Here is a 987,381-nt window from a genome sequence, read left to right on the forward strand (position 1 = left end):
ACACCTGCCCTTCTCCTGCTCTGCTTTGCCCATTTTGTGTCACAGAAACTACATTTCCCAAACGCCTTTGCCTTCCAGCTTCTTGGTGTGTTTGGCCCACGACAGGGATTGGCCGAAAATTGGGATACAGAAGGAGAGGAGAGCCCAGGTTGTTTCTGTCTCTCCTCGTCTGCTTCAGGTTGTGTTCTTGGCAACAGTTAGTTGTGTCTCATCCATGAGCCCAGACCCTGCCAGGCAGCCCCTGCCAAACTGGAGATACCTATCCTACTGGGCCCCCATTGTGGTTCTACATCCTGTCAGGTGGCTTGGCTTCTGGGCTCTGGTAACACCATCTTCTCCCCATCCCTGCAGCCCTGGGGGTGGCAGAGCCTTCTTGCTGATGCTACTTTTCTGGTTGTCTCTTTCCTACCCCATTTAGCTCCTCAACTCTCCCATCTCCTCTGTAACTGATTCTTTGCATTAGATTCTTTCAGATTGAAATACCTTGAGTGGTTTTTGTTTCCTGGCTGGACCCCACCCCCCCTCACTCAGAGCGGAAGTTCCAAATGGACAGGATCTGTACCTCCACTTTTAGAATTCCATGGGAGGGATATAGCAGTGATCATATTAATGGACCATTAGGAAATCCATGGGTAGAATCTGGGGGTCAGTGAACCCCAGATATTGTATAGCAATTGTATATAAGTAGTGTTTACGCACATATATGCACTTTTTTAGGGAGAGAGTTGGTAGTTTTACCAGTTTGTCAAAGGATGCATGACCCCCAGACATGAAGGAATCGCTGCCGTGAGGTCACACTCACACTGGGATCTGCTCTGAGAGCCCGCTTATGCTGACAGGTGCATTATACCCCTTGCTTAAAAGTAACCTGTTAAAGCTCTTTGAGCTGTGTGACCTATCTGCTCTGCGAATGAGCCAGCTATGATGTTGACTCTACGATTCCTTCTTTCAGGAGAAAGTTCAGAAGTGGGCACAGACTTCCCTTTCTGAGGTGGAGCAGACTGGAATTGGGGTGGCCTCATTTATAGTCTTCTACTTAGTAACAGAGTCTTGCACTCATGAAGACACTTACATAGCAAAACGATCATCGCTGAGCTTCACTCACACTGACTGTGCATTTAGGAAGTAGCTGATGTTTGCAAGGGTTTGCCAGAGAATGGTGCCGTGGAACCTATACAAACTGTGAATTCATGTGTGTAAGCCTTGGACTTCCCCCTTTCTGGAAACATTGCACTTGCAGCTCTTATTAATGTCTGTCTTTGGACTAAAAGCTCGGGAGATGGAGTCCCCATAGCCCCCCCACAAATATCACCGTGCCTGACCTGTAAGAAAAGTAACCAACACTAGTAAGCTTTACAGTGCTAGCCAGGCAACTGTTGGAATGGTCTCATTTAATCCTCACAGGCAACCTACTGAGGCGGGTAGTTAAAGATGAAGAACAGAGGCACGGTGAGGCAGGAAGAGGCTCGGAAACTCGCTCAGTGTTACATAGCTAGTAGTTTGCAGGCTGCAAACCCAAGTGGCCTTGCTACGCACAGTAGATGCGTAGGAAACGCGTGATGAAGCCCCCAACATGTGTGAGTCCAGCTGAAAGAGGCTGGTCCAGGTTCTGGTTGTTGGTTTAGTTGCTATGCTTGCTGATTGGTTTCTAGAATCCTGAAGGACAAAGGGTTATATATTAGTACTCTGATTGACAGGTAGCCTTCAGAATAATGGACAGAAAATAATTTAATTTTCTTTTGAAAATAGCTTTCTGGCTCTAGTAAAAATGATACCTGTTTGTTATAAAAAGTTCAGACATACAAAGAAGAAAGTTAAAAATCACCAGAAACCAAAAGAAGAAAACATCCGGGATAGAATTAGAATCAATAAAACTCATTTAAAAACCACCAGAAATCCAACAAACTAGTTATAGCTATTGTTTCCATCATTTCAGGCACGTTTACATACTTATACAGGCACACCTCAGAGATATTGTGGGTTCGGTTCCAGACTACTGCAATAAAGCGAGTCATAACCTTTTTGCTGGTGGAGGGTCTTGCCTTCGAATTATAAAAATGCAGTATCTATGAAGCATAATAAAGTGAAGGAAAATGAAATGAGGTATGCCTGTACATATATTTAGCTTTATCTCTACATAAAACATTTTACATCAATGCAATCATACGCGCAATTCCAAAACCTATTTTCAAAAATTTCTTTGCTCACCCCAATATATTATAGAAATAAGGATTGCCACCATTATTTTTTGTAACCGTTTTGTATTCCTTATATGAATTACTGTAATTCATTTCATCAGGCCTTATTGAAAGACACTGAGGTTGTTTCCCAAAGTCCTATGTTAAGACAACATTACCAAGAGTATTCTGTATACTTTTGAAAAAACTCATAAGGATCACCTTGGATAATATCAGAAGATAGGATTTCTGGGAAATCACAGGAACGCACACTGACATTTTGATACATATTGGCAAACTGCCCTCCCCAAAGATTGCCCAATTAATGCCTCATCGTGACACACATTCATCAAGACTGACTCTATAAATCTTTGCTAATCTGATAAGCAAAACGAATCCCAGTAATTTAATTTCTGGGTTTTTTGTTTATCTTTTAATCTCTAGTATATGCTTATTGTCTGTCTTTATTTCTTAGAGGAGAACATATATAAAACTTCTAGTTTTGAGGAAGAGAGTTATTCGTGTATAGAGAGGCTCATTATCACAGCAGTTAGAAAACAGGAACAACCAAATGGGGACTCAAAATACACCAATTAAGGTATAAACATATGTTGGAATATTTTGTAACCAGACAAGAAAAGAATATTTTGGATGAGTGTTTAATAGCCTGGGGAATGATTATACTATCAAGTTTGAGGAACTTTCTTGAGGACAAAAATCAAAATGCAAAATCATTTACACAATGAATCCAAGTCTTAAAATATATATTTGTAGAAGAAAAAAGATGAGAAAAACTTAGAAAGACTATAAGGAAATAGAAGAAGTTGTTACTGGTATGATCTCTGTGAGGTGGAATTTTGGATTATTTAAATTTTCTTCTTCAAACTTCTTTGCTGACACTGGGTTTTCTAATTGTATGGGGCTCATATTTAACATTTGGTTGATGTGTTTATTATTTTCAGTGTCTTGAGGTCACTCACACTCAGATACTTCACATTATCATTAATGATTTATTTTAGTAAACTAAATGGATATAGGGTTTATTCACAATAGTAAGGAACATGCTCATTCGTACTGGCACTGTGTTAGGGGGAAATATCCCAGCTCTCAAGGAATGTGCCTTCTGGAAGGTGAGAGAAAGCATGTGCATACCACCTATAGCATAAGAAGGAAAAGCATGTCTGCTGAGACATGTAAAAACCTCCTACAGAGGATGGCATTTCAGCCCAGTCTTAAAGCGTAAGTTGAATTTTATATGTAACATTTGTCATTTTTTTCCTGACTCTCTAAGAAATAAATGTTTATTGTAGTGTAGATAACGGTAACAGACATTTATGTGTGGGACAGTGTTAAAGCCCGTATATGGAAAAATCTCATTTAAGCTCCCATGGGTGTGATGATTTTGTGCATTTCAAAGGCAAGAAGAGGAAGGATAAAAGAGACTGAATGAGTGAACACTGGGTACATTGATTGGAAAACTGGCAGAGGCAGTACTGGAACCCAAGTCGACCTGGTACCTCAGAAGAAAATAAATCAATATTAAGCTCACTGCTTTCAGTCTCTTTTTTCCCCCTACGCACCAGGCTTTCCCTGGGGTTCTTTTGCTGCCTGCACTCTCCTGAGTGGTCATCACTCATGCAATCAACACATAGGTGGTAACTGAAGGCATACAAGTGGATGAGATCACAGGGAAACAGCAGAGGAGAAGAGTCAAGGCCCTGGGAACAAACCCCAAGCATCACAGATAGACTCCTTCCCAGGTCTGAGCTGGGTGAAGAGCAGGCAGCAGTGGTGGTAATCTGGGAGCTAAGTCTTAGAGGGAGAGAGGTTTGCCAGGTGGAGAAGAAGACGACAAGTGTCTTGAGCAAAGGGAATAGTGTCTGCAAAGGCGTATCAGATGCAAGGGACAACACGGTAACTTGGAAAACCAGCAAGTGATTTCGGTATGGAGACAGTGCAGGGTATGTTTGTGTGTGTATATCTATGTAGATGTCCGAATATACCTGTGTCAGTGTGTCTACATGAGTGAATATATGTTAGGGAGACTTGAGTGATGATAGAGAGGCTAGAGAGGAAGGCAGAGTTCAGGTCATTAAAGACCATATATTCCTGTATTAGTTGGGTTTCCAGAGAACCAGATATATACATATGCTAGTCTCATCTGGAAAAATCCTTACAAGACATACCCAGAAACAATGTTCAAACTGGGCACCTGTGGCGCACTCAAGTTTACACAGAAGATGAACCATCACAATCCCTTCTAAAGGTTTGGAATCTTATGGAAAGCTGGGAACAGAGTGAAGAGATCACTGAAGACCAGCCAGTCAGTGCAAACTTGATTTATCTGGAAGGCAACAGGGAGCCTTTGAATTTTTTTCTAGAGGAATGACAAGATCAGAACTGGGCCTTTGGAAGGTCCTTGGACTGCATGGTTTGGAGAAAGAAGAGGCAGGAGAGGAGACCAGTTGGTAGGAAGTTATACTAGTCAAAGTGAAAGACAATAAAGATGTGTATTAGAATGGTAGCTACAGCGTGAGGGTGGTTTACTGATGTGAAGGGATGGGTGGTTTTCAATTTCAAGCTCTAGTTAGTTGGTTCATTGTGGTGAATGGAACAGGTGATGGTGGATTTGGATTGACAGATATGAGAAACATCAATCTACTGGGTTATCTGAGAAAGTCTATTGTTGGACATTCAAACCAACAGTTCAGAAGCATGTCCTTCCTTCCTTCATTCACCCATTTGCAACAAATATCAGACTGAAAAAACCTAGTGTTACAAGGGCCCAGAAATAAACAGGCTCAGAAGGTGAGCCAAGGACCCAAGCCAGTACTGAGGGATCTGGGCTACCTTCCTACAGGAGGGCACTTCTAAGCTGAAAATTCTAGCCAGCCAGAGGAAGAGACATTGTGTGAGAGCTGGGGAGCCCCAGGTGAAAAAGATACAGGTTTCTGCCCTGGTGGGTGGAGACAAATGGGAGGCCATTTGACATAAACGCAACCAAGTTATGCATATGTTTTATCTTTCTGTAGTCAAAAAAGAATATTACTCTCTGTGCAAATTTATCCTTTTTAAGGCTAAGCTGTCTGGAACCAGACCCGCCAGGACGGCTAAGTGGGACATGAGCTTTCCCTCCAGTGCACCCCCCAGGGCTTTGAAGGATGGGCGCAGGGTCCTCCTGGCTACTAAAGGAAACCTAGTTAATATGCCCTGGTGGCAGGCGCCTATCCTGAGTGAGATTCGGCCTTCCAGTGGTGTTCATCGCTCTCGCCCCTCAGCTGGTCTGGTTTCTCATTTCCCTCCACACTGGGGAAACCGGGGCTGAAAGAGGGCGGCATTAATTGGTTTGGAACCCGAAGGCGGGGGAGGGGTGAGAGAGAGGAAAAACATGTTTCGTGTATTAAAGAGAAAAGGTAGTGAAATCCGAAACGCGGGGGCAGAGAGCGACCCCAGGCAGACACTTTTGTAAAAAGCTAGGGGGAGCAAACCTCGGTGAGTGGGTGGGGGAATCACCTGCCCGCCCAACCTACCACCTTTCAGTTCTGGCACCAAAGCCAGGCGTCTCAGGGTCAGGGACAGCAGCAAGGGGGCAGTAAAGGCGTCTCCACGCTTCCAAAGGGCCCCTGATTCCCAGGCCACCTCTCCTCACTTCCTGCAGCCTGGATCAAGTCCGGGGGCGTGTGTGAGGGGCGGGGATGCGTGGAATTGAGGCGGGGGGGAGGGAAAAAGGGGGGAGTAATTAGCATACTCAGATCCCATTGGCTTTCTTCCGGTCCTGCTTTACATACGCCCGCCCCACTGGCTGCTGGGGTTTGCGGGGTTTGGCTAGGTTTGCAGCCCCGGCGATCGCTGCTGCGCTTCAGTGCGGGGTGGGCGGGCGCTGAGCGGGGCGGGGAGCAGGGAGCAGGGAGCCGGGAGCCGGGAGCCGGGAGCCGGGAGCCGGCCGAGCGGCTGCTGCAGCGGCGGCATCAGAGTCGATTTCCGTCCTTGGAAGCCCGAGGCCGGCGGCCGGCGGCTTCTGCGCCCAGCCAGGCCCAGGGAGGAGCGGGTTAGACACTTCATATTTTTATTTTGGAAGAGAGGAGCGAGTTCCGGCGTGAGCTTCACTCCCGGCCTGGCTCGCTACTCAGTGCGCCCCAGCTCCGACCCGCGCTCTGGAAGATGACTCCTTGGTCTGCTCTGTGTATTGGGGAGGCGGTGGCTTGGGGAGGCAGCCGAAAGTAGTACCACTTGGTAGTAGCGGCTGGTGAAAAAGTGAGCTGAGGCGGCGCAGACTCGGCTCTCCCCGCGCCCCTGCGCCCGCTGCTCCTCGCTGTTCCTTCTCGGCTCCCCGGCGGCCGCAGCATGAAGTGGCGCAGCGATGGCCAGGAGAGGTAAGAAGCCCGTGGTACGGACACTGGAGGATCTGACGCTGGACTCGGGTTATGGTGGCGCGGCGGACTCGGTGCGCTCGTCCAACTTGTCCCTGTGCTGTTCCGACTCGCACCCGGCGTCCCCGTATGGCGGGAGCTGCTGGCCGCCTCTAGCTGACTCCATGCACAGCCGGCACAACAGCTTTGACACCGTCAACACTGCCCTGGTGGAGGACTCCGAGGGGCTGGACTGCGCCGGCCAGCACTGCTCGCGGCTGCTGCCGGACCTCGACGAAGTCCCCTGGACCCTCCAGGAGCTGGAGGCACTGTTGCTGCGCTCGCGGGATCCCCGGGCAGGCCCGGCGGCCCCCGGCGGCCTGCCCAAAGACGCGCTGGCCAAGCTGTCGACGCTGGTGAGCCGGGCGCTGGTACGCATCGCCAAAGAGGCGCAGCGCCTGAGCCTGCGCTTCGCTAAGTGCACCAAGTACGAGATCCAGAGCGCCATGGAGATCGTCCTGTCCTGGGGCCTGGCGGCGCACTGCACGGCTGCCGCGCTGGCCGCGCTGTCCCTCTACAACATGAGCAGTGCGGGTGGTGACCGCCTGGGCCGCGGCAAGTCGGCGCGCTGCGGCCTCACCTTCTCTGTGGGCCGCGTGTACCGCTGGATGGTGGACAGCCGCGTGGCGCTGCGCATCCACGAGCACGCCGCCATCTACCTGACCGCCTGCATGGAAAGCCTTTTCCGGGACATCTACGCGCGGGTCGTGGCCTCCGGGCTGCCCCGGAGCTGCAGCGGCCCCGGCTCGGGCTCCAGCTCCGGCCCAGGCCCGGGCTCGGGCCCCAGCGCTGCCCCCGCGGCGGATAAGGAGCGGGAGGCGCCCGGAGCGGGAGCGGCGAGCGGCGGCGCCTGCAGCGCAGCCAGCAGCGCCAGCGGGGGCAGCAGCTGTTGCGCCCCGCCGGCCGCCGCTGCCACCGCCGCCGCCGCCGCAGCCCCGCCGACCGCCGCTGCCAACCACCATCATCATCACCACCACGCGCTCCACGAGGCGCCCAAGTTTACGGTGGAGACGCTGGAGCACACTGTCAACAATGATTCAGAGATCTGGGGGCTCCTGCAGCCCTACCAGCACCTCATCTGCGGGAAGAACGCCAGCGGTAAGTGGCCGCGCGGGTGCCGCCCCCTCCCTCCCAACCCGGCCAACTCTGGTCGCAAGTTTGCCTCGTGCCCCCCTTCTGTATGGCTCTGGCCACCAGCTGCTGTCCGTAGCATCATAGGGGACCACCGAGCTGGACGCCGCCGGAAACCCGCCCGTTTCCTCGCGTACTCTGGATCCGCGTACTTTGCGAGGCTCCTAAGGTCCCAAGTCCAAGAGCGCGCCGTTCCTTCCCCACTGTGAGAGGAGACTGCGGCTGCCTCCCATAGGCTGTGGGAAGAATCCAGCACCCATTTGGGGGGCAGGTTTGCGGTCCTTTGCGCCTAGTACATACTTCAGTCAGAGCCTTGTTTTTTGACCTTGAAGATGCCAACTTCCCAGGCGCGCGAATTTGGCTTCCTGGAATTCGCAAGGAGGCGCATTCCTCCCTCTGCAGCCCAGTTCGCTCACTTCCCCGCCCCCTCGGGGATACTGTCAGCACGCGGGTGGAGAGGCCCCGCGGCGCTAAGGGTAGAACGTTTAAGAGCTCTATGGGTCTAGAAATAGTAGGGGAGAGGTGTGTGTGTCTGTGGGGCGGAAATACTTATAGTTCCCAAGTTTTTCCCGGGCAGTTTTTGAGGGCCAGAGCGAACAGCTGGGGGGTGCTGCACAGTGGACAGCCCCACTCCCCAATTTCGCGGTCCCAGCTTTCGCCGCTGTTAGTGCCCTGTGGTAGGGAGATGCAGTTAAGTGACAACCCACTTAGCTTAAGGAGCGCCACTGGGAACCCGGGCAGGAGGGGAGTGCGGTGGGGTTCTGGAGGGGGTTGTCAGGGCGTCGTTTCCAGCAGATTCTGTCATTCCTCCCGCATCCCCCAGTTTTGGAGGCAGGAGTTGGTTGGGTTTGAACCTGCAGTTCTGGCGGCGGAGGGGGTGGGGCCGGGGCTCTTATTTTCGAGAGCTTGAGCTGGCCGTCCTGCCTGTCTGAGAAAGCCGGAGCTAGACACTTCAAAGCTTCAATTTTCCACAGGAAATGGTAGAAGCGTAACTGGAGACTCTAAAAGCGAAATAAAACTTTTGTTACATATTCAGCGGTTTGGCCGGAGGTTGCGTGGTGGGAGCTGAAATGCAGTCTTTCTGGGCAGATTTCATTCATGTTGCTGCCTGTCGGTTACCCGGGGGCTGAAGGAGAGATGCGGCGGGCGCGGCCCGGCCTCTGGGGATGCCAAGTCTGTGCATGGGAGTGTGCGCGTGAGTGTGTGTGCGGCAGTGCGTGTGTATGTTAAATGTGCTTGTGAGTGCGCGCAGGAGCGAGCTGGCGCGCCAGGAGCGCCCCTCCAGTAGAAGCCCTTTGGAAACCCATCCTCCAGCTCTCAGTCCCTTCACCTGGCTTTGATCATAGTTGGGGGAGGGGAAGGAAGGAGCAAAGCGGGTGTGTGTGTGTGTGTGTGTGTGTGTAGGGGCGGGATCGCGACTTCCGCGTTGATCCCCAAGACTATTCGTGATTTCTTGGCCAGAGCCCTTCCCCCTCTGCTGCCAGTCGGGAGTGCAACCCCCTAAAGAGAAGGTATCTGTAAGGTTCCCTCCTCTCTACCCCGCAACAAAGTGAAAAATTCTGACCAAGATGGAAACACCTGGGAGAAGACATTGGTCTTTGTGTATGCTTCTTTAGAAGGGGTTGGATACACCTGCAGGAACTGTCAGCTTTGGACTGGATTTTTCCTTGTTTGGAACCCTACGTCCCACGAAAAGTACAGAGGGGCTTAATTTTCTTCCCATTGTCTGTGCCCACCGCCCTTGTTCTTACCTCCTCCATTACAACCCTCCTGTACTCCTTACTACTCCCCTCTCCCCCGCCCCCCCCTCCACTCCAACCCTCACCTCTCCTGGGGCTGGAACCTCCTCTAATTTTTCCCTCAATGTTTCCTTTGGGAAGTGGGAGCAATCCCCTTAGGGAGCTCCAGTTTGGGAATCTGAGCATCCCGCTCTACCTTTGTCTTTGCCATTCTCTTGGAGTTACTATGATTTGGGGTGACTTGCTTTCCTTCTCTGGGCCTCTGTCTCATCTGTAAAAGAAGAATGGAGATCTGCCAGACACCCCAGGTCCTCTCCTAGCTCAGTCTGTTTATGTTAGGAGCCTCTATATTTTTTCAAGTTGGTTTTACTTTTATGATCTTGAACATCTTTTAAAGACAGTGTTGGTGTTTATCCTTTTTGGAGTAAGTATAATGGAAGGAAGGAAAAGCCCACAGTGTTGGTTTTGGGCAGGGTGAGTGTGTGGTGCTTGGGGTTTGCTGCCATCACAGCGCTTCCCACACCACAGATCTTAACTTCTGGGCTTCAGGGCCCCTTAAGCCATCGCTTAGTATGAGATATACTATCATTTCATTGTGATCTCTTCATCTCTTTTCCTTGGGCTTGTTTAAAATGGCAGGTCATCTATGCGGAAGATTTAAGGAATGAGCGATTAATTTCTTAGGTATCCGAAACATACATTATACATCAAACCTATTTCTTAAACTATTTTGCATGGCAGTCTTTCTGATCTGCAATCCATATGAAGGCGCCCATGCCTTGCATAATCGATTTTTTTCCCCTTTAACTCAGTAGCAGCCCTTATTCATTCATTTGTGAATGCATTTGTTCAGCAATATTTATTGAGCAGTTACTAAATCTAATGACTGAGGGATTCCTGAGGTACAGAGGCAATAACAACTAACACACAGCCAACAGTACTCTGTATGTTGACCCATTTCATCTTCAACATTCACTTGAAAAGGCACTATTACCGCCATTATACAAAGAGGAAACTGAGGCACAAGAATGTTGCTTAAGTGTCTTGCTCTTTAATGACAGATGAGTTGCCTGCCTTCAGGCCACCCTCCCTGCCCTTCATTTCCTACGCAGTTGAACAGAGGCCCCTCACAGCCTGACATTCTTCTGTCCCAATTTATACACCTTTTGTTCTACCAAACTGAACTGGGCGATACCAAGTTCATGTTTTCACGTGCTCTGGCAAGCCTAAGAGAGGATCTGGTACCGAGATGGAGCTTATTAGATGCCTGTTGAGTTGAGCAAACTATTGTACTGTATTGCCCAATGATGGCCTGAAAGAAACTATGGATTTTTGAGTTTCTTGAATCATCTTTTCACGTCTTTCTACCTTGGTCGCTCCTTCTTACTGCCATCTCTGTGCCTGTCCACCCTTCCAATGTGCTGCCAAGGCCTGAGGAATCATGAAACCAGTCACATGGGACTCAACTCAGAGAATAAAAGATAAATTGGCTCTAAGCAAGAGCTTGGTGGCTCTCAGAAATCACAGGCATGGGCTTCAGGCATGCACTTTGTGGTGATTGATTCTTCAGAGCTCGTTTTCTTCTTATGTTGATTTTTAGCTGTTTTGAAGATCTGGGGACTCCAGTGAGTGTTACATTTCTGTGGGCTTTTAAAATGTGGCTTGATTGATTTTGCTGAAGCTAACTAAAGGGCAGACAGAAGTGCTTCACCATGCTGGTGTATGTGTTAGTCATTTTACCTTAAACCCCCTCAGAACTGACCAGTTCCCACTCATCCTTGAAGACTTGGCTCAAGAAGGATCTTTCTGGCATATCCGTGAGGACTTACTTGATGCAGCTCTCCCCCATTCCCCAAACCTGGGCCTTACACACAGTCCTTTCCCATTCCTTGGGAATCCTGACCCTGACCTTGTTTTAAGTGTTTCCCCATCACTGTGGTGCCTCCAGTGCAAGCTTGTATCTTATTCATCTTTATATTTCCTTCCATATCACTCAGCACAGCACCTAACACTTTGTAGACGCTGAGTGTTGTTTGTTGTTTGTTGTTGGAAAATAACTGGCCCCCGTTAAATCTTTGGGATTTAAAATTCACCCATCAACATCTGTAACCAACATCTATAAAGGCCTCTAAAGTCAGACCCCTTGGATTTGACTTTCAAGGCTACCATTTTCTAGCTGTGTATTCTTAGGTATGCTACCTAACCTCTCTGAGTCCCAGTTTCCTCAGCTGTAAAACTGAGGTAATACTTACGAGGATTAAATTAGATCATGTGTATAAGGATTACAGTCTAGTGCCTGACACAGGACAGGGGCTAAAATGGTGCCGTTAGTTATGATAATCCAGACACAGTGGTACCTCTTATCACTGTCTCATCTGGATTAACTCATCCCCATGTGTTCAGTGTGGATGGAGCTAGCAGGGTGCAGAATTGTATGGGGGTGTGGGTTCAGAGGCATGTGCATTTGTCAAAAGCATTGCATTGTAAAATTTAGATATGTGTGTTTCACTGTATTGCAAAATATACTTCGGTAAATAAAGACATACAAAAAAAGGACAGCCCTAGGCATCCGTGAATGAAATTTTGTTTTAAATGCAGAAAGAATTTGAAGGGAAGAGTGGAAGAGGCAGCGTGGTGTGATGAAAGGGAGAGGACTTGACACGAAGAAAGATCTATCCTTGAATTTTGGCTCTGACGCTTTCTAGCAAATGACTTAATTTTGCTGAATTTGGTTTTCTCATCTGTACAGTGAAGATTATCAAAAACAAAAACAAAACAAAACAAAAGACATAAAAAAGGAAGAAATCCGAACCTACCACATAGGGCGATTGAAAGGATTAAGTCAGATCAAGTATGTGAAAACGCCTGCCGCATGGTACCGTGTTTCCTGGAAAATAAGACCTAGCCAGACCATCAACTCTATTATATTATATCATACCCAGTATTATATTATACTATATTACATTACATTATATTACACCCAGTCTTGTATTATATTAAAGTAAGACCGGGTCTTATATTAATTTTTGCGCCAGAAGATGCATTAGAGCTGATGGTCCGGCTAGGTCTTATTTTCAGGGAAACACGGTAGTAGGCACGCCATAATAATGGCTTCCTTAAAAAGCGGATTATTCTGGCTGCTGATAATAATAACGCTTTGGGGATTTTGAATAGTCTCTTTCATTTCAGGGATCCCCAATCACTTTATAAACATTAATTAACATGAGCCCTGGTCTCACCAACACGGGCACGATGGGTGCCCCATAGATTCTGATTCTGCACTGAATGCTTACTGGGTAGTTTTCCTGTTCTCGAACTGGCTGTGCTGTTCTATGGTACATCATCGCCGTGATGAACAAAAATGTCACAGAAGAAACCTTGCTTCTTATAAAGAACAGCAAAAGCTATCTCCTGAGCTAGCCGCAGGAGTGTCTGTGGCTCACAGAGCACGTTTTTAATTAACTAGCTCAGTGTAAATTAAAACTTGGAATTTGGGTTAGTGGAGGGTTATTTGGTTTTCTACACAGACTTGCCAGTTCAGAGCTGGGGCATTTGCAAGTAGGGTGTTTCCTGAAACATAAAATAAAAATAACAACAAAATAAAACAATGGGGGACCAACCTGGAGACCTGGGGTCAAGGATGAGGTTGCTGATGGTCTCTGAATAGGATGAAAGCCTCTAATTCTGGGTCTGCTATTTGTGACCTTGAGCCAGGCACCAATAAAATAGGTCTGATTATCATCTACTGGGAGGTGAATATAAAATAGTAATAAACTTTGGAGTCAGATACACCATAACTTGCAGTTTTCCTATCTGTAAAATGGGTATTGTAATAATAATAGTTATACTTGTGTCGGGTTTATTACATGTATGTACCAGGTACTGCTTTAAAAGCTCTCTGTATTATAATCATTACAGTTACATTGGCTATTACAAAAGACAACCCCTATATCTCAGGAGCTTAATACAACAGAAGGGCATTTCTTACTAAAGTCAGATTGGGAGAAGGGAAGAGTGGGAGGAGGCAGGAGGGTCATTTAGGTAACAAGATTTTTGCCGTCTTTATGGTCAACATGTGGCCTTCAGGGCCTTCCTTGGACATTCATCCAGCCAATAGAGGAAGAAGGAGAGTGTGGAGGACCATAAAAAAGGTGTTATGAGCTCAGCCTGCAAGGGACCACCTCACTTGTGCCCAAATGTCATTGGCCAGATGTGTCATTGGCCCCTGGCCACCAAACATCTGCGTGCAACCTTCTCACACATAAAACATGTTTCTCTTTCCACAAGGGAGAAAACTCATGTTCTGTCCAGTCACGGCTCCCAATTTCTAGTTCAGGATCTTTGGTGGATCTCTGTCCTAACTATTGGATTGAGTGTGGCTACTCACGGTCCAGGGACCCCCCGAGCCAAAAGAGACATCTTATCTGTCACTCCACGTCCCCCAACCCATTAGGAAAAGGCAGTAGTGGAAGACACATAACTTAACAGTGACGAAATCTTGCCATGCAGGCACTGTGTGGTCCTGCCCTGGAAGTGGGTGAGGTTCCTTGCTTAAGCCCTCTGTGAGAAATTTCCTGTTTCACTCTCCTTGGCTCTGCCCCGTGGGAGGGTTTTCTTTGTCCATTATTCTTCTTGGCCACACCTGAAGTGGACCTTAGGCAGTATGGTCTCCTTCAGGTGCTAAATCTTTTGTAACCTAGTTCCTGCACTCGGGACTTTTAGGGGCTCAAGAATTGTTTAAAAATCCAGGCTTACAGATTTTGCCAATGCAGTTCTTTCAACAACTTAAGATCTTCATCTCTGATGTCTGCTGTGCCAGTAGCCACACCCAAAGTTACTGCTGAGACCTCATTCTGAAGCCTGGAGTATTTTTGTTGCTTTCTTAACCCCATGCCTCTTTTTCAATTTCATGGCAGCTACCTTGAGGCCATCGGGCTCTCGTGGAAGTTTATACCTGTGATCTGATCTTTCACTTAACCATCTTCTCCGTCTCTTCTCTGATTGTTTGAGGTCTAGAAATAGTTGTCTTTTTCACCTCTCCACTATTCCTTTCCAATTTTACTTGCAAACTGGCTAATTCATGCCTGAGTTCCTCTTTTCCTAATACCATGCTAAACACAGCCAGAAACAATCAGCAAACTCGATTACCATTATTTTTTCAAACCTCTTTAGAGCCTCCAAGCTCAGTAGGTATGAGTTCTGCCTTCTAAGTTTTCATAGATGATAGTTTAACCAAACATTTTCCTGCTGCATAACAGGGATCTCCAGTTTTGCAGTCTCTAATGTCATAACCTGCTATCTGACTTGTAAGCCAATGTTGCATATTTACGCACCCCACTTATGTGTGGTACCAATTACTTTATTAGTTAGGGTAATGCTAACTCTTCTGTCAGATAAACCCTAACATCTTAGGGCTGAACACAGTACAATTTGTTTTCTCATTCAGGTTGAGTCCAGTTGAGGTCAGGGGAGGGAAGTACTCTGTTCCGTGGCAGTTGATCGGGTGCTGCCATCTGGTCATGTGACTCCCAGGAACTTCCCTGATTGGGGGAGACAGGAGTGTAGAGGATTGGGACATTTTTATAGGACAGTCTTGGATGTGGTGTTATTAATTTCTTCTACATTCCAATGACCAGAACCTAGTCATATGGCCTCAACTAGATACGAAGGGGCTGGAGATTATGGGCACTGGCAGGATGGCCACTGCCAGCCACAACTCTACACTATTGGAGGGGCAGACATTTTTGGTAGAGTGCTAGATACCTCTGCCACCACATATTATTTGAATCCTAAGCGCAATTTATGAAACAGATGCTATTCTGATTATTCCCATTTTATAAATTAGGAAGTCAAGGAACAAAACATTTAAACAATTGGCCAAAGGTGACATGATTAGCAAGTGTTTGGGTCAGATTTGAATGCAGACAGCCGTCTCTGAACTGCCTTATAGAGTGTTTATATATATGAAAAATGTAGTGGGTGCAAAGTGTTTTTCCCAGTGTCTCACACATGGTACACATGTAACAACTGTTATCGTATTCTGGAAGTGGGGTGACCCAGTGTGAAGCTCTCAGGCATGGGTAAATAGGACTCTGAAAGAGTGGGTGCTCCAGGCAAATTGTACTGTGCACCTGTCTCCTCCCCTCCGCCATCCCCTGTGTTTTATCCATAGGAGGACTGACAGCTGCTAAGCCAGGTACTGTGCTAGGTTTTTCACACACAGTACCTCATTCAGTCTGCGCCCTGTTTTTGTGAAGCGGGTGTTTCTTATCCCCATTTTACAGGGGGAATCTCAGAAAGGTCAGTGACTGGTTTGAGAGACCATTGCTACTAAGGGGTAGAGTTGGGATTTGGGCTCCAGAACCTGCATTCTGGATGGCTACGCACAGTGGTGAAATTGGGTTCAGAGGAGCCCCTGAGAGGAGCCCAGAAGGACGCCAGTGCAGCCCAAAGTGTGTGTGGGGTAGAGGGCAGGGCTTGCCTTGGTGCTGGTGGTCACGGTCAAGGACTGTCTTTGTGTCTAATGAATGTAATGTGGTTACATTTTTAATTCCCACCAACTTCCCTTTCCCTGGCTGCCCCGTGACTCACTGCCCAGCTGGCCATGAGGTTGCCATGTAGCCGCCTCAGCTGAGGCCCCAGGGCAGTGGGTGGCTTTATGGTCTCCAGGGTACAGCTCTGTTCATAGCTAGATAGGCTCAGTGCCAGAATAAGCACGGGCCTTCTCACAAGAACTAATGCAGAAATCCGTAGTATGGTGGGGGATTTGCCCTGGTCCTCCCTGTGAATCACAGAGCTGGGTTTTCCCAGACTCTGGAGTTATGTGGACCAAGGTTCAAATTCTGGCTTCACCACCTATAAACCAGGTAACCTAGGGCAAGTTAATCTTTCTGAGTCCCAGTTTCCTCATCTGTTAAGTGAGGAAAGTGGTAGTACTCTCTCCTAGGCTCATTGGGAGAATGAGATGAGTTAATTCATGTAAAAACCCTTAGAGTAGAACTGTACACATCATAAATATTCAATGTCTGGTAGCAATTATTTTTATTAACGAGTGCTTAAGAAGTGCCAGCTCTTTGCTTCAAGATCTGCTCCCTGCTTCATTTATTGAGTGTCAGGCTTTAACTAGTCTGCCAGACACCAGACTTCCAGGGTTTGACCATTTATTAGCTGTGTAAAACCCAGCTTTGGACAAGTTACCTAACCATTCTGTGACTCAGTCTTCCCCTTTGTTAAATGAAAATAATAGGAAAACTTAATTCTTAGGGCTGTTGGGGGAAGTACCTGACATAGAAATTGCTTAATAAATGTTGGCATTATTGGATTTTATTATATTCATTATGACCTTTTTTTATGGGCATTGTATTAGATATTAAGCAACACGGTCCCTGCGCTCGTGGAGCTTGCAGGCCTGTAGTGGACTTCATTATTATTTTTATCAAATAATCATGCAGATATAAATTTACAACTGTGCCAGTTGCTGCAAAGGAGAGATGCATGGGGCTCTAAGAGTCTTTACTGAGGCTCCTGATGTATTGGGAGAAAGGGAAGGCTTTGCTAAAGAAGTGCGGCTTGAGTGAGATTGAAGCATGGCTCGTTTGGTTGGAAAGGTAGAAGAGTACTCCATGAATGCAACAGCAAGTGCAAAGGACCTGGGGCAGAAAGGAGCATAATGAGAAGGAGAGCTGCCAGTGTGGTTGCAATGGGAGAATGAAGTGAGGGGAGCTGCGTAGAGTTGGTACAAACATGTGCCACAGTAAGAGCTTCTCTTTTCCCCAGGACACAGGAGAGGCGTTGAAGGGCTTTCAGGAGAGAGATTCTATGATCAGATTTGTGTTCTTAGAAAGCTCGTTGTAAGCTGCCATGTGGAGAGCAGACATGAAGGAAGGGAAGGGTGAATATGGAAAGGCCAATTAGGTGTTATCACCCCCATCTTACACAAGAAGAATCTGAGGCAGTGAGACATTTAGTAACTTGCCCATAGTCACTAAGAATAAATGGCAGAGTGGGATTTCAGCTGAAGGCGGGGGGACTTCAAATTCTTCCTTGTCCCACCCATGTCACGCCTCATCCTTAGGGAGCCTTTGGTTCAACTTTCACATTTTACAGATGGGAAAACTGAGGCCCAGAGTGAGACACAGGCTTGCCCAAGGTGACACAGAAGAGCTGGAACCAGTATTCCAGGTTTCTGGATTCTTAGCCCATCTGTCTGTTGTGATGTATTGTCTCCTCCAAACCAGATTGCTCCTGGGAGGCAGAGTGGGAGGTGAGAGGCTGCCTGTTGAGAGCAGTTTTGGAGATTAATTTACGACTGGCTGTGATATCTCTGGTTTTACTCTCCATCTCGCAGTAAAAGACATGCTAGTCTGGAAGCATGTGGAGGTCCCCATTAGCTTGTGGCTGAGCCAGTGAAAGTAATTACTGTGAAGATCAGGTGTGCTCAACGCAGAATCAAATCAGCAGTTCCCCCAGTGCATTGCCATCTGAACGCAAACCAGAGACGCAGCTTGATGGGGCCGGCCCAGTGGCTCAGGAGGTTGGAGCTCCGTGCTCCTAATGCGAAAGGCTGCCTGTTCGATTCCCACATGGGCCAGTGCCAGATGGCTCAGTTGGTTGGAACGCCAAGGTTGCCGGTTCGACTCCCGCAAGGGATGGTGGGCTGCGCCCCCTGCAACTAACAACGGCAACTGGACCTGGAGCTGAGCTGCGCCCTCCACAACTAAGATTGAAAGGATAACTTGACTTGGGAAAAAGTCGTGGAAGTACACACTGTTCCCCAATAAAGTTCTGTTCCCCTCCCAAAAGAAATATTTACAAAACAAAAAAACAATGCTGGCCTCGGAGGTGGAAGTTGCTTGGATCAACTGGATTTTTCGAGTGGCAGGTGTCATTGTTTTTTCCTAATCCCCACTTGCAGTACCATCCTGGGGGTCAGAAGCATGTAGACATGTTACCTCTTCTCTCTTCATGCCTCAGAGAATTTCTAGTATTGGGGAGCGGGCACAGCTGTTCCCTTCTCAGCTCCGTGCAGCCTTTTCTTTGCTGACTTTGAGGGTGGGGCCTGAGAGCAGAACTAGACATGATTCCTGCACTCATGCGGTTTGCAGGCCTGAGATGGGTGTAGTTTATTCACAAATCCTCACTCAGATGTTAAACTGCACCCAGGTCAGTAGCTACTTAGAAGAGGTTCCCGGGGCCATAGAACGAAGCCTTTTCAGACTGTGGGGTGAGGTCCAGGGAGGTCCAGCTGCCCTTCCCTTGTGCTTCCAGGGGTGTGTCAACGTAAGAAACCTCCAAACCTGCAGAGAGAAGTTTAAGAAGTTTATTTGAGCCAAACTGACGACAATTGCCGGGAAGCAAAATCTCAACGGATTAAGAAAATGCTCCGGAGAATGACAGTTTTGCAGTTTATTTTATGCATTAGAATCAAAGGAGGAGATGTAAGGAGGGTTATATGAAATCCATTTGTGGTGGATTAAGGGGGCAGGAGAAAGCAAAGTGAGGAAATCTCTGGGATTGGATAAAACGTAAAATGGACAGATACTTTTACATTGGTGGGTATAGGATAGTTAATAGCATTTTACAGCACGTAGAGATGGTATTCGGGGAACAATATAGCAATGAGGGGTTCTGTGGTTTTGTGTGCTGCTGCTGTGGGTTATGCCCTGAGGGGTCCAGAAAAAGGGATCACTCTGACATTCCAAGGGTACGTTATCTTAGATGCAAAAAGACAATAACAGACAGGCTCATTTAAGGTAGAGATCGACCTTTGTCAAGGAAGTTACAGGCCAAGGATGTGACTGCCCGCCATGACCCACTTTTAGTTAGGAATTTTAATGTTCAGACATATGTGGTTAATTTCAGTCTCTGAGTTGACCATACAGGCCTCCCCTGAGCTTGTCAAGTTTAGTGCGTAGCCCCTTCTTCATCCACAGATGGCTGTGGCCAGCACCAGGACACCAGACATTTGGGGGTCTGGCGTGGAGTTAGGGGTTAAGACTCGAGATTCTCCTTCCCACACTGGAGGCATGTCCTCAGGGTGGGGATGGGGGTGGGGGAGGAGAGCAGGGAATCTCATCCCTGAGTCAGGGTCTCTGCATCTGCTCCTCTCTCTTTAGGAGCCGACCCGGCCCTCCTCCTGTTCTCTCCTTTCTGCAGCTGCCATCTTCCGGGCCAGATGACCAGACCCTGGAGGTTTCTTATTCAGACCACTGGGGCAGTCTGGTGTGGGTGAGGGGCTAAAGGTGCTGCTCCGAGTGGCCAGGTGTGGGGCGTCCCCCCCGGACTTCCTATCCTCCTCCCCACTTGCTCTCATTGCTCTTGCTGATTTCTGCCGCTGCTCCAAGTTTTCCTTTTTCCCAGCATGAGACCCGTGGATGAAGGGACAGACCAAGAGCAAGCTGGTGATTGCACATCATGTGGAACCGCTGGCTCTGGGCAGCGGGGAACCTAGGGGGTGGGGTGAGGGTAGAGGAGGAGGGGGGTGTGGGAAGGTCCTCTGAACCTTGCAGTCAGTGGGAAGGCTTCAGCTCAGCCCTAGCAGTGCTGTGTGACCTTGGACAGGCCCCTGACTCCTCTGAACCTCAGCTTCCTCTATAGGAATGAGAAACAATGATAATACCAGGTTACGGTATTCATGGAGTCACAAGTATCAAACGAGGCAGCACTTTGGAAAACTAAAAAGCCCAGCACTTAGTAGTGGAAAAAGCTAACTTTATTGAGTGTTTACCACTGTATTAGAGTTTTCAAGAGAAACGGAGCCAACAGGATATACAGATAATACATAAGAGGAGATTGATTATAGCAATTGGCTCACGCAGGTATGGAGGTCAGAAAGTCCCACAATTTGCTGTCTGCAAGCGGGAGAACCAGGAAAGTCACTGATATAATTCAGTCTAAGTCCTAAGGCCTGGGAACCAGGGGCCGCTTGTTAAGTCCTGGAGTCTGAAGGCCCAAGAACCAGGATTTGTTGCCTTTGAGCTTCCTAGTAGCCTGTGCAAAAGGAGGGAGCTCAAGCAGATACTCAGTTCCTAGTATGATGGATGAGACAGAAGTCAACTAGCTGCTGTAGCTGTTCCTGCAGCTTGGGCCTGAAAGAAATGTCTCATTAGGAGACTAGAAGCAGTGATTAATTTGCACTTAGCACCCTCACATTTCAGCCCATGGTGATTGAGGAAGACCCAGGAGAGTCTCTTCTTGATTGGTAAAGTATCTCTCCTTTCCCTGCTGCCTGCAGCCCTTCCCTCATTCCTTATCTTGATAGTCCAGTTGTTTTGATAGGTACATAAACATAAGGCCAGGAGTGAGGCAGCCCATCAGGGTCCCTCGTGTTCTGATGGAGGAGTTTAGGGTGAGAAGCTGGCCTGGAAGCTTATGTCTATGACAGATGGTCTCCCAGAGATAAGACATGAGTTCATTTGTGTGAAAGTGTGTAAGTTCTCCTCTTGTGGGGGAGGGGGACGGGAAGCAGCCTAGGCTCTGTCCCTGCAGATCTGGTCACCAGCAAGCTGGGGTGTGAGTTTGGGGAACAGGAGAGAGCTAGGTGGGGCCTGGGCTTAGGAGAGATTGGTACCAGTGTGGTCAGATAGGACAGCGCTTGAGAGTTTAAGGACAGAAGAGGGCACGCTGTGTGATCTCAGGCAAGTGATTTAACCTCTCTGGACCGTTTTTTTCATCTGAAAAATCCCAAGACAGTTTTGAAGCTCAAAGAAATCATCCGATGTGAAAGTGATCTACAAGCGGCAGATAATCATTTGTTCGTTTGTGCAATCAACAAATATTTATTGAGCGCCAACTATGTAGGAGGCATGGTTCTGGGCACTTAGCATACATCAGTGCCCAAACAGACAAAAATCTTTGCCTTCATAGAACTTGCATTCTAGTGGGAGAGACCCTAAACGATAATCATAAGTAAACAATATAGGATGTTAGAAGGTGATACCTGCCATGGGGAAAAAAATAAATCCGAGTGGGAGCTGGGAAGATAGGGGACGGTGGGTTGTAATTATAAACAGTGTGGTCAGGGTATCTCATTGAGAAGGGGACATTGGCACAGAGAGGTGAAGGAAGTGAGGGATTCAGCCACCTGAGCATCTGGGCGAAGCGTGCTCCACAGGGAGCAGCCAGTGCCAAAGCCCTGAGGTAGGAACAACAAAGATGCCTTTGTGGTGAAGAGGGAGTGAGCCAAGAGGGAGTAAGAGGTGAAAGCAGAGAGTCCCGAGAAGCCAGTTGGGGTAGGTCCTCATAGGCTACTGAAGACTTTGGCTTTTATTCTTAGTGAACTGAGAAGCCATTGCAGGATTCGGAGTAAAGATTGACAGGTCGGCTTATGATTTATAAGGACCACTTTGGCTGGTTGAAAGCAGGCTCTACAGGAGCCAGCGTGAAGGCAGAGAGACCATTGTGTGGAGGCTCTTACAACAATCAAGGCAGGCGATGATGGTAGCCTGGACCAACATGGTAGCAGTGAGGTGGGCTAAGAAGTGGCTGGATTTGGGCCATCATGAAAAGCAAGAGCCAACGCGATGTTAGGTGTGGGGGGTGGGAGAACGGGAGGGGTCCAGGATGATTCCAGGGTTTTCGGTCTGAACAACGAGAAAGATGGAGTTGCCATAAACTGAGATGGGGTGACTGAGGAAAAACCAGGTTTGGCGCTGGAGGAGGGCCCAGGTTACTCTGGGACATGTGAAATTTGAGGTGCCTTTCAGATGTCCAGGCGGAGCTGTCAGCTCGGTAGTTGGATGAACATGGCTGGTGTTCAGGAGAGGGAATGGTTGGAGATACAGATTTGGGAGTTGTGAGCATCTGGATGGTTTTCAAGGAGACAAGACAAGGTCACCTAGGGAGTGAGTGTAGAAGAGACAAAAGGACCAAGGGCCGAGCCCTTCCTTGGGCCAGGCAGAAGAGGAGGAACCAGCAAAGGAGACTTGAGAAGGAGCAGCCAGTAAAAAGGAAAACCAGAAATGTCCTAAAAGCCAACAGAAGAAAGTCCCTAGAAGGAAGAAGTGATCAATTGTGTAGTGTGGCATGCAAGGTACTCACAGCTGAGGTACCCCCCAGCTGTGGGGGTATTTCTGCCTGCAGCCCCTGGGGACTGTTTCAGGCCCAGTGAGCGAGCAGTAGCAATGTGCTAACCAGAAGGATGTCTTCAGATGTTTTTCTCAAGGGAATGAAGACAAAGATGACCTCAGGATGTTATCTGTAAACTGAGGGGATTAGGCCAAATCGGTGACTTCAGTCTGGGCTCTCAGGAGTTTTGGGGTTCTATAAAGGGCCTTCGGGACCTCCGTGGGGGTCAACTGGGGAGGCGTCCCATCCTCACCCTATACACACACTTCACTAGTGTTGCTACCCTTTCATCTGTTTTATATACATTGGACTTTTGCATAAGGTATGTTTGAGAAAGGGATTCTGTTGCCAAATAGAGTTTGAAAAGCCCTGGCCTGGGTGATTAGCAAGTCGTCCCTGCTCTGCCATCCTGGCAGGCTCAGGCGACTGGGAGCAGGGATCCACCCCCCAGTGTGTCTGTGCTTTGGTTGTGGCCAGGAGAGTGCGTGTCCCGCTGAGGCAGGGAGAAGCACTGAGGAAGGGGGGGTGCGGAACCGTTGCAGAGCTCTAGTATCCAAAAGCGATGGAAGAGAGAAGGAAGGGAATGAAGAGAACCCATGTGAGAAACAGAACTGATAGGATTTAGGGGCCAACAACTAGATGCTTCCAAGTTGAAGATGACTCTCCTCTCCCCCTCATCACGATTATTTGCAATTCTGCCTTTTTTCTTTTCTTTCCTGATGCAAAGCTCTTCTTTTTATCTCACCTTCACAGCTGCATCCTCACCTCCCAGGTGGCATTTGTGATACAAGGGAGCAGAGGTGGAACTCACCAAAGCTATCTCTGACCCGACACTAACCCTGCCCAGCCAGACACTTCCCAAGCTCCCATGCCAAGGTGTTTGTGTTCATTTGTCAGAGTTGGCACATTCGCCTGTGGCTCTCAAAGGTCAGCCCTCTAAAACTGGCTTGCCTCTGTATTAAAGAAATATGTTTATTTTTTCCAAAGAAGTGTTGTGGCTAAACCAATTTTACAAAAACAGAAATTCCTAAACCTCGGTGGAGAAGAGGGTGACTTTGGGTATTGTGACTTGTGTGGTCTAAGTTATTTACTCACTAAGACGCCTAGTCTGGTTGATGTTACAGAGAGGCGTTCTGTGTGGTATAGTCAGTGGTGCTATGTAACCGAGGGTTTGAGCTCAGATACCCTGGGTCACATCCCAGCTTCCTCCCTTACTGTGCCCCCTTGGGCAAGTATTTCTCTCTCAGCCTCAGTTTCCTCACCTGTAGGAGTGCCCACCTCATAGGAGTGTTCGGGGATAAAGCGAAATGCCACGATGTGTATAAGCACTTAGTGTGGCAGCTTTTTTATTGGGATTCTCACTTCCCAGTCATCTGAAGCCTCTATGACATCACTCATCAGGTTATACCAAAAAGCCCACTTACCTGCTCACCTTTACAGGTCAGACTATTTCTTATTCACCTTCGCGCCTCCAGTACCACATCTGTTGCACACTTAGCACCTAAACACATTTGTTCAGTGAATGAATGAGGCCATAGACTGTAAGCTCCATGTAAGCAGCGATATCGGTATGTGTCTGTTTTATTCACCACCATCACCCCAACAGTGAGAACACTGCCCACACATGGTGGGCACTGAGTAAATATTTGTGGTCTGTGAAATGAACCAGAAATCAACAGAACTTCACTGACAGGCAAACCAAGAGCCCCCTGCTAACTATTGGCTAACTGGCTGGGAATCTTCCTCTGTATTTCTGAATTCTCAGCCTGGAAAATCTCTCCTTTTCAAAGCTTGCTTCTCTTTGAAGAACAGAAAAGGAATGACTGCTCATTATTCCTTTATACCCACGTTCTTCCTGTGAGACGACACCTCGCTGTAATTCAAAGTTGAAAGCTGTGTTTGCCTAGCTGTGTCTTGGATTTTTGAGCTGGGAGAAGCCGGCTCCTGGTGCAGCCCCGCTGCCTTTAGTCGGGGTGTCAGGCGGATTTTGCAAATCAGACACCTGAGAACCACTGGAATTAATGGATGTGTGTAGGGCCCCTCAGCTGCCGGCAGATGGGTGAGTGTGGTGGGTGAGGGAAGGTTCTGAGCTTTACAAGCGGAAAGCCCTCACTTCATGGCTGGGCCTGGACTACAGCTGCCTGAATCCCCAGGTTGATGTCCACGCTGCCCCAGGAAAAGAAGAATCAAGGCTTTGTTCTCTTTCCTTAGTTGTGCTTAACACCGGGTCCTGTTCATTGAGGTCTGCCCTGTGTTAGCATCTGTGCTGAGCACTCTTCCTAATATTCTGTCAGCTTAATCCTTCCAACCCCACCCGTGAGGTCAGTGTTCGTTTCACTGCACAGCCTAGGAAAGTGACTCAGAGAGGCAAGCAAGACTCACTCAAGGCGACGCAATAGGGGTACAAGAGATGGGGTTCTTACCCAAGCCACCTGGCGCGTCATCAGTAGGCACTCCCACTAACCTGTGTTGGCTGCCTGTGACAAGGGTGCAGTGGGACCCATGGAAAATTCCTTAAATGTTCTGATGACCCTAAGACTGTCTAGATTGTGCTGAGGCAGCTGGTCAATTCCATGGGGGTGGGGGCGGGGAGGAAATCAGCCATTAGGTGAACAGTCAGTTTAATCAGATTGGCAACATAGGATTGTAAAGATAAAGCAACCGCTTGTCCAATCCACCCACTTCTGACTCATTGTTTGTGGTTTTGTTGGTCTCTCTCCATCTCTCCCTCTAGTCCTGTATTCAGGACGCACTGTTTCCCCGAAAATAAGACCTAGCCGGACCATCAGCTCTAGTGCATCTTTTGGAGCAAAAATTAATATAAGACCTGATCTTATTTTAATATAAGACCGGGGAATAATATAATATAATATAATATAATATAATATAATATAATATAATATAATACAATATAATACTGGGTCTTATATTAATTTTTGCTCCAAAAGACCCATTAGAGCTGATGGTACGGCTAGGTCTTATTTTCAGGGAAACATGGTAGTTCAGTGTCTACTAAGTGCTAGGCACTACCATAGCAGGAAAAGCACACACCACTGCCAACATCTAGTCCAGTTTTGTGATTGGCAAGACCAGAACCATTTTTTTTTTTCCAGAATAGTGTGACACCGATTGATTCAAATACTTAATCTGAGCTGGTTTAACCTAATGTTGCTATTGACTAACTCAAGTTGGCCTCTTCTTACCCCTTCTCCAGGGAACAGACTCACCTTCTAATTGAGTGGAACGGAAGCAAGGGGCCACTGGAGGAGATATTTACTCTTTACAAGGCCACAACACCTTGTAATTTTTTTTTCATTTTTTTTTTTTTTCAATTGGGGAAGAGGAACAGGACTTTCTTAGGGAACAGTGTGTACTTCCAGGCCTTTTTTCCAAGTCAAGTTGTTGTCCTTTCAATTTTAGTTGTGGAGGGCGCAGCTCAGCTCCAGGTCCAGTTGCCGTTGTTAGTTGCAGGGGGTGGAGCCCACCATCCCTTGCGGGACTCGAGGAGTTGAACCGGCAACCTTGTGGTTGAGAGCCCACTGGCCTATGTGGGAATCCAACCGGCAGCCTTCGGAGTTAGGAGCATGGAGCTCTAACCACCTGAGCCACCGGGCTGGCCCAACACCTTGTAATTTTGAACCCCACAACACCTTGTTATTATTGAGTCTTTAGACTTGCACGGTTTACAAAGTCTCACCAACCATTTCTATTGCTATTCCTAACAGCCCTGTAGTAGGTGGGTGGTAGGTATTAGTATCCTAATTTTGCATAAGAGGAAGCTGAGAGTGGGAAAGGAGAAGTATCTTGCCCAAGGTCATCTAGTAAGTGGCAGCACAAGGCATCTCTGACTTCCAGTGTTTCCCAATGCCACTCTTTGCACGTTGTTCGTGCTCAAGTGTTTTGAGAACCTGGATTAAGTGTCTCAGGCGCGGGAAAAAGAGTACACTGGGGCCCTATCTGAGGGCTAATCAGGACGTGGAGTTTACCCCAGCTTTTGGAGCTTCCAACCTTTGGACGTATGGAGTTACTCTGACCCTCCCCGGCAACCTCTCAGGCCTCCATGGAACCATGAGTGTGACAGGCGTTTACCCTTCCATCTTTAGCTGTGGGAGGGAAAGGGCCCCCACCCCAGAACATTATGATTTGGGCTTCAGATGCTGCTACTTGAAGGTCAGGAAGTCCTTGGGATGTCCATTCAGAAAGGAGTGTGGGGACTGTGGGAGCTCTGGTCATGAGAGCGTCTGTTGGTCTAGGCAGAACACGGCCTCTTAGCCAACTTCCCACTGGCCCACAAAGAAAGGGCCGCCATCTTCGGCTACTGGAGCCTCCCCCTGGTGGGACTTCCTAGAGGAATCTGTGGCCCAACCTGAGGAAGCTCTTTCTGAAGGAAAACACCAGTGCAGAGGCTCATGAAGCCCAGTGTGCCTCTGCTCAGCTGCAAAATCAATTCTGTGCCCGTAGAAAACAGGTCTCTCGGTGTTGCACTGGGTACGTGAAAAGGTGGGGCATGCCCATCGGGAGCCATGCTCCTTCGTAGGTTTCTGACCTTTATTGTTTTCAATTTGCTAAAAGTTTTCCATTACAAAGACATTTCTGTTGCAGCCAGAAATCCTTATGTATTCTCTTCACAGGGTCTCTGTTTTGGAGCTTAATCACTCATCATGTTTTCCTTAAAGTAAAATGAGTTTTCTATGAAAGAAGAAGTAGGAGGTTATTGATTGTACATCATACATCAAGGAAAGCTTCAGTTTGTTTTCATTTGGAAGAAGCGAGGAGAAATATTTGTTAACCACAGCAGTACCCGGGAAACAGGCAGCTGCTGTGCGTAGTGTGTGTGTGTGTGTGTGTGTGTGTGCGCGCGCACATGAGCCTATATCAGCTCAACAGAATTGTGGGAAATCAGACATTTCCCATAGCTTCTGGGTTTAGGCTGAATTACAATAGCTAACATTTTGTAGACTGTCATGTAGGTAGTTTTAATGTCTTCCTAAACTCTGGTCTCCCCACCTGTGGAGGTACCTACCATCCCCATTAAATTTGTATAATGGCTGGAAAAAGTTTGTAATTATTTTGCTGTGTGTGTCTTACCTGATTTTTATTGGTGGGCTCTGATTTATCTGCCATCATCATCATGTATCCTTAGGAATTCTTGGAAAAGGAGAAAAAGCTAATCAGCGAAAATGTCATGAAATTGTTGTGAAGGTTGAAGTGCGCAGTTCATGACGTTGACTTCATGTTACGGGTTTTAGTCACGTAATTACGTAGTAATTAATTATGGCTTTGCAGTTTTCTTTTCATGTTTTGGAGCTAATAATTTTGACTTTTAAGGCATTGGCTATTTTTTGTAGGCTTAAGAAGGCCCAAGGAGAGGCCCTAGAACTGAGTTGCCTAGTGGGAAAAAAATGGTCTTGTGCTTGTGACATCAAGTAATCTCAGAAAGGTTACTCTGCTGAGGCCCCCTCACCCCCCTGTGCCCCCCACACACTGTGCAATCATTGAGATCATTAGACTCGAGTATAAAACCAAACGATGAGCCGTCCTGCCTCTCCCCACTTCTGGTGGAAGGTGTCACATGTTGCCTGTGAATCTGGACAGGAAGTTTGGTTCTGCTGGCGTTTGGGCTCAGTGATATAGGGTGAAACCGCAGCTGCTGCCAGTGACGTGGTTCCTTGTCCGCCGGTCCCTTTTCCTACAGCTACACGAAGCATCAGTGCAGCCCTCGGGGGTTGGTTAAGGGGCCAACCTTACCATTTTAGAGAGAAGGAAAAAAGTGAGCACCAGGCAGGAAAACACCACTCCTGGGACACTCACCAGAGACTTCTCAGGACGGAGCCCTTTTCCAGCTCAGCCACTTCACAGTTTGCATGTTCCCAGCTGCATTTTCAAAGACTTGCCAAATGTTGTTTATTTTTTAAAGCAGGAATTTGGTGAAGAGAAGCAGAAAGGCAGTTCTGTGTGCCTGTTCTTGGCCAGGCTGGGTGCTGGAGAGACAGCCATGAATGTGACGCAGTGGGTGCCCTTAAGGAGGTCGCACCATTACTCAAATACAGGATGTTGTGAACTGTAGTGATGGCTGGAGACAGTGGCCATGGGAAGGGCTGGGGCACAGACTCCAAGCCCTGCCACAGGTGGCTGGGAACTGTGTGAGCACAGGAGCCAAGGATGCCCTGTTACCACACGCCCGAGCTGCAGGCGTGGCCTGGCATTGAATAACCGTGGTTCTGCCACTGGCTTGCTGAAAACCACCTCTGTCCCCTTTCATCTGTAGCTCCATTTAGGAATCAGGTTCTTGTGAAGCACCTACCTTGTGGCAGGTTTTGTGCCAGAAACTGGGGAGTCCAGCAGTGAGTGGGAACAGCATTGCCTCAACCTCGTGAGGCTGTCCCGGAAATGTAAACATTGACCAAGGGATTACAAAATTGATGGGACTCATAAGAAAGAGAGGGTGAGGGTCTGTGGCCTTCCTTTTCTTGATCTGTGAGACAAGGGAGGGAGTTGGGCTGTGGATGGTTTTCGGCTTGGTAGTGACCCTTTGGTTTGGAATGCAACCGTTCTGGGAGCCTCAATATATGAAACATGAAAAGCAGAGTTGTTTGGGTCCAATCAGCATCCCTTTGTATATAGTGCACTCTACTACTGTGTGGAACCCAGTTTGAAAACTGGTAGGTGAGCTTATCCCTGCCTGAGGAGTCTCCTAGGAACCTATACTATCCTAGAATCCTGGGACTTTTGGATGACAGGTGAGGTCCCTCCCATACCAAGTCATTATGGCCCTGGGTCTGGAATCTGGAACTGTCATTTGGATCTGGCTAGCACATTTCTTTGTATGTGGACGCCAGGTTCGCACTTCTTATTTCTCTTTGTGGGGAGGAAAGAGTCTGAAGGCAGAAGCTTCCATCCAAGGAGCTTGCCTGCAGGAGGGTAGAGGAGGGATGATGTAGAGTCAGCTTGCTCTGTCCCTCTGGCTGTCCAGAGGGATTCTCAGCTGGAAGGACTGGGTGATACTGTTGCACTGTCATGCCACCTGCCATGCTGGCCAGAGCCACCGAACCCCTCCCCGCTCAGAATGTCCCAGGAGCCTACAGACTGCAGTTTATAGTCTGCAGCCTCACCTCAGTCTTGTTCTCCACCCTCTCCTCGCCCCTGTCATCCCTCCTGAAACCCCGGATCAGCTTTGCTCTGATAGCATTATTTCCCTGTTGGCTGCAGGGTCAAGTCCGAGCTCCTAATCCTGGCACCCCCTCGTCTTGCCTCAGTGGAACTTTTGTAGCCCCAGCTTCCCCTGAACACTTTATTCTTAATTCCAAGCTTCTGCTCAAGGTATTTATCTGCCTGGAATGGCTCTTTTCCTCCCCGCCTCTCCACTGCACTGCTCCATTCCAAGCCCTACATCCTTCCTGGGGCAGCCCCAGAGCAAGCAGATTTTCCCTTCTTTGAAATCCCACAGCACCAGCTTGCTGTCTGAAATGCTTCAGCTGTGGCTCACACAGGTCCTTTTGTTGGAAACCTTTTGCTATGGCTGTGATCTGCCTCTCCCATTACACCATCAGCCCTTTGAGGACACAACCTGGATCTTCCAGTTCTTTTGTCTCTTTTCCTGCCCTGTACTCAGTGAAGATGCCACTTGATCGGCTCTCCCCAAATTAAAGCACAAACCCATGTATTCAGTAAGAGTGTTCTGATTGCTGAAGGTGTCCGGAGGTGAAGGTGCCATCCTTGGGCAGTAAGAACACTTGATTTCAATTTGCCGCTCTGATGTCAGATTGTATTTGGTTGCTAGTGTCAGAGACCAAACTCACAGTGGCGTACAGAAGATAGGAAGTTGGTTTCTGTTCTAGAACAGTCCAAGGCAGGTAGGCAGTCTGAGGTCAGGAATGTGGTTCTGTAACATCTGAGGCTCCTTTTTCTTTCTGCCCTGCCATCTTCAGCACATGGTTTGCTTTCTCAAGATACCCTCATGGTCCCAAGATGGCTGCTACAGCTCCAGTCATTGCTTCTACATTCTCAGCAGGATGAAGAATGAAGAAGGGTGGGGGGAGAGGGTACCCAAGCATGAGAGGAAAATATTGGCTCCAGTGGCATCAGCCCTTCTCTTAAGGAGCTTCACTGATGCCCCACCCAAGAATCCAGCTTATGTTTCTTTGGCCAACACTTAGCCCCCGAGCCATCCTTTCTCCAAGGGAGGCGAAGAAATTTTGTTCTTTAGCTGGACGTACTTATCCTACCACCACTACTCAGTCAGAGTTCTTTTAGTAAGGAAGAGGACAGGAAGGGATATTGATTGGGTTGGCAGACAGCAGTGCCTGTTGTAGCTGGTTAATGGCACCTATTGTGTTTCTGGCTGAGTAAGTACCTGTCAAAGAAGGCAATGGATATTTCCAGTCCGTGCTTTGCAGTTTTCTGCCAGTAAATTGTAGGACTTTAGAGGTTGGTTTTCTCCAAGACCTCATTCTCAGACTAGAGTTTCTTGAATGATTCACCCTGAGCTCCCAAAGTCACGGAACTGTAATTGGCCTCATAAAGGAGTGATGACTGACACCTTTGTCATGGCCAGCTCATCCTTTAGCACTGAGGAATGGTCCTGCTGTTCTGGGTAACGAAAGATTTGCTAAAGCAAAGGCAGAGCCAGGCCATGCCCTCTGTAGTAAAGTCATTTGTTCCCAGTGCTTGATGACGAGCACAGTCTTGATTGCATGCAACACTGAGCTTCCACACAGATTCGATATTTCTGTAGGTTTTAACCTGATGAGATGAATAAGAGTAACGTCTAATTTCAAAATATGATTGATGTGCTTTTAAAATCACCCTGGGTAAAAGGAACCTGTAAAAGGAATGAGCCTCGGACCAGAAAGCGCTCCAACCTCATTTTAGGATTGGACCTTGTTTATTTCCAATGGAAGACAGTGATCTTCCTGCCAGGTCCTTCACCCTGGCTCAGCTGGCGTCTCCCTTGCTTTTACCGTTGCTCACGAGGTTCCCTCTGCCTGGAGGGAGAGGCCTTTCATCCACTTCTGCTACTAATTTCAGGGTATTTAGTGTTGAGAGATAGTGTGAAGTGTCTTGTGCGTGAATTGCCATGGACTGGCTCGGGGTTGAAAAGGGGGGCCAAATCAAGCACGTTGGAGGCAAGAGCCCCTTAATAAGTAAGTAGACACTTTGGCGGGCCTGAAACACGTATCTCTGAGGCCACTCATAAAAGCAAGTAGTTGCTCCGTTGCCTGGTTTTAGAGCTTTCTGTGAAGGGAGAGTCTTATAGGATTTGTTTGGCAAAGAGAATTGGAGGGAGATTTGATTTTGTGCTTGGATAAGAAGGGCTTGGTATCAGTGGAGTTTTTTCAGTTGCAAGTGATACAATGCCTGATCCAAACTCACGTAAGCACAACAGGAAAATATTGGCTCACGTCGATGAGAAATCCGGGAATAGGGCTGGCATCGGGCTGCCTCATGTCCTCAGGCCTCTGCTGCCCTTTGCACTTTTCAGCGGTACCTTCCTCCTTGGGGGGGCTTCATCTTCAGCGTGGCTTCTCCTGGACTCGCCAGATGGCTATCACTACCACAGGTCTGACTTCCCTGTGTTACGTTAGGAGGAGAGAAAGAGCTTTCCTTTCCCAGACATCCGGTGCCCATTGGTTCTGACCTGGGCTTGGTTGGGCCCATCTCTGATCTCGTCACTCTGGTGGGCGGGGGGCACCCATGCTGAAATGAGGTTTCTTCCAAAAGGAGGGTGGTCCCAGAGAGCTGAAGACTGAACAGGTAGTTCCAATATCCAGAAACACCAGAAAATAGAGTTGGGATCGAGAATGGCCAAGAGGTTTTATGGGGCTGTTAGGGCTGCAGCAGGAAAGCCCTGATTTCAGGCTGAAGCTGACAGAGTGGTGTAGTGGCCTCCATCCTCATCAGCGATCTCCCTCCCTCCCGTCCTCCCGTTCTTCCTTTCCACAGTTTGTTCATTCACCCCGCACACATATCTACTGGGCCCCTGCTCAGGCCAGACCCCGTCACACATTCTGGGACTATGAAGATGAAACATTCATTCCCTGCCTCTGAGAACTCACAGCCACGTAGAGGGGACAGACAGGGCACCTGGTGAGTGTGATAAGAGACTCAAATATGGGAACTGAGAGCATGAAAAGGGAGGTTGGGAGGTGTGTGGGGGATGAAGGAAATTCTGAATGAGACCAATCAGACTTTGAAGAGGAAGCAAAAGGATGGGTACCTTCTTCCCCCAAGTCTGAACTGACTTTGGGCAGGTGGGACGAAGCACTGAGGGAGCAAAGCAGGAACCATGGATAGAAGAAAATGCAGGCTGAGCTAGAGAGGCCACCCACAGTGAGCAGACGATCACCCTTCGCTGGTCTCTGCTGTCTGTTCCACTAGACCAGCTCTTGCATTCAACACTGACTACATTCTAAGCGTTTCACAAGACGTTATCTCATGCAGTCTTCACTAGTCCCATGAGGTATGAGCTGTCCCTGGCCGGGTTAGTCCCAGTGAGGTTACGTGACTTGTCTAAGGTCAAATCTTCTATAAGTGGCAGAATCAGGACTCACACCTGGGGCTGCTAAGATGGAGTTTGTGCCACTCCCACCCACCTGCTCTGCAAACCGGAAGCGTCTGGTTGAAAACGGCCTGTGTTCTTGAGCAGGGATTCGATCAGGGCCTGACATAAATGACCCTGAGGTTCCTTTTGGTTCTGAGTTTATGGTTTCAAGGAAGAGGGAATGTCTGGATTTGGGTGGGAACTAAACTGAGAGGACTTTTTGGAAGCACCACCATTGAGGGAAGTTGGGGGGGTACATTGGGTGAAGCACCCCAGGCCAGAGAATGGCCTTTGTGATGGTCCAATGAAGGCATCCTACAGCCAGATCTCTCAGCTACCAGAGATATCATGTGACAGGAAGCCCTTCAAATTGCTCCTAATTTTTAGGCAATAAAAAGTAAATGTGATTTTTACTGGAGCCAGAGACCCTGGCTTGCCAGATCCTGTCTTTGAGTGCCTGGGAGTGAATGGCCAAAGCCATCGGATCACGTCTCCATTCTGGTCCTGCAGGGAATAAAGAAATTTGTCAGGGCTCCTCGTACCAGACACAAAAAGAGTATTTTTATATAATATATTTATAGTGACTGTCGTAACTGGCAATATTCCTAAAACTCACTGAGCATAATTATAGTTTTAGTTCATCCCTATAAAAGTCTTTTGTTTAGAGCAGCATCTAATATTCTGTAACTTTCCAAATAAACTCTACCCTTCCATTTTCACATGGGCTAGGTAGCAGCGTCAGCTGATCGCCAAGGACATTTTGGCTTTATCGACGGAAGCAGTCATCCTAACTTGGAGAAAATGTAATTCCGTCTGAGTCAGTTCAGTTCAGCCATATTTTGTGGAGCTGACTAGGAGCCTCACGCTGTTCTGGGCTGGGAGATAAAAAGTTAACTAAGAGATCCTCCACCGCGGATGTTCCAATGAACGACTGTTGCATAGCAAACTAACCAAGGCTTGTAGTGACTTACAGCCACCATTTTATTTTGCTGCTAATTTTGTGCGTCAGGAAGCTGGGACGGGCTTAGCCGGATGCACGTCTCTGGGGTGGCTGGGGCTGAAGGATCTGCCCCTGAGATGGCTTCCTCCCACACACATGTTGAGGAAGCCACCTTGAGGTTTTCCACCCATCTCTCTACATAGCATCTCATCTCCCAGGGCCTCTTCACATGGCTTGGGCTTCCTACAGCATGGAGGGCTCAGGGTAATGTCACTTTGTGCATGGTGGCTGGCTTCCAAGAGGTAGAAGGTAGAAGCTTCCAGGTCAGTTAATGGCGAAATCCAAAACTGGCACAGTGTCACGTTTGCCATTGGCCAAAGCAGTTACAAGGCACAAAGCACAAAGCACGCCTCACTTTCGGGGGCGTAGGAAGAATTCCACACCTGATGGGGGAGTGGCAAGGTCACATTGCAGAAGAGTAAGGTCAGTTTGGGATGGAAGAGACTGTTGCAGCCATCTTTGGCAAAATATAGTCTGCCACAAAGGACATCAGGATGCTGTTTAGTATGTAATTTGGGGAATAACCACAACAGTAAAAGCACCAGCAAGTTGAACGAGGGACCCAGAGATGGAGGGACAGGCTCTCTGATGGTCGGGGTAGGGAGAGGATCAGTCTTGTGGGAGAAAAGAGGTACCTGAGCTGAGTTTTGAAAGATGACTAGTTTGTACATTTCAGGGAGAGGGAACAGTATGTGTGAAGTTGTAGTGGTGTGGTCCTTATGAAGGGTTTACTCAGAAACAACCCCAACATGTCATTGCTTGTATTTACTTTTAGCTGGATTTATGGTGTGTGTGTGTGTATATACATATATATGTATGTATGTATGTATATGTAAATACATGTACACAAACATAAATATACACACATATATATATACGTATATATGTATCTATGTATCTATGTACCTATGTATCTATCTATCTATCTATCTATCGATCGATTGATCGATCGATCGATCTGTTTTTTAAAGCAGAGACCTCCATGCAGGCTTCCACGCAGCAAATATCCTGAGCACTAGTATTCTGGGTGCTGAGGATGGGCAGTGAAGAAAACAAAAGCCGTAAACACGAGATCTGTTCATGGAGCGTGTGTCCTGTGATGGAGACCAGCAGTCAACAAGGAACATTTGAATATGTGATATGATTTCAGGTAGTGCTGAGGGATAAGGCAGAGACAGCAGGGGATGCTGTTTTAGACAGGGCAGCAGGGAAGCCCTCTCGGGAGGTGACACTTAGCAGAAGTGAGAGGTGATCTTGGGCACAGAGGTCCAGGCTGAGGGAACTGCTTTCATTATCCACCTGGCAGTGGGGTTCTGTCTGTAAACCTGCCTTGTTGCACTGTAGGCTCTCTGAGGTCAAACGGCGAGAGCAAGTGCGGGACTCCCTATGCAGTGCTCTCTGTTGCTCTGAGCCCCAGAGGACGGCAGCTTGGTTGAAGATGGTCAGCTCCAGGCCTCGAGCTCCAGGGCACTGGCTTAGGGTGGTGAGCAGCCTGTTCTGTCTGGACGCCTTTCCCCGCTGCTGTTCCTGGCACCAGGAGACTTGTTTTTACTTAGAGAGAACCTGGCCTCATCCACAGCATCAGTGTTGTTACCGGGAAGCTGGCCCTTGCCTGACTGGAGGAATGTGGGGCGGCGTCATCTCAGTGAGCCATCTCGTTAATAAGGAAGTGTGGCTGGGGTTCCAAAGAGGGAGTGATGACTCAGAGGAAAGCACAGAACAGGTTCCCTGGCTACTCACCTTCTGCCTGCCTGCATTGCCTTCATTCATTCATGCATTGATTCATTCATTCCCCAGACTTGTATTGAACATGTAGATGGAAGCGTGTACAGGTTCAAAGTCAGCTGTCTCACCTACTAGCTGTGTCATCTCAGCAGGTTAGGTGGCCTGTCTGAGCCTTTGTTTCTTCAACTAGACAATGGTATGATACCTATTTTTCAGAGTTGTGAGGATTAGGTGAGAAGCAGCAGCCCTGGAGATGGGATCGCCAAATTTTGCAGGTAAAAAAGACAGGACACCAAAGAAATTTGAATGCCAGATAAACGAGTATTTTTTAGTATCTGTCCTGAATATTACATGCTTATTTGACATTCAGTTTTAACTGTGCGGCCTGTATTTTCACTGGCAGCCCTACCTGGGGATAAAGGGAGGGAAGAAAATGCCTGACCTTGAAGAACGCACGCTGGCGAGTGGTAGGACAGGCGTGAAAAGCATAATTGCAGTGCAGGGCGATGTGAGGTGTATACCTCCTGTCAGAGGTGCAGCCAGAGTGCTGTGGAAACACAGCCCTCCCCCTTGGCGCTGTTAAGAGAAAGTCCAGACTCACCCTTGCTGATGGCTGGCGTGCTTGTCAAATGCCCCTGTGACCGTGGAATTGACACCACGCGAGCACAAAATGCACGCGCCTTAAGTGAGACGGATGATTCGAATTCGCTTTGCCAAGTAATCTGGCAAGATGAACTTGGTTTTCTTCCCTCTCAAACAAAGGGTGATCTTTGTTGATCAGGAAACAGACAGTTCATTGCTTCTACTCAATTTCTATAGGCCATTTTAAAATAAAATGAAATTAAGTTGGGGGGGGAAAATCACATCATTCCCTGACTTTATGGAATGTGCATCTCTTAGATGAAATGCTAGTAATTGATTATTCTGCTTCCTTGGAGACCTAGAGGTAAATTTGCCATGTGCCACCCAGGCATCTAATAGAAGACACACAATTGGATCTTTGGCTCCAATTTACCCAAAGCCTCTCTTTGGTAAAGCTGCAAACAGCAACATACTGGGAGAACAGGTTGGGAATATTTTTAAAAAGGTGAGACCTGCCAGGCCCATGGTTATTTGTCCTCGCAAATGAATGGCCTGGTATATTGAACATGGTCTGATCACCATTACTGAAAGCTCCCTCTCCCCTCATTTCCCAGACATGGCGGGGGACAGTTTAGATTGAGGGTATTGTTTCAAAATGCTGAGAACCTATGAAGACTGTGTGGAGTCCTCTCAGCTGCTTGCAATCATCTCTAAAACTGAACCCCCTGTGAAGTTTGAATTTTCCATTGTATCTCGGTGAGGGAGTCGGAGGATGGGTTTGTGCAAAGGGAAAACAAGAGAGCCTGGGGCTGAGTTGGGGGAGGAGGGAGCGTGCATCCCTGGGTTATGGAAAGCATTGTTCAGTTACAGGACTTATAGCCAATTCTGATTGGTTTGTAAGTGCCAGGCACCATGCTAAGGGCTTTTCATGCAAAATCTCTTTGATCGTCACCCACACCTCCTGCAGGAGGTGCCTGGGCTCCCATTTTACTGATTGGAGACCCAAAGGGTTTGAATTACCTGTGCAAGGCCACGCAGCTAATAAGTACGGCCAGGCCTTCTGACTGCCAAGCCCTTGAGATTAACCCCTGTGTTCCACTGTGGTATGCCATCAGACTCTCCTTAAAGGAGATTTGAGTCCTTTCCAGATCTCAAATCCTGTGTGTCCTACAGATGACAAGCCATTTTGTTTCACTCACTCAACCTCTTCATTCATTCATTCATTCATTCATTCATTCAATAAATGTCTCCCTCGTGGCAAGTATGTGCCCAGATACAATGGTGAATAAACAGCAAGTCCTGTCCTTGCAGAGGTTTGGGTCTGGGGAAGAGACAGCTGATTAAACAGGCTGTTAGGGTGCAGGGTGGAAAGAGCTGTTCGGAGGGAGTTGCAAGGTGCCGTGGGGGCACCTGTCTAGGACTTGGTGGGGTCAGGTGGGGCTGTGGTTAAGGGAGGGACATGTAAGGTCAGGGCTGAAGGACGTGCAAGCTGCGAGGGAACGCTTTGTGCAGAGGGAGGGCACATACGGAACGCTTGGGGAATTGAGAGTTGTGCTGTCTGGAGGGAGGTGGAGTGCAGAAGGGATGTGGTGGTCCGGGCAGGGGGGGAAGAACGTGAAAAAACAGACGGGGGCCACACTGTGCGGGACGTCAGAGGCCCCTGGGAGGGGTTTGGTGTTTGTTTTTAGAGCAGTAGGCAGACATTGGAGGTCAGGGCTGCCCTAGGTGGTTACCCACGTTGTGTCTTGCCAACTACGGTGGGGTGGGTTAGGGGGGCTCCACTCACCAAGCCACGGGCCTGTGCCTGCCCAGAGGAGGCCCTGGTGTTGAAATCTTATCAAAGAGCCTTGGGGGTGGTGCTATCCTTAATATCAGGAGAATGATGTGATCAAATTCGTATTTTCCAGCCTTTTCTTTGGTGACAGGATTTGTTGGATGAAGGATTAGATGGGTGGGGTGGCACATGGAGGGGGTGTAGACAGAGAAGAGATGGCGTCAGCATGGGGAGGCAGTTGGGTGGAGAGAAGTGAATGGATTCCAGAAACCAAGGAAGTCCACGGCCTGTGCGAATCACCTAGATCTCCTTGCCTCCTGTGAGTTGGTGAAGTGAGGAAATTTCTTCAGGAGCAGAAACACTAAATCATGGAAGAACACAGCTGAAAGTGTGTTTTTCCCCCAGGCTCCTGAGAGAGCCAGCGTTAGGTCTGGTCCCCTGCTCTCCCCCTCATGCTCAGACATTGGATCCAACTGCAGGAGACCCATTAGATGAGGGTCATGTGGCCCAGGGGCCAGATTCAAGGCCAGGAGTCAGGAGACCCAGGCATTCAGCTCATCTTAGGCTGTTCTTCTGCCTGCCTCTCTTTCCTTATACCCTGATCCTCGGACATTTGTGGAGTGCCTGCTGAGTGGCTCTGGGCCCAGCATGGTGGGGGTTCAGAACCCTAAGGCACAGTCTTGCCCCTCAAAGAGCTCGCCAATGGGGCAGTAGTGAGTGGACAGTCAACCATTGAAGACTACCTGAGAGGTGTTCAAAGAATGTTCCAGATTATCAGTGTATAGCGAGGCAGAGCCCAGTGGATATTGACATGGGATCTGGGATCGGACAAAACTGAGTTTGGATTCTGTTTTTGAAAATATTTCCTAGCTGTGATCCTGGACAAGTCACATAACTTCTCTGAGCCTCAGTTTGCCTGTCTATAAAATGGGGACAGCAATACTTAAGTGGTTTGCTTTAAGGATTAAACAATTCAAGGAATATAAAGTGCTTAGCATAGTATCTACTAGATGGTAACCATTTTTAATATTGATCAGCATTTTTGCATCTTTGGTGTATCAGTCTATGTGTTTTGACAAATGCATAGAGTCATGTAACCAACACCACAAACAAGATACAGAATAGTTCTACTACCTCTCCTCTTAATAAGTTCCCTTGTCTTATCCCTTTGTCATTAAACCCTTCTCATACTTTTTTTTTCTCTTGGTAATAGATTATCTCTTAGTTTCTGTAATAGCTTTCTTAAAATCTAATTCACATACCATACAATTAACCCATTTAAAGTGTACATTTCAGTGGTTTTTACTAAAAATTAAGAGTTGAACAACCATCACCACAATCAATTTTAGGACACTTTCATCACCTACCCCCAAAGAAGCCCTGTACCCTTTAGCAGTCACTGCCATTCCCTCTACCTACCCCCTCTTCCCCTGCCCCAGCCCCTGACAACCATTAATCCACTTTCTGTCTCTGTGGATTTGCCTATTCAGACATTTATTATTAATGGAATCACACAATCTGGTCTTTTGTGACTGGCTTCTTTCACTGAGCAGAATATTTTCAAGGTCCATCCATGTTGTGGCGTGTCTGAATACTTAACTCCTTTGTATTACCTAGTAATAATTCCACTATATGGCATTTTATTTATCCATTTGTCGGTTGGTAGATATTTGAGTTGTTTCTGATTTTTGACTAATATAAACGATGCAGTGAACATTGGCGTACAGGTTTTTGTGTGGACATAGGTTTTCATATGGAATTGCTGTGTCATATAGTAACTCTGTGTTTGAGACTCTGCCAGACTGTTTTCCAAAGCACCTGCACCATTTTACAATCCTACCAGCAGTGTATGAGGGCTCCAGTCTCTCCACATCCTTGCCAACACGTGTTATTATCTATATTTTTGATTATAGCCCTCCTAGTGGGTGTGAAGTGGTATCTCAGTGTATAGTCTCCCCATACATACCCTTACCCCCTGGCAATCACTGCTTTATTCTCTGGCCCTATCATTTTGCCTTTTCTGGAACGTGATAGCTGTAATCATACATTATGTAGCCTTTTGACTCTGCCTTCTTCCACCTCCATAACGCACTGGAGGTTCGTCCATGTTCTTGTGCACCTTTTTGTGTCTGAGTTGCCTTCCCTGCATGGATGTACCACCCTCGGAGCCCTGCTCTTACGTGCAGTAATGTGTGAGGGGCCCCTTGCCCAGATGAATCCAAGACTAAGTCTCTCCCATTGCCAGGGGCTTGTACGCTTAGGGAGGCCTTTGCCAAGTGTCCCTGGGCTGCCAGTGTTGTAGGAGACGCAGCCTGTTCCTCTCACAGCTCCCTCTGAACTGTAGAGTGTAGAGCTGAGTCTGTGGTCAGTGAGCTGGAACCCCTGGGGAATGGAGACTCACCGGGATGAGAATTTCTGTGTCACAGCTCTGATGGGCACATCATGGCAAGAGGACTCTGTGTGTGGGCCACCGCCCAGTGAGACAGGTGGGATCTGGGCCACGGGGACAGCTGCTGCATGGGGCCTGGGTCTCTGCTCTCCAGCTGTCTTCCTTCTCATCAGGGAGCCCCTGCAGCTCCCAGGGCTTATATACAAAGACATTTTCTTGTTCCTTATCTGTTTTCATGGCTGGCTCCCATCTCGGGGCTTTGAGCACTTGCCACCTCCCCGCTGTCCTCCAGCCACCCTAGTGTAGCAGTTTTCCAGCTCTCTAGTACAGGCACGGGGAGAATATGATGTATTAATAATAAAATAATAATGAATTTTCATCACCAATTTCATTAACGTATATCAGAAACCACGAGGTAGACATACTCACTTTAGGCAGGCAGAAATCAAGATCCTTGGTGGGTAAATAACTCCTTCAAAGCCACCTGACTGGTAAGCAGCGGGGCTGGGTCTTGAACCCTCGTCTGTAATTGCGTCCACTACCAGTGTGTCTCAGACCTCAGTCATTTGCATATGACCTCATGACTTTCTTTCTACCACCTGTGCTTTCTTTATCTAACATTTTTATTATAATTGACTTTACATTAACATTTTTTGTTCATCAAAAGCTTGTCCCGTGCACTAGCCCTTGTGATGCAGAGGGTCTGATGTCCTCGTTGTATTTTTGTAAAATACATGAAAATAAACACATAACTCAAAATCAAAATGTTCATCCACATGTCACCTAAAACCAGCCATGTCCACCAGTGATACGTGTGGTGTGCAGTGACTTGCTTACCTTCTTTGTCCCTCGATGGGGAGTTAAAAGCAGCCTGTGCCTGTGATTTCGTCTCGGCGTCTCAGCGCCTGCACCATAACAGACCCATTGGAGGCATTTGGTACATGATTAAGGAGTAAATGGCAGAATGAATGGAGTGATGAAGGGGAAGATGAGGAATGAGTGGCATTTCCCCCTTCCTTATGGAGAACATTAGAATGACCTGACCGTTGATGAGAATGGGAGGCTGGCAGGGAGCTGGGGACGCCAGGAGAACAACAGTGCTTAGCAGCTGTCATGGCTGCAGCCACCAAGGAGATGGTGGGAGGCTGACGTTCTCTGTGGGAAGTCCTTCCAGGCCTCTCAAGCTCTTGGTTTGTGGGACTGTGGACATTGTCATCTTATCACAGCCCTTCCAGTCACGTGGATCCCCAAATGAGGACAAATCAGCCTGCATCTGGTTGTTTCTCTAGCCAGAAGAGTTCCCACTCTGTATGTCACTTGCTGCTTTCCTTCCTCCTCCGGTTTTCTTCCCCCCATCTGACAGCACTCCAGATTCAGCACCATCTCCTCGACAGGAAAATGCAGCAGCAGCAGTCTCCACAGCGGTCAAGGCCCCGGAGCTACCTTTAGTACTTGGAGGAGTCAGGAAATCTGTCCGTGAACCAATCAGTCACCATTGATTAAGGACCTACCTACCGCACACCCACCACGGCGCTACCTGCCCTTGAATCCTCCCATCAGGATTCAGAATCAGATCATCTAGGCCTAGGTACTAAAGCCAGAACTTGATTTCTGAGGGCAAAAGGGAAAACGCAACTCCACAAATATTTGTTGAAGCCCAGCTGTGTGCGGGGATCTGAACTCAGCCTTGAGAAAGCAAAGATACTAAGTTTTCGCCCTCAAGGAGCTCAGAGAACCCTGAGGAATCTTGTTGAACTATAGCTTGGGAAGATGCATGTTCGTGGGCCAGTGTCTTGAAATGCCCCTGTACTCCTGACCTTAGACGGCCAGCATATTGAGGACACATTCAGCAGACAGATGTCATCTAGGAATTCAACAAACATTTATGAGGCACCATTTGCAAGTTTGGCAAATACATGGCACATGGGTGCTTGCATTCCCACCAACTGTTCCCCACTTGGTGGTCTGGAAGTGGCCTCAGCATCCTTCAGTGTCCCCAGACATTCAGAGTTGGTATTTGAAGTGAAATCTATAGCCCCTGTTCTGTTACTTGAAAGGCACTGGGGCTAAAATGTCCTTTCTGTCATGAAATGACGGTGCCCAGAGTGCAGCGTGGCATAATGAAGGCTGCAAGTTACCCAACCCCAGGGGCGCCGCGCACTCAGGCTGCCTGGGGCCTGGTAGCCTCTGGTGCACCCTGTGGGGCCCTGATGGGATAGGAGGTGGCAATCGATGTTTCTGGGCTTTTAAAGCCTTTACTTGGAGAAAGAACAAACTCGGCATCCCTGTTCATCTACAACTATTAAACTATTGTCTATGAGATTCCTTCCTTTCTTCTTTGTTTCTGTCTTCCCGTTCCGTTCTCTCTCTCCTTTCCTTCTCCCCTGTCTTCCTCCCGTCTTTCTTTCTCTTCTATCCACGAATAATAGATTACCTACAATGTACCAGATACTGTTCTGGGATACAACAGTAATCAAAACAGACAAAATCCCCTGCCTTTGTGGAGCCCGCATTCTAGTGTGGGAGGCAGAAAGAAATAAAGTCAGGGATACAAACTATATAGTATGTTACGTGGGAATAAATACTACCGAGAACAGTAAAGCAGAGAATGGGGATAATAAATGTTGGGAGATTGCGATGTTAGAGAGAGTGGCAGAGGAAAGCCTCACTGAGAGAGTGACGTTTTATAAAGACCTTCAAGAAGTTAGGCAATGAGCTGTACAGATCACTGGGGAAGGGCCTTCCAAGCAGCAGGGACAGTACACGCCAAGGCCCCGAGGCAGGACCGTGCCTGGCATGTCTGGAGTGGATTGATTAAGGGCAAAGTGTGGGAGATGAGTTCAGGGTGGGAACCATACCTTTATAGGGCTTTGGAATTCAATTCTAAATAATGGTTCTCCAAGTACAGTCTCTGAACAACCCAAGATCCGCAGAATCAGAAACTGTAGGGGTGGGGTCCACAATCTCTGTTTAAACAAGCCCTCTGGGGATTCTGCTGCCCGCTGAAATGTGAGAGCCACTGCTATCAAACATCTGGTCCACTCTTGACCATTCCTACAGGGTCTGCTATTCCCTCTAGGGTTTGATACGAAACAGAAGGGGCAGTCATGGTTGACCTGACCGCCTGACCCCAAGAAATGAAATCATCTTAGTGCCTGAAAGTTGACATTCAGACTAATAAAAGAAGTCGGATGCTGTGCCAAGTGCTCAAACTGAGGTCAGGCGACTGTGAGGGAGGCGAGGGCCAATGCCTGGGAGATGGGGTCATTGAGTGTCAGGAGCTGCAGGGCCCCAGAGCGCCTGAGGACATCCAGTGCCATCCTCAGACTTGTCGGAGAAGACAGGCCTAGGAAGGGAAAATCCGCTAAGGAGATACGTGTAGGGTTCCTGTGGGTCCTCTGGACTTCTAGGCACCTGCTAGCTTCCAAATTGTGCTCATAGGGTTAGAGATTTGTGGCATCCAGGGAACACTGCTGCTGGGTATAGATGAGGATGGTGGTGGTGTAAGTAGGTGTAGGAGACGGTGGCGGTGTAGGTGGGTGTAGGGGACAGTGGTGGTGTAAGTAGCTGTAGGGGGGACGTTGGTGGTGTAGGTAGGTGTAGGGGGGACACTGGTGGTGTAGGTGGGTGTAGGGGATGGTGGTGTACGAGTACATCAGGAGGTGATTGGAGGAGGGTGAGGAAAGAAACATCTCATCAGGGTCTTTGAGGGACCAGAGTATGGGCCATTTGGGGAGTGGTGAGGGTTTTATCTGGAGCTGACCAACCAGTGGGTAAGTGTGAGGGCCAGATCAGAAAGGCCCCGAAGGCCGTGCTAAGCATTTGGAACTTTAACCTTTGGCAGTGAAGGCCCCAAAGTCCCAGGCGCCCTCTTCCGGATAGTTCTTTCCAAGGCTGTTCTAAGCTCCTTACTTGCGTCACCACCTCCCCTACCTGGCCACAAATGACTGTCCCATCAGGGCTTTTGGCTCCTACAGAACCCTGCCCCGACTTCTTTCAGAACAGAGTCAGAACAGCCAGATGTCAGGAAGACTCTGGACTGAGCACAGCCACGTTTACCTGATGGCTCTGTTTCCAAGCGGGGCCAGGCCCCTCTGAAGGCAGGAAGTCGAGGTTGACGTCTCCAGGGGCGTTCTCGCTTTCTCCATCGGCCACTGAGCAACTGGCTTTTTGAAAAATGAAAAAGACCATGTTTTCCCTTATTTTAAAGAAAATATATGTACATCAGGGAAAAATTAGAGCATTTACATAACCAATAAAATATAAAATTTAAATGACCCCACCCTCCCACCATCTAGAGAGCAAGTGTTAACAACTTGTATACCCTTTCTGAACGTTTCTATGCATTTAATATTTTCCTTACAAAATAGAGTCATATTGCACATATTGCTTGTACTTGATTATTTCACTTATCAGATTATGAACATCTTTACCTACTCTTTGAGAGCATCATTTTAAATGGTTGAGTAATGTTCTCTCTTATGCTCAGTTCCCTAATATTGGGCGTTTAAGTTGTTTTCCCATTTTTCGATTCTATAAACGGCTCTGGAGTGAATTATCTTGTAATATAACTTTTCATATGTGATTGATTATATCCTAAGGATAAATTCCTAAACGTGGGATTGTTGGGTTCGACCAGCCAGCTCATAAAAGGTCTTGAATGCCCGCCAGAAAGATTGCAATGACTATCATTGAGGTTGGAGGCAATCCAATAAAATAACACCTCCTTTCTCGACGCTAGTTCTCACATAGCTGAGGTAGTAGACACAGGATACATCAGGCAGATGGAGATTAAAGTGTTGCTTTTATTGCTAATGAAGACGGGTTTGGAGAACATGGCTTAGAAGCGCAGCAACCATTGGCTTCCTAATACTGGACTCTGCACCTAACCAGGTGTATGTACCTACCAGTGGGCAGTGCTGGAAAACCACAGACCTCACCCTGGAAAACAGTGCCGGAGTTTAGCAGAATGCTTGCTTCCTCTAGGCAGCTGGCTTCCAGGGCTGAGCTATGCAGGCCCAGCTCCTGCTACCCAACTCACTAATCAGGTGAGTCACTCCATCTCCCTTGGGAAGGAGTAAGTAAAAGGGTAAAGAAACGCCAGGAGTGTTATACAAATGGATGTCCCTTCACGTGGCAGGAAACAGAACCAAGAGGGCAATAAGTGTTCTCCAATAATAATTAGAAAAATGATAACTAATTTGGATTGAGTACTATGCTAGGCTTTTTGCATGCATCCACTGCTTTGATCCTTCTAATAATGAACTAGGTATTCTGTCCATTTCTATCTTGTATATGAGGAAACTGAGGCTTTAAAGAATTAAATAATAGGTCCCACATCTCCTAGCTGGTACCTGGAGGAGCTGGGATTTGAACCCAGGCAGCCTGACTCCAGAGACCACAGTTCTCCTTTATCTGCCTCCCAGAATCAACATCATCTGACTTTTGAAAGGTTGACCCACGCCTAAACTTAGAGAAAGAGTCAGCTAAGAGCCAGACCTGCTAGCTTGTCAGCACTCCCAGGTTGAAATGGCAAGCCCCTCACGACATTCGGGCAGACCTTCTGACCAGCCCTGTTCCCAGGAATTCATTAATTGCTTTTGAAAGGACCACTTAACCCAGTGTCCTGAGTTATGACGGGCAGCGGGTATGATGGATCGCACATAACAGAGAGGACCTTGACAAGTGTCCTTACTGAAAAGGGGACTAAGAGAGACACACTCAAGTTCACGATGTGAGGTTTTTTTGATGATTCCATTTTATTTGAAGGATCTCAGCAACTCATTAAGGATTTGCTTTGATTTGGGGAGAAAATAATGAATCTGTTAAAGAAATAATTATTTTTGGTTAGAAAGAAAACATATAATTTTGGGGGAGGATGAGAACACTAATTATACTTTTAATTGTGTCTGTTGCCCTTTAGGGTAAACTCTAAGGAATTGGATAAAGAAAGAGAAACTTTCTCTTAAAGTTTTTCTTTAACTGTTTTTTTCTCCGTTATTGCAGGCAATTCCCCAAAGAAGAGTCACCTCTGTTGTAACACATTTTCAGTTTTAATTGCATTACAAGCAAAAGCCAGGCTGTTTTTTTGGTTGCTTTTTGAAAGCAAGCAATTTTGGTGTTTCTTTAATTATATGTTCTTATAATTCTATAATTTTGTTATTCTTTAAACAATGACTGAGGTATACCAAGAAATGTATAGACCTTGGTGTTTATGCTTTAGCCTATCTGATTGGTAAAAAATGTTAGTGAGGGAATGAATACTGATTAAGAGCATGGGTTCTGAAGTCTCATTCTTGAGGTTCACAGTTGGTTCTGCCTTTTACTATTTGTGTGATCTTTGGCAAGTTTCCTACCTTCTCTGTGCTTTAGTTTCTCACCTGTGAAATGGGAGTGACAACAGCACACCCATCAAAGAATGCTTATGAGGATTCAATGACTATTAGTCAGGATAAGCTCGGTTATGCTGCAGTAACAAACAAACCCCAAATCTCAGAAGTTTGACGTCAAGCACAGTTTGTTTCTCACTCACACAAAGTCTTCAGAACACAGGGAACACTCCCAGCGCACTGCCCTCCATGTGTTGGTTCAGCAGAGTCCAGGCTGCTTCATTTTTACAGCCCCTTCGTATCAGCGTGTTTTCATGCTTGCTACAGTGGAGAAGACAGAGTATGGAGAATTATGTCTTTGGCTACCGAAGGATTCACAGACAGTGACACACACCACTTCTGTTTGCATTGCATTGGCCAAAGCAAACTGCATGGTCATGCATAAATCCAAAGGGGCAGAAAGGGCCCAGAAGCAGAGGGAAACCAGGTATATGGGTGAGCCATGGTACATCTACCACCGTATGAATTGTGCTTATTAGAACTGTGCATGGCACACAGCAAGCATGAAGTAAGTGTAAGCTATTGTTGCTGAAGGTTGGCACTGCCAAAACATAATTTAAATTTTTACTGAGGCTATTTTCCCTTTCTTTCTAAATTTGGTGTAAAGAATAACTTCCATTCACTGAAAGAGGCCCTGATAGACTCCCCTGGGAGGAAAGGGTGTTTCTCGCTGTCACAGTGGTTGTTCTAGTGCTGTAGCACTTATTAGGTGGCACACATTTAGGAGGTAGCATGAGGCGTGTTTGAGAATATGGGCTTAGAGGCAGATGGATTTGAGTTTGAATCCCAGAGCCAACACGTACTGAATGTGTGTGACCTTGACCAGGTGATGTAAGCTTTTTTAGACTCAGTGGCTTCACAGTTAAAATGGTCATAATAATGCCTATATCACAGGGTTGCTGTGGTAATTAAATAATAGATATAAAGCGTTTGCAGAGTCTGACCTAAAGTAAGTGTTCGTGGATAGTAGTTGTTGTTTGTGTTGTGATGATGATGATGATGATGAACAACAACAACAATAAACCTTCTTGAAGCCTTAGCTTGCTCACCTGCAAAATGGGAATGATAATACTTACCTTGAAGAGCTTTTTAGATCACATATGTGGACATGTAATACACAGAGCAAACACCAAATTTTTTTTTCCCTTCTTCTGTCCACCTGCTTCAGAATCATGTCAGATTTTGATCCTGATCCAGCTGTAGGAGAGCCATTTGGGATATCTTCTTCAACTCTTCCCTGCCCCCAAGGGTTAAGTGGGCTGATATAAACACCTATCAATGCAGGTACCTAGTAGCTGCTCAGTCAGTGTTGGTTTCCATCACCCTCCCCCATCCCATCATGTCCTCTCCTCACTAGAATGCTGTTCCTACGGTGGGATGGGATTTTAGACATCAGGGAGCAAGAGGTTTAGGACCATGGGTGGGTCCCGCTTGGCACTGCATGAATCTCAGCACACAGCTGCCCGTTCCACCTGCTGTGGTGAATTGATCCACCGCAAAGCGAAAGGTTAGACTTCACTCACAAATGAGTAACATTCATGGAATTCGACCACCTGCAAAGGAATGCCGGCAGCCAATAGCCACCTCACACCAGGATTAACGAAGGCTTAGGTGCCTGTAGGTACCCAGGGGAGCTGGTGAAGCCAGAGTGGGGGTCGTGCATCATGAGAACACACCACACATGCCTGATAGCACTGCTGCCACCAGCACCCCTCTCAGGCCACGCTAACTCTTCTAGAAGGCTTCCAAGAATGGGTCACCTCCTCTTGAAAGCCTTTTCCTCCCCTTCCTAGCCATTTGGCCACTCCTTGCTTTTTGCCCCCACTTGCACCCCTTGTCAGTATGTATCGGTGAGCCTATGGGAGGAGAACTGGATCACATTCATCTTGGCACCCCAGACACTCGCACACAGTGGGCAGTTAACAGGTGATTGTTAAATGAATAATTAAGGGAGGAAATCAGGGACCTTGAAAACAATTATTTTCCAGAGAAAACATCTTACATAAGCTCTTTGGATATAATGAGACTCCTAGGAAGAGGAGAGAGAATATTTTCCTCCTCTTCTTAAAAAAAAAAAAAAAAAAAAAAAAAAAGGTGGGGGAGGAAGTAAAAAAGAAAAACCCTTTTACTAGGAGCCTCTGCAGGACACTATTTGAGGCTGCAGAAAAGGCTCAGGATGAGAGGGAAAGCGCATGGTGATTGATTAGTCATGCCTGCAGGGAGAGGGCAGGGAGGAGAGCAGCAGTGATGCCTACACTTGGCATCTGTCTTAAACCCTTGACTAGCGACCAAATGAGTGAAAATGCAGCTCAAACAGTGAAGCATGGCCTTTTCTCCGATCTTTAATTGGGTTATTTAGCACATGTGTTTTACTATTACAATGAAAATGGGGTGGAAAATAGACTTCATTTTATAATCCATATCGAATATATATTGGTACCCTATCAACAGAAAAGATGTTTTTAATGAGTGAAAAGGAAACAACCCCCTATGTCTGAATGACTGATGATTCTTTCTGGCTAGAGAGGGATCTGATAGCAGTCCAGAGGACAGGGAGAACGGACATTGCTTATACACCAAAGGTCTCCTATAGGGGTGGTGTCAGTGTGCTGGTTAATCCTTGGCCTCAAAATCAGAACACCTATTTTCTTCCCAACTTTTTTAAATTGACAATTTTCAAACCTATAGAAAAGTTGGAGGAATAAATACAATGAATACCTGTATACCCTTTTTCTTTATCTTGTTTTACCAACTGCCAGCATTACGTTATATTTGCATGCCCTCTCTCCCTTTCTCTTTACACACACACACACATTTTCGTTTTGCTGAATCCTGTAAAAGCAAGTTTCAGATATCATCACACTTTACCCCTAATCTTCACCCCAAATGCTTCAGCTGCATTTCCTGAGAACAGGGACATTCTCCTACGTAATTACAAGACAGTGATCACAATCACGAGATTTAACATCAATACAATAATGTCATCACACCTCAGAAAATTAATATTAATCCAGTAATACCATCTACTGTTCAGTTCTTATTTAACTTTCCTCCAATGTCCCAAGAATGACTTTGATAACTTTTAAAAAATCTAGGAACCAATGCATTACATTTGATTGTGATATGTCTTTTAATCTAGAACAGCTCCTTGCCTTTTTATGGTTTCATGACTGACTGTTTTTAAAGAAAAACAGAATGGGTGCCTTGTAGGATGTCTCATCTTCTGGATTTGTTTGATGGTTTCCTCATGGTTCTAGTAAAATGAAGCATGTTTGGCAGGAATACCCACAGGTGTTATTGTGTACTTGTTACTGCATCCCATGGGGGACACATAATGTCTGGCTGTCCCACAGTTGGAGACAGTAAGTTTGATCCCTTGGTGAAATGTAGTGACTGCAAGATCTCACCATTATAGAGACACATTTTCCCTTTGCAGCTAGTAAGTAATGCGTGAGTGGTTCTTTGAGAGCATGTGAATATCCTGTTCCCCAACAGTCTTCTCCCAAAAGTCTTCGCATCGGTTGGTGATCCTTACCTGAGTAAATTGTTATAGTGAGGATTGCAAAATGGTGATGTTCTAATTCTATTGTTCCTACCACACTGCATTCCAGAAAACTGTGGGTTGATTATTTACTCTCTTTGAGCTTTATCTTACTTATCGATATAAAGAACGTAGTAAGAGTGTTGATATAAGGATTAATCTCAATAATGAATATGAAAGAACCTTGTATCATATGTTTGATAATTGAAAGGAATTACTATTACATTTGGGGGTGGGGACTCAAATAAAATGCGTATATTTATCAAAGTTAGTGGTTTCTAAAAGAAAATGAATAAGTAAGAAGCACATAAACAATTCAGTTCAGTTCAGAAAATATTTATAAGCTTCTGCTGTGTGCTTGACACAGTGCTAGGCATGGAGACAAATAGCTCAATGCCCTGAATTAATTCAATGCCTAGGGGGAGAGAAGATATGTAAAACAGAGATCATTGGAAGAAAACATTTTTTAATCAATTAACTAATTGATTCATTCATTATTTTATTCACACAGTAAACATTTGATGAGTTGCTGGAGAGACTAAATCAAATAATCCGTGGTCTCTGTCCTAAAGAGACTTACAGCTTCTCCCTGGGGGCACCCCCTGAACTCAGACTCAGGTCTGCTGGACTCCATGTTCAGCCCCTTTGCACTAATCATGGAGAGAAAATGATGAAGGGACTCTCTTTGGTGAGCTGTTTGGGCTGAGCTGTGTTTGTCTTTCAAGTGTGTCTTGCACAGTCATTGCTGTACTGTGGCTAGCTAGTGGCATTCCAAGTCAGACTACTTCTGAACCCCATGTCCTCCCTGAACCCAGCAAACTCGCGCTTAACTAAGAGCCTTGCATCATCTCCTGCAGGTGCCGGTCTGAGCAGGACCTGCAGACTCACCCACTTGGCCATTCCGTTTGTTCTCAGCTGACATCCTATCAGGAGCCAGGACTACGCCCCACATGGGGGGTGGGGCGCAGCCCATCAAAGCCATTGGCTTGGAGTTTGCCACAGCTGGTGCAGTTCCGTCCTTGTCTCTCCAGTCAGGCGGCTTGCTGTTCTGTTCCCTCACAGAGGCACCTTTCCTCAGATCACAGAGAAAGGAGATATGGGCAGTAGCTGCCATGGCTGTAATCTTGGTTCCTAGGAGGCCTGGTAACCATGGCAGTTGTGAGGCAGAAGCCTGTCTGGGTTGATTGAAACTTGGTGGGAAAGGGAGACTCTGTGCATGTAGGAGGTTGAGTGGTTATGAAGGGTTTAAAATGCATACAGAAGTCAGCTAAGAAGAGTTATTTACACCTTTTCCCCTTTCCTTTTTGCATTTCAGATACAAGAGAGAGTTGACTTATTCATACGCATAAGTTTATGGAAATGTCATCATCGATGCAAGGCTCTCTTCTAGTTTTAGTTTTCAATTTTTTTTCTCTTCATCTATGATGTCCACTCCCCTATAAGTACCCATCTAAGGTATTTAATATGCTCTTGAACAGATATGTCTGTAAACCATGTAGTATTGCTTTGTGTGCATGTATTATTGATTTATAAACACGATATTGTGCCAAGCAGCTTGTTCTCTGCTTACCATTTCAACCCATGTTCTCACCGTGGTTTTAAGATCTGTCCATGTTGTTGGCTGGACATCTAGTTTATTGCGTCTAATGGCTGCATACTTGTAGCAACCAAGGTAGGCTACGTTATGCTGCAGTAACAACGCCAACATTTTAATGGCTTAAAATAATAAAGGTTTACAGCTTGGCCATACTGCGTGGCCATCAGGTCAGTAGGAGCTTCGTTTTACATCTCACTCAGGGACTTAGGATGCTGGAGCCTCCACCATGGCAGGGAGAGGAGAAAGTGGCAAGTCGCTCCCTGGCTCATAAAGGCTCTATGGCAAATAGCACATTGGTCCAGAGTGGCCAACATAAGTCACATGGCCATTCCCAACTTCATAAGGCATGGGAACTGCAATCCTACCATGAATCTAGGAGGAAAACTGGAAATAATTTGTGAATGATGCTAATGATTACCACGTAGTACGTACCCACCATGTTTTATATTTGTCCCTTCTGTAGTGATAGGTAACTAGTTGCTTCCAATTCCCCACTACCACAAACAGTGTGTCATCATGAGTTTCCTTTTGCTTGTCCCTTTGTAGACCCGTGCTAGTATCCCTCTGGGCTCTACCCGCAAGCATGGGTTTGTTGGGTCATAGGGTTTATACGTACTTGGTTGCAATAATCACCTGATGAGACTAGAATGGCCACACCAGTCTAGACTCCCACCGGCAGTATGTGAACGTTCCTGTTCACCCATATCCTCTCCGGCATTTGGTATTACGCGACATTCTAATTTTGCCAATCTGTTGAGTATAACGTGAAAATTTCATTTTCGTTTCTTTCATGACTGGTGACTTTGTATCTCTCATATCTTTTGACTTAGCTAGCATTTATTTCCGCTTTTGTGAACTACCCATCATATTCGTAGACTGATTTTCTGCTGCTTTTTTTTTTTCCTGTTGATTTATTGGTGTTTCTTGGATAGCTAGATGTTGATCCTTTATTGGGTTTAGACATTGAGTATATCTTTTCCCACTCTGCCAGTTCCCTGTTAACTTTGTCCATAGTGTCTTTTGTTGAACAGAAGCCCTTAGTTTTGATGTAATGAAATCCATCAACTTCTTTCGCTGTGTTCGTGCTTTGGGGACCTTATTTGAGAGGTCCTTCTGTATTCTAAGTTGACAAGATAGTCTCTCACACTTTCGTCTGTAGCTTTAGTTTTCTTCTCACACTTAGGCTTTTCATCCATTTGGAGTCCACCCTTATAAATGGTGTAGGAGAGGGATCCAAATTCTTTCAGTGAGCCAGTTTTCTCAGCATTATTAAGGAATCACTGTTATCTCCATTCGTATGAGGTGCAACCTTTATTATAGATCAAGTTCTTCTGTGCATGGCTTTGTTTCTGAGCTTTTTATTCTGTTGTGAGCTTTCTGAACCTTACCATTCAGAAACTAAAGCAGAAGGAGGTTTTGTTTGGGGGAATTTGTATGGTGTGTTCTGGGCCGGGGAGCCTTGGTGATTTCCCGTAATGTTACGAGGTGGTGAAGCATAATGAAACCAACAGGCATCTTGGGGTCAGATGAACCTGCCCTCAGTCCCAGCTCCCCCACTTTCCAGCCATGTGACCTTGAGCAGTTTCTTCAGCCCGTCTGAGCCTCCGTTTCTTCATCTGTAAAACGGGTGATAATATGCACCTCCTAGGATTGTTGTAAGAATTAAATGCCTTAATATATGTAAATGCATAGCACTCAATAAATGTATTTCCTTTCATCATCATCAGACAAATGAAAGTAATGACGCTCTAAGTCATTTCCTGAGGCTTCATCGAGGTGTGGTTATACATGGGGAACATGTTACCCCTAGCACCCCAAATATCGTTGACTTTTGCCCCCACCTGCTAATACACGACACCTACTAATTATTTCTGGGTGCACCGTGGTGTCCCACGTGGGCTCATGAAAGCTTCCCACTGAGCTGTCCCCCAGCACCTCTGTGGGTACCGCTGAGGTCTCCATGGAGCACTTGCATTGTCCAGCCCCACGAGGCTCAAAGACCAGGGCCTGGCGCGTGGTAGCGGCTTAGCTAGGAACGTGGAACGCGTCATCCCAGTGCTCATCTCGCCTGCCATTTCTGCACCTGGACTTTTGGCACACGTCGTATTTCTGGTCAGCCCCCCTGAGACCTTTCTCCTGAAATGCAAATAAAAATACAAACAAAATAAAGCCAGGTCTCTGAGCCATGTGGTTGAGGGAGGCACTGAAGTCTTCACCACCAGGCAGGGGCTGGGCCCCCTGGTGGGGCTGGTCCGCCTGAGCTGCTGCACATAGTTTGGTTTAAAGGCCACACAAAGCTGGCTCTGTAAGGAGGCACTTTTTTTGGCTGCCTTTCAAAACAGGACTTTTTTTTTTTTTTTGGACTTTTGTGATTTAAGCTTTTGATGCCTTGGTGGCGGCTCTGTGCTGTCACCTTCTTTCCTCAGCCTCGGAGGGCTGTCAGTCTCGGCAGCAGGACAGAGCAGTTCCCCGTGACCCTGCGCACTGGCCAACAGGGCGACCGCCTCCCCCCAATATATGGGGTATCCACCCGGCCCACTTCCTGTTCTCCTGCCTTCTGATTGTTTGTGTTTTGAAGTATTGCTGGCGCAGCAAGTCCAGAACACGTTCTTCCTCCTACCCCCACTGGGTGATATTAATAAAGCAATTTCATTCTGTCTGGGTCCTGAGACCTGTGCATTGTCTTTGGCTCAATCCCAGCCTGACTAGCAAGTGGGAAGATCATTCTGGAGCTTTGTTGTGTCAGAATAGGACTAAATCCCATCTCTGCGTTGCTTCTGCCACGCTGACAGGGTTCTTCAAACAGCCTAAAAACGGGCTGTGGACAGGGTCCCGACAAAGGAGATTAGGAAGTCTGCCCCAAACCTATTGCTGAACAGTCTCGTGAAGGGCTGGGCAGTGACAGACGGACATTTCGCACTGTCCACCCAGTCCCTGGGAAGAATCCAGTTCAAAAAGAAATTTCACTGATCTCCTGTCAGACTCCCCAAGATGGCCTTCTGTGGGACTCCGGGGAAAGAAGGTGTGGGGTCGGGCGGGGCAGGGCCCTTAGCCCAGAGCTCCACCCTGTTTCAGAGCCAGCACCTCCTGACGTTAAGTTGCAACACCTTGACTGAGCCTTTTGTAGTTGTTCATTTAGTAGTAGAGAATTATTTCCTCTGTCTCTTTTTTCTTAAATATTCCTAGAGTTGAGGTAAATAAATGTACACTAATCATTATGAAATTGAATTTTTTTACTACTCCATTTCCACTTTAATAATGTAACATTTATTATATCTCTGTTATATGTGAAAAGGAAGGACATAATTCACGCTTACGACTACAGTTCCACTTAATTGGTGCCCACTTAAGCTTGGATGGTGAAGATACTTGGTTCGTCTGCCACGTGGCACCTTTGTCCATGGCAGACACAGGTAATTGGGCATAGCACTTTTCCTCACTGAGCTCATATGGGACTTCAGAATCCTTCTCAACACTGTTCTAGGCAACCACTATTGTTTTAAAATGATTTTTTGTTTTACAATTACAGTTGACATATAATATTATATTAGTTTCAGTTGCACAACATAGTGATTAGAAATTTATATAACTTATGATCACCCGTAAATCTTGTACCCATCTCATACCATACATAGTTATCACAATCTTATTGGCTGTATTTTATATCCCCATGACTACTTTGTAACAACAAATTTCTACCTCTTAATCCCTTCCCTTTCTTCATCAGTCCCCTCAAACACCCTCCCATCTGGTAACCAGCAAAATGTTGTCTGTATCTATGAGTTTGTTTCTGTTTTGTTTATTCACTTATTTTGTTTTTTAGATTCCACATATAAATGAAATCATATGGTATTTGTCTTTCTCTGTCTGACTTATTTCACTTAGTACAATAATACCCTAAGGTCCATGTTTGGGCAGATGGCAAGATTTCATTATTTTTATGGCTGAGTAATAGTCCATTATATACATGTACCACATCTTCTTTTATTCATTCATCTATTGATGGACACTTAGGTTGCTTCCGTATTTTGACTATTGTAAATAATGCTGCAATGAACATACGGATGCATAGGTCTTTTTGAATTAGTGTTTTGGGTTTCTTCAGATAAATACCCAGAAGTAGAATTACTGGGTTCTTCTTTGTCTCTTGTTATGGCCTTTGTTTTAAAGTCTATTATGTCTGGTGTAAGTATTGTTACCCCAGCTTTTTAAAATTTCTGTTTTCATGAAATATCTTTTTCCGTCCCTCTACTTTCCATCATTGTGTGTATTTCAATCTGAAGTGAGTCTCTTGTAGGCAGCCTATGTAAGAGTCATATTTTCTTATCCGTTTAGCCACCCTCTATCTTTTGATTGGAGTACTTAATCAATTTACGTTTAAAGTAATTGTGGATGATATGTAGTTATTGCCATTTTATTATTCACTTTTTAATATATTTTTTCTTCTTTTTAAAAGAAATCCATTTAACATTATTTATAATACTGGTTTGGTGGTGATGAACTCCTTTAGGTTTGTCTTGTCAGGGAAGATCTTTATCTATCCTTTGATTATAAATGATAGCTTTGCTGGATAGAATAATCTTGGTTGTAGGTCCTTGCTTTCAATATTTCATGTGAAAGCCTCTGGCTTGCAAAATTTCTATTGAGAATTCAGCTGACAGTCTTATGGGAGCTCCCTTGTAGGTAACTAACTGATTTCGTCTTGCTGCTTTTATGATTCTCTTTGTGTTTAACCTTTGGCATTTTAATTATGATGTGTCTTGGTGTGGACCTCTTTGGGCTCATCTTGTTTGGGACTCTACTTCCTGGGCTTGTATTTCTCGTTCCTTTGCCAGGTTAGGGAAGTTTTCTGTCATTATTTCTTCAAATAGGTTTTCACTTTCTTCTCTCTTTCTACTTCTGGTAACCCTGTGATGTGAATGTTGGTACACTTGATGTTGTCCCAGAGACCTCTTAAACTCTCCTTAATTTTTTGGATTTTTTTCTCCTTTTTGCTGTTTTAATTGGGTGTTTTCTGCTACCTTATCTTCCAAATCACTGATTCGATCTTCTACTTCATTTAATCTGTTGATTCCTTCTAATATAGTCTTTATTTCAGTTATTGTAGTCTTCATTTCTGACTGGTTCTTTTCTTTATTTTCTATCTCTATTTTTATGTTTCCTATCATTTTTGTTGACATTCTCACTGAGATCACTGAGCATCCTTATAACCAGTGTTTTGAACTCTGCATCTAATAGATTGTTTGTCTCCATTTTGTTATTTTGTTTAGTTCTTTTTTTTTTTTTTTGAGCTTTGTTCTGTTGTTTCATTTAGGACATGTTTCTTTGTCTCCTCACTTTGGCTGCCTCCCTGTGTTTGTTTCTATGCATTAGGTAGGGCTGCTATGTCTCCCAGTCTTAGTAGAGTGGCCTTATGAAATAGGTGTCCTGTGGGGCCCAGTGGTGCAGTCTTCCTGCTCTCCTAAGTTGGGTGCTCCAGGTGTATCCCTTGTTTGGGTTGTGTGTGCCCTCCTGGTTGTAGTTGAGCCTTTGTTGCTGTTGGCATGTCATTGGGAGGGATTGACCCTCAGGTTTATCGGTTATGAAGACTGGCCATGACTACAGTGGAGGAGCTGTCACGCAGGAGCTGACAGTATGGAGGTAAATTCACTTTAGCAGGGCTCTGGTGCCTGCTGAGTCTGCGTTTTGGATGTGTCGTTTATGGAGGTGGTTGGGTGGTACTCTGGTATAGTCTGAAGCTGGCTACCAGTATGTTGGTTCTGGGGACTCTTGGGAGAGGCTCTGGTGCAGGCCAAACTCAGCTGCTGCCTGTACCCTGCCCAGGGTCACTTGGTGGGCACTACAAAGTGATCTGTAGATGGTTGCTGCTTGTGCTGGGCTTGGAGGTGCTTAGAAGAGGCTAAGCTGTGAACTAAGGCCAGCTGCCACTAGTGCTAGGCTTGGGGCTGCTTAGCAAGAGATATGGGGTATGGTAAGGTCAGATGCTGTTTGTTTGGGGTTTGTGAACCTTCGAGAGATTTTTAAGGAAGTCCACAGAATGAGCCAAGACAGGTCATTGTATGGAAAAGCCACTGGAAGTGGCTTGGATGGGCCCACAAGTTGGATAAGGTGGGGGTTTCAGGGAATCACCAGGGAAGCTCCAGTGGTGTTAGCTAGGTTAATAAAGACTCAGATACAGTGCCTGCCTCCTCGTACAGGCAGGGTGGTGGGAGGGCGCAAGAAAGGAACAACAGCTTCTGTCAGCAGTTAAGTCTGGGAGAAAGCTGCCCTTCCAGCTCTCACCCAGAAGCCAGGCAATTCAGTTCCTCCTTGTATGTCCCTGATGCCTTTTGAGCTGCTGCCCAGCGCTGGAGCTCAGAGCAAGCGAGTCCATCAGCTAGTAAGTCTGTGCCTGGGCCCTTTAAGAGGAATGCCTGGGACGCCAGCCATCCCCCATCTCACTCAGTCACAATCTCCACTGGTTTTCACAGCCAGAAGTTATGCAGACTTCTTTTACTAGCACTGGAAATCTGGGCTGGGTAGCATGGTCTGGGTCTGGGACCTCTCACTCCTCAAGGGGGACCTCTTCAGCCGAAATACTCCTCCCGATTTTTAACTGCCACATGTGAGTGTGAGACCAGCCCTTCCACATTTCCACCAGTCTCAAGGTGGCTTCTACTGTATATCTTTAGTTATAGGACTTCTATTCATCTAATCTTCAGGCAATTCTCGATGATGGTTGTTCTGTAGTTTAGTTGTAATTTTGATGTGGTCTTGAGAGGAACATTTACCTACTCTGCCATCTAGCCCGGAAGCCTAGACAACCACTATTGATCAGCATTGGCATGTGAGATGAAAGCAATATGCTATACTGACTTATAAGTAGTCACCAATTCTTCATAGTTCTTTGTTAATTCTCTTCAGTTGGTACTTTGTACCTTATATTATTAATTAGCTACATGTATGTCTTAACTTTTCTACTACCCCGTAAGTTGCTGAAGAAAGAATCTCTGCTTGATTTATCTTTACATCATGCTAGCTCTACCCTATGGTCACCTTCAAATAACTACTTGTTGGATTGATGGAGAATACGTCTTCTTATTAAGACTAAAAGGACAGTGTTGAAATTCTATTCAGAGTCAGCTCCAGGTCTTTCAGCTTCCTCCCCAGTGATATTTACCATTATATACTCTCTCTCCTTAGGGGAATGAAGCCAACCAACAATTACAAAATAAAAGCTGACAGCGTCTTTAAACCCACTTCCTGCCTTAAACCAGAACAAAACGGGGACACCTTGTCTAGTGTAAATTTCATAGAACAGGAAACTGCCTGCCCAGAGCCAAGATACAATTCAACTTGGCATCTTCTTCAGTTTAGTTCCGGCAAGTGTGTGGCACCAAGAGATTGCATACAGGGACATGACCTGTGTCCTCAAGGAGTGTAGCATCTCTGGGGCCGTAAAATGACCACACAGCTAACTAAGTTGTCCTGGGAACTTTCCGACCTCATCTCTGACCGCTTGCTCTGTGCTCACTGTGCACCAGCTGCACGGACCTTCTGCTTTACCCAATAATGCACATGTGTCCTGCACAGGGCCATTGCACGTCACGTCAGGTAGCCACAGATTGACCCCTCACTTCCTTCTGGTCTCTTTTCAAATGTCTCATTATGTCCCCGGTGACCCCATTACACTCTTTCCTCCTGTTCTACTTTTTTGTTTCCTCCTTAGCACTTGGTACCAACAGACCTCTACACATTTCTCTGTTATTTGTTCATTATCTGTCTACTGTCCTGGGGTGTGAGCTCCAGGGACACTGTCTTGTGCAGAGAAGGGTTTTGCAACCTCAGCACTGTAGACAGTTTGGACCAGAGAACTCTTTGTTGTGGGGGGCTGTCCTGTGCATTGTAAGATGTTGAGCAGCATCCCTGGCCTCTACCCACTCGATGCTGGCAGCATCACCCACCACCCCAAGTGGCGACAATCAAGAATGTCTCCAGACATTGCTAAAGGGGCAGAATGACCTCTGATGGAGAACCACTGGCCCAGAAGCATTTAACACATAGTCAATTCAAATGTGTGTTGAGAGAATGAATTCACTCGGCATTTATTCACACTTGTACCATGTGCCGGGCACTGTGCAAGGTCCTCTCCCACTTACTATCACATCTGTGGGCAGATAGAGCAATTCTCACCTGGTGGAGTGGTTTTGAAGTATAGGAATCATATCCATAAAGACATGTAGTAGTAGGTGCTTGTTAAGTGGAAGCTGCGATAGTGGGCAAAGCCCCTGACCTGACCCCATTGGTCCTTCCAGCCTTATCACCCCACACTCCCATCCCCAAGTCCCTCCATTTTACAGATAAAGAGCTGGAATGAAGACTAGTTGAGGACTTTGCCCAAGGTCACAGAGCCAGGGGATGACAGAGCTGGACTTGAGCTCTCAGGGACCTGCCAGTACATCCCGGTGCTTTCTCTCCCAATCGTCCTCTAGAGAGGGGTGACCTCGTCACTCAGTGTGCTTGAGCCCAGCACCTTCTTCATGCTCAGTAAATATTTGTGGAAGAATTAAGTGCACAGCCCAGCAAATAAAAGTGAGACAGGATAAATACTAGGGTGGAATCCATGCAGAGAACTCAGGAAACACAGGAGGGAGACATCTGTGCTGGCAGAGAGGACTTTTAGTGGAATTAGTATTACCTTGTTTCCCCGAAAATAAGACCTAGCTGGACAATCAGGTCTAATGCGTCTTTTGGAGCAAAAATTAATATAAGACCCGGGTCTTATAATATATGATATAATGTAATATAAGACCGGGTCTTATAGTAAAATAAGACCGGGTCTTATATTAATTTTTGCTCCACAGGACGCATTAGAGCTGATTTTTGGGGAAACAGGATAGCGAGTGTCCTGGGCAGAGGCCCAGGGGAGCCTGAGGGCCGTCAGCAGGTCTCCATGTCGGAAGGGATGCTTGAGTCCTGTATCACTTACCCATGTGTGTGCTGTGGGAGTGGCCAGGGGATGGGCTGCTGGCAACTCTGCCTCTCCTTAGCCTGTCTCCCCAGTATCCCTCACTCTACTTCATCAGAGCCATTCTTTTTTTTCCTCCCCCTGTGCTCCTTTTCCAAATTGGGAGGCTTTGAGGCCCGCTTGGTCTTTTGTCTTTTCTATTTCCTATCTCCTACAGCCCCTGATTTCCCAGGCTTGAGAACTGCCCTAGATGCCTAACCTACATTTCCTTCCCTTGCTGCTCACACTTGTCAGGCCCCTCCTGGAGCTGAGAAACATTTCTCCCCTGCCCTGGGGGAGGGGGCGTTCTGAGGCTTTGCTTCCATCCTTTCTTGCTTCTCACCCTCCCCAGCTGGGACCCTTCACATCAAGCCCAAGATCTGGCTTCAAATCTTTGCACTTTGGCTGGTCAGGGGCCAAAAGTGCCCTCATTCTTCTTGGCCTTTTCAAAAGGAGCTTCGTTCTCTGTCCCCTACAGTTTGCCCCCCACAGACAGGGACTCCTGGCCGCCCTGCCTGCAAGTGATGCTGAATGTACATGAAATGCACCCCAGGAGATCATTTGCTTTCTGGGCTCTGGCCACCAGAAGATGGACTCAAGCTACTAGTGGCTTCTTGGCTTACGGCCTTGAATCTTCTCACGCCTTTTCTGCAGGCACCGCCCAGCTAAACACTGAGGAGCAGTTTCTCTCCATGGTGAGTGATGTGGTTATTCCACACTCTCGTATCCAAACTCACCTGAGAGCTGGACCGTTTTCCCTCTTGGGCCCTGAGTGAGTGCATGGGGACAGAGGAAGTAGCCTGCTCTGGGGAAAGGTTAAGTCTTTTTGGCCCCCTGTGGTGTGTGGAACAGAGAGAGGCTGGTCAGAGGACACAGAGAAACTGTTTAACGGCTGACACCTCAGCTGCCCTGACTAAGGAACCTCCTCCCTAAGCTGTTTCTTTTCTTTTTTTTTTAAAATACCATCTCTGTTAGTGTGAGGGTTTGCCTTACAAACATCAGTAACAAAACTAACACTCTCTCCTCCGTGTGTGCTGGCAGAGCACTTCCAGGGGAGAAGACCAAGTCCTCATCCTCCCTCTGTCTCTCAGTGGCTGTGGTATATTCAGCAGGTGTCTTGACGTCTCTGGGCTCAGATTCCTCTACCACATGGCAACATTCATTCCTTAATCCTCAGAAGGCAAGACGCTGGGCCAGATACTCTGGAGACTCTTCACTGCTTTGGGATCTTCTCCCTTTTTCCTCCGTTGACTTATGCTCAGCTGGACGATTTTCATTTGTGAACTTCTCTTCCTGCGTCTTGGAACCCCATGCAGCCCAGCAGCGTTTCTCTCCTGCTCAAAACTGCGAGGGGCTTCCTTCTGTCACCGTCAGGGGAGAATCCAGAGCTCTTGCCTGGCCTGAGACCGTGCGATCCGGCCTGACTGCCTCTTCAACCCCAGTGCCCTCCCCCGTTCCTGGCTTTCCAATCCCCCAGGCCCTTTTTGCCGTTCTCCATAGCAGTTTCCAACCCCAGGCTTTGAACTCGAGGTTCCCTCTGCCAAGATGGCGTCCATCAGATGTGCTAATGCCTTGCGTCTTCAGTTCCGTCTGGAGTTTGCTCACCTCCTCAGTGATGCTTCCCTGATCATTCTGTCCAAAGTAGTCGTTTCCTTCCCCCGCCACCTGCCCTTGCGGTAGTCTCTTCTGTCTTCTTCCCTGGCTTTATGTGTTTTCAAAGGGCCTGTGTCAAACATACGGCTGCTTTTGTTCCATCAACTCCATGAGGGCTAGGCTTTCTATGTTTGGATCCTCACTGTATCCCTGGGACCTAGAACTGTTCCTGGCATAGGCCCCGAATAAATACCCGATGAATTTGCATTTATGCTGCACACCCTGTGAGACTAAGAAGCAGGAACACTGCTGCTGTGGCCTGAAGTAAGCAGTTTCGTCCTCTCTTCTGGGTTTGTAATAATGATCATAGGTGCCTTTTATTGCGTGATGACTGCATGCCAGGCACATGTGTTGTTTCATTCAACCCTGCAATAGCTGAACGTGGGAGATACTATTAGGGTCCCATTTTATAAGTGAGGGGCTCACAGCTATGAGGGACAGATTCTCCATTGGAGCCCAGGCCTAACTCTAGAGCCTGGGCTCCATCTCAATTACTGCCCTGTGTTTTCCTGCCTTTCAATGGTGACAAAAACTCAGTGGCTATCCCCTGGACTGTCTCGTACACAGAGATGTGCTGCTGACGACCCATCAGGACCTAAGGCCACTCCTCGCTGTTGGGACTGCTGCTGGTACCACCCACGGCTCACAACCCTCTTTGGAAATTGCCTCCGTAAAAGAGAGTATCTGGACCAAAGTCACATCCCCTTTCTAGGCAGTGTACCTTAGTGACCGATTGACAGATGGGTATGAAAGCACCACTCACCAACTCCGGACACCTAGGAAGGGTCATCCCAGCTTCTGAGCATCCAGCGGGATGGGCTCAGTCCTCCGCTGAGCTCATATCACAGCCCAGCTTCTCCCTTTGCCCAATGCGGCTTCTCACCTTCCCTCACACAGGGGTCAAGCCCAACGCTCCTGTAAGTCCTATATATACCTCTTTATACTCATCTCCATCGGCTCTTCCGCTTCTCGGGGAATGCACCGTGCCTCGGGGACTGCCCCCCTGCTTCCCCTTGGAGTGTCCTGGGTCTTGGAGGGCCAGCACGTGCTGGTGGAAGGCTCAGAACTGTTCATGGATAGTGATGGCCAGGCGGAGGGGAGTCCCCCGTCCCAACTGTCAGACTCAGTATGGTTTCTCTTTGTGGTTTTGAGTTGTGCTGTTCCACTGGTGAGATAAAGAACTCTTTGCTGAGCCACTGTAAGCCCACACCGTGGTCTTCTTAGGGAAATGCTTGTGAGGAATGGGTGGTTGGAGAATGAGAAAGGCAGAAATGGGATTGCCTCTTTAAGGTATCACAAACAGCCCACACAAGCCAGGGAAAGACCTTGTTTGAGGTCGACCGGGATGTGGCCAATACATAATTCACGTCCCGGTTGTTCAATGCTTATGTCTGGTTGCTTCAGTTATAGCTCCGTCCCGACTGCTTTTAATACCCTCCTAGAGTCCAGAAGGACCATGACACACGGTAGAAGCTCAAGAAGTGTGGGAAGAAGAGAAATGAATCAGCAGGGAGGAAAGTAAAAGGGAACCCAGCAAAGTGAGAAAGCAGGGCACATAATCTCATTATCGACTTCAGGAGACGCAGCCACTTGTACATTTCTCGAACATTAGTGGAGTGCCCACTCTGTGCAAAGCCCGTAAAACCGGGGGCTGGAATATCAGATGATTCAGCCATGGCCCCTGCCCAGAAAACACTGTGACTCAGCCTTGGGCATGTCACATAACGACTTTCTTTGGCTTGGCCCTATCCAGACATGGTCTGTTAACTCATGTCATTTACAGGTTGGGGTGATATGACTGCACCCTCCTTATGTCTTGCCCACTCATGCCTTTGCCTCCCCTTAGTTTACACATCAGTTAACAGGACTGTACCCCCCCACCCCCACCCCACACCAATCACTCTTACATACTGAGCGCTTCTTATATGCCAGGCCCTGGGATTGAAGCAGTTTATGTGCACTTTTATTTCACCCTTATAGCAACTCTGTCAGCTAGGTAATATTGTTTATCCTCCTTTTATAGATGAGGGCCAGAGGCTCTGGGAGAATCAGTACTTTGTCCAAGTTCTCATAGAGGTCAGTGGTGGAGCCAGGGCTGTCCGACAATGTAGGCCATTCTCTTGGTGCTTCTTCACCTGGAGATACCCACCTTTCCACTTTTTTGCCTCCCACCTTGACACCTGACATCCCATCCCTTACCAGGCCCTCATTCCCCTTGAGCTTCCCGGTTCCACCTCCACACACCTCCACCTCCATCTTCCCTCCATTTTCCCTTTCTCATCCTAGACTTGACTGTTCATGCCCAAATTTACAACTGTGGTGGCTCCTTCTGCCTTTGAGAGTGAGAATGGATCTTCTGTCACTTGTGAAACTGTCCACTGACAGGGCTTTGGCTGCACGCCCTGCCCTGTGGACAGGAATCAGGTTCCTTAGAAGGCTGGAACACAGGTGTCACCAGGCTGCTGTCTGCACCTGACGTGAGAGCCACCCCGCTCTTACAACACAGCATGGCAGAAGGTGCTGGAAAGAATTCAAGAAGTCTGATTTCTGCTCCCTGTGGCAGGCAGTATGGGGTAGTGGTTAAGCACCGGAGCTGTCAAAGCTGACATTCAGGGCTTACCACCTACCTGCTGAGTGACGTTGGGCAAGTTACCGAACCTCTCTGAGCCCCCGTTTCCCCTTCTATACAATGGGGATCACAGCAATGCCCTCCCCATAGGTTGTTAGAAGAGTAGATGAGACATTGTGTTGAAAACACTGGATGTACCAGCCGGTGCAGAGTTAGGGCTCTGTAAGTGGTTGTTTTTAGCGCTGTTCTCAGTATTGATAGAGAAACCATAAAGTGAGCTCCTCTCTCTCATCTCCTCCCATCCCTTCCTCTCTCACCCCCCTTTCTTCCTTCCTAATATTAGTCACCACCTACTGCCAGCAAATCCTGGTGTTGGGGCAGTGAGAGACAGATGACAAAGACCGACCCAGCCTACAGAGCCTTCCAGAAGAATGAGGATCAGTGGACCAGGCTGCCCGGAGCCTGGGCTCCGCTCCTAGCCATGTAACTCATGGATGAGTTGATTTCTCTGAGCCTCAGATTTCTTAACTGAACAACGGGCTGACACGCACCCACCCTAACTCATCACAGTGCTGTGTCTGGCTGTGCTCCACAGGGGAAACGAACTACCACCATCAATCCTTGGGCCCCTGGAGCCCTGGCATTGCACGAGGTTGACATTCATCTAGGACCCGTAAAGGACCTGCCTTAAGTCCGGGGCAGAACAACAGAATGGGTTCTCAGCGCTGGTGAAGGTGCTCGGGAGTGAGTGCTGCTAAACGGACCTGGGATTTATGAATGGGTGTCACTGGCCTGCTGTTTTGCGTTTTATCACCAAAGAATATGGAAGATTGGGAGCTCTTATTTCAGTGCATGCTTTATGGTTTTCATTACTCTCTTAAATGTCTGCTTAATTCGCTGGGGTTAGAGCTAGAGCGCCTTTGTTTCTTTGTTTGCATTTTTTCCCCCTTCCATGTACAACATTAAAAAAAAAAAGTGAATAAAAGGCCAGCAAATGAAAGCCCTGCCCACACCAGAATTCGGCTGCACCGTCGCTATACAACCAAGTGGGTCCCCTTCTAGGTCAGGGAGCAGTGGTTCAGGCTGAGTGAACCTGACCCTGGGTCTTCATGCCTGTGTAGACTCACGGAGGCCCCTGGGGATTTACACCACACCCTGTATTTACAGACGGGGAAACTGAGACCAAGAATTAGGAAATGACCCGTCTGAGACCGACTTACCTGGCATCTACTGAACCCATCCCCTGAGTCATTTGACAAATTATTTTTGGGTGCCTGCTGTGTATAATTAGTTAGGATCAGGGAGTGGCCTTGTTTCTTTGTTTGTATTTTTCCTATTTAACACTAAGGCGAGCTGACATTTTGGCACAAGAGTCTCTAAATCAGGGTGCATACACGATTGAGCAGGATGATACACCAGGGGTCGAAAAGAACATTCTAGAGCATCTCTTCCTGGTAATTTTTTTCTCATCCTTTTGGTAGTTCTATATTTTGTGTATATTTTATAATGAGCTATATGATACAGGAGCACAGCAGTGATTAGATATAGTCTATAATTAAACATACATTCATACACTGGGAGGTGTCCTCAAGAATTATAGGGGTGTATGATCAAAAAAAAAATTGGAGATCATTGGCTTAGGGAATGCACAGCCATCCCTGACCACTCTGTCTAATGTAGCCCTATCCCATTACTCTTTCTGTCTCCTCTGCCTTTGTCTCCATCCTTCTTCCTGACATTACATTGCATTTTTGTTTGTTTCCTGTCTGTCTCCCTCACTAGAAAGCGCCGCATGGTTGGAGACTTTGTTTTGCCGGCTGCTGGCTCCCAGTACCTCTAAGGCTGGGCACGTCATGAGCATGCAGTAAATATTTGCTAAAACAAATGGATGGACGTGGAGCCACTGCTGACAGGTGAATTCGCATGCCCACCAGCGTGGGCTACGTACAGGATTGGGGAACGTGTGGGGTGCTAAGGGGACATCTGCAGTGGGCGCACCTGCCCCAAGCCTCAGGAGGAGTTTCCTAAGCTGGTACCTAAAGGGTCAGAAAGGAATTGTTCAAGAAAGATGAGAGCTCCAGGTGGAGACCAGCAAGGGCAAATGGTAGAGAGGGAAGGGTCTTCCAGAAGGGTCCATGGGGCTGGAACTTAGTGTGTGTGTCAGGGTCTGGGGAGAGATGAGGCTGGAAAGGAGATTAGATCTGTTCACCAAAGGATTCCTCATTGTTTTAAGGATGGAAGGCTGTATCCCGAGGTCAGGGAGAACCACTGGACCTCTTCGTGGTGTGGAATAAGGGCCTAGCAGCTTGACTGCCTGGGTTCGCATCCTGGGTCTGTCATTTCGGCAAGTTGTTTAACTCCTGCCTCAGCTCCCTCATCTGTAAAATGGGGATGATGACAGGACCAGTCTCAGCAGGGTGTTGTGAGGAGCTACTTCACATGCATGACAGAAATCGTTTCTGCCACAGAGTAACTGCTCAGTAAGTGTTACTGATTACACTTCATTCACCAGATATTAATTGTGCATCCTACTGTGCTCCAGGCTGGGGATACATCACAAGCGAGTCATACATGAACCACCCTGGTATGGAGCTTGCATTCTGGTTAGGGGAGAAAAATAGCAAATGAGTAAACAAACAAGAACAAATCAGCCAACAATAAGAGAATGAGAGTCGGGATGTACAGGTGTGCCTGGGGCTCGCTCAGGTTGGGTCTCCTGGAGGAAGGTGACTTCTCTGCAGGAAGGGCCTCCTGAAGGAGGTGACTTACGTGCAGTGAGTTGGGTGTGTGCAAGGATCCAGAAGAACCAGCATGTTTGGGACCAGGACCCGGTCTGCCAAGGAAAGGGCTTCAGGTGGAAAGGCACTGGAGGGTTAAGGTGGTGATGGGATTTGGCTCCTTTTAAAAGGACCCTGTGTCTGCTGTCTGGACTCATTGCAGAAAGGGAGGAAAAGATGAGGTGGAGAAAAAGATGGGCTGTCTGTGTACCCGTTCTGAGTCCCTTCACCCGCCTTGATGGCACCTTCGCCTGTCAGTGCTACCAGTGTTGTCTCCCCACCCGTGTCTCACTCTGACAGTCATGCAGGAGAAGGTCAAAGTGATTGCAATACATACTTGGTGGCTCTTGATTTGGGGGTGAGATCACCCAGCAAGTGAATGCCACACTTGGGGTACAGACCCACTCCTGAAGTTGGAGCCTGTAGCCTCCCCGATTTGCTGAGACTGTCACCATCGCTGAGGTGTCTCCTACCCATACTGTGTTTCCCCCAAAATAAGACCTAGCCAGACAATCAGCTCTAATGCGTCTTTTGGAGCAAAAATTAATATAAGACCCGGTATTATATTATACCCAGTCTTACAGTAAAATAAGACCAGGTCTTATATTAATTTTTGCTCCAAAAGATGCATTAGAGCTGATTGTCCGGCTAGGTCTTATTTTGGGGGAAACACAGTAGGTCTTCCTTTTGCACTTGCCCCCAGTGATGTGTTGACTCCTGAGCTTTGGGAGCTGCATGGTGTAGCATGAAGCAGGCCCCAGACGCAGCCTGCCTGGGGTGGAGTCCTGCTTCTGCTCCTGCTGGCCTTGGGCAAATTCCTTACCCTGTCTGGATTCTAGCTTCCTCCTCTGTAAAATGAGAAACCACAGTAGTAACTGCCTCATGGAGTTGTAAGTGAGTTAATATTTATAAAGCAGTTGAAATACGGCCCAGCACAGAATAAGTGGTCCATAAGTATTCCCTGTTACTCTCAGTATTATTCTCCTGCCTGTGCAAGGGGAGAGGCGCCTGTGCTCTGCCTATCTTTCAGAGATGGCTGTGGGATTAATGAGATAATGATTGTCGGCTGTTTGGAGCTTTACAGAACAAAGGCACTGCATAAATTCACATGGCTGTTATTGTCATCTTGAGGCTTTGCTGGGCGGGCCTAGTGTGTGGTTGGTTGATTTATGGAAATGACATGTCCCTGGCTGATCTGAATTAGTGATCAGCAAATTTCAGATAGTTCAGATAATAACAGTATCTTCCATCTCTGCTCAGGGTCTTTCATTTTGAAAGCTTCCAGAGGGATGGGTGGGGGTGGGGACAGCAAGAGAGCACGCATACAGGTACCACTCTGGCGTCCAGGCATGCGTCCATCTACCCATGTTTCCTGCCTTGCAGGCATTCATTCATTCATTCTTTTGAGGGTTCACTCATTCCACAGCTGTTTACTGAGGAAGTGCCAGGTGCTGGAATAAAGCAGGCAAGATGGGCTCTGTCCTCAGGGAGTTTACCTTCTCCTGGGTAGACAGACAGTAGACAAGTGAACACATGGGGTAATTTCCGGTAGTGGTGAGGCTGTGATGAAAATAAAGCCAGGTGTTGGGAGAGTGATTGGGGGCCCTCCTAGTGACAAAAATGAGCCAGTGACTTACACGTCTTTGCATTCCCTCCTTAGAGCAGTGCTTAGTGCAGTCTCCCAGGACATAACAAATATTTATTATTTGAATATAACTGATTGACAGGCTGGCTTAACTTTCATTGTCAGGACTAGGGAGCCTGTTTTTGTTTCTTGCTTGCTAGGGTGGGCTTCCACGCAGCTTCTCCAGAGGTGTGGTACCTGTTGACTCAGCAATCCTCTGCCTGCCAGGGCTGAGATTTTCTTGGAAAATCTCTCGCCTTGGTCTGGATACCCTGGAGATGCCGATCAGAGTAGCTCTGCCATGAGAACAGCTCGTGGGGCCCCATGGCTACATACCGCCTTCCGCAAGCCCAGAATCAGATTGGGCAGTCTTGTGAGAATGGGTGTTCTCTGCCATTTCCTGCTCTTGCTGGCCTGGAATGCCTTGTGAGAATAGCCCTACCTCCTCCCTCCCACCCGCCACACCAGCATGCCCAGCCTGGCCGGAGCCAGGACCATGACATGTAGGGTGTCTTCGTGGGACACGGTTGCAAGTCTGAGGTCCAGTGGGACACCTGTTGTGTGTGTGTGTGTCTGTTACCCTCCCCGCTGAGGGCGATTTTCTCTTCATGTGACTTTTCTATTATGTCTCTCCATACGGTCTTTCCAGCACAATAGCCACCGTCTCTTGTGATGGTTCAGGGCTCCCAGAAGGTCAAAAGCAGAAGCTGTTAAGCCTTCTCCTATGGCCAAGTCCTGTTTAGATTCCATGTGAGACGAGACTGGACCAGGGCATGGCACCCAGAGGGGTGGTCCATTCAGGGCCACCTTTGAAGACCAGCCACTAAGTCAGGGTCAGGCTGGTTAGTGCCGACATGGTACTTCTGAGGATGGAGAGAGTTCACAGACTGATGACCTCAGATGGTGCTTCTTGGAGGAAGTGGGATGTTGGAAAAATGATTGTAATTTGGAAAAAAGGCTGAGTCCTGGGGGAATAATAGTTGAACTTGTGTAATGTATGCCATGTGCTACATTGCACACTTACAGCTTTATGTGAATTAATTCATTTAACCTTCAAACAGCACAGAAAACTGGGTGTCATCATTATTGTCACTTATAGATGAGGAAACTGGAGCACAGAGAAGTTAAGCAACCTGGCCAAGTTCACACAGCTCGTAAAGTCGCAGGGCTGGATTCAAACCCGGGCAGCCTGGCACCCAGTCAGAATCCTAATCATCAGGCCTTACCGCCTCTTCTAAGGGAGGCTGCTTGAGGTAGGGGGGTGTCTTTGAGAGGATAGTATGTATACCAGTTTGGCCAAAACATTGTGTGCTTGTAGGGTAGGACTGAGCGCAATCGTAGTCAGCACTTAACTAGTGCTGACTAATTCCCCGTGAATGAATGCCTGTCTCCTCTCCAAGACTACGCTCCATGAAGGCAGGAATCACGCCCACTGATGAACTATTGGGGATACAGCAGTCCCTTCACACATGTTTACCAGAATGAATTGAAGTGAAACGTGTAGGTCATACTAATAGAGAAAAGGTATATCCTTTTGTAGGGTATCAGGAAGAGTTTCTCTAACTCGGGAAAAGCTCCATTACAGACTCAAGGTGGACAGATGTCTAAAAGGCCTGAAGAAGGAGGATGGGAACCTGGGAGGTGGTTTGGCTTCTTCAGGATGTGGTCTTCAGAGCAAGAGCTGTTGTGAGATGAGGTGGGGGAGGCAGGTGTGCAGGACTCGGGCGGTACTTCTGCTGCAGCTGTTGAGGAAGCTGGTGATTGGCTCACAGGTGACTCAGGAAATGCTTCCTTGGGGGGCCCTGCGGGGCATCAGGCAGTGACAGGAGCTTCTGCTCTGCAAAATGCAATCATCTCCTCTCGTCTTAAAAATAAATCTTCTGTGGTTTTCTAATGCGGTCACAGGAAGAATGTTCTGTGCTTTCTAGTAGGAAGGGTGAGCAGGGCGGGGAAGACGATTTCTGGGTCTCATTTCACCTGAGGCAGAGGTGCACTGAGGTGGGGGTGCCAAGGAGAGCCAAGGGAACGGAAATCCGTAAGCATCCAGAGCTTCCTTTCAACTCTTGTGCTGTGTGCCAATCGGGGCATGAGACCAAAAGCTCCCAGTGATGACAGGGCCCTGAGCGCTTGCATGTACAGTGGCTACCCCAATGGTACTGACTGTGGTCAGGTACCATGTAATGTCCTCCACAGAGGTGATGCCATTTAATCTTCACCATGGTCCCCCCATTTTCCAGAATCATGCCTGTCGGGGTGCCTGGGTCATAGTAGGCACTCAGTAAATGTTTGTTGAATGAATGATAAAACCAAGGCACAGAGAGGTGAATTCACTTCCTTAAGGTTGCACAGCTAGCAGGGCCTGGATTGTCACCCAGGACTGCCTGACTTCAAAGCCAGGGTTCTTAACCATTGCTCCATTCAGCCCTTTTATGAAGAACTTCCACATGGGTGATTCTTAAAGCCCCACAAGTAGTCCCCCAAACTGGGGTTTCTCCAAGCAGTCTGTATATATCATGTCACATAATTTTTCCAGTGAGCGTTTGACATGGCTCACATCAGCCCATTTTTCAGAGAGAGAAACGAAGCCTTAGAGAGGATAACCAGCTTACCCGAAAGTCGCAGAGTAATAATGACAGAGTCCTGGAGTGAAACTACAAATTGTAAACACATTTCATTAGTCAAGTTTTCATCCCCTTAGCATGGGACTTCCTCCTGGCACCAGAGTCTCCGTTCTTTCTGATCCCAGCTGCCCTGGTGGTGGTGGGTACAGCATGACTGCATTAAGACCACTTGAGGCTCAAACAAGGAAACGAATGCCAAAGGGCTTTTGTAAACCCTACAGCAATGTTCAGATATGAGCTGTTAGGAGTGTGGGCTCTAGAGCTACATGGTGGGGTTCCCAGCTCTGTTACCAGCGCAGCCAGCATAGCCCTGGGGGGCCACTCTGTGCAGAGGTCCTGGGGTTTTACCTGGGTCCTCATTCTTACCTTTATGTTTTACTCTCTTTCCTCTGGCCTCACCGTGGAGCTCTGAGTACTGCACACCCCAGGGTAGCTGGTGTGTTTTGCAGCTCACTCTCTCCCTCATCAACGGGTGGCATCTGGAAGTGCTGCCTTTGTCCTCACCTGTTGGAGTCCCAGACACCCATCACACATGCACTACCCCACTGTTGTTGGGTTTAACTGTTTCTTATGCTGGGGGTTCTGCCTTGGTTTCCTGGTTTGGCATTTAAGTCCCCTGCTAACACTGTCTAGAGGTCTAGGCTATATGCTTCTGACCTTGACAGCCCCACCCCCCAATACACTCTGCTCTGGGCATTCACCTGTACTGCTTGGACCCCTAGCCAGTAGCTCCAAATTAGTTTTGTTAAATGTGTTTATGGAGCACCTACTCAGTATACAATTCAAGGCCACTGTCTGTGCCAGCTGTGTCCAAGCATTTTCCCAATTGCAGGTACCCCCCTGGTCAGATGGGTGCTGTCACCCACCCAATCAGCGGTTCTTTCTGTGGCTGTGCATGGCCTCCCAAGTCGGCCACACTCCCCAGGTGCTGTGGGAGTGCCACCCAGCCCCAGCAGGGGCCAGCCCCGGGCACTTCCCTCACTCGGTCCATGCCCACCTGCCCCTCTTTTACACACTGTCCCCTGAGTTCCCATTTTTTTGCACAGAAGGGAGCCCAGGCACGGGGAGAATAAGTAATTCACAGAAGGCAACGTGAAACCATGTGTGGGACAAATGAATGGTGACCAGAGACACTCAGAGCACAGTGTGATGTGTACCAGGAAGCTGGTCTGTAAGGATGCTGGAGGGGATAGGACCCAAGACCTGGGTGCTCTCCAGCAGTGGGGAGGTTGCTGTGAAGTTGCAGACCTGGCTGGGACAAGTACCTGTTTCCTGTTAGCTCCTGACTCCAGCACGTCCTCCTCCTGGCACTGCCCTGCCTAAATCGGGGAGGTCATGGGCAAAGTGTGCCCAGCCTTACGTTTCAGACCCTTGACTACCCAACCCAACCTCTCTCTGCCTCCCCTCACTGTCCTCCTCATGTTAATAATAATACTTGCCTCTTGGGTTTGCTGTGCTATTTTAATAAGTTAATGTATATGAAGAATTTAGAACAATATCTGCAGCTCACTCCCTCTGCCCCACCTTCTCCCAAGCCTCCTGCTTCTCGTGTACATATGCCCTGAACTTTCCCTACCCATGTTTGTAGAGTTAGACCCAAGTTCAAAATCTGCTAGACTTGCGAGCTTAGGCAAGTACTTTAACCTTTTCAGACTTCGGTTTTTCCATCTGTACAATGGGGGCACTTCTAAGGCTGTTGTGAGAAATGAATGGGGCAATGCATTAAAAAGGTCCATTCATTCAGCAGGGATAGACTGTGGCCAGACACCATGCTCTGGGTTTGTAGCAAGAACAAGGTCCTAAACTCCACCCTCGGGGGAAGTGCACCCAGAATAAATAGTGAGATGGATGATTTTTTTCACATGATGAATTATAACTTTATTTGTTTTGGGATTTATGTTCTTTTCAATAATTAAAAAAGCAGAGAACATAAAACTAACAACTAGAATTAACAGTGTGGTTAGTAATTTCTCCTATTTGCATGATTTTCTCAAAAGAAGGAAAACACTTCAGCAAAAGCAGAAATCCCTCGTAGCCTCCCCCCTACCCCCTCCCCCCCCACACACCCAGACACCCCTGGACCTTTTGTCCTTCCCTAAAGACAACTATTGAGCTTGGGGCAAGTGTTCCAATCTGTTTTTATATTTTGCTTTCTCTGTAAATCACAGATGGTCTTTTTGTGTGTTACATCTACATTTATAATATCAAACTTGGGTGATACTCTGCAACTCACTGTGATCCACCCAGGATTGTTTTCCCAATATAGTCAGGTTGAAACATTGCATTCGTTCATTCATTTTGATGGCTACGCATTTTTTTCATCCGTTCCCAACCTTTAACCTCCCAGGGCTGGTGTTCAGGCTGGTATGCCTTTCTTTGGGCTCCTGTGGCAGGTGTCCCTAGGGGTAGAATTGCTGAATCACGGGGCGTGCTCGTTGGCAGCTTGGCTGGCCAGCGCCAACTTGTTTTCCGAAGTGTTTGTACCAGTTTACTCTAGCAACATCCGAGAGTTTTTGTTTCCCCACATTCTCACCAATGGTTGGTGTTATTAGACCTTTTAATTTTTGCCAATCTGATTGGGTGTGGAATGGCATCTCGTACTTCTCTTCATCTAAATACCTTTGATCACGAGTGAATTGAACATTATTCCAAGTTTTCTGAATGTTTAGGTCTCCTATTCAGTAAAATACCTGTCCAAATACGTTACCCATTTATTTTCTACTGACTTGCTTGCCTTTTATTTTATTGTTTGGGTGGGAGCTCTTGATAACATTTTGGGGACTAATTCTTTATTTGTAATGTATGTGGCAAATGCCTTCTGGTGTATTGCTTATCGAGCTTTGTTCATTGGGCTTTTTGTCATGCAGAAGTTTTTAATTTTGTTGTGTCAAATTGATTTTTTTATGATTACAATTTTCTTGTCTTAAGACCTAAGATTATAGAGATACTCTTCTATGTTTCCTTGTCATAATTTTGAGGTTTGTGTTTTAGTTTCATGTGTAGGTGGTTTCAAATTTGGAACTTACGGGGGCGGTCAGTTAGCTCAGTTGGTTAGAGGGTGGTGCTCTTAACAACAAGGTTGCGGGTTCAATCCCCACATGGGCCAGTGTGGGCTGTGCCCTCTACAACTAGATTGAGACAACTACTTGACTTGAAGCTGATGGGTCCTGGAAAAACACACTTAAAATTAATAAAAGTTAAAAAAAAAAAAAAAACAAATTTGGAAGTTATTTTTGTGTGTAGTGTGAGGTAGGGGTCTAATTTAATTTTCCCCTTAAGGAAGGCCATTTGCCCTCCATACCATGGTTTGAACAATCCATCTTTCCACACTGCTTTATCCTGCCACCTCTATTGTATACTAAGTTGACATGTATATGGGGTTTTTTTTCTAGGCTCACTTTTTTCATCTCTTTCTAGATATAAATAATTACTTAATCATAATTGTGACAAATGCTGTGAGAGAAAAGCCCAGGATGCTATGAGAACATACAGCAGGAAGATTTGGCAGGTCCTTCCTTCCTTTGCTCTATTTTACTGCTTTCTTAGCTTTTCTATGAATTGCAGACCTTTTCATGACACAGCCTGGTTATCTGGTGTGAACTGCCTACCTTGATTGGGTTGCGACTGTGGTGGGCCCCCACTAGGAGAAGAAAGCCTGACTCATTGAGCAGTGACAGATACCACACTCCTCGGGGTGGCCCTGTGCAGGCAAAGCCCAAGTTTGTTTGTAGAAGCTGGTGTTTGTTTATGTGCACCTGTCCTCACTGTGATAGAGTCATTTTTCAGAGCAATTTAAGCATGGCCGTGGGCCTGTCCCCGCAGAGATTAGCTCATGTAGATGCACAACAGCACAAGTTGGTTCCCAGAAAAAAAGTTAAAGTCTCCCAGCTCATTGGCAGGACAGGCAGGCATCTTCCAACTGAAAGAGCAGGCTGGAGGTCCATTCCTAGGACGGGTCCTCCTGGGGCGCACGCCGAGGCCATCAGGAGAAAAGCAAGCATGCTGCTGGTCGGGGCCACTCCAGGAGGCTGCATGTCACGTTGCCACATCCCTTGTGCAGCATTTGCACGTGCCCCAAGGCACTCACAGCATCTCTCGATTTCCCGCTTCTGGTTCTTGCGTTCCAGGGTATGGCCTTGGCGTGCAGTGCTCACACTTGCTCAGTCTTACTTTAAAATCCAGTGCATGTGATTTAGAAGACTACTAAACTGGGGCTGAGCAGGGGCTGAGGGAGAGTGAGTCGATTGTTTACATTTTACACAGAGGGTGTGAACTCACACAGCCCAGGACATGGAACAGGGATTTCCGTGGAGCTCTGTGCAATTTGCAAAGCACAGTGTGGCTTCCCAGAGCCTCGCAAGAATCAGTACAATCAGTACAACGTTAAGCTAACTGGACTCCGGAGACCAGACCTGGGGTGAGTTCTCTATGATCCTAAATGAGCTACAGTGGCACCCCATCTTTCATGCAGTAGGAGCAACGGTGAGGGCGGGGTGGGGACTAAGTGTAACCATCAGGGCATTAAGCGAGAGTCGATGTTACTTTGGAAAAATCCTTAACATTGTCTATAAAGTGTAATGTACAGTCTTACATTCTCAAAACAGGGACACCACAGCTAGCTTTCCTGCCGTTGTTAGAGCAGGTCGCCGTTTCTTTGGTTGAGCACCAGATGAAGTAGCGGTGACTTGTGTGTTTAGGGGATGCATTTGGAAACCGGTTATCCTCAGAAAGAAGCACAGCTGGCTGGGAGTGGGAGGGGTGCGAAGGTGCCGTTGGCTGAGCACTTTCCCTGAGAGTGACTCCTTTTCGACGATGCTTAAGCGACATGTTTACATGACCATAGTTAAGACCATGAAGAAAGGAACGATGTGGAAACAGGACCCGAGAAGCTGCCCCACAAGGGGCACAGCTCCCCACCCGCACACCCCTTCCCTCCCGAACCTGGCTCTGCCTCTGTCTTTGAACACTGGTCTCAGTGAATTCTGGGCCAGGAAGGAAGCCCCTTCAGATGGCCGGGAGCCACGGAGGAAACAGCAGATTCACTCCCATCTCCACTGCACTCTGGACACGAGCTGTTTGTAAGAGTGGGTATAATCACCAGCCCTGAAAATGATGCTAATCATAGCACTAATATTACAGCAGCTAACACTGTGTGTCCAGCGCCATTCTAAATGATCTCTATGAGCTTACTTGATAATATGTATGTAATAAACACGCCACTGTGCCCCATGATAAGATCGCCTGGGGCACTCATTAACCAGACAGGTTGCCAGGCCTCTCTGCTGGAATCTCTGATTGAATAGATCTGGGAGGGGGCCCAGGAATCTTGTTTTGAACAGGTTCTCCAGGTAACCCTTGGATACAGATGGATTTCTGAAACCCGGAAGGAATCATGTTTCTCTCTGTCCCTGTTTGGTTGCTGAGCTGAGATGGTCAAAGTTGTCAGCTTCCATGTGTGTGGGTATTCGCCTGAACTGAACCTTTCTGAGCCCAGGTCTCCTCTTCCGGGGAGTGGGAATGGTGAGAGGATGTGCTTCCTAGCGTGTGTGAGAATTCAGTGAGATGAAGCTTTCAAACGTGATGTGTGTGTGGTTCCTGGTAAGTAGCCATGTTATTGCTACTATTTAGGAACGGGCAGAGCATGGGGAAGGACTCACACCCCTGCACTGGGGTGACCTGATGGCGTGAGTGGCCTTTGTCCAGTTTACTGCTGGGATATGCTCACGCTAATCTCCTTTTGCCAGCTCTTCCATGTAGATCCGGTGCCCGGAGGAAAATGGATTGGCAGAGAATTGATTACCTCCTGCCTCCCTCAGCAGCTCTGTTTCAGAAGGCCCTGGTCAAATTAAAATGCATTAACTGAGTTTGTCTAGGAGCCACCCGCCATCTGGGAAGGCCCGTCCCCTGCCTCCTGCCCGTGTGTGCCAGGCCACAGACCATGTCACATTCACATGCAGGACCACGCAATGCAGGACTTCTCTTATGGCCGCATCCCAGCTCCCATGGAAACCTGGGGTTTGGTTCTGAGCCTGGAGACAAATGAGGTGGCTGTCTGCACCATGTTCCCAAATGGGCACTCTTTCATGTTCAGTATCTTCTCTGCCTATTGTGGAGACGGAGCCTCAGAAAGCAAAAGCAAAAGCACACAAAGGCCAAACGGAGAACTAGAGCAATGGAAAGCGAGCCAAGGGGAGGTGATTACATAAGCCAGCAGTCAGGCTGTCTGCAGGCTGTATGACTTATTTAGCTGTCTGTCTTTGCGGGATGTCAGACTCCGTCCTTTCCAGCTGGCTCTCCTCTTCGGTGATTACATTAACACTCAGTAATTATAGGAAATAGACACCTCTCCAGTCACCAGCATTCCCATGTGGTGGGACAGGAGATATTTAATACCAGGAACGCCCGATCGCTGGCCAGCACACTGGTCCCTGCCCAAGGTCTCGACAGTCTGTGGCAAAATGAGACAAAAATAAGAGCAGAGTAGTGAGTTTCCCCAAGATGCAAAATATGTACAGTTTAAAGGCTGGTGCTTGATCTTGAGCTGACGTTTAAATGTCCTTTAAAAAAATCCAAAAGGATCGTGATACTAAATAGTGGTTGCCTCTGTCATTTGATACAACACAGAGTTGGCCCCCCTATTATTGATCTCTACTTTGGGGAGAAATTCCTGATCTACGAAATCCTAGAGTCTGAGAACCACTGCTTTATATATAAAGGACTAGCATAATAAATAAAATAAAAGAATAAGGAATAAAAGGAACTGCTTTCATTCGTAAGTCCCATGTGCATAGCATTTTAAGCCTTAACCTCTTCTCTTTACACAATAGGTGGCAGCTGCCGAGGGAATCCTTGCTGCCTCCTACTGCCTTGCTCCCCCATCTTCTGCACCCCCCACCCCCCGCCCTCCCAGAGTGGGCCTTGGAAGCATCCCTGCCCATTGGCTGCACCCTGTCTTGAGTTTAAGCCAATCTTGATTGAGATGGAAGTAAAAAAGTAATTATAACACAGCCAGCATTAGCTGCATCCTTACTATGTGCTAATTGCTTGACATACGTTATTGAGTCTTCATAACAACACCAGGAGGAAGGTACTGTTATTACTAGTCCCATCCTATTTAATAAATGGGAAAAGCGAGGCTCAGAGGGTTTCAATCTTTGAATGGCAGAGTTGGGATGTAAACTCAGGCAGCCTGACACTGAGCCCACGTACTTAACTGCTAATACACCGCCTCCCACTGGGTCAAGCATGGCAAGGGAAAGAGGTAAACCTGGATTCAGAGCCCAGCTTTGTTACCTAACAGGCTGGGTCTTATCCTCTTGGAGCCTCTGCTTTCTCTTCTGTAAGGTGTTCCTCGTAAAATCTGCCTCCCAGGGTTGTTTTGAGGATAAAGTGAGGTAATGGAAAGCCCTTGGGATGTGGTAGCTCTTCCCTTTCCTTCTCCCCACCTGGTTGGAAAATGGTGGTTCAGTCACACCCGCTGGCCTCTGAATGGCTTCCTGGGACTTCTTTACTGCCATTCAGTCCTGAAATTTGCTCAGCACTGTGACTCAGCCAAGCTGCAGCTTCCCTTCCTCCCCACACATGGCTTTATTACCTCTATCAAGTCCTGACCAGCACCCTAGCTGCTACCTTCACCCCCAGGATTCTGATTGGTGGGAGTGGTGGGGCCTGCGAACCCCTACCCCCAACTCCATCTTACTCCACAGACTCAGAATTCTGCAGACAGAATTCTGAACTAATGACATCCTTGCCCCCTACTGCTAACCCCTAAATTCCTCCTCTTCCTGGATTTGCATCTCTGTGGCTGGCCCAGTGGATTGGAAACTTATGGGGCCAACAGTTTTCAGGATAGTAACTATGGCTGTTGGGTCACATACCCCATGTTTGTTTTCTTGCCCAAGCTGCACTGTCGGGAGGTGAGAAAGGGGTGGTCCCCAGCCATAATATACCTTGGGCACATATCCTTGCTCCTCCTTCTTCCCCGTTTTCCCTGTGTTACTGAGAGGGCTCCCATGGGCCTTGGACCTAAGTCATACGTCTGCTTGCGTGGATGCCATTGAAAGTGGCACCTGTAATGTCCCAGGCATGGTCTATAGATCACATATGTAAGGCAGTCCTCCTGACTGCCTGGGAGATAGTCTCATTAACTTCTGTCTGGTGGATGAGCAAACCAAGGCCCAGCCAGGGTGAAGAGAGGTGCGTATCACCCATAGCCATTACTGACCAATCTAGACTTCGCAAAAAGCCTTCTTGTACCCTGGCTTGACACAAGCCAAAAATGCAGTGGGTTGTTTAACCAGGCTCTGTCTATTTCCAGAATCCATAAGAAAATGGGGGATGGGTGGTACCACCTCCCAAGCAGCTACCTCTGCCCAGGGCGTGCCTGCCCTTCTCCACGGAGCCTGGGTTTTCTCATCCCTCAAGTGGGTCTACAGATACCTAATAATACCACCTACGGCTCTAGGAAAAATAAAATGAGATCATGTCTGCACTGTTCACCCACAGTTGACACTTAAATGTTATTCTCCTTAACCTTGATAAACCCTCTATAAATACAGCAGCATGCTTGTTTTTTGGAAAAATACAGCCCTCCGAGGGCACAAACTGTATGATCAGAGAGCCCTTTGCTGTCACAGATCCCAGAGGGCAGAGGAAACACCAGGCAAGGAAGGCACCTCTCCAAAGGGCCGCATATTTACTTGGAACTCTAAGGAGGCCCGTGAGACTCTCCTTTCCCAGCCTCCTCCCCAAAATGGAATTTGGGCAGAAACAAAATTGATGACAACCACATCGCATCTGCTAGAAGGAACTTGTTTCCACAGTGAAATATTATCTTGATCAGGGGGATAGGGGCCAGTGAAGTTGCAGTTTGGCAAGTTGGCCCCCTGTAGACGTGGTCTCTCTCTCCACACAGTGCAGTGACTCTGCCACCTCCCCATTGCCTCTCAAGGGCTCTCCTTGTCCCCACATCCTGTCTCTTTAAAAGGCATCGTAGACACAGATCTGCTTAAGATTGTCTTTGAAAGCAACGCCAGCACCTCTTCTAGCACCCCGGAGGATGAAGGATGCTGCGAACACTTTGCTGGCTTTGGTTCTCCTAGGACTTCTTTTGGCTTCTAGGAATAATGCATATCCAGTTTTTCTACTGGTTTGGGAGCACTGATTAATGGTGCTGTGAGGCTCATTAGAAGCAGGTGCTTTTTCACTGCCACGGGCGGCCCTGATGGATGGCACAGCCTCTTCCCTGACTCGGGCGGCCTAGATCAGGGTTCCCTCTCCCCACTGCAAGCCTTATTCATCACTGTGTCCCAATTGCCCGCTGTGTATGAGGCACTGTTTATGTGTCTGAGCTTGGGTAAACCTCCTAGCCACCTCACAGGGAAGGCACTATGATTATTGTTCATTTTGTAGTTGAGGATAGTAAGGTCTGGTGAGGGTCAGGAGCCTCCCCCCCCCCCACTTGCCTGCCCCTAGACCTCACATCAGTATGAGGTGGCAGATTCAGGATACAAATTCAGGTGGCTGTGAACCGAGGCCCCTGATATTTCGCTGCAGCACTCGGCTTTGGTGAGCAGGTCTTGGGAGTGATATAGAGAACATATTTGTTTGCTTCACCAGCTCCAGGAGGCACCTCTGTTTGGGCCATGGCATACAGTTGGCAGGTTGTGCACTGCACAACTCTAGAGGGTACCAGTTACTGAGTAGTCTCTGTGAATGGTGTCAGCCCTGCGATTCTAGCTGTTTTCAGCAGTTTATTCAGTGACAGAGCTCAGGAGACTGTGCACTGACCCAACAGCTCTGGGTTGGACAGCTGGCTCTGCAACTTAATGGAAAGCATAACCTAGATCAAGTTCCTTACCCCTTCTGTGCTTCAATTTTCTCATGTATGAAATGGGGAATAATAGCATAGTCTATCTGCAAGGGTTGGTACGATGATTACATGAGTCCATTCATGTGTAGTGAATGGGACAATCCTGGTCCATATAAGCACCCGTGAATGTTAGTTGTTCATGTCTGCTGTCGTTTATATGACCTGCACAGCTTCACTTCCCACCATCCCTTTCACCGCCCATCACCCTCAGCCCAGTCCAATGGCTGACCTTTCCACATACTTTCCTCTACTTTCCCACTTCAGTGGCTCTCTTTCTGCTGTTTGCCCCAGCAAGAAGGCCGTCCCTCATGTTTGCTATGTCCAAATTCTACCTTCATGGGTTAGCTCAGATGCAGCCTCTTCCACGAAGCCTTCCCTGATCTCCATAGGAGGAAGTTCCCCCTCCCCTCTTCTGATCTCTCATAGCACATTGCTTGCCTCTCTCTGACAGCACTCACATCACAGCTATGCCTCCTGTGTGAAGCGTCTCCCCCACAAGACCCTGAGCTGGTTGAAGACACTACCAGTTGACTGGCCATACCTGTCAGTCTGCATAGTGTCTTGGCCCTGGGCTGGGCCCGTGGTATATCTTTAATAATTAAACGGTTTCTGTTTTTAGTTGAATGACTAGATTAATGTCCTCCTAATGGTGACCTCACAACAGAAACTTGACGTATCATGGGCACAAGCATATACCTTTTTCTTTGTTTTGTTTCAAGATACAAACAGCAATTGTTTATTTAGTTATTTGACCTCATCTTTTTTCTTTTTCTTTTTTTTTTTTTTTTTTTTTAATTTTTAAGTGTCCAATTCAGTTGTTTTTAGTATACTCACAAAGTTGTGCAGCCATCAGTCTCTAATTCTAGAACGTTTTCATAACCTCAGAAACCACCCCCATACTCATTAGCAGTCATCCTTCAACTTCCACCTAACACCCTCCCCTACCCCGCCCTCCCCAAGGCTCTGGCAACCACTGTCTATTTTCTGTCCCTATGGATTTTCCTATTCTGCACAGTTCCTATAAATGGAATCATACAGTATGTCACCGTTTGTGTCCGGCTTCTTTCACGTGGCATGATGTTTTCAAGGCTCATCTGTAGCGTATAGAAGAACATTCCTTTTTATGGCTGAATACTATTCCATTGTATGGATAGACCACATTTTGGTTACCCACGTACTCCTTCACAAGCATTTGGGTTGTTCCCACGTTTTGGCTCCTGTCAATAACGCTGCTGTAAATATTTATGTACAAGTTTCCACGTGCCTTTTCTCTCTTTCATACCGGCCCTGATACCTCTGTGCATTCAGGTGAATGGTGTGAGAGGGATGGTTACAGAATCGAGAAGAATAGAGGTTTTTTTAAGGGAAGGGGTAGAGGGCCAGAGGCTGGGAGATGGTAGCATGCCACGGGAGGGGCCTGCAGGGGCCAGAGGAGGAGGGTGAGGTGGGGCCCGGCAAAATGAACAGGTGCATACGTGAGGGATGTCAGAGTGTCAGAGGGCCCCCTGCAGCCCAGTCTTCTACCGGGGGAGAGGGGGAGGCAGCAAGCCCCTTCCAGGCCACTAATGATGCTTCCAGACCCAGAGCTAAGCTTCTCAGCCCACGAAACGCTTACGATCACAAGCACTTAGCTCCCAAAGGATCCCTTTGAGGTTGTGATCTTATCCCTGGAGGGTGGGTGGACTGACCCACAGGGATGTGTGTGTGTGAGAGAGAGACCCTAACCTAACTGATGATACACTTGGGCTCTGTCCGGAGAGGCCTTAGGCTGCGATTCAGAGGCCATCGTGACGCCGACATTGTTGACCGCCTGTGTAAGTGCCTTGGGAGCTGCTCCATCTCGTTTATTCCCTACATACAACCCTGTGTGGTGTTAGTGCTGATTTTATTTTACAGCTGAGGAACGTGAGGCCCTAGGAAGAACTGTTCTTAGGCGACAGCACCAGAAGCAAAGGTGCTGCGATCTGGGCCCAGGCAGTGAGGTGCCGGACCCCAGCCCCTTAGTTGTGACCCCTCTTGCTTCCCCCTGACCACGTCCGAGGCTTTGCCAGTCTGCTCTGGCCGATGATCAGCAGGCTGCCTGGGCCTGGGTCCATCTCAGTTATTTATTTGCTGTGTGACCTTGGCCAAATCACTTCTCCTCTCTGAGCCTTAGTTTTCTCATGTGTGAAGTGAGGGGGTGGCCCGGAGCGATGGTTTTCAAAGTGGGTTTCACAGATCCCCCCAGGATCTTATGGGGGGGAGTTCAGAGGCCCCTGCCACCAGAGCAGTGCCCGTGTTATTTATTCTATGTGTTGGGATTCTGAGGGAGACTTTGAGTAAAGACTTCTGGTGGTTATAAATAAACAAAGAAGTAAACATTAAAAATCTCCAAAGTAGATACAAAAGAGCCCAGGCTCTGACCTCCTAAGATTCAGAGAAGCAGCCCTGAACTTCCCATCAGGAAACTCTGGAACAGACTGGGCCTGTGTGGGTGGGCTGTCCTGCTCTGAGGGGCTGCATTGGTGTTGGGGTGGGAGGTCCCCAAAAGGGGCCAGTGTTTCCCAGTTTTTTGAACACTAAACCATGATTTTTGTGCATCTGTGGTACAAGGGGCAGTATAGCCTGATGGTTAGTAATAGGGCTACCTGGATCTCTACTTCCTCTTTGCTGCTTTGGGCAAGGTACTTAACCTCTCTGAGCCTCGGTTTCCTTCTCTGTACAATGGGGTGATAGTAGGGCCTATCCATGGAGTTATAATGATTCAACACATGCAAAATGCATTTGGCACAGTACCCAACCCATTGTAAGTGCTGTTACTTAAGCTGTGTGATCTTGGCCCTTTATTTCAGTTTCCACATCTGTTAAATGGGGATAGTGATAATGGCAGCCTATCAGGGCCATTGTACGGTGTGAGTAGCATTTGTTAAGTGGTCAGAATGGTACCTATTTTTATTTACTTGTAGTTTTCTTTAAATCGATGCACATTTTCATCCTTTCCTGAGGTGGCCACCATCTGAGCGGTAAGAGCACGCAAGGGGTCTGCGCTGGCATGGCCACCTGGGTTGTCCAGCTGAGTCACTGCAGGAACTTCAAAAGGACAGACACTTGGAAATCCTCAGATTTGGGCCAGAGCCATGGCGGGCGCTTGACCGGCCAACTCTTGCTGGAAAGAGAAACCAGTCCCTGGGGGCCTGTGCTATAAACAGACACGAGGCCCGGCATGGATGTCGGCCTGACGTGGACGCTGGCCAGGGAAGCCCTGCCCTCCCGGGGGTGGTGGCATTGGCTGTCTCTGTTTACCTGCCTGCCTAGGGCCCCATTGTCCACACGTCCCACGAAAGAGCTGGGCGATTAGAGATCCGGTGCCGGTCTCTCCTCCATCCCTGACCAGCTCCCTGACTTGGGCATAATGCCTCCACTCTTTGTCCTCGGTTTCCCCATCTGTAAAGGAGGGCACAGTTTGGATGACCTCAGAAAGTCTCCTGTTTCCCCACTCTGGTTAGTATGAGAGGCAGCATAGGGTAGCAGTTAAGTGGAGCAGAGTCACACAGACTCCTGGGTTCTAATTCTGGCTTTGCGTCTTTTTCGCTGGGGACAAGTTACTTACCGTCTCTGGGTATCAGTTCCTCATCTGTGAAATGGATTGACCGTGGGGTTGTGATAGGACCTGCCCCAGGGGCTTGTTGTGCGGACTGAGTTCACACACACAGCGTTAGATGGTACCTGGCACGAGCAGCACTCCACAAACAGAGCTGGTTACTTACTGGGCTGCTCCCTACAGATGCCCTGGTTTTCTTAGTCCCACAGTCGCTGGCCTTGGAATCTCGTTGCTGTTAAGCCTAGCAGCCTCAGCAGCCTCAAGGCAGCTCCGAGTGCCCAGGTGGTCCCAGCCAATGCACATGGATCCCTTCATTCAGGGCCGCTTGGTGAGCACCTGTGCTGTGCCAGGAACTGTTCCAGGCACTGGGGCAACGCTAGTGACCCAGACAGGCAGAAATCCCTGTCCTTATGGAGGCTACAGTCTAGTGGGGCGAGACAGACACTAAACAAATAAACAGGTAGAATATAAGCACGAATCTCTAGATGTTGCTTTGAAAAAGCTGTAGGTGACTTTCTGATTTCCACCATTCCCATCCCAGGTTGAAACTCACTGATTTATAAAGTCCAAACTCTCCCAGCCTCTGTTCCTACTGTATTCCTCTAGAAGTTCTGAGTCACCATCCTCCAAGCTAGACCCTCACTCCATTATTACCCCCCAAGCTTGAGCTCTGGAGTCACACAGGCCTGGCGGCTGAGCCCTGACTGGACCACTCACTCCCTGACGGCTCCACCTTACGCAAGTCACTTAACCTTTCTATTCCCATTTCCACATCTTTAAAATAATATTGTCTGCATCCTAGGATTGTCATGAGGATTAAAAGAGTTAATACATGTAAAGCATTTAGAACAGTGCTTGCTCCTGTATGACCTTAGGCAAGTCCCTCTTTGAGCCCCATTTTGCCCATCTGTAAAATGGGCATAAAATGATACCTGATATGCAAGGGACGTGGAAGGCTTAAATGTGATCATATGTGTAAAACACTTGGCTTAGCACAGAGTGGATGCTCTTCCTTCTCGCCCACACTGATTAATTATTGTGGTGTAACAAATCACCCCGAAACTCAGTGGTTTAAAACAACAACAACTTCTAATTGCTTACATATCTGTGGGTCAGGTGAGGCAGCTGAAATACTCTAGGCTTCACTGGGCCGCTGTGCTTTTTAAGATCCAGATCCAGCAGGGCATGGCTCCTTGCTGAGTTTGGCCTCAGATCTGACCCATGTGTGCACTGTCTTGGGACCCGTCTAAGAGGTGCCCAGGGGACACGCTTCTTCTGACGGTGCAGAGATGCAAGGGCGCAAACATGCAGAGTCTCTCAAGGCTTACAGACTGAGCCAGTACTGTCCCTTTTGCCTGTTTCTGTGGGTGAAAGCAATCACACGGTCAAACCCCACAGCTGAGGGATAGAGAAATAGACTGGTCTTTCAGTGCAAAGTCACATGGTAGGGGGTGTGAGTAAGGGCAGGAGTGAAGAATCATTAACATTAATGGGACCTGCTGGGCCTTCTAAGCACCCCTAGGAGAGAATCAGTGTGAGAACTTCCAGTAAGGGGAAGTGATGTGGGGAGAGTCTTTGTATTTTCAGCTGTACCATGGGGCACTAGCCCTGAAACACTCACCGGATTGCTGCTCCAGGTTGCCCAGGGATGTGGTGTGGGATTTTCCTCCCAGGAATGCTGTGAAAAGATGGAGGATGGGTGCAAGAAGGCTGGACTGCAAAGCCCTGGAATGCCCCCCTCATCCCCCCATAGAATTTGTCTTTGCAACAAAATAAATAAAACTGTCAGCTGGAAAAATGAGGGGCAAACCGCCAAATATGATAAACTGTCTCTTGCTGTGTATTGTACTCTCCACAATAAAACCCCCAGCGGATGCTAAAAATGTGTGCAGCTTTGTGAGGAGACAAGCATGCTCTGTGTGGCCGAGATTTTCTGAGAAAGGTAATTTCACTGCAACGTACCTAAAGGAGAGAAATACAAAGAGTGGTAATTTGGAAATTGTACATCAGGTGTTTTTTTTAAAATTGATATTGTTGGTTATTTTTCTTTTATTAAAACCCAGAGTCCTGCAGACTGCTGTCCCCTTCTTATCTAGCTCATTCAAGGCGTGCGTTGACATTTCTAATTTGCAAATTTAAAGATTGTCAGGAAGTGGTTTAAATACTCCACATGGTTGGGGAGCTCTTGACTATTTGTGACAGGACTCATTTCAGAAGACAGTGGGAGGAGAGATCGGCTGGATTTAGGGAGACTTGGGAATAGCTAACGCTTAACTGAGCAGTCAGTGTAAGACACATGTATTTTACTTTAGCTTATATTAAGCCTGTGATTTCCATTTTGCAGATGAGAACAATGAGGCACTGAAGGTTAGGTAACTTGCCCAAGGTCACATGGCTCCTCAGTGGAAAAGCTGACATTGGAACCAGGCTTCAGAGCCTTGGGCCCTCCCATTGCTTCCCTGTCTCAGGGAAAGACCATGAGCCTCAGAGTCAGACAATCTGGGGGTTCACATCTGAGCTCTGTTAGTTACGACAGGCTCTGTGACTTTTCACTCATCCATTTATTAAGCGAGTGTTAATTGAGGATGTTATATGCTGGGTGCTATGCTGGGTACCAGAGGCCCAGTGGTGAGCGAACCCCAGGCTCCTGCCCTCCTCCACTTTGTGGCCCTCCCCCAAAAGTGCACGGCTGCTAGGAAGGAACATAATGCCATAAAGGCACGTGGCCAGGATCTTGGGGGTCTGGCAGACTTCCCCAAGCAAGGGACATTAGAATGGCTCTCTAACGGAGTAAAAGTCAGCTAGGCTATGGCTCTCTGTCTTGAAACTCTCAAACCTGAACCCAGCTGCCATGCTGAGAGAAAGCCCAACACCTGTAGGTGTTGAGGCCAACAGCCTTAGCCAGGACCAGCTACGACATGTGCAGGCTCCAGCGCGAAATAAAAAGATAGGCCCTGATGTGGTCAAATGACTAAAAATATAGAGATGGTGACCACAGAGCACTAAAGCAAGCAAGGGCCCTTCTCAGTGAGGGGCCCTGAGCACGTGTATAAGGTACGCGTACATGACGCTGGCCCTGGCCCCAGGTGAGGTCCCTGCATCAACTGCCTGCCGTAGGAATGAGAAAGATTTCAAGGCGACTCCAGGCCCAGCCACTGTCTGAATGCAATGAAATGAGAGACCCTGGCTTAGAGCCACCTAGCTGGACCCAATGTGCCTCCAGATCTGCAAGCGGTAAAAATGGATAGCTAGATAGATAGATAGATAGATAGATAGATAGATAGATAGATAGATAATTAATAAATAAATGATTTCTTTTTTTTTTTTTTTTTTGTAAGTCAGCTAGGCTAAAGACGTGGGTGGGAGTGGGTTCTGGGAAGGGGAAAAAGTCACAAGTGCTGGACCAGGTGGTTGTATGACTGTGCTTTGGCGGCTATAAGTGGGTCATGTTAGTGAGTGTAATAATAGGGGTGGGGGGCCAGAGTGGGAAAGAAGCCCTGAACGCAGGGGTTCTGGTCTTGGTCCTGGTAGCAGAGGACGCCGTTGGAGGGTTTGGGGAAGGAAAGGATTCACCTGGATTCACATTTTGTAAAGATCACTCTGGCTGCTCTATGAGGACGGATAGAGCGTCCGGACTAAAAGCAGGGTGCCAGTTAGGAGGCTGTGGAAGATGACGGTTCTTGGCGGTGTGGAGCAGGAGGTGGGCACTGGAGACGGAGCTGCATTGGACAGACTGTGATGATGGAATTTCACAGGCCATGATGAAGGATTTGCTGCTGGTCGGTGAGCAAGAAAGGGAAAGGCAGGGAAGGGCGACCAAGAAGCTGGGTGAATGGAGGTGCCGTGACCTAAAACTGGAGTGCAGAGTGGGATTTGAGGAAGAGCATCGTGGATTTCATTCTAGACTGGTTGAATTGAAGGTGCTTTTGGTATAAAGAGATGTTAATCGAACAGCGGGACATACCAAACTGGAGATGGAAGTTGTATTGAGCTGTAGAAGGAACGTGAAGCCCTGAGTATCGATGAAGTGACCCATGGAGAGCGTATGTACGTCACTAGCCACTTGTGGTTAAAGAAATTTAAGTTGATTGAAATGAAATAAAATGAGAAATTCAGCATTTGGGTTGCGCAAGCCACATGTCAAATGGTCAGCCGTAAGTGTGGCCAGTGTCTCCCGTGTTGGATAGTGTAGATAGAGAGCATTCCGCCATGGCAGACAGTTCTCTTGGGCAGGGCTGCTATTGCGAGAAGGTAAGGGAGTCGAGGGACCCACGTTTCCTGGCCTGGTGGAGGAGGAGCTGGCATTGAGAATGAAGACCCAGAGGAACCAGGCCCTCCTCGGGCCAGACATCTCACCGTGTGAGTTTTAGTTTTCTCCTCTGGGAAAATTAATACGCACCTCATGGGTGCATTACATGGATTTAATGCTGTAATATATGCCAGGCACTTAGTACAGCACCGGGCCGTCCTTAGACATTGCCTGCATGAAAGTGGGCTTTTCCGTAGGCACGCAATAAATGTCAGCATCCCCTCCTTCTTGCTCTTCCTCCACAGCCTTCCCCTGGCCAGCTGTGATTCCTTTGTGAATCTCTTTCCCTCTCTGGCCTTCCGTTTTCCCATCTGTAGAACTGTGAGCCCTCTGAGCCACTATCTCTGATTCAGTGGCCCATCAGCTCGAGGGCACCAGGGAGCTGTACAGGTTTACACTTCCTCTCACCATGTTCCTCAGCCCTGCAGTGCTTTGTGCTGGGAGTGTTTGTTCCTAGTTCAGGGATACTGGGGCCCCAGTATTCCTGACTTTTCCCGACAGACAAGCAGCTGCAGTGTCACTTGGGAATCGTGAGCCTTATCGTAATTGACCATGTTTTCGGGCGGCCCTCTATTACTCTACATTACTGCTGCCTTCAACAGCACACATGCATTGAGCACGCACTCTGCTAACACTCTGTACAGACAGCCCTTCATCTTACTCCTGCAACGGTGCGTCATGCCGTTCTCCCCACTGGGTAGATGAGGTTTGGCAAGTAACATGCTCCAGGCCACCGAGCTCCTGGTCTGAGCTTGGCTCAGATGCCTGAGTCTACACGCTTCCTCTTGGATATTGTTCACCCAAACAGGACACATCAGTCCTGCCAGGTTGAAAGAGGCAGTGAAGAGGAGCCATTTGTGCGTCATGTCCTCCAAGTAGCGATGTCATTCATGAAATTGCACTCACAGAGGAACACGGAGACGTAGGAGGTATGAGCAGGCCTCAGAGATCCTTTTTCTGTTATGCAAATGAGAAAACGAGGCCCAGAGAGATGACAGCTGAGCCAGGTGACACACAGGCTAATGAAGATACATCCTACCCTGACTGCCCAGTCAAACTGAAAGCCTCCTGCCGACCTCGTTCCCTTACTTAATTAGGGTGCTTAATCTTTCAGGCAAGTAAATTTGGAAAATGTTGAGTTAAAGGAGTGATGCCCAACTGTGTCTGCATGTTGCAATCACCTGGGAAGCTACAGTCCTGAGTCCATCTTTAGGGACAAGACTCAGGCATAAGTAGTTTGTAAAGTTCTCCAGCTGGTTCTGATGTGCGGTCAGGTTGAAAGCCACTAGGTTAGACAAACGACTTTTAAAAAAAACCCCAAAAAACTGCAAGATTTCTCAGGGCCTTCAATACACAATGTACATTATGAATCTCCAAAAGGAGAAATAAACAGATTATTTTCTTAACGTGGTGACCAGGGGCATAGAAGAAGAAAGAAGGCATAGCTAGCAAAGAAAGGCCATGGTGAATGTGGAGAGAGTGTGTAAGAGGAGAGGATGGTAGGCAATGTGAAATTCAGAAGCCAGTGGAATTTTTGAAGTGAAATGAGCGCGAATGGTTTTCGTTAGATTGATCTGAGTAATGGTGATTTCGTAATAGGTTAGTAGTTCTGATACCTTTTTGGCTATACCGATAGCATTTTTCTAAGCAAGAAAAACAGTGTTTCAAGGTTATATTTTGGGTGCTCCAAACACACTGGGTGGGTCGTCTGGACAAGGAAGTTAGCCATTCTATAGGGAGTGATGCTTTCTAAACATCAGCCAGTGCCTGTCATTCTCCCACTCTAAACTCTTCAAAGACTCCATCATCCAACTCCTCGCTCGTTTACAAAGCCCTACATTGGCGATGTCTAAACTTATTTTGTATTATGCACCCCCACCCAAAGCTTGGAGCATGCACCCTCATTTTATGCATGATCATTGGGAAATTAAGTACTTGTACTACCAGCAATTATGTAGTGAAATTCATGAGTTTGATTTCCTTCTTATATTTTTAGGCTCAAAACTACATGTAGCTAGAAGTTCTAATACTTTTTTCCTGCACCTCGGTTGAGCATCGTGCGTACCCAGTTTAGAGCCCCTCCATCATCTGGTCTCTGCCTTTCTCCTGCATCATCTTTCATCATCTTACCGCCCACACTCCACTCCAGCCACTGGCTTCTGCCTGAATTTCCAAGTGTGGCTCAGCCTTTGGGCCTTTGCAGTAGCTGTTCCCTCTTCTTTGAGCTGCCCCTCTTTGCTTTTTGCGTGGCTGGCTTCTGCTTGTTAACTCAGGTCTTATTTTCAATGTCAGCTCTTCTGAGAGCTTTCCATGGCCACTCCATCTAAAGCTGCAATCCGGCCACTTTGTCTGACACTGCCCATTTTAATTCTCTGAGTAGCACTTACCATCATCTGATATTTTTTTCGTTTGTTTACGGGCCTCCTTCAGCAGAGAGGATCGGTGCCAGGTACAGCGTGAGGGCTCAGTAACTGTTTGTTGGATAAACCCACAAACTGAGAACTCAGAGGTTAGAACATTTACCTAGGACATGCCATCTGTAAATGGCAGAGCTAGGATTTGAACTCTAACCTGTATGACCCCCAGTTCAAGGTCTTTTGTATCAAGCCAAACTGCTTCTTGTTCTTCAGAGGCCAGCCGAGAGATGTTTGAGTCCCGACTCTTGACAGTTTGATTCTGAAATCTGTTTTGATGTCAGATGACTATGGAATTTGAAAGAAAAAAAAAATATGACTGGCGTTTTACGCTCTGTTTCACAGCCAGCCGGTAATGGGAGTTTGGAAACATTCCAGAGTCTGAAATAATTCAGGCAGGCCCTGCTGCAAATTGGGAAAGTCTGTGGTCAGGAACCGCTGTAGGTGGATGCAGCCTGGAGAAATACTTGGCCCACATGACACGGGGAAGCCCGGAATCTGAGGAAAGTTGCCTGTTGTAGTAGGAAGAAAGTCCTACTACCTTCCCTTCTGTTTCTTGTGCAGTTTTGAAGTGTGACCTCAGGAACTGACACCTAGATGAAGAGGTATTGAATGTCCACTTTCTTCCACCCTTCTGTTAGTAGGTTCTGAAAAACCATCTGGTTGGCCCTTTCTCTATCCTGAAGGCATGGCATCTATCCCGTAGGCCTAGGCAAAAAGGGGAAGGAGACAGACAGCAGAAGAGAAGAGGAATGCCTGAGGCCCTGGACCTTTTGAAGAATAGGTGGTTCATTCTGATGCCTAGTTAGGTATGTTTAAGAGACCTATCACCTCCCTGCACGACTCTATTTTCTCTTTCCAGGAGTAACCCACTCACGTTTGAACTGACAAGCATTTGCTTGCCAGGCTCAGGCGGGTGGTTTCTCTCTTATTTTCACCCCACGGCCTCTTTATACGAGGCCTGCTGTCTCCTCTTCCCCTTTTTGTTGAGCACAGGAACCCTAATGATGAATGAACGGGCAGAATTAAGAGTATCAGATTTGATGCCTGAAGACAAAGAAATTGGCAGATTTATTGTTCCTGTCTGGCTCTCCCTCTTCCCCATCCTGACACCGAAACAATATTGATATTCTGCTGTAATGAGGTTTCCTCAGTAATTCACTCATTCATTCATCCAAGCAGGGATCATTCATGGTTAAAAGCATGGCTTTTGGGGTCAGACAGACCCACCTCTGCCACTCACTAGCCTTCTGGCCTGCATTAGTGTCCTACAGATGCTGTAACAAATTCCTACAAATTTGGTGCCTTAAAACAGTAGAAATTTATTTTTTCACAGTTCCAGAAGCTAGACATCTAAAGTGAAGGTATCGTCGGCAGGGCTGCACTCCTGAAAGCTCTGGGGGAGGATCCTTCCTGCCTCTTCTGGCTTCTGGTGGCTCCAGGCGTTCCTGGGCTTATGGCCACATATTTCCAACCTCTTCACATGGCCTCCTTCTCTTCCATCTCCTCTTCTGTATCTTTTAGGAAACTTGTCATTGGATCTGGTGCCCACCAAGACAATCTAGAATGATCTCATCTCAAGATCCTTAATTTAACTACATCTGCAAAGATTCTTTTTCCAAATAAGGGACACATTCACAGGTCCCACCATTCAACCCACTGTGTGACCTTAGGCAAATTATTCAACCTCTCTGAGCCTCAGTGTCTCTGAGCCTTAGCTGTAAAATGGGGATACCTCTACCACACGGCTCATAGGGATAGTATGTGGGAAACTTTCAGTGCCCATGCATAGCTCAGGCTCCATCAGTGGCCGTTATTCTTACTTATTGAGTGTCCGTCATGTGCTAAGAAATTGCTCGGGCTCCCACTGTATCCCCTGACAAGTTGAGTCCCATGTTCCTGCTGATACAATCTGCAGAACCTGTGTCTAATTCCAAGGCCTACCTACCCAGTTACATGTCCAGGAACTCTGGAAAACCCAGTTTTCCTATATATGTGTGGAATGACCCACAGCTCCACTAGTAGGGACAGTTCTAGAAAATTCCTCAGCTCAACCTTTCGGGGATTGTCAGGATAGAGGAAACAAGTCCCTCCCTGGCTGTCGGAAGTCATCCCAGCCCTGCATCCTGGCCCCCCACCTCCGCCCACCTACACCAGCTACCACAGTCTTTTCTCAGTGTTTGTAATTGACGAGGACACTTCTCACCCACCACATGGTAGGTGTTCCACAGATGGCAGGGCTGGGAACATTCTGAGAGCAGTGAGCAGCATACTGTAGCCCAGAAACTGGACAACCAAGGAGGGAGTTGGCCTGATGGAGAGCTGGCAGTGGGGTTCAGCCCTGCTCCGCGATTCCCTCGTATGACCTTGGGCAAGACTCTGAACTTCTTTAAGTTTCACATATTGAGCTAGGGATCAATAGGGTTGATTTAGAGCAATCCTCCAACTTAAAAAAAAAAAAAAAAAAAGGCAGTAAGCCTGCTTTATAGTCTTATCCAGAATCCCATTTTGTGTAACCCAGATGTCCACTCAGGGCACCCTGTCCACAGTCCCATCCCCAGTGAGACTTCAGTGGCTTCCCTGTGATTTTTTTTCAAGTGTCCATACTTGCTTCTTCATTTGCAAGTACCTCCCTCAATAAGAGAATACAGAACTCACTCCCTTTCCTCTCTTGCAGGAACTCCCCTCAGTCCAAGGATTTTTATGGGCTTCATTGAAGGTGTAAGGGAGCCATGAGAAAGGGTCACATCCTGGCCCGAGCTGGGCTGACACCCTTCACATGCCTCACCCCCATCTTTTTCTTCTCTTCTCTCTATACTGTCTCCCAACCTTCCACCATCACCCCGTCTCAGCACCTCCTCACCATCTCCACGCTCAACTCCCACCACCACCACCAAGGGAACTGCCACATTCCTCCCCTGGTCTCCCACATGGCGGGTAGCTCCTGCCGTGCCACCATCCCCACGGCTGATCCCAGAGCAGAGCAGACATGACTAATCCATCGCAGCACTTTTCCCCATGGAGCCTGAGTATGACCACAACCCTCCAGGTGGTCCTGGAGCTGGCCGCTCAGGTGAAACCTCTCTGCCCTCACACACTGGGATGGGGGCATGGGGACTGGTGCCCGGGGGACTCACTGTATGACTGCAGGCTGACCTCCACAGCCTGTCAGGAGCAAGATTTCTGCTTGTCATGGGCCATGACCCCCAACTTGTAGATATCAGGGTTCCTTGTGTCCTTTCTTCTCGTTTTTCCTTCACACTGTTTTCACTGCCACCCTTAGAGTTTTCTTTCTCCAATACAGATCTGATCACCCCATTCCTGTACCTCAGGATGCTTAAAGATCTCCTGGCACTCCCTGGTGCCTACAGAGCACATTCCCAGGTTCCGGCATGGTGTCACCAGCCTGGACCGCCCTGGCCCCTACGACTTTTCAACGTCCCTCCAGATAGTCCCTGCATGTACCCTATGGCCAAGTCCCCCTCTTGGTTTTCTAAACCTAACTGTGCCTTTTTGGCCTCTGTGCCTCTGCTATGCTGTTCCCCCAGCCCAGGAGGCCCTTCCCCACCATATTAGGTTCCTCGTGCCGCTGTAACAAATCACTGCAACTTCAGTGGCTTAAAAAACACACAACTTTATTATCCTATAGTTCTGGAGGTCAGAAGTCCAAAATGGGTCTCACTGGACTAAACATCAAGGTGTTGGCAGGGCTGCGGTCCTTCTGGAGACTCTAGGGGAGAATCTGTTTCTTGCCTTTTCCAGCTTTTAGAGGCTCCTGCATTCCTTGGCTCATGTCCCTTTCTGCATCTTCACAGCCAACAGTGGCCCATCTAGTTTTCCCCACATAGAATCCCCAGGATCCCAGCTTTCATCATCCTGTCTCTTTCCCTGACTCTGACTCCTGCCTCCCTCTTCTAAGGACTCTTATGATTGCATTGCACTCACCCAGATAATCCAGGATTATCTCGCCATCTCAAGATCCTTCATACAATCATATCTGCAAAGTCCCCTTTGTCCCATAAGGACATATTCACAGGTTCCAGGGATTAGAATGTGGACATCCTTAGGGGGCATTTATTATCTCTACCCCACCCACCTGTAAGTATTATTTGATTAGTCCCTCAAAGGCGTTTCAAAAGTCCCCTCCTGTGTATAGCATCCCCTGTGTTTCTCACACAGAATTACTCCTTCATCTTTTTTAAGTCCATGACTCTGGGCATCATTCCGTTAGAGCAGGTACTGCCTGCCATTCTGGCTCTTGTATCTGGTCTTGCTTCCTTGGCAGAATGTGAGCCCTGGAGGCAGAATACTGAGACTTGATCATCTTTGGGACTCATTGTCTTCCATAGTCAAATATTTGAGGAATTTGTTTGATTTGCCTTTCCTTCAAGAGGCATCTCGAGTGCCACCTCCCCCACTATGCTCTTCTATTCCCTTTAAAAATGAGACTTTATCCTCTTATGAACCCAGTACTAGCTGCAGCCAGGTGCAGAACGGAGGCCCAATGGATGCTAAAGAGCTGACAACCTTTTCTAGCCTCTGATCTTTATACAATGGAGCTGCACCTCACCCAGGTGTTAGGGTAGAAAGTGGTTCTGAGTTCGAAATTATCCTTGACACACAAATCACATCCAGAGCGCGTGAAGTTCACAGCGGAGCCCATGAGAACCACAGGTTCCTGTCTCCCATCTCAGTCACTCCCAGGCAGTGTACAGTGACCGGAACTCTGGATATATCTGCCCAGCCCATCGAGACGGTGTTGTTCCTCTCTTTCCCTGTGTCTCTGTACAGGAGGGGTTGGATTTGCAGAAGGAGAATGCCTACAGGAGGAAATAGCCAGAACCTCTTTTGATGCTCCACTTCCCTGAATTTAGGCTGCTTACCTGCTCCTCTGTTCCCAGGTAGCAGGTGGCCTGATAATTGAACGCCATTAAAGGGAACATTAATGGGGAATTTAATTTTTTTTTTTTTAAAAAAGCACTTTTATTGTTATTTATTTATTTTAAAACAACACGAATTTATTTATCTTGCAGTTCTGGAGGTCAGAAATCTGCAATGGGTCTTACAGGCCAAAATCAAGGTGGCAGCAGAGCTACATTCCTTCTGAAAGCTTCAGAGGAAAATCTGTCCTCTTCCCTTTTCCATCTTCTAAAGAATACCTTCATTCCTTGGTTCGTAGCCCCTTCCTCCATCTTCAAAGTATATCCCTCCAACCTTTTTTTCCATCCTTAAATCTTCTGTCACAAAAGCACTTTTAGAATGCTTGTTCTCAGGGACAAAGTTGAGGGCTGGGTGAGTAGGGTCACTGGGCCGCCCAGCCCCAGAGCCCACATTCACAGCAGAGCCCAGGTGAACGCACCTCCAACCCCCCCAGAGTGGTGTGGAGCATGACCTTCATGGCTGTGTACAGTGGCCTGTGAGGGAGAAGAGGTGTTTGTTCTGTGATCTTGCCCTCTCCCGTCCCACTCCTCCAGGCTCTGACTTGCTTGGTCTCCTTATAGGCCAATGAGACACTTAGAATAAAATCCAGATCCTTTCTCGTGGCCTAAGAGGCCTCCATGGCCTGGCCCCTGCCTGCATCTCCAGACCCTTTAGCACCCGTCTCCCTTTGCTCACTGCACGTCTGTGTCTCCAATATGTGGGATTGATTCCTGTCACAGGACCTTTGCACATTCTCTTTCCTCTGCCTTATTGTTCTTCCCCCTGTGACCACCCCACTCAGGTCTCAGCCGAAATGCTACCTCCTCTGAGAGTGCCTGGAACACTCTATTTTTTTTTCTCCCTATATTTTTCAGCTTCGGTTGCCATAACAAAATACCATAGACTGGGTGGCTTAAACCACAGACATTAACGTCTCACAGTTCTGGGAGCTAGAAGTCCAAGGTCAAGGTTTTGGCTGATTTAGTTTCTGGTGAGTGCTGTCTTCTTGGCTTTCAGATAGCTGCCTTCTCACTGTGTCCTCACATGGTGGGGAGAGAGAGTGAGAGAGCGTAAGAGCGAGAGCGAGTGAGGGAGAGAGAGAAGAGAGAGAATGCGCTGGTCTCTTATTTTATAAGGACACTAATTCCATCAGATCAGGCCCCATCCTTACGATCTCACTTAACTGTAATTACTTCCTTTTTTTTTTTTTTTAATTTATTGGGGTGACAATTGTTAGTAAAATTACATAGATTTCAGGTGTACAATTCTGTATTACATCATCTATAAATCCCATTGTGTGTTCACCACCCAGAGTCAGTTCTCCTTCCATCACCATATATTTGATCCCCCTTACCCTCATCTACCACCCCCAAGTAATTACCTTCTTAAATGCCCTGTCTCCAAATATAGTCCCATTGGCATTAGGGCTTCAACATAGGGATTTTGAGGGAGCAGACACACATTCAGTTCATAACACTCTCCATCACCACCCCACCACTCTATTCTGTTACCCTTAGCTACTTAACCCCTCTGTGCCTTGGGCTCTCACCAATGAAAGAATGGCGCCTTACCACATAGGATAGTTAGGATCGAATGAATTACTGCATGAGGAATACTTCGACCAGAGTCTAGCACAGAGGGGATGCTCAATGAATGCTTTTTCCCATTATCACCCTCCTCTTTGTTTTCAGCCCAGACTTGCTAACCCTGGCACGAAGCCTCAGAGAATGCTTTTCTGCACACATGCTGCAAGAATAAGAATATTAATGAAGGAACAAAGAGTTAGGTGAAGAGTTGAGGCAAGGGCATTCCTGGCAGAGGGAAGAGCATGATCAAAGGCTAGACACAGCATTGTGCATTGAGAGAGCCCAGCAGAGTAGTATTAATAAAGTATGAGGTTTGAGGAGTGAGGAGGGCAATGAGGGTGGGGGAGTCACAGAAGACCTGGTAGATCAAATTGGGAGGTTGGCCAAGAGGAACCAGGGAAGGGTTTTCAGCAAGGGAGATGTGTTCAGATTTGCACGTTGGAAAGATTTTCCTGCATCATTTTTCCCACATGAGGATCAAACCTAAGACAAGGGCCCCCATCACTTCACTGCTCTTGCAGGGACGCCAGTTTGCTAATCCAGTGGTGGGTTTTCAGGTGGTGCGCTTCTTGACTTTTCTGTCTTGCTTAAGATGGGGCCACGCCATCCCTCCTAAGCCCAGAGCCTTGGCTTTCCTGAGACGTTACCGGGTCTCCTGGGGGGCAATGCCATGTGCTGGAGAGAACCCTGACCTTGGTCCTGAGTTGGAATCATGGCTCCATGATTGTCTCCCTTGTGAGAGTAGGCAAGTTCTCTCACCATCAGAAACAACTCTGTGCCCTGGGGAATAAAAGACCTGCCTAGGGATTGATGTGAAGTACACAGAAGCCTCTCCCCTCCCCCACCCCTTCCTCTATCTCCCGCCTTCCGTTTCTCCTCCTGCCCCTAAATGTACGTATTCTCAAAGGGGGCTGCGTGAATCAATACTGTTCAGATTACCTGAGTCTTGGTACCCAGTTTTTCTTGTCTCTTCCACCAACTTTCTAATCTGTTGTGAAAGAGAAGAGAGATCTCAGGACCCCTTTCCTGGGGGAAGTTGACTGAAGGATATTGTCTAAGGCAGGGGTGTCCAAACTGCAGCCTGCAGGCCAACTAGGCCCGCAATCCATTTTTAATTGGCCCGCAGCAAATTCCAAAAATATATTTAGTTTACTTAAATAAACCAGGTGAGGCAATACGTACTTCACCTCGAATGAGTGGCCCGGATGTTTGTGTATTTTACCGCATATGGCCCTTGGTGAAAAACGTTGAAAAAAGTTTGGACACCCCTGGTCTAAGGTTTATGCTGAACTTTTTGTTTTTTTTCCTACATACATCTCTCAATATGCTGAGTCTATGGAGGAAACTTTTGCCTCCAAGAGAAGGTGCAAGAATAGGCAAGAAGCACATTCTACTGAGATGCTTTTTAATTAGCCTCATACGTGGATCGATTTTCTCTTCGTGTTTAAACTTCACATCTCTGTAGTTTTAGAGAAATTTTCCAGTTTCTCTAAATTGCATGCAGTATAAGAAAAAGGAGAGATTTGTTGCCAAGTGAGGAGGAGGGAAGGGATTTCCTTTAAATATCCGAAGCATAGGGACTTCTCTGCTGGAACCTATCATGGCAGAGGGTGTCAGCAGATACTGACCGGATAATAAATTGGTAACAGAGACAGTAACCCCTCCATGTTTCTTTAATGAAGAGAAAGAGATTCCACTAAGACTTGCTCAGAATTTAAGGCAAAGAGAAAAAGCCCACCAAGCTCTTCCGCTATGAGAACATGTAAAGAGTGCTGAAATGACCTGTGTGCGTGTGGCCGGATGCAGCGGGGGGGTGCGGGTGGATGGGAGGGGGGCCTTAGCACTGAAGTCATCCAGAAGATCATGTAAGCTACCTCTGAACAGCGGGACGTGTTTATTTCTTCTGTGGAACCCCAGTATAGAAAAACAAAAGTTGAGCGGTTCTGTGGGAGTAAGGATGCAGCCCCAGCAGTGCCCCTCACACCCACCCAGCCTGAAGGTGAGCTATACATTGAAATCCACAGATCTCATCCAGTCTCTTCCTACATACACAGGAAAATGGATGGACCAAAGAGGCGGCCCATTGCCCAAGGTCATTCACTGCATGTGCAGTACTGACTCAGGCGCTCAACAAATACTTCCTGAGCACCTAGGAGGTGCCAGGCACTGTTCTGGGCCCTGCCCAGGGGAGGCACACCTGTGCTCCAGTGGGGACGACGGGCAGTATACAAATGGAAAACGTATATAGGTGTATAATGTCAGGTTGTAGCAAGTGCTACAGAATAAGTCAAGATGTTCAGAGTGAGGAGGGCTATTTTAGATGGAATGGTCAAAGAAGGGCTCGAAGAGGTGAAATTTGAGCAAAGAGAGGGAGGTAGGAAAGTATCAGACGAGGAAGGGGTGGGTACAGAGGTCCTAAGGGGAGAGTGTACATGGCACAAGCAAGGATCCGCAAGGAGGCCTGCCTGGCCAGGGTCAAGAGAGGGATGAGGAGGGGCTGAGAGATGGGCCAGAGAGGGAGCTAGCTGGATCTCCCTGGCCTCAGATCTGTGTGGCCTGCTGGTCATGACAAAGCCCTGCAGGTGGTAGGAGGCCTTTGGATTTTCTCCAATGTTGGATTTTATCCAAGCATTTGGTTACCAGGCTCAGGCAGGTGTTTCTCTCTTATTTTCACCCCATGACCTCTTTATGCAAGGCCTGCTGTCCCCTCTTCCCCTTTCTGAATGCTTCTGAGCAGAAAAGTGACGTGGTCTGAGTTAGATTTTTACAGAATCTTTCTGTCTGCCTGTTAAGTGAAAATAGGCTGAAGAGGGATAAAAAGGGAAACAGTGAAACTGAACTGGAGACTTTCACAGTAGTTTAGGTGAGAGATATTGGTGGCTGGGACCTTGATGGTAGCAGTGTAGGTAATGAGAAGTGGTAAGATTCAAGATATGTTTTGAAGATAGATACAGCAAGATTTGCTAATAAATTGGGTGAAGAGATAATTTCTTACACCGCCTTGGTGGAAAGTACTGTGGTAGGTTATAGGAATCAGGACCCTTTTGCTTGTAAGAACAGAAACCCAACTCAGACTGGCTCCCATAACAGAATAATCTAACTGTACAAAGGCTTCAGGTACGGCTGGTTCCAGCAACACAAGCGCTATCTTCAGGACTTAGTCATTCTCTCTTTTCATATCTTATTTTGTCTTCATATCTCACATGGTGGCTCCCTGCAGCTCCAGGCTTACATGAACCTTACAGATAGCAATTGCCATGGGAAAAGGGAATTTCTTCCTTAATGTTATCGATAAAATTGACGATTCACCTACCTACGTCATCTGTGCATCCCTGACCCAACCATTCTGTCCAAGGAAACAGAATACACTGATTGGCAACCCTTGTCACATTCCCAAACTGGAATCTGGATGGTGGCGGGGGAAATGCATACTCCCCGCACCCCCAAAATAATTGTGCATTACTAGGAAGAGGAAAATTGGACTCTGTAGGCTTAAATGACCGATTTACACTATGCAGTCATAATACAAATTTTTTGTTTTAATAAATGAGAATTCTGTCATCTCATTTTTCTTGTGTCACAAAATATGCTTTCCCGGAGACACAAAAAGTAATTGTAGCAATGAGAACGACAGTGTGCTGGATACCAGTTTGCATTATCCAGCTGCAGAACATGGTATTTCCATGCCAAGAAAAGGAACTTGAATCCTAAGAGCTGACAGGCACATGTGTTTCTCTAGCCACCTGATGAGCCCAGTGAGGACAGAAAGAAGTGCAGTATTTCCTGCATTCAGAAGGGATAGAACACTGCATGGAGCTATTGTGTAGGGAGAATGGAGACTCATAACACAGTGGGGTGGGTGGGGGCAGGGCAGGAGAGGAGCTGGCTCAGAGAACCATGGGGGACTATTGCACAGAGGTCCAGATTTGTAGCCAGTGATGCTTAATGACCCCCAAACATCAGGTTTTTCTGTTTTAAAAGGTAGCTGAATCATATTGAATTATTCAGATGCAAGTTCAGTGACAATCTGATAGCCAAGCCTGGCCCTCAGCAACCTGGGCTATTTGGCCTTGAGATTGCAAGCTGCATTCATTTAAAAAAACATTCCAAGAAGATACTGTTTTTGCTTCATTAAGATAATGGTTCCTCCGTCGCCTTTCTTGCTTTGAATGACACCTAGTCACATCCCCGAGTTGGTGTTTTTTAGGTAGTTTTGCTCTCCCCTGGGTTTGGTTTGCCTCTGGGGCTGGTTTATTCTTGCCAGTTAAGAAGCTCCCAAAGCCCCAAATTTGTTCATGAAATTGTTAACTTGTATCTTCCTCCCCACCACGGCATCATAAACTGGGCCACGTGACATGGGAGGGATCAGCTAATGCCATTACCTTGAGAGGCCAGAGCCGGCACTTGAGTGGTATAAAAAAATATGCACGGTTCTGACTCTCCACCCCGGAGACGTCTCCCTGGTTACCTTATCGGAGGCTGCTTCGGCCTCACCACGCTGGGGTCTACTTCAAGTTCAGCAGCATCTCCAGCACATTCTGGGGAATTTTAAGTGTTTACTTGGAAAACTGTCCTCCTCCCCCTCTCTCCTTTCTCCGCCCTCTGCCCATCACTGTAGAACATCAAGATGGCAGAATTACAGCTCTGTGGTGTGTTCAGGCGCATATTCCTTCTTATAAGGAAGTGCTGCGTAGATTTAGAGTGTGAGGAAAGCAGCGGGAACTTCAAGGAAAGAATTTAAAGGCAGCTTGGCTTCATGGAAAGCTCAGGGGCTTTGGAAACAGCCAATGTGTGTTCGAAGCCCAGCTCTGACACTTATTAGCTATGTGGCCTTGGGTATGTGGCTCAGTCTCTCTGAGTCCCCGTTTTCCCATCTGTAGAATGGGCACACACCAATTCTGTAATGCAGACTGCTGTTAGAAACTACCCAGTTGCTGGGGGGGGGGGGGAGTCATCTGGATTACCCCAAAACCTAACCCACAGCAGATCATCTCATCCCCTCCCAGAACTCATCTGAGACTCCTGCCCATCTGTCACCCTCAATCCAAGGTGAGTGGGCCACGCCTGTTAGGTCTGTCCGTTTAACATGCCTGCAGCACGTCCCCACGGCTCCTACCTTAGTCCTGGCCCCATCCTCTCCCAGTAGCTGCCTAACTGGTCTCCCCCCTTCAGTGGTCCTCACTCCCTCTTCAGTGGTCCTCACTGCATCTTTTCTGAAGTGTAGATCTAGTCATATCACCCCCTGGTTTGCCTTCCATGGCTCCCATTACCTACACATAAAGTCCCCCCAGCCTGCTAAGCACTTTCTGCCTTCTAAGCCTCATCTTTCACTGCCATCCTGACCTCTGGGGAGACCCTACTGTTTCATGCCTCCATGCTTTTGTCAGTATGCCCTCCTCCGCCAAGAATGCCATTCCCCTTTGTCTCCCTGGCTTGCACACACCTACTCATTTTTCAAGATCAGCTCAAGAATCCCCTCCTCTGTTGCTCAGCCATAAAAAGGAATGAAGTACTGACACCTGCTACCTCGGATGCACCTCAAAAACATTACACTAAGTGAAAGAAGCCTGACACAAAAGGTCACATATTGTATGGTTCCATTTATATGAACTATCCAGAAAAGGTAAATCCATAGAGACAGAAAACAGATTGGTGGCTGCCAGGGGCTAGAGGAAGGGGGGGAATGAGGGCTGCGTAATGGGTCTAAAATTTCCTTCTTGGTGATGAAAATGTTTTGGGACTACATAAAGGTGGTGGTCGTAAAGCATTCTGAATGTACTAAACACCCCTGAATTGTTCCATTTTAAATGGTTAATTTTATGTTATGTGAATTTTATGTTAATTAAACAAACAAAAAGATGGCTTATGCTATAGACTTTCTGAACCACCCAGGTGGAACAGAGTCCCCCCCCCTTTCCATGGAGGCACCCACACCCACCATATGCTGCCTAGATGTTTATCAGACCACTCCCAGGGCTGCTTCAAGTTCCTGTCCGTGCCCCCAGCAGTCTCAGCTCCTAGACAGCGTCCATCCAAGTCCATCGCCTGCATTCTCTGTAGCTCGCACCTGGCCAGGCACACAGGCATGCTCTCAGGTGATGTTAACCCTCCCACCCCACCTTCTCTTCCTGGGAGGTTGTAACCTTCCAAGTCCTCATGTTTTAGAGAAGGGTTTGACCCTCCATCACATCCTTACTACGGAGATGCTTGGCATTCAGCCTTCTGCGGATCTGTTCTGCGGCTGCAGAAAACATTTGCATTTCCAACAAGGGCTTCCCTGCCCCATCCCCCTCCTACCCCCTACGAGGGGGATTCACAGAGCTCTCTGGCCTAGTTACATAAATGCTGGCATCTCCTTTTCAGCTTTTCTCCTGGGTGTTTGTTCCCTTTTTATTTACTATTCTCTCCAATTTTGTGCCATCAGCACTTCACAGCGGTGCCACGTCCCTCTTCTTGGAGCAGTTTCGACTGATTAAGGACACAGCTGGGGCCAAGTAGTGGCCCGCTGGCCCCATTGTGTCTGGGCAGGCTGAAGGTGGATGGATGGGGACAGAGAAAGGCAGCGGTGATGCCAGGCCTGAAGTGGTGGCCGTGAGCCTGCTGTGAGTCAATGCAGACCCCTCAGGCAGCCTCCCCACCCCTGACACGACACGGCCTGTGGATCCATGTGTGGACTGCTTCTAGCTAGAGGCCTGGATGGACCTCTAGCTGCTGTGGCAGGGTCGTCCCAGAGCTAGGATGTAGACTTCTCCTCCTGCCCACCCAACCCCACCCTTCTCCCCTCCTTCCTTGGTCACCCAGGCAACATCCAGGCGTAATTCCCTGTAGCCCCCCCCCCCCCCCCCCTCGGCTCTCTTGCACATCTTGACTAGGTTGATTTTCTGGATTCGCTCATTGCCACGCACTAGCCTTGCTGGGGGTCAGGCTGCAAAGAGGGTAGTCATTATGGAGAGGGGGTGCCAGCACTGCCTTGACTCCAGGGGCAACAGGGCCTAAAACTCATCTCTCCCAGCCAGAACTCAGCCTTCTGTGCCCACCACTGCCTGCTCTCGAAGCATCTCACACACTGGCTGCACACAGCAGCCAGTGGTGCTCAATAGATGCTTGGGGAATGGCGGGTTAAGGATGGAAACAATGAACAAATGCATGAATGGAAATAAGGAAGATCAGCTCACCTGCTAAGCCCTGAAATGGCTCAAAGATTGTAGCGTCATCGACATGCAGGGATCACATTGTCTAATAACCCTCGCCCGCAGTAACAGGTACTATGCAGTGCCCCACCTGTGTCCTCGCCTGCCCCCCCATCCCCCAGGGCATGTCTGCCCTGAGTGTCCTCTGCCTCTGGGTTGTGTTTAGGCTACACCCAGGCAGGCCGGAAGTGTTGGGAGTTAACACCCCAGAAGTGACCCTCCATCAAAGAAGGATGGGAGTTAATGGATAAACACCTGGCAATTTTGCCCCCCTGGTGGGACAGTTCTGGGGTGTGTTCCACAGACTCTCAGAGGGTCCCCAGCAAGACTGAGCCCCAGTTGCCTATAGTGTAACCCTCTCATTAAAGCATCCTTGGGTTTTCTTCCCACTCTCTCATGGTGCTTCCCAAATCCTTGTCTCAGGGTCTGCTTCGGGGGAAAGCCAAACTGAAAGAACACACACTGTGAAGAGGTGACATCGGCTTAAAATAATAAAGTCAATAACATCATTGAGCACTTGCTAGGTGCCAGGTGCTGTGAGAAGCCACCAACACCCCTAACGTTTCATCCCCACAGCAGCCCTGTGAGGTGGGTGCTAGTGTCACACTTTTTTCTAGGTGAAGGAAACAGAGGCTGAGAAACATGGTGAGACTTTGTTCAAAGTCACATAGCTGCCATATTGCTCCACCAAGCAACAGTGCATCTAGGGAAGGAGGGAAGGAAGGTCCAGGCGAAAGAGGGGGAGGGAAGGGAGGATCATCCTGAAAGGAGGACTTGTTACCAGAGGTGAGGTGAAGGAAGCGTGGGGTCACTTCTCTGGTTTAAAGCACAGAAAATGCTGGTCTTCTTTCAGTGCCAGCTGGCAGGCACCCACAACCTCCTGCTATGCCCTGCTTCTGAAGTGAGTCAGCCTGTCCCAAGCTGAACGGTGCCTGTGAGAGGGGGTGGCGCCAGCCACCAGCTGACCCTTGGCTGCACCCTCCTCTGCCCTCCCTTCAGCCTCAGAAGCCCTCTGTGTCTCCTCCTCTGAACTTGAGATGAGAACTGCCCTGCCATCCATGTTGACAACTGGTCGACTATACTTCTCAGCCACGCCAGCTGTTAAGTTTTCGTTTTCTTGCCTGGTCTGTCCTCTTCACTGGGAGATAGGGAAGCGGAGTGTCAGTGAATCAGAGCTGTCTCATGCACTCACCTGGGCCAAACAGTTCCTCACCCTGTGGGCTGGGCTCTCAGAAGTTCTGGCATTTGCCCTCACCTGTCAGGTTTGAATTGCTTCACGGAAACCAAGGATTTCTTGGAACTCCATGAGCTGCCACTGGCTGAATGGGGTGTATGAGAGATTTGGCCATTGGGTTAGGTTTTCTCCAGGGCTCAGTGCACAAAACAGTCTGTTTTATGATTGCATAGACCTGGTTTTATTTCACAGATAATCACAGTCCAAGTCAGCCATAAAGCAGAAAATGCTGTTAGCCTGTTACTGGTTGGTGGAGAGGCTTGGCCATGTCTGGCATTGGGTACCCATTGCGATTGTGACCTGAGATGCAGGCATGCTTTACCAAACATGGCAGGCAGTACGTAGCGCTGGTAAGCACTGTGTCAACTGAATTTTTAAATAGTACGTTTCGTTTTCTAAGTACTTAATAATAAGCACAAAGGAAAGGTAAACAAAACTACCAATATAATAGTTCTCGTATTTGTGTGGGAATCTTTCTAGTCTGTTTGCTGTGCTTTTACGAAGCTATGATTTACAAAATCAGATTATACAAGCATACTGTTTGTATCATTCCTTTTTCATTTAGTAGTGTATCATGCCCTCTTTCTTGTAATAAGTATTACTTAAAATAGAATTTTAAAGTACTGTTTTATATTCTATCCATCTCCTAGGGAAATCATGCTTGATATACCCAGTCCCCTTTTGCTGGACATTTAGGTTGCATCTCCTTTTGTCGTTTTATAAATAGCAGAATTTGAACATCCTTTTTTTTTTTTTGTATTTCCTTTTTTTAATTAAAATGATTTTATTTTCAATTACAGTTGACATTAACTATTATTTTATATTAGTTTTAGGTGTATGGCATAGTAGTTAGACATCTATGTAATTTAGGAAGTGATTCCCCCTGGTAAGTCTAGTTACCCACCTGGCACTGTACATAGTTATCACAATATTATTGACTATATTCCCTATGCTGTGCTTTACATCCCTGTGACTATTTTGTAACTACCCCTTTTCAAAATTCTTATCATAGTTCTTTTATTATTATTAGTTTCAGGTGTACAAAACAACATAATGATTAGACATTTACACCCCTCACAAAGTGATAACCCCCCCAATCTACTACCCCTCTGACATCGTACATAGCAATTGCAATACCATTGACTATATTCCCTATGCTGTATTTTACATCCCATAACATATATGTGTATATATATGTGTATATATACATATATGATTATAGTTGACACTCAGTATTATTTTGTATTGGTTTCACATGTATCACGCGGTGGGTAGGCACTTATATAATCTATGAGGTGATTCCCCCCGTCAGTCCAGTATGAACACCCTTGAACATACCATTGCCCAGGCATCTCAGATTATTTCCTAAAGACAAATTTCTAGATAGGCAATGACTGGGTTAAAAGGTATGAAAAAGGCTTTTGCTTTTTATGTTTGTTGTTTCAATATTGCACTTGAAAAGTCTGTATAATTTCTACTCTAATGATCAGTGTTGAAGAGTTCCCATTTCCCCAGTTTTGGCTTTCTAGGTTGACAGGCACCACACCTGCATATAATCATGATTTGGGCCTCTTATTTCTGGTATTTGTCTTTCTTTCATCTACCCCTTCATCCATCCATCCTTTCCTCAATGTATTGGCTACACTTGCCAGAATAATGTTAAGTAACAGTGATGGGTCACTTTTTAGTGTGCCTGAATTTCGTGGGAATATCTCAAATGTTTCACCATTAAGTATAGTATTGATTATTGGTTAGTGGGCCATTCCCCATAACAGTAAAAAAAAATGTCCTAGACTCTTAGTTTTTGAAACCTTCAAGAAGTTTGTGAAATTCCTGTTGTCATCTACAGAGAAAATCATTTGTTTATCTCCTTGGATCAATCAGTGTGTTTGAACTACATTATTTTCCTCATAATTGAACTACATTTTATTATTAGAATGAACTCTTCTTAGTTGAGACTTACAGTTTCCTTAGAATATAACACTGTGTATGGTGTTAACGTTATGTTAATTTTATAAAATAAATGAAAAACGCTTCCTGGCTCTCCATTCCCCGAAACACTCACCATAAACATGTGACTATGTAAGTGCTTATGCTCCCTCCGGATATTTCTAGTAAATGAATCAGGGTCTACATGACCTGGAAGAGTGGAAAGTGAAGCCTGCTAGACCTGGGTCGGGCCGGCTGTGTGTGGATCTGTATTGAAAAAATGACTCACTGTTTGATTTCTGTTCTTGTCAGTCACTGACCAGTGGGTGGCAGCGCACACAGGAAACACTCATTCTGTTTCGTAAACAGGCTCGGCTTAGTCACCTCTACACTCCTAAGAGTTCTGGCACATAGTAGGTACTTTAAAAAGTCAACCCAAAGAACTGCAAAGTGTGCCCTTTTCTCCCTGGGCAACAAGTATGTAAGTAAGGTCCATGTGACCAGACACATGGAAATTGTATTAACCTAGCTCCACCCTTTATCCCTCCTTTGTGTAGCCAGGTGGTATGAGGTGTAGAAAGCCCTAGAGGTCAAAGGTCCTTCTGAGGCTTGGGGAGACTGATGGGGGTTGGGAGGGAAGGAAAGAGCGCCCCTCCCACTCCTGCTTGTGAGCGCCCTCTCACCCCTGCTTGTGAGAAAAGAATGCAGTAGCAGGGAAGTGGGTTATGAGCTGTTTTTGTGTGAAAGACCCTCTCGTACACTTTTTCCATCTCTCTGAGTCACCATAAAACTATTGAGTTCTCAATAAGGCGGTCCCCTCAGCTCCTGTGGAGGAACCAACCTCTGTCCTTTACCCTAGGAAAGCCCTCGCATTCCTTCTTCTTTGAGGACCTACTGTGTGTTTAAAGCTGGTTCCCGATGTGCTGAAAGTGATATGGACCCTGTTTCCATTTGGCGACTAGTATGGTAGTCCCAGTGCCAGCTTCATGGCTGGGACAGAGGAGGTGTCCAGTAAGAGATGCTGAGCGGACGAAAGGATGGAGTTTACTCTGCTCCAGGCACTGGGCCAGTGAACACCTGTGCAAGTAAAGAACGAAAGGACTGGTTCCCCAAGTGTGTACTGGGGGGTCCAGGGCATTAAAATCTCTTGGGGAAGTTACTACAATGCAAATTCCTGAGCTCCATCCAGATTTTCTGTATCAGAATCTCTGCAGGAGGGATCCAGGAATATGCATTTCTAATACACTCCCTCCACCGTTCTGACGCACTCCTCAATTGGAGACCCATGCTCTAGGTGATCTTTCTTAATGAGACTGTGTTGTGAACAGTTTCCTGTTCACCACCCCCTCATTAACAAGCACGCCCACTTGCCTGCCTCTTCTTCACTACAGAGTAGGCTTAACACTTTCAACACAAGAAGAGCCGTGGAAGTTTGTTGGAGGTAGCTCAAATCCTAAAGATGAGTTATAATTAGAAACTGTAATTACCCAGATAGCTGTTGGGGGAATAGATGAGTATGACCTTGGCGGACCAGGGAGGCTTTGCTGGGCTCTGTGGGAACAGAGAAAAACTGAGGAGAGAGCAGTCTCCACCGAAGGGAAGTCCAGTTTGCTGAGTGCCTACTGTGTGTCACTCTGGGTGTGGGATGTCCATCTCTGAATCCTCATAACAGCCTTACAGGATAGGTCTGTAACCTAACCTGGTCTTCTTAGGTTAGGTTTCCCCCAGAAGCAGAAAGACCACAAATAGATGTTAGCAAGCCAGCTACCATGGTGGGTGACTGGAGCTTATTCCCACTAGGGAAACTGGCAGCCAGTGTAGGATATCTCGGAATTATCCTACCTGCAAGGCAGCTGGGGTATTTATACACCAGCTTCTAACAGTCTCAGAGGCTCCACCCAAATAGTTAAAGCAGACCGGGAGACAGGTGCTCACTGTAATTCAATGTCCAAGAAGCATCTCTGTGTTAGGGATAAAGGCCACTGGGAACATGGAAGAGAAAATCATTCTGCTCAGATGAGGGAGCCAAGGGAGTGGTCAGCTGGCTCTTAAATGTGACCAGCACCATCCCGAGGGGGCCACCTTGTCCCCCAGGGACACAGCCGCATGGCCCTAATTTTGGCGGAAGGTTGATACTTAGCTGAAGTTTCTTCTTTGAAGCCATGAACTTCAGCAGCATTACAGAAACAAATAAACCAAAACCATACTTGCCGAGTGTTAATGAAACATAGGCACCTCTGAATTCTCTTCCAGTTGTCGCTGTGTGCACACACGTTTTTGTGGAAATTTCATTGGTGCACACCAGGCATTTCTCCTGCTGCTTACACTTGACACTGTGTGCCCATATTCCAGATGCTGACTTTAATCCACATGGTCTGAGAGAAGCCACCGAGTCTTCACAGGTTAGGGGGGCAGCACACATGAGAGTCCTTTGTAAATTGTACTCTCCTCCAGTCACTCTCTGTGGCTTCAAGCGTTTTCTTTCTTTGGTGATACTTAACCCGTTTTGAAATCATCTTTATTCATTGATCAATGTGTTTATCATCTGCTTCCTGCTCTGGAATGAAAGGTCCACAAGGACAGAGCCTTCTCTGCCATGTTTGACTTCTATCTCCTGCATTCAACACAGGGCCTAGCACACAGTAGGTGCTCAATAAATGTTTGTGGAATGAGTGAATAAATACAAACATGAGGAGTCATTACCTTCATGTTCAGGTAGCTTGCTTAGCCAGTCTCCTGGGTGGCATTTGTGATGTTTCCGGCTTCCTCTTGTTTGAAATGATGCCCTCTGTACAAGATATTTTGTTCTGCCTTTATTATTTCCCAGACTGTAATTCCTGAAGTGGAATTACAGCATCAGACACCATACCCTATGCTGTGCAATAGAACTCTCTACTCTGATGGAAAGTTCTGTAGCTGCACTGTCCAACATGACAGCCATTGGCCACATGTGGCTGGTACGTACTTGAAACATGGTTAGTGTGACTGAAACGCTGAATTTTTAACTTAATTAAGTTTAGCTACACATAGATAATGCGTGCCATATTGTACAGTGCTGGTAGACAGAGACTGTTTTAAATTTTTTTCTCTGGTTTTCTAGGGCATCCTCCTCAGAAATGCAGCCAACGCACCGGGCCATTCGTTTCCCTACATCTGCCCACATGGAATTTTTATGATTCTTCCTAAGTGAAGGTAGAAGGAATGGGAACAAGGGACAGTTCATAGGCTCATTTCTTCATTCAGGAAACTCCTGCCGAATACTCTCCAAGGGGCCAGATGGGGTGCCAGGAGAAGAGAATTCAGAAATGACACTTAACCTCTGCCCTCAAACAACTTATCGACAAGGAACCATACTCCTTTTGGGAATGATGTGACAAACCCTGACAGAGGCCTAACCAAAGCCAGTGGTTCTGAGGGAGTGATAAGCTGGGCTTGGGGAATCTGAGTGTGGCCTGCAGTTAGCTCTAGAGTTGTTTTCTATGCCAGTCATGTGGTCACATGGTCTAAACAAGGATTTGGGGCCACTTCTGGGTGAGCTAGGCAGTCAGGAATATGATCACCATATTGGAATTTCTCGAGCATTCTAAGGGTGTGAGGGCTTCCCATGGCAATATATTTAAGGCTATGACTGACGCACAGCACTGGAAGTCTTATCCTGCCTGCCACACTCTTCCAGATGGAGCAAGCATTCAAGGCTCAAAGGAATATGGACCTCCTAGACAGAAAATCCAGGTGTCAAACTCCTCTCTCTGTATTTTCCCAGCGTGTAGTGGGAAGTCTACTACGTATCTTTGCTAATTTAGCACACAGCCAAGCATCTGGCGCATAACAGGTGCTTTATAAGTCTTTGTGGAATGATTGCTAGAATAAGTGAGGGAATGAGTCACGAGCTGTATGACCCTGGACGGCCCTGGGCCTTCATGGAGATGTGTGGTGTTTGATACTTTTTGGAGTCCTGGTCCCATTTGATAGTCTGATAAAAGCTGTGGGCACTTTCCCCTCAAAAATGAGTGCCCAGTCACACAGAATTTTGTATATGATTTCGGGGCTCGAAAGCTATCTCTGAGCTCCTTCGGTCCAGGGATCCTTCTTGAGAAAGCTTGGGCTGTAGATGATGCTAAGCTCGTTTGGGTAATGTCCTCTAATTATGTGTATTAGATTCCTGTGGCTGCTGTAACACATTGCCACACACTGGGTGGCTTAAAACAACAGAAATTGATTCTCTTGAAGTTCTGGAGGCCCACGTTCAAAACTGAGGTGTCAGCAGGGCAGCACTCATTTGAGGTTCTAGGGAAAATCAATTCTTCCAGCTTCTGGTGGCTGCTGGCATTCTTTCACTTGTGGCTGCGTCGCTCCCGTTTCTGCCTCCATGGTCACATTACCTCCTCCTCTTCTGCCTGTCTCCGGTCTCCCTCTGCTTTTCTCTTACAAGGACACCTTAGGCCCACCTGCATACTCCAGGATGGTTTCTCATCTCAAGATCCTTAATTACATCTGCAAAGATGTCTGTCCCAAATAAGGTCACATTCCCACAGGTTCTGGGAATTAAGATGTGGACATATCTTTCGAGGGTCACCGTTCAGCCCCCTACAGTGAGGATGGGGGCTTGTTTGCCTTTTCTTGCTGTCACCCCAGTACTACCCCTCAACAGCCTGGACCTTGAGGAGAGCTGTTCAGTCACAACCACAGGGCCTGGTGTGCATTTCACCTGTTTCCTCTGGCCCCAGATGGCTTCTTCGGAGGATGTTCTCTAATGGGAAGGACTTTCGGAGGTGATCCAGAGACGTAAGCTGGGCCTAGCTCAGCTCTAAGGTGGCGCAGCCAGGCCCCATGGCCACTCTTGTGTCTCTGAGTCTGCTCTGGGTTACAGCCCCTGTGAACACTCTGATGCTATTTTCTGGAAACGTGAAGGGGATGGAGTGTGTGTGGGGGGGTCTCACATGGCACCGCTTTTTCATGCATTGGCACACGTAGAGAGGACTGTCTGTAAGCTATTCTACTGAGGATGGAAAGTCACCAATTTGTGCCTTTCCAGGCCACAGAAACAAGACTGCCTTTTAAAAATTGTCTTAATAGCAACTGTGTAGAACCTTGTGATGGGTTTCTTTAGGTGGGGGTGTGGTGTTTAACTCGGATAGAGCTGTGTATGAATGCTCAAACGGAGCCTGCCTTTTTCCTGCTGTAGCCTTGGGAGACACGAGAATATTCTTTCCATTGTTCAGTGCTTTGTCCTCAGGAAATGCAAATATCGGTGCTTTGGGTGGTAGTGGGGTGGGGGTGACCACACATATCCTCCAACTGATAAAAGGCATCCACCCTCTCAGAACTTCTCCCTCTCTTTCTCTTTTTAACCAACAAACTGCTGTCATCGCCCCGACTCCCCCCCTTGAGTTCATGGAGCCATTCATTCAATGTAGTGCCCCCAAAGATGAGACACAATGACACATTAGCACCAGATCCTTTGTGGGGATGGTCTTGATGGAAAAATAAATTCTTAATATCAGGAAGTATAGCTGCTTGCCTCTCAGAGGGCAGTAGCTCCAGGTGAAATAACTTTGAATGCCAAATGATGGCACCCCCTTTTCAAAAAATTCCTGTTTAATATCTGTTTAGCTGAAGAAAGCACTCCTGCTTATGCTTGTACTAGGCAATTAGCAAATGGTACTGTGTTCTGCAAACAGAAGGTATCACCCATTTTATTTTATTTTCATGGTTGTTAACCGCTATGGAAGTGTGGCTAGCACTTGTCTCTTGAAGAACAAATTGTTTGTTGCTTAAACATAAAGACGGTCATCCACACACATGAAGTGCTAATAACTGCACGTCTTTAATGGTGCTGTAATTCATAGATAACAACACTTCAAAGGTCTGTGTATTTTCTTCTTCCAGGATTTAACCTTAGCCAGACATGCCTGGCTTAATAATAAGGTTGGCTGTCTCGGTTTGACACAAGCTGGGTCTGAACTTGAGCTCTGGGGATATTCGGAATGTGGAAGGAAGCGTTTAGACCAATTAGCCTCTCATTTCTCAACTTGGGCCTCTTACTCCCGGTGAGGCATCTGTAGGACAGAAATCTCACCTCTACCTGTCTGTCCAGTTGCTGGCTGGGGTGGACAGGCTACAGATTCCCTCTGATGAGCCCTGTGGATAACCGGGAGCCCATCTGTGGGGTGGGCTCCAGGGCACCTTGGGTGCCACATGGGCGGGGCTGAGACCACCAACTGGCCCCACCTCTCCTCCTCTGAGGGCCCCTCCCTAACTCCCCCATCTCTCCTGGACCCGCAGAGAGACCTCCCCCTTGCCCCTGCCGTTCATCCGCACACAGCAATCAGAGGGGGCTTTTTAAAATGTCATCCTACTGGCATTATCCCTCTGCTGCTTTACCCATCAGTGGCTTCCTGTTGTGCTTAGAATGAAATCTAAATGCCTTCATAGGCCTTATTTGGTGCGCTGATATTTAGCTGGTATTCATTGGTGAGGCTATACTGGTTATTAGAAGTCTTGTGTGGTTCATTACCTGGGAACTCCACCCCCCCACCCCCCCGCATCCCCTTCCCAACAGCTTCTCACGATCCAGCAGTGAAGGGTTAACACCCGGCACATTTGGGGGCTCGAGGCCCCAGCTTCAGCGCTGTGGTCAGCATCCATTCCGATGCTGTGGAGGCCTGTGAAATATTCTGCTTGCAAGTCTCTATATCACCTGACTTCAGCTTTCCCCTCCAGGTCCACGTCTTTGACCTCTTTCAGTTCCCCAAACAGCCCAAGATCACGCCTGCTTTCCAGAGCATTCACTCATGCCGTTCCCGCTGCCGGGAAGGTTCTAATCTCCAAGACCTCGTGATCCCTCAGCCTCCATTTCACTGTGGCCTCTTGAGAAAGGCCTTCCTACCGTGCTTCCTAGTGAGGGGCCCTCCCTTGTTCTCTGTCTCTGCACCTTCTTTATTTCATTCACAGAAGTTAGCCCAGCCTTGCTTATTTTGTTTGTTTGTTCACATGTCTTTATAAACTCTTCCCCATGAGAATGTATGCTCCTCCAGCCCTGGAGCCATGTCTGTGATGACCACACTTGACCTTCCCAACTGCCTGAGACAGCGCTGGGAACCTACTATTCACGTGATAATTATTTCTCAAATGGAAGGAGGAAAGAAGGGAGACTGGGAAAGGAAGGAGGTGGAGAAAAAGAGACAATGGCAGTGAGTGGGAGGGGAGAGGCCCTCAGTATGAAAACAACAAAAATGACAGCAGCGTTGTATGGATGCTTCCACCGCGCTGAGCCCTGAGCCCTGAGCCCAGGGCAGCCACCATGGTCTTTAAAGTCTCACAATGACCTTTGTAAGTTCATAGTATTTCTCATTTCACAGATGAGGGGAACAAGACTCCCAAGTGGAAGGAACTTCCCCAAATCACACAGCTAGGCAGGTTTGAGGTTAGGGTTCATTCTGAAGTCTGCCGACGAGATAACCTGCTTGCACTAGCTACTGAGCAGGGGCCTGGAGGAGGAGACAGGCTCGGCTCTGTGGAGATGATGGGCCACTGGTGCTCAGTCTTTAAGGTTCATACGTGCTTGAGACTCACCTGTGTTGTTTACTCAAAATACAGAATTCCAGTTTTACCCCTAGTTCTGATTTCTGTAGGTCTGGGATGGGGGCCCAGGAATCAATTTTTTTTAAAACACCTTTGGGCTACGTACTTTTCTGACTTTTGAGGACAGTGAGGGATCATCCTATCTTTGCATTTCCAGGGTCCAGCATGGGGTGCATGTTCAGTAAACATTAGGCAGGTGAGTAAATGAGTGGATGAGTGAATGTTTTCATTTTGGATCCTATTTTTCCAATTAAGCAAGAAATTTCTAAAATAATTTGGGTCCTGTTAGAATTTAATAGCGTGTTAGCTCTAATCATTTTGCTCTTTTCTGGGCTGTAGCCTAATTTGTGTTTCAAAAGTAGAGAAGACTCTAGGTTTCATTTCCTGTTTGGCCCGTTGGAAGCCAAACATATTTTTGGTTGTTGTTTAATTGTGTGTTTCTAACTGTGGAGGATTGACTTTGAAGACTTATTTAATATTATTAATTTTGCCAACTATCCTAATAACGGCTCACTTTTCTTCACGGGGCTCCAACATTTTAGGAAATGAAGTAGTAAATCAAGAAGTCTATGGGTTTTTTTCTTGCCCCCTGTTTTCCTTCCTTTCTTTGCTTCCCAGTTAGTAATGATTCCAGGATAGGTGATAAGGGGCTCACGAAAAGAATAAAGCATGCAAGTCCTGTGAGATAATTGTGCTTCCTGGAGGCCTGGGAGGATTCCTAAGTAAAGAGCATAGGGGAGGGTGAAGGGCACTTGGTTTGCTTGCCATCCTGGACTCTTCTCACCTCGACTTGGTGTACGTGATTCCCAGGGCAGCCAAATTTATGTTCAACACACACACACACACACACACACACACACACACAGAGAGAGAGAGAGAGAGAGAGAGAGAGAGAGAGAGAGGAATGGGATGCATTTGGTCAGAAAGAGCTAGAGAAAACAAAATGGCATGGCTTGTTCTCTTAGGTTTCTCAAGAACAAAGGAGAACCTTGGGATGACCGGGTAGCCTGTAGGGGCAGAGGGCGTGAGATGTCCCCGACTGCCCATTCAGGAGAAATGGGAGGTCAGGGAGCCAGAAACTAGAGGAGTCAACTTGGGAGACGTGTGACTGAAAGGATGAGCCACTCACTCATTCGTTCATTTGTTCATTCATTCATTTATCAGCAACTGTTTATTCAACCCCTACTATGTATTGTTCATTGTTGTAGTCTCAGCACCTAGAAAAGGATACAACCATGAGCAAAACATAGTCTTCGTGTAGCTTATATTCTAGTTGGGGAGACAGACAATCCATTGATCATGCAGTCAATGTAATGCAGACTTGGATGGAAGGTGATAAGTTCTAGGGAGAAAAAGCAAGAATAGGGGAGGCAGAGAGTTGCTGGGGCAGGGGAAGTGGCCATTGAGCAAAGACCGTGGCGGGGTTTAGAAGCCAGCTCTGAGACAGAGATTCTCATGGAGAAAGATCACAAATTTAGTGGCTTAAAATAATATGATATATTATTTTACAGTTCTGCAGGTCAGAAGCCCTAAAATCAAGGTATTGGTACAGCTGCACGACTTCTGCAGGCCCTAGGGGTCAATCTGCTTCCTGACCTTTTCCAGTTTCTCAAGATCACCTGCGTTCGTTGGCTTGTGGCCCCTCCCTCCATCTTTAAGACCAATAGCATAGCGTCTTCAAATCTCTCTCTCTGACTTCTGCTTCTATCATTCCATCTTTTTCTCTATCTTACCCTCCTGCCTCCCTCGTATTACCTTGTAATTACATTACCCCCTTCCCCCGATCATCTAGGATAATCTCCCCATCTCCAGGTCCTTAATTTACTCGCATTTGCAAAATCCCTTTTGCCAGGTAGGGGAACATCTTCACAGGTTTGGCCCCACCTTTTGGGGGCTGTTATTCTGCCTACTGCAGATGGAAAGGTGTACCAGGCAGGAATAACTGCTTTAACAAAGGCATAGTGAACACCGTGCTAAGTGCTATGTGAATAGAGAAGAATCCGAACTTTTGGGGTGTGGGGGCTCCTCCTAGGTGAGTTTTCAGCTCAGGGCTCCTAGATAGGAGGTGCTGGGGTCAGTCTGAGTAGAAAGGTGATCCAGGGGACCTGTTCTGAAGCTACCATGTTCCATAACAAGCACACTGTCTACTTGAATGGTGTGTTTCTTCATGGTGGCTTGGGGGAGAAGGGACAGTGTGGAGACTGGGGAGGGCCTGACACCATACATGGGAGGGGGAATGGGCACATCTTTGGTCAGGTTTTATCGATTCTAAAGACTGGAAACGCACCGTGTGCTAGAGGATGGACACAGGAAATGAGACACCCTAAAGACCAGATCATTCCTCCCCTTTGTCCCCCAGCATGGGGGCTGAGAGGCAAACCCCAAATGACTGCCAGGACGTCAGAGCATCTCCTGGGTCTTTCCTGGGGCTGGCAGAGCATCAGCTCCGGTTCTAGCCACCCCTGTGTCTGTCCCCAGAATGACCACTGTCAATTCCAGAGTAAAGAAGTGACTTTTGTCAAATGGAGTGTCCAGGAGATGTGGGATGGCAGGAAGAGGCTAGACTCAAATTCTGATTTGTGCCCAGATCCCAACTCTCTTGCTGCCAAATTGTGTGGCCCTGGGCAAGTTACTTATCCTCTCTGAGCCTCAATTTCCTCATCTAGAAGTGTGGATAATCACTTCTACCCCAGGGACTGTTGGGAAGATTCAGTGATGTAAGGCTTTGGAAAAGGCCTTCCGACTAAGAGCTTTATAATTTTGAAAGGAGTAGGACTAAGTAAGGACTTCTCCATAACTGTCTTAAATGCACTTCGGAGCAACCCTGTAAAAGTAAATTCTGCAATCCCCATTTTAGAGATTAGAAGAAGGAGGCTGGGGTGGGTAGAGAAGCAGACTGACCTGAGCTGGAACTCCATCTCCCAAACCAGGCTCCATCCCCCAAGTTTGTGTGGCTTGCACAAAATAAAAATACTGATCCTCTCAGCGTCAGTGTATTCACCTGCAAAAATGGGGCTTGTTTACTGAGGAGTAAATGAATTAAGGTGTGTAGTTAATTACAGTGGGAACGTCGTAAGTGGCAGCCCTGTGATTGATGGTTTGCCTAAGTCCCACATGGAGGATTGGGTGGCACCGCATCTTTGACCATTAGTTCCAGGCTCTGCCTTCAGGGCACGCCACTCAAAGTCTGAGCTCTAATCTGACTCCTGTCACTGTACAAGGCACCCAGAAAGAAAGGAGGGCCGTTTCCAAAGAAATTAGAAGAGATGAGAACAAAATAATTTAAATTTAAAGCAAAAATCCAAACCAAGCCCAAAGTGAGGCCTGAAAAACACCCACCATCAGCTACAGCTGCACCTGAGTTAGTCGGAGTACCACCTGCATTTGTTCATTGTGGGGCCTCAGGACCACACAGAGTAGGAGCTCAGTGGCAGTTTCTTGAATGAATGAATGAATGAATGAATGAATGAATGATCAAACGAAGAACCCAAGCAGTATCTAGAGAAGCATGAGGAAGTCCAGTACTGAGAAGTAAGTACTGAGGTACCATAAAGGAAGCCTTGACGGGACCCAGGTGACGTGGGGCCACTCTTGGGCTGCCACTTGCCAGTTGTGTGACGTCAGGTGAAGCAATCATGTGTCTGGGACCTTAGGTTTCCCACTTGTGAAATTCCAAAGGGACAGGCTAGACTCCAGAGCTCTTCAACCCAGTATGCTAGGCTCCAGGAAGCCCAGGCAGCACTGCAGGGAGAGCCACTGCCATTGGTTCTCTCCTTCCTGTGGTGGGTCTGTTTCATGGTGAGGACGGGCTGGATACGCTCTGATGAAGTAACTCTTAAAATCTAAACTGCCCACGTCAGCATCGTATCTCCAGATGGCACGTGGGACAAGTAACAAAAGGACATCCCAAAATGTAGAAATGTAAAGCTACAGGGAACCTCTCCTCCACTTCTCGTTTCACTACCTAAATCTCCCTTCCCGGCCTCGGGGGCACTGAGGTCCTGGAGGGAGGGGCCTTGCCTTCTCCTTCTTTGGAATCCCGCCAAGCACCGCGCTGTGTTGGCCGTGGAGCATAATATCCTCAACAGCCTTGTGCTGTCTGCATACCCTTAGCTACATCACTGAATTTTTCAGGCCTCTGGCTTTGGCACTTGAAAATAAGGGCAATAAGATGCTCATTTCCGAAGGAAAGACGTGAGGCTTACCTGAGATGAGGGGTTTAGCACAGTGCCTGGTATGTAGTAGGTGCTCAACAGATATTCTTCCCTTAATAGTAAATCTTTGCTGTCCAAATGATTCGTGTATTGTTGCTGGAATTCGGAGCCACGAACAGCCCATGGGGACGGGTGGGAAGTGATTTGAAGCATTTCTTGAGGGTTACTTGTCTCTGGTCTATCTTATTCTTACTGATTCCGTCCTTTCCTTCCCTCCCTCCCGTCTTCCTTTCTCTTTCTTTCTTTTTGTTTTCCCCCACTTTCTTCTCTTCCCATAGCAAGGCAGAAGAAAACTCGAATTCCCCATCTGGGGTAAGGTATGTATAATTTTAACTTTTAAAAAAGAGAGCATGTGAAATAATTCTAAAAATGCTCAGGTCAAGGAATTCACCATCAGAAATGGTGCCCCTCCTAGAGCGATGGACTCCATGTAGCAGCCCCGAGATATCATGCAACTGCCATGTACAGCACGTTTTGCTTTGATAGGTTTGAAAGAAGTGACATTAAAGAAAGAAAACGTGGCACCATAGAGGATGGATTTTCCTTCTCTTGGTCACGACTTAGATCTGAGATGAGCTTGGTGTGCTGTGATAACTCTCTTCACCCTCCCTTTCTTGCAAAACGAGAGATGGAAACCTCATTCCTTTGTCAGCAGGATGCTGAGATTCCAAAGGCGAGCCTGTTGAGAGCATGTCAGAGCATGTGGGAGGCAGGATACTCTGCCACAGCCCACCACTCTCCCACTTCCTTACGTCCTCCTGAGCCCTCCGATGGGCTGCGTGCAATGCATGGATGTGTTCCCTGGAGTTCATAAAGAGTTTCTTCTCCTGCCTCCTTCTCATTCATCCTCCGTACAACCACCACCACACACTATCCGAAACAGATCATGTCTTGCTTTAAATTCTCCATAGGATTCCTTCCAAGTCCAAGCCTCTTAGCAAGGCTGACACCGTCTTTAGCGTCTGACCCGTGCTGCTTCCCCAGCTGCATCCCTCACTGCTCTCTCTCCACCCACCCAGCGCTCCTCCCAGGTAGCCAGACACCTGTGCTCTTTCCTGTCTCCCTGCTTTCCATTCATTCATTCATTCATTCATTCAGCAAACAAGTGTTGAGCACCAACTATGTACCAGGCACAGTGTTTGGTCCTGGAGTTGACAGTGACTCAGACAGACAAGAAGGTCTCTGCCTTCATGGAGCTTACAGTCTCCAGGGGTAGGTCATGGAGGGGAGATTCTTAAACATTTAGAATGTATCAGTGAAATAATCACCAATTGCGATAAGTGCTGGATGAGAAACAAAAAACAAGAAGTGATAGGGAAAATGGGGCAGGGCTGAAACCCCTTTTGACAGCTTGGTCAGGGAAGGCTTTTCTGCAGCTGTGACTTTTCTGTTCAGAACTGAACAGGAATAGAAGACCCGCGGTGGAGCAGTAGGGGAAAGTGATACAGGTCTAGGGAACAGCATGTGCAAAGACCCTGAGGTGGGAAAGAGCTTGCTGTACTCAGAGAACTGAAAGGAGGCCAGGATGTCAGGATAATCATGAGCAAGGGGGAGAGCAGCATAAGGGCAGAACAGGAGACCACATCAAGGGGCTTGAGGCCAAGCTTAGGAGGTGAGATTTCATCCTAAAGGCAATAGGAAGTGATTGGAGGGCTTTAAACAAGGGAGCGATATGATGTTGTTTACATTTTAATTCCTCTGGGGAGAGAGAATGAATGGGACGGGACAAGAATGGAAGTGGGAAGCTCAGTTAGGTTGTTGGAGCCCCCAGGTGAGAGGGGATGGTGGCCTGGAAGAGGGGGACCAGGGGGAATAGAGAGAAATGCACAGATTGGAGCTAAGTTTTGAAGGTCAAACCCACAGGACTTACTCTGGTTCTGCACATAAAGGTGAAGGGGAGGGAAGTGTTAGGATTCCTGGGTTTCAAACTGGAGAGATTGGGAGGATAGTGGCATGCTTTCCTAAGTGGGGAGAGTGTAAGCTGAGGAAGAAGGGAACGGGTTTAAGAGAAATCAAGAGGGCAGAGTTCTTGAAGGTAGAGTCCATGTCTTATTATACATACCCAGCACTTAGCCCTGTCCTGGTACACAGGTCAAGTCTACCTGACCAGTGGGGGTGCAGCTTTGGTCCCTGCTAATGCAGGCCTGATCTGGGGATACCCAGAGGATCAGTCCACACTTAAATAGGTCCCAAGCAAGACAGTCTACGTGATTCACAGGCCTGGTGCAAAATGAGAATGGAGGGCCCTTGTTAAATAGGAAATTCAGGATGGTGACGGGAGAGCATGAAACCAAACACAAAGTACTGTGTGACTGCACAGGTCACACGCCCGTGAAGCTGGCCTTGTTCCTAATTAGGAAGCCAGCCTCTTGAGGGCAAACATGGGTTCATCCAGGGTTTCTGAGATAAAGTGTGATGCAGAACTTTCCTTAGAGGCAGCAGAAGGGGCTTAGCTGTTCAAGGAGCTCGGTGGAGACAGTCTTTGAGTGCAGCCTGCCTGTTTTGGGGAACAGTTGAACATGCATCTCTCTTTGATGATGTGTCCCCCCAGCTCTTAGGGGCAGGCCCTGGTGCAGCAGGCAGTACATAGCCCAGTTGGAGGTGGGAAGACAGACCCTTGTGGCAGGTGTCCTTCCTGGGGCAGGAGGAGGCAGTGGCCCCTACTCTCTAAACTGCAGGTTCCAAAGGCATGTCGACCCCAGGGCCCACATGCTGGGTGGGGAGGGGATACATTTTCCCTCCTTTACTCCCCCTTTCCTCTAATTAATTTATACCTCTGTTAATTCAGGCTACTTTTAATTATAATCAATAATAATAACAACAAATGGCTGCTAATTATTCAGCTCTTGGTATGTGTCACCTTATCTGTACATGGGTTGTATTTAACCTGAGGCACACATCTAGTAAGGGACAAAAAAAAAAAAAGCTGGTGAGGGATTTGAACCCCTGTCTGTTCCATGCCAAAGCTGGAGCCTAGTGCACACGGTTGGGAGATGAATCTGTGTCTTAACCATATGGTCTTACGCAAGTCTCCTAACCTCTCTGAAAACTCTTACCACTTAGGTTGTTGAGATGATGACATGAATCCATCTCAATTGCTGAGTTCTTGTGTTGACATGGAGAAGGTCATTTGGTGCTTGTTTTTCCTTCCTATTCCATCATTGCTGAGGGATGGGGTGCTCAAATCCCCTGCTCATTGGAGAATGGCAATAGTGGGAAAGAAATACTGTCACACCTCTGTGCCTTTGCTCATGCTGGTCTTTCTGCCTCGAATGCCCCTTCCCCTTCTTGGGGGGTGGGGGTGGAGGCAAGTTGGGGGAGGGGGGATCCTAAAAGGCCCAGTGTGACAGGATTATTTTTTTGCTGTTGTTTTCCCTACTTGACAGCAAATCCCTGAAGGTGCGAACAACATCTCATTCACCACTGCTTCCTCCACTGCCTGCTATGGTTCTCAGTATGTAGTTGGTTCTATATCAGTTAGGTATAGCTGCGTAACAAGCAAACCAAGTTCAAAATGGCTTAAACAATAAGCATTTACGAGTATTAATACAATGCATAATAAATGTTTATGAAGTAAATGGATATGCACTTAGCATGTGCTAGGGACCATCCTAAGCCTTTTCTGTTGCTTCAGGCTGAATGTTTGTGCCCCCTCCCAATTTATTTGTTTAAGCCTAACCCCCAATGTGATGGTATTAGGAGATAGGGCTTTGGGGAGGTGCTTAACTCATGAGAGTGGAGACCTCATGAATGGGATTAGTGCCCTTTTAAAAGAGACCCAAGAAAGCTTCCTTGCCCCTTCTGCTATGTGAGGCTATGGTGAAAAGACAGCCATGTATGAACCGGGAAGCAGGTCCTCACCAGATGCTGAATCTGCCAGAACCTTCATCTTGGACTTCCCAACCTCCAGAACTATGAGATAAAAATTTCTGTTGTTTATATGCTACCCACTCTGTGATACTTTGTTATAGCAGCACAGACTAAGACATCCATATTAACACATTTGATCTTGACAACAGCTCCCTGAAATAGTCACTAAGTTTTATTCTCATTTTATAGGTGAAGAAACTGAAGCACAGAGAGGTCGTGTATCTGGCCCAAAGACACACAGTTAGGAGGTGGTAGAACCTGGATTTGAACTTGGGCAGTTTGGCTGCAGCAGCTATGTATGTGGCTGTTAAGGTAGTCTTACTGCCTCTCCATAATTTCGGGCAGCCCTCATGTTGTTCACAATTGCTTATATTAGTCTGGAATAATTGTTTGACAAGCTTGCTTTTGATGGCAGTGGTTGTTTTTAATCCGAGGGTGTGGAACTTTGAGATATGGCACTCATGGCTCATTTAAATACAAACTGCTTCAAGGGCTATTCCAAATTTTACTGCTCGCAGCAGAGCCGACTTGCCAAAAGATAGACTCCCAAGAAGTTTTATTAACTGTCACCATGGCAATTTCAAAGACATTGGTTATGCCGAAAGATTTCCTGACACTTCTTATTCATAATGGTGCTGGCGGGTCCCAGGCAGGCTGATCTATGGCTTTTAATCAACTAATAGATGGGGTCTCTGGGTACAGATTCATAGCATTCAATCTTGTTAGAGCAGAAATGATTCTGTGGGCTCAGGGCTCCCAGCCCAGGGCCAGAGTCCTTCTGGGCACACAGTGATAACATGGCCTTCTTCAGCTCAATAAAAAGCAGCAGTGTCATCACGGCCCTGGAGGCATGGCCTCAACTGCCTCTTGTGTGCCCAGCCTCATGCGCTGTTCCTCCCTCCTTCTGTACCTCCCGCTCAGCCAAGTGAGCTAAGAGAATCAGTGGCTCAAATGTTCACTGTGAGAGAGGCAGTCAGTACATTACAATAAGAACGAAGGCTTTGGCAACAGAAAGAAATTGGTTTGAATTCCTGCTCTGTCCATTAGTGGCTGCATGACCTCAGGCAGCTTGCTTGACCTTGCTGAGCCTCAGTTTCTTCTTCTGTAAAGTGGGAATAATAATGTTGTGAAGATTGAAATGGGTGATCCATTTAACTTTGCACAAGATTGGATGCAAAAACTTGGGAACTTCACTGCTGCTATTTCCTTTCTCTTCTTCTTCCTCTTCCTGATCATTGCTAGGGCTGCTTAATCTCCCCCTTCCTCCCAGGCTGGATGAGAAGGGAAAGCATGTATACTGAGCCCCTACTGTGTGCCAGGCACTGTTGTGAGTGTTCTACATGGGCTCAGGTATTTCACTGTCACAACTCCCTTTAGGATAAAGAGGTTTTATTGTGATTTCACAGGTAAAGAGAATGGGGTCAGAGAAGTCAAGTGACTTTTGTAAGGTCACTCAGCAAGAAGGAGCAGAGCTGGGATTGGAGTCCACTCAATACCAAGACCAAGGTGTGCCCTCTGGGCGGTTGGCCGAAGGACCAGATCAGAACAGCAGCCTCATCAATACTTGTTTTATGGGTCAGGATGGAATCTGGTGGTATAGGTCTCCTTCTGGGGTTTTCCAGGTGCAGTCATGCCATAGTCAGACCAGTGAAGACCACCAAGCGTGTCACAACGAGAAGGGCGCTCTACTCTCTTCCCTCATGTTACTGAGGGGGAAACTGAGACCCTGAGTAGTCAAATGACTTGTTCCAGAGACATGCAGCCAGCTGGAGGCAGAGCCAGAATCTGAACCTCAGGTGTCTCAGGGAGTATCTGTGGCCAGGAGGGCCCTGGAGGGAAAACCAACAGGCAACCTACTCCATCTGGACACCCCCCGCCACACACACACACACACACACACACACCCCAACACTTCTCACCACCGAATTATCAGCTGTGTCCCATGGGTGAGGCCCTGGAACACAGAACCATCCTCTGGGGCTCTGGGGAATGAGGCATTTTCTCTGTATTCACTTGCCACCTTCTGCAGGCCTACTATGCGTCAGGCACTGTGTGATGCTGGTTGCCTCTGCAGATGGAATATGTCTCCCTCATCTTTTTTTTTTTTTTTAATAACATTTATTGGGGAAGGTGAATAGGACTTTATTGGGGAACAGTGGGTACTTCCAGGATTTTTTCCAAATCAAATTGTTGTCTTTTCAATCATAGTTGTGGAGGGTGCAGTTCAGCTCCAGGTCCAGTTGCCATTGTTCGTTGCAGGGGGCGCAGCCCACCATCCCTTGCGGGAGTCGAACCAGCAACCTTGTGGTTGAGAGGATGCGCTCCAACCAACTGAGCCATCCGGGAGGCAGCTCAGCTCAAGGTGCCGTATTCAATCTTAGTTGCACGGGGCGGAGCCCACCATCCCTTGCTCGAGTCGAGGAGTCAAACCAGCAGCCTTGTGGTTGAGAGCCCTCTGACCCATGTGGGAATCGAACCAGCAGCCTTCGGCATTAGGAGCACAGAGCTCCAACCGTCTGAGCTACCGGGCTGGCCCTGTCTCCCTCATCTTGTTCTCCCCAGGAGAACTTTGCAGTCTTCTGCCCCAAATAGTACTACAAATCTATTAATGATAATGGCTGATATATATGGGGAGGGTTGGCAGTGTAACAGGCACTTCAGATTCATCTCAGTTAGTCCTCCTCCCAACCTTATGCGGTAGGCACTGTTATTACCCCCATTTTACAGATGAGGAAACTGAGGCCCAGAAACATTAACTTGCCCAAGGTCAAGTGCTAGACAGTGAGGAGTTAGATTCAAATCTAGAGAACCTGAATCCAGAGCCTCATGTCATCACACTGAACCCTGTAATAAGTTAATTCACTCGCGTATTGATTTATTTAACAAATATTTGTTGAAAGCCAAGTAATATGGCAGCCACTAGGGGTTCAACAGAGAAAACCACCACAAACATCCCCGCTGTCATGGGCCTTACAATATAGAGGGATAGACCATAAACAAAATTTAAAACTGTAATACGTTAAGATGTTGGAGGAAAATGCAGGGAGGGAACTCAGGGGTGCTGGGGGTGCAGTTTTAAGAAGGTTGGTCAGTGATGGTCTCAAAGATGAGACGGTTTTGAGCAGAGCCGTAAAGCAAGTGAAATGCCCATGTGCCTGTCTGGGAAGAATATTCTGGGCAGAGGGACCAGCAGGTACAGTAACCCCAGGGCAGGTGGGGACAAAGAAGGCAATTATCAAACTCTTGCTTATTACCCATTTATTAAATGAACAGGATTATACCTGTGCTTTCTTCAGAGGGAAATCAGGGCTTGCTAGCTGGCACATACATGGCCCTTTGTGGTCCAGCCCTGTGCCATGTGTGTTGAAGGGATGTGGCCGGGCCCTCCAGAGTGCCCCCTGCAGGCTGGTTGAGTGCATCCCTCCCGCCCTCCAGACAGACATATATCAGCCCCTCACTTTCATCTTTCCACAGATTTTAAAGCTGCACTGGGGGCATAAAAAGGGAATTAGCTGAAGGAGCCTGCAACAGCATTCTGACAAGAGCTTATCTGAGGGAAAAACAGGAAAGGGGACCAAACAACCTCTGGCTTCTCTTGATGTTTTCTTTTTAAGGGAAAGCAGACTGGCTTCCACCCTGCTCTGCTACTCTGTTCTGGGGCACTCCTTTACGCCTTCTTACGTTCTTAAGAGGCGGTTTCCCCCAAGCCCCCAACAGGCTTCCAAGTCACCGGTTTTCTGTTGCAAACTCACCATCCCTGTCCTTTGCTGATGACAAAATGGGGAGACAGAAAGAACCTTGGGCTTGGGGGAGAAGGCCTGGGTTCTAGGCCCTGCTTTCTACTTAGCAGCTGTGCAACCTTGGGCAAGTAGCCTAACCTCTCTGAGTTTTTTCTTCATTGGAAGATGAGGAAGGCCACTCTCTGTCCATGGTCATTACGAGGTTATAGTGACGTACTGGCTGGGAAAATGGTTTGAAAATTCCAGGTTCTCCCACCGAAGAGCCACAGGGTTGCTTCTCTTGCTAACTGGACATTTCCCCTTTTTTGTCACACTGGGGGGTTGGTGGCTGTGTGAGGCACTCAGAGAGGAGCCCAGTGGAGGAAGGGACTAAATAAGTTCTGAAAATTCTTGCCCCCTGTACTGGGTTGAATAGTGCTCCCTCAAAATTCATGTTTACCCAGAACCTCAGAATGTGACCTGATTTGGAAATAGGGGCTTTCCAGATATAGTTAGTTAAGATAAGGTCATAGTGGACCAAGGTCGGCCTCTAATCCAATAGGACTGGTGTCCTTATCAGAAGACCAGAGGACACAGAACAGACATAGATGGAAGAAAGCCCTGTGAAGATGGAGGCAGAGATTGGTCTGATGCAGCTACAAGCCAAGGAACACCAAGGTTGCTGACACCCGCCAGAAGCTGGGACAGGCCTGGGGCACAGTCTCCCTCCGAGCCTCAGAAGGAACCAACCCTGCTGACACCTTGATTTCAGACTTCTGGCTTCCACACTAGGAGAGAATAGATTTCTGTTCTTTTAAGCCACCCTGTTTGTAGGAGTTTCTTACGGCAGCCCTGGGAAATGAATATACCCCTGCCCCTTGTTTGTCAAATCTCTGACTCTTGTGGTTTCTGAACAATCAACTTTCTATTTGAGACTTCTCTTGCAGAATCACCCTGAAGAAGAAAGACAGTTTTGAGGGTGGGGAAGCTGGGGAGATGAAGGACACAGAAGCCTGGAGTCAGAAACCCAAATCTCAGACATTCACAGCAAGCCCGAAGCCTCCAGAGAAAGAAGATAAACCCGGCCTGGAGCTGCCAATCTTGAGTGTGGAGCTCTCAGCCTTATCAGGTGTTCCCCTCCTGGCATGATTCCAAAGATGGCTAGACTTAAAGTCCGCTAATGAATAAATAAGGAGAGCCAACCAGAAGCAGGGCTTCTCTGGATAGTTTCATCTGATTGTGCATCATGGGTTGGGGCAAAGAAGAGGGTGTCTCCCGGAGAAGATATTGGAACAGGGAGAAGTCCAGTCCTCCCTGACTGGTTGTTTCCCTTTGGGGCCCCTGGGGAGAATCTTGAGCCTTAAGTCAGCTTCAGTTTAGAAATCCCTTTAGCAGGAGACGGGGTGGAGCTTTGCAGACTGTGGGCATCTTTTTAAATTGTGCATTGACTTTTTTTTTTTGCAGAAAAATTAAAGTCTTATTTTCATTAATGCCTTTCAAAGACGTGAGATTTTAATACTAGTTTAATATTCCATGAATAAAACTATCTTGAGTTCATTTTCAGCCTGCCTGTGATTGCTCTTGTATTCAGAACAATTTTTGTGAGTTGAAAAATCCTCTAAGCAATTATTTTGGGAGAAACAAAAGCTTCCCCGGGAACCAAAGGGTGTGGATTTGGAAGTCAGTCAGCAAGCAGATTTGTGGAGGCCTTCTGTGGGCCTGGCATTGTGCCAGCCTTCATGGAAATTTGGAATGATGAGAATGGTGATGGTGATGACGATGGTGATGATGATAATGATGAAGAAGATGATACTCGTGGTGATGGGGATGATGGTGATGATGATGGTGGTCGTGATGATGGTGGTGATGGGAATGCTAAGGATGGTGAGGATGGTGGTAGTGATGGATGATGGTGATGATGATGGTAGTGATGGATGACGGCGGTGATGGGGATGATACAGAAGGTGATGGCGGTGATGGGGATGATAGGGATGGTGATGATGACGTGATGAGTATGACGATGATGATGGTGGTGATGATAATGACCTTTAATGGGCACTGGCTGTGTACCTGGCCACTCTGCTAAGCACTTTGCACACATGGTCTCTTTTCATCCTTGTAAGCTCCCCACGAAGTAGATTCTATGACTATCCCCATTTTATGCATGAGATAACTGAGGCACAGAGGGGTTAAGTAACTTACCCACACAGCCCGTGAGCAGCAGATGTGGGGTTGGAACGAAGACAGACTTCAAAGCCTGTACCCAAGCCACATAAACTCGGTGTGAGACAAGTGCTTGCAGTAACGATGATAACTGTCAACAGCAATAGCATCACATGCTCCTACTTTGCACCGGGCATGTGCTGGGTGCTTCGTAAACATTCTCATTTAATTCCTTCAACAACCTCACAAGAGGTTTCTACCTTCATTTGTAGATAAAGAGCGTTCCCTGATGCTGTGTTAAGGTACCTCAACTAGTCAGCTTCTTGCTTCTAGAGAATGCCATTCCTGCCTGGGGTCCGAAAAGATGGGGATTCTGGTCCCTGCACTGCCGCTGTGGGAAGATCTGCCCCCTCTCTGGGCCTCTGTCATTTCACCTGAAAGCAAGGGGGAAATACAGATGATTTCCACAGCCTATCTGGGTCCACCCGGGGAGGGAGGGACACAGTCTCTAGGCGCTGACAGCCTGGCTCTGCGTCTCGCCTTGCATTGGATCGTCAGGCTTCTCGAGTCAGGCCAGCTCTAACTCTGGCCAGATGTAAGTTAGCTGCAGGGCGGAGGGTGAAAGGAGTTTGGGAGCCATGAAACATGTATGTGGTGTGTGTGTGTGTGTGTGTGTGTGTGTGTGTGTGTGTGCACGCACACTACATGTTGCACTGGTCAGATAAGGCGTTTCTAAGGAGGTGGTGACATTTGAGCAGAGGGACTGAGCCATCTGGTTATCTGGGGGAAGAACATTCCAGGTAGAGGGAACAGGAGATGCTGAGACCCTAGAGCCTGAGTAGGTTTTTTTATTTGAGGAACAGCAAGGAGACCAGTTTGTCTGGAGCAGCGATTCTCAACCAGGTGCCATTTTACCCGCCTAGGGGACGCTTGGCAATATCTGGAAACACTTTTAGCTGACACAGCTGGGTGGAGGTATTGGCGATGCTACTGGTATCTAGTGTGGGGAGAGCCAAGGATGCTGCTGAACGTCCTACAGGTGCACGGGCAGTCCTCTCCGACCACACACATCAAAGGTGATCCCTAACACCAAATGTCAGTCGCATTCAGGCTGAGAAACCCTGGTCCAGAGTGAGTGACGTGAGAAAGGTGTTCATTGTTGAGGTCAGAGAGGGACTAGGTCATTAGGGCCTTGGGGCCCATGGCAGGGACTGCCACAGCATTTGTCATGGTGTAATCATAATTACTGTTACCATCAGTAGTAGTAATATATCAAACTCAGGCATTATATCCTGCAAACCATAGTGTTCTGAAGACTGCATACATATTAACTCGTTTAAACTCACAGCTACCCAGTGAGGGAGGCACCGTTACTACCCACATTCCAGGGATGAAGGACCCGAGACATAGAGGTAAAAGGACTTTCCCAAAGTCACATGTTTAGAAGGTGACAGCAGAATTTTACTAGGTAGTCTAACTCCAGAGCATAAGCTCACAGCCGGCAGGCTCCACCCTCTGGTTCACGATCATCTGTTTACATTTCTGTTCCTCCCCCCAGCCGTGAGCCTCTTCCTACCTTTTTATCCCCAGCACCTAGCATGGGGAGGCTGGCACATAGTCGGTACTCAGTAATGGCTTACTGGATGCAAGTGGGCACACAGCTCTTAAATTGAAAAACCAATGCAGTCTTGTCAATTCTGAAAAGTGGAGGCATCCTGCTTAGGGGAAGAGGGTGAGGAGGACAGATTTCAGCGTGACTCTGTCCTTATCTACACACAGGGAGGAAGAAGTCACAAGCAGGACCTCTGCCCTGGGCTCAAGCACACCGCCGGCGTCTCTTGATCACTGGGCTGCTCTAGTTGGCACAGCCTCTGGCACCTGACTTGCCCACCTGATCTCATGGGCCTGGCTTGTCTCATCTCTCCCTGCTTTATATTCCAGGCCTGACGTCCATGACCCCTATTCCCAGAAATCAATCTCTCTCCCTCTCTCTTTCGCTCGCTCTCTCTCTCTGTCTCTGTCTCTATCTCTACACCTACCCCTCCCCACCCCTCCTCCATTTATGTGTTTCATGCTCTTATAGAAAATAAATGTTCGCATTTTGTACTGACTCTCAGGGCTAGTCTTCAGCTGTCATTCATTCATTCATTCATTCATTCATTCATTCATTCATTCTGCATTCAATTGTCAAAATCCTACTGTGCATCCAGCTTTGTGCTAGAGACCGAGGACACTGCGCTGAGCAAAACAGACCAGTGCAGGGAAGCTAGACAGGTAATCAACTGTAATAAACGGAACCTTTTTATAACTTTAGCTGCTGCCTTCAGAATACCCCAGGGAGGATGCTGCTGGCTTTAGGGAAAAGTCTTAACGAGCGGCTTGTGATAGAAGGTGGGAGCCCGAGGCTCAGGGGATGGGATGGAAGGGTGTGCGGAAGGTCCTAGGCAAGGGAAAAGCTGGCCATTTTCTCTGCAAGGATGGACCAGGAGTCAGATCTGCTCCTAAGAGGGTGAAGCAGAGGGGAGAAGAGGGCAGAAGGGAAGGGAGGGGGAACGACCAGTGACATGGTGGGGGCTTGGGCACTGGGGAGTGGAAACCAAGAACTAGTCCTGCAGGGGCATTTTAGAAGAGTTCGTTTAAGAACATTCAGTGTGAGGTGGGTTGTATTCCTACAGTGTAAACGTCCTCTCTATTCCACGCCAAACGCAAATGTCCGGCGAAGGTCACTCCTCTCTCCTCCGCTTTGTGGAATGGATTTGTGCTGGACGTCAAGGAGGGGGCTGGTTACTGTGTGAACGAGACAGCTCACAGGAGGGAGCCTGGAGGCTGTGGTCACCACAGATGAGACCCCACCCCTGGGGATCTTCGGACAACTTGAGGGGTCTTTGGACTTCTGAGGGCTGCAGAATTGGGGGTGGGTACCAGATCCCGAGAGCAGGTGGGGTCCCCTGGCACCTGGTTCGTGCTCAGTGGGAAGTGTTCCTGGAGAATTAACAAGGAGCTGTGTAGCTCTGAGCCGGGCCAAGAAGGATACGACAATTCATTGTGGATCGATGGCAATCAGCTTGTGCCTCATCAGGGAAGAAGCATTTGGGTGGCTTTCAAAGGATGAATAGGAGTTGGCCAAACAGTGAGAGAAGTCAGGGGTACTCAAGGCACACAGTATTTATAAATGCCATAAGGAGCGAAAGGGCCTGATATGTTCAGAAACCTGTATGGTTGGCTCCCAGGGTGCGAACAGGAGTGTGTGAATAGCAGTAGGTCTGGGGAGGCATGCTGGGAGCAGAACCCACAGGCTTTTGCATCTGGGAAGGTAACTTTAGACGTTTCCATATACACATTAGGGAGGCATTGCAGTCAGCGAGGCTGAGAGCCCAGTTCTGGAGCTGGTTGGCCTGGTGTGAAGCTGCTTCTGCACTTACCAGCTTCACATCGCCACGTGTCACTTTTCTCTACAAAAGAGGGCTCTTACTGCATTGTCTGTGATCCCAAAACTCAAAACGCTCTGGAAACCAGAGGGTTTTTTTCATACACTTGGCACAAATTCATGTGGCAGCTCAACCTAGCCCAAAGGACACAAAGCTGTCTATAGTCTTATTTTTCCAAGTGAGAATATCCCTGCAAGTGGTTGTAGCAGCATTAGGTGATGGATTACATATACGCCATATCAGCTTTCTGAAACTCAAAAACTTCTTAATTCTGAAACACATCTGGCCCTCAGCGCTTTGGAAAAAGGATTGTGTATCTGTAGCGTCTATCTCATAGCATTGTGGAGGGAGATAAAAATTAGTTTATTCAAGTGAAGTGCTTAGAACAGTGCCGACAGCACATGGTAGATGCTCCGTGAATGGAAGCTGTCCACGTTGTTGGTTTGATGAGCTAGCGAATGCTGACATCCTTTGGTGCCGTAGTCTCGGTCCAAGCCCACAGTCTGCAGGGTTGGGGTGCAGGGAACAGCCAGGTGGGGTAGGAAAGCCATCGGCACAGAGAGCCAGTCTCTGGCTTAGCTGGGGGCCACATGAAAGCAGGCTTTTGTGTCATGCTGGGCGTCCTATGCCTGCAGCAGGCCCGGCCTGTCCTGGTGTGTCACAGACAGCCTGCAGGTTCCTGGCAGACCGGGCCTTCCTGTCACCTCTTGTCTTCAGTGCCAGCTGGGGCACACAGTAATTATTCCCTGAGTTGAATCCCGTCTATTGACTAAACAGAAGCTCACTTGAGACCTGCTTAGGATGCTGCATTATTCCCCAGCCCCGGGACACACACACGTACACATGCGTGAACACACATGCACACAAACACACATCAAGACCCAGCCTGTATTTGGATCCACTCAGAGCTCCAGGGGAACCAGTTTTTTGAAGCGACACTCATTTTTTCTCCTGCTTTTCTCCTTCAGAGGAAGGGACTGTAGAGGGAGAACCAGGAGAAAATGCTTTGTTTTACATCAAAGGTTTAACCCTCCTTTTGTTTATGAAGAAGTTTCCTCTCCCATTTTCCCTTTCTGGAGCCTCTTTGCTGTCTGCTGCCTACTAGAAACAAAGAGCAGAGACGCGCTGGCTTGAGAGGACTCCAGATGTGGCCACCAGGGATCCCTCCAGATGTGGTGTGCCTAAAGGGACCGGAAGTGCCCCCCACCCATGTGTGGGAAGAAGCAAGGGAGGCGCCTGCAGAGACCCCTGTCTTTGCCTGGACTTCAAAGGTTCTTGGGCTTTGCTAAAACTCCTCCATGCTTTTCACAACCAGGACATGCCAAACCCATCCTTTGCCGCGGTTTTTTTGCATGTGAGCCCTTCCTGCAGGGGCTTAGGTCAGCTGAATTCAAAGCAAACCATGCCCCTCTGAAGGCTGGGCAACAAGGAACTGGAGTGGTATTAATAAAGCAAAAAAAAGGGGAAATCTGAAGACCAGGCGCTCCCTGGCAGCATGAAGGTGGAGCTGGAGCCAGCCAGCGTGGGGTGTTTATTTTTCACTTCTGTGGGCCTGGCAGGAGACAGGCGCTCCTTCCTCCCTTAATCTGGGAGAGAGGGAAGCTGGTCCGACAGTGACCTCGTGAGTGGGTAGAGTTGAAGGGGGCTCTGGCTTCTGGCAGAGCACCACCAGTGCCATGGGAATTGCAGTCAGGCAGGGTTGGAGTGTGAGCCACATGCTGCTGGGGGGCTGCCGGCTGGGAAAGCAGGCTTTTGAGCGTGACCTTGAAAACAAACAGCGCCTCTTCAAAGATCTGCCATGGACAAACAAGGCTGGATGGGAAAAGCTGGTCTATAAAGATGAGCCGCTTCTGGGCTATGGATTGTGAGCTGAGTTGCACTTCATACTCGGTTAAAGGGATGGGAGCAGTCACGTATTATTTTATCAGGTTGTTCAACAAGTATTTATTGAGTCCCGTCTGTGTGTTAGGCACTGTTTTCGGCAAGGGGGATATAAAAATGAATGACATAATGAGAGTCCTGCTCCTCAGAGCTTACATTTTGGTTGGGGGGAAAATAATAAGTAAGTAAATAAATCCATGAATACTATGCCTTCTCATGTAGATAAGAGCTATGAAAAAACACATCAGGATATAGAGGTAGGAAGGGGGGTGGGTGTTCTTCCTGTTGCTCTCGCTCCAATATTTAACAATGATGGAGTATTCTAGGTGTCTTAAACCTCTGGTTTATAACATTTAACCCTCGCAGTCACTCGGTGAACTGAATGTTGTCATTTCTGTCACCCTTGGATAGTTGAGGCTTGAAGCCAGTAGGCCCCGATGACACAACTGAAAATGTGGTCCAGGGCCGCATGTGACCTCAGAGAATTTCATCCAGGTCACATAACCTTTCTGTGTTTATCTGTAAAATAAAGATGGTTAGTGTAAGGATTTTAGGGGTTCAGTAAATAACACCTGTCTTCTCATACCCCCTAAGTTTGGGATTACTAGACAGAGAGACCCAAAAGCAGGCAGACAAGGATAACAGTATCTCTTTTCTAATGGGGGAAAGGCTGGGTTGAAGGAGGTGGCTTTCCTGTGGGGCCACAGTGGGCGTCCTTACCCCAGACCCAGCATTAGACAGCTGTGGACAGTCATGGGTCTCCAAAGTTGCACATGAAGGGATCCCGTACACAGAATGTGTTTCCTGTTGGCAGCTGGCTCCTAGAAACAGGCAAGAAAAGAGGAATAAAGGGGCTGACCTGTGCATGCTCACAGCCTCTTCCCCACGCTCGCATCAGCTTACCCACCAATACAGTGTAGACTGGGTTCCAGTGCTGGCTTTGCCCTTTGCTAGGTATATGACCTTGAACAAGCTGCTCAAGCTTTCTGGGACTCCATTTTCTCATCCCTAAAATGGGAACAACACTGGCACCCATCTCCTAGGGTTCCTGTGAGGAGTACATGAGATGACATGTGTTAATTACTTAGGACAAGGCCTGGCAAATAGTGGAGTGGAGACGGTTCTCACAGAAGCCCTCTACTCTGAAACGCAAAGCTAGAGAGAGAAGGTTCCCCCCACCAGCAAGTAGTACCCACCCCAGAGGGTGATTGTGAAGATTCAACCAGTTAATCTGAGAATAGTACCTGGCACGCAGGCTGTGCTTATTAGATGATTCTAGTTTGAACCTTATGAGATTGTCAACATTTAATCTTTCTGACCTATAAAAATGGCAACTTAGTATGGTTCAACCCAATCGTTACTATTTTTGTTATTGCTTGGCAAGGTCCTTATGGTAGGGGCTCAAAAAGTGTTTAGTTCCTTCTTCCCAAAGAATCTGGTTGGGATAAGCCAGCCTGGAGTCCCAAGGAAAGCTGAGGTTCCCACCCTTGCCCCCCTGCACTCCAGCCCAGTGGCCCTGAGCCCTCCGGAGGGCTGACCACGCCAATCCCTGAAACTTTGATGCCCGAACAGCAGCTGTGGTAAGTGCAGTCACCGGAACCAGCTCGGCATGGTCCTTCACAGAACTGGACGCTCCTAATTTATCACTTGGAGCTGAGCAGGCTGCCATCTGCAGGGTCGCCCCTGGGCCTCGTCACTTAGTGCGTCTGCTAATTAAAGGCAAGATTAACGACTCTGCTCTGGTGGCACCTCTCCCAGTGCTTGGCTCTGGCTGCCTGAGCCTCAGCTGGGAGAGGCTGCCCCGGCTACTTGGGATGGTGGCCAGAGAGGAGGAAACCCACCCAGAACAGACACTCAGGGGAGAAAGCACAGAGCCATCTGGAAAGCTGGGGTTAGCCTAGCGCCTCACTGGCCACCTGGGTGAAATGAGATCTTCGTCTAACAGGGGAGTGATGGGGAGGGAGGAGGAGATGGGAACGTCTTATCCCCTTTGGTGTCCTAGCACCTTCAAACAGTTGTTGGGAATTGTTGCTGTCAGAGAGAACAGATGTGAAGTACCAAGCCTGCCGGGCACAAAGGAGGCATTTAATAAATAATAAATTGTTGACTGGCTGGATGCATGAGTGGATGGGGCTATAAGTAGATAGTCGGTGTTTTTAGCATAAATTATAATCGCAAGCCCTCATGAGGTACTTTTGAGATGTGTTATTCTAAACATTTATATATATTAACTCAATGGATTGTCACAAGAACTCTATGAAAGATCATTATCCCCAATTTACAGATGAGGAAAGTAAAGCACAGAGCAGTTAAGTAACCAGTATAAAGTCATACAACTAAGAAGTGTTAGGGATAAGAGAAGATAAGGATCACGAGATTTGGGAGATTTGGAGGGATTATATGGGTGAACCTGACCTTCTTCCAGAAAAGGTGTCACTTTTCACTTCCCTGGAGTCTTAGGATTGGGAACAGAAATAGGGGTTCCCACTGCAAGTCAAGGGGAGAGAAAGGGAGTGGAGAGGAGAGGAGAGGAAGTAGTTGTAATAAAAACAATACCTACTAGATATTGAGGCCGTACTGTGTGCTGAGTTCTATACTGCGCCCTTGAGCTGGTTCATCTTATTTAATCCTTAGAGTATTTGGAGGTTGGTGTAAGTTTTCTCCCTAGTGTGTAGCGTTTACAAATGGGACACATTGTAAATGGTCCTGGAGTCTCTGGGAAGGAGACAGAGCTGCAGCGTCTCCCTCTGTGATCCACCAGGTCAGGCTCTAAGACGGACCATTGGGGCTTCCTGGGCTCCTCCATCCTGACGTCCATGGTGGGGTGAGTGCTGTGTGTCTCAGTATCCTCATCTATGAAGTCAGGCTAAGAATACCTTCCTCACAAAGCTCAGAGGCTCAATGGCATAGTGGGTACTCACCACCCTACCCCCCACCCCAGTGCCTGGAGTTCTAAAGTGTTGGTTTTCTCACCCTAAAGCTTTCTATATGACTGCCGATTGGCCCCAGACATTAGGGCTGCCAGACCTTCCTCTGGGCCCTGGTTATAACCCCACCCCCTGGAGTAGATAGAGCAGACATAATCTCCCCAGTTTTCAGATGCAGAAACTGAGGCTCAAGGGGTGACTAGAACCCGGGGCTCCCAGCCCAGTGTAGTTTCTAGGACTGTTTGATACCTCTTGAACCTAAAATAAAAATAGCTGATCATTACCAGGAAAGACAGTGGGGATCAAAGAGAAAACACTGAGGAACTCATGAAATAGCTTCTCTATCTATCCCCATTATTTCTGCAGCAGAGATGGTTTTGGACAAGAGAAGTCCAGAGCAGGGCCGTTTCAAAGACGAATGGCTTTGAGCAGCTGCTGTGGGTGTGTACAGATAAACCTGGAAGGTCTCTCCAAGCTAAGAGGGGCTATGATGGAATAAAATGTTGAAGGGAAGGGATGGTAGAGCAAACACAGGACAGGAGTTAGCCTGGCCTTGCCAGAAGCCAGGACAAATCAAAGCCCAGCCAGCTTTAGAGAGAGGATAAAAACATAGACTCTGGAGCCAGACTCCCTTGGTTTGAAACCTTGCCCTACCATTTACTAGCTGTGTGACCTTAGGCAGTTCACTTGGCTCCTCTGTTCTTCAGGTTACAACTGTAAAATGAACTAGAAGGTAGAACCTGCCTCGAAGGGCTGCTCTGATGATAAATGAGATACTACCTGGAAAGGGCTTAGAACAGTCCTGGCACAAACCTAGTAAGGCCTGTATGAGCATTGGCTGTTGCTGTTAGTGGGAATGTCAGCTGTCCCGTTCAACAGTTTATCTGGTCCCTCCACTTGGGGCTGGCTCTCAGGGTGCAAAAATGAAGGAATTCACAGCCTGGTGGGATAAGATATAATGACAAAATTGAGCATCGAGAGGCCCGTAAGGTTTAGCTGACGCCCAGGATACTCCATGGGGTTATCGAAGGAAGTTGGAGACATTTGGAGTATGACCTTGGCCTTTTGATATCCCTTGGCACCATCGTCAGAGACAGTCCCCACCAGACAGTAGAGGTCATCCCATTCCAGTGCCCTTGCTCTATGGATGAAGGACAACACTGAGTCCCCAGGAGGCCCAGGGACCTAGGTGAGGCCACAGCAAGCCAGTAGCCAGGTGAGGACAAAGGAGTCCCACGTGGCAATTTTCTGGATACTTTGTGCCTTTTTTCATTCATGAATATCTCTGGGGTAAAATTTTTTTTTTCTAGGTAGAAACGGAACATACATATAGCAAGGGGGCACATCAAAAGTAGACAGCTCGGTGCATTGTCACCACCAGAGCACACCTGCGGAATGTTGTCCTGACTCCTGCAGTAGTACATTAGTTTCACATAATAATGAACTTCCTGATAATGGACTCACTCTTCTATGTCTGGCTTCTTTTGTTCAATATTATTATTGCTTGATCGACCCATGTTGCTCTGTGCAGCTGTATTTTATTGCTTTGGGTGGAGCAACTCCACTTTGATTTATCCATTCTACTGTTAATGGGCATTAGGTTATTTCCTGGCTGGGGCTACCACATATGGTGTTGCCGTGAACATTCTAGAACATGTTTTTGGTGATGGTTTGCCTGCAGTCCTTTTGGGTATATTCCGGGGAATGGGGTGGCTGAGTCCTCTGTACTTGACCTCTAGCATCGGGCTCAAGAGACGCTGCTCAGCCCACATTTATTTGGCACGGTTCTGAGCTAAACCCCGTGCAGGGCTCCCAGCCGTCCACCGCAGCGGAAAGCCACCTCAGCTTACTGTTTCTCTAATCAGGATGTGACTCCCGAGTCAGGCCCCTGGGACAGAGCCACATGGAAGATTTATAGCAAGACATCAACGCATTTAAGGGAGTACTGCTCTGAACAGTAGGCTTGTTCTGAATGATGAAAAGCCAAGGGAAGCAGGGACACTTGAGCAAAGATTAAGAAATCAGAGCCTGTTTTCTGAAATGGCTCTGCTCTGGGGCAAATAGGCTGGGACTGGGGACCTGTGGCTGGACCAGTGATATTGGGAAGGAGAGTGCTCAGTCACACAAAGGAGGGGGGCACTAGAGAGAAATCCAGAAAGGTTGTCTATTAGGATGTCCTTAGCCCTGGAAGGACAGGCAAGGAGGAGACAGTCAAACATACATTGAATTAGGATAATATGAACCTCCACTTGTTCCCATATTTTACCAACCTTTAGTGCCACGCTTGGTTCCCATCCTCCCAGGGCCTGTAGAGTTGAGTTTCACATAGACATCTGGTCTACCGCCTCCCACTGAATCATATTCTCCTGGACTGGGGCCAGAGCAGCGATGTGTTTGTACTACCATGTTTCCCTGAAAGTAAGACCTAGCCAGATCATCAGCTCTAATGCGTCTTTTGTAGCAAAAATTAATATAAGACCTGGTCTTATTTTAATGTAATATAAGACCAGGTATAGTATAGTATAATATAATATAATATAATATAACATAATATAATATAATATAATATAATACCATGTCTTATATTAATTTTTGCTCCAAAAGACGCAGTAGAGCTGATGGTCCAGCTACGTCTTATTTTCAGGGAAACACGGTAGCTCTGGTAGTGATCTGATTCTAGGTTTGGAAACTACTGTTTTAAAGGCAGTCCCTGTGGCCTACACTGGGCCCCATCAAAAAAGGGCTTAGCTTTCCCGACTCACCATTCACAGCTTCCCTACTCCCTGACTTTCTCGGGTCTCCCAACACTGCGCTTGCCCTTTACTCTCATGATGATTTTTTTTTAACCATACACCCTGTCTAGATGCAGCATTAACGCAACTCATTAGTGGACCCCCTTCTCATCTCAGCTTCCTCGGGCTGCTTTTAAGTAACACCCCCATTCACGTTGACCTCCTTTTTGTACCTTTTAAGAGATAGTGTCTCTTTAGGCCCAAGACCAGGAAGCAGTCTCTATGGGCTGATAGGTTCAGGATGGAAGTCTAATGAACTTTGAACTTTCGCAGCCTCAGTTTCCTCACCTGTTGACTGGGAATAGTAAGACCTATATTAAGGTGTTGTGATTACCAAAGGACATGATGGATATAAGATGCTGAGCATAACTCAGCTGACCAGCTGGTTATCAGAGCAGCCAGGAGCAGATAGGACCTAAGGGTGAGTGCAAACCACTTCCATTGCCCAGGGTCTGTGGCACCAGCCTCCTGCCTGGTAGCCCTGTCTCCAGTCCTGTCCCCTCCAAATTTTATCCACACAGTTCCCAGAGAGATCCTAGTATAACCCAGATATGACTTGGATCCTTCCTGTGCTGCAGCCCTTCAGGGGCGAGAGAACTGTGGTGAATCCTACAGCGTCTTTGTATTAGCCCATGAGGTGTAGGGACTTTACATGGGTTATTTCATTTCCTCTTCACAGCAATCCTATGCAGATGACATTATTGTTAATTTCGTTTTTTAAAAATGAAAGTGAAGTAAAAGATAAAGCTGGACCTGGCATCCAAGGCTTCTGTTTTTTCCTCGTACCAGTTTGTGTTCTGGCCCTCGCTTGGGTGTCCCAGCTACTGTGAGTGACATTTGACAGCAGAACATGCCATGCCAGCTGAAAGTTGCAAATACCTCAGGGTAGGACCACCTGGCCTGACCAGAGACCATCTTTATAGCTTCCCAGGCCCCTGGAGCTCACTGTGTTGGGGTCTGAGATATGGGTTCTTGGTGGCTGGGGATTAAAACGATGGATCACATTTCTATAGGTAGGGGCAAGATGCAAACATTCCTACAGCAGCTGGGGCCCTGATTTGCTTACTTTGCAATTTTAAACCACTACTTCCTTCAGTAGGTTGGAGAGAAACAGCAAAGCAAGGGGCCCCGCCAGGTGAGAGGTAGAGCAGGGGGGGCTGGCTGGCTGGCTCGTTGGGCCCCCTGGCTGTCCAGGCCGAGCAGACTGTGCTCAGGCTGCTGGGCCCATTGCCTGCCCCTCCCTAGTTAGGCTTCCTGGAACACAGTGAGAGGTGCCAAATGTGAGCTGGGAGCTAGCAAGCTGGGTTTCCACCACCCCACACCTTCTTTCTGGATTGTGATCTGGAGACTTCAGCTTTCTGAAATATCCAGGAACCTAAACTTGCAAAAGGGTAGGGTGGGCACCTTGGGAATTGTCTAATCATCTAACCCCTTATCTCCACCTCCAGGTGTCTGGAGGCCTGGATTCAGTCCCAGCTCCTCCTTTGCCTGGAAGTGAAACCTGGATGTGTCAGACAATCTCGTAGGGTCTTATTTTATCATCTGCAAAATGTAGATAATAGTAGTTCCTACTGCAAAAGGGTTTTGTAAGAATTAAGTAAGATGATATGTGAAAAGCATCTAACACCATGCCTGACTCACAGTCACTGCTCAAAAACAATAATTCTGGTTCTGTTTTCCTGGGGACAACAGCAGTATCATTCATTCACTCACATATTTATTCACTTACTCTTTCATTCTGTGAGTATTTATTAAGCATCAGATGTATTCTATAACATCAGTGCTGTCACTGGACCTATAAGCCACCTCACCTGCTTGGGGGAGACAGGCTTGCCGGAGGAGGTGATGCCTGAGCTACATTCTGGAGTCTCCAAAGAAATAAATTAGTGAAGTACAGAGAGCCAGGATTGTAGGCACATGTCTGTTCCCCCACCCCGAACTGGACTGCAAGCTCCTTAGAGTCAGGGAACATGTATGCAGGAAGGAATGCAGCAAGTCTGTGTGCACAGATCTGCCTGCTTGCTAACTTGCTTATTTGTGCATCCATGCACACACACCCACATACTCCTTACTCATTTCATGTCTATATACTTTATCTAATATGATGTTCACATAGTAGGTGCTCAATAAATCTTTGTCAAATTGAACTAAAGAAAAGTAGCTTTGTTCTCTAGTTGGGGGTCCAACTTTTGGGAGAAATCTGCCTCCGCTGTGTCCACAGGACTCCCCGTGCTCTGAGCTGGCTTATGACGGGCATTTAAATAGACCTGTGCTTGAACAGGCTGGGCCTTTGTGCTTAAAAACTGAGGTGCTGGTACTCACGCCTTTAAACATGGCAAAAGACCACCTCCTTCTCTCACCTCTGGCTGAAGTAAGGTCAAGGGAGCCTGGGGCCTCTCCCCTGCTATTGCCTTTAGCATGTGTCCGTGATACAGAGTTCAATGTCAAACCACATCACTGTGAAAAACAAAGGAATGGAAAGTTGACTGACTGCTTCTTAATGCTTATTGGTGGGGAAATGGTGATGAAAAGTATTTTTTTCCTGGGGTGGGAAAGTCGCATGGATTAGCAGACACACTGGCATTAAAACTGGCTCCTGCCAGATGCATCAGTTGAGATGGGAGTTATTAACCAATCAGTGTTGGGCCTTTAGAAAGAAGATGCTAGAATGTACTCTTTGTGTTTTATTGTAAATACTGTAGGAATGTCATCCTGGTTTAGGGGTAGAGCAGAGTTTGGTGTTTTTTTAAAATTCAGGGTCAAAATTTATTTTATTTTACTCTACTTTAGTCTATTGTATTTCATCCCATTCCATTTCATTCTATTTTATGTAGCAACATGCTGCAAAAAGGATTAACGTTTGCTTTCAAGGTTACATAATACATGGCAAGATAAACTACATGCGAACTCAGTGACAGAGATAAAAGAAAAACAAGGGCGAAGACACAAAAAAGAGCCAGAAATGAGATGAATTTAAAAAATGAATGCTACACCATTCTATGGTGAGCAGGAAAGAGGGCTCTGAGCTTCCAGGAAGGCATTATAAAAAGGGAAACCTGGTCAGTCCCAGTGGCCACCAAACAAACCTGTTGATCAGGAGAAGCAAAACGATGGCTGATGCTGAGACTGGATGGCATTTCCTCAGAGCCCGTTGTGGGGAGGACCCAGGGCAGTGAAGAACAACCTCCGGAGGAAAATCCTCACGGAGAGCCCAGCATCACATGAAATAGCTGTGTCACTGGTTATGCTCAGCATAAGCCTTCCTCAGAGTACTGTTCGGGGGTACGTTATGGCCCAAATGCCCAACTCTGCTGATCCTGCAATGACTTGGGTTGGTTTAACACAGGATTCTTGCCTCAGAGCTGAAACTATATGTAATTATTTTTAAACTGGTGTTGAATCATATGTCATCCTTTTTTTTTAAGAACATATGATCTTGTTTTAGTTTCAAAAGCTGTGACCGTTGACTGGAGAGGGAGTGGAAGGGGACCAAAAGCCCACCAAATCAGGCCACATGGTCAGGCTGGAGGAGGCGAGGGCCCCGTGGGTCTGGTGTACCTAGGCTGGTATGTGGCATCCAGCAGGTACTCAGGGTGTTTGCTGAATGAATGGGCTGGGATGTGGTTTGAACAGAAGTTTGATAACTGATTTAAAGCAAAGAATTAATCGAGACACATTAAGGCAGTCATCGTGAAAAATTGCTGAACGTTGTTTTCATTTTCCATCATTTGAAGAGTTTGAATAAGAAGACAATGACTTACAGTCAGGGAGGATTGGATCTCAGATAACAATCTAGTCTCATCCCCCCCCCCCCCCCGTATTGACATTATATGACTAGTATGTTTGGGTACATGGGATTTGGAACCCCTCGCATCTCACCCCTTGGAGAAAGGACTCTCATCCGATCATCATCTTGAATCTGAGAGTAGTTTTCTGCCTTGGCCACCTTCTCAGCCTCTGGCCGCCCCCCTCCAATGGCCTCAGGCCCAGCCACCTTCTAGCTTTGCCCTAATACACACTGAGCCAGGAGTAGCCGTTGAACTGCCTGAACCTCCAAAACTTTGAAACTTACAGGGGAAGTAGGATTTGTTTGAGATTCTCCCCGGAGATGTCCTTTCTAACTTTACCCATCAACCTCCTTCTCCCTCCTTCTCAAGAAGTATTTTAAAATGCTTTGAGGAGCAACAAGTTTTGAAAATGGCACATACGTTTACTCGGCCCAGGGACTAGTGGACGCATCTGGGCGCCAGATGTTTTCCGGCCCTGCAGAGTGGTACGCGATCCCAGGTGGTGTGGACAGAGCTCAGACTAAACAGCAGATAGCCCTGCATAAAGGCACCTTTCACAGTCCTGTATGGTCTATGCCACTGTCTTCTCCTGGTCGCGACGCTCCTTGAATTGCTCCCCAGGGTCTCTGTTTCAAGGGACATCACAGACACACCTTGTTAGAGCACAGGATTGCTTAGGACAGGGTAGGGGGCTCGGGAACCCGGTGGCCTGGGATTGAATCCCAGTTCAGCAGTGTGACCACAGGTGAATGATTTGTCCTCGCTGTGTTTCAGTGTTCACATCTCTAAAAGAGAGCTAATGGTTTTCACCTTCTAGGGCTAGAGTGAGAATTACAGAGTTCATGCATAGAAAATGCTCAGGACAGTGCCTGGCACATACTCAGCATGACGTAGGTATTTGCTGTTATTATTCCTAAGTTCCTCCTTCTCTGGGGGCCGCTGTGGAATTTGACGTTGGTTCATATCCTTTAATTGGTTGTTATCAATTCACCTTAACCTCGTTTCCCCCCATCTCTCCCCAGGGTCTGATAACGATGGCGATGACAGTACTGAAATTTACTGAGCATCTCCTCCGTGATAACGCTTGACAGATGTAGCCTGTGTCCTATAGCTTGGCTCAGTGCCTGACATGGAGTGGAACACACGTAATAATTCTTGGATGTAGGCACTACTATTAGCTCCATTTTTCCGCTGAGGAAACGAAGGCTCAGAGAGGGGCTGAAACAGCAGGTGGTGTCCAGGACTTGATCCAGATAATGAACCTCAGATCCCATGTTCTCAGCTACCACACAGAAGGACGTCTTTAGGTGAGAAGCCACAGGTGCGGGATACAGGCAGAAGATGTGAGGCCGAGTGCTGTAGCAACTGGGGGTAGGAAGAAGCAGTGTCTGCCTCCGGAGGAAGTGGCCTTTGAGCCAGAGGCGGTGTCCTTTGAACAAGGCCTTAAAAAGGACGGATGGAAATGAGGCTAGAGAACGGCATTCCAGGGAGAGGGAGCAACATGAACAAAGATACAAAGGTAAAACAACACAACAAACAGCGTTTCAGCACGGAAGTAGTTCGCTTTAGCTAGGGCGTAGGTAGGTAGCTAAAATAGGGCCTGACTATGGAAGGTATTGGTTGACAAAAGGTGGATGTTTTCCTTTAGGAAATAGGGAGCCATGCAAAGCCTTTGAGCAGAGGAGAGCATGCCCACAGCTGTACTCTAGGAAGATTAATCTAGGAGAGGAATGTCCAGTAGCATGAAAGGTCAAGAGAGTGGACACTAGGAGATCATTGGATCCGACGATGACTACTTTTCCTTGCAGCCCCAAACCAATGAGGTCTTTCCAACTTTCCAGAACTGAGGCTCACTGAGGTCAGGTAATTTAGTTAGTAGTTAGTAGACCCCAAACTCCAGCCAGGTCTTCTGACTCTGAATTCTGTGTTCTTTCTGCTCTGTTAGGCAGAGACATGGCAGAACCTGTGAGAAGGTCTGCAAGGTTCAAGCACCATGAGCTCCAAAGGGTCTTGGCTCTAGCTTGCAGGGGTCGGAGGACTCCCTGCCATTGTGTAGGCAGAATGGTGGTATGTGTGTGTCTCCTGGGAGCACGTGCGCAGGGAGGGCATTTCACTTGGGAGATGGTCACTGCTTCGCAGAGGAAGCCATCACCTCAAAAACAATGATGAACCACCGTGATGTGTCAGGGTCACAGCCAAAGGGGAAGCTCAGGCTTCTGCAGGAACAATGCCTGGAACCCAAAAGCAAGGAGAAAGAGATGGATTGATTGGTTGGTTGGTTGGTTGATTTTGCTGGGAAGAGATAAGGAGAGAGGTAAAATGAACACTTCCAGCTTAGGAACCATGTGTCGCCCTCTGGGCTATCAACATTCTTTAAAGCAGTAATTTTGTCCAGGGGTGATTTTGCCCTCCCTTTCCCTGCCCCTTCCGCCCCCCAGGGGACATGTGGCAATGTCGGGAGACATTTTCGGCTGTCACAAGTAGGGGAGATATGCTGCTGGCATCTATCTCATGGCGAGAGCTCAAGGATGATGCTAAACATCCTAAAAAGCACAGAACAGCCTCCCAGCAGTAATTATCCGCCCCGTGATGTGAATAGTATTGAGGATTCTGTAGAGAAAAAGAAGTCTTGCCTTACAAATACTCAGAGGCTGAGCAGGACCCAATACTCACGCCTTCTACGCTAAGCTTCCCTAAGCTTCCGAAGACATCGAGGGGCATTGGCCTCCTATGGAGTGCCAGACTGAAGTCTGCTGAGCAGGTGCCTGGAAGGCTTTGTGATAGCCATTAACCATCAGTAAGAAGAGGACCATTCAGGACCCCAGGCCTAACCCAGGAGGCCCTGTCCAGCATCCACTTGGCCTGGGTCCCTCTGGACACCAGGGTGCATCTCCCCCTCATTAGTGGAAATTCGGGACTTGGGCTGATGGTGATGGCCCTCTGCACAAACCCGCAGTGCAGAGCTGGAGGGGACCTAGGATGTCATGACATGAAGTCCCCCCCACCCATGTAGAGAGGGGAAGGCACTAAAACCCAGGGAGGTGAGCCGACTTGCCCAAGGCTGTAGCTATATACCCACGCGTACTCTTCTGGCAAGTGGCAGGAAATCTGGCTCAGACTGGATTAAGCCAAGTATCTTACTCAATAACCAACACACCCAGAGTTCCAGCTTCAAACACAGCTGGGTCCAGGGGCCCTGACAGTGTCATCAGGTCCCGCCTCTGGCCACCTCTGGGCTCTGCTCTCCTGTCCTCAGCTCTGTTCTCTCCCTGGGGCATTCCAAGTCTTGCCCTACTTGGAGGCAAGATAATCCCTGGGTTTCCAAGCTATACCTTCACAGCTTCAAGTGAGGAGAAAATAATTGGTCCTCTCGCAACGGTCCCCAGAGTACACCTTTTTGACTCTGAATTAGGGAACGTGTCCATAGTGACGCTCCGAATGACCGTCCCAGAGCTGACAGGAGGGCCCCAGTGCCTGCTCAGTGTGGGAGAGGGCCAGTCCTCCAGAGGAAAACTGACGAGGCTATTGCCCCAGGAAGGGGGAGTGGACACTTAGTGGACCAAAATGACGATGGTCACACCCTCAGCCAGTAAGTGGCTGAGCAGGATTTCAGCCCAGGTGTCCTGTTGTCTGGCCTGCTCTTTCGGCCGTGTCATCATCCCTAAGGCACAGCGCTGCCTCCCAGGGCCCCACACATGGTTTTGGCACTTGGCCCAGGATGCAGCAGGTCGGGGAGAGGACAGCCCAGAGACTGAGATCTGGCCCTGCTCTCCTCAGTTTCTACTGTGGTTAACAAAGTGGGGGCAGGTGGCTTTGATATGGGCAGAGACTCAGGGAGACAGAGAACAAGAAGGGCCTGCATCCAGGATTGGGAAATGACTTCCCGTTCATTTTGTTGCCTTCCTGTCTCCCTTCCTCCCTTCTCGCCTCCTTCTGAGAAATAGGAGTCGCATGTACATCACCTGTTTATCTCCCACTCCAGGCCGAGGGTCAGGAGGCTCAGGTGTAGGATATCTCCTCCTCTTCCTGGCCCCTCCAGAGCTTGCTTTGATGTTTCTGAGAATCCCTTTTCATCTATAGGGGATGTAGGGGTGGAGGGTTTCCGCCTCCTGGTTTCCTTGGCTCCTGCTCTTCCTGGGGTCCAGTGAGTTGTCAGACCATCTGGCATTGCAGACACTCCCTGCCCCTTCCCAGGCACGTTGCCACATGTGAGGCCCCCAGCCTTTCTCCCTGCAGCCCCCTCCCCTTCCCCGGCAGACCCCTGGCAGCTCTCTGACTGGCACCAGCTAGAAGCAGAATGAACTTGTTTGTTCTGACTCCAAAATGCTTGCCCGAAGCTCTTTCCAGGTAGAGAGGAGGTGGCATTGATTAGACGGGTCCAGGTTGCTTCCTTTTAATAGAATACAAACCAGGAATATAAAGTATGCCTCTGCCTCATAAATAAGCATCTGTTCAGTCCTTCCCTGGGTGTCCATGGAGTGCGTGCTCTGTGCCACACACCCTGCTCGGCACTGGGATGGAGAAGGAAACACAAGACAACCATCTGTGCCTTCGTGTTGCTGACCATGAACAGCATATAAGAAGTCAAGTAGACAGTAAGTCAGGTTGGAAAGGCTGAGTGGAGAAAAACCAAGTGGGATGGGGGATCGAGAGTACCAGGGGCAGAAGCTGCGACTTCAGACAGGGCGTCCCAGAGCCCCTGAGACAGTGACATTTGCATGTACCCCTGAAGGATGGGAGGGAGGGAGCCATGTAGTCTAGGGAGAGGCCCCAGGCAGTGGTGAGTCCCTGCCGCAGCCTGAGAACCTGTTAAGGGAGGGGTGTACCTACCAGGTCAGAGAACAGCGAAGGGGCCAGAGTGTGTGGAGCTGAGCCAGCCAGGTGGGTGATGGCAGATGAGCCCCAGAGGTGCATGATGCCCCCACCAGGCGTTGTAAGGACTTCAGCCTTGACCCCAGTGGGATGGGGGCCATTGGAGGGTTTGGGGAGGAAAAGGGACGTGATCCAACTTACTTCTTGACAGAATCGCTCTGGCTCCTGTGTTGAGAATTTACCTGGTTGAGGGTGGGGCAAGGCTGGAAGCAGGGAGACGGGTCGGGGAGACGGGTCGGGGGCTACGGTGATAATCCCAGTCAGAGATGAGGATGGCGGGCCTGGGGTAGTAACTGTGTGGGTATTTAGAGGTGATCAGATTCTGAACTTATTTTGGAAAACAGACTGCAGAATTTGCTGGCAGATTAGATACGGGACGTAAGAGAATGAAGAGTGAAAGCTGACTCCAGGCATTTGGGCCCAAACACTGGAAGGTGGAGTGGTCGTTTACTGAGCTGGGGAAGAAGAGGCTGGCGGGGCTGCTTTGGGGACGATGCATAGATCAACACGCCAGTGTGGGACGTGTTATGTTGGAAATGCCCATTGACATCAAGTGACAATGTCCAGTGGGCATCTACTGAGACGGAGAAGGCTGCAGGAGGCCTACTCTGGGGGTTACAAAAAGATCTTCATACACGCTCTCTTCTTTAATACGTATAAGAACCAGAGGCTGGTGGGTTATATTATACCCATTTTAAAGGTGAGGAAACTGAGGGTCATAGGGGTAAGTAACTGGCCAGAGGTCATGAGATGCATAGGCAACAAAGCAGGCTCAGCCCCTCTGATTTCAAACCCATCTCCTTTCCTCTCTACCATGCTGCCCCCTCCAGTTTTTCAAGAGATTAAAAAACTGGTGGGGAAATAGAAACCCAGAGAATGATATCATCATCGCCCCCAGCTAAGGGAGGAGAACTCCCGTCTGCACCACAGCTGCTGCTGTGTCCCGGGAAGGCTGGGTTGTGGGTGACAGGGCCACAAGAACCACTCCCAAGTCAGGTAATGGGGCCATCTAATTCACCTGAAAGTTTTTTCTTGAATGCCTCTTTCTTCTGGCTCTCTGCCTCTTGCTCCTGGAAAGGGAAGCTCTTTAGAGGACTCTGGGTATGTCTGTCCATGTGTGTCTCTGTGTGTGTTTTTGCACATTGTAGGCCAGTACGATGAAAATAGCAGAAGGTTTGAACTTGTGAAGTGAATAATCTAACCTTGCAAATAAATCAGCCACCCCACCAGCCCAAGAGGGATTACATCTGTAGGGCAGTTGATGAAACCAGTTTCTCTTTTCTTTTCTTTTTTCTTTTCTTTTCTTTTCTTTTCTTTTCTTTTCTTTTCTTTTCTTTTCTTCCTTGTCTTTCTTTCTTTCTTTCTTTCTTCCTTCCTTCCTTCCTTCCTTCCTTCCTTCCTTCCTTCCTTCCTTCCTTCTTTTTTTTTTCATATTGACACAAAACATAACTTTCTCCGGAAAGCACTGCTTCCAGGACTGCACAAAACTATGGTCAGAATTATTTTCATGAAAAAAAAAAAAAAAAAAGTATGGATAGGCTGGGAAAAAATGACATTATGTATCTATTTTACTCTCTTAAATGTTGAATAGCAAATAATCACTGACATTTCTAGAAAACTGTGTGCCAGACTCTGTTCTAAGCGTGTCACATGGGCTAAGTAATTTAACCTTCATAGTAACTCTTAAGTAGTAGGTGCCTTTATTATCACCGTTTGACAGGTGACGAAACCAAGGCACAAAGAGGTTAAGGAACTTTCCACAGTCACACAGCTGGTAAGTAGGTGAGCTGAAGTTTGAACCCAGGAAGCCTGTCTCCGGAGGCCAGTCCATTCACCATTTTGCCGTTCGGTGCTGTTAGTATCCCCATTTTACAGTTGAGAAGCAAGAACTAGTATACAGCATAAATTCCGTTGTGTTACAATAAGGTGCACCCATGTCTGTCTCTTCCCAGTTTTTTCTCGAGGGCAGATATTCCTCTCCTCACCACAGACCCGGTGCCTGGAACACAGCAGGTGCTCAGTAGCCAACGGCTAAGGTGGGGTCACTTTCTCTACTGAGAACCCCTCAAGGCCAGGAAAGTCATTTCATTTATCACCGGTCCCCTGTGCCCAACACAGCTTGCCTCCAAGAAGTGGGCTCAGCAAATGGATGAGGAAGAAAGGGATTTTTCTGAGACTAGGAAGCCCTTCTCTTTTGGCTTGCACGTGCCCTTCCATTTCTTTGTGCCCTCAGCTCATCACTTCTATCCAGTACTGGCCGCCGAAACACAAGGCCTCTATCTTCCAGACTGCAGATAGGAAGAGGTCAGCCAATCCTCTATGCCAGCGCCTGTTTAACTTGGCTAGGAGGCATTCCCCGGAGAAGGGAAGGACGTGACCTGCTTCATTCACTGGTGCTTAATGTGACTTGGCTGCGTTTTCACTGATTGCACTTAAGGAGTAGATCAGCATAAATTCTGCCAGAACCTGGACATATTTCAGCAAATGGAATGTACCTCCCTTTCATTCCAGTGGGGTTGATCTTTGAGGAAACCCACTGATAGACAAAGACCCCAGTGACATTTTGGCAGTCACAAAATCAGTCATCTGGTCCATGAGAGGGAAAGAACAATTTTTTTAAAAATCACCGGAGTGCAAATGGTATTTGATCACCATCAATTGAATATTTCAGTAGCGTCCAAGGAGTGACAGAGATGACAAGGCGATGGGCACTCACGGGAGAGGGGGCCGCCCTTGGGTGGGCTGGGTCAGGGCAGAAAGCCTTTCTGGAGGCAAAAAGGTTAAAGCCCAGCTCCTAGGGAGTGGTGGGGTTTGGTTGAGCAGGAGGAGAAGGGAAGAGAGGCATTCCCGTTTGGGAAACATTGGCTTCAAGGGGACACATCCGAGGAGGTACAGCTGGTGGTGGGAGATTTGGGAGGACAGCGTGGCCCAGAGTCTGGTTCCAGCATCAGACCTGGGTTCAATTCTCAGCCACTCTCTTTGCTAGCCGTGTACCCTTAGCGCTGTGTGCTTGGGGAGGATGGAAATCTACGAGGACGTGGTTGAGGTCTTAGGTACTCAGGTTGTACATTTGTCGAAACTCAACTCGCTATACACTTAAAAACGGATTCTTTTATTGTATGCAAATTATACCTCAAGAAAGTTGATTTTGAAAGGAAGAAAATCGCTTTGTGTCCTGATTTCCTCATCAGAACGAGGGAAGAATAATAGTGTCTACTTCCTAGGAACGTGTGAGGGTTGGTCGAGATAATGGCCTGTGAACTGTATAACCCACTATTGGCTCAGCACATTTTGATGCCTGTTATTGTGTTATGATTGTGGAGAACCTTAAAAGCCAAAGCTGAACCCTTTGAACTTGTGTCTGGTAGACGCAGGGAGCCATTGAAGATATCTGAGCAAGGAAGCAATCAAAGCTGTGTGTTTTTCAAATTGTGTTACAAAAAAAACAACCCATAACATAACATTTACCATTTTTACCATTTTTCAAGTGTACTGATTAGTGGCATTAAGTACATTCACATTGTTGTGCAACTACCAGCACTGTCCTACACTTTGTTTTTAAGAAAAGCATTGGGCAGGATAACCCAGAGGTGAGAGAAACTCCAGGGAGACCTTGAGGACGTCATTAGAACAGGACGTTTGGGAGATGGCAGGGGCCTGAACAAAGGAGGGCCTTACAGGAATGGAAAAAACACAAAAGAGCACTTAGGAAAGAAAAAACCTTAAGATTCGGTAAATGATTGCAGTCTGGGTATAAGAAAGAAAGAATCAAAGATGATTATGATTTCCAAGAAGAAATAGAAGGACATTTCAAGCTCTTTGTAATACATACTTCTATTCCCAATATATTATTTGGCTTATGATTCTGGCAGTCTTAGTAATACTTAATGCTGGTGACGGTATGGTGAAGTTGGCACGTTAGTGTATTACTTGGGGCACAATCTTTAGAAAACTAATTTGGGAAAACGTGTCAAAAGCTGATCCCGTGCTTCAACTTCCCAGGAATCCATCCTCAGAATAAGACAGACTTCACAAAGCTATGTGTGTATTGATATCCATGAACCTCACATTATTATTATTAATTATTATTATTATTATTATTATTATTATTTTGCAATACCCCTAAGTGGAAGCAACTCGAATGTCCCTGATTAATGGAATAGTTCAATAAACCATGGCATTGCCCCTTAAAAATTTTCTTTCAAAAGATGTGTTGTAGAGCTTCCTTAGGTAGGGAGGTACTTATAGGCATTTAAAATAGAGTTGGACAAAAATTCTATTTATATGCAATAATTAGGGAGTTATAGGCCCAATGGAAAAGTGAGATCCACTCCTAGGAGGACGTGTGTCCATAGACTCTTTAACCCTACTTTTCTCCAGCTGCCCAGACAGGAAGACAGCCTGGCCATCATCACTGAAACTGGCAATGGCCCATGCAATGGATAGGAGAGGGTATCTTCTGTCCGCTTTGGGAAGAATATGATTCCATCCAAACTAGGGGAAGTGGCAGGTGGTGGCGTAGTGCTGCCTCTGGACTTGTTAGACTATAGGATCAGACGTGACAGTGTCCAGGACAGAGGGATGTGGGTGTTCACCAGGAATATCCAACCCAGGAAGCTCGCACGCCCTTAGCAATCAAAATGGCGCAGATACCCATAGGAATTAACTGCAAAATGAAAACTACCTTTCCCTGGGTGCCTGTATGTTTATAAAGCATTGCCATTTTCTTTATCTCTTTGCAACAGTCCTTTGTAGGAGGCTGGGCAGATATTACTGACCACACTTCACAGAGGGAGAAACTGAGGCATGGTTGGGTAGAACAATTTGCTTCTTCTTTTTTTTTTTTTTTTTAACTGGGCGTCCTGTATTTTTATTCTTCTTTATTTTTTTATTTTTTATTTATTTAATTTTTTAAAAATGCTAACCAGTTTTATTATTGTTTTAAATTTTTTATTGGGGAACAGTGTGTTTCTCCAGGGCCCATCAGCTTCAAGTCGTTGTCCTTCAATCTAGTTGTGGAGGGCGCAGTTCAACTCCAATTCCAGTCGCAGTTTTTCAATCTTTAGTTGCAGGGGGTGCAGCCCACCATCCCATGTGGGAATTGAACCGGCAACCTTGTTGTTAAGAGCTCGTGCTCTAACCAACTGAGCCATCCAGCCGCCCCTCCGGAAGTTCAGCGGCATCTTGTTGTCTTCAATCTAGTTGTGGAGGACGCAGCTCACTGACCCATGTGGGAATCGAACCGGCAACCCTGTTGTTCAGAGCTCGCGCTCTAACCAAGTGAGCCATCTGGCCGCTCCTGATTTGCTTCCTGAGCTGCATCAAGGATCAGGGGAGAAAGGGCGCTGTCATGTGTTAGTCACATACAGTGTTTCCAGGACTGTGCTGGGGGCTTTTAAATCATTGCCTCTCTTAATTCAGTCTTCACAACCACCCTATGGATAACCCCTTTTGTAGATGAGGACGGAGGCTCAGAGAGACTGAATCACTGGCTAAGACCACACAGCTTCTGAGAATTAGAACTCAGTTCTGCCTGACTCCAAAGCCTGCTGGGGCTACACCTTTACAGGAGTCACTGCTGCATAATAATACTGTCCATATGAGTAGGAGGCCTCTGTGGCTGAGGAATCAGCCTGCCTCCAAGACCAAAGATAAGACCAGCTCTCCAAGTTCATTCGTCTGTTCATCACCCAGGTGCATAGCTCCTTAGCCATGTGGATTGTCCTGTGGATCAGGGCAGATCCACACTCCCTGTCTTCATGCTCTGTTCTTCAGGCCTCTCATGATGTTAATAAACGTGAGGGAACGTGGTCCCAGCAGTGTGCAGTTTCCTTTTAAATGTATTCATGCCTTCTTTCACTCATTCACTCATTTATTCACTCAACAAACATCAGCCAGGCGTTTGTTCCCTTCGTGGCAGACCTTGAGCTAAGAACGGGCGCTGCAAGCTGACTGGAACCCAGTCCTTGCCCCCACAGAGCACAATCAATGGGCAGGACGGAGGCGTTAACAGTGATAAACCACTTCATCCAAGAACGGGGTAGAGTTGTGGTTCTAGTCGTGGATCCAGGGGCCTTAAGGAGAGGGTTATAAAAAGGCGCGTTCTCTGAGGAGACTTTATAAAGTGATGTTTCTGAAGACTTTAAATGAGAATTTAGATTTCGAGAGTGGAAAGATGCCCCTCCCCCTTTACCCCTTTCCTGTTATGCTTCATTTTCACCTCCACTGACTACAACCTCCTAATAATCATTTATTGACCACTCACCATTTCCTCATCTGAAAAATGAAGGTGGTGCTGCCAACCCACGTGCCGTCGCTGCTCCCCTCCCTCCGTAAGGGGAAGCTGAGGGTCAGAGAACGCGCGTGCCTAGAGTGCATTGCCCAAGGTGCCCTGGCTTCCCTGCTTATTTATTAGCTTTGTGCCCTCAGCAGTCACATATCTTCCCAGGAGAGCACCGTAAGCTGAGGGCCCAGAAGGAACTTGAGGCTAATAAGTGCCACCCAGAGTCAGTGTTTGGTACCTGTTGTTTTCACGGTACTGCTGTTAGGATCAGAATGATATTAGACAAACAGGAAGCATGCTAATCCCCAGGGTTGGAGAGATGAGCTAAGCTCCCCCAGGGCCAAGCCACAGAGAAACGATTTCTCTTCCATCATAATAGGACATAGAGGAAAAACGCTAAGCGCCAGCCCAGGGGAGTCACCTGGGGACTGAGGCAGCTCTTAGGGCGTCCCCACTCAGAGGCCCCTGAGGGAAACGTGGTCGAGAAAGACTGAGAACAGGTTGGCCTTTCCCTGCCGGCTTTGGCCCCGTCCCTCCACTCTCACAGGCCGGGGTAGCTGTCATGCAGAGGACAGCGTCTCCATGTGGAACAGGGCAGTGTTCTCTGGGGCAGGGCATCCCAGATGGGAAAGTCAGGCCAGAGCATGAATGCAGATCTCTGACGGCACATGCCAGGGGGCACTTTTCCAGGAAGTAGGGCCTGCACCCACCAACAAAGCAGTCCGTGTGCTAGAACCTTCTCTCAGCCTCTGAGGTCAGCTCCTCCTTCATGGGGAAGGAAAAGGGCCTGGCGTTTCTTGAAAACCCACCTATGCTTAGTACCTTTATGTACATGTTATAAATTGAATTGTGTCTCCCCCAAAAGTCTTAACACCCGCCAAGTACTTCAGATGGTGACATTATTTGGGAAATAGGGTCACTGCAGATGCCACTAGTTAAGATGAGGTCATATTGGAGTAGGGTAATTTAGACACATACCCACATGCACACAGAGAGACTGTCATGTGATGATGAAGGCAGAGATGGGGTGATGCTTCTCCGTGCTAAGGAAACCACCAGAAGCGAGGGGACATGCATGGAACAGATTCTCTGTCCCAGTCCTCAGAAGGAACCGCTCCTGCCAACACTTTGATCTCAGATGTCCCACCTCTAGAACTGAGGCAATAAAAGTCTGTTGTTTAAGCCACTAAGTTTATGGTACTTTGCTATGATAGCCCTAGGAAACGAAAATAGTCTGTTACCTTCTTAGACCTCACAGCAAGCCTGCAAAGGGAGATATTATTATCCACACTTTACAAACGTCGGAATTCAGGCTCAGAGGGGTCAGGTGACTCATCCAAAGCCGCACAGTAAGCAAGAAAAGAGGAGGTGGTAAGCCCCACTCTGTTCAGCTCCAAGCACACAGGCAACATGGGAGCCATTTGAGTCCTGAATCCTGGGTCTTGGTTGGAAGCAAAGGAGATCTGAGAACCACTGTGATATTCCCAGGGAAGCACTAGAAAAAAAGCCTGGAATTCAGGGCCTACAGAATGAGTCCTGCAGAGTCCCTTCAACTGCCCACAATTATGGGGGCTGGGACAGGAAAGTCAGGATTAGCCCAAAGGGAATTGAGCTGAGTCGCTGGTAAGGGGTCTGGAAAAGTCAAGGGTTAGGAGCCGACCAGAAATCAGAGGGAGCAGCTCAGCCAGCTGACCAAAGGCCAGCGGTCAGAGGCTTCTCCTGGCCTGGGCTTCTTGTGGCCAGGGAGCCAAGTGGCTCCAGCTGTAAGGCTTGGCCTTGCAGGGGCCAGGAGCCAGGAGGTCATTGGAGTGTCCACCAGAGGGCTGAGTAAATCTGCCTCTGGCTCTCTTTAATGTTCTTCTCCTGTGGGCTTTCTATGCCTGGGCCTCTCTCCCAGGGCACTAGAATCCAGGCTATTCCCAGCAGGCCTCCTTCTTCCCCTTGCCCCCTCCCTAGGGCTCCAGCAGCTGTCCCCAGGCAGCACCTCCCTTTCCTGGTGAGGGCTTTCTCTCTGCAGCATCCCTCTCCCTTTCCTGTATCCGGCACCGTCAGGGGAACTCATCCTCTCCTACCTCAGGGCCCCAAGGATCATTCTTAATCAAGGCACAGAAAGATGGCATTGCAGTCCCCCTGGAGCCTGCAAAACAGGACTTTTAAGCTCTGTCTTCTGCCAGGGGACTGTGGGGGGCTTGGGGGAGCTGTCGTCGCTAACTGGGAAATGTAGAGGTAGAGAGCAGGCTGGTTGTCGCTTCTCAGGATGCAGAGGAAGGCCGGGGTGGCCAGGACCTTTCTCTGGGGCGGTGCACTTCCAGTTGTCCTCAGGAATGTAGCCTCTCCCTTGGTGACTGGGAAAGGGGACATGACATGTTTTGCAGGCAGCAAAGCCAAAGCACACTTGGGGTAATTACATTTTGCCTTAGCGGTTGCCTCCTGTTGGACCAGCCTTGGAAGGAAGCCAGGCCCACTTCCACTGGCTCAGCCATGCTGTGGTGGGCTCTACAAGTAGACCAAGCTCAAAGCAGGCAGCAGAGGGACTCAGGGACCCAGCCAGACCCCCATGTGCTGGGGATGATGGCCAGCCCCAGATGGTGCGAGACCTGTAGGAGGTGCTCCTGCCAGCCCCTGTGTGCTAGTCATAGGCCTGGCCTGGGTTCTCTCTAGAATGGCGTGTAGCCATCCCAGGACCCCAGCCCTGACGGGGCCACAGGGGCATCAGAGAGCCTAGAACTGGCTGCCCCCGTCAATTACCACCTTCCAAGACTCAGCCAGGACCCCACAATCCCCTCTCAGGGGCTGTGCTCCATGAGTGCTCCCTAAAATTTGGGGAAGGCCTGTCTTTAGCTGATACTTGAGGTATCAGTTCCTAACGTCCATTTCCCGCTGGGTAAGCCGGGCGGCTTCTCACGGGGCCTAACATAGTCTTTCACAAGCATCCAGGTCCTGGGTCTCTGGGTTCCAGCGCAGCTTTGCCCACGTCACATAACTCTTCCTTGCCTCTGTTTTCTAATCTGTAAAATGGGGATAATAGTAGCTACTTCGTATGGTTTAGTGTGAGGATTAAATGAGATAAATTATGTAGAGTGGCACTTAGTAAGGACTAAATACACGTTAACTCTAAGGAGGACAATAATGAGGGTTCACTCCCCGCAATGCTGCTACTCTTACTTTCACCACTGTCATCACCGCTGTGATGACTACTGGCATACAGTATTTCCACTGCTGTCTGTGCTGTTGCACCACTGGAATAAACACCACCGCCTAGGACGTGCATAACAATGACAGGTTTATAAAGTGTTGGAAACGTCAGTGGCTCCCCACTGAACTTCTAAAAAGTGCGTGTGGTCAAGGTTTTACATCCTAGAGTTCTGCTTCCTGCCTAATGCACCCTTCTCCCCCACGTTTCCCCTCTAGCCAGAGCAGCTCCTTCTGTTTTTATTAACTCCCCCCCCCCTTTTTTAAATTACACATTCCTGAAGATTCAGCTCAAATTTCATCTGTTTGATGAAGTCTTTCTTGGCTGGGAGGAGATGAAGGTGCAAAACAGGAATCAGGTTTAATCAGAAGCGGGGATTTGGGCACCCGGGATGGCAGCAAAAATGGAGGCAGTAAACACTCCCAATTAGATGCTGAGAACTAGGAAGAAACCAAGATTAGGGATCTGAAGCAACCAAACCTGCCTCTGAGTGCCTTAGATGGATTCTGGTGAGCGCCTTACAATAACGGGAAACATGGGTTATTGAGTATCGCATGTGTGCCAGTCACTGTTCAGGTGTGTGTACGTGCACAACAACCCTATGCTGTTCCTATCACCCCCGCTTTATGGGTTAGGAAACTGAGGCACAGAGAGGTTCATTCATTTGGCCAGGGAGTTGGTATAGTTCATAGGTGACAAAGCCTGCATTTAAAGCCGGCGCTCTGGCTCCAGAGCCCATACGCCTAAGCACTGCTCTGTCTTACTGTGTCCCGTTGTTGTTTCTAGTGCTGTTTCCCCTCTCCCATCTTCTCTTCATTCCGCTTTATCCACTCCCTGCCCCTAGTTGTGAGCTTAGGGTGGTAGGGACCGTCACCCTCTATTCATTAATTTATTCAGTGAATGTGTCACACTCACCACCTGAATATATAAAATGTATGAGTATATGACAGGCACTTTAAACAGTGCCTGGCACATACTGTGCTTCCCCGAAAATAAGACCTAGCCGGACCATCAGCTCTAATGTGTCTTTTGGAGCAAAAATTAATGTAAGACCCGGTCTGATTCTATTGTGTTGTGTTGTGTTGTGTTGTGTTGTGTTGTGTTGTGTTGTGTTGTGTTGTATAAGACCCGGTCTTATTTTAATATAATTAAAATAAGACTGGGTCTTATATTAATTTTTGCTCCAAAAGACGCATTAGAGCTGATGGTCCAGCCACGTCTTATTTTCGGGGAAACACGGTAGTGGGTGTTAGCTCCTATCATCACCATCTTCATCATCATTTTCATCATCACCACCATCATCATCATCATAACCATTATCACCGTCATCTCAATCATGACCATCATCATCATCGTGTCCCTTGCACGGTATCCGGCACTAAGAAGGTTTTCAGTGAATATTGAATAATGGATGACAAGGCCTTTTTCAAAATCACTTACATTCCCAGCAGGGACAGCTTTTCAGTGTCATAAAATCAATGCTCTGATTCTCTGAGTCCCCCGAGAAGCCATTTGCTGCCCATCTCCCTCCCCCAAGATGGCCGATGCACCCTTCCTTCTCCTGGAAGTGGATCTTTCCCACCTCAGCTCCCTGACCCTGGCGAGCAGGAGTGATTCCTCCTCCTCGCGCCTGAACATGGAGCCTGGCCCCCCTCCGTAAGGCCCTCTCCTTTCCATCTGTGTCAGGAGGGCCTTGGATCTGAAGCACAGCCCCCGAAGCTGAAGACAGTCTCCAAGCAGACATAGACATGAAAGGAGCCTGGGGCCATGGGGAGAGCAGCACTGCCCCCACGGTCACTTCAATGGGCTGCAAGGAATGAACACCAAGAGCATTTCTGTAAATGAAATGCCGGAAACAGTGATCTGGAGGCAGAGAGAGAAGTGTCTGGAAGAACTGAGGAAGAAAGTTATGGAAAATGGCATCCTTTGGTCATCTCTATTTCTGCATTAAATGCTGGAATGTACCCAGAGGGGAAAAAACAAAGGCTGAAGGAGCTGGCCTAATTGAAAACAGGTCCTAAGTTTTAAATGAGATGTCTGGGCTTCTGGAAAGAAAAGTGACTCTAGCAGGCCCCCAGCAGCTCGAGGTGCTTTGTAAGGTCTAATTATAGGGGGCATTCATTTCCTAGAGCTGCTGTAACAAATTACCACAAGCTGAGTGGCCCAGAACAACATAAATTTATTCTCCTTTATAGTTCTGGCGGTCAGAGTCCAAAATGATGTCGCAGAGCCAAAATTAAGGTGTCAGCAGGGTCGTGTTCCTTTTCCAGCTTCTAGAGGCTGCTCACATTCCTTGGCTCGTGGGCACCTTCCATCTTCAAGACCAGCTATGGCCAATCGAGTCTTTCTCACACTGTGTCACTCTGATACTGACTCTTCTGCCTTCCTCTTCTCCATGAAAAGGACCTAGTGGTTACACTGGGCCCACCCAGGTAATCCAGGCTAATCTCTTTCTCCTCAGGTCATCTGATTAGCAACCTTAATTCCATCTGCTCCCTTCTTTCCTTCCATCCTTGCCAGGTAACTTCACATGTTCCCAGGTTCAAGGGATTAGGGTGTGGACATCTTCGGGACCATTATTTTGCCTACCACTTGGTGTTAAGCATATAGGATTGTAGTCTGATTTTTCCGAAATTGGTGATTCATGCCCAGAGCTGGAAGTATCATTAACATAATTAAACCAAGTTAGTGTGACCTCTCTGGTTAAACCTTTGTTTTCTCATTTCTAAGAGTTGTGCTGTAAGCTCTCTTAAAGAGGGGCCATGGCTTGACCACGTCACACCCAGGGTCCGGCACATCTAGGCAGTCAGGCAATATTTGTGCTGACTAGGGGGAAGCTGGATTTAGTGGCATCTACCCTTCCCAGCTTTCAAAGTCCGCAATTGCACTCACTGGTTCTAAATAACAGAACACAGACTTTCAAAATGGATACTCACCTCTGTTGAAAAACTCCTCCCAGGTTAAAAGTGTCATTTTCTCGATTATACACACATGTACATACAGTAAATGAATAGATGGGGAGATGGGGAATTGTGAATGGGGGTGTCTTACGTCTGTGTGTATGTATAGTCATATAAATACATGGTTACACACACACATACACACAGAGGGAGAGAATATGTGTGTGCACACAAACTTCAGATCGTAAGAATATTTACCTGGCCAGCGAATGGACTCCCTGAACAAAGGCTTTCTAAAAACTGGGTGATGAATTTGCCCTGATAAGACAAGAGCCATTTCTTTGTTTTGGAGCCTGGGCTTCTGAGACCTGGCTCTTCTACAGCCGGTGACCTTGGATGAGAAAAGACCACTCCTCTGAGATTTGGCAAGGCCAGCGAGCTCCCCCACTTCTCCCTCCCTTGGGTTACCTCTTAGTTCCCTGGCCAGTGCCTCGTCAGGCCCACTCTGCGTTGTCTTCGTCCACTTTTCAATACATAGTTTTGGGGGTTCTTCCAGGCAACTAAGTCAGTGATTCTTTCCGATTCTTTCCTGAGCTTTGTCTCCATGATTGGTGACTGCTGGTCATTATAAGTGTAGTGCCCAACTTGGGAGATGAAGTTGGTTCAAGTCCCAGCTCCCACATTTATTAGCTGTGTGGCCTTGGGCAGTTCACCAAAGGCTGTGAGCCTGGTCCCCGCCGTCTACAGGATTTGTCTCCCTGCCCTGCTCAGACCACAGGTCTGTATGAGCTGGGGGTCCTCCATCCTGGCTGCATATGAGAATCTAAACTATTTTTGTACAAGCACCCAGGTGTCATTCTGATGTAGGCAGCGAGCAGAGTCCACTCTGGGAAACTGCTCTCAGCCGCCACTTTCCTCCCTGGGACCCAGCTGCTATCTTCTCTCACCCAGATGGCTGCAGCCCAGCCTTGTTCACACTGTGCCCAGATCGTTTCTCTGTCTCCCTGAAAACCTTTACGTGGCTCTTTGTTAAGTTTAGAATAAAATCCAGGCTTTTTAACATGCCTGTGACTCCTTTCCTGACTTGGCCCCCACCTTTCTTTCCGAGCAGTACAAACCCTGAAGCCAAAGAGGCTAAGTTCCAGTCCCAGCTCTGCCTCTTACCAGCTGTGTGACCTTGGGGAAGTAACCTGTCCTCTCTGTGCCTCAGTTTCATCATCTGTAAGATGATAACAATAATATTATGCCAACGGCAGAGGGGTTTTGTAAGGATTAAAATAGTTCATACATGTAAAGTACTTACTGCCATATAAAGTCCTCACTGCTGTTTTTTGTCATTGTTATCTTGCCACATGCTGAATGGATGTGGAAGTTTCATAAGTCACCCTCCTATGGGAAGAAGAGGGAGTCCCGGTCATTTGGGGAAATCTGCAGGAGGAAGAGGCACTGGAGTTGTGCCTTGAAAACCAGGTAGAATCGCTCCCTGTAGAAAGCTGAGGGAAGGGTATTCTAGAATTCTAGATGGAAGGAACCATCTGAGCAAAGACACAGAGGTGGGGAGTCCTTTCAAGGAAAGTGAGTCCTCTGTCACTTTGGGAGTGGACAGTTAGGTTAAGTAAGGTCACAGAGGTGCTTAATGCCTGGTTAAGAAGTTTCAATCTTATCCTCTAGACAATGGGAAATTGTTGAAAGTTGTTGAAGAGGGAAGGGTGGTCATGAGCTCAAAGCTTTGCTCTAGGCCGTAAGAGACATTTGAAGTCACCGAGAAATCAGTTAGTCCTAGGGCTGCCATAACCAAATATCACAAACTGTGTGGTTTTAGTTAAGACAAAAATTCTTGTAGTTCTGGAGGCCAGAAGTCCACAATCAAGGTGTTGGTAGGGTTAGATCCTACTGGAGGCTCTGAGGGAGAACCTGCCGTGCTCACTCCTGGCTTCTGGGGTTGCCTGCATTCCTTGCTGTTCCCTGGCTTCTAGACACGTCAGTCTCATCTCTGTCACTATCGTCACACGATCTTCATCTCTGTGTGTCTCTGTGTCTCAAATCTCCCTCGGCCTTTCTGATAGAAGGACACATGTCCTTGGTTTTAGGGCCTACTCTAAATCCAGGATGATTTCATTCTGAGACCCTTAATTACATCTGCAAATTTTTATGTGACATATGGTCACATTCACAGATTCCGGGGGTACAGACATGTCTTTTGGGGGCCACCATTCAACTTACTACAAGTGGCTATAACAATTGTTCTATGTCTACACTTAAATGCCAGTTTCCTGGGCTGAAACAGGATAGAACTTTTAGAAGTGTGGAAGGGCCATGGACCCCTGACTCATTTGGGTCTTTTCCTGTGGTTCCTGTCTGTACAAGTACATGTAGTGTGCAGGGGCCAGGTTTGGTGAGGGGTCGGGTGGGGCAACTACTGTGATTTGGGTTAACTCAGAGGTTCTCAACCTGGATGCATGTTAGAATCACCAGGGAGAATGTTGGAAAGATACCAGTGCCTGGTCCTGCCCCAGAGATTCTGGTTTAATTGGTCTGGGGTGGGGACCGAGTGTAGGTATTTCTCAGAACTCCCCAAGTTGTTTTCATGTACAGTGATGATAGGTTAACTCATAGGTTTTCTACAGGGACAAAACAGCACCAACGGGGCGAAAATTGGTTGTTGAGGGATTAAAAAAAAAGCCCCTCAGATATTATAATGATTTGTGACCTTACTAAGGGCCATAATCCATAAGCTGATACACAGTATATCTATGGTATTAAAAGTTCTTGGGGTGGGGTGTTTTAAAATATATATTAATAGAAAATCTGAGGGACAGTGAGGTCAACAGATCAGGAGACGATTGCCATTGAAAATATAGTTTGTTAATCTCAGTTCCCAAGAAGAGAGGCACACAACTGGGGGTGGGGAGGACACACAGGGAAGCACCAGGGTGGATCAAGAGGCAGACGGAGAGGGGGACCCATAGGCAGGAGCCTTTATTGGGATTTCCTGCAAAGGAGCTGGTGAGGCAAGGTGAGCAGATTTAGGATTGACTGGTTTGAATAATTTCAGACGGCTCGTGGGGTGGGGTGGTGAGGCCCACACGGGCTGTCCCCGGTTGTCTGGTACCTGGCCCCGGGGTGTGATCATGGTCAGGACAGGTGGATAGTGGTCCGGAGCTGAGAGCCCGATTAAGGAAGTGCACACACTAGGCAAGTTGTTTGCTATCTCTAGGAAGTGGCTAACCTGGGAGGGGCAGCCCCTACTGGGTGAGCAAGGCCCAGATGTCAAAACATCAGCATACAGAAAATAAAAGACCTGGTGAATATAGCGGAGGTGAGGCGTGGGGTTGGAGGGAAGAAAATGTCCCAAAATTTTTCTTGGTGGGGAGAAGGCCATAATTTTTTTTTAAAGGTTGAGAAATATTGAGTTACATCTGGGCTATTTCACGTATTTCTCTATAGAACTTCCAGAACAGGTGCTAGGAGGAGGCATCTCCCCATAAACATCCTTATCCAGGTGTATAACCAGATAGGGCCCCTCTTCACCAGCAAGGACCATGTGCTCATTTCACCAGGGGCCCCTGGCCTTGTTGAAAGTGCAGTACCTTTTAACAGCAGCAACCAACGAGAATTTAGAGTCCTCTTGTGGTTTATTTTGCTCTGTAATCAGCTGCTGAATTTAACCTAATGGGATCCTAATGTTTTTAAAAGCCAATTTAGTAATCATTGTACAGTAAATCCTCACTTAACATCCCAATAGGTTCTGCGACTTTAAACAAAAGAACGGACAATGAAACCAATTTTATCATAGACTAATTGATAGAAACAAGAGTTACGTTCCTACGGCATCTCATCAGTATAATAACAAAATGACAATGAAATGGCATTGTTCAAGGACCTGCTGTATTTTTGATGGATTGCGAAAGCCCTGTTAGTTATTTATATCAGCATACACATGCATAGCTGCAAATGGCAGATTTATGCTTTTATGTGCCATTAACATCTAAACTACATTAACAGCAACATTTAACTAGCTCTCAAAATGTTAGCCTAATCTCTACGCCTGTAAACACACACATACTTGTCATTCCATGCGGTCAGCCATAGGGTATTTCAACTTATTCAACATCCTAGTGAATAGTTCCCCACTATATCATATCAAATAAGTGACAAGTTATAGTCACCAGGCTGTTTAATTAAAAATAATCAGTCTTTGAAGACTTAGAATACAATTAAATATACTTAACACTAAAGCTTGGTTCAACATGATTTCATCTTTCTTGGATGATTCAGGATCTTACGGGCCTTGGGGGCCTTCATTATGAATATTAATGATCCCATGCTCTTACTCTGCAGAAGTTTCATTGGAAAGAGATTTCTGGTTGGAAGCCTGCCAGAGGCATGGGCTTCCACTGTAGAGGGTACCCTCGCTATTATCTGCAAGTGGTTTCTGGACATCCTGGGGATTACAAATCTGTGAATATTTGTCTTTGGCATAAAATGCTCTGACAGCTGGTTTGAAATCTCTCCATTTCTGAGCCCCCTTTTATTTCTCTTGACAGGGATAAATTTTCAGTGGGGTGTTAATGTGTTATTAACACCTTTCTTTAAAACTTACTAATCTATCTTTACCACCGGTAACTCTACCCAGGAGTTACTTGTTAAGTGAGTCTCAGTGAGATACAGTGGAATTAGGGAGTTGGCAACAGGGAAGGATACAGATAAATTTGCATTAGGGCACACAATGTATATTCACGTAATGAATCCAGAGGATTTCTTAAATGGACATACACCTCATTGCCACCCCTACTGCCTTCCCCATTTGAGCCATAGTCACATACTTAATGATTCAGAATTAAAATTAATCTGGGGAAGAAACAGATAAAAATAGCCTCACTATACCCTTTAACAAGAAAAAGCAAAAACTGATAGAATTGAAAGGAGAAACAAGTGAAACCACTATTATAGTTGGAGACTTCAATACCCCCTCTATCAGAAATAGATAGATCCAGCAGACAGAGTATCAGCAAGGGCATAGTTAATTCAACACCATCAATCAGCTGGATATAATGGACATCTATAGACTACTTTATCCAACAACAGCCGACACACATTCTTCTCAAGCTCACATGGAACATTCACCAAGATAGGCTATATTCTGGGCCATGGAACATATCTTAACAAATGTAAAACAATAGAAATCATACTGTGTCTGTTTTCAGACCACAGTGCAATTAAACTAGACATCAGTAGTGGAAGGTAGCTAGAAAAACCCAAATACTTGGAGATTAAACAACACACTTCTGAATAACACAGGAGTCAAAGAAAAAATCTCAAGAGAAATGTTAAAAATATTTTGAGCTAAATGAAAATGAAAACACAAGTTATCAAAATTTGTGGGATGCAGTAAAAGCAGTGTTTAGAGGGAAATTTATAGCAGTGAATGCATATATTAGAAAAGAAGTTTAAAGTCAGTAACCTATATACTTCTGCCTAGGAAAGTAGAAAAACAAATAGAAAGTTAAGTCCAAAGTAAGCAGAAGAAAATAAATAATCAAAAGTAAAGCACAAAGCAATGAATTTTAAAACAGAAAATCAACGAGACCAAAAGTTGGTTCTTTGAAAATATTAGTAAAATCATATAATCTCTAACCAGGCTAAGAGAAAAAGAAAGAGGACACAAATCACTAATATCAGAAGTAAAAGAGGAGATATCGGGGCCGGCCCCGGTGGCTCAGGCAGTTGGAGCTCCATGCTCCTACCTCCAAAGGCTGCTGGTTTGATTCCCACATGGGCCAGTGGGCTCTCAACCACAAGGTTGCTAGTTCAACTATTCGAGTCCCGCAAGGGATGGTGGGCTGCACCCCCTGCAACTAGCAATGGCAACTGGCCCTGAAGCTGAGCTGCACCCTCCACAACTAAGACTGAAAGGATAACAACTTGAAGCTGATCGCCACCCTCCACAACTAAGATTGAAAGGACAACTTGACTTGGAAAAAAGTCCTGGAATTATACACTGTACCCCAATAAAAGTCGTGTTTCCCTTCCCCAATAAAATCTTTGAAAAAAAAAAGGAGATATCATCTCAGACCCCATGGAAATTAAAAGGACAATAAATGACTACTATGAACAACTTTATGTACACAAACATAGGTGAAATGGATCAATTTCTTGAAAGACACAATCTACCAAAATTCACATAAGAAGGTATCTGAATAGGTCTATATCTATTAAGGAAATTGAATCAATAATCAACAGCCTTCCAAAACAGAAAGCATTAGGCTTAGGTGGGTTCCCTGGTGAATTCTACCAAACATTTAAGGAAGAAATTATACCAAATTCTATACAGTCTCTTTCAGAAGATAGAAACAGAGGGAATATTTCCTACCTCATTCTATGAGGTCAGCATTACTGCAATACCAAAACCAGATAAAAACATTATAAGAAAACTACAGCTCAACATTTCTCTTGAACACAGATGTAAAAATCCTCAACAAAATATTAGTAAATTGAATCCAACAGTTATAAAAAGAATTATACCCCATGAACAAGTAGGATTTATCCCAGGTATACAATGCTAGTTCCACATTCAAAAGTTAATTAATATAATCCATTACATCAACCGCCTAAAGAAGAAAAATTATATAATCATATCAACAAATGCAGAAAAATCATTTAACAAAATTCAACACCTGTCCATGATTTAAAAACTCGCAGTAAACTTGGATGGGGGGATCTTCCTCAACTTGATTTTAAAAATCTACAAAAAACCTACATCTAATATCATATTTAATGGTGAGAAGCTTAAAGCTCTCCCTCTAAAATCAGGTATAAGGCAAGGATGTTCCCCTCTCACCTTTCAACATCATATTGGAAGTCTTTGCTAATGCAATAAGACAAGAAAAAGGAATAAAAGGTATGCAGACTGGGAAGGGAGAAATAAAACTGTCTGTTTTAGCAAATAATGTGATCATCTATGTAGAAAACCCAAAGGAATCAACAAAAACACCTCTTGGAACTAACAAGCAATTGTAGTAAGGTTGCAGGATACAAGATTAGCATACACAAGTCAAGTGCTTTCCTATATACCAGCAGTGAACTAATGGAATTGGAAATTAAAAACTCAATACCATTTACATTAGCCCCAACCCCCAAAGTTGAATACTTTGGTATAAATCTACCCAAATATGTATCAGATCTACATGAGGAAATCTACAAAAAAAAAAATCTACAAAGTCTGATGAAAGATATCGTGTTCATAGAAAGACTCAATATTGTCAAGATATCAGTTCTTCCCAACTGCATCTGTAGATTCAACTCAGTCTGAATCAAAATACTAGCAAGTTATTTTGTAGATATAAACAAACTGATTCCAAAGTTTATATGGTGACTCAAAAGACCCAGAATAACCTGACATTACCCAACTTCAAAACTTAATATAAAGTTACAATAATCAAGACTGTGTGGCATTGGCAAAAGAATAAACAAATAGATCAAAGGAATAGAATAGACAGCTCAGAAATAGACCCTCCATAAATATAGTCAACCGATCTTTGACAAAGGAGCAAAAGTAATATAATGGAACAAAGATAATCTTTTCAACAAATGGTGCTGGAACAGTTGGACAGCCACATTAAAAGAAATAATTAGTTACCCTTTAATTTGGTAAAGGATGGTCCATTATATAAACAGAAGCTTGGCTGGATGGATGGATGGATGGATGGATGAACTGATAAATGAATCTGGATTGCAATTCCCTCAGGAAAATGCATGGCCACCTTGATACAGAGCAAGACTCTCCATTTTCAAAAAAAAACTGCCTCCTCATTATTTTACCCTGGCCTGTTGACATGTGTTAATTGAAATGTCAGACTATTTCTTAACTCAAAACACTCCAACACACAACTTTCCTGTCAGTCACACCCAAGGCTATTTTATCAGCACCACATGCCCAAAGCTATTTTATCACCACCACATGCCACTATGCCCACAAATGTCATTGCTGTGTAGGGAGCAATGGAGATGCTTGTCAGAATTTCCAAAAGGCCCCAGTCCATGCTCCCAGGAGCCAGATGACCTCTAAAATCTGACCAACCTCTGACATGTCCACAGCTACCCAAGACCTAGCTGGAGGTCTAAAATTTTAATACCATTTCATTACTAGACATTCTGAACTAGAGCCCTGAACCTCTTAGGAGGAGTCAGGGACTGAAGCAGATGCTCACGAGCCCTGCAGGACCCCAGGCACTCCTTACTGCTGAGATGAGGAAAACGAGTCTTTCTCTCTCTTAAGCCCTTATGAGATGGATGTAGCTCAGGACTCTGGGTTGTAAAGATAATGCAATAAAGGCTCAACCCTGGGAGAGAAGGAAGGAGGGCAAAGGAGGTGACCAAGGATCGTGTAAGGATGTTAACAGTGCTCCCTGGTGACAGGGAAGAGGAGAGCAAAAGAAGCATAAACAGCCTTGGGGCTTACATGATGAGGGTTTGCATTATAGGAGGTGGGGAGAGAGCAGGGAAACCTGCTTAGCAACTCCACCTGGGTGTCCAACAGGTGTCTCAAGGTGAATGTGACCAAAACTGAACTCTTGATCTGTTCTCCAAACCCAACCCTCCTGCAGTGTTCCCCATTTCAGTAATTGGTAAATCTGTCCTGTCAGTTGTGTAGGTGAAAATCCTTGCAGTTACTCTTGGGTCCTGTCTTTTCTTTACACCCTACACACAATTAGCAACTCCAATGGCCTTACATTCACTTTATATTGAAAATCACGTTTGTACCACCTCCACCATAACTATGCGGGTTGTACCTGGCCACTCCCTACAGTCTATTCTTAACTCACTAGCTGGAGTGACTCTCCAAAAAGGTGGGATCACAGCCTTCCCCTGCTCAGCACACTCCAGCAGCTCTCATCTCACTCAGAATAAAAGCCAAAGTCTAGAGTCACCCTGGAGGCTCTGCCCTCACCGCCTCTCTGACCTGGGCACCTGGTCGCCTACTACGGTTCCCCTCACTTTCTCTCTTCCTTTCTCCAACTGGCTAAGCCCAAACCCCTCGGGGCCTTTCCCCTTGCTGTCCCCTCTGCTGGCCTGTATTTACCCCAAGATGTTAGCCTGGCTTGCACACTCACTTTCTTCAAGACTCTCCTTGAATGTCCCCTTTGCAGTGCCTTGCTCCCCAACCCAGCTCTCCCTATCTTCCTTTCCTGCTGTTCTCCGTGGCACTTACCATCCAACTAGCTCCATGTTCTAATTATGTATTTGGAACACATGTACCAAGATGGCAAGGATTTCCACTGTTTTGCTACTGGATTCCCAGTACCTGGAACTGTGCCTAGCAACTGAAGGAGTGAATGAACAAAGTGTTTTGCCCTTTGTTTCTTCACGGTCCTGTAACAGTTGATTTTCTTATTTAGGCTATCACTGTTAGAGCCAAACTATCGCCATACTGGCTCTGCGCGCCTCATACCATGTGTAATGTCTTAATGACCGCATGGCTGCGTCTGTGCCCTGCTCCCAGGACCAACACTCCCTAGCCCAGATTTTAATGAGCTCCCCTGGCTCCTGAGCTGACTGCAAGGGAAGGCTGGCTGCATCTGGCTCCAGCCTGTGGGGCCGCCTGGGCCACTTCCTCCTTTGTGACACCCTCTACCCTGTCCCTGCCTCTCTGTCTCAGTACTCAGCAGACATGCTGGGTACCGTTGTCTCGGGATCTCATTGTCTGGACTGTGAGCTTCGTAAGAACTGGCCGTGTGGCTTCTTTGAATCTGGGGACATTTGAATTGGGCCTTGAAGGATGAACATGAACTTACTGGGCACCCAGCAAAAATGGAGATAACAAGGTATAGAGATAGTGAGGGAGAGGAGAAATGGAGATGGTGGGTGTAGACCACTCTTTCTGGAATTTTGGCTGTGAAATGAGAAGACGGAGACACGCAGTAGCTGGAAAGTGAAGGTTCAGTGTGTGTGTGTGTGTGTGTGTGTGTGTGTGTGTGTGTGTGTGCTTTTTTAAAGATTTTTATTGGGGAAGGGGAACGGGGCTTTATTGGGGAACAGTGTGTACTTCCAGGACTTTTTTCCAAGTCAAGTTGTTGTCCCTTCAATCTGAGTTGTGGAGGGTGCTGTTCAGCTTCAAGTTGTTGTCCTTTCAATCTTAGTTGTGGAGGGCGCAGCTCAGCTCCAGGTCCAGTTGCCGTTGCTAGTTGCAGGGGGCGCAGCCCACCATCCCTTGTGGGAGTCAAACCGGCAACCTTGTGGTTGAGAGGACGCGCTCCAGCCAACTGAGCCATCTGGGAGCTCAGCGGCAGCTCAGCTCAAGGTGCCGTGTTCAATCTTAGTTGCAGGGGGCGCAGCCCACCATCCCTTGCGGGACTCCAGGAGTTGAACCGGCAACCTTGTGGTTGAGAGCCCACTGGCCTATGTGGGAATCGAACCCGCAGCCTTCGGAGTTAGGAGCACGGAGCTCCAACTGCCTGAGCCACTGAACCGGCCCCGAAGGTTCAGTTTTTAAGTCCAAATCCTTGTTGGCCCAATGCCCAAGGTTCTCCATGGCCCACCCTGCTTCCCAGTCCAGCTTCTTCTCCCACCTTCTGTACCCTCTGCTCCATGCAATCACTCATATACACAGCATATCCCCTGGGCCTTTACTCTCCCTTGTAATGTCCTTTTCTGATGGCGATGATAATGATGATAATGGTAGTAGTATTAAAAGTAGTGGCAGTAGTAGTCATAGTAGCAATGGTAATATTTACTGAGCTGTGAATAGGGGCCAAAATGGACATGTATTAACTCATTTGCTCTTCAGTGGCCCTATGAGCATTATACTATGACCCACATTGTTAGGTTGGTGCAAAAGTAATTGCAGTTTTTGCAATTATTTTTAACCTCTTAAACCGCAATTACTTTTGCACCGACCTAATATTTGCAAGGGAACAGGTACAGGGAGGCTTAATGACATGCCTAAGGTGACATTGCTGGGAAGTGCACAGCTGTGGTTTAACGAGAGCATTCATTCAGGCTCCAGAATCTACTCTAAATATCGCTGTGAGGTGTCTGCTTCCCCAGCCCCCAACTGCAGTGTAAGTTCCCCTGGGAAGCTTCTCTAAAGCTCCTAGGCTGACGTGGGCTCACCCTGCTGTCCTCCCCACTGGGAGCCCAGGCACGCCTCTGCTCTCGGCTTTTCCCCATAGTATTTCAGTTGGGGGGGGGTCTGTCTCTCCAGCCCACTGGGAGCCTCTGAGGGCAGAAACGTGTCCTGTTGTCTCTGTGGTTGGTGCTCCGTGTCGTCCGTAAGTGTCTTCATGTTCTTTTCAGATGAGCACACGTATTCCTCAGGCGCCACGTCTGAGCATGTCATTGAACCCATTTCTGAAAATTCTCCATTTTGTGTTTTCTACCTCTTATTTCTTTCTTTTCTTTTTTTTTTTTTTTTTGATGGTTTGGCTTCAGAATTCCGAAGAACTTTTTCTTTGAATGTAATTCATTCTGCGGGGGAGGGGGAAAACCTGAAGCATGGTCTAGGTTTATCCTCATTGGAGTAAGGCTCGCCTTTCATAGACGAATGGGTTTACCGAACCACCTCTGAATCTGTTTCCCACTGTCAAGTCTCTTAAAATGAAATGGGGTTTTCAAGCTACTTGTGCTAACATTAGGGGAAAAAAATCTGATAACTTCCTATTTTGTTTCTTAATAAATTTAACAGTAAAAGAAAGCCTTCTGGCATTGTGTTATTGAATTCCTAAATCTTTAGCTTCGAAGAAAGAACGTCATTTGGATTATTAGCAAACATTTATCGACCCCCTTTTCTGTGCTAGGTTGTCTCTATACATTATCGCATTAGGGCCCCCCAACCCCGCTAGGAGGTAGATAGCATCGAACATTTTATAGAGGGAGACACAAAGGCTCAGAAGAGCCAATCACAAGCCCCGTGCCACACAGCTGAGAAACGGCAAGGCAGGAATCTGAGCCTGGCCAGGTCTGTCCAGTGCACGTTCAAGGGCCAGTCTGCTGCACCCCACCTGCTTCCTTCCCATTTCTTAAAGCTGGGACTGGTGCCAGGACTCTCCACTTTAAATTTTGGGGATAACTTAGCAGAAAACAAGGTGTAACTTGGCAGGCAGGGGCTTAGGACTGTCTGTTCTCCTCTTGTAGCCAGAGACAGACAAGGCACACCCCAGGCCCATGTCCAGGGTGCCAAGGGACAAGCAGTCGCCTCCTCCTTAATCACTATTCTCACCATCATCACTGAGGGGAGAATGGGTGAGTGCTGACGGCTCTTACTTGGTTTTCTTTTAGTGGGTAGACAGCATCAAGGCCCCAGAATGGAGACACAGAGAAAAGCTGAGAGGGGAGAAAGGATGGCAGGGCATTATATTTGCCAAGGGGCTTTCCTGGGTGAATGGGAAGGTAGCAGGGAGGCAGAAGTGCACCCCGATCGCCCCCATTGGAGACAGATGCCAGATGTGGTCAGCCCAGGGGCCCACCCAGAGGAGCAGTTCTCATATATTATGTCCCCAGTGACCTAACCAAAAGTTATCTGTCTCCAGTTGCACGATATTTTGGAAAGATGATCCTCAAGACTGTTTGAATCCACACATTAAATAAATAAAACTGTACATTTGTGGGCACAGGGTGTTTAGCAGGCACTTACTGTAGGCCAGAGTATTTGATATATTTAATATTTAATATATTGTCTTGTTTAATCACCACAATAAACCAATGAAGTAGACATGTTCACCCCTCTGCTGGCATGGAGGCTGACTGGGGATCTGGGAAGGTCTTTATTCGGGTTGCACAAAGGGCTCCATCAGGGCCCATGGTCATACCCGGCCCACTCTGTCCCACCTACAGCCAGTCGGTCCCCGAGCAGAGACCTGGTGATGATGGCTGGGAGTGTGAACACTCAAAGGTATTGGTTTCTCATCTTTTAGGGCCCGCAGACCCCTTTGAGAATGTGAATCTACTTCCCCCTTAGACAAATGCACAACCCATTCCAAAATAATCGCATTTCAGGGAGGTCATGATCCTTGCAAGCCCATCGTGGGCCGTAGTTGATCACCTGCTGTCCAAAGAAGTTATTCCCTTTAGGTCCAATCAAAATCGTATTTGAACTTTGGTTCTCCCTGTCTTTGAACTTGAGGAGTCTTAATCACCAGGCTGTGGCTGTCCTTGGCTCCAATAATGGAAATTGGTGTGTAGCCCAAAATTCAGGCCTGCATCTGACCCTAAAATATGATGCTGGGAACTTCTTATTGACCTAGTTGATTTTTATATAAAAAAGTAAATAACTCCAGTTTATGTATATACTCCTCTAGAGCCCCCCCATTGAGAGAGAGAGAAGGAAGGAAGGAAGGAAGGAAGGAAGGAAGGAAGGAAGGAAGGAAGGAAGGAAGGAAGGAAATTTTGGTATATAATCTTTGCATAATAGATCAATTATACAAGCTTTCAAAGCTTCTTTGAATAATTATATTTTCATGCTTTGATTTCATAACCCTCTAAAAGGAGGAATAATCCCAAGGGAAATTGTTTATTCTTATGATAAAGCGTAAAGTAGTCTAAAGCTGGGTTTCTACATATTAACTGATTTTCATCTCAGTTAACATGTTGAGAACCTACTACCGTGTTTCCCCGAAAATAAGACCTAGCCAGACAATCAGCTTTAATGCATCTTTTGGAGGAAAAATTAATATAAGATCCAGTCTTATTTTACTATAAGACCGGGTCTTATCTAACGTAATATAATAAGACCGGGTCTCATATTAATTTTTCCTCCAAAAAGACTCATTAGAGCTGATCGTTTAGCTAGGTCTTATTTTCAGGGAAGCACGGTATTTGCTCAGCATATGTAAAAATACTTTGCTGTACATTATTTCATTTCATCCCCCCACCCCCATCAGCCTCAACCCCATGAGGGAGACAAGGTCATTACCATCACCTCCATTTCACAGAAGAGGAAACTGAGGTCCACAGAGGCTCTGTGACCTGCCTAAGGTTAAACAGAGGGGGTGGGAAGTGGCAGAGCCAGGACTGAAGCTTTGGGTTCCAGACTCCCAAGTCCCGTTTGCTTGTGCCTCAACTAGTGTGTGTGGCAACTTCTCAGATGCGGGTCTGAGATGAGCACATTTGCTATACCAAGAAAGCAATCCTGTGAATATGTGTAAGGGTCATTTATACTATTAATTAGGTAACTTTATCCTCCCCAATATCCAGGGCTCAGTCTCAGGTCTCCTTTGTTCTGAAGCCCCCTGACCACCATCCCATTCCCCCTAGATGGGGGGACTCATGCCCTGGAACCTTGGGTCCCTTATCACACAGGGTCGTGATCCTCTGGTGCCATCTGCAGTGAGTGCTCCCGGGTAGTAAGTCTCTGAATAAGAGTCAGGGACATCCGGAGCGTCTGATAAGAGATTGGCCCAATGTTCTTGCCATGGCAACGTCTACTTGATTTGGCTTCTGACCAAATGTTCTGGCAGGTGAACAAACAGGAGGAATGACTCAGGGTGTCCCCTAGTCAACAGGAGAATGACTTGACTTGGCTGTTACACGAGAGGGGACAGATAGGAGGCCAGCCTTGGATGATAGGAATTTCTGTGAAGGTCTTGTCTTCCCCGAAAAGCTGAGGGTTGCTGAAGTGCGGGCATCACCTTTTGGTCATATCTACATTCCATGTAGAGCCTGGCACGGCACTAGGTGGGGTCCAGTAAATGGTGAGTCTGTATTGGCCAGTAAATGTCAAGTTGTGTACTCGGTCCACAGTGTTTTTCAAACTGCCCATCATGACCCATTAAATCACTGTTAGTGCTGCAGACAGCACTTTTTATTGAGAGGAGAGGAAGGGAGGGAAGAAGAAGGAGGGGAGGGGAGATTGTGTGATAGTAAGGGTCAGCATTATTTTCCATGAAATTTTTTTTCATGGAAAACTGAAAAGTGTGTGGTGGTGCTGGTGGTGGTGTGTGTACTGGATCATGATACAAAATATATTCTTCTTCCGAGTCACAGTCAAAAGTATTTGAAAAACAATGGTTAGAGAACAATCTTAGAAAGAAACTTAGTTGACCAGTTTCCTGATTATAGGAACGTTAAAAGTGAGTGGTCATTTGCACCGTTTATCCATTTATTCACTGTTCATCCAAAAAACATTTCTCTAGTTACCTTCCCCATTGCGCCATCCTATTAGATGTGAAGGTGAAACATTTAGGAACAAGTGACTGACTCACTGTGGCTGGAGCCACTAATTAGGCAGCACAGGCCAGGAAAGGTGTGTGACAGGTGTCACCTCACACCTGTACATCTTCAAAGGAGGAACCTTTGTTGAGCTTTTGTGATTCGAGCAGGGTGAGGAGTGGACTGGAACTACTGACCATTGCATTCTCCCTGTTTCCCCTCACCCTGCAAGTTTTCTTAAATAATTCAGCACCTATATATTGATACTGTCCTATTGTTCCCGAATTATTTTGTCATTGCCAGTCTTGTCTCTTCAATTAATGTACACACTATTTGAAGACTCCTCTGCTTCTTTTGCATCTCCAAAATGCCTATCAGCGTTGGGAATACAGCAGGCACTCAATAAGTGCTTCCTACTTATTGACAACTATTCATTGTGCAGGTGCCTGCTAAGGCTTCCCCTCCTGTTCTCCTACCATAGAGCATTTTTTCATGTGGCTTTGTAGTTATGTGTGTAGCAGTCTATCTCCTTCGCTTAAAATGTGAGCCCACTGAGGGCAGGCAGTGTGTGTATTGTCTAACCATGTTCTCAGCCCCTAACACAGCACAATGCCTGCTTTGTTCATTGTATCTTCAGTGATTGACTCTTGGTAGGTGGAGCTGTCAGTTATCACCATAGTAATGCTGAGTAACAAACAACCCTTCTATCTCAATGGCATACCAAATTAGCATTTGTTTTTGTGGGACAGCTCTGGGCTGCAGGTTGGTACTGCATTTGCTCTGTGTATCTCTCACCCTCCTTAGACCAACAGGCTAGCAGGGTATGTTTTTCTCATGATGATGACAGAGACACAAGAGCGTTCAACTGTACAAGTGCTTTTCGGGCCTTCGGTTCTACCGTGTCCATTAATCTTCCTTTGGCCAGAGTAAGTCAGTAGTCAAGACCAAAGTCAAGGAGCTAGGAAGCACATTCTGCCTCTGGAGGTTGGGGCGGTGAAGGGAATAGTGACTATTTCTGAATTACCTACCAGAGTAAGTGCTCAGGCTCTCGCTAAATGTTCGTGGAGTGGAAAGAAAAGGAAGAGAATAATTGGATTCCAGGGTTTCCCCTGGGTACGCTCCATACAAGTTACAGAAGTCCATGGGGACTCTTTACCACCTGACACTGAGCTCTACAGAGCAAGCCAGAGCCTTGTCTAATAGATAACAGCCCAGCCACCCAGAGATAAACGTGTTGGGCAAATAAACCAAGCCCTCAGAAGAGACTGCCATCAGAGACCCTTCCTCAGGGCTCTTACGGACACCAGCTGCCTCTGGGAGGGAGAGTGGGACACTGACCGCTGGCTTCTCAAGAGGCATCTCTGAGCAGGCAGAATCCTGCGGGCCAAGGAAAAGTTTCTGTGTCCTTTGGAAATGTGTGCATACAGACGAATGGCCAAATGTTGGTTAAAATCAGCAGGCCAGGACCTTGGAAACCTTCTACAATAGCTAGACATCATTTCCAAAAGGAGTCCGGAGCCTCGGGTGTCAGCTTGGCTCTAGGGTACGCACTCTGGTGTGATGGAAGGTTGTGCAAGGTTTTGTACCCCTCCTTCAGTTCACTGAAACATAACGATCTGGTTTCCTTTCCTTCTCTCTCCCCACTGACTGCAGGAGTGCTGTGCCTGCCGGACAGTCTGAATCTTCACAGAGACCCGCAGAGGTCAAACAAGCCGGGAGAACTGCCCATGTTCAGCCAGTCGGAGTTGAGAACCATCGAGCAGTCCTTACTGGCCACCCGTGTGGGCAGCATCGCAGAACTGAGTAAGTGGATGCTGGTTTCCCAGCCCTCTCTGTGCCCAAGGTGCCCCTGCCCTCAGGGCAGTGCTTTGTCACCAGCCAGCTGACACCTTTTATTGAGCACCTGCTGTGTGCACAAAACAGTGCCCAGGGGAAGGCTCTGGAGTCAGGCAGGCCTGATAAATGTCCTGGCCCTGCCACTGTTGTAGGTCAAGTTCATAAACTTTCTGAGTCTCACTTTCCTTTTTTATAACATAGAGAAAATAATACTCCCTTGCTTAGAGTGGAGTTGTGGTGATTCGATGAGCTAATGCCCATAAAGGAGTTTGACATGGTACCTGGCACACAGGAAATCCTCTGTAAACGGTGGCTGTTCACCTGATTTTCACAAGGGGATCCATTTAAAGCATATATCAGATCACATCTCTCCTCTGTTCAGAATCCTCCACTGGCTCCCCATCTGACCCCAAGTCCTCAGAATTGCTTCTGGACCCCCCAGCCCATATGCTTCAGACATCTTCTCTTTCTACTCTCGCCTGCGGCCCACTAAACTCCAGCCACTCTGGCCCCTTGTTGGTCCTTGAACATAGCAGGCATACCTCAGGACCTTTGCACTTATGTTCCCGCTTCCTGGACCACGCTTCTTTCGCATATCCACAGCGCTTGCTCCCTCATTACCTTCAAGTCTCATCCAAGTGTTACCTTCTCAGTGAGGCTTTCCCTGACCACCCTATGTAACATCATAACGCCCTGAGGACCCTTAGCCCTTCCCCTTAGCAGTTATCCGATGACATACTCGATACATATTTTGTTTTTTAATAGCAGCATCACTGGGCTATAATTGATATACAGTTCCCCTATTTAAAGTACACAATTCGGTGGTTTTTTAATATATTTACTGAGCTGTGCAGTTACAGCCACAACCAGTTTTAGAACGTTTTCATCACCCCAACAAGAAACCTGATAACCACTAGCAGTAGCTTCCCTGCCCCCTAATTACACCCTATATTTGACTCATTTATTTTTTTAAAAATTATCTCTCTCTCCTTACTAGAATATAGTTTCACAAAGGGTAGAGATGTTTGTTTTGTTCACTAATGTAACCCCAGCACCAAGAATACTGGGACATAATGGGGCCTCAGGAAATTTTATATATATATGGAGAGAGAGAGACAGAGAGAGGAGAGGGGGAGGCAGAGAGAAGGGAGGGATTATGAAGAAGATTGGGGGTGCCTCGAATTTGAGTAATGATTTGTCATGCTTGTGCACCCCTAATTTAGGGCTGTGCTCTCAGAGGAAAAGTAAAGCTGTGTTTCCTTATGATCCCGTTGAATGTTCAATGACTTAGCTGTGTGTTCGTTCCTGCTGGGACTGGATCATTGATCTCAGAAATGCTAGATTGTCCTCAAGGATGAGTTGGTGTGCGATTCTAGAAAACCCTGAGCTATAAAAGGCGTCTGGATCTAGACAGGAACGCGTTCCTCTTCCCAAGGGGACTACATGTACACCCAGGACAGGCAGCCATCCTCCCTTTAGCACATGGCACCTCTGGAAAGGGGAGTGGTAACTGATTGAAGCCGTAGTGGGGCCTTGTGGCCACTAGAGCCACTTTCCTGGCACCCGAATTTGGAAATTGCATTTCCATTCTCGTTAAACCCCTGAAGTCACACGATGCTTCCAAGTCACCAGGTCTTTCAGTTACCAGTCAGTCGATTTTCTTCAACTTTGGGGTGCCATGGACCCCTCTTGCAATCTGGTAAAGCCTATGGACCCTGCCTCGGAATATTTTTAAATACATACAATAAAGTGCATAGGTTTACAAAAGAAAGCAATTACACTAAAATTTTCATCTCAATTGCGGTATAGTAATTCTATGCTTTTTTTCTTAGCACGGTAACAAAATCTAGCAGCAGCTCTGGTGACCTCATTATTTTGAGATGGTGTGTGTCAAGGATATTTTGAGATATCTACAATTGGCACGGGATAAGGAAATGTCTGCATTTTAACAGCTCCCCCCGCCCATTCAGATATAGAGGGTCCAAGCAGCCCCCTGGGAGAACGTCACTGTAAGAAATGCCAAGACATGTCCGTGACCCCAGGGGAAATGCAGAAGCTGGCTACAGTTCTGGGTCATGTCTGCAAGGCACCTGGGAAGAGGCCCCCACTCCCGCTGGTCCGCACACACTGTCCCCTGGGTTCTTAAAGGTTTGTCCTGGGCTATCCTAATGGCCCCTCCCTGGGCTGGGCCCTGCTGAATTCCGGAGCTCTCTTTGAAGAAAGGATTTGCTAAACAAATCTGCGCTTCACCTAAGCAGGCAGTCTGCAGGAGCGGCTTGCCACATAAATTGTTTCTAAGGACAATTTACTCTGCAAATTAAATGCTGTCATTGTGGTTGAGTGTTGACTTTTGCATATGAATTGTTGGCACACAAATGGGTGCTGCTAATTATGAACGGATTTTGTACATTCATTAAGTGAGACCCATAGAACAAATGCGAGGAAGCATGTTGAGTGGGTGACTGAAGGAAATAAAATTGCCTTCTTTTCTGATCTGATTGTAAGTTAGATTGGCTTGCTCTGTGGTCTGAATCAATACAGCCTTGCTCTCTATGTACATAGAGAGCTATTATTCATATTCATATTCAAAGGTTACTCTGCCAGTGTGGATTTTACAAACCACTGTTTTTCCAGCAAAGGTGAGGTGGAAAGAATTTGTGCCCAGGCGTCCCTGCTCTTCTTGAATCAGACTGTCCAGGCTCGAGGGCGGAGCCCCTGACCATGGCCTTATTAATGGCCAATAATAATAACAGCAGTAAGTGATGTTATTGAACTAGGGAACTATGAAAAATCTATGTGAATTATTTCCAATGTCACCATTACTATCTACATTGATATGGGAGTGGGTGAGACGAGGATAAACAATTTCTCTAAGATCAACCATACCTGTGAGCTGAATTCAGGGCTGGAGATTGAACCCAGGTAACAAGGCAGAGCTTTCATGCCTCACCACTGGACTAGACTCCTCCTGGGGGAAGCCCAGCACATGTTTCTATGTGTTGCAGGGGGGAATGAGAGGCCCCTCTGTAAGATTGGGGTGTTGGTCTGATCTGTGTTCCTTCCAGCTGAGGATTTGCACTTTTTTCTGTAGGATGCATTGTGGATGCTCTCCTCAAAACTTAATTGGAGATGTGAAAATTCACAAAGGTTAGTTAGCAAGTCCCTTTCCAGGCACCTAGATGGGTGCGCACCCCTGCAGGCTGAGGCTTCTCCCTGTGGCCATCATATTAAAATATAGAACTGCCTTGATCGGTGGTGACGTCCAAAGCCATCTCTGTCCAGCCTGTTACAGGTTGGGGTGAAAATATATCCACTATTTCTGGAGCACCTATGCCAAGTGATTTAAATACATTAAAGATATTATTAGTCTCATTTCACAGATAAGAAAACTGAGACTTGGAAGGATAAATGTCTGGCCCAAGGCCACACATCGCTAGTAAGTGACAAGGTCATCATTCAAGCCTAGTTTTTCCTTTCTCCTCTTTGATACGCTGTGTCCAATTCAGCTTTGCCTTCTTAGCACCTAACACATCGCCCATAGCTTGGGAAATACCCGTTGAATGTCAAATGAATAAATGAATGACCCACAGTGAACTAGTCTGAAACAAAAGCTGCAGAAAATGCTGCAGGTCAGGGGACCTCTTCACGAAACGCCAGTCAAATATTAAATACTCTATTGAACTGAATTTTGAACTCAGAGAACAGGATCTGAACCTCTGTATGTTTAAAATATTTGAATGAGAAGCTTAATCAGGATACCACAAGGGTCCTCAAATTGACGCAGGCTGGTGATTCTTTAACCACGAGCCCTGGAAATTTGCATAGTGATGCACCAAACTTCACAGCTGACTTATAGTCTGGTGGGTCTGGCAGGAGGTCCAGGTCTCCTTCCTGAACCAGTGCCTAGGTCTGGGAGAATGGGGCCCATCCAGTCTCCTCCACTGAGGCCCCGGGGAAAGAGAGGCGCTGGATTTTCTTTTTTTGCATGTCCTCCAGAGATCTTGTCTCTGCTCTTCTGTCTGACATCCCAGTCTTGCCCCCCAAGCTCCCAATTAACCCCCCTTTGGTCAGTCATTAATTATAGTAATTGCTTTCTGTCATTTAAAGGGAAAAAAACTGAGGGCCTCATTGAAAAATACCTCTTCCTGTTGTCTTTTCACACTAAACCATGAACTTGTTGCTCCCACTCAATGAGGCAGTCAAACTGGGACCGTTAATTTACAACTGTGTATAAAAAGTGTTTCTGGGTTGTCTCTCCTCGGTGCCAACAGAAACAAAAGAAAACAAAACAGCCCTTATTGCTTGGACAAGGGGAGGCCTCTCTTCTCGTTTGAAACTGCCTCTAGTCCCAGAGTTGTGGAAGGTTTTGAAAACGTGCTGCAGTAAGTGGTAGGTGACCACGGATGAAACGAAGAGAAGGGAAGGAAGTGAAAGGGCTGTCTAAGCACAAGCTTGGGCAGAAGGAGTCCCCCCACCCCCTGCCCTGTTGGAATGTGTGGCCCTTTGTCCCAGGGCAGTCACATCTGGCATGCAGGAGGACGGCTTAGTGGGAGCTGCACTGATCAGAGCCTGCGTCTGACAGGTTAGAGCCGCATTTCCCAAAGGGTGGCCCTGGAGATGATGGTAGGTGATACACACAAAACACTTTCAGTTTTTAATTGCTATGAATTTTTTATGAGTACTAGAAAAATATTGGTTTTCCATTTATGGCACTGATAGGAGGTTTCCTTTTAAAATGAATTTATGTGTGTGAAAGAATGAGCCAATTTAAAGAAAATTATTAAATAAATAAATTGTACCTGTGGCACACAGATATGAAAGAAGTCACAATGGTGACTCCCAAATGGCTGACATTTCGGAGACCTGGTTTATACATGGATTCTCAAGTAGGTGCCTAGAGCCAAACTCCAGCTGCCCAAACTCAGGGCAGCTAGTTACAAGTGATTTGTTGTTTGGGGTTGCAAGTGATTTGTTGTGTTGGGTTCATGAAGCTGACAGATAAAGCAACAGATAGCACTTATACAGAGTGGGGTTTAAAATCGAGCTAGTGATTGCAGAATCCCTGTGCCAATTTCATCCCCCACGGCCAGCCCTGCTCAGAAACACCCCGGGACCTCTGATTCAGGGACTGGGCTGATAATGATGGTGATGATGATGGTGATGATAATGGTGATGGTGGTGATGGTGATGGTGGAGGAGGAGGGGGGGGAAAGGAGGAAGAGGAGGGAAGAGGAAGAAAAAAAGGATGCTGATGTGGCAGTCTGAGTCCAGAGAGCATATTCCTAACCACTGCACACACTGCTCCTTCCGGAACAGGACGATGAATGAGTCTCATCGTCTCTGCCCTTGAGGTTCAGTAGGGGAAGCAGAAATGGGGACAATTAACTGGGAAACACGACAGAATTAAACAAGTAATGTGTTAGACTTTCTTAGCCGGTGTTGCCGGGTACACAGGGGAAGGGGAGATTGATTCTGACTCGGGCCATTCTGGAGGGCTCCATGGAAGAAGTGGCATTTGATCACAGCCTTGAAGGTCTTCATTAGTTGGGAGAGTGAAGGAAAGGGCACTCGATGGTGAGAAAACAACAAGAACAAAAGCAGGAAGCTGGAAGTACACGGCGAGCTGAATGATGCTCAGAGGAGACGATTAGCCAGAGGAAAAAGGCTTCCCAGTGTCTTGGGGAATGGAGTGGGGGTGGTACAAGAGCCCTAAACACAGACCCTCTTCTCTTTTCCATTCCCTTTTGATTTTTCTTGTTTTGAGCTGCTTTTTTGGGAACTCTCAAGAAAAACAGATGGAAAGGTGAATGCCTTCCAACCTGACCCCAAAGGAAAGTACAAGAACATAAACATGCCACCTAGGTAAGCTTATTATTCTGATAATACCAAGTAGCACGTGCCATAATTCAAAATTTAGAAACTACAGAAAAAATGGAAGGGACTATCACCCATAATCCCACGAGGCAGAGAAATCCTTGGTCAACATTTTGGTATTTTTTTCTGGTATTTATTCAGTGCATAGTTTTTAATAACATAATCCTAGTCACACTGTGCAATTTTAAATTTCACTTTTTTCCCCACTTACCATTTTAACATAAGGATTTTTTTTCATGCTACTGCACCTCTATGTAAACATTCTTAATGACTGCATAAGTTTATGATTTTATCATGTGGATGTACCAGAGTTGATTTTACCATGCCCATATTTTTAAACATTTGTTTCTTTGTCAAATTTTGGATCCTGTAAATAGGGTTTGGGTGAAAATCCTCGTGCATAAAGATTTTGCTGCATTTTGGATTCTAACATTGGGACTGAGTCCCAGAAATGGAATTACTGAATCAAGGGTAAAGAACATTCGTTAACACCTTGGCTGCATAATGCCAAATGGCCTCAGGATGGACTTGGAGCTGGCCGTGGCTGCATTAGGCCAGTGTGGAGAGAAGAGCACAAGCATTAGAGTCAGAGAGACCGGGCTTCGAATCTTGTCTCTGCCTCTCACTAATCTTGCAACTTTGAGCCTCCGTTTCTTTATCTATAGAACAGGATTTCTCAAAGATCTTCAAGCACATCTTCTCTGTAAGTCTTTGCTGCCTGAAGGATCTGAAATCTTACTTCTGTCCGCAGGTGACCTGGTGTCCCGAGCAATGCATCACCTGCAGCCCCTCAATGCCAAGCACCATGGCAACGGCACCCCCCTGCACCACAAGCAGGGGGCGCTCTACTGGGAGCCCGAGGCCCTCTACACCCTTTGCTATTTCATGCACTGCCCGCAAATGGAGTGGGAAAATCCCAACGTGGAGCCTTCCAAAGTCAACCTCCAGGTGGAAAGGTAAGACTTACCTTTGCTTTGGATGGCCTACAAAAGGAGTTGCCCTGTGGCCAACACTGCCTTGTCATGGGAGGGTGGGTACTGCCTCCAGGGCAGCACGAAGTTGGGGAGGGGAGAGAAGCTGGCATCAGAACTGCCAGGTCCCAGAAATTCGCTAGAGGAGTCCAGAAAGGTACTTGGTGCCCTTAGAGGGTATCTGAGACCCTGGTAGGGTCTTTGAAATGGTATTGCTTAGGGCTAGTCCAGTTCAAGGTAAAATGGCCTGGGTCAGAAGAGCAGGTCAGCAAATTCTGGCGGCGTGAGGGCCTCTGGAGTACAGGGTGGTTTCCTTGTAAAGGCAGCTTTGGGGGAATGCCAGCTCCTTAGGTGGGAGGTGTCTTATCTTCTTGTCATCCTGGCTGCCCTGAGGCCTGGGGGTGTGATGGGGACGTTGGACCATACCCACCTGCTCAGCCAGAATGGACCTCTCAGCTAGGCGGGAGACTGGCTTGCTGGGGAAGTAGAATCCTCAAGGGAAAGGAAAAACAGGAGAGATGGAAGGGAGAGCTTCCTCGGAGACGAAGGTCCCTCTGACCCGGCTTCTGCTACTCCTTGGTGCTGTCCCTCTGCTTCCCTGTGCCTCAGTCTCCCCATCTGTAAACCAGCAGCTGACCCAAGTGGTTCCCAGATTCCCTTCTATCTGGAAAACCCCAGGATTCTCTGAGGATGGTTTCAGCCTCTCAGAGGCAGGGCATCAGGAACCACCCTGAGGAGAAAAGGCTGCCTGGAGGCATCCCCTCTCCCTCTGGGAGCAAGTCCACAGAGATCACCTTCCCACAGTGTCTCACAAATCAGCCCCCTCCTCCACACAGGCCTCTTTACTCCAACTCCTGCAGCAGTGATCCCTGTTTATCAAAGCAGTGGCTAAGGGAGCAGGCTCTGTGACCCAGACTTCCGGTGCAAGTCCAAGCTCTTCCAATAAAAGCCAGGGGGCCTTGGGAAAGTGCCTCAGTTTCCTCATCTGCATTATAGGGCTACTAAAGAGTAATTCCTTCATAGGGCTGTTTGAAGATTAGATGCATTGAATAATGCCCAGCACATAGTAAGTGCTCAATAAATGTTTACTTTTATTGTTGCAGTTAATTTATTATTGTAGATATTAACTGCATGTAGCTGAATAACTCTCTGTTTGGGCTCAAATGCATTTTCCTTTCTCTGTTAAATGGTTCCAAGTGGTTTTGCAATTCTCGTTGGACGCTCTGTTTCTGCCAGGATGGATTAGGGCTTAATTGGGCTCCTTTACAAAACCACATCTCTTGGCTTTTCAGTTAAGGAAAGAGGACGGAGCCTGGGCTAGACAGAAGGTGCCTTTTTTTTCTTTTTTCTTTTTTCTTTTTAAACATCCCAAGTTAGTGTTAGTATTTCAGTCCAGTCTGGAGTTAACTTAGTCAGAGGATTACTCAGATCTCCTGCAATCCAGGCCAAATCAGAGGGTACGCTATGCCTGTTTTCGTGTGCCAAACATACCCAGGATGAGAGGTGGCAAAATTTCCATGGTCCCTGGGCAGAAAATAACAGCAGTCAGACACACCAAAACTTTGCTTTCTAAGAGTGTGAATCCAGTGTTGAAAGAATGGAAACCATTGGCCTGTGCGGTGTCTAGGTTCTCAGCCCCTCCCCCACAGCCTGTACAATAGCAGTTTCTCTGACTCACCCCTCTCATCTTGTCTTCGACTCCTGAAGCAGATGACCCCTCTCCATCTCTAGCCAGCCAGCGCCTCCTCTGAACTCCAGAACCTTCTCATCCTCCTCATCCTTCTGGTTTCCACTGTCAAGTCTCATACTCAGTCTGGTTCCTCTTAGCACATTTATTCTTTTGTGCCTAACGTACCATAATTTATAATTATACGTGTATTTCTGTGTTTGTTTTGTTTATTGCCTGTAAGCTTCATGAGGGCAGAGAATACATCTGTTTTGGTCATCGCCACACACCTAATGCCAAGCTCAGTATCTGGTGCATAGTGGGAAGTCAACAGATATTTGTGGAACGAAAGAATGAACAAATCCATTGATCCAGCTGCCTATGGAACATTTCAATGTAGAGTGCTCACCACCACCTCAAAACGAAAGCCATCATCTTTTCCAAACCGACCATTCCTCCTTTCTCCCCAGTCTTTACAAAGGGTATCACCATCGATCGGGTCACCCCAGTCAGAAAACGGGGACTAGCCCCACACTTTTCTGTCTCCCTCACTGCCTCCTATGGCCAACTGGTCAGTATGTCTCATTGATGCTACACCTGTGACATCTCTCATGTCTCTATTCCTTCTTCCCCAGATTGCTGCAACTGCATGACTCAGGACCTCGTTCCCTCTTACTTCCGTTATCCATTTGATTTCTAAATGGTCTCCCTGGATGGGAGGCTGAGTGTCCTCTGACCAGCTCCATCCTCCTCACGGCCACCAGACTCAAGTTTCTCAAATATAAACCTCATCGCGTGACATACTCCCTGCCCCCTGCTCAACACAATTGCACAGTTGCTGTTACATTTTCTCATATGCAGTTTCCCTCTTCCCGTCTGGAATCTATTTCAGAATTCAGAGTGTGGTTGGAATGGCTATGTCTAGGAAGACCATCTAAGAATTCCAAATTCCCTTGGATAAGTTTTATTTATTTATTTTTTGGATTATAAATTTTTTAAATTAGTTTCAGGTGTACAAAACAATGTAATAGTTAGACATTTATCATTTATACGCCTCACACAGTGATAACCCCCCTCCCCCCATCCACTACCCCTCTGATATCACACACCGCCATTACATTCTTACAAGAAGTGGAGTACAGCATTATACATATATAATTATACTTGACATTCATTATTGTTCAGCTTCAGCTTCAGGTGTACAGTGCAGTGATCAGGCATCTACATCATCCCTGAGGTGGTTGTTGGACAAGTTTTAAAGAGTCACGAACTACAAGGGAGAGCAGAGTAAAGAGAACATGTCCCAGCATTTGTTGGAGTCATTTATCTTGGTCTTTCCACTCCTTTTTGGTTGAATTTCCAGTCAACCACACAAAACACAAAGTGGAACTTGTCATTTTTAGAATTCTGTTCATGTTGATCCTCTGGAAAGAGTATGGATTTGGGAGTCAGATAGACCTCTGGATTTGGATCCCAGCTCTGCTTCTCTAGCTCTGAGACCTTGAACAAGTCATTTCACTTCTTTGAACTTCTTTTCTTCAACCGTAGAATGAGAACCAGACCAGCCTCGCAGGATGGGCATAATCAATGCATTAGGTATTATAGCTGAGACATCCAGTGCCAAGGCCCTCCTCCCCACCCCCCAAACAGTAGCTGGTATTACACATTTTGTTGTTGCTCTAAAATCTGTCATCATTGTCCCTACAGAAGCCCCTATGTGGATTCTTCTAGACAAAAGCTATTTCTTCCTGTTCCCTGATGGACTAGGCATTGGTGTTTAGCATCTGAAAACACCCATGGGAGGGCTTCAGAGGACAGAGAGCCTTTAACTGTCTCAGGCAAGTGTTTACACCAACTCCTTACCAAAATCTTGAACCAAGAATTTTCCAGTGGGAGGTAGAACATGAGTTGGGAGTTGTTGGTCTCTCTCTCTTTCGGTCTCCTTTTTTTTTTGAATCCCCCAGATCAAACAACATGTCCTCGACTCTCTATTTCTCTTCTGGCAAAGTCAAGTAGGGCCATGGTGCCCATGGTTTTCCACTAGACGATATAAGCTCTGCAGGAACAGGGGATGAATATCATTTGCTTTTGTTCATGCCCAGCAGAAAGCCTGGGAAATAGTTGTTGACTGAAATATGGATTGTTTTGTGCCTGAAACCATTTCTACTTGTCAGAGAGCCTTTCTTGGTGGGAGTATTTGGAAGTAGGCCTACACGAACCATTTTCTTCTCTCATGTGGGCACAGCATTAGAGTTGCTGCATTTGTTTTGGAGAGTTTCATGTTTCACTGTGGGATTTTGAAGCAGCTCGGTGCCAATGTGAAATTTCTGTAATTTAAGTTTTTCCAGAACTTTGGCTACTATTTTTTGAGCTTCTGAAATTTTTCAAGTACCTCTGATGTTTTTATTTAAATAAATAAAAAAAAGAAAAAAAAAGAAACCAAGTAAACTTATTTTGTAAGATTATCGTGAGGCAATGTTTATTTTCCAAATAATAATAATAATAAAGGTAAACACCTTAATTTTGAAGGTAGGGGCCCCAGGACGCTGCTGTCTTGAAATGGAATTATCTTAAATCTGTGATAAGATTTTCCTGGAAATCTCAGTGATCCTTAGATGTGTTTGCCATGGATGATTTTGGTAATTTGTTACCACAAAATGAAAAAACAGTAGGTTGAGTGGAAGTACTTTGTTCCTGAGGTATCCTGAGAGGAACAGTGATCAGCTTCGCCTAGAAGACTAGACAACTAGGTAGTTCAACTCTCCCCGGTCTCACTGGAAACAAAGCAGCATTTATACTTAGGCAGTGGCTGCTCTTACTTCTTTTGTAACCGTTGCTGTACAAACAGATGTGGCACACTGTCTACCAGGGGAATGTCAACTGCAAACACAAGTATACAATCACCAATCAACTATTCGAGGAAAACTAATGGGAGCAACAAAATAATCTTAAAAATGGAAGAATTTATACTTGAAGAAATAGAGTTAATAAAGCAAACACAACAGACATTAGAAGTTAGTGGTATCCAAATACATCTTCCAAGACATTCACCCTACTGAAAGATCACCCCAACACATCAGTTCTTAATGCTTTTTCATCTGTGGCATATGTGACAAATGATATTCAAATTTTAATATACTCCAATGGACATACCCAAGGTTACGCAAAATTTCCAGCATTATAGTTATAACTCCCTCATTCTTTCCTGTGAAGAAATGTGTCAGAATCCAAGTGAGTGGCGTTATCCTTGACTCAAGCAGCACTCCTAGTAGGAATGCTTAGTTGTAAAATTGAATGTACTATGACCGCTTAAAGCAGAAAGAAAACCCCTGGGAGGGCTAGTGGAGGCAGAGGTTACCAAATCCTTTCCCCTTCTGCATGAGAATATGACCTTGGGTTAATTCTCTAGCTCCGTTCCCCTGGAAACCTCTAAAAATTGCAGTGTCAACTGTGTTGCTAAGCAACATTGCTTATGGTCAAAATGACCGTAGATTGGCAAATTAGATCTAACTTGGTGGTACTATAAATACTTCACAAATATCCAGAGCTGGGCTTCCTTAAATTCATTGACGCTTATGTCATTGCAGGGATCTTAGAAACTATTTTTATGAAGTTGTTACAGGAGATACTGGGGTTCATAAAGCAGGGAAGTTTCCACAACCAGCCAAGTGAATGTCATGTCCTTGCACCTGTCCTCTGGGCAGAATAGCTCTGGGTGAATTGCTGTTAGGACTCCCACTAAAAGGAACATCTGATGATGTCCTGCTGGGCCAAGTGTGACCTATGGAAGTCCCATGAGTCTAAATGTTTAGTTGAGCTTAAGAAGACTTATTTTGGGCACCAGACTCGAGGCTACACAAGCTGGAACAGTGCCCAAGTTGCACCCCAGGACTGCTCTAGCCGAGACTTCACAGCCTCCAGGGCTGGGCACAGACACTTGACCTTCTTACCACTGATGCTGGGCATTGGACACTCCGAGCAGGACCTCTATTACTGTTACCTCTGAAAGCTGTATGTCTCTGCATCACCCTTGTCAGTTCCATGTTTCACCTACGTCACACCAGGTGCTTGGAGCCCAGGGCACATGTCTGCACCATAGCTGCAAGGGAGTCTGGGAAGGTGACAGTCTACCTTGTTGCATCATGGACTAATAGTATGGGAAATTCTACAAATATAGTAAGGTCACCAGTGGTTCTAGGCAGCTAAAAAGGTTGATGAAATTCCACTACACTCTTCTACTTTGCTTTTTCTTTCGTTCTTTTTGTTTTTCATAAATAACACACAAGTGGATCATTTACACAAATCAGTATTTTTGATCATTATTGCCCATACATCTCACAACTGATTGGTTTACACACCACAGTTGAAAACCAAAATACTCCCCAGCATAAGGACCCCTTGGGCTAACACCCTGGGAACCTCAATAGCTATTCCTGGCATCCTAAGCAAGGATACAGAAACCTTTACCCAGAGGAAAAATTATCCTCCCTCATCTTCCTAAGGACAGTGATCACATCTGGCACAGAAGTCCTCTAAAATGCCCAGCCCAATGCTAGTGGGTACTGGCGAAATTCAGAGTCAACTGAAGAATGGGGACACGCTAGAGGGAGGGGCCCATATATATATTAGACCTGTTTTATGCAGGGCTGTCTGTGGGCTTTTGGGGCTGGCCTGGCATCTCAACCACCATATAAGTGGTTCCAAGTGGTTCTAAGGGGTTCTAAGTGGTTCTAAATGATTCAGCTAACAAAGTTTTAAAACATGATCCACTTGTACCTTGAGCATTTCTGCAATTTATTTCATTTGGCCAGGGTAAAAACAACTCTAAACCCAATATTTTTCAAACTGTAGGTTACAGCTCATTAAATGGGCCATTAAATCAGTACAGTGCAGAGATTGGCAAACTGTATACCCCCACAGGCCACATCTGGCCCACTGCCTGTTTTTATAAAGTTTTATTGGAACAGAGCCACACTCATTTGTTTACATATTGTTTGTGGCTGCTTTTGCACTTTTGATTCGTTGTAACAGATGTCAAATGGCCCACAAAGCTGAAAATACTATTGGGCCCTTTCCGGAAAAATTTTGCTGACCCCTGATCTTGTGGACTATGACCTGTATTTTTTAAAAATGAACTAGAATTGAATTTTTCTTTAATCAGAGTAGTTTACATGAGGTAAAGTATGTTTCATGAGACTTAGTTTTTCAGTTATATTAGTTGAGGTTGATTAACTTACCCAAGGTCATATAGCTAACATTGCAGAACTAGTGTTTGAACTCTTGGAGTCAGGCCCTGGTCGGTGCTTGAATTCACGAGGCTATTTTGCTATTATTGATGGACTATGGTTTTAAAGAAATCATAATGTTTGAAAGCCTCATCCCTAATCCCTAGAATTTTTTTTAATAATCTTCATGAATGTTTCCAGGATTTAAAACTAACACACTTACTAAATAAAATGTGGTAAATTAAACACACACACACACACACACACACACACACACACAATAAAAAAGAAATTTTTAATCACCCATAATCTCTGCATCCAGGAATAAGCACTGAGACCATCTGGGGCATTTCCTTCCGATCTTAGCTTTCTGTGTATACACGTTTTGTTTGGTTGTTTCACAAAACATATCCATGGTTGGTCTGTATCACTGAATAGCCTTTAAAAGCATTATTTTTCAATGGACTGTTCCATCCTTGGAAATGGAACTTATACTCAAGACAGATCTGGGAGTAGGACTGTCAAACATGTTTTATGTAGAAAATGATAAAACTGAGGCCTAGAGGGACAAGTGGACTTGTCTGGAGTCATAAGCACATTTGCAGTAGATTTGCAAGGCAGTGCCTCAGTGCCTTTGCACATGCTTCGCCTTCTTCCTGGAACATTGTCTCCCCTCTACTCCATCATCTGGCTACCTCCATCAGTTCATCCTTCAAGACTCATTTTAGGTATCGCCTTCTACCACCTCATCTGCACTAAGTGTCCAGGGCCTAGCTCAGGACATGGCATATAGTAAGTGTTCAATAAATGCTTGTGGAACTGACCAGAGCTGGGTCTGAAACCTATGTGTTCCGGATCTTGGTCCAGAGAGCCGTGTGGCCAGTGTCAACTCAGGCAGCCCTCAGCTTGGTACTGGCTCCAGTTCACATGCTCCAGGCCTTAGTTTCTTCAGCTGTAAATAAGAAATAATAATCCTGCTTCATGGAACTGTTTCAATGACTAGTGAACTAACTTATGTAAGTGCCACACACAATCACTGGCGCATAGCAGGTTTATCCATAAATGGCAGGAATTATTATTTACTCCTTTCATCTAGGGTGATATCTTCTTAGATAAAAGAAATTTTGATCAACACTTAGTATGTGGCAGGCCCTGCTGTACCTACTGTATGTGTATTAACTAAGTCAGTCCTCATAATACCCCTTGAGGCAAGATTAGCCTTACCTCTGCCCATTTTATAGATGAAGAAACTGAGGAGCAGTAAGGTTAAATAACTTCACATTTCAGCAGGTCTATAAATATCAAATATATCAAATGAATGCTGGGGAAGAGAGTTATACACTAAAGGAACGGAATACATGCCATGGTGTGGGGGCGGGGCAGGAAATGAGAGAAAAGAAAGTGAGATCTTATTCTGAAGAGGTGTTGGAGGCAGCAGTAAACTGGGCTAGAAGGAGGTTGCGAGACTCGCCAAGGTGTCAGGACTTCCTCCTATAAGCAGTGAGGAACCAGGTGGGATTCTGAGAAGGGAGGTGAGATGAGAACTGTATCTGACAGTCACTTCCCTCGATAGAGGTATAAGGAAGCTAATGGACATTTGATGAGCACCTACTATGTGCCATGTGCTATGCAAGGCACTTTACTTACAGAGTTTAATTTAATCCTTACATCAAACTTGTGAGGTAGACTGCATCTACAGTTGAGACAATTAAGTCTCTTTGCTACTTAGTAGGAAAATGCTATTTGGAAGCTTTTTAGGTAACATTAAGGACCTTCATTGCACATTAATTATATCTCTGGATATTTTTTATTCTGGAGTTAGAATGCCTAAATTAATATCTTGGTACTAACTCTTATTAGTGAGATCTTGAACAAGTTGCTTAACCATTTTGAGCCTAAGTTTTCTTATCTGTAAAATGGGAGATACCATAGAATCTACTTCAGAGGGCTGTTATGAAGCTATTAGGTGTATGTGTGTATATATATGTATATATAAAATACACGTATATGCATATATACATATACACACACATATAGCACTTAGGTGCTATATGTAATATAGTATAATATATATTATATATAATATATGTATATATGTATATGTGTATGTATGTATATGTACGTGTGTGTGTGTGTATATATATATATATATATATATAGAGAGAGAGAGAGAGAGAGAGAGAGAGAGAACTTTCTATATATATATATAGAGAGAGAGAGAGAGAAAGAGAGAACTTAAAACCCAGCATAGGCTCCTTATAGATCATGACCATTATGATTCTCGCTGTCATGGTGCTCATAACTGAATGTATTCTATAGCAGTGTTTCTCAAACTTGAATATGCATTTGAATTCCCTGGCATCTTGTTAAAATGCAGATTCTGTCCGTTAGGTCTGAGATGGGGCCTGAGATGCTTCGTTTCTAACAAGTCCCTAGGTGAGGTGATGCTGCTGGCCCATGGACCACTCTGTGAATAACAAGATATGATAGTTTTTGTGTGTTTGTCATTCATTTCCCAACCTACTCCAGCTCCTGTTTTTAAGTTACAAAAGGACAAGAAATAAGCATGTATGGTGCTTTTCATCTCTGGTAGAGTGTGGCACATAATAGGTGCCTATTAAATATTTCCCAGGCTTTGGGAGCTGGCGTGAGCCTTGCAGGACCTCTACTTCCCTTACCTCATGAGATGCTGGATCCCTTTGCAATTTTCCAAAATGAATGGATTCCAGAGTTCAGACGCAGCCGGACTGCCGAACTCCCAGGCTTTGGAGCAGCAGCCAAGGAAAAATGCTGAGTATCCAAATGTAATGATCGTCTTTAGCTTAACGAGGTGGCCAACAAGTCTGAAGTGGCTCAGGGACAGCAAATGAGCAACAAGCATGCAAGGGAAAGGTGAGACAGGATGTGACAGGTGTCGTCCCTGGGGAGAGGCAGCAAGGCATATCCAGAACCTCACCAGCTTCAGGGCTGTGAAACACCTCCAGCCTCCAGGGCTTGTCAACAGCTTAGACTGACTTACCCAGGAGTCTTTTCCCAGCCAAGGGGAAGAGGTTGCTTCTGACTACAGGTGACAAGCTGAGGGGCTCAAGTTTAAAACAAGCCCCCCTTCTGCTAGCATACGGGGTTAGTCTGATCAAACACATGCACCAACCTTGTTCATTTCAGTGTCCACGTCTTTTCTGAATCCCAGTGAACTGGCTGCCACAGCAGTCTGGCCTGGTCTAACCCCAGCTTCTTTTCATTTAATGGAAAAAGGAAGGAGAAACTTAAACCTTTATGACACAAAGACAGAGGAACTAGCACTGTCCTCTCCAGTACGGTGATCAGTAGCCATGTGAGGCTGTCTAGATTTAAATGAATTAAAATTAAATCAAATGAAAGCCTCAGTTTCTCAGTACCACCAGCCTCATTTCAGCTGCTCAATGGCTACAAGTGGCTAGTGGTTCCTGTGTTGGACAGTGCAGATACAGGACATTTCGAACATCACAGAACCTTCTATCGGACAGCACTGAACTAGAGACTCAGTGCAGGTAGGGCCCCTCCAAAAACAAACCAGAGAGCCCATGGTAATCAGCACTCCCAAAGCAGTAAGGTAAGGAGTGAGTGTAGAGACCAGGCACCAGCTTACCTGCCGAAGCATATTTCCTGTTTCCATGTTTTGATCATCTTAGGGCTGTCTTTTTTTTTCGGGGTGCAGGGAGGGGAATATTGAGAGACAGTGTGTTTCTCCAGGGCCCATCATCTCCAAGTCGTGTCCTTCAATCTAGTTGTGGAGAGCGCAGCTCAGCTCCAAGTGCAGTTGCCGTTTTCAATTTTAGTTGCGGGGGTCACAGCCCACCATCCCATGTGGGAATTGAACCGGCAACCTTGTTATTAAGAGCTCACGCTGTAACCCACGGAGCCATCCAGAGCTGTCTTTTGAAGCAACTCTCATCTTCACTCAACATCACCATCAAGTTTTACCAGGTATTTACCATGTACCAGGCTCTCTTCTAAGTGCATTAGTCACTGAGTCCTCACAAGAATCTTATGAGTGTAATAGCACCATCTTTTGCTATTGCCCTCTATCTTCTCATGAGGAACTTAGCATTCTTGCTTTAATACGCTTCCCCCACCCCCTTCCCTTTTCCTTCTAGTATTCTCCATGGCTTAGGCCTCAACAAATATTGCTCATGCAAATGGAATGATAATCAAATGACTTCATCTCATCAGACAGTAGCTAAAAACCTTTGAGAAGCACGCTTACCTGAAACAGATTGCTGTCTATATAAACATAGAACCTGCCTTTTAAATCTTCACCTCGATGCTACTTGAGCTTTCCCATTTGTGTTTTATTTTTTAATTTTTAAAATTATTTTCTTTTGATTGGCTTTGTTGTTCAGTTGTTTATCCTTCGTTCAGTGAACATGCATTGAGTGCCTACTCTAAGCATATGGTAATAGTAGCAAGAGCTGGTGTTCATCAAATTCTCACATGTGCCAGGCGCCATTATAAGTACTTTACATGCATTAACTCATTTATCTCTCATAACCCCATAAGGTAGGTATTATTAGTCATCCCCATTTTACAGGTGGAGAAAGTGAGGCAGAGAGGATAAGTAACTTGCCCAAGTTCACAGGGCTCCGAAGTGACCCTGTACTAGAGAGGTGGGATATGGGACCTTACATGGCTCCTGTCCTGCCCAGCTCATTTATTGTCAAAGAAAGTGCAAAGAGTCAGAAGGGAGGTGTAGATAAACTGCTAAAGGGGATCAGGAAGGTGGTTTTGAATCCAACTCTGAAAGATGGATAAGATCACACATTCTGGGTGGGAGGAGCCGCTGGCAGACGCTCCAAGGTAGGGAATCTCAAGATACATGGGGAGGAACCATGTACCATAGACCGACTGAGTCAGACGAGGGCAGAAGCCAGGCTGACCTTCCACTAGTTTGCAGAGGTGCAGATGTGAAGCCAGTTGTTAAAAACTGAAATAGGTCTCTACAGGTTGGTAAAGAGCCACTGCCCCAAATGTTCCCTGCGGTGTCCCCGCCTGCCACTCAGCAGCTGCACCTTAGCCTCTGTCCGACAGGCTCCCTGTGTGCCTGTGCCTTACCAATAGTTAAACGTATTTAAGTATCACTGCTGAGTTGAAAGTGTGTGGGACAGAAGGATGTTCTGCAGGTGATGTTGGGCTCTGTTCCTTCGACAGTGGGGTTAGGGTGACGATTTGGACAAAGGGAGAAGCATGGGCAAGTGCAAATGCCTGCTCACCCTTCAAGGTTCAGTTGGATCCTCACCTTGGCTGTGAAACCTTCACTCCCCCCCCCAGCCCCCATTTCCATGAAGCCCTCTGTGAATAATTCTAACAACCCTTGAGTGCCAACGTGTGCCAGGCCCTGTGACGAGTGCTTTTCCAGATCACCCCACTTCAACTTCACAATCACCCTTTGAGATACAGTCATTCTGCCTGTTTCACAGATGAGGAGAGTAAGGCTTAGCGAAGTTCAAGGATGTGCCCAAGGTCACACAGCTAAACTAGTAAGTAGCTGGCAGGAGGGTGAGCCCAAGCACTGTGATTCCAAGGCCTGTGTCCTCTTGACCACCTCCTGTGTGGTCCTAGTCATTGCTGTGACGTCATTTGCTTTCATGTCTTATGTCTGCTGCCAGACTTTGAGCTCCCCACGGGCAGGGATTGGGCTTGGATCCTCCCTTGCTGTCTCTGGCAGCCAGCCAGGGCCTGGCACAGGGTGCTTGTGGGACACGAAGAGCAACTGAGTACATGGCAGCAGGAGGATGGAACTGAAAATGACGTAGGGACACATTAGAAGTTTCCTGCAAGACTCCTAAAGACAGATGACAAGTGCATGGCCTGACTGAATGCCATCCTCTCTATCCCACAGTGAGAAATGTCACCAGCGGGCCGACTCCCTTTGCTTAATGGTCCCAAAGAACGCTACATTACCCTCCTTGGATTTTCAGTTCTTTCTCACTTGCCTGGTACTGGCGGCCCTCTGCATGCTCTGTGTGGGACCTTGGGCACTGTACCTGAATATTCTGAACAGGCAGGAAAAGTTTTTTTAAAGGACATTAGCAAAAGTTAGCCCCTGAACCTGCCCAGTGCAACCTGAGGACAGCCCCAGCATGCCAAGGGCCAGCGGGAAACTGAGTGCCTGGGAACAGAGAGGCTGCAGGGAGAGACTCAGCTTGCTTCCAAATCATCTGCCCCTGTGCCAAGTTTCTGCTCCTTTTTATTCTGCTGTCAGAAATAGTATATTGACAGCTGCCAGCACATAGCTGGGTTTCACATGTTTAGGAAAATAACCCAGGCAGTAAATCTGGTCATTTGCCCAGTAGACATAGCATCTGCGTTGATTTTGCATGCTTCAAAGTCTGACTTCCCAAATGAAGCCTATACATGTCTACATGTATCCTGGTCTGCCGCTTTCCTAGGTTTTTATTGATTTAATTACTCTCTCCCTTCCATTTTGGTCTCCTCATGGACTTCATTTGCTTATAATACAAGGTACTATAAATTCAAATTTTTATATGATTGTATTTTTTACTGAAAAGTTAGTTATATAGGCTCATTTTTTTTAATTTTGGCAAGTCCAAAAAAAAAAAAGACAATTTAAATTATTTACAGTTCAGTGACCCAGAGGCAACCAATTGATTATTTGATATATTTTCCTGTCTTTTTTCTTTTTTTAATACAAATAGTGAGGCTTTTTAAAATAGCTGTACTGGGCACATATATAATTTTAGATCTGTTTTATTTCACTTAGTATGCCATAAGCATTTTTCTACAAAATGTTCACAAACATCGTTTTTGTAATAACTACTAAATAGTCCATCTTGTGGATGCTCCATAACTCGCCGACCGGTTCCCAGGTTACTGGTCATGGGGTTATTTCCAATTTGTGAAATGCTGTTTTTTTGAAACTGTCCATAGTAGCGTGACTAAAAGACTCGTGTAGAGGGAATAAATATAAAGAGTCATCTGTCTGGAGGAGAGCAACTAAGGAGTTAATTCACGAGACCTCTGATGGTCTGTGTATGTGAGAAGTTGCAGAAGGAAAGCCTGGGAGGCTGGCTTACCCAGCCCCACCCACCCTGTTGGTTTTTCCAGGAAGAAAGGCCTTGTGGGAACCATAAGGAGTGGCGCCCTCTTGGCCTGTGAGGTCTCTAGCCACAGTCATCAAAATCTCTTGGAGCAAGCACTTCATGGTTTCCAGGGGTCTTCCACCCATACAATCTCCCTGGATTCTAGAAGTGGGAAGACCAGCCAAGGTTGCTTTTCACAACTTAAGAGAGTCTAGAACTAAAGTCCTGAGATATGCCCAAAGCCCAGCTGTGAGTGGCCAAATTGAAACCAAAAGGCTGTTCTAGGGACCCCTGGAAATCCCCACCCTCCTTCCTATATTGCTTCTAGAATGGAGAAGAGACATTACAGACCATCAGAAAGCTAGTTTTGAGCTTGTACCTTGTACTAAGTTCATTGCATATGCACTTGGCCACGTCTCTAGACGAGGAAGTCTCCACAATTCCAGACATTATTTGTTTGTTTGGTGGTCGTGTTTGTTTATAATTCTAGATTTAAAATTTTTGCTCTGTTTTTATGTTTTCTGCACGTATAAGAAACATTGCCCATGAAGGCTTCATCGCTTGTTTCAAACTGGTGTGTGAATCTGTCAAGATTCAGCCAGTCAGGTTCAGGCTTGCCCAGGAATTTAGACAGAACGTGCTGGCAAAAGAAGGTGGATATTTTCCCAGGCTTCTGTTCTCCCTGAAAAATTCAAATTCCAAGGCTGGAGTGAGCCCTTTGGGCAGTTTTTTGTCATGCTGATAATAGTTCCTTACACAGAATCCCATCCCTCAGACGGCCACTCCCCAGATCCTATGATAGCAGAGTGGGAAAAGACCATTTTTGTGAAGAAACAAGGAAGCCAGTAAATAGGCAGAACCAACGACCAACTTGTTGAAAACGCTAACACTGACTGCAGGTTCCACTGCCTCCAAAATCCTTCCATGGAGGCACTTCCTTCCTCAGACCCCAAGACCTTTATCATAGCACCTCGCAAGGCACTTTCCACAGGCAGCCTTGCATTATGGTTATCTGCCCTTTCTTCTCTGACGGCCACTTTATGCTCCAATCCACCAATCAAAAGTCATGATCCAACAAGTATACGAGGATAATTAAGGGCAATCAAACAGACTTATTGCAATAGGCACTGCCCTGGGAAATTGGGGACGTGTGGCCACACTAAATTCCTTTGCTAGATAGACCACCAGGCTCCAGGCTTTTAAATCCCTGTGTGCTCCACAAAACTCAGCATAGACCCTTGCTCCAAAGAGATAGTCAATGAACGGGTAACAAGTTAAATGATCAGCTTGCTCCATAAATGGCCGTCCGTGTTCGTGCATTTATTATCTCTCAAGTTCATCTGCAGTAGTATCACCTATCCACTTATCCCTTCAGCTACTGCAGTCTGCACAGAGCCCCAAACTTGTTCTGCCTTTCCTCATCTGATTTCCTCTGCCTGGAATCTTCTTCCAAGCCCTTCTTTCTCCCGGTGCCAGGCTCAGAGCAATGTTTCCCAACACACTCCCACACCCTTCAACTCCAGCTGATTATTTTCATTAGTTCTCTCATAAGGCTTTCTGCATTCTTTTACCATAAAGCTTTTCAAATAGCTTCTTTTCTCGTGGTTTTACATTAGACCAGGAGTTCACTGAGGGCTGGGACTGTTGTAATACTAGCAAGTATAGAAGCTGGTAAAAAGCAGATACTCAGTTTTTCATTCATTTATTCATTCAACAAGTGTTCATAGAGCATCTGCCCTCTGCCAGGCAAAATGCCTGTCTTTGTGGTGCTTACATTCTACTAGGGGAAACACACAAGGAACAAATGCATAAATCATAAATTATCAGGCAAAGATAAGTGACATAGAGGAATAAAACTGGGTACTCAAACCAGGTACAGATGATGAGAGGTGCTATTTTAGCCAAGATGGTTAGGGTTGGCTTCTCTAAAGAAATACCGTGTTTCCCCAAAAGTAAGACCTACCCAGACCATCAGCTCTAAAGAGTCTTTTCCAGCAAAAATTAATATAAGACCCAGTCTCATTGTAATATAATGTAAGACTGGACCCAATATAATATAATACAATGTAATACCAGGTCTTACATTAATTTTTGCTCCAAAAGATGCATTAGAACTGATGTTTCGGCTAGGTCTTATTTTGGGGGAAACATGGTAGCATTTGAGTAGAGAACTAAAGGAAATGAGGCTATAAGCTACGTGGATATCTGAGGAAAGATCTGGGCAGAGAGGGAACAGTACCATGCTGTACTTGGGAAACGAGCATTCTTGGCCATGCAAGGAACAGCACAGAGGCCCATGAGGGTGGAACAGAATGAGTGAGCGGTTAGAAGAGGAAGGAGATGAAGTCCAAGGTGGGCACAGGCAGATCTTGCAGAGCCTTTTGGGCACGCTGAAGAGTTGGGTTTCTAGTCCATGTGTGATGAGAAGCTCAGTAAATGTTGGTTAAACTGAATTATTTGAATTGAACTGAACTGAATTGGATTTCCCTGAGCTGAACAGAACCGGGTCTCATCTTAGTACAGACTGCATACAATTTTTTGAATCTTGCAATATCCCAAGTCTGCCCTTGTTACCTCCAAATGGAAAAGCACTATAAACAGTCCCACTTTGAAAACTTGTTAGTGTGTGAGTCTGCCTGTTCTAGAACTGGGCGACCTTGTAGGTTGTTCCAAAAGCCTGTGGCCCGTGACACTTTGGCCAGCCCCTCCCACTTGCCACCAGTTTCATTGTGGTGACAGATAGGTATAGGGGACATCTAAATTCTAGAGGAATGTGGTCCTACTGGCTGCCTATCATTTCTGCTTTATTTCTGACTTTCCCAGAGTCTTTGGAGGATCACTGGAATTTATTCTGGGCCTAACTTTTAACATAGTTTTTTACCCAAGCCTGGTTCTCATTGAATCTTAATCATGTGGCATTTCTACCCTTAATACAACTGAAATAAACCACATTTAGCCCATTTTATCATTTTATTTAGTCTGTATAAAATCGTTCCAGTGAACCGTTATTCAGAGAAAAGTGGGAAACCCACCAGAATCTAAGCTAGGCACAGTCACAGGATTCAACCGTACATTTATGGATTCACTTAACAAACGTTCATTCACTCAAAGAATTTTTTTGTCAGAAACTTGGGAAGTATTTTATTTTATTTTTGAGTGATAATTGACATATAACATTAGTTTCAGGCATATAACATGATTCGATGTTTGTGTATATTACAATATGATTACCACAAAAAGTCTAGTTAACATCTGTCACCATACATACTTAGAAAAAATTTTTTTCTTCTGATGAGAACTTTTAAGGTGTACTCTCTTAACCTCTTTCAAGTATACAACACAGTTTTATTAATTATAGTCACCATGCTGTACCTGACATCCCCTCATTCTCTCAAAGAATATTGATGAAGACCTGCAAAGTGGCAGATGCTATACTAAATGCTGGGGATACAGCAGAGCACAAGATACGCCCCTGCCCTCATGAAGCTGACAGTCCAGTGTAGGAGACAGAACTCTAACAAGGGCACTAACATAACATGTCACCTTGAGTAGTGGCAAGTGGCTGCTGTGTGCAAGTTTGGGGGATGCCCCCATAGTGCTGTGGGGGTGGTGGTAAAGACATAAATTCTAACACTAATATGATGTGAATGGTATTATGGAATTAAGTACAAAATTCTATGGAGACCGAGGGAAACACATAACTAACTCTATGTGGGTATGGGGCCTCTTGGGGAATACTTCCCAGAGGAGGCGACGTTTGATCGGTGTCTTAGAAAAATAAGTAGAAGTTAACTGGATGGAGAGGGTAGAAAGAGAGTGGAAACAACAGCAGAAGCAAAGGCAGGGAGATGTGAAAAAACATGAGTGTTCCAGAAAAGGCTGGTCATTTGGAGTGTCTGAAGCCCATGGGTTCTGGGACAGGCATGGAGAGGGAGCATGAGAGAATGAAGACGGGGGTTGAGGCCAGTTAATAAATGGCCAGGCCGCGGAATCTTTATCAGATGACCAGATTTACATGTTAGCACATTCACCCTGGCAGCAGTGTGAAAGGATTGGAGAGAGAAACTAGGATCAGGGAATTATTATGAAAACAGTGCAATGGTCCAGTCCTAAAAAGAGTCTGCTAAAGTGGCCAACCAGTTCAATTTGGAGCATTGCGCTGTTAGGGTAGGGAGGGACTCTAAAAGTCGTCTAGTCCAACCACCCATTGGATGTTTGAATCTCTTTCTAACATCTTACCCGAGGGACTGTCCAACCAAGGCACCAGCCCTGGAGGCTTCCTTCCCATTCCGGCTTCAGAGAGCTGAGACTCGTCCTCTGAGGTCTTACTGATGAGGAGCTGGGATCTGCTCCCTGGACCTTCTACCATTTCTCCTTCTTTTGCTCCTTGGGGCTTCCAGACCCGTCCAATTCCTAATTCAGATGCAACTTTTCACTGTTTAAAAACAGCTGCAATATACCAAGCACCATCTGTGTGCCGGGCGAGCCTGCAGGGCGCATATTACCCCATTTCCAAATTGGAACCTGGGGCTCATTGGCCGTGTGACTTGCTGAGATTTGGTAACTGACCCAGTGTAACAGGATTAAAAGCCAAAGCTTTCCAGTCCAGTGCCCGCACTCCTGGAAATAGCTATCAATTTAACTTGACAAACATTTATTTAGCACATACTCCTATGAAACCCCCTGCCCTGGGTATCATAGGAAGGAGCAACCTAAGATGAATAAGCATGGTTATTAAGTCCCCTTTCTAGTAGTTTGGACAGTGGAGTCAACACCCCAGCATGGTGGTAATGCACACTTGGCTTTGGCTTGTAGCCTGGCTGTTCCAGAAAAGGAAAGTGATTTACGGGTTTGTCCATTGCAGGAGCCACCCCATGGAGGCGGTGCCTGGGAAAGAGGTCTGTATCACAGGAGGCTGGAGGAGGAGGATGTACTTAGAAAGGTGGGAGGCGTGAGACCGGTGTGTATAATCAAATTTGAGTAAAATTAAGCTTCAACTTGGACACATCCCAGAGCTGAGCAGAGAGGAGTACGACAAGACTGAGAGGCTGGAAAGCTGGAAGCAGAATGAGAACAGGTGTAAGGAGACGATGGGCAAAGCCGTCAGAACGGAGCCTGTGCACTGAGCACGTATGCAGGAGCTCCCCCTTCAGGCAGATTGTGCTATTGCTCCAGTTGTGGCCCGAGGACTTAGAGGAAATGAACTCTGACAAGAGGAAGTTTTTGTTAGTGGGTTTACCTCCCTAGTTGTGTTTTTCTTTAGTCTTTATTGGTAACAACTTAGACTAGATGTGATAGATGCCTGATGTACGTGAAGATGCCCGAATGTAAATCTTCCATATAATTGTACTTCCACACCTGATAACCTCATTTATCCTCTCATTTATCCTCATTTAACCTCATTTACCCTCCGGTCTTTGGGTGACAGAAGGATCTAAGTGTTAGGTGACATCTTTGTCTCATACACTCACCATACACTCAGCTTCCATTCAGAACCAGCACCTGCACCCCAGCCACACCCAGACACCCCCACCTGTTTGCCAGCCCACGACCCTCCATCTTGGAGAAGTACTGCTCCTGACCTGGCGGGGGCCCCCTTCCCTGGCCGGGGCTTAGCCCTGGATGAGATTTGCTTTGGTTCTTCTGGTTACTAATTACTTTGCCTACCCTGGAACTGGCCCCAGAACTCAACCTCTTCACTAGCTGGTTTGGAGAGAGAGGCGGCAAGAACTCTGCTAAGAAGGTTAGACGGGTCGTGGTAGGTGGGTAAGGGACACACCCGGCCCCCCTTCCATCTCACCAGATAATCAGCCCTGGTTGTTCTGCATGTGTAGTTGGAGAGGGTTGCCCTGGAGTACTGACCTCTACAAGGGTCCTTTCTTAGACAGCACCAAAGTCCAGCTTAAAAAATAGCCCTTTTGATTTTCTTCCTTTTATTAAAATCGCAAGCATCCTTCCTGGTTTCTGTCATCTCTCACTTCCAGATTCAGCAAAATGTAAAATTGGTAACATTTGGTCCGAGAAGTAAATTGCACATATGTTTTCTTCTCACGCATGTGGAGATCCCATAAATCTGCTAAATGGCCAAATAGTTGTTTTGTGTAGACACCAAAACTGCCTGTTTTCCCCCACTTGTCTCTTCCTTGATTTTTAAGGCTCTCTGGGGATTTCTCTTTTCTTCCTTCCTTTCTCCTTTTTTATTTTTGTTTTACTGAGCAATTCTATCCCATTGCTATCTCCTACCTTTTCAGAGGACACCCCCCCACATTCTACATGGTGACATTCTCTATTTCATTTTATTATCCCAGTTAGTCTTGGGACTTTGGCTCATTCTGAGACAGATGATGTTTATCTATTCGTCATTTATAACTAATCTAATTCTGAAAAGGGTTTGGGCTAGACTCACAGTATGAGTTAGATCTAACAGAACCACAAAACAAGGATAACAATACAAAAAAAGACATGTTATCAGCACTAAGGAAGACCGCTGTACCAGAAAATCTCACCTCAGATTTGTTACTATAATAGAGCATAAAATTTAGCATTGTTTCCTGGCCCGCAAGGCAGAAAGGGCAACATTCATTATAAAGCTCTCATTATCTAATATAAACACACACACAAAAACAAACCAACACAAAAGTCTTCATCAAAAACCTGTTCACGGAAGGGTCTCTTCTGCCTTGAGCAGGTTCAGTCCAGAGCTGATACTCTTAGACCTTTCTAATGGTATGAATCACCTGGGGAGCCTTTAAAAACAATCTATAACGGAGGCCAGGGTTCTGTTTAGGACAATCATTGAACTGTGCTCAGAGTAATCGGGGTCGTTTCGTGTCACATGGTCACATCTATAAACAGGAGCATTCGTTGTATAAAAGTGGCCCTCGAGGGAAGTGGCATATAGGAACGATGACCTTCTCCCACTTAAGCAGATCTTAGAGTTCATATGGCCCAGCCTCCTCACTTCACAGACCGAGACCTGAAGCTGCTCAGGGTTCAGCAACTCACTCAATGCCACACCGATCTTTGGAGAAGTGATATACTCATGACTCAGCACATAGGCTTTGCATTCTGGCCGACTTGGGATCAAACCCCAGCTCTGCCTCTCTGAGTTATTTTATGTTAATGAATGTTGCTAAGGCTCAGTTTGCTCATCTATAAAGTAGGGATGATAATAAATACCTTCCAAGGATGCTTTTGTAATTAAATGAAATACAGATTATTTAATACAAAGCTTTTTGCAGAGAGCCTGGCACAATGTAAGCACTCAAGACATGGCAGGTGCTATAAAATGATGATGATGATGGTGAGGATGCAGATCGTGATAATGGAAAAAGTAGGTTAAAAAGTTCACGTTACCTAATACCTACTATAGCCCTTTTTCCACCCACATTCTACCAGGATTCTCGTCTGAAGGTATACTGGCCTGAAGGACATCCCTTAGATCTGCACTATGCCATAGGGTAGCTGCTCACCACACGTGGCTATTTCAAGTTTGATTAATTACGGGGTGGCCGGTTAGCTCAGTTGGTTAGAGCGCGGTGCTCTTAACAACCGGGTTGCCGGTTCAATCCCCACATGGGCCACTGTGAGCTGCGCCCTCCACAACTAGATTGAAACAACAACTGGACTTGGAGCTGATGGGTCCTGGAAAAACACACTTAAATAAATACAAGTAAAAAAAATTAAATAAATAAATAAATGTAAAGTTAGATTAATTAAAATGGAATCAAATGAGAATGTTACCCACACTCTGAGTGCTCAGTAGCCGTATGTGGCTTGTAGCTGTTACATTGGACAGCACAGATATAGAACATTTCCATCGTAGCAGAAGGTTCTATTGGAAGCTGCCTTCTTGGCTTGTTTCCCCCTTAGCTTCCTTATATCAGTATTTTTGTTATTTATTTATTTCAAAATATTACACTATCATTTTAAGCTGGAAGAAAAGGTTTTCTGGTCTCCTAACTTGACAGTGAGTACACTCGAGGCCCGCAGAGCCTCAAGGATACACAGTCACCCAGCGAGTTAGTAGCAGAGCCTGCTCCAGAACACGCTTCAAGCATGCGTGGTGGCCCAAGACGCCTGGGGCGGCGGCTCTTTCAAATCTGTGTTTTGATAACTAGGATTCTGATTGATCAGGGCTGGGGTATGAATTTAATCCATCCTGTCGTACTGCCAAACGCAGGGTAATGTGAGTTCAAAGGGTTTATTACAAGAGAACTAGAATATCGTTTTCTCAAAACCACAACCACGGACAGCATGGAGAAAGCTCGAGACCACACTCAGCCTCTCCTTTGTGTGCCCTTTATTTGTGTGGAAGAAAGAGATTCTGCATGGTGTTTTATTATAACGTTGATCTGTTGATGGAATATTATTCAGCCAGGAGAAAGAAGGACATCCTGACATTTGCAACAACATGGATGAACTTGAAGGTGTTATGTAAATGAAGTAAGTCAGACAGGGACAGACAAGTATTGTAGGATCTCACTTACATGTAGAATCTTAAAAAGCTGAACTCATAGAAACAGAGAATAGAACGGTGGTTACTACAGGCTGGGGTGGGGGTGGGGAATGGGAAGATATTGGTAAGAGGGTACAAACTTCCAGCTGTGAGATAAGTTCTAGGGATCTAATGTACAGCATAGTGACTGTAGTTAACCATACTGTATTATATGCTTGAAAGTTGCTAACAGAGTAGATCTTCAACGTTCTCATCACAAAATGGAACTAGTAATTATGGGAGGGGATGGAAGTGTTAACTAACCCTCTGTGGCAATCATTTCTCAATATATAAGTGCATGAAATCATTACATTGTACACCTTAGACTTACACAATGTCATATATCAATTATATCTCAATAAAGCTGGGGAGAAATGGCTAAAATAAAATAAAATTGATCTGTTCATTTTAAATTTAAAATGTGTCCTTGCAAGAAGACTTCAGCAAGGATAGAGACTTTGAGATATGTTTTCTGACTCCAAGAGCATCTATATTGTTATTTTTCATTGATAGGGTTAATTATGATGAGCACAAAGCCATTGTCAGTACATTTTCACAAGGTTGCTGAACAAGCTCAACTTTCTATGACATAGTTTATCCCTGGAAATGAACAAACAATTGTAACAAATATTTTAATAAATGTAGCTTCTTGGCACAAATATAGTCTCAGGGCTACAAGTTCACAGTCTTTAGAAGATAACTATTAAAAGGAAGGCTTTTTTTTCTTTTTTGGTAAACAGAAATTCAAATCCATAGTGACACAAAAAAGGAAAAATGGAGATTTAACTTAGTGGTCAAGGGAACCGATGTGTCACTTAGAATGAGGTTTGGCTGTGAGTGACAGAAAACACAAATGCGAGTGTTTAAACAAGACGGAAGTTTATTTCTCATATAAACAGAGTCTGGGAGTAAGAATCCAAAGCAGGTCTGGCCACATAAGCAATTGTCAGAAATCTAGGTCCTTCTTCTATGTTTTTGCTTTCCATCAACATGCGTCTTCCACCTCATGGTCCAGTGTGACTGCTGGAGCACCAGCCATGGTGTCTACATCCTTGCCAGCACAATGGAAGGCCAGAGATAGTTGGGCCACCTCCCTTTGGGGACCTTTCTAGAAATCCTTCGAGAAACTGCTGTTTATATCATCTTAAGAACCAATGCAAGGGAGGCTGAAAGATGTATGCTAGGTGGTCAGAAGCCCAGCTAAAGATTGTGGGGGTTTATTGCCAAGGAAGAAGAGGATAAGACTTCCAGAGGGACACCCAGCTGTCTCTGCCAGAGTATAACAATATTCCCTGTTAACTTTCTAAACAAACGGTTATGGCAAACCCATTGTTTGGCATTCTCAGAGGTATTTTTGTCAATCCATTCTTGATGTTTCCTTTCAAATACTTTTCTGATTTTGTGTTTTTCAATTGCAGTTCTAACTGAGGAAACATTAAAGTATTAGGAGTTTATAGTTTTATTCCAGAAGGTAAAGGCCCTGTATGATTCTTCCCCTGTCTCTCTCCAATGTTATCTCCTACTAATCCACTTCCCTCCGTTGCTTCCTCTCTTCCGTCTCAGCTCCAGCCACACCAAGCTGAGTTCCTCCAACGCACCATGCCCCAGCTTGCCTCTGGGCCTTTGCACATGCGGTAGCCTGTACCTGGCAATGATAGAACCCATGGCTATTAGCCCTGACTCTGGGTCCCACTGCCTATATGTGTATCCCGTAGGCAAGTTACACAGCCTCTCTGTGCCTGTTTCATTATTTGTAGAATGAAGATAATAACAGTACTTACTTTATGATTCTTGTCATTATCAAATGAGCCAATGAAAGAACAATGTTCAGAACCATGCCTAGCATGTAATGAGTCCTCCATAATAGCTAACTTTGTTGAGCATTTACTATGTGTAAGCACCTTACACAGATTCTCTCACCTAATCTTCACAGCAGTCTCGTGGAGTGGCCTTACTATTTCTTCTGTTTTACATAGGAGGAAACTGAGGCACAGGGATGTTAAGTAACTTGCCCAAGGTCCCTCAGCTAGCAAATGATGGAGCCTGGGCTCAAATGTAGGGCCTTCTGTCTTCTGGGTGTGTGCCCTTTCCCTCACGCCTGCCCCAGATTCAAAGGTGTGGTGGGTTTCCTTTGTCAGGCCGTCTGCTGCCTTTGCAGACTTTCCTGAGAATCCTGTTGGAGACAGGGGCAGGCCAGATGACTCCTGGAGCCCTTCTCTCACCTCCGCCTTTTGACCTGCAATAGGCTAGGCCCTACCCTTTTAGACTTCTCAAGCCACTGCTCCCAGCATCTGAAGCTATACAGCCTCTGCTACCTCCTGGCTGTTTATCTTTTGTGCCCAAGTCTGCGAGGAACGTCCTGCGGCAGCCTTGAGCAGAGCCTGTGGCTTCCCCACTTCTGAAGCCACCACTCCCCTCCCATGGCCATTTATATCCTGGGCCCCATCATCATTCCACCCACTGGAGATCGGGTTCCCACCACAGAGGCCTCCGCACCCTAAGCCAGGCCTCGCTGTGGTGCAGCCAGCAGCCTGGAGAGGAGAGGTGCGGGCTGGTGCGCTGACCCCTGCGTGGCGTGTGAGCAGTGACCCTGGGCCCACCAAGCATCCTGCAGCTCAGAGCTAGTATTCTCTAGACCCGAGGGTCTCAGCCTTCTGTTAGCATCACAAGCCCTGCAGAGAATGGACTAGATAAAGAGGTCAAGTACAGTAAGCTACACAGTGGCCCCTAAAGAGAGCAGGTCCTGATCGCTGCAACCTGTAAATGTTATTTTATAAAGAAAGGGGGTTTTTGCAGATGTGATTCAGTGAAGGGTCTTGACATGGGGAGATTATCCTGGATTATCTGGGCGCACCCTATAGCCAAGCACAAGTGTTCTTGGAAGAGAGCAGGAGATTTGAGGGAAAGGTGACATAGACACAGACGCAGAGATGGGAGTGGTGTCGCCACATGCCACGAGTGCTAGCAACCAGCAGAAGCGAGAAGAGGCAAGGAATGGGCTCTCCCTAGATCTTCTGGAGGGAGCACAGACCTGCTGACACCTCGATTGTGGACTTGTGGCCTCCAGCACTCTTGAGATTTCCAATGTCTGTTGTTACAAGCCACCACATTTGTGGTAGTTTGTTACAGCAGCCCCAGGAAACTAATACACCTAGCAAACGGCAGGAATCCAGGAATGTGCATTTTAACTAGTTTTCCAGGTGATTTTGAGCCCCTGCCTCCCAAAGATGGTGCATTAGACAGAGTACCTAGACTGAAAAGCCAGGAGAATTGTGGATTCTTACACTCCATCATTTTGCTTCTCTCCTATTCAAAGTATGAGAGACGGGAACATGTCAAATGCTTAAATACTCCTGCTGGGAAAGTACGGAGGAGGTGCAGGTCGCATCATGGGACTGCTGGGAGGACAGTGATGGAGCCACGTCCCCAGGGAAGCGCATGCATGGCGTGGGGTCCTCAGCTGTTTGTCATCAGGGAGGAGATTGTTGTTATTCGTATATCATCATTGCTCTGCCTGAACCTGCTTGTACTTCAGCACTCCATTTCCAACCCTCCAGCCCTCTAAGTCACCTTCTTAAAAATGCGTGACAGGAAAGCCAAGAGGGTACCGTGGTCGGTCACAAGCACCAGCTGGCACTATTAGCAGAAATCACCTCCTCACTCCGTGCCCCTTGGCACTTGTCCCATGTCAGGGAATTTACATAATCACCCGTGAATGGGGCCGACTTCCACACTACAAGGGGCTGGTCCTTTTGTCTGAAATGGCTCACCATTCCCTAAAATCACTGGCCATGCCCATGGTGGCCTGGTCTCACAGTTCCCAAACAGCGTGCCTGCACACTGGGGATGCTGGGAAGTGGTACTCTGGGTGGTTCAGCCCCAAGCTTCCGCCCTGCTCCGGCCGATGCGGACAGTGGTGAAAGAGTGGAATCAGTATAGAAAGAGGAGTCTGCATGGCTGCCCACAGCTGTCTCATGGCTCCTGTGGCAGGTGTGCGTGAGTCAGGGTTCTCCAGAGAAACAGAGCCAACAGGAGGTGTGTATGACCTCAGCTCAAATCTGAAGGTAGGGTGCCGGCAGAATTCCCTGTTCCCAGAGGAGGTTAGACTTTTTTCTCCTAAGCCCTCCAATTGATTGGGTGAGTCCCACCCACCTTACGCAGCAGAATCTGCTTTACTCAGAGTCCACTGACTTAAGTATTGATCTCATCTAAAAATAAAGTACCTTCACGGCAGCGTCCAGTCTAGTGTGGGACCACATATCTGCATCCTGTGGCTTAGCTAAGTTGACACTTAATATTAACCATTGCAAGGTATATTTTTTTAAGCATTTACATTCCCAAGAGGATCCTGAACACCGTCATGAATACCAGATACCTCTCAGACAGTGGGATGGGTGCTTGGTTCCAAATGAGCTCCCCCAAACTGAAAGATTCTGTTTCAGAAGCTTGTTGGAAGGCTAAAGGAGAATTCTGGTAGGAGGCAGAACCGACCTTCCACAATAAAAGCTGAAATCACCACCAGACACTTGCTCTCCAAGCCTCCCTTGCAGCTTGGCGCAGGCTTGTGAATTAGGCTCAGCCAATCTTTCATCCGGAGGGTCAGGTACAAAGAAACTCCTCTATTCCATTGTCTCCCGGGCCTCTAACCCCTCCTGCAGCTCTCTCACTTCTGGCCTCACGTCCTCCCCCTTAAACATGATAATAGAATTCACCTTCTCCGGTTTCTGGCTTGAATCATACTAATCCCTAGGGATGGGTTACTCAAAATGTGGTCCATAGACTGGCAGCTGCATCACTGCAGAATCTCAGGCCCTGCCCCAGACCCACTGAATCAGAATCTGCATTTTAACAAGATCCTGGCCGACTCACATGCACAGGAATATTCCAGAAGCACCGACCTAGATCGCAGTCCTTGGCTCCTCCTACTCCAGGCCGTCTGCAGGAGCCACCCTCATGCGCAGTCTGACCACACTTTGCACAGTAGGATTGTCACTATAGTAACCATCATGGCCACCTCTGACCTCTGCCATTATTTTAGCTCCGGTGCCCACAAATGCAGTGAGATTACAATGACTATTGCTATAGAAACCAGCACTGGAGATGGTCTACTGTGAATTTTGCTGTTTGCCTTCACTCCCTGTATCTGTGGAATTATGAACTTTCTAAACCACAGTCAAACACCTGAATTCCTCTTCAGCCTAAGAGAGAATCCACAGATAACAGAAAATCCACAGAAAAGTCAGGGCCACACAATTAATAAGTAAAGGCACAGCAACAGCAGAGGTTTGCTTTGATTGGAAAAGAGAAGACAGGAGCGTCGCTGTGTGTAGCAGGGCCTTTCCTCCATCCGGCAGAGAGAAGGTCGACTGATGCTGAAAACAAGCCAGTGGTCGGGATGCCGACAGCTACTACTTGTTGAGCCCTTTGTTGGTACCAGGCGCCAGGCTATGTCATCATCCCATTCAATTCTTGCAATAACCCTGTTAGTTTCCTGTGACTGCTATAAAAAGTTGCCACACACATGGAGGCTTCAAACAGCACAGATTTATTATCTGAATGGTTGTGGGGGTCAGAAGTACAAAATCAGTCTCACCGGGTTCCAGTGAAGGTGTCTGCAGGGCGGGTTCCTTCTGGAGGCTCCAGGGGAGAACCTGTTTCCTTGCCTTTTTTCTAGCTTCCGGAGGCTCCTGCATTCCTTGGCTCGTGACCCTTTTCTTGCATCAGCCCAACTTTTTGCTTCTGTTGTCATGTCTCCTACTTCCTCCTTTGGCCTTTTTACCTCCCTCTTCCAAGAACGCTTGTGATGGCATTTAGGGCCCACCTGGATAATTCAACGGTCTTTTCTTCTCAAAATCTGTAACTTAATCATAAGTGCCAAGTCCATGTTGCCAGGTAAGGGAACATTCATAGGTTCTAGGGATGAGGATGTGGGCACCTTTGGGGGGAGCCATTCTTCAGCCCCCCACACCCTCTGAAATAGGGACTTTTTATTGTCCCCTTTTTTCCTGATGAGAAAAGTGAGGCACCACAATGAAAATACCTTGTTCAAGGTCACACAGCTAGAAGGTGGAGCCTGAATCCAACTCTTGGTCAGGCTCTCTCCAAAGCCTGAGCTTCTAACCTCTGCACTGTACGGCCTCCAGATGGCTTTGAATTCACCTACTGTTGTCACTAGGTTAAAGGAAGTGAACCGAAAGCATCAGCTCTCTAAAGAGTTTGAACCTACTTGAGGTGGAAGTTGACGCCCTTCTACCTCAGACTAAAACCTCACGGGCAGGGCAGGGCTTAAGTCAAACCACAGGTGGATTATTCTGCCAGGGCTTCCATGACAAATTAACACAGACTAGGTGTCTTGAACAAAAGATACTTCTTTTCTCACAGTGCTGGAGGCTGGAAGTCCAAGATCAAGGTTGCATCCAGTTTGGTTTTTTTCTGAAGCATCTCTCCTTGGCTTGCAGATGGCTGCCCTCTTGCCGCGAGGGTACCCCTCTGTGCATATACGCCCCTGGTGTCTCTGCGTGTCTTAATCTCCTTTTGTAAGAACACCACTCATAATGAATTAAGGCCCACCCTAATGGCCTCGTTTTAATACAGTTAAACATTCTGAGGTATTACTGGGCTTCAACATATAAATTTGGGGGGGGTACACTTCAGCCCATATTGTCTCCTACCGCAGGCACAAGGCAGGTTAGGGATCTGAGATGAATCCCAGAGCCCTGCGATGCCCCCCTTCCCACTTTACTACTTGCTTCCTCTTCTTTATCGCCGTGTCTCCAGCCTCTCTCGCCATGACCTTATCATTACCCTGGCTTCATGACTGTATTAGTTCCCTGTGGCGGCTGTGACAAATTACCACACACTCGGGTGGGTTAAAACAACACACATTTATTCTCTTACAGTTCTAGAGGTCAGTTGTCCCAAATCAGTTTTAGCGGTCCAAAAATAAAGGTGTCAAGTCTTTTGGAGCCAGAACTCAGCCTACCACAGATCCTTCCTCACACATGTCCTGGCCACCCCATGTGCCCTGGACGGACAAATAGGAGATGATGCCTGTGAAAGCCCTTGGTGAGCTTTTCTGCCTCAGGACCTTTGCACAGGCTGTTACTGCTGCCTGAACATCCATCCCTTTGCACACACGTTCACATATGGCTGATTCCTTCCCATCTTAGAGGCTTTGTCACCTCCTCAGAGAGGCCTTCCCACCTCAACCCTGTTTATTGTCTACCCCAGCACCCTGGCTCTGATTACAATTGTAGTTGCTTTGTTCCATACTTGTTGGTTTATGTGTTTCTTATCTGTCTCTCTATTAGCCTGTTAAGTCTATGAGAACAAGGACCTGGTGAGTTCTGGTCACTCTATCTCCAGCCCCGGGAAGTGTGAGTCCAATTTGGTGTTCCCTAAAGGATTGTTGGGTGAATAAATGGTGTCAATAGATGACATTTATCAGTGACACATCATGGCCAGGTTTGGGTTTTATCACTGAAGTTATGGCCTCTGGTATGCCTCTGGCTCCGTCTTCCCCAAATCCAGCCATGACCTCTTTGTGGCAGGGCCCTATTTTCTAATCTCTCCAGAGCTTTTTGTCCCCATCGCTAGCACCTTTCTGTGCTTATTCCCACCTTCCTTGCTTCACACACGGGGCCTTTCCTAAGCCCCCAGGCAGCTGGCTATTTCAATAGAATCAAAAAAGTTTACAGAAGGAGGAAACCAGATAGACCCCGGGTCGGCCAACTATGACCCACCGTCTGATTTTGTGAAGAAGGTTTTCCTGGAACTCAGCCAAGTTCATTCATTTATGTGTTATCTCTGGCTGTTTTCTCATAATGGCCGAGCTGAGTAGCTGCAACAAGACTATGTGCCCTGTCTGTAATATGTACTATCTGGCCTTTTACAGAAAAGGTTTGCTGACCCCTGAAATAGAGCATCTGATCCAAACCTACCCACTTTACAGATGAAGGCACTGAGAGCCAAACGTCTACAGGCCGGGGCCAGAGGTCCTACTGTGAGGTCCAGGCAGATTCAGGGCTGGAATTCAGTTCTGCAGAATCCCACACCACGCTTCTCCCACATGTCACACCATCCTCTTTAGCGCTCAGCCCCTCCCCAGCCAAACTCCTTTCAATTCTAGATAGTCACCCCCATCACCAGAGCTCTCTCCTCACATTTCAGACAGGTCCCAGCAAACTTCCTGAGCTGACTTGCTCTCTTGACCCTACAAGAATCCCATCTAGGCTTTCCCTTCCTTTCTAGAGAGTCTGGTCCCACCCCACAGACCGTCTCTTTGAACACCATAACAAAGATTTCAGTGGCCACTGCCCTATTTGAGTTGACTGTGTACCCCCTCTGTTCACCTCAGGCCACCGGTCAGGGGTTATCAAACATGACTTGTTCTAGAATTCCCAAAGGAGCTTGTTTAGAATGCAGATGCCCGGGCCCCACCCAGACCTGGTGAAATCAGGGATTTGGCCATTTTCACACACTCCGCCCATGGTCCTGATGTTGATACAACCTAAAGAGCCAGTTCATTAAGCCAGGAGCTCCTTAAGCTCCCTCTAGGTTTTGGTCACCACACTAGGTTTTGGTCACTACAGACGACTTCAGAACAAAGTTGGTAGCCAGTGGAACAATGTTTTCTTCAAAAACCTATAAGGAGAATGCAGTCTTTTTTCCCTCAGCATTCTCTACCTTCTCCTCAACTCAAGACCCTAGAATTCTTTCCCATCTCCAACTCCTCCAAAAGAAACTCAAAAATCATACTATTTTTTTTCCACTCTGAGTAGACAAGATAAGAAGATTTTTAAATGAGTTGCTGGCAAAGAATTCACGCGCTTATAAACTGTTGAGGTCCGAGGGATGAAAAGACGGCAATGTTGAAAGGACAGAATAGGTACATAGAAAATTTCAGAGGAGGCTGGAATCCCAGGGATCAAGGTTTCTTATTCTCGTGCTGCCAGCTGTCTTGGTCAAGGTGGTGTTTTGAAGGCGGCAGAGCCTCTTTTTCTCCTCTTTTGGCATTCATCAGGAGCTGGCTGCCTGCCCTGGGCCTTGCATCTCCTATGAAAAGCAGCAGCCGAAGGGCAGCCTGTGGTGGAGGTCAGCCCCCAAGGAACGCAGCCCCCATGACTGGGCTCAGTGCTTGGCTGTGCTTTGGGGGCACTGAGCAAAGTAAAGTGGTGATAGGGACAGAAGGGGTGGCGTTGCCTCTGCAGAACAACCCGGGGGAGTTTTCTGAGCACTCGGGGCTAGTTTCAGCAGTGATGGAGACGTGGTGACAAAAATAAGTCCTGCTCACCTGAGACAATAGAATCCAATTCAATTTCAAGTCAGTGTGTGTTTATTGGGTGCCTGATTCAGTTTAGGTGATGGAGAGAATGAGAGAACGAGGGAGACAGCTTAGCAGCAGGCCCATTCAGGCAGAAATAGCCTGGTAGCCTGCCCCATAGGTCCATGGCTCCAGAAACTTGATTTTTATCCATTTCACACAGTAAGAAATTGGTAAATCTTAGTCTGTTTCATGAACAAACATTTATTAAGTGCTACGGCCTGCCAGGAACTGGGGCTGGATCAGCGAACTGAGCAGTCCCAGGTCCCTGCCCTGTGGAGTTTACATTCTGATGGGGCAACTGCAAGGACAGCAGGTAAGGCCAGTCCGCCATGCAAGGGGTCCAGGTAGGGTGGAGTCATCAGGAGACATGACTAGGGAGAGGTGGAATTTGAACTGTGGTTTGAAGGTTAAGTGAGGTATAGATTTTTAAAGGGCTGGAGTCCTTTCAGACAGGGGATGAACTGCATTGATAGAACTGCACAAGGTGTGCTATCAAGGTCCATGACCAGATCAGCTCCCCTCGGGTAACAGGTACATGCTGGGTAACAGAGTGCATGCTGGGAAGTTGGGCAAGAGAATGTCAGTATCACATGGTGTTATGGCACATGGACTATGTAGTCAAAACACTTGGGTCTGACTCCCAGCTCGTTGGCTGGCCCTAAGCATTTGGATGAGGTCATAAATGGGATTAACTGAGATGAATGTAATACACTTAGCTGTTGAATATTATTAGCATTGGATAAATAGGCCCTACTCTGGAAAACCAGAACCTGCCACCAAATCTTGGTGGGAAGCTCATGACATCTGCATATAGTGAGGGGTTCTCTGCCTTGTAAACTGTCTGTTTACTACCCCCTCTCTTTCTCATGGCAGCACCAGGGCTAGGGGAAGGCAAGAGAGGCACCTAGGACAAATTTCATGACCTCTTCAAATTTTGCACCCTAGACACCCCACTTGTCTCATCCTAGTCTCAGCCCTGCTTAATGGTAAGGAATATTTTTGATCTACGCAGTGTGTTTCTCAAAGTGTGGTCCTTGGTCTCCCTAAATCAGTATCATACGGGCTGCTTATTAAAATTATACTCCTGGACCCTACACCCTGCACAATCAACATTGATGGAGATAAGGCTGGGAAGGTGCATTTTAACACACACACACACACACACACACACACACACACACACACACACACACACACGATTCCCAAGCCCTCTATCAACACTTCAGAGCAGAAATTCTTTGAGCATGGCCCCTCAGTCCAGCTGCTGCAGCACCACCCAGGAACTCCTTAGAAATGCAAATTCTTGGTCACCTCCCCAGATCTACTGAATTGGACACTCTGGGGGTGGGGCCCAGCAATCTGTATTTTAACAAGCCCTCCAGATAATTCTGATGCACGTTAAATTCACATGGGGAGGTTTTAAAAACTACCAATGACTGCCCCCATCCTCAATGAATTAAATCAGAATTGTTGGGATAGGACTCAGGTCTCATTATTTTTCAAAAGCTCCACCCCCCCTCCTCTGTAATCCTTATGTGAGGACAGAGATTTATAATCATCTCTGGAAGAAACAGGAAGATGGCACAAATGTGTTGCACTTAGAAAGTTAGAGTTCAGCCACAGGCATTGTCTCGGTTAATTCTTGCCCCTGGCTGGACACCCTGCTGTGATCCCATTAGCAGGTGAGGAACCTGAGGCTCCCAGCGCTGCAGGCGCGTGGCCAAGGCACCCTGGGCCCCTCCACCTTTGCAGGCTGTGACTGGGCAGCTGCTTGTTGACTTGGCTCTCTACGCCTTTCCCAGGTGCTAAAGCCTGTTGGCAGCTGGGTGCTTGGGCAGAGCTGAGGCCTGGGAGAGCTCCAGAAGGATGACAGGGGGCAGCCTGGGGATGGGAAGGGAGAGCTGAAGGACGCCTTAACATTGAGCCCAGAATAGGGAGCCCCAAGTACTAATACTTTCAGGCTTTGTGGGGGGGGGGGGGTTTCTACTAAGCACCGGACCCTGTGCTTGGTGCTTTAAGTGACTCAGCTCCATTATGTTCACATGATCTCTGAGGGAGATAATACTCCCAGAATAGTCCCATCTTATCCTTTCACAGTCACTTTATCCCCGGTTTATAGATGAGGAAACTGAGGCCTAAAGACTCGGGAGAGCCTGCCCCGAGGTCACCAGTGCGGTCAGGATGTCTCCAAAGGCTATCCCGCTACTCTGGAATTCAGAGGCAAGGTCTCCTGGGAAAGCAGGATGGGGTCCGGAGATGGAGGGAATAGGCGACGAATGGGGATGGGGGAGCTGGGCCGGCAGCCCCCGTGCCCCGGCTGCCCTAACGTATCTCCACGTCACTCCCCCGCTGCAGGCCCTTCCTCGTGCTGCCGCCGCTGATGGAGTGGATCCGGGTGGCCGTAGCACACGCCGGCCACCGCCGCAGCTTCTCCATGGACAGCGACGACGTTCGCCAGGCGGCCCGGCTGCTGCTGCCAGGCGTGGACTGCGAGCCGCGCCAGCTCAGGTAGGGAGGGCGGGCAGGGCGCAGGGAGGGGGCGCCCTTCCCGGACACTCGCCCAGCTCGCTTCCGGGCGGAAGGAAGCCGCCAGCAGCCCGCGGAGCTTGGGACTCATTGCATCCACCCCTCCAGTCTGAGTCCTGCAGGGCGGTTTGCTCTGGTGGCGAGCAGACGTTGCCCTCGCCGAGATTGAGGCTGCGCTGGTTTAAATGACAGGCGTGGGCTTAACAATAAGCAAGCCCCACGAGCTCCAGGGATGGATGGAGGACAGCAGCAAGGCTATGGGGGAATGCCCGGATTCTTCAATTACAAGACGTCCTGTGCCTTGTTTCTTTCATATTCTTTCTATTCGTGATTTCTCTCTCTCTCTCCCTCCCTCTCTACCTCCCTTCCACTCCCTCCACAAGAAGTAAATTTTGGTCTTCCTGTCGTTTTGTAACAAAAGCTTGCAGAGTACAATTTCTGGCTAGGGAGGAGCACACCTCTTTTTTTCACGTGCTTGGGGATGGAGTGGCTCGCTGTCTATTTCTCATGCCTCTGTCTCCTCTCCAGGCAGGTGGGAATGGGGCATTGGCTGCTCGGGTACCCCATGCATGGCTGCTCATTTTCATCCAAAGCAAAAGAAATGAAACAACTCACTCAGCTAAGTCAAAACCTGACTCCAAATGTAAAAGGCACAGAAACTCCGAGGTGTGTGTGTGTGCTGTCCCGACTCCCTGCGCTGTTTGCCAGGTGGTCATTGTCCGTATTTTCAAATGCCCCCTACCCACATGATGAGAAACTGCCCTTCCTCTGAAGTTCATCTGGCCCGATCATGTGGCCAGGCTGCAGCAATTTTCCCTCTTCCAGGATCTGATTGGGGAGCTGCAAGGAAATAGAGGGTTTGTGGTATCAAACGTAGCCCATAGCAGCCCAGAGATACCCCTCAGCAAGGGGCTGATCCAAGCCATCATTGCAGGATTTATTGAATGCTGACCATATATTGGGCACTGTCCTAAGTGCTTTACACAGATAAACTAATATCTAATATTCCCCAAAACCTATGAAGCATGTACTATTATGTCCACGTTACAGATAAAGAAACTGAGACACAGATAGGTTAAGTAACATGCCCAAGGTCACAGGGACTAGTAAGTAGTGGAGCCAGGATATGAATTCAGGTAGCCCAGACCCCCCAGGCCCATAGTTTTAACGATTGAGTTGTACTATTCTAAGGTTTCTGTCTAGGCATTTTCTGGCTGTGCCACCATCCCTTACTCCTTATCACTTAGAATAACAGCAGATCTCAAGGAAAGGCCAGGGAGCTGCCATCTATTGAGCATTTATGTGCCATTTATCAATTGCAACAATAGATTTGTATTCATTACTTGTTTCCTTCAGTCCCTGAAGCATCCTCCTGAGTTTGGTGTAATCTTCCTGTTTTGCAGATTAGGAAGCTGTTGGTGGGACAGCTTGTTGGTGGAGGTGCCTGGGTTGAGATTCTTGTGGCACATACTCCAAAGCCCATCCTCTGCTCCCCAGACTCGCCTGCCTCCTGTTTCCTGGGTGTGGCACCCTATCTGCAGGCTCACTCCCATCACCCCTGCTCACTGCCCCAGCTCCAACCTGGGATAACCTTGAGATTCTAGCTTTCTTCCTTGCGGGAAGCCTGGGGCGGCTGGGTGGTGGGAAAAGTAAGATGTTTCTTTTACTCTTGCTGACAAAGTACTCCTTGTTTGTCATGCTCTCAAGAGACCCCACAGTTTACAGGTTAGGAAGCTGGGCTCCAGAGTCCCATTGCCTGGGTCCAAATCCCACCACATGGTTAATTAGCTGTGCAACCTTGGGCAAGCTAGTTAACCTCTCTGGACCTTCATTTCCCCACCCAAAACAGGGACTTCATAGCAGCTCCCTTTGGAGGTTGGTGCAGGCACAAAGCAGGGTTATGAACATGAAGCACCTATGCAGACAATGCCTGAAAGAAATAACTGCTCACGACGTGGTTGTTACGAGCTAGCATTGTCCCAGCCTCTGCTATCCCTGAACTAGTAATGGCGGCTCACACCTAGGTGTTGCTTTATAATTCTCACAGGCTTTTAACATGTGAGCCTCCAAACAAACACTGTTGTTACCCAGGAAAGTAGTGTTGTCCCATTTTACAGAGGAAAAAAATCAAGACCCCCAGCAGGATTAGGTAACTCTCCCAACATCACACAGGTAGGAAGTGACAGAGTTAGGCGCCGGATATGAAACCCAGACACCCAGAGACATAACCATGTTTTCTGGTCTCTCGCCCTAGTCCTAGTTTGAGATCTCAGCATGGCAGTCAGGCTGTGAGTGTGATATCCTGGCAGGCCAAAACGCACACATTGAGAGCAGGGAGAGAAAGAAGTCAGTTCCCTGTGAGTCTCTGGGCTATTTTTGGTCATTTATCTCTCAATTCTGGACTCATTTGTCTCTAGAAGAATGATTTGTGCATAGAAAATATATTAATTGATTGTTCCAGCTATATTTTCATTACGTCTAGAAATCGTTTTCAACGAAAAACAACTAAAATAGAGTCTTTCCTTAGCTTTCCTAAATAATAAGTGTAAGACGAGTTCCGTTAACTAGACTAAATTCAGTATGTGAAAGGAGGAATGAGTTGTTTTTTTAAAGTACCTATTTTTCAGTCTAGGCAACGTATAGGTACAGCTGTACAATCTCATTTAATGTGACATGCGGTAGGAATTACTGCCTTCAGTTTACGGGTAGCAGGATCAGAGAAGTTTTGTTTAGGCAGCCACCCTTACTCTGAGCCTTGCACTAACAGTCTTCATGGTGTGCTTTCCTCAACAACTGTGCAAGGCAGACTTTACTGTCCCATTTTACAAACAGGAAAGCTGAGGTTGCTTGAGGTTACGGAACTTATCCTAGGTCACACCGGCTACCGTGAGGCAGATGAGGTCTGGCATGATGCTTTGGCGAGTAGAGTTTAAAAATCTGTAGATAGTCTGCTTGTCTCTTTCCCCTCCCAGACATTCATCTTCGAAGTTGCCAGACAGGCTCCTCGGTCTGAGTCAGTCAGTGTGGAGTTCCCCTGTCCAAAACAGCCCTAGAAAAATTCAGGTAGTTGGGCGGCCGGACAAGTGCAGGAGCTTGGACCTCGGTGTGGGAGACTCGGGTGTCCGTGACCATTAGCACATATCACCTACCAGCTGGCTGAGGTTTCCTGGTGGGAGGCAGCTGGACACCAGCCAGGACAGAGCAACCAAAGTCAAGGATTCCCAGGCCTGGCACGCGTGCTGCCATTGATTTTCAGAGTGACCTTGGTCAGAAGCTGTGGGATTTCTGCTTTGGTCTGTATTTGGCTGCAGAGAAGCCTCACCATGGTGATCAGGTTTATTCAAGAGGAATACCATTTGATGCGGCTGCAATTTTGAAGGGGGAACCTATGTATTCTTCCTTAATTAAAGTATCAGACAATCTACCCCTGAGAAGTTCCCCCCCCCCTCTTTTTTTTTCTTTCTTTTTCCTGTCTTTTGGGCAATGGAATAAGGGACAGGACAAATGGTACCTCCTGGCAGGGTTTGTACGTTTTTCTTTTTTAATTGGTTTTGAAACATTTCAGAAATGCAAGGGATAAATACTGTTGTTTTCCCCATATTTGTAAGAGGCAGGTTTTCTGCTCCAAAGTGAGGCTGTGTTAAAATAATGGTAGTAAGGGGTGTTCCAAGTTCCTGTCTTAGCTGCTACACGGCACCTACCCATAGGATTTGGGGGTTGTTAGAACCATGAACTCGCTCTAGAAAATGGTTAATCTTTTTGCAGGTGTTTCTTAAATTCAAACCAGATTTTGAGCTCAAAGTGGATACGTTTTGGGGTGTAACGCACAAAGAGTTATCAGGATGGGACTCAGGAGCCCTGGGTCGTCATATGCTTTCCTTTGCTCTTTCGTTATATTTGTTGAGTACCTACTAAGTGCCAAACCCCACACCAGATGCTGTCATCTGGGTCTGCTGCTTTCTAGAGGTGACCTTGGGCAAGTCACTAGCCCTTCTCACAGGGCTGTTATCCTCGCCTATAAAGATGAGGGTGACAGCTGCTTCGTGGGCTGAGGAACATCACAGAGAGCCACGTGTGAATTTAGTGAATTGCACCACTGTTTGATCTGCTACTTTCCACCCGTCCCACATCTCCTGGACACCTTTTGAGGTTAACAGGTTTTGTTATTTGTACGCTGCAAGTCAAACTGGGTTCTAAGGTGAAGGCTGTGCCACAATAGTACCTGTCCTAAAATTCTGGCTCCTCTTACATAGCCCTATAATGACAGCTGAAAGTTCGGGTTCATTCACCAAACATGGATGAGGTGCTGATGGCCCACCAAGCCCTGTGTGGGGCACAGGGAGACCAAGTCAGGAAAGACCCAGCTGCTGCCCAGAAGGACCACAGCATCTAGTGCTGCTGAGTCAAGTAGGAGACAGGCCTTGTGCTGTTGGAGCTGCTGGCCCTTGTTCCTATAAATATCAGTGGCCTTTTAAGAAGATGATCACCCAGGTGACGGGAATTCCAGCCCTTGGTGTCAGAAGGCCAGATGCTCTCCATCCATTCTTTGCCTCATCTAGATGGATCCAGGTCTTCTTCTGGGCTTAGAGGAGACGGAGTCTCTGCTGGGCAGACACAGACAATAAACACTGGTGAACAAATGAGCAAGATCATTTCACAGAGTATGAGTTCTACAAAGAAAGTCAAAACAGGGTAGAGAGGAATTGAGGGAAGGACGGATCGATGGGCTGTCCAGAGAGCACCTCAGGACCTTGAAGGGGAGGGGACAGTGTTACTCTCCTGCTTTGGAGGCATGTGGGGTATCCTAGTCAGGAGTCTGGGAGAGACGGGCTGGGACATCTTGGGCTACATCTATGCCAGCCATTCCCTCAGTCATGTCCACATTGAGCCCTGAATTCAGACATGGGGCCTCCACGCTTTCTCCCGCAGGAGGGCACCTGCAGCGGTAGAACACCTGGGCCTGGGCATGGCTCTGTGGGGCCCTGGAATGCTCCCAGCCTCTCCCAGAGTCAGAACCACCCTTTCCTCTCCCTGTGAGTGCCCTTGTCCTTGCCTAGCTCTAGACAAATCCCACAGCTCCCCATAGCCTCCCTGGCGGGGCTGCCATGGAAGTGCAGCCACGGAATGCCAGCCCCTTCTTCACCTACAGCAGACATCAAATCCACACTGCAGGCCCCATGGCGACCCCGTGGGAGCTGCTGCTGCCCTTGCACTGATGTGAATGCATTATTGCCTCCTGGAAGACAGGAAACTGCCCTCTCCCTGATCCCAGGAGGGTCACTTTGGGGCTCAGCTATCCTCCCCTAACAGTGCCAGGGACAGGCCATGGAGCTGGCTCCAGGAGCTGAGCTGGCAAGGCAGCCCTGCACTCCATAGGCACATACCAAGCGCCTACTGTGTGGCTGACCTACTATGAGTTAGACTGGGATGGGACGATTAGGCAGAGGGGTCAAAGTCATTAGGGAAAAATCTGGTAAATGCTATAATAGGCAGTAAAGATCGAGGTCTGGGAGAGCTAGAAATGCATGAGATACTGTTTGATCTGAATCCTGAAGAATAAACAGATTTACCAGGTAGAGATGGGGAAGAGAGGAGAAGAAGAAGGAGGGCATTAGAAAAATAAATCCACACAGAAAGAACCACATATGCAGAGGCCTCAAGATGGGAACGTGTGTTGGGGGAAACAAGGATTTCAAATCAAGAGCAGAGGGTTCAGCCAGCAGGACTGTTGAGTGCCTCCTGTGGACCAGCCCCTGGCACCGAAAACTTGGCTAAATTCAGCCCGGGCAAGGTCTTTTATGCCATGCCAATGAATTTTGACTGTATCCTGTAGGAGATGATGATTATTATCACAGATTATTAAGCAGGGAAATGACATCCGATTTATATTGTAGGAAGAGGGGCTGGTGGTGGCCTGTACAATGGGCTCAGGAGGGCAGAGACAGGGGCCTGGAGCCAAGGAGCTTGAAAGAATCCAGGTGAGAGATGTGGACAGCTGGACTAAGGCAGAAGCGTGGGGACAGAGAGATGGCGAGCATGCTGGAGACACAGAGAAGGTAGAAGCAACAGGACTTGGTGACTAATGTGGGGGGTGATAGAGTGAAAAGTGTTAGAAAAGTCCCAGGTGGGCTGGGGGGAGTGGGGTATAGGGAGTTAGCGTTTCATGGATACATATAATTATGTATGTACATATGTTTAGGTTAAGGAGCACTGAATATATTTTACTACACTTTTTTTAAATGGCCCTGGTGTGTTATCAAGTGAAAAAGACCACACAGAATAGTGTATAAGGTGTCACCCTTGTGTGAAATATACACATGTGTATTTGCTGTCTATACTTATATCTCCGAAAGTGTAGATATGAAACTGATAACCAGTGTCAAATCTGAGGGGAATTGGAAAACTGGGTGTATCAGGTTCCTGGGGCTACCCTAACAAAGGACCACGGACTAAGTGGCTTAAAACAGCAGACATTTATTGTCTCCCAGTTCTGGAGGCTACAAGTCCAAAATCAAGGTGTCAGCAGGGCCATGCTCCCTCCAAAGTCTCTAGAGGAAGAGCCTTCTTTGCTTCTTCCAGCTTCTGGTGGCCCCAGGTGTTCCTTGGCTTGTGGCAGCATAACTCCGATCTCTGCCTCCTTTTTCACACAACTGTCTTCTCTCTGTGTCTCTGTCCAAATTTCCATCTTCTTATAAGGACACCAGTCACACTGGATTAAGACCTACCTTAATGACCTTGTCTTAACTTGATTACATCTACAAAGACCCTATTTCCAAATAAAATTGCATTCACAGGTACGGGAGGAAAGGTGGCTTAGAACTTCAACATACCTTTGTAGGGGATGTAATTGAACCCCACACTGGGGACAGAGATGGGAGGAAACTTACTTAACTGGTGGACTTTGTAGCATGTACACATGATACTGATTCCCCTTTACCAAATTTTTATGTTAAAAATCATCTCTAAGGTTTCTGTCTTGGGAGAGTATATAGCTAGGGATGCTTGTCACAAATACAGGACAAAGACAATGGGGGAGAAGTAATCACAGGTTCAGCTTTGAAAATGGGGAGTGCAAGATGCCGTCCCGCTTGGTTGACCATGGAAATGAGAGCATCCGTGTCAGGCTTCCCCGGCGGTGCAGAGTTGCCGGGGAATTAAGTGCTCACCCTATCATCTGATGAGAGAAGAAGCAGACCATAGTGGTTAGGAGGGCAGGCTTTAGAGCCCAACTGCCTGGGTTCAAATCCTGGCTCCACCACTTATTTCCTTAGGCAATTCACTCACCTGTCTAGACCTCAGTTTCTGTATATGTAAATCGGGGATGATAATATGCCCACCTGATAAGATTATGGGAAGGATGAAGTAAAATAATGTATGCAAACCATTTAGCACCAAGTAGCATGGAGACCCTGTAGCACACTTGTATCCGCTACCGCGACACACTCTCGTGTCATAATGCACATTATATATTAGTGATTATTCTTAGCCCCCACCCGCACTCCAAACCAAGAAGGTCAGCTCCTCTGGTTGCCAAAACAATAGCCTCAACTTCCTCTGAGAGAGAGGGGAAATAAACATCCTGAAGAGATGTGGTGGTATATCACAGGGGATATGGTCTGTAGGCCAGGCTGAGTCCAATGTGTGTTGGCCCTTCTGCCACAGCTGGTGACTCAGTCCCCACCCAGTGCAGGAAAAGAATCAACAGGGACTGACTGGCTTAGTGGTCACCATCCCCACCCCAGTGACTCTAGAGTTCCTCTGGATAACTCTGGTTTTATATTTTCTCTGAAGTATCAGATTCTCAAAACTGTCATTGGCTGGAGTCCATTTGAACCGTGTCCAAAGCAGCTGAATGTCCATCACCAGCTGTATTTGCAACCTTGGAGTCACTAGTGGGAAGATACAGGAGAAGAAAAGGAAGACGTGTAGTCAGCAAATATGGCCCCTGATGTCACATATGGTCTTGTCTCAAGTGAGCAGAGGTTAGGAGAGAAGTTACGGGGCCTAGGATATTCCAGAAGAAAGAGTGACAGCCTGGACTTTACCTCAGATAGTTGGCTTCATTCTCTCTTTAGGACTGGGGCAGAAATCAGTTTCCTTCATCATGGGGCCTACCACCAAGCCTGGCACATAGTGGGGCTCAATAAACACTTGTTGAATGAATGAATGGATGAATGAATGAATGAGGCAAAAGGCTATTACTAGGTGTGTTGCTGATACTGTAAGTAAACAGATTGAGACTTTTCCTGCACTAATTCAGATGCAAAAAGACTTCAACATGGAGACATTGGTAGGCAGGTAAGATTCAGATGTGGAACTCCGAATAGAGGTCTTCACCAAAGAGGCTTTTGGGGGAAATGCTGGCAAACAGGTGGCCTTTGAAGTCATGGGTGTGGATGAAATTGCCCAGGGAGGGACTGATGGAGACACATCATCATGAGGCAAAAGAAGAGTGGTCCCAGGTCAGAGAAAAGCCCAAAGAAAGTGAGGTGGCAGACGCCAAGGGAGCTTCAGATGGAGAGGGGTCACCAGAATCCAAGGCTGCCACTCCGGAGGAGAAGACGCAGACTGAAAGAAGGCCACCAGGCTTGGCAGTGAAGAGCCATCCGCCCTCTTCACAGCAGCAGTTTCAATAACCTCATGTGGGTGGAAACCAGATTGCAGGCGACAGACAGTTTGCCAACACTTGGAATTTGTTCTGAGCTTCCAAAGTGTTAAAAGCAAAACAGAAACACATTTGGTGCGTACAGCAACACAGAGAACTACAGCTTAAATGGCATTTGGGGCTCACTTCCAAATTAGGGCTTCCAATTCAGGCTGGCAGGCCGAGGGTATGTCATTTGCCATATGGGATTTGGCTTCCAGAAGAACAGGAATTTTTTTTTTTGGCCCACTCTTGAGTCTGTTAAATTTCTGCCCAACGTGCTATTTCCTCATCTGCCAACAAACCTCCCAAACACTAGTTAAAAATCTTAGCTACACAGGAACATTATCTTCCCTTAGCAATTAGTCAGGCAACCAGTACTTATTCCAAAGCCACGTACCTAGTACAAAGTACTTCCTACAAGCCGTGACAAAGGTACTTTGGGTAACAATAAAAGAGCAGGTCCCATCCTTCAAAAAGCTGTGGTTATCACAGTAAGTGAACTTAACCTTTCATCAGTTCATTAAACTACCCTATGGAAGGTTAAGGACCATCAGACTGAATGATCTTCAAAGTCCTTTCTAACTCTGAACATTATTCAATTTCTGGTCTAATGTTAGATGTACAAATGGTAATGACACTTCTACCTGTGGAGGAAACTGAGGCATGTAGAAGGTAAAGAAAATAAGGCTCTCAGTTCATGCCCTCTCCTGTATCTTACAAGGTGATAGAGGGAACTAAATCGAGAACCTGCATGGACCAGAACTATCCTGGGTGTTTCTTGTGCTCTGCTCCACTCATTTCTCCCCCAACCACATGAGTGGCTTCATTGTTCTCTTCACACCTAAGGAAACGGGGGCTCTGGGAAGTTAGGCGACCTGCCCATGGTCACATGTTGAATGTGCCCCATCTTGGATTTGAACCAGGTCTGTCTGACTCCAAAGCCCACGTTCTCTCTATTAGAAAGGTAGCTCCAAACAAAGAAGTCAACACTGGCAAATGTGAAAGTAACTTTTGAAAATGCCCAGGTTCATCTTGAAAGGCTCGGCCTCCAGCCTTAGCTCTTCTGAGAAATTTGGATGCCTGTCAGCCTCTTGTGTCAGTCAATCATTGTCACCGTTGTCCAGTGCCAAAGAGCCCTGTGAAGATTTCATGTAGAAGTATTCTGAGAAATATATGAAAGGATCTCAACCTCACTAGTAATCCTGGAAATGCAATCAAAACCACACCCAGTATGCATTTCATACCCATTAGATTGGCAAAAAAATTAAAGTCTGACAATATCAAGTTTGAGCAAAGATACAGAATAATGAGAACTCTTAAACACTACTGGAGGGGACTCTGAATCCTCTTTCAAGTAAACTTGAAAACACATAATTCTACTCTCAGGTCTATACCGTAGAGAAACTCTTCCATATGGAAATAAGGAGACATGTACCAAAATGTTCATAGATGCAGAGTTTGTAATCACAAAATAAATTAAAAGAAGAGAAATAAGCAGTCTGTCTACAGGAGAATAGATAAATAAATTATGGTATGTTTATACTTGGAGTACCAAGTAACAATGAAAATAAATGAACTAGATCTACAGGTTATTAAACAGCTAAACCTGGAAACATAATACTGTGGGGGAAAAAAAGCTAGTTGAGCCAGGATTTGTGTAGTATGCTACCATTGACATAAAGTTTACCAACATTCAAGACAGTCCATATATCATTAGGAATTCATAAAAGTAGTAAAAAGTATAAAGCATGCATAGGGATGATAAATGTCAAATTCAGGAGCAATGGTGATCTCAAAAAGATGGAAGAGCTGATGGAATCAGGAGGGGTATACAGAGGTCTTTGTATTTGTAATGCTTTATTTTTTCAGCTGGGTTGGGTAGTCAGCATGTAGGTGGTCACTGTATTCCTCTATATTTTACGTGTGCCTAAAATAACTCACTAACAATAAAAGTTACTTAGCTGGTGTTGGCTATAGCACATTCAGAAGACCAGTTCTAGGATATTAATAAGCATTAGTTAAAAAAAACCTGTTAAGTGGTTCAATACATTTGGGAAACCCTGGCTTAAATAAAATTAAATAGGCTTTTAAAAAATTTTTCTCAACACTTTTAACATCCTGTGTTTCTTATAAATCCCAAAGAGAAGGTTATCCTATTTAAATCTTTTACCAGAGATCAGGGGTCAGCAATTTACATCTGCCCGTCACTCATTTTTGTAAAGAAAGTTTTAGGGGAATGTAGCCACGCCCATTTGCTTAGTATTGTTTATGGCTGCTTTCACACTACAGTGGCAGGGTTGAGTAGTTATACAGAGACCATATGGCCCACAAAGCCTAAAATATTTACTAGTTGAACCTTTACAGAAAAAAATTTGCAGACCTGTCATAAAGCATTTCATAGAGCACAGACCTGGGAGTGTAACACTAGAACTTTGCCTTTACACCTCAAGAATTGGTATGTCTATTTATGAAAATTGTTGTAAAGAAGACTATCAGTTCTTTCTAGAATTTCTTGGAGGATGGTGTGTGCATTCATCTTTGAATTTCTAGCACCTAGCACAGTAACCCAGCATAGACTTAACACTTTCTGCATGTTTCACTGGATTGATTTAAATTTAAAAACCATTTGTGGAATGGATTAACTAGGCTAGGGATTCATTAGTTATAACAGACGTGCAGAATACCTGTGTCTTGAGTAAGATAGGAGTTTAAAATTCTCCCTCAAGTAACAATCCAGGCATAAGCAGTCCTGGGCTGTTATGGCAACTGCAGGTCAGGGACCCAGGCACCTTCCCTGTTGTTGCTCTGCCATTCCTTAGGTGATACTGTCCTCTGCGTGGTTGATATGGCCATCCCCACCCACCAGATCTATACCTATCTAGTGGGAGGAGGTAAAGTAGAAGGATAGGGCTTGCCCCAGAGATTATACACATCACTTCCTCCTCCCGATTGGTCAGTACTTAGTCATGTGGCCATGACTAGCTGCAAGGAAATCTGGGAATTGTAGTCTTTATCATGGGCAGCCACATAGCCAGCTAAAAATTCAGGTCCTACAATACAAAAAGGAGATGAAGCATTCTGGAGGACAACAACAAATCTTTGCCAAAAAGGCAAAGGGGTATACATTAACAGCTTGCCAAAATCAGAGGTGACTCCTTTCTCTAGAGACTTTGCCTTATTTTCAACTCTTTTGAAACAAGGCATGCTGCCGAAGTAAGAGATGTGTAATGGAGCTTCATTATTTTCTACTCAAAATAACATGACAATACATTCAGCTGTGAACACACTAGTTTCATTCTCCTGGGTGCTCGCATTTGATATAAATCTTTTTGCACATATTTGAACAGACCCAGATTTTCTATTGTGAGAGGAGGCAAACACAGTGGGTTTTACCATGAACTGGGCATTTACTCCTAAAGAGGAGAACGATTCCTGGCCCCTTGGTACTCTTGCAATGCAGAAAAGATTGGCCGGGAGGAGAATGTGGAATCACCCTTTCTTTATCTTATCTGAGGCAGGTTTAATGAGCTGGCTCTTTTCTGTATTTTAGTAGCAGCATTAAACAGCAAGTGGGCACAATTTTTGGACAAAGATTTCTCCTAGGAACTTTGCAAGCGTTGCATGCTCCATTTGCTTCTTTAATATAATTTTTTTTCTTAGAAAGGTGCATGGAGATCTTAGTGTGACTTGCTTCGGCACAAAAGTCTCAATTTGTTCATCTTTTTCCTACCCAAAAGAAAAAGAAAAACTCATCAATTGCGGGACTTGACGCCTATGAAAGGGAATTTGGCTTTCTTGGGAAAATGTGTTGAAGAGGGGGGTCGAGGGCCTGTATCCAAGTCAGGACTATGATTTGCCATTTCACAATTCATTTCTGAAGACACCATTTTATTGTCACGCTTACAGAACCCTGTAATGGGAACTGCTTGATATATAAGAGATGATACCAAAAAAAATTATTACCCTCCACCAGGGTTTTCAACCTCAGAACTAGTGATATTTTGGGCTGGATAACTTTTTGTTGAGGGGGGCTGTCCTGTGCACTGTAGGATGGTTAGTACCATCCCTCACCTCTACCTACTGGACACTAATAGCACCTCCCTAGTTGTGACAATCAAGTGTCACCAGACATTGCCAAATGTCCCCTGTGGGTGATAAAATCACCCCTGGCTGAGAGTCACTGACCTACACAAACCTAAAGGTCTCCATAGAGAGACTTGCTAAATGACTTTAGAAAAAGACATGGATTCTGCTCCTACATACATCTGTGACCTCTACGATTAGTTAACCCGTCTCAGGCTTCCAGCTTCCTGGTCTTAAGGTCGGGCATTGAGCCGAGCGCCCTCTCTCAGCACCGACATCCTGTGATTCTGCAAGTCACAAGCTGTTACATGGTACTTGTCTCTAGAATACAACTGGAAGGAAAGCAGGGTATGGGGGAGAGTATTGGAAGTGCGGGGCACGCCGTGCATGCAGATAAGAAAGCAGTGGGAAACTGTGCATATGGAGAGGGAAGCTGGCCTTGTTAGCTGGATGGTGAGAAAGTAGAAATGGTTGAGATGGAGAATTTTTCCAGGACAATTGCAAGAGGGCCTTGAATTTGAAGCCTGTGGATGGGAATTTCTATTTCTTTGGCACCCAGCCCAGTACTCGGCATCTAGTAGTTACCCAGGCAGCCGTTGAATAGAATTTATGCGAACATGGAAGGCCTTTGGTAGCACAGAGAGGCCGTGGTGTCCTGCGGTGGTAAGAGCAGAGGTCCACCAGCAGCCTGCCTGCTTCAAATCTTAGTTCTGCTACTCGTAGTCTGCGTGACCTGGGGCAAGTACTGCAGTTTCCTCGCCTGAAAGATGAAGATAAATTTTCTATGGTCAAAGTGAGGATTACATAAGATCATAGATGTGAATGTGTGTGTATGTGTGTAATACTCATTCACAGATATGTGTAGGTTTTATACATGCGTGTATGTATATGTACAATTAGAATAGTTCCTGGCACACAATAAATACTATATGTGTTTGCGGCTGTTATTATTACTATTATTATTATCATTATTATTATTGAACCCATGAAATATTTTGAGTATGGAAGCTCTCAGTGTGCCTAACAAACTGTTTGACTTATGGTCAGAATGGCAGCTTTTTCCAATTTCCTAATTCTGGGAAAGGTAGTCTGTATCTGAACAGCCATATGCCCAGTCAAAACTTTGTAAGGGCAGGCGATTCTGCATCACTATAAGGAGGAAGTGGAGAATGGACGCTGGGGGGACAGTTTGCACTCGTTGCCACACATTTCTTTCCCAAATGATCCTCTTGGTAATAACTATTTGTATGAAATAAGAGCAAAAAAAAAAACAGAGAAGCTAAAATGTTGAGATAGAGGAAGGGAGAAAAGCTATTGCATCGTAAAGAATGGCACTTGAGCCCCAGAAAACGTGATAAGCTCAGAGAATGTCCATGCTTGGAGGCGCCCAAGAGTTTGACTAGCCCAACACCCCATTTTATAGACAAGGAAACTCAGGCTGTCAGTGGAAAGGTGACTTATCCATGGTCACACAGCTAATGACTTAAAACCACTGGCCCTACTCCTGCTTTACCAGTTGCTTTCAGAACTGTTCTGTAAGCCCCTGTTCTGGAGGGTTCCTTTCCTGGCTCAGTCTGGACATGGCCTCAGAATCCTCCTTAACACCATACTGCCATCAGCCAGACCAGCGAATCCGAGTTTGCCCAAGATGACCCCTGTTTTCCATCCCTGGTTTAGGTGTTGTTTCACAGCCAATACATTACCCCAAGTTCCCTAAGAGGTACGGGGGTGTTGACTGCCTGTAATGTCTGTCCTGCATTTCAGGTGGCTGACTTAGCTCCACATCTTCTAGACAGTCTTCGTCTATGTCAGCATCACGTATCCCACATGCTCTAGGTTCGTGTTCATATTCAAACAGTGCCTCCAGCCCAACAAGAATAGATTCATATGCAACCATCTCATTCCTTACAAAAACCTTAACACAGAGGTACTGCTCTCCCATTTTGTAAACGAGGAAGCAGAAGCCTAGAGAAAGATGGGGAGACTTGCCCAAGATTGTACTGCAAGGAAATAGGCTGTGTTGGCATATACTTGAACACCAATAGTTTTTCCTGCCGCCCTTGGGTGAGGATCCAGATAAATGGAGTCAGCCTTGTCGTCTGCTCCTGGATATCATAAATCTCTCTGGTGTGCCCGCAGAGAGATAAGAGAGGCCAGCATCTTGATCCTTAATTATTATTTTGTGTTAGTGTTGTGTTTTCATTTTTCTCCCCGAGGCACATGCATTTTCAATTATGTAGTCACCTATATAGCCAGTTTGCTCAATGTCTTTCTCCGTGACAGCCTGGGAGGGGAGGGCCCATGTCTGGCTCACTGGCTGCTGCATCCCAGCACCTCACCCAGTGCCTGGCCTGTAGCTGGCGCTCAGAGAATGCGTGTGTGGGAATGCATGAACCATGGCACTTCCCTTAGCCTCCGAGCTTCTCCGGGGCAGAAATCTCATCCGGTTGGCCTCTCTGTGTCCCCAGTGTGTGGCACATAGCAGGCATTTGATAACGTTGGGTTCTGTGGAATTGGGCTGGAACAGAGTGTGGGAATACACACAAATCCAAGTTTTCCTTAAGCCTGGTCTTTGAGATGAGACAGGTCTGGGTTAAATGGAGGGAGAAGGAGCCCAGTGAGTTTAGGGCAACATATGTCACTCCTCTCGGGCTCTGTTTCCTCATCTGTGAAATGGGGATGCTGAAACCTGCCTTTTGGGCTTCCGATGAGGGTTTAAACAAGATATGAGCATAGGCTCAGGACTCAATGCCAGCCCCACCGCCTATGAGCTGTGTGATCTTAGGCCGGTGACATAACCTCCATGCCTCAGGTTTTTCATCTGTAAAATGAAGAGGACAGGGCCTGGTCCATGGGGTAATTTGGGGGATGAAGTGGCCTGTTACATGGGAAGTGCTTGGCACATGGAAAGCTATCTAAGTATAAATTATTATTATGATTATAACGATAGTGTGTTAGGAAAACTGTAAATACTCCTATTTCTCTGATTATCACTAACATCTGTTCCACTGGCCTTGGGGAGCCATACTGTAAACCACATCATGGGTCCGTGGGGCCCGGGTAGCAGAGTGGGGCCGCTCCCTCGCCTGGTCATCCCCACGACAGTCCTGCAATGGTGGGCTGGGGCACCTTCCTGGTGAGTAGGGCAAAGCGGCCCCTCCCCTCACACGGCCCCCCAGGCTGACCCCAGGTTCCTGCCTCTCAGAGAGGCTCTGACCCACGTTACCAGCCTGCTGGTAAGACCCGCATGAATGAGAACAGAAACCTGAGGAGAGAGCAGTAAGGAGCCATGGACAACAGCAGAGCTGTCACAGGGCCCAGCAAGCAGAGGACACAGGGAGGGCTCGGCTCAGAGGGGCCAGGCGCCAGAACAGATTGGGGGCAAGGAGAGGCCCTCAGGGACTGGAGGATTGTGTGGTTGGAGGATGGGGGGAGGGTGGGACTTCCAGATGAACTGATTACATCCCTGAGAAGAGGACCTACAATTAGAAGATAATGGTATAGTAATGAATATGCATTTCATGCACTGGGCAATTAGTATCACACACTGTGCTGAGTGGTTCAAATATATTATCCCCTTTAATCCTCATCACAGATACAGACGGTACTGCTCTTCTCGTCCCTGTCTTAAAGACGGGGAAACAAACAGAGGCTTAGAGAGGTTAAGTTACCTGTCCCAGGTAGCAAGTCAGAAGCCAAATGGGGATGTGAACTCTGGTCTTGGCCTGATTTCAAGACCAGGGGCTCTGCCTGCTCCAGGGTGCACAGGCTTTGTGTCAGACTCTCAGACCTCAGCCTCAGTTTCCTTGCCAATCGAATGGAAATAACAGCAGCTCCTTCGAGGAGAGGATCACTTGAAGTGGTGGGATCTGAGTACATAGCACAGTGTCTATGAGCATGCAATAAAGGGTAGCTTTTTTTATTACTGCAGAGGAAGGTCATGGTGGGGGAACTGTTTATGCCTCTTGGGCTACAGATCCCAGAGTCATGCATGAGGAATCCCTTTGGAAGCCCGGAAATCGCCAGTGCATCACTAAGAACTGGGTGGTACAGAGTCGTCAGTGGGACTGCCTCGGTTCAAATCCTGACTCCTACTTATTAGCTGTGTGACAATGAGCAAGTTAATTAACCTCTCTGTACCCCATGTTCCTCATCTGTACAACAGGTTAATAATATTAATGACTTTCTCATAGGGGTGATCATGAGAATTAAATAAGTTAATATTTATAAAAAGCTTATATGTAATATGCCTGGTATATGGTAAGTGCTAAGTATTTGTTCAACAAGTAAAACGTGTAATATTAGTGTTTCTATTATATACGTCAGAAAAATAAATGAGGTTAAGGACCCCGTGCAGACTTTCCCAGTTAGTGAGGGCAGAGCCAAGCGATGAACCCAGGCATTCTGGCTTCCGAGCCCACGCCCTCAGGATGAGCTTCCCGGAGTTATACTGGAGTGAGCACTCAGGGAACCTGGGAGCTGCCAGTTTCCTCTAGCACCGGTGCGTCCAGGTTGGTCCTGGGGGTGGAGGAGGAAAGAGGCGTGGAATCCTGGCTGCACGGGCCTCCAGCACCCTGAGCAGCTTCATTTTTTTCCTTGTTGAACTGTTCCAGAAACTGCTCTCATCAACAGTGACTCCCTTTCCCCCTCCCTTCCCAACCTGTGTCATCACTTAATTTGTTGAAAAACCATGCTGGACAGGACAGCAGCCCTTCTGGGGCCCAGGGTTTCCCCACTGGGAAAAGACCTGCCTTTGTCCTGGTGGAGTTGGTTAGATACAGTAGCTAATTGGAGACCTTACGAGGCACTTTTGCTGTAATGTTCTTTAGTCTCTGTGTCTCTGTATTTGCATCTGCCAAATGGGGTGTATTCTCTCCAAACAGTCTGCACCTTGCTTTGTAATTTATAGTAATGATTATGAGATGAAATCTCTAACGTTTAGCAAGAGCTGTGTGCCAAGCTCTGTACTTTTCTAAGCACCGTGCATGGATTATCTCATTTAATCCTCACCCAAACTCCTAGGAGGAAGGTATTATGACTAAACTCATTTTACAGATGAGAAAACTGAACAACAAAGAGGTTAAGTAACTTGCCCCAAGATCACACAGCTGCTAAATAGCAGAGCTGGGAACCAGAGACCCTGCTCATAACTTCTATGCTAGCTTTAAAAATTAGTAAATGAATAAACTGTGTCTGAGGCCTCACCACCTTTCATTTGTCACTCAGAGAGCATCAAGAGATCAGCAGAATGCATCCGCTCCCCCCTCCACACCACTCCTTGCTGTGCTGAGGCCTGTAAGCCTCCTGGAATACATCTTTCTGAAGTCACATTCCTGAAGTGATGGAAGCTATTGAGCTAGTCTGTTGGGGCTGGGGCCCTTGAGAAATCAGAGAAATTGACCGCTTTGGTAGCTGACCTCTTAACTTGAATTGATCCGATTTTTTATGGCATCACTGAAAGCTACTCGAAGGGAAAACCACAAACTTGATCACCTTCTGATGAAGCCCCAGCTGGCCGGCTTAATAGATTTCTGCATAGATAAGTCCTGCACTTAGAAGGGAACACCGATTTGTCAGGCCGTTGGGGATCTGTTGGTCTTCAGTGGCAGATCCTTCAGAGACTTTTCAGACAGAGGAAATGGAGCTCTGAGTCATCTTTACAGGAATGCTGCAGGAATTAAGATTTTGCAGAGTTTAGTTTGCTATCAAACCCGGTTAAACAGAAAGCCATGTTTCCTAGACCTTTATGAGAGATGTTTCTTACCTGCTGTACTTACCTCCCTGCTGGTCTGCCTTGGCTGGTAAAATTCAGTGAGTAGAACCATTACTTACTTTGTGTGACCGAGGGATTCTTGATAAACAGATGTTTCTTGGGGCTTCCAGAATGAACGCTTTGCAGTTCATGGCTCACCTGTCAGTTAATACGTGTGCTTCGGGCATACGAGATAGGCATAATAAGACAGATATGGCCCTGCCGCCAAGGAGGCTGACATTCTTGTGGGAGAAGAAAACGTTAAAAAGTAAAACCAAATAAATAAAATAGTCACAGATGGGAAAAGGTGCTAACAAGGGGAACGATGATATTGGCCTAGAGATGGGGCGTGTAAAGGCGAAGAGCATACCCTGGTCAGAGAAGGAAGGCCTCCTTTGGAGGTGATGTGCAAACTCATACTTGAGGTGTGAGAAGGAGCCAGCCCTGCAAAGAGCCAGGGGAAGGGCATTTAAAGAGAGGGAACAGCAGGAGTAAAGTCCTCAAGGCGGGAAAGACCTTGGCCTGTTGAAGGAACGGAAGAGGGGAGTTACTAGTGCAGAGTGAAGGAGGAAGGGAAGGGTTGGAGAGCTGGGCATGTGTAGGGAGCTGGAGCCTATTCTTAATATATGGAAAGGCACTGAAAGGTTTTAAGCAGGGGCATCACAGGGTCCTATTTACCTTTTAAGCCCACTCTTCCCTTGAGTAACAGATTGGTTTGGATGAAGAGAAAAATGACAGCAGGAAGACCTGTTAGAAGGCTACTGCAATAACCTAGGCCAAAAAAGATGCTGGAGTTTGGAACCAGGTACTGGACGATGCAGGTAGAGAGAAGTGGATGGATTTGGAATTGGGGATTCGGAGGGCAGAATCAACAGCTGGTGGAATGGATATGGGCGTGAGAGAAGGTTCTGGCCTAAGCAACTGGGTTAACAGTGGTGCCAATTATGGAGATGAGGTGACTGGGGGACATGTTTAGAGGGTGAGAAGTAAATATGTTAATAAAAAGTTCCATTTGGGACATATTAAATTTGAGGGTCTGGGAGACATCCAAAAGATGTACTCAGGTAGGCAGTTGCATATGTGGGCACGCTGGTTAGATGGAGAAGTGCCAGGTCCTGCTGAGAGGGGTCTGGCCGGGGGGGGATCAGATGCCCTGGGGGGAATCCTGGCTCACTGCTTACTAGCTCTGTGCCTTGGGCAGTGTCCTCATCTCCAGAATGGGGCTCCTATCACACCTTCATCATGGGCTTTTGAAGGTCGTATGATGGAAAGAGCTTAGATTTCAATAGTAAGTATTCAGTAAATGTCAACTTCCTATAATAACAATTATTAACGTCAGCATCTTAGCTACAGTAATTTTCTTGCCATTTGTCTCTTTCTAATTAAAGTCAAGGGCATCTGTAGCTGGTAAACACTTCTAATGTTCTTGGAATTACCAGGTTAGCAGCCCGGGAGCTCATTGGACATGGATGGGGTGGGGTTTGTGTCTCTCCTCTTAGCACCCTTCTGTGTTGCCCACACATACCGTGTTTCCCCGAAAATAAGACAGCCGGACAATCAGCTCTAATGCATCTTTTGGAGTAAAAATTAATATAAGACCCGGTCTTACTTTACTATAAGACTGGGTATAATATAATATATAATATAATATAATATAATATAATATAATATAATATAATATAATATAATATAATATAATATAATATAATATAATACTGGGTCTTATATTAATTTTTGCTCCAAAAGACGCATTAGAGTTGGTTGTCCAGCTAGGTCTATTTTCGGGGAAACATGGTAGTAGGTAACATTTACCCAGTCATGTGGCATTCACTTGACTCCAGAAAAAAATTGCTTGTTTGAGAGAATCAGTCAAGCATTGAGGATAGCAGACAGGAAAGAGGAAATTGGAAAGTCTGTGAAAATGATAGTTCACAGCATCTTTGTTCCCAAGAAGGAGGCTCTTGATTTCAGAGCACCCTCTTCCAGAATTAGATAGTGGTCTGTGAGAAGAAAAGTTTTCCTTACAATTATTCAAATCTGATACCTCCCTGAGGTTTGCACATACCCCCAGTCAAGGCTCTAGACACTTCAGTGCAACATGTGCAGACCCCTTTCTTTTCCTCTCCAGAAGCCTTTGTGAGGTATGCCCCAGGACCTGCCCTGCTGCTGTCATCCCCTGCTCTTTGTCCTGTTCATTGGCCTGAAGCTTTTTCCTTAACCATTTTTAGGGAACATAGATCCTTTACATGAAGCCTGCTGCCACTCCAATGGAGCTAGGTGCTGTCTACACTTCCCTGGGCTCCATGGTCTCTTCTTGTGTGCTTTTCGGATCATGCCAAGTGGCTCTGCCCTTTCTCAGATTTAAAAAAAAAAACGTTCAATTTCAAATAAACAGTTAAACATTAGTGTAAGTTTGTCCCATGCAATATCTGCTAAATCTGTAGCCTTATCTATGAGTCCCAACTCCAAAGCCCCATGAACTGGGCCCTCTGGCACACCCCATCCTGTGCCCCAGAAGTTCACACCTGGGATGCTGATGCCATGGTCTAAAGCCAGGCCAGAGTCCTTGAGCCCTCGCCCAGCTCCAAGGGGTCGTCTTGGCTCCTCCACCTGCCCTGAAAAGGTCGTAATCCTGAAGTCCAGGGACCTGGTCAACTTTGGGCCCCTAAATGCCTTTCTTAGTTCCTCCCAGGGCTCTCATACATACAGGCACTTGGAGCCGGGCCTGACACACAGTTCCGGGAGCATGTGTACAGATCAGACGCCCTGTCAACACCAAGCTTCAGGTCTCTTTCTCTGGACTCTATCTTCGCTGCATCAGCTCCCCCTGGTGGCCAGAAGCAAACTCCTAGAGTCTCCTGTGGGGAGCCCTAATATCTCCTACCACTGAGTTCCTATTTCAGGATAGCCTTGGGCCCAAGGCTCCTCTGTTAGCAGAGTTAAATGATACATCAGGAGCCCAAAGAAGGGTCAAGTGCACACCCATCCCACTCACTTCCTGTGGCTCTATTTGTGGTTCACCCCTCAAGTCCTGTCCCCACATCACAGCCCTATTGATGAGCAGGACTCTTTGTGCCATCAACGTCCTGAAACAATAGCCCCTCTCATTTCCTCCAAGAATAAAAAAGAAGGTAGTCCCCCACACACCTACTCCTTCCTTATGCCACAAAGTGGGTTAGTTAGAAGCAGGAATGGAACCAGGAATTCTGAACACCTGGCTCCTTTCCTCAGTTTCCACCCTCTGAATTAGCAAGAAGAAGAACAGGAAGGGGCCTGGGACAGCACTGACTCCAGCTGATGCAAGTGTGTGGTTCCCCAGCCCTGGAGCACGGGCCATAATCTGAGAAATGGGCACCTGTATGTGGAGAAGGCGGAATCCACGGCCTCTGCTCCATACTAGCAACCACTGCTTTCACTCAGCACCTTGTCACTTCATATTTTGGCTTCTTCTGTCCATTCCGCTTGTTCATTTAGCACTAACATGTCTCCCTACCTCTAGGATTGGCTCCCCTCAAACCCGTCCTCCACTATTTCCTAGACTTGGCCATCCAGCCATCCCCTGCCTACATAAAAACCTTCAGTGGCTTTTAAGGATAAAGACTGGAGCCTTAAGTATTAAGTAAAGTTCCTCTGTAATCTAGCCCCTGCCTACTCATCACCCTCAGCTTCTGGCCCTCTGCCTAGAAGTGTGTGTCCCAGGAACACCGAAACTTTCATAGTTCCCCTGTCCCCTCCGCTTTACCTGTCATGTCTCACCTCCATACTTTTGCTCATACTGGCCCTCCTCAAAATTCTTCTGCCCTCTTTCCTCCTGTCTCCTTATTTGTCACAGCTCAGGGGTCACCTCCCCCAGAAAGCCTTGCTGTGTCCCCTGGGCTCCGTTTGGTGCGTGTCTCTGATCCCTCCATCATTGCATTTGCTGCATGGGATTATGATGCCCGATGCTGTGTTCTCCCCCCTTCCAGGCAGGGGGCCCCAAGGCAGGGCAATGACATGTTTAGCTTTGTGTCTGCAGCACCTAGAGCAGAGCTTGTCACACACAGGTGCTCAATGCATGCTTGGTGATTTGATGATAACTGATTGATCAGTTCACCGTGAGAAGGAAGTAACATCCTTTACAAGCAGAGTTTGTAACACCTTCTGGAATCCATTGATTGTCCTGTCCACCCTTCCCTAACCTCTCCCCGAGCCTGGCTGGCTGGGTTGGTGCCCCTTACCATTTGGGCTCTCATTCCCTCTTGCCGGTTCTCTGCCCTGCTTCTGCTGTGAATGTAGAGAACGCAGCCATTCTGTGTTCATTCAGCTAACACCTCCATGTGCTCTGTGCTGGCTGGCACTGGGATGCAGAGACACATTAGACAAGGTCCCTGCTCTCAGAAGTCCCCAGCCTGGAGAGGAAGTCAGGCAAGGAAAAAAGCAAATAGTATGTGCTGTGATGGGGGACAGGGTGACACAGTGGATATCCAGTCCAGCCCTCCACAGACTGCCTTGGTTCACATCCCAGCTCCACTGCTGACTGGCTGGCTGTGTGGCCTTGAGCAAGTCCCTTATCTGTTTCCCCATGATTAAAAGAGGGGTAATGATAGTACTTACCTCTTGGGGTTGTGTGGAGATTAAACAAATTCATTCACGTTAAGAGTTTAGCAGAGAGCCGAGCCCCTAGTAAACATCCAGTAAATAATAGCCATTATTATACTAAGCTCAGTATGCTGGGAACACAGAGGAGAGACTGGGCAGATCAGCAGCAGTTATAAAGGACAAAGGATCAAGACATCCATATTTTAACGGGAGTCCAAGAAGAGGCAATTGACATGAAAAACAAATGCATAGTCTCCGGGTGCTTCCTAACTCTTGTGGCCCTCCAGGACCAGCCCCTGGGGAAGCTGATGCATCCAGCTGACCATCTCTCCCTTCTTAGGGCTGACGACTGCTTTTTCGCTTCTCGGAAATTGGACGCAGTGGCCATTGAAGCCAAGTTTAAGCAGGACCTGGGTTTCCGGATGCTGAACTGTGGGCGAACAGACCTGGTGAAGCAAGCAGTGTCTCTCCTGGGACCTGATGGGATCAACACCATGAGCGAACAGGTACAGGGTCTTCTGAGTGTCTGACAGGCATCCCCACTTTCACCATGAGCACGGCCCCATGGCAAGATAGAAACAGTAGGCACTGGACAGCGGCTCCCCCTACTGGTGACGAGGGTGATTTTCTTTCTTTCTTTTTTTAAAAAAAAAAATATAAAAAATACCCTTGTTCATCTTTATAGACGTTGCGCATGATCATTGCAACTGAAATGGAAAATAGAGAAAAATAGGCCTATTCCGGAAAGTAAATAATGCCATCACCCAGATCACCATCATTTATATTTAGTATGTGTCCTTCAAGTTCTTTTTCCAGCATGGTTAAAATTAGTTCTCTGCCTGCCTGTCTGTTACTGCGTCACAGAACAAGTCCAGGCAGCTTTTCACCAAACTTTCAGGGTATGTTTAAGATACACAGAAGTCATTCTGGGGGACCTTCAGAGACACCTCAGAGAGAGGCAGCTGTGTGTCCCCCAAGTGGCTGACACTGATTTACAGTGAAAGGCTGGTGGGTCTACCACTCAGGGAGATGCCCCCTGTGGGTGAAGATATCATGGACAGAGAAAACACACAAGTTTTCCATGTAAAGCCCCAGATGGAAAGTCACAAGGGAGACAGGAAGCTGTTTCTCACATGGACAGTTCATGCAGTGAGTTCCAAGGGAAGGGATAGCAGCTAATAATTTTCATGAGCAGCACCAATAAGCCCTAACGTATACACACACACGAGTTTATTATACAAAAACAAGATTTTATTATATCTTGGTTTTTTTCAATATTTTTTATCAAGGGAATTTGTAATATTAAATATGTTTAAACACTTTTAATGGCTACTTGAAACCATCATATTATTTATTCAGTTAACCATGCCTGGGTTGTTGGATATTTAGGTTGTTTCTAATTACTTGTATCAATAATGCTGAGCTAACTAAACACAAGTCTTCGTTCAAATCTGTGATTATTTCATTAGGGAGATTCTTAAAAGTGGAAATAGTGGCTCAAAGTCATCAACATTCCTTAAGGTTTTTAATCTCAAGTTACTTTCTCAGAGACTGTTTTCTATACACACCCTCCAACTATATGAGTTCCCTATTAATCTTTCACTTGTCTTTTGCCTGTTTTTCATTGGAGCTTTACTGTCTTTCTTTACTTAGAAGAGCTCTTTGCATTTTACGCATATAAAATAACCCTTTATTATAATGTGACAAATAGGTCTCAATTTATTTCTCACCTTTTAATTTTGTTTTCAATTTTATGTCTTCAATGCTGTAATGATTTTCCTTTTTTATTTCTTTTATTGCTTTTATGCTTAGATGTCTTTTATGGTTTTAATTTTTTTCTCCATATCACTAATCAAACTAGAAATGATTTTGGTGTATGGTGTGAGATAAAGCTCTAACTTGTATGTTTTCCCCAATAGCTGCCTTCACAACACTGTTTATTGAAAAATCCATCCCTTCCTTCTGTTGGTTGTGGTACTTTTTAATAAACAGGAGCCATGGGAAAATATGGAATTTCTGAAAGCGATTCCTTTTGCTTATAAATGATAACGTCAAACCAGGTGTCAGTGATGGGGCTACTCTCAGAGGCATCCAATTTCCCTTGACACTGACCAGCAGCTTATAGAGAGTAAAGATGACACTTGTTCTACTGCAAAAGGGAAAATATTAAGGAAACAGTGTTTGTCAATTAGATAGCTTAGATGTTACAGAATCCAGAAAGTTCCCAAGTGCTGTAAGTTGAAAGCAGCCGCTTGTTTTAGCAACACTCTTAGGTCTGCTGAACTCTAAGACAGACAAACAAAAATTTTACAACTTAAGCAAAGATAAATTCAAAAAAGGCAATTTATGCTCCCTTCTGGCCCCCATTTTGGGTTTCAAAATATGGAGGATTGTGACCGTATGTATCATAGGGCTGTTTATTTTTTAATGCTAGGCTTTGAGTACAAGCCTAGTATTCTACACACAAGATTTTCCATTTGTTCTCATCAAGTGACACAGCCACCTTGTAAACCTTCTCCGTTCTCTGGTTTTTAACTCACCGCAGGGCATGACCCCCCTGATGTACGCCTGCGTCCGTGGGGACGAGGCGATGGTTCAGATGCTGCTGGATGCCGGAGCTGACCTGAACGTGGAGGTGAGGGTGCAGAGGGCTGCAGGGCCCATGGGCCTGGCAGTCCCGGGAACAGGCCAGCAAAGAGAGGGGGGCTTCTTTCTCCCGAGAGCCACCCCTGAGGGGCGCTCAGTCCAGCAGATAGGTCACAGCAGCAGACGGATTTCCTCCAGCCCAAGCCCCCAGCCCAACCAAATGCCACGGAGCTGCCAGCATGGATGTTTCACTTAAAAACTACCATTTTTCTCCCAAAATAAGACTTAGCCGGACCATCAGCTCTAATGCGTCTTTTGAAGCAAAAATTAATGTAAGACCCGGTCTTATTTTACTGTAAGACCAGGTCTTATAATATAATAATATAATATATAATGTAATATCATAAAGACTGGGTCTTATATTAATTTTTGCTCCAAACAATGCATTAGAGCTGATTGTCCAGCTAGGTCTTATTTTCTGGAAAACACGGTACCAACGAACCTACAAGGAGCTCCGGCTTTTCCTTGGCTCAGCTGTACCAAGTCTCTGATTCTTACTGCTGATCCATTCCTTCTGGGATTGGGGCAGAGAGCTCTCCTGAGCCATCAGCCCTTTCCCTCTGCCTGATGCAAAGCTGGCCCTTGTTCCCTGAGCTGAGGTGTAGCTCCCTCTCCCCCACCAAATCCTGATTGGCTCACCTGGTTAGCAGAGTTGGAGCCACAGGTCTTAAAGCTGATTGCAAAGCTTTCTTGAGGCAGTGTGGTATAGTAGAAAGCACACCCCTACAGGCTTTAGAACTTGACATTGGCATTCCAATTCTGAAGCTGCTGCATCTTAGTAACTTGCTTTTGTGCTTGGGCAAGTGGTTTAAACTTCTGAGCCTCGATGTCCCCATCTGCGAAATGGGAGAATAATCACACCCATCTCAGAGAGTTGTTGGAAGAAATAAATACAGAGAGTACCTGGCATAGTTTGGGACTCAGTTAATATTGGTTCCCTCCCCCGCCAAGGGTTGTACCGTAGTAGGTGAAGTCACACTTTTTTGCCATGTTCTATGCTGTCTTAAGACCCACTCTCTCCGGCAGCCGGACATTGGCATACTTGGAGGCTGGGAAGTTAGATGTGCTGCAATCCTAACTCAGCAACCCTGAGAAACATTTTTAGTTCAAAATTAGATGCTCTTGAAGTCTTAGTACTGTGGGTTTTTTGGTTTTGGGGTTTTGGATTTTGTTTTTTCTTTTTTTAGTGAGATTTGTATTTATCTGAGGAAAGCAAGCAATAGACATAGTGTTGGATCCAGAACCATTTTGGATCTTTCACGTTTCCAGTATTGGGGATGTTTCCCCCCTGTTACGAATCCCCAAGCACTGTGCAGACCCCAGCAAGGGCTCCTCTGCGTGGGGTCCTGGTGGGGTTCTCTGGTCCTCCCTAGCCCATCCCATGGCTCCCAGCTCATGGCCTTTCCCCAGCGGGTGATGAGTGAACTCAACTGCTCTGAATGAAACAGGCATCGCAGTTACATGGTCCCAGGAAAATTTGGGAGAAAAGCCATGTGCGGGTGCCAACTCTGCAGGACCGCAACCTTAGGTTGCCTGCCACCTGTGTCTTGGCCTGGGGTGTCCTGAGGCCTCTATACCAAAAGGCCAATATCAGAAGCTCATTCCTGGTGTGTCCAGGGTAGGTTTTTTATGCCCCGTTTCCAGTAGCGTAAGGCCCTTGTCCACCAGGAAACCAGCAGAAGAGTGAGATGAGGACACTAGTGAGCTGTGACCTGATGGTGACATTTCTCCATCACATGGGTGGTGGTCTTCCCTGGCAGACCTCCCCTTGCCTGGGATTTGCCGCCACCAGGAATGTCCCCTAATGGTGTGGATGTAATGGTAGTGGCATCTCATGCTATCTGACATCCTGTAGTTCTCAGAACCACCACCCTTCCTTAAGCAGAAAGAGGAGACAGGCAGGTGAGCTTGCTCATTGTAGATGCCATGACAGCTTCTCCAAGGCACCTTAGAGGTAGGTGCTCAGAAGTCATCCATTTACTTCCTTTCAGATGAGAAGCAAAGGAATCTTTATTCTCAGCTACCCCACATCGCCAGCATTTCCCAAGGCACCTTCCAGGATGCCCTTCTGTACGTCTCTAGCCCACATGCCCAGCCACAGACAGGTCAGATTTGCTGGTCTAAGTATTGTGAAGGTCACATTTTTTAAAATAACTTCAATTTGTTTATAGGTTGTCAGTACTCCTCATAAATATCCATCCGTCCACCCCGAGACCCGCCATTGGACGGCTCTGACTTTTGCTGTGTTGCATGGACATATTCCTGTAGTTCAGGTATTAACGTATTTCCCTATCCACATCTGACCTTTAATTTCACCTCTTCCATTATGCAAATCTGTACCCCTCCCAGCATGCATATGCGGTAAGAGATTCATATTGGTTAATTACAGTTAAATATAGCACATTCATATCATATGAATGAAAATATTACATGTAATGATCTATATGGCCCGGCTCTAACCAATATGAAATTATCACGTACCTACAGGCAGCCTCACACACAGAATGGCCAACCTACGAAATTGTTCCCGGTTGCTCGGGGGTGGGGCCTGAGCTGTGGTTTTTGTGGATTGGTTCATTTTATTTGTTGTACCGTGAACGAACATAAAACTTGGCTGGTGTGAGACCTTAGAACCTCCCATTAGGTGTGACCCCGGCATTTACACAGAGTCTAGTGATTTCCAACAGTGGAAAGAAGTATTCTTGTCACCAAGACAACCATTCCAAAAGACACTCACTTGGATCCCAGTTCTTGAGAATCGGATCCAGGAGATCTAGCATAGGGCCTTCGCATGTGTCTTCTGAAACAGCTCCCCAAGCATGGAGAGATGTCCTCATCCGAGGTCCTTGGGCACATAATGTGTATTGCTTGCACCTTTTCTGGCTGTTGTAGCGTTGGTGTCCAGTGAATAGCCATCTAATAATACATTCTAGATCTTAAACGTGGTCTTCGCTTCGTCGAAAAAGAGAGATCAGCATCCGGGTCCATGACCACCGCTGACTCTATAGGTAGTGCTGTGCTTTAGGGACATCAGGAACTCACCTCCTTTTGTGTGGTCCAAGCCCCTGAGAAGTGTCGGGGCAGGGCACAGAGGGGCAGGGACCACTAGGCAGTGCTGGAATTCCATCGGAATCCTTTGTTGTTTCCTAGGCTATGGGAATCCTGAAGACAGATCCAAAGTCACGTTTCAGGAGGTTGAGTGTGCGACGGGTCACACTGCGACCTGGCTTCTGCCTGCAGAACGTCATACCCAGTCCACTCCTAGTGGAGGAATCTAAGAAAGACGGGGTCAGAGGTGGCCCGGCGGACTCAGATGCCATCCCTTAACAGGCAGTGGCATCCCTAGTCTTTAAATCAGGAATAGGAGCAGTGGGCGGCCCAGCAAAGCCAAACAGAAGTTAGACCACCTGTCTGGTGCAGGTGCACCAGTCATGGAATGCCAAGGAGGCGGCCCCCTCCTGGCTGCGCCCCCAGGGATCCCCGGATAGGTAATAAAGAAAGCAGACACCCCGCTTCCCCCATTTCACGTCAGTAATAGCACATTTACCTGTGAGTGAGGATCTGGCCTGTACAGAATCTCAGGTTTTAAGAAGCACAGATATCTTAGGGGATGCACAGAATGGAGTCCTATGAAGCAAAAAGCTCACTCTGCCTCTTTCTCATCATTGATCCTGGTAGCCAAGAAGCTGAGCATCTGTTGAACTGTCCCCTGAGCTAGCCGGAGTGTTCTAGAAGGGATTCTTGCCCTGGTTGGCCCTGGGAGGGGGGGCAGTCCAAAAGGTCCTTCAGAACTCTGATTCTGTGGTTCTGAGAGACCACTGTCATGCTCTCTGACCCAAAAAGGGACTCATACAGCACGCTGGTGCTGTGGGCTTCTAGCTCGGTGCTTCTAGAAACATGGATGTATGCGTAAATCATCTGGAAAGCTTGTTAAAATGCAGACCCATTCAGAGGGTCTGGGGTGGGGCCTGAGAGCCAGTGTTTCCAACAAGCTCCCAGGTAATGCTGATAATGCTGGTCCCTGGACCACACCTCGGGCACTCACAGGCTCTAGAAGATACGAGAGGCTCAGTTCATCCTTGAGGTACAATTCCCCTCACCCTGTGCACGTGGTCACTGACCCAGAGGGAGAGCAGGACATTAGCCTTTCACCGATTTCCACCCACTTTTTTCTGACCCCTCCTCACAGTGCATGCCCTTTAAACGTTTCAATGGCCACTTTTCCTCCGCAGCTCCTCCTGGATGCCGGGGCCAAGGTGGAAGGCTCTGTGGAGCACGGCGAGGAGAACTATTCGGAAACGCCCCTGCAGCTCGCAGCCGCCGTAGGTAAGAGTTGCTGATTCTCGCCCTGGCCGAGGGTCTCCAGCACCGTGATACGTCTGTGACTGTATCTTTGCTATTATATCTCTTATGAAACCCCCTTCTCTGGGCTTGCAGGCAATTTTGAGCTGGTTAGTTTGCTGTTGGAGCGTGGTGCGGACCCCCTGATAGGAACCATGTACAGAAATGGAATTTCTACCACCCCCCAGGGTGATATGAACTCTTTCAGCCAGGCTGCAGCCCACGGACACAGGTAGGCTAGGACGGGCCTAAGCCACAAGGTCCCAAAGTGGTGCTTGTTAAAAATGCAGATTCCCAGGCCTACCCCAGACCCACTGCATCTCTGGATGTGGGGCCCAGAGGCAGTCCAGGCCCCAGCCTGGCCAGACTGGTCTTAACTTCCAGCTTTCTGCTGAAGAGCCAGCTTCATGCAGCACACATTCACTTAGCCTGGCTTGTTTTGTCGTTTCCCAACCAGCATTCACCTCCCGGAGACTTCACTCTTGGCCAGTGTTAGTCAGACTACATCACGTCTCTGAAGTGAAGTGAGAAGAATCCATTTAAAAATAATAAAATCCTTCGTGTTTGGTTACTTCCTATCTACCATTCCTTTAGGATTTACCCCCATCCGGATTTATTACACAGAACCCCAAGTAAAGCAAATTCACTGGGGGGCGGGGAGGTGCAGGCTGATGGTTAAAAGGGCCGAGTTCTAGAGCCTCCTAGATATTTAAGGAAAACACTGAACTCCCACTTGTCCCTGAGGAAACACAGCCAGTTGTGCCCCACCATCTCCTCCATCCCCGAAACACAGTGCCCGTGGCCAGGCCTCCGAAACCACCACCCCGGAGTTGGTCCCGTCATTCCCTTGTCCCAAGTGAGTGGTGTCCCCACTTCCCCTGTCCCGGCAAAGCCCTTCCATCTCTGAGTGTCTTCCTCTCTGGGTTTATGATTGACAGGAATGTGTTCCGCAAACTGCTCGCTCAGCCAGAGAAGGAGAAGAGTGATATCCTGTCCCTGGAGGAGATTCTGGCTGAGGGGACTGACCTGGCAGAGACAGCCCCGCCCCCCCTGTGCGCCAGCCGCAACAGCAAGGCCAAACTGAGAGCCCTGAGAGAGGCCATGTATCACAGCGCTGAGCATGGCTACGTGGATGTCACAATTGATATCAGGAGCATAGGTCAGTTCTGAGCACCCTTTACCTCTGGGCACAGCCCCACTGCCCACCCAGCTCTAGGTCTTTCTCACACACACACACACACACACGTACACACACCCCACACGGGCTCAGGAAACTTCTCACATACTGACTAGAGTACTTCCAGGCTGCACACACACACACTGTCCCCATTGACAATGACATCCTGCCAGCCCTGAAGACCCATCCTCAGGTCATCTTTCCATGATTCCCAAACTCTGGACCCTGGGAAGTTAGGAATTTTAATCACCTGGGAGCTTGTCTGAATACAGATTGCCAGGCCCTACACCCAGAGGCTCTTCAGTTGAGGGTCTGGATGGATAAAGGCTGGAAATCTTTATATTTAACAATCATCCCAGGTGGTTCCCAGTGGTTGGGGAATCACTGCTCAGAGCACCCAAACGCATGAAGCTGCAGCCGGAGGGGCAGCAGCTACCATGAGGAGATGAGGGCATCCCTTCCTTACCATGGCTTAACCCACTGAGCTTCAGTCGGCCAGAGCCACTCTCAGGAAAAGCTTGGGGTGGCTCTTCCTTGAGTGAGGTAGCCCAGAGCCATCTCCTCCATGTATCTGGGGACCAGGCTAGACCAGCCATCACCAGTCTAGCGTCATTAGCACCCCTGCACAGGAACGATGGGACCTAACCTAGGCCTTAAACACAGGGTGTGACAGGTGAAGGTAGACTGAGGGCCTGAGAAGGGGCCCCCTGTCGCGGTTCTGGAAATGGGCCTGTCTCACAGAGCAGCTGTTTAGTATGTGAGACATTTGTACCTCTGCCCTGCGAGCCTACTTACTGTATTTCCCTGAAAATAAGACCTAGCCAGACCATCAGCTCTAATGCGTTTTTTGGAGCAAAGTTAATATAAGACCTGGTCTTCTTCTTATCTAATATAATATAATATAATATATTACCCGGTCTTATATTAATTTTTGCTCCAAAAGATGCGTTAGAGTTGATGGTCCAGCTAGGTCTTATTTTCGGGGAAACATGGTCGCCTGACGATGCAGCTAGAGACCTAATGGTCAGCTTGTTATACACAATAGCGAGACATGCAAGTTCTCTCGTCTGCCTCACCACGAGAGGAGAGAAGCACATCACAGCAGTCAGCTGCTGGAGAGGTTTCTGTTGAAGGAGGTAGACCTGGTAAAGTGCCTGCAGACGGAAATGTGGTTTTGCACAGGGGAAGGGGAGCAGCTGCTATAGCCTCCCCGTCTCCTTATTCAGTTACCTGTCTTAGCCAGAGCAATAGATGGTGGAGCCCACCGGTGGGTTTCACCAGCTCTCAGCTCTCATCTGGGCATGGATGTGCCATCCAATCCTAGGCAAGACTCTGCCCCTCCCTGAGCTTCTCCCTGTCCAGAATGCAGAGGGAATGGAAACGAATGAAGTCAGCACTCAGAACTATGTAATAGGCATAAGTTGTGTGCATAATAAGTCCAATATTCTGCACCATAATTGTATGTTGGAAAATGCAGTCCCTGATAATATGAGTAGCATGCAGAAATGGACACGCATAGTTAAGGGAATTGAATTATGACCTTTAATTTCAACTTCTGCAAGTCTCTGGGGGAAAAACCAACACTGGTTCTATTCATCACAAGTCTTTCTCTTAGTCTCATAATTGGATCATGTCCTGGGGAAAGGCCAAGTTTTCCATAAAAACATGCCTTCTCTTGTGGTTGTTTTCTGCCTTGCCCTCTCCTCCCCGCCCTGCCCCTCCCGTCCTCACCTCCCAGGTGTCCCGTGGACCCTGCACACATGGCTGGAGTCCTTGCGGATCGCCTTCCAGCAGCACCGCAGGCCTCTCATCCAGTGCCTGTTAAAGGAGTTTAAGACCATTCAGGAGGAAGAATACACGGAGGAGCTTGTTACCCAAGGCCTGCCCCTGATGTTTGAGATCTTGAAGGCCAGCAAGGTACGAGGGGTTTAATGCTATTGTGGTCATCGGCAGCAAACTAGGCTGGAGGTTCCCGATCTCTGTGCTCCCTTAGCCTGCTCCTGCCCTTCGGGTAGGATCCCTGTGTTAATGGCCATTGGATGGGGGGTGCACCCCAGCTGGATAAAGCTACTTGTGTGGTCATTTGTGGGTGGGGCAGCTGTTTGGCTGAACACCTGTTATGTTCCAAGGCACTTGGGCACAAAAGTAGAAAGATAACTTCTAACCCAGGGAACTTGCGCGAAAGCTGGGAGATATACCAACACATGTGCCCCAAAGGCATCTGAGATGGTTTATGAAACAATGTAAAATTGGGTGGCACAGGCTCTGAGAGGTGTGAGACGATCAGAGAAGGTGCCATTGAGGTGCCGAGACTAGAACAGGTCTGACGGACAGATAGGAGGCCAGCAGGCAGAGGGAAATGGGTGCAGCACCCTGGATGGACAGGGCCCTGCCGAGGTTCCTGGGAGCCAAGCCCTGGGGAAGGCTTTTCGGGTACAGAGGATTGGGTAAGCCCAGCTCTGACCCCTTGAGAGTCACCCCTTTTTCATGGGCCCCTAACTCCTCCTGGCACCTGCATTCACAGCAACAGGGAAATGCAACAATGCTTTCGAAACCCCAATCCAGCCCTTGGGCTATCATGCCATCAGCTCTTAAAAATCTCTTTGGGGTCACTTATGTGGTGATACCATAGAGACACCCAGTCCTTGCCAGTGGGCCGTGTGGCATTGGGTATGTGGGTGGGTGGGGAACTCTGAGAATGGACAGCTGTGGCATACCCTCCTCCGGCCAGCCATCGGGGTGGAGAGCCCAGGTCAGGGTGACAAAGGCCCCACCACTGTGGCTGTGGAAGCACCAGGGGGACCTGTCCACTTCAGAGTCTGTGAGGAGTTTGTGCCCCAGCCAAGACATACCCCAAGATTTCCCAGGGGCCACAGACGACAGGATAGCACAGTGGTTTAGAGCCTGAGCTCTGGAGCCCAACTACAGGAGTTCAAACCGGGCTCTGCCAGTTACTGGCCTTGTGACCCCAGTCAGGTTATTTAACTTCCCTCTGCCTCAATTTAACTAACCTCTTAGGCTGGTTGTGAAGATAAAATGAGTCAATGCCCTTCAAATTGTCCCTGCCACTTAGTGAGTGCTTTATAATCTCTATCGTAATGATGGCCTCAGCAGGGGATGTGGTACCTCCAGTATTTCCCAAGGGGTGTTCTGCAGAAACCATCCCCAGAGACCAGGAGCCTGTGAATACCAATGTGTATCCAGCCGAATGTCAGCCCCCTCTTCTCAGGATAACATTACCCCAATTTCTCTACTGCAGAGCCTTGAATAGCCTAATTCACAAAGGCAATCAGGTGTTTCCCAAACTCACCTGACCTTGGAACCCTTTTGTAGTGAGCTGTCTCAAGACATATTAAATGAGAACTTTCTTAAGCTAAAATATATAGTTCCTATTTCCCATACGCCTAAGCACATTATAAGGATTAACTCATTTAATCCTCACAAGCAACCTTTCAAGCAAGTACTATTCTTATCCCCGTTTAACAAATGGGGAGACCAAGGCACAGAGGGGGTGACTAACTTGCCCAAGGTCACACAGCTGATAAGTGGCAGAGCTGGGACTGAACCCAGGCGATCTAGCCCGAGCACCAGCCTCTTACCCCTTTGCCTCAGAACAGGCTTTGTGGAACTCTGGGGTCCCTCTAAGACAGTGGAGCCTGTGAAGTCACGGGGTAAATAGGCCTCTGAGCCAAAAAGGCAGCGTGGGTTCTGCTGCCAGACTGGCTGATGGGCTGCCTGTGACAGTGAAAAGGGCAGCAGGGATGGTCCCACAGTAAGGCAGCAGCAACCCCGCCAGCTGCTTTTTGAGCCTGGAGCACCTGGCCTGGGGTCCAGAGCGAGTCCCATTCAGTCTTCTCATGAACGCCCCGTCCTTAGCCCAGCATCTCAGGGTCCCCTTCAGGCTGGATTGGTGTTTGACGTCAGTTGACATCAGGTCCCACCGAGGCCCAAAATGGGAGCAGGTGTGCGGGGCCTCGGGTAATGAGCCTCAGCAGTGCCATTGAGAGCAAAACCTGCTGGAAGCTTTCAAAACCAAATGCTCCCTGCCTCTCACCCCTCACCCCCCACTCCCAACTTGAAAATAGATAAGAAGGCTTTCACCTGAAATCACCTAAGAAACCACCTTCGTGAAAAACATTTCCAGTTCTGTTCCCAGGGTCTGGTGTTCTAATTGGGTTTTGTTTGGGGGTGGTTTTTTGTTTGTTTGTTTTCCTTCACACTATAGTGGGAATTCCAAAAATTACTGAGGCATCCTGTGTTTTAAGTAAACCTAACCTATGGATTTTGAAAGTAAACTTTATTTTGAAGTCTGACATACATACAGAAAAGCGCCCAGATCATTACAATAGAGCCTAATGAATTTTCACAAGGTAAACAAACCTACCTGTGTGGTCAACACCCAAACCAAGAAATAGAACAGCTAGCACCCCGCCGCCCCGTCCTGCCCCACTTAGCCACTACGTCCCAAGCGGCAGCCAACAGCTCTGACAGCCGCAGCTGGGGGCCAGGAAGAAGGGAGGGGCCTTTGCTAGGATGTGTGGACTAGAGCCTGCTCCCAGACAGCTGTACTGATTGATCATTGAGGGTGGGAGGAGCCAGAGATGGGGCAGGGCAGCTTCTTGTAGGAAGAGGCAGTCAAGGAAGGAGGGTGTATTCAAGAGTCCGATTTGTTCTTGCATGGGGTTCAATGGCAATCCCTACTGGTGAAGTGTGGTATTACACATCACATATACCAGGCATGAAGGAAAAGGTGACAAAGTGTGAAGTCAGGCATTCCCCAAGCCTGGGTGATAGCCCTGTGGTCAGATGCTGTGGGTTTATTTTGCTTTTCTCTTTCTAGGTTCTTGAGGTAGAAGCTCAGACTATTGATTTGAAACTTCCTTTTTTCTTATGTATGCATTTGATACAATACATTTACTTCTCAGTTCTACTGTAGCTGTGTCCCAGTTTTTGATGTTTTATTTTCATTCTGCTCAGTGCATTTTTATTTCCCTTGAAACTTCCTTTTTGACTCATGGCTTATTTAAAAGTGTGTTATTTTGTTGCCAAGTATTTGGAGATTTTCTGTTGTCTTTCTGTTTCTGATTTCTACTTTGATTCCACTGTGGTTGGAGAACATATTCTGTATTATTTCAATCTTTTAAAAATTTTGAGATTTATTGTAAGGCCCAGGACATGGTCTATCTTGGTATGGGTTCCACAGGCACTTGAAAAGATGTGCTTTCTGCTATCGTTGAGTGGCGTGTTCTATACGTGTCGATGACATCTTGTTGGTTATGATGTTGTTCTATATCGTATACATTTTCCGTCTAGTTATTCTAGTTGAGGGAGGGAGTGTTAAAGTCTGCAGTTATCATTGTGGATTTGTCTGTTTCCCCTTTCAGTTCTATCAGTTTTTGATTCACGTACTTTGCTGCACTATTATTTGGGGCATACACATTGAGGACTGCAGTGTCTTCTTGGTGTCTTAACCCTGTTTTCATTATGTAATGCTCCTCTCTGCATCTGCTAATTTTCTTTGAAGTCTCCTTATTCTGATATTAATATCACCATTCCTGCTTTCCTTTGATTAATGTTTGATATTTTTTCTATCCTTTTACTTTCAACTTGCCTATGTCATTATATTTGAGGTGATTTTCTAATAAATAGCATGTAATTGGGCTTTTCATCCACTCTGCCAATTTCTGTCTTTTAATTGGAATATTTAGACCATTTATATTTTATTCAGTTATTGATACTTTAGGGCTTAAGTCTGCCATCTTATTTTTTGTTTTCTGTGTGGTCTTTCTTTTCTTTTTCCTGCCTTTCTGTGGAGCACTTGAACATTTTTTTTAGTTCAATTTTTATTCATCTATAGTGTTTTTGAGTATATCTCATTGTATAACTTTTTTTAGTGGTTGCTTGATGTATTACATTATATATACATAACATTGAAATCTACTGGTGTCATCATTTTACCAGTTCAAGTGAAGTATAGAAACCTTATCTCCCGTCATATCCCTTTACCCTCACCCATTTATGACATAACCGTCTTTAAATATTTCATCTACATACATTTAGATCCACATCAGACTGTTATAATTTTTGCATCAACCATCAAACATAATTAGGAACCTCAAGAGGAAAAAGAAAGCCTATTATATTTGCCCATATTTTTGCTTACCATATTCTTTCTTCCTTCCTGATGTTCCAAAGTTCCCTCTTTTATTTTTACCTTTCTGTTTCAAGAACTTCCTTCTGCTGTTCTTTTAGGGTAGGTATCCTGGTGACAAATTCTCTTAATTTTCCTTCATCTAAAAATGTCTGATTTCCCTTTAATTCCTAAAGGAATAAAACCAGTAAATATTTTTACTGGTTATTAATTACTTAATATTTTTCTTTAAGTCATCTTACCTTCCCTTAAATGTATTTAGAAAGAAACATTATATTACTACCATAAATAGAAAACTCAACACTTTCCATGAATAGAAGGTATATATCAAAATAAAAGGGTGATGATTGAAAAGCACTTCAAGTTCATTGTATGTTCAAGTTCATCTTGTACACAACTTCACTGGGGTGTGTGACACATTCGGGGCTATGTGCTGACCTCGGGGAATCCCTCTGGGGCCGTACAACCTGCCCACCTCTACCTTTTCCAGGTGTGCTCCAGCAGAGAGGGGCTCACTGCTCACAAGTCAGCCCAGCATATTCGGCCCGTCTGTAGGGATGAATCGCTATTGATGATGGATTGAGGCAAAGAATTCACTGTCAGTGACCCTGGAAAGTAACAGTAATTCCACATTCTCTTGATTTTGAGATACAGTTTTTTGTACCTTTTTGCATTTCTCAATTTGAAATGGATCTTAAAGATGGATGTGTATTTTTATTGCATTGAGTTTTTTTTCTTTTCCTAAAAGCTGCTAGTAATTCTATGACATTTTAGAATCTAGAAAAATAGAGATTAATTTTAATTATGGGAAATTGCTGTTTCATGGGTTCAAAAATGGTCAAATATTGACACTTGCCTTTTGTTCAACCTAATGTTGTATTGTGATGCATTATCTTTTTGAACCCTCATAGCAACCTCACCAAGGAGGTATTTTAAATCCACTTTGGAAGAGAACGCCGAGGCTCAGAGAAGCTGAGTAATTTTCCTAAGGTCTCAGAGCTAGTAAGCGAGGAGCCAAGACTGGGCCCCCCCACTCCATCTGGTCCATGTTTTTACCTGTGTAGAACCCCTGCCTAAACCACCTGTAAAGGACTTTTGGGACAGTCCTAGCACTCCTTTGCAAAGAAAAGAAAGTGTTTTGGTATCTTTTTAGGAGAGGAGTGAGAGGCAGAGCATGAAAGGAAAGATGTCAGCCCTGAAATCCACAGGACTCCATCTTAGAGAGTCTCCTGGTAACTGGGATTAAGGATTTTGCTTCATTCCCGTTTAGTTCTCTGTGGCCGCACAGTTCCGAGTCCTGAGGACCCAGTTCCTCTTGGCTGAGACAGTTCCTCTGACTTTCCTTGTTTTTGATGACCTTGACATTTTGTGGAGTACTAGTCAGATATTTTGTAGGATGCCCTCTAGTAGAATATGTGATGTTTTTCTCATGATTAAACTGGGGCTATGGGTTTTGGGGAGGAAGATCACAGAGGTAAAGTGCCATTCTCATCACATCTTATCAAAGGTACATTCTATCAATATGAATTATCACCACTGATCACCTGACTGAGGTAGTGTTTATCAGGTTTCTCCATCACAAACTCACTACCCCCTGCCCCCCCCCCCCATTTCAAGACTGCAGCGCTCTTTGAAATCAAGTCTCTGTGGGCAGTCCTCCCTTAGGAGTGGGCAGTTATGCTCCTCCCAGATAATGTTTGAGTATTTGAGCGTTGTGCATTTGGAGTTGACATAGCCAGACCTTGTCTTTCCTTTCTCAGGTGACATATTAAAGTTAGTAAGTGAGGTTGACCTGTGAGTTCCTGGAGAGGAGGGGTCTTGCCCTGCCTGCTTTTAACTGCCTTGAATACAGCTCCTTTCACAGAGCAGGACACCTTCTAGATGCTTAAGTAATGTTGAATTGAATTAAAACCACCACCCCCACCCCCACCCCCAAAAAAAAGCCCCACAGAAGAGTCCACTGGCCGCTCAGGTCCTTCTCAGAGGCCACCAAGTCCAGAAAATGGATTTTCATTCCTTCATCATGAATGGATGAAACGGGGCTGACTCACCAGCAAGGCTCACAAGACAAACCCTGGTCCAGATGAGTGACACCAGTGCTACTCATCAGTCTGCCCAGAGCATCTTGCAGAGGACAGCCTTGTCTTATCTTGTGATCTGCAAGTACCTATTGAGCGTCCACAGTTTGTCTGGCACTCTGAGGTCTCAGGGATGACGAAATGTAGTGTCCCTGAGGTTCACGCAACACAAGGTGTATTAGTGTTCTTTGTATTGCTACAGTAACAAACCGCCAGAACTCAGAGGCTGAAGACGACACCCGTTTGTTATTTCATGGGTCAAAAGTCCAGGCATAGTGTCTCTACTGCGTTCTCTGGTGAGGGTCTCACAAGGCCAACATTAGGTGTCAGCAAGGCTGTGCTTCTTTCTGGAGGCTCTAGGGAGGAATCCACTTGCAAGCTTATTCAGATTTGAGTAGAATGCAGTTCTTTGTGGTTGTAGGACTGAGGTCCCATTTCCTTGCTGGCTGTCAGCTGGGGGTCACATTTTCTTCCTAGTATCATGGTCTGCTTTCCCTCTGAAGCGCGCCATGTGCCCCCCGCCCCCATCTTCAAGCAACAGCACAGCGAGTCCTCAAGCTTCTAATCCCTCTAACTTCCTCTCCTCCCTCACCTTTTAAACTTTTTTTCTATTAGAGTTGACATACAATATTATATTAGTTTCAGGTATAAAATATCCCTCCTCTCTTCTGGATTCCTTTTCTGCCTCTGAGTATAAAGGCCCACCCAGGTAATCCAGGATGATCGCCCTCTTTAAGGTCAGCTAATTAGTAACTTTAATTACTCCTACAGAGTCCCCTTTGCCTGCAAGGTAACATATTCACAAGCGGGATTTCTCAGGACACTCAGTCCCAGGGATTAAGGCAGGCGTCTCCTGGGGGCCATAATCCTGCCTACCACACAGCGCTTCTCGAACATGCCTGGGAGTCCCGTGCAGAGCGTGTTACTGTGGCTCCTGGCTCAGTGGGCCTCAGGTGAGAGTCTGCATCCCTGCACTGTCCACGGTGACGCTTCTGCTGCTGGTCGATTGAGCACGTTTCAGTGGCAGAGCCTTAGAGCAGAGGAAACCAATTTACAGCCCCCAGCCCAGGTCAAACCCAAGACAGAATTTCAGTACATGAAACCGGGGGCTCGCAAACCTAAGGGAGCATCAGAATCACCAGGAAACTTGTGAAAATACAGATTGCTGGGCCCCACCCCTAGCATTTCTGAGTCAGAAGGTCCGGGATGGGATCTCACAGGCCCCTAGGGGATGCTGACGCTGCTGATAAGGGGACCACCTTCTGAGAACCGCTGCGTGAAGCCAGGAGACAGGCAGTCACTTTGCATGAAGTGACAGGAGCATTTAACACCCTCGGTTTATAAGGCATCGTCTTTGAAAGCAGAGTCCCTTTTTCCATCCAATATGATTGCATCCCCTTAGGCACCTCTGTGGATCCTGTCTGAAGTGACATGGTGCCTTTTGGGATCTCCTCCACTTTAATCAAAGGGTTGGATTTTCTTTTCATGCGCTGAGCTGTATCCTTCTGCTTGGGGAACACAAAGAATTAGACTGATGAATAGCTTGCACCACTGACATCATTAGTTGTTCCAAACCCATCCTTTAAAATCAAATAGAATATGTGTTGTTTTTATCACAAAAGCACTGTTTGTTTGTTGTAGAAAATATAGATACAAAGAAAACATAATCCCACCCAAAGGTAGTTACTGTATTCTTCCAGACCTTTTTTTATAAATACTTGTCAATCCAAATACGTATATACGGCTTTATTTCCCAGAATACATGCTACAAACTGTGTTGTAACCTACTTTTTAAAATACATTATAAATGTCTATCGAACCCCCCTTTGGAGCCCCAAGTTTCAACCCCCTTCACCCAATAAAAGGCATCCAAGTGCTGTGAAACGTGGCTCTCCTGCACACCTGCAGTTGGAGGGAGCTTGGGGAACAGCATTGGGCCCCCACAGGGAAGAGGCAAAACCATGAAGAACGGGCATCAGTCAGAAACAGGTTCCTTCGTCCCTGAGCAATAATCAGTGGCAGCTGTGGTTCTGGGTGGCACAACTGTTTCCTCCCCCCTTTTTTGGAGAAAGTGCTTCAGCTGAGTACTCCTGATGCAGAAATGCCTCCGCACCAGAATCAAATTCATAAGAAAGCTGAATCAGGACCATTTGTGCCTTGGTGATAGAGACAGTCACGAGATCAAAAGGGTTTCCTGCTGGTATCTCCAGGACATTAGCTGCTTCCAGAATTTTGGAGTATTGATAAATGTTTGAGGTAGAAACTTATTTTCCATTCCATGAGTTCCAAAACCTGTTTTCCAATGGAGAGTAAATGAGTAGGGCAAGAGAGAAGGATTTTAATTACAAATTAATCTTTCACCAACAAACCTACTAGAAATAGCTGAGAAACAGAGCACGCAACCCAGGGCTTGCCAGGACAAACTGAATATGTGATGCCCAGGGCAATTTCTCTTGGAACCTGTGGTGAGTTTGTGGGCTCCTCTGGCCTGGGGGGTCACACCCCTGGCAACAGCTTTGATGAGGTCGTGCACAGCCCCCGCAAGGTGAGCTGTTCTTTCTTTTCCGCAGAACGAAGTGATCAGCCAGCAGCTGTGTGTCATCTTCACTCACTGCTATGGGCCCTACCCCATCCCCAAGCTCACGGAGATCAAGCGGAAGCAGACCTCGCGCTTGGGTAAGTGTTTCTCTGGCGCTGCCCTAAAGTGAGCTATTGCTTTGTGATTTGAGGACGCAGAGGGAACAAACGCCATAAAAGAAGGGTGGGGGGGCGGTTATTCAGGGACAAACAAGATAGATACAGGAGTCAAGCAGGGGGAGATCAGGATATCACCTTTGTCACGTGATCAAACTGGAGAATATACCTGAGGAAGAGGAACACGGAGACTCACCGATAACCTCCTTCCTCTGACTGAGGGATTTTCTCCCGCAGTCACAGGCAGTAACAGCAAGGCCTCCCCAGCTCTGCAGGCAGGTGGATTCCAAAAGCAGGCTGAGCTGTGCATGGCAGCTTTTTCCCCTCTCCTCTCCCTTCTAAGACATCCCTCTTCCTGCCTGAGGAGGAATGAGCAGACGACAGTGACTGGCCAGCAGTGTTGCTCGAATGGGGTCCTTCTGTAAGGAACTAGGAGGATGAGGGAACAAGTACCGCCCCCACCCCCACCCCCACCCCACCCCCCCCCACACACACACACACACTGGGGAACTCACCTGAGCTGAAGAGACTGGCAGCGATAACCACTTTCTATTCTTCTTGGACACTTGCATTGAGCCAAGCGCCTGACCGACCCTGTCTCAAGCCCCCCCCCCCCCGTGTTCCCCCCCCCCAGGAGGCAGGCACTACAGTCATCCTGTCACAGCTGAAGAAAGGGAGGCTCTGCAGAGCCTGCAGTATCGGATCAGGTGGGGCAGGGCCTGAACCCAGGTCCACCCGAAGCTGTGATTCCATCATTCTGCGGTCCCAGCTTCTGGGATTTTCCAGGAGACAACCTTTCCATCAGGCACTGATTTCATTCAGAGGATCTTGGGGCTGCTGAAGCCTTGTTGATCAGAGTCCGGGGGAGGGGGGGGGGATACTCGGCTTCCTTGAAACCTGAAACATGAGCTGTCAGTTGCAGTGGCCTGTCTCCTTGCTGCCTGGGGAGTTATATTCAGGATAGGGGATTCCTTTTACAGTGAAGATTGGGGAACTTTCCAACTTCCTAGCTCCTTTTCTTGTAAAGACTGGGAAATGTTTGAGCACTGGAAGCATCTGAAAATTCTACTCTTTAGCAAAACCATTACTTTTGAAACAGGTGAGCTAGTTTAAATGAGTGAAAAGGCTGAATTCATGGAACCGTTTTAAAGTGTTTTTGTTCCTGTCTTGAATAACGGGTTCATATAAATGACACAACTTTTTTTGCTAAATGAAAAACTTAGCAGCTGAGTCAAAGGTTATCTGTTTCTCTTTCCACCCATTCTGTGGGCAAATCAGGATGTACCAAAACTACAAGTATTCCCACCTTGTAGAAAATAGGTGTTAATTAAAATGTTATAAGCACAACAAATTATAAAGACCAATCATATTAATAGATGTTAGAGACTGAAGGGTATATTCTCACGACATAGCAATTCTCTGATATCTGGGTGTCTTACAAGACACCCTTGTTAGAGCAAATATTTGCAAGGGCTGTTTTAATGGCACGGCATAAAAGTCTGCTTTTCTGTAACTATAGGAGAAAAAGGAACATTTTTTTCCTCCAGAACTTACTGAGATTTCTTTTATCAGCAACTTTAAGGGAAGGGTATTTGTTTTCTGTTTTGTTTTGTTTTGCCAAGCTTTGGAATTCCAAGTGTTAGCACAAGAGAAGGAAGGCAAGCCTGAGAGCCTCAAAGCTCACAATAGGGAAGAAAAAGGGAGAACATATCATTATTAATAAATGGAATATAGAGCATGGAGAATTTTACATCTTCGATATAGCATTTCAAGCTAGGATAACTATAGTTTGCCAAACAGTGGTTCTTTAGGGACCTGCTTTAAAGGAAAGATAAGAATGATTAGTGACAAGGGTCCCAAACTGGCATCTCTAGAGAGCCAGGCAGGTCCTGTAAATGAGTGAAACGGGCTCATTGTGAAACATTAGAGAGTGGCAGGAACTCTGCAAACTGGTAAGCACATGCCTGACTTTTTTGTAGTATATCCCAATGAATTCTGGGAGAGAAGGTAAAAAAAAAACCGAAAAGGAGGAGGAGGAGCCATTTGGAAAACAGGAGTGTGGGCTGGTTGGAGGTACACAGTGGGAGTGAGAGACAGTGAGCAGAGGGAGGCAGGTTGCTGAGACGAGGGAGAAAGTCACTCCCAATTGTTAACAGTCTTTATAGCAAGTGGAGAAGTGAGTTTTAGTCAATTCTGAGGCCTTTCCCTGTAGGCTGTCTTCCCTTTACCTGGATAGTTCTAGAAGTTTTGGGATTACAGGTGATTTTGACTTTTTGTGCCTTTTTGATGATTTATATTAAAACTTCTTCATGGGAAGAGGTGAGGTAGTTACGCGAGCTGACAGAGAAGAGAGAAGGAACACCAGGACCACCATCTGGGGCAGCTCAGGACGGAGGGGCCGGGCCGTCCCACCTCTGAGGGCTGAGTAAGAAGAATCATCCATGAAGGCCCGTTCTGGGTCCAAGTTACAGCAGGCTTTGGGCAAAAATGGGTCCAGGCCAGGGTCCAAGGTAAAGTCAGACAGGGTGGGCCCAACAGCTGAGGGGTCATGGCCCCCAGGAATCCAGGGGGTTGGCCTGCCTTCAATGGGTGAGGACAGCCTAAATCCAGTCATACAAAGCAGCTCGAGTTTGATTTCAGGACAGACCTTGAACCCCTGAGGAAGAGCCTGTCGATAGCAAGCAGGTCCCAGGCTAAGAAGGGGCCTGATGTCCTCAGCAGGCTCCGAGAACAAGAGTCTGAAGCAAGGGTCAGGCATTCTTTCATTCATGCAAAAAAAAATAATTAATTGAACATCTACTATAATGGTCATGTTTATTCAGACAATGTCAGCCAATTTGCTAAGTGCTTTACGTAAATTAATTCATTTAATGCTCATTGCAACTGTACAATGTAGGTGTATAATGGATATTACCAGTCCCATCTTACAGAAGGGGAAACTGAGGCACAGAGCGGTTTAATAACTTGCCCAAGGTCACACAGCTGAGATTTCTGGCTTCTAAGCCCCACACCCTTACTCCATACTCGACCATCTTTCTGTGCTAGACACAGAGGAAAGGATGTGAAAAGGCCAGGCAAGGTCCTGCCTTCCTGAGCGTGCAGGGCGCAGGGAGAAGCAGACAAATAAGAGTGGGTACAGTGCAGCCATGAGGTGACACCAGGCACAGTACAGGTGCTGGGAGCGCACAGCTGGAGGACGCTCAGTCAGGCTGGGATGGGCGGAGAGATCAGGCGTGCCTTCAAGGGTGCGCGGAAGGTCAACGACCACGTAGGGGTTTGCCAGGTTTGGAAGGTGTTGCCAGAGTGTTCTAAGTAGAAGGAGCAGCCTGTGCAGAGGCCCAGAGGTGACAGAGGCTCAAGCACCCATGCAGTTTGATGGGCCTGTGATGGGAGAGGCCGGAGAAGGCAGCCGCTGCCAGTCACAGGAGCTTTGTTGAGTTCGCACTCAGAGCACTGGGAGATCTTGAAAGGTTTACAGCAGAGGAGGGGTGGGGTCAGATCTGTCTTTAGGAAGGGTGACTGACTGACGGGACCGAGAGTGGAGGCAGGACCCACAGAGGCTCCTGTAGGTCCCCAGACAGGAGAGAATGTAGCTCTGGGAGGGCAGTGGCAGAGGAGATGGACTTGAGAAGCACTTAGGGGGAAGAAAGGACAGTGTTTGTGGTGGTCTAGATCTGAGTGAGTCCTGGAGAGGAGAGTATCCTGTTGCCTTTGGATCCCCGGCTTGGGCAACTGGTAGATGGTGGTGCCATCTGCAGGGATGAGAGGCTCTGGACAAAGAGCATTTTGCTCTTTTTCACCTGAGCAGGGAATGCGGGGGGTCCCCAGCCTCAGGAACTTGAATAATCTTCAATTTAGAGACTCATAAAGGTCCACCCTGGGGCACGCAGCTCCAGTGAATTAACAGGGTGGGTGACCTAAGAGGAAGCCCCACCAGAGGTCACAGCCACCTTGCCCTCTTGCCTCAGTTGGGACAGACTTAGAGACTGAGCGAGGTGGAGCCTGGTAGGGGTAGAGGTGGGGGACGTTGGCAGAAGTTCAGGGCAGAGGACAGACGGGCACCTTAGCAGCCCGAGGCCTACATGGCTGAAATGAGAGAATGCTGGCGCTGAGCAAAGCAGCCCCTCCCATCAGAACGGCTGCATTCAAATCCTGGCTTCTCCACCTGTCACTGGCTTCTGCCAGTCACCCTAACTTCTGTGTGCCTCAGTCGTCTCAGCTCAACACCTGACAGTGGCCCCTATCTCCCAGGTTGAATGAGCTTACACATGTCAGTGCCAGCTTGCACGGCACCTGGCACGTCGTAAGTGCTCAGTACGTACTCGTTTTATCTCCTTTGTTATTATTGGAGACGAGGGTGGGGGAGTCGCTTTTTGGCCACTCACCCAGGGAAAGAAGGGCTTGGATTTCGAATCACCTGGAACACAGCTGTAAGGGGACAGCTTTTCTCAACCAATTCCATCAGGCAGGGAGGACACTGGGCCTGAGAAGGAGGAGCAAAGATGAGGTGAGTGACATTCTTAGAGGCAAAGAGGGCAGGTGTTTACCGCTCACACCTGAAAGTTGTCTGAACTCAGGCTATGAGTGAGTCTTCTATGGGGAAGGGCTACTTCTCATCACGAATAAGCTATGAAGGTTTCCTATGAAAACCAATTTCAGTGGTTTGAGCATTCCTTTGAGCTAGCTCCTGTTTGGTCACTGTGTCACGAGGGAGCATTTTATCCCGTCAGCTCTTAGTGGCACTTTCCAAAAGAGGAATCTAAACTTCACTCTTCTCTCTGCTAAAGCTTCCGTTTTTCCCTTTCCTACTCTAGATCCTCATTTCCTCAACAATAAAGAAATGTCTGATGTCACCTTTCTGGTAGAAGGAAGACCATTTTATGCTCACAAAGTGCTGTTATTTACAGCCTCTCCAAGGTATGTGTCATCACTTGGGAAAGCAGCTGAATTATGAGTGTGGCTGTTGCTATTCCTATTCTCTGAAGTTCAAGTTCGGTGGTATCTCCTAGACTGGCAGATTATCTTCTCAAAATCAAGGATTCAAGACTGTCCAGAGCTTTCGTACACCATATTTACAGCAATGTTGTTCACAGTAGTCAGAAGGTAGGAGCAACCCAGGTGTTCATCCGTGGATGACTGGAGAAACCCAATGTGGTATATACATACATTATTCAGCCTTAAAAAGGAGGGCATTTCTCACCCGTACGACAACACAGCTGAACCTTGGGCATGTTATGCAAAGTGAAATAAGCCAGTCACAAAAAGACAAATACGGCATGATTCCATTTATATGAGTAGTCAGATTCACAGAGACAAAAAGTAGAATGGTGGTTGCCACGGGCTGGGGGCAGGAGGAATGGGGAGTTAGTGTTTAATGGGCACAGAGTAAGTTCTAAAGATGGGTTGTACAACAATGTGAATACCGTGTTTCCCCGAAAGTAAGACCTAGCCGGACAATCAGCTCTAAAGCATCTTTTGGAGCAAAAATTAATATAATTTATAATAATAAATTATTTTACTATAAGACCGGGTATAATATAACATAATATAATGTAATATAATATAATATAATACTGGGTATAATATAATATAACCTAATGTAATACTGGGTCTTCTTTTCGGGAAACATGGTATACATAACATTACTGTACACTTAAACATGGTTAAGATGGTAAATTTTGTTACATGTTTTTTACTTACAATAAAAACAAAAAATCAATACAGGGCTGCCACCAGAGTAAACAGTTGCACCTTTGTGTGACGTTGCCAAAGGGCCTGTTTGTCTAGGCAAACAGCACGTGTGGGGCAGAGCGTGAAGAGCAGAGCATGGATTGAATTTTAGCTCCCTCAGCCAACTGCCTTGTGCAGCGAACAACCTGAAACCTCATACACAGCGGCCATGATGGGCCTGCTCTCCAAATACCAGGAAACTTTGGCATAAGTCACCAAAATACGTGTACACAGGTTCTGAATCTTACTTTTCCCTAACTGTGGAGGTGACAACAGTATAACACCCTCCTGCCAGCTCTGCCACTGCCCTTTCTCAGCCTCTCGATTTGAGATGAGATGGGGTTGACCATTTAGAACCACATTCTCCAGGGACCTGAACAGTATCAGTGAAGCTGGGCAGAGGAGAGACTGATGCTGAAAGATGGAGAAGGAGACAGGCCACCAGGTGAGCAGAGGCTGAGGACGCTGGGGACCCAGAAGCGGAATCCACTTCTGGGAAGTTGGCTAAGGAATGTGTGTGCCCAGCACTTCATGAACCGTAAAAGCATCCTGGCATCCACAGTGCCCCCCACACAACCAAATACAAACCCCAGATGTCTGCTTTGCACCACAAGAAAAACATGTCCCTTGCGTAGCTCTCGGTTGCAACACCATAGAAGAACCAAGTCAACATTGTACTGATGTTAATTTCTCAGTTTTGACAAAGGGACCTTGGCTGCGTAGTTAACATTAGTTAACATTGGGGGACACTGGGGGAAATGTAAACAGGAACTCCGTAGTATCTTTGCAACTCTTCTGTAAATCTGTAATTATTTCAAAATTAAAAGTTTAATTTTAAAAATCCCAGAGAGCTTATTCTTAAATATATTGAGTATCAGTGTATTCCAATGACGGGGTCTCTACTGTCAAGGAGTGTGTAGTTTAGTCGGTGGCAGGAAAGTGCTTCTAAAACCCCAGACAGCAGGTCAGCCATAGGGATATCATTAGGTCATCAACAGATGTTGATTCAATACCCACAATGCATCAGGTCCAGACTGGTATTGGCTCTGAGAATGAAGCAGAGACAGAAATGGTGGAAGTCCCTGCCCTCTTGGAGCAAAGGTTGTATGGGTGATGGAAGAACGGGATGGGGGGGCTGTGTGGGCACCAGAGTGAAACCTGAGCTCAGGAAAGACTCCATGAAGGAGCCAGCCTTTGCGACGGGCCCTGCAAGATGGGATGGGTTTCAAAAGGCATTCTTTCTTTTCTAATCACCTGCCTGAGAAATAAACACTTGTTGTTGTTGTTTTTCAAGTTGAGTTTTAACTTCATGTTGGATTATGGAACCATATAGGGAGGGGGATTAAATTATAAGAAACCTGGATATGTCGTCGTTGTATGTCGAGAGTTAGAAGAGATAAAAGAGCTGAGTTTCTTGCAAGCTGTGGATGTGTTGGTGAGTCTTTCTCTCTCTCGTTTTGTGTTCTTGTTCAGGTTCAAAGCGCTCCTCTCTAGCAAACCAACAAATGACAGCACCTGCATAGAGATTGGTTATGTGAAGTACCCCATCTTTCAGGTGAGCCCCTGCTGTGGCCTGGAACACTGGTGGTGGGCGCAGGGTACAGGTGGTTCCCTCCAGTCCTTGACCTGCGACGTACCACTGCACCCGATCATAAGTCTCCTGTGCTCTTGGCCCCCTCCTCACACCGCCCTTCCCATTTTCCATCCATTCATCCCTACAGCGTTACTTGAGCACCTACTATGCGCCTGACACTGTGCTGGGACCTGGGGGCAGAGGATCAAGGATAGTCCTCTCCTGGGGACTCAGTCCAGAGGGGTAACTGAGTAATTAATTACTATAGTATAATGTGGGGTGTGTGAGAGAGAGGGGTGAGCCAACGTGCTGTGGCATCTCAGACCAGGGAAATTGGGGAAGGCTTCCTGGATGAGGTGTTAGCCGAAATACTGAAGGCTGAGAAGTTTGTGAGCCATAGGAAGGCTTAGGGCTTAAGAAATCGGGGGGTTGGGGGGTGAGTAGGTGTGAAGTCCCAGAACTGTGGTTGAGACAATTGTGATCGGGAACTTGTGGACTTTGGGGAATCCAATATCATTTTAATATTGATCTGAATCTAACATAAACCTAATGTATATCACTAGGAAAGCAAGATCTCTCTGTGAAGGCCAGATGACATTACCGTGTCTCTTTCCATTTGGGGGAAGTCCATTACCACTAACGATGGGTTTTGGTTTATGTGGCATCTCTGAGGGAGGGGGCACAGCAGTTTTCTTCCCTTTTCCACCTTCCTTCATGCCTGATTCATAAGGCCTGCCCCACAAGGACATCCTTGCAGCTAATAGAAATTCACCACCACCCCCAAGCCGTCTTTGCAGCCCATTTCTAGAGCTCCGAGTCTCATCCAGGGCGTGAGTCCTGGTGGGCTGCTTACATCCGTACAGGGGAGGCCTGCAGGGGCGATTGCGGTCCCTTGATGTTGTCCTCCCACCAGCCAGGGTTAGTAAGCCAACGTGGGTACCCTGGGGATGAAGTTCATAGGATTCTGAATAGGACCTTGTTTCGTCTGGTTCAATTCTGGAAGGACGGCCCTAGAAAGAGTACACGAGTGGGTAAGACTGAGGCCAGCCCTCAGGAGACTCTTAAGAGGGTTGATGAGACAACTCAGAGATAAGTAAGAGGCAAGGCTGGTCATGACCAGGGAGGGATGTTTGTTAAAACACAGAAAACTGTTAAAATGCAGATTCCTGGGCCCCACCCCTGGAATTCCTGATTCTGTACTCAGGAATTCCTGATTCTGTACGTCTGGGAAGGGGCCTGAGAACTCGCGTTTCTTGCTAGAACCTAGGTGATGCTGGTGCATCACCTCTGAGAACCATTGCTGTACATCATCTCTCTCAAACCTTCCAGCTGCCCCTCCAGGTAGCTCTTCTCCTGACCCCCAGACCCAATCTCTTAACTGCCTCCCTACTGTGGGGACTTTGGCCCTCCCTGAAAGTCACCCAGGCCTGAGGGCAGCAGCTGTGTCCCCAGCTCTCTGAATGCTCGGGAACAGGACACGTACACCATGAGGCTGGGGTCTGGTTGGGGAGGTCCCCTCACAAGAACCTGGCTTGCCATGTCACTCAACAAATTCAGCAGATGCACTGAATGAGTGGCCTTCTCAGGAAGGCACGGTCCAGGAGAATCAAGGCCTGTAATTGCTTTTGACTGGGGAAGGTTTCCCGGCCACACGAGCCTCAAGCTCCTGTAATGGGGAAGACTGAGCAGGCCCCAGGGACTATTCCTTCTACCTGCCTCCTTCCCCGTTTAAAAAAAAAAAAAAAGCCTCATTTGTGGCTTGAAATAGGCCTAGTCGGGCTGAACTCAACCCAGCAAGAGGGTCCCAGGGGCCTGTTCACTTCACTTCCATGCTGACAGAAGCATTTTACTAAATGAGACTGCTTTGAGTTTCCTTCCCTCCAAGACTGTTCAACATCACAGGCAGGCAGGAGCCAGACACAGCAGAGGCTGCACCTGGCCTTGGGGCCTCCAGGAGGCTGTGGATGCTGTTTCAAGCCCTACGTCATGCAGCTTGACAGCTGCCAAGGAAAACAACTCCATAAACAGGCCGTTCAGCCTAATGATGGTTCGTTTCGCCCCCTTGCAGAAAAGGCTTGTGCTGGCAGAGTCTGAAGGGGGCATGGGACAGCCCAATTTAAATGCCATTAGCCGCAAGGTCTCCACTAAGGAGCAGCATGTCAAATCCACGGCTAAACCTTGAGTCAATGAGATAATGTGATGGAGAAGCGCTTTATACATGGAGAGGCCCTGTGTTCGGGGCAGTTATTATTGTGGCTGATACTGGTTTGGCCTTTATAAGAGAAGTGCTAGGGGAATGACTTGATTTTAATAAGATTTGAAGATGATGGTGTGTGCCACTGATCCTCTGTTTACTGTGTTCTTTCTTCCAGCTGGTCATGCAGTATCTCTACTACGGGGGCGCAGAGTCACTTCTCATTAAAAACAATGAGATAATGGAGGTAAGGAATTCTGCCTGTCATTGGGGGAGGGGGCGCCTTTGTAAATCAGGTCACCAGCACACGTGAGCAGGTCTGGAGGACCTGTGTTGGGTTTTCCTTTGGATGCAGGCTTTAGAAGCCTGCTTGACTCAAACAGAAGGCTTCTTATCACCCTCTGGAAGGCTGGGGTGTTGGGTGCTCTAGCTCAATCCCAATTTTACTGGCTTTGGAAGGTGAGCTAAAGGAAATCTACTGAAGAGTCTGAGGCTCCAAGCACAGCTGGGGGCTCAAATGTCATCATCAGGAACTATCCTTGATGACTTCTTCCCCTTGTCATTTGTAAGAGAATTCTATTATCTGAAAACATTCCTCAGATCACAGCACTGTCCGCTGACCAGATGCCGAGAGCCAGTTACAAGCTCTCCTGGCTTCATGCATGTTGACCATCCCTCACTCCCATAGCATGGCACCTCGGCTGTCGCGTTTGCCGTCAGCCGTTGGTGATTCATCCTGTTCCAGGGGGGCTTGTTCTGCACTTTTCTGTCCAAGGTCAAGATTTCCTCTGTTCTTTCCTAAAAGGAGAACCCTTGTTGGTTTTTCTACCCAAAGCTGGGAGCTTTGAACCCAAAGCCAAAATCACTCCGATAATCTGGATCAAACGGCCAGGACCTCGTTCAGGTGTCTGATGTGCAGGGTACCTGCCTGGTCTGAGATGTCAGAACCCAATCAATTCACGCGGTGAACCCATACAGTGGTTAAAACATGGACTCTGGGCCAGACTGGATTTAAATCCAGGCTCTGCCCCTTCTGAGCTGTGTGATTTGAGACAGGTTATTTAACCTCTTTGAGCCTCAGTTTCCTTACCTATAAAATGGGGGTAATGATACCTACCTCGTTGTGTTGTCAGGATTTTAAGAGTTCCTGTGTGTCTAAGGTGCTGAGAACAGTGCGTGGCACATAGTGCGTGCCCTGAGGGCTGTATACTCCTTTCGGCCCGTTAATCCTTTTCTTACTCTGGAATCCTTGCTTCAGCTTTTTCTTCCCCTCCCCCAAGCCTGTCACTCTTCCAACACACATCTCTTGAGCATCTGCCGTGGCCACGCACCATACTCAGGGCTGGGATGCAGCAGTGATGCAAATGGACAGAGATACCTACCTTCCGGGACTCGGGGGAGGGTGACAGACATATGTCTGGTGTGAGAAGGGCTGCGAGGAGGAGAAAGAGAGGGTAAGGGGGACAGACGGTGATGGAGGGGGCGACCTGAGGTGAGGTGGTCTGGGAGGCTTCTCCTCAGAGGTGATGTTTGAGTGGATCCTAGATGAACAAAGGGAGCGAGCCACGTCGATACCCATCTTGCTAAATAACATCATTCACCCTTATTTCTGGACAGAACAATTTTAGGCATTTTTACTTGACCTCCGGCTATCATCGATGTGAACTTGGTTCACTTCCACCCCATCCCTCCCCTCTGTCATCTTCCCCTACCATCGTTCCATCACTGTGTTTTATTCCTCTAGTGTCAACCTCCGTGCTTGAAAGTGACCTACCGACACTGTTTCCAGTCCCTTCGCTGTGGAAGATGAGGATTTTTCTCTGCACTGTTGTACCTTTCCTCTTACCCCCTCAACCTCTAACAAGCTCTTTTTGTGCATTTTAGCTTCTGTCTGCGGCTAAATTTTTCCAGCTGGAGGCGTTGCAGCGACACTGTGAGATTATCTGTGCAAAAGGCATCAGCACAGACAACTGTGTGGATATTTACAACCATGCCAAGGTAAGCAGCCCACTGTCACGGCCAAGCGGACACCATGCACGCACGGGAGCGAGGCTTCTCCTTCGTGGATACACTGAGTCAGAGGCTGCTCACAGAGCCTCACCCGCCTGCACTCCACCCAACATCTGCCTCCTCCTCTGGAGAAGCTGCCTTGCCCTCCATCCCTCCCCTCCAGAATACAGTGAAAGCAGGAACCCAGAAGTTCTCAAAGCAGAGCTCTTCTCCCACGGTGCTTCTCAAACTCGAACATGCACGTGAACCACATTGCAGACTGTCTCAGCCTGCCCGGGGTGTGCCCTGGGCTCTGTGTTTCTTATAAGCTCCCAGGGGAAGCCTCTTCGGCTGGTCTAAGCCACACCTCAAGTAGCAAGGTTCTGAAGCCGTGGTTCTCAAAGTGTGGGCTTCGATCCATCAACATCCACCTCATCAGGAAATCTGTTCGAAATGTAAATTCTAGGGCCCCACCCCAGACTTACAGAGTCAGAAACTCAGGGTGAGTGAGGCCCAGCCATCTGTGGCTTCCAAAGCCCTCCAGACAATTCTGGTGCGTGCTTAAGGGAGAGGACTGCTATTCTAGAGCTGTGGTTCCAGCACTGGCTGCACAGGAGAGTCACCTGGGCGCTCCCATAAAATCTCCATGCCTGGGACCTATCACGGAGCAATTGAATCAACCTCTGGGGTGCAGCCTGGGAACAGGTGTTTTTCCCAGCTTCCCAGGTGACTCTCGGATGTGGCCAAGGCTGAGAACAGGTTGTCAACACTAAAGAGATCCATGGAGAGATAAGTCCAACACCTGACTACCAATCAGAATCACCTGGAGAGAGTTCGCCTTTCTGTTTAGCACCCCCACCCCAGTGAGCCTGCCTGCAGTGGGGCCCAGGAATCTCCCGGGGGGGCCAAAAACATGTATACACATGACCTGTATTCATCGTTTGTGATCATATGAGTATTACAATTTTAATACAGTTTTTTCCTTTCTTTAAATGTTACACTTTTTGGGGGTGCACCCTCTGTCGATTTTGAACAAGGTCTCAGGGTGACTGTGGCAACTTCAGCCCTAAGGCCAGTCTTCATGTCATTTTGCGGGAACCTCTGATTTCCCCCAATTCATTCCACCAGTGGGGATACTGGGACCATTTCGTTTCATGTGCTCAGGTTGGAGGATTAACATTTGCTAGGAAGAAACAATGAAATAAGATCAGGAATTAATTTAAAACAAACAGAAACTTGTCTTTTGTATAACTGGAGCTCAGTATCCTTGCCTCCCACCTCCACAACTCTGGAGAGTGACAACCAATGTGAAGAACGCTCTCGTTGCTCGTTGTGAAAAATCAAGTTGCGTTTGAGATGTCATTTTCTGTCTTAAGCCAACAGCCAGTGAGTCCTTTCAATGTGCAGGCACCTGTGCTAAGAGCCTTGGTGCACCATCTTTTTAAAAAACCTCACCACAACCCTTTTACGTAAATGCTATCATTCGTCCCATGTCATAAAAGGAAACAGGCACAGAGAGGTGAAGTAACTTGCTTAAGGTCGCACAACTATATCTCTTTTTATTGTGGTAAAATACACATAACATAAAGTTTACCATTTTTACTAACTCTAAGTGTACCATTCGGTGGAATTAAATTCATTCACATTGTTGTGCAACCATCACCACCCTCCATCTCCAGAATGTTTCATCTTCCCAAACTGAAATTCTGTACCCATTAAACAATTAACTCCCCATTTCCCTCTCCACCCAGCCCCTGGAAACCACCATTTCACTTTCTGTCTCTATCAATTTGACTATTCTGGGAACCTCATATAAGTGGAATCACACGGTATTTGTCCTTAAGTAACTCGCTTATTTCACTTAGCATAATGTCCTCAGGATTCATTCATGTTGTAGCATGTGTCAGAATTACAGTTTTTAAGACTGAATAATAATATCCCGTTGTATGTATATACCACACTGTGTTTATCCATTCATCCATCGATGGACATCTGTCCATTTGGGTAACACCTTTAGGCTATTGTGAGTAATGCTGCTATGAACATGAATAGACAAATACCTGTTTCAGTCCCTGCTTTCAGTTCTTTGGGGTACATATCCAGAAACATAAACCTAGATTTATCTCACTCCAAAGCACAGGTTCTTAACCTTGTGTTTACTGTCTGGCGTAAAAAAATGTTTGAAATATTTTCAATAATCCTTGATACTCAAAAAAAATATTTTCTGATTGGTCATCAGTAAATCAAAAACTACAGTCAGGCTCTCTCTCTCTCTCTCTCTCTCTCTCTCTCTCTCTCTCTCTCAGCAGGCAGCTTCTGTAGCTATCTTGTTATTTACTAATGCAGCCCCATGCAACATGAGCCCCAGCTGGGAGCATGTTTGTGCTACAGGCTTAGAACACCTATGGCAGCAAAATGTCTCTGTCATGTTTGTACCTTTGCAGCCAGAGCTTTGCCTCTTGCAGACAACAGCTTCAGCCTCCAAGGTTACATCCTGGAATGCTGCCAATGCAAACGTCTGCCCTTCATGATATACACATGGAGAAGGGGGCGATGCCAGCACCCCTGCCCTTTGTGTGCTCTGCTTCCTCTGTGCTGTGGATACTGGAGCCCCCGCTAATGATGGCCCGCCATGTGGATTCTATTACTGACTGTGCTGCAAACTGAGGCTGATTTAGTAAAAGAGACGGAAAAGAAAGAAACCAACACTCGGTTTGGAACGCCAGGAAATGCAGGCATTTTAGACACTAACAACCATGTTCCAAATGTCAGCAAGGCCTCTATACTACAGCTGTCTGTCTCAGTTAGATGCAGTGTTATTAGTGGTATAGAATTAGTGTTACACAGATGAGAAGCCCAGCCCATAAATGCACGGCTTCTCCATCCTTTAACTAGTAAAGTTGTGCTGAACTATTCAGTTATAACAAAAGAGGCCCTGAGGCTTCTGATGGCCCTTTCAGGGTATCTTTCAACTTGAGTAAAAGCACGAGCTAGTTCATCAGATTGAATCTAAGCTAATACAGTGAGCTCAACAGTGCACCGTGATGAAAAGAACACAGGTTTGGAACACACGGGATTCATTCACTGGTGTTTACTGAGCACCCACTATTTACCAGGAATTGTATTCATCAGAATAAGAAATTAGTGAGACATGGTCTCTGCCCTTGAAAAAATTAGTCTAGGGCAGGGATCAACAAACTTGGGCCCAATAAACACAGAGGGCACCAAAAGAAATGTATACACATTTTAAGAAAGGAAAAAACTATTAAAATTGTAATAATATATATGGATAACAAAAGATGAATACAAGTCACATTTGACTTCTGCAGTTACAGGAGGTGCTCAAATGGTTACCATCAGCGTCCAGACACTTCTGATGATGGCGAACTTGAGCAACGTTGACCCAAGTGTCCACTTGTATATGTTTTTTGGCACCCCTGGTATTTTCACAAAGGCTATACGGTCCCTTTTATACGTCCTCAGTTCTGCTATTGTAGTGCAAAAGCATCCACAGGCAATATGTAAATGAACGGGTGTGGCTGTGTTCCAATAAAACTTTATTTACAAAACCAGGTGCTGGGCCAGATTTGGCCCATAGGCCTGAAGTTTGTCAACACTGGCCTAGGGTACGAGTGTTCCAGTCCCAATTCTGTAAATAGTTAGCTGTGTGCAGGTAGGCAGATGTCTGGTGTGTAGTCTCCATTCGCTCACAGAGCACAGAATTACCTGGTGTGTCCCCGTCCTAAATGCACAGCACGGCCTGATTGCTTCTAATCCATCTCCCTCATTTTGTAGCTTGGGAAACTGAGGCCCAGAGAGGTGATTTGACTTGCACAAGATTGCATATGGTTGGTTGTTTGTTTTTTGTTCAAGCACTTTGGAAGGATTATTGTTTTTTGTGTGGTAACATTGGTTAATAACTTTATGTAAGTTTCAGGTGTATAACATTTGTGGGAACAGAGTCCCAGAGAACAGTTTCCAGGCTCTCGGCCTCACGAGGAAAGGTACTGGCTCGGGTAGTAAATGGCCATCAACTGTTACCAGTTAGCCATTAGCCACTAGTATAACTGCCGTGGCTACGCTACAGGGTTGGTTGGTTGGCAAAGAAGCAGATGGCAGATTCAGCTAACGAGTGCGGTTAGCAAGCGGATTGTGGATTGTGGATCGTGTTGCTCCTACTTCCTGTGTCTTGCCCGGCCGCCAGCAAGACTGGGGTGCAGTAAGACCTCTCGTTGGGGTACTGGCGGATGTTTTCTTTTGTGTCTCGACCAGCCGCCATTGAGAATATAGTGGTATGACTCCCCTATCTATGGCTCCGTGGGTGTTCCTTTTTGGCCTCACCATATCCTGTGTTCTTGTGCGGGGAGTGGGAGCTGAGACCCTGCATTACAACATTATAATTCGATATCTGTATACACTGTAGTGTGCTCACCACCAATATTCTAGTTTCCATCTGTCACCATACAGTTGACCCCCTTTAAACCATTTCACCCTCCCCCAACCTGCTTTCCCCTCTGGTGACCACAAATCTGTTGTCTGTATCTGCGTTTGTTTTTTATTTTGTTTGTTCCTTTGTTTCTTTTTTGTTTTATATTCCATGTATGAGTGAAATCATATGATTTTTGTCCTATTCTGTACGACTTATTTCATGTAGCATAATAAAACCTTAAGGTTTATCCATGTTGTCCCAAATGGCAATATTTCATCTTTTTTTATGGCTGAGAAATACTCCATTGTATATACATACCACATCTTCTGTATCCATTTGTCTGTTGATGGACACTTAGGTTGTTTCTAGATCTTGGCTGTTGTAAATAATGCTTCAATGAACATAGGGGTGCATGTATCTTTTCAAATTAGTGTTTTCCCATTCTTCAGATAAACACAGAAGTGGAATTGCTGGATCCTATGGTAGCTCTCTTTTTAATTTTATGAGAAACCTCCATACTGTTTCCCATAGTGGCTGCACCAATTTACAATGCCACCAACAGTATATGAGAGTTCTGTTTTCTCCACATCCTCTCCAGCACTGATTTCTTGTCTTTTTGATAATAGCTATTCTAACACCTATGAGGTAATACCTCATAGTGGTTTTGATTTGCATTTCTGTAACAATCAGTAATGTTGAGCATCTTTTTTTGTGTTTGTTGGCCATCTACGTGTCTTCCTTAGAAAAATGTCGATTCAGATCCTTCACCCATTTTTTAATCAAGTTGTTTTATTGTTGTTGAGTTGGTTGCACAAGGTGTTTATGCAGACAGTTGGGCTGTTGACTCAGTGAATTAGCCCATGATGTCACTGAGTTCAAGGTTACAGACCAGTTAGCTGAGCTAGATTCTGTAGCTACAGTTAACTCCTCTTATCACAACCTGGCCACACATGAGTCACTGGATACAAGTTATTGAAAAGGAGAGTAATAATGGTAAATAGTTTACATATATAATAACAACCAGCATTGAGTGCGGGCTGGTTACAGTCAGCATTCTGAACACTCCATGTATTATCTCATTTAATCCCAACAACAGCTTATTGGTTATTATGACCCCCATTTACAGATAGGAATACTGAGGCACAGAGATTAAATAACTTGCCCAACAGCAGGTGGCTAGTGAGCGGCATATTCCAGAGCCCCCCTCTCTTAGCTACCTTCCTAACCTGCTCCTCTGAGTGTGACAGATGACAAGAGCCCCACCCTAAATCATATTCCATTGAATCCCACCAGCAAGTCTGTGTGGCAGGAGTCATAATTCCCCTTTTGAAAATGAGGAACCTAAAGCCAGAGGTCAAGTGACCCAGCCCTGGTCACATATTCAGAAAGGTTGGTGAGTCCCAGCTCAAATCCAAGTCTTCCAGCTCATTCCACCGTAGCGCTGTCGGCATTGGCTCATCAGCATGCCATCATTGCACATTCAACAAGTTCAAATGCATCTCTGGTCTAAAGGACAGACTATCAGAGCATTCAGAAGGATGATTCAGCATCTAAATAAAGCAGCAGGGTGTCATCTCAAGGAACACTTACCAGCCAACGTCTGAGCATCCAGTTCATTATAAGAGAGAGACCTACAAGCTTTGAAAACGGTAGAAAAGGTCTGAAGGCAGACAGCGGACCCACTCATTAGCTTCTGCATCTCAAACATGAATTTCTCCACCAAGCCTGCCTGTGAGGTTAAACACCTACCCTCTGGTTAATGGCGTCAGGCTGGAGGCAGTGCCATCCTCGCGGTTACGGGGCGTTAAGGACTTGAATTACCAGGACTCAGTTCCTACTTCTGCCCTTGACGTGAGGTGTGAATTTTTGTGACTTACTCTCTTGTCTCCATCTCCTCATCTGTACATTGCAGGTGATAATAATACCTGCCTCAAGGAAATCTGAGCATTGAACAGGATGAGGCATGTGAAATGCGTTTGTAAAGTGCCTGGGAAATTGTAAGCTCTCAATAAATGTTTGTCGTTAGTTTCATTACTCTGAGAGATAACTGTTTATTCACGCATTCAGCACATACTTATTAAATATCTACTGTCTGCCAAACCCTCTACATGGGCTTATAATGGTGAGTCGAGTCAATATAGTCCCTTCCATATTGGTTTCCTCTCTCAGGAACCATGTCTCTAGAACAGGTTCTCAACCTCAGCACTATTGATTGTCAGCTTGGGCTGCATAACTCTTCACTGTGGGAGCTTTCCTGTGTCACGGGCTGTCTGGCAGCACTACGTGTTAGTTGCCAGTAGTACACACACCACCACCACCACCCAGGCTGTGACAATCAAAAATATCTCTAGACTTTTCCAAATGTCCCCTGGGAGGCAAAATCACCCCTGAATACAGGGAGTAGGTAGGCAGTGCCAACAGTCCAACAGGACTGTTGTGAGAATTAAATGAGTTACTGGGAAAGACCTTAGAACTGTGTCCACAACTCCACTTGTGTACCAGTGACCTGTGGTGCTACAAAGAAACACAAAACCCAGTGGTTAAAGCAGCGAGCCCTTATTTAGCATATGAGTCGAGGAGAAGGCTGGAAGCTCCTTCTGGCCTCAGCGGACCTTGATTCTAAGGTCAGCTCACTGGTCAGCCGTGGCTGGCTTTGCTGATGCTGGCTGGACTCGGTCATTGGTTTCAGCGGGGACAGCTGGGTTGACTCTACTCATCCTCACGTGGGCTGTCACTCTCCAAGCAGACAGGCTCGAGTTCATTTTTGTGGCAGAGGCAGGGTTCTGAGAGAGAGCCCAGAAGCACACGCAGCCACTTGAATCTAGCTCATAACTGGCGACTCTCACTGGTACCATGTTCTGTTGGTCTGAGCAGGTCACAGGGCCACGCGGTGGAGAAACAGACTCCAGCCCTTTAATGGGAGGAGCTTCGGACTCCTGTCCCAAGAGTGTGAACACAGCAAAGGGTGGAGAATCAGGGCCTCTTCTGCCGTCAATCTGCCTTCGTAGGTGTCCGCCATTATTCTGTTAGGTTGGTGCAAAAGTAATTGTGGTTTTTGCAGTTATTTTTAACCTTTTAAACTGCAATTACTTTTGCACCAACCTCATATATGAAAGCCATAGGGTACATTTCAGAAATATAACCATCTCCTGCTTCCTCTCCACTCTGCAGTTTCTCGGAGTCACAGAGCTCTCGGCATATTGTGAAGGCTACTTCCTCAAAAACATGATGGTCCTCATTGAAAACGAAGCGTTCAAGCAGCTCCTATATGACAAAAACGGCGAGGGAACGGGCCACGACGTGCTCCAGGACTTACAGAGGACGTTGGCCGTCAGGATTCAGTCCATCCACTTGTCATCTTCCAAAGGTTCCATTGTATGAAACGTCCAGTGCAGGGAATGCTCCCCGGGGACTTGCCAGTTCTCCTGCTGCATTGGCTTCACACAAACATACAAATTTCACCTGGCGTCTGTTTTGGGCTGGGCCACAGAGCTGCCTCTGCTGCCTCAGCTTCCCTTAAATAAGCAAGTTCAGCTCCCATGTGTTCCTGTTGAAAAAAACCAAAGGATGTTCACTGGTCTACAGATCAGAGCACAGCTGGGTCCAGAGCTTGAAGGTCAACATGGGGCAGCCAAGCTAACGCCATCGGAAAGCACGCCAGGGTAGTTGAGCACCCATTGTGGGGACCACTGTCGAAGGGATGGATTGGGAACTAAAGGTCGCTGGGGTTCCAGGTTGACAGTTGGAGAACTTAACTGCACTGACTGGCCCTGAGGAACAGCACGTTACACGTCAAGAACTTCATAGCTACAGTCAGCAAGAGCCAACCGTGGTAGCAGATTGGTGAGACTGTTACCAATAATGAAGAAATAATTTGACAAATTTTTAGGGGTGGGAACTTTTTAAACTGTTCATAAAAAAATTACCAAAACAGGGCAGCCTTGTAGTTTAAAATATATTTCTAAAGGCATAACAGTTCATTTTCAACTGAATTGTGTTTAGGGATCTGTGTTTTGAGGTTATTTTTTTTTTCTTTTAAAAAAACAAAAAACAAAACAAAAAACAGTACTTCACAGGTCCACACTGTATAAACCTGCATCTGACAAGATATTGCTGATAATCTATACAAGGTGAAATAATCTTGCCTTAGTGATCATGGTTACACAAAAGAGGTGCACTGCCAATAATTATCTCTTAATAGTCGAAAACAACCTGCATGCGAATCGTGGTTTCGGGGTGAGAATAAAACAGCCCCACATAACAAAACATGCATTTGCATGGGCCCGAACCTGTGAAATGTTAATGTTTGTGCTTCATTTTTGCCAAGGTAAAAATGTTCCATCACTTCTTGCTAAAACTCCATTTGGTGAAACGAACATATCCATTTCTTTTCCTAATTACGAATGATTCTGGGATGCTTTTGCAGAAATGTGTTCTTAGAGGATGCTGAATGGGGGGTGGGGGGAGAGCACGTCAGAGAATTTACTATTAATCCCAGAGTTTTCTCTGTATTCTCAGAAGATGTTAATAGTTTGTTACTAGCCAGAGAATATGACTATGTTAGATTATTTTTAAAGATGAAACCTGTATGATAGGATGGATTCTTTCTGTATTCTGAGAGTGTACAGTATAGGGTTATCTATAATGAAAGTTTATATCGACAGGGTTTCGTTTGCTCTGCCATATATTATAAGCAAAAGAGATTGGTGAAGTGCCACAATATTCCAAATAATTTCTGAGTTGCCGCCTTTTTTCTTGTCCTTTCATTTGAAACCTAGGTACATGCAGTAAAAACTAGGAGAATGACTTTTACCCTTTGGGATGGCAAAGTTTTCGTTGCTCAGCCTATTTCCTAGCATGCCTTTGGGAAGTTGTGCGCAGACCCTAGATTTCAAAGGAGCTGCTGTTCGTCCATCGTACTTGCTCCCTGAGCCACTGTTCAGAGGACAGATGTCATGTCCCTGTTTCATGGGTGTGACCCATGGAGAACCTGAGCCACGTCTGTCTACGTATTGACTCTTCTGTGGTGTTGATACATAAGGCCTGTCTTCCACTTGGTCATTTGCAAACCTCCCCAGGCCCTACCATCAAATGAGGAAGGGGAAGAAACAAAAAGTGCAGAGGAGTCCAAGTTACAGATACACAGCACGCGCGTGACTCGTCACTGCCTTCTGCCTCCGTGTCCTCAGAGATGCTGCGTGGATGTTTCCTTAACCGTGACTGACTTCCCTGTGAATGTCTCATGCTTGTTCAGGGCCTCTGGGCATTGACTTGTACAGTGGCAGCTCCTCATGGGCTTCTGTTATAGTTTGGTGCGCTTTCTCTGTCATTAAAAGAAATGATTTTCCCAAGCCGCGCATCCTTTGTGTATACGAGTGAGCTCTTCTTTTTTAATTTTTTTCTATTCGTGTAAGCATAGTTGGTATTCCATATGATATTAGGTATATTAGTTTCAGGTGTACAATATAGTGATTCGATGTTTTTATACTTTGCAATGTGATCACCCCACTAATCCTACTGTGTTTCCCCGAAAATAAGACCTAATCGGACCATCAGCTCTAATGCATCTTTTGGAGCAAAAATGAATATAAGACTTATATTTATTATATAAGACCCAGTCTTATTTTAATATATTTTGCTATTTTAATTTTTGCTCCAAAAGACGCATTAGAGCTGATGGTTCAGCTAGGTCTTATTTTCAGAGTAACACGGTAGTACTCATCTGTCACTGTGCAAACCTATCACTGTATTACTGACTCTATTCCCCTTCCACTTTTTTCACCCATCCCCCACACACTCCCTTCTGTAACCATCCCTTTGGTCTCTTTCTATGAGTCTGCCTTTGTTTTATTTGTTTGTTTTGTTTTTTTAGATTCCACATATAAGTGAAACCATATAGTACTTGTCTTTCTCTAACTTAATTCCACTTAGCGTCATGCCCTGTAGGTCCATCCATGTTGTCCCAAATGGCAATATATTTCATCTTTTTTATGGCTGAGTAGTGTTCCATTCTGTGTGTGTGTGTGTGAGATCACATCGTTAGCCACTCATCTATTGATGGACACCTAGGTTGTTTCCATATCTCGGCTATTATAAATAGTGCTGCAGTGAACAGAGGGTTGCATGTGTCTTTTTAAAATAGTGTTTTTGTTTCCTCAGATAAATACCCAGAAGTAGAAAAGCTAGGTCATATGGTAGAACTATTTTGAGCTTTTTGAGGAAACTCCATACTGTTTTCCTTAGTGGCTGCACCAATTTGCAATCCTACCGACAGTGCAGTTTCCCTTTTCTCCACATCCCCGCCAGCACTTGTTGTTTATTGACTTGTTGATGACAGCCATTCTAACAGGTGTGAGGTGATACCTCACTGTGGTTTTTATCTGCATTTCCCTGATGACTAGTGATGTTGAGCATCTTTTCATGTGTCTGTTGGCCATCTGTTTGTCTTCCTTGAAGAGATGTCTTTTCATGTCCTCTGCCCATTTTTTGATGTGAGTGAGCTCTTTACCCAACAGCTGGAGCTTAAGAACTTCACTCATTTGAGAGACTAGAAAGTGAGACCCCACAGAAAAAGTCAGGAGAAATGACATTAGATCAAAAATGGATGCTTGTGTCGCTTGCAGTGAGCCACCACCTATCCACTCTGCCAACCAGAGTGTGGCTGGGCAAACTCTAGTCCCCTGAGTCAGCATGCACCTCTGGTTGCCACCCTCAGAGTTCCTTCCCATCATGCACAGGACTTATAGGTGCAGCTGTCTGGGCCGCTGTCTTCTGCCTCTGCCTACTGTAGCTAACTTGCCTGCAGGGGGCCGCATTTTCAGGTGTCATTTCTGTGCCCTGATGAAATTTTTTGCGTTGGGGATAAAGACAAGTTCTCAACCTGGCGTGGCCCCCAACAAGGGCCAGTATGACTCCATGCTCGTGGATGGTGACAGCATTCTGGGATGGGGCTTATGGAAGGACATGCAGCTGTCTTCCTGGGTGTCATCATCACTGAGGTCAGCCCAAGTCCCCAGCTGGTCCCCTGTGGCACCTGACCCAGCCTGGGCCCAACCCAGGTCTCTGTGGAGATTCATACCCATGGTTCATCCACAAAGGCCTGCAGGAAGCCAGGGAGAGACCCAGGGAGCCCCAGGAGACCTGAGCCAGTCAGGCTTGTAAACAGCAGACACCACCCCTGCTTAGCAGTCGTGATCTATTTCTCCTTTTAGAAATGACAAAAGCAGCCAAGTGCCAGCGGCCAGATCTCCCAGTCAGGCCAGGAGAACAGAAAGTCAATTTTTTACTGTGCATCACCTTCCATGTAGCCTCAGGGTGAGGAATCACTTGATTCATTCCTTTAGGAAAGACCGTGTAGGCTACGGCATTTGCCTTCTGCTCCTCTGATAGGCAGCTTTGTCATCTAGTCCTCAGGAAAACCTATACAAAGGCCCTTAGCATCTGGGGGCAGGAAGGGGAGCCTGCCTGCCTGCCACAAGGCTCCCCTCCACCCCTTCCATGTGCAATGAGACACTAGAAGCAGTGTGTGTGCAGCCACCCCAACAAACACAAAGGCTTCGACTTGGCTTCTGCTGCCCCTGCCCCACGTGTAACTGGTCTTCCACATACCATATCTGAGTGCCATCCATTCATTTCTAGAAGTTTCTACAGCAATTCCCATGGGGGTTCATGATTGTCTAGGGTTTTGGTACTTATCCAGGGGCTGTGGGGAAATTCCACCAGAAAAGATCTATTGTATCCTAGCTCGCAGCATAGTACCTCACACAAAATCGGTGATCAAGAAATGTTTATATCAATGGAAGCCAAGGTCAGCTAGATTGCCTTTCATATAAATACTATATTGCCTAAATATTAGAGTTGCAGGGAGTAGCTCTCCCCACTCCTCATCTACTCAGGAATGTGAGACGCATATTTTTAATTCATATGATGTGAGTCTAATGCCCAAGACCCCACAAATAACTGAGCAGGTCCCAGAACCATTGTCTAGTACGGGTGACCACAGCCCTTTGGAGAGGAGGGGAATAGTCACAAATCCACAAATAAAACAAACTACTAGCTGTCAACTTCAGGAAAATCCAGGATTGCTGTCCTCCTCAAGTCAGCAGCTAAGCCCATGTCCGTTGCGGCCACTTGAGTGTGTGACACTCACTCGTCACACCTCCACTGAGAAATCTCCCTGGTGAAACTTCACGTCGCCTCTGTACCTCCCAGCTGGCCAATGCCTTGAAAGAAGTAGCACATGCCTTGGGACAGATGCCTATTTTTTTTTTTTTTTTTTTTGCCTTTTTAAAAATAACCCAGCAGATTTGAAACTTCCTGCTTGGTAGGAAAAAAAATAGAGCTGGTACTCAGCAATCACATCACATCGCATATGAGTTCCCATTACTGATGAGGCAGTCAGATAACGAGTGTGCCTTGAAAAGACACATCTCCAAGTTTAGCTCTGAATCTGAAAAGACAGTCTGTCTGCGTGAATAGGCAATTAGAAGAGATGCCCTGATATCATTGATACGCTCTTTGGATGTTGCTTTTTAGAGTTAACTTGCGGATGAGATCTGATGCCATCTCAAACCTCTGGGAGAAGAGCTGCACAGAGAGGAGGCAGGTGGGGCCCTGGGCTGGGAACCAGATCTCAGCTATTGTCCTTTGCTATATCAGCTAGCTGGGTGACCTTGGTGAGGCCTCTTCTCCATTCCTGTTTCCTCCAGTCTAAATGAGAGTTTTCTGAGCTGATGTTCTGTGAGCCTAGACTGGGACGTGTCACACTCCGCTTGCTACATTCATATGTCAGGACATTGTGGTAACACCATTTAGTGTGATGGAACATTCTGGGTTGCATCCAGGAGGACTTAGGAAAATGTACTTCCGTGTACAAAGTCTTCGGTGAAACAGGCAGGAAACCTGTTTAAAAGCCTTACAACAGACTCCGAGGATGTTTTATTATGAGGCTGCCTCTAACCAGGTGATGGCCTCATGACTACCATCTCCTTTTTGTTTGTTTTTTTTCTCTTTGTTTTTAAATCACTAGATTCACAGGAAGTTGTAAAGAAAGTGCAGAGAGGACGTGTGTACCCTTCACCCACTTTCCTCCGATGTACAGTATCAGCACAACATCAAAACCAGGAAAGTGACATTGGTACAATGCGTGTGTCTAGTGCGCTGCCATTTTATGGCATGTGGAGATGCGTTTAACCACCACCATCACTATTGCATCACCATGAAGGCCTCCCTCGTGCTGTCCCTTTCTAGTCCGTCCTAACCCATTCTCCACACACGCACCGTCCCTAACCCCTGGCAACCGCTAACAAGTCTGCTTTCCATTTATATTGCTTCGTCATTTCAAGAACGTTGTATAAATGGAACCATATAGCAGGTGGCTTTTTTCATTCAGCACATTCAGCCCTTAAGGTCCATCCAAAGACGTTGCGTGTATCAAGGAGTCTGTTCCTTTTTATTGCTCAGCAGTATTCCCAGTGGCCCATCTCTCTTTAACCAAACACGTGAGCATATCAGGAAGTACGGCAGTAAGACAGCTTGGCTCTGGCAGCCGACTCTCTGTCACAGGTCCCAGAAGACAACTATGTCTCCTGGGAGCTACATATGACTTCCTCAGCCTGCAGTAAGCAGGTGAGATTGTCCCATGGGGTTAGTCTCACAATTCGGTGTTGCTGATGGATCTCTGAGGTCCACTGCTCCCACCTGGGCTGAATGGTCTTTCAGCTCCGTGATAAGGTCCTTCTATGATTGACTTTTCCAAACCCCTCGCTGATGGTATATGGAAGTGTTTCTCAAACTCACTCTGTGTACATATCACTGGGGATCTCACTGAAAGGCAGGTTTTGAACCAGCGGGGCTGGGTCAGGCTTGAGAAGCAGCATTTCTAACAAGCAGCCCGGCGATGCTGATGCTATTGGTCCAGGGAGCGCTCTTTGAGTAGAGAAGACGTCGGGTATAGAGGTCAGATGCATCTCAAACCCTTTCTGCTATCAGACCAACCTGTGACTTCTGTCATCACCTGACCTTCCTGGGACCTCAGCCTCGTGAGTTATTATGAGCCTTTCCTTCTAACCCAGACTATGAGGAAATTCTAGCAATACCTCTGAGAAAATCATTTAAAATTATATTTTTCTAGGTGGAGGTTTCAAACAGTCTGCATTAAGCCTAAGGAATTACTCACATACAACCCCATCCTACCTTCACGTTTTCCTGGGCTGCCTTTGCTCTAAATCAAATGTATTTATTTCACAGGTGTTTACTGATAGTCTAATATGCATAAGGAGCTCATCTCTTTGCTGTGGCATTAAGCACCCTACCTCTCCCCCTTTTATGTTTCCCTTTTCCTTCAGGGTTGGCAGTAGAAAGAGAGCAGAAAGTTCTTATTTATTTTAAGATTGTTTTGTGAGGCTTGTTTCTGCATACACACAGGCTCCCTGGGAGTGGTAGGGACACCCAGGAGGATCAAGAAGGGAAAAATCCACGTTCGCCTCAAAATGCTTGATAGTGGAGAGGGATGAATGAAGCATCCGGTTCAAAATGGCTGCTGGGTGACCTTGAGACCTGTCAGTTGTGCGCTATGGGGAATGACTGGGTGGGGAAGAAGAAAAAGTGGCAGCATTTTGTCTATAATTCCTCATTATTTTCTGTCCTTGTCAAGGGAATGACTGCATTTTCAGCACTGCAAAGGAATCTCTCTCATACGTTAATTATCGTGGTTTGGGATGTCAGGGAAGCTCAAACATTGTTTTCTATTGAACAAGTAATAAGCAAGTCCATAAAGTCTGTTTTTCTAAAAATTCCTTAGGCCAGGGAATGAGTCCCTGACCCTGATGTGTGAGGTTTTCAGTTGACCAGTGAGTTTAATGGTAAGTCAGCTCTGTGATGTGGTCGCTTAGGAGAGTTCATTCAGCTATAGGCTACATTAATAGAAGCATGGCCGCTAGAATGAGGAGGTGATGGTTCCCCTCTCTGCACTGGACAGTTCCCTGATGGAGTTGTATATTCGGTTCAAGGCCTGTATGAGTCAGAGTTCCTAGCATCAAGCAACTCTGGCGAATTTAAGAAGAAAGGGGATTTCTTCAAAGAGATTATAGGATTCACCCAATTGTTGAGAAGGCTAAAGAAACCATTTTAAAGGTGGAGCTTTTAGGAATAACTTACAAAACAGGGCACAGAAAAGGTCTGATAAGGTCATTGCTGCCACTGCTGCCACCAAATATTACAAAGGGAAAAATTACTAATGGCAGTTCTACAGTTACCAGGAACTTGATTTCTGTGACTATTACTGCTGCCAGCACCAACACCCTCCTTGAATCAGGAGCTCAACCTGACCCAAAAAGCTCTTTGCCTCTGCCTCTACTTGCACCGTATGGACGCTCCCATTTCTTCATGTTGCTCTCTTCAGAAAGCGTTTTGTTACTATGCGTACTGCTGACAAGACCTGGGTCACATGACTGTGTCTTAGCTGCAAGGGAGGCTGGGAATTTCAGTTCTTACTGCTACATTAGGGAGATAGGACATAAGGTATTTCTACAAATACAGAAAGATGATGCGTAGCCTTGACCATGACAAATGTCCCCTACACTTAATAAAGGTCACAGAGAAACTGCAGCCTCATCAGAAGGAAATAACTAGAATGTGAAAGAATGGCTGAGGGAACTGGGATGATTGGCCCATAAAAGACGTGGGTGACCAGCACAGTTGTCTTCAGATAGCAGGAGAGGTTTCATAGGTAAGAGGAATTAGCCTTATTCAGTATGGCCACCAGGATTAGAGCTGTTCCAATGATGGACTCTTCAAGGATTCAGATTTTTACCTAAGTGTACATAAGAAATTTTAAAAGTTAGAGCAGAGCCCTCCAAAGATGGAATGAGCTGTCTCAGGGGAGTGAGTTGCCCATCACATGAAGCATTCAAGGAAAGCAAACACTTGATAGAGATTCAAGCAATAAAGGAGTGTAGGATGCAAAGGTCCCTTACAACTCAGGGATTTTGTCCTTATTAGTTCTCTCCTTCTGATATTAGTCATCTATTTGGCCTCAGACAACAGATCAATCTTGAAATATCTTATGCAGAATTTATAACGCCCTTCCAGCCTTCATTTTTGCTAGTGCTGCATTTTATTAAAGCCTGCCACCCTATTTATCCTCATCAAGTTAGTGAGGCAACAGATCAATTCATTATTCTTACTTATCTAATACAGAAGGAAGAGAAATGGCCTACAAAACCTCACCAGCTAGGAAAAGAAAAAGTAGCTAGAAGCAATTTGGTCACTGAAAAATGAAGCTTCTTTTTATAAAGGAAAAAAAATGGATTGCAGTAAAGCAATCAAGTTAGGGAAGGGCCGTTTTTGAGAGAATGAAATCCAGGTATGTGAAATTGCATGTGTCTACACCGCATCGGTTATGCATTTTTTAAACCAGACTCGACAGAGAAAAACAATGTGTTGTGCATCAGTTTGGCCACAAGTGCCTGGTGAGTTCTCCTCTCGGCCTCAACCTTCCCACCTACAGAATGGGCGTGTCAGTGCATTGTCACAGCAAGTGATAGAGAGGTACTCTGGTAGCATTGGTGGGAGGGAGGGCTCTGTCAAAATACACAATACGGTCATCTGGCAAGTGGGGAGAAGCAAGAGCGAAACCAGGGTTTGTTCCTGCCCTGGAGCTGCACCTCCAATCTGATCAATGATTGGTCAAATCCACCTCACCTGCAGCCTCAGGTCCCCAGAGGCCCGCAGTGGCTCTGGCAGCCATCCAGGCCAGGGCAGCCCAACAGCTCTGCTCTTTCTGCACTATTGAGTTGGAGGGGTCATGCACTGGGTTCCAGTGTGAGACAACACTGTCTTGACAGCCTCACTCCCTGGAGCTCCCCCGGGAACCCCAGCCTTTTTCTCATCTCCTGCTCTGAGCGCTACGCTAGGGAATTGACTATGTGACTGTCAGCCAGGAGTCACATTTCGTCCCAGAGGTGATGGAAACAGTGCCTCTGTGAGCTGCATCAGAGATGCTTCTACAGGACTGAGAGATCATTTTCAGTGGGCAGGAGCATGGTGTGTTTTCCATTCCTTTATATTTTGTGTTCCTCTTTTATATCTTTGAGTGCAGAAATTAGCATGAAAGGACAGGGTTGGTTTTAGTGAACGGTTTGCTGACAGATAAAGGACCACCACAGCTTAATCCTATACATACCTACTAGGGAAAGACACTCTGCAATGTACATAAATATGAAAACAATGAAAATCCAGCATTGCTCTCTCTGACTTGGACATTATAGTGGCATCTAACTTTTATCGAGCATTTATCGCATGGCAGACACTTTACCTAGTGCTGTAAATATACGGGACCGACGTTAGTGTGATTCCTCTTTGCCACGCCTCTTCATTTAGAATGCCTCCTTTAAAGATAGGTGGGGAGGATAAGATAGTCTCTCCTCTCTGCTTAAAAAAAAAAAAAAAGAAAGAAAGAAAATGACCATTCAGATAACTATTCAGCAGAGGAAGAAAAAGCCTTATGGGCGCAGACTAAGTTTACTCGTGTACCTGTGGTGCAATTATGCCAAGGTCAGTGTCTTCTGGATGTCAGTTTTTGTTGTGGGTCTTGTTTGAGGAGGAAAGGAGTGTTGAGTGGTATAAGAGTTCAGTTCCTAAGGACCAGTATTTGATGGGTATCGTCACTGGGGACAGAGATGAGGAAGATGGGGGCCCTCCATCTTCTTCATCTCCCTGACATGCAGATACAGCCTGGGGACTGAGTTGCTACCAGGCCGACTCTTGTGAAGTGAAATGGCCAGATAGCCTCTGAGGACCCACCACCCCTAGGACCACCCCCACACGTCTTTGGCAGATAGGCCAAGGTCACCCATTGTCATGGTCATGCTCAGTAGGGCGATGGGTCAAACAGGAGACATGATTGGCCTGTTATGCCTATGAGCCCACAGCTTTCCCAACTCAGAATTTTGGCTTTTATTGAGCCAAGGTTCCACCGACCTGGGTCCTCAGCCTGCTGTTAACTAGAGAAAGCGTCTGGGGAAAGTTCCCTAAAAGCTGATTTCGCCACAACAGCAACTCAGAGATGGGAATCATTTACCCAGAGACACACTCCAGGAGGCATCTCTGGGCTTCCAAGACCTGCTCTCCGTTATCATGGGGGGTGGGGATCAGGGAGTAGCTGTGTTAATACAAAGCCAGATTTATTCCTCTTTCCAGGCAGGAAGCAATCTGAAATTGGGAGGTTTGATGTTTAGTCCCTTGTTAGAGCTGAGAAAGACTCAACCGCTTCTTAGAGCTCTATAAATGAGACAAGGCCCACGGAGCCTGCAACTGAGGCCTCCATGATTCCCTGAGGGTGAGGAAGGTGCGTTCCATGTTCCAGTTCCTGCCACACACCAACCAGGCGTCTTACTTTGACCTCCATGGGGAGGTCGAGAGGTTCACTTTCTGTTGCTGAGAATGCTATAAAAACAAGTTTGTGTGCTACAAAAACAAAGGTTGCTTTTAGCTGCAACCTTTCAGAAGCACCCCAAGAATAAACCATGAAAACCTCCTCAAGCTTACATAGGCATTCTGGTTTTTCCATGGTTGTTGGTTTTTAGAAAAATGGGTCAGTTGGAGCTGAAGCACAGTTCTGCTTTCTGCCATTTCCTACTGTACATACAGCCTCTTCATCTTCAGAATGTCTGTTTTCAGGGGAGCAAGAACCTGCGGCAGATTGAGAAAGCCCAGTATATGCATAGTTTTTTTGTTATTTTTTATAGGAAATAAGTAAACAGCTCTGATACCAAGACAGCAGGAGGTCTGGACATTGAACAACTTATGGTTAGCATGTGGACTCGGGGCTGAACGGCAAGGAGGGGTCCTCAAAGTGCCTTCAGAAATGCCAGCCTTGAGCTGGATGGTCCGGCCATTGTTTCAGACCTACTGTATGTGGGTCACTTCACGACTCAGTTGTCACTCAGTTATGTTGAAGGAGAGTAGTGGAGGGTAGGTAGGGTGCGGATGGAGGGTTTTTATGATTGGGTAAAATTCTTTAATTGTCCTTTCATGGTCCAGTGAGGAAGTTACAGTTCAGCTGCCGCTCCTTCTGCTGCGTCTTCACCTTGGAATGAAAAACAACAGCACAACAGAGACTTGAACAGCGGCTTGGGAGCCAAGAGTGGCAGCACCACATGTCACTCACGCTCACGGTTGTTGGCAGCTTCGGGCGAGCAGGATAGCTTTCTGCTCTATCACATTTCTCCATCTTAGTGAGCATGTATAGCTTTCCCTAAGAGAAGTACTCTCCTCCTTGGCCTCTCAAAGTGGGGTCCACAGACAGTAGCATCGGCCTCCGCGGGAGTTTATTGGGAATGCAGAATCTCACCCCTCCCCACCCCAGACCTACTGCCCTGGAATCTGCGTGTTAACCGGGGGGTCAGGTGACTGCTGAACACGCTGAAGCCTGAGACGAGCAAGTCGCTGTGACTGTACCAGGCTTGTCTGTATCTCTTAAAGGAGACATGAAAACATGCCTGAAAACATGATCTGACAAGGTCAGGACTTGGGAAGTGGACCGGGGTGGGATGTGGGAGAAGATCCTTAAAATGTTTGATTTATTCAGCTGTAATAAGTCATTTTAAGACTTCCATGTTCTCTGTGACATCTTCTGACAGTCATTTGTGCATCTTTCTACTGCCAGTAATTTCTCCCTGACTAGAGGTGTGAGATGTTTCTCAAGCGTGCTGTCAATATCTAGTAAATTTCCTTACCTGCTGGACGGCTGCTTTCCTGCTGTCTCTCACCATGGGGGATATTGTGTGGGGGGGAAAGCTTTGGAACACTGCATATGCAATCACCCTTTCCAGCCGCCTGTTCCTGCTGACAACGTTAGGAATAAGCTTTTTTTATCAAGCATTAGATAAGAATCATTCCATTCTGGGGGGAAATGACACAGGAAGTCAAAGGCTTTTTATAAAACTACATGCACATACATCAGGTTTGTCAAAAGCAACTTGTGTCCCAAGTGGGACAGACAGGCTGCTAATAGGGCAAGAAACTGATTTTTACAGAGTGCCCCCAACTCCTAGAATTTCAGCCTTTAGATTGTGTTCCTATATCCCTGTTAATGAAACATGACCTTTTTGCTGGTACAAAAGCAATTCTTTTCATCCAAAGGAGCCTGAGGCCCTGCCTACAATGCAGCATGGAGGAGGAAAATTGATCAATTATCCCAATAATTCAAGGCCAACCTCCCAGCCCAGTTACCTGTGTACACAAACCATCATCATGGCCTTTTCCAAAAACATCTGACCAGGGGAACAAACCACATGATTGGGACTTAGGTTAGCACACTGCCAGCCTTGTGACAAGGTGCAAGTTTGGCGGGGAGGAATCTGGCAATGTCTGGAACACTTGGCAATGTCTGGAGACATTTTTGGTCGTCATAACTGAGGGAGGGGGATGCTACCAGCATCTAATGGGCAGAGGCCAGGATGCCGCTAAACATCTTACAGTGCACAGGACAAGCTCCCCAACCGAGAATTATCTAGATCAAATGCCAGTTGTGCTGAGGCTGAGAAGCTCTGCTCTAAGGAGATGGGTTTGAGTCTCCACCTCAAACCCAGCGATACTGAAGGAATGTGGGTCAGGACTTCCTCCCGTGGTTTTCTGGATCACAGGAGAGTCGACATGAAAAGTCTCCAGGGATGAGCTCAAATCGCTCCGATCCCAGAGCAAAGTCCACCGACATTCAGCTGTGTCCTCTGGGTCTCCTTAGAGAGCACAACCACTCCTTTAAGTTGCGTCCTCCAAGGGGTCTCTGGGGTTTAGCTTCTTCCGGTCCCACTACCTTGGCGTAGAGCATGGCCTCTGGCAGGTCAAGAGAAACCCAGGTCACGTCTCCTTTGGAAGCTCCAGGTGTAAAAATGAAAAAAGGCAAAAATGAGATTATAAAATGTTGTTTCTTTTAAATATCTTTCATATTCTACCCCCAAATAATGGAATGCAACATACTCTACCATTCACAATATAATTACAACATGTATAAAATGCATGTATTAATTCAGAGTACCCTACAGACAGGGTTGTCCTGTAATGGGATACAACCTTAAAAGTGTACACTGAAAGTCTTCTTCAGTCCTGTCAGTGTGTCTCTGTAATGAAATATACTTACTGGGAAAAATATAAAAGGATCTCAACTTACAGCTCTTTGAGGCTATGTCATAAGGAGCAGCGAAAGTTTAAAGGCAGAAAATAATAGTTAAAATATATAAATAATTACATATATATATACAGAGGGCACCCAAAAAATGTATACACATTTTAAGAAAGGAAAAAACTCTATTAAAATTGTAATACGCAATATATACTGATAACAAAAGATGAATACAAGTCATATATATACATTTTTTGGCACCCCCTGTATGTATATGTAGAACTACATATTTATACTTAAAGCATATTAATACTCGGTATCCTGGGTAATGTTCTGAGTAAAATACAGTGTGTTAGCAGAAGCAGGTATGTAAGTAGAATCAGGATGCAAACTGAGGGAGTTGGGCTCTAGAGGCCACATCCTTAATTTTTTTTTTGTTACACAGCACGTCCTTGAATAACAGCGTTTCATTCAATGTCATTTCATTGTAATATTGACAAGATGCCATGGGAACTTAACTCTTGTTTATATCAGTTAGCCTGTGGTAAAATTGGTGTCATTAGATGTCATTTCACTGCAGCTCCAAGAACCTATTGATGACGTTGAGGGGGGATTTAGTGTATAGCCTCTCAAAAGGAGAGACGCAGTTTTGGGATGTACAGAACCAGAGAATGGCTTTAGAGAACCTCTAAGGAGGGGGTATAGTGCACTGCCAACAGGACAGGCACTGGAATCAGACAGATAGCGATTCAAATCCTGCTCTGACCTTATTAGTGGTGAGGTCGCAGGCTCCTTACTTAATTTAAAGGCAGTTTTCTCAGCTATTAGGGCATGGGGTCCCCACGTGTCCAGTGAGGCTGTGTTGGGATCTGAGCATTAGCCCAGGGGGACATGGGTACACAGCTGTGTGATGACAAAACTGAAGCTCAGAGGGAACAAGCTGGCTGCCCCGGGCCACACAGCAAACCAGTGCAGGCCTCTGGACACAGGCCAGTGCTCTGGACATCAGCTGCTCTAAGCTATTGCGTATACCTGGCCCCCTTTATCTCCTACCAGCGGCTTTCTCAAATTTCCCATTTCAGGGCTCCAAATAGGCATCGCTCACCTGGAGGGCTGTGCTGCCATTCTTGTTGGTTCGTGCCAAAATGGGGGATATGGGAACAAGCAAATAGAGAAGGTGCAGTTCAAAACAAGTGGAACAAACAAAACAGAACAAATTGATGGTTCCCAGATGGGAAGGGGGTTCGGGGGATGGGTGAAAAATGGGAGGGGATTCAGATGTACAAATTGCCAGTTACAAAAAAACAGTCAGAGGGATGTAAAGTACAGCCTAGAGAATATAGTCAATAATATGTAATAAGTATGTATGGTGCCAGGTGGTACTAGATTTATCAAGGACATCACTTCGTAAGGTATATAAATGTCTAATCACTATGTTGTACACCTGAAACTAATATGAGATTGTACGTCAACCGTAATTGAAAAAAATAGTTTTTAAGTGGGGGGAAAATATTCCAGTACCAGGCGTAATCCTGAAGTGTCCACTAGGTGGAGCCACGTTTCTGCAGTCACAGGCTCCCCAACGTTTTGTAGAGAAGATACAGTATGCATTTTGCTCATAAGCGAGGGATTGAGAAAGTCCACTCATTTACTCACTCACTCGGTCACTTCAGTCATTCGTTGAATAAATATTTACTGAGCACCTACTCTGTGCCAGGCAGGGTGATACAACAATAAACACTGTGCTTAGTGAACACTAATTAGAATCTGACAGCTTCTCTGCTTCTGCAATGAATCTCATAGCCATGCAACTACGTAATTCCATTCATTCCACCCTTAACAAGGGCCCAGAGATGTGATTACTCTGTTTCTTCCTCAAATATTTGCTTGGCATGTATTCTCCACCAAGCTCCAGGAACACTAAGATGGAGCAGATACTGTCTAGTGGAGAAGACAAACACGTGACAAGCGTGCAGGCAGCCCGACCTGAGTGAAGACTGATGTTGGCCAAAGGCTGGCTGGAGGGGCCCAGAACTCACCTTCAGGATCCTTTAAAATCAAGGCATTCTCTTTGGGCATCCTGAAGGGGGAGATCAAAGCCTTTGCCCCATCCATGCTTTCTCAGCTTGTTGTGAACAATTGGATCTGCTCCCCTGAGCCCTCAGACATCTGTTAAGGCCTCCTAGGTGGGGCCTGGGATGGCAGGGAGGTGATTGATTTTATTATATGTGGGGCTTTATGGAAGCCTTCACTCTTCCCTGGACACACATGTCTGCCTTCCCTTCCAAAGGAGGCTGTGTGGATATAGAGAAAAACCCCTAAGACTGAAGTTAGACCTGGGCTCTGGCCCCCATCTTGTCCCTTATATGATGTGTGGTCATAGGTTAGTCAGATCCCTTTTCTGGGTCTCAGTCTTCTCATCTGTGGTAGATTACATATGGCCACAAATTTTTTACAGACCCTGCCCTCAGGAGATGGCATCTTTCCCCACTTCTCTACATCTCACAATCAGCCACACTCTAGCCCAAGTTACCTCATCTCCCCCTAGATTAGCCATATAATAGCCTCCAAATGGTCCTCCCCACATTCACTCTGCCCACCTCCCATTCTACACACAGGAGATTGAATGACATGAAAATGTAAGTTAGATCGTGTCATTCGTCTGCCATACACTTCCCCTAATGACAGCCCCCGGCCCCGCTTGCCATGAACTGTGGGACTGTTCTCCATCTGGCCCCCTGCCACCTCTCTGCCTGTCTCCTCAGTCACACTGCGCCCGCCTCGCATCTGGGATTGGGACCCTGGTACCACACCCCGGTACCACAAACCTGCTCATCTGAAGACAGATGGGAGCCGAAAACCAAGGACGAACTTGAGGTGGAAAGCTTATGGGATTGAAGTTTCACTCTAAGATAGACACTGAAGTGTTACCCGGAAGTGAAGGGAGACAGAAAACTACTCCTTGAACCTGGGGGCGAGGAGTTTTTCTAAAAGGTGGTGATGGTGGTGGCATCAGGGAGGAAGGGGTTTGGGAAATAGTTTCTGGTGGAAGCTGAATGATCAGAAACCTCTGCTGTCACCTCACAACTGGACGGTGACCAGGGTGAGTCACCAGTCAGGTGGCTGAAACCACATGTGTTTGCGCATCTTGTTTACTTTTCCCTTGACTATACAACTCTGATCCTCCATTACAGCATAAACTCCACAGCAGGGAAAGGACTGTCATATTCATCTTTGTAGCTCCCTTTTCCCCAATAGACCGCTGCACAAAGATGGCAGAGAAGATGTTTGATGAATGTCATCAGCAGCAGTTCTTGCCAGCCCACTCCTGGCAGCAGCACCCCATTTTCTTCTAGAGAATCCTCCCTTCCCCATTCTCACTTATGTGCTCCATGTACAAGAACTGACTCCCTCCCTGGCCCGAAAGCTGGACCCATGGCTCAGACCTAGCCAAGCACAACATCACTTTCTCCTGACAGTGACCGGGTCAGAACCGAGGAGACAAATGAGACAGAGAGAAGTCAGGATAAAGGCAAGTGCTTTCAGTCTAGGCCACACGCAGTAAGTGGGAGGTCACATTCCAATGACATGGTTTAAGCTCCTGTATCCAGCTGTGTCTGAAGCCATTTATGTCATTGGACTCTTGAGCCATATAAGCATATTAATCCCGTATCTTGCCTAAGGCAAGTAGAGATGGGCTGTCACTTGCATCCAAAAGAGTCCTGACAGATGAAGGAATGAATGAATGGATCTACCAGAAAACTGTGGCATAGAGGAAAAGATTCTGTGCAAGGAGTCAGGACAGTATATTTGACACTGGGGAACACTACTGTCTTTGGACTTCAGTTTAGAATTCTGATATCATTCATTTATTCAGTATTTATGGGCATTTATTGTGCTGGGCGCCGTACTAGGTGTTGGCTCTAACTGTGGTAACAAAACCCTCATGGTTCCTGTTCTCATGAAAATGGAAATGAAGTTCAGGTCTAGAAAAGTAAGGTTTCATTGTTGTACAACTGATTTTGTCACTGTAAAATCTGTCTGTGGTAGAAGTCTCTAGCCCTTGGTAACTGGTAGCTATTATTATTCCTTCAACTCCTGATTAGCTAATATTACAGGGTTAACCAGAGGAGGGGCAAGACTTACACGGAGCCTAGTATAATGGGAGAAGAGGGTACCACAGACTTCACTTCCTTGCCCATGCTCAAGGCCATTCAGAAATAATGCTTATGAGCCTAATTACACATGGCACTGAGCTCGAGGGTGTAATGAGAGCCTGGCCTAGGCTGGGTCCAATCCTCTGGGACCTTTAGTTCTAAGAGCCACCATGCTACCAAGTATGCGTTTTCTGGCCTCTGGCAAAGAGACTTTTCTAAGTCAAATAAGCTCATCAGTGTTCCCAAGAATCAGCCTTAGAAATGGACTTACTTAAGCTCGAGCTCTTTCCATTTCTGTCGGATTTTCGTTTTTAAAGGGAATTTACAGCTTGGGGTGAAGTGGCAGAAAGTCAGATCTAAGTCCAGAAAAAGAGTGTAAATTTAGCAGGCCCAAAATAACCAGTGTCCTAATCCACCTTCTGTTATTTAATTCATTCATCCATTTAACAAATATTTATCAAGTGCCCTCTCTGTACCAGGCACCATCACAGAGCAGCAGCTGGCTCATAAGAGGACAGTGCAGAGAGGGGACAGAACCAGGGGCAAATACTCAACACAGACCCACTCCCACGTACCAGGTGCGCACACCTGGCTAAGCGCAGCCAGATGTTAATAAATCAGCCTCTACTAATAAACCAGCTCATGGGCTCTAGTCTAAATATAGCACAGGTTCTAGCCTGTTCCAATTATTATTGCTGCATTAAAAAAAATGACTTTAAAACTTAGTGTTGTGGTACTGATTGCCATTGAACTATATACTTAAAAATGGTTAAAATGGTAAAGTTCATGTTAGGTATATTTTACCATAATAAAAAATTATGGAAGTATTTTAAAAAATGTAATGGTTTGAAACAGCCCTTTAAGCTCACAGATTCTGGGGATCAGAACGTTGGGCAGGGCACAGTGGGGATGGTTCATTTCTGCTCCACAGTATCTAAGGTGAGTCAATATCTGGGTGCTGGAATGAATCATCTAAAGGCTCTTTTATTGATATGTCTGGGTTGACTCGAAAACTAGGGCTGTCTACCAAGCTCACATGTGGCCTCTCCACGTGGTTTGACTTCGTCACAGCATAGTGGCCTCAGGAGAGTCGAACTTTTTATATGGTAGCTCAGAGCTCCAAACATCAGTGTTTCCTAAAAAAAAAGCAAAACCTTCATCCCATTTATGGCCTAACATTGGAAGTGTCATTTCTGTCATACTCTTATCGGTCAAATTAGTTGTAAGCCTACCCAGATTCAAGGTAGGAGATGATAGAATTAGATTCCATGTTTTGATGGAGTATCAAGATCATATTGTAGAAAAATGTGTGAAGGAAGATATTGTTGGAGCCATTTCTGAAAAATACCATCTGCCACACCACCTTCCTACATGGACCAAAAGCCAAGAAACCACGGGAGAATCAGTTTAGAGAAACAGCACTGGGCGAGGCCCTAATGAACAGATAATCTGCCTTCCAAGAATAAGCAACTCACTCCTCCGATCATCCCTCCTCAGGCTGGTAGAGTGCAAGTGCATTAGGCTGAGTGCAGAGCCGGTGGTGGTTAGTTGTAGTTCTATCAGTTCCTAACTGTGTGTGTGATCTCAAGTAGTGAGTTTAAAAACCCTCAAGTAGTGAGGGTTTACACCACAGAGAATTTTTATCTTCCTCATGTTTAAAAAGGAGGTAATTCTTGATCATGTTTCATCAGTGTTATGAGAACCAAGTAAAATACTGTATGTGACGACAAAGTTGTTGCAAAAACGTCCGCAAGTTGACCTCTCAGGTGGACAGCCCACTTTGACAATACAACTGGAGAGAGCCATGTACTGCCAATTTATTACAGCCACCAGTCTTCCCCCAGAGCAGCCATTCTTCTGTTTTTGCTTGCCTGTCTCAGAGCTAGGAGAGGCAGACGGAAGCTCAGAGAGGGCAAATGACATGGGCAGGGTTTCACAGCCAAGAAAGAGAGTAAACTCAGATCTTTCTGGGATGCTGACTTTCCAGTCTAAGTCCTCGCACCACTGACATTTTCTAGCAGATGACTCTGACCTTAGCTGAGAAGGATGACACGGAAGGTAGCCAGCATCTGGAGGCACAGTACCTGGGTTCACATCCTAGCTATACCACGTACTAGCTGTGTGACCTTGGGAAAGAATGAACGCGTCCCCGCGTGTGCAATGGGAATAAGACCCCCCCACATAGGGTTAAGAAGTAACCAGGTTAACATCAGGCAGGTGAAACTGTGCCTCGCACATTACAAGCACTTTGGTGTTTGCTGCTGCTACGACCACTACTGTATACTTAGTATATAACAGGTGCTAAATGTTTTAGGGTGAGAATGTAACGTCCGAGAATATAATAAAACGTAACGGCAGAAGTATCCTTGAAATGACATTTTGGAGAAAGCTTGAAACCACCACAAACCTCTACCATTGATCAGTTGGAAGTCTATGGAACTGTAAGCAACATAAATGTTGGTAGAAACTTGCCTCTGCCTGAGCCCTGCAGTTCCAATTTTATTTGTTTAATGCCCCCATAAAACCTGAAGACATCATTACAGGCGGGACAGTCCTCAAAATCCCATTCTCGTCTCCCGACGGAGGACAGTCGAACCCACGTGGATTCCCCGCCCCTCGGCTTCCACTTCCGCTTCTAACCCTTTCCCCGCCCCTTTCCCATTCGGCGCCTTCCAATGACGTCAGAAGGGGCCGCCGACGCCGCAGGAAGTAGCGTTTGCGCCTGCGCTTTGCCCTGGAAGCGCTCCGGTTCAGATCCTCAAGCGTGCGGTGCAGGGAGTCCCAGTCCAGCGGCGGCCGAGTGTCCCTGAACTGAGGACAATGAACCGCAGCCGCCAGGTGACGTGCGTGGCCTGGGTCCGCAGCGGCGTGGCCAAGGAGACGCCAGACAAGGTAAGGCCCGGGCGTTCGGAGGCAGAGGGAGCGGATTCTGCGGCCCCCTGGGTGAGGCCCGCTTGGGGAACCTGGACCCAGAACCTGCGGCCCTGGCCTGGCTGGCATGACTGGCCGGGGTGAGGTCGGTTTAGGCCTGATTGTCGTGACTAGGGTCGCGGCTCCGAGGACGTGGGAAGTCAGGGACCGCGCCTCCCCCCAGTCAAGCCCCAACCCCACATTCGCGGATTTCCTGGGCTGGAAGGTTGTTGCTTGGAGTCGGAAATCCCCCCAAAAGCCTTTTTGATAACACCACAGCTTCAGCTACACCCCAATGCGTTTTCAGGCATAACGGGAGGAGGGAGCGTATACGTGAAACTACTCCTGAGCTCGGCGTTCAGAGGAGTAAACAGGATCGAAACTGTGATATAGAAACACTGGTGTGGAGACCTCGAAGTCGGGAAGCAGGGAGTGGAATTAGGAATGTCTTGTCCAAGTGAGATGTTGATGTGGGGATGAAAGGTAACCGTGGCACAGGAAGGAGAAACCCGCTGGAATTGGAGACTGAGTCGGTAGCAGAGGTGAAGATCGCTTCTGTTATTCAGCAGATACCTACTAGGTGCTTTCTGCTTTCCAGGCGTTGTTGATGGTCCTGAGATAAGCATGAACAAGTCCTTGCTTTTCTGGAGTTGACATGTGAACGGTGTATGTCAGTGGGAATAAGTGCTGTGAAAGAAGGGAAAGGGGGTGGGTGTTGGTTTGAATGGAATTGGGCCAGTGATGCCAGATAAAAAAGGTGGTAGAAATGTAAGTGGCTGGGACATAAAATTAACAGGAATGAAGGATTGAAATTGCCCCAATAGATGTAAATTCCTTAGGGCACAGACTGTTTATTTTATTCACCAGTTTCCCTGGTGTTGGGCTCACAGGAGGTACTCAATGCATATATGTAGAATAGGGGACAGGAAATTATCTCACATTAAAATTTATGGAGGGGGCTAAGTTATTAAAAAGGGACATATAGCCTTTCATATACTTGAAGAAAATGATTTCCAAACATGTCTACACATTGTTACCACTGGGGGAGCTTCAGAAAATACTGATGCCTGTGTCCCACTCCCAAGTATTGTGGTTTAATTGGTCTGGAGAATAGCCTGAAATTATTAAAAGACCCCCACACACACTTAATTCTAATGTACATACAAATTTGGGAACCATTGCTTGAAGTTTATAGCAAATAAATTGAATTTATTCCACAAAATTCTAGAAAGGAAAACTCAGACCATTAAGAGAAATCAGAAAAATAAGTATCATTTAATGAAACTTAAGAACCTTTCTGGAGCTGTCCAACAATGGAGTGTGATCCCTCAAGAGGATTTCCACATTACTAGAGACATTTTGGTACAAACGGAGTGATTGATTGGTTGATTCATTCATTCATTCATCATCTGTCTTCAAGCATCCCTACCATGAGCACTGAACTTTGTGCTTAAGCACACGATGACAAGTCAGTGTCTGTCTTCCAGGAGCTCACAGTTTGGCAGTGATGGAGGTGTTTTAAAAGGTACTGAAGCATTGATTAGGTGGAGGCATGCCAATTTTGAAGATAATGACTTCAGTTTTGAGCAGGATGTCCAAGTGGAGAGTCCTATAGGCAACTGGGAAAATGGAACTGGAGTGTGGTGCAAGAAAAGGGAAAAGTTAGAGCAGTCAGTTCAACGGTGGTAGTTTTAGTCCTGAGGATGAAAGAACTTTGCAAGGAAGTGACAGCATGAAGAGTGAATACTTGCCGGTGATAACAGGGAAAAGAGCAGAGGACCAAGGCAGGGGTGGTTTGTTTAGGCAGTGACCAATAAGGAGTCAGAGTAATTGGCGGAGAATGAGGTGGGCTTCCATAGAAGCCAGTTCAGACAGTCTTTTTTGGAAAGACTGGAGAGAAGTAGACTGCACATTCTTTAACAGTTTCAGGTGGGACAGGATCTTAATTGTAAGGACCTGTGAAAACTCCAATTACATTAAATTTAGCGAGCCTGGATTGATGTTTGATTCTTGATGTCTGTTCAAGTTGCGTTTTACATTAGTTTGCAAACATCTTTTTAATTCAAAGACTCACAATGATTTCTTTAACTATATCATAATGAAATGTTTGCTCTCTTATAGGTAGAGCTTAGTAAAGATGAAGTAAAACGTCTCATTGCTGAAGCAAAAGAAAAATTACAGTAAGTTTAGGAATGTTGGTGTTTATAGTAAAGTCCAGATAAAATGTAAATCTTTTTTTTTTTTCTGTTTACTTTTCTCATTTATTCAGGTCTTTAGATTCCCCATATCAGTGAGAGCATATGGTATTTGTCTTTCTCCGACTTATTTCACTTAGCATAATGTTCTCTAGGTCTATCTATGTCATTGAAAATGGTAAAATTTCATTATTATTTATGGCCGAGTAATACTCCATTGTATAAATATACCACAGTTTATTAATCCAGTCGTCTACCGATAGGCATTTCTGTTGTTTCCAAGTTTTGGCTGTTGTAAATAGCGCTGTAGTAAACATAGGCGTGCATCTATTTTTTTGAATTAGTGTCTTGGATTTCTCTCGATCAATACCTAAGAATGTAAATCTTAAATAATGATGACCAGGTCATCTTGTTATTGAATGGTGCCATTTGGGTGCTTTTTCATTGGCATAGAGAAGAAGGTGGCAGTGATGAAGAGGAGACAGGTGATCCTTCAGAAGGTGGCATGCAGAGTGCACGTACCCAGGCACGGCCACGGGAGCCCCTGGAGGATGGTGACCCGGAGGATGACAGGACGCTGGATGACGATGAGCTGGCAGAGTACGACTTAGATAAATATGACGAGGAAGGCGACCCAGGTTAGAATTCACCCACTGCTACTGGTTTTAATCACAAACTCAGTGTATTAGATCACGCTTCTAGTGTTCCAAAGCTTTCCTCTGAGACCTTGTTGTCCTTTGTCAGTCAGATAATCTGGCTCAAGGCTTAGGCAGACTGGCATGTTATTTAATGGGTAGAGAGTTTCTGGAGATTGGATGTACAACAGTGTGCATGTACTTAATACTGTTGATCTGTACACTTAAAAATGGTGAAGATGGTCAGTTTTATGTTGTGTATATTTTAGCACAGTTAAAAATAAAAATAAAGAAGGAAAAAAACATTTCCTCAGTTGAAAAGAAGCTCTAACCCACTAATCTAAATTTTTTTTAAATAGTGTATTTTATTGTAAGCAGTGAGTATAATAATCTGTAACTCATTTCTCTTTATCTGCAATAATGAGAGAGGAATTATTACCTCCATTTTGCAGAAGAGAAAACTGAGGCTTACAAAGATGAAATAACTTTGCCAGTATCGCACAACTAAATAATGGAGCTGAGGTTTGAACATTCTGTGGCTCTAAAGCCTTTGTTCTTTTCAGTACAGATGCTCCTCAAGCTGCAGTGAACTTATGTCCCAATAAACCCATCGTGAGTTGAAATACCTTAATTTGAAAATGCATTTAATACACCTAACCTACCAAACATCATAGCTGAGCGTAGCCAATTTCTAGTGATGCGTATCGTTTTTGCACCATCAGAAGGTTGAAAAATTGTAAGTTGAATCATCGTAAGTCGGGACTGTCTGTATACTTCCTTAGCTGCAGACAATGGCTTTTTCCTTTGGACTCTTGTTACCGTCCTGCTAGAACAGAGTGCCGTAGGAATACAGAGGAAGGAAGCGCTAACCCCGCCTGGAGAGGCACATTCAGACACTGCTCCTTAGTATTCTCCACACCTGACAGGGCCTGGGCTCTGTCTCATCCAGTGAAGTTCCCACCTCTGTTGCCTGTCAGATGTTTAAGACCTGTTAGTCCTTCCCCCTTAAACTAGCTTCCCCTGACAGTTAAGACTACCTTCCTTTTCCTGGGTTTTATGTTACTTGGGGTCAACTCTATGCAGATATGCCATAAAAGAATTCCATTTTGAGGTAAGTTTAGTGAAAACGGTATATAGTGTCCCATCTTTCCGATTCATAAGGCAAATTATCGTATCAGAGGTTCTGAGAAACTTGCAATAAAGAAAGCCATTTAACTTTGTGAAGCCCATCGTTTTTCAATTTTATTTGACCAGCAACCCTTACTTATTCCAGGTTGGTTGCAGTGTTTTAGGGTAATTTTATTTCCAGGTCCTCAGGGCTGCCTCTCTGTAGCACTTTTGAATAATGGTTACAAGGAGCAAGCTAGAGAATCTGAATAGAGTTCTCATACCTTCAAAGGGAGTTTCATGGTTTGATTTAATTATTTTATTGGAAGACTGTGAATTCCAAGACTATCAGATATGCGTTCTAAGGTCAAATATAAATGGCTTTTAAATTCCTATTTATTATTATTATTCACTATTTCCTTTCCCAGCTATGGATGATCCAGAGTTAGTTATGAAATAGACGGTTGGATCTAAGTCTAAGAATAAGATGCCATAGGAAAAAATGCCTTTGTGGAAATGACTATGACTGTTTTATTCATTTCAACTTACAAATTTTTACAGACACTGAAACTCTTGGCGAATCTCTCTTGGGTCTTACAGTCTATGGGAGTAATGATCAAGATCCGTATGTTACTCTGAAAGACACGGTAAATATTTACATGGCTTTTCTAATCAAGCTCCTCAGGTGTTTGGAAAGCCTTACCACATGTCTGCTTTGGTAAGGTTTTTGACTTTTTCTCTCCCCACTTAGGAGCAATATGAGCGTGACGATTTCTTGATTAAACCCACTGACAATCTCATAGTTTGTGGTAGAGCTGAACAGGACCAGTGCAATTTAGAGGTGCATGGTAAGTGAAATGCATCCCGTACGAAACGGTTCTAGTCTATTTATAAAGTGATATTAAAATGATAATGATAATAGTTACTATTATGAGCTGTTAGGCACCAGATCCTGCCTTCTCTCAGTTAAAGTTGGTTACATGGTTCAATTCTGCAGATTTCTGCGTTATTGTACCGGGCATGTACAGTCTGATATATCATTTGGGTACCCGACTTTATGGAAAATAGGTCTCCTGGAAGGTTCTAACAGGGATTTTTAATCTTTTATATAAATATTTTTGCCAGTTTTTCACTTATTCACCCCATTAGAGAAAACCTGGACGTAAAACTATGTAAAACTGTAAGAAAAACTTTATAATCCCATCTAAGTCACTCTAAGGTGACTTGTTGCCCCTGGCTTTTTACTCCAGTCTTCTTTCTGGCTGCTTTTTCTTTTTTTCTTTTTTTAATTTTATTGGGGAACAGCATGTTTCTCCAGGGCCCATCATCTCCAAGTCGTGTCCTTCAATCTAGTTGTGGAGGGCGCAGCTCAGCTCCAAATCCAGTCGCCGTTTTCAGTGTTCAGTTGCAGGGGGCACAGCCCACCATCCCATGTGGGAATTAAACCAGCAACCTTGTTGAGAGCTTGCGCTGTAACAACTGAGCTATCCAGCCAGGGGCCCTGGCTGCTTTCTCTTTATGTGGCAAAGATTATACTCAATAGACAGGCTTTTATCCTGCGTTGCTTTTTTTTTTTTCCTCCCACAAGAGTCATTTCAAGTATTTCCCCTTTTGCAATGCACTTTATTTTCTTCATAGAAATTCTGTACAGAGGCCTGCATTTCTCTTTAGGAACCAGAACACTTGGACACCTTTTCCAGTTCAGGGAATGTTTGCATCAGAACGTGGGGTGAATGCTTTGACTCTGAACTAGTCAAGGATTTAAATTTTCCTTTTTTTTTTTGAATTTTTAAATCAGATATATTTTAGTATTGGTATTTATTAATTCAACAAACATCAATTGAATGATTGTTTCCTTAAAAATAGGCCTTCTAGGAGTCTGGAATAGTCTGCCTTCAGATTCCCACTTTTGTTTTCATGCCTTTTTGTTTCTCTGTGCAGACATTCTCAGACAAGTCCATTCTTGCCCAGATACTCTCCTTCCCCAACTGTCTTTTATTCATCTGTCTTAAAATTTTGAAGCTTTAAAGAAATTATTAAGCTAAGGCCTTTTATTATAGGAAGCACAGTTGCACAGTTTGAAAATGAAAACCTTTAATGTTTACTGGCATCTTCTAGGTTACTTTGTCATTTATTCTGTGTATCAGGTTGGGTTTCTGTAATTCTTCAGTCTTTAGGCTGCCTGCAGGAAGCCTATGGAATAGACCATTTTAATCCTGTGGCCTATTGTGTGCTATTTATAAAGTCAAAAAGGCTTTAAATAATAGATACTTCCAGGTGAAGTAATTCTAATTGTCTGTGAACTTGTTACATATTTCAAACGAAAACCATGTTGATGAAATTTTTAAAAGACCCAGTTCTAATTTCAAAAAATCAAAACTCAGTTACATTGATTTTTATACAGTCTCATGTGAGAACTTACTGTAGTCGTTCTTTTGAATTTCATGAGTGTCAGAAACGTCGTTATGCAGCGCATGACCAGTCCTTAGGAGACCTTAGGAGCATTCGTTTTCTATAATGGGAGAACCAGGACACGGGACCACTTTGGCCGGTGAGCACGCAGAGGGAGTTTTCAGGCAGATGTCCAGGCCCTACCAGTGTCCTGTTCCCCTTGGGGCATACCAGGTGATGACAACACAGTAGACATGCAATTTTTTTGCCTAGCAATATCAACAACTTGGGAGTCTCCTTTAATGTCATAAAATGTCTCGTTTTAGATGTGTGGCACCTGAAGGTTTAATAGGGAGAGTCTGTTCTTCAGAGTGGGATGTGATTTCTTATTCTGATTCAGTAAAGTCTCTTTTCCCAATCTTTTCAGTTTATAACCAAGAAGAAGATTCTTTTTATGTGCATCATGATATACTGCTGTCTGCGTACCCTCTGAGTGTGGAATGGCTGAATTTTGATCCTAGCCCAGAGGATTCTACTGGTAATGAGAAAATTTAAGATTGCTCAATGGTTCTTAGTCCTGGGTATTTTTCCTAGCCACCTAAGTTATCTGTTCTGTGTGAATGTTTTCAGAACTATTGATGTTTTGTGAAGTTGTAGTTATATAGTTCTTAAAATACAATCACTTAATTGTTTAGGGTCTGTATGTCTCCAGGCTTTAGCTAGGTTAAAAGGGTAGCCGCTCCACTGTAGGCCGAATAACAGGGCCTGAAAGCATTTGGGGCTGCGTGTGAAGGTCTCATAAAAACCCAGTAGAAAATGACATGATGTGTCTCATGTTACCAGCTAGAGGTTGGTGGCATGACCCTTTTTGGAAAACATCAACATTAGGAGAGAATTAGGTTCTCATGTTAGTCTTTTTAGTCAAAGCTGCACAGTACTGGTTGCCTCGTCCTGTTTCTTCTTAATAAGGGTAAAATCTGATAATACTCCTAACCTTACATCTCATCTGCAAAGCTTATTCCCATTCGTGATCTGACCAGATCCCTGTCCTCACAATAGCCTGTGAAGGCGGAAGGGGTGTTTGTTCTCATCACGTAAGTGAGGACCCTGGGCCGAGAGCCTGAGTCCTTGTCACTCATGCTGTGGTCCAGGGACCTGGCTGCATGGCATGGGCATCACCTGGGAGCAAGTTAGAAATGTAGACGTGGGTCCCCCCAAGATCTCCTGCAAAGGACTCTGCATTTTAACAGCACTCAGGTGATGTACGTGCCTGTAAACGTTTAAGAGAAATTGCTCTAAGCCTTTGCTCAATTAATCCACAGTGTAGTGTAGTTCAGTATAAGTTATTTTTTATCATAAACACATAATTTCCTCCTGTAGGAAATTACATTGCTGTGGGAAACATGACCCCTGTTATTGAAGTGTGGGACCTTGATATAGTGGACTCTTTAGAGCCAGTCTTCACACTTGGAACTAAGCTATCAAAAAAGAAGAAAAAGAAAGGAAAGAAGGTAAGCCAGTTCATAGAGCTTTAAACTCTAATGACAAACAGATAAATTTACTGAGGCTCGTGGGGGGATGCATAAGAACAGACAGACACTTGGGTGGAACAGGACAGGAGTTACAAATACTGTACTTCCTAGTTTTGAAAACCTTATCCAAGGATAAATTGCTATCTGACTGCATAAAACCTCTGCTGACACGTTATTCATCCTCACACAAAACATTTTACTCCCTGGTGATGATCTTCCTTTGTATATATTAACTGTTCACACTAATACGCTTGTTTTGAACTTGAAAACAATTTCTGTTTAGCCTTTAGTATGTTGAATTCTAAATATCCTTGTATTAATTCCTGTAGCTTTTTAAACTGTTAAGTTTAGGGGCAGGGGGTTGATACTTACGGAATTATAACACCTAGATTAAGGAGGACTACAGTTTCTTCTCTAAAGAACATTTGTCATGGGTCTCTGTCAGGGAGACAAGATGTTTCCTTCTCTGGGTCTTCAAGCAAGTTTGCTTAAGATCAAAACAATAACCTCAAGATTTAAAGAATCTTTCAGATTAACACCAATTTTATTTTGCGTGGGCTGGGGGGCTTTAATACAAAAAGTAATTGAACACTCATTACAGAGTTCCACAGCAGAAGGGCACACCGACGCGGTCCTGGACCTTTCTTGGAATAAGCTGATCAGGTAAAAAGAACTAACATTTGAAGTCTTGGTGAAGATTGTAACACTGCCATTTTACCTCATGTTCCGTTGTGTGGGGCAGGTCTTCGCATCAGTGTCTCCTTTTTCTTTCCTGCTTTATATGCTGCTTGAAGGCAGGGGCTGTGCCATCTGTGTCCTTGCATCCCCCACACCCCCTGCCAGCTCCTCACGTAACAGGTGCTCGTTACATGTTGGGTGAATAGATGCCCTCCTCTCCAGCACCACCGGGAGAATTAAGTTCTACGGTGTCAGTGGTGCAGAATGGCTTCTTCACGGAAGATTTTCCTCTCACTGCATTTAGAGTTCACAAAATCTCATCCACATATTTTTTAAATAATATTTTGATTTATTTTAATTGTGGTAAAATAGATGTAACCTAAAATTTACCATCCGAAGCATATTTAAGTGTACAGTTCAGTGGGTGTTGTTATGCAGCCCTTACCACCATCCGTCTCCAGAACTGAGCCTCTGTCCCCATTAAACACTAAATCCCCATTCCCCGCTCCCCCAGGCCCTGGCAACCACCATCCTACTTTGTCTCTATGAATCGACTCCTCCAGGTACCTCACATAAGTGAAATCATACAGTATTTGTCCTTTTGTGACTGGCTTCTTTCCCTTAGCGCAAGGTTCATCCATGTGGTAGCATGTGGCAGGATTTTCTTCCTTGTTAAGGCTGAGTGATACTCCATTGTGTGTATAGGCCACACTGTGTTTAACCATCGGTCAGTGGCCACGGGAGTTGCTTCCAGGTCTTGGCGATGGTGAATAATGCTACTATTATTCACACACATGTGAATAACATGGGTGTACAAGTATATGCTGGAGTCCCTGCTTTCAGTTCTTTTGAATATGTGTATAACCAAAAGTGGAACTGCTGGATCCTAAGATAATTCTATTTTTATCTTTTTGAGAAACCACCATACTGTTTTCAGTAGCAGTTGCCTATTTTACATTCTAACCAGTAGTGCACAGGGTTCCAATTTCTCGACATCCTCGGCAACACTTGTTACTTTGTTTTTGTTTTGCTTTTGTAGTAACCATCCTAATGGGTGTGACGTGGTATCTCGTTGTGGTTTTGATTTGCATTTCCTTAATGATTAGTGATGGTGAGCATTGTTTCAGGTGCTTATTGGCCATTTGTGTATCTTTGGAGAAATGGCTGTTCTGTCCTTTACCTATTTTTGAATTGGGTTGTTTGGGGTTTTTTTGTTGTTATTGAGTTATAGTTCTTTATAACTAGATATTATATTCTGGATATTGTATTCTGGATATTAATCCCTTACCAGTTTTATGGTTTGCAAATATTTTCCCCTACTCGGTGGGTTGCCTTTAACTGTTGATAATGTCCTTTGCACAAAAGTTTTTAATTTTGATATAGTCCAATTTATTTTTTCTTTTGTTGCCTGTGCTTTTAGCGTTACATCAAAGAAATCATTGCCAAATTCATTGTCATGAAGCTTTTCCCCCAAAAGTCTTAAGTTTCAGCTCTTAGGTTTAGATCTTCGATCCATTTTGAGTTAACTTTTGTATATGGTTCATCTTCATTCTTCTGCATGTGTCATCCACACATTATGCTTCTCCATAAACAACAGTGACCCCCAAGAAGCCATTTTCCTAATAGGATAGTTGGTTTGAAGGGCTGCTAAGGCAAGAAAGGTAAGCTTTAGGTTGAGTACAACTTACCTGGGGGTTAAGAACAAACTGGATTGCCCGAGTTATATCTGCGGAGCATTTCTCTTACACTGGACACTATAAATGTGAGCATTCTAAAGCGGATCCCAGAGAGCTAGCTCCCGGAGGGCAGCCTGTCTTCTTGTTGGTGGTCAGACTTCCATTGCGCCAAATGGAGCTGAGAAAGTTGGTTAGGGTAGTATTCCCCAAACTTAGCAGCAAATCAGAATCTTCTGGGTAATCCTTTAAAGTACAAGTTCCTGGGCTCTAATCCCCCAAAATTGAGTCAGCAGATCTAGAGTAGGGACCCAAGAACCTGTTGGTTTTTTTTGCAGGGGGCAAAGGGGAAGGGAGGTTTGTTTGTTGTGGTGGGTTCTTTTGGTCTGTTTTGTGGGGGTTTTTTTGGTTTTGTTTTTGTTTTGTTTTGTAAGGTGAATCTGATGCTACCAGGCTAAAAGCAATTTTGAGGGTTTTGTCTGAATTGGGCCTGGTCCTGACTAAATGGGCAAATGAATAAGAGATCTAATAACGAGTGTACTTTGCTTTTAGAAACCTACCCTTATTTACGAATCTGAACTCTCATGCTAATTTCATATAGTAAATTCTTGTAACAACTGTTACTTCAAGTTACTGAAAACATGTGAGTTATAAAACTGAAAGTAGTTTGTGTAATGGAAGTAACTTCTTTCGGAAATAATATCCAAAAATGAACCCATCAACGTTTTATTTTAACAGTGTATTGGTTTTCTGAACAGAAACATTATCATTAAGGACTTGAGTCTATGTTGAGCCGTTTTAAAGCTAGATGTTGAAGAATGAGCTTTCAATTTCAGGAGTCTGTATTTTTACAAGGAGGAAAGGTAGCCACTAACATTTCTCGGGGGCCTGCTATGTTCTGGTCACTCAGCCAGGCACTTGCATAGCAGCCCTTTGAGGCTGGTTGTATCGTTCGTATTGGCAGGCAAAGGAGTGTGACTTACTTTTAAGTGTTACAGCTCATAAGTACCGTGTTTCCCCGAAAATAAGACCTAGTGTGTATTTTGGAGCAAAAATTAATATAAGACCCTGTCTTATTTTAAGACCCATAATATAATACAATATAAGACTGCGTATAATGGTATAGTATAATATATAATATAATATAATATAATATAATATAATATAATATAATATAATATAAAACATAATACTGGGTCTTATATTAATTTTTGCTCCAAAAGACGCATTAGAGCTGATGGTCCGACTAGGTCTTATTTTCGGGGAAACACGGTAGCAGCACCAGGAATCCATTCCAGGTTTTCTGGGCTCTAAAGCCTATGTTCTGTTGTGAAACTACATTATTATCGCTTGAGCCCTAAGAGGTAGGCATATTGTTCTTTTCCTGTGAATAGTACTGAATGCTCCTTAGTTGAGAAAAAACAGTTGAGAAATAAATTCTCGTATGATAACATTCACTCTTTTAAAGTGTACAATTCAGTGGTTTTCAGTACATTCACAAAGTTGTACACCCATCACCAGTGTAATTCCATGACATTTTCATCCATCCAGAAAGCAGTCCACACCCATTAGCAGTGACTCCTCATGCTCCTGTCCCTCCAGCGCCTGGCAACCACTAAGCTAAGCTCTTTTCTGTCTCTGGATTTGCCTCTTCTGGACATTTCCTATTGATGGAATCGTACACGTGGCCTTCTGTCTGGGTTCTTCACTTGGCTTGTTTTCAAGATCCATTCATATTGCCGCATGTGTCAGTGCATCCTCCCTGTATTGATGAATAATATTCCCTTGTATGGATATGGCACGTTTTGTGTATCTATTCACCAGTTAATGGACATTTGGTTTGGTTTGCTTTTCTGTCTATTACAAATATTGATACTGTAAACATTCATGAACATGATTTTGCATGTTTTCATTTCTTGGGCATATACCTACGAGTGTAATTGCTAGGTTATATAATAGTGTCTATACCATTTATATTCCCAATGCAGTGAAGGAGGGTTCCAGTTTTTTTACATCTTGCTAACACTTGTTATTGCCTGACCTTTTCATTATAGCCAGCCTATATGAACTATAGTATGAAATAATATCACATTTTTTATTTTCATTTCCCTAATGGTGTTGAATATCTCTTCGCATGCTCATTGGCCATTTGTATATCTTCTATAAAGAAATATCTGTTCGGATCCTTTGCCCATTTTCTAGTTGGATTATTTGTCTTATTTAGTTGAGAGTTCTTTATATATTCTAGATATATATGATTTAAAAATAATATGATTTTAAAATATTTGCTCCCGTTATGTGAGTTGTCTTTTTACTTTCTTGATAGTGTCATTTGCAACACAGAAGTTTTTCATGTTGATGATGTCCAATTTGTCTGTTTCTTTTGTTGTTTATATTTAGGTTGGTGCAAAAGTATTGCAGTTTAAAAGGTTAAAAACAATTGCAAAACCGCAATTATTTTTGCTCCAACCTAATACTTTTGGTGTCATGTCTAAGAAACCTAAGCCAAGTGTGTCATTGCCTAAGCCAAGGTCACAAAGATTTACATCTGTTTTCTTCTGAGAGTTGTAATTACCCATCTTAGAGACACAAATATGAGTGCAGAAATATGAAGTGACTGGGAACATTAGTGCTTAGTAACACCTTTACAGAGGCTCCTAAAAAGGGACTAGGGGTATCAGCCACCAAATGGGGTTAAAGAATTTAACAGATCTGTTCCTGCACAACTCAGGGATCTTATGTGCCAGGGCACACCGTGGGACTTCCGGAGCCTGTGGAGTTGCCCAGATACGTTTGACCACACCCCTTTTCCCTTCAGAATATGTTTTAACGTTTGAGGGACATGTTACCTGCCAAATACAATTTGGGGAATGCTGTATTACGCCTTTTAAGTGTCAGCCTTTATTTGGCAATATGTTTTGTCGTTTTGATTATGCAGTACATTTGTATTTCTTTAGTACTAAATTTGAAAGATAGAATTTATAGAAACACTGTCAAATTGATTCTCACCAAGTATTAGGCAGTTTACCAAAACCAAACAGATCTCTCATTTGTGTTTCCTCCTTTTAGGTCCAAACTCTGCAGTTTCATCCATTTGAAGCACAGACTCTGATTTCTGGATCATATGATAAGTAAGATAGCATTTCAGGAATTATTGCTGCTGTTTTTATCCTCTTGAACTAATTGAGAAAGTAACACTTGATGCTCAGACAGAATACATTACTGAGACATTGATGTTTAAATTTTTAGTAATACTTATTTGTCCTTTTCAATTCGGGTCCTTTCAGTCTGCAAGGGAATGTTGTTCTGTCATAATAATGTAGTTCCTAAGTAGCAACTACTATGAATTTTAGAGGATTTTCTAATTAACCATTGCTGTGAAACAGGCCATCCTAGAATTCAGTGACTTAAAACAGTAAACATTTATTTCTTATAGCTCTGCAAGGTTGAGGTAATCTAGGCTGTATTCAGCTGGTAGCTCTACTAATCGTGGCTTGTTTGGCTGGGCCGTGGAGACTTGGCAGTGTCCTCGTGTTCCATATCCTCCTGGGACCAGCGTGTTAGGTCATGGTGGGGTCGGAAGCTCAAACAGAGACACCAAGGACTCTTGAGACCTAGGCTCAGCACTCATACACTTCTGTCTTATTATTCTCTTGACCAAAACAGATCCCATGCAGTGGGAAATGAAACCAACTTGCGTCTTTGATTCCTTATCCTTTTGAAGAGTGGATAAGAGTCCACATTTTTTAGTTGTAATTCATGCACAATTATAAAAGTGTATCCATCGGTTCCCCCAACAGATAACCTGACTGTAGAGAGTAAGTGTGACTGAGATCATTGGTTACCTGGCTCTTAGCACTAGCGTAAGGTAGAGATTGTCTAGTGTGGAAATAGAGATGATTCATCTTGTAACTGGAGGATTTGATTTGGAGAAGGTCGAGGCCACTGTTCCATCCACAGACACTCATGCCTCCACGTGACAGGACCAGGGTCCACCAGTTAGTGAAAATCAATTCATCTCTTCTACTTTATTTTAGAACTTCAAAGAAGGCTTTAAATAATTAGATCTTGACTTACAGTGTTTTATTACCATGTCATTATAAATAAGACACACAGAAGAATTGAACTGTTAAAACCCTAACTTTGCCTGAATGTGTTCAGGTCAGTGGCTTTGTATGACTGCCGAAGTCCGGAGGAAAGCCATCGAATGTGGCGATTCAGTGGGCAGATTGAGAGAGTAACTTGGAATCACTTTTCACCTTGTCATTTTTTGGTAAGACTATGCATACTACTGTGTTGCTTATCCAGGTCACTAAGGACTTATTTTCTTTAATTCCATTGTAGAAAGATTCTCTAAAAACCTTTTCCTATATTAATAATGTGAAGTGTTTGGATTTTAGGGTAAAAAAATAAGGTATTTTTAACAAGAGAATAATGGATCAGCCACAAAAAATAGTAAACATGTAAATGACTTTGCTAATTTCCAACCAAACCAAAGTGTTTGTGCCCTTTTATTTTATTGATTTTGATCATTTTATTCATGTGGTTTTTTTGTTTGTTTGTTTGTTGTTGTTTTTTTAAGATATTTTTATTGGGGAAGGGGAACAGGACTTTATTGGGGAACAGTGTGTACTTCCAGGACTTTTTTCCAAGTCAAGTTGTTGTCCTTTCAATCTTAGTTGTGGAGGGCGCTGTTCAGCTTCAAGTTGTTGTCCTTTCAGTCTTAGTTGTGGAGGGCGCAGCTCAGCTCCAGGTCCAGTTGCCATTGCTAGTTGCAGGGGACACATCCCACCATCCCTTACGGGAGTTGAACCGGCAACCTAGTGGTTGGAGAGGACGCGCTCCAACTAACTGAGCCATCCAGGAGCTCAGTGGCAGCTCAGCTCAAGGTGCCGTGTTCAATCTTAGTTACAGGGGGCGGAGCCCACCATCCCTTGTGGGACTCGAGGAATCAAACTGGCAACCTTGTGGTTGAAAGCCCACTGGCCCATGTGGGAATCGAACCGGCAGCCTTCAGAGTTAGGAGCATGGAGCTCCAACCGCCTGAGCCACCTGGCTGGCCCATTATTCATGTGTTTTTTGAGATACTTAGCATGGTTAATATTGTTTTTGTGTTTTTTAATGGTTAACTCAATCCAGGAAGATACTATTTAAGTCCTGGTACTTAAATGGAGCTCCACTAATGAGAATGCTAGCCTAATTAATTAATATGGCACTGTCTCCCAGACAGGAAAAAGTATAAGATCTTTCTATAGGTACCTTCAATGTCTGTAGAATGACAGTTTTCCATGTAGCATCCAAAAGATCCCACTGGCATTTCAATCCATGGAGAAATAATATACCAGCTTTCATCTGGAGGGAAGAGTAATAAAAGAAATCGTGATACACCCATACGTTTCCTAATTTTCCATATTTATGAGTGCCTTGTAAATGAGGGAAAGAGTTCTTTATGAAACAGCTTTCTTAAAATATGTGGACAGTTTTAAGAAGGTTCCTGAAGTAACGATTCTGAGCACACTTAACTCGATGGACCGGGGTGCACGCACTTCCCAGCTGAGCTGCCTTAAACCCAGTTCCATTTTACAATTACCAGGAGTGAGGTCCCAGTTCTCTTTGAATGTTGTATTATACTTTGGCTCTCAGAGGTCAAGCACACATATTTCCTGAGGTGATTTGCTAATAAATGGTCATTGGTACTAAAATCACAAATCTTTAGGGAAACGGGAAGTGATCAAAAGAAAATGATGTCCCTTCTTCCCTCCAGTCGCCAAGGTAGAGACCTCCCTCTTCTGTTTTGGTCCCTTTCCGCAGCCCAGTCGGCAAGACTGCATCAGTTGTCCTTTTTTTCCCTCCCTTTTTTCTGCACTGGCTGTTGCTCTTGGCCTTTATGTAGGCTTGTCCTTGACTAGGTCTGTCTCTTAATTCCTTCGTTTCCTCTCCTTTATTTGAAAGTGTAACAACCCACTGTAATCTGCCTTTCAATTTTTATCTGATTGACTGACTGCCAAAATATTGACAGCAGTCATCACTCCTTGAGAAGCCCTGTCACTCTGGCTTTCTCACATTCTCCCTTATTCCCGCCTCCCTCTGATTCTTCTGTGAGCTCCTCCTTAGGCTGCACCTTAAGTGGCCACGCTCTCCAGGCCTCTGTCCTCAACACACTGGTCTTTTAAGTCTGCGCTCCCAGGGTATCTCCCTCTGTTCGCATGGGTGTAACTGCCCCTCTCTAACCCTACTCCTCACCACTCCCACAGCCTCACACTCATAGCCAGCTGCCTAGCAGACATATCAGCTGAATTTGTCCATGTAAGAGCAAACGTGGTTTGCCCAGAAGGAAATGCCTTCCATGTTAATTTTTAATAAGCTCCTCAGGTAAGTCAGGTATATAGCTGATTTTCACTATGATTTATACTGTTTACCCATTAATGTGTGTTATGTCATGTAGCCTGACCTTTTCCATCTTTTACTCTTTTCAGGCCAGTACAGATGATGGCTTTGTATATAATTTGGATGCACGTTCAAATAAGCCAATTTTTACACTTAATGCACACAATGATGAAATCTCTGGTGAGCAAGAATAGTGCTTCTTTCATTTCTATTAAATTATGATGAAGTAAATCTGTATTTCAAAGTCACAGTCTCTGAACTAATCTTCCCTTAGGTCTTAATCTAAGCAGTCAAATCAAGGGTTGTCTTGTGACCGCGTCAGCAGACAAATATGTGAAGATCTGGGACATATTAGGAGATAGGCCAAGTCTAGTCCACTCCAGGGACATGAAAATGGTAAGAATACCCATGGGCATCTTTTGTTTTCTGTTTCTGACCTGCATTGTTTGTCTTCTCCAGGAATCATTGCAGTAAAGGGTAGGAATTTGTTGGGGGAAGTTAATTTTGAGCTTAGCCAAATTTGGTACGAGTTTTATGACTTAGGACAGTTTAGGGGGAAATCAGGGACCATCTGATTCCTTTTCCAACTCCCGTGGTTAACAACAGTTGCTTGGTAAGAGAAGAACAAGTAGGGGAGAAGGTTTTCTAGGAAACAAGTGGAATGGCCACGTTTTTCTTTACCCTAAAATCAGGACTATCCCAGAAAGTCTTGAACCTTGAGAGCGCCGTAGCTATTGGGTCAGTTTATCACCTCTTTGCATAACTAGTTCTGACTACACTGAAATTGATTACTATGTAGTGGCAAAAAATTTAGAAATAACTGGAATTGATTCATTCAGCAAATATTTATTGTGTACTTACTATATGCCAGGTACTGAGTTATATAAATTAAATTGCAGACATAGAACACTACACAGTGTTTAAAATTATATATATGTATCCCAGTGTGTGTATAAATATTTATGGAAAGGCAGATTACAGAAGCAATTTTTATGGTACCATCCATGTTTACATTTGAATGTTTAAGTGCTTGAATGAGTATATTTAAATCTAGAAGACCCTGTCCCAAAACATGAACACTGATCATCTCACTGAGTGGTTTTTATACTTTTCCTTATTTATATTTTCTATAATGCATGTGTTATCTAGTAATAAAAACGTAAAAAAGAAAACATTGACAAAGTTTAAAAATTATTTAATAGCGACCTTTGGTATCATGATCATTGCTTAAAAAGTAAAATAAAAAATGCTTAGCAGATAAGATTTGTTAGGAAATCCCTAACAGACAGAATGATAATGGAGATAAGAGACCTGAGTGGTCAGACCATACACACGTTCCCACAGTTATCCATTATGCTGAACTCGTCTGGCTTTGTATTGTTGTAATCTTCCTTCCAACTTGACTGTGAACCACCTTTGCAGGAGGCTTGTAAGAGATACTGGTGAGCTGGTTTTGAATAATTGTTCAAATCATAAGTCCTTATAGACAGGAACAGGGATCTCCATTAGAGCTCTCTAGACAGATTGAAATCACCACCTTTCTATTCTATTCTCACCAGGGAGTTCTCTTCTGTTCTGCCTGTTGCCCTGATTTGCCATTTATTTATGCCTTTGGAGGTCAGAAAGAAGGGCTTCGGGTCTGGGATATAAGCACAGTCTCTTCAGGTAAGAATCTTAATTTCCTGCTTTTTCTGAACGAGCTCTGTAATGGCTAACACAGAACGTGTTGCTTGAATACATTAGATAGACAGCAGAGGCAGATCCAGTGTCCATCTGTCATGTAGTCTGCTTAGGAAATAGGAGCAAATGTAATTTGGAAATGTTTTTGTTCACAAATAAATTTGTCTTTATACTTGAAATATCTATTGTCTTTATGACAAAATTTGAATTTTAAAATGAAAAGATCTTAATAGAAAAGCTGGAAGCAAATGTAGCATGACCTTCCCCTTCCCAGTTGCCAGTGTGAATAAATCTACCTTTTTTCAACTACTTTCTACAGAATCTAGCTCTCCTCAAGGGGCGGCTCCCTTCTCTTCCTCTCCTTTTCTGGGAGCCTGGCTGCTTATTCATTACTTTGAGGTAGTCTGGTTTGTCCTATAAGCATGGAGCCCCACTATCTGATTCCTGAATCTTCCTTCCCATATAGAAAAAGCATCCTAAATCCAAAAACATTCTATGTATACATGATACGGAGACAGATGGAAGAAAGAAAATAGGAAACTATCAGAAGTAGAGTAGTAATGAAAGGACAGAGTCACTGTTATGAGGGGGGCATCTGTTACCAAGATGGATTAGAGAAATCCAGGACAAGGCAGAGAAAGTATTTTAAAAAGTAGACCAATTTAACATTAACCTCATTCGGAACAGTAACTTGGACTTCTGAGCTGGTTACTTACTTTTCCATTTACAAAGTATTAACTGTACGTTCATAAAATTTCCATCCCAAGGTAGAGTAACTTACTGCTCATTTCTACATTTTAGTCTTTGTATACTATAGACTTAATTTTCTGATCTGGTAGTTTTTTTAACTATTTATTTGTGTTTTAGTAAATGAAGCATTTGGAAGACGAGAGAGGCTTGTTCTCGGCAATACAAGAAATTCATCTATTAGTGGTCCTTTTGGGAGCAGAAGCTCAGACACACCCATGGAGTCTTAAAGAAGATCATACAATTTCCTGTTTTACTTACCTTAACTCAGAGTTTTAGGAAGCTGGCCTAAAAATGTTCCATGTGTAGCTGCAGCCATTCAGTGACTGAAGAAAACTCATTTCCTACTACCTGACATTCCTCTCTGCAGCTGTGGTGGCAACACAAACAGGGTTGGTCTTTGTGCTGGCCTTTCGAGCGTGTGGTGTATAAGGCTCCTGTTGCAGGGCTCCTTGAAAAGGATAATAAAAAAGGTCTTTAAAAAATAAATTCCTTAAATATGCCATCTGTCATAGGTAACCTAGGTTTGTAAAATAGCTAACAAATTATAGAATTTTAAAAGAGGAAAATCTTGTTATTTTAACAGATGGGTAAACCCAGGCCTGGAAAGGTTGTGATTTGGCCAAGATTGCACGGTAGGCCACAAACTGAGGCAGGTACCACAGGGACTGCACTTTCCAAACGGACTGTTACCCAGTTAACACTGGTGAGTTAGAGGCGTGCTCAGTGCTACTTGGTAACTAAATTAAAAGTGGCATGCCTTTTTTTTACTCCTAGCATGGTATTCAATGTTATCAAAGAAAAGAGACATTACATAATGATAAAGGCATTAACCCAACAAGAGGATATAATATTCATAAATTTTATGCACCCAACATAGGAGCACATGAATATATAAAGTAAATATTAACAGACCTAAAAGGAGAAATAGCAATACAATAGTAGGGGACTTGAATACTCCACTTTCACCAATGGCCAGATACTTCCGACAGAAAAATCAATAAACATTGGCCTTAGACAACTCATTAGACTAGGCAGACTTAATAGACATATACAGAACATTTCATCCAAAAGAACAATGCACATTCTTCTCAAACACGTGGAAAATTCTCCAGGATAGATCACATGTTAGGATACAAAACAAGTTCTTAAAGATTGAAATCACACCAAGCATCTTTTCCAACCACAACAGTATGAAACTAGAAATCAATTACAAGAAGAAAACTTGAAAATTGGATATGTCTTGGAGATACTTGTAAACATGGATTACCTCAGCATTATAGCAGCATTGCATTGCTTACTATGGACATGCCATAACCATTTTCCTTCTGGAGCACACTTAGGTTTCTTCCACCTTCACTGTTAAAAACATTGCTGTATTCCTTCATCCTAATCACACCTGTAAGAAAGGAGCAGGGTCCTGTACATACTTTTTTTTTTTTTTTTGCATGTGTGCTTCTGGACTTAAAATTGGATTTCCTGGCCATTGTTTTTCTTTATATATGTGACTCCACACACCCCCACCTTTAAATTCCAATATGTACCTTTCCCAAAGCAAGTATGTGCTGAATGAATGGATCATCCTGCTTTCCTCTTGCCACAAAACACTTTGCATTTGGGGAATTTCAGATGCAGAATAGCCTGGCACGCTCTCTTTTTGCCACAGCATATATGGGTGAGGCATCTCCCACACTTTTGAGTAATTCCTTTTTTGACAAGTGCCAGTTGTCTCTAACCAGTTAAGCACAAAGGTGTCCTCTGCTTATCAAAATGCATTTCACAACCTCAGTGCAAAGAGACAACTTGTGTAGGTAGCAGTGTGATGTACCTGGGATGAGGTGTCAGCACAGCAGCAGGTAGATCACAGAAGTGAACCCTGGAGGAGAAATGTATTTTTAAAAGTACTCCCAAGGCACAAATCACAACATGAAATACAGAAAATCTTAAATGTTCTGAACTTCATTTTCACCATCTATAAAATGGGGGTAAAACCCACTGTTACAATGAATGCCCTATGAGGACTAAACAAATACTAAACTACAACATACTACTGCTATTACAGACTGTACCTGCAAATAAATGTCACAAAGGCCCAAGAGCATGTTAGCTGAGAAAAGCAGGAAGTTGTCTGTTGACAAATGATAGATCATTCAAGAAGTAAACTTTCCCAAACCAGCACCTTTCTCTAAGTGCTTTTCTCTCCTCATTCTGCTCACATGTTTGTCTTCTCCCAAAGCCCCTCTCCAGCCTGTGCCTCGGCAGGTTTGCAGCCACACAAAAGGGAGGGTGGGGCGAGCGGGCTGCAGAGAGCAGAAACAGACCAAAGCATGCAGTGAGCGCTGTAATCCTCGTACATCAGCAAACGCTTTGTCTAACTGGAATAGATTAGCTTCTTTCCGATCTGTAAAGACCTGTGGCCTGGATCTACGCCTGCCATGGTGAGAGCCCCGATTTCACCCGGCCACTACTAGAGAAATCAGTGAGGCTTGGTGGGCTAGGCCCAGACCGCCACTGCTAGGTGTGTGACTGCACCAACGACTCGCCTCTCTGCACCCCCCTCTCTATGGAAACAGGATAGTCACAGGCCTACAGTGCAGAGTAAGTGTGTTATTGATAAAGCACTTGGAACAATGCCTATGCAATGAAACACTCTGATTAAAAATAATCAAAAAGCTGCTACTGATTTGGTAAACTAGGTATTCTAAAATTTGTAGTCCAGTATCAAATGTGTTGCCTCAGCTTTATTTTACCACACCACAGACCCACGCTTGTCCACCTTTTCTTGACTAGTCTTTTAGTGTGACTTTTTCACTCCTGCTCCTAGATTTTAGTATTTGTAACACAGGCATGGTCAGGTTCGCATTCGGTATAGATGTCTGCATCTGTACCTTGGGTGGTGACTGCGTCAGAACCCCCTGGGCAGCCCAGGAGGCCGAGCAGCAGGCCTGGGCTGACCTGCACACCTCACCGTGTGCCGCTCCTCAGGAGCCCTGTGCAGCCAGGGCTCTGCAGGAGTTTGCATTTTGGAGGGCAGGGGCAGGGTCTGGACCATTCTTCTGTTCCCTACATTGCCTTAAACTGTGCCGGCACTTAGTAAGTGGTCTTTGAAAAGAAAGTTGTTCTTGTCTGAGCACTACAGGCCTGGGGGCTTCATGCCGCTCAAGTGTGTGTATGAAAGAGAAACAAAGGAGCTGAAACGGTTGAGTGATTGTGTCCCTTTTGGTAGGACAGAAATGCTACAATTTGTTCTCGTTGTTTATGCTGCTCATGATAACTTGTAAAACGGAGGTTGCCTGTAGTCACTGTTCTAGAAGCTGCTTCTCTATAAGCAGTCGTCGTAAAGCTGGAACATGGGGTTGGACGCTGTTTAGTTTGCCAGGGCTGCCACAATCAGTACCACAGATGGACTTAAAAAACAGAAATTTCCTCAGTTCTGGAGGCCCGAGGCTGAGGTCCGAGTGTTCGTTCCCAGGCCTCTCTCCTTGGCATGTAGATAGCAGGCTCCTCTGCATCTTCACACCGTCCTTCCTCTACGTGTCTGGCTCCAAATATCCTCACCACTCACACTGGATCACAGCGTGCCTTAAGGGACTCTGTTTTAACTTAATCACTACTTTGGAGACCTTACCTCCAAATACGGTCACATTCTGAGGTACTGTGGGTTAGAACTTCAATATATGAATTTGGGTGGAGGGACACAATCCAGCCCACAACAGACGGTAACCACTTACATAACTGAACATACGTCCCTTTTGAGTTTGACGCTAAGATCTGTAGCTTGGTGATCAGATACTGTAAGTTGACACAACTTGATGAGGAGCTCACAGCTTCTGCCATGTTTATGTTCCTCAAGACAGTTAAGTGTTTACTAGGAAGTATGTATACAAGTCAACAGGCTGAAAAGGCCGAAGGAGACTAGTTCCTGTTGCCCTGTGGGGCCTCAGTCGGCACATGTAAGGTTATGAGCAACTACTTTTAAGGAAGAAATACCATGCATACATGGACCTACAAAAGACGACAGACTACTTTCTAGGCTTTGGCCTTGAAAACTCAAATCATGCCCCGTTTTACTTGTATTGCCAACATCTAGGGCTTCTTGGGCCATCTACAGCCTTATTTTAGGATAGAAATGTGTGCTAAGCTAATCCAAAACAAGAATATTGGCTAATGTTTACTGTACATAGCACTGTGGTGGCCCTTTACACAGATTAACTTAACTAACTAAACTAACAAGTATTATGAAATGGGAGCTCTTGCTGTTCTCTACTTAAAGTGCACAGAGGCAGAGAGGTTACATAACTGAGCGAAGGCTGCAAACCGTCACGCAGCAAAGCCCAGACGGGAGGACACTCAGCAGGGCTCCCGAGCTCACTCGTCACATCCTGCTTCTCAACGTGACCGTTTCCCCAACAGATTGATCCCAAGAGCAACAGCAGACGAGGCCACCTGCAGTTGGCAGGGAAGGCTCAGAGTCAAATCTTGGCAGAAGGACAGTTACTAATTTATTCCTCTTGGGAGGACTCATAAATGTGCCATTTAAGTCTAAGAGGTGAAAAACAGGACACAGTGGTAAATAAGCAGTAACAGCTACACAGCTAGTCTCACTTAACTCTTCCAGGCTTCGCTTTGTTTTGGTTTTGGCCCTTTTGACGTTAGGCTCATGTTAGGCAGAATTTCAACCAGCATTGGGAAATGAATTTAACCCCACAGGAGCTACTGAGATAAAGGGAGAGAGAAAACTTGTAGTTCTGGCAGCAGTGGTTTCCTGGGAGCAGGGCTGATTTGCCACCAGGATACCTTTGGCAAAAGGCTGAGCTCGGAGCTGCCCTGACCTGACAGAGGCTTCATGACCCAGTGTCGGCAGCCACGCACCCACCACCACCTCACCGCCTCCCTCCAATGTCCACCGGCCAGTTCTCCAAGGAGGCAGCAGAGGGCAGATGAGCTGGAAACGCAGGAAGCAGTTTAAGCACTGTACGCAGATGCGTATTTGAATGTGATCTCAAAACTATAATACTTAGGAAATGCTTTCTCCACTTCTAATCTTAAAAAAACTCAAGTTGTACCAGATTTTTCCCTAAGAGTCATTCCTCTCCTACAAAATGAGATTACAAGAATCCTGTATTTTAAAAAAAAGTTTTTATTTTAATCCTTCCTAGAGGAATACAGATTTGAATGAAATACATTCATTCCATAAATACATTAGCAGCAAAACCTTCCCACCAGTCCTTGCTCTCCAGCCCAGAGGGCATGCCTCAGCATAGGAGCACGATTATCAACCGTCAACCTAAGGACGCATCTGCTTCCTGCTGAGAGCAGGGTATGCATGGGGGACACCAGGTGAGAGCAGATGGAGGGAAGAAGCAACTAAGCCGGGACCCTGCAAACACACCCGTGTAACCAGTAAGCTTCCTACTTTCCAAACCCTTTGGCATCCACCATGCTTAACTGCTGAGGTCCTGCACCAGACAACTAGGAAGGCCTAACCTTGCCAATGCACCAATGGATTGGGAGTCATCCGTCTGTCATTCTGACTTGGCAGCATTTTAACGGTGTCTTGATCCTTTGCATAGGGTAAGCCAGATATGAAGGATCATTGCCTCCCTCCTTCCGTGGGCCAAAGTACCCCTTTGCCAGCCGAGTGCAAGTGTGCTTGTCGCCAGATGACCCAGCAGGCATTATCTGACTCTCCACCTCCAGCTTCCCTTCGTCTAGGGGCTGGAAGCTTTACTGGAGACAGATACGTCTAAACCTACAAAGATCTCTCAGGAACCACCATCAAGTGCCAAACCCTGGCTTCCGTCAAAGCTAGTTTCTTGGCCAGCTGCCCGGGAATCTCTCCTTTTCTTCTCGCCATCACTGCCCATTGCCTGGCTGCTGCTGGTTCATCTGCCCGCTAGGCACCTGGGAAATTGTGGGGAAGCAAGATCTACCCTAAACTCCCAAGTGGAGATTAAGGCAGGTGGTGCTTTAAGCTTGTTAGCTGCGGTCCACGCACAACGCTCACACAGCGGTGTTCTGACCTGCGCTGGGATGCGTGAAGTCACAGCTGCACATAAAACACCAGAACCATCAGCACCCGGGACGACTGTGAGGCAGGGACCAAGTTCAGATGCTAAATCACAGGACAAGGGAATGTTGGGATAATTTAAAGGAAATCTGGTTTGTTTGGGTAGCTTCTCTCATCTTAGAGGGCAGCTCTGCCTCGGACAGTAAAGCAACAGGCAGATTATCATGTAGAGAACAGACCTCAAAAGTTGACATTCCCCTCCCCACACATCACTTAAAAATAGGACATGTGCCCTTGTGCCCCGTTTGTGTTAAAGTGTTTTCTTTAGGATGGCCCTCTGTAAGTGCTTCATCCATCCCATTCAGTCTGTTTTGACTGTTGGCTGGAAGAAGTCAGAAACCATTTTATAGAAAAACCATTGTAGTGGATAACTGGTTATGTGTGTTTTTCCCTTTTGCCTTTTCCATCCAAAACAGCTGGCTTTTATTTATGTGCAGAGAGAGACTCGTCTGCTGAATACACAGCACTGTTCATCCGACAGTCTTCCGTCCCCAGGGGGTCTGTTAGCTCTTCCTCTTCTGACTCATCCTCTTCTTCCTCCTCTTGTGCTGAGGAACCGGAGGTGGGCCCTTTGCAGGTTTTCAGGTGACGGGTGAGATGATATTTGGTTAAATAAGCCTTTGTGCATTTTTCACAGACATAATCCCGTTTTCCTTCGTGTGAATTGAGATGTTTCTTTAAATGATTTGTTCTCAAGAACAGCTTATCACACTTGGGACACTTGATCTGGCGTTCTCTAAGAGGAACACGAGAAAAAACATTTGATTTGGGGTTACACACGACAACTGAGGCACAGGCTTATCCTCCCCAACCTCAGGCCTTTGTCAGAGAAGCTCCATCCATCTAGAATCATACGTTTTTGTAGGAGATACATCCTACAGACGAGTCATAAAACACTTGTATAGTTTAAAAAGCATAGACTGATTTTGCTAAATGGAATCATACTGTATATTTTGTGTGTTTTGCTTCTTTCACTCAATAGTATTTGTGAAATTCATCCAAGTTGCTCCAAGTGTCAGTGGTTTGTCCCCTTCCACTGCTGTACACTACTGACAAACACACACCTTATCTGTGGTACTGGGTCTGTCTGTTGTTAATGAGTATTTTGGTGGTTTCCAGTTTTTTACCACCACAGGCAAGGCTGCTCTTAACAATCCTCTACTTGTCAGGTGGCTCACATACGCATGGGTTTCTCTAGGGCACACGTGTACACTCAGGAGCTGTCTAGCTGGATTAAAGAGTAAGCATATTCAGCTCTGAGGTAACACTAAGCTGTTTTCCAGTGTGGTTCTAGCAATACACATAGCCATCAGCAGCCATCTGACACTTCCTGTTGCCCACTTTCTCATCAACAAATGGAAGATTCAAATTGGAAAACGTTTGCCAGCTGGCCGGTCCATGAGTCTACCTCACTCAGGTGTTAACAGTAGCCCCTACAACAAAAACACCCAGCTCACAACGTCGTTAGCATCAAGGTTTGAGTAACCCTGGCCTAGACATTTTGGAGCTGAAAAGAACCTTAGAGATCATATAGACCAGGCATTTTTAAACTCTTCTTCGAGCAGCTGAACCCTATGTCTAAATGAAAGCCCAGTATATGAAACGGGTAAAAGGGGTTAAATCCGTGACGGAGTGGTAAGGTGCAGTGGGAGCCTCCGAAGGCTGGCGCCCTTAGCATTTCCACCACCTTCTCCAAGCAGGAGACCCTGCCTTCCTGGAGCTTACACCTAGTGGAGGAGTCACACCATAAACAAATACAGTAAATATATAGCAAGATATCAGATAGTAATAAGTACTATGGAAAAAAAAGAAGCCAGGTAAGAGTGAAGGAGTCCTATTTTAGATAAGATAGTCAAGGAAGGCCATCTGAGGAGATGACGGCATTTGAGCAGGAACCTGAATGAAGTGAGGGAGGGAGACAGGAAGCTATCCAGTAGGAGAAGTTTCTAGACAGAGGACGTATAGTGCAAAGGCCCTGAGCCTGGAGTGGGTGCACTATGCTGTATTACCAGCAAGAGGAGGGCCAGTGTGGCTAAAGCAGAATATGAGGAGAAACGTGATAAAAGATGAAATGGCAGAGGTCACCAAGTACCTTTACCACTTCATGAAGGGGCTTCTAGGCTCCGTTAAAGACCTTTGAAGCCAAGTATGATGGCACGCCCACTGCAGAATTCTAAGTGGAGATGGGCACACCCTTCCTTCCGCTTTACTGGATTGCTCTAGCCACTGTGGACAGAATATGGGCAGCATGCGGGGTTTGTGTGCACAGGCCAGGGAGGCTGTGCTGGGGAATGCGTGAGGCAAGAACAGCCGACACAGCAAGGTCACCCGGGACGTGCTCCATACGCAAGGTGCTGGTGGTGTGGACAAGGGAAGACGTGCAGGAAGGAAAGGGTGGAAGGCTGGGGGGGGATGACTCGCAGGTCCTTGGCTCGAGCCACTGGGATGACTGGTGATGCCATTTACTGAGCTGCTGAACACGGGACAATCACGTTCAGAGAGATCATGGTAAGAGTTGAGTTACGGACACATCAGGTTTGAGTTGCCTCGCAAACATCCACCACTCAGAGACGCTGACTGAATTAGATACGTAAGGCTGGAGATATACATCACAAAGATGGCATCTAAAGCCACGGGACTAAGGAGATGACCGGGGAGTGAGCGTCGCTGCTCTTGTGCTCAAGCTCCTCGCTCAGAGGAAGCGCAAAGCATCTGCCTCCTGCCTCACAGTCTCAGGGGATCCCTGTGGGGGAGGAACTCCCACTGCTGCATTTGGCTTTAGGGCTGTAGCTGTTTCCTAACCAGGTAAACAGAATGAACTGCAAGACTATTATATCCATTTTGAAATTCCTAAAAGTAAAAATACAAACACCTGAAATTTTTCCCAGTGATCTTTATAGGAAGCCTAAAGTCTCATTCAAATATATTTTAAGTGGATAGTTTTATTTTATGAATGACTTACAGTAGCTAAAGGTCCTGATAGTCCAAAAACTTCTTTCTATCCCGTGGGAGTTTGGCAAAGAGCCATATTATACCAGGCGTGCCAAAAAAATGTACACAAGTGGACACTGGTCAGCGTTGCTCAAGCAGCAGTTCGCTGTAATCAGACGTGTCTGGACGCTGATTACAACCACCTCTTGTAACTGCAGGAGTCAAACGTAACTTGTATTCATCTTTTGTTAGCGGTATATAGTGAGTATTACAATTTTAATAGTTTTCCTTTCTTAAAAGGTGTATATATTTTTTTTGGCGCCCTCTGTATCTCATCATACTGACAAAGAGTCCAGATCCACATTTAAGGGAACTGTTTTCATTGGTCAGTACCTGATAAAGCCCATTCTCAACCCAAATGGAGAGAAAGCTACAAAACTAATCTCAAAATAATTTATACTGCATTATGCTGTGAAATGGTGACAAAAAAAAAGTGCAAATTTAGGCATCACTTGAAAGAAGAGAAAGTCAAGATCAAAGAAGAGAGCAACTCTATTAAAACCTGAACAAATCTTAACTGGAATACTGTGTTCACTTCTGGGTACCAAAGTTGAAACTAGGTGGTAAGAGGAAAAGTTGCAGAAATTAAGGACATCTGACCTCATGAAAATAAGATTTAAAGAGACCACAACAATGATCATAAGTTTGAAAGGCTGTCAAGGTAAAGAAATATTAAACTCATGTGTATGATTCCAGAGGGCAGATGTAGAATAAATGGACAGAGGCTGATACAAGCTTGATGCAAGCCAAACTTCTCCTCAAAACTGAATCAGTTATGTGGTATTCAAGAAGAAATACTATACTTGCCAGAGATACTGTGGAAACAAGTCTTGCATTTGGATGAACTCAGTTGTTCTCAATCTGGCTGGACATCAGAGTCGTTTGGGGAGCTTTTTTAAAACACCAAGGCCAGGGCTCTACCTTTGACCAACTGAGTTAGAATCCCTGGAGGTGGGGCCCTGGCACCAACTGCTGTTTTTCCCATTTCCCAGGTGATTATTGTGGCAGTGTTATGCGTCGAATGTTGTCCCCACCCCCAATTTGTTAAATTAAATATTTTGTTTTGAAAATAAGAATAAAAGTAACAACAGAGAGAAGGGAAAATTTTTTTAAAAAGCAAGCAAGCAACCAAGTGAAATCTTCCAGGATAAAACCAAAACCTCCGGCGTCTGACCTGTGGCTCCGCGGACACGGGAGGCACCAGCGGGCGCCAGCGGAGGAGACAGCGGTCAGCCAGCGCCTGCCCGCCCCACCCCAACACCTGGGCCCTGGCGTGGGGAGACTCACTGCGTGTGGGTGAGCACGTGCTGCTTCAGGTCCTGCCTCCGCATGAACAGCTTGTCGCAGTAATCACACTTGAGGTTCTTCTCGCCGGTGTGGATGACCATGTGTGACTCCAGGTGAGCCTTCTGGGTGAAAGACTTGTCACACAACGTACACCGGTAGTTCTTCTGACCTGCACAGGATAAGCGATCACACTGTGCATCGTGCAGCCACGAGCCTCTCAGTGTGCGCAGGCACACGTACAGGTACGAGGCGGAGGCAGGAATACAACAGAACCTGACGGGAGGTGGGACTTCACTTTCTAGGGCTGTCGACCGAGAACCACTCACAGCCACACAACTTATCTTCTGCAACTGAAGCTGGTGAAGCCAATACATCTAACCTACTTCTCGGACTGCTTACCTAAAACATTTATTTATGTATTTACTTACTTACTTACTTATAGCGCGCACAATATAAAATCTGAAAAGTCACTTATAATCCTAGCACCCAACCTAACTCAATTATATTTAAAACAAAACAATAAATAAAAAAACCTCATGAGTTCTAGTACTTTTCTACAGGCAAACGTAGTTTTACAACCTACATTGACCTCATAAACCAGGGATGAAATAAAATTCTTCTTAAGACTGCAGAAAGAAGACGACCCTATGTCAGGGGCTGGCAAACCTTTTCTTAAAGGCTAGTCAGTATTTTAAGCTTTGTGGGACATACAGTTTCTGTTGTGACTACTCGGTCGTAACGCAAAGGGATGAGGAAGAATTTTACTTTCAAAGTAAAGGGAACAAATGACCCAGCTAAGAAAACTAAAACTTCATCAGGTGTTTTGTAGTATGCATGAAAAAAATAAGTGCCAAACGAAAGGGGTTCGTTTGCATGGAACTTAGACGATGGAAACTCAACATATTTGGCAGCGTTTACTGAGCCATAGTCCCAGGCAAGAAACTGGCTCTGGCTGGTGACCAAGAGGGAACTGTAAGGGGAGGCTCTGGCTATTTCCAGAGAATTCCCTTTGCTTTAAGTCCAAACAAATGGATCAGCTTCCTGCTTATGAACTGCACTGCCCCCGCCGCATTCAAAGTATGGCGGGGGCACCTGGAAAGTGGAGCACCTCATACCCACTCTCTCTGAGGAAGCAGTGATCCCAGCAAGCCTTACCACCCAGAGAAGTCCTGCTGACAGCCCGCTGGATTCATCCTCTAACACCTTATCTCCCCTCTCCCTGCAAGACTCTCTCGCCGTCAAGCCTTTACCACCGCAACTGCTGTTGCAGAATTCCATTTTGATGGTCCAAGCTCACTCACCGGTGTGTATCTTGAGGTGGGTGCGCAGGTTGCTGGGATCACTGAAAGCCTTACTGCAGAAGTCACACTTGTGGGGCTTCATCCCCATGTGACCCATGAAGTGGACATGAAGTTTGGAAGGAGAGATGAAGGCCTGAGGGCACATGGAACACTTCCACTTCCTTTCTTTGCTGTGGCCGGACCCATGGCTGCCGCTGTGGCCCTGGCTGGGACAATGGTTATGGATGTGGCTGGCCAGGTGGGCCTTGAACTCTGCGTAAGAACTGCACTCCTTGCCGCAGTTACACAGGTGTACATCTGGGTGTTCGGGAGCACCTTGGAAGAAAAATTACTCAATGTCTCCTGATACTTACATTTTCACGCTTGTTCTTGATATCAACAATTGTTACTCACAATCCTCCCTTCTACCAAAATTTCCAGCTTGCCTACTGCCCCTAAAACTACAATGTCTTGTTCAATGCTCTATTCCAGCACCTCGCATAATGCCAGGCACAGAGGAAGCACTCAGTAAAAAGTGGACTATAAGGCAGGTTTCCTGGGCAAGAAACCTACGTGCAGCACACACTTAACCTCATGTGTCTTCATGACACAGTGCAAAGAAAAACCTACAGCATTAAATCAAGGAGTTTTGCTGTCCTTTACAAACTTAAATTGCAATGATACTGGCTCAACAAGCAGCCTCAGGAACTTCAAATTCCCCAAATCAAAGTCCCAACACAAAAGCTATGAATGAATACTGCTTGGTCCACAACAGTCACAGATTTGTGAAAAACCTCACCAATTTTAACACGTCTAACATAGAGGTAATGCCCTTTTATATAGACAACGGTGTGTGATTTGTTTCAGCTGATATTTAAGTCATTACCAAAACTTTACTCTGGTCCTTGGGTTTTTACTACGCTAGATTTTTGACAAACAAATCTGACGTTCACTTACCAATCTGCTGAGCATAATCCCGGCTGTAATAAAAAAGCAATTCGTTTTCAGGAGGAATATCTTGTGAGGTGCAGAAATAAATTTTTCCATCATGGGGATAAGCCACCAAATTCTGCTCTTCCCGGTTCCTAAGTTATCATATGTAATAGATCAAAAATGTATTAATTTTGAAATATTTACCAAATATATCCTATCCCTTTAGCAAAATCCTATATAATATAATGACTTCTCTGGGTCATTTTTCTAATTGCCTATCCTACCTATTACGAAAGACATGTATAGACACAGAGTTCTTCAGTACACCAGTTTATCGCCCTGTTTTACAGTCAGAAACACTAGAGTCTATTATTAGAAGAAAAGTACATTAAGTCTTAAAAAACAATATGACAAAGACACAGAGAGAGACAGTTGAAGAAGAATTAACTACAACTAATAGCCAATGTAAAGAGAAGGCATCCACTTGCAAATTCAAAGGTAACAGTATTGTTCCTTACTGCACTGGTAAGCTGAAGAAACTGCTCATTAAGAAAGGATAGTTTCTTGTGTTTTGATTTACAATTACGATTAGTCAACAACTACTGGAGTGAAGAAGGTGAAAAGCCTTAGGCCTTAGAGTATAAGCAGATGTCAGTGTAATTTGTATTCTCCAGCTATTCCCTGTTACATCAAGTTTCCTACTGAAAAACATCTGAATCATAACAATTTCAAGACTACGCTTACCTGGCTTTGCGCACAAACATCATCCAGTTACATTCATTTTCGTCAGTTGTAACGATGCAGAATTCTAGGACACCATTGTGGTATATCTGCCAACAGAAGGCAAACATACACATCAAACGAACTGATAAAAAGTGCTACTAAATTTAGGCTAGCAATTTCTTTTACTTTGCATTAGGTACCAGCTTTCCTAGTCAGTGTGAAAATACATAGCAGCCTTCTTACATCTGTCATTTCACCAGTCCCCCTATTTCTGGCAATCCCATAAAGACTATCAGAGACCTACACTCAACGCTCAGTGCTTAGAATGACATTGTTTTTGATGAATCACATTTTGGCTTGACTGGAAAAGACAAAAAACCTTGTTTTTATCACACCCCACATGGTGCCACTGAATGACCAAATAAGGCCAGAGAACCATCTCTTCTCATTCTTTTTTAATGGACTTAGCATTCTTCTAGGTTCCCTTTCGGATACCAAAATTAAAAGTCCCAGTGCCAATGGCATCTTACCTTTCCAATGATCACAAGACCCGTTTCCCCTCATGTCACTTTTGAAAGCGTCACTCCCCATCTATTGACTAAGATCTATACGAACATGTCACAGGAATAGCTGTTATGTCAATAGCTTGTATTTCTAGCCCCTCCCATTAGAAAACCAGAGAATCATGTCACCTTCTAACTCTAGAATTGTTCCCTATGATAAATATTTCAGGAATGTTTTGGCTGATTATAAAATAAGGCTTTCATCTTTCATCATATAAACAAAGCCAATAGCCTCAGCTGCCACAAGTTTAAAAGCAGAATCCTTTGATTATCTAATGAAATGGAGACTAAAACATTTATCCTCTATATTCTATAGCTGGTGTTTTGCTATGCAATGTATATAACTTGGCTACCAAGAACAGAAAGTCAGTAATATTAAGTAACTGACAGGTGAATGGCACGGTGTGAGTTGTGGCTAATTTTGACTTTTACGTCACTTTTAACAACCTCATTAGAATAAAAACATCCAAAAGTCAGACACAAGTTTCATAAACACTGACCTTCCAGATGTGGCTCACTGCCTTGTCTGTCCATTCTGCTACCTCCATGGAGTGACTCTGCTGGCCAATAAGAGGCCCAAAGCAAGTCCGCACAGGAATGGTTTCTCCAGCCCACACGCCTGTCAGCAGAAGGACACTGGTCAGCCACACAATCAGTGATTTCAACATCTCAGATGACACAGAAGAGAGGAGCTAAGTCCACGCAAAGAGTCTTATTTTCAGTGAACCCAAGAACTACTGAGAATCCAGCACTTCTGAGACATATCTAAGTCTTATAGGCACATCCTGCAAATATGGAAAATGTCATGAACAGATTACAGGGAGCTCAGAAGAAACATGCAGAGTAAGAAATGGCATCGGAAATTCCTGAACCCAGATTTATATACTAGCAATCAAAGCATTTCTCTCCAAATATGTTACTTTGGAGTTAATACATAAAAAAGACCAGAGAACATTATTCTATTATAAAAATATAAAGCAATTACTACAAAATAAATCACACTTCTAAAATCGTTTGTGCTTAAAGCACTGCTCTATTATTACCTAAGTTGTTTCACGTTTTCAACTGACATCATGCCCAAGCTACAACTCAAAGAATAATGAACTTTGATTCATATTTTCAAAGAAATGGCGCGATACTTCAAAAACCACGTTAAATTCAAATATGGGTAAGCATGCTCAGGCAGTCTGCAGTCCTTATTCATTTTCCCAAAGGAGTATTAGACAATTTGCAAACATTCGATCTAAGTATCTTTTGCAATAAATGGTTGTCAGGATGAATTTTCCATGTTTCTATGAAAGAAACAAAGTTTCAAAGAGTGTTTTGTCATGGTAATTGTTAGTGGATGCTATAGCTGAAAATAAAAGTCAAGTCTTCAAAGACTCGGGCCAGGATTCTCTCCTCTATTCCATTCTGACTCTAAGAAAGGGGAACTTTCCCAATAAAGTTTTCAACTTGATTCATTCCTATCACCAAGGGCCAAGATGAAGATTCCCTAAAAGGATACATCTTCAGCCATAAATTGACTTTGGGATCAACCAAATAGTCGGTAAATTATACACATTCACTTTTACAACTCGACCCTACAAAGAAAGAAGAGAATAGATGGGGTTTTATGGTCCCACGGTTCTTACCAACTTCTGCTCCCACAATTGACTGGCGGAGAACAAGCTGCTTTGGGAGAGAAAGTCTCGCTCTGCTCTCTATTGGCGTGTCAGGAACAAAAGTCACTGGTCCGTGGTCGGGGCAGTCTGAGGGATAGGCTCGGTCGCAGAGGGTGCACCCTGCAGGCGGAAAATATGAGAAACACAAATGAGGTTAGTTCAAGCAGGCTGCATTACCACCCGCTTTTTAGTTAAACGCGTAAGAAGCAAGGTTCTAATAGAAATTAATCAAAGAACTACTTTCTTACACTAAAATATACCACATATATATACATACACTTATATTTTTCAGCAAGATCTGATTTTTTCCCTTTGGATCCGACAGGACAGTCTCCTATTCAGTGCACAAGGGACAGACTGATCAAAAACTAACACTACATTACCTCATCCTTACGCACCTTCTTCCATCTACTTTAAATCATCCCCAGATTATGTATAACACCCAATACAATGGAAATAGCTATTATACTGTATTGCTCAGGGATCAACTTCCTGAGATTTTTCTTTTTCCTGAATATTTTCGATCTGCAGTTGGTTGAATCAGCAGATTGCAGAACCCCCCATGGAGATGGAGGGCCGACTGTGCAGCATTCCTTACGTTAAATACATAAGTAATACCTTTAGATAGCATGTTCTAAGGTCCAAAATTAGATTCCAGTTCTACTAAACTCTAAGAGGAAACTGAGCCAAAATGCTGTTAGTCATGTAAAGCCAAAACAGAAATGACATTACAGGACCACGCTACACGCTGTTCTCTTTTGCTTTGCTACAAACAAACTGGTCAGCCAGATTCTGAGGACAGATACTTACACACACACAAATTTGCAACCTGTTCTTTGGAGCAGCAGGTAGAATATATTCTTGCAGGTGTATCTGCTTAACATTCTTAATTTCTTACTGTTCATATGGTCTTTCTTTATGCATCATCGGAAAGGGTGCTTCCTTCATATACTGTTTTCTACGCTTAGTGTAACTTCGCTATTACAAGCTCATGGGTGTCTTTCACCATAAATCTTTTGCTCCCCTTTTACTTTTCTTTCTCTATGTTGTAGTTCACGCCTCGATTAGCCAATGAATGAGTTCAAACTTCCCAAATTTGTTCACAAAATAGGTGAAATATGTAACTACAGCCACCTAAGTGTCTCTTTTTCCTAAGCAATTTGTTAAAATTTCTACTTATATGGCATAAAATATCAGTGTTTTCATATTTAGCCAAAACAGTAATAACATATTACTTCTTCAACTACTACTTGATTAAAACTTCTTTGAGTATCACATTAGAGACCCCTACCCTCACTGAGAACTGACTCTTAATAAGAAGGGGAATTACCTCCAAATAAAGGGGATTCGGATTTCATACAGCAAAAACGCTCAGTTTTCTCTAAAGATATACAAATAGCCAAAAAGTACATGTAAAGATGTTCAACATCATCAGTCATCAGGGAAATGCGACTCAAAACCACAGTGAGATGCCACTTCACACCCACTAGGATGGCTATAAAAAAACAGAAAGGAAGTAAGTGCTGGTAAAGACGGGGAGAAACTGGAACCCTCACACTGAAGCTGGGGATGTAAAACGGTGCAGCCACTTGGAGAAAGTCTGGCAATTTCTCAAAAAGTGCAACACAGAGCAATTTTCCTCCTCAATATTTATCCAAGAGAATCTAAAACACACGTTCATACAAACACTTGTACGTGAATGTTTCATGGCAGCATAGTTTACAATAGCCACAGGGGGAAAACAACCTAAACGCCCACAAACGATAAGTGGGTAAGATGTGCTCCATCCACACAATGGAGTATTTTTCAGCCATAAAAAGAGTGATGTCCTGACGTGTGCCACAACAGGAATGGGCCATGACAGCATGCATTATGCTAAGCGGAAGAAGCCAGACACAGAAAGCCACACATGGGTGATTCCACTTAGAGGAAATGTCCAGAATGGGCAGTTCCACAGAGACAGAAAGGAGTGGCTGCCTGAGCCCGGGAAACACAGAGGGACTGATGAGTGGCTGCTAACGGGGTTTCTTTACAGGGTGATAAAAATACTTTGGAATTAGACAGTGGTGCCAGTTGCACAATCTTGGCAATTTACTAAAAACCACTAAACTGTATACTTTAAAGCGTACATGTGAATTATATCTGTTTTTAAAAACACAACTAAAAGCAAGAGGTTCTGCTTGCCCACTTACAAAGGATCAACAGGTTGATTTAGGCCACCTCTTATCTTCTGCTAAATTCATGAGCCTACGTTACATTCCCAGATTAAAATATTCAAAAATCATAAATTTGAGACTTAAAAGGTTAACACCAAAGGGTCTCCCCGTCGCTTGGCTTCTGTAGCACCGGAAGCTTCCTCCCAATTTTCCGACCGTCCTGTCCGGTCTCCTGCGGCTGCATCTTATCCCCAGGCCTCCACACTCCACACTCGTCCTAGCTGATCTGCCCCCACTTCCACAGCCACGATTAACGCTGAGGATCCCTAAACATTTCCAAACGGATCTCTGAGCTCCAGATACCGCTACTGAGTGTCTTACAGACACCAACATCAACATGTCTAACACTCAGCCTCACTCCTCAAAAAAATAACCTATTCGTCCTCCGCCAGTCACTATCCTAAGGAATGGCACCACTACCCACCCGGTTTCTCCTGCCAAAAACCAGGGTCTTCTCCTTAACACTTCACTCCACTCCAGCTTCATCCACTCAACAGGCTCCACTGAGTTCTCGTAAATATCCTCTTTTCCTCATCCTTGGTACCTCTACCTAGGATGGAAAATCATCACCTTTCACTTAAATGATGGCATCATCTTCCTTACCTGTCTACTTGCCTCTACTAAACTAGTTATCCTCACATGACATCAGAACCTCCCGCCGGTGCTAAGCCTCACTCCTTAAAACCCTTGGTGTTCTGGCTCCTACGTTTCTTTCATCACATACCCCTCCTCTCACCCCATTTTACGCTTTGGTAATTCTGAACTACTCGTGAGTCTTTTAGTTTGAGGCCCTTAAGGGGAGGCAACTTCTGTCTGGGACGTTGTTCTTCCTGATCCTCAACTGCCAACATCTTTCTTGCCCTTCAGGACAGTGCTACCATGTACGTTCCCTCCCCTGGTAAGTTTCCCCTGCCCCTTCCAAGCCTTGGTTCGACGCTCCCCCTCCTCAGGCTCCTTGGGCGCCTTGCACTTCATCCCCGCTTTGCACTTATCACACCGGTACCGCGACAGCCTGCTGGCTCGCCTCTGCTTCCCCTCAGACTGCAAGCTCCTTAAAGGCATGTGCTGTCTCTTGTGGACCGTTTTCTCCCCAGCATCGAACACAGAGGCTGCCATGTAATAAGCACTCAACATGTTTCCTGCATGAATGACGCATGCAGTGACACCAAAAAAAAAAAAAGACCATTTTTATATTGCTTTTGGTTATTGTTGCCCCATAAAAAGAATTTTACATGCCCAACTATGGCGATTTATATGCATTCTGAGCAAACACAAAATTGCATTTGTATCCACCTATGCTTCTTTATGGGGACAAAAAAAAAAGTACACATAATCTTATAAATTTTGTCGTATATTGAAAACGCACAAGGCATCTCATAGAGAATACCTTATTAAAGTTTATTCCTATAATTAACTCTCTATTTGTGAAACCTTGGGAAACACCTTATATATGATAGAGGTAAGCTTATCTATAAAATGACGGTTTCCGTACTTCAGGGGGATGCTGTAGGAACCAGTGAAATGTCTGTATGTCATTCGGCTTACTTGAAGCAAAGGGCACCACACTCATATAAAGGACACTACAAAGGCACATTCCAGAGCCCCGTTACTTTCTATACTCCCGTAACACCTGACAGTGACTAAGCCTGTTGGGGATGACGGCCCTTTCTACAAAAATGTCCAAAAGAAAAAGGCTAAGCACACTCACAAGTTGTAAACAGGGCTGCCATACTGTCCTTGTTTGAGTTGGAATCTTCCATTTGCAGCGAAGGTGGTACAAAAGAAAGACTGTCTGACGATACATCTACATGACCCGTCCCCATAGCAACCTCCTGGGTGATGGAGGACACAGCCACAGGTTCTAGGCTTAGGCCAACTTCATGGAGGGAAACCGATTCTAGGGAGGCGAGGTTGTGTGAGGTAGAGAGTGCCACGCTTACAGAGTTGGTGCTCATGGCCACAGTGTGGATGGAGTCACTGAGGGTCCCGTCAGACATCCCGTTGACCCGACTTGCAATGTGGTCCGTCTCCATGACCACAGGCAGCTCCAGGCCGTTCCCATGAATAGGTATCACACCACCGTGTCCCACAGCGTCTGCTGTAAGGTTGTTGCTCACCGAATCCACCGACAGAGGCTCATGACTTCTGGAGCCATTTGGGATCTGAGAATGCTCGCCTGCAACACCATCCATTGTAAGCTCCTCCGCCATTCCATCTGTAGAGATGGGGCTGGTAACCCGGGAGACGTTCTCCATAGTGATTGTTGTGTCCAAGGCCACCTCGTGGCCATCACTGGGGTGGAGACTCTGGGCACCATGTGTGTTCACAGAGCGAGAGTCTATTGAAACAATGCCTGGTTCCAATCCAACATTTCCACTGGGCTGATAAGGATCTAGGGCTGAAGGGTTATTGGCGATAGATAATGCTGTATTACCATCAACATTTATGGAGTTGGGGTGGATGTACTGAGGAGGTGGCCTGTCAGCTAAATACGATAAAATGCCTGAGGAAAGGAAAAGATTAGAGAACAGGGGCTGTTAAATAGAAAGAGTTCCACAAGCTAGAAATTATTTTCCTCACAAATGTAACTAAATTAAAATAATCTCTGAACTACTTCTGTGGTTTAATCAATATACATACTTCATAAATAGCAACATATACATACCATAATTCAGTTGTTCCTGTGAAATCGTAAAAAATAACTACGTTCTTTTGAAATCACTGAAAATTAATCATTTAAATGCTGTCTTTAACATAGACATGTTTGGAATTCCTGAGTCCTAAGATGCTGAAATTTGCTCTGCAAGAGTTAAAAGGTAAAATGATTTAAAAGTAGATCTTCCACGTGAAAAAATAAAAATTGATTAAATATAACTTTTAACTTATTAAACACACTAGGCTCTATTCAAAATAATCACAAATGTACTTGCTTTATTAAAACAGAAAGGACTATTTTTATACTCATGCTTGTGAGGATGTGGTGAAATGGTACTTCCTGCATTACCAGGAGGAGTGTAAATTACTAAAACCTCTTTGAAAAGGATACATATTAAGAACCTCGGGCCAGCCCGGTGGCTCAGGCGGTTGGAGCTCCGTGCTCCTAACTCCGAAGAATGCCGGTTCGATTCCCACATGGGCCAGTGGGCTCTCAACTACAAGGTTGCCGGTTCAACTCCTTGAGGCCCGCAAGGGATGGTGGGCTCCACCCCCTTCAACTAAGATTGAACACAGCACCTTGAGCTGAGCTGCCTCCCAAACGGCTCAGGTGGTTGGAGTGCATCCTCTCAACCACAAGGTTGCAGGTTCGACTCCCGTGGTGGGCTGTGCCCCCTGCAACTAGCAACGGCAACTGGACCTGGAGCTGAGCTGCGCCCTCCACAACTAAGATTGAAAGGATAACAACTTGAAGCTGAATGGCACCCTCCACAACAAAAATAAAGATTGAAGGCACAACAACTTGACTTGGAGAGGAAAAAAAAAAGTCCTGGAAGTACACACTGTTCCCCAATAAAACCCTGTTCCCCTTCCCCCCCAAAAAAAAGAACCTCAAAAACGTTCATATATTCCTTCTTGCACAAGAAATTCCACTTAATGTAATCTTAAATGCATTTTGTAAATATTATACATAAAAATGTTCATGTAATGGTAATTTAAAAAAATGAAAAATCAAACTGTCCAACAATAAAGACTGATAATAAACCATGCAATATCCATTCAGTAGAATGTAATGTATCATTAAAAAGGGTGATTCTGAAAGCCATGTAGCAGTCGGGGAAAATAACTACCCTGTTTCCCCGAAAATAAGACCTAGCCAGACAATCAGCTCTAATGTGTCTTTTGGAGCAAAATTTAATGTAAGACCCGGTCTTATATTATACTATTTAAGACCCGGTCTTATTTTACTGTAAGACCAGGTCTTATATTAATTTTTGCTCCAAAAGACGCAGTAGAGCTGATTGTCCGGCTAGGTCTTATTTTCGGGGAAACACAGTATGTAAAAATAGAGAAATATATTAAGTGAAAAAAGTAAGGACATACAATTGTATAAAAAGTATAATCTTAATTAATAAAAACAGCAAAATCTATAAACCAAAGACAGGAAGGAAGTATACCAAAAATATGGATGATGGCACTATGAGAGGTTCCCCTACCTATTTGCTTAATTGTATGAAATGAGTATATAATACTTTATATCAGAATAAAAACTCAATAAACTTTAATTGATAATAAACGACAACACTGTAGCAGGACGTGTAATAGGGAGAAATTACAATTGCAGAGTTAAAAAATTTAAACCAAGGGGATGGTGGAGAAAGGAGAAAAACTACTTAGGTGCCATTAGGAAATTAAGCTTAGTCAAACTGCTATATTAATAATGCATTACCTGTACATTCTAAGAGGAAAATAAATATAAACAACTTTTTTTCCACCTAGAAATTAATATCTAATAATGACAAACAGAAAAAAGTGTTATTCAAGTCTTCAAGCACTGAGGTCAGGAGTCAGCCCTAGTCTTTCTTCTAACTTCCCGGAGAACTACCATATAATACTTACCAGGTAGGATGGTTCTGAAGTAACTGCTCTCCAGGTGGGGGTAAGGTGGTGGAGGTAGGGTGTAGTTTCTTTCAGGTAACCCGCACATCACCCCTCGATCCCCAATACCCATTGGGAGCATCAGAGACAAAGCAGAAGGCAGAGAGCTCAGGGAGGGACCCAGGTTTGGAATTGCCACTGGCAGGCCTATAAAAAAAATGTTTTTCTCAATTAAAAGAAAATAAGGATGTAACAATTCTGTCTATAACCACGGGCTAAACTCTTAGACAGGTTTTTGCTTATAGGCAAGAATCTCACCTAGCAACCCTTGACATCCCCAGATAGGGAGTGTTGTGCAGACATCACAAACAGGTCCTAAAGTTAGTTCTCAAGTTAGTTTTAAAATGCCACATTGGTCCTCCAGTTGTCTGTACTGCTCTTAAGTACCAAACATTTAATTACAATTAAAAACCTAGCTTGAATGCAATTTGAGAAAACAAATTATACAGAGATTAAAAGGATGAGAAGAAACATACACGAGTTCACGAGAATGGTCTCTGAGTTGATGTTACAGGTTTTTACATATTTTATTTTTCCCATTTTATCTGGTGAGAATGCTTTACTTTAAAAATTCACAGATATGCTTCTACTTGGAAAATAATCTAATTTAAAGATAGAGGTAAAACTGTGTGTGTGTAACTCCGAAGGCTGCGGTTCGATTCCCACATGGGCCAGTGGGCTCTCAACCACAAGGTTGCCAGTTCAATTCCTCGAGTCCCGCAAGGGATGGTGGGCTCTGCCCCCTGCAACTAACATTGAATACGGCACCTTGAGCTGAGCTGCCTCCCGGATGGCCCAGTTGTTGGTTGGAGCGCGGGCTCTCAACCACAAGGTTGCCAGTTCAATTCCTCAACTCCCGCAAGGGATGGTGGGCAGTGCCCCCTGCAACTAAAATTGAACATGGCACCTTGAGCTGAGCTGCCGCTGAGCTCCCGGATGACTCAGTTGGTTGGAGCCTGTCCTCTCAACCACAAGGTTGCCAGTTCGACTCCCGCAAGGGATGGTGGGCTGTGCCCCCTGCAACTAGCAACAGCAACTGGACCTGGAGCTGAGCTGCGCCCTCCACAACTAAGACTGAAAGAAGAACAACTTGAAGCTGAACAGAACCCCCCACAACTAAGATTGAAAGGACAACAATTTGACCATTGTTCCCCAATAAAGTCCTGTTCCCCTTCCCCAATAAAAAAAATCTTAAAAAAATAAATAAATAAATAAAAATTCACAGATATGCTTCTACTTGGAAAATAATCTAATTTAAAGATAGAGGTAAAACTCTGTGTGTGTGTGTGTGTGTGTGTGTGTGTGTACTTTTATACAATCTTTTGCATATATGCTGTACTTCATTATTAAAAAAAATATAACCCTTAGCTTATATCTACCTTGGATTATATCCATCTGCAAAGTGTCAAAGTGACTCTTACTGTGCCTAATTATCATAATGAATACTCACCAACTTAGGCAATACTGATTTGCATTATTTTTACCAGTGGCAATATTTTTTAATAGGCTTTTCCTCCTTAACAAGAGTGTCCACTAAAAGAAATGCCTAAGACATAATCAAATGGATTAACAACTAATATATTTTAAAAAAATTTTATGGACATTTAGAGGAATGTAGAGAGACCTTAGTTTAGATGACACTTATTTAACTGCTGCATTTTAGTAATTAAGCAAGTAATTCTCTATAGAGAACTATTTAAATAACTTAAAGATTTAAATACTCTTAAACATTAACTCTTATTTTGATAAAGGTCCAAATACATCACAATGTCACAGAGTCTTAAGAATCACTAGCTTACCATTCTAAGAATCAAGAGCTTGTTTCTTTTCCATTTCAATAGACAAAAGAAAATTAAATTAGGCAGATAAAAGAGGTTCTAAAAGTATAGTGATGGGGCAATGAGCTTCTCCTCTGTTGTTCTCCCAGGTATTGAGGCTCGTGGGCAGTTCCATGCAGGAGATCCATCTCTGGTGCCTCCTCTTTCTCCATAATTCTAGGCTGGGAGCATTTGCAGTTGTTGCCAGTTTCAGATGCAGTAGAAAATAAAGCTGGATTTCTCATGCTTTCAGGGAATAGTTATTAAACTTTGATCCTCCGCCGTTAACCCAGGAACAGAGTGCCAAGAGTGGGAACCAGATAAATGGGTAATCTTAGACAAAATGCCAAGTCAATTACAGTTCGAGACAAAAGGCCACCAACTGAAGCAGAGGACTAAGAAAAAACCGCTAGTCCTATCACTGGAGCTCCAGTGCTCTGCAGAAATGTCTTCTTCCACTGTGCTACCCCATGGGGGCCGCCATTCACACCTGCTTGGCTTGTCCCTTCCACTCTTCTCCCTTGACTCTGAGCCTGTCTAGGCTCCTTTGAGAATTGATACAGCAGTTAAGTGTTGAAATTCAGTTGCTCTCCCTTACCACTCACCTGGGGCAGGGATGGCATTGTGAGTGGGTGAGGCAGCCAAGCCCAGGTGACTCCCTGAGACTGGCAAGGCATTGCTCACAGAGGATGAAGTCAGCTGCTCCATCCCCACTGGGCTCAGGTTCATTTCATTCATCCTAAGAAAGAGTACACATAACTAGTTATGCAAACAATTGCCTCAGGAACTCCATTTAAAGTACTGAAGAACCCAAAACAATGGGGGTGGGGACATGGGACTTAACCATCATTTCATTTTGTGCTCACAGCTCTCTGAGATAGTGTCATATTCTTTCTATTGACGAGGACACTGGGATTCAGAGACAGTAACTCAGTCAATGTCACACAGCAGAAATAGGATTTAACTCGGGTGTGCCTTATTCCAAATGCTGCACACGCTATCTGAAGTTTGCAATCCTTGGAGCACATTGGCAATGAGGGTTTGTTGGTCTTTTTAAATCACCCAAGTTTTTCCTTTCACAATATTTTTTTTCTCCAATTGGCTTATTATTTTGAACCAGGACTTTTATAGGCAGTTTGTTTTAACCTGCGCAAAAAACATTTGCTAGTTCTTACCAGGAGTTAAAGTGATACTGGGTCTGAATTAGATTATCAATGGTGTGAAGAAGCACCGTGCTTTCTCATGGATCAGCATTTTATTAAAATTGTATAGCAACATTTTAACAATTATCTTAATATCTTCCACATATCAAGGTTCGTTACATAAGTTCTGCCAGATTCTACTTCATGTCTCTCACCAAGTCATCAAAATAAGGTACGTAAGGAAACTGAGGCTCAAAAAGAGAATGCCAGATGCCCCAAATCACACAGCACCTCCGTGGAAGCACACACATACAGGTCATGCTGCCAAAAAGTTGTTCAATACACCAATTTTTACCGACAGACCATGTGGGGCAGGCCGAAGAATCTGAGAATCACCTTTTCTATGCCATCTATCTTGCATTACCATTAATAACGTCGTAAGAGTAATACTGATTTGAACAAGACATTATTGGAGGTTGTTATCAGTAAGTATTAGTCCCTGGATCAGAATTTACAGACTGCCGTAGTATAAACATCACACTTTCAAGAGGCCAGCCAACAAGCTAGTTAAGGGAGGTCACTAACACCCTCCAATCCTTACAACGAATATCACAGTAACGTCCTTTCTTCTGTGTGTGCCTGGATACCTGGGAGGGGTGAAGAAGGGAAGGAGGACTCAAATGGATCTACATATTCCTTAGCCATGAAAGCAAATCTAAATAGGTTTTTAATTCTGAACAATGGCAGTATCAGCTATCAATCAACCTGAAAATAACAGCTAACACTTATTACTGCCTTCCTAGATGTGTTAGATTCAGGGCTAAGTGATTGACATGTAATTATCTCACCTAATCCTTAACTACTGTAAGGTGGATGTTCTTCTTAATCCCATTTTAGAAATGAGGCAAATGAGACTCAGAGACATGAAGAAACTTAACCCAAGATTACATAACTAGTAAGTTGCAGAGTTGGGATTTAAATCAGGTCTGCCTAACTTAAGAAAACCAAGCTCTTAACTACAATTAGAGAAAGACAATTACAATAAAAGGACCATTTTGCCTTTTCCACAATTCCGAAACATTCGATCTGTATTTATATAGTGGGGTATGCTTCAAGTCCCATGCAGACCTGTTCCTGCATTATTCTATACCCACAGGCTTCAACCTTAGCCCTGGCCATGTATCTCATGAAACTAAGCTCCCAGACATTAATGAAATATACAAGGCTGACTGAATACAGTACCCTGTATAGAGCAGGCCCTCTGAAATGATGGAGCTTAGATGGAGCAATGCAAGCTCATCCGTACTAGAAAGATAACTAGAAGCGCAGAGCAAATTAGGTACATCTGATGAAGGACAGTAATTACATTATCAAAAAATGCAAAAAAAAACCAAAAACCCACAAACAACAGCAAAAAAACACCTTATAGCTTAAGGAAACCACAGCTACCTCAGTATTGAAGGTTTCTGGACTTGGGTTGGTTTCAAACAGACTTTTTCTGTAACTTTTTATAGCTACAAATAGAATGTTTACTTAAAACTCTGCAATTACTGAAGTAGTAATGACCTTCAACAAATTGGTTACACTAATTTTTTAAAGTACAATTAAAAGTCTGTGGCTTCAAATCCCATTCTGAAAATTCCTGAATATTAATAATCTGTGTACCAATTGAGATAAAAATCAAAATGGTGTCTACAGGTTGACTTTTCAAACCAGTTGAAGCCAGAGTTTAAAGTGAAAGGCTCAGCAGATTTCTGCTGTTGTGAGTCACTAAAATGTGATGACCTCAGCAGCCATAAACCAAAGGTAACTAGTATCCCAGAGAGAAAGCAAAGGAAGAGAATTTACAACATCACCCTCATAAAACTCTCACTCTAAACTGCAATTCTATTGTTTTTTGTTTTTTTTTTTCCAATCTAGTTGTGAAGGGCGCAGCTCACTGGCCCATGTGGGAATCGAACTGGAGACATGGGTGTTATGAGCGCCGTGCTCTGACCAACTGAGCCAACCGGCCACCCCAGTGCAACTCTATTCTATCTACCTTTCTCATATGGGATCTAGGAAGCAATCCTGGGAGAAGAGCCAGAAATCAAGATACCAAGCTCTCTCTTCTTCCCTATATATTCCTCATAAAATTATTCCCTTCATACTTCTACAGCTAATATGTGTGTGTTTCTAACTAACCTATGATGGAACCATCTGCCAGCTGTTGGACTTACAACTTTACTTAGACTGACATATAAAAACTAACTGAAACGTAGTCATTTTGCAAAATGCAATAGTTACAGTAATTTCAATGAATTTGCTTTATCTTCTGTATCCTAAACCTACAGCCTATGAAAGGATCCTAAAAGACCAGCCAAATGTAACTTTCTGTATTGTACTGGCATGGTACCAAAAAGTAGCAAACTTTAAACAGCATGAAGCCTGCAGAATTAAGAACTTAATTTCTCCACCTCACCATCCAGACAGACGGTAACCAGCAAAATTCAAGGTGATGCATGGTGATGAGCTAAAAATACACTCTGGAACCCAGATAAAGATATTATTAAACGCTCAAATAACTCAAAGGCATAGGATAAAGGTGACAACGAGCCAACAATTGATGCACGACTACTTAGAACAACTATGCAAATCTGGAGTAAATTAGGTTGAATCAGAGTATACTCAACAATAGTTTCTGGAATTCTTGTTCCCTTTGAGACACAAATCGACTTGCAAATCACACCTGTAACTTTCCCAAAGGTACCAAAAACAAAGGCTCTCTGAACTCTCAAGTGCCACATGTTTTCCAAAGACGTCACCAGCCTTGAACCCACCTCACTACTTACCTGTGATGCATCTGCTTGGGGCCAAGGGTCAGAGGAAAAAGCACACGGGTGGCGGGGAACCGGCATCAGGGTTTGCGTTCCAGGGTCACGTGCTACCGCATCTTGCTTACAACCTCTGCACAAATGCGGCCACTCGTCCCCGGGGCCGTCCGGGGCCGCCCAACTTCTCCCGAGGGCCGGCGGCCACGCACCCCGCCGCGAGATGGGACATGCCGGGGGACACCCGGGGCTTCTCCTCCAGGAGCTTCGGGAGGGGGGCTGCTCGACCTGGGGGGAGGGCAAGGGCCGTCACCAAAACACAGGGAGGATGCAACCCCCGTCACCTCGCGGCCGGAGAGCCCAGGCCAGCGGACACCGCCTCCCAAGGGCGGCCAACTCGCCCGCCCGCCAGCACGGGACCCGCAGGCCGCCACCGCCCTCGCCCCGCCCCGGCCCGCGCGCAGCCCACCTGTCGGCCGCGCGGGGGGCGCGCGCGCCAGCCCCACCGCTTTGTTCCTCATCCGGGCAGAGCTCGCCTTAGGGCCCTCCCCGCCCGCTCGACCCCCGCGCCCCAGGGGCCGATTGCCTAACGCTTCCCGCCCGGCCCAACCCGCCGCACCCTCCGAGGCGCGTTTCCGGCTCTTCAGCCACTCGCGGCACCCGCCGCTCCTCCCCTCGTGCGTGCGCCCCTCCCCGCCGCGGCCCGCAAACAGCACCCGCGCTTCGGCTCGCCCCTCCGCCCGCCGAGCCCCTTCCGCGCGTGCGCACCGTGGGGACCCGGGCGGCAGCCGGGCAGGGCGGGCCGCGTCTCAGTCCAGCAGGATCGAGTGGAGCGCCGAGCGATCGACCTAGTTGCTAGGCAACCAGGGCGGATGTGCACGCAGGGAGTGTGTTCTGTGTCCCTTAAAGACCCCAGACTCAGGGTTTCAGTCTTCAAGGTACTCGCCCATTACGGAAGCGCGGGCCCACGCAAGCCCATAAAATTCGAAACAAGGGACTTAGCCCAGAAATGGCAGTGTTGGGATTGGGATTGTAGCTCCGTATTTTTCACATATTACACCTGTAGGGTGCCAGTTTCCCGGCTTCAAGTCATCAACGGTGGTGGTGGGCTTTTGTACAAATTTCTTTCCCCTTCTATCTTTGCCCTTCTTTCCCTGCTGCATGCCAGGCACTGTGTGCTAAGCCCTAGGAATAATACTGAGATCGTTTTAATGGAAAATGTTTCCAACAACACACTGCCTGGTAGCTTCCACACACCAGCAGAACAGCGGAGACCCAGGAATTCCTTTTGTTCAGAAGACATTTATTGAGTTACATCTCAAACACAGGGATACAAAATAAGACCCATGTCCTGACCTTCAACAGTTAGCAGTCTAGTGGGGACTGGTGGGTTTTGGAAATTCTATCTCATGCGAAAGGGCAGAGGCACACACAACGTTTTGGACTAGAGCCAGGAGTGGTGTCGACTCAATGCTTCCTTCTTTACTTGTCATAAGGAGAAAGCACATTCCACACGAGGGAACTAATCACTGGACATTGACAGGTCACATTGGTTTTGCTTTCGTGTTGACAACAGATAGAAATCTAAAGCAAGAAAGACATATCACAAGTAAGTAATAGACATTATTCCCTAAAATGCCACTTCAAACCTGGGGCCAAAGGAATGATGATGTGTTTGATAAAAGGCTGAATGATTTCACTCTGGTTTTCCATGCCTATTCTTTTTCAACCATTTTGTAAATATCAGAGGTGTATGTAAAAATCAGGTCAGATGTGTGTAAGAGCTAAAATTTTAATACTTATAGAAGAAAAATAGAGAAAATCTGTAATCTTGATAGGACACAAAACTCACGAACCACTAAAAAAATTAATGAATTGAACTTCATTAAAATTAAAACTTTTGGTCTTGCAAAGACACAGTCAATAAAATAAAAACTCAAGCCAGAGAAAGGGAGAAAATATTTGCAAAACAAATATCTGACAAAGGACTTTTATCAGGAATATATAAAGAATCCTTTAAACTCAATAATAAGGCAAACAACCCATTTTTTTTAAATGGGCAAAATATTTGAATAGCTACCAAAGAAGACGTGGATGGCAATTAAGCACACAAAAAGATGAGCAACATCATTTCTTATTAAGGAAATGCAAATCAAAACACAATGAGGTAACATTACATACTTATTAGAGTGGCCAGAATTAAAAAGACCAACTATAACAAGTGTTGGTGCAGATCTAAAGAAACTGGAACCCTCACACTTTGCTGGTGGGAATGCAAAATGCTGCAGCCATTTTAGAAAGCAACTTAGCAATTTCTTACACCATACGATTCAGTAATTACACTCCTAGGTATTTATTTACCCAAGGGAAAATAAAAACATTTGTGCAAACACTTGTAAACAAATTAAACAAATGTTCATAGAAGCTTCATTTGTAATAACCACAAACTGGAAAAAACCCAAATGTCCATCAACTGGTGAGTGAATAAACAAATTAGAGTATACCTACATATTAGAATACTGCTCAGCAATAAACAGGAACAAGCTATAGATATTGGATGCAAAAACATTAAACTAAGTGAAAGAAACCATACACAAACGACTACATATTTTAAAAGTCCATTTGTATGAAATTCTAGAAAAGGTAAAACTATAGGAAGAGAAAGCAGATAAGTGATTGTCAGGAGTTGGGAGGGGTTGGGAAGGATGAGGTTGCCTGCAAAGGAGCATGAGGGAACTTTTAGGGGTGATGGAAAGTATCTTGATTGTGACAGTGGTTACACGACTGTACACATTTGTCAACATTCACCAGAATACACTTAAAATTGATGTTTTATTATATGTAAAAATACCTCAAAAAAATCAATTTAAAAAATAAATGCTATCAGGATCACCAAAAACTGAAGCATCCGAACTCTATTCCCCAGACTAGATTAGGTCCATGGTATGTTCTCTCATTGTTCTTATCTTTATTAGAATTAATTGTTCCATTTTTTTGTCTTGCCAAATAGATTTTAAGTTTTGGGGAAAACACCATGTCTATCTTATTTAATGCTATATGACATAACACAATACCTAGCACATATTGGGTGCTCAATAAGTACTTGATGAACAAATGAAAGTCAAACTGGCATCATTCTAAGCTATGCTTATGGATTCACAGATCTATTTACTTGGAGACATACAGCAAATGGATACCTAAAGGTTGCCTGAGGAGCTGATTTAGGGTGCCATGCCACTTTAAAGAGACACCAAGTTGCCAATAAGACAATAAAAACAATGGGAGAATTACTGACCAATCAGACAAACAGAAATGAAGAGTGTTGCTGCTTGTTTAGTATTAGAAGACCAAGTATTCGAAAGACTGTGAAACAAAGATGTAGGGTAGACCTTAGAGATAACTGTATATAAAATAAACCAGATAACAACCATTAATATTTTTGCTGGGTGGAAAAGACAGATGTAGAGAACAAATTACCTTTAAACATTGTCTTCTAGCCCTCAAACAAGGACAGTGATGGGTAAATTTGGGCCTGGAGTAGGCTTCTCAGGATATCTTTCTTTCAATTGCCTATAATTACCATTTCAAATCCTGCTTCTAATCTTTTATGGTAAGGAGGGTCTGGAAATAACGACTTTTCATGTGGGTGAACCTGTTCTTTGGCATTCTTGGGATTCTCCTCCATAAAAGCCTGATACAATTATAATTTATTGTATCAGATTCAAAGTGACTCATTTCTTTATTTAACATTTGCAGAAAGGCATGGAAAGGCTAAAGTTTATTCAGCAAATATTTGTGCCTACTATGTTCCAGGCATTGCTCTAGGCACTGGGGATAAAGCAGTGAATTAAACAGGCAAACAATACCAGTCTCTATAGAGCTTACGTTAATAGTGGGAAATAATAAATAAATAATAAACCAATAATAAACAAATAAATAATTAAAATATAAAATATACCAGATAGCAATAAATACCATGAAAAAAAGATGTGGCAGGGAAGACAGAAAGTGCTCAACCCAAGGCAAGAGAGTGGTTGGCCGGCTTGAGGAATTGCAAGAAGGCCAGTAACATTAGAACTGTACTGTCCAATATAGTGGCCACTAGCCACTAGTCACATGTGTTTACTGAGCCCTGAAATGTGCCTAGTTCACGTTGTGTGATTGTCTTAGGGTAGGAGAGTAAAATAAAGTGATCTGTGTTAATGGCCCCAGTTCTTTCTTCCTCCCGGTAACCATGCCCTTTGCAAGGTGACTACAGGTCGTCCCAGGAAGAGGTGGAGCTTCTTTCCTCCCTCGTGATTCTGGGTTTGCCACACCTGACATGCTAGAACTCAGCCAAACTTAGCCTAAATCATTACCCCTGAGGCTCATGAACTAAATAAATGCTTATACTGCTGTTAAGCTTCTGAGTCTCAGGGTGCTTTATTTGGTGGCCATTCTAATAGGCTGCCTTCCTTTTCTTGGATACCACTGATTCTCTGCTCTGACCTTCGGAAACTGTTACATGGGTATAAAAGATGAAGCACTAATATTTGGAACATTATTTCTCTTGGGTTAATGGTCCAGGGACTTCATTTCCCTCCTGTAAGGGCTGCAGAATGGCTTGTTTTTTTAATGGAGTGGATGTGGGACTAGAACTGGAATAACCTTGTGGGTGCTGTTAACTCTTTAGACTTAAAAAAGTGGAACACACGTGGTGTTGAACTAATTCAATTTCTCAGCTCTGAAGGAACGATATTAGTTTCAGTGGAGGACTGGCCAGGCGGTGGCTGCTGAAGGAACCCTGACTACTCAGGCTTTGGAGTCAGACCCCTCTAGTTGAGACTGAGCAGAATTCGATACTGGGGAATAATCTGTGGAGTTTAACCAACGAAATATTGATATCGAGATCTTTAAATTTTAACCTACAAGGGTAAGATTATTTAAACTTTGGGTTTTAAGTTATCCCTAGTAATTTGATAATGAGGGGTGTACTTTTCGATTTGGAGTATTACTCTATTGATCATTTATTTGATTGCATAACCTCTGGTCAGCTATACTGGAATATTCTTCATTGGAGATAGGAAAAGAATCAAGAATGGGTTTTGGGCTGAGGGACCACCAGGCTTTGGGGTTAATTTAACTAAAGTATTGTTCTGATCAGTTTTGGAGATTTTAAGGGACAAAACCTAAACTGCCCATATGTGATTCTAGGATGATAAATAAAGGAGTAGGAGTTGCCAAAGAAGAAGGATGAAATCTCAGGAGGGAAAGATAAGAGCATTCTATAGACTTCCTAAAATTCCAACAGTAATAATAAAAGAAATTACAGAGTAACTGAAAATTTAGCACTCAACAACGTCCATGTGTTTTTAGGATGTGTTTTACCAAACTTTCAAGAAATAGATAGTTTCCACCTTTTACAAGTGGTTCCAGATCCTAGAAATAGATGGAAAGCTACTCAACTTGTTTTTAAGAGTTTAAAATAATGCTGAAACCAGAAAAGGAGAACACAAGAGGAGAAAACCATGAGCCAATGTAACTTGGGACTAAATCTCTAAATAAAACATTAACAAATTGAATCCAGCAGGGCATTAAAAGAATTATGACTCCATAGGGTTTAATTCCAGGAATGCAAAGTGGCTCAACATTAGCAAACCTATCATCGTAATGTACTGTAATAGAAGTAAATTCTATTTAAAGAAGAAAAAAATACACGTGAATATCGTCATAGATGCATGATAAAATTTAATAGCCATTCCTGATAATACTCTTAGCAAACTAGGAGTAGAAGAAAATTTCCTTAATTTGCTAAAGAATATCATCTACATGGTGAAACATTACTAGCTTTCCCTTAAAAAATACAAAGATGCTAGCTATTACTTCTACAAGTAGCATTGGACTCGAGATCTTCCAGAGAAATTCAATTAGAAAAACAAATGAGTTATATTAGAAAGGAAAAACAAAACAATCATTATTAGTAGACAATATGATTATAGTTTAAGAAGTCCTAGAAAATCATGTTTTAAAAATAGCGATTAGAACTATCTTGAGTGGAGTGTTGTTTCACAAATGTGTACATTTGGCAAAACTCATTGCATTGTGCATTTAACATATGAGAGTATGTGCATTTAACTGTATGTAGATTTTTATCTCAATTAAAAACCACTAGAACTAATAAGAGAGATCACTGAAATGACTGGATTCAAGATTCACATGAAATAAATCAATAGCTTTAAAGAACAGAAAAAAATTCTATTCACAACAGAAACATTGAGACATTTTGACATAAACATAACAAGAAACATGTAAGATCTACATAAAGAAACCTGTGGAACTTTTTAAAAGACAAAAAAAAAAAAAAAAGAAGAAGAAGAAGACCTGAATAAATGAGTTCTATGTTCATATCAAAGAGACTCGATGTTTTTTAAAAAGTCAATTCTCTCCAAATTAATCTGTATATTTAATACAATCCTAGTTAGAATCCCAGGTTATTAGTTTGTGTGTTTGTTCCTCCTGGCTATTAAAAGTGCATGTCACCTTTGCTCTTCTTTTCCAACTTTGGGCAACCTTGCTCAAGAAGTTCTTCCAGACGAATTGTGGAGTCAGCCATTCATTCCCCAAGCCTTGAGTTTAGTGCCTTTTTCTAATTCACACAAAGGCACCACATAGACAAGGAAAGGCCTTGTAAAAGGTGTAGTTGGAGAAGGTAGCCTTAAATAATAAAGAAAAGACAAAAACCATAAGGAAAGAATTATTGTACTGGACTACATCAAAATTTTACATTTCTGTATGACGAAAGACTGCACAGATAAGGGGTAAATGCAAATAGTGTTTGAGAATAACAGAAAATATAAGTGATAAATTGTACCTAAATATCTGTGGTTCTTTAAATCTTGTTGCAAATTATCTTTAAAATACGATGTAATGGTGTAGCTAAAGAATGAATAAAGTTTTTACCCTTCTGCATGGCAATTTGACCTTCAGTTAACTTTCTGTTACCTGTTCCTCTGAAACCTGATAGAGATAGAATTGTCAGCTATAGCGTTAGGCAACATCACTTATATTAGAGCAATTACCTGATTGGTAAATTGCATTTGGACTGGCAAACTATAATTACCTCATGGGAGAGCATAGCTTTAGGATTCCCTCAGGGTGAAAACTCTGTAATTGGGCCCTGGTTGGTCCCTGGAAGCTATTCCTATGAGGTTGTGAAGAGCCGATCACAGTCTTCATCTCACAGGTTTCAAGCAGGTGACAAAGGACCTGAGTTTTAGGGGGAGAATTTCTCCTAGGCCTTAGATGTACCTTTAAATCTACTGAGGCCGAGCTGTAGTGACTCAAGCAGTCCACCTAGGACTATAGAAGCCTAGCGCCAAGTGTCCTTGGAGGCTTAGCATACCTGTAACTCAATCTCACCAGTCTTATGGGAGACGTCTTTAAAGTTGGAGAGAACCCTTGTCGGGATCAAAATTAACTGGAGGGTGACTGGGACTCAGGTCCGCCTCCTTTGATCTGCTTGTTTGTATTGAAGAAGGCAGTCTCTCTCCTCCTCCCCTCCCCTTCACATCATTCGAGTAAAACAATGCTTCTCACTTATTTCCGATGCATTTATGTCTTCAAAAGCATAAGAAAGACTCTATCAGTATTTGTTGTGACCATGTAGATATATCATAACATTACTTGAGCCCTATAAAAAGACCACTGTAATATCAGGTTCTGAAAATCAATTTTAAATAGTGGTATAAGTGCAGGGGTGGGAAACAAAGTCCTATGGGTATTTATTCTTTCAGGGTCAGGATTTATAAACAGCCAAGGAAACCTGGTCCAAGAGTTTTAAATTATAATGATAAATCTGTTGGTTTGGGTCAGATCAGGGGTGTCCCTTAAGTTTTCTATACATTCTCTTATTATTTCAAACTTCACTAGATTGAAAAATACAAAAGTGGGGGTGTCCGGTTAGCTCAGTTGGTTAGAGCACGATGTTCGTAGCACCAGGGTCTCCAGTTCTCCAGTTCGATCCCCGCATGGGCCAGTTTGAACTGTGCCCTCCACAACTAGACTGAAACAACTACTTGATTTGCATCTGATGGGTCCTGGAAAAACACACTTAAAATAAATAAAAGTTTAAAAAGCAAAAGAAGAAGAAAGAAAAATGCAAAAGTAATATGTGCTTTTTGTGATAAGTTAAACAGTAGAGAGATCCATAAAAAAAAAATGAACACCTCCCCACTCGCAGTGCCACGCTTTTTACGCAACCAATGACCAAAGTTTAGTGTGCGTCTTTCCACCTCCTTCTCTGTGCCCACACAAGCACATTTAAAGACATATACGTCACGTAGAATAGTTCGTTTAACTTCAAGCTGCATACATTACTCTGCATTTGCTCTTTTTCACTTAACACATAGGCATCTCTGCAAGTTCTTACATGTAGCTCTAACATTTTTAATAATCGCATAATATTCTAAAAGGATTAGCTCTTTTCCCACTGATGGACATTCAGGCTGTTTCATTTTTTAAAAATCACTACAATGTTGTAATAGATATTATTATAAATATATATATCCATGCCAGTGCGTTTATTTTTGTAGGACAAAATTGTAGGGTTCTCTGGGCGAAAGGATATGTGCTGTGCACTATTAATTCTAACAGTTACTTTCCCAAAAGCTTGTAGCAATATATGCTTCCACCCCTTCCCCAAATCTTTGCCTGCCCTAGGTGTTAGCAATTAAAAAAAATTTATTTTGCCAACATGAGAATGAAAAACGGTATCTTTTAACTGTTCTCCTTTTTGCTCCCCTCCAATCTATTCTCCACTCTGCAGAAGTGATCTTTTTGAAAAACAATTTTTACTACATCACTTCCCTGCTCAAAATACCTCATTTATTTCTTGTCACTCTTAGAATGAAGGCGAACGTCTTTGACATGCCAAAAGGCACGTCGTGGTCTAATCGTCTAGCTGCCTGTCTGGTGGGGTTTTCTCCCAACAGGAAGAGCTTTCTCATGCTCTAACTCTACTGAGAAATTAAGATGACATATAAGCTTGTTTGCCGGTACAAGCCACATGGGGAGTTATGTCTTTTAAAATGTGACTATCTTATGCCTGAAAGGAATAATTATTTCCATTTTATTTGCCTTGATGGAAGTGTTTTTCCAGTTGCTTCGGGCAGATCGTTTAGAGTAAACAGGGAAGCCTAGGACTTGTCAAAAAAAAAAAAAAAAAAAAAAAAAACATGTTAGGGCGACACCTTGGCTCCTGAGGAACAGGCAGAAAGTCTGGTCATAAATGGAGGGGGTTTTTGCTTCTCTTGTTTTTAAGTTGGACTTTTAAAGTAGAAGCTGCCTTTAATGTGCTGGTTTGCAGAACAGGAAATCTGATTTTTCAGTGTGATAACACGTTCTTTGACATTAACCAGTACAGTTGGATTTTTAATGACACTTTCATCTTCAAAGCCCTTCACCAACATGGGTGGATTAATTATTCATTTTTGGTGGTGTGTGAAAAAAGAAAGGTCTTCAAAGCCACCATCCTTTCTCCTTGGAATTGGGGCTCTCCACCTTTCAAATGTTGCTTTCCTGCCCCCAAGGGAGAAAATAAATTGCACCTTTCTTTTTCTTAAGACAAAAAGAATACAATAGAAATCCGCTCTTTACAGTATGGAAAGACGATGTCCTTATATCCTGGGTGGGATTAGAAGAGGTCGGAAAGCTGTGTTTAAAGTGTGTTTACAGTAAGCACTGTGAGAAATGACTTTGGCTAAAAGTGTTTGTTACTATTCAGCCTTTTGATGTGCTCCTGAAAAGTAGCACAATGCATGAAGCGCCCTGCGTTAACCGTGTAAGTTGAAGCATCATAGCCAGACCCTTATATTCGTTGCTAAACTATATTTCTTTCCTGTTCCCTTAAAAAAAAATGTCTAATTGGAGTTTTAAAAGATTTTACTTCGGAGAAGAAAACCCTCAAGCCTTCCCTAGGGTCCTCCTTGACTTAACACATCTTATAACCACAAGGGAGCAGTCTTTCCTTTGATGAGGTCTTCCCTCCACTTCCCCAGAAATGAAAGAGCAAGTGTAGGTTTGCAAACAGAGTAAAAGCCCTTTCCATTAGCCCTGGACGCCGGAAACCACAAAGGGCAGTCAAGTTTTGATTTTCAAGGAGAAAGCCTCTGGGAGAGCTTTCGCTCAGCCGCTCGGCCGCCAGGAGATCTGTTGGTTCCTGGGATGAGCTCTTCTGAATCCTCGCAGATTTCTATGCTCTTGAAGACCCAAATCAGTGGATTACAGTCATCGGAAAGCTTAGGTGACTTCGGAAGATTGCTCTGTTTGCTGCACGCTCACATTGCCAGGCTGCGGGACCGAGCAGAGGAACCCCTTTTGTTATCTTGTTAAAGAAGATCAGAGAGGAAGACGGGGTTCGAAGCGTGGATTAGGGGTCCTAAATCTTTGCCTAGCACCTCCATCTGGATCTTCACCAATAGATCGAGGAGTGCAATGAATGTATGGGATCATGCGACGTGTCCTTGAAGCTTGTTCTGGAACCTAGCTTCCGGACCCAGAAACTTCTCCAAACACAGACCGGCTGTGCCAGGCAGTCTGAATGGACCGGCATCTCTGCTTTGAAGATTTGCAGGTTCCTTTTCTGTTGAGAGATTAATCTCTCGGGTGATCTGTTGGCCTTTGGGCGAATGATGGAGAAACACAGACCCGCCGGACTGCTGACCTTGCCGTACCACCTCCACCCGGTGCCGCTGAGCTTGCCTGGGACCCTGCCCCGCCTTCCTCTGAGCGACCCGTTCAGGGTCTCCTTGCATCTGGACGCCGCGTGCCGCGCCCCGAGACGGCCCTACCTGCCCCTGCCGCTGGACGGCGCCTTCCAGCCCGCCTTCCTCCACAAGCGCAACCAGCGCGAGCGGCAGCGGGTGCGCTGCGTGAACGAGGGGTACGCGCGCCTCCGAGACCACCTGCCCCGGGACCTGGCTGGCAGGCGCCTCAGCAAAGTGGAGACGCTCCGCGCCGCCATCGGCTACATCAAGCACCTCCAGGAGCTGCTGGACCGCCACGCGCCGGGGCAGGAGGACCCAGCCGGCACCCCGCGCAGGCCCGAATGCAACAGCGATGGCGAGTCCAAGGCCTCGTCGGCGCCTTCGCCCTGCAGCGAGCCCGAGGAGGGGGGCAGCTAGCGAGCGCCGGGACTCAGGCCGGACCTCCGTGCCCGCTCTGCACCGCGCGCCTTTGCAGTCTGGTCTAAGGCTCTCTCCCAAGTTGGTTGCGTTGTATTTTTGTCTGGCTTTTCTTCCAGGAAAAAAAAAAAAAATCTTAGGAATAAGCAATTAGTGCGTTAGGGGGAAAAGATATTTTGACGTTCTGGTTGGCTTGATCCCCTCTTGTTGGTTTTGTGCCTGCAATGTAAAGGTGCTTATTAAAGGAAACTCTTTTGCACTCCTCAAAGGCAAACCATGCCAGAGTCTGAGCACCTCATTCTGAAAACTCAAAGCGCAATAACAGTGGATATTTCCTACACTCAGCCGTGTGGGTGAATTCTGTACAAACTATTGAAATAAATCCAACCGTAAACAAAGAAGAACTTCCCCAAAGTGAATAAATAAATGGCAGTTGTTAAGATGAGAGGAATGCTTTCTTTCATTCCTTCCTTTGGAAACTGTATTAGGAATTTAATCGACGCGGTGCTGTGGCGGAAGGTGGTGATTCTGAGCTGACGCCTGAGAACACACTGGGCAGAGCGCGCTGGGCAGAGCCTAGGCCAGTCCAGGCTGTTGACTGACTGTGTGAACGGTGGTGCGAGAGAAGACGTTCTGTATTTGACATATCACGTTTTATTAAAAAGTGGCTCTTTGGAAACTGCATTGCATTTAGCAGAAAACATGTTAGTATCAACGATCTCTTTGGAAGAGAAGTCAGATTTGTATGAAAACTTACTTTTCCTCTCAGTTGTTTTCGTCCACCGTTTTTTCATTTCCCTTTTCTTTGCGTCGCCCCTTGTAAGTTCTCATTCCATCTAACTTTGGCTAAACTGAAGTGACATGGTGACTTTGAAAAAAAATAAAAAAGAAAGAAATGCATAGCTGGTTGAATGGGATGGACTCAGGTTGGTACATTCTCAATCTTCTTTCCAGTTACATTGAAATTATCTAGTGACATTGGCTTGTTCCTAGTCTTGTAAAAAATACTTAATTCTAGTTGTCTTTTTCCCCCTGAGACAAAATTATAAATTCGGTAGATAAGTCAAAAGCTTGTTAACCTAAGAAATAAACTTCCTCTCTCTAAAGTCATTTCCTAATATGCTGAATTGCCCTTTCCACACAAGCAGCTTTGGTATGGGGGTGGGGAGCGGGGCTAGGAAATAGACAAAAAGACAAACTGACAATGGTGAGTCCTTTCAGGGAATTACTTCATGTAATCCCCACACTGGTCTCCTGAAGTAGGTTTTATTACCCTCTTTTTACGGATGTGTCAACTGAGGGAAGCTAATATTCAGTGAACATCTTTTACATGCGAGGAATTAAGTTGTGTGCTTTCTACATTTTGTCCGAATTCTCATAAATCTGTGAGGTGAGTCTTACTCATATTTGGTGGTTTAAAAAAAAAAAATGAAGCTCATGGTTATCTGCCTTGCCCAGGTTAGTGGTGCTACGATTAGTTGAGCTGAGATCCAGTCTTTCCCTTGCTCTGAGCAAACATTACTTGACCTATGGAACACTGAACCATGTTAAAAAGTATAATTACTGCTATTTATAACAATGAGTTATAACAGCATGCTATTGTTTCCAGCTGCACAGATAAATGCTGTGCAATGATTCACAACCAAACTTTCCTTTTTCGTAAGAACAAGGGAGAGTATTTTGGTTTGAATGAACAAGATGTAAGAGCTGTTTTCGCTTACCTGTCACTTAGTTACAACCTCATGCACTCCTACAACATATCCATTTTAGTCTCCAGCAGGTCGTTATTCCATGTGAGGGTTTCAGAGAAGCAAGCCTAACTACTAATTAGAAAAAAAAAAAAAAGAGGCAGGGGACACCCGTGTTACCTTCCTGGTGAGTTGGAGGAGATACCAATTAATCAAGTCGCTAAGAACCTTGGGAGACTTTTTCAGGGGTCTTTGACAGGCAGTAATCCCACTCTCCGTTCCTTTATTCTGGTCCGGACATGGGCTAACACCTTGACACTTTTTGACACTTTTTAAAATAGGAATAGCAACAATAAAAGAGTGTATTTTGTTTCATCTACACAGACTATGTGATTGCTTTTTAAATGCATGAAAAAAGAAATACTTTTACCTCTTTAACTAAATGGATAAAATCCGTGAATAAATATAATACACTATGCTGAGATGAGTGGCTTGTAATAAAGAGAAGGACAAAGGTGGTTTTAATAGAGAACTTTATTCTGGATAAAATGCCTTAAGAGACTTTTAATGTGGCTTTATTTGAAGCCCTATTAAGAATAAGGCAATGATTTTGAGAAACCTTTTGGAAAAAATTACGTAAAACCTCATCTGAGTCATATAACTTTGTTTTCAGAGAAAAAAAAAATCAGGCAACTTTTCTAGAAACTTCCTGATGGCTTCCAGGAGGAGCACCAGCCCAGGAATGAGACCTTTTAAAATGTTCCGTCTTTCCTTTTCCTGTGAGTGAACGCTTAATTAACCACAGAACCATTTGACTTTCAAAAAGAACAAAGTTGGTTCTAAGTACTTATGCCATTGTTTTTGCTGCAAACGTTTTCGCCACATCACTAATTGGCTGAAAGGTGATTTTGCCATAAAAAAAGATAAAATAACTGGTTAATAGTTTGGGTTTTTCTTTGGTTTGGTTGCTTGGTTTCATTTCTCCATTGATGAATCAACTGTGTTCATTTGACTTAATCTATTTGAACTAGTTGTCAGTTTCATTTCATTTTTCCGCTGACAAGTTGTCACAGTTACTCCCATTTTTATATTATACATAAATCTTACCTAGCCCTCATAATGGTCTACACAGTGACAAGCAGGTGTGGTAGTGGTGATGGTCTTAAAATATATAGTTAGCGTTTCTTTCAGATGAGGATGATTTGCCCTAAGAGTTGGCTTCTTATTTTGAAACCCACTACCCTGAGAGGAGAAAGGGGCTGGGGGTCCTCTCTGAGGGCACAGTGTTGAACCCACATGTCCCATAGAGTAAGGACAAGTGCCTAGGTACAATCCACAAAATAAAATCAGTTATTCGCACAGCGTTTCCATGAATCTACACACATTTGAAATGCATTCCGATATTTTGTATTTCACAATAAATTCCTTTTAATTTTATTATGTCCTTTTTATGTTTGTTTGTTCATTCATTCATTCATTCATTTTAAGTGTGTTTTTCCAGGACGCATCTGCTCCAAGTCAAGTAGTTGTCTCAATCTAGTTGTGGGGGGTGCAGCTCACAGTGGCCCGTGTGGGGATCGAACCCACAACCTTGTTGTTAAGAGTATTGTGCTCTAACCAACTGAGCTAACTGGCCGCCCCTGTTATGTCCTTTTTAATGTTCCTCTTTTATTTTTTGTGCTTTGATCCTTTTTACAGCAAAATGGCCTTACTAATTGGCTAACTAGATATGCAGTGAAAATGTTTGCAGTAAAAATGCGCATGACTTTTGTTGGGATGTGAAAATACCAGATGCAGATGTGCTGTAGAAGAAAGATCACATTCATGTTTCCAAAAAAAAAAGAAAAAATGCTCGTGACAAAGATCCTAAGGTGAAGATACTAGACATGAACAAAATCAATGACCAAGAAGTTACGTAGAAGCAACAGAGGGGGTTTTTGTGGAAATGATGCAGTCACGAAAGGAGAAACATTAACATGACCTTCAAGATCTTCCTTGTTTTTTTGGCCACTCAGCCCAGACATAACCATTGATTATACTTTATTGCTTTTAGAATATTCCCTGTGGTTCATAACCCTAATTCAAAGCTGTGCCACCCCATCCCAACCCCCAAGTGTACAGAGAAGAGGGGCTGGGGTGGGGTGTGGCAGTGTGCCCTGGCCTAGGGCTTGGTCCAGCTCAGCCACGCACTGATCTGGTGACCTTGGGTGAGTTCCCCACTTCTGTGGTCTCAGTTCTCTATGCACAGACACGTGAAGATTAGATTGCATCATCTCTTAGGTCTTATAGCTCGAAGTGCCATTCAGCTGGCACGTGCAAAGTCGTAGACTGGGGGAAAGAAGTGCCTACGTGCCCACTTCCTGCCCATAGTACAGCAGCTCTCTGTTTCTGTAGCCTCCTTCCCACTAGAAAGGGCCAGTCCCAAAGCTTCAGCTTACTCGTTTTGCGTTCTAGTTGCTGTTACAATGCCAAAAAAAAAAAAAAAGAAAAAAGAAAGAAAAGAAAAATAAAAAAAGAAAGAAATCAAGCTTCATACTTTTTTGTTCAATGGAATTTAAAGAATCTTACAATCTGGAGGAAAAATAGACCCATTTTGCCTGAACATGAGGAAAAAAGGTGTATGATGTCCAAAATTAAAAATGCTATGAAGATAGAGAGAAAAGAGCGATTTGTTCCAGCTTCCAGAGAGCGGAGAACTAGGAGGACAGCTTTTGGGGCTGCAGTGCCGGGCAGATGAACATGGAATGAGCATTACAGGCAGAGGGTCCGAGGGAAGATGCCTAGAAAGTAGGAATTGTGTTTGGAGAGTAGAGCCTGAGTAATAGGAGACTAGAAATGATGGCTGAGGCATTGCAAGCCAGGCTAAAACAAAACTTACCCTTTATATTTTAGACAATGGGGAACTATTGAAAAAAGCTTTTCTTTTTTCTTTTTGTTTATTTGGAAAGAGAGTGAACTGTTTAGCACTGTGGATGAGGGTCTCTCACGTGGCCGGAAGCAGCCGGCCAATACGGTATTGCAATAATTAAGAGAGGAAGTGAGAGCCTAGCTTAAGGGGGGAGGGGGAGCGAAAAGGAAGGGAGGGGTTGAGAGACCACGTGGGAGTAGCAATGACAGGTCTTGGTAACTCAGAGAAGGGGGATGAGGGATGAGGCAGAGGGAGAAAGTTAAAGACAACTCTAGTTAAGTTCCCATCCACTGAAATGGGGAACATAGAAAGAGAAGCAGATTTAAAAGGTACAAGTCTTGTTTCGGAGACACTGGGTTTGAAATACCGATAGGCTACTCCTGTCCATAAACAGTTGTAAAGGCTGATGTCAAGGTCAGGAAGGACGTCAAGGACAGCTGTAGACTTGAGAGTCATATACATATAGGTACCGTGTTTCCCCGAAAATCAGACCGGGTCTCGTATTAATTTTTGCTTCAAAAGACGCATTAGAGCTTATGTTCAGGGGATGTCATCCTGAAAATTCATGCTAGGGCTTATTTTCCGGTTAGGTCTTATTTTTGGGGAAACAAGGGAGGCTACTGATGAGAGCAAGAGAACAAAGCTGGGGCAGGCCTACCCTCAAGGGAGTGGCAGAAGAAGGTATGTCTTTGAAGAGGACTAAGAAGTTAGAAGGAGAACCAGGCCAGTAGGAGATCGTGACAATTAAATGTGGATATCATTTTATAAGAAGGAGGGAGTGGTTGAGAGTCTCCTATGAATCACAGGGGTTGGGAGCTTAAGTGTGAGAGGGACCCATTGGATTTAGCCATTAACACACCACGGGAGACCTTTGTAAAAGCATAAAATGGGTGGGACGAGAAAGCAGAGGTAAGGTGGAGACTGCCTTTTCAAGATGTTTCACAATGAATGGAGAGAGATGGGATGATGTATAGGGAAACCCACTGGAGGAAAAGATGGTTCATCAGAGATAGTTCTACGCCTGAGATCTTAGAGGTGAATATCCTGGTCAATTCAGAGACTCATAGGTGACAAGCCTTCAAGGAATCTGAAGTCAAGTGGAGGTGAAGGTCCTAGAAACTGGAGAAGTAAAAGAACTGGAAGGGCAGGGATTGGAGAGTAATGCATTCAGCTTAGGACTAAGGTAGGAATTTAAGTCATGAAGAAGACGGAGCAGGGTCTGCCATTTGCGGGTAACAGGGATGGAAGAGAAGAGGCTTGTATGACTATGTGATTTTAGTGCTGTTCCTTAGGTAATGTCTGGTTTCAAAAGCATTGAGTTAACAGTTTTTAATGACTTGGTTAAGAAGTTGGCACGTCTCCTCTGTGATGACACACAATTTTAAATTACATTCATATTTATTTCATGTTTTATAGTTCTGTGACTATGGTAACTCTGGAAAGTTCTACCGTGTTTATTACATGAACTAATGATAATATAGGCAAAACACCTTGCCCAAGAGTCTGGCAGCAAATAATAGATGCTCAATAATTGATTAATTTCCTTTTGTCTGTGGCTTACTTTTCCCTTGTCGAAAAACTTCAATGGAGTAACCAATACAAAGTCAGGATCAAGGGCTGGAGAGAAAGAAAACAGTCCCTTATTTTCTTCCCTTTGTGGCATTTCTGGGGACAGGAAGGAGAATAAAATCACCTAGGAAAAAAGAGTAGGGTTTGGAGGAGAGTGGAATTGAGATGTCCTTCCTTCCAGCAGTTTTTGATCTGTTGGTAGCATAACATCAACCCTGGACGGGTGAGCTTAACCGTCATTTTCCTGACTCCAGGTGCTATAAACCTTAAATGGAATCCGAGAGCAAAGTGCCATCGGGCTGCGGAAAGCATTTTGTAGGATGAGTCAGTGTTACTCAGCTATAACCAAGCCAGTCAGCCAACCAAGGTGTCAGATGGTGCATTGCAAACGCTTTCTGAGCTGTTTGTTTAGACACAGGTTTTCTTCAAAGCTCCCAAAGTTATCACTGTCATCTCTAAAAATGGAAAACAAGCCCACCTATGACTCTGGCAATGAGACTTCTGATGAAAATGTGGCCCAGATGATGTACTCCTTCTCTGCAGAGAGATCTCTAAAAAGGCAGACTCCATCCCTAGATGAGTGCTCTCGACCCTTCTCTATTAGCCGTCGCCAACCCTTTCAGCCTCATGTTGGCGGACAGGCTGCTGGGAGGGGCCGAGGGCCTCACGTTGCTTTATATTTTCTTTATTGGTTCATGAAACCATAGGACCCTTTCCAGCTCTTTGATTGTTATCGTTGAGTTGTTTGACTTGCAGGCTGTCTGGGAGGTGAGATTGGTTTTTAATCCTTTCGTAGCTATTTAGCTGCGTCCTTTGGTGAAAACCTGTCAGCGGCCTTTTCATGTTGGGTTACTCACTGCCATTAACCATGGCCAAAATGAAACCGCAGATGCTGCAGAAGGAGTGTCCGGACGATAAAACTCTCCAAACTGGTTTTTTACCTACAGAGCAAGCCTTGAGGGGGGCCACTCCTGAAGACATTTCCCATTTCCCTGACAGAGGAGACGTCTCTGAAGAAGGAATCCTAGCTCAGAGCCTAGGACTAGAAAGGGCCTGGGGAAATGACCTGATTCAACCCGAGGGGTTTGAGTGAAATGAAAGACTAAACCATGCAGGGGAAAAGTGTTATCTGTTCTCTCTTAAAACACCTCTAATGACAGAAATTCTCCACTAGCCAACATTTCCCGAGGGTCTACCTGAAGGCAGGCTGGCCCTTACATGTATTATTTTCATCTGATCGACACGACATTCCTATGAGGTATGTCTTGTGTATCGTTTCTACTTTAAAGATGAGGAAACGGAAGCTGAGAGAGGTGAATGAGTAGCTTATACAGGGAAGTGGTTGGTCTTCAAGCATCCGTTCATCCATATATTCATCAATCAGCAGATTGCCTGCACTGGCAGTTGTTCTGTGATTGCCTCCACAGAACTTAGTATTGGGAAGAGAGTCAATAAACAAGCGTAAATATGTAATGCTTCAGGTGGTGATAATGGCTAAGAAGAAAAGTAGAGCCAGGATTTTTGTAATCCAATGACTTTCCCCCCTTATTTTCAACCAACATCTCTCCTTTCACTGTTCTGAAGCAGCCCCATGCAGATTCAAATGATTAGATAACTTGCAATCATAAAAGCATATTTGAAGACCATTAAGTCCCTCCCTGTAAGCTCTTGGTTGAAACCCATGGTTACCATACTTACAGCTCAATATCCATGTAAAAAAAAAATCAAGGGACAAGTGCCTTAGGGGTCCTGGCTGTTTAGGGGACCCCCCTTAGTCCCCATTCACATTCACAGCAACCAAAGTTGATTCAGAACATTAGAATGCTTTCTGATATAATTCTGGTTTGACATCTGAAGGGAGAGCAAAGTTTTCTACAGAAGACCCACGACTTCAGCTGCATCTTGACAAAGTAGAAAGGACCTGGATTCTGGTTCTGACTTCGGCACTTATTGACGGTATTTCTTGGGCAAGTGATATGACCTCTCTGAACCTATTTCTTCATCTGTAAAATTAAGGTTAGGACTATCTATTCCATCTCACAGACTTATGGTAAAGGTGACATGAGGCTACATTAACATCTCTGTAAACTAGAAAGTGCTGTCATCACTATTAATCCATGGGCAATCCATAAATTCTCTAATGGACGATAGGGACAGCTTTGCAGAACAACACTGCTCTAGTTCCTCTGAAGAATTCTATTCAACGCAAAGTCAGTCGATGTTGATTAAACTCTTAGGTATAATGATGGAAATAATAACATGCTAGGTTTTTTCATGTGTAATGAGCCACTTGCAAACCTCTAACAACAGAGATTTATTATTTCTCACAATGGAGAAATAACTGGAATCGCTGGCCTCTAAGCAATTCCTAAAATTTCTAAGACGGCCTCTCTCTACGTGGTCCTTCTTCCTTGAGGAGGCCTGATGATCTCAGAGCAGGAAGAGGGGGCAAGAATGGAGGCCGCCAACAGCTCAGGAGTCACAGGTCTACATCCTTTTGGTCAAAGCCAGTCACAAGACCAATGCAGATGGAGAGAAGGAACACAGAGTCCACTTCCAGACAGGAGAGATTGCAGCCACGTGGCAGAAGCATCCAGATTAGGAGGAACTGTTGTGGCTGTGTTGGCAAATGACCTACCATAAACACTTTGTCTAGGAGGTGTCATTCTATTTTTAAATTACCCATTTATAAAACTATTTTAAAATTATTTCAAACTTAAAGTAGCCAGACAGTATAAAGAACTCCCATACCCCATTTACCCATAATCCCCGATTGTGGTAAAATATAAATTTTACCACATTTGCTCCTTTGCCCACTCTGAGGAACTAAGTACTAATTATTGTTAGTCATTTTCCAAATCTTTAAGCTCTCCAGTATGTTTTTCTCCCAAACAAGGTCTGATGTGTTTTTTCCAACACCACCAAGCAATTCTCCTTTTCAGTGGACACTGAAAATTTATGCTACAATTTCTCAATTCTGACACTATCGAGCTGTGGATAGCCTCAGCTCCCACAGACTAAGGGCTCAGTCCCACAAGACTTCAGACAATCCAAGTTCAGGTTCTTACCTGTGCTTTTGACTGACTGGCTATAAACCAGAGGTTCCCATGACCCCTTCCTCGGGCTTGATTATTTGCTAGAGCGGATCACAGAACTCAGGAAAGCAGTTTGCTTAATAGATCATTGGTTTATTACAAAGGATATTAATGGATATAAATGAACAGCCAGATGAAGAGATACATAGGGGTTGGTCTTGAAGGGTCACAAACATAGGAGCTTCTGTTCCCAGTGTTTGGGATGTGTCACCCTCTGGGGACGGGGATGCATTCTGGTTCACCAGCCCAGAAGCTCTCCGAACTCCATCCCTTTGTTTTTATGGAGGTTTCATTACACAGGCACTATTGATTAAATCATTGGTCTTTGGTGCTTTAAGTCAATCTCCAGCCCCTCACCTCTCCCCCACTTCGTGGAGGTTGGGAGTGGGGCTGAAAGTTCCAACCCTCTAATTACAGGGTTGGTTCTCCTGGCAACCACCCCCCATCCTTAGGGGCTTTCCAAAAGTCATCTCATTAACATAAACTCTGGTGTAGTTGAAAGGGGCTTGTTATGAATAACAAGACACCTTTATCCCTGTTACCCCTTAGGAAATTCCAAGGCTTTTAGGAACTCTGTGCCAGAAACAGAATGGAGACCAAATATTTATTATATAACCATCACAACATCACACAAGCACACTGTCCTGCATAACCTCCATCAAGAAACCAACCTTGGCACATCACTACTGACCCATTTATAGATGCTATTCAAATTTCACCAACTGTACCAACAATGTCAGTTTTCCCTTTTTGGTCCAAGATCCTATTCAGGAACACATATTGTCTTTAGTTGTCACGTCTTTTCAGACTCTGGAATAGCTTGTCAGTCTGTCCCTGGCTTTTCGTTTCCTGGACAGGCCTTCTCCATTCTGTAGGACCCTAACCTTGGGTCCATCTGGTGTCTGCTCATGTCCAGACTCAGGCTATGCATTCTAGACAGAAACAGCTGTCAAGAGATGGCGCTGTGTGCCTCTCTGCCTCACACCCAACAAAAGACGTGAGGTGTCCCACCTTTGGTCATGTTAAGGGCGATTTACAACCTCTCTGCAAAGCACAACTTAAATCACCACTCACTTCTGTGTAACATGCCTCCCTTGTAACATTGTCTTCTTGGATCTCTGGTGTTTCAGAGCAAGAGCTTTCAAGATCAGAATCTAGCGTAATGACTTGGCGTACTCCAAGTTGCCTGACTGATAATTAACAGAAGCATAATACTCAGCTGATCCAGATGGACACAAACCGGGCTCTCTGGACAACGTGAAAATCCCACAGTCGAGCATTGGGGCAGGTGCAGAAAGAATAGGACATAAGCAATAAGAACAGAATGCACTGTGTGAGTTGTGCAATGGGCTATCGGGCAGAGCTATAAAGGTTTCTGCAATATACAAGCCTCACTTTCAGAAATAGGAGAAAAGCTTGACAACGAACATGAAGAAAAAAAATGAAGTATTGAGCAGAAAAAAACAGGAAAAGCTAGAAAACATGTTATCTTGCGCTCAGGGTTTCAAAGGTTATCTTATAAAGATCAAGGTGGGAGTGTCTTCAGATCTGCAAGATTTTATTCAGTATTTAAATCTTCACTTCCTTGTTGCTCCAGGAAATAGTCACAAAATGAGAAAACTAGTGTTCCTATGTTATATCTCATGACTTGGTTTTCCTAACCATGTGCTGCTAACAGGAATAATAGTCTGTCACCAGGCCGTGAATGCCAGTCAGCTTTTGAGAAAATTAATTATAAACCGACTGACGACGGAGGCCTTAGAAAGGGACTCAGCTGTGCCCAGTGTTAAGCCTCCTCTTGGTGCCTGAAAGAACCACAGCGCCTTATCAAGGGCGTTCCTAGCTGTGTGCACGTGCACACGGGTATTTTTACTCCAGGCAATAAAAACAGCTGGTTACTTCAGCCTCATGTGAGCATTTCTTTTAAAGTGGCTTTTGGCCTCAAATTGGAAAATAACATCTTTAGAACAAAGAAAACAACGTTTGTACCTTTCTCTTTGAACTTAAAATATTAACCACTACTTTCTATGGTCATTAACTGGGCCAACTTCACTGGAAATGCTACGTATAGGAAAAGCTTATAAAGCAGAAACGCCACTGCATAAACTATTCTTTATTTCTCCTCCTCACCTGCCCCTCTCTCCCCTCCCTGGAGAGTAAGGCATCTAATAAATTCGATCTGCAGCATTTCTTGCACTGACCTCAGTTAGTGTTGGGAGGAGCCCTTGCTTTGAATTAGTTCCAAGTGACGTGTCATTAGACAAGCCCAGCTGGAGGGAGTCCACAGGACACTCCAACGTTGCCTCATCTCCAGAGAATCTAGCAGCTGCCAGAAGCCTGTTTCTCATCTTTCAATGCCCTCCAGTATTTCCTGGTAACTTGTACCCTTGTCACCTGTGCACAAGTTATTGCTCCAATCTGAAGGCATTATTAAGATTCCTAACTTATTTATTGATAACTTTCAAACTCTACCGTCAAAAATCTGAGTGCTCAGAATAAAGACATGCTATGTACTTCGTGTCACATTTTTCAGAGGCAGTCTGCTTTCCCCCAGCCTTCCAAATAGTACCTAGAAGATACTCCAGTGGGGGTTTTTATTTTCAGTTGAGGGATAAGTTTTAGGAAAGAATATTTTTTCAGGTGAGTCTATGAAAGCACCCTGAGAGAAAATCAGAAAACAGCAACACTGTCCAAAGCGACTCAAGAACAAATACAAATTATCTTAGACTATAAATTATTAAGCACAAAACATAAACAATGTATTGCAACTTTATTAGATTTTTCTATTTTCCTGGCTATTTGGACTCCACCACGGCTTGTCACCTCTGACCCGCACATCTTCGAGGTGTCACAATACATACCATGAAATCTAATTCGGTGGCACAAGAACAGTCAACCTGTCAACACAGAGCAATCATTAACATCAAAACAGACGTGTCCTTTACTGTTTTTATAATAATTCAATCACCCATGTAAAGATGTTGAATTTTATGTGAGGATTCTTTGCTGCTACTGTGCAAGTTATTATTCAACAAAAGTCTGCCAGACGAGGCTTAATTAATGACAGATACCAGCTGATGATACCATTTTGCTGGTAAGTCAAAACTCTGCCTTAAATTTAGAACAAGAAAGGTAGCAAGTCTATGAACACTATTTTCTCTTGTGGGTCTCTATTCTCATACTTCCACACATACTCCCTCCTCAGTGTGTCCCATCAGCCATTCATCTAATACCCGAGTATGACCCCATGGGTACTCTCTGGGTAGAGTGGTATTTAGGGTTTTGCTCAGTGCCGGGGAAGGGGATAGATGGTGCATGAATGGACAAAATGACAAAAGAAGGGCAAAAAGGAAACGTGCCAAAACCTTCTCATTGCATAGAATGTTCTTTATGACATCTCTCAGGATGTAAAGAGAGCTTCGTATGAGAGGTCCATTCTGATGATTAAAGACTTGTATATGACTGAGTAAGGCAGTTTCTTGACCTATCCCCACCCGCTAATAAATTTTCCTAAGAATCGGTGAGACAACCAGGGAGGAAGCACACACATCCCTTTCCAAATGAGGGCAATATGACTCCTCCCAGAAGGGAATTTCACAGCTCCTGAAGCAGCAGCCTCTTGGTCAGCATCTGGGTAGTTACAGCCACACATTCTGGAACCCGTCCGGTTTCTTAAGTCTGATGTCTGAAGAGCACTGCAGTCCACGTCCACCTCCAGGAGGGGCAGCGGTTCCGGGGGCCACAGCGAGGGTTCTAGCCTTTGATAACAGCAATGGGTCTCAGCTTAATGGCCTTCTTGCTGATTCCAGCGTCATGGCAGGTGTTCACCACATCGGTCACGTTCTTATAGGACTCAGGAGCCTGCAGGGAGGGAAACAGTATAAAGTTTCTTTAAAAAGGAAGCTTTGAATGCATTAAACTTCACTTATAATTAAAGAAATGCACATGAAAACAATACTGAGACTCCCCCCCATCAAATAAGCAAAGATTAAAAAGATGATTAAGTTCAGTGTTGGTACGAGGGTAGTGAGATAAACACTCTCAACTTGTTTTATATTTTTTCTGCATTTCTCCAAATTTTCCCAAAGAACATGTATCACTCGTATAACTAAGAAAAGCAGAAAACATCAATGAATAGAACATATACACCAATACCCAACTGAAAGGAAATGCACCAAACTATCCTGTTAGAGGTAATTATCCTTGGATGGCGGAGTTATTGGCAATTTTGATTTTCTTTCTTTACATATTTCTGCAGTTGTCAAAATTCCTGGAATGAACATGTATGACCTTCACAGTAAGTGAAAGTTATTAAATTCATATATACCTATATTTAACACTGTATGTGTGTACGTGTGTATGTATATACACACTCAAATTTGTCTCTGTGAATTTCAAGCAAGACCTGCCCCCTTCCTTCCCCCTCTAACCCTAACCCCCACTCACCATCTTGCCACCATTAGAATGAATTTCATCACACACACCCTTTATCCCCATTCATGTCAACACAGGAAGCTTAGGCCTCCCAGACTAAACCCATACAGCTCTGCACACACCCTTCTCTGGCCCATCTCTCATTCTCTTCTGATCTCAGACTTGTCCACTGTGGCCTATGAAACTCCTTCCACTAAGTCAAGTGCAAAATCCTCTCCCTCTTCCCATCTTCTCTGAACATTCCCTTCATCTTCTTGTTCTTGTTGAAACATTGATCTCCTCTGAAGATGTTGCTTCTGCCTCCAACTTTCTGAAGTGATACCTGTTTTCTCTCCTAAACTGGGGTCAAGCCCTTAGGCTCAGAAGTGGGACAGGTGACCTTGCTCTTGACGGCTCTTCCCAGACCATTCTCCCTCCTTCCTCCCTAAACACCCCATTTTTGAACCTCGCATTCATCATTTAAACCACCTACCACCTCTTCTTGTTGCAATTATCTGCTCGAATCTGCATCACTCCCCATCATCACGGGAAGATTTCTAGTCCCTGCCTCACTGTCACTCCCTCCTGCTATAATAATTCTGACTGACTTCAGTGTCCAGGGAGAGGGCCCTTTCAGTACCTTGGCTTCTTGGATTTCTGCTCCTTTAACACTTTCCTCAGCCACTTACTCCTGGGGTCATCAGCCCAGAACTTGTCATTACCAAGGCCGGTTTCCAGCTCACGCCCCCTCATGTTATCTCCCTAATCCTTTAAAACGCCACGAGACCTACTCCCGTTGCAACACCCTCAACAACCTGGCCTCTTTCGCTATGCCGCATTGGCAACCCTGGTTAAGAGATAACCCTACCCCAGCACCTATTTCATGTCTGCACCTCCACATCTGAAGGTAGCTGTCAACACCCAACCACTGAGTTTAGCTCAGCTGGGCCCTTGTGCTACCCTGGCAATTCCCCAGACTCTCACCAGGCCGACTACCCGGCCTCTCTCTTAGATGACTGTTTCATACCTTCTCCTGCATCCTCACTCTGTTGCTACTTCTTACTACACTGAACCTCCACGGACTCGCACCATATCTTTCCTGGCTATCTGCATTTGTACGTTCTCTCCTTTTAATAAGGATGAATTATCCGAGCTCCTAGCAAAGACCAACCCCATCTACTTGTATACCAGATCCCATCTCCTCTCATCTATGAAAGGACACTGATCCTGTAATTCCCCTCTTTTCTGCATCATCAATTTCTCTTCTAGAGTCTTCCCATCAGTATACATATTAGTCAGTCATGTTACTCTTCTGCTCAGATTTCTCCAATGTCTTCCCATCATCTCAGAATAAGAGCAAAAGTTCTCTGTAAAGGAAAAACCAAGGACCCACACAATGTGGAACCCCCCACCTCTCTGACCTCGTGTCTCTTGCTTGTGCTTGTCACAGCGCCCTCCTTGTTGTTTCGTGAACATCCAAGCATAATCTTGCCTGAGGGTTTTCGCACCTGTTCTCTCTGCTTGGAAAGCTTAGCCCTAGATACCCTCACTCCCTTCAGCTCTTCACTCAGATATCACCTTACTACGCCCTACGTAAAACTGTACCCACTCCCAATCTCTCCCTAACCCCTCCCCGTTTTCACTTTGTAGCACTTAATCATCTAACACACCAGACATTTCACTATTTGGTAAGTTTCACAAGAAGGGATTTAAGCTAGTTTTGTTCACTGTAGTCTCTCTGGCACCTACCCTGTTTCCCTGAAAATAAGACCTAGCGGGACCATCAGCTCTAATGCGTCTTTTGGAGCAAAAATTAACATAAGACCCGATCTTATATTATAGTAAAATAAGACCGGGTCTTATGTTAATTTTTGCTCCAAAAGACGCATTAGACTGATGGTCCGGCTAGGTCTTATTTTCGGGGAAATATGGTAGAACAGTACCCAACTATAGCAAATGTTTAATACGTATTAGATGAATGAGTGAATGAAAAAATACTGTAAAACATGCAAGTAAAAATTATACGAATGTCAACAGTGGTTATTTTTGATTGGTGGAATCCTAGATGTTTTGTTTTTTTCTCTATATTTTCCAAAACCTCTTAATTAAACATGTGTTTGTTCTAAAAATTAGGGAAAATTAATAGTTATTAAAAAACAAGGGTGTGTCACACTCTTTGACGCAGTAATTCTACTTTGGGATTTCACTCTAATGATTAAAACATCTGGAAAAAGGCTTCATGCATGAAGACACTCATTATAACTAAACCTATAGTATCAAAAATTTGGAAGCTACCTAAATGTCCAATCTGGGCAGAAACTTAGGGTATTTAGTTGGCAGAATATTCGGCAACCATTAAAAGTGACACAAACAATTTATAATGTACTAAATAAAAAAAGGACTATAAATGTTTTTACACTATGATTATAACTTGTTTTAAAAAAGCATTTAGAAAGAAAAAGGCAATAAGTATCCTACAAAAGGAGGTAATGGTTGTGTTAGGGCACTGAGTTCCTGGATGACTAGTTTTCTTTTCTCTTAAACTTTTAAAAAAATTTAAGTTGCTTCTAATTTAAATATGTATATATGTACACATACATATATAAAATTTACACAAACTTTTTGCTCCCTTGTGAATCAAACAAAACCGTTTCCCCAAACATTTTCCCAGTCTTTTCAATTTTGCTTTCAAATTTAAATGTTCAGTGTACAGCTGTGCAAAAGAAAGGTTAAAATGAGTCAGCTCAAACTATTTCTAAAGCTTAACATGCAGACAGAGACTACACATGAAAGGTAAAGATCATTCTTTACCTTGGCTTGTAATTACTCCAAACGAGAAAAGACAATAATCAACTGTACTTGAGGTTATTTAAAAAAACAAAAAACAAACAAAGTTTCTGTTAGCGATACCAAAAACTGCTGCCTCTGTGCACTGGCATAAATCATAAACAGTTTTATACTGAATATTTATGAAAATCTTGCTTACCTCTTCCATAACCAGTTTGGGTGAGGCAACACGGATTGCAATCCCCATATCTGCCAATTTGTCTAAGACATCCTGGAAATCCAAATTACGTCGAGATTTTGCTCGGGACAATGCACGGCCCTAGATTGGGAGAGGAACGAATTTCACTTCATAAATTCTGAGCTACAGTTTATATTCAACCCCAGCAATTATTCAAATCTTTAGGATTATATGCCTTCTCCTTGACTTCTTTTTAAACTGAAAAAGGAGTTAAAAGACAATCTTTTTCTATTGTCTTTTTCTATTGTATTATTATGTGCCTTGTGTTAGGAGCCTCATCATATCCTTTTAGAAAACAAATTTCCATCTATACAAAGCACTTAGTATTTAAAGGTTTAGTATTTATTTCTAATTACTATTAGTTATCAATTCAGTATAAATATATTAATTTTAAATTGTAAACAGCATGTCTGTCATCAGATAAACTTTGTACTGCTTGTAAGTTTCTCAACCTTAGCACTACTGACATTTGGACCAGATACTTCTTGTTGTGGGGACTGTCTCGTACTGTGGAGGACGTTTAGCTGCATCCTTGGCCTCTACCCTCTAGATGCCAGTAGCCAAACTCCCTGACCCCACTGTGACAATCAAAAATGTCTCGACATTGCTCATATGTGTGTGTGTGTGTAATGTCACACTGGTTTTGATCACTGGGTTAAAATTCGTATTTGGGAGGCAGCTGGAAATGAGAAGGGATCAAACCATATCCCCCAAATCTTGAGTGGACCCATTTAGTAAGGAACAAATCATGCAAATGAGTAGGTCTGGTGAATCGTTGAGCTAAGCTGTGACGTCAATTTGCATCAGTTGAAGTTCTATCAGTTATGCTTGTGTGACAATTCCTTAGCCTGGGTATTGCGGACCTGCAGCGATGAGAAACAGTCTCTGGCCTGACAACGACCCCCGAAGGTACAGATACTAGATGACCGTCGCTGGTTCACAGCGCTGTATGTATTAGGGGAATCAATTCAGGTAGAAGACCAGACAGACCCAAACCTCAACTTTAGTGCTGAATCAAGTACATTTACCTGTCAAAATGCAAAACCATGGATAAACTGAACAAAGCACTTCTAAGTCAGCTTCTGTTTTCCTTACCGCTCCATGGCAGGTGGTTCCAAAGGTCTCAGTCATGCCCTGCTCAGTGCCAGTAAGAACGTAACTGCAGGTTCCCATGGTGCCACCAATGAGCACTGGTTGTCCAGTGAGCTGAGGATGCACACAAATCAAACATGTTAAAATTTAGAAAAGCACGAGTTTTTAGGCCTGGGATTTAAATCTCCTCTTGCATTGGAGGATTGTGGGAAAAACCTGAGCCTCTAAATGCTTTCCTCTTACAACTATATTAAGAGATTATTTTGCTTCTTTGATAATTGAGAGTCAGGAAAGAGGAAGGGAATGAAAATGTGAGGACCAGAAAGCAGCAAAAGAAAGACTGAATGTAAGAACAAACCAAAATTCAAGTGTGTAGGGAATTATTGGGAATAACCATCCTGAGTGAGGAACCTGCCCTCTCCAGGCTTCAGTTTCCTCATCTGTGAAATGGGAGTAGGTTAAGAGCCTTTTTAATTCTATCACAGCCGGACACCAAAAGGATAAGAGGAATGAAACAGACTGAGTTGAATCTTAACGCTGTCATTCAAAGGCTTTAAAAAGATAATCTGAAATCATCCTCATGGAGTAAAATGTTCCCCATGCGGCACTTTTTAGACAGCACACTGCAAGCACAGAAGATGGGGAGAGCCACTGCTTCAGAAGACTGGAAGTCACTGTTTTCATGGATGACAGATTACTTCCTTTTCACAATTGCTGCTTTCCTGTTTAAATCCATCCATATTTAGAACTATGTGAATCATGCCCCCCACTGCGTAAAACCACAAGTGGCTGAGTACATACTTGGTAATCAACAGCAATGAGGGGGTGGTGAGGAGGGAAAGCTCGGGTGGACCCCTTCCGGTGGACTAACAGCGTCCTCTCCTTTCCGTCCACCACATGCTGCTCCACTTTGGCGATATTGTGAGAAACATCATAGATCACGTGGAGGTCCAGGTCATCAGGGGTTGTGTTGAAGACCTTGGCAAACGCCTGAGAGAAGAAGTTTACGTTTCAGCCAGCCAGAACCAGCTCTTCACAACTTGTCTTATTGATTTCAGGCAGTTTGTTACTGAAGGGAGTGAGGGATTTAACAGTTCAGAGCTAGAACTATTTATCTTCACATAAAGGACAAAAACTGCCTTTTAAACCACTGAGAAATTCCACTCCATCAATTCCAACTATGGCTGACAAGCTGCCTGGCTACTCTTGCTCCCACCCTTCAGAACTGCTTCTTCCTCAGCCTTCGGAATCCTAGTGGAAGGCCCGGCCCCCCTACCCTCTCGGCTCCAGGAAGATTCCGGAAATAATTCTGGCCTGTCTCCTTCCCTCATCCCCCACGTCTGACAGTCTGCTACCTAGTTTAAGCAGACCCAAAGTCTTGGACACTGCCAATCTTCTGACTATTACATAAACTTCTGAAACCCAATTCTACCCGCTTTGCTTTGACGACCCTGTTTCAAAGCACTGAACTTCACCACGAGGAAGAGCAGCGTCAGCTGTACCTGACGGGTTAGGAAGGTCATGGAAGAGCGGTTGACCCATGCGTAGTTCCCAGCGGCCGCCATGCCCTTCAGGTAGTCCTGACCTTCTGGGGATGCGATTCGAGCACAGGCCAGCTGCCGGTCATTGACGATAATCTTGTCTCTCTTCATAGCTTTTTCCATAGCAACCAGGGCATCTGGAATGAGACAGCAACAAGTCCAAACAAGCGAGCTTTCCCTTTATAATTCAGATTTCTTGCAGACAGGTAGGCTACATTCAAACTTAGTCTACAAAAAACCAAGTAAAATATAACTTTCCCTTTGAAGTGTTTCTGAGTTCAGCTATTTGCTTGGTCAAGACACATTTACTGAGAATTTTCTCAGAGCTGTGTGACACAACTATGTGGACTAGAGACATCATCTGCCATCCAGGAACTTTGAAGGGGAAGATGTGTATACACACAGCGACAGCATGGTTTAGTTATGCCTTTCCTGGCATGCGAATGAATAGGAACAGAAGTAGTAAAATACATTTTATTATCATCATGGTTTTTAAAAATCATTTTTCCGCGAGAGGGTAAAAGAGGAAGACACAAGTTGCTAGATCTGTAGGAAAATCAAATCCAAGACCAAGTGTCGAGAAGTACTTAGCAGAAAGTTCACAAATACTAGTCAATGCTCCATATATTTGCTAGATGAAATATTCTAATGGGTCAGGCTGGCACAACTGATTAAATCCCCATAGGATGAAATGTACATACAAGGATGAATTATCATAATAATTTCCATGTGTCTCTGTAGCTTTTCACGCATTCATAAATCCTTTCACATCCTACTATTCATCCAAAGCGATCTTCCCACTATTTTCTGCTTTTGTTCATGCTGTCTTTTGGTCATGAATGTCCTTTGTGTAGGACTGCCCAAACTGCACACGTTACGCATCCATGAAGCCATCTCTGGAAGCCTGACATCTTTTCCCTAACCACTTCATTTAGTCTCTTCTGTATTTTATCCATCACCACCTTGTCTGTCTTTTTCTTTTTAATGAACATCACATCTCTTTCATGAGAAAATGTGATGGCAGAGTCCTTGCCTATTTCATCACTGAATCCACTGTAATACCCAATCTTGCAGTACAGGTATCTAAGACATATTTCCTGAATTAATGTCTACAACATAAACTGCAATTTCAGGTCTTTCCTGGTCAGACAGTAATAGCACTCTGTAAGAGTAAACCAAATAACTGGAGACAACATTTACTGAGTGCTTACTAAGTGCCAAGCACTGCTGTAAGTAAGTACTTTCCGCGTGCTGTTTCGTTTAATCTATGACAATACACTATGAAATTATTCTTCCCGTTTTATTCAGATGAGGAAATTAAGGCCCAGTAAAGTTAATTTGTTCAAAGTCACACTGCGAGTTAGAAGAACCAGCATAAAAACCTACACAGTATAGTTCCAGAGCTTTCTCTCTTAAATCTCTGTATGGTTCCCCATTAACTGTACATTTTAGCACCAAGCCAAAAATTAGGTCCAGAGCGTACCTGTGGCTACCTGGTGGCCCAAGCCTCTGCTTCCGCTATGGATCATCACACACACCTGTCCTTTATGGTCAATGCCCATTTTCTTAGCAGCATAGTCATTGAAAATCTCGTCCACAACCTGGATTTCTGCATAGTGGTTACCTGCTCCCAGGGTCCCCAACTGCAAATATGAGAATGTCTGATAAAACAGCTTCTATTCCAGATTTCAAAAAATCCATTTAAAAAGCAAGCAGATAAAAAAACAACCAATGACAACAAAAAAATAACCACATAAATAGTATTTTATGTAAGAAAAAATTTTCTAAGCCTTAGAAATGCTTCACTCATTTAAAGCAATATTCCACACAACAAAAATAATAGAGAGCAGCTCTTGAAGTTTATTGTATCATCATCTGCTTGAGGTACATGTATTAAACGCTTCATAAACCCAAACTCAGATCATTAAATGGCTCACAGGACATTTTAACATCACTGAGAGAAGCGTTAAATTTTGGGATGAACTCTGGTGAATAATGACTCTTACACAAGGGCCAAGTTCAAATGATTTTTAAAACATCTGAGTTCACTGACACCGACCATTATCAATCATTGAAAGAATATATGCCTTAAGTAGAGCTAATAGATGATTTAGGGGAACCGGAGAATGGCAGTGCTCGAAGAGTGTTTTGAGGTTGCCTAGCTTTAACTCTCCCAATATTCAAACAAGAAAATGAGACGAGGATAGGTAAAAGAGACTTGCCCAAGGCCACAGTGATTTAATGGCAAAGCTATCAAAATTAGCGATAAATTTCAAACAGTTGGTATATTCTTGTCTCATGGACACCAGGAACTGACAAAGTGTCTTTTCACCTTAGACACCCGCAAACTTTCAGCCAAATCTTAGATTGTCAAAGTATGTAAATATGCAATTTTGGCATACATTTTAAGGCTTATAATCATATTCCATTTTTCTCCCATCCACTTCTAATTCATGATACCTTGTTTTATCTTATGAACATCTGCAAGCTCCGGATAGCTCTTTAAAAGAGTAAGAACGGAGCATAAACAAAAAAACTTGTGTTTCGCTGTACTGTGAAAAAGCCTGCAGATATATTTACTACATAGAAGACAGATCTTTTTTTCCTCCCCAAAAAACAAAATAGAAAGAAAATGCACACGTTGCCTCTCCAGCGTGAGTGTTACCTGAGGAAGGCCTCTTTTTTTAGCCCTCGCGGAGACCTTATTGGGGTCGGCTTGCAGCATCCTTCCGTACTCCTCACAATGCTCCTTATCTTCCGCCCAGGCATAGCCTTCTCGCAGGGACCAGTCCACACCCATCTCCAAGGCCTCTTCCAAGTCTCTGAGTGAGCAGTAAGATGCCAGTCATTTCACAGCCAAGGCAGAGCAAAACCTAAGGATGACCTCATCTCAAAGGGCACAGGAACTTCCTTCACTGACTATCGCCTGTGCATCAGGCATTGTGCCAGATACAAAGTTTACGCTCTCAGCAACTCTAGTCTTTGGAGAACAGCAGTTATATAAAGAATTGCAATGTAAATAGTAAATGCCATACCAGAGATGATTACAGTTCTTGACATTTATACAACCCCTTGTATTTTTCAATCTTATTTACATTCAATTTGCCTCTCTATCCTGAACTCTATAAGGTGGTGATTGAAGCAGCCAAAGAAAATTTATAACCATAATCAGATATCACTATCTACCATTAACTTTACCGCAGTTACCCGCCTTCATTAATAATTTATGAAAAATTACAGTCAGATAATAAAGCTATCTAACTGTCCTCAGGCGATACAGGTTAAATTTTAAGCTCTCATTCCTGCCTTCACAGAAGTACTATGTGGCTTTTTATTGCACCTGCATTTTGAAGCTGAGGTACACACACATTAAAGCCCTAGAAGGAAAAAGCTTTGATCTTCATGTAAGGTCCAGCCCTCTTCCAAAACACTGCCAGGAGAGATTACAACATTCAGTGTTCCCTTCCCGCTACAGCCCATTTCAAATATTATTTACTAGGACAAATCCTATCGAAAATATTTGTAAAGGTGATTAGAATTTATTTGTATGTTCTAGGTACGCTTTTCAAAGTGGGCGGGACCTCACGCTTAAAAACCAATTCATTATCACTTCCTGAAAAGAGACTAAACAATCCCCATCTCCTCAGTGTCCTCCATTGGCAATGAATAGGAGGGGCCTATTATTTCTCTCACTCTGTTTACTGGAAGCTCGTGCGCTTACTTGGCATTCATTGGAATGACACCTTTGGATCCCACCCCAACAGGAATGTGGTCAAACATAGCTTGGGCGAGTTGCTCCTTCACAGGCTGGACATCACTTTCATCTAAATTGGTTCTTAACAAGCGCACACCACAGTTGATGTCAAATCCGACGCCACCTACAAAAACAGAGAAAAATTAGTCAAGTATTAGCAAAACCAGGTATTGGGCATTGCTACCTGTGGTTTCCCACCATTAATTTATAATAGACAGCCATTGTTTTAAAGATAACTGTTTTACTGTAGCCAACAAAGTAGTTTTCTGGGGTGTCGAGGTGATGCACCAAAACAGTTTAAAGTTAACGGACACACTAACGGTGCTTTGCGGGCCAGGCAGGCAGCAATGAACAACGGGAACATCTAGATAGAGATTAAAATGTGAGTTATGTGCATCTCTTTTTTTTCCTCAGTCACTCTTGTCGGGGTTTATGAATTCTATTTGTCTTTTTCAAGACCACCTTTTGGCTTTGTTGATCCTTTCTATTAGATATTGATTCGTTCATTTTGCTCTCAATTATTTCCATCTTTCTACCTTTTTTGGGGTTTTTAATTTGTTGTTCCTTCTCTAATTGTTTGAGATGGATGCTTAGATCACTGGTATTTTAACCTTTCTTCTTTTCTAATTTGTGCATATATTTCTATCCAAGTATGGCATTAACAGTAACCCACAATTTTTAGACATAAGTATTTTTATTAATTTTAACTTAGCTTGTATTTTCATGATCCCTGGGTTACTTTAATGCATACTGCTTAATTTATAAATATATATGAGGGTTTTTTTTGTTTTTTTTTTGTAGTTAATGATTTCTAACCTTATTCCACTGTGGTAGGATAATATCCTCTGTATCAGTTGCTCTTAAGTGTGGTCCAGCGATCCTTCCAAGTCTATAGGACTAAATGTACAATAATACTAGGACTTTATTAGCCTTTTAAACTTATTCTCTCGAGTATAGTGACGTTTTCCAAATGCCACATGACATGTGATAACATGTTTGCTCCGGTGGGTAGTGAAACATGTACTTGTTTGTTGTTTTAAAAATGCCCGTTTTAATGTCTAGTAAGGTAAACATTGATAAGAGCCTTTGAAATCAACCCTCACAAAATTTTAAGGGTGTAAAGCAGTCTTGAATCCAAAAATTTTGAGAACTACAGCTCTATGATTTCAACGCTTTGAAATTTGAGAAGTGCTTTCTAGCTTAGAACATGGGCAATTCTGGTAAAGGTTCTGTGTGCACTTGAAAAACACGTGTATTCTGCAGTTCTTGGATGCACTGTAATGTGCGTATGCATAGAACCATGCACGTATGTTAGAGGTAAAGCTGTCAAGTGTGTTAACTGAACTGTTCACACCGTCTATATACCCTTCGACTGAACTCTGCTGTCACCTGAAGAGAAAAGCAGTGCTCTATGCTGGGCACAAGTATGTGCATTTGTCTTTTGCTCTGCATTGCAGCCTCATGCGTTCTTACTGCCTTCAGCGTCCTAGGCTTTCAAAAACAGATTTTTTTTTTTTTAATTTTATTCAGCCTGTCTTACTATTCTCAGCAGAGGATTAGTCTGAAACAACCCTGTTCACCATTGCCAGAGGCAGAACTCTCAACGTGTAATTTAAACTTTTTTTTCCCAGACTCTGAAAGCAAAGATATTATTTCTGATATGAAATATTTTCAGTGAAAGCACCCCACAGGTGAAAAGGTGTGTGCCACTGGACGTGAATGACGACGATGACAGTGAAAACAATCACTGAGTACCTCCTATGTGCCTAGCACTGTTCTAAGTGTCTTCCACAGCCTGCCTCATTTAATCCTCATGATAATGCTACCTGGCAATGTAACATTATTAGCTCCAATTTGCCCAAGAGGTAACCGGGACACAGAGAAGATAATAATTTGCCAGGGGAAGTGCTTCAATTTATTTTGTAGCCAATTCTGAATAATACCTGGCATATAATAAGAGCCTAAACAATTCCCAATAAATATAAGCTTTACTTGATATTTTAATAGATTCTGAGTGTCCACAATTAATTCCCTCAGTAAATGAGAGGAAGAAATGATAGGATGTGATGAGACTGAGAGATGCACACACAAGAAGCCATGCTCTATTTCCGAAAGGCTGACACACTGTGAGAAGCCAGACACTTGAAGCAGATGTGCAGTGACCTTACCTGGGGACACCACCGCTTCAGGGTCATTCATATCAAAGGCTGCCATATTCCCAATAGCAAACCCATAACCCGAATGGACATCAGGAAGCCCAATAGATCGCTGAAAGAGAATTAGAAAATGAAATACAGCTTGCCTGGTCGCCTGAGGGACCTGATATTGATTCTCAAATAAGCTGTGGGCTAAAGTCTTACCCAAGTCAAGATCTTAGTTTCATGAAATATTTATTCTCTGTTGGTGAAAATTAGGTGTGAAAACTCCTAATCATAAAGTTAATACAGTGGAGGAAAATCCTTCTTGTAAAGTCTGACCATTAACTAAGGAAAACTACAATAGAAAAGCCTCTTTATAACATGATACGGGGGACCACATACTAACTTTAATGTATTGTTACATTTTAAAGCCATTTAAAGATAGACACTGACAAATCGTGGTCATGTCAGGTTAAAAGGAGAGCAGTGTCTGACTTATATACGTCCTGAGTGTTTAAGCAATCACAGACAAATGTAGTGGCTTGCATGGTATGAATACTACATACTTCCTACATCTGGGGCCTAGAAAAGGATCCTGACCCGGGAGGAATGCAGAATAAACATGGTGAGGAAACCAGGAGACACCCAGACACTTCTGAGTTCCTCGTATGCATAAGTCATGTCTTTATTTCCCAAGTGCCCAGCATAGTAACTGGCATAAAGACTTCAAAAAATGTCTGTAGGATAGATTCATTTTAGCACTTGCCTCTCTAATGGTGGAATTTTAACCTTAGACTACAGTGGGGCCCACCCAGTTTTATCCCTATTATCGCCACTACCCACTTTTTCAATCACGTCCAGAGGACCTATACTGTCCTCTCTCCCTCTCCTCAGTCCCAATCCTTAGACTTGTTTCCATCCTCTTGAATGGGGCCACAGTGAAAACTACAAGGGTGGCACACCAACCCAGGAACAATGACATACAATGACAAAGAAACAGGAGCACATTAAAAACACCTTCAAAGGTTCTCTAACGCTTATAGATTCTAGCCAAAGGCAAGCAGAACCTCTGATGTTATTTAGGCCCAATTATTTTGTAAGTCCCATGGTTCTTTCCAGATGCTCCAAGGTCACTGTCTACATGACATCACTATCATTTAAGCGTGGCCAGTCATCAAGTCAACAAACTTTTAGACTAAGAGAAAATATAAGCAGACTCACATGAACAATCCCAGGTAGGGCTGCCACATTGCCAATTTGTTTCATGGCAGGCAGGAAGCCACCAACACCTGAAGACAAAAAATCAGTATTAGAAACAAGGACACATTAGATTTTGAGTAAGCACATTCATACAATTCCAGATCGCGTGACATGGAGGGGAAGCGATTAGGACCACTGAAACAACGCATGAACGGATGGTTGAGATGGAGTGTGAAGGGAGCTTCCTCAAGGAGGCAACGCATGCACACAAAGGTAGTGAGAACAAGCAGACGCACGTGCTGTCAGTGTTCTGTACAAACCACAAGCAAGTTGCTTGTAAATGCTGTACTGGGAGATGTAAAACATAACTAGCGAGCGTCATGTTGTCAATATAAAAAAATGTATTCTTTCAATAGTTCATATTATTTACCAAAAAAGGTCCGCACTGGTTTTGTTCTAAGTGACAAAGAAGGGCAATGTGGAAGAGCTGGGAAAACACTGGACTGAGAAGGCACCGGGGGTTCTAGTCCCAGCTCTGTCACTTGGTTGCTAAGTCATTTTAGACAAGTCAGCATACCCTGGCGGGGAGGTGGGATGGGATGTAGTTTGCTGATCTACAAAACAAAAGGGCTAAAACTAGATTTCAGTTTCACTATCACCATTAGAGCTTATATATTTATGTCTACACGTGGCTGCAGTCCTGAAGACAGGTGTAACAGCCTTTCTTTTATAGATGGGATAACGGAAGCTCAGGGAGGCTAATCAGTATCCTGCTGAGAAGACTGACTTTGGAATCAGGCATCCCTGGGGTTGAAATCTGGCTCTGCCACCAAGAAGTTACGCAAATGACTGTTACTTAACCTTGACTCACACATCTGTAAAATGGAGACAGTATCTTCCTCTTAGAATTACTCTAAGAACTACAGGAGGTTGCTCTTATTATCCAAGGTTAGCCTCAAAACCAACCAGGTCCACCCAGCTCCAGGTGTTTTCTACAAGGCCAGGTAGCTAACAATCACAAGTAAGTAAGTTTTTTGGTCTCATTTCAAGTCTTGGTCATTCTTGACAATATTTTAAAATAATAATTATCTGAATTCCCCCCTTTTTTTTCAGGCCACAGGGAAGACACTACTTACATTGCCACATGTAAAATTCTTATGTACTTACCACCACCTCGACAGGCATTCCTTAATTCCTCAAACATTAATTTTTCCAGAGCATCATTCACATAGAAAACTCCTTCAACCTGGTACCAAAGAAAAGGAAAAACTAGGTCAGAGCACATGTACATGATGTATAGGCACTGGACAGAATACAAATACTGTATGAGATACTCATTTTGCTTTACTCTTTATAAAACACTTTCACATTACCTTAAACATGCAGAAAATTTCCTATCAAAGACTACAAGATGTTCCCATCCTTAAATAGCGTACCCTTGAACAATACAAGGGTTAAAGGTGCTGACCCCCAGCCCCCATAGTAAAAAAATCCGAGTATAACTTTTGATTCCACCAAAACTTAAGTGTTAATAGCTTAACTGTTGACCGGAAGCCTTACTGATAATATGAACAGTCAATTATCACATATTTTGTATATTACATGTATTATATATTGTATTCTTATAAGTAAGCTAGAGAAAAGAAAATATTAAGAAAATCATAAGGAAAATACATTTATAGTATTTATTGAAAAAAATCCACTTATAAGTGGATCCATGCAGTTCAAACCCGTATTGTTCGAGGGTCAACTGTTACCTTAAAAATGTACTTTTAAGTGTTCACAAGTTGTTGTTTATTCTCCTACTCTCAAAGCCACATTGAAGAATTTAACAGGCAAAATATTTTTTTGTGTATATTATAAAATTAATGCCAAAAATATCTAAAATATCAATAGGTTTAAAAAAACGAATCAAAATTTTAAATTCTGAACATAAAATGCAGTCATCTGACTTTAGTGTACCTTTTCTGTGCTTAAGACAGCAGCACATCACACTTTTTTGCATCCTATGCTGATTTACAATCTATACTTAGGTAAATAGTGAGTAAAAAAAAATTTAACATGTAGCTATGTAGCTGTGTGCTCAGTTCTATAATCTACATAATATTAAGGGATAAAGAAGTTTGACAATCGGGGCACACAAAAGGAAATGAAAGACACAACTATGCAACAACAAAGGCCCCAACATTTTAATCAGAGATCAAATGTCATGAAAGAACTGCCCAGTAATGGAGAACCAAAGATTTAACTTAATTGTCTGGACAAGTAAATTTCTTTAAAAAGAAAGACGACTTCTTCATTTTACCACTTTATAAATAACAAGACCAGTTGATGGAAAATGTATCCAGTGCAATTTCTAAAGGTCACATTTATTTCTTCTCCATTTACTGATGATACGTCAGGCACTGTCCTGGGCACAAGGGGAGACACGAAACAATACGCAAGATCTGCCTGAGGATCTCGTAGTCTAGGATGCAGCCCAGACAAGCAAATACTAAGAGTGCAGTGAGGCAAGTGCTGTCACAGAAGTAACCAGGCTACGGAAGAGTCTGATGAAGTGGCTCAGTCTAGGGAACTGGGGCAGGCTTCACAGGTTGCTCACGTTTTGTTCCGTTTGCTGAGCTGGCTCTTTAAAGACAAGAGACATCACTAGAACGACAGCACATTTAGGAGCTGAACACAAAGATGACATAAAGACAGGAGACGAATGTTTTTAGGGAACAAAGAGGAATTTTTAGTGGGTCTTAGGCAAGGAATGGAGATTATGTAAGAGCCAGGATAATTATTAGTGTGAAATTCATGATTCTCACAAGCATGGGAACATGACTGAAGCTTGGCATAGAGGTCACTAACTTTTTAAGAGCAATATATCAAGAGATCAGCTCCACCTTCTCAAGGGCCAGATGGTAGGAAATTGTAGAGTTAGACCAGAGCTGCCTCGCAAAATCGGACTTGCTCTGAGAATCAGCAGAAGCATGTGCATCAAAAGTTAAGTCAGAAATGCTGCAGACGAGTGTGTTACCGTCTCTTTATGATGATCATGGCACGATTTTTATTTTCTGCTTTTCATTCAGGGAACCAGATTATATGCACAGAAACCGGCCAAGTGGAAAACAGCAAAAAGAAGTCTCGTGACCATGGGCTTTTTCTCCCCTCCAGTGTCTAGCTCAGTGCTTTACTCATTGGGGACACTCAGTAAGTTTTGATGTTGAATAAAAGAGTAAGTGGCTATCAAGAATTTATACCAGGGCACAGGGTCAGAGCTTCAGTGCACGTGCATGGCCCTTGAAGGGATCTCACAAGCCAGTTGTGCACCCACACTGCACGAAGACATTCCTTATTTCTTTACTTTCACGGAAGATAACGTGCACAAGTGGTGATGAAGCCTGAGCGATGCAGGCAGCCAGGGCTTTCCGACTCTCGGGGATTGGCCGCCCAAGTCTCCATCAGGAAGACATCATCCTGTCAAAGGAAGCAGTGAACTGGACATCAAGTCCTGGTTGAACCTCTTATTACGTCCACAGAGGAGACTGTCACCGACTGTTCCTCGAGGTCCTTGTGCGAAGTGAATATTAAAAACAATTTGTGTGCCCTATGAGTTTTCTGGGCCGTCGCGAGGAACAACACCGTTTTATTAAAACCCAACACGGAGCAGTGAATTCTAAAAACATGGCTCAGCGAACCCAGGTCTGTAAAGGTCACTTAAACGAGCAGCATGACTCAGGAATGGGGTTCCGTCCCAGCTTGTGCCACGTGGCAAAGACCACTCCTGGCTCCGAAGCTCAGCAACGTAACGCATCTTACCGTGCGTTTATGAGCCTTGTGTGAAAACGGTTTACAGACGCCAACTTCTTATTTACTTGGATTCCCTAGACATACGCCGCTTTGCCTGTCCCTTGAGATGGGGACCGCTCGAGGGGAGACGGGACCGGCACAGGCTAGGCAGTCCCCGAGGGCGGTGTGGGAGGAACTCTGCTGGGGCGACGGCGGCCCCGGAGCCCGCGAGGGGTCGGGAGGGCTGGCGGGAGGCCGGGCGGGTGGCGGGGAGGCGTCGCGCGCTCCCAGCCCCTGGGCCCCGCCACCGGCTCCTGCTCCCCGCCTCACCTGCATGTTGGGCACGAAGCCCTTCTTGATTCTCCAGGAGTTCTTATCGATCTTTTCCAAGAACTGCAGCTCATCGTTGTAGTTGCGACTCATGGCGGCGACCACGACAGCAACTCCCGCACCCCCTTTGAAAAGCAGCTGCCCCGCGCGGCCCTGTTCTCTCAGGCGCCACCTTCCGGAACCACCTGCGCAGGCGCAGTCGGCCCCGCGGCAGGATGGGCGACGGCAAGCGCCGAGGCTCGAAACTTGTCGCACCAACCGCGTGTCTCTCAGTTAAGTTAGACCGCCCTCTAGTGTTTCCCTTTGGGATATTTACTAGTTACCCTCTTCTAGGCTAAAGTTAAACTAGCTCAATCCAGTAGTTTTTAGTATGATCTAGTTGCAGCACTGAAACGAACGTGCAATCTGGGTCAGGTCCGGCTGCTCGAATGAATAAGTCAGCTTGGAGTTTCATCCCCAGCAGCGAGGGGGGAAAAGACGTCTGCAGCTGAGAAAGATGAACAAGTTTAAATAAATACCACAACTGAACGTGTGTAATGTGTTTCAGAATGAATTTGTGGGTATACGTTGAATAACTTGTCTGTCAGGAAACAGCATCCCAAAGAATGACACAGGACAATTTACCATATGTTCCAACAAATACTTGTGGGGGCACCTATTACGGCCAGATGTGCCCTCCGAAATGAGTAAATCTCAGTCCCTACGGACAGCCAGGGCTTTCCCGTCTAGCTTTCTTTGGCGACTAAGTACTCCTGACCATGCTTTTTATACGGTGTCTCTTGTTCTGAGTAATAAGTGAGCTTTATGTGATTTCGGTTTCTAGTCCTATCTCGTGTAAAGAACGACTTTGGAATTAGAAAGACTTGGATTCAATTTCTACCTCTGCTGTTTACCAGCTTTGTGTGGTTAATCTCTCTTAACCTTTGTTTGCTCATCTGTAAAATGGGATCCTAATTCTTCATCGACTGGCGGTGAGAATGAAATGACCTTACACTTGTGAAGTAACCAACCCAGGGTTTGGCACATGGTTAGCACTCTAATAAACCGCTCTTTCCCACTCTTTCACTAGATGGTAAGCAACACAAAAGCAAAGTTTGTGGTTTCTATTCATTTCTTACATCATCTGTACCAGTTTCTCTTTCTTCCTCTTTTGCCCCAATTTCACTCCATTGATTAGGGATTCTACCTGTATTAATATCATTGTCAACTATAAATTATCTAGGTTCAGTACGTGGCACTGCTATTTCATTTAACCTGGGAGTTTTAATCCTAAAACTTAAGGAAGTGATACAACTTTCCTGTGATCACCTTGTTTCTCACTAGAAACATCTAAGAGGCAAAGAATTCCCCTTCGAAATCTGCACAACCTCAGTTTTCATCAACGATAAAGACACTAAATCCCCTTCCCTCATTCCTGTCTTATTTTATTTAGCAGGACATTTAGCAAGTAAAAAGACAAGGTTGACATTGATAGAAAACAATTTTAATTAAATACGGGGACAGTAGCAGTAAATATAAAACATAAAATCCGACATGCAGGGAGGGGGAGAACCCTAGAGAGCTGACGGGGCTGAAGGGATCTCCACCGACAACACCCATTCAACTCTGTACTTAAAGAGTTTCTCATGCACCTCGTCAGAAGTACATGCCTAGCTCTTGGCCCCCGAATCTTATACACACAGGAACACAAAACATGCATTCAAACATGAACGTGCATTCAAACAGCCACGATACACACACACGCCGATTTAGCTCTTTAACACAGTTTGCCCCCTTGGTCCCTGAGGCCTTGAGAAAGAAAACTTTCAGACTAAGCACTTCACAAGAATTTTAAAACTCCAGTATCCACTGTCTTCTCCCTCGGGGTTTACAGTAGGTAGCATTAACGGTCATTTACTTCCTGGAGAGGACCCCAAACAGGCAGTCAAGGGGCTGAATTCTCCTTCCACTGTCCACTTATCAGGTTCAAACCTTCCCAACCATGGAAACTTGGTTGATGCTTTAAGGACGTTTCATACCTCAGGTCTGTCGAAATCAATATAAAATGCTGAAAAGGACGCAACAATGAAGATAACGTTAAACTTTGGGCACCTGCAGCCATAGGATGTCTGGGTTTGCCTGAGGGGTGAGGGGGAGATGGTTTTTTACCAGGTCCTACTGTGTCACACCCTCCCCTCCCCCACCCCCCATGTGAGTACTTCAGACATGGGAACCTGCCATTTTGGATTGCCATTGACTTATGCGACTTAAGCAATTATAGAAGACTGTGGGGAGGGAAGAGGGAATTCAGGGTAGCATGTAGGATGGGAGAATTCCATCAGAATCTTATTTCCACCTTCCTAAACAAACAAACAAAGAGCCAAGAAGGAAGAAAAAAAGGTGTTCTCAAGTTTCTTAATAATGATTAACAGGGAAACAGCTCACAATAGATCCCTGAACCCAGAGGAGGGTCTTTGGTTCATGCAAAAGTTCATTGACTAGATATTCAAAACAGCCAGTCTGGTCTCAGCCATGTCTTTTTCCAGCTACACAAGCCACTTCCCCTCTCTGAGTCTTACTATCCTCATCTGTTAAATCCCAGCCTTACAGGTTGTTTTGTGGAATAAAGAAAATAAAGCACGCTGCAGTGCATTTTCTTGTACTGTGGTGTGAATACATTTGGCTGGGAAAGGAAATCGGACTTTGTCTGATTTTAAAACTCAAGTTTCAATGCTTTTCGTTGTTAATTGCAAGCTTTAAGACTTGAACATTTTGTTTGTAAAATTCCCTGGGCTGGGGAAAAAACCAAGCAGAACAAAATAAAACAAAAAGTAAGCAAACAGAAAGAGGCTTCTTCTACTATGGAAAGAAATGGGGCAGTTAAGAGAATAATCACATTCTTACCTCAAGAACTTCAACATCTGAATTGACAAATGAGATTTTGTGTGGGTTGGGCAGAGGAAATCCTTGCTGCAGTTTTGCTAAAATATAAAACAAGATGTACAAGAATTGGGTACGGGCACAGAAGTTTTGGCAAACATTTTGGTAAGAGACTAACAAGCAGCTTTTAAATAATTTATCTTCTCATTCTTCCTGGTTCTGTGTTTTCATTCTGTCTGATGTGTCCCTAGCATTTCCCTGAAAGAATTGTTACATAATCCATTCTTAATAAAAATGCACCTGCAATTCTGGGCATTTGGATGGCAGAAACATGGTGGTACCTCGTCTAATTTATATTTTCAAAATACCTCATTTGGTCCTGCGAACTTTTTGGTCTCCAATACAAAACGTGTTTTAACCAAGCCAAACTCAAGATGCCGCACTTTGTAAACAACTGCAGTGCAGGCAGAAGGCGTAGGACTGCCCTTCATGAAAACTGTCTATCCAGATGGTGGTCTTTGCGTAAGAACCACAGAGGTACCCTCTAGGTAGGGAGAAGAATCTCATTTCTGGCCGACCTGAAGGAGACTCTTCAGTGCTTCGCTGTTTTTGCTGAGTCTTCAAATAGAGTTGCTAACAAGGCTTGGACCCAAAATAACTAATTTTATAACCATATCATTGATGGTACAAACTTCGCAAATTCTGGCACTGGCCTGGCGGCTTAATAAGGTTAGGGTTAGGGTACAAGTTTCATGAAAAGTCCCAAACAATGCCCAACATTTAGTCAATGTCAGAGTCACATTTCTCCCCCAAGAAACTCTTACCGTTGGCCAGTGGGAGGATGCCAAAGTGGAGAATAGAAGACAGAATATTCTCAAACCTCAAGACCTAAAATGAAAAGGGAAACTAAATCAGTTGCCAAATCAGGGCATTTTGAAAGTACCATGCCTGGTCTGGACCTGCACTTTCCCAGACCTTATCAGGATAGACAGCTATAATTAGAATCTCCCCATAGAGATACGTATTCTAGTTTTACAGACACTGAAAGCTATTTTGTGGGAAACCATATGACAGAGTTTCCCAGTCTTTTTTCCTCCTTGAGGATGGACATTTCTACTCTCTTCTACCCTGGATCATGGTGACAACAAATGTAGAGAGGCCACATGGTGGCAGCAAACATGGCAGCTTAGATAGCTACCAAGTAAGACAATCGAGCACATCTAACACGTATCCCAGTTAGTAGTCCTTCCTTACTTGCCTGGGTACCCCAGCCACAGTAGGTCCCTTGCATTGTGTTATGCCTTATCGTTAATGCATCAGCAGAGCATCCAATTTATCTTTAATAAACTGTGGTAGTTGCATAGCCTTAGCTAAGTGTTGGTTCCTGGGAAGATTCAGGTATCAAAAATAAATGGATTATGATGAACATCAATTCATTCAATGACTATTTTTTGACCACCCTATAGGCTTAGCAATAATAAGAACCTCTTTGCAGCTTACCAAGGGTGGCTCTGAAGCAGACTTCCTAGGTTTACCTCTTGTTTTTACCACTTTACTGTGTGATTTTGGGAAAGTTCCCGAGCCTCTCTGTGCCTCAACTTCCTCAGCTATAAAGTGAAGATAATACCCTGTTTCCCCGAAAATAAGACCTAGCTGGAAAATCAACTCTAATGTATCTTTTGGAACAAAAATTAATAATAACACCCAGTCTTATTTTACTATAATATAAGACCGGGTCTTAATATAATGTAATATGATATGATATGATATGATATGCTATGCTATGATATGATATAATATAGACTGGGTCTTATATAATATAATATAATACCAGGTCTTATATAATATTATATAAGACCCAGTGTTATAATATAACATAACATAACATAACATAACATAACATAACATAACATAACATAACATAACATAATACCAGGTCTTATATAATATGATATAAGACCGGGTCTTATACTAATTTTCGCTCCAAAAGATGCATTAGAGCTGATTGTCTGGCTAGGTCTTATTTTCGGGGAAATACGGTAGTACTAATATCATAAGATTGTTGTGAGGATTAAATACATTAATATTATATAAAAATGCCTGGTACATACCATTGTCCTTTCTTTCAGAAATGTCACGGTTAGTACACTCTGCTGTTATACTAGCAGTTTGTCTGGGTGTTCCTGGAAGACTTGGACTCATTTACCTCCTCTGGGCTCAGGAAATATTATTTATGTGACAGTCAGCTATGTCTTCTCATTGCATATAGTCTGTCATCTACCAAATGGCCACGCCGCAGAGGTGCTAAATCATAGGGACCCTAGCTGAGAACCACTGCTCCAGAATATAAATGCCACTAGGGTAGGGATGCTACTTAGTCATTTGGCTGATCTTCCTGAAGCTTTGGGTCCCCCCAAAAGATATCGACACAACCAGCCTTGACTTAATTTTAGGATATGCCTGGAAAGCCTTCAAAGAGCAAACTTATAATAATTGACCTAATAATTGACACAGATCCTTTTGGAGTCTGGATCTTAAATTTAACTTGACAGGATTACTTTATCCAAAAAATAAAATCTCCCTGAAAATTCCAACATTATGCAATGTCTTAACAGTTTTTTGAGTTCTTTTGAAAGTCTTTCTGAATAGATAAAAGTGAATTGGAGAGTTCCGCTCTTGTTTAATAGTGCATGGGCTTGGATGAGTAGCTACATAAAGAATTTTAAAGTTAAAACTTACACTCATGGGAAAATCAAGTACTAGTCAGAGACACAGAAAATAGTCATCCAGCTACTACATAGGAGAATTTTCATTTTTCCCTGGACAAGGAACTCTGAGAGCTCTGATTCCTACCTCAATATTGCTGCGATTGGACTCTGGCAAAGAGAGGCGGAACCTGAAAGCAAAACAACAAAAACCAACAGGAAAAGGTTAAAAGAAGAACATTTTAAAACAACCATTTCAATAGAAAGGAACAAAAGGGAAAGGGGATTTTTTTTTTTAGCTCAATAAGCTGCTATTTAAAAAATACAGAACCCTGTTAAGGACATAATGTTCTATTATATCTTTACCCCTATATTTGCTGCTTAACTAGCAGAGCAGGAATAGGAATAGCAGAAGGCTTGGCTTTGTAACCAGGATGGGTTCTCCAAAGTGTCTTTTCTCTGTGGGACTTATTGTTGGGAACTTGAATGCAGAACCATCTTAAGAAACAGTTTTCTGTCTACAGCCATATCTTTCCCCCTCTCCTGATCTCCTCTGATCTCTGAAGCTAAGCAGGGTTGGGCCTGGTTAGTACTTGGATGGAAGAAATACTTTCCAGGTCTTCTTGCTCTGAACTCAACGGTATAACTTTTCTGAGCCAGGCTGATCTCTCATAAATAAATGTGACAGTAACGATGATGGTGATAGTGATGACACTATGTGACGTGTCCTGTTTTAGGAGCTTTATAAACATTTTAAAATTTAAAATAACCCTGTGATTGATATGGTTATTACTGTCCCTTTTGCAGATGAGGAAACTGATGATCAGAGAGAATTAAATTACCCAAGTCACGGAGTGAGCAACTGATGGACCCAGATGAGAAAGCTCACTCTGCTTGACTCTAGATTCTATGCTCAGTCCAGGCCACATCTCTCAGAGGGCGGTAACACTTATATAATTTTTTAGCTGCTCAATCATAACACAGGGGAAATGTTGGCGATGATGGCTGTCTGACATGAAAGGCAGTGCAGAATAAATGTCAAAGTCACATCTGGGGAAATGTGAAGGGATGCCTCCCCCTGGTCACACCACCTCTTATCATGGACAAGCTGGACCAGGTTAGAAATTTGGCCTGCATAGAGGTGGCACATACTTGAGAGTTTTCTTTCTTTCTTTTATCACAACCCCAAGCCATGATTGGCCACCTCAGGACCACCTGCTATGAGTGAGCTTGTTTGGGGTTCCCCACTAACTGGCTATCCTTTCCTCCTGAGGCTATTTTACTTCTATCTTTTTCCTAGAACTCTAGGCATAGTCACCAGGTTGGTTTACTGATGGCCACGTCTCACTGACTGCAGAGAAACGGGTGGAGCAAAGAGCAAACTCTCCCTGCTGTGGTTCTGAAAAACACGCAAGCGCAGCTTACACCACTAGGTGGCGATAGAGTTCAGTCCTTTGACCTTTCATCCTCTGTCAGGCCCCTAACCTGCTACTTAAAGCCTTGACCCTAGAACTAATTCTTATTAAAGAACCACAGAGTTCTTGGGAAGAAAGGGAGCTCAAACAGCCCTGCCTTGCAGACATACAGAAGTATAGCCCATTTAAAAATGCAAGTGCAAACTTCATGCAGCCCATGAAGTGCATGGCAAAAGGCCTTTCATCATCTGGGTCAACATAGCAAATGTGACATAACGAAGGTCAAGTAGACCAAAGCACAGGTACTCACAATTCCATTACTCCAACCTTGTGACCAGTGCAGACATTGAAAATCAGTCCTGCACTCAATACTCTATAACAATTGTTTATCTCTTTGCCCTCTGACTGTGAACTCCTTGAGGGTAGGGGTTCAGTAATAATTATATTTGTATTCCCAGGATTGAGTACAGAGCACATGTAGGTACCTAGTGTTCATGCATTCATTCATTGATTCATCTAGCAGGTATTTATTGAACACCTAATACATGCCAGCTCTGGGACAGGTACGGGAGATACGATTGTGAGTAAAACCAGATACCGCCACTGCTCTCACATGGGGAGGCAGCTTATAGCCTCGTGGGGAGGCAGGCATGAATCAAATAACCCCACTGATGAAGATTTCATTGTAGGTTGAGATAAATGCTCTGGTGGGAAGAAAGAAATTCACAGCGACAAATAACAAAGGAATCTGCTTTAACTTGGTGGGTACAGGATGTTTTCCAAAAAAGGGAAATAAATCCTGTGCTGGCATATGACGGATGAGCAGGATTAAAAAGGCAAAACGGGAAAGAAAGAGGGAAGGGGTCGGGGCAGAGGTTGCAAAGGCCCCGTGGAGGGAACAGAGAGCTAGGGAGAGAGCGCAGCAAGATGGTGCGAGAGAGGCAGATAAAGGTGACCGCGCAGGGTTTCTCAGGCTGCGTTAGAATTTTGATATTTACCCCGACGGCAAGGAATCTACGGAAGATTTCTAACAAGCGAGATGATATCTGTGTTTGGTCAAGAGCTCTCTGGCTGCAGTATGGAGAAAAGCTTGGCAGGCCAAGAGGTTTCCCAGGTGCTTGTTCTCAGCTCAGAAATGTGCCCGACAATAGGAGGAATTTTATTTATATCCATACTTATGAGGAGTAGAGAGAAGCTGTATGTATAGGAAACAATTAGAGAACAATACCAATAGTGTGTGCTCAGTGTGCTTCACTGTGGGTTTACACAGCACACGGGCTCGATGCGGGAATTCTGAGAAGGTGTGAAAAGGTGAAGAAACCAGTGTGGGTTGGAGGGGTGTGTGAGTGTGTGTGTGTGTGTGTGTGAGAGAGCGAGAGAGAGAGAGAGAGAGAGAGAGAGAGATGGAGAGGGGTGAGAGAGGTATATGGGGGGTAATAAACTACCATTTAAGAGAAGCACTCTGTCTACTACCTTGAAAGTACTCTACCATGTCCCTTAGCACCCGTATTATAATTGCCTGTTAATCTGAGTGTTTCTTTCACCACGTTGTGGATCTGGAAGGTAGAAACAAACCGTCTCTATTCTCTGTTTTGAGAACAGTGCTGAGCACATAATAGGTGCTTAATAAATTGTCATCGAATAGCTATATGGATAAATGAACAGATAAAGGAGATGGGTGGGGGAGTGTTTATTGGAACATTCTGCTTTAGACTGGCTCACTTTGGGGGTGAGCCAGTCTAAAGAAGAACGTTCATTTTAGGGAGCTATGGGAAGCAAGGTTAGCTGGTTTGAAAAGTAGGACCAGTAATTGAAGGGCTTGAAAATCCCAGGCTGTGGATTTAATCCAATGGTGAACGGTTTTGAGGGGAGGAATGTATTGAGCCTATTCCAGTATTAAAGGACCCTCTCGATGAGGAAGAGGCCCTCAATATTTTAACTTCATTGCCTTCTGCAGTCTGGAAATTCCCCTGAGAGTCTGCGAGAAGGGGAAGAAGTCATCTGGGGTTTCCTCCTCTGCCTGGGCCCTCCACTGTGGCATTCCTCTGCCCTGGCTTCAACAGTAGCTCAGAGGAAGGGTGGAGATGAAGGCGCCAAGCCTGAGCTCTGCTGCCCTGTCCAAAGAACCGTTCCAACAGAAACTGAATCCATTCTTCCTAGACCTGTTTTCCTTTCTGGGTTTCTCTCCAGATGGCTCATGTTAGGAAATGTTTATCCACCCAAGCAGTGAAGAGTGGAGTTAGGTGGTGATTCTATCTGCTGGTAATCAGCTAGATTTGCATTTTCTGATGGTGTTGTGTGGGAGGGGTTGTAGGGCGTGCACGTGCGCTGATAGTAGTGGGGTGGGGTGCAGTTAGAGAGCATCCAAAGCCTCCTTCATTCTGGCATGTCAAAATATTCTAAAGTTCTAAATGGTTCAGCAATAAGGTACACTTGATTGCTTCAAGCTTTACTTGTGATTAAGAAAAGTGGGTTGGAATTAAGTCATCTGGACGAGAATCAAAAAAGGGAAAGCGTCATTTAATTTGGCCTCTGAAATAGTCTCAAAATGTCTACTATGTGGGCCAACCTGTTTTAGGGTTACCTCCAAGTAGAACTGTGTTTGGAACAAAATTCTCTGTTGTAGACACAACAGGAAGAAAATGGTGACTTGGAGGGCCAACTCCACAGCCTTGAAGACCATCCTGACTTGTCATGTCTCTTGGGACCAACCTCTCCCTCTTATTTGGTCAAACTTTGATTCTGAAATGGGGGAAAGAGTGAAATACTGCTACTAGCAGTAACAAATCTTTCTTGAGCCCCGATTGTGTGCTAGGTATCATGCTTTTCATGCATTATCTAATCTACCCATAAACAATTCTATGGAGAGGTGTTCTGTTTTGCTGATGAGGAAACTGATACTTAGGTTAATTAACTTGTTCAAGGTCACACAACTCCAAATGAGGGAGGTAGAATTCAAACTCACCTATGCCTGACTCCTCTTAAGTAGACATACTCAAAGAAGTCAGGCTTATTATCCATACTCCCAGCTTTGCTTTCTTTATCCCTCCTTTGCGCAATTCCTTAATACAATGAGAAAAGGGCTGTGTCTGATGCCCGTGTCTTCTACCAATACTCAACGCGAAAAAGTTCATGCTGCCTGTTTCAATTTAGTGTGACTCCATGCTCATGCATTTCTGCTTCTAGGCTATTTATTTTCTAGGGTACTTATTTTCTAGGTCTTAGGTCTAAGTCTTATTGTCTAAGTCTTAGCTCTTTGCTGCATCAAAGGCAGTATAATGTAGCAAGTAAACACTCATGGTCTTGACAAGACTGACTCAGGTTCCAGTTCTGGCTCTGCTATTCAAGAGCTCTGCGACTTGGGTAAGTTACATAACCTCCACAAACTAGAAAATGGGGATAACAATACCTACCTCCGTGACTATTCATTCAGTCTACAGGCATTTATTGAGCACGGTGCCAGGTCTGGAGATACAGTTGTGAGGTTTAAATGAAATAATATATGTGCAGTGCTTGACCAGAAGACAGCAAAGGTGCAATAATAAAGAGTGGTCATACATAATAGACACAAGGTGACTTCTCTAACGCCATCACTGGGCAGGAGACAGGGGAGTGGGGGGTGACGCGTTTTCTGAAGAGGGGAATTCTTGAAATGATCTTGTATGATTGAGCACCTCCTTCCCCTGGCTGAAGCCAGCCCCCAGTTTTAAATAATAGCCATAGCCAGCATTTCTTGAACAGTTCACATGAACTTTACACGGGTTAACTTATGTGTTTCTCACAACAACCCCTGAAGTAGGTTTTATTATATCCTCATTTTATAGAGGCCCAGAGAGGTTCATTAACTTGCCTGAGGCCCTACAGCTAATGAATCTGGGCAGGGATCTGAACCAGCTACTCTGACTCCTACGCCCGTGATCTCACCACCTCCCTAAACTTACCACACCGGATTTGCCTCTGATTTCTGCATCTCATGTCTACATAGCCTGCCCTGGATGTTTCTAGAAAGAGATTCCTTCAGGCAGGGGATAGTTAGAAAGGCTATGGTGTTCTGGGGAGCCGGATTGGAGACCTTGTTCTTGATTCTTCTCAGGGATGTTTCACTGATCCCCACCCACTTTACACCTCTTTCTGACATCACCTAAGACCAAACCAGCTCATCCTGAAAAGCAGCATTTGCCTGTGGAGCCTGGAAGTGGAGGCCCTGGCTGGGGTGGCCTGTGTGGTATGTGGGGCTACCATTCTTGCTATCAAAGGCTAAGGCCGCTCTTTCGGCACCCCCCCCCCCCCCACACACACACCTTTGCAAAGTCTTGCCTCTCAGTTTGGCTGCCTGAGGCCTGAGAGATGCCTGGCCCACCTGCTTTGCCCCCAGTCCACTCGTTGCCCGAAGTCTGCTATAACACCTCCTGCAGGAGCCACCCTCAGACTCAACACAAGCAACCTGTGCAACTGAGAGAGGGCGAAATGCTCAGGAGGGCTCTGTGCTTGGTTTAATGCCCTGCTGTCTCCATCTTGAAATTGTTCATAATTTTTGAACAAGGGGTCTGCATTTTATTTTGCACTGGACCTTGCAAATTATGTAGCTGGTCCTGCTCAGACCCCACTACAGCCACAGGGTCCAGAAAGCCTCCCCAGCACAAGAATCTAAAAGGGGACTCCAGGAAGGCAGGAGTCCTCATTTTAGGTGTGTGTTTATGAGGTCAAAGCATGCTTGTGGACCGTAGGAAGCCGGAGAACGAATTTCCACATTTCTTTGGACAATGTGCCTTTAACAGGCTACAATGTGCCTTTAACAGGCTTTCCAGTTACTCCCATGAATAAACTTAACGCCACTGAAAGTGCAGTTTCTTACGAGTAGGTATCACTGGAGACGAGGGTCAGCCTGATTTAAGCAGAGAAGTGAACCTGGTCTCTCTGCTCCTTAAGGTCTTTCCTACCTGCCTGCCGTAAGTCTGAAGCTCCATCCGTATTCTATTCCTCCTTCGGATCCTGCCAGTAAAGCAGACCCCTGCTCAGCTTGCTAACTTGAAGCTAACAGCCCTGTCCCCACTTTCCCCATCACTCCAGATTTCCAGCCTCCCTATTAGCCCTTTCCTCTCAGTCTGCAAACAGATGGAGGTCTCACCTGTACTCATAGTCATGTTGCTCGGGCCAACCACGTTCCAAATTCTCTCCTCTCTCTTCTGACATAGCTCAGATGCTGTCCACTCCTCACTGCCTTCTTTTCCCTCCTCATTTCCTGCTCTCTGGCTCAACCATTAAAACTGCCACCTCACAGGTCACCCGTCAGGGTTCAGAGTTTCATGAGCCTTGATCTTTTGGGAACGAGGTCCCATTATGACTTCTGGAAGTCTGAGGCACTTTTGCCCTTGGGAACCTTTCCTTCATAAAAAAAAGTGATAAATTATATTTTGAAACTGTGTTGGCATAAAGACAGGTATAATACATTGTGGATTGTATTCATGTTTTTATTCTTATTATGAAGTATATTAAAACATTTTCACAATTCCTTAAATTACTGTGGGCTCTAGGCATGGTGCCCACTGAGGCTAATGGAGAAATCTGTCTGTTTTGAGGGGCTGGCAAACATTTGGTAAAGCCTTTTTGAAATATTTTGTCTCTGGGAAACCACACTACCTTTTTGTTGTTGTTGCTGTTCCTTTCATTGGGAAAACAATATGCAGTTGATCCTTGAACAACACAGGTTTAAACAGCACGGGTCTACTTATATGCTGATTTTTTTCAACACAGCTGGCCCTCTATATCTACGGGTTTCACATCTGTGGGTTCAACTAACCGTGGATCGGAAAAAGGTGATGGGATTAAGAAGTACACATTGGTAGTTACAAAATAGTCACAGGGATGTAAAGTAAAGCATAGGGAATATAGTCAATAACATGGTAACGACTATGTGTAGTGCCAGGTGGGTACTAGACTAGTCAGGGAATCACTTCTTAAATTATATAAATGTCCATTCACTATGCTGTACACCTGAAACTAATATAAAATAATATTGGCTGCCAACTGTAACTGAAAAAGAATAATTAAAAAAACTTATTTTGATCCGCAGTTGGGAATCTGGATGTGGAGGGCAGACTGTGTGTATTGTTCTAAGCCATTTTATATAGAGGACTCGAGCATGTGATTTTGGTATCTGCAGGGGGTCCTGGAACCAATCCCCCACGGATACCTAGGGTGGACTGACTGTAGTTACGTTTTGGGGGAGTCCAAGTTGTCTGCAGATTTTTGACTGTCTGGGTGGTTGGCGCCCTTAGCTTCTGCATTGTTCAAGGGTCAGCTGTAGTTGTGAAGAAACTTTAGAGAAAAAACCCAGCTCTCAGAATCTAACACCCTAACACAACTCTTCATTTGCTATTCCCTTCCCTTGTCCAGATGGAAAGCTATTTTACACAGCTGACTGTTGTTATGCTGGTTTCATTTAATAGCATGTTACTGAAAACATCTATGTTTCTGTAATAGTCTTCCTAACCGTTAAGTTGACCGATGGTGATTGACTTACTTTCTTTTCTCCTCTGTTGGTTTCCTATTCTTTTTGGACTCTGCCTTCTTTGTTTTATGGCCTCCTCTTCCTCCTTTCATGGGTTTAGTCTGGGCCATCTGATTATTCTGTATGTCCTCCCTCCAGGTAGTCTGATTCATGACTCCAACTACCAGCTCTATAGGGCTGAGGAAAATGGGCCATTCTTTCAAATGGCAATTAGTGTTCAATGATCTGTGTATATGGTTGGCTCAGGTCCTTTCATGCTGCATGGCTTGCATTTGAGAGTCAGTGAGGCCACGTGGCACGGTCTTGTGAAACTCTACCTTCTAGTAATGGGATCTGAGTGTCAGAGCCTAAAGGTACCAAAGGAATGATTTAGTCTAACTTCATTATTTTACAGAAACCGAGACTCAGAGGTTAATAGACTTCATCATGGTTAGAGAACCAGTGAGCAGGGATTCAAAACTTCCTTCCTTTACCTGAATGAGGAAAGTTCATGCTCTTTCCTCAACAGCATGCTTTCTGAATTTGTCAAGGAGGAGCGACTTTAGATTATATTGCTGTACCATTAAAATGTGCATTTATATTACAGAGATATTTATAATTATCTTGCTGCCCATTTTATCTTAATATTATTTAATGGGAAGAAAAAAGAAAAATTTCACAGCACATTTTTTAGTTAAGTCCATATTTTGAAATTATCTGGGCTTGCAAACAACACTTCCAATAAGGGGCTAATATCCCAAATATACAAGGAACTCATACAACTCAACAACAACAACAAAAACAAACAATCCAATTAAAAAACAGGCAAAGGACCTGAATAGACATTTCTACAAAGAGGACATACAAATGGCCAATAGACATATGAAAAAATGCTCAACATCACTGGTCATCAGAGAAATGCAAATAAAAACCACAACGAGATATCACCTCACCCCAATCAGAATGGCTATCGTCAACAAGACAAATAATAACAAGTGTTGGAGAGGCTGTGGAGAAAAAGGAACCCTCATACACTGTTGGTGCAAATGCAGACTGGTGCAGCCACTACAAAAGGCAGTGTGGAGGTTCCTCAAAAAATTAAGAATAGAATTACCATATGACCCAGCAATCCCTCTCCTGGGTATCTACCCAAAAAATCTGAAAACATTTATCCATAAAGACAAGTGTGCTGCAATGTTCATTGCAGCTTTATTTACAGTGACCAAGACATGGAAACAACCAAAGTGTCCTTTGATAGATGATTGGATAAAGAAGATGTGGTATATATACACAATGGGATACTATTCTGTCATAAGAAAAGATGAAATAGTGCCATTTGCGACAACATGGATGGATCTTGAGATTATTATGCTCAGCGAAATAAGTCAGACAGAAAAAGTAGAGAACCATATGATTTCACTGATATGTGGTATATAAAACTGAAAACAACAAAAGAACAAGACAAATGAAGAAACAAAAACTCATAGACATAAACAATAGCTTAGAGGTTACCAGAGGGTAAGGGGGAGGGGGTGGTAGATGAGGGTAAGGGGGATCAAATATATGGTGATAGAAGGAGAACTGACTCTGGGTGGTGAACACACAATGGGATTTATAGATGATGTAATACAGAACTGTACTCCTGAAATCTATGTAACTTTACTAACAATTGTCACCGCAATACACTTTAATTAAAAAAAAGAAAGAAATTATCTGGACTATTACAGAAGAAGTGGTTAAGTGATTCATGCTCTATCCAATGGGAACTTCCCCTGTTCTGTTAATGTTCACTTTGTCTCTATGGTCTGTGGATTCACTTATGATGAAGGTTTTTGACAATCAAATCAATTGATCTTACCTGTTCAGAGACAAGGAGCAGACCAGTCTTTGTCCCAAAATAACCAGGCCAACACTGGTACTAGCAACCTGCAGACAACAAAAGCATTCATCACTAAGAGGAGGGAATCTCTTTGGCCACAAATTGGCCACAAATATTATTTCCTATAGTGGAAATATCGTAAGCTCCACGTACCCTCTCATTCCAAGAGACATTGGAAAGAAATAACTCTGAAAACACCGTCTTTCAGGTAAGGAAACTAACTATAAAGACTTTTTGTTTGAGGATCTCCTTTACATTATTTTTCTATTTTTTCCCAATGTCTCTTCTCCATGTACTGTGTGTGTGTGTGTGAGAGAGAGATAGAGAGAGAGAGAGAGAGAGAGAGAGATTGCGTGTGTGTGTATGTATGTGTTGTATTTTGCTTAGGTTCATTGTATTAGTCCCTTTCTATTGGATTGCATTTGGCTTTCATCTGCGAATACACCTGAATTCCACCTTGATTGACTTATTTCAAGGAAAAAAGAAATTCAGCTATCACTGTAACTGAAGCAGAGGGAAGGGCACCCAGAAGCGGAGAAGGGTGCAGAGCTATAGACAACATAAGGATGGATGAACGCTGGCTTCCCATACCTCTCCCCACTCCAGCCTCAACCCTGTCCTCACTCCTAATTGATGCATCAGTTCCCACCCCTCCAAACATGTAGTAGTCCACTGCTGCTCAGTGGTCCGCTGCAGGAACAGGGTTGGTACCCACAGGCTGCCCTTCTGTCCCCCATGACTTACAAAGTCCATGGAAACGATGGTTTCGACAGTTGAGTTCTCAGTCTCCGTGAGTATCATAATGGAGGCAGGGATGTCCAGGGTAAAGTTACCCGGCAGCAAACTGATGACGGGAGGCTCTGTTGCCATGATCCGAACCATGAAGGGCTGGGACAAGATGGAGATCTCTGCAATCTGCCCGCGTTCAGGGAAAGAAATGGAGATCGGGAGCCGTGGTCAATGAGGTGACATCACAAATTAGGGTTGGCCTGTGGTGATTAAATCTCATCCTCATGCAGTTAGAATAGAAAAGAAGCTCTTTAATAGTAATAATGATAATATGCAAAAACACACATAATATCAGCTGACATTTGTCGAACACGTGCTGTGTGCCGGGCACCATGTCAGGGCTCTCTGTGTCATCTCATCTAATCTTCACATAATCCCTGTGAGACAGGTTCTCCCCATTACACAGGTGGAGAAAGTGAGTCTTAGAGAAGGGAAGTAATTTTCTCAAGGCTTCAGGTGAGTAAGTTGTAGAACTGGGATTCAATACTAGGTCTGGTTGACTGAAGGCCCCTGCAGTAAAGCCAGGATGCTACATGGGTGTGTATCTCTTTGTCCTCTAGGGCAATCCTGAGCCTTTCTGTATATGACGTCCAATATTCAGGTGCCATCAAGGCATGACATTAATAGTTACTGTACTCAAGTCACAAGTGTGGGTAGTATTCCTCCATTTCCCATTTAAGCTAATTATTTCAAGTGTGGCGGGACCTTGTGGAAGGACCAGATGATTTATTTTGTGAACTTAAAATGCCTTTAATAGTAACTTGTTCAGTAAATATTTGTGGATATTTGATTAAAAGAAGAAAAAAAAGCTTCTTAAGAATGGAAAGATACACTCAGGCTTGAACCACAAAGCAATATAAAAGTCTTCCCGAAGTAATTCCAATGAAACCAAATACACTATCAAAGAGTCAAGTCCCAACTACTTACCCGGGAGAGCACGTTGCCAATGCCTTGAGAGTTTCCAACCAAATGGCTGAAAATCTGGAAAATCAACACCATCATATCACTGTAAAGTTTTTAAATGGGTTTGTCTTTTCAGGGAAAATGTAACATTCTCTATAATTTTTATGAATCACGAAGCTGTTGCACCAAAAATGGTTTAGTGTTTGAAGGCAATCTATCATTTTATAGTCTAACCATAGGAAATCTGAGGCCCAGAGAAGTCAAGTGACTTGCCCAAAGTCACACAGGAAGTTACATTCCTTTTGAGTAAGTGCCTTTTAACCGTGGGAACATTGTATATATCAAACATGTATGAGCCATGTGTAAACATTCTACAGTGGTTAACAGTAAGTCTTGTGTTCTTGTTCTCATTTTCAGAGATTACTGAGACATAGAACGCGTAAGTAATTTATCTCCATGCACAGATGGTTTTCAAGTCTTGAAGCCAGAAGTGCCTAATTCTCAGCACTGCATGGTAGCTGGCGCTGCCACACTTAGCATTTTGAACATAAGGTTTATAACTAGTATAATTAAGAGCTACGGAATGAAAATATTCATAAAGGATGCTCGATAGAGGTTGTTGATTGACTGGCTAAAAAGAGTGCTCTCATAAAAAGAGGGGCACGGCAAAGAGAATCAATGAGTATCTGTCTTAGTACTGGTCACTGCAGATAAGTCAGTTGCAATTACTAACAGGAGAAATCTTTATATTGACATAACACAAGAAATAATAACAATAATGATAATCCACAACACTTGTAGAGTACTTACTCTGTGCTGGGCATTGGTCTGAACACTTTACATATATTTAAACCTTTTTCGTGCCCATATCAATCTAATGCATACAGAATTATTATTATACCCTTTTCCCAAAGGAGGAAACTCTGGCACAGAGAAATTAAATAAATCGACATTGCCCAAGGTCACAGGTAATAAGTGATGACATTAATTAAGAGCAATCAACAACAGTGGCCCAATATCATAAAAAACTGAAATTAGAATAACTGGAAACCCAACAACTCCCCAACTAATAACAACATTCATTTAACAACCCCTCCATTCATTGTACTGCTAAGAGTGACAGTCTGCAAAGGCCCAGGATAGAAACTAAAAAACCACAACTCATAATGGGATACTTATATGAGAGTAAATGTTGGTGCCAATCGTCATCATCCATTAAATCTTCTCACCTCTTTTGTGGAGAGAGTGACATTGAAAGCCCCACTTGTAAAATAAGCAAAGGATGCAGATTTAAAGAAATATTCAGAGATTCCAACGTAGAGCATAGAGTCACTGCGTTCTGGGAGCACAAAAGGCACTGGGGAGAAGGGGGGGTCGGTGAGGTCTTCCAGTGGGTAGAATGTGCCCTGTGGGAAAACGGAGAGAGACCAGTGTATCAGGTGAAGACCCGAAAGTGCAGGACTAAAGTAGATGGACCCTCTCAAGTCAGAATAACGAAAACTCCAGAAATTCGGTAGGGAAGAAAACATGATAAGGCCTTGTGACTCCTTGACTAGTGACCAGTCTCTAAGCTCTGATGACTTCTTAGTATATATCTGGGTGTGTCTGTCCACCCTGGGTTGTAACCCAGTGAGAAATTCCTTGTCTGTCCTTTTCTCAGAGAAAGGAAGGCAGGTGTTTTTAGCTGGAGGTGACAGCTCTGAATAGTTCTTGAGGTACCAGGTAGAGATGTCAAACCCTTGACCTTCAAAATCTGTCAGAGCTGAGCATCTGGGGTGTCATAGAAAGACTCAGAAGGACCCAGGACTCTAAATGGTTTAAAGCATTTCTGTGGCATTTCGTATACTGCCCTCATTAGCCATAGGTTGTTATTACACAACGGCATCCTGTGTAACATTTAACTACTTTGAATGACTGAGTGATTGAAATATAAGCCACTATGCATTTTTAAAAACAATTATATTAACTTTGGGACAAAACTTAACGTAAGGACAGTTAATCACTTTTCCAGAATCAACAAATACCACTTTCATGTGCTAATGGCCCCAACAGAGGTCAGTAGCCCTCAGTTAAACTGACTAAGCTGAGTGTTAGGAATAGAAGTATCAATATGTACAATTACTGATGTGTGAAGTTCTAATAAATGCAGCTCACTCTACTTGCTGCCTCTTAGCCGCACACCTACTCCCAGAGGCAAAGACTTCACGATAGTTTTCTTGAAGAAGACAGACATGGGTTGTGCAATGCAAATAATCATTTACCAATCAAGAAAATGTTCAAGAGGCTTTTGAAAGAGCATAAACATGAGGGAATTGCTTGAAAGGAGATTAAATTATGTGAAGAGTATGTAGGTATATTTCCTCTGCTCGTAATATTTGTTCTCCAAATACAGTCATCCCTCTGTTTCTACAGGTTCTGCGTCTGTGGGTTCAATCAAGTGCGGGTTGAAAATATTCGGGAAAAAAAATTATGTTTTTGCTGACGCGCACTCTGTACTTAGGCCTGTGATGATTGCATCTGTACTGAGCACGTAAGGACTTTTTTCCTTGTCATTATTCCTTAAACAATACAGCATAACAACGATTTACGTAGCATTTACATTGTGTAAGGTATTATCATAAGTAATCTAGAGATGACTTAAAGTAGACGGGAGGGTATGCGTAGGTTACATGCAAATACCATGCCATTTTATACAAGTGACTTGAGCATCTGAGGATATTGGGACCCGTGGGGGGTCCTGGAACCAATTCCCCACGGGTACCGAGGGACGACTGTGTTGGCTGTTGGTGGCAGGGATGAGGACTCAGATGATGACAAAGTTACCTTCAGGTCCAGATCAACGTAGTTCTCAGTAATTTCTGGAGAACTGATCAGGGAATAATCCAGAATAGTATAGTTGTCAATCTTGGTTAACACTAAATGACAAAAAAGCGAAAAGATTTATATTCTTTAAAAGCATAAGCATAGTATAACATGATTAATGTCTATCCAGAACAAAAATTTAAATAATTTAATAATTTTTAATTCTCTGCTGTTTAAAATAACAATTACCCTATTTCACAAGTAGGACATGCTCACTTTTTAAATTCCAGGAAAATTAGATAAGTCAGAAGAAGAAAGTAAAAACCCTTCTTAATCATATTACCCTGAGAGAAAATTAAGCAAAATTTTGGTGTATACTCTTTTATTCTCTTTCTTCCTTCCTTCCTTCCTTCCTTCCTTCCTTCCTTCCTTCCTTCCTTCCTTCTCTCTCTCTGTCTTTCTCTTTCTCTCTCTCTCTCTCTGTCTCTCTTTCTCTCTCTCTCTCTCTCACACACACGCATACATACTCACACACACACAGTATGTATAATTTTTTTAAAAAGAAAATTAGACAAAACGTCACTTACCAATATTAAACCATATATACTAGGTTGGTATAATGACAGACTTTCAAGTTCTATGTCAAAGCCTCCTATGCAGTTAGAACTTTATTTTTTACAATGAGTCTGTATTACTGTTGTAATTAGAAATAATTTTGGAAAAGAAATATCGTGACAGACAGAAAGGAATAAAATTCACTAAGTTGTAGAGGCCAAGGAAATTCTCGGGCACACTTCTACCGATTGAGGTCATTTTCTTATACTATTATTTTCAGAGCAAAGCAGAAGTGCTGGGGACCAGGGAACAGTGGGTACGGTTTGCAGGAAGCGTGGATTTCAGTATCTGAGACAGTTTGTACATGCGGTGGTGCAGCGCTCGGTCTCTCACCTGGCCTGGGGCGCTGCTGTCCTGACCACCGCTGTGTGCTCTATGCCATGAAGACTTTCTCCCTGGTCTAGAGGAAGGTAGAGGAGCCCTACACCTTCCCTTCTTGCATGTCATGTTGGGTTTATTCCATAGATCAAGATGGGAAACCAGAAGAGGTAAAGTGATTTGCCGAGGTGAGGGAACCATACTACCCCACGTCACTACAGTTTTAAAAAGTGCTTTCAGATTCACAGTCGCAATGGATCCATCACCATGCTGTGAGAGAAGCAGGACTGGGACCATTTTACAAGTGAGGGGAGTGAGGCCCAGAAGTACAGAAACTTGCCCAAGGCAAGCCAGGCCATGAGAACGCTCGGCTAGTTCTTTCCTCCCTACATCTTTCTCTGTCCCTACCTCCCCAGTCCATTAATTTTCTTTCATCCACCTGTATCCACTCATCTGTCCAGGCACCCATGTCCTTTCATCCCTTCATCAGTCCAATTAGTGGGGATTAGGCACTGTGCTTGGTGCTGGGGTCACAGAGATGAGTCAAAGTCCCTGCCCTCATGGAACTCATAGTCTGGAGGAGGGGACAACACATACACAGGAAATAATAATACCGTGTAGTAAGAACAGACCTAAGACTGAGCTGCTGAGGGTCCTACTATAAACCTATTCTTACAGTCCTTTCCGTTTTGGTAAATGGGAACTGCATTCTTTCAAATTTCTAGTTGCTCCCGGTAAAAACCTGGGGTCATCCTTGACTCCCCTAATGACCCACATTCAATGTGTCACCAAATACCTCTGAAGGTACATCCAGAACCTGAACATGTCTCACCATCTTCCTCCCGGCCAGTGGCCCTCCTTGCTCGTACGGGTCAGTGCTGAGCCTCTAAAATGTCTCCCTGCTTCCACCCTTCCCACCCCCTCCTGCCTATTATCAATAGACACAAGTCAGAGTGATTTTTTAAAACATCAATCAGATCATGTAAGCTTGCTCAGAACTCTCCAAAGGCTTCTTCTGTGAGACAAAGAGCCGGCTTTCGCAGTGACCTACGGAACCCTGAACATTTAACCATCTGCTTTCCCCTCTCCGACCTCACCTCTGCTATTCCCCCTCCCCCACTCCTTCTGCTCCCAATATGACCTCCTCACAGTTCCTCCAGCACATGTGGCAGGTTCCCGCGTCAGGGCCTGTGAGCTTGCAGTTTTATCTACCTGGAATGTTCTTTGCCCAGATCTAGGAGTGGCTCACTCCTTACTTCATTCAGAGTTTTACACTAATGTCACCTGCTCAGTATCTCAAATGGAAAACCATCTAAAACGGAAACCCCCGGCCACACTATGTATTAAAACGAAACCCACACCCCAGCTCCTTCCCTGCTTTATTTTTCTTTTTATCACTCTTCATCGATTTCACTTATTATCTTGCTCTCTGCTCCTCCCACCAGTCCCGTGAGGGCAGGAATTTCTGTCTCCTGGGTTAACTGCTACATTCCAGCACCAAGTGTGGTACAGTGCCCCACACACCACTGGTGAAGGAACGGGTGGCGTGCAAAGGACGAGGTACCTCCAAAGTATCATGTGGGTACAGAGGAGGGACTTTGGGGTGTGGGCCTCAGGTAGGATTTCTTGGCAGAGACTATGCCTGAGATGGGCCTTAAAAGACAAAGAGGAGTGAAAAAGACAAGGGATGGCTGAGGGGTAAGGAGAGGAAGGGACCATATGTCTCATGGCTGGCAGAGAGACAGGCACTCGATGAGTGTCTATTAAATGAATAAATGGATGAAGGGGAGAGAACGCTCTTCTAGGCCGAGGGGACAGCATGAGCAAAGACAAGAGGTGTGACGGCAGGAGAAGCAGTTTGCTTGCCGGAGCAGAGCAAGGTGCAAGGTGAAGCAGAGAGAGGAACCAGAACACAGAGGGCGGGGTCCATAGGAAGGCATTTGGACTTGATCCTGAATGGCAGTGAGGAGCCACTGAAGGGGTCAGAACCAGGGGACAACCTGGTCCAGATCAGCATTAAGCATTGTCAGGAGGATGGATTTAGTGCCCGAGCCGGGATTCGAGCTTGCGAGAGTTTACTCCTCTGACCGGCATCTAGTCTCCCGAAGCCACGCCCTCCTTCTCCTGCAGAGAAGCTGGTTAGCAGCAGAGAAGAGCGGGTCCTACACGCACGCACGTCCTCCCACCCACCTTCCTGCGGCTCTCGTCTGCAGAGCGCACAGCAGACCGAAGAGCTGGTACTGTACGGCGGGGAAAAGCAAACCTGGAGAGCTGTGGAGTTCCAAGGTGGGAAGAGAACCTCCCCGAAGAGACAGTTCTAGGACTCACCCTCCAGCATGCTGAGGTTGGCGTTCAGGGCTTCCACCTCACCTGTGATAATGGGACACAGCTGGCCATAAAAGGAATTAAAGGAAAAAAAAGCAGGTTACCATATTATACCTCTATTTATGGGCCCAGACCCTGCAGACAAAGGCCTGCTGGTTAGGAGACATTCTCCCTTTGGACACCAAGACTTTCTCTTGAATTAGTTGACGCCTATGGGCCTAAAGTTACGTATGTACGGGCGGCATGTCACTGAGTGCTGACTAAACTTCATAGCAACTGGGGCTACACCCAGGGAGCCCCATAAAAGCGTGAATCCCTGCCTTTTCTTTCTGTGGCATGACTGGACATGTGCCCCCGCCCATGCTGGTGCTCTTACACCTGGGGAACCTGCTGCCGGAGTGGCTGTGCTCTTCCTCCCCTCTGTCGGCACGGCCATGCTGCTGGGGGTAGTCAGACCTGGGGCCTTTCCTTTCCCTCTGGGTTGGTTTGAGAGCCACTATATCAGACATCTGTTTCTATCAGGACCCCTTTAGGAATTAGAAAATCTGCCTTGAATCCCACTCAAGCACATCTTCAGGAAGAAGATGGGCCTGCTGTGTGCCAGGCGTGCGCTAAGTAGGGTGGTGGTTCCTGGCAGAGGCTTGCGAGCCCGGCTGCCTGGGTTGGATCCCTTGGCAAGTTACCTGTACTCTCTGCCCTCAGTTTCCTCATCTGCAAAATGGGGACAATAATTATATTTACCTCATTAGGTTGTTGTGAGTACAAATGGAGGTAATTCATGTAAAACTGCCCAGCGTGTAGTGAGCATTCAGTACATGTTAGCTGTTATTGTTTTAACCTCATTTCATCCTCACAGCAGCTCTGGGAGGTAGGCACTACTTTCCCCTATTTACAGATGAAAAGTGAGTTGCCAGGAGTTACACCACAAGGATTTGAAATCTAATCTGACACAGCTGGGCAACTGTGGTCTGAACATTCTTTTCCTTCTCCAGTGGCACAGAGGGAATCCTAGAGGCAAAGCACCTATGATTTCTAAGTCATACACGAACTCCAGGCAAACCTAACCATTGGCTTCCTGTCAGAGGATGAAGAACCGTCCCTCGTTCTGAACAAAGGCGTGAGGCCCTTGAAGGTGGCAGCAGTAAGTCCCAGTCACTCTTTAATATGCACAGCCACTGGCACTGAGCACGTCAAGTAGGGATAGAGAAAGGCCGTGAAGCTTCAGAGTCCTGTGGGCAGCCGGGCCACTTCACTGGACAAGCTGCTGTGTGTTTTGGCATGTTGATTTCCTCACTACCTTCCTTAAGCACCTACTGCCTGCCAAGCACTGAGCTGAGCACGACAGAGATGGAGACAGCCAGACACCATACTTGCCCTTCTTTTCCAGGATGGAGTTGCCCTTCTTTTCCAGTCTCCCTCATCCTGCTCCTTGTCTCCCCCAAAATATGAGTCGGGGTTCAGGGAAGGTATGGTCAGGATTGAAAAGAAGGTACACAGCCAATTCTGTCTTTTCCCTTCCTCAAACACTGACTTCTAGAATCTAAATACTTGTAGCTTTGGAAGCCATCTTAACTTCTACTGTTTCTACTGGCTGGAAATATCCTTTCTTCTGTCCCATTCCTTAGCTATCCAAATCCTACCTATACTTCAAGGCCCAGTTCAAGTCCTGCATTCTCTAAAAAAAATGTCTCCCAGGATACTTCCAGGCCCTATTTAATTAATTTTTCCATTTCTCTGAACCCCTTCAATTCAATCTAATGATCATGGAAGTATGGACTAAATTCAAGTACTTATTCAAGCCTGAATTTGGTTTTCCTAAAAAGATAATAAGTTCATTCCTTATTCATATCCCTAACACACCCTAGCTAGAGCCGGGCACACAGTAGGTACACAATAAATAAATTCTTACTGATTGTTTTCCCACCATGTGGCAAGAACTTGAGGGAGAGAACGCTGTAGGATGATGTTTTTAAAAAATGCCTTGGATGGTGCCTAGCACACAGTAGGTGCTCAATAAAGGTTTTCTGACTAAGAATTAATTAAAACATGGCAGAACTACTGCTGGTAGCATTTTACTATGGTTGTGTAACTTCTAAAGACTTACCATTTCATTGAACTTCTTTAAAATGGGTTTCTCCATGGGTTCAGCAAAGGAGTTATACAGGACACTAGGGAAAAAAGAAAAAAAAAGGGGGGGGCTTACTCAGGGAACATACCCGTGGGTTATAAACCACCCCTACGTGCTGCCGAGAATCCAGCCCCTGACTAGCACTGCCCATCATGACGCTCACACTCACCTGAGTTCTCCAGAAAATGAGACGTGGGCGTGGCTCACTTGGGCGTAGCAGTGTTGGAGCTCCAGGCTTGGGTGACCAAAGTCATTTCGGGCCAGGATAAGGATCCCGGTGAAGTAGACCCCAGAGAGAAACAGATCAGCTGCTCCTGTGTCTTGGCTGTTGGGAGAAAATGTACAAGGTTGCCCAGGTCTCTGCCAGGGTGGACATGGGCGAGTTCTCTGATACCCGCAGATTCTGAGCTCCAGGAGGGCAGGAACGTGGTCACCTCTGGATTCCTGGCACCTACAACAGGTAGGAGCAGAGTAGGTGCTGGCTGAATATTCACTGACCAAATGAAGTAATGAATGTGAATGGTGACAGCTTTAGGGACCGTGCAGTTATTTCATCCTGGGTGCTCTGGCTCCTGTAGTGGTTGAATAAATCCTGCGCACCATTTGTACACAATGCTTGTTTGGAGAGAGAATATGGGGGGTAAAGTTGGCCACACTTTATTTAGGAGGGGCACAGACGGGGCAGTGAGTGACAGTTAGATGTAGCCTGTGAACTCCTTGAGGGAGTGTGGGGGGGTGTTTTTTATGTCCACATCCCCAGGACTTAGATCCTGACCTGACACAAAATAAGCACTTAATATATCACAGATGAGTCAATGAAGATATGAATGGATACATGGATCTATGTTACTTGTAGGAGACTATGTCATTTCTCTTCAGCCTACAAGAATTCCTGGAGTTCTTGAGATGGGGATAAGTGGTAAACAGTAGGCACTCAATACATGGTTGCTGGATGACCAAATGGATGAATGAATGTGTTACTCTGGGGCACCAACTAAGGCAGACCTAAACATGACACCCAGGACAGTGACTTGCACATAGTAGGTGGTCTGTAAGCATATCTTGACTTTGATCCCTCCTTTCTAAAGAAGGGTGCAAAGGCTCTTTGGTAGGAGAGACCTGGGCTCAAGCTGCTCGTCATCCTCCAACCTCCTTATGAGGTAGGAAGGCTCCAGTTCCCATCAGAGGCCCCCACAACAGAAAGTGTGTTGAACAACTGGCTAAAATCATACAGTCACTCAGATGTTTGGCACATGCCCGTTTCTCCAACAGCCGGGGACTTCTGGCTCTTAGGAAGTCGACTGTAACGGACACTTTGATCAGTTGCTCTGCCTTTAAGGGAAGGATGATTTTCAGCCCCCTCCTCTCTCCCACCCCAGAGGAGATATTCCAATTTCAATCATTCCTAGAAAAATGCTCTCGAGAAAGTTTGTCAATGGTTGAGGAAAGAAGCCTAACATCAAAAACATCGGCAAATGTATACACTTCGGAGTTTTGCACCAACCGCCACCCCACCCCCACTCCCTCAGAACAGCGGGCGACTTTCCAAAGGAATACTCACAAAAGTGGAGACTTGACGTCCCAGTTTGTGCTGAGGTTGACAGAGCCATGGTTGGTCAGCGCCTTGATTCCCACCCCGGGCACAAAGGCTAGCGAAGTATTCGGAAATGAAAAGGCATGGATTTTGATGCTGTAGAACACGAAAGAGAGGAGTTAGTGCGACTCCTGTAACACATCTCTAAGTAAGGCAAAGTCGGAAATGCAGTCTGGGAACTCCTGCTGGTGACTGAATTCCTTCCTTCAGAGGAGGAGCCTCAGGCCTGCAGGGCTGCCACCGGGCCCTGCCTTCTAATTCCCCTCCTATCTTGGGCACAAGGCCCCTTGTATCTAGTTGAGGGGGAAATGAGCAAGTTTGGAAACAAATTGGCAAATAATCAATCTACATCTGTAGTTTCTTTAAAGACCAAAAGGTATACTATTCGCCATCATTATTGTTTCCTTCAGCGGTTCCGGTGTTTCTAAATGGGGAGGGTGTTAGCATTCTGGAGGGGACAACTATTTTTTGTAGTATCATCAAACACATTGCATCGCAGGATATTTGGCATATGTGTCAACTAAATGCCAGTAGTGCGTCTCCCCCGCAAGTCATTAGGAGAGTCAAAAGCGTGTCTTCCTCCTTTTCCCAAATGCCTTCTATGTGGAGAGTATCTTCCATATTTGCAAAACTTATTTCAGAGCGTTACCTTCCCCTGAGTAGGATTCTCTGAGCTGTCAAACAAGTCACTAGGAGGCAGAGGTTGCATGGAATCACATAGGTAGCTAAGCACACGTGTCATGCTTAGTTATTATGAACGTTACTCCCTGCCAGGCACTGTGGTAAGCACTTGACATGTATTAGCTCATTTTAACACTCACAATAATCCTCTGAGGCTGTTGCTGTTTTTGCAAACTGCAATTCAGCGATGAGAAGCGTGGGCTGAAGTCATTGTTAAGTAGTAGAACCAGATCTGGAACCCTCCTCAATATGTCTTCAGACTGTGCTCTCAGACTAGGCTTTGCCACTTCATTATTGTGCAGAGGGCACTGGACTCGAAGCCAAGTTTTGTGCTAGCTGTGCAACCTTGGGAAAGACACTTAACCTTTTTCAGTGACTCAGAGGAAGTGCTGCTCTCGGGTAGGTTGGGGAGACAAAATGAGATCATCTGTGTATACTTGTTGCCCAGGAGAAAGGCATGGTTATGAACCCTGATTAGGAAAACTTTAAAACATAAATGTGATAGCTGGTAAGAAATTATCAGTTGCCATCTCCTCTATTTTGCATCCTTTCCTACTTACTCTCTGTCACACCTCCTAAGTCCCACTGAAGGAAGAGGATTATCTTGGAAATATTTTCATGATATAGGTCTAACCCACGCTTTGTAACTGCTGTGGAATATTCCAAGCTGTGGATATATCATTTAAAAAGTTAATAATTTATTTGTTGGTGGACACAGGTTATTTCCAGCGTTTCTGTATTATAAACACTGCCACAGTGAACATCCTCAGACATGCAGTTTATGTGTGTTTCTCTAGAGAGGATGCTGAGAAACGGAATCGTTGGGTCAAAGGGCATGCATAAAAAAAATCCTGGCTGCCCGGTGGCTCAGGGGGTTGGAGCTCTGTGCTCCTAACTCCAAAGGTTGCCGGTTCGACTCCCGCAAGGGATGGTGGGCAGTGCCCCCTGCAACTAGCCACGGCAACTGGACCTGGAGCTGAGCTGCGCCCTCCACAACTAAGACTGAAAGGACAACAACTTGACTTGGAAAGAAGTCCTGGAAGTACACACTGTTCCCCAATAAAGTCCTATTCCCCTTCCCCCCTCCAAAAAAAATCCTTGTAAATCACCTTCTAAAATAACACTGTCCAATAGAAATATGATGTGAGCCACATACATAATTTAAAATTTTCTAGTAACCACATTAAAAGAAGGGAAAGAAACATGAGAATAATTTTATTATTTTTAACTTCACCCAATATAGCTAAAATACTATAATTTCAATATGTAATCAATATAAAAATTATTAATGAGATATTCTATTTTCATTTTTCCAAAATAAGTCTTTAAAATATGGTAGGTATTTTACACTCAATTTTCATCACAAATACCTGATCTGTATGTAGATTTGATAAAATTTGCTGTTGAAAAAGTAAACTTACATACTTAGATTGCTCCATGGATACTTAAAAGTTTCTCAGTAACCGAATTGAGTATCCGTTTCTAAATTAAAATTAAACTAACTTAAAATTAAGTCATATTTCAAGTGCTCAATAGCCACATGTCACTAGTGGCTACTGTTTGGACAGCACAGGTCTAAAATTATGGTGCCAATTTATCTACTCCCCCTAGCAATTCTCCCGTTTCCCTTCATCTTCACTTACATTTGATATTATATGATTCTCCCTGGGTTTTTCTATTGTGGCATTATCATCATTGTAATTAAAGAATTAATTTTGTAAATACATATTTAATGTTCATCTCTCTCACTGGACATTAAGAGCACGGGACATATCGTGACATTCACCACAATATCCTCTATGCCTAGAACAAAGCCTTAGTACGTAGTAGGTGATCAATAAATACTTGCTGAATGGCTGCCTTGATCACAGAATAGAGCATCTGCCAGGAACTTTCCCTAGATCACTCTCCCTCTTCCCCTATAAAACACTCTTGGTTTCATAAAATGTTATCCTTGACAGCGGGGAGATTATTACTGCAAAGGGTTGCAGGAGCAGGGAGTTATCAGTGGATTGATAAAGCCCCGGCGCCAAATGTAAATCACAGAGAATTCCTTATAAAAGGCTGACTCTCTGCTAACCTTTAAGATCGAGCTCAAGATGGACGCAGACGTCGTCTCCCTACACTTCCTCTGGGGCTCTTGTTGGCAACTAGGGCAGAGGCTGCCAGTTGCTCTCTAAACATCCATTTCCCCCTCTTTCCCAGCAATTGTTCGAGATGACAACATTGTCTGGTTGGAAAACTAATTTCCCAGTCTCCCTTGCTAATAATGTGGCCATATGACCATGCTCTGTCCGTTATCGTGTAGGCAGAATATTATTCAAGTGGAGCTTCAGGGAAAAAGCAAAAAACCTCATTGAAGAGGAGACTAGCTCTAGCTCAACTTATGAGAGTCCTTTTACCCGTGTGTTTTCCTCCTTCCAGGACCCTGAAACATGGATTTGATCGCTGAGCTGTAGTGGCCATATTGAACCTTGAGCCAATCTTGAGAATGGAAGCCAGAGCGAAGGATGGTGGAACAGAAAAATATAAGAAGACTGGATACTGATGAAATCACATGGCTTCCATAGGAATCCTCCACTGTTTCCTTTGAGCTTCTTATTTGTGAGACAAAAACGAATCCCTATTCCATATACGCCATTGCAATTTTCTGTTATATTCAACTGAACTTTATTCCTAATTAATACAATCTCAAAACTCTGGGCGCGGTGAAACAAGAATCTGAATTAATGTGGCAATTCCATTGTTATCATTATGGATATCAGCCAACGTTTGTACAGCAGTTTCAGTTTCACACATTATCTTCACATTTGTTTCATCACCTGATTTTTCCTGTTTACTGATTTGGACATTTCATTACTGTAACATGGTAGAAAAAAATGACAGCTGCCACCAGAATTCTTCTTAGGAAGAGAAGTTTGTTGGTTGGAAAACTACTTTGGAAAGCATTTAGAGTACAAAGGAAGACTCTGGTACCCCAGAGCGGGTGGACCTGCTATGCAGGAGACCAGGGAAAGAAACTTCTGTTGCCCCAGAGGACGGAAGGTCTAGAGAGCAAGAGGGCAAAAGGCCACATGCCCTGTGACCTCTGAAATCCTGATGACACAACAAAAGAAAAGATTGCATGAGAGTCTATTTCTTTTTGAGACTGTGTTTGAATTCTGCATCTAGATTTCTGGGGGTGAGGATAACAATGTAATGAAGACGAATATCTTGTAGAATTCAAGGGGCAAGGTGGCCCCAGCTGACAACTGCGTTGAATTCTCATTTTAGGGAAGAGGCCAGGGCAGCAGGGCACCGACACCCTGAGCAGACTGGCCAGGGGTGCACACTCACCGTTCACTTCACGACCCCTTTCCTCGGGCCATTTATCTGATAAGCCCGTCACCAAAGGTTCATTGGCTTCTGTGCAGGTCCTGACGCCCCACCAGAACAGGTGGCGGCATATCCACAACCGTGAGGATTTAAAGATTAATTCACTGCTAACAATGCTCTTTGACTTACTTGGAAAAATTGTAGTTCACGTACTCAACCTTCAGATATTCAAGCGATTCAGAACCTTTTAAGTCTGGGATGTTTCTTTCCTTGACCATTTGCTCAATCACCTCCATCCCAGCTTGAACGCCTGTGGAGGAACCAAAGAAAGTGTTTACTGATCATAACAAGACGATGATGGTGTAATGTCGTTAAACATACAAGTGAAACCTATTAAGGCATGCTCTCAGATCCTTAGACAACAGCAATCCTACAACATGGGTATGATTACCCCTGCCTTACAGATGAAAACTCTGGTCCTCAGAGGGGCTAATGAAATTGCTCCAGACCCCAGAGCTAACAGCATGAGAGATTTTCATTATGTGGCCAGGCCCAAAGCAAGTTATCACAGGACAGTGTGATAGGAAACGTGCAAAATATTATCATTATCCACATTTTACAGATGAAGAAACTGAGACTCAAAGAGGTTAATCCTCACCTAAGTCACCTAGCAAAGAACTGGGGGACCCGATAGTCAGATCTGGGCAGTTTGGCTCCAGAATCCATGTCTTAGTGTAGCCAGTTCCAGAAAGTAATTCCACATTCACACACCCCCTCCACCTCCAGATCCTTTAAGGCCAGGAATTTTTGGCCTGAGGTCTATGGACATTTGGCAACCCTTGAACTCCCGAAATCCTAATAAGAGCTGTGAATGGGTTGTACAAGTGCATGTGTATCTCATTTTTCAGGGAAGAGGGGCCACATTTTCATCAGATGCTCAAAAGATCCCAGGACTACAAAAAGATTAGAAACCACTGCTTTCTATTCAGGAATAGATCTGTGTTGATGTGGTAGCACCACAGAACACATTTCTCTGAGTTCATGGAGAAAAAGAGGCCTCCGCCACATTAAAGAGCTCGAGCAAAGTAGCTCACAGAGTAATGCACTCTCATTCCACATAGTAAGGAAGAGGGACCTTTGCACTGTAGCCTTCTCAAGGAGGAAGCTTTGCCTTTACCTCTCACTTTGCAGCTTACGCTCATTTCCACTTATTCTGTCCTTGTTGGAGGTAAAGAAGAGCAGATTTTATCCTCTGTGATACTATGAATAGTACTGCAATATGGGGGTGTAAAGATAGTATGTAAAGGATGTGAAGAGGGAACCAAAGGCATGTAGGTGGAACCCTAACGTTATCACTTACTTGCTTGTGTGACCCTGCGGTTACCAAATCTCTCTGTCCCTCACTTCCTTCATCTGTAACATGCGACATTTGTGAATATCAACCCATATTCAGCGAATCTTAAGCAAAAATTTACAGGAGAAAAATAGGCCCATATACTTTGATTTTGCAGTCCCTTTCTGCCACATAGTCTGTCCTCACCCCAATTTAGCCCAAAGAAAATCTCAGTCCAACATTTTCCTCTCCCTTGTGTTTATAAACACCTGTAAAGCTGTCCTTCATCTTTCAGTGTCTCAGACTCCTTTGCGCATCTAATGAGGGTGTGGAGTCTCGCTCAACAAAATGCGCAACCATCATGCACATCAAACTTTGCACCCAATTTTTGGGGACTCTAAGTTCCTTTCGAAATTAAACCCTTTTTGAAATTCTAGGGTATTACTTTTACCCCAAATTTCCCTTCCTCTATCCTATAATGCATTCTCCTTTAGAGTTGAGATGTTCACTGTGTATGCATGTATGTGTGTGTGGAGAGAGAGAGAGAGAGAGAGAGAGAGAGAGAGAGAGAGAGAGAATGAATCTGTGGCTGTGCTTGGATATGCCTACTGTCAAAGTGATTATTTTTCAGGCAATACTTTCCCACTTTCTTCCCAGCCACCTTAGCAGATTCTGCAGAAGGGACCGCATCATGGAGCTTGTGTCAGTCATAACAGCTCAGTATGAGCGCCTGGGTTTGCGTCAGACTCCACCTAAGGGAGCCCGCAGCCTGGCCTTTGAAGGCATCCAACTCACCATAGTCCAGAGCCCGCTGAGTAACCCTCGCCTTGATTCCAGGGTAAATGGTCTGAGCAGACGAGATGTAGAGATTCCACAGGAGGAAACATCCCCAGAGGATTTGGACCATCTTTGTATTCATCTGCAATTAAACAACATTTATGGTTCCTTTATTATTCTTGACTTTCTCATTGGTCAATTCCATCCAGCATTTCTAGGCTTTCTCATTTTCATTGCTCACTTCTAGAACTCACTCACTCCATCCATCCATCCATCCATCCATCCATCCATCCATCCATCCATCCATCCATCCATGCAGTAATCATTTACTGAACACGCCAGAAGGTTCTAGGTGCTGAGGATGTAGAGATGACCTATATGTGGCCCCTGACTTCCGCTTCCCACAGACTAGTGGGTGATTCACACACCAGTGCACAGATGATGATAACACAATACAGTATGATGCAATGTGATATAATACAAGAGCCTTACAGTAAATGCATTGGTTGGGATATACATGGGAATGATTCTGGGGTGGGGGTGAGGAGGTCTTGATAGTTTTGGTCAGGAGTTTAGAAAGGTGGCTTCAATGGATGTGAGGCAATCACCCAACTGCTTAAAGATCCGTGATGACCCCCCTTTGCCCACCGGACGGGGCTTAAGCTCCTAGCGTGGCAATCAAGGCCTTTCCCAACTGGCTCCAAACTTCTTCCCAGCTATCTCCTATCACTCCTCTCCTGTCCAAGTGGTAGGGTTCCGAGCTGGCTACACTGAGCTGTATGCTATTTCTCAGTTTGCCAGTTCTCTCATGATTGACGGCTTTTTGTGTAACCCTTCCAGTGTAAACACACATGCATGTATACATTCTCTGTCTCTCTGTTTGTCTGTCTGTCTGTCTGTCTCTCTTCCTTCTTCCCTCGTTCCTCCCCTCTGCTCTAGACCACATACCCACATTCTGTCTGGTGAATGGATCCTTCAGGCCCAGCTCCAATGTCCACTTTGTGAAAGCTTCCTTCACCACATCATTTTGCACTGGGCTCTGCGCTTTCATTGCACTTTGGACAATACAGATGCATCCATCTGAGCATTTGAACCATGATGAGCTTTCACGCAGGCTCACCACTTCCACCGCTATACCTCCAACCACTATCCCAAGCCAGGATCATTTCACACGGATGCTTACAATCACCTCCTTACTGGTCTCACTGCTTGCTTTGTCCTCTTCTGGCTGTTCTCCACAGCACAGCCAGAGTAAGCCTTTGCACATGAAAGTCAGATCTTGTCACCCCAATCCCGTAAAAGCCTTCTAGTGGTTCCCCATCTTTCTCAGTATAAAAGCCAAAGCCCTTCCACCAGCTGCAAGGCCCTGCCCCACTCCACAGCTCTACCTTCTCATTGACCTCCTTTCTTAACACAACAGCTTGGCTCACCGACTGACTTGATTCTTGAACACTCTAAGCAGCCTGTTTCCTCGGGTCTTTGCCCTTGTGGTTCCCTCTGCCTGGCAAAATCACCCTCCAGATAATTGCATGGCTGTCTTTCATGTTCTTCAGGTATCTCAAGTCTTATCTCAGTGAAGCTTTTCCGAACCACGCTGTACAAAACAAGGATCCCCCACCCTGTGACTCTGATAGTCCCTATGCCCCCTTTATTTTTTTCCAAGGCACTTATCATCATCTAGCATAGTCAATAGTTACTTATTTGTTTATCGTCTGTCTATCCTACAGGAATTTTGAGGCTTCATGGAGAAGGGCTTTACTTCAGCACCTTGAACAGCAACCGGCACACAGTAGGCAATGAGAAATGAATGAATGAAGGAATGAAGTTTCTTCCTTGAGACTGTGGAGTGGGCCAGGTTTGTCTGAGTTCCCACGACTCTTGGGGCAGTCCTTGATCTTAATATGGACCATCTGTATTGTGATTGTCTTTACTTGTCTGTCCCTTCATCACAGGGATTGTGCCTCACTTTTACAACTCCAGAGTCTAGTACAATGCCTGGCACATAGTAGATACACCAAAAAAAAATCTTAATCAGATAAACATCTTCTCCAAAGAGAGGGAGCATATCTTCTTCACTGTTATATTGCTGGTGCTTGGCATATATGAAATGTTGCATGTATACTTGTTGAATTAATGGACTCAATGAACAAATGCCACCCATTTTCTCGATGAATGAAGCATAGGGACCAATAGCATCAGTGACATGGGTTTTTCTTTGAATGACAGCTAAGTGAGTAATACATTCATAGGCCTCGTTTACAGTTCTGGGAGTTTACAATCTGGGTAAGCTATCATTGCTGCATTCACACATGCCAACGACCCACTGAGTTAACACACAAACATGAAACAAATCAGGGAAGCCTTTGTGAGGGTGGTCAAAGAAGAGGCAGTTGTAAGAGGCCTGCACTTAGACAGAAGAGGGGGTCAGGTCGGGTGGGGCAGGGAAGGCTTAAAAGAGGCGCTGGGATTCAGGAGCAATCCGGCTGAAGGAAAAGAGCTCATTGTAAGAGGTGTGTGTGTGGGGGGTGCTTGGCCAAAGTAAGTGAGAGGTTTGATAAAGCAGGTTGTGTGGGCTTACAGGTAAAGCCACAGAGGTGGGAATGGAGTTACGTAGACAAAGGGGTGTCCCAGAGAATTTACTTGAAAGGAACAGAGAAGTCTGACCAGGGAAGGGAGTGTCTGAGCAGGGCTGTTGCTAATCTATCTTGGGGCTTTTGTGTGAAACGCAAAATGGTGCCCTCTGGCACAAAGTGGGGCCTGCGGAAAATGTTTTAGGAAAACCCCACACCAGCTTGGTGGAGAGAGCAAAGCCTTCCCCATTCACACCTGGGGCTGGCATTTTGTCTAGCGCACAAGCTGCCAAACCCATACAGTGCTCAGATTAGTGAATACTTTTGGGGGTGCTTTGCTGGAGGGCCATGAGGTGGAGAATTAGAGTCTTGACCTGTCTGTTCTGTACTGCCTAAGTCCAGGTGTGAGAAGAGGTTGGCTCAGTCACTCCGCTTCCGTTTCTCACCTGATCTCCCAGAACCCTCTCTGTGTACCCCCTGTCCAGACCATCTGAACCTCCGGGTCCTAAACACATGCCATGTTTCCTGCCCAGTGCCCGGGCTTATGCTGTTCCCCTCCACCGAGGCCTGCAGACACTCTGTAGGGTTTCAGGACATCCTTAAGGCCCATTTGAAACACAGCCTTCTTTCTGAAGCCATTTCTGACTTCCCTAAGCTAATCTCCTTTCCTGTTGAACCCTTAGTCAAAAAAAAAAAAAATAAAAAATAAAAAAAAATATATATATATATATATATATATATATATATATATATATATATATTTACTTATGTGTGTATGTTTATTTTCCTGCTATTGTCTGTCTCTCCTACCAGAATGTAAGCACCATGGGGCAGAGGCCTCATCTGGTTTGGAGGTCCTACAGCTTGGCTCAGTGTCTTGGACACAGTGAGTGATTGACAAGCGTTGGTAGAATGAATCAATGAATCATACATGAAGGAATAGCACTTATCTCACTCTACATCATAGTTCTGTGCAGAGGTGATTTAAAAAGCATGTGCACACCAGTGGAGCACATGTACCCGTCGGAACAGATGTTGGCCACAGTCCTAAAGGATGGTTAGGAAATTAGGTTCTGGAACATGGGAAGACAGGAGAAGTCTTAGAGGAGTGGCCAGTGTGGTTGGGATGCTGGGAATGGGGTGAGGACTCATAGTAGTGTCTATTTACTATTAATACTTAGGTATTTCAATATTTTAACACAGCTATGGCCATAGGCCTTCAGTGTGATGTTTCAGCCTTATGGAGTTGGTTTGGGTTATACAGAACAATTTGCAGAAAGAACCTGGGCAGTGGTGGTGGGGGGCAGAGCTAAGGAGGGGTGGCTTGAGGATGGTCAAGGTGCAGACAACATTAAGGGAAGCACAGAGGAATGAGAGGGAGAGCCAGGGTGAAGGGATTCAGGTAGGTGAGGAGGGTCTCTGGTGAAGGCAGGAGTGATCTGAGGGTTAGAGGCAATTTGGGAGTAGGATAAGCAAGTGTGAACTCTTCCACATTCTAGGAGGCAGGGTGATGTTCACCACGTCTTACACTCAGAATGGATGCAGGAGCTAGGCCCAGTGGTCATCTGTGCTAGGCCTTCCTTGATCCTTTAGTTGGCCTGGGCAGTGGACAAGGGGTCCTGGACAGGGGGACAGCAGAGATGAATGGGACACCCCTGGCCTCGGGTTATTGGCTATTCACCAACTGGTATAGAAGTATTTCCACATTTTCACAACTGATGAGGCCCTACTAACCTGTAGTCGTGCTAATATCTGTAGGCAAAGAACTGTCAATGGATGTGTCATGCCAAGGTAGGCATAAGAGGGAATTTTTTTTTTAAAGAGGAAAACATTTTCATAGCAGTGGAAAGCAATGGGAAAGAATGTTAGACAAAAAATTATACCTATTAGACTGTATGCAAATGAAGATATTATATCTCTCTGCCGGGCACATAGTAGGACCTCAATGACCAACTGACTGACTGGCTTACAAGATCGAGGTTAACTAAGAAAGGTTCTAGAATAGGGTGAAAAAAACGAGAAAACCAAACCATCCTATAAATAGATCTCTATTTCTACAGTGAAAAAGCACAAAAAGCCAAAGCAGAGATATTACTTGCTGATGGAATCACAACCAAAATAGTAAATTTGTATTTTTTTTACCATTTACAAAGCTCACAACAATTCCTTGAGGTAGATGTTACTATTATCCTACCTCCATTTTGGACACGTGGACACAGAACCTTAGAGAGTCTGAACGACGTGTCAGAGATCACATAGTAAGTCAGGCACCTGGGAATCAAATCCTGTTCTTCTGGCTCCTATTTCTAGTGTTTATGATTTTTTTTTCCATTTAATGACTTGATAAGTGCTAGAATTTTCATTTTCATTTGGGAATTTTAAATAGGAGTTGCTTGATGCCATCTTCTATGTGGAAAAAATCATTAAGCACTAGAAATTTTCAAGCATCAAAAGTGCAAATACAAATTTACAACTCTATATTTTCTTGGGCACAAATGGAGTTGTAAATTCTCTTTAGCAGCAAAACCCTGCTTTGCCTTCTTGTTAAAGGAAGTTTCTGAAGTGGTCTACTTTGATGGAGATCCAGAAAGTCAAAATTGCACATAGAAAAACATGTTTTCTCTAAAAATTTTCTGAGTGAATGAAACTACTGGGCCACACAAGGATGGATTGTATGTAACTTTCAGTTGAATGGTTTGGTCAGAATGATAATTTATGGGCAGGGGAGGAAAGGAACCTTGTCAAGCAAGAAGATGACGCGTAAAAGGTTAAGTAATTTGGCTGACAAGTAAGGGCAAGGTGAGTTGCTTGTTAAAAGAAGGGATCCAAGATGATTTAAAAACCCTGCCAGCAAGTTACCTATTTTGTTGCTTCTGAGGAATTGCTTCTTTCCAAGATCCAAAGCCTCTGAAGTCATTACACTTCCATACCAATATATGGACAGAATAACACTTCTAAATTAGATGGCCCTTGCCTGAGCCATTCTGATGACTAGAAATAAGAAAACTCTGGTACAACTGAGAACATTCCTGAGACAGAGCAATTTGTCATTACCGCTCATGGAGAAGAGCTTTGACAGATTCTGGAAAAACCGATTAAAGGAAGTCATGAGTGGGGAGTGTATTATCTCTTCTAATAAACTTCTCTTTCACCACTTAAAAAAAAAAAAGGAAGTGATGAGTGAATAAAATATAGCCTTTGAAACAGAGGCAAAGTTTGAATAATTAAGTTCCATTGGTTTAAGAAAGCCTAGACTATAAGAATATACCAATCTAATGGTTAAGGCAAAATGTATGCAAAAAAAGTCTAAATCAACAGGATTGGAATATGGGAAGAATTGGAGAATATTTCAAGGGACTCAGCCCACATATCAAGATCTCTAATGACCAGGGACTTGAAAATTTACACCAACTCTTTCCTCCCCAAACTCCATACTTAACACAGACAAGTTCAACAATTCAGGCAAGTGGGAGGGTCATTTGCTGTGGCAGAATCTTGGTTTAAGACCTGGCTCCAAAGCATAGAAATCACAGCAGCTCTGTAATCCTAACCATGCTTGTTGAGAGACAAGTTAGAATTTTCTGCCACTGTGCTGAATTTCCCCATTGAAATGGAAGCAAAAATAAGTCCAGGCTTTTGAGCAACCCTCTTAACGCTACTGAACAATACCAAAGGAAACATGCAGTCCCAACCAACACTCTTCTTTCTTAGAGCTGTTCCCAGTCTTCTGGGTGGGGATGGGTGACATAAAAAACAAATAAAGAAAATAGAAAAACCGAGGCAGACAACAATAACGCAGGACATGTGACAGCTGCCTGTTCAGGGCATCCTACCAGATCTGGGACGTCTCCAGCGAGAGGTTAATTCCTGTTGGGAGAGCATGTGCTGGCAGAGACCTGAAGTTTGTTCATGATTCTTACCTCAAGTAGAGGAAGCGTCCAAAGCTGGGGAGCACCTTCGATTCCCTCTGCCTTTGAAGTCGATGTGTTCTCTACCTGAGCCTGAACTCAGCTGCTGCAAAGACAAGGCAAGATAATTAAGTCTGAATCATTTAGTGGTGGATTTTTGTAATGCCTCTTTCAAAATATGATACATAATTGCGTCACTTCAATTACCCAATGGCATGAATGAACACTACAGTCTCTACCTAGATGAGCAGACAATGCCACCTATGCAATAATTACCTCCCTGCGCGCACACACACACACACACACACACACACGAAATTGTTACTTTACCAGAATGATTAAGTCAAGACTTCCAATGTGTTGAAAAGGATGTCGAATTGTATTGCATTGGAAGAGGAAGAAGTTTCCTTTCTGGGATAATAAGCTGGTTTCTCCTGGTCAGGGGCCTGCAGTATCCACTGCTGCCCAGAATACCTTCTGGACTTTTAGTGGATCAGATTCAGCCTGAAAGCGTGAGGCTTGATAACCAACCAGGCTGACCTAGTTAACTGTCTTTATCTTCCAGGGCAAGACCACAGATGACATCTTCAAGTGTCTTCTCCTTTTCAGAAGGTTATTAATGACTTCCTGTCCCAGCCTTCTTTTGAAGTTGGGTGGGTTCACCAACTATGCATTATGGAACTTGAGAGCTTTAGATTCTAACCCCCATGCCCACTTCCATCCCCCATGTTTTAGTCATTGCATTTTCGATGGCCAGGGATCGGATTGCATGAAGTGTCTAATGTCTTATTTACAATTTTCTGGGTAAGATAGGGTGACCAACTGTCCTGGTTTTCCCAGGAAGCAGGATTTTCAGTACAAACCAGAGCAGTCATAGGAGAACTAGGAAGATTGGTCACCTTAGTAAGAAAAACAGGAATGTTCAGTTGGCATTGTCTGCACTTCTGACAGCTTATCAGTTTTCTCATCTAGTGTACCTCCAGTTATATTTACCTATTGAACCCGAGTTTCCTTAGGGGTACAATGAGGATAAAAATAGTATCTACCTTGATAGGTTCTGGTGAAAAAAAGTGTTGGTAACTGTTTTAGTTCGTTGGGGCTGCTATAACAAAATACTATAGATCAGCTTAAGCTAAGCTAAGCTAAGCTTGTATGCTAAGACCACATAGCTTATAAACAACAGAAATTTATTGCTTACAGTTCTGGAGGCTGGGAAGTCCAAGATCAAGGTGCCAGGATGGTCACCTTTTGGTTAGGACCATCTTCCAGGTTCATAGCTGGTGTCTTCCGGCTGTGTCCTCACGGGGCAGAAGGAGCTAGGGAGCTCTCTGGAGCCACATTTATAAGGCCCTAATCCCATTTTGAGGGTTCCATCCTCGTGACATAAGGACCCACCTACTAATGCCATCACCTTTGAGGGTTAGGATTTCAACATACACATTTTGGGGGGACACCTTCGGTAATAACATAGTACTAACGTATGAGAATGTGCTTATCAAACCGTACAGTGCTGTAAAATTTTCTTCATTAGGTATGTGACCATATCCATGGTGCTATGAGTCTGCAGACCCTCTTCAAGAATCATAGATCAATCCATTCATTAAATAACTATTTGTTGGGCACCTACTATGTGCGAGGTCCTCTTCAACAAAAAAGACAGAATCCCTGTCCACATGGAGCTGATGTTCTAGCAGATGGAGATACAAAATAAGCAAACAACAAAATAAACAAAAGGTATACAGATTGTTAACATGTGCTATGAAGGAAATAAGGGGACGCAGTTGGTGGGGTTGTTTTATAATTGGTAGGGTGACATACCTGGGAGAGGTGTGCTTACTTTGTTAGGATGGTCCAGGAAGGCTTCTCTGAGGAGGTAATATGTCAGCTGAGAGCTGGGAATTAGAAGCCAGTCAGGCAAAGCACTGAGGGAAAAGGTGGGCCAGAGTTTGTGGAATGTAATAAGGGTAGAAATTATGGTACTAGACATCTAAATGGCTATGTCAGGTGGGTAGCTGGAGTTCTGGGGAGAGGCCGGCTGGAAATAGAAATTTCCGAGTCATGATCCTAGAAGTGGAATTAAAACCACAGAAATGGATGGGATCGCCTGAGGCAGTTTCCCACGGTGCATGTGCTACCCTGGAGGGATGCGGGATAATTTCAGGAGCTATACAGATGAACACTTGAGATTGTATTGTGATCATTTTTAGCAGATTAGAAAACAAAATACAGAAGCAGACATGGAAGATGAATGACATCACATGTCACATGGAAATAAATTCATAAAGGACCTGTCCTTTCCTCAGCATCTTCCCTGGTTGGCAGCACCAGTCTCCTCTCTCTTCTCTCTCTCTGTGGTCCTGGGTTTCCTCTTATGTCCCCTCCCCAGAGCAGCTTCTTGGCCCTCCCTACCTCCCCTGCACCCCACGGCACTTCTGCCCCCATTCCTTTTCTCTGTCAGAAAGATTGAGATCTTGTTTGCCTTCCTATTTGCACCTCATATCCATGAACCAGCCGCCTAGGATCTGCTAGACTTAGAAGGAAGCTGAAAACTGTAAAATAACACTATCTTTCCGGAGGCAAGTATTCATTTTTCTCATTGTTACAAAACCTGAAATTTCTTACCGTCCTGAAAACCTGAGTCATTGTTGTGTATCCTGGGGCTGTTGGCACAGGATTTGGGGAGAGTTCTCAGGAAGGGTGGCCTGGATGAAGGAGGAGAATGGGAAACGTGGGACAGTCCTGCCGTCCTTGAGGAACTGCACATGGGCCTGCTTTGCCCTCACCAACTCTGGGACTTTGGGGGACTTACTCACTCCTCTGGGGCTCAGAACCATTGTCTGTAAAAGTGGAGATAACATTTACTTTGAAGAGTCATTATGAGAATCAAACTGAATGAGCTAGCACCTATTAAGTTTTTCATACAGTGTCAACAAAGTAGATGCATTATTACTTATATTGCCTCTATTTTTATTTTAAATTCATAACTTAAGCTATCTTAAACAACTTTCATTTTAAAGAAATGTGCAAAGTTTAGTTTTCATGGTATTTATTTTTCACATTTACCCTCTATTTGGAAATTAATACAAGTTTTCCCTTTATATAGCTTCCCTTTTTAAACAAATTTATATACAGTTTAAGAAGTGGTTGATTTATGGGAAAAAAAAGAAATAATAGTACTTGTGGGACATGGAATACTTTTGGAAAAAGGGACTCAAATAATTGGAGTTTAGGAAACTACGATTTAAGGAGAGAGTGCAGCTAGTCTGTTTCAGTTCATTTGGAATGGAACTTAGACACCAACTCCTTAGCTTTCCCTCCTGTTCAAGGAATCATTTTAGGGCAAATATGCCAAATTCATCTCTAAAAACAACAAAAACCAGCAGCACTATATCCAGTTTCATTATTTATTTTAGGTTTTCAGATTTAACTGGAGATTTCCTGGGAACTCCTGCTTCTCCAGCCTACCCAGGAGGGCAACCTGGAATGCAAGATTAATGATTTCACTTACTAATGGTTGACAGAAATTAGTCTCTGCAGATCAAGGGATACCTTTAATTAAAACTCCAAAAGAAAAATCATAATTAACTAGGTAGAATACTTGTTCATTATAGAAAGATGTCTAGATACAGTGTTAAGGAACTGAACTTCCTAGCTCTTGGTTTCTAGAATGTCTGGGCTATTCCCATATAGAAAGAAACTATCTGAATATCAGATTTTTTTTGAGGTTGGAAGACAACTTATTTTTTGGGGGGCAGACAAAAGTGGGAGGGGACAGGGATGATGTATATATGGGACACGAGCAAGATAGGGCCGTTTTAGGGCAAAACTCACCTCCAGCTCCCATCCCTCACTGCCCCCACCCCGCAACATTTTGTGTTGGCAAAATCTGGTTAAAAGGAACCCCTGAAGACGGATATAAAGGATAGAGAAAAATGAGAGGCAACATTTATTGTTTCTTATGGTCTGGGCTCCATATATGAATTCATTAAATCCCCACCAAGGCTGTATGAGGTACTAATATTATCTCCATTTTATAGATGAGGACATTAAGAGGTTAAGTAATTTGCCTAAATTTAGGCATAACAGCTAGTAAGTTATTGAGCCAGGATTCAGGACCCAGGTGTTTTGCTTCCGGGAATCTGTGTGCTTAACCACATACTAAGCTGCCTTTTTAGGAAGGTCACTAAAGGGCAAACCACAGCCCAGGGGATGTGGAAGGTGAGGGGAGAGAAGGATGCTGTTGCCCAGGTAGCACATCTGGTTTTTCAAGCTGCTAATTGAATCTGTGTAATTGCTAGTTGGAAATTGTTAGTTTATACCTGACCAGAGGAAGGGGTTTGTGTGGCTCTTGAGAGATACGTGACCCTCCAGTTCACTTCAGAAGGGCTGGGGAGATATCTGGCAGAATCATCCTACCACCTGGCAGCATCTCGCCCTCTCTTCCCAGTTCTGTCCCTGCCCACACTCTCTTGAAGTCTGTGTGATGATGTTTCTGGGTGGAAACCGATGACTGACTCAGACCATGGCTTCTCCCACTCACCAGACACACTCTGGAATGATTTAAGGCAGTGACTCCCGAATGATTTTAAAAAATACACCCACTTACCCACTTCCTCCACTTACTATCAGTTATCTAAAAGGAAGTTACATTCTATTATTTGCAGTTCAAAGTGAACTAAATTCATGCTAAATTTTAAAAGCATATACATATGACTTTTACGAGACATGAGGGATATTGTGGAAGCAAGCAAACAAGATGACAGTGTGATATAATTCTGAAATGCCTGAGAACCATTGGCGTGAGTCCAATTCAAACCGACAAGAATTTTCTCTGTCGGCACTATTGACATTTTGGGCCACATGATTCTTTGATGTGGGGGGGCGAGCCTATGCATTGTAGGATGTTTAGTAGCATCACAGCATCCCTGGCCTTTGCCCTGAATTTCGTGGCACCACTCTCTCCTACTCGAGTTGTGACAAAAATGTCTCTATAGACGATGGCAAATGTCCCTTGACAGATCTCAGTTGAGAACCAAGGAAAAAAAGTATATTAAAATATTCTATTTAGCCTTCGCAGTAGAAAATGGCACTCCCTTTGAGGATCAGATTCTCATATTCTTAATGAGATTTTTCTTAATTACCCAATAAATACGTGAATACATTTTCTTGGTAAAAGATTCAAATAATGCCGATTTACAGATCCAACTGAGACAGTCTTAACGTTCCCTCTGACTTCATCCCTGTCTCCTATGCCACCTTTCAGTTTGTTTTCCAAGAATATTTTTATTTATTTCTTCAAATAGGTTCCAGATATCTTCATTTGGTCCATGGATTGGATTTTAATCATTTCAACAACTTCTGAAGATTCTCTTTCTAAGTTATATGGTTCTAATTTCAACTTACAACATTTTTGAAAGCCCATTTCAATTTATCACCAAGCACACCTACCTCAAAATCTTTTTGTAAGTGTTAAAAAAACAAAACAAAGAAAGCCCTGAATAACCACAGCAAGACAACATGGTATAGACAAGGTTTCCAAAGGTTTCACAGTAGCATTACCTAGAAATCATTAAAATGCAAATTCTCAAGCCTGTTAAATTAGAAACTCTGGAAGTGGGACTCAGCAATCTCTTTTAAAATGCTCTCCAGGTGATTCTGAGACTAAAGATTATGAACTATTGGTATGTAGATAAAAGCTCAGATTCAAAAAAATGAATTGGATTTGTAAGAGAACTCCCAAACTAAGGCCAACCTGACTTTCCCTGGTAGAGACAGAATGAGGATCTTACTTTTCCAAACAGATACATTAAGAACTCAGAGACAAGCATAAATATATCACTTTAAATCTTGCTTTACCAGTCCTGACACTGGACGTGGGGGTTGAGGGTTGTTGAAGATAGATTAAGACTTGCCCTTTCCCCTTGAGAAACTCATAATCTAGGATTCAAGAAAGCCTGGTGTCCAAATAATTGCACTGTGGTACGATGGGCAACATTGAAAAGTATGTTCCCAGTGGTCTTGGAGCAAAAGGAAGGAGAAACACACTCTGCTTAGAAAAAAGGAAGGAAAGGGGTTCCAGATAGAAGGGTTGGCACTGCACAAGCTCAGAGTCATGCAAATCCACTTGGTGGGAGAAGACACAAGGGGGAGGGGTGAGGCATTCTGAAGTAGTGCAGTGACCCCAGTGTAGGGGTCACTGGGCAGATTAAAGAAAGTGGTTTCCAGCTGGATTATGAAGGGTTTTTGTCAAGCACCTAAACTGACTTTTACCCAGAAAACTAAAGGAAACTCAAGCTAAAAAAACAAACAACCCAATTAAAAATAATATAAACAATGATTGAATAGAGAATAGATAAATCTCTTGTGCTGAAGAAATTCAAATCACTTATGTAGAGGCTTCACCCCTAAAGAGATGGAGCATAACTCCTGCTCTTCATGTGTGGGCTGCACATAGTGGCTTTTTTCCAATGGGTACGATATGAAAAGGAGAAAAAAGGAGTAACTTTACAGTGGAGAAGCCAAGTGGTCGGGGTTCTCACCAACACTGAGAAGCCACATTGATAGTATGTACTGTTGATATGATGTGATCGGAATGGCTCTTTACTACAATGGGTTGTCCTCCCAGGAGCTCATTCCCTCAGCCAAATCATGAGAAAATATCAGACACATCCCAATTGAGGACCATTTTACAAACTACCTGAAAAGTAATCCTCAAAACTGTCAAGGTCATAAAATACAAGGAAAATCTAAGAAACTGTCACAACCAAGAGGAGCCTAAGGAAACATGACAATTAAATGTAATGTGGTATCCTGGATAGGATCCCAGAATAGAAAAGGGATGTTAGGTTAAAAACCAAGGCAATCTGAACAAAATATGGACTTCAGTTAATAAAAATATGTTAATATTGGTTCCTTAATTATGACAAATGTACCATATTAATCTGTTAATAATAGGGAAAATTAAGTATGTGGTATATATCTTCACAATAATTCTTTAACTCAAAAACTGTTCTAAAAAGCATCCAGGGAGCCAATGAATGGAGGCCCACAGAACACTGATATCGTCCTTTTGTGGTGTTCTAGGAAACGGTCCGTTAAAAAAAGGAATTTAAACTTCTGAACTCTTTGAAAGTTGTAGTGCCTGTTGCTTGCAGACATTAAGATGACATCCTGCAAAAAAGAAAAAAAAAAAATCTCAAGGAGGGAGATGGTTGAGAGAAGGGGTAACATGCTCACGGACTTTCGAAGTTTTGGAGGCTAGTCCTCCAGAGTACCTTAAATCCTGGCAGTTTCTTGGGAATGCTCGGGCTCCCTTCCAGGATCCTCCTGCTCTCCTGTGATTGGACTACTTCTGCCATCCCGGTGTTTAGTCTACTGGGCAAAGGAGTGAGACAATGATCTCAGGTGGATTCGTTTTCTATTGTTGGAACAAATGACCACAAACGTAGTGGCTTATCTCACTGAAGCTTTCCAACACAGCTGTCTAAAATATTTTTGTTACTTTTTCATTTTTATAGATAGTAACGTATCTAGGTTTGCATAGTATTAAGAGGTGGACTGTGGTAGATGGTCTCCGGAGATGGCCACCATGTTCACCTTGTACTGCTTTCTCCAAGAATGTTATTTCAGAGAGAAATAAACTTACATTTGTTTAGGTCACTATTATTTCAGATCTCTGTTAGAGCACCGAAGCTGTATTCTAAATAATACAACCTCAAAACATAGTCATTTTCAAGTTCTATTATTTCTACCTCTGTAACATCATTCCTGTCCATCCCATTCTCTCCATTCCCACTGTCATTCCACTCATTTCTTTGTTTTTCTGTTTCCAAAAGAGCCTCCTAACTGAGCTAGTCTCTAATCCAGTGGTTCTCAAGGCAATTTTGCCTCCTAGGGGCTATTTGGCAAAGTTTAGAGACATCTTTGCTTCTCACAACTGGGCAATGGGGGTTCTACAGGCATTTTGTGAATAGAGACCAGGGTTACTGCTAAACATCCTACAAGGTACAGAATAATCCTCCATGACAAAAACTTATGAGGCCTCAAATGCCAGTAGTACTGAGAAATCTTGATCTGATATGTCCTCCACACTCTATCCGTGATAGGTTCACGTTTCAGATCTGACCCATGCTCCTTATAGTGTACACCTGTCAGACGCAAGGCTTCCTACCATCTTTTGAACAGCCTTCCTATATTTTGGGAAATTCCAATATTTTACGTCCCACTTCCTCAGAAAAGTAGTTTGGGCCTCAATTTCCAGTCTCCTTTGCAGCCAGGACTCAGGCATGGGAGTTGGTCTTTCTCAATCAGATGTAGCCCTATGAACCTTTGATTTAGAAGTGAGCAAGCTGAGGAAAAAGGCTCTTTTGGAAACTTGGCATTTTGCTGATGCAGCAGGCTGCAAAAGTGTGTGGCATTTGAAGGTGGCAGCCATTCCCCAGTGGTGATAGCAATGGCAGCAGTTTCCTCCAGCGTGGGGTGGGGTGGGGTGGCAGCAGCGATCCTAGTCATGGTAATTTCCTCATCAGGCCAGTTCTTCAGCATGGTTCTGAGCTTCATTCCTGGAAGCTTAGCCTGGAGCCACTTCTCCAGTCCTCCCCAGAATTCCCTGAGCTATCTGGTATCATTTTAACATGTTCTTTTCTGGCTTAGTGACCGGCTTAACTTCTATTGCTTAGAACTAAGACCCCTGGTAGATAAAGACGCCCCTACTTAAAACTCTCCAATAGCTTCCCATACATTCTAGAATGTGTCCCAAATCCTTCGCTTAGTCCAAGGCTATTTTGTATCTGGGGATGTACCCTCTCTGTCCTTTACCCTGGCCACACCGAGACACCGTGATCCTGCCACCTTTCCTCAATCCCATATGGTTTGCCACTAAAGAACCCGACTGGCACAGCAAAGCTCCTCAATATCCTCCAATCCCTAGGATTTTCTCTTCTCTCTTTCATACACAGAGACACTTATTACACTCTGCTACAAGAGTTGATTCACTCAATTGTAAACTGTATCAGTAGGAACATGTCTTTTCAATCTTTGAGTCCCCAGCACCTAGGATAGTATCTGGCACAAAAGTGATCAACACATTTCTTTAATGAATCAGGATGTGGGCAAGTACCGCCACCTATTGGGAGAAACTTTATTCAACTCTTAAGATTTGGACAACACAGGGATGAATTTTAGCTACTTTTCCCCTCATCTAAGCTACCATCAGCGTCATTATTGTCAGGTCCTATATGGCAGCCAGCCTCCCAGATGGAAGCGGATGGTCCCCGTCTATTGACTGGTATTCATGCCTTAGGATTGATCCTCCCACACTGAAGGGTTGGTTTGTGATTAGTAGAATATGACAGAAATGATGGCATGTGACCTCTGAGGCGAGATCATAAAAGACGTTGTGGCTTCTGCCAGTAGTCTCTCTGGGGTCACTTGCTCTGAGGGAAGCCAGATGCCATGTCATGGGGACACTCAAGTGGCCTTATACGGGGGTCCGTGCGGTGAATAACCTCTCCTGCCAACAGTTGTGAGTGAGCCGTCTTGGGAGTCGATCCTCCAGTCCCAGTCGAGACTTCAGATGACTGCAAACTTGGCCTACATCTTGAGTGTAATCTCATGAGGCCAAGTCGGAACCACCCTGCTAAGCCAGGCCCAAATTCCCGACCTGTACAAATTATGGGGCAGTAAACACACGTGGTTTTCAGCTGTTAAGCTTTGGGGTGATTGCTATGCAGCAACAGGATACTAATACACTCTCCCACATACGTAGATCACTGACCACAAGCTGGTTCACATTTTGCTGTAACAGGAGCAAATGACCGGAGCCTGAACTCAACCTTAGGCGTCTCAGAGCAGACGCCGCAGGCACTGAGCGCCGCGGAAGAACTGGGCTAAGAGCCAGGCACACCTTAACCTTGCGGAGAGGCCAGGTGTGTCGTCTGCAGCATCCCGCTCAGCGTTACCATTCTCCAGGTGCACCTGGAAGGAATGGGCACAGCCAAGGTGTGGAAGTACCGTGACGCCCGCAGCCCGCGGCAGTCTCGGCGCCTGCGCAGTGTGCTCCTCGAGCTCCCAGGCGGCGCCGTTGAGCGCCGAGTCATCGATCGTCAAGTTCCCGAGCGCCCCGGCTCCAGGCAGGACGCCAGCCGCCGGCTCGCGGGGTGAGCTCCAGAGGGCGCCCTCAGGAGAGGGGCGAGTGCTCCGGTTCAAGAGACCGGCCCGCAGCGCGGCCGCCGTGGCGGGGCCTTCTCCCCGTTACACCTCAGCAGCCCTCCAGCACCGGTAGTCGCCGTTTCGGCGCCGCCGCCGCTTGAGGCGGGAGCTGTCCGGCCGCGCCGCCGTCACCGTCACCGTCACCGTCGCCACCTCCGGGTCCAGGCCCTTGGGCCCCGCCGCCGCCGCCGCCGCCGCCATGAAGCTGCGGGTGCGGCTTCAGAAGCAGACCTGGCCGCTAGAGATGCCAGAAACGGAGCCCACGCTGGGGCAGCTGCGTGAGCACCTGAGCCAGGCCCTGCTGCCCACCTGGGGGTACAGGTAAGCGGCTGCGGCGCGGCGCGCGGCGGAGCGGCGATGGGGCACTTCGGGCTCCGGGAGGCGTGCCGGGTGGCGCGGGCCTTGCCGTCACGTGAGGCGGGCAGTGAACGCCGCGTCGCGGGTCTGACGCCCCCGGGACTGTGACGCACACTGGCCGGGCGGAGAGTGGCGCTGGGGTCCCGGCTCGCGGAGGACATGGCCCAGCGTCGCGGGGACTCCGATCCCCTCCAGGGTGAGCCGGGGCTTCCGTTCTTGCAGTGAAAGAACCCAGGAACAGGCTAGCACGCAACTTTGTTCCGTCCTTTCAAATGTAAAGTTGGACATTATGGATTTGGTTTAAACCTTTCCAGGCGCTCAGGGGTTTCCATTCACCAACTCCAGCTGATGGGGTATTTCCGTTTAAAAGTTTGGGAAGTATGAGGAGTGAGCAATCGGCCCTCCATCCGAGGCCGTCTGAAACTTGTGCGGCCGCTGCGAGGCTGCAGTCATCTTAAGACTTCATTGAACGTTTACGTGCCAGGCGCCGCGGTGCCCACTTTGACTTTCCCGCTGCCAAGTTTTACAAAGTACGGCGTGTTGGCGTGTCTCAAATCCTGTTATTATCCTGGGCGAGATGTTGCTTTTAGCTAAAACTAAGGCAGACGTAGGCCTTATGATGACTCTGGAGAGCTTGCAGTTTGCGGGCAGTGACATTAAGAAGTGAAGGATCAAATTCTGTTATTCATTTATGGGCCTGCAGATGAGGCTGCTTTGTTTCCCCAGGGTATTTTCTGGGATCAATATTCTGGGAATAGAGGGGCAAAAGTAACGGTGGCCCTCTTCAAATACTGAGCTAGAAATTTGGAATTTTGTACTAAGGAAAGAATAAAAAACATGTTCGCTGGGGCTTTTTAGGTGAATTCTTCACAAGAAAACCTTTGTTATTTAAGTGGCTCTTTTTATAAGACTTTTACAAACTAAAATTTTATTTATAGGAAATTCAATAAAATGAGCCATATTATGAACTTCTCACCCATTCATTTTTCAGATTAAGGCATTATTACATTAAAAATAAGCCTCATTTTCCCCCCCAAATTACGAGAAATAAAAACAAAATGCGGTATTGACATAACCCCTTTAAACGTTATATTAAGTGACATACTATTGTTATTTCTTGGTGTTAAACCTAAGTTGTTTTGCATGCTGGCATCACTACCCTTCCACAATTGTTCAGAATTAACTTCTCTTTTTAAGGTATTTTAATCTGTATGTATATATATTTTATTATTTAATTAGGCTTGAAAGCGTGTGAAACCCAATGACGCTTTGTCTACCCAAGGGCCCCAGTTAGTTTCTCTTTCAGGTTTGTTTTTACAAGGGAGGGTGGTTAACTGGAAAGAATATAAACTTCAGCTTGTGAAAGGAAATTCATTCTTCTGAAAGTATGTTCATTTTATAATAAATGGTCAGTTTTAAAATGTCCATATGACATTATTTTAAAAATGTCTTTGCTGAGCAAGTGGATCTGGGGTTGCTGTAAAATATTAAATTTCTTTTTCTTTTTCCCCCCCACAATTTCAGAAAACTTTTTTTTAAAGCCTCTCCTGGAAAACCATGTATTATTTTAGAAATAGCTCTTCCCTTTTTCTATAGGGAGGAAAGCTTGACATTTTTATTAAGCAGACAATTCTTTACCTTTTCTATAAATAGATATTTGAATGAACATTGTATTAAAAAAAAATACAACCTTTTGCTGTGACAAATGATCCATAAACACATAGTTCATTTGAGGTGTTTCTCTTTTTTTCTACCAAAGTTGGGGTGGTATTTTTCTGGGCAGCTGGCAGATTTCAACATTTATCAAAGCGTTTGAAAATAGAAGCATATAGCTACTTATTTTCTAATAAGCAGGAATAGTTTCTAAAACCTCAGTAATTTCTCAAAGACACTCTAATTGTTAAGAAAAAATGTATTTATAAGTGAAAGAAAAAACAATTTTTTTCAGCACTTTCGAAAATGCTGCTTTGTAAGAAAGAATAAACAGCATGATTTTCAAAGGACTTCATCCTTTCACTTTTCAAAAAGTTAATGAAGTCAGCATTGCTGAGTGTAAATGCCTTATAAAATAGTCTACAATGGTTTGTTAATTATTCCTCACCACTGTGCGGTGGAGTGATGGTTATTCTTGCAAGGTCAGATAATCTGATTTGGAAAGGATGGGAGTTCATCGCTGCAGGATAATTTGAGCTCTTAGCTTGTTTACCAGTGAGTTTTTGGATTTGTGCTCTCTTCCATGTAAAAGACATCATAACTGGTCATCAGTAGGAAGCGGGAACTTGTACTTATCGGTAGGATGGATGAATTTGTACTCAGCCATCTACATACACAGATCTAACTTTCTGTGATTATGAATATTCATTTAGGACATGGGTCTAGTATTTTGGAACCAACGTAAGCTAACCATCCTGTAAGGACATTGAATAGATACCCCAGATTTCAGCCTCGTGTTGCTCTTCCCAGCTAATGTTAGTTTGCATTTATTTCACAAATACTTTTCTTTGCCAAGTGCTGCAGATACAGCTTTGAACTAAACAGGCAATATACCTGATCGTACGAAACTTAAGTTCTAGTGTGGGGGTGGGGAAGAGAGACAATAAATATATTTTCAATAGTGGTATTGCAATAAAAATAAAACATGAGGATAGAAGAGAGTGCTGGAGGCTGGGTGGCAGGCATCTCTGAAGAGGTGACGTTTGAGTTGAGACCTGAATGATGAGAGTCAGTCAGTCACTTGAAGACCTAGAAAAGCACATGCAGAGGCCTAAAGGCTGCGATGAAGTTGATCTGTTCTGAGGACGGATGGAAAGCTCATGTGACTAGAGAACAGTCAGTGAGAGGATGGATGGCACAAGATGGGTGAGGTAGGAGAAGCAGGTCCGGGCCAAATGTGGGGCTTTGGATGCCCCATTAAGGATTCTATCCCAAGTTCAATTAGAAGCCATTGGAGGATTTTCAGCAGAGGAATGATGGGATGTAATTTATATTTTAAAAAGACTGTATTTCATTGAGTCTCAGTTGCTGTCACTCTTAAGACACGTTGTTATATGTAACACGGAAGGAAAAAATGCTGTCAATTAATTGAGCTGTGATATGTCATTGATTTTAAATGAACATCCCTATTTCAAAGATGTCAAAATGTTAAAAAAGTATGTCTCTTAGAATTTATGAAAACATGGATTAATGATAGAGAATTTCTGTATCCCCTCTCCCAGGCTAGAATTTTAGCCATTAAAAAATCTATAACCTAGGCATGTGGTGATAAGAATGAATAATTTTGATAGGTTTTCCAAAAACTTTAGCTTCCTTCTTATTTTTGTTTTGTTTTCATTACTTAGTTTTTCTAGGGTCATACTATGTACCTTGTATGTGTTCCAAATGTATTACTGAGGATAATTGTAATAGGTAGCTCTCACCATCCTTATCCGTCTTTCTTGGCAGTTCTGATACCCGGTTTGCAATTACATTGAACAACAAGGATGCCCTCACTGGAGATGAAGAGACGTTGGCTTCATATGGGATTGTTTCTGGGGACTTGATATGTTTGATTCTTGAAGATGCCATTCCAGCACCTAACTTCCCTTCATCCACAGATTCAGAGCATTCCTCACTCCAGAATAATGACCAACCCTCTTTGGCCGCCAGCTCCAGTCAGTCCAGCATACAGGATGAACAGCGGAGTGATTCATTCCAAGGAGAGGCAGCCCCATCTGATGTCCGGAATGTTGACAGTATGGTGGGTATTGAAAGCAAGACGAGAGATGGGTAGTTAATAAATCATACACCCCAACTGAGTTTTATACCAGCCAGGATAATCGTCACCAGTAGATTGCTAAATGCAATCCAAACTGCTAACTGCCCGGGTCAGTATTGGGCAGCATGCTGAAGAACCCAGTTTTTACCAGTTTATTTTGTTTAGACACTTACTCCTTCAGATAAGTTATCCCTTGGCTTCTATTGTTGCCTTTAAACTTATGTTTCCAGCTTTATTTCTGTGGTCTACTCCACTCACTAAGGCTATATATAAGTCCAATTATTTCCAAATGATTTGCAGGGCATTTATACCTGGATTTTAAAAATTGTTACCTCAGATCTGCCTGCCAGCATAAATTTGAAAATATGTGCAGTGATGTTCTCTTCTTCCCAAATCAGCCACCATCTGTCTGTGGTGCTAGTGTTTTCCTGAGCTTGTTTTTGGCTTCTTACATCCAGCCCCTTAACAAGCCCTGCCAGTTTTTCCTTCCCATTCCAAGCTTTCAGTGTCTGTTCTTCAGTCTACCTAGGTTCATCTTCTTCCTACACGTTTTTGATTTTGTTGTTCCCTTGCTCTTTAGTTACTCTCTGTCATATTTTTGAGTTGGAAAAGACCAAATATCTCCAGTTCAACCCTGTCATGCTGCAGAGGCGGAAAATGTCCTCGTGTTGAAGGCTTTCTGAGACGTTGCCACACAGCCTTTGCAGGGCTACTTTCTGTTCTTCCCTCCTGTAAACTACCATCTCCTGTCAGACCAGACTCCGTATCATTTTCCCTCTGCCAGGCAACACATTCACGTGCTCGCAAGTGTGCGCGCGCACACACCCACCCCAGTGACCTCTCCCTGCCTTTGCTCTTGCTCTCACCCAGCCTGTAATCCACTGCGTTTCCTCCCTCTCCTGTCTGTATCTACCTTCCAAGGCCCTGCCGACCACAGCCCAGTCATTTTCTTTAATTTCTCTTTGTTACCTTTATTGCCTTGTAAACAGCTCATTTATTATCCCGCCTTTTGATTTCTTGTATGGCACAAGTGATCACTTTATCACTTAATTGATACCAGTATATATGCCATCTTGTTCATTGTTTTGTGTGTGTATACTTGTCACTTCAACTTTTTTTTTTTTTTTGTGGGCCTTAAACATGATTGTGCCTATTGTGTCATTAGTATAGACAGATATTAAAAAGTACTTTTTAATAGGTTTGTAAATTAGGAAAATCATCTATGTCCAGATTTTTAGTGATAGTATCCAGAGAAATTAAAGAAGTTAAAAAAAGCTTTCATAAAGCTCAAATATTTTTATGATTTTTTTTGAAGAAATTGTTACGTATTTCTGTGTTTCTGTTTTATAGAGATAAACGAGAGCCACATCTTTAAATTACATTTCTGAATCTTTTTTGCTGATGGACTTCTTCAGAGATTCTTGTAGAAAGGCCTATTCCCTTTACTTCTGTGTACTATTAAAATCGTCCAATAAAATGGAACTTTTCATAGTATATGTGATAGTTACTTTACTGGTTTCTTTTTGGAAAATTTTGAGAAATTAATATTGCCTCAAGGTAGTAATTTAAGTTCTAAAAGCATGGCATTTTGTATTCCGAGACTTTTATAGGGTGTCTGTAAAATCTTAGTGTGGAAGCTGAGCTTGAAATCTCATAAATAATGCTCTAAGTACTTGAAACAATAGGGTCTGCTAATTAAATGTAGAATGGAGCATTAGGCAGGAAAACAGATGGGCAAAACTTGGAACAATAGGAAAACTTTACTCTTGGAGTTAAGTGTAAATTAATTTTCTTATTTCATTATGTTTGGGAATTCATTTAATACCTGTTGAGTCTTTAGTGGGAAACTGCATTTTAGTTATTTGTTCCAGTTGTTTGTAAAATGACATCTAACAAATGATCTATTCAGAGAGGTGGTGCTGAGCATTTTTTTTTCCATTTCCACATTTGTGAAGAATAAGACATATTTTTATCATATCAGAATGTCTCAGAATGTCTGGTTCTTATGGAGTGGGTTTGATAAGCACACCAGGGGGATAAGGTTTGATAAGCTCACCAGGGGATTCTGATGTCTTCCTCGTACGTCATTATCAGTTTAGGGCAACGCTTTTTATGTTTTTTCCCCCATGTACTCGTATTCTCTCCCACATAACTGTCAGTGAGTAGTAAATGGCCAAGAGTTAGGCATAATAGATAGGTAAGAAGCAGAGAGCCAATACACTTTATAATTTAATTAGGTGTTAAGTGGTTCTAATAAGTAATTTCCATTTGTTCAAAATATGGTGGAGCCTCCTTTTTAGGTAGCACGAATTGTCATTGGCCACTAGGTTTTAACGAGCGAATTTGGATCTTTTCCATAGGCCGTCAGAGCTTAGGTCCTCAGGGATTTTGGAAGAATAGCCTCATGCTGCCTTTGACTCATACTGTGTACTTTTAATTTCCTCTCCCCCTTTAATGGAAATATGAACTTTAAAAAGAAGAAACGTGCTTTGCATTAAGAGTTGAACACATGCTCAGGAAATACTTTTTGAGCAAAATTAATACAGGTAACTTAGTCTTACTGAAGGAGTGTATTATGCCTAAAAGCTTCAAACTGTGAGTCTGGTGGTCTTGGTTTATTTCAAATTTTTATGAGCTGGTAACCTTGATTGTTTTTTAATCTGAGACACAGCACGTATAAAACGACAACATCATGTGTCTTGCCTATTTTATAGCATTTTCATGTGGTACAAATAAGAAAACACTGAAAACAAAAACGTGAAATTGTAAAATATCCTTCTGCATTTGTTCAAGCATTTATTGAGTACCTACTAGGTGCCAGGTACTGTACTGGGGTTACATAAATGGGTGACACGTAGTCTGTTCCTTCCTAAGCTTGTAGTCACGGTAGGATGTACGTGTGTACTTAGAAAAGTGCAATACAGTGTGATGAAGCGCTGTAACCAAGGCCTTTCCAAGGCACAGTGGCAGTCTGTATTACCTTGTGAAGAGGTGGGGATGCTAGAGTGGGGAGGCAGGGGCTGGCAGAAAGTGAACTTGGTACAGAGTCCGGGATCAGGTGATGAAGGACCTTGTCTGCTCAGGAGTTTGGATTTTATTGCAGGCCTGCATTTCTCAGCGTGTCCTCTGTGAAAAACTTGTTTCATGAGATCATAAGTAAGTGTTAGGGGGATGCTGAATGTTGAGGGAGGATAGTGTTTCTTGGTTAAATGCTATGCGCACTTATTATTGGACGTCTCAGAGCTTTATAATGACAAAACATGTTTTGTGAATATGGAGAGTAAGGCTAGGTGGCCACAGCACGCGGAATTTTCCAGACTTATTGTAGACCTCTTTTATTTTTCCCCGAGAACATCTAGGGGTCACATTTCAAGGCACAATTTAGGGAAATGCTGCTGCCCTCATTGGGGGCACACTGGCAAGTTTTAAGCTGGGACATAGGACATAATTGGATTCTGGCAGCAGTGGTGGACTGTACTGGAAGACACAGAAGTGGAGTCAGGATACCTGGGGAGGCTGTTGCTGAAAGTCAGGAGATAAACGATGAGCCTGAAGTACCATTGGAGTGTGAAGGGGCAGATTTTGGAGATATTTAGGAGACAGATTCAGTGGGACTTTGAAGAATGATCAAATTGGGGGTGGATTTCGTTAGGTAGAGGGAGAAGTCTAGGATGATTGCCAGGTTTTTGGTGTATCGGCCAGAATTAATGGAGATTAAGAATTTGGGATGGAGGAGTAGATTTATTTACATAGGATTTAGATTTGTTTACGTAGGAGTAGATTTATTTACATATTTATTGTGTAGGCTCCTTTACGTAGGAGGGCTCACTTCAGCATGCCCCACCTCTCAACCCAATAATGTGTTTGGCTCTGAGCCCTAATCTCAGTTCACTTGAGGATACAGGTTATACCGTGTAAAAGTAAACGTCTTTCTAATGAATTCATTGTTCTGTTATCCTTTTCAGTCAGGGTCTAGTCAGAATTTTGAAGCCGAGTCAATTCAAGACATTGTGGACATGGAAGAAGGCCCAGGTTTCTGTCCCTCGGAACCAATGCTGTGCAGTGAAGCCGTGGAAGGGCAAGTGCCCCATTCCCTAGAGACCCTGTATCAGTCCGCTGACTGTTCCAGTCCCAGTGATGCCTTGGTAGTGTCCATACATCTTCTCATGTTGGAGTCGGGTTACCTACCTCAGGTGAGACGGCAGGCAGAGAACCAGCTTGTTAGGGTTTAAGTTTCCCATTGGGAAAGGGGGTGTATCAGTAACCATCACTCGGGTGCTGTGTCCTCTGGATTCCCTGGTAAATATGGTTGGCTATTGATTGTAAACCGCTGAACATGGGGATGGGCACACAGCAGGCGGTCAGTAAATGTTCCCGTCCCTCTTGCCTTCTTTTTTCTCCCTCATTTGTTTTGTCAGTTTTTAGTTACTATTATAGAAGTGATGACAACTCTGGTTAAAAAAAAAAAAAAAAAAAGACGAAAGATTATATATGACAATATGTAGATAAAATGTAGTCAGTGGGTGTGGATTGGGCATGCCTCGATAGGTGGCTCACTGGGTTATTTTTTTCTGTTAATGGCTCTATGAGTTACCAGTGACTTAATAGGATTCAGTTAGGAAGATGGACATTGCTCTTACACTGTAGTTGCTTACCTTCATTCATTCGTTACCCATTTGATAAGTGTCTGCCAGTGTCAGGTGCAGTGCTTTGTCTCTGCTCTCGGGTCGCTTATAGAGTGGGAGAGAGACAAGAGTGGGAGAGAGACAGGTGTACAACCATTATACATATTGGTTAAATTCTAGGGGAGACTTACACATACATAGGATGCCAGAGATTCACAGAGGAGAGCATTTAGAGTTGAGTTTCTCAAACCTGAATGTGCCTGAGAATACCTGGGGATCTTACTAAAATGCAGATTCTATTTAGTAACTGTAGGGTGGAGCCTGGGATTCTGCATATGCCCACACGGTAGCGATGGACTACGTTACGAGTAACAGAATAATTCAGTGATCATGGAACTCCTGCAGCATGCATGCACCGAGCCAGGAATTAGGATATAATGACAGCCCTCTGTCGGAGTCCATAAGTGGGAGAGAAATAAGAGGAAAACTATAATGTATTATGATGAAGAACATATTAGAAGTATGTAACAGTAGAAATATGAACAGAATGGTAGGGGATAAAAGAGATGCAATGACAAACAGGAGTTTTTGGAAAAAGGCTTCACAAAGGAAGTGCTATTTGAGCTGGGGTCTTGAATAACGGTATGGCTTTGTAGGCAGAGAAGTGAGTTTTTGAAGAGAGAAATCAGTCCCTAGCTCTGATGCCGTTTTATGTCTTTAAACAAAAATTTTGATGGAGAATAGTCTATTGTAACGTTTTTTCTATCAAAATTTTATTAATAGCAATATTAGTGATATGACAGATTTTATTAAGGGGACCATATGGAAAGGATGCTTATTTCTAGACAAGTTAGGGGCTTCCTGGATTTTTAATCTTTTTGAGAGTAATACCTTTCTTCATTGTTTGTTTCCGTGTCATTTCATTCCCCAGGGGACAGAAGCCAAAGCTCTGTCCATGCCAGAGAGCTGGAAGTCGGGTGGCGTGTATAAGCTGCAGTACACGCATCCCCTGTGCGAGGGTGGCGCTGCGGCTCTCACCTGTGTGCCTTTGGGAAACCTCGTCGTCATCAACGGTAATCTGGCGGCATGGCCATGGCTGTTGGCTTATGGGTCCTTCATGTTTCTCTTCAAATGTTTTGGAGCCGCTTCATTGATTGGCTGTCATGATAATAGTTATGCGTCCTTCTCAACTTTGTTTAATCACTAGACCATTGATAACATGAGTCTGAAAGGCTATAGAATACGGGTTGATGTTTAGGCCTGCACTCTTGGGGCGCCATACTCTTTTGCTGTCTTAATCTTGTCATGTTTTTGCTCCAGGGGAATTGTAATAGGTGTGAGATGAGTTATTACATAAGAATTCTCTGAAGAATATTTTTTCTTTCTTTATGCCTGTGGATAGCTTTTTTATTTTTATTTTTTAACCAGGTTCTCAAACTATGATGTGAGGGATGACATTGAGCTGGGTCACTTTTTATTCAGTTTGGCCTCACTGAATAGTGTAGGAATGCATAGAGACACTGCTAAGGGTTGTGAGGCCTTAGAATGTGTGCGTTTTACTCCTCTACCCCCAAGAAAGTCACTGAATAGTTTCTTTTTCTTGTTCTCCTCTTTCATATTAAGAAATTTCACTGGGACAGCAATACTTCCCAGTTTTGTATTTCATTTTAGCTCAGATGCCACCTACAGGTCCATACCAACCAACCACCAGTGGTCTTATGGAACAGTCTCATAATCACACATTCTGCCGATGCATCTGAGTGACTAGAACCTTCCATTTTCATTCCATTTTGATTTTTGAGGTTTATCCTCATAGCTAGATCAGGCAGTATGGTAAGATTGGAATGACTGCATTTTTCATTTACAATACAGCTCATCTTTTGTAGCAAAGGCAGGTGCTTTGGTAGCTCAGTGGTTTTCACCCTGTTCAGCAGCTGCTAGTTTGTGCTGAGATGGAAGCAAGAAGGAAGCTTAGTAGAACGAACCTGCCTCTGCTTTCACTTTGAGCAGCAACGTGTTTGTTTCATTAGCGAGGTCCCTTACAAGATTCTGTTTGAAAATAGATTTTTTTCTGCTAAAATTTGTTTTGAAAGCCACTGACTTACACTGTCTTGATCTTTGAAATGAAAGATAGTTCTAGGTCCCTTATTATGTAATTTCTGCTATTGCCTTTTAATCATTGGATTATTTGAAATGTTATTTGAAAGTCTTAGAATGTCAGGTTTAACAGCTTTGGTGGTATTCTGCCTTTGTCAGGACTTGAATATCTGATGGCATCAGGACCTAGCAATGTTTCTCCAACATTTCATCCCATTTAGCAAATGTAACTTTGGTTGGGCGTTCTTACACGCAGAGGGTCAACAGTTTCTGCCTGCATCTAATCATTCTGCTACATTACATCATAACTCGCAGGGTTGAAGTCACCAAGTAGTAAATGTGAGGTTGGAATTTTTGCCTCAATTTCATATAAAAGCACTTGAACAACATGTGTAGAATAACCTCTATTTACTAGTGTCAGGACATTTAAAGAGAATAGCTGCTGAATATCTTGTGATTGCTCAGTTTCCGACATTTTGTTCCTTTACTCTTCTTGGCAAATCAGCGACTGGCAGACTCCTGTGGCAGACAGCCATTCTCGGCTTGGTTCTTTGAAAAAGAGCAGTGTGTCTTTAAATCTCTCCTTCACCCAGGACATCCTGCTTGGTGCACGTGGGCCTCCGCACATCACTGGCTCTTTCATGGCATGAGATGAAGTGTGCCTTTGTGTACCCTCTGGTAACATCACGGGTATTGGTCTCTTGGGTCTAGAGAGAGATGATGCTGTGGAAACGAGCAGGATTCGTTTAATAAACAAGGGAAGACTCATTGCCAAGGGTTAAATAAAAAAATAAGTGGCGTTTTTAGTGCCACTGTTAGAAATAATGAATTTATTGTGTTTAACTGTCTTCTATTAATCTTGTTGCATGTTCAATTTCTAATAAGCTGCTGTTGGTAATACTTAGTGGATTTTATATGAAGGTGCTTACTGTAGTTTTTTTAAAGGTAGTATTTTAGAGTGATTTTTAATTTAATGCGATGGCAGGTTTACACTTTGGACTTTGCTGTGAGGGAAGGAAGCAAGCATGGAGCAGTTTATTTTGTATAATATGTCTTTGTGTATTGGGGTCAAGGAACTGCAACGCCATACTGAAAAATGAAGGCAATTGATGAAGCGACAAAATTGTTCATCCTCCTTCTTTTGCTTGTTTACAGCTACACTAAAAATCAACAGTGAGATTAGAAGTGTGAAAAGGTTGCAGCTGCTGCCAGAATCTTTTATTTGCAAAGAGGAATCAGGTAATGTAACTATGATTTAACATTTGGGATGAAGCTCTGAGAGGGTCACTTTAAAAAAACTGAAAGGTAATGTTCAAAAGACTGAAAATTTCTGAATGAGATTAAAGCAAATTCAAAACAGTGTTGCAGAGTTTCTGTTTCTTTCCTGTTTTTCTTAGGAGCTTGGAATGATGGATTATATTTACACTGCCAATATGTAATGACACCAATATGCAATTCATTGCACACTATTGATGCTTCATAATTTCTGGATTAATCTTTGCGGATTTTTCTGGCATTGTATTTAAACTGTATGGGGAGAATCTGTGTTTTGTGGAAACCATGCAGTGCAGGTTCATTATCGAAGATGTTTGCTTAAACCTATATACATTTGGTTGCTATTTGATACAGGGTGGAACTTTATCAGAAGCTTGCATTCTAGGCAGTTTTGCTTATATTCTATAAAATTATTAATAGACACAAAGAAGACAAGTTTTCCTTTTTCAGGTAAACCCAAAGGATGAGAGGCGGGTAGGTGGTGAAAGGAGAAGAGATGGGGTGGAGCGGGAACTGACATCTTGTAAGGGCTTGTTTTGATCCTTTACAGGTGTTACTCCATTTCACCCTCATAGTAAACCTCAGAGGGATTTCAAGTCCAGACGGAGAGTGGTGTGGGGTAGTGGGAGATGGCAGGTAAAGGAGTGTCTTTTCAGGGACTTCCACCTAGATCTGGACCTAGAGACTTGTTAGTTCCCACCCGTGAGAGACTGACTTACATGAACTAAAACCCAAAGGAAAAGGAGCCATCAGAATATAGTTGACCTTTGAACAACGGAGGCTTTAGGGGTGCCTCCCCGCACTGCAGTCAGAAATCCACGTACACCTTTTGACTCCCCACAAACTTAACTACAGTGTCCCTCAGTGTCCACGGAGATTGGTTCTAGGGCCCCCACGGATAGCAGACTCCACGGAGGCTCCAGTCCCTTTTATAAAATGACGCAGAATGTACACAGTCGGCCCTCCACATCCACGGATTCCCAGCTGTGGATCGAAAGCAGGATTTTCCATCTGCTCTTGGTTGACTGAGATGCAAAACTCAGGGACATGGGGGCTGGTTGTACATTTACTGACAAAATCTGCATGTAAGTGGCACCGTGTGGTTCAGACCTATGCTGTTTAAGGGGCAGCTGTCCATACGAGTACATATCTTGGTCTCTGACTATTTAATGTCATACTAGACTAGCGTTTCTTAACCTTTTTTCTTTACCGATCCCCTAATGAGCCTTTGTACACATTTCCCCCCCTAATCATTCTCCACCATGAAATCTAATACGGTAGATACACTGTATATTTATTTGTATACTGTGGCCCTTTGGAGAGGCACAAACCAATGTAATAACTAGGATTTCATTTTGTTTGTCCTCCAAGAACCAACTTTTGCCCTATTGGGGACAATATTGCCCCTGCTGAGAATTCACCACCTAGACTGATAAACCTGTAAATATGGTTTTATCATCAGGACCAGAAAAACTTGCAGTTGCTTGGCTGCAACACTATCTTCATCTCCATGCTAGGGAGGACCTGGCAGTGGGGAGTAGAGATCGTCTGCACTCTACAGCAGAGGCGGTTGTTATGTCCATGTTATAGGTCAGGAAATAGGTCTGGGGGAGTTTAAATTACTTCCAGGTCACAGAGCTAATTTTTATTTTAATTAATAAAAATTAGCTCTGTGACCTGGAAGTAATTTAAAATTTGGGGAAATTTGGGATTAGAATGCATTTGAGTGCTAAGCCTATTTCTAAAAACAACTTATAGGAATGTAGCTCAGATACGTATTCTTTATCTGGTTTCTGTTGAAAAAGAAAAAGGAAATGAAAGGGGAGGAGGAAAGTTGATACAGTTATATTATAAGCTTATGGACTATATTATTGAATATTTTTAATGTAGCACTTTTTGTGTTGGGTAGGAATAGGCTGCTCATTTGACAAATCAGTTTAAATAATTTTTACTGTGGCTTATAGTACCTAGGTTCTGTTATTTATATTTTTATTTATAAATTTCTCATTACTTTTATAATAGGTCACTGAAGGAAAAAATCTGTTTAAAGAAAATCAGTTTTCACACTTGAAAAAAGGCCATTAACCAAATTGATTTTTAAAATGTCTTGAAATTTGATTTCAACTCAAGATTGTAGTTCATGCAACAAAGATTTTGAGTTTCGCTGCACATCTTGTATTCATTATCGATCAAGTTATAATGAGTGTTTTATTTTATAGGTAGTGAAATACATAAATACGGAATGGGGAGGGAGCAAGCATACACTGATTATCTACTGACATATACCAGGCACTGTGCGTGGAGCTCTGAATTCTAACCACCTTTTTTGGTGCAGTGGTTGGTGGTGTCTCCTTTCCATAGGTGTGGGTCAGAGGGTTCCGTGTTGTACACTTGGTAAATATACAGCAAAACTGAAGTGGGGACGGTAGGTGCAATTTGATGGTACCTCCCATGTTGTAATGTACATAAGAGTCCCCTGGGGACCTTACTGCAATGCAGGTTGTGATGAAGTAGGTCCGTGGTGGGGCCTGACATTCAATGGTTGTACACATTTCCCAGGTGATCAATTCAGTGATCCATGGACCGCACACTTTGAGTAGCAGTGTAGGGGCTAAAATGAGTGCTTTGGAGCCAGACTTTGGTTTGTACCCTGCTCTGCCACTTATTATAAGGCCTCGGATGGGCTCTCTAACCCTTGTCCTAGTTTTATTTATTTATTTTTAAAATAAATTTTATTGGGGAACAGTGTGTTTCTCCAGGGCCCATCAGCTCCAAGTCGTTGTCCTTTAGTCTAGCTGTGGAGGGCGCAGCTCAGCTCCAAGTCCAGTCGCCATTTTCAATCTTTAGTTGCAGGGGGTGCAGCCCACCATCCCATGCGGGAATTGAACCGGCAACCTTGTTGAGAGCTTGCGCTCCAACCAACTGAGCCATCCGGCCGCCCAAAACCTTGTCCTATTTTTAAAGCAGGGATAATAGTATTTATCTCTTAGGGAGAACTGCTGATTCTAAAGTAAGCTTGAACAATGCCTGGCACAGTTGCTGATACATAGACATCGTGTGATAAATACTATTATTATTCTACTAGGATCTAAGCTCCACGAATGCAGTTCTCCAGTATATCCCGCTGCCCAGAACAGATTGGTAGATACTCAGTGAGTCTTTGTTGTGTACGAATCTCACACCACAGTGTTTCCTACTGTGATTGTAGCCTAGGAGCTGTATAGGTTGGGTACAGCTTTAAATTTGCTATCATGGGGTTTCTAGCGCTACATCTAAGGTACAGTTTTCACAGTCACACTCTGTGTACTTCTTCTCCTAGAGACTTTGGTTCATGTCTTGTGGGAATTATTTGTGAAAATTTATTTACTGCTTTGATTTGGTTTGGCAGAAGTAGAGGACACCATTTCAAGTTTTTCCATTTGTGTTCTGATTTTTCATTTAAAAAAATATTCTAGGGGAAAACGTAGCCAAGGTATACAAAGATCTTCAGAAGCTCTCTCGCCTCTTCAAAGACCAGCTGGTGTATCCTCTTCTGGCTTTTACCCGACAAGGTGAGCGATAAATTGTCATAGGTCGAATGGCTAGAAAGAGTAGTGAGTTTCCGGACTCCTGGGACTCTGACATATGACTCTTCTCTCTTTTCTCCTAATGAAATTCTGCTCTTTTAAGACTAAGCTTAAGTGTTAATTCCTTAAATGTTATTCACTTCCTCTTTGTATTTCCACAGCATTTTGTACATAACCTTGACGGTAGCCCCTTTTCCAGGGTATCATAATTGTTGATACAATTTCTTTCCACCTAAGGTTATGAATTCCTTGAAATCAGGGAATATGTCTTATTCATTTTGTATTCTCATGGCCTAGCACAGGGTCTGGCTCACCATCAGTGTTCAATAAATACATAAATAAGTGATGTAGAGCCTGTAAAGTTGGCCTAAGTTTTCTTGAACAGTGTTTATTGGGACGCTGTGCTCTGCTATGTACTTTGGGTATTCCTGTGTTCCTATCTAATACTAACAACTTTGAAGTGGATTTTATTCTCGTTATAGATGAAACTAATTCAGTGAGGTTTATCATGGACTCAAGATCCGTGTGTTAGGCAGCTTGCCCTTATTTGTGTTGCAGTAAATAGTACTTAAAAATCTCCGTTACTTCAAGCCAACATTTATTTCTCACTCGTGTACGTGCTGTGAGCAACTTAGCTTTGACTGAAGGAGTGCTTCTTTTCCAGAATGTGCTCTTCTTGCGGGAGAGGGTAAAGAGGGCCAGTGGCCCAGCCGTGTGTTGGTTCTTAAAGCTTTTGCTCAGAAATGATATGCCACTTCCACTTGCCTTTCATTGGGCAAAACAAGTCAAAAATGGCCAAACCTGATGGTAGTGGGGTGTGGAAGTATAATTATGGGGTAGAAAATGATGGAGCATCACAACCTACCAGAATCCTTTACCTGGTAAATAATTTCAGATTTATACAAATAGATGTGTGGCTTTTATTTGCTATCAGTATGTAGAGGAATAATATTTTAGGTCTCGAGTCGCATGGTGCCAACGCTATTATTACCATAGTTTTCTTCTTTAGTTGGTAGTGAGGAGAGAGAATAATGTGAATTTTAAAGCCCTCGATTGGATTTTGATTATCTTTGCTAGTGGAGAATAGTATCACATATATTCAATGGAGCTAATAATCGAAAACTAATTTTTGACTTTGGAATGTATTATTATTTTCTTGGTTTTGTTTTTGAGTTTATCTAACCCCCTTTTCTTCAGCCTGCCTAATAGTAATTGCTAACACCGGAGTGCTTATTGTGTGCCAGACATTGTTCTAAGCCCTCTATATGTATTAACACATTTAATTCTCAACTCGGGTAGGTAATATTATTAACCCATTTTACAGAGGAAGAAATTGAGTTAGACAGAGTTTAAGTAACTTGTCCAAAGGCACACGGCTAATAAATGGCAGCATTGGGAGCCAGTTATAAAAGCCATGAGTATCCATTTTCTGTAGTTGAGTAGATAATTTTTTGTTGCATTGAAAACAAAAGAGGCCATTGGCTAATATTTAGAAATTGTCAGAGTTATTTATTTGATCTGTATTAAGTATTTGTCTTTTCATTAAAACATAAGGGACCAAGGGGCTCAGAGTTAGTAGTGGTAATGTAGCTAACCTGCTAAAAGTTTGTCGTAGATGATGTGTGTTTGGATAATTCAGACTGCCATCGAATTTGTTACCTCTCTAGGAAGGCCCAAGTTGGCAACTTTAGAATCTGTGGGGAAAGCTGGATGTTTTTTTCTCAGTGATACCTGTTCTTTTTTTCCTTTTAGCACTGAACCTACCGGATGTATTTGGGCTGGTGGTCCTTCCATTGGAGCTGAAACTACGGATCTTCCGGCTTTTGGATGTTCGTTCTGTCCTGTCTTTGTCTGCAGTTTGTCATGACCTCTTTATTGCGTCAAATGACCAACTTCTGTGGAGGTGTTTATATCTGCGGGATTTTCGAGGTGATTTCTATGATGTCATGTTAATAAGAAAAGGGCTCTTCCTTACTGAGGTCTTAATTCTTAATTACTCAGCTTGCCAAAAGATTTTAGTTATAGGCTTTTTAAAAAGAGTTTCAAATTATCATAACATTGCCTTATTGTAAAGAGACTCTAAGCTTCCTAAACCTTTGCTTATGTCCTGAAAACTCTCCTCATTCAGTTTTGTGTTCTTTGCAACACAAATAGCCCCTTAGACTAAGTAGACTATTTCAGGATAGAAAAATGAAAGTGAGATAAGTTTATTCTCTCTCTGTAGACCATCCTCAGTATTGGATGTAGAAATCCGCTGCATTTCTAACTACTTCCACGGTTGTGACCAGTGTACAGCTTGAGAGAGCCCTCCCCTGTGGCACGTTGCTAGGGAAGCTATGTTTCCTGATGGTCACATTCAGGGTGACCTGGCCATCATTGCAGCAGTGATGACAGAGGAACGTGGGGGATGAGGAGCAGTTATCCAAAATGTAAAGGGATTTCCAGATACAAGCTGGAAGCCTGATTGTGGAACTTCTTTTCTGCCACCACCATTTTACTACATATCAGTGTCTTTTTAAACTGCGGTTTGACCCGGGGTGGGTCATGAAATCAACTTAATGGGTCATTTTACAAAAAAGAAAAGTCAGATTGTATTTATAAAATAGGAGTAAGCTTGTATTTCCGTTATGTATACATAGATATATACTGTGTTACGATGTCAAATGTTTGTGGTTCACATCAAAAAGCTTTGAATGTGGTGCCATAAATGACAATATACCACCTTAGCAACTGTGAAAATCTATGGGTAGGTATCCTTCCCTTTTTAAAGAATTACATATACTTATTTGGATTGTTAAAAAATTTTTCTTCTTTAAAACTTCAAAATGTAAGAAGTGTGAATGACCTGGTTTTGCCTTTTCTTCCTTCTTGATTCCTAAGGTCCCTGCACTGCTTTATTTATGCCAATGAATGCAAAGTTTACAAGGTTATTTTTTGTCCCAGGAGGCAGCAAATGTCATCTCAGAAATTTAAAAAACGTTATAGACAAAATGAAAAGACAAAATGACTAACATATATGGAAGACCCAACAACAACAAAAAAAGCAGGCTACAATAAAAATACCTGTAAAAGGAACTTTTTACTTGTATCAAGTTCAGGTTTAAAATATAGTCAGTCTCATTTCCAGATTGTAGTTCACAAGCTCAGTTTTGTAATCTGAGTGTTCAGATTTTATCATGAATTTCCCTGTCGATACAATGTTATGGGGCTGGAGCTTTTTGTGTGTGTGTGTGTGTATGTGTCTCCATTTTTTTTTTTTTTTTAGTTTATTGGGGCGGCAATTGTTAGTAAAGTTATATAGATTTCAGGTGTACACTTCTGCAATACATTATCTATATCTCACATTGTGTGTTCACCACCCAGAGTCAGTTCTCTTTCCATCACCATATATTACCCTCTTCTAGAGCCCCCCCACCCCCTTACCTTCTCGTAACCCTTAAACTATTGTCTGTGTCTATGAGTTTTTGTTCCTTCATTTGTTTGTCTTGTTCTTTTGTTGTTTTCAGTTTTATATACCACATCTCAGTGAAATCACATGGTTCTCTACTTTTTCTGTCTGACTTATTTCGCTTAGCATTATAATTTCAAGATCCATCCATGTTGTCACAAATGTTCCTATATCATCTTTTCTTACCGCCGAATAGTATTCCATTGTGTGTATATACCACAACTTCTTGATCCATTCATCTATCGAAGGACATTTTGGTTGTTTCCGTGTCGTGACCACCGTAAATAAGCTGCAATGAACATTGGAGCACACATGTCTTTATGGATAAATATTTTCAGATTTTTGTAGGTAGATAACCAGGAGAGGGATTACTGGGTCATATGATAATTCTATTCTTAATTTTTTGTGGAACCTCCACACTGCCTTCCATAGCGGCTGCACCAGTCTGCATTCCCACCAACAGTGTATGAGGGTTCCTTTTTCTCCACAGCCTTTCCAACACTTATTATTTGTCTTGTTGATGATAGCCATTCTAACTGGGGTGAGGTGATATCTCATGGTGGTTTTTATTTGCATTTCTCTGAAGATTAGTTATGTTGAGCATTTTTTCAGGTCTATTTGCCATTCGTATGTCCTCTTTGGAGAAATGCCTCTTCAGGTCCTCTGCCCAGTTTTCAATTGGGTTATTTGTTTTTTTGTTGTTGAGTTGCATGAGTTCCTTGTATATTTTGGATATTATTCCCTTATCGGAGGCACTGTTTGCAAAAATCTTCTCCCATTCAGTTGGTTGCCTCTTTATTTTGTCGATGGTTTCTTTTGCTGTGCAGAAGTTTTTAAGTTTGGTATAGTCCCATTCATTTATTTTAGCTTTTACTTCCCTTGCCTTTGGAGTCAAATTCATAAAATGCTCTTTGAATCCAAGGTCCATAAGTTTAGTGCCTATGTTTTCTTCTATGCAGTTTATTGTGTCAGGTCTTATGCTTAGGTCTTTGATCCATTTTGAATTAATGTTGGTACATGGTGACAGATAGCAGTCCAGTTTCATTCTTTTGCACGTGGCTTTCCAATTCTTCAGCACCATTTATTGAAGAGGCTGTCTTTGCTCCATTGTATGTTTTTGGCTTCTTTGTCAAAAATTATCTGTCCATATTTATGTGGGTTTATTTCTGGGTTCTCAATTCTACTCCATTGATCTGTGTGTCTGTTTTTCTGCCAGTACCATGCTGTTTTGATTATTGTAGCCCTGTAGTACAAGCTAAAGTCAGGGAGTGTGATACCTCCAGCATTGTTCTTTTTTCTTAGGATTGCTTTGGCTCTTTGGGGTCTTTTGTGGTTCCATACAAATCTGATGATTTTTTGTTCTATTTCTTTAAAAAATGCCATTGAGATTTTAATGGGGATTGCATTAAATCTGTATATTGCTTTGGGTAATACGGCCATTTTAACTGTTGATTCTTTCAATCCATGAGCATGGAATGTCTTTTCATTTCTTTCTGTCTTCTTCAATTTCTTTTAAAAATGTCTTACAGTTTTCAGCATATAGGTCTTTCACATCCCTGGTTAAGTTTATTCCTAGGTATTTTATTCTTTTTGTTACCATTGCAAAAGGAATTTTTATTTTTATTTTTCTCAGATTTCATTGTTAGTATATAGGAATGCAATGGACTTTTGTACTTTGATTTTGTAGCTGGCAACTTCACTGTATTCATTTATTGTTTCTAATAGCTTTTTGGTGGAGTCTTTAGGGTTTTCTATATATAGCATCATGTCATCTGCAGAGAGTGACAGTTTAACTTCTTCATTCCCAATTTGGATGCCTTTTATTTATTTCTCTTGCCTGAGTGCTCTGGCTAGGACTCCCAGTGGTGTGTTGAAAAGCAGAGGTGACGGGACAGCCCTGTTGTGTTCCTGAACATAGAGCAAAGGGCTTTAGTTTTTCACCGTTAATTATGAGATTAGCTGAGGGTTTGTCATATATGGCCTTTATTATGTTAAAGTATTTTCCTTCTATACCTATTTCATTAAGTGTTTTAACCATAAATGGATGTTGTATCTTGTCAAACGCTTTTCCTGCATCAATTGGTATATGATTTTTATTTTTATTTTGTTTATGTGATGTATCACATTGATGGATTTGCGTATGTTAAACCATCCTTGTGCCCCTGGTATGAACCCCACTTGGTCGTGATGAATAATCTTTTTAATGCATTGTTGCATTCGATTTGCTAGAATTTTGTTTAGGATTTTTGCATCTGTAGTAATCAGAGATACTGGTCTGTAGTTTTCTTTTTTTGTGTTATCTTTACCAGGTTTTGGTATCAGGGTAATGTTGGCCTCATAAAATGAGTTAGGGAGTACTGTCTCTTCTTCAATTTTTTGGAAGAGTTTGAGTAGGATTGGTATTGGATCCTCTTTGAAGGTTTGCTGGAATTCACTAGTGAAGCCATCTGGTCCCGGACTTTTGCTTTTTGGAAGGTTTCGGATGACATGATTCAATTTCTTTACTGTTGATCGGTCTATTTAGATTTTCCAATTCTTTGTCATTCAGCCTAGGAAGGCTATATGTTTCTAAGAACTCGTCCATTTCTTGTAGGTTACTGAATTTGGTGGCATATAGTCCTTCATAGTATTCTTGGATGATCCTTTGTATTTCTGTGGCATCTGTGATAACTTCCTCTTTTTCATTTCTGATTTTGTTTATTAATGTCTTTTTCTCTTTTTATCTTAGTGAGTCTAGCCAAGGGTTTGTCAATTGCATTAATCTTTTCAAAGAACCAGCGCTTTGTCACATTAATTTTTCCTATTGTCTTTTTGTTCTCTGTTTCATTCAGTTCTGCTCTGATTTTTGTTATTTCCTTTCTTCTGCTGACTGGGTTTCATTTGTTCTTCTTTTTCTAGTTCTTTAAGGTGTAACATGAGGTTATTTATTTGGGATTTTTCTTGTTTCTTGAGATAGGCCTGTCATGATATAAATTTCCCTAATAAAACTGCTTTCGCTGTGTCCCCAAAATTTTGGTAGGATGTATTTTCATTCTCATTTGTTTCTATGTATCTTTTGATCTCTCCTCTTATTTCTTCTTTGACCCGGTCGTTCTTTAAAAGTAATGTTGTTTAATCTCCACGTATTTGTGGTTTTTCCTGCCTTCTTTTGGCAATTGATATCCAATTTCAAAGCCTTGTGATCAGAGAATATGCTTGGTATGATTTCAATCTTCTTAAATTTGCTGAGGCTAGTTTTGTGTCCCAATATATGGTCTATCCTTAAGAATGTTCCATGTACACTAGAAAAAAATGTATAGTCTAATGTTCTAGGATGAAGAGCTCTATAAATGTCAATTATGTCCATTTCATCTAATGTCCTTTAGGGCTGCTATTTCTTTATTTTCTGTTTGGATAATCTCTCCATAGCTGTCAATGATGTATTTAGGTCCTCTACTATAATTGTGTTTTGGTCAATTTCTCCCTTTAGTTCTGTTAGTAGATGCTTGGTATATTTCGGTGCTCCCTGATTTGGGTATCAATATTGATGACTGTTACGTCTTCTTGTTGTATAGTCCCCTTTACCATTATGAAATGTCCATCTTTGTCTCTTGTTACCTTTTTCACCCTGAAGTCTGTTTCATCTGATATCATTATGGCTACACCTGATTTTCTCTGGGTACCATTTGCTTGGAGTGTCAATTTCCACCCTTTCACTTTGAGTCTATGTTTGTCCTTGTAGCTGAGATGTGTCTCTTGGAGGCAGCATATGGTTGAGTTTAGTTTTTTGATCCAATCTGCTACTCTGTGCCTTTTTATTGCTGAGTTCAGTCCATTTACATTTAGGGTGATTATTGATATGTGAGGATTTCCTGTCATTCTATCTTTCGTTTTCTGGTAAGACTGTGTCTCCATTATTTCTTTGCCTTTTTTTTGTTGTCTATTATTTCTGTGTGGTGGTATTCTATGATGTTTCCCTCTGTTTCTTCTTTTATTACGTTATACATTTCAGTTCTGGATTTTTTTTGAGTGGTTACCATTAAGTTTATGTAAAAGAAAGTTTCATATTTAGAGTATTCCATTTTCTTCAGCATGCTTACTTTCTCCATTTATATATTCCGGTTCAGGCCTTTACTCTCCCCCCTTTTATGTTTTGGTTGCCACAAATTATCCCTATTTATGCTGGTCGAATGGCCTCCTTCAGTATTTCTTATAGTGCAGGTTGTGTGTTAGAAAATTCTCTCAGCTTCTGTATGTCTGAAAAGGTCTTTATTCCTCCTTCATATCTAAAGGATATCTTTGCTGGATATATTATTCTTGGTTCATAATTTCTCTCTTTCAATAGTTTGAATATTTGGTTCCACTCCCTCCTGGCTTGTAGAGTTTCTGCTGAAAAATCTGATGATAATCTAATGGGCTTTCCTTTGTAGGCTACCGTCTTCTTTTCGCTGGCTGCCTTGAGAATTCTTTCTTTGTCGTTAATTTTTGACAGTTTCAATACAATGTTCCTTGGAGAGGCCTGTTGGGGTTGAGGTAATTAGGTGTTCTGTTTGCTTCTTGGATTCAAGGATCCAGTTGTTTCCACAAGTTTGGAAAGTTCTCGTCGACTATTTGTTTGAATATACTCTCTGTTCCCTTCTCTCTTTCTTCTCCTTCTGTTATGGGGCTGGAGCTTTTATAAATTTTTCTTCCATGTCAGGGTAATAACTTCTAGAGAGGACACCACTATCTTTTATCCAAACTCTTCATTAGATTTAAAGTTGAAGGGGTTCTTCTTTCTTCATTTCACGTATTTCAAGTTAATAAGTACATTAAAAAATACTTAGTTATGGTCATACGTCTGAGAGTCGAATCATTCATAGCGTGGTTGAGAGAAAACCCAATTATGGAAGAAAACCTCAGGTCAGCTTGACCTCCAGTAATGACCATGGGCTGTTGGACAGACACTCAGGGGTCATCACCCAGTTTAATGTAACCTGAGACTTGGGGTTAGAAGCAGCTCAAATTAGGGGGAGAAGATGAAGTGTGGGACAGTTAGTACAGGAGACAGCAGCCATGTAGCCCTCTGTATCCCTGAAAGCATCACTGCATTGAATTCCCGTGAAGCACAGAGCAGTGAGCACTGCCCTCAGGCATCGAGGGAGGATCTGAGTTAGGTTCAGATGATACAGTGTGTGCGAAACACATGACTCCTGTTCCTTTTTGTGGGTAATGAAGAAGCTTCAGTTTCCTTAGGACAAAAGCAAACCTCTTAATGCTGGATGAATGAAGTATTTTTAAATCTATATTTTTTTCCTTTATAGATGGTACTGGCAGAGGTCGAGACACAGATTGGAAAGAAGTAGGTGTTTTTAAATATCAAGGCTAATATTCATAGCACAGAAATAACTAGTGAACTAATACACGAAGGGTATATTTCTACTTTTATTATAGTGTAATGAAATCTGTTTTCATTAAATTTGTTGCTAATTTTCAGTAAATGAAAATGTTTTCAACTTTTTACTCAGACTCAGTCCTTGTTTCTTGTGATTACACAGGAAAAAATATCTTAACACAGTGATTGTTTTTAACCTTTACTTCATATAAAACATTCTCCTTTCTTCTGTTGCAAAAAATTGTTGAAGTGAATTGGTTTTGTGCTGGAGTAGTCTTCAGCTGTTCAGCTAGTTAGAATAGTACATTATGAAAAGAATAAATGACGTTGTTTTTGTGGATGCCTACTATAAAATACATTGGTAGGATTGAGAAAAACTTGGGATGAAGGACTAGAGAATAATAAAATTCAATGAAAGTCTTCAAATATGTTCAAAATAAGTGCCATCCTCTAAAATAGACATCTACTTTTTGTTGTTTAAATTGAGGTCCATTAGGGACATATTTTAAGTTGAAAAAGTGAATTTAAATGATGTCCCCCACCCTAATACCTTAACTTTATATTTTGTGGCATATTTTCAACAAATATTTTAATTTCCTAGTTTCAGAAAAGGCTGACTTAAGATTGCGTATCAGCTTGAGCGCTCTAGGTTGCAGTCTTGCAAGTCCACGTCACTCAGCGGTCCCTCCCTCCTTTGGGTAGACTGCTGCTCCACGCTGGCACAATTGCTCAGCTGCCGTGTGTTAGCGTCGAGTTTATTTGGTGTGGTAGAGCCTCTGCCTTAGTCCTGCTTACAGACACTGGTAAAAGCTCTCTTCTGGGCACCAGTTTCTTTGTCTGTCTGCCTCGGTAGCGGGGTAGGGGAAGAAGAGTATAGGTCTGAACAAGGAAAACAAATGGAGCTTTGGGGAGACTGCCCAGTCACTTACCAGATCTTGTTCTTGTTCTCCTACAGCTGTACAAGAAGAAGCACAAACAAAGGAAAGACGCTCAGAGAGGGCGGCACGTGATCTTCCCGCCGTTGTCACCCCACCCCATTCCATTTTATCCCAACCCCTTGCACCCCAGGCCTTTTCCTCCTAGCTCTCTCCTTCCTCCAGGAATTATTGGTGGTGAATATGATGAAAGACTAACACTTCCCTATGTTGGGGACCCAATCAACTCACTCATCCCGGGACCTGGGGAGGCACCAAGCCAGTTCCCTCCACTCAGACCACGTTTTGATCCGATTGGCCCATTTCCAGGACCTAACCCCATCCTGCCAGGGCGAGGTGGCCCCAATGACAGATTTCCCTTAAGACCCAGCAGGGGTCGGCCAACTGACAGCCGGCTACCATTCATGTGACTGCTTTGTCATCTCACTTCTGGAGCTTGTTTGCCTTTGCTTTTTACACCTACAGGTGTCATCCTGTCGGGGTGCTCATCGCCAGCGTTCTCTGATCGCGGTGCTGATAGGGGTCCGCACAGAAGCCTTGCAGTAGATGCCTAATTTAAACCCCAGGCTGGAAGGGTCATGGGAGCTGGTGGTTACTGACATCCCCCCTCTGAATTCCCCTCTAGGGTGAAGGTTGTTCACTGATAATGTTCTGCATCAGATTAAAAAAAAGTTACGTGTAAATTTCATGGCAGTCGTGACTTTTATTACAGAAAGTTATGTAATAAATATTCGGAACAGCTTTACAGTGATACTGGGACATGTCAGAATGATCGGAGAACCTGTTCACTGTCACTGGGTTGTTGCAGGGGACTTTTATTTTTGAATGGCACCCTTTCTTCAAGTGAAATAGCTTGCAGAAGCCTGATTTATAAAAGGAATAAAAGAAGAGCTAGTTAGGTTGAACTGGACTTGGGGTGGGTGCTTTAGACACCCACCAACTCGACCCACCGCCTCCCTCCCTGCAGCACTCCCTCAGGCTCCGCAGTGACACGTCCTGGGCTCGGAAGTAGCACTGTCGGATGACTTGTTTCTCGCTTCTGCAGTGGAGTTAGGATTTTTTCCCCCCATCTGTTGGTGCCTAATTTGTAATCATATACATGACATCTTTTTAACAACAAAGTGTTACAGCTTCGAGTGGTCAGGTACTTGTTCTTCAAAGATAGCCTCTTACTATTTGAAGAACATTTTTGTTTTTAAGACTTAAAATACACAAAATTCAAGATTTATTTTTTCTACAACAACAAAAAGGCCAAACAAGTGTCTTACCATACAAACAACTATAGAAACATGCTATAGTGGCAAATTAAAACCTGAATCACAACACAGGAATAAAACACTATTAGTATCTGCAGAAACTATTTCAGAATATTGCCAACGTCTTCCTGCTTAAAAAAATAACAAAACTGTTCTGCATATAAGGAAATGGCTTGGAATGTTCTGTGCTGCAAGAATATTTTGAGTCCTACATACATGTGAAAATATTTTTTTGCTACAGATATGTATTGTCTTTTTTTCCATCACAGTGGAGAAAATTCAGTCAATATGGTTTTCCAGAGGCCACGTCGCCTTTAGTAGCTTAATGTATAGGCAAAGGATTGGGGCTGTTGACATTTTCTGTGGTATTATGTAATATCTGAGCTAGAGGACAGCTTTTTAAAAATGAGGGTCCACTAGATGCCATATGGCTTTAATTGGGTCTGGGCTGAAAGAGTCCCCCTGAAGCTTGGATGGGTCCAAATACATCCTAGTTCTGCAATATATCTCTCTGTGCCCTCGGTGCAGGTTGCACTGTGAGGAGTGAGTGGGTGTGTATACGTGTGTGTGTCTGTGTGTGTATGTGTGGTGGGAGTGGAAGGGCAGTGATCAGAAGCACCAAATACTAGAAAGCAGTGAGTTTTCAAAATGCAGTCACTTTCGAATGGTCCATAAGAGGTCCGTGAAGGGTGCTGGTGTCCCCCAGGTACAGGTGCTGCTTTCCAACCTCACCTCGGACTTACTGGCATGTGTTATAAACCTTAGTTTAGGATACTGGCAGTGTGCCATACACCTAAATTTGCATCCTCTCACAATAGTTTATTCTAAATTCTTAAAACAACCCTCAAAGCATTCCCTCTTGAATAGCTAAACTTATAGTTAGAAGCTTGTAAAATTCTTTTCATTAGACCGAGACTTGAGCTTTGTATATTGCTGGTGTATGAGAACAAAGTCATGGTTTGGCACGAGCCCGATCTCTCATTTTCTGACATCACTTTGATACATTGTAAAGGAAACAGGACAGTTTAGAGCGGGTAAGCATTTTAGTAAGATGCTGTTCTACATCATTGGCTTGTAGCCTTAAGGACTTTGTGACCCTTTATTTCCCCTTTTACTTATTTTTATTAACAGGAGCTTGCCTCCCCCAGCCCGGCCCAGTCTTTGCTTATAAATGAAAGATACGGTTTCACATGACAAGATCAAATCATGGGAGGAGGTAGCCTCTCTTTCCAACTTGTTTGTGATTCCCTATGTAAAAACAGTTGAAATCTGTCCTCTCTCACTCTTTCTTGGCTCTGCTCAATTCTTGAGAGCACTGCTGAGTCTAATATCTTTGTAATTCTTATTCTGATGGAGCTGGACACTCTTCCCTTTGCTCCCTGTACTCAGGGCCCAGCACCACAGTTTGTCTTTCTCCTGCCCTGGGCGGTAGCTGCCGAGTCAGCCTCGGAAGAGGGGGGCGGGTCCCAATCCTCTGCTGTGCTATAAGCATCAACATGGTTAATATGCCCTTGACAGTCTCTGACTGTAGAAGACATGGAGTGGATAAGATTATTGGGAAACTAGGTATGTCATGTAAAATAAAGGTTTACTCCTAACTGAAATGTTCCCCCTGGGATGCCCCAATTAGTTACAGCACTTAAATTTCTGCTATTCCATAGCAAAATAGGTGAAATGTTAATTGAGAGGCAAGGAAATGTTAACTGTTCTGCTCTAGATTCAAAGAAAGACCACAGAGAGGAGATACTTAACATACGAGAGTTTGGAAATAGAAATTAAAAGTGGGAGGACCAATCAGAATAACAATGAAAAGGTATTTAGGATTTTAAAGGACGAATACACGCGCACATGTTATAGAAGGAATGTTTAGTTTTGATTTGTTTTCTCTTAAAGGAATGCCTCACTAATTTTCAAAAACATTTCCCAGACATTTTCTCTTTTCCTCTTGGCCTGCCGGCCGAGAGAGCTCTGAATACAGATCTAAGTGTCCAGGTGTCATCCATTGTGGCTGCATGTTTTGTCTGGGGAAACATAGGGAGCCTCTGTGCCCTGCATGCGTTGTTTGCTTCGTGGACTGATGTGACTTGCTTTCTGCCCAACCTTCCAGTTTCTAACCAAACCAAAGGTGCCGCTTTCTGTTAGAGTCTAAATATTAGACCGAAACTGAATTTAATCAGTGACTGCTTAGGAGTCAAAGACAGCTTTCACACTTGTCAGTGTGTTTAGTAATCAGCCAGTTTGTTCTCCAGGATAAAAACATTCGGTACGTGAGGAAGTGCTCTTAACCATGAGCTATTCCAATGTAATTAAGTTACTGCTTCTATCTGTACGGCTGACCTAACCAGCTTCCACTCGGACTAACCTGCAGCCTTTCACCAACTAAACACATAAAATGAGCTGCCCACGTGTGTTATGAAGCTGAATGAAGCACGGAGCTCAGTCTGCTCTCCAGCACCGGGAGGGGCAGGGTTCTGAATGGGCACTGTGCCTGCGGGTGGCTCCAGCCGGGCTGTGCTGTGTTGTCATGCGGGGTGTCATGCGGGGGTCTCTGGTCCCGCTCCCCGCAAAAGAACGCAGGATGTGGTGAGGCCAAAAAGGAACACCAATGAGCCACAGGTAGGGGAGTCATACCACTATATTCTGGCTGGTGGCTGGGTTGGAGACACAGGAAGCAGGAGCCACACAATCCGCAGATTCTGCAATCTGCCATCCACTTCTCTGCCAACCAACCAACCAACCCCTTGCTAACTGCAATCCCCGCTTGCTAGTGTAGCCACAGCAGTTATATTAGTGGCCAATGGCTAACGTTACAGCTGATGGCCAACTAGTCACAGCTGATGGCCATCTACTACCTGAGCCAGCACCTTTCCACATGAGGCCGAGAGCCTGGAAACTGCTCTCTGGGGCTCTGTCCCCACACTCTACCCACCAGGGTCTCGTCTCACAATCTACGCGACAAGCGTCTTCTGCAAGGGGCCCTGTGTCAGGAATCCAGCTCATGAGAAAAAGTTCCAGTCCAGTTCAAATAATGTCCCAGGGGGTGTCCCTCAATGTCAACCTACTTTCTGGGCACAGCCAGGGTTTCTCTGGCTACCATCAGTCTTTCTGGGCACAGCCAGATCTCCTGGGCACAGCCAAGGTTCTCAGGGTACCACCAGTCTTTCTACGCACAGCCGAACTTCCTGGGTACAGCCAGGGCTACTCAGGGCACCGTGCTGGAACAACAGTGGCTCACAGTCAAGGTGCTTACATATTCTTGTCGGCACCTGGTCAAGACACAGAAAGTAAACATCCGCCTGCACCCCAACAAAGGGTGTTCCTGCATCACAGTCTCGCTAACGGCCGGGCAAGACACAGGAAGCAAACATCCGCCAGTTCCACCACACGGTGGCACGTTCCCAAGCAAACAGTCAAATGGTCCATCAAATCAGGGATGGAAGGCAATTCCCCATAGTCTACAGTCATTCGCCATGACTGTGCGTCGGCTCTACAACGAGTGCCCTCTCTTCAGGGTGAGGGCTCCAAGTCCTCCTCAACCTTGGGGTGAGGGACGACCTTGACCTCACCCGCATCCTCCACCAAGGACTCAGCAAGCGTTTCCTCCTGGGACTACAAGTCCCACATCTGGGCCTCAGCAAGCACTTCCCAGCTCACAGGACCGCAACGACCTTTGCTTTCTCTGGCCTATGCTGGTTGGGGAACTGCCCATATATTCCCACCCCGCCACAGGGGTCCAACTCCTGAGAACAGTGGCCACCAGGCACCACACATTGTGTGGGGGCCACCTGTCCTCCTGCCCAGAGCCAGACACCATTCCTACCTGGCCGGAATCCTGCTCGCCATGCCAGGCGTCTGATTGGGTGAAGGCTTCAGTATAAGATGTCCACAACCCTTGGAGCCTACAGCAGCAGCAGACCACCAAAAGGAAGGTGACGCCTGCCATGGCCAACAGGGTGGCGTGCCCTCCAGAGGCTAGAGAGGCCCACCAATTCACCGAGGGCTCACATGTCTCCCAGGCAGACCGTGCTTCCTGTTCCCGGTGCTGCTCCTCACGGGCTTCCCGAAACTGAGGGTCCATACGCACAAGCTGCTCCACCACCTTTCGGTGAATTTCAGCCGACACCACATCCTGCTCGCTGCGCCATGTGTCATGCGAGGTCTCTGGTCCCGCTCCCCGCACAAGAACGCAGGACATGGTGAGGCCAAAAAGGAACACCCACGGAGCCATAGATAGGGGAGTCATATCACTATAATCTCGCTGGTGGCTGGGTTGGAGACGCAGGAAGCAGGAGCCACACGATCTGCAATCTGCCATCTGCTTCTCTGCCAACCAACCAACCAACCAACCAACCAACCAACCAACCAACCAACCAACCAACCAACTCACCCCTTGCTAACTGCAATCCACGCTTGCTAGCTCAGCCATGGCAATTACATCAGTGGCCAATGGCTCACTGGTTACAGCTGATGACCAACTAGTTACAGCTGATGGCCATCTACTACCCGAGCCAGCACCTTTCCACGTGAGGCCGAGAGCCTGGAAACTGCTCTCTGGGGCTCTGTCCCCACAGGTGTCCAGTGCGTGGTGTAGGTGCTCATGGGTGTCCCTGGTCCTGGGCCTTCACTGTACAAACTGGTATTGTCCTGGGCTGCTCACCACAGCCTCGTCTGACAGGCTGACAATGGCACCTCGTCCCCTCCCATCCCAGCCGTGGCAGACCTGCAGTCCCCTCAGCGCTGTGTGGGCCATGCTCACCGTGGGGGAGGTCTCAGGACCCCCCGATTCTGCTTGCTCCCATTCCTTTTCAGACTCAGTTTAGAGTCTGAAACCTCTTCTCGAGGGTAAAAAACCTGCCGTAGATTTTCTTCAGTGTCTTAGCCCATCTTCCTAATCTCCCTGTTGCTTTGATTCTGTTTCTGGGCAAGTGACTTTCTCGCATTGATACCCTGAGAAAAATAGCCTTTTGCTTCAATCTGCACACTTCACTTAAATTTTATCAATTCCAATCTAAACATGTCCTGACCACCTACTGTGTGCCAAGCAGTGTCCCTTGGCTTGACTCACCCAGCTCATTTCCGAGATACCTGCACCAGCTGGCTCTTTTCTTAAACTCTCACAGCAAATTCGGAGAACTTTCAGAAGCTAGTTGATGCTCAGCTCCCAGGGTTTGAGGCTGGACCTGTGACCATGTGCGTGAAGAAGGCCCGTCACCCCTGACATTTTAGAGGTAGAATTAGGTGCCCCATCAGCAGGGACTGAACGCTGGGAGGGAATGCAGTCATGATGTAGAGAACACGGAATTAATGGACGAGAAAGCTGATTTTACAGTTAATGAAACTATGCTACCATTTTCTCGTGCTCCTCGGAGGATGGTGTGGAAGAAGTCATTTGCTCTGGCTGGCGGAGGTGTCCCCTGACGCTGCGTGTTTAAACCCCCACTCATTGTGCTACACGTTCGCACAGAACAAATGGATCTTTGTCAGATATTTCAGCCTCACCGAGTCAGCTGGGAGGGAAAATGCTAGTCTTTCTTTGGGTAACAGTGGTGACACAAAGCAAAAAAAACAACAAACACAACCTTGCAGAATCTCTCCAGCGTGACTCTCCTCTCACCCCTGCTTTTGGTCCATTTCCATTGTAAAAATGTCAGTTACTAAAGGTTAAATGTTTGGAAGGGATGCGCTAGCCTGTAGGACAAAACAGTCTTTTTGGGCATCTATGGTCTCCACGAGACCATTTGTGGTCTCGTCATTCAGACACAGACCAACGGGGAAACTTTATTTAAATGTGTTGGTTATAAACTGGTGTTAGGTCCTGGACCGTCTGTGCGTGGTTATACAAATCAGAATGTCTGGCCGGATAAAGGAGTTTGTGCTACTGTAGTTGGACTATGTGGGAGATACAGTTGGAATGTTGAGATGTTTTTAGGGACAAGGGACAGAATTTAGGAAAATGGGAAAATGGAAGCCATGTGGTCACTGCGTGTGAAACCACTAGTTTTGCCCACCAAGGAGAGGGTCCCTGGCTGTAAGGAACTCTACCCATCCTGTTTCTCAGAGAGCGGCTTTCCCACACAGCTCAGCTCAGGACTGCTGGTCTAACTTCCATACGCATTCAGAACACTTGGGGAGACTCACAGCGACAGAGGTTTGGGCCTTCTGACAGGAAATTCTGACTGCTTTGGTCTGACATGAAGTGAGCTATACACACACTTTGGGAACGGTTGTCTTTGTTGTGTGTTTTGAGCTGTATTTTATTACTAAATGAGAAATGGGTGCAATTGACTTTTTCCCATCTTAATCTCCACCATAAAAGAGTGACAATTGCTGAGGTGTTCTCTGTTTTCTTAATCTTCTCAAAGTGAGGGCTTTGTGATGCTACAGCACGCCCCACAAGTTTTCCCTCACTTTTCTTTCTATTCAGTCTGTAGCTCTGGGCCAAGGAGACTTTCATTTTTACCCATATTCCCTCTCTCCCTTCCTTGTAAACAGTGAGGGGAAGACAAGTCTTAAGTCTCAAGGGGGGCTGTCAGGGGATAATATGGCTGTTGTAATATTCTGGCCTCTTTGGGGGACCAGGAAGCTGATGCTGGCACCTGCAATGTTTCTAGCACCAGGGGCTTGGTGACTGGGGACACCCTTGCTCCCCATCTGCGCCTAGGAGGCAGTCTGATACAGGGGAAATAGCACAGGAAAGGGAGTCAGGACGACGCTTTCCAGCTCTGGAGTTAACTTGTTTAGTCCAATAAGTTCGGGTGAAACATAAGGTTAATATCTTTGCTGCAGGAATTCCAAGAGCCTTTGTCATGTAACGTGTACTACCAATCTCAAAAAAAAAAAAAAAAAGAAGAAGAAAGAAAAAAGGATGTATAAACAGTGTTTCCTAAATATGTTTGGCCATGGGTATCTTTTGTAACGGAGTAACCTACCAAATGCTGTACAGAGTTTGTGAAATGCCCACCTAGAAGTTACTATAATTGCGCTTTCTGGTCCTGCGTCATTGATCTGCTGATTCTCTCCAGTTCCTCATATATCCTTGAGGAGGAAACAACATTCCTGGTAGGAATTCAGAAAGAATTCCTGGTGGTGTAACAGCAAGGGTGGAGGAGCCCTAACCTAACTCCTTCCTGGGGACGCTGCGGGCATCTCTCTCCTCCGGGAACTAGTAACGCTTCCTAAAAGAACCTGTGGTCAGCTCGTGGCTGTCCATGCCGGGCGTGAGCAGCATTTCTGTTCTGAAAGGCCTCTCTTGTCACACAGGATCTGGTTTCTTTCCATTGTCCTCAAGGACCCCAGGTGGTTAGGCGAGATGGGGGCCTTTGCCTGACTGGTCTGAGGGGCGGTCTGTCTAAAGCCTGGATGGAACGAGGCATGGGTGGGTGATAGGTTCCCCTGGCTGGGCTTTTCTCCTTGTGTTGGCAAAACACTGTCAAAAGATTATTGCCTCCTATGTTGCTGAGGTCCGACAGCAGTGTCTGCGTTGGATGGAGATGGGGCAAGGCCTCGAGGGGGACCTTTGCCCAAAGGCAAGAAACACTCTAACAAGAGATGTGAAAACTAGCACAGACATCTCACTCGGTGTGCTGAGGCAAGGAAGCAAGCATCTGAGTGGCAGGCTGATGGGATGCCTGGCCCAAGGCCCATTTTGTGGAACCTGGAGGCTACCAGAGGCCCACCACTCAGTTGGACGACACTGGAATGTCATGATGAAGGGATGTGGGAACACACATAGATACTCAGTTCCTGGGTCAAAGGCATTTAGAAAGTATATTCTCAGGCCCTCCATTCTGTTCCCATCAGGAACCAAGGCTGAGAAGGAAGATGAGGCGGGACAGGGGAGAAGGTAACAGAGCACCCCCCTGCCCCCCGAATGCACAGAGTTAGTCAGAGAACAGGCTGGCGAAAGACTTTCTCAGGTTGCGGATGGTTTCAGCCTTCGCCTCGTCTTCACTTGGGGTCCCGCGCTGGGAAGTGTCAGTTGTGCTGAGGCTGTTTGTCAGGGACTGTGATTTGCTGAAACAGAAAGGCAAGGGAGGTTGGGGGCGACAAGGGCTGGACTCCCGAGGAAATGAGTTGCGGGGGGCTTGCCTGGAAGGCAGGTGGGCGAGCCCAGCCATCACCAGGGTATTAAGACCAGCAACCAGGCATTCCAATGCTTACATGATCCTGGGAACAGCCCCGCACATTGTTTCACTGGCAGAGTGGTTACTGGTATCCTCCTTTTTCAGGTACAGAAATTGGGGCAAGTCACGGGGACACGTTCTGTCCACTAAACCAGGAGGCTCAGATGGCAGGTGTTATTAGAGCAGCTTGACGACTCTCCTGCGTGTGTACAAACCCACCTCGTAAACCGTAAAGTGCTGTGTCAACATCGGGTTGCGTTTCTCCTCCTATATTTCCCAGCACTTTGGGAATCAGGAGGCCTCTCGTAGACGCCCCCTTTGCCATCTGAGCCCCTCCGGCTTTGGACAAGTAACTGACGGCGTAGGGCCTCTTTTACCTCATCAGGCGGTCTGGCCCACCCTCAGGCCTCGTCTAGCTCTGTCACTCTGGGATTCAATGCCCACCTCTTCCCTGAAGCCCTTATCGCTGATTTCAGCCTGTTTTGGAATTCTCGCGGTGCCCACTGTTGGAACTGCAGTGTTTGAACCTTTGTGGCAGCCCAGTGCTAGGTGACAGAGGTGTAGAGATGAATTCAATTCAGGCCCTGCCCTCAAGAGGCCCACAGTCTAATGGAGGTGACAAACATAGGCACAGATAATATAACTATGTGACCAGTTTAAGGGATCCACACATGGTCTTGTCACCACTATAAAAAAAATCAAAATCCTCTTCAAAACAGGGACTGTCTTTCACTCCTTGCATATTCCACATGGGACTTTATGCAAGACTAGGCACCGAGCCGGCGGTATCTGATAAATATCTGCTGACTTGCATTGAACCAAAAAATACGTTAGAGCCACAACCGGGGAGATCTAAGTGTTTCCAGCTAGATTACTAGGAGGTCAGTGTCCAAACCTGGCGGACGTCTCCACGCCCTCGCCTGTCCTGCGATTAGCTGGGCGGCCTCCGTGCACATGGTGAGAGGCTGTCACAGACATGCTGTACGGCGCCAGCTGCGTTCCAAGCACTAACTGTGCATAAACTCATCTGCATCCTTGTAATAACCCTGTGGGGTAAATACTATCTTCGTGTTGCAAGTGAAGCACTATAAGTTATGTTAACTTCAGCAGAGAGGTTAAGTCGCTTTTCTGAGGTCATGAAGCTTTTACAAGGTACAGCTGGAATCTGACCCCAGCCCTTCTGACTCTAGAGTCTGGGCTGTTGGCCACGAGGCTGCACTGCCTGGACAGCCACTTGCTAATATCTATCAAACCAAAAATACATTTATCCTTTGATCCGACAATACCGTTTCAGGTCTTTTCTCTACAGGTGGCCCTGCACACATAAGAAATAGCGTGTGCTCAAGGTTATTTACAGCAGCCTTCTCTGTAAGAGCAAACCAAGTTTCTATGGATGGTGGATTAGTTGGATACATTATGCTACAACTAGACAGTGGAATACTACACAGCCACGAAAAGGAGAGCATTTCGATGAACTGAGTAGAAGAGCTCCAGGGTTTATTGTTAAATGTAAAAATCAAGGAGCAGAATGGTGTGAATGGTGACACTATCATCTGCGTATAAAAGTGTGTGTGTGTGTGTGTGTGTGAATCAGAACACATGTTTTTGTATTTACGTAAGAAAACACTGGAGAAACGCACAAAAGTGGTTACTTCTGGGGAGCAGGGGGCAGGACAGCATTGGGCAGGAATGAGGTGGGACGAAGGCTTTTCAGTACACAGCTTTGGTATAGTTGATATCTTAGACCTTTGAGCCACGTGAATGTATTACCTACTGAAAAAATTATGGTCCGTGGACTGGGTGTCCTGTGTTCAATCCTAGCTCTTCTACTTACTACCAGTGGAAACGTTGGCCAGTTATTTAACCTCTTTCTCTTATTTAATATTATCCCCATCTGTGAAATGGGTATAATAATAGTTATTAACGCCTAAATTTGTGAGGATGAAAAAAAAAAAACCCCAACTAGGAGAATTGCTGGCTACACACTAAGTAGACAGCAATGCTAGTGTGAAACTGTGATTGTCACTATCAGCATTTGGAGTTGAAAGAGCTCCAAATGCTGACTGCAAAGAAAACGAATTTGGGATCTCTCTTTCCAACCTTGAACCAGAGATGAGCTTGACAGGGAAGAGGATATGCATGTGTATTGTGGCTGTTTACAAAAGTGACGGCAACAATGCCTTCTGTTCCTGTCCTCTAGCCTTTTGCAACGTGACTTTGCAGGGGAGAGAGAGAGTGACAAAGGCCCAGCTGACAGCCAGACGTGTGCACGGGGCCCTGTTGAAGCATCCAGCCCCAGTTAAGCTGCCAGATGATGGTAGCATTACGAGTGATCCCGGGAGAGTAGGGTTGCTAGACTTAGTAAATTAAAATACAGAACACCCAGTTAAATCTGAATTTCAGATGAAACACAAAAACTTTTAAAAGTATAAGTATATCCCATGCAATATTTGAGGACATACTTCTACTCAAAATTATTCGCTATGTATCTGAATTTCAAATCTAACTGGGTATCGTGTGTTTTATCTGGCAACTCTACAGGAGACCCTGCAGAAGGACTTCTCAGCTGAGCCAAATTCAGAACAAATTGCTGAGCCGAAAAAACATGAGCAAAGAAAATGGTTGTGTTCTTAAGCTACTAAGTTTTGGGGTGGTTTGTTACACAGCAAGCGATAACTGATACACATCTCTCTGGAGGATCACGGAGGGGCCTAATCTATACTCACACCTTGCTGCACCCCACCTGCTGCCCAAGTTCCATCCTCGATGCCTCCTTCTACGCATTTAAAATGTGGGTGAGGCCTCAGTGCATCCTCCTTTGTCTGTGAGTCCATGACCCTGAGTCAGCCCAGCTCTGCCCACACCCCAACTCCACCCCAGACCCTCCCCAATTCCAAAGCACTTACTTGAGGTGGGGGTGGGGTGGTGCTGGTTTCTTGGATTCGTCACCCTGTTGGGACGCGCTGCGGCCTTGCACGGGGGGCCGGGGCTGTGAGGTGAGGGTGGCGCCTGGCTTGGATGCCTGGTTTGGAGAGCTGCCAGTGGATGCCCGGGACAGCTGTGGAGAGCCTGGTGATCGCTGTTGCTGTGGGGATCCAGACTGGGGGCTCAGGGGCTGCTGGCCTTGTGGGGAGAGCCGCTGTTGAGAGGGGCTTCCAGATCTCTGGGGCTGAGGAGACTGAGCTTGGCGAGGGCCCCCTACAGGATGGAAAAAAAGTTACATTCAAATTTTTCTTAGGCTAAATATGGCTGCACAAACGTTGCTTCGAGGATGTTCATTACAGTGTTTTTTATAACTGTGTAAACAGAAAACAATATAAATGCTTAACTAATTAAGAACATCAAGATACATCCATATAATGGAACATGCTGTGGTCATCATGTATGAAGTGGCAGAATAATATGACATAAAATGGGATTTCGTTGATAGATGCTAAATAAATACTGCTAAACAAAACAAGCAACTTATAAAACAGTACATACAGTTTTATTGCACTTTGGCACATGTATAAAGCTATGCGAAAAAGAAAGACTGGAAGGTTATACACTAAAACCAGTGTGTCTCAACCTTTAATGTGCATGAGTCACAGGGGAATCTTGTCAAAATAAAGATTCTGATACAGTAGGTCTGGGGTGGTGTTATGGACTGAATTGTGTTCCCCCCAAATTCATATTTTGAAGTCCTAACCCTCAATGTGAGTCTTTTTGGAGATAAGGCCTTACAGGAGGTAATTATTGTTCAATGAGGTTATAAAGGTGGGGCCCTGACCAGATAAGACAGGTGTCCTTGTAAGAAGAGAGAGAGACACCAGGGGCGTGCACGCAGAGGAAAGGCCATGTGACGACACAGTGAGAAGGCCATGGAGAGAAGCGTCAACCCTGCTGGCACTTCACCTTGGACTTCCAGCCTCCAGAACTGTGAGAAAATGATGTCTGCTGTTGAAGCCACCCAGTCTCTGGTGTTATGGCAGCCCGTGCTGACTAATCGAGGCCGGGGCTGTGATTCTGCACTTTTAACAGACTCCAGGTGATACAAAGCCCGGGATGTGCTTCCCAGGCTTTGAGTCATGAGGCATTGAGCCACAATTACAAACGTGGTGGGATTATGAAGGGTTTTCGTTCTCTTCCTCTGCTCACTGGTGTTTTCCATAATAAAGATGTATTACTTTTGAAGCAATGACAAGAATTATCCGTAACTCTTGGATAGCTCTCTCAACTTTTCTAAGAACTTTCAAAAGCAAAATATCGTTTGATCGAGACAGAGGCTGGTAGGGAAGATACCATTCTTTTCATCCCATAGAGAGGTGACAACCGAGCCTCATTCAGGCGTCGTAATGTGACTCTGTGAGCCCAGAAAGCTCATAGAGGATCTGGCTTCTCTCTGTCACCGCACAGAGCATACGGTCACCTGCAAGCCAAGGGGCATCATAAGCTTAGGGACCTGTTAGCCACGCAGAGGTGACTCTGAATGGAGTTCCAAGGCCCCGAGTGAGGCAGGTACACTCTCCTCAACTCGGGGGTGTCAGGACCTCTCACTGTCGGCTGCTTTGCCAAAGCAGACTGGCTGCCTGCTGCTCTCTTCTCCCCTGCTCCCGGGACGTAGGAGGCCCCGCGGTTATTCTCGCTGTGCTTTGTGGAGATCCCTTTAGAGCTGAGATCGCCGAGAGTTCAAAGGGGCCGCAGCCCATTTCTGTGGACCTTTCATAACGTGGCTTCCACTCGCTGGGACTCATCAGTCTCTACTGACACCAGTTACGTCCTCAGCCGTGGGCTGTGTATCCTCACAACAGCTCTGAGGGTTAGGCATTACCGACACCCCCATTTTTACAAGGAAACGGAGCCCCACATATACTGGGGCTTGCTCAAGGTGTCACTTCCAATAAAGGGAAGAGTTAACATTCAAATCTAGATCTTTTTGACTCAAAAGTCCTGTTTTTGTCTTCCTCCTTCCCTCCTTCCCTCCCTCCTTCCCTCTTCTCTCTCTCCCTCCCTTCTCTCTCTCTCTCTCTCCCCCCCCCCATACCACACAGGGCTGCCCTGAGTCCTTGCATCTTTGTGTGAATTCAGAAAAGGTCCTTTCCTCCAGTGGAGGCAGCTCTGACTGAAGTACAAGGGCCGCAAGGACTAGATGTCAGCTGACCGCCCCCTCAGACATCATCGCAGCTGGTCACCTTTGCCGAGGGCATACCTGCATGTTTGCTGGCCCTGACACCATGCCGGCACCAGGATCCCCAGGTCCTGACTCATGCCTTGCCATGAACTTGCTATGTGACTGTGAGTAAATCACGTCTCCCTTATTTGTCCTTATGTGTAAAACGAGGTCCTTGGACTCACCATCAAACGTCCCTCCCAATTTGAACACTTTCGTGAGCCTGCGCAATATTTTCTAAGTTGGATTGAATGGCAGCACCAAGTTAGCAACTGAGGGCACGTGGCTTAGATTCATTCTGTTTCTCTTTCATGACTCTATCTCCTAGCAGACGGGAGGACCCGTGATCTTAAAACTCAAATAGCTAATAGGGCCAGGCAGGTACAAACATTAAGTAAAGCAGGCAAGTGTCAGAAAAATCCCGAGGCTTTAATAAATTTTCCCATTTGAGATTAAAAAACATAGTTCAGAGACCTATTTCTCTAAAGAGGCGCAGCATGAAGAAAACAGCAATGGACCCCGAGTCTCGGTGGAGGTGACAATAGGGAGGACCAGGACCGGAGGCTCACGGGGAGTCCTTGCCCTGTCTCAGGAGCAGCTGTCACTAAATGTCAGGGGACAGTTGCCATGGAGGAATTCAGGCCCATTGTTTCTAGAGCTGCTGCTTTATCAAGAGAAGCTGCAAATACCTAGATGTTTATGTAAAAGCTCCTGATATTAAAAGGCTGGTTTACTTTTGTGTTGAACCCACTGCAGGTCAAAGAAAAGAACCTGTTTTCTCCTTTTGTCCTAAGTCTCCTCCCCCTCGCACCAGCCCCGACAATACCTTGGAAAACCTGAACACGTGCTCATTCATTTATTAACTATTCGTTGCGTCCCGATTATACACCTGGGATTCCTCAAGAGACACTCGAGTTATTACTTTCAGCTTCTCGGCAAAGCAAGCAACGTAGTATGTTTTATTTGAGCACACACAAAAAAACGTGAACTTCTGTACAGAAAGCATTTGCCTGAGCACAGGGTTGGTGCTAAAATATGATGAGGCTTCTTAAGCGAAAACTTCACGGGTTACGGAGTTGAAAATAAACAGTGAGCTCCAACACAAGTTAATAGTGTGATCTTGTTATTTGGGAAACTCAATGACAGCATTGTTTTTAAATTAGCCTTGTTATTTTTGATCTGAATGTGAATTCAATGAGCATTTTCTTTAATTATCCTAATTGGCTTTAAATGGATTGTTGTTCAACTTCACTAAAAGTGTGTTTGGCCTCATGTCCCTTAAAACAATATCTCTTTATCAAGCGTGTCTCTACCCTGGGCCCGAGAGGAAACCAGAATACAGTAGCTCTCTGTTTAAAAAGTGCTCTGTTCGAATGTGTTTTAAAAAGTAAGTGCTGGGGCCGACTGGGAAAGGAGAGGGTAAGGCAGAGGCACAGCCAGGAGCCTAGCAGGGTGATGAATGTCGTTTTTGAACATTTATAACTTAGAACTGTCGCCAGGCGGGAGGATGGTGGGGCTGCATTCGTTATAAGGATTGTGAGTTATAACCATTAAGAACAACACGTAGATTATCATTGGTAGTAAGACACACGTTATTAATAGTAAGTTTTAAATAGGAAACGTTATAGAAATGATTATTAATAGTCAACTCTTAGTCGTAGGAGCTAACACCTACTAAGCGCCACCTCTGTTGGACATTTCACCTACATTGTCTCAGGGGCAGCTCCCCGTAACTAAACAGGGGTCTGTACTTTCCTCCTTTATCACTGGGGAGGCTCGGAGGAGTGAGGTAAGTTGCCTAAGACGGCAGAAGTACTGAGACATGGAAGTGGATTCAAACACGTTTATCTGCTGAAGAATCCCTGTTCAGTTCACCTGTCCAGTTGTATACGTTACGCTTTTTCCCTTTTCTGAACGGCTTCCTGCTCCTCCAAGAAGAGAAGCATATACAAAAAAGATGAATGGGGCATTTTAGCTAAGACCTGTGCAAGAGGAAGCCATTTAGTGCCCAAGGCTTACCCTTGAAAGGTTGCTGTGAAACTGCCTGGCCTGGCTTCTTGATGCAAACGTGCTTTGAAGCAGCAAGCTAGCACTAGAGCAGTGAGTGCGCCTGGAAGGCTTGACTGCAAGAGGGGACCCGGCAGATTTTCTCTGCTGGCCTGTGAGTAAGAACACCCGAGCAGCTGACATTCTGAGAGGAAGGTAGTTATCATTTCTTTTCATCGTATCATCGATAGTTTTTCCATTCCCTAATAAACAGTGTCACTGAAATAGCAATGCTGGAATATTTTTGGAGGAACAATTTCAATCAACAAGTTTACATGTGATGTTCTGTTTTTCTCTTTCTTTCTCACTTAGCCGGTTGGCTCATAAATCTATAATTAGGCACCACGATTACTAGGAAACAGACACTTTCTAGGAGATCTGAAAGGCCAGACTTGTAAACCTGCCATTTTATTGTCATGCTTCCTTGGACAAGGCCCCAACCTCTACCTCCGTGAGAAGAAAATACTGCTATTTTTTCACTGTACAGTGCTTGGGAGGCTAAACATGAGGAAATAGATGGGAAAGACCCAAGCACAGTGCCTGGCACACACTAGGTACTTAATACATTTACTTGCTGTCTTTCCTTCCTGATTTTAAGGGGGTGACCAACCCCACAGTCTCAAACATTCTGCTTCTAGAACGAGGGCACATAGTCTGTGGATAAAGTATTAAGATGGATTTTTCCAGAGTGCCTTCTGGAAATCACACATGGATCTCTGAGTGCATTTCAGCATCCTCGCTGGATGGTTTCTCTCAGCCAGTCGTGGGTACTACCTTGTGTGGGTGGGCGTGGCTGGGGCTGTCCCAGCGGAGTCCCCAACTGGACTGGCCCGGGGGATTTTGCTGGTTTAGTCTGCGGAGCCTAGGGCAGAAGAGAGGAGAAGCCTGTTGTGATCACCAGTCATTTACTTCCTGGGTGGGAGGGCAGGATTTACAAAGATGTTTTCATCATTGAAGTAAAACTTACATAACGGTGCGCAATTCTTAAGCGTAGGGCACCATGAATTCTTACCCATGTAAGCACCACCCCGATCAGGACAGACTCTTGTAGTGGACAAGGCTGCCCTGGGCCCCCTCCCAGCCAGCAACCCCTTCCAGTGTAACCATTATTCCAATGTCTATTGGAGATTCAAGTTTTTGTGTGGAAGGGGGAAGCAGCTTTTGATACTTGCTTTTCCAGAAAACTGGGGAGCTAGCAAATTCTTTGGAGAATGATCTGGTAATCCATGGTGTGGAGGGGAGGCGATGTGTGGGAGCTTGTCGAGGTTGGGGGATGGGGAACTGGAAGACACAATAGTCTCTATTGACTGGTGCCCTGGGATCACACAAAGGGCATGTGTGTACACAGACGTGCACACACACACACACACACACACACACACACCCTGCTCCCTGCTCAGGCCCAGGATGGAGGGCACAGAAGGGACAGCTGACAGTTAACCAGCTCTGTCCACAGTCCTTTTGAGACAAGGTTTTTCTCCCCAGGATGGTGAGGGAGGAAGGGCCCCTCAGAGCCTCCCAAACCCCCGTGAGGAGCAGGATGTAGCTCTCCCCCATGCCCAGCCCCCGTCCACACCCATTTGTCATGGTCCCGCTCCCCACATAAGAACGCAGGACATGGCGAGGCCAAAAAGGAACACCCACAGAGCCATAGATAGGGGAGTCATACCACTACATTCTCGCTGGTGGCTGGGTTGGAGACACAGGAAGCAGGAGCCACACGATCTCCAATCCATGCCCTCTGCTTCTCTGCCTGCCAACCAACCAACCAACCAACCAACCAACCAACCAACCAACCGGCATAGCCACAGCATCAGTGACTGATTGACTAACTGGTTACAGCTGATGGCCAACCAGTCACAGCTGATGACCATCTACTACCCGAGCCCGCACCTTTCCAGGTGAGGCCAAGAGCCTGGAAATTGCTCTCTGGGACTCTGTCCCCACAGCATTCCTTTCTCCCCAAGGTGGTTCCTTCCTGGGGGTATCTCCTTTGGATCTAGAGGCCCCCATTCCCGGACAGCCTGACATTTCTCATGGCTGCAAAGTCTCCTTTGTTCCTGAAGACCTTACCCAAGGCCTCAGGGGTGAGGGCACTGTGCCTCCTGGCATCAGGAATTGGCTCATTTTGGAGACAACAAGGTCGGCCATCAGCTGTTTGTCCTCTTCCACATGCTCTCCAATTAGGGGCATCGAGCTGTCCATTACCTATGGTAGAGAAAGGAGACCTGAGGGACGCCCATGCCAGCGGTAGCCAGGCCAGAGAGCTGACTCAGAGCTCAGAACTAAAGTGACCACTAGATGGCGATGTTCTCCATGCAAACACCCAGCCCAGCGCCTCCAGCTGGGCATGACCCCCCTTGGAGATTTCCAGTTCCCTGCAGTTCAGTCTAAATCAACTCCCTGGATTCGGTTCAATTCAGTCTACAGTCGCTGGGCTACAGAAATGCGACCCAGGGCCAACGTGACTTTTCTGCTCTTTTCTTTGGGGAACTGGTCTCCGCCCCTTCTTTTCCCACTTTGGCCCCTGCCCAAGGTCGGGGGCTGGCTTCCTGAACTTTGGCCCAAGGTCAAGGCTGTCCACAAAGCCGGAAGCCGTGAGGTGGGGGTTCGATTACGACAAAAAAAAAAGAAAAGAAAAAGAAAAGACATAGGCTGGGGTTGACCTAGGGTTCAGAGGGAAGAGGGAAGAGGAAAGTCTTGTTCTCTGGTAGAACATACTCTTAGAGTGAAACTCATTCCACAGGAGCACGCTGTTTCTCAAAAGAGGGCAAAGCACTTACTGTGTTTCCCCAAATATAAGACTGTGTCTTTTTTTTTTTTTTTTTTAATTCGGGAAGGGGAACAGGACTTTATTGGGGAAAAGTGTGTACTTCCAGGACTTTTCCAACTCAAGTTGTTGTCATTTCGATCTTAGTTGTGGAGGGCGCAGTTCAACTCCAGGTCCAGTTGCCATTGTTAATTGCAGGGGGCGCAGCCCACCATCCCTTGCGGGAGTCAAACCCGCAACCTTGTGGTTGAGAGCCCAGCTCTAACCAACTGAGCCATCTGGCCACCCAGGAGCTCAGCGGCAGCTCATTGACTTCCTTCTAGTTGCAGAGGGCGCAGCTCGCTGGCCCATGTGGGAGTCGAACTGGCAGCCCCATTGCCCAGAGCTTGCGCTCTAATCAACTGAGCCACCCCTCTGCCCCAAGACTGGGTCTTATATTAAGGTTTGCTCCAAAAGACGCATTAGGGCTTATGTTTAGGGCATGTCATGCTGAAAAGTCATGCTAGGGCTTATTTTCCAGTTCAGTCTTATTTTCGGGGAAACACTACATATTGAGAGAGGCATGAGAGATCATATTTACCCATCCTATTCTTTTTGCAGCAGGGGAAACCGAGGCTCAGAGGTGGGAAGGGACTTGCCCAAGGGAACCACCCAGGTGATTCCCCAGGCACAAGCAGCTGTAGACAGTTGTGAAGAGGAGTGAGGCCTTGGCAGGTCCTTTCTCTACTCCTTCACTCCTGTCCAGCCCTCTGCATCCACTGTACCTCCACGAAACTCACTGTCATGTTTCCCCTTTGTCCAGGCTCTGGACCCACCAGGTTCTTTCTCTCGTCTGAGTCCCTGTGCATGCCATTCTCTCAGCTCGCTCTTTATCTGGCTCTCGTCTATCAGGAAACACCTACCTAGCCTTCCTCTGGGAAGCTTTCTCTGGCTGAGCAAGCTCTGATAAGACACCTCTCATCCGGACTCCCACTGTCCTCACTTTGGTTGTCCTACTGGAGAGTTTCCCCACAGCACTGTCCTCTGCTGTTTACGTGTGTCTCCTCAACCAGACTATGAGAACCTGAGGTCGGGATGGGCCCTGTGTCCTGGCAAACAGGTATGCCCTCAGTAATGACCTGTTCCATGGAGGAATGAGAAGCCCTTGCAATAAGTCCTGCAACGATCAGGATAGTAATAAGTGCTATAATGTACTGAGCACTTACTATGTGCCAGGCACTGTTCTAAGCACTGCGTGTGGACGATCTCACACAAATCTCAGAATAGTTCTTTGAAGCAGATATTATTATTATCCACATCTTAATGCTGAGGAAACTGAGGGTCAAAGAAATGGCACATTCAAGGACACATCACGAGCAAAGCCACAGCCCTTTTACTTCTCGTCAAGCATGGAAACAGCTCTCTGTGGTCAGAACCGGGAACAGGAAACCAAGGTCCCAGGCCCAGGCTCTGCTATGGACTTGCTGTGTGATGTTGGGTAGGTCACCTTTGCTCTGTGGGCCCACCTGTAAACTGAGGGGTTTGGGCAGTTGTGAACACCCTTCCAGCTGGGATTTGTAGGGGCTCTTTGAGTCTAAAGCGTCCACTGTGGTTGGGCAGCTGAAAACCAAACTCAACGATGTGAATGATGATTCTAGCATGGTCCTGAAAACTGTCCTCAGATTGAGATGCTCATGGTTTGGGCCTGGGTCCCTGGCCTCCCAGATTCCAGTGCGTGTCACACAGATAGTCTCTCCGTCAGTGTGGGCAGAGTTGAGTGGTAACTGTGGAGTCTAAATGCACATAGGCCTGTCCCTTCTGCTCCTGACCCTGTCCACCTCCTGCTGTTCTGGTTTCTGTTTCTTCCATTCTCTGTAGTGGAAAACAGCCACCACAAGGAACCCGAGGTCAGAGCATTTTGGAATCCCCGTGGTGAACACAGCCAAAGGAAGTGGACACTCTGGTCTCCCCAGGGAAACATTTTTCCAGTGAGCACTGCTATTCCCTGGACAGGTCATGGAGGACAAGTTCAAGGGTCTTTCCCCTGAGTATTTTGCTTTGAGGATCTTCACAAAACATGTCACACAAATTTTATGTTCTCACCACAGAGGTGGCTGACGAAACCAGTATTTTTGGATCTCTTCTGCCTTTTTTTCCAAACTGGGGAAAAATACCTTCTATCTTCCTGGTAGCAAGATCTCTCTTGACCCCCCCCTAAGCTCCCAAACAAGGGAAACAACTCTTCAATGTTTCTGAGAGAAAAAAAAGTCTGAATAAGCTATCATTTTATTTTCCCTCTGCGACATTTTTGAGAAGTTGTTTTCTAATGTGAAAGGTCTTTCATCCATGACCATTCTGAGTGTCTGGAGACAGGGAGCCGGGGCCGATGAGTACAGATTTTTGTTTCCTAAGAGTGAAAGTTGAGGAAATTCAGAGAGGCAGGAGCTCTGGAGGGCAGAGATAATGCAATTACAGGGAGAAGGGGCTAACCTCACAGGATGGAGGGGGGGGGAGTCCAGGAGTCCCTCGTCCTGTTGATTGCCCATCACCTCTCCAAATGGGAGCTTTAGGAAGTAGGGACCCTGCTACCATGTTCACTGCTGTGTCCCCATCACTTGGCTCAGGGGCTGGGGCCCAGGGGCGGGGCTCAATGGTGAATGAATGAATGAATGAATGAATGCTTGAATGCCAAACCTGAGTTCATGTCTGGTGGTCTTGTGAGTTGATTCAGAGGCAGGAGGGCCAGGAGGGGTCTCAAGAGATGCAATGCCCCAGGCAGAAGGGCCCTTGGTATGAAGCTCCTAAGGCACCTCAGAAAGGTGGGGGCTCATCCCTCCAGGGAGTAGCCTGGCTCTGCTACGGGCCCCTTCAATGTCTCCTCTGAGGAGGGCTACTGGGGGAATCTCAGGTATGGTGGCAGCCAGAGGAAAAGCCATTCCTGGACTCGAGGGGGCGCTGTTTTCCAGAGCACGACTAAACCTGCAAACATAGATGCAACTCTTCCATGGGAGCTTCCTGGCCTTTCTGGGTGGAGGGACTGTCTCACCTGGGACGTCCTCCCCTTCACCTCCGAGGGCGGCCACTCCCTGGGCATGGTGTGAATGCCCTCCTGGCATGGCTGGAGGAGCACAGCCAGGCTCTCTCCCATCGACTCACCTGGTCCTGCTGCCCCGTGGGTCCCAGGGAGTGGGGCACACATGGGGGACTGAGGACTAGCTGGTTCCAGTGGGCACCCCGCCATGTGCTTCCCATTAACCGCCACACCCCGGAGGGGACAGCAGCGGGGCTCTCCCTCACGTGTCTTGGCCTGGTGTCAGCACTGCCTGCCCCTCTGTTGTGGTGTGAGAAGAAGGCCACAGAAAGGGAGGGCTAGAAGGGGCTCTTGGGAGGTTTGTGTGTGTGTGTGTGTGTGTGTGTGTAAGTGTGATGTGACATTGGGGAGAGAAGGGAGAACTCGGAGGCCACAGGGGCACTTTCAGGGGAAAGCAGTGGGCTGTGATGGTGGGGGCAGGGAAGGGGAGTTGGGGAGGGAGAGGAGGCTTGTGGGACCAGGAGAGACACAGAGCAGTCATGAGAAGAGAGAGGGATTGTGCGATGGGGAGAAACACAAAGGGGAATGGGGGGGCACAGAGGAGGACTGGGGACCACCAGAGCAATGGGAGGGGTCATGGAAGAGAGAGGGGGATTGTGGGATTGGGAGAAGCATGGACAGGAAGTTGGTGCAAGGGTGTAGGATTCCAGAGACATGTAGGTGACAGTCCTGGAGGACAGCAGGGGATTGAGGGCTGCAGGAGACAGGGGAGAGCTTCCGGGAGCCACAGCCTCTCGTGAGCCTCTCTCACAATTAAGTTTCCTACAGGTTTCCCTCCATTCACACCTCTGCAGGCTGTGTCCTCTTCACTAACCTTCAACGCTCTGTTAGTACCTGTGTATCATCCTTCTTCCCTGCAAGCCTGCAGACCCTCTGTTTGTTTTATGTCCCCAAAGCCGCACCCATGCCTAGCCCTTGAGAACGCTGATGTACATGTTTGTTGAATGAACAGAGGGTGGAAACTCTGCATGGTGACTTTACACAGTTGGACACTGAGAAAACTGAAGAGGCTCCATGGGGCAGACTCTTGATGCCTCTCAGCCTGATGTTTTTACCCTACCCTTAGGCCCAGGGGTGAGGGAAAGTCATCAAACCTCATGCCTGGAGCTCTCGAGGCCCAGCTCAGAAGCCCTGGGCACAAAGGCTTTCCATACGGCTGACGGTGGGGCAGGGAGGTGTGTGAGGGTGGTGGGCGAGAAGCCTCTGGGCTGCATGTGTCCAGGCCACGAGTCAGGACACAGCTAACCGTGCTGGCGGCCATGCTTGGAGTCCTTCCCTCAGCCTGGCCAGGAGGACCTCTGCATCATCCCTCACCTCGATGATGTAATCTCTGCCATCCTTGCTGTGGACGGCCTTGACAGCGCAGATGTCTAGGCCACCAAACATTTCGGAGCAGCTGTCCACCCACAGCCTGTACCTGCAGGAACGGACAGACAGACAGGGAGTGTAGGGGGCAGAGAGCAGGGATGGGGGAGCGGAGGGAGAGAGAGGTGAAGAGAGAGATGGAGAGACACAGAGACACACAGAAAAAGAGGCAGCGAGAGAGACAGTGTCCCACGTGCACCCATTCAGAGATGGAGAGAGACAGTAAGAAATAACGAGACAAAGAGACAGAGACACAGAGAGAGACAGAGAGGCATTAGGAGATAGAATAGTAAAAAATAAAAAAGGCAGAGACATAGACGGACAGTGAGAGAGAGGGAAAGGAACAGAAAGGGAGCCAGGCAGGCAGGAGAAAGAAAGAATGAGGGAGAGAGAAAGAGTTGGGCGAGGTCCCCAGATCCACCCCGGAATCTTGCTGGCTCCACAGTAGTGGGGAGCTTGCCCTGCCCCCACCCAGAGCCATCCCGGATGCCCAGCCGCCTCTGCAGGACTTTTCCCTTGGGAAAGCTGCTCAAAGGGGCTGCAGAAATCCCTCCCAGACCGCCTTCCAGCCCCAGCGCCCAGGCTAGATGAGAGCCTGAGGGGGACAAAGCGCGCATTCTCCCCCAGCCTGGGGTGGGCAGGCGGGGGAGTCTGGCAGGCTGCTCCCGGGCCAGGGGCCTGGCCCTGTGGACCTGCTGGCTTTGTTCTCTTTCCAGCCACTTGATGGCTGCGAGGCCAGTTTGCTTTGTAGGGGAAAGATCTCCACACTGGACTTTGCCCCTGCAACAAGGGGATGGCTGTATCAGAGAAGCTTTCCCGGGCTTGCACTTGGCTTCCCCTGTGGTCGCTGGATTTGGGAGTCACAGGGGACTTTGTGTCAATGTTCTTGCTTCTCTCCCCATTCTCCAGGGTCACACAGGGCACGCTTGCTCTGAGATCTATTTGTGTCTCTGAGCTCTAAGGCCTGGAATGAGGAGAGATCATGGCTCAAGTGTTCTTAGAACCAACTCTCTCGTCTTATCTGCCAGTGCCCACTGAGGCCCAGAGAGGGAAAGCAGCTTGGCCAGGTCACACAGCAAGATGGTAATAGAGCCAGGATTACCCAGATCTCCTGGCTCTTAGTTCAGTTCTTTCATTCACCTGTAGTAAGGAGCATGTGAGATCATAAAAGTAAAGGGAGGATGAAAACAGACACCTATTAAGCTCCTGCTATGTACCAGTCATTCCATGGGGGGTTGATTCCTCATTCTCAATAACCCCCTTAAACGCTCGATCAGGAAGGTTGAACCCATTCTACTGATGAGGAGACTGAGGTTCAGAGAGGTTCCTAAATGACTGTGCTGGTTTCCAAACCCAGGTCCTGTCTGATTCCACAGACTAAGCAAGCCATTCTTTCTTTCTCTCTGTTGGAACACATCAGCGTGGGAGACCAGCGAACTGGATTCTTGCTATTAATTTCTTAGTTATTTTGGGTGAGCCTTTCCCTCTTGCAATCTCAGTTTCCCTATCCGAAAAGTGGGAAGGCCTAGGTCTGATTCTAGTTGTGCATCAGAATTGCCAGAAGAGTTAAGCAAACCAACATGCAAATAAACAGCCAGATTTGGGCGCCCTATGTTAGAATATTCTAAGTTTTTAAAGCTTCCCATGTGATTTTCATGTGTAGCCACATCTGGGGACAACCTTTGGTCCTTGGAGCTCTAAGAGCATCCTGGGCTCTCTGATCTGGGTCCCAGTGTTTGGCTGGGACCAATGGCTGACTGGTGGGACAGCTCTAGCGTAGGGAGACCCGTGCACTGAGACAGAAGTCTGGATTTACGCCAAGAGGCAGCTGGTTTCTATAGGTTGGTTTCTTTCTTTCTTTTTTCTTTTTTTTAGATTAAAGATTATTGGGGTGACAATGGTTAGTAAAGTTACATAGGTGTCAGGTTACAATTCTGTATTACATCCTCTATAAATCACACTGTGTGCTCACCAACCAGAGTCAGTTCTCTTTCCATCACCATATATTTTACTCTCTGTTGAAAACTGGGCATTTGAAAAAAACAACCACCTGTCCCAGTCTCTGCAGATGGACTCTGCTGGGGCAGTTCTTCCCTGATTAGCTACATGTGCTCTGAGCCTAGGCATCAGTCCAAGGTGAAAACGTAAGGTTTCCTCGGGTCTTTCCTGTGTGTGTCTTGCCCAAGACTGCATGTGGCTTTCTCAGTTCTGTCACACACATGGCTGGGTTAAGTGTCTGAGCTTCCCAAAGAGTCTCACCTCAACTTTTCCTCAGGACTATTATATGTCTCCACCTGTGTTCTCTTTCTCCAGGTGCCTGCAGGTCTGAGGTGCCCATGCAGCTTTCTTGAGCAGTGAGAATTGCTTTTCCTGCCTTTAGACAGGACTGAGACCAGCCCTTCAGGCAGCCTCCAGACAAGGTAGAATTTTGCCAATAAGGTCTGCTCTGCTCCCTCCAGTTAGAGGGAGGGAACTGGGATGTAGGCTTCTGGCTCCTTCAGAGCAAGACCATGCTCCAGAGCAAGGCACCTGTGCAAGAGACATCACAGGCTTTCCTACTATTTTGAATGTGATTTTTTTTTCTTGATTGGGTGTTTGCTTGGTTGCTGTTGATCTTTGACTGCTTTCCAGAATTCCTATAATTTCTGGTTGCTTTTTGATGTTGGGGGAGGGGTGTGGGAACAAGGGCTTGGGATCTATAGGTTGTTTTCAGTGATGAACTTCCAGGTCACCTGATGGGGCACAGGTCACCCCACCCCAGGATCCAGGAAGGGACTTCACAGGTGGAGCAGCGTGGGAGAGTCTGGAGAACATGGGGTCCATGCTCCCCTCCAGCCTGGGGGGACTAGCACTGACCAAGCCACATCATTGGTTTTGCCCAGGAGAGAGGCTACCTGGCAAGAATTTGAGCCAGGCTGAGGGAGGGGTCGGTGCCTGTTTATGGGCCCCCAGGGATTTTTCCCCTGTAGAGATGGGATTGGGGAGCTCTGTCCCAGGCCTTGGGGTACTGCCCATGACTTTGTAGAAGGGAAAGTGAATTCCAGGCCATGGCTGTGGTGGGCTTCTGCAAGGATGGCCCATGTGGCCTGGAACTGAGCAAAGCCAGGGATGGTGGCCTGCTGGGGACATTTATGAGCAGCTCATGAGGCATTGGGGAAGGCTGGTTCACAGTCAGAAAGGCCATGGAGAACAGGGCCACAACTGTCCCATGAATGCCCACCAGGAGAAGGACGTGAGTGCCCCAGACCAGATGATTTGTTGTGCCAGGTAATGAGCACAGCACCCTGCGACTAGTTAGCATAGGTGGGTTCTAAGACTGAAGGCGGCAGCTGCCACCTGGGATTGAGGGAAAGGGAAGGAAGCCAACGTTTACTGCGCCCCTCCTGGCCACTGGCCAGTACTGGATTAGGTATTAAACATCACTCTCAATCAGCACTCTAACTTGGGTATAGTCATACCTCCAATTTAAAGTCAAAGAAATTCAGAAAGGTTAGTTAACTTACCCCTAGGTAATACAGCGTGGGAGGGCCAAGACCACTCACTTTTGTTCATGCTGCTTCCTCAGCTTAGAACTCCTGAACAGGAAGTTTGATGAGGGTTGGGACCATGTCCATCTTGTTTTCCACTGTTTCCCCAGGGCCTAGCTCAATAACTGGCTCCCAGACAGTGTGCAACAAATAACGGACAAAGTAATAAAGGAATGCCTCCAACTCCTACTCATTCTTTACAATGTGATTCTGGCACCACCTCCTTCAGGAAGCCCTCCCTGACCTCACCTCTCCCTCGTCTGTGTGGAGTGCCCCTTCTCTGTGCTTCCACTGCAAGCACCCAACTCTCACTTTCACCCTAACATTACCACACTCTTTGTCTCTTTTGTTAGCTGGGGAAACTGAGAGTGGGAATCTATAATTTTACTCTGCACAACATTTATTTTCCTTCCTACTAAAGACTTCTTAATATTCCTTGGTGGCATATTCCTCCCCAAGTCTCACTCAGTCATTGTTGCTATAGCGAGGTGGTACCACTCCATTCTCCTGGGGCAGATGTGACATAGGCCGATCCAATCCCAGCATTGCAGCTTTCTGAGCCACAGGGATTGGTTCTGGGATCGTCATGTGACCTAAGCCAGGCCACTCAGTGAATAAGGCTCAAGCCCAGGATTTGGCTGAAATGACTGGGAAAGAGAAGTATTCTTTCTGCTGGACTTGACATTATCAGGATGGAAGCCTGGAGTCATTATGGGTCACCATATGAGCGAGCTCGCCAGACTGAGGCCAACACAGAAGAAAGCTGAACTGAAGTGGGTACAGTGATTCCTAAAGTCTTACCTGGAGCTGTGCCTCTGGAATTTTCATCTCCACAAGCCCATAAATCCTCCTTTGGGCTCAAACCAATCTCATTCGTGTTCTGATACTTGCAACTGATAGAGGATTCTTAAAGGGAAGGATTGGGTCTTTTCATCTTGGCCGCTTTCATGCTCAGCACACCATGGAATGCAATAGGCACTCAATTCATATTCACTGTATAGGTCTTTTTGACCCCATAGCCCACGCTCTGTCCAGCACCTTTGCATGCTTGCGTGCATAGGTCCCTGGGCATGCAGGAAAGAGCGTGTGTGTGCTGCTGGCCCTGAGAGCAGGTGACTGGCCCTTCTTTGGGTGAGTGTGGCTCACAGCAGTGTTTTAAGGGACAAAGACACAAGGGACCTTCAGCCAGAGCACATGAGGTCACATTAATGATTCAAAGGAAACCAACCTCTCCCTCCTCACACTGAGATGGAAATAAGTCTGAGAGAGAAGTGGACACTCCAATAGCCCTGGTGCTCCTGTGCAGCTGTCAGAGCAGGGAGAGACTGGTAAGGACTCTCTCTTTTCTTCCTGCAGCAGCCGGACAGGAGTGCAAAGGCCTCTGGATTTGGAGTCAAGACACCAGGGTTCTGTTCTCAGCTCTGTCGTTGATCAGCTCTCTGACCCTGGACAAGTCATTTCCCCTCTCTGAACTTTCTTCTTCCATCTGTAAAATGGGGTTATTATAATACCTGTCCTATAGGTTGTAATGGGCAATAAAGGGGAACATACCTAGGAAAGTGCCCTGTCAGTGATGAGGGGAGGTGGCATCTCTTGCAGACTCCTTATTGTGTCCCTCACCCACCTTCCACCATGGCTGCTGCCTCTCCGTAAACCCCTCCTTTGTCTCTTACCTCTCTGTCATGGCCACCTGCTCCAGCATGGCAGAGCCTGTGTTGGCCTTCCAGTTTCCAGAGATGGAGGTTCTCCTGAATCAGAACAAATAACACAGTGAAGGCATTAGGGACATCGGTCACGGATCTGCTTTCCTTCTTTGCTTTGGCTGTTAGGAGGCTCTGATTCAAATATGTGGCTCATATTCTGACATGTATTCTTAGGAACACATCTTGTCCTCAGCTTTTTCATGTTGATTACTTTATTTCTTGGATCTTATGCGTCTGTGTCAAAGCCACCTTTGAAATCTAAAATTTAAATTAGGAAAATGTCTACACCATCAGATGAAATCCCCCAAACCATGGCCTCAGTTTTTGAGAAGGAGAACTAGGGTAGTATAACCCCTGGTGATGCTGGAATTTTTTAAGAGTCCCCAAATGTAGGGAAAATGACCCATGGAGAGAAGTGATTGCTCTTCGATGATGAAGAGAAGAAGGCCTTGGGCCTCCTTACCCTCTCAGTTCCCATGACTTTTGTGCAACAACTGTCCTCCCTTTGGGTGCTCTAATGCCCACCGCTCTTTCCTATGTCAAGGCCCCCACACATCTCCTCTTTGCCCGATCCAGTCTTCATCTCTATCTTTGCTTTCCTAAGTCCTACTCATCCTTCAAGTCTCATCTGAAATGTGGTTTCTTGGCAGCCCACTTTCCCTAACAAGAGAAGACCCCCTTACACTATACCCTATACCAATGCCTCGTAATGCTCATCTCACCTGTAATGCCTGCATTATGTCTTGTCGTCCCTGAGGGCAGGCGACACGTTTCACTCATCTCCTGATGTCCAGTGGGACCTGGCATTGTAGGTGGGGCAAGGGACTGTGTATTCTGGGGGAGAATCCAGATAAACCATCTCCAATGGCAAATCCAGACTCAGCAAAGTGGCAGAGGTAAAGCTGTTTGTTTTACGGCCAAGGTGAGGCATGTGGTTGAGATTAAAGGGTGAACTGGGGAGAGGAACTGCTATAAAAACATGTCCTTCTAAAAGAGAAAATTAAATGTATCTGAGGCCAGCAGATTCTGAGACTAGACGGCGGCCACTAGGAGTCATAATTACTAAGGTTATCAGCCACATTGATAAGCTTTATGTCAGTTCAGTTTCATTTAGCAGCTCAGCTCAACTCCATTCAATCTGGTAAGCACTCAGTGGGTCACCGAATGTCATGAGAAATGGTCTGAGTGTGCAGAGGTGACCCCCTTTTCAGGCTGCTCACTACCTAGAAGGATAGACTAGCCTAAAACGAGAGTATAGGCATGGTAGGGTTATCAATATACATAAGGAGGGAAGCGCTCTGGGGAAGCAAAGAGGAAACCACAGCCACTTAATGTGATCCCAGAAGGTAGCCATCAAGATGAGTAGGGTTTGGTATAATGGGATCTATATGGTGGTAAGAGAAGGTAAGAAGAGACTTGAGTGAGACAGATGTGAATTTGAATCTTGTTTCCAGTATTTTCTAGCTGTATAACCATGGACTACAACTCTGAGTCTTTATTTTTTCGTTGGTAAAATGGGAATAATTAAAGTACCGTCCTTCTAGGGTATTGTGTAGGTTAAAGGAAATATTCCCATCAATCTCTTCATATAACAGGTGCTACTATTATTTTTCAGGAAGTGAAGACAAGAAAAGAAGGCATTCAAATGCCAGAAGCAGCAGGAACGCAGCCAGACTGCTCTCCTTCCAAGAAGATAATGATAGTGAGAGTTGATATTTAATGAGTGCTTTCTATGAGTGAGACATGGGTCTAAGGGCTTTATAAGCACTGGCTTATTTCAGCCTCACGAAACCTAATGACATGGGCATTATTATTATTATCATTCCCACTTAGTGGCAGAAGCCACCAAACCATATCTGAGAAACTCCATGCCCTTAACTATGACTGTCCGAGGCAGAGCCCATCTCAGGCTTGGGGAAAATAGTCAGTTGGCCCAAATGTGATGCAGCTGCTGGAATATTGGATGGAATGTAAACTGTGACAAAAGCATCTATCTATATCGCAAATGTATGACACTGACCCCCTTGCTGAAGAGGGTGGGGGTGAGGGAAAGGCGTCGACCTAGAGTAACCTTGGGAATGAGTGGAGACTGGATGACTAAATACGAAAGGAACTGTACTTAAGCTGGTAGTGTTAACGGTTCCGCATCTGTACACGTATACTGGGATTGAACAAATAAGGACATGGATGGGGGATGGTGGGGGCCAGGTTTTTCCCTGTTGGAGTGGGAAGTTATAGATAAACAATCTGGGAAGGCCAAAGTGAATTGTGCTACTAGATGAAAATCTGAGACATCAATAGGAACTCCATTTAGCTTTAGACATAGATGGATATTGTTATAGAAATAATTACAGATATGTGCGTATACGCGGGTTAAGATACACATATATCCTTCTTAGATCTGTTTGCTGAGAGGACCTGAAAACAATGACACCAAAGTAGCAACAAGCACAAAGGCCTGAGTGCAGGGCAGGAAATAGGGCAGAAAGGAGGCTGAATGGTCGGGGGTGGAGAGGACATTCTACAAGGTCTGACTCGAACCCCCTCCCTCTGATCTGGGCCAACCCAGGGTCCAGGAAATGCTATAACTAATGACAAATTGGAGCTGTCACGGAAGGAAAGCTCAGCATAAAGAATGCGGCGATGAGGTAATCCTTAAGAAGAGAAACTAGGACAAGGTGTCTCAATGTCAAGTGGAAACTCTGACAATGAGGAGAGGAGGGAAGTGATAGCATGATGGACGGCGGTGGCCTCAGGAATGCACTGGACTGCCTGCCACACTGGGATGTCCCCTCACTCACAGGGGGCAGAGGTGGCCATTACAATTCATGGTCACCCCGAGGGCATCTGAGAGCCGGGGCATGTGGGTGGAAGAGAGTGCGTGGCTGGCAGGACAGGACACAAGTATTCTTTGGGAACTGGCTCTATCCCTGTCCTGGGAATCTTTTCTTATAGGCCAACTGCCTGCATCTTCTCCAGTTTCCCAGGCAATGGCAGAGTGATGTAGTTACCGCTGAGACTGTGTGGCTTGCAAAGCCCCAGGTGACCACCTGGCGCTTTGCAGAATAAGTTTGCTGAGCCTTGGTCGAGGCAGTGCAGAAGCAGCCCTACGTACTAATCCATATATGAACGTGTATGGCTGTGGTGGATACAACTTTATTTACAGAAACAGGTGGCAGCTGGGTTTGGCGTGTGGGCTGTGGTTGGCTGACCCTGACCTAGGGCACAAGCTCCACCTCACAGAAGCACATAGAGATTTCCAGCTGTCCAGAGCCAGACGTTGTAGCCCTCCAACACGCAGCCACGTACATAGTCAGTGCTCCATGCGTGCTTGGCAAGCAGGCACTGGTTGGCTCTCCGGGGTCTCATCATTTCAAGTGGAACCAACCACAACATTCCAAAGTGAGAGAGAGGCCGTGGAGCACGTAAGGCTCTCTAAAGACCTGCCCTCCCACCTGCTCAAGACCTCGTGCTCAGCCTCATAACGGCAGCTCCGGCTGAGTCATCCTTTGCCCCAGCCACCCTGGGGTGAATGTGTGTTGGATTTTCTGTTATTCATTCCTTTCCCCGCAGTCACCACATCTCAATTTCCACTATTGCGTGGCACCTTGGTGGGACTCTCCATACGGGTTTTCTGCCTTTCTCTAACCAAAGCCTGTGACCCAAGTTGGACTAATCAGCACTGTTGCCATGAAAGCAGAATTTTTTTTTTTTTAAAGGGAACAGGACTTTATTGGGGAACAGTGTGTCTTTCCAGGACTTTTTAATGGGGAATAGTAATGTGTTTTTCCCAGGACTCATCAGCTCCATCCAAGTCAAGTTGTCTTTTCAATCTTAGTTATGGAGGGCACAGCTCAGCTTCAGGTCCAGTTGCCATTATTAGTTGCAGGGGGTGCAGCCCACCATCCCTGCGGGAGTCGAACTGGCAACCTTGTGGCTGAAAGCCCGCACTCCAACCAACTGAGCCATCTGGCCACCTGGGAGCTGAGTGGCAGCTCATTGGCCTCAATCTAGTTGTGGAGGGCACAGCTCGCTGGCCCATGTGGGAATCAAACCAGCAGCCCCGTTGCCCAGAGCTCGCGCTCTAACCAACTGAGCCACCCGTCCACCCTGAAAGCATAATCTTGAGTTAAGTCCTGAAAATGATTAGGGCAGACTCACTTCCTAGTCGTGGTGCCATGAAGATTGTCTGCTGCTTCTGGACCCCCAGATCCCTGGGGCTGCTCTGGATCCTCCTATTTTTTATATTGCTAATTTAGAACTTTGGTTTATTTGTTAGTTTGAGTTTCTGATCATCCAGGAGTTTCTAATAAATGTGCTTTAAAAAGCTCCATCAAATTAGTCAGATGTGATTTCTGCTGCTTGCAGCCAGAGAGATATGATATCATCTCCTATCTGGTCTTATTGGTTGCAGACAAACTCCTTTTGCAGCCCATGGCCCCAGAGCCATCTGTTATTAACATAGGCCAGATCATGCCACTTCTCTGCTTACGCGCGAACAGAAGAAAATGCACAATCTTTAGCACGGCATTAAGGCCCTCCTTGATCTGTCCCCAGGTTTCTCTTTCAGTCTTTTCTCCTATGATGTACATCCCGTATATCCTTGAAGTTCCCCCCAAACATGCCAGGTGTCTTTCTTCCTCTGGGGAGGCAGCCCTCGTTTGCCTAGACAGATTTCCACCCTGGGGTAAGCTGTGGTGAAACGTCAGCGCTCAGGCGTACAGACCAGAGAAGAAGGTCAGTAAAGGAGATGGAAAGGGAGCGTAGTGATGTGCTGAAGGGGGTCTCTGCCTGGGGTGGGAGACACAGGGCCGGACAGGCGTCTCTAATCTCTCTTCTTCCCATGCTTGCCTCCCTCCCCGCCTCCCAGTCCCCTGCCCCCACCCAGGGACTCACATGTAAGCCTTGTAGTTGGATCCAATTTTCTGGATGCGGATGTCGTACTTGGAGTCGATGAAGGCCTCAGTGGTGGCGTAGGTTTTGGCCATAGCTACCATGCTGGTGATGTCCTGGTAATCAAGCTGGTTTTCTACTTTGATCTGTGCGGGTGGATGAGAAGGTGAGTGCCACCCGCCCAGCGTTCACCGAGCAGCTACCTGATGGCAGGACCCTGTGCTCCACACACAGTGACTCTGAGAAGGTCCCCTGCCTAGCAGGGGTACGGACATAGGAAACAAGGCATCCCACTGCGTACCTGCTGAAGAGGAAGGGAGCTGCTACCTGGGCAGTGAAGGGAATCTTTGTAGAAGGGGTGAGCTCTGAACAGGGTTTGGGAGAAAGAGTGCGGTTTTCAGGTGGACTAGGCAGCAGAGACGCTCTGTGGAGAGAAGAAGGGCAAAGCGCAGGCAGGAGGAGCCACGCCGGGTGGGTTCAGAGTGGCCAATGGGACCGAGGTGGGGACAGCTGAAGGGGGTCACCAGCGACCACAGAGCCTCAAGAGCTTGGCAAGGGGCTGGAATGTTAGCCCGAACGCTCTGGAAAGCCCCTGGGAGAAGGAGAGGAGCTTAAATCTGTGTTTTTGAAAAATCACTTAAGCAGTTGTACAGAGGTCTGAATGGAGGGGTGTGATCTGGGCTGGAGGGAGGCCAGTTAAAAGGAGTGTGTATGTGTGTGTGGTGTGTATGGGGAGGGTGTGTGCATGTGGGTTGTGTGTGTGTGAAGTTTGTGCGAGACGTGTGTGGTATGTGCAGTTTGTGATGTATATGGTGTGTTTGTGTATGTGTGATGTGTGATGTGTCTGTCACATGTGACACTTGTGTATGCAGGCAGTGTGTGTGTGTGTGTGTGTGTGTGTGTGTGAGTGTGTGAGTGTGCACACACTGGACGAGGCTAGCTCTGCTAGGCCAAAGGCCTGGTGGAGAAATTCACACTGTTTACTGGGTTGAGGCCAGGAACACAGGGTGGTGCCCTGGGGTCAGGGAGAGGTCCCAGGAGAGATTCCAAGGCCAAGTGCACGGGACAAAGCCAAGGTTCCGTGATAGTGATCTCAAGAGATAACAGAGGCTGACTCCCTCCCCAGTTACCCTCACCTGGACAGCAGAGGGGTTCTGATGCTGGGCCAGAGGTGAGCAGAGCCCAGATCCCCTGGAGAGGGCAGGTGGGTCCTGGCAGCCAGTGTGGGAGGCGCTCCTGTCCCTACAACCTTTCCTTCTAGCCTTTTCCTGCCTCCTCTCGAGGCTCACCATTGTCCTGGCAACTCCGTCCCTCCATGGTGATGCCCGCCCACGAGTGCCCCACTTTCAGTATTTACAAAACATCTCCACAGCTCTCCTGTGGGACCAAAAACAGGACCGTGAGGCAGGCAGGGTGGGCATTATTACGGCCATTTAACAGAGTAATACTTCTTGCCTTGTCCAAGGCCATATAGCAGCTAAGCACAGAGCTGGCAATGAAATTCATGACTCCAAAAGCATGGCTGTTCTTTGAACCATTTCAGGGCATCTACAAGTGCATGGCTGCTGTTCCATCCTGGTGGATCGTAAACAAGATGGGGAGAGAGACTTAGCAAACCTCTCTCAGTAGTCCGCCTCTCAGCAATAACTCTGAGTCCCATTTTACAGAGAAAATAAGGGTGACCTGGCAAGAGTTCCCTATTTTCCGCTCTTTTCCAAGCCCAGCAGCTTTCCCACTTCTTCCTCCCAGCATGCCTCCTCCCACTCATGGCTGAACCTACCCTTTGTTCTAGTTCTTTCAGGGCTGACTACTCATTGTCCCCTCCTCCTTCAGTAATTGGTCCCCTAACTTTATCTGGGCATCTGGTCTCTCAGGTAAAGATTACTTTGTCCCCGTCTCCCTTCCAGGTAGATGTAGCCAAGTCTCCAAGTCTGGTCAATGGAAATGTGAGCAGATGTGATGTGAGCAACCTCTGGGGGGTGCCCTTAAGATAAAGGGAATCTTCCTTTCTCTTTCCCTTCTACCTGGCTGGGATGTGGACATGATGGTGGGAGCTGAAGCAGCCATCTCGGACCACAGGACGGAAGCCACACATTGATGACGGCTGAGTAGTAAAGTGGAAGGAACGTGGATTCCCAACGCCATGGAGTCCCCGATTGGCCCCTGACTATGTATGCTCAGATCCTTACACGAGACACAAGTAAACCTTAACCTTGTTTAGGCCACTGTGACTTTGTTTTTCGGTAAAGCAGCCAAACTATATTTTTGCCGGGTATTTTTAGTCTCATGTTCTCTATTAATTCTTTACCCTTGGAATCAACATAGTCATGGATCCTTCATGCTCCTCAAATAATTTCTTCTTTCCAATGCCTCAGTGACTCACTGTTTTCTCTGTCGCTACAGCCTCATTTCCCACTCACTCCTAAATCTACTCTCTTCAGATTTCACTCCCCCCCACTGCATTGAAATTGACTTGGCAAAGGTCACCTTTGACCTCCACCTTGGTGAATCCAGTAGAGTTCTTTGACCATCATCCTGCTCTGGGCATCTGAATTGGTGAACTTTTCGAAATTTGGTTTCCACACCACTATTCTTTTTTCCTTTTTCTGGCAACTCCTTCACAGTCTATATCGCCTTCATTTCCTCTGACTTCCCCTTCGATAATCACAGTGTTTCATGCTCTGCCAACATTTGGGTTCTGGTAGAGAAAGTCAGAGATCCCAGAAAGGAAGAATGGAGGTGAGCGCTCACAGTGACGGCTGGTCTGATTCAGTTTTCTCACTGCTGGCTCTGGAAAGGACCAGAACTCCTTCTGCATCGTGGTTCCCTACACAGCACAGTGCACAAGGCAGGCTGTCTCACACTTCCAGCTGTCCACGACATCTCTTCTCCTCGAGCCATGAAACACCCTGATCTGGGGCACAGGACCACCCATGTCCCTCCCTGGCATGTGTGTGTGGCTGTGGACCACATTACTCGCGTCCAATGAGATGTGAGTAACAGTGGGGTCTGAACTACCAGGTCTGCCATTCAAGGGAAGGGTGGAGGGTCCTTTCCACGTCCTCCTTTCCTCTTCCTGCTGGCTCAAATGTGACCCTCTTCGACCTTGTGGCTGAAGAGCATCACCCCAGGAACAGATAATCAACAGGATGGAAGAAACCTGGATCCTTGAAACCAAGGAGATTCCACAGCAGCCTTGGGCTGCTTTTGCCCAGGCCGTTAGGTGGGAGAGAACATCCTCACTTGGTTAAGCCACCTTAGGTCTTTGTTACAGCAGCTGAACTTTGTCCTGATTATTATAGGAGCCCTACGTAGGTATTTGTTGAATGCATCATTCCTGCATTCATTTATTCACAAGATAGAAAAAGAGAACAAAGAAAGTGTAAACGTTGGGGTTGAATTCGTTAATGAGTTAGCGGTCAGCCCAACTTCCCTTTGTGAACCCGTCTGTTATCGTCACCTGGGTGGTTTGGGGTGGGGGTGCTCGTCCTGTTCGTTCTGAGGATGTAACTCAGGATTCTCCTATGTGGGTTCTTCCAAAACCCCAGGAGAGGCTCTGGCCCAATATTCCTAGAAATGTTATGTTTTTTTTCCTCATAGACGGCTTCCAGATTGTATGTCGGGGCACCATAAAAGCCAGCTCCATCTCTGGCTCCACCTCTTTCTGTCTCTCATTAGACTGTGAGCTTCTTGAGGGCAGAGAGTGTGTCTCCTTTCTAGCAGTAACACTGTTTCCTGGCACATTGCAGATGCCCCAAATGTATTTGCTGGATTGCATTTAAGAAGGCGGGATAAAGATCCATGCTTCAAAAGAGGCAAAGAAAATATGTCTCAGGGAAACCTCTCTCTTATACGACAAATTTTTCTGAAAGTGCTCAGAGAGGATTCCATGCTGCCCAAGTTTACTTATATCACGAGCCCTTGAGAACCTGATGGAGGCAGGGATGCTGGAGAAGAGGCAGGTGTCCTGGAGTCAGGTGGGTGGGTGCTGGATGGGACCCTGGGCTGGTCCTCAGTCATAAAGGGCAGGTGGGGTGAGGGCTGGGTGTTGGGGACAAGCAGCCATATGGCTGCTGGCCTAGGGAGGGAATCTTGGCACTCTGCTTTATTTACGAGCTGGAACCCCCTCCAAGAGTTCACAGAGACAAGCTGAAAACAGCAAGCCCTAAATGAGCTGTGAGTCAAGGCTGCCCATTTGCTGCTCTGGGGACCTGTGAGGGGGTCGCTGTGAACTCCCTGACCTGGAAGACTCACCACATCCCCGCCTCCCTCCCCTCCTCTCCCTTCCCTGTCTCTCCTCTCCTCCTTCCCCCCTTTCTCTGCCTTCCTCGCCTTCTCTCCCTCCCATCCCTCCTCCCCCCATCCTTCTCCTGTCCCACACTCCACTACCTTCTCCCATCCTTTTCCTCTTTGAATGGCCTCCATCTCCTCTTTGCCTCTTTCCTTCCTTCTTCATTGTTCCTTGGCCACATCTTCCTTTCCTCTTCCTTCTCCAGTCGCTCCCTTTCACCTCCTCTCTTCTCTCCATACGCTTTCCTTGACTCCTTCTCAGCGTTGCCTTTCTCTTCCTTCTGCTTTCTGCTTCTTCCTCCCTCCCCTACCTCAGTCTCTCCTACCTCCTTCCCGTCACTCAACCCCGTGTTCAGTTTCTCCTATTTCTCCTCTCCTGCGTTTTGGACGACTTTACCTCCAGTGTGTGTGCATGCACGCCTGTGAGCACGTGTGCTCCATCCTGAGGGTAAGCGAGGAGGGAGAGGAGAAGCAGCGAGGGAGAGACGCTGGAGAGAGGAGTCAGGATACAATTCCGAATCTCAGCGGGATTCACCTCAGAGGTCTCCTAGTCCACATTCCAGCCTGGGATGGGAAAGTCACCTCAGCAGAGGGGCCGCTATTTGACTGAACCCCTTCAATGACAGGGAGCTCACTACTGGGCAAGGCGACTCATTCCGTTTTAGGAATGTTGTATTGTATATTACACTAAGAGTGAATGAATAGTCCCAATTCCTGATCCCGGGGGGGTAAGTCTCGGCCCTTTGCCTTGTGTCTGTTCTTCATCCACTTGAAGAGAACCACCCAGGTATGCCTCTCACTCTCTTCTGTAACCCAACCTACCATGAGCTGGTTCCACCTAGAGATGCTCTCATCTGACAGTATCTGAAACTACGTGGTGCTCAGAACCACACACCGGACTCCAGGTGCAGTTTCACCAGCTGAGATTGGATGAGACTATCATCTCGCTCTGTTTGGAACACATCCGGCGTAATCCTGCCTCAGGGCCTTTGCACTTGCCGTCCCCTGCTGACATGGTTCAGTCTCACTTTATTCTGGTCTGCCTGCTCCAGCACCACCTTCTCAGAGCTGTCTTCTCTGACCACCCTATGTGACGTCACTCTTTCCAGCCAGCACTCCTCATCCACCTTACCCTGCTTAATTTTTCTCCATAGCTCTTCCGCCACCCTTGATACCACAATTTACTTATTTGCTGTCTTTCTTCCCTGCCATTCCACTAGAATGTGAGTTCTGCAAGCGCACTGCTGTATTTCAAGTACCTGTAACAGCACTCGGGGAATACTAGGCGCTCAATACATTTGTTTAGTGATTGAATAAATATATTTAAGTATTACCGATATGGATTGAGTGCCCATTATATCCAAATAATTACTGAGTGTTTTTTCCAGATATGATACTGGAGGCTGGGGATACAACGGGGAACAAGAGCGTTACGATTTTTATCCCAATGGAGTTTTGAGCCTGTTAATTATGTTGCTCCTATTAATGCAGCATAACACAATGTTAATCTTTCTAGGACCCATATGGGGCTTGTTCTAAGCTCGTGTCTCTAGGTCAGTTTTAAACACAAGATGCTGATAACCCACATCTCTTCCAGCTTGGACTTCAGTGGTTTTAATCCCAGAACAGGCTTTAATACAGGGGTAAATGCAAAGCTCTCATGTTTTCATGTATCCTTTCATCTTCCAATATTGATTCTGTCACATAATTTGTGAGCTATCCCTCTCAGCTCTACGCCATTCATGATTTTGGTGCTCCCTTCTTGTACCTAACTCCAGCTGTTTGACCTTATTTAAGTTACTTCTCTTAGTGTTAGTTTCCATATCTGTTAAATGTGATAATAACAACTGCCTCGCAACATGATTGTGATTTTTAAATGCAATTATTACGAGTATCAAAGCACCTCCCTAGCACAGCGTCTGACACCTAGTACAGGCTCAATAAAAGTTGGTTCTCTTTAGTTGGATAATCACTGAGACTCTTTGTTGACACTGAACTATCAACGAACACTTTTTAAATGCAGTTATTTACAAAATTATGCACCCAGCTACAAATCTAGCTCTTGTATAATTATCCTAATCAATGAGGAAAAGTCCTTCTTTTTTCGGTGAATTCTAGCTAATACATGCAGAAGGAGTAAGAGAATTAGAACATCATCTTTCTGCAACAACAATCATTCTAACGCCAGAACGGATCTAGACAATAGTGATCAACGCCAAGGCCTCCAGGAGTGGCCGATGGGGAACTTGTAACGTGTGGATCAAGCAAACAACATCTGAGCACACAGATCTTAAATCTCAGAAGAGAGATGGTCAGGCACGAGCAGCATTACAGATACACAAGACAAGTCCCCACTGTCAAAGATAAAGTATTTTTGCCAAAACCCAGAACCTGGATTAGATCAGGTCTCCACATTCAGCTAACAGTGTATAAGAAATGCAGGTGGTAGAGAAACACCATGAAGCTTTCATCAGCCAAATTCAGAACGGAGGAAATTCTACAGGAAGATGACATTTGTTTTTCTTCCAACAAACACATGACAAGAAAAACAAAACAAAACAAAAACAAGCCGGAGGGAAGGGAATTGTTACAGATCAAAAGAGACTTACATCATATCAACTATGAAACATGAAGGCCTTGTTTGTCTACCATGAGAACAAATCAATTAAGAGGAGGCTATTGAACACAGACGATGTATTACATGATATTAAAGAATTACGACTCACTTTTTAGGTGTAATAAGGGCATTTGGTTATGTTTTAGAACTATTTACTGAAATATTTACAGATGAAATGATGTGTTATTTGGGATCTGCTGTAAAATAATCCCATGATCAATAGACAAAGAAAGTAGATGAGCGATTGCCCGGAGCTGAGGGAAAGGGGGGAATAAAGTGACTGCTAATGGATGTGGGGTGATGATAATGTCTTGGAATTACAGAGTGGTGATGGGTCTACCTTGTGAATATACTGAAAAACCACCGAATTGTACACTCTAGAAGGGCAAATCTTATAATACAAAAATTAGATTTTACCTTAAAAAATGAAAAAGTATCGTATCTGGTGGTATTTGAGAGGAAGTGTGGAGGGGTATGTAAAACAAAATTGACTATAACTGAATAATGGTTGCAGTGGGGCGCTTCGTACATAGGGATACAGTTTACCATTTTCTCTTCTTTTGTGTATGTTGAAAAATTTTACCATAATTAAAGGTTTAAAAAAAAGCAGGACCAAAGGGGAAAGACAAATAAAGCTCAGGACATAAAATTGTGTTTAGAGATTAAAAGTGAACACAGTAATGTTTGTCTAGGGGTGTGAGCCCTTTTATGTGTCTGGGAAAGGAAACTTTGGGCAGTAACATGATTCAGCCTTCCTCAGAGGAAAAGCAACAAGGTAACTAAGAGAATGACAACTGTTCTTGGAATGAACATGAGTATGATGTTTGGGGCTCTTCCCAGGGAGGACACTGTGATGTGTAACAAATGTCATCAGTGCTCTCTGATGATTGGATATTCCTTGTAATATCCCTTAATGTAGGGCCATGTACTCATCATCTTAAAGCATGATTTCAAGAAAGTAGTTTGTAGGTGGCCAATAAAATGCAATCCAATGATCACTTTAATCCATTTTTATAGTTGTTTCTTTATTTGAAAATAAAAAAACAATACACAGAGGGTGCCAAAAAAATGTAGACACATTTTAAGAAAGGAAAACTGTATTACAATTGTAATACTCAATATATACCGATAACAAAAGATGAATACAAGTCACGTTTGACTTCTGCAATTACAGAAGGTGCTCAAAGTGGTTACCATCAGCGTCCAGACACTTCTGATTACAGCGAACTCCTGCTTGAGCAACGTGGACCAAAGTGTCCACTTGTCTACATTTTGTTGGCACCCCCGGTATACAACAAGGCCAAAAAATAGTCAACGATACAAAAAGGAAGCTTGGGAAAAAAATAAGTGTGTCTCTTCCTTTAAATCTTAACCTCCTTGATGATAAGATTATTTTGCATTCTTCTAGAAATATTCTATGAATATAATAATGTAAGAGGATGTAAGATGGGTGTCCTGTCTGTGATATTTAATTTTATGTGTCGACTTGGCTTAGCCACGATGCTCAGATATTTTGTCAAACATTATTCTGGATGTCTCTGGGGAGGGCATTTGGATGAGATTTCCATTTCAATTGGTGGGCTTTGAGTAAAGCAGGTGGCCCTCCAGAACCAAAGTGGGCCTCATCCAGTCAGTTGAAGGATTGAATAGAACAAGAGGCTGACCTCTCCTGAACAAGAGGGAATTCTGCAGCAGAGAGACATTGCACTTGAACTGCAGCATTCGCTCCTTCCTTCATCTTCAGCCTGCTAGCCTACTCTGCAGGTTTTGGCCTTGCCAGCCCCCATAATCGTGGGAGCCAGTTCCTTAAAACAGGTCTCTTTCTCTCTGTATGTACACTTTACATTGCTTCTGTTTTTCTGGACAACCTTGACGAATGCATGGTCTCAGTTAGAGCTGAAGCAAACAGACAAAGATGCCGCGTCCCAAAGTGAGTTGTGACAGAGACCAGAGTGGCCAAGGACGGGTGGCCTCACTCACGTTGATATATCAAGGTTGGGTTGCTGGAGATTAAAGACTTTGAGATGAGGATTTCTTTGGAAAAAGTTGCAGCCACCTACTCCTCCTTGATACGTCTGATAAGAGCTTCAGTGGGACACTTAGTGAGACTGACAGGTGTTTGGTCTGCGAGGCGGGGCTGGTGCACTGGTGCTAAATCCCTGCCAGGCTCCCTGTAGCCGAGCAGCCTAGCCTTTGGGGTATCCAGGCTAAGAATGTGATTGCTTCCTGTGGACCACAGGTGGGATGTGAGGGAGAGAGACCCGCCTGGAGCCATTTAAAATCCCATGTGGAGACTTCCGGAAAAATGGCAGCGTGAGGTGAGCCTCTGTAAAGCTCCCCCGGAATTTACAAAGAATCGAACAACAAAAACTCCACAAAGGACTCCCTGCACAGCAGACAGGCAACATGAAGAGGCCCACTACCGACTGAAATCACCTACAGGTGGGAGATTCGCGCGAGTGGAGGGAGGAGGAAAGGGAGAAGCGCGCGGAGACGGACCCGCGCGGACGCAGGACGCAGACCTCGCTCAGTGCGCCGAGCTCGCTGCTTCCCGGAGCTACCACAGCTGCGGGAGAGGGAAGAACTCGGACTGCTAGGGCTCCGCCAGGGCTCCACAGGGCTGAGGGGACAGCATATACCACGGCTGAACCCAACGCTCACGGCAGAGACCTCGGAGAAAAGACTGAGGGAAGAAGGCTGAAAACGGTGGTTTAAGCCCGCACTGCCGAGCAGAGAACGGAGCCTTAGGCACTGAGACTAGCCGCCCCCTCCCACCCCTCCCAGAGCTCGCCCCCCCACCTGCCCGGTGCTAGAAGCGAAACAGTAGCAGTGTCAGATCAAAACAACAGAAAATTTGCTGTTTTGAGATCTGTGGACCGCAAACACAAATTCACAGCCCAACTAGTTCCAGCAAAGGGGAGAGAGCTGTGGAAGCAGGACCGGCTGTGGTGGTGGTCGCCGCCATTGCTCTGGGCCACCTCTCACAACTCACCCCGCCCCTGACCCCACCTATCTGGGCGGATCCCTGCAGGAGTAAACAGAACTGCTGAAATATACGGGCTCTGAATCAGCAGCTGGAAGAGCTTTCGAACACCAAAAGCTCTCCGCATACCCACCGGGACACTGCGCCCTGTGACCTAGACGAACTATTAACAGAGGAGAAGCCCGTCTCCCAGGGAATCCCCCATTGTGTGAGAAGTTGGAATAGTGCAGAGAAAACATAGCACTACTGTGTGGGAGAAGAAAAATAAGTTGCAGTTGGAGAAATAATAAAACATTCTACCAACAAGTACTGGCAAACAAAAGAAAGACCGCTTTCTATCAACCTGTTGCAGAAGTCACTCCTGTAGATGTCTAGGAAGAGAAATAGTAAACCAGTAATCACCATGAATAACCAAGGCAACAAGATAGCTCAGAAAGAAAGTGAAAAATCTCCAGAGAAGGCACTTAAAGATACAGAAATATGTGACTTAAATGACAGAGAATTCAAGATTGCAGTTCTGAAAAAACTCAACGAGATACAAGAAAACACAGATAGGCAGTTAAAGGAACTCAGAAACTCAATCAAAGAACAGCATGAGCATTTTACAAAAGAGATTGAAATCTTAAAAAGAACCAAATAGAATTTCTGGAGATTAAGAACTCAATAGAAGAAATTAAGAATGAAATAACCAGCTTAGGTAGTAGAGTTGACCAGATGGAGCAAAGAATCAGTGACATCGAAGATAGAAACCTGGAAATGACACAAATTGAAGAAGAAAGAGACTTGAGACTTAAAAGAAATGAAAGAACTCTACAAGAACTTTCTGACTCCATCAGAAAGAGCAATATAAGAATAATGGGCATACCAGAAGGAGAAGAAAGAGAGAAGGAACAGAGAATATATTCAAACAAATTGTCGATGAGAACTTCCCAAATTTGTGGACAGAACTGGACCCTCGAATCCAAGAAGCAAATAGAACACCTAGTTACCTCAATCCCAACAGACCTTCTCCAAGGCACATTGTATTGAAGCTGTCTAAAATCAACGACAAAGAAAGAATCCTCAAGGCAGCCAGGGAAAAGAAGACGGTAACTTACAAAGGAAAGCCCATTAGATTATCATCAGATTTTTCAGCAGAAACTCTACAAGCCAGGAGGAGTGGAACCAAATATTCAAACTATTGAAAGAGAGAAACCATGAGCCAAGAATAATATATCCAGCAAAGATATCCTTTAGATATGAAGGAGGAATAAAGACCTTTCCAGACATACAGAAGCTGAGGGAATTTTCTAATACACGACCTGCACTACAAGAAATACTAAAGGAGGCTATTCGACCACCATCAACAGGGACAATTTGTGGCAACCAAAACTCAAAAAGGGGAGAGTAAAGGCCTGAACCGAATATGGGAATGGAGAAAGTAAGCGTGCTGAAGAAAATGGAATACTCTAAATATCAAACTTTCTTTTACATAAACTTAAGGGTAACCACTCAAAATAAATCCAGAATTGAAATATATACTGAAATAAAAGAAGAAACAGAGGAAACATCATAGAATACCACCACACAGAAATAATAGACAACAACAAAAGGCAAAGAAACAATGGAGACACAGCCTTACCAGAAAACTAAAGATAGAATGACAGGAAATCCTCACATATCAATAATCACCCTAAATGTAAATGGACTGAACTCACCAATAAAAAGGCACAGAGTAGCAGATTGGATCAAAAACTAAACCCAACCATATGCTGTCTCCAAGAGACACATCTCAGCTACAAGGACAAGCATAGACTCAAAGTGAAAGGGTGGAAATTGACACTCCAAGCAAATGGTACCCAGAGAAAATCAGGTGTAGCCATAATGATATCAGATGAAACAGACTTCAAGGTGAAAAAGATAACAAGAGACAAAGATGGACATTTCATAATGGTGAAGGGACTGTACAACAAGAAGACATAACAGTCATCAATATTTATGCCCCCAATCAGGGAGCACCGAAATACACCAAGCAACTACTAACAGAACTAAAGGGAGAAATTGACCAAAACACAATTATACTAGGGGACTTAAATACATCATTGACAGCTATGGATAGATCATCCAAACAGAAAATAAATAACGAAATAGTAGCCCTAAATGACACATTAGATGAAATGGACATAATTGACATTTATAGAGCACTTCATCCTAAAACATCAGACTATACATTCTTTTCTAGTGTACATGGAACATTCTCAAGGATAGACCATATATTGGGACATAAAATCAGTCTCAACAAATTTAAGAAGATTGAAATCATACCATGCATATTCTCTGATCACAAGGCTTTGAAATTGGATATCAACTGTAAAAAGAAAGCGGAAAAACACAAATACATGGAGATTAAACAACATACTTTTAAAGAAGGACTGGGTCAAAGAAGAAATTAGAGGAGAGATCAAAAGATACATAGAAACAAATGACAATGAAAATACATCCTACCAAAATTTTTGGGATGCAGCGAAAGCAGTTTTAAGAGGAAATTTATCTCATTACAGGCCTATCTCAAGAAACAAGAAAACTCCCAAATAAATAACCTCATGTTACACCTTAAAGAACTAGAAAAAGAAGAACAAGTAAAACCCAAGGTCAGCAGAAGAAAGGAAATAACAAAAATTAGAGCAGAACTAAATGAAATAGAGAACAAAAAGACAATAGAAAAAATTAATATGACAAAGAGCTGGTTCTTTGAAAAGATTAACAAAATTGACAAACCCTTGGCTAGACTTACTAAGATAAAAGAGAAGACACTGATTAACAAAATCAGAAACGTAAAAGGGAAGTTATCACGGACACCACAGAAATACAAAGGATCATCCAAGAATACTATGAAGGACTATATGCCACCAAATTCAACAACCTAGAAGAAATGGACAAGTTCTTAGAAACATATAGCCTTCAAGGCTGAACCATGAAGAACTGGAAAATCTAAACAGACCGATCACCAGTGAAATTGAATCAGTCATCCAAAACCTTCCCAAAAGCAAAAGTCCGGGACCAGATGGCTTCACTAGTGAATTCTACCAAACCTTCAAAGAGGATCTAATACCAATTCTGCACAAACTCTTCCAAAAATTGAAGAAGAGACAGTACTCCCTAACTCATTTTATGAGGCCAACATTACCCTGATACCAAAACCTGGTAAGGACAGCACAAAAAAGAAAACTACAGACCAATATCTCTAATGAATACCGATGCAAAAATCCTAAATAAAATTCTAGCAAATCGAATACAACAATGCATTAAAAAGATTATTCATCACGACCAAGTGGGGTTCATCCCCGCGGCACAAGGATGGTTCAACATACGAAACTCCATCAATGTGATACATCACATAAACAAAATAAAGGACAAAAATCATATGATTATATCAATTGATGCAGAAAAAGCATTTGACAAGATACAACATCCATTTATGATTAAAACACTTAATAAAATGGGTATAGAAGGAAAATACCTTAACATAATAAAGGCCATATATGACAAACCCTCTGCTAATCTCATAATTAATGGAGAAAAACTGAAGCCCTTTGCTCTACGTTCAGGAACACGACAGGGATGTCCCCTATCACCTCTGCTTTTCAACATAGTGTTGGAAGTCCTTGCCAGAGCAATCAGGCAAGAGAAAGAAATAAAAAGCATCCAAATTGGGAATGAAGAAGTTAAATTATCACTCTTTGCAGATGACATGATGCTATATATAGAAAACCCTAAAGACTCCACCAAAAAGCTATTAGAAACAATCAACGAATACAGTAAAGTTGCCGACTACAAAATCAACGCACAAAAGTCCATTGCCTTCCTATATACTAACAATGAAATCTCAGAAAAAGAAATACAAAAAACAATTCCTTTTGCAATTGCAGCAAAAAGAATAAAATACCTAGGAATAAACTTAACCAAGGATGTGAAAGACCTATATGCTGAAAACTATAAGACATTTTTGAAAGAAATTGAAGAAGACACAAAGAAATGGAAAGACATTCCGTGCTCATGGATTGGAAGAATCAACATAGTTAAAATGGCCATATTACCCAAAGCAATATACAGATTCAATGCAATCCCCATCAAAATCCCAATGGCATATTTTAAAGAAATAGAACAAAAAATCATCAGATTTGTTTGGAACCACAAAAGACCCCGAATAGCCAAAGCAATCTTAAGGAAAAAGAACAATAATGGAGGTATCACACTTCCTGACTTTGGCTTGTACTACAGGGCTACAATAATCAAAACAGCATGGTATTGGCAGAAAAACAGACACATAGACCAATGGAATAGAATTGAGAACCCAGAAATAAAACCACATAAATATGGACAGATAATTTTTGACAAAGAAGCTAAAACATACAATGGAGCAAAGACAGCCTCTTCAATAAATGGTGCTGGGAGAATTGGATAGCCACGTGCAAAAGAATGAAACTGGACTGCTATTTGTCACCATGTACCAAAGTTAATTCAAAATGGATCAAAGACTTAAGCATAAGACCTGACACAATAAACTGCATAGAAGAAAACATAGGTACTAAACTTATGGACCTTGGGTTCAAAGAGCATTTTATGAACTTGACTCCAAAGGCAATGGAAGTAAAAGCTAAAATAAACAAATGGGACTATATGAAACTTAAAAGCTTCTGCACAGCAAAAGAAACCATTGACAAAATAAAGAGGCCACCAACTGAATGGGAGAAGATTTTTGCAAACAGTGCCTCCGATAAGGGGCTAGTATCCAGAATATACAAGGAACTCATGCAACTCAACAACAAAAAAACAAACAACCCAATTGAAAAATGGGCAGAGGACTTGAAGAGACATTTCTCCAAAGAGGACATACAAATGGCAAATAGACATATGAAAAAATGCTCAACATCACTAATCATCAGAGAAATGCAAATCAAAACCACAATGAGATATCACCTCACCCCAGTCAGAATGGCTATCATCAACAAGACAAATAGTAACAAATGTTGGAGAGGCTGTGGAGAAAAAGGAACCCTCATACACTGTTGGTGGGAATGCAGACTGGTGCAGCCGTTATGGAAGGCAGTGTGGAGGTTCCTCAAAGAATTACGAATAGAATTGCCATATGACCCAGCAATCCCTCTCCTGGGTATCTACCCAAAAAATCTGAAAACATTTAGAGATAAAGACACGTGTGCTCCAATGTTCATTGCAGCTTTGTTTACGGTGGCCAAGACATGGAAACAACCAAAATGTCCTTCGATAGATGAATGGATAAAGAAGTTGTGGTATATATACACAATGGAATACTATTCGGCAGTAAGAAAAGATGATATAGGAACATTTGTGACAACATGGATGGATCTTGAGAGAGTAATGCTGAGCGAAACAAGTCAGACAGAAAAAGCAGAGAACCATGTGATTTCACTGATATGTGGTATATAAACCAAAAACAACAAAAGAACAAGACAAACAAATGAGAAACAGAAACTCATAGACACAGACAATAGTTTAGTGGTTGCCAGAGGGTAAGGGGGGCGGGGGGTGGGGGGGCGGAGATGAGGGTAAGGGAGATCGAATATATGGTGATGGAAGGAGAACTGACTCTGGGTGATGAACACACAATGGGATTTATAGATGATGTAATACAGAATTGTACACCTGAAATCTATGTAATTTTACTAACAATTGTCACCCCAATAAATTTAATAAAAAAAAATTTTAAAAAATCCCATGTGGAGGGAGCAGCAGCTAAGGAGAGAGGCTGCCACCTCCACTGCCACCACTTTGGTCCAAGCCACGATCATTCCTCATTGGACCACTGCAACAATCTCCTTTTAACATTCCTCTTGCTCAAGCCAAGCCTCAGATGGATTTCCTCACAATCTCTGGGCATGGGCCAAGGCAGCAGTATTTTTGGAAGCTCTCCAGGAAGTTGTGTGCAGCCCAAGTTGAAAAGCACAACTCTGTAACATCGCGTTGCTGGGCATCTCTCTTTTACACTCAGCCATACCTGGCCCTGCCTCAGTGCCTTGGTACTTACTATGCCTTCTGCTTGGAACAGTTCTCCTGAATACCTTCCCATGGCTGGTTGCTTCAGGTCTCAATCCAGATGACCCCTTAGTGGAGGCTCTTCCGACTATCTGATGGAAAGTAGCTACTCTTCCCTGCCCACTCAGGTAAGTCTCTAGTGAATTCCCTGGTTTATTATTATTACTTATTTTCTTACCATTTTGACGATCTGAAATTACTTATCTGCTAATGTGTGTGTTGTCCCTTCTCCTCTAGTAAAATATAAGCCAATCATTCCAATGCAGGACGTCCTGTGTCTTGTTAGAGAGACAATATAAGAGTGTTTCGGAATGCAAGCTCAATTCCCAGCTCCATTACTTATTAGCTGTGTGACTTTGGGGAAGTTACTTAGACTCTCTGTGTCTCACTTTCCTTATCAGCAACATGTGGGTAACTTTTTGATGTAAAGTAGCTACTCCACATCAAATGTAGATAACTTGCTGGATTATTGTTAAACACTGGATTTGCTGTTGAACATTAAATGAGATACTACATGTAAATGGTTTAGAACAACGCTTGGCTCATCACAAACATTCGATAAATAGTAACTATGATTATTATCATTCCCTCTTATCCCCTTAACACCAGCATAGTGGCTGGCACACAGTCTCTACTCAATAAATATTTGCTGAGAGAATGAATGAAGGGGCCAACCAGGGTACTAGCTGAGAGAAGACAGTCTAGGCAGAGAGAAAAAGAGGTGCAATGGCCCTGGGGCTGATGCTGCGTGTTGAAAAGAGACTCACAAACATTAACAGAAAACTGAGCCTTAGCATCTTATGGATGCTGATGGTTACCATGGATTCATCCTCGAAGAGGGGCAATCCTATCTCCCCTTAGAGGCGAACACAGGAAAAGGGGCCCAGATCCTTCCCAGAAAATGGTTTGGAATTAATCCCAATACAAGAGACACATGAACAACTCAATGAAGTCCATTGCCCCCTTCCAATAGCCTAGGAAGCATTTCAGGCAAGAGTGACCGGCGGCTAACCCCGGCCAAATCCATCTCCGTCAAGTTCCCACAGAAGGCCCAGTTTGGAGCGTGCTCCTTTCTGGTGAGATGGCCCAGACAAAGTTGTTTTTTTCACAGGAAGATAACTACATGAGGCAATTTATTGAACTAGGTTATTTACGAACGAACTAACAGTTGGGAGGACATCTACGAAAACAAGTAAGCGTAGCTTTAGAACACTTGCTCTGTGGTCTCTCTTTCTGGCAAAAATTCTCTGTCAGGCCAGCTGGATGGATACTTGAGCCACTCCTAGTCCAAGATAATAAAACCATAACCTTGGCACAGAAATGGATGCTTGTTTTTCTGTTTTTATAACAGGAAAATGTGCATCCAGCTCATTGCAAAGTGATATCTGCTCATTGAGAAACTAGCTAGATGGGGTGAAGAGGGACAAGCTCCATCTCTGTCTTCCCTCCCAGTAAATTTTTTACTAGTCTTGCAGCTCCTAAACTCTCCAGGCTCTTTAGTTCAGAATCATTTCCTGAGCTCAGCATCAAAAGCCTGAGGGAAGTCAATGGGTATTGCAAATATCCTAATGTAGAAGTTCCCAAACTTTCCGGGTTCAAGGCTCCCATGCCATGAATTATTTCACAACATTCCTAGGTCCAAAGAAATACTACGCACTTTCGTTTACTAAGTAGTTAGAGCTAACCGGCTTCGTAAGTCTTTCTGTCCCAACAACTTGGTCGTTGTTTGAAAAAAACTACACATAATATTTTTATTTCATTTGAAATCATGACCATCACTTACGAATGGGGTGCGTGCACTTGTTGCGCACTACACATATTCCCAGACCCCAGACTCAGATCAGATGCCATCACCCGCATTTCCTGTTCCACTCTGATTTTCGGATGGTACTTCTTTTGTAGCACAGCCACCACCAAGAACCCAGCTTTGCAAAGATGTGACACCACTGAAAGGAACATGTTGTGATCTAAGGTTGAAACTGTGAGCTACCTTGGTTAGTGATTTTCATGGTGTCCGACAGATGTCGAGAATTGCTGTTTCCCTTGAAAATTAATACTGTGCAGCCCCAGTGTGGCTGGGTGCAGAGCGTGGGAACCAGGAGCCTAATGTTATTACTTTTGACATTCTCCCCTAGCAATACATAACAGAAGTCATTGGGCAATATTCCTGAGAGAAAGCCTGACTGATCCTCCTGGAGAACGTGGGTGTGAGGAACTTGTGGGGGCAGAGTATCCAAAAACCAGTCGGTGTAACCAGTCCATACTTTAATGAAAGGATATTGCACTTTTGAAGGTGATTGATTCATCAGGATTGTCTTCTCAGTGCAAAGGTGGGTTCGTGAGCGTAAGCTCATTATTTTGAACCGTCCTTAAACAGATCTGAAGTGAAATAAAATGGTGTGCAAATTTCGTATTAGACAGATAATTAAGGCACCGTCCCTGTCATTGAGGAGTTCACGGTCCATGGGAGAGAGACACCAGACAATTCAGGAGAGGGTCCCAATGTTATGCGAGAGCCTTGTGTGGGAGGTCACGGGTGTGTAGCAGAGGGACCCGCTCCACCGTGGGCTGCGTGCGGCAGGGAACGGGTCCCAGATGAAGTGATGGATTCTACCTCAACTTGTTTCGTCACGAGGTTGTGGAGAGGAGGATGAATTTAAGCCCAAAGTTTCTCTTCCCTTTCAAATCGCAAAATAACAATTCTCCATGGGTGTTGTTATGGGGTCACGTATCTGAAATTTTCACACTCATTCTTTCAAGATAGCTCACCTAGTTTTTAATGAGCACTAACTCTGTGCCGGGAAGTGTATACTACACAATTTCCATATATGATCTCATTTAATCTTCAAAAACAACCGTCAGTGCTTCTGGCCATGATGTACCCACACAAGCCCTGTCTCTGTAAACAACTATAAAACTGGACACAATTTACGAGGTGTCTGTTTTCAGACAGGGGAAGTAGACAGTGCGAGGCTATGCTCCTTGAGAGTTGGGAAATTCAGGAGTTGAACCCCGAGGTCACCCTGCCCCTTTTCTCACGCCACTCTGCCCTGGCCTGGGACACTCCACATCCTGGTTGCCTGGCACTTCCTAAACAACGCTAGCTCTTTCCCGACTTTGGGCTTTTGCATATGCTTTTCCCACTCTCTGGAAGGTTCTTCCCCTTTGGTCCTCACATGGCAGCTCATTCTTCATGTCTTTGCTTAAATGTCACCGCTGCCGAGGTTTTCTCTGACAGCGCCACCCTGTTTGTCTCTTTCAACAACCTGTTCCTCTTCTGTCTCGTACTGAGGAAGGTTTGTAATTGTGTATTTCTTTGCTCGCTTGTACGCTGTCTGCCTCTCCCACTAGCCCACGATTTCTGTACCAGGTGCCCAGCACAGCACTCAGTATGCAGTAGGTGCTCAATAAAGAGCAGCTGCATGAGTGAAGGAAGAAAGGATACATTAGATTGGTCCTTTCCCTCTCCTGGGGAGGCAGGGAAATGGAGAGGTAGGAGGACAATGGGGAGGGAGGGGACACCTCCGCTCCTTTGACCAAAGTTACTGAAACTCAGAGACCCATAGGGCAGACCTGAGAAGGCTTCGTGCAGGATTTGGGACTTGAAGACAGCATATATCCACTCAGTAAATCCTCCCAGGAACCTTGAGAGGGAGATGTTATCCTCCCCATTTCACAGCAGAGGCTCAGAGAAGGGAAGTGAAGGACGTGTCCAAGGTCACCCAGCTGGTAAGTGGAGGGATGGGGACTCAAGTCCAGGCCTGGTGCGCTCAGGACCCCACCATCTGTTCACGGCCCTGCTTTCAAAGCAAAGGATCAAGGAACTTTCCTTTTCCCATCTTTTTCTCTTTCCTATCGTCTTCCTTCCCCGATTTATCCTCATCTGGTTCGTTTGCAAGCTCTACTGACAGATGGACTTGACTTTGCTGGCAAAGTGCAATTCCTGAGAGCACAATGGGGCAGGTGCCCAGTCTCTTCCTGGAAGGACCTGGGGAGGGGAAGCTCTACCAGCGAAACTCCACAGTCAAGGTATTCCCCAGCTGCAATCATGGCCCTGATGACTCACTCCAAGAGCCCCTTCGCCAAGGCAGCCTGTGCCAGGGGACCCCGGCATGGCTGAGGCTCGGGGCTGACTCACAGGGCAGGCAGCCACCACCTGAGTCACCCACTCCACCTCTGGCTGGAGAGACAGGCTGGAGAGCTAGGGTGGGGCACTGGGCTGGGACCATGTGACTCACCCTGTGCATAAATAACATGATGATTGTAATAACAACAAGATGGACAATGACAGCTACAGTTAAAGAGTGCTTTTTATGTGCCAGGTGCAATTCTAACAGCGCTATATGAAATCACTTAGTCTTCGTAACAATCCTATGGAGTAAGTACTATTATTTCCCCATTTCACACAGGAAAAAACTGTGGCACAGCAAGGTTGCGTGATTGGCTGCAGGCCTCCGAGCTGGCATATGGAAGTGCTGAGATTATAACCAAGGTCTTTCTCACGCCAAAGCCCAGCCATGCATTCGATAAATATTTACTGAGCTCCTACTGTGAGCCAGGCACGGTTGTAGGGACCAAAGACACAATGATAGAATTGGGTGAGAAGTTAGTAAACAGGTAAGTATGTGAAATATGAGGTGGAGATGAGTGTCATGGGGAAAATAAATCAGGCGGGGGGTACGGCTTACTGGGGTCTAGGGTGGGGGTGTTGTTTCATACCGAGTTGCTTGGAGTTTTCCCTAATAAGATGGCATTGAGCAGAGACCTGAAAGAAGTGAAGGGATGAGTCACAGGTCTACCCCAGGCAGAGAAGAGCAAGTGCGAAGGCCTGAGGTCGACCTGAGATTTCAGGGTATACTTGACGAGTAGTGAGGGGGCCGGTGGGGATGCAGTGGAGTGGACCAAGGTCAGAGTGGTGGGTTCAGGTCAGAGCAGAGGACCTACAAGTCACGTAGGGCCCCAACGCCAGTGTGAGAAACCAGGGAGGGTTTGGGGCAGGGGAATGAACAGGATCTGACTTATGGTTTAAACGGGTCACTTTGCTGTGAGAAGACGAAAGCAAGAAGAGCTAAAAAGCAGGGAGACCGTTGGACGGTTAATTTAATCACAGGGGAGAGATACTAGAGGCATGAACAAGGGCGGTAGATTTTAGAAATATTTTGAAGGTAGAGCTGAAAAGAGGTGCTGATGGGGAGGATGTGAGGTGTGAGAGACATGCAGGAGGGAAAATGACTTCAAGGGTTTTGGTTGAAGCAATTGGAAGGATGGATCGCCTCTCCCACTTTGCCCCCTCACCAAATGGGAAGGCTACGGCGAGAGCAGGTGTGGGGGAAAAACCAAGTGCTCAGCGGTGTCCACTAGCAGGGGTCCTGGTGGACATTTGGTCATACAAGTTCAGAAGGGAGGGCTCGCTCCGGGATTTAAATTATAGATGGTACAGAAAGCCATGAAATGGACTGAAATAGCCTAGGGAGGGAGATGAGACAGACGAGGGGTTAGATGATTGAGCCTGTGGCGGCAGAGTTTAGAGGTTGGGGAGAATAGAGGGAACCAGCGAAGGGGACCGAGAAAGGTGCAGCCTTTCCAGGGAGGCAGGGAAACCAGGCGAGGCTGAGCTCTCTCCAGGACTCCATTTGTTTGGAAAGCCAAGTGGGGCTTAGGATTCCCAGAACAATGGACTTTTTCTGTCCAGGAGAACAAGTCTGGGTGGTCATTCAGGGGCCACACAATTGCTCATCGGCCCTCTTCTCATCCTGAAGGTGAGTCTAGGCCCTTCGTTCCCTTTCTTGCTCCCTCTCTCCTCCCTTTCTGTCTTCTTGCTTGATTTCACCAAACACAGATTCACACTTTCTCTTATGCCCCTCTTGTGCCTCCTCCATGCCATGTTAGGCACAGGGGTAAATACAGTTGAGGAAATGGTCAGACCAAAACCACCTAATTGGCATCAAATAGGATAAGAATGGTAGCAAAAGTGTTCCGGAAGCTTAGAGCCTGGGACAGAATTTCTTGTGCGTGTGCGGTTCACAAAGCACTGTCACGTTCAGTGCCCTCATGTGGTTGCTGAGGCGGGAAGCCAGGGATGCTCAGAGCAGAGCATCCTGGGAAGGACAGTCGTGTCATGCCTGGACTCCGTCAGAGACCAAGCCAGGCCAACACAGATCTTCTAAGATGACTGCTGTCTTCTGCAGTGGATGCTGTGGTGGGCCACCTGGACATGCCCTGAAGGACAGAGACATTCTTTCCTCCACTATCTGGTGTCGTGGCTGCTGAGGGCTCATAGCCGAGTTCCTCTCCAGGCACTGCCTTCTGCTAAGGGAAGGTGCCTTGCCCAAGTTTACAGCACATTCCTAGAACAGCCCACATCCAGGGATGGATTGGTGCAGGAGTTCAATGGCCTGGCCCCTTGCCATGACATGGGACAATGGTGAAGGGCCATCTCAGCTCTAGAGCTTCCTGCAGGAGCATGTGAGGCCCCCAGGGTAACTGCAGCATGGTTCACCTTCTCCCCCTGCCTAATCCTGTTTCCCTCACTTCCCAAGGTAGTGCCCCAAAGTGCAGTCCGCAGTAAACATCCTGCAGTAAGTGTATGCACCTCAGAATCCGATGCACCATCCATTCCCCCTTCCTCCATCCTAACAGAACCCCGATTTTGTTTAGGTGTCTACCCACCTCCACCGAGCCATGGGCATCAGGGGAACCGATGTCCCTCCCAGCACGAGAGGGGGACTGTGATAATCCTACGCCGTTTAGAACACAACACTCCTCTCTCAAAGGCCCGGGATGGGCACATACACAAACTGGCCCAGTCAGATGGACAAGAACTTCATCTTCCATGATGGATGTGAACTGGGAGGCACACAGCATATTACCCAGAATGCCACTGGCAGCCGGCATAGAACAGAGGAAGCTGCCCAAGAATGATGCTGAGCCTGAGGCCAGCCAGCAGAGACGGAATGAGCCTGGGACCTTGGGGACTTCACCGAGATGCTAAGCCCCAAAGGCTTCGGAGTGTCTAAGCCAATTTGAGGTGGAATTTTCCGTTACTTGCAGCCACAATAATCCTGATACCGGGTCCATGCATTTACTGGCTACTGGCTACCCAACCGTGCTTTGCTGGCCCATGGGTGGCTGCAGGAAGGCATTCTCACTGAGGCTCTTGTCTGAGACAGAAGTTTTCACTCTGAAGGCACTTGGGGACTCTGAGTCCTTTTCGTTGGCAGCAGAGTGCCTTCAGGTTGGGAGAAAGCTATGAGGGGAAGCCCTTTATTTTCAAACTCCAGCTGTTTTCTTCCATGTGGAGGGAGCAACACCCCTGGCCTCTCTGCCCCTCATCACTCACTCCTCCTCAGAGGGAGTGACATATTTGGATTGGAGGGTTTGGAGGAGAAATGGGGCAAGAGTAGTAGCCTAGCCCATTCTCCTCTCTCTTTGGTAGCTGTCTTTCCCACAAACAGCATGTCATCTGTTCTGCTTTCCAGACTGTAAATTATCAGGTCAGGCCCCAATGTGGGGGAACCTGAGGCAACCCAAAGCTGCCTGTGCTTGTTGGGTATGTCTGTCTCATTCTGGGGTTTAGTACCGAGAAGCCCACTGGCCTGCATATCTAAGCCATAGTCTTGAATATTTTTATTTCTACTAAGGTGATGCGTTGGATTTTGCCAATTCTTTACTGTTACTAAACCCCAGCAAGAGCCTGCAACATGGCTGACTGGTTGGAAAAGCATGTGGTAGGAGCAAAGTCCAGCATAAGGCGGGCGGGTAGATGACCTTTCATGCTGCTTCCAATCCGAGGTCCAGTGATTCTCTTATCTGACAAAGGGAAGTGGCCCAGTTCTGTCAAAGAAACAACATTTTTGTCCCCTAACACTTAATTCTAAAAGGCATTTATTCAGTGGTTCCTCAGAAGAGACGTTGCACAATGAATAGCAAAGAACGCCATTACTACTAGTTTTACAAAAATTGCTGAAACGTCCCCTGGCCCAACTGGCACCTCCCTCCTGCCCTTTCCCACCTTTTTTGCATGACCCCCTGGCTTTGTGCGGTGAAGAGAAGCCAGCAGGCTCCTCACAGAGCTCATTAAGGTTTACTTTTTCCTTGCCCAAAGCAATCCTTACTAAGTCTCCCCTTCACAGTCGTCCAGGTTGGCTTGGAAGGGCATTACTCACCGTGAAATGATCGCACCCCCCTGAGTGACAGGCCCTGACAGAAAGCCATCTCGTCTTCCCCGGGTCCCTGCCTAACACCCCCTTCTGTCTGGGCTTTCATGGGGAGTGCCCCAACCTTGGACTTGACCTGCTTTGCCTCCCTGTCAGCACTTCTTAGATAAGCGGCTCCACCCTACTCTCTTTTCTGCCCAACAGGAGAATAAAGGAAGCCTTGGAGCCTCCCAGGCGGGATCAGATTCCAGATTGTTTGTAATGAAAACACACTAAACCAAGCAAACAAAGCAGATGCTCCCTCAGCCTTGCTTATTATTTCAACCTCAGCTTGGACATTTCATTGCTTCGGGACATGTCTGTAGGCAAGTTGCCCAAGGTCCCTCCTTCCTGCTGTCTGGGGGTGGGGGCTGGGGGGCATCAACCTGGGCTTTCATGGCAAAGACACATAACCAACCAAAAATGAGAAAAAGAACACTGAGAACCAGGAGGCCCAGACCCCACTTCCGGCAGAGAAGGGATCTCACTGGGTGACCTTGGGCAAGTAATTTTCCTTCTCTAAACTCTTGGCTTCAAACATTGACGTTTGGGGATTGGAGAGGGGTTGGGTGTGGCCAGAGCACTGGGTGGGAGAAGGCCTGTGCTGAGAGAGGACCCGGGAGGAGATGGTGGATCCCGGCAAGTCTTGCAGGCTTTACTGAGCCCTGCTGGGTTTAAGCAGAGGAGTGATGCAGCCAGTTCTGGGATTTAGGACCTGCGCTTCAGCAGCCAATGTGGAAGATGGATGGGAGGGGCCAGCCAGGAGGCTGGGGATCATGGAGGCAGTGACTGGCTGCAACTTAGACCAGAAGTGATGCAGAGGGAAGAAAAAGGCAGGAAAACGTAGGACATGCTTGCGGTGGATATGAGGGGCTGAAGGGGAACCAAACAATAGAACCCGTGGCCGAGTGCTGACCACATGGCAGCCACGGCTGAAAGACCTTTACCCCGGGACCCCTGCCATGTGGCCGATGGGGAAAACGAGGCCCAGGGAGGGGCTGAGTCACTTCAAGGTTGCACAGCTAGTGAGCAAAGAAGAAGGATGCCTGTCCATCAGTCTGGTTTCAGAGCTCCCAGCTGTAACTACTGTGCAGGGCTGCCTCTCCATCAGAATAGCATCATTCTAAGCAACTTGTCCAAGGTACTCAGCTAGCAAAGGGCAGAGCTATAATTCAAAGCCAACCAGCTGAGCTCTTGGACCACACTCCTTATCACTATGCTGAATCGCTTTGGATGGCACTGTGATACAGGTGGCACCACGGGAATGGATGCGATTGTCAAGGGCCGTGCTGTCCCTAGAGCCACGTGTGTAATTCTATTTTTTCTAGTAGCCACATTAAAAAAAGGAGAAAAGAAGCAGGTGAAATGCATTTTAAGAACATATTTTGTTTAACCCCACAGATTATTTTTAAAGTCATTTCCATGTGTAATCTTTATAAAAGTTAGGAATGAGACACGGTATGTTCTCGTTTTTTGGTACCCGAAGTCTTTGAAAGTGGATGTGTATTTTACACGCACAGCCCATCTGCACTGAGCCACACGCCAAGTGCTCAGCAGGCACTCATGACTAGTGGCCACCCAACTGGACAGTACAGGCCTGAGGAATCTATGTGCAGTGAGAAGGCGAGAGTGGCGAGGACGGAACCCCAGGGCACATGGACAGAAGGGCAGAAGAGGAGCATGCAAAGGAGGAGAGAAAGTCTGATTGGAGAGAAAGGAGGAAAGACAGGTGAGAGCGCTGTTCCAGAAGACAAGATAGAACTGCGTTTCCGGAGACAGGTCCACAGTGACAAATGGCCAAGGAGCCAGCGGAGGGGCTGGAGACTTGATCGGGTTTGTCCATCCACAGGGCCTAGATGGTCTTTGCCAGATCAAGTTTTGGGGAGTTGGGGGAGCTGATTTAGGGAGCTGGAGAGGGATTGGAGACAACAACTGCAAGCCCTTCTTTCAAGACACTTGGCTGAAAAAATAGGGGAAGGAGGCACCAGGCTTGGTGAAGATGGATTTATTCTTTTAAAATCTGACGGAGACTTGAACAGGCTTCATGTTGGCGTTGACACGGTGCCAGTTGGGAAGGAGCTTTGAGAACTAGGGTGAGAAGGAACGGACAGGTAGCCAAGTCCCAGAGGTGATGGGTGGAAAGGAGAGCCAGAGCTCAGAGGGAAAATGAACTCTGAATAAGAGAAAAGGCACCACCGAGGCCGGAAGAGGGTGTGAGGCACGGCAAAGGTGTAAGAAGAAAGTGTACGTGTGAGCGCAGAAAGAGACAAGATGATGTTTGCTGGCACCAATGAATTCTGGGACAGGGTGTGTGTCCTCTTTTTTCAGGGAGTGGTGTGGAGCTTGAAGAGAACAGTGCAGTTCTAGAAACACTGCAATGGGGATGGAAAAGGCAGCTGATTAGGGAGATGTAAGAGCTTTGCCTTGATGACCCATTGGGGCCCCACTGAGGCTGGGAACATTTGTAGTTGCAGCATCAGATCAGTGGTGACATTTTTCTCCAGCAATCTTGGGATGTACTGAAGTCTAACGGTCCCCATATGGAGCTGATGTCACCCACTGTGTAGCCAGGGGAGAGGGTGGCTGCTCTGGACTGTGGGTACTGATCTTGAAGTCATGGAGGTGGGGACTACCATCTCTATATCTCCGGATGGGACTGATGAGGTTCAGAGAGGGCATGTGATCTGCCTGAGGTCACACAGCTAGGAGGTAGGAAGACTGAGTGGGCCCAGAGCCCTCTGCTTTTACTTTTCCACGTTCCCAAGTTGATGAAGCCCCAGGAAGAACAGGTTTATCATGGGTTTCCTGCCTCCCTCCTTCCTCTCTTGCCAACCCTGCCTGGGCCAGAGCCATGGCCATTTTGTACACAGATGGAGGTGTGATGGTGGAAGCTTGCTAATGAGGATGATTGCCTGTTCCAGAGGGGCTTAGGCAGTCCTAGGTGAATAAAATCCTTTGGATGATTCAAGCTCCTCATGAGAAGGAACAGCTGTTGGGGTCTTGCTGGGGCTGCCAGGGCGGAAGCACAGTCAGATTCTGCTTCTAGTTGTTCTGAGGCAGTTCTGCCTTGGGGTCCTAGATGATGCCAGCTTGCGCTTTCTGGGCCTTTGCTCTGATCTCTTCCCTGCCTGGAATGCTCTCCTTGCTCCTCTACCCAAAGCTACTCACTCATCAAAGCCCTACAACCTATCACCTCCTCCAGGAAGACTTTCGGGTTCCCTCCAGCTCATAGGAGTTTCTCCTTCCTCCTCTGAGCTCCCATAGGGCTCTGTACCATGTGGAGTGTTTACTCTTCATTTAATTCTGGGCATGCGCTCTTTCAGTTAGTCCACAAATATTTATTGAGAACACTGTGCTAAGCACTGAGAATATGGTAATAAATAAGACAGAGACAAAGGAATATTCTAGCTGGGAGAAGTAGAGAATAAACAAGTAGATACATAAGAAGGTGGTTAGATAGATGGGTAATAAATAGGTAGAAAACAGCTAGTTTGCATGTGCTTTGCAAGACACATAGAGAACGTACACTGTGCACTGACTGAGTTTTTAGGGGATTCCTGAAGCCTATTAGGCCAAGTTTGTGGAATTCCATTCAATAGGAGCTGGGCTCCACTACACAACACCGCCCCCCTACCCCATCCGAGTCACAAGTTGTTTAAAAAAAAATCAGATGAAGTTCTGCAGGAAGCACAATGGAAGCAGACCGTGGGGTCAGATTGATCTCGGTTCAAATCCTGGCTTAGGCACTTAGAAATGCCGTGACTCGAAGTGGGTTCTTACGTTTTTCTGGGGCTCAATTTCTTCATGTGTAAAATGGAGCTGATAATATTCTCATAGGGTTGGGAGGATTAGAAATTATATCTCTGTCTGTATCTATCTGTCTGGCAATCTAATCTAACTATCTATAATCTGTCTATTTCTCTAAGTGATGGTTATTGTTACATACTAAGAGTTCTGAAAAACACAAGCTGTCCCCAAAATAGAAGGTATTGCTTTGACCATGGGTTTGGGAACCAGGCTCTATCACTTACTACCTGTGTGACCTTGGGAAATTTCTTAACTTCTCTAAACCTCGATTTTCTCACCTGTAAAATGGGTTTTATAATAGTACAGGCCCCACAGAGTTACTGTGAAGATTTAGTGAGAAAAGACATGTAAACAATTTGAACAGTGCCTGGCCCAAAGCAGTAAATGTTAGCTGCTTGTCATTAACTAGAAACCCCTTTATGGACGAGGTATCTAGAGATTTTGTAATGTCTCATACACACTAAAAGAATTCAAGCTGCTTCCTTTTCTTTTCTGGGCCTGCTGGCTTACATTTTCTGGGCATGGAGGCCTCTCTTGCAGCTGTCTGTAAAGTGGTAAAGGAGGCTATGTTAGGTCCAGCGCCGCCATACCCAGCCGTGCTCACGTGCAAGATCTACAGACGATTAACCATGGTATTTCGGCCCCCTCCTTCCACACAGGGGCCTTCTAGGGAGGGTCTGAAAACCGGCTGACTTTCCTGCAGGACGTGGGCGGTGTCTGTCCATAGCCAGACAGTGGAGGGGGATGCTGCGTGGGGGTCCTGCCAGGGAATGGTTAGACTTCTTGTCTCTCTTGTAAAATATTGAGATAGTCAAGGTCACTGTAAACACTTTTTATAAACAATAAAGAGATTGTGTGTATGGGGGGTGTTGGGATGTGACCCCCTGGCAAAGGATACGACTCACTGCACCCCAGTAAAGGAGTGCGAGGGCCGTGCTGAGGTTTGAAAACACTGCAGTGTTTCTCTTCTCATTTAGAAATGTAATGTTCGATTGGGGGTTGGAGCTGTGCAGGCTTCTCTCCCAGGAAGATTGCCCTTTGCCGTGGGGAAGAGGGTGTCAGTGGGTGAGTGGGGGACGCTGAGGACGGAGGGGTGAAGGCAGGGCGCCCAGAACTCCGCTGTGTGTGTGCCACCTTGAATGACTCTATATTTATAGAGTGAGCAAGTCAGAACCTCAGAGTGTGACGGGAGGTCCATCCTCTCATTTTGCTGGTGAGGCAAGTGACACGTGGGGGCGGGCAGGTGACTTGCCCAGGCTTCCTTATAAGTCAAGGACCAAGACTGGCGCCAAGTCTTTTCAGCACCAGGGGTGCCGACTTCTCTCTGCCAGTGAGTGACGGACTCACAGTGTGTGTGCCTGACACTGGTGGCCCGCTGGGTGACTTCGAGGGTGTCCAGACGAACAGTTCACTTTCAACAGTTAGACATTTATTTCAATGTGTATTAGGAAAAATTATCTGGCCCATACAACTCATAACTTATGAGAATGACATAAGATGTCATTTAAAAATCTATTTATGTAACCAAAGAGAGAGGGAGAGTGTGTCTGTATGTGAGTTGATTAAAAAATGTTGGGTAAATAAGAGAACAGGTGACCTGTAGGGTTGTGACAAATCATAACGACAGTCCACGCCATCTTGTGTGTACGGTGCTGCAGAGGGAAAAGTGGGGAGGGCCTTTCAGGTTCTCTTAGAATTGGTTTTTCAGTCTGAGTAGGAGTACGCTTCTACTGCCTCCTCCCTGCCCCCCATCACCCCTTTTCCTTCATCTCATCCTCGCATTCTACTTCCTTCTCCTGTATTTCCCCCCTTCCCTACCACCGTGTTCTTCCTTCTGACCTCCCATGCCCAGAATGACCAGTGGACAGTGGGAATGGCTGGCCCTGAGCTAATCTGTAGGCTCTCCCCATGCCAGGAGCTGGAATTCATACAGGGCCCTGGCTTCCGGGGGGAGAGAGGGGGACAGAGCCTTGGACCTTTTTCTCATCCTGTCTTCTAGGAAATTCTAATCAGAGCCCATCTATTTTCCTTCCTCCCAGGGCTGCTGTACCTGTGAAACAACTCAGCCTAAGATTTTAATGGGTTACAGTGGATAGATGTGTAACCAGCAGCCTCTCCCTGCAACCCCTGATCTATGACAATGGTACATTAAGAGGCCTTCAAATATCCCAAACTCATAATTAAACAATAAGATCAAAAGACTATGAAGATGACAGTGACATATTGTTACCACGCAGAGCTTACGTTAGAGTTCACTCTTAGTGTTGTACATTCACCGTGACAGCACCACTTTGAATCCTTTCACTGCCCTAAACGTCCTCTGTGCTCTGCCTGTGCATCCCTCCTCTCCTCTAACCCCTGGCAACCACTGATTTTTTTTTACTGTCTCCATATTTTTGCCTTTTACAGAATGTCACCTAGTGGGAACCATACGGTATGTAGCCTGTTCAGATTGGCTTCTTTCACTTAGTAACATCCATTTAAGTTTCCTCCACGTCTTTTCATGGCTTGATAGCTCATTTCTTTGTAGCACCGAATAAAAGTCATCAATTGTAACAAAGGTGCCACTCTGGTGGGGGATGATGAAAATGGGACAGGCTGTGCCTGTGTGGGGGAGGGGGGTGCCTGGGAAATCTGTGCACCTTCTGCTCCATTTTGCTGTGAACCTAAAACTGCTCTGAAAAATAAAGTCTATTAAAACAGAGACGATGCAGCGTCGTCGTGTTTATGTGCGGATTCTATGTTCGGGTTAAAATACAATCTGTGAAAGCTCCCTGCCCCTAGTCTTCCTAAGGGCAGCGATCACAGGACACTGACTGTGAGATCATCATTTATAGGTATTGCGTGTCTTCTAGAATTGACTATGAAGGCAGAGACTTTGTTTCGTTCTTCACTGGAATCTCAGTGGCCAGAATACTGCCTGGCCCATAGGAGGGGCTCAATGAATAATTGTTGACTTAATTAATAAAAATGTCAGGCCCTATGTTAGATACTGGGCTCCAACCACGGTGTCTGCTGTCAAGGTCGAGCTCAGAACGTTGATAAGCAGATTAGAACTGCAGGGCACTCAGTTGTGCAGAAAGACGGAGCTGTGGTAGGTCCAGCGCTGGCTCAAAGGAGGGCAGGTGGGCAGCAGCCATCGTGCTTGAGCAAGACAGAGAAAGTTTCAAAGGGGTGAAGGCGATTCAGTTGGGTTTAGAAGGATGAATCCCAAGGAGGAGACATCCCAAATTATGATCGGAGGTGTGCAAAGTGCAGGTGGGCTCGGCAGGTCTTGGCTTAAGGAGGTAACCCCATGGCTGTCCCTGGGGTCACACTTTGGCCATTTCTAACAGTAAAACAGTCCTTGGACTTACAGATTCCAGTTGCCATGCGTCTGCTCTCCTGCTCCCCATCCCATTCTAACTGCCCTTCCCTGGCTCCAGCCAAAGGTCTCAGGGCCTTGGGTGCCACTGCAGTGTTGGTTTCTGGCTGATGGCATTCAAGGGAGCTCTACCCAGAAGCACCAACTATATATGAGGGCTGGAAGCAGTGGTGTCCTGGAGCTGGCTCATGGAGGCAATTGTTAATATTTAGAAATTTTTAATAATAAAATTATTAAATCAGTGTTAGCTTGACATTGTCAACAGTAGAAATTTTTACACCCCCAGGAACTGGCCAACACTACAAATCAGGGCTTATTTTTCCTCCCAGAGAGCCAGTTTGTCAGCACACCACTGGCTGGAAGACAGCACATGCTGACTGTTTTTCAATGTTCCATGGGAGGAACTGAAGTATTGCAACAAATGTTTGATTACTGTTTTGTTAAAATAAAATATGTAAAAGCTGGATTTTCAAGCATCCAAAAAGCACACTCAAACGTTTGCTATACATTCACTTGGGCTGCCTGGGCAATTCTTTTTTGGGCAGCCCTCAGAGTAAGGCTTCTGCTTCCATCTTGGCATGTTTGGAGAGAAACCTGTGATTGCAGAGCAAGCTGGTGAAACACTGGTGATTTTCTCAAAACCGTGCTCTGTAAGGACACCAACTGTGAAGGTGTGTTGGGCGCTGAGGCTGACGTAAGGCCAAGTTCATCAAAACACCCTGTGTGTTCACCTGATGGATTTGGTGACGCGTATGGTAAATCAAAAGTCATGGAATAAAATTACAACTAATATTACTGTTTTGTCTGTTATAATTTCAAGTTTCATGTAGGATTTCATCGGAAAAGAGAGCTCCGATGTCACCCACTCCACTCACGATACAGAAGAGGAAACTAAAGCCCCCGAGAGGGACGAGGTCACTGATTCTGGTGGTGCAGCTTCTGGAAAGGAAGGGAGGAAAACCTAGAAGGGAGGAAAGGAACTTTCTAAAACTTAGGACTCCTGGCTCCCCCATCCAGTGCCTTTTGCACTATGAGGGAGAAATGTGTACAGATGTCAGTATTTCATCAGGGAACAAAATCAGCATCATGGGGGTGCCCAAAGCATCTGAACCAAAGCCATGCTCATTACAGTTTCATAAACGTGCATCTATAAGGACCAGTATGGCTTGGTCGTGCTGATCTCTGACCTTAGCCCCTACCACCTGCCCCCCACTGGCTCTTTCAGTTCCTAGAACTTGGCCAAGCTCAATGCTGCCTCAGGGCCTTTGCACTTGTTACTCTCTGCCAGCAAACCTCTTTCTGCAGATTGTCACATAGCTGGCTCCTCCTCACTGCTCCTGTTCCATCATCACCTCCTCAGAGAGGCCTGTTCCCATCATCCTGTCTAAACCAGCTCTTTCACACCCTCGTCATGTTCTGTGACTTCACTCTGTCTCCTGGTCTTTCTCGCACTTATCTCAGATTATCTTGCAGTTGTGTATACCCCGGCAATAGGAGCTCCGTGAGAGCAAGGACTTGTCTGTTACATTCACTCCTGTATCCCTTGTTCCCTGCACATACTAGGTGTTTGGGAACTATTTTCTGAACGAATAAATGAACAAATGGATGGCAACCAAGATCTCTGGGCACCCTTTTGACCTAAGGGAGTAGTTTTCAAACAGGACTCCACGGAGTCTTGAAGTACCTCGGAGAAGCTTGGGGGCCCCGTTTTTTTTTTTTGGGGTGGACTCATGCAAGGAGAAGAGCTGAGTGGGACTCTCGATCGCCCTTCATTTGGAGCTGCTTCATATGGATCTGGTTCATATGTTGTGTGTTTTTATCACTCATCGGACAGAAGGCTCAGAGACCAAAGATCAAGGCCAGGTGGTTACTAAGGAAGCATTGGGTGGCAGTTTGGGTTCCATGCCTTCAACCTGATACTCGGAAGTCCGGGATGGGACACAGGAAGCATAAGTGTTGATATTGATGGGTGGCGGCCAAAAGAGCGTGGCCATGGCAGACACATCACCTGGAGATGTAGGCGTGAGGAAGGGGCCTTTGGGAGAGAGGTGGCCCGATTCTAAATTTTCTTTCCAGCTGCCTCAGCTCCTTGCCCCTGAGTCACAGACGATTGATGGGCTGGCTGATGCTTTTGCTGAGGCCACATGTGAGAAGCCAGCATTTTCCAACCACGACCTTAAACATACTGTTTGCTCCTACACTCACCAAGAGAGCAGCAGCCTTCTCTCTGTGGCCTCATTAAGTGGGATTCTATTTTCACAGCACTCGCTCATTTTCAGAACATTTTTATTTGCTGTTCCAGGCTCTCGGAGAGACAGCCCGAGAGGCTCTTGCTGATAAAATGGCTCTGGGCACGCTAGAGATGGGGAGATGCTGAAATGAATAGCAGCTTTGTTTATTTGGCACTGGAACAGGCGAGAGGAACTATAGTAAGAAAAAAAATAATAAAGTTCCCCTTCTCTCCACAAGAAAAAAAACCTCCTCTGGCTGCCTAGCCAGCAACACAATTCACTTCACAGAACAAATGCAAGTAGGCCGAGATGAACTTTTGGAGAAGAAATTAAAAATATGAAGTAATTATGGGGTGGGCGTGGGGTAGGGCTAGAGAATGGGGAAGAGCAAGAGGCATTTGAGAGGCCTAATTAGAGAGCCAAACCCAAAATGCAGCAACACGCTGGGTAGAGGTCTCATCACACACACACACACACACACACACACACACACACACAGGCATTTATATATGTACATCTATATACACACAGGGATCTGAAATATGAGAGGTTCCCCTGTCTGAAGACTTGACCTGTGTTTCCCTCTCATGGTGCCGAGAAGATAATAATAATAATTAGCAACACGGCCATTTCCTGAGCACTCACTGTGTGCCCAGCTCTGGGAGAAGTGGCATGTGCAACAATAACAGATGTCATCTCCCTTCCCGTTTACTTAGCTTTCTCTGAGCTTCCGTTTTCGCTTCAGCGAAATGGGGATAACCAGATTCCCTATCACATAGAGATGCTGCGACAATTAATAAGAGAATGCACATAAAACACGGAGCATAGGGCCTGGCACCTAGTAAGTGCTCAATAAATGGCTTGCGATTATTATTATTATTTTCCGCAGGCACCTCAAACTCACAATGTGAAAAGCTGCAGTTGTCTCCCCCTCAAGCCTATCCTTCCTGATTTCCTATTTCACTGAGTGGAATCATAATAGTCTCAGTTTTCTCTGCTGTTGACATCCAGTCGGTCCCTAAGTTCTCTCAATTCTGCTTTTCCCATGTCTCTGTCTGCACCCTTACGTCATCCCTCACCACCTCTGCTCTGGCCTAGGCTCGAACCCTTATTTCTTCTCTGAACTGCTACAGTTTCTTCCTAACAGGTGCCAGGGGCTCTAATCTCCCCTTCTTGCTCCCACTCCTCTCCTCTCTTCTCGCATTGCTGCCTTATCAATCCAACCATGAACATTCTTTGCTTAAAACCCACCAATGGGTCTGTCTCTTACCTAGGATATAAAGTCCAAATTCTAGAGTGCAGGGTACTAGGCATCTATGATCTGGCCCCGACTCCTTTCCACTCTCACTGACCCTTCCTCGTCTCACTCCAGCCCTGAGCTTTGAAATATTGGCTTCACATTAGCTTCACCCGGGGATACAAAGCTGCCAGTGCCTGGGCCCTACTCCAGGAAGGAGGGCCCACGTTCATTTGTGGCTTCAGCATAGTGCTTGTACACACTTACAATACTTGGCTTTTGGACCAGTGAATAGATCAGTGAAGATGACCCCTCCATCATCATGGTTCAGTTTGATCGGGCCTCCCTTCTTAGCACTTGGCTTCTATTTCTGCTAGCAAGATGACTTCATGCTGCTTTGACTGTAATCAGTTGCCTATATGATCTTCTTCCACCACCTCCCCCCAACTCTCAGGCCTTATTCACCTCCAGCACTCACTGCTGCACCAGAGGTGGCTCCTGCCCCAGGGCCTTTGTGCGTGCTTCCCCTCCCCCCCCCGCCCTGCCCCCCACCCCATGCTCATCCTCCGCAGGTCCACAGGGTCACTCTCTCTTTCCTTCACATGCCACCTCACAGAAAGCCTTCCCTGATCACACCCCCATCATGCTCTGTCCCTCTTCTCCTGTTTCTTTTGTCTTCAGAGCCCTTTGCCTCCTCTGACGTATCACAGTTTTGTTTATTCTTTTATCATCTCCTACGCCCACCACAGAATGTAAGCTCCATGAGGACAGGGGCTCTGGGGTGTTCAGTATTGCATCTCCAGTGCCTAGAATACTGCCTGGATGGAGAAAGCACTCAATAAGTAGTTCTTGAATAAATGAGTGAATAGACATGCTTTGCTTTCCAGTGAACCAGTATTTTTCAAACTGTGGGTTTGAAAGGGGTCATTAAATAAACTTAATGGGTCACAACCAACATGTAAAAAAATGAAATAGAATGCAGCAGAACATATCAAAAAGCCTTATATATATAAAGGGCAAATACTCTTTCAAACTTCTCTCTTTCTCTCTCTCTAGATATATCTCTGTATATATTTAATATCTGGGAATCAGATGACAAGGCAAAATGTTATTACTTATTGTGGTTTGCTATTCAAATTTTTGGAAAGCTTTTCACTAGACCAGAGATCGGCACACTTTTTTGGAGCAGAGTACAATGGTAAATATTTTAGGCATTCAAGGCCATCAAAATACAATTGTCACCCCAATAAATAAAAAAAATAAAAAAATAAATCATCTCTCTGAAAAAAAATAAATTATTCATTTCTGACCTTTTCGTATGAAAGCAGCCATTGACAATATGTCCACATAGGAGCAGGGCTGTGTTACAATAAAACTTTATTAACAAAACCAGTTCAAGGGCTGGATTTGGCCTGTGGGTGTTCGTTTGCCAGGGCCTGCCCTAGACTATAGTCTAGCACGAACCTGGGTCTTTCGTGGGTAAATTCTCTGCATTCACGAGCCATGTCTTTTTCATCTCTGGACCTTCACCAAGAGTCCTCCATCCCAGGGTCTAGCCCACTCCTTGCACATAACCCATGTTCATAAATATTTGCCAAAATATTCGATAAACACTTACTGAGTCCCTAACTCAGAACAGCTGGATACCAAATCCATCAGTGTTTGTTGGATGAATACAAGAGCCCTTGGCCCTAAATTCTCAATAGCACACACTTTTTTGGGGCAGATTACCCCTCCTCCAGTCCTTCTAACTGCTGAGACTCAGAGCTCAAAGACGTCCTTACCCCAGCTGTCTGGGTCACGTGCCGCCAGGGGTTGGAAGGGGTGGTGGGAAGTGATGGGAACAACGGAGGGTTGATGTACTGGTTAGGGAACTGCCTAATTATCTGGCTTATCAGCTTGCTGGTTCCTTCCCTTTGCTCTTCCCCTTCATAAATCAAAACTCCTTCTGTTGTTACGGAGCTCCCGGGTCACTGATTCTTTTGCCCACATGTTTATAGAGTTACAGTGTGACTGTGAGATTGAATGGAAGGGAAGGGAGGTACCTAACAAGTGTCAGCTCTGAAGGCAACACCTCAGTTTCCCAGGCGCCTGCCTGTTGTGCAGGGTGAAGGACAGGGCTTTTCCGCGGCCCGGGGCGCTGGCCGAGGCTGGGGGCAGGGAGGCGGAGGCCATTGGTGCAGCTGGTACACCCAGCGGGCTTACAATCTGGCAGGGGAGGCGGACGGCTTCAGATCTGAGGATGACGCAGAGCAGGGGTCTGCACACGACGTCTGGCCTGAGGGTGACTGCCAGCTTTCGGGTGGTCCATGAGTTAAGAATTGTGTTTCAATGGTTGGAAAAAAGAATATCGAAAGAACGCTATTCCATGACACGTGGAAATTGCATAAAATTTAGATTTCAGTGTTCATAAATAAAGCTGCATGGAAACACATCCACCCTCATTCATTTGTGTGTTGCCTAGGGCTGCTTGCAGACTGCAGTGGTGGAGTCCACTGGTTGCAACAGATACCGTAGAGCCTGAAAGCTGAAAATATTTACCACCTGGCTCTGTATAGAAAAACTGTGCAGACCCCTGACTAGCAGGCTAGCACGAGCTGACATGGACAAGCCGCCGTCACACCCCCTGGGAGCTGGTTGGAAATGCAGATTCCCAGGCAGGCCCCACTCAGGCTTCGTGAATCAAAATCTGCACAAATCTCCAGATTATCTGTAGGCACCTGAAAGTGTAGGAAGCCTTTAGGTCCTCAAGGAAGTAAATTCATATCTCTTAAGTAGCTACAAAAATTTTAAGTGCTTTTTCTCAATCAGTCTGCAGGGCAACCCCTCACCCACTCCTAGGGAGATGTAGTAGGGCCATTTCACAGATGAGAAAATAAAGACTGCAAATCAAGTGCTCGCCTAAGGTTATACACCTAGGAAATGGCTGAGCTGGGATTTAAACTCCCTGGTCTGTTGCACAACCTGTAGCCGTAACCACGAGGCCCCTTAGCCTCCTGTAAAGACAGGGCAAGAGCACACTCAGAATCCGAATTTGGAGGCACCCAACTGGTGCCTGAAGGTGTTCAGCGGCCAATGGATATGTTTTATTTTGCCTCTACGGTGTTCCAGAACATTTTAAAATTAGTTACCAATATTTTAAAACCAGGAGCGTTCCTATCAGAAACCAGAGAACTGACTTCTTATGAAAGAACTGGATGGTCAGGCCTCCCTGGGCTGCGTGGTTGCTCAGGGCTTTGCCCGGCTGGGGCTGAGTTGTGGTCTTTCTGGGTCATCACAAACCCCACCTGGGCTTTCCACTCAATACAGTGACGGCCTGGATCCAGTGGGCCTCTTGTTCAAATGCAGAATCTGGTTCAGCAGCTCTGAAGACAGGTCTGCGTTCTGCATGTTTAAGGGTCTCCTGGGTAACGCCGAGGCTGGTGGTCCTTCCACAGAGCACATATTGAGTAGCAAGGCTGTTGAGGGGCTCAGGCTGGTCTGACTTCAGGGGCTACACTCACTTGGTCCGATCCAGAGCCTCCCAAAAGGTGCCCTTTCCTGCTGTTTCCTTCGCCCTCGTGGTGGCTGGGACCCTGCCTGCCCCAGGCCCTTCTCTTCAGCTGCGAGCAGCCTCCTCCATCGGCCCCACTGAGTCCCCTAAATACAACCATTTTCTATGGTATCATGACGTGCAAAAGCCTGAACAGCACTCACTGTCCCACCACACTGCCTCCCTCACATCTTCTGGCCTCACTCCTGGACAGTGGGGTGTTGGTGCAGAGGTTTCTTAGGGACGGAGGCCAGGAGTCGAGGCAGGAGAACAGCGTCATCTGTTTGGAGGCTTATTAGAGGCTGCTGTTAATTGTGTCTAAGAAGTCTGCTCACCTTGCCCCCAAACACTTGTGTGCATAAGCAAGCATGTGTGTACACACGTGCACACACACACACATACTCCAAAATGTAATAAACCCACTGTGTACACCTTTCTCTGACTTTCCCCCACAAACAACCCTGCCACTGCCACCTGTCAGCAGTGATGCCAGCTGCCCCCAAGTGGAGCTATTCCCAAGAAGCCAGAGATATGGCCGTTTTCGCTTCCGGGAAGTGTGGTGGGAGGCTGCCCGGTGCTGTGCCACAGGGAGGCAGGTGGCCTCTGCTCGTTTCAGGACGTCGCTTCTTTTGCTGGCCGATAATAAGAATGGGCTGTCTCTGCACACTTTGGCCGAGGAAGGCCTCAGTGGACACATAGCCTGCCTTCCAAACAGGCTGGTGGAACTCTCTGGAGGCTGCCCCGCTCTGGCTTGAGCGCCAGGAGCAGTGGAAAGTACGTGTAGACTCACAGCATGCAATGTGTGACCTTGTGCAAATCATCTGGCCTCCTGGGCCTCTGCTTATCTCATCTGTTAAATGAATGTGATGGTACCAGGACCTACCTCAGAGGACGGCTGGGGCCTGAACGGGCTCCCAATATGGGTGTAGTTGTAGATTGGACTCAACTATCTCATGCTGGGGAAAAAGGAAGGAGCTGGCAATCGAACTGTGGTAAGTTACACAGAGTGCTCCCCCCCCAGGGGCTGTGTGCCTCCTCCTCCTGCTGAGAGGCGCTAAGGAGATGAACTTCTCTGGCCTTTGTTGCATACAATGCAAGGATGGATCAACACACATTGCCAGGGAAACAGAGGAAGAGGGGAAAAAAGGAACTCTTCTCAATGTTTGTCAGTTCAAAAATATTCTGCCTTTCATGGAGGCGCTGTGTGGTGAGTGCACACAAGAGCAGGTAATGTCTTCTTTCCAGACGAGTCTGTCAGGTGACAAAATGGGGCTTGTAGGTGGTGAGGCTGCACACAGCCTTTCAAACACAGTGCCAAGGGTGGTAGTCTTTTTCTTCTCGTTCTCTTGCATGAATGTTCTTAGTCTTGGCTTCAGGCCCGGGGTGAGGTCAGTCCACCAAACAAGAATAGTTCATATGCAAAGGTCATGCTGGTCCCCAAGGTACTGACATGTTTCTTGGGTGGAGACCTGTGAAATTCTTTATAAATCAACTCTCCATTTAAGTTGGCTGGTCGCCTTTGAACGGGAAGAAATGATTCCATCAGGGCAGCCCTGAGGGTCCCAGGCAGCAGGAAGAAAAGGGCTGAACATATCCGTTGGAATCCCCCCTTCTGCCACTTACCTGTGACCTTGGGCAAAACGACCCTCTCAGGGTTAGAGGAGATGCTGAAGGCCTGTATCCTGGTGCAGGCGCACTCAGGAATTGTTAACACCCTCCCTCTCTTCTTCTATTCGTCTGTCTCATCTGCTTTGACTTACCCTGGAGAAGTCTAGGAATTCACTCACGCTCACAGTGCTGGCAAATGGCAGCGCCCAGAGCAGAACCAGGGAGGTCCGAATCCAAGGCCCATCCCCCCTCCTTCGCTCACCAACCCATCTCACGTTTACATGGAGCTTCACACTTTTCAGTGCACGCTTACTCACTAGCTCTTCCAAGTCACTGGGTGAGGAAAATCATGCATATTTTGGATATTTGACACACTGCATTTACGTGTTTAAATGACTTGCCCAGGTGGATTCTTCTGGCCTCACAGGGCATGGAGCTGGCAGGAGGACCCAGGTTTCTGAACACAGACCAACACTCTTTCCAGTGAACCAAGGATGGTGCAAGCATATGGGAACTGGGAGAGGAAGTACTCCCAACAGAGATCTTAGCCTTAAACCCTTATATAAAAAAATGATAGTTGATGAACCAGGTGATTTTGTCTTCACTATGACAAACGTTAGGCTAGACAGACTCATAAAATGACTGTTTTACTTTGCTTCTGTTTGTGTCCAGAATCCTGGATGGCATTTTGGCATCCAAAGGAAGAAACAGATCTTCAGGATTCTTTACAGAAACATATGTATGTGTGTGATGTATATACTATAGACACATATGTACTGTGTACGAAAAAGGGGGTATGTACAAGTTCAGTGACCAAGAGTAACCTCACCGGGTGATCTGATCTTAAATTCCTTACTGGGCAGGTCCCGGTGGGTAGTCACGCCCCAGGCCTACGAGTATGACCTCTTCAGTAAAAGGGTTAAGCCAGCCCTGTCTACTGTCCTCGTGCTTCTCGGTTAACACACCTTGGAAATGCCAGAAGTTATCCCCTTTTCCAGACTCCTTGAGGGCAAAGCTGTAACCACCCTCCAGGAGGCACGTAATCTTTTTGAACTGTCCTGTCATCTGATCCCTGCCTTTGCTTTCTCCCACTTCCCCTTCACGTCATCTTCCTTCTGTTCCTTACCTAATTCCAAATGTGGAAAAGAAACGGCAAAATTGTCCTTCTCCAGAGTATTTGAGATCTTGCTTTCTGGCGTTGTCATCAAGTTGGCTCAAATAAAATCTTATGCAAATCCTCTAAAGGTTTGGACATTTCTTACATCGACAGTACAGCTAGTACACACACACACACACACACACACACACACACACACACACACACACACAATTCCCACTGAATTAATGAATACTGAACTGTGCTCCTAGGGGTAAGACAGAGTTAGTTTCCTTTAAGCCTCTCTAGTCACAACAGTTTCATCAACTGAGCAACACATAACCTTATTTTAGGCATGTTTCTGTTTAAAGACACCTCACTTAATATCTTTTGTTGCTTCATTAACCCTGAATTCATAGCCAACAGCTCTATATAACTCAGGCCTGAACGAAGCTGATCAAACACTCATTTTCTCCATAAGGCACCTCACAGCCTCCTTGCACTTAGAAACACTAGACAGCACTTCAGCACTGCTCTCGGGGGGCATTTTATCCAATGAAATCACCACCAAAAAGAATGTGGAGGTGTGGCACTATATAGACTGAGCAGAGGGCACTTGTTCACAGTGCGGGAGCTGAGACAGAAGGCAGAACATTCCTTGCCTGACCTCAGTTAGAACCATGGCAGGTTGGACAACTGGAATTATTTGCTGCTCTGTGAATGTGTAAATATGGAATCCATGAGGAATGAGGATGGACAGCGTAGACTGTGCATGTAGAGACCACAACCTCCTGCTGGAGTCTCTGAGAAGGGAGCACAGCGCTCACAATCTTCATGAAGGTGTAAAGGACTGATAGGTCCCCTCCAAAGGGCCCATTTTGCTCAAGAAAAGCAGAGAATAAATGAGGCCGGTGGTCACCTAAAGGGAGTGGCAGGGTAGGCGGGAGGTGAGAGAGAGGGCGGTAGAGTGGGTGTAGGTTCCCTCCTGCCCTGGAATCCCTTGCAGGCCGGGGCCTCTCCCCTGCTTTCACTTGACTTGGTTTCTGCTGAGCGTTAAACACAGAGTGACTCTCCTCTGACGGGCTCCCAGATGCTGGCGAACCTTTTCATTTCTTAACTGTTCCCCTGGGCTCCATCCCTCCATTTGCTCATTTTCTAATCCTCCCTCTCCATTACCATGTTATTAGGCCACCTACTCCCACTTAAAAAAAGTGACAGTGCCGGGAAAGCTCATTGAATGAGTCAGCCTAAGAGAAGAGACCAGAGTCCAGGTCACTTGGAGCTGATGACAGCAGCAGCTCTGGCCACACAGGAGTGTGCATGATGCCTGGCTGGCAGAAACATCGTGTTTAGGAGCTGCCACTTCGAAACCCCAGAACAGACAGGCTGTCTGCAGGGGTGACTCAACCCTGTCATGCTACTCCAGGCTCTCTTTAGGACAACAAACCCTATGCATGCAGGGGGAAGTGTTAGGATACCTGTGACCGTGGCAATGGCCTTCACCTCTCTGAGCTTCCGCCCTGGAGCCAGATTGCCTGGGGCTGTATCCCAATTCCACCACTTACTCCCTGTGCCTCAGTTTCCTCATGGGGATACCAATAGTATCTTCCTCAGAGGGTGGAAATGAGCATTGCACTCAATGATTGAATAGATAAAAAGCACTTAGAACAATGACTGCACTGAGAAAACTCCATAGAGCTTTAGCTTTTACTATTTTGTGGTTCTTACCACTACTACAGCTTTTATCTCTAAAGAATGGGATGGGGCTGAATAATCTCAAAGGTCTCTCTTTTCCTTCCTGTTCTGTTATTGGAGATGCCGCCCTGCTGTGAGGCTTTGGGCAAGACCGTTCTTCTCTCTGCAGCCTCAGGTTGTTTTCTTCTAAGTGAGGTGCTGGGACTCAGACCCTAAAAGTCTGAATCTCTGAAGTAGGGTAAAGCGACACCTGGGCGTGGGGGTGGGGTGGGTTCGGTTTTTTATCTCTGCCTCTCCTGGGGATCCTGCTGTGATAAGCCGTGAAGTCATCAGAATAAGTTTATATTTGTAGTGGGTTTTCAAAGTTCCCATTCACTGAACAGTTACCAGACATGCTCCTAAGCCTTGACTGATTTATTCTATCATCATTACAACCCCAATAGGGAGATTTTTGTCTCCAAATTAGAGGTGGGGAAACTGAGGCACAGAGAGATTTTTTTTTTTTTTTTAAGCAACTTACCTAAGGCCACACAACCTATAAATGGTAAATCTGATTCAAACCAGAAACCCTGACTCCAGCTTCTACAAACCTTATCCTGACACTGTCGTGGCAGTTGGCCTTAAACTTGGCTTCTAATTCTAATGATGGTAACGTGATTTCACACCATTGCTTTCAATAGACCGTTCTTAATATTGAGAAAAACCACAGATTCTCATCAGTTAAGATAATATGGGAGTCATCTCGCTGATGTTTTAACCATTGGGAGGGTCCACAGGCCCCTGTGAAAAGCTGAGAAAAGTTATGGACCCTCTTCTCACCCCCCACCCCCAAATGTTCACACCATATCCACACATCAGTGTTTACTCAGATTTGTCTCAACTTCAGGGCGTTCCAACATCTCAGGCTAAGACTCTCACACAATGCTGAAATTCCCCCGAAACTCTCCATCATGTATTCATCTTTGCTCCAGCTCTGCAATGACGAGAACCTCCTACCTGAAGAGGCTGTCCACTCCATCAACGTTCACCTCTGATGGCTACGCAGTTGCAACACAACTGACATCCGTTTCGCTCTAACTTTGCTCCCAGCTTTGCCTGCTCGAGTGGTGTAGACTAGTCCCATCTTCCCTCTCATAACAATTCTCCATGTTCCTGAGGTGCTGGCCACACCCTCTCCAGCCCTTCCGGGCTCCATGCCTCTTCCCTTCTTTGCAGTTCAGTTTTCCCTGGACACATTCATTCGTCAACGGCTCTCTCAGACACCCATTGCTAATGTACAGCCTGGATCCCAATACAATCTTCTGCCCTTGGACTGACCAGTGCACGCTCTGGATATCAGACCTCCGTGAACATATCCTGAGAGTGGATAGCATGTTTCAAACCTTAGTTTACTTCAAAATATAACACATATATGAAGAATTGCACAGTGCACAAACGACAGTTCAATCAGCCATCGCAAAGCCACCATCCACATAACCACCACCCAAGCCAAGAACTAGAACTTCTCCCACCCTCGTCCCAATGCACACTCTGTCCACCCCCACAAAGGTAACGTCTACTCTTTTATGGGAACAATTTTCTTGCTTTTAACAAAGCTTTATCGTAGAAATGTGCAGCCCATGTAACACTATAGTTTAGTGTCCCTGGGTTTTGGATTTTGTATAAATGGAGTCATACAAATAGGAATGCTTTTGTCTTTGACTTACTTCACTCAATGGTGCGTTTGTAAGATTCACACACGTTGTTGTATATAGTTGTAGTTCATACGTCTTCATCGTGGGAAATTTTCCATTTGTCTGAATATACTGTAATTTACTTATCTAGTCTAGTATTTGGACACATGTGCTATGTCTGGGTTTTGGCAATTATGAACAAGCTGCTATAAACATTGGGGTACACGTGCACACATTTACGCTGGGCACCCCCAAAAGAAGAACTGTGTGACTTCAGCTCAGTGAAATATCAAGCTGAACTCTGAACCAGTTGTATCAATTCATACTTTCACTCACTGCGTGTGTGTGTGTGTGTGTGTGAGTTCCAACTCTTTCATGTCACCGCCAACACTTAGTATTATTAATCTTTTTCATTTTCACTACTCTGGTGGTTCCATAGTGGCATCTCGTTGTGGTTTTAACTGACACTTCCCTAATGACTAATGAGGTTGAAGCCCATTTTCATCTATTTATTGGGTATTTGTAGATTAAAGGTTTTGGCAACTCCTTAGTCGTCTGACTCACATTGAACTTGTAGCCAAATGAAATAAAGTCTCTGACAGATGCGGCTGCTTACTCATATCTCCCTTATGGACTCCAGTTGGGTTTTGGGTCCCCAGAGTAGGTTCAAACATTCTTAATGATAATGACAGCTAGTATTTATGGAGTGTCCCGTGTCCCAGGCACTGAGCTGTGTGCTCGATATGCCTAGTCTCTTAATCCTCACGAAGAATGTATGAGGTTGCTACTATTATCTTCATTTGACACAAGAAGAAACTAAGGTGGGGAGGTGAAGTCATTTACCTAAGGCCTCACAACAGGTGGTGTAACCTAGATTCAAATCAATACCTTTAGCCACTATACCATAATGCCTCCCAGTGGAAACATTTGACTCCATTAAGAATAACTTTAAAAATGGTGGAAAACTGAATAGTAAAACGGACATGTCACTGTCAAATAGAGAAGCACAGTTGCAAAGTACCACAAAGGATTAGTACGCTTCACATACAAAGAGTTTTTACAAATGAATAAAAGCACAAGCACCGCAATAGAAAGATGATCAGAGGTTTCTGAGGTCAGGTAGGTCTGGGAAATCCTGCAGACTTCTCCCTGTTCTTCTACCCTCCAATGGACATGGACAAAATGCATGACTCTGAGAATGGCTGCAATAGAACTGACTTTAACACAGAGACTTCCCAATCTATTTGACCAAAGTAACCCTTCACATCCTGAATAATTATAATTCTTTGGAACAGACATACTGAACTCTGTCATAACCACTGTTTCCTCTGGTTGACAGTCTGGCAAAACTTCCGACAGAGGAACAAGGAAAGGAAATTAGTTTTGTCCAGGGTTTCTCAACCTTGACACGGCTGGCATCGTGGGTTGTATCATTCTTTGGTGGGGGGTGGGGGGCTGTCTTAGGGACTGTAGGGTGTCCAGTAGCATCCGTGGCCTCCACTGGTAGATGCCAGGTGCCAGCAAAACGTCCCTCACCCCCAGCTGCGACAACCCAAATTGCCTGTCGACATGGCCAAGTGCCTCCTGGGGGGCAGAATCCATCTTCCCCTCATAAGAACCACTGGTCCACTTTGAGTGATTTCTAAGGAACTCATGGAGGTCCCCCACGATTACTCTGACCCCAGTGCTCCCCAAACTGCATAGTAGTTCACTATACTTTGATTTCTGTGCCTTGTGACATCTACTGTTCTTGTTTTAACAACATAACATCCATCTCTTATCTGTAAGTGTTTCTTGTTTGTTAGAATTCCTTACATTTCCAGACACACCAAACCACCTACAGTTTCCTGAATGTGGGAGTTTTTTCCATCTTTCCATCCCCTAGGTGGACTTAAGCTCCTTCCTTCAACTTACATTAAAATCCCCATACTCCCTGCACTGCCTTAGATCAGGCCTCCAACATACATTATACTTATTTATTTATGTGACCGTCTCCCCAATTCCTTGAGAGCAGGGACTGGGTCCTATTCATCTTCTGATTCTCAGCACAGAGCGGGCACCAATCAATATACATGAACAAAGGAGCAAAATATAATTGAGGATGGGTCAGCGCTTTCATCCACAGGGTCCTAGGCGGATTTCTAGTAACACCGAGCTCACTGACAACCTCTTCGCCAGTTTTCTCCTAGAAATATTTTCCCTGCTGGTCTCCAGGCAGACAATTACTTCTTGAGACAAAGTAGAAGTACCAGGGAAGGTACCAATTTGTTTTTCTCCTTCTCAGCCATGAATATGACATCATCTGCTCAGCCGGCATGTCCAGACAGTTTCTGATCGTTTCTCATTCCAAACAGAAGGAGAAAAGTCCGTTTCCCTTGATCTCAGCATTTTTGCTAACCTCAGTTTATTCTGGTTGGTGACATTTTCTATCCTGGGAGATGTGTTCTCCTTTCTATGTTTGGGGAGTCCCTTTTGGGCCTGAGTTTTTCAGAAGCACCCCCCACCCCCACCCCGCTCCTCAGCATTGTGGCAGTCTCTTTAAGTATTGCCTTCTTTTTTATTTCCTGTCTGGGATTATTTTAAGTTTTAGAAACATAATTTAATTCTTGGGAACCCTCTAACTTTACCAGAGTTATCCAACTGGGTGGTAGTGGGTGGAAAGAAAAGGGACAAGTTTGACAAACATTAGTAAAGGGCAAGTGACCCGATTTGATGACCAATTATTTGGATGTGGAGGAGGCGAGGCGATGACTCGCAGATTCTGTTGGAAACAGTGGAGGGACGTGGTTCTGGTCGCAGAGATGGTCACAGAAGAGGAGGAAGATGAAGATGAGAAGAAGGAGCAGGCTGCCTGGGACGACCCTGGGCAGGGTCTGAGGTTTTCATGGGAGACGAGGTCGAGGTGTCGAGGAGGTAACTGGATATAAGAGCCTGATGTTCTGGAAAGGAAATGTGATTTGGGGCTGTCGGTGTGCATGGCCGCTGAAGACCAAGGAGTAGCCGAGCGCTCTGATGGGGTGTGCTGATGAAATAGACAGTGAAAAATGGAGTGGGAAGAACGGTCCTTGAAGGAAACTGAAGGAGTGGTCAGAGAGAGGGGAGGAGGGCGAAGGGGGGGGCAGGAATTGGGGGTCACTGGAGAAAGGGTTTCGGGACAGAAGGGGTGGCCAGCAGATTTATGATATAGAGAGGGCGATTCAGGTATGGGCTGAAAAGTGCCTGCTGGATTAGCAGTCATTGGGGGACCCCAGGGATGGCAGCCTCAGCAGAGGGAGGGGCTGGAGGAGAGGCCGTGGGGAACAGACACAGGGTCATAAAGGAGGATTCACTCATGCATCCACTCACCCACAAACTGCGGGGCTGTTGTGGGGTACAGCAATGGGCAAACTGGCAAAAGTCCCTGCCCTCACGATATGTACTTTTTAGGGAGACGTAGCATGAGGGACGATTCATTTTAAAGATGATTTTTAGAATTATCATCATTCTACCGATGAAGGGGTCAAGAGAAGTCAGGTGGCTACTTGCTCAAGTTCATATCAACGTCAGAGCTGGGGTCATGCCCTGACCTGCCTGGCCCTTTCCATTCTTTGCTGCCTGAAGGGGACGGAGTTTAGATGGGAGGAGATGATACAGAAGGCACAGCTGGGTGGGGAAGAACAAAGCTGCAAGGGCCTGGGCTGGGCCTTCTCAGAACAAGGTTTCTCCTGGTTCCTGCTATCCTTTACCCAGGACCCCCTGTGTTGGGCTTCGTGCTTGGGGTCAGGTCCCTCCCATGCAGTCACTGAGATCCACATGTTCGCACATAGTTCTATTGGAGCCAGAAGTTTGAGAGGTGGCCTGTGGCAGCTCCGCCTCCCATCCCCCTTACTTAGGAGTAAATGTCCATTTCCTGTGGAGACCCTGATCCATATGGTTTGAGTGGGGCTGAATACATCTCCGTATCAGCTTACTAGAGGAAAGGCTAATCAATGTCCCTCCATGAGCTCAGATATAAAGATGCTGGAAAGAAGCTGGGCCTCGCTTCCTCTGGAATGGTGAGCTTAGGGACCAGGGTGGGCCACCCACAGCCATGTTGACTATCTGAAGAAAACACCAAGTACAGACGAACAGAGTCCAAAGACAGAGGAGACTGAGCTCTGACGATGTCATTTGCACTCCTGGGTCCAGCTCTGTCTTGACCTATCAAGGACTACTCCAGACTTTCCGATGGCTCGAACCAATGAATTATCTTTGGCCCCCAAATCTGAGTTGAGTTTCTACGTTTGCGACAAAAAGAATCTGACCAATACAGTTTGCCATAAGATGTCAGCTGTGACTGTGTAAAACATATGAATTTACTTTTGCAGCAGCTAACTAACTCCAGGGATTTCCTCCAAGGAGCCATATGAATCTGCCACTTTCTAGATATTCACTGCAGGTGAGAAAGGCGCAAGACCTGAGCTTACAGCGTAGCCACGGAGATGACAGGAACAGCAGAATCACCATGTACAAAATGCTTTACGTTCATTTCCCCGAAGCCACAATCATAGGAAACAATTAGCTGGTAATTCCAGGTAGGTTTCTGCAAGTGTGGACTGAGCTGGAGAGAGGTTCCACGCTACAGGAGTTTGGAAGGAGGTGGGCTGAGAAGGGGAGGGGCTGACTGCGTTCTGGGCTCTTCTAACACGGTTCTGGGCAGATGGGCTAAGGTGGGGACGGTGGGGGACAGAGAGAGAGGCACAGGGAGTCTGGGGAAGCTGTGTGGGTACTAATGTGAGCGATAAGAGCGGCTTCTCCTACCTTTCCCATTCCAGCGTGGGCATGTCCCAGCTTGACCACCACAGGGAAGTGAGGGGCTGCGAGCTGAAAAAGACAAGAGGAAATGCCTCATTATTATCTCAGAGCATCTCCGCCACGGCTCTGGGCCCTGCCTGCTCTGTAGAAAGATCCAGTCGTCTGACATTGCTAGGAATCCCCACAAGAATACGTGGACAGATGGGCATCTTGCCGTGTGGCTCAAACACCCCAAACGCCAGTGCTTCTGGCTTGCAAAGGGAGTTCCAGCTCTTCAAACCAGTCTGCCCATGGCATCCACCAATCTGGAGAAACGGCAGAGGGGAGCAAACGGATGGGTTTCAAATCCTCTGACAAGCATGGATCTGTGCCTCAGTTTCTTCATCTGTAAAATGGGGATGATGGGTATCCACCCCACAGGCTTGCTGTGAGGAGTAAATGAGTGATTGAGTGTGAAGACCTTACATTTTTAGTGTTCAATGAATGACAGCTTTGTTATTCTTCTGCCTTATGTTATTTCCCCCATGACCTTTGAATATTTGGAAACTGTCATTCCCTCCCCCAAGCCCTCTCCAGGTCACCCAGTGAGGTTTCTTAATAATAGGGGCTCTGCCCACCAGGGCACAAACATTTATTGGCTGCACAGCGTGAGGCCATGTCCTGAATGAGTACCCTGTGTGATCTCCCTTAGGGAGTTACACTTACGAGGGCAGCAGCTGGCCTGGTTGGTTCCCCGTTGCACCCCCAGCCCCAAGAATACTGCCTGACCCAGGGGAGGCACTTACACAGAATCTGTGCTTTAATCAGTGCTCTGGGCAAGACCTACAAGGCATGTGCGCTTTCTCGGTTGACACACAGGAGAGTAGGGCTCAAAAGATCAGGTGCTTGCCCACGCCCAGGCCCATGGTCGCTCAGCTGGAAAGCGAGGGAACCAGGCTCACGCAGACCTAGGCTCTGCACGTCCTCCTTCACGCTGTTCATATGCTGTCGGAGACAAGCTTACTTGTGTCTAGAGGTATATTTGGAGTTGCTCGAGGCAGAGCTTATCCCTTCCAGTGACTTAGTCATAACGTGTCGCCCCCTGCCTGGGCAGCCTCAGCCAGGGGAAATCATGTTCCATGCACTATGCTGCACAGTTGTCTGTTCTGGCACCTGTCATTCTGTCCTAGTGCTGTCTGTTCTGACCCTCTGGGAGCCTTGAGAGGAGGAAGCCAGCTCTTCCCTCTCGGTGCCCAGTTCCTACTCTGCTATGGAGGAGCTGCTGTAGCGGCCACAGAAGGGTCGGCAGTGGGTCACAAAGCCATTCGATAGACCTCATCTCATTTACCCCCACATTGAGGCAAGTGGGGAAGGTATTCTTTTTTTAAGTAAATATATTGGGGTGAGATTGGTTAATAAGACTATGTAAGTTTCAAGGGTACAATACTCTACCATGACATTTGTATATTGCATTGTGTGCTCATCACCCAAAGTTTAGTGTCCTAGAGAAGGTATTTTATTACCATTTCACAGAGAGGACAACTGAGACTCAAGGCAGCTGCTGGGAGGGGGTGAACGCGGGTTTGTCAGATTCTAAGCTTGATGTGAATGGTTTCTGACCAAGGCTAGCATCGTGGCTTCCTGCAGTAGATGCTGAGTAACACAATTTCCCCCTTATTAGGCTAGAGGCATATCCTGGTGTGTAGAGTGAACAAATGCATCTTTAAAAAAAGTCAGTGGTTTTGATTCCAGAGGCAATATGTACACACTATAAACAGTTTGGAAAATATAATAAAGTGTTAATATTATTATGTATAAAGAAGACAATACAAATCACCCTCAGACTTTTAACTATTTTGGTGTATTTTCTGATGGTCTTTTTTTTTTTGGGGGGGGGGCCTGCATTTTAAGGCGGGGCTTGAGGTGAGAGGAAATAGGCGTGCTTTCTCTTCCCCTCCACCCCTCCCAGCCCGTTCATTTCGCCACACACTGATACGTATTGGAAAGAACATGCGTGTTGCAGTTAAACTTTCTCTCTGTTTAATCTTGGGCTAGATAACTAACCTCTCTGAACCTTAGCTCTCTAATCTGCAAAATGGAGAAAATAGTGCCCACCTCACAGGATTGTTGGGGGAAGGAGAAATGAAATAAGGAGGGTAAAGCTGCTTAGCACCAAGTGGAGTTTCAGACTCAAAGTGGTGAGTAGAGTTGAGAGGAGAAAGGAACTGATTCTAACCTTGTGGGGCAAGAGGGAGGTAAAGAAAGTCTGGATGATGGAGGAAGGAGAGCAGAGGCCCCAGCTTGGCATACCAGGGAGAATGGGAGGGAAGGTAATGAAATCCAACAAAGGAAAATCAGGGAGCTACACCGGAGGGAGTAATCAGAGGTGATTAAAGGCTGGCAGTTTGAATCTGAAGGAACCTGAGCAATAATCTTGCCAAGCCTCCATGTTACCATGTTATGATAGGTAGACTTTCTAGGAATACTGCCCAGGATGTCCCAACCCAGTCTCTGGAGGCTGTGAATGGGCTGAGATCATCATACAATGTCACACAAGAATTGTTCTATGTTATCTGGTACAGGGGACCTTAAAATAGGGAGATTATCTGGGACGGCCTAATCACATCATAGGAACCTGTGGCGGAAGAGAAGGCAGAGAGATTCAAAGCATGAGAGTCAACCCTTCATTCCTGCTTTGAGATGGAGGTAGCCACGTGAGAAGGAATGGGGGCAGCCTCCAGAAACTGAAGACAGACAGCCCCTGGCTGACAGCCAGCAAAGGAAATGCAGACCCCAGACCGCCAGCTACAAAGCACTGAATTCTGCCAATAACAAGAATGAGCGTGGAAGAAACTCTTGAGCTTCCGAGGAGAACGCAGCGTGCTGGCACCTCCATTTTGGCTTCATGAGACACTAAGCAGAAAACCTTGCATGCCATCCTGGACTTGTGGTCTATAGAACTGTGATATAATAAAGGGGTGTTCTTGTAAGCTGCTAAATTTGTTAGAGCAGCCATAGGAAACTAATACATGTGTCCTCCTGGAGACGGAAGCCCAAAGAGCACAGTGATTGTTTTCAGACCACGCCATAGCAGCACCAGAAGTCACGCTCACGTGTTTTGACTCTCAGTCAGGCACTCTCTCTACTAAGGCACGCTTCCCTGGGGACCATACGCATATTGCGGGTGCAATCAATACTTCCCCTTAATCATAATGACCCATACAACAATATCAAATCAAATTAATTCAGTGGGTGCCAATGGAGTGAGAATTATGTGTTGGTCTCTATGTTTTGTGCCGTGTAGGACACATAGAAAATTGACGCAAGATTTCTTGTCTTGGAGAGATGGGCTATACAATGAAAGAGCAGAAACAAGGCAGCTCGGCAGCTAAATCTGGGGTGGGTGGAGTCATGAGCAAGACGCCATAGCAAAGGATGGCTGAGAAGGATTCTGAAGGATGCGTGGGTTGTGGGTGGGTGTGGGGCGGGCTCAGCATTCCTCAAGGCATAAATCGTGCAGAGTACAGAGGCCTTCCCACGGTGGGTGTTTAGATTCTTCACGAGCGCTAATAACAAAGACACATAGGAAGGAAAGATTTGGTTTCGGATATTAATGTGAGTTTATCTGCAGTAAAGCTGTTTTGGACACGATGACTAAATAGAATTATATATTTGCACTGAGTGTCCTTCCCCAGGATTCTTCAATAAAATTGAAGGAATGCATATATTAATTGTCAGAAAGAGTGGGAGTAGAAATTGTGTCTGGATTTTGTAGGACACAGAAAGTCAAGCTAGAAAAATCTGAGAATTTACAGTAAGATAGTTCAAAGAAAGTATTTTGAAAAGTTGTTTAAAGCAATGAATTTGCCTGACACTAGGGGGAAAATTTCCATTGGCTTTTTCTTTCTTTTTTCTTTTTTGACTTGTTGAGAAGAGCATTCTTTTTAGAACCCACCAGCAAGGCTCTGGGCTGGGCTGGTATTGGGGAGAAGGAAGAGGCAATTTTGGGCCAGATTATTGGGGGCCTTCAAAGCTGAAGGGAAGAGTTTAAGTTGCTCGCAAGGGCCGTGGGAATATAGCTTAGTTTTGGGACAGGAGAGAGACATGCCAGCTGTGGGCAGGTTGAATTGTATCGGGACAAACTGAAGGGCCAGAGATGAATCTGAAATTGATTACAACCAACATGGAAACGCCACTGGTTGGGCCTGGACTGGGCTGGGGATGGTGGGGAGAGTGGGGACATGCACAAGGGTTTTCTTTCTTCTTTGTTTTTAGGTGACAATTTTTGAAATTGAAATGTCTTCAAATGACCATAGAAATTCAACCTGAGGATTGTCCACAACCTCATCGTCTAATCAGATCAGGGTATTGGGCCACATTACTTCGTCATCCTGTTTGTACGTCCAATTAAAAAAGGGGATACTCTGCAATAATATTAGAGACAGAATTTTACATCTATCTTCTCTCTGAACATTACTCATTCCGTTTTTTTCCTATTTTTGCCACAGTCTTTCTCTCTCTTCGTCTCTCTGTCTCTCTCTCTCTCTCTCTCTCTCTCTCTCTCTCTCGCTTTCTTTCTGTCATCTCTCCCCCCCTCCCCAGCCTGGTTGACTGACCTCACCTTCCTGGTGTGTCTGGTAGGTATTCCTACCCGTCACGTATTGTACTCAATCTTTGCAAACGTGTACACACGTATATGGTAGAAGTTGATATTTGTTTGTTCAAAAATGGCTCTTTTCACTTAATATCAAACCATGCACACCCCCCCCCCCCCCTTCTATCAATAGGTACACTCCTAACCCAGTAGTTTTAATAGCTTCCCAACACTCCACAGGGCACATAGGCTGCAATCCTTTAGCCATTTTCCTATCAGTGGGCATTTGTATAAGTCTCTCTCTGCCACAAGCAGGACCACTACATATCTGTACATGTGTCCTTATAAACTAATGTCTTAATTCCTGGAGGCTGGGCCACGGGCTTTTCAAGAGGAGAATCAGTAGAATTTGGAGACATTCTGACAGGTTTCTAAAGTCCTTTGTTACAGCTCAAGAAATGAAAGCGGGTGCCATGCTATGGCCACTGGGTGGGTCTACCCACCATATAATCTCCCAGGCTAATGACAACTACATTTATTGAGGGTCTCGTAAGGTCCAGGAATGGTACAAGGCCCTGTATGTTAACATTCTTCCCACTTCCCAAGTGATAGATAAGAAATCAGAGGCAAACCACGCGCCCAAGGTCAGACAGGTAAGGAATGGTGGAGCTTGTCCACTGCCACGCGTGTCTTCTCCCCACTCCCCCACCCCTCGCCCTTTCCTTTCCTAAGCTGTTCAAAAGGGTTTCAAAGGCCGTTCCCATTTCCACTCATTTGCAACACGCCAGCCCCTTCCCGAACACAGACAGGTCATGGAGGACAAAAAACATCTTGTCGGCTATTTTCTCTCTTCCCTTCCCAACAATAGCTTTATTAGTTCCCCTGGGGATGGCCAGCCCGTACATTTCTCACAGGCTCTCTGTCCCCACTCACATGCCCTCGGGTGCTCCAGAGTTCAGTATTACCCAATGGCATGAGAGGCCTGACATCCTGTTACAAGGGGCAGATCAATTTTTGAAACCAGAGATCCCCACCCTGATAAGGGTCCTATTCAAGTCTCCTCAGAAATCAAAATAAGTGGGGGTGGCCCAATGCTCATGCTGGGCTTCTCCTGGCGGGTCGGAGGCAGAGCAGTATGAGCCCAGATCAACATTGTGTCACCCTCATCGTCATGCCATGCCGTTGGAAAGCTGGGACCTCAGTGGTCTCGTGCCGCTTTCCACAGAAGGAGGCAGTTTCCTCTACATTCATGACTTTCTGGAGATTGCAATGTGTAGAGTGACTGGTCCTGGCTAAGTGACAGAGAAGGCTACGCCTGGAAGAGTCTGGAGGAGGAAAGCAAGGATCAAAGAAGGCTGGAAAGATTTCAAGGAGGAGCTGGTTTCTATTCCATGCCTGCGAGCCTCTGCCTAATTTAGTTCTTGCTGACCTCTTCGTTTCATCTTATGTTTCTCCCTCTTCACACCCCAACCTCTGCCTACCAGTTACGTTCCAACCCATGGGCCTTTCAGTTCTTTACTGATTGGGTCATATTTCCTCCAGCCACAGGGCCTTTGCACATGCTGCTCCTTTCCTATGAAAGACTCTTCCTAACACTCTTTTCTAGGCAAACCCCTTTTCATACTGAGGCCTCAGTTGAAACGCTTGGTCCCCAGACAGTGCTTCCTTGGCTACTGGTCTAAGGTAGGTACTTCCTTTTAGCTTTTTCTATCACAGCCTTCATAGAGCTAGCCACCACTTGTACTGACATATTTATTTCCTCTGTGTCCATCTCTCCCCTCCCCTGTAGGTACTCTGGCAAAACTAGGTGCTTTGCTGGTTTTATTTACCACTGTATCTCCAGGGGCCACACAGGCCCAGCATACAAAAAACACTGTGTATGCAGTAATTGTTGGATGTGGGTTAGACACAGCCACCCATGACAGGGAGAGATGTCATGTGCAAACAGGCAGAGCCAGAAAGAATCTGGGGACAAGGAATTGATAAAGTTGGCTTAAGGGAAAGGCTCGTTGGGGAAGCAGTGGGAAGTCAGGTGGAAACATGGGAGTCACAAGCTTGGAGGGCTCTATGCCAGGGGTAGGCGTTTGGGCTGTATTCTGTGGACATTGGGCAGCCACTGAAGATTTGCATGCAGAGGGGAGATGCATGCAAGCAGATGTGGGGAGACTCTTCTGGAGACTGTGGCAACAACAGCTCCCATTTTTGGAGTACTTACATTGTACCAGGCATGGTGCTAAGCAGTTTGCATATATGCCTCATTTAAATCTCTTGGCGGTTCGATGAGGTAGCTCCTGTTTTTATCCCCATTTTACATACAACGAAATGAAGGCCAAGAGAGGTGAAGTTTCTGGCCTAGGATTACTGAGCAAGAAAGTGGAGGAACTAGGATTTGGCCAGAGCCACCGTCCACAGCCACTGCCCTGCCCCCGGGCCCAAGTCTGCTGCTTCTGAATAATCATACTCTCCACAATCGAGTGCTTCCCATGTGCTCAGAACTGTGTCCACTCATTTAATTTGATTCGCGTGGGTGGGTGGAGGCCAGCAGACTCGTTAGGACAAGACTGGCTACTGTAATTGCCACGCAGTTCAGAGCATGGGGGGAGCAGCATGAGCTTTGGAGCCAGAAGGACCCCTCAGAGCTCCCAGCTAGTTTCGATACCTATGGTGATGAGCCATTGGGCAGGCCACTGACCACTCTGAGACTCAGTTTCCTCGTCCACCAAATAGGGAGGTCGCTTGAGAAATCGACATTATAATAGATGCCAATTGCTAAATGGTCATTGTCTGTGGAGAGGCTTAGATCGAGTTAGAGGACATCCAAGGCCTGGCATGTGACAGGATGCCAACCCATACTAGTTCCCTTCTCTTCACATCTATGACCTCAGGGAAACAGTGACCAGGGTGGGTACAGGGGCATCAAAGGCTGAGTGACAGGACTCAGTCACTTCTTGGGACTTGGAAGTGGAGAGATGAGGGGTGGGAAGCCTGGTTCCCAGGCTGTGAGCAGGAAGCATGATGAAGCCTTTGACAGAAGTGGGGCAGCCTGGAGACGGGGTTTGTTCCAGGCATTTAAAAAAGATTGATTTAAAAGAGAGAATGGAAACATCCTGACAGCCGCTTGATAAACTTTAACCTTGGAATGTAGCATCTGACAGAATCTTCTTGGAATGTGAGCACGGCACATAAAGACACTTCTGTCAGAAGGGAGGAAACTAGGCAAGATGACCTTTGACAATCCTTTCCAATCCTTTAATGTTGTGACAAACCTGTAAAATACCACCCGGATGACTGAAACCCTTAAAGGGAGGACACGTCAAGACCAAGTTCCTCACCACAGCTTACAGGGCTCTGTGTGATCTGGCCCCTGCCTTCTCCTCAACCCCACCTTACCTACTGGTCTCCCATCAGCCCCTCTGTCCCAGTCTTACTGGCTTTCTGACCCTGATACCAGCTTTGCACCCTCTGGCCACAGAGCCTTTGCACATGCTGTTCTCGTTGCCCGGAATGCTGTCCCTGTTCCTCCTATCCTTGCTTCAGGTTGTAGCTCCCGTGTCACTTCCCCAAGAAGTTGGCTCTCACCTCCCTGCCTCGGTCACGCCTGCTCACTTCTCTCTCCTTTGTAGCATTTCTGCCATTTTGAACGTATCTGTGTGATTGCTGGACGAATGTCCACCTTCCTCACAAGACTGTAAGCTCCGTGAGAAGCGGTGGGCCTGTGTCTGCTGCTGTTCATCATTGAACCTTCGGGCCTCTCCTGAATTACAGACCTGCCTCCTGAACCTGGCCCCCGGGTAGTCCCACAGGTACCTCCAACTCAACGTTTCCAAGTGACCTCATGAATTCCCATCAAAAATGCTGCCGCTTCTTCCTGTATCCCGACCTCAGTCAGTGGTCCCACCTCCCCCCACCCCCAAGTGCCCAAGATAGAGATCCCACCTGCCTTCTTCATTCTTGGGTCTGCCCTACACCTAGGTCTGGTACACAGGAGGGGCCCAGGAAATGTTTGCTGAACGAGGTCTGTGGTCTCAGTCCAGGCGAACGCTCTCTACCCTTAGAATCCCACCTCTGAACCCTCTGCATCACCTCCTACTTGTAGTGTTTCTTGGAAAAATACTGGTAGCATATTTAGAAAAATTAAACTAAACCTGCCCTACCAAAATACAAACATTCTTTTCTTTTACATTTCCTGTTTCCCTGAGAAACGGAATAGTCAAAAATAAACTGATAGGATGGCAAAATTTGTCCGCAAATAAGCTTTTTTTGTTCTCGCCCCTGTGATGTTTATGGCACAGAACGGCTCAGGCTGCCAGCCCTTGTCCTATGAGGTTCTCCTGGGTGCCTCTCAGAATTCAGACAACACCCCCAGCAAAACGGTGCCTCTGGAGGGTCTGAATGACCCAAAGTGCCGAAGATCAGCCTGAATCCCGTGGATATATGCCGCCATGGATTTCACTCCCCCAAGGTTTTTCATCGTTAATTTTATTTTATGCACAGTTTCATTCCAGCTCCATCTCTAGGTGGGGAAAAGCGCCCTGTACAAGTCAGATGATCCCAATATGGGAAATTATTTTTGCCTCTTCTTAGTGACTTCAGAAAATAGCTAAATAATAGCAATACTTTAGTATCCACATATATTTATTTTTTTGGCTTCAGTTTACTTTCACACACGTAATCTCTTAAGATGAAAGTAAATGTAAAACTGTGGTTAAAGTTACTCTTGTTGGTGTGGCATAGAACAAAGACTGCTTATTTGGAGCTATAAGCAAAGGGAGATATTTCCTCTGGCTCAGGGAAACTCTGTTTGTGGAATGTTGTAGAATGAGGAGGAAGAGCCAAGGGAGGCACTGAAGCCAGGCAGACCTGAGTTTGCGCACAGTTGGCGTCTCTTCCTATTGGCGCACCCTTGGGCAGCTTTCCCAGCCTGTCCAGTCTCAGTTGCACTATCTGGAAATGGGAACAGGCACGCCAGCAATTAAGGTCATCCTAAAGATTTGTTTGTGTGTCAAATACGTGCTGCGTATAGCTGGATCCTAGCCAGAAATTCTCTGCGGATAATTTGAACTAACATTCACTTAAAAATCAGCCAAAAAACCCCCAACAAACCACAAAACAGAAGACCCTATTACCACCTGGTACCGTTACGGGCCTTTTAAAAAAAGTTTTCCATGTTGTACTATGCATTGTAAAAAATCGGCTTTGAAATTATTTTTAAAATGAACATTAAGTTGATATAATAGATTGATGTGCTCTTCCTGATACACAGAATCACTCCACACACTCATTTTCCTGTGCAGAAATATGCTCAGCCTCTAATGATCTCGCCCTGCCTGGTTTTCATCCTGTAAACCTTTTATTTAATTCAGGGAGACCTGATCTACCATAGCTGCAGTGATAGTGCCTGATCTTTGTTTTTAAATAACAGCTTTATTGAGCTACAATTCATGTATCATGAAATTCACCCTGCCTAAAGCCTACCAGGCAATGTTTGTAGCATATATTCACAGAGCTGTGCGCCGATTCCCTCTATTATCTCATTGCAGAACATTTTTACCACTCAAATCAAATTTTCGTCACCTCATACCCATTACCAGTTACTCCCCATTCATTCCTCCCTCCAGCCCCTGGCAGCCAATGGTGTACTTTCTGTCTCTATAGATTTGCATGTTCTGGAAATTTCGTATAAATGGAATCATACAACAGGTGACCTTTTAGGACCAGCTTCTTTCATTTAGCGTGTTTCTAGAATTCATCCACGGTGTGGATGTACCAGCACTTCTTTCCTTTTTATTGCCCAATACTACTCCTTTGTATGGATGAGTCTGAATTTTAAATACATCTTGGAACGGCCTGGATGTGTATTTCCAGTGACTGCAAACCACGAAGACAAAGGCATGTCTTAGCAAGTATCAGGGAACAAGGACAAGACTTCGGCAATGCTATGGATCAGAAATACAATATCCAGCTGCACAGCTCATGACTTTATAATACTTGGGAGAGAGAAGGGTTTTTTTTATTAGCAAACCAGCACTAGCTTGGAGGTACTTGCATTCTGTGGGTGTCAACCCTTGTGGGCCTCATTCCCCAGTGTTTTCAGCCCTTAGAAGCAGAGGGCCTAAGCTAGGTCCTTAGTCCCGTTACTAGAACAAGCAAGATCTCTGCTTCTGGCATATTCTTAACTGACTCGGTCATCTCATGAACAGGTTGATAAAGAGAAGGGCCAAGAAACACGAATGTTTAGAAGCCAAAGGAGGAAGTGTCAAGAAATACTGGTATTGGGTACCCATGAGCAGAGTAAGAGAGAGCAAATGATCTCTGGTTCTCCCTCCCCCTTATAAAACCACTGCCCATTCCCTTCTGAAAACGACCTTCCTTTCTCAAACGCTCATGGCGAACTTTGAAACCATTCAGAAAGGAAACGCTGACGTGTGGATTTTATAATCCTACAGCAAAGCTAAAATTGTGATTGCCCGAATGTATTTATGTCCATCCATGTTGGTTTGAGCTCCGTGAGGGCAAGGCTCGTCTTCACTGCGTCCATCTGTGCCCAGCACGCAGCAGGCGTTCCATAGTTGTTGACGGAATGACTGTAAACACGCAGAGTACTACACAGAGACAGCTGTGTAAACATTAGGTGCCATTATTATTGCCATCACCATTATTAGGTATTGACTGAGTCACCTTTAGAGGTGCCTGCTCCCCTGTGCTGAACCTTCTGCCATTCCAGGTGTCTAGGCTTCCCTTGGTGTCTCTGTCCTTACTCAGGCCCACTAGGACACCCACTTTAGTGCCGCCGTCCTGCTTCCTGACATCTATGGAAGAGGCTACGGAGCATAATGAGCACTTACAAGGGCAGGCTACCTGGGCTGAGCCCCGAGCATCACCACTGCTGAGCTGTGTGTCCTCGGGCAAGTGACTTCACCTCTGCGCTACAATTTCTGCATTTATTAATCGGGCTAAATGTAGCACGCTCCACACAGGTGGTCTCAGGGGTTAAATGAGGTAATATACATAAAGCACGCACCGGGGCACAGAGGGGAAGCTAGAATCATGCTGGCTGTCGGTATTATTAATCTTAACCCGACACCATCTTCATAGCTGCTGCTGTCTCCCCCCCACACGGCTCTCGGCTTTCCAAGGTGACACCTGCCAAGAGGAATCTGGGCTTCCATGTTAGAGGCTGGCAGGGGTTTAATGGGTTACCCATGTGGCCGTAAATCTGCAGCAGATGGATGTGTGTTGGTAAAAGGGAAGGACATCCTGAGGTGATGGCTCTGAACTTGAAAGGAAAGATGGACGGGCGGTCATTCTAGCTCTTTCCTGGGTCTGGGGTCAGGCAGCTCTGCTTGGGCACAGGGGATGTGATAACCCTTGAGGGTCACCCCAACCACCAAGACCCCCACTCTTCATCACACGATACCAGGTCTCCTGCCTGACCTGACAGAGATGAACCCTGTCCTACCCAAGGGGGTCAGATGTGAAAAGGGACCCCCAGAACCATCAGCACAACAGAACCCCTGCACTGCAGAGCAGAGGACAATGAGTCTGGAGAGGCAGAGACCCGCACAGGGCCACGTCTCCTGCTAACACCCTTCATAGTTACTGATGAGATGCAAAAGGCGGCAGGCATCGCCTTCACTTTATAAATAAGGAAACCGAGATACAGAAAGAAGGCACTTGCCCAAGGCTAAAAAATAAAATTGTGAAACCAAGCCTTCCATTCTGGGGTGAGAGCCCCCTTCCAAATCAGAGTTATTTCTGTCCCAGCCCCCATCTTCTCTACTTAAAAAAAAAAAAGTCTTTTGTGGAATGTGCCCACTCTGTGGAAGCAGCCCCTGACGCCAGGAACCTTTCCTTCTGCAAGTTCCAAAGAAATGTTGAAAAAAAAGTACTGTTCAATGAGAAAGGATGGCAGGGAGCTTACAAAATACACCCACCCTTTCTGGGGGTTGACTGTATGACACTCTGCTAAACGCTAACAAGTGGTTTCCATCGGCGCCTCCCAACAACCTATGAGACTAGACGGACAGAAGGGAAGGGGGTCAGGGTGGGGCCCGCAGAGCCACAGAGGAACAGCGAGGGTAACTGGCAGGGCCCCGGTTCCATCCCAGCTCTGCCTCTTTCTAGAGGAAGTGAGAAGAGCCACCAGGTAGAAACGCTGCTCAAAGTTGGGGCGCCTGCTGTAGGGGAATGCACATCCCAATAAAAACATAATATTGGTCTCAAAGGCTGGCTATGATGCCGTTTTGAACCTGGCTAACATCACTGTTCAGAGACGATATGACAGTTTTTTGCCCGATTTTTCTGCAGGGAGTGGAGATCTGGGGAGAGGAGGGCCAGTCTGGGGCTTGCTCTCACCGCCCCTTCCGTGCCGCATGCTGGGCCAGAGGAGCTCCCCCCACCTCCCGCTGCTCTTGGGAGAAGGGGTGGGTGCCCAGGCAGGACGGGGATAGCCTCTCAATGACAAGTGCGGGGCACACTTCGGGGCCTGGAGTCTCTGTATGTTCTTCCGGTGAAGGTGTGGAAGTAGGTGTGGCTGAAAGAAAGCCGTGAGGCCCACGCTGGGTCATCCCTGCCTGCAAGACGTGGCTTCCTGGGAAGCTGAGGTTTCCCAGGAACGCCGGATGACAAGAGTTCTGGGCACGTTCCGGAGGGAAGAGGGAAGGACTCCTTTGCACCTGGCTGGGAGATGGAGGAGGAGTGACACAGCCCAGCGATGGGGGACACTGAGGGCAGGGTGCAGGGGTCCCAGGCTTGCTGTCCTGCATCGAGAAGGCAGGGGTGAGGGGTGAGGAGGAGCCCTGGGGCAGCACTGCAGCCAGCCCTCCACTGCAGGGTCTGCAGCTCAGGCTGAGCAGGGAAATGTCCACCATCTCTCACACAGGAGACAACTCCCAGGTCCAGAACAGACACTGGGGCCTTGTGCCAAAGGGCAAGACATGTCTCTGGATGCAGGGGCTCCTTTAAGGAAAGAGTCATGCTGGCCACGGCTGACAGAGGCCAATGATTATTCAGTGTCTGCCTGTGGCCGGCTCCACAGCAGCTGGATAGACACAGGTCATTCCATCCTCACAACAGCCCCATCCTAGTGTTAGTATTACCCCTAATTCACAAACAAGACTGAGACCGAATTAACTATCTTGCCCATGTTGGCTGAAGCCAGAGTCCATACTTTGGGAGCACACTGCCTTTCACACTAGCCCCAGGGGACACAGAGAAGACCCAAGCCCTACCCTCAAGGGGCTCAGGCTATGGGGGCAGCAGGTCTGTGAACAAATGATTTTAACTCATTAATGCAAACATTCAAGAGAACTGCGAAGAAAACCCTACAGAAGCAAAGAAGACTGAGTGGTCATCTGGGGGAGGGTCATTGGAAGAAATGTCATGAGGACATTTGCATTGGGCTTTGCAGGTCAAGCAGGAGTTTGCCAAGTAGAAGAAAGGATGATCCAGGCAGAAGTATCCACAAGGGAGAAGGCACAAAGGTGTGAAAGTTCCTGAATGACTCAGGAAACATCAAGGTCAAGTACAGGGGTAGAAGGTCAGGGGAGGGTGATCCTGGGAGAGCGGGGCTGACCAGGGTTTCACATTCACAAAGGACCTCAAATTTGGACTTTCTCATGCTCTCTCCTCATAGTCTGTCCTGTGTGTGTGTTGAAAACATTGGTTTGTTAAACGTACAAATTAAAACTACCACACATTTGGTTAACCTGTTTTGGAATTTTTAAAAACAAATCTGGATCCTCAAAAAAAAAAAAAGGACTGTTTTCATCTTTCATAAATACATACTGAAGTATTTTCAGATGAAAGGACTTAATGTCTTGGATTTGCTCTAAAATAATCCAGTGTGGGGTGGGGAAGTAGAGGACACAAGATTGGGTCTGTACTGAAACTGGTGGTGGGTACACGAAGGTTCATCATTCCACTCTCTCCACTTTGGCGTAGGTTTGAACGTTGCCCTAATAAAACAGTTGTTTTTTTTTAGTTTTTTTTTTTTTAGAGAGGTCACATTTCTGTACTCTGAGTGGTCCTGGGGAGTCCCAGGATGTCCTTCATAGTGAGAGAGAAGGGTGAATGATGGAAGGAGGGGACACGGGGCTGAAAACTAGACTGGAGCCAAATTGTAAAAAGCCTTGTAAACTATTCTGAGAGGGCTGGCCTTAATCCCACAAATGATGGGAAGCCTGGTGCAGAATTTTCAGTAGGGGAATGACACCATTAGCTTCACATTTGGGAAAGGACGCTTCTAGCTGGTGTCTGGAAGAGAGAAGGGGTGTGTGTGTGTGTGTTTGGGGAGGAGGTGGATGGGGTCAGGTGGAGGGCCTAGCCCAAGGCTGGGTCAGCTTCTCCTCCACACTGTCCCTTGGCTGTGCCACCAGGGAGGACCCAAGCAGAGACAGTGGTTCTGAGATAGAAAGGAGGGATGGATCTGAGCAAAATCTCTTTTATCTTTGTCTTCCTAGCATCACACTGTCTTGTGGTTACTTGTCAGAAGAAGTAATTACTGATTGCAGTATGCCAATAAGCATTACCTACTGAGGGTCTCTGGCTAGACTGGATGTAGCCAGACCATGCCTACCTTTCTCCCTCCTACCCCCAGAGCTGGCATGATGCCTGTCAAGAGCCAACTGCTGGGCGAGTGGATGAATGCATAGCACAGGGCTATCTCTGGTCACTAAGTCAAGAGGGGTATGCAGCATCTATTGGGCACAGCCTACAGCACTTTCATTTTTATTACCTTGTTTATCCTGCCCAACTCTACAAGTTAGGTATTGCTATGGCCATTTTGCAGATGGAAAAATTGAGGCTCAGAGAGATTTAGAACCACCCTCACCCCAAGTTTATCCAGCACAGCACCTGACACATAGTAGCCCCTCCATAAATGTCCATGGGTTGGATTGAACTGATGTGAAATCACAGGACACCATTGCCCAGGGTGGGTGAGGAGGGTTCAGATCTCCCCTTAGGAGAAAACAATTTCCTCTTCACACAAGAGCTTCCAGAAAGGCAGTGGTTTCTAAGCTGAGAGGGGATGGGAAAAAAACAGACCGGGCGCAAGGTCTGTCCATTAATATGTCAGCCTTGGAAACTTATGTCTCCATTTCTCTCTTGGCTCCTTAGTGAGGTGCTTCCTCCATTTCAGATGGATGGTGTTTTTTTCTCCCCTTCTAAAAAAAGCTGCTAGATGCTTTTAAATTAGGCAAATGAGCAAGGGTGATGTTCATTTTTTCCCCCTTTCATTTTGAAGGTGTGTCGCGTGCCAAAAGGCCGCTGGACGGAATGTTCAGAGGGCACATAATAGAGCGACCGAGGGTGCCAAGCTCCTAAATCACTAACCAGACAGGATACTCTCAGCTCTTCAGACTGAGAGACCCCTGGGCCAGCACCACGAAGCCCCAACAAGTGAAGAGATGGCCCCCAATCTGAGGTCTCAGCAGGAGAGCACGCCCCTCCCTCGAGGAACTAGAAATTCAAAGTTCCTCCCAATTTTGGGCCACTGCTCCTTGAGCTCACGTCTCCGAGAGCTGCCTCGTGAAGGAGGACAGTGGATCCCTCTCTGTGCAACCTCACAGAGTTCGCCCAATGCCAGTGCCTCCTACCTGAACTTCAGTCCGCTCATCAGTAAAATGGGCCTAAATGAAGGACTGCGACGAACAGAGACGCTCTAAACGCAGGTGTCTCCCGGCCGTCTCCTCTTCGCTGGTCTCCTCTCTGTCATCTGTGAGCCTTGATATTCAAAGTGTGGTCCAAGGACCAGCAGCAGCAATGTCACCGGGGCTCTTGTCAGAAATGCTGAGTCCCAGGCCCCACCCCAAATCAACTGCTCAGATTCTGCTCAGATGAGTCATAGGCAGGTTGAAGTTTGAGAAACTGATCCCATATGATCTTGGCTAAGTCGCTTTACCTCGGCTTTCATTTATTCATTTATAAAACGAAAGGTATTCATTTAAATGGCTTCAGATCTGAAGTCCCATAAAATTCAAGTCCTGCTAATAAACACCAGCCTTTCATCCCAAAATGTGCCTAGGAGTTCCATCCTTCCCTGTGTGGAAGTATCAGGTTTCGAACGGGTCAGAAAATCAATGAACATGTCCTTCTGGGGAGGTCCCTGGGCCGGGCGGTGTAGGGTGGTACGGAGCTGTAACTATGACAGAGCACTCTGGAATTGCCAGTACAACCCTATTTGAAAAGATTGTGTCACATTGTCAACCCTTAAATCCCAAATTTTGGTTTGGAAACTATAGGCTTCAGCAGCATGAGCCACGGGCCCAGCTCATGGCAGATTGCTTCAATGATCCCAACTCACGGTTTCCCTGCACCCATGCCCTTTACAATGGGCTGGACTTGTGACTTTCTTTGGCCAAGGCAGTGCAGCAGAAGGGACGCTGGGGGTCTGAGCCGAGCGCCCTTAGGCACAGTCGGAGAGCAGCAGACAAGGCTCGCGGTGCCGTGCCACTTGTGTTCAAGGATGGGTGCTGCTGCCTGAGGACGCGGAGGCAGGACAGAACCGTCCTAAGAGCCAGGTGAGGCTGGGTCCTCCTTACCTTTGTCTTTTTCGGTCTCTTTCTTCGGGCAGGAGTGAACCAGAAACTGATTCACACTAAGGTGAAAATGACTTTCTCCCATTTTAACCCTCTTAGGCATTTTGAAAGGGCATCAGTGACTTTGCTAAAAGACCAGAGCTTTAATAGAAAAACCGTCTCAGCCCAAGTCTCAGCCCAAGGGTAAGCGGGGCAGCCTGGGCTCGGTGGTGGCTGTTGCACACGGCTGTGTGGGTCGTGGTCTGCACACGGCCCCTGGCTGGGGGTGGGGCCAGAAGGGGACTCAGTCCAGTCCACGCTTCATTGCTGAGCCGTGAACCTGGGACTGGGGACTGCTTTTCAGCTTGAAGGGAGCGCTGCCTTTCCCAAATCGCCCCCCACCCCTTGTAGGGAGTGCCTCTTTCCTAATTCATTCCAGGTCTCCATTGACATTCATTTCTACTCTAGAGAGAAGGATAAAGGAGCTACGAAGTGGCCAAGAGAAGCAGGCAGCATCTACTGGGCACCAGCTCTGTACTGGGCACTACAGCACTTCCACTTTTATTTCCTCGTTTCTCCTGCCCTGTAACTCTATGAGGTAGGCATCATTACGGCCATTTTGCAGGTGGGAAAACTGAAGCTCAGAGAAATTAAGAAGCACCTGCCAGGTTCCCGCAGCGAAGAAGCAAAGGAGCAGCCATCCTGACTCAGATTTGTGTGACCCTCCTGGTGTATAGGTGAGGCCTGCCAGGGTCAAGTATGATGACACATAGGGAGGGACGAGTCCTGGGCTCAGATTCAACTTCACCTGCCTGACCTCGACACCTCACACCTTCCCTACAGAAAGGATGGACTGAGTTCTGTGAGTACAGGCTGGGAAGAGGGCTGGTTCTGAACCTGCACAAAAGGCCCTGTTTACTTATAGTTGCACAGCTGGGCTGGATTAGTCCAGCTTCATAAATAGCTTTCAAAAACCAGAGGGCTGGAAAAGTCCAATTTGTCCTGGAGAATACACAGAGGCCCCACCCACTCTCATCAATGTCCCCTGCCATGTATCCATGCCTGACCTCTCTATTTTGTGGCCCATCTCCACCTCCTTCTCTGGGCCTCAATCAAAAAAAATCTTTTAGCATTTTTTCCCCACCTCCATCAAACTCTTGAAAGGCCAAGTTGGAAGGAGAAGCAGAGAAGAGGAAATTCCTTTTAGGCTGAGCTGCCTGGATTTCCTTTTCCTTCCTGCGTCATTTCCATGAAGCCTGGGTCTTGAGGAAACTAGGGGCTGTATTGGGGGCCATTAGTGCAGCCCAAAGTCCTCCATTCCTGAGGGGCAGCTGAGCGGAGCTCCCCCCCATCCCCACACACACCCCCGGTGTGGCCTCAAAGGAGGGCAGCTAGAATGTTTTCTCACAGTCACACTTTGGTTAACATTCCAGAAAGTCAGAGCCTGGAGGGACTTACAGATCCGCAAGTGGGAAAGGCTCTGACCCTGGGCTGCAAGGGGCTGTGGACCTCCAGGGACTGGATGCAAAAATGTTCCTTTGTACGCGTGAGGAGTTGCATTTTTCAAGGGAGAGGCTCCACGGGTTTCTTTTGTTTCTAAAAGGGGGCTGAGACACACCCCTCTAAAAGTTAAGAACACTGGATAATTCTAATGTATCTTATTTTTTGTAGAAGGGGAAACTGAGGCCCAGAGAGGGGAAGGGTCATGCCCAAGGTGATTGAAGTGACCGAGCTCAGGTTAGAGCCATGGAGAAGTATAGCTTAGGAGTAGCGGTGGGGCCTGTTCAACAGTGTTTGACTACAGCAGGTTGACCAGATAGCTGTCGTGAGAAGCATGAAGGAAGGATTGTGAACCATGGGGAGAAGGTAGGTAGTTAAAGGCTAGATCTTTTTGGATATATAGCACACATCTGTACCAATCAACGGCAGTGCCCCCACCACCCCAACCTACCCTGCTGGAAAACCTGGCTATGCCCCTGGATACCTGGAACCCAGCAATGCTACATGCCAATTCATGGCTCTTTCCTTCTTGCCATTCATTCAGCTAATATTGATTGATTTCTCAGCTGTGTACCAGAGGCTAGGATACAGTAATGAACAAGGTCCTTGCCTTCATGGAACTTATTCAAATTGAGAAAACTGGTGACATCTTTATAATAATAAGAGGGGACTTGGGTCCAGGGTGAGGTGACACAACTCTGTTGGAGAAAGGCTTTCTCGAGCTTTGAGGTGCCCTCTCCTTCCCCAGGAGAGGGTTCAGATGAGATGACACTAATGCCCATTTGTTTCAGAGTTGGTATCCCCCATCTTAACAGGGTCCTCAAGGTTTTCCTGACTCCAAGGACATTGCAGATTCCCAGCTCATAACAAATGATCTTCTTGAGCATGCCAGCCCTTTCTATGAGGCAATCCTCAGACGCCTTTGCCAAGATAAACTGTTTGGCCTTCTGCCTTGAAAGTTGATCCTCTTCCGAGTCTGATTATTGCTTTTCTGAAACACAGGGACAATGACATCATTGCTCCCTCCCTGGCTTGGGGATTTGATGGTCAGCATGAAGTCAGTGTTTGGAAGGGTGCCTGCTCTTTGCCAATGCCCAGGGAGGCCTGGGGTGGGGACCCTGGAGTGAAGCAAGCTTGTGAGGGAGGGAGGGTCCCCTTGAAGTCCCCAGAGGCTGGGAGGGAGGGCTCCCTTCCCAATCTGTTGCTGACATCTGGGTCTGCCTTGCTACATACAGGAAGGGCAGCATTCTGATGAGGGCTGATATTCAGCAGATACACACCTGCCTGGGTACAGCCGTTGTTAAAATACTTTCATTCCCATTGGTAATCATTTGCTGGGGTGCCTTCCTGCCATCCCACCTGCTCTGATAAGTTCCCTGAGCCAACTCCCTGTAATTCCTACCATCCAGCCTCTCCAAGGATCTGTCCAGCGGATCCGATGGTCAACGCCTGTGCTATACTACAGATAGTGTGGCTACTACACCTCACAAAGGGATGTGAAGACATTGGCTGGTCTGTTCATGGCCAGACACCTCCAGGAAGACATCACCATGTCAGTTAGGGGCAAGGCCTCCTTCTTAGGCTCCAGGCCTGGGACTCTGCCAAGAGCAACTCCTTTTGGTCACTGGGGGGCCCAGCCCTTGCATAATCAAGGGTTGACATTTCCTTTGCCAGAAGCGGGAAGGTACTCAGAGGTGTGCTAGTCCCGCCCTCTCTTTATACAGACAGCGCACTCTTTGCATCTCAGAAAAATCATTTGCTCAAGTCAGCAAGTTGGTGACCGCATCTATGTCTTTGGACTGTCCTTTAGGTCATGATACTCAAGGTAACATCTGTACCCAAAGGGTCTCGAACTTGGGGAGAAAGATCATGGATGCGGAAGTGATCTGTTTCTTCCATCTATAGCACAACTTTCCCAAGAACAAAAAGCAAGGCAGTGTCATGTAGGAGAAGACGCTGGGCCAGGGATGGCACACTTGAGTGCTCAGAGGGCCAGTGAAGGACGAATGTCAGTGGGGAGGGGGTGGAACCATTGCCATGATACCCAAAGTGAGCAAAGATCTTGGCTTTAAGGACCATGAAGGCATTCCAGACATTCTCCTACCCCCTCAGCCGCCCCTTTTCTACACCCATGGTCAGTTGAGCGGAACAGCTGACATTTTCGACAGGATGAGTGGGTTTCTGACTTAGCTTCAGCAGGGAGCCAGCCACTTCACATTACCCAGGAACCTGGCACGTACCGAAGCAGAGTCTTGATTTGGCAGCACCTGGGCTGAATGTGGCCTGCAGATCTATTTCATTGGGTCTACCCAGCGTGGTTGATTTTTTTTTTTTAATTGAATAAGTTGCCAACGTCTATGAAGTGGTAGATTTTATATAAAAACTTGGATACGAGCCTTTTCTTGAGTAATTGTTGGGGGTCTGGCCACCTGTGTTTCTGCAGGCAAGGGCAGAGCTCCTTTTAGATGGAGGATGTATTTGTTTGCCCCCACCCGCCTCCATCTCCCCACTGTCTTCGGTCATTTGCTGGCTAAGAGGCACTCGACTTTGCCATCCTTGCCCAGAGTCTTCTTGCTACCTGACCCTGCCTTGCTTTCGGTTTCTTAGAAAAGTTGTGCTCTGGCTAGAACACATAGACCACTTCAGCATCCAGGATGTTTGTCCCCAAGTTCAGGCCCTTTTGGGTAAGAGGGATGTCCAGGGTCAGAGGCCTGTCACAGGGACAGGCATTGGTTGACCATTTGGCTGCAATTGCTGAGGTTCCTCCCTTTCCTCGGCCCACCTCCTTCCCCAGCAGTGCCATCCTCTCCAGCCAGGCCACCCAACTCCTGAAATTCCACTCCTGAGTGCTGTACCGAGACCATCGCAACCACAGACATTTGCTGAACGTGTGTGACAGATACTACATGGGGATTCAAGCACGAGAAAGATACATTTTCTGACTTTTAGTTTTAAGGATCTCAGTTATGTTGTGGAGAATAGACAAAGACACCAATGACAAAAAATAAAGTCCGAACATGCTGTATCATATGAAACGTTTCAAATAAGACAGTTCATGTCTATGGGGGAAGGGACGGGAGGAATCAGGAGAGGCTGGAGGAGGGAGGAAGTGTTACAGATGGGCTTTGAAAGTTGACTAGGATCTCAAGGGCTGGAAATTGGTTGGGAGTGAATAGAGGAAAGAATGTGCTAGACAGACAGAGGGAATGGCTTGAGGAGAGGCTGGGGTGGGGAGGAAGGTATTTCAGAGGGTGTACATGCTGCAGAGTGTGTGGTACCCAGAGGCAGGTGGAGGATGATGTGGGACCCAAGCTTGGAAAGGTGGGTGGAACCATCCCTGGCAGAATTACACTGGGATTGGATGAAGGCTGAGGATCTCAGCAAAGTGCAGACGAAGGAGATGAGTTATCAGTAATTTACACCTTCAAGTGAGGGAGGATGGACAGAGGGAAGGAAAGAAAGGGAGGAAAACGGATGAGCATTTGGGTAGAGGTGGGAGGGAAGGGGACGCTGTTGACAGGCTCTCATCGGGGAATGGGAGAGACGGGAGGTGTACGGGAGCAGGAAGTTGCTGTACTAAGAAGCATGGACTTGCCGATCTGGAGGAGGCTTTGCAGATAACCAGCTCTACCTCCTCCTGTTACATTGGAGGATGCTGAGAGGCCCCGAATGGGGAGGTGGGGACCATGAATCCTGGGGTGGCAAAGCTGGCTAGCTTTACCTTTCATGGTGTCTAACACATAGTAGGTTTTCAGTAAATGTGTGTTGAAATGATTAAAATGTTTATTTCTGCCCAGAACTGACCTGGTGAAATGGAAAGGAAGGTCCCTCCTGCACACCTTGTTGGTTGGTAATAACTTCCATGTGAAGGTGTTGTCTCTCTCCTCCCCTCCTACCACTCCGAAGGACCCCTCTGTTTGGAAGAAGCCCCCAAATGATGCTCTTCTGCCCCCCACGTGGGCTCTCAGTTCCCATGTAGGGTCTGATGCTGGCTCAGGAGCGGGGGTGCCTGTGAGCTGCACACTCCCCTCTCCTGTCCACCCTCCTCCCAGGCATGTTGTGGACGTAGGCGGTGGTAGCCGGAGGGCTGGTGGCTTCCTGCGGCAGCGGCAGGGCTGGGCATCCGAGCTGGCACTGTTCAAACTCACCGCAGCATTCTGAACATTTGGGAACACAGGAAGGGCTGAGTTTTTAAAGTTCCCTTTGTTTTCAAGGAGGGTCCGGAGCCCACGGGGAGGAGAAAAACAAAACCAGGAAAACAGATGACTTGCTTCGCAAAGAGAGTGTGTGCGTTGGCTGTGGCTTCTGAGAGTCGTAAAGCACCCCTGTCGCCGTCCACATCTACACACCAACACTGCAAACACACACACACACACACTCACACACACCTTGACTTATACCTTCCTCAGGCACGCAGAGACACAGACACACCCAGAAGCTGACACTGGGGTTGTCGACACCACCCACACCTAACAACAGTGCGACATGTACACGCAGATGGCAAACAAAACTTGCACACATGTAGAAGCGTGGCGATGCCTCTGCACAGAGACACACCAGATACCCAGACACAGGGACACACACAGACACACGCTGGGAAACTCTGCGATAGTATATTCTCAGAGAGTCACAGACTGAAAACACACACACACACACACACACACACACACACACACACACACACTCATCCTTTCTTACCGCTGGCTCCACCTGTACAAACACAGAGGAGTATTTTTACAGGGGGCCAGGGAGCCAGCTGGCCCCTGGGGAACCCCTGCATCATTGAAGGAGACCCCAAGCTCTCATTCTCGTCCTTGCAAACCCCACAGCCTGCTGCCCACTTGTCTTCAGTTCTCAGCCCCCTGGTGAGAGTGAGGGGGCAGGACAGTGTTTCAAAGGCTCCAGGGTGCAGAGGGCAACACGGCCTTTTGCTGTTCCCCTTTTCCCTGTGGTGTTTTGTGTTTTTATATTATGCCACTTAGTGTCCTCGTTTAATTTACAAGTTTGGATTCTTCTTTGCAAAATGAACTCTTTACAATTAAGGAGAAATGAGGGGAGAGAGGCAGGGAGAGGCCTCCGGTTGGTGGGAGCAGCCTGTCATCTGCCCCGCCCTGGGGGTTTCTGTACATTGTCGAGTTGGTGCTGATAAAGTGTAGCCCACAAGCGGCTGGAGAAAGAGGTTTGAAGAGAAGGTCTGGGGTGGTGCAGGGGCTTCACAATTCCTCTGACAAGAAAACGAGAAAGGAAGATGAAAAGCCCCTTGAATCTGGAGCTACCAGCTGGGAGATGCCCAATTTCTCTCTCCTGTAACCTGTGCCGTTAGTGGGAATGTCTCCTTTGGTGTGTGTTCAATTTTCCTAATCAAAATGGAATAGTGGGGCTTTCTCTGGAGGAAGAGGCTCAAGCTTTCTCTCTGAGGAAAGGCCCAGGTGAGCTGTTAACAGATGAAGGTCCAAGAAAATTATCTCGATCTCAGAGAGGCAAGGAGAGAGGCCCAGCTGACATCTGGGCAACATATGTAAAAGCATTTGCAAACTTTAAAACACTATGCAATGCAAAGAGTCATTTGCTATCCTTGTTATAATATATACAAACACCATCATTAAAATGTTTGTGTTGAGTGGTTGATAATTCTGAACGTAACTATGAAAGATCTGAAAAGACTCTCTGGGTCAAATCTTTGGGATAGCTGGGGCTTGTTGGGGCAGGTGGCTCGGTGTCAGGGGGATGTTGGTTGGAGGGAGTTTGCTCATGAGCAGCTAACCTCCTCCTAATCGTCAGGTCCCAAGTGGCACCCCCTGCCCTCACTAACTTTTCTGTCATCCACACGTTTATTTAAACACTTTCTAAATATTTTTCTTTGCGTGTTGCCAGAGCTGCGCCCTGGAGTCTCTGTTGCAATCGTCCTTCTCATCCAGCTCCCCAGTGTAAGTATCTCTTTGCACGTTCTTCGTCAGAGCTCCTCGAACTGAACGACGATGGCGCCCTGACCAGGAGAGGGAGGCCACATGTGGTTAAGAGCATATGTCCTGGAGAGGGCCAGGGCTCGCTGGGCACGGCCCGCACGAGGGTAAGGAGAGTGAGGCACTTGCTTCAGGCACAGATGTTAAGGGGGTGCCCCAAACTCAGCAATCCAAATAAATGTGGGAGTGTGACATTTTAAAAACTAAAAGGCAATGCAAGTACATCCACAGTGAACCAAATGCCAACATGTTAAACAAAGGTAGGATCTGACACTGCCCTTCCAGGATCCTACCCCAGTGGCCTCACCCGAATCCTAGTCTTTGGTGGATCTGAGTAGTGGCTTTGCCTTGTATTATTAGCGTGACACACTTGCCTTTTTAAAAAAGTTAATGTTTAGTTTACAGGCAGTAAAAAATATATATCTAAAGAGTACGGCTCCATAGCTGTCTATGTATGGTTACAGCTGTATGACCACAGATCTGAAACATTTCCATCACTCCAGAAAGCTCCTTCTCAGCTGAGACACCCTTTCTCTTAAAACCCTTCAATGGGGTGTTTGCTGCTGCCGGGAGAAAGATCAGACCCCTTTGTCCCGTCTCCTTCCCAGGCTACAGGTGTGCCCCCTGTCTTTCCATGGGAAGTCAGATACAGGTGTGTTTCACCTGAAAGCGCCAGTCGTCTAGTACACCACACTGCTGAGCCTCTCGAGGCCAAACTTGACCTGAAATCAACAGCAACGCTGATCCCAACCCTAGCACTAACCCTAGCTGGAGGGACATTTTAAGATGGCTTCAAAGGCCAGCTGATGGTTGAGGTGTTACTGGTTGCACCTAGTTTAAAATCCTCAGTCCCTTAGGTCACCTGAGCACATCTTCTGCACAGCTCTGCTTAAGGCTTAAGAACGGGGATTCTGAAGTTCCTTCAGGGGCAAGGAGAAGACAATCAAAATCCACCTGGAGTCAAAGAATTCACAGCTCCTTAGAGCAGGAAACCACCTGATACAATCCTGGGCTTTCAAAGACGGGTAATCTTAGGTGCTGTATCTTTCCTAAAAGCTCAGTAGTAATCGTATTTTTTATTAAACAGCTACTGTGTGCCAGACATCGACGTGTTTTATATTCATCAGCTCATTTAATCTTCCCACCACCCTATGAGGTAAGCACTGTGAAGATTTTTGTTTTGTGGATGAGGACACGGAGGCCCAGAAAGAATAACTGACTTGCCCAAGGTCACACAGCAAGTGGTGATGTAGCATTTGAACCAGGAGTAGTCAGACTCCACTCTAAAACCTGCTTCGCCCAAGCCAGAGCCCTTTTTATGCCACCAAAGGCAGGAAATGAACAGTCTATGAGGTGGGGAATTTGCTTTTGGCTCTTATTTTTACTTCCTACAAAAACAAGTCAGATAGGGAAGGGCCAAGATCTCGTCGCCCCTTCTGTTGGTTCACCAGGCGCCAGAGAGACGCTGCATTTTGGCAGATGGGGGCTGCCCTGGACAGATAAAGGTATTCCAGCAACTCTTGGACCAGTGGCTTCGTTGCACAATGCAGGGGTGTCGGTGTCTGTGAGTGGGTGTGCGCCCATATCACCAGGCCCATCACGGAATCCTGGCTGTTCCAGCACCGGCTGCCGGGATATGGTAGGAAGGGGGGTGTGTGATGAATCCCCCAGGACACTGGAGACTTGAATTGGCAATTTGGACATGGGGCTCTGTCCCCCGCTGGGCAGTGTGCTACGGCAGTTGGAGTACTTGCCTGGCATTTGGAATCCCAGATCTGACATTTTGTAACTATGTGACCTCGGGCAAACTACTTCCTCTTTCAGGGTCTCACAGTGTCTTAAATAAATGAGACTGTTTATGAGTGTGCAGGATTTGGTAAGTCCTAAATTAATGGGAACTGGCAGTGTGACCTTGGGCAAGACACTTTCTGTTTGGGGCCTTAGTTTTTATTTTCTCTGTGAACTATAAGGGTGGGCCAGACAATCTCCAAAGTTCCTTCCTGCCCGAAGATTTTATGACTGTGAATCTGTAGTTACAGCTCAAGGATTTGGGACAGGAAGCTCACTGCTGGGGCAGAAGCCCTCTAGGCATTCAACAGCTATTTGGCAAACACTCTCCTTAACCTCTCCTTCCTACTTATTTCTCAGCGTGGCTCAAGGGTTGATTCTATTACTGGTAGAGAAATAAATGAAAAAGCCAGGACAATCACTGATCCATTGTTTTCTTAATCTCATTTCTACTTATGTAATAATGCATACAGGGTTTGCAAGACCCGGGGACTGCCATGTTTGGCACTCACTTCTGTTAGTGACTCAGGTAGTTACGGATAATAACAGAAAGTCATTTGGCCAACACTTGACGGTTTAAACAGTGACCACTCATGTTAGCTACGAAGGTACAACCCTTAAGTTCTATCCCAGCTCTTCCCCATAGAGACGTAAGATTTTAGGCAAATTACTTCCACTCCATACCTCGGTTTCCTCATTTATCACTTTGCCCCAAAGGGCTGTTGCGAAGATTAATTGATTTGACATCAAGTAAAGCACCAGGGGTTCTCCTGTTGGGATAGGAGACGGGCTGTGCAGGTATGACCCGTCCCCAGCCCCTCACAATCTGCATCAATATACTTGTCAGAGCACATGGATTCATCTTGGATTCAGCAAACAGAGTCTGAAGAGGTGTTATGGACGGGGCTGGGCTTCAAGTCAGAGGCCCTGGTTTGCCCGGCAGCTACAGCTAGCGGGGTGTGTCTGGGCGCTGGCTCACCTCCCTGTCTATGTGCAGCAATACCGGCCTCTCAGATAGGTTGCAAGGATTAAAGGAGGTCCCATGGCCTCATCCTCTATGAGAAAAGCCTAAACACATTGTGTACAAGTGTCAACAAATGGTGATTAAATTACAGGCAGTCAGACAGGGCTGGCCTCCTTCAGACTTGCGATACGAACAGTGGAGTTCATGTGTTTAGAATGAGTATCAGCTCACTTGAGTCCAGTGGTTCTGAGCCTCTCGAGTGCACTTCAAAATCCCTGCAGAGCGTGTTAAGATACGCATTCTGGGCCTCTTCCTGGAGAGACTGACTCAGAGGGTCTGGAGGTCGAGGAATTTGCATATAAGACAAGCGTCCTTAACCCAGCAATTCCATTCCTCGGTATCTACCCAAGAGAAGTGAAAATATATGTCCACACGAATAATTGCACACGAGTGTTTACAGCAGCATCATTGATATTAGACAAAAGGTGGAAACAGCCTAAATGTCCATTAACTAATGAATGGAGAAACCAAATGTGGTATAGCCACCCAAAGGAATATTATTCAGCCCTAAAAAGGAACAAAGTATTGATACAACATGGATTATGCTAAGTGAAACAAAGCCAGATATGAAAGGAACCACCTTCTGCATGGTTCCATTTATATGAACTGTCCAGAATAGGCAAATCTATAGAAACAGAAAGCAGATTAGCAGTTGCCTAGGTGTGTGACTGCTTAATGCGTATGAGGTTTCTTTTCAGGGGGAGGAAAATGTTCCAAAGACGAAGGAGATGGTTTCGCAGATCTGTGAATACACTAAAAACCACGAGATTGTACACTTTAAATGGGCAATTGCCCAGCAGGTAAATTATATCTCAACAAAGCCCTTCAAAGGATAGCCAAACAACTACCCTCTGAGGGAGGTGGGGGACCCTACTGATTAAGGAACCCTTTTCTGGTTTCTCAAGTTACTAGCGCTGGATTCCCAGGGGTGCAGACTGGCCCTACTCAGCCTCCAAAGATGGGAACCCCCACTTCCTGAGCACTTCCTCTGACAAGCTTCACACTGTGCTTCCGGGTAAGCAGCCCCTCTGCTTCCCAGAAGGGCGATCAGAAGCACAAAGCCATGAAAGGACTTGGACCCTGGTCAGTGTCCTATGCCAAGCTTTTTAGATCAGATGCCCGATCAAAACAATTTGAGGGTGCATCTTAATATACGATGTTCTTTGCATTTTAAAAATCTATTTAAACATTATACTTGTATTACTATGCGGGTCCATTATAAACATGATAAAATATGCACGTGATTTACATTTTAAAAGATGAGCTTATAAGAAAGGAAAAGGGAGACCTCTGTGAGGGGGTAAGATTTGAGCAGACATTTGCATCAAGTTTACTCTCAGGCTTTCTTCCCACCACCTAATCTGGTCCCACAGGGGTCTACTTAGGTCCTCGGTGAATATTCTGGAAATCACTGAGTGAGGTCTCTAAGACTATTTAGGAGGGGAATTAGAAACGTATGCGTGGGTAGGCAGAGCAGGCTTATAAGGGGAGGACAAATGAAGAAACAGAGGGACTGAGGGGAGAAAGCTGTACTTCAAATCCCAATATTTCAAAGCTCTAATATGTTACTAGAGGTGTGAACTTGACATGAGCTCAGTCTCCCAGTTGGTAAAATGGGGAGAACTACACTTACCTCATAGGATGGTGCAGAGCATTAACTGTGCTTAAAGAGAGAGATAAGACACAGAGGGGGAGGAAAGATGCATCAAAGGAGGGGCCTAGGAGGCAAGAGTTCAGTCCCCAAAGCCTGTTCTGAATACCTACTGTGTGCCCGTAAACTATACCAGGCAGGGGATGCAAAGAGGCATTAGACCAAGTCTCTACTCTTTAAGAAGCCCACAGTTTACTGGGGGCAACAAGAGGGGGTCATATAAGGCCACATTAGGACTAGACGGAGGGGAGGAGGCAGAGGGGCTGCAGCAGGAGGAAGAAGGTACTGTCCACCAGTCCCCAAAGCTGTAACTGAGAACCAAGGTCCTTCTCCTGGGCGCCAGGTGGCAGCTGTCCTGGCAGGTGAGTGTCCGGGGCCCCGGGGGTGGGGGTGCCTTTTCAGCAGGCTCTGGTTCCATCAACCGCTCCCAAATGAATTCTTTCCAACCCAAACAAGCAGGGAACTTGCTGGGGCTGCAGATAGACACTCACGCTCACAGACACATGCACAGGAAACAGCCAACCACTGGACAGATTATTTTTGTTTTCCCCTCACCACCACCACCACCACCACCGGGGCAATCAATGACATTCCTTTCCCTCCTAAACAAACACGTTTGTGTACTGGAGCCTGCCAGGAAGTGAAGAAATCCCCTTTGGAATAGCACAGGCTCTGGTCTCCTCCCTCCTTCCACGGGGGTGGGGGGGTGGGGAGGCTGCGTGGGGCCTCCCAGTGTTGAAGCCTGGTTGCCTTTCTCCTCTTTTTCTGGCTGCTTCCCAAAAGTGGGGGAGAAACTGGGTTCAGGTCTCTGGAATCGCTGAGCCTCTGTATCCCCCAGCCTTACTCACCCGCAACCCCAGCTCAATTCCTGAGAATAATTTCAAATGTCATGGAGTGAAACCCTTGGGCAGTAGGAAGACGGGGAGAAGTCACCAAGAGTGGGGTGGGGGTGGGGGGGCTGGAGAAAGGATGTCCAGTTCTGAGAGGAAATACAGAAGGGGCAGAAGCGGGACAGGTCTCGGAGGTAAAAACGGGTGTTTTGACATGCATTCTTTCCTTCAGAACATTTTCCTTAGAAAATTAAGAAGGCAAGTACAAGGAGCCCAGTATCCTTCCTAAAGCCAAAGAATACTTAAAAGAGACCTAAGGGCCTAGGAAGAGCAGAAAAATACCTCCTTATATCTTAAATGTGGCTGCTTTCAACGATGTGCTCCAAAAGTAACATGTGCTTTCATGTTTGTCTTGTGTTTGTGAAGCTGGATGAGATTTCTGAAAAATTAGACTGGTAATGTTTTCCACTCTGGTTTGTTTGCCCTTTTTCTCTTGAGACCCTCCCCCATTTAAGCCCCTTGGCTGTTCTGCGGTCAGGGCCTCAGGAAAGGGATGTGACAGTAGGGAGCAGAGTGAAAAGGGAGCACCTCCTGACTTTTGAGTTTCAAAAGCCTGTGAGTCCTTAGGAAAACCAAAAACACGCTTGGCCACAAATCTGAGAGAAATATGGTGACGGGGAGCAGGGCTTCTCTGAGATGAGAAAAAGAAGTCCCCTGAGTGGGGGGGGGGAAGGGGAGATGACGAGGTAAAACCACCTAAGTGGATATTTTGGGAGCGAGGGGGTGGGGAGAGAGCCTGCTTCTGGAGCATGAGTCTTGGGGTAGGTGGCAAATCCTGAGGAGATTCTGTGACATTCAGGGGTAGAGGGGACCTGTGCACTAATTTCTGGCAGAACTACATCACTGGGGAGGCAGCAAGAAGCTAGAGATGAAATGGCTGCATGAACTGTCTGGGTAGATGGAGCCTCCAACAGAATTTCCTGTGCCTAATGAGATCTGAGAAGAGCTGAAAGCTTCCTGTGCATCCAGGAGGGCACGGGAGCCACAGAAACCGGAAAGGGACCACAGGTTGATTGGATTCAAGCTGTGTGGCTTGTCAACTGAGGGCCATAGGGTGATAGACGTCTCCATGGATGCCAGTTGCACCAATGACATTGACACTGACTGTTCCCTCCCAATACCTTGGAACTAACTTAAGCTACAAAACTTTGGCGCAACTCTAGAAGTGGAGGGAACCCCACATGGACTAAGTTGTATCCATGCTGGTGCTTGAAATAAAAAATAAACTGAATCCTAGAAAAATCCAGTTCCATTTCTTGCATCTGAGTCCTCCTGGGATGGTGGGCTGAGAGTTCTACATACATGCTTGCTTAGTGTTGGCAGTTTTAATAAAGATTTACATCTGAGTTTTAAACATTTCTTGAGCACGTCTCTGTACTGATCTTTTTTTGGGATAATAGATGAATAAAGACAGAACAGCATGTCTCACGAGAGGGGCTCCAGGAGGGTTGCAAATGCAGCGTTACAGAAGCATAGAGAAAATCTCCCCAGGCATTGCAAACTCTGGGTAAGGTTTGCTCAGGTTTGAGTGAAGGACTGAGGCACTTCTGATGGGACTGCCTTTGTGAACAGTCTCAGAAACAAAGAAAAGGCAAGAAGATTGAAGGCAGATATTGCAGGAATCCAGGGACAGCATATAATGATGGCCCCTCTCCCTTTCTGGTTCTATTTCTTAGGAGACATGCTAACGGTGGATATTTCAGGTGGGGCCATTGGTGTCAGTGGAGACCTGTAGGGCTTGTGGGAGGGATTTTTGGTGAGCAGCTCCAGGCACAGACAGTAAGAAGTCATTAGGATGAAAGATAGGGCCGACTCCCCTGAAAGCTCCTGCCCTGTGTGGCGGGGAAACCAAGTGAACCTTTCCTGGACTTGAATCATTCTGGATCTGCATTTCCCTGTAACGGCCACAGGCTTGGGGCTGGTCACCTGGTTTTGCATGTCTAGGTTTTCTCTCTTTCATTTATTCTCTGTGTCAGGAGAAAACTGACCCTTCCCCTTAGAAGATGCCATTAAAAGTGCCCCTCATCCGGTCAAAGAAAACCAAATCGAAGGGGGTCGGCAGGAGAGGGATTGAAGGGCCACCAAAAAGGTCCCTTGATGGTCTATTCTCAGCATCTACTGCGGGCTCTTTTCTAAGACTGCAGGCGTCTGAGGCTGGGCTGGGGTTCCTGGTGGTCCCCGCAATGGTTCTGGTGATGCTTGGATGAAGCATCAAATAGACTGAAGCACATGGGGAAAAGATTATTCCATTTTCAAGGAAATTTCCAGATTCCATCAAGGAGAGTCTCAGCTTGGAGCTGTTTCATAGCTCCCAGAGTCTGCAGACCTCTAACTTTATCTTGGAGCTTATAGCAGACAAGAGTATGTAGCATGAATTTCGTAACGTTGCTTTGTTTTTGTAAACCTTTTTGTGGTTAACGTCTTTTGTTTATGGCAGGAGATACTGGTTTTCCATTTATGGCAGTCATCATCCCTCCTTTCTCTTAAAAGGCAAGAGCTTCTTTTAAAACTTATTTATTTAAGCTAAAATGGATCACATGCCGAGGTGTTATCCAACAGTTATTGGTCATTTATACAGTGAGCATGAATTTTACATTCCTTCCTCACAGTGAGTTTTGACGAGCACGATGGGAAAGCAAGAAGACCCTGGATACAGAGGAAAGTTGGAAATAAGGAAACGAATATTCCTGACCACTTATTGCAGTAGATTGCATTAGTGTTCCCAATTCTTCACCCTCTCTGTAGCAATACCTTTTTCCCCGTGACTATGTAATTTGTTTCCATGGAGGAGGAGTATACTTCTCTTGTCCTTAATTTTGGGGTTGGCCATGTCACTTGCTTTGGTCAGCAGAATGCCAGCAGGTACAATACAAGCAGTGGCTTAAAATGTGCTCATGCACTCGGGCATGGCCCTCTTGTACTTCCACACTTGCCATGGTGAGAACGTGCCCGGCCAGCGTGCTCGTCCAGGGGAGCGAATCCCAGGGAGACCCAGTCGAGACCAGTTAGTTCCCAGCACCAGCAAGATTAATGGTTATTTTTTAAGCCACCGAGTTTTGGGGTGATTTGTTACGTATCGTAATTGTAGCAATAAATGTCGATGACCCCTCCTATATACTGGCACAGGCATTTTCACGTGGGCCATTGAATTTGATTCCCAAACATCCCCATTTACTAATGAGGAAACTGAGACTTCGAGAAAGCTCTCCTGGTCCCAGGTCACACAGAAAGGAACGGGTACAGCTTGGAGGCAAGCCTATTCTGTCTGATTTCCAGAACATGCTCTTCCCACGACATCATGGAAGAATGGGGTGGTGGGAAGTGGGACACAACGTGACTGGTTTCACAGATGGGTTTCAGGCGGGTCCCATCTATAGTCATCCCTGAGACCACTCTGGCCAACATCGTAAACCTGGGATTGTGACATCACGGGATGACTCAGGCAGTGGGTGTCAAGACAGGGAAGCCCTGGTGAAGGGCTGCTCAATTCTAAAACCTCAGTCTAAATAGGGACAGGCGGTAACATTAGTAGACAGGGCTGGGCCACAGAACCGGGTGGTTTGGGTTGAATAACGACTTGAAATTTATTTTGGAAAATATTTTCCCAAGTGTCTCACTGAGCCATGTGGGAATGAGAAATCGATGGGGAAAGTCAAGAGGGAAGGCTGTCAAGGCTGAGAAGGCCCTGATTGCATAAAATCCAGGGCATGAGGTGTTCCTGGGGGCAAACTCTTGCTCATCCTGTAGAACTCTTCCAACTCCCCTGCCCTGTGAGCTGTCCCTGTCATAAGGCTGGCTCAACTCCAAATCCCTCTATTCATTCTTCAGTGATCACAACAGCCAACATTTACTGGGCACGTACTAACTGCCAGACACTGTTCTAAGCACTTTACACCCTTATTTACCCTCCTAATCTTCACAACAACCTGAAGTGGAAGATAACCCTATTATCCCCATTTTATAAAAGAAGGAGAAAATGGAGGCACAGAGCAAGAAAGTGAAAAGCCCAAGGTCACACAGCGATGAAGAGGCAGGGCTGGGATTTGAACTCTAGAGACTATGGTCTGACTCACTATGCTGTGTGTTTATTACCACACATTACTACACTGATACGAATTTTATTTTATCACCGTGGCTCCCATCGTTCTCCTTAGGGAGGGAAGTTTTTGTGGGGAAGATACTTTGCTAAGTGGTTGGGATAGAAGGAGAGCCTCCTAAGGGCCTGGGTCAGCGGGAGCCAGGGCCTCGTGGTGGCAGGGACTGCCCTGCATGGGACAACGGGAAGAAAACGGAGATCTTGGTGAACAGGGAAAGCTCACCAAGAGGAGTGGAGATGAGAGAACAAGAAAGGCCAACAAGACGGAGGAAAGCTTAGCGTCATGCGATGAGACTCATTCCTGGGACCTGACTAAAGAGGTTAGTGAGTCCACTACACCCACCGTCTGTGGTGCAGAAATCATTGCTTGTGGTGGAAGCAGGGGAAGCAGCTGAGCTTGATGCTAGTGTTTGTGCAGGGGGGACAACGGCTGTGAAGACTTCAATACCCCAAAGGCTGTGGGTTCTGGAGAAGATGAGGGCACCACCGATCAGAAAAATATCTGAGGAAGGCCAAGGAGTGTTCCTTGGATCCTAAAGGGTCAGGAGGTCTTCAGCTGACACGAGGGAAGGCTGTTGTTACCAATGTCATTACCAATACCACGTGCTCCTGGAAGGCGGGGTGGTGCTGCTCATTCATCCTGGCTTCCCAAGGCCAGCTCAGTGCTTGGAACTCAGCAGGCCTTCGACACATGTGCCTTGAGTGACTGAATGAAAAGACTTTGAACTAAGGATCACCAGTGCCTGCTCAGACGTGTGCCAGCTCAGCCATTCTTAATATCTCATCACAAGAAGGTGCTTTGGACGTCTCCGTATTTTCACATCTGAAGTCATCGATCTGCTGGCCATGTTCCTGACATGCTCCCTGCCACCTTAATTGCTACTGATGCTGCGCTCAACTCCAGCTCCAGGCTCGTTCCTCAGACTGGAATTCGAGCACAGTGTTTTATGGGCCTTATGGCTGCCCTTTTTCTCCTCCTACCTTGGGCGGACATTACCTGGGGATGATTTTTCCCTTCACTGGACATTTGGCAGTAGGACATATATATTTGTCACAACGAGGCAGATTGCTACTGGCATCTAGTGGGTAGAGATCAGGGATGCTTCTAAAAACCTCACAAAGCACAGGACAGTCCCCCTGTCTTGGTCAGCTCTGGCTACTATAACAAAATACATAGACTGAGTGCCTTAAGCAACAGGCATTTATTGCTACCAGTTCTGGAGTCTGGAAAGTCTAAACACAAGGTGCCGTCAGATTTGGTTCTTGGTGAGGGCCTTCTTCCTGGTGTGTAGACAGCCACCTCTGGTTGTGTGCTCACATGGTCTTTCTTGTGAGTGTGGAAAAACACAGGGAGAAGCCTCTCCCTTTCTCTTCTTATAAGGGCACTAATCCCATCACGAGGGTATGACCCTCTCGACCTAATCTACAGCTAATTACCTTCCAAAGCACCCACTTTCAAATACTATTGCATTGGAGGTCAGGGATTCAACATGTGAATTTGGGGGAGACACAATCATTCAGTCCATAACACCCCCCCACAACAAAGAGTTATCTGGTCTAAAATAGTAATACCACTGAGGTTGAAAGACTCCGCATTACAGTGTTAGGGTTAAGAGCATACTTACTGGAATGTTAAGAGAACTGGTTTGAGTCCAGACTCTGCCACTTACTTGAAGACAGAGATGAAAACTTATCTACCTTCAGGGTCATCAAGAGATTCAAATTGGGTCTGACCAACAACTGGCTCCTGCCCTCTCCGTCCTCCAGTCTCCATTCCAACACACACACTATAGGACAGAAGCCAGATTTCCCCATGGCCCAAGGACAGACCTCAATGCGTTCAGGTGCCTCCAGGCCTGTTATTACTACTTCAAAGGCCAAACCTGGAGAAGCTAGTTCTTTGTCCCATGAACCACAACATGCTTCAGCCCTTACGTGTACCCAAGTCTGGGCCATGAGCACCTTTGCTGGAAATAACTAATTGTTTTGCTTCAATTGTATTACCTCCTGGAGAGTTGCTTTTGGGGCACAGCATAATTGTGAATGCAACTGGTTATATACAACTAGGCAAATGAGACTTACATAAAAATCTGGTTTTACTAAAGGGAACACTTTTTCGGTGGGGTTGGTGGGGTGGAAACAGGCAGCTCTATTCTAAGAAGCAGAAGTTCAGGCTCACAGAATTTAGGCTATAAAAATTTACTGCACATTGACGGAATGTGAACAGGAAGTGATGCCACAGTCCATCTTGTCAAATCCCCTTATTTTACATCTGAGAAACCAAGGCTCAAAAGGGAAAAGAAACTTCCTCAGGGTCACACCCTAGTTATAGACAGAGAAGAAATCAAAACTGAGGGCTCTTGATACCCGCTCTAGGCTGGTTCCTCCCTCCTGTGCTGCCTCTTGCTAAAGGGCGTCCCTCTCAAGTTAGACGTCAAGGAACAGACAATTCCCCCCTACGTTTTAAGTTCGAGCTTCACACTAACCACGAATTTGATTTTCAGAATCATCTCCTGCAATGGGGCTTTAATTGCCTGTCTTTTTTCTGCTCTTGGCCTGGAGGCAATATTGAAGCAATTCCCTCTGTGGGTGCCTCACTCCATACGTAAACACATGTCTACCATATATACACAGGCATACACATTTGTCATTCCTTCCCAGAATGACTTAATGATTTCCATGTAACCAATATGTTGCAGCTGTTGGCTTCTTTCAGGCTGAAGCACTCAGAAAACCATCAGTTATCAAGTTGCCTCCGCCACTGCTTTTTCCCAGCCCCACCACTTTTCTTAAAAAACCCCCACAAAACACAAGGTAATGAAAAAAAAAGGTAAGAAAAAGGTAAGAGAAGAAGTTAAGAAAAAAAAATACTGGGGCCCTACATCCAATGAAATCCCGTTAGTATCTCTGGCAGAGGGTCTGCAGGAACCAGGCTGATCCTGTATTTTTGCAGGAGGCTTCCAATAGGAGACAATGTTAATTTGCTCATACAGAGCAGACAGCTTCCCATCAGGAGATGCAGGAGCTGAGAGGTTGGGGGTCAGCTGGGAGGGGGAAGTGTGCTTTGGAGAAGACAGTGTACTGAGTGGACGTGGTCAGAAAGACTTGGGTGCACGTCTGACTCGGACACTTGCTAGCTTTGTAACCTTGAGAAAATTGCTCAACGTCTCCAAGCCTCAATTTTAAAACTTTCAAATAGAACCTGTGCTCACTGGTTATTGAGGATTTGCGTGAGTGCTCAGGAAAGATCTCATCTTTCCCTCCCTGTTTCCTTTCTCACCCCTTGATCTCAGGCCCATAGAAGGTAAGAAGTAGGTATGGTCTGTGAACAAGTGACACTGAACCTTTGGTACCTGGTCTTGACCCTGACTTCTTTCAGAGACTGCTCACCTGGATCAGATGCAAAAGATTTTCCTGTCCTGGCTTTGATGCCAGGTTCTGGGACCCACAGTGGGGGCTGTAGTGCCCAGGGTATCTCTTGCTAGGCCCATGCCTGAGAGGGAAGACTGGTTCCAGCAACCACGTAAGTCAGCCAGGAGCAGCCTGGACCTGCCAGGTTGCCTAAAGCTCTTATTGTCTGTTTCATATCCTCCACGCCATCTAACCACCACGCCCCTCTTCTCCTGATGATATTTTGTCTGGTAAATACTCAAAAAGTACTCAGTCACAGTAAGTGCTCAATAAACATTAGCAGCTAAAACCAGGATCATATTTTTGGGAAGATAATAATGTGGAATGTCCTCTTATTTGCATTTCCTTCGAGGAATCACCCTGTGACTTGCCCAGCATATGCTTATCCTGGGGAGGATGAGTGTGACAGCAACACAGTATTTCAGAAGCTAACATTTGTCCATCACTCACCATGGGCCAAGCATTGGATCTACGTCATCTCATTTAATCTTCTCAATAGCCTATGAAGTGGCTTCTATTATCTCCCCATTTTATAGATGAGCAAACTGAGACTTCCTACTCCCAGAGTGAAAAAGCAAACACATGAGTTATAGGGGATCAATATTCAACTTTTAATATTCAGAGTAGGAACTTTTGATTCTGTTATAGGATCATAGTACCAAGCAAAAACAGACCTAACACATTATTTTTGCTGTTATCAACATGTAAGGATTGGGACACAGTGTTTCTGTTAAGGGAGAGAGTGAATATCTCTTCTGCTTTTTGGGCTGAACCAGGAGGCTGAATGGCCACGGGAAGAAGACATGATGTAGGAAAGTCCATGCCAGAGATAATGAAGAATAAAGTTAGCCTTCTCCACCTCAGAGGACTGGGCAGGAAGACAGAGAGAGAAGCAGAGGGAGGGTCTGGTGAGAAGCTGGTGACAATATTACCTCTGAACTAAAGTGCTAGCTCAGGGCACCTTGCTGGGTTGAGGAGAAAGATGGTGAGGGGCATGGGGGCACTTCTGCCCCATTTTCTTTTGGAATACTGAGAAGAGACCTCTCACAGCCTCCGAGCGCCTGAGTTTGCCCTCTGGAGCCACTCTCCATTCTCCTGTGACATGGAAAAGAACCAGAGACTTCCTAAGTACCTGAGAGGGATTTAGGAGTTAGCAGAGGCTCAGAGTGGGGCTCTTGCTGAGAAGGTTGTTGCCACCAGGGCCAAGTGATACTTCAGCCAGGGGCCTCTCACATTTCGGCTGGTCAGGCTGGACACTGGCCTTGCCCAGGCAAGAGCCCAGGCAGACCTGGGCAGACCACCAGCAGGAGCAAGGTGGGGCTTAGTCAGCAAGGGCAGCAGGCTACACTCTCAGAGGACAGACCAGCCAGGAGTCATGCTCCAGTGTCACTCATCAGCTGGATGCCCAGGACAGGATCAGTCTGACCAATCCTCTACAGATGCCAGCCAGACACTACCAAAGTTCAGACCCACAGCCCCCACTGGAGACCAGCCAAAGACCATTATGAGCTCAGGAGGCTGCCACCTTTTCTCCCCTTGCTTTGACAACCCCAATACTCCAAAGACACAGGTGGCCCCTGTATACCCAGAAAGCATCTTGGGAAGGAGATGGGGGTGGGGAGGTAGAAATTGGAAAGACTGAACATTTATCTAAAGGGATCAAGTCATCCCAAAGGGACAACTTCACCCAGCTTGGCCGGGGAGTTAGACCTGGGACAGACTCAATCCCTAGACTGAAAGGAGACAGTTCAAACCACAAGAGGCTGAGATAGCACAAACAGACAGTGTAAGTTTCTCCACCATCTGTGGGGCGAGGATGCTTATGAAATTCTAGAAAGGAAAGAACTGTACACCTGAAATCTATGTAATTTTACTAACAATTGTCACCCCAATAAATTTAATTAAAAAAAAAAAAAAAAGATAGAAAAATGTCAAATCACTCGATTGCACACCTGAAAATATAACCAGTACAATATGTCAACTAAACTTAAATTTTAAAAAATGTAAATAAAAAAATTAGTATTTAAAAAAAAAAAAAAAAAAAAGAAAGAACTGACATTTTCTCTGCACATCTGAGTGTAAATAAGTCACCCTGATACATAATTGTTATAACAGGTGCACAATAAATCCTTGTGAGCGAACGGATGCAAGTATGAGTACACGAAAGAATGTCGGATCGGTTGTAAGACCATTTCTTAGTTCCTGCTAAACACCTGCATTATACTTTCTTTAGGGTCTTAGGAGCAAACAAACAAAATACACCCAAACAGAATATTAGCGATTGATAATGCACTAGAGCATTAGCCAATATATAATATTAGGAGACAAATAGTAATGTTAAATAAAGACTAAGCTGCATATTCAGTAATAGGTACTATGGGGATCGTTTCTGACAACTGCCTCTTAGGACATCGAATTTTTAAGTTCATTACTAAATTTTGGAGTCCACTGACAATGCTCTGTGAGCCCAAGCAACACAGCTCAATGGGGGAAGTAGAAGAAAGTGTCAGGGTCCCCTCAGAATTTAGTCTCATGTCTTTGCCAGGCACAGGGATGATTGTTGGAAAGTACGGATGTGTACAAAGATGAGGGCACGGTCAACTTCCCTTGAAGGAGCTTTTATAAAAGGAAACAAACAAAGGGGACATTGAGCTGGACCTTGTCCATCTCAGGGAGAAGGTAGGAAAGGGCATTCTAGGTATAGAGAACAGCATGCGCAAAGACATGAAAGCATTAGGAAGCATGGAGTAGTCAGTGATAGTAACAGTTGGCGATACATAGGGGAACAGACTCAACTAATAATGCTGGTATTGTACAGTGAGTGCTTACAATGAATACATTGCTGAATTTCCCACAATGCCTTGCAGAGAGTAAGTGTTTCGCACAATGCTTGATGAGTGCATGAAGGAAGGCTTGTGAAAGGCCCTAAGGTGGATTTGAGGACATTCAAGCAAGCTGCAGGGGAGGAGGGAGGAACAAGAGAGAGTGGGTGTGGAGCCAGGAGGGGACCTTTCCATTCTTTCTGTAAGCACAGTTTAAGCCAGGCAGAGGGGAGAATAAAGGCAGGGGGGAGAGGATGGCAGTCAGGGAGGCCCAAGAGCCCGGGAGCAACCAGAGGAAGGCGGTGGGCAGGAGTGGGTGGGGGCTCCCTGGGTGGGCTGTGCTGGCAGTGCAGCCTGGGCTCCCTGTGCTAACAGCCAGCACATGACTTCCCTGGCCCCCCGGGGTGGGCAAGCAGCATAGCTGCCAGCACCTGGGAAGCAAGCGTGGGGGAGCAGGGCTGCCAAGCGAGCTTATGCATACGACAGGGAGGGGGTCCTGCTGCAGGCTGGGCCTCCGGTCTCCTGGGTGGCAGCAAGGGACAGGCTGACCCTGCCCTGGCAGATCAGAAGCTGGGCAGCTGACATCCCTTCCATAATTATAAAAACACACCTGTCATGCTTGTCAAGGGCTTTGTAATTTGCACAGCCTACAGGCAGACTATGAGTTTGCCCATCTGATCCATGAGGCATCAACAATCGACAGATGCCATTATCCCCAGGGGATGGACGAGGAGGTTCAGGGTGTCAGTGGGACTTCTGAGGAACACGCAGTAGGGGGACATACAAAGATGAGGGCACAATTAACTTCCCTTGCAGCTCAAAAGGCGACATCGAGCTGGATTTTGAAGAAGGAGCTGTTGTCCATTTGAGGGAGAAAAGGGCATTTCGGGCACAGGGAAGAGAATGTGTACAGGGCTGGGAGCGTGAGGTAGCACAGTGTATTTACTGATAGTCACAGCAGCTACCGCTAACATATACTGACTTCTCCTGGGTGCTGAGAGCTCCACATGGCCCTGCGACTGCCCCACGCTGTGCGTGTTCAGTGACTGCACTTCAGCTCTTGCTATCTCCCTCAGATTGCTGGCTATTCTTTACCTCTTTATTTAGCGCACTAGCTACGGTTCCTTATTTCCCTAGGAGCATGGGCCAAGATTAGAGTCCTTGAAAAGGTATTTCAGAAATTCTCAGTTGAAAGCTCCTCTACCAGGTATAACCCTAGGCAAGTAAGTGTCTGCTCCAGACAAATGTGCTGCCTTGCTTTATTCCTCACATAAGCGTGGGCTGACGCCGCCAGGCCCCCAGAGTGGCAAGTTAGAGGACATGCCCACCAGTCCCAGCTCTGAGACTAGCTGTGTGGCCTTGGGCAAGTCACTGTACCTTTCTGGGCTGCACCTAAGAAAAAGGAGGTTCTACTAGACCATACGGGCAATATATATTCTCTTCTAGCAAACAATGTTTGCTGTTTCTAGAGCTTTACTTCTAAGTGTCTGAGTTTATTCATTTGTTTAACATATATTTGTAGGGGCAGGCACTGTGCTAGGTGCTAGGGCCACAGTGGTGCAAGATACAGAGAGCCCTTGCTATCATTCAGGCTGGATTTTTATGTTAATGATCCCTGTAGCATTTACGTGCAGAGCACTTATTACTTTCCTGACCTTTTGGTAGAGGCTGTGAGACAGAGAGGAGATTCAGATAAGATGCTTGCTCCAAAGAAGCTTTATATCCAAATCCAGCTCCTTACGGGGAGACGTCAACCAGCCGAATGCAGACGGGGGACTTCTTAAAAGGTACTCTTTTACCCTTCACCTGTAACTACAATCAGATAAGTACCCATGCCAGACCCTGTTTATTTTGGGGATTGCTTCCAAATCAACCCATCAAGCATAGGCGTCCCCATCATCTTTAGGGCGGTGAAACAGACATGGCTCAACAAGCCTACAAAGTGGTGGTGGTCTAGCATATTCCCAAACTGCTGGCGTTGGGGGCAACAGCACCCTCTGTTGGCAGGGAGGGGAGAGATCACTTCATCTCTTACAGGGGCAGAGAGTAGGTACATCTTCACTGTTCAGTTAAGGTTCTGACCTTCTGGAAAGTCCTGGGGGTCGGGAATTGGGGGTTGGTGGTTGGACAAAGGAAAATGGTGCTGAAGGTTGCCTTATTTAATCCAACAAACTTTCTGGATGCCTTCCCTCAGCTTCCTTGTCCCCAAGTCTGTGTTTGAAGATTTCCTCTGGGCCCCTCCACCAGAGCACTTGCCATATTGAATTTGCATCATTGATTTAACTGTCTTTCTCTTTTGTACAGTTGGGACCATATCCATTTCCTCTTGGAATCCTTGGTGCCTACACAGAATCTGGTCCACAGTGAAGACTAACACTCCTTGTCAAATGAATAAAGCTTATTCTAAGAACTTAAAGCAGACTCTCATTTGAATGCCATCATTCTGGTGAGGATCTTGGCTGTTAAAATCTTTGTACTCAAAGATGGCAATTTCAAGATGGGAGACGAAAAGGTGCCGTCCAAAATACCCTAATGTGAGTCATTGGAGGAATGGCCAGGATCAACTTTACATCTACCTCTGCCCCAAAGATGTCAGCCTGTCCATGTCAACAAGACAGTCAAGGTGGGGAAGATGGGAAGTCCAGATCTGGCTAAAACTTGTGCCCTCTGGAGAAAACTATGGCCTTTAATCTGGGTGTTTACTTCATTTCCGTCTCTAACCTGGGAGGGAGGCATGAGTTTTGGTGCTGTAAAGGGGGTCTACCAGTTAGAACAGCAGGTGCAATGTGCTTCTCTGCCACATTCCCCTGAGGCCCCTCCGCCCTGCTGCCTGGCACCTCTACCTCCACTGCGGGAGCTCAGCAAAGAGGAAAGCAGGCGGAGAGTCTGTGAAGGGCCCCACCTCTTCTCATTCTAGCCCCGGCCAAAGCCAGCCCCGGAACAAGCGGGGCGCCCCTCTTGGAGAAAGTGATTCAGAAACCACGATGGCCTGGCGGCTGGCTGTGACTCATGGCACATCAATGGGAGAATTGTCTGTGGAGGCTGAGAATACCAAAGTGCTTTTCTTTCCTTCCTTTTTCTTTTTTTTTCTTTCTTTTTTGCTCTCCCATTGGCGGCATTGTGCAACACCAGGGCTGCCTAGAAACATGTGTTTCTCATCATAGGCTCCAACCTTAGAGCCGCCTTAGAGGACTGGGGAGAAAACAAGACCGAGAGGGAACAGGCCATGAGGGGAACTGCAACAGTTAAAGGCGGCCCTCTCTTTCAATGAGCCCAAGTCTTATTTCACCTTCCCCATCAACACCAAAATCCCCAAAGAGCATCTGGAATGGTGGAGAATAGAATTTTGGATGCGGGAGAAAACTTAGAGTGTCTCTTCCAGTATCTTTATCTACAGATGAGGGAACTGAGGCCCCCAAGAGGGGAAGTAAGTGGCTTGCCATATAGCCCACAGCTGAGTTACGTCTTCCACCTTGCTGCAGCCACTGCATTTTCCTGTACCCCAAATCAGGAAATGTAGTTTGACAAAGCGTGATTTTTTTTCATGAATAGTGAAAACTGAGAAGTCATTCTGAGTTTTATTATAAATCTAGCAATTGTCCCTTTCCTCTTATCTACCAGTCTCAGGAAACTGGTCTATACAAGGTCACTTGTGAGATCATTTGCAAAACCTACAGGCCTTTTTTGCGGTCCTTATATGACTGGCTATATCTGCAGTGTGTGACATTGGTACCCATTGCCTTCTAGGCAGAAACCCTTCGTTTTCCCTTCCTACCTCTGCAGCTTCTCCTTTGCTCTCCCCCCACCCCTTCTCGCAAATGTCTGAGTGGCATTGAGCTCTGCTCTAGGTCCTCTTCTCTTCTCACTCATCTCTATGTTCACGGTTTCAGCGACTGCCAATTAGCTCGTGCCTCCCAGATCTTATCTACAGCCCATTCATCTTTTCTGAGCTACAGACGTGTATATACAGCTGCCTTCTCAGCACCTTCTTTGGATGCTCCCAACTGAATGCACCATTTTCCTCCAAAGCTCTTTGACTATTTGGATTTTACTGCCAACCAATGATGGGACCAGTATAATTAGTGTTTCAAAGCATGTGCTTTGGAATCTCATAGACCTGGGCTTGACTCCCAAATATACCACTTAACTAGCGATGGGGCCTTGGCCAAATTACTTAACTTCCCAATTTCCTTATCTGTAAAATGGGACTAATACAAATAACCATTTCATCAGGCTGTCATTAAGAGGAAATGCGCTGATACAATAGTTAATGCAATGCCTGGCACATAGTAAATGCTCAATAAATGTTGGACTGTTATTTTTATTATGCATCTCCACACCTTTGCCACTGAATTCTTACCACTTATTAAAGACAACAGGCCATTTTATGACTCCAGGCCTTTCTCCTGGTTTTAGGATACGCTTCATACCCTTCTCTGAGGCGAACTCCTATTTCCCCTTCAGACTGAGTCCAACGACCATTGCCCTGAAAAGAAATTTGCAGCTCGCTCTTTTGCTCTTCTAGAAGACTTTGTTTGCACTGCTGCCATAGCACTTATCACACTGAGTTCTGATTACCTACCTCTCCAGCCGCATTTCTCCCATCACACTCTGCGCCAACTGCATAGAGCTGCTTGAGTACATCACGTTTTTACACATCTTGATGCCTTTTCATTTGTGGCTTGCGCTGCTTGGAAGGCCTTTCGTTTTAGGGCACTTTATCCTCTAAGAAGATACTTCCTCTGAGAAATCTTTCTGGAACCCCAAGGCTGGGTTAGCTGTCCTTTCTTTGTGCCTCCATCGTGCCTTCAATGAGTTTCTGTAGCACAACTCACTGTATCCATTTTCAATGCTGAATTATCTGTCTTTGCCATTAGACTTTATGGTGTCTTACCCAGAGCAAATACCCATTGACTACGTGCTGTATACCAAGCACTCTTCTTGGTTCTGAATTGCATGAATGGATGAATGGATTTTCTGTTTCAATGTCTATTCTCCCTCAAGACTGTGACATTCTTGGGGGTACACGGGAGATACTGAATGAATGAATAAAATGAGAGGTGATGAGAACTGTCATGGAAAAGATCCACTGAGGATCATGGGCTCAGCATTAGAGAATGACTTGTTCTTCTAGTAATATTCATTCCACAACAATTCAAGGAGGGCCTACTATGTGTCCTGCACTGTGCTAGGTACTGGTGCTGTAACTGAGCAAAACACCTCACAGTCTATTGGGGGAAGACAATGAAAACCAAGCCTCATGGGGGCAGTGTGACCAGTGCCATGATGGTGTTCACAGAGGGAGACTGACCGTAGGTTCGCCTTCCTGGGCATGTGACCTGGGCAGCGGCACCAGGCCTCACACTCAGAAGGGCTCCATGCTTGGTTTAATTCTCTGCCTGTTGCTGTCTTGAAATTCTTAACAATTTAACCTTTGAACTTGTGTAAGTGATGACTGATTGGACAGTGGAGCATGTACGCGAGCAAAGGAGCCATGTGCAATATACGCATCCACTGCTATTCCTTGCCCTCCCGTTGATGTCTAGCCTCCTGGAGGCTCCATGAAAACATAATCCCAGTGGATCTGTGATGCATAGGAGATCAACAAGACTCTCAGCCAGTACAAGGTAAGTGTGTTACATCTACAGCTGAGTAAGCAGAGAGTGTTGACAGCCCTGAGAGTTCAGGGCTTTCTGTTTGAACTAGAACTTGCTTCCAAAGCAGACAGAAGGAAATCGCGCTGTATGAGAAACAAGCATTTAATATCCAAATTGAGCCCTTGAATATCCCCCAAGCCCAACCTGCTCCTCGCATCAGTGAATGGCAGCTCGATCCCTCTAGTTGGTCAGGTCGAAACCTTAGAGTTGTCCTGACTCTTCCTTATCTTTCGCACCTCACATCCAATCCACAGGCAAATCCTGAATGAAGACTCTGTCTTCCAAATACATCCAGAATCCAGCCATTTCCCACCACTGTCTCTGCCGTGCCTTGGTCCAAATCACTGTCATCACTCACCTGTATTATTCCCATAACCTCTAAACTGGTCTCCCCGTTTTGACCCTTGTCTGTCTTTGAGCCAGAATGAGCCCCTTAAACCATAAGTCAGATCACGTCATCCCTCTGCTCAAAACCTGCCAATGGCTTTCATCTTAAAAGCATCCTAACCCTTACAATGACCACAGAGCCTTGCAGTATCCAGTCCTGGGGCCTCCTGGACTTCAGCTGTCACTTGCCCCCTTTGGTCACTCTCTCTGGTCTAGCCACATGACTTCTTTCAGCTCCCCAGAGACTCTCTCACCTTAGGACTTTTGTCCCTGCTGTGCCCTATTCCAAATGCTCTTTCTCCAGAAATCTGCCAGGCTTACTTCCTCACCCTCTATAGGGCGTTATTAAATGTCGCCTTCTCATAAGGTTTTCTCTGGTCTTATCGAAAACTGCAACCTACTCCCTAGCCCATGCACATTCCCTGTCCCCTTTTTCTGATTGTTATTCCCTGTAGCACTTACCACCATCTAACATGCCGTAGAGTTGGCCTTCTATTCTGTTGTCTCTTTTCCCTTATTAGAACATAATTGCTTGTTTGTCTGGGGCTGGGACCTAGACCACCTTATGGTCAATAATTTGCCAAGGTATAACGCACCACTTTCCCCACTCGGCCATGCTCCAGGAACCTCTGTGACTTCATATTCCATCCTCTACCTAGAATTTCCTTTGCCCATTTCTCTGGGTTTGAAATCATGCCATCTCTCAATCTATGGTTTAACAGTAACCTCCTCTTGGAAGCCTTCCCTGACCTCCCCTTTCATGACCTTGATTGACCTTCACTCTACCAGAAAACTATGCAAATTACAAGACAGATAAGACCCTTTATGTGACTGCTCATGGAGATGAAAATGAATACACACCAGAGTACACACCATTATATATTTGGAAGGCAATCTGGCCATTTAGCAAATTAAAATGTGCATACCTTTCAACCTAGCAGTCCATTTTAAGGAACTTACCCTACACATACACAAAGAAAACCAAACAAATGTATACAAAGATATGTGTGCCAAGACTTTGCAGCACTTTTGTACCATCAGAAGGGACTGATTTAATAAATTTTAATGCTATACATTACTCCAGGCTGATGGAAAATGTGTCAAGATATTTGTTAGGTGAAAACTAACTGTCAAATAGTATGCATAGTATTATCTCATTGGTATTAAAGAAAAAAAAATGCTGGAAGTAAGGAAAGAAGAAAAGAGGGAGGAGGGAAAGAAGGAGGGAATTGTATGTTATCCTGGGATTTGATTCTAAAGCATAAGAATAAGACAAAAAAGAAGCATATGCTGAAAACTACCCTTGAAAATCCATAGTATCACCTATAAAAGACAGTACAAAGCTCCACCATCTCTCCATGTTTTCCTCCAATATTGGAACTAATTTCTGGTTTTGCCATTGAGCACGAGATAAAGTAATTATTAAACTATTTTGGGGCCCTGCTGCATGAAAAGTATCTACTGTATCGTAAAACGCTAGAATGTCCCTCCGTTGGTTATCAGTCCCTGTGGGAAGAGCAGCTCCCCTTTTGCTGGGCCTTCTCTGGAGACGAGAAAGGAGGAAGGTCTTTCCTGCACGATTTAAATTGCTTATCTTTGTCTCTCTCCATTTCTGTCTGTCTTTGCTCTGAGCATGTTAAACGTGTTTGATGGGTCTACTGTAGGTACGTATGTGCCATTTGTTTTTCACTTTGTCCTTTTCAGTGTTTGAATTTTAAGTGTCTATTACTTCTATACTTAGTACTGAGATAAATGTTTGAAAAATCACCTCACGTATGCAGAACTATAAAATATACATCAAGACTCTAAATTCGTTTTTTTTTTAAGCCATCAATTGTTTAGAAGTGTTAAAAAGTAATGATGGAAGTTAAATTGTTCAATTGTGACTGTCTTTTCTGTGAAAATAACAATTGATTTTGTCTCTCCTCTCTTCCTCCTTCCCTCTCTCATCCCCTTTACTTTCTTTCTTCCTCCCTCCCTCCCTCCCTCCCTCCCTCCCTCCCTCCCTCCCTCCCTCCCTCCCTCCCTTCCTGTGGTTTTGTTGTTGTTGGAAGCTGCTAGTATTTCAAGGAGACAGCAAGTCCCTTGCAGAACTGATGTAAAGGGACTGACTGAGCAAGGAATCAGGACCATCCAAACATAACGCACAGGACACAAACACGCGTTAGGTAAGTCTATTTGGGGACAGGGAAGGAAAGGGGAAGAGGAAGTATGGTTTTTCTCCTTCACATGGTCCCTCTGCCCTCCAGGATCTGGCTGCTGACTCCATGAAAAGTCTCACTGTTCAGATGCTTCTGCTGAACGCCCCCATTGCATCCCATGGGGGCAAGCTCATGGTGCCCCATGTTTCTAGGAAGCACATAATGGCAAGGACTCACGTTTGTATTTCCCACACTCTTAGCACAGTCCTGGAACAGAGTGGGTACTTAATAAAAATAGTTGGTATTTATTGAGCTCTTATTATTACATGTCCGACCTGGATGCCCTGATATCATCTCTCAAAAATCCTGGGAGGCACGTATGTAAATCTACATTTTACAGATAAGGAAAAGTGTATCCTAGACAGATGAAGTAATTTCCCCAGGCTTGTAGATCTGGGATTTGACATGAGGTTCTTAGACGCTAGGGTTCATCCCTTTATCTACCACCCTGCCTACAAAACTATGTATCGAATAAATAAATGAATAATGACTACATCACACCTGCTCTTATGAAGGTCCTGTCGGAAGATATTTCTCTTTAAAAAAATGGGGGTGGGAGTAGAGTGGGTAGGAACTTAGTCATTCACTGTCTAGCTTGTCATTCCTTATGAGCCAGCAGGCTGGCTACGCTTCAGGCCAAAAATCTTTGGGGAAGAGGCAAATTGAACCATGGGTCTGTTCCAGAATTGTCTAACAGATCCATTTGGCCCCAACCTCCAAGTGAGTTTCATTCGACTCTCCCCAGCTCTGCAAACCACTAGTTGGGAGTCATAAACACTAGGTGTGTACAAATAAGGCATCAGGGGAAGAGAAGGCACTATGAGAGAGCCCTTCTTTCCACTTGCAACTGTTGGAGTAACTACTAGAAAGATGGCAGAATTGTTAAAAGTAAAAACAATAGTAATGGTGGGCAGGTTGTTTTCTAACATCCATTCTGCCCTTCTTCTGTGGTTAAAGAACCACTAATTTATAGTTGTACATGTGACTCCCAAGAGGCAAGACTATTATTTCCTAGGCTCCTTTCAAATTAGACATGGCCATATGACTATGTCCTGGCAAGTGAGATTTAAGTGGAAGTGTTATATGACCGCTTCTGAGAAACTTCCTTAAGGGGGAGCTGACACATAGCTCTTCCCCCTGTTCTTCATCCTTTCCTCCTTCCTGCTGGCTGAAATGCAGATGTAATGGCAGGGACCGGAGCAGCCATGTTGGGCCATGAGACAGGCATATGAATGTCTACATTTTGCAGATAAGGAAACTAAGAATAGAATGAAGGCAATGAGATAGTAGGTGCTTGAGTCCTTGAGGTCTTCATGGAACAGAGCCATCATACTAGCCCCGGACTACCTACTTTTAGTTGCCAATTGCACAAGAAAATTTAACTTCCATCGTATTTAAGGCATATTCTATTACTCATACCAACTCATATACATCATCACGGTTTCTTGAAAGGAGTCGAAAATTGGTAGTAAGAAGACTTGTGTTATTTCCACTTTTGCCTCTAAATTATATACTTCTAAGTTCTCTTGTTGCGAATCTAGAAGTTAGGACTAAATATAACTCCTTCACATGCATTGATTTTTACAGCAAAATATATTCCATAAAAAGGAGAATAAAGATTTGGGACATGGGTGCCAAAAAAAGTAGAGGGGCTATGGTTACACTGTTGTTCTTTGGCTTTGGGTTTCAAGGGGGAAGAAACTCCACTTTAAACAATTAATTTAAGTGCAAAGGAGAGTGTAGTGGTTCACAAAATCCAAGGGAGGGTTAGACATTCAAGTTACAGGAAGTCCAGAGATGAAGCTGGGCCTCAGAAAAGCTACAAACAGGGATTCTCTCTGTCTCCTAACCCTACTGCTCTGTATTTCAGATTTAGTCTTTGTTGCTGTAGACTTTCTAATGGCACAAGGCAAGTTTCACATCTTACAGTTTTAGCCTTTGGCAAGGGGTGGCTCCCTTTCTACATCCTGTTGTCAAAACTCTCAGGGAAGAAATCAGATTGGCCCATCTTGGGTCAGCTGTTATCTATAGAGAGCAATCAGTCATTTCCAGGAAGCGTGCTGTGCAAGAGAACTGCTCCTGCAGAAGGTGCATATGTGGAGATCACACAACGTCGAGATTGAATTTTACACACTAAGTATGTGTTACTTACACAATGAATGATGAGATCAATATTTGGAGTAATGAGATAAGTGTAGCAAGTGGGGAGTAGGAGGGCGCGAGGCGATAGGCACACTTTCTAAAAAGTTGAAGCTGAACAGCCCACCCCTTAGGTGACCTCTACAGATGTTTGAGAATGACAAGATCAATTCTATTGGTAATGGAGCAAAGCATGGTGGACTGGGTGGAAGTTAGAAGACATGGGTTCTGGCTCTGGCAACATAAAGCTATTTGGTACACCTCTTTCTTCAGTGGGTCACAGTGTCCTCATTTGTAATGATGAGGTTAAATTAGCTTGAAGTGACTCGATTGTTTTCAAAGTTTCTTTAGTTTACAAGGGTTCTTGGGGTATTGGTTAGGGTGCTGAGGATCGCAATAGATCTTCTTTCTATTCCCCACAAAAACATAGCTACTTACACCCACACACTCAAATTGGGCACTGTCTGAGGCTTTGAGCCTTAAATTCCAGAGAACAGCAGTTGATACAGAGAAAGGTAATAATTAAGAACGTCCACACAAATGGCTGGGAATTTCTACTCTCCTTTGCTTTTGTGCTTCCATCTGTCTTAGCCATTGGTGAGATTTGTCCTTTCACTAGTGATAGAAGATAAAGTACCATCTATAGACCCCTGAGGAGACATACTTATGAAAAAAGGTCTGTACAAGCTCTAATTATATACAATGTCTTGCCCATCCAAGGGCATATATAGCTCCAGCTCTATAAATATATGCAGATTAGGAACACAAGTAAAATGGGTGGTATCTTTTGGTTTAGGGCAATTTTCTGAAAAATAGAGAAAAGCTGATGTGTGTGCAGGGTTGGAGGGAGATATTGTCTTGGAGGATGCTGGGAACGGCTGTTCTCGGGGTTAAGGTTTGGATGAGGAGTCCTCTCCCTGAGGGCACGTGTGTGTTTTCAGTTTGCCTGTTGCCTAGGGGAGGGATGGCCCAGCCACCCTTCACTGCTCCCCCTGGTCCTCCACAGGACATGATTCCACAGGACATGATTCTCCTCGGCTGGGGGAGAGGACAGATCCTCCCAAGCACAAATCCATGCTGTCTGGAGCTGGCACTTTCCTATGTGGGAACTCAAGCCACTCTTAACAGTCCCTTCTTTCTCTCTGTGACCCGTGAGCCAGGGAGGCGGCCAGCCGGGTGGTTCCCACATTGGGAAACTGGGTGGGGCCTGGGGAACCCTTTGTCCTGGGTCAAGGAGCCAGATCTAGGTCTTTCCCTGGGAATCCTGTGTAATGCGGAAATGGCCAGAGAAAGAGAGCTTTGTGGAGAGGGTTGCCTCCCATCAGGCCACAGATGGGTTGGCCACTGATACTGATGTGGACAGAGAAAAGTGTCTGTCTGTTTTGTCAGGACTTATACTTGGCTAGGCTGGGGCCCAATCCCCATTCAAGGGCCCCAAATTGTGTGTAAATGGGGGAAAGATGGATCTCCACAGAACGTCTGATGTGGGTCCCCTTCTGGGGGATGTAAAAAACAAAACAAAAACTCTCCTTCCTCTTCCAGGGAAGTAGAATAGGTTCAGCAAAACAAACAAAGCTTCTTGGGATTGAGGGTGGGTGGGATGTTCTTTGGCAAGGGGAGAGTCATGCTTTGGAACGGGGGCTACTCAATGGATAGCTGATAAGGGAGAGAGAAGAGGGGTGTCATAATACGTAGGACACTGTGTCAGAAAAGGAGAGAGAGGAGCCAGGTGGCTCCTCCTTCATCATTGTCCCCTCCTCCTGAAAGAGACCCAGCAGTAGGAGTCAAGGGTTACGCACCCAACATGGCCAAACAGGACCCTCACCACAGTGGGCCTTGCTGCAAAGCACTGGCTATTTTGTCATTGTGTGAAACGATGGAGTCTGTCTTCCATGTTCCAGGCACAGCACACAGCAGATGTCCTCTGACCTCAAAGAGCGCTCCATCCAGTAGGGAAGGCGAGCAAGCCAACAGGCCCATCGAATATGGCACCACGACAGCGGAGTGCAGGGCGCTATGGAGCTCCTGGCAGGGGGGCCTCAGCAGGACTTGGGGAGCCAGGGAGGCTTTCTGGACCAAGCTCTGTTTAAGCTGAGAGTTCAAGGACGACTTAGGATTAAGTCAGATGGAAAAGTGTGTGTGTGTGTGTTCGTTCTAGACAGAAGGAATTGCACATGCAACGGCTTAGGGGTGAGAGAAGGATGGTGAGTGCCACGAGTTCAACATTGCTGGGGCTTGTACCGCATACAAGGTGAGAAGAGATGCGATGCTGCCAGAGAAATGAGCCTGGGCTTGACCCTGCCGGATGGTGCTGAGGAGTTTGGGGCCGCAGGGGGCCTGCGATGAATACGGAGCTTGGAGACTAGCAGGACAGAGGTGAGCTTTGGAAGTCTAGCTGTGGCTGCTCTACGGACATGGGTTTTGAGTGGGATAAGACGAAAGGCTGGGAGTCTGTTGCTGAAACTCAGATGGGAAGATGGATGGTGTCTGGTGTGCTGGGCTGACACAGAGGTGTTAGAAACAGTATGCTTTGTGCACCTCTGCACCCCTACCCGGGCCCCAGAGCACTGAATTTCTTCTCTTGCCTCCAAAGTCACCCTCTACAGAGATGAGTCATTGCCTTGGGGGAAGGAGGTTACTGTGGAACCCTACATCGCAGGTGCCACATTTATGAGTATTAAGCTAAAAATCGGCTAAGCTCAGTGAAAGCTCACAGATCCACCTGCCTGCTTGTGATCTGTTTGTTGCAACCCTCCCTGAGCTGGTGATGAGGAAGGAGACGAGACCATAGACAGGGAGCAAATGAGGGGGCCAGGTTGCCACCCCTGCCCTGGGAGCCCCTGGAGGGGCCAGAAGCTGAACGTGCTCAGGTGTCCTGATTTTGCTGTCCCATGAGGACCGAGGGTGGATTGTCCAGCAGGAGGAAGCATGTGCCCCCAAGACATTGTTCAACTCTTATTCAACTTGCCATTGTGTGATCAAGCCTCATCCAGTGGTCCAGGGATGGTAGAGTGAAAAGGGAAAGAAAAAGGGAAAGCCCCACCTGGATCAACACCTGACAGGTATCTTGGATGATACCAGGCCAAGATCTTCCCTGAGGACCCTTCCCCAGCCACTGGCCCTATTGCATGCTTATCAAAAGCAATAGGGATGGCCCTTCATCACTCCTTCCACCTTGGAGAGCAGTGTCAGGCGATGCCCACACTGCCCACCAGGTGTGTCAGGGGAATGGAAGCCCGTCATCTCCGTCTGGGAAGGCCTTGGGTACTTATAATGAGATGGGTGGAGGCAACAGGTACCAGACAGGTTGGCACCTGTAAATTTATCTGGGATCCGTCAGGGGAATGCCAGCTGGTTCTGGGGAGTTTTCCTACCTGCAAAGCCTGGAGGTGCATGGAAAGGGCCCAGTGCCAACCCAAGGCCTCCCTCTGTCCTCCTCCTCCAAGCACACACCAGTCATCACAGTGTCCACTTCAAACACGACCCACACGCCAGGCCGAGTGCTGCATGATCTCAACCCTGCCCACAACCATACACAGCTGGGGAGTATTCTCCCCCTTTACACAGATGAGCAAACTAAGCGACACAGCAAGCACATGACAGAACCGCGACGATTCAAACTCTACCCAGTCTGGTTTCAAAAGCCCAAATTCTTTGCAATTTAACTCAACAAACATTTATTGGACATATATTGTGCGGCAGGCACTGTGCTAAACACAGGGGATTCAGAGATGAGTAGCACTGGCCCAGCCCTCAAGGAGCTTCCTGTCAAAAAGACTTTTACTAGAAATTTCAACACACTCTTGAAAATGCCATAGCAGAGGTGTAGACTGGACTAGATTGGACACAGGACTAGATTGGACACAGGACTAGCTTGGACACTGGACTAGATTGGACACAGGACTAGATTGGACACAGGACTAGATTGGACACAGGACTAGATTGGACACAGGACTAGATTGGACACAGGACTAGATTGGACACAGGACTAGATTGGACACAGGACTAGATTGGACACAGGACCAGATTGGACACAGGACCAGATTGGACACAGGACTAGATTGGACACAGGACTAGATTGCACAGAGGAGGGAGAGATCCACTCTTTCTGGGTAACCAGGAATGCTGTTTTCAGCAGCAGAGATCCTGGAATTGACTTGTGGACAAAGAATCAGAGGGTGCCAGGGGAAGAAGAACCTTCTAAATACACTGGTATGTAAAACATATGTTCCAGGATGTTTACTGCACTGTACCATTGTTCATAGGAGACTTGGGGGGCTCGTTGGTAGGGCAATGGTGGAATAAACTGTGGTCTAATCACATCAAGGTATATTTTGAAACCATTGAAAGGAATGGATGAGAGTCATCTCAAAATGACACAAGATTTGCAGCATGGAAAACCCATTGCAGAAAAGCGTTTTGCTTGGGTGTATGTTTGCACACACATATCCGTACATGTCGTCGATGTGAATTCAGAGAAGGGGATTCCATGTGGAAGAGACAGCATGGTCAAAGTCCAGGAGATGTTACATGTTGTTTGGGGAACCACGAAGTGTCACAAGGAAGATGAGGCCTCAGAGGGAAGCAGGAAGGTCCTAGGAGCTGAAAAGTGGTTGTGGTCGGAATGAGGGTCTGATCTGGCAACTGGATAGGCATCTTCTGCCACCGGCTGGAGCTGGGAACACGCAGCACTGGGTTCCAACAGGCATTTGGTGTTCAACTGCCAGCTGGTTCCTTACCCAGTGGTCCAGAACACTCTGAAGCCCCCAGAATTGACTCCGAGGAAGGGATGGTAGAGTGAAAAGGGAAAGAAAAAGAAAAGCCCCACCTGGATCAACACCTGACAGGTATCTTGGGTGATACCAGCCCAAGATCTCCCCTGAGGACCCTTCCCCAGCCACTGGCCCTATTGCATCCTTATCAAAAGCAATACTGATTGCCCTTCACAGTCACACAGATGGGGCCAGAACTGAATTTGGATCTAGCATGGAAGACGGGGTGGTGAAATACAAGAAATGTCAGGTATCTTGGATGATACCAGCCCAGGATCTCCCCTGAGGACATTTCCCCAGCCACTGGCCCTATTGCATCCTTATCAAAAGCAGATGTCTGGGAGGTCCAGACATCTGTGGCCCAGTCCAGTCTAGCACAAACTCACTGGAGGCTCTCAGAGGCCTTCCCTGTTAGACCTTCCCCATGTAGTCCCAACTCTCTCAGAATGTGGGGTGTCAGATCCCACATGACACCCTAGCCACACCCAGGCAAGATCCTTTAACAATTAGCCCAGGCAAGGCAATGAGCACCAACCACACCTCTGTCCCCACTGCTCTGTCCCCATTGCTCTGTCCCCACTGCTCTGTCCCCACTGCTCCGCTGAAAATGCTCTTGCTCTGATCATCAGTGTCACCCAAAGACCCTCTCTCACTTATTTCTTCCCTCAAAACCATTTGGCTCAGGAGCCAGGCCTTCCTTCACAAAAATGCTTGCCACTCTGACGTGTGTGACAGGCCACTCTCCTGGCTTTTCTTCTCCCTTGCAGGCCTCTCTTCCTTGATCTTGGCTCACATCTTTATCTGAAACCTTAATGCTGCCTGCTCTGGATGTGGTTCTGAGCCCTCTACAGTCTCCTTAGGGGATCCCATCTAGTCTTTCGGGAGGAGGGACAAAGAATGTTTCTTCTTTATTCCTCTGTTGCCATGAGGAGGACATTTTCTGGAATATTCTGAGCCTCTTGCCCCACTTCTTATTCTGTCCTACCAAGATGGAGTGTGCTACTTACTTGGTGCGCTTGGGAGGAGAACGAAACCTGCACAGTAGTTTTCTTGGTGCTTATTACTTTCCAAAATTACCTTGTTTATGTGTCTACGTCTTCCTGCTCTGCCTCTCATACTAGACTATAAGCTCCATGAAGGCAGGGGCCCAGTCTGTCTTCATCACCATATCCTCAGCACCTCAACGCTGACACATAATAGAAGTTCAGTAAATACTTTGCAATTGAACGAATAAATACATAAACCTTGATCCCTATGTTCTTTTTCCCCTGGGTGACGTTAGGGTTACTTACGTCTAAACACAGCTCCCCGCGGCTCCTCAGACAGCTCGCTTATCCTAGCCACGTCCTCGTATATGTTTCCTGCTTTTCTGTGGCTCCTGTTCACATGCAACCTTCTCTGGGCAGTCTTCTCTAATTCTTCGTGGTAGAATTATTCACTCCTTTCTCTATGCTTCCACAGCTCTTTGCTTCTGCCCAAATCCTCGCCATCGTTTAATTCTAGTACAGAATTGCTTCCTCGTTTGTCTCTTCCATCAGATAGTCAACTTGAGGACAGAGGCCATGGTCTGCTTTTCTCTGTATCTCGCCTCCCCCACCTAGTACCTAGCTTAGTACATCCTTCAATTCAATATACGTTGTTGAATGGGAAAGAGCCTAGCTGACAGCATTCTCATAGCATTGCTTACACAGACTGGCCAACTGGTTTACCTGCCTTACCCCACAAAGCCTCATTAGGGCTAGGTTGACTCTGTTCCAGAAGGCAATCCTCTCTATTCAATTGCCAAATGAATTTCATCTTTTCGGATTCAGATTTTCCTATCTGTCAGAGTTGTAAATTTCAATGGCCAACCTACAAGTACAACTCCCTTCATTAGCCTCTCATGCTCATGGCATATTTCAAAATCAACCTCTAAAGTCAAGAATCAAAGGATTGCCAAATTCATTGTTTTCCTCTCTCTTGAGGTTTCTTCCATATATTTAGGCAGCACGAGCATCAAATATCACCGTTCCAGAAATGTGAGCTGGACTGAATCACTCCTTTTTTTTCTCCAGAAGAAAGTTGTGAAGCTTTAGTAAAATGTGTTCTTCCTCTTCTCCACACATCTTCACTTGTTAAATTCTACTTATCCTACAGGGCTCAGCACAATATAAACCTTTCCATGTTTCACTAATCCCTTTTGTCATAATAATCTTAGCGATTATTGAGCACCTACTATGCACCTGGCTTTGTCCTGTTGCTTTCATCCACACAACTTTTAGTCTTTTCAACAACCATGATACACTCACATCATCCCAGTTACCACACGAGAAAACCAAGACTCAGAGAGGCAGAGGTGCTCAACCATGGTTACCCTGTTAATATGTGACCAGAACAAGACTGAAATCCAGCTCTGCCTGACTGGGAAGGCTGTGCTTTCTCCACGGTGTTAAGCTCTTCCAGCTGATGACTCCATCCACCATTCAGTTTATTCAACAACTATTTATCGAATACCTCCTATGTGCCAGGAAGTATTATAAGCACTCAGAATACAATAGTGGATGTAGCAAACAAAAGCCCCTGCTTTCATGGAGGTCATATTCTAGTGGAGGGAGATACACAAAAATGATAAACAATAAAATAGTTAAGAAGTACTAGAAAGTAGTAAGTGGTATGGAAAAAAGAGCAAAGTGGGTGGGATAGAGAGTCCTAAGGACATCGGGTGGCAAATGCACTTTCAAATATCGTTGTCAAGGAGCCACATCAAGATAGTATTATTTGAGCAAAGACTTGAAAAAGGTGAGAGAGTTCATCATGGGGGATAAGAGAGAGTCTGGGGAACTCCGTCTGGGAAAAGAGCATCCAAGCTGACAGCCTGTGCAAAGGCTCTGGGGTGGGAGCTCACATGGCAGGACTATAGCTTGATGGGATGAGGGAGGAGAAGGCACAGCGATAACAGGGGTTGAGATGGTGTAGAGTGTGGTTCTCAACCAGGGGTGATTTGACAATGTCTGGAGACACTTTTGGTTGTTACAACTTCGGGTGGGGATGCTACTGGCATCGGGTGAATAAAGGTCAAAGGTGATGCTAAACATCCTACAGTGCACAGTACGGCCCCTCCCCCTGCCCCAAAGAATTATCCAGGTTCAAATATCAATGGTGTTGAAAGTGAGAACCTCTGGTGTAGAGACTTATAGAACTTTGGCTTTTGCCATGAGTGGGATGGGGCACCTTGTGAGGATCCTGAACAGGAGTGACATAAACTGATTTACATTTTGAAAGGAGACTCTGGATGTTGAGAATAAATAGATATGGGGAAGGAGCAAGGAAGGAAGTAGGGAGACCAGCCCGGAGGTTACTGCCTTACCCCAGGTAAGAGATATGGGTGACTCATCCCCCTCTGGGGTGGAAGGCCCTCGAAGACAGGTAGGAAGGGAAGTAAGTATCTTGCTGAGCACCTAGAAAGTGCCAGGCTTTCACATTCACTGTCTCTTTAGACCACATCTGATCTTTATTAACCTCAATACTTAGATTGGAGCTAAGCTATTTTAGTAGCTTGACACACTCAAATGCAAACAAGGCTTTGAAGAGAAACAAATGAGTCTTTTTATTTCACACCTTCTGACCATTCAATGTTATGGTGTTATTTCTCCAATACAGTAGATGCCTGGGCTACAGGTGGGCACATACCCTTCTAGAGGCAAAGAAACCTTTTGCGGATGCCCAGGTGAAGCTCCCCCTCAGTAAATATGCGCTTGGGAGGCGCCTTGATGAGGCTGTTACATATGCTGTTAAGAATAGATGCTTGCACTGGGCACCTGAAGCCAGGTAGCTATTGCCATTCTTCTCGGCAGAGCCAAGCACTTGAAAATGTCTATATTAGGGTGTCTCCTCTAAAGACTGAAAAGCCATCCATATAAGAGCAGACAAGTAGGTGTGAGCAGGGCTGCAGGGGAACCAGAAGCTGGGCCAATAAAATCCCTGAATGGTGACTCACAGTGAGTGGTGACGGCAAGTAAACTTGCCTCAGTTGTGCCAATGGAGTAATTCACAGCTACATCAACATTGTGGCCCAGCTGTGTCTCTGTCCTGGAGGGGACTCATACAGCAGATGCTCCTGACACACCTTTTCTCCACTTTTTTGCCTCCCACATTCTGGCTGATCAAGCCCTTCCTTCTGGGAACCCTCGCTTCTTAAGGCTTCCATGGCCATACTTTTTATCCCCTTCCGTCCCTCCTTATATGATTTCCTCTGCCAGAATGTCTACATTAGTTTCCTAGTGCCGCTGTAATAGATTGGGTGGCTTAAAAGAGCAGAGCGTTATTATCTCACAGTTCTGGAGGCTGGAATTCTGAAATCAAAGTACTGTCAAGGTCATACCCCCTCTGAAACCTGTAGGGGAATCCTTCCTCGCCTCTTCCCAGCTTCTGGTGGTTTGCTGGCAATCTTGGGTGTTCTTTGGCTAACAGCTGCCTCACTCCAATCTCTGCCTTTATCACACATTCTTTCTGTGTCTCTGTTTTCACATGGCTGTCTTCTTATAAGGACACCAGTCCTATTGGGTTAGGGGCCCACCGTATGACTTCATCTTAACTGATTCTATCTGCAATGACCCTATTTCTGAATAAGATCACATTCTAAAGTACCTGGGGTTAGGACTTCAACATATCTTTTTTGGGGGACAAAATTCAACCCATAATAATGTGTGCTCCCATTTTTTCCTTACGGTTAGAAGTACAAGAGCAGGGCAAGACAGCACTACAGACACTGGGGAAATTCTTAGGCTCTTGTTATTGGAGCCCTCACAGAATGGATGGATATAAACCTCTTAAAGTTGTTTGGCTGTGTTAGTGGTCTTTTGGTAGCTTTCATTCATTCCCACTCAATGTGACCCTAATGGAGTAGCAAGTACGATGGTAGATCCCCCGACAAGAGTGGTCAATGAAAGTGCTGATGCCCCTGGGGACAGTGATTGATCCAGTGGTGGGCACATGACTGAAGAAGGGACAATCAGAGTTCTGTGAAATTTTGAAATATGATGTCAAGAGAGTGAGTCTCCCTAGCTTTTGAACACACATGGGCCTGGCCTTCTTGTTTGCTACGTAAAGACTTACAAAGAGAAAAGCAGAGCAGAGAGAGGAGAGAGTGACAGCACCCTCAAGATTTCTTTTCAGGCCCTGGATCCAGCTGTGCCTGAAGCCCTTGCCCCCTGGATCTGAGATTCGGCAACCAATGAATTTCTTTTTTTCATTTAACTGTTTGGAGTTGGATTTTCTGTTACTTGCAACTGAAAGAGTTTATTAATTCAACTGCCTTCCGCCACCATCAAGCTCTTTTCATAAAGAGCAACCACATCATCAGCAAATGCCACCATCGTATGAACTCTTCACAGCACAGGGCGCTTTACAAAGCACTTTCAGGCACTGAATTATAATCATTCCCTCAAACTCCGAGTCCTCAAATGGACTACGAATTTGGAAAATGAGCTTGGCATTTTTTTCATTTATTGCTGTTTATGTAATTCGCACTGCTACACATTCGTGAAAAAAGGGTCATCATGCAGGAGAGAGAGCTCTAAATTAGGAGTCAGACTCTGGGTTCAAATTTCCAGCTTTTCCAATTACTAGCTGTTACTTGGTTTCTCTGAGCCTCAGTTTCTCTGTGTAACAAACACACACACTCATTCCTGCCATACCTACTTCACAAGATGGTTAGGAGGAAGAAATGAGAGGAAGCAGGAGTTGGCAAACTATGGCCCATGGGCTACATCTGGCCCACTGACTATTTTTGTAAATACAGTTTTATTGGAACACAGCCATACCCCTTTATTTAAGTATTGTCAACAGCTGCTTTCTCACAACAATAGCAAAGTTGAGTAGTTGCTACAGAGACTTTATGGCCCTGTAAGCATTAAATCAGAAACATCTATTTACTATCTGGTCCTTTCCTGAAGAAATCTGCCAATTCCTGCTCTCAAGTGTTCTATAACAACAAGGCATGGTTTGTATTGACAACAGGGTTTCCTCATGTGCCTCCACCTGGAAAGCCCCTTCAGGGAATTTTTTTCAAGTGATAGCATCCAGTATTGGCAAGAAATGAGGGATGACGAATGGTGAAAATGGGAACAAACTTTCTGGAGGGCAACTTGACAATACTTTTTTAAAGCCTTAAAAATACGTTATTCTGATTTTCCAGTCAAGATGGCAGAGTATGCAAACGCTGTGCTCACTTCCTCTCAGGACGACATCAATTACAACTAAACTACAAAACAACCATTACTGAGAATCACCTGAAGTCTAATGAACCAAGGCCCTACAACGACAAATGAACAGAAGAAGCCACCTTGAGACTGGTAGGAGGGGCAGAGACGCTGAATGGACTGGTCCCACATCCATGTGTGACCATTAAAAATATGGAGGGATATCTTGGCTGTGGAGGTCCCCCCCTGAGGAGCAAGTGGTCCCAGCCCCTTCCCAGCCCAAGGTTTCAGTGCTGGGGAGAGAAGTCCCCATAACTTCTTGTTGTGAAAACCAGCAGAGATTGTAGCTGAATGAACAGAGGGCGCCTGCCCTCCCAGGTGCTCCTCTTAAAGGGACTGCGCATGGACTTACGTGCTGATGGACTCACTCACTCTGAGCTCCAGCGCTGATGCAGTGGCTCAAAAGACACCAGGGACATGTGGGGAGGAGCTGAGTTGTCTAACTTCAGGGTGAGAGCTGGAGGGGCAGCTTTGTCCCCACCGGAGGAGCTGACGGAAGCCATAGTTTCTTTGTTGAGCCCTCCCCCTCCCTGCGTGCAGACGCATGCAGACACAGTATCTGAGTCTCCATCAAACTGGCTACACCTTTTATCTGCCCCACCCTAGTGATTCCCTGAGACCCCACCCCACCCAACCTTCAGGCACACCCAAACCTCTTCCAGTGGCTTTTCCGTATAAATGGGCTGCCTTGGCTTATGCTGTGGACTTTCCTAAAATCTCTCAAAGGTTCACAAAACCTAAACAAGCAGCATCTGGCTTCAGCTCTGGCTTCATGCTCTGGCTGAGCAGCCCTAAGCCTGGCACTAGCAACAGCTGGCCTTGGTTTGTAACTTGGCCTCTCAAGGCGCCCCCAAGCACATCTCTGGATTGCTTTCTGGCTCATGCCAGGTGGCCCCAGGCAAGGCACAGACTGCAGCTGAACTTGGCTAGCAGTGGGTCTCCTCCCAGGATACCCTGGGGCTGACAGGGCAAGTGGCCTGGGCCAGTGCACCACTTGGCCACATCCAAGGACAACACACCCAAAGGGCAGGTGGGGCAGGCACCAGAGCCCTGCTACAGTGAATCCTGCTCTACAGGGTCAGCCCCTGCACAACATCTCCTCCACTGTAGTCATAGCCAGTCCTCACAACCAATCAGTCTGAGGGTCAATCCCTACCATTGACATGCAAACAGCAATCAAGTCTCAACTACAACAGGAGGGCACACACAAGGGACACACCTGGAGCACCCAGCTCAGGTGACCAGGGAGACGGAACTACCGGGCCCCACGGGATACCTACTATGTGAGGCCACTCTACTAAGACAGAGAGGCATAGCAGCTTCTTTCATCCATTTTCCTCTTTTTCATCCATTCCCAAACCCCCTCCCATTGGCAACCATCAAAATATTCTCTGTATCTATGAGTTAGTTTCTTTTTGTTTATTTTGTTCTTTAGAGTCCACATGTAAGAGAAATCACAGTCCCGGTGTTGCAGACCTTGTCTTTTTTCTTTTTTTCTCAAGAAAAGCCAGAAATCTGGATTGTGATGGGAATGTACCAATGATTAAACTCAGTGTGGGTCAACTCTTGTGGCCTGAATCCAGCCCCCAAGTCACCCATTTGAAATGCCTGCTATAAACCAGGAAACTTTAAAGCTGGAAAGACTGTTGCAGGTAATTTAGTCCAATTGCTATATTTGATTTGGATGACTGATCCAGGGTCATACAACTAAATATTAGCAGAGCCAGAACTAGAACAACGGGATTCTGATTCTCAGACTGGAACCGTTTTTGCCATGCCACTACTAAACTGGAACTTTCCCCACCATTCATGTCTTCCTCCAGCTTTCCCCATCTCAGGGAACTGGCACTAGCATCCCATTAGATGCCCAGGCCAGAGGGCTGTGTGTTATCCTTGGCACTGGTCAAGCATGAAGACCCATTCAGACTACCTCCAGAATATATCTTGCATGCATCCTGATTCCCTCCCTTTCCACTGCTACTAAGTCCAAGCCCCTGTTATCTCTCACTGGGCCCAATGCATTCGCTTCCCAACTACTCTCTGGTCTTGTTTCTTTACTGCTTTAAACCTTTCCTGGTTTCCAAAATTTACGCTAAGACCTAGCATGGCCCCACCTCCCTCTATACCCCGTCTTGTAACTCTCTCCCTTTCACTGTGGCCTTTCAACTCCTCTAATCTTCCGTTTTCCTCTCCTCTGAAGGACTTTACCCACACCATTCCTCTTGTCTGAAATTCTCCCTCCACGTCTCTTCTTAGTGTTAATGCCAACTAATCTTCGAGGTCTCAGAACAGTGCTGGCCCATCCTAAGTGCTATGTAAGTATTAGCTATTGTGATTTTTATTCTCAGCCCACATGTCACCTTTTTTTATTTTCCTTTAAGATTTTATTGGGGAAGGGGAACAGGACTTTATTGGGGAACAGTGTGTACTTCCAGGACTTTTTTTCCAGGTCAAGTTGTTGTCCTTTCAATCTTAGTTGTGGAGGGCGCAACTCAGCTCTAGGTCCAGTTGCCATTGTTAGTTGCAGGGGGCGCAGCCCACCATCCCTTGCGGGACTCGAGGAATCAAACTGGCAACCTAGTGGTTGAGAGCCCACACTCCAAACAACTGAGCCATCCGGGAGGCAGCTCAGCTCAAGGTGCCATGTTCAATCTTAGTTGCAGGGGGCAGAGCCCACCATCCCTTGCGGGACTCGAGGAATCAAACTGGCAACCTTGTGGTTGAGAGCCCACTGGCCCATGTGGGAATCGAACCAGTAGCCTTTGGAGTTAGGAGCATGGAGCTCCAACCGCCTGAGCCACTGGGCCGGCCCCACATGTCACCTTTTGGAGGAATGCTTCCCGGGCCAGGCCATCCTGTGGTTCACCTTCATAGCACTTAGCACAATTGTACCTCAATAACAAACTACTTTTATTTATTTCCTATCCACCACCTCCATGAGACTTCAGGGTACCCCCAGGATAAAGACTTTGTCTGTCTTGTTCACTTCTTTACATCCCCAGTAATGGTCAGAGTACACAGCACAGCACTCAGTAAATATTTGTCGAAAGATGCTGGTTAAATCTTTGCCTATATTTGTACATCTCTATCAATCAGAATGTCCAGTGGAGCCTTCAACATTACTTCCGTGCTGGCCATTTCACAGATGAGGAAACTGGGGGTCAGTGGGGCCGATAAGTGACTCCAGAGGTCTGTGGCACATGAGAACATACAACCCCATGCCTTAGCCCGGTGTCCTGTCCGGTGCTTCTGGCTCTGAGGGCTGGGTGGATATCTACCTTCTGCTGTTTCTTGATTCAGAATTGGTACACATATATACTTATGAGTAGCAGGAAGTCTTGCCCAGAGGAATGCTACTTGGTTAGCATCTGGGGAAAGAAACATATTTTTCGCTTTGTTAACTGGCTCTGAGTAGCCTGAAAACTCTTGATTCCCCCTGTCTGCTGCTTGGGATGTAATGACCTGCTTTCAATCCCTTTTAATTATGGGATTTCTGATAGGAATTTGGGAAACAAGTCCAAAATCCCGAGGCTTGGAGGGTAGCCATGTTTTATCTCCAAGTCTCTGTAGCCATTTTTTCAGAAAGACTTTTTCTACCTGACCCTTGGGCAGAGCTCCTCCATCTTTCATTTGGAAATTCCTCCCAAATTCCCCACCTGGGGGCTGTCTAGCCATGTTTGTTTCCCAATTTGCTTGCTCTAGGGAACCAATCCTTTGCCCCCATGCTGGGTTGTATTTTTAGTGCTGTGGCTGTCCTGAGGCTGTGCTCCACTACCTGGGCTGGTGTTCCAGGAGAGACAGCCTCAGACAATGGCCGGGGAGTGAGCAAAGCCAGCTTTGAATCCTTGTTCTTCCCGACGTTAGCCCTGGGGCTTTGGGCAACTGACTTAATCCCTCAAGCCTCAATTTCCTTGACTGTGAAATAGGAATAATCATCTCTCTTTTAGGGTTAGTGGTGGAAACACCCAGCAAATAAGCACTAAAAAAAAAAAAATTTCTTTCCTCCTCTAGCTGTTGGTAAGGCTGGGGCGGTGGTGGTGGGAGTAAAAGACCATAGAGAAGGGAGTCTCTGTTGAGATTGGCAGCTGGAAAGTCCAATCTAGGGAAGCGGTGGAGGCACTCTTGTTGGGTATTAGTATTGTATGAGTGTCAGTGGGGGCCTCGGGGGGTGGAAAGTGAATGGCCTCTGGGTGTTAGAGCCAGACAGACCTGCTTCAAATCCCAGCTCTGCCACCTAATAGGTGGGTGACTGGGTGACTGCAGTGCTCGGAGTCTCGGTTGCTACATCTGTAAAATAGGATCCACGATTCCCACCTCACAGGCCATCATGAGGTTCATGATCTTACTCTAGAGTTGGAGTGGCCATTGGTACAGAAAAGGAAAATAAAATAAAAATAATAAAAAGCTTGCCCATAGAGAGAGAAAAGAATAAAGCAGACACGCAACCAAAACAGAGTCTTGACCAAACACACAACCCAGTAGGTCCTTCCATGCAGACACTGCTGCAAACACCGGCTGCCTGCTCCTGTGGACACAGGCAGTGCAGCCAAGAGGATGGGGAAACCGACCCGAGCAGCGATGCAGCCAGGCCCTGAGTCACCTGTGCACGCCTGCCCTCCTGCTGGAGCTCAGAGCACGGCCAGCCTGCTCCTTCCCTCGCAAAAGTCCTCTTCTTTCTTTTGCACTCTTTTCAGATTTCTCTAGGGCTTGTCAATTAGCCTGCATTCGGGCCCTGGGAGCAGAGCCACGCCTCAAACATGAGGGCCCTGTGCTCCCACCTCCCCGGGGAACACTCATCATTTGTGAAAGACGCATGCACTCTCTGCCACTGTTGCCTCTGCCTCATCTGCTTGATCTGCACCTCCAAAAAAATGACAGTCATTCTTCAAGGCCCAGCTCACACGTCATCTACTTTCTAAAACCTTTCCTAACTCACTCAGGCAAAATTAGTTATTCCTTCCTGTCACCTCCCCAAACCCTTTGTATGTTCTGCCATTACGGCCATTTTCATCTTGTATTATACTTACTTGATATTTAAGTTACATTTTAAACCACAGATGTAACACATGGTTTCTGTATAAAGTGAAGAATAAAATCCCTCTCCCCCTCCAATTTTTCCAGCACCACCCCCGAAGCTAATCACTATTAGCAATTTCTTTGGAAGGCTTCCAGAAACTTCTATGCATAAATAAGCACATACGAGAACACTGGTATGTATAGTTATGCGATCCAGAATGGGTCATGCTAATGTTTTTCAGCTTGCACTTTTCACTTATAGGGCCTTTCTGTTTGTAGAAAAGTACATTTTGTTTACATTAGTGCCCTACCAATATGTTCAGCCTAAAATCATGTCATCTTGTTTTATTTTTTAAAAATGTTTATTTTGTTTTCTATTTTTTGCTATGTGATCCCTTCCTTCCTCGTTCCCCCTCCTTCCCTTCCTTCTTCTTCTCCTTCTTCTCCCTCCCCCTCCCCCTTCCCCTCCCCCTCCCCCTCTACCTCTCCCTCTCATTTTATTTATGAGGTTTCTTCTCCCCCCACCCCCCATTCTTCTAATGGTTTGGAAAGTGTATAGTCTATTGAAGTGGTCACCCTGATAACTTTAAACAATATACTTAAACATCCATTTCTAAATTTATCACTTTTATGTGTTTGCCAATGCACGGGCTCTCCACCATGAAAGATGTAGAAATTGGGGCACGTGCACATCCACCCACACCCCCTCCTCTGCCATTGTTGTTGGTTAAGCTGTTCCTGTTCATTCTTCTGTGGTTTAGAATATTTACATTCTGTTCTGTAACCATAATCCCCACAGCTGTTTAGCCTTAGTTCTATATTTAAATGAATATAATGTTCACCACCAACTCATGCATTTCATAGCTTCTCCATTCCTAAATTGGTAATTTTGATCTATCTTTTGGGGGAATTAGATTTTGTTATCAAGTCCCCTAGACTCCTACCCCTTGAACTAATAAGTGCTGTGTGCTATTTTCTCTGAGTCTGTGTGTTGGCGAATGTCTTTCAGCTACTTTTATACATGAAAGAACCAGGCTGGCTGCCAAATCGGAGAACACACTCATTACCTTCAACATTTTGCACTCATTTGCTACCATGTTTTTTGGCACTAAAGGATAAAGTTGCAGGCCAGCCTGACTTTTCCTTTATAATATTTCCTGATTTTCCTATCTGAACACTCCCCATCAAAGTCCTCTGATATAGTAAGGTTATTTTTTTATTCCATCGATTCAGGCATTTCTTTGGTTCAGAAAAAGTTTTCTTCTATAATATCTTTGAATAGGTTTGTACAACATTGTTCTGGTCTTTCCTTCAGGAATGCCCGGTATGCATATCCTTTATATTTCACGAGTATTGCCTTTTATTTTATTTCATTGTCCTTATTAGTCTTCCTTTTCTTTCATTTCTTATCCCTACTCTCCAGATCCTGGCTCTGCTCTCAGCCGAATATATTAATTCCACATCTTGCTCATGCTAATGTTATTCGCTCTAGAAGAGTTGTATTTATTTTCAAAAATTTCACCCCATGTTGGATCCTGTCTGCTTATTTGTCATTTTACTTTGGGAATGTTTTACTCTGGTCTGTGATTTTTCTCAGGCATATAATGGGGTGGGAAGGGAGAGTGAGCTGGGGCTGCAAGCAGACTCTGCTTGAGTTTCTCATCTCCGAATCTGTTACCAAATGTGCTGTGCCCTGTGGGTACATCTAGCCTAGGTCCCTCCTCCTGCCGTCCGCCTCTCCACACCCTCCACCACCACCACTGCCCAGGGATGAGGTCAGTGTGAGTCACAAGGAAGACCCACAGCTGATGGGTCCTTTGATCGTCCATTTAATGCTTGCGCCTCATTCTGGCGATTAGCTGCAAGGCTGACTGTTGCCTCCCTCTCTCTCTTATCTTACCTTTAAGACATTTAAGGAATGGCCATCAGAGTTTAAAAAAACACCTCATCCTCGCCACCTACATAGCACCTCCTTCAGCCCTGTCTCCCTTGCCCCCCCTCCTTGTGGAACTGAGTCACTATGGGGAACCTCTCTCTTCCATGGCCCACCCTTACCTCTGTTCCTTTGCTCCCCAAGAAATGATCATTCATTCAGCCTTTAGGGATCCTCTTTCTTACTTTCAAAGAAATCTGGCAATGTACATGGCTCCTCTTGTCTTTCTTCAGGGAAGTCCATGCTTCACTGAATGCAGCAGATACAGGTTTTAGTCTGTTTTATTTGGAGTAACATTAGTTTCTGTAACAAACAACCCCACCCCCAATTTTCAATGGTGTAGCATGATACAAGCTCATTTCTCACTTTCATGAGCGTCCAGTGAAGACGCTCCTGGCTAGGGGGCAGCCTGTCACATGACGATTCAGGGGCCTGGCCTCCTTCTGTTTGGTGGGGTCTTGGAGGTGCCCGTACCCAGCAAGAGGAAGGGGAGAAAGCATATCCATCTCTTAACTACCTTGGCCCAGAAGTGACATGGATCACTTCAGTTCACACTCCAACTCTGAGAACTACTCAGTCACGTGGCTCAACGAAATGCAATGGGGAGGCTGGGAAATGTGGTCCCTGCCTGGGCAGCTGACCCCTACCCACTCCTCTCCAGCATTATGGAAAGACAAGAATGAACTCTGGTAAACAGTTCATCATTTCATTTCCACAGCCATTTCCTAGTTTTATTGAAGATGGAATTTTCTCTACTATTTTCATTCTCTGTGTTGTTTTCAGAGTAGGGAGTACAGTAAACATCTTTCCACATGTTTACAAGTCTGTCTCCCCTACGAATCTGTGATCTCCTCTCAATGGAGCCCGTGACCTTACTGTTTGATATATTTCCAGCACCCAGCATGACGGCTGACACAGTCGATGCTTAATAAATGCTTCCTGGGTGAATGAATGAATGAATTGCTGTCCTGAGCAGGTGAAAGCTGCTCTTCCCGTCTCCCCCATTCTCGACTTAATCTTTCTATCCCCTTTCTCTTCTCTCTTTAAGAGAAAAGTATGAGTAGAGATTGTCCGCGCTCCATCCTTTCCTCTCCCCTTCCCCTTCCCATCATGCTTTGCTTCGAGGCGTGTGTCTCCTGTCTCCCTGCACTGATTCAACCCTGCCCTGATGATTTCTGAGCCTGGCCCATGGCTCAGCAGGCTTCTTGCTGCCGAGCCAACATTTAACAATGCCTCTCCTTGCAGCTTGCCTGTAAGATTGACGCTGGGGAAAGAAAATCTCTCTGTGTCTGGGGAAACATAACTCACTGGTGAAGCTGCCAGGTACGCTACCACTCCAGCTGGTGTTAAAAGTCATGGACCTTAAGTGGGACTAGGGTGAGAATCAAACGTGTGAGGGCGTCTGACCAAGGAAAGGGCTCTTTCCTGTTTTAAACGCCCTGCTTTACGTGGCCCGCTATATTCAAATCCATTTCCTATAGCAAGTTACGTCTCGCAAGCGGACAGTCCCCAGGAAGGGGCCTCAGTAGAAAATAGAACAGAGTAGCTAAGAGCTTGATTGTTGCACTCCAACAGACCTGTATTTAAGTCCTGCTCTGCCATTGATTGGCTATATGACCTTGGGCAAATTATTTAAGCAATTTGAGCTTCAGTTTCTGAGCCTATAACATTGAGATGACCATATCTGTCCTGCTGGATTGTTATGAGGGTGAGCTGAGTTTAATCTTAGACATGAAAGACACATTCAGTAGTGGTTGAATGAATAAACATCAAAGGTACATACAATTCCTAAGATAGTCCCTGGCACACTGTAAGCAATCAATATGAGACGGTTATAGCAGTAATAGTAGACTAGGTTTGCTAGGTTGACTGTGGCAACACAATCCTGTATCTTAGAACAAAGAAGGCTTATTTCTTGCTCATGCTACATGTCCACAGAGGGTCAGCTGGGGACTCTGCTCCAAGTAATCCTCAGGCTGATGGAACAGCTACCACCTGGAATGCTGTCGGTCACTGTTCATTAACAGGCAAAGTACATTTTCCACTCCTTGAGTCTGAGTTCAGTCATCTGACTGAAACCTGGCCAATGGGATGTTAAAAGACTCGAAGCAAACAGAGCCTTGAACGTGCACTTGCACATTTCTGCTTGAGCTCTTCTAACTCTGCCGTCAACATGAGAACATGCCTAGGCTCGCCTGCTGGGGCAGGAGAGACATGGGAAGCAGAGGCAAGGCTATCCTGAATTAGCCCCTACCTAGCTGACCCCAGACATATGGGCAAGATCAGTCAAGATCAGAAGAGCCTCTTAGACAATGCTGGCTGATCTCAGCTTCATAAGCAATAAATAGTTACTATTGTATATTGAGGTCTGAGGGTTGTTTGTTACATACCATTCATGTGGCAACGGATAACTGATATACCCTATCTTGGCCTCAAGCTCTCCATTACATAGGACTCTGGACCTCTTCACATACATCAGATAAAAAACAACAACAACAACAACAACACACACACACACACACAAACAACTCACATGGTGGATTTTACTGAAGACTTCAAGGGGAAGTCGAAAGGGACTTTGACATCACATAACTTCATGAATTTCCACTTAATGCAGCTTCTTTCCTGTTTCTTTGGACGAGATGCAAACCAGGGCTTCTTTTTCACTCTTACGTCACACAGGGTCCTATCCTGACAGTTTATATCCGCTCTGTCCCCCATTCACTCATCCGCTTCCGAAAATCTCTCACTCTCTTCCACAGAACAATTCAGCCTTGTCCCAGATATTTCAGACCCAAGGACTCGGCAAAGTCCTTCTGTTTGCAGGACCCACCCTCCTTAGAAGCCAGTGGTTTATAAATAATAATAAATCTTGTTTGTTTTTCACTATCATTAGAAAACCCCTGAAGGACAATGATGGTGCATTGTTAGTTCTCCTTAGTACCTAGCAAAGCTCCTGGATCATTTTAGGTCGTTAGTCAATGGGTTTGGAAATATTCATTGTTATTGGAAGAATTTTAGAGCATCTATACCCTTAATTCCTATTTCCTGGGTAACTGAGAGCTAACCATAGAGAGTAAATATTATTTGTCCTCTCTGTAGGGGAGGAAGATATGAGACCTTAGCCTTCTGCAAGTACTCAGTGACATAAGATGGGAGACAATGGATAATGTGTTCCAAGATGGCAAGGTGACACGGTGTCCATTATATCCACACAAGGTCATGAGGCCCCATCAGGTCAGAGGTAAGGTCAGAAAGCCAATCAGAGGTCGACGGGACACAGGCATCTGGACCTCTTTCTCCACTGAGCAGACATTGAGCCTTGGCGCTGGACACTGACACTTGGCCTGGCTTCACACCAAGCTTGGCCCAGCGTCTCCCATGGCTCCACTGAGCTTGGCAGGGCACATTGACAGAGTTGGCCCAGAAGGACTCCAGGACAATACCCAAACTCAGCAGTGCCTCCACCACAGAGCACTTGTTTTGGGGGCTTTACCTGACAGACAGCAGTGTGCGGACAGCCCCTGGCATGTGGATTGAAGTTGGTTCTGACAGCCCAGGGCTGCACATGGGCTGTTGGCTTCTCCTGAGCCAAGGTCTGCTGGGCTCCGTTGAGCAGAAAGGCTATTGCCAATGGGCAGGGAGATTTAGCATTCCACCCCTGCTCTTTTAATCCCCTGTGTGCAGGAATGTTCCACTGCAGAGACAGCAGAGCTTGCAGAGACAGGAGGTGGTGCCAAAAGGGAAGAGGTGGTAGAGAAACAGCTTTGTGGGATGTAGGTTGGTATGTGTGGGAAGCTGGGTTAGGCTCAACCACGGACTCACTGTGAGACCTTGGACAAGTCACAGCCCCTCTTGGGACCCCATTTATTCATCTTCAAAAGATGAGGATAGACTAAATATATATGTAAGATTCATTTCAGGATAAAGTTTTAAGACCCTAAAAGCTCTTTCAGTTGTGAAGTCCAAGGTGGGATTTTTATTTCTAATCAGCAAGGCCTTTCCAGATTCCCATATAAGTACATTTGCAGGAAATAAGTTATCTTAGTGGGCTATCAGAGGGATTCTACCCTTCAACTCAATTCTAAGATTTGAATCACCTTAAGGCAGGGCCCATGACTCATACTGCCGACACATGAAATTCTTCTGAATGTCAGAAATTTGAGGGCACTTGGAGGTCACCTGGTCCAATCTTCTCAATGTGAGATGGGGAAACTGGAGACCAGAGATGGGTCATTCTCTTCTTTACATTGTAGAATAATATCACGCCCAGAACTTAGGTTCTCTGATCCCTAGAATAAAACTCTTTCTAATAATTGAAATGTTCTGCCTGAAATTTCTATAAGGCCTCTGAACTCCAAGGCTTTCAGATGATTCATCTTTTAAAACAGGTTTGGGGGGCCGGCCCGGTGGCTCAGGCGGTTGGAGCTCCATGCTCCTAACTCCGAAGGCTGCCGGTTCAAATCCCACATGGGTCAGTGGGCTCTCAACCACAAGGATGCCGGTTTGATTCCTTGAGTCTCACAAGGAATGGTGGGCAGCGCCCCCTGCAACTAAGATTGAACACGGCACCTTGAGCTGAGCTGCCACTGAGCTCCCAGATGGTTCAGTTGGTTACAGCGCGTCCTCTCAATCACAGGGTTGCTGGTTCGACTCCTGCAAGGGATGGTGGGCTCCGCCCCCTGCAACTAGCAACAGCAACTGGACCTGGAGCTGAGCTGCGCCCTCCACAACTAAGACTGAAAGGACAACAACTTGAAGCTGAATGGCACCCTCCACAACTAAGATTGAAAGGACAACTTGACTTGGGAGAAAAAAAAAAGTCCTGGAAGTACACACTGTTCCCCAATAAAGTCCTGTTCCCCTTCCCCAATAAAATCTTTAAAAAAACAAAAACAAAACAGGTTTGGCTCTTCCCTCCTTTGGGCAACTTTCAGGGTTAACTCAGGGATGGACCATACAGACTGTGAGGGTCTTAGGCTTATGTGAAACCTGTGAAATCCAAAGGCGTCAGTGTCCCTTGGGGATCCTAGAGATTTTCCTCAAGCAGCCCGAGCCTTGGGCAGCTGCCACCCTGCAAGGGGATGTGGGCTCCTGCATAGCTGGTCCCAACTCCAGCTCCACAATAGGACGTGAGACCCCAGTGGACATGACACAGGCCCTATTGTCAGTGCGAGAGAGTCATAACCCCCTGCTGATGAGTAACATGCGAATTTGAAAAGTCTGCCAACAACCAGGAAAACAACCTAGAACAGTGAAGCCTGAGGCAACCTTTCAGACAACCAGGAGGGAAGGGGACGGTCAGAAGCGTGACAGAAGGAGTCCCCAAAAGTCACTGTCCCTTTTACTAACACTCACTGAACACCTGCCTGTGCAAGCAGTGTGCCAGGCACTTGGGGGGATACAAAGAGAAAAACACACCAAGCCTGCCCTTTCGGACATCACAGCTTAAGGGGATTAGACCAACACTCACACGGCAAACGCTTCCAGGAAGTAAGTGAAAAATATCCCATCCATCCCTTGGAGTTTTCAATGCTACATAATAGTAGGCAGCTCTCACCTCGCTCTCTCTTTTGAGCTCCAGACCAGAATCCCACACAACGTCACTGCTGGATGTCTCACAGGGAACATAACTTACCCCAAATTTCCATTGTTCTGTTAGAGTAAATGACACTATCATTTACTCAGTGTGTCGTTCCAGAAATGGGTCATCCTCGGCCACTACTTCTCCCTCATCCACCCCCTCGCATTCAATCAATCACGGAGTCCTATAAGTTAAAAACATTTAAAATATGCCTCCCTTTGTCCCAGCTCAATGGCTGTTTCCCTGAATGGAAATCAACATAATGTCTTGCTTCAACAGACTCAGAACTGGCCATCTAGAATCCACTATTGCTTTCAATGTATTCTCCACAGAGCAGTGAGGCTGTTGTTTTTTTCTAAACATACATTTGATTTGATCATGCGCCTACTTAGTCTCAGTGGGGACTGTGGAGTCCACCCATGAACGATTTACTGTGATGGGAACTGCCCTAACACTATAAACCAGTAGGAAACTGGGCAGAACAGATAAAACAATGTTTTTCACACACTGGGTAACAGGCAGCACAGGACTGCAGTCCCTGCGAGAAAAGAAGCAAACAGGTGAGCCCTGGGATTGTCCCAGCTTACTGCTCGGAGCCAGTTTCCAGGCCGCCGCACCAAGGGGCACTGAAACAGAGGCTGACAGTCTCACTGAGTTAAGGAGGCAGAGAGTGAAGTTCGGAGATGTCGAGACAGCTAGAATTTGTGGACAGAACACTGAAGGGGAGGGACCTTGAAAGAGAGAGAGAGAGAAAAAGAGAGAGAGAGAGAGAGAGAGAGAGAGAGAGAGAGAGAGAGATGCCGCTAATCCCCAGATCTTCAGAGGGGTCCCCTGGAGTCTTTGACTGAATACTGATCTGAGAATACATGAGAGGAAACTCCCAGACATTGGGGGGAAAAGCACTGGAAAGCAGTAGGCCGAACAATTCTTGGCACTCACACAGGATAGGAGGAGTTTGTGTTTCCAACCGCCAGAGCAGAGAAACCTTGTAATTCAGAGGCAAAGAACAGAGTTCTCAAAAGGATCACACCTTAGTAATGGAGCTAAATTAGTCCCCAAATAAAGACTGATCTGGATCTATCACAACAAAGCTTAAAAGAACCCCCTCCCCTCAAAGCGCTTTCAGTTGTGAAGAAGCTCATACAGAGCCTCAGTGACCAGGGGGCAATATCATGCTCGGATGTGTACTTAGAGTCCCAGAAGAAGAAATGAGTACAGAAACAAACAAGCAAATTAAAATCAATAGACACATCTTTCCAAATTTGATGGAAATGTTAAACCTAAGAGCTCCATAAATCTCAAACAGAAAAAAAGAAACATAAAGAAAACCATATTGAGAAAACCATTATAATCAAATTGCAGAAAGTCAGTGACAACACAGACATTTTAAAAGCAGCCAGAGGGAAAAAAAGATACCTTACTACAGAGCGACAAAGACCAGAATGACAGCACATTTCTTGGCGGAAACCCTGTATGCCAGAAGAGAATGAAACAATGTGCCTAAAGTGCTGAAACAGAAAATGGGCAAATTAGGAGTCTGTACCCAACAAGCATATCTTTAAAAAATTAAGGCAAAAATGAAGACTTTTACACATCAACAAAAGCTGGGATGATTCATGGCCAGTCGATTTGTACAAAAAGAAATGTGAAAGGGAGTCCTTCGGGCAGAAGGGAGAGACCAAGAGGTAGAAAGAGAGAGAGACTGAGAGGAAGGAAGGGGCGAACTGAGGGGCAGATTGGAGGCGGTGGCCGAGAAGGAATTAATCTGCAGAAAAACGATGCAACGTTTTGTATTGATTTACAGCTGCTGGTGCACAGTCCGTTGGTGCTAAAGCTCTCTCTGGCCTCTGACCAGTCATTCCCACCTGCACACCACTGTTTGCTTTTGCCCCTTCTCTGGGGGCGTCCTGCCTCTCATCCCAGGTCTGCTCCCTCCTCTCTCTACTCCAAAATCACTCACTTCCACTCTATTGGTACCTCTTCTTCCCTGGCCCCTGTCATTCCCTGGAGGGCCGGACACTTCTCCTGATCTCCTTCCTCCTTCTCCAAGAAACCACCATCTTCCTCCTGCCAGGATGGTTTTAGAGCTGCATTCCCCTGGAACCACTGGGTGGGTGACCTTGGGAAAGGGTCTTCAACGGCACCTCAGTTTCCCTGTTTGTGAACAGGCAGGGGAGAAGCACACCTCCCTCCCAGGGTGGACATGATATGAAGTGAAATAATCTTTCTGAAATTGCCTACTACGCAGCCTGCCACCAGTGGGGTCCCAAGGGCAGTGGGAACGGTCCACCTGGGGCGCAGGCAAAAAGGGGCGACATTGCCCGTAGGTGATTTAAAAACCATTGTAAAACTCACTAAAATCCCGTCAGCTTTTTCTGACCCCTGCATATCAACATTTCTAAACCATGTCAGTGAAACAGTTCATCCCGCAAGCCTCCTATGTCATCCCACCCACATTTCAATGCTCACGCTCCTTTAAGATGACCCCCTTTTGCTTTTTGCTGTCCTCCCTTCAGCATCTTTTCAATTTCTAGTATGAGCATATATTAATTTAATAATAATAATAGTACTGATAAAAAACCCCATGATGGGGAATGAAGGAATGAATGAATATTCCCAGTCTCGGACTCTCTCAAATGGTGCAAACTTGGAATCCATGAGTGGATGTGGACATGTTTCTTCACCTCTCCAGGAGCTGTGGGTACTTGCCATGCAAGTGACCGGGACTTATGTCAGTATAAGGGCGGAGAAACCCAGGCCATATGGAGACAACTTGAATCATCCCTTTCAGCCCCAGATCTCAACTTGGAAGTGCTTCTGAGAAGCGTGGGACACAGCATTCCTTTTGCCAAACATCCCTTGTTCAGAAGTTCTTCACCCCCTTCCCAGCCACCCATGCGGTCAAGCCTTCCCTTCGCTCAGGCCTCTGAGGGAGGGAGGCACATAGCCTCAAACTGAGCAGGGCTGACTTTTGGGCTCTGCCTCTTATTTGTCCGCGTGCCTCCAGGTAGGTAAACGTCATGTTCCTGAGATGGTGTGTTTTCCTGTGAACTGGGGACCATAGTACCCGCCTCTTGAGGCTTCTGTGAGGCCCAAATGAGACACCAAGTGGGAGGAGGGCCTCATATGAAGTTGGAGCACTTTCCCTTGCTGCTCTCCAGCCAGTTAATGCTAATGGTGAGGTCTGTTCTCTCCTCCTGATAATCTCTGGAGACAATGCCGTAAGCCCTGGCCTCCAGCGGGCTGGTGGGGAAGGGGCTTGGAGGCCCAGTGTCTCATTTCCACAACTGTCCCTGGCTGATCACGTCAACTGCTGAAGCCTCTGTCTCCTCATGTGGAAAATGGGCACAATTGTACCTACCTCACAGGGCCAGTGTGAGAGCTAGGAAGGGACATGGAACGTTTTCTGGATTGCCAGCGCTCTGCAATGCGCGAGAGAAAGTGAAGTTTAGAGCCATGAGATGATTGGCTCAGGATTTCCCCATCTGTGATATGAAAGCTTAGTATTCATAGTGGAAAAATGGATTCTTCTTGTCTGGGAATGACAGCCAGTTGTATAGAATTTTTCATAACATGTAATAATACCAGAGCAGTAGCTATCATTTATGAAGTGTGCAATGTGTGTCCGGCCACGGTGTGCCCAGGTCGGGGGGCAGGGTTGGAGTGGTCTCCATGCGTGATGAAGTGTTTCACTGACATGGTTTAGAAATGTTGATATGTGGGGGTCAGAAAAAGCTGAGGGGATTTTAGTGAGCTTTATAATGGTTTTAAAATCACCTACAGGCAATGTCGCCCATTTTTGCCTGCGCCCCAGGTGGCCCGTTCCCACTGCCCTTGGGACCCCACTGGTGGCAGGCTGCGTAGTAGGCAATTTCAGAAAGATTATTTCATTTCATATCATGTCCACCCTGGGAGGGAGGTGTGCTTCTCCCCTGCTTGTTCACAAACAGGGAAACTGAGGTGCCGTTGAAGACCCTTTCCCAAGGTCACCCACCCAGTGGTTCCAGGGGAATGCAGCTCTAAAACCATCCCAGTTGAGGCTTGCAGGGTCCCTGGGAAAACATCAAGGAGCAGCGTCCTACCAGGGCCCTTTGGGGACCCTGCCTGGTGGCTGGTGGGTGTGCTGCCCACTTCACAGAAGTGGCTTGTCTGAGGCAGGAACTGACATGCATGGTGCTGGCCTCCCTCTCCTCACTTGTGTGTCTCCTTCTAGGAGCCCTCCCCACAGCCAGTGAGCACACCTCAAAAAAAAAACCAAAAAAACTGTTAAAAAAGAGCAAGATGCACGTCTTGTTGGAGAGGAGCTCTGGTCTTCATCCACACCATCCTCAAGGAAGCCATTTCCTAGTGTGGGTAGCTTTGGCCTAAGGATGCCCTCACGCTGCAGGAATTTTACTGCAGGTTGCACAGCTGGGATCACACAGGCTTGGCATGGAGACGGAAGCCCCCAGGCCCTGCTGGGCAGTGGCCCCAGCTCCCATCTTGTGGGAGCAAGCAGAGGTTAAGAGCTGCAGTGAAGCCGAGGTCGCAAGGCAGGGTGGCTCCGACCACACTGTGGTCAGGGCCAACAGGCCTTCTGGAAAGGTCTCAGCTGTGGCTTTGTTCTGTGCCCTGGGGAAATGGCCACTTGCAGGGCCTTCCAGGCTGAGAGACAGCAATTTTATGGATAATTCAGGCTCCAAACCTCTTTGCCTTCATTCCAATTACTTAGGGTTATTGTGGGAATTCTGAGGAACGACTTGAACGGCATCAGACTATGAACCAAGAATAGGAACCAACCGCGCAACTGGCTGAACCCTAAACCAAACCCCAATATTAATTTTCTATAAATGCAATTCAGATGGAATCAATGTTGTTTTTGTTTTTAAACAAAACCAAACCCAAGTGGATCCGTTGAAACCTGAATCAAACCTCTATGTGTTCTAAAATTAATGAACCAGAACAAAATTGGAAAATAAAAACTTTTTCGGCATAAAAACACTATTTCATCAGGTTTGTTGGACTGGGATCTTTTATGTTTTTTTTAAAAAATGGGGAAAATTCCAAATATGGAAATAATAATTACTCATTGCAAAATATTCAGAAAAATCAAAACAGTTTAAAGATGAATACCATCTACAATCTCACCACTGGAATGTTTCTACAACTTTTTTCATTACATTTCCCCCTTTTTTACATAAATGTGATTATTTACATAATAACAAATATTTAATCATCTCCTTTTTTGTTAAGAATCTTTCATGAAAAAGTTCTGTGTCAGTATTTAGAAAACCACATCGTTATTTTCAATAGTTGCAAAGTATTCACTGAATATATCCTGATGCATTTCATTAATTCCTTCTTGGTAGTTATTTAAGTTACTTCCATTATTTTACTTATACAAACACTGCTTCAATAAATGGATTTGCCCATAATTATTTGTACCCTGAGCCGATTATTTTGGATAAATTACCAAAGTGTTTTTAAGTCAAAGAATAAACATAGTTTTGACGTTTCATACCTATTTCCAAATTTCCCCCCAGAAAAGTCATAACAATTTTTACTCCCACCATCAGTGGATACAAATACTGATTTCCCCATATTCTGGCTACCACTGACATGCCAAAGATGTCTGCAACTCTAGCTGTACTTCCAGAACTTCAAAGAGAACCATCCCACCCACAACTGTAGAGTGACTAACTGTCCCAGTTTGTCGAGAACTGAGGAGGGTCGTGGGACATGAGACTTTTTGTTTTAAAACTTGGAAAGTCCCAGGCCAACTGGGATGAGTAGTCCTCCCTACACAACCCTTGACAGCCAGGATTTTTATGAGAGCCCCGTAAGTTCCAGCGCAGAGTTTTGCTATCGCTGACTGGACCAGGAGTGGATGCCTGGGTGAAGAAACGCGAATCACTTGGCATGAAGAGATGATCTGAGCCCCAAAGATTGTGTCTTTTGGGAATTTGCTTTGGGAACATGAGAAGGATTTCTCATTGGACAAAAGGGGCCAGTGAGCCAAGCACTGGCCAAAGGAACACGGGAGAGAAGACTAGGAGTAAGAAGAGGAACTGGTTTTAAGAGGCAGAGAGTGAGCAGAGTGATTGTGTTGTGTTAATAGAGAAGCAAGATTCTTCAACTCCCTGCCCTCCCCAAGTGCTTTCTTGTCCTCCTTTTCTGATTCCTGTGCAACTGTCCTCAAAATAACTGTCCATGTCCCCTCCCTCTTGTTAACTCGCGATCATTTGAAGGAATCTCAGTTCCTTACAAGCCAAGAGGCCTGTTCAACTCTTCTGAGAATTACCTATCATTTTCATCTTTGCCCACTCATCTCATTGGCCAAAATGGGGACCTAATAAGACTGAGTTCGAACATCTTCTTGGAGATGCATTCTTCCAGGATTTAGTCTGCGGGTCAGGGACACGTGAAGTGAGGTCCAGGATCTTTGGATGGGGGTCTGATGCCTGGTCTTCAGCTTGGCAAGCTGCCTTCCCTTTCCAGCCCTGGCTCTGGCCTGGTAGCTGACTATGGTCACATGGGCTCCCAGCTTACTTCCTGGTCCTTCTGGCTTTTTAATACCGGTCTGACAAACTCACGCAGATGAAATCTGAGCAGGAAGGGCTTCCCCCTGACCCTGCAATCAAGGCTGCCTCTGCACTTGCTCTTTTCTCTGCCTGGAGCACTCGCTAGTTACCCCACGGCCAGAGACTTCTTTTCATTCTGGTTTCTGCTCAAATATCAGCTCCCCAGAGAAGCCTACCCTGACTGTCTCATTTGATGTGGCTTCCTCCTTCCTACCTCCCCATGAGCTCTCCATAACCTTACTGTTTTATTTTCCATATAGAACTTATCACAATTGCACATTATATGATTACCTTATTGTTTTGTCTCCCCCACTAGCTGTAAGCTCCTCCGGACTTGTGATGATTTGCTCCCAGTGTTCCCATGTCAAGGACATGCCTTGCAGGTGAGCAGGTACTGATTGAGCTCATGAATTAATGAAGGGAAGAAAATTCACTGCAGTAAAGCTGGGTTGGCCCCCTTACCATGGTCAGCACGAGGGGGCTAGCTGATGAGCCATCTCGCTTACAAGACCATGTGATTCGGGGTCTTGATGTATTTCCCAGGACATCTGAGGTGGTTTGCCAGCTTCAAACCTTCCAGTGGCTTCCCACTGCACTTGAAACAAGGCCTGACCTCTGCTGATCTACCCAATGTCATCTCCTTCCCTTTGCCCCTTTCTCACTCTGTCTGCTTCAGCCCCACTGGCCTTCTTGAGTGTTTTGGAGTCAAGCTCCGTCCTGCCTCTGGGCCTTCACATACCCTGTTCTCCCTGCCTGGAATGTCCTCCCTCTAGTTTGATCTGCAGCCCTGAGAAGTTTCCTGTGACCCTCATCCCAAAGCATTCTCCCTGGGCTTGGCCTCTATCACTTCCACCTGCACACTTCCTCCACAGCATGTGTCCACTCACTACTTTATCTCCTTAGTCACTCGCTCATTTGTTTTTTGTATTATGTGGCTCTCCCCTGTCCCCTTCCCCATTCATTTTAAGCTTCATGAGTAGAGAGATTTTTTTTTTTGTCTATCCCTGTGTCCCTAAATCCATCCCAGAAGCTTGATAAATTTATTCAATGTGTGAATGAATGAATGAGCTATTTTAAAATCAAAGCCAGCCACTGCAATAGACCACCTCCAGCATTTAACTGACTTATGGTCAATAATTCTGTACATCAAGTTAACTCATTCAGTCATCAGATCATGTCTGCACTTAAATCACCTTCAAAGGCATATCAGAAAGTGACATGCTCAAGATTAAACACCGCAGGCTTTATGGAAAATGGTTTATGGGCTTTAAGTGTTACCTAAATTTAGGGTTTTTCTGCCCCCAGTGCTTCCCTGTTCTTCAAGGGACACTTTCCGGCCCTTGCTGTGCTTCTCACGCCTTCAGTGGGCTCCAGCTTATTTCTGAAGGTCATGGGCCCTGACTTTGACACTCCTTGCCCAGGTGGGCTGGGCCCCCATTCAGACTAGACAGCTTGTCTCAGCAAACAGACATTCCAGGGAACAATCAAAATCTGCATCAATATCAAAGGAATCCATCCCTCAGAAAGCAAAATGCAGGGCCAATCCCTCAGGGTGAACTTCCCAGTAACCCAACCATTTGAGGTTGGACCGGGGGCTGGCTTCCTCCAAGAGGAGCACAAGGGGCATAGAAAGATGCTGTGGCCTTATTCTTTACGCAGCTTCGGATAACGGCCTCCTTGCACAAAAGAGCGTCTTTTTCCGAACACCCATAGCTGATAAGATTCGCTTGGTGGGAAAGTAGCCAACTCTCAGCTATCCAAAATGGGTTTAGAGTTCAGCTGCAATAATCTCTTTTTAAGCAGTGAGGTCTGAAGATCTTTCATGCTAAGTAGAAAGAAAATCACACAGGAGCCAAGAGGCCTAGGCTTTGCTCTAATGTTCTGCAAATGCCTGCTGTATGACTCTGGACAGGGCACTTTCCCTCTGTGGGCCTCAGTTTCCCATCTATAAATGAGAGTCTGCCTGGTCTCTAAGGAAGGGCCCTTCCATATCAGTTTCAGTGGTTCTCAATGCTGGCTGCAGGTTAGAACTGTCTTGAGGAATGGGTGGGCTTCAGGCACTGGTATTTTTGTTGTTTTTAAGTGCTCGGGAAGTTCCGAAATCTGGGATATTCTGGAGTGCGAGCCCACGGCAGATGATGAGTAGGGAGAAGACAGGATGTGGACCGTCTGAGATTTTTAGTAACTTTTCTGTTATTTTCTAGAAGTGTCTCTGGCACATCTAGATGACTAGATCCTAAGCACAGCTCATGACATGTCCACAAATCATTTAACAAACTCTTCTAAAACGACTACCTAAATGTTGTTGCAAATACCCTCCCGTAAACATTATAATCTCTGATTAAGATAGGTTTTGTGCTGTGCCTTCCTGGCCATGGGAAGTTGGGAAAATTCTTTGATCTTTCATTTCTTCATCTGTAAAATGTGGCTAATAATTATACCTCCCCAACGGTTGTTGTGGGCCTTAAATGAGATAATGTACATAGAATATCTTCATTATGCTGGGCACACAGTAGATGCTCAATTAATAATATAAGTTCCTCTTAGTCCCTCTAGGCATTTAGTTAAAGTGCTTTTGCATAGGCCAACTTTCCCCAAAGGATGCTTTGTGGAACACTACGTCCCCCAAAATGCTTCCCACAAGGTGATAATGGAATTTTATGGTCACATACCTTAAGGAAACCCCTAGGCCATGGTCTCTTCCTGAAATGGTATTCAGTTATGTACTTCTAAACCAGATTTATGAAAAAATAAAAGCAAACCCCCAGATCTGTAGTGTTTCCTGATTCCCGTGGTGTAAATCCTCCCACCGTGGCCTATTTCAAGTTACCAGTGTTGCATCATTGCACATGGCATTGGGAAGAGACGTGCAGAATTGTCTCTCGGGAGCTGGTAAGAGCTGACCCCAGCACATTACTAAAACAATTGTTAGTTATGTTATAGTTTCTGGTATGTCCTGTGATGAATAAACCTGTTTAGCTTTACTTAGCTCAGTATTTCCCAAACACATTTGACAATGGAATCCTCTTTTCTCGTAATACCTCTTGATATCCTATGGAACTGTTGACGTGAAATATATGTTTTTGTTGTTGTTGTTGTTTCTTAAAATTCATCAACATGCCATCAATTAAAAAAGTAGACGTGTGCTCTGCACAGTTCGGGGCAGTGTGCAAGAAAAGAGATGCAGAGAAGAAAAGCCACAGCTTTCACCTTTAAGGAGGAGACAGAAGTGACAGACACGAAGTGACTGGTGAACAACAGGTGAGCTGGCACTGAGTAATACTTTGAGGCTTTGATGCTCAGTGCAGAGAATGGGCCCAGGGAGAAGTAGAGAAGCAGGGAGAATCCTCTGCAGGAGCTGGCTAACAGCTCAGCCTGAGAGCATTGAGGAGCTTGGGAGGTTCTGCAGAAGGTCAGAGGAGAGAGAGGCTGCTGCACGTGGGCAGGAGCCTGAACCAAGACCTGGACAGTGTAATAAGTGTGCGGTTGGTCACGCCGCCCCACCCCATCCAGTTTCCTTCCGGGTCTTATCTGGAGCAGTCAGAGCCCCCACCTCCAGGGACCAAAGTTCTCTCCTAGATCACCTCCTCCCGTCAGCAGCCCTGCCTGTCTGCCTCCTTGGGCATGCCTCTCTTTGAAATGTCTGTGCGTATGTGTGCCTCACTGTCTGTGATTCAGAGGGCTCCCCAGGTAACCAGGTTCCTTGGTGGAACCCCTGGAGGACTTGAGAGTTCAATTCTCTCCAGTGGGAGAAGGGACCGGAGCCCAGTGTGGAATCTAAGCTCCATACTGGAAGAGAAGGCCTTTCCTCCTTCCATCTGGCAAAGAAGCCATATTTATACTAGAGCTTCATGAGGAGCTGACGGTGGCTCCATCAAGTAATAACAGCTGTTACATTTTAAAATTGTGGTAACATTTACGTACATGCAATTTACCATTTTAACCAATTTTAAGTGTATAGTTCAGTGCCATTAAGTGTATAGTTCAGTTGCCATTGTTGTGCAACCATCACCACCATTCATCCTCAGAGTTTTATTTCATTTTTTTATTTTTAATTTCCCCAATTGAAGCTCTCTACCCATTAACTACTAATTCTGCATTTGCCTCTCCTGCTGTTACCCGCTGACCACTGCTTAGGTCCCAGACACTGCTCTAAGAAATTTACATGTATCAACTCATTTAATCCAGATATAACCCCACGAGATAACCATCTCCACTCTACACAGTGAAGGAAGAGATAAAGAAATGGAGGGTAAGCACTTGCCCAAGGCCACAGAGCTGGGGGCAGCAGAGCCAGCATGGGAACTCACGAGATCCAACCGCTAAGCCCACAGCGCAATACCTTCTACTTCAGAGCCAAGGTTGGAGTCATCTCAGACTCAACAAGACGAAAAAACCCTCTGTGAGGCCCCCTGAGGCTCCTGGGTACATGAGGACTGGAAGCCTTCATCTTCTGGGGGACCAGTAGCTGACATCATCCGTCCCTCCCATATCAGATGATCAGGCCCCCAGCAGAGAAGATCTGGGGTAGTCAGACCACCCCGAGCAGTGAGGGCTGTGCATGTGGCTGGGAGGGATTTCTGTCTCTCTGAGACCTGTCTTCTAGAAAGGTTAGGATGGAGTAGGACCGGGTCTGGCAGTCACAGGCTCTGAGGTGGCTCTTTATTCTGGGGGTGTGTGTGGGGGTTAAGGGTGACGTCAGACTTGGGCAAGCTGAGGGCTGGGGCCAAGGAAGCAATTGGCAAGACAAGCTCTTGGCAGAGATGGCTCACTCTGCACTTGAAAACTGCCACCTCTGAGCTGCCTCCAACGCCCACGAATAGTCAAGATGGAGAGTGGGGACAGAGGTAAAGGATTCTTGGCTGTGGAAACAGATTTTTGGAAGCTGAGTGACAAGGCCTGTCAAACAACCTCCACTGGGGCTCTGACTTGAAATGGAAGCCTGGGTCTCAGTTCCTGTGTGGAGGCCTGTATGGCCTCACCCCTTTGGTGGCTTCATCTTACACCTTCCTCTTATGCCTGCAAACGTGTACGTATCTCTGTAAGTTCAACACGTCAAATAAGGAGGCTCTCTGTGGCTGTTTCAGATCCAATCACATCAAGACCAGACAGAGATCTAAGGCGACTAGCTTGTGTTTTTTCCTGTCAAATTCCTTAGCCTTCTTGGAATTAGACTCGTAAGGTTAGTTTACACAGCCAGGATGTGTTTCCCAGCTGGAGCAGGGTGGAGCGGAAAGTGATTGATGCTGTACTGCTCCCAGTCTGGGTAGCAGGCAATTACCATGGAGGGGGCCCAGGCTGGAGAGTCCACACCCTTGTCTCCCACATTCTTCCTCATCTCCTTTCAGAGCCCCTCCTTACTGACCTGCCCTCTTCATCAGAATTTCCCCAGATTCTGCCCCACGAAATAAGTCAGTAACGGTACCCACTACTATCACGTCTTTCAGAGGAACACTGTTCTGCCTTCAATGTTCTGCCAAGGAAAAGGCTCTAAGCTATTTCTTTGAGCAAGTGGTGGTCACTGATGGACACCTGACCCAAAGGCAGCCAAGCATACTAGGAGACAAGACCAAAGAACTGAAAACACTGAAAGAAAAGCTAGACAATATAAGCAGACACACGGGTAATCCATACATTGGCGTTATCAGCCATAGACTCTGATATGACTGATTAATATGTTTAAGAAAACAGAAGATTGAACATTTCTGCAGAGAAATTAAAGTGACAAAAATCAACCAGAAATTCTAGAACTGAAATACAAAATAACTCATTTTACATACCCCAAAGATAGGTTTAACATCAGTTTAGACACAGCTGAAGAAAGGATTAGTGAAGAAGAAGATAGGTGAGTAAAATACATATGTGAGTGGGTCAAGCTCTTACTCAGCGACCTCCTATGACTCTTCATTACTACTAATGGCACCTGGAGTTCCCATAATGTTCTCCAGTCTCCTTTCTCCCCTACGTCCACCCTGTTTTTAACCTACATGGGAATGAACTCTCTGTGTTCCCAAACATGCTGTGCATATTTTTGCTTCTATGTCTGCTCTTATTGCCAGGGACTCTTTCCCTACATTTCTGTCTGGTGAAATCATCTTTATCTTTGAAGGTCAAGCTCAGATGTTATCTTCTCTATGATGCCTTCTTCAGGCTTCTCGTGGTTCTGGTCTCATCCCCTCTTTGAGGTAATGTGGGAAATTCCTCCAAAACAGTTTGAGCACTGTGTATTGAAATTACTTAATATGATACACCCGAAACTAATATAAAATAATATGGAATGTCAGCTATAATTTTTAAAATGTATAGTCATGGGATGTAAAGTACAGCATAGGGAATATAGTCAATGGTACTGTAATTGCTCTGTATGATGTCAGAGGGGTGGTAGATTGGGGGGGTTATCACTCTGTAAGGGGTGTAAATGTCTAATCACTATGTTGTTTTGTACACCTGAAACTGATAATAAAAAATTAAATTAAACTAAAAATTATTTAATACATCTATTTCTCCTACTAAAATGGGAGTTCATGAAAGGCAAAGCACATGTGTTACTCATCTTTTTAATCTCAGTTCCTAACATAATGCCTGGTACATAGGTGGTGTTAAATATTATAATGAATAATGCAAAAACCATATTATTTTAGGGGCCCACAGATAAGTATCTTACTAATCTTTAATAAACTAATCCCAGTGAAACTGTGACTTGATGTTCAATATTTTTACTTGTCCATTTATTTTTTTACGTCCCACTCCAGAATGGATGCTCCATGAGGACAGGGATTTTTCTTTTTCTGTTCCGTTCACTGTTGTATGTCAAATGCCCAGCAGATAGTAAGTATTCAAGGTATGTTTCTTTGAATGAGGGAAATACTCCTTTTAATACCCTGGAGAGGAAGGCAGGCAAAGGGACCAGCTAGCTATCCAGACTGGGTACTTTGCGTCCACTGAAGATTGGACACAGGTTGCATTCGAGGAGGCAGGTAGGCACCCAGAGGAGAGGAGAGAAGATTACAGGGAGAATCTTTGAAAAATAGCTGAGTGACTTGGCACATCTTCAGGAGTCCAACCTTCTCCTGGTTCTAGCTATTTAAGAGAAACAGCAGTCCTGCCCCCACGTGATTTTTGTGAAAATAGACTAAGACTTGAGCATACGCATGGGGCATCACAATCAATCCACTATTGTTAACTTTATTGTATCATTTGGCCACGGGTCCAGCCTGCGCTTGTCTTCTGGTTTGGTCACAGATCGCCCTGTTCCTTCTAAGGCCTTTGGGCAAACCAGCCTCATCTTCAAGCATCTGCTCAGTGCTTGTAGTTTCTGTGTCTCTTCTCACTTAGTTCTTGCCCCCGTGACCATGAAGTTGATGTGATGGGTGCTGGTTACAGATGAGGAACGAGAGGCTGAGAGATGGCAAGTGCCTGGCCCAAGCACTCCCCACACAGAGAGAAGAAGAACCAGAAGGTGAACGTAGGTCTTTTTTGTTATCCGAGGCTCACTGACCCAGCCTGCCTTGCCCAAGGTCACACACCCAGCAGAATCCAGCTACCGCCCAGACCTTCTGGGCTTCAACCTAGTGTTGTTTTCACTGCACGATGGACAGCAACACCGGGTTCTCAGTGAGCAGCACCAGTGTGTCACGGGGCAGCTGAGAAGACTGAGGCCCACAGTCCACAAACCACGTCTTGCGGCCTCAACGCCTGTTGCCTTCCCACTGTGCCACCTGGCACCTTGGCAGCCCCCAGAACAAGGAAGCTATTGTTGTTATCATTAGGTGTTGGCCCAACTTGGTTTCCAGGCGTAAAAAGAAAAGAACTGAGCATGACTGGAAGGACCACCGCTCAGAAGCCCCCCTCTCCAAGGCCCCTTTCAAGCACCTATGTGGACTCTGATTTTGCCCCCACCCCCAGCTCTCAACAACCCCTTTCCTCTGCTGTTGAGACAGCTCTGTGGCCCCAGAGAGAGGGGGAGGAAAAGGCCCTTCAGTGCAGACGTTCCCATCCAGGTTCTTGGGGGCTTCCCTTTGCCTCCTCGGCTCTCAGAGCTGTGGCCAAAGCCAGAGAATCTGTTTCTCATTAGCTGTACTTTTGCTGTGAAATGAAGTGTTCTTTGAACCTGTGGGAGCAGGAAAGCCATTTACACCCCTGAGAGGACAGGGACGCCAGCCTTGCCAGCACATTCCTTTGGTTCCTTTTATCTCCTAGGCGGAGCTCTCTGCAGGCGGCTGCTACTGCCATATGCCTGATGTAGCCACGAGGAAAGGTGGTTTATGGGGTGAGCAGGAGAGAGGGGATCATGCCTCTCTCTCAACTGGGGTAGAAAAAGTAAACTCCCACTAGATTATCTGCCCCTTTTCCCTGTCCCTATCTTTTTCCTGAGAATTACTTTGTCCTAGGTGGCTTCAATAAAACCCCCAGAAGTCATTCATCTGTTTCACTGTCCATCCATCCATCCATCCATCCATCCATCCATCCATCTACTTATCCACCCACTTATCCATCCATCCATCCGTCCGTCCGTCCGTCCGTCCCAAAGGGAACTTGTGTGTGCAGAATCAGAGCCAGAAGAGTCCTTTGATATGACCTGTCTCCTTCATTTTACTGATGGGGTAACTGAAGGCCAGAGAGTTAACTCGTTCCAGGTCACAGCAAGTTCACGGATTCATTTGACAAATATTTACTGAGCACTTTTCATGTGCAGAGCCCCACTCCCACTCCCACTGGAGATACACTGTGGATACAGCCATGAAAACACATACATGTCTCAGCCTTCATGATCCTCCTGGTGATGGGGGAAGATGGTAAATGAGTGAACAATAATTAAACATGCGAATGTCAGATGATGGTAAGTGCTCTAAAAAAAACCCAACAGACATATCTCTCTGAGAGGAATGGTTGAGAAGCAGGGAATACATTTAAACAGGTGGTAGGGGAACTTTCTCTGAGAGGGCAACATCTGAATTCAAACCTAAGTGGTAACAAAGGGCCAGTCACAGGAACATGTAAGGGCAGAGTATTACAGGCAGGGAACCACTGATGTAAAGGTCCTGAGGTGGGAAGGAGCTTGGCTTGTTTGAGACAGAAAGAAAGCCAGTGTGGCAGGAGCAAACGAGCAAGAAGAGAGAGAGTGGTACCCGATGTGGCCAGATGCTTAAGTACCTCCCAAAGGACCTAGAAATCATGCACAGAGTTTCATCTTTGCCCAGTTGGAAGCCATGGGGCATTCTAAGGGGGCTGACACAAAATGTTCTGTATTCTCAGAAGGATCCCTCTGGCTGTGTGAAGAACAGACTTACGGGAGGCAGGAGGTAAGGTGTACACAGCGAGGCTGGTTGGAGGCTACTGGGGTGGAAGTACAAGATAATGGTCGCTACTATCATCTCCCCCCTGGCCCATGGTGGTGGCAGCCACGTGGCCAGAAGAAGGCAGAATCAGGAAGCCTTGGGGGGATAGAATCCAACAGAGTTCACATAAGTCGCTCACAGATTGGATATGGACGGTGAAGGAGAAAGAGGGATAGAAAGTTTTAGCGCGAGGAACCTGGGTAGACGGTCATGGCACTTAGTGAGATGGAGAAGTGTAAGTGTGGCAGGAGCAGGTTTCAAGAAGGCAGTCAAGAGTTCTGTTTGGGAAGATTAAACTGGAGATGCCTCCTAGGTACTCAGGGGGTGCCAAGAAGGCAGGTAGAAGTCTTTAGTTAGTGGCCGAGGCTGGCCATACAGGGGCCCATCACAGATGCCTGCACACAAACGCCAGGGGTGAGGGGAAGCCCCTGGTCCTTACAGGGCTGTGGGCTCCAACAAGAGGCTGTTAAGAAGGTACTGCCCCCTTCCCACCTCCAGGCTAGGGAGGGGGCTTTGGAAAGGTCAGGATTCCAACTGGCTCTTCTGCTTGGAGTCCCTCCCTAGTAGAAGCAGATCTAGATGGCAGGTCTAGGTAGAGGGTGTAGAGATCAGACTTCTGTGGGAATAATAATAATAATAATAATAATATAAGCCTCTGTTAGGAGACTCCTTATCTTGTTCCTGAGCTTCTTCATGAATAGTCATCACCTCCAATTTTTCACAGTCTCTGGGACATTAGCAGCCTGGGTCCAATAACCCCATTTTATAGATGAGGAAACTGACATTTTAAGGAATTCAGTGACATCTACAAGGTCACTCAGATGATGGGTCCAGGACTCAGACCTGGGCCCTCTGAGGCCAGTTTGACTGTACTCTGCTCAATAGTAAGCTGTCTACCCCCAGAAAGGTCTTATGAGAGATCTAGCAGGGTGGGCTCTGGGGCCAAATTGCCAGGGTTCAAATCCTGATTTGACCACTTTCAGGCCACGTGACCATGGGCAAACGAGTCAACCTTACTTCGGTTTCCCATCTACAAAATGGGGATAGTAAGAAGGTCCCCTTCAGAGTGTTACTAGGCGTGTTAAGAGAATCAATATTTATGAAGTACTTAGAAGAACACAGAAAGTGCCATCCACGTGTTGGCTACTAGTGATGCAATTACCTTAATTCAGGGGCTCCTCGACTCATCTGATGGGGTTATGTCCCGACAAACCCAACATCAGTACTGAAAAGACTGTAAATCGAAAATGCATTTAATACAGTAACCTAGCGAACGTCATAGCTTAGGCCAGCCTACCTGACGTGTCACAGGACACTTGCATTAGTCTCCAGTTGGGCAACATCCTCTAACACAAGCTGATTTTATAATAAAGTGTTGACTGTCTCATATCATCTCTTATGCATGTCTCTTCTGCAGCATTGCAAAGTCAAACAATTGTAAATCAAACCACCATCACTCTGGAACGGTCTGTACACACCGTTCTGACCCAGAGACCTAGGGGTGCCAGCACCTAGAGGGAGGATCCAACCCCTCATGTAACAGAGGGGGAAACTGAGACCCAGACAAGGGAAGGGAGGCAGCCTCCTTCGCAAGTTGAACCCATGAATCAGGCAGGTAGAGGAACTCTCTCTAGTCTCTGAAAGCCACCCCCTGCCAGACGACTTTTTCTCTGGGACACGGACTTGCAAGCTTTGTATATCCTTAATTCATGTGGAATTTGTGCTCTGGGCTTGGCTCCCAGGCGGAGCCCCTCCACCCCTTTGTGAAAATAGAGTGGAGTCATTCGGTAAAACCTCAGCCTAATGCTTTTAAGGAACTGGCAGGTTGAAATAGGAAACTGGTCTAAGTAGAAACCACAGAAACAGCACATGCTTGCGGCTGCCGGCGGCTGTTGCCGGCATCCTTGCCAGGAGGCCCTGGGGATGGGGGAGCTGTTGGCCGAACCACGGGAAGGGGCCTTGGGAGTCTGGCCCCGCTGCTGCTGACCGTACGTGGCCATGGGACAGCAAATGCCACATCTCCTGGGTGTGATATTTTCAGGTCAAAGCAAGGTGAGGTGGCCAGACAGGCTACCAGAGTTGGAAACACAGAAGGCTGTGTACAGCAAACCTGCTCTTTTCTGAGCAAGCCCCTCATGTTGACACAGAGGCCCAGAGAGGGGAAGCAACTTTCTTAAGTTACCCAGTAAGCAGGGAAAAACCAGCACCGCATCCAATGCTCTTCCATAATCCTCCCTGCAGAATACGGCCCATTCATCCCTTCCAAGATAGGGCAATTGTTCCCAAGCACAAACTCTGGATCAGAAGACCAGAGTTCAACCTAGGCTCTGAGTGCCTTTTCCTAGCAGGGTGACCTTAGGCAAGTTACTTAACCTCTCTGTGCCTCCGTAACTTTTTTTTTAATAAAATGGGGGATAATAAGACCATTCAGCTAATAGGATTGTTGGAAAGACTCAATGTGATAATCCACATGAAACTCTTAGTAGGGTGCCTGACAAATAGTAAGAACTCAATACAATTTTTAGTTTTTGATGTATTAAATGCCCAGTAAGCACCAGTCACTTTGCGCCTAAAGAGCTCTGGTGTGGGGGTGGGGGAAGACAGAACAGTGAATTTTGATAAATTGCTAGAAATGCTATGACTGTGGGAAGCAAGGATGCCGTGTCAGGTGAAGGGCCTGAGCCCATTGAGCAGGTGGATACTGAGAGCAGTGGGCAGGTCAAACATTTGTCAAACATCTACTAGGTGTGGCGATTAGAACCCGGGTCCAGGGGATTCTTTCCAATGCACCAGGGTTTCTGCTGCTGGTGAGGATGATGCCAGGGGGACATGCGTTGGTTTCCCAGGGGTGGGGACACATCACACGGAGTCACCTCCACGCTTTTGCCTGCCACTTGGATGGGCTGGCTGGTGCTGGTGTGCCATCTGAGGCCACAAGTCCCCATTTATTTCTTAGGAAGCTCGGCACAAAGTTCAGTTCTGACCTCTACATGTAAAAACCCACTTACTGAGAGTGGGAGAGAGAACAATGGCTCCCCCAAAGATGTCCTAATCCCCAGAGCCTCTGAGTACGTTCTTAGGTGCCCAGATAGATTTATGTGGCAGGTGTGATTAAGTTAAAGATCTTGAGATGGAGAGATTATCTTGGATTATGCGGTGGGGTCCAGTGTCATAGCAAGGATCCTCATAAGAGGGAGGCAGGAGGGTCAGAGTCAGAGGAAGAGGTGTGATGACAGAAGCAGAGGTTGGAGTCATGTGAGGAAAGGGCCACGAGCCAAGGAATGCAGGTGGCCTCTGGAAACCGAAAATGACAAGGAAAGGGATTTTCTTCCCTAGAGGCTTCAGAAGGAAACAGTCCTGGGTTGGTGATGCCAGCAGGAAACGGCTCGGTCCTGCTGGGGACCTCTGAAATATCATGTAGAACGTGCCCCAAAACTGTCCCACCAAAAGATGGAGAAATGGCAGCACTTACCCACTGGCCCTTTCCCTACTTGGTTGAAAGTTGCCCTGGGGGTGGTCAAACTGTGTCTGGCTGCAGCACATCCTGTGGCACCAGAGAAAGCGCTTAGGAGGAGAGATGGTGAAAAGTGAGTGGAGTGATGTCTGTCCCGGCGACCTCCAAGTTGGGCCGAGGAGACGTGGAGTGGGGCGTCACGACGTCTGATACACCATCCTATCTACTGCTTTCCCACTCAGGCAGTCTTATTTATTTCCATCATATTTCTCATCTCTGCTTGAAATTTTCTTATTTATTTATTCAGCTACCCACTGTTAATTGTCTATTCTTCACGCCCCCAACTAGAACACCCGCTACACAAGCGCAGGGATCTATCAGTCTCGTCCACCATTCCTTCCACAGGCCTGAGAAGAGTGCATGGTGCAAAGCAGACCGTCAATAAACATTAGCTGAATGAATGAATGAATGAATGAATGAATGAGGTATTTCATGACCTGGGTACAAAAATATAGCGTCGATTCAGTGGGGAGGAGACAATAGGAAGCCATGTGGACGACGGACATAGACAAGTGGAAGGCAGAGACAGTGAGAGGAAAAGAGGTGACTGATACCCACATAAGATTACAGCTCAGAGGACGTTCTAAGGGCAGATGTGAGGCACCTATGGGGGACCCTCCAAAATAATTGGGGACCACCCAGAGGGGACTACCATGTGTTTGGGCACTTTCAAGCCAGCAGTTACCATATTAGTAAGAGTACTGATGTTTGGACCAACGCTTCCTCTTTCAATAAATTAAAGTGGGCTCAAGGTTATCCCTGCAATGACATCATTCTCACTGGCTCGCAATCTGATCTACTTTCTTGAGTGGGAGCGAAGTTGGATTTACAGCAAGCACTTGCTCAGCAGGCGTGCAAAGCACGATCCATGTCGTCTGTGCTGCAGGGGGGCTGTGTGTTGAATGTAATTGGAATCCCTTGTCTTCCATTTGCTTGGTGACTGACCTTGGGCAAGTTATTCTAACTCTTTGAGCCTCAGTTTCCTCTTTCTTCAAGAGCAAAAGGAGAGTGAGAGAAACCATGCAACAGGGTTATGGTGAGGCTTTAAGGGGATATCAGTGTCACTTAATAGCCTATCCTAAACGTGGGACTGCTTTCCATACTTCTGTTACGACTGATGACGGTATTTATAATGATGGCAAAGGTTTAGAATGTTCAGGAAGGCTATGTGCCCGTGCTCCAGTCTGTTCCTCCGGCATCAGTAACAGCTGCCCTTGGAATCACAGCACATCCGCACTGTAATACAACGTGGAGGTCACCTAGTCCACGGCCCTGAGACGGCGACATTGTCTGACACAAATAGCCTCAGACAATAGCGGCTACCATTTACCGAGGGCATAGCTTATTTTCCATCCCATTGCCCCAACTGGACCTGCTGCAAGGTGGCTGCACGAGGGTGTCCTAGCCCTGTACTGTCAACCATTCGCTACGACGGACTCCCCTTCACTGACACTTCTGAGACACAGGCTAAATGGCCACCAGGGCATGCGGCGGCTTCTACGTGCTTCTGCTTTCACAGCGAGAATGGGCTACACATGAAGATGACAGGCTTTTCTCACTTCAGCTGATTTTCTCATCATGAATTAAAAGATTGGCTTTCCGAATGCTATGCAATTTCCTACATATCTGGATGGCAGAAGATGAACTCATAATGACTTTAAGAGCGTTGTGGTCCAAACGCTAACTGTGCTCTGGTTTTGCTTTTGTATGATCATGTCATGAGTGGTGTTAACTCCTGAATGGTGTGTTTGGTTGGGATTTGCTGATAAATTCGGGTTTGGTGCCGTCTGACCCGCGAAAACTGTGATGTACTCAGTGCGTGTTATCTGAAGCTGATGAATTTGTGGTGGTTTGTTCCGCAGCGTGGGAAACTAATACAGCCCTCAAAGCACGCTTTCTCTTGCCTTGACCTGCCCACTAGCCACCTCTCCTGCCACGCTCCCTTCACTGTGTTTCGGTTTCTGGAATGAGCCTCTCTCTGGTCGCACATGCAGTATCTCTGCTTAGAGCACCCCTCGCTCCCCTTCACCTGAAAAACCCCCTCATTCTATGTGTCCCCATAAATGTCACTTTCCAGAATAGCCTTTTTTGATCCCCTGGACAAAGCATGTCACCCGATACAGGGTCCCAGAGCCCCCTGTGCTTTTCTCTTTACACTATTGATCACCATTGTAACTATCTGCTAAGCAGTTGTCTTCCCTGCTGGCCTGTGGGCCCTGCAACGGCAGGGACCACATTGCCTCATCCACCTTGCTATCCCTAGTGCCCACTGAGGCACACAGTAGGTGAGCAATCAATACCTGTTAAGTGAAAGAACGAATGCAGTGCCATGCAGGGGAATGGGTCTTGGATTAAGGGTCTTGGATTAAGAGTCAGGAACACAGACGTCCTGTCTGACCTCTGCTGTGCCTACCTGTGTGACATAAAGCTCCTGGGCATTAATGCTTCAGATGACATTTTGAGACTAGGATTCAAGTAACCTGGGTGTGGGAGACATCTCTGCACCCAATTGTACTGGGTGACTTCGCAAAGGTCATGTCCTCTGTATGGAGGCTCCTGTTCCATGGTCTATAAATCTGCGAGGAGGCTGCCAGCACTGGTTCTGGGGCAACTGATAGAGGACAAGTGAGCAATGCCCAGGAAGTTCTCAGAAAGATACAGCTTCATAAAAGCCTACGGCTAGGCTTTTAGATTCAGGACACAACCCAGGCTCCTGGCGTGGCCAGCAGTGATGTAAAGGTCAGTGGTGAGGTAGCTGCCAAGCTGGGAGGCCTGGCCAGCGAGTGCCACGGTGCCCTGCTCCCCAGCCCTTGCAGCTGAGTCTTTTTTCTTTGTGTCTAAAGTAGGGGCCAAATCAAGACAAGGCTTGACTAGACAGTGGAGGCTTGTGGGCTAAATTCCCCACACTTAACGATAAAGCCCTTACCAAGACTTCCAGATGCTTCTAAATATATAACTGAGATACAAGGAACCAGAGGCAGTGGGAGCTATATGGTGTGACAGTTGGGACGAGAGGCTCTGAAAGCAGACTGCCTTCAGAGGTTTGAAAACCAACACCACCGTTCAACTGGCTATTAAGGAACAACCTCTCTGAGCCTCAGTTTTCTCACGTGTAAATGGGAACTGAGTACGATGCAAGGTTTTGAGGGGATGATTGAGAAAATCTAGACAAAGAGCTTAACATAATAAGGCCGGGTGCAGAGAAAATGCTTAATGCATGTTAACTGTTGCTGTTATTATTGTAGTTTTGTTTTCATTAACTCCCTCTAAAGCTGCAAGCACTTTCACGTGCTTTCACAGTAATACAAACCTGTCTGGGAAGTACTTCCAAGTACGTGATCTTATCCTCTCATTAGACATCGAGGCAAGGACTTGCTCGGTAGCAAGCTCATGTCTTTTGCCCCAGGCTTCATCCCCAACACCTAGGACAGTGTCTGACACATTGCGGGCTTCCAACAACCATGTGTCAAAGCAATGGATCTCGAAGGATCTCTGTACGGGTTCTCACCCAGAGGCATGATGGGTGCCACTTTGCACATGAGGAAACAGACTGACCTGCCTGCCGTCACCATCATTGTGAAATTAGATTCCAACCTGCCTGACTCCAAATCTGACCCTCTTCCCACTACCTTCTGCTTCCTGGTCCCTTCTCACACTCACCTCGCCCAGCAAGATGATGCAGGCAACAGAGCGAAGTGGCAAGGACATGGGCACTGGAGCCAGAGGACACGTTCATCTCCCAGCAATACAACTTTCCAGCTCTGTGGTCATGAAGGGTCATTCAATCTGTCTGTGCCTCGTTATCTATTGGGGAAGTGAGGAGTAGTGGTACCTACACATCCTCTGGGGTAGATCTTATTACCTGACTTATAGATGGGGCTGTTTCCACACAGGTGGGTCAAATCACCCACCTTTATGATAAAGAACCTATCTTTAGGATAAAGATCATAAGTTTCTTGAAGGTGAGGATCAGGCCCATCTCCTTCCCCAAACTTGCTTAGGACCTACGGATGGGAGCCATATTTATTGAGTGTGTCAGGCAACGTGCTAGAGGATTTACTTATACTGTTTCACTGAATCCTGACATCGACTCTTTGAAGGTGTTTCCAGAAGACTTATTTTACACATTGGACAAAGAACAAAACAAAAACCTGAGGTTCAGAGAGGTTAAGAAAATTGTCCACGGCTTCACAGCTGGTAAGGGATTCAAACCCAGGGCAGTGAAACGTCAGAGGCGATGGTTTCTCTTCATACTGCAGTGTCCTTCCATAGATTGGCACCAATTCACCAACTGAATGGTCGACCTGTTTTCATGGTGCCAGAAGACAGGAAGTGGGATCGATGGAAGTGGCCCCCGGATTTCCAACTCCTTGGGAGGCAAAATCAAATGCCATTGAAGGAAGCTTGATTTATGGTGGCCACAGCAGCTGAAGCATCAACAGAAATTTATCTTGCCTGACCAGGATATGTCAAGGGGTGAAGGGGAAAGAGGGCAGCCATATTACACAATGATGATGACGCACAGACCTTTCTTGGGCCTAAAATGCTTCACAAGTCCCGAGGGGAATAGCATGAATACCTCATTGTGCCCAGGGAGGAGGAACGAACAAAGGCTTCTTATCTTCCAGCTTCCAATGCCAGGGTCAGAATTATCTCTGACATTCTGGGCTGTCGCGTGCTCTCCTTTGGCTGTCTGGGCCCAGGAGAGCCGCAGTTCCTCATAGCTGGCTCTTGGTTTAACATGGCAGGCGCTTGCTGGAGCTCCACCTTTGCCAGATCTGTGGTCTCCTTGAAGGCAACAGTTTTACAGTCTTCTTCTCTGGGTCCTGGCATCTGGCATGGTGGTCGGTGGAGAGTCCAAACTCGCAGAATGCTGAATCAAAGCCCAAGAGTTTGGCCAAGTATAAAAACGGCCAAAGTCCATGAGATGTCCTTGAAGCCCTCAACATGGGTGTCTCTAATTGGCCCAGCCAGGTTGCTCGGCAACAAGGGATGGAGGGTGAGTTTTAAGGCAGTGGGCAATGACCTTCCTGAGGACACTGGACACGGAGGGACACTCTAGGACCACAGGGTCATGCTCAGTCAAAACCTGGTTGAGAGAACAGAGATTCCCAGTGTGGAAACCAAGAATTGACAATTAGTCCAAGGGGACAGCAGCCAGGATTGAGCTGAGCAAAGAGCCAAGACTCTAGAGGAGACATGATGTGAGTGAGAAAAGGTCCAGAAATAAATGAAGACCGTCTAGAATTGTTGCTGCCATGTGCGTGGGGCCTGGGGTGGGTAAACAGATGCAATCCCTCGTTTGTTGTCTGAGTGTCAATAGCTCGGAGGCATCTTTGCACATTGGAACAATCTGAAAAACTCCCCGAGACCCGATTAGGCTAGGGAATGGTATGCAGTGGCTCCATGTGCACAGGCTGTATCTTGGGGAGTGTTCTCAGCCTGTGGACCAACAGCTGCCCCTCCCCACTATCTTAACTGCCCACCTTTATCTCCAGGGGCAGGGGATGGGTGGGGAAAGGGGATGGGCAACTGCTGTTTAGTACAACACGTCCCTGCTTTCCCAGCCTTCATACATACGACCAGGCGCAGGCACGGGACCCCCGCGCAACCAAGGCTCTACCCTGGGCACTTGGCATTGGGGGAGGGAAAGAGAAAGAAACCGACTGACAGACAGGTAATGACTCTGTGAGACTGGCCTTGTACGGGCAGCCGTGCTTCCTGCCGCGTGGGTCGGAGAAGCAGCGGAGGCCTTTCATTAAGGAAAGAGAAGGAGGCAGTTGATGTACAGAGTGAGGCTGAGACCAGAGATGCAGGGAACATTCTGACCGTGTTTCCAGTTCCAGATAATTCCTGGACATATGATTGCCTTTGGATTCCACGAGACATTCCCCATGTGTCTTAGGTTAAATCCCTGTTGAAGTGTGTTTACTTCCATTGGTTTCTGCTGCTGGAAATCCAAGAGTCCCACTTAACCCTCCCATGCGTCCCCTCCACAGCCCTCGAGTCCTCCAGCCCTAAGTTACCTCTTAAGGTAGACATGGTCTTCAGCATCCATGCCACTGCCTACCTGTTCTGGAAGAATCAAAAGAAGCTCAGACGACATTCCTGGACTTCTCTGGAGCTAAGGCTCCAGTGTGGCGTAGGGGCCCCTGATCGCGTGCACCTGTGCAAGATTTGGGAGCCAGAAGCGGCGGAAGGTCTCACTCTTACTTCTGCCACTGGGTTCTTCCATGGAACACAGTAAACACCGAGCTCCCTGTTTCTCGTCACTTGCTTTGTGTGTGTGGAGAGGAAGGCTGCGAGGCATCTGCTTCCTGCAGGCTCTGGTATCAGACGGACTGGGTTCAAGTTCCAGCTCTGCCACGTCTAGCTGTGAGACCTTGGACAAGTTACTTAACCTCTCTGTGCCCTCATTTCTTCATCTGCAGAATGAGGATAATGATGGCATCTACGTCCCAGGGTTGTTATCAAGGTTAGCTGAGGCAATGGATGTAAAGTGCTGAAGGAAGAGCCTGGCACACAGTAAATTCTCTATTAATGTGAACCTGTTACTGTTACTGCTGTGTTTCCCCGAAAATAAGACCTAGCTGGACAATCAGCTCTGAAGCATCTTTTGGAGCAAAAATTAATATAAGACCTGGTATTATATTATAGTATAGTATAAAGACCTGGTCTTATATTATAGTAAAATAAGACCGGGTCTTATATTAATTTTTGCTCCAAAAGACGCATTAGAGCTGATTGTCTGGCTAGGTCTTATTTTCGGGGAAACACGGTATTAGCAGTTCAAACACATCATGTTGCAGTGGAAAGGAAACAAATGTGTGTAAATCACCTAGCGTAGGCTGGACCATCATTCCTGTCTCCTTTCCAGCTTCCCCTCAGATCTAACCCTGGAATTCCGTGGCTCTGGGAGTTCCGATTCCCTAAAAGAAGGGGTCTGTCTTATTCCCGACATAGTTGCTAATGACCAGGAAGAGGAGGCCAGACCCTGACGCATCACCCTCGTGTGACGGCCCTGCGGCCTCCCACGCTGACTCGTGAATCATGGTCAGCAGACCCTCGCAGCCAGCGGGGTCACCAGATCCCCCAGCCCTGTGGGGGTGCTGCTGCCATTTCCCTCCCATTATGAGCTAATATCCGAGGCTCCCACTCATGTCTAGGATCTAGCCTGCACCATATTCTTGGTTTCCTGACAAAGCAGAGGGCTGCAGTGGACAGGCCCGAGGGCAGAGAATGAGTCCAGATGTGAACAGGGGGGGCAGAGGCCCAGAGGAAGGGAGAACTGCAGAAAATGTGCTTCAGGCCAGCAGGCCCTACTCGGTGGGCAGCGCAGGGGCCCCACTGGTCAGATCCCCTATAATCAGAGTAAGAAGTCATCTGGTACAATCCTCTCATTTTTGTTTTGTTTTGTTCATTTTTAAATTTATTTTACTGATATATAATTTACATGCCCCCAAACCCCCATTAATTTCAAGTGTTCAGGTCTATGAATGTTGACAAATGGATACACCCATGGGACCCTTGTCATAATCAAGACACAGAACATTTCCATCACCCCCTAAATTCCATCGTGCCCCTTTATGGTGAGACTCTGTATGAGTCGGGGTTCTCAGAGAAACATCCAATAGGATACATACAGATGTACACACACACACATAAGAGGAGATTTACTATAGGAATTGGCTCACTCAGTGATGGAGGCGAGAACTCTCACAATCTTCCATCTGCAAGGGGGAGACCAGGGAAAGTCAGTGGTGTAATTTAGCCTGAGTCTGAAGACATGAGAGCCAGGGGCCGCTGATGGGATAAGGCCCGATCTGAGTCCCAGAATGCTGATGTCCAAGGGCAGGACAAGATGGACGCCCCAGCTCAAGTAATGGGGGGATGTGCCCTTCCTCCACCTTTTGGAGCTAGTCAGGCCTGGAATGGATTGGGGGATGCCCTCTGAAGGGGTGAGGATACTCTTCTTCACACCGTCTACCAACTCACATGCTAATCTCTTCTGGAAACAGCCTCCTGGACACACCCAGAAAGAATGTCTTACCAGCTCTCTGGGCATCTCTTAGCCCATTTAACACATAAAATGAACCATCACAGATCCCTTCACTCCAGGCTCCAGGCAACCATGGACCTGCTTTCTGCCACTCGAGATTAGTTTTGTCTTTTCTAGAGTTGCATAAAAATAGAGTTATATAGTATACACTCTTGCATCTGGCTCCTTTTGCTCAGCATATAAATTTTTGAGATATATTGTGCGTTACTGTATTGTTGCTTGTATCAACAGTTTATTCTCTTTTGTTGCCGAATAGTATTCATAGCATAGAATACCCATCCCCTCATTTTAATATTACCCAACATTACTGGATTCATGTCAGACAACAGTTTTCTCCTTGAGTCCCCACAACAATCTTATAAGGTAGGTACTCTTAGTATGCCCTTTTCACGGATGGGAAAACTGAGGCTCAAGAGAGAGAATAAAATTGTCCAAAAATATACAATGGGTAAAATTTAGAACCAGTATTCGAACAAAGGCAGTCTGTCTACAGAATCTACATCCTTAAGAATCACACTCTACAGTCTCCCATTTTACAGATGGAGAAACAGAGGCAGGGATGGAAGCAATGTGATCAGCATTATACTGCAAGTCAGAAGCAGAATATGTAATAGTTTGAGAACCCAAGGGCCCAAATGCCCAACATATCAGGAAGCCTCCTAGAAAGGAGGCTCAAAGACCCGGCTGGCCCCTTCCTTACTTGCTCAAAGCCTATGTATCCTTCAATGTCATTGAAATGCTACTCCTTGTTTATTCATCAAACATGTACTGAGTACCAGCTCAGGGCCAAACAACATGCTAAGCCCTGGTCACACCAGTAAGCAAGCAGACACAGCTCTGACAATGAAGCAATGGGTTGAAAGAACCAGCTCCAGAAGCACAGAAAAAGGAGAATCGCAAACAACAGTTCACCGTTTTGTGTATATGCTAAATTCAATATGTTCAATGATGTTATTGACCCAAAGAGCCAATATGATCTGAGTTCCAGACTCAACTAATATTTTTATAGAACATATAAAATTTTTGTACTCATAATAGGTCAGCCAGATCCTATGGGCTGTCGTATTCATCACCCAAACCTCAAAGCAACCTCACGAGGTAAGCACTCTCGGTATCCCCACTTTACTAAAGAGGAAACTAGGTTTAATGGGGCTAAGTAATGTCACCAAGCCATTCTTATGAATCTTTTGTACACATGGTCTCATTGTTCCCAAATCCTTTTAGAAATTGGGTGAGGGAGCAAATCTATCTCTACCGACCTAAATAACTGTGACAGAGATGGTATTAACCTCAATACCCCAGGGGTCCCGTCCATTTTCCATCCTCCCTAAAGTCAGGCAAGGCCCTTGTAACAGTTCTGGCCAATGGACTATGAGCAATGGGGTTGAGGCACCACTTCCAGGAAAAGGCAGTTAAGAGCGGATCTACCTCCTCCATTTTCCCTTCTTTCCTATTGCGGTGACCGTGGAGGCCAAGTATTCCAGATGGTGTAGTTACCGGACGGGGGAGGACGGCCTGGCTCACAGCAGATAGTGCATGAGCAAGAAATTAGTCTTCGTTGTGGTAAGCCACTGAGATTTCAAGGGTCCGTCTGTTGTAGCAACTGAGCATTACTTATCCTAACACAGTAATACTAACCACAACCACTGCCACTTATTTCGTGTTTACTCTGTACCAGGTACCGTGTGCTAAGCCCTCCCTGTCTGTCAATTCTTGAATTTTTTCTTACCTTTCTAGCTTACCGACAGACGTAAGAGATACGTGGTCTCCGGTGGGCTCTGTTTGTTAATGACCTATGGTGGAAAAACCTTCCCTAGGAGGCAGAATGCTCAGGACTAAGCAACTCCATTACCAGAGATAATACAAACCATGGCACAAGCCTGAAAAATGCTGCTTCCATATGTGTCACGAAGTGACACTAGGTCAAGAAGTAGAATCCACACTTATTTCATCAGTGAGCAAGAAACACGGGGCTCCAATGGGAAATAGAAACTGAAAGGCTATTGCATATATTGGATGGGAGAGAAAGGCACCTCATAGGTGGACGCGCCCCCTCACACCCTCCCTGTACGTAAATACAGAGCCAGAATGAAGCTCTCGCTGCATGACTCTGGATATGAGCGAAGTTCTTCCTCATATCTGGTTTCCTGTAAGAATGACTCCCGCCGGTTACTATTCCCTGATGGTTCCCTATTGCCCCCAGGAATCAAGCATGACATCCAGGGACCCCAATTTAACTTTAAGTTCACAGGTAGGATTAGGTTCTGGAGGAGGGCCAGTATCAATAAATGAGCAGGCGTTTGTCAGTCAGATGAGGGAAGACAACGGATTCCAGGAAAAAAGAACATCAGATAAGGCATGGGGTTATCAGAGGGCATGGCATGTTTAGAAACTGCCAGAAAGCTCCCTGGGGCAGGAACATAAGGTGTAACAGGGGCGAGGCTGGAGATTTAGGGGGTGACCACATTGTGGGGGAGGCTGACCCTGGGCCCGTGTAGCCTGTGACCTGAAAGGTGAGTAGGGCTAATTCCGGGTTCAGTTAGGAGCCCACTCTCCTGCAGTCTCAAGCCAAGAGATACGTAGTCTCCGGTGGGCTCTATTTGTTAATGACCTATGGTGGAAAAACCTTCCCTGGGAGGTTCCTTCCAACTGAACTTTTCTCAGGTAGGAAAGGTGATATTTTCATTCCCACCTGCTCATTTCTCCCCATTTATTCCTTAATTAGTTCTGAATGTTGTCAGGGAGGTGGAATGTCACTGTTTGTGACCCTTCAAAGACCCCAACAGCAGGTACTACTTTCAACTCCATTTCACAGATGAAGAAACTGAGGCTCAGAGCTCTGAAGTCACTTGAAGCTGGTGATAGCCAGGAATGCTATCCAGTGCTTACAAGCAGGTATGGCTGTAACAGCTAATAAAATATTCAGATATTTCTGTACTGGTTGCTAATTAGCTGCTGCTCAGATTACTTTCTCTCCACTCTCATCCTATGATCCCCAAAGTAAAGGGATTACAGTGGGCACAGTGGGGGCTTTCTGACCCTGCTCTAAAGCTAGAATTGACTGGTCAACTCCTGGGCCACGCCAGGTGTTAACTATTTTGAGTATCACCCCTCTTTACAGGGCTGATGGCTTCCAGAGTTAGAGTCTGAACCCATGTCCAGCTGGTTCTAATTCCAATGCTCTTTCCACACTGTGAGCCACTTTGTGCCTAGAACAAGTGGGACAGTCCTGCTGCCCCCGGCACATGCCAGGCCACCATGGTGACCTAGGGTTTAGCTTTGGAATGTGTACATTGAGGACATAAAAGAGCTGAAATTCGTCCAGAGGAGAATGAGGGGACCAAAGGGGGACTTGAAACCACATCAGGTAAGGGAAGGCTGGCAGAACTGGGTATGGAAGCTTGGAGAAGAGAAGGTTTCCAGGGAACATGGGGACTGTCCTCCTGTAATGGAAGGGCAGTTGTGTGAAGACGGATGGGACTTGCGCCAGTGGGTGGAATTACCCGCTAATTTAGTCCTCACATGCTCCCTGGGTAAATACTTTCTGGACACTTATTCTGTGCCGGTGTTAAACTAGGCCTGGAGTGGGGGGCGGCGATACCATGTCGAAAACAAATAAGGAGCTGCCACAAGTGGGGGAGACAAGCACGTAAACAGATGCGTACAGTGAAAAAGGAGAAGTGCCAGAGAAACTCGGAGAATGGAACCCTGAAACCCTGAAGCCTTTTGGGGAGATGGCCAGGCTCCTGGAAGAGATGGGTTTTGATCCGAGTCTTAGGGAATGTGAAGGAGATTGTTCATCAGAAAAGTGAAGAGAGAGCACATGCACGGTAATGGAGTGATGAAATGGTATGCGACACTTCAGAGTAGATGGGACCTGGAGTGTGGCCGGAGTATAAGGCTGTGGGGTGGAGGCTGGAGAGAACATGGGGACTCTTGGGTGGGAGGGAGTCTTAGGAGTTTGGACATAACCCCGGGGGCAGTGGGGAAAGAGCAGAGGTGAACTAACAGGGACATGATCTGATTGGAGTTGCTTCTTCAGTGACTCAGAGTTGAGCTCAGTTCAGGAGGAATGTTCCTCCCAATTAGAACAACCTGGAAAAGAGGTGGGGCGTCCAGGATGTGATGAGTTCTTGTCACAGGAAGCACTCAAGGAGAGGTGGGAGGGCAGCTTTGAAGGGAACAGAACCCAGTTAGCGAACAGACCCCAATATCCCAACAGTGATCAGAGGAGTTGACCTTGATGGTCTATTCCAACCTTGGGCTTCTCAGAGAGGCAACGCTTACAACTTTTGGGGCAGCCAAGGGATGGAAGGAGATTTGGGGCCCAGTATGGTGGGCACTGTAGATAAATGTTTCCATTTGGGTTCAACTAATTTTATTTCCAGGAAGAATAGAGACTCTGGCTCTCTATCCTGAGCGTCAAAAATGGGTTCCAAATGTTTCCCACCAAAACACTGGGGAGGAGGGGGAGAGATGCAGAGGTGACAATCACCGGCTGGGACTTGCACAGGACCTGCGCTCAGCATTTTAGGCCGGCCCACTCATTCAGTCCCCACACAGTGATATTATTGTCCCTATTTTACAGATGAGCAAACTGAGGCCCCGACAGGTTATGCACCTTGCTGAAAGTGCCAGAGCAGGGATTCCAACATCTGGAGCCCAGTTCTTAATCATTATACCATATTAACATGTGCCTTTCCCTTGTGGGACACGCTGTTAAAAAAACTTACTAAACAGAACTCTCAGCTTTAGTACAAACCTTTAGTCAGTGATAAATTACCAGGAGATGGTATTTCCTTTATGCATGATTTCTCACAGGGTCTCTTTACGAAACATCCTCCCCAAGATCTGTAATTGACCCCATTATAGCAAGTGTCCCAAACCAAAGGGTTCCAAACTCCCATTGATAACTAAGATAAAGCAAATACGAAATTTGCTCTTTAACCTAGTGTCATGCAGGGTATCATGCGGGGTCCCTGGTCCCACTCCCCACATAAGAACGCAGGACATGGTGAGGCCAAAAAGGAACACCCACGGAGCCATAGAGAGGGGAGTCATACCACTATATTCTCGCTGGCAGCTGGGTTGGAGACACAGGAAGCAGGAGCCACACTATCCACAACCTGCTGTCCACTCTCTCTCCGCCAACCAACCTCACTTGCTAGCTTCAATCCGCCCTGCTAGCTGCAATCCACTCTTGCTAGCTCAGCCACCATCTTCTTGCTAGCTCCCATCTGTTGCTAGGGTAGCCACGGCAGTTACATTAGTTGCCAATGGCTCACTGGTTACAGCTGACGGCCAACTAGCCACAGCTGATGGCCATCCATTCACAGTTGATGGCCATTTACTACCCGAGTGAGCACCTTTCCACGTGAGGCCGAGAGCCTGGAAACTGCACTCCTGGCTCTGTCCCCACACCTAGATATTTACCTTTCTAGTTTAAAACTTCCCATTTTACCAGACAGGAAGTTGAAGCACCAGGCCCTTGGCCACACAGCCCAAGATGGCTCTTGGGCTTCTGCTTGGGCTCTCCTAGGGTCTTGCAGAAACTTCCAGACAAACAGAGGACAGAAGGGCAGAAAACATGGCTCAAATCGAAGTTTCAATACTTGCTGGCTCGGCAGCTGAGGCTAGGGGTGAAAGGTCAGGAAGGATGGGAAATGACGTGACAATCGTCACTATAGGAACTGTTGTTTGCCTACGCTGGGCCAAGCAGAGACACGTTTGTGGATTCGTAAGGGCTAGTGGAGAAGGTGGGCCCGTGGGAAGTCACGGTGACCTAAAGCCTAACAGTCCGGCTCTGATTCTGAACATACAGCGTCTCACCAGCAGGACGGGACTTAAACAACCACTCGCTGCCTCTGCAGACAATTCTTGGTCATCCCAGTGCCCTGAGCCAGCTAGTAACCTGCTAGTAAACTAAGCAAGGGGAGCAAGGCTGGAGGCAGAGGAGAGGGAGAGGGAGGGAGCGAGGAGAGAGGCTGATGGCTAAGCTGTTGTTGCTGATGTGCCGACAGGCTCAGGAAGATGTTTGTCTCACGGGTTCCATGAATGTCACCAAAGTGGTTGCATGTTTAAAAATGAGAGCAGCAGAGATAAGTTACTTCCACCCCCCAGCCCCGCACACCCTCCCCGGGCTGACATAGGGCTGTCTCAGGTGACAAGAGTCTTCAGCTATCCCTCACCAGGGGCTCCAATGAGCACAGGTGAGCTTGAAAGCCCACCTGGGTGGTCAACCTCTTCCACCCTCACCCCCACCCTGTTCCTTCCCTCTTGGAGACCCGGTGACCTGAGGTCCCCTAAGGAGGCAGTGAGCCGGTCTTCTTGGGGTCTAAGCCTCCTCTTTGGAGGCCACTTTTTCTACTTAGTGGCATTCAGAGGCAGCAGGTGTCATGGAAAACCCAGCTCTGGGGTCAGGCAGACCTGGATTTGACTCCCGATTCTGCACACCTCCAGTTAGGATCTCGAGCAAGTGAACTGCTTAGAGAGAATCGGATGTACTTCACCAGCTTGGCGAAGGGGTTATTAAGAAAGCGTCCCCTTTCACGCCCTCCCAGGCCACTCCTTGCTCTCATTCCCTCTCCTTCGTGCAAAGTGCTGCCAGAGAGTGATTTATACATTACTGCCCTCAGGAGTTAGGGACCAGTGAAGCTCAGATGCTATCTCCTCTTCATTTTAATCGAAAACAAACAACTCTGTTAATGTGTTTATCGGGAGTTTAAGCAAACCGTTTCCCCTCTCTGGGGCCTCAGACCTAGAAGCTTCCTGAAATCCTCTGAGAGGTTGGGCATTCCCAGGAGCCACCGTCCAAAATGAACTGTGACAGAAAGCCACTGATGGAAACAACTGATGCGTGCCAGCTGTCCCATTCTAGCCCATCTCTACTTACTGAACGCCCAGCACTTTATCCCCAGCACTGTGGTAGGTACCAAGAGATCTAAAATGCCATGCAGTAACAGCTGAAGTCAGATCCCTGACTCACGGAGGGCTTACTGTGCGCTTACTGTGTGCCTCGTCGTCATATTTCCCCTTTAGACTCCCATCCTGCCCTCATTATCTTCATTTTGTAGTTAAGTCCTTGCCCAGGCGCACAACTGACAGGAAGAGGAGGTCCGATCCCAGCCTGGGTCTCGCTGACCCTCACGTCCTTGCTGTCACCCAGTTCTTTATGGTGAATGTAAGACGTTGCCAGTAAGAAACAGCAGCTCTCCGAGTCAGTGAGGAGACAGCAGTCTGAGGACTAACGACAATAACGGTGACGACAGCAGTAACAATACGGGGTGGCTGTTGCCCGTGCCGGGAGGTGGTCTGGAGGGAGGCCTGACGTGGCAATAAAGACCCATAAAGGGCCGCAGGGAGCAGACAGCAGTAGAGTGGGGGGACTTGGGTTTGTCCAGGAAGACTTTCTGGAAGGTGGAGGAAGGGACCCAGGTGCATTGCCAAGCTCTGTGCTAGTGACTATTACAGATTCCGATCTGACAGGTGAGGAATTAAGGGCCAGGGAAGGAAATCCAGGGGTCCAGAGGCACGCTGCCATGAACGAATGGGAGGAACCAGGATTGGAGCCCAGCTAGTGGGGACAGAAAGCATGTTGGATTTCTATTCCTCTCTCTCTAAACCCTGAGCTGCCAGCGCCCACCTCCCCATCCAGAGCAGATGGAGAGTGTGGACTTTGCTTTTCACTAGTATTGACTCCCGTTTCCCCATCCACGCCCTCCGCTCAGCTCCCCTTGCTTAGGCAGGCTGTGAAGTCACTGCCCGGCTCTTCTGCAAACCGCTCCAGCCTCAGGCCAACATCTGGAAGGCAGGACTCCACCCTTCCTCAAACCAGATTTTTGGGGGCGAAGGGGATGGGAGGGGACTGTCTCTGATCAATCTTTTCTGGAGCTCCTCTTTCCTTTCTTGCCAGGGAAATGTGTAGCTCTGGGCAGGGGCCAGGCAAGATTACTCAGTGGTTTCCCCCTCCCACTGGCCCAGGAACTGGACCCTGGGAGCTCAGAGAGGTCTGCAAGGGGCAGCCACCGTGCAACCCTGGGCTGGTCGGAGCAAAGCCATGGGCACTTCCCAGTACCTGCGTGGCGTTCCTGGGAGGGGAAGGAGCAGGGAGCAGAGAGAGGACCGACAGAGACAGACACACACAGAAAGAGAAAGCAGAGAGAGAGAGAGAGAGAGAGAGAGAGAGAGAGAGAGAGAGAGAGAGAGAGAGAGAGAGAACTGAGGCAGGGCCCAAGGCAGAAAAGATAGAACCAGTCCAGAGACCATACTGCAGCAGGTACCAACCAGTAATTCCTGCTTCTTAGAAAATGATTTTATAAAAGAGTAAGAAAGAAGGAGAAAAGAGGAGAGGGCAAGGAAAGTTTCACACGTGTCATTTTAAACAATGGACTTTCCAGTTTGCAGTCAAATCATGATGCTGATTCAGGGCTCCCTAACTTCTGAAATCAATTTCTCAGTTTCACAATCTTAAAGATTTTGTCCAGGCTCAGTACGTTTATCTGTAAACTATGTTAAATGACGGTCACTTCACAGGTTGCTGGGAAGACTGAGAGGGAGGTGATAACCTGTGTAAAGTGCTGTGCAAGGAAAAAAGTTCGCTGTGGCAGCTTAAGGCGGGTAGAAGAACAGGGGGCTCTAAGAATCCCCCTCTGGATTTATTTTTAAGACCCACTGGTGTCATTTCCCAGGGAGGTAGTCTGATTGGAAATGGATGTCCAAGGAGAGACAGTGATCTTCACATAAAAGCTACATGGTGTTTTCAACACACCTCGCTGGGTGACCTGAGAAAGTCACTTCAGCTCTCCAGTCCCCTTTGTAATGAGAGCTGGATGAAATAATATTTTAAAGCCTCTTCTACCTTGGTGTGTTGACAAATCTATGACCACCGGCATGAAAAGCTTCTAGGATGGTGAAGGCTTCCACATTTGGACATGACTCTGTGAAGTTCAGCTCCTCTCAAATGTCCCCTCCTCCAGGAAGCCTTCCCTAATTCTCCCAGGCCATGTGCAGTGCCTTCCTCTGGGCTCCCAGTCACTGCGCTACCTGCCCTATTGTATCGTATTGTCCTTTGTCTGTGATGTGACTATGTCTCCACTGGACTATGAGCTTCTGAGGGCAGAGACCGTCTTGTTCATCCCCGCTCCTCAGTGCCCAGGGCCTGGCGCAGAGCAGATGCTCAACAGATGCCTGTGAACTTGAATGGGACTGAACTGCCAGCCTACATTCTTTCCCATCAGGCCAGACATTTTCAAGGAGGAAGGGCTGGGGCCAGGCTTAGCTGCCGGAGACTTTGGACGCAACCTTTGCACAATTTATGCTGTGCTCCAAATTCTTTCTGGGAATCAACTGAGATTCCAGGATAGCCAAGAGCCAAAAAGGGTGGGAGAGAGACTGCTGGCTGTGGAGAGCATGGGTGGGGTGGGGGATAAGAAAGAGAAACCGTCTCAACACCATAGCTCACATTTCTGCAGAATTTATGCTTTACTTAGTATTTCCACACCTACTATTTTGTTCAAATCTCATGGGAATACTAGGGGCTAAGTAGGGCCAGTTTCAATATCACCACTTTTGCTTTTCAGATGAGTAGGACAAAGTGGAGAGATGAAGTGACTTGGTTGGAGGCCACACAGACAGACTGAAGTTGAGTGTCTGGACTCCCGGTCCAGTGTCCTTCTTCCAAGAAAAAGGTGGGACGTGGTATCCATGAGGCCTATATTAGTTCCCCCCATTCATTGGTGCCTTAACGAATTGTTGTCTTTCTCAACCCATGCGCATTAAAAAATGATTATAATTGGGGCTGCCATTTATTGAACACTCGTGAAGTGATTTGTTCCAAGCATGCTATCAACATTGTCTCATTTAATCTAATCTATGACCCTATGAGACAGGTTCTATTATTAACCCCATTTTACAGACGAGTAAAGTAAGACTCAGAAGGAATGTGGAACAAACTGAAGAGGATACAGGCAGTGAACAGCCTAGATTTGCATGCAAGAACTCAGACCCTAGAACGGTGAGCTCTCAGTCCCCTGCCGTACTGCGACACTGCACCAAGCTGGAAGCATGTAGTGAGTAGCCTCTGGTGCTTAGAGATGAACTCATAAGCCATTGTCAGGGGAGAGGCATGTTGTTGGCCTTGTTTCTCCAGCTGTGGTGACTGACCTGTCCTGGGCCTACTCTAGCCACTGATTCCTGGGATTCTTGTCCAGGCCCGGTCAAGGTGAGGGTACACTGGCCACAGTGTGCAAAGCTGGGACAGCACAAACCTAACAGGTGCCAGGGAGACTCAGACTGAGCCCTTGCTCCCGAGAGCCTGTTCCCATCACCAGGAGTCACTCAGCCCGGACACGGCCTTGTGTCCTGGGTGGGGTGGTGCAGTGGAAAGAGCTGGGGGTCAAAAGCGTTGGGGTCATACAAAGCAGGGTTCCAACCTAGCTTTGAAACTTAGTAGCTGAATGGCTTTGGGCTACTACGTAGTAATCTTACTGACTCTTGGTTTCTCCATTTGTAAGAAGGAATGAAATGGGTCTCATTATACAAGGATTAAATAGAACAACTTACCTAAGTTAAGTGTCTTAACGCAGTAGTGGGCACATAGGAGGTACTTGATAAGTCTTTATTCAAGAGAGGGTGGCCCAAGAGAAAGAGCATGGGATTTGGGGCCAGAGAGATCTGGGTTCAGATTCCAATTTGCCAGCTATAAGCGGTATAACCTTGGGTAGATGACATTCTCTCTGACCTTCAGTTTTGTCATTAATAAAACAAGGCTGACAGCGACTATCTCAGAACTGTTATGCAAACAAAAACTAATGGGGGTGTGATCAGGGTTGAATCAATGAAGCGTATCCAACACCAATAGTACTAAACTTGAGTCCCACTCTTCCTTTCCTTGGAGGGGGAATGAGAGTATTCATTTATTCATTCAGTATTTAGGAATGCTCTCTATTACAATCCCTGGGCTTATTCCTGGGGGTACCAAGATGAGCTCCTGGGGCGCAGCACCTTTGGAGAAGAAACCAGCTGTCATGTGGATAATCATGATACAACTTGGAAGGTGTTTAGACTAAGCTGTGCGCAAAGTGCCTTTGGAAACTAGTGGGTTTATCCTCCAACAGCGGGGAGGGGACCCCTGCACGGCATGGGGTCAATTCAGATGGACCATTAATAAGCTCCTGGTCTTTGGCTCAGATGCCAACCCCCCTCCCCAGGGACACTGTGTCCTCTGTCTCCCTCGGCCTTCCTGAGCCATCACATGGCACTCTTCTGGCTTAGTAAATGACCAGAACTCCATCCTGGGGACATGCTTGGGCTCCCCTTCCTGGACTCCCCTACACCATGGTTTATTAAAACCTTTGGGACATTCTGCCCTCTTCTAATTCCTTCTCCAAATAGCTGTCCCTGCTGATCTCTCTTGGACTATGGCGCATTAGATTTTCTGAAGATACCTGCTTTACAGTGCTGTAGGCCTACCTCCCAGCCCAGCCTCTTTCTGGAAAATGATAAGCATTAATGGGGTTAGAAATGTGGTTGGAGACAGGAGTATGGTCAGCAGTCCCAGGTCAAACTTGGTTGCCAAGCTTCTCTGGAGGGCAACTAATCAGGACAAAATAGGAGTCTATTTGAATGAGAGTCTGAGGACATCTCCAAATGCAGTGAGAACCAATGTCCACAAGTGAAGTTCAAGGCAGTGGGCCAGGATTGGAGGTGGGTGCGGGTGAGGTCAATATCCCAAGGGATATCTTTCACAAATTCATTCTTTAAACACCTACGGTGTGCTGGCCCTGTTCTAAGTGCTAGAGATACAGTGCTGAATAAAGTAGGTGAGGTGGGGGACAGACAACGGACATCCAAATATGTCACTATACAGTATGTTAGCTGGGATATGAGCCACAGGGCAAAATAAAGTGGAAGAAGCAGATAGAGAAAGCAGATAAAGACTGGGATGAGTTCAAGTTCAAATAGTGTGGCCAGGGAAAGGTCTTGAGAAAGTGACATTTGAGAAACAAATCTGATCTAGGTAAGGGACAGAGCCACGTGGATATCTGGGAGAAGGTGATTCCAGGTAGGGGAGAGCAAGGGAAGTGGCCCTAGAGGTAGAGCACACCTGTTGTGTCCAAACTGCAGCTGGTGTCTGGACTCCTATTGCTCGGAATCCCTTTCACAGAGTGGGGATGAAGTCAGAGCAATGACAGAGTGGGGTAGAAATAACAGGAGGTAGCAATGACACGTGGTGCCAGGTAGGACCTGGCGATGACTTTGATTCTGCCTCTGAGATGGGAGCCACTGGAGCCACTTGGAGACCTGAGGGGCAGACGTCCACTGCTCAGTGTCATCTGCTCTGCCGAGAAGATACTCAACGTGGGCAAGGGCAGATCCAGGGGAGAGCTGGTAGGATTCTGGGTGGATTTGTGACTGTAAAGATTACAGGATGTGCTGAGGAAATACATTGCGGGTGAGAAGGGACAGTGGGAGAGGGGCACTCTAGGAAGACGCCAAGGTTTGGGGTCAAAGGCAGAGTTGCCTAAGTTCACTTAGATGGGGAAGGCTGAGGAAGAAGTGAGTTTGGGGGAAAAAATCAGGAGTTCAGTTTTCGACTTGTGAACTTGAGTGACTAAATGTCCTGAGGAGATACCGCATAACAATGTTGGATACATGAGTCTGGAGTTCTGGCTTTTAAAACCATGACACTGGGTGAGATCAACAAAGGAGTAAAGGTGTGGGTGCAGGGAGAGAAGAGAAGGTGGACAGAGCACTGAGCCCTGACCCCAGACCCCAGCCAATAGGAAGAGGTTGAGAGATGACCAGGAAAGAGCAGAGAAGAGTGAGAAGGAACAGCTAATGAGGCAAGAGGGAAAGGAGTGTCCAAAAGACGCATCTGATAAAGGACCATTCCCCAAAATACACAAAGAATTCTTACAACTCAACAATAAGAGGACAAACAACACAATGAAAAAATAGGCCAAAGACCTTAACAGTCACTTCACCAAAAAGGATATACCGATGGCAAATAAACATATGAAAAGATGCTCCATGTCATGTGTCATCAGGGAAATGCAAATTAAAACAACAATGAGATGCCGCTACACACCTATTAGAATGGCCCAAATCCAGAACACTGACAGCACCAAATGCTGGCGAGGAGGTGGAGCAACAGGAACTGTCAGTCATTGCTGGTGAGAATGCAGAATGGCATAGACACTTGGGAAGACGGTTTGGTGGTTTCTTATAAAACGAAACGTAGCCTTACCATATAATTGAGCAATCAGACTCCTTGGTATTCACCCAAAGAGTGGAAAACTTGTTTCCACCCCAAAATCTGCACACGGTTCGCGGCTTTACTTATAATTGCCCAAACTCAGAAGCCATTAAGATGGCCTTTGGTAGGTGAATGGATAAATGGTGGATAAATGGATAGATAAATAAATAAATAATGGAACATTATTTGGTGCTAAAAAGAAATGAGCTATGAAGCCATGAAAACTCGTGGAGGAATCTTAAGTGCCTATTACTAAGTAAAGAAGCCAGTCTGAAAAGGCTACATACTGTGTGAGTTCAAACATATGACATTCTGGAAAAGGCAAAACTATGGAGACAGTAAAGAGATCAGTGGTTGGTAGGGGTGAGGGGGGGTAGAGGGGAAGGTCGGGATGAACAGGCAGAGCACAGAGGGTTTTGTGCGCAGTGAAAATACTATGATATGATAATGATGGATATGTGTCCTTATACATGTGTCCAAACCCATAGAACATATAACACAGTGAGCTCTAATGTCAACTGCAGACTTTGGGAGATTATGATGTGTCAGTGGAGGTCCGTCCTTGGTAATATACGTGCCACGTGGGGGAGGGATGCTGGTAACGGGGAGGCTGTGCATGTGTGGGGGCCGGGGGTCCATGGGGAGTCTCTGTACCTTCCTCTCCACTTTGTGGTGAACCGAAAACTGCTCTAAAAAAAAGTCAAGTCTTTGCTAAAAAGAAATTAGCAAGTGCTCAGTGAATACTTATAGAGCGAGCGCATGAATGCAGGTCCCCAGGCGTGAAACTTGATGAGTCCTGACTGAGAGGGACTCCAGGAGCATCAGGGAGCCTTCAGGATACACTGACTGTCTGGGGACTAAGTGCCACACCTGTGCTCTCTGCACACGGTCCATGTCCCCGGCCACCCTGGTGCTGTATGTGGGCCGCTGACTCGGTTTGGAACAGCCCTCACTCCCCTCCCCTCCCAGGTCTCACCTCCTCCACTGAGCCTGCTCTGACTGAGCCTCCGTCGGGTCTCAGCACAGGCTGCAGGGTGCACTGCTCGATGGCAGCTCCTTAGGCGTCTTCGTGCTGCTACATTTCTTTCTCGAGTGCCTCTCACTCTACCTCAGTCAATTACACGCTGCTGCTATTGCTGCTGCCGCCACCACTGTCACTACCACTGCGACTGCTACTACCACCGCCACCACTCCCAGTACCACTCCTGCCACCACCACTGCTACCATGACTCCTACTCCTCCCACTACCTGCCTCTGACTGAGCCCTTGCCATGTGCCATCTCGCTCTGTCCCCTTCCCAGCCTCACACCGTTTAATCCTCACAGCAACCCGCAGACGTGCTCTATTTTTCCTATCTTACAGACAAGACTGGTCCACGCCCAGTCATTTACACCCCTTCTGGAGTCCCGATTCCTTTGTCAACCTTTTCTGCATCCAGGAAAGGCCCTGAAACAGAGGTGGCCGTGGGCACAGCTGTAGTGCCGGCAGTGGTGGATGCCCCATTTTGCCCGGGGGAGCGCAGGAGCTGGCTTCTCTGACAGAAAGGGTGTGGGAACAGAGACATGGAGGGAGGAGAGCCGAAGCCTCAGGACCCATCCAGGGAGAAGCCGAGGACACTTGGGAAAGCTCTGGCCTCAGCCGGATGCTCTCAGGCTGGGCTCAACGCCAGGAGGAAATCCATGTGGTTCAGGATCAACCCTGACTGTTAAGCAGCGCTGGTTCTGGGGAGCTCCCAGGGCCCCCGAGTAAGACACACGTGATGGAAGTCAACCAGCAGCACTGCCCCCCCTCTCAGCCTGAACCCTACTTTCCTGACAGCAAACCAAACACTAGAGCCTGGCAGGGAGAGGTCAGAGGGCATGAAGAGTCAAAGGTCATAGGTCCTACAGGGCTTTGGAGCCGACCCCCAGTGACTTCAAGTTGGGCAGGCGAGTGCTTCTTCCCAGCCCCGAGGTCCAACCCAAGGGATTGACATCTGGTCACATTCAGAAATTCCCAATCCCTGACTCAGGCTGTCTCCAGAGGTGCCTCTGGAAGATCCTGACCACCCTGTGACAATGACACGTGAGGAGCTTCCCAGGGAGGGTCTCGGGGAGGGTTGGTTCCACCACAGGAAGTGCCCCAGACACAATCAGACTCCCCCCAGGGGCTTACACCTAGTGACCCCGGGGGTCCATCAGAGACCTTCATTGCTCCCCGCTGTTAACAGAAAAAGTCTGAATTTCTGGCATCCAAGGTCCCACCACCTTTACATTCTCACCCATAGAGTCCTCTATGAACCCCATGCTTCAAAAGCACCCCTCTTCTTGAGCATCTACTTTGGGCCAGACACTTCACGTGGACTGTGTCTTTCATCCAATCATCACACGGCAAGCACAGACTGAGGAATCACCCTGGGCCAGGCACTGTTTCAGGCCTTGGGCTTGCCGCAGTGAACAAGAGACAGAGTACCCGCCCTCAGGTAGCTTACCATCTAATGAGGAATTATTCCCTTTACTGATGAGAAACTGAGGTTCAGACAGGGTGACGGGCTGTAGGCGGCAGAGCAGTGATTTGAACACAGGTGTGTCTGACCCCAAATCAGTTCTTTTCCTCCCTATACTTTCCCACAACCACTTGAAGTAAAAAAAACAACAACAATTCCTTTCGCAATTGCAGCAAAAAGAGTAAAATACCTAGGAATAAATTTAACCAAGGATGTGAAAGACCTATATGCTGAAAACTATAAGACATTTTTAAAAGAAATTGAGGAAGACACAAAGAAATGGAAAGACATTCCATGCTCATGGATTGGAAGAATCAACATAGTTAAAATGGCCATATTACCCAAAGCAATATACAGATTCAATGCAATCCCCATCAAAATTCCAATGGCATTTTTTAAAGAAATGGAACATAAAATAATCAGATTTGTTTGGAACCACAAAAGACCCTGAATAGCCAAAGCAATCTTAAGAAAAAAGAACAATGCTGGAGGTATCACACTCCCTGACTTTAGCTTGTACTACAGGGCAACAATAATCAAAACAGCATGGTATTGGCAGAAAAACAGACACATAGACCAATGGAACAGAATTGAGAACCCAGAAATAAAACCACATAAATATGGATGGACAATTTTTGACAAAGAAGCAAAAAATATACAATGGAGAAAAGACAGCCTCTTCAATAAGTGGGGCTGGGAGAATTGGATAGCCATGTGCAAAAGAATGAAACTGGACTGCTATCTGTCACCATGTACCAAAATTAATTCAAAATGGATCAAAGACTTAAGCATAAGACTTAAGCCCCCAGACCTTGGTGGTGATCCATAGCTCCAGGGATTTGCAGGAGCTATTCCCTCAGCCTGAAATGCCCTCCTCACCTCTTCTCCAACCAGCTGAACCCCTTGCTTTCTTCAAGACTCTTCTCAAATCTGACCTCCTCTTTAGGAAGACTTTCCTGCCCCTATCCTCCCTGGGAGAGGTGACCCCCACTCCCAGGGGCTTTAGTTTCACATTCAAGGATGGAGTTGGTCTTCCCCTTCCTTGATTGTTGGTCTTCACTGGAAGGTGGGTCCCTGTGTCTCCTCAGGTCCAAGCCACTAATGCCTAATATGACACAGGGTTAGGGGCCCAGGGCCGGTCAGCTCAACCTCTGCCTCATCCTAAGATGCTTCCCCAGGGCTCATCCAGGTATAGTTGGCAAACCACACCCCTGGAAGGAAGTTTTGATGCCTCTTGAAATGAAATGGCTTCTGGAAGAGCTGGCCCGAATGACTGCACCGTGGTGGGCACAAGCCTCCCAGAGCTGGCTACAATAAGGGGAAGCTCCAGGCTGAAGGCCTTGTTGCCAAGGGTGCCCTGTAGGGGGCTTTTTGGGAGAGGCAGGCGCCCGTGTTTCTTCCCTCTTCCTTGGTCATCCTCCAGTCCTGGACTAGCGAACTTTCCAAAGCCACCCGGGCCATCCTCTGTTACTGCAGACCTCCTAGAAGATCCAGGCCCTGGGCAAGGCAAACAAGCCCCTTCACCTGGCTCCCTCTGCCCCTCACTCAGATCGACATTACGAATTCCAGCAAGTTCTCAAAATTCTCTGAACATCCATACAGTTCACACCTTGATTCCTTTGCGCCTGCAGCCCTTGCTGAAAGGGAAGGTGAGTATCCATCACCATTGGTCAAGCCCTGTGTAGAATGTCCCAGCTGAGAATCCCCTTTCCTCTGCTTTTCCCGTGGGTTGGGCTTTGGGCCAGGGCCAGAGAGGACTCCAGCAAATTTCCCTATCTTAGTCACTTATCTCCCCACGGACCCCACAGCTGGCCAGAGAGGGAGGTGGAAACTCCCCAGCGTGGGGGGACTTCTTTGTTTTCTGTGTGAGATCAAAGTGGTGACCCCATTTCCTCCCTCCCCAGCCCAGCTCTGGGATGGAAGGGACAGGAGAGTAGGGAGGGGGACAGAGGCTGGGAGCTGGGCTGGGGCGTTGGAGGAAGGTGGGGGGAGGTTGGAGGACGGGAACCAACATCTAACATTTATGGAGAACTACTGGTCCTGGCATCTTTTGGTGATGCTATCTTCTTAAACCCCAAATGTTACATAACCCCAATGAGATAGGATTGTTCTAATTCCCATTTTTCTGAGGCTAAAACTAAGGCTCAGAGAAATCAAATGACCTGTCCAAGGTGGCGTAGCTAGGTTCAAACTGGATGGATGCTCTTATCCCCTTCACCCCCTGCCTCCAGACACATCACATAGGCTATTCCAGAAGCACAAGGAGTCTTGAGAGCCCTGGAAGACTGACCTAGAACCATGAAATGTTACACCACAAGATCACCTCATCTGGTCCAAGGGGCCATGTTTACCCTGTAGGAACAAAGGCCAGGGAGGGAGGTTTTGTCTGGTGTTAACGTCAGGAAGTGGTGGACCCAAGATTCAAACTCATGTCTTTTGACACCAGCCTCCGTGGTCTTTCCTTGTTATCTGCTCTAATGACAACAGCTTTCTTGGCCAGGAAGTCATGCCCCACGTCGATTCCAAGTTCTGTAAGCGCAGCTTCCACTCCCTGTCAGCAGTGGAGTGACAGGAAGAGCTCTTGGCCCTCCTGCTGCTGGTGACCCTTCACCTGTGTCACTGGCCCCACCCCCACCTTCTCACACCCAATGTCCCCTTCTATCACTAATATCCTGTATCTATCACAAATATTCTATCACTAATATCCTGTGATGCCCCTTGTACTATATTGAAATGAAATTCATAGTTAACCTACATAAATAATTTTTTAAAATTAACAGGGTGCCCTAAATGTAATAGAAAGGAGAAATCAAAGAGAAATAATTTATAGCAGAGAGGAGATACAATAATGTGCTTCCATTTGTAAACACTCACTCAGGACTACAGTGTATAAGACAATGCAATAGTCTGATGTTTGCACATATGCATTGAATCACTATGAAGTCAGGAGCTCCAAGTGTGGATTGATTCACATGTTTCCTTACCAACTCAAAGGCCATCGGTGACATGATATTTTGAAATAACTCTCGGTAATGTTCAAACAAAACAAAGCGGCATCTTCCCTAAATTTACAGGGTAGTTGCACTATTTGGAGGAAAGGGTATATATGGAACTGCTCCCTGGTCAAACGCTTTGTGTTTGAATTTAATGGGGAGTTTGGTTGTAGGTTCAGATAACTACAAATGGGTGTTTGTGTCTCTGGCTTGTCCGCTGGGATAGTCAAGGGTCCTGTGGGGTGTGGGGACGCTCTTGGCTGTACAGGACTGTCCTGTACGCATCCCTGTCCCCTCCCAGTGAGGGCCCATTGCTTGTGATGACAAAGTCTGTCCACCCATTTCCAACCTGCATCCCGAGGGACAGTACTGCCCCCGTACAGAACCATTGTTCACGTGTTTTAAGTGTTACATGAAGATTTTAGCCCAGCTTTTCGGCCAGGACCGCCATCTTCCAGTAATTCGTCAAAATGAATGAAACACAAAGGGAAAGAGGAGAGACCCCCACTCTATGTTCTCTAGGTCTTTTAGAAAACATGCAGTTGTTCCTTTGGCCACATACATGAGAATCTACCAGAAAGGTGATACTGTAGACAGCAAGGGAATGGGCACTGTTCAAAAAGGAACGTCCCACCAATGTTCCCATGGCAAAACCAGAAAGGTCTACAATGTTACCCAGCATGCACTTGGTATTGTAGCAAACAAACAAGGGCAAGATTCTTGCCAAGAGAATTAATGTTCATATTGAGCGTATGAAGCACTCAAAGAGCCGAGATAGCTTCCTGAAACGGGTGAAGGAAAATGACCAGAAAAAGAAGGAAACCAAAGAGAAAGGTACCTGGGTTCAAGTGAAATGCCAGCCTGCTCTACCCAGAGAACACACTCTGTGAGAACCAATAGAAAGGAGCCAGAGCTGCTGCAACCCATTCCCTATGAATTCATGGCATAAATGTAAAATAAAAAATAAAAGACCTCTGTACTGCTTAAAAAAAAAAAAGTTTATCCCAACCTTGCAAAATCTTTCACAGTGATTCAAGCCCTGTATCAAATTGTGGTTCCCGGATGGAAGAGGCCACGAGAGAGAGGCGGAGAGCACTCTGGGATCGGCTGGGAATCCAGGTTACCTTGCTCACTGCTGTATTTCCAGGCCGACCTGGCACATACTAGGTGCTCAACAAGTGTTTGTGAAATGAAATTATTAGCTGTGTGGCCTTAGGAAAACGATCTAACCTTCTCGACCCACAAATACCTCACAGCAAAATGGTGGTCAGACTCTGGGGCTCATGAGAGGATGAATGAGACCAAATGTGAGGAAACCCGGGGCACGTAGAACGAGCTCAACAACCATGAGCTGATGATGAAAATCGTGGTCTTGCTATGATGTGGTGGGGATGAAGTTCTGGATCATGGAAAAGCTAACAGAAGCGTGTTTTCGAATCAGCCTCTGGCTAGACTACTTGACCTTTTGGAAAGGTGGTTCCTCCCAACCTTGAGATGCGGCAATTCTGAGGCGCTTGTCTAGACAGAGCTGGTAGTGAGGAGTGATGTTCCCGTACACATTTGCTTACTCCTTGCAAGCTCCCGCCCTACCTCCACCACCAGCCAGGGACTCGCACATGCCCAGGCCCTCCCTCTTCCGGTGGAGTTGAAACATTCCAGGAGAGAGCTCTCCCTCCATTTCCGCTCCTCTGCCCTGCCATTCAGGTGATGGAGAGAAGTGAACACTTACTTACTGAGCTGCCCGAAGCTTTGCTTTTCTCTAAGTCATGCCATTACCTCTCTTCCCCAGGGCATGAGGTAGGAAGCAATATCACACACATGAGGAAACGGGGCTTAGAGATGGTGACAGATGGGACCAGGGGCTCAGAGTGAGCGTGGGACAATGCCTCCTGAAAGTGGCCTGTCTTCCACCAAGCAGGGGAGGTTGACAGAGGCACATACAGGGTCCCATCGGCACGTCCACCTCAGCCCGATCCCAATACCCAGGCTCCTGGGACTCACCAGGCACAGAGTGTGGTTTCTCTGCCTTCTACCATGGCTGAGAGAGGCAGGATTAAGACGGACTGGGAAAGAAGGTGAGGACATGTCAGTGGCCTTGAATGCCAGGGATCCTGGGAGTGGACTTGGACTGAGGTTGGCAGGACAGAAGAGATGCTCAGTGAGATGCTTTAAGAAGACTCTACCCATAGTGATGGACCAGGAGACTTCAAAACTGGTCAAGAGGCTGCAAGGGGTCTGCTTCAGTGTTTCTCTCAATCTTCCATTTCCCTACACTTTCACTCGAGCAGGGGGAGCTCTGGGGCACACGGAGTCCCAGCCAGTTCTCCAATGCAGCGGAAGCTGGCTGCTGCCAGCCTCTAGAGGTCAGGATTCACTGAGTGTCTTCCATTCAAGCCTTGGCTCTGCACAAAGGTGCCACATGTCCCAGGTCAGTCACGCTGCTCTCTCTCCTGGCCTTAGTCTCCATGTCGGCCACATGAGGGGACTGGACTAGCTGGTTATCAAGAGCTCTGTGTCCTTTTATTATTATGGAGGAGAGGAGCCCAGGGAAGTAATGGGACATGAGCGAGAGGCAAAGGGTGGCCGGTGGAAGCCATGTGCATAAGACCCCAAAGGAAGCCCAGTACGCTCATGGGATGTCAGGCCCAGGTACGGGTCACTCCTAGTTTTTCTTCTATCCTAGTCTGGGGTGGGGGTGGCGGGGAAGGACAACTGCAAGGTGAGGCCTCTCAGAGGCCCTGGGATGCAGCCAGCTTAACCTTGAGGGTTGGTATCCCAGTTTTGAGAACCACTTGGAGGGACTGAGCAAATTCTTCTCTGGGGAGGTTGCCTGAGAACTCTTAGGATGAAGTATGGCCCCCGAGAGGCCAGGTACTACAGATTCCTTTGGTGATGACAGCTGCTTTGTTTTTGTGGAGAGGCAAGAGAATTCCTTTTGAGCAAGATTTCCTTCCTCCATTTATTTATTTACTTTTTGCCAAATGATTCAGCGAAACAACCTCAAAACCAGTCTCCAATGGGAGGCAGGAAGAACCAAACCCTCAAACATCAGTGTTCCTGTGAGGTTTTTGCCTGTGGAACTTTCCTTAAAATAACTGCATCAGGAGATTGTTAGGTTGGGGGTGGGGAAGCAGGAGACCTGAAAGCAGAGTCCTGTGGGGCGCCTGAAGGATGCAGATAACAGCAGTACCCAGTATCTTTTCTCCACAGCGAGGTCTGGGATGGGTATCTTAGCATTGGTTTTCTCCATCTCACAGGTTCCAGAGGCTGCCGTCTTCCTGAAGAAGGAATGGGCCAGGGGTTTGAACTGCACGATGCAAGAGCAGTAACTTGAGGGACAAGCACGATGGCTGTAGCAGTGGAATATGAATTGGAACCCTCTTGCCCCATGTCCGTATGTTCTTCACCCATGTTGTAATATATCCCAATTCCTAATGCAATGGTTTTGGTTCCTTTAATTCAGTGGGAACAACAAATAAACAAGTCTTTCTCTTTGTTATAATGCATTGAAATTGGAAATAGGCCAACAAGATAAAAGGTTGTGGAGGAAATAGTGCCAGACTGGAAATTCAAGAGACGTGGGTTTTATTTCAGCTTCGGCATATTTAGCCGTGGGACCTTGCGTAGGTCACTTCCCTAAGACATAGAGATCTCTAGGGTCGAGGAAATCCAGTGTCTGTAACCAGGAAGTTGGTGGGTAGGATCTGAGAATAGAGTTGGCGAGGGATAGAGCAAGGTGGGGTTGAGCCCTTGCTTGAGAGTGACAGGGACTTGGGGGCATGTCCTACTTCTCCATCTACTGGCTGGATGATCTAGGCAAGTCAACTCCATCTTTCTGAGCCTCAGCTTCCCCATCTGTAAAGTGGGGGGATATAGTGGCCATCTGAAAGGACTTTTGTGATAACCGAAAGCGAGAGAATGCATAGGAAAATGCTTGGTAAGCTGAAAAGAATTAGTCAAACAAGAGATATTATCATTATTCTAAATACTTAAGAGCAAGAAATAATTAGTCTTCAAAGGGAACAAGGTTAAACAATAATAGCTACTATAACAATATCATTATTGAGCACTTACTATGTGCCAGACACCAAATGCTTTAAATGTATGAACTAATTTAAATGCATGAGCTCATTTAATCTTTTTTAAAAGTATAACATATATACAATAAATTAATAAACTGCTCTAATCTTAAGAGGGCTGCTTGATGAATATTTATATTTCCATATATCATGTGAACTCATTAATCTTTACAAGAGCCCTACACTATTTATTTTCACTTTACAGATGTGGAAACTGAGGCAGAGCGGGACTCAAATCCAGACAGTCTGTCCGCAGGCTGTTAGCCACTGCCTTAGGGATCCAGCATATCAAAAGAGTGGCTGGAGTGACCAGTGGCTGGGAGACTGAGAGGTCCTGTGAAGCCCCTGGAAGATTCCACCCCAAGGGGAACCTTTTACTTTCTTCCCGATATGAGGAAAGTCCCAAATGGAGAGGAAGGAACTGAATGCAGCTGAGAGGAAAGGGGGAAGGAGAACAGGGCATGGAAAAAGCAAGTTCGAATAGTAGGGAAGAATTTAGAGGGAACAGGACAGTAACCGCCGATGGCCAGGCATGGTTTTTGATGACGGATGCTCCCAAAATTTGGCGTAGAGGGCCCAGTTCTTAATCAAGTTTCCTGCTGAACTGGCAGAGACCAAGATCAAGTGCAGACACGGCATCTGCCCCTTTCTCTGGAAGAGCTCACGGAGGCCAGCGTGTGGTCCACGGCAGGTGGCCTGCTCATTTCCCCAGGGACCACCCCTCCACTCAGAGCGTCCACTTCATCCTTGGGAAGGAGGCAGGCTGAGGCTGGGCTGAGAAAGCACGTCTGGGAAGGAGGCACCCGATGGCCCCACTGCTGAGGGTGACGGAGGAATCAGTGACCTGTTCTCAAGTGACAAGACACGGGGCAGAGCCACAGCTGATGGCAGCTTGGTATCTGAGAGAACCCTTAGCTGGGGAGCAGGAGACCCAGATTCTAGTCTTGGCCCAGGCTCTGGCTTCACTCGCGTCATCTTGGTCTCAGACCCCACCTTGGGGAAGTCACATCTCCTCTCTGGGCCTTAGCTCCCCCTGCTGTGGAATTAGAGGCACGGAGCAGATGACATGTGTCTCTTCCACTTTAAACACACTGGAAGTTCTACCTTGTGACTGGAGAATCCAGTGAGACTGCAGGCAGCCACTCCAGTAGGCGCAGGGTCCCGCGCTGTGTAAATACTGGGCTGGGGGAACGACAGGCGTCCATCTGTCTATCCTCATACTCATTCCTGCTCCCCGTCTTCCTCCCTCATAGTCACCCTTAAAGGCTGTTAGAAGGTTGTGCGCTCAGACTGAGGTGATAAACATCATCTCCTTATTTGGAGGCAGGAAGTCGCTCCCCACTCTCACCCCCTTGGTCCCTCCAGGATTCCTATCCCTTACCCCCGCCCCCCCAATTCAGTTTCCTGCTTCCTGAGGGTCTTAGAGCTGGTGGGGGTGGGGGTGGGGACCTGGATGACAATTCCTCCTCAGTGATTTGAGGGGAGAGTGCAAGCATGTATGGATTTTGTAAGCCAGAGGGCCAGACTGAATACGCGAAGTGAAGGGGGAAGGCGGGGGCCAGGGTCACTTAGAAGAAGCCGGTCCCAAGAACCTAAAATTAGCTCTGGGAACTGGAATGCTAGGGCTCCAGGGAACCGCAGCTGTGAAAAGAAATCATAAGACAAGGAGGAAACTGCAGCCCACCCCACACCCACCACAAACTTAGATCACCCACTCCATCTGCCACGGAGTCGCCACAGCTTTTAACCCACCCCCAGAATCTCTCCAGCCAAGTCCACCGTGCTGGTCAGTGGGAATCCCCTCACCCCTGCAGGCTGTCATTTCCCTCTCTGGTGACCACAGAGCAAAGTGGCCTAGGATTCCTGATAGGACAAGGTTTAATTGAAAACAGGAAAGCTGAGCACAAGTTTGGGTCTGGGGTGGTGACGATAATGAGAAAATGACAGGCTCATCCAGGCGAGAGGGTGACCGTGGAGGAGGGTCACATGGCCAGGAGGGTGTGCACATGCGGGAAGTCCCCCTGGGAGAGCTGGACACGTGGGAGAGAGCACACAGGCATGCTGATGAGAGGAAACGGCCTGGGAAAGGGCTTGAGGAAGGGGAGGGGAGGAAGGAGGCCTGGGGCTGTGCACCTCTTTACACAGACACAAGGATTGGGTGTTTAACAAATAAATCACACACTACTGAGTGTGTGATCCTGTGGAGCTCACGCCTCAAACGCAGGCTGTGGGGAAGAATGTCTGGGAGGGGCAAAGAGACAAACCTGAGCGAGGGGGCCCAATAGGGAGCAGCCCCATTCAAGCTGGGCTAGAGATTCCTGCCGGGCCTGGAAACCCAGGGGCTCCACACACTAGGCTGCCCCCTCCAGCTCCTTGTCCAGATGGTTTGCAGGGAGTTTTGCTCAAAATCAAGGAAGGCTGCACCTTTGCAGTATGGAGTTTGGGGGGAGGTACTCAGAGCCAAACAGTTCTGTCACCCAAGGGGAGGAAGGCTGGGCCTGGTGGGTGGAGCCTTTGGGAAGTCACTTTGGGAAAGGATAGGATGGAAGTGATACATGTTGAGCACCTTCTGTGCTTTTCACGCCCAGGCTCTGAGCCTGCAGCTTTTCTTGCCTCCATCACTTAGGGAGGAAGAAACGTGACATGTTTTCTTTACCAAGGAATCCCCAGCCCTGGGAACAGTGCCTGGCACCTAGCATCCACGACAACCTGTTGAATAGATGTGACAGTCACAAAAGCTCTGGAAGGTCTGTACCATGGTCTGCTTGTATAGAGGAGGAAGCTGCTGCTCAGAGAACTGGAATCATTCGCCCAAGGTCCTACCGCAAATGTGGACCAAGATTTGAATCTCTGCAGCTTAGAATCTGTCCAATCCAGTGCATCACACAGCCGGCCCCATCCTTACGCAATGCTGTTTATAAAGTGACCTGATTCTGTCCTGGGGGCCCATCCCTGCCTCCGTGGCACTTTCCCACTTTTGTCATGTCACTGAGAACCGAATGTCTTGATCCTTTGCCCCAGGTGCCCAGTCGAGGACTTCCAGACAATCAGTCCCTTGTAGCCTTCCTTCAGAGGTCTACGCTAGTTGTGCAGCAATGGGTAATACACAAGTCCTAGACAAATTGTGCACCAATGGGGCTATGATCCCAGATTACAGTATTAAATACACTTATACTAGAATACGTGCTTTATGTATGCAATTCTGATTGGTCTTTGGGTATCTACAGTAAACTGTTTTCTTTACCTCTCTCCCCTCCCCCAACCTTTCCTCCTTCTCTCCTTCTGCCAGCCAATCCCATATTTCTCCCTCTCGCCCAAATCCAAGCTAGCTAAAGGCCTGTGCCTTCTGGAATAGAAGGGACCCTGTTTTCAAATCATCAGCACTGACTTACTCCCTACTGTGTGTCAGGGCTGTCACACGTTTGTACACGTTCCACCTCTGCCTGCTCACAACTCTTTGTCCTCTGCTTACAAATGTGCTTGGGTTTTGCTTTGATTGATCCCTTAAATAATCTTCCCTTCTTGTTCTATTTTCATATTTTTTGAAGGAGTATTCTCTGTCTATGGCTTTCATATCCCCTGCAATCTAGCTTCTGTTCTTACTTTCCTAGGATTGCTCCCCCAAAGGGTTGCTGGTAACTTTAAACACACACACACACACACACACACACACACACACACACACAATTGTATGTTTTGTCTTCCCTAATTTTGAGATCTTTGTTCTGATTTATTTTTCATTTGACTGGAGTAGATCCCTAAGTAATTCTCTCAGAAAGACTAGATGGATGGCATACTTTGAGTCTTTGTATGTTAAAGCCCCTCTAGTATGAATGACATCAGGCTGGCTAAGGGAATCCTGGATTATACACATATCTCTCAATAGTCGAGAAAATTGCTCCACTGTCTTTGAGATTCCAGTTTATAGATGACCGCCACTTGCCTGTCTCCTTGTGTTTCCTTTGTAAATAGCCTGTAATCTCTTTCTCTGAAAGCTTTTCAGGTTTGCTCTTTACTCTGAAGCTCAGAGATGTCACCAGATTTTGTCTTTCTATTTATTGCATCATTAATCTTTCTAGGACTCAGAGATCCCCTTTGATCAGATGACTCAGATCTTTCTTTAGTTTCGGGACATTTTCTTCTAATATATCTTTAAAGTTTCTCTTCTCTTCTAACAACTCTGTTTTCTCTTTCCGAAGACCCTATTGTTTGTACACAGCTCTCTTGGGTCTTTCTTTCATGCCCCTTATGTTTTTGCTTAAAAGTTCCTTTTATTTGCATTTCTGCTAAGTGTTCTGAGATGACCCAGTACCAGTTTCCTTCTGGGCAAATCCAGGGGTCTTTCAACTTCTCTCAGCCTCCCTCAACGACTTCAATTCCTTTCCTTTGAACTGTCTCACTTGTATGCTTCAGGAAAAACATGCTTCATCTAATTTTTCACTCCTTTCTCTGCCTTTTTTCATGGATCCTTTCCTCTTCCTACCCCCCAAAATAAAGGTGTTTCCCAAGTTTATGCCCAACACTCTTCTTTTTATACTTTCTTTCTTAGCGATCTCACCTATGTTCTCAGTTTCAACGACCACCTCTTTGCTGATGACTCTCCCTGTATCCCAGATCTTTTTCTAAGCTTCAGATCACACACACACACACACACACACACACACACACACACACACACACGTATTCAACTGTCTCTTCGCCATCTACTCCCATAGGCACTCAAACACATATTCAAAACTGATCTTGCCCTCCTACTGCAAATGTCACTCTGTTTCATCTTATTTTGCCCTCAGCTGCAAAGGTGATCAGAATATACCACATCTGAACATGGCAGGGGAAAAACATGACTATTAACTTTAAGACTCAGGACTTCTCTCTCATCCTATTACACTTCCCTAGTCCATTCACTCTCCCACCCTTTTACGCAATTGTATCTTTTCTTCTCATGCTTTTAATATGTCGTCCTCCTCTAGGTTCTCTGTGATAATGGCCTTACTTCCTATTTCACTGAAAACATCAGAAGAGATCTTCCAGAGCTCCCACCAGCACATTACCCCCCTTCTGGTATCTCTCGCCATACACTGTGCCTTCCCTCTTGTTCCTTTGGATGAACTCTGTGCCCCTACCCATGGGGACCTTGCACCTGTGCTCCGGATAGCACCCTCTTTCACCGATTCTAGAACACTGCCCCACCAATGTCTCCTCTCTCTCCTGTATCAACTTTTCTTTTACAGTCGGATCAATCCCGTCACCGCTCAGACATGCTACTGCAATACCTCCCTTAAAAACGAAAACCCTTTCTTGACCCTGTAAGACTCCTCCAATTACCACCCGCATTTTCTATTCACCTGTAGAGCAACAGGTCCGTACTTCTGGACTCTGCTTCTTCTCTTCCCGTCTCTCATGAACCCACGCCCACTCTCCCACCTGGCAAGGGCTTCCATGACGTCCACCTTGCTAAAGATAATGACACAATTTCAGCTCTCGTGTCATTTTACCCAGCAGTGGCACTTGACACAATCGATCACCCCACCTCCTTGAAACACTTTCTTCCTTACGTGGCTTCTGGGACACCCGTCTGGAGTCTCACCAATTGCTTGATTTCAGTCACCTTTGCTGATTCTGCCTCATCTTCCTGACCTTTAAATTTTGAAGCGCTCTGGTCTCTGGGCTTCTCCATCCATTCTCCCTCTCCCGGGATCCCATTCGGTCTCATGACTTTAAATAGCATCTACACACGGATGGCTCTCAAATGTATATCCCAGACCATCCTCTCCCTCTTCCCCCGATTTGACCGTCTCTCTGACATCTCCGCTTGTACGCCTAATAGGTGTTCTAGTTTAATATGGCAGCAGCTGAACTCTGATTGCCCAGCCCCTGACTGCTCGATCTGCAGACTCCCCGTCTCATAAACGGCAACTCCTTGTATTTGATCAGTGCCAAAGCCTTGGTGCCACCCTTGACTTTTCTCTTTCTCTCATACCACACATCCAATCTTTGGCAAATTCTGTCAGCAGCACCTCCAAAATAAAGGCATAATTGACCACATTTTACCACATCTATGGCTACTCCCAGGTAGTCGCCACCGTTTCTCCCCTGGATCATTGCAATTGCCTGTATCTGCTATTTGTGTCTGGCCTGGCCTCCCTTACTCCCCACCAGCCTCTTTTTCTCATGGCAGACAGAGCGATGCTTTCAAATGCAAATCAAGTGCCAGTCTTCTGCCCAAAGCCCTGAAATGTCTTCCCATCTCAGTCTGAACAAAAGCCAAATTCCTTACCAGGAGTTAGAAGGTCATGCATGAGTTGCCCCTCCTCCATCCCATCTCTGATTTCATCCCTCTCACTCCCTCTGCTCATTTGCCTTCCCTTGAACACCAAGGATGCCCCCATCTCAGGGCCTTTCCACTTGATATTCCCTTGGTATAAAAACTCTTCCCCTGAAATTTATGTAACTTTACTAACAATTGTCACCCCAATAAACTTTAAAAAAAAAGACAAAAAACCCCCAAAACTCTTCTCCTAGATATCCACATGGCTCTCTCTCTTTGCCTTTATTCATGTGTGTGCCTCATCAAAGAGACCTTTCCTCACCCATCTATATAACATAGCACCTTCCTTATTCCCCAACGCATAGGTGTGCGTGGCTCTGAATCAAGGTTCTTAACAATTCTGTGTCTCAGTTTTCTCGTCTGTAAAGTGGCTGGAATAAGAGTTACTCATAAAGACGCTGTGAGGAGTAAGTGAGTTAATTTATGTAAAGCACCGAGAATACTGCCTGGCATATAGTAAGTGCTCAATTAAATGGTTAGTATTATTATTTTATGTAACCATCCTGGCCCCCTTAAGTTATCCACCACACAGATGTTAAAATTCTAAGTACCTGAGAAAAAAAATGTTCACCTGCAGATTTAGTGACAGGGAAGACACCAGAAGCAGCCACCTAGCTTCCTGGCCAGACTCTTGTACCCTCTACACTGCCTGCTATAGTGAACCTCGCCCAGGCAGGTGGAAACAACACTAGGTGGGGACTGGGCTCCAGGGCCAAGTCTGCCACCTCCTATCTGCCTGACATTAGGTCAGTTACCTGACCTCTCTAAGCCTCAGTTTCCCTCCTTTAAAACAATAATAACATCTGCCTGCCTCCCTCACAGGGGAGGATCACACGACATTCTGATCCCCAGAACTTTGCTGCCCAGACTAAGTGTGCATGACTGGCCATTTCAAACACCCCAGCAAAAGATGGACAATGCCCTTTGTTCATTTTCAAGCTTGAGGACGGTGCAAAAAGATGCACCCTCTAGATGGAGCAGATTATGCAGGTGCTCGCGTGTATTCATTCGTTCCCACAGTAAACATTCATTTCTCACCACATTCGCACTAGGTTGATAAGCCAATGAGGATACCCAGGAATTAACATATCTCTATTGCTGTGATCAAACTTTGAACGAGGAGAAAGAGTACGTTTCTTAGTGAGCGGCTACATGGGGCCTGGTCTGTACGAGGCTTGGGGAGTAGAGCGGTTCACCTTGAGAAGGATGGCTGTTTACTTGAGGCTCAATAGGACATCTGGAGACTGTCTTAGCCCAGAGAGGACGGGGCAAAGCCCTCCTAGGACATCTGGAAAAGCCATCAAGCCTGAAAAATAAGGTGAAGAAAGGGTCCTACTCTGGAAAACAGAACTTGCCTGCTAAAAACTTCTCTCATTCTTTCTGTCCCTGAGGACAGCAATAGGCCAAGAGGGAGATAAAAGCAGGACCAGAAGGTCAAAAACTGTTGCAGATGTTGGTGTTATTTTATTACTTTTTTTGCAGGGAGAAGAGGAGCGGGGGTGCAGAAGACATAGGCAGTCCTGGGAAGTGGTTCACAAAGTGGAGGACCCTGGGGTAAATGTAAAGTGAGCTGAGGAGCCTCCAGATGGCAGACTCAGAGGGTGCGAGCTGAACGGTCTGGGAGTGGCTTCCTTATCCTTCTAGAACAGGGTCAGCAAACTGTCTGTACAGGGCCATGGGCGAGGCTGAAAAATGGCCCCCCAAAGATATCTACATCCTAATCCCAGAAACCTGTAAATGTTATTTTACTTGGGAAAAGGGTCTTTGCAGATGTGATTAAAGATTTTGAGATGAGGAGGTTATTCTAGATTATCTGGGTGGGCCCACAATACCACGACATGTGTCCTTGTAAGAGGAAGGCAGAGGTAGGTTTGACCCACACACAGAGAAGGCCACCTGAAGGTAGAGGCAGAGGTCAGAATGATGAAGCCACAAGCCAAGGAATGCTGGCAGCCACCAGGGACCAGAAGAGACAAGGAAGGGAATCTCCCCTACAGCCTCCAGAGGGAGCCCAGTGCTGCCGACACTGAGATTTCGGCCCAATGGATTTCTGGCTTCCGGAACCATGAGATAATACATTTCTGTTGTTTTAAGCCACACAGCTTGTGGTCCTTTGTTACGGCAGCCGTGGGAAACGAATGCACCCATCATGTTAATAAATCCTCAAAATAACCTATGAGGTAATATGATCACTTTACACGTGCCAGAGGGTGTTTATTCAGTATTCACAACAGCCCTTTTAGTCTGGTTCTGTTATCATCCCATTTTAAGGAGAAAACTACACCCTACAGATGGGATCTAGCTTTCTTAGTGTTACCTAGCTGGCACACGGCAGAGCTTTGAACACAGGGGTCTGGCTCCAAGGCCAACCCTCTGGGCCAGCTGAGGTCACCTCTCTGCTCCACAACAGGTGTTCTTTGCCCTGAGCTACATGGCCTTGAGCATTTAGGTAACCACCCTCCCTCTGCACCGCTCTACATGGCCTCCTCTGGGATCCTATGGAGATCAGACAGGACAGAGGACATGAAAAGCATTCAGTAAACTGTTAAGTGCGGTCCTAGGGGAGGCATAAGAATTCAAAGTGGAAGCAAATCTGCTTGTGTGCTGGGCACGCAAGGCTGCCATGACTATAGGTCTAAGGTAGGTGGGGCCCCCGTAGCAGAAGCTACCCCTTGCTCCCTGGGGAACACACAGGAAAGTTCCTAAAGCCGGGAGTGTCCCTGAATGCCCTCACAGATGTCACCGCCCAGAGCCACTACGATGCCGACCATCCAGATGATCAATGGACATCACGGTGTCAGTTCTTCCAGCCTGAATCTGCCTTTGCACCAGCTCACCAGCGCCTTCTCCCATCTGCCGTCCCCGTCGGTTTCCAACTGAGAACCAACCCCTCCCGGGATCATAGATTTCCTTTCGCTGTAATGACTTCTTCATTCCTCAGAGAAGGAGACACACATGGATGGATTAAGTGACCTATCCAAGGCCACACAGCTAGTGTGTTCTGTGCAAAGTGTCCCTTGTGCCTAGCTGTGGCGTTTGGTCACCTCAGCGACTCCTTCATTCCAGGCAGCTTGAAATTCTGTCTTGTGGGGAGAACCCAAGAAGGGGGAAAACGGGCATTTGGGCACATTAGATTTCGTGTCATGGGCTGGAGCCAGGCCGGCACTCCTTTTATCAATTATTATCACACAGAAACCTGTTTCAGCAGGAAAGTCCTCTCGGAGCACTGTTGCTTCCCAAGCATTGGGAAGGCTCCAACCTCAGTGGATTCGCCAGAGCCCGAGATGCCAAGCCTGTGCCACCACTCAGCCATCTGTCACTTCTGCATCCAAGCATTCCACAGTCACTGAATTTATTGAGTTCCTACCTGTCAGGCACTGTGCTAGCGCTTGGGATGTAAAGAATAAAAGACAATCTTTATCCCAAAGGAACTCAGAGCTTAATGGGAAAAGAGACAAGAAAATAAATAATTGCTGGGTTTCTGAAACTCACGCCTTAGCTTTTCACATGCATGATTTTTGCCATTTTTCTTGTAACAGCTTCCGATTAATATTAACCGAGTATTTTCTTTGAACTGATTTTTTGTTCCCCTCCCCCTTATTTAAAATGCCAGCTTTGGGTTTATCCTAAGCAAGAATATCCATGAATTTGTGAATTCAATTTGCTAATTAAGTTTTTTTTTTTTTTTAAGTGCTACATATTGACTGAAAAATTAACTATTGGATACAAAGTTCCTGGGGACACCACCTAAAACCTGTGGCAAACACCAAATGATTACAAAGGAGGGTGATGTGCTATGAACGAGGTCTTCAGGCTGCCGCACCAAGAGGAAGATGCTTTTCTCCTATCAGGTCCTGGCTGCTCAAGATACACGAGGGGTAAGGAATTGATGAGCAGCGTCTGAAGGCAGGAAGTTTCATGGCAGGAAGCAGATAACTGTGCTCTCACCCTACGATCTCACAGGCACTCACTTGTCAGTGTTCACACCACCCGAGGGACAGACAAGGCCACTCTCATTTCCAATTTTCTAGACAAAAGGCAAAGGGGATCTGTGAGGTAAGACCGCATTTCTCAACCTTCCGTTTCCATTAAGACCCCGTGACATGACAGCTGGCATTGCCCTGGGAGGCATCTCCTAGAATTATTGTTGAGCACAGTATAATCCCCCGGGTTTGCATTGAATCGTAGCCCCCCCCCCCCCAAGAAAGCCTATGAAAAGCAAGCTAAGGAGGATGACACTATTTAAAAGATAATCTTGAACATGCTTTAATTATCTCTTAAAAAGAAATGAATAAACTCCAGGACTTTCACAAACAATAACAAAAACGTATCTGTAACGCTCCCTTCCAAATACATGGACTACACTGGCAGACTAGGGATACTTCTCATTTCTTTCATTCATGTACTCCACAAATATTTATTGAGTAGCTATTATGTGCCAGGCTTGTGTTAGGCACGAGGGTGGCACTGATGGCCCAAGACAGACACCAGCCCTGCCTCCATATGACTCATGAGGGAGGCTGCTATTACTAGTCAAACAGATATCTCAGTCCATGTAAACTGAGACGTGTGCTACAAAGAACTGATAGAGGATGCTGGCGTGTGACAGCAGATTCTGATCTGGCCTTGGAGGTCAGCGAAGGCGGCCCTGAGAGAATGATGTGATGGAGAACTGTGACTGAAAGACACACAATTACTTATCACTCCTCATTAAGTTTCTTCCAGGAGCCAGGCCCTGTTTCATATCATCCTCACTGCAACTCTCTGAAGTGGGCATTATTATTCCCTGGCCCAGAGAAGTGTAATGACTTACCCAAGGATGCACAGCTGGCTAGTGGCAGAGCTGGAAATAAACCCAGGTCTGTGTGACTCTCAGGCCCAGACTTAAACAGCCTTCCCAGGAAATGCATTAATAGGAAAAATAGGACTACTACTTTGACATGCTTTGCAGGTTACCATTGTGATACCATCTATATCAGCTCCTTTAACCCTCAGTACCATCGACGATACAGGTTGGGCAAATACTCGTGCGCCATTCTGCAATAGGATAACCAGGGTAGAAAAGTGAAACATGGCCGACGGAACTGGAACAAAGAACGCCCTCGACGGTAAGGCTGAGCAAACCTCTGTGTTGGGAGGCCCCTGAAGCCTTCCACCTTGATTTCTGTTTTCCTTTGCCTACCTGCCTGCGTACAAATTAAGCAGCTGCCAGCTCACTGGTGTGGGACACTGTATCTGGTTTCTGCTTTGCTGAACTGGGCTGGAATTTCCAGGGCTGCCGCTGGCCCTGGGAGGACAGGACAAGGAGGTAAGTGAGATAGATGGGTGTGTCAGGATTGTGTCCTGGGGAGTGGTGTACAGTTGACCAGAGATGGAGCTGTGCCTGAGCAGACAAGGCCGCCCAAGGGCCTCTGAATGGTGCACCGTCGGCTGCCCTAGTTTCTGTTACATCCCTGTACACCTTGGCATTTTACACCGAAGTGTGGGCAGACACTTGATAAGAGCTAGCTGCTATTACAAGTATTGCTTCTGTTTCTTTTCTTTCCTCTTTTCTTACTCTCTTCCTACCCCTTTCTCCCTCCGCCCATCAATTGTTTTATAATTGTAGAAGGCACTGGAGCTGCCAAGACCTGCAAGACTCAGTTGCTCACAATCTTGCCTGAGGTCCCACAGCCAGAAAGCAGACTCGCTTGGAAGATCCAACTTCTTGGGTCTTGTCTTTTCCTCATGCCTCCCTTCCTCTCCCTCCTACTGCTATGACACCCAGCATGAAGCCTTATCTATGTACCTGCTCAGTCAGTCCTTGAGGGTCTGATTAGGTCATGGTTAAGGGCACAAATCTTAGAACAAGACTATACAGGTTCGAATCCTGGCTCTGCCACTGATGGGCTGTGTGGCCTTGGGCAAGTTACCTAACCTCTCTGGGTTTCAGTTTCTCCCCTTATCAACGGAGATTATGATAATGTATTTGCCTCACTGGACTGGGTTGAAGCTTAAAGGAATTAACAGTAAAGTACTTAATATCAATGCCTGGCATACAGTAAGTGCTACTTAAGTGTTAGCTCTTATTATTATTGTTGTTGATGCACTGAGGCTGGGCCAAGGCACAATTGCTATTTAAGGGTTTCCAAGCTCATTTTTGGATGCATTTTCCTTTCTCCTGGGGCTGCCTTAGGTTTCTCCTGCAGAGAGTTAAAGTTCTGAGTACATCTGCAGCAGACTATGTTTCTCTTTCTCTTTCTTCTTTTCATCCCCTGGAAGAATAGCTTTCGTTTTTAAAACAGAGCAGAAAGCCTCAGCAAAGAGCTCCTTACCTCACAGTGAAACTTGCCTTCACAATGAGTCCTCCCCTTCCTATTTCCTCAAAGCGCTGGGGTTTTGTTTCTTTCCCCTTCAAAACCATTTCTGAAGGAAAATTCCAGAATAAGAAAGAAAAGAAATGGGGTTTTCAGGTCTTGTAGTCCTAACACAAGGAATCTGGCTTCCCTTAGCCTATGGAGCTGGGCCTTGAGGAAGTTTAGAAGTTAATCCAGTCTCCAGGATTTCACTGGAACCTCCAAAGGGCCAGTGGGACCAGCAACTGTCATTGCCATTCTATGGGGAAGGGAGCTAAAGACCCAGGGAGGCGAGGGGCTTGGTCTCAGTTCACAGTGGAAGCTGACACTCTGATACTTGAATTCTTGCCCTGTGGCTGCCTTCGTCCATTTGCTGAGCTTCTCGCCTGTCACTAAAGCTTACCTCCTCCTTTGCCTCCTCCTGTCACCATGACTTAATAATCACCTAGGAATTCATGGAGCAGTCACAGGAGGATGAGCAGTGACAGAGCTGTGGCCTCACTCGAAGAGCAGTAGGGAGGGGTGGGACCGTGGTTCACAGGAGCACATGTGCCTAGTCTAACCTGGGCAGCTGCTCCTCAGAACCCGGTAACTGCCCTGGAATTCGGACTCAGAGCCTTTGATAGGCCCCAAATCCTACCTGATGGCTCTGACCCTTGGGTCCTAGTGTCTCTGGGGTAAACTCAACCTCACCTCTAATGACTGACAGTCCTTGCTAGGCATGAACTCAGGAGGCAGACTGCCTTGGTTCCACTCCCAGCGAGACTGCTCAATAGTTGTGCCCACTGGCATGAACTATTGGTGCCTCGGTTTCCTCACCTGTAAAATGGGCATAATAATATCTGCCTCATATGGCTGTTTGAAGGTTAAGTGAGCGCATGTGTAAAAAGTCATTGGTGAAAGCAATATGAGTGCTTATTATTACTAGTTCCCTCTTTTCCAGGTTAAACTTTTCAAGTTCTTTCAACTGTTCTCTACACCCCATGATTTCTGGGGCTTTCAACATTCTGATCACTGTGTTTGGAGGTGAGCCAACGTGGCCCCCATGCTCTACTCCTCTTGGTATTCACATCCTTGCACAACTTCCTCCCTGAGTGCAGGCAGGGTCTATGGCATGCTTTCAACAACAGAATGCAGCAAAATGACAGGAGGTACGTGATGACGTGTATGTGGTCATCTTATACAAGACTGCAGTGCCCATCTCGGGAGGAGACTCTTCCCTGCTGGCTTTGAAGAAGCAACTTGCCATATAGTGAGCTGCCTATGGAGAGAGTCATTGGGTAGGAGGTGGGGGTGAACTGTAGTCCATAGCCAGAGAGAAACTGAGTCCATTGCAAACTGAATGCTGACAATAATCAAACGACCAAGGAAATAGATCCTTTCTCAGTCAGCTCCCAGATGAAACTGCAGCTCTGCCAACATCTTGTCTGTAGTCTTGCAGAAGACCCAGCTAAGCCATGCCTGGACTCCTGACCCTCAGAAACCAGGAGGACATAAGGTGTGTTGTCAGCCACTGAGTGTGTGGTAAAACTGTCACATAGCAATAGATAACTAATGCAGCCAGCTAACCACAATGGGAACTCTCCCCATCCACCTTGCTTTGGAAATGCTCTCGTATCTCAGTGGCTTAAAACAGGAGTCCCGGAATAGAACAGTGTGTCACTGCAGGCATTATCTTCACACTGCATGAGATGTGGCCATAAATCATGTCACTGCTTTTCTAATTGACATAAGAGAACAAATGCACTTGTCTATGCAAGAGCAGGCTTGAGCCGCTACTGTGTGCAAGCCCTGGGCTGGATGTTAGGAGGCAGAGGAGTCACCTTTCCCCGCCGTGCCCCCCTCCATCACAGTCCGACTCTCTGGCTCAGGTGTGTTCACCTGGTACAGCTCACATGCTTTCCTCTTACTTCCTTTCTATCTTTGTGTTACTTTTGTCTGTCATAGACGAGGCTGAGGAAGGAAAACGCCAGGTAAACTCACCTGTTACAATGGGTGGAGCCAAGAGGGGCCATCCAGCTCTGTGCTACGGAGAGCTATTCTGAGATTCTACGGCTCACGCGGCAGAGCCAGGTTATAGCTGTGCCTTCCGACACCTACGTAGCACAGGGCTCTTTCCTCAAACAAAACCCTGCCATTTTCTTCCTTGTGAGCAGTAAGGGTTTTGTGGTTCCGGGTGGAATTTTGGTGCATTCAGAGGGCCCCTCCTTACCTTCTCTTGGTTCTTGGGCAAATGAACTTGCTTCTCTGAGCCTCGGGCCCTTCATCTACAAAATGAGGCTAACAGCATCTATCTCACAGGGAGTCCAGGAAGGCTGATGGAATAATATATGAAGGTCATGGCTCCAAGCAAGTAGTAGAGAAGTGTGTGCTCCTATTATGAGGTTCTTACAGAAGGATTTAAAACTCTCATGCACCCCACCAGGGGGATGCATTTCATGAGGAAAACATTTATTGAGCAACTAAATGGTGCCTGACACTTTCCCAGAAGGCATTTTCTCAGATTAGAAGGATCTAGTAGAACTTTCACCTCATCCAAGAAGTCTCTGGTTACCCTGACGAAAGGAGCCCCCTGCTTGCCCCCCACCCCAAGGCATCGGTTTTCTCTTTCTCGTTGCATTTACAACACACTAAAATGGTTCACCTCTTTGCTCCACATCTACATCTATCTCCACCATGCAAATACAAGCTGTGAGAACAGGGACACATCTGTACTGTTTGCTGCTGTATTTCAGTACCCAGAGCAGGGTCAGACCCAGGGTAGGGGCTCTATAAATAAGGGGTTGTTGGAGACTATTTTGTTTTTTCCTATGAGGATTGGCTGTAAGAAGAAGGAAGAGAAGGAAATCCAAGGAATTCAAACCGCTTCAAAGAAGGAAAAAAATACAGCCTTGTAGTAAAACACACTTTCATTTACTTATTGTATACGTCCCATGTCCCAAGCGTAGTGACGAGCCCTCAACATGGGATATCTCATTTAATTCTCACATCAGCTTTATGAGGTAAGAGATTTTGGTGCCCCCAATTCACAGATAAGGAAGCTGAGGCCCAGAGAAATAAAATCTTCACATAAAGGCACACAGTTAGTAAGAGAGAGAGTTAGTAAGAGATAGAATGCAAACCCCAAGGGCAGAACTATCCCACACTGTAAAGCTGACGGTGGTCTTGTGGTTAGGAAATACACACTGAAATATTTAGGGCTGAAGAGGCATCATGTCTGCAGCTTATTTTTAAACAGTTGTGTGTGTGTGTGTGTGTGTGTGTGTGTGTGTGTAGAAGGGTGGGGATGAAGGAGGGAGGGAAAGAGAGGAAATGTAGTAATATGTTAACATTTGGGAAATGTGAGTGACAAGTATCTGGTAATTCTTTGAACTGTCCTCGCAATTTTTCTGTAAGTTGGAATTACATCAAAATAAAATACTTTCTAAAAAGCTGCTGGTGGGAAGAAAATACAACTCATGTCCCAGGGAGGAAGGGCCGAGAAGGCCAGGCTGAGCAGCCCGGTGGTACCAGGGAGGCATTGCACAGACACTGACAGGCTCCCCACTGAACCGCAGCTGCCCCACCTAGAGCATCCTGTAGGCTTTAGAGGTCACCTTCTAACCCAGCTGGTCATTCCGGAAGTTACCCACCAGCAGGCACATATGCACATGGTCAGGGAGAGCTTCATTCCTGCACGGTGTGGTTTCCACTCTAGTGAGCCAGGCAACATACCAGCCTCTCCATCTCAGGACAGGAGAGGGACACTGTCACGTAGTCGTCCCCTGGGCAAGTGCAGGCAGACACCTTTTGCACATTCCAACAATCACCCCCGGTAACAGGGGGCAGAACTTGAACTACACCAGAGGTGCAGGTTCCCATCAAGCGCTTGCATGCTCATTTCTTGGGACCACCATCATTTTACTACTAAAGGGCTCGCTGTTAGCCTTGTGTCCTGGTTCCTTCCTTTAACACAGAGACACCATCTTCCCACTACTTCCTAAACTAGCAGCCCCAGGGGGGAGGGGGTGCGCACCCATCCTAAAACCTGGGCTTTGGGGCCTGACAGACCTTGGTGACATCACTCCCAGTGGGATGACCTTGGGCGGCCGAGTTAACCTCCTTGAGCTGCCCTGATTTAACCTCATCTGGAAGATGAGAACAGTGGTGTCTAGCCTGTTGGGTTGTCGTGAAGATTAATGACCTTGACACATATTTATCGAACACTGATCTAGGCGCTGCAGTTAACAAGACAGTTCCTGACCTCAAGGAACTTCCATTCTAGTTGGGAAAAACAATGAACAAAAAATTAAACAAAGATTACTTTTTTTTTTTTTTTTCAGATAGCAATAAGTACTGAAAAGAAATCTGAAAAATTGGATGATGGGAGACATGAGTGATGGGGGATGGTTGTGCTACTCTAGCACGGGCGGATGTCTCTGAGAAGGTGACATCTGAGCTGGAAGCTGAATACAGAGAAGGCAGTGGCCATGGCAAGACCTGGGGAAGGCCGAGGGAGGCGGCAGGGCGGCCCTGGAGCGGGCACTGAGCTTGGCTTGGTTGAAAGGATGAGAAGGAGGCCAGTGTGGTGGGAACATGAGGGGCTCGAGGGAAAGCGGTGGATAGAAGGGCAGTGACGGTGGGGGCTACATCAAAGGGTGGGGCACGTAGAATTGATTTTAAACGCACTAGGAATCCACAGAGAGTTTTGAGGAAGAGAGTGTTATGATATCTGATTTTTTTTTCTGAAATCAGATAATATATGTAACGTTATTAGTACAGGACGCGACGCAGAGTAGATATTAATAAAGGATAGCTTTATCATTGTTTATCATTCCCAGGCATCACCACTCATCGTTACAGACTTCCAGAAGGTGGGTGGCCCTTGCATATCTTCCTTCTAGAAGCCGTGCTCCTGGATGCACCTGACTAGGGGTGGAGGAGAGCAGTGGGAACTATTCCTGACCCCTTTGACTTCCTCCCTCTTCCCCGCCACCCCCAACCTCCACCCCAAGGCAACTGCCAGCCACCTCTGACAGGCCAAGGGATAGCCAGGGTAGGCTCGCTGGGCCCCCGCTCCAGCTGGCCCCAGTTCCAGGCCTCCTAGCCGCCTTCATGTTACTGTAAAAATGCAAAGCATTCCAGCCATTTTAATTACTAGGCGTTGCATAAGCCAGCAACCAGATCATACAAAGGAACAACAGACAAAAATTATTTTTCAACATGCCTTCAAGCCTCTCCCTCCTTTTCCTCTGAAATCAGCCTCCAATCACTGGCTCGCAGGCCTGGAAAAGCACTCCAGGTATGTGCAATCTCTTTTAGGTTTGTTGATGTGACATCAAGATCTTTCTTCTCTAAATACTTGCGGCAGAAGCAGTTCCAGCTACCTTCAAGCAGTTCGGAAAGTTACTGGTCATATTCCTACTTGACACGCTAAGACTGTCATAGGGGATCTATATTGTACACACTGAGAACTTTGCTATAAAACGGAGTTCAATGTACGGTGGGTCTGTCTGGGCACCAAGTTAGGGGGATTTTAGTTCCTGAAATTCCAAAATGACCTCATTATAAGGTACTCCCAAGGCATGAACCCCAAACACAGTATTTCAGTAGTGTTTAAATGTGGAAAAGAATTTCTTAAAAGTTGTATGTGATGAGAGGAGCCTCCAGTTTCCTAATTCTGAGTTTTCAGTAGCTTCTGAACTCTTGCTTCACTACTAATCTAATAGTTTGTTGAGGACCTACTGTGTGTCAGACCTTGTGTTAAATACTCAGAAGAGAAAACTCAATCAGACTTTGCCAATTAGCTCACTTTCTAAAGAGAGGAAATGACACAGAAACTTGATAATCCCAGCATAGTGTGATGAATATCAAGGCAGAGATAATCGCTGATGGGTGGCACCCAGCTTGGGTGGAAGGAAAGGCTACTTGTAGGAGACGACGCCCAATAATAGTCTTGTCTTAACAGTAATATTGACAGTGGCCACCCATTGATGGCTGACTTTGTGCTAAGCTTTCTTTCTACTAAATACTTTTCCATATATCATCCTATTTATTTCTCACAACTCTATGAAGTAGGCACTAATGCTGTCCCTATTTTACAGATGATAAAACTGAGGCACAGAAAAGTTACTTGTCCAAGGTCACACAGCAAAGAAATGGTGAGCTGATAAATATTTAACTAGCTCTCCAGGACACGAAGCCCTGATTTGTACCATCTGCCAATTGCTGTGGTGTAAATACTCCAATCGTGGCCAATTTTAAGTTCCGATGTGATGACGCTGAATGCAGAGGTAGGAAGAATGTGCACATTATATATTATAAGAATATAATATAAGAATATTATGGAATATTTCCACCATACAGATGCAATAGTTGGAAATTACCTCTAGCGCTTAGATAGGAGTATAATGTAATACAACAATTTGGACGTGGTGAGTTCTAAATGTTTATTACCCTTGTTTTTAATACAACTTATTTAATTATAAGTTTATATAATTCAATTTTTAATAATGGCTGTACTCAACAACTGACCTGCAAAATTCTAGGAAATTGAATAATCAGCTCTCCTAAACTAGCCCACCACTGGGGGCTCCAGAATTCACTCCTCCCTGCTCTAGACCAGGCACTCTAGGACAAGGGAACAGCCTACCGCCTGAACAAAGACCTAAGATGTGGCTATGGTAGGACAGAACAAAGGTAACATTTAATGTTCACAAAATGTTTTCAACCGATCACTGGAGCGCAGAGAGGTGGTTATAAGCACAGAACCGGATCCAACCCTTATGAACTTGTGTGACCTTGGACAAGTTACCCAGCCTCTCTGTGCCTCAACTTCCTTTTCTGTAAAATGGGCATGATAATAACAGCCCTTACACCACAGACTTGTGAGAATTAAATACATTTCTATCTGTAAAGTACATAGAACAGGGCCTGGCACATAATAAATGATCAGCCAATGTTATTTATCGATTTTTTAAATCCTTGAAACTACGTCCGTGAATTAGATGTTTGTCCTCAGTTTATAGAGAAGAAATAGAAGCTTAGAGAGAAACTGAAACAGAGGAGTTGGGACTTGAAAGGGGTCCTGATTCTAGCTTCTGTGCTCATTCCAACGGCTGGAAATCATCGTGACTCTATCTCATATTATTCTCCAGGAGGTCTGCTGATGTACTTTCTGCCCTAGTGAGTATCTCTTCTGATAGGGGTCACATCTGAGTCACATTCTCATACAACCTGATCAGTGGGTGCAAGGTATTCTGGGAATGGAGACTCACCCGGTGACAGGCACTGGGCATCTCCCCCTTGTATCTGCATGTTCATATTCTCCATGAAGAGGCCACTGGCAGGGTGGTTAGGAGCATGGGTTCTTGAGCCACACGCTCTGGTTTCAAACCCCTGCACTGCAGCATTTTGGCCAGGTGATTTTGAGCAAAATACATAATCTCTCCGTACATTTGTTTCCCTATCTGAAGAAAACAGGGGTGGTGAGGATAATCCCATCTACTTCACAGCTTTTGCTGTAAGAATTAGTCTGAATTAATGTATGCAAATCACTCAGAAGAATGCCCAGTACCCAGTAGGCACTCTGTAAGAATTAGCTATTACTATGGAGTTTTTGTTTTCTTTGCCTCCTGCTTTCCCCCATCCTCCTTTGGGTATTACTTACACGGTCAAAGGGGACATGGGAATATGCTTCTCCTGAATAACACAGGTCATAGGCTACTTGAGGGCAGAGGCTGGTCTCATTCATCTCTCCTCCTGTAGGACCACAGCCTGGGGGCGAACTGGGGCAAGACACGCTCTACTTATGTAGGTTCTCAGTGAGAATTTACTACGTGCCAGGCCCCGTGCCAAGTGCCTTATTCACCATACCTCGTTTGATTCTCCTGAAGGTCCTACGAGGTATGAACCTCCCCTCCATTTTACCACTGGACATCTGAGGTTCTGAGAGGTTAAGGAACTTGTTCAAGGTCACGGTGCAAGAGTGAAGAAGAACCAAAACCCAGGTTTATTAGGAGCCTTGGCCCCTAATCTCCTTGTCAGACTGCCTTCCAGAACATTCCATTGGGAAGTTCTGAAAGATAAAATCCAACTCCCTGGTTTTACATTTGAAGAAAGGGGGTTCATTGATTTCCTCAAGGTCACCCAGCTACTGTGTGTGGTAGAACTAGGACAGAATCCTCGTATATTGTCTGAGTCTCATGCTTGACATTTCAGGAGGAAATGAAGCCATATTCAGTAGCTATTAAAGTGTACGAATCAGTATTCCATCAGCTTGTTCTCGTTTCTGGGTCCTTTCTTTGTAATACAAATGTGATTTTCTTGTGGCTTCCATCCAAATTCTGAGGAAGAAAGGGCACACCCACACCATCAGAAATTGCCTGCCATGTCATTTCTCCTGCCTTTTCTCCACTGCAAACCAGGCACAGAGCAAGAGACGCATCTCACTGGCTTGATGATAAAGCGTCCTCACCAGCAGTTGGTGGGGAGGTACCGTGCCTCTCTGCTTGGTTGTATGATACAGTGACCAAGAGCTCTGAGCATCCAATGGGAACCGAAAAGACAACGAAGGAATCACCAGCACTTCAAGTGTCCCAATGAACCTACGGGTATAGTGGGTTTGTAGTCTCTAGAAAGAGTGCTGTTTGGGAAGGAGACCTCCGGGTTTAAACCACAGCTCTGCTACTTTCTCGCTTGTAAGAAACTGGACGTGGAATTTTACTCCTTTGAGCTTCAGTTTTATTTTTACCTTCTGACTCCTTTCATCCACTCCCACACACTAATCTGATCTATGTATCTATGAGCTTGCATTCTTTTTAAAAAATTCCACGTGTAAGTGAGATCATATAGTATTTGTCTTTCTCTGACTTATTTCATTTAGCATAATGCCCTCAGGGTTAATCTATGTTGTCGAAAATGGCAAGCTATCATCCTTTCTAATGTCTGAATAATGTTCCATAATTTCTCTATCCATTTATCCATTGATGGACACTTAGGTACTTAGGTTGTTTTCATATTTTGGCTATTGAAAATAATGCTGCAATGAATATGGGGGTGCAGATACCTTTCCGAGTTAATGTTTTTGCCTCCGTTTTCTTGACTGTAAAATGGGCATAAAATAATATCTATTAGTTAGCGTTGTGAGGATTGGAGGAAACACTGTATTGAAAAGTGAATTGTACGGAGCTGGAACTCAACTAATGCGAGTTCCTTCCCCTTTTCTTGTCTTAGAAATCTTTCCCAGCTTATCATCCCAAAGTTGATGAATGTTGCAGGGAAGGGAAATGACTCTAGCTGAATCCTGAAAGTAAAAGAATCCTGACAGATGAGAGGTAGGGATTATATTGGTGGTAGATGCATTCCAGACAAAGAGTGCAGTGTGAACAAAGCCTCAGAGCAGGAAAATGATGGCTGAAGTAGAAAGGGTTGGGAAATGGGAATTAGGGCATAAGTTTGGAGAGGCCAGCGAGGACAGGTCTGCTGTTGCATAACTGCAGGGGCAGCCATCGCATTATATTCTATGTGAATGGACCTCCTCTGTGGAGCCCTGGGAAGAGCCAGATCCCAGAGAGCCTTGCGTGCCTCTCTTTGGAGTGGAAGACTTTGTTCAGACAGGCATGGAGAGCAAATTAATCACCTAAAGCACAAGACCGCATGATTTCAGATTTATATCTGATAAACTTTACAGGAGCGGCAGTGCAAAAGTTGAATTTGATAGAGAAAGACTCGGGGTAGGGTGACCAATTATGTGACTATTGAAATTGTCAGGAAAGAATCTTTGGGAGCCTGATCCGAGGCAGACACGGTGGGAATGGGGAGAAGCGGATGGTTAGAAGATGTGTGGAGTGAGAATTGATGGGACTTGGCAAATGATGGTGCCCATTGGTGGAGATGGGTAACACCACAGCTGGGCTGAGGGAAAAAGACAATGCGCTTTGGACCCTTTGGAGTCTGAGGAGGCCATGGGACCTCCAGGTGTCATTGTCCAGGGGGAAGTTGGATGCAGACTGCAGCTCAGAGGGGTACTGCTGATTACAGGGCCAGTTGTACCCATTCCAGCACACATGGCACAGTGATAAGTAGAACCGGGGGAGAGGGTGGGATTAGCCAGAAGAGGAGGGAAGGCAGCCAAGGACGGGAAATTGGGAAACACCTACATTTTAGTGTCAGGAGGAGCCTGCAGAGTCTGCCAAGAAGACTGAGAAGGTACAGGTGGAGAGGTAAAACGTGAAAACCCAGCCAGTGCAGTCTCAGCTGCCGAGGTTAAGGGAGAACAGGATCAGGGGTGTCCAATGCTCTGTGCATCGTCCCTGTAGCCTAAGACAAGTCCGTTTCAGCTGCAGCAGGTTCCACTGAAAAGAGCTCGAGTGCCTTGGCAGAGACAGGATTTCCAGCCCAGTCTCCCAGGAGAACGAGCATCCATCCATCCCATTCCCTCCCCAGGCCTGAGAGTACACACCAGAGACACTCATGTGCATCTACTGTGCAAAGCTGAGCATGCAACCTTCAGAGAAAGCACAAAGGAGCCACCAGAGGTAAAGGAAAAACACACGAACGCCTCGGGCATAAGGAAGACATTAAGACCGGGTCGACGAGGAGAAGTTCTCCCTCCACTTCAGGCTAGTCTTCTCAGGAATGAACAACTGAGCACACAGTCGTTAAAAAGCAAAAACGGCAAGAGCTGGAATATTCTGTTTCCCATCTCCCACCACCCCAGAAAACACGGGGCACAAAATGTCTGTGCAGTGCACATGTGTTTTCTGGCTTAAAATCCCCGGGAGTCGCTGGGGGTGGAAAGAAATGTGAAAACCCCAGGGTTCAAGTGAAGCAGCCAGACGCTCTTCTTGAGGGGTCTTCACTCCCTGGCAGGGCTGGGGGAGAGCAGGGGCAAGAACGTTCTGCAATTTTACTGCCATGAAATTGGCTCCAGATGGAAACGAGAAAAGGTGTTTACTCCCTGCGAGGGCCAGACACAGAAAGAACCTGAAGTACCTACCATCTTAGGTCCCTAATGCCCCAGGGCTGGGCCGCAGCCCCACTGAGGGCATATGGGGGGGTGGTGGTGGACCAGGGCTGTCTGTTGCTTGGGAGAGGCCAATTTGAATGGAATGACTTTCAGATGGTCCGTGGGCTTGGGGAAGGCATTGTGGCGAGGGTCTGGAGAAGAAGGAGCCAAGGAAGGAGCAGGGGAGCAAAAGGGTATTCTTCCATGGGGCAAGAGAAACAATACATGTCGTGTCAGCACCTTCTCCGGGTTTGATTTCCAGAGGTCAGCTCAGGAAGAGTGGGGCTGTGGCATCCTCGGCTGTGTTCCCAGATCCCTGATCCCCCCAAACCCATGATTCACAAGGATTCTCTCTTCCCAAGAGCAAGTCTCCCCTTGGGTTGATGTATGGCCAGCTGGAGGGTGGAGAAGCTGGGCAGCTGCGGACCCAGACGGGGTGCTGACTGAGAGCTTTGTGGCTATTGCAGACGGGAGGGGTTCGCTTCACCCACGCAAAGGCACCCGCACCCCACTGATGAGTGTGGAATTGTGCTGCTGCTGCCTTCAGCGAGACTGTCTGAGACTGCAGGCTGACGGGATGGGTGTTCTCAGGCTTACAGCACCCCCTAGCACTGGCCAGAGGGATAGGGCTCCGTGAGCTCCACCTGCCCATCTGAATACTGGGAAGGGGTTGGTGGGGCCAATCACTGACTCATTCAACTAACACTTACTGACTTCTTTGTTCCCAAAACTCCATCCCTGTCCGCAAAGGGCTTATAGTCCAGGAAGAGAAGCAGACAGGTAAACAATCAATTACAGTCAACTAAGTGGTGTGAAAGAAAGAAGCACAGGAAGCTTTGGGGATACACAGGAGAGGGTTGATGAAGGCAGGGGAGGGGAATCAGGAAAGGCTTCCTGGAGAAGGTGACATTTAAGCTGCGATCTGAACCCAGTATAGAAGTCCAGTGAATTTGGAAATAATGCATGGAGACAATAAAAGATGTATTTCCTCATCTTTTAGTGCTTCTGGTCCAAGAGACAAACAGACAGTAAAACAAGAGATTACAATGGGGCTCTATCAGAAACAAGACCTCAGTCTCTCCTATGCCTTCACCATCACAATCTTTGTTTGCAGCCTGAGTCATGGGGGAGAGACTCTCAATATGTGTTGATGGAGAGAATGGCAGATGCGCTTCAGTGTTGGGCACATTTGATTTGCCTCAAACCTGTCTAAATGGCAAGATCTGTCTTCCCTTCAGAAACACTCACTTTGACCCTGAGATTTTCCCTGGGAATCTCAGACTTTTCAAACCAAAGAGGGGATCTTGGAGACCACTGAGTTATATCTTTCATCCAATACAAATGGAAATGGAGGCCTTGATAGGTGAGGTAACCTGTCCACACACACAACTGTTCTTCTGTAGCAACTTTTGAAACAAATCTCAGATTTTTTTTTTTTTTTTTCACCCAAGCATCTTTTGTTCCCCAGACGGAAAGTTTCCATGTATCTCTTTGTAGCACTATGCTTGGAATGTTTTCAAAAGGCATCAGACAATAATTTAGGAAGGAAAAAATAAACACACCAAAGATAAACTTCTGAGAGCAGAGAGCCGTATTCGTTCCAATTGGCTCAGAGGTGATGATTATCATAATAGACATCAGTGCAGGTGGAATTCTCCACAAGTCGGTCACTATACAAAGATTTTGAAATGAACTCATTGGCAGATTTGAAATGCAGATCTAGGATGGTGAGTGGCATGGCCAGAGTGCAAGCATTAGGTCATGTGCTGCAGTGGGGGGACTGAGACCCGTGAGTGTATGGGAGAGAGCCCAGGGGCGGGGACAACAGGGGAGGGGTCAGGGGGCTGCAGCACGATCTTAGCGAGGCCACGAGCTGGCCATGTGGTGCTGGGCCAATTCCTTCACCGGTCTGCATCTTATTTCCTCAGGATGGGACTTCTAAACCTCTGTGAGAGATGTCCCACAGATCCCAGCATTCTGTCACTTGATATGAAGAGGATGGTCATGGACTCACCTTTCCTAGAAAAGTTCCAGGAAAGGGAATATCGGGTCAGTCTGGTAGGTTTGAGGACAGGCCAGCTACATGCTGAAACTTCTCCTGCTCTTCCAAGGTTTATAAATCTATCATTGTTCTTAGCTGTCAAGCGAAAGTAGGAGAGCCAATATCTTCATTCCTATCATTAGCCCCAGGTTCACTCCATCTAGCTTATAAAGTGGCCTTGAAAAAGCAATTCTTACATGTTACTAGGTCCATGGACACTATGACAACAAGATTGGTGGCTGTGAGTTTTGCTCGCTGGAGGGGCTGACCCTGGCAGAAGGGCTCCCCCCAACAAGCATTCACGGGGCTCGCTCTTTCTCTTCCTCGGGGTGAGCACTGAGCTGACCTTATATGGGTGGGCAGAGACATTAGGGAGAACTACTCAACTGAAAGGGCAGCTGAACTCCAAAGACGATAAGTGGACATCTTAGGATAGGAGCAAGAGGAAATAAACCAAAAGGCAATTTCATTACCTTTCAGCTGGAAAAACAATCAGATGACTTTTGCGCTTACATAATCAAGTCACTGCCATAATCAAATGTGTCAGATGCTTTCTACAAGGAACCTGCGGCTTGAAGTTCAGCAAAACTTACCTGCCTCGTCCTCACGTATTCTAGGCAAGCCTTCCCTGGGAGAAAACATTGGGATTCTGGATAAAACTGTAAAGTGAAAAGAAAAACGAGGAGACAGGGCTTCTATCACGTGAGATGCTTATCCAAAGTGGATTTGGTCTGGAAAGGCTCATAATGCCTTCCACATGACTGGCACTGTGCAGGGATAAGAGAAACTCACAAATTCCACCAAGTATGCCCTCATTCAACTTGGATCCTTGGAGCAGTCTCCTGAGTGTCCACGGCACAAGACTCAATGGACTGATGGCCACACCTACACTCAAGTTTCCTGTGACCTTATTTTGTGTTCTGAGGCCTAAAAAGCAGTGTGGCCAAGTATCTCAGAACTCAAAGTGTTTCTAGTGACGTTGGGGAAATAGTACAACCATATCCTGTGAAACAATGAGCAAAGTACTGGAGTAAATATGGAGAGAAGGAAAGATCTACATGAGTCAGGTTATAGATACAGTTGAGGTGGGAAGGGTCTTAAAAATGGGGAAGGCGACAAGACAGAAAACTGTAAAAACTAGAGTCCTTTCCTTATAGCTAAAATTTTTAAGGGAGAAAAGAGAATTTTAAAAAATCTTGGAAATACCATTTCCAGTGAAATCTTCTGCTTCTGCCATCCCAAGTGTGACTTTTCTGAGGTGTAAATAGTTTCTGAGAACGAGGTTGAACTTGCATTTCTGAGCAGTATTCCCAGTCCTTTTTTGTTCCAAACTTTTAATATTTTCATAGCTCAAACATTCAAGTCTCTTTCTAAATGAGATGAGTTGGTAGAGAAAACGAAGAGAGACGCAAGAGTAAAAAGAAGATGCCAGCTGCAAAAGGGCATTCGCACCGTTAGGGCTAATTCTCTTAAGGTAGAAATGAATGAATTGAGTCCCTGGCTGGTTGCCAAGTCATGTCACCTTTCTGTACCAGTTTCCTCACCTGGAAAGTGTGATTAAAACTGTGAGTTTTCCCTACCCAGAAGCATGATTGTGAGATATAATAAAGTGAGGGATATAAAATATAAAGCAGAATCAAGATGTTACTTAATAATAAGGATAGTCATAGTATTAGTTACTAGCAATTATCCATTATAGTTCATAGTCTAGAATCCTGGCTAATCTTCCAGGATCTGGTCTTATCGCCATTTCGGATCAGTTCACCCCAAATTCCTTGCTGAAGGATGGAGACCTGTCTGCCCTAAGTGAGGTTACCAATGCCTCCTGTCCTTTCTACTTAACTGTTTTCCAAGTAAGTTCAAGGCTCTTGCTGTTCTCCCTGGCTGGTGTTCTCTCCTGCCGGATGCCACATGGCTAAGCCATTTTGTTCACATCTCAGCTAGGATGTCACCTCCTCGGAGACTTTCCTCTTCCTATCCCTCCACCTTCATTTCTAACGCATGACTTTGTTTTATTTTCTTCATAGCACTATCACCATAGACAATTACCCTACGTATTCATGGATTTCCTGACGTATTGCCGGTAAGTTCCGTGGGAGCAAGAACTTTGCTTGGCTCATCCCAGCACCCAGAACAGTGTATGTTGAATGACTTCACGATTTACTCCGCGTGAGTCTGGGGAACCGACCTTCTACTATTACAGCCAGCTCCAAAAGGCAGATGGCTTCCTCAGACAGGAAAGTCAGGGGCTGGAGGTGGGGGTTAGAGAAGGTAGGTCATCTACCTGTTTTTTCCCTCCAGAGCCTGCCCTCTCCAGAGAAGGTGGAGAGGTAGCCTTTCTCCTAAGCTTTTCTACCGGGTGCAAAGTCTCCAGGGCCAGGGCCACCTCTGATCTGCGGAGAGGTTGGTACTGCGAGGGGTGGTAGTAGATTCTGGTTTAGGTCAGAGGAGCCCAGAGGGCGGGGTGGGCGTGTGGCAAAGGTGCGGGTGAAAGGGGGCACGCGGGGATTGTTCCGAGGGCCGTCTGCGAGCCCGGGTCGGAGGCCGGTCCCAGTCCACCCACTCGCGTGCCCACAGCCGCATTATTCCCTATAAGGATCTGAACCGTCCCGGGTGACCCCGCCCCGTCGCCCCGTGCCCCCGGACCCGCCCCCTTTTCGGAGGCCCGATGAGGTAATGCGGCGCCGCGATTGGTCGGAGGGGCGGGCCCCGGGAGCCCGCGAGGGAGTGCCGGGGGGGAGGACCGCGTTATATCACTCGGCCGCCGGGCAGCGGCGCAGAGCGGGTTCTCAGACGGCTTCTCCTGCTCCTACTCCTCCAGCGCCGGCTCCAGCTCCCGCTCCTTGACCCAGAGAGAGCGCCGGCCCACGGAGTCGTGCGCCAGCGCCGAGGCAGCCTCGCCGCGACCCGTCCCGTCCCGCCGGGTACTCGGTGGGCAGCACACCGGAGGCCGAAGTTGCCCTGCACGGCCGGGTGGGCGAGCTCCGGCTGCAGCGGCCCCGCCGGCGGCGCGCACCGCAACTCTGAAGAGGCGAGCGGCAGCCCCTGCAGCGGCAACCGCAATGACTCCGTGGCTCGGGCTCGTCGTGCTCCTGGGCAGCTGGAGCTTGGGGGACTGGGGTGCCGAGGCGTGCACGTGCTCGCCCAGCCACCCCCAGGACTCCTTCTGCAACTCTGACATAGGTAAGCGATCCCGGTGTCCCCGCTGGGGCTCCGCAGTCCCCCCTCGCGCGCTGCAGCCCGGACTGGGGCGCTGCGCGGGGTGGCGTGGCGAACTCCCCTCTTTTTTTCTGCCTGGACTTGAGGCGGGGGCTCTGGCGTAGCCAAGAGGGAGATGCCCTGTAGAGAGACCCCGCAATGGCTGAATGAACCCTTTGCAGCCTGTGCTCTCTCCTTTTAGGGAATGAGGTCCCTATGGGTCCTTTTGACATATGGAAAAATTTCCTTTTCACGATGGCGGGAGGAAGGGCTGGGGGAGAATGGTGGGAGAGGGTTCCTAAAACTTGGAATGCCAACTAAACTGCTGGGATGTTGAATAGTTTTCTTTTTCTTTTCTTTAAGTTGGCAGCCATGTGCACAAAAAGTTGCAGGAAAAACTTGAAGTTTTCTGAGTTTGCATACTCCTGCTCCCAAGTTCATTCTTTTCATTGAGACTAAGACCAGCCTAGAGCTTCCCAGGCAAATGCTAACTGAGCTTCTTGAACTGCCAAGTGTGGGTGGATTTGAGGGGAAAAATGAGAAGAAAGCTGTGGGGTTGACCCTCGCCCGAGGAACTATGTTTGAGAGGCTGATAGCATGCAAGAGGTGGCGTGTGTGTCTGTCTGTGTGTGTGTGTGGGGGGTCACTTATCACATAACAGTGAGAATTCACAGGAAGGCAATTTTTTTTTTCTTGAATGTGTGCGGGGAGGGGGCAAAGGAGCAGTGGAAAATAGATTTGTCACCAAAAGAATAAAGATGCCACAGGTAACATCCTGGTGACAATTCCAGACTGGACTTGGGCCTTGATGAGAAAGCCTCAGTAAGAAGGAGACCCAGTTTTTATTGAGGGCCTTGAGAGTGTCCTGGGAGACCCTGTTTGGGAGTGCTCGGGACACTTGTTTGGATGGCCAGAGGTGGAGTAGCAGCTGGAAACCATCTCTCCTCTCCTTTCCAGCTCATAAAGCATGCAAGTCCAGTGGCCCCCGCCGTGTGTGTGTGTGTGTGTGTGTGTGTGTGTGTGCTGGGTTTGGGGTGGGACAGTCTAGCCGCTCTGCCTGTGTCGATTCAGAGGTGAAGAATGGAGCATGTGTATTTTAAGTACAGTCATAAAGGGGAAGGAAATTTTCCACTGAGTCCTGGGTAAGGGCCTCCACAAGTGTGCTGCAGGGAAGGAGGGGGAGGACGCAGGAGCCTGGCAGGGGAGGCAGCTGATGTTGGGAGGGGTGCTGCTGACGGGCCGGCCTCGCTTAGGAGAAGTCAGGGAGGTGGCTGTGGTGACCAGGTCAGTCCACTTGGCAGAGGCCGGTGTTGGTATGGCTGGGGGTCACCCTTGTTAGAGGTTTCCCGGAGCCTGTGTTGCACACCCTTCCCTCTCTGGGGGATCCTGGCTGGCTCCACGGTTTGTGGATTGCCTGGAAGGATTCTTCGGGGTTGCCTGAGGCCTGGAAGGTTTTCTCCCTTCTCCTGACTCCTTCCCCCCAAGTTCCACTTAGCCTGTTTCTTCTCAGCCCATAGGTGACCTTCCCACCTGAGGAGTGTTGGGAGCTGCTGCTGCTGGTGGGTTGGGTCTTGCTCAGTGAGGAGCATACGTTGGAGCCAGGAGGCTGATAGGCGGAGTCAGGGTGTCCTCTTTTGCAGGACAATGGCTCGGTGTTCCAATGACAGTGTTCCATTAGACTTTTGGGTATGTGGGCAGAGGGAGTCCCTCGCCCTTGGCTTTGGGTTGCCACCCTGCAAGTGGACCAGGGAACAGTGGGTGAACAGAAACAAGGGGACACTGCCTGATTCTGTTTCCTGCTGGCGATCTGGGCTGATGCAGAAAGTTTCTTGTCATTTCTCTGGATTTATTCAAGAAATATCACTCACACACACCCCACCCCCATAAACTGACCAGAGAAAAGCTAAGTTGCCAGGAACTACAGAAAAACCAGAACATTGCGGTTGCAAAACTAATACAGGAATAAAAAATCTTTGATACGCTGGCCCCGATCCTAAACTGTTCTGCCTGGGCTCGGTGTGGTGACTGCACTAGTGGGGCGATGAGATAATGCTTTTAAAAATGGGAGGTGTGGATGTGGGCCGCTTGCTTGTTGACCTCTGCTGCCTTACAGTACCCGCTGGCGTCCAGCAGGGGGCTCCCAGTTTTCCTAGTCGTAGCCTTTCTAGTTTCCAGTCCTGGTTGCAGACCCTGCCAGTTCTCTCTCTGAAGGAAGTTGATAGCAGCTCCCCAATTCCCCTTGACCCCTATGACCCCACCAATCAATGCTGTAGCCCATTAAATATGCTCAAGCCAGCCTACCAGCTTCCTCTTCCAGAACCTCCCTGACTATTTTTCCTCCTTGTGGCCAGGTGCCATGTTGCTGGGTAAAGGGCATGACATGCTTGGCTTGGCTCTTTCTAAGGAAACCCCCCCATGGCCTTCCCTCTCTTTTCTCCTCATCCACAGGTGTCTCTTTTTGCCCTTCTCCCCTAAAGCCCTGGGGATTGGCACTGTCTTCTGGGTGAGGAGGAGTTAAAAGGTGTTTCTATGGCAACTCCAGGCCCTGCACCCTGGTGAAGTGTTTAGGAGAAGAATAAACTACATGCTGGCTTATAAAACATACTGTGGGGGAACAGAAAGGACTTGGCAGCAGCCACCTATCTTGTGGCCCCCTCCCCACCAGTCATGCCCTTGAAACTCCTGACAAAACCTTGACTCTGGAGGAGGAAAGGGAGGGGGTGGGAATGAAGAAGGCAGCCTTGGCCGGGTAGATCCTGCTCCAGCAGCTCTGTCCAGCTCAGGAAGGGACAGGCAGTGCCAAGAGCCTTCTGAAAATTGGGATGTGTGTGTGTGCACACGTGTGCGTGCGCGTGTGTGTGTGTATAAGGGGGAGTATTTCTGCAGTAGGGGGTGCAGCTGAGAGAATTTTGCTTCAGAAGAACCAAGCCCTTCTCTGTGGACATTCCCCCCGCCCCCGCCCCAGCATAGACTAACAGGGCTTTGAGATGGAGTGTTAGGGGACTGCCCCCTGAGCGTGCTGGGAATTTGAGAGTGAGGCTCAGCTTGGGGGCCCGCTGCCAGTCTTGGAGGATGGTCCCTGGATATCTCTGAGTTGTTTTGACAGGGACCAGTGCCAGCGGATTCTTTCGGTATCAGATCTGAAGTTGTGGTTTTATAATAGCAAAGAAGCCATTTTCAAAGAAGCCAGATTCATTCCCTCTCGCTCACACTCACAATTAGACTCCACACTGGGCTTTGTGACTTAAGGGGGGAAAAAAAGGATCAGACTTCAGAGAGAAGCCAGCCACTTGGGGAGGGTACCCAGGCCTTGCACATCTGGGGAACCTTGGAAACAGGAGTGAAGGGGCATCTCTTAGACTCCTGCTGGGTACAAGCACTTCACAAATCTAAGGGCTTTCATCCACCCAGCAACCTGAAGAGCAGGTGTTATACCCAGTTTTTCAATGGAAAACTCGGAGGCTAGGAGAAGTTGTGCTTGGCTAAGGTCACCCAGCTGCTAAACGGGAAGGCTAAATTCATTGTTAGTTGTTCCATTCTTCAAAAGCTTTTCAACTTTCATTTACTCTTGACATTCTAAGTCACACAACTCCTCCGAGGACCAAGATGGAATGGACTTAACATGTGAAGAATGCTTTCCTTATTGATTTGGGAAGTTTTTATTAATAATATGAAGCCAGCCAACTGGCCAGAAGTTTTCATCAAACATCATCATATGGGAGGGAGAAACTATTATTATTATTATTATTATTATTATTATTATTATTATACTAGCGTATAAATAGAGAAAAATAGAAGGAAAATCTCTGATGTTCTTTGGCTATTAGAACTGGAAGAGACCCTCAAAACCACCAAGTCAAAAAGTGACTCAGTTTGTCTCCCTGAGGCCCAGGAGGAAGTAGAGATTTTAGAGACAAGACTTCTCAGGCTTCGAGACTCTTCCCCTTCTAGGTGGCGAGGAGCTGGGGCTGCCCAGGGTGAGGTGATGGCCAGTGTGGTGGGTGGAAAACCAGAGAGAGAGAGACTGAGTCCTGGCTGGCTGGAGAAGGTGCCCCTCCCACCGTTCTGGGTCCCTTTCACAATCCCTGGATAGATAAGGCTAGAAAAGTGGCCACTTCTGTCCCTGGGTGGAGGGACTTTTGTTTGTTTTGCGGGAACAGCAGGAACCATTCAGGTCCATTGCTGACCAACACATTCCAGCAGGTTCACACTGATGAAAAACAAAAAACAACAACACAATTCTCCATTGCTTTTGGCGTTGACCACTCTAGCCGGTGTGGACTTGGAGGCCCCTTCTTGTCACCTTTGTCATAGTCATCTCCTGGGTGGCCTGGAGAAGCAGTGTGGGGTGGTGGAAGGGCTGTTGGGCCGGCAGAGCTGGGCTGAAAGCCCTCCTGTGGGGCGGCTTAGCTGTGTGTGCTCAGGCACGTTATGGGCGTCTCTAACTTTAGTTTCCTTATTTATAAAAGGGGAATAATAATTTGTATCTCCTCAGCCTTTTAATTTTTATCTACATTGTAAAGTTACAAGCATTATGTGAATACAGTCTATGTTCATATGTATATGTATATGTGTGTATATCTATGTCCGTCTGTCCATCATCTATCTATCAACCATCTCTCTATTATGTATCTATCTATCCATCTACTATCGATCTATCTATCCATCGATCTATCTATCTATCTATCTATCTATCATCAGATAAAGGTGAGGCCCTTTTTGGTCACATCCTCTAATTCTAGCTCCCTCTCCAGACCCTTTCCTCCCTGTGCATTTTCATACATAGGTACCCATAGAAAATGTATAGTTGCTTTTTCCCTTAAAAACACGAATGGTAGAACACTATATATAGTGGAATACCACATACAGCATTCTGCTTTTTTTTTTTTTATGAGGTTGTTCTCAGTTAATTTACATATGGAGCTACTTCTTCCTTTTTAGGTATAATATTCCATAAGGTTATAATTTTAAAAAATTCATTTGGAGTGATTACTCTGTGCCAGGCACCATTCTAAATAATTAATATGCGTTAATCCATTTAATTCTCTCAACAGTCCTAGAGGGCAGGTGTGCTACTGTCATCTCCACTTTACAGATGAGGAAATTGAGGCTGAGAAAATTAGGTAAATTGCTCAAGGTTAGAGCAGAGCCTGTATTTAAATCCTATGTAGCCTGGCTCAAAAATATAATCAACAACTATAATATATATTACATTATATTATATAATATGTCATATTATATTATATAGATGACTATATACTGTTATATTGTTATAATGATATAATATCCTTATAGGTGCTGATATATACTTATTGAGCCATTCACCTATTGATAGATATCTAGGTTTCTAACAGCTTTTCATGCTTACAGTTATTGTACATTCCTCTCGTTCATGGGTCCACATATTGCTCTATGGCAAATACACAGTTGGAATTACTGGACATAAAGTATGAGCCTTTTACATTCTCATAGTTCCTGGTAATTTGCCCCCCAGAGTGGCGGTGCTAACAGCTCTTTCCGGATATGCAGCCAGAAGGGTTGCAGGAATTCTTACAGCCCTATGGGATATTTCCGTGCTTCTCTCAAAGGGGAAAACAATGTATAGCTTCTCTTGACTGTCTAGGAGTTCTGCTATTTTCTTTGAAGGTGAGCAAAATTAGGGCCACTTGGACTAAGCTGATGGAAGCATTTGTATAGGGACAGAGGGGCTTAAGTGCCAGGAAAGCCATGGTCCTTGACTTGGTGCCATTGGAGTAATTCAGTTGAAGATGGTTTAATTGTTTTGCTTTCACAGTAAGCAGTGGGGCTTTCATTACATGAAATGGCTTGACTTTGGGTTTCACCTAAACCCGGGGCTAAGCACATGTGGCTGTGTTTTGAAGACACGTGCGCAGGGTTTATTTGCTGACTCAGAGATGTCCCCTAGTTGACAGGCCCTGGCCAGGCTCATGGTGGCAAAAAGCGGATTCATCCCTTCGTCCCCCTACCCCTCTGTCCTTACATTTGGATGGTGTCTGGATGAGAGTGGTGGGATGACCATGGAGATGGAGATGGATTTTGGAGAGGGAGGCAGGGGGGGGGTCCCAGCCAAGAAAGAAGCTGGGGCTCCTCAGTCATTATGGCAACTGGGAAGGCTGGTTTAAGAGAGAATTTTGCTACCCTGATTAAAACCCTTCAGTGGCCTCTTGGGATAACCGGTCATCAGACGGCTCTTCAGGGCCAGTCTTGCCCCGTCTACCTCTTCACAATCTGCTCATCACTGGCCTTCCAGCTCCAGCTGCTCCTATTCTCCCTCTGGGTCTTGGCCCAACACCCCTCATTAACGTCTCATTCTTCAGGTCTCATTTGGTCCCATTTTCCTGGCATGGGTGCAGAATAATTACACCTTGACCAAATTTTATGTTTTAAAACACCATCTTTAGCAAACAAACAAATTCTGCAAAGCTTCATGGGAAATTCACAGAGGGGGTCATTTTGGGGCTGGGCGAAACCTAGAGGCTGTGTGCTACCCAAAGGGATGCATGCATCTAAGCCCTCTGAGAGGGGAGGCACCTGCTACGCTGTCTGCATTACTTAATAAGTCCGTCCAGTCCCATCTTCCGGACATAATACTCCAACACCCTCCCAGAGAAGCAAACGTGGAGATTTCTAAATGCCACCCCAGCAGGGCATCGCCAGAGACAATCGCTACCTTTCATTAAGGTACACATACGATGCGCCAGACACTGTACCAAGCTCCTTACTTGCCTGTCAGGCACCCCAGGGGCTGGAGAGGTGAACTCGCTAGTCCAAGGTCACACAGCTAAGAAACAGAGGCGCTGGAACCTACACTTGCTAGTCGAGCTCCAAAACCTGTATTCTGAATCAGTCTCTCTTATAGACCAAGAGCTAGGACTTTTTGGACTTAGGAAGATGCACCCCTTCTGCAACTTTGCTCGCGTTGGTTTTCTGACTCTCCATTGGTGGGGTTCCGCTCTGTATACTCCACTTTGATTTTCTCCCCTAGCCAGCCTCTCCCGCCCTGCCTCTCCTGCTGCCCCCCAATTACTACAGTACGGTAGGAACAAAACAAAGCCTCGAACCCTATTTCTAATTCCTAACCCGGTGCTCTTTCCACTGAATCAGCGGTTCCCAGCCTTTTCAACACCAAGCACCACTTTCACAAATTTTCCTTTAATGAATTCCATGTTTCAAAAACTTATCCACCACAGCTTCATGTGTTGACTGTTATTTTTCCATTAAAAAAAAAACACCAATTAAACTATATCTATCACTGCTGATACTAGCTAGTCATTATTTTGACATAAGCAGCTAATACACCAATTAGTTGCAGCCCAAAGCAAAGAAATCTGGTGTTTTCTTAAGCCTGGGAAGCAGTCTCTTGGGTTATTGGATGATTGTAGTGTATGGTTTGGGTTGGCTTATTGAAATGCTGAAAATAGCTCATGGACCCTTTAGTAGATCACTGTTCTTCTCCACTCTGAGAATAGTTCTTTCGTGTCACACCAGTTTACCATCTCTCCTCCTCGTGGGGAGGAGTAAATGTCCACACATTTACTACCCTGGCCATTTTTTTCTATGTACCCACAGTGCTGAGAGTGGGGCTGGCAGGTAAGCTGGTTGCTGATGGGTCCTGGTTGAGTTGCATACCGTTTCAGAGGAGGTGACATGGGTTCAGGTATTTATTTTCCTGTATTAATCTCTGATAGGCTGGAGCAGAAGAGTATTGATTCTAGCTAAAGGGACTCCCTAAATAGTGTTTGACAGGAGGTCACAAGGAGTGTGTCCCAGCCATAGTGGAACTAAGAGGCCTTTTTGCTTGGTTGCTAAAACATTAGTGTCTGGAGGCGGGGAGGGGGCCCACTGAACCTTTCCTGGTCCGTGTATGAGCCATCTGCGAGGCTGGGATGGTTTAGCTGCCACAGAAGGGACGAGACGGTCCATGCTGATTTATGCTCACGTAAACCTTATCACCTAATGGTGGCATGCTCTGCGCAGAAAGTAGCAACTTAAAGTATTCCCAGGCCTGTGGCCACCTGGCTTTTTGTGGGGGTGGGGAAGGGAAGGAAAGCTGTAAGATTTGGCTTCAGAAAGCCCAAGGTAAAGTTCAGCTGGTGGAAAAACAGAGCCCTTGGAAGATGGGGGTGCGGAGTGGGGAAGAGGGGAAATCCTGAGCAGACCATTCCGGAACTAGAGACCTTAAATATTGCAGGGCAATTATCCCCTCCCCCTCCACCCATCTTTGATCCCTCTTGGAATGAGGGTGCCAGGCATCTGATAGCCCAGCCCTGTTGCCTGCAGAGGACTGTTTCATTCAGAAATCTCAAGGCTCCTACAATGCCCAGATTAGGGCATGGGGAAGGGGAACCTTGCAACCTGGGTCGGACTTCATGAAGAAGTGGCTTTGTTACTTGAGGGATTACTGGTTTTTGGCTAACGTGCTTGCAGCTCATGAATTAGGCGGGTTCTCCTTTTAACTTAGACTTTATCATCATTAACAGACTCACCACCTTTGGAAACAGTAGCTCTTGTGAGCTCACAAGCTTGGGCCTCAATTTCCTCATCTGCAAAATGGGGAAATAATAGTACGTAACACATTGGGTTGGTGATTGAGTGAAATAACTCATGGCCAGTGTTTAGCACAGAATCTTCCACATCCTAAAAGCTCAATAAATGTGTTGTGATGTGATATGTCAGAGCAGGGATTCTCGCTCTGCCACATCCAGTGGGGCTCCTAGGGGCGATGTGACATTTTTCCGGCTCACATACAGAGAGCCGAGTTTAAAAATCATGGCTGTTTGACCACCCTCCCCCAGCTCCCACCCCGCCCCATGTTGAATGCTTTTCCACTTTGTCACACTGCCTCCCACAGGACAGAGAAATGAACCACAAAATTTCCTACTCTGTATTTTCATGACATTCACAGTTTAGAGTCTTAAGTCCACTTGCTCTTATGCGATAACCACAGCAGCCCAGGGGGGAAAGCAGGACGGTGGGGGACATTGTTCCCATAAACAGATGTAGAGTGTGAGGACTGATGTGGTTCAAGAGCCCGCCACACGGCCGATGCACAGAACTGGGATTGGAAACCACATCTTCTGAGAGCAAGTCCGCCACTCTTTTCAAGGGTCACATGCTTCCCTTCCCTCTCTCCATTGCTCTTGTACATCTGCCTCTATAGGAACAGGGAAAAGATACTGGGGTAGCCAATGAGAAGGCCTGGGAAATGGATCGGTGACACTGAACTTGGACCTTGAGTCCTACCCCTGTCCCCGCCTACCCCCGTATACCATCGACCACAGGGTTGGGAGAAGTGTGGATGGACATGCGTGAGCACCGGCCTGGAGTCAGGGCACCTGGGTTCTAGTTCTGGGTCACCACCTGATTCTGGAATCACCTTGGTGAGGTTAACTTCCCTGAATTTCAGGCTGTTATCTGTGAAATAGCAGGATTGGCTCTTTGTGGCACTTTTTTCACATATATTTTACAGTCATCGATATTTTCCTGAGCCTACCATCTGTGAAGTGTTTTGGGCTCTAAGTTCCCTTGGGAGGGGATCTCTAGTCGAGCTGAATAATTAATTGAGCACCAAATACATCCCCAACACCTTTTAGGAGGTAACTTCTTTAGAAATATGGTCTATTAAGATAAGAGACATGATCTTTGGGGCTGTGAATGTGGATGAGGGCTTCGGCTGAACAAAACCACTAATGAGCTGACATACTTCATCGGATGACAGATTTGACCACCTAACTTCCTGTTGGGAACAGAGCTGATCTGCCAACCAGATAGCAACCTCGCAGACAAGTTGATGGCTAGAATTAAACATCAAGGTCACTTCAGTGTCCGTCCTTGATTGCTGGAGGGCTTGGTAAAAATTCTTGTGAACCCCTTTGACACCATGACTTAAGCTGACGGACGAGCGTCGGGACTGAGACCCAGCATTCAGCAGAACCCAGTCTGCTGACCCACAGGCTACCTAAGCAGCCCCTCGCTCCAGAAAATCTGGCGAATGGCTTGGCTCCAACATCTGGAGCACAAAAGACTATTCATGAAAGATGGGCTCGGATGAAGTCCTGTGATGTAGATGGGTGCGATCTGATGGACCTTGGTGTACACGAATGAGGAGGGGGTTTGGAAGAGTCAGACCAAGCATATGCCCTTTTGGGCAATCACATTCTACTTCCCTTGCCAACAATAGGACAGAGACCCCCTAATGAACCCATGCCTGTCACTTCCTGATACAAACGTTTACCAGAAGGACGGAGAGATGCAAACAAACCTCCCCTTCCATATTGTTCTCAACGTGCATTTCTGAACAAGTGGGTACAGTGGGGAAAGGCTGCCCCTGAGGAAAGCAGGTATAGGTGGGAATTCCGGTTCCTTCTTGCATTGATTTTTCTCTTGGCCTGGGTTTCCTTACCTCTCATCTAGGTCACAACCCTAAATGTCTACAGAGGCCAGCTTCAGAAACGGGATGTTTGCATATGAAACATTGAAACATTAGTCACTTCTACCCAGAAATAGGTATGTGGTTCCCTAGTCTCTCGTTTCCCCTCTTTGGAGGGAGAAATGGGCACTGTGAAAAAATTGGTCAGTGCCTAACAAATAAGAAAAAAGAAATTCTTCATTAGAAGACAAACAACAAAACAGTGGGCACATGTGATGACACGTAGTTACTCCTCTCTGGCTTTGGAGTGGGGAAGACAACAGACTGGTGGCAACTGTGCTGAACTGAGACTTCATGTCCCTTCTGAAGGGGACAGCCCGTATCCAGCTCCAAGCTATCAGAATGCGAGGCCTGTAGCCCGAGATTTCCAGTCTCTTAGGAAACGCACGAAATCCAAATTCGTACTGTGAAATCTGATTTTTAAACGTTGGCGCAACGAAAAAGAAACAAACAAAAACCTATCTCGGGGTCAGACTCAGCCTTATGGGTTACCAGTTCTGGGACTTTGAATCCAGATGACCTTGAATTTCCTTTGGCTTATAGATCTCTGAGTGCCTAAGACCAACCGCTTTTTCAGACAAAATGATGTACTTACCCTCTTTCTTCCCAGAGAACACTGCTCACGTGCTTGTCAAACTTTCCACAGCTGCTGAGGTGGTTAAGTGCACAGCTCCTGGAGTTAGACTGCCTGGTTCAAACCGTAGCTTCATTCGTTACCAGCTGTATGATCACAGGCAAGTCAGTCCTTCTCAGCCTCACTTTTCTGATCTGTAAAATGGACTGTGCCATAATAGTACTCTTCACTTCAGAGGACTGTGGGCGAATTCACTGAGATAACGGGAGTTGTGGGCTTGGCCCATTGCCCGGCATGCCGTACGGGCTTGATAATGTCTGCCATCGTATTATCAATACTTGGTGCCTCCCCCTAGATGGTCAGTGAGCTGCAGTACAAGGAGTCATGTCTTACTCACCAGCTTACTGCCCGGTGCATAGGAGGCATGCAATAGAAATATCCTGAATGAAAGGACATTCGAGGAAGATAGCCTTTCCAGGCAAGAGTGCACTGGTCTTTGCGAAAGAGAAAGAGAGAGCGAGAGAGAGAGAGAAAGAAGAAAAATCAGTCTTGACATGTTAGGCACTGACCAATCCAATGAGAAAAAGCTGTTCTGAGATGCTAAGCGAGTGTGCTGATCAGTAGCGACTGTCCTGGAAAGTAAAGCCAAAGCCATTGCCGATCCTTTTCTAACAGAGAAGACAAGAGATGGCCTGGGAAACCAGACTGCAGCTGTGACCCTGGGGTGCTGACAGTGTGTGAAGGTCATGGGGCGCTCTGTCAGCTTGACAGATTATATTTTTTCAGGGCTCCGTTAAGCTGGAGCAGAGTCCTGGAGGCTCTTACAATGTAATGCTCCACCTGGATAGTTAACATCTGTGTTTTATTTTGTTTAAAAAAGTTAATCCCGAATAGTTCAAATTCCTTCTGTATCCCTCAGAGGAGAATTTCTTACCGGGCGACTGATAAGCAGGAAGACAGAAAAGGTAAGGCTAGACCAGCACGGTCCAGGAGAAATAATATTGCAAGATACAGATGAGGGCCGTGGAGGTCATTTAAAATTTTTTCATAGCCACAATTAAAAGAGAGAAAAAAATAGGTCCAAGAACACTCTACTTAATGCCGTATGTCCAAGCTATTATCATTTCAATATGTAATCAATTAGTACAATTAGTAGCGTTTTTAAATCTTTACGGTTTTGAAATCTGACATGTATTTTACAATCATAGTATATCTCAGGACCGCCGAGCTCCTGGGTCCACATTTCAAGTGTTTAATAGCCACCTGTGGGTCGAGGCCACCACATTGAATGGATAGTGTAGATCGAGATAATATTTGCGAATGCAAGGCATGTTTTTCTTCTCCTGCTAGTTGTTTTATGAGCTGCATGCACGGCGATGTGGGGAAACTGGGGGTGCGTTGGGGCCGATCGAGGCTCCAAGGCTACTGACTTTGCTTTGCTGCAAGTGCCTTTCAGGCCACGTGGGCCCCCAGTGCTGTGATGCTGTGGAAGCCACCTGGCTGCTCTCACCTGACAAATGGGGAAACTGAGATCCTGAGAGGTGGGGTAGATGGGCCTAAGAGATAGAGCTGAAACTAGAATAAAAGTAATACTCGTATTTGATAATACGTCACATTTGTTGAATGATTTTTATATTCCAAGACCTTTTCATGCATGATCTTTTTAAACGCTCCTAACCACCCAATGAGAAGGTGGTCTTATTTCTGTTTTGCAGATGAGGAAATCTGCAGATTCTCTAGAGGAGATTCCTCTAAAGCAGCTAATATTTACTGGCAGATGTTCTAAGAAATATATATATATGGTCTGTTCTTTATTAAACCTTCATATTAAGAATTATTATTATCATCACCACCGTTCCACTTTACAGATGGGAAAACTGAGGCCGAGAGAGGCTAAGGCATTTCCTAGAATACAGCTACTATGTACGTGGTGGAGCCAGGATTTGAGCCCAGGCCACCGGACTCCAGAATCTGAGCTCTTTATCACAAATTACGCCCAAGGTCACCCAGCCATGCCATGGGTACAGATGGTATTTGAGCGAGTGTGTCTGTTCCCTGGTCCATGGTCTTCCTGCACCATCCCACTCTGTGGCCTCGCTATGCTGCCAAGTAAGGACCAGAACAGGCAGGCTCTGGACTCCAGCACTAGCTGAAGGGTCCAAGCAAAGCAGGCACATGGCCTCTGGCTTGGCTGATTCCCAGGCTGTCTTAGCCTGTGAAGGCCAAATTCCTGGCCCAGGGGAGGAGGGTGGGAAGAACACTTGTCCATTCTGCCTTCCCAGTTGGGCGAGATCTGTGTACCAGGTTGGAAGGTGGTATGCATCTAATTGCAGGGGGCGAGGCTGAGAGGATTAACACTCTTTAAATAGACACCAGAAAACTAAGAATAGCCTTGCTGCTGGGAAATTGATGGGTATTCTGGACCACAGGCCCTCCCACTTAGTAGGTGCTCAATAAATGGGAGTGAACTACAGAAATAAACAAATACTGAAAATGGGTCATTGAGGGAACCTTAGCCAGTAAGACTCTGTGCTCTGTACAATCTCTCTCTCTCTCTCTCTCTCTCTCTCTCTCTCTCTCTCTCATACACACACACACACACACACACACACACACACACACACACACACTTCAGACTGAGATTATTTGCATGTTCCTGCAGGACAGAGCTCTCTGTTACCTTGACTTCTTTACTTTTGTTGTCTTGGGGCCAATGTCTTTATTTTTGACCAGGAAAATGGCAGGCGGTTCTAATGCCAGGGAAAGACACGCTCACTTTGCTTCTGCCTTATTTCTGGCTTGTTGCCTGCTAGCCCACCAGGCTTGAAAGATGGGAACTAGCGTGGATGTCCTTCCCTTTGTGCTATTACCACAACTTCAGTGTCTGTCCCCCAGGACACTTCCTAGAGTCTAGTCCTTGGGGCCTTAAGATGAGAACCTCCAGATGTGCCATCAAACCTTGATCCATCCTCTACTGCCGAGCTCCTGGGTCCTTCCCGAAGGCTCGCTCCTTGTCTGGTTCAGAACTGAGGTTCCTTCCTAGCAGAAATTCAGCATCACCACCTCCTAAAATTCATCAGGTGAATTTTGCGGATGGCGCAGAGGAGATTTCCGTGCACACACTGTGGGAAGGCCTATAGCCGTGTTTCTCAGGGTGTGATCCTTCAAACACCAGTCACGAGGAACCTTCTTTCAGTCAGCACATTTAGGAGAGCTGTGTACTGTCTTCCCCTCTTGGAGATATACAAAGACCGTGAGCATAGTAAAGGCTCTGAGAAGTCCTGCTGCCTGGTAACCCGTTTAGCTCTGGTTAATCCAGTGCTTCGTAAACATGTGTGATCCAGAAACTAATTTTTCCCAAGAAGGACCTATAAACCCCATTGGCAAGCTACTGCCCAGGTGAAGATTCTGAAAACCGCCTGTGCCCTGTGACTGTGGAGAAAGTCAGAAGTGTCACGTGCACGGCACAGGGAGGAGGCTCACCTGGGATGCTCAACAAATGACTGCATCCGTGTGAGTGGGCACTTTATAGGGGCCGGAAGGGCAAGAGGCAAGGGAGGAGTGACCTTCAAGGTCCCACCTTGGCCAGAGTTAAGGATCCATCCAATGCCCGTGACTTGTTTTACAATCTTACGTGGCTCAGTTGAGGGCACACATCAGATTTTTAAATCCTAGTATCGTGTTTATACCATGAGGGGCTTGATGGGGGAAAGTGTGGCTGGTGTGAAGGTGAGGTAGTTGAGACTTGGAGGTCCAGGGGTAAGTACTGTGGACAGCAGGAAATGAGCAGCAAGGGGACGTACCTGTGTGCGCGCCCCACGTTCGCAGCCTGAGAACTCCCCTCTCTGTCCTCTACGTCTCTTCCATGGGTGTCTGAATCACTTTGGGGACAGGAGCCTCTTTGAGACTCTGCTTAAAGCTGCACATCTAGATTTCTAGAGGTTCAGAGACCTTCCTGAAGGTCACCTGTAATCATCCCCCCATCCACCCAATGCAGAACGCTTGTCTAGAGAATCACTGAGTTGGTGACGGTGTGTGAAAACAAATGAAAAGAAGGATGACCTAACAATGTGAAATTGTCTGAAAGTTAGGGGTTGCTGGGAATGTCTTAGGGAATGAATTCCTTGGACACTTTGCCTCCGTCCACACAGGATTTCAGCTGGCCACGTGGGATTCCAGCTCCTGTTCAGGCCTCTGTGCACAGGCAAGGGTGGACGCCCCCAGCCTGTACAGTGCATGCAGTATATTCACACTGGTACCTGAAGAGCCTGGCTAGCCAGCGTCCTGGGGGACAGTGTGCAGGTGTAGAGAATGGGGCCAGTGTCCCCAAGGGGGAGGGCCCCAGGCCTGGCTCTGCTCTCTTCGGCTCTGTGATTCTAGGTGAGTCACCTTCTCTTGAGGGCCCTTGATGTAGTTAATGAGAAGTCTTGGGTCCTAAGCATTGACCATTCTGTCTTGGCTCTCAGGATATTTAAATGAGAGAGAAAAGGAAAGAGAAGGGGGTGGGCGGGTGGAGGTGAAAGGCTGGGTGTTTGCTCACCCCCGCCCCCCACCAGGGCCGGGCTTACTGTCTGTTCCCCAGCTCCCAGACCTTTCACTCCAGTTGGAAAGTGCATGTGACTGGCCAACTGAGGAAAAGCCTCAGGATGAAACCGCTTCCCCCGGGGCCTGGGGACGGGGACGTGGCTGCCGACGAGAGCAGCAGGTAAGGCTCTCATGCCAGGAGGAATGTGGGCTGGGGAAGAATTCCCTGTCATGGGACGCTGACGCCACAGGCCAGGCAGGCGGTGGATTCCAGGCCAACGGGGTCACTTGGCCCCTGCCACTGCTCCTTGCCCCCTCCTGCCTAATTTCCTATTTCCTGCCACCTTCTCCTCTGACACAGTTATAAATAACCTCAATGGCTGGCCTCTGCGCCTAAGGATAGGTGAGCCAGAGGCAAGTGGAGGGGACCGAAGGTAGCGCTGATCCTGCCACTTGGCCCGGGGGTCACAGGGTTTCAGATTGCTCAAGGGAATGTTGGTTTCTTGTTTTTTCCACTTGGGAGGGAGGCAGTGAAAGAGGAAATAATCTGATTTAATCTTGGGCCGGTGCTGGGTTACCCCCACAAGGAGCTGCTTCTCTGCTGGGGCAGATTCTGGGGCCACGGGGCTGAAGAGGCTTAGAGAGAAGGCATCTCAGGATACGCAGAGGGCTGGGTGCCATGTATGCAGGACCTGTGGCCTCCTTCCCAAGCCCAGTCTGATCCCGTGTTCCAGAAGGCTGTGTCTCAGCTTCTGTCTTCTTACCAACTGCTAGCCATTGGTCATTCATTGAGACCAGCAGACGTGAGCCTTGCTTGCCCGCCATCATCTCCCAATATGGGTGTCTCCTGCCCAGCTGGGTACATGGTTGTCATGACCGTGTACAGTTCCCAGGAATACATTCGCTAGAGACATATCTAGTCCTTGAACAAGGATTTATTGAGCATCTACTATGTTCCAGGCACCGGGTGAGGTGCTGAGGCCACGAGGATGAATTGGCCATGGCCTTGACCCTCATGGCCATGGGAGCTACTCTCCCATTTCCACAGTTCCAGCTTGGATAATTGAAGGGCTGCAGGAAGCCCACTCAAGGGCCCTCTTTCCCACCACATCTTTTGTTTTCAAAGGTTCAGAAAACAAAAATGGGGGTCCTGGAGCGGCCAGTGTCTCAGCTTCCTTGCAGACCACGCATTGCCTGACTTCCTATTCTGCCCATGGGCCCAAGGGGAGTTTGTGCCACCATGACGGTTTTCTGTGGTGCCTTTCCTACTGCATGGTTTCCTCGGAAACCCATCAACTTGTGTTTTTTCTGGAGCCTGAGAGCAGCGGGACCTTAAAGGGTTTTTTCAGTGTGGTGTGTGGTACAGGCTGCCAACTCCTAGAGGTGATGCCTTTTTCTGATTCACAGCAAGGTGCAGTGTAAGTGTCACTCCTGGCTCAGCAAGGGCAGTGAGTCAGGCCTTTCGCCTGGCCAGGCCCTCTCAGCATTTGGCTCTGTGCCCAAGGCCATTCTCATTCCTTTTGGATGTGACCACAGGTCCTTGCCTAGCATTCCCTTCTTCTCGTGAGTGTGTGTGTGTGTCTGTGTGTGTCTGCTTTGCCTGTGCAGTCATTCTACTGTAGCCTCACGAACCACTTGGGGACCTAGAAAAGCTGAGGCTGGAATTAGGCTCCTGGTTCCTGGATTGAGGAACCAATGGGCATCCAGCTTGTTGGCAATTCAAAAAAAAACCCATTTACTTTTCGGATGAGGGTCAGTCTTTAGAATCAGCCTGAGATTTCTCCTGACTCATGTGTCACTAAAAAATTGTGATTCTGCAACATGTTTGGTTAGGGATGGGCACGGGTCCCAGAGAATTCATGTCCCAGCATCACGAGGACCTGGTTACCTCCAGGCTCCAGGAAGCACCTGGGACCCAGGTGGAGGGGGAGGGCGCTGGAGGGAGTGGTCGTTTGGCGTCTGGGATGTGTTCCGGGGTAGAGGATTGCAGAAGCTTGCTCACACCTATTTGTAAGCCAAGTCTATAGATGTTGGTTTCTGGAAGAAGGAAAGGAGACTTTCTGCTGACCGATTGGACGAGAAGTACTGCAGGAATGATAAGGAGACCGAGCAGGTCTTGCCAGACGTTGCTAATTAGTTCTCTCACTGCCCATTTTATAGATAATAAAAGTTAAGGGGAGACATGTTAATTGGCTTCAAGGTCCCTGAGCCAAGCATGACCCATCTGAGAAATCCAGGTGACTTCATGCTTTTGCACCTCTCAGCCCTCCCTAGAGAATTTCATGTTTCTGAGCATGAAAAATCCTTCTGTAGGGCTGGTTGGAGAGACATGGGAGGGTTGTAGAAAGGATGGAGATAAGAGTTGAATAGATGTGAGGTTAAATCAGCTCTTTCTTCCATCCTGGGGTGTTTGATTGAAATGTTGTAAATTCGAAGCCTCATTTTCCCAACTGCAAATGGGCAAGACCACATTTATACTGCAGGGCTGATGGGAAGATGGGGAGATGTGTGACAGATGCCAAGGGCTCTCAGCTTAGGTTGAACTGAAGCTTAATTTGAAAAACATGTTTTTCACTTTCCAACGAAGATCCACTCTCTCTATCCTGCTCATCGCTACAATGGGTGAGGGTGATGCTAATAAAAACAGAAGCCGAGAAAGGTGGGTGTGGCTCTTCATGAAGGTCGCGTTTATAAAAGTAATAGGGAGGCCGAAGAAAGGTGAATGGAGGGAGGATGGTGGAGGTCTGCCTGCTCTGGTCTTAAGGCTGGTTCTGAGATCAAAGAATTAAGAATGTCAGAACAGATGGAAAACCAGAGGCCCAGAGAGGTGAACCACTTTCCCAGGGTCACACAGCTGGGTGGGGAGTGGAAGAGGCAGCTTCCAGTGATGGTATTTCCAGGCCAGGTATTTATCACCACCCCATGTAGCCCCTCCTTACACCCTATGCCCCTCTCAGCAGAGGGACACTTTGGGGGAGACACAGGGAGCCTCGTATGGCCCCCCTCACTCACCGCCTCATGCTGCCTGCTTACTACTGTGAGAGCAGCTGGAGCCCCTCCCATCTGCTGTTTCCCCAGCTGCCAGCAACTAGTTTGCTTCGTGAGCAGATGCCTTTAGGGGATTTCCAGATAATGTCCCTGGACTGGTGTGGGGCATCCTGGCACTTGCGTTCCCATCCGCACAGTTTGGTCTGTCACCTTCACAGGCTGCTGATGGCAAAAGCACTGGCTATGGCTTCTCTGGAGGACAGTCTGGCGCTGAGAATCAAGGGCCTCATAGCTGTGCGTACCTATAACCGGCAGTCTCATTTCTAGAAATTTAGTCCAAAGAAATAAGCAATGGGGTCCATGGCTGCACTGTTTATAATTTCACACACAAAAGGGATTAATCTAAATGTCTACCATGTATAAGTTGCTCAAATTATGGTGTATTCATAGTGTGCTACTGGACAACTATAAAATAGCTTGAGGTAGTCTCCATATAATGATATGGGGATATTCCCATAATGCACTTTTGAGTAACAGAAGCCCGTTTGTTAAAAAAAAAAAAAGAAAAAAAGAAGAAGACATGAATATGTGTATAGATGCTTAGAGGAAAGTCCGAATGTCTGTCTACCAAAATATCAGCACTAGTTCTGTCTGCTTTGTCGGATTTGGGGTGATTTTAATTTTGACCAGTATTTTCTGGAAAATGAAATTTCACAATGGTGACACATTATTTTTATAATCAGATAAAAGAACAATGGTGGGAAAGTAAGGACTCAGCAGATCCCCTCGATTAGTGGGTCCAGAGCACCAGCTGTGGAGAGCCAGTAGCAGCCTGCCTCTTTCCTGGGGGCTCACCTTTGACTCCCCAGGAGGACTCCTCCATCCTGTGGTGGGTTCCTGGCAACTTCTATCGCCCATCTGTTCTGTTTCTGAGCACCTGAGCTGGATTTCCTGTCTCTGAGGGACCTGCAGTGAGTAGAACCTGCTGGGACTTGCCCCAGGGATGCAGGAGGGGGTGTCCCCATTGGGGGCTGTGTGTGGGTTGGGTTTCCTGTGCTTCTCTTCTAAATAGCTGAACCAGATTTGCACCTGGGGGTTTGCCAAAGAGAGTCTCCTGTGAGAAACCAGGGTGCAGTGGACTCTCCCTGTTCCAGCCCAGAAATAGCTGAGGGTGCAGTGGATTGGCACAGAGCTGGCCAGGCTCGGAAGGGAGTGGTCTGGGACTGGGTGAGCGAACACCAGTGAGAACAGCAATCAGAGGGATGGAGAAACATCGCCAAAAGAAACCTGGGCTGTGAAAGCTGGCTCCGAACCTGCAGCCGGGTGACCGGCTGAGGTCACAGGAGGCTTGGCGCGCTCTCGTGCAGGCCGGGAGGGAGTGAAAGGAACTAGTCTGCAGTCATCGGAGACCCTCAGTCATGGGTGCTGCCTGAGGCTGGTCACGCTATTTCAGAGCCCCCATCTCCACACCTATAAAACCAGGTGTCCCTACAATCCCTTGCCACAGGGCACTTGTAGGGGAAGACCTTTGCCACCTGTGGCTGTAAAGGTCATGGAGCGGCGTCTTAGGAGGTCAGCACACAGAAATCCAGAGTCGCGTTCAGCAAATTGGAGAGCGCTTAAATGCCTGTACGACACAGAACCATCTCTCGGGAACTCCATCTGAGCGTTCGCCATTGGGACAGATCACAGTCTCGGGCGAGCAGCCCCAGATGGAGCAGCTGGGTTGTTTGGGGGGAGGGGGAAGGGAGGGCACAACATAAGAATAAGACAATCACGTGCTGTATCTTGAACCCCACAGTCACTACCTGAGACAGAAGATAGCGCAGAAGCTCACTCAGGAATCAGACATTTTGAAAGAGAAAGAGAGAGAGAGAGAAATTATGCATAAGTTTATGCCAAACAGAATCATTGAGTTCAGACTGGTTAGAGGACATGTATGTGTGGCGCAAATTCCCGGAATACATATAGAAGGAAGTTACTTTCATTAGTTGGATGGTTTATTACTATGACTCTCTTCACAGAAAAAACATTCTGGTGTGTTTCCTCTCCTTTTGATGTCATTCTTTTGCTTCAGGACCAGTGTTTGAGGCAAATGCCTTTGACACTGAGCAAAGAGAGGGGAAGAGAGTTTGCATTCACTCTTAGACCAGAAGGGATGCTCTCTACCCGTGCAGCATACTAAAACTGCCCTTTCCAAGCAAGCAGCTTTTATAAGCAGAAGGGGGCATGCCGAGGCTGGAAGGGACCTTGTTTGGGGAGGTGGCCTCCACCCGTGATTTTATGACATAAAAGATTGGGCTTCTCTTGGCCCTGCCTGTCCTGGGATGGTTACTCAGACCTTGTAAAAACTTTGAACTAGCAGGCTGGGTCCAACAAGGCAGAAAAGGGACGGGACTCAGGCAAATAGGGTTTTTTTCTGGCCTGATCACCAGCTGACCCAGGTGGGGTAGGGACAGGAGCTGTGAATGCTAGGATGGGCGGATGTAGGAGTGAGTTGTAGGACCTGAGAAACTGCGCCTAATGCTTCCTTAGTTGTTGTGCTCACTGCAAGACTTAGCTATTGGCAGAGCAGCTGGCTCACGAGTGGGAAGGGTGTGCTGACTTGGATTCACTGAATATTAAAATGACAGGTGTAAAAAGTGGCGATAATTTCTAGATCCAGAGGGAAAACCAGGTAGGTATGTGAAGAGGGTGTATGGGTGCACATATATAAGTCTGTGTATATATGTGTGTATATAAACGTTTACATAAGCATATGTGTACGTGTACACCAATGTAAACACACGAGGATGTTTATCACAGAGTTGTTTAAAACAATGTCCAAGTTGGTATATATCTGTGCAATTGAAAACAATACAGCTATTCAGGGCGATCAGGCAGAGCTATATGAATTGACCTAGTAGGACTGGAAAAACCCAAGATCACCAACAAGTATGTTCTATATGATTCTATTATGGCAGGGGGGACATATCCACAGGTTTATATGAGCACGGGAGAAAGTCTTGAAGGTAACATATGAATATGAAGCATGGTTATCACTGGGTAGTGGGAGAGTTTAGGTTCTTTTAAAAATTTATTGTCCAGTTTTCTTTTTGTTTATCTTTTTTCCCTCCCAACTTTTCTTAAGTAAAGTTGTATTACTTGCATGAAAAAGAAGTAACCCAAGAAAATAAAAAGCATGGAGAAAGCCCCAGAAAACACATAGGTAGTGTGTGGACCAGGAGCTACAGTAGAAAAACAGATACCTCCATCTCATTTTGTCAAATTCCAGCTGTGAGGCCTTAGGATATTTCAGTGTCTCTATTGTACAGATGACATGTAACTGAGGTCCTGAGAAGTTAACACTTAATTTTAAAAAAAGAAAAAGCTACTCAGTATGGTGGGCCCTCCCTAGCCACAGGTTCTGCACCCACAGATTCAACCAACCTCGGTCGAAAATATTTGGAAAACCAAACTTTCGTTTTTGCTGACCATACTCTTTATACTTAGGCCTGTGACGGTTGCGTCTGTGCTGAGCACGCACAGACTTTTTTCTTGTCATTATTCCCTAAACAACACAGCACACCAACTCTTTGCGTAGCGTTTCTATTGTATAAGGTATTATCGTAAGTAATCTAGAGATGGTTTAAAGTAGACGGGAGGGTATGCGTAGGTTGCATGCAAATACCATGCCATTTTATACAAGGGATTTGAGCATCTGAGGATTTTGGTATCAGTGGGGGGCGGGGGTGGGGTCCTTGGATATATATCGTCCTGTTAATTACTCTCTTCTGTGAACTTCCTGGCATTTTAATACTAGGACGTTTTAGCTGGGATATAATTTGCGGTGCATCTTCAGATTCTCCAGGCATTTACTGAGCACCGGGGTGTCCCCTCTTTAGCCCAAAGCTTGTCACCCTGAAGGGTCCAGTGAGCGAGAGAGTGAAGGAAGGCAGGAACTAAGCCAGGCCTTTCCACATCTGCTCTCCCCTGGCTCCCCAACAGCCTGAGAGGGTGCTGCTGCCGCCCCTCTCTTCACTCCACTTGAGCAAACCTAGAGGCAGAGACGGAGTTTGGATCCAGACCTCTGGCTTCCAAGCCAGTGCCCCAAACCCCAGCAGAAGGCAGACGATCCCATGATGCTTTCAAGCCCTGCTGCTCTGAGCACTGGGGTGCATTTTCTCGGGGTGCTGATCCTTACAAGGGGCCTCTCGGAAATAAAAAATCCCCAAGTGCACAAATCTCCGGCTCTCCTGCGCTTTCCTGAATGTGAGGCCAGGAGAGATGAGATTTTGCCAGGAATCCAGCAGTGAGCCTGCGTGGGGTGTCAGCTTCTCCACATTGCTGGGTGTTAGCTTACTCCCGTCCGGCACCAGCAGCACAAGCAGAGCCAGGCGTGGCCGAGAGCAAAGCTCCTGGTTTAAATATGTGAATTTATCTGGGCCTCGACAGCTGCATAGCTCGGGCAGGGCAGAACCTGCCACCCAACCTGGTTTCCTTGAAATCCATACAGGGACACAGCTCCAAAAAGCTGGTGCCTAGCCCTGCAAACTCCTACTTGTAAAAGTGGTTTTCAAACATGTGAGGATACGTGCCTCCATCCACGCCGCTGGACTTTTCTAGGTGTCAGCATGAATCTCATGGGAACCTTACAGTGACCCTGGGGGATGGGCAGGGAAGGGGTGCTTATGACTATTATTAATTCCCTTGCTTTCACTCCAGCCTGCTGCCCCCATCCATTCTCCAAAAAGCAGCCACGGTGACCTTTCTAAAATGTCATGCAGATCTTGGCAGCGCCCTGCTCCAAGCCTTCCAGTGGCCCCCAACTCCTTAACAAGTTCTAAAAGGCCCTGACGGATCTGGCCTCTGTCCCCCCTTGCCTTGCTGTGGCCACAGCGGGCTTCTAGCTGTTCCTCGAATGCTCCGGGCTCCATGTCTGTCCCTGTCTCAGCCTCTGAACCTGCTGTCCCCTTTCCCTGGAACACACTGTCCCCAGATTTTCATTGGCTGGCACCTTTTCATCAGGAAGATTTCAATTTGAAAGCCACCTTCTCTGTCCACTCTGTCTTAAAATACCACCACACGCCACGACCATTCTCTACCCCCTGGCACCACAGTGGATGCTTGTTTACTGTTCGGTCTGCCTCCTCTATACATTGTTTAGCACCAAGAGTGTAGAGACCTCATTTGTCTTGTTCAGTGCTGCGAACAGGCTTGAAACTCTAATACTCTGCGTTAAGTGCCTTTTGGTAGATCAGGCAGTTGAAGGTCAGGGGCAGTGTCTTGCCCCAGTTCACCCAGCCTAGTGAGAGGCAATGCTGGACTCCAACTTAGCTCCTAGGCTCCCGCCTAGAGTGGCTGAAACTCAAGAGGAAAAGTTCTCCCAGGGCCACTTAGGAGCAGACAGCCTCTCAGGACAACATTCTTTCATGTTGATGTGAAGCCGCAGATCTTAGAGAGATACAGTCCCCTGGGAGATTCTGCCCTCGGTCGGCAGTTGTGTTGAGAGCCTCAGAAAGGGGTCAGCCATCCAGCCACTTGCTGAGTGGTGCACACCCAAGGAGATATGACCAGAATTTAAAGAAGTTTTCTTTGCCATCTAGATGAGCTTTCTTGGCCTCGGGCAGGGCCATATGGACTTGTAGACTTTTAAGGGCGTTTTTCAATCTCTTCACGTCCCGTCCCGGGGAATACCTTGCCCAAGGCTACCCCACGAGTTAGTGGTCCAGGTAGCTGGAACCGAGGTTTTCCGACTCCGCTGGAGTTCTTGTCTGACCACTGCAGACTCCCGAGCTGGCCCTGAGAGACAGGACATGTGGCCGTCCCGCATGCATTACTGCCGTATGTTTGGCTCATCTGCACATGGATTGAACCTTCTCAGATTCAGTGCTGGGGTCAACAGAGAGGAGTGGCATTGGGGCCGAAGAGTCCATTGGCCAAGCTGGGGGGGGACAGCCACATACGGAAATTCACAGTCTTCTTATTAGCGGGAAGGGGAGGACACTCTCAGGGATCTCTGAGGCAAATCGGTCCTTGCTTCCCCACTGCCCCAGAGATAGTGGTGTGGATGGGAGGAGACCACCGGCTTGCTCCCTGTTGTGGATTTGAACTTGGCACAAACGATCAGCTGAAGCTGCCACCGTCTCTGCCTGCCAGAGGGTAGTACCACTGAAGAAGGGGGCAGGGATAAAAAAGGCAGTGCTAAATGCAGCTCAGCAATTCTCAGCAGCCCCCTCCCCCTCCACCACTGCCGCCTTCAGTCCCAAGCCCGAGCATGAGTTGAGCCGAACATTAAAACCGGTGCCCTCTTTGATGGGAACCTCCCTTTCTTGATCACTCACGGTGGTTCAGAGCATTGCCTCCAGCTTACTGTGCTGGTGGTGCTGAAAGAAGACCCATAATTATTACCAAGCAGCGGAGCAGAGGTTGAGAGCTTGGGGGTGGGGGTGCCCGTGGTATTTCACTGTCACCCTTGTGTGGGTTTGCTGCGTGACCTGGGGATCGATCGATGGGTGCTTGATGCTCCATCTAGCCAGCGTCCCTACCATAGTAGGCCGCCCACCCTCTTTGCTGTGAAAACAGCCCTGGTTTCCATCAGTCCCTCATTGGACTGCGTCCGGCCTTCACACGTCCACGGCCTCCCCACAGAAAGCTGGCTTCTGGCTGTTCCCTCCTCCAGCCAGGACAATGCCGGGCTCTGGCCGCGGAGTCTGGCCAGAGCAGGCCTGCCAACTCCATGGCTCTCAGTCCTCCCTTTGCACAGCAGCGCTGGCTCCCCACACCCACAGCTTCTCTGGAAGGAAGGTTTGGGGGGCTCACCCACACACACTGATGGACCACTTTGGGCTCACCTAACCTCCCCCTGTCCCTGGGTAGAAAGGGACCAAGATGGGACACTGAAGGACGTAATTATTCATTAGCATGTGCTTCGTCTCTCTGTCTCTTGCTCTGCTCTGGGTGTTCACTCCACTTGGACTGCTACCAGCGAACGTCCCTCGCTTCAGCCTGACCTGAAATTGCAATGCCCAGAACAAGAGTAAGTGGGGCAGCCGACACCACAAAAGGGGAAGGTGGGCAGCCAGGTTGTGAGCTTGCAATGCTCCGTATGGGTCCCATGCATTTTCTTTTCTGTCTCCTTAGAACTGCTTTGTTCTTTCTCCTGCTGCCCTCTAGCCTCTTCACTGCCTTGGGCAAGGGGGCAGCTTATGAAATAATCATCGTCACCACTGTTTGTGGAAAGGTTCCTTAGCCGGGCACCGAGCTAAGTTCCTTACATCCAGTGTCTCACTTCATCCTCAAGACCACCTCTTGAGACAGGGCCAACCGCATCTCCATTTGCCAGGGCCCGAGGGGTTGGGTGATTTGCCTGAGAGTCTGCCGCTCATAGAAGTTGGAGCTGGGATTCAACCCCAGGTTCTTTGGTGCCCAAGTCCTCACGTCCTTGACCACTGCACCGTGTGTCCCTCTTTCATAGAAAATGTGGCTTTGCTACACCCTGGCAGAGAAGGCCCTTGGGAAGGGTCTCTGATGTTTCTGCCTTTGACCTTTCTTACTGGGACCCCTCAGTACAGATCATGCGTAGGCAGCTGGGGACAGATACGCAAGTTAAAGGAATTCCCGGTGGAAAACACCAGAGGGATCTGCAGCCCCCCCAACTGCCCCCCCATACACACACAGCTGTGTGTTCACCCTCCCCGGGCCTGGAATCCCGCACCCATTTCCTGTACCCTGACCTCGAGCGCCAGTCACACGGACCCAGAGTGTATCTGCCTCCTACTTCTCGGTGGCCCGTTTCTCCCAGTGGATTCCGCAAGGTGTTTCCTGCAGATCTTGCTGACGGTCTTTGCTGGCACGTAGCAAATTCCGCCGAGAACATCACGATCTGCCGGCCTCAGCCTAGACCCAGTTTTGTTTTTGTGTGGCCTTAAAAAAAAATCTTGTTTCCCCCCCACAACCAGGGGCATGGGGGCAGGAGGAGGGAGATGAAGGTAAAAATATTGACAGAGTGAAAAATATTGACTATTCCATCTGTTTCAAAAATAGAAATCTCCTGGGCTGGGCTGTAGCCTCACTGAGGTTGAACTGAGGTGAAAGTCGGGAGCAAGGTGGCAGCTCGGCCTTTATGCCTCAATGTACGCCTTTCAGCGGGGCGTGGGGACCTGAGGTTGGGAGAAGAGGAAAAAGCTCCCTCTTGTTTTAAGAACGGCTTGTTCTGAGCTCAAGGAGCATCTGAAATAAGCCACCTGGGGAGGATGGGGCTGCTGGCGCCCTGTCCCACGCGACAGGGGAACCGGAAGGACCCAGAGGAGAGGTGAGTTGTTTCAAGGTACTTAGCACAGTGGAGTGGGATGGAGCGTCCACATTCTTCAGATCTCTGTCTTAGCTACTGTTGAACCAAATCGTCAGGACAAGCGTGGCTGAATATTGTCTTCGAGGCTATGGCATAGCCCCACTGGGTACATGTAAGATCATTAGAACATAGGCGCCCTGGAGATGCCATCCTGGAAGCATTTTTATTACCTCGGATCCATGTACAACTGGGAGATTAAACGCAGAAGCCCTCTTCCCACATTCTTGCAAATTCTTCTGTAGGTGGACGGGAACATGTAGAGCAGAAGACATTGCATCCTACGCCCCTGCTTCCATAATGTACTTTAACCACTGAAATTATCCCATGTTTGCTTACATTTTTGGAAATAAACTCTTTGCTGGCCTGTCAGCTTAGAAAATAGGATGTTATTACAAAAAAAAACAAAAAAAACAGGATAGTGGCTCAAAGAAAACTGATGACGGCTACTCAAATTGTGGAATTGATGGACCAGGTAGGGTGACTTAGGAGCCAGTTCCATACTTGGCTGCTGTCCCCAGGTTGGCAACTTCAAATCATCCAGACAGATATCAGGACCAGAAAGATCTTTAAGACAAGGGCCGAGGAGGTACCTGAAGTATCCTAATTCCGTACTTGAGTTTGATCAACTTTTCAGAGATATGATTCTAGACCTTGCCAACAGGGAGAACATGACATCCTGGACCATTACTGATAAAGAGAAAGTAGGACCCAGGGGAAACGCATGAAGTAGAAATATAAAGTGATGGTGACCTTTAGGTTGTAAGGGACCCTTGACGACATCCAGTCCAACCTCCTCATTTTCCACAGTAAAAAGAAAGGGAAAAAAAGAGGGCTGTAAGAGAGAAGTGATTTGTCAAATTCACCCAGCAAATGAATGGAAGAACTAGAAAGAAAATCCAGCTCCCAATCCGTGGCCTAGGAGTCTTTCTACTGCTCAACACTTTCTATGTAATAAGACTTCCTCTTCCCCTCACCCCAAATTCCTTTACCTCCCCACCCAAATAAGTGCAGTTATATAGTGGAGTAAATAGTGTTATTTATCAACTCCTGTCAAACTTGGGAGATAGAAGCTATTTGGAAAACACGAGAGGTTTTTGATGGATGGTCGTGACGTCTTAAACTGCACTGCCAACAGTGAAAGGATCCAGAGTGGAGAAGGTCAAGTCTCTCTCAACTTTGAACACTGGGCAGCAACCCCTGGGAAATTTGCATTCATTCCCCACCAACACAATTAGAGCGCCAAAGGCCCTGAGTGAGACAGAGATGACGAGGGGACTTGGAACCATGTCACAGGTGGGGAAGGGCCATAAAATCTATGAAAGTCTTTCTTCTGGAGATGATTTAGGGAACATGACCAAGCTCTTCAACTATCTTATTCTGTGTAAAGCTAAGATGCCAGCTAGTTGAGGGACGGCCACAGGAGGCAGTATAAAGAAGAATTTGGTACGGCCAAAAAAGGGCTCCAACGGACCAGGCTGACCTAGGTCAGAGCTGTCTGCATGCTTGCCCAATTAACCTTGGCTTGGGATCGCAGACGGAATTCAGAGGAAGTTACACTGAGTGATCATGAAGGTGCCCAACCTTGAGTCTGTGGCCTGTGAAATGTGCCTGTCATACTGCGCTGTCGTCAAAATGTGCTTCTGGAAGGGAGGTATGACGCAGGGGTGAAAAGCTGCAGCTCCAGAGTCAGGCTGCTGGGACTGGCATGTGGGGTCCACCTCTTTCTAGTTAGATGATCTTGGGAAAGTCACTTAGAAAGGCTCTAGAAGCCTTATTTCTAGATGAGAGGGCCAATGAGAGCACTTCCTTTATAGGCTCAAATGGGGTAATCCAAGTAAAGCCGCTAGCACTGAATGCGCATTGCAAGTACTTGCTAGAAGACGGCACATGGTATTGCTGACAGCATTATAATTAGCATCACAATCAGTGACAACAGTCTTATCCACAGGGAAAGTTGGGCATTACCTGCCCACCCCCCCAAGACCTGCTGCTTGTGGCAGTGTCTGGCCAGACGTGTTCATCTCTGGTACTCTCCTCACTTATACTCGGAGAGCACCATGCGAGGAAGGAAAACGTGTCCCGAGTTGCCCTGCGTTATCCCAGTCAGGAAGACTATGAGCAGTGGTTGGGGGTGAGCTTCCGGGACAATCTCAGCCCATCTTTCAGTATGAGCTTCCCACGGACAGGTGGAGCGAGAAGCTCTGGGTTTCATGCCGCCACTCTTTGAAGCCCCGCCAGCCCTCAGACGGACGGCAGAGATGATGGGGGAAGACACTTGAGCAGTGGATGCTCTGTGGCGTGGGAATTGGCCTAGACAGCGCCCGGCTCCTAGCAACAGGGCTAGCTGTGGTCAAGCACATGGACCGTTTATCGGGCCAGCCGTCCTTCAGAGAGTACAGCCAGACAGACAGATGCTCTGTCGGGAGAGCTACTCTCTGGGTGGCCTACAGAACGGGCAGCATGACTCCTCGGGTCGGGTCTGGTCAGGAGGCCTCCTGGCAGCGGGACAGGGACCCACATGAGACCTGGGAATCGCCTGTAGGGCTCTTCATGTACCTAACACTCAGTGGTCCCATTTGGTCCACAGACGACTCTCTTGGGAGGGAACAAGCCTGAATGTTGGGAAGAGACAGGGTGGGGATGGGGTGGGGAGAAAGGGGTTTGGGTTATCTTTGAAAAATGCATGCCAGGTGGCTCCTATCTTTATTATTTTCCGTCCTTACAAATGTACTTTTCACCTTTCTTTAGAATGAGATAACTGAGGCTTGAAGAGCTTATGTAGCTTACCCAGCTTGGAAGAGCTGGTGGGCTGGGTTCAGAAGTCCACCCTCCAAGACACGCATAAGACTGAGCACAGCAGTGGAAGGTTATCACGATGGGACCAGGCGGGGGGCCGGGGGCTGGGGACCCTGGGCACAGAGAAGCAGTGCCAGGCTGTACAGACCCAGAGTGTGGGACAGTCCTGAGAAGTGTCCCCATCCAGCTCCTCTCACCAAGACAACCTCACATTTGCCTGGATCACAAATGAGCTAAGGGATGTCCTCTGCTTCTCCCCAGCCGGAGGCTGCATGGTCCCTTAGCCACCTGACTTCTGACACTCCAGGCTGTCTGACCACTGTGCACTTGCTTACGCTGTTCCCACTGCCTGGAATAGTCCCCTCTTTTCTTTCCATGAGCAAAGCCCAACACATTTTTCTTGGTCAGCTCATGGCAGTGGAATTGGCCTTGGAAAGTTGCAGCTACATACAGCTGTGGCAACCACCGCACAGTAAAGAAAGATGGAGAGCGGGAGACTGTTAGCGAGCCATAAGTAGGTGCCAAGGTGCAAAAGAGGTCTTCTTTCACCCAGCACCTCTTTACTGAGCACCTACTATATTCAGGCACTGTGTGAGATATGGGGATAGAAGGTGAGCAAAGCAAGACATGATCTCAGCACAATTTGTGTGTGTGTGTGTGTGTGTGTGTGTGTGTGTGTGTGAAGAGATTATTCAAAGGAATGCACAAACATATACATACAAACTGGGGACTATGAGAATATATAGCAGTAGTTCTGTTTGAATCTGATGTGGGGGCAGTCGGATGTGCAGTTTCCCTCTGAGGAAGTGTCCCTTGAATTGAAATGTGAGAATGAATAAAAGTCCTAGGTAAGGGGGACACAAGAGAGTTCCGTGCAGAAGGAAAACGTGTCCTGAGTTGCCCTGCGTTATCCCGGTCAGGAAGACCTATGAGCAGAGTTCCGTGGCACGTACAAAGACCCTGAGGCCGTGCAGCTGAGCACAGTTAGGCCAGGGCTGCCCGTCAGGTGGCCAGAAGTTTTCTTGTCTCCCCTTTGCCACTGTCCTTGGTCCTGAGGCCCAAGCCCTGGGGCTTTAAGGCTGATTACTGGACTTCTCCGTTTGGGGGGAGTCAACCCACTTCATAGTTCTCACCCTCTGTGGCTTATATGAGGCCTTCTCTGGTAATTCAGCCTTGGGGATTTTCCATTCCTCTGAATTTCTGATGCATTTGACGTGCTGGCCGATTGCTGCAGATCTGTGAAGTGTCCAGTAGTGGAAACAAGATGAGCTGTGCTGCAGGTATGTGTGGATTTCATTCCTAGCTGTGTGACTCTGGCAAGTGTCTTATCTATCCCTGAGTCTTGTTTTCTTTACCTACCCGATGGAAGTAATGTTATGTCTCTTGCAAGTTAGTTTTAAGGATTAGATGTACTTTTTGTAGGTGTGCTGTTTTGCTCACTGTTTCTGCCACCCCACACAGTGCCTGGTATGTAGTCGCTACTCAAGAACTCCTTACTAAATAAACAAGGTGCTCAGACACCATGGATTGCATTTAGGGGTCCAGGGGTAGGTGGCCTTTTTCTTCTTTACCACTGACACCCTCTCCCCATCACACTGTCCCTCAAGACAGGTTGTTCCTAGGGATTGGTGCTTTAATGCTGCCATTACCCGCTTTGACCAAAGAGGGCAGCAGTTAGCATTCTTATTTACTTCGTTTAAAACAGAGGTTGGCCTCCTGAAGAGGCGCTTGGATCTTACCTCCAGTCATTCCTCCACACCCTCGACATTAGCTGGCCTTGATAACTGTCTTGGGGCTTGAAGACCTTGCACTTCCTCATACCTGCTTCTGCCTGAGTGCCCACTCTCTGGGTGCCTGGTCGTGACCTGGTGGGGAGGTACTGAGTGAGCCTGGGCACGGGGGTACCCGTTTTCATTGGGACCCTCCAAGTTCAGTCCGCAATCGTCCCGGTCCAAGTTAGGAAGTTAAAGAGAGAAGTAAAGAGAGGAGGGGGAAGCCTTGACTATTTTAAAAGCTACCCAAAGGGTAAATTATAAATGTTCCAGGGTCTGCTTGGCATCGGTGCTGTACCATCCCCAGAGACAGAGTAGTGAGAGGACATTTCTGCTTGTTCAAACCACACAAAGTCCCCCGCCCATCCCCGAAGCATTCTGGGAACAGATTCACTGTCTGTGAAGAGGCATCTGCAGGTCTGGCATGCAAATGAGGGCAGTCCCTGGGCTTAACGGTGGTCCAGGGGCTGGGCCTCTCCTGCAGTCCCTCGGCTGCCCTAGCAAACAAAATCCCCATTAGTAGGAAAATAAATACTATAGACGGTTCCTGAGATGATGCCAGCTGTTCTGGTCTCACAGAATGACCTGACCTGAAAGCTCCAAGTTCTGAGAACCATTCGTCGGCACGGTATTTTTCTGGGCACTGCTTCAAAGGGGCCGTGGTTGAAGACCAGGCTGCTATTCTGGTGGCTTCTTGTGTGGGATAAAGTTTCCCATGGGCCCCTGGGGAGGGCTGGAGCACTCGGGGTGGGGGGTGTTCTGAGCACCCCTCGCCTATGAGCCCGCATGACTATGAACAGGGCGGCATCTCTGAACCCTGGGTGGGATAGAACTTTCTAGAGGTCGGCGTGCACCCTGGACTCTGGGACACGCCGGAGATGAGCCAGCCCAACACGCAAGGCCAAAACACTCTACAAGGCTAAGGGGCTTGAGAGGAAAGAGGGTGTGTGTGGTGGGGGTGGGGAGACAGGGATTCATTAAACCTTAACTTTGAAAATCAGAAATGGGGTGTGCAATGGAATGGGACCACTGGTGGGTCTGATGCAAAGTGGGCCAAGCGAAGCCCGGATTTGTTTTGGGGGTTCTTGAGGCTTTGAGGACCTATCCCTTTGGCACATGGGGTCCTAAAGGCTGCGGGCAGGGACAAAGTGATGTCTACGTCATCGCCCTCAGAGAGTGGAAACCCATCTGAGAAATGACACTGTCACGTGTGGGAGCAAGACCCGTCCTACAAAGCTGGGCATCCCTGCTTACCTCTTGGCTTCCCCTGTCCCTTGCCCCGTGCCACACACTCTGCTTTCTGTCACTCTAAGCGGCTGGCCTCTCCAACCTCCAGGCTGATGCCTCTGCACCTTCCTCTACCTGAAGGCCTTTTCATTCTCTTTTGTTTGGCCGACTTCTGGAGATTTCTCAGGTCCCAGCTTCAGCAGGACGCCGTTCCCCAGCACCACGTGTCCATAGCACCAGCGGGGCTGGATTCTGGGCTGACCATTTTAGAAGGGAGGCGGTGTTTCTGTGTTCTGGGGTTCTAGGAGGCCGGTAAGTGACTTTCCCAAAGTGTTCACCAAGCGTGATTAGAATCGCTGAGGCTTTTGCTCTGCAAAGTGTGGTCAGGAGGGGAATGTCAGCACCTCAAAGTTCAGAAAGTGGGAGAAGTTGTCCTCTCACAGCCCCCCTCATTCTCCGAGGAACGAACAGGAACAACCACCTCACTCACACCCACCTGAGCCTCCCTTGGCTTCATGGTATCCACAGGATTATTCTGAAGTGCTCGGCAGTGCACACACATTCTCCGAAGCTGGGCCCCACCTCACATTCTACCATTCTGAAGTCTCCGGCGTCCTCATTGCGTACCCCCATCCCCACTACACTGACTTGTCTTGTGATGTCTCTTGTCTCAGTGAGAATGACTTGCTCCCCAGCCACCTGCCCAGCTGTCTTCCTGCAAGGCCCAGCCAGCTGAAATGCCACCTCCTCCGGGAAGCCCTCTGACTGTCCCGGCCACATGAGTCCGTCCTGTCTTCTGCTCAGCTTCCAGCTTCCATTCTTTATGCACAAGCTGTGCCTTCATGATCAATTCGTTGGCACTCAACAGGTCTGAGTTACTAGATGGAAGGGACAGTGCCTAGAATGTGACAAGGGTTCCCCAAAATGTTTGTTGAATGAATGAATGGCGCTACAGGAGGGAATTGAAGGTAATATGATAAAGGAAGACAGAAAGGGTTTCACGTTTAGGCTCTTGGAGTCCTAGTTCCGAAGGGTCACCCAGAAAAGAGGAGGGAGGCAGGAAACTGTGATCTGAGAAGGCGAAATGGGACCCCAATGCCCAAATACTAAAGATTCACATCCAAAGAGAGATGAGTCACGGGGTCCTGTTACAGGAGGCCCCAGTTAACGTGTCTCTTTGGAGGGGCAGCACCCAAACTCCACCCACAGAGGAGAAACCCAAGGCTCAGCATCGTAAAGAAGGTCAGCGGTACAGCCGCCACTTGCTCCTCCCCCTTCCTCCTCCTCCTCCTCGCGTGGATGCGTGGAATCGTTCCATCCACTCGTTTGCTGTTCATGCAGAAGTGTTAGAGTGACTGCATGGCTCAGAGCCTATGCCACGTCTTGGGGACTGAACAGTCAGCAGGCAGACAAGGCCTCTACCTTCAAGAGGCTTATTTCTATCTTGGGAGACAAGAAGACAGGTGGTTCTCGCCCAGGGAGCCCAGGACACAAGCAGACATTCCCAGCCAAGCAAGGCGCTTTCTGTGCTTGGCGGTGCTGACGTTCCCCTCCTGACCACGCTTTGCAGAGCAAAAGCCTCAGCGATGCTAATCATGCTTGGTGAACACTTTGGGGCAGACTCCCAGATCACAGAAACACCATCTCCCTCCCGAAATGATCCTCACTCCCCAGGTAAGTCACCCCTGAATCCAGGAACGACCCGGTCCTGGGATGTTGCCCTGTCTTGGCCCAAATGATCCATATCTTTCTCCGCTGTGGGCTGTGGCGACAGGAAGACATTGGGGGTGGATGACTTTAAAAGTGGTTCGAAATGTAATGGCTCTGTGCGATGTCAGAGGGATAGTGGATGGGGTGAGGGGGGTTCACACAGTGTGAGGGATATACATGATAAACGTCTAAGTATTACTTTGTCTTGTGCACCTGAAACTAATATAAAAAATAATAATAATAAACTACTTATTGCTCAAAAAACAAAAAACAAAAAAAAGAAAGAAAAGTGGTCCAAGTGGAAATTAAATGTATTAATCCCAAGTCTAGGCACGTGCCCAGGTGGTGACTCTTAAAGTTTGTCTTTTAACGGTTTCAAATCATGATCACTAGATAAACCATGAACGCAGGAGTGAGATACTGATTTTGCTTGTGTTCCTTGTGGATAATCTCCAAGTCCCAGGCGACTTGACCTTCCTGGGCCTGTTCCCTCTGCTTCCCTCTCCGGGCCCCTTCATTGCATATACAACAGACGTCAGTGGGGCCCCTGTGTGTTTCCTGGACTGCTCAAGCAGAAACCCACAGTGCTTACAAGGTACGGGGGGAGCACATGCCCCTCCTCCCTCTCTGCTGGGGGCCCAGCACAGGGCACCCCCAGGACAGCTTTGCCTGGGGGACCCCAGAACACAAGGCAGGCACTGAGAAACAAGAGTCTCTGTGCAGAGAGTGGTTTTAATATCCTCTCGGTTTTAATAGCTTTCCCTGAGATGGAAACTTGGGTTGAAATGATTTGCAGCTCTCCAGATTTTTCTGAGTGTATGTGTGTGTGTATTTGGGTTTATTTTTAGCCGCAAGGGTTCATTTCTTGCCAAAAAAACCTGCTTAAATAAAACCAAGATTAATATTTTTACTTAGCGGAAAGAGTTAGTCAGGACGGGCTTTGAACTGGAGACTCCCTATCTTGACTGGGGGTACATCTTCACTGTCTGGCTTTGGCTTTGACTTGAACAAAAAGGGCCTTTGAAACTAACAAGAGAGAAGTGCCCTCAGGGGACCAGGGTAGGATGCAGGAAGAGCCTATCTGTGAGACTTCTTTGAGGAGCATTCTTTCCGCAGACAGGCTGCCCTGCCCGGCACCCCTCATGTTCTCTCTTCTCTTGGACCATCTTCCTGGAAAGGTGGGGGTCTGCCCTGGCTTTGCTCAGAGCCTATGGATTCTGCCTCACTCCCAGCTGCTTTCCTTAGCCCCTCCCCTCAGGTCTGGGCCAGGCTTCTGCCTCCTCCGGATTCAGATAAGCAAACTGCATCTCTTCTCCAGAATGGACTAAGGCCCAGATCCACTGTCACCTCCAAGGAGCGCTTGACACCCATCCTCCCAGGACACACTTTGCCCCTCTTGGTGCCATCCTGGCCCTTTGTTCTTGCTCATAAGTCCGTGTTTGCCATCCTTGAACGTCACTCACCTGACTCCTTGCCTGTCTTTCTAAACTCTGGCTCCTGAGTTCCCCTGGGCCTCACGGACCTCCGTGTCCCTGTGCGCCAGCACCACGCTCCGTAAACCACTGCTGAACAGGTGTTTATCTGACCCTATGGACTCAGAACTGCCAGTATCCCCTTCTGATCGAATAAACCTCAGAAAGACTTGATCATTTGCTACAGGTTACCCAGGGAGTTATTTATCTCTTTTTATTTTCTTGAGTCACCCTCTGCGTGTGGCACTCTTAGCTTCATACTCAGCACAGACATGTCAGGGGCCTGCTGTGTTACAGCAGTCAGTAAAACAAAGAACCTGCCCGCTTGTGAAGCTTACATCCTAGTGGGGAGAACCCAGCAATGCACAAACAAGTGGATTTATAGTAAGTCAGACGGTGGTGAGCGCTACGGATTGCCACAGTGAGGCGCGCCAGGGGACAGAGGGAATGCGGGGTGGGGAGGGGTGTGGGGGGAGCAGGGAAGGCGCCCTGACCAGGGGACATTTGAAACAGGTGAGAGAAGGGGCCGTTTGGCTACTGAAGGCAGAGTGTTCTAGCAGAGGGATGGCAAGGGCAAAGGCTCTGAGCTGTGTTTGGCGTGACGGAGGGGTAGTGAGGAGGCTGGGGGGCTGGCCTGGGACAGCTACCAGCTTCCTGGGATGGGGAAGGCAATGGGGGGCCCAGCTGTGGGTGAGGGCCCCTCCCAGGAGCTCAGTTTGAGATGGTTGCACTCAAGACGTCTTATTAAACTTCCAGATGTAAACGCAGACGAAATGTAGACGCCTGGATATATGCCTTAAGGTCATGGGAGTTCTGGGTTGGAGGTTGCAGAAATGTGTGAGCTGCCCTTTGTACGGATGGTATGCAAGCCGCAGGCTGGATGGAAGTAAGAGGAGGCAGAGGGACCCAGCGCTGACCAGACGGAGCACGGTGGCGGTCATGGCTGATTATGACAAGCGCTGCACTGGTGGAGTGCGGAGTGGGGGCTTAGGTCATCCCAGGAACGCTTCAGGGGTTGGTTAACATCACCCCAAGTTATATATTTATGGAAGTGACTTGCCCGAGGTCACACAGTGACAGGGCAGTGACTTCACCCAGGTCCCCGTGCTCCATGCCTGTGCATTCTAATATATCACGTCCACTTCTCCAGGGGTTTCCTTGATCTTTCAACTCTGAGTCTGTACAGGGGCTTCTGGGGTTTGGGGTTTGGGGTTGTGGTGACAAACAGCCTGGGAACCTGAAGGGTCCAGCTGGACAGGCCCCTCAGGCCTCTGCCCTTCACCCTGAGTTCCGAAGGCTCTTTTCTTAAACATGGGCATCAACAGAGTGTCCCCAAAGAGGTGGCAGATAATTGAGGAGGACCTTGCAAAGGGCCACTGGTGGTGGGAGGAGGAAATGCTCCATCTTGGGCCCCCCCGCTGTCTGCCTCTGATGAGCACATTGAAGAATCTATAAGAAATCACCATCAGCAAATGACAGTATATCATTTGTTTAGCTTCAGGGTTACAAAGTGCCTTATTACACAGACATTGTCTCATCTGATTAATCAGTCTAACCTCAGATTCTAGTGTTGTGAGAAACCTTAGGACCTCGGGTTTTGTGGTTTTAAGTTGTGTTGTTGTTTTTTTCCTTCCACGAAAGCCTGGATGGAGAGCATAGTATGCTAAACAGACGATGTTCTGTTATATTGCTAATGGTGATTACTTGTAGATTCTTATTTCTAATCAGAGGATATGCGTGTGTGTGAGTTATTGGGAAAAGGTGGTGAGTGGTCAAGGGGATGTGGGGGGGTCATTGGGGGCTTATCAGGGGGTCCTTCCTCCTAGAGACCATTTCTCTTCTCTGATCCTTAGCAGACCTGATGGTGGGGGTGGGGAAAAATTATGAGCTATTTTGCAATCAGTACAAATCCCATGGAAATGTTTTTAGGGAGTCTGCTTTCCTGGGGGACCCACCCATTTTTTTCCAGGGGATGCAAACCTGCCCTCAGGGTTCCTGATCCTCTTTTCCTCAGTTAGCAAACGGGGACAATAACCTTATGAGGTATAAGGTTACCACGAGGGTAGAGTGAGATGACAGACACACTGCCTGGCACATAGGAGGGGTTTAATAAACGGTAGTTGTTACCACTGTGTTCTAGTTCCTTCCCTCGCCTCTAGACTAACTGATACAACGAAGTGCAAGGAGCCGATGGTTAATTAGCAGGCGGACAGCTGGAGGAGCAAGGGAGCCTGGCTCCGCCCTCCTCGGACAGGCAAGAGGCACGGTACAGCACAGGACCAGGGGATTGCTTACAGAGCCAGACGGGCTGGGGGCCTGCCTTGCTGTGGGGCCTCTTGCTTATGTCTGGCCTCAGAAAGGACCCTTCCTTTGCCATCCTGTGAGGATGACAATCAGGAAACAAACATCAAGTGACTCTTAGACAAGTTGGATAACAGGCATCCTTCCTTCCGCGTTGCTGGCGTGCTTCCACGGGACTGGGGATCATTCTAACACTACCAGACCTCTCTTTCCTCCAAATCCAGGCCTGAGAAGGCAGGTGAGCCCGAGGCCCAGGCTTTCTGCCTAGATCCTGACTGCGGGGGCCGGTCACAGGAACCAACTCCTCCCTGGGGTGGACACGGATAGCTTTTGGAGAAATTCATTCTATTAATACCTGCTGTCCAGGTGTGCCTTACTTACCCTGGTTGTCCATCTAAAAACCATACTTTGAGCCAGGAAAATCATTCTACAGGGCCTTTGGAGAGACAGGAAGGGGGCAGTGGGTGTATGTCACCCCCTAGATGGCTGAGCCGAGTCCTACGTCATGGAGGGGATCCGCAGTGCTCTTGACAGGATGCTAAGATGGGCAGAACCCGGTCTTAAGCTGGTGTACATTAGTCCAGTGAAGGGATCCTTGATCCAAAAAGCAGGCAAACTCAGCCTTCCAGCCCACCAGGAGGAAAGTCCAACCATCGACTCAGAGTAGAAAAGTCTGGATTTGACTAAAGATGGTTGGATGGGAGGTGGAAGGAGAGGGTAGGAGTCAGGGGCCAGCTCTCGGGCCTTTTCCCCCTCTGAATATGCTGTTTCTGGACACACCTGTAAGCTGCACTGGAAGCTGAATCCTGTTTGCCATTGGACTTGGTCTTGGTTCCAAACTTGTGCTGCTTGTGCTATAAGTTACTGTGGATGGAGGTGTGGGCCGGCAGCACCCAATTATTAGGTTGGTACAAAGGTAATTGCAGTTTTTGCAATTTTTAACCTTTTAAACCGCAATCAGTTTGGCACCAACCTAATACATTTCTGGAAGAGATGCGTCTTGCTCCCTTTGTTTTTACAAGCCCTTAATAGCCCCCCCCGAAAAAAAAATTATTTAAGGAAAGCCGAGATAATAATACAGGGATATATATATACCTTTGCATCTGGAGCCTCAGGTGTGTATGTTTCAGAGGACCCTACGTATACTTACTAATTACTGTACTAATGACAAGCACACATAGCCTGGTCAGTTTCTCCTTACATCCTTTTCAGTTAAAATACTCTTTACTGTTTTCTCCGTATCCCCAGAAGCACAGATTTCATTCCCAGCAGTAGGAGAAGCTCCCAGCAGTAGGAGAAGCTCCCAGGCTGAGTTTCGGGGTACACCTCATCCCCCTTTCCAGGGGGTGCTCTGTACCTTGGCGATCAGCTCTCTCGCCATGAACTTTTAAACTCTGTCTCCCCACTCGCTAGACTGCACTCTGTGGAGGTAGGAAATGGGACTTGGATTTCTTGTTGTCACCTTCCCTAGCACCCAACCCAGTTTCCCGGACCCCAAGCCAGTTTCCACCCATGTTGGTTTAGCTGCTGGAGGACACTGGGCAGGCCACTCCCCAGCACGAAGGGGAATAAAGAAACCCGGTGTCAGCCAGCCCATCTGTGTAGCTGGCTTCTAGCTGCCACATCAAGGTGGCGGGAACGGCCTGACAGGCTGCCAGCTCCCAGTTTGGAAACTGTCTTCTGTTGTTGTTGGAGCAAGTCACCCCTCCCCTGTCCACGGTGGCCCCTGGGCCAGCGAATGCCTCGGGAGCACCCTTGTTGCCAAAAAGGAAAGCACAAAATAGCACGCATTTAAATTGCGGAGGCGAAACCGAAGCAAAGAAAGACATACTAACTCACAGACCGAACAGGCGGAGCTTGGGGTTGGCCTGCCAGGTCACTCGGGAGGGACTTTGCGAATCTATTTAGGAGAGCAGAATGTCATTTAATTTGAGTGCAGTTTTGTTTTCGCAAGGGAAACACTGGTGTGGCCTCTCCACCGGGCTATCTCGGCCTCAGTCTTTCTGGACCACGACCACGGGACCTCATTTGGTCCTGGGAGCCTGTGCTTGGGTTGCACGTGGGTGATGAGATGGGACAGGTATTTGTGAAGAAGTAGGTGCTGCGGGCACTTTTGTTCTGATCAGCGTGTGTGTGCTCCCCCATCTCTTCCTGACATTTTGCAAGGCCAGGGCATTTGATTGAGTGTGTCCATCTTCCTATCCTAGGGCAAAGCCCCAGGCCGTAGCTTACAGGATGTATTAGAAGCCTCCAGGTGCTCCAGGATGGACAAATGATGATGGCAGTCACGGTAGAGAGGTGAATGTTAGTAAGATATGTGGGGCTTGGGCTGGGCCACTGTTCACCGTGTTTGTTATTTAACCCTCACAAACTTTATGAGGTTAAAAAAAAACTAAAAAAAAACTTTATGAGGTACTGTAGTCATTGTGCCCATTTCAGAAATTAGGAAATGGAGGCACAGAGAGGTGTGGTAACTTCCCCAAGGTCACAGGGTGCCAGCGCTGGGATGTGAAGCAAGGGAGTCAGGCTCCGGACTCGTCAATGCTACGCCGTGCTTCTGCTCCACTAGTAATGAGTGCATCATTTGTAAGCCACATGAGGGGCACTGGGCCAAGACAATCAGAGAAATTTAGGAGGAAAGAACTCAGGGGACACAGAGGGGTTTGCCTGAGGCCACATGGTAATGGGGGAACTCAAACTCAGATGTGGCTTCCTGACTACAAATACTTACTCTCTTTTCATGGGAACTATTCCTCAGATGAAAAGGTTCCAAGCTCAGGCCATTTCAGGGTAAGGAAGGAATTGGCTCCCTGTGTGTGCAGAAGCTTCCAGAAGTACCCAGATTTATGGGACAGGTCTGCTTATGGCATGTTACGTCTAAATGAAGTCAAGCCATTTTTTGTTGTTGTTGTTGAGCCAGGCAAGGGTCGATGTTGCTATTTAAAGGACCTTTTGCTATTTCCCCCCCTCGGCAGAGATGAAGTCCCTAGTTTACCTTCTGTGTTAATGAAGCAGAAAAAGATGGAGCCAAATCGATTCAGGAAGAATCAATAGGAAAGTCCTGGCCTGTGAGCTTTCTGCCCAACAGGGAAGCTGTTACAACCTGCCTGTGGGGGTTAACGTGGAGGAAACAGTCCTGGGGCCTCTGGGAGGGTGGCTCCCTGCCGAGGAGACTGCTGTGAAGTTAGAGGTGCAGGCGGAGTCTCAAGGGATCCTGCCAGCCTCTCGTTTTTACAGCAGACTTGGAAACAGCCCCTCGCCTCCTCCCAATTGGAGCTGCTGCCGCGAAACTGCTGACTGTGCCAGTGGGCTCCGTGTTTTGCCATCCCTGGCAAGAAGGTCCGGAGGGGCCGTTCATGCTTCAGAGTCCTGACTTCATGTCTGATGGGGAAAGTAGGATCCAAGCTCGTTTGGGAAGGAACAGGACAGAGTCCAGTTGGGATGGGGGAATTGGTTCCTATTAAAGAATTGTTTATGAGATTACAGTCAATGAATTGAGAAACATGGTGGGACGTCCAAAATGGAGAAGAATAATGGAGTTACCAGAATGGGTGTGTGTGTGTGTGTGTGTGTGTGTGTGTGCACGCGCGCACTGAATTTGCTATTCAAAGCATGGCTGCTATACATGCAAAATCCATTCCATTCTGGTCAAGGTCTTAGCATGAGAACATCCAGACCCTCGTGAATGAAATTCTTTGCCTCTATGGCGTCCCCCATCCTGCCCTGTTCTGCCCCGCCCCACCTTTTGTTACTGGTTCTTTTACTACCGTGTTTCTCTGAAAATAAGACCTAGCCGGACCATCAGCTCTAATGAATCTTTTGGAACAAAAATTAATAGAAGACCCAGTCTTAGAGTAAAATAAGACCCGGTCTTCTATAATATAACATAGTATAAGACCGGGTCTTCTATTAATTTTTGCTCCAAAAGACGCATTAGAGCTGATGGTCCAGCTAGGTCTTATTTTCAGAGAAACACGGTAGAAGACTTTTTCTTTGAGCCAATGAACGTGACTTCGATGCGACTTCTGAATGCTGTCTTCAAGACCTGTCCCCCATGTGCTGGTTTTACAAGTATTTGACGACAGGTATTAAGTGCTTCTTTTCCATAAAAAGTGAAAACTCCTCTTATAATCTCAAAGCCAACCCCTCTCTTCCCTGTGTTCCCACTGCATAAATGCCTCTCGTCCAGCCTTTCTCATGCTGGACCTAATGATTTTCGTGTTCATAGTCAACCAATATTTACTGAGCACCGGCTTTCTCCTAGATGCTGTAGTTAAGACATTTCACAGGATCTTTTGTTTAATCCTCACTCCAGTTCCCTGGCATAGGTGGAGTTATTTACGTCCTCTTTACAGATGAGAAACTCATGGCTCAGAAAGAGGAAGTGGCTTCAGTTCTCTGTCAGTTCCCTTATCTGCTATCAGGTGGTCACTAATACCGCCCTGTCTGGGGGTTGCGAGGAGTAAATGAGTGAAATGTGCTTTGCACGAAATGGGAGCTATCTTTTGGGAACAATCCTTCCATGGTCAGCCCATCCCATTTTGGGTTATAATGATGATAATGATGGCATTCACATTTCTGTAACGTACACTGTGTCCGAGACACAGTGCCAACACTTTCACATGCATTATCTTGCCTACTCCCTTCAAATCAGGAGATTGGTGCCCTTATTACACTGGTTTCATTAGAAGAGGAAAGTTGGAGGCCAGAAACAAAGTTTCTTGCCCACTGTCATTAGAGTTAGAAAGAGCAGGGCTGCCATGAGAACGGTTCTGTTGGCTCCTGAGCCCACACTGCCAACCCCTCCCTCCTCTGCTGCACCCTCGGTGAGTGACACTCGACTGCGTCCTTTGCCATGTGAGTGCTGGGTAACCAGGTTCCCATCAGAACACTGACTGGGGCATGATGGGGAGGCTGGGTGCATAGCAACTCTGGGCATGTCAGGAGGGAATGAATTCATACATGCCAAGGAAAGGCGCCACACGAGGCTCAGGAACGGGTCCTGGTAGAAAGAGTAGGTCTGGGAGGCCATGGGAGTGGCAGGTGGGCAATGGACGGAGGGCAAGAAGCCCTAACAGGTGAACTAGGTTTTGGATTATGGTGGAACCACAGTCAAGCGACCCCTCCAGGCCCCTGCAGCCTAGGAATTTCCAGGGCCAGCCACTGTGGACATTCAGAGGCAATAACTCGAATCATGACCGCCTTCCCTTCTTTCTCCACTCCTCCCCCCCACCCCCAGTCTCCCTCATTTGAATTGCTGCTCTAATAAACACAGTTGTCTATTCTAGTTGGCTCAAAGGTAAGAAAGCAGTGCTAGGCACCCTGGGGGCTGGGGATCCCCCTCACGATGGGGTTCGTGATGTGGTTCAGGCCTCCCTAACCTCCTGCCTGTCTCTGTGTTGCCTTTCTCTGCAGTGATCCGGGCCAGGGTGGTGGGAAAGAAGCTGGTGAAGGAGGGGCCGTTTGGTACACTGGTCTACACCATTAAGCAGATGAAGGTGAGTGACGGCAGCCGGGCTCCAGGAGGGCTTCTGGGTTCGCTTTTGTTTTTCTGCCAGTGGAGGCCTGGTCAGTGGAGGCAAGGTGGTTTGGAACCAGGATGTGTGTTTGCTCAGTGTCTGAGCCCCAGACCCAGCCCTTCTGCCCTGCTGGAGAGGGTGTTTCTGAGGCAGCAGAAAGGGATGGGCGGGAAGAGGGGGAATGGTGGCTGCTTTATCCCACAGCTAGCCTGGGGGGAGTCCCTCAGAGGCAGTTGTTAAGAGTGTGGGCTCTGGAACCAGACAGCAGACAGCCTTGTTACCTGGTAACTATGAGACCTTGGCCAAATCACTGCCCCCTCTGAGCCTCAGTTTTCCCATCTGTAAAATGAGGAGCTTGGTCTGGATTGGTCTTCCAGCCTCTTTCGAGCTTTGACTTTTTGAGTTTCAACAACACCTACAGGTCTGGTGCAGCCATTGAGGTTGTAACGTAGGTTTAACTCCTCGAATCTTTACATTGAATTTGCTGATCACAGAAACCTCATCCTGAGATAGGAACGGCACCCTCCTCACCTATTTTCCCAGCGTGTTAGCCCCGTTTACTAAGCACATTCATGTAACTAACTATAGTCCTGAGCACGTTACCACTATAAGGCCCGTCAAGGAAATCTGTCTTAAGGAAAAGAGCATCAGATTAGAAACCTACCGACCCTGCTTCCTGGTCTCAGCTCCACTCCTAACTGGCTCACCTTGGAATCACCCCTTTCCCTGGGCCTCAGCTTTGCCATTGTTAACAGTGCAGGGTTGGGCTTGGTGCCCGTGGGGACCCTCCGGCTCAGGATTCTAAGTGCCCTGGCACACTGGCCCTGTTACTTCTAAGCAGGAGCGCTTTAGATGCTGGAAAGGAATAGTTATGTTTGCCTTGGCAGAGAGGACAGGGGCCTCACCTTCAATAATTTCACAACTGGTCCAGCACCCCACCTTGGTAAGCACCTCCCTATGTGTAGGCGCCGCGGAGGCTGCTCGGAAGATGGGGTTCCTGCATTTAGGAACTAGTCAGGCGGGGAGAGAGGACACATGTGTGTGACAAATCAGAAGTTCAAGACGGGTGCACTCAGGTCCAGGGCGATTGCCAGCCCCTTTACTCACTGCTCATATTAGCATGCACAGCAGTCAGGGCAGGGCCCATCACGCAGCAGGCACTGATGAATGCTTGTCCATCTAATGGGGGAATGAGGGTGAGAGCCCACTGGCCTGGAGAGAAAGCACTGGGGGGAGTGACACAGCCCACGGGTGGCACCCATCCATCCCAGAGGCAGACGTCGTGGTCTCACTCTTCCTGCACCCTCAGGCCTGAGGTCAGATGTACTAAGTTTTTGAACCTGTCGCTTTGGATTCAGTTTTGGAAACATCCACGGCCTCTGGTTATGTAATATCCAGAGTCAGCCCTGGCCCGTTGCCCTTGGCTTCCCAAGCTTGGTCACAGGACCTGCTTATGTTTTCAGATGGCCGTGGGATGAGGACAGTGGGCAGAGGGGGACCAATGAGAGCCACAACAAGCCCCCAAACCCACTGTGCAACCCCTGGCAGCTGGCGGGTAAATGCCAAAGCATCTTAGACAAAAGCAGAGGTTTAGGAAACACATGCCTTGCCTGCTCTGGAACAATCCTTCACATTTGAGACACTGGGGTCAGCAGAGAGCTGTGAGGAAGGGAAGTGGGAGGCAGTGGTTCCTGAGCTAGCCTAGCTTCCCTCCTTCCTCTGGGACCTGGATGCCAGGCTGGTCGGAGACCCTTCCTGTGGGCAGAATGTCCCATTTCCCCTCATTGGCATCAGACCAGCCACTTGGAGGGGGGAGTGTTTAGAGGCCAAATAACATTCGTTCCCCCTTCAGCTTCAGAGCACACCCCCCTGCTCCCAGGGTGCTGCTCTTCTGCTGTCCATTCACGATCCTTTACCCAGGTTCACGGAACAACGTGCTGGGCAGTAGAAGACAAAATCCCTCGTTTTCCTTCTGACAGAGCCTCAAACGGGAAATGACTTGCTCAGAGTCCTGCATTTAATTAAAGGTAGATCTGGCTCCCTAGCTGAGGTGTCAGGATTCCTTCCCAATCCTGTGTGTTCTTTACACCACTCCCCAAATCTCCTTGCCATCTTACTCTGGTCATCAACCACTATCCAATGCCTTTTATTAACTCTGCCCCTCCTACCAGCTCAGTATTAGATAGTCCACAGAACTGGTCATTGCTCTTCTATCCAGAGAGGCCACTGGGTTCTGCCGGCCTCCAGGCACCAGGTTTCAGAGACGGTGCAGGACGTAGGAGTACACCATCCAAGCCCTCCCTCTCTCTCCCCTCACGCTCACCCTGTCTGCTTAGCACTGTGCTTCCAGCTGGGGCTACAAAGACAACACTTGTTAGAGTGAACGTAAGACTCCATGCAAGTAATATTTGTTGAGCCTTTGCTATATTCTGCTGAGCCTTGACCTGGCTCAATACCCACAATAACCCTATGGAACAGATACACAGTATCAAGATCGTACCGCTAGAAAGTGGCAAACCAGAGCCAAACTCTAAGCTTTGCCTACAAGGAGGTGACAGACCAGTGGAGAAGCAGGACGACTAACCATTCCTGTCCACTTTGGGGACTACCCCCACCCCATCTGGACCTAGTTCCCCCAGGGAGCAAAAAGAGGTTAGCTTGAGTTTGTGGGTTTGTCATGCAGCTGTGTAGCTCCTGACTTGCAACTGTCCTGCAAAGAGTGTATCCAAAAAAAAATCTTCGTAGGAGGGAAGGGGGACAGGTCAGAGAGGCGAGCCTGCATGAGTTTTGGCACTGGTCCCTGGGGCGCTTTGTTCTAGTGGATTAGAGAGTCTACCCAGAGAGTGAGATGGGGTAAGCAAGGGTTCCCTTAGAGTGGGACTAAAGGAACTTCGAGAACATGAGAATTCAAGCCACCCCGTCTCACCTCTCTGTTCATTCTCAGAGTTACCCCGCCAAAAAACAAAACAAAACAAAAAAATCCTCACCCAGATGGAAGACAGACAAACCCTCTCCCATATTCTAATTCCCGAGCCTCTGAACAATCTCTCAGGCACATTCAACGTGCACAGACAGCCACAGGTGTGTGGTGGGGAGGAGGTGTTAGAATGTTGAGGGAGCTCATTGCAAACCCAAACTTGGAGATGAGCTGGAGCTGAGCCACCGGGCTGTGGTGCAAAGGTGGAAGTTTCCAGAATTGGCTGCTCCAATCTGTGGGGACCTTATCTCCTACCAGGACCATGAGAAAGCGGTCACCTTTGCCAGAGGCTGTAGTTTGTGCAGGAGGGATATGCTCGTAGGCCAGCTGCAGGGGACAGCACGTGGGGGACATTTTGTCCCCGATGGTCCTGGGAGGGGTCCCATGGGAAGGCCTGCTGGTCATGTGCTGTGCATGTCCTCACTCTGGCAGGATAGATCTGCTGGGCAATCGGAATGCTTGGCCCCCGGGGACTTCCTTCCTTCAGTGGTTTGTCTAATCAAATGAGCAATACAGGGTCTCGCCTTTGAAGCTCCAGCTGGAAGCCTCTCTGACACCCCCGCCCCCAGCACACAGGGAATGGTCTCCTCCTCCCATTGTCTGTGGCTGTTATGCTCTGAGTCTCTCATTAGCCTTCTGCACAGACTGCCTCCATACTCATGCCTCTGCTTCCCCAGCTAGGCAGCCATTCTGTAAGGGAAAGACTGTGCGTTTGGTATCTCAGTGGAGTAAGAGCTGTGAAACGCAGGTGCTTGGTCTGTAAAAGAGTCTGTGCTGTGAAGCGGCGTTCACACAGTGCTAATCATCGGTACACATGCCAGAAATACTTGACAAAATGGTGACATCTCATGCTATCAATGTAGAGTGAAGACCAAACATTCCATAAGAAAGATGCAAATTCCCTTAAACTCAGAAACTTCTTTCTCCCATTATCTGTCCCTTCACCCCAAGGGAAGCTAACTTTTTGGAGCTTTGTGTAGATCCTCCCAAGGTGGGAGGCCCAGGGACTTGTAGAGTCCAGGGTCACACACACACACACACACACACACGCACACACACACACACACACGCACACACACACACAGGAATACTATCCAGTCTTAAAAAAGAAGAAAATCTTGTCACTTGTAACAACGGGATGAACCTGGAAGACAGGCTAAGTCAAATATGCCAGACACAGAAGAACAAATACTGCATGATCTCACTTTGTTGTGGAATCTAAAAAAGTCAGACTCTTAGAAGCAGAGAGTAGAATGGTAGTTACTCAGGTCTGGGAGGTGGGGGACCTGGGGAGATATCTCGTTGGTCAAAGGGAACAAAGTTTCAGTTATGCAAGATGAATAAATTTTGGAGATCTGACGCACAGCATGGTGGCTATAATTAACAATACTGTATCGTATACTTGAAATTTGCTAAGAGAGTGGATCTTAAGTGTTCTCGTGTATACACACAAAAAGTAACTGTATGAGGTTACAGATACCTTAACTAGCTGTACTGCAGTAATCCCTTCCCTATATATACACTGTTTATATATACACCTTAAATATATACACTGTTTATTTGTCAACCATATCTCAGTGGAGCTCGGGAGAAGCACCTGCTTAGGTTCGACGATCCAAACCAGCTTTAACTACCGGCACTGAGACAAACGAGACTGGGCGACATGCTCACTACAAATTGGCGTCTAAGTGGTTTTAAGCTAATTTGTGTGCCAAGTGCTATTCTAAGTCCTTTAATTCTCAAAAGCACCTTATGAAATAAGTCCTTTGCCCCATTTTACAGACAAAGAAACTGAGTCCCTTTCCAAGTGGCTAATAAATGGCAGAGACAAGAATCAGACTTGGTCTGTCTCCAGAACCCAGGTTTCCCAGTAATCCTCCATTGCATTAGTTAGATTAGATTACCATTCACATCCTTTTCTAGTCTGAGATTCTATGATGCTTTGATTTCAGGACATTATAAGCCTATTATAACCCTCCTAAATCTGTCAAGCCAATTCTAGGTCTCTATGAATACAAACCTCCTGATGCTTTTGGATTAATATTTAGGTGCAGGTAGGATTATTATAAAGAGAAGAAAACTAAATGAGCAAAATCTGCCTTTCCCACATACTGACTATATTGTGATTTTCAGCCTTGACCCTGCAATGCAGTGTTGGTCAGACCCAGTCATTTGTAGTGGATGGCAATTTTCACTCTGTGTGCCAGTGCTAGAAGCCATGTTAAAACGAGGGTGCCTGCAAATTTAAAAGTAGCAACGATGCCGAGGTGATTTGGACGAGCTGAGTTCTTACTGAGCAGTTGGTTACTGGACTCTCAGCAGGGGCTTGGTTCTCACCCATAGAACAGAGATCAGATGAAGGGGAAAGACCACATGGAATGAACTGAGGGTCCCATAGGCTGGACCCGAAAGACCTAGAGCGAGAACTGAATTGACACATTTGCCCCAAACTCAAGGATCGTCCACACCTAGATGAGAAGGTGCTGGGCACAGAACTGAGTGTGGGGAAGTTCTCTGAAGCCCACACCTGACGGCATGCACACAGCAGCACTCTTGAGCATGGTTCCTGTGAAAGCCAGCGAGGCACCATCCATCCCTGAGGAAATGGGGGGTGGTGATGGGACTCCCCCTGCTCGCCACGGCACAACTGAAAACTGAGTGTGGACAGCGCTTCTAGCGGCGCCTCGCTGCGTTTCCTCCTTCAGCGGCCAATCTCGGGGGAGAAGAGGGTTAAGAAGGGAGGCCAGGGAAATTAAAACCATCTGCAGTGATGGCTGCTCCCCTTAAAAAAGCAGAGGCTCCCAAACTCTGTCAGTCTCACAGACCCTTTGTGATGGCAGAGCTCCTTGTGGACCACCCACCCCCGCCAGCCAGTCGCCACTTAAAAGAAAAGGAGAAAAAAAATAGCCCATTATAACAAATGGGAGGCACTTAGATGAGACGACGCCATGAGGTGATGTCTGGCTTTTTATTAATTACCATAAGTAAATTAATAACGCATGCCAGGAGCTAAAGTAGGGACCCTGTCCTATTGTAAACCATTGGGATAAGCCCAGAGACCACCAGGCGACCATGGCCCGTAGCCTCTGAGAACTAGAGGGATCCTGGGAATTGACAACACCTCAGCGCCCCATCCCACTCCACCAGCTCACACTCAGCACAGCCGTCTTGATGGACCCATGTAATGCTCGTGGACTCGACCCAGAAGCACCAAGTGGGTTCAGCCTCCGTTATGTTCACACCAGTGGCTCTGGGAGCATGCTGATGATGGAGGCATAGTAGTCATACGTGACATTGGCCTGTGTCAGAGGCCCTTGGACATGAACTTGTGGGGCTGCAGTGGGAGATACCATAGTGTAACGGATAAAAGCACGGACTCTGGAACAAATTCCCCCGCTTGGATTCCTACCTCTGCTATTTACCAGCTGTGCGGCCTTAGAGAAGCCATTAACCTGCCTGGGCCTCAGGTTCCTCATCTATAAAATGGGCATAATAGTTCTTGCCTCATAGGGCTTTATTGGGATTAAATGGGTTAATATTGGAGCAGAATTTCTCACGTTGGCAGTATTGACATTTGGGGCCAGATAATTCTTTGCTGTGAGGGCTTCTCATGCATCACAGGGTATTTAGCAGCACCCCTGGCCTCTACCCACAGATGCCAGTAGCAACCCTTCCCCATCACCTCGCAATTGTGACAACCAAAAATGTCTCCAGACATTGCCGAATGTGTCCTGGGGTGGGGAGAGAATCGCCTCCAGTTGAGAACTACTGTATCAGATTATGTTGTAGATAAAAATGCCCACAGAGCAGCAATTTCATAATTATAAAGTAGTTAAAAATCTAGGCGTTTTGAACATCTGTATATGCTTTACCTGGGGTAAAAGAACCCAATGCTTTCATCTGATGCTCAGAAGAATAAAAGCATGGAGAGCCCCTGGCCTGACCTCAACTTTTGCCAGCCAAACAGAATTTCTCTCAGAGTCCTCATCTGTAAAATGGGTATAATAATACCTGCCTCTTAGGGTTCTTGGGAGGATGCGGTGAGGAGAAGGTGAGAATGCCTTTATACACTGGAAAATGGCAGAAAGATGTCATGAAAACGCTGGCTGGCTGGCTGCCTTCTTGGAGCTCAGATCCCGAGGTTGGGGAGGCTGGCAGGACCCCTTTCACAGCAAATTCATCTCTGGATTTCTATGCAGGGGTTGCAAATAGAGAAATGTATATCTCCGGAGGCGTATGGTGGGGGTGTTGGAGTGGGAGATGTGACTGGCTGAACAGGAAGTTTTCTCTGGGAAAACACCAATGATGGCTCAGCCACGAGGAGACTAGGTGGCCTCATGAGGAGGGAAGGACCTGGGGTGGGTGGGTGAGTGACTGGCCGCACGATGGCCAATGAGGGGATCAGACTCCCACAGACCCAATGACAGCATGCCTCCTGAGCCCTGGTCCTCCTCCCATGATGTTCCTTCTGCCCACAGATGTACCGAGGCTTCACCAAGATGCCCCACGTGCAGTACATCCACACGGAAGCTTCCGAAAGTCTCTGTGGCGTTAAGCTGGAGGTCAACAAGTACCAGTACCTGCTGACAGGTAATAGCCAACTCGAGCATCTAGGCCAGGGTGTGGCCAGGGTCCACCGTTCCTTCACTTCAGAAGGATGGGGAAGGAGTAGTTGACCCCAAAGTGTCCCAGGGACCTTTGCATTGCGCCCAGTGAACTATAACCAGTATCCAGTCTTGAGTCCATCTTGCTTAGCCAGTGTTGGGAGCTGAGGCTCCTGCACTGAGGCTGGGGTTTAGTCTCAGCTCCACCACCACTGACCCTGTGGAGGAAATCTCCTAGTTTTGCAGTTTCTCAGCTCTACTGTTAAGTTAAAAGGGATTGCCAGTGCCTATTTCTCTCCACCTCACAGTCCATTTACTAGGTCCAGCTTTGAGAGTTACCCCCTTTTAGGCAGTCGATGTAGGAAAGAAAATACCAAAACCAAAAACCATTGATGTGAGAAGTGAAGAGCTGGTCCCTAGTCCCACGTCCAGCCCTTCATGGTTTGAGAACTTCTGCAAACCACTTAACCTCTCTGAGTTCATTTTCCCCATCTGGAAAATGGGGCTGCAGCTCATCTTAAAAGGTGTTGGGGAGGATGAAATAAAATCACAGGACTGAAATGTCTGTAGCATAGTACCTGGCCTAAGGTGGGTACTCCGTCGGTGTGAATTCTTTCCCTTTGGGCTGGGCTCCCCTTAACCGCCCTCTGTCCTCCTCTAGGCCGTATCTATGATGGTAAGGTGTACACGGGACTCTGCAACTTCGTGGAGCGGTGGGACCAGCTCACCATCTCGCAGCGCAAGGGGCTGAACTATCGGTATCACCTGGGTTGTAATTGCAAGGTAAGCCTCCGGGACGGGCAGCAGGGCAGGTGCTGGCTCCCAGCTCCTGCTGTGCTGGGCACTGGGGCGTGTGCTGGAAGGAGTGAGTGTGGGGCCAGGGCAGACGAGCAGGTCTGAGCGGGGGTGGTAAGGAATGTGGCCCCCAGGCTGAGCAGCAGAGAAGGCGAGAGAAGAATGCCTTTCTGCTGGAATCAGCTGGCTCCGTGCCACTTGGCAGCTGCTGGGGCACAAGTGCTCTCCAGAGTCCGGCCCCTCCCGCGGCTCAAGTTGGTGGCAGGTACAGGGTCCTGGCACTGGCAGGTCCTACCAGGTAGTCCCAAGAGGGCTCGCCCGAGCAGCTGACTCAGTGGTGCCCCCACCCCCACCCCCAGGTGGGCAAGCCGAGGTAGGACTGCTGATCCCACACACTACAGAAAATGACGCTTCCACCAGGCCCAGCTCCTTGGCCCAAGCACAGGGCCCAGCCATACAGCCTTGCTGCTGTGGGTGGGAGCTGGGCTGTTCTCTCACTTGGTTCTCACCACTCTGTGTGGTTTCCGTTCCTATTAGCCCTATTCTGCATGAGTGAATAGAGGCTCAGAGACCTTAAGTAACCAGCCCTAGGTCACACAGCTCATGAAGTCTTTCCAGCCTAGGGCCGTGGGACTCAGAGTTTATGCATTAATCTTTCTCATTCTTCAGTTTCCCTACAACAACTCAGATCTCTCATCCTTGCCTATTACCATTGGAGAGGGAAAAGCTCTCTCACATGTCTAATTCTACAGCTTGCTCGCTGTGTGACCTGGAGCAAGTTACTTAACCTCTCTGAGCCTCTATTTCCTTATCTGTAAAAGCGAGCTATATCTGTTACGAGAATCAAAGAGAATAACAGCAGCACTCAGCAGAATGTCTGGCACATGGTAGGTGCTCAGTAAGTGTTAGTATTATTTATATTATTGTCTCTAAGGGACTGATGTGTCTGGGCTGCACGTGCAGTGGTCCCAGGTTCTGAATCCAGACTCGGGCAAGCATCAGACCTAGGTCCACCCTGGCGGGATCTACCAACCGATGGTTGTTATCTAATTGCAGATCAAGTCCTGCTACTACCTGCCTTGCTTTGTGAGCTCCAAGAACGAGTGTCTCTGGACCGACATGCTCTCCAATTTCGGCTACCCCGGCTACCAGTCCAAACACTACGCATGCATCCGGCAGAAGGGTGGCTACTGCAGCTGGTACCGAGGATGGGCCCCCCCGGATAAAAGCGTCATCAATGCCACAGACCCCTGAGCGCCAGACCCTGCCCCACCGCACCTCCCTCCCTTCCCGCTGAGCTTCCCTCGGACACTAACTCTTCCCAGATGATGACAATGAAATTAGTGCCTGTTTTCTCGCAAATTTAGCACTTCGAACACTTAAAGAAAAGTCTATGCTGTCCTATGGAGTTTATTTGGAAACATCCTCCTGCCCCCCTGCCCCCACTCCCAAGCCCTTCTTTTGGTTTTGACATCACCCATGTCCACCCAGGAATTTCTGGTGCCCTGCCAGAGAGAACGGGGAAACGTACACTCCTCTTCTTCATGATAACGTAATCTATATTTTTTTAGGAAAACAAAAATCAAAAAACTATCCCACTTGGGCATTGTCATACCGACCCCTCCTGGTTCTTCCCCACCTCATCTCCCAGACCCTCCTCCCTCGGCCCTTCTTCTCCACCCCAGTACAGAAAGGCCACAGACAAGGAAGCCACTGAAAGGCCAGCTGTTTCAGGATCAGTCGAGGGCAGCGAGCGAGCAGATAGACTCAAGGTATGCAGAAGATCTCCCCCACCCAGGAGATGCTACTGCATGTCCCAAACAGACACCGTCTGTCTGTGTCTGCATGTCAGTGTCAGAGGGAAGGAACAAACTACCAGAGAGGGTCTGAGATGATGTAGCACACACACAATCCCCCCAGCCCAGTGACACCTGGGTGGACCTGATGTTTCTGAGTCTGGAGCAAGCAGGCCGGCCGGCATAACAGAGCTTTCTTAGTGGGTGAAGACTTAAACATCTGCCCGAGGTCCGGAGGCAATTTGCCTGCCTTGTACAGAAGCTCAGGTGAAAGACTGAGATGAATGTCTTTCCTCTCCCCGCCTCCCACAAGATTTCCTCCTGGAAAACCCTTGGGTAGATTTGACCAGGAGCTCGCCTTTACGTAAATGGGAGAAATACAGACACCATACACTATCCACAGGTATAGCCAAGTAGACTTGGACAGAGAATACTATTTCCAAAGTAGCATTTAGCTCACCGAGGGGGGGATGTGTTTGCATACACATTTGCATATATCCACACAAGGACATAAGCTGATTTTTTACAGGACACAGAATTCTGTTCAATGCTGTTAAATACGCCAGTAGTTTAAGCTCTTCTATTTTGTTGTTGTTGCTTGTTTGAAGAAAATCAAGACATTCCAAGTTGATTTTTTTTTTTTTTTTTTTTTGCATTTTAATTAAAATTTGAAATTCTGAACACCCTCGGCATTCCTCTAACTGAGGTCATCTGACCTCTGTCCCTCACCTTTTCTCCTGCTTCATTCACATTCGGGGCCTTCACGTAACTGCCTTACTGGCTTGGCTCAGATGGGAGGTGAGTTAATATGGGTCAGGGCCCTGGGCACAGGAGGGAAAGCTGCAGAGTGTCCTGCCAAGGCTGGATGGCCACCTTTCCTGGGCTTGGGGACAGTGCTCCTCTTCCTCCTGCTCCATGGTGGGCAAATGCCACCTCCTGAGGTCTCCACCTCATGGATTTAAATTGGTGGTCACTGGGGGAGCCGGACTCAGCGGTCGGCTGTGGGGTTCTGTCATGTTTTGTTGAAATAAAACTATAATATAAATTCTCCAATGAAATAAAAGTATTTTATAATTTAGTGCTGAAAATGAGATGCCGAACGTAGATGATAATGTACATTTTACAGACTTGGGGATGGTAGGGATGGTGACATTTAACATGATTGCTCTCTTTTTTCAGATTATGGGTATTTATCTTCTATTAGTGTTTGTATCTTCAGTTCATTCCGCTTTAGGAAACAGCTGCCAATTGAAACAGGAGAACAAAAAGAAGCAGACAACATGTTGCAACGTCTTGCATGCACACACAGATGCCTAGGCAGGGTGTGTGGCAGAACCCCAGAGCGGGAAGACGGGACACGCGTGCAGTGTCCTTGGGATTGAGTTCATTACCTAGTACCTTCCACCTTGTGGTCATGACATTTGGCACGTGGGAAACATGAGGCTTTGCCTTCTCAGTGGGGCCGTCTGAGCAGAAGGAGCTGAGGTCAGCAGGCCAGTGGCTTTTAAGGGGTAACCCCCCCAGACTTGGTGTTTTAAGATGTTCTCTATTTCAACCTCAAAGTCTTACGAGGTGGAACCCCTGATGCAACCCGCAGGAGTGCCCTCCCACAACCGGCCACCAGCCTCGCCTCCGTGAGGCATCTGACCATTCTTGGTCCCCGATGGGGTCACCTCCACTCATACAGGAGGGACTTGGGGTGAGGCCTGAGCATGAGTCAGCTGAAATTTCCCTGCAGACAAGTTGGCGGAGCCACAATGCCTCTGCCAGGTCCTGGCAACAAGCACAGGAGGTCCTGGGCAAAGGAGTTTCCTTTGCAAAGCAATGTTGGCAGAGGGCGGTTTTTGAGCTTTCTATCAGCTATAGCTTTGTTTATTTCACCTGTTCACTTACTGTATAATTTAAAGTCATTTATGTAGCTGAGACACTTCTGTATTTTCAATCATATCGTGAGCGTTTTATTTTGCTAAATCTTGTGTCATGTGTAGGCTGTCATATGTGTACATCGTGTTTAAGAGAAAAAAAGAAAAATGAAACCCACATGCCGCCATTTTCCTGAATCAAATTCTACAGTGGAATGGAGGGTAAATACTTCTACTGTGCAGGCAGCTAGACTGGCGAATTGGGGAAACGAGAAGAAACTAGCCTTTGAGCCTCCTCCAGCCTCTTCTCTGTCAGCATCCCAGTGCTGTCTGGAGTAGAATGGAGGAGGGGAAAAAATAGCAAGCACACCCACCGTCCATGCTCTGTATCAACTAACAAGCCCTGGGCAGTCGGCTGGTCATTCCCATTCCATTTCCCCCTAGTCCCCTTGCCCACCCAACTGCAAAGCCATGGTTTCTCCTAAAAATCCCAGGCCGTGAGAGCTACAATTCCAAGATCTCTTAGCCTCCCTGGCCGTCTCCTGCCTCCCTATCCGGGAAGCGCCACACCCAGGCTCTGCCCCCGGGGTCAATGCTCCATCAGGCCGGGGTAGGTAACACGGGGGACTCCAGAGCTCTGCCTTCACCCAGCCCCAGACTTGCCTATACGATGGTCAGGCTACAGCGCATGAGCACCGTTTTTCATACCATGGTTCTTGAGCAATTCAAGAAATAAACGATTTACTGGAACAGCTCTGTCTCGAGACGCGGAGAGAGACACCACCCTCCCCTACCCCAGCCCTTCGTCCTGCTTGACGATTGTCAACGCGGATTCCCCTAAGATGACACCCACGTGTTTGGCTTCTGCCTGCCTAAAGTAAAAGTATCAGTAAAATAGTTTCACCCAAGAAAAACACTTTGCAAATCTGATGGCAAAAGCAAAACAAACTGGGGGCGCGTAGGAGAGGTGGGTACCAACAGCCTCCAAATTGGCTCCTGGGAAGCTGAGGAGGGAAAGAACTTAGAGACCGGTTCCTGCTCGGAGGGGAGGGGCTTCGTGGATTCTCCCACACCCCCGCCTGCCCACTTTAGCCAGTCTGCTGTCCTGAGACTCGGAAGTGATGGAGAGAAACCAACCAGAGAAAACCCTGTCTAGAAGGAATGTATTTGTTGCTAAATTTTGTAGCACTGTTTACAGTTTTCCTCCATGTTATTTATGAATTTTATATTCCGTGAATGTATATTGTCTTGTAATGTTGCATAATGTTCACTTTTTATAGTGTGTCCTTTATGCTAAACAGTAAAGTGGTTTTATTTCTATCACACACCTGCAGTCTCTTGCCTCCTTGTGTCCTGGTCGCCACTGCGGGGTGTACAGCTCTCAGACCAGTCCTACTGCCCTGGCTCCAGGCCCATGCACCCTGACCTCCTTCCACTCACCTCTAGCTTGAACCCACTCTGCCCCAGTCCTCTCCCAGGCAGGAGGGATTTCAGGAGACGCAGCGTAGATTTTCCTCCTGGCTGCTAATGCAGCCCTGACCTTGCTCTCTGATTCTCTGGCCAGAGTTCTCCAGAGTTCTCCAGAATCTGGATTGTTATCTAATTACCTATCAGTGGAACAGGTATTCTCATACTGGAGCTCTGACTCGGCCTTTCCTGTTTTCTTCCTAAGAATGTCAACCAAATGGAAGTGGGGAGGGGAAGGCCGCACACAGCAGCCCTCGGTGCCAGATGCCTGCCTGACATGCTGAGTGGGGCTCAGCCTCGTGGGGAACGCCAGGAGCGCATGCGGCCGCCCTATAGCTGGCAAAGCCCTCCCGGAGCTTAGAGCTGGGCCCATCACCCTCAGCGGGCTGCCGTGGCTGTGGACCCTCCAAGCAACTTCCCTCCTTTGTTGACAGTGTACCAGGGTAGAGCTTGGCCCCTATTTTACAGCAACTCTACTTTGAGCCCCTGTGAGAGGCCAGGCACAGCCCTCCATACACGGGACTTCACTGAGTCTCCACAACTCATGAGGTTGTTCCACGGTCACCCATGGTTTTCAGCGATGGCAGCTCAGGCGCACAGAGATTAATTCACTGCCCAAGGCCGAGTCTTAAGCAGACCTAGGATTCAAATTCAGGCTGGTTTGATGACAAAGCCGGAATTTTCTCCACCGTTCATGTTTTTCTAGAATATGCTGGGTTCCACATGCCGTACAATTCCCAGCAGCACAACCTCGATCAGATGTAAGTGAAAGGTGATCCATGGAAAACCTCTCCGTCTGGGGAGACGGCTCCCACCGGGAGCCTGGCCATCACTGTCTCCAAACAGGGGTACCCAGCTCAGTAGCCTGCACTTGGAATTCTACAAACAGGCCACCGTCCCCAGCTGGTACTACCAGACACCCTACTAACTACCGTGTTCCCCAAGACTCACATTCTTCCCAAGGCACGTGTGGGGCTGTAGCCCCGTATTCTTTTGACCAATTTAAGAAGACCACCAACCATGCAAGCAGGCATGTCATGGGCTGTGCCCAGCTGCCCAGAACTCTTCTAGCCAACTTCCGCCAGCTGTGGGACGGAGAGCTCTCCACCCTGCTCACAGCGATGGCAACCTCTCCCACCCAGCTGTCCTCCGAATGGCAGGCTATACCACACACTCCAACTCTAGCCCCAACCACTTCCCAGAGACAACCTCAGATATAGTCAAACGTCGGAATGTAAAGAGGACACACAAGGAAACTGCCCTTCAACAATCAATGCAAATCAAACATTACTGCTTTTATTAAAATAAGAGCTGAAACCAGGTCTGGCACAGGGCGCGAATGAAACGACACCCTCCCTTTGAAACATCTTTTACACTTATTATCAACCTTTGGCTCCAACGTGCTACTTCAAGTTGTCCTCTTATTTGCTAAAAATTCCTGATGTCCCAAAGAATCCTGTCCACCTCTGTCATTTGTCCTACTGCCTAACATTTCACCTGGAGAGATGACTCTTCCCTTAGGAAAGCCAGGTACTCCGCAGAACGTCACAGCTTTTCCTTAGACCCTGGTGGTCTAGACCCCTGAGCCCACCTACTCCATTCAAACAGACAGAACATAGACATTTATGTTTGTTCCGGGTCATACGCAAAAGCAGAGTAAAAATGCACACTCACCATTGGCTTATGGTTGGGGAAAAACGTTTGCTCCACAAGCGGGAACTTCTCAGGACCCAGGGAATGTAAGATCTTAATGAGCTGAGAGAACTAGGACAGAAGAGAGAACACAGGTCAACATTTGTCACCTAGTCTGGCGAAACCTCCCACTGGGTCCGACGCCTTGAGCATCTCACTGTTCTGAGCTGAGCCCCAGCAGCTGTGCCCTGCCTGCGGGATACAGACCAGGGTCCTTGGTTGGACATTCGCCCCTCCCCCTGGCTGCATCAACCCCTTCATTCCTGCCAGGCTTGTAACGAACATTTACTACACCCTCAGCATTTCACACAAGTCTCACCTGCTGACATTCACGCCATGTCCCCTGCCTGCCCTGCCCTCCTTCCTAGGGAGACCTACTAAGCAGTGGTTTATGGTATAGACTCTGAGTTCAAATACTCGCTCCAACACTTACTAGCTGTGTATCCTGGGAAGTCACTTTAGGTTTCTGAGCTTCAGTTTCCATATTTGTAAATAGAGAAAACCAGAGGTGCAACCTCACAGCACGGTTGTAAGGTTTAAACATACAGTGTTGTCAACAGCAGTGACCAGTCCATGGGGACACTCAAATGTTAGACCTTATATTTAATCATAGAAAGTTCTGCTCTGCGTTTACAACCCTACTCGTTTCCCATGGCTGGAGCCACACCCCTTCCACGGAGGACGCTACTGTCTCCAGGACGAGAGGGGAAACGGTGTTTCTTTTTCTGTAAAATGGAGGAATGAGCCCGCGTGCCACATGGTGGACTAAACACCAGGCAGCACGATTTCCGGGTCATTACTAAGTGCTCAATAAACACTGCCCACTGTTAACAAAATGACTGATAGAACATCAGCAAGAACAGCACAGCACCACCTCTTACTATGGATATTATTCTAAGGTAACACTGTATCATAACAGGTTGTTATTTGTCAGGCAATAGTTACAAGAAGGGGGCTGGGAGCCAAGTCACTTATTCAGTTGCTGAAAACAACTCGGTTCATCACCAAGGCCGCCATGCTGGGGAACAGGCCCATTTCAGGGCCGGGAGCCCCCCTGCCCCCCCTGGGCTCCGGGCCTGTCACTTACCACCCAGGGCTTGCTGCAGAAGTTATAGACGGAGTAGAGGGAGTTGACGGCGGGCAGCCCTCCGTACTGGAGGCCGATGAGCAGGCTGCGGTAATCCTCTCCCAGGGCCATGCTGTAGGCGTGCTGACGGACCAGGATGAAGTCCGGCTTGAAGGATCTGCCGAGAGAGGGGCCCACAGTAGCGTCACCCAGGGCGTCAGCCCACAGCCTGCTGGGAAAAGGACTGAAAAACACCCCTACTTCTTCATCTTGTGTGGGCTGTTTTCTGAATGTTCTACGTTGAACAGATACTTCATGTACCATCAGAGGAAAATGTATCAAACAAGTCAGGGAATCTGAACAGGCACTAAAACGACTGCACATATTACATGACGTTACGGAATCCCCACGATGCGCACATGTTACGTTACTGAGTCCCCACAAGGCCCTGGGATGCGGGATTGCCGCCATCCACTGCATTTTACAGAGAAGCATGTTGAGGCTCAGAAGCGTAAGTCACGTACTCAGGTAAGTGGCAGGGCCAGGTCTGTGCAGCCTCACCGCCCTGGTTTCCAACCACCATGCAGCATGGCTTCCCTTCTGTGTATTTCAAGTGCCTCTTGTCCCTTTCAAGGAAACAGCAGGAGCACTAATGCGATGGCCGAGCACATTCTGAGGTCCCTCTGGAGACACAATCCTGATTAGGGCTCAAGCAGAGCTGGGTAAGGTCGGGACCATTTCCTCATTCTACAGATGGGAACACGACAGCTCAGAGAAGTGATGCATTTCCCTGAGTTACAAAGCTGGGAAGCAGGAGAGCCCCGCTGGAACTCAGGTCATCTGGTTCCAAGTCCATACGCTTTAACCTCCATCCCATAGCTCCAGGGGGACGGACACATTGTTTCACTCAAGCTACCAGGAATCCATCTGTTTCTGGATTTCTCACTTCTAAGGCACATGAGAAAATCAGCCTCACGGTAGGTAGTTGACACTCAAAATGGTATAATCTACTTGGCTTGGTCAGGGTCACACACTTAGCTTCAAATAAATGATGTCTCTTTAAAATACGTCAAAGGTAAATTAAAATGACTCTCACAGGGAAAGGGCCTGCCCCCACTGGAGACAGAAGGAAAGAATATGCTACAGAGGCAGACATTTGTTAAACAGTTCTGAGCCTGGGCCTCATTGCACACTCCAGGGCCTGGCACCATGGAAACAGGGATGTAATAAGTCTGGGCTGAAGGAATGATGTACGTGAACATCACCTCCTCGCCCCCCAAGGAAATGGCAAGGGTCTCCCCGGCTAAGTTGTAACTTGTCCCGAGGTGCCCACGTGGACTGTGACATCACAGGTATGGCTGATACTGTGCCCACGGAAACGGGCAATCATGTCACTCTGTGGTTAGGGTTAGGGGTGGGTTTGAAGCTTGGCGTTAGTATGTCTATGTCCTGATTGCATTCTCAGAATGAACCAGTCCAAGTAGTGTATTTTAATTACAGGGAAACGGAGGCTCGTAGCAAAGCAGTGGCACATCCCAGGTCACCTGGCAAAACCATGGTAGAGCAGGAGATTGCGGTCGGTTCTCTCCTCCTGCTTTCCTGCTCTTTGTGCCCCACTTTGCTGGCTCTTGAGTAAGACAGATGGAAGGGAGGGATGAGGGGCCACGTGTGTCTCTCTAAATGGGATCTGATGACAATAGGGAACGCTGACTTAAAATACAACCATTTTCTGCTTTCAGCTGGTTTTGAAAGTAATACATGTTCATTATATAAAAGAAAAAAAGTCTTGGATAACACAGAGAAGCAAACAAAATTACCTATAATTCTCAACTCAGAGAAAATCCCTAATAACCTTTTTACATGTTGTCTATATGTACAGTACAATTCAATTATCTACTTTTAATGTATATAATATGCATTCACACTCATAATTGATTTCATGCTTTCTATTATTATTTTGCTATTTTCCACATAATATTATAGTGTGACAATATTATATATTATATTATATAATATTATACATTATAATATTATATTTCCCCTACTATCGAAATATCTCCAAAAATATCATTTCTAATGGCTGCCGAATAGTCCACTGAATGTATGTATCATAATGAAGTCAACCAATCATCTCCTATATCACGTAGGCTATTATTTCCAACATTTCACACATCTCCATATTTATGCACACGTCAATTCCTTCACGTTAAACTATTTCCTTAAAATAGATTTAAGAAGTGGATTACTGGGTTAAAGGGTATGAACTTTTTTTAAGGTACCCACCCCAAACAGTGCCTCTTCTTTAAAGGTGTACGTCACCAGTTGCAGCAGGTTCCACCCACTCCAGCCTTGCCAGCACCTCAGTTTTCTAAAAACACATTTTTCAATTTGATAAGCAACTCTCCCCCACAAAGATACCCTGCATCTCACTGCTGCTTGAGTTTGCATTTCTCTGATTTTAGTGACTTTGAGTACTTTCACTCACCATTTGCATTTTCTTTTCCACACCAGACTGCTCACATCTTTCCCCATTTTAAAAAATGGGGCCCTCCTGACATGAGCCCTGTGTATTACGATGCTGCCCCTCATCTGTCGTGTGTGGCAAGGCTTTTACTCGTTGCTTACTTTTTTTGTTTGTTTGTTTTATGGCTGTGCATCTTTGGAAAAAAACATGTAAACACATTTTCCATTCCCTCTGAGTCACATCTAGCAATCTGTCCCTTCTGATTTCTCTTTCTGATTTGATGCTTGCAGTGTCCTCCAGGGCCTGGTTCTCACAGTGAGATGCCCCCTCCTCCTGGCACGGGGGTTTTCCAGACCACAGTGGCAGCAAACATGGTGTCTCATGAGGGGTAACTCCACTTCGCTCCGGGAGGAAATAACGGCAGTCAGATGCCATATGACGACATTTTGCTCAACAACAAAGTGCAGGGACAATGGTGGCCCTGTAAGATTATAATGGAGCTGAGGGATTCCTATCACCTTGTGCTGGCAGGACGACACCCATTACTTACGCGCTTGTGGTGACACTGGTGTTAACAAACCTACTGCGCTGCCAGTGACACACAAGTATAAACACATACAATTATGCACAGGACGTAATATTCGATAACGATAATAAAATGACTGTTACAGGTTTATGTATTTACTGTACTAGTTTTTACCATTATTTTAGAGTTGTACCCTTTCTATGTATATATAAAACAGTTTGCTGTAAAACAGTATGCCATGTTATGCCAGCGGCGGCCTCATCTAGCTGGCGTTTACCATGTCTCGATTGCATCATTTTCTCTTGCGCTTGACTGACTCTCGTGTTGTTTGGTATAGAGCCTCGGCGTGGGGTAGGCAGTACCATCTAGGTTTGTGTGAATATATTCTATGATGTTGGCACAATGACGAAAACCCCTTGGGACTCATTTCTCAGAGCACATCCCTGTCATTAAGCAGTGTGTGCCTGTAAGGTCTCATGCTAGCGAAGCTCCTGTTTGTGCAGAACTCATAAGAGGGACACAGCTGGAGGGCGGAAATCTAGAAAAAAAGAGGGTGCCCTTCTAAGACCATTTTCCAAGGGGAGCATCCGGTGACCTGTCTGTGGATACAGCAACTCTAGCCCCAGCTATTATTGGGCTCTCCCTCCAGGGTTTCTAGGACTCACCTCTAAATCAGAATCTGATTCTTTGAAATAAAAGTAGGGTCACCTGCTCTTAAGGGTCGGGGAACCTACCTCAGATTCCATATTCAGTCATCTTTCCAAATGATACCTCGCATCCCTGCTGAAATCCCTCTTTCTCACGACCGACCCTGAGCTCCTCTCCACAGCTACCAGGCTCCCGTCCACGCCTCCATGCTCATTTCTACCTTCCTTTCTCCCTCATGCCCACGCGAGCCAGACTGACACGCTCCCTTCCTCTAATTCCTCTGCCTGGACGCTTCCTCCCAAACTGGGTGTGGGGACCTTGTTGTCATCCTTCACTCGTTGGCTCAAACGCACTTCCCCAAAAACCTGTCCTGTTCACTCTGTGGAAATTTGCCCCAACCTTCATACAGCCCTGGTTTCCTTTACTCACAGCCCTTGTGACAACTGTATTTCTCCCGTTTATCTGTTTAGTTGCTTATTATCTGTCTCTCCTCTCTAAATATGTCAACTCAATGAGAACAGGGAACATGCCTGCCTTGGACAAAACAGGTCTTACCGATGGTTTTCAATGGATGATGGAGTTAATGTATGTATGAATGAATGAATGAACAACTGAATGAATGAATGAACACAAAATGGAATATCCACTGGAAATGGGATGGACCTCTTTCCTTGTGGTCCTAGAGAAGAGAACAAGGACTGATGGCCAAACTAGCAGGAGATATAACAGTGGCCCCTAATAAGTCAGGAGCTGCTTTACAAGGTAACAAGTTCCATATTTTTGGAGGTATGTTAGCATCACTAAGAGAATTTTAACCCCAGGGAATTAAGTTGGACCCCACCCCCCCGAACCTCTTAAGATTCTCAGATACAATATGTGAAAAATAAGCACTTTCCATGAGGACAAACCAGGCATGTGTTTGAATTCTGCCATTCATTGCTATATGGAATGCACAGCGTCCTTCCTGATAGCCTGGGGTGTGAGGGATTCGCAAGGAATGCAGAAGAATTGGTGACTCCAGCCAGGTGACCGGTGGCACGCAGGCCCTCCCTCCGTACCCAGCACCCCAGCTTCTCTGTCGAGTCAGGGAACATCCAAGGGTGTGACGACCAGCAGTGGTAAGGCCCTGACAAGCACCCTGCTAGAGGCTGGATATCCTGAGATGACCGACACCTGATCCCTGCTTGCAGGAAACTCACGATCCAAGGGGGGTTGAGTGCAATGCTACAGGATAAGAATATGTTAAATGAACCAGGAAATGTGTGAGGGATATCACAAGTCACGTAGGAAGCTGTATTCAGCTCTGTCTGGGGTGGGTGTGGACAAGTGTGTACTGGAAGGATTGGGTCTCGAAAGAAAAGTAGGGATTTGTCACGTGAGTAGAGTTTTGAGGGTATTCCAGGTCGAGAGAACTGCACCTGCAACTAAACGGATGGACCCTCGTAGTGGGGGGTGGAGTGGGCTGAGCCTTTTTTTGTTTTATATGTTCAGTGTCCTCCTTTCTTCTTCTTTTTTTTGTTTTGAAAAAGAGACCATGACCAAAATCCTCTCCAATCAGAAAACCACGTTCCCCTGGGCAGTAACTGGTCTAAGAATTGCGTCTCTGATGTCACAGGCCCGTTAGAATTCTTCTTGAGTGCAAGGAGAGGCGTGGCCAGGTAAGCCAGCGTGCTGGGAACTGGGGCTGATGGAGACCATTTTCTTGCTACATGGAGGGATCCCCTCTGGAACAGAAATGCTACTGGGAACAGAGACAAAGAGGGAGACAAAAGCCTGTACTCGTGGAATCCCTGAGCCTGCTGAGCCTGCCACCAGAGCCGTTTGTATCCTCTGCAGGATTTGTGCTGTGACATTCCCTGTTTTGCCTGTACTTGTTGAATCGGGTCTGTCACTTGCCATCACTATTGCTGACTGATCCTGGGAGGAAATGGCAAAGTTTGCAACTGGTTACATGGCGCGAGTAGAAGGTCTGGTGAGGTGGCAGCAAGAGGTGAGGTTGGGTAAAAGCCCAGACAATGCTCATGAGCCCCGTCCTTCCTGGATTGTGTCGCCACAGGTCCCCCTGGGCCCACACCCTGTGTGGGTCTTGCCTGGGCAAGAAGGCCTCCTTCCATCCCACACAAGTTGGCATATCCTGGCTGCAGGCCGTCCCTGGGTTTTCTTGTTATTTTGGCTTTAGGCCTAATGTGAGCTATATTATTTGGGTTTCTGATCCCAGGTCTTTCTCAGAAGTGGCTGTCAGCACTGGAGAGGAAACCAAGGACAACCTATAATTAAATGGTGGAGATGGGGCAGGTGATCTGTGGCTGGGAGATTACTGCGTGCTTCAGGCAGCGGCAGGAGGCAGGGGCCAAAGGCTGAGTGACTTTTCCACCAGCACAGAAGTATAATAACACCCTCCCGTAGGCAGAAGACTGTGATGGCAAGAAAAGATCTTGGCTGGGTTTTGCCTGGGTCCTAAGTTAATGAGCAGAAGCCACGTTATTCTCAGCTGCTTGGCTGCTACTCTATAACTGTCCCTTGTTCTTCAGGAGCCAGGTTGACAAAGAGTGACGATGATGCTGATTTTGGTCACATGCTGACCCATCACACCCAGGCCGAACCCCAGCTCGCCTGGACTGTCTGACCCCGGTGTCCCCCAGCAGGGAGACCAGGTTTCCTCTTAACTGTCTCCACACTCATGAGCCTTCTCCATTTCCCTCCACCTCAGTACCGAATCTGGGAAAAGGGGACCAAGAGACCTGAGCGAACCATCAAAAACAAGTGGCCTGAGGAAAAGGGGAGGGGACCACAAGACATGGAAATGTCACTATGCTCCTGCAAGCTTACGGACTGCTGTCCTGCCGCAAGGACAGAGGAGAGGACACGTGCACACTTTGTACACGGAGGGGTTAGAATGGGCCATATGGAAGGACTTTGGGAATCAGCTATGTTTCCCACCAGCCCAAGGACTGCAAGAAATTAGCCCTGGCCGAAAAGAAATTAGGTGGCAGCCAACCAAGATTCTGGTGGTGAGCGGACAACCGGATGCTGCCGTGAGGCCTGGGGGGCCGCAGGCAGCTGCCAGCTGCACGGCATGATGACGAGGGTGGGGAAGGGGCCCAGCGGGCTTTGCGGAGAGCTGGGCTCGCTGATGAATCCCAGGGCCCTCTCTGTAAACGACTAGGAGGTTAATAAAACACAGACACGAGTTAATGGAGGAAGTGGGCTTCCTCGTGTCCCTTTTCAGCCTCAGAATCTTAATCTCTGTCTCCTGGACTCTTCCTTCCCTTTCGCTTCAGAGAAGGCGTCCTTCCGGCTGCATCCTACTCCTCCATCACGGGGGGGACCCCACATGTGATGCGTTGAATTGTGTCCCTCAGAAGGATACATTGAAATCCTAAGCCCTGTTACCTGCCAGTGTGAGCTTATTTGGAAATAGGTCCTTGCAGACTTAGTCAAGTTAAGAGCAGGTCATATTGGAGTAGAGTGGGCCCTGATCCAATGACTGGTATCTTTATAAGAAGTGGGAAATTTGGACACAGACACACAGAGAGGCAGAGGAGACCACCACGTGATGAAGGAGTCAGGGGTAGGAGGGACGTGTATACCCAAGGAAAACCAAGGATTGCTGGCAACCAGCAGAACCCAGGAGGAGGTCAGGAAGGAGCCTCCCTAGGTCCTTGCGAGGGAACATGGCCCTGCTGGCACCTGGACCTCAGCCTTCCAGACTCCAGGACTAGGAGAGAATAAATTTGTTGTTTAAGTCACCCAGCCCATGGGACTTCGTTACAGCAGCCTCAGGAGACAAATACACTGCACGCCCCCAATATTTCCTCTTTCTAGCTGCTTTCAGAACTTTCTGGCTTCCTTTGGTCTTGTGTGCACCCTCCCGCAGCCCCCTCCCCACTTCCCAAAACAACACCCCCAGTCCCAACAATCCGAAAACCTTCTATTCAAGGTTGAAAATGAATTGACAGTTAAGTAATGTTCAAGTTTACATTTAAAAAAAATTAACAAATCAACACATTGATAAATGCATGACTTGTTTGGAAAGGTGTTCACCAAAATGCTAACCTGATTGTCTCTGAAGGGTGGGATGGGACATGCGGTTATAACATTCTTCTTCAGACTTTGTGGTACTATCTGCATTTTAAAAGGAAAGGAAAGGAAGGGAAGGGAAGGGGAGGGAGGGGAGGGGGAGGGGAGGGGGGAGGGGGGAGGAGAAGAGGGTAGGGAAGGGAAGGGAAGGGAAGGAAAGGAAAGGAAAGGAAAGGAAACGAAAGGAAAGGAAAAGAGCACAGAGCATTTTTACAATCAGGAAAAAACAACAAGGTTATTTTCATTTTGGAAAAATGATAAATGTAACGATGGTGTAACATCATGGAAAATGCGTATGGGACAATTCCATGTGACATAAACCAATAGAAAGCAGAATGTGTGTTATGATTAAAACATTATAAAAATGATCCTGGAAGGGGAGATGGAAAATCGCTAATGTGTTAACGTGGTGAGGCTGCAGGTGAGTTCTGTTGTTTCGGAAATTTCCACTTTTGTTATAGTATGGTTCGGGCATGAACAAGAACTTTTACTTGGCATCAATAAATTACTGAATCTGAAGCAAGTCCCCTCCACTTGGCCTGGCAGCCATAAGCAGCCAAGCCCACACTTCCTTCCATTGCTACACTTGTTAGACAAGGTGGTCCATGCCTGGTGGTTCGAAATCCCATGCACCCATCTCCATAACCCTCTATATCTGCCTGCCAGCCCCCTTTCTACCCCAGTGAAGTCGCTCCTGAATGCCAAACCCCAAGGTCAAATGGCTTTTGCTATGCCCTCGCTTTCCCTGACCTCTAGTAATAGCTAATGTACCATGAGCCTTATTCTAAGCCCTCTGCATATATTCACACACTGAAGCCTGACAACAGTCCTATAGGAAGCAGCTGTTATCATCATCTCCATTTTCCAGGTAAGGAAACTGAGGCACAGAGCAGTCAAGGAACTTGTCAAAGTCACACATCTGTTGGTAGTAGAACCCCAAGTCAAACCCACAGGACTGCTGGCTGTAGAGAAGGGTTTCCCAGTCTCTGCATTATTGACATTTTGGAGCTGGATAATTCTTTGTTGTGGGGTGAGGGAGGCTGTCGGGGGGAGCTGTTCAGTTCATTGTAGGACTTTAAAAAACACCGCTGGCCTCCATCCAGTAGACACAATAGCGCCTCCATGCCCAGTGCGACAACCAAAAATGTCTCAAGACATTTCCAAGAGTCCTCTGGAGGGTAAATCCACCCCTTCCAGGTAAATCCACCTGCTGGGAGCTTGTCTGGTCCTCAGTGGCCTCGGCAGCATTTGTCTGTCCTCCCGCCCAAACCTCCTCCCCCATCTCAGAGATGCCCTCTCTCCTTGTTTCCCAGCTGCTTCCTCCCAGCAACTCCCTTCCTGTGGCTCTTGCCCAAGGCTCGGTGTTGGCTCTCTGCCCCGTGAACTCATCTCTATTCAGTGAGTTTCCCACCTCGTCCTCACAGGCAATAGTGAAAATGACGCAGAGGTAGAGAGTACTTCCCCAGGAATCATTTTTAGGCTTTTAATGATGCTATCTCTAAACTTCACAATGACCCTCTAAGGAGGAGAGTCTGGATACCTTTATTTTTCAAGAAATTAAGGCATGGCGAGATTAAGCCCAGCAGGACGAGGTCCGCATGAGACTTGAGTGCTTCGAGGCCAGCGTGCATGACCGCGGTCAAGCAGTACCATCCACCCAGCTAAGCACGTCCCCATCACCTCACACCCACTGTGCTCAGACCCTAGGCCTGGCCTCCCCCAGAGAGCATCTCCTGATGTCTGTTGAAGGGCCCCCCGTGCTCCCAGGAACCCAGGAGATGTCATCCTGCAGTCCTCTGATTCTCTCGGACACCCGGCTGACTCTGCCCTCAAAGTGGCTGACTCTGCCCTCCATACCAGTCCAGGATTTGCCCCTATACTTCTCCCTCCCTTCTCTCTCTGCTCCCCACTCCGTTGCCTCCTGCCTAGAACCCTCAACAGACCTGTACCTCCTAACCCCACGTCATAAGTCCGTCATCTCTTTCCTCTCTGTAGCACAGGGCCCGGCTCAGAATGCAGACTGCTGAGTGGTGAGTGTTAGCGATTTATCTGCCTCTACCACAGAGTTTCCCAAGCTCCAGGCCACAGGGTCCCAGCAGGGACCATCAGCTAAAGGAAGTGGGCCAGTCTTTTCTAGCGGCATCTTTGCTGGTATTCCTCTAACACATAATCCCCTGGTTTCCGTATTAAACACACAGGGATAGCCTTCATTTCCACAATGCTCTCTCTCTGACCTTTTTTGGCAGCATGCACGTCTTACTCTATTTTTCATTTTTCCACTTTTGATAACGACTTGAGTACAAGAAACGTTGTGTTTTTCCGTCGGAGACCCCTATGACCAAGGGCAGCTAACACAGGCCTCTGTGGACAGCACGGAGGGAGACGTGGGCACTGCGTCCAGTGCAGCACTGGAGAATGGCCGGAGTGCCAACCATGACAGCAACACAGGCATGAGGTCCCGAGTCCCGAGGGGCCCTGATGACGTTTAAACAGAAGCCCAAATCTGGATATTTATATGAAATTCTCAATTACTTAAATGCTGACTACTCATCCAAAAATTTTTTTAAAATCACTGTGCAGACTGGTAACCAAAATAAAGCAGAAGTGTTATGGGGAAAATACCACCGAAACTCAAAGTGGCACGTCCTGGGGACAGATGGGACTCAATGCCAGCACATCATGGCCATGCAGAAAGCCTTAGTCCGGTCTCACCAAGCCATCTGCTTTTTCAAATGAAGCCAGAAGCCTGCCTTTGATGTGAAATATTTTGCACAAAATCTCTCCTTTCTAGAAAAAGACTCTACTTTTAGGGAAAAAAAAAAACATTTTTGTAACTATGTGTGGTGACAGATGTTAACTAGACTTATTGTGGTGATCATTTCGCAATATATGCAAATATCGAATTATGTTGTACACCTGAAATTAATGTAATGTTACATAGTATCAACGATAACTTCACACACAAACACACACACATTTTAAACACGGGACCACATTGTATGGGCAATCCAAACTTGCCAGGACAAGCCTTGTGGCCCGAAAGTGGTCAGTGCATGGTTTCCTCCTTGGGGACGTAACTCCCCGGCTACCGACCTATTCTGCCCCCCACTCCTGGACTAATCTTGGAAGCCTGCTCTCCTCACGCCACTCTGCTGTTCAAACACTCCGGTACGTCCACCAACCGGAGTTCATACTTCCGCCCCTGGGTTCAGTGCTCCCCAGAAGTGGCCCGGGCCTCCTCTCAGCCCCCACTCCCCTGCACTCCTAAGAAAGCCTTCTGCCCAGGCTCACTGGCCCTGCTGCCTCCACACTCATCTCATCCGTTCATACTGAGCTCTGTCCACGCCACTTCCCAAGCTTAGGGAACTACCCCTCAAATAGTCCCCCAATTCGAATCCCACTTCCTCAGCAATTCCTCCCTCTCCTCCGTTCCTGTTACTTCCTCTTTACCTGCCCAAGGCTGTTTCCACCTGGGGCAGGGTCTTCCCTTTCAAGTCTCCTCTGCACATTGCCCAGGGAGATCTTCGCAGGAAACACATCTGAGCGTGTCATGCTCCGGGACCAAGGGTTTTGGGGGCTGTCCACTGTTTACAGATCAAAGCTCAAAATGCTGTGGCATGATAATGGAGTCTTGCGTCTGATTGGTTTGGGTCTACTTCTTGATCCACCCTGGCCACCTCCTCCCCCCCAGGATGCACCCTACACTCCAACCACAAGGGATGACAGCTGACTCCCTGAAGCCACGATCTGTCTCACATGTGTAACTCTGTACATCTGTACATAGTGGGGGAAATGAAACGGACAGCTAATGACCATTCACAGAGAGCATCATGGAAATTAAGAATATTCCTATGTTTGAAATATGGAAACAAGACAAGCCCAGGGACGCTCATGCCCACCTGTCTGCTCTTACAGGTCTTTCAATGCTCACCTGTAGAATGGGCTGGTGTTATTCACCTCCTGGGGTCAAGTTAACCGACACACACATACTTGGGAAACAGTGAGGCTCCCTGTAACCACCAGGGGTTGGTCTATAGGTTTGTAAATCTTTTCCTGGTGTCCAGCATGTGCCAAGCACGTAGCAGGAGATGCACATGGAAGGTGGAGTGTGGTCTGGCTTCACTTCTCAGGGTCCTAGTCCATCTCAAGTCAATAACCCTTCAACAACGAGCAGGGAAAAGAATCTGAGATGCCAAAATAACATGCGGAATGTGGCAAAATCACAACCACGTCTAGTCCTAGCTCTGCCCCTGACTTTCTGTAGGTCTCTCCTCTCTGGGGCTCAGTTTCTTTATTAGCAAAAAAAAGAAAATCTGGGCTACATGACCTCCAAGGGCCCTTTCTGGAATGACTGTCTGTAATTCCAGACTTGGAACCAAGGCTTTCAACACCCACCTCTCTGTCACATCTGTCTCAGTTCCCTTGTGACTTTCTGTCACATAGTTTATAAGCGTCATGATTACCGAAGACTGGGTACTTGCCAAGTACCAGGCACCTACAAGGGGCTTTTCAAGCCTTATCTCATCAGATCCTCACACAAAGCCCCTGTGAAGTAGGTACTTATCTTGGGCTGGGTCCCCTCGAAGCAGAGCCCAAAACAGGTTTCCAGCCCATGATTCACGGAGGGAGGGTGTGCTCTTGAAGAAAAGCTGTAAGGGGGTGAGGGAAGCGGGACAGAAAGGGGACGTCCCAAGGAGGGGTGTAGTCGTGGGTAAGTCTAGTCTCGGCCTGACCCACAGGGGCCCCTGGAGCATACTTAGTGCCACCAAGTTGTCCCACCTTGAGGGGAGATGGCTGGGCTTTTGCATCCCCAATATCAGTCAGTTACCCATCCCCGGAAAGGTGGGGGGGGTGGTGGAAGAGGGAGTTGGCCGCTTGGTTGTGTCAGGGATGGAGGTATCATCAGCCAAAGGCTCTGCAGGAGGACGGAGGTACAGCCATGACCACGGCCTTGCAGCGCTGGGGGATGGGTACACTGGCTGGTGAAGGGGATCTGAACAGGAAACCACAGCATCTACACACCACTATGCTTAGCCCATTTGGCGGATGAGGTAAACTGAGACCTGGAGTGATTCAACGTGCTCCCATGGTCACAGGACTACAAAACACAGAGGGCTGCACACGCAGGTACAACTCACATTCTCATCCAGTCCCCACTCCTGAGGGGCAGGACCCGTGTGCCTGTTTTCCAACACCCAGAATAGTGACTACACACAGGAAGTGCCAAGATGCGCTTGGAATAGTTGGCTTTGTGAGCCGCTGCTTTGTGAGCATCGGTGGCATGTCTGTGTGAGGCAGGGAGTTTGCCCTCACCCGAGGCGGGGCCCGTGGGGAGGGGAGCGCCTTGCTGTGGGACAGCTGCCTGGGCTGCAAGTGCTGTCAGCAGCCTGCTCCATGCTGGGGGCGGGCCACCTGCCAGGCTGCCGCTGCTCAGGGAAGGGGGACGTTATTCATCAGGGAGATAAGGCAGCTGATGAGAGATGGGCCTCAGAGCAGCTGTTCCTTAGCAGCAGCTGGAACGGATGCTGGAGGAGGGGAGGGGAGGGGAAGAGGGGGAAAGCCCATTCCGAGATAAAAAATGATGGCCCTGCTGGGGGGTGACGGGAGAGCACATTTCCACCAGAGGCTGGGTGCTAGTACATACTATACCCAAGGCCTTCCCCACAGACATCCATGCCTGACAAGCCACACATGTGCTTTTGTCACGTTAACTGTTGTACAAGTCAGGTGGCTCTCTTATCAAATCACTCAGCAATATCCACCTGGTGGGGTGCACAGTTCTCGGAAAGCAATGACCTGGGGCCTGGGAGCCTAACCGCTCTGGCTGGGCGACAGCCCTAAATCACCCATTTCCTGCCCGTGGGGCACTCAGGTGGCAATGACTTCAGGGACAATGACTTCAGGGACACTAAGCCCCCTTCCTGCACTCCGGGGGTCTCCCCTCTTCTCTCAAAGCGAGCCCAGACATGGTGAAATTTTCCAGATTGGGGAGCAAGTAAGAGTGAGGTTTCCGTATTGAAGAGAGCCATTCAAAGAGACCCTGGAAGTTTCCTGGGAGCGAGGAGAGAGTGGGCTGTAAAGGGACGGGGGCTCCGGGGCGGGGGTCAGGGGCAGTGCCTGTGCTCTGGGTGGACCCCCCTGAGCCCCCGCTCCAGCCTCCCCCTCTGCCCACCGCTGAGCCTCCTTTCTGACCACAGAGTCGGGGTCTCCCCGCCCCGCGCCCTGCAGTGGACGCCCCCTCCTCCCAACTCCCGACCTCCTGGCTAACCTGGACTCTTCCTTAGCAGTCAGAACAGAGAGGGGTGCATAAAGGGGGCTTTAAAAGTATCTATGGTATTCTACTCTTCATGAAAAGATCGAAAATAAACAAGCAGGATGCTGAGGGTAGACAAGCTGCGTCATGTACAGGTAACAACAGTTACTATTTTATTAAGCACATGGTATGCATAAAGTACTTTTTTCTTTTTAAGAGCTTTCTTTTAATCCTGAGAAGTAACCTTTTGAGGTAGGTGTCTGGTTGTTTTTCTGTTTGTTTGCTTTTTAAATAAGACAGAGGCACAGAGAGGTTAAGTAACCTCTCCCATGTCACACTGCAGAGCCAGGTAGTCTAGCTCCAGAGCGGGAGTTCTCAACGACCTCAGTATATGGGTGTTTGTTATATTATTCTCTGTACTTTTCCTATGTTTGAAAGAGTTTAGAATGATTTTTTGAAAAGGATCTGAAGTGAATGTGACCAAATGTTAATATTTGTTCAACTGGTCTGGTTAACTAACTATGTTTAAAATTATTCCAAACTTTACAATACACAGGAATATTTCAAAAGAAAAGTGCCTCTGTGTTGTTACTGCCTCTTCTGGGAAGCCTTCTGGAGCCCCCTCAAGCCCCCTCCGCTAAGCTCTCACATCTCAGTGTGAGTATCCATCAAGGCCTTTATCACACCACATCCGAACTGATGATTTACTTCCTGTTCCTCCCTCTGGGCTGTGAACCCCACCAGGAAAGGGGTGATGTGGGATTTACATCTGTATTTCCAGGGCCTGGCCTATTGCAAGGAATGTAGATACTCCATAAAATTGTTAGACTAAATGGAGCCACTTGGGGGGAGAGGGGGCAGGGTGAGGATTGAGCAGCTGATGGAAGAGAAGCAGCAGAGCGTGGAGGGAGCAAATGTGGGCTCTGCCCTCCCTGCTGGGAGGCAGATGGCAATAATTTTTAGGACTGTCACCCAGTCAGGGTTTCCAGCATAAACGCTTCCAGCCATACCTTTCACAGTGCACAGGAACTTCTTAAGACAGGATCTTGGCTACTTCCAGCTCAGCTCACGCCCATCAAAGAAGAAGAGGGTAGGAGCAGCTTTCGAGGAAGCCATCTGGGTTTTACCCATTGTGTCTCCAACTGTGACTCTTGCTGGTTTGGCAGTAGCAGATCAGCCCGCAGCACAGCACGCTGGCCCCTTCGCTCTAGCTTGGGGGCTCTCGAGCTTGACTGCACATTGGAATCACCTGGGGATCCTCAAAATTATTCACACCCAGTCCTTCCCTCACTTCCCCGCCCTCAGATATTCTGATGTGATTGGCTTGAGGCTGGGATTGCTACGCAGTTCTCCAGGTGACTGTAACAGAGAGCCAAGGCTGAGAACCGCTTGCAAAACAGACAGCTGCTACCAGGTGAACTGAGATGGTTTCTTCACTCAATGCGCGGTTACTGAGCATCTATGATGTGACAGGCATTGCAAAAGCAGGAAGAGTTCGAGATCTCTAGCCCATGGAGAAGCTAAGCTGAGGAGAGGAATTACTTAGCTGGTTTTGGTACGCACAGATCACACAGCCAGCCTGGGTGACCTCCTAAGACCACATCAGGGGTCACCAATTGATCACAGGATAATTCCCTGCTGAGTCCATACTGATGGTCAATAAAATGGCTGCTGGACAAAAAAGCAAGGTGATAACTATAGATACAATACGCAGGTATGTTTCCCCAAGGTTCAGCTGGGCCGGGATTTATTCTTTCCCCTGCTGGGTGGGACTTCACATACTCAGTGGCAGCCAAGAAACACATCGGCATGTGGAACAGGTCTGGCTGAAGCTGGGCAACATTTCTATGAATTTAAATATACTCCTGAGAAATTCTAACACTGCTGGTACGTGGACCGCTCTTTGAGAACCACTGGTAAGGGAAACACTGGCTAAGTACATATGCGCTGTTAATCCTTCCAGTAACCCCAGAGGTCGATTAGTGGAGTCTTTAGGGCATGGACTTGGGGCCCAAGCTTAACAGCTGTGTGATCCCAGAACATTAGTTAACTTTTTGGTGCCTCGGTTTACCCATCGGTAAAAACCAGGATGGTAACAATGACAGGCACTTTCTAGAGATGCTTCAAGAATACAATCAACCAACCCAGATAAAGAGTTGGGGCCAGTGCCTGGCACACTGGAAGTCCTGGATTAACGTTAGTTATGTTAGCTAAATAGTGATGCCGATAGGCAGACAGCATTTATTTGTAAGACTTGCCAGAGTTTCTACGCATACAATTTTTAAAAAATTTCTTTACTATCTTAAAAATGGGTGTCTCATGTACGTGAGATCACGTGCAATAGCCCCGCTGCGAACCCACCCAGTCCTTGATGCTTTCTCCTCAGGAAGTTGGTCTTGCCAGCTGTTTCCTGTTGCAGGTCCACCACCAGGCGTCACAGCTTTCCTGCTGTGAAAATGTAGCTGGCAACATGGCTTCCTAGCGTCCCACCATCGCAGAATGTCCTCAGTGGGCGCCTCCATGGTGCAAGTTCTATTTAGGGTCTGTGTCCACCTTCCAAGTTCCTTTCCCGTACAACAATAGTCCTGGCGATAAACTTCAGATGTTTTTCCATGACTGTGGACTTCAAAGTCTTCTGTGTACTGTTCTGACTCTTGTTTTTCTACTTAGCAGCGTATCTTGGAAATCATTTCATATCAGTACAAATGGAGATGCTTCTTTACGTTTAAGAATTGTAGCTCGTAATATGGCTGTACTCTAATTTATTTAATCAGTCCCCTACAGATGGACAGCTAGGTTGTTTCTAATCTATAGCTATCAACAATCTCTCCTGAGAATGAAACTAATCTTAGCATTCACACAATGTATAATATCAATTGCCTGCCACCAATTTTGAATGTAATTGAGTGCATACAAGTTTTTATAAGAATTGCACTATGGAATTGGACACAAAAAACAAAGATGTTTGACAGCCTCTGCTATATCTTCTGTATGCAAAATGATTTTGGCTGCAAATAATAGTGATGACTAAATCAATAAAGAAAATGTATTAAATCACTGAGGAATCATGTCAGTTGCCTCACGAGTAATGACAGTCACGGGGTGAGTAAATCAGAGTCTCAGTGCATCTTCAAGGACCATGCTTCGTGCTCTTCTGACTCTGATTCTGAGGGATGGTCTTTTGTCCTCGCACTGTCCCTTCATGTTATCAGTGAGTCATCCCCACTCTCGGCGTATACCCTCATGACTGTGAGAAAGAGCCCCTTTCTTGAGTGGCTTTTAAAAGGTGTGGTGGACTTTCCAGAGTGCCCTGGCAGGCACCTCTCAGGCCTCACTGGTCCAAACTGCCTCTCAAGCCCTTTCCTAAACACATGTCTCTCTGTGGGAACGAATGACCACGACTGGCTGAAACTAACCAAGATTCTTCCCTTGCATCAAGGAGGGGCCTATGTTGCCGTGAAGCGCTATGGCTACCAAACATCTGAATAAACTCAGGATTTGGTAGGCACAAAAGAAGGCAGGCGACCAACAGTAGTAGACAGTATACCATCTCGACAGTATACAGTATACTTTCTGAAACCTTTTTTTTTCATGTTCTTTAAAGAATTGGCTCATAGGATTATGTGTTTCAAGAGAAAAATATTAAGTGTATTTACAATGACACACGTGGATACATTTTAAAATGCAACAAGAACACTTCAAATCCACTACGAGGCTTTAGCGAGGCCTGGAAGACCTAGGTGTACAAAGAGCTCTTGACTTGGAATCAGAAAACACAACCTTGAGATTCTCTGCCACTTCTGTGAGACCTTGAGAACATTTCTTTAGCTCTCCAGGCCTCCATGTTTCTCCTTTGTGAAAACTGCAACGCGGAGGAAAATCAGATGTCACAGAGAAAGTGGAGTTTGCTGTTAGACCTAACTTAGAATCCCAGCTCCACCAGCTGTGTGACTGTGGGCAAATTTTGGACCTTAGTTTCCTCATAAGTAAAATGGTGACAAAAATGTGCAATTCATAGGGTCATTTAAAATACATACTTTATAGAAGTAAATTTTGCATAAAATAAAATGTACTCATTTGAAATGTAGAGTTTGATGCGTTCTGATAAATGTATACATCCATGTAACCATCTTGCCAGTTAAGATTCATATTTTCATCACCGCAGAAGGTTCCTTGCTCGCTACAGTCCACCCCCCATTCTCTTGACCCTAGGTAACCACTGGTATTTCAGGAACTGTGGATTAGTTTTGCTTGTTTCAGAAGTTCCTAGCAATGGAATTATAAAGTTTGTAGTCTTTTGTGTCTAGCTTCTTTTGCTCAGCATAACGTCTTTGAGGTTCATTCATCTGTGTTATAAGTTATGGAGGATGGACTAGAAGGCAATTCCACATGACCTCTGCTTCCTGGTGTTCGTGTCCACATATAATGCCTCCCCCTGAGTGTGAATGGGACCAGTGACTTGCTTCTAGAACATGGCAAGGGTGATGGGATATCACTCCCAATGATCATGCTACATTATATATCTCTGTTTTGCAAGCAGACTCTCTCTCTTTCTCCCTTGACTGCTTTGAAGAAACAAGCTGCCATGTTATGAGAAGACCTATGGAAATTGCAACGCGGAGGAAAATCAGATGTCACAGAGAAAGAAACTACAGGCAACTTCTAGGAACTGAGGGCAGCCTCTGGCTGGCAACTAACAAAAAGCCAGGGCCCTCAGTCTTAACAGCCACAGGAAATGAATTCTGCCAACAACTTGGATGAGATTGGAAGTGATTCCAATGCCACTCAAGCCTCCAGATAAGAATCTAGCCCTGGATGACATCTTGACTGCCATCTTGCAGAAGATTTGACAGAGTTGTGCCCAGGTTGATCCACAGAAACTGTGAGATAATGAATATAGCAAGACCTCAAATAACTTTGTTTCACTCGATGTGGTTTTGTTATAATGTTGATGAGATGGGGTAGAAACTTAACTCTCGTTCACATTGATTAACCTGTGGTAAAATTGGTTTCATTATACATCTTTTCACGTAAAGCCACAGAACCTGTCATCAACAACAACGTTAAGTGAGACTTACTGTACAGGTAGTCTTAAGTGAGTAAGTTTGTGGTGATCTGTTACTCAGCATAGAAAAGTAACACACATCACTTAGGAGTCTGTTCCTTTTTATCACTGAGAAGTATTCCATTACGTGGATGCACCACATTTTGTTTGCATTCACCAGTGGATGGGCATCTGGGTTGTCTCCAGCTTGGGGCTATTATGAACAAAGTTGCTATGAAAATCCTTACACGAGTCATTTAGTAGACATGTTTCATTTCTCTTGGGGAAACATCTAGTACGAGAATGGCTGGGTTATATGATAGGTATATATTGAACTTTATAAGAAACTGTCAAACTGATGTCTAACGAGGTAGAACCATGTCACACTCCCGCCAGCAGTGTAGGGAGAGTTCCAGTGGCTCTACGTCCCTGCTCACAGTTTGCATCATCAGTCTTTTTAATTTGATATGTCATTAGAGTTTTTAATCTGCATTTTCCTGATGCTTAATGACGCTTGGCATCATTTCATGTGTTTATTGGCCATTTTTTAATTATCTTCTTTGGTTAAGTGGGTGTTCAATCTTAAGACAGTGCCATCCCATGGGTTGTTTTAAGAAAATAATATGTTTGTAACATGATTAGCATTTGACAAACCCTAAATAAAAGAGCGCTATGATCACTTACATTATTTTTAAGGTCACTTAAAAGATAAAGTACTATGATTCTAGAAAGGGCCCACAAAGTATACTTTTAATAGTGTATTCTAAGACCTTGTCCTGTAGAAGGGATGGAGGAGAAAGAACAAGAGGTTAAATGACAGAGGAGATGGAGCAGGAATGCAAGAGCCGCCCCCCTCCCCCAAGTTTTGAGCTAGAAGTCTGCATGGGCAGGAGGTATTGCCCAGTTTAGAAATGACTGGGAGAACTACCTTAGAGATTGAAGGGAAAGCTGGCATTCAAGTGGCTTCATCGTGGGACCTTCAGCCAGGGTGAGAGCTGAGGGCCCCAGCTCTGCCAGACCTGCCATCCAAAAGGGTGCCAAACACCTCTATTTAAAGCATCAGAGATTTCAAGCATTTTGTTGCAATCTGAAGTCTGTTAGTGCCTGTGTTCGCCTGGCAGTTACTGGGGCGGGGGCCGGAGCACAGAGCTGAGCATGTGTGAGGGGACAGTATAGGAATCTTGGAACAAGTTTCTATCAGAGATGCTAAAATTAACACATCACCCTCCTCACTGTTCCTCCAGCCCCAACTCTAATTACTCACCTTTGCCCCAAGCTCCATTCCTCAGTTCTAGGGGCCTTGCGAGGGTTGGTTTTCTAAAGACTCTGGAGGAGGGTAAGGGCAGGGACTGTGTCAACAAGCTTCTCTGAGGCTAAATTTTTCCCCCAAAGGAAAAAAAATAGTTTTGTGGGGAGTTTTCTATTAATAAATATGACATGTGCTTATTTAAAGGGAAAAAAATCAAATAGCACAGCAACATATAAAGAAGAGGGTGAAAGAAAGCAGCAGTCCCAACATTCAGAGACAGTGTTTACATTCCAATGTATTTCCTCCCATATTTTCAATATGTAAACAAACCTGTAAGTGCATATATTTCTAAATAAGATGGAATTATACAGACTCGTACGTGCCATTTTGTAATCTTTTTGCACCATTTCACAGGGATCAGTGCATGCCAAAATCAAAACATCTCCTGGTTTCCTTTATTTGTTCCTTGATAATTATTGAGAATTAGCACCTTTTTTACCTGTTGTTCACAGGCTATTTCTTCTTTTTAGTGAATTACATGTTTGTATCTAGTGCTTATTTGTATACTGGGATATCCATCTGTGTGGACTTATAAGCATTATTTATATATGGAGGTAGTGATCCTTTGCCATTGTTTGCAATGTTTTCCCTAAACTTGTCATTTCTTTAAATAGGCTTTTTCCTCCCAAGGGAGTTATGGGGTTGAGGTTACAGAAAGGTCCACAGCGACAGCCCGCAGGCATTCTAGCTTTTCTGGCTCTTACTGTCCCAGTGGTGTGAGATGTAGGGAAGCTTCTTGTGCCTCCTGGGGTGGCTGCTCAGACAACTGGCAATCCACTCTCCTGCACGTGTGTGTTCCTCTCCTGCAGAGGATGGAACGCTGGGAACTTTTCTAGACTCCTTTGCGGCGAGGATTCTGAATATAAAGCAGATTTGGCTGATGAGAAGCACTTGCTGAACTTTGCAGAGTTGAAGTGAGGTAGAGATCATCTCCCTTCCCTCTTTGGCTGTTCCCTGCTGGCAGACACGTAAACGGAAGCACGAGTGTGTGTGTCTGTGGTTTCTCCAGGGCCCTGCTCCAGCTAGTTGGGTGCCAGGGAGCAGTGGAGGCAGCAGCTTCCAGAGGCTTTCTCTGAACCCCAGCTATGGCAGAGTGCTCTTAAACTGAGACCCTGGCCATCTGGTGGGTCAATTCTACAGAGTTCCAGAACCTTCTTGGAGGCCCAGCCTGGAGCCCACTTCTGCAGCCCTTCCACGACATTCTAGAGACCTAAATCCTTATATTAAGTTCCTTTCTGCTTGAAAATCCTTACAACAGTTTCTGCACTGAACACTGATGGATTTTTCGAGTATTTCCCATGGCTTCTAAATCCTGCCACTTCTTTGTAATTGCCCAGGTTTTCTATCACCAGGCACAGAGCAATTTCCTCCTTTCTGCAGGCAGCCCAGAATGTTCACTGCAGTGTCTCCAGGATCCTCTAAGAAATTATTTGCATCTGGATTTATTTGCAAATGCCACAGTAGAAATGGATGTTTGCCATCCTACCTGGGTTCAAACCCTAGCTCAGCCATTCCTTGCTTCGACTCTCTGTGCCTCAGTTGGCTTATCTCTAAAAATCACACCGTCTGATACGTGAGACTGTTCTCAGGGCCACACACACTAAGAAAGGCAGCAGGTGCTCGGTACTTACCTCCATGTAATTCACTCAGGTACCGCCCCTGGTAATAGCATGACTCTGGGCCGACCACTACGCCTTCTGAATCTCAGTTTCCTTCCATGCAAACTAGGTACCCTAAAACTTACCTCACAGAATTGTGAATGAAAATTAGAGGAGACAGTACAATCAGAAGTAAATTCCAGGTCTCTATAAAAGGTATTATTTGAAAACCAGGTATTTTTTAAAGACTCGGTGTGTTTTTTTCATTCAACAAATATTTGTTATAGTACCAGGTGCCGTGCTGGGAGCTGAAGATATGGAGGTGACAGGCTAGGTGGGATTCCTGCTCTCATGGGGCAGTGGGTGGAAAGACAAAACCCAAGGACACACACACATACAATTACACATTATGATGAGTGCTGTGAAAGAAATATTAGGTTAGTGCAAAAGTAACTACAGTTGAACAGGTTAAAAATAATTGCAAAAACTGCAATTACTTTTGCACAAGCCTAATAGTTAGGGGACTGTAAGAAGTGAAAACTGGATGCTTGTACAGGGTGAGAGAACTTTGAGGTATAAAATGGTTAAGTTCTGGGGGTGTAATTTAATTACAGCCTGGTGACTATAGTTGATATTGTGTTGTACACTTGAAAGTTGCTGAGAGAGTAGATCTTAAATGTCCTCACCACACACAAAAAGGTAGCTCTGTGAGGTGAGAGAGGTGTTAACTGGCCTTACTTTGGTAATCATTTTATATATATAAAATCTTACATTGTATACCTGCAACTTACACAATGTTATTTGTCAGTTCTATCTCGATAAAGCTGAAAAGTGGATAAAAAAGAAGGGGTCTAGGAAATCATTTCTGAGAAACGGACATTTAGGCTGGCCCATCACAGCACCCGAAAGCCCTCAGAATCACCTCCCACCCCATCACCCACCTCCGTCCTTTTGATTAGAAAGTTCCAGAAAGTGGAAATGTAGGTCTTGGCCAGGAAGATGATGAATAGTTCTTTGCCCTGGGTTATCCAGAGGCTTTGGGAATGCCGGCTTGTTGCAGACTCCTGATTATCTGGGAGAAGTTGCCCATTTCTGGAGCGGGAGGTGGGTAGATGAGTGAGTAACCAAAACTTAGAGAGGTGAGTTCAAACAAAAAAAGAGAGAAGGTTGGAGAGTATGAGAAATGGGAATTCAAAAAGAAGCTTGGGAGAAGGTGAAGCTGACTTAGGACACTGAGATAGGGCCAGGAATTCTGACCATCTGGACCCTATTCCCGGCTCTTACAAAATAAAAAGGGTAGGTCCTGCTTGCTTCTGGAGGCAACATGGCGGAATCTGGGGTCAGTGGATGTTGTGTCCCTGTGAGACCATGGCCTAACACTCTGCACCTCAGTGCCTTCATCCGTCGGTGGGAATAACCAGGTCTGCTCTGTCCACCTCCAGAGCTTACTAGTCACTCCATCCTCCTCTGCTTATTGTACAGTGCCGGGCACTGGGCTGTGGAGATGAGCAAGGTGTATCTTTGCCCTCACAGAGCCCACGGAACACCGGGAGAGACTCACATATTCACAGCTATGCTACAAAGATAAGGGACATGGTAGAGATGACACGGCGGTACAGAGAAGGGCAGCCTACATCAGTCAGAAAGAGTTTCCTGGAGGAGTCGGCCCTTGAGTAGAATCTTAAAAATGGGGAGACTTGGGCCCTTAAGTGGAAGACACTGGAAATCAAGGCCTTCCAGGGACAGAATGCTGGTAGCCTCACGATTGTACACGTGTGGAGAAGAAGCATTTTCACTCCAGAGTTGGGAGAACCGACTGGCTCACACCTCCACACTCTGGACACTGCTCGCTGGGCCTGGAACAGCCTTCTCTACCTGGTCTGTTTGGTAACTACCTATTCATCCACTCAGGCTTGGCTCAACTATCATCTTCTTTGTAGCAAAAGCCTTCCCTGAGCATTGCAGGTGAGCTGGACTTTCTGTCGTGCCCCCCTGTAGCCCCTACACTTCTCTGTCACGGCCCTCACACCCCCAGTGGCACACATGTGTTTCGTATCTTGGTTTTCCACCGGCTGTAAACTCACCCCGTACACCGATGGTACCTTCTTTCTTGCGACACTATCACAACCAAATATTTTGAGAGGGAGATAGTAGCTGCTCAATATGTGTTTGTTCAACAGGGTGAGTCTTGTTCCAGGGGACTAGATCCTGAGCCCCTGTTACTGGTCCACTTCTGTGCGGTTTATCCTATGAAAGTCTCCACCCTGTAATACTTATAGGCTGGGAGCTAGAGGCAGGTGAATCACTACTGAGAAACAGAAAGAATCATGGAGTAAGGGCTACAGATGCCAAACTATAGCCTAGAGAATAAAATGTCATTCTCTTTTATATATTATAGAAAGAGGAACATAGTCTAGGGTCCTAATTCTAACTTTTCTATTATTGATTCTATGACCTTGTATAGGTTACTATGATAAATGCTGTTAGCTGGCTAACCCCACAACTCACCTTCTCTTTCATCTTTCTATTGTTGAGGCTAGAAAGCCAGATACTTAATTTCCCAACCTCCCTTGTACCTAGTTTTAGCCGTGTGACCCTATTCTGGCCAACGAGATAAACATGGAAATCTGCCAGGGGCTTCTGGGAAAGTTTTTGCTTCTCTGAAAGGGAAGAGACATATGGAGAGGTACAGCCCCACCTCTTCTTCCTGACCTGAACACTGACACGATTCCTCCAACGATGGCAGCCAAGTTGGGACAGTTACTTTCACGAATGTATGGTGTCAGATAGGCAGTATACTTGAGGGGGTTACCACTTTGTGAGGGGTGTAAATGTATAATCATTACGTTGTTTTGCACACCTGAAACTACTAAAAAAAATAAAAATAAATCTATCTATCTATCTATCTATCTATCTATCTATCTATCTATCTATCTGTCTATCTATCTATCTCCTATTGGTTCTGTTTCTCTGGAGAACCCACATTAATACAGACACGAAGGTATTGAGCATGAGAAGAAAAAGCCAATATGCTAAGCATGGAGGACAGAAAGACAAGATGAGTCTGGATCCTTGACAGCAAATTCTCTCGCTGTACCCAATCTGGAAACACCTACATTTAGACTCTTATTATGTGAGAAAAAATAAATGGCTTTATTGCCAGCGGTGCTACATGTCAGGTTTTCTGTTACATGTCGTGAACGCATTCCTGACCCACCCAATTATCCCACATCTCTGAACCTCATTTCTCCAGTTACACACCAGAGTAAGACTGGGGAAGGGAACGGCCTTAAACGAAACTCAAAAGCATTTCTGGGTGCCTCCTAGGGTTCTGAGTGAGGGGCTGCAAGGGAGGCAGTGAACTGGGGCCTCTGGGGCCAGATCACCTGGCTTGAAAGCCCAGCCCAACCACCCAGGTAGACATGTGATTTAGCCTCTCTCTGTGTGTCGGTTTCCTTGCTTGTAAAGTAGAGATCACAACAATACTGTTTATAAGGTTGTTGGGAGGATTAAATGAACGAATGAATGTAAGACACTTAGAACAGTGCCTGGCGCATAGAAAAATGCTCAATAAATGCTAATCGTAGCTGAGAATTAGACGTGGGTCCTCCCTTGGGAGTTTAGAGTCTAGCTTGAAAGCCAAACACATACACACAAATATGACACTGAAGCCTGAAAGATGTACACCATGATTTTTTTTAAAAGCAAGAGTCCTTATACTTCTTTCATTCTAAAGTAAACTTAGTAGCTCATTCTCATAAGAGATAAGAGGCTGAAAACTTAACTGCCTTCAAAGAAGGTTTAGATAAATCAGTGGATGACAAAACCATAATAATATGGTAATGAAAGAAGGTAAGCATTTTGGGGATAACCTCAGGATTTGACATTAATTGTAATAATATGACATAGCAAAAGACAATACTTTTTAGATTTGCTTGTTTGTGTTTAAAGCATTTTCATGCATTCAAAAACAACTCTGGGAGGAAGGGGCAAACGTGATGTAAAATTCTTTCCAAATGTGACCTCATTTTGATCCTCACCTCATTTAATAATGAGCGTCGTTCTCAGTTTACAGATGAGAGACCACGGGCTTATTGTGAGGCTGGATTACAGGAGACGACTCAAGTGAACACTGTGTCTCTAACTCTTCTAATATCGTGTTTGTAAAAATGAGTGAGGTTCTCACGATGTGGCAGTTCAGAAATCATATATTCTCCGGTGACATTGGTAACCTGTGCTCTCCCCCCAGCCCTCCTGAGGCTCTGTTGGACCCACTTCGCTCTCCGAGGCCTTGGGCTGCAGGCACTGCCCCTCCGAATTCCTCCGGCTCTCTCTGGGTCTCCCCACTCTCCGACGCCACCCCAGCCAAGCCACCTGCCCATCCGCTGAGCACCCACAGCACTTCAGGAATGTGTGAGTGCCTGGACCTGGCGCCTGCCACTTTGAGATAAAAGTGCTCTGGCGGGCGGGGGACATTGCTTTCCTCTGGGCCGAGGTCTCAGATTCCTGAAGCATGAATCTGCCTCTAATTGCCTGAGATCTGAGGCCCAGGCTTGGGGAGCACTGCTTATTCAGGGAGGTGCTTTCTGAGCCAGGCTGCCCTGCAGGATGCTGATTTGGGGCTGTCACTGCCCCGGAAAGGGCTCCTTGCTTTCCTACAGCAGAGCTCTCAGGCAGGACAATTACACAGTTCCACATGGAGGGGGTTCCCAGGATGCCCCCGGAAGGGCAGGGACTGGGAGCCTGCTTCCACCTCTTTCCTCCTGCAGAAACAGCAGCGGCAGAGCCAGTCAGACCTGGACCCAAAAGGCTCTGGGGCCGGTGTGCCTGGGTTCAAATCCTGACTCAGGCACTTCCTTGCCCTGTGATCTCAACCACTTTACTTTCATGTTCTGTGACTCATGTTCCTTTTGGAAAATGAACAGAACAACAGTATTTACTTCATAGAGTCAAGAGGATTTAAGTGAGTTCATAAAAAACGCCTGGCCTGTAGTTAGCACAGAATGAATTGCAGCCATTTTTATTATTATTTGTCCTGTGATTGTGAGTCTTTAACCTACCTGTGCCTCAGTTTCCTCATCTATATAATAGGGATAATAACACATGCTCAGAGTCCACTCTCTTTTCTCCCTTTGTTAATACTCATCACAGTTGTAATTACTCACAGGATGTCCGGACACCTATGCATCTGTGCTGTATATGCTTGTAGCAGGGCTTAGTAGAAGTCCTGGAACATAGTAGGTGCTCAATAAAGTTCACTGAATGAAGAAATGGTACTATTATCAGAACTAAATGAAACCATGGTAGGCAGGTTAGTCTGACAGAAGGAATGCTGAACTCGTGTGTGTGTGTGTGTGTGTGTGTGTGTGTGTGTGTGTCTAAGTCTCTGTGTGTGTCTTTGGGAGGGAGGGATTCGGGCTGTCAAAAAACCTGGGCTGGTGCCCTATCTCAGTCCTTACCACCTGTGTGACCACAGGGAAGCAGCTGACCTCCTGAGTCTCAGTGTCCTCAGCTGTAAAATGCAGATAGCGGTGTTGAAGATCACCGCTGGTTAGGAAGATCAACCAAGGTAAGCTGTGGTCAGGATCTAGTCCTGTGCCTGGCTCATACCGTGTTTCCCGAAAATAAGACCTAGCTCCAATGTGCATTTTGGAGCAAAAAGTAATATAAGACCCGGTTGTGTATTATGTTAGATAAGACCTGGTCTTACATTATATTATGTTAGATAAGAACCGGTCTTACATTATAGTAAAATAAGACCGGGTCATATGTTAATTTTGCTCCAAAAGACGCATTAGAACTGAATGTCCGGCTAGGTCTTAGTTTCGGGGAAACAGGATAGCAGGAGGCTCACAAGCATCCCCCACCTTCTGATTTCTATGGACTGAGCCAAATACACAATAAAAACAATAATGAACATTTCTGTAGCACTCACTGTGTGCCGGGTACTGGGCTAAGAGTTTTCGTTGTGTTGTCTACAGGGCAGTAGTTTTGAAATGGGACTTATTAAGAAAAGAGATCTTTTTTGTAAGCAGGAGTGGGGTTAGGGAATCGAGGCACTGTTTATATACACTTTCAAAAGATTGAGAAAACGTTAACTGTCTCTATCAAAGAAAGAGTGTAGGAATGTGTCGGGAAGGAGCTGGTCCGTGATGGAGACTAGGGGCCCCACCACTGGCCCTCCATGTGGCTTTATCCAGGGCAGCTCTGAGTTTATCCACATCAGCTTTCATGTGGACAATAGGGCTCTGCTGCTTACAATCAACATTAATTATTAATTACAAAGGCTCGTGCAATGGACAGAACATCGGCCTGGCGTGAACAGCCCCGCTTCCTGTCCTAGCCCTGACCCGCACCTGCCTGTGACCTTCGTCAACGTCATTCCCTTCTTGAGTCTTAGTCCCTTTGTGGGTAAAATGAGGAGGTTCGACATTACAACCTCCGAGGCCTTTTCCCGCTAAAATAGTCTGAGAGGATGACCTTCTGGCTCTTTCTCCAGCAGAGCTTTCCAATCAAAACCCAGAGACCAGCTTGTAAAGATGGATTTGAGCCAAGAGAGGGTTTTAGTGGAGTAGATCTTAACCTGCCACTCGGCCCCGGACCTCCTTCACCGATCCTTGCTCAGAGCAGGCCGTCCTCCTCTTTCAGTCCTGATGGGAGCTCTTACATCCTGGCCCTGCCAAGTCCTAGGACGTTTCCTGACAACATTCTCCTCAGCCTTCAAAACGGAGTGCAGATGTCATGGTCATTTGTTTATTCAATAACGATTTATTAAATACCTACTATGTGCCAGGCACTCCTCGAAGGGATGCACAGTGAACAAAACAAAATCCATGTCCTATATATTACAACGGGGAAAGCTTTTTCTTATTAACCAGCCCTTTGCGCAGGCTTCTTTAACTGTACAATTATGTTTTAAATTACATGTCAGCCTCCGTGTTAGGCTGTAAGCTCCATGAGGGCAATAGCTATATACAATCCTGAGTTCATTCCTAGGTGCCCTAGTGGAATGCCTGGCAGATGGCCCGTGTGCCATATATTTGTCCCCGAGGATACAAGGACCAGGCACTGTATACTACAGTCATTACCACCCCTCCCAGACAACTGACTGACATTTATTGAATAGCTCTTCTGGGCAAGACTCAGTTCTTATGACCATGTTTTCCCAAAAATAAGACTTAACCGGAAAAGAAGCCCTAGCATGATTTTTCAGGATGACATCCTCTGAACATGAGTCCTAATGCGTCTTTTGGAGCAAAAATTAATATAAGACCCGGTCTGATTTTCGGGGAAACATGGTACTTCCCTACTTAGATGCTGACGTGACACATTTGATTGATTATCTCTGGTCCTTGCCCATTACACTATAAGGCACATGAGGGCAGAGAGGATGTCTGTCTGGTTTACTGATGTAGCAACAGCGTCCCATAGATGCATTCAGCACACAGTAAGGACTCACAATGGTCTGTTGAATGGCTGAGTGTTAGGAGATGGAGAGGAAAATACAGGAGATGCAAAACGATGTAAGTTGCAGTCTTCAGTACTCATCAGTCTGCTTGGGTGCTGGAAGCACGGCAGATGCCATGTGCTTAGAGGACACTTATGAATGGGAGCTGGCCTTCTAGGCAGTTACAAGTATTCGAACGTTGAATAAAGCAGTGCTGTGAGTGCGACAAAGCGCCACATTCCTGGTACAGATAAACGTTGGAAAACATGCTTTGGAGCCAGCAAGATCTGGGTACAAATGTCAATTCTGCTGGCCTTCCTAGCAGAGTCTTAAGGTGATACTTAAGCTGCTTTAACATCAGTTTCCTCCCTGGGAACACGAGCCCTGAGTGAGCAAATGCATGTCAAGCACATACAGTGTCTGACTTGTAGTTGATGCCGCGTAAGCATGAACGCTTATCCTTTCCTGCCACCAAAGCAGCCCCTCTCCATCCTTCCAGACCCAGGTGAAATGCCTTCGTCTCGGCGAACCTTTCCCTGACCACACACCTCATAACTACCCTTCCCTTCTTTTAGGTCCCTTGCAAGGATTGGCCAAGTATCCTGCTTTGCCTGTTTCGTTTTTCACCTATTATACTTACCATGTACCACTTCTATTCTAAGAGCTTAACAGTTTGTAATTCCTTAACCCTTAGAACAATCTCCCAAAGCCAGTTACCATTTTACAGATGAGAAAACTGAGGCCAAGGAGATTTCAGTAACTTGCAAAAGACACAAAGGTGGGAAGTGATCCCGCCAGGGTTCAAACTCAGGCATTCTAGCTCTAAATGCTGCACTTTGGAACCCAATGGCCACACTGCCTTTCTGCCTTACAATGTCTGCCAATCATTCTCTGAGCTGGCCCAGCCCTGCCAGCTAGAGCTACAGCCAGGCCCCTTCCTCCCAGCATGTGAAGAGAGCAGAGCCGCAAAAATAGTGAAGGCCACCTCTTAGCAGGGGCACAGAGATCCCTCCAGGAGCTGGGGGGCTGCACAGTATAGCTGGGGAGGATGAACCTGGAGCCAGGACTCTCCAACTCTGCTCTGATGGGAAGGAAATGGAGGCACATTCCATGCTAACCTTTGGGTTGTTGCTGCTCCCAACACACATTTATTTTGCATGAGCATAAGGCTTGGTGCTGAAGATGAATGCAGCTCTTGAGTCCAGAATGGGGTTGGGAGACAAGCAAGGATACAGGCCACTTCAAAGCAATCTGATGAGTGTAGCACACACAGTCCCCAAACCCCAGGCTGGGAGAATGCAGCCGGTGAGGGCTTCTAAACACAACTGAGAGTTAAGAGGGAATCAGCAAGATGGTTGGGAGTTGGCCGTGACAAGGATATGTTCTGGAGGGGAGGTGGTATTCCAGTGAATACAGGTATCCCAGTGAAGACTGGGCCATACTTCCAAAGCCTGGGATTAGAGGAAGCAGTCTGACATACCTTTTCTCATTCAATCCCCACAGCCTTGTAGAAAAGAGTTTTTATGAGCCTGTTTTTCATATGAGAAAATTAAGGATTAAGGAACTACCTTGCTTAAGGTCACCCTGCTAATAAGTGGTAGAGCTGCTCATTTCAAAACATCCACACCAGGTTCTGGAAATAGAGGCTTTTACAAAACATGCAAAGAAAAGAATGATGAATCTATAGGCAGATTTATAGGCCTAAGTTCTACTGGGAGATCTGGTTCCCCCACTGGCCATGGGGAGGTTTCTTTCTGACCCCCAGTTTCCATATCTGTTGGCATCTGCTGCACGGTCATTTTCACTTCTGCTGGGAAATAGGACAGATTTGAAGTTGCAGACTAGTAGCCTGGATTAAACGCAGCCCTTAGGGGCAAAAAGAGCCAGTGATTGTAGACGTACTCCACAGATGAGGTTCAGAGCAGTTAATAATTTGCCCAGGTTAGCACAGCTAAAACATGGCAGAGCCGAGATTTAAACTATGGCGGTCTGGATTCACTGTCTGCAGTCTTAAGCAAGATATTCAAGGTCAGAGAAATGGCAATTGACACTCAGCCTCTATGTCTGTTCCTGTAATTGACCTTGGGTAAGGGCGGTGATGGTTTTGGGTCCCAATTGTCTCCTCTACGAAATTGCTATAATAATGATACCTATCTCATAGGGTTATCTTGAAGACTAAATTAGTCCCAGTGCCTAGCACATACTCAATGTTATATAAGGGTAAGCTGGTACTATTGTTGCCACCTGAGCACCGACCTTTGTTGTAAATATTTGTGGTGCCCACTTAAATATGGTGAGCCGGGTGCCCCACTGAAGACCAAGTGCTGACAGCATCTCTGGGGCCTTTTCTCCTCCTTGCGAGCAACAATGGAGCTCCCAGAACCCAGGTCTCCAGGCCTCAAGCCACGAACTTCATGCGTCAGCAGCGGCCTCCATAGCTGGCTGCGGTAACCACTCAGTAAGCTCATGGTTACCGTCGGCCTCTAGGCTGAAAAGAATGTGAGGTGTAATGGGCAGCCTTCCAGGGGCCCCAGAAGGGAGGCCTCATCCTTTCAGGAGGTTTCAGGCTTCGGATAAAACCCTTCCTGTGTTCTAGTTCATAGCTGGCAGGGGCAGTTGGCAATGAGTGACGGCAGTGGGTGAGTTGTCAAAAAGATGTGTGTGTGAACGACATACCAGCGAGCTGAGGCAAAAACATGCATTCAGAAGGCTGGTGGAAAGACCATCAATGGCACAGTGGTTTGTTTGGCACCTACTATGTACTTTGCCCTGGGCCAGGCATTCGGGAGGTGATGAGGTTAATAACAGCAGCAGTTTACCTGCATTTCCTCTTACTGAGCGCTAGAACAGCCATTCTCTCTCTTAATCCTTGGCACAATCCTATGACGTAAGCAGGCCTCATTTCCTCAATTAAAATATGGGCAATAGAAGAGACTTGTTCAGTTTCAAAGTGTAGCAGAGACTAGACACTTGTTGGCCAAACTTGTTTCGTTTTTCACCTGGGTAACCAGGTGGACTACATTTCCCAGCAGGCCTTGTGGTTGGGTACAGCCATGTGACTAAGTTCTGACCAATGGAATGAATGAAATACTGATAATAATGAGGTAGGAGCTTGCTTGGTCCATAAAAGTCTTTGCAAGCAGTTTTCTACGTTCTTTTTCTCATCAGCTAACAGATGCAGACAGCCTGCAGAGGAATCTGAGGACCTACAGATGATGGAGCCACAAGATGGAAGAGGCCTGGCTGGACTCCTGAGTAACTAACAGCTAAATTTCTGTCACATTGAACTCTTAAGTGAGTGAAAAATAGATTTGTGTTAGGCCACCTAGTTTGTTACTTTTTCCACAACAGTTAGCCTTCCTTAGTATATGCAGTCAAACCAGAACTTGGGCTTTAGAGGCATATTGCTTCTATATCTGGCAGTGTTTTTCTACCCCCTTCCAAACAAGCAGACAAAGCCCCTTATGTTTATAGGGCATTTGGATTTTACGAAGCAGTCAGACAAGAAATGAGATAGTCTCTTCCTTCCACTAATCACTGGGCTGTGACTCTCATCCACTGTAGGAAGCTTCCAGGTGGGGTAAGGTGTCCGGACTAGATAGACACAGCTCTGCTATCCAGCTCAGCCATTCTCAACTAGTTCTGGGAGAAAATTAAGCCCAATGTCCAAAGGCACCCCTTGTAGATAATCAGGGAACTTTTCTCCTGTCAATCTATAATGGTACAAATTATGTACCAGGTGTGGGAGAAGTATAAACAGTCATTCTCATCATTTTCTGTGTTCTGTGGTTCAGGTGAGGATCCCAATTGCAAGCCACTTCCTATCTCTGAGCCTCAGTTTGTCAACTATAAAACCACTGTGTGGCATCAGGTGACCTTGGAATTTCTTGACAGCTACATAATTTGCTATAATCTCATTTTAAAAAGCAATTGGGTTTAGGATGAGTCAGACGCTTCCAGGTTATTTCATGTAGTCATGAAATGAAGAGGGATGGCAAATAAGGTTGTTCTTGTTGTTTTGTTTTGTTTTGTGTTTCAAAAATACAAGAGAAACTGGAATTTCCCATTAGTGGAAATTCCCAATACCACAAAGTTGGTATTCAGTAATCTTTAGGTGAGTGGCAAACTGACACAGAGCATCACTCTAGCTGGTGACTTAATCACACCTGCAATCTAGCTGGGAGGACAGGAAACACACACGCAAAACCAAGAAACATCCTAGAGAATGAGGCATAGTGGCTCGATGGTCAGGTAGAGGAGAGGTGAGCAGAGGAGAAGAGATCTACTTATCTCCCCTCGACCCACCTAAACCCAACTCTCTTCAAACACTGAGCAATGCCAGGATTGTCCCTGTTTAAAGAAGAGGGATCCAAGAGGCATATGGATATTAAGTCACTTCCCCAAAGCTGCGCCTGCGTGAAAAGTACCAGAGGCACAGGGGTTTGAAGCAGGTCTGTGTGGCTGCCTGCCTGCCACGTTGCCTCTGCCCTTCTGTACGTTCAGCTCTGTCCTAAGCTTCCTGCAGCTCTCACATCCCCAGACCTGGGGGAAGAAATGCTGGTGTCCTGCTCTTTGACAGTCAAAAATCCCAGAGTCAGCACTGCAAACTGAGGGGAAAACCTGTTTGCAGTGCATCCCTGGCAGAGCGGTCCCACATTCAGCAGCTGAGGGACACAGCAGTGGAGGCACCGTTAGCCGAGCCCTCAAAACACTCGCTGGGAAGCCTCTGAAACAAGAGGGCCACAGGTTTGCACAGCTGGAGGCCCTGGGGAGAGGCCTGGGAGCAGCTGAATCTAACTGACCCCATATGGAAGCAGAGCCCCCTCCAGGGAGACGAAGGGAGGAAGGAGACTAAAGGGGGCTGATCTGCTTGTTCTCAGGAAGCAGCAGGCCTGAGCGGGAGAGACATTGTTCCCTGGAAACCGAAGATCTGGTGTTTCTCAACGTGTGCTTCTGGGACCCCTTGCGACACACTCGCTGGGCCTGTTGAAAAAGGGGATTCTTGGGCCACAAACATAACACATCCAAATTCCTGAGAAGCAGGGACAGGAATTTGCCTAATAGGCAAGCTCATCGGATGGTCCTGATGCTTGTCAAGCCTCAAGAACTGAAAATCCCACTTCTCTGAAACCGTTCCACCCTGTTCTGCTTAGACGCCCTACTCCTTTCTGCCATTTTGCCCTCTGGTGACCCTTAACACCAGGAGGAAAATAAGAAAGAGGTTAATATCCATTGAGTGCTCGTCATGTGTCCCATACTCATCTAAGCACATTAGATGGATCAAGTCATTTAAAATCCTCACAGCGGGGCAGCTGGATGGCTCAGCTGGGTAGAGCACGAGCTCTGAAGAACAAGGTTGCCGGTTCGATTCCCACATGGGCCAGTGAGCTGCACCCTCCACAACTAGATTGACGACAACAAGCTGCCACTGAGTTGCCAGAGGGGCAGCTGGACAGCTCAGTTGGTTAGAACGCGAGCTCCCAACAACAAGGTTACTGGTTCAATTCCCACATGGGATGGTGGGCTGCGCCCCCCTGCAACTAAGATTGAAAATGGCGACTCGACTTGGAGCTGAGCTGCGCCCTCCACAACTAGATTGAAGGACAACAACTTGGAGCTGAAGGGTCCTGGAAAAACACACTTGTCCCCAATATAAAAAATAAAAAATAAATAAAATGAAATCCTCACAGCATCTTTATAAAGTAGGGACTATCATCAGCCTCATATCACAACTAAGGGGACTGAGGCACAGAGAGGCTAAGAAACTTTAAAAAGTCACACAGTAAGTGGCTGGGCCTGAATATGGACCCAGGCAGTCTGACTCTGAAACTTGAGCTCTTCATCCCTATGGCATGCAAACAATGACATGCAAACACGTGGACGTTTCCATCTATCAAAGACCCACTCGATGCCAGACCCCATGCACAGAGGCCTCTGGTTTTAAATAAACATACTGCTCTAAGCTTTGGCCAGGCTGGGACAAAGGGGAGGTGAGTGAAGCACTCACCTTGGGCACAAAGTTTGAAGGAGAGATGCCCCAAAATTCAGTAATCAAGATAAATAATATTTTAACGCAACATTACAAAACCGAATGAGCAAGCTATGGCCTATGGGGGGTCACCTGTTTTTGTAAATAAAGTTTTATTAGAGGAGGATAAAGTAAGAACAAAATACTGAAAAACCCATGCCCCAATGGAGGTCACAGGCACAGCATCATCCGATTCTTACCCTCTGGCCCCAAAGGGCAGGTATTAACATCATTACTTGTTCACATACACTACTCTCCCTATGCGTAGCTAACGACGATGCAGGCTGACAACGTGCCAGGCACTGGTTTTTAAGGGCCTTATGAGGATTATTTTATTCCTCACAGATTCCCTAGAATCGTCATCATCTCCGTTTTAAAAAAGGTGACACTAAAGCACAGAGAAGCTTTATAATTTATCCAAGGTCAACATGGCCAGTAAAGGGCAGAGCTAGGATTTGAACCCAGGTAGCCACAGGCCAGAGGCCATACTCTTAACCAGAGGTTAGCAAACTATAACTCATAGGCCAATTCTGGCCAAATCCAGCCCACCACCTGTTCTTGTAAATAAAGTTTTATTGGCACACAGCTACACTCATTGATTTATGTATAGTGTATGTCCACTTGCACGCCACAACAACAGAGTACAGTAGCTGTGACAGAGACCCTATGGGCTGCAAAGATGAAAATATTTGCTGTCTGGTCCTTTAAGGAAAAAATGTGCGGACCCCTGCCCTTGACCACGGTGGATACCCCATGATCAGCACGGACGCTCAGAGAGAGAAATTATGGCGACTGTCAGAGGAAACAAAGATGGGATACGAACCCAGGTGTTTCTCTGAAGCCCATGACTTTTCGGCTCTGCCAGGCTATGTCCCCCCCTCATTGATGCCAATACCTCCTTGTTTCCCAGGGTTTAGCATGCTGCCTGGCTCATGGAAGGTGCTCCATAAATAGTCACTGAATGAATGAATGGACTAGCCTTAGCATAGCTTATAGCGGTCAAGTCTAGAGAAACAGATAGACCTGGGAATGTTCAGCCTTTCTGTTGCACTCCTTACAAGCCAAGATTCTTGGGTCTAGTTGTTATGGTAACCTTCCCTAATAGCCTAAATTAATTGGTAGGTAATAGAGTGTTTTGAGGATGTCTTAACAGTCTTTGTACCTATATGCTGTCCGTCTGAAGTTAGATTATCTCAATGGTCTCCATCTAAATCCACAGTCCAGCCTAAACTGCTTTGCCCTTGACCCTAGAGGTCAGGGTCTTAGTCTGAGGACCTAGTCATAATTAAAAGAGTGTGAATTTGGGAGGTGGAGAAACCTGGTTAAATTCTGGCTCCTTCTCATCCATCAGCTGTGTGACCTTGAGCAAGTTCCTTCACCTCTCTGAACTTCAGCTTCTTAACCTGTGCCATACAGTTCCCTGCAGGGTGAGGATCTACACAAAACTGCTCAGCCTCAGTGGATGGCTGCAATTTTTATGATGATGGAGACAGTTTAGGAGAGCTGTCTGCTGAAAGACCCCAAATTCATTATGTATGTTTTATCTTTGTGCTCCCAGGGTCTTGAATAAACAATGTCTTCATCCGTTTTTTAAAAGACACTAATTTTGCCTCAGCATAACCACCCCCTCCCACCCCTGCAGAAATTTGGCAGGCTCTGGGCCTGTCTGCTGGCCTGAATTTCCAAAGACTGTTGGTTTAGCATTTCTCAAATGTATCCCATTAACACTAGGAACCTGTCAGCCCTCCCTCCTCTCTGAGCTCAGGTCTGACCGGCACAGCGAGAGATGGAGCCACCAGTGGGAGGCCAGCCTCCCGGACTCAGCTTTGTGAAGCAGGGTGGTGCCCTGTCTGTCTGTCTGGGACTGGGGGCACCTGGCAGTATGTGCATGACAGGTGACAGGTGCGCCCAGCGCAGGCACAGACACAGGGGGTATGCTTGGAGACTGGGAGAAAGGGCACTGGAACGAGGGGGTTGGGAGATGTGAGCAAAATCTGTTCTCTGGTTGCAACTTGAGGGGAAAAAAGCAAGACGCTGAGGAGGCTTAGCCAAAGGCTATGCTCCGGGAATCAGGAGTTCTGCCCTCACAGTCTCCAACTCACTCCCTGTGTGTCTTGAGCAACACACTCACCTTCTCTGCGGCACATTTATTTTAAAATGAACGGGTTAGGCTGGGCTATGTGTTTTTAAACTCTTGCTTGGCAGCAGAGTTCTTTTTCAAACAAATTTTTACTTGGAATTTAAATATATAAATAGATGAATGTGGAACTGATTCTCTGGGTGAAGGTGGTGAGGTGGGAAGGAGGGAGCTGGAATCCTGTCCATTCAGCCTCCCAACAATCTGAAATAGCCCGGAGGTACCGCTGCGGCACCGGGGTTGAGAACCACAGACATGAAGGAGGACCGATGGACTGTCCCCTTGTACTGGCAGCCGCTGACCCTGGCAGCTGCAGCGACCGCTGCAGATAATGCAATGGCTCTTATTTGTGGAGCACTTTCTTGGTGCCAGGAGCCGGACTTGGCTTCTATGTGCTTTACTTGAGAGCTAGTAAAAGGCCCTGGTTCAAATCCAGGCTTCACCAATTTACCATCTTTGTGTCCATCTCTGTGTGCCTCAGATTCTTTACCTGGAAAATAGATTATTCAGAGGACTAAAGGACCTCATCCCTCTACAGGTGCTTAGAACAGTGGCAGGCACCCAGTAAGCAAGTGATGGCAGCCATGTTTTATCGTGACCATAAATTATTACTACTAATCTTTCTAAGGACCACTGTGTTTCACCGTGGAGGGAACGAGGCTCAGTGAGGTGAATTGAGTGCCCCGAGGTCACACAGCTGGTAAGTGATGGATGGAGGACTTAACTTCAGATTGGCTCAATTGAACGGTCTGTGGTCTTAACACTTAGCCGAAGCTGCTTTGCTCTTGACTCCAGAGGTCAGGGGCTTTGTCCTAGTAATTTACTTAAGGAGTTCCAAGCCGAGATGGAAGAGGATTCACGATGACTCCCCTGATTTATGCTCATAGGAGTTCTGCTGCCAGCAGGGTCTGGAGGCCGGTCATTAGTGAATGCAGATCCCAAGAAGAGAGGAGGTATTTGACTGCCAGAGTGCAGGGCGAGCTGACAGTCTTTTCTCTAAGCCACGTTCTCCAGCGTTTCCTACTGATCTGTCAGACATCTTTGTGCAAATTAGAAAAAGGGTAGAGGCAACCCCCAAATTAGAACCCGGGTGAGCAGAGAACAGGCTGACATTCAGCCCCCCCTTGGAAGGCATCATACACCGTTCAGCAAGCAGTGCACGAGCTGCACAACCTTATACGACGACGCTCACTCTTCTCCTGCCTCAGCATTTGGTCAGGAGAAGTACAGGGAGAGAGAAAATTGGGCTGGATGAGAGACAAAGAAAGGTCTCCGCCTTGCGCCACTGCTGCTGTGTGTGGAGCCCCGGAGGAGAGGAAGGAGCACGGAGGCTGTGCCGGCAGGAAGCGCTGTGTGATGGCCCAAAGCAAAGGCCAGCCACAGTCACTTTTCCTCTTTATGTTTCTTTCTCTCAGCACAGAGGGTGGTAATAAAAGATGGCTGTATGGCTCTCTCTGGGAAGCTGAATGGGAGCCAAACCATCATATGGTGAACAAATGCTGTAATCGCCCAACTGCAGAGCTGCTGCTGCACGTTATTAAATGGCAACAACCTTTCCCCTGACCCCTGACCCATGGAAATGGGTAGCCACCAGCCCACCCACACAGAAAGCCCCAGTGCCCTGCCACCAACAGAGGCTCAAACACTGGCTCCGGCATTAAGAAAAAGCAGGGGGCGTGGCACAGTTGTAAGAAACCAGACTTTCAATTCAGAAAGAGCTGGATTCAAACCCGAACTCCGCCCCCTCATGAGCAGTGGGACTTTCGGTAACATACTGAACTTCTCTGAACCTCAATTTCCCTTCAGCAAAATGTAGCTTATCATACTGACCATGCAGAGGATGTAAGAAGCAGAAATAATATTAATAAATATGAAGTGCCCAGGGCATAGTAAGTGCTTAAAATAGCTACTCATATAGGTTCCTTCACTTATTCAATGAAGAGTGGATTGCAAGCCCGCTGAGTATCAGCCACAGTGAATCTCATCTGAGTGGGTGTAAGTGGTTTCTCCGAGGCCGTGACACTTGAGCTGAGATCTGAAGGATGAGCAGGAGCTTTCTAGGCGAGATGGAGAGGAAAGAACTTTCCAAGTAGAGGGAACAGAATATATGAAGACCTGTGATGGGAAACGACAGGTGAGGATTGAAAACTGAGAAAAAGTGGGTGTCGCTGTGTCGCAAAGAGAGCAGAAGGGGCTGGAGAGGTGGGCAGGGGCCAGAGCACGCAGACCCCGGTGAAGATTTTGGCCTTTATCCTAAGAGTACAAGGAAAGCACTGAAGGGTTTTAACTGATGGAGCGACGTGATCAAATTAAAAGCTCACTCTAAAAAGGGTACCTATTATATGGGTCCAACTCTAGGACATTCTGGAAAAGGCACAACTACGGAGACAGTGACAAGATCGGTGGTTGGTAGGGGTGAGGGGAAGGGGGGGATAAATAGTCACAGCACAGGATTTTTAGGGCAGTGAAACTATTCTGTGTGATTCTATAATGGTAGATACATGCCATTATCTTTCTGTCAAAACTCATAAAATGTGCAACCCCAAGAGTGAACCCTAATGTAAATGAGGAACTTCGGGTGATAATGACGTGTCATGTAGGTTGATCAACTGTAACAAATGTATCACTCTGGTGGGGGGTGTTGATAATGGGGCGGCTGTTCATATGTGGGGGAAGGGAGTATAAGGAATTCTCTGTACTTCCCTCAATTTTGCTGGGAACATAAAACCTCTCTAAAAAAATTAAGCCTATCAACTAAAAATAAACAGAAACAAACAAACAAAAAACTCATTCTGGCTCTATGTAGAAAATAGACTGGAGGCGGGCAGGGGAAAATGCAGAGGACCAGCTAGGTTTTCCTTCATTTCTTTTTGATGGGCTCCTTGGAGCAAGTTACGTAAGTTCTGAGAAGTTCAGTTTCTCCATCTGTGATATGGGACAAGAATATAAAGTGACACAGTGTATCGAAAGTGCCTCGAGAAAGCCTGGCACAAGGCAGGCATTCAGTTCTCACTGGCTGAACGTGAAAGGACAGGACAATGAGAAGAACCGCAAAAGGTGTCAGGACGCAAACCTCGTGCGGATGTCAGAAGGGCAGTAGGTCAGGAGCGGGGGCTTATCGCTTTGTGAGGGATGTAAATGTCTAGCTATTACATTGTTTTGTACACCTGAATCTAACAAACAAACAAACAAACAAACAAAAACCAACCTGTTTCTGAGGAGATAGTGGGTATCCTGTGATGGTGTTTTGGAGCATGTAAAAGGGCTCACTGCTTATTGGCTGAGGCAAAAGTATTTATTCGAGTGTACGTCCTGCGGCTAAGGCTGTGCTTCGTGCTTTGGGAAAAAGAAAAAATACTAGTAAAAACTAAAGCTTATTAAGTGCTAATTATATGGAAGGTCCTGTTGTAAGTCGTTTTGGTGAATTAGCGTGCTTCATTCTCTCAACCACACCTCGGATTAGGTACAACCATTATCTCTGTTTTGTATCTGGGGAAATGAGGCACAGAACGGGTCGTCAAGTTTCCCAATGTAAGTGACAGATCCAGTCAGTGACAGAGCTGGCTTGAAAGAGGATCCAAAAAAAAAACAAAAAAAAAAACAAATCTGAGTTAACTGAGGAAATAAGCTGTGCAAGCACAGGGCAGGAATGAAATGGCGCAGAACAGACGAAGCACCACCAGAGACTCGGTCATGTGGGACACAGGATCCATAGCTGTGAGGAGCATGGGTTTAGACGTAGCCTGCATTGAAATCCTGGCTCCTCCGTTTTCCGTGTGACCTCAGGTGAGTGACTTAGCCATATGGTGACTCAGTTTCCCCATCTGTTATATGGGGATAGTACCAGGCCATATCATGTGAACTTGCTTTGAGGTTTAAATAAGAGAATGCGTATTATGCACTCGCTTATCACATCACATGGAACATAGCAAGAGCTCAATTGATGCTTCAGAGCAAAGCAGGACAGCAGGAATTTCTAAAAGAGTAAGCTTAGGACTTCAAACAAGGGGTGGAATTCAAATCTAGCTCCCAAAGGACAGTTATCAAGTACTATGCCAGCTGGCTGAAATGATGAAAGCAACAGGACCGCTACCTTCGAGGACCTGCCAGTCTGGGGTGGGGAAATGGGCTCAAATTTAGGAAATAAAACAAAGGCAGGATGAAAGCATCAGTCACTCATTTAACTCCAATTATGCTAGCCACCATTGTAGGTACTCGGGATGCGGTGATTTGCGAAACAGACAAGATCCCTGCCCAAAAAGCTTATGTTCTAGTGCCAGAGACAGGCAAGGACCACATTCACAAGCACGGCAGCAGAGCTGAATGCTGTGAAAAGATAAAGCTGGGTGAGCGTAGAGAGAGCCACAGGGGAGGTTATTTTGGATCGCATGGATGGGCAGAGAAAGAAGTGGTGACATTTGAGCAAGGCCAAAATGTAGTGAGGGGGTGAACTGTGCTCGTCCCTGGGAGAAAACATCCCTGGGTTGAAGGAACAGCAAGTGCAAAGGCCCCGAGGAGGTGAGAATCCACTTGACCTGTTTAAAGAACACGATGGACGAGGAGTCACTGTGGCCAAGGGGAAGGAAGGTGGAGAGAGAGCCGAAGTCTACTCCATCTGGGGCCTTGCAGACTAGTCAGGGCTGTGAATTTCACTCTCACAGGGATGGGAAGCCCTTGGAGGGTTTTACACATGGTCTTGGTATCTGATTTAATTTCAGAACAATCGCTCTGGTTGCTGTGCAGAGAATGGATTGAAAGGGGACGTGGTGGATTATTAACATGTCCTCAGATGCTCTGCTCCTCTCATTGAGAGGTGGGTGTCCTTCAATCTAGTTTTCCCCCACGCTTGTCTTTGGCCACTAGCATGTAGCAGAAGTGATGCTGGCCTTTAAGATATCCGCACCTTCCACCCCTCTTGTAACCTGCCCTCTTGAAACCCTGCTGCCGTATAAGAAGTCTGATTATCCTGAGACCACATTGCTATGAAGAAGCTCAATAGAAATGTGGAGAAAGAGAGACCACGTGGAGAGGCACCAGACATGAGTGTGAAGCCTACTGGGACCTTCCAGCCCAGCCGAGCCACCAGCTGCATGCAGCTCAGTGACTCACCCGCCAATACTACATGCAACAGAAAAACCAGCTAACCGAGCCCTGCCCAAATTCCTGACCCTCAGGCTGCAAGCAAATAAAATGGCTGTGGTTTTAAGCAACTAAGGCTGGGGGTCGTCCACTACATAGCAATTGATAATTGAGACGGGGGTAATGGAAGAAGCAAGGAGACCAGTGAGGAGCGTACTGCAGAAATCCAGGTGAGAGAGAAAGGTGATTACACGTATGGTAGGAGTGATGGTGGAGAATCAGAAAAAGCTGGTAAGAAAAAAAGTTACACACACACACCATCGTCACCATCAGTAGGAGAAACTCAGGGGTCTGCAGAGCCCACGTACCCCACTGATGGTGGTATTGGTTCCCTCTCTGAGGCAATGAGGGCTGATGGTCTACGGGTTGACTTCATTCTCACATACCTATCACTCTGCATCAGGACAAACGCTACAGAAAGTAAAGGATAGATTCCAGCCTGCCAGAAAACAGGCTTCATAGCACAGAAATATTATTTATGATCAAAATGAAGAAATGTCCCAGCAAAAAATTGTCACCTTCGTCTCACATTTAATGTTTACACACCCCTTCGTAGATTATCGTGTATATCACCTACATACACTTAATGTCTTTGGATTCCTTCCACTGTCCTATGAGGCTGGAATTGCCACCGTCACTTACAAACGAGGAAACCGACTCAGAGAGAAGACAAGGAGTCTCCCAGGCCCCGCAGTCAGGAACTGGGAGAGCCAGACGTGGACCCTCTCACTTCTCGAGGCACATTCAACTCGATTTTTAATTTTGATATGACTGTTGCTAACATGTCCACATTAATGTTAAAACTATGAAGAACACATGACAATAACATTTGTTCTATGTTTGTTATCTGCCTGCCACACCTCCTCCCAGGCTAAGCGTTCGCTGGTTTTTAAAGTGGGGTCCTTGGACTGCTGGTAGCGAATCTCACAGGTGGCACTCGACCACATGCCAGGGCCACAGCCAGGAGCCTTTCTGGTAATGGGCCTGAGCATCTGCATTTCACGAAGTAGGGCAGAGCGTTCCCAAATTATGTGCCTTCACGCAAAAGTCTGAACGTCACTGACCTGGGGGACCACCAGGCCTCAGGAAGCACACAGACATGCTTAAATGAAGAGAGAGTCTGAAAACAGTTTGGCACCAGGTGACGGATCCCTCCATCACGCGGGCCCGTGGCCGGGGTTGGGGAGTCACACTCTCCCCTCCCCCCTCCCCACCAGTCTCACCCTGGGGAACCAGGAAAGGCAGGGTGAGAGGGTGAGGAAGGGGCAGAGCGAACACTTAGAGAGCACCCACTATGTTTCAGGCACTAGCACACTTTTAGTCCTTTAGTCCACAAAGGGGGCATTATTTGCATTTTAGTTGCAGACCCTGGGAATCAGGAGGTGAGGTTACTTGTAGAGATTCGAACCCAGGGCCACTGGACATCAACGCAAATGTTTTCCCCAGTGTCAAGCTGTGTCCACCGAGTGGAAGGGCGTGTGATGTGAAATCACTGGAGTCTGAGCCCCACTCCTCCACTCATTAGCGGTGGGACCTTGCATTAGGCATTACCCTTCTCGGGAAGTGCTCCTTCATGTCTTTCAAAAGGGGGTGACACCCGCCACTGAAAAGTTCACAGTTGCCTTTTAGTAAAAGGTGATTGCTTCTGAATGACAAACGGCCAAAGTCAAAACGGTGAAGTGACCATCAGGGCAATTTCTCCCCTAGTTGACTGTGTCAGGTGGGGAGTGAATCCCAGGGTGGGGGTGAGGGGATGAGAGGGAAGGGGGGACAGGGAAGTGGGACCCAGCGCTGGAGCCATTCTCTGGAGTGGCTACAGCATGTGGAAGGTGTGCAGGACCGTGGGGGCTCTCTGGTGGGCCCCCCAGGTCTCTCCTACCCATTTCTATGGTTCTGGGAATCAGGAGTCAACGCTGTTTTTCTCTGTCAGAGCGCCGCTCCCTCTCCTGGGGGAGTTGGCACATCTGCTGCTGGTCTGTTGGCTGGAGAAGCAGGGGCAGCGGAGCCTGGCATGTCTTTACAGACTCTCACTGTCTTTTTCTTGTGCGGCTCTTCCCGTTCCCACGCCCCACCTCTGCAAGCCCCCGGGATCCTGCTTTCTCCAGCACTGGGGAGGGCAAAGGCCCTGGGCAAAGAGATCGATTGGGGCCTAGCCCCCTCCAAGGCTGCTCTGCTGGGACCCTCAATGACTCATTGTCCCCTCCCCGGGAGAGGAGGCAGTGGGCGGTGGACAGGGCAGCAAGTCGGAGCCGGGTGCAAGCTGCGGCTGGAGTCCTCCGGCGAGCTCTTTACTTTGCAGAGTTGTGGGATTCTTACTCATTCAAAGGGTCGGCGGGTCCTGAATGCTTTCAGCAAAGACTTAGGCACTGTGCCAGACACTGGGGGTACAATTCGGAAAAGCAACCCTTAACCTGATCCTCAAGGAGGGGCCAGTCCCGTGGGAGACATGAGAGGTAAATAATAATTATTGCCCGTCTGAATCAGGCACGGTGCCGGAAGAGCAGTAAGAATAAGACGGCACAGCTGTGGGTTAAGGGCTGGTTCGTTCCTTCATTCATTGAACAAATAGTTACTGAGACCCTGATATGTGACAGACACTGTCTAGGGCCTGGGAACACAGTGGGAACAAAATTACATAGTAGCACATCTTATCTATACATAGAAAATGTGTTACAAATTTTATGTATTATGTTTATTATATATTCATGCATGTATCTAGTCTATATAATTACATAGTAGCATATTTATGTCTAAAATATATATTCTCTTATATGTTATATTATTAATGTATCTAATCTTTCAATCAACCATCTATTATCTATCTTTCTATCTAGTATATCTATCTATCTATCTATCTATCTATCTATCTATCTATCTATCTATCTATCTATCTATCTATCTATCATTTCAGGCAGTGATAAATGCTTGAAGAAAAAAATGCATAGTTGGGCCAGGAGAGTGGGGATAGTATGGTCTGGCAAGGTCTCTCTGAGGAGGTGGCATCTGATCAGAAATTTGAAAGGAAATAAGAGGGTGAGACGAGGCAACATCTGCAGAAGTGTTTCAGGAAGAAGGAAGAACAGTGCAAAGAATGTCCACCAGACACCACTCTACCTACTTCACACATATCACTCATACATACTTGTTCCCACTTCAAAGACGGGGAAACCAAGAGCCAGAACTGTGGGGAGACTCACCCAGGGCCTTCCGGCTTGCAGGTGGCAGAGCTGGGATCCACCACGGGCCATCTGCCCTGCCTCTCTGTGTGGGCCCTGGGCCATGAAGACACCCCACCTCCCTGGGCAAGTCCTAGATGCTTGTGAGCACAGAGGAGGGGGTGCCAAAGGCAGAGAAGAGGGTGGAGAAACATGACCCCGATGGACCTGAGTGTGCCGAGCCAAGGAAGGTCTCTGCTTTTCTTCTTTGCCTCTTCTGGCCCCCAAGCTGCCCCTCACCTATGTGCACGCCCACTCAAAGTCAAGAGAGAAAGAGAGAAGCGCCTCCCCAAATGCATATGTCACGTTCCGCTCACTTTATTCAGGTTTCTGTTCAGAGAGGCCTTCCCTGTCACCCTTCCTCAAAACACCAGTAACTGTCTCTTTTGCTTTACCCATGTCTCACCATCTGCCATTAGAACGTGTATTTGCTTACTTGCATGTTGCCCGTTTTTCTGCAACTTGAACCTCGCCTCCACAGGGGGTATTGTCTATTTTGTCGCTGCTGTATCGTCTGTGCCTGGCACATCTTTAACGCATGAAAGAAAGGAAAGTAGGAGCAGCTCAGTGGGTGTGCAACCACTTAGGAGAGTTAAAGGGAGCGCTTTTCCAAACAGACACAGCCTGAGAAGCCGGAGCAGAAACTGCACTCTTTGTAATGTTTGTCGGACTGCGCCCGGTGCTCTGAATGCGCTCAGGCGATATTTGTTGAATGAATGCATATGTGGAATTTGAAATTCCAAGCTTAGGATGCTCCGGAGACTGGGCGATAATGTATGAAATAAAAAGGAAAGGCACAAGTGTTTTATAATGCTCTTTGATAGGATGCTTGAGAGGCCCCCCATAGAGATCAGGAAAGCTGAGAGCTCATCCTGGCTGAGGAGCTCACATGCTAGGAGGCTGTGGACGGTTGCCCTCCTCCCTGCCCCCTCCCCGGCCACACTTTGCCCATCTGTAAAAACGGGGGCACACAGAAAACTCTAAGGGGCCCGCCCAATTCTGGACCTCTAAGATTTTATAAAATATCCTCTCCTCTGGGAAAGGCCCAGGTATCTCTGTCTTGTCCCAAACAACCTCCCTGGAAATAGTAAGTCGAGAGTGGGTACCGGGGAATTTTTGAGTCTCTGCTGCCTTTCCTCAAGGTCTTGTGTTACTTATGCTTCCTGGCTCCTTTTCTCCAACCCTCTCCAAGGTCTGACCTTCTAATGAGTGGATACACACTATCAGCCACTGTGGTTTGAACGGGTGCCTGTAACTCAGGGTTGCCTAATGCTGGAAATGGAGAACGTGGCTTGCGTAATTAGGCTGGGGCCTCATTAATGTCTGCCTCTTGGGTGTTTCTCATTCTTGGTTTCTCCTGTCCTGTATTTCGAATTCCATCTGTCTGTATGGACATGGCTGCCCTTTTTTTTATTGCTCCAGTGCAGAGCCAGGCTTGAATTTCGGCCCAGAATGGCCACGGCCATCCACAGAGCACGAATCTTAACGTGCCTTGGAATGGCCCCTGCTCTGCTCCCTATTTTGCAACTTTACTGCGAACCTCGATGTCTGGGTCGCTCTTAGGCACCTCCAGCTGGCCACCTGTAGTTTGGGTGTTTGACAGAAGCCAGAGGAAGGGGTGCTATCAATGTAATGACTGTAGTTACGGATGATTTAACCAATGTGTCTGCAATACTTTGCCATTTGCAAAGCATTACTAGAATCTGAACTGGAACAGACTAAGTCTATTTCGTTCACTGATGATTTTCTAAGATAGTTATTCTATTTCTCTGCCCTCTTGCTCCCACCCCACCTTCCCTACTCTGCTCTGAGCCCCAGGAGGCTGACCTCTGCGGGCAGCATCAACCTGGCTCTCTGGCTCACTGGTCTCTGCGTGGCTCTGGCCAAAGTGAGGCCCCAATGGGGGGCAGGGAAGGCTGGTGGTATTTCTTCCGACTGCCCACCCTGCTTCAGTGCCATGACTTGGGAAGCAGCTGAGTTGCTCCACACCTATGGCTTCCACTGAGCGGCTCTCCCGCTCGAGTCTAGATGAAACCTACTAGATTAAGACTAGTAATTCTATCACCACTGCTTGTTCACTCCCCTAGGGATGATAATGGCTTCCTGATGTTTGCTGTTGTTAGATGCCTCGTGTTCCCTTAGCCCCTCACATTCTTCTGTTAGTGGTTCCTTCATTAAAATCTCTTTATTTGAACTACTTGGGGGTGAATTCTGTTTTCGACAAATCTCAATATCTGAAATGGAGCCTGAAACAGAGTCGGCCCTTAATCAATATTTGCGGCATGAAATGAACAAACTTCTCACATGTAATAGCTCATGTGAGCCTTACAAAAATGACACGAAAATAATATGATCGCCTTTTACAGATAAAGAAACTGAGGTGCAGCGAGGTAGAGTCTCAGGTCAGAGCAGGAGATTTCTAAGAAAGAGCAATGCTGACACTCTGCCCCCTGGAGAAATGGCTACTTCCTGCTGCTTTCTGTCCACCTCTGCGGCCTCGGGCGAGCTCAGCAGGACCAGATGCCCTGGGGTGGACAGGGGTAATGCAACAAAGAGAATAACAAAGTCTCAGGATTTGAGGACACGTGGACATTCACTTGGCACAGAATCAGAGACCTGGATTCAAATCCAAGTGCTGCCACTTTCTTATTTTTCCTCCCAAGTTTACTAATTTTACGATTCACAAATAAAAATTGTATATATTTATGGTGTACAACATGTTTTGTTATGTAGATAAGGTGTATAGTGTATGTGTATCTATATATACATATATATATGAGGTCAGACAATTAAGTTCACGAATTCACCCCAGAAAAGTGCTGCATACCTCATTGCTGAATATCACTACGGTCACCTTTGAAGTACTCCCCTTGGAAAGCTATGCACAGACACCAGTGCCTAGTCAACCCTGCAAAGCAATGTTGGAACACTTTTTCTGGAATAGCCATCAGAGCTGTTGTCGTATTACCCTTGATGTCCTGAATGTCATCCAAATGTCTTCCTTTCAACATTTCCTTTATCTTCAGGTAAAGAAAGAAGTCATTGGGGGCCAGATCAGGTGAGTAGGGAGGGTGTTCCAATACAGTTATTTGTTTACTGGCTCAAAACTCCCACACAAACAGTGCCGTGTGAGCTGGTGCACTGTCGTGATGCAAGAGCCATGAATTGTTGGCGAAAAATTCAGGTCGGCTAACTTTTTCATGCAGGTTTTTCAGCACTTCCAAATAGTAAACTTGGTTAACTTTTGTCCAGTTGGTTCACATTCATAATGAATAATCCCTCTGATATCAAAACAAGATCAGCAACATTGTTGCAACAAGTTCTGGAACTTAATTGTCAGACCTCGTTTGTGCGTGCATGCTTGTGTCTAATGAAATGATTACCATGATCAAGGGAATTGACATATCCATAACCTCACATAGTTAACCTTTTTTTTTTTTAGTTTAGCTTTCTTCCTGATATTTATTTCTAGTTTTATAAAACTAGTTGGAAAAGATATTTGATATGATTTCAATCTTCTTAAATTTGTGAAGACTTGTTTTGTGCCCTAATGCATGCTCTATCCTGGAGAATGTTCTGTGTACACCTGAGAATATATATTCTGCTGCTGTTGGATGAAAGGAATGTTCTCTGCATGTTTGGTAGGTCCGCTGGTATAAGTGTATTTCGAGCCCAAGGTTTTCTCACTGATTTTCTGCCTGTATCATCTATCCATTGTTGAAAATGGGTAGTGAAGTTCTCTACCAATATTGTATCACTGTTTCTCCTTTCAGATTTGCTAATATTTGCTTTATATATTTAGGTGCCCTGATGTTGGGTACATATACAGTTACAATTATTATTATACTACATACATATTATAATTATTATATCCTCTTGATGAATTGACCCCTTTATCATTATTTACTGTCTTTCCTTGTCTCATGTTATAGTTTCTGACTTAAAGTCTATTTTGTCTGAGAAAGTATAGCTACCCCTGCTCTCTTTTGGTTTCTATTTTCATGGGATATCTTTTTCCACCTCTCCACTTTCAGCCTATGTGAGTCTTAAAGCGAAAGTCACTGTCTTATAGGCAGAATATTTTTGGATCTTTTCTTTTTAAATTCAGACACTGTGTCTTTTGGTTGGAGAATTCAATCCATTTATGTTTAAAGTAGCTATTGATAGGTAAGGCTTCCTATCTCCATTTTGTTCATGGTTTTCTGGCTGGTTTGTAGTTCCTTTGTGCCTTTCTTCCTCTCTTGCTGTGTTCCTTTGTGATTTGATGATTTTCTGCAGTGATGTGTTTTGAATCCTTTCTTTTTCTGTGTTGTGCGTTTACTATAGGTTTTGGCTGTATGGTTACCATGAAGCTTACATAAAACACCTTATAGTTAGGACAGTCTATTTTAAGTTGATAACAACTTAACTTCAATCACCTACAAAAACTCTACTCTTTTCCTTCCCCCTCACTACGTGTTATGTTTTTGACGTCAGTGTACACCTTACATCTTTTCATCTTGTGTATTCATTAACAAATCATTGTAACTATAGTTATTTTTAACACTTTCGTCTTTTAACCTTGAGAGTTAAAAGTGACTTACACCGACCATTACAGTATTAGAGTATTCTTAATCCGACCAAATACTTACTATTATCAATGAGTTTTATGCTTTCATATGTTTTCATGTTACTAATTAGTGTCCTTTCATTTCACTAAATTCCTATAATCTGAAGTCAGATGCTTGGATCCCTTCAATATTTTTCTGCCACATGGTTGTCATACTTTTGCATACCACTCATAATGGGGAACTTACTGCATCTTTAAGCAGCTCCAACTGTGAAACAGTCTCCCCCTTGGTAAGGAGCTAGTCCAGTGCAAGGTTGCCACACACAGGCTCTGGGGCCCGACCTCCTAGGCTTGAATCCTGGCTTTGCCACTTATCACCTGGAGACCTTGATGCTATCACCCAACTTACTGGTGCTTCAGCCTCCTTATCTAGAAAATGTGGGTTATAATAGCACACACCTTATAGGGTTGTTGAAAGGATGAAATGAGTCAATACATGTTAAGCGCTTGGAACAGTGCCTAGCACGTTGGAAATGCTATAAAGTGTTGTTAAATAAAAATTCATGAATTCTGCATGTGCAATTCCAGTTGGCTTAATCAAAAAGAGATTTTTGTTTGGGGAGGGGAGGGGGCTCAGATTTGGAGATGAGTGTCTGGATCCCGGGCCTCAAATAACATCATCGGGTCATATTCTCTCTCGCTCTCTCTCCCCCTCCCTCCCTTCTTCCCTCCCTCCGTCCCTCCCCCAGCTGTGTCTTCCTTTGTCCTGGCTTCAATCTCAACAGATCGTTCCCCTGAGGTGGAAGAGAGATAGCCATCAGCAGTTCTGGGCATCTATCCACCAGCTCAGCAGCCACAGTAGAACATATGTGTCTCTCACCCAAGAGTTCCAGCAAAAGTCTCACAATGGATTCTCATTGGCCTGGCATGGGTCCCAGTGGGGTAGTCTGATTCTAGGGCTGCTTATGTGTCATGAGTTCCAGACACCACACGGACTGCAAGTTGGGGAGGGGGGTCACCCAAAGGAAAATCGAGGTGCTATTCCCCAATGCAAAAGGAATAGATGCTGGAGAAAGTCAGCAGTGGTCCGCTCTACCACAGGTCAACTTCCCTGAAAGAGCTCCCAGAGCAAGCCTTTGGAAGACCTAGGTCTTGCTCATATTGCATGCTTGGAAGTGTTTACGGGCATTGTCAGTACAACACGAGTCTCTTTGAAAGAACACATTGCAAGTCAAGAGCACTGCTCAAAACTCTTGCTTTGGGAGGCCACAGTGAGAAATTGGAATAGCACCATATGCCTGAGGACGATTTTACTGACCCCACCTCTAGGACACACAGTGAGTGAGGCAGGGGGCACCTACTCTGCATGCGCGTTCTCACAGGTCTGTAAACTGGCTGGCCAAAACGAGCTTCCTGGCTGAGACTGGAGGCACCATCCCAGGCAGGGACAGAATAAACCTCAATAGCCCCATGGAGCCCTGAACAGAGGACTTTGGCTATACTGGCACTGCCCGCACAGCCCTGGCTACCCAAGGTACGGTCTTCCACCAGCAGTGTCAGCGTCAGGTGGGGGCTTGTCCACACCCTTGCTGCTCAAACTGCTCTGCATTTCCAGAAGCACCGACATCTGGGAGCTCGTAGGAAATCCAGAACCTCGGGTCCTACCCGAACACTGAACAGATAAGAACCTGCATTTTAGCAAGAGCTCCGGAGGTTTGTACGTGTGTAGGAGGCACTATTGTATTCGTTTTCTAGAGCTGCCTTCACAAAGTACTGTAAATTGGATGGCTTAAAGCAACAGAAATTTATTCTCTCACTGTTCTAGAGGCTAGGGGTCGGAAGTCAAGTTGTTGGGACGGTTGGTTTCTTCTGAGGGCTGAGCGAGAATTTGTCCCAGGCCTGTCTCTTAGTTTCTGGTCACTGATGGCAATCCTTGGTGTTCCTTGGCCTATAGACACATCCCTCTAATGTCTGCCTCTATCATCACGTGGCATTTTCCCTGTGTCTCTGTGTCCACATTTCCTTTTTCTCATAAGGACATCAGCTACATTGGATTCAGGGCCCACCCTACTCCAGTACGACCTCATCTTAACTAATTATATTTGCAACAACCCTATTTCCAAATAAGGTGACATTCTGAGGTCCTAGAGGTTAGAACTTTAATACATCTTTTCTTTTCTTTTTTTTTTTTTTTGGGGGTGGGGGGTAGAGAGGTACACAATTCAACCCACAACAACTGTCTTCAAAGCCTGCCATTCCTAAAAGTCCTGGGAGACTAGCTGACTAGGAAATGCCTTGAACATTTTTGTAAATTTAATTGTGTAAAAAAAATTTGTAAGTTCAGGAAGAAGATGGCACATTTACAATGAGGCTTGGAGATGTCTACTTTTGCAAGGTGACTCTTATTTGGGCAGCACACCCAGAGGATCGTCAGTTTTACAGCTGACCCAGCCCCAGTGCTGGGCCAAGGTGAGAGTACCCTGGGGACGTCTTCCATCAGGCTGCCCATTGTAATCCCCTGGGGAGCTTTAAAACTACTGATGCCCAAATCCCACCTTCAGAGAATCTAGTGTAATTGGTAGGGCATATTGCCTGGGCACTGGGATTCTAAAGCATTTCTCATGAGATTCTAATCTGCAGTCAAATTTGAGGACTAATGGGATAGGTGTTCTGGTTTCTACACATCACAGAAGAAGACGAGTCAGTCCCTTTCCCAAATAGGGAAGCAGGACATCAGCGCCAATAACCCCAAATATGAACATACACAGATTCCTGAATATTGCATTTTAGGTTTTTTATGGTTCTTCTGTGCAAAATGAGGCTGCTGTGAGGAGTAAATGAATGTATGTACCACTCTTGAAATCTCCCATGATGACGAACTGGTTATTTCTTACTGTAGTTTTGCCAATTTTTGAAGTATATTTTGAGGCAGTTTTATTTGATGCATATAAATTTAAAATGATCTCTCCTGGGTAATGAATCCTTTATCATAATGGATTTCTTTCTTTTCCCTAGTAATGCTTTTCATCTGGAAGCCTATTTTCCCTGATATTAATATAACTACATTGGCTAGCTTTCTTCTGTGCAGTAGTTACATGCCATATATATCTCCTTTAACTTTCCAACTTTCTATATTCTTATGTTTTATTTTTTATTTTTAGTTTTTTCTTTTTATCGGCCTGTAGTTTTCTTTTTTTGTGGTGTCTGTCTGATTTTGGGATCAGGGTGATAGTGGCTTTGTAAAAAGCGTTTGGGAGTCTTCTCTCCTTCTGGATTTTTTGGAAGAGCTTGAGGAGAATAGGTGATAATTCTTTTTTGAACGTTTTGTAAAATTCACCTGTAAAGCCATCTGGTCCAGAGCTTTTGTTTGTTGGGAGATTGTTGATTACTGATTCAATTTCCCTGGTGATAATCAGTCTATTCAGGTTTTCTGTTTCTTCTTGAGTTAGCCTTGGAAGGTTGTACGCCTCTAGAAAATTGTCCATTTCTTCCAGATTGTCAAATTTGTTGGCATATAGTTCCTCATAGTACTTCCTTAAAATTTTTTGTATTTCTGCAGTGTCTGTTGTCACTTCTCCTCTTTCATTTCTGATTTTATTAATTTGGGTCCTCTCTCTCTTTTTTTAATGAGTCTGGCTAAAGGTTTGTCGATTTTGTTTATCTTCTCTAAGAACCAACTCTTGGATTCATTGATCTTTTGTATTGTTTTTCTGGTTTCTATTTCATTTATTTCTGCTCTGATCTTTATTATCTCCTTCCTTGTACTCCCTTTGGGCTTATTTTGCTGTTCTTTTTCCAGATCCCTTAAGTGTGAAGATAAACTGTTGATTAGTGATGTTTCTTGTTTCTTTAGGTAGGCCTGCAATGCTATGAATTTCCCTCTTAGGACTGCTTTCGCGGCATCCCATAGATTTTGGGTCATCGTGTTTTCATTTTCATTTGTCTCGAGATATCTTTTGATTTCTTCTTTGATCTCCTGGTTGACCCATTCATTATTTAGTAACATGTTATTCAGCCTCCATGAATTGGTGTGTCTTCCAGTTTTTTTTTTTTCCTGTAGTTCATTTCTAATTTCATAGCACTGTGGTCAGAGAAGACATTTGGTATGATTTCAATTTATCAGGACTTGTTTTGTGGCCTAACATATGGTCTATCTTGGAAAATGTTCCATGTGCGCTTGAGAAGAACGTGTATTCTGCAGCTTTGGGGTGAAATACTCTGAAAATATCGATTATATCCAAGTGGTCCAATGTATCATTTAAGGCTGTTGTTTCCATATTGATTTTCTGTCTGGAAGGCCTGTCCCTTGTTGTCAGAGGGGTGATGAAGTCCCCTACTATGATAGTGTTACTGTTGATCTCTGTCTTTATATCAGTCAATATCTGTTTTATATATTTAGGTGCTCCTATGTTGGGTGCATAGATGTTTACTAGGGTTATGTCCTCTTGTCGGATCGATCCCTTTATTATTATATAGTGCCCATCTTTGTCTTTTAATATGTTCTTCATTTTAAAGTCTATTTTGTCAGATATAAGTATTGCAACTCCAGTTTTTTTCTCATTTCCATTTGCATGAAATATCTTACTCCAACCCTTCACTTTCAGCCTGTGTGTGTCTTTTGATCTGAGGTGAGTCTCTTGTATACAGCATATACAAGGGTCTTGCTTTCTTATCCACTCAGCCACCCTATGTCTCTTGATTGGAGCATTTAATCCATTTACATTTAAAGTGATTATTGATAGGTACATAGTTATTGCCATTTTTAAATTTGTAGTTAGATTGTTTTCATCTTTCTTCTATTTACAGAAGTCCTTTTAGTATTTCTTGCAATGCTGGCTTGGTGGTAATAAATTCCTTTAGCTTATTCTTTTCTGGGAAGCTCTTTATCTCTCCATCAACTTTAAATGATAGCCTTGCTGGATAAAGCAATCTAGGTTGTAGGCCTTTGTTTTCCATCACTTTGAGTATCTCCTGCCACTCCCTCCTGGCCTTCAATGTTTCTGTAGAAAAGTCATTTGATAGTCTTATGGGAGTTCCCTTGTATGTAACCCTCTGTCTTTCTCTTGCTGCTTTTAGGATTCTCTCTTTGTCTTTAACCTTTGCCATTTTAACTATAATGTGTCTTGGTGTGGACCTGTTTGGGTTTATCCTGGTTGGAACTCTCTGCACTTCCTGGGCTTGTATGTTGGTTTCCTTCATCAGGTTAGGGAAGTTTTCAGACATTATTACTTCAAATATGTTCTCAATCCCTTGCTTCCTCTCTTCACCTTCTGGTATTCCTATGATGCACATGTTGTTGCGCTTGATGTTATCCCAGAGGTCTCTTAAACCATTTTCATTGTTTTTTATTCTTTTTTCTTTCTGTTGTTCTGTTCGGGTGATCTCTGCTAACTTGTCTTCTAAGTCGCTGATTCGATCCTCTGCTTCATCTAACCTGCTGGTAATTCCTTCAAGTGAGTTCTTTATTTCGGTAATTGTGTTCTTTAGTTCTAACTGGTTGTTAATTATGATTTCTCTATCCTTCTTTATGTCGTCTCTAAGCTCCTTAAACATTCTTATCATCAGTGTTCTGAACTCTGTCTCTGATAGGTTGGTTACCTCTGTTTCGTTTGGTTCCATTTCTGGAGGTTTCTTCTGTTCTTTTATTTGGGACATGTTTCTTTGTTTCCCCATTCTGGCTGACTCTCTGTGTTTGCTTCGATGTATTAGGTAGATCCCCTAGAGTACTTAGTTCTTGCTGGGTTATCTTATGTAGTATGTGTCCTTTACATTTGACTTGCACCACTTCCTTCTTCTCCTCTGTGTGTGCTCCAAAGGTGACTCTTGTGTTGTGTGTATATTCTCATGTTTTAGATGAATGTCTTTAATGGAATATACTTGGATTTTTAAAAACCTACTCTGACAATCTTACATAGATGCTCTGTAAATGAACACATTTAGTCCATTTACATTTAATGTAATTACTAATATATATTGGTGATACAATAAATATTTAACAATGCGTAGGGTACTTTGGGGAGGTTGCAATTCTCACAAGTGATCATGAGAGGGCGAGGCCAGAGGACTCTTAGGCATTTGCAGCCTTGAAGGGACAGAGGGAACAAAGCGTTGGCTCTCTGGGGTCCCACCACTGCTTCCAAGGGTGTGTCTCCCCTACAATTCTGGGCATCCTCTTATCACGGGAGGAACAGACATGGACTGCAGGATAGCAGTGTGGTGAACTGGGGGGCGAAAGAGCAGCCCAATGGCCATGCCCATCCATGGGGCGAGGGTGGCTGAAGGCATTCAGAGGGTTCAGGACAGGGGCTACTTATCAACTTGTACAGAAAAATGTCCATATTTGAATAACCAGTACTACTGTACAAGCCATTCACAATGATGTCAGCCTGCTGATATATTTGGATTTAAGTCTACCATCTTCTTCATCATACCCGTTCGAGGCTAATATTTCTCACCTTTCTTGACTTCTTGTATTATTTCTTTTCTCCTGCTTTGTACTTTTAAAATACTACATTCTGATTTGTTCTGCTTTGTTTTGTTTTTTTAGCAATTACCCAGAAATTACATCATTCATCTTTGACCTTTCAAAGCCTGTTATTAACCAATACATTGACTTTCCTCCCGGACAATACAAGGGCCTCAGAACACCTTAATTTACCCCCAGCCCCTTCTAACTTACTGTTTATTAACATTGAACCACCGTCTTTGTTCTTCATTCTTCTTGCTACTCTGTTACTCTGGGGTTGTTTTCTTTTTGCCTAGAGTCCATACTTTACAATTTCCCTGATTGAGGGTCTTGTCATGGTAAATGTTTTTATTTTGCCCTCATTCATAAAATATGTTTCCCTAAGGATAGAATTATAGGTTGGCGATTATTTTCTTTTGGCCCCTAAGGGTTACCTTTCCACCCCTTGGAACCGAATGTCAGTCTGTTAGTTCAATGAAAGCAATCTGCCTTTTCTTCTCTGGCTAATTTTTTTTCCCTATCTTTCTGCACTCACACTATTGTGTCTTGGTATAGAATTCTTTTTATTTATCCTACTTTAAATCTTTTGAGCTTCTGTTTTTGGTGGTTGTAGAGATCTTTCTGAATGATTTTGAGTCATTGTTTCTTAAAGTACTGCCTCTGTTCCATTCTCTTTTCCTTCTTTTTTTGAGACTCTGATTAAATCAATGCTAGACCTTCTCATGAGATTTAACCATCTCTTCTGACTTTTCCAATCTTTTTCTCTGTGTTTTGAGATAATTTCTTCAGCTCTACATTTCACTTTATTAACACCTTTTCAATGGTGTCTAATATGCTGTTAAACACAACACATCCAATGACTTGGGTTGGGTTATTGTATTTTTCATTTCTAGAAGTTCTATTTAAAAATAAAAAAAATTGGTTGTATCACTTTTTATAGTTTACTATTCCCTGAAGATATCCTCAAACCTGATACATTTTAACTTAACCTGTATGATTTTTTTCTTTTGAGAATCTATATCTGAGAATTCCAATATCTGAGATATGAGGGTCTCTTTCTGTTGTCTATTGCTCCTGTTCCTTCTCATTCATGGTGTCTGTGCCTGGTTATCTTTGACTACGTGCTAGCTATTGTACAAAAAACTTATTTGAGTAATTATTTGGAGCCTAGGATGAAAGTGCCTTCTTCTACATAGGATATGTTTTTACTTCTGAGATGTGTGGGATCACCATAAACCAAGTTGCATGCTTGAGGTTCCCTGGAAGACCAATAAACTGCAGTTCAATCTGCACTTACTTGTGAGGGTTCATCTACTTGTAATTCACATTCACCTTGAAGATGTCGTCCTTTTGGTCTCAGCTTATTGTGGGTAGGGTCTACCATTACATTCCCTACCTTGAGTGGCCCTGGGTATTGATTTCTGTCTCCCTTGCCCCTGACAGGCGATCAAAACCAATTTCAAATTTGACAGACTTAGGAAATACCCTCAGGGACAAAGGTAGCTTTTGTACTCATTTATCTCTTTGAGTTTCCATTTCCCCATCATTCTCTTCTAGTAATTCCTCTTGAAAGGCTCTGAAGACTATTTAAAACCAGTTTTTAAGTTATTTTCTGTAGAAAAGTTAGTCCAAATAATCTACCCCACCATTGTTGGAAATAGGAAGCCACGTAATGTGTTTCTTGGCACAAGATTGATACTCAGTAAATGATGGCTGAATTATCATAATTTCCAAGATGTACTCTTTTTTTTTAGTCTCTCTCCATTTAAAAAGACTATTTCCTACTCTTAGAATGCATGAAATGCCCATAGTCCACCAGTTGACAAGACTCAGAAAAAAATGCCACCTTTTCCTCAAAGTTCTCCCTGTTTTCTCTACTTCCCCAAATCTGAATCTTATTTTCTCTAATCCTATTTCTTCCCCATCTAACCCCTCCCAGGACTTAGCTTGTATCATCCTCTGGGTGGCTTAACTAGATAAAAATATATTACTACAACTATTTACTATTTATCACTCCTATGGATTTTCACTTTCTTGACATTTCTGGCCTTTTGAAGAACTCCCTCATTTCCCTTCCAGCTCAGCCCATATTATGAACAGATTTCATGGAAAATATCATATCCCGTCCTTTTAGGTTTGGTGTCCTGGGAGGGGGTTCTCCAAATATTCCATCTGCCATACTGCCGGAAGCAGGATGTAGCTCGTTCTAATAAACCCTTACATTTGTGCCGCACTTTGCAATGAATCGGGTGCTCTCACAAACGTGCCTCCTGCTTCAGAGCTGCTATCCTCGTGCTGCCCATGAGAGTCAGAGGGCAAGAGACTACATGATATGTTCAAATAGAACCGCAAAGCCAGAAACGGAACCCAAGTCTTTTCTCTCCAAGCCCACGGCTCATTCCAGGACCCCACCATTGTTTCTCCATATTATTTGTGCCACTAGTCACTCCTATTGTAACAACACCTAGAACGCATTAGAAGCAGACCTTCTGGCTGGGAAAGTACAGGTAATAATGGAGGAGCTGGGTCATAGGAAATAGACAGAGGGGTTGGCTACGTGAGGTGTCCCAGACGCACCTCGCAGCTGAAGGTTCCCTGCATCCCCGTCATCCTTACCTCACAACTTTGGTCCCACTTCTCATGACCTGTATGTCCACCATGCAGCCCCCAGTAACATAGGCGGCGAGGTTCAACTCTGAGAATTCAGCCTGAAGGAGAGAGCAAAGCAGAAAAGGATTCATCAGGTATTAATGATGCTAACAACTGCAAACATGTATGGGGCAATCCCATGTGCCCAGTGCACATTTATACCTCACCTGAAACTTAGAAAGGCGCTAATGGTATTTATTTCCCTTGTTGAAAGATGAGGAGGCTGAGGTGCAGAGAGGCACACACTGGCAAGTCCAAGATTACATAACTAACAAAAGGCAAAGCTGAATTGAAATCCATGTGTCTCTGATTCTAGGATCCATGCTCTTCACCACGACTAAATTCTATCTCGTGAAGGTGGCAGATGCTCCAGGACTATAAGAGGCCAAATGCTGTTCAATATAACATTTTCTCTAGACCTCTTCAGCTTCTTGCTATGCCATGGTGTGGCTCTGCAGCTACGTGACCACTTAGCACTGCTAATGGAACCCTCCTCAGGTTATCTGCCATCTGTTCCCTTTTTTGGTCATGGCCCCTCCCCTCATTCCATCCACATGACTACAGTAGAAGCACCATGTCTGTGCAGTGAAACACCGTTCCCCTGGTCACAACTGATGGGGTTGGCCCCTGACCCAGGGTGGAGGAATAGATGCCCTTCCATTACAATTAGAATCTGCTGAGCAATTCATACAGCTTTCTCTAGAGGGCTGTATCTTTAATACACAAGCCTGGGTGCAATTAGGACTATGTTTTTTGCCATCTGGATTGGGGAAGCACAAAAAATCAGGGTGGAGAGAGAGGGAGAGGGAGGGAGAGAGGAAAGAAGAAAGAGGAGAGAGAGAGAGAGAGAGAGAGAGAGAGAGAGAGAGAGAGAGAGAGACCAAAGTCACCACAGAGGGACAGAGGCAAGAGATGAGAGTTCTCTTGATACTTATGGGCCAGCTATAATCCTGCAACTAGATTTTATGAGATGCATCTGTATCTTTATAAGTTCATCTTTGTTCTATTATTTGCTTACGCATAACTTAGTGTATTTCTGTTGCTTGTGACCAGAGTCCTATGGAATACAGCCCTCCTACCAGATTAAATGCTCCCTCAGGGGATAGCAATTTGATGTTAGAACCATCTGTATTTGTTCTCTAGGGCTGCCATAACAAAGTACCACCCCTAGGTGGCTTAAGCAGCAGAAATTTCTTTTCTCACAGTTCTGGAGGCTGGAAGTCCAAAATCAGGGTGTCGGTAGGGTTGGTTCCTTCTGAGGGCTATGAGGGAAGGATCTGTTCCAGGCCTCTCTCCTTGGCTTGTAGACGCCTATCTTCTCCCTCCCCATGTTTCATCACACTGTCTTCCCTCTCTGTGTGTCTCTGTATCACGTTCCCCTTTTTATAAGGACAGCAGTCAGCTGGAGTAGGGCCTGCTCCATGACCTCATTTTAACTTGGTTACCTCCGAAAAAATCCTATCTCCAAATAAGACCACTTCATTCTGAAGTGCTGGGGGTTAGGACTTCAACATACAAATTTTAGGGAGACACAATTCAACCTGTAACTCCATCCCAGAAAGTATAGAGAACCAAGCTGTCTCACATTCACAGTAGATATCAAAAGCTATTTCTTAGGATTTAAAAGAAAAAAATAATTGCTCACATATATAAAATACTCATCATGTGCCAGACACTGTCCTAAGCATTTTTCATGTATGTATTCATTTAATCCTCACACTTGTCCAGATTTAAAAAAAAAGAAAGTAAGAAAGAAAGAAAGAAAGAAAACTGAGGCAGAGAGAGATGAAATAACTTGCACAATGTCACACAGTAAGAAGCAGAGCCAAGAGTTACACCCAGGCGGTCTGGCTCCAGCTGTGCTTTTAATTGCTGCCCCCCATTGCCCCCACTGTTCAGCTGAATAAGGCACTGGGTAGATTACAACTGGGAATTTTGGGAACCTAAAAATAACCCATTTAAAGAGAAAAACTAGTTTATATTGAAGGGAACTATCATTTCATGGCAACCTTGGAAACACTGAACAGAAATTATGACCAAAGACTTAGCCATCTCCCCAAATGGCCTTAAAACAAGGCCCGAGTGCTTTATGCCTTTTGCTCTAATTAATGACCTCATTATGCTGTAGTAAGGTGAAAAGCAAAGAGCCCAGTTAATGAGTCCAGGTTCGTAAATAGTGGTAATGACCTAGTTATTAAGTCTAATGCCTTAAAAATGCCGTCCCATCAGGTTTAAGATACTTTATTGGCAAGATGACAAAGAAGCATTAGCAAGAAAAGTTGCTGCTTGTGTTTGCAGAGAAAAAGAAATTAGCAGAAAGTTTCAACACAGAAGAGTCGGGCACCTAATACATAAAGAAAGGGAGTGAATCAGAGTCTTGGATGGTAGAATTTTCTACTCAAAGGTGGCAAAGACCCAGAGGCTGCCTCATTGCCCAAACGGAAAGAAAGACACCTGGAGAGAAGACACACTCAGGCTTGCACATACAAGAGACAAGGTCATCGTGTTCAGATTGGGTTGTCTAGAGTTATTTCCCAGTCATGATTTACGAGTAATCACAGAAAGTAAATGCCTAGGCTGCAGGGTAGCAAGTTTCTGTTGGATTGAGCATAGAGAGTTAGGGTATCAAAGAAAGGGAACTCTTCTGTATGTAACTTTCTAAAAGCTTGCACAGCCATGGAAATGAACACAGGGGTCCAAGCCACTTCTTCAAGAGAGCAGGATGGCCCTCCTGATAGCATCTTCAAGAGCAGCCAATTTTGAAGAGCTCCAGAGCTCTCAGAGAAACTGTAGCAAATGAACTGTATCCACCTAAAAAATATGTCCACATCCTACCTGGTGACACCTGCAAGTGTGACTTTTTGGAAATAGGGTCTTTGCAGATGGAATGAAGGATCACAAGATGAGATCACCCTGAATTAATGGGGGGGGCCCTAAATCCAATGACAAGTCCTTATAAAAGAAGATAAGGGGAGAGAGACCCAGGAAAGAAGGCTACGTGAAGACGGTGGAAGAGACTGGAGTTACACTGTGAAAAGCCAAGGAACTCCAGGACTCACTAGAAGCTGGAAGGGGCATGGAAGGATCTCCCCGGGGGGCTTCAGAGGCAGTGGTAGACATATCGGCACCTTGATTTTAGACTTTTGGCCTCCAGGATGGTGAGAACACATTTCTGTTGTTTTAAGCCACCAAGTTTGTAATGATTTCTCATGATAGTCCTTGGAAACTAATACAATAATTTAGGAAATTAAATGCAATTTCAGTATTGCTGCACAGGCATGAAGTTCAAAGAAGGTCAATATGGTTCGGTAAGCTGCTTTACCCACTGCAGCTAACACATACACGTATACAGATATATGCACATTCTCTCTCTCTCTCACACACACACACACACACACACACACACACACACACACAAAAAAAACATCAGCGATTCATCTATATTGTAAAATATGATCATCAGGTCACTTACATTTTCTGCATAAGTTAACCCTTTGACCTCAAGACCCCTTTGGCCCCCACTGTTTTCTTATGTGATGTCTTTATGAATACTGCACATTAAGCCCTGTGCTGGGGATAAATGAATATTCAGAAAGATTGCATTTAACTGTAAGGTGTGTAATATATTAGCTGATGAGTTTGATCAAGTTACTAACTACTTTGAATCTCAGTTTTAACATCTCTAAAATAATGGAGATAACAATATGCATAACACCTATCTTTAAACGTTTTTTTGTAAAGACCCCAGATAATGTATATGAAACACCTAGCACAGGGCTGAGACACGGAAGGAGGAGCTCTGTAAAGTTGCCATTAATATTTTCAAAAATTTCATTGTCTTCGTCAGAGTAAACTGAATGTACAAAAAAATGGTATGACCAGAAAAAGAGTAATAACCCCTTCAAATATGTTAACATAATTAAAAAAATATATTGAGCTATAAATTACACAAAGTAAAGACTTCTGCTTATGGCTACAAGGAAGGAACAGGGACTATATTTACACTCTCACCTTAAACAACTAGAAAAACAAAGTATATTAAGTAACAGTTTTTCGACAGTGGCCAACAAGCATGACAGGACTGTGATCCTTGCAAAAAGGAAACAAGTGAAATTATCCCTATGATTAGGGCAGCTGACTCCTGGGAGGCAGTTTCCAGGCCGTGGAGCACGTGGGACAATGCCGTGTGTGGGAGAATGCCACAGAGCTCAGCAGTCTCACTGAGCTGAGGACTCGGAGATGAGAGTTCCCGGAGGCCAAGGCAGGTAGAATTTGCAGGACAGAATATGGGAAAAGATGGAACTACACAGAAACAGACCTCCAGGGAGACCTGTAAGGTTTTGGCTGAGTACTGATCGGAGCAGGCATGAAAGAACACTACTTAAGGCCAGGGAAAGAACCATCCCCAAACAGTAGTAGACCCAAGACTCTCCAGAACTCACACATGCTGGGGATAGTTCATGTTCTCAACAGGTAACATGTTAAGACCTTGTACGTGAGCAGGGTTCTCAACATTTAGTGGTGGGGCTACATTAGCCCTGGACTACAGTACGCGCTAGCTGCAGGATATTTAATTTGTCTGAGTTTGCTAGGAGCTTTCCCAATTTTAAACCTGAAACGCCTGCTTCTCAAAAACCCCTTCGCCCTGGTTTTTTAAAAAGTTGTGTCCTGGGAACCTTAGTCCCAGGCAGGTTTAGATGATTAATCACTCTCTCTAGATCTGCCCTGAGAAAAGCTTAAAAGCACGCCCTGAAGGTATCAACCATATTCCGAGAAATTAAACTGCATCCCAGAACAAAGGACAACACTACTTAAAGGAATACAACAAAATTCAGCACCCAACGTGTAAAATTCACAGTGTAAAATTTGTGGCATTTGATCATAAATTGTCAGGCATGCAAGGAACCAGGAAAATACCCATAATAAAGAGCACTCAATCCATAAGAACAGATCCAGAAACAAGGAACAGGATGGGAAGAGCAAAAATGGAAGTTAAAACAACTATTGTAAATATGTTCCACAGTCTCAAAAATGTAAAAGAAAAAAACATTAACATAATGAGTAGAGAAATGGAAAAATAAAACTTCTAGAGGTAAAAAATACATAATAGCTTAAGTGGAAAGTGCACTATATGGAATTAACAGCAGATTAGACATTGCAGAAGAAACTACTGATGAACTTGAAGAGAAAGCAATACAAACTATACAAAACAAAGCTACTAAACAAAAATACTAAAATACTAAAATACCAGGAACAAAAATACTAAAAAACAAACAAATAAAACCACACACCTCAGTGAGCTATGGGACAATATCAAACAGTCTAATACACGTGTAATTGAAGTCTCAGAAGAAGAAAAGGGAACATAAAGAATTATTTAAAGAAAAACGGCCACAATCATCACCATATCTGCAAATCCTTTTTGAGTATCATTTTCACAGGTTCCAGGAATCAGGGTGAAGACATCTTTGGGAGGCCACTGGGAAATGCTAAAGGCTACAGAGGAGGGGAGTGATTAGCTATTTAACCACAAATACTTATGCAGCATGTTCTAAGTTCCAGGCTCTGCCATTGGTGCTAGACATGGTTAGAATCATACCCACTCACAAAACCTCTTCTATAGCTCCCTAGATCAGGAGATATAAGCACCTGTTTATAATGAAATACATGTTCAGTTCCAAGAAAACACACATGCATGCACGTGTACACACACACACACACACACACACACACACACACAGAGGAACAAGATGGAATGCATTCAGTTCCCTGCAGGGTCTTTCACTGCACTCTCAGTGGAACTGCATTTAGCAAGTATGTGATGCCAAGCAGATAACATTACTAAAGCGCAAGGATAGTCATGTTTCGTTACTAAGAGTGGCATTTGCAATGATAATGATGTTGATGACAGAATGGAAAATGGTGATTGCAATCATCATTATTATAATAAGTTGAAGGATGCTGTTAGGCCAACAGATCAATGGGAAAGAAACAGAAATTGGGACTTGGTATTGGATGACTGAATGGAATGTACACAAGAAACCAAAAATGTGTGGGAATGTGGAGGTAGCAGCTATCAGCCTTGACCGTGACGCCCAACGGGAGGAGGATTTTGACACAAAGAGATGTTGTCCAGAGTTCCTGAGAAAGGCAAGACGCTGGCAGACAGATTGTTCTGGAGTCCAAGGGTGGCTGATAAGATACTGGACGTTCTTGTCAGTTAGTGAAGACCTATCTGGTCCAAACTGCACCCTTAAGCCCTTAGAGTGTGCCTGTTTCCATGGCCTTAGGCACTCCCTATATATTTTGCAGGAAGAAAAAGACAGACAGACAGAGACAGTGAGTGGATAGGAGACGATGGGCAGCCCCCGGTACCCCCAGCCTCAGTTCCTAACGTTAGGACAACTTCTGACCCTCTTCCCGAAGCTTCATCACTGTACCTCGTACACAGGAACTGTTGTTAACCAATGGTCAGGACACTGCAGTGCTACATGTAACAGTGGGCAGGGTCCCTGCTGGGTTGAAAAGCTCGGCAACCATGTGTGACTCTGGCTTCCACGTTCCGCCTCTCTGTAGCTGAGTGTCTGCTGATCGCGGTGGTCGTCCTATTAGCTTCCTCCCTCCTGCCTTGTAGCTCCTCAAAGAAGCTAACGCCGCCCTCCACCTTTCCCTCTGCCACACTCTCTTCCGTGAGTTGGCAGCAAAAGCTCTGATTCCCCGACAGCACAGATATCCTGCTCTCTTTTCATGATTGTGTTTGCTGCACCTTGGAATGCTTGTGTAACAACAGCGACGTATTTAGTAAGTAGCATCCACAAATGAGATTTTGGTAAGAGGTGACCCTGCTATGGCCTAGAGCCTAGACGGACGGATTCAGGGTAGCGTTCGTTAGCCGAGAACCCTGCACGGGAGGACGGGCCTAGACCAGCTACCACTCACTGGCATTCTGACTCTGTGATTCCTCCTTGTGTTTTCAGCTACCGGAGGAACCTGCGACAGAGGCAGTGGTAGTGATTGTCAAGCTAGGATTAGGGCATTCCTGAGTCCTCCTGCAAGTTGTCATCAAAATTCCATCCTAATCACTAACTGATTGTTAGGCTTTACTCCTGGGACTAAACTGTCATCAACAAAATTCTTTTTCAAAAATCAGCATTCTGTATGTACTGTGTTCTCCTTCGCAACTTAAGTTCTTTCACAGAGTCTCACAGAGTCTAAGAGGCTCATTAAAAGGATAAACGGCAGCAATAATTTAAAAAGCAGTACTAAATACAGACAACCTACGCCCTACCTGCTCTATGAGGCCCCACATGGTTTAGACTTTGATGACCTCCTTGACATTGCCTCCCACCAACCCGTCACCCCAGTTCTGACTCAGTCTGCCATCATCACACAGGCCTCCTTTCTCTTGTCACACACACTGAACAAGCTCCAGCCTCCAGGCCCTCAGCCTCTAAGCGCTTCCCAGAGCTGGAGCGCCGATCTGCTTCCTCATGCCACTCACACCTCTGCTCCATGGCGCCCCCAACAGGCAAGTCCCTGAAAAGCGCCTACTGTACTCAAAGCCCCATTTCCTGGTTTAATCTTCCCCGTAGCCCTCATCCCCATCTGACATCAATATTTACATCCTTCCCAATTAAATACTGCCTTGTCCATCACTCACGCTAGAATGGAAGCGCCAGGGGGCAGGCATTTTGTCTGTGTTGTTCACAGCTCCATCCCAGCGTACAGCCCAGGCGCTCAGTAATATCACTGAATGAAGGAATGCCTACTTTGCAGACGTCAAAGGTGAGGCCCAGGGAGGCAGAGTGGCTTTGCCCAAAATTACACCCGGAATGACATCAGCTGGAACCCAACCCAGGCCGACACCCGTCCCGCTGCAACAGTTTATTGGAGGTGAGTCGTGTTCTAATGTGCAGAGATGGGCCAGCCTCCGACCTCACTGTGTCTGTGGCCGCCCTCAGCGTTACATCTTCCCATGTCTTCTCCACGTCAGTTTGCAGCATCTGTCAGCACAGATGACAGCTGTGGCCCTCGTTCACCACTCTGCCTGCCCCAACGACCCCCTGCTGGTACCACGCGGCAGGCGGCCCCAGGCCTGCTGTCTGCGAGAACTGCTTCCTACACGGCCCAGCACAGGCCCTGTTTTTAGCTTCAAGGACCCTTGTTTTTAGCTTCAAGGGCCCAGCAGGCTCAGTGACTCCCTGGAGTGGCATTTCGAGGCTGAGGTCTTCTCCACCAGTGTAGACTCACCTTGCAGACAAAAAGAGGCCTTGAGAGTCTGCAAACTCACGTAGTGGCCCATTACACACAAGGACATTTTGCTCTGGAGCAGCACCGGCCATGTCTGTGAAGACTCGGGCCATTGGGTCAGGGTGGGTGTCTGCCCAGAAGAACCTCCCGCCTGCCGTGCCGAGCAGGGTGTGACTGAGGGTAGATGCAAAGGCACCTTCCACACATCAAAAAATCATAATATTCCTCTGTGTGTGTGTGTGTGTGTGTGTGTGTGTGTGTGTGTAGCGGGCAAAGCAGACATAGATAAATACAGAAAAACATGTTAAATGTAAATATAAAAAGATAGGAAAAATAATACGATAAAAATCCTTCACTCCTAAATGTTCCAGTAATGGAATATCCAAAATTAGTTAAAGGTCACCACATTAGTAAAAAAAAAAAATAATAATCAACAGCAGTGGTTTGCAGTCTACAAAGTGCTTGGCATAACACAGTGGTTTTTAGAATCAGACCACATGAGTTTGAATGTGCACACCTTAGGCAAGTTAGTTAGTTAGCCTGTCTATGCCTCAGTTCCCATCTGTAAAATGAAGCTAAGAGCAGTGCCTTCCTAGGGTGGTTGTGGGCGTTCAATGAATTAATCCATTTAAAAGCCCTTAGCAAGGTGTCAAAATGAAAATCAGTGTGTAATCAACGTTGGCTATCCTGGTTATGTTATTTAATTTGATCATTGCAATAACCTCTTGATGTGAAGGTCAGGTTTAGCAACCCCATTAGCTGATGAGAACGCTGAGGAGCAGAGAAAACAAATGACTCGGCCAAGATCACAAGACTACTGAACAAGAGAGCAAGACCTTGAACTCAGGTCTGTGTGACTCGGTATCCATCCGTTAATTCATTCAATTAATAAATTAATCTTGAGCAGCTATGATGCCCAGGAGAGAGACTAATGACACGGCAGTGAAAGTAACAGACAAAAACCCATGTTCTCATGGAATCTATATCCAGTGGTAGAAATGGACCAGTCACAGTAAACAACCTATCAGGAGAGGAAACATGGAGGCCTCAGAGGACAGTGCCCGGAAGTGAGTGTTATCGCAAAGAGGAGGGGGCGCCCGGTCAGTGGCACTTGATCGGTGATGTGAACAAAGTGAGGGAGCAAACCATACAAACAAGAGGGGAGGAGACGGGCTTTCCAGGTGGACAGAACAGCAAGTACAAAGGCCCTGAGGCTGGAGCATGTGTGCAGTGCTCAAGGCACAGCAAGGAAGCCCGTGTGGCTGGAATAGGGCCAGTGAGGGGGCGAGTGGGAGATGAAGTCACAGAGGGGACGCTGGATGGGACCACAGTAAGAAGTGCATTCTGCAGGGGACGGTAAGAGGGCAGCAGCACCCCACCCCCCTCCCCAACGTCATCATCTTCACCAGCGTCAGGGAAGATAAGGAACATTCATTATCATCACCGCCATCATCACCACCACATTTGGCAACACAAGAAGTTAGGGAGTCCAGTTGGAGAAAAATCACCAGTAAATGCAGCATTCTGATTGCTAAGGAATATCTCCACGGCCAAGTTCAGTTCTCCAAAGCAGAGACTCACACTTGTTAGGGGTCAAGGTGGAGCCGTGGTGGCCGGCAAGCAAAGGACCCAGGCACGCCCTAAGTCCGTCCTGATGGTCACCCCTTCCCACTCAGGTTCCCAAGAGAACTGTGCTCACAAGAAAAACAGCACCTGAGAAAGTAAAACATCCACCGAACTTCTCCCTCCACTAGGGGAAAATTCACAGGTGGGAGGGCTTTCGATAATGTCCCACGATCAGGAAGAGTGTTCATTGAAAGGGAAGAGGAGGAGGAGCCTTTACAGGGGACAGAATGGCGGGATCACCACAGCCTCATGTCTCTTCATTTCAGGAGCTTTACGAGGCTGGGGGACCTAGGAACGGATTTTGCTGCCTGCAACGGATCAGGCAAATGTTCAGAGATTTTAAGACCACAGCTTAGCTGTACAGAAAAAAACGACTGGAACTATCCCCTTGACATCTACTTCTCCTCATTGCTGAGCTGGGCTCCATTTAAACACCATTCTGCTGAGTGTTCAGAAAAGTGTGCGTATAGGATCAAGCAAGCCAAGTATGAAAGACTCTCCCCATTTCTCCAGATGGACCACAGATGGGTTCAGGGACTTGGAGATTGGGCTGTGGAAGCAAAGTCCGTTGTTCAGCAACTGAAGGTGAAGAAGGTGACCGGCTGGTGTTCCAGGCGGAGGCGCTACCTGGGGTGAGCAGAGGCGAGAATGGGGCACACACCACCCGGCCAAGCATGGTCAGGGGAGATACCAAAGGAGCTTACATAGGGCTGATGCAATGTAACTGCTGCAGACTTTTTTCCCAAAACAAAAATGGAAAGTTATAATGTGATGACAGGAACCTCTTATCCATCAAAGCTCTGAGAAATTAAAATGCTCTATCCAACCTTAACACAGTTTTATATTTTTCATGTTCAAGGTCCAACACCAATTTCAGGGTTGTCTGGATGAAAACAAAATCCCACTTCCCTTTTCTACCTACTGCTACCCACAGTGCGGACTTTCTCTTCCCAGAACTGCCTCCCACTATCTGTCTGTGCCCCACCTTCCCTCCATTTAACCCAATCTGAACATCCAGGGGACAGCCCAGCACCCCCAGGTGAGGGCCTGCCACTTCCTTCCACTGGGCCTTCCAGGAATATGGCCAGGTTTGAACGCCACACACGGAGGCGCTGGCTCAATGCTGCTGGGTACTTTGCAAAGACCAGAACATTTTGCACTCAGAGAGCCAAATGCTGTTAAGAAAATGAGTCAGGTGACATGGAAGAGAGTGGCTGAGAAGTGTGCCCGGGGGTGCCATTTTGGAGAGGGTGGCCCAGCATCTCTGAGGAGGTGACAGTTATGCAAAGAGCTCAAACACAGGAAGGGCACGAGCTGTGCCAATACCTGCGGGAAGAGGGCTCCAAAGAGGACAGCAAGAGAGCAAAGGCCCCAGGGCAGGATGTGCTTGCTTCCGTTTTTCAGTTTCTTTGCATTATGGGAAAATACACACAACATAAAATTTAGCATTTTAATTACTTTTTAACAGTGTTTAATTCAGTGCATTCTCATTGTCGGGTAACCATCACCACCATCCGTCTCCAGAACTTCTGTATCACCCAACAAACTCTCTGTACCCATGAAACACTGAGCCCTCCTTCCCCCAGTCGCTGGTAGTCGTCATTTTCCTTTCTGCCTCTATGACGCGGACTCCGCTAGGTACCCCATATAAGTGGACTCATACAACCTTTGTCCTGTTACGTCTGGCTTATTTCACTTCGCCTAATATTTTCAGGGTTTACCCATGTTGTAGCATGTGCCAGAACTCCATTCCTTTTTAAGGCTGAATATTATTCCATAGTATGGATATACCACATTTTGTTGACCTGTTGATGAACATCTAGGTGACTTCTACCTTCTGGCTCTTGTGCGTAATGCTGCCATGTACACGGACGTACAAACATCTGTTCGAGTCCCTGCTTTCAGTTCCTTTGGGTATATATCCCCAAGTGGGACTACTGGGTCTTCTGGTCATTCTATGTTTAACGCTTTGAGGAATCACCCCACTGTTTTCCCCAGTGATTGCACATTTTACATTCCTACCAGCAATGCACAAAGGTTCCAATTTCCCTACATCCTCACCAACACTTGTTTTCTGTCGCTTGATTTTTGAGGAACAGTGAAAAGGCCAGCATGGCTGGATCAGAGGAGCCAAGAAAGACAGGGGCAGGAAGAGCAGAGAAGTCGAAGCAGAAAGAGCCTCCAGCCAAGGGAAGGATTTTGGCTATTACTCGGGGTGACATGGGGAGCCTTTGGAGAGATGTAAGCGGTGGAAGATCATCACCCCATTTCTAATAAGGAAGTTAGACCTAACAGCTTCCAGCTCCAGGAGCCTGGGGCCTCCACGAATAACACAATCCTCCTTCCTCCCAAGCTGCCAAAGGGTTAAGTAAATGCAAACCCCCGGGTAAATGCAGTGAAAGGAGATATTTCCTTCCCCTGGCTGACACACCTGATGCAGGAAGCAGACTCATGCTCCCCAGGAATGAGAGGCCTGGCCAGACGTGTCCTTCACGAAGAAAACGAGTGTTGCCTGGACACAGGACGGCTTAGCACTTGCCATGTTAGTTCCTGGCGCTACTGAACAGCCGAAGACCCCATCTGTTTTCAATCTTGTTAAAAGCGCCTCGTGCACTGGCGCCTATTTAAAATAACGCACACATGGAGTTTCTAAAATGAAAAAGAAGAAAGGCCCAAGCTTCGCCTGCCGGCACAGCTCATGTGTTTGGTTTGGAGCAGGCTTTGGGAGTTCGGAGACAAGACAATTGCTCTTCACGAGGTTGGTTTGCAAGCCCCCGTAGGTTTCTGCTCCAAGCATTGAAGGCAGCTTGGTAGGAGCCACTCACCCCTTCGAAAGTTCACTATGAAATATCTCCAGATTAAGGCTGGGCTCAGGAAGGGGGTAGCCCAAGCACAACTTTCCCCATTGCAGATGGGCTGTTTCCCCGATCCCTTTTGCTCAATATGGACTCGTGTTTCTAAAGGCTGAGTTTCTCTCCTTAGATGCTCATTTTTGTCCCAACGGGCCACAGTCATTCTAAGACAGTGTGACCCAGCTGGGGTTCCAAGCCAGCCCGAATCTCATCCCCAAATGGGGACCCCAGGGGCGGTGTCAGGGGAAGAGACCCCCCCTGCAGTCATGCACTCACGTGTCAAGAAGCCAAGGCAAGGAGGTTTCTGTCCACATGCCGGGGAGAGGCAGGCCCTCTGAGCGGCTGAGCCAATGAATGACATTCTTCACTCACAATGGCACTTGCACGTCCAGGGCCACAAAGAGCTGTGACGGGTCATTTCTGACCTTGCAGGCTCAGAGAAAACACCTCGTAAATGTAGACTCACATGCACGACCTCATCGACAGTGGCCCCATGTGCCTGCGGACTTCATAAATAACTTCCCCGAAACCCAGCACAAGGGAAGTGCAGAGAGGACACAAGAGAAAGCGGACACGCATGTCAGCAGTGGCCCAGCAGTGACAGCTTGTCTTTTTCTGCCCCTTCACACCTGCTTTGACTCTACGGACTTCACTGACATTGCTTCCCCGTGGCGGGAGCAATGCCCAGGGGCGGTGGTGGCAACAGTTTCCCACGTAGGAGCTATAGCAGGAGAAACGGCGGCTGTGGTTTTGGGAGAAGTAGAAACAAAAGCAGTGATGTTATTATGAGTATGACTGTATGAACACCATTGGTAGTTCCAGTGCCAATATAATAACATTTGTATTGTAATTCAGTATCATAAATTACGTTTGTATTAGAATTACAACTTATAATCGTTTTTCATTTTTCGAAGCAGTTACTATGTGCCAGGCACTGTTCTAAAGGCTGTGCAGGTATTAACTCAATTAATTCGGATAGTAACCCCATAACATCGGTCCTATTATTATTATGCCCACTTTATAGCTGGGAGCACTAAGGTGGGATGAGAGTAAATATATTTCCCAAGGTCACACAGCTGGGAGGTAACAGACCAGGAATACAAACATAAGCAGTCTGGCTTCAGGGTCCTTACGCTTAACTACTCTGCTAGGCTCCTTCTAACCCTGGCAAAACTCGAGACAAGGAAGGCAGAGGACTGAAGCTCAGGCAGAATTACAGCAGGAGAATGACTTCTGAACAGCAGTCCAACGGGCACGGGGGGCTCGGACCCTGTTTTTGAAGGTTGAAAGGTTTCAGGGTCTTTCAGCTATGCATCAAACAAAGCAGTCATTTCTATGTTTCAATTTGTTTAGATACTGGGCTTTATATAAGATTTAGTTGTAAACAAATGTCCGGTTTTGTCAAACTATTAAAAAGCAGCAGTGCGGTAAAGCTCGGGAGTTAGACAGGTGTATTACCATATCTCATTTTCTAATTTCTAAGGCTTTGACATCTTCGGGCCTTGCCGACCCTGGAGGGACCGCCTCTCGTGGGATTAGCCAATTCCTGGAGACAACAAACAGCTCCCATAGAGAGCGCCGTCCAAATGCAAGACAGCCAATCCAGAACCCCTACTCCCAACTACTTCCCCTGATGGGCTCTCACACCCCAGGCCACTGTCCTCCTGCCCGATCACCCCAGGGCCAGATACCAGCCAACCGGGGGGAACAACTAGGACCCCGAGATCCCAGAGCATGCTGAAATTATTCAGATCAGCCAATCCTAAACCTGCTTCTGCTGCCTTGTCCTTTCCTTCCCCGGAAACCACGGGGAAGGCTCTTGCCCACAGTTCCCTCATTCCCTCTGCCTCCTCTCTGGCCCTGGTGCTTCTCCATGTGCCCCTCCTGGCCCCCCAAGCCTCCCCACCCCCAGCCCCGCCAACATGGCACACTGTGCTTCCTGCTTTTAGAGGACTACGAATACAACACACTTCTTCCCTCGTGACAGTCATTTCCACGTCTGCTTGTCTTACCATACTCCACTAAAACAAATGCCCGTTACTTGTACAACAACAAGCTTGGTCTAGCCCTTCAGGATTTCAACTAGCTCTAACCTCTGCTGGGTTACTGAGCACAGAGCCAGGGGACACTCGTAGGGGTGTGGGGTGTGTGGCAAAGGTCACTGAACATGGTAAGACAGACCCAGGTTTCAATTTCCTTCTTGACACTTCCCAGCTGTGGCTTGTTGGGAAATAACAGAAGTGTCTGCCTCGGTGTCTTTGCCTGTAAGAATGAAGTAAAGGACCCTGTTCTCTGTCCCGGACCCAAGGCAACGTGCTGCCCAAAAGACAGTGAAGGGGAAGTTTCTTCAGAGTGGTCTGTGAGCCCACATTGTCTCATACACTGGATGACCATCTCCTGTCTTTAGGGTACCACGGGGCTCTCCACACAAAAGGTCTTTGAGTTGTTTCAGCCCAGAACAGCATTTCTCAGCCTTGGCACACTGACATTTTGAGCTGGCTGATTCTTTGTTATGAGAGGCCGTCTTGTATATTGTAGGATGTTCAGTAGCATCCCTGGCCTCTACCCATGGAGTCAGCACCATGCCCCTGTGGTGACAACTAAAATGTTTCCAGGCATTGCTAAATGTCTCCTGGGGGGTAAAACTGCTCCAGTTGACAATTATGGGTACAGAGGATAGATGAGATAGGCTCTCTCCTCCCTCTCCCTCTCTCACCCTCCTCCTCCCCCCTTCCAAAGAGGCTCAATAGTTTGCAACCCCAGGTACCCTTGTGCAGCCCCAGTGCTCTAAAAAGTATGGCTGGAAAACAGCGGCGTGAGTAGACAACTCCGGGTTAGAGATTGCCAGAGTAGCAGTCAGAGTTCTGCTATCGGTGGCTCTTGGTTTCATTCCCATCATATGTTCACCAACTGAGCTCACCTGTCTAGGATCCAACCACCATATCCATAATTTACTATCTTTTTTAAGTAGGCTCGTATCAAACCCACAGACTGTGAGGACTGAAAGTTCCTTCGGGGTCACCCAGTGGGTTTCACCTTGCTGCCAGCTCTGGTTGCTGTGTGCAAAATAATGAGGCTGCCGTAAGCTTGGCTGAAAAGTGCGCTTTCATTGAGCAGTGGTGTTTGTGAAGGCTGGGGGAGGGCTAGCAGGTAGAAAATGCTCCCCGCATTCGCCAGTTCCTCCTTTTACAAATGAGTCAGCCTAGCTCCGGCGTCCACCCTGACTTAACTATTAATAAAACGAACGAAATTCTTCCAATGTGATAGACGTAGAAGTAAGGCTGTTACCATCTCCATTTTGCAACTAAAGAAACGGAGGCTTAGAACACTGAGTCACCTGCCCACAGTCCTAATAGGTAAACAGAGACAGGGCCAGGATTTGATCCCATGCTCTTCTGAGCCAAGGCATAGCTCTGTCCATCACACCAAACTCTCTCAAAATATCTCTTCTTTCTTCTGAGGCAACAAACAATTTTCCTGCACACAAATAAAAGACTATAGAGTTGTAATAAGAATTAGTGAGAATGAGCCTATTGGCTTTCAGAATCTTAATGTCATTTCCCCCGAAAAATGTATGCAAAGGGCAGCTAAAGGAAGGATTAGAAGAAACCAGAAGCCACACAGAAGAGTGATGGGGATAGCAGATGTGCATCCCAGGAACGAGGGGTGAGTCAGCAGGGGGAACTGGGAAAATAAAGTGTTTTATAGAATATGGGCTGCTTGGGAGCCCGGAGTTCAAATCCTGGCGTTCCCAATTACAAGTTGCATGGCTAGACCTCCCAGAACCTCAGTTTCTTCACGTGTAGCAGTAATAGATCACTCACAAGGTCACCGCAAGGATAAAGTGAGGCGATATACAGTAAATCTTGGCAGAGTACCAGGCATACGTGGGGTATGTGTATTTACATAGCAAGTGCCGAAGGTTATTATTATTAAATATTAAATTTCATGAAGGTGTTTCGGGTAAAGAAGCCCTAGTTCTGAACTGATTAGAGACCACACACACACACACACACACAAAGGAGTAGAGAGACTTAGATTTCAGAAAGATGGGTGAATGCATAAATAGATAGGTGGATGGATGCATGGATGCATGGATGCATGGATGCATGGAAGAATGGACAGAGACAGATATTCATCGAAACAACATTTTTGGAAACTGAGATGCAAAACCTGAGGGAAAGCCACTATGGGCAAGAGACCATCCAAATGAAGTACTTGGCTCCACCAAAGACGTTCGGGGACCACTGAGTAGGGAGAGCAAAGAGGAGGTGGGGGGAGTCCGGATGGGGAGGGCGGTGGTGCTGCCTGAAGACGCTGGCCTTCATCCCATAGACATTGAGGAGCCAGGACATGGAGAGCAAAGGGAGCCAGAGAGAGACCAAAGCAGGCGTACAAGAATAAGCAAATGAGCTCGCTCCGTCAGCACATGTACTGAAAAAAAGAATAAGCAAATTGAGATGAGTGATCCAAACCTGGGTCTGTCCAATGAATGCAATGTTGGGGTTCCTGGCACTTGGCTGGCCCAGCCAGGGAGGTTCAACCCCTCTGCGTCCCCTGCTTTTCCTGACAGCCAGAGGGATGGGCTATCTGTCTCCTCCTTGTCTGGACAGAATGAAGGCCCCGAGGTACGGTGGGTGGGAGGTCAGCTGGTTCAGTTCCATCTTAAACAGGTTGAGAACCCACCCGTGAGCTCATGAGGGGAGACTGAGGGTTGTTGCTCAGGGAGTAAAGAAAGGCTCCAGCAGCAAAGATAAAGGGGGTCAGAAAACCCAGAGGGGCTGTCTACGGTCCTCGAGAAAACAGATCTGAAAAACTGCTTACGCCAGAAGAAGGAAACCTTTTTTCCAGGTCTGGCTGGACCACAGGTGAACCAAGGGGAAAATGATGAGCTGTGGGACCAGGCAGACACAGGTCCAATCACAATTCTGCCCCAACTGTGCAAACACCTATTCTACCGTCCTGGCTTTGATGTCCTCCTCTCAATGCTAATGAGACTTAGGCCTCAGCAGTTGCTGAAGGACCTATAGCCACATGCGAGAGGCATCAGAGCAGGAAGGGCACACAGCTGATCTGCAACAGTGAATGTTCCTTCTGTCCAAACGCAACCTTGTCCCATGATGGCACTCATGGCTCCATGTCCTGCCTGGCACTGGTCTCTTCTCATTGCCGAGTTCTTCCTCTGAGAACTCCCAAAGCCAAACTGGGCAAGGAGGAGACCAGGGCAGGGGGTTGTCTGGCTCTCCCAGAACCAGCAGCACGCAACCTTGGGCAAGGCGGTGCCATGGCAGGCCCCCGTTCTACGGACGAGGGAGGCATGTCCCTCAGTCCTGCTGCCCGGCCGCTGTGTGGCCTTGGGCAGCACACTTAACCAGTCTGAGCCTCAGTTCCATCAGCATGTACTTGGTGGGGTCTGAGGAGTCAATGAATTTATACAGATAACCTCTCAGACAGTGGCTGGCACATTGTGCTCACTGAATATTAATGCCGAGCACTGCTTTACCTGTACCGTAACGTGTCACCGCTTTACTGTATCACTAGTGTCAGGCTGCGCTTACCAGTGTTGTTTGGCATGCAGAAGGATACCTGAGTGGGTCTGTCTCCGGGGAAATTCTTAAAGCAGATCCAATATTTTCATTTTCCCCTACTTCAGATAAGCTTGATAAGTATTTATTGAGCACATATTATGTATCTGGGGACTTGGAGCATCTATATGTACCTGAAGAAGTGGCCAGTGCTAGCCTGCCTAACATATGTCACGATAGCACTGTGCGTGTTTCTTTCACAGATCCTAATGCCGCTTGTAATTATGGGGTGTGTGTGTGGCGGGGGGGAGACACAGAGAGAGAGAGAGAGACTATGTGATTAATATCTGTCTCACCCATTAGACTCGAAGATCCATCTGGTCAAGACATCTGCTTTGAATCACCATTGTAGTCCTAGCACCTAGTACACAGTAGGCACTCAATAAATATTTGTAGAATGAATCGAGATACTGTCCATGAGCCCAGAGTCTACAGGGAGTAATAGGTGGGTGAATGAGCAATTTCAAGGTCATCTGGGCAAGTTTAATTGTAGAAATATGCATGCGGTGTGTGACAGCATGGAAGAGGCACCTCACCCTGCCTGGATATGAGGGGTGGTCAGAAGAAACAGAATAGAAATAAATGCCTGAGCTGCACCTGGAGAAATAGAGGGGATGAGGTAGGAAAGGTGGGTGGGAGCTGACTCACAGAGGACCTTGTAGGCCAAGTTTGAGTCCCACACAACAAGCCAGCCCTTTACATATGAGAAGGAAATCGCCAAGTGTTCTCCAGATTTTATTTCTTCAGGATACACCTTCCCAGGAACAATAGCATCTGAAGTTAGACTGTGAATGCCAGTTCTGCCCCTTATACGCTGTGTGTCCTTGGGTAACCTCTCTGAGCCTTAGTTTTGTCATCTGGAGAATGGGGTAACTCATGGTGCCTATTCTTCACAAGGCAGTGATGAGAATTACATAAACGAATCCATAGGAAGTGCTCAGCATGTGCCTGGCACTTAGTGTGTGATTAGAGACTGGCTATTATCATTAATCCCTTCTGAGCCCAGGCTGGACAGCTGTCATCTATATACAACACTATCCGTGAAAATTCTCTCATGTCACCCTCTAAACTCCCTGAGAGAAGTGGTTCAGGACAGGCTCAGCTTAGGCTAAATTCTATTCTAAAGTAAGTAGTGCCTTAGAAAAGCTCACGTCAAGATAGATACAGAGGGGCACGGATACTCACTCTCAGATATCAGCCTCCCTTCTCTTTCCCAGGGAAACGCAGCCAGACTGGGTCTGATCCAAAAGAAGCCATTTCAAAGCATAGTCCTGTTTCTGTGTCGGCCCCACTCCCCTCCTCAGGAGATTCTGGTCAGGGTGGGCTGGGAGATTCCTTAGACAATCTAATAGATTAGTTTCCAGTTTAGCATAACAGCCAGACAGATTTTTGTGGTGAAGTCATCCAAGTCAATTAAAAAGCATTTTTCCCTGCTGTGAATTCAGAAGTCCCTTTGGTTTGTTCCAGCTTTCTGGGATGTTTCATAATAGGTTCCACCCCGGGTTAATTAATAACCCCTGATTCCTACTGAAATGCAAAGACCGAAGCCTGTGTGTAAGCACATGTGGGCCGGGGCTGCTGGCAGGGCTGGGGTGGACCCTGGGGGGCTCCTCTCATCAGGGAGCGAGCCAGACCCCAAATGGTGGCGACGACAGCAGAGCTGGCAGCAAATGTGAAGAGCAGCCAAACAAAGGTCAGAGCTGGGGAAGTGGCGGGAGGAGGGCAGAAGCGGGCAGAGGAGGGACACCGTAAGTAGCCAAAGGCATCACAAGGCCAGAGAGGAGGTAGGTTGGGAGTCAGTTGGAAGGTGGGATGTGAAATGGCTCAGGGCACGCGGCCGGGACTCACGTGGTCAATAACATGCAGGTGACCGTGGCTTGTGTTTACGTGATGCCAGCTCAACACCTCATGTGGGTCTGGTTCCAGCCTTTCTGCTTTCAGGAAAATAGGTCATCTCTTCTCTTCCACTTTCAAATATAAGTTACAGGTATGAGAATGAAGTTTAAAGGGCCAGAAACACAGGCGGCAGGACTATGCATGCATTCACTTACTACGTAGTTACAAAGGCCTTTGCATGAACCCTTTCCCCGAGTATAATATTCAAGAGCAATATGCCTTTTCACCGCATTCAGAGCTGTGTTTCCCAGCCTTCAGTCTCACGCCTCCATTCCTGCCCAGTCTATCTTCTACAACCACTATTTTCATGTGCACCCTAAAAGGAAAACGTCATCCTACGACTCCATAGCTTAAAAAGTGCCACAACAATGTCCCCGCTGCCACTAGGACACAATTTCTAGTTGTATGCCTTGCTACACAAAGCCAAGCCTGCATCGATGGTTCACTCTCTTCTTTTCCGGCATCATCTCCCATTACCCTTTCTCATGCACCGTGTCCTCGGGCCACTTTCCCCACACGTGATAAACTGAGATTTAAAACATGCTCTTTAGCCGGGCGGCCCGATGTGCACATCTGCCCTTTTCTCGGCTGGACACAGCTTATTCTCTTCCCCAAACGCCCACGGAGCATCAGCTGCTCTGTGAAGCCTCTCCTGAGAACGTTCCAGGCAAGGTCGGCGATCCCTCTGCTGTGCTGCACTATGTCCTGGGCAGATCTCTGTGACAGCCTTGTCACACTACCGTGACCGCCCAGTATCTAACTTTCCACCAGAAGGGGAACACTTTGAGGGTGGAGGGCCCTGTCAGCCAGGGCAAGTACAGAGCAGGTGCCCAGTGTTTCTTGAACGAAGGAGCAGGTTCAGATAAGACAAGTTCTGTTCATTTTTTTAATTACACATCCCTCAAGAAGTGAAAGCGCTCATTGAGTTCTCTTTCAGAACCACTACTTAGTTTCCATTGGAGTTTCATTTATCTGATACTAACCCTCTGTTAATATCAGGGCAAGGCAGAGGTTGAGGGAGTGAGTTTGCAGTCAGGAAGAGTAAATTACCAAAATAACAGGTAGAGGCTAAGGCACTATAAGCGGGACTTCCCAGTGCAAGAAGATGGCCTTGCTTTGATTCCCATGGCTCCTTTCTTCTTATCGCTGGTTAAGGTGCCAATGGGTGGTACAGCCAAACCAAGGAGGAGGGAGAGCCCCAAAGGGTCACCCAACCTGTAAAGCAGTCCTCGTTGCATTCAGAGTCAGAGGGGCTCATCCACGCACGGTCTCACAGTCCCCCATTGTCCCCCACCCCAACTGTTCAGAGCCCTCCTTTAGCTACCAGCTGGCACTCAGCACTCCATCCCAGCACCCCCCCCCGCCCTCCCCAGAAGAAATCCTCTTGCAGGTAAAGGGGGAAAATATGAACTTCATGACTAGAGCATTCGGTTCATTTGTTTGCTATTAAAACCATCAGAAGGGACTAATGGCTTAAAACAGGAAGACATAATAATGTTGGGGAGACGTTGTAGGAAAAGCAAAGACATGAGAGACGGGAGCCTGCGTTCTCCACACCTTGGATTCCAGCAATACTTTGAGGTGTGTGCTGGGTGCTCGTCACTTCCCCTCTCTGAACTTCTCAGCCTTTCAACCAGGAGGTTGGATTAATGATCCTCAAGGTCCCTTTCTGGCTCCACCTTCAATGACACACTCACTCAAAAACACTGAACCCAGGACCTGTGCGTCTGCTCTCAAGGAAAAGTTAGCAGTTTATGCCAGGTCCTAGAGAGTGCCATGCGTCAATGGGAAATATGATGGGGCATATATGGAAATTAAAAAATACACAAAAACATGAACTGTTTCTGTTTCTTATCCCCCAACTAAACAGCACATTTCTTTAGAACATGGCTTATATCGTTCCCATTTCTGAATAATCCCAGAGACTGACACCTAGAAACTACGGTGTTCAATGATGTGAAGCGGTCAGAAAAACAGCTGTAACACGTATCAAGCTCTTTCTGTATCCTAGGATCCACTTTGAGTGCTTCACATGCGGTATTTTATTTCAATCTCACACCAACTCTGTAAGTACTTATTATGACTGTTATTATGTTAATTTTATACACGAGCAAACTGAGGCACAGAGAAGTCAAATTATTTGCTCTAGGTCACTCAGGAAGTGGCAGAGCCAAGAATTCAAACCCAGGTGGTCTGGCTCCAGAGTCTGAACTATTATACTATTCATGTAGTCTGAAGACACAGAGTTACACTTAAAGATGAATAGTAAACAGTCACTCTTAAGGGAAAACAAAGAACAAACAGAATGGTTAACAGGGGAATTACGCAGCAATAAGCCAGAAACATCAAATGATGAGGGAGAGCCAATAGGGCTGGTCAGGAAAGGAGGAATCTTTTGCTGGAAGAATAGCTCATAAGAATTTGTAATTTCTCCAGGAGATCAAAAGAGCAGGGTGCGATGGGAAGGGACAGTGGGATTACGTACTCAAGGAACCCAAGGACAGGGAGAAGGCAAAAGCTCGATGCACACAAATTCAAGACCCAACATACACTCTAATAGATCTACTCAGTTACGAATCAGGACCCTGGAGTCAGCTGAACCTGGGTTCAAATTCCAGCTTCCTCGCATTCTTACTACTGTGTGACCCAGCCTTGGCAATTCATTTAAGCTCGCTGAGCCTCAGTTTCCTCAGTAACGGGCATATCGTGAGGGTGAAATGAGTTAACACATGGGACTCACTTGACATGGCACCTAGCACACGATAAATGTTTGATAAAAGTTTACTACCATCACCATCACCATTGCTTCTGTATTGTCTTCTTAAATTGGTGTGAGCCTAAAAATAGATCCAGGATGGTGATAAACCCACATTAATCACTGCCATAGTTGAGAGACACACTTGCTCCTCTAATGAGTTATGTTTCAGCTAATCCGCCCTACTGTCCCACCTGCTTTTTTTTTTTTTTCCCCAGCTGGTTCTTAGATTTGAAAAGAAAAAGGCTTCCATGGAGACCTGCACGCTTTTAAAAATAATACAAAACAGAACGTCTGAGGTCAGGGGAAGCCAAGCCAAACAAATAAATCTTGCAGGATTGTGTTAACAAAACAAGGCTTAGTGGATCAGAGCGGGTCGAGTTCTGTCGGACTCAGCCCTGCAGAGAAACGCCAAGCTCTGGTGAATTTCAAACACAAGGAGGTCACATAGGAAGAGCAAGTTATGGAGCACTTCAGAGTTCAGCCATTGTCGTCTGGGCTGGAACCAGGCGAGCATTCTGTGCGGCATGGACTCCAGAACCACGCATGTGAAGAGTCCGGGAAATCCAGACCAGCAAGCAGGCTCTCATAGATCATCTATGCAACCGTACAGAGGCTAATGTGTCAGAACATACCAGAATCATAAATGTCTTGGGAGGTAGACTCTGAGATGGACAGTAGCCTGTGGGAGGCTGCTTAGGGAGTGCTCGGGGAATCACCGCCACCGGAAGGAAAGAAGAACTGGTTAGAGGAGAAGTGGGGGTGCAATGCCATCTCAGGAGAGGTCTTTGCCAACTCCACAAAGAGTTCTGAAGCTGGCGAGGCCCTTCAGGGTAGTCCCAAATTAGGGTCAAGGGGTTAGGTCTTTATAGCCTGTACCAGCCAGTTATTGATGCAGCTGCTCCCAGGAAAGAGACAGGACCTTAGACAAGGCAGGTCTCCTCACCTGAGTGAGGCACTTCCGAAAGAGAGCTGACAGCTGATGGCTGTCTGCTGGTAGCAATTCCAGCAGCGAGGAGGACGTCCTTCATTCCTCAAAGTGCGTGAAAGCACTCACTACCTGCAATGCTTTGGGAACCAGTTGTGTTTTTAGGACGCAATCCTATGGCTACACAAACAAACGTTTGAAATCACATAGGTTTGGCATCATTCCTAATAGCAAAATTATGGAAAATAAACGATGGCATATCCATGACAGCACCCTAGGCCATCACTGATAAGAATGAGGCAGCCCTGCACATACTCTCATAGAATAAACTCCCAGATCTATGAAGTGAAAAGTCAGGAAGCTGGGTGTATGGCTAAGAAGACGGGGATGTCTGGATGTGGAGCAGCTAAGGGGACGGGCTGTGTCACCCAGCCCCACACACACCCTTCTGTATTCCCTCCCGCACTGTGGGGGCCGAAAGCCTACAGCTACACTTCCCAGATTCTTTTGCCACATGGTTCCAGGTTTGTTTCTACCCAGGGGAGGCCTCCATGCAAGAGTTGAAGTTAGGAAGATGGTAGCGACCATTCTGCTTCGGGTGGTAGCTGTGGAAGTTTCACCAACAGCAACAGCAGAAACTGTAGCACCCGTGGGAATGCAGGCTCCTGGATCTCCACTGGCAATGGTGACCGTTCCCACAGCAGCAGTGGCAGTGACAACAGTAAATGTAGGACTGCTGTGGCTCTGGGTAATGTGATGCCGCCTTTCGACCCATTGGAGATCAATCCTCCTTATTAAATCCTCCTCTGAAATACCTACAATGGTTTATGATTTTCTGACCAAGTACTACTTATGAAAAGCAAAGGAAAATAAACATCTATGTGTATTTGATCACTGCATTTAAAACTCTCTCTGGAAGTTGTCCAAGGAATAGTGATAATGGTTCAGTGAGCTCCTAACTATACTGGTGGGGGCAGGGTTGGGGGCAGACTTTTCACCAGATACCATTTTTCACCTTTTCAATTTTGGACTGTGCGAATAGATTACCTTTACCAAAAAACTAAACAAAAGAACACAAAGTTATTTCCTACTAGCTACATAAATTTCCTATGAAATATTCCCCAAACTAACCATCCAGTTTCTGCTGCAGCATTTCCAGCACAGGGGACTCCCTCCCTACCAAAGGGGACGGCCCATCCGTCATTAGTCAGCACTGCTTAACAGTTTTGTTTATATCCAGGTGAAATCCGTCTTCTCGTGGGATTGTACCATTAGCCTGAACGCCAGTCCCAGTGAAACAACATAGGGTGGTGTTAGCAGATGTGCAGATGAAACCTGGGTTCAAACCCCTCCTCTACGACGCGTTTCAAGCAGAGCGTTCCACCTTTCTGAGCCTCAGTTTCTTCTCTGCTATGGGGAGAGGCATAGCACCCATCAAAGGGGTGTGGTGAGGCTGAAATAAGAACATGCATGTAAAGGGATTTAAGCAATACATTTGGTCATTGTTCTCGGTCTTCAACAACAGCAGAAAACTGCAGCGGGTAAGACAGGGGGTTCGAAAACAGGCTCCTGCCAGTCATACATCAGGCAATCACGTACTCCCTCTGAGCCTCCGTTTCCATGAGAAGAAGGCAACGCTCGTGCCCATCCCAACAATAAAGTATTCTTATCTTGTAAGTGTTCGACATTCGCATATGGCAGCTGCTACTGTTTTCAATTATGCAGTCAGGAGGCAGCTATGTGCAAAGAGTACACTGGGTCCTATCAAATACCTCTCTTGTTTTGGACTAAACATCTAGAGTTCCTTACGCTGATCCTTTTTGCTCACAGATGTCACTCTCCTCTCTAACCACTCTCTTCAGAAGGCATTCCAGGTTGCTATTACGCCCTTACAGTGTGACACTGCAACTGGGTCTCTCGGGAGAGTCCGACTAGCGTGTGCGTGTGTGAGAGAACCATCACCTTCCTGTATGCTAAATGTTGTACTTTGATAATACAGCCTGAAGTGGCATCAGGTTTGAGGGGATTAACAACCATAACTATAGTTTATCGCGCACTTAATCTCTGAGCCTGGAACTGCGCGAAGCATATCGTGCACACAAACTCAGTTAACCTGCACAATCCCTCTACGGGGAGGAGCCGTTATCCTCATCTTGCCGAAGAGTAAACTGATACTTAGAGATGTTATAAGTGGAAAGTCAATGCCGCCTAAAGACGGTGGCGCTGAGAGTCTCTCTCGTTATCTTACTCTGGAGCCACTATCTTAACCCTTACACCACACTTCCTCCCACAAACGTTAACTATTTGCTCAACTCAAATCTTAGGTCTTTTTTTTTTTTCATTTTAACAAACTAAGTCTCTCCAATCCTGCTCCTCTTCAGCTGAATTTTGGACCAGGACTTTCTACCATATCCCCTTTTGATGTGATTGTATCACATGTAATCCAGTACATTCTCTCCCCCATCCAGCTTCAAGTCATCAGCAAAGGTAATTCTGTAAGTCACTGGCAAGAAGGAAGAGCAGACGAAAGGCACGGGCGGAGCTCTTTGGCAAGCCATCCGATACATTCCTCTCGAGGTGCGTTTCTACCACGCAGTCATCTCCTAACAGGGCTAGTGTCCAATCTGTTACCAATACACGAACCTGCAGTAGCATCCAATTTCCATTGCTCTACCTCGCCGACAACTATTTCTTGAAATATCCCATGGTCTTTAGACTCAACATCTACAGCTAAGGTCCGTTCTAAGAAAGGTTGCCCCAGGAAGAACTGCGGATGGAAGGTTAAAGTGGGTATGAGGGAAAATAGAGACGATGGTCTTGAGTGTTTAAAATATTTTAAGGGAAAAATCCTACCTTGGCTTCCAGAAGACATTTAGGTGGAGGAAATTCAGAAAGGGCAGCAGAGGAACACAACCCCAGCCATCAGGCTTCTCGAGGACCACACACACCTACCTAAGCCCATCCCTACTCTAGCATCACACAAGACATGCATTCGTGTGTCAATCTGTGGCTTCCCCAGCTTCCTTCATTAGATTCAAGGGCAAGGTCTCCACCTTCTCTGGCCTTTCTCTCCATCTGCCGGAACAAGGCATTAGTGTTCCTTACGCTTTGGTACCTCCATGAACCCTGAGGAAAGACGGACCATGGTAATTTTAGCCTTTTTTTTTCCATTAGAGAAGAATGAAATCCAAGGCCTGTTCCACCAATGCCGAGTCCGCGAGTCTCTCAGAACTGAGCCTACTTGATATTAATCCATTCATCAACCTCATTGCTTAGTCCCACAGAGGGGTGACTTGTACCTGTGGAGAAAAAGACCCTTTGCCTCAAATATAAACAGAAGGGAACTTGACATGCCAACCACCCTGGCGGGAACCCCTCAGGCCCCACTAGGACGCTGCTGTGAAGCCCTGCAGAGCCAGTAGGGCATTCTGGGTAATGGGATGCAACATGATGCAGTCCCCCCCACGGGCCTCCCCAGGGTATCTGGATTTCTGGCTCTGCAAGAGCTGAAGCAAGCAGTTTTTGAACTGGGGGGAAAGGGTGGAGAGAAGGGGCGGAGGCTGCCTCCCGGCCAACCACAACTAACTCATTCGCTCTGTCCAGCAAAACCCAGACAGTGCAATTATCTGGTTAATTTGGCCCTTAGTTGGGAGACAGACTTCCAAAATGTGAACCCAGCTCAGACTAAACAGTGGCTTCCATCCGAAGCCTTCTCCCAAGTGCTAGAGGACGCACGTGACATTGCTAGGGGGTTGACAGCAATGCATTGACCCACCCATTGATCCAGATGGATGGGAAAAGACAAATGATTCAGACTCTAAGATGGGGTTTAAGAAGGTATGTCTTCCAGGGAAAAAAGTGTTCAAATGACTTGCTAATTGCTCTCTTGGCTAATTTGCCTTCTGGCTTCCATGGAGGGGGATGGCTGGCCATCAGGACCATGTGAAATGTTTGCCAGTGTGACCGTAGTCCTCAGAGACTGGCTGAGTGGCCCTAGAGCCCCTGAGCGAGTTACCCTTTGGGCAATTCCCTCTGATGCTCCTGCTCGTGGACTCTGTACCCACACATTGAGCCAGGGGCAGCACTGAGAAAAAAGGATAAATATTAAAACATGCCTCTGAGGTTTGCACAAATGGAAGGAGACAGGGCTCGCTAAGCTGGCAACTGAGCATTTTCCAGTTGGTTTATGGGAAACTCAGATTTTTGAGGAGAGATTAAGGAGCAGTGATTTATCTCCCTTGGAAACTGACAAGCAGCCTGGAATCCATGGAATCTATAAGTTATTCATTCTGCAAATATTTGCTTCAGTTCCAGTACGTGCCAGGCCCTGTGCTACTTGACAGAGAGAGAGCCAAACAGCCACGGTCCCTACCCTCATGCAAGTAATCTCACATCTAGATATGTGGTTAGAAACTCAGATAAGGGCTGGGAAGGAAACGCTGCGGTAATGTGAAAGGGAATAACCTGGTTACCTGCGGGCTATCGGGGTGGGAGGTCTCAGAGAAGGAGTCTTTGAGGAAGGGGTTTTTAAGTTAACACGTTTAATAATCTGATTTGCTTTCCTGGAAAGCTCACTCTGGCTATAGTACAAACAATAAGTTGGAAGTGAGTGAAAAGATGGAGTGAGGAGTCTGGTGATGAGGAAGATTGGATGACAGTTGATGGCGGTTCAGCCAAGGATCTAGGCAATGGGGACGGAGAGAAGTGGACGCACTGGACAGATACAGGAGGCCAAGAGGGGCTGTGAGTGAACAGGCACAGCGGCAGGAGGAGAAGGGGGAATCCAGCAGGCAGTGCAGGGTCCTGGCGAAGGTGGAAGGTAGGTGATGGCATACTTCGCTGAGACAGGAAGCTTGGGAGGACGAGTAGGTTATGGTCAGGGGAAGATGACGCGTCTTTCTGTGGAGTCAAGCAAACTGGACTCCCCACCATTCCACACCCTGCACTTCTGGTGTCCTCAGCTTTGCTCATGCCGCTTCCATCTCATATACTCTTTATGTTGCCATCTCCACTTGTTGAAATCCTCCCCATCCTTCAAGGTCCATTTAAAATACCCCCCTCTCCTCAAAGGCACTTCTGGCTGCCCCAGTTAGAGTGGCCTCTGCTGCCCCTGCCGCTAAGTGTGGACCCCTCCTTCCTGGGCTCTCCCTGTCTTGAGGTTCTGTGACGACTTACCTTGCCTCCCTTCCTAGACCACAAGCTTTTGGAGACAGAGTGTCTGCTGCTTTATCTTCGTTCCCCACGTTAGCTAGCTAGCAGAGCATAAGGCAGTCAGGATGTAGACATTTGACAAACATTTGTTAAGTGAACAAAAATACCCAGCCAGGGAAGGAAAACCCATTGACACTGGACTGACTTGAAAGCCACAGGATCAAACTGGAATTCAAGCGGGAGGTGTTTTAATACTAAGCCAGCTCAAATTGGATGCTCAGAAAAGCATTCTGTTCCTCCAACACACCAGACTCAGAGTGCTGGAAAAATCACACCCCTTTATTATTATTATTTTTATTGCACTTTTCTGAGTTCATCTTATAGCAGCGACCTTTTCTATCTTGTTAACTGTTTGCCTTTGATGATGATGATGATGATAAATGAAGTTTACTAAGTGCTGGTGTGTGCCAGGCACTGTTCTAAGTCCTTTTCATGGACTAACTCATTTGCTGCTCACAGCTACCCTACAGCGTTGATGCTATTATTCCCCTAATTGTATACATGAAGAAACCGACCTGCAGAGAGCACTAAGTATTACTCACCCAAAGTCACATGGTTAGTTGGTATCTGAACCTAGAATCATGCTCTGACATGCTCACCTACAGCCAAGCACAAGTCCTGGCACTGAGTAGGTCCTCAACAAGTGTTCGCTGACTGGAGGGGGGAGCCCTAGATCTGAGAGCACAGGTTCTAGTGCTAATTCTGCCACTGACTTCCTATTAGCCTTGAGCGAGTTCCCGTTCGTCTAATCTTCTTTGAGGCTTTAAACAATTTAACCCCAACAATAATGATACAAGGAAAATGGGTCACAGGGAGATTAAGTCACCTGCCCAATCCCTAGAAAATGAGGGAGCCAGGATTCAAACCCACCGTGCTCCCCAGCCCAAGTGGTTCCATGACGCAGGGACCATGGCGGGGACGCAGGCGGGCAGCAGGGCGGGGGTGGGGGGGGTGAGAACGCGATGGAGCAGGACTGTGGGCTCCCCATGCCCACTCCTGTCAGAGAAGCTCTACTTGTCTCTAGTTTACAGAATGGTCTCCTGCTTGAGATTTCCTTTGAAGGAAGGTTCTGCTGCTAAAACAAAAAGCCTGAAAACCATTGGACCAAATAATCCTAGAATTGAATGAGACTCCCAGGTGTAAGCCAGGATGTTTTGGTAATCTTGGTTCATTAGAGCCACATAAGATTGGGGACCACGGTGCTCCTGGGAACGGCTCCAGCTGTAGAAAGGTCAGGGTGGTAGCGCGGAAGGTTCCGCTCCAACCTACCTGCTCCACTCGGATCTCAATCTCTCCATTCACCTTCTTTCCATGGAAATACTTGGCCCTGCGAAGGAGAGGAAGAAATCTCTGAGTGAGGATGGAGACTGCGTTACTCGCTTTCTCCCTTCTCCTGCAGGCCCAGAGGGGTATATCCACACACATTCTCCACCGAACTCCTGCTACCGTACTGCTGGTTTCTCACTATTTATAAGCACTTGCACAGGAGAGGGAGAAGAGCACTGGCAGGGAGGGCTGCAGACGCAGGCTCTGGTTCTGAAAGTTGCTTGACCTCCCTGTGTCTCCGTTTTATCCTCACGAAAAGGAAGAAATTAATACCCACAGGATATATTTCTAAGGGTCATTTTAAGGATCAAATGAGATAAAGAATCCTATGTAAATAAATACTACAGAATTATTTTATTGAGTTACACCCTCTATGCTCCATAAAGGACTTATTAAATTGATCTATCCAATTTCTCTACTCATTTCTCTTTTTGTCCATCTGTCCAGTGAAGCAGATCTTATCTGTTCCTTTGTCTGTCCATCCATCCGTCCATCCATCCATCCATCCATCCATCCATCCATCCATCCATCCTTTTTCCTTTACACCCCTGCCTTCTGTTTTCCCATTATCAGTAAATGGCATCCCATCTACTCATTACTCAAGGCAGAAACACAGACATCATTCTCCTTACCTCTTTCTCTCTCCCAATCCCCACTGATTCTACATTCTAGGTATTTCTCAAATCCATCCATTTGCCCATTTTCCTCCAAAAGCACCCTAATCTTGACCTCCTTCACCTCTCATACAGATTCTCTTGTCATACTCTATTTTTCTTTCATAGCACTTATTAAAATTATCATTAGTAACTACATTTAATGCCCGCTTCCGCTAAACTATCACTCAGTTAATTCCTCGAAGTCAGGAACCATCTATCATATTCCTCATTCTATTCCCAACACCGACCAGAGTACTTCATACACAGTAGGAGCTCAATTAATACTTGTCGAGTGAATAAATGATTGAAGAGACAGATGAAAAAACCAAACCAAACAAAAACATTTGAGTCTTTACTCTGTGCCGGAAACTGTTCCAGGCTTTGTCCTCGAATCTTTTTCATTTAACACTGACAACCACCACCACGTGGTAGGTATTATTATTTCCATCCTATAGACAAGGAAACTGAAACCCAGAGAAATTAAATGCTTTTCTTGAGTCCTGGCTTCTAATTCCACACCTGTGTTTTTGCTCAACCCCGGAAAACAGCGGCGAATGTTGGGGTGCTCCTGGTTTTAGGGGCGCTCCTGGTTTTAGGGGCGCTCCTGGTTTTAGATGTCCTCCCACAAAGCAAAAGTAACAAGTATCCATTTGCTCTTGTTGATTGTTTGTGAAATGAATACTTGTTAGTCACCTGCTGTAATCGGAGCACTGTTAAGCGTTTCCATAAATCTTCTCTGGGGCAGAGAGACATCTCTTTGATTGTTATACCCATTCTCCTTCCCCCCACCCCGCAGTAAAAGAATTTATAGATTGGCACCAAAAAATGTATATTCCAACTCTCCATTCAGCTAGGTGTGGCCGCATGATTGAGTTCTAATCAGTAATTTGTAATCAGCACACCCAACAAGCTTCTTCTTAGTTTCTCCTTTTATTCTTTTCCTTGGAACACTGACATTGCCATCCATTTTTTACAACCTTCCATTTGTGAAAGAAAGAATCCTTTCTAAAGATTCTCCGACCAAGTTTCAATCTATCTGCTTCCAAAGCCTATCTACACTTAGCGGATGCCCCTGGCGTTCACCTTTTCCCAGCACTGCCCGCATCACTGATGGACAGCTCCAATATGAATGCCACTTTTTCTTACAGTGTTCACAGGTTTAGATGTGGGCTGGGCAGGATTTTAGTGGGACAGGAGCTGTTAGTATGACATGAAAGCAAGATTTTGCTTTCTTCCAGGATGGTCTTAGACAATGTGTGTGTAAAATCAGCCTTATACAAAGGGAACCTTTTCACATAGTTTGTAGATTTTATCACGAATTCTTAAAGGTAGTGCTAGCAAACTCCAGACACTGAGATTAGCCCATCTCTAATATTTTGTGGAGCCTGGGGCAAAAAGAGGCCTATGTATCATAGGACTAATATTTAAAATTGATAAATGGAGCTAGAAAACATTTAAATAAGACATGTCTGCCTTCCTTCTTTGATAAATACAACTTCATAATGACCTGGAAGAATTTAGACTTCTCAGAACTCTAGGGGTTCCACCCAGAACCTCACAGCATGGGGACTGCCAGCTCACTGGAGGTTCCCATTGTCGTCTCTAATTCTTCTCCCATCCTCCGCTCTGTCCTTCCCCACTGGGGCTTCTGTGCAGGCTCGTGGAAGGCCCAGGCCACATGGCCACGCTTCACTGTCTCACCCCGCCCGATTAACAGCTGTCCCTTGGCCATGCTTTGGAAGGATGGACCTGGAATTAGGCCTTGGGTCCCTTTGGACAGGGAATTCTAGGGTGCACGGTCCTAAGGGTGAAATTTGCAAGGCCCTACTGCAGGGCCCTTGTTTGCTGTCAGGAGGGGTAGAGCTAGTAAGGTCCAGAGCAGGCCTTACGTCAAGGGTCTAACCGAGGTATTGTGTGGGCCTGGGACGTCAGATTGATAACTGATCACTCATAATTGAATGCAATGACTCATAAACTGGAAAAAGCATGGATTTGAAATCATACTTGGGTAAAGTCTTAGCTCTACTATTCACTCACCATGTGTTCTAAGACAAGGTACGCAACTGCTCTGGTCATAGTTCCTTCATTGGGCAAGTGGTGAATCACATCTACCAGCCAAGGTTATGGTGAGAAATTAATGTGCTCCTCTATGCAACAAGGCAATAGAGTGCAGAGGGCTCAGGGCCAGGCTGACTGGATGTAAGCCCAGCTCCCTCGCTCACTGGCTAGGCAACCCTGGGTCGTAACTCACTCAACCTCCATGTGCCTCAGTTTCCACATCCATCTGGGAAGTGGGAATAATCACAGTAGCTACCACACAGGGTTGCTGTGAGGAGTAAATGAGGCAAGACATAGAAAGCACTTAGAAGAGTTCCTGGCACATAGGAAGCTCCCAAGTACACAGCCTAGAGTCTGAAATAGACTCAGCAACAACGAAGAACGCTTTCTATGTAGAGAGAGTGTTTACTCTGTCTCTAGGGATGCTGTGCAGTGGGGACCCACAAGCAAACGAAATATAGTCTTCCACTCGTGGAGGTGACACAACAGAATTACACTTTACCTCACTGTGAGCTGTCCCATCAGTGCACTAAGTGATGGATGATGTTAATCATAAATAGATGCCATTGGACAAGGTCTCGAGCCCCTCACACCCTTCCTACGTGTCATCCTGAGAGGTGGTGGGGCACAGGCAGTTCCCACATATTCCAGATGGAGAAATCCTGTTCAAAGTCACACAATACCTCTCTCAGTGGCAACAGTGAGTTAGATCTCGTGCTTTTAAGATTTGGGGGATTCAGTCCGGACCCTCTGAGTCCTTCATGGTCTGGGCCCTGCTGACCTCTGGCCCATTTCTCCACCACTTTTCCGCCCACCATACGGACCCACTCAACTTTCTGTGATTTCTTAAATACATCCTACACTTTTCTGCCTCTGAACCTTCACACACGTGTTTTCTCAGCTGAGGATGGCTTCCTGCTCTTCTCCGCGGGGCTGCCTGTTTCTCATGTTCCAAGGTCCTCACCTACTCTATCAAACTGGCCTTGAAAGCACCCCCCTCATGAGGCTGGGTTAGGTGGCCCTCCGCTGGGTTCCCACAGTGTGCTGTATGTAACTATTGTGTCATACACATCACTCTGTGTTCTAATTACATGTTGTTTGTCCCCTGCCCCCTACACCTTGTCTGTGAGAACCTGGAAACCCGAAACCGTGTCTCCATGCTCACTGAATCTCCAGTCTCCGGCTCAAAGTGCCAGGGCACAGGCACATGTTTAACAAATGTATGCTGACTGCGTAAATGAATAATGTCTTCCAGGGATAGGCTGGAGGGTACCTTGTCCTCAAGACACATTACTGCCATCTACAGGTACACTGGTGTAACAACACTTACAAATCCACCACCTACGATGTGGGGTCATATTGTACAGTGTCCAACCTGCACGACTGGCAGCCCTCGACTTGTTTCTAACCCGGAACCCATAGCCCTTTGCACTACAGCCGTACCACCCAAGTCGCTCTGGCCTTCAAAAGCCTCACCTTCCCAGGAGAAAACACTTGCTATGCCCATCTCTGGGATTTTTACTGCAGGATCTGGCAGACAGACGCAGGCTGGAGCTGAAGGTCAGGCGGTCCATCCCCCTGCTTGGCCGGCAGTCAGAAGGCTGTCTCCTGACCGGCCACACAGACTGCTGCCTCCTTGCCGGGGGCTCATTCAGGCTTGAGCTGCCTCTGAACAGTTCTGTCTGGCACAGGGAAGGGTAGGGAGGGTCTGGAATTCTAGATGCCTTGGGGGCTGAGGTGGCTGCCTCCGTACTTGCCCAGCTGCTTGATCTCAGGTACAGTGGACGATCCCCCTGGGCCAAGGGCTCCGTCTCCCTAATGCAGACCTCTTCCTCATGCCCTAATATGTTTATTCTCATAATGAGCTTCCTGAACCTCCCAGCCAATCAGTCAAGCCCCTGGCCTTGGGAAGGGGGTGGGGGCAGCTCTTGATTCTACCAAGCTGCCATCTCTGTGGGTGGTCTCATATTTGACTGCCACATCAGAGGTACCAGGAAGGAGAATATTATAAAACCAGCGCTGCCTGGGGTGGGAAATCCCGACTGGGGGAGGCGGGATGTGGTGGGAGAGAAAGATTTATGAGGCGCGGGTACTGAGTTCTTTCATGGCTGTGGCAGAGGCAGAAGGAAGAGAATTAATGCAAACAGGATCCACCTGTGTCCACGCAGCACCCTTCCAGTAAACCCTCTGGGACGGAGAGTCAACGTGGCTCGGCCTCGGTAATGCCCTCCCCAGGGAGGAGGGGTCAGGTCAGGAAGGGTCTGTCTCCGGCACAGGGATCTTTCCGCAGGCCGCCCCTGTTGGGGCAGGGATGGGGGAGGAGGCGTGCAGAAACGCAGTTCCACTGAGAGATTGTCTGTTTCGGACGCAACATGTGAGCTGCTCTCTTGTGGACTGGACAGCAGCAGGGGCAGACGGATGATGGACCACGCAGGACAGGGCTAAAGTCAGGCACACGCAGGGCTTTCCCGGTTAGCAAGACAGGAGAGTCACATGGCAGCTGGGCTGGATGGAGGTGTGGCGAAAGCAGGGCCTTGGAACACGGAGGTCCCGTGTGGAGATCCGAGTGTGGCTGTTACTTACTCCCAGAATACCGAACCCTCCTGGCCCCTTCCCACTGCCAGAGGGGATCCTCCAACGATGGGGCAGCCTCTCTGTACCGCCCTGCAATTAGGGGGCTCCAGTGAGTTAGGAAAGGGAGGGACCCTCTGAGGGGGATCTGTAGCGTTAAGGAACTGAAGCCCACTAGGCTCCCAAGCCACAGGATGTGACAAACGTCCCCTCATAGGCGTTTGACAGCAGTAGAGAATATTTTTATAGCTAGGTCTGGTCACAGTTTGCATCATTTATTTACTGTCTCATTTAACCACTGTTTACTGAGCCTCGTATGGACTGGGCACCTTACGAGGCATGGAGGGAAACGTTGGCATGGTTCCCACTCTGGCGGAGCTAACATGCTCTTAGAAAAGTCAGAAATCTAACCAAGTGAAAAAGAAATGATGAGTACTGTGAACAAAATGCACAAACTGATGGAGAACAGACAAGGGAGTGGGGAGAGCTGACTTAGTTCGGAAGGCTTCTTTGGAAGACACTTAACACATTTTTATTGACCATCTACTATGTGCCAGAGCCCGCAGGCTCTAAGGAAATAAGGATGAAAACAGCTTAGTTCTTGGCGTCAGGAGGCTTCCTACATAACTGGAGGGGGAGACACATAAATAGTTGATGACCACACAGGGCTTTCGCCCAGGGATCCAGGTCAGCCCCCTGCACAGGAGCCCAACGCAGTCTGAGGACCAGGGTGAGAGGCCCAGTTCATCCATCAATCCACTCAATATTTGGTACCTATTCTTTGCCAGGGCCAAGGGTTTCGAAGAGGAATATGAGAGGGCCTGGATGTGTGTATGTGTGAGAGCAGAGAAGGGCATATGAATGGGCAGGTACTGTGGGCACTCAGAGAGGGTGATGAATTGCCCTGGGGCATGTTCCTAGATGGGCAGGAAAAATGAGCCATAATATTGAAGCAGAAGGTCTAGATTTGAGCTGGCAGCTCTGGCACCTGCTGCGTGATTTTGGACCAGCCTCTACTTCCTCATCTGTAGAATGGGGGTAGGGAAAATCTACGCATAAGGTTGTCATGAGGATTAAATGAGAATGCAGATTGGAAGGCCTCTGGGAAGCTGCCCGAAATGTGCTAGTAAGTGTGTTGCACACCTGTGGGCCGCTAGGGCAGGACTTCACCTCTCCAGGTGACGAGGTGGGTGGGCACTGCTAGCATTAGAGACAGACCCAGGTCCTGTCCCACTCTGCCATGTACTTCCCAGCACTGCCGCAGACAAACATCAACCTTCCCGAGCCCAATGTCATTTGTAAAGTGAAGCACATTCCTGTGCCTGCCCCAGGCCCCCATCGATGATATCCCGACACACAAGACATCGTCTCTTCATGTTCCTCTCTCTCCTATCCTTCAACTGCATGGGTAGAGGGACGAGGTCACTTAGTTGTGCCCTTGGGAAGTGACATGTCATCTCCTCTCTCCAAGAGGAGGACGGTGACAGTTCCTTCCTTGTGCTAAATGGGACTCCCACCTCATGTCTAGCATGATGGAAACCTCCCTGGCACAGGCCTTTAGGGTAAACAAAATCATCAGCCACCCACTCACAGTGACTACAGTGACAGGGCTAGAATGTCGTCTCCCAGTCCCCACCCCTCTCCCCTCCAAAGACACAACACTGTGTCACCCTTATTCCTAGATATCTGAACGTCCACAGCTTTCATTCCCCCAAAAGGGATAACATGTAGAAAGACAAGCTCTTCCCTCAGCAAACATTTAATGACCAGCTACTAAGAGCCCAACCTGGGGAAGTGCCCATGGGAAGGGAGTACACCGAGAGGCAATTCATACCAAGGTGCAAGGGACTGATAGCAATCATTCCAGAAGAGGGGTTTACATGGTACAGGGAGGATAAGAAGAGGGCCACAGGAATACTGACTGCTTGCTCGCTTTAGAACGGGACTGTGGGGCCTGTCAAGGTAAGAAGGGGAGGGCACAGAAGGAGAAGGCTGAGAGAAGTTATTTTCCTTCCCTCCCTCCATCCATCCATCCACTTATCCAGCCAGCCTGCCAGCCAGCCAGCCATCTATCCATCATCCATCCATCCATTTATCTCTTGATTCATCCCTCCATCATCCATTCATCATCCATCCAACCTTCCTTCCATCCATCTATCCATCCATCCATCCATCCATCCATCCATCCATCCATCCATCTATCCATCCAGGGTCCCCCATGTGCTCAGCACTGTGCTAGTCCCTAGGAATTGCACTGAACAACCAACCCCCCGCCCCTGACATCCTGGTTCTTACAATCTAGCAAGGACACAGGCTCAGAAGAAGGGCTAGACTGAATATTTGCCCTGATTCCTGTCTTCTTTATCAGAAATTGCCAACTGGCACACCTCAGAGTCCACAGTCCTGTTTTTATTGGAATTAAATTGTATACTTTTAATTTTAAAATAGAAAATTTATATAAAACTTCCGATGTCTGGCTTCTCTTGAAAATCAGTAATGGCAACACCAGGCCCTTATTCTCACATGGTAGAAATCGGCTGAGTGGACCCCAGCTACTGCCTTCAAAGGGGACCCCAGTTCTCATGCCCACCGCAGTGCCCGTTGCTCCCTGTCACCTCGCGGAAGTGGAAACCAAATGGCAGATACAGTTTTCATAGAGCTGTAGTCTTACTCATAGCGGGGAAGTATTTCTCTATGCCTGTCCCTTTTCCTACCACCTGTCCCTTCACTCACCGCCTGGCATGTCTCTTGTGAGCAGCTGCACAAGCAACCCCTAATTTAACTAATTCCATTCTGAAGACGGCAATTAGCCCCGTGCAAATCTTCAGGAAGCACATACCCCGGCCCTTCCTGCACAGCCAGGGTGGGAAGTGAGGCAAGTGGACACGAAGCAACCACCCTCCGTCTTGCCATCACAGACAGCCTCCCTCCTGCCCAGGAAACACGTCCCAGGCAGGCTTCCACAGGCCCCGGGAGGGGAGACAGTCTGTAATGAGGGTGGCATGTGCCCAGCGACCTGCCTCCCCCAGGGCAGGGCTGTAACTGGGCAGTGTGACGTCTGTAGGAACAGGAAGAGCTATTGCTAAGAAAGCCCAGGGCATCGGCGGGACTCCTTCGAAAGAAGGTCATTCAGAGGGCCTGGGCGAGAAAACCATGTTTGGGAGGGACGACTCACAAGCTACACTGTTGAACTCGGAAAAAACCAGGGCAAGAGCAGGAACAGTGAATGAGACACAAAGTCGGAGAGAACAAAATGAAAAGCTACAGGTCCCAGAATCCTTTGAGGCTTTACAGGCTGACCCCTTTAGAGTCTGAGCCTCTTCTGCGTTATTCCTCCCAAACGGCCAGCCCAGCTGTGCTTGAACACCTACAAGTGACGGGGAGCTCACTCCCTTGCCGGCAGTCCACTTGATCTTAGGATGACTTTTCTATTCTGTATATTGAGCTGAAATACGTCTCCCTCTTTGTTGGCCCCACTGGTTCCAGTTCTACTGATGGGGAGCCACATAAAACAAGTCCTCTAACTCGACACTTTCTAAACTTGGCTCTACATTATTTTTAAAAAATAGTTTCCCGAGCTCCACTCTAGATATTGAGTTCTATGGGGGCATCTCAGTGGGGCCAGTCCTGCATCCATTCTGACTTCTAGTAACAGCACCGCCATTGCATTTGCACTGATGGAACCAAGCCTCGCTCTTGCACACAGCCTTGGTGGGACCGTCCCAAGGACATACTGTGCAACCAGCCAGATCTCTCCTTCCCTAGGAATTGGATTCTTGAGCTGAGAGGTACCGGCTGGGAAGGAGCAGGCGCTGACTTCTCCAGTGACTGCCCCACCAGTTCCTGCCTCCTTGACTCCGAGGGAGCCCTGGGTCCCGACTGCCCCAAAACTCAGGTCTTCATATTTTCTTTTGAGTCTGTGAGCCTCCCACATATTTCCAATAAATCCCCATGTTGCCTAAGTCAGCCAAAATCTGTTTCTTTTTCTCACAAACAACAGACTCTGTCCAATACCAAAGGTGTGTGGTGGTGCCTGGAAATCTGAATGTCATTCTGATGGAAACAGTCTTTTGGGGACTTTGATCCCACTCCATCGTCATTGTTCGACTTATGAGGAAACCGAGGCCGAGAGGAAAGTGGTCCCATTAAGATCCCATAGCATCAGCAGAGAAGGGAGAAATTAGGAAGAAACAGCACCCATCAGATTTCTCCCCATATTCCCTTCTGCTCAAAGACATTTCCCCCAGACTTTCTAGCCCCAGTTTCAGAGGGTGAAGACTCTTGGGGGAGGGAGACAACTCTCCACTGTTTTCCCCTCCTGCCCTCTCTCCCTGCAGGAGCTGGGGTACGAAGCGACAGGGGCAGCAGGCCTCTGGATTGGACGGTTCAAAGACCTCACGGAGAGAGGTCAGCACTTGAAAAATTCCTCAAGTCAAAGGGCTTGGGGCTTGGGTGCCACACAAGGCCCTCACTGTGTGTGCACATTGTGTCCCTGATAAAAGGGGCCGGGCCTGGGAAAAGGGAGCCTGTCTCCAGGCGACTGGGTAGGCCGCTGGGGAATGTCCAAGGCCCCTCCCCTCCCCCAGGCACCAGGGCCAGGCCTTCCGGGGGGAGGGGCAGGGTGCCCAGAGCAGGCGGGTTGAGTCCAAAAGTCCAGTGCTAGTCCAGGTGGTGTTTCCTGGCCTGTGTGTTGCAGTGACCGGATCAAGGAGGAAGGTGACATTGGGTCTTTCCTATCTCCCTTTCCCTTCCACCCCCGCATTTCCCCACATGAAATGGTCAGGGCCTGTCATTGTTCAAGGAGAGTCTTGGGGGTAGGAAAGTGGCGGGGGGGGGGGGGGGGGCGGCATAAGGATTTTGTTTCCTAGAGCCAACAGTCTCCAAGGAGCCCCTTGGCCAACTTTAGGAGAAGGGGACCGACTCCAGCCCCCATCTTCTCATCTTCAGAACAGAGTATCTGCCAGCCTCCCAGCATCCAGACACCCCTCCTCCAGGGCTTCTGGAAGACAGCCCTCGAGCATATCCAGCTGAACCGAGAAGCACGCCAAGTGGCTTCCTTCCGCCTGGCTCCCAATGCTATTATATTCACCAGCAATTAGTAATTGCAATTCATTGTTACTAACAGTTACCACTTCAGTGCCTGTTATGGCGGCCTAAGCCCCGCGCACCAGCGCCACCCGTGCCACCATCGCTAATCTTTACAATAACCCTTCACAAAGGATAGGCCGTGGTGGTCCTTGCCTGACAGCTGAGGAACGGGCGGTCTGAAGGTGAGACTGGCCGGAGGTCACTAAGTGAGAGGGAGAATGCGACCCAGGCCGTCTGCCTCAGGCCGTCCACTCCATTCTGCTCCCTCCCCGCTGGTGGGGGGATGTCCTCAGTCCTCATCACACGCTCTCTGCGAATGGGGTTACTTGAGGGGCCTGGTTTGGCTCCCTGACCAGAAAGCAAGGAGTGCCAAGGCCAGGGCCTGTGTTAGCAGGGCCGGGTACCAGCTCTTACAGCCATCCCCAGAAATAAGGTGGCCAGATCAAACACAGGCCAGCCAGCTGAATTCAAATTCCAGATGAACAACACATAATTAGGTAGTGTAAGTCTGTGCCAAATATTGCATGGGATATACTTATACTGACTCGTTTATCTAAGGAGTCACTGGTGTCCCACATTTTTATTTGCTAAATCTGGCAAGTCTTCCCCAAAGCCATTGCTGGTGATGCCAGCTCTACATTTAAACCCCCCGCAGGTGGCACAGTGAGAAGTGGAATGTCTTGGTCACCATGGGGCCAATCAGATCCACTGCGAGGCTTTGAGGGTGCGCTGAGACGCTCTGCAGTCGTCAGGCCCCTAAGGTAGAGGCTGAAGCCTCTGGGGAATCAGCCGGACAGGAAGGAGGAGAGGGAACCTCCGGAAGAGCACAGACAGATGGACAGACGCATCTGACATCCTTCCTGAAGTCCAGGACAGCTGAGTGTTTTCTGAGAAACTCTCTCCCCCAGGGCTTCCTCAATCTTGAATTATTTCTTGGGATGATAATTACAGAGTTTAGCAAGCGCGTCCCCGGACTCATGAATGAAACCTCCATCTACCCTATTGTACCCTGTGCCAGGCAGGCACTGTGCTAGGCTCCCAGGAGGTTACACAAGGGACGCACGAGCTCTGCCTCTCCCGGCCTATGTCCTAGCAAAACCCTGTGCCGCAGGTGACCCACTGTACAGGCGGAAGAGCGCCTGTGAGGAGAGGAGCCTCCATGGAGCCTCATGCCACCTGGTGAGCTCAGCGGTAGGGCAAAGGTAGTGGCACTATGATCCCCACTGTGCAGGTGAGGAAACTGAGGCACAGAAAGATAAAGCAGCTGGGCCGAGACTACAGCGCTGGTGAGTGGTAGGGCAGGCACTTCCACCCCGACTTGCCCCCGTGAGCTCTGAGTTGTCTGCATTTTTATCTTCTTTCCCACTTGAACTCTCTTAGGAAACATGTCTGACACATGTTAGGAAGTCACATCTTTAACATCAAAACACAGGGAGAAGGAACAGCAAGACCCTGTCGGTGCTCCGTTGGTGCTTTATCAAGAGGATAACAGTCCCAGGGCAGTTTTGACAAAGGATCCAATTGTCAAACCTGAGCTCATAGGTGTCCCTTTTCCCTGGCACCTTAACATTCTGGCTGCCCAGGGGCACCGTCAGGGCGGGGCCGCCTGGCTCAAGGTGGGACGCTTTCCTCTGAGGGTGAGATCACCAGGCTGTTGGGCTTGCCCGCCAGCCGTCACATGGAGTCTTGCCACCCCGTCCACTCCCGCTGCTCTCAGATGCCAGGTGTGTGTGTGTGTGGGGGGGTGCACAGGTGTGGGGCTCCGGATGCTGGCTCGGCAGGCCTGCACCCTCCCGCCTGGCACAGGCCTGGGCACGGGCAGGAGTGGGAAGAAGGACAAGAGAACAGGGCATCAAGGACAGTGTGAGCTGCATCCCAGATGCCAGGGGCATCCATCTGGATGCTGAGCTCAGAGCCTCAGTTTTCCTCATTTATAAAGTGAGAAGATGAATTGTACTCCACACAGTTGTTGGGACGGTGACACTGGAGAATCTGTGAAAACCATTCGGCACCCTGTCTGGTCATGGAAAGGGCATAACTGTTTGCCATGGGACAATGATGGAGACGTGACCCCATCCTCTAAGACCTCATGTTTATTCTCCTGTGCAATCCTTCATTTCTCCCCCAGGCCTTGTCAGCATCTACCTGGTGCCAAACACCGAAACTCTGGGCGGTGGGCAGCAGGAGACGTGGCACCAACAGAGATGCCTTTCCAGGAGTTCGTCCGCATCAAGTCCGAGCCCAGCCAGCCTCCTGCTCTGGTTCCTTGAGCAGGTAAGTGATCGCTCTGTACGCTGCCTCCTCACCTGTAACACGCAGCCCCTCCCCCAATTCAGGAAGTGCTGAGCAATGAGCAGCTGGCAAATGCTTCACAACAGGTTCTCTGGAGAGAACTGAAGGGCCTGGGCGGTAGCATTTGCCAGATTCCGTGGTATCAATATTCTCACCATGGCCACTATGATTTTCTGTTGGGTCGGGTAGGAGACGAGAGGGAAAAGGGGGACTTAAGAATGCCACCAAGTCACTCCTAAATTTTACTGTCACCCCCCTATCTGTCATTACCAATAACTCATCATTTTCAAAATGACTCATTCAATCAACAGACACTTCCTGACTATCTGCCTGCCCTGGGACACAGGACAGCGTCTAGGAGTGAGTGGTGGTGGGCGGGGGGGACACAAATCACCATACAGCGTAATAACTCTCGCGAATGTAGAAATGTACAAGGTGCTTTCATGGGTATCATTAGCTTGATTTAGTAGGAAGGTATAGCCTGCTAGACTCCAAGCTGGAAGGATGGTAGCTGACGGGTGTTTCAAACCAAGAATCTTCTTTTCATTTCCTCCCCAACCAATAAAACAGAAAAAAGGAAAAAGAAACCATAGGGAGGGGTGGAGAATAAAAGGGAAGGTAACAATAAATCATTGTTGAAACGGAATAGCAGACATGCTGGGAACAAGGCCACCGGTGAGGTAAGAGGAGAGAAGGGTTCCAGAGACCACTGGAGGGAAGGGGGGCGGGGGGCAAAGGCTTCGCTGCTTCTGTGCCCCGCTCACCCCCACACCCCTCCCCAAGCCCATCCAGAATCCAGACACCTTGTAGGTAAACCTGAGAGCAGGCATCACCTCCAAACCCCAACATGGTTGTGAGCAGTCTTTTTTTTTTTTTTTTTTTGTCATGATCAATGTTTCAATTTTGAAAATCAAACCTGGAGTTCTGGTACATTCTGGGGGCAATAGTAAAAAATTTTGCTTTTTTTTGTTATTGTTAACAATCTCAAATAGCCTTACAGTGACTCTAGCATACTGGAAAATAAAGAGCCAAGATTTTACCCATTGGTGAGTACGAACAGAAACCCCTCAGCTGTGTAGACTGCACTGCCCACTTCTGAGGGGAGGTGAGTCCCAGGCCCCAGCACGCCCCCTACACGCTCCCCTGACTGACATCTGCCAATCGAACACTTCCACTGTGTTGAGCACCAGGGGTACAAAGAAGAATAAGACACTGCCTTGTTCTTGCAGAAAACACAGCCACTGAACAGCCAGTTATAACAGTGGGACGTGTGCAGCCAGCGCACAATGAGATGTGTGGTAAGTCATACAGGGAGGTGGCACTTAGCTCTATTGTCATGTGGGGTGTGTCAGGGAAGACAACACAGAAGGGGTGACACCTGACCAGGCTTTTAAGGATGAAAGGAAATTGGCCACGTGAACAAGATAGGGAAGGGCAGTCCAGGTAGCGGGGAACAGAATGTGCTAAGGCAAAAAGGTATGTGGGAGAACTACGAGTTGGTTGCTATTTCTTTGGAATAAACAGCAAAGCAGGAAGTAGAGCTGCAGAACTAGAGGGAGACATGCTCAGGGCTTTGACTTTGAACTTGAGGGCAATGATGCACCACTAAAGGATTATCAAAGGGGGTGCAAAGCGGGGCGTTGGAGCAAACTGATCAGATTTGTGTTTCAGAAAAGGACCCCTCAGTGGGAACATGGAATGTAACAAGGTGACGTCAAAACTGGAGGCCCCAGACCAGTAAAGCTGCTAGAAAATTCTAAGAGAATGAATGGAGAAGCAGTAGGGCTGACGAAAACTGAGCTTGAAATCCACGTGTTTTATTTCCCCTTTTCCTCGTGGTTCTCAAGACTGATCTTTCCCTCATCCCAAGAACAAATTTAGTTCAGACTTACTATTGAGCCAGACCTTATGGGGGGGCTGGTCCAAAGATCCCCAAACACCCTTGCCCTAGCTAGGTGCACCTCCCGGGGCAACCCCCAAAAGTGGTGGGTTCTTAAAATGCTCAGCCATGAGTTCTTCTTCCCAGGAAAGGTGTCTGTGGGACCCTCTCTTTCTCCTCAGAAGAAAAAAAGTCCTTCCCCCCAGGTCACCGGCCAGGTATCCTATAGTCCTTGGGGGGCCCAAGCTGGTTCACAGAGTCTGCAAGTAGCCTCTGCCAGGAAGGGGAGAGTAGAAGGTTCCTGTAACTCCCTTGCCGGCAAAGAAACCTGATTCTGCAGGAAGGCCTTGGATTGGGAATGGGAAAGACAGAAGGATCTGGGGCTGAGTAGAAGGTAGAAAAGGGAGCGGCATTGTTCCCGGTGGGTCCCCCTCAGCCCAGATGGTGGATCATCTCCCCCCTCATTATCATCTCAAAGGGGAAAGAAAGGGGCTGTGTGAACTGGCTTTCCCCCTTTAACAACTTCTTCCTCTCAGGAGACAGTTCCACAATGAAGGAGGGGCTGGGCAGGGGCCTGACCGAGGCAGCCCAGGCTCTGCCAAAGCCTCCCAGGGACAGTGGGGCTGGCCCGCCACCTGCTGGCCACTCCTGGCAGCGGGGACCACCATCTAAGCTTAGCGCACCCTACCGGGAAGGATGAGGAGTCTGAGGCAGCCAGCATCAATTCAGAGAAAGTTGGAAATGTATTGACATTAAGGGAGGTTAGGAGGTTTGCAAAGAATGTAAAACGGAGTTCTGCATGAGAAGCTGCTGTGTCAGCGAGCAGGAAGCCTCCATCACAAACATTCAATGAGTGCAGAGCCAACTTCCAGGAAGGTTCATGAGTCTCAGCTTCCCACTTCTCCTGTTTTATCCACTGAAGGGCAAGAAAAAGATTGCTCTTCTCAAGACCTAATTAAAGTGTGGGCATATAAGCATGTCTGCAATAGACTGGGAGAAATTCCTCCGGCCAAAACTGTGTCCCCCACCAGTGTGCACAGCCTAAACTTCACGCATTGGTCATGCCTGTGGATTACAGAGATTGAAGACTGAAGTCAAAATGTCCATGTTACTTGGCTGAGGCCATTCATTGCATTTCAACCTCATTCACTGTGCCCCTACACAATAGTACATACCCTACGGGCACTGGGATAGGGACAGCGATTAATAACTTCATCACCAGAGAGTTAGCGGGAAAGTGACCAGTAGAAAAGCCCAGCACAGGTAAGGTAAATCCTAATCCACTCTGCCCAATACTGGGCATGAAAAGATTAAACAGGCATGCCTACAAGGGGCTGCTGTCCAAATGATGAATGCTGAGTAAGGCCATAATAGTCTGTGATAATAACATACGCTTAACACTTACTGTCTACCAGACACGTCCTAAGCACTTTTATATTAACTTGGATTTTAACCCTACTTACATTCATTCACTCTACAAAGTAGGTATTATTCCCATTTAGGTGTAGGAACTTGCAAAGGCCATATAGCTTCAAAGGGGTAGAGCTAGGATTTGAACCCAGACAGCCTAGCTCGGATGTCTGTGTTCTGAACCATGGCACCATGCTGTCAGTTCGACCTCCATATAGGAAGTAACTTTCCTGCCAAATAATTCTTTTTTTCATGGAGGTATAATTGACATATAATATTGTGTAAGTTTAAGGTGTACAACATATCGATTTGATACATTCATATTGCAATATGATTGTCATTTTAGCACAAGCTAACACCCCTATTCAGTCCCATAAGTAATCATTGCTTTTTGTGGTGGGAATAATTAAGATCTGATCTCTTAGCAGGTTTAATGTTTCTAACACAGTTTTGTTGTCTATAATCACTGTGCTATGCATTAGATCTCCAGGACCTATTTATCTACTAGTTGTAAGTATGTACCCTTAAACAGCATCTCTCCTATTCCCACAGCCCCTGGTAACCACCGTTCTACTCTCTGTCTTTTTCGAGTTGGGTTATTTACATTCCACATATAAGAGATATCATACAGCATTCCTGACAAATAGGTTTTTAATACCCCATCACCATATCATAGTAAACCCTGACTGAGCCAGGGAAAACACAGTCAGCAGAGAACACTCAAAATCAAGATCAAGTATTGGGTTAAAGAGAAACAGAGAACTGCAGAAGGCACACAGGCATTTAAATTACCAGGCTGACTAGCTGCAGGATTGCCCAGGCGAGAGTGCCTGGAGGCAAGACCTCTGCAGAAATCAACCCCTCAGCTCAGAACCTAAAGAGGGTGCTTTACATAAGCACATATACACACAAGCAGAGATGAACAAGGCTGCATGACGAGAGCCTTCAAGCAAACAGCCACACTGAAGACTAAGCAGACTGGATCCAACCAGAGGATACGCACATGCCCACTGTGGTGAAGATGAAGTGATTTTGTAACAGGAAAGTAAGGACTGACCTCTGAACCTGCTAAAGACGCTTTAATGTTGACTGTATTGAATATGTATTATAAACTATAACTATCTTCTCCTCAATCATTCCCAATCTGAGTTAACTTCTCAAGGAATGGACGTGAGTTACACATGCATGTTAGAATAATGGAACATCTGTTATGCTTAGTGAACCAGATGCATTAATTTATTCCTTTAATACATATTTACTGGGTGTCTAGTATGTGGCAGCCTTTAGAAACACATGCATGCAACCTTGCTCTCCAGCCCCGAGGGTGCTCCGAGAGTCAACTGTCAGACTGCCTTGGATGACCAACATCCATGTCTCCACATCTGGGCTTACTTCCTGGACTGCAGATTCCATGTCTCTGACTGGCAATATTTATCAGCTCTCTCTACCAAAAATTTGGAATTAAGATCTATTCTCCAACTGTAGCTCCATGTGAACAGGGCCTGTTCACCACTTATTTGAGCCCCTGTGGCTGTATCTTGCACTAACTTCGTGCCCAGGAACTACTGATGGAACAACTGCTGTCCAACTGACAATACACTCATCAATTCTCTGCCCAAGGGGAGCTTACCATCAAGCAGAAGTGCCTGAGAAGAGGCTGGAAGGCATGTCATTTGGTGTTAAGAGGACAGTCTCTGGGCCAGCCTACCAGTACATGGAAGATCTGGGATGCAAACTCAGGTACTCTGGTCCCAAGGGTTTAAGTAAGGACTGCGGACCTTTGTTGGTTTCTTTTATCCTCATAGCAATATTTTATGGGGTGAGGATGGCTGAGCTGAGAGAGGTTAAGCAACTTGCCAGAGTTATTTCAGATTTTATAAGTTATCTGTTTGGTTTTTCCAGGCAAGATGGCGGAGTAGGTAAATGCTATGCTCACCTCCTCTCATGACCACCTCAAAATTATAACTAAACTATAGAACCATCATTGAGAATTGCTGAAGTCTAGCTGAACAAAAGCCCTACAACTAAGAACATACAGAAAAAGCCACATAGAGACTGGTAGGAGGTACAGAGATGTGGAATGGGCTAGTCTCACACCCGCATGGTGGAGGGATATCTAGGTTGCAAAGGTTCCCCCTGAGGAGCCCCACACCAGACTCTCCAGCCCAGAGTTCCAGTGCCAGGAAGAAAAGTCCCCACAACTCATGGCTGTGAAAACCACCAGAAACTGTGGCTGAGTGACACGGAGGGTGGCTGGAGTCCCACCAGGTGTTCCTCTTAAAAGGCCCAGGCATGGATTTACCCAATGATGGACTCACTTGCTGTGAGCTCCGGTGTTGAAGCAGCAGCTTCTACGGTGCCAGGGACATAAAAGAAGGACGTGAACTGTCTGTCTTCGTGGCAAGGGCTGGAGGGGCAGCTTTATCCCAGACAGAAGTGCTGGCAGACTCTATTGTTTCTTTGTTGAGCTCTTCCTCCTCCTGGTGTGCAGACATAGGCAGCCACTATATCTGAGTCTACATTAACCTGGCTAACACCAGTAGCCCCACCCCAGTGATTCCCCAAGGTTCCACCCCACCCAAGTTGCAGAGCCTACCCAAGTCGCTTCCAGTGACTTTTCCATACAAACAGCCTATCTTGGCCCACGCTGCAGACTTTCCTAAAATCTCACAAACCCCAAAGAGGCAGCATCTGACCTCAGCATGCCTCATACCTCTTCCTAAGCAGCCCCAAGTCCAGCAGTAGCAGCAGCTGGCCTCAGTTTGCAGCTTAGCCTCTCCCAAACACCTCTAAGCCCAGCACAAGTGTCAACAATTTGAAGATCACTGTGTAGCTCATACCAAGTTGCCCCAGGTATGTCACAAGCAGTGGCTGACCTTGGGCTGCAACAGAGACCTTCCTAAGAGACCCTAGAACCAATACACCAGGTGGCCAGCTTCAGACCACACCAGAGCACCATCCAAGCATCTCCACAAAAGACACATCCAAAGGGCAGACTAAGAAGGTACCAGAGCCCTGCTAAAGCCATGCCTGCTCCATTGGGTCAGCTTCTGCACAACAGCCCCTCCACCGGGGTCATTGCCAGTGCTGACAACCAATAGGTCTGAGGGTCAATCCTTCTCATTGACATGCAAAGAGCAACCAAGGCTCACCTACAACAGGAGGGCATACAAAACCCTCACAAGGGACACACTTGGAGCACTTGGTTCAGGTGACGAGGGAGACAGCATCACTGGGCCCCATAAATACCTACTACATAAGGCCACTCTATAAACATGGGAAGATATAGCCCCCCTACCTAGCACATAGAAACAAACACAGGGAGGCAGCCAAAATTGGGAGACAAAGAAACATATCCCAAATGAAAGAACAAAACAAAGCTCCAGAAAAAGAAAAACTAAATAAAATGGAGACAAGCGATCTATCAGACGCAAAGTTCAGAACACTGGTTACAAGGATGCTTAATGATCTCAATGAAAACTTCAAGAAAGAGATAGGAAATATTAAAATTGGAGAGTGAAAACATAAGGAAGAACCAGTCAGAAATGGAGAATACAAAAACTGAAATAAAGAATACATTAGAGGGAATCAACAGTAGATTAGATGAAGGAGACGATCAAATTAGCAATTTGGAAGATAAGGTAGCAGAACACAGTCAGAACAGCAAAAAGAAAAAAGAATACAAAAAAATGAGAAAGTTTAAAGGGCCTCTGGGACAATATCAAGTGTACTAACATTTGCATCATACGGGTACCCAAAGAAGAAGAGAGAGAGAGCAAGGAATTGAAAACCTATTTGAAAAAATAATGATGGAAAACTTCCCTAACCTGGCAAAGAAAATAGACATACAAGCCCAGGAAGTGCAACGGGTTCCAAATAACATGAACCCAAAGAAGCCAACACCAAGACACATTATAATTAAAAGGCCAAAGGTTAAAGATAAAGAGAGAATCTTAAAAGCGTCAGAGAAAAGCAGTTAGTTACCTACAAGGGAGCTCCCATAAGACTGTCAGCTGATTTCTCAGCAGAAACTTTGCAGGCCAGAAGGGACTGGCACAAAATATTCAAAGTGATGAAAAGCAAGGACCTACAACCGAGATTACTGTACCCAGCAAAGCCATCATTTAGAATCGAAGGACAGATAAAAGAGCTTCCCACACAGGAAAAAGCTAAAGGAGTTCTTCACCACCAAACCAGTATTACAAGAAATGTTAGAGGGGCTACTTGAAGAAGAAGAAAAAGAAGGAGGAGGAGGAGGAGGAGGAGGAGGAGGAGGAGGAGGAGGAGGAGGAGGAGGAGGAGGAGGAGGAAGAAAGATGGAAAGATAAAAAATATGACTAATAAAATGGGAATAACTACGTATCTATCAATAGTTACTTTAAATGTAAATGGATTAAATAGTCCAATCAAAAGACATAGGGTGGCTGAATACATAAGAAAACAAGACCCTTACATATGCTGCTTACAAGAGCCTTACTTCAGATCAAAAGACACACGTAGACTGAAAGTAAAGGGATGGAAAAAAATATTTTGTGAAAATGGAAACAACAATAACAACAAAAAACTTGGTGTAGTAATCCTTAGACCAGACAAAATAGACTTTAAAACTAAGACTGTAACAAGAGACAAAGCAGGACCCAGTAATCCCACTTCTGGGTATTTATCTGAAGAAACCCAAAATACTACTATGAAGGGACATGTGCATCCATATGTTCACTGCAGCATTGTTTACAATGGCTAAGACGCGGAGGCAGCCCGGTTGTCCATCAATAGATGAATGGATAAAGACAAGGTGGTACATATATACAATGGACTATTACTCAGCCACAGAAAAGAATGAAATCTTGCCATCTGCAACAACATGGATGGACCTAGAGGGTACTGTGCTGAGTGAAGTCAGACAGACAAAGACAAATGCCATATGATTTCACTTATATATGGAACCTGAAGAACAAAATAAACAATCAAAACAGAAACAAACTCACAGATACAGAGAACATTTTGAGGGTTGTCAGATAGCAGGGGGGGATAGGAGGAAGGGTAAAAAAGGTGAAGGGATTAAGAAGTACAAATGTGTAGTTACAAAATATAGTCATGGGGATGTAAAGTACAGCATAAGAAATATAATCAACAGTATTATAATAACTATGTATGGTGTCAGCTGGGTACTAAATTTATCAGGGTGATCACCCTGTAAGTTATATAAATATGTAATCACTATGCAGTACACCTAACACTAACGTATTATTATATATCGACTGTAATTAAAAACTAAAAAGTTATTTTTAAAAAGTTTTCTGTTTTAGAAAGACAAGATGGTGCATATACCATATATTATATATCATATATCACATATCACATATTCTATAATGCTTCCGGTGGGCTCTGGGCAGTAGCCCGTATCAGACATATTAAGATGTTTGCAGCACAGCCCTGGAACAAACACAGCGAGTGGTATAATGAAGACTGTTACAGTCTCCCTTTCCTTCAGATCAGGCTTGGCAGTCAAATGGATTATAAAATGATTTCTAGTTTTCAGTGCTTTTTGCATTTTCGATTTGCAGGTGACGGACTGTGGACCTGTACATGGAAAAGCCCAGGGAGAGTGTGTGGCACAAATTAGGCACCGTGCACCTGGCACGCAGTAACCACGTGGCAAATGTTCGTTTTCTCCCCTCCAGCCAGTCTCTGTACCACTGAGCTCGGCCACTGCCTCCCCCACAAGAGTGAGATAAGCCCCATCCCTTCTCTTGCCCCCAGATGTGAGGACCTGCAGTTCCTGCTTACCAGTCTGTGTGGGCATCATCGATCACCAACAGGATCCTGGGCTTCTGAACGACAGGTGTGGAGGGGCCCAGAGGCTCCATCAGCCCCGAGGGGGCCTGCGAGGTCTGCTTCATGGCACTGGAGAAGGAGCTAAAAAGGCTGGACCCTGGAGAGGAGAAGGAGGCTGCCAGGGGCTGCGGGTGCCTCCGCTCCATGGCCGGGGAAGCAGGGGAGCTGGTGGAGCTGTCTGGGCGCTGCAGGTCCGTCATGTAGCCATTAGGCAGGTTGGCCACGAAGCTGCTGTCGGAGAGCCGCCGCCGGAGGAAATTCATGGCTGTGGATGGATGAGATGGCTTGTTCCTCCTCAGACTTGTCTAGGTGAGGCCTCGACCACAGGCTGCCGGGGAGAGGGCGTGCTAGGGTCTTGGACCAGAAGAGCCAGGGGAATCCTGCAGGAGTCTGCTTCAGCTGTCTTTGTTTACCTGTGGAAATAAACCAACACACATATTAGTGGAAACAGCCTCCGCCCCTGGAGAGCAAACAGATGTGGCACCTTCTGCTCCAATGCTGGGGGCAACATGAAGTGGGAATATCCTTCTGAAAAGGAATCTGGCAACATGTAATTAGCGCAAACCCTTTTAACCTATAGTTTCCATTTTTTGGAATTCTATCCCAAGAGAGGAATCAGAGTGTCAGAAAGAGCCCCCTGCACAGTGTATTTACCACTGCATTATTTGTACTAGCAAAATACGGGAAAGGATTGCAACGCTCAATCACAGGATAACGAATCAATTATAGCACAATCACAGTGACACATTTTGTGGCTATTAAAAAAGCGTACTTAAAATGGGATTTTAGCAACAACAAAAAAAAGTTCGTGTCGTAAAAACATCATGATACAAAATTATAGGTCCAGAATGACTCCCAGCACATAAAATTTGAAATAACAAAACTCTATAAAGAAAATATATCAGAATGTTAACAGTGATTATATTTGGGTAATGCAATTACATGGGTTTTTTTCTCCTTTTTCTTTTCCCTTACCTATAATTCCAGATCTTCTAGAATATATACGCTATGGACTGCATTGTGTACTCCCCCAAATTCATATGTTGAAGCCCTAACCGCCAATGTGCTGGTATTTGGAGGTGAGGCCTCTGGGAGGTAACCGGTTAGACAAAGCCATGAGGGGAGGGCCCTCCTGATGGGATTAGTGGCCATGCAAGAAGAGACACCTGAGAGCTTGCTCTCCTTCCAGTATGTGAGGACACAGAGAGCAGGTAGCTCTCTCTGCAAACCAGGAAGACAGCTCTCACCAGAGACTGACCATGCTGGCACCCTGAACTTGGACTTCCAGCCTCCAGAACTATGAGAAATCAGTTTCTGTTGTTTAAGCCACTCAGTCCATCGTATTTTGTTATGGCAGCCCTACCAGACTAAGAAACATATGGATTGCTTTTCTGAACAGAACAAAATAAGTTTAGAAAAAAAAATTTTCATTTCAAATTAAAATATCCTATTGAGAAAAATGATTATTTAAACCAGGCAATTAGACCCCTTATATTTTTTTGCTAAGTTTATTTTATATTTTTATTGAAGTAAAATTTAGAGTGAGATGCACGATTCTCAAGTGTACAATTCTTTGTTCTGATAAATGTATCCACTGGTATAAGACTTATTAAATCCCCCTCAGAAAGTTCTCCTGCACCCCTTTCTGGTCAATCCACTCACCCCTATAGGCAAACACTGATGTCCACCATCATATATTAACCTTACCTATTCCTGAACTTCATATAAATGTAATCACATATATGCTTCTTTGGTGAATGGCTTCTTTCCCTCAACATAACGGTTTTGAGACTCAGCTATGCTATATGTATCAAAAGACATTCTGCTTTTTATCACTGAGTAATTTTCCACTAGATGAATAAACCACAAGTTGTTATTGCATTGTCTTGTTGATGGACATTTGAAATGTTTCCAGTTTGGGGGTACTGTAAATAGAATTGTTATGTGGATTTTTTAATTTAAGTCTTTGTGTCGAGGGAATGAGAGAGAGAGAGAGAGGCTTTTCTTTGGGAAAATACATACCTAGAAGGTAATTTCTGGGTCATAGGGTAGGCATATGTTTAACTTTATAAGAAACGGTCAAAGAGTTTCCCAGTCGTTGTACCATTTTGCACATTCATTGTAAAGTTCAGTGGTTGTTGTCAGTCTTTAATCTTAGCCATTCTGATGGGTGTAAAATAGTATCTTGTTGTGTTTTTAATTTAGTCTATCTTATCTCTGATACCAAATGAGATTGAGTGACTCTCAGGGGTTTACTGGCCATGGATATACCTTCTTTTGCAAAGTGTCTGAGTCTTTGGTCCATTTTAAACAGGTAAGCTGGTTATGTTTCACTTATATCTGCTCTTTATTACTTCTTCTCTTCTTACTTTGGATTTAAGCATTTAATTTGTTTTTTTTTCTAGATGCTTAAGATAGAAACGTAGATCATTAATTTTAAATCTTTCTTCTTTTCTGATATAAATATTTAAAGTAATACATTTCCCTCTATGCACTGTTCCTGCTGCATCTCAGAAATTTGACATGTTGCATTTTCATTATTGTTCAAATCAAATTATTCTTTCTTTGTGATTCTCTTTTGACCCATGTGTTATTTAATCACATATTTAATTTTTAAATTCCAGGGCTCTTTCAGATATTTTATTGTTATTGCTTTTGATACGATTCATTTTTGATTAATGAACAGTCTATAAGATTTTCATCCTTTGACATCTTTGACATTCATTGAGATTCATTTTATGGCTCAATATGCTCTATCTTGATGATTGTTCCATGAGCACTTGAAAAGAATGTGTATTTTGCAGTAGTCAGGTGTAATGTTCTATAAATATCAATTAGGTTGTTGTAAAGTCAGGTTCCCGAGCCAGGAAGCTGACTCTGCCGTGGTGATTTGCAAGCAGGAAGTTTACTGGAGAGTATTATCGTGATGAACGACTGTGGACAAGTACGAAAAGCAGAAATGGGCTGAAAGAGAGGTTGAACGGCAACCCAGTTTTAACAAGAGACCTCACTTGATCTTACTGAGAGCAAGAAACGGGCATCTCTTTAGCTTTCCTCATTCTCCAGCACTCGGTTAGCCTGTACTCTGTCCGCTGAGTTGTCAAACCAATAAAACTACGGCTTTCTGTTGTGGGTCTAGCTGCTCTATGCCACCTGGACTGGGGGGGAGGGCGTGTTTTCAAGGAAGAGCCACATAAATATGGATCTCACTTAGTGGTTCCCTTCTTCCAAGGGTCAAATCCCCTCATAATCTACCTACTTTTTGCTTTTAATCCAGGAACCTCAAATAGTTTCTTTCAAACATTTTATCCAAGCTTTACGATTATCATCTATGAGATGGTTAGCACAACACAAGCTATTGAGTCATTACTGGAACTGAACCTCTCTCATTTTTAAACTACAAGTTAGAAAAGTTAACAAAATGTTAACGTTGTAGGGATCTTAGAGATTATTTGACAATTCCTTCTTTAGGAAATCTGATCAAGTTTACATGGGTGGGACTTCCCTACCTTCAGGAGAATCACCCCATTATCATTTGACCAACTCCATTGTTAATCAACGGCTCTTCCTGTAACTTTTCCCACCTCAGGCCCCAGGGCCTCTTTTCCCACCTCAGGCCTCTTTACAGTCTGGTAAAGAGGGGCAGATAATGAACAGTGAACAAATATTTATGGATTGGGGCAAGAGCTAGTAAGGAATACACAAAGTGCTGTCTTAGGGATTAACATGGAAAGGGGCAGGGAAGGCCTCTCTGAGGAGTTGAACTTTAAGCTGATACATGAAAAATGAGGGGAACGGAAAGTACATATGCAAAGGCCCTGAGGTAGGAAAGAGTTAGGCAATTTGAAGAACAGAAGGACGGCTAGCCCAACCAGGAAACAAGGAGGAGATTTTCACAAGAAAATGTTTAGAGAAGTAAGGAGGGGCCACATCATGAACAGCCATGCTGAAAATAATTTTGATTTTAATCCAAGTGACAAAGTAAGCCACTGGAGGGTTATAAGTAAGAGAGAGACATAATCTAGTCTGCCTACTATGTAGAAACCAGACTGTAGAGGATGTATACGGAAGCAGCCAGACACATTAGGAGACTGTTACAATCATGTGGGTCCTTAAGTGTGAAAAAGGAAGTTGGATTATGTGATTTCAAGGTGCCATCCCTTTCTGTGAGTCACTCACTTCTTGTGCCACTAGACACTGGATATCTCTTCAAAGCCAACCTTAATCTGGTAGTGGGACAAGGTGGGGATGAGAGGTTCTGGGAGGAAAAGTGGCAGGAAGACTTTCTGGGACAGAGGGAAGCAGGCCAGCAGAGTCCTCAGCCCCATGCTGCCCCACTAATGACCACTAGAGGGAAGGAGTGACCACACCAGACAAGAAAAAGAAAACAAGAACAAACACTTTATAAAGCACCTTTGCAAGCTTACTTCTTAGAGGCTCTGGTGGGAAGAAACACTTTACTGGGAAGGGTTACAACATAAGGCTGGAGACTTTTCAGACTTGTTGGTAGAGACACAAGACGGAGTAAAGCACAAATCATAGATATACAGGTATTGCATCAAAATGGGAAAAAGTACATGAGAATGACAGCCGCCTCACAGTGGCACCAGCTACTTTGGGAAAAAATGAGCAACTGATCAGCCTGGACAGGAGAATGGACATCTCTGCTCAGGTATCTCATAGACACCCCAGATTCATTTCCTTGCTTATCCTCAGATGAATTTATGCACCTGGGCCCCCCCACTGCCTCCCAGAAGTACCATTATCAGTCCACTCATTTAGGCCAGAAACCTGAGTCTCACACCCTACTCCTTAACCCTCACCAATTCCAGCCACTCAGTCACCAGACCCTGTCAGTTCTGTCTCCCCAAACGTCTTTAATACCATCTTCTCCTCTTCATCATTCCTACTGGAGTCTTGGTTCACATGGTACTCAATTTAAAAATGAGCCAAAGACCTTAACAAACACATCACCCTGGAATATATACCGATGGCAAATAAACATATGAAAAGACGCTTCACGTCATGTGTTATCAAGGAAATGCAAATTAAAACAACCTTGAGATGCCACTACACACCTATTAGAATGGCTAAACCATGGAACACAGACACCACCAAATGCTGGTGAGGAGGTAGAGCAACAGGAACTCTCATTCATTGCTGGTGAGAATGCAGAATGGTATAGACACTTGGGAAGACAGTTCGGTGGTTTCTTATAAAACTTAACAAACTCTTACCATACAATCCAGCAATCACACTCCTTGGTATTTACCCAAAGGACTTGAAAACTTATGCCCACACTAAAAACCTGCATACAGATGTTTATGGCAGGATGTTTACTCATAGTCACCAAAACTTAGAAGCAGCCAAGATGTCTTTCTACAACCAAGATGTAGGTGAATGGATAAACTGGTACATCCAGACAAGGAATACTATTTATTAAAGCCATAAATAGTATTATCAAGCCATGAAAACTCATAGAGGAAGCTTAAGTGCATGTTACTAAGTGAAAGAAGCCAATCTGTAAAGGCTACATATTGTGTCATTCCAACTATATGACATTCCTGAAAAGGCAAAACTATAGACAGTTGGCCCTTGAATAACGCAGGGGTTACAGATGCCAAACCCTCATGCAGCCAAAAATCTGTGTATAACTTTTGACACCCCCAAAACTAAGTACTAGTAGCCAACTGTTGACGGGAAGCCTTACTGACAAAATAAATAGTTGATTAACACATATTTTGTATTATATACTGAATTATTACAATAAAGTAAGCTAGATAAGAGAAAATGTTATTAAGAAAATCATTTTTAAAAAAGAAAACACACAGAACTTATTGAAAAAGAACCATACAGTTCAAACTTGTGTTGTTCAAGGGTCAACTGTAAAAGGATCAGAGGTTGCCAGGCTTTGAGGGGGGTGGGGGTGTGAGGCGAGAATAAGTAGGGCACGGAGGATGTTTAAGGCATGAAAATCACCCTGTACGATACCTTAAAGATGGGTACACGTCATTATACATTTGTCCAAATCTACATAATGCACAACCCCAAGAGTGAACCATAATGTGAACGATGGACTTTGGGTGATTACGATGTGTCAATAGAGATTCATCAATTGTAACAAATACATCACTCTGGTGGGGGGTGTTGATAACGGGGGAGGCTATGAATGTGTAGGGACAGGGGGGATGTGAGACACCTATGTACCTTCCTCCTGTTTTTTTGTGAACCTTAAAACTAAAAAGAAAAAAAATGCTTTACTGAAAAAACAAAAAGGATTCTTCAAGGGCAAGACCCCTACCAAACCCAGGACAAGGACGACCGTGGTCTCCTGTCTGGTGCTGGACACAGCTAGTCAGCGTGCGTAAGCCTGAAGGTCCATGTAAGCTCCTGCCCCCTGAAACCAGACGGCCTGTGTTCTAATCCCAGCTCGGCCACTAGGTTCAGGTAAATTTTTTAACCTCTCTGGGCCTCAGTTTCCTCATCTGTAAAATGGAGATAGTGTAACAGCACATCTCACAGGGTTCTTGTGAAAAGTAAGTGACGTCATCTAAGGAGAGTGTCTAGAACAGTGCCGAGCACTTGCTGAGCAGTCCGCTCGCTGTTGTTCTCATTGGTCGGACTGCTTTTTAGACAGTGTGTGTTGCCCATTGCCAGAGGCCTGACCGTGTGGTCAGCGTGAGCGTGGGAGGCAATGCGGCAAGGACCACAGTATTGACATGAGAGCGGGCTTTGCGTGGATCTGACTTTGAGACCCAGCCCTGCCGCTTCCAGCTGAGTAACATCTAGGCCACGGGTTCCTGACCTGCGAAGTGGACACACGAATCCCTACCTTCCTACTTCACAGGTCTTTGGGCAGACCAAAGTAAAACGCTTTTCAAAAGATGTATTTTTTAAGTTAACATAGAGGAAGGTAGACTTTTTTGGTGGACAGTTCTTAATTTTCACACATTCGTGGAGCCACCATCATAACCAGGTTGCAGGAGAGTTCCATACCCACCCCCAAACCTCACACACACCCCCCGAAATGGCTTTTAATCTTTCAAGGGCTCTGCAAATGTCGACAACAGGCTGTTTCAGGGGCAAACGCCTGGCTCTCCTGCAAAGGTACATTAGATAAGGAATATTCAAGGCCTGGGACCTTTCTTAGAAAATAAAGGAAGAAGATACATTGCAATGACTGAACATCCTGCTCAGCGGCCACCCTGGCACTGGCGGTGCCTTCACCTGAACGCTCTTTCTGTGGAACCCTGCAGGGCTCGATCCAGCTCCTTCAGATGTTTGCTTACACGTCACCTTCTCAGGGAGGCCTCCCCTGACACCCGGTCCTCGGAATCTCTCCGACCCTATTCCACTTGTTCTATCGTTCACACATACTGTCTTCTATGAACTATAGAACGGACTCACTTATGTTGCTTATTGTTGATGCTCTGCTCCCTCTGGTAAAACGTAAGCCTCCAAGAACAGAGATCACTGTCTGATTTGTTCCCTGCTGTATCCTAAGCACCCAGGAAAGTGCCTCGCCTAGAGTAGGGGTTCAACATACTTTTGTTGCGTGAACTTGTGTAAAATAACAGGAGTGAAATTAAGCCATCCTCACCTTTTGTTTGCAAAGATTAAATGTGTGATTCCATCAAAGAAAGCAGCGATCACACTGCCTGACACAGAAGCCTAAGCTGAACCAAAATTGGAATAACGCAAAGGAATACCTGGTATCATTTTTTAGTGAGCTCTGCCCCCATGGAAACACAGCAAGACACATAACTGCCCCCCCCCCCTCCATCTCTGCTCAATGAGAGCTAAAAGATGTCCTTCTTCCTCCCCCATTAGGAACCAGTGTTTGGATAATTGATAGCTGCTAAAACCCTTTCGGCACGAGCAGAAAGTTTAAAAATGCATGGAGATAACATAGGCCGGGCTTCATCAGTATATTGATGAGCAGAGGCAGTGTGGGAGCGTAGGGTGAGCCTGAGAACCCAGAGGCCGTGCCACTCAAGTTGCAGGGTTAAGCAATGCTTAACTTCCCGAGAAAAGGTCAAGCATGCATCTGCCGCGAGAGCGGCTCCATCTCCACACATATCTAACTGCTGGGCCTTTCATCCTCAGAGTTCTTTTCCAGCCACAGTTATACGAAAGTGTGTGCTGTCTTTGATGTGTTCAAATTCACTCACACGGGCCTTGATCTCCTGTGGGGGACAACACCCTCGTTCCCACAGGTGGGACCCCGTGGGTCCCCCACCACGGAGGTCTCGGGCTTGGGAGCCAGGACTTGTGGGTCAGTGAGCCTTCTGCACCAAACAACTCACTCCCCTTGTTGGAAATTTTGAGAGCGTCTCCTTGAGATCAAGAGAAGTGAAATTCTTCCACCTATTCAAGACCACCCTCCCCAATCCAAAATACATGCAAATAGAGAAATGCCAAAACAGGATCAAATGAAAGCAAATTAAAGCTCTTAACCTAAAATTATAAAGCAGCTATAACTGTGTGATCTGCAAAATAACCACTGGATTTATTCGCAAACAGAATTTACCGAGCTTCCCAGGCAGCCCCAGGGAGGAATGGGATATAAGCTTGGTGCTCTCTGACAATCAGTCACACTGATTTGCCTCGGATTGAGCAAGACCTTCAACTGAAAGTCGGGTCAAAAATCTACACAGAGGCCCTTGATAACCTGAGGTCTGGAGCTAAACGGTCATCTTGAGTCCCCCTCGGTGACTGCTGTCCAGGAAAGGCCCTTCAAAATAAATAAAGGTGAATTGTAGTGACGTCAACTTACTGTAAAATAAACCATGTGGTCTTGTGGGTATACGTCACATTATTATTTCTAGGCATTTCATTCTACGCGGGGGCCAGAGAGATGCCCCCCTTGGTGATCCTCGAGAACGCTAGCCCCTCCGTGCAAGATCTTCTCCTGAAGGAGCTTGTCTGCCTCCTTCACCCCTTCACATCACATCAGTCAGGCTCAAGCCCTGCAGGTAACGTTTCACTCATAGTCCTCCCTGCTTCTTGTTCCCCAGGCCTCCATGGATTCTGTCTCGTAAATGGCCCTACAATTCCACGGCATGTCTCTCCTCTTCTCATTGCCAGGCCCCCTCATTCCCACAAGTCCCAGGGCCGTATCGCACAGGCAGTTAGTCCTTCCCCACCTCTCAGGCCCTTAGACTAGACAGGATCACATCACTTTGTGCAGACACGTTTCTGTGGTTGCCCATGGCCTCCAAGGTAACATTCAGGCTGGAAACGCCAGCTCTGTCACCCCCAGCTTGGAGCAGGCCCCTTCTGCCCCCACACCACCCTCATGTCCCTTCTCTGGCTAAATCATATTCATCTGTTGACTCACCCTTGAGGACATCTTACCTGATCCTCTGCTCTGATCACATACGCCTCGTGGGGCTCCCTGAATAGGGCGAGACCTCTCTTAAAGGATAACTCTCAAAATGCAGCAAGCTCTGCCTGGCACAGCCTTCTCCTTCTCAGCGTGGTTAAGTGTCCCCTTCCTTCAGAACTCATCTCCTGCATCACTCATTCAGGAGAGCCTTCCTGACCACCCCCAGCACACTCCATGATGTGTAAGGGGGTTCTTAGAAACCACCCTTTGGTTTCCTTCCATCATAGGCTGATTGCTCTGTTGATTTACAAACTCTAACATGCACCCATATCACCTGGGATGCTTTCTAACAATCCAAATTCCCAGGCTCCATCCTCAGTGGCCCAGAATCCGTATTTAACAAGCTATCCAACATGATCCAAATGACTCGCTGCAGTCATTTGCACCACATTTTGAGAAAGACTTGTCCAGACCAGACTCTGCACAATGGGAAGTGCACCCCCCAGGGATTTCCAAGCTGCGACCCTGGGCTATACAGGGAAAAAAGTGTTTGAACTTCTGTATCATTTTTTGACCTCACCCCTAAACTTCTTATTTGTATGTTCATTTTACGGACCCAATATATCAGTAAAGCATTCGTGGTTTGTAAATAAATAAATATACCTATGGTGGGGTGGGCAAATTTGTAGTTTGAATTACTAGCCACAATTCTTCACCCTTCCCAGGATCTACATAGTTTGCCAGGTGACTTTGCAGTTGCTTCTACTAGAGGCTGAGATGAGTGGCTGCCCTGCCCAGTGACTGCACCAGCCATGGGACTGGTTTTGGCTGATGGAACGAGGGTGGGCCTGACAGGGCACCAGTTCTGAGCCATGGACCTAAGAAACGCCATGTGCTTCTACTTGCTCTCTTGCACTGCCGCCACTGCCTGGGGACACGTCCTGTGGGCTGGCCCACGGATCCAATGAGGAGGAGAGACACGTGGAGAAGACCTAGGCTCCCGCTGTATCTTAGAGCCGCCCACATCAGCCCTCTAAGATTAGTCAATTCCCTACCAACCTAAAGACACATGACCAAACGGATGCTTATCATCTATGCCATCAAGACTTTGTGGTTGTTTGTTATCATAGTGGCTCCTGATACAGTGATGATTGGTTTAGATTTCAGATCACCCAGGGTAGGGTCTGTATTTCAGCTCTGTACCCATAGTACCTTGTAGGTCCTCAGGAAATAACTGAATGAATGAATGAATGAATGAATGGCATCTTTCTTGATTTCCTGAGAAAATGCTAACCAATATACTCTGTGACCCTGTTTAAAAGGACTTGTGATTCATTCACTTTTCCAAAACAAGCTACAAGAGGTGGGTTCTTGGGGCCTCCCCAAGTCACATTTTCTGCTTGGAGTCCAAAGGTACCCCAGACTTGTGTATAATTCCAAGCTCAAAATACTACACCTAGGGCGGCCAGATGGCTCAGTGGGTTAGAGCACAAGCTCTGAACAACAGGGTTGCTGGTTCGATTCCCACATGGGCCAGTGAGCTGCTCCCTCCACAACTAGACTGAAGACTCAGCTGCCCCTGAGCTGCCAGAGGGGCGGCCGGATGGCTCAGTTGGTTAGAGTGTGAGCTCTCAACAACACCGTTGTTGGTTCAATTCCCACATGGGCTGGTGGGCTGTGCCCCCTGCAACTAAAGATTGAAAACAGCAACTAGACTTGGAGCTGAGCTGCGCCCTCCACAATTAGACTGAAGGACAACAACTTGGAGCTGATGGGCCCTGGAGAAACATATTGTACCCCAATAATTCTCAAAATAAAAAATACTACTCCCTAACATCCCTAAAATTAAATCTATCAGTGACCCAAGGGCTGATCTTGGCCCAGGTTCTTTTATTTGACCAGTTGGGCTCTGAAAATCGGAGACCCCAGCATCCAAGCTCGGTCTTAAAACCTTGACTGGGATCCCAGAATCCTTCCCCAATAACTGGCCCCTGCTGGAGTCCTGCTGTCTCTGGAAAATCAACTTACTCCTTCCTTCTTCCTTCCTTCCTGCCTTCTTCCTTCCTTCCTCCCTCCCTTCCTTCTTCCCCCCACCACTTCTTCCTTCCCTTCCATTCTTTTCCTCCTTCCTGATTCTTCATCTTTTATTCCTCCATTAAATCAGAGCCATTGTTTCAGGAACAAATTTTAAATGTGAAAGGGACTTGATAGTTTCCATTGAGAAATTAATTCTCTTTATCTTCTTATTGAGATATTCATTAGAATCTGTCTTGTAGGTATTATCATTTCCTTTAAATAAATAAAATGAAACCTCTGAGGGATTAAGTTACTTATATAAGATCAAACAGTAGCCCCGTGGCAGAAGCAGAATTTATATGCACGTGTTTCAGTGCCTAAAATTCTGAAGTAGAATCTTAAAGAGGATACAGTTCAACTACCTCATTTTATGAATAAAGAGCCAAGAGCCCAGCAAAGACAGGTGAGTTTTACTTTACATTGGTTCATTTAATCATCATAAAAATCTTAAGAGATATAAACCATTATTAACACCACGTCCATTTTACAGATGTGGACACTGAGGCCCAGGGAGATGAAGTGACTTGCCCAAGGCCTTCTGTCTGGTTCTGTGGTAGAGAAGGGATTCAGACCCAGGCAGTCTGGGTCCTGGGTCCAGGTCTAACTAGAGAATGTTGCCTTCCCAAGACGCAGACTGGATGAGAGCAGACAGGGACAGGGCATCTAGGGAGGCCGGGCGTGATGCCCAGGAGTCTGCCATGTGCTCCCCAGGTTCATCATCAGTGGGGACCACGGGGAAAATCCAATTCCACATGAGTGGAGGGAGCAGAGAGAGGAATGGCCTCAGGATTTCCTTGTGCTTATCATAGCTTCTTCCTTTTCAGACAGCCTCTGTGGAATGCTAATTTACAACAGATTCCGAGAGGGCCCTGCAGCTGAGTTTCACATGACGTGGGGGAAAGCTGACAACACAGCTGACAGAGTGACCAGCAAAGCACTGCTGTCCAGAAAAAGGCAAATAATCGTTTCAGGGCAACCATGGCCCTGACTTACAGTATTTCATTTCCAGTCTCCCCGCTGGATGATCCATGATACGTGCGGGGCGTAGTGAGGGAGTAAATACGCAGGGACTAGGTGCCGGGATAGCCCACATGGAAGTATAATAATCACCACGAGGATGGTTGGTGGTGGTGGTGTCAACCCCCGTTTACTGAGCCTCTTTCAGGAGCCAGGGATTGCACATGAACGGACTATGGATGGTCCCCAACCCTTACAACAACCCTGCCCAGGAAGTGCTAACGCCCCCATTTCACAGAGGAGGAAACTGAGGCCCAGAGACGATAATTTACTCCCGGTCACTCAATTTGTAAATAATAACTACAACTCTTCCAGGCACTGTTCTAAGCACTTGATACACATGAACTTCTGCCACCCTTCCTCGAGCCTTGTGAGATACGCGTGCTGTTCTCAGATGTGGCTACTGAGGCCCCAAGTGACACGGCTGATAAGTGGCAGAGCTGCGCTTCAAACCCCAGCAACCTGGCTCCATGGGCGTGGTCCTAACCACTAGGCAGCACTGCCCCCCTGTGGAATCTGGCTGCAAGCCCAGGTGTGTCTGGGGCCAGGGACTACTGATCTCCCATCATGTCATGGGGCCGCAGGCCTCCGTGGGCCTGGAATCCATTCCCCATCCCCATGCTCTGGCCCCATCCCCGTGGTTTCACATCTCCATTCTCTCTGCCTGGCGTGACCTTCCCTTTGCTTTCCTAAGTGCTCAGCTGGTTTGTATTTCTGACTCAGCTCATCCTTCTCCAGGGAGGCTTCCTTGACTACTGTCACCAACCAACGGGGACCAAGAGAGCTGCCCTCTGTCCCTGCAGAGCCCTGAGCACACCCGTCACTGCGGGTTTGGGGGAGCCACAGTATCTGGCTCGGACTCATTGAGTTGGAGATGGCAGCAGGCAGAGCCGGGCACCTGGAGACAAGGGAGAGATGCCAGCACTGCCCAGGTCTGGGAACAGATGAGGTGTTCCTTTCTGCTGGATCAGAAAACACATGGAGCTAAATCAGTAACCTTCTTCCTAGAGACAAAGGAGACCTTTGGGAGGCTCACTCAGGCCACAAAGTCCCTGAGGACGCAGAGGACGGGCTGAAATGAGGGGAACACCAGTCATCTGGAATACCTGAGTGAAGCTATTGATAGGTGAGGGAGAGAGGCAGAGACACAGAGATAAAGAGAGAGAAGAGATAGATAAAGAGACAGAGAGACAAAGAATGATAGAAACAGGGAGACAGGGACAAAGAGAGACAGAGATTGACAGAGAGAGACACAGAGACAGGAAAAGAGAGACACATAGATAAGATCAGAGAGACAGAGAAAGATAGAGACACAGAAAGAGAGAGACATTGAGTCACATGGAAAAAGAGACAGAAAAATAGAGAGATAGAAAGAGACAGGGAAACAGAGACAGAAAGAGAGAGACAGAGACAGGGAGAGATACAGAGAGAGACAGAGACAAGGAGCAACAGAAAAAAAAAACAGGGAGACAGAGAAAGAAACAGAGAGAGAGAGAGAGAGAGAGAGAGAGAGAGAGAGAGAAACTATGCAGCCTTCAATCTTATCTTCTTACCTAATGTTTCCCTGAAAATAAGACTTAGTCAGACAATCAACTCTAATGCGTCTTTTGGAGCAAAAATTAATATAAGACCTAGTATATTATATTATATTATACCCGATATTATATTATACCCGATTTATAGTAATATAAGATCGAGTCTTATATTACTTTTTTGCTCCAAAAGACCCATTAGAGCTGATTGTCCGGCTAGGTCTCATTTTCGGGGAAACACGGTCGTTGCCCAGGAAGCTTTGACAGGGCAAATAGTCAGCCTGGGCCCTGGCCGTGTTTCTGGTGGCCAGATGCCACCCTAATGAGGATTTAGCAAGTTCACTTGGAAGAGCAAAGGCACGCTATTAGGCACCTTAAATCTTTTGTATCCATAACAGAACTCCTGATTTCCCTCTATCTTGTCCAACCCAAACTGCCCCCTTCTCTCCTCCCCATCTCAGGAAATAGCCCACTCGGTTGCATTTACGCTAGAAATGTGAGGAATCCCATGATTCCTGCCTTTGCAGCCTCCCACTCCCAGGCCATCATCAACTCTTCTCTCCAACACAGCCTCCAATCGATTTACTTCTTTCAACTCCACGGTCACCACTAGGTTCCGAGCCACCGTCATCTCTCACCAAAGCATCGTCTCATCAATCCTCACACAACCCTGTGAAGCAAATACCAACCCCATTTTACAGTTGAAGCAACTGAGGCTCAGGGGGGTTCAGCGACTTGAAACACATACCAGGTAAGTGGCAAAATTAAATCTTGCATCTAGCTCCATCTAGTCTGTCTCCAGATACTCCGGGCTGCTACTAGCCCACCCTTCTCTCAACTCACACATCAGCGGAGATACTTCTTGATAGCCTGGCACCTACTGGGCAGCACTCTGTGGCAGGTACTGCAGTGCCCTTCACCTTGGGGAACCTGAGTCCGGGCACCGGCTCAGAAAGTTCTGGAAATGCAGGCTCAGCTGCAGCAATGAGGACACAGTCTCCTCCTGTAGACTAGGAAAGCTGGCAGCCTGACTCCTCAGGTAAAGCAGCAGGTGTGGGCAAGGCTGGCGTGCCTATTTTCGCCACAGGAGCAGGTGCGGGCACCGTTGCTGGCTGGCTGTATGACCTTTGCTCTAATGATGATCATAACAACAGCAGCAGCTAATATTTATATAACGCTTCCTATGTGTTCGGTACGGTTTTAAGTCTGTTCATATATTAAACCAATTAGTCCCAACAGAAATCCTTTGTTATAATGCCCACTTTCTATGCAGAGGAAACTGAGACACCGAGAAGGGAGCGTAAATCGCCCAGGGGCCCCTGTGACTCAGTGTGGGGTCAGGATTCGGCCCAGGCGGTTGGGCTCCTCACCCCACACTAGCGGTACCCCCCCCAGCCAAGTCATTCTGTCACCTCTGCACCCCTGGGCTGCTTCATCCCGAAGAACTCAGGTGCATATCTCTGCTTCTCACTTTCAAGGGCAAGACCTGGACACAGCAGAGTGGTTTCTTTCTCTGCCTTCCTTGATACTGATTGCTGATAATACTTGTCAGACTGTATTCATAGTAACAACATGGACGGAATGCTTGCTACTTGCCAGGCCCTCGGTTAAGCACATTTCCGCATTCTCACTCCTAGCAATTCTACAGAGAAGGTTCTGTTACTCCGATGTTAGAGCTGAAGCATCGTCATCTGAAGCTCAGAAAGCTCCAGTGACCTGCCTGTGGTAACACAGCGAGGAAGTGACCAAACTCTAAAATGGAGGGTCTGACTGCAGAGTCTCTCCACCCCTAACCCTAAGTTTTGCCCGTTTGTTTCTCCTCATCCCTCTTCTCTGCTGGAGCAACTGAGCTGGGGAGCTGCAGGAAAGGTGTTACCAGTGCTAGCCCAGGGCTGAGAAAATGTGTCGTGCGGGAGACCCTGCTCGCCGCGCCATTTTTCAGGCGGGGCAGCCTGCGGGGTCTCTGCTCCCGCTCCCCACACAAGAACGCAGGACATGGTGAGGCCAAAAAGGAACACCCACGGAGCCATAGGTAGGGGAGTCATACCACTATGGTCTCACTGGAGGCTGGGCCCACGGGACACGCGACCTGCCGTCAGCCTTTCCGCCAACCGACCGACCGAAGACTCCTCTCCTCTCCTCGACTCTGTTCCTCTCCTCTCTTCCGCTCTCTTCGGCTCGCTCTCCTCGGCAATCCTCGGCTCTCCTCCGTAGCCGCAGCAGTTATACCAGCGGCCAATCGGCTAACCCGCCACAGCCGACGGCCAATCAGCCACAGCCGACCGCCATCCACCACCCGAGCCAGCACCCTTCCACGTGAGGCCGAGAGCCTGTAAACTACTCTTTGGGGCTCTGTCCCCACAAAATGCTAGAGGGCTTGACACTGAGTTAACAAATGAATGAGTAGATGAAAAGAAGGAAGGAAGGAAGGGTGGAAGAGAGAAGAAAATAAGGACGAAAGGAAGGAAGGAAAAGAGAAACAGACTAGAGTGCATGAATAAAAGAATGAAACTGAATAAAGAAAAATGGATGAAAACAAAAGACTCAGAAAATGAAAAGAGAAAAAAGGAACAGATTAGAAGGAGACCCAGGCAATGCCCCCTGCTCTCCATCACTCCCCTGTGCGGCTGCCTCTGGACTCCTCCCCTCAAAGGCAGCTGGCTTTAGCCAAGCTGCAGTAATGTCCCCTTGGGCCAGGCGCTAGGATACTTAAGCGTTGATGACATGGGACAGGCAGAGGGAAGCACCCAAGGCAAGCAGAGCTTTCATATCCCGGCATCAGATTTCCACCCAGAGATTCCCCGCAGCCAGCCACTACGGACTCCTTCCAGAGTACAACCCTCTCTGCTGTCACACCACAGCAGGGAAGAGCTTTTGCACAGCTGGGACTGCCATGGCTCCAGCAGCAGCTGCCTCCTCCAGCCCCTGCAGAAAACAGCCCTTTCTGCTGCGCTCACTGGTCAAGCGGCTGAACAAAAGCCGACTGGTCTTCACGTCCAGCAGCGCTCTCTTTCACCTCCACACGTGTAATCACAAAACGCTTTTCTCGCATCCTTTCCCAGAGGAGTTGGCCCTGCCTGGGGAGAGAATCCTTCTCAGGATACAACGAGACCTTCCAGGGCCACAGAACCTGGCATGACACTGAGTCCCTGGCTCCTTGTCCGCAGCGTGCTGCAGCACCCTCTTTATGGAAATGGCAGCAGGTATGGAGGGAGGAATCCAGTGATACAACTGGACCCCAGGCAGCCAAGTCATCCCATTTCACAGAAGAGGCAAGTTAGGAATCCTGCCTGGCAGTCAGGTTGGAACTTGGCGGGGTAAGGAAGGACCCCTGAGATGCCGGAGGAAGCGACCAGGCTGTTCTGGGACTTGGGCTTCTGCCCCACAGCCCGACTGTTCTGCAGAGCCTGAGGCAGCGGAGCAGAGAACTCTGGTCAGGAAATCCTGCTTCAGAACCTCCGGGGTTCACCTCACAGGGCCACCTTCCCATGACACCAGAATCATCCTCAGCATCAAGAAAAGGTACCCTACAGTGAGCCTTCTCAGTGTGCCAGTGTGGGGACAGAGCCCCAGAAAGCAGTTTCCAGGCTCTCGGCCTCACATAGAAAGGTGTTGGCTCAGGTAGTAAATGGCCATCAACTGTGATTGCGTGGCCATCAGCTGTGGCTAGTTGGCCGTCAGCTATAACCAGTGAGCCATTGGCCACTAATATAACTGCTGTGGCTACGCTAGCAGAAAATGGGGGCTGGCAAGAAGATGGTGGCTGAGCTAGCAAGAGTGGATTGCAGAGAGGCAGATGCCACCAGCGAGAGTATAGTGGTATGACTCCCCCATCTATGGCTCCGTGGGTGTTCCTTTTTGGCCTCACCATGTCCTGTGTTACAGCCAGGCTCGGCACTCAGCAGTGAGGGTCTCTTTCCAGCCTCATGGCAATCTTGGGAGACGGGCAAAACCAATCCCATTTTATGGATAAAGTAATCCGTATTCAAGGAGGTGAGAGGACATGTCCAAGGTTACCCAGCCAGGACAGCATGGAGCCAGGATTCAGACTGAAGTCTACTAGCCCAAATCCCACGCTGAAAGCCGCTACACCACCCTGCCTCCAGCGAGGTGCTTCAGCCTTTATACTTGTAGGCTTGTGATAACATTCCCTTGCCTTCTTTGGCTCTTTATTCAAATGTCTCCTTTTAAAAGGCTGCAGCCCCTCTCCCGACACCCGTTCTCTCCTTCCCCACTTGAGTTTTCTCTGTAAAACCCGCTGCCATCTAACACAGTTTACATTTTACTTTTGCTGTAAAATACATAGTGCTTCTGTGCTTCCCCCCAACCTGAATGTGATCCCCACGAGGACAGGGGCTTCTGTTTCTTTTTTCACTGTCATATCTCCAGCACCGACCAGAGAGGGTTGGCATGTAGTAAGTGTTCAAAAGATATCTGTAGATCAAAGAAGCTAAGTGAATCCATCTCTTGATTGTCAAGGGTTTCTCAGAGGTCCCTACATTATGAACTTTTTGAGGACAGGAATTGTTCAAATTTCCCTCCCCATGGCCCCATCACAGAGAAAAGAAGTTTATTCCGGGTGTGGGGATGAAGGAAAGGGCTGCTTCCCTCCCTCCCTCTCAACCTCTGACTCGGGCATGCACAATCTCTTTCACGCACCAGTGCAGTGCATCCAATGAGGTCTCCTCCAAATCCTTTGCACAGCATAGACTGCCAGACATTTTTTTAAAAACGGAAACCTGACCACGTCACTACTCTGCTTAAATGTAGCAGTTGCTCCTGGATGTACGAGTCTGTGCAAGCTCCTCCACGCAGCGCAGAGACCCTTTTGACCTGGGCCAGCTCCGTCTTCAGCTTTACCTGGCACCGTTCTGTGCACGAAACACGTATCCCCTTACCTACCATGCAGTCGTATGCCTCTGAATGTGCTGTTCCTGCTTCCCGGGATGCCTTCCTCTTTAGTCTCCTCGAAGCCCTTCCCCATCCCATCAGATTCATGAACTCCATTCACCTTTCAAAACTCAGCTCAGACAGGCTTTGCCCAGGAAGCCCCGCCAGAACGCCCTCACCCTCTGCCAAAGGAAACGTCAAACTCTCCCAGATCCCACCGCAGTCCTTCCCCACTGCCTGGGGGTCTTTCGCAGATCCGACTCAGCTACCCAACGGCTATGGACCGAATGTGTATGGCCCTCCCGTCCCCGCAAACTCATATGGTCAAGCACTAATCTCCTACATGATGGTATTTGGAGACGGGGGTCTGTGGGAGATAATTAGGTCAGGAGGGTGATGCCCTCATGACGGGACTGGTGTCCTCATAAGAGGACACAGGCGAGAGCGTCCTTCTTCTCTCCCTGCTCTCCACCGTGTGAGGCCACAATAAGATGGCCGTGTACAACCCTCGAAGAGGAGCCTTACCACAACCCCGCCACACTGGCACCCTGATGACGGAATCCCCCACCTCTGAAATGGTGAGAAATAAATATCTGTCATTTAAGCACCTGGTCGATGGTAATTTGTTATAACAGCCCAAATTTACTAAGACACCAACACACCGAGAACCGTGAAATAAAGGGAAAAGGCCCCAAGCCCGCCAGTCTACAGCACCTCTCTCTGAACCTTACAGAAAGGAGAAAAGCCCGTTAGTCACATTCTATTGATTCTTCCTTAGGAAATAATATTTAGTTGCTTTCCTTCCCTTACTTCAATCAAACAGATGTAAGTAATTCTTTCTGATGTGGTAAATCAGAAAGAATTTTGCTGGAGGAAAGTATACTAGCTGCTTGAAACAGGGGAAGTTAAGGAGAAAGACAGATTTAGAACAACTCTAAAAACATAATAATCTCGGGCCATTTAGTATGAGGGCAAACAATCCCACATATAACAACTTGTAGGGGCAGCACAGGATTACAACATTTTCTGTTGTTCTTTCAAACCTCACACAAGATATACCTTATTGTCATTAACTGGCCCAGAGCAAAATAAAAATAGTGTTAACCCAAAGCAGTAGCTTTCTTCAAAGGCGCTCCATCACATGAGGCTTGAAAGTGTAGCAGCCACTCTGCACACACCGCTCTGGGTCCACCTGGTACATTTCACCACGGCGGGTACCTTGTTAGTAACCGGGGAGCAGGTGAGCTGCTGCTTTAAGACTCACTGAGCACAGGAAGACACGTGACTCCCATCCGTCACTAAACAGCCATGTACTCTCTGATCAATAATTCTCACTGTCACCCAATCTGTACTGACGCTCGTCTCCAGCCATTCTCAACATTCTTCCAATCTTTTGCTTTCGCTTTTCCCTTTGCCGGGCTGTGCTTCTCCCAGCTTTCTCCAAGTCAGAATCCCTATCAAGCCCTGATGCCCCACCTCAAACATCACCTCCTCTGTGAAGTTTTCCCAGCTCCGCCAAGGGTTTCTCATAGTGTGGTCGGCCCATCAATCACCTGCAGGGAAGGATGTGTGGTGCTTGGTAACCACAGACCGCCTACTTTGGGGGCGGGAGACTAGCCAGCTGCATTTTTAACACCCTCCCACCTGCTTCTTATACATACTACAGTCTGAGAGCTGCCATCCAGAGCGCTGGTCTTGGAGACCTTACACTTTGTGATTTCTCCATCACCTGTGCTCTCCCAATACTTTCCCCATGACCGCTGAGAGCACACCTGGTCACATTCCCGGTGAACGACTTGCAGCGCTGCTCCTCTCGCTTGGCTGTGAACTACGTGAGGGCAGAGGCCATGCCTGAATTATATTTATAACCTCAGCCCCTCCAGCAGTGCTCCCATCCTTGACTCCTCTTTTCCCTCACATTCCACATCTCATCCATCACCAAGTTCAGATGGCGCTACTCTGGAAAGACTTCTTGATTTTGACCACTTCTCACCTCTTCCACATCAATGACTTGAGTCCAAACTGCCACCATCTCTCCCCATGAACTACTGCGATGGTCCACTCACTGCAATGGTCCTTCTGCTCCCACCCCTGCCTGCTAGCTTCCTTCCCACTTAGCTGTCAGAATGATTCCTTAACAAGCTAAACATTTACAAATCACATATTCACAAAAGCACTGGTATCCAGAAGGTATAAAAAATAGTCAACAATGAAAATCACAAAAGCAATTAAAAAATGGGTAATAAACCTGAACAGACACTTTCCCAAAGAGGATATAAGGATGGAAAATACACATGTGAAAAGATATTCAACATCATTAGCCAATAGGTGCATGCAAATTAAAACCATGGTGCAATCCACTGAACTATTCAAATGGCTAAAATAAAAAATGTTGAAAATGCCGAGTGCTGACAGGGATGCAGAGCAACTGGAGCTTTCATACCCTGCTGATGGGAATGAAAATGGTCTCGCAACACTGGGAAAGAGTTGGGCAGTTTCTTAGAAAGTTACATGTAAATTTGCCATATGTCCCAGCAATCCGACTCCTGGGTATTTACCCTAGAAAAGCAGAAATGTACGTTCACACAAAAACCTGAACACAAATGTTTATAGCAGCTTTCTTCATAATCACCAAAAGATGGAAACAACCCACGTGTCCAAGGGGTGAATGGGTAGACGCACTGGCACGTCTATACAATGGAATACTAGCCAGCAATAAAAAGGAACAAATGATTTATACCCACAACAACGTGGAGGAATCGCAAAGATAGTACGCTGAGGGAAAGAAGCCAGTCTCAGAAGGTTACATACTGTGGGATTCTGTTGATTTGACATTTTCAAAAAGACCAAATGGTAGTGATGGGAAGTAAAGTCGTAGTTGCCAAATGTCAGAATTTGGGTGTTTGTGACATTAAAGGGATAGCACAAGAGACGTTTTGGATGATGGGACTGTTTTGTCCACACTGGGGTGTGGGCAGTTCCATGAATCTATACATGTGCTAAAAGTCATAAAACTGAACACCAGAACAAAGTTAATTTTACCAACTGGACTGTGACAACTGGAAAAATAAAATCAATTTAAAGCATGAGTTGAACCACGTAACCTCTTGCTCAAAACTTCCAACTCAGAACAGAATCTAGACCTCCCCCCACAGCCCAGGAGTCCCCACCAGACCTGGTTTCGGGTACCTCTCTAATCACATCTTCTCAAACTCTCCCTTCTGTGCCTGTCTACCCGCCCTGAGGCTCACTCGCTATTCCCTCTGCGTGGAATTATCTTCCGTATTTCCAAAACCCCCTCCCAAATGCCACTCATGCCTCTGTCGAAATACCAACTCCTCAGAGAAACCTTCTGTAACTGACTTTTCTAGTATAAGGGCATATTCCCATGTCCTCACACTGGTTCATTTTCCTTCATGGCACTCAGCACTCACCGACGTCACACAAGGCATTTGTTATGGTGACTTTCTATTTCCCCACCAGAAAATAAGATCCGTGAGGACAGGGATCCTGTTTGTACTGTGCATGGGTGTCTCCTCTGCACCTTGCATGAGGCCCACCCCAGGATAAGAACTCCCATCGATATTTATGAAATGGATGAATGCATGAAACCCAAGAGATGAGCATTCAGGCATGAAATTCCCAAGGCTTTGAACTTGGAACCATACTCTGGATTCTTTGTAGCACCCCTCAAATCACCTGCCCACTTGGCCCCTGAATAAAGCATCCCCAGCCCAGAATATTTAATTCAGCTATCGGTGCTTTAAAAATGGATTAAGTTCAACATCTCCCTTCTAAGTGCTGCTCTCTGGTGCTGGGTGAGGCGACTGGCAGGAGGGTGAGCTGGGAGGGGACACGGCTGCCAGCAGAGTCATTCTTAGGGTACTGCCATGTGAGGGTGCCTGAGGGCTTGTAGAGAGCTACCCAGAAGTGCTATGAATGTGAGGAAGTTGGAGGAGGGACTGAAGAAAGAAAAACAAAACAAACCACCACCTCTCTACAATACCTTTCCAAGGCCAACTAATACAAGAACACACCTACTCTGTATGTTCTAGATACTCTCTAAAGGTCTCATTCAACCCTCCATCCATCCTTCAAGGTAGGTTGTATTGACCCATTTTGAGAAATAAAAAAAATCACACACAGAGAGGTTAAGTAACATGCCCAAGGTCACACCACGGTGCGGGGTGTCTGCTGTTTTGCACTCAGATCTGTGTAGCTTCCAATCTCATTCGTTTTTCCACTTTGGATTTTAGAAGCAACATTCAGGGGCATGAGGGCGAACCCTGTCAGGAAGAGCCAAGCTCAAATAGGAAATGCCAACCCGGACACAGATGGCCAGGTTCTTCTCCAAAATTTTTCAAACACCAGCGTAGACAAGTCTGCTAAAGTGAGATCCAGCTTACCTTCCAATACAAATGCCCTGAGGATCTACTCTGTGACAGTTCCTGGGCTCTGAGTTGCCACATAGATTCTGTCATTTAAGTCTCATTACCTTTGGAAAAAAACAGTTACCATGTATGAAGGTGTTAGAGGCTGTTGATTCAAGCAGAACGGCATAACACCTGCAAGGAAGCAAGAACACCTGAGAATTCTCTACCCTCCGCCCCACCACCACCCATGCCAGTTAGAAATTTACCTTCAAGACAGCACAGTATGAAGACCCAGGCGACTGCAGATGGATTTTCTCTTGCTACTTCTTTTAGTCTAGGTCATGTTTTGCACACAGGTTAGCACAGAAATTACTGTTCAGGGTCGCATACCTCATAACCGTGCATATTGCAATGTTTGGGCAATTCAAATATTTTCAAGGGTGTTTTTCGCTATGAATGGTTTTCTCCCTGTACCACAATTTGGAGCCTAAAGAAGGGGTAAGACACAGCTGTGCAAGACCCCAGGCCCCCGCTCCTTGACTCCTGCTTGACAGATAATGAAGACATTTTAGATCTAGAAGGGAAGGTAGAGGCTACCGGGGGCTCCTCTTTGCCAGGAGAGCAATCCCTGAGGGTTACCACCCACATCTGATGACAGGGGCACAGAGTGTAGACTCTTACCCACTGGACGGCTCCCACCGCCAGCACACCTGTCCGCTATTTACCTGCTCCCCCCCCCCTCCAATGGCCACCTATCGCTGCTGGCTTTGTTTGCTCCTCCGCCCTGCAGAATAATTATACTCCCTCTTTCCTATGATAATCATTCAAATACTGAAGAATGGGATTAAGAGGAGTCTTTCTTAACGTGACCGTGATCAAGAAAAGAGTTGAGCATCTGCCCTATGCTTTTAAATAATTACTTGATGGTTTTTCCTCCTGGGTGTACATTTCTGTACATCCAATATAGTGACACATTGAGTTCCACGTTTTGTGAGCCGTGCCCTGGAAACACGTAGCTCAGTTAGGAAGACAAAGAACAGAGACCACGTGTCCTGTGGCAAGTGTTCTTATAGTGGTATAGATGAGGTGCCAGGCACAGGCAGAGGGAATGGGCCCATCAGTGCCTCAGCCCACCCACTGGGAAAGACTGCTGACCTGTGAACTCAACCCTCATGAAACACAGCTTACGTCCTGAGCTCCTCAAGCTCTCAGAGTCGGCTTGCTTATACCCCCTTTCCTGTCTCAGACACCTGCCACCTTGCCAGGTGTAGAGTAGCTGCTGCCCGGGTCTTACTCCAACCCTCTGGCACTTTAAAGGGGCCTAGAGGTGATAATAACTAAATCAAATGATCCCAAAGTTCTCAAATGAAAGTTTTAAAAAAACTCATGAATAATAACACGACTTCAAACACCTACGATGGGGACTCTTGGTCTGCATCCCCTACAGTCTACCAATTCCCTGAGTGACATGGAACAAGTCACCGAACTTCTCTGGACCTCCATTTTCTCAGTGACACACTGCGGGGCCTGGTCCAAATGATTGTAAGGTCCATTTTAGACCCTCGGTCCCCTAATTTTCTGTCCCAGACAGTAAACTGGATAATTCACAATAATCTGGCTGAACTAGTTGATCCTAAATCAATGTGTGATTTCCAGTAGAAAGAAGAGCATCGAGGAAGCAAAGGTAGATACAGACTCCGGCTCCCGCCATGTGCCGCCACCTCAGTACGTTCACCTGCACACGTTTCAATATCAGTCTCAACATTTACTAAGTGATGGTCTTGGGTAAGTCACTGACTCTCCTTCGGCCTTGATGTTCACATCTGTAGAGTGGGGTTAATTCTCCCTAATCCCAGGGTTACAGGCAGGGTGAGATGAGCTCAAACACGTGTAAAGTCCCCAGCACCCAGAGGACATAGGCTGCATGTCCCTTTACTCAAATGTTCTTTACCCATCCAACCCACTTAATCAACAGACTCAGATTCCAAAGGCTTGTTGCACCCCAAAGCACAGACAGACAGAGCTGGAGGGGCTCTAAAAGTCAGCTCGCCCAACTCCCTCCTACCTGTGTGATTGACAAAGGAGGCAGCTGAGGCTCAGAGAGGCCGAGCAACTTGGCCGAGGACCCCCATGTCCTTCAGCAGCAAAGCCAGACCCAGAACGCAGGACCACAGACGTCGAGGGTCATCAGAGACACAGAGAGAACCCTGTACAGGCGCCTGTCTCCCTAAGGAAATCGGGAGCTCCCCATTTATAACCAAATTCTGAAACACACAGATAACAGACCTTTTTATTTATGCACTTTTTGGAGGGTTGCAAGAGAGAAGCAGCATCACAGCTTGTCTATGAAATGCAAGGTTTTCTTGAAGTACCTATGCAATAAAGGTCAGGGTTTCTTGCTAGCCTCCCTTCCCAGTAACTCTGCTCCCTTTGCCCGTCCCCATTTCTGCTCCTTTCAATTTACACCTTCAGGCAGACATGCTTGCATTAGGATCTGGGCAGGGTGAGAGTCTCAGGCTGGAGCAATTGCCCCAGTAAACACAAACAAGAAAATCCTCACAACTGTACTATTCAGAATACAAAAACAGTTCCTCTCCCAACCCCTAGGAGCTCCAGCATGAGACCAGTAGGAGGCACAATGATGATTCCAGGGTCGGGGACCCAAAGGTCCCCCCAGACGACATGACCAAAACCCCTGAGACCATTAAGGTTTTTCTGGAGAAAGCTCAGCCCAGAGTCTACCAAGGGCCACTCTGCTGAAGGAGAGAGCACCGAGGAGGGAGCGCACACAATGTGAGGAGGGGCCTGGGTGAGCGCTGGCTCCAGCCGACACCGCCTCGGGGACCAGCTTCCCAGAACAAAGCACGGATCTTCAAGGAGCATTTGACAGAAAGCTGCACCAAAAGCATGCTGTCTGCAGCTCCTGGTCAGCACACTCCCAGCCAGTGTCGCCCAGAACTCAGCGGGCCCTCAGCTGAGCCTCACGCTGAGTTGGAGCAAACAGGCCCAGAGAGGGAGACCCTGGGGCCCAAGGTCACACCGCATGCAACCTGGGGCAGCAGTGGAATGTGCCTGCCTTTCCGTTGAGGGCTGTGCCCTCCCACTGCCCTCAGGCCCCTCTCTGCCAGGCCCACTCCCTCTTCCAAAACCCTGGGCTCACCTCCCAGTCTGAGGGTCCCCGCCAGGTTGAGCAGCGCTCAGAAGCAGGTGACAGGTTAGCAATTCATCCAGTAGGACGTCTGTAAGGCCAGAGCCGCTGGGGCTGTGCGTGTCCCCAGTGGCAAGGAGAGACTGCAGCGCGGAACTTTGCAAGAGCTCCAGGCTCCTCCACTGATCCCCAACCCCCTCCTCCCCCTCGCGCGCCCCCCCTCCTCAGCCCGGCCCTCCTCCGTAGTACTACGGAGACATGTGCTCTGCTGGGAGGAGGCACGGAGGAAGGTGCAAGTGTTTCTTGGGAGGAGGACAACAGTCTGCTACTGTGCTATCCACTCACACCGAGCAGAAGGAATGGAAAAGAAATAACTCGATCTGCTGCCACAGAATGATTAACCCTTGGGCTCCAGCTTTGCTCCTCGCAGCTGAAGCGAGAGAAACAATACACTTAACCAATGAAGTGCCAGCCAGAGACATTACATCATCGGTCAGCACCGTCATTGGCTAATAATTCCTAGAAGGCAACATTCAGCTTCTAGGTGCTTAACCCCTTGCTGTGCAACCCTAGCAATGATGCCAGTATTTGGTCTAAACCAATGTCCCTGGCCCTCGCTTTTATCAGGCTCATTGGGGTGCTTTCTAAACATACAGACCGCTTTGTTCCACCCCGAACCATCTAAATCAGATTCTTCAGATGGAGCATGGATGTATGCATTTTAAATAGTGTACAGAGTATGGAGACCACTGGTCTATTCAGAAACTCTTCCTCCCCCAAAGATAAATGCGATAACATTTTTCTGAGCATTTATTATATGCCCAGTACTTTACTCCATCATCACAATTACTTCCTATGCTGAGCAGTGGACATTATCGGCTCCATTTCACAGGTAGACAAAATAAAGTTCGGAGAAAATAAGTCACTTGCTCAAGACATGGAGCCTGGCTTTAAAAGCCAGGCTGTTTGCACCCTCGCTGGCTACCCCTTTGAAACCCCCACTTGAAATCAAACTAAGCCATTTGTCTACTTCCTGCCTCCAGGGTTACAGAAAATGTAGACACCTCCCACCATGAGTTGGAAAATACCAGTGACCTGTGGAGAACTGGGGAGTCCCACAGGAGGGGTTCAGGGATCATGAACCCTCCAGAGAGTCGTTCTCTTTCTCAGGTCCAGTCTTCCTGTTTCTGCTGCAGGTCTCAGTGTAGCGGCCACCTGCCACCCCCAAACCTGGGTAATGCTCCTGCTCCAGGCTCCGCAGGTGCCCTGTGTCTGCGGGCTGCTGCTGCTTGTTTACTGAGTAAACTCCATCAGAGCCACCTCTACCTTCTCCCCCAACATGTGCCCAGCACAGTGCCTGATACCTGTGCATATTCAACCAGGACGGCAGGGAGCCGGGGGAGGGGGAGCCTTTGCTGAAGTTCTAAAGGGCATCACGCTGACAAGGTAAAAGAGAAGGACTGGACGCCAGGAAACCCACATGAATAAATTATCTGACCTTGGGCAAGTTCCTCTAGGGGCCTTAGTTTCCTCATTTGAAAAGGAGGACAACTGCACCTTTCTCGTAGGTAGTCATGAGGTTCAAATTAAAGAATGAGCCGAGCTCAGATGTGGTCTGCTATCCTCTCTCCCTCGATCTCATTTATTTTGTTGACTGACTTCTAACTGCTGACAACGCTCATGTTTGTATCTCCAGCCCAGCCTTCCCCCATCACCCCCCGGGCGGCATGTCAATATCTTGGGCATCCTCAAGAGAGCATCTGGATTTTTCTCCCCTGACCCCAATTTGCTCCTCCCCCAGTCTCCCCCACTCTGTGACGGGTGCTCCCATTCACCCAATCTTTTTTTTTTTCTAATAATTGAGGTGAAATTCATATAACTTAAAGTTAACCATTTTAAAGTATACAACTCAGTGGCATTTAGCACATTCATAATGTCATGCAACCACATCTTTCTAGTTCCAAAACATTTTCATCATCCCAAAAGGAAACCACTTACCCCTGAAACAGTCATGCCCCATTTATCCTTCCTCCCCAAACCCCTGGCAATCACAAAACACCAATCTGTTTTCTGTCTCTGTGGATTTACCTATTCTGGATAGTTCCTATAAATGGAATCATATGTGACCTCTTGTGTCTGGTTTCTTTCATTTAGAATGCTTTTAAGGTCCATTCACTTTGTAGCATGTATCAGCACTTCATTCCTTTTTATGGCTGAGTAATATTCCACTGTAAGCATGTACCACAGTTTGTTTATCCATTCACCCGTTGATGGACATTTGGCAATCATCCAATCCTAAACCATAAACCTGGGGTCATCTTTGATCCTTTACTGTGTCCCCCACATCGAATGTATCCAGTCCTGTCCATTTTACACCCCAAATATAGCTCCCATGCTCCTACTTTTCTCCAACACCACTGCTATCCTGTAGTCAGGATACCAACATCTCTTACCTAACTCCTCATTTGTGACAAGATCCCATTCTCCTCTCATTCACTTCAGTCATATTTACTGAGCACTTTTCTTCATGGAGCTTGCCTCCTAGAAGCACAACAGACAACGAACAAACAAATATATACTATCACGCCGGGTCAGTACTAGGCTTCAAAGCCTTCCGTGACTTCCCATTGCACTTTGAGGAAAATCCAAGCTCAGTGTGGCCTCCCAAGGTATCATCTACTTCTCCAAACTCATCTCAGGCTGCTCCCCAGTCACGCTGAGCTCCATTCCTCCACCAAATGGTCTTTGCACAAGCTGTTCTCTCTGCTTCTTGGTCTTGACATTCCTGGATCTTTCTCATCCCTCAGATGTCAGTGCAAATATCACTCCTCAGCCTGACCTTCCCTGGCCACTCTGTTAAGCAGATTCCCCCTTCACATTCATTTCACTCATTCAAGAAACATGTGCTAAACATCGTGCTGGGATCTTGGAATAAAGCCATGGATGATCTCCTGAAGCCTTCAGTATAGTAGGAAGGACCAACAACAGGGAAGTAAATAGAATGGGTGGACATGTGCTGTGAAGGGAGAGCAAAAGGGAGGGGACCTGCTTTACACAGGCTGGTCCAAAAGGCTTTTCTGAGGAGGTTTTATTGAAATGAAGGATGAGAAGGAGTCAGTCGGGAAAAGGGCCTATTACTCTTGATCCCATCCTGGCAATGCAATGCAATGTTCCATCCTTCAGTATTTGCTTTTGAAGAAGCAAAGCATTTAATGTCTGTCTCTCCTCTACTAGACTGCATTGTATTTCCAGCACCTAGGACAGCGCCCACCACTTGGGAGGCATTCAACACCCGTTGATTGACTTAATAATGGGATTAAAAAATAATTAATGAATCGATCCACCAAAGAAATCACTTCAGGGAACATAACAAATCACATAGTTTTGACTGTTGTTGTGATTGTTATTATTTTATAGCAAAAAGACACCTACTCTGTTAAGGGTTTAAAAAACTGGGTTGACTGTAAAATGAGAATAAAAGTCCCTAACTTGGAGTATTACCGGGTAACTAGGAGAGAATGCATAGACATAAGAGGCACCCAATAAAGGGAAGAGTAGTCATTGTGGCTCTTATTATGAAAGGTTCTTTCCTCACAGAAAGCTGATTTACTCAAACTCCAAAATCCATTTTCAGATGCAGTAAAGAAGTTTAAAGACAAGAAAATGAACACTTTTAAAATGCCTGCTCTGCACCAGATATAGTGACTTCCCTGACACACTGACTTCCCTTCCTGTGAGGTTGGCTGTTGTAGTGCAGCTCTCAATCCCCCTATAAGACCAAAGCACCCTTTCCTCCCCCGTGCCCGCTGCAGGGAGTACTGGCCGCCCAGGGCTGACAGCTAAGTCCCTCCTCAGAAACAGGCCTGCAGAAGGGACACCGAAAGTTATGCCCCCTCCACAGGGACAGCCTGCATCCACTGGCTGGTCACCATGGGCCATCAAAGGCCTGGCCCCATGCCTCAGGGGATCAGCTGAGGCCTCTCTTGCACTGATCACAGATGAACTTCTCTCTCTGTCCAGTCCTGATTCCTTCCCCTGTCCCCTTGGAGAATGAGACCACTCCCCAAGAATCCTCCTTCACAAAAAAATCCAAGCCTCAGTCTTTTTCCAGGGAACCTGACCTATCGCAGGTGAGTATGATGGTTTCCTTTAAAATCAGAAAACTGAGGTTCAGAAAGGTTGATAATGTCCCCAAGGCACAGAGCTAAAGTGACTTCCTGGTCTCACTCCTCAGCAAGACCCTGCTCTTCCCTATAGCCTAACAGCTGAGGCTGTGTCTCTGTGAGACAGACAGGGGAGCCCAAGGAGAGGGGAAGGCCAGCAGATCACAGTCCTCCAGGGGCCATCCCTGATGAGAAGGCCTAGGTCAAAGCCCCCAGAAACAACAAAAATGACTTGCAGTTTGCAGAAAGAAGCATCACATGGCAACATCTCCCCACCAGAATGAGTCCGTGCCCCCAAAAACGGGGAGTGGGGCTCAGGGGCAGATGAGGCTGCCTGAAGGGCCCAGGGAATGTGCAGCCACATCAGAATTAGTAGCTACCACTTACCAGTTTCCTACTGTCCAGTCTCCATCCATTTTCCACAGAGCTGCCAGAGTGATGTGATCACTGATCCAAATTCTTCCCCTGCCCTCCTTCATCCCAGGACAAAATTCTAAACAGTCTAAGGCTACATTTTAAAATCTGTGCACGTTTTAGCCCCCTGCCATGTTGACAGGTCATTTCCTACAATGAGCCTTGGACTTACTTGATTAGCTGATGTTCTAAGTCAGGATACTGGACTTTTTCGGTTTCTTTACCTTTGCACAAGAAACTCTATCTGGAATTCCTATTATCCCATCAAGCCTCCCAGCAACCCCAACACACACTGTAGTTTTCAGCCTGGCCTACCCTCCTGCTCCTCTGGGGCCCACTCAACAGTCACCTCCTCTCAGAAGCCTTCCTGGCTTGCTCACGCTCCTCCTCTCCCCCTCACGCCCCCTGTATTACACTGCACTATCATTGTTCCTCCTGTGGTCTTTCTTATCCCCAGGAGCTCCTCCGAGGCCCTTCTTCCTGAGGCTAGGGCTCAGCACAGCGGCCGGCACACAATAGGAGCCCACTAAATGCTGAATAAATTCACGGGGTGCTGTATCAAGGGCTCGTCTGTGTTCCTAGTTTGGCCAGGTTAACAATCGCTCTAAGATTTTTTCCTGAGCCCCAGGACGACTGGGAATAGGAAACGGCATGACAAATCTGACCCCTCGCCCCAAGGCAACAGGCCATGAGGTGTCTGGAGACCTAGGCAGAGGCAGAGGCAGAGGCAGAGGCAAGGTCCGGCCGCTGCTCTTTCCCGGGCCCTGGCTCCGGGTGGAGAAAATCAGAGGAACCACTACCCCGAGCCCCGCTGGCCCCCGGCCCCTCGGGCACCCCCCGCACAGGGATCTGTCGGTCCCGGACTCGGGCCCCGGGGCCCGGCAGCAGCAGCCCCGGGAGGAAGTGCGGCGCGGCGGCTGCTCGCCTCCCTCCTGGGCCCCTCCGCGCGCCGGCATCCCGCAGCCACAGCGCCGGGGCTCTCGGGCACGCAGCCGGGCGCGAGGATGCCGCCAGCAGTCGTGGCTGTGGGATGGAGAGGACTCCCTGTGGCCAGAAATCCCACAAAGTCTACTTGGCCGTGGCGCTCTGCTTACCGTGCGAGCCGCCAGGAACCCGGAGCCCGGTGGGGACCCTGGGAGCTGCGCCCGCCCGCGGAGCCGCTACAAGTCCGGGAGCTCAGCCTCCCCGCCGCACCGCGCGCGAGCGTCTCCCCTCGGCGGCTTGGCCTCCCCGCGCCGCGGCGCCCCATTGGCTCGGGCAGCCAGGCCCCGCCCCCAGACGGCTCCGCGCCCGGACGGCCCCGCCCCTGTCGCCCCGCCGCCCCTTCCAGGCTCTGCGCACCGCTCCGCTCCATGCGGGGAAAGTTGCTTCTAGACTCAACTCTCACAAGGTTCAGGCAGCTGAAGGAGGAAATAATTGTCGATCCCAAGAGCGTCTCGAGTCCCCTTGGGAAGTGCGAGGAGTGAGTGCAGTGTCCTTGGAAGCCAGCTTTTGAGAAAGTCACCTGACCTCCCTGGACTTCAGGAAGCGCCTCTGAGAAACCTGTCAGCCACTGTCACAAATGTCTTAGGTAGTAGTGTGCTGGGCACTTAGCACCAAGGATGCGAAGGCAGCAAGACAAAGTCTATCTTCGCCCTCATGGAGTTTGCATGGGGTGGGCTTGGGGGCAGCCTATATGCAAGTAAACGAACAAAGAACATAATATCAGCCTGTTATGAGCATCACGGGGGGGGGGGCAGGAGGGATTATAAATAAGAAAGAGGGCCAGGGATGCTATCAATAGCATGGTCTCCAAGACCACTTTGAACTAGGAGGTGAAGGATAAAAGCGATTCCATTGCTGACAGGAGGCAGCAAATGCACCGTGGTTCTGAGGCTGGAACTGGAGGCTAGGATGTTTGAGTTTGGTGACCAAGGGGACAGGCAGCTAGGCGAGAGCGGTAACCAGAGCCAAATCACACAGAACGGTGTGGGCCAACTTGAGGAGCTTCTGTTTTGTTGTAAAGACAAAAATAAGCCATTGAAGGGTTTTCAGGGGGTCTGTGACAGTGGTAAGACACCATTTGGCTGTTGTGTGGAGAATGGATTTTGGAAGAGAATGAAAGCAGGGAGACCAGTTCGAAGGCGTCTTAGTCTGCTCAGGAGGATGCCATAACAAAATACCACAGTCTGAAGGCTAGAAGTCTAAGATCAAGCTGCCTGCATGGTCATTTTCTGGTAAGGGCTCTCTTCCTGGCTTATAGACTGCTGCCTTGCCCTGTGACCTCACATGGCAGAGAGAGAAAGGAGCAAGATCTCTGGTGTCTCTTCTTCAAAGGGCATTAATCCCATCATGAGGTCCCCGCCCCTCATGGCCTCATCTCAACCTAATTACCTCCCAAAGGCCCCCTGTCCAGATACCATCACATGGGATGAGGCTTCAACATAGGAAATTTGGGGGGCTATAATTCAGTCCATAGCAGGAGGCTGTTCCAGAAGTCCACAGAGATGATGGTGACTTAGACCAAGGTGGTGACAGCAGGGATGGGGAAAGTGGACCCATTCAAATATATTTTGGGAGGATCATGGGAAGTCTTGATGCTGGATTGGATTTAGGGAATGAATGAAGAATGACTCCTAGGTGTTTGGCTTGAGCCACCCGTGGGATAATGGTTCTATAAATAACATGGGGAACATGAAGGAGGCACAGGCTGGAGGCAGAGGGAAATTAAGGATTCCATCGTAGACATCCGAGAGACCTACTAGACATCTCACAACAACAGTGATAGGCTCTCTTCAAATTGTTTTACATATGTTAACCATTATATAATAACCATTAGCGATATATAATTCTCCTAATAACATGACTATCCCCATATGACAAATGAGTAAAGGAAGGCACTGAAAGGTTAAGTGACTTGCCCAAGGTAGGTGTTGGTTTGCAACCCCGGAAGTCTTCTAGGGAGGGATTCATGGCATTTGGCCAGCCTCCTGCCTCTACCCACCTAGCATAGCCTTTCTGAGCCTCGATTTCCCTACCTGTTAAAAGAGGAGGCTTTCAAATACGCATGGGGTGTTGCTTGGGAAGTGGAAAGGGTGTTTTTGTCTGGGTCTGCAAATTCAAAGAGCCTCACTAGTATCAGTTTGAAACAAAGAAAAGGAAACAGAATGAGACAGTTTTAGATGAGAAACCAGGCAAATGATGGCATGGAAAATTGCTTTTTTTTTTTATTGCACCGTGAATAAAAGGCCATTGGATGCAGGAGTGCTTAATGATTTCTATTGAAAATTCAGTGTATGGTAGCCAGTTCTCCATATAGATCACCAAGGGATTTACAGTAATGAGATTCTCCATCATACGAGTATATTGGAGGTCAGCTGCATTCTAGTATTATTTATTCTTATGTGCTGAGCTTATGTAATGAATAGAGCCTGAGAACAGATAATCACTCTCCATAGAGCCAATCCCTTTTGTCCCCACCTGAGATATCGTTTAACACTGAGGAACCGCTTATGGTTTTATGAATTACTGAGTTTTGCGTAGGAGAGTGAATGTGGGGTTGGGAGCCGGGAGACCTCACACACAGTCATGGAATAACCTCTCTGAACCTTCTTCATCAGTAAAATGAGAGCTGGACAAAAGGTACCTTCCTAGAAGATATTTGCATTTAAAACTCCACATTCTTTGGGGGCAATTTTTTATTGTGTGGAGACCTGGCAATTCCCAGGGCCAGATCCTTCCACGATTCTCTACCGCACTGGCCTTCAAAATCCTCGAGGCAGGGATGTCACCTACTTTGGAACAATTAGTGATCACTCCTGGGACTTTTTCTCTCCAGAAAGTGACATGGATGGGACAGATAGAGATTGGCCATGAGATTAATCAGAATGATGGTGGCCACACCAGCAGCATCCTGAAGAGGTGGGACCAGTGGTTGCTGCTAGGTCATGAATCTTATTGGCCAACCTCCAGAATTCCCTAGGTTCCTGCCAGTTTCTCAAGCCTGGTCCTTCACGCCACCTCTGCCATCCCCACCCCTCCACCCCCATCCAATTTTATTTTGTGAGTCTTGCATCTCTGCTAAATTCCCCTCTTGTGTTAGCAGCCCAAATTATTTCTCTTGCTTTTAACCAAGAATCCTGATGGATGTAGGAAGGAAAGAAACATATTGTAGCACAGGACCCTTTCTTTCCCTGGGGGAACCATTCAGAGCAGGAATTTGCATACATATGGATGCACACACGGTGACATATGTGCATGTTCTCTCACCACTCAGTAAGAAATCCAACCCCACAAAGTGGCAGTGGTGGTGGTGGAAAAAGACATTTATTTATGATGAGTGCAGATGTGTTGTTCATAACAGATCTTTTATTAAAAAAAAATTAAAAAGTGAGCAAGCCCTTATAAAAACAAAAACAATTATAGAAATAAGCCCTCTTACATGTAAATTTGGTAGTTTGCATCTTTCACATCTATTCCCTTTTTTCATACCCACTCCTATGAGGTAGACAGATTCTATTCATGCTTTATAGATTATATTAACAATAGCTGTCATTTATTGAACATTTTTTGCATACCAGGCACTGTGCTAAATGCTTTACATACCCATAGGCCAACCCTGTTAGGAGATATTATCCCCATTTTATAGGTGAAAAAACTGAGGCTTGCACAAGTTCATATAGATAATACATAGTTGAGCTGAGAACTCACACTGTTGTTACTTCTGTCTGACACAAAGTACATGCGTGCTCTTAACACACACAGCTTGCTATCATATAACACAGCTAGTGAGGGACAGAGCTGCCCTAGGCCCCAGGTCCTGAGTCGGGAAAGTTTTCACTCCATTTAGCTATAGCTTGTTCATACTTGCCAATAAAGGCAGAGTTGATTCGGTTGTCCATCCGTAACGAGATTTTTACAATTGTAGGAAAGATCCTTTCATATTTCCTCCTCTCTACCTATCATGGTGACTAAAATCTGTGCAGAGCTGAATTGCTATGTTTGAAGATTGATCCAGGGGGTACAAATGCAAGTACACCTTTGAGGGGTGAAACGCTTTTTTTATCAGACTGACTGCTCTGCCCTGAGTCTATCCAGAGAGGGTTGCTGTGGTCATCATTTCACTGTGTGTATGTATATCAAATAATCATGTTGTACACCTTAAATATATGTAATTTCTATTAAACAATAAATTAAGTAAATAAAAACCATAAAAGGTAAAAGTAGAAGGACTTTTCAAGTTCCCCTCTTTCCTCTTTGGATTAAAAAACAAAAATCTTTTAGGATGACAGGGAGGTGGGGCATAGATTAAAAGAAAATCTGACAATGTGAATTTACTCCTTGACATGAGGCAATGCATTTCATCTCTGGGTTCTGGTAATATGCGGGGAGTGTTTAGAATGCCTGAACACCTACAGTTCTTTTCTAGAATTCCTAAGTGAAGGCTCAGAGGTGACATGGCCTGGTGTGGAGTTGAGGTGGATTCTCAGCTCAAAGATTGGGAGCAGTTTCGTGCTTGCTTGTTTGTAGCACAGAGCATTTTTGCTGATGTTGCAAAAGATTGTCATGGCAACCAGAAAAATAAGTTTCCAAGTCGTTGGAGTCCCCCTTAAGGAGAGGCAGATGTCAGTGGGTGTTCCTTTACAGTTAAGGGCGCTTGAAGGTTTTAGCTGATCAAACCACTTTCAAAGTAATGTTCTAATACTTCTGCCTCCATCATTCACTGGGAAGCAGCTTCTGCGAGGCACAGAGAAGACCGGCTCCAGAGGGACGGGCAACAGAAACACCTAGGCAGCGATTCTCACCACTGGCTGCACCTGAGAATCACCTCTGGGGGTCGAAATGCACCAGTGCCGGGGCCCCTGGGGCCCCAGCCAAATCAGTTGACCCTGGGTATCCATAGGCATATATTTTGTCAGCCTCCCAGGTTGAGAACCGCTGAACTGGAGTTTGAGTCCCAGGTCCACAGCTTCCTGTCTGGCTGTGTGACCTTGGGTCAGCCTCCTCACTTGTCCGAACTTTGTGTGCTTCGCCCGTAAAACAGGGTAATAGAACCATTAGGATGGTGCAAAAGTAGTTGCAGTTTTTGCATTTCTAACCTTTTAAACCTCAATTACTTTTGCACTGACCTCATATCTTTGCAGGACTGTAGTGAAGCTTAAACATGAAAGAGCCTGGCACTTTCCATGACCTCAGTGCTGGTTGCCTTTGGCTTAGAACCAGCATGGTTCTTTTGGATTAAAATCTTCCTTGCTCTCCACTTCCACTGCTTTGAATTTTTCAGGGCTGTCAACCCAGGGACACAGCAATGAAGCTACCCCTTCCATGTCATGTTCCTTCAGCCCCAAACCCCACCTAATTATGAGTCTGTCTCGGTTGGTCTCTGTGTGTTCCCCCATCATTCCAGCCAAGCTCAATCGTCATAGGAATAGCCATGCAAGTCTGAAAATGGGTTTTGTCTCCCTCGACTACATGAAGAGGCAAAAACTGCAGCGGTTAAGAATATGAAAGCTGGAACTAGACTGCGTTTGAATCCTGGTTCTGCGACTTGCTAGTTGTGTGACTTTGGGCAAGCTTATTGCCGCAGGCTCCTTACCTATAAAACATATAAAGATCTTAGAGCAGTCTGGCACGTAATCAGTACTCTTAAGTTGTTACCCATTTTATTTGCATCGAAACGATCAACTGATAGGTTTCCCCCAAAAGACATATGTGCATCTTATCCTTGGAAGCTCAGACAATGAGCTGACCCCTCGATCTCTGGGTCCTGAAGGAATGTGGCTCAGAGGTGTGGAGCCCAGTATTAAGCACCAATGGTTTCTGTCTTATTAGTCCCAAACCACCGCTGTTCTGTTGGAGTAAGGAGCATGGATTGTACAACGGCCCCCACCTCATCTGGCATCCATTTCTGTCTCAATCCTCCTGGGAAGGAAGACAACAAAACGTTCCTCTTGCTCCTGTCTCTCTCACCTTTCTTCTCTTTCCTCTGACCCCTCAGAGATGATGGGCTGACTGTGGCATCCCACGTAGGCTTAGGTTTCCTGGCAGGTACCCACATGGCAGGCAGGCCTATCGGAGGATAAGAATTGTAGCAATTGTCATCATCCTCATCATCGCCGTTATCATGGCAGCTGCCATGGAGGCCCCGAGCTAAGCATTCCACAGTCACCTGCTCATTGAATTATCCCAACAACCCTGAGAGGGGGGAAAAAAGATTATTCCCATTGTACAGAGAAGTGACCCTATTTGCTCAAGTTTTCACACCTCTTTGTTGGGGAAACTGACGCGTTAATCCATGCTAATGGTTTCATGTGTCATCCTTGCAAGATAGGACACTGATAGTTTCACAAGAGCCTTCTGGAGACTTAATGTTTTCTCCCAAAGGAAGGCCATGGCTGAGGACCCTCTTGGGCACTGTTGCAGGCTGGCAGGGGTTGTGCTTCAGGCTGGGGCTCTGGGCATCTTCAAATCCTTCCACTTACCCATAAGCCTATCCCTTCTGTGCATTCTTTATTTTCCAGACCCATCTGTTCCTGTGCATGTGGTATTATTTAAGCAAGAAAATATTTTATCTCACTTTCTCTTTGGTGTGGAAGGAATAATTTGGCAGGAGTAACCCTCAAGAGACCAGTGTGCATCAACAGAAAGGATTTGAGGCTATATCCAAATTAAAGATGCTTGTATCTCATGATCCAGACATTTCACCTCAATGAATCTTCCCAAATGACAGGCTCACTCATGTGCAGAAGGAGGCATGCACAATGCAAAGATGTCCATTGTAGCACAATGAACCACCTACCTGTTCATCAGTAGGGAAATGGCTAAGTGTATAATAGTGTATAATAGCACATTCATATATATGGAATATTGTGAAGTAATAAAAAGAATGAAGTAGATCTGTATGTGCTAATAATGTCCAAAGAAAATTGCTGAGTGAACAAAGCAAATTGAAGAAAGTGTGCAGTGCGTGTGTGTGTATACACACACACTACAGATACATGTATGCATATGATATGTGTGTGTTGGGTGGGGGAGGGCTTCCTCTTCTGACTTTCAAGCCTCCAGTAGAAGAGCAGAGTTTAACTTCCAGAGGCAGACAATTGCTTTGTCCAAAACCATCTCCCTCTGGACATCAGAGAAGTGACCATCACATTAAGTGAGAAGACGCATGAGAAAGCACTGGTTGGTCTACAAAATGATTTATCAAAGTTTGGCATAGTTTTTATCATTATCGCATAGTGGCACATAAATATTTGTTAAGAGAATACATTCTTATGGCTTTTCCTTTCAAAGGAGGAATGAATGGCAAAGATTTACCTTGGCATTACTAGAGAGCTAGACTCAAATTCTGCTTTATTACTTAAGTGGTGTGTGTGTGACCTTAAACAATAACAAAACAACAATTGTGCACTTATGACCACCTTCTGTGCTGTCTAACCTCCATTATCTTATTTCTTTCAATGACAGTTTGAGATAGGTATTAATATCTTCATGTTACAGATGGAAAAACTGAGGCTCGGAGAAGCTAAGAAACTTACTCAAAGTTGCACACTTTATAAGTGGCAGAGTCAGGAATTGAACCTAGATCTACATTACTTCAGAAGCACTGCTCTTAACCTTTCTAAAACTGCTGATTTCAGTTCTGCCTGTTTTGCAGGGTGACCATGGAGATACATTGGCAGATTTATATGACCTGTCATGTAATTCAGAACCTGGGATGCACATTTAAAGGCAGGTAGAACAGAGGAAGCAGTAGTTTTCTGTTTTTTTGTTTGTTTGTTTGTTTGTTTTTCATGGAAGAGAGCAAAAGAAGATATTCTATTAGCAATACTAAAATTCACACCTGTGCTTGTGATTTTTGTGATAGGGTTGTAAGACTGTGCATAAGGATTTTTGCCACCTCCAGAATGGAAATTCTTTTTCTGTCCCCTGCCCCCAAAATGTTCCCCATTGGGTAGCTCTATCAGCATGATAGGAAAAGCACGTTCAGGACAGGTGGAGTTATGAATTCTGCAATGTGCTGTGCTGGCGGTGGCCACTGCTCCCAGCATGAATATCTGCTCATTCATTTATTGCTCCTTTGGGAACTGGCAGTCTCCATCACTGTGTTGCCAGGCAACCAAAACAGCACCTGAATCAGGAGGCAAACAAACCAATCAGGACACTCAGAGGAGGAGCTTTGCCTGGGTGGCCTCCAAGATGGAAAGAGGGTTCTCAGGGTCCACTCAGGACCATGGTTGCTGGAATCAGCATCAGAGCTGGTGGGAATTCAGAAACTCAAATACCTCCCACTTTGGATGGTTAAGTGGGGGCCTGGATGGATGGGAGTGAAGTCTTTAAGTTCACACAGCAACTCTGAGGCTGTGTGTCCCATCTTTTTTCTTTCATTGCCATCATTTCAAAACTCATGTGTGGGGCACCATCTATGTATCAGGCCCTGCTTGGTGACGTGGGGGATAAAGAAATCATGTAGACACCATTCCTCATTCATTTACCTAACAATTATTTATTACACTTCCATAATCGAGGCAGTATATATATGGTGGTTAAGGGTGCAAATACCAGCTCAGGCACTTAGCACTTGGCACTTAGCAGGTTACTTAACCTTTCTGTGCTACAAGTTTTTCTCAAATAAAATAATGGTAAGGATGAGAACGAAGAAGCAGCTTATGGTATCGTCATTATGCCTAGCACAGGTAAGGTTCTATCGATGTTCGTCATCCTTGGTAAGAACAGGTGGGACACTTGAGCTTGGACTCTGGAACCAGGCTGCCTGGGTTCAAGCCTTGGCTCTGCCTTGCACTTGCTACATGATCATTGTCAAGTTACTTATAGTTTCTATGCTTTCGTTGGCTTCTCTGTAAAATAAGTATAATAACAGAACCTCGTAGGTTCATTATGGAGCTAAAATAATTTGATACACAAAAAGTGCATTAGAGCAATTTCTAGCACATAACAAGTGTTCTATAGATTGTAGCTAATATGATATTAGCTAAATATTTGTTAACCACTTAGTCTGTACCAGGCACTGTCTTAGGAGCTGGGGATATAAAAATGAACAAAACACATAAGTGTCTCTTAGCCTTCATGGAACGATGACTATTATTGCTTCCTTAATAATGTCTCGTCACTCCTTGATTCTTGTAAGTAGATTAATAACACCTAAAGGCAGGGGCATGTGACTTGTTCACGGCTGTATTACCTGTGCCTGGCACAGGACCTGACAAGCAGCATGTTCAGTAAGTATTTGTTTAATGAATGCTGGGCACTGCCCTGGATGTAGGACAATGGTTCTCAACCAGGGATGGTTTTTCTCCCCCGGAGAACACTGGACACTGTCTGGAGACATTTTCGGTTCTGACAACTTGGGGGAGGTGGTGCTACTGGCATCTAATGGGGAGAGGGGAAGGATGCTGCTAAATGTCCTACCGTACACAGGACAGCCCCCCACAACAAAGAAGTCCCCAGCCCCAAATGTTAGCAGTGCTAAGTTGAGAAATCCTGGTGCAGGACAACAGAGATAATTACGCAAAGGCTTATAAAGACTCTTTCCTTGAAAAAGCTCATGGTCTAGTGGGACCATGACAACATAGCACAGTGTGCTGTGCGGGAGACGTGAGCGAATGCGTGAGGACGTGAGGAAGAGGCACCTGGACAGAGAGGCTTCTGGTGGAGAACATGTCTGAGCCAAATGCTAATGGATGTGGATACTCTTCAGGAAAATTCTGTGTGTGCTGGGAGAATGTGCAGGGCTTGGGGAAGGGGAAGGAGAAAAGCATGAGCAAAGACTTGGATACTTCCAAGGAGTTTGGTTTTGTTCAAGTGCAGGAATGACACTGGGTAGCAAAGGCTTGAACAGGAGATCATGGAGACCCATGGGAAGCATAATATGGAGGCTGGGCATGAGGAAGTCGGCCAGAATTTCCCAAAACCTGTTCTCCACGCACTAATCCTTTAAGATGTACCAATAAAGGGTCACGGTCAAAGAATGAGAAAGTGCCCTCTCCCCTTTAGGAGATTTACAAGGCTCGTTGGCTCATACAATTTTTGACAAATCCTGCATTAAAGAAACTTGATTTATTTCATTTAATTTATCCCAGAGTCTTCCACAGTTATTTGACCATGAAGACTTCTTTCCCAGGCATCTTTATAGCCCTCTCTTTGGGAAGAGGGGACAGAGAACTACTGGTGGTCTTAAAGCAATACGGTGGCTGGATTGGTGTTTTAGGATAATCTCCTTGGCTCCTGTGTGGGGTGGGTTCAGAAGGTAAGGAGGGTTACTACACAGCACTTGTCATGTTGCTATGGTTTATGGACCCCTGGGCTGTCTCTCCCACTAGACTCAGTGTAGGGAACGCATTTATTAATCATTGTCTCAGTGCCCTGCTCAGCCTGGCAGATAGTAAGCACTCATTCCTGTTTTTCTTTTCTTGAATGAGCGGTATTGTTTTCAGGCACTGTGCTGGGCGCTGAGGGTGAGCAGATGCCATCCTTGCTCTCATGCAGTTAACAGACTGCATGGGAGCACAGAGTAGACACTTGCTGTATGTTTACGGACTGACTGAGCGATTAGCATACAGATGATAGAAGGTGGCGAGGACCAGCCATGGGCAGGGACTGGGAATCTGTGTATTACACGAGCTCCTTGGCTCCTTCTAATGTGCAGGGGCGGGTATTGGGGAAGGACTGTGCTGCCAATCAGAGATGCTGTCTCTGGTGATCTGAGATCAAGGCCTCAAACTTTTAACGCTGGCTGTTCCTGACTCTTGTCACTTGGGGCCTTCAAGCTCCTGGAGTCACTGTCCTTGAGGGCCCCCCACCCCGGCCACTCCCCAGCCTGCCTGGATCCTCTGAATGGAGCTTGGAGCACTGCATGTCCTTTATAGTGCAACCCCTAACTGGAACCATCTTTGCTTGACCCTAAGGGAGATGTTTGCTTCTGGCTCCTGCCTCCCTGCACGTCCCCTCCAACACTCACCCCTCCCTGGTGGCCAAACCACTGCTTTCCTGGGTCTACAAGAACGTCTCTCAGGATTTGCTTGAAGACACCTCTGATGCAAAACCATTTATGTTTTAATGTCGGCTATGCACACATTAAAGCTCTGTTTTTTGTTTGATGTGAAATTCAAAGAAGAGAGGAGCAGGCGAAGGAGGAGGAGACGATTTAAGAGACGCTGGGTGGTTTTTCTTCATTTTATCCTGGAGAGAATTTAGTGTGTAAATATAAAAAAAATAAAAAAGTGTTCCTGACTGACTAGTTTGTGGCAAGTGGAATCATTCTCTTAGTTGGCTGGTAGAGAAGGAATAGTTATGGCTGGCTTGTAGTTTTCACACCCCGGCTCATGGATAAGCTTTACCAGAATCATCTGAGAAGCTTATGAAAAAGTCACGCTCAGGCCTCACCTGAGATCTTCTGCTTCAGGGTCTGGATTGGTAGGTGCTGGGCTGAGGTATAGGGGGAGATGGACCACTTTCCATCCCAGCACAATCTCATCCTCTCATTAAGCCAGTTCTGACTCTCTCTGTGCCAACTCTCAGTTGGAGCCAAGCATCACCCTCCCTGGGCCACAGCTGGTAGCCCCAGGATCCTTTCTTATCAACTCTTGGGCGCTGTTCATGCCAACCACGGCTGTTCTCAGTCCTGGCCATCAAACACTGGTCTATGAAGCCCCAGGACTGCCCCTTCATTCCAACTGCACCCCCCACCCCCTGTAAATCCTCAGCACAGATATTTCTGGGCAAGGGAGAAAACCAATTTCCCTGCATCTGTCTCAAGCGATATACCTTTCCTATCATTAGATTTGGTAATTTCCCTAATGAGGTGAACATCATGTCAGCTCTCATCCAACTGAAACAGGTCACCTGTTGCCTGGCCCTCTTCCCCACAGGGAATGGGCGCAGGAGTGACATGCCTTCTATTTCTGCTCAGGAAAAGACAGAGATTTTGTCTTATTCCCTTTAAACTTTATTCCCAAACTTGAAACAAACGTTGCTGATATTGTCTCATTTGCTTTCCCCAGCAATTCTTTAGTAGAACAAACGGGCTTGCTTTTCATAGAATAAAGGGGCTTGCAAGTCCCAAGCCACGTCTTCAGTGAGTGGGACCAAAGCCCTATAGTTCAGTGGGCACACACATGGCCGTCATTACTGGGCCCCAGATTAATCTCTCAATAAAATCATATTTTAGAAAGCCATGCTAGCAATAAAAAACATTTTAAACTATGCCAGACTCTCTTGAAGACTAATAAAGGGAGTTCATTTTATACCCCAGAACTGTTTACATTCCCTTTAATCTTCCTCTCCGTTCTTTCTCACCACACGTATGTTCCTGACCTCACCCTCGTGAAATCCCTCAGACTCTAACATCCAACCCTTTCAGCTTTTGTCTTTATTTTCCCTTTCCCTTTCCTTTGGATCTCCAGGCCTGTCTCTCCATTCTTATTCTTCCTAGTCTTCTGAATTTGTATCACAAAACCCCCAATAGACTGGATTAGCAGGCCAACACTCTAATCACTGAACGAGTCTTTTTTTACAAAACAAATTGTTTAGATGGGTGTGAGGTAGAGCATATGGAGACTGAAAACACTAACAAATCTTGTCTCCTCCGTGTGTGTGTTTGGGTGTCATCGGCTGTACTACAGGTCAGTTCTGTAGACAGCACGGCAATGGAATCTTTATAATACTCCTACAGCAACGTAAGGGCAATCCAGACCTCCCGTCTCTCCTAACTAGACGCTTCCTTCCTGGGTTTCTCTCTCTCTCTCCCCTTCTCATCTTAAGCTCTTCCAGGTCCATTATCTGTTCATTCTGGTGTTTCATATTGTGCCTCTTTGCTCTGGCCTGATGTCAACAAGAAAGCAGGGGGAACTGGCTGAATCAGTAGAGGTCTAAGTCAGCAATTCTAAATATTAGGAGGAGAACACATAGCTCTGTTTCATGTCTTCTCCCTCATTCTTCTCCTTTACAGCCTGTGTCTCGTGCTCCTTCACTGGGACCCCTTACACCCCTCTTTCCTGTCCATAGAATTCTACTCCTTCCTGCATCATTGTATCATAAAGTAAAATATTTGTGATGTGACCTTCCCCCCATCATCATGATCACAATATGAGCCATCACCCTAGCACGGATTGCCTTAAGAAAAATAAATAAATGAAAAATAAGAGATGGTTTCGTAATAAGCAGATGTACAGAGAAAAAGGGACCCTCTGTCTTTGGTCTCCTGTCTTGGAACTTAGGAAAGGAGACACCTACCCCAAGGACCTGGGCTACTTTATATCTGGCCTGGCATGTTCTTTATAGATCTGACATTTATCGAGTCCTTATGATGGGCAGATACTATTCCAAGTGCTTTATGCCTATTAACATGTGTGATCATCACAACCTCTTCATAAGACGGTCGTTGGTATTATTTCTATTTCACTGATGAGTAAATGCAGGCTCAGAGAGATTGAGAAACTTACCCAAAGTCACTCACTTTGTGATGGTGGAATCAGAATGTAAACATAAACCACTGCTAGAACCAGCACGCGGATGACACGCAAGACTGCTTCTCCCCCTTTTCATCCAAGAAGCCAGTTAGATTCTTTACCAAAATATAGTGAGAGCCATCTTCCAGTGAAAGAATAATATTTTTCTTATTATCGAAGAAGTAAAAGTTTGCGAAGGAGGGAGGTATGGTGGTTAATATGTGATAGAGATTAACTTTAATGCTAATTAATACTCCGAATCTCACGGCTTTTTAAACCTTTGGATAGTTGAAGCATTTCATTGGCATGATGAGGAAAATCCTCATGCCAATCTTTAGGGGAATTTTCTTCATTCTTTTTCTTGAGAAATGTATTTCAGCTCCCCTAGGGGAGTCAGTCACCTGTGTGTCACTTCCTCTGCCTCTGCTTGCCAGTGTTCTCCACCATGTGGTGGGACATTACCTCATTATTCCTCACAATGCCCCAGTGAGGAACCATAAGTAAAACAGTCCTCATTATACAGAAGAAGCAACCGAGGCTCTGAGAACTTAAGGAAGTTTCCATGATTACATAGTTAGGAGGTGGTAGGACCTGAATAACTGTTGAAAGGATCTTAGAGGAGAAAGATTTATGGCGACCCTTACTGATATCAATAAGGACTTCCTTGAAGAACTTTCCACTATTATAATAAATACAATCTTAAGCGATTAAATCTGTAACTCTATATTGCTTCACAGAATCACATTCTTTCCCCTTCCAGCCTCTCCTAGCTGCTGTAATTGGATGAGATTAGAGAAGCACAGCAAATGGAAAGTTTTCCTTTCATGAGCTCTGGGGACTATCTACCTAAAATGTGTCTTCCAGACAAGATGATGTCATCCAGATTAAGTATATCCTTAGAGAATGATAACAAGCTTACTGTGAGTGAGTCACCTTCCTTTGGGATGTCAGAATTAGACAGTCTCAAATCTAATAAACGTTGATAGGCAGGAAATCATTCTAATGTTCTCAATGAAGTCAATGCAATTCGGTGTCCAAGCCAGGGTCAGTAGAGCTTGGACCTGTTTCTCCTCTAAGGAACCTTGAAACTTCTTTTCACCCATGCTTTCAGATGTGTTAGGAAATACGCAGGAAATTTGGAAATGATAAACAATAACATTAGGAAATAAATCTGACTAAGTCAGGATTCCTCTGGAGCTGAAATTAGAGGATTCCTATCTAAGGAATCATCACCATACACCACACCCATGTCACTGAATGTACACACACTTCTTCTGCTTCATGGTGACAGTACATTTGAGATGGGATGGTTATAAATAGACCAGTTTCAGGAACTTAATTAGTTCTTGGCTTCAGCTGTGTGGCCTTGTAGGTGCAAATGTTCCTCTCTGTTTCAGGGACTTGGTAATTTCTAGGATTCTTCCTAAGATATTTTTAAATACTCTCTCTCTCTCTCTCTCTCTCTCTCTCTCTCTCTCTCTCTCTCTCTCTGTGTGTGTGTGTGTGTGTGTTCTGAAGGACCAGATCTTTGTGAATTCTGAAAGGAAAAATAGATAGATATATTCCTAGTGCCATTAGGATTTGTCTGCTGTCCCTGGTGCTGAATTGTATTAGGGTTCCAAATGTGGATACCTCAGCTGAGGGGGGAAAGGTAAAAGAAACAACACCAAATGTATCAACTTCATAAAGACCTACAGACCTGGCAAATAGTATTTATCCATCTGCTTATGAATAAAATGAACATGGGCAAGCTTAAAAGTAACAGTTAGTACATCTATACGCATATTTATTAAATACATTAAATATTTGTGAGGGAAAGACCCTGCGTCTCTCTTCTGTAGTAATATATCTCAAGAACTGGAATGTTACTTGGCCCAGAGTAGATTCTCAATCAATACTTTTTGAGTGACTGATGAATAAATCCAGTCACAGTGCTCAAAAGCAGGGAATATAGATTTAATGCTCAAGCGTGAGGGTGCTGGGATCACATCCTGGTGTGCTACTTGCTAGCTATGTGACCTTTGGCGAGTCATTTCACCTCTACCCAATAGGACTACCTCAAAGGGTTATTATGAAGTTAATAAAACAAGAGTTCATATACCAAAAAAATGCTCAAAACTGAACCTGCAACATTGAAAGTGTGATATATTATTGTGATTATTACTTCTTTGCATTCCTTTGTTAAAGATGTTTATGACTAATACATACAAGGCACATAATAATGATGAAAGTTTATCGAGAACTCATGTTGTAGGACCCATGTTAATTTGCTAGTCCCTTACAATAGTACCATGAGCTAGGTACTGTTATTATTTCCATTATAAAGTGGAGAACCTCACAGACAGCTTAAGTTACTTTCCCAGATCCACACTGGAATTTTAGGACTAAGATTTGACCCTAGGATATCTAGATCCAAAATCGGGACTTTACACACAATAGTTTCCTGCTTCCCAGTTTTTTGATTGTCCAATGTTGGTGGTATGGGGGGCAAAAGTTGGATATGGAAGAGCAATTTTCTGTAGAAGAGAAGGGGGTGGCTCAAAGAGTATTTGCAGGCTTAAAGTGGATTTTTCTGTTAAAAATCTTCCTTCAATATTGGGCCATAACAGCCTCACATAAAAACAATATGAATTTCCAACATTTTAATCTTTTTCCTTGAGGGGATGAGAAGGGAAGGGATATTTTTTCCATTCCTTTTCCAATTAGCATAATTAGCAGGTAGATTTTACACACATGCTATGTATATTTTATCTTTTAATACTGACACAAAGATTAGAACCTGTTATGTTTTTTGGTTTACTGTCCTCAGCTCTAATCCAGTTATTTAGATAATTTTGATAATCCATTTTAGGTTTCTTGGGTCAACAGACTAAACTTGAATACTGAACATTCTGCTCTTGAAATCCCACTTGCACACTGAGTATAATAAACTATAGTTCATGTCCAGTTAGGATGGGTGTGCCCAAAACACCACTGTTTTGTTACCATTTTTTCCAAAACTAGGCTTATTTTCAGAGATATCCAAATTGTATGTACTTTCAATTTGCAGTATGAGACTACCTTATAAAAGAAATAATGAAGGCTATATTATTATGGTCCTAGAAAATAGCTCGTAATAGTGTCATCAATTTTCTCAGGGTTATTCCCCCCACCCCCCCGGTTTGACTGCTCAACTTCCATCCACCTGAATGGAAAAAAATGTTAATCATACACTAATTGCTGTTGGGCCGACTGAATTACTAGACTAGAGCAACTTTACAGATAAATTTGCTTATACCTCTCAGTCTGCCAAGTTGTCATGATTTAGCCATATTTGTATGAGCTCTTTTGTCATTAGTCAGGGATGGGCATAGCTATTAGGAATCTTCAGTGTGAAACGTCCCAGGATACTCAGGCAGTAGGAGATCACATTTATGAAGTACTTACCTAGGCTAAGTTCTTTGCTATATTATCTCATTTAATCCATGCAATGACCTACTGAAGCCTATACTGTTTTTGTCCTCATTGTATAGATGAACAAACCAAGGCACAGAAAAATAAACATGCCCACGATCATACCTGTGAATTATGAAAATTGAAGGCTTGGATTTGAAGCAAGGCAGTCTACCTCCAGAGCCTACACTCTCTGTTACTATGTTCTACTGCCTTCTATGTACTCAAGGTTTTCAAATCCTTACACATCAATTCAATAACATTGAAATCACATTTATTTTTGTGCCCAGGACTGTGGCAGACACCAGGGACGTTAAAATTATTAAGTTATAGTCACTGCCCCTAAGGTACTCAGAGTTTAGTGTAAAATTTATTGTAATAAAGACAGAGAGGGTCACAGAAGAGAAAGTGACAGCCTCAAACGGGAGGATGAGAGGTGACGCCAAGCTTCCCACTGACATAGCCCTGGATCTACGTTTTAAAAATCTAGAGGAAACAGCGTGGGTAAAGGCATGGACGTGTGAAACTGCGTGACACTTAAAATAGATGACTGACAGTAGAGCATGGTAATTAGAAGCCCAGACTCTGGAGCCAGACTGCTTGGATTTGAATCCTGGCTCTACCTGGTACACAGGGACGAGTTCCTCGGCTTCTTTGCACCTCTATTTCTCATCTATACAATGAGGATGGTAACACTAGGAACTCCCTGATAGTGCAGTGACGATTAAATGGGTGAAGATACACAAATCGCTCAGAGCAGGGCCTGGCGTATTTATTAAAAGCACTCCACAGGAGCTAGTTATCACTTATTACCCACAACCTTTGTTATGGTTGATGCTTATTAATTCCTCTTTGTTATAGTAGAGATAAAGATCATTTTCTTTTAAGCTTGTCCAAGCTCTCCAGAGACATCAACACAGTTATGAAACGCAGTTTCCTCACAAAACAGAACGGCAAGAAATGGTCTTATCCTCTTTTCTAACCTTGAACTGTCCATTCTGCTGGGAAGAGACCTGCCAATTAGTGCTGCTTGGAAATTTCCCCTCAAGACACAATTTTACTCTGGGCTCCAAGGGAAGAAGGAAAGGAAAAGACGGGCAGGGGTGCTCTGCTGAGGGAGAAACCCATGAATATGGGTCACTGTCATTGTCCCCAAACAATGACACCATTGGCCAGAGTGACCCTGCTTTTGTGTGAGCTCAGGAGCTCGTCTTCAGAAGGTATCATCCCTGCCACTGCTAGGTTTCTTAGAATCAGAAGAAGCAGACATGCGGCAGCAAGACTTCTGCTTATCTTCTCCCTTCTCCCTCTCAAGTGTTCTTTTGTAGATTTTGGAATAACAAAATGCAGGAAAAAAATCACATCATAATTATGGCCAGGAAACCTGGATTTCAGTTCTAGCTTTGAAATCAACTGGGTAATAATATTTGTAAGTATTTATATAGTGCCTTCTACGTACCAGACACTGTTCTGAACATGACACTTTCATCGTCTCATTTAATCCTCGCAAGAGCTCAGTGATTTGATATGTGTATTAGTCAGGCTAGGTTATGCTGTGATGACAAATAACTACCAAATCTCAGGGGTGTGTTTCTCTCTGGTGCTCTAGGTTCATGGGAATTCTGTTCCACACTGTCTCTACCCCAGGATCCAGGCTCATACAGAAACCTCCATCAGAATCTTTCAGACTTCATGTCAGAGAAAAGGAAAAGACAGCTCACACGTTGGCCCTTGAAAGCTTCCACATGGAAATGACACAGTCACTCAGCGGACATTTCCTGGCCATACCTGACATCAACTAGCCATGGAAGAGAGGTCTTACTATGTGCCTGAAAGAGGGGAACCAGAATATAGGTGAACGTCTCTAAGGCAACTAAAATATACTGTTAGTATCAGCATTTTACAGACGAGGAAACTGAAAAGTAGAGAGGGTAAGTAAGTCGCCCCAAGTTACATTGTTTGTAAGTGACAAAGGTGGGGTTTGAACTCAGGTGGTCAGCTCCAGAGACTGCTCTGAATCACTGTGCACAAACCTTTTCCTATCTATAGTACTGGGAGGGGGGTCCCTTTCTTCCACACCTCACAAGGATGTACTTAAAAGTCATCATCCATCCATTTATCCATCCATCCATCCATCCATCCATCCATCCATCCATCCATCCATCCATTCTTGCAGTAATTGGCATACCTACCATGTGCCAATTATTGTTCTAATTGTTGTGAATCAATAGTGAATAAAGCTAAGTTTCTGTGCTCATGGAAAGTACAGTCCTCTGTGCCCCATGAGTCACTGGGTAGAGAATAAAATAAGGGAAGGAAGCGATGAACAGGTAGGGTAAGTGTTCTGAGGGCAATAAAATGCAGTGACATTGCTATGGTCTGGATTGTATTTCCTTAAAATTCATGTATTGAAGCTCTAACCCACAGTGTGATGGCACTTGGCGATGAGACCTTTGGGAAATAATTAGGGCTAGATAAAATCAATAGATAACACGAGGGTAGGGCTTTCATGATGGGAGTCGTGGCTTTCTAAGAAGAGAAAGAGAGAGATCACTCTTTGCCCACGCTGAAGGCAGCCATCAGCACACCAAGGGTTCTCACTAGAAACTGAATCAGCTGGCACCTTGATCTTGGACCTCCCAACCTCCAGAACTGTGAGAAGTAAACTTCTGTGGTTTAAGCCACCTAGTCGATGCAGCAGCCTGTAACAGTCTGAGTAGATGAATTACACCTATGATAGAAAGTGACTGAGGAGGCCCTTTAGAATGGGGGATCAGGGAAGGACCATCTCAAGAAGTGACATTTGCACTGAGTGTATCATGTGAGGATCTGGGGGCAAAGGTAATTAATGACAAGCAAAAGGCTCTGAAGCAGGAATGAGCTTGGATGTTTGGGAAACAGAGAGAGGGTTAGAGCAGCTGGGGTGCAATGAATGAGGAAGATGAAGGTACAGGCAATGAAGGGAGGCAAAGGGCGGCAGGAACCAGACCGTTAAAGAAAGATACAGACCAGTGAGTTTTCAACCTTGTCTTTGGATTAAAACCCCCCTTGGGAATCTGCTGAAAACCATGGACATGCTCACTAGAAATTACCACACTCATACCACATTGTACATATTACATCAGCCCCTCACCCTCATGTCCATCCAAACCTCAGGTTGGGAACTTCTGAAAGATATAAAGACATTTTCAACAGGACAAAGGGAAAGAGAAGGAAGAAAGAAACTGACATTGGTTGCAAGCTTTCCCTGTGCTGGCAACTTTGCCAGTAACAATAAATCATTTATTTCGCATATTTTCCATAATCCCATTTGATTACTGATGAAACCAAGTATCCAGGAGGCTAAGTAATACTCTTTAGGGTAGACAGGCAGTAAACAACAAAGAATTTGAATCAAGGTTGGCTTCAGTTCACAGATAGCATAGTTATTATTACTAGAGGGAGGGTCTAGTTTCATCCCACCAAGGGTATTTTTATTATTAGGCGAAGGGTCTGTATTTTTCAACCAGCTGAGACAGTATCCATTTCCTTTTCACTGGCTCTAGCTGAATAGCAGAGCAGCTCAGGTTCTAAGTTTCCATTTCTTTGCTGCCACACTGATTATAACGTCTACCTTTATTACTCCCAGAAGAGCGGTGAAATATAACCCCTACACCACTGCCAGTTAAGACAGCCTCAACTCTATTTATGCATGTTCCCTCAGTGTGGACGCCAGAAGACCCGCTCCAAGCCTTTCCCACTGGTTTAGTGTTCCGCTCCCAGGAATCATTTGCTGAACAGCATTTAGAGACCTAATGTATTGCAGCTGATCTTCTAAACAGGAAGATGGAGACCTAAAAAGAAGGCGTGACCATTCATTTCAGGGTAATCAGCTTTGAAGCTGCTTGACAATGGATATTGATTTCCTAGCGCCTGGAAAACCTCCTGAGAGAGGTTTCTGACCTCAGCAGCCTGGGCAAGCTACGCATTTCCTCATTCACTCACCATAGAGGGCCAGGAAATGGCCTAGAATGTGATGAGCCAAGAAACTACCGTGTTTCCCTGAAAAGAAGCCCTAGCAGGACCATCAGCTCTAGTGCGTCTTTCGGAGCAAAACTCAATATAAGACCCGGTATTATATTATATTAATTATATTAAAGACCCGGTCTTATATTAAAATAACACCGGGTCTTATATTAATTTTTGCTCCAAAAGATGTGTTAGAGCTGATAGTCCGGCCAGGTCTTATTTTCAGGGAAACACGGTACCTTCTGTGAAAAACCACATGTATGAGAATGATTGGCAGGCCCCTCCTGCACCGAAATGAGGGAGGGCTAGCTGGCAACAAGCCAGCATACCACTCACTCTCCATTTTCTTACCTCCCATAGCCTTACATAGAAGCTAATACTAGCTATCTTTTCTAGACCACACTCTAAATGTCAAAACATTTGGTTTTTATTGTCCCTTTTTAAGGATGAAGAAATTGAGGCTCAGAGACATGAGTTACTTTGTACGGTGTTATGTAGCAATTAATTGAGCTGGGAATTGAAACTCACGTCAGTCTGAATCTGAAGTGTATTTTTCTGCTACACTAGGTGGCCTCGTTTTTCTGGATTTGCATTTTCTTCCCTTGACTGTCCACCTTCTGTAATTTTTTTGAGCCCATTAAATCAGTGTCCAGTGTCCCATTAAATCAGTGTCATTCAGAGATAATGACGCCCTGGTGGTGGAGTTTGTGTCCCTTGCATGTCTTACCCAGGTGTCTATGATTGCAACAGAGCTAGGCTGCAATACTACACGTTGCCAGTAGGTGTTAAAATAACTTAATTGCATTATAATGAAAATCATAACAAGTATTTCAATTTAATTATCAAGAGTTACACAGTTATCATACTAACTGGAGCTGTCAGCATAAACTATTCCAGGAAACACATTGCAATGTTGTGTGTATAGAAAAAACTCATTCAGACTAAATCAGTCCATTGGCTCCAACTAGATCAGTGATGTGTTTACACACATTAGTGGAAACAGTACATGCACCTGACAAGTGCATTACTATGTAATAGTACTGTCTTATGCAATGCAAGAGCTAAAGTGAAACGTACCAGTACCAAGACAGTGAAGCTGTGTTTAACACAAAAATATTTTACATCGTTTTCATTTTAAAATACAAATTTCAAGTAACAAAAATTAAATAATATTAAAAATTTAATTCCTCAGTGACACTAGGCTTATATCAACTGCTCAAAAAACACATGTGGCCAGCGGCTACTGTATTGGGTAGCACAGGCCTGACACATTTCATGTGATCAACAAATATCCTTTGGATAAATAGACTCAGATATATTTATTTCCCTAACCTCACATTCGAACCCTGGAAATTAAGATCTAAACATAGTTGCATCATACTCCAGTCCTCTCTGACCTGAGATCAATGGTACAGAGACAGTATCTGATGTTTAATAGGACTGGTGAGGATGCTAGAGCTTGGAGTATGATAGACAACCACGTGTAGTTGAAAGCTGCCTGGTGAAATGGAGAAATGAATTCAATCATGGGCCAAAGGACTGGGGTTGGGGTCTCCATTCCACAGCTCACCCGCTGTATACGTTGGATGTCTCTTTAAAAGAGAACTGCTTATAATACTCCACCTATTTGCTGTGAAGATCGAAGAAAAATGTTTCTATTTATAAGTTTTAAAACACTGTGCAAATGTTAGTATTTTTTATCTTGTCTTTGCCAGCGAGAAATCAGTCTCAGGCAGAATGCCACACCATTCAGAAAGCGTCCTTGTCACAGACAGCAAGATATCTTTGTTAGGTTGCTGCAGAAGCCCATGTCGTCAGCAAAGCATGTATATGCACAGAGGATACCAGAGAGATGTCTTACCATCAGCCAAGCACGGCTACACACCAAGTTCAGAGACTGGTGCTTCATTGTTTGTTTTTTTCAGGCAGTGGAACTTAAGCGTTAAGAGTGCAGGCTCCTGAACAAGACAACCTGGCTTTGAATCCCCAGCTGCTAGTGGTTTAAGATTTAGGATTTAGCAGCTGTGTGACTTTGGGCACACAATTAACTTGTCATGCCTCATTTTGCCCATCTGTAAAATAGGGATGTTAAGAGGGCCTATCTCATAGGGTTGGTTATGGAGTGAGATAAACCTTACAACGTGTTTCAAAGAGTGCCTGGCACAAATTAAGTTCTCAGAAAATGGAGAATGATCATCCACGCTGAGGGCACCGTGGATCAGCGTCTAGGAATGTCCTTCTTTTCTGGGGGGGAGGGGATCAGAACTTTATTGGGGAACAGTGTGTACTTCCAGGACTTTTTCCAAGTCAAGTTGTTGTCCTTTCAGTCTTAGTTGTGGAGGACACAGCTCAGCTCCAGGTCCAGTTGCTGTTGTTAGTTGCAGGGGGTGCAGCCCACCATCCCTTGTGGGACTCGAGGAATCGAACCGGCAACCTTGTGGTTGACAGAATGCGCTCCAACCAACTGAGCCATCCGGGAGCTCAGCGGCAGCTCAGCTCAAGGTGCCGTGTTCAATTTCAGTTGCAGGGGGCAGAGCCCACCATCCCTTGCGGGACTCGAGGAATTGAACTGGCAACCTTGTGGTTGAGAGCCCATTGGCCCATGTGGGAATCGAACCGGCAGCCTTCGGAGTTAGGAGCACGGAGCTCTAACCTCCTGAGCCACCGGGCCGGCCCTGGAATGTCCTTCTTTTGATAATTTCTCTCCATCTACTTCCTCACCACTCTCTCTGTCCTCCACACAGTCTCCCAGTTCTAACGTAAGAAAGCACAGGTCCTTAAGACCCAGCTGATCACTGGAGGAGACCAAGTCTTTCATTTTCTGCAGAATGGAATATCTGTTACAACAACTCTTCTTGCTGATGTTGGCCGTATTTCATAGCTGAATTTAGATGCGTAATCATGCTGGGTAGTTTCTGCCTCTTTACGCAGGCTTACCAAAGCACCTCCTCCCAAGAAGGAGAGTGAAAATGAAAGTAAATCTCATTCATTCATTCATTCGTTCCAAAAATATCTGAGTACTTACTTTGTATCAGACACTGTTTATGTGCTTGGGATTCAACCACCGCACAAATGGTAAAATTGCTGCCCTCATGGAGCTTGCGTCCTAGTGAGGGGTGGTGGGCAATACAAAATGACACAATAAATAAGCAAAATAGTCAGTATGTTAGAAATTATAAACACTATGGAAAAAACTGAGCAGACTGAGGGGGATTGGAGGTGTCGGATGCAGGGGTGGGAAACAATTTTAAACAGAATTCTCCTTGAGGATAGGGCGTTTGGGCACATGCTTGAAGGAGGCCAGGGAAATAGGCACAGTGTTCTGTGGGTGAAGCGTGTGCTTAGAGAGGGAACAGCCACTGGAAAGGTCCTAAGGTGGGTGTGTGCCTGGCCTGCCAAAGCATAGCAAGGAGAACAATGTGTCTGGAGAGGAGTGATAGGCAGGCCCTAGCAGGGCGGGTCTTGCAGGGCATTGTAAAGACCGTGGGCTAAAGGCAGAGTTATTTGCATGCAAGTCAGATTTGGGCCTGGAGAGTATAAATAGACCACAGAATTAGAGTCTCTGAGCTGTCCGAAACCGGCAAGGGAATTGCGTTCTCTCACTCATCCGTGTGTGAGCGCCTTCACAGCACTGCCAACATACAGCCAGCTTGCCCGTGCTTGAGCACACTGGTGACAGGGAGCTCTCATCTTCCCAAGGCAGCCCCTCTTTCTAGTTCTGCCTAGCGGAAGCGTCTTTCACCCAGCTGACACCTGATGGCCTGTCATCACCATCCATCCCTTTACTTCTACCCCCTAAGGCCTTTCAGAACAAGTCTCATCTTTCTTTGTCATGACAGCCCTTCCAATATTTGAAGACAGCTGCCACATCCGTGCAGTTTTCTCTTCCCCAAGCGGATCGACTCTAGTTCCTGCGATCCCTTCTCATAGGACAAATATAGTCAACTTCTGCTCTCTGACTCTGTTCCAAATCTATCTATTTGATGGCCAGAAGGAGAAGTCCAGTCCAGAGCCATCCCATCCCGGAAACCTGGGCCAGGTTCCAGGCAAGAGCTCAGGGAAGGGGAAAGACTTTGGAATCCATAGGCCTGGATACAAGTCCCAGCTTTGTCCCTTCCATGTTGGGTGGCTCTGGAGAGGGGTGGAGTCTCTCTGAACCTTTGTTTCTATATCTGTGAGGAGGTTAAAATGGTAATATGAGCCTTGGAGATTTGTTATGAGAGTTTGGTGGTTTGATGAGTTTACAGTGGCCTGGTACATTGTAAAGGTTCAAGGTTGAATTTTAAAAATCTCTTTTGTGCCTTTGACAATGGTTTTCTCCCCCCACCCACGGTAGCATTTTATTCCCAGAACCAAATCTCACAGAATCCAGCCTCCTGAGGCCATAGCAAAACATTCTTTATGCTTTTCTAGGAGATGTGTAGTGCCTACAGGGTTTCTTTATATTTTCACCAACAAACTAATAAATATGGAAGAGAAGTTTCATTGGCCCAACGTTCAGCTCCTCAGAGGCTGTAGAGGGGGTTTTGAGAGTCCTTCTCGTGGGTCATGGACAAGTGCTACGGGGTGGAGTGACCCAGCTACGTTCTGGCTACTCAACCTCGTAACAACGTGGGTGTTCATTCTAAAGCCAGGACAGTAGGCTCTTGCTTTGTCATTGCTATAAGGATGTCACTAGAACTTTCTAACTATCACAGAGCTCTGCCATGGACACAGCTGTGCAATGAATATGGCTTTCAGTGCTCACCTGAGGCTGAGGGATAAGGGAAGACACTGCCCCTGAATGGTCGTAGCCATTCTAATGTGGGAGCTGGGGACAAAGCTGTGACATACATGGGCCACTAGGAGGACTGGCTATTGGGGTGAATAGCGCCTTCCTCTCTGCCATCCTGGTTGAGAGGCTTCTCATGTCTTGCCTGGATTATTTCCCTAAGCAGTCTCCTCGCCAGGGCCCTGCCTCCAGTCTCAATTCCAGTTCTATCTGTCTGTGATCTGAGTATGACATTGCTCTCGGTGGCTCCCCTGGAAATCAGGCGCCTACACACTTCACACCCAGGTCTCAGTGGCACTTCCCAGCCTCACATCCAGCCCACTCTTAGCTCTAGTCTTTGGAAATGATTTGCCATTTCCTAAAAACCCTATTCAGGTCCAAGCATACAATCCCTTGCATGTACTGTCGACTGTCTGAAGCGACCTTCTCCCCTTCATTCATGAGGACTTCCTCGGTTCCTTCAGGAAGAGTCTTACTCCTTCCTTCGTGCTTTTGCAGCACTTTGCACAGGCCTCTCTGATATTATAATGCATGTACGGTGTTGCAATGACCTGTTCAGGCATGTCTCCTCTACTAGAGTGTGAATGGAAACACTCAGTATATTACTTTGCTAGGACTGCCGTAACACAGTACCACAAACTGGTTTAAAACAACAGAAATATATCATCTCACAGTTCTGGAGGCTAGAAGTCTGAAATCAAAGTATCTGCAGGGCCCTGCTCCCTCCGAAGGTTCTAGAACAGAATCCTTCCTAGTCTCTTCCTAGCTTCCAGTCATTGCTGGCAATCCTTGGCGTTCTTTGGCTTGCAAGTGCATTGTTCCAGACTCTCTACCTCTGTTGTCACATGACCTTCTATCCTGCGTCTCTGTGTCCAAATCTCCCTCTCCTTTCTTTCACGAAGACATTGATCACTGCGTTAGGGCTCACTCTACTTGAGTATGGCCTCATCTTACCTTGATTCTACCTGCGAAGACCCTACTTCCAAACACAGTCACATGTGCAGGTGGGGGAAGGGGGGCACAATTCAACCTGCAACACTGGGTTTTATGCATTTGCGTACTGTCACTGCCTGGCATATAAGAGGTGCATAAAAATGCTCACTAAACGATGTAAGAATAAATGATGAGTGACAGGAAGAATAAGTTACGCCCAATACACACTCGATCACTATGTGCCTCCCATTACGCCAGACCTCGTGCTAGGTGATGAGAGAGGAAGATGTGGTTTTAACCACCATTTCCTCCCCATGAGGAGATTGAGCTTTCCAGCCACGTATCTTGGCAGTCCTAAGCGTACCCCGAGACCTTTAGCTTTAAATAGACCTACCAGCGTGTCTGATGCCAAGGTGCTCATGACTAATTCAGGACCTTCCTGCCGATGAGTTCAGGGGCGTGGGCATCCAGCTGTGACCACCGTTACCCTAGGATCCCTGAGTCCTGCTTTCACTCAGCAGCAGTGGGGGTTTTACAGTCTGCATCCAGACACAGACTCTATTTATAGGCTCGAAACAAGTCCCCACTTCCCCACCCCTGTTCTGCTCTGAGTTTTCCTTTCTCAAGTGCAAAATGGGGATAATATCCGATTTCTCAAGGTTGCTGAGAGAGTGGGTGGAAAAGTAATTTATTAAGCTATTTACTAATTATTTAGTATTGAAAATGTATTTTGACACACATTCTTCCTGTCCTCGTGTCCTCACCCCTCTGCAAGGTGACTTTGCAGCTCCTCCTCCTAAGAGGCTGAGACTGTTTATTTACTCCTTGAAAATAACCTCGACCATGGGATTTGCATTGAGCAATGAGACGATAGCAAACATGGTGGAAGCACCGTTTGAAAAGCACTTGAATATTGACACTTCCTCTTGGGGCTCTTGGTCGTCCTTAGAAATATTCCTTGGGACCCTGAAAAATGCTGGACCCCAGTTTCCTCTGGATAGTCCCCAGAGTTCAGACATGCCCTTGGAGTCCAGTAACTTCAGCTAGCCTCAATATTAGGGCCATAATCTCTTATTAGTGGGTCTCAGTCTTAATTTTTCAGACTACGTGCAGACTTAATTCTTCAGAACATCCACATGGAAGAGGTCAGCTCAGAAAGAAATGACAGTAAAAACATAAATAAATGTGAGAGGTCAGGGAGGTTGGAGGAGAACCAGGAGAAAGTGACTTCAGTGCCCTCCTTCCAGAAGGACACCAGAATGATCACACGTCCTGTCTCTCTTGTTCTAGTCTCCGGGGCCATCTACACCAGACAGCTAATTGCTTTAGAATGTTAATTACTTCACCACTTGCTGTAAACAGCCCCAAGCCTCACATCCAACACCTACCACGCAGGTTCGACTATTCATGTGGAGGAAGGGAGCAGCAGAAGTGATAATCATGTTTCATTCGATTTTGTTTTCCCCCCAAGAGAAAGCCCATGTCAGTAAGGAGTGCTGGATCTTAATAGCCTCGGAAGGCACCTCTATCCAAGAGACTTAGCTCATTTTCTCTAGATCTTAGCGTTAGGAACTCCAGTGCCTCCTACAAGGAGATCGTTTCTTATCCCAGTTGTTTCTAATACGGCTACAGCTAAGTCAAGAATCAAGAGTTTGGGTCAAGTAGGAGGAAGGTGGGTGTGCCTCCTCTGACTGTTAGTGTCTTCATCTAGAATAATGGAGAGAATACCACTGCTCTCTCAGGGTTACTGTAAAAATTAAATGAGGATCAAAACGTGCCACGTTGGCATAAGGATTATTTTAAGCTGGAGGCAAACGAGAATCAACAGATGCAGAAAGACACCTTCCAAGAGCTTCCCTGATCTGACTAAAAGCAGAGACTTCTGAGAAATGAGGACTGCCACAAATCCCCTCTCCCACGGAAGTGTCACGGTCATGAAGAAAACAAAGTGAGCAAGCAATGAGCTGGCTCTGCCCAAACACACCCTCCTCCATCAGTGCCCGCCCGGCCCCCGCCACCGCGTATTTGTACATTCCCACAGTCTACTGTCCTGGGAAGCCTAGACCCTTTGTTCTTTGTCTTATCACTTCTCCACACACTTATTGTTCTTTGCTAAGATGCTGTATAAGCCCAAATGCCAACCATCCCTTTGACTTACTCATCGCTGGGTTTCCCCTCCGTGTATACACGCTGCACGTTAATAAAATCTGTTTCTTTTTCTCTTGTTAGTATGTCAGTTTCCCTTGCAAGGCCTCAGCAGGGCCTCCTAGAAAGCCTAGGTGGGTAGAGGAAAAAGGTTTTATTTCTTCGCCTACATGTGTCACATGATGCGGAGAAAAACAAGGCATGGAAGGGAGATACGGCGTGTGGAGAAGGAGGGTGGTAATTTAAAATAGGAAAGTAGGCAAGGGGTGTTTCCAGTGAACATCTTTTCCTGTTATTTACAACTGAGGGCATCCTGAGAACTATAGCAGTTGCCTAATAAGGCTTGATTGTCGTCTTCGGAGAGCTCGCATTTGGCAGTGAACACTGCTGAGGAACCAGAAGATGATACTACACATGTGAGCACGGGAAAATGCACAGACGATTGCAGAAGTACACAGGCACGTCAGGCTGGTCCCAAGATCAGTCGGGTCACCGATGCCTTCTGTGCTGTGATTCCTTGCCTCCTGGAATGCTCTGACCCAAGCCAGGAAGTGACACAAAGTCCTCCACTCTATTCCCTAATGCAGCTGTTTCAAGACAAGACTCTTAATGAGACTTTACAAAGGCTTATTGGATCATAGAGAAATAGACACCGGAGATCAATAAGTCTAGACTCTGTGCTGTCCAACAAGACAGCCCTTAGCCGCATGTGGCTATTTAAATCCAAATTAATCAAAATTACAGAAAATGAAACACTCATGTCCTCACGCATAGTAGCTGCATGTGCTTAATAGCCGCGTGTGGCCAGTGGGTATTGTATTGGATGGTGCAGGTGTAGGACGATTCCAGCATTGCAGCAAGCGTTCTGTCACTGTGCCAGCCTAGGTAATATGGCTCAAGTGATGCCACTCAAAATTGAATGGGTGTATGAGTCACCCAGGGATCTTTTTAAAAAGCAGATGTTGATTCATTAGGTCTGGAGGTGGTGGCTAAGATTCTGCATTTCTAACAACCTCCCTTATACTGCTGATGTGGTTGGCTCACCAGCCACTCTTCCTAGCAAGGACCTAGTGGTCAGGGCGAGTTCTCCAGGGCTTGTAGGAAATAGCTGGTGCCCCGGGGACATCTCCATTAAATCATTCCACACCCTCCTGGGTCTTATTGCTCCTTTCAAGGTGGAAGACATATAGCATATTAATCCCATCGTCCCTTACTAGAGGTTCATAGCTTAGGGACCAGTGCACAAGCTAAAGACTCAGAATAGCTTTGTTAAATTCCTGGCTTTCGTTGTGTGAACTTGAGCAAGTCCCTTAGCCTCTCTGTGCCTCCCATACAGGAGTTTCTATCACCAACATAAGGAAAATAATATTTTATAATGTGGTCTGAAAGTTCGTAAGTGCTTTGTGTTACCTATTATAGGTATTAGTCAAATAGGTTTGGCTGCAAGGCATATTTTCTCATATATACATATATATATATACTCTGTGCTAAGAACTAGGCAATACAGATAAGATCAAGACACAGCTCCTGACCTTGAAGGACTCCCTGGTAGAATTGCAGATGTCTGGCGTTGGTGTAGCTCTTTTGGCAATGACAGATTATGTACTTTGTTTAATAAATAAAACAGCTGTTTCATGATATTAGATGGTACATTTCTAAGAAAACCTATGCTTGTCTTTCGCCTTGCTGCTCGGTATTTCTGTTGACATTCTAGGACAACACTGCTTGTAGCTTACTAGTAAGATAAGGTACCTACATATGCAACCTGAAGCTATGTCCCTGGGCCCACTCTCTGCACAGAATCATATTCAAGGAAAGACAGTCCAGTCACAAACATTATTAAAAGCAAACTTATGTTTGTACTGGTTTCTCTTAAAGAGTGTCCCAGTAGATGCAATTTGAACTCGAAGCAGTGTTTCTTAAAAATCTTTCTTCCCCGTCTCTCAATTCCCTTTCTCACTCTCATCTTCCTACCAAATCTTTACCTGAAATCAAGCCTGTGATTCTTTCCTGCCTTTTCCTCCCAGTGTCCCACTCAGGAAGCAAATGGAAACCGTGCCTCTCTGATCTGCTGGTCCCCTCTCTCGTAAGCTGTTTCCTCTGACTTCCTCTTCCTTCTGTCTTGAGGTTCCCCGGCCGCACTTCCTTTCCGAAGGCCTGTGCTCCCAGCCTGCTTCGCGTCTTGCCACTTTCTGGGAGAGGAAGTGCGGCTCTAACTCTCACTGCTTCTGGGTAGAAATCTGTCCAGGTCTCAGATTACAAAGGAGAGTTCAGAAACTGTCCCTGAAAGAAAAAAATCCTTCCTCCGTAGAAAGGAGTTTAGAGGGTACAGTGGACAGAATTCTAAGATGTCCTTAGGATCCTCACCTCCTAGGGTACATGCCCTGCGTAATGTCCCGGACTGTAAGCATGCTGGATTTTACTCCTAAATTAGACTATGCTACATGCAGGCTGACTTCAAAGAAGGGGGATCATTGCTCTTGTCTTCTGCAGCCATCGCTGAAGCGCCAGTGGTCAAAATGAAGTTCAACCCCTTTGCAACTTCTGACCAGGGTAAGACCCGTAAAAGCCATTTCCATGCACCTTCCCACATTCGCAGGAAGATTATGTCTTTTCCTCTTTCCAAAGAGCTGAGACAGAAGTACAATGTTCGATCCATGCCCATCCGAAAGGATGACAAACTTCAGGTTGTCCGAGGACACTATAAAGGGCAGCAAATTGGCAAAGTCGCCCAGGTTTACAGGAAGAAATACGTCATCTACATTGAACAAGTGCAGTGGGAGAAAGTTAATGGCACAACTGTTCCAGGGGGCAGTCACCTCAGCAAGGTGGTGACCACGAGACCAAAGCTGGACGAAGACCGCAAACAGATCCTTGAGCCGAAAGCCAAATCTCACCAAGAAGGAAAGGAAAAGGGCTAATATAAGGAAGAAACAATTGAAAAGATGCAGGAATAAAGTAATCTGTCAGACAGCTTTCACTAAAAATTGTTAAAATGAAAAAAAAGCAAGCAAGCAATAAGCAAGCAAGCAAGCAAGCAAGCAAGCAAGCAAGCAAGCAAGCAAGAAAGAAAGAAAGAAAGAAAGAAAGAAAGAAAGAAAGAAAGAAAGAAAGAAAGGGAGATCAGTGCTTTGCCAAGTGGCAGTATGGTAGCCAATAAGTTTTATCCAAGCTGCACTTCCTACTAATTGAAAACAAGGGAAGATCATTCAAGGGGAGCTTAACGTACTGAATGAGCGCTTTAAACACAGAGGGTTTTCATGAATATGACACTGGCAATAGCTATGGACTGACGTATTAGTCACTGGAACCAAATGTAGAATCCAAAAGTAGACCCTCATATATATGATAATTTAATATTTGACTAAAGTGATTTTACCAAATGAAAAAGGGTGGGTAATTTCACACATGGTACTGACACTACTAGCTATCCAAATGGAAGAAAATAAAATTGGATCCTGCTCTTAAACCATTAAAAGAACCCCATTAGATATATTATACAATAAGTGTAGTAGTAATAATTGTTTTAGGTATGAGAGACTGTGTACCATCTAAGGCAGGGGAAATCTTCATCAAGGTTGGAAACCCCAGAAGTTATTAAAAATATGTAGATATATTTAAGCCTTTAAAATTAAAATCTTATGGCAATAAAACCCAAGAGAAGTTGGAAAAACTGGTTATATAATGATACTTCAGCAATTAATTTTTATAATTAAAGAATAAACTCTAAGAAGTGAATAAGAAAAGATAAGTAACCCAAAGGACAAATGAGTAAAAAATATGAATAGCCAATTTAAATAAGTGCAAATAACCAAGAAACATGGAAATGAGAAATTTCACAGTAATATGAAAATGCATATAAAGTAATAATACAATCACTTTTCACCAAACTGGAACAAAATTTAAAACCCTTATACTTAATTGTAAGTAGGAATGCGGAGTGATACATACTTTCACACATTGCTGATATAATAGGATTGCTGTAACCGTTTTAGAAACAAGTCATTGAGTAACTATTAAAATTAGTATACAGGCACATCTCAGAGATTCTGCAGTTCTATTCCAGATCACTGCAGTAAAGCGAATATCACAGTAAAGCGAGTCACATGAATTTTTTGGCATCGCAGTGAATATAAAAGTGATGTTTACAGTATACGTTAGTCTAATTAGTGTGTAATAGCATTATGTCTAAAAAACAATGTGTCTACCTTAAGAATACTTTATTGCTAAAAACAATGCTAACCATCATATGAGTTTTTAGTGAGTCATCATCGTTTGCTAGTGGAGGGTGTTACCTTCAATTTGCAAAAAAAAAAAAAGAGCCTATCCGGAGAAATCCAAAACTCCAATTCAAAAATATTTATGCACTCCTACGTTTATTGCAGCACTATACACAATAGCCAAGACCTGGAAACAACCAAAATGCCCATCAGTAGATGACTGGATTAAGAAACTGTGGTACATTTATACAATGGAGTATTATGCCATAAAGAAGAAAGAAATCTTACCATTTGCAACAACATGGATGGACCTGGAGAACATTATGTTAAGTGAAATAAGTCAGAAAGAGAAAGACAAATACCATATGATCTCACTTACATGTGGAATCTAAAGAAAAGAATAAGTGAATGAACTAATCAGAGACAGTTTTGGAAACATGGAGGAAAAACTGAGGGTTGCTAGAGGGGCGGGGGGGTGGGGATAAGGAGAAGGTGAGAGGTTTTGAAAAATAGTCAGTAACCACAAGATGGTCATGGGGGTTTGAAAATTAATTTGGGGAACGTAGAGAGGGATAGTGGATGGGGGGAGGGGGGTTCACACAGTGTGAGGGATATAAATGATAAACGTCTAAGTTTTGCTTTGTCTTGTGCACCTGAAACTAATAAAAATAAAAATAAAAAAAAAAGAGAATCAACACAAACCTTGAAAACATTACACTAAGTGAAAGAAGCCAGTCACAAAAGACCACATATTGTGTGATTCCATTTATATGAAATGTCCAGAATAGGTACATCTGTGGAGACAGGAAGTAGCTTATTGGTTGCTTAGGGCTTGGGCGAAGGGGGATGGGGGCAAGTTAAGGGGAAAAAGGGAGTAATTGCTAATGGGTCAGGGTTTTTTGGGAGAGTTGATGAAATGTTCTAAAATTGATGGGGGTGATGGTACACAACTCTGTGAATAAACTAAAAACCATTTAATTGCAGACTTAAAAAAAAAAAAAGAGCAATATCTTCAAAGCACAATAAAATGAGGTGTGCCTGAATACACATGTAATTTGTAAGTTTCAAATTGTAATTGTAATCTTTTGTATAATGTATAATATGCATTTGTTTATATTTATAATGTGCATTATTTACAAAATACACCACATGGCAAAGCAAACCAACCAAACAAAAGCAGAGGGTTTTCTCTTATCAGTCACTGAGGAAGAGGTGAGAGAGATGTATGCCAGCTGGCCTGGAAGAAACAACAATGGGGACCATGTGGCAAAAAACGTGGGTGATCTCTAGGAGCTAAAAGAAATCCTTGACAAGGAAATGGGGACTGCAGTCCTACAACCGTAAGGAACTGATTTTGACCAACAACTTCAATGAATTTGGAAGTGGATTCTTTCCCTAGAGCATTGAAAAAGGAACAAAGCCTGCTGACACCTTGATTTCAGCCTGGTGAGACCCTGGAAAGAGACACCAGCCCTGAGGTCCATGGCTGGGCATCGGACCTGGAGAACTGTGAGCTCGGAAGTGCGTATTGTTTTAAACCTCTAAGTTTGTGGTAATTTCTCACTTAGCAAACTAACCTTGGAAACTGACGCAGAGGGAGAATGAGGACAGATAAGAAAGCTCACACATGAATCATTTTTGTTTCTGTTCTGGATAAAATATTACGGGTCATACAGTGCAAAGGCTAAGGGCTGAATGGAGCACTGATGCTAAGTGCCGCCCGAGGCTGGTTGAGGGGACCTGTGGCCTGCGGCAGTAAGAAATGCCCCATAGGGAGGAGGAGCAGGGACCGGGGGTGGATGGTAGGATTTGGTAGCAGGAGAGAACAGGGGAAGCCCGTAGAGGGGGTGATCTAAGGAAAAGCGTGTGGGCAGGAATATGCATGCTGTGGTACCAGAAGAGTGAGAAGGCTGCTCCAATCCATGCCTGTCACCCCCTCCTTTGCTGTAGCTGTTCCAAACCACTTCCTGAACAGGTCATGCACTTTCACACCTCCAGGAATGTGTACGTGCCCCTTCTTCTGCCTGTAAGTCGCCCTCTCCCTTCCCCACTTGTCTTTCAAGAGCCAACCCAAGGCTCCTCCCCTGTGCACACAACCCCTCCCTGCAGCTTCCCAGTCTCAGGCAAGTTCACCCCAAGCCCAAGGTCTCATGGCTCCTACATGGAAGTGGGGACACCAACAGCCTTGCTTGTTCTACGCTTCCACATTCAGAGAAGGAAAGACACTCTTTGCTAGGTCAACAATCAACTTCAAATTCAATGCTTTTGCCTAATCCTCATTTCCAGAAGGCGGGTTTTCTTAAAGCGGGGCACACTCGTAACCTGCCCGGCTGACAGCCCCAGTTGTGTGGGAGCCTGTGGCTGTGGAATTCTAAAGCAGCTGGAGCTGTTAGCGCCCGAGGCCCCCCAGTGAGAACCCGCGGGCTCTGGGCTCTTCCCACAGGATCCTTGATCATGTTCCCATTTCCTCCTCCAGAAGCGTGGGGCTAAAATAAACCCAGAGGCTGAGGAAGGGGTGAGTCAGAGCTCTGAGAGTGGAGCAATCACTGCACTCGCTGCTCTGTGTAAGAAACATCCCCCCCTGAGCCCGAGCTGTTTATGCCAAAGCTGTAAACCTGAAAAATGAGCTCTCCTAAGACAGGTTGGCAGCCGGCTCCCCTTCCTGGAGGTGGCATGATGGTGGAGCCTCTCTGTGTCAGTATAAAAGGAGAGGCACACATCCGTCTGTGCCGGGGAAGCCTGGTGACAGAGGAGGAAGAGCCTGGGCTGGAAGCCAGGTGACAGGACGTTCAGTCCCAGCTTCACTGCTTACCAGATTTGTCAGATCAGGCGATATCCCTCACCCCTCTGGGTCTCTTTTTTCTCAATTGCAAAATGAGAATTGTAAACCCAGATGATTTTCAAGTTTCCCTCTGGGCCTGGCATTCTTTCTGTTTATCTGAGTAGCTCCCTAAGTGCCAGGTCTCCAAACGCACTCTCACCCTGGCCAGTGTGGAAGGTTAAAGATGGAAAAAGGAACGTCAAATGGCCTGTGGCTGCTGTTGCTCGGGTGAACCAGGCTCGATCAGCCGGCACCCGCTGGTTAGGCACCTGTGCTGTGCTGGGCATCCGGGAAATGGCTAGAGATACAGAGGTAACAGAGACAGGGTTCCTTCAACAACTCACAGTCCAACAGATGAGGATATGGACAGAAGATGTGAACAATAAGAGGGTGATCGGCAACCCCAACTCCTTTGCTGAACCCTGATTGAATGACACATGCAAACAGCTCAGAAAGAGGAATAGTCCACAACCGTCCGTGTGGAAGTGGGTTTCAGCTAGGAATTCAGTCCTCGCATTAGATTTTCTCACCTCGGTCCAAAGTTTTATTGAGAAAGAGGTCAGTAGGAAATGACCAGAGAGGCCAAAATTCATTTTCTTCCAGTGACCCAACATTTTAACATCCATGTAGTTTTCTCCAGACAGAAAGAACAATTCACATTGCTTATCATCTCAAAATCTCCCCATAATTGAGGGAAAAATAATTCACACATAGTGAAGGGGGCCACTCTACTGAGAAAACTTCCAATGCCAAGAGTAAGGGACTGAATAATTCCTAAGAGTTAAGATTCTAGTCGTATTTTGCTTTTCATCTCATGTATTTACCACAGCCAGCATTTCCAATACGTCTTTCAATCATTTCAAAACATTTATTTATGACATGGCATTTTAAACCACGTTTACAACAAAACTTAACATTTAATTACATATTTTAACATTCTCAAGTATCATGAGGCTTCATTTAATTTTATGATTTTCTCATTAATGAGATTTTTGCCTCCAACTTTGTTTTGAAGTTTAAAAAGCAAAATAAGTAAAAAAAAAAAAAAAAAGATAGCATATGTATAAAAGGTGAATAAAACATATCTACAAAAGGCTGAATTAAAATACTTAAAAATAAATGTGTGCATATATGTGTATATGTGTATATATACATATATACATATATATGTGTGTGTGTGTGTGTATATATATATATATATATATATATATATATATATATATATATAAAATTATAAAACAAACGTATATAATCACCAATCAGGTTATACGGTCCAATAGGTTCCCCTCTTTTTCATCTAAACTCATCTAAATCACATGCTTGTCACTTGTAACTATGGCCGTAATACAACACATGAAACACCTAGGGTGGTACCTGGTACACAGTCGGTGCTCACTAGGTACTGATCCTAATTGTGATTCAGTTATTCACTCAACAAACATGTACAAGTGTGTATCGCGTTCCAGCTCTGTATCAAGCACTGGCGAAAGAAAGATGTGTGGATCATGGTGTCCATCCCAGGACCGAGAAGGAGATAACACGTAAACAGATGAAATGGAAACCGATTACGCGCCATGCTGACGGAGAGCCCTGCCCAGTGCTCCCGGGGCACAGAGGGATCCGGCTAAAGAAGAAGGCATTTGCCAGTCAGCATGGTGGGAGGAAGCTGGTTTTTCTCCCACCACAGAGAACAGCCTGAGGGGAGCACTGTTTTAAGTCAGCTCCCTAATCCAGCCAGCGAGAGGGATGAGGGAATGTTCATCTCTTTGGTCATTGCCACCTTCGGCAACCTGGTTAATTAATGGATTCACCAAACATTGATTCACTTACTGAACTCCAACAAAGTATCAAGCACAGTGTTTTGTCCTTTCACAGGAGCTATCTCAGGGACTCTCTACCACAAAATGTGTGTGGGAATTCCCCTTTTATAAGTGAGAGTGTTGATGCTCAGAGGAGGGAATGACTCGCCCAAGGCCACACAATTGCTGTTGACTTCCCAATGTCCACACAACCTCTGCAGGGGCCAGGGCTTGATGGGTCTGAGCTAATCATGGAAACTGTATCCCAGTTCCCAGTGGGAGAACCCAGGCCTAAGCCAATCAGTGTAGAGCGTTCCAGTGGCCATGCATCAGCTCGGAAATGAGCATCAATTTGAATCAAAAATGTGCCAGGGAAAATTTTCTGTGGCTTCTGCAAATACTGTTCTCACTCTCCAGAGAAAGCCTCAGCAGGAGACAATCTCATCCTTTGACACTGTCATGAATGGATCTGACATTTTGGGGTGCTTCCGCCATCTCGCTGTCAGCCAGAGGATGCCCCTGGTGCAGGCGGCAGGCGTGACCAGGAGAATCACAGAGACCGCTGGCCTCAGCCAATCCTGAAGCTTCCAGCTATGTGGGCCAGTGAATGCCCTTAGTGTTCCAACCCGTCTGAGTACGGATTTCTGCACAGCCAGGAAGTCAGGGAGCTGGACTCCAAGTCTAAGTCCAAACTAGGTGACTCCCAATCTGTGCCTTCCTACAGCCCTGGCTGCAGACATGACTCTTCTACCCAAGTTGTTTACCATCTGGCAGGAGGCGTTTGGCATTCTGCTCTCGTGGCAGATTTGATCATCAGTCACAATGCCAAAGCGATGGTGGTTTGAGTCATTGTTTATCTGTTGCTCTAATTCTTCCATAATAAATATGCATTGCTTAGATAATAGAAACAACAAAGGGGAAAATTCCATGTGAGGCAAAGATAAGCAAAAAGCCCTGCTAAAAAAGAAAGCTTACATAAAGATAAAGCTGCATGATGGCATGTGTTTAAGAAATGCTAAACTGGACCCTGCCAAAGATAAAGCAAAGCACCGCGCCTTTTATCACACACTCGGCACCGGTTTCCTTTGAGACGTGGTTATTAATTAGGAGGCGCTGGGTGTAGCTATTATCAAACTTCCTTGATTTCTTCCCCTCCAACAGAGGACCTTACATAGAAACCCCTTCATCAAGACAGCTTCTGAGGGCAATAGGTCCAACCACGAGAGGCTCTAGAACCTTACTGAGAGGTCCTAGAAAGTCATGTAATTCTCAAGACTGAGAAAGCAAGAGAGGAGGCCTGTCTTCCACTGGACATTTGGTTTAATGCTGTGTTTTAATGTGGATTTCTCCACCTCCTTTGCTCAACTTTGAGATCTTCAGGAACACAGCAGCTCTCTCTCCACGCCAAAGAGAGCCCCTGACACCCAGGGGTAGTAGGCTCAATGTTTGTGAGGATGTACCATAGAGACAGAGTGAGAGCCTGGTGTTGAAACCATAGAGAGGACAGCATTCCCAGGGGGTAGAGGACCTGCCCAGCTGCCAATCAGCACCAGCTGCAAGAGGGGAGGAGTCATTTCCGGAAAAGGAAAACCATAGGAGTGAAGGTTTATGGAGAAACAAATGGAGTTTTTCTGTTGTGGGGTCCTAGTACAGACTGTTTTAAGGCCTTCATTAACTTCAGGCTGTCTGATTTCGGTTCCTCACCTCAAGCATATTAAAATGCTCCATGTCCCACTTTAAATGGAATTTATAGATAATACATTATAAAGTTATAAAAGATTTTGTAAAGTTATAAAAGTGAATATGGTGCATTTTATCGACACCCTAAGTGAAACATTTACTAATTGTCACTGCCTTCCTATTTCAGAGCCAGTAATTTTGCGTTTGAGACCTTAACGATTTCCCTAGGTCCTTCAAAAGCTTGTAGGCCCCAGAGACTTACCGTGGCACCTAATAGATGAAACAGGCCTAGCAGGTAAGGACAGGCATCCTTCGGCGGGGTTGGTAGGCAAGAAACATACTCATTCATCTCCGTGTTTCTCAGTGCGCGGCAAACAGTGGGCACTCGGTGATGGAGAGCAAATGCATGCTCAGATAGCAAGCGAGGCTGGACCCACGTCGGGGTTGGTCTTTCAGGCACACCAGGTGGAGGTTAAAGCCAAAAGCTGTGGGCAGAGGGAAGCCATCCTACCTGGGAGTCTCACGCGTTTTTGCAATTCCATTTTTCTAGGGGTAGGGCCGTGGCCACAGAGCGAACTTAAAGAAAATACTCTCCATGTGGCAGGTATGGTGCTGGTCCCTTTTACATAGAATGATTTCAGTGAAATCACAAACAACCCTGTGCGTAGATAGCACTTGAATTGTATTTCACAGATCAGGAAACTGAAGCCAGAAGGTAAAATATGCGGAGAAAGTCACGGAGCTGAGGAGGAACTCAGAGTTTTGTCAGACATGGAGGACCCACCCTTCCCTAGAGAGTTTTCAAGGCAGTGGGTGAACGCTGGGTGGCGGAGGGCTGAGGTAGAGGGGGCAAGAACCCTTTGGAGCCGATTTCTGGAATCCTGGTTTCTGGGGATCCCTTGTCTCCTTGACAGATTTCCTTTCTACTTTCCTGCAAGTGCCCTGCAAAGCCTCTGGCTCCTTCGACCTGACCTCGGCTCTCCTTTCGTTGCTAAGGACTCATCATCTCACTGCGCTTTGCCAAGGGCATCAATAAAACAGCTCCTGTAATTGTAGCCACACAAAGGCAAGCAAGGAATTTACTCTGATTTTTTATTTATTTATTTATTTATTTTTTTAAGATTTTATTGGGGAAGGGGAACAGGACTTCATTGAGGAACAGTGTGTACTTCCAGGACTTTTCTCCAAGTCAAGTTGTTGTCCTTTCAATCTTAGTTGTGGAGGGTTCTGTTCAGCTTCAAGTTGTTGTCCTTTCAGTCTTAGTTGTGGGGAGCGCAGCTCAGCTCCAGGTCTAGTTGCCATTGTTAGTTGTAGGGGGCACAGCCCACCATCCCTTGCGGGAGTCAAACTGGCAACCTAGTGGTTGAGAGACGCATTCCAACCAACTGAGCCATCCGGGAGCTCAGCAGCAGCTCGGCTCAAGGTGCCATGTTCAATCTTAGTTGCAGGGGTTGCTGCCCACCATCCCTTGCGGGACTCGAGGAATTGAACTGGCAACCTTGTGGTTGAGAGCCCACTGGCCCATGTGGGAATCGAACTGGCAGCCTTCGGAGTTAGGAGCATGGAGCTCTAACCGCCTGAGCCACCGGGCTGGCCCGAATTTACTCTGATTTGACAAACAGAAACCCACGCTCCAGTTGGAGCCCAATTCGTGACCTTCCCACCCCTAAGGACATAGGCGAAGATTGCTTTTCTCCTATTTATTGGATTAATTTCAGCCTCATAGACAATCCCTCCCTCCAGCTGCATTTACCTGCTGTTGTTTCTAACCTCAAAAAACGTCATGACAACAAAGTTCAGAGGAAAGATCACAGTGTCTGGAGTCAGTCAGATACCAGCTTGCATCCCAACTCTGCCACTTGCTAAAACGCTGATTTTGAGCAGGTCATTTGAGGTCAGCTTCCTCATGTGGGGAGGGTTGGGGATGAATTAAATGATGCAATGGACAACTTACAAATGCACTAAATTACCTGGGAGTTGCTAACAATTGTCACCCCAATAAACTTTAATTACAAAAATAAATTACTTGGGAATTCATGTGCTTTTGGAGGAAGACTGAGGCAGAGAAGCAAGAAACATGCCTTTCTTTTCTCCTAAGGATGAGGGTGGAAGACAAGACAGGGAACACACAGTGTGAAGCCTGGGGACAAATGCAGTACAATAGAGCTGGCTCGTAGACTATGCGGAAGGGACTTGGGGGATAAATTACGGCTGGAGAGCTCAGGTGAATCCAGAGAGTTCACAGCCACGTAAAGCCTTATAATATAAGAGAAGTGAGGAGCCACTGAAGGGTTGGTTTTAAGCAAGGGAGTAACATGACTTATTCCTATACTTCACTTTGCCTGGACAAAGAATCGATTACAGAGTGTGAAGGCCATCCAGTCAGGAGGCTGGTGAACTTGTCCACCTGATGGAGTGGGAGGTTTGACTAGGGAGATGGACGTGGGTAGGGAGAAGGTCTATGTCATTTGCTTGTTCTGTGGCTTTGGGTAGGTTCCTTAACCTCTGTAAGCCTTAGGGTTTTTTCTATCATTTAGGGAGGATAATAATTGTATCCTCAGCCCAGAGGATACACTGGTAAGATGGAAGTCGTAGTTCTGGAAATAGTACAGAAGCACTCAGGGGACGCTGCTGTAACGAATGAAGCAAGGAACTCCAGTTCTTCCTCACACCCAGCCTACTAAATATGATGGCTGAATGGACAGTGAGTACAAGAAAAAGGTCCTTTTCAAAAATGAACTCCAGGTTAAAAGATACAGATGGCCCTGGTGAGGGGGAAAGTAGAGAGGTGGGGAGAGTTATCGTCTAAGGAGCTCCGTGTGTCTGCCTGGGCAGCTCTCCTGGGAGTTAGGACACAAAGAGCATGTGTCCAAAAGGTGAGAGGGGGGCTGGGCAGGCTGGAACCATTTTGAGGAGGGAGGGTCAGGAAGCAAAGCCTGAAAGCCTGCCCAGGTTGGCAGCAAGACTACTTTATTCTGGTACAAGAAGCCCACAGAAAAGGATTACCTGCAACCTCTGTCCTCTTTGCATCTGTCCTCCCTGCCAGGAAAACTAATCATTGAGTCAGGAAGGTAAGAGCTAAAATCAGTTGGAGAAAATAAAAAACAAAACCAAAACCAAAGTGTAACAAAGATGGAAAGGTGCTGAGCGAGTGTCTTCCTACATTAAAGACACTCAAGTTTCATCGCTCAGACAAATGTCATGAGAGGATTCACGTCAAAATGGGAATATTTTTACCCATTTTGTGCTGATTTTAAAGGAAGGCATGCTCATTATAAAACCTCCAAACTATCTATAGGGACTATTTTGAGCCCTAACTGTGTGGCAGGAACTTGGCATAGAGCTGTATATGTCTTGATGTCACTTAGTTATCATGTGTCCCAAACTTATTGTGTAGGAAGTATTATTTGCCCATTTTACAGCTGATGAAACTGAGACCGAGAGAAGATAAGTGACTTGACCAGAGACACACAGCTAGTTCTATGACTTGCTAGTTCGGGAAAACTACTTACCCTCCCTAAACTTCGATTTTCTTCAGTTGTTTAGGGAGGATAATAACCAAGCTGTGGGCTCAGGCACTGGAGCTGCACTCTGGTTCAAAAAACAAACGAACAAACAAACAAATAAAACAAATGAAAAACTGTTTCTCCAAATTACCAACTCTATGTCTTTGGGAAAATTGCATAACCATGTGCATCAGTGCCTCTTCTGTAGCATGGGGATATTCATTGTACCTGCAGGGCTTGGGAGGATACAATTAGCTAATACCTGTAACAGGCTTAGACTGTACCTGGTGTAATTATTGGGATTAGTCGTAGTATTCCATGCTGTTTTGCTAGGGCCATGTCACTTACCCTGACAAGGTTCATAGAGGGAAAAGAATGGCTTTTCAAGGGCAGGCAGGTCTGGTCTGAGGATTAGAGGAGCCAACACCCGTGAAACACTCAGCAGAGAGCCTGGGAAATAGTAAGTGCTTATGTCTACGCTTAGCTATTATTTATAAATTCCAGAGCATAAGCTCTTAACTGCTCTTTGTTCGTTCTTCACACTACGTTACTGTGCATAAAAATCGCATCATGGGGGGGGGGGAGGGTATTAAGCTTCCTGATCCTTCCACATTTGTCAAACAACCACATAAACTTGCTTCTGGGTCATTTTCACTTTTAAACTATGGGTTAAATATATTGGGTGTGAATTCTGGCTTTGGCACCTACTAGTAACTGCATGATTTTAGGAATCCTACCGAACTTGCCTAAACCTTAGTTCTGTCATCTGCAAAATGGGGATAATAATATCCACCTCATACACTGGTGGTGAGGACCACAGATGGGCTGGCTTGGCCCCTCAGAGTAAGGGATGTGGGACAATTGACACATACCCTACCCTTGGTCACAGATATTGCAAATACTTTTCTCAGGCTATCCCCTCTTTTTTAACACGTAAGGGTTCGAAGGGACCTTCATTTGTTTGTTTGAACAGCTTGGGGGATCTTGGAGGTACTGAGACTGGATTCCTGGGGAATCCAGGGAAATGTTTCCATTTTCAAATAGAGGAGGGAAAATGGAAGTCATGAACTAGAGTCCATGAGCTTGATGGAAATTCTGGGCGAGTTTCTAGGTAATAATGCCAAGAAGATGGTACATGAGGACGTGGCAAATAAAATAGTGATTGCAAAGAGGTACCAGAGGTTTGAGATCAAATCATACCAAACTCACCTTATTTGTTGGTTTACCAATGGGCTACTGAGGGGATTGCTAGAGACATAGGGCATACAGATTTTAGTGTGGCATGTACCAGAATCTCGATATGTCTTTGAGAACAAAAGACAAAATACTGGACAAATTACTGCTGAATGGAATCAAAACTGAATGGCTGTGTCCTGAGAATGCCGACCGATGGATCAGTGGCCACCTGGAAAAACGGTCTCTGTTGAGGAGTTCTGGCTGTGGCCTTGTCCAGTTCAACATTTTTATCCATGTTTCATATGAGAGCTTTGATGGCCTTCTAATCAAATCTGAGAGTACACCAAGGCTGAGAGGAAAAACAAATGGATTGTGTAATAGAATCAAGATTCACAAAACTATCAATAGCCTGGCATGAAGGGAAAAAAAAAAATAACAAATTGAATTGTGCTAGAAATAAATCGAAAACATTGCTTCTAGACCTCCAAACACTGTAGTGAGGGTAAGTGAGAAGGATGGCTTAATAGCAGACTCTTGGGGGAAAAAAGACTAAGGTCTTGTCTTCTCTGTAAACAAGCTTAGGCTGTTGGATCATATTGAACTGTCAAAATAATGAAATGACACTTCGGGTTGCATTTATAGCATTTTTTATAGAATACTGCCAGGCACACAGAATACGCTCAGAAGATACTATTTAAAATAAAGTATGATTTAATGTTTTTCCTGGAACACTAGATTGAGTCTTTCATGCATTCATTTAGCAAATATTTTTGGAGAACTAGAGACAGGCCCTGGTTTAGTGCTTGGTACCCATCAGTGAACACAAGTCATCCGGGGGGACTGAAACATTTCGTGAGCGTCCAATATGAACCAGGCACCGTGTTGAAGCTGAATATAGTTCCTGCCTTCAAATTTGTGCTAAACAAACAGATATGAACAGATAATCCTAACTCAGAAATGTTACATGCCTTTACAGCTCTAGAAAGACGAGTGGTTCTGAGAAGGGCACAATTCACTCACTGCAGAAGAGTGTCTGGGAGGGTGATAGTACATGGGAACTGGTGGGTTGTTTTCGGATGTGTGTGAAGAATAGATATTTGCTCATTCTTGGTTTCCACCTTACAAACGTGTCCTGAGTAAGGCAACTAGAATTGTGGGTAAACCTGAAACCTGGATCATAGACGGCAATAGAGGGGGAACTTGGGGTTTATTTTTTAGTCTGGAGATGAGAAACCTTAGGGGTAGAGAATCTGGGAAGTGTTGTTATATAAAATGAAGGGCTCATGTAACAGATGGCTTTAGGATACAGCGGGACATTTCAGGGAGGTCCACACAAGGAGGGTATATTTGTGAAGTAAGGGATTGCTTCTCATTTGGGGCATTCAGGCAGAAGCTGGCGAGTCCCCTTTCAACACGTGATAATTGACTCCCTGGTTTGCGTTTTAGACTGAATGGCCTCTGAGGTCAGGTTTAGCCCTGAAATGTTCCTATTTTATGAACTTCCACGTGTTGCATTTAAAAATCTTTTATCATGCATTGCTATTTTGTTCTATGTGTGTAAATCATTGCTTACTAATTATGGACGCCTTAGAGCTAGAGAAAAAGGGCTGGATGGTGTATTGGAAAAATTATGGATTTGAAATGTGTTCCAATACCAAAAAGCTGTGTTCATTCGGGGTAAGCGCTTCACACTCTCTGCCAATCCACTTCCACATCTATAAAATGAACATAATAAAACTTACTCTGTTGTGTTGCTGTAAGGATGAGCTGCACTGTGTGAGTAAAGCATCTTAAACAGAGTATCATAAGAAATGGATGCACATTGGACGGTCATTATATTCCTTCCATTCTTATACATTACATTCTCATGCTGTCCCTTGGTGCTTGGGCCTGAGGAACGCACAGTTCAGGCTGACGCCAAAGACACCTTGTTAGGTGCAGGCAAATGCTCAGTGACATACTGCGGCCCACAGGTTGGGGAATCAATCGTCACTGATTCTTTCCCCAAAGGGAGTAGGATTTTGCTCTGTATTCTGGTTTTGGTTTTGTTTTTTAGAGCTCTCTCTGCTCCTTGTTCCTTCTCCGGCGCCTAACGGTTCTTGGCTGGAGGTCCTAAAGCTGCTGTGTGCATATCAGTGGGTTCTGAGCACCCTCTAGAGATAACAGAGGGATCTGTCCTAAGGGAGAGAAGCTAGCTTTTTCTCTTCAGGCAGTTGCTAGCACGAGTGAAATGTGCCAGAGGCAAATGAGATACAAGGAAGGGAACCAGCCAGAGAGGATCAGCTTTCTTCACCCATTCCTCCCTAGCAAGGCTCCTGTCTGGCTGCCTTCTCTTAGACAACCAGTCCCCAGGTGGATGTGAGTCCAGTGAGCGAGTCGGGATTCAGAGAAAGGATTCCCATCTTTTGCTGAGCACAGGCAGTGAGTTGTGAGTTCGCCCAGTGAGACCATAACTGAATCTCTAGTGAATTCGGAATAGGCCAGTAGCTCAGGTCTCGAGTTAAACTTATCAAATATCATGCCTGAATGGTCTCCTCTGGCCTTCCAGGCAACGTGTCCTGCTCCGTCATCAGCAGGGCGGCAAGACTTCATTCAAGCACAACAAACCCCAGAAAGCAGTTGTAATTATAAAGTGTATCTTCAAATATTTCGTCTCTAGGTCTTTCTCATATCCATCTCTTTTAAAGTTCCATGTCACTCCTGTCTCTAAATAAATTTAAATAACACCTTTCCTGTTACGAATACAGAGGGGAGAGAGGAGACTAGGGTGGGCCATAATGAGGGGGTAAGACCCATATCAGGATTGCAGCACCTGGGACAAGTAGCAAAAGTTATTGACTGACTAACTGAAAAATCAGAACACTTATCTCGCTTTCTAAAAAGAAAACGATGAGACACACTTCTTAAAGTCACAGAGTGAGCTATTATGAGATAGAATTTAGAACTTCAGACATTCAAGACCATAGTGTTTGCAGTCAGGACCATTAGCTTCAGCTCAGAAGTGCCTACAATTTACACTGACTTACTGAACAATTAGAATTTGCTGGGATATGTGATAGGTGTGCCTCACCTACAATTCTCCCAAGAGTTTCACGATGAGTTTGAAAGATCTATTTTATTCTCTCCACTTTATTGAGGTAAAAACCAAGACTCAGGGCTCACTGAGTATGGTAAGAGACACAGCAGGGATTTGAACGCATATCTTTCTATTCATATCAATTCACTTTAATCACTACAGTGCATTGCATATATACTGTATTAGGCATTTCAGTAATAAGAAGTGGATAACTGAACCCACACTCTCAAAGAGCATAAACTCCACTGAAGGGGTCTCAGTATCTCCAGGGAGGTTAGTTTGAACAATCTGAGTAGGTGGTTTCTGGAGAGGAAGAACTAGTGGAAAGGGCAAGAGATAATACTAATAAAAACACAGTATTATTCTGCCATGAAAAGAAGGAAATCCTGCCATTTGCAACAACATGAATTGACCTTGAGGGCAGTATGCTAAGTGAGATAAGTCAGACAGAAAAAGACAAATACCTATGATCTCACTCGTGGAATCTTAAAAAGCCAAACTCATAGAAACAGTAGAATGGTGGTTACCAGGGGCTGGCGGGTAGGGGTGAAGGAATTGGGAAGATGTCAGTTAAAGGATACAAACTTACAGTTAGAAGGTGAGTGAGTCCTGGAGACCGAATGCACAGCATTGCAAGTATAGTTAGCAACAGTGTATTATATACATCAACGTGGTTAAGAGATTAGGTTTTAAGTGTTCCCACCACCAAATGAAATGATAATTATGTGATGTGATGGAGGTATTAGCTAATGCTATGGCGGTAATCATATTGCACAATGTTATGTGTCAATTGATCTCAATAGAAAATACCCATGACGGGAGCACGGGAGGTGTACCAGCTTGTTTCAAACGGCCCCTTCTGCTGAGCGTAGTTAATCTGGGAGGTTAGAAAACCTGGGCCATTCGAATAATTACAATAGGTCATCCGCTGAGAATAAAATAAATCTGCGCCCTCCAAAAATATATATATGAAATATTTATGTATTTGTTTGTTTACTGTATGTGAAATTTGCCTGAGGACACCAGAGAGATGTGAAGGTAGAGAGGACTGAAGAAGTCAAGTCACAGAAAGAAAGGAAAGCCAGAGAGATGAGAGCAATATTTGATACAATTCCACTTTTTTAAGGCATTTGAGGATTTCACTGTGGTGGCTGAAGGGTTGGGTAGCTGAACAGACTCCTCCCCAGAATCACAGGGATGAAGGGACAAAAATTGGGAGAGAATTCTGATAAATATACCAGGCTTTCAATTGGGACCTCTAAACGTTTACATGAGAGGACTGGAGGTGATCAAAAGAGACTAACTCCCTTCAACACTAACGGCAACTTTGAAAAAACTCAATAAATTATTGGATTAAGATCTTCCTCTCCTGCTTTGTGCAGGTCTCAGCCTGTCGATAACCAATGTTGTGGTGGACCGGCCCTTGTGGCTCTTATTATGGTTGCAAGACACTTTTCAGCAAAACTATCAGAAAACTTTGAAAAAATAAAGATTACTTAACAGGACCTGGAAATTACACTGCACAATAGGGGCCAACCACATAGTGAGGTCACAGGTAGAGAATTCAGCAGGCAAAGTAGAATTTAGGAAAATAGACTATACTGTGTGTGTGTGTGTGTGTGAGAGAGAGAGAGAGAGAGAGAGAGAGAAAATTGGATTGTAATTCAGAAACACATGTTCCCTCTTTCCCCTCCCCAAAGTCAGATTTTTTTTATTTTTTCCACTTCAAGAACATCTCCTTTCCCACCCCCTCATTAAAATTCAGAGCGGGTTGCACAACTGTCTCATATGTTCCTGCTTATCTCCCAGTAGAACGATTGCTGCAAATAACCTGACATCAACAGGAGCCTACCCCCTTGGTGGGTGGGCAGCGCCATCTCGTGTTCAAAAGGGGAATCGCCAAGCACAGATCCTTTTCTTTGACTCCTCATGTCGCTGTTGCTCAGTCAATTCCAGGTGTGCCAACAGTATCTGTACTTACTGTCTACGTCTGTGAAAGTATCACGGCTGTCAATGCTTTCAACAGGCGGATGAAGAGGTTGTTGACAGCGAGGGGAGCATGAGATGAAGGAGGAAAGGTAAGCAGAGGCGGTGAAATGCATGCTAAGGTGAGACCCCTACGGAACTGCTCTTATTTTCCCCAACATCAAGCATTTTGGGTGTCTGTGACTTGGTCCACACTGTTTCCTTTTTCCAGAATGCTTTCCCCATCCACTCTGCCTTGCCAGCTCTATGAAGCCCTGCTTGTTCACCCCACACCTCGCTCTTCCCTGGAAAAAACAGCTATTTCTTTCTGCTCCTATCATGCCCTCTCCCCTTTAGCAAGTGAATGTGGTCTCAATGTTTATATTATGTGTCTTGTGTGTAGACTCTAGGTCCTGGAGTGTGACAGACCATGTCTAATTAATCTTTATGCCCCCAAGGTTTAGCAGGGGATTTGCAATTCCTACCACTGGGTCCATGAATGAATGAATAAATGAACAAATGAAAAGTGTGCACAGACTGCTTGTAAAAATCATATTAAAAGCTCTTAGGGCAGAAAAAGCAATGCCATTAGGAGAGAGGGGAGAAATACTGGAACTGTGAGGCTGGAGAGAACTGAAGATTAACGGGGAATGATAGCCAGTGGTAGGAAAGGGACTCATTTCACTGCCAGAGGAAGAGCTATTTGTGCAACACTGAAATTAATATAATAATGATCATTATCCTCGTTTTTTTTTGTTGTTGTTGTTTTTTCCCGGAACCACAAGATAGCCGCAGAACAGCTCAGGCTGGAATTAAGGGGCTGCAGTTGAGATCGCCAAAACATTAGAGAGGTCTCCAACTTGGCATGTCGTGGAAATGTAAGGTTTCGTGCGTGGAAATGCCTCATTTAATGCACTCATCAGCCTCCCAGGCTAGAAACCTCCAAGACGCCTTCCATCCTCCCCCTTCCCTAATTTCCAACACCTAACAGATCATCAAGGCCAAATGCTCTTACCCCAGAAATGTCTCTGTAACCTAGCAGCTCCTGTCCACGCACACAGCCCGCACACTCTCTAGTCGCTCATCATTTCTCTCTGACACGGTCTTGACAGTCTCCTAACCAGCGTGGCCCCAGTTTTCCCCCTTCCAGCCGTCCATCACCCATTTCCAGATCACTCTGCTAAAGTGATCCTTGTAAAACACAAATGTTACTGTGACGCTCCCCAGGTGAATAGTTTCAGTTTTCTAAGAGATAAAGCCCACGTTCCTGGGTGTGGTGGCACAAAACACATCCGCGATCTTCCCTTTGCCCACATCTTAGCCCCCACCACTCTGCAATGCTGGGTGTCACTCAGTTTAAGGGCTCCCAGCACCAGTCTTTCCGACGGCCAACACTGTCCCTTCTCCACGCCTTTGAACATGCTGTTTCCTCTGCCGGGAATATCCTTGAAGCCCTTTTTAACACGTTGCGTATGGCGGGGTTTAAATCCCTCATACCCCTCTGTTCCGGCAGGTTTTTAAAAGAAACTACTTTAAAATGCACTCTTCTGTTTAAAGCGTCAATGCTTCTATGTCATTTATTATTTTTCTATGGAATTTTTTAGGATTTACTCACCTATGATGTTAGTAATCCCTCCTGGTGTGATACTGCAGAAAGCAGCTTCCTTTGTTATTAACGAAACACAAATAATTCAATAAAATGTGCAAAGTAAAAAGAGTCAACAGTAAAAACGAGAATTCTCGTTATCCGTCCTTAATGCATGACTCAGAAAAAACGAAGATTCTCGTGATCCGTACGCAACGTGTTATAGAAGGCTAAATTAGGGTCTTCCATCCAGACCCAGCTCTGGGAGAGTCTCTCCCAACTTCACCAAGCAGAGGTGGACCCTTCGCAACTGAGTCCTCATTGTGCCTTGTTTATGCCCTTATTCGTGTATTTTTCAAGCCTCCATTCCAGAAATTACGAGGTCCGCTGAAAGTCTCAGTCCAGTCCCCACTGTCTGAAAGCAATAGGGAGTGTATAAAGCTTTCGTATCTTTGTAGGATTCATTTCTAGCACAGGGATGGAATATAGCCAATGCTCAAAATATGTTTGTGACACGAATGAATAAATAATTGAAAATAAATGAATGGATGAGCATGAAGGAAATATTCAGGGGAGAAAAATCAGCTTTACCCATCTCTGTAGTACAAGGTCACAACAGTCTCTACAGGTCACTTGCCCCCCACATCTCTCCACCTTTCCCCATGATTTCCAAGCAAAAACAATACTCATTCTTTGTAGCTCAAATGCTCCGCCCTCAAGCTTCTGTCCATGGTTACTCACCCGGTAGCTCTCTGCGTCTTGGCAATGATCACGTGACACTCATCACTTACTACATTTTACAAGCAAGTTTTCATTAAAAAAAAAAAAAAAAAATCAAGGGACTATGTGCTAGGCAGTTCTAGATGCTGGGCACACAGAGGTGAACAAAATAGGATAGGTCTCTGTTCAGTAAAGATAAAATGTAGGTCTATAAAGAAATAAAAAGATCGTGTTAAGAGCTAGTCCATCCTGCAGGATGCTCATGGCAGCTAGTAGAATTCTGGTGCACAATAGGGGGCTTTATTAAGTAATAGGAATCCAAAAACTCATTGGAAGGCTAAAGAAACAGGTTCTGTCAAGCATCTGGGATTATCTCCCAGAGTCACACCGAAAAATTGCCTAACAAGCTATACGCTGCTGCTGCTGATTCCAGAGCCACGTGGTCAATATGGCCGCGTTAAAACCTCTTTCTGTTGCCTCCCACCCGAGAACTAGGGCACATGAGCAAAAAATTAGGAACTTCTCTTCTAGCTTATCTACACACAGAAGGTCATTGAAAGATTTAGTACTATCTCCAAAAGAGGGAAAAAAAAAAACATTCATTGAAACCTGATTACGTTTTATGACTTTTTAATTCAGTTTTCCTATGCACGTTTTCCTTTTTCCTAGCATCTTAAATATCTACAGATTCAAAACTTTACAAAGCAGTGTGAGCTGTCAGTGACCTTCTGCATTGGGACGGAAGATTTGGGGCTCCAACGCCTACGGCACAGATAACTTACGAAAAGTCTAGAACAAATTACTAGCCACCCAAGGACACATGTGCAGATATGTACGCCCGAGGCTGAAAAGAAGTGACGTGGAAAGCACAGGATGGTCAAATGGGTCTCTGCTGCTCCATAATAATTCTCTCTTTGTAAAGTGAATTCTGTCCTTAGTGCAAAACTTTTACAGTTTATTGAACGATCTGTACCCGCTGGGCTACAAGACAAAATGATCTTATTTTTCACCCATTAGTCTTCAAACAACTGGTGTGGGAGCTTCCCGTGCAGCTCCTTTGTGGCGCACTGGGCACACCTCACAGCTTTCCAGACACTCACTGACGTCAAAATGTTGGCCCAACTTGCAACTTTATTCTTATATCCAATTCAAAGCATTTGCTCTCTCCACCAGCCCAGACCTGCCTTGCACACTGGGGAGGGAACCCCCTTTGCTTCCGGGTGCTACTTCCCCCTTTCTCTGCACACTTTGGACTTTTCCATTATCAGGATCTGAAAAGGAGGAGAGGAAATTTGCAAAAGCATTTATTTTAGCAGATACAGTTGCTGACTAAGGTGGGCTTCCGAATAAGCTGCATATTTCAGAGCGTCCTGAGGTCCTGGGGCCTCCCCACTGCACAGTTCCCTGATGTGGGAGAACCTTTGGACTTGACCTCCTCCAAGTGGCCCCTGCCTTCCTGCCCCAAATGGTACACTCCAGAGTGTTTTATTACTATGTATGCTCCTCCCCACCTGCTGGCCAGGTTCCTTGTAGGTGGGAAGGGGGGCACCGGCAGGACACACTCAGCAATGGCCAGACCTTCATTGCATGGGACCCTTTGAAAAATTCATGATTCTTGCCTCACCACGTAGTGAAAATGCAGGCTACTCTACCAGCTCCTCTCTTCACCCTGCCCTCACTCTATTTTTAATTTTTTTCTTCTATTTCCCTTTCTCAAATACACACAGAGGAGGGACATGGGGAGATGTTGGTCAAAGGGTATAAAGGTTCAGTTATGCAGGATGAATAAATTTTGGAGATCTAACACGCAGCACGACTATAGTTAGCGATACTGTATTGTATACTTGAAATTTGCTAAGCGGGTAGATCTTAAGGGTTCTCTCCACACACACAAATGAGAGAGGGAGAAAGGAAGGGAGGGAGAAGAAAGGAAAGAAGGAAGGGAGGAAGGGAGGGAGGGAGAGAAAGAGGGAGAGAGAAAGAAAGGCGGAGGGGAGGGAGGAGAAATTCCATGTTTCCCCGAAAATAAGACCTAGCTGTACAATCAGCTCTAATGCGTCTTTTGGAGCAAAAATTAATATAAGTTCCGGTTTTATTTTACTATAATATAAGACCAGCTATAATATAATATATAATATAATATAATACCAGGTATAATATAATATAAGACCGGGTCTTATATTAATTTTTGCTCCAAAAGACGCATTAGAGCTGATTGTCTGGCTAAGTTTTATTTTCAGGGAAACACGGTAATAAGGTAATTATGTGAGGTTATTGATAATTAGCTGGATTGTGGTCATTATTTCACAGTGTATACATCAAAATATCAACTTGCACACCTTAAATATAAACAATTTCTATCCCTTAATTATACCTCCAGAAAGCTGACATTTTTAAAAAACCAGACATGGAGGGAAGATTAGCAAATCCATTGCTCCAGCAGATATGCAACAGGGCAATACAGGCTTCCATCTTTCAGGCATATGCAGTCTCTACAAGTGGTCTTTTCAGACACTCCCTTGTTGAACTCTGGTGGGGAATGAGCACCCTAAAGAACGGAGGGGAGAGAGAAAAATACAGCTTTTCTCCCTTAACGGCAACCCCATATTCTAACAAATTCCACTTAGTTGAGTCAGTCTTTTCACATTGCTAGTCTTTCCTTTATAGAGACGGGAGAGGGGCTGGGTGGGTGTGGGAGGCAGGACTGGCTTGGTCTCTTTAATAAGCCTGGAGGAAAGCAGTGCTTTCGCTCTGCAGGGTGGGTTCTCAGGGCCCATTGTGTTCTGTTTCAGGGCAATAGTTTTCAGTCTCAGCCGTCAGTCCGTTTTCCCTCCTATTACACCTGTTTAGATGCAGGTGATCTAGAAAAGAATGAAGGGTGAAGACCTTCGAAATGAGATCCACGAACAGTTTACAGGCCACGCAGAGTAGGCTGGAAGGTCTCCCTCTATTTTTTGGTTTTTTCCTCCAGGAAAATAAGAATATGTCTGTCCCTTCACCTTGTATGGATGCTTTACGTTTCAAGCAATCCAAGTCTTTGGAGCTGTGTGGGTTCCTTTGCAGTTAACAGGGGGAGTACATGGTAACTAGGTCACAAACGAGAAACGTTGTTTTTTTCTTTTATGGTCACTGCATTCCAAGCTTCCCCAGGGTGATGGCCATTGGAAGTCTATGAGCATCCTTCCAGAAAAACAATGGCAAGAGGACCACTATGTACCTCACAACCTCTTTTCTTTACCGTTTCCATTTCGCAGCTGCCTCTCTGCAGGTCTTCTCCGCCGTGCCAGCCCCCTGGAACTGACGACTACATAGGTAGCTGGGGGGGATCTATCTAATTTGCTTCCCCCACTGACGCCCTTCAGAGCCACAGTGTATTGTTACATAATACATACAGGGTGCGACATAAAATGGGTGCTCAATAGATACCTTTCCAACTGCATTCACACGTAGGAAACTACGATGGGGTGAGGTCAGTTCTACTGAGTTTCCTTCATTCTGTTTTGCTCATAAAAGCAAGCTCCCAGAGTTAGGATTCAAGGGATAAACACTGGCTTCGCGCACAATACCTGGATTCACAATAAGAGCCTGCAGCAGTGGTTCTCAGTCTTAACCTCGCTTGGCTCTCCACTACAAAGTCCTGGCGAGCTCTGAAGACTCCCAATGCCCCTGCCACACCTGACGCAGTCACACAGAAGGTCTTGAGGGTGGGACCCAGGCATCTATTGTTTAACGCTTTCCCGAAGTTGCAGGTGTGCAGCCAAAGTTCAGAAACACAGTGTAACGTAATCCAGAGGTGTGCGCTCCAAATTCTGGAGTCTGTCACTTTCCTTTTACCTTCTTCTTGGCTGTGGTCCTTGATGCAGGTTCCCTCTCCCCAGCCTCGCAGGCCTTTTCAGAATACTATCCTGCTCCCCTCCGCCCCTCTCCGGAGCAAGCCTTACTGACGGTGAAAGCGCAAGGGTGACATCTAGTGGTGAAAATGCATGTATGGTCCCATTCCCTGAAAAATTACCGGTAGAACCCAGGAGACAGGCCTCCTTGCATTGGCTCAGCCATGGATTTTCTGTCCTATGTAACTGATGACGCTCCAGGAAGATCATCGGCTGAATGGCGTTCTTGGGAACCTCAGAGGGGAGTTTTGGTCTTCGCTGAACTCAGTTTTCCCCTTCACAGCGCTTTGCCAGCTCTGCAGACAGACCTCCTGTGGCACTGTTCTCGGCCCTTACATCACTCACAGGCATGACCTGAGAGCCCCTAGCCTCCAGCCTGGCACCCACATCACCCAGGCTTCACCCTGTTGCCACTGAAAAGCGCTCAGTGCTTGCGTGCCCACTGGCTCACCTGGCCAGGCCGCTCAGGTGGCAGGCAGACAGGATGGGTGTTAGATTCTCCCCAGGCTCTGTGTATCCTTCCCCCGATACCTTGCTGCTCCCCCCAAATGTGGGGGAGTTGATGCCCGTGGGCATTGTATTAGGTTGTTAGGGCTGCCACAACAAAATACCACAGACTGCGGGGCTTAACAACAGAGATTTCGTTTTTTACAGTTCTGGAGACTGGAAGTCCAAGATCAAAAGTGTTAGCAGGTTTGTTTCTTCCAAGGCCTCTCTCCTTGGCTTGCAGACGGCCGCCTTCTCCCTGTGTCTTCACATGGTCTTCCTTCTGTGTGTGTCTGTGGCCTAATCTCTTTGTCCAAGGACACACACCAGCCATATTGTATTAAGGGTCACCCCATGGAACTCATTCTAACCTAATCGCCTCTTTAAAGATCTTCTCTCCAAATACAGTCATAATGTGAGGTACTTGGAGTTAAGGCTTCAACCGATGGGTTGGGATCGGGGGAAGGGACACAGGTCAGCCGGTAGCAGGCATCTTTGGCCAAGGTGAGAGACGGCATTCTTCTCGCTTCTTCCTCCCATTGACTAGTTAGAGCCACAGTCATGTTGGCGGTCTTTGGGAGGCTGACCTTGGAGACCAGTAACCTCTTGTTCCCTTAAAATCTGTGGCCTGCTCAGTAAAGCCTTCTGTTCTATCTGCTCTCCCTCCACTATTGCCGTACAGCCCCTTTCCTCTCACCCCTGCTCTTCTGCGACAGTGCTCCCAAGTGATGTGCTTCAAGATCTACAGTCTAGTGAGCCCCGTCTTTCATATGACATTCTGTGGTTTTACCAAACTTGGGCACAATCGAAATTGCTAGGCATTGATGCTGCAATTTTTCTCCATTCTGTTATATAAGCTCAATTCCATGCCCTGCAGCCAACCTTAAGTACCTAGTATACACAAGGTAATATGGAAATACAGAGGGTGCCAAAACAATGTGTACACATTTTCAGAAAGGAAAAAACTATTACAATTGTAATACTCAATATATACGAATAACCAACGATGAATACAAGTCATGTTTGACTTCTGCAATTATTATACAAGAGGTGCTCAAAGTGGTTACCATCAACATCCAGACACTTCTGATTATGGTGAACTGCTGCTTGAGCAACGCTGACCAAAGTGTCTACTTGGATACATTTTTTTGGCGCCCCCGGTATAAAAACAAATGAGACATGGTAGTTGTAATAGATAATACAGGGCTTTTAGAAGAGGCATAGGAAAACCTGATTTCAACACAATGGGAAATTATTTTTATATTCCTATAAATAGATGCTTAAAACCTCAAAATAGCTTGAGTGTCGGCGGCCATCATGAACGACACAGTAACTATTTGCACCAGCAAGTTCATGACCCATGGACCACGTCAACCGAAGCAAATGGTCACCGACGTCCTTCACCCTGGGAAGGCCGCAGTGCCTAACACAGAAATTCGGGAAAAACTAGCCAAAATGTAAAGACCACACCAGATGTCATCTTTGTATTTGGATTCAGAACCCATTTTGGTGGTGGCAAGACAACTGGCTTTGCACGATTTATGATTTCCTGGATGACGCAAAGAAAAGTGAACCCAAACGTAGACTTGCAAGACCTGGTCTGTATGAGAAGAAAAAGACCTCAAGGAAACAGCAAGAGGAACGCAAGCACAGAGTGAAGAAGGGCAGGGGGACCGCAAAGGCCACTGCTGGTGCTGGCAAAACGTGAGGTGGCGATTGGAGGACAGGAGGAGTGAAGAGTCCTCAGTGACTTTATCTGTGGTGATTGAGCAGATTTTTCACGAGAGGACTAATGAACTAAGAACTTAAAAAACAACGCACAATAGTGAGAATTCTGAAAGGGGGAAACTCCAGGTGCTGTGGCTCTAGCTTGCTGACTACAGACCTTGGGCCTCCTCAGCAGTCCCTAATCGTGTAAGTCAGTTCCTTGTAATGAACCCCTTTCTCCCTGTGTGTACCTCCTATTTGGTTGTTTCTTTGGAGAACCTGACTGATACAATATTCATCAGGGATGAAGTTTGTGCTTTTCTTGTAGGGTCTTTGTCTGGCTTTGGTATCAGGAGAATGCTGGCCTCCCAGAATGAGTTGGGAAGTGCTCCTTCCTCTTTAACTTTCTGTAAGAGTTTGAGGAAGAACGGGGTTAGTTCTTTACACCTTTGGTAGAATTTTGCAGTAAATCTATCTGGTCCTGGGTTTTTCTTTGTTGGAGAGCTATACCTATCTCCAACAGAGTCAACCTCCTTACTCGTTATTGGCCTGTCCCGATTTTCTATTTTTTTCATTATTCAGTCTTGGATGGGTTATGTGTTTTTTTTTTATCCATTTCTTCTAGATTATCCAATTTGTTGGCGTACAAATGTTCATCATGTTCTCTTAGAATCCTTTTTATTCTGTGGTATTGGTAGCAATGTCCTCTTTTCTTTGTTAGTTTATTTGAGTCTCCTCTTTTTTTTTTTGTTTCTCCTAATCTAGCTAAGGACTTGGCAGTTTTGTTACTCTTTTCAAAAGACCAATTCTCAGTTTCATTGATTTTTTTTTTTTTTTTTAAAGATTGTTTCTCTGTTCGCTATTTCATTTATCTCTGATCGGATCTTTTTTGTTTTCTTCCTTCTTTCCGCGACACTTGGGATTGATTTGTTCTTCTTTTGTTAGTTGTTAGGTAAAAAGTTAGGTCATTAATTTGAGATCTTTCCTCTTTATTAATGTACAGCTATAAACTTCCCTCTTAGCCCTGCTTTTGCTGCATCCCATCTCTTTACAGATTTCAATTATTTTATAATTCAAGGATTACAAGTGCATTCATATTTGTTATTTCATTTCCTCCTCACAGCACGTGAATGAGGTAGAAAAGTTGAGACATAGAGATTTTTTAAATGTAGCTCAGAGAGTTCAATGCACTTCTAATGATCATACACCTTTGACGAGGTGGATCCAAGATCCCGGTCCAGTTCTGCTGCCTTCAAATCCAATGCTTTGTCACTGTAGTTCTGCCCTCTCCTCCAGCCCACCCTGCAGAAAGCTCTGAGAATTTCGAAGCCCTTAACAGAGGTGACATTCCTGAGGGGTAATCTCAGTCCATAACATCCTAAGACCTCATTATTTCTTGCCTGGCCCATGACGGGAGTCCCCCCGTGGCTTCCCCATCTGCAGCTCCTTTCTTTCCAGTTCATCTCGGGCTAGGCTAGTATTTCTGAACCAAAGCATTCTCAAACAACTCTCGTTTAAGCAAAACTCGTTGATTACACTCCAACGACTTTCGATGTCCACTGTATGTTCTCTGTCCTTTTTCTCTGCTGGGACTCCATGAACACTGCTCTTTCTTCCTGGAATGTCTTTCCCTCACACCCCTGCATGCACAAATCCTATCTATCCTCCCAGGCCCCGTTCACAGATCAATTCTCTTAAGTCTTCCCTGATGCCAGTGTTTGCAGGTGGTCTCTCTCTTCTTCCAGATACCCATAATACTCGAGCTTCTCCATTCAGGGCACTCACATCTCACTGTCTTGTCTCCACATGCCATGAGCTCCTTGGGAACAGGATTCATAATACACAACAGTTATAATGGAGCTATATTTTATAATAGTGATAATTGGGTACTTACTGTATGCCAGGCACTGTACATATAGTATTACATTCACTTGTTCATACGATCTTTTTGCCAATTAGCTACATTTTATAGCTGAGGACATTGAGATTTAGAAAGGTAAAGAAACTTGGCCACGGTTATGCAATGTGGCACAGGTAGCTACTGTCTGCCAAGATTTACGTTTTACTGCCATACAACAGAGTGGTTGTTTGGAAGCGGGTCTCCAGCCTGTGACTCTTTCCCAGCCTCCCTGGCATCCAAGTGGGACCCACAAATCAAAGTGGAAGTGACGTACGCTACCTCCAGGCAAAGGCACTGAAGAAGCCGGTTTGCCCTCCACTCCTTCTGCCTTTATCTGCTGCCTGGAGGCAGCAGACTCTAAGAAGCACCCCGGAAATGAAAGGGTCCTGAGTCTCTCTCTCACAACACCCACAGACCAGGAATATACACACAGAACTACCGCATACGTGAGAAAAATGTATTAAGCCACTGAAATTTGGGGGGTGATACAGCAGCTGGCATTATCGTCATTAATTCAAACAGCTAATGAGAGGTAGAACTCAGATTCAAACCCAGGAAAGGTCATTTTGGAGGCTACAGTTTTGATTAAAGGAATAAGGTGAAGATATAAACCTACGTTTATAAGAGCAAAAGCCTACACTTTCCATCACTAAAAGCCAGTGTCTCCTATAATGTTTATACACAGAGCCACCTTTACAAGGATTTCCTGATGTGCCTGTAACACATATGGACATAGGACCTCACCCCAAATTCTCTGAGTCAAAAAGCTCCAGTATTTGTGACAAGAAACCTGCATGGTTAACAATCTCCCTAGGAGACTTTGGTGTGCGCTAAATGTTGAGAAACCCTTCTCTAAGTTATACTGTCACCTTCCAAATAGTTAGAATAGTGCTCCACACAGCAGAGGGGTCCCAAAGCATTACAAACGTCAGTGAATAAAAGTGTGAGCCAGTAGCGCATTTATTTGGAAAGGGACCCCAGACCTTCCATATCTTCTGGATTCCAAATCCAGTGCTGCTCCCCTAAACCCCATTAGACAGCACCCTTTAGGATTCCGTCTTATGTCAGGAAGGCCTTAAACCACTGTCAGAAGTGGCCCTTGCTCGTCTTGATTCCGAAGGCTGTCATTCAAGCTGCCAGAGCTCAGACAGCTCCACGCCTGCTGGGCTTGTTGTCTACCCTGCCCGTGGAGCAGGTGATCAGCCCAAAGCTTCCAGCAGCAGGTCAGGTCAAACTCCCCCACTGTCACCAGGGACAGTTTGTTCCCAATAACATCTTTCATAAAGGACCTGGAAACCTCCCCCTCAAACAGCCTTAGTCCTGAGAGGAAAAAACAACTTTGAGATTACTTTCTAATCAAAGCCCACTGTAAGCTTGACTTTGGGTGTAGCATTCCGCAAGGGCTGATGACGGCTGAGCTCGTCCAGCTGATGGTGAATATGACTCAGTCCTGACTTCCACTCCTGTGGACTCTGGGGAGAACTGTTAACCTCTTGTAATGGAAGGAGATGAAGAAAGGCCAACTTTGGAGGTGTGAGGTCATATACAGCTCAGGCAGCATGGAACTTATTGAGTTTGCTGCCAGCTCAAGCCGTTTCCTCCGAATGACCCTCTCTCTAGGGAGAGATATTACACTAATATGGTTAGAAGCTCCAAGATTAGGTTATACAACAATATTTGTCTGCTGTTTGTCAGCTTATTTTTTGTGTTGTTTTAAGAGTTGTTTAAACTGTGGATAAATCAAGGAAGAAAAAAGCAAGCAATAAAAAGCCTGAAGAAAGAAAGGGAGGGGAGTGGAGAGTCAGCACAGAGAAAGAGAGCGGAGCAAATGCAGAGATGGATGAAAGTGTCAAGGTGAATAAGCATGTCTCACGCGCGGTAAATGAGCAAGGCTGCTTTACAACATTCCTGATCCATGTTACTCAGTGTCATCAGTAACAAGGATGATAGTTTGATCGCTATCTGTCTAACGCTTTTGCCAGTCTCTCAGTGGGAGAACGTAGACTGTTACTTACTTCCTAAAACCTTCAAAAACAAGGTTTTGAACAACCTTTCTTCAAAACAAATAATCCAAAGGGGCAAGGCGGAGCCATGAGCAGAAAATGGGCCAAGAACTTTGACAAAAGTGGGCAAAGTACAGATCCAAAGAAACAAGATGCCCCATGTGAATCTGCTTGTGCATTTGCCAAAGGGGCCCCTTCCCCAACACATGTCACTTCCACCTACTGGAAAATGGTCACGATGTGTTGATTTGGATGGAACAAGATGGTTTGCTATCATCTGCCCGGGCACTGCCACAATTGAGGTGCAAATGAACGATGCCTCCAATTTGAAAATGATGCCCTGTCAGGTTGTGTGGTCCCCAGTCTGTCCTGCAGTCAGAGCCTGTACATGCTGGTGCCAGAACCACTTTAAAGGAGAAGGGGACACACACGGAGTTCCTTCTTCTGTCATGCAGTAGAAGCGGCCCCCAGGTAAAATCAGCCCCTCAAAGGCCACCAACCCGATTGGTCTTACCCTGTCTATGACTCAGTTTGGGCTCAAGGAGCCACACCTGTCACACCTGTCACACCTATCACATCCAAGTTCTGCATGGACCAGCCTCCCACAGGATCCAATGTTAGGTCTCTAGTACCAGACCTTTTTCAGAACGACCTGGCCATGCATCTTGTTTTTGCTAAGTGCCAATCACCTGATCCCAGACCAATTCACAGATGCTCACGTGGGCCCGCCAGGGGTCAGCATCTTCGCGCGATCACCACTTCCATACCCCCCACTCTGCAACAGTCTAGCATAGCGGGTGCTCAAACAGCTGTTGAATGAATGGACAAATGAATAATTTCCTTATGTGTGTATATGGTATCGCTTCCTCCCTGAGTCAAATTTGCCCCAAATGTATTTATTCTTATATTACCTTTATGACTTTTTCCATACCCATGTTCTGTCAGTATTGTCATATTTTTGGGATCCTTAAACTGACTCATTTTTGCCCGTAAATGTTGTGGTAAAAATCCTAGTTTAAAGGGATGCTTAGTATTCAACATGAAAAAAGGTATCTCAGTATCTTTGGACAACAGTAAAATGTTCAAACCCTGTGCCACAGAAAACCACATCCCGTATTAACGGCTGTGCAAATATCATACTTTGGGAAGCACTGCCCTAGGTCCTGGGATCCACCACGACCTGAATCAAGACCTAAGCAGCTCCTTGTTGCTGGCTGAATAAGGCATCTGATCCCAACTTACAGGCTTGTCAAAGGCAGTACCGATAGTGACAGTTGTTAACAACAGGACAAAGAGAGCTGGTGTGTGGAAGAACCACAAAAGGTTGGTCACAGGCTCACGGGTTGTCACCTCCTGTCAAAAGAAGACAGAGTCAGGCCTGCCAGCCAGAGGAAATGAATCCCAGTAATTATTCAGAGTCATTTGTCTGGAGGAGAAGGGGGGAGAGATCTTTTTCCTTTTTTGCAGGAAATGCTTAGGTGAGCATGAACCCTGCTGGGCGGGCGAATGCCTGCCAGATCACTGACTGGAAACCTAGACAATTCCATACTCTCTGCTTCCCGATGAAGTCCCCTCGGTACTGGTTGTTGGGGCTGTCAAATGGCTCATTGAAAAAGCTTCTGCTCAGCCTCCCAACAGAAGACACTGCTTTCCTACATCTGCTTGGTTATCAGGTAACAAGTGTCCATGGGTGGTGGAGCCCTGGGTGTGATAGATGCCTGCCAGCAGAGACAGCAGAAAGGGACTTGCTTATTAGCAAAGCCATGGAGGTCCCTCTGAGCCCAGGAGCAGGGCTGGAGGAAGCCACCACCCTCTTGGTCCTAATTCTGGGGTGTCTTGGGAGAACCTTTGTCCACAAAGATCGAAAAATAATAAGAAAATGATCCGTGATTGAGCATCTGTGATGTGCCAGGTACGGTGCTGATTGCTTTAAGGAGACGCACTTGATGTCCATCTTTTACAAAATTTTAGAGTAAGCCTTTCATTTTAAATAATCAAAAAAATATAAGCACTCATCTACAGCTTGCTGGAAGGCAAAGGCATTTCCGAGGAGTTTCTGAGAGTCCCACAGATGGCTGGCCACCTCTCCCTCTCGACTGCTCTCTGAACTCAAGTTGGTTCATGTTGACGGCCTCAAAATCATGTGTCCACGGCACCACCTGCCTCTTGGGGCTGCTTTGCACGTCGCCCACACAGCTCACCACTGGAGGGGATGCAGGACCCTGCTTAAAGTCAGAATGCATGGGAGATGCAAGGTTGCCATGCTGGAGGTGTGTGACTAAAGGTTAAGAATAAAATAAGGACATTGCACTACAACTGAACCTCCCCTGTCACTGCTGTGGACTTTCCTAAAATCTCTCAAAGATTCATAAAACTAAACAAGCAGTATCTGGCCTCAGTATGCTCCGTACCTCCTGCTGAACAGCCCCAAGCCCAGCACTAGTGGCAGCAGGCCTCAGTTCATGGCTTGGCCTCCCGAGGTACCTCCAAGCCCAGCGCGAGTGGCTATCATGTGAGGATTGCTTTGTGGCTCATGCAAGGTGGCCCCAGGCAGGGCACAGGCAGCAGCTGAATTTGACCTGCATGGAAGCCCCTCCCAGGAGGCCCTGGGGCCAGCACACCCAGTGTCTAGCTTTAGGCTGAACAGGAGCACCACCTGGTTGCCTCCAAGGATGACACACCAAAGAGGCAGACGGGGAAGGCCCCAGAGCCCTGCTGAGGCAGATCCTGCTCCACAGAGGCAGCCCCTGCACCACAGCTCCTCCACCGTAGTCATGGTCAGTCCTTAAAACCATTCAGCCCAAGGGTCAAGCCCTCCCACTGGCATGCAAACAGCAACCAAGGCTCACCTACAAGAGGAGGGCACACACAACCCACACATGGGACACACCTGGAGCACCCAGCTCAGCTGACAAGGAAGACTGCACCACTAGGCCCCACAGCACCTGCTACACAAGGGTCACTGTACTAAGACTGGGACACAGAGCAGCCCTACCTAGTATATAGGAACACACACAGGGAGGCAGCCAAAATGGGGAGACAAAGAACATGTTCCAAATAAAAGAACAGAACAAAGCTCCAGGAAAAGAACTAAACAAAATGCAGACAATCTACCAGACGCAGAGTTCAAAACACTAGTTGTAAGAATGCTCAGTGATCTCAGGGAGAACTTCAACAGAGAGATAGGAAACATAAAAATGGAGACAGGAAACATGAAAAAGAACCAGTCATAAATAAAGGATACAATAACTGGAATAAAGAATACAGTACAGGGAATCATCAGTAGATTAGATGAAGCAGAAGATCAAATTAGTGATTTAGAATATTAAAATAGCAAAAAACACCCAATAAGAACAGCAAAAAGAATTAAAAAAAAAAAATGAGGATACTTTAAGGGGTTTCTGGGATAACCAGAGGAGAAGAAGAAGAAGAGAAAGAGGAAGAAATTGAAAACCTATTTGAAGAAATAATGATGGAAAACTTTCCTAACCTGGTGAAGGAAATAGATATACAAGCCCAGGTAGCACACAGAGTCCCAAACAAGATGAACCCAAACAGGCCAACACCAAGACACATCATAATTAAAATGCCAGATGTTGAAGACAAAGAGAGAATCCTAAAAGCAGCAAGAGAAAGGCAAAGAATAACTTATAAGGGAGCTCCCATAAGATGTTCAGCTGATTTCTCAACAGGAAAGCTATAATAAGAGGAAAGAAGGACCCAATAATCCCATTTCTGGGTATTTATCCAAAGAAATAGAAGGGACTGGCACAAAATATTCAACATGATGTAAAGCAAGGACCTACAACCAAGAATACCCAGCAAAGCTATTGTTTAGAAGCGAAAGACAAATAAAGAGCTTTCCACACAAGAAAAAGCTAAAGGAGTTCATAGTCACCAAACCAGTATTACAAGAAATGTTAGAGGGGCTACTTTAAAAAGAAGAAAAAATAATAAAAAATATGAAAATAAAATGGCAATAACTATATATCTATCAACAATTACTTTAAATGTAAATGGATTAAATGCCCCACTCAAAATATAGGGTGGCTAAATGAATAAGAAAACAAGACCCTTACATATGCTGCCTACAAGAGACTCACTTCAGATTGAAAGGCACACGGAGACTGACAGTAAAGGGATGGAAAAAGGCATGTAATGAAAATGGAAACAACAAAAACCTGGGGCAGCAGTACTTATACCAGAACAAAATAGACCAACACAGAAGCTATAGTAAGAGGAAAGAAGGACCCAATAATCCCATTTCTGGGTATTTATCCAAAGAAATATAAAACACTACTTCAAAGGGACATGTGCATCCACATGTTCACTGCAGCATTGTTTACAATGGGCCAGATGTGGAGGCAGCCTGGGTGCCCATTAATGGATGAATGGATAAAGAAGAGGTGGTACATATATACAATGGAATATTACTCAGCCATAAAAAGAATGAAATCTAGCCATCTGCAATAACATGGATAAACACAGAGGGTACTGTGCTGAGTATAGTAAGTCAGAAAGAGAAAGATAAATGCTATATGATTTCATTTATATGTGAAATCTAAACATTAAAATAAATGAACAATCAAAACAGAAACAAACTCATAGATACAGAGAACATTTAGATGGTTGCCAGATGGGAGGGGGGTTGAAGGGAAAGACAAAAAGGAAGGATTTAAGAAGTACAAATGGGTAGTTAAAAAATATAGTCATGCGGATATAAAGTACAGCATAGGGAATGTAGTTAATATTATTATAACTATGTGTGGTATCAGATGGGTACTGGATTTAGCAGGCTGATCACCTCATAAGGTATATGAGTGTCTAACCACTGTGCTGTATACCTGAAACTAATATAATATTGTATGTCCACTGTAATTGAAAAATTAGAAAATTATTTTAAAAAATAAATAAAAGTCCTATCATGACAATTCCATCCCCCTCCTCATTCTCTGGGCCCCACAAGGAAAGCAAATAAAAAACAAAACCACCTCACTGAAGACACACCTACCCATGATGTGGACAGCCTTGTAATTAATTATTAAACAGAAAACTTGATCGTCCAAAGTACATGCATTTGAAACTCACCATTTGTCTTTATGTCTGAGCGACTAAAATATCTATCTCAGCAGACCATATATAACACCTACTGAATATCAGGCAATGTGCAGTCCAAATATTAGCTCATTTAATCTTTATAACAACCATATTAGGTAGCATCTACTTTTATCCCCATTTGACAGATGAGGGCACTAAGGCACAGAGAAATTGAGTAACTTGCCTGAAGTCACACAGGCAGCAAGCAGAAGAGCAGGGTTTAACCCAGTTCTTGTGGCTCTTAACTACTGGACCACACTTCCCTGCAGAGGGAGAGCCAGCTCCAAGACAAACTCAAGCTTACACTGTGGGGTCTTAAAGAAATGCTGTCAGACGTGTCCCTTCTTGCCACCATCAAGGGTTCAGAAATATTGCGGTCTAAACACGGGAGCCCCAATTACATTATCTAAATTGGCTTTAAAACAACCCTGCTTGGTATATGTTCTTTCCATTTTACAAATAGGAAAACTGAAGCCCAGTAGGTAGTGGAACTTGGATTGGACCCCAAACCTGTTTGACTTTAAAAAGCATCCTCTTTCCAGCATACACAGCACTGTATCTAGACAGTGCTACCGAAGATAATTTTTAAATTTGCTTCATTTTAAACTTTTCACCTGCCGCTCTAAGCCTTGAAGAGTTCAGAAGGAGGAAACCTGGATTTCAAAGGCAAGCTTCTTACAAAGATCAATTGCATAAATGGTGTGCTCGAAGCCACCTGTGAAAGAAAGGCACAATTTGCCACAGTGCTAATTGGAAACGTAAACCTTTGGGCTGGACGCATTGCTATGCAGCGTCCTTAATGCATTTCCTGCCTCCAGGTTCTCTTGCCCATCAATCATCCATTCACTCACAGCACAGAGCTTTCTCGAATGTATTTTTCTCCTTCAAATACGATGATGATGATGATGATGATGATGATGATGATGATGATGACGACGATAGCAATAATAGCGCATAGGTAGGAGCTCCATAAATGTTAGCTGTTATAGTTTGTATTATCTCTGAGAACCGTAGCAATTGGTACCAGTGATTCAGATAGGAGATAAGTATAGTGTGGCTGCAACTCCAATTAAATCATTACAACTGAGAAGGAAGTGCGTCCTCACCATGGCTGTCACATTGACAGGGAAACATTACATGGGAGTAACAAGTCACCCAGCACAGATTGTTCTATTTGTTGACTACTGTCTCAGAATCAGAGGGATATCCTGGAAGCAACTCTGATGTTAACCCTTCATGTTTTCTCAACATTGGCTCTACTTGAAAATGAAGCATCTGTGACATTGAGCAGGAAGAAACTTCTGACAGTAGGTGAGACTGAGCTCATGTTGCAGGGCTTCCTTAGTGCCACAGATAAATTAAAACTAGAAAAAGATGAATACATAGTCTTTTAAATATGTGCACTTTCTCTGTCAAAACAGCCATGTGTTTGGCCTTATGATGAGCTCAGAAAAAAGGAAGAGCTAGAAACAAAATGGGAAACTGCTGTGAGAGTGTTAAGTAAGAGACGCTATGCGCTGGTCTCAGCGTGACTGGTGTTAAATGTAAGTTGTATGAGCTAGGGATTGGGATTTTTATGATCACACAAGGACAAGAGATTTGTCTTTGAAGAAAGAGAGGGGAAAAAAGGGAGAGCGAGAGCATGAGCTTTAACAGAGCCCTCTGCATAAAGCTGAGAGCCTTGAATGACATTCCACTCATAAAAAGGAGATAAAACTTCATTCTCCGGCTCAGGGAAGTGTCTAAATAACTGCATGAGAAACAAAGTCACCATTAAGAAACAGAAATATCAAGCCTGCAGCACACATGGTAGGTGATCTGAATTCATATTACTATAATTCAGAAAACCCCAAATAGGAAATAAAGACAAAATTTGTTTTGGAATTAGTGTGACCATAAGAATCTTGACCAGTACAAATTCAAAACTACTCTGTAAAGATGCTTCCAGGACACACAGGCCTCTCACAGGAAAAAAAAAAAAAAATCATCATCTGAACATGAGTTCCCATATAAAATTATAAATTATATAACAACATTATCATGTAGGAGATTGGGCAAGTAATAAAAAGGAGAATTAGCACTCATACAAACGGGCAAAAAGAAAACAGCCTGAAAAGAATACATAAAATAATAATATGTAAAATAAAGAGACAAAAAGATAAAACAGAAGTCATATTTTAAAAGGAGCATGAACAAAAGAATATACATAGTTGAAAAATAATCAAATAAAACTTTGAGGAATAAAAAAAACATAGTCATTAAAATTGAAAACCGTGTGGTGGATTTAAATATAAGGCTATATATAGCTGAAGAGAATCAGTAAGCTGAAAGATAAACCTAAGGAAAAAGTAGATTGCGTCACAGAGAATAAAATTATGAGATATTTTTACATGAGGACATAAAAAGAAGGTGCAAGAATATACCTAATAGAAATTTCAGAAGGAAGGAGATAATGGCTGAGTATTTTTCTAAATTGAGCAAAGATGGCTTGAAAAAGCATACTGAGTCCTAAGAAGAATAAATAAATACCAATATCAAAGACAGAAAGAAAACCTTAAAAGCAGGAGAGAGAGATTACCCTACAAAAGAATTACTATTAGATTGACATCAGAGTTCTTATAAATAACAATAGGACCAGAGAACTGTGGAATATCTTCTAAGTTCTTACAAAAATAACTACCCTCCTAGAGTTCTATGCCAGCTCACTTACATTCAAGAACAGTGGTGAAACACTGCATTGGTTAGCATCCTAGAGCAAGTAGGTCCAAGGGTTAGGTCTAAGCCTTGCCCTCACAGAGCAGCGTATTAAAAGGACCCTGGAAATCAGAGAGTAAGCCATATTTATGGACCTAGAATTTCCCAAAAGAAAATAAAAGCATCTTTTTTCTTTCTAGAAAAAGAAAGGAAACCCATGGCAGATTAAGTTTGGGCTGATTTTAGGTTCTAAACCTACTCTAACTTCTGAGAGCAAATCCCTTCTCAGAGATAGGCTGGGCTTATGTTATGGACGAATGACTGAACTACCCTGAGAGGCCCTGATGGAAGACACACAAAGTTGTCGGGATGGGTCAGGAGAACGTTGAAATTGTCATATATCTCAAAGATCATGCAAAATACTGAATGAAATAGGTAAGTTCACAATCATTATAAAGAGCGTACGTGCTCCAAAGGAGGGAAGCGGGGTGCCAGGGCCACCCAGAGAGGACGTATCTAACTCCTCATTGTCTATAGTGCAGACCTAGCTTGACATTCTAGGTCTTTCAGCTTCATGTCCTGTCATAATTTCTCCAAGATAATCTTTCACTACTCCCCAAACTAACCCTCCCCTCAAAATGATGGGACTGTTGACTAACATTTGAAAATAAGTCACATTTTAATAAGTACATATTTAATAAATATTGGATGTTGGTTGATTCATTCACTGGTTGGAAAAAAACCAGAAGCAATTCACATGTCTTTATGTCTTGACACCTTAGTTGTGCTAATCTACTGTTGATAGATTATAACAACAGATTGTATATAGAAGGAGAAATCTTCTCTATCATATAAGCCATGTGCCCTAACCTCCAAGTTAGGACAACTTTCATTAAAGCAATGCAGTATGGTACAGGAGTTTACATGCAAGCTTTGGAGCCAGGTTTCCTGAGATCTCATTCTGATTCTACCACCTTGGGGTGACCTTGGGGGAAGACATTGAATTCCTTTGTGTCTAAATACTGAACTATAGAATAAAATTAAGACACAGCTTATACAGCACTTGCAAAAATTTAATGAAGCAATATGTGTAAAATGGAAATGCGCCTGATACATGACACACAATCAATATATAAGTTTAGCATGGATTGCTTTTTTTTTTTTTAAATCACACAGAAAAAGGAAGAAACATCTGCCCTTCAATTTATATGTTATTGCAAGTAAGAGAAGGCCATCTAAGTGAAGATTTGGAGAGGACCATAAAATCTTCCAACTTTCTATAATGTTACATTGACCCATAAAATATTGAGGAAGTCCCAAGACTAGACATCAGGTCTCTGGGTCCTCAATCCACCTCTCATTCTATTAACTCGATCACTGGTTCAATTCAAGTCTCTTGGTTTGACACCCGCACTTTCATCACTTTACTATTATTATTATTACAACTGCTACTGCTAATGCGTATACTATAACTATTATTGTAGCTTTTATTACAACCATAACTAATGCTGCCGCTGTGATATCCTCACCGCCTCACCACCAGAAACCATTTATGCACCAACAGTGTTCCAGACACATTAAAAAATGTGTTATCTCTCATCATTGCAGCCACTTTTCAAAAATTGTTTTGAATGGAGATCCAAGATGGTGGAGTACACACTATGCCTGCTTCCTTCCATGAACAAATTAAAATTACAAGTAAATTATAGAACAGTCAACTTGCAGAACCATCTGAAGACTGGCTGAAAGAAGTTTTATAATTAAGGATAGAAAGAAGACACGTCAAGACGGGTAAGAGGGGAGGAGACGCAGAACTGGCTAACCACAAACCTCTGTGTGGTGGTTGAGAACCAAGAGGGATATCTTGGCTGCAAAGGTTCCCCCCAGAGGAGTGAGGGATCCCAGCTCCACACCGGTCTCCCCAGCCCACAGTACAGGTGCCGGGAAGAGAAACCCCACATCATCTGGCTGTGAAAACCAGTGGGGGTTTCTACCATCAGGGTGGGACGGAAGGCAGCGGGAAACTCAGTCATCCTCTTAAAGAGCCAGCACACAGACTCACTTGCTCGCAGCCACTCACCTTGGGCTCCAGCGGAGGGACGGTGGCTCGTGGGGTGTCGGAGACATTTGGGGGTAGACCGAGGTGTGTGGCACTAGGTGGAGGACTGGGGGAAAGTTGGTATTTGTTCTGCAAGGGGTCCTCCTCTGATGCAGCCGGCAGGTAGCTGCCATTTTTAATGTGTTGAGCCCGCCCTCTACGCTTACGGCCAAATCTGAATCTGATTGGTCTAGTGAGCTCTGCAGCTCCACCCCACCCACCCAACTCCCCCAATGAAGGAGGCACATTCTCTAAGAGCAGCCAGCCGGGCCCGTATTGCACTCTTTCTTGGAAAGCTATCAGAGTCCCACAGACCCCAGGCGGGCTGTGACTGGCGTCGGTGTGCTCTGAGACTTTTGCTGAGTAGCTTCAGGCTCAGCACTGGCATCAAACCAGATTTTACATTAACCTGGTGACCACAACTCTTCCCACTCTAGTGACTCCCTGAGATGCTGCTTCACCCAACTTGCATACTGTACGAGACTTTACCAGTGGCTGAACCTTAAGGCAGCTGGCAGGTGGTAGTGAGCCTCAGGGTGTCCTGGCATTTTGCAAGAAAATCTAAAGGAGTTCATCACCACCAAACCAATATTACAAGGAATGTTAAAGGGACTTCTTTAAAATGAGGGAAAAAGATCGAAATTATGAATAATAAAATGGCTATGGCTACATATTTATCATCAATTATTTTCAATGTAAATGGACTAAATGCCCCAATCAAAAGACATGGGAGGGCTGAATGGATAAGAAAACAAGACCATTACATATGCTGCCTATAAAAGACTTATTTCAGATTGAAAGACAAAAAGTAAAGAGATGAAAAAAGATATTTCATGAAAATGGAAATAAAAACAACAACAAAAAAATCTGGAGTAGCAATACTTATACCAGACAAAATAGACTTTAAAACAAAAGCTATAACAAGAGACAAAGAAGGACCCAGTAATCCCACTTCTGGGTATTTATCCGAAGAAACCCAAAACACTACTTTGAGGGGACATGTGCATCCATATGCTCATTACAATACTGGGTATCTCTCAATGGAAGAATGGATAAAGAGGAGGTGGTACATAAATACAATGGAATATTGCTCGGCCATGAAAGGGAATGGGTTCTTGCCATCCGTGGCAGCACGGATGGACCTGGAGAGAATTGTGCTGAGTAGAATCTAAGACAGAGAAAGACAGATTCTATGTGAATTTTTTTATATGTGGAATCTAAAGAACAAAATAAACAAACAAAACAGAAACAAACTCATAGATACAGAGAACATTTTGATGGTTGGCAGATGGGAAGGGGGTTGGGGATGAGTGAAAAAAAGGGAGGGGATTAAGAAATACAAATTCATTTTTATTCAGTCGTCATGGGGATGTAGGGTATAGCGTAAATAATATAGTCAATAATATGGTAGTAATTATGTATGGTATCAGATGGGTACTAGATTTGTTGGGGTGATAGATGGGAAGGGGGGGACAGGGTGTAAAAGGTGAAGTTACGGGTAAGAAGTAAAAACTGGTAGTTATGAAATAGTCATGGGGATGTAAAGTTAAGCACAGGCAATATAGTCAATAATACGGTAATAACTAAGTATAGTGCTAGGTGGGTACTAAACTAGTCAGGGCGATCATTTTTCAAATTATACACATTCTAACCACTATGCTGTACACTTAAAATTAATATAAAATAATATTGAATGTCAACTGTAATAAAAAATTTTAAAGGGAGGAAAAGGTGAAGGGGAATAAGAGGTTCAAATTTCCAGGTATAAAACAAATAAGTCATGAGGATGTAATATGCAGCACGAGGAATATGGTGATACTATTGTGCTAGCGTGGTACAGAGTCAGTTAGGTGCTGGAATTATCATGGTGATCACTTCGTTAGGTACGTAAATGTGGCATAACTATGGTGTACACCTGAAGCTAACATAATGTTGTATATTAGCTATATTTCGCAAAAAAAGTAAAAAAAAATTGAAAAAAAGAATTGTTTTCATGTCCCCATTTTACAGATGAGGAAATTGTTAAATAACTTGCTCACCACTCAAAAGCAGTGAGCAAAGGGTCAGGATTCAAACCTAGATCCATCCAGCTCCCAAGACTGTGCCTTTCCCCCCTCACCAATCCGCCTCTCTACCTAAAATGTATTTGAACACAATAGAGCAGATTTTTACCCGAGTTTTACAGCTGTTTCTCTCAGCCTACAAAACAGATTGTTCCCAGTTGCTGAGCCTGACAATCGGTGCTCATTTGTCAAAATGCCAGTGGCGTTTTAATGATTTAGAAAAAGCACGGGCCCACGGCTTTTTCTACACCCAGCAGATGCCTGTGTTCCAAGAACTAACGGTATCAAAGTGGAACACGCCCATTCACTTGCAAGGTTTCCTTCAAATGACAAGTTTGTGGTCGTCATCTGGGGACCAAGGGACAAGGATAAACTCCGCCGTGTTCATCTGTAGGGAGAAAGGGAACACCACCAACAACAAAAATGAGCAAGATGAAAACACCAGGGAGCTGGGGATCAGGCAATGGATGGCCTGCAGATTAGTGTAAGATAAGGCCCATCTTCCTTCTGGCATTGGCAAAGCTTTGGTACTTCCGCTTTCTCCCTGTGGCACCTGTGTTCCAGCTCTTGGCGTGATTATTTTGATGAAGTGCATCTCTAGAGAATGGCCTCGCTGGATTCTAACTGACACAAATGCAAAGCTGTCTGGGGGAGAAGAAAGTTGTGCAGGATGGAAGCTGCAGATAAATGGGGCCTATTTGCAAGGCGGGGTGAAAAAACGGGAGAGTGATGGGGGCCATTTTGCAAAGCGCTTGACTTATGGACTCGTACGTCTTTCAGAGCTGGGCGACCGTGCTTCAAAACAGTGGAGAAAAATGAGAAAGTGACTGCACGCCAAATGGAAGCCACCTTTCTGAGGGCAGGAAGCCGGAGCCCACGCTCATGCCTCATGGAGTGTTTCTGTGCATCATTTATCACCCAGGCTGGGGGATTCACAGGCCTTGGAAACCTCTGCAGAGCTTCAAAGGTAGGATGTGCTTTGAATTCTGAGTTATGACAACTCATTCCAATTCTCATTTTTCCAAGCGTTGCTAAACCTTATAGGGAGCTGGTTTCCTAAGGCAGGTCCAGACATTTGAGCATACAAGGGAGCAAGGTGGAATTCTGAGAAGCCCTAGGAAGAGAGAACATAATGAGGGGGCAGGAGTGGTATCCTTCCAAGTAGACGGAGCTGACTAAGGCAGGTTGTTAGCAGCTACTAGTAGCTCCTTGGACACACATGCTCTCTCTCACATCTGGACCTTTACACATCCTATTACTGCCACCTGAAACTGTATGTTCCCCCAGGCACATGCACTCCACATCCTGTTAGCTTAGGTGCCTTCCACGATTCTTCAAGGTTGGTTTAGATGTTCCTTGTCTGAGATCTCCTAATACGAGTGCAATTCCTCATGGCAGCACTTGGCACACTGTGCCCCATGAAGAGATCTTTCTCACTGTTGAATTTCTAGCATTTAGCACTGCGCCTGGCACATACAAAGCAACTGGATACGTGGAAGAATAAATAGGAAGTGGATATTTTCAGTGTGTCCATGGTATACTCCTAGGGGAGGGGAACATTGACTCATGAAAGACCTCACGGCAGTTACATGCTTGTGGTGAAGACGGGTCACTCATTCTGTGCCCAGCACTGTTAAAATACCCCTTATCCAAATTCAATTTATATGCACCAATCAATCTTCAAATCTTAATGCACGTCCCAAGTAGATTTCTTAAACTGGAACAGAAATGTGTTACCTGGCTGATGCATTCTTAGCCCCGTTGGCAGACAGACTGCACTCTGTAAATGAGTATTTTGGCTCCCTACGTTTCAAAGCAATCTTATATAATTTGGGTTGACATGGATACAATGTCAGGCTTCCTGCTGGGAACTGAGAGAACTAAGTTTTTCCTTTCACTTTTTGTTTTTCATGTGTGTTCCCCAAGGAGGGCCGTTCTTACTTCTTATGTTTCCTCTCACACGGCCTAAAACAGTATTGAATATCTTGATGGCACTCAATAAACATAAGTTCAATGTAACACTTAGCAAGGCTGAGAACTAAACTCTAGAGACATGTATTAGTTTCCTAGGGCTGTCGTCACAAAGTACTGCAAACTGGGTGGCTTATCCAGACATACATCCTCTCACAGTTCTGGAGGCCAGAATGTCTGAGGTGTGGGCAGGGTTGGTTCTTTCTGGGGGTGGAGGGGAAGCATCCATTCCAGGCCTCTCCCCCAGCTTCTGGGGGTTTGCTGGCAATTTGGGGTGTTCCTTGGTATACACACACATCACTCTGATCTCTGCCTTCATCTTTGGGTCGTGTTCTCCTTGTGTGTGTCTCTGTGTCCAAATTTCCCCTTTTTCTAAAGACACCAGTCCTAGTGGATTAAGGGCCCGCTCTTCTCCAGAATGACCTCATCTTAACGGATCTAATTACACCTGCAATAACCCTGTTTCTAAATAATCACATACTGAGGTACTGGGAGTTCGAAATTTAACACTATGTAAATTTGGTGTGTACATCCAGGCATCTACCGTTTGCAGACTATGAGATTTTTAGCATCTCAAACACTCTGAACCTCAGTCTTATTCAGTCATTCATTTAATTAATCTTTACTGAACTCTATTTCTTTTTAAACCAAGGCTGTTTAAGATACTAGGGTTATAGCACGGAACAGAACAGACACAATCATAAAGCATGTATCCAGTGGGGAGTAAAGATAATTAAATAGCATTAACAAGAAATTGAAGTAAGTGCAATGAGGTGGAAATTATAGAATTAAACAGGAGTAGAGCAGAGAAGCATCTCACCTTGTCTGGGCACTGGGGTGGAGAGCTGTGAAGACTTCCCCTGAGAAATGCTATTTAAAGTAAGCCCTTAAGGATATATTACAGTTAGCCAGGTGAGGAGAATGTAGAGCCAAGCATATGGGATTATCAGGAATATTGAATTGTATAAAATAATTTAGATAAACATTATCCGCCCACTCCCTTTTACACTCCCTTTTACGCCTATGGATTCAACTTTTATTTTTAAAAATTTTAAAAATTTTATTGGGGAACAGTGTGTTTCTCCAGGGCCCATCAGCTCCAAGTCATTGTCCTTCAATCTACTTGTGGAGGGCTCAGCTCACTGGCCCATGTGGGAATCAAACCGGCAAAGGGTTGTTCAGAGCTCGAGCCATCGGCTGCCCCAGGATTCAACTCTTTCAGATGCTACTGTCATTTATGGAACCGCTTACTATGTGCCAGACTCCATATCTTATCTGGCTTCCCATATCTTATCTAATTTTTAATGACAATCTCATGAAGACAACTCTTAAAGTTCTATCATCTTTTAAAAACCAACAACAAAAACTATCCCATTTTGGACTAAATGATGCAAAATGCAATGGGAAAATACAGAGAGGGTGAACATCTTTTCTAATAGTATATTGCGAAACTATAAGCCATTATTATCACCATTACTTTATTACATATTTATGCCTGGACACCATGATTCATGTGTCCTGCAGCTTCATTAATATTCTCGATGCTGAATTGATGCCACTGAATTTGTGGTCCTACAAATATCCACCCTTTCGTTCCTACAAGAATTCTGTCAATTTAGGTCTCCTTCCAATCTGCACTTCTACCATTGACTTTTAGAAACGAAATACACACATTTTCACGTGACCCTACAAAAACGGACTTAGTTGATGTAAACACTTCCTTCTAGTCTGTCAGGATAACCCTGAGTCCTGCTTTTGTCATTTACCTTAGCTTTTTCCCAGGAGGTTTGTTAAGTTTTCCTTCTGTGACGACGTCTGAGATTCTGCTAATAAGACACTCGCCCTATTTTCTTTTCTTTGCTTCTGCCGACTCCAGGTTCAGGAAACTTCAGCCACCACCAGTGTTCACCTGTCTCAAGCTCCTGGGAAGATACAGCCTGAAGCAGGATTCCATAACCTCCCTTTCCTCCCTTCTCATTGATGGGGCTTGTGATTAATCTTGCACTCAGATACGGGGATTTGGTGGCCCAGGGATAACTCGTGGGTCCTTCCTTCTGCCCCTGATTATGAGGGCATCTTAAAGAGGACATGCTGACCCACTCCTGTCACAGCACATCCGTTCCATGTCCTGACCTCCCTCGTGCCCCTCCCCATCAGCTCGATCCAGGCGCTGAGAGTGCACCCGCCCTGCCCAGAACAGTCAATGGTTTGCAGGTGGTTTGACAGTTTCAGAGATAAAAAGAAAAACAAGGAAAGGATTTTGTTCACATATTTGAAATTAATTATATATAATCAATTATAGAAATCTTTCTATAGAAATCTCATTGTTTTGAAGATCATTACTTTCTTTAAAAAGTGTATGCATACCACGTGGCCATCATAGAATATTTTACATCAATCACGTCATTAGTGTGACTGTTTTCATTTATTCGATTTTCATTTTTCAATGTTATTCTACTGTGTTATATTATGTCCCAAAATGTTCTTTAAAAAATGTACTGTTGACTTAAAGTAATTATTTGAATCATGAAAGTAATGAAAATAGTAATGATATTATAAATGCAAATTGTGGAAAGACCCACATACAACATATAAAGTGAAAGGAGTTTAAAATAATGTTATAAATTATGGTAAGGTCTTCATACAATATAGAGTGAAGAGAAAATCTTCAGCCAAAAACAAGAACTGTAAATAGATGTAAAAATAAAATGTAAAAGATAATCAAGTATCTGAAAATGTGTTTTATTGAACCTGCAATGCTTCTGCTACCCAGGGAACTGTTTTGAAACAGTGCAAATACTGGCAGCCATAGAAATGCCCCATTTTCAAATAAAATAGTGACCTTTTCAGTACTCTAGTCAAGCTTTTTCCCCAGTCCAGTACCAAATAATGGTTGCTAGTATGATATAAGTGAATTTTATATCCAAATACAGAAAAGAGTCCAAAACTCCAGAGGCATTTTAAAAAATATGTACAAATCACACTCTTGCAGAAAAGCCTTTTGAACTAGTCAAAAAGTTAGTGAAAATTTTTGCAAAATTCCTTGATCAAATAACATTTTGGGACATTACATACTATGAATGGTAAAAAAAGAAAAATGGGAAGATAAATTACTAGGTGTGAATTTCTAGCCTAAATTTTGCTTTACATGTAGATCACACCATTTCTATACAGAGTATGAATCAATTCCCTGAATGTGTGTAACGCATATGCATATGTGACAGAAAAGTGTTCAACAGATTTTATCATTGAAAGCCTGTGCCATAAGAAGACTTTTTTTAATTTAAATTAGAATGATTTTGTGAGCCATGAGGAGGGGTGTACAGATGCACTGGGATCCATACCAACAGTGCACACAGATTTTCTCGAATATTTTATTCACAGAGACTAATTACCAACCAACAATATGCCTCTCAATCTTGATCAGGGGTTGAAAAAACGGTGGAGATGTTTACTGTGACTGAATCATAGTCAGTATATGTACATTTTTTCAGTGTGATGTGTTGAGAAGTGGTCAGTGAATACAAAACATTTTTTTCATACTGACACATAGTGGTTGAAAAACCAAAATGTTCTTTTTTTTTTGAAGTTAGGAATAAAAAAGAAAACATTTTTTTGGTAACATTGTGACGTGATTACTTCAGTTTCTTAGAATGAACTGATATAGTTCAAAACTGGAGTTAGTATTTTGAATAAACTGAATCTGTCATTTCAGGGCTAAAGGATTATAATCTCGAATGTTCAGGAGAAACTATTAGAATTTCTTGAGACCAAACTGTGAAGAAATTCTTCAATCATATGGCTAACAATTCTCCTCCATTGTCAGAGAAAAAAATTGATGATACATTATTGATGATGTTTGAAAAATCACATCCAAATGCTGCCACAAACCATTTTCCAGAGACCCAGTCAACCCAAGAATGAATTGAGATTCATCTTTCAAGTTGAAAGATTTGTTGAAAGTTAAAACCTTGCATATGATGTGTTTGTCTACTGGAACATGAAAAGCAATCTAAAGTGATAAATCTATTCTTTCTGAGTCAATGTTTTACCTGAAGATCTGGAATTATCTAGCTAGCCTTACAATTATGAATTAGATGGCATTTAGAAGGAATGAAGAGTAAGGACATATAGTGATTGTGGAACCTGGACCTGTTTCAAATAATTCATTATCAAGCTGGACACAGATAACCTAAAATTGGTGCCTTGTGTGCAACAAATGCCCATGAAATGGTCTGCAAATGCTGAGAGATTGAGAAACCATGCTAGAAATTCTGACTAGGTTTCTATCTCTTCAGAAAGTTCCACCCCTGGAATTTGGAATTTCCCTGATCACAGACTATTGACAAAGTTAACATCAGTCCTCGTTGCCATTTTTTCTCCAAGATTAGAACCTCATCATTGACTTTTGGCCTATGACTCAATCTGACTCTTACCATTGTTCACTGCCTGGGCCCTTGATCTCCTACTCCATCTACCATATTGAATATTTTAGATTCAACAGCTGTAGCTTTGGCAGTAAGATAGACTGCTGTGTTCCCTTGAATATGGATGGCTCATGTGCTTCTTCTGGAGCTCATTGTTAAGCAAGACATACTTCTTCACTACTCCTGATGCATCCTTTTATGTGGAGGTAGCTCAACTAGTGAAACACATGTGGTATTCACTGTCCTCGTTGATCAGATTTGTAATTTGTGAAGAAGAAACCGGGCATGAGTAACCCCGTTCCTTCCTCTCATTTCCTCTTGGGAACCTGTCAAACACGGAACAGTAGCTGCTCTCCCACGGACAGTCTGGCCAATGTCCAACACTTCTGTGCCAAGGTGGATCAATCTAAATCTAGGGTTCAGTATTAGGGATTCAGCTGGCCTGCAGATAGGTCATATTTACCATTATCAACTTTCTTTCAGTAATAAAAGTGGCATTTTTGTTCTCCCTTTGCCTATTATTTTCATACCTCTCACCCAACTCAAAGGGTTGGAAAAGTAGGGTCCTAGTTCTTAGGT

At 46.1% G+C, this 987,381-nt stretch overlaps 9 protein-coding genes, 2 long non-coding RNA genes and 1 pseudogene across 23 annotated transcripts; 8 read left to right on the forward strand and 4 right to left on the reverse strand.

Annotated features, from left to right (window-relative positions):
* Window positions 1-5,995: 5,995 nt before the first annotated feature.
* ABTB3 (ankyrin repeat and BTB domain containing 3) lies at window positions 5,996-284,499 on the forward strand. Of its 5 annotated transcripts, XM_074326261.1 has the most exons (17): window positions 5,999-7,684; window positions 179,733-179,882; window positions 186,541-186,745; window positions 220,908-221,060; window positions 244,479-244,644; window positions 246,684-246,773; window positions 248,956-249,057; window positions 251,017-251,110; window positions 251,222-251,357; window positions 252,064-252,284; window positions 254,041-254,219; window positions 263,102-263,207; window positions 268,040-268,142; window positions 270,429-270,510; window positions 272,901-272,969; window positions 274,607-274,720; window positions 282,312-284,499. In XM_074326261.1, the coding sequence occupies exons 1-17, from the start codon at window positions 6,538-6,540 to the stop codon at window positions 282,519-282,521; spliced, it is 3,327 nt and encodes a 1,108-aa protein (XP_074182362.1). In that variant the 5' UTR covers window positions 5,999-6,537; the 3' UTR covers window positions 282,522-284,499. The 5 variants fall into 5 exon arrangements, with proteins under 5 accessions (XP_074182365.1, XP_074182363.1, XP_074182364.1 ...); XM_074326262.1 differs by lacking the exon at window positions 248,956-249,057 and having other exon boundaries at window positions 5,998-7,684; XM_074326264.1 differs by lacking the exons at window positions 251,222-251,357; window positions 252,064-252,284 and having other exon boundaries at window positions 5,996-7,684.
* An 18,633-nt stretch (window positions 284,500-303,132) lies between these two features.
* PWP1 (PWP1 homolog, endonuclein) lies at window positions 303,133-322,843 on the forward strand. The gene is made up of 15 exons (XM_074324928.1): window positions 303,133-303,311; window positions 305,451-305,509; window positions 305,978-306,162; window positions 307,828-307,913; window positions 308,018-308,114; window positions 310,085-310,195; window positions 311,038-311,168; window positions 311,791-311,852; window positions 312,382-312,430; window positions 316,610-316,671; window positions 317,702-317,813; window positions 320,017-320,107; window positions 320,202-320,323; window positions 321,487-321,592; window positions 322,475-322,843. Exons 1-15 carry the CDS (start codon window positions 303,240-303,242, stop codon window positions 322,582-322,584), a joined length of 1,455 nt encoding a protein of 484 aa, XP_074181029.1. The 5' UTR covers window positions 303,133-303,239; the 3' UTR covers window positions 322,585-322,843.
* Window positions 322,844-327,474: 4,631 nt separating this feature from the next.
* PRDM4 (PR/SET domain 4) lies at window positions 327,475-351,219 on the reverse strand. 3 transcript variants are annotated; one of them, XM_074326267.1, is made up of 12 exons: window positions 351,063-351,219; window positions 350,465-350,731; window positions 347,097-347,230; window positions 344,636-344,821; window positions 341,790-342,584; window positions 337,836-337,985; window positions 336,702-336,820; window positions 335,660-335,745; window positions 334,940-335,067; window positions 334,004-334,318; window positions 332,703-332,871; window positions 327,475-329,160 (listed from the first exon to the last, which is right to left on the reverse strand). In XM_074326267.1, exons 2-12 carry the CDS (start codon window positions 350,473-350,475, stop codon window positions 328,848-328,850), a joined length of 2,406 nt encoding a protein of 801 aa, XP_074182368.1. In that variant the 5' UTR covers window positions 350,476-350,731; window positions 351,063-351,219; the 3' UTR covers window positions 327,475-328,847. The 3 variants fall into 3 exon arrangements, with proteins under 3 accessions (XP_074182368.1, XP_074182367.1, XP_074182369.1); XM_074326266.1 differs by having other exon boundaries at window positions 350,913-351,180; XM_074326268.1 differs by lacking the exons at window positions 347,097-347,230; window positions 350,465-350,731; window positions 351,063-351,219 and adding an exon at window positions 346,474-347,058.
* Window positions 351,220-360,491: 9,272 nt separating this feature from the next.
* Window positions 360,492-364,727, forward strand: ASCL4 (achaete-scute family bHLH transcription factor 4). Its single transcript, XM_019728493.2, has one exon. The coding sequence runs from the start codon at window positions 361,108-361,110 to the stop codon at window positions 361,600-361,602; it is 495 nt and encodes a 164-aa protein (XP_019584052.1). The 5' UTR covers window positions 360,492-361,107; the 3' UTR covers window positions 361,603-364,727.
* An 8,888-nt stretch (window positions 364,728-373,615) lies between these two features.
* On the reverse strand, window positions 373,616-392,315 carry RTCB (RNA 2',3'-cyclic phosphate and 5'-OH ligase). Its single transcript, XM_019728426.2, has 12 exons — window positions 392,130-392,315; window positions 389,193-389,271; window positions 388,047-388,114; window positions 386,856-386,955; window positions 384,655-384,811; window positions 383,599-383,755; window positions 382,417-382,576; window positions 380,895-381,070; window positions 380,194-380,382; window positions 379,396-379,506; window positions 378,262-378,381; window positions 373,616-374,723 (listed from the first exon to the last, which is right to left on the reverse strand). The coding sequence occupies exons 1-12, from the start codon at window positions 392,220-392,222 to the stop codon at window positions 374,616-374,618; spliced, it is 1,518 nt and encodes a 505-aa protein (XP_019583985.1). The 5' UTR covers window positions 392,223-392,315; the 3' UTR covers window positions 373,616-374,615.
* A 1,306-nt stretch (window positions 392,316-393,621) lies between these two features.
* BPIFC (BPI fold containing family C) lies at window positions 393,622-441,543 on the reverse strand. 5 transcript variants are annotated; one of them, XM_074326274.1, is made up of 21 exons: window positions 441,042-441,543; window positions 438,810-438,906; window positions 434,345-438,705; window positions 434,158-434,237; window positions 431,866-433,457; window positions 431,548-431,641; window positions 425,076-425,199; window positions 423,137-423,257; window positions 418,919-419,047; window positions 417,527-417,682; window positions 417,334-417,397; window positions 415,233-415,293; window positions 411,993-412,084; window positions 410,399-410,575; window positions 409,194-409,247; window positions 408,222-408,392; window positions 407,457-407,524; window positions 397,842-397,884; window positions 395,813-395,876; window positions 395,013-395,089; window positions 393,622-394,176 (listed from the first exon to the last, which is right to left on the reverse strand). In XM_074326274.1, exons 7-21 carry the CDS (start codon window positions 425,197-425,199, stop codon window positions 394,054-394,056), a joined length of 1,524 nt encoding a protein of 507 aa, XP_074182375.1. In that variant the 5' UTR covers window positions 431,548-431,641; window positions 431,866-433,457; window positions 434,158-434,237; window positions 434,345-438,705; window positions 438,810-438,906; window positions 441,042-441,543; the 3' UTR covers window positions 393,622-394,053. The 5 variants fall into 5 exon arrangements, with proteins under 5 accessions (XP_074182375.1, XP_074182373.1, XP_074182374.1 ...); XM_074326272.1 differs by having other exon boundaries at window positions 431,866-433,222; window positions 433,373-433,457; window positions 434,158-438,705; XM_074326273.1 differs by lacking the exons at window positions 434,158-434,237; window positions 434,345-438,705; window positions 438,810-438,906; window positions 441,042-441,543 and having other exon boundaries at window positions 433,163-433,222; window positions 433,373-433,906.
* Window positions 441,544-441,672: 129 nt separating this feature from the next.
* FBXO7 (F-box protein 7) lies at window positions 441,673-467,837 on the forward strand. 2 transcript variants are annotated; one of them, XM_019728424.2, is made up of 9 exons: window positions 441,673-442,065; window positions 445,543-445,837; window positions 449,821-450,048; window positions 451,412-451,553; window positions 453,733-453,816; window positions 457,308-457,403; window positions 459,171-459,347; window positions 466,149-466,186; window positions 467,175-467,837. In XM_019728424.2, exons 1-9 carry the CDS (start codon window positions 441,944-441,946, stop codon window positions 467,562-467,564), a joined length of 1,572 nt encoding a protein of 523 aa, XP_019583983.2. In that variant the 5' UTR covers window positions 441,673-441,943; the 3' UTR covers window positions 467,565-467,837. The 2 variants fall into 2 exon arrangements, with proteins under 2 accessions (XP_019583983.2, XP_019583984.2); XM_019728425.2 differs by lacking the exon at window positions 441,673-442,065 and adding an exon at window positions 442,157-442,297 and having other exon boundaries at window positions 445,695-445,837.
* On the reverse strand, window positions 467,838-875,507 carry SYN3 (synapsin III). The gene is made up of 13 exons (XM_019728421.2): window positions 875,197-875,507; window positions 853,399-853,456; window positions 822,994-823,085; window positions 763,496-763,652; window positions 762,391-762,480; window positions 550,218-550,280; window positions 501,060-501,202; window positions 496,134-496,208; window positions 490,883-490,985; window positions 485,802-485,936; window positions 484,503-484,590; window positions 479,440-479,731; window positions 467,838-476,423 (listed from the first exon to the last, which is right to left on the reverse strand). Exons 1-13 carry the CDS (start codon window positions 875,505-875,507, stop codon window positions 476,291-476,293), a joined length of 1,740 nt encoding a protein of 579 aa, XP_019583980.2. The 3' UTR covers window positions 467,838-476,290.
* TIMP3 (TIMP metallopeptidase inhibitor 3) lies at window positions 703,110-760,574 on the forward strand. The gene is made up of 5 exons (XM_019728422.2): window positions 703,110-703,535; window positions 747,112-747,194; window positions 754,671-754,782; window positions 755,458-755,579; window positions 756,648-760,574. The coding sequence occupies exons 1-5, from the start codon at window positions 703,415-703,417 to the stop codon at window positions 756,843-756,845; spliced, it is 636 nt and encodes a 211-aa protein (XP_019583981.1). The 5' UTR covers window positions 703,110-703,414; the 3' UTR covers window positions 756,846-760,574.
* Window positions 863,411-875,211, forward strand: LOC141570160 (uncharacterized). Of its 2 annotated transcripts, none has more exons than XR_012494093.1 (4): window positions 863,411-863,456; window positions 865,957-866,102; window positions 867,350-867,418; window positions 874,974-875,211. It is a non-coding gene; the product is annotated as an uncharacterized LOC141570160 (long non-coding RNA). The 2 variants fall into 2 exon arrangements; XR_012494094.1 differs by lacking the exon at window positions 863,411-863,456 and adding an exon at window positions 864,624-865,114.
* Window positions 875,424-878,356, forward strand: LOC141570161 (uncharacterized). The gene is made up of 3 exons (XR_012494095.1): window positions 875,424-875,553; window positions 876,232-877,558; window positions 878,145-878,356. It is a non-coding gene; the product is annotated as an uncharacterized LOC141570161 (long non-coding RNA).
* A 60,081-nt stretch (window positions 878,357-938,437) lies between these two features.
* On the forward strand, window positions 938,438-938,839 carry LOC109445819 (large ribosomal subunit protein uL24; annotated as a pseudogene).
* The last annotated feature ends 48,542 nt before the right edge of the window (window positions 938,840-987,381 follow it).

This window comes from Rhinolophus sinicus, linkage group LG02 (genome assembly GCF_036562045.2).
Source record: "Rhinolophus sinicus isolate RSC01 linkage group LG02, ASM3656204v1, whole genome shotgun sequence".
Taxonomy (NCBI): Eukaryota; Metazoa; Chordata; class Mammalia; order Chiroptera; family Rhinolophidae; genus Rhinolophus; species Rhinolophus sinicus.

Excerpts from the sequence above, each read along its gene's own strand:
- ABTB3 (XM_074326261.1), top strand. The coding sequence starts at position 6,538 with ATGGCCAGGAGAGGTAAGAAGCCCGTGGTACGGACACTGGAGGATCTG. Across the intron at positions 7,685-179,732 it reads CTGCGGGAAGAACGCCAGCG|GAGTGCTGTGCCTGCCGGAC; the intron begins GTAAGTGGCCGC and ends CACTGACTGCAG. Across the intron at positions 246,774-248,955 it reads GAGCTGACCTGAACGTGGAG|GTTGTCAGTACTCCTCATAA; the intron begins GTGAGGGTGCAG and ends ATTTGTTTATAG.
- PWP1 (XM_074324928.1), top strand. The coding sequence starts at position 303,240 with ATGAACCGCAGCCGCCAGGTGACGTGCGTGGCCTGGGTCCGCAGCGGC. Across the intron at positions 303,312-305,450 it reads CCAAGGAGACGCCAGACAAG|GTAGAGCTTAGTAAAGATGA; the intron begins GTAAGGCCCGGG and ends GCTCTCTTATAG. Across the intron at positions 317,814-320,016 it reads TTTCACCTTGTCATTTTTTG|GCCAGTACAGATGATGGCTT; the intron begins GTAAGACTATGC and ends TACTCTTTTCAG.
- PRDM4 (XM_074326267.1), bottom strand. Across the intron at positions 337,986-341,789 it reads GGCAGCCCTGTTTACAACTT|GGTGCACCCTCTGCGACCGA; the intron begins GTGAGTGTGCTT and ends TTCCGCCTGCAG. Across the intron at positions 332,872-334,003 it reads CCACCTCAAGATACACACCG|GTCAGAAGAACTACCGGTGT; the intron begins GTGAGTGAGCTT and ends TATCCTGTGCAG.
- ASCL4 (XM_019728493.2), top strand. The coding sequence starts at position 361,108 with ATGATGGAGAAACACAGACCCGCCGGACTGCTGACCTTGCCGTACCAC.
- RTCB (XM_019728426.2), bottom strand. The coding sequence starts at position 392,222 with ATGAGTCGCAACTACAACGATGAGCTGCAGTTCTTGGAAAAGATCGAT. Across the intron at positions 384,812-386,855 it reads TGAAGCGGTGGTGTCCCCAG|GTGGCGTCGGATTTGACATC; the intron begins GTAAGGTCACTG and ends CTGTTTTTGTAG. Across the intron at positions 374,724-378,261 it reads CCAAACTGGTTATGGAAGAG|GCTCCTGAGTCCTATAAGAA; the intron begins GTAAGCAAGATT and ends CCCTCCCTGCAG.
- BPIFC (XM_074326274.1), bottom strand. The coding sequence starts at position 425,199 with ATGAATACAAAGATGGTCCAAATCCTCTGGGGATGTTTCCTCCTGTGG. Across the intron at positions 409,248-410,398 it reads TCACTCTCTCCACAAAAGAG|ATTTTCAGCCATTTGGTTGG; the intron begins GTGAGAAGATTT and ends TTGATTTTCCAG. Across the intron at positions 395,877-397,841 it reads CCAATCGCAGCAATATTGAG|GTCTTGAGGTTTGAGAATAT; the intron begins GTAGGAATCAGA and ends TTTTCATTTTAG.
- FBXO7 (XM_019728424.2), top strand. The coding sequence starts at position 441,944 with ATGAAGCTGCGGGTGCGGCTTCAGAAGCAGACCTGGCCGCTAGAGATG. Across the intron at positions 445,838-449,820 it reads TCCGGAATGTTGACAGTATG|TCAGGGTCTAGTCAGAATTT; the intron begins GTGGGTATTGAA and ends TATCCTTTTCAG. Across the intron at positions 457,404-459,170 it reads TCTGGCTTTTACCCGACAAG|CACTGAACCTACCGGATGTA; the intron begins GTGAGCGATAAA and ends TTTTCCTTTTAG.
- TIMP3 (XM_019728422.2), top strand. The coding sequence starts at position 703,415 with ATGACTCCGTGGCTCGGGCTCGTCGTGCTCCTGGGCAGCTGGAGCTTG. Across the intron at positions 747,195-754,670 it reads ACACCATTAAGCAGATGAAG|ATGTACCGAGGCTTCACCAA; the intron begins GTGAGTGACGGC and ends TTCTGCCCACAG. Across the intron at positions 755,580-756,647 it reads ACCTGGGTTGTAATTGCAAG|ATCAAGTCCTGCTACTACCT; the intron begins GTAAGCCTCCGG and ends ATCTAATTGCAG.
- SYN3 (XM_019728421.2), bottom strand. The coding sequence starts at position 875,507 with ATGAATTTCCTCCGGCGGCGGCTCTCCGACAGCAGCTTCGTGGCCAAC. Across the intron at positions 853,457-875,196 it reads GATGATGCCCACACAGACTG|GGCCAAGTATTTCCATGGAA; the intron begins GTAAGCAGGAAC and ends TCTCCTTCGCAG. Across the intron at positions 823,086-853,398 it reads TTGAGATCCGAGTGGAGCAG|GCTGAATTCTCAGAGTTGAA; the intron begins GTAGGTTGGAGC and ends TCTCTCCTTCAG.